The 1,153,433-nt window shown below is 36.1% G+C and overlaps 1 protein-coding gene, 1 non-coding gene and 4 pseudogenes across 2 annotated transcripts; 3 read left to right on the top strand and 3 right to left on the bottom strand.

Moving 5' to 3' along the window:
- Positions 1-366,438: 366,438 nt before the first annotated feature.
- LOC123942533 lies at positions 366,439-367,778 on the bottom strand (annotated as a pseudogene).
- A 32,434-nt stretch (positions 367,779-400,212) lies between these two features.
- LOC123942447 lies at positions 400,213-400,691 on the bottom strand (annotated as a pseudogene).
- A 16,558-nt stretch (positions 400,692-417,249) lies between these two features.
- On the top strand, positions 417,250-1,052,391 carry KHDRBS2 (KH RNA binding domain containing, signal transduction associated 2). Its single transcript, XM_046004099.1, has 18 exons — positions 417,250-417,561; positions 512,632-512,759; positions 622,491-622,607; positions 718,962-719,108; positions 809,924-810,051; positions 816,212-816,410; positions 961,636-961,718; positions 984,415-984,473; positions 1,004,158-1,004,331; positions 1,006,265-1,006,325; positions 1,022,154-1,022,232; positions 1,024,630-1,024,663; positions 1,025,200-1,025,369; positions 1,037,759-1,037,884; positions 1,044,720-1,044,822; positions 1,050,412-1,050,546; positions 1,050,638-1,050,764; positions 1,052,181-1,052,391. The coding sequence occupies exons 1-9, from the start codon at positions 417,471-417,473 to the stop codon at positions 1,004,253-1,004,255; spliced, it is 1,050 nt and encodes a 349-aa protein (XP_045860055.1). The 5' UTR covers positions 417,250-417,470; the 3' UTR covers positions 1,004,256-1,004,331; positions 1,006,265-1,006,325; positions 1,022,154-1,022,232; positions 1,024,630-1,024,663; positions 1,025,200-1,025,369; positions 1,037,759-1,037,884; positions 1,044,720-1,044,822; positions 1,050,412-1,050,546; positions 1,050,638-1,050,764; positions 1,052,181-1,052,391.
- LOC123942947 lies at positions 793,831-793,949 on the top strand. The gene has a single exon (XR_006818567.1). It is a non-coding gene; the product is annotated as a small nucleolar RNA SNORA84 (small nucleolar RNA).
- Positions 855,634-954,671, top strand: LOC123941545 (annotated as a pseudogene).
- Positions 1,052,392-1,115,660: 63,269 nt separating the features above from the next.
- On the bottom strand, positions 1,115,661-1,115,817 carry LOC123942836 (annotated as a pseudogene).
- Between the last annotated feature and the right edge of the window lie 37,616 nt (positions 1,115,818-1,153,433).

The following is a 1,153,433-nucleotide window of genomic DNA, read 5'->3' as shown; positions in this document are numbered from 1 at the left end:
ACTTCCCAGACAGTCTTCCATTAGTTCACTCACTCATTCATTCATTTATCTCTTTACTCATAATTTATTCATGAATTTATTTACCTATCCCTTCTATTATGAAACAACCATACTTTCGAAAAGTATTCAAGTATAGGAAGAAAAGTGTTTCATTGGAAAATTATACACTATCTGGAGCATATCCTTCCAGGTTATCTGCTTCTGCTTCTGGTTTTGTAACTCTCTAAATCTAGATAGCCAGTAACAATGTAAAATAATTATAATATGTAAACATGTAATTCTGTCCAGTGGAGATAAAATTGACTTCCATCCCTAACTATGGACATTTGAATATTCTGGATTTATAATGTTCCTGTTGTTTGGATTCTCCTTTGGATGGGGTGTAATACATTACCAGTTTAGTCATTATTGAATTAAACAAAAAAATGTTAACTAATGTTTATTTTTCTGTATATGACAGTCACTGTTTACTTATTTTTGAGAACTGTCTTTTAATAGCTCTCTTATTTTGTAAATATTTTGGCTTTCAAAATTTACTTTTGGAATAAAGGAATCAGTGATAGTGGTTATATATGACCATAACACTATGTGTGGGGATTTAATACCTCAATTCTAACCTCAAGCTTTATTAAGACTAAGGGGATCACTTTTTTTTTTTTTTAAGATTTTATTGGGGCACCTGGGTGGCTCAGTCAGTTAAGTGGCTGCCTTTGGCTCAGGTTATGATCTCAGGCTCTTGGGATCGAGCCCCACATCTGGCTCCCTGCTCCGTGGAGAGCCTGCTTCTCCCTCTGCCTGCTGCTCTGCCTACTTGTGCTCTCTCTCTCTGTGTCAAATAAATAAATAACATCTTAAAAAAAAGATTTCATTTATTTAAAAGAGAGAGAAAGAGAAAGCATCTGTGGGGGAGGGGCAGTTGGAGAGAAAGAGATGGATCCCTCTCAAACAGGGAGTATGAGGAGGGACTCCAAGGACTTGATCCCAGAACCCTGAGATCACATGAGCTGAAGTCAGATGCTTAAGTGACCAAGCCACCCAGATGCCCCAGGAGGATGGTTTTTTGAATTAAGCAGTGTCTTGGTTAAGTTTTGTAGTAATGTAGTAATGTAGTAATTAGTATTCCTTTTATCAGGAAGGATATGAATATATGGGGACAACTGGATTTTGTGGTACAGAGATTTCATATTTTATTCCTAAAACCAGAAAATGTCTTCCAACTAAAGGAGTCCCTCTGGTTCTCAGTGTCTCCCATTCTTTCTAATTTCTCCCACGTAACTGTCACCTTAACCGGCTGAGGACACCACTGACTTACATCCATCCATACACTACAGAACCATCCAATTGTGCCCTAGCCCTTTTCCTGAAGGAAGAATAGTATTATTCTTTCCAGTTTTCTCTTTTATGAAAACTTGCTTAAGACAAAAGGCAACTTCTAGAGATATCTGTATTTTCCCCCAAATACTCTAAATTCATATTATAAACTCATATTTAATGTACAAATCATCAATCTTACTTCACCATATTCAAGGTGTAAGGTCAACCATAATTTTATAGTTACATTTTGGAAAAAATGGGTATTTCTGCAATATGCCTCTACACTGATCCAACTGTAAAATTAATTTTATTACCATTCAGTAATGTTACAAAAAAAGTCCAAAAGGAAAGAGAAAGAGAAGAGAGGGAGAAGGAGGAAGAGGAGGAGAGAAGGGGAAGAAGAACCATCAGAAAGGAGAAAGAGAAAAGAAAGGAAGGAAATAAGGAAGGAAGGGAGGGAGGAAAGGAAGTAGGAAGGAAGAAAGGAAGGAACATTTTCTCTGCTGCTCTGAGAGTAAATGAAGGCAAATCCATTCATCATTTTAAATCTGGAGGTGAATTCCCTCTAGTGGTTTATAAATGGGTCAAAGATTTGGTTATCATTTTAAAAATTACTTTAGGCAGGGAAATTCAATATCCTAAATTAATATAATTAGAGCTTTTATAATAATAGAACAGTTTAGAAAAATATTTATCTGTTTATGATAAATACATTAGTAATCTGTGACCTGTAGGACTAAACACTGGTCCCTGATTGAAACACACAATTATATTGTTTAACTTCAAAACTACTGAAAAAAAAAGAGAGAGAGAGAAAGCACTACATTCAGAAATACATTTTGAATGTTGTATTATTGATTCAGTTCATAGACACTCTTGTATCTAACTGGCTTTCATCTCGTTCAATAATCCCCGTGCATCCTAGTCACGTTTTTCCAAGCTGTACTGAAGGAATGCTAACTTATCCATTAAGATGAAAGGCACCAAATGTCACTCTTCACACAAAAGGATTAGGGTCTTCATATGTAGCATCACAACCCCTTTAGGCTAAGGAGGAGGCTGACACCGAAGTGATAGATGACCTCAACGTCTATTACACATGGTAACACAATCCATAAACTCTGAGTCACAGCTTGAGATAACTTTCAACAGCACACGCGAATTTTCTTAATGGGACTACTTCTCACGGTATCAGTTTCAATAAGTTCTTGCACTCTTAATTAAGTACTCAGACTCCTCTAAGGGGCAAATTCAGATTCAAGAGGTGAGAGGAGGTCAATTAAAAAGTGAGTGTGAAATAAAAGGCTTGTTTGAGAAGTGCTTCAAAAAAATCTGGAGGGTTTCTTTGTTTAACTCTTATATCTTACATAGCTTAATATCTCATTACATATTAACACACACATCACATCGCAAAAGCAAAACAAAATACATACATCACAAAGGCAAAACCAAAACACACATATCATAAAGAAAAAACAACACAAACAAATAAAAACCATAGGGACATGCAGAAACTTCTGGAGGTGATGATGGATAGATGATGGTTCCATAACTGTATGCATATGTCCAAACTCATTAAATTGTATTAAACATGCACAGTTTTGTGTTTAACAACTATACCTTAATAAAACTGTGAAGAACTGGTTTGAAACTTTTGTTACTAAGCTGTGTTCAGAAAATTTTAAGTTAAATTATTAAAACAAAAGACCCACAAAAAGCAAAAAACAAAACTAAGGAAGGACAGTTCCTTCATAATTTGGGTGAAAAATCAGGTGATCCTGATGACTTGAACTTTGGTAAGTCAGTGCCCAGTGGCCAAAGGAATTAATGAGGACTTTAAAATCTAAAGATACTAGGCAAATAATTAAAATAAAAAAGTTAATTATTTTTAAGAAAATTTCCTCTTAACACAATTGATGATGATAATAATCAGTAAGGCTATTTTGGAAGGAGTGGCATTTTCCAATTTGGTTGACTGACAATATACTATATTGGTTTTTGGTTAATTTTCATGTCTGGACCTAGGACAGAAAGACAGAAAATTTTAAAGGCTTAGTAAAGTAGATATATAACTTAGAAACCTATTGCAAAACAGAAATTATGTTGATAGTGAATTATGTGAACTGTAAATTCACCTATATGCATTGAAACCATGTATTTAAAATGAAAACAATACATAGAAATGCTTATAATTTATACTTGTCCTGGTATCATAAGCTATTGAAAGGAAGATGATGATTTTAATATATATGTAATTTATAGGCTGTATTTCGAAGAAATCAAACATTGTTTCACTGTTAAAGATAGGCATTATTTTGCTAATATGTGAAAATCACTAATGTAATTACATTCATGCATCATTATGATCCATAAAAATAATATACTTCTATGCTAAGGCAATTAGATCAAACTTCATGAATAAGAAATTTGGTAATGTAATAAACTGATCTTCTGGGAGATGCTGATTTTTCTTTGTTTGCCTTATGGCTTTGGTCTGTCTCAGGAATATTTTCATATCCCTTCTGAGATAGAGTAGAATGACAATGAGAAGAATAAAAAAAAGAAAACATGACTTGTTACATTGGCATTCTGTGTTACATTTGTTGCTTGGCTATATCTGGATACTATTATTATGGTTTTGACATCTTTCTGCATTTATGTGTTTATTTTATACTGCAGGACACATACATGGAGACCAAGTTATGTATCCTGTAATTTAGTATTGAAATGATCAATTATGAAAGTGCTTAACAGATGTTTTCTTTATTCATTCTCTTAGCTTTCCTAATGTGTGCACTTATAATCGTCAGTATTTTCATGAACTGTTGACAGGACAATAATTGTGACACTATCTTACAAAGACCTCAGAAAAAACCACTAAGCACAAAGTACTAATTAAAGTGTAAATCCTTTGGTTTCTAATTTAAATTTATAATTTATTTGTGTATAAAATAAGAACACAAGTTCTGAATACATATATATGTATGAATATGAAAGACTTTGATAATTTTTATGCAACACTGGTAGGTTTGATGGCAGCATAGAAATGTCATTTGCTGGTGTTTATCCATATGTGGGTCTGATTGCTTATCAGTCATTTCATTCCTTGTAAAAGCCCTGGGCTGCTGAGCTCCAGGCCTAACCTTCTGATGGCCTCCTGCTTCTGCATACTTATTGATACTAAAATCACTTATTTTTATCATCAATTAGATTGAGTTTAACACCTAGATAACATAGACTATTTTAAAGACTAAAACTTATAATAGAATTATAAAAATAACCCAAATTTATTTAAAATATTCACTCCAGATATTTATACTATTTGAAGAAAAAAAAAAGCCAGAGAAGTAAATATGGAATATCATCTATATCATGACTTATGAAGCTATGTTTTAATTAGATATAAAGGGGAACATTTTAGCTTTAGAAATCTGGAAATGAATTATGACCTTAAAAATTTATAATACTTTTAAGGCTTGAAAAATTCCATTTCACAATTCTAACTTCTTCCTTTGATGTTTATATGTCATTTCAAAAAATTTTTTTTAACTGCTCTACCTGCATATAAGATCTTAGCTTTCTATCTTCAGGCTAATATTATAGTTACTTCACTAAAATCCAAGTAATGTCATATTTCTATTTCTCACAAAGGGTTTAGTGGCTCTCAAATGCCCATATCATAGAGTTAAGCTTCTTAGCTTGCCTCCAGAGGCTCCACCAACTGATCTCAGTCTGTTTGTTAACCAGCTGGGTTCTCAATAAAGCGTCTGCCACATGAGACTCCTTGCCTTCCTTAACAGGTCATCAAGCTCTTGGGCCTTGGCATCTTATTTGGACAGTTCTCTCTGTGTGGAATGCCCTGGCCCATTTTTTTCTTGTTCTACCTCCACTAATCCTCCTAGGTCCAGCTAAAATGCACTTTTATCTTGACACTTCTTCTCTCCAAGGTGGAATAATTCTTTCATGTGAAATACTGGCAGAATGGTATCATGTATTTTAATTACTGCATCTAATTTAGTGATAGAAAGCAATGTTGGGTAGTCACCAGAAGCATGAACTCTGAGGTGTGAGAGAGTCAAGATCAATTCATGCCTGCTCCTAAAAGGATGATTTTGGGAAAATTCACTTAACCTCTAGGCTTAAATTTTCTAATCAGAAAAATCAAGGATAATAATAGTAACCATTTTGTTGGTTTATTTTGAGTATTAAATTAGATCATGCATTTAAAATATTTTGCATAGGGCCTGGCGTATGGACCCATGTTTATTTCTTTGCAATTATCATTCTGGGAAAAACACTGAGCCTTTCATGTGCCTGTCTCCTGAATAATATTACGAGTATTCTTGACTGAAGGGATGTAGGTGATTCCACACACCATGAAGTGCACTCTTTTACAAACTGTGGCTCAGGAAATATTTATTGAATGGTATCAAGAATATTTTTGATATCTTCCCAGATAATAATTTAATATACAAGTCTCTTCATATCATATAAACTATTTTATTAAAATTCACTGAATTAATAATTTGTGAGAGCTTTGTATTTTTAAAATGTTTTTAGTATTTCTTAGCTTTTACATATAGTAAAATATATCAACATTCTAGTAGGACACAAATAAAACACATATGTTGAATCTGATCAATGAAAATAACATGAACTCTGGAGAAAACATTTGATATCATCAGAGAATCACTGAGTTTTAATTTTAAGTATCATATAACATGAGTAATATGTAATATTAATATTGAAACTAGTAATGATAATAATCATCTCTTAAATACTTTTTATTTGGCAAGCACTAACTCAGATAATCTTCATAATATTTAGACACTATCGTTATCCTTATTTTATGGATGAATAAATCTACCTTAAGTTTATTATTAATAACTAAAAATATAACAACACTTTAGTCAGTTTGACAAATGAGACACTATTAAGAGGCCACTTCATCAAAACAACAAGTTTTTGGGTAAAAGATATTCCAAAGACATAACTGGGTTGGCAGAAATAAAGGAAACTGGAAGACCCCTCCTGCCCAAACAAACAAACAAATAAACAAAGCTGGAGCAAAAAGTCTTGAACCTTAAGAAAATGCCAATAACAGCTTGATCTGTGAGTGAGGGACAATATCGGCACTGTAATTGAATTCTTAGTTCTGGGCCACAGGCACTTTGTTGGAGCTAAATCTCATACTACTTCTTTAAATTTGAAATCCTATAAAAGGATTAGAGTGCCCAAGGTTGGCAACATCTCCAGGTTTCTGACAAAGGCAATTGTACAGTCTCTCTGAAGTAAGGGCCTCAGAACAGCCACTGAAGAAAACCAGTGACATCTAAATTAGAGTCAGAGATGACCAAGCATAGAAGTAAATTTCCACCAGGAGTGAGAATCATCAGGAAAAATAGAGACTTAAATCCCTCAAAGGACATCAGATATAAGAAATAATCAGAAGCAGGATATAAAATAACTACCTATAAATGTTTTAAAAAAGAACTGGTAGGGATCAAAAAACTTAGCAATAAGACTATCAAAAATGATGAAGTGGGGGCATCTGGGTGGCTCAGTGGGCTAAAGCCTCTGCCTTCGGCTCAGGTCATGATCTCAGCATCCTGGGATAGAGCCCCACATTGTGTTCTCTGCTCAGCAGGGAGCCTGCTTCCCTCTCTCTCTCTGCCTGCCTCTCTGCCTACTTGTGATCTCTCTCTCTGTGACAAATAAATTAAAAAAAAAATGATGAAGTAGATTTGACAAAGTACCAAATGAAATCATCAGAAAAAAAAATGAGATAGTTGAGAAAAAATAGGATGGGTGAACTAAGTAGCAGGTAAGAAGACACGACATAGAGAAAACTAGAGAATGGAAGATCTGAAAAATATTATCCATGATATATTATTTAGAGAGAGAAAATGGAGAATATTTTTTAATGTTAAAAGTTATAGAGGAAAACTTAATATCTAACTTTTGTTTAATGAGTGTGTTCAGAGGACAGAACAGAGAAAAGGAAGGTGAGGTTGTTATAATTATAATGCTAAGAATTTTCCAAAACTGAAGAAAAATAAGAATCCATGGGTACTAAGTCACAAGTCACAATTCATACCAAACAGGATAGAGTTAACCAAGAATAAACATAGACAATCTCTCAACAGCTCCAAAAATATGTTAAAAAGGTAACCTATCTTCAAATTCATGAAAGAAATTAAATGTTAACTTGGGATTTGGTACCTATAAGATATGTCTTTTAACTAATTTGGAAAGTATTGACATTTTCACAATATTGTCACTCGATCCATGAATATGAAATGACTGGCCTATTTAAGTTTATTTTAATTTCTTTTAAAAAATTTTTGTGGTTTTCAGAATATGTTTTACCTTTTGTTTTTTAAATGTATCCCTGAATATTTTACCCTTTTTGATGCTGTTATAAATGAAATTTTCATATTTTCATTTTCTGTTTGTTCATTGCTAGTGCACAGAAATATAATACTTTCCAAAATTGATCTATAGATTCAAGGCGATTCCTATTAACATCCAGATGACTTTTCTTTTGTATCACTTAGAAATATAAGAGAACCAGAATAACCAAAACAATCTTTACAAAAATCAAAGTTGGAAGACTCATGCTTCCTAATTTCAAACTTACTACAAACTTCAGTAATCAAATGGGATATCATTAGCATAAGAATAGACATATAGATCAATGGCACAGAATTGAGAGTCCAGAAATAAGCAAAATATCTGGACTTGTTTACTTATGGTCAACTGATTTTTGACTAGGGTATTGAAACAATGAAGAAAGAGCAATCTTTTCAACACATGACACCAAAAGAATGAAGTTGGACCAGTTTCATGCTGTGTACAAAATTAACTCAGAATGGATTGCAGACCTTAAAGAAGAACAAACACAATAAAACTGGTAGAATAAAACCTACAAGTAAAACTTTATAACCTTTGATTATATGGTGATTTCTTAGTTGTGACACCAAAAGCACAAACAACAAGAGAAAAATAATCCAGATAAATTGGATGTTAAAATTAAAAATGTTGTGCTTCAAAGGGTATTAGCAAGATGTGAAGACAATCCAAGAATAAGAGAAAATATTTGCAAATCATGTATCTGACATGAGACTTAGATCCAAAATACATAAAGAACTCTTACATCTCAACAATGAAAAGTAACCCAATTTTAAAAACAGGAAATGTTCGGAGTTGACATTTCTCCTGTGACAATACACAACTGATCCATAAGCACGTGAAAAGATGCTCAACATTACTAGTCATTATGGAAATACAAATAGAAGCCACAATGAGATATCACTTCATACCCACTTAGGTTAGCCAAAATCAAAAAGACATTCCTTTAGACGTGTTAGTGAGGATATAGAGGATGTACATTTGTAGTGGGGTTGTAAAATGGTGCAGCCACTTTGGAAAACAATCTGGCAGTTCCTGGAAATGTTAAACACTCTTAAGACCCAGAAATTCCACTCTTAAGTGTATGCCCAAGTAAGCTGAAATATGTCTATAAACAAATTGTGTGTGTTCCTTTAACAGCCAAAAAAGTGGAAACAAACTAAATTTCCATCATATCATGAATGCCTAACAAAATATCCATAAAATGGAATATTATTTGGCCATTGATACATGCTACAATGTGGATGCACTTTGAAAACATATGCTAAGTCAAAGAAACTAGACACAAAGGGCCATATCTTCTATGATTCCATTTATATGAAATGTCCAGAGGAGGAAAATATGTATAGACAGAGAGAAGATAAGTAGTTACTAGGGGATGGGGGGATGGATATGAGATTTTTTGGGGGGTTGATGAAATATTCTAAAATTAGATAGTGATTATGATAGCAGAACTTCATGTATATATGAAAAACATCTGAATTGTACACTTTAAAATGGTGGATTTTATTGCATACATATTATATCTCAATAAAGCTGTTCTAAAAATACAATTGTATATGTGACAATTGAAGGTATTTGAATACTGGTTGAAGAGTTGATGGTACTAAGGAATCATTTTTAATTTTTTAAATGATTTTTTAAAAGATTTTATTTATTTATTTGACAGACAGAGATCACAAGTAGGCTGAGAGGCAGGCAGAGAGAGAGAGGTGGAAGCAGGCTCCCCGCAGAATAGAGAGCCCAACTCAGGGTTTGATCCCAGGACACCAGGATCATGACCTGAGCCAAAGGTGGAAGCTTTAACCCACTGAGCAACCCAGGTGCCCTTCCTTAATTTTTTAAGGCATGACTATTGTATGGAATGTTTTAAACAAAATCAGCTATGGGGCGCCTGGGTGGCTCAGTGGGTTAAGCCTCTGCCTTCAGCTCAGGTCATGATCTCAGAGTCCTGGGATTGAGCCCCGCATCGGACTCTCTGCTTGGCAGGGAGCCTGCTTCCTCCTTTCTCTCTCTGCCTGCCTCTCTGCCTACTTGTGATCTCTTTCTGTCAAATAAATAAATAAAATCTTTAAAAAAAAAAACAAGATCAGCTATGATTTGATTACTGTTGAAAATAATTGAAAGATACATGAGGATTTGTTTTATTTCCTGCATTTGAAGAAGGTAGATATTTGAAATTTTCCCACAAAAAGTGGGGGGAAAAGAAGGGTAACATTTATAGATAATATAATTATCAGCATGAAAAAGACTCTAGTTCTCAGAGAATTTCTCAGAAATAATAAAAAGCACACTAAGTTGGTTGATATAAGATGAATGTACAGAATATCAATTGCATTTCAATACAGAGGCTATAGTACAGTGCAAAATTTAGGAGAATAATTTGGGCTTAATATTCTGTTCAAAACAAGATTTTAAAGATAGATAGCTTCTTGATTTGGTCATAAAGTGGCATTAGGTCTTTAATGCACAGAGTTGATCACTGACTAATAGAGTTATCACACTGCCATAAAATTCAAGATAGAAAGTACAAAATTGCCTAAAATAACACCATCGTTTGTGAGAAAGTTAGCAAGAATGTCAAATAATGCAGAAGATTCCATTCCCAGAACTAGTTATTATATCAGTTAATCATTTATCCTTGTAAACCAAAAAGCACAAATAAAGAGTAAATCTCAGATAAGAATATTTGCTTTTCTTATGTAATATCAGTTGTCTCATGTAACTTAATTAGCAGTTTATCTCTTTTATGACTTAGCAGTTCTGGTTAGGAAAATGCTTTCTGTAAATCTACTCTGTCTTATAACATGTTACATTTTCAGCTTGACTTTAGGATAGGGTTTTTATTTTACTTAAGAGATGAAATCCAGTGGTGGGGGGGAACCCTATAAAACATCTTTTAAGGAACATTGAGTAAAACCAAATAGTCTTCTTATTCTTCACATAGGAACTTATGACTTAATTCTGTAAAAATTGATGGATGTTAATGATTAGGATTCCAGCACACATTCAATAAAATAATCCTTGCCATCACAACCTCGGGAACAAATACTCGCCTAACGGGGCATTTTTTAACTGAAAATAACAACTAGATGCTGGCTTTTGTATTTACAGATGATTACTATAAATTCTAGATATTCATGAAGAATTATGATTTTTCACCCTTAAAAGGTTGTGTCAGTATTTCAATTCTAAGTAGATAGTATGGAGCCTTGAAGAAAATAATTATAGGTTCTGCCATAAACAAATTAAACTAATAGGTTTGAGTTATCTCTTTTGAGTGACCATGAAATATTTCCATTTCTTACCGGGTGAATTAGATGAGATGTTTATTTTTTTTATGGAACATATAACTGTTGGTAGACAAGTTGCCTTTCTCAGAAATTACAATACCCAAAGCAGTATTAGATTATTTATATAACTTATAAATAAAAGTATCAATAAAAGTTTTGCATGAACTAGAGCAAATATATAGTAATTCATAAATATGACTACATAAGCATAATGAATCTGATGATGGTGATATCTTACCTGAGAAATGTTCAAAATCATGGAAATCTTCAATTTAATGACAAAATTTGTAGAGTATTCTGAGTACAATACTTACTGTTAACAAATCTGTTACTAGCACGTTAAGCCAGAGTTTAGTAATCTTTAATGAAGCAAGATGGTAAAAGGCATTATAGATAGTTACTATTTATTCAGCATGTACTGTTTGTATAAAGTAGCAAATAGGCCACTTGTATTAGAACAGATCACTTGGTCCCACACTGGACTTTTCTGACTCAGAATATTTGGCCATAGTATTCAGGAAAGCTACATTTTAAACAAACTTCCCTGATGACTGTTAAATACCCTTCTATTTGAGGATAATAGCCATACAGAGAACACTTTGAAAATTCTCCATTGCTTTAAGGAATCTCTATGTGTAGCTAGTTATCAAACCATGAAAGTCAGTGCCTTATAGTACAAGGAGAACATTTCTATTTCCTTAGTATTAGTTGTGATCTCTCCCTTTTTATTCACAATTTTATAAATTTGGGTCCTCTGTCTTTTCTTTTGGATTAGTTTGGCCAATGGTTTATCAATCTTATGGATTCTTTCAAAGAACCAGCTTCTAGTTTCGTTGATGTGTTCTACTGTATTTCAGTTTCTATCTCATTATCTCTGCTCTAATATTGTTATTTCCCTTCTTCTGTGGGGGCTGGCTTAATTTGTTGTTGATTCTCCAGTTCTTTAAGGTGTAAAGAGAGCTGGTGCATCCTGGATTTTTCAATTTTTTTTGAGGGAGGCTTGGATGGCTATGCATTTCCACCAGTTTTGCCATATCCCATAGGTTTAGGACTGAAGTGTCTTCATTCTCACTAGTTTCCATGAATTGTTTAAGTTCTTTGAATTCCAGGCTGATCCAAACATTCTTAAGAAGGGTGGTCTTTAGCTTCCAAGTGTTTGAATTCCTTCCAAACTTTTTCTTGTGGTTGAGTTCCAGTTTCAAAGCATTGTGGTCTGAGAATATGCAGGGAATGATCTTAGTCTTTTGGTATCCATTGAGCCCTGATTTGTGACCCAGTATGTGGTCTATTCTGGAGAAAACTGCACTTGAGAAGAATGAGTATTCTGTTGTTTTAGGGTGGAATGTTCTGTGTATAAATATGAGGCCCATCTGGGCCAATGTGTCATTCAAAGCTCTTGTTTCTTTATTGATTTTCTGCTGGATGAACTGTCTATTACTGAGAGTGGCATGTTAAGATCCCCTACTATTAATGTATTCATATCAATATGACTATTTATCTTGATTAACAGTTGTCTTATGTAGTTGGCTGCTCCCGTATTGGGGCATAAATATTTACAATTGTTAGATCTTCTTGGTGGATAGACCCTTTAAGAATGATGTAGTGTCCTTCTTTATCTCTGATACAGTCTTTAGTTTAAACTCTAATTAATCTGATACGAGAATCACTACCCCAGCTTTTTTTTTGAGGCCCACTGGCATGAAAGATGCTTCTCCATCCGTTCACTTTCAGTATGGATGAAACAAACATCAGAAATTATTAACAGTTGTATTCTAATAAGTTAAGCAACCTAGATGAAATGGATGTATTCCTGGAAACCTATAAACTTCCAAAACTGAACCAGGAAGAAATGGCAACTTGAATAGAACGATATCTAGTAACGAGATTGAAGCAGTGATCAAAAACCTCCCAAAAAACAAGAGCCCAGGACCTGATGGATTCCCTGGAGAAGTCTACCAAACATTCAAAGAAGAAATAATACCTATTCTCCTGAAGCTGTTTAAAAAAATAGAAGCAGAAGGAAAACTCAGACTCTTGTTATGAAGCCAACATTACCCAGATCCCCAAACCAGGCAAACACCCCACCAAAAAGGAGAATTTCAGACCAACGGCCCTGATGAATATGGATTACAAGATTCTCCACAAGATCCTAGCTAATAGGATCCAACAGTACATTAAAAAGATTATCTACCATGATCAGGTGGGATCTATCCATGGGATGCAAGGGTGGTTCAACATTCACAAATCAATCAATGTGATAGAACAAATCAATAAGAGAAGAGAGAAGAACCACATGGTCCTTTAAGTTGATGCAGAAAAAGCATTTGACAAGATGCAGCATCCATTCCTGATTAAAACTCTTCAAAGTATAGATATAGAGGGAATATTCCTCAACTTCTTAAAACCTATCTATGAAAAACCCACTGTGAATATCATCCTCAATGGGGAAAAGCTGACAGCCTTCCCTCTGAGATCAGGAACACGACAGGATGTCTACTCTCGCCACTGTTATTCAACATAGTACTAGAAGTCCCAGCAACAGCAGTCAGAAAACAAAAAGAAATAAAAAGTATTCAAACTGCCAAAGAAGTCAAATTCTCTCTCTTCACAGATGGCATGATACTTTATATGGAAAACATAAAAGACTCCACCCCCAAATTACTAGAACTCATACAGCAATTCAGTAATGTAGCAGGATAAATAATACACTAACCATGAAAATATAGAAAGGGAAATTAGAGAATCAATTCCATTTACTCTAGCACCAAGAACCATGAGATACATGGGAATAAACCTAGCCAAAGAGGTAAAGGATCTGTACTCAAAGAATTACAGAGCACTCATGAAAGAAATTAAAGAAGACACAACAAGATGGAAGAGAATTCCATGATCATGGATCAGAAGAATAAACCTTGTTAAAATATGTATACTGCCTAGAGCAATCTATACTTTCAATGCCATCCCAATCAAAATTCCACCAGCATTTTTCAAAGAGCTGGAGCAAACAATCCTAAAATTTTTTTTTTATTTTTTTTTACAATCCTAAAATTTGTATGGAACCAGAAGAGACCCCGAATTGCTAAGGAAATGTTGAAAAAGAAAAACAAAACTGGGGGCATCACATTGCCTGATTTCAAGCTTTACTACAAAGCTGTGATCACTAAGGCAGCATGGTACTGGCACAAAAACAGACACATAGTGGAATAGAGTTGAGAGCCCAGATATGGACCAGCAATTCTATGGTCAAATAATCTTTGACAAAGCAGGAAAAAATATCCAGTGGAAAAAAAACAACAACAGTGTCTTTAATAAATGGTGTTGGGAAAATGGTACAGCTACATATATAAGAATGAAGCTCTACCATTCTCTTACACCATCACAAAAGATAAATTCAAAATGGATAAACCTCAACATGATGCCTCAACATGAGGCAGAAATCTATCAAAATCCTAGAGAAGAATATAGGCAGTAACCTCTTCGACATCGGCCACAGCAACTTCTTTCAAGATATGTCTCCAAAGGCAAAGGAAACAAAAGCGAAAATGAACTTTTGGGACTTCATCAAGATAAAAAGCTTCTGCATAGCCAAGGAAACTGTCAACAAAACAAAGAGGCAACCCAAGGAATGGGAGAAGATATTCAGAAATGACACTACAGACAAAGAGCTGATATCCCAGATCTATAAAGAACTCCTCAAACTCAACACTCAAAAAACAGATAATCATGTCAAAAAATGGGCAGAAAACATGAACACAAACTTCTCCAAAGAAACATACAAGTGGCTAACAGACACATGAAAAAATGTTCATCATCATTAGCCATCAGAGCGATTCAAATCAAAACTACATTGAGATACCACTTTACACCAGTTAGAATGGCTAAAATTAACAAGACAGTAAACAACAAGTGTTGGAGAGGTTGTGGAGAAAGACCTCTTACACTGCTGGTGGGAATGCAAGTTGGTGCAGCCACTTTGGAAAACAGTGTGGAGATTCCTTAAGAAATTAAAAATAGAGCTACACTATGACCATGCAATTGCACTTCTGGGTATTTACCCCAAAGATACAGATGTAGTGAAAAGAAAGGCAATGGCCACAGTCACCAAATTGTGGAAAGAGCCAAGATGCCCTTCAATGGATGAATGGATAAAGAAGATATGGTCCATATATACAATGGAGTATTATGCCTCCATCAGAAAGGATGAATACCCAACTTATGTATCAACATGGACAAGATTGGAGATTATGCTGAGTGAAATAAATCAAGCAAAGAGAGTCAATTATTGTAGGTTTCACTTACTTGTAGAGCATAAGGAATAACACGGAAGACACTGGGAGATGGAGAGGAGAAGGAAGTTGGGGGGATATAGGAGGGGAGACAAACCATGAGAGACTATGGACTCTGAGAAACAAACTGAGGGTTTTGGAGGGGAAGGGGTGGGGGTCTGGGTGAGCCTAGTGGTGGGTATTATGGACGGCACGTATTGCATGGAGCACTGAGTGTGGTGCATAAACAATGAATTTTGGAACACAGAAAAAAAAATTTTAAAAAAGGAGAATTTAATGCAAGTTTTATTCTAGCTCTGCACTAATTTATGTGACCTTGGGTAAATCATTTCTCTTCTCTAGGCTTTAGGTTCTCCAACGATAGCATGAGGGATTAAGCTAGATGACTTCTGATGAGTCTTTGGTTTACAATTCTATTAAAATCTAGTATAAAGAATCCTATGAACTAATTCCTACGCTAGGTTAAGGGATGTCAAAATTTTCCTCACACATATGGGGATGAATAATTCTTATTCTCATTTCAAGTTAAAAATCTATCATGCTTTTAAATGTATAGATATTAGAAAAAAGACATATGTAAAGATATATTAAGAGAACTAGCATTTGTCATTAATTAGTACAGAGCCTCTAGAATAAGTTTGCAATACAGTTCTGCAGTCTGGTTGTTTCCAACATATGGCACCTGGACTTTGGGGTAGTCACTAAGAAATGGTGAAATTTCTTTTTTTAAGAAGCTCGATTTACCATGAGCTCTTTTTTTCCATAGAAACTAGAGAGAAACTTAAAATACAGATCTAAAAACACTGGATTAAGTTTTAGTCTGAATCTATGAGACAATTTGTTAAAATTCCATTTAAAATTCACTGCATACTGTAAACAGGATGTCTTGGGAATGATAGCATACAAATGTTTAAAAAGAAAAAGCTCCTGCATGCTTTCTATCACTATGTCCTCTCAGAGCTTTGGATTTCACCTTGCATCACAGAAGACTATAACACTCTATGGAGTACAACAGGGAATCTGTCCAAATTATTACAGGTGGCATGGCCCAGGCACCTGATGATCCAAATGGCACTTATATTATCACATAGTTCATAATCAAATGTTGTTCTACCACTATTGTGAAAGATTCCTTCTGCAGGTACAATCTGCAACTGCAATCTATGAAACTGAAATCTCTTTGGTTTTAGAAACTTGTTGAACTTTACGCACAAAGGAATGAGGCTCTATGGAAATAGACCTACATAAAGGATACTAGATCATTTACTCATTGACTTATTCTACCTTTCCAGAAAGAGGCCTATGCAAGTCTTCCTTGTTATTTGTTGGAGAGAAACAGCACTTTTTACCATTTTAGCTGTTTTCCTTTGCATGATGAAATTAAATTTTCACTTCCAGCCTTTAAAACCATCTTCTGAATTCCAATGTGTTGATTCAGGTGTATGATTTTCAAAATGTCTTGTAGAGCTGTGGAAATATTCCACTCACATCTCTGAGCCCTGTATTTCTACATTTGTTTTCTTTTATTTGATTTCAACCTAACTCTGTGCCAAGAAAAAAAGTCTGCGTAATATCTATTTGTATTTTGACAGCTTTTCTTCAATGTAGGCTGGGTGTATTTTTTTTCCTTTTGATTGTGGATTTATAAATCTTCATTTTGAGAATGTTCAAATGATTAGTGTCAAGTGGGTACACCATTTAGAAGTCTCTGATCTTTCCATGCATTTCTCACTGGCTCATTGGAATTAATCTACCCAATTCTTAACATTCATTTTAAGATTTGTCTTGATTTTTCTAGGATCATTTACTCTTTTTTTCTCTTACACTGAAGAATTCCCAGTTATTCTCTGTGCAACTCAAAACGTAAGAATCAATAAAAATGAACTAAGAAGTCAATCACATACATCGAGGCACACAAGTGACAACAGAGCTTGTGATGGAAGCAACTTACATTAGGTAAGCCAATAACAGCTCCTGCCACTAACACATTTGAAAACGTTAGTGCCTTTTTACAATAAAAAATTATTTCTTGCTTATACAGTTGTGTGGTAAAAGTGTTCATCATTAGGGGCTGGGTAAGTTTTCTGTCCTATCATTTAGGGATTAGTCCAGGAGACAATATCACATTTTGCCAGAAACTGTACAGGGGAAGAGATGCTAGAGGATGACTTCTTACTCATTTTGATGTGGAGGTGACACATGTTCCACTTTTCCCATTGGTAAAGACTAGTCACATGGCTCTACCTAGCTCAAAGGAATCTGGGAATTGTAGCTCCTGTCTGTACAGATGACTGCTAGCAGCAATTAACAATAATATAGAAAAAAGCCACAAATATTTGTTAGTCTACTAGCTGTTTTTCCAACTTAAAGAGTGAGTGAAAGAGTCATATCAAATGTCTGAATTCACACTTGGTCTCCATTATTATCAGCTATATATTCTTTTATCATAGGCACCATTTTGAAGCTAAATACTTATTCTCCATTGCAGAGAGGACTGTGCTATCTAAAATGCACATAGTTCAGAATAGCACATATTTCAAAATGTTTATGTCTCTCAAAATTTGGAAATATTTAATGTCTAGGACATTAAATAAAAGCTGAATAGTGCAGACTTATTTTTAATAAGCATTTATGAACTAACAAACTACTTGAATTTGTTACAGTGGGTGGTCCTTTCATGATGCCGTGGCAGAAGTGATAAAATACTTTATTTGCGGTGTGAGGATTTTCTAAGTTACTTATCTCTTCGGTTCTCATTTACTCAATTTTAACATGCTATTAAGAATACCTCATCCAGCACACTTGTACCAAGAACACCGTAACAAGCAACTTGAAGGTTTCAATTATACTTTCTTTTTTTTTTTTTTTTTAGATTTTATTTACTTATTTGACAGACAGAGATCACAAGTAGGAAGAGAAGCAGGCAGAGAGAGAGAGGAGGAAGCAGGCTCCCTGTGAGCAGAGAGCCCGATGCGGGGCTCGACCCCAGGACCCTGGGATCTTGACCTGAGCCGAAGGCAGAGGCTTAACCCACTGAGCCACCCAGGCGCCCCTCAATTATACTTTCTTGTACAAAGAAAAATACTTTATAAATGTCTGTCCTATTTAAGAACTTACATTTTTGATGAACAAAAGAAAGGAAGAAAGGGAGGGAGGAAAAGAAATAAGAAGGAAAAAGGAAAAGGGAATAGAAAGGAAAGGAAAGAGAAACAAGTGAATGCAATCTGGAGCAAGGAGCTTTTATCATGTGTTGCTTTAGAGATCAGGGGCTCTGTTATTTGCACTTTGGTATTTTTGGCAGTGCCTAAATAGTGCCTCGTACTTATTTGTGAGTTACCAATGCTTACTGGGATTGAATTATTTATGTCATATTCATAACAAGAAATGTATGTTAAGGATGATGGGCAAGTGTATAATTTAGATATGCTATATACTTAAATAGCATTATAGAAAGAGGTAGTAGCTATGTTCTGACCAAAGAAATCTTTGGAGAAAAGATTGTACTTCAGAAATTCTTTACATTATAGAAGTAATTCTATAAATTTGTATTCAAATTAAAAAGTAAACATTGGTATGAATACAGTATAGTCGGGAAAAGAAGCAATTAAGTTGAAAACTTTTTTTCACTCCCTATTTCAGGCAAATTTGATCTAAAAATTAAAATACCTCAAATAAAAAAATTCACTTTGTGTTAAAGAAAAAATCCAGTCATTATCATAGATCCTTTTCATTATATAATTAAATATTGCAGTCTTATAAATGAATATCTTTAAAAACTCATAACCTAAAAAGTTGTTAACATAGAAGATCTAGAGTCAAGATGGCGGGGAAGTAGGAGAAGGCACCGTTTCAACCTGTACCCTAAAGTGAGCTGATTACCTACCAAAGAACTCTGATCACCCATGAAATCAGTCTGAGATCAGAATTATATATATATGGATCTCTACAGGAGCAGAAGACACCAGTGGAAGGTAAAGCAGAGTGGGAACATCGGACTGATATCGGAAGATAAACAGAAGGGGGAGGGAGTCACCAGAGGCTACCGATTGGAAAGTAATACCCCAATACGAGAGTGCCCTGCATCTGGAGACAAGCATTAGCTTGGATTCCAGTTCAAAGCACTAAAAAAAAAAAAAAAAAAAAAAGCAAAGGATCGCGGTGGGGGGGGGGGATATTGTGGAAATCAGGGCAGTTAGGGACAGGGGCTTAAGTCCCTGGACCCAGGACAGCCTCCCCTGGTTCTGAGCCAGAGAAAGTGTGGCGGAGAAAGCAGGTCTTGGTCCTTGAGCCGCCAGTGCACCTGAGAATGCGTGGGGTCCAGCTCCCAAGAAGGGCTGGGAGCCTGGCCAGACTGCATTTCCCAAACACACATGTCCCAAACCCTCCCCTGGGAGAGGTGCGCATAGGTACTAGCCTGGAGCTCTGGCATCCTGAAAAACCAGGCATTCCCAGCCCGGGCCAGCGGGAAAATCTCAGTGTGCAATTGCTGCTTGGAACCTCTCTGGTGGTCTGGAGCTGCCCAGACAGCCGCCACTGCCATGGTATTGGGTACAAGGAGGAGATCCTGCATCCCCAGGGACCATGACTCAGAACCTACTCTGCCAGCAGCTCTGCAGAGCTTTCTGAGGCTTCTCTCTGAGAGGGAGGTCTGGGTGCAGTTTGCTCTCCTCTAAACCTCCAAAACCATCAAAAGCTGTCAAGACGAGAGAAAACAGATGAAAGAACATAAAAACCTCCAGAGAGCAAAAGCCTGAAAAAAACAGTTTCCTCAGAGCCCACTCCCTTGAGGGGGGCGGGAGGACTTAACTCAGGGAACACCATTGTCTGAAAACCCACATGGCAGGGCCCTCCCCCAGAAAACCAACCAGGAAGGAAGAAAAAAAAAAAGACAACAAGAGAACAACCACCACTACTTCATAATACAACTTTTATTTTTAACTCTTTACCACTATTCTGGTTCTTTCTTTTTTTTTTTATACATATAGATAATTTTTTAACCTATTTACCATCACAGTGAGATGTCCAGTACATCAAATTCCTTAATAACCTTCTAACCTGAACTTTTTGTTACATACACCCGTGTTTTTCTTTTGCTTTTCTATTTTTTTAATTTTTTTTAAATTTTAATTTAGTTTAGTCTAGTTTATTCTTTTTTTCATTTTTATTTTCTAATATACATATAGAGTTAAACGTCAAGGTAATCCCCTTTCCCCAATCAATGCTACCCCTATAGGTAAACCAATTTTTAATCTCCCTTTATCTTAGGAAAGTTGAATCCCTTAACAAAGACATCAAGATACATCCAGGAAGAATCAAAATAACCTTCCTTGCCCACACTGAGAATTTATAACCACTCTCCCATCTTTTCCTTCTGCCAGTGTTTCTGTGTATTTGTGTTTGTCCTGATAGTACATAAATCTTATACTTGGGGCTCTTTTTGATGAGGTTCTTCCTTTTTTTTGCTTTTATATATATATATTTTTTTCTCTTGTCATATACTTTTATCAGTCTTTTTGTTTGTCTGTTTTTGTCTGTATACTTCATAAATCTTAACCTTGGGGTCCATTTGAGCTGAGTCTTCTCTTTTATCTTCCCCTTTTTTCCTGTCTCTCTCTCTCTCTCTCTTTTTTTTTTTTCTCTATTTCTTTTTCTTTTCTGTTTTCTCTCATTTGGGTGGGGAATCTTGATTGCACAGAAACGTTCCAGGGTGCACCTTGACTGCACCAGAGTCGATACAACCAGCTGCATCCACTCAGTCATCTCTCACCAAAATGACTAGGAGGAGGAATGTCCAACAGATGAAAAATACAGAGAATGGACCTTCTGCAACAGAGCTAATGGCTATCGACATAGACAATATGTCGGAAAAGGAATTCAGGTGAACAATTATCCAGGCAATAGCTAGGTTGGAGAAAGCCATGGATGACCAAACGAAATTGATTAGGGCAGAATTGAAAGCCACCAGGGATGATGTTCACAATGCTCTCAATGAATTCCAATCTAATCTAAATTCTCTAAAAACTAGGGTAACTGAGACAGAATATAGAATTAGTGATCTGGAGGACAAACAGATAGAGAGAAAGGATCATGAGGAAGCCTGGAACAAACAGCTCAGAAGCCATGAAAACAGAATCAGGGAAATAAATGATGCCATGAAACGTTCCAATGTCACAATTATTGGAATCCCTGAAGGGGAGGAGAAAGAAAGAAATCTAGAAGATATAGTGGAACAAGTTGTCTATGAAAATTTTCCCAATCTCACGAATGGAAACAGCATTCATGTACTAGAGGTAGAATGGTTTCCCCCCAAGATTTTAAATTGTCAAAACTCCTCGCAACACCTGATAGTTAGAATGAAGAATTACAATTCTAGGCAGACTCTCTTGAAAGCAGCTAGGACAAAGAAGCTCCTTACATAGAGAGAAAAGCCCATTAGAATAATGTCAGACCTGTCCACAGAGACCTGGCAAGCCAGGAAGGGCTGGCAAAATATATTCAGAGTACTAAATGAGAGGAACATGCAGCCAAGAATACTTTATCCAGCAAGACCGACATTCAAAATGGATGGAGAGATAAAGAGTTTCCAAGACCGGCAAGGTTTAAAAGAATATGCAACCACCAAGCCGACACCTCCTTAATGGGGGAGTTCTATAAAAGAGAAAAAATCCTAAGAATATCATTGAACAGAAATGTAGAGACAATCTACAGACAGAAAGACTTCAAAGGTAACACGATGTCAATAAAAATGTATCTATCAATAATCACTCTCAATGTGAATGGCCTAAATGCACCCATAAAATGACATAGGGTTCCAGACTGGATAAAACGACAGGACCCATCCATATGTTGTCTACAAGAGACCCATTTTGAACTTAAAGATACACCCAGACTGAAAGTGAAGGGATGGAGAAGCATCTTTCATGCCAATGGGCCTCAAAAGAAGGCCGGGGTAGCGATTCTCAGATAAATTAGATTTTAAACTAAAGACTGTAGTCAGAGATACAGAAGGACACTACATAATTCTTAAAGGGACTATCCACCAAGATGATCTAACAATTGTAATATCTACGCCCCCAATATGGGAGCAGCCAATTACATAAGAAAACTATTAATCAAGATAAAGAGTCATATTGATATGAATACATTAATAGTAGGAGATCTTAACACGCCTCTCTCAGTAATAGATCACCAAAGCAGAAAATTAATAAAGAAATAATGGCATTGAATGAAACATTGGACCAGATGGACCTCATAGACATATACAGAACATTCCACCCTTAAACAACAGAATACTCATTCTTCTCAGGTGCACATGGAACCTTCTCCAGAACAGACCACATACTGGGTCACAAAGCAGGACTCAACCAATACCAAAAGACTGACATTATACCCTGCATATTCTCAGATCACAATGCTTTGAAACTGGAGCTCAATCACAAGGAAAAGTTCAGAAGGAACTCAAACACCTGAAAGCTAAAGACCACCTTGCTTAAGAATGCTTGGATCAACCAGGAGATCAAAGAAGAACTTAAACAATTCATGGAAACCAATGAGAATGAAGACACTTTGGTCCAAAACCTATGGGATACAGCAAAGGCGGTTCTAAGGGGGAAATACATAGCCATCCAAGCCTCCCTCAAAAAAATTGAAAAATCCAGAATACACTAGCTGTCTCTACACCTTAAAGAACTGGAGAATCAACAACAAATCAAACCAACTCCACACATAAGAAGGGAAATAATCAAGATTAGAACAGAGATCAATGAGGTAGAAACCAGAGATACAGTAGAATGTATCAATGAAACTAGAAGCTGGTTTTTTGAAAGAATAAGATTGATAAACCACTGGCCACACTAATCCAAAAGAAAAGAGAGAAGCCCAAATTAATAAAATTATGAATGAAAAGGGAGAGATCACAACTAACACCAAGGAAATAGAAACAATCATCAGAAATTATTACCAACAGTTACATGCCAATAAGCTAAGCAACCTAGATGAAATGGATGCATTCCTGGAAAACTATCAACTCCCAAAATTGAACCAGGAAGAAATTGACAACCTGAATAGACCAATATCTAGTAACGAGATTGAAGCAGTGATCAAAAACCTCTCAAAAAAAACAAGAGCCCAGGACCTGACGGATTCCCTGGGGAATTCTACCAAACTTTCAAAGAAGAAATAACACCTATTCTCCTGAAGCTGTTCCAAAAAATTGAAGCAGAAGGAAAACTTCCAGACTCTTTTTATGAAGCCAGAATTACCCTGATCCCCAAACCAGGCAAAGACCCTACCAAAAAGGAGAATTTCAGACCAATATCACTGATGAATATGGATGCAAAGATTCTCAACAAGATCCTAGCAAACAGGATCCAGCAGCACATTAAAAAGATTATCCACCATGACCAGGTGGGATTCATTCCTGGGTTACAAGGATGGTTCAACATTCGCAAATCAATCAATGGGATAGAACAAATCAATAAGAGAAGAGAGAAGAACCCGATGGTCCTTTAAATTGATGCAGAAAAAGCATTTGACAAGATACAGCATCCGTTCCTGATTAAAACACTTCAAAGTATAGGGATAGAGGGAACATTCCTGAACTTCATAAAATCTATCTATGAAAGACCCACAGCAAATATCATCCTCAATGGGAAAAAGCTTGCAGCCTTCCCATTGAGATCAGGAACACGACAAGGATGCCCACTCTCACCACTCTTGTTCAACAGAGTATTAGAAGTCCTAGCAATAGCAATCAGACAACAAAGAGACATAAAACGTATCCAAATTGGCAATGAAGAAGTCAAACTCTCTCTCTTCGCAGATGACATGATTCTTTATATGGAAAACCCAAAGACTCCACCCCCAGACTACTAGGGGTCTCTTCTGATTCCATACAAATTTTAGGATTATTTGCTCCAGCTCTTTGAAAAATACCGGTGGAATTTTGATTGGAATGGCATTAAAAGTTTAGATTGCTCTAGACAGTATAAACATTTTAACAATGTTTATTCTTCCAATCCAAGAGCATGGAATGGTCTTCCATCTTTTTGTGTTTTTTTCAATTTCTTTCATGAGTGTTCTGTAGTTCCTTGAGTACAGATCCTTTATCTCTTTGGTTAGGTTTATTCCCAGGTATCTTATGGTTCTTGGTGCTATAGTAAATGGAACTGATTCTCTAATTTCCCTTTCTGTATTTTCATTGTTAGTGTATAAGAAAGCCACTGATTTCTGTACATTGACTTTTTATCCTGCCACGTTACTGAATTGCTGTATGAGTTCTAGTAGTTTGGGGGAGTAATGATTTTTCACTCAAAATTTATTTTGAGTATTAGAAATACTATCATTATTGGGGTGCCTGGGTGGCTCAGTGGGTTAAGCCTCTGCCTTTGGCTCAGGCCATGATCCCAGGGTTCTGGGATCAAGCCCCCAACTGGGCTCTCTGCTCAGCAGGTAGCCTGCTTCCCCTTGTCACTCTGCCCGCCTCTCTGCCTACTTGTGAGCTCTGTCAAATAAATAAATAAAATCTTAAAAAAAGAGAGAAATACCATCGTTATAGATTCTTTTCAGTGCAACCAATGAGTGATTCCCTTTTGGACATAGACTTGCTATCTTTCTATAAGAAAACCTGAATGAGTGCAGTTCTCCCCCAATTACTTAAAAATTCTCTCTCAATATCAATTTCTCTTCTGCACACACACACACACACACACACACATCATTTTACATAAAATAATTACATTATAAGATTAATGAAATGAACAAAATTTAACTATACTTCTCCCCACTATACCTACACTACTGAAATGATTTCTTTTGTGCAGAAACAGAGAACCTGTTTAACATACCTAAGTAGAGCAGTGCATGTTTTAACATCCTTGTTCCTTAATTTTCTCTTCAGAATTTTCAGGATCTATAATACAGTAGATACAAATTTCAGGACAATTCACATTGCCTTAAAAGTTTTCTTTGAAAGATATTTAGTCTCCAAATTGGGATGCAAAGCCTAACATAAAAGATGAAGTATTACCCTAAAAATAGTTAAATATAAATAGTTAAAATATAAATAATTAAAAATTAATATAAATAAAAATAAATATAAAATAAAAATAAATATAAAAATAGTTGAACAAATTGTCTACCTTTTTGTTCTAAGATTCAGATATCTTCTCAAGCAACTAAATGGCTCAAGGTTGCATTAGGTAAGTAATTTAATAATAACTACATATTCAATGATAAGGAAGTTACCTTTTTACTATTACTCTCAATTATAGCTCTATCAATTTAAATGACAGTTACTATGTGTCATTTAAAATTAACAGCTTAGCCAGTGTTTCTCAATTATTCTGAGATTAATCGCTCCCAAGGTACTAGTAGCAGGAGGAAAATATATCTTGACACATTTTATGAGTAGAGTTGAAAGCAAATTATGTCAGAAAAGGTTTGTATAGACATTTAGTATCTCTTTTCTATGTTAAGAACGTAGTGTCTGCAGTTACTCAGAATTAAGATAAATTAATATAAATTTACATACTTTTAGAAAAGAAAATTATATCCAAATTAGAATCAAATAGTTTGAAATTGAAGTCAGCAATTGAAATAAGAAATATGGCAGTTACAAATTAGTTTTAAACATGCTATGTATATTTTATTTATTTATTTGTTTGCTTTTGTTCACCTAAGAAAAACTGCATAGCACAAAACTGATGGGTAAGAAAAGAAATGTTTGGTGAGTTTGTATTAAGAGAAGATGGCAAAACAGGAAATGCTTCTGACTTCCTTCACTAAACACAATCTGGAGATGCTATAGAATCAGGATGTAGTTCATGTGTTCCAATATGTAAAACAAAACTATGAGATAGGCCTGTGGTGACAGAAATGATTGGAAAATGTGGGGGGAGTATCAGATAAAAATCTTGCATGCCATTGATGGAGAACAGGAATTGTTGGAGGTCCCTCATAAGACATTCTGAGCAGCACTGCCTTCACTATTACAACTGTAGAGTAAGAAGCTGGAATATCGTTATCAATGCCCTCTGCCAAGAAAAAAAAAAAAGTATAGATAAACAAATGCAAAGAATGAGAAATATTTTCAGGAATATGAGTGACAAGATAGAAATAATATTTCTGTGTAATAAAAGCACCAGAAGAGGAGAAAATGACATTTAAGAATAATGTATCTGTACTACCATGTTCAATACAACACTGTTCACAATAGCGAAGACATGTCCCCCAGTTGTTGCATGGATAAAGAAAATGTGACATATACATACAAAAGAATCCTATTCAGCTTCAAAAAAGAAGGAAATTTTGCCATTTGTGACAACAGGGATGGACCTGGAGGGCATTATGCTAAGTGAAGTAAGCTAGATATAGAAGTACAAATAGTGCGTGATTCCATTTAAATGAGGAGTCTAAAATTGTCAGACTCATAGAAACAGTACAATGGTGGTGGCCATTATCGGGGGAGGAGGAAACAGGGAAGAATTAGTCAAATGGTACAAACTTTCAGTTATACAGGAGTAATTAGTCCTAGAGATCAACTGTGCAGCATAGAGAAAGTTAACAATACTGCATTCAGAAGCAGACAGGATGAAACCAAAATCTAATGCAACTGGCATAACCTAACCTGGCAACTGTACAGTCAGAATGGAATTGGAGAATCATCTGGAATTTAGATAGATTTGAATTAATTTTTGTTGCAGTATAACATAGTTAAAGAATTGTCCCAATCCCTCAGCTATAGAACCATAGATCAATAGCTATTCGATCACTAAAAGATTTACTAGCTAGTACTAACCTACTAAAAATTTTACTTATTTATAAGAACACTTAGGTATTGGGTATGGTGCTACTTATAGAGATTATAAACAACTGTGTAAAATGGTTGCTTTTATTATCTATACAAGAGTTGACATCTGGTGTATGCAAGCTGAAACTGCTAAAAACAACAACAAAAACCCAAAGAAACTAGTATTCACTAAAGGGCGTTAAGTTTTCTCCTGTATTGACATGGAACAAATATATCTAGATGAGAACTTGTCACTCAAGGAGATTTAATTAATTTTGATTCAAATGTTACTACTGACATTGCAAAATATGAGAAATGGCCAATTGGATGGGGATAAATTGAACTCAATTCCTTACAACTTCACAATTCTACATACCCTGTAATGAACACCCCAGGTGTAAACCTCAATGATGGGTAATGGGTTTGGTGTGATATGTATGATATAATGTATAATAATGAATATTCACAAGAGATCTATTGAGCTATGAAGAAAAAAATCTAACTTTAGACTACCAAGTCCCTAATGTTAATTATGTATTAGGTACCAATTGGGAAAAATGAAAAGAGTTGAAGAATAGCTATCAGATTGTAAAGTACTTGGAAAAAATAAGCTACTAAAACATATCAATAATTTGTAAAGTTTTTATATAATGGAGAATCCTTACACATAGCTACCAAGAATCCGTTTTATCTATGAATCACTGGTATGTGTTCAAAAGCTATTAATAGAAAGCTAATATACTTAACTTTGTAATTCACCCCACTGCAACATGAATCATTGCTTTCGTATGTTTGTTATGCATGCATTTTTGGACTTATTGGCTACATATAAATTAAGAAAAACTCAAAAAGAAATTAACACTGCAATGCAAGTTGTGCAAAACATCTGCTACTATAAATAGTATCAAAAGTTGGAATGCTTGTGGGAAATTGAATTTAATTTCATCTTACTGAAGAATGTTGAAGACTGTGACTAACCATATGTACTGTCAAGAAGATGCACTGTCTGGAGTAACCATAGGAGGCGCTGATAAAGAATTACAAAAATCATCATGTCAGAGTAAACTTAATGTAGCTGTTGATGCAAATCAAGCAGGTACTGACTGTTTACTCGTAGTACAATATGTAACAACTGTAGCTTTAATTTCATAAAATAGAGTCAAAAATTCACTACAGCTCTGTAGTTAATGTGGGCTACCTTCATGCACTTTTTCTTTTTCTTTCTTTTTTTTCCTACCCCAATAATAAACTTTGCTAATGCAATTTTTTTTTGAATTGGCATGTTCTTTGGGTTGTCATTTTAAAATTCCCTGGTATCTGCAAAGTCCAGTCACCACCAAATATTTCAAAGATGACAAATCCCTCTTCATCAGCAAAATCCTTATACTGTGATCCCAAGGGAGGAATGGGTCCCTGGAATGTTCAAAATGTGGGGAAAAGTAATGTCCTTGTTATTAAGCTGGTGCAGCATCTTGAGCAATTTAAGTTCAATCCTGCTGGAGACCTCTAGATGAGTTGTGTAGAATTTCCATTAGAACTGCCTTTCTGAGGGGCGCCTGGGTGGCTCAGTGGATTAAAGCCTCTGCCTTTCGCTCAGGTCATGATCTCAGAGTCCTGGGATCGAGCCCCACAACGGGCTCTCTGCTTGGCAGGGAGCCTGCTTCCTCCTCTCTCTCTCTCTCTGCCTGCTTCTCTCCCTACTTGTGATCTCTATCTGTCAAATAAATAAATAAAATCTTAAAAAAAAAAAAAAAAGAACTGCCTTTCTGAGAGACAGAAGAGGGAACTATCTATCATCTGGTCTCTTTGACCCACCCCACCACACACACCATTTGTCAAATTATGACCTTTGGATGGTTAACTCCACTGCAGTTCCATCTTCCTGTATATGTCAGAATAAGCCTCCTATCCTGGCAGGAAAGGAGCCCTGGGCAGAAAGCCAGAGATAGATGGTACAGCTGAGGCAAGATCTGTCAAGTTCTATCCACACACTGCTGGTTGCCAGATTTAGAGTAAAAAGATTGGCAGGTAAGAGGGTCACAGTAAGCTTCTGGTATAATGTCTTCTCACCACCCATAAAATCATCACATGCATTTTCACCTTTATTGTATCAGTGGAGGGAAATTTGTTAAAATTATCTCATGTACCCTCATAATTACATTTCTCAAACTTAGACATGAGGTACACATACTACATAGCTGGATACAACTAGTAAGATATTTAAGATATTCATATCTATAACTGATGAGAGACATTTGTCTCTATTTATTTTACTTATTTTAGATCTTGAAATTGGTGTCGGTTTCTTAAAAAAAAAGCATGCATTTTTATTAATACTCTGGAACAAATTAAATAACATAGATTTTACCGAACACTGATTTCTTAAGACATATTTAATATTAGCTCTTTGTAAAACTTTCAGTTTTGATCCATAATTATTTATCTATGCACATTTGTTGTCTCTTTTTGAATAAGCCTTCACAATTTATATTATTATTTTTGAAATATGTCCATTTTATTAGAACAGTATAATTTAAATCTAAAGCTACATAGAGCATTCCAATTTTTAGAATGTCTTTTGAATCAGTAACTATAAACTTAATATTTTGTTATGCATACATTTTTCTCTTCATTTTTTTCTCCTTAGATTAGAATTGCTAAAGGTTTGCTTAATTTATTAGGATTTTCAAAACAGAACTCATGGTTTTTATTTATTAATTCTACTGTTACTTTTTAGTATCTAATTTAATATGTAGCTGTTTTTATTGATAACTTCTGCCTACTTATCTTTGAAAATCAATACACTTTGCCAACAAGTCACAAAGCTATATAAAATCAATTTTTTGATTTGATAAATAAAAATATAAATATTTATTTATAAACATCCAGATATACAGCTTTGGTCACAGTTTTTAAGTTTTGTTATTAGCAGAGTTTTTGTTAATTTACAAATCATTTGTATTAGTAATTTTTTTCTCCTTTTTGAAATGAGGGTTATTTGAAGGAGAAATGCTTGCTCATATGTAGGAATCATTGCCATTGAACTTGTGAGAGCCATTGAGCATTTTCAAAAAATATATACACATATGCACAATTACTCAGAATTTTACACATACTGTCAAGATGCCTATCAATCACCTAAGTTTGAACCACCAATTAGAAACTCACCATTAAAATAACCTTTAACAATTTCTATATAATTATACTGTATTTGGTTCTTTTTTCATTATTCACATTTATCTGATTTTTGTTACAAGGTTTGTTAATTTCTCCCTTGAGGATTATATTAGTGGTTATTGAAAAGAGATACATTTTCCAGTATATTTAAGTATAGATATTAAGTACATAGTATGTGGTCTATGTTTTAAGAAGTTAGTTGTTGAAACTCTATGAATTATGTCACTTAGATTTATTGTATTATTTTTATTTTTATGCTTTAAAATGTCTTATTCTAAAATACACATGTTAAAGCAACCTGAATCAATTATATAGTCAGGTTTTTGGGTTTCATTTTTAAGATTTATTTATTTATTTGAGAGAGACAGAGAGAGACAGCAAGAGTGGGAGGGGCAGAGGGAAAGGGAGAGAGCATCTCAAGCTGGCTTTGCACTGAGAGTGGGGTTCTTAAACCCATGAGATCACAACCTGAGCCGAAACCAGGAGTGAGACGCTTAACCAGCTGCACAACGCAGGTGCCCCAGTTTACTGGGTTTCTTAGAGTTTCTATCCTATATATCTTTCTATATAAATTTACGATTTCATACTTTCAGTCGTATCATCAATTTAAAATAACTAGATTTTTTCTTGTAATTTTTTGTCTTCATTTTTGTTCTAATATTATTATTAATATCTTATCCTTCTTTTAAGTTGAATTTGCTTAATTTATTTTTGGATTTTATGAGTTAAGTGTCCCTTGTGTAGCTAGTTCATGTCTGGTAGTTTAGACATTTAACCCATTCTTTTTTATCAAGATAACTGAAAGCTTTAAGGCTTTTATTCCAACTATAAGGTTTTCTAATGTGTGTCTGTTTACTTATCCTCAAGCTATCTTTGTGTTTTGTGCTCTTTGAAACATTAATCGGATTGTTTCTAGTTCCTTTTTTCTGTGCTTTTGGAATTGATACATGTTTTTGTTCTAATAGTGATTGCCTCAAAAAAACAGAAAACTAGAAAAATTTGAATCTGTATGCCTAAATACCATCAAGAATAAAAATGAAATAATGCATAGATATTGAAATAATGTCTCAATAACAATTTTCTAGTTATCTTGCCTCGTTTTCTTCTCACTTTCCAGACTTTATTAAAACAACCTAAAAATTTTAATTAATATTTTTATCATTACTTACAAGATTAAGTTTCTTAAACACTGCTTTCTTAACAGTTATATTAACATACATTTACATTAATAATCACTTAGATTTCATATAGAAATAAGGGTTCACAATTTAATTGTTCACAATTTTTAGAAAAGTCGTCGGCTTAAAAAATATCTTTCTTTTGATCTTATGTTTGAAAAATGATTTGGATGTGAATAAGAAAATTTCCTTGTTAACACTGTTTCTTCAAAACTTTACTATCATGAATAATTATATTCCCTACTTCTTGCTGTGGAAGAGAAATCTGAGGCAAGGATTATTTTCTTTTTCTTGAATGTTTAGACTTCTATGTCTTTACCAGATACTTATATTATCTCTTTATCTTTCAAATTCAGATATTCTTCTAGAAGAAATTCATGAAATGAAAGCTTCTGTAATAAAGGTAGGCACAGATTACTTGCTACTTCCTCCATTCAGAATTGTCCTATTATCCTTGAATCCTTATTGGCCTAGAGATTTATTTGATAAACAGAATATGCAGAAAATGGGGCACCTGGGTGGCTCAGTGGGTTAAAGCCTCTGCGTTCGGCTCAGGTGAGGATCCTAGCGTCCTGAGATCGAGTCCCACATCGGGCTCTCTGCTCAGCAGAGAGCCTGCTCCCCCCCCCACCCCCCGCCTGCCTCTCTGCCTACTTGTGATCTCTGTCTGTCAAATAAATAAATAAAATCTTAAAAAAAAAAAAAAAAGAATATGCAGAAATGATGGAACTTCTAGGGCCAGGTCATAAGAAACCTTATAGCTTCTACCCAGGCCTTTTCTATAACAGTAAGAGTAACAAACTGCCAGATCAGAAATCCAACAATCCTGAGACCACCAGGCCATGAGGAAACCACGTTAGCCCCAACGAAAGGTCATATGGGGAGAAATGGACATGTTGGGTAACTCCATCCCACCTATTGTAGACTTCTCAGCCCAAGACTAGACACTCAAATGAAGAAACTATTTTGCACACACCAGCCACAACAGATGCTACATGAAGCAGAGAGGACCCCTTACAGCATCCACATTGAAGGCCCTAGGCACATGGTCTGAGTCAGGCGTTCAGAACCATTCAGACTGCCAAAGCTGAGGACCCTACCATCATGGGCAAAGATTAACTGCTCCTGCTTAAATTAAAAGCAGAAAAGTATCAACGTGACAAAATGGTTTTTATTTTATGCAACTTAGTTTTAAGGTAGTTTGTTAGCAACAACAGAAAACCAGTACACTTTCAAATATGGAAACTAAAGATGTTTTCTTTTCCCCAAATTGAAGTGATACTACCATTTCGTTGACAATTGCTTTTTTGACCTTCACTTTTTTCTTTTTTCCCCTTTTGGTGATGCTACTATATACAGATGGGATAGCTTATATCTGCTCTTGATATCAATTTCTATATCCATTTCATACACTTTTTCAGTCTATCTTTTCACCTTTCTTCCCTGAGAAAATTCCTCTTCTTGCCTTTAAATTTGGGAATCCAGCTTTTTGCCATATCTAATTGGCTCCTTACTGCTGCACTGAGGTTATTAGCTTAATAGTTATATCTTACATCTCCGATAATGCTTTCCTTCCCCCAAATTGCTCCTTTTCTGTAAAAGCATAGTCATCATATATTAATGCAATACACTGTTAAGTTTCATAGTAAATACAGTTTGGATTGTTTTAAAATGCATTCTTCTTTTAGAAACTTTGTTTCACTAGTCATCTGAATATTTACATTGGTTCCTGTGGAAGAAAATTGCTACAGATTTTTAACCAAGTGCACACCTTATTAAATAAAATTCTTAATCTCTTACTCAGCTTTTTCTCTATTCCTTCCAGTAAAATTGGGTCCTATAGAAAGATTTCTTTCTTGTAATGCTAAATAATGAAACTCCAGATCCTTCTCTTAGAAATTCAAGTTTGCATAACTAACAAAAGGAGTCTAAGGAATAATGAAGGAAGTTTAGTTTCTCTCTGCAGATTTGGGGGAGAGATACTCTTTAGCATCATAAAACTTTTAAAAATAATCTCAGGTGGTAAAGCGTTAAAATGAGAACTTTCCCAAGAATGTCAATTTTATTCTTTTGTGTAAAATGGATACATATATGAATATTCATAACTATTATTAACTTGTCCTGTTCTCCATTTAATATACGTGCCCATGAGAATACATTTTGAACAAAGGGATATTATGATCTTATGAACCTCCCAAGACTTTTTAGGAATTCTTGCTATAATCTGTGAAAAAATGTTGTGAAGATTCTCTTTCAGCTGTGTTTTTCTGTTAACAACATTGAAATTGACATCTCAAATGCCTAATGGTTTAAGTACTTAGTATTCTTAGTAAAATGAGAAGGAGATCATTGGTACTTTCATCTTCTCACACAGACATAATAGAAATATAAAAGCCCCTATGAATATTTTAGAGTTATTGTTTAACAAATAATGACAAAATTTATGTTTTGTTTAAGTTCCTCTTTTTTGACCTAATGAATCTTCTTTTGTTTCTTTTGATTTCCCTCTCTTTTCATACATTTATAAAAGAAAGTATTTATTGGTAATTGAGGAATACTCTATCAGAGATTGCAGATCTTAATAAAATTCTTTATCCAGAAACAGTCTCCCTTTCAAGTCTTTCTGGACACAATTAAAGCCATTCTTCCATTGACCTACCCTCACAAGAACTAATCTGTATTCTAGTTTCTCATCAAGGCCTATCCCCTCAGGATAGTAGCAGTGTTTGCCTACTACAACATCTTACTCATGAACCATTGTCTTTAATTCCAGTCAGATGTTTAATAGGGCCAACACCCCCATTTCTCCTGCATAGAGGATGCTGAGTACTGCAAGGTTGGGGAAAGACAAAGAAGAAATACAATTTTGTTGTTGTTGTTGTTCACTATCTCTTCAAGATTTCCACAGAGTAATACATGAAAACAAGCTGATGCTATAACCAACCTGGCACACACTTCCTTTGAAGTTTTGCTGGAGGAGTCCCTCTCTAATATGCACAGTGGTATTGAAATTTCCCAACTGTACTCTTGGGTCATTTGGGCAGAAAAATTGGTAGGACTAAATATGTGAACTTTGTTGCAACTTCAATTCTGGCATTGCTCTTTTAATATTTCAATTTGTTCTTTAAAGTAACAGTTCTGATGTCTGGCAAGGGAGTGGAAATGAGTATTTTTTAAACTCCTAAAAACATAACCTCAGTGGGGCGCCTGGGTGGCTCAGTGGGTTAAAACCTCTGCCTTCGGCTCAGGTCATGGTCCCAGGGTCCTGGGATGGAGCCCCACATCAGGCTCTCTGCTCTACAGGGAGCCTGCTTCCCCCTCTCTCTCTGCCTATCTCTTCTGCCTGCTTGTAATCTCTGTCTGTCAAATAAATAAATAAAAATGTTTAAAAAAAAATAACCTCAATGAAAAGTTTGCAACACTTTGTCATTTATGTGCTCTAAAAATTTTTGGTAAAATGGTGTTCTCATTCAAATTTTCACATTCCTCTTGTATAATGTACTATTTTAAAGTTTCTGTCTTTGAAGCCACTATAATATATGGAGCAAAATAATAATAAAATAGAATTTAATATTGAACAACTATTTATTTCTGGATAAATGAAAGCTAAAATTAATGCCTTGTGGATAAATAATAAATGTCTAAGTAATCCATCCATAAAGGAAATTTTAAAGAAAATACTAAAAATTAAGACCATAAATACGAAAAACTATATGACAAAATATCATAGATAAAATTAAACAAGGCAATTTTGGAGTATATTTACTGAACATATGCTATGAAAATATAAATATATAAGAAGTTATTTTTTATATCATATGAAAAATACTAAGTAAATATAATTCATGTAAAATAAATGCTAGTAAACAAATACAAAAAAATCTCCATTTTTACATACATCAAAATTATTTAAAAAGCAATTAAATATTATTCCATATCTAGTAAATCAATAAAATTTAAATGCAACTATCATTCTCAATTCTGACTATTGACTATTATAAAATTGATATACATTATGGTTATCAATGTAGATTATTACTATATTTTATTTATTTATTTATTTTTAGATTATTACAATATTTTAAAAGATAACGTGCTAGTTCATAGCAAAACACCAAACATCTTTGTACACTTTGTCCAAGTAATCTCTCTTTTGAAAACTTGTATTTTTAAATAGTTAAAAAAGTTAAATATCTATAAATCTATATGCATGAAGATCTTCATGAATACATTTCTTATAATAATGAATTTCAACTGTTGAAATATTCTATTAAAAATTGATTTAGTGAGTTATGGTGCCAAATTTAATGGAATATTTGCAAAACACTTAATATTTAATAGTTTCAAGCCACTAAAAAGATAAATATGAAAAATGTTGATAATGTGGAAACATACTTTTGTATGATGTTGAAAGAAAACAACAAATTAAAAAATATGTCTATGCTATGCTTATACTCAGGTAAAACATGTTTTACATACTAAAAAAACTTGAAAGACTTGTAGAAGAAATGTTTCTTGTAAGGGGGCTGGGATTCCTTATGATTTGGTTTTATATAATAAAAAAAATCTGTGGGAGCCATGAATGAGAGTAGAATCTACAATAAATCTAACATTTTTTTCTGATTATTACACTTAAAAATTTCAAAGAGCACTTTATAAAAAATTATAATTCTTGTATTTGTTTAAACAAAATACCTATGAATTGTACAAATATGTGAAGTATTATGAAACCAAGAATTTCTATAGTGTGGAATAATAAATTAATAAAATCCCTAATCCATGTAAAGCAACACAAATGTATACCATAAAAATGTTTGGGTTAGTCTTCACACAGAAACTATAAAGGCAAATTGACATTATTTTTTTTAAATTATTCACAATACTTTTATGTTTTTCCAGACAATTAATTACTTATAAGTCCTTTTATCAGAATGCCCATTATTTCCCACTGTGGAAAAATCTCCCAAAGGATAACTTATTCAGTCTTCAGTGGGTTTTGTTCTCTTCATTTCTTTTGCACTATTTTTTATTTAAATTCAATTATTTAACATATAGTATATTATTAGTTTCAGAGATAGAGTTCAGTGATTCATCAGTCTTATAGGACACCCGCTGCTCATTACATCACATGCCCTCCTTAATGCCCATCACCTTAAAAACTATGTTAAATGAGTACCTGGATGGCTCAGTCAGTTAAACATCCAACTCAGTTTCAGCTCAGGTCATGATCTCAGGATCATGAGATGGAGCCTCATTTTGGGCTTTGTGTTGAGTGTGGAGTCTGTCTGAGATTATCTCTCTCTCTCCCTCTTACCCTCCTGATGTGCACTCTCTCTCTCTCTTTTTTTCTAAAATAAATAAATAAATAAATCTTTTTAAAAAACTAAAACTACATTAAAAACTATAGGACAGGAAAGGAAAAGTGAATTAGAGTAAATCAGAGATGGAGACAAATCATGACTGTGGACTCTGAGAAACGAACTGAGGGTTTTGGAGGGGAAAGGGGTGAGGGTATGGGTAAGCCTGGTAGTGGGTATTAAGGAGGGCACGTACTGCAAGGAGCACTGGGTGTGGTGTATAAACAATGAATTTTGGAACAATGAAAAAATAAAATAAAATTAAGATATTTAAAAAATATATAAATAAATAAGAAAAAGGAAAAAAAATGTCATTGAGTTATGGGATGGGACATCTATTTCTCCATACTTATTAATTTTCAGTGGAAGCTATTTTTTTCAGAACTGGCTAAGCATTGATTTATGAAAAATTTTAATCAATAGTCTAGATATAGTTGGCTTCTCTATACTTGTTTATGTACTTGTATACTTTGTGTAATAAACAATTTTAAATGTCATCCAAAATAAAATCTAGTACTTTGAAAATAAATGACAGGTAAATCAAAAAACCCCTCCAAAACAAAAAAAATGTATTTGTGAAAAATTAAGACTGCCTAGTCCTTAAAGCTATAAAGCTATAAGGCACACCTAATTTTTTAAGATATTATGACATTGAGGGAAATAACATTTTATAAAGGTTGAATTATTTTATCTCAGAAAATAATTGTGAGCTCAAAACACCAAATGGACAGTGAAACTTTAAGATATTAAAATATTATCTATTTTCATCATGCAAGGTAGCTTCAATTAACTTGAAGTGATAAAGGAAAATGAATAAGGACCGCACAATTAATGAAAAGCTGATGAAATTTTTACGTAAGGCAGATAAGCATACCAGTCATGCTACTGTTAGTCCAAGCATGTGGAGTGGCTTACCCAGTGGGTAATAATAACTGTCTTCTTTTGCAACACTGAGCACATGTACTCTACATGTACTGCAGAGGGTGAGGTTTCATTCTTGGTTTCTCAGGGAAGAGTTTTTCATTTTCTGCCTCAATGACTTACCCATTTTTTTAAGATTCATTTACTTATTTGAGAGAGAGACTGTGTATATAGGAACAAGCGGGAAGGGCAGAGGGAAGGAATCTTCAAGCAGAGCTCCAAGCATGGCACCCACTTGGGGCTCCATCTTACTACCCATGAGATCATGGCCTGAGCCAAAATCAAGAGTCAGATGGTTAACTGACTGAGCCACCCGGGTGTCCTGACTTACTAGTTTTTTTAATTCAAGTACTCAAGTATGTCATTAGGATCATTATCTAGTTCAGTTTAAAGGTTTAATATTTTACTCCTAAAAATATTTATGATCTTCAAATCCTATTTGAGGAATATGATGCTTGGATCAAACCGCATATAGGTAGGTAAGAGACTGATTTAAGAATATAGCTAAAATATTAACTAAGATTATTTCAAGATTCATCATTTTTCCCCAATGCCAACCTATACAGTATTATATGTGTTGTTGACACTGTCGAATATACTCTGACTAAATCATGTACTGACACCCTTCTTCGAGGAAATATAGCCCCCAAAACCAACTTTACTATTTTCTTGACTAATTTGATATGTAATATATATAGCTGTTTATCTTTTTTTGTCAGGATTCTTCCGTTATAAATTTTAACTACTGTGGATAATATATCATGTTTGCCCTTTATATAGCTTTCAAACAATAACTCTTGTACTAAGAAATTCCCTCCGAGAACAATATATTACAGAGTTAGCACAAATTATCAGGTCTGTAATAAATAGTCTTTTTTAAAAAATTCACACTCCTCATGTTTTCTAATTGAACTTACGTACGTGTGAGGGGGGGTATATGACAGGGAAATTAATTACTAAAAAGTTATACATTGTTTTCCCAATTCTAAAAAACTCACTAGATAACGTACATTTCAGACTTTTTTAAAATTTCAGTTTTCTGACAAGAGTTGCTATTAATCTTAAATTCAGATATTGAGTATAAGAAACATATGTCCCTATTGTGCTTTCATTTCCTTTAAAAAATAGCTCCTTCAATGACTGCTGGATGGTCCGTCATTATTTCTCTCACCCTTATTATCAGGTGGTCTAGAGAATGAGGAATTAGATAAAAATATGTTTTGCAGTTGAATAAAGCGTTCTTTATGCTCTGTGTTAAGTCTCTTCCAGAGAAACAGAGTAAAGAGGGTGCGCGCGCATGTGTGTGTGTGTGCATGTGTTTGTGTGTGATTTATTATAAGGAATTAGATCACCCAATTATGAAGGCTAAGAAGTTAAGATCTGCAGTCAGCAAGCTGGAGACCCAAGGAGAACCAATAGCAAACCTCCAGTTTAAAAACCAGCAGGCTTGAGACTCAAGAAGTGCAAATGTTTTGGTTTCAGACTGAAGTGGAAAAAAACCTGATGTCTCTGTTCAGGAAAGGCAGGCAGGCAGGAGGAGCACCATCTTATTTGTGGGATGGTCAGCCTGTTTGTCCTACTCTGGCCTTCCACTAATTGAATGGGACCTACCTACATTAAGGAAGGCAATTTGCTTTATTTACTCAGTCTACTGATTTAAATGTTAATTTCATCCCAAACCACCTTTGCAGACAGACATTCACAGAATATTGTTTGAGCAAATATTTGGGCATTCCATGGCCCAGTCAAGTGGACATACAAAATTAACCATCACATGGTCTTTGGCTAAATGAAACATCTTTGGGTAGAATGCCATAATAATACAAAACTGCCTGCTTTCTAACTCTAAACATTTGTGTTCTGGGGTTTAAAATTTTTTTATTTTGGCTAATTTTAGGAAGAGTGAAGTTGGCCTTAAATTGAAGACTGATAATGTAGGAAATCATAGAGCATTTTGATCTTGTTCAATTAATAGTTTGGCTATTTTTATTTTATTGATTTCAGAAAACTGAGTATCTTCTGGAATTGGCTATCCTTTTGTGTACTCTTGCCTTCATTTTTTTCTCTTTAAAAGCTAATGCATGATATTTTCAGATGTTGGCCCTAACACAAAAGGAAAACTGTAACACAGAACCAGCTAAATAATATTTTGGGACAAAATAAAATGACTACAGGGTTTTTGGATAGTTTATTTATGGTGGCTATTTCTTATTAAGGAGGAAGGGTAATTTTCAGTAGCATCAAGGGTCCCTCTTGTAATTCTAAAGGTCACCTTATTTTCTTAATTTAACTGTATCATGGGGCTTTTGTCTTTAAGGCTTACTGGTGTTGGAACTCTCACTTTATATATTGAGAAAATCCCAAGACATCTTTATAAGCGGTTGAACGTTATAGAAAGTTTAGATTTGTGGTTGAAAGAAACATAGACTAGATAACTCTAACAATGAACCTACAAAGAATATATGAAAAATTTGAGGATGTGGATTTTTCATCTAAGAATGGAAAAACTCAATAAATAGTGACCTAATCTTCTAAGTATAAACTACTTGATCTTTTATTAGAGTAAAAGCTTTCATTGACCCAAATCTGTGTCCTCAAGTCAAAAAGGAAGACTACTTTTCTTGATTCTAAAATCTCACTGAAATAAAAATCTCAACAAATGATATAGCAGGGCCTCTCTGAGTTGTTTATAAACTCATTACTTCCTCCCTCAAAACACATGCATGTGCTTTCAAACATGTGTCAGACCCTGTTGCTTAGAAAACACTTATATTCTCTACCTAGACGTGAACTGTTCACAGCCTCTGTTGATTTTCATTCCCTTGCTCAGTTGTTCATTCTCACATCTCTGTCTTTTTCCTTCATGATCCCTACGATGCTAGTCATCCTTTAAGACTGCTCAGGAGTCACTTTCACCCACAGGAAACCTCTCATAGTCCTTATCCACACAGCAAGGTGTGTTCGGTGATGGCCCCCTCTTGTTTCAGTGTTACTGCACGAGCTCTTGCAATTCTCTCACCTTGCGTGGCAGTGTGGTGGGAAATAATGCTTGGGATCATTTTCTGCCCCAGGTGACTACTAACTGTTGCAGGAATTACTCTAGAAATTGATTCCAGTGAGAAAATTAATAGAGTCTCCAGGGACAATTTCAAAAATGGCACAGTTCTTGGCATGAAATTACCATGCTCACTTTGGTGCTAAGGGAAGCTGAACTATTTGTCTACATTCTTTTTAAAAGATAAAAGCATGGGGTGGGAAGAACGAGGAGGGATTATTGTTAAAGATGGGGGGAAATGGTACTTGATTGTTTCCCCCATTTTAAAGCTAATAAAGGAAAACCTGTGCACAAACCAAAGACTGACCTATCATTCCTGAGTAGGCATGTCTTATGCACTGAGTTTATTGAGGAGGAAGGATAGCATGGGACAGAGATGTTTAGTGATAAGACTAAGCAGAGAATGGAAAAGAATAGTCCATTGACTTCCCAGTTCCGAAGCAGTACAGTAGGTAGATCGTGCCCATTTCTATTGGCCTTGTATTGGAGACTTCAACCTAGTCTGGGAGTCAAGAAGTGTGGATCAGAGGTAAGCAGTTTAAGGTTGCCCACAGAGGGCAGCAGGTAGATAGAACTGTTTTCCCAAAGATCATTGCTACCTAGTGAATCAGCTGGGGATAGAGTCCCTCATCAGCAGGGTCTGCAGGTCTTTTACAAGCTCCCCTAACTCATAGACAATGATCCACAACATCAGTGAAGACCAACAATAAAAAGGTGGCAACCTTGCCAGGGACAGTCATGCAGAAGATGCTTTTCTTTGCCTTCTCATGGTTTCAGTCCTAGGGGGTAAGTATAAGAAGTATAGAAAGTCAAACATAGTACAAAAGAGAGTACTGTGTGCCTTTGCTCATTCCCAAAACTAAGCAAAGCAAGGGTGAGAGAGAGAGCTTCAAATTAAATATGTCTTTTATGACACTCTTGAAAACATATTTCCTTTTGTTTGTTGTAATTCAGTAATGTAAATAACATGCATAGCTGTGATTAAAATATTATAGAGAGAATTTAGAAAGAATAAAATCAGGAAGGAGACAAGTGGATTATTTTATCCAGAGCTCCTGCTATGTAGAGGAGACTATTTGTTCACTCCTTTAAAAGGTACAGAAAATAACCATAGGTCAACTTTTTAAAGCAACAACTAGCCCAGAACTTCTTTTTTCCCCACTGGAGGTAGGGAATTCTATATCACCACATCCATTAGGGTTGTAGGAGAGAGAAATTGCTTTTAGTATGCTACAGTGGCAGGTGATTTTAAAGGCAAACACTAGAGACTTGATTATAAATCTCTGATTCCTCAAATTTCAACAGATTTTTGCACTGACAGTAGGAATAGAAATTATTGGAACTATAAAAATGATAACTTAAAGTATAACTCTAAAGTGACTTTAAATTCTTAACTTGTAGTAATTACAGACAACAAAGCTAAATGTGTTTCTTGGCAGTTGACCTGTCTACTCAGATCCCAGGAGCAAATGAGTAGGTGTGAATTGGCACAGTGCCTGGAAGAGGATGGGAGGTCGATATTTAATAAGGACAACAAAAAAGAGCTAAAATTGGAACTGAGAAATTTCTATTTGAGGTTCCTAAACTAAGGTTTTCTCCCATCAGTAGAGACTGGTATTTCACAACAGAGACATGTGGAAATACATATATGATGCTATATATTATCATATATATATATATACACACACACACACACACATACATACACATACACACCGATTTACACACACACACACCCCACACACTCACACATACAGAGTATTTGTGGTTTATGTATGTTTAAACTGGCTTTTTGGAAAACCACATAGCTTATTTTTCTGCTTTCTATTTAATGGTTGTACTCATTTCTAAATAAAATAGTTGCTTCAATAATTGTGAAAGAGAAATATCTCTACCAAATGAATATTTACACTCCAGATTACAGCATTCACAGTAGGCAAGCAATATACAATAGTTCCAAGTACTATGGCAACGAGCACCAGAAACCGACTAGCTTCTCATGAAAAATAAGACAATTTTTGGAAGGAATTTAGAACAACCTTCCCCTCCAGCCAAAAAGATGTAAACTATAAAATTTGAGAAGGCAGATTTTTGGTGCAGCACCAGAGAACTAAGCAATATGAATTGAATTCTGTTCCCCACTCCTTACTCCTGATGGAAGTCTTTTCATGGAATTGTATCAACCGAAGTGCACCTTGAAAAAGGGTAGAGTTTTGATAGATAGCAATAAAATAAAATGAAAAGGAAGGACTCCATTCTAAGCTTCCTCCCAGGTTTTGGTATCTTTTCCCTAGGGGTACACACACACACACACACACACACACACACACACCCACACCATTTTTTTAAGTCCTTGCAAAATCAGTGGAATGATAATAATTCAAAAATTTGAATTATTTCCCAATTAGATCTGTATTCACCAAGTTGGTAGTTAGTGTTTTGGGTTACATTCAACTTAGGCATCATATAGTTAGGTCTTATTTTTTTTTTATCTAATCTTATAACTGTCTTTTAATCAGGGTATTTAGTTAATTGATATTTAATGTGATTATTGCTATTGGTGAGTTTACAACCTACCATATAATTGTTTATTTTCTGCTTGCCTAATCTTTCATTTTCCTTTTGTTCATTTTCTGCCTTCTTTTGCATTTAGTATTTTTATAATTCTACTTATATGCTTTTTGTTTTGTTTTAAATAACCAGTTATCATTTGAGGTATTTAAAAAAAAAAAATCTTTGGTGGTTTTTATTCTGTTGGTGTAGGCAGTTAGGTTCTAATTGGAGCCAGCAATGGGGAAGTCATGGCCAGCTATTAGGAAGTCAGAGGCCTACCCTGTACCCTGGTAACCCTCCACAAGAAGCTGGATCAAAACAGACAGGTCCAAGATGGCACGTGCTGTGACAAGATCCTCTTGGCCAAATTAGGAAGAAAAAGCACACAACCCTGCTTCCCACCCCAAGGAACAAATATCCCACCCCCTAGCTAACAAATGTCAATAAAAGAAACCTAACTTCCTAGAGCAAGTGTCTCTGTCTCTTGAGGTTTCCAGGTTTCATCTCAAGAATGTACTTTTCACTTTAATAAACGTTCATGCTTGTGTCATTCATCTGCTGTGTTGCATGTCTGTCTTTGAATTCTTTCTCAGGACAAGACCAAGAACCTTCGGTAAGTCCTTCAGGATGAGCTAGGTCAGGTTCCCAGGGTTCTAGGTCTCTCCAGTTCACCTGGGAGCATTTCTATTGTGTAGATCCAGATTTCCATTAGACCTCATTTTGCTTTGACCTGAAGATCTTTCAGTATTTCTCAAATAACAGAGTCTGATGAAGAATACTTTCAGATTCTGTATATTTAAGACGTCTTTATTTCACCTTTAAAAAAAAAACCATATTTTTGTTGGATATAGAATTAGCTTATACCTTTTTTTCTTTCAGTACTTTAGAGATACATCTTTTACTCCTTCATGTTTTGGGTTGCTTTCTTCTTTTAAATAAGAACTTATTGTCATTCTTTCATTTTTACCCTCAATATGTAATGTGATTTTTTCCTCTCTGGTTGCTTTAAACTTTTCATTTTACCACTGGTATCAGGCAACTTGATTATCATATGTTCAAGGCTGTTGTGCTTTCTGGATTTGTAAATGATAGTTTTCACCAAATATGGAGAATTTTCATTTTGTGTTTTTTCCTTTCTCAGAGATCAACAGTTATAAGTGATGTGTATTCCCCAATGTCTGAAATTTATTTAGTATATATTATCTGGTTTTTTAGTTGTTTAATTTAGAGTGCAAGTTTGGTCTTTGTTATTCCTTCCTACCTGATTGGATATGAGATCAACAGTATTTTTTAAGATAAGTAATTTTGAAACTATTTCAAACTTATAGAAAAGTTGCTAGAACAATACATAGAACCCCAATATACATTTTACTCAAGATAGGTAATTTGTTGGAAATGTATAGGATTAAAAAAAATAAATGTATAGCATTTGCTTGCTACCTCCCAGACAAATACATACCCCACCCCCACATACCTCCATACATATTATTACTAGCCCGTTTCTAAATCTTTCAAAAGCAACTTGCAGAAATAGTGTCCCTTCACCACAAACACTGTAGTATATATTTCACCAAAACCTGGACACTCTTTTATACAAGCAGAGTATATCCTCTAAATCAGGAAATCAACCCTGATATATTACAACCACTTGCACATTTTTCCAACTGCACCAATAATGTTTCCTTTTAATTTCTTGTCTAGAATCTGATCCAGTTGTGTGTGTTGCATTAGAGTTTTCAATCTGAAAGAGTTTCTCAGTGTTTTCTGGGCACAAGAGCTTTAAAGAATACAACCCTTGTATTCTGGATAAGGCTGCATGACCCTCAGCCTGTAGCCATAAGTTGTTTTCTCACAACCAAATCTACTTCCTGAGGTCTCAGCAGTAATATTACTAAAATGATGCTATAAATTTCTCTGTGCACTGTTTTGCATCACAATATCAAGCAGTCACTAGTGGAAATCTTGTCCACTTTGTCGTGTTGGTATCTGCCAGGTTTTCCCACCATATTTTCACCGTTTTTTTTTTCCCTTTCTTTTTATTAATATTTTGCTGGAGGTGTTTCACAATTACTAATCAAAATTTTCTGCATCAGTTTTATTGCTTATTGAATCTCTCATGAAATAACCCTCTACATAATAGTTGGCTAAGAGAAGAAGAGAAGAGAAGAGAAGGAAAGATGACTTGAGAAGAGCAGAGAGGCAGGTAAAAGAGGGTGTAAAGTTATGAGAAGATGGGAAGAAAAGTGGAGATAGGAAGAGAAGGGACAATGGGAAGGCAAGTCAGAAGTGTTGTTCTCAACTGTTTCCATCTCTTCTTAAAACAAAGTTAGGGGCACCTGGGTGGCTCAGTGGGTTAAGCCGCTGCCTTCGGCTCAGGTCATGATCTCAGGTCCTGGGATCGAGTCCCGCATCGGGCTCTCTGCTCGGCAGGGAGCCTGCTTCCCTCTCTCTCTCTCTCTGCCTGCCTCTCTATCTACCTGTGATCTCTCTCTGTCAAATAAATAAATAAAATCTTAAAAAAAAAAAAAAGTAAAATCATGATGATTTTAAACACTTGCCCTTGGCTTACACCTGACTAAACTTCAGATTAGGTATTTATTATTTAAAATTTTGTCCAAGCAATTGCTCTGTAGACTTAGACCAAAAACTAGTCGTCATTCTCAGAGATGTTAGAATGTGAAAGAGCTGAGAGTTCCCCAAAGAGCAGTTAGCAGGCTTTATGTGCTCATTATTTCATGATCCCCCCGCTAATGTGGCCAACTAAGGTTTTATAGCATAGGGCCTGGGTCATGAATTTTAGGCATTAGGGGAAAAGTAATGTGTGGCTGGGTGACACTGTTGGGTGACACCAGGGAAAATAAGAGTGAAGAAATACTCAGTCCTTCTTCCACAGTAACCCACACAAGTTTCAATCATACAACTGTAACTCCTTATTAGACTCCTGGACATTTGCATATCTGCTGTGGGCAGATTCCTTTTCTTACTCATTTTTATATGACCTGCACTTAATGCAATGCCTAGCCCATAGTGGGAATTTAACACATAATTTTTGAAGAAATAAATAATGACTAAAATTTTGTGGTTTGGGGCTTGATGAATTCATAGGACAGTATCTGAAACTGAGGTCTGATTGCACAGAGCCTTCTGAATTTGTGGTATGACCAGCAGGAGAAATTCATAGCAGTAATCCCTCTAACCACTGCCAGAGTACTAGGACTACCTTTTAACATTTAAGTTTTTTTTCTATGTGCTCAATGACCTTTTGCTTGTCTAGATCTTTAGGATTTGAACTGTTTTTGATGACCTGTGGTCAGATTCCGTGACAGTAGTATCTTCACTGTGAGGGGCTCTTTTTCCAAATAAAGAATAGACCCTGGGAAAAGAATGCAAATATCCTTAGGGGCTGAAATACAATTCATTGTCTTCCCACTGGTGATTAATCTGTGAGGCAGAATGACAGAACAGTTAATGGTGTTGGCATCAAACAAACCCGAGTTGAACTCCAAACTCTGCCAAATCCTAATGAAGTAACCCTAAGGCAATTTACTTAACTTCCTATGTCAGTCAAGTTCCCAGCAGTCAACAATTGGCATACTTCAAGGGGTATAATTGAAGAGAACATAATAAAGGTGTGCAGAATTTAGGAAGGAACAAAGGGTAATGAAAAGCTAGAACAACAATAGCAGGAAGATCTTTCCAGCTGGCACCTGAAAAGAAAAGGAGAGGGAAAGGTGCAACCATAGGACAGAGACAGCTGTAGACACAGAAGTGGGACCACTAATTTGAGCTATGGTCATGAAGAAAGGTAGCCCATGCCGGAACCTTAGCAAGGTGAGTCAGTCTCCTTATCTTTTCTCTTACACTGTGTCCCCTCTTAGTTCTTCTACCTTCCAAGCCCAAATGATGAGGGAGCAGGAGGCTGGCTGAAGACAAAGCAAAAGCTGGCACCTTGCACCCCCTCTCCACCTGCTCCTCTCAGTAGTGTGTGTAAAATTCCTCAGGCACCCCTGACCACCATAAACGAGAAACAAATAATTCCCCTTGGTTTACAAATGTCCTAGAGATCTACAAACAAAGAAGTTACCTTGTGCTATTGATAATTTCCAGAGGCAAATAACTCAGTTCTTCAAGCCCTCCCCTCCATACACAAAACTGAAGGAGGCTGAGGTAGAAGGAAATGTAAATACAGTTAAATCTCTTCTGAACCTGAATCTCACTAACAAAGACGCTTGATAGCAGAATTGTGACATCCCACCAGGAATCTCCCAACTATCTTGATGTTAATAGCTTGCCAAAAGACAACATTGATCAAGCCAGGAAGACCTCCAGCACCTTGTAGGCCCTCTTTAGTATATGAAAGCTCTGTCAAAACCTCCCTTCCCCTCACCTTCCCCCAACCTTCCCCCAACCGCAGGGTTCATAACCTGCCATCCCTCACAACCCGGGGCAGCAGCTCTTCCTGCCCACGGGTCCTGTCCCCGTGCTTTAATAAACCACCATTTTGCACCAAAGATGTCTCAAGAATTCTTTCTTGGTTATCCGCTCCGGACCTCAGCCCACCGAACCTCACCTAGGTTCTAGAACTTCATCACAACCAGTAGTCAAAGGGCCATGGAACCCAGGAAAAGAAATTCTTAGGGGCCAGACTCTTAAAGTGGAGAACAGGGAAGAAAAATGCAAAGAACAGATCTGGAGAAAAATAAAGAATAAAGGTATCCCCAATTATCAGTTCGCCTTCCTGTAAATTGGCGATTATAATAATTTCCTCCCTGTTGGTGACGGGTTGAATGAGATAATGGATGCAAAGCATTTAACATGAAGCTTAGTGCATTGTTAGTACTTGCTAAGTATTAAAGTACCCTCTGGAAGTTGCCCAAAGTTCTGACCAGAGGCATCTTAACTTGCAAAAATAATTCTTCTCTAATTAATTTCTTATTTCAAAAAAGACACAATAGAATCTGAGAATATGTTTTCCATTTTTACAATGTAAATACAGAGATAGTTTAAACAATTACAAACATTCCTGGCCTCAGATTTGGATTCAGAAAGGCCCAGGCTCCAATCTGGTCTCCAGTTTCTTTATTAACCATTTCATTTGACCTGACCAATTGTGTATTTCATATGATCCAATTTCATACAATTTCAACTATAAAAATAAGGAAATCATGGTTACTATTTTACAGATGTGTACCAAAAATAAAATAGTCTAACACATGACAGGCACTCAGAAGTTCATGATGGTATGCTTTAATATTATCCTAGAAGCTAAATATGGTACCTTATATTAGAGAGCATAGATATAAAATAGACCTTTATTTTGTTACTCAGTGCTTTCTTTCTAATATTTTAAGGATGTATGTATGTATGTATGTATTTGTTGAACACAAGCAGGAGAGGCAGAGTAAGAAGAGAGAATCTCAAGCAGACTCCATGCTGAGTGTGGAGCCCAACATGGGGCTCGATTTCCTATCCCTGAGATCAGAACCTGAGCTGAAACTACGAGTTGGAAGCTTAATCGACTGCATTACCCAGGCACCTTTCTTTCTAATATTATAAATAATTATATTACATAGATAGTTTACTTTAAAAACTGCCCACAGATTATCCTACATTAATATTCCAATGTCTGTGTATTAGAAACTATAAGGCAAATATCTTAACACCAGAGATTGAGATTAATGTTAATATACAATCTACAAAAGGACAGAATTTTGCAATAATCCTCAAATATATTTTTACGTTCTCCATCACCAAGTAAAAGAGACAACAGGTTGACTCCACATGTTCTCAGTAAAATGCCTTCTTATTCAATCTGACTTTATTTTCCTTAGACTAAGCTATATGGCATCATTTTTGACAATTATACAATTTTCCTTGCCCTGTTTGGTCAAGAGACTAGAGGGAAAATGTTTGGGGGAGAAAATAGAATCACTCTACCTTTTCTTAGAGGAAACCAGCAAATGTCACTGAATGAGAAATGTTCTTGATGCAGAAGAATGCACCAGTGATGAGCGTATTTACCATTCTTGATGACTGCATCAAGCCCATACCACCATCAGCATTCAGTGTAGCACCAGGACCTGCAGGAAACCATTCCATTTGTAAAAGGTCAAACATTGGTGGCCCTAAGCTTTTGAAATGAAGCAGAGAAAACAATTTCAGAGCTATTTACTACCCTGTTCCCTGACAGCTTTTGTCCCGGCTTCCAGTAAGAGAGATTTGCTTTTATAGTCACAATCCTTTAAGTAAATACGATGTTTGTGGCTACAAAAATGCATTCGATTGCTTTCTTTGAGTCATAAGGCTTTTATCTTGTTTCTAAAATCATAAAGCCCACTAGACATTGCATTTTTCCAGAAGTATTGACTGGTGTCCATCCTATACATTGAGGTAATCAGATAAGAGTATAGATGATGATAGAGTAACTTTGGTAATGCAGGAAGGAATTTATAATACATGAAGGCTCTTTTATAGGGGAAGTAATGTGCCTTTTGGAGGGTAGAAAAATTGTTATTATTGTCTGGCTGTAACATTTTGCATTTCTAATATACTTCCTAGCCTTTTTGTATATTAACCAAAATATATTTGGAGGTTGTTTGGCATTGTTTCAAAGAAACACATATGAGTTATCAAACTTGCTATCATACCTTGAGAATACTGTGTCAAAATAAGGAGAGTAGTAAATACAAAGCAGATGTAGTTCCTATCAGGAATTGAAGGTTGGAATATATTCTACATGTACTTTTAATAAAATAAAGGCATGCACAAAAACATTTTAAGAAAATGGCATTTGTCCAATTTTTGGATTATTTATAATTAAAGCACACATCTTAATACATTTATTTCATTATCACTTAAAAATTTATTACTACCACTCTCATTTTATAGTGAGGAACTTAAATGGTTATGTGACTTTCCTGAGGTTACACATTAGAAAAAATTTGCTCTCAGATAATATGAAATTTGAAAATAGAATGATATATTCTTTTTGTTTGTTTGTTTTGTTTTGCTTTGTTTTGTTTTGTTTCTGTGGACATAGAGAAATACAGCAAGAGAGGGAACACAAGCAGGGGGAGTGGGAGAAGTGGGCTTCCTGCAGACATTTAAGGATTGAGCCACCCACATGCCCCAGAATGATGTATTCTTAAACATTTTCTCTAGACCTGTTTTTTTTTTTTTAAAGATTTTATTTAGTTATTTGACAGAGAGAGATCACAAGTAGACAGAGAAGCAGGCAGAGAGAGAGAGAGGGAAGCAGGCTCCCCGCTGAGCAGAGAGCCCAATGAGGGACTCGATCCCAGGACCCTGAGATCATGACCTGAGCCGAAGGCAGCGGCTTAACCCACTGAGCCACCCAGGCGCCCCAACCTGTTTTTTTTTTTTTTTTATAGTTCTGTAAATATAATAAAGAACTTCCTGAAACCTCAACTGCTATGAACTATTTTAGGCCAATAATTATGATACATTCCAAAATAGTAAACTTTGTTCAACACCTACTTGTTATGTAACAAGCTTTGCAAAGCTATGGTTAAGAATGGTGGTCTAGGGGCGCCTGGGTGGCTCAGTGGGTTAAGCCGCTGCCTTCGGCTCAGGTCATGATCTCGGGGTCCTGGGATCGAGTCCCGCATCGGGCTCTCTGCTCAGCAGGGAGCCTGCTTCCCTCTCTCTCTCTGCCTGCCTCTCTGCCTACTTGTGATCTGTGTCTGTCAAATAAATAAATAAAATCTTTAAAAAAAAAAAAAAAAAAGAATGGTGGTCTAGAAAAGATGAGATTCTTTCCTTCACAGAGTACGTCTTATAGTTGTAGTCAGTATTACTGAAGAAGTAGTAGAGGATGTTATTGTAACATATAGGTAGGGTCAGAAAGTCTTCAGTAGGAAACTGTATAGGAAAACTAGAGATTAACAGACACAGAGAATAAGTACTACGGTTGCTAAATAGAGTAAGAAGGCAGAGAGACGAGTGAGGAGAATAGCATTCCAGGTAAGAAAACAGCTGATTCAAAAACTCAGAGTGAGATAGAAGCATGAGTGCCCTTAAGGAACCAAAATGAGTCCAAGAAGTCTAGTAAGACTGGATTATAGTGTTTATGATCTAGAAAAGACGAGGCTCAAAGACTTAAAATAAACTAACCTGCATGAAGACTTATTAAATTAACTCAAAGGATCATACTGTCAGATCAGACTCTTAAGAATCAGCAAGATTATCTGCTATCAAGCTTTATCAAATATTAAGGATATAAGTAATCTCAAGAACTAGGCAAAATAAGGAAGTTTGGCAAAACTAATGTAGACCCACAGGTCCTTCTTGACATATTAAAATGTATTCTTTTTAAACATGAACTATCTAAATGATGCATGAGGTCATCATTTACATGAAAAATAATTACTTTGGTCATTACATAGGTTATATAACATTTTTCCTGAAGCCATGCCCCATAAATCCTGAGTTCATATTTGTTTATCATTAACAATCCTATACAAACCTGGTACATCCTGCTATAAGCATTCTATAAATAGTGACTTTCTCACTGGTAAATGCCAATAACGTACTTGACAACAGATCTGTCAATAGCACGTTTGTAAGGGGATTTGACCCCTTTCTTTGACACCTTTCTTTCTGTTTCCAAAACATTCCATAGTGAGAATGTACTGCAGGTCTGCTGTTAGTCCTTTCCCATCCACTTATCAAATGCATTACAGATTTTGAACATTATCATAAAAACAGTGACAAAGGATTAAAAGACATTAAGCCTGATATGTAGGCTATGGTAAAATATGGAAAACATTGAAAAAGAACAGTTGCCAGCTTTCGGAATGGTGAGCATGGCTTGGACTAGCGTATCCCACCATGGCATCCAAGAGAAGAAGGCAGATGCAAGTCAGGTTCACTTGTCAGAGTCCATGGGGACTTGGTGATTAAATATATACAGGAAGTGAAAGAAAGTAGGAGTTAAGGATCACCTATATTTGAACAAGGAGGTAGATGGGGCCATCAACTAAGTAAACATTAGAAGAGAAGTAGATCTGGCAGTCAAAATTATGGCCAATTTTAGATATGTCAAGTGTGAAGTGACTGGGAAATGTAAAAGGGAAGGTTTCTAGTAGACAGCTGGATAAATGGGTCAGGACCTCAGGAAAAAAAAAATGTAAAAGGGAAGGTTTCTAGTAGGCAGCTGGAAAAATGGGTCAGGACCTCTCAGTGAGCTGGAGAGTTGGGGGTTAGTAGCATAAAAATATCCACTGAGGTCATGGGAATGAATGCAATTGTCTGAAGAGATCAATTAGAAAGGAAGCCAGAAGAAAATCCAGCCAATAGTAAAGAGTACAATGTGGAAAAGGAGAACAAGAGGACCTTGGTATGAAATTAGGAAGCTAAGGGCTAACTTTTAGACAAATAAAGAGAATAAGTGTGTAAAACTTCTCAGTGTCCAAGCATGTGAAGATTTTTCATTTGATTTAATAAGTGGGTGGGACATTGGAATAAAGCCCCAATACAGAGACGGAGACAGAGTGGGTAAATAACTTCTCACAAAGGTTCGTTGTCAAGTCAACAGCAAGATAGAGCTATAAATAAAAGGAGATTTAGGGGGCGCCTGGGTGGCTCAGTGGGTTAAGCCTCTGCCTTCAGTTCAGGTCATGATCCTGGGGTCCTGGGATCAAGCCCCACATCGGGCTCCCTGCTCAACAGGGGACCTGTTTCCCCTTCTCTCTCTGCCTGCCACTCTGCCTACTTGTGATCTCTGTCTGTCAAATAAATAAATAAAATCTTTAAAAAAAAAGGAGATTTAGGTTCAAGAAAGGATTTGTCATCAATAGTATGAGAGTGAATACGTTTGAACACTGATGATAGAATTTCAGTAGAAGAACTTTAAGATGAGAAGATATCTTAGCTCCTTATCTAGGCTATATTCAATTTTGAGACTTGTATCTTTTTCTGTATTACCCCAAATCAGCAGAAGGCTATGCATTAAGGAATTTAAGAAATATTTTTTGAAAAGGAATCTTTTTGAAAATCCTATCCTAAGAAAGGCTGGGTTCAGATTAATTCTTTTTTGGCCAGGTACAAGGTAAAACTTCCAAGTAGGACTTGAGTATAATCATCTGGGGTGGCTTTATAGCATTCCTTTTTTGTTTTTGTTTTTGTCTTAATCTACCAAATTTGGTGAACATGTATGTGCTTAGGGAATAAAATAATCCATTCATTTTAGCTTAATCAAAGAGCTAAAAAAGACAATCTGCTATACAACTTATTACAAAATACAATCTGAATATAGAGAGGAATTTCATTGACATGCTATTAAATTATCCATACCACCTTTCTCTTCTGTTTTCTGAATAATGGAAAGATAACTGTATTTCTTTTTTTTTTTTTAAGATTTTATTTATTTATTTGACAGAGAGAGAGAGATCACAAATAGGCAGAGAGGCAGGCAGAGAGAGAGGAGGAAGCAGGCTCCCCGCAGAGCAGAGAGCCCGATGCGGGGCTCGATCCCAGGACCCTGGGATCATGACCTGAGCCGAAGGCAGCGGCTTAATCCACTGAGCCACCCAGGCGCCCAGATAACTGTATTTCAAATAAAAAAGGACTGGTGTGCATTAATATATTGGTATTCTCATATAGATCCTTAGGATTTAAATATGAAAGTGTTGATAGGAGTAAAAGTATTTGTTTTTAGCTTGTAACAAAAATAATAACAGCAATAATAGTAATCTGTGTTTTTTAAAAGAGATCATCTCACTGATTCATCATCAGTAAGATATTTTTTCCTGTAGGGGGATTTGCATTTATACTAATTTGCCCCTTCGTAATCACTGGCATTCAGTTGAGAGATTGCTTATTGAATTTAGAAATAAATTATTTAATCAGGGAAGAGAAGAAAATATTTGAATGTGAAGAGGCTCACAACTTATATTTTATACTATTTTTGATTAATTGAACTTATTAACACATCATAGAATTTTCAAGAATCATTCAAGTAAGAAGAATTTGATATTTTACCTTTTGATTGAAAATTGGGGAGATTAAGATTTTTAATTCATCTAATCATCAAGGGCTACTTAGCAGCTAAATGCAAAATATCCACAACAACCTTGCCTTTCAGTGAATTCACTAAAAGAAAAACTGCTGAAACATAAAACAATTGCCAGGCAAGATAACATTTCTATTTGTTATAATTATACTGATGCTCCTTATTGCTTTCCATTGTGAACATCCCCAAAATGCCATCAGGTTTATGACTCTATAAATCTGGGAAATGCCTTACAGTGAAATAATGGTCATCTGTTTCTAAATTAAAATGGTATCATAACACTGGAGACTGATATGTATAAAGTTGTTAACTCCTATAAGTAAAACATTAAACAAAGGGAAAATCCTTCTCAAATTTGGTATTTTTAAAATAGCTACATATAAAAAGAATGTCAAAGGGACAAAGGGAATTTTTCTGTTTACACTGGAAAATAAATTAAGATGTAGCGGACCTTTTTTTTTTTTTAAAGATTTTTTATTTATTTATTTGATAGAGAGAAATCACAAGAGAGGCAGGCAGAGAGAGAGGAAGGGAAGCAGGCTCTCCACTGAGCAGAGAGCCCGATGCGGAACTCGATCCCAGGACCCTGCGATCATGACCTGAGCCGAAGGCAGCGGCTTAACCCACTGAGCCACCCAGGCTCCCTGTAGCAGACCTTTTGATCCAGTCTTGACTATAGATATGGTAGGAGATAAACAGTGGGAAGTGTAAGGGATTCAGTCATTAGTTTTAAATTAACAAATGAGTAATTTTTGAGTAGGTATTCGTGAATAGTGTTTTGATCATAACTCAATAAAGCTAGAAATAATGACAATGAATTTTGGAGCCTGTAACATACATAGATGTATAAAGAATGATATAATAGCACAGTGGAAAACATTAAAGAATATAATAGTGTCAAGAGCTGATGGAGATGTAGGATGAAATAAAAACTCTAATACATTTCTTATAAAAATGTAAATTGGCACATTTTGAAAAAAATTGGTAATGCCTGGTAAAGTGGAAATTACCATTAACCAATGACCCAGCAATTATATTCAATTATACTATACGTGACTACTGGTTGACTTCAGAGCTGGGCCTGGGTAATCTGAAGTCCCTCACCCCCTCCCCTGTCCTTGGAATGTACATTTTGCCCACTGCTCCTACCAGACCATTTTCAAAGATGCAGACTTGAGAAAGCAAGGTGTTGTTGAGACCATATGGATGGTATGTGTGAATGAAGAACCCCATTAAGATCTATGTATAGATCTATGTCTATCTTGGGCCCCCCACGAGCGGCGCCGGGGAGTGGGTCTTCCATACGCCACATTTCCCGCGCCCCAGCCTCGATCAGAAGGACTTGTAGATCTATGTCTATCTTATAAGATTCTGGCAGGTGGACTTGGAGATCTACTTGTCCTGTAGCTGTTCAAGACAAACCTTGTGAGTAAGTTCCTTTACTTATTATACCTGCCCCCTACTGGCCTGGAGTGACTTCCCTCCTTCTTCAGTTTCTCCTTGCCCTCCATGTGCAGGGGCCAGTTTCAGATTTTACCCAGTTAGCTCCCAAGGTTGCAAACCAACAGACAGTTTGTTGAATTCTTTACTAGACAAAATGAAACAGTCACCTCATTTGAATGTGTTCAAGGAATTCAATAAGTATATGTTGAATTAATGAATTATCAGCACAGAATAGAAAAAGACAAAAAAGAGGTAGTGTACTTTGTGTACAACACAGTGTAACAATGTGTACATTGTTAAATGATAATGTAATCAGTCTAATTAACATATCTATCATCTCACATAACTATCTTTTTTGTACATGTATGTGGTGAGAATACTTAAGATTTACTCTTATCAAATATCAGATATACAGGGGCACCTGGGTGGTTCAGTCCTTAAGTGTCTGCCTTGGGCTCAGATCATGACCCCTGGGGACCTGGGATGGAGCCCCGAGTTGGGCTCCCTGCTCAGTAGGGAGTCTGCTTCTCCCTCTGCTCCTCCCTCCTGCTCATGATCTCTCCCTCTCTCTCTCACTCCATTTTTCAAATAAATAAATAAAAATATTAAAAAATATATCAGATATACAATTCAGTATTATTAACTATTGTTAACATACTATACATAGCTTTCCAGAACTAACTCACCCTGCATAACTGAAACTTTATGCCCTTTGACTATCCTCTCCCCATTTCCCTCTCCCAATAGCCCCTTGTAACCACCACTCTACTCTCCATTTCTGTGAATTTGACTTTTTTAGATTCCACATATAAGCACGGTATTTGTCTTGTCTGACAATGTAGTATTTGTCTTTCTCCCTTGGCTTATTTAACTTAATATAATTGTCTTCCATGTTGTCACAATCCATGTTTTCACAAATGTCTGTATATCTTTCTTTTCTTTTTAAAAGCTAATATTTTTTAAAGGTAAATAATATCCCATTCTATGCATATATACCACATCTTTATCCATTTATCCACAGATGGACATTTAGGTTGTTTCACTATCTTGGCTGACATGAATAATGCTGCAATGAACATGAGAGTACAGATACCTCTTTGAGATCCTAATTTCATTCCTTTTGATATATACCTAGAAGTGGAGTTTCTGAATCATACAACAGTTCTACTTTTTAAATTTTTTTGAGAAATCTCCATACTGTTTTCCAAAATAGCATTAACAATTTACATTCCCATGAACAAAACACAAACTTTCCCTTTTCTCCACATCTTGGCCAACACTTGTTATCTTTTATCTTTTTGAAAATGTCCATTCTACTAGGTATGGGTGATATCTCACCATGATTTTGATTTGAATTTGCCTGATAATTAGTAATGTAGAGCACCTTTTCTTTACTTTTTTTTAATATTTTTATTTAATTATTTTGACAGGCAGAGATCACAAGTAGGCAGAGAGGCAGGCAGAGAGAGAGAGGGGTAAGCAGGCTCCCCACTGAACAGAGAGCCCGACATGGGGCTCAATCCCAGAACCCTGGGATCACGATCTGAGCCGAAGGCAGAGGCCTTATCCCACTGAGCCTCCCAGGTGCCCCTAGAGCACATTTTCATATACTTATCTGCCATTTGTATGTCCTCTTTAAAGAAGTTTTTATTTTGCTCATCTTCTAAACAGGTTGTTATGCTATTGAGTTATACAAGTTCCTTATATATTTTAGATATTGATTTTTATTTGATGTATAATTTACAAATTATTTCTCCCATGCCATAGGTTGTGTCTTCACTTTGTTGGTTGTTTCTTTTGCTGTGAAGAAGCATGTTAGTTTGATGTAGTTCCACTTAACTATCTTTGCTTCTGTTGTTTGTGATTTTGAGGTCACGTCCAAAGCTTCATTGTTCAGACTCGTGTTAAGATGTTTCCCTACGTTTTTTTGTAGTAGTATTACAGTTTCAGATCTTAACTTTAAGCCTTTAATCCATTTTGAGTTGATTTTTGTGTATGGTGTAAGTTGAAGGTCAAATTTTATACTTATGCCTGTAGATAGTAGTTTTGCCAACACCATTTATTAAAGAGATTATCCTTTTTTCACTGTGTATTTTGGGTATGCTTGTTGAAGATCAGTTGACCCACAAATGTGTGGGGGTTTTTTTCTGGACTTTTATTCTGTTCCACTGATCTAAATGTCTGTTTTTGTGCCAATATCATATTGTTTTTATTACTGCAGCTTTATATTTTGCAATCAGGAAAAGTGAGGTCTCCAGCTTTATTATTGCTCAAGATTGCTTTGGCTATTTGAGGTCTTTTGTACTTCCACATATTTTTTAGGATTTCTTTTCAATTTATGTGAAACAAGTCCATTGGACTTTTGATAAAGATTACATTGAATCTATAGATCACTTTGAGTAGTATGGATATTTAATAATATTAACTCTTTCAAGCTATGAACAAGGGATGTCTTTCCATTTATTTCCTTTTCAACTTCTTTTTTAAAAAAGATTTATTTATGTATTTTCTAAGATTTTATTTATTTATTTGACACACAGAGAGAGAGAGAACAAGCAGGGGGAGTGGCAGGCAGAGGAGACAGAGAAGCAGGCTCCCTGCTGAGCAAGGAGTAGGATATGAGGACTGAGCCATGGGGCTGAATCCCAGGACCCTGGGATCATGACCTGAACCAAAGGCAGATACTTAACAATCTGAGCCACCCTGGCATCCCTGGATTTATTTATTTATCTTAGGGAGAGATAGTGTGAGCAAGGGGAGGGATCGAGGGAAAAGGGGTGAGAATGTAGAGTGGAGCCTAATGTGGAGTTTGATCCCAGAACCCTGAGATCATAACCTAAGCCAAAACCAAGAGTCAGCCTCTAAACCTACTGAGCCACCCAGGATCCCAGGTGCCCTGTCTTTTTCAATTTCTTTCATCAATGTTTTCTAGTTTTCAGGTATTGATCTTACACTTCCTTTGTTAAATTTATTCCTAAATATGTGTGTGTGTGTGTATACACTTTTACATATTTTAAATATATATTTATATGACATATAAATATATATCGCATACATATATACATAAAATATGTCATATGTTATATAATATATAAATATATATTATATTATATATTTAACATATGTATGTTATTTATATGTTTATATGATATATTTATATGATATATATATTTTTATATATTTGATGCTATTATAAAATGTGATTTTTTGTTAATTTTTGTTTCAGATAATTTGTTGTTATTGTAAAATGCTTGCTCTGTATTGATTTTTTGTGTCTTGCAAATTTACTGAATTCATGTATTAGTCCTAACAGTATAGGACCTTGGTGGACTCTATAATGTATTCTATTATTTAAGATCATGTCCTCTACAAACAGAGAAAATTTAAAATTTCTTCTTTTGCTAATTTGGATGCCTTTTTTTCTTTTTCTTGCCTATTTGCTCTCACTAGGATTCTTAGTACTATGTTGAATAAAAATGGTGACAATGGGCATCCTTTTCTTGTTGCTGATCTTAGAGGGAAAACACATTTTCATTGTTGACTATTACATGAACTGTGGGCTTGTCATATATGGCCTTTATCATATGGAGATAAGTTCGTTCTGTACCAAATTTTTTGAGCATTTTTATCACAATAGCATATTGATTTTTGTCAAATGCCTTTCTATATATATTAGATAATCATATGATTTTTATTCTTCATTCTGTTAATATGTTGTACCACCTTTATTGGTTCACATATGTTGAACCATCATGCTTGTATCTCAGGGATAAATCTTGATCATGGTATGTGAACACTTAATAAAGTTTTGAATTTGGTTTGCTAGTACTTTGTTGAGGACTTTTGTATCTATGTTCCTCTGAAATATTGACCTATGGATATGGTTTTTGCTATATCCTTGGGCAGATCCTTGGGCAGCAGGACACCACCAAACTAAGGTAAAGTGGGGCTGAATGCAGGCCACAGGACTGTTTCAGGAACTACAATCAGATCCCAGTTCTGCAAGATCATTAGTGTAGGTACGTCTGGGGTCTCTGGGCAGGCCTCTTGGTGAGCAGGCAGGATTGCCACAGGACCTCAATAGGGCAGGCCTGGAGTATAGTCATGGGACTGCTATAGGGACCGCAGTTGGGTCTGAGGTTGGCAGGTCAGTTATTGGAGTTACTGAGTTGTGTAGCACGTCATGGATCCTTGGCAGAAGCTGGTGATAGGATGTGAACATGCAGGGCTGGAGCCAAATTCACAAAGAGACAATTTCAAATTGCATCATTCCTTCCACCTGAGAAACCTAACAATTCCTTTAAATTTTACTTTTACTTTTGAAAGCTTTTTTTCTTCTTTTGCTGTGAATTAAATTCTCCCTTGACTTTCAGTAATTTTAAAACTTCATTCCAGGAGCAACTGGGTGGCTCAGTTGGTTAAGCAACTACCTTCAGTTCAGGTCATGATCTCAGGGTCCTGGGATAAAGTCCTGAGTCATAGGGCTCCCTGCTCAGTGGGGAGTGTGCTTCTCTCTCTTTCTCTCTGCCCTTCCCCCCAGCTCACTCTCTCTCTCTCAAATAAATAAGTCTTTAAAAATTTCATTCTCATGTCTTTTGGTTTGCACCACCAAAAGTCTAATAGTACTGTGTTCTTCTGTGTGTCTTGTGTCTTTGTTCTCTAGTAGCTTTTAAGATTTTCTAACTACTGCTTTTCAGAAAGTTGATAATGATGTGCCCTGATATATTTTAGTGTATTCTGCTGAGGTTTTATTGAGTTTCTTGAATGTGTAATATTATAATATTTATCAAATTTGAAAATTCTCCTTGATATTTATTTAAATATTTTCCACCCTCTTCTTTCTCTTTCTTCTCATGGAGTTTCAATGACACATATAATATACGAGACTATTTAATATTGTGTCCCTCATTTCTGAATTTCCTTCCTTCTTTTCCTCCCCCTTTGTCTTCTTTTCTTTGTTCTTATTCTCCTCCATTTCATCCAACTCCCTCTCCTCCTTCTCCACCCTCTCCTTCTTTCATCTTCCTCCTCCTTCTTATTCTCCTCCTCCTTCCTCATTGGCAGTATTTTTTGTGTGTGTGTATTCAGTTTGGATATTTTCTATTGCTGTGTCAAGGTCACTAATCCCTTCTCTCATAGTGTCTAACTTTATGTGAAATCTATCAGGAGATTGTAGGACTCCTCTTATTTGTTTCCCTTCCTTATGTACAACAGTCCTTCCCTGCCTCTGGTTCAATGTCTGATAGTAGTTGTTTCACATATTTTGTCCAGTTTCTAATTGCTTATAGCTGGTAATAAAGACCTATACTAGTTATTCCTTTGTAGATGAAAGCAGAAGTTCTAGGTAATATGCACATATTATCTATATACTGTGTGTGTGTTAATTTTTAAGTTATCATACATAAAATTTATTATTCTCACATGCATGATTCTTAACTCTTACTCTTACACTGTAATTACCATTACAATCAGGATACAGACATTGTCATCACAATCCACCTCCATGATATCCTTTAGCATATTCTCCTCAAATCTTTAACCCCTAGTAACAAATAAGTTATTCTCTATCACTATACCTTTATCATTTTGATCATGTCATATCAATAAATCTAATTATTTTCTACCCATTTGAGCCCTGGGAATTCATCAGTTTATAGCTCCCAGAAATTGTTCTTTGCTCTGCCTTACGAAATTTTACTTTTACAAATTTTACTTCTACATATACAGGTTAGTATATTTAGAATAATGCAGTGTGATTGTGGTGTAGTGGTTTGGTGTTTGTTTGTTTGTTTGTTTGTTTTGCTGTTGTTGCTTTTAAGATTTATTTATTTTAGGGGAGGAGGCACAGAGGGAGAAGGAAAGAAAGAGTTCCAAGCAGATTCCCACTGAGCACAGAACCAAGAGTCTGATGCTCAACAGACTGAGCCACCCAGGTCCCTCTTACTTTTTGTTTTTTAAAATATATTCACTTGTTGAAGGACATTTGGGTTGTTTACAGTTTTGGAGATTTTAATAGAGTTTCTGTAAATATGTGAGCACAGGTTTTTTGTTTTGTTTTGATATAAACACAAGTTTTCTTTCTCTAGGGTATATTCCCAAGAGTGGGATTGCTAGGTCATATGGTAGTATATGTTTAATTTTATAAGAAACTGTCAAAACAGTTTCCAGAGAGGCTATAATATTTTTCATTACTATCAACAATTTGTGAGAGTTTAGTATGTATGTATGTACATATGTATGTGGTACCAGTAATATGCACACTGTCAAAACTTTTATTTTATCCATTATAGTAGATGTGTAGTGATATCTAATAGTGGTTTTAATTCACATATTCCTCAGGGCTATTGATGCCAAACATCTTTTCATGTTCTGTAGGTATACTTTTAAAGTAATGTCATGATGTCACATGGTATCTTTGAGGAACATAAATATATTTATTTTTAAACCACTGTCATAGTTTTTATCTAATTATACATATGGAAAAATTCATAATTGATTTGTACCTTTTGGCAGCTATTTTTCTTAGCATTAAATATTTCCATGTTTAGGAATTTTGTTTTGCATTTGCAATTTGAATTAGAGTTATTTCACTTGTATGTTTATATTGTACTAGTAATTGCTGTTTTTCTCTTCCTAATGCTACCTGTCTAGTGTTTTAACAATTGCATGGTTTCCTTCATCATAATACTCATTGATCTACCTCTCAGTCCAAACCAGAGTTCTCTACCTCCATTATAGACGTATTTCTTGTAGTGGTTTGGTAACTGTTACTTAAATATTCTATCTCAAGGGAAAGCTTTCATCTTGGTTACTAATAGTAAGCCTAACTTTCTGCTTTGTAGCGTTTTGAGTCACTCTACAAAATTTGATACCCTGGACTTCACTCCCTGCTCCCTGATTGTAGTACAGCTACTGCACAACTATGGTTCAATCAGCATTTTGCACTTTCTGCTCAGCTTATAATCTTTTGAAATAGTCATCTTTAATACACCCAAAAAATAACTTTTAGTTAGCTCTTTTTTTAGATTTTAAAATTTTTATTTATTTGAGAGAGAGAGAGAGAGAACACAAGCAGTGGGAGCAGCAGAAGAAGACAGAGAAGCAGGCTTCCCACTGAGGAGAGAGCCCAATGCAGGGCTCCATTCCAGGACCCCAGGATCATGACCTGAGCCAAAGGCAGATGCTTAACTGACTGAGTCACCCAGGTGTCCTTAGCTCTTTTCATATATTTTCTCTACCAATGACACAATTTGGAGCAGAGGTTTCTCCCAAATTTTTAGGCCATCTGGAATTTTTCCAGATAGTCTTTATGGTTTATGTTAGCTTTAAAGCTCGAGGTTAGTTGCTTGTTTACATAAAGCATCAAAGTACTGTATGTAGCATCTATCAATATGCATCTTATTCTATGATGTTACAGTTAATTTGCATTTATACAATATTTTACTTTAATAGAAAATAACTTTATATTTTGTTATTTTATTTTATAATTGTTTTAGTATTTCTTTTTTAGAGCACAGAAAATGTTGGTATAAAGAACTTATAACCAGTGTTTAAATTAAGGACACAATCAGTTCTTCCTTATAAATCTTCAACTACAAGTGCACTTTCACCTCCCTAACTGGTATCCTTAAGAAAAGTTGACAGCTTTCAGACTCCTAAAGATTCAAGTTCAAATCAAGTTTGAGGAGTTAAATCAATTTAGGTAAATTGCTGAATAAAGGCTTTTTCTTCACATCTTAAAAACTATTTAGTGTGGAAGTTGAGAAAAGAGTAAGAGTAATAAGATCAGTGCCCCAATATGACTTCGAAAAATTATCTATACATAAGATCTTGTGTCAAAAATAGTCATGAGGTATGAAAGACAAATACATCTACTTCATTGCTTTACTTTATTTTTAAAAAAGTATTTACTTCTTTGAGAGAGAGAAGGGGGAGTGGGAGAGGGAGAAGCAGGCTCCCCACTGAACAGGGACTCCATCATAGGACCCTGGGATCATGACCTGAGCCAAGGCAGATGTTTATCCAACTGAGCCACCTAGTCCTCTTCATTGCTTTACTTTAAAACTAGAATTTGCTTACACATGGTACCTTGAAAATGTGTTGTCTGTGTAAAAGAACTTCTATGAAATAAGTGTGATAAAGTAATTTCACACCCTCTTTATGAGTCTTGCCATCATGGAGGAAGTATGGTCTAATGGAAGAATCACTTACCTGATTATTAGACATTAATACACTAATGCTGAAAGCTTGTGCTAAGAGTTTTTCATCTAGAAATTGCTAAGACTAAAGTCAAACTCTTATTGTAAAATATTAACAATGACTGCCCTGAAACTATTTTTTTCTTAATTATATTTTATTATCTTTTTAGTCAACAAAGTCTAATTAAACTCAGGGTTTCTATTCTAAACTTATTATTAATGATTAACAAAAATTTTATCTGGTAGCAATCAGTATTTAAACTCTTTTAAATGAAAAAATTTTTCTTGGACAATAGGTACTAGATAGCATTCTTGGTACTTTTATCACTATAAAATATACAATGCTTATATTATATTTCATTATACTTATAGCAGGTATATAAGAACCACTTTATGGTTCTTATATATGGTTTATATATGGTTCTTATATATGGTTTCCACTTTATGGAAACTTTTTATCACTAGGTATTATTGAGTTCTTTAGATGGCACAGGCTAAATAATTTTATATAAATTAGGAAAAACTAAAACAGATAATATGAGTATATGTAACATCAAAGTTATGGTTTGTTACACATTATTTTTCTTTCAAAATTTTTATTTAACTTCCAGTTAGTTGACATGCAGTGTAATATTGGTTTCTGGTATAGAATTTAGTGATTCATCATTTACATGTAACCTGGTGGTGGGTTTTAAGGAGGGCACATATTGCACAGAGCACTGGGTGTGGTGCATAAACAATGAATTTTGGAATGTTGAAAAAGAAATAAAATTAAAAACAAACAAACAAACAAATGAGTGCCCTCCTTAGCTCCCATTAACTCTTTAACCCATCCCCACTCACCTTCCCTCCGGTGACCATCAGTTTGTTGAGTCTTGTTTCTTGACTTACCTCCCTCTCTTTCCCCCCCATCATGTTCATTTGTTTTGTTTCTTAAATTCCACATGAGTGATATCATATGGTGTTAAAAGTTTATAAGAAAAAAATTACTAGCTCTCCCCTATTGAACTAACCTATAAAACAATTTTCTTTTTATACCCTCTTCATAGCATTCTTAAATTTCAACTACACAGCTTAAGAAAAGTGCAGCAATGATTTCTGCCATGGCAATCTAGGCTAACTTTTATATTCTTACTGATTTTGGGTCTACCTGCCCTGTCAATTACTGAGAGGTGTTGAAATCTTCAATTATAATTGTGGATTTATTATTTTTTTCTAGTTCTATCAGTTGCTGCTTCATGTATTTTGAAGTTCTTTTATTAGAGACATAAATTCGTAGGGTTATTATTATGTCTTCTTGATGAACTGAGCTCTTTATCATTGTGAAATAACCTTCTTTATCCCAGGTAAAATTCTTTGTTCTAAAACTTATTTTGTCCGATTTAATATAGCCACTAAAGCTTTCTTTTGACTCAAGTTAACATGGTACTTTTTCTGTTTTTAGAGTTTTTTTTAAATTGTGAAACTATTTGGTTGTTGCATTTAAAGTGGGTTTCTTATAGACACCATACAATTAGGTATTATTTATTCATCCAATCTGACAATCTCTGTCTTTTAATTGGGGTGTTTAAACATTTACATTTAACGTGTTTACTGATATATGCAAGTTTCATTTTACTGTCATGCTTTTTTTACCCCTTTGTCCCATATTTTCTTTGTTCTCCCCCCACTTTTCCCACTGTTTTGGGGAGATTAATTAGATAGTACTTTATGATTTCATTTAATTTTATGTGTTGATTTATTAACTATAGCTTTTTTGTTAATTTAATGGTTGGTTTATGTTTTATAACATCTTTGATATCACTGCTTACCTTTAATTGACATTGTATACATACTTCATGTATAGTATAAGAATCATTTTTTTTTTAAGATTTTATTTATTTATTTGACAGAGATCACAAGTAGGCAGAGAGGCAGTCAGAGAGAGGGAGAAGCAAGCTCTCTGCTGAACAGAGAGCCCGATGTGGGGCTCGATCCCAGGACCCTGAGATCATGACCTGAGCCGAAGGCAGAGGCTTAACCTTCTGAGCCACCCAGGCACCCCAAGAATCTTATAATAGTAAACTATATTTCTCCCCTTCTGGACTTTGTGTTAATGCTATATATTTTATTTAACTACATACTATAAATCTCACACACATTTTTATTCTTTTGTTTAAAACAATTGGTTATCCTTCAAAGAATTTTGATAATAAAATAAATATAATTATTCACATAGTTACTATTTCCAATCTCTTCATTCCTTTTGCAGGTCTACATTTCCTTCTGGTATTATTTTCTTTCATTCTGAAGACTTTTCTTTGACACCTCTTATATTCAAGTCTATTAATAATTTTTCAGCTTCATTAGATCCTAAAAGATTCTTTATTTCACCTTCTGTTTTTAAAGGTATTTTCCCCGAATAAAGAATTCTAGGTTGATAGAATTATTTCTTTTATACTTTAAAGATATTACTCTACTATTTGAACTTGCATTGTTTATGACAAGAAATCTGCTATCTCTGTTCCTTTGTATTTTCTGTGCTTTTTTTTTTTGCCTCTGATTCCTTATATAATTTTCCCTTTATTGATAATTTAAGTGATTGATTATAATTGGTCTTGGAGTAGTTTCTTTAAATTTTTTGTGGTTGAGGTTTTTTTTTTTTAAAGATTTTATTTATTTATTTGACAGAGAGATCACAAGTAGGCAGAGAGGAAGGCGGTGGGGGGGGGGGGGAGCAGGTTCCCTGCTGAGCAGAGAGTGTGATGGGGGGCTCCATCCCAGGATGCCAGATCATGACCTGAGCCAAAAGCAGAGGATTAACTCACTGAGCCACCCAGGTGCCCCTGTGGTTGAGGTTTGTTCAGCTTCTTCTATTTGCAAATTTCTAAATTTCATCATTTAAAAAAAATTTTTGGCCATTAATTCAAATACTTTTGGTGTCCCCACTCCCTTCTCCTTTTCTTCTACTTTAATTATAAACATACCAGGAAGCTTGAAGTTGTTCCACAGTTTACTGATGCTCTGTTCAATGTTTTTCAGTAATTTTTCTCTCTGTGTTTCATTTTGGATGATTTCTATTCCTATGCCTTCAGCTATATTTTCCGCAATGTGTAATCTGTCATTTACCCCATCAAGTGTATCTTTATTATTTGACATTGTAGTTTTCATCTGTAGAAGTACAATATAGATCTCCTTTGTATTTTCTTTTTTTTGAATTTATTTTTTCTTTTTTTATTTTTTTACAAACCCTTGTGTCGAGGGCTGACTTTCAATAGATCGCAGCGAGGGAGCTGCTCTGCTACATACGAAACCCCGACCCAGAAGCAGGTCGTCTACGAATGGTTTAGCACCAGGTTCCCCATGAACGTGGGTTGCGTGACGGGCGAGAGGGCGGCCCCCTTTCCGGCCGCGCCCCGTTTCCCGGAAGAGGGGCTCTCCGCACCGGACCCCGGTCCCGACGCGCGGCGGGGCACGCCACACCACGCGGGGCGTGCACGCGGCGGCCCGCCGGCGGGGACGGCAGGAGACCGGCTGTCCGAGGCCAACTGAGGCCCCGTGGTGCGCTGCCGTATCGTTCCGCCTGGGTGGGATTCTGACTTAGAGGCCTTCAGTCATAATCCCACAGATGGTAGCTTCGCCCCATTGGCTCCTCAGCCAAGCACATACACCAAGTAGATCTCCTTTGTATTTTCTATATCACCTCTTAACATGTTCAAATGTCCTGTAGCTTCTTAAGCATATGGTATAAATACATTTTTAATAATTTATTAATATCCTTATATAACATCTACTCTATGTGTCATTTTTGGCATGATTAGATTAGTTGAGTTTTTAAAATTAATTTTGGGGGTGCCTGGGTGGCTCAGTGGGTTAAGCCTCTGCCTTCTGCTCAGGTCATGATCTCAGGGTCCTGGGATTAAGCCCTGCATTGGGCTCTCTGCTCAGTAGGGAGCCTGCTTCCCCTCTCTCCCTGCCTGCCTCTCTGCCTACTTGGGATCTCTCTCTCTCTGTCAAATAAATAAATAAAATCTTTAAAAAAGTAAAATTAATTTTGGGTAGTATTTTTCTTCTTTGAAGGCCTAGAATGTTTAACTGGATACCAACCATGGTGGACCTTGCCTTGTTGGTGCTGGATGGTTTGTATTTCTTTAAGAATTTTTGAATATTATTTCAAGATGTGGTTAAGTTAGTTGGAAATAATTAGTGCCTTTCTTTAACAACAAATTAGGCAGTTCATGAGCAGGTCTCAGCCTCATGCTAATTATTCCCCAAATGAGGCAAACTTTTCTAAGTACTCTTCCCATTGTCTCCTGAATTATGAGATTTTTTTCTTTTTTTCACTCTGGCTAATGGAAACAGTTACTACTTCTGAACACTATTTCTTGGTGATTGTTTCTTCTTATCTGTTGGGGTAGTTTTTTGGTGTTTTTTTTTTTTAAACCCAGCTTTGCATAGGTTCCTTTAAAAGTGTGCATTGATCAATACTCAGCTGAATACTCAAATGGGTATCTTGCTTATATCTAAAATTGTCTCTGTGCTATGTTTTATTCCCTGTGAATTCTGGATGTTTTGGCCTTCCTGGATTTCCATGTCAGTCTATTCAACTTAAGAAAACCACCTAACTCTGCTTTGGATTTCCCTTCTTGCATTGTTGCTTGGTACCCAGGGAGTAATATGGAGCAACATTAACGCTTACCTCATTTATTTCCCATCTGTCAGGGAGCACTGACCTTTATTGCCTGATGTCTTATATTTTGAGAATAGTTTCATGTGTTTTGTCTTTTTTTAAATTTTTTCCCCCTCAGTTAGGTAGTTAAATCCAGTTTCTGCTCCTACATCCTGGCTATAAATACATGTTTTTTTGGTATCTATTTTAATAATTTGAATTCAACCTCATGGAGTCATCTTAACTTTCTATCTTCTGAATTATTTTCCTTCTTTAAAATACTGGATAATTTTTCCTCATCTCCTTATTAACTAGAATGGGAAACATCTTACAATGCTTCTTTATGGTGTAGAGCTAGAAGTATGACAATTCCTTCAATAAAGTCATTTTTCTTGAAAATTTTATGAACTGGGAAAAATATTAAGAATTGGCAAGTCAAATCTTCATTTTGGTCATTCCACGTATGTTATTCCACTTAATGCAGTCTTAATAGCAGACTGAATTATGTGAGCCTCATGGATCTTTACACACCATATATCCTTCCAAGATTAGTTGCTTTGAATCTTTTAAATTATATTTATATAAAGAGCTAGATATAGCTAAATATATCTAGATATACACCTAAATACACCTAAATACACCTAATATTCTTCAGATACACCTAAATATTCTTCAGATAGGACTGTTTCCTTATTTCAGGACTTCTCAGAGACTTAAATGTGCATTTTTTCAAGAGACAATTTGGTAGTCAATACATCCCAAACATGTTTGGATGTGATTTTTTGTGGTTGTTTTGAGTATATTTAAGTAATACATATTGGAAAGTATATCCTTAGTAAATACTTTAAAAATCACCAAGAAGTATTCTTCTATGACATCATTCCAAAAGAATTGCCTTAGAAAGCATATTATTATCAAATACTTAAACTGTACCATATTTTTTTCTTTTATTAATGCAGAAGCCTCATCTAAATAAAAATTCCAAGGGATTAGAAAACAACATATCTTTCTGCTTTGTCACCTGTGCCATTCATTAAATGCCTTTGAAATTTATGTTAATAACACAACTACACTAACAGAATTGGAAAGATGAGCATGAATATCATAACTATCAAGAAATAGGGATTTTGTTAGAGAGAAACAAATTTTTCTATTTGGATATTTTTCTTGGTAGTACAAGGTGTAGAGATTATAGTACTTGAATTTAAATTCAAATATCTTATAAATAATCCAAGTCATTTTCTTTTACTGGCTTCTACATACTAGTTAATAGTTGATATTTTTTCTATATCTCAAGGCTTTTAACAATACTTTTTTTTGGTGCATTTTTGTTTCTTTGAATATTTTTGTCTGCTGTTGTTAATGTTAGAGACCCTAAGTTTTTAGAAATTACAATTTTAGTCACTGGTTTAAGTTATCAACTTGAATGTAAAGAGTTTCTTACTATTGTTACATTTAGTAATAAAGCATTAATTAACTAGACTACTTAATAAGTGGGTGTTAAGGTTAGCATTGTCGCAAAATTTTAAACATGTTTCTTAGTTAGGAAATTGGATTATATTTGTAGAAGATGCATTGTATTTCTCTTAATAAAATCTTTTGTTGATGATTGAAGGACCTGTCCAGTCTCAGGGACATCCTTCTGAACATCAATGAACTCTGGATTGTATTGTATATAAATAAATGGGGTGTTGGATGTATCTATTCAAATTATAGGACAAAACCCAGAAATGCATTTGGTTGTTGGTCTTATGATAGAATTCTTACCTCAAAATATGAATATGGAAGACAAATGAGAAAGTAATTCTAGTTATTGATAATTTTCTATTATGCTTTTGTTCATGGAAATGTCCTTATTATGGTCAATTTTTTGTATTATATGAAGGAGAAAATAAATGGTGTTTATTAGTGATGAACCTTACTATAAAATAAGGGCTTGATAATTTTCCAGCTGCTATGAAGGAACGTCTTGACTATAACACCCTAACATATGTAATAGAAGGGGGAGATAAATGGGGAGTAAGGCATCTCTACATAGCGAATAGAAAAACGCATTACACAAAACAGGGTTTAAGACTTTACTTATTCATAGGAAAAAGTCGAGTTGATACTGAGGCACAAAACCATTTTCCTTTTGTATTTGTTGCACCTTCATCATCTATTTTGTAGAATACATGGCCACAAAAAGCCCATAAAATAGGGATCTATGTAGATCATTTCTTTCAGTATGGATAGTCATGAAATAGTACAAATTATAAAAACTCACCTACTAAAAATATTAATCTTAACTTTTTCCCTTACTTACATGGGCACAAAAATGTGTTTATGAAATTTCAATCTACATTGTGGAATATTTGTTTTTATAAAAAAGATTTTAAAGGCATTGTTGCTTAAGCATTAGAAAATTACAAGTCACATTTCTTATTTTATCCTGATGCCCCATTGAAAAAAAATTTAAAGAATGATCAATTTTTTAACTTCCCACGTTGTTCTTTCAAATTCCCACAAATCAGATTTGCTACTCTGCTTCATTGCTTCATGTGGTCTAAGATTAATCTGCAGAGTGTCAATAAATCAAAAACTCTTTTATTCATGCATAAAGTACATTCAATCAATTTTACCCACTACTGAGTTTCTGGTATTATCAAATCTCTGATCTATCTTTGTGCATTTAATACATAATTTAAGAATATGATATTGACTGATTATTCATTATTTTGAACTACTCATGGACTATAGCAATATTAAAATGTTTCAAACTGACAAACATCACCTCTAGTTGCTATTAGAGTACAATGTCTTACAATTCACTTTCTTTTCTAAGGTACAAAGTTGTCTTATGTACTGGGGATATTATTTAAATTATTTTTTGGTATCTGGTTATATAATTACATTTGTTTTTATCTGCTTTATTATATTAAATAGTACATTGTCTTATCAACTATATTCTTCTCCAATTATTCTTGGTCATTCTTCATTTTTGGTTAATATTTTATCTTGAAATGATTTAAACAGAAAATTAAAAGAATATTAGAAAATATTTCCTTATGCTATTACTCATTTTATCTTATTTGACTTATGGTTCTCTCTCTCAATATGTGTATATACATTTAGATTGAGATATATATTTTATATTTATATAACTATCTTCTTTTATATAAATATTTTTATGGACCAGTTGAGAATAAGTTGCAGACCAGATGCCCATTATCACTAAAAGCCAAGTACACTTTTTGCATAATTTTAGACCAATTGGTGGTATGCTACAACTACTTTGAATTAGCTTGCACGAGCTAAATGGGCACATCTCTTCTAACTCTTCATGTTAGTGGCGTGAAATCAGCAGTTGTGGGAGTACTTATAACATGGAAATCAGTAAATGTAACAAATTTGGGCTTCCTCAACACCACTTAGGGAGAGACAGTTTACCCCTTACTTTATGTATTTTCCCTCTGTGTCTCTGTTATGGAAAACAGCAAATATGTTGGGAACATAGTCTGTACTTAATGAACGTTGGTCTAATGGATGAATTTCCTATGGATATGTTGTTAAAGCAATCCAATACATAAGGAAAAACTGAATTTTATCTGATGCTTTCTTAAAATTCTGATACATAATTCAACATAAGTTCAAAATGTATGCTCAATTTTATTATATATCAACAAATTTAACTTACTTTATAAGTAATTTAATTTTCCAAACATTTAACTTAAAACTTAAAATATCTAACAGTGTAATATATGGTTGAATATGATCTTTTCAAATTTCAGTAGAAGTAAAATTTTTCCATCATCACACCTCCTTTCAGTGTCATGTTTATTTGCCTACTTAATTAAGTATTCTACCCATCTAGAGTGTGTATTAACACATCAAAATAGAATTTATACAGTCTGGCAAAGTAATCAATTTTGCTTGTTTTACTTTTTGCTACTCCCTGACTCTCTAGAATCTCCCTACTGAGTCTGTAGATTAACAAATATTAGTATGGTAAAGGTTTTCAGGGATTACTTAAACTACAAGGCTTTGACTTCAGAACATATTATCAGAGCTCTGTAACTTCCTGCTTATTAATGGACATTATTGAATGGAAAGAATCAACTATGGTATGTATGTGCATATTTATCTTTTGTCCACAGAATAAGTAAATAGAATTAATCCTTCAACTATCATTTTATTCAGGATTTTCCATCTACACTAATTCCTAAAACATTTAAAATTTTTGAAAACTCTTTCAATCAAGTCATATTCCCTTTATTGATTTATATTTAACCTTAAGTTTATGGTAGCTTCACTCTCTAATTCTAAAAAAAATCCAATTTAATATCTCTTCTGGCCCTTCCCTTTTCTAGCAAATACAATATATTGCTTCTATTTTCCCTTGATCCAAAAATCTTCTTTGTTATCTCTGGAGATTACCATAGAATGCCAATCACTTTTAGATTTTTTTCCTAGATGTATCAGTACCACTCAATAAAACTCTAATGCTTTAAGTTGTGCCCCAGGGTTTAGTCCTTGGATCCTAACTCAGTCCTTTGGTGGTTTTAACCAGTCTCACATTCTTAAGTATTATCTGCAAGTTCCTAACTCCCAAATCCAGCCCAGACCTCTCTTTTGAACCACCTGGAGTTGTTTATCCAACTGACATTTTGAGGACTCTACTTTAATAAATTAGAGATATATCCAAAACGTATATCCTAAACTAAACTGTTTTTCTTTACCAACAGTAGGGGGTATCCTCAAATGTCTCTCTTTATAACTTCTGCTTCCATTGCCTCATCTCTGACTCTGACCCTTCCATCTCCCGTTTATTAAGAACCCTTTTGATTACCTTGGGACCACCACTATAAGCCGGGTAATCTCTTTCTCAACTTTCTCAATTAAACATATATGGAAGGCCCATTTTCCTATGCAATTAATCTCAGTGTCTGGGTAGGTGTTCTACCTTTTATGTATGTTTCTATTTGTAAAAATTTTAAATTCACAGGGACATAAATATACAGTTTTATCAAACATATACACCCATTTAACTTATATTCCCACCAAGATACAGAATAGTTCCATCACCCCAGCAAGTTTGTTTGTGTACCAGTCATTTCCTCACCTAGAGACAACCATTGTTCCAGCTTCTATCTCTGTAAGTTGTTTGTTGTTGTTGTTGTTGAAATTCATATAAATGAATCATATAACTTGTACCATTTCTATGACTGGCTTTCTTCCATCCATATATGCTTTAGGTTATCTATATAGTTGTGTACAGCAATAGTTTGTTCCTTTTTATTGCTGAGTATTAATCCATTGTATGAATATGCCAAGATTTATCCATTCTGTCTTTCTTTTATGAACATTTAAATTGTTTCCAGTCTTTGATCATTATGAATAAAACTACTACAAACTTTCTTGCCTTATAGATATACGTTTTCATTTCTTTTGGATAAATAAGAGTAAATTGTTGGATCAGGGGAAAACTAGCAATATATTTTCAAAATGGTTAAAACATTTTATACTAAGAGAGACATTCTTGCTGATATTTGCACTGCCAGGCATTTCAATTTAAGCCATTATAATTGGGGTGAAGTATAGTTTAAATTGCATTTTATGATGATTAATTATGGTGAACACTTTTTCATGTGCTCATTGGCCTTTCACAAAGTTCTTTGCTCATTTTTTTTTAAATATTTTATTTATTTGACAGAGAGAAATCACAACTAGGCAGAGAGGCAGGCAGAGAGGCAGGCAGAGAGAGAGGAGGAAGCACGCTCCCTGCGGAGCAGAGAGCCAGATGCGGGGCTCGATCCCAGGACCCTGGGATCATGACCTGAGCCGAAGGCAGAGGCTTTAACCCACTGAGCCACCCAGGCGCCCCTCTTTGCTCATTTTTAATTGGGTTGTTTCCTTTTTTATTATTGACTTAAGGGCTCTTTATATATTCTGGATATAAGCAGTTTGCCGGATATATGCATTACAAATATTTTCTCCCAATCGGTGGCTTCTCTGTTTACTTTCTCAATGATGTGTGTGTGTGTTTAACTTTTTAAATTTTTTTTAAGATTGTATTTATTTTTTTGTCAGAGAGAGAGGGAGAGAGCACAAGCAGGTGGAGTGGCAGAAAGGGGGAGAAGCATGCTCCCCACTGAGCAGGGAGCCTGAAGTGGGGCTTGATCCTAGGACCCCAGGGATCACGACCTGAGCCGAAGGCAGATGCTTAACCAACTGAGTCATGCAGGCATCCCTCAATGTTGTGTTTTGATGGCCAAAATTTTTTTTTTTTAATTTGTGTTTGCATGTGTGTGGGTGAGTTCTTTTGAGAAAAAAGTTTAAGCATACAACTAATTTTATTATTATTATTTAAAAATACTTTTGGGGGAGCAGTTTAAGGTTCACAGCAAAAATAGAAAGTACAGAGATTTCCCATATGCCACTCCCCTGACACATGCATAGCCTCCCCCATGAAATATACACCCCACTAAAGTGGTACATTGTTTACAATTGATGAACCTACACTGACACATCATAATGACCCAAAGTCCATAGTCTATACAAGGGTGCACGCTTGGTGATTTACATTTTGTTTTGTTTTTAATTTTTGATAAAGCCCAATTTATCAAAAATATTTGAACCCTAGTTATGTATTTAAAACATACTATATCAGTATTTGAGAATTGGGAATCTAAAGTAAATATATGAAATGCCATTGGAAGACATTCTTCTACTTCAGGCAACAGTATTTAGGAAGATGTTTAAGATCAATTACATTTCAAAAAAATAGTTGTTTTATGAAGTCATATAAAAATAAGCAAAAGAATGAAAATTGGACTATTACAATATACACAAAAATTATTTTAAAATGATAAAAACTTAAATGTAAGACACAAAACAATTATTCTACTAGAAGAAAACAAGGGAAAACTCTTTGATATTGGTCTTGGCAATGATTTTTTTGGATGTGACACCAAAGTAAAATCAACAAAAGCAAAATTAAACAAGTGAGACTACATCAGAATAAAAGCTTCTGCACAGTAAAAGAAAAAACAAAATAACAAGTCAACCTACAGAATGGGACATTATTTGCATATTGTATATCTGATAGGAGCTTACTATCCAAAATATAAGACTCATACAAATCAATAACAAAAGAAAAAGAAAAAGGAAAAAACAGGAACCAAACAGATGTCTTCCCAGGGAAGATATACAAATGGCCCAACAAATATATGAGAAGATGCTCAATATTACTAATCATCAGGGAAATGCAAATCAAAACCACAAGGAGCTATCACCTCAGACATATTAGAATGCCTATCATCAAAAAGACAAGAGTTAACAAGTATTGATGAGGATATGGAAAAATGGGAATCTTGGTGCACTGTTGTGGGTATAGACACTATGTAAAATACTACAGATGTTGTTTGTGTTGTTTTTAGCAAAAGTTCCCCAGTTCTGAAAAAGTTAGAATTCTTTTTTTTAATTAATTTTTTAATTTTTTTTATAAACATATAATGCATTATTAGCCCCAGGGGTACAGGTCTGTGAATCGCCAGGTTTACACACTTCACAGCACTCACCATAGCACACACCCTCCCCAATGTCCATAACCCACCACCTCTCCCTACCCCCCTCCCCCCTGCGACCCTCAGTTTGTTTTGTGAGATTAAGAGTCTCTGATGGTTTGTCTCCCTCCCGATACCATCTTGATTCACTTATTCTTTTCCTTCTCCCAACCCCCCACATTGCATCTCCACTTCCTCATATCAGGGAGATTATATGATAGTTGTCTTTCTCCGACTGACTTATTTCGCTAAGCATAATACCCTCTAGTTCCATCCATGTGGTCGCAAATGGCAAGATTTCATTTCTTTTGATAGTTGCATAGTATTCCATTGTATATATATATACCACATCTTCTTTATCCATTCATCTGTTGATGGACATCTAGGTTCTTTCCATAGTTTGGCTATTGTGGACATTCCTGCTATAAACATTTGGGTGCATGTGCCCCTTTGGATCACTATGTTTGTACCTTTAGGGTAAATACCCAGTAGTGCAATTGCTGGGTTGTAGGGTAGCTCTATTTTCAATTTTTTGAGGAACCTCCATGCTGTGTTCCAGAGTGGTTGCACCAGCTTGCATTCCCACTTACAGTGTAGGAGGGTTCCCCTTTCTCTGAATCTTTGACAGCATCTGTCATTTCCTGACATGTTAATTTTAGCCATTCTGATTGGTGTGAGGTGGTATGTCATGGTGGTTTTGATTTGTATTTCCCTGATGCTGAGTGATGTGGAGCAAAAAAGTTAGAATTCTCAATAATTATTACTTGCTGCTATCCTCATTTTGAACATTCTTACCCCAAAGACTGGAGCTATTTCTTGTGTTCTGGTGAATATCTATGACTTATGCTCATAGCTTACATAATAATTACTATAAGTCCCCAAATTCAGAATAATACAACTATTTGATTTTTCACATGCAAACTATTTTTAGAGATCACCATTTGACCATTGGATAGCACTGAGTTTTACTCTTTCACCGTCAAGAAAGAGAGGTTGAATGTAACTAAATATGATTGGTATTTCCACTATTTTTAAGAGATTTTATTTATTTATTATGACAGAAAGCGGGAGCACAAGTACTCAGAGCAGCAGGCAGAGGGAGGGGGAGAAGCAGGCTCCCCACTGAGCAGGGAGCCCAACATGGGACTTGGTCCAGGGACTCTGGGACCATGACCAGAGCCGAAGGCAGCCGCTTAACTGACTGAGCCACCCAGGCGTCCCTCCATTATTTTTAATTAGTTCACTAACTATCATGAGTTGTCTTTTTATTAAGCCACAATATGGGAAAGTCAGTGAAATAGATTAGAGCTAAAATTTCCCTAATGTATTATGTAAATGTAAACTATTCTTTAAATGAATACATTTCAACAATTTTTACTTTTTAGTATGCATAGATGCACACTAATGTTCATGTGAAAAGATTGGCATAATGACTGTCCCTAAGTTGATATTATAGAACATATTATTTCATGGCTTTAAAGTATCTTTGTGAATTGATGGACTTTGTGACACATAGTTTATTGAAAGAGTTGGAAAGCTCTAGAAACTTGTCATCATCCTCACTGTCCATAATATGTTCTTATCCTCAGGGTAATCTAAAGATTTACTCAATGGTTTAGTATTATAGTACCTGATGAATGGAGTCCATAATCCTCACTTCTTATATTGCTTGTAACTATAATAAATGAACCAGAATCAGAGTCTTCAAGAATGAATATCTCAATAAAGACAGTGCCATTTACTCTCTCTTTTTTAAAATTTTTTATTTATATATTTGTCAGAGAAAGAAACAGCGAGAGAGGGAACACAAGCAATAGGAATGGGAGAGGGAGAAGCTGGTCCCCCACCCAGCAGGGAGCTTGACTCGAGGTTCGATCCCAGGACTCTGAGACCAGTACCCAATCCAAAGGCAGACGTCCAACGACTGAGACACCCAAGTGCCCCAGTGCCATTTACTCTTAAAACTTTTTTTTCAAGATTTTTAAATTTATTTGAGAGAGTGAGAGAGCAAGAGGGAGAGAGAGAGAGAGCACAAGCCAGTGAGAGGGAGAAGCAGGCTCACCGCCAAGCAGGGAGCTCAACTCCATGCCAGGACCCTGGGATCATGACCTAAGCCTAAGGCAGATGCTTAATGGACTGAACCATCCAGTCACCCCTCTGCCATGTACTCTTGACAACTCATAACCATATAGCAGTCTCATGAGTACAGACTTCCCAGTGAAAGCAGGCAATGCCATGAGCACACTCCTATCAGTCTTGTCTGATAAACCAAGTCGGGATTTCTGGAACTTTAAGTGCAGAGGCAGATATCTCACAAAAGTAGACTACTAGCTAGCCCAAAAGGAACTGAACAAGAATGAATTCTATAGAAAAATAAAATAAGTGAGGGAGAGCTCATGAGATTGTTTGTAATATTATTGGTCTCATTGTTAAATTTTTATTTTCTTCTTTTTTTATTTGTTTATTTACAGCATAACAGTGTTCATTGTTTTGGCATCACACCCAGTGCTCCATACAGTACGTGCCCTCCCTATTACCCACCACCTGGTTCCTCAACCTCCCACCCCACCGCCCCTTCAAAACCCTCTGGTTGTTTTTCAGAGTCCATAGTCTCTCATGGTTCATCTCCCCTTCCAGTTTCCCTCAACTCCCTCTCCTCTCCATCTCCCCATGTCCTCCATGTTCTTTGTTATGCTCCACAAATAAGTGAGACCATATGATACTTGACTCTCTCTGCTTGACTTATTTCGCTCAGCATAATCTCTTCCAGTCCCGTCCATGTTGCTACAAAAGTTGGGTATTCATCCTTTCTGATGGAGGCATAATACTCCATCGTGTATATGGACCACATCTTCCTTATCCATTCATCTATTGAAGGGCATCTTGGTTCTTTCTACAGTTTAGTGACCGTAGCCATTGCTGCAATAAACATTGGGGTACAGATGGCCCTTCTTTTCACTACATCTGTATCTTTGGGGTAAATACCGGGCAGTGCAATTACAGGGTCATAGGGAAGCTCTATTCTTAATTTCTTCAGGAGTCTCCACACTGTTCTCCAAAGTGGCTGCACTAACTTGCATTCCCACCAACAGTGTAAGAGGGTTCCTCTTTCTCCACATCCTCTCCAACACACGTTGTTTCCTGTCTTGCTAATTCTGGCCATTCTAACTGGTGTCAGGTGGTATATCAATGTTGTTTTATTTTATTTTTTTTCCCTTTTTATTTATTTTTTTTTTCAGCGTAACAGTATTCATTCTTTTTGCACAACACCCAGTGCTCCATGCAAAACGTGCCCTCCCCATCACCCACCACCTGTTCCCCCAACCTCCCACCCCTGACCCTTCAAAACCCTCAGGTTGTTTTTCAGAGTCCATAGTCTCTTATGGTTCGCCTCCCCTCCCCAATGTCCATAGCCCGCTCCCCCTCTCCCAATCCCACCTCCCCCCAGCAACCCCCAGTTTGTTTTGTGAGATTAAGAGTCATTTATGGTTTGTCTCCCTCCCAATCCCATCTTGTTTCATTTATTCTTCTCCTATCCCCCTACCCCCCCATGTTGCTTCTCCATGTCCTCATATCAGGGAGATCATATGATAGTTGTCTTTCTCCGATTGACTTATTTCACTAAGCATGATACGCTCTAGTTCCATCCACGTCGTCGCAAATGGCAAGATTTCATTTCTTTTGATGGCTGCATAGTATTCCATTGTGTATATATACCACATCTTCTTTATCCATTCATCTGTTGATGGACATCTAGGTTCTTTCCATAGTCTGGCTATTGTAGACATTGCTGCTATAAACATTCGGGTACACGTGCCCCTTCGGATCACTATGTTTGTATCTTTAGGGTAAATACCCAGTAGTGCAATTGCTGGGTCATAGGGTAGTTCTATTTTCAACATTTTGAGGAACCTCCATGCTGTTTTCCAGAGTGGTTGGACCAGCTTGCATTCCCACCAACAGTGGAGGAGGGTTCCCCTTTCTCCACATCCTCTCCAGCATCTGTCATTTCCTGACTTGTTCATTTTAGCCATTCTGACTGGTGTGAGGTGATATCTCATTGTGGTTTTGATTTGTATTTCCCTGATGCCGAGTGACGTGGAGCACTTTTTCATGTGTCTGTTGGCCATCTGGATGTCTTCTTTGCAGAAATGTCTGTTCATGTCCTCTGCCCATTTCTTGATTGGATTGTTTGTTCTTTGGGTGTTGAGTTTGCTAAGTTCCTTATAGATTTTGGATACTAGCCCTTTATCTGATATGTCGTTTGCAAATATCTTCTCCCATTCTGTCAGCTGTCTTTTGGTTTTGTTAACTGTTTCCTTTGCTGTGCAAAAGCTTTTGATCTTGATGAAATCCCAATAGTTCATTTTCGCCCTTGCTTCCCTTGCCTTTGCCGTTGTTCCTAGGAAGATGTTGCTGCGGCTGAGGTCGAAGAGGTTGCTGCCTGCGTTCTCCTCAAGGATTTTGATGGATTCCTTTCTCACATTGAGGTCCTTCATCCATTTGGAGTCTATTTTCGTGTGTGGTGTAAGGAAGTGGTCCAATTTCATTTTTCTGCATGTGGCTGTCCAATTTTCCCAGCACCATTTATTGAAGAGGCTGTCTTTTTTCCATTGGACATTCTTTCCTGCTTTGTCGAAGATTAGTTGACCATAGAGTTGAGGGTCGATTTCTGGGCTCTCTATTCTGTTCCACTGGTCTATGTGTCTGTTTTTGTGCCAGTACCATGCTGTCTTGATGATGACAGCTTTGTAATAGAGCTTGAAGTCCGGAATTGTGATGCCACCAACTTTGACTTTGTTCTTCAATATTCCTTTGGCTATTCGAGGTCTTTTCTGGTTCCATATAAATTTTAGGATTATTTGTTCCATTTCTTTGAAAAAAATGGATGGTATTTTGATAGGGATTGCATTAAATGTGTAGATTGCTTTAGGTAGCATAGACATTTTCACAATATTTATTCTTCCAATCCAGGAGCATGGAACATTTTTCCATTTTTTTGTGTCTTCCTCAATTTCTTTCATGAGTACTTTATAATTTTCTGTGTATAGATTCTTAGTCTCTTTGGTTAGGTTTATTCCTAGGTATCTTATAGTTTTGGGTGCAATTGTGAATGGGATTGACTCCTTAATTTCTCTTTCTTCAGTCTTGTTGTTGTTGTTGTACAGAAATGCAACTGATTTCTGTGCATTGATTTTATATCCTGACACTTTACTGAATTCCTGTACCAGGAAGAAATAGAAAACCTGAACAGGCCCATAACCAGTAAGGAGATTGAAACAGTCATCAAAAATCTCCAAACAAACAAAAGCCCAGGGCCAGACGGCTTCCCAGGGGAATTCTACCAAACATTTAAAGAAGAACTCATTCCTATTCTCCTGAAACTGTTCCAAAAAATAGAAATGGAAGGAAAACTTCCAAACTCATTCTATGAGGCCAGCATCACCTTGATCCCAAAACCAGACAAGGATCCCACCAAAAAAGAGAACTACAGACCAATATCCTTGATGAACACAGACGCAAAAATTCTCGCCAAAATACTAGCCAATAGGATTCAACAGTACATTAAAAGGATTATTCACCATGATCAAGTGGGATTTATTCCAGGGCTGCAGGGTTGGTTCAACATCCGCAAATCAATCAATGTGATAGAACACATTAATAAAAGAAAGAACAAGAACCATATGATACTCTCAATAGATGCTGAAAAAGCATTTGACAAAGTACAGCATCCCTTCCTGATCAAAACTCTTCAAAGTGTAGGGATAGAGGGCACATACCTCAATATTATCAAAGCCATCTATGAAAAACCCACCGCAAATATCATTCTCAATGGAGAAAAACTGAAAGCTTTTCCGTTAAGGTCAGGAACACGGCAGGGATGTCCATTATCACCACTGCTATTCAACATAGTACTAGAAGTCCTAGCCTCAGCAATCAGACAACAAAAAGAAATTAAAGGCATCCAAATTGGTAAAGAAGAAGTCAAACTATCACTCTTCACAGATGATATGATACTATATGTGGAAAACCCAAAAGACTCCACTCAATGTTGTTTTAATTTGAATCTCCCTGATGGCTAGTGATGATGAACATTTTTTCATGTGTCTGATAGCCATTTGTATGTCTTCGTTGGAGAAGTGTCTGTTCATATCTTCTGCCCATTTTTTGATATGATTATCTGTTTTGTGTGTGTTGAGTTTGAGAAGTTCTTTATAGATCCTGGATATCAACCTTTTGTCTGTACTGTCATTTGCAAATATCTTCTCCCATTCCGTGGGTTGCCTTTTTGTTTTGTTGACTGTTTCCTTTGCTGTGCAGAAGCTTTTGATCTTGATGAAGTCCCAAAAGTTCATTTTCGCTTTTGTTTCCTTGGCCTTTGGAGACATATCTTGAAAGAAGTTGCTGTGGCTGATATCAAAGAGGTTACTGCCTGTGTTCTCCTCTAGGATTCTGATAGATTCCTGTCTCACGTTGAGGTCTTTTATCCATATCGAGTTTATCTTTGTGTACAGTGTAAGAGAATGGTCGAGTTTCATTCTTCTACATAACGCTGTTCAGTTTTCCCAGCACCATTTATTGAAGAGACCCTCTTTTTTCCATTGAATATTTTTTCCTGTTTTGTCAAAGATTATTTGACCATAGAGTTGAGGGTCCATATCTGGGCTCTCCACTCTGTTCCACTGGTCTATGTGTCTGTTTTTATGCCAGTACCACGCTGTCTTGGTGATCACAGCTTTGTAGTAAAGCTTGAAATCGGGTAATGTGATGCCGCCAGTTTTGTTTTTGTTTTCAACATTTTCTTAGCAATTCGGGGTCTCTTCTGATTCCATACAAATTTTAGGATTATTTGCTCCAGCTCTTTGAAAAATACCGGTGGAATTTTGATCAGAATGGCATTAAAAGTATAGATTGCTCTAGGCAGTATAGACATTTTAACAATGTTTATTCTTCCAATCCAAGAGCATGGAACAGTCTTCCATCTTTTTGTGTCTTCTTCAATTTCTTTCACGAGTGTTCTGTAGTTCCTCGAGTACAGGTCCTTTACCTCTTTGGTTAGGTTTATTCCCAGGTATCTTATGGTTCTTGGTGCTATAGTAAATGGAATCGATTCTCTAATTTCCCTTTCTGTATTTTCATTGTTAGTGTATAAGAAAGCCACTGATTTCTGTACATTGACTTTGTATCCTGCCACGTTACTGAATTGCTGTATGAGTTTTAGTAGTTTGGAGGTGGAGTCTTTGGGGTTTTCCATATAAAGAATCATGTCATCTGCGAAGAGAGAGAGTTTGACTTCTTCTTTGCCAATTTGGATACCTTTTATTTCTCTTTGTTGTCTGATTGCCTTTGCTAGAACTTCTAATACTATGTTGAACAAGAGTGGTGAGAGTGGGCATCTTTGTCGTGTTCCTGATCTCAACGGGAAGGCTGGAAGCTTTTTCCCATTGAGGATGATATTTGCTGTGGGTCTTTCATAGATAGATTTTATGAAGTTCAGGAATGTTCCCTCTATCCCTATACTTTGAAGCGTTTTCATCAGGAAGGGCTGGCAAAATATATTCAGAGTACTAAATGAGAAGAACATGCAACCAAGAATACTCTATCCAGCAAGACTGACATTTAAAATGGATGGAGAGATAAAGTGTTTCCAAGACCAGCAAGGCTTAAAAGACTATGCAACCACCAAGCCGACACTGCAGGAAATATTAAGGGGGGTCCTATAAAAGAGAAAAAAATCCTAAGAATATCATTGAACAGAAATATAGAAACAATCTACAGACAGAAAGACTTCAAAGGCAACACGATGTCAATAAAAACCTATCTCTCAATAATCACTCTCAATGTGAATGGCCTAAATGCACCCATAAAATGACACAGGGTTGCAGATTGGATAAAACGACAGGACCCATCCATATGTTGTCTACAAGAGACCCATTTTGAACCTAAGGATACACCCAGACTGAAAGTGAAGAGATGGAGAAGCATCTTTCATGCCAGTGGGCCTCAAAAGAAGGCTGGAGTAGTGATTCTCATATCAGATAAATTAGATTTTAAACTAAAGACTGTAGTCAGAGATACAGAAGGACACTACATAATTCTTAAAGGGACTATCCGCCAAGATGATCTAACAATTGTAATATCTATGCCCCCAATATGGGAGCACCCAATTACATAAGAAAACTATTAATCAAGAAAAAGAGTCATATTGATATGAATACAATAATAGTAGGAGATCTTAATACGCCTCTCTCAGAAATAGACAGATCATTGAAGCAGAAAATTAATAAAGAAATAAGAGCATTGAATGAAACATTGGACCAGATGGACCTCATCGACATATACAGAACATTCCACCCTAAAACAACAGAATACTCCTTCTTCTCAAGTGCACATGGAACCTTCTCCAGAATAGACCACATACTGGGTCACAAAGCAGGACTCAACCGATACCAAAAGACTGACATTATTCCCTGCATATTCTCAGATCACAATGCTTTGAAACTGGAACTCAATCACAAGGAAAAGTTCAGAAGGAACTCAAACACCTGGAAGCTAAAGACCACCTTGCTTAAGAATGCTTGGATCAACCAGGAGATCAAAGATGAACTTAAACAATTCATGGAAACCAATGAGAATGAAGACACTTTGGTCCAAAACCTATGGGATACAGCAAAGGCGGTTCTAAGGGGGAAATACATAGCCATCCAAGCCTCCATCAAAAACATTGAAAAATCCAGAATACACCAGCTGTCTCTACACCTTAAAGAACTGGAGAATCAACAACAAATCAAACCAACTCCACATGCAAGAAGGGAAATAATCAAGATTAGAGCAGAGATCAATGAGGTAGAAATGAGAGATACAGTAGAATGTATCAATGAAACTAGAAGCTGGTTTTTTGAAAGAATCAATAAGATCAATAAACTATTGGCCACACTAATCCAAAAGAAAAGAGAGAAAGCCCAAATTAATAAAATTATGAGTGAAAAGGGAGAAATCACAACTAACATCAAGGAAATAGAAACAATCATCAGAAATTATTACCAACAGTTATATGCCAATAAGCTAAGCAACCTAGATGAAATGGATGCATTCCTGGAAAACTACAAACTCCCAAAATTGAACCAGGAAGAAATTGACAACCTGAATAGACCAATATCTAGTAACGAGATTGACACAGTGATCAAAAACCTCCCAAAAAACAAGAGCCCAGGACCTGACGGATTCCCTGGGGAATTCTACCAAACTTTCAAAGAAGAAATAACACCAATTCTCCTGAAGCTGTTCCAAAAAATTGAAGCAGAAGGAAGACTTCCAGACTCTTTTTATGAAGCCAGCATTACCCTGATCCCCAAACCAGGCAAAGACCCTACCAAAAAGGAGAATTTCAGACCAATATCACTGATGAATATGGATGCAAAGATTCTCAACAAGATCCTAGCAAACAGGATCCAGCAGCACATTAAAAAGATTATCCACCATGACCAGGTGGGATTCATCCCTGGGTTGCAAGTTTGGTTCAACATTCGTAAATCAATCAATGTGATAGAACAAATCAATAAGAGAAGAGAGAAGAACCACACAGTCCTCTCAATTGATGCAGAAAAAGCATTTGACAAAATTTTTATTTTCTAACAGATGTATGAGAAAATCTCTTTCTTATTTATCTATCTCTAATTCTCAAGATAGTTGGCTCTGCTTACATAAAGTGAATTGAAACATTCTTTGAATGATAGCTTAACTCAAATGACCCTGCAGAACCCCGGAAAAATCCTAATATTGGCATACTAAAGATTCTAAGTGGCTACGTAGTTAAAAAATCATGCTTAACTAAAAGTCCCAAAAGCTTATTCTTCAGAATTTATATACTCTAAAACCTATTAACATCTTTCTGAACGCTAGGATTCTCAAAACATAATTTTAAAAAATTACTATAGAGTTCATCTATCTCCAGATTTTCAGAAATCATTCCTTTCACATGGACTGGCCCTTAACAAGCTTTCTTTTATTTTAACTTTTTAAAAAGAGGCTTTTGGAGGGAGAGATTTCAGCTTCAACTTTCTATGTATTAGCAGGGAATTGCTATAAAATGTAATTTGAATTATCAGTAGGCTCAAATTGATGACTGGTTAATTCCAGCCTGCAGACATGTTAAAGTTTGGCTTAAGCAGCTCAAAAGAAACATTTGAGTCAGCATTTAAAAACCAGGCGTTTCTGAATAAAAATAGTCATTTCTGGCACTGCCTGATAAACTGGCACATCTGCCAATGTTAGGAATGCCTTCCCTTGTGGCAATCATCAGCCATAGCTAAGTAGTACTGCTTCATAGAGAGGGAGCTGTATTGACTGGAACCCCTGCTGGTCTATGTAACTTAACATCACCAGTTTGGTCACCGCATTGAGTTACGGTCCCTCATTTCATAGTAACTGACCTTAGGTTTTTTCCTAAACATTTACTGAGCCTCTTTACAATAAACGGGAAAGATTTAGAACAGAGAACACATAAAATTAAAGCTCATAGCCTGGGTAAAGATAAGGAGTCAGTAAGAGCACAGAGAGTTTCATTTTTCTGGACAATGAACAGTATTAGAAATGTCATTAAAATGAAGAAGTCCACTTCAATCAATCAAATGTTTGATAGATAGGAAGAGAGTATCATAGCATTGTAGGGAAAAATTTAGTAGCATTACCAAGTGAAAAACCAATTTCATTTATGTTAGCCTAAGTTTTCCAGAGAGTAGGATGAAAACTTAGACTCATTCTTTCTTCATTTAACAGGCATTTTTCAACACACAACCCTAATGAGTCAGATTCTGTGTGCTGGAAACCACTTGAGGACATCGTCCTAAAGGTACTTGATAGGATATATTTGGAGGTGGATGAGAAGAGGAAATGAAGAGCAGATAATTTAGCAGCATAATCTAAAGCATAAGCAGTCACTTTTAGTTACATGTCACAAAATAAGTCACCTATCAAAAATGTATAAGGAGTCCAAAGTTAAATCATAAAACTTTCTGAATGAGTATGGAGCTAAAGTGTTCACAGCCTGGAATTAATTTGTGTTCACTGAAAAGGAATTAGTTTCACCTTTTGACTAATAATATCTTTTCCCAAATAAACTGTAGAAAAGATTAAGTTGCAAAGAAACACTTTCAATCATTTCTATATGCAGATGAAGCTCTGAGGATCCCAACTATGATTTGACATAGCAATTTAGTTAGAGCTCAACTTTCCTTCTTGAAAAGCAGTCACTTAATTTTTATTTTGATAGTTTCTTTCATCCAAAATACAGTAACTGGACATTAAGTCTATGAGGGAATCTATGAGAAAAAAATGAAAAGATGAAGAATATTATCGCACAGAGGTAGTCTTGTTTCTAAATATATTTTTCAATGTGTTCCATGAAGAATCTGGTTACCTTAATCCATTTTGAATATTTACAGACCATTCCAAACCTTTTGAGAACCTCAGCTACCTAATGAATAGTTAGTCCTTTTTCTCACTTTAATCAAACATTTCAGCATGAATTCATGCATTTAATTCTAAGGACCATTTCCTCTGAAATTATCCATAAATCCTCTCTGTCCTATGGTAGAGAAAGTAAAATTTAATACCATTTTTTAAAGTCTTGAAATTAAACTATGTTGAATTTTTAATGGAATCTTAGGTTGAGTATGACATCCACAATCCTTTGGGAGAGCTACTAAAATACTTGCAAAAAATTTTTGGATGAGACTTTCTGGTCTCTTTCTACATATACATTATTAGTCACTCTAGTTCTTTTATTTCAAAGAAAATATTCTTTATTCTTTCATAAATAGGCCTTTAATCTTTGGTAATTTTTTTTCCTTTATTGTTAATATGCTCTGTGACTTTGAGAAAATTATTTACTTGACTAGGCTTTTGATTAACCCCATATATAATTAAGATGATGAGTGTTTGAGCTTTATAGTCTGAAATTAATTATTATCAAAGTTTTGGTACTATGCATTTTTTTAACCTTTAATTTTGAAATAATTCTAGGTAATAGAAGAGTGACAAAGATAGCAGGCAGTTTCTCTATACTTTTCATTTGACTTCCTTTATTTATTTATTTTTCATTTGACTTCCCTTAATGATAATATCTTACATGGCTATGATATCTTTGTCAAAACTAAGTATTGAGAAAACTATTAGTATAACATTATACTAATATTATATACTATATAATGGTATAAGCCTCAAGCTTTGATTTGATTTCATGTTTTTCCTACTGTCTTTTTTCTGTTACAGGATCTAATTCCAGATCTCATATCACATTTAGTTGTCATGTCTCTTTAAGTCTCTTTTAAACTTGGACAATTTCTCAGTCTTTTCTTGTCTTCATGACCTTTACACTTTTGAGGATACTAATTAGCTATTTTGTTAAATGTCCCTTATACTAGATATGTTTGATATTTTCTTGGGAATAGATGGAAGTTTTGGATATGGGGGAGGAATATCACAGATGTTATATATTCTTTTCATTGCATCATTATCAGGAGTAACATGATATCAACATAACTCTTCATTGGTGATGTTTATCTTGATCATTGGTTAAGATGGTCTGTCAGGTTTCTTATTCTAAAGTTACTATTTTTCTCTTTACACATTCCATTCACTAGAAGCAAGCCCCCAAGTCCAGCCCACTCAAAAGGGAAGGGGAAATAAATCTACACCTCCTAGAGGGATGGGTATCAAGGAACTTGTGGTCATTGAAACTGTGCCAATATTAGTAAATTTGGGGGAGAAACTTTGGGGCTAGGCAAAGATCTTTTTTTCTCTTTAAAGTTTCACCTATAAATTTTAGCATTCATCAATGGATGAATATACAATTCCTTCTATATCAATTAACCGGAATTCTTCTGTAAGAAAGATCTGTCCTGGGGCTCCTGGGTGGCTCAGTGGGTTAAGCCTCTGCCTTCGACTCAGGTCATGATCCCAGGGTCCTGGGATCCAGCCCCGAATCGGGCTCTCTGCTCAGCAGCGAGCCTGCTTCCCTCTCTCTCTCTGCCTGCCTCTCTGCCTCCTTGTGATCTCTCTCTCAGTCAAATAAATAAATAAAATCTTTGAAAAAAAGAAAAGAAAGATCTGTCCCTTCTTTCTCATTGTTTTATTTATCCACTTATTTATTTATGTCAGTATACCCTTATAGAGATTTACTTTATGTTTAGCATGATAATCTAATATTATTATTACTTAATAATAATAATTTAAGTTTAAGTTGCTTTTGCCTCTCTCGATTGACTTGGGGGTCCCTTTAACATGACCCATCATAAATTTTGGCTTTGGGTGTGTGTGTGTGTTCACTTCATTACTTTGTGTCACTAGAAGACAATGCTTGATTCCTTTAGGAAGCTCTGAAGGATAATCTGTTCCATCCCTTGCTCTTTCCTGGCTTCTGTTGGTTGCTTAAGTGCTTGGCATTTCTTGGTTTATAGCTGCCTCACTCCAGTCCCTGCCTGAATCATCACATGTGCCTTCTTCGCTATTTGTCTCTCTGTGCCCTATCTTTATAAGGACACCGGTCATTGGACTTAGGGCCCATCCTAGTACAGTATGACCTCATCTTAAATAATGACATTTGCAAAAAAAATTTTTTCCAAATAAGGGCAAATTCTGAGGTTCTCGGTAGATGCCAAATTTAGAGGACAGTATTCAACTCATTACGGTGTTTAGAAATCAAGATCTGAGCATTGCATTTTAAAATAAAAATTACTCAGTATGTATATGTGTGTATTATATATATATAAATAAAAATGTGATATTTTGTAAGATGTAAGATATTACAACCTATTTGATAATTGCATTGCTTTACTCCTTTGTTTCACATTGTATTTTGAAGTCTAGAAATTTCTTTAGATGCACTATACATTTAATCTCTGAATTTTCAGTATGTAAATTTCAAAATATTTTTGTAGAAATCAAATCTGTTGGGCCACATGATAATGATGTTGTTAAAAGAACTTATTTTCAGTCTTCCAGAGACCAGAGAAAAGCAAAACCATAAAATTTACATTGCTTCCATTTAGCTTAAAGCAATTTAAACTTCAACGTTTAAATTGTGAAATATTCAAAAGATACAGGAAAGGTACACAAAGTAAGAACAATGTATTCACTACCCATATTTAACACATGGCTTGGTAATTTTTGCAACATGAATCTTTGAAAACTAAGTAAATTATTCTAAAAAGAACTAAAATATTGGTGTAAAATTGAAAGCCTTCTTTTGTGTCATGTATATTCAAACTCATATGTATAATAATAATCGTATATCTATGAACATAGCATTACTTTGTTTTCATATCTATGTAAATAACATACTTATCAAGGTTTATCCACGTTAACACATGTAGATATAGTATATTTTAATAACCATATATTAAATAAATTTCTAGATTTTAGTAAAATACAGAATGATTAACTACTAATTCATTTTCCATTCAAAATTTAGATTGTTTTGGGGAGGGGAGGCGAACCATAAGAGACTATGGACTCTGAAAAACAACCTGAGGGTTTTGAAGGGTCAGGGGTGGGAGGTTGGGGGAACAGGTGGTGGGTGATGGGGAGGGCACGTTTTGCATGGAGCACTGGGTGTTGTGCAAAAAGAATGAATACTGTTACGCTGAAAAAATTAATAAAAAGGGAAAAAAAAAAAGGAAAAAAAAATTTAGATTGTTCCATTTTTCAATATTAAAAGAATTTTTCTGTAGATACCCATGTACAAAGAACTGTTGATTTTTAATATATGTGGATATCTAGCTCTAGTTGATATTACCATATTGTTCTTCAGAGTGGTTATTCTTGGGGCGCCTGGGTGGCTCAGTGGGTTAAAGCCTCTGTCTTCGGCTCAGGTCATGATCCCAGGGTCCTGGGATTGAGCCCTACATCGAGCCCCACATCGGGCTCTCAGCTCCACAGGGAGCCTGCTTCCTCCTCTCTCTCTGCCTGCCTCTCTGCCTAGTTGTGATTTCTCTGTCAAATAAATAAAATATTAAAAAAAAAAGAGTGGTTATTCTTGTATACATGTCTATTAGCAATGTAAACAAGGTTCTGCTTCTCCAAGTCTAAGCCTATTTGATATTATCTTATATAGTTTTATATGTATATATAACATATATTTTTATTTTTGCCAATTTGATAGGTGTGAAATTATATCTCATTGTTTAATAAATATTTCCTTAATTCCTAGTAATATTGAGTTTTAATACGTGTATTGGGAATTCAGATTTTTTCCTTTTATGATTTGTTTATTTAAATCCTTGGCTCATTTTTTTTGTTATTATTTTTAGAAACATAAGGCATTCAGAAATTAAATATTGATTAGTTATAAGCAATACAAATATAATTTTGCAGTTTATGGGTCATGATTATTATTTGTTTTTGTTGTCATACAGAAATTTTAAATTTCAATGTAATGAAATGAATCATGTTTTTCCTTTGTTTCCTTTCAGTATGTGTGCATGTGTATTATTTTATTTTATTTTTAAATTTTTTCATCCACATTATCACTTCGGTTACCACTTTGTTTATTTATTTATTTACTTACTTATTTACTTATGTATTATATGTTAATCACCATAGAGTACATTATTAGTTTTTGATGTTCCATGATTCATTGTCTGCATATAACACCCAGTGCTCTATGCAATCTGTACCCTCCTTAATACACATCACCAGGCTCACGCATCCCCTTGCCCCCCTCCCCTCTAAAACTGTCAGTTTGTTTCCCAGAGACCATAGTCTCTCATGGTTCATCTCCCCCTCTGATTTCTCCCCCTTCAATTTTCCCTTCCTTCTCCTAATGTCCTCCATGCTATTCCTTATGTTCCACAAATAAGTGAAACCATATGATAATTGACTTTTTCTGCTTAACTTATTTCATTTAACATAAACTCCTCCAGTCCCATCCACGTTGGTGCAAAAGTTGAGTATTCATCCTTTCTGATGGCTGAGTAATATTCCATTGTATATATGGATCACAACTTTACCTATTCATCTGTTGAAAGGCAACTCCACTCTTTCCACAGTTTGGCTATTGCGGACACTGCTATGAACACTGGGGTGCATATGGCCCTTCTTTTCATTACATCTGTATCTTCGTGGTAAATACCCAGTAGTGCAATTGCTGAGTCATAGGGTAGCTGTATTTTTAATTTTTGAGGAACCTCCACACTGTTTTCCAAACAATCTTCTTACCCTGAGGACATATAACTGTTCTTTTTAACTACATGTTTATTCCATTGGGATTAAATTTTTCATAATATAGGATATTCTTTTATATATTTTTTTTCCATTTAGCAGTCCATTGTTTCCAACATCATGTGTTGAATAATCCATTATCTCTCCACTTGATGTGGTTGTAAAATCACTATCTTTTGTATATTCCAAGTTGGCACATCTGCATCTACCTGCTTCGGGGCCACCTCTCCAATTCTATTTCTCTGTCTGTGCCAAAATTGAATAATCTTAATTTCATCCTGTTGTGTTATTTATTAAGTCAAATCTTCCCACTTTACTTTCCTATGTAAGTGGTATAATGTACTGGCTTATCATGTAATGTTTGCAGATAGATTATTAGAGTTCAAATCTCGATTCTATCTTCTTTTAACAATATGACACTGGCAAGTTACTTTGGACTTTCTGTGTCTCAATTTCCTCATCTGCAAAATTAAAGTATTAATAGTTTCTATATTAGAATGTTCTTTCAGGGGCGCCTGGGTGGCTCAGTGGGTTAAAGCCTCTGCCTTCGGCTCAGGTCATGATCCCAGGCTCCTGGGATCGAGCCCCACATCGGGCTCTCTGCTCCACAGGGAGCCTGCTTCCTCCTCTCTCTCTGCCTGCCTCTCTGCCTAGTTGTGATTTCTCTCTGTCAAATAAAATAAAATATTTAAAAAAAAGAATGTTCTTTCAAAAATTAAGTCTTCTTATTCCTGTAAAGCATTAGAATTATTCCTGACAAATAGTAACTACTCAATAATTAGTTATGACTTTTCTTGGTCTTATACTTACAGTTGTGAACTTTAGGGTTAGCATTTTGAGGAGTTTAATAAACCCTATCCAGATATTTAACTGAAAATTCACTGAATTTATAAGGCAATTTATGTTCTCTGGCTGATTCTGTGAGTCAACTTTGAGCAGCATTAATTTTAACTCCTTTTTTTTTTAAAGATTTTATTTATTTATTTGACAAATAGAGATCACAAGTAGGGAGAGAGGCAGGCAGAGAGAGAGAGAGGAGGAAACAGGCCCCCTGCTGAGCAGAGAGCCCGATTCGGGGCTAGATCCCAGGACCCTGAGATCATGACCTGAGCGAAAGGCAGAGGCTTTAACCCACTGAGCCACCCAGGCGCCCCTAATTTTAACTCTTAAGTTGTGACAGAAACTAATGTGAAAGTAGTCCTGAGAAACAACACTGTGTGGAGTAGCTTTGCAAAGTTTCATGACTATGAAGTAATTTCAGAAATGTGAGACTTTTTCAAAGAATAGAGGAGTAACTTAGCAATCATGTAAAATCAGGCCCCATGTTATAAATGAGGAACTTGAGGTCTGAAAACTGACTTCTCAGTGGGGCACAAGTGGTCTGGAGCAGTCCTTAGGCTCACAACTGAAGTGTGGCTCTCTGAGTACATTAGAGTATGTTTTATCAAAAATAGATTGATTAAAAAATAGACTGACTCATTGTTACTAGGGAATTAGGAAATAATAAGACATATTAATGTTAAAACTCTATTGAACATTACTCAGTATGTTTTTGATAACTGACTACACTTAAGTATTTTAAAGTGGTCCCAGGTGAACAGGAACATACACTGATACTTTGGAGAATATTTAATTGAGATCCTTAGCTGAGAAAAATGGCATATAAAAATCAGCGTTTACTTGGTTTTGATACTTACCTCAAAAGAATTCTGAATTCCTTCTCGAGTCATATTCTTTCTCTCTTTTTCTACAAAGTCTATTAATCACTCACTACTCTGCAAATAATTAGAGGTTTGGAGCATCCCCGATCAGCTCTGGTTTGTGACTGGTGCTCAGCAAGCCCTCTTGGAGAGTGGTTTGGGAAGGATAATAAGGGTGCTGATTAGGTTGTTTGTGAAAACACCTAATTTTTGAGTCACACCCACCTTATAGAAAAATTGTATTTGACTGCAATTCATGTTTCAAAATCCTGTTTTGTTGTCGTCTCTTCTGTGAAGCCATTTATGACATTACCAGAGGAAAACAGAAAATGTTTTGTAAATAACTTCATCTTTAAAAAAATGAAGGTAACTGTATCATAACTGGATAAAAGGCTATCAGATGACTCTAAAGATGTACTTCAAAGACCATGCACTTGGTACTATTGCTTGCAAACCATGAATAAAAATCCTAGTGATTAGGATAAAGGAGGAAAATTTCTACTTATTTTTCAGGTAGTTCTGCTGCTTAAAGCAGGCAGATTCTTGATTCAGTTTCTTGTTGAAAAGAGTTTTACAGAGGAAAAAAAAATCTTCATTTGTTGTTTACTCATTGGTCCATTTTGCAGCCATTCACAATGAATTTGTGATTTCTGTTTCTTTTTGGAATGCACCTACTCAGACTGATATGATTGTAAGGCACTTCTACTTCAAAGCCTCTATTTTTAGAAGCTTGTAACCAAACTAATTAACTGGTGAAATGAAATGATTCATGCCTATTGTCAGTTGAAAAGTGAATTTAGCTATATGGAAACAAAATCCTTGATGTTATTTTAGAGGATTAGAGTAAAACAATGCAAAGTTTGATAAACATATTTTAATAAAAATTCTTTGGTGATATGAGTCAACCTAGACTCAGTCATTTAAATTAAACAAGTAAATGTCTGAGAACGCAGCATTATGCCTGTTTTTGATTCTCCTCATCAAGAACATAGGTGTGGTTTCATCACATTAAAGAAGTAAATTTCATATGTTAAAAATAAAGCAAGGTTTTCTACTTCATGTCCTATGCTTCCATAATGTTCATTTTTAGGAATGTATGTGCAAAACCAGTAATGGTTATAATATTACGATTAACAGCCAGTCATGTCCAAATTTGTTTCTTCACTCAATTCTTAATAGTAAAGTAAGACTGAACAAATTACTTAAATGTTCAGTACCATAAAACAGAGAAGCAATTCCTAATTTATGAAATTTCCATGGAAAGTAAATATGATATGGTAAGAAGTATAAACATTTAGACAATTTAGATACGGAGGAATTTTGTTTTCTTTCACCCACTCGTCTTACTACTCACAAAAGAATGAAACAATCCTAGAAAAACGATTTAAGACCTTCCTGTCTTTATAGAAAGGAGAGTTGGTATCTTTGAGTATAGAAAGACCTCAGGAAATGTCACCTGAGGATGACTAAGGAGGCAGGAAGCTAGTCAATCTTAAAGAAGTTGTGTCATAGTGGAGAAGATTCCACTCTCTTAGAACACCTGGGTGAGCAGATATAGTGAGGGCTCAGTAGGGCAACAAGGAATAACCAGCTCTTTGAAGCTAAATCGTGTATCAACCTCCCAACTACTCATGGGGGCAAGATTGCTCTATTGTTTATGTCCAGGGTACTATAATGTTGATGACCAATTGGGATCCAAAGAATTTTATCTTGTCAGCCTCCAAAACCTCACCTGTTGATTGCCAGTAAGAGTAAGATGAATGAGACCCCAGGTGCTCCCAAACTAATTTCTACATCCCACCAACCCGGTATACAAATACAACATTCCAGACCACAAACAAACTCAATTCTCTAATCATAACTGTATCATGGAGGATATGAATTTAGGAGAAACTTTAAATATTCAAATTCCACTTAGTGAACAGAAAAACAAAGAAGTAAGAATTAAAAAAAGAGATAAGCATCAGATAGTAGGATTAGGAAAGTGGAAATCAGTTTCTTGAAGGTTATTTAAAATATTAAATGCTATTAAAATCAAGAGGAGGGGCGCCTGGGTGGCTCAGTGGTTTAAGCCGCTGCCTTCGGCTCAGGTCATGATCTCAGGGTCCTGGGATCGAGTCCCGCATTGGGCTCTCTGCTCTCTGCTCGGCAGGGAGCCTGCTTCCCTCTCACTCTCTCTGCCTGCCTCTCTGCCTACTTGTGATCTCTCTCTGTCAAATAAATAAATAAAATCTTTAAAAAAAAATCAAGAGGAATGATGACTAGGAAAGAGCTTTTAGATTTGACAAGGACATCTGGTATCAGGAAAAAATAGTATATTCATGAATGTACAAATCATAGAATTTTGCTTAAGAAACTTTTAGATTAGGGGTGCCTGGGTGGCTCAGTTGGTTGAGCAGTCGACTCTTGGTTTTGGCTCAGGTCATGATCTCAGGGTTGTGGGATTGAGTACCATGTAAGGGCTTCATGTTCAGTGAAGTCTGCTGGAGATTATCTCCCTCTTCCTCTTCCGCCCCCACTGCTCCTCCCCCACTGTGAGTGCCCTCCCTCTCTGTCTCTCTAAAATAAATAAATACAATCTTTAAAAATAAAAAGAAACTTTTTGGTTAATTGATGGAGTCTAAAACTCAACTTTCCCAAAGGAAAATTGGTTTCTTTTCTATAAAATTTACTCTTCCAAAGTTAGAATGATCTCTTGGTTTCTGTCATCTTTAACCAGCCTATTTTTACCATGTGGGTAGGGGCATATCTTCAAGTGATAAGAGATGGGTACAAATAAATGCACCTGGCTATAGGGAAGATTTAAGTATATTTCTATCACCTCAAGATTACCCTGTGAGTGCAAAGCCCAATATTCATATCACAGTATATTAGAACCTAAGCAGACTCCATTATTCTAAATATTTAAATAATCCTCGATCTTTTAAGTGCATTATTTGGTCAGTCATCTTTTAAAACAACATGACAATTATTTTTTCCCTCTTTCTTGTATCATGTGAGGAATTATATGGGATTATGTTAAGAAAGATCTGGTTAAGATCCATCCTTCTGATACACTTGATTGGAAGAATCAGACCAAATGTGCTCTTCAGTAACTTGAATATTTGTGTAAGGGCCTGAAAAAAACAATAAAGGGACACTACAGGTTCAGGAAGTATGGAAAGTGGCATGGTCTGTACTTGTGGGATGATCTACTGCCGGAGATCATGATGTCAGAGCAAAGTTTCTTAAACTATTAAAGACGATGAATGAGAACCTCATCTGTTCAGCAGTTATAGTTCTTGACTGAATATAAATAAAACAGCAATTTAGTTTATGCAACCATTTCTGTGAACTTAATATGTGCAAAGTCACAAGAGAGAAGCCCATTCAGTGGACTATCAAATTAAAAGACCAGATTTTGAGATTGTGGTGAATCCACCAAGAGAATACCACTGTATGTGACTGGTCCAGGGGCCCAGCTAACTTTTCTTGTGAGATGTTGCTTTAGATTATGTTGTCCTCAAAACTTTTTTAACTTCTAATGCAAAGAAATCTGAGAAATTTAAATTTAATTTTGAATATATAAATCTGCAAAAATGATTACGGTGCTGCATCCTTTGTAAACAAAGCTGTTTTTCCATTATTTCCTAAGTAACTAACATTATTCCAGTAGAAGTATTCTATTCCAGTATACTTTATTCCATTATTCCAGTAGAAGTATTCTATTCCAGTATACTATTCCAGTAGAAGTGTATGTATGGGCAACTAACATCTTTAATAAAATTTAAGTCAATGTTGACAGTATATTTTATACTCTTTCAATGAAGCCAAAGAAATCTCATTTTTATCTTTATTTCTTTAGAGTTATATCTATTTTTTTAAGATTTTATTTATTTATTTAACAGACAGAGATCACAAGTAGGCAGAGAGGCAGGCAGAGAGAGAGAGGGAAGCAGGCTCCCTGCTGAGCAGAGAGCCCGATGCGGGGCTCGATCCCAGGACTCTGGGATCATGACCTGAGCCGAAGGCAGAGGCTTAACCCACTGAGCCACCCAGGTGCCCCACAGAATTATATCTATTATTTTATGACATCTACCAGCTATGTTTTGGCCCCAATATGCATGATTTTAACTAGGAAAATTCTTAGTTTGAAATGTAATAGCTATTATAAATAATTCATTTACATAAAAGCAGGTTTTATGGTGAAATATTTACCCCCAAATCCTAATTTTGTGACACGTGGTGACAATTTTCATTCTTTTCTTTTCTCTTTCAAGCAACTGTTTAATCATACAATGTTGATATGTTTATTAAATACACAATGATTACTTCACCATATCAACTGATTGAAAAGTTAGATAACTGGAAAATGTAGCAAATATCTAAAATCATAGAATATTAATTTCAAATTTCAAATTAGCAGTCTAAAGCAGAGGTCAATGAACTTTTCCTGTAGAGGGTCTGCCAGTGAATATTTAAGACTTTGCAGGCCATATGGTCTCCATTGCAACTACTCAACTCTGGTGTAGTGAAATAGCTATAGACCATATGTAAACCAAGAGGTGTGGCTGTGTTCCAATAAAACTTACAAACAGGCAGCAGGCTGGATTTGAAGCCCGAGCATGGGCCAGAGTTTGCTGACCAACTTCTGAGCTTTAGCATTCAGAAATATATACTTAAACTTGGACTGAAATATCAGTGAGGTAGCTTTTGCTGCTTTGGAACTCAGAGCTTTGGCAGCTCATCGTGGGCTTGATTCTTAGATCAACCCTTGCTCAACTCTGTGACTTTTGTCAAGTTACTTAATTTTTCTGTGCTTCAAACTCTTAAATTGCAAATGGAAATGATATGGATACCTGTTTTATAAAAATATTTGAGATAATTATCCTGGATAATTTATGTAAAGTACTTAGCAGAGTGCAACTTGGTATGTGAAAAGCAGTCAGTAAACCTTAGCAATGTTATGACTTTTCCCTCACTAAGATTCTATAATATATATGCTATGTAATATAACATGTTTAATATGTACTTTATTGTTTGTCTCTCACTAAGATTACGTATCACATAATTCGTAATGTATGTCATCTATGCAATACAACCTAAAACAGGTATTATTTGTGTAAGAACAATTGATTTTGAAATTTTTGTTGCCCAATAATTTTTGTTGATTTTTCCCCCTTAGTTTTGTATGTATATTACTTAAAAATGTTTGAAATAGCTCTGTATTATTTTAATTGAACACACTTTCATTTAATCATTTCTACGAATAAATTTAGGAATAGGCATAATAAGAAATGCTAGACATATTAGAATTAATTAAAGTTTAGGGAAAAAAAAGTTTAGGGCACCTGGGTGGCTCAGTTGGTTAAAGGACTGCCTTTGGCTCAGGTCACGATCCTGGAGTCCTGGAATTGAGTCCTGAATCAGGCTCCCTGCTCAACGGGGAGCCTGCTTCTCCCTCTGACCTTTCCCCTCTCATGCTCTCTCTCTCTCTCTCTCATTCTCTCTCTCTCTCTCTCAAATAAATTAAAAAAAAAAATAAAATCCTTAAAAAAAAGAATTATTGGAAGTCTATATACATAAAGATTAAAGAAAGCTAGGGGGGGCACCAGAGTGGCTTAGTCCCTTAAGCGTCTGACTTGGTTTTGGCTCAGGTCATGATCTCAGGGTCCTGGGGTTGAGCACCTCCTCATTCAGCAGGATATCTGTTTCCCCTCTCTCTCTGCCCCTACCCCTGCTCACACACATTCTCTTTCTAAAATAGATAACTAATCTTTAAAAAAAAAATAAAGCTAGATAATCTGTTGTATTTAATTAAGAACCAGACCGACATTAAAAAATAGTGATTCAAAAGGTTTTCACATGTTAACCACCTGTTCTGTGGAGCACCAACTTTATCACGAAATAATTTTGGTCTTAGAAGTAAGGCAAATGAGATGTATGCCTTTGCTGTTTCAAATGGTACAAATTGGCAAAATCTGGATTTCATTAAAAAATATGTTCAACATTTATCATGAGTTGTAAAAATACCTTTAAGTGAATTTTTCCCTTATACCATTTGTGTATACATATTCATATAAATGTATATATGGCTATATAATTGCTTAAATATATTACACAACTTTCTGCCTCAACAAGGTTTAATAAACTTATGTGTTGATCATAACTGACCTTCCCTTGGTGATTCATCATCCTACTAAAATAAGCATGATTGTATTTAAGGACCCCAGGATGTTCCAATTATTGGTTTCATTTCATTTGGTATTGAGAACTTCTTATCCTGTGTAATCTGGCACAAATCAATTGAAAGCATACTGTTTCATTTTTACTTTGCATATAATTTGAATGCAAGAGTAGTCTGTCTTTGGAATTGGAGCTTTGTAATATTTTTGTGCTCAAGATGTCTATTTCTGTTTGCTCCTATTTTTAGAAAGATATGACTTCTGAACTTAATATGTGAACCCAGAATTAAAGAATTTTCCTGCTCCCTCTAAAAATATACTAAGCTTAAACTCTTGGGAGAAAATGATGATGTTTGCTGAATTCCAAAGATTACTTGTAGGTAACAAAATAAGAATCATATTGCCATCGGTGTGCTTAATTCTGACTATTGAAAATTTTACATATATCAAGATTTTACTGAATAATTTCAAATAATTTTTGACAGTATGGGTAGTGAAGACTTCCAAAAATGTTTATCTGAAATCCCTCTCTCCCTTGTATATTATTCAGTATTGTGATTTAAAATAATTGCAGGACTTCATCTCTAATAAAATATTTTAGAATTTGTCCATGAGCCCAGATGGTTAAAAAAGATTTAATGAATCACCAGAAGTCAGGTTATGGATTAAATAGCACTCATGACTCTTAATTTCGTTCAAAGCCTCAGTCAGTAGGATGTTTATAGTACTGCTGAATTGGTCTTTTCTCATTTGATTCTAATAACTGTAAGCCAGAAACCAAGATACCGAAGAAGCATAAATATGTAAACATGTGGTTTACCACAAATGTTTAAAGTTCTGGAGTTTTACTAGCAGAGGCTATCTAAGATTAAATTAATTGAAAAATGAAGAAGGAAGTCATTAACATAAAACAACACAGGATTTTTTTTTTTTTGAGATAATGGTCTATTCTCCCCAGCTGAAAGGATGAAATTATTAACTATGGTACAGCCTTCTTCAATACAAATCAAAATAGATTCCAAAACCATTCATCTTGTACTTTTCATGCTTTTATTTGTGTTTTGAAATATGCTTCCTGTAAAAGACTACATATAATTGTTCTTGTGGTTATTGGTGATCTTAAGAATTGTACTTAAAGATAAAATTTTTACGGAACTTGGCAGCCTACAACTAGCTCAGTGTCCTTGATTTATTACTTCCCCCCACTGAAGTCAGTCCCTGAATGGAGCAACTGAAAACCTGTAGCAGAAGCCAATTCAGCAAAGCTAGTGAAAGAAGCAGCCAGTGTATCCTGGATCCTGTTTTCACCAACTCAGGAGAGCCAGTTGTGCATATATCTTCCCAACTCTGTGTCAGTGACATTGTGTTGGTAACTTGAAATTGGCCATGGTAGGAGTGTTACCCCCAGAGAAATCAGAAAATGCTAAAAATCAAGGCTTTTCATCTTTTTTCCTCCTTTCTACCCCCAGCCCAGTGAGCCAACTCTTCAAGATTTCTGAGCAGGGGCACCTGGGTAACTCAGTGGGTTGAGCCTCTGCCTTTGGCTCAGGTCTCCATCTCAGGGTCCTGGGATGGAGCCCGGCATCCGGCTTTCTACTCAGCAGGGAGCCCGCTTCCTCCTCTCTCTCTGCCTGCCTCTCTGCCTACTTGTGCTCTCTCTGTCAAATAAATGAATAAAAACCTTTAAAAAAAAAAAAGATTCCTGAGCAAACCACTGGACATAAATCATAATAGGATAGTTTCTGATAAGGATTCAATATATACATTTTTTAAAGATTTTATTTATTTGTCAGAGAGAGAGAGAGAGAGAAAGAACCTAAGCAGGGGGAGGTGCAGGCAGAGGAAGAAGCAGGTTCAGCTCCCTGCAGGGAGCCTGATGGGGAACTCATCTCAGGACCCTGGGATCATGACCTGAGTTGAAGGCAGACACTAACTGACTCAGCCACCCAGTGTCCCTTCTTTTGGTTTATAGAAGGTACAGTGATATTCTCATTTAGATTGTTATAAGCAGAATGAATAAGGAAACAACAACAATGAGCCAAAATCAATGATAATAATACCATTTTTACTTTAGATGGCAGATTATGGATTGTTTATTAATTTATTCACCTCATCATTTCTTGTTTTGTTCTGACTATACTGTGTGCCAAACACTATGGCTGGGTGCAATTGTTTTGAAGATGAATAAGAAAAAGGCATTGCACTCAAAAAGCTCATATCTATAGGTAAAATCATATAAAAGTTATGTATTAAATGCAAATGTGGAGATATGCATGGGATATTATGGGAACCCTTAGAGAAAAGAAACTGTAACAGGATAGTGAGTTCCTAGTGGATTCCTAGAGGAGGTACCACCTAATTTCTGAATAAAACTTGGAATGTAGGTACTACAATACATACTGTTGATTAAATCATTATCAAAGAAATGGAACCTGTCACTTAAAATCCTGCATTTACAGTATACATTTAATATTCTTAAATCTATCACAACAAAAATATCTTTCTCTTTAATCTAGAATATATCTCTATTCTCTTTGGATCTAGCCATACATCCATCATGATATCATGGTATTTTCTACTTTCAAATTGTCAAAGAGAATTTGGTTTGTTCTCAGACTATGCAATAATAGTTACATGCAATGGGAAGAAAAGCAACATTTTCAATGTAGATTTTATTTTTAAGGGCTTTGATATTTATGTACATACATATACTTGCTTAAATTATGCTTTTGCATATGTCAGAGAAAATATATTTTATGCTTGGCAAATGAAGGTTTATAAGACCTTAGTTGAAAAATGAAAAATGCCTTAAAAGATTGCCAAAATGATTTCAAATACTTGAATGCACAGGTTGTGTCCAGACTGCACTGGATGCTTTTTTAATATTCCCAGAGATGGCATCATTATCTTTGCAAACAAAAATAATTACTAACAGAATCCCATAATTATAGGTTTTATGTGAAGAAGTCATTAACAATGGCAAGAATAAACTCTATTTCAGACCTCAGACACTTGAGTACTGAAGCCAGAGAAATCATCTGAAAATCCATGTACTAATGAATAAAATGTTATTTGTCCAGATATGAGACCATCCAACTTGACTAAATATGAATGTGGTACATGTTAGGCCCCAGAATCATTGCAATAAGGCAAGGGCTTCAAATTATGTTACATCACTGAATGCTTATTTTCATCAATTGGTTTATGTTGAACATTAGTTGCTGAGGTATTATTAATAAATTTATAAGAATGTTCCCTGAGGTAATTTTCCAGTGGTGAGGTTTAAAGAATAGTGAAGACATAAAGAATCATTCTTAAAATTAAATCTGTCAGAGAATGATCTACTTAGCTGACTCCAAATAGGAAAAACTTATATCCAGGGTGCTATCTGTATGAAGAAACATTATCAGGGTGTAATGGTGAAGAAATCCTAATTGGATCCAATAGGATGGCTTAGGGGTCCAAATGGGAAGGTTACCCAAAAGAAAGGCAAATTTGAACATGGAAATAATTACCAATAGTTAAATAATGCATTATTCATCCAAAATAGTTTCAGGAGCATCATGTCATTTTAATCCTAATAAATACCCTGTCAAAAGGATTTCTTTTTATTACCATGCTGCATATAAAGCTCAGAAATGGTATGGAACTTGTTTGAAGACACAGGGCTAAAAAGAACTAGAATTGAAATTTGATCAGCAATATTCAAAGGCCATATTCAAGATTCCTGATACCATGACGGAATTTTAAAAGAGAATTCCTTCAGCTAAAACTGAGATGAATCATTTAATTTTAAACATAATCAAGTGACACAGTGAAATGTACCTCTGATCACCTGGATAATTGTTCTGTACAGCATGTGGACGGTGGTGGTGGGGTATTCTGACCCATTCAGACTACATATTCGGGCACTAGTGCGGAATCAATAAGTGTGGCTCTTTATTGATATTCAATCACAAATGCCCTTCCTCTCTTTTGAAATATGAAGAGAAATCTGATAATTTTCTTCCTAAATTCTTTGCAGAGAAGTAAAAGGCAAGTAGGTTTTTAAAGCAACAATCCTTAAGCAAATAATTTTATAGATGTTGAACTTCCTTCTTTTACAGTACCGGTATTCTGGACAATTTCTAAGTGTAGAGGGGGAAATCTTTATGTGAGAAAGAAAATTCACTACCTAGTAATGATGGGAATTTCCTAGAAGGCATTCAAGTATATCAATGTTATGTAATGTAATTACTTTGTTTCCTGGTAGTTTTAAGTGAGGTCTGGCTTTTGAAGAATATAGGGTAAACCGCAAGGAGTATGAAACTTACATTTGATTTAATTTACTGAGCACTGTTTATGTCTAACGTGTTAGGGTAAACAGAAGTGAACACAACCAGGTATCTGCCATGTTGGTGTTTATAATTTGGTGAAGAGAGACACAAAAGCCTTTGATAGAATGTTGCAGTAAATACTATAGAAGAGGTAATAATACAGTGAGAGACTAAGAGAAGGAAAGAATATTTTCACTGAGAAAGAGATATGGAAGAGGTAGTATAGAATTAAGATAAGGAACGGCAACTGGCAAAAATAGTGAAGGGGTAACCTGAAGAAAGACATGCTTTGAGAGAGATTTGAGATGGATTGATGAGACCAAGTATAGAAGGATTCTGTTAAGAAGATTGAGACCCGGAAATCTAAAAGACATAGAGGTAACATAGAAGCCAAAAGACATAGTGGTAACATAGAAGCCAACACAGACAAGAGAGAAATTTTCTTTAAATGAATTCAGATCATTAAAGCAGCTACTGGCTCTGACACATCAGGATTGTATGTTCATTTCCAGGATAGTTCCCAGGGAGTGGAAAGCCATGGAAGAAGACGAAGAGACTAAGAGATTGAGTCACAATTGCAATGTTGTCCGCAGTGAGAAGACACAACTGCAAGATTAGTGAAAATGCTAGTGAGCAGTTCCAAAAGGGGGTAGACAGAACACACCAAAAGGGTGAGATCAGAACCTTTTTACATGCCAGGTGAAATGGAGGGATGGAAGGATGGAGGGACTAGAGTTATGAAATTGTAAAGGAACTACATGGGAAATGATGTCCAAGAGAGAGAACACAGGTATGCACATTAATTTATCTTTTCAGGGTTACTTTTTCTCAGTTCTGAATCTTACCTTTTGTGTAATAATTCTAAATATTTTCAAAATACATCTATTATTTCGTGCTTAACTTACAGATTCAAAGCTTTCCTCTTAAAAAAGAAAAAAATCACATCAGAGCATCAGCATCCCCACCACAGAACTATTTTGGAGAGACGTGTTTGGCAAATAGCAGTTTCCTTGGATTGCTGATTCAGCTCAGGTGATGAGGGTCGGTTCTCATACACAATGCAGCTATATGAAGACAAAATGAGCTTAACAGCTAAACTGTAGATGATTTGACATTCTCAGCAGGTGAACTCTCTAAGTTTGGCCCCACAGATTTCTAACTACAGGAGGCTGTCTGGTAGTCACTACTGCATTAATTGGAGCTAATTTATTAGTGGACCAGCTACTGTACGTGCATTAAGTCATAGATTTTTCTACCTGCTAAATTGAGGTCACTGTATACAATTTAAGGGCTTTTGTTAGGTAATAATGCTTCTAAGTAGAGCAAAATATTTAACAAAAACAAAATCTAAGTTTGTATATGATTAACGTGTAACACCCATTGGGTCTGAAACTGGTAAAAGCATACTTTAATATTAATATTAATTTAATATTGCATGAAGTTATTTTCATTCTGGATGGAATATTGACTAGATTTTGTTAGACTGTGTGGAAATCTCCCTTTAGCATACCCTTGGTTTTCTGTTAGCCTGTTCACCTTTGTCTTCCTTGCATTTTAAGTTTTCTTGAATTACCCAGGCAGAGTGTTTAAGTAAGTTTACAGCATTATTGAGGAGAGATGGTAGTAAATGAAACTTGGTATTTAATTCTTCATTCTAACCAGAAACACATTTTCCAGAAACTCTCATAACCAAACAGTGAGCTTACTCTATTTTTGGTAAATTCACAAATTCCTTTTCCTTCACTTCTTTTTCACTCATAAGACCTTAATAGTATATCAAAACATACACACACACACACATATATATATACACACACACATATACATGTATGTATATATAGTGAATCCTTTTCATATTACATACCACTTACATACCACTGTACTAGATATTTTGGAAACAAAAAGATGAAATCCAGGCCATGATCTTAAGTTCTGACGATCTGAGGCAAATTAGTATCATTCAGGGAATAATAAAGGCCAGGAAAGTAGGGGAAATATGAAATGTTAAATTATGCTCCTGACACTCCTTTATTCAGCAAACATCAATGGAGTACCTAATTTCAGGTACTCCTCTAGACATAGAGCATACGGTACTGAACAAAACTGATAAAAAGTATCTATTCTCGAATGGCTTACAGTGCAGTAGAACAGACAATAAGCAAGATAAATAGGTAAATACATTAAAGAGTAAATAATGCTAAGTAGAAACAATAAGGAGGAAAGGGGTATGTGAAATGTCAACAGGAAAGAGTGAGGAATTTTGGTAAGGTATCCAGTGAAGGGGTCACTGAATAGAAATCTGAAGGAAGTGAAAGAGCTAAATTGACTGGCCATGCAGATAACTGGAAAAGCTTAAGTCACGTGGAGGGGAGGTCAGGTACAAAGATCCATAGCAGAAGTATGTATGATCAAGGGGGCAGAATAGTGGGCGTGGTGTGACTGGAGAGAGAGCACTGGGTAATGAAGTCAGAACCAGATCATGAAACATACATAGGTCATTGGAAGAATGTTGGCTTTAACTTGGAGTAAGAGAGTTTTGGGGTGAGAATGAATAGAAAGGATATCCCCAGGATTTCAGCTCTGAACTGGGGTTCAATGAGTGGATAGAATTTGAATTGTTGTGTCATTATTGATAAATAGCTTAATATTAGCAAAGACATAGTAAAAAATAATTTAGAGTCTTTGAGGATAAGATACCTAGTGTGCCTTGAGTACAGGAAACATTCTGGGACTGGCTAATTGTGGTGGTATTAAATTACTAATGGCCTTGAAAGACCTGAAAGGAATTTCATGTGGGATTCTATAGAAAATCAATAATCTTGGAAGTTTTAAACCAGCAGTTTTGAATAAATTGGAGAAAGAGCAGAGAAGGACAAGAGATAAAGGGAAAACAGAGAAAAAGAAAACTGATCTCTCTAGCAGTTTAAACAATCAAACTCTTATTCCTAACCCTCATGGGTTGACTTTCTTCCCATGGTTTGTAAACATGGATCATTATATGCACTTGTGAACAGAAGCACTGATAATGATAATGTAAGAAAAGTAGTTTGAGATGGTAAAAGAGACTAAGAAGTAAAGAAAGGTAAAGGAAGATAGAAGAGGTAGGAATAGGAAAATAAGTGAGAATATATATGAGTAAGTCAGACAAGCTAGAGTTTTATTAATAATTTTTATTAGATATTAAGAATGTGTTAATGTAGTAACATTTGTTGTAGTGTAGTAATCTGTTTTTTAGGCTACCTCTCACTGGTCCTTCAGGTGTCAACATTTTGAGATAGACGGTGGTTTGAAACCTATTTTTCTGAGAGTAAAATAATAAAGTACTTTAATGGTTGCCTCCTACTGCCTCTCTGACATGGAAAAATTTTCACACAGGCTGATATAGGAAGTAAAAATAAAAATTGCTTTTACTGAGCCATTGGACTGTGAAATGCAGTAAATTTCTAAATAGCAACACTAGAATGGTGTTTATGACTGTGGGGGATTTGCTTACTACAGGGTACATTTTTAGGTGGGTTAGGAATTTGTGAAATTCTATTTTCTATATGTGACCTTTAGCAAGTATAGAAGATGGGAGAAAAATTCTTTTCAACCTCAACTGGTTTACAAAGTAATCTTCAATAATTGGGTTGTCACTACCCATGGTTAAACTAACTGAAAACAGAATCAGTGTAAATATGTGAAGTTTAATGTTTCTCAGCCAAAATCAAAAAGAGGTAGAGGAGAGTTTTGTGAACAAAGATAAAGAGCAACAGCATCTCTAATACATTTAATGAATTTTCTGTGATCTTTCTTATCAACACTTGTTCTTATTGTCTTAGATGAGACAATCCCGGTATAGAAACATAAAAGGCCCTAATTACTTCACTCGTTGTATTACTGATAGCAAGGGTATAGGAAGCAATATTCTAAGACAGGGGGTCTTAAACTGGCCAGTGGACTAAATCTATGAACCCCAGCTTCTCTTTGTAAATAAAGTTTTATTGAAACACAGTCGTATGCATGATTTACCCATGGCCTATGGCTGTTTTTTTGAGTTGAATTGTTGTTATAGAGGCTGCCTGACCCACTAAGGTCAAATATATTTCTATGTGGCCTTTTATAGAAGAAGACTGAGGCCCTTGTGTGGCTCAGTCCCTTAAGCGCCTGCTTTGGCTCAGGTCATGATCCCTGGGTCCTGGAATAGAGTTTCCCCTCCGGCTCCCTGATCAGCAGAAGGTCTGCCTCTCCCTCTTTGTCTGCCCCTCCCCCCATTTGTGCTCACTCTCTCAAATAAATAAATACAATCTTTAAAAAGAAAGAAAAAGTTTGTCATTCCTCTTCTTAAGAATCATTGCTTATGAGAATCATGCCACTGGAAGGTAACAAATATTCTGTTAATGGAAGGCAAAGGAAAGTGGGGGAAGAAGTGGAAGGCAGAGATAAGAACTCGTAGCAGTAAAAGAGCTCATGGGCCTCATTAAACAGCTTTTGAGTACTACTGTCTATGTACAGCTTATTCGAACCCCTACGTCATCCAGTGTTTTAGTTTTTTAAATAAAAATTTCCCCCCTGAATTCTATAACACCACATTTGTCATTGCCTTAGGAGGACGTATTTATTCTTCTTCTTTTTTTTTTTTTTTAAAGATTTTATTTATTTATTTGACAGAGAGAGATCACAAGTAGGCAGAGAGGCAGGCAGAGAGAGAGGAGGAAGCAGGCTCCCCGCGGAGCAGAGAGCCTGACGCGGGGCTCGATCCCAGGACCCTGAGATCATGACCCCAGCCGAAGGCAGCGGCTTAATCCACTGAGCCACCCAGGCGCCCCCGTATTTATTCTTCTTGTACCAAACTCCTACAAATACAGCTAAGATGCAATGTAACAAACAATTGTTAAGAATGACACTTCTTTACCAAGGTGGTCAATAACAGGTTGTTGTCATTTTCTCATTCTCATCCCTTTCCTTGTAGAAGCAGTCATGTCATTTTGAGACTGTATGGATGAAAATTGCTACTTGCTGAGATCAAAATGTAAAGGCAAAAAGAGATGAGAAATTCAGAGGTATCACATGCCACATGGGCTACTATTTATTTAAAGACCGAAATTTGTTTTGTGTACTGAGGGGAACATCCATATTCTCTCTTTCTGAGGAGAGCCTGATAATACTTCTACCTCATCCACAAAAACCCAAGGGACCATGCACTTCATAAACATGTGCGGAGAACGTGCATAGTGCCGTGGGGTGGAGACACTGACTTCAGGGTTCCCTGCGAACTAGCTGCTTTTGCTGCTGCTTTCATGGCTGTTGCACCTGTTGAACAAACTGGATTGATAAATATTTCCATTCGTTTCAAGACAATTATTGTTAAATTTTTCTGAGGAACTATGCCTCTTTTCACTTTTATAATAGATTTTAAAGATGTTATTAAAGAAACACTAAATATTTTAATTCAAAATAACTATTTATTTATTTATTTTAAAAGAAAATTTGATTCCCCCTCCCCAAATTCTATAAAGGCAAAAGTGGCATAGTTTTACTTTTTTTTTTTTTTTAAGACTTTATTTATCTATTTGACAGAGAAAGACACAGCAAGAGAGGGAACAGCAGGGGAAGTGGGAGAGGAAGAAGCAGGCTGAGCAGAGAGCCAAATGGGGGTTCAATCCCAGGACCCTGGGATCATGACCTGAGCCAAAGGCAGACGCTTAACAGCTGAGCCACCCAGGTGCCCCAGTTTTACATTTTTTAACCCTCTTTAGTTTCTAGCTTAATAGAAGGTGTCAGATTCCTTTATGTACTTCTGCATTCATTTTACTGCAGTATGCTGTTTGGTGGGAGTATATGAGGAAATTCTGGCTTTGTATAGATATGTTTGTTGTGATATATTTCTCCCTTCAATTATGCAGTGTTTGTTTCACATATTTGGGAGTACTGATATTAGGTACACCTATACTTATAAATGCTGTATTTTTTGGTAAACTGACCCTTTTATCATTATGTAAAGTCTTTTTTAAAATATTATAACAGTGTTTTACTTACAGTCTATCTCATCTGATATAAATATGGCCATCTCTCCTCTCTTTTGATTACCACTTGCATGGCATATCTTTACCCATCATTTCCTAAAGTGTCTTCAGGAATCCATCAAAATCCTTAAGGAGAACACAGGCAGCAATCTCTGTGACCTCAGCCATAGCAACTTCTTGCTAGACACAACGCTAAAGGCAAGGGTAGCACTGGCAAAAATGAACTATTGGGGCTTCATCAAGATAAAAAGCTTTTGCACAGCAAAGGAAACAGTCAACAAAACCAAGAGACAATCAATAGGATGGGAAAAGACATTTGCAAATGACATATCAGATAAAGGGCTAGTCTAAAATCTATAAAGAACTTAACAAACTTAAAGAAGAAATAATCTAATCAAGAAATGGGCAGAAGACATGAATAGACATTTCTCCAAAGAAGACATCCAAATGGCCAATAGACACATGAAAAAATGCTCCACATCACTGGGCATCAGGGAAATACAGTCCAAAACCACAGTGATATACCACCTCCCACCAGTCAGAATGGCTAAAATTAACAAGTCAAGAAATGACAGATATTGGTGAAGATGTGGAGGAAGAGGAACACTCCTATGCTGTTGGTGAGAAAGCAAGCTGGTACAGCCATTCTGGAAAACAGTATGGAGGTTCCTCAAAAGGTTAAAAATAAACCTACCCTCCAATCCAGCAACTGCACCACTGGGTATTTACCCCAAAGATACAAATGTAGTGATCTGAAGGGGCACCTGCATCCCAATGCTTAGAGCAGCAATGTTCACAATAGCCAAACTATGGAAAGAGCCCAGATGTCTATTGACAGATGAATGGATAAAGAAGATATGTTTTTATATATATACAATGGAACACTACTCAGCCATCAAAAAATGAAATCTTGCCATTTGCAATGTCATGGATGAAACTAGAGGGCATTATGCTAAGTGAAATAAGTCTATTAAGAAAGACAATTATCATAAAATCTCTCTTGTGGAAATTAAGAAACAAAACAAAGGACCATGGGGAAGAGAGGAAAAAATAAAACGACAAAATCAGAGAGGGAGATAAACCATAAGACTCTTAATCACAGGAAACAAACAAAGGGTTGCTGGAGGGGAGGAGTCGGGGGACGGGGTACCTGGGTGATGGACATTAACAGGGGCATGTGATGTGATGAGCACTGGGTGTTATATAAGGCTGATGAATCACTGACCTCTACCTCTAAAAGCAATAATACATTATATGTTAATTGAATTTTAATAAAAATAAGTAAATTTTTAAAAAAATGCCCCCCAAAACAAAGAACAAACAAAACATAAAGTGAGTCTCTTTTAGATAGCATATAATTGAATTTTTTGTTAATTTAGTTAATCTAAATTAGTTTTTGCTTAGGAAGTTTAATCCATTCACATGTAAAGTAATTGCTGATAGAGACTGTCTTATCATTGCCATTTTCTTTTAGTTTTATGTCTTGTAGCTATTTTGTCCTTCTTCCTCTCTTACTACGTTTTTGTGCTTCATTGGTATTTCATAACCTTGTGCTCTGAATACTTTCTCATTTCCTTTGCTGTACATTCTGTAAGTATTTTCCTTGCAGTTACCATGAGGATTACCTAACACCTTAATTATGTAACCTATTTTGAATTGATAACAACTTCAATTGCATAAAAAAGCTCTATTCATTTCCATTTCTGCCTTTTCCACTTCATGTTTCTGATTCACAAGTCACATCTTTTTATATTGTATAGCATTGTCATAAATTTACAGTTATTTGGGTACTTTTTTTTTTTTTAAAGATTTTATTTATTTATTTGACAGATAGAGAACACAAGCAGGCAGAGAGGCAGAGAGAGAGAGAGGAGGAAGCAGGCTCCCGCTGAGCAGAGAGCCCGATGCGGGGCTCGATCCCAGGACCCTGAGATCATGACCTGAGCTGAAGGCAGAGGCTTTAACCCACTGAGCCACCCAGGCGCGCCTATTTGGGTACTTTCATCTTTTAAATTCTATATCAGAATTAAAGGTGATTTAACCACCAGTGGTATAATACTAAAGGATCATTTCTCTGTCTATATATTTACCTTCACCAGGAGCTTTATATTTTTATATACTTTCATGTTGCTGTCTAGCATTCTTTTGAATGCTTTTGAATACTTGAAGGCATCCCTTTAGCATTTCTTATAGGGCAGGTATAATATTAATAAGCCCCCTAGCTTTTGTTTATCTGGGGAAGTTTTAATGTCTCCATTTATTTCCTCAGCTTTTTTCAATATACTTGGCCAAAAAATGTATATATTTAAGGTGTACAATTTGATGTTTAATATGCATATACATTGTGAAATAACCAGCACATTCAAGTTAATGAGCATATCCATTGCCTCACATTATTATCACTGTGTGTATATGTGTGTGTGCGTATGGTGAGAACACTGAAGATTTGCCCTCTTAGCAAATTTCCAACACACAATGAAATATTATTAACTATTGTCACATTGTTATACATTGGAACTCCAGAATGAATATATTTTACATAACTGAAACTTTGTATCTTTTGATCAACATCTCCCTATTCCCCCACCCCTTGGCAATCATCATTCTGCTTCTATGAGTTTGACTATTTTAGTTTCCATATATGAGAGAGATCATGCAGTATTTGTCTCTGGGCCTGACTTTGCATTGTGTCTTCCAGGTTCATCCATGCTGTTGCAAATGACAAGATTCCCCCCCTTCCTTTTTTTTTTTTTTTCTTAAGACTAAATAACATTCACTTATGTATATATAAACACTAACACTTGTTACTCTTTGTCTTTTTGATAATAGCCATCAACAAAGTTGCTAAGAATATAAAATGGGGCAAGGACAGTCATTTCAGCAAATGGTATTGGCAAAACTGGATATTCACATGCACAAGAATCAAAGTGAACCCTTATCTCTTATTATTTACAAAAATCAACTCAAAGTGGTTTAAAAATTTAAATTTAAGATGTGCAACCATAAAACTAACAGAAAAAAATTGGATAAAATCTTGACATTGGTCTGGGAAATGATTTTTTAAAACATGACCCCCAAAGCACAGGCAACAAAAGCAAAAATAAGCGATTCAGTTTGCCTCAAATTAAAAAGTTTCTACACAGCAAAAGAAATAATCAACAACACGAAAAGTCAACTTATCCAATAATACATTTGCCTAAACTTCTAAAAAATAAAGTCTTGAATAATTAAAGCAACAGCAACAACAAAACAGCCATATCTCTCAGTCTTTACTATCTTCATACCAAGGAAGATCTTGGTTAATAAGCCTAGCCAGAAATTTTGGGGAGTGTTTAAAACCTCTTCTGGGTTTGTACAGGTAATTTCCCAGTTAGAGAAGTTTGCCCCCTTCTCTGCATACTGTAATCTCTTGCGCCCCCTGGTGACTACCAGCAGTAAAACAGTCTCTCTAGTGGTGCCTCAAGAAGGCGTGCTTGGTTTTGTTCAGAGGCCCTTGGTCTGGAGCTAAACCGACAATTATTTCAGGGCTCTGAATCTGTTAAGACAGAAAGCAGTCCCTTGAGTAGTCTCTGAAAAAAGAGATCGTTAGACTCACAGTCCACCCTTCTCTTCCTCTCCTGAGTGGAGGGAAAAGCCTGAGAGTTTGTGAAGTTTTCTCCAGATCACGCTGGGGTGACTATGGTGGGTAAAAGCAAGGAACATTCTCACTGGCTTCTAGCCATCTTTTTCTGGATTTGTACTCACCTGAGGCACTGCAACGTCTTACTTGGTTTCTGGAGTTTGTAGAAAGATAATTTGGGCTATATATTATTGCTAAGTCAGTGTTTCTATTGGGGGAATGTGAACTTGGAGCTTCCTATCCCACCAATGCTGATGTGTCACTTCAGTAGGTCACTTTAGAAATATACATTTTTATTAAATTAAATCTAACGAAATTATGAATATTTTGGCTCATTATATCTCTTTTTAAACCCCGAGTACACTTGATTAATTTTACAAATCAGCAGACATACTTTTGTGAAATTTCACATAAGTTAATATGAGCGTAACATTATAAATTTCTCTTTCCAGTGGCTATGATCGGCTTCTTATTCTTCCCTTGCCTGTTTTACTAGTTAATATATCATCATGAAAGGAAGCAGTTTTCAAAAGCTAATCAATTTTGTTAAGCTTTAAGTGGTTAAAGCTTAAAAAGTAAAAATATTTCCTAGTATTTGTTTCAGGTATGCAGGTAAAAAAGAAGATAGCATGCTGAATTACTTAGTCAATATTAATTTTCATTAGAAATTTACTCAATAGAATTTGTATTGCTTTCTGCATAAAAAGGTAATAATGTAAACAAAATTAAGAAATTATGTGTTTTTTTAAAAGAACTACAAATAAGAATTAAATAACTGCTTTTCTTTAAAAGAAGCATATCTTATTGAGAAATTCAGGGCTTTTATCATAGTTGATGAAAATTGTGTTTCTTTGTCCAATTATAAAAATAGCAACACTAACATATTTATTGATTTATGGACAAGGTGTTTGGACCTGCTAGAACCTGTTTTCTTATCACTTTTTTGCAATGGCCAGAGAACAGTAAAACTGTTAAAAACTTAAAACTTTTTTGATAAATAAAGCACATGAAACTATTATTTCTGAGCATGACAAAGCACGCAAATATTTTTGTATTTATAGTAAAATATTTCAAGAAGAAAATGTCTATTTTTCAATGGTAGCATTTATTTTCTGAGTCAAAGAATGAGTTTTGCAAATGGATTCGCATTTGCGAATATTGCATTAGATACACTCCCAGTGCCACTGCCTTTAGGGCTGAATCCATTGATTAATTGTCTAGTAAGATAAAGATAACAGATAAAAATCTACTCTTGACTAATTACATATAAGAAAAAGTATGTTTAGAAACCTGACTTACAGGCTTGGTATGTTCTTAGAAAACGTAATTTTCAAATTTGAGATTGTTTATCTGGAAGCATCGGCAATAATGGACATAAATTAGATTTCTTTTTCTTGACTCTTCCAAGGTATTATACCCTATATGCTTCCTCATTTTACCTACCTATGTGTATATCTGTATATCTGGGTGTTTATATATCTATCAGTGGTTTATTGCTCCATTTACTTCAAAATATTTTTCAGAACATTCAAAACAAATAATTCAAGACAAATAAGTCAATAGCTAAGTGCAACAGTGAGCAGTGTAGGACATTTTCTAGGTTGGAAGCTCTGATGGAAATAACTCTTTAAGTTCTCATGAACAGACTCCCTTTTATTCATTTTCCAAAGAGCTGGCACAAGTTTGGAGCACTTTACTGGGGGCAGATAAAGAATGGAGATTTATTTGCATCTTTTTTTCCCTACCATTTTGTCAAGGATCAAAGCAGAATGACAGGTACTTGAACTCTTCCTTTTAATATTTTAGGGTATTCTAGATATCAAATATTATGTGAATTAATCAGATGTTTAAATGAAATAATAGAAATAGAATGCAGAAAGAACTTGAAAAAGACCCATTTCTCCAAACTGTTCCTCCTCCTGGCTGGTGAACTAATGTAAGTTATCAGCTAAAGCAGGGTCACCCTGATAATCATTCCCCTAAAGTGTTGTCTTAGCTCTTGGAGTTTGCTCTGTTTGATTTTCCTTCTTCCTATCCAGATGTTATTTCATTGATCTTCACCAACCCCTTTCACCTCATGTCCTCCTGATTCATCTTAGGCTAAGTGAAATATCACAGGACCCATCAGGATGAAATGTCATAATAACATTTATACTACAAAATGGCATTGCAGGACAGCCTTCAACAACTGAAATGAATATCAAAGTAGTGGTCTTCCTGAACATCTTGATGGCTCATACTCTTCTAGCCTATTGTGCTTTAACACCTAGCTCTTGATGTCATAATAATTTTATCAGGCAGCCTGATAAGCCATGCACTATTACATATCTATACATCTGTTGAGGGTGTACCTGTTTCAGAATTTCTTCACTTTAAAAACACAAAGAAATGATTTCCATAACACAAAGAAATGTAAAAACACAAAGAAATGATTTCACAAAGAACAAGAGTTTGTGCTCATTTATATAAAATACAGCTAGACAATGCTATGAAAACTGGTAAATCTCTGAACTGCCTTATGATAAAATAGAACAAAAATAAACTGCCTTTAAAAAAATATATATGGCTTGTCAAATGTATATGTGTTAGCTTTAATGATGGAATAATCCTCTTTTCCTGTCCAGAGTAATAAACATTTTAGGTTAAATTTTTAGTCTTTTGGTGATCTGCTTCTGAGGAAAGACTAAGCCTTTTCATACATATCTGAGTCATAAATAGTGAGGTAGATGCAGTGGGGAGGAACTTGCAAAGTTATTTTAACTGAAAGAGTAGATCATAAGCTTCTACTAGTACTACTTCTTTAGGCTCTAAAATATAGTTTTTTTCAGCCCTTACTTTACAAAGATTTTGTTATATAGTTAAGAGACACAAAGAGCAATGCTACAAAGAAAACAAAACAAAAAACAAGACAATTAAAATCACATTATTTTCTTGAATACTAGTAAAATTCTTACATATACAAAACCCATGTAAAATATACATATTTGTATACTTAACTAACACCACACTGGATTTAGAAAGGGCATTTTTTTCTATACTAATTTATTATTGACTATTCATGATTCTTTTCTCCATGGTTCCTTTTTGAGCAAAGAAACGTTATATTTGAAGTCCTAATTAATAAATAGGGTATTAAAATGTTTACAGTTGGAGTAGTGTGCAAATTAAAATGCAATGTTTTATACTCTGAACTTCAAAGATTATCACAAACTAAGTATCCTCAAAATTAAAATGACATTATCCATCTATTACAGAATTACTCAAAAGTGATAAAGATCTTTTAACTAAATTTGAAGAACAAGCTTGGAACAGTTTGGTTTGGTAAAAAAGACTATATAGTATATGTGAAGCTCACTTGAATTATCATTAGGGGACATTAAAAAATATAGTCATTCTGTAGAGAATGAGAAAGCATGGCTTTTTTAGCTTCAGAGGTTATGATTGTATAGGCTAATGATATATAGGCTATGCGGTACTTAAAATTCATCCATTTATATGCTCAATAACAGACTACATGTTACATTTATATGTTTGAATTCCTAGGATAAAATAGTTTATACATTAAAAAACAGGTTTTATATAAATACATATAAATAAGTTACCTATATATAGACTACTATTCTTTTTATGGCCATTTAACTTTTTATTCTTTTAAATATGTTATTCTAACATGGAGTTTATATATTATATATTACTGTGTGTGTATATATATCATTATAAGTATATATATCATTATATATAATATATAAATATAATAGTATCTATCTCTCAAATTATATCAAGACATCCAATTCTTTCTGATGAGGCCCACTGTGAGATTAAACTACCCAAAGAACTCAGAACTCTTCAGTTAGGGAGGGTCAGTCATGCTTCCAAACATCTGGTGAAGAGGTAATTGGGGGGTCAGTTTCATTGTATTTATCTCTGCCAAAGTTGCTGAAGAAAGCTACTGTTAGTCCTTCACCTGCATCATCTCATTTTAGAAATATCATTCCCTACAATTTTAGTAAAGAGAAAACTAAGTCATAAAATGAAATAATTTGCCTAATAAATTGAGTAAATGTCAGATTCAGGATTTAATCCATGGTCTTTAGACCCCAGGCTCTACATTCTTTTCACAGTATAATAGTTCTCTTCATAATCAGCAAAATTAACATTTTGAAAGAATGTTGATATTTCAAGTTCTGCATTCACTGGCAATTTAACAGCCTAAAAATGTCATTGAAAGTAATATGAGAAATTATACTTGTAACAAGTAGAGTGCACTAATTAATCCAGCTGATATCTAGTGCAATATGCTAGTTATTAATGAATAACACTTGACTAGTATCACAGCAATTTAAGTTTTATTTATGCATGAAAGAGATGACACTTTTTCTTTTTGCTGACTCCTTTTTCTTTCCTATTTTCCCAGCAGGTGACTTGAAAATGGTTTGCATATTAATGTGTTGGTATAGCCAGCATAGTAAGGTTTTTCAGTTTGACTAAAGACCAAGAACTGGAAGTTATCTACTCATTCATCCATCCACTTGCTTATCATCCATGTGTGACTTAATATAAAATTACAGTGGACCATTTATGAATGTGGCACACTAGAGAATGTTACATCTTTTTATGCATTTGCCTACTTAGAAGCTGAGTCTTGACTTCAAAATATTTGGGCTCCAGATGTAGACTGGAATAGTCAGCACAATATAGTGGAAAAACATTTTCACATCAGACAAATGTGAATCCTAGATCTGCCACAGGATGGTCTTGGATAAATCACTTAACTTTTCTTAGCTCCATTTGACCACGTGTAAAGTTATAGAATTAGTTTATATATTCCACATTTGCAGATTTGTGTAGCAAGGGTATATGCATAGAATCTGATATATAATTTAGGCACTATACGGATGTTGTGGTCATGACTATCATCTGCTAGGACTAGATCTTTCCTGAGGTGCCTAGGTGTCTCAGTTGGTTAAGAGTGCCTTTGACTCAGGTCATGACCCCAGGGTCCTAGAATTGAGCTCTGCATCAAGCTCCCTGCTCAACATGGAGCCTGCTTTGTCCTCTGCTCCCCTGCCCTCCATCAAACAAATAAAATCTGTTAAAAAAAAAAAAAAGACTAGATCTCTCCCTTCCATTGTTATGGAAGGAAGAATTGAGCTGCCTTTTTAATTTAATTCAATCATCTTTTTTATTTAACTTGAAGAATGTTTCAAGTTTAAGCACTAGACATACTTTCTCTTGAGTAGGTATGTAAATCAGTATTTTTTAGTACCTATTATGTGCCAGGCATTATGTCAAGAGCTCCAAGCTTACTGTGCTATTTAAAAGTCATGTCTCAATAAATACATAAATAAATAAATATTGCTACAAAATTATGTGGGAGCTAATGCAATCTTTTATACTATTTTTTTAATATCATAGAACTTAAGATTAATTCATTGAAGGTTTTAAACACAGTAAAACATCCAACACATCCAACAGTCACATTCAAAATTGATGGTTCATCATTTTCTTTCATCATACTTTATAGTAATCATGTTTTTTTAAAGAGATTTGTTTATTTGACAGACAGATAGAGAGCATGAGTAAGTCAGAGCAGCAGGCAGAGGGAGAAGCAGACTCCCCGCTGATCAGGGAGCCTGATGTGGGGCTCCATCCCAGGACCCAAGATCATGACCTGAGCTAAAGGCACCCGCTTAACTGATTGAGCCACCCAGGTGCCCCTATATTAAGCATCTATGAGGTTGTATCTTTATAAAATCAAAACACAGAAAGTAAAATATATAATAAAGGCTTGACATATTTGAATTAATTTGTCGATCATTTTAGAGCATATAAGAAACAATAATGAAAAGCATTACTTTGAAATTCAATTTTACTAAAAAATGAAAATATATATTTGTAGAAACAATGGTTATCCGTAGAAAAAAGAATACCATCTTAATATTTGTAAAACCAAGAGAAAGGAATATTGGTCTATAATCCCACAGGGCTAAAAGATGAAGAAAGCATGTTTGAATATCTCAAGAGAAGGAAGCCATGACCTATTAGCAGAGGAAGAAGCATTATGACTCAAGTACCAAATAAATTTCAGAAAAACATCCCCCCAAATCCAACTATATCATTTTGAATAACCTCAATGAGAAAGAAAAAATGGAAACTAGGAAATATCCAAAGAAGTGGCATGTCTGAACAATTACCTCCTTGAAAAACTTAGATTGGAAAAAAGGTAACAAAATATAAGTTTGAAACGAGTATCAAATAATTATGCTAACAAACAAATGGTATGGCAATATATTGAAAATTTCAGTGATATGAAAACCTTACATTGTTATAGGATTATATTTTTAGAAGCTAAAGATAATTGCTAAAGAGTCTTTTCTTTATTGTTTGTTCCTTTAAGAATGTTCAAGCAAGAAAATGAAGGAAATAAAAGTCTTTTATGAGTATGCTCTATAGAATGTAGTGGGTCCTTTCAAATATCTAAACTGGAGAAATCTTTGCCCAATCCTTTAAAAAATGTAAGTTAGGGGCGCCTGGGTGGCTCAGTGGTTTAAGCCTCTGCCTTCAGCTCAGGTCATGATCTCAGGGTCCTGGAATCGAGACCCGCATCAGGCTCTCTGCTCAGTGAGGAGCCTGTTTCTCCCTCTCTCTCTGCCTGCCTCTCTGCCTACTTGTGACCTTCCTCTCTGTCAAATAAATAAATAAAATATTTTAAAAAAAATAAAAATAAAAAACGCAAGTTATCGTTCATGGTTCATAAGCTGTAAGTTCTTGTGTAATGTCAAGACATGATAGAGATGGAACTTTTTACACCATCAGTTTGTAACTTACTAATTGGACTACCTCAGAGGAATTATTTAACTTATTTGTATCTTAGTTTCTCACCCTTAAAATGAGGATAAAAATAGTTGCTAGCTCACAGTATTATAGTGAGATTTAAATAGGTAACATAATGTATAGAATTGTTAAATCATTACGTTATAAACATGAAGTGAATATAACACTGTATGTTAATTATACTTGAAAAAAATACACAAATAGTATAACACATTTAAAGCATGAGGACTAAAAGGTATGTGGCAACATTTAATTCTTTCTGTTTCTTTTACTCTACGCCTTGGTGTGCTGACAAACTATTGATAACCAGGTGGGTAGGAGGGAGACTTGATCTACAGTGATTGTTAATGTCTATGGTGCAAATACTCCCATCATGGATGATTCCATCCATCATGAAGTCATTGAATGAAAGTTGGAAAGGGACACACGATAGTTTATTACTTAATAGCTCCATCATACAGATATCAATAACTTCAAGAGCATAGATGACAATAAATATAGTAAAGTAACTAGGAAATAAGAAGTTTTGAGTAACTCTTACTTTGTTTTTAAGAAGAAAGAAAGAACAAAAGAAAGAAAAAAGACTTCCTTGAGTAATGAATTGCAAAAACATATATTTAAGGTGTGCCATGTGCAAAGCTTACTTAGAATCTTAGATTCTAGGAGAGCAGACTATGTCTGCTCTATTTAACATTCATTTGATTCTGCACAACACAGAGTTAATGAATAGAAAGTACTTATTCATGGAGGGCTTGGTGGAATAAGAAGTAATATTTTAAAGATATCTCTATATCAATAATGTGGTATATATATCTGTATATATATTTAGCTTTTCCATACTTTGTACTTATTCTACAATAAAAAATATTACTTTTATTATTAACAGCAAAAACTAAAGCTATATAACATCCAAATCAAAGTAGTTCATATAGAAACAGAATTAGGTAGCCAACATTACAAGGATGTTAAGGCATGATTCTGACCAAGTTATAGCTGGATCCAAAGGTTAACACAAATTTTCACAGTTCCCTTTTCCATCCAACCTCCTATAACTATGAGTTGGTTTTATGCTATCCTAATACCAACAGATTTTCATTGTCCTGGTAGATCGAATGGTCACATTCTCCCAGTTATTGTGGTGTGATCACAAATGTATTCTACATTTGATTTGGCATAAAACTCTTGCAGAGGATTCTGATTGACCCAGGATGGTCAACGGGGCCATCCACAAACCATCTCTGTAACCTTGAAATAGAGTATTCAGATTAACCAGTATAGATCATATTTTCTCTAGTGGAGGAGGAATGGTTTGCTAAACTTCCCAGTTCTATAGAAGAGATGATTCTTTAAAGAAAGCTATGACGGGAAGTAAATAATATGTATCTACTATAATTGTGACATGAGGGTGAAAAGTAAATTGGTAGCTAGAGGGGAATACAAGGCCTAAGGAATTCACATAAAGTAAAATGTTATGTATGATATTTGGAAATTACCTAAAAGCTGAGAGGAACTATAAATATAGTAGAAAGGAGGACTGGACTCAAAATGATCTCAATTGACAGAAATGAGAAACATAAGACAAGATGTAATTTCAAAGGAACAAATATAAATTCCTACATTTAGGTTCAAACAGTTGGTTTTATATAAATAAAAAGTGGAAAAACAGGATTTGTAGCAGTTCTACTGAAAAAGAAAAACATGAAGTTTTATTTAGCTTCAAGTTCAATAGGAACTGACAGCATGACACTATTGCTAAAAAAGGTAATCCAATCTCAGGCTGTTGTATGGTTCAGAACAAAGATGATTACAGTCTCCTAGTGCTCTGTACTGATCACATTAAATCCGGATTATTGCTTCCAGTTTTGGATTCTATACTTTAAGAGTGACACTAACAAACTCGGGGGACTCCTGAGTGAGATGAATAGGATCAAATAATATCTTAAAACAACAGAATAAACTGGTATGTTTTTTATCATAGAAGGGATGGTTTTAGAAGTGTAAATATAGCATTCTTCAACTATTTTCAGATATATCCATGGGAAAGGAAGATCATTAATTCTGGGGTCTAGAAGAACAGACTTAGACCAACAGAATTCAAAATAAAATGACATTTTAGGCAGACGACATTTCTAAATGAAATGACTGCATCTCAAAGTAGTGTATGTCTTTTAAGCTATAAATTAGCATGGTGAATTGAGAGAGTTAATATCGCTAGGAAAATGAATAAGAGCAGGAAGTTCTGGACACTGGTCCCCGCTAAAACACTACACAGATTTTTAAAATATACATATCGTTTATATTCTAACTTTTATTTGCTTTCTGCAATTTTAATCCATGCTGTCTTTGTATCTGTTTTTTAAATTTTATTTTTAAGTTTTATTCAATTGTATTTGACATAAAACAAACTGCACATAAAGTATATAATTTGATGTTTTGACATATGTATGTATCTGAGAAACTACCATCACAATCAGTACAGTGGACATGTCAATCATCTCTAAAAGTTTTCTCATGACTGGTTGGAATTCCTCCCTCCCAAAACTTCCCTCACTCTAATGTTTGTATTTCTAGGGAAACACCGATCCATTTTTCTTTTTTTGCCCTATTAATTTGTTTGCATTTTTTAGAATTTTATATTTGCCACTCTTTCTTCCTGTCTTGGTTTACCCAAAATAATTACTTGTGGCTTATCCATGTTTATGTGTATCAATAGTTTAATCACTTTATCACTGACTAGTACTCTACTGTATAAATATTCCATAATTTGTTTATCTAGTTACCTATGCATGGACATTTGGACTGCTTTCAGTTTGAGGCTATTACAAACTTTGTCATAGACATACACTTTCATATTTTTTGTGTAAATATCTAGGAGTCAAAAGGCTGGACTGTATAGTATTTATATGTTTAACATTTTCAGGCATTTTTGCCAAACTTTTTTCCAAAAGGATTGCACCATTTTACATTTATACAAGAAGTACATGAGAGTTCCATTATTTCCACATCCTGGTCAATCTATTCAACTGTAAACATTCAAATGGGTGTATAGTGGTAATTTTCCTAATTACTAATATTGTTAAGCATTTTTTCATGGGTATATCTGCCATCCACTTGTCTTTTATGAAGTGTCTAAGTCTGCCCATTTAAACAAATTAGTTTGATTTCCCATTATTTCATATTATAAACACAAGTTTTTAGCAGATACATGAGTGCAAATATTTCCTCTTCATTTGTGGCTTGTCTTTTATTCTTCTAATGATATTTTTCTAGAGGAGTGTTTTTAATTTTAATGAAGTCAGTTTATCAATTTGTTTTATGGATTATACTTTTTAAATAGAGTATGTTAAGAAATCTTTATTTAAATAAATATTCATAAAGATTTTCTCAAAAGTTTTATTTTGAAAACATTGTTTTTGGACTCTACATTAGGTCTGTTATCCATCTGGAATAATTATTTTATATAATACACAGGATGGAACCAAATCCATTGTTTTCACATATGGATAAGTGATTGTTCTAGTATCATTTACCAAAAGGATAATTCCTTCTTTAGTGAAGTACCTTTTATATGCTTTATAGGAAATCACTTATTATTTATTATTTCCAAGGTAGGCTTTTTATACACATTACATTGCATTACTTGGTTTGGTTACAAACTTATCTCCAAGGTAAATATCATTTTTTTCTTTACAGATGAAGAATTAGGGTTAGGGGAGGTTAAGTAATTTGGAAAAGGTCACGCAGCTAGTAAGTGCTTGGCTGATATTAGAGTTTGGGAATCTGATTCCAAATCCAAGTTATTTCCATTTGTCATTTAACTTATTTCAGACTCAGTAGCCTCAAATGTTTTAAAAAAAGAAAGCATCAGATAATCTTTTAAACTATGTCATTTTGGAGGTTCACTCTCTGTTTCAGAGGTGACAGGGCATTTCCTTAAAATGGAGCAGAGAGAGAAACAATCAAGATGGCAGAGATGTAGGAGACCTTAGTTTCGTCTGGTTCCAGGAACTCAGCTAGAGAGCTATCAAATCATTCTGAACACCTGTGAACTCAACTGGCGATGTAAGAGAGGAAGAGCTGCAATTCTATAAATAGAAAACTGACCACTTGCTGCAAGAATGACAAGATGGAGAAACTCACCTTGAAAAAGAGAACAAGAAGCAATACTGACTGCCAGGGACCTAATCAGAAACTAAAGGAATTTGTGATTACCAAACCAGCGCTACAAGAAATATTAAAAGGAATCCTTCAAGCAAAGAAAGAGCTCAAAAGTAACACAGACCAGAAAGGAACAGAGGCAATATATAGGAATGGTGACTTCACAGGTAATTATCACAGATAATACAATGGACTAAATTCATATCCTTCAATAGTTAACTCTGTAAGTAAATGAGCTAAATACCCCAATCAAAAGACACAGGGTATCAGATTGGATAAAAAAGCAAGACCCACTGATATGCTGTCTGCAAGAGACTCATTGTAGACCTAATGTCACCTCCAGATTGAAAGTGAGAGAGTGAAAAACCATTTATTATGCTAATGGACATCAAAAGAAAGCTGGGGTGGCAATCTTTATATCAGAAAAATTAATTTTAAAACAAAGACTGTAATAAGAGATGAGGAGGGACACTATATGGCAATTAAAGGGTATATCCAACAAGAAGATCTAACAACTGTAAATATTTATGCCCCTAACATGGGAGCAGCCAGTTATATAAGCCAATTAATAACAAAACTAAAGAAATAAATCAATAATAATACAATAATAGTAGGGAATTTTAACACCCCCCCCCCACTGCAATGGACAGATCATATAAGCAGAAGATTGGCAAGGAAACAAGGGCTTTGAATGACACACTGGACCAGATGGACTTTACAGATATATTCAGGATATTCCATTCTAACGCCAACAGAATACACATTCTTCTCCTGTGCACATGGAATATTCTCCAGAATAGATCACATCCTGGGTCACAAATCAGGTCTCAACTGGTACCAAAATAATGCCATCATTCCCTGCATATTTTCAGACCACAATGCTTTCAAACTAGAACTCAATCACAAGAGGAAATTTGGAAAGAACTCAAATACATGGAGGTTAAAGAGCATCCTACTAAAGAATAAATGGGTCAGCCAGGAAATTAAAGAGTTAAAAAAACCCATGGAAACAAATGAAAATGAAAACATAACTTCAAAACCTTTGGGATGTAGCCAAGGAAGTCCTAGGGAAGTATACAGCTATACAAGCCTTTCTCAAGAAACAAGAAAGGTCTCAAATACACAACGTAACCTTACACCTAAAGGAGCAGTAGGAAGAAGTGCAAATAAAGCCTAAATTCAACAAAAGAAGAGAAATAATAAACATTAGAGCAAGAATCAATGAAATAAAAATCAAAAGAACAGTAGAACAGATCAATGAAATTAGGAGCTGGTTCTTTGAAAGAATTAAAAGATTGATGAAAGTTTAGCCAGATTTATCAAAAAAGAAAAAAGAAAGGACCCAAATAAATAAAATCATGAATGAAAGAGGAGAGATCACAACAAACACAACAAAGATATACACAATTCAAGAACATATTATAAGCAACTATATGCCAATAAATTAGGCAATCTGAAAGACATGGATGCATTCCTAGAGATGTATAAACTACCAAAACTGAAACAGGAAGAAATGGAAAACCTGAACAGACCCAAAACCAGCAAAGAAACTGAAGCAGTATTCAAAAATCTCCCAACAAACAAGAGTCCAGGGCCGATGGCTTCCAAGGGGAATTCTACCAAATATTTCAAGAAGAATGATTACCTATTATTCTGAAGCTGTTTCAAAAAAATAGAAATGGAAGGAAATCTTCCAAACTCTTTCTATGAAGCCAGCATTACCTTGAGCCCAAAACCAGAATGAAGACAGTACCAAAAAGAAGAATTACAGAATAAGATCCCTGGTGAACATGGATGCAAAAATTCTCACCACAATACTAGCCAATAAGGTCCAACAGTACATTAAAAGAATTATTCACCACGACCAAGTGGGATATATTTCTGGGGCTACAAGAATGGTTCAACATCCACAGATCAGTCAATGTAATATGCTACATAAATAAAAGAAAGGACAAAAACCACATGATCCTCTCAACAAATGCAGAAAAAGCATTTGACAAGTACAACATTCTTTCTTGATTAAAACTCTTCACAGTGGGGGCACCTGAGTGACTCAGTCATTAAGCACCTGCCTTTGTCTTGGGTAATGATCTCGGGGTCTTGGAATGGAGCCCCACATCAGGCTCCCTGCTCTGTGGAAAGCCTTCTTCTCCCTCTCCCACTGCACTTGCTTGTGCTCCCTCTCTGGCTGTCTCTCTCTCTGTGTCAAATAAAATCTTAAAAAAAAAAAAAACCCTTCACAGTGTAGGGATAGAGACAACACACTTTAACATCATAAAAGCCATCTATGAATGGCTTTTCTTCAATGAAGAAAAACTGAGAGCTTCTCCCCTAAGGTCAGGAAAATAGCAGGGATATCCACTATTACCACTGCTCTTCAACATCGTACTAGAAGTACTAGCCTCTGCAATCAGACAACAAAAAGAAATAAAAGGCATCTTAATCAGCAAAGAGGTAGTCAAACTGTCCCTCTCTGCAGATGACATGATACTGTACATTGAAAACCCAAAAAGACTTCACCCCAAAATTGCTAGAACTCATACAGGAATTCAGCAAAGTGACAGGATATAAAATCAATGCACAAAAATCAGTTGCATTTCTATACACTAACAACGAGACAGAAGAAAGAGAAATTAAGAAGTCAATTCCATTTACAATTGCACCCAAAACCATAAGATACCTAGGAATAAACCTAACCAAAGAGGCAAAGGATATGTACTGGGAAAACTATAGAATACTCCTGAAAGAAATAGAGGAAGACATAAAGAAATGAAAAAATCCATGCTTACAGATTGGAAGAACAAATATTGTTAAAACGTCTATGTGTCCTAGAGCAATCCATACAGTCAATGTGATCTTTATCAAAATACCATTGACATTTTTCACGGAATTGGAACAAATAATCCTAAGATTTGTATGGAACCAGAAAAGACCTGGAATAGCCAAAGAAATGTTGAAAAAGAAAACCAAAGCTCATGGCATCACAATTCCAGACTTCAAGTTCTATTACAAAGCTGTAATCATCAAGACAATATGGTACTGGCACCAAAAAAAAAACAAACAAAAACAAAAACAAAAAAAACCAAAAAACCAAAAACCAAAAACAAAACAAAACAAACAAACAAACAAACAAAAAACAGACACATAGATCAATGGACCAGAATAGAGAACCCAGAAATTGACCCTCAACTTTATGGTCAACTAGTCTTTGACAAAGCAGGAAAGAATATTCAGTGCAAAAAAGACAGTCTCTTCAACAAATGGTGTTGAGAAAATTGGACATCCACATGCAGAAGAATAAAACTGGACCATTTCCTTACACCACACACAAAAATAGATTCAAAATGGATGAAAGACCTCAATGAGACAGGAATCTATAAAAATCCAGAGGAGAACACATGCAGCAACATCTGTGACCTCGGCTGCAGCAACTTCTTGCTAGACACATTTTCAAAGGCAAAAATGAACTACTGGAACTTCATCAAGATAAAAACCTTTTGCGCAGCAATGAAACAGTCAACAAAACCAAAAGATAATCGACAGGATAGGAGAAGATATTTGCAAATGACATGTCAGAGAAAGTGCTACTACCCAAAATCTATAAAGAACTCACCAAACTCAACACCCAAAGAACAAATAATCCAATCAAGAAATGAGTAGAAGACATGAACAGACATTTCTCCAAAGAAGACAACCAAATGGGCAACAGACACATGAAAAAATGCTCCACATCATTCGGCCTCAGGGAAATAGAAGTCAAAGCCACAATGAGATATACACCAGTCAAAATGGCTAAAATTAACAAGTCAGGAAAAAACAGATGTTGGTGAGGATGTGGAGAAAGGGGAACCCTCCTACACTGTTGGTGGACATGCAAGCTGGTACAGTCACTCTGGAAAACAGTATGGAGTTCCTCAAAAGTGTGAAAATTGAGCTACACTGTGACCTAGCAATTGCACTACTGCATATTTAACCAAAAGATACAAATGTGAAGGGGCACCTGCACTCCAGTGTTTATAGCAGAAATTTCCACAATAGCCAAACTATAGAAAGAGCCCAAATGCCTATATATAGACACACACACACACACACACACATATATATACAAACACACACACAAATATATATATATAGAATGTATATATGCATACACACAAATATATATATTTGTGTGTGTATATATGTTTGTGTATATGCATATATACACAAATACACACACAGTGGAATAGTATTCAGCAATCAAAAATGAAATCTTGTCATTTGCAATGATGAGGATGGAACTAGAGGGTATTATGCTAAGTGAAATAAGTCAATCTGAGAAAGGCAATTATCATATGATCTCACATGTGGAATTTAAGAAACAAAATGGAGGATCACAAGGGAAGAGAGGGAAAAATAAAACAAGATGAAATCAGAGAGGGAGACAAAGTATAAGAAACTCTAAATCAGGGCGCCTGGGTGGCTCAGTGGGTTAAAGCCTCTGCCTTCGGCTCAGGTCATGATTCCAGGGTCCTGGGATCGAGCCCCACATCGGGGTCTCTGCTCAGCATGGAGCCTGCTTCCTCTTCTCTCTCTGCCTGCCTCTCTGCCTACTTGTGATTTCTGTCTGTCAAATAAAAAAAAATTTTTTAAAAATCTTACAAAAAAAAAAAGAAACCCTAAATCATAGGAAAAAACTGAGGGTTGATGGGGGAAGGGATGGAGGGAGGGGTAACTAGGTGATAGACATTAAGGAAGGCATATGAAGTAATGAGCAATATATAATGAGTATTATATAAGACTGATGAATAATTAACCTCTACCCCAGAAACCAAAATACATTATGTTAATTAATTGAATTTACATTTAAAAAAATGAAGATTAAATGAAACAGAGATCCAAAACAAGAGAAAACAAAACAAAAAAACCCTATGTCACTTTGTAGACACCACAAAAAAAAAAAAAAATCAAAAGTTAAGTTTTAAAAAGTATGTGCATGTGGCACAGCACAATGATTAAAATAATAAAACAGACTGTCCATCTGTCTCTGTGCCAGCATCCCACTTCCTAGAATTCCCAACACCAAAATATTTTATCTGCACAGGTTTCACTTATTTGAGTAAAAAAAAAAAAAAGCAAAACAAAACAACAACAAAGAAAACAAAAACAGTTATTATAGCCTGAAAAAAATTACATTTATTTCTAATTCTAAAAAATGAAGCTGGCACACTCTTTCACTAAACCAGAAAATATACCTTCCTCTCTCATGAGCCTGATTCATATTTCTTTTATTAATTCAATATGGGGTTCATAGAACAATGCATTTTATGACTATTAATTCACAACCTGTCTTCTCAATTTTCAAGTGGAACTCCCTAACTGAAAAGAGTTTCATATTAAATCTATAGTAGGATATTACCCATGGTTTTGTGCCTTGATATTTCATCAGTGGAATTATAACTCCATAATTCATGCTTAGCTGTTGTAACTTCTATACTTGAGTAGTATATATTTAAAATATGTTTACAAAGCACGCAGATGCAAACATTTCTGAATTAATTTTTGTGTTGGGATTATAGGCTGTTTTCTTTGATGTACATTTTACTTCAATTTAATGAATTAAAAGTGAAGCAAATTGGAAAATGAAAATGACAGAAAATACAAGTGTAATTTCTTTGTTTTTTTTTAACAAATAAGTTTAGAAGGAATAACTTATGTGTATTATGTGAAGTACCCAGCATAGTCTATGCCATTCCCCTCAAATCCTCCTACTGTTTAATTAAGGGTGCCTTAAATTTATCCCAATAGTAACTTTTTAAAATAAGCTTTATTTCTTACATTTAAGAATTTAATAATATGTTAGAAATGTTTTTTTTTAATAACCAGTTGCTTATATTTCAGTGGGAATACAGTCCTGATACTTTCTGAGAGGTTTCATATACTGATCTTTTTTGAATCAATCAAACAATGTTTACTGAGTAATAATTAGATGCCAGACACCATGCTAAGCAATGAGTTACACAGACAGGTCCCTTCACTGTTGGAGGATGTAGAGTGAAACCGTGGTTAGCATGGGCAAATCAAGCCAAGGTTCTCTGGGATGGTGAAATCAGGCTGAAATCTAAATCAGACTGAAAACTGAATGTGAGAAGTCTAAATAAGACAGTCCCAAGAGGAACAAACAGTAAGTGCAAAGATACAGAGATAGAAACAAGCTTAGAATGTTTAAGGAACAGAAAGAAAGCCAGTGTGGTTTGAAGGTGGAGAGAAGAGGGAGAGGTCTGGAAGATAATATTAAATAGATATGCAAGTACTAGGTGTGTAGAATATTATGTGTCATGGTATGGAGTCTGGATGTTATTCTAAGTATAAGAGGATGTCTTGAAGCAAGAGTGATTTGATTTACTTATTTTTAAAAGTTATTTTGTCTGTTCTTTGAAGAATGAATTGAAGGGGGCAAGTGTGGGGAGGTTTAAGTATAAGATGGCAATTTCAGATTTATTTATTTATTTACTAATCAATGACGGAACATAAGGTTGACAGTGGTGTTGAAGAGAAACTTATTTAAGACTTATTTAAACTTATTTTGGAAATCAAGTCAATAGGATTCACCAATTAATTAACTAGACTCAGGGAAGAAGGAAGAGTTAAATCAAAGGAACACTCTTGGATTTTTTATCTAATCTTATAGATAGTTCCATTTATCATGATGGGGAAGACCAGAAATAGGGCATAGTTATGTGTTTGGGATATTTAATGGGTTAAGTTAAGAGTCCTATGTTCAATATGGTAAATGAAGGGACTATTATTAAGATAATGAGATGTATAGAAGGAAGTTGGATATTCTGTGTCTGGAACTTGAGGGAGGCAAGTGATGGATGCAGACAATTATGAGTCAGATAAATACAGATGATCTTAAAGACATAATTACCAGAAAATGATATAAGTAAAGAAAAGTTTAAAAATCAAATGGTGGTTTAACTTAACATTTAAGGTTAGTCATAACAGGAAGATTCAGGAAAGGAAATTGCTGAGGAAGTGCCAACAATTAAAGTAAATCAGGGACATATTTTGTGGAATCCAAGAATGGAAAATGTTTAAGGGAAGCAGTGGCCATCTGTGCTGAGAGACGGAATAATATGAGGGCAGCCAAGTGACTAGTGACTTTGGCAACGTGAAGGCTAATGATGGGGTTGAAAACACAGTTTTAAAATAATAAATTTGATGTGGCATATCAGATAAAGGGCTAGTATCCAAAATCTATAAAGAACTTACCAAACTCAACACCCAAAGAACAAATAATCCAATCAAAAAATGGGCAGAAGACATGAATAGATATTTCTCCAAAGACCTACAAATGGCCAACAGACATATTAAAAAAAAATGCTCCACATCACTTGGCATCAGGGAAACACAAATCAAAATCACAGTGAGATACCACCTCACAGCAGTCAGAATGGCTACAATTAACAAGTCAGAAAATGACAGGTGGGGCGAGGATGCAGATAAAGGGGAACCCTCCTATACTACTGGTCGGAATGCAAGCTGATGCAGCCACTTTGGAAAACAGTATAGATGTTCCTCAAAAAGTTGAAAATAGAGATACCCTATGATACAGCAATTGCCCAACTGGTTATTTGCCCCAAAGATACAAACGTAGTGATCTGAAGGGGCACATGCACCCCAATGTTTATAGCCGCAAAGTCCACAATAGCCAAACTATGGAAAGAGCCTACATTTCCATCAACAGATGAATCAATAAAGAAGATGTGGTGTGTGTGTGTATATATATATATATACACACACATAAATACAATGGAATGTTATGCAGCCATCAAAAAATCCCTGAAATCTTGCCATTTGCAATGATGTGGATGGAACTAGAGGGTATTATGCTAAGTGAAATAAGTCAATCAGAGAAAGGCAATTATCATATGATCTCCACTTACATGAGGAATTTGAGAATCAAGACAGAAGATCATAGGAGAAGGAGGGAAAAATGAAATAAGATGAAACCAGAGAGGGAGACAAACCATAAGATAATCTTAATCTCAGGAAACAAACTGAGGGTTGCTGGAGTGGATGGGGGTGGGAGGGGTAGGGTGGCTGGGTGATGGACATTGGGGAGGGTATGTGCTATGATGAGTGCTGTGAATTGTGTAAGACTGATGAATCACAGACCTGTACCCCTGAAAAAAACACATTATATGTTAATTTAAAAAAAGAATATATTTGATTAAAAGGCAGGGAGGGGTATAATGTTATTACAAGAAACTAAATGTTCATAGGCACAGAGTAGCTATAAGTCTAAGTTTGCCAGAGACAAATTTCTTGTACTTCACATATCAGTGCCTACAGAAAAGGTAAAAAGCTTTTCCTATTCTACATGGTTGGATTACTTCTTTGACATTTTCTTTTCATTATACTCCAATAATGTTTATAACTCACTAATTAATCTGGCAGCCTAATTATTTTTTAGAAGATTTATTTATTTATTTTAAAGAGACAGAGAGAGAGAGTGAGAGAGGAAGTGGAGGAGGGAAGGGGCAGAGTGAGAGAATCTTCAAGCAGACTCCTGAGTGTGGAGCCCAGTGCAGGGAAGAGTCTTGAAATCCATGAGATCATGACCTAAGTCAAACCAAGAGTTCGCTGTTTAACCAACTGAGCCATTCAAGTACCCCCCCCCCCCCAAGATTACTCTTTCTTCATTGTCTTGGTACTCCAGTCAAAAATCAGTTGACCATAAATGTGAGGTTTATGGTCAATTATGGACTCTCAATTCAGTTCCATTGATCTGTATGTCTATTCTTAGGCTAATACTATCCTGTTTTGATTACTGAAGTTTGTAGTAAGTTTTGAAATTAGGAAGTGTGAGTCTTCCAATTTTGATTTTCTTAAAAAATTATTTTGGTTATTCTGGTTCTCTTATATTTCCAAATAATGCAAAAGTAAGTCATCTGGGATGTTGTTAGGAATTGCCTTGAAACTGTAGATCAGTTTTGGGAAGCAATATATTTCTGTGCACTAGCAATGAACAAATAGAAAATGAAATTAAGAAAACAATTTCATTTATAACAGCATCAAAAAGAATAAAATATTCAGGAATAAATTTAAAAAACAAAATGTAGAACATTCCAAAAACCACAAAAATGTTTAAAAGAAATTAAAGAAAACTTTAAAAATTAAAGAAAACTCAGAAGAGAGAAAGAACACGCAAGTGAGTAGGGGAGGGTCAGAGGGTAAGAATCATCAAACAGACTCCCTGCTGAGCACAGAGCCTGATGGGAGGCTCAATCCCAAGACCCATGATGAGATCATGACCTGGCTGAAACCAAGAGTCCCACTTTCAACAGACTGAGCCACCCAGGTGCCTCTTGGCAGCCTAATTCTTAAGAAAGAATTAAAGATTTCCAGTAGTGTTTACCTACTGAGTGCCTGCTACCTCAGTTACAGGGGGTTTTCTTCTAATTTTGTCTTCTTGCACTTTGATCTTCCTTTAAGATTTATCTTTTACTTTTATTTAAAAAAAACATAAAGCATAAGGGACAGATGTATTTTTTATAATACTAACAATTTTAAAATATAATCATCAGTTGCACTATTATTATATTCCTTGGTGGGAGATTTGTGTCAAATATTGGAAAGAACTCCCAATTACCATTTAATACCTATTCATGCCAAAATTGAGCACACATTACATATAACTAGGTATAAGTATATAATTGGAAGTTATGTATATTATGACTTAAAACTTTTTTAAGTAAGAGAAACAAGAAGTAAAACAAGAAGTAATCAATTATCATCTTATTTGTCATTCTTATAAATTCATAGAATACAAAGAATATCCTTTTGGTTTATAGTAGAAATAAAATTAAATTTCTTCAAAATTCCTTATAAATTTTCAATATTTGTACAACATCTTAAATATAGAACAAGTGACCAAAAAAATCACCTCTTTAATGGATATACATGTAAGCATATATGTACATGGTAAAGACAAAATATAAAAAGCTTTATATATACTGATAAGGTAAGATAAAGTTACCTTAAGACCTTATCAAATACCACACCACAACTGTGCTGGTTATTTTCAATTTAAAAGGTATATAATAAAGTTAGTTATCCTTTCACAATTGCAAATAAATTTAAATCGATGTGAAAAGATAAATTTGAGCTAGGGATTCTAAAAAATAATCATCATTTAAAAAGTTAGCAGAAAGTATACAATAGATCATTTTAATTTCCTCAGGTTGACATAATATGGATGATAAATATTTCATTTATAGGCAAAAGAATATAACTCAAGAAGTACAGCTTGAGTAATTACATGTGTTTAATGTAATGACATTATTTTAAGGATTTAATTCATTTAGTAGTTTGAAATAGTATTAAAAGAGAAAATTATCAGTTGACGTAATGTCTACCTAAGGTGAATAGTACCTATTTGTTGCTTAGTTGAAGTTAAATTAAAACATTTATCAAATAGGTATCTTATATTCTGAATTAAAAGGATAAAGAACTAAGTGATTTGTGAGTTAAATGATATAACATTTATTATTTATCCTGAAAAGATTACCTAGTAAATCCATTACTTCTTGACTGCTTTCATAAAGTGTTTCAAGACCTTAGTGAATATCATCTACTTACATACTACCTGCCTGAATGGTTTCAGGCATTACAAAAATGGTGGTGGACACATATCTGTACTGAAAATGTTACTTCTTACCTCCTACACTTGGAAATCACATAGTGAGTTAGTGTAATGTTAGCTATTATCAACCAATTATCAACCATTTTTGGCAGATTTCCCTGAGACCACTTTCCCAGGATACTTTAATAAGGACACTAACTTTCATTTGTGAAAACTTTTGTTTGAGGTAGAAAATATTTTTTCAGTCTTTAGGCATCTATATATGGAGCACAGCAAACTAGTCCTTTCCATGTCGAATATCTGAAATATTATCGACTGAGGAGACCTAATTTTGAGGGTCCCAAATTAGAATGTCACCTTGGTAATTACTCTGTCTTCTCAAAAAAGTTAACTAGAAAACAAGACAGGATTGTTTTGGGGGCACCTGCATGGCTCAGTCATTTAACCACCTGCCTTTGGCTCAGGTCATGATCCCAAGGTCCTGGGATCAAGGTCCTACAAAGGGCTGTCTGCTCAGTGGTAAGCCTGCTTTTCCCTCTCTCTCTCTGCCATTTCCCCTGCTTGTGCTGTCTCGCTCTCTCTCAAATAAATAAAATCCTTAAAAAAGAGAGAGAGAGATAGGATTGTTTCGCTTGAATGAGAAATATCAAACTTACTCAGCAAGAATCTTTCTAGAAAGTCATGGTTTTCTTTAGAGAAAAGGTTCATTCTTTTTGAAAAAAATCATAGCATATTGATGTATTAATTTCATTATACAAATTAGAACATACTATCAGCAAAATTTCCAATTTTTACTGGAAGAAGTTGATATTTCCAAATCATGTGGCAAGCAAGTAACTTAGATCCAATCAGAACCAAGCTTTGCTGACCATTTTCCCTCAGCCTATCATGCTATACTATGCAATTTTTCCTGAAGTGTCTCCTTTATATAATTACAACAGCGAAAACAAATCCTACCAAAGATATTTGTCTTTGGGCCAGGAATATCTGCCATTATAAAAGCCCCTTGCTGGGGCGCCTGGGTGGCTCAGTGGGTTAAGCCGCTGCCTTCAGCTCAGGTCATGATCTCAGGGTCCTGGGATCGAGCCCCGCATTGGGCTCTCTGCTCGGCAGGGAGCCTGCTTCCCTCTCTCTCTCTCTCTCTCTCTCTCTCTCTGCCTGCCTCTCTGCCTACTTGTGATCTCTCTCTCTCGCTGTAAAATAAATAAATAAAATCTTTAAAATGAGAGAGTGCTTTAAAGAAGAGGAGGAGAAGGAGGACCTGAGGTGTTTCCTAACAAGAAATTGAAAAAAAAATTTTTTTTAAAGATTTTATTCATTTATTTGACAGCTAGAGATCGCAAGTAGGCAGAGAGAGAGAAGGAAGCAGGCTGCACGCTGAGCAGAGAGCCCAATGTGGGGCTCAATCGCAGAACCCTGGGATCATGACCGGAGCTGAAGGCAGAGGCTTTAACCCGCTGAACCACCCAGGTACCCCTGAAAAAAAATTTTTAATACTGTCTAAGCAGATGAAGCAACAGCAGCCAGAGTTTCCCCTTAAATTGATATGCTGTGAGATGTATTAAAAGCAACAGCTTTCTATAATTGTGGCATTCAAAAGCTAATTATTTAATATCTGTAGCCCTTTTAAGAGATTTGGAAAAACAGAATTCAAATTAATACCTCATTTCTTTAAATCATAAGGTTTCCTACTAATGTTAAAAAAAAGTGTTATATAAATTTTGAAAAATGTTACTATGCTATTAAATGTCTCATTTATGTTTCAACCACAGTTCTCAGAAATAGGGACTAATTTACTACTGAGTATTTTTGAATTAAGGAACTAAAGATTGAGAAAAAAGAACTCTGAAAAGTTTAGAAAATTACAAAATATTTTTCTTATTATCAAAGAGAAAGATATATGCTCTGTGAGCAAGAGATCTAAAAGAAAGTAAAGAAATACCTTGCCTGGACCCTGAGATACAACTACTTACAAGAAATCCATTCACGATGAAAGATAAGATGAGGACAATGTATTTTCTGTAATGACCAATGAATGCACAAGCTATAAATGGGTCTTGTAAAATAACTGAAAAATAGTCCATGTATAATCAAGTTTAATATATGATTATGTAATTAATAACAAGGCATATGACCTCAATAATTTGAGGAAAAAGATATACTTTCATAAGAATTTTTGGCACAGGGGCGCCTGGGTGGCTCAGTGGGTTAAGCCGCTGCCTTCGGCTCAGGTCATGATCTCAGGGTCCTGGGATCAAGTCCCGCATCGGGCTCTCTGCTCAGCAGGGATCCTGCTTCCCTCTCTCTCTCTCTCTCTCTGCCTGCCTCTCTATCTACTTGTGATCTCTCTCTGTCAAATAAATAAATAAAATCTTTAAAAAAAAAAAAGAATTTTTGGCACAACTGTCATTTTATTTCTTCTTCTGCAAATATTTTATTCATTTCCTACTATACTCCAGCCACTAGGCAATGGGTATCCAGATAAACAAGACAGATGAGGTCCTTCATGAAGCACACATTTAGTGGGAGCATGGAGGAGACAACTGCCCAAATCAAAAATGTATATAGATAATTTCAGGCAATTATACACGCAGGGCTATAAAGTATAGATAATTGGAATCTGACTGGGGAAAGAGTAATGTAGGGTGGGAGTGGGGCTTTTTCATTCAGGTAGATCAGTGAAAACCTCTCTAAAGGATAGTATTGGAGCTGTTCTAAATCCTGTATTAGAACCAAATATACAAAGCTATAAAAGGATAGTGCTGCTGGCTGGAAATCAAGTATTAAGATCCTGGGGTAGAAAATAGCTAAGGTACCATAAATATTATTTGATATTTTATCTGGAAACTTTGACTGTCATTGGTACTCACACTGAAGAAAAGAAGCAAAGCTAAAACCACAAGTGTGAAAATTCACAGATTCTTTCATCTACTGTAATCTTAAGTCATTTATTTCTCTATTCTTATTCTATTCTTATTTCAGAACAATTCTATTTAAAAATGTGGTCCAAATGTATTTAAGATTATAAAAATTTTCACTTAGAAGACCAAAATTAAGTGATGCTTAATTGTCTTCAGAAAACCTTATTAATGATAAAGCGCAGACAATACTTGTATCATTTTTCTTAAATTCATTCATCTAATCTAAATCCTAATTCCAATAGTGCAGAGAAACACAATAGTTAGCTTTAAACTTGAGTTTTAAATTATTTTTCCACTTTAAAGAAAGTTTCATAAACATGTTGTTTTGTTAAAAAAAAAAAGGAACTTTTGTGCATTACAGGACACTACCAACAGAGTGAAATGTGAGAAAAATGTTTGCAAATCATACATCCAAGGAGGGCTTAATACCCAGGGTATATAAAGAACTTCTCCAACTCAACAACAAAAAAATTTGATTTAAAAATAGGCAAATAACTTGGCTGGACCTTTCTCCAAAAAATACACAAATGCCCAATAAGCACATGTGAAGATGCTTAACATCACTAATTATTAAGAGAAAACCAAATAAAAACCCCAGCGATATCCTACTTCACACTGGCTATTATGAAACACACACACACACACACACACACACACACACACACACACACGCTAACAAGTATTGCTGAGGATGTGGAGAATTTGGAACCCTAGGCATTGCATGTGAACTGCTGCAGTTGCTATAGAGGATGGTATATCAGTTGTTCAAGAAATTAAACATAGAATTACCAAATGATCCAGCAATTCCACTTGAATTTAAAGCAGGGAATTGTACAGATATTTGTACACCCATGTTCATAACAACATTATGTACAATAGCCCAGAAGTGGAAGCAACCCAAGCGTCCATCAAGAGATGAATGAATAAACAAAATGTAGGGTATAATAGGGAGGGCACGTATTGCATGGAGCACTGGGTGTTGTGCAAAAACGATGAATACTGTTACGCTGAAAAAATAAATTAATTAAAAAATATATTAATAAAATATTTAAAATTTTTAATGATAAAAAATGTAGTGTATACATAGTGGACTGTTCTTCAGCCTTAAAAAGGAAGGAATTCTGACACATGCTACAATATGGATGGGACTTGAAGACATCCTGTTACATGAAATAAGCCAGTAACAAAATGTTAAATACCATGTAATGTACTTACATGAGGTACCTAGAGCAGTCAGATTCATAGAGATAAAAACCGGAATGGTAGTTACCAGGGGTTGGGGGGAGTGGAGAGAATGAGGAGTTACTGTGTAAGTGGTACAGAATTTCAGTTTCAGAAGATGAAAAAGGTTTTGGAGATGGATGGTGGTGATTATTGCACAAAAATGTGAATGTATTTAATGCCACTGAGCTGTACACTTAAAAATGCTTAAAATGGTAAATTTTGTTATATGTATATCTAACACAATTTTTAAAAATAAAAAAAAGAAACGTCTTATTAAATGTGGTGATGTGTTTTCCATTTGTGATGCAGACTCCTTGCTTAATATGGAATTCTCAAATAAAGAAGCATAACTTTTGCTGCTTTGATTGTGTTAAATATTTCAAAAATCTCCAGCACTTTCTCTTATTAAAATAGAATAACTTGAAACTTGTTAACAAAAAATTCTACATATAAAATTTTCCTCAAATTTTCTTGATTTTAAATGATTATAAGTAGCATGGTGAAATGTGTGAAATTTTAAAAAATGATGTTATGTGCTGGCTAAACCTTATTTACTACATATATTATATATATTATGTTATATAAAGAGAGAAAAGTGGAACCTACTCTAACATATACTTCAAATAAGTCTAATTGTTGGCTATAACATGTAACATATTTCATCAAAATTTAAAATCAATGAAAAATTCCAATAATTGTGCTAGAGCCTTATCTCACTGGTTATTGAGAAAATGATTTTTCTCTGGAGCCAAACAATTTATAAGAAAGACTGCACATTGTACATGATGCCATTTTATATTAATAAACATAATGTTTCTAGTAATGCCATGGTGAATTCCCAAAGCACTGCTTTAATTAAATGTTTTATTAATTAATATAAACCTCATGTAGTGAGAATGAAATAAACTGTTTTCTTCCATTGCACTGAGCTACAAAAGCTTAAAGACAAAAGGTAACTTTACAATAGGGAAATAAATATTGAGAGATGAAAAATTATGAAGTTGTCTTCTAGGAAGCAGTTAGCTTCAAAATCATTTATACTTAGTCCAAAACTACAAAAGACCATGAAACATCCCCCAGCCTCACAGAAGGCTTTCCTGAGTAAAGCGAACTCAGAAATTCAGCATCCGTTACACTAGGGAGTGGCATCTCTCATCATTTATGCTACATACATATTATTATATAGAAGGTAGGGGAAACCAGTGGTAACAAGACAATAGAAATGTGGTTATTGAATGCTCTAATTGTGTAGAAAAGCCTGTATTTTAGCACATTCTCTAGTGTATTTGCATAACATATCTCAAATTTCTTTGCCTAGACCCACAGAGATGACTATGGCTAGAAACACAAACCCATCTGGATTCTAGACTCATGTTAAAACATAATCAAAAGTCTTCAAGTTGGGCACTGCTCAGCAATCCTTTTTTGTTGCCACTATTTACTCCCTCTCTTTCTCTCTTCCAGATTTTTTATTTCCTTTTATCTCCTCAAAATTCCATCTCCCTTTCCACTTTCCTAACTCTTGAATGATGACCTTACTTTTTATTTCACTGAGACAAGACTACAGTTGACCGTTGAACAACACAGGTTCAAACTACATGGGTCCACTTACGTGAGGATTTTTTTTTTTTTTGGTAAATATATAAACACACTGTAAATGCTTTTTCTCTTTCTTGATTTTCTTTCTTTCTTTTTAAAATATTTTACTTATTTATTTGACAGTGAGAGACACAGCAAGAGCAGGAACACAAACAGGGGGGCATGGGAGAGGGAAAGCAGGCTTCCCGCCAAGCAGGGAGCCCAATGTGGGATCATAACCTGAGCTGAATACAGAGGTTTCACACCTAAGCCACCCAGGCGCCCCTCTTCCTTGATTTCTTAATAACATTTTCTTTTCTCTAGCTTACTTTAATATAAGAATACAGTATATAATACATTGAACATACAAAATATGTGTTGACAGTTATGCTACATGTAAGGTTTTCAGTCAGTACTAGGGAGTCAATAGTTGTATGTGGATTTTCTACTGCATAGCAGGTTGGCAACCCTAATTCCCATGTTGTCCAGGGTCAACTATATAGGCAACTGCCAATTATACCAATCCATTTGTCTCTGCTTCCACTCTCTCCCTTCACTCCTGACTGTGCTCTTATCAAGGCCAGCACCGCTCCTCTAGATCCTATACCCTGACTTCCTGAAGGAATTTGCTTAGTAATTCTCCCCTCTCACATATCATCAATATTCCACCTCACCAGGATTCTTCTTATGAGAATACAAAATAAATTCTCATTTTAATAATTTAATAATTCCCTTCCTTAAATCCATTTCCCTCTTTCTATATGCATTACATTTCAACTATATAGAAAAATCACTCAAGAGAGTAGACTATACTCATTGTTTCCAATTTATTCACTTCTCATTTTTTTTAGATCATTCTAATCATGCCTTTTTACCCAAATGAAACACTCCTTTAAATGACTGCTTTGTAATATCCCATGTTAGAAGCTTTGTCTTACCTTATAAAAATTATCAGCAGCATGACACAATTATTTTGTTTTATTTTTTCAAATTCTAAGTTTCTGTCTTTTTTCCTTTTTCTTTCCTCCCCTCATCCTTTCCTTCTTCCCTCCCTTCCATCTCCTTCCTTTTTTCCTTTTCCTTCCTTCCTTTCTTTCTGTTTCCCTCTTCCTTTCTTTCTCTCTCTTCTCCTTCCTTCCTTCCTCTTTCTTTTCTTTTTTTCTTTCCCAGAGAAATAAATTCAAAGATGAATAAAGAGTTAATGGTCTCCCCCATTTTGTCTCTTGAAATAACCAATATGAAAAACCTATTGTCTAATATTCTTCATGTTTCTACATTACCATAAAATCTTACACAATCATATGTACACACACATACAGTATGATTCCATTTAGAAAAATTTCTAGATCATTCTAATCATGCCTTCGTACCCAGATGAAACATTCCTTCAAATGACTGCCTTGTAAAATTTCAAAATGGAATCATATTATATATGTTTCTCCATAATTTATAAATGCGTCTGATTTATGTATATTTAACTTAGTCTTTTTTTTTTTTTTTTTTTTTATATTTTTTATTTATTTGACAGAGAGAAATCACAACTAGGCAGAGAGGCAGGCAGAGAGAGAGGAGGAAGCAGGCTCCCTGCAGAGCAGAGAGCCCGACGCGGGGCTCGATCCCAGGACCCTGAGATCATGACCCGAGCCGAAGGCAGCGGCTTAATCCACTGAGCCACCCAGGCGCCCCTAACTTAGTCTTTTTAATAGTTGAATAATATTTCATAATAAGGACATACCAAATTTTATTCAATTATTCATCTTTTGCTAGTTGTTTCAATTTGTCATACAAATAAGAGTGTTGATACAATTAATATCTTTGTTCATTTATATCTATGTCTGGGTTCCCCCAGAAATCAGAGCCTAAAATAAATGGTTAAGTGCAAGGTCTTTAACGAGCCCTTTAATGAGCGGGAGTGAGAGAGGAGAACAAAGCAGAAAGGACTGAGAGCTAATACAAATACAAATGGTATTCTAAATATTACTTCTTCACTTCTAAGTTTCCCTCATCTTCAGACAGTATTTCAACTGGTTTGAGCCATTAGTTGCCTTGATCTTGTTGAACTGTTGTTATGTCACCATTATCACTGGACACAGATGCACCCAGTAAATCCCATGTTTTCCTTACATACTCATGCCTCACCCCAGTGTGTAAAAGCAAAGCTAGTTCTTTATGCTAAGCAAAATGGATTACCCCTCTCCACCTCTCCTACCCATGTAGCAAGTCCTTTTTTTTGATCCATGGGCATCAGTAACCCAAAGTGAACAAGTAATTTCAGCTTCAAGTTCAGCAGAAGATTATCTGTTATCCTCACAAGAGCTAGAACTAGGACTTCAAATCTGGAAGAGTCTAATTGTGGGGAGATAAGAGCACTATTATTAGTGGGTCTGTAAGAGTAACTAATCCTTTGTTCCTCAACTGAGCATTCTATCCACTAGAAACACAGCACCCACCACATATTGGTTGTTTATTCAGCAACTCCACTGCATGTTATTGTCCATTCTATCATCCACTTGGATTTATTTGGCTGTTCTGGATAATAGTATACATGATAAGATAAGGGATCATGTGGTTTTGTGTCCCTCTTTTAATTTCTCTGTCCTAAAATGGGCCTCTGATCTGAGGCAATGTTCTGGGGGATGTCATGGCTGAAATTCACTGGACAGGTCATACCATCTACCTAGTTGGAGAACTTCTGTGGTGGACACCTTCTGAAGGACTACAACCTCCTGCTTCTGAGGGCAGTCCCATAGGCTTACCTACACATCTCTTTCTGTGTTTTCTTATCCTAAATCTTTGAATCCCACCAGGAGCTCTTTTCCCAAAATATACAGCATGAAATATCTATAGAATCCTAAGTGCCAGTATCTCAATTATCCTATTGAGGCTTTCCAGAAATCTGTAGGATTTTCATATAGGAAAACTATTATTCACAGATAACTCTTATTCCATTGGACTTTCTGCATCATATAGCCAGAGGGGTAAGGCATCTTGCTATACAGACTTGATTTGCTTTCTTGCTCTGTGTTCACTGAAAACTGGACATCTTCTCAGTCCCCTGATGAATGGTGATAGGACCAGTATTCCCAACCATGGTATATGGTGCCGCAAAATCAAAGACTCCTATGAAGCTCTGTGCTTCTTTCTTAATGGGAGACAGTGCCAGAGTTAACAGCCACCAGTATGTTCCACAAATTCAATCCCAAAGTACTTCACAGAAATGGAAAGTCTTTAATTTTCCTAAGTGTACTTTCTGACTGCCAACATGCATGTATTTAATTAGAAAGTTCAACATGCGTGCCACTCATTTCCAGCTCAACTTTGCATACTATCTGTAATACAAAGAAAAACTGTGATGTTCTAAAGAATGTTAAGTGATCAAGATTCTTCCAGAACAAAAGAAAAATTACGAGGCATTATAACTCTGGGGTATTGTGAATATATGCCACTGTCCATGCAATTCAAAACTGCACTTGATTCTTCCTATGGATGAATATTAAGAACACATTTGCTAGCTCTACAACCTGATTTCTTTACCTCTCTGTTGGTGGTTTGGCAATAGTTTTACTAAAACAGAGTTTAAGCCAGGGGTTTTATATTCAGCCAAGCAGTCCATCAAGTAAAATGTTGAAAACAAGTGATATTGAAAGTGTAAGAACATAAAAAGTATTAGAGCTGTGTTGTGCAAAGTACAGCAGCCACTAGCCTCATGTAGATAAAAATATTTAAATTAAAATTAATTAAAATTAAATAACATTTAGGGGCACCTGGGTGGCTCAGTGGGTTAAAGCCTCTGCCTTCAGCTCAGGTCATGATCCCAGGGTCCTGGGATAGAGCCCCACATCTGGTTCTCTGCTCAGCAGGGAGCCTACTTCCTCCTCTCTCTCTCCCTGCCTCTTTGCCTACGTGTGATCTGTGTCCAATAAATAAAATCTTTAAAAAAAATTAAATAACATTTAAAATTCAGTGTCTCAGTCACAGTAGCCAGATTTCAAGGCAAATTCACTAGTGCTACTTATTGCATGCATTTAGAGTACCTCCATCATCACAGAAAGTTCTATTCAACAGCACTCTAGTAGAGGATGAGCTTGCTTGAACAGAAATGGTTAGGAAACCCCAGCACTGCTGGTGAAACTTGAATATATTTAATAAGTTGAATACTCTTTATTCAACAATGAAACTACTATTCATATCTGGAAATAAAACTAAAGAAAGGAAGGGATTAAGATGAAATGTTGCTAAGTAATAGAGAACAATGATAGAAAATAGAATAGAAACCACTGACTTCTATAGTTTAGGAGCAATAGGTGGGAGATAAAATATATCATTTAAATCTGATAACCCAAATAGTAGAATCTTAAGTATATAAAAGATAAACATTAAATAATCTCACTAAATCAAACTGGGTGAAGGAGAAGAGAAATAGAGATGAAGACTTAACAAGTTTAGTTTGTTTTACTCATACTAGGGAATCAATAAACAGTATCTGAAAAAGAGGCAAAAAACCCTACATGCTAGTATAAAAGTAATTTCTGGAATAAAAATGGGAACTTTATTAAATATGACAACTTATATCATCATGATGAAAAAACATTATTTAAAACTTAGAGAAAGTGAGAGTAATATTTATATATATACTGATTATATAAAAAATGTTAGTAAGAAAAAAAAGAATGTTAGTAAGAATGGCTCACCTATGAGAATTATTTCCATATTGTCTTTCAAAGCAAAAACCAATTCTATACTATAGTGATAGATGATTAGGAAAGATTGAATATAAACAAGGGACCAAAAGTACACATGCAACTCCAAACAAAAGGAAAGTGGAGTTTTCTCTTATGAGACAAGCTAGATTTCAGTGCAAAAACACTGAATGAAATAAGCTATTATTCATCAAATTTCACAACAGTTATAAAAGTCATTTTATATATATGTACAAAACATATATATTTATATATGCCAAATAGCATGTAATCTTTAAAGAGTAAATCATCTCAATGCTAACTAAAATGTTAAGAATGTGTAAAAAAATAAGAACACTTATAAGTGATTTCCAGGAAATGAGTATAGTTGATACCAGGACTTCTTAAAATTGGAAGCAATTATTATTTTGGTGATTACATTACAAGGATGGCAAATTGATTTCTCTCACTGAAGCATCTTCAATATACTGGCAATGGTGATGGACATTTTGTGTTGAGAAGGATTCTGAGGGTGCAACTGGGCACAGTGAATATCTTCATTAAATAATATTTTCATCAGGAAAAAAGTAAGCTGTCTTTGGTCAGATAATTATAATTTTTTATGATAAAAAACCTGCATTAATGGGCAATTGACTTTTATTTTATATATGTATTTATACATATCTAAGTTCAGTATGTGATGTTTTGTAATCTACTGCTGAAGCAAGCACAATTGATATATTTTTTGAAAAATATATTGTGAAATATTATGATATACTTATTATAATAATAACTTTAAAGTTACTCAAAGTAGGTTTCCCTACAGTAATTTTACTTAACTCAGTCCTGAATTAGGACTTGATACAGTTTAATAAATAAGCAAGTCATATATAGCATGTTGACCGAAACTACTGAATCTGGAATTCAATGTGGGTTTGTATATATACTGGATCAAATACTTTGAAAAGTTTTATTCAGTTGAATTCACTCGTTTAAGTGTTTATATCAGAGGTTACAGGGATGAAACATTTTATACTGGTTAAGAATATAAAATCTGAAATACAAGCCCTGTTTTTTAAACCTCCACTTATTGGCTGTGGAACCTTGAACAGTTTCCACACTGCCTCAGTTTCCACTCTGCCTCAGTTTCCTTGCCTACACAGTAGGAATTATAATAATATTTATATCATAGAGTTGTAGGAAGACTAAAGTGAGTTAATATTTATTATGTGCCTAAAACAGTGCCTGATGTAGTATCATATAAATGTTTGTGAATAAGATGTGGGGCACAAAGATTAATCCTTACCCTCAAAAAGATAGCAATCTTGACTCACACTTCATTACATCAACCGTTTTCTGTGTCAAAAAACCACAGTCAGGGCGCCTGGGTAGCTTAGTCATTAAGCATCTGCCTTCGGCTCAGGTCATGACCCTGGGGTCCTGGGATTGAGCCCCACATCAGGCTCCCCACTCAGTGGGAAGCCTGCTTTCCCCTCTCCCCCTCCCCCCGCTTGTGTTCCCTCCCTCTCTATCAAATACTTAAATAAAGTCTTTTTAAAAAAATCACAGTCAAATATCATAGAGAAAGGGAAAGGTATTTACAAATTAAACAACTTGAGAAAAGCATTGTTTTTGTTATTGATTACACACAGAAAGAAATATGATGTAGGTTGTTGCTCAATAACTTAAAGTTATTTGATAAAATATTTATATAAAACATGGCTTTTCAATGAGTGTTACTGAAGTCCTGGAAACTTTTCCCAATACATTTTAGCCTACGCATATTTTATCTGTTAAAATTTTAATCTTGGCATGGAATTAGCCTAGTATGTGGACAAATGTCTTTAGCAAAATTGAATAAATTAGATTTTTTAAAAAAGATTTTATTTATTTATTTATTTGACAGAGAGAGAGAGAGATCATGAGTAGGCAGAGAGGCAGGCAGAATGAGAGGGGGGAAGCAGGCTCCCTGCTGAGCAGAGAGCCCTATGTGGGGCTTGATCCCAGGACCCTGAGATCATGACCTGAGCTGAAGGCAGAGGCTCAATACACTGAGCCACCCAGGCACCCTGAATAAATTAGATTTCAAAATAATATTATTCTTCCAGATATTTAAGTCACATATATTGCCTACAAAGTAACATTTTCCAATACATTTTACAAGACTTCAGATATACATATGATTTTATTTGAAATCTAGTTTTACTAATTTTCATCACTTTTCAATGACAAAGTATAAGATTTATTAGTATATTTTTATGACATTGACCAAATATAAAAAAGTAATTTAGAAAATTTATCTCTACTGTTTTTTGAGATAAAGAAAATGGATTAGGGGGGAAAAATACACATAATAATGACCTAGAGATGTTGGCTCTGAGTTGTCCTTTCAATAAGATGATCTCTTAATTTGTTTTGTATTTTAGTATAGATCATGAAAAATATCTGTCTTACTACTTTAAAATGAACCATGTCAACACCTAGCATTATTACACCCCCTTCCCATGACTAGACCTATGAAATTTATTAAAAATTTTTTTGAATGACCATCCTTCATTTCCCAGTTAACTTACTGAACTGAGATTCCTTGGTTCATCCTTACCTATACAGCTTTCACTTAATTTTCTTTTATTATTATCCAACTGACAACCAGAATCTCACTTTTCCTACTGGGTTTCTCCTGTTTAATTAAGTGATTTAATAGTCCATGCTGAAAAAGCTTCTGCCTCACTCTGTTTTCATTAAAGAAACATTTCCTGATTGTCAATTGTACTAAGGGATATGAGGAAGGCATTTTAAAAAAGCCCCACAGTGATATCAAGAAGAGAAATACACAGCAGTGAAACACTAGAGACCAATTAAAAGGCAACAAATCAGTAAGCCCACGATTATGTGGTATAATCAATATGCATGAGTACCAGGAGAATGAAAAATTAGGGAAAATAAGTCTGAGATGTAATTAGGTCTAATTACATTCTCTGATAATAAGCCTGATCGTCCGGTGGTGATTTCACATTTATTGTTTGAGGTCGTGATATGGTTTACCCGTTATTCATTCCACGCAGTAAAGACGTTGCTGCAAAGGATTACCTTAGTCACCTAGATAGTGTTGTTGTTATTATTTCTCTCTCTGTGGCTAGTAGTTCATGCAATTTTGGGTTTTAAGTAAATGTTTTTGTATGTCCATGTTATACATTGTTTAACGTCAAATAAAATCAAGTAAACGTGACATAATTATGAGCATTACAGATTAAAAAAGGTTATTCCATTTTTATCTTTTCATTTAAACTTCAAACTAAAACACAGATTAAAACATATTGAGGACCAAGAACTGATTCTCATATAGGAAGAAGAAAATTAATAAAATCTTCTTACCTTTAGTATGTTTTCATTTTTGTCAAATAAATAATATATTTAGATTATAATTCAAAGTAATCCAGTCTTGCCTTACCCCTCAAAACATAGGATTCCATGTGAATTCAACTTTCCAGAGTATGGGGCATTATGAACATGTAGTGACAATCTGCACATGAAAACATGCACAAGTAATAGATATTACTTCCATATTGTGTGTATTACATGTAAGTATTTGCAACTCTTAAAAAATTGCATATGACTATATACAAGGTGATCTGATTTTAAAAGCTCTGTCCCATTTTATTTAATGGAATGACCCCATTAATTGAACAAATTTGCTCCTTGTGAACACTTTTTGATTATGACAAACAGTTACTTGGTAATATTTTTATGTTATAGTTTTCAATATTGGTTTAGGCATATTAATTCACCAAATATATGTAAATTTAGAGATCTCTATCTGCCCTGAAGTAAATTTGCTTGGTTAATGAGAAAGCAAAGTTAGGTGTGCTTTTGTTTGTATTTTCCCAAATATTTCCGCAAAAAAAGAGTATAGGTTTGTACTTTTGCTAATAATGTCTAGTGGCCTGTTTTGTCTTATTTCACATTTTAAGTATATTTCAAGATTTTGCTTAGGTGAATAAAAATACCTCCTTGTTATTTTACTTTGCATTATTTATAATGAGATTCAACATCTTTCAAATTCATTGTCCATTTATATTTTGCTTTTTCTTTCCCCATTTGTATATTGAGTTTTTGGTTCTTGTTAATTTATAAGCACTCTTTGTATGTTAAAAATATTTAGGCACTTAGCTTTCATATTTTTCTTGGGTTCTTGTTTGTGTTTGACTTTTTTGTTCATTATTTTATTTAGAAAATTTTAATTTATATATAATTAAATTTGGAAGCAGTTCATTTTTAGAAATAGCATGTTTTCCCTTACAAGATATGCTATAGCTTTACTATAACTTTAAGCTGTACCATAAACATTTCCTCTACTACTTCTTTGCAAAGGTAACAAAAGACTACTCAATAAACATGATTGTTTATATTTATACTTATATTTTGTATATTGAAAACACACACAAAATTGTATTATGTTTTAAAGTTACAAAAGTCCAGGGCAAATTGATGTCCATGACAGAAAACTACTGCCAATTACTGAGTTTTACGAATTAGTGAACAAGCCAGCAAAACAGGATTAAAAATGAAGGAGATCATATCACAAAATGTACTTTGTTCCTTTATCTTGACAAATGTATTTCAGTACCAATTCTTTGATAATGCTTCAGGGTAGACTAGTAAATTTCTTCTAACACATTTTGTGAAAATAGTTTAGTGTGAGTGATAATGAGGTCTCACTCCAGTTCTTAGCTAATGATTTGTTGCTGAGAAATGGAGGAAGATGGCTGGATATGCAATGAGAATGATGGGGTTTGCAGGCTATGGAAATGACACTTAACAAGTTTCCCTTAATGGGGGAACTATTTTATCTTTTTGGAGTAGGATGCAATTTCATGGCTGTCTGTAATTCTAAAAGCCTGTGGTGAAACTGGTTTGTCACTGTAACTGAAAATGAAATATTAATGAATGAAATACACTTAGTTGCAATAACTAAATATATCTATGACTGCAGAGGAGAAAAGTAACACGGCAGACAAAGGATTTGTATTTACAAGGGCTATCTCACAATTTGATATTCAACACCCTTTTTTTTTGGCTTTTCTATAAAATGAAACTTGGTCTCTTCATTCCATTTATGTGGTGTAAGAATACAAGTGTAAGTTTTGATACAATATGTTAGAAGTTCATAAGGAAAATAATTAAACAAATTTAATTTTTTTTCATTTAACAGGTAATCCATATTTTTATTTATTTTTTATTTTTATATTTAATTTATTTATGAACAAATTTAATTTTGATCCAGATTAAACTTTTAGGAAAAGCAGTTTTCAAGGTGCTCTGGGGTATATATCACCACATGATTATGCATGGGATTTTGCAAAACCACAGTCTGGTCATAAAGAATTTTTGATGAGGGCAGAATTAGGAGAGAGAGACTAACAAAAAACAGACTAATAGTACACTACACTAGCAATTATGTGATATGGGAGCTGTGATTTTCATCCATTCCCTGTGTCCCATCACACTGTATTCATATTTAAAATATACCAATCTGTTTTTTAATGGAAATAGGGTTATGTAGGAATACAAAATTCTTTAAATTTCTAATCCTTCTTCTTCAAATACAAATATCCCATATCTCATCTTGTGAATAAATGGTATAAGGATTCTTAAACTTCCCTTCCCTTCCTTTCCTTTCTCCTTTCCTCTCATTTTGCTTCCTTTTATTTATTTACTTTTGCTCTGCCCTGCTTTACCCCTATTTTCTTTATATTTCAGTTTTAATGCAGTAAATACTTGAAATGTGCTAGGAGCCAAGATTTCAAAGATATATGAGTAAAAGATGGACATATGCTTGATCCCTACCCATGTGAACTCATCAGTTAGAGGAGAGATTTACATTCAGGTGTGCCAAGATAAGGACATTACGAGTTCATTCTTGTTTCCCCAATGTAATTACAATAGAACTTTCTTTGATTCTCAGAAGTTTCCCAATGGGAAAGACTGTATGTTCACTCTGGATGTTGGAAATATCTGGGTCTGAGGCTTGCTTTATTTGATATAATTTCAATCAGTGCTTTTACTTCTTGCCCCTCCATTACTGCAACCTCAAGAGACTTAAGCACAATTTAGTTCAAGCAAGAGAATTCAGAGGTATTAAAATTTCAGGAATGGAAAGTTTCTAACTCAATAAGAATTAACTTAAGAATTTAAGAATTCAGCAAGCCCTAAATACAAAAATATTTGCTCCATTAGAAATGTTGAGATTTACTCATAATTAACTCACAAAAAAACCAATTAATTATATAAATAAAAACATTTATTTTGTGGTTGTTCTCTACTTCCCTTTAATGTATTAATTGCCTTTGGAAGCACAACATCTTTTTTTGTTTTTTATTTTGTTTTGGTTTCTTTTCACAATTTGAAGGAAACCAGATGAGGGAAAACCAGAAGGGAGCACTGAACCAATTTTCACTAGTTTTGTTGTCTAAGAAATTCAGACATAAATAGTAAAGACAAATATAGAGTTTTTAAAGAAGGCTCTATCTACTATGACAAACAAGGATTAATTCCTTTTATTTGAACAATATTGGATATTTGATTTGAAAAAATATTTTGGATATATTGATGATCAGTTATTTAGACATCTGCTTCAAAAATAGATACAGTTCATTTATTCTTCTCCTATCCCCCTAAGCCCCCATGTTGGGAGGGAGACAAACCATAAATGACTCTTAATCTCACAAAACAAACTGGGGGTTGCTGGGGGGAGGTGGGATTGGGAGAGGGGGAGCGGGCTATGGACATTGGGGAGGGGAGGCGAACCATAAGAGACTATGGACTCTGAAAAACAACCTGAGGGTTTTGAAGGGTCAGGGGTGGGAGGTTGGGGGAACAGGTGGTGGGTAATGGGGAGGGCACGTTTTGCATGGAGCACTGGGTGTTGTGCAAAAAGAATGAATACTGTTACGCTGAAAAAATAAAATGGAAAAAAAAATAGATACAGTTCTTTTTCAATATGCCTTTGGCTATTCGAGGTCTTTTCTGGTTCCATATAAATTTTAGGATTATTTGTTCCATTTCTTTGAAAAAAATGGATGGTATTTTGATAGGGATTGCATTAAATGTGTAGATTGCTTTAGGTAGCATAGACATTTTCACAATATTTATTCTTCCAATCCAGGAGCATGGAAGATTTTTCCATTTCTTTGTGTCTTCCTCAATTTCTTTCATGAGTACTTTTTGGTTTTCTGCATATAGATTCTTAGCCTCTTTGGTTCGGTTTATTCCTAGGTATCTTATAGTTTTGGGTGCAATTGTAAATGGGATTGATCCTAATCTTTTAATACCGGTTGAGACCTGATTTGTGACCCAGGATGTGATCTATTCTGGAGAAGGTTCCATGTGCACTAAAGAAGAATGTGTATTCTGTTGCTTTGGGATGAAATGTTCTGAATATATCTGTGATGTCCATCTGGTCCAGTGTGTCATTTAAGGCCTTTATTTCCTTGTTGATCTTTTGCTTGGATGATCTGTCCATTTCAGTGAGGGGAGTGTTAAAGTCCCCTACTATTATTGTATTATTATTGATGTGTTTCTTTGATTTTGTTATTAATTGGTTGATATAGTTGGCTGCTCCCACATTAGGGCCATAGATATTTAAAATTGTTAGATCTTCTTGTTGGACAGACCCTTTGAGTAGGATATAGTGTCCTTCCTCATCTCTTATTATAGTCTTTGGCTTAAAATCTAATTGATCTGATATAAGGATTGCCACCCCAGCTTTCTTCTGATGCCCATTGGCATGGCAAATTGTTTTCCACCCCCTCACTTTAAATCTCGAGGTGTCTTCGCGTCTAAAATGAGTTTCTTGTAGGCAACATATTGATGGATTTTGTTTTTTTATCCATTGTGATACCCTGTGTCTTTTGATTGGGGCATTTAGCCCATTAACATTCAGGGTAACTATTGAGAGATATGAATTTAGTGCCATTATTAGCCTGTAAGGTGACTGTTACTGTATATTGTCTGTGTACCTTTCTGATCTACTACTTTTAGGCTCTCTCTTTGCTTAGAGGACCCCTTTCAATATTTCCTGTAGAGCTGGTTTGGTGTTTGCAAATTCTTTCAGTTTTTGTTTGTCCTGGAAGCTTTTTATCTCTCCTTCTATTTTCAATGATAGCCTAGCTGGATAGAGTATTCTTGGCTGCATGTTTTTCTCGTTTAGTGCTCTGAATATATCATGGCAGCTCTTTCTGGCCTGCCAGGTTTCTGTGGATAAGTCTGCTGCCAATCATAATTCTGGACTTCAAGCTCTATTACAAAGCTGTCATCATCAAGACAGCATGGTACTGGCACAAAAACAGACACATAGATCAATGGAACAGAATAGAGAGCCCAGAAATAGACCCTCAACTCTATGGTCAACTAATCTTCGACAAAGCAGGAAAGAATGTCCAATGGAAAAAAGACAGCCTCTTCAATAAATGGTGCTGGGAAAATTGAACAGCCACATGCAGAAAAATGAAATTGGACCACTTCCTTACACCACACACGAAAATAGACTCCAAATGGATGAAGAACCTCAATGTGAGAAAGGAATCCATCAAAATCCTTGAGGAGAATGCAGGCAGCAACCTCTTCGACCTCAGCCACAGCAACGTCTTCCTAGGAACATCGCCAAAGGCAAGGGAAGCAAGGGCAAAAATGAATTATTGGGATTTCATCAAGATCAAAAGCTTCTGCACAGCAAAGGAAACAGTTAACAAAACCAAAAGACAACTGACAGAATGGGAGAAGATATTTGCAAATGACATATCAGATAAAGGGCTAGTATCCAAAATTTATAAAGAACTTAGCAAACTCAACACCCAAAGAACAAACAATCCGATCAGGAAATGGGCAGAGGACATGAACAGACATTTCTGCAAAGAAGACATCTAGATGGCCAACAGACACATGAAAAAGTGCTCCACATCACTCGGCATCAGGGAAATACAAATCAAAACCACAATGAGATATCACCTCACACCAGTCAGAATGGCTAAAATTAACAAGTCAGGAAATGACAGATGCTGGCGAGGATGTGGAGAAAGGGGAACCCTCCTCCACTGTTGGTGGGAATGCAAGCTGGTGCAGCCACTCTGGAAAACAGCATGGAGGTTCCTCAAAATGTTGAAAATAGAACTACCCTATGACCCAGCAATTGCACTACTGGGTATTTACCCTAAAGATACAAATGCAGTGATCTGAAGGGGCACATGTACCCGAATGTTTATAGCAGCAATGTCTACAATAGCCAAACTATGGAAAGAACCTAGATGTCCATCAACAGATGAGTGGATAAAGAAGAAGTGGTATATATACACAATGGAATACTATGCAGCCATCAAAAGAAATGAAATCTTGCCATTTGCGATGACGTGGATGGAACTAGAGGGTATCATGCTTAGTGAAATAAGTCAATCGGAAAAAAACAACTATCATATGATCTCCCTGATATGAGGACATGGAGATTCAACATGGGGGCTTAGGGGGATAGGAAAAGAATAAATGAAACAAGATGGGATTGGGAGGGAGACAAACCATAAATGACTCTTAATCTCACAAAACAAACTGAGGGTTGCTGGGGGGAGATGGGGTTGGGAGAGGGGGAGGGGATTATGGACTTTGGGGAGGGTATGTGCTATGGTGAGTGCTGTGAAGTGTGTAAACCTGGTGATTCACAGACCTGTACCCCTGGGGATAAAAATACATTATATGTTTATTAAAAAAAAAATTGGAAGGGGAGGTGAACCATAAGAGACTATGGACTCTGAAAAACAACCTGAGGGTTTTGAAGGGGTGGGGGTGGGAGGTTAGGGGAACCAGGTGGTGGGTAATAGGGAGGGCACGTATTGCATGGAGCACTGGGTGTTGTGCAAAAACAATGAATACTGTTATGCTGAAAAAAAATAAATTAAAAAAAAATTAAAGAAAAAAAATAGATATAGTTCTTAAAAAAAAAATATATATATATATAGGACCCTTGAACAACAGGAGATTTAAACTGCTTGGATCCACTTCTATATGGATTTTTTTTTTTAACAGTACAATACTTCAAATGTACTTTCTTTTCCTTATGATTTTCTTAATAACATTCCCTTTTCTTTATCTTACTTTAAGAATACAGTATGTAATACATATAACATACAAAATATGTGTTAATCAACTATTTACGTTATTGGTAAGGCTTCAAGCCAATGGTAGGCTATTGGTAGTTAACTTGTGGGGGGAAGCAAAAGTTATACACAGATTTCCAATTGTGCAGAAGGTCAATGTTCCTAACCTCCATATTGTTCAAGGGTCATCTGTATACTTCAAGAAAGTTATGATGAATAAAATACCAAGTGATGTTAGGTAGTGCCAAGGACACAGTACTCAGTTTCAAAAATATGATTGCTTGCTAATTATCCATAAACATTGAATACAGAGTTTACTGTAGTGATGCAGAATTAATCAGACTGCTTCTTATTTAACATGAAATGCTATCTCTATACACCTGTCTATAATACGCAAAATCAAGTATTATTTACATTCCCCTTAGGAGAAAGATTTCACTTACCATAGTGTGGTTTCCTGGATTTCTGTTTCATTACTTTTCATTTGTCTGATTTTGTTTGTCAGATATTGTCATTTATAATTTTCAAAGTGGGATGCATAAGGACAATAAAATCTTAATCAAGTTTTCTTATTTTTAGAGAAGCAAGAAATGCATATTAGTCAGTAAGCCAAAAATGTTGTAGTGTTAGAATAAACACACCCAGACCACTATTGATTTATACAATGGTTTGGAAAGGAGAATCATAAAACTTAACTGAACTTGCAGGAAGCAAAAATGGAGTCAAAGACACAAATGGCTTTTCTCAGAACTAGCAGATATTTATTTCCTGGAAAAATTCAGAAGGAAAAAATGGGGGAAGAAGAGCTGTTCAACTTACATTCCAAGGAATAAAGAAGGCACGTAAACATGATCTTTGTTTTCTTTTTCCTGGGGAATATTCAAAAGAAAAAAAATTAGTTTCATTGTGTCTATTGTGATTCTATCAAATCTTGTTAGCTTCATAACATGAATGTAACTATAGATTTTATGAATCTATAATTTTATATAATGATGAAAGATTGTATTTCTTAATTTTAGTAAATTAAATGTATTTTTATTGGATACATTATACATACTGGAAAGAAGTACTTTCTTTCTATTCATTCATTCTTAAGTGCATTTATTCATAATAAGAGTGTACTACACATACACAATTAGGTTCCGGTGAGAATTGCTGAGTGGCTTATGGTTAATGACCTCTAGGAATTCACTGGTTTTTCATCACTTAGCAAACATTTGTCATTCCACATCCTTCGGCTTGGACAAAATCAAATCATATATGTTTCAATTATATTATTAGGAATATTGGCTTCAATACTTAGTGAGGTTATTTAATTTAGCAACAATATGACAGTTCTCACTTTGGGAGATTCAATACGCAACCCCAACTACACAATTCAAATTTCAATTATCACAGTATATTAATTGTAATTACACAAAATATCAGCTTTGCTTTTAGCTTTTTAGTCTATAAACTGACTGCATAAATAAAAAATGTGCACTACAATCAGGAACCAAGCATGTGACTTCTTTCAAAGGCTGTCAGCAATAGGTCATTGCACATCTGTTATTCAGCTCATACACAGACAGCAAAGAATGTAGTTGTGTTGCCTCATCTCCTACAGGTGAAAGATACTACAGGCAAATTATAAATTATAATCAGAAAACCTTTCAAGTACCATTTCTGTTGAACAATACTCCAGGCTACCCTGATTCTCTTTGGAACTTGAATAAAAATGTGAACATTTAATTTTTACCACCAAACTCAACTTCATCAGTTCAGCTAATGGACCAAAGAGTCATTTCAACACTTGAAGCCCTATAGTCATAGACAGGCTAATGATGCTACAATGGAAGATCATGAAATTTCTTTAGATGAATTTTGGAAAAAATATGACTTATAGCATGCCTTGTAAAACATTTAAGCATGATGGCAGTAAGCAACAATAAAATACATGCAGTACAGCAGAAACTACATTGTGCAAATAATTTTCAGAATTCAAATCAAACATAAAAGGGGTTGCAGAAGAAATAGCTGATCATGGGAATGTCAATACTGCAGCTGTTTGGGAGATACTAGGTATGCATCCAGAGGAACTTCATGAAGGCACACTTATTGAAATAATGATGACAGAAAATGGTTGTGATGAAAAAGATGAAGATATCTCAGAAGCGATGTGGGCAAAAACTTAACATTAAAGCAATTCTCAGGGGCGCCTGGGTGGCTCAGTGGGTTAAGCCGCTGCCTTTGGCTCAGGTCATGATCTCAGGGTCCTGGGATTGAGCCCCGCATCGGGCTCTCTGCTCAGCAGGAGGCCTGCTTCCTCCTCTCTCTCTCTGCCTGCCTCTCTGCCTACTTGTGATCTCTCTCTGTCAAATAAATAAATAAAATCTTTAAAAAAAAAAAAAGCAATTCTCAGAGGTACTTCATGACTTCAAAAGAACAAAGGATAAAATGTTGGAAGTAGATCCAGACTCAGAAAAAAGTATGTCACTTCACAAGGCATAAAAAGGATGTTCAACCCATACTGTAAGTTATGATGACAGGAAGGAGTCAAACACTGTTCAAACTATTACTGACACATTTTTTTAAAGATTTTATTTATTTATTTGACAGACAGATATCACAAGCAGGCACAGAGGCAGGCACAGACAGAGGAAGGGTAGCAGGCTCCCCGCTGAGCAGAGAGCCCGATGCGGGGCTCAATCCCAGGACCCTGAGATCATGACTTGAGCCAAAGGCAGAGGCTTTAACCCATTGAGCCACCAAGGCGCCCCAACATATATTTTTTATCAAGATATAATACATCTCAATTCTCAATGTTCTTAATATTTTAAATTATAATATATAAAATAAAATGTGAATTTACTATTTTTAAATTTTCTATATACATTTATAACTGACATTTTCATTTCTTGCCAAAAACTGCTGAAGGTTATAGGGCAATCATAAATTTCTCATTTGCTATTAAGACCACTTTGCACTCTTTCAGCTTATACAGTAATTTATAATGCGTTAACACTACTGAGCAAGGCAAGAACTGCCCACATTAACATTATTTAAAGTAAAAAAGGAAAGTAGATGTGAATCAGTACAAAATTATAGTTTTTACTTGTATTTATTTACAATATATAATATATAATTTATTTATATTTTACTATTATTTTTCCATTTATTTATTTATTTATAGAGAGAGCAGTTACAGGGGACAGGCAGAGGGACAGAAGAAGAGAGGGAGAGAATATCAAGCAGGCTCTATGCCCAGCATGGAGCCCATCACCAGGCTTGATCTCACAAATGTGAGATCATGATCTGAACCAAAATCAAGAGTCAGGCACTTAAACAACTGAGCCACACAGGCACCCCTACTTATATTTAACTGTAAAGATCTTTTCTCCTCATTCTTCTTCAAAACTCTCTTTTAGACAGAGACTAGGCTATGCATATGTTAATTACATAAAGCAAATAATAATATAAATTGCAATTGAGTATTTAAAATTCTAATCTAAAATAGCTTTTTTTAAATACTTAAATTGTTTTTAATTTATTTTTTAAATTTCTTTTCAGTGTTCCCGAATTCATTGTTTATGTACCACACCCAGTGCTCCATGCAATACATGCCCTCCATAATACCCACCACCAGGCTCACCCAACTTCCCACCCTCTGCCCCTCCAAAACCCTCAGATTGTTTTTCATAGTCCACAGTCTCTCATGGTTCATCTCCCCCTCCAATTTCCCCCAACTCCCTTCTCCTCTCCATCTCTCCATGTCCTCCGTGTTATTTCTTATGCTCCACAAGTACATGAAACCATATGATACTTGACTCTCTCTGCTTGACTTATTTCACTCAGCATACTCTCTTCCAGTCCCGTCCATGTTGATACAAAAGTTGGGTATTCATCCTTTCTGATGGAGGCATAATACTCCATAGTGTATATGGACCACATCATCCTTATCCATTGGTCCGTTGAAGGGCATCTTGGTTCTTTCCTCAGTTTAGTGACTGTGGCCATTGCTGCTATGAACATTGGAGTACGGATGGCCGTTCTTTAACTACATCTGTATCTTTGGGGTAAATGCCCAGTAGTGCAATTACAGGGTCATAGTGTAGCTCTATTTTTAATTTCTTAAGGAATCTCCACACTGTTTTCCAAAGTGGCTACACCAACTTGCACTCCCACCAACAGTGTAAGAGGGTTCCCCTTTCTCCACATCCTCTCCAACACTTGTTGTTTACTGTCTTGTTAATTTTGGCCATTCTAACTGGTGTAAGGTGGTATCTCAATGTGGTTTTGAGTTGAATCTCCCTGATGGCTAGTGATGATGAACATTTTTTCATGTGTCTGTTAGCCATTTGTATGTCTTCATTGGGGAAGTTTCTGTTCATGTCTTCTGCCCATTTTTTGACATGATTATCTGTTTCGTGTGTGTTGAGTTTGAGGAGTTTTTTATATATCCCGGATATCAGTCCTTTGTGTGTACCGTCATTTGCGAATATCTTCTCCCATTTCGTGGGCTGCCTCTTTGTTTTGTTGACTGTTTCTTTGCTATGCAGAAGTTTTTGATCTTGATGAAGTCCCAAAAAATCATTTTTGCTTTTGTTTCCTTTGCTTTTGGAGACATTTCTTGAAAGAAGTTGCTGTGGCCAATGTCGAAGAGATTACTACCCATGTTCTCCTCTAGGATTCTGATGGATTCCTGTCTCACGTTGAGGTTGTTTAGAGTTTTTCTTTGTGTATGGTATAAGAGAATGGTCGAGTTTCATTCTTCTACACATAGCTATCCAATTTTCCCAGCACCATTTATTGAAGAGACTTTTTTCCACTGTATATTTTTTCCTGCTTTGTCACGGATTATTTGACCATAGAGTTGCGGGTCCATATCTGGTCTTTCTACTATGTTCCACTGGTCTATGTGTCTGTTTTTGTGCCAGTACCATGCTGCCTTGGTAATCACAGCTTTGTAGTAAAGCTTGAAATCAGGCAATGTGATGCCCCCCAGTTTTGTTTTTCTTTTTCAAAATTTCTTTAGCAATTCGGGGTCTTTTCTGATTCCTTACAAATTTTAGAATTGTTTGCTTTAGCTCTTTGAAAAATGCCGGTGAAATTTTGATCAGAATGGCATTGAAAGTATAGATTGCTCTAGGCAGTATAGACATTTTAACAATGTTTATTCATCCGATCCATGAGCTTGGAATAGTCTTCCATCTTTTTGTGCCTTCTTCAATTTCTTTCAAGCTTTTAAGAAACTAAAACCCAGGAACCTAATGTATTTTTTGAAATTCCAGAGAAATAAAAGAAATAAAATGGGCATTAGCCACTATTGTTCTAACACTTTATTACATATGAATCTGGCAGATTTTTACATATTGGTAAAGATAAGCCACCTCAAATGAAGGGAAAACCTAGACTAAATACTATTAAGATGGGCCAAAATGAAGCTACCTAGGCATACAATTCAAATATTCAAAATACATTTTAAAGAAGATAATATGCATGTTAAATTGTTGCTTTTTTTACTTGTTAGACATAAAATTTCATTGAATTTGCTTATGTAATTCACACACCTCAGTCATATATACATGTCTGTATGTCTGTATGTATGTGTGTGTGTGTATATATACACATATACATATGTGTGGTGTATATACACACACAGACATACACATACGTATATAGGTATATATATACACACACACATACAGACATGTATATATGTATATATGTGTGTATTCTCAGACCAAATACGTCTAGTTTTACCCATTATATACATTTTATTCTGAAACTTGCACACTGGAAAAATGGAAGTTGGGTTTAAGGAAGAATATTTGATAACCATAAGGGTGATGCATCCTAATTGTCTAAGTAGTATAAGCTCTAGTGTTCACAAAACCTGTAATTACAGATACCAAATAAATATTAAGGCATATATGATGTTATTGTAACACTTACACATTTCTTGGACCATTACTACTGCTCTAAGTTATGAAAATATCCCCCAGATAAGAGAACTGATTTCAGTAAATATTCATCACAACTGAAGAATTATGCATGGGGGAATGTTGTTCATTCACCAATTCACTGTATTAGGTGCCAATGATTGTTTTTTCCCATATATATCTACACATAGTCTTGCCATTTATTCCCTCTGATCTTTCTGACTTCCTCTGACTTGTTTACTTCTTTCTTCTCTCCTATTCCTCCAATTTGCCTGGATTACTCTTTGGTTTCCCCTTTTGAGTACGTCATTAGAGTAACGCAATAACTTTATGTGCCTCCAGTGTCAGAGTTTAGATTGTGTTTATTAAAATAGCACAACCTCTCTCTCTCTTTTTAAAAGAGTTATTTATTTATTTGAGAGACAGAGAGAGAGAGAGAGAATGAGCAGGAGGGGCAGAGGGAGAAGGAGAGGGAATCTCCAGCAGACTTTGTGCTGAGCACAAAGCTCAATACAGAGCTCAATCTCTCAACCCTGAGATGACATGAGCTGAAACCAAGAGTTGTACACTTAACTGACTGCACCACCCAGGCGCCCCAAAATAGCACAGACTCATAAAAGTAATATAGAACACTGAGGAGACAGTGATTTATAGTATTTTTCAACTTCTAGTGTGATAATCATCACATAATATAAAGTGTTACTATAGAAAAGATCCTGAGAGGCATTCAAAGAAACTGGTAATCCAAAATGACCAGAAGTTAGCATAATAAAGGAGAACCTAGGGGTGCCTGGGTGGCTCAGTGGGTTGAGTGCTGACTCTTGATTTCAGCTCAGGCCATGATCTCAGGGTCCTAAGATTGACCATGTCCAGTTCTACACTCAGATCAGAGTCCACTAGTCCCTCTCCTTCTGCTCCTCCCTCGTTCGTGCTATTACAAATAAATAAATAAAATCTTTTAAAAAATAAATAAATAAAGGAGAATAATCTATAAATGACAATTGGCTTACATCTTCCTGCCCCTGTTCCATACTTCTATTCTTTTTAGTCTCCCTCTTCTGATAAGCACACAAAACATACTGTAAGTGTTGTTTTCTGATCTTTGATTCTCAAAATTGTTTGCATGTTCTAAAATCTCTGAGGGCAGGAGTTAAATTCTGCAATGGCTTTGACATTCAAAAGTTAAAAATCCTAAAGACTGGTTTTGAAAGAACTAATAGAGCTCCTAGTATTCACAGAAGATTGTTAACAATAAATATAATAAATAAATAATAAAATAATAAAATCTAATTTTATTATTCTGTCATGTGCTTTATACCCATGGTTCTTTATAAAACCCTATGTAGACACTTTGAAATATGAAATTTTGGTTGTTATACTTCTATATTTCAGTTTCATTTTTATACAAATGTTCTAATCCCTTGGAATCCTAAAGAACAATGAGACACAAATTTCAGGTAGCTCAAAGAAATTTGTTTCCTTTGGGTGAAAATATCTAAGAACACCCCCTTCCCCAAGAAAGAGAGATCGAATGGAAATTATAGGCTGCATTTAGATGAGTTTTTTTTGGTGTGTCAGTTACTGGGAAAACAGAAAGAAACATATGCAGCCAGCTTACACCAGAGACCCCTTGCAAAGGAAATGCCACAGCTGATAGAAATGCTAGGGAATATGTGACTCCCAAAGGAAAGAAGGAGACTGGTACTTAAGTGCAAGTTGACAAAGATCTGCAGGCCAAACCTCTAACTGATCATGATCAAGTGGAATCCTGACTTTAATTATGAAGTAGGAAAAAACAATGGTGGATTTTAACCATCTGAATATAATGTAGTGAGTGAAGCGTAGAAAATAAAATCACCAAATACAGTTTTAACAACTTATACTAGATATAGATGGGTGAAAAATCTCTATGACAATTCTATGTACAGTACAATGAAGAAGATCAGGAATACATGTGTGTTTCCCCTAAAGAAATCGTAATGTGGAAATCTTTTGCTGCTTATCTAAATATGCCTATTTCCACTATACTTATGTTTTGTGGTACTTAGCTCTCAAATTTAGGTATAGAAAGGTGAAAACAATGAGGATTAGGTGGGATATGTGTATATTCGTTCATTCGTACATTCATTCAAGAAACAAACATTGAATTCTTTCTATATTTTATCTGATTTTCTTGAATTGATTACAATGGTTAAAAAACAACAGTACCATGGATCTTAAATGGAGAAAAGGGATGTAGGAAAATAATGGAGGAGGTATCAGACTCTTGGTCAGTCTCTTAGATGTCTGCATTTTAACTACACCAGGATGAAGCCAGCTTTTCAGTGACACTGCCTAGCACAGGAGAGTCATCATGTCTGAGCCTGAACAGAGTTTACCATCTCAAAAGCACTTTTAATGACATCAGAAATCCCCCTTCTCTGCTGTTTTTTCATCATATGAATATGGTAAAGGCTCATTGCTGGCTAACCCAACTATCTACTGTTCCTGTACCTGCCTTCCAGCAATTAAACACTGCTGGAGAAAGTAGGTAAGTTCAATGATAAACCTAAGATCAGTATATCAAATGGAATCAAATTGGCAATTATACTCTATTTTTTAAAAGATTTGATTTATTTGTCAGAAAAAGAGAAAGAGAGCACAAGCAGAGGTAGTGGCAGCAGAAGGGGAAGCAGGCAGAGGGAGAAGCTGGCTTCTTGCTGAGCAAGGAGCCTGTTATGGGACTTGATCCCAGGACCCTGGGATCATGACCTGAGCCAAAGGCAGATGTTTAACTGACTGAGCTACTCAGCCATCCCTACAATTCTGCTCTATTCTTTTCCTTGTCCTCATAATTTACACATGTATGCATACACACATACAAACACAAACTCTACAGTCTTCTTAAATCTCAAGTCTTCAACAAATCCTCAAGTCTTTATAGAAGATCTACAATAAATAGCACAGTAATTTTTCAATGCAACCATACAAAATTATATCTGTGAACACCCTGTTCTTCTTACTTCCTATTACAAGAGAGGAACGGCCCTTACTATGAATGTACTATAAGTCCAATGGACTTTTTAAATTCAATAATCTAAAATTATTGAATACCCTTTTCTCATTTTATATTCAACCTCTACCTGGATTCTTCCCATTGGATTTTAGACATATACAGAATTCTCATATTCATACCATTGGCAACAAACACACCTCATCATAGTCATTCTTTCTCTCATTCTTTTATAGCTACTTTGGTAGCTTTCTCTTTTCTTCTCTTTTGTTAGGAAGAAGGTTTTCCATATAAGCTGTCTTCATTTCTGCATCTTGCTCTCGTTTCATATTTGCTGTGTGCTAATATGGATATAAGACCAGTTGCTACAACAGAGACCCAAATTTAGCAAAAGGCTAAGCAAAAGTGAAATATCTTTCTCTTGTAAAAGTTGGAACTGTTGTGGCAGCACCCTTCTGATAAGTTTTCAAAACTCATGCTCCTTCTTATTGCTCTGATATCCATAAATTGTTGCCTTTATCTGCATGGACAAAGACAGCTTACTAAAATATCCACATTCCAGTAACTGGGTGAAAGAATAGGAGAAAGAAAGAGCATTACTAAGAAGTTGTGTTATGCTATCTATAACTATATCTATATCTATAAATCAAAAATATAAACACATTTAACCATGATGGTAATAGAGAAACATTGGCTTAATTTTGGAAGTTCAGTGCACAGATAAAAATGGGAGGTTCTATTACTCTGTAGGAGAAGATAAGAACAGATATTGGAGAACACACAGAAGAATCTACCTATTTTATATATCCTCCTCCAAAATAACTTCCACTAAGAATGATGATTGTGTCCATAAATTTAAATTCAGTAGGTCTGAGGAGTTAAGATGGCAGAATAATAGTAGGACTTGAGTCTTGCCTCATCCCTCAAACACAGCTTGATAAATATGAAATCATTCTGAATACCCAAGAAATTGATCTGAAGACTGACAGAACAAAATGCACAAATAGGGAGAGAGAAGAAGCCACATCATGGAGGGTAGGAGGTATGGAGATGTAGTTTGGGGAAGAAAAGGATCAGAGATGTGGTAGAGGGAAGGGAGCCCTGGTCACAGAGAGAGGGAAGGAAGGTGAGAGAAACAGAAAGGAGCATACAAGGAATCACACCAAAAAAATACTTTCCCAATGTCAATGACTGAGAAAATGAAGGGGAATGATTTTCATAAGTTTTTACAACCAGTAAAAACTGGAGATTAAGAGGTCTGTAGGGGATGGTTGGTGTGGCACCCCCCAAGGCACAGCTGTGTTCCTGTGGAGAAGGAGGTCAAAGAACAAGAGAGCAAATGGTATGATCTGAGGATCCCCTAGGACACATTGGGAGAGGTGGCATTGCCTTGCCAAGTACAAAAAAGCCAATAGGCTCCATTTCCCTCACCTGTCCCTCAGCATAGGTGCAGAGACACCTGTTGAGGTGGCTAATCTGGACATTGGCTCTTTGTTGTGCTTTACTCTAAACTTCATGCCCCTGTACTTTGGTGCAGTTGCCCTACTGGGACAAACCTTCATTAGTCCCAGAACAGTGAGAACCTCCCACAGAGGACTAACATGGGTCTGTGTCTCCTAAGGTCCTTAACTTTTAGAATTTTAAAACTCAGCAGGCCTGCCTAGGATAGACCCCAAGGTGCACTGTGCTGATGCGTGGACAGACAGCCCAGACACAGAGAGGGTAAAGATAGGGATCTGAGGGACAGTTGGGGCACACAAGGGGAGACTGTTCACTCTTCTGGGAGTGCTTCCCAGACAGCAGTAAGTGCAAACTCCCCTCTCTGGGATAAGGGTGAGTGCTGACACCTTTCTCTCCCCTACATACTAACTTTGGCAATCAGCATAGTGCCAACAGTGACAGTCTAAACCACTTCCATCAAACCCCACTCACCAGCACTCTGCAAATACTGCTTTTCTCAGGCAAGTGTGCTTGGAATCAGCACAGTTGGCCCCTTCCCAGCACATATCCCTTACACAAACCATGTCTGCTAACCAAAGAGTTCTGCAAGGCTTCAGCCCTAGCGGAAATAGCACCAGGTCTCTTCTAACAAGCAAACCAGAACACAGCTACTTAAAACCCACCACACTCTGGCCAAGATCCAAACACTCTCCACTGCAGGCAAGGAGAAGTTCTGCAGAAGACTGACTTGGGGGAAAGAATAAGCAAAACACAGCAGCAGAATGCACACAGCATACAGCAGAGACACCTTCTGAAGTGCCAGGGCCTGGATAGCATATGACCTTTTCTTCATAAAACCTTATGCTCAGGAAACAACAGGTTTTCCTTACACACAGAAGAAGACAGAGATCTATATAAAATGCGAAGATGGAGGAATTCATTCCAAAAGAAAGAATAAGAAAAGGTCAGGGATCTAATCAAAACAGATATGAGTAATATGCCTAATTCAGAAATTAAAGCAACATTCAGAAGGATATTAGCTGGGCTTGGTAAAAGTATAGAAGACACCAGGAAGTCCCTTACCACAGAGATGAAAGAAATAAAAACTAGTTAGGCAGAAATGAAAAATGCAAGAACCAAGATTTGAAACTGATTGGATGTAATGACCACAAGGATGGAAGAAGCAGAGGAATAGATAAATACTATAGAAGATAAAATTATGGAAAAAAAGAAGATAAAATTATGGAAAATAATGAACCTGGAAAGAAGAGAGAAATAAAAATATTAGACCACAAATGTAGACTTAGGGAACTCAGTGACTCCAAAAAACTGTAATAATATTTGTATCATAGGAGTTCCAAAAGAAGAGAGGGAAAAGGGGGCAGAAGGCTTATTTGAGGAAATTATAGCTGAGAACTTCCTTCATCTGTGGAAGGAAACAGATCCCCAAATCCAGGAGGCACAGATAATTATTAAAATCAACAAAAGCATAACAACACCAAGACATATCATAGTTGAATTTGCAAAATACAGAGATAAAGAAAAAAATCCTAAAAGTAAGACAAAAAGAAGTCCCAAACTTACAGGGTTAGATAGGTAAGGTTAGCAGATGATCTCTCCACAGAAACGGCAGGTCAGAAAGAAGTATCATGATATATTCAATGTGCTAAATGGGGAAAATATGCAGCCAAGAATACTCTATCCAGCAAGGCTATCATTCAGAATAGAAAAAAGATAAAGAGTTTTCCAGACAAACACAAAGGAAAGGAGTTTGCGACTACTAGACCAGCCCTGCAAGAAATATTAAAGGGCATTCCTTGAATGGAAAAGAAAGACCAAAAGCAACAAAGACTAAAATGGAACATAGAAAATCTAAAATAATAATAATAATAATAATAATAATAATAATAAAAAGAAGAAGAAGAAGAAGAAGAAAAGAAGAAAGTGGCACTAAATTCATATATATCAATAATTACTCTGAATGTAAATGGACTAAATGCTCCAATCAAAAGACAGCATGTTAGAACGGATTTAAAAACAACAACAACACCACAAAAACAAGATCCAGCTATATGCTGCCTACAAGAAACTCATTTTAGATCTAATAACACCCGCAGATTAAAAGTAAGGGGATGGAGGACCATTTGTCATGTAAATAGATGTCAAAAGAAAGCTGGAGTAGCAATATGTATGTCAGACAAACTAGGTTTTAAGCCAAAAGATAAAGAAGAACACTATCTCATAATTAAAAGGTCTACCCAACAATATCTAATAACTTTAAATACTTGTGCCCCCAAATTGGGAGCATCCAAAAATATAAAATAATTAATAACAAATATAAAGGAACTCATTGATAATAATACAATAATAGTAGGGGACTTTAACACCTCACTTATATCAACGGACAGATCATTGAAGCAGAAAATCTACAAGGAAACAATGGCTTTGAAAGACACACTGGACCAGATGGACTTAACAGTTATATTCAGAACATTTCATGATAATGCAGGAAAATATACTTTCTTTTCGAGTGCACATGGAATTGTCCAGAATAGATCAGGTTAGGCTTCAAAAAATACAAAAAAGATGAGATCATACAATGCATATTTTCTGAACACAATGTGATGAAACTTGAAGTCAACCACAAGAAAAAATTTGGAAAGATCACAAATACATGGAGGTTAAAGAACATCCTACTAAAGAATGAATGGATCAACCAAGAAATTAAAGAAAAAATAAAAAAATACATGGAAGCAAATGAAAATGAAAACTTGACTGTCTAAAACCTCTGGGATGTAGCAAAAGCAGTCCTAAGAGAGAAGTATATAGCTATATAGGTGTACCTCAAGAAGCAAGAAAAATCTCAATACACAACCTACCATAATACCTAAAGGAGCTAGAAAAAAAACAACAAATGAAGGCTAAAGGCAGCAGAAGAATGGAAATAATAAAGATTAGAACAAAAACAAGTATACACACACACACACACATATATGAAATAGATATATATATATAAATATCTACAGATAGATATAGATATAGATAAGAAATAACAGATTGATCAAATTAGGAGCTGGTTCTTTCAAAAATTTAATAAAATTGATAAACTCCTAGCCAGACTTCAGAAAGAAAAGAGAAAGGGCCCAAATAAATAAAATCATGAATAAGAGAAGAGAGATCAGGGGCGCCTGGGTGGCTCAGTAGGTTAAGCCGCTGCCTTCGGCTCAGGTCATGATCTCAGAGTCCTGGGATCGAGTCCCATATCCGGATCTCTGCTCAGCAGGGAGCCTGCTTCCCTCTCTCTCTCCCTCTGCCTACTTGTGATCTCTCTCTCGCTGTCAAATAAATAAATAAAATCTTTAAAAAAAAAAAAAAAAAGAGAAGAGAGATCACAACCAACACTACAGAAATACAATTATGAGACTATTATGAAAAAGTATATGCCAAACAATTGGGCAACCTCAAAGAAATAGATAAATTCCTAGAAACATATAAACTGCCAAAACTGAAACAGGAAGAAATAGAAAACTTAAACAGACTGATAACCAGAAAAGAAATTGAATCAGTAACCAAAAATTTCCCAACAAATAAAAGTCCAGGACCAGATGGCTTCTCAGGGGAATTCTACCCACTATTTTAAGAAAAATTAATACCTATTCTTCTCAAATTGTTCCAAAAAATAGAAATGGAAGGAAAATGTCCAAACTCATTCCACGAGGCCAGCATTGCCTTGATTCCAAAAGCAAAGATGTCACTAAAAAAGAGGATTATAGGCCAATATCCCTGATGAACATGGATGCAAAAATTCTCAACAAAATACTAGCAAATCGAATCTAACAGGCATTAAAAGAATCATTCAGCCCAATCAAGTGGGATTTATTCTTATATCACAAGGGTGGTTCAATATTCACAAATCAATCAATGTGATAAACCACATTAATAAAAGAAAGGATAAGAAACACATGATATACTCAATAGATGCAGAAAAGGCATTTAACAAAGTACAGCATCCATTCTTGATAAAAACCCTCAATAAAGTAGGTATAGAAGGAACATACCTCAACATCATAAAGACCATACACAAAAGACCCACAGTTAATATCATCCTCAATGTGGAAAAACTGAAAACTTCTCCTCTACGGTCAGGAACAAAACAGGGATGTCCACTCCCACCACTGTTATTTAACATAGTACTAGAAGTCTTAGCCTCAGCAATCACACAACAAAAATAAATAAACTGCATCCAAATCAGCAAGGAAGAAATCAAACTTTCACTATTTGCAGATCTGAAAGACTCCACCAAAAAATTACTAGAACTGATACCTGAATTCAGTAAAGTCAAGGATACAAAATCAATGTACAGAAATCTGGTGCATTTCTATACAGAAAGAGAAATCAAGGAATTGATCCCATTTACAATTGCACAAAAAACCGTAAGTTACCCAGGAATAAACAAACCTAACCAGAGGTAAAAGATTTGTACTCTAAAAACTACTGGAAACTTATGAAAGGAACTGAAGATGACAGAAAGAAATGAAAAGACATTCCATGATTTTGGATTAGAAGAACAAATATTCTTAAAATGATTATATAACACAAAGCAATCTACACATTTAATGCATTCCCTTCAAAATACCACCAGCATTTTTCATAGAGCTAGAACAAACAATCCTAATATTTGCATGGAACTATAAGAAGAAGAAGTGGTCTGTATGTACAATGAAATATTACTTCAGCAATGAAAAAGAATGAAATCTTGCCATTTGCAATGACATGGATGGAGCTAATATGTATTATGCAAAGCAAAATAAATTAGCTAGAGAAAGATAAATACCATATGATTTCATTCATATGTAGACTTTGAGAAATGAAATAGATGGACATATTTGAAAAAAGGGAGGCAAAACATAAAAAAGACTGTTAACTATAGAGAAAAACATGAGTGTTGCTGGAAGGGAGGTGGGTGGGTGGAAGAGATAATTGGGCAATGGGTATTAAGGAGGACACTTGTGATGAGCACTGGGTGTTATATATAAGTGATGAATCACTGAATTCTACTTCTGAAACCAATATTACACTATGTGTTCACTAACTAGAATTTAAATAAAAACTGGAAACAACAACAACCCAATAGATCTTTCTTCCATAATACTCTATTGCCACTTCTTAGCATCAGTTGGTACAGATTACATGCTTCCTTCTTGAAATATGCTCTTGGCTTGATTTCTATGACACAATAGTCTCCTGTCCCTTCTGATTTTTCTGCCATCTACTTTGCAGATTCAATTTTTCTATCTATGAAATTTTGGGATTCATTATGAAAACAGCACACCATTCTCTCTTTCTCTCTCACTTTTTCTGTATTCTACTCCCTAAAGACAGATATTTTATATTTCTTCTACCTGCTTCCCTTACTTATGCCACCACCAATCTAGGTATCTTCTAATGCTCCTCATTCCAGTTAATGACAACAATATGTTCCCAGGTGGGACACTTCCAATGCATAACATACTTTCTAGTTTACAGCAGGACTTGATACATATTTTTGAAAGAATAAATAAATGAACACATAGACCAATGAGATGATAGCATATCTATCTAGGAGAATCATTTTTAATCATTTTATGCTATATTTTGTACTTATTAAAGATGATAAAATTGAAGCCTAGACAGATGAAATTATTTTACAGAATCCTATAACAGAGGGAACTGTATTCTAAACAAGATTTATCTGTCTACAAACCTATGGTCTTCCTACAATATTATGTTGCCTGTTCTTGACAGAATCTGAAAGAAACCAGACTATAGGAGGAACAGAGAGGAAAAAGAGAATATGAAAATTAATTTTGCAATGTATTATCTGTAGGAAACAAAGGAGAAGTGTGTGGAATTGTGAATTAGAGTCATTGGGAAAATACTGGCACCATGAAGAGAAAGTAGACATAATGAATTGAATTTTTGACAGAATAACTTTAAACTGCTGAGAATCTATGTAAGATTTCCAAAAATTATTTGGAAGAATGATTCTAGATGTACATCCTAAAGTGAGAACTGGAATCTAAATATAGGGTAAGAGTGTCAGCAAAGGGAATATTAAGCTCGGGAAAAAATTATCTGAGAATTTTTCTGTGTGATGCTTCTGGCTCCTTTGAATATGCAGACTAAAAGTCACCCTGCCCAGTTTGTCATGAAGTCTAGTACTAGCCATTTTATGGAAAACTGATCACTTCTGACTTCAATAGCCTCGCAAATCTCCTTTGACTGTGGTTTTCCAGATGTTAATTATCCTGTTTTCCTCATTATCTATATGAGAGAATTCCTTCTCTGTAGTGTCAGATCATTCTCTCTTCACATGTTCAGCTATGATTGTTACATACAGATAACTTCATTTTATATGATTCTTCTGAGTTTTTGAAGTAAGTATTCAGTCTAATAAAACTGGATTATTGAGATGCATGTTCTCCTCATTTGACATATACACCGGTCATTCTCACATTTTTTTCCACTTTAACACATTTTCAGATACAAAAATTGTCCTTGAATGCCATTAAGTTTTCAGTCCTGCTGCAAAACTATAACAGAGAATTTTAGAATAGAAGGTAATGTCTGGATTCATTCATGAGTATTGCTGTCGAAAGATTAAGTAAGAAAATCATGTGATCGTGCTGAATTCACAGGAAGACCCTCTAGATATGAAATTCCTTGAGGACTGGAAACATATCATGTTCATTTGTTTCTTCATCAATTAGGCCATTTTCTGGCACATAGAAGGCACTGAACATTTTTGGTGTTCTGAAATGAACTGAGATAGTGAACCATTTTATGTATCACTAGGACATAAACACAATTCAAAATTCAATTTCTATCAAAATAGGGAACCAGTTATCTGTTGCCTTAACTGATCCATGATTTAAAACTCAAAATGCTTTGGCTACAATTTTTAAAGGGCATGGAACAAAATGTTTGTTATCAGTATTGGCAAAGTTAAATCCCGGTGTCAGTATTTCCTTTGGATAACATAATTAAAAAAGCTAAACAAAGCACACAAAAAACCCCAGCATGGATAACCCACTTCAAACAGTTGCAAAAATTGGGGGGAATCTCTTGCTGTTGGAAAGAGCACCATGCAATTTGTCACGATTGTTGTAGTAATTGTGTCTGCCTTTAGGAAAAATCCAAAGCAGAACTGGGTATTATACTACCTCAGCGTGATCTCTGCAGGCAAATATATCACCATGTGGCAGAATGCCATGCTGAAGTAAACTGCCCTGTGCAAGTCTGAAAAATGATCACTTTTAATCCCTGTATGATGTATGGCGGTATAACACTTAAACTGCTTTCCATTCCCTGGTTTTTAAAGCAATTATACTGTAGGCTGCAGGGCACATTGTTAGATGCGTTTTTCTGTCCTCAAAACTTTCCTTTCCCTATTGAATATTTTCCAACAGGAACGTTTCCTAGCTTGCTATGGAAACTGAGTATGAAGCACAGAAGTTGTAAAGGCAGCTAGAAAGTCCAGGTTTTGATCCAAAGCAAGAAATAATAGCTCAATCTGGGATTCGGTTGTGAAGAAATCACCCTCTCTCCTATTCACCTATGTACTCCCCTAAGGATGTTTACTTGCATGTTATTTTAAAGTATCTTAAAAACCTTGAATTTTGAAATTGTTCAGTAGATCATGAAAGTTATTATTAACTGGGAATTCCCAAATCCCTTAATAAAAGAACTTCCTCATAAAGTACATTATAATTGAAAAGTATTTGTAGATTCCCATTAAATATTTTTTAGAAAAAAGAAAGTCACTTATAAATATAGTTAAATGCATTCCACTTGCCTCATCTTTCTACAGAGCGCTGTTTTCCTTGGGCTTCTCTTTAAAAATGGACAAAAAATAGTGTGAAAGTTAAAGTGTTCACACCAATGAGTAGAGAAAAACCAACCTTCATTGTAGTATAGAAAGGAGGTGCCTGGTCTGTGATGAAAGTTAAGAGAAAATCTTGTTCCCTTTCCAGCCCCTCCAAATTTGTAACTCAGCGGAAGTGAAATTTAAGTATATGGCATAGACCTTCAAGTCTATTATAAGTTGACATGGAAAAATTCCTGCTCCAGAGGAAAGCTTGAATTAAATGAGGTCATCAATTTAAAAGTAGGAAAGTAGGTGAATATGTTAACCCTTGATCTCCATTGGTAGGTCCATTTGTAAACCTACCCATGCCTCCTTTAGTCTCCTTCAATTGCTGTGGCTCTGTTCATGGGCATCCTTCATTATTCACTCATTTACTCATTCACTCAAAATAAATTGTTGAGAACTTCTAAATGTTCTATACCGTATGAACCAAAGAGTACAGTAAAGAGACATTCAATACCTAAGTCCAAAAAATACATTTTGAAGATTGTGTATGTTCTTTGAATACCCAGGGTAACAAGAGAAAGACAAAAGTGGAAATAAATTGGATGCTTTAGAAAAACTTCTGACTATCTGACCTAAGTGTAGAAATGTTCTTGTTAATAGTTTATAAGCAGCTATTTCCATCAGAATACAAACATGTTTTCTCTAGCTGTCGAATTGGGACATGTTACTTTCAAAGACTGTCTAACTTGTTACTTTAGTTGCCATGCTAACCATTTTCCTGTTTTTAGTTCCTAGGCTGCACCAGGACCAAATTCTTAATGCCACACAAGGGCTAATCCTAAACTTTTAGGATTATCAATTATATATAGATTGCTACTCTGCTCAATAGGATAAAACATTGACTATATTACACATGTTACAACCACATATTCCTCCTCTCCTCCCTCAACAGTTGCCTAAAACCCAAGATCAACATTGTTAGCATATTGCCCATAAGATTTCAGAGAGAAGACTTATCTTAGGTATTACCTGCCCAAGTCAGTAAGTTTTCAAACCATGAAGGACAGTCAGGGAGGACTGTGAGCTCCTGTCACTTTTCATCTGATTAAAACCTGACTAGTGATCTCTGGTAGGATTTTGTTTAAAAAAAAATCTGCATTCTATAAAAGCATAAAATCGCTAATTTACCTCACTGTATCCCTATTTGCTTAAATAAATTAAGGCACTGAAATGAAGACTCTGAAGCCTATAGCATTATTTGCTGTTCTTACCACTTACCCACTAATTTTCACTTAGCCAACGTAAGTTATTTTTTGTAGTCCGCATATTAAAAAAAAAAATGACCCATACAAAAATGATAGAAGCAGGCAATAAAAAAGTGTGTCTAAAATTGGATTCCTTTTCCTTGGAGGCTAACATTTTTTACTTTGTGTTGCCTCTAAGAATTGTCCCTGAATAAAATGTTTCCAATGAGGCACAATTTCATTGGCTATTCAAGGAAAAAACATCTATGGAAATGCATTATGAAGTCAAAAATACTTCTATTATCAGCCGAAAGCCAGAACTAAGGAGAAGAAAAAAGACAGTGGAGCTCGATGCAGCTCGATGTGCTTTTACTCTTCCCAAGGACTCAAACTAATTAAGAGTGCTCAGCACGTGTCAGAGACTTAAAAAAAGAGTAAAAGGTCTAGTTAGAATGTTGGAGCCTAGAAATCTTAGGCGAATGCCTCCGACCGACATCAGAAATACTGCTGGGCAATTCAAGAGAAGACAGCCTATTGACCAAAGTCGATAAAATCGCCAAGCTTGTGACAGTTTAGCAAAGGTAACGAATTTACCTTTGATAACCTCTAACAGTTATTTGTTCTGTTACAATCAGGAAATGATAATAGATGAAGACATGGTCACTGCTATTTAGACCTGAGACCATAGGAGACTTCAAATTTGTTTCTGGTCAGTGGTTTCTAACAGGATGAGGGAAGTCAAATATCAAGAAATGAGATGGATTTTTAATAAGCTTATCAGAATTTTTTTTAAAGATTTTATTTATTTATTTGACAGAGAGAGATCACAAGTAGATAGAGAGGCAGGCAGAGAGAGAGAGAGGGAAGCAGGCTCCCTGCTGAGCAGAGAGCCCGATGCGGGACTCAATCCCAGGACCCCGAGATCATGACCTGAGCCGAAGGCAGTGGCTTAACCCACTGAGCCACCCAGGCGCCCCGCTTATCAGAATTTTTTATATTGAATTGAACATAGAATTCAGACCAGTTTGAATACATATTTTTCTAATGATGCTTTTACTTTTAAAAATATTTCTAATGCATTTTGTGTTATTTTCATTGCTCATACACTATAAGAATTGGTAACTGCAATCTTATTTGGAAAGCAAAAATTTCCTTTATTCCTTATTCCTGCTATACTCTAACTATAGTCCCATTGCTTTTCTCAGTACAATTCTTAAGCTATATGAACGTCAGTTTCCCAAATTCCAAATCTTCTTCAATATGTCTTCAGTGCAGTATAACTTTCCTCCCTTACATAAATATTTAAAATCTTGTAGCCTTGTCTTCTGCTTTTTTCTTCAAATATCATGTGGCATTTGATCACTTTTTCTGTCGTGAAGTTGTTTGCTCTTGTGCCTTTTATTCCATGGCTCTAGAATGTTCTTTTTACCTCTCCGGTATATATTCCACTAGTTCCTTAGCACCTTCTGGTCCTTATATATAAATACTCCAAAATAATCAATTCTGCTCACCACTCAAATTTGAAAATCTCAGATACATTCCATCATCCAGGATATCTATCATCATTTTAAGCCTCATTTTTTTTCAACACTGGAATAAGTATAATAACAGCTGGTTATAGTCAAAGAATTGTTGGAATCAAATGTGTAAAATTAAATCATAAATTTGAATACTTTATAAAGATATGTTGACTAATGGCTAACCAATTAGAATCACATTGACAAAGGCATGTCTGTGATGCAAATTGGCTGGTCAGAGAGTTTGGTGAAATTTTTTTCCTGAGTTGTCAGCAAGACACTCTTTTCTGTGATTGATAAACTGAAAAATGTGGTCTAATTAATTCTACCATACAAAGAAAGACTGTTTGAGAAACAGAGAGAGACAGAGCCCAATGATATTGCTTGAGTTCTTGAATCCAATCCTGTCCTTGGAGAAGCCAATCAACTATTTTTTCCTTTACCTGCTAATCTTTTTTTTTTTTTTCAAAGATTTTATTTATTTATTTATTTGACAGAGAGGGAGAGCACAACAGGGGGAGTGGCAGGCTACCCACTGAACAGAGCCCAATGTAGGGCTTGATCCTAGGACCTTGGGATCATTACCTGAGCCAAAGGCAGATGCTTAACCGACTGAGCCACCCAAGCGCCCCTATCTTTTATTTTAAGCTATCAAATCACTGTTAATTCCATATTTTTCCTCTTGTTCAAATCACAGTGGATAGGAGAATTCACTCTTACTAGGATAAAAGATAATCTATTTGCATAAATATATTTATATTATTCATTAAAAAGTGCCAGAAGTCTATAAAGAATCATACAATCATAAAGCCTTCTCTAATTAAACTGAACTTGAGAACTCAAATATCCCCAAGTCCCTATCTTCTTGCTTGCGTAGAATTACATATGCACCTCAAATGCCATCCCCCTTCCTAACACTTAACCTCTGCTGAAATATTACCAAACACACCATGCACACAGAAAATATCATTTCACTTTCAAAAATCCTATCTTACTACTGTAAAATTGTATATACATCCTGTCTTGCTTCCCTATTCTATGGTAGCCCTCTACTTTGGTTATCTAGATGCCTTTTAAATATCTCTCTTACTAAAGTATAAGCTCTCTAAAGGCAAGGATTTTGTGTTCACCTTTGTAGCTCCTAAAATACCCACAAAATATAGATAGCTGATCCTCTGTTATTATTGGTTTGTTAGAGTTAAATCATGTTCTTAAGGAAATGGGAAGAAGATTTTGATCTTTAAAACATTTAACATTCCCTATAGTTATCCACATGAAAACAATGGGGACGATCATAAAATTAGTGTGTCAGTTAGAAGGTGAGTATCAGAACCCTCTCTGCCTTTCAAATTGTTAACTGAATTAAATATGCAATAAACTGAGAGCATCTCTTGGGGAAAAAACTGCCCACTCTTCCTAAATAATTTTTTTGCTTTTTAAAGATATTCTCGCCTTAGTATCATTATCTAAACCCAATATGCCTTCTGCAATAACCTTTAATTTTTCCCAAATCTTGTATTGACATTAGGAGAACATTATTACTTCAACTATTTTTTTTAAGATTTTATTTATTTATTTGACAGAGATCACAAGTAGGCAGAGAGGCAGGCAGAGAGAGAGAGGAGGAAGCAGGCTCTCTGCCGAGCTGAGAGCCCGACGCGGGGCTTGATCCCAGGACCCCGAGATCATGACCTGAGCTGAAGGCAGAGGCTTTAACCCACTGAGCCACCCAGGCACCCCAACATTTTTCAATGCATTTGTGACATCCCTGAAATTAATAGATGAATATGAGTTCTCCTTAAAGTTAAAGCATTAAGTAATTCTTTTAATCATTCATAGCTTGGCATAATTTAAAAAGGAAACTGTAGTTAAACCAGACAAGAAGCATTTAGCTTTCTATCCAATGCGTGGGATTTCTAGAGAGCTCCTTTTCTACCCAAAATAACTTCGTGCTACAATAGAGTAAAGCTTAGCATGACTCTTTACATTCCTCTCTCACATCACATAGTTCTTACTCTTTATTGGTCCTAGGATTGCAATACAGAAACATTATTTATGGCTGTTTTGGTATACATTTATAACTACCATCACCACTTATTCTATTACTAAGGTATTAGATCCATTAAGAGAATTAATTTTAAGATTCATACAGACTTGGGATCAAATGGAGACTAGTACCCGCTAGTTTTCTGATATACTGCCCATTAGTTTACTTCACCACACTGAGTTTGATTTCTTTCCTGTAAAATGGGTTAATATGATGATACTCAGCACAAAGTATGTATTTATTATGTATCAGTTTAAAATTATATTGTCATAACAAGACGGATAAATCCGACAATGAATTTGCCATGAAGTTACGTATGAATATTCAATTTTAGAAAGTTGGAGCTGGAGCACTTGGTTGGTTCAGTAGGTTGAGCATGAGACTCAATCTCAGGGTTGTGAGTTCAAGCCCCACATTGGGCGTGGAGCCTACAAAAAATAATAATAATAAAAGAAAATAAAATGTTGTAGCAAAACTGAAAAGCGTAAACAACTTTGTTGAAAAGTCCTGCTTTGTTCTTTATAACAGAAATAAAAAGGACCCTAGTAAGAGAATATCTATGTGGCTTGGATTTATGTGCTGTTCATTTCTTTTAGGCTTTACTGAGCAATAACTGATAAATAAAACTATATTTGAGGTGTCAAAGTAATGTTTTGATGTACATATACATTGTGAAAGGATTCTGGCAATTGAGTTAATATGTCCAGACTCCCCACTGAGCCTGGAGTCCTACGTAGGACTCCATCACACAACTCTGAGATCATGACCTGAGCCGAAATCAAGAGTTGGATGATCAACAAACTGAGCCACCCAGGAGTCCCTTCTTTGCCCATTTTTAAATTGTTGGATTTTTTGTTTGTTTGTTCTATTTTTGTTTCTTTGTTTTTGTCATTGAGTTGTTGGGTTCTGCACAAGGTCTTTCTAGGGAGATATTGGTGATTTACAGAAGGCTGCTTTGAGAAGCCCAGGTGCATTCTTCTGGTTTCCAAGTCTCTGGGGAAAATTGTGGTCAGCTCCTAGATGTGTACTAAATTAGCCTGACCCTTAGGCAGCAGCTTTTAAAGTATCCAGATGGCCTCTTTCACAGCACGACTGGAAAATGGGCATTTTGTTTGTTTGTTAGTTTTTGTTTGCTCCCTCTGCATTGGGTCTGGAGGAATAGCCATGGTGAGTCTTTGTAAGTCCATTAAGAATTCTTTCAGGGCACCTGGGTGGCTCAGTTGGTTAAGCAACTGACTTTGATTTTTAGTTCAGTTCATGATCTCGGGGGTCCTGGGATCGAGACCGGCATTGGGCTCCATGCTCAGCTTGGATTTTTCTTGTCTTTTTTCCCCACTCTCTCTTTCTCTCTCAAATAAAAAAAATAAAATCTTTTTTTAAAATATTCTTTCTTCGTTAGCTATATTCTGTAGTCTCATGAACACAAGCCCCATTGGCTTTCAGAGCTAGGTGTTTTGGACACCTTTCCCTCAGGTGGGAGTCTTAAAAGTTTTGATGCTAGATGTGGGGTTCCAACTCTTCACTCCTTAGGGAGAAGCCGGAAGTTAAGTATTCCCTTCAGATTGCATGGCACTACGCTGGTAGTGGAGTTTATGTCTCAGCCTTTCCTGCCCATTTTGATGTGGGTGATGTGGTTATCTTCTCATTTGCCTGATGTATAGGAGTTGCCTAGCTAGTTTCTGAATTTCTTGCAAAGGGGATTTCTCTGAATGTCAGTGTAGATTCATTATGTCCGTGAGAGGAGATGAGTTCAGAAGGCTCCTACATTCCAATCTCGGATTAGATAACTCGGTTATTTTTTATGGGATTAATTCTCCCCAATGTAATAAGAGCGACATATATATAAGGTGACAAAATACTCAATAACTGGGACCATAAGTGTCCATCCTAGAGAATCTCAGTGGAATTAGTACTATCTCTTTTTATTCAGTAGCTTAAACTATTATCACTAGTTGTAGACCATTTCCTATATATATATGTATACATATATATATATTTCTAAGCTTATATTAAAGAATATCACAGGACCATCCTCACACAAGAGTGCCAACAATTTTGTTTCTTGTTGCAGAAAAAGGATGAGTAATGAATGGGCTGAGTGCAATATTGAAAGAGAAGGAACAAAAAAAAATCCAAGATTGAGAGCACTGAAATTATACTTTGCATTTAGGTCACACTCACACACTTGGGAAAGAGCAAGTTGAGATGACTCTGAAAGTTTAACTGAAAGATAAAGATACAAATAAAACTGCTTACCAGATTCATGGGACAAAGGGCAGGAAAGGCTCTGGATGGGGATTAGCTGGACTTGCTATAATAAGCAAAATTTGTATAAGTGTGTCAACAGGGCTTATATAAGCATTATTAGTAATAAAAAGAAGTTGTAAGAACAAGTGATGTTTGGTTTATAGCAAGTTAGATTTGCAAGAAAGACAGTTTACTCTTTCCAGAAGATAATGAAAAAGGACATACTACAACAATAAAATAGCATTACCTATAGCTAATGTCCTGAGGTCTTTACCTTACAATACACAGAAAAAAGGGAGATAAAATTTTAGAAGTCCAACAATGTATTATGTGGTAGTTGTTTGCATTAATCTACATATATTCTTAATACAAAAAAAAAAAACCAAACACGTGCTGATATGTCAGATTTTATGCATAGTTTTTAGTTGCTTGAATAGAGAAAAACAAAATGTGGTTGTAGCATGTTCGATGGGGAAGCCTGACTGAATTAGGCCACTGGGAATGGAAATGGAAGGAAAGAAAAAGGGAGAAAAGAGAGAAAAGTGGCAGTAATACAGCCATTTACAGTAGGATTAGGTACTGTTCATTACCAAACCATTAGTATCACAGCCTATGGCATATAAAAACTATTGGCCTCCTAATGAATGTTGAAAGCACTTTTCATATATCTTGTGTGTGTGTGTGTGTGTGTGTATAAATTCATGGTGACATCTTTTAACTCCATTTTCTTGCACATTATTTCATGGATATTAAATAGGAAAACCATAATTAATGCTTGAGCAAACTAGTAAATATTTCCCAGCTGCAGCGCTTCCACAGGGGAATGGCTCAATTTCATTGTGTTCATGAGGTTTATCAGTGGTTCAGTGTTTAAATCAAACAAGGTACGCATTTTCCTCAACTATAATTGGTGTCAGTTATTATGGTTGAAAGGAGTAGATTAGAGAATGCATTCTACCCACCCTCAGAAGCACAAATTCTTACACTGATGATTGATTATACTACAGAGATTAAGTTGAATGTTCATATTTGCCTCATATTTAAGAGGGAAAATTATTCTTTAACTGACTTCTTTTGAAACATTGTGTGATGTTAGCAAGAATCAAAAGATCAATTAAAAATAGAGAAAGTCAGCTAAGAAATCTCATATTTGTTCTAATATAGTTCCTGGTTCTTAAAAAATTTTGGATTCTTGAGATTAGATTAGCCATTATTAGCTCACCTGACTTTATTCTGTCTAAATTTATATCACCCAAGTGCCTTCTAGTTCTGATTAGTACAGCTTTATATAGACTATATATGGATGTAGTAAGATCCCTCTCTTGTTTGTTTTGCCCTATCATAGACACAGGGGCCCTTCCTCCATAGCTCCACATATATTCTCTATCCCTTTCTCTCTCTCTCTCTCTCTCTCTCTCTGTAATTGTAAAACCATGTACTTGTGCCTGGTCATGAATTTAGTCTCTCTTCTCTCTTCCTAAATTCTAATACATAAAGAAAAACTACTTTTCTTTAATCTTTGATTACTTTCTTGTTCTCTCACACATGTAATTTAGATACATTTTAAATTATTAATAATTTTAAAAATTTTAAATTCATGGCAAAATAGATGGGAAAGTACAGACATTTCCCAAATGCTTCCTTCTTTTGTACTTTTCTCTCCCCAATTATGAGTATCTCCCACCAGAATGATACATTTGTTACAACAGATGAATTTACATAGAGGTATTATTATTACCCCCTGAAATCAAGAGTTTATATTAGGGTTCAGTCTTAGTGTTGTATTTCAACAAATATATAATGTATCTATTGTTGAAGTATCATCCTGAGTATTTTCACTATCCTGAAAACCCTATTCATCCTTCTCCTGCTCCCTCAGCTCCTGGCAACCACTGATCCTTTTACTTATCTCCACATTTTTGCCTTTTCCATAATATTGTGTAGTTTGAATCTATAGTATGTAGACTTTTCAGATTGGCTTCTTCTACTTAGCAATGTGCATTTAAGGTTTTGTTTTCATGTCTTTTTGTGGCTTAATAGCTAATTTATTTTAAGTAATGAGTAATCTTCAATTTGCTGAATGTACTGTGGTTTACTTGTCTATTCACCTACTGACAGACATCTGGGTTTCCTCCAAGTTTGGGCAGTTCTGAATAAAACAGCTATAAACATCATATGCAGGTTTTTGTGTGTACGTAAGCTTTCAGTTCCTCTGGGTAAATACCAAGGAATACAGTTTCTGAATTGTAAAGTAAGAGCATATTTAGTTTTATTTTTAAGAAACTGCCTTACATCCTAAGTGGCTGTGTCATTTTGCAGTCCCATCAGTAGTGAATGGGAGTTCCTGTTGTCCCACATCTTTGTTACCATCTGGTATTGTCAGTGTTCCAGATTTTGGCCATTCTAATAGGTGTAACATGGTAACTTGCCATCCGGACATCTTCTTTGGTAAGGTGTCTGTTAAGATCTTTACACCATTTTTTAAAAGATTTTATTTATTTATTTGACAGAGAGATCACAAGTAGGCAGAGAGGCATGAAGAGAGTGGGGGGAAGCAGGCTCCCTGCTGAGCAGAGAGCCAGATGCGGGGCTCGATGCGGGGCTCGATGCGGGGCTCGATCTTAGGACCCTGAGATCATGACCTGAGCCAAAGGCAGAGGCTTAACCCACTGAGCCATCCAGCCATCCCAGATCTTTACCCCTTTTCTTAATTGAGCTAGTTCTATTCTTACTGTTAAGTTTTTGTATATTTTGGATAACAGTCTTTTATCAGATGTGTCTTTTGCAGTTTCTCTTAGTCTGTGGCTTCTCTTCTCACTCTTGGTTTTGTCTTTTACAGAGCAGAAGTTTTTAATTTTAATGAAGTCCAGCTTCTCAATTATTTCTCCCATGGGTCAGGATTTGATGTTGTATCTGAAGAGTCATCACCATATCCAAAGTCATCTACGTTTTCTCCTATGTAATCTTTTAGGGTTTTATAGTTTTGCATCTTGCATGTAGTTCTGGGATCCATTCTGAGTTACATTTTGTGAATAATGTAGGGTAATGTCCAGATTCATTTTTTTGAAAGTGGATCTCCAATTTTTCCAGCACTGTTTATTGAAAAGACTATCCTTTCTCCATTGTATTGCCTTAGCTCCTTTGTCACAGCTCAGTTGACTTTATTTATGGTGATCTATTTCTGGGCTCTTTACCCTTCCACTGATTTCTTTTTTTTATTATTTCACCAACACCACACTGTTTTGATTACTGTAATGTTATAATAAGAATTAAAGTTAGGTTGTGTCAGTCCTTCGATTTGGTTCTTCTCCTTCAATATTATTTTGGCTATTCTGAGTCTTTTGTCTCTCCATATAAAATGTAGAACGAGTTTGTCAAGCTCTATAAAATAACTTACTAGGATTTTATTGTGATTGCATTGAATCTATGAACCAAGTTGAAAAGAACTGATATTCTGACAAAATTGAGCCTTCTTATTCCTATCCATGAACCTGGGCTATTTCTCCATTTATTAAGCTCTCTTTTTTATTTCTTTTATTAGCATTTTATGGCTTTCTGCATATAGATTTTGTGCATATTTTGTTAGAGTTATAACTCAAGTATTTCAATTTTGGGGTGCTAATATAAATGATATTGTGTTTTTAATTTCAAATTTCACTTATTCATTGATGATATATAGTAAAGCAATTGACTTTTTTATATTAACCTTGCATACCACAACCCAGCTAAAACCCTTTATTAGCTCTTATTTTAATATTATTTCATGCATATTTATATGTATTCATAAAAAGGTATATATAATATTTACAATATTTATTGAGATTAGTTTTACCTTTTCCTGGAAATCATCTAAATGTAATCATTTAATATGCACTTTCAGGGGCTTTTATTAGACTAAAGCTCATGATATTAATCATAGTTTCATGTTTTCATAATGAATACATTTTTACTGCTGAGTAGTATTCAGTTATATGAATGTATTTATTTATTCACTTATTAATGGACATTTGGGTTGTTACAAGTTTTGTGTTATTAGAAAAGTGACTATAAATATTTATCTACACAATCTTTTGTAGATATACGTTTTCATTTATTTTGAGCAAATATCTACAAGCAGAATGCCTGTGTCATCATTTTAAAGCAAAGCCAAAGAATTAACCAGAATGCATATACCCTCATTCTTCTCCGACCAGTAGTGTGTGAGAATTCCAGTGGTTCCACATCCTTGCCAAAATTTGATACTCTCAGTTTTCTTTTATTTTATACATTTTAGGGGGTATCTGACTCTCTCTCTAGCTCTTCCTTGTCTTTTCTACATCATTCTCTTAGTGACTAATTTCCATTCATTCTACTTCTGAAATATATCTCTAACACTCTATAGTTATCCCAAGTGTGTCTTTGCTAACTTTAATTTTTTAAAGGCAATAACATTATTATTTCTTTGACAGTGTGATTCTTTAACCTCCACACAAAAACTAGCAGAATGCTAAATACCATCAGAGGTTAAGTGTACATTAAATTCTTAAATCACAGAATATTTGAGGTAAAGGAGACATTTTCTTGGTGAATGCTTTGCTTTACAGGTACTGTAAAGTATTCAGATTGTACCTGTATAATGCAAGGCTCAAATTACACAATGGCTGAGTTAGGATGAGAAAACAAATCTGTAGCTTGTGATCCAGACAATGTACACTGTACCAGGCGGCTTCTCTTGATAGATTGGCAAGTAAGCTGTTTTGAACTCTGATCCTTTTAAGAGTCAAAAGGTAAGGGCATGCAGACTTGAGTCTCTAAATAATAACATATCCTGAGGAATGCTTCCCTCCCTGGGGTATCCATTTTATGTTTCTAACTTGGTGCTCATGACAACTTTCCCAGCTCATGAAACAATCTCAAAGTTGGGATTTTTTTTTTTTTTCCTGATAAACAACGTGAGTTTTATTTGGAATGACATAAGGAAAAAAAGGGATTTCTTTGGGTTTTTTCAGAAGCTATAATATTTAAAAAAGAAGAAGAAGGAGAAGCAGCAGCAGCAGCAGCATAAAACTTCAGTTAATATATAAACACTATATTTAAGAGTTTTTAAAAAGATTCTTTGCTATATTTATCATTGTATTTTTATTGTACTAGGATGGGGGGGAAAGAAAGTACTACTCACTCCTTGGAAATTGTGGCAACGACTAGATAAGCTTGTGATATGAAACACATCTTGCAATATATAGGTCTTTCCAAGTTTTACAAGTACTCAAAAGATCTAGACAAATCATATGTGGACCAACTCTATGAGGATTTCAGAGTCTTAAATTACCAGATCAAGATATGTTGCTATTCATAGCTTTTCTAACTGCTATTCATATCTTTTCACATATGATAAATGACACATAAATTATGCACAAGAGAAAATTTCAAATACCTACATTTTAATATTGCGAATTAGAGCATTTTCTTATATTTCTATGAATTCTCTTCCTTTAACTATAATTACTATGAAGAATTCAGAGCATGCCAGAAATTATGGCAATGCTTATCAGAAGCCTAAAATATGGGTAAAAAGTTGTTTATTGCCATGCTTTGTTCTTTGAAAATCTATTAACTATTCCCTTGATTTATCTGTCCACTAAATCTTAGGAAGATATTTTGTAAATATATTTTTATAATTAGTGTATAAAGACATGTCTTAAAATTTAGCAGAACACTTCATGACTACTAAGCTCAGACATGTAACTCTTTTTTCCCTAACTTATAGAGTAGGATCTGTCTATTCTTAAACACTGACAGTAGTTTCATTGCCTTGCCTGTTGATGCCTCTGACTCAGTGGACACAGAATCTTGCAGTATTGTCATTGATTCTTACAAGTGTTGAACCCCTCCCAACAAAGCAAAGGTGTTAAAGACTATTGTGTTGATAACATATTTCTACATTTAGAGCCCTTGAAATATTATCGAAGTCCTTTCTAGGAGATTCTGGAAGGCTGAAATATACTTATATCACATTATGCTGAAAGTTCTATGGCAAAGGTAACAATTTTACCTATCATATAAAATATTTCCTCATTCTGTCAAATGACCTATACAAAAGCATATAGCAAATATTGCCTAGTTTCCACTTAATCACCTGCTGTGGCACTGGACTCCTTGAGACTTACAATATGTTCTGGATCATAAAGGCAAGATATGTTTTGTGGTTGGGAACCAAAGGCCAAATGCTTATAATATCCTTTATGTGCAATTGTAGAATAATAGCAAATCCTCAACGTGAATTCTTTTTTGCTGATGCTGAAGACCAGAATTTTTGGAAAATAAAATAAACACAAACACCAAAAAAGAAACCAGTAAATTCATTTTTTTGCCAATGGCTTGACAGTTAAAGTTATAACAGGATGTTGGTGTGTTCATAGCACTATAATTGCATATCTTGGATTCTCTTTTGATTCTTACTGTATTTTTCACAATATCTGAAAGTAAAAAAATTACAGGATTTATTTATTTATTGTTTTTTAAAAAGTTTTTAAAGATTTTATTTATTTGACAGAGAGAGAGAGAACAAGCCGGGGGAGCAGCAGGCACAGGGAGAAGGAGAAGCAGGCTACTCGCTGAGCAGGGAGCCCGCCATGGGGCTCCATCCCAGGACTCTGGGACTATGACCAGAGCTAAAAGCAGACGCTTAACTGACTAAGTCACCCAGGCATCCCCCCAAATTACAGGATTTAATATTTGGTTTTTATTCAGACCATGGTATGCCAGAGGAATCATGGATAATCTTGCCCTGTAACTACTGGTTTATGTTACTTCTCTGTATTACTGAAAAAAAACAGACATTATAAACAGTAATTTATTATTTTAAATCCTACAATTATTTTTATTCTATATAACTATATTATTAAAATGACCATATGCTCAGTTCATCACAAAATAATAGTATTTAGTCTGAAATATACTTTTATATTGAGGTTTCAGGACCTAGGATAGACATGGGTGATTTATTTCTTGTGTTTTACAACTAATTATTAACGTGAATTTTTAACAATCTATAGGTGGAAAATAATTATACTTGTAACTTGTGAGAAGTATTTTCCAAGATATCTGGGGGAAAAAAAAAAAAACCCTTTAGTTAAATTACCAACGCCATATAGATATGTACTTAAAAACTATTTTAAAATAAAAGCTGTTGAGAGATTTCATAGGTGAATTTTTTAATGTTTTGCTGAGGTTTACCATGCATAATGTGTGCAAACATAAGTGTACAATCAATGTTTTATGTATAGACACCTATATGGCCTCTAATACTAAAATTTTAGCTCCTTGTTATATAACAACAATAACAAAAATCTGTCTCTTTTCTAGCAGAAGAAATGGACAAGCTAAGCAAATTTATTTCTTATATAATTATTTATTTATTATATGATTGCTTTGGGGGGTAGTTAGAGGCCAAGCATGATGGTCAGTCTTGCATTCATCTTGTGTAGGCCACAGTACTCAGTTACTCACTGAAACACTAACCTACTTGTTGCCCGTGAAAGTATTCTGGAGATATAATTAACATCTACAGTCAGCTGACTTTAAATAAAGGAGATTACTCTTAATAATCTGGATGGGGCTCATCCAATCAGTTGTTTGGCCTGGGGAGTAGCACCGAGGTCACCCTGAGGAAAAAACTCAGCCTCTGAACTGCAGCACCACTGAACAAAACGAAGGATTTTTCAGGAGCTACATTTTTATCAAATTGTAAAATGTGATGTCTCAGCTCCACTGTAACTTCAGTCTCGGAAGTTCTTGATACTGTAGTGGGGACTTCTTTGACCCTGAGTTGTCCTGATTTACTTCACTTTTCTGGTTACTCTCTCTCAGTGCAGATTCCACTGCATGTCCACTCTCTATGTGTATTTAAGTAGTGGATTTGGCAAGGGTATATCTTAAACCCTCTTCTCCTCTCACTCTGTACTCTGTACTCTCCTCCTAGGCAATTTATTCATGATTGTGTGTGCAACTGTAACCATATGCTAATGATTTCCAAATTTGCCTTTCTAGCCCAAATCCCATGTGTAAGATACACACGCATAAATCTCTATCTGATTGATATCTTGGTTTTAATGTCTTTAAGTTGCCTGACAGTCGCCAAACTCAAAACCCAATTCTCAGTTTTTCTCACTAATGCTTCCTCAAATCACAGCTACAGGTCCTTCATTGCACAAGAGCCTTTTGAAATCACAGCAAATGTATATGTGCCAATGAAAGAGTAGTGTTGAGGAATAAAATTTAGTCAGGAGAGTTAGCAATAACTACCTTTTGCACTCCTTCCCTAGCACATCCGTATTGTGAGACCAATCCTTCCACTCTAAAAACCAGCTTTAGCTTTGTCGCAAGCATTACAATGCTTCTATTTCTGAGTCCTTGAATATGCCCTCAAAATTTAATTTTGTGCATAGTTGTACACAATACAGGTGGTTAACAGAGATCTGAATAATGAGCCTTTTCAAACATTCTTCTAATTAATTCTCCTAACAGTTCTTGAAATAGGTAATGTTACCCGTATTTTGTAGATAACACAATGCAGGCACAGAGAGAGAAAGTATTTCCTCCAAGATCATAGAGGACAGCAGTAAAGTTAAGATTTAGATATAAATGTATCTGAGTCAAAAGTCCATGAGCTTTCAACTTCATGAATCTAGGAATTGACATTCCCTTTGCTAATCTACAGCTTAAGATTTACATATTCAAGAATGATTTACCTAATAGCAATTTTCAAAAAATTGAATCTTGTGTTCACTTTATATATTCCTAGAGATTGCAACTTTATATAACTTCTCATGTAACATAAAATGACATGGAGATGTAGATTTATTTTAGCAAAAAATATTGTATTCTAGTATAACAACTCTCTCAGGCTGTCTTTAACTCAGAATAATGTGTGTGTCCACACATTTGAGTATGTGTGTTTAATATGTCACAATTTCTTTCTGTTTGACTATTTTTTTGGATATTTTGTGTACCCAAGATTCCACAACTGATTTGTACTTTTTCCCACAGAGTTTTAAATAAGGTTCTAAATTAGCTCATGTAAAAATGTTATTAACTGACTATTAACTTGCTCTTCCAGATCATGACTCAATAAAATATCTTGTGGAGAAGAAATGAGAATAATGTTTTTTTATTTTTTCTTGCATAACAATTTAAACTTAATAAGATTTTTTAATAAAAAGGAGATATATTCCTCTCACAGTCTGAAAATTACAAACACCTCAATTCTTATTATAAAATAAAAACTGTCATTATGCCCCGCAGTATAGTGCCATTTTCAATAAGCAAGATTTGAATACTTTTGATTTTGAAAATGAGGGGTTTTGGGGGTACCTGGGTGGCTCAGTTGGTTAAGTGTCTGCCTTTGGCTCAGGTCATTATCCCAGGGTCCTGGGATCGAGCCCCATGTCGGGCTCCCTGCTCAGCGAGGAGTCTGCTTCTCCCTCTCCCTCTGCCTCTTCCCCTGTTTGTGCATGCTCTCACTCTGTCTGTCTCTCTCTTGCTCACTCTGTCTCTCAAATAAATATTAAAAAAGAAAGAAAATGAGGTTTTTTTTTTTCCCCCAGTCCGTATGGTTTAAGTATTTCCTGACATCTATTCACATCTTCGTTATAGAACTGGATTAATACCAATCACTTTATAGACTCTACTTTTGGCTGTCAATTGTCCTGGCCTCTTCTTACACTTCTGAAAGCTCTGAATAGCAAACCCTTGCACAAGTGTGACCTGGCCAAACGTATCCTCTACCCCAGCTCCCATCACCTAGTACTTGCTCTTGATTCCACTTTTTTTTTTTTTTTTAGTGTCCTACTCCTACAGTACCTCTGATTCTTTCAAAAGAGTTTTTAAAGGAAGAAAAGAAAACACAGGTAAATAGGCCAGTATAGACCAGAAAAACCAAACAGATTCCAGGCATATGTATAAGAGAATGAAAACATAACCTTTGGTCAAAACATTTGTCTTCAAGGGCGCCAAAGTGACTGAGTTGGTTAAGCGTCAGACTCTTGGTTTTGGTTTAATTCATGATCTCAAGGTTGTGTGATTCAGCCCCATGTAGGGCACCTCACTCGGTAGAGTCTGCTGGAGTCTCTTTCTCCCTTTCCCTCTACCCCTCCCCCCATGTGCTGGTGCACCCTCTCTCTCTCTCAAAATAAATAAATAAAATCTTAAAAAAATGTTTATGTCTCTTGATGAAATAAATTTAAATTTTATTAGTTTTTTAAAATCTTACATTAGCCTAAAAAGGAAATAATTTTTCTTATTTTTTCATTTTTAAGCTGCTAAAATTTCAAAAGAAATTGTAAAATGTAGTAGAATCATACTCATTTTAATGACTGAATGAATTAGATTACGATCAAAACAGGACATGAAAAATATTTTAATTTTTTTTAATTGGCTAATAAGAATGGTCAGTATTAGGAAGCCCATACACAGTTTTCTCAACTAAAATTAAGTTACATATACTTAGGCTTTTTTTTTTTTAATTTCTCTCTCCTTCTTCTTTCTTTCTTAAAGCTTATATATTTTTTCTTTTTTAAAGACTTTACTTTTTTTGTACTCTCATTCTGTTAGCTCTGCTACTGAAAATACATTTTTATTTATTATATTTTAATTTTTCTGATTAAAAGCAGCAAAATTTCTACATAGATTGCATTAGTGATTGAAAGATTCTTTAGATGTTACCTAATCTGATGTTTTTCTTTCTAATTTGTAAATATATACAGTCAACCAGAGTCATACCTTTCTACAGAACTCACTCTCTTCAAACATTTTTAAAATGCCCTTCTAGAAAATGGCATACTCAGAATGTGACATCATTTACCTCCATTAAAAATAATTTTCCATTTATGATATAAAAAATGAATGTGTTGCAATAAATATAATATATTAATTATTGGAATATTCTATATGAAGTAGGTCTTCTGGTCTTCTCACTTAACTTCAGAAAGAGTTGATTCAGCTTGAATTATTCAGATTCTACATCTCTTTGGTGTGGATAATTTGGAAAGTTTTACCATTTCAATAATTGAGTGTCTGTCAATTCAATTAGCCATGTGGGACTCTGGATCAACCATTTAGACCACACTCCAACTGAACATGCTAAGATCCTTTTGAATGTGTTCAATTCTTAAAGCTCTATGAGTCCCATCTCTGTGCTATGCTTTATAGCTTGAATAATAGCGACACTGCTTCCTTCAGGGAAGGTGTTTTAATAGCTGTAAAATGCTGCCTTGTTTTTAAATGCATAATTATAGGTTTTGCATTTGCCTGAAGATTTTAATAATTTAAAAGATGCTTTTCTAGTAATCAAAATGAAGTAATTTTTCCTGATAATTACCTCAGTCAACTTTTAAAGAGTCAATGATGAACATATTCATGCTGGGAGATATAAAAAGGTGATTAAACAGAATTTAGCATTGAATATATTTTCTCTCTGCCATCCATTGAAATCACTATTTAAATTTAGTACTGGTGAGAAATTGGTATTTCTGTAATGGAACATAATTAATAGCATCTTTTTCATTTCAGGAAAAATAAATTTTATGCAAGTTTTTTATTTTCATCATTGATGACTGTACTGTGAGGGAGCACTGAGCAGGCATGTGCAGAGGTATTCCCTGAGTCTAGAGAATAAACTCACTTCAAAGACTACGTCAGGGCAGCTTCAAAGACTGGACACCATCTCTAAAGAGATAGAACTATCTCAGGCTTAATTTGAAGGTAGTTCAAGATAAGGAAAAGTTAAAATTATGAGCAGAGCAGAGTACTAGGGAGTCCCAATGATAGTTAACACATAGAGTACATTAAGGAGAACTTGGGTTAAGGCACAGGGCTAGTTTCCATTCCCTTAACAAAGATAAAAGCAAGGCTTAGGGAAATATCTTCAACCTACAAATTGGTATTGGGATATTTTTAGGTAAGAAGTGGGGGAGAATATAGAAGAGGAAGTAAGAAAGTATCTAGTCCTTCGGTTCTTTGAACTCAGTTGATGAGAAGGAGTGTAATTAGAAGCAGGATTGGATGAAGAGTGGTGGTGATGGTGGGTAAATATGACTATGAAATAATGTAAAGTCTGAGGTGTGTTCCTCGAGCAAATGGGTCCAGGGTCTTGTAAAAATACACAGGGTATCACTTTGGAGCTTAGTGGCCATAACTAAAAAGCCATAACTCAAACATTTGAATCTGGGTTGTCTAATTCTGAGTTTGATTTGAAAACACTGGATATTGTTATAAGAATACAGAGAAGAAAATATAAGGGGATCAAGACAAGGAATGAGAGTCTTCTCCACGATGCTATAACAATGTCTCAGGTCTCCTTTAATCTCAAATAAACTTAAAATTAAATAGTGTTCCAAGATTTTCTTTTCGTATAATGAAGTTTCTCAAACATATCCTTTTTCTGGTAATAATTTTGCTCATTCACAGAACTGTTTAATTCTGCTTTATAAAATAGAATGTTAGTGAATGCTGATTCCCTCCTCTAAAGGACAAGTTTCTAAAAGCCAAGACTTCAACATCAAAATCAGCTCACTGGCAATGATTAGGAAGAATTGAGTAGAGAAATCAAGCAGGATCATTACAATTTTGGCAACAAAATAATTTAAGTATATATTCCTTTAATGGAGGACAATGGCAATGTTTTATAACTCAAGGAATTTGGAAGTTAAGGCATTTTGTAAAACAGTCTTACACTCTCATAGATGAGGAAATTTTAGTTAAAATATGATTTTTCCATATTATCATCCAATGTTCATTTTAAAATATTTGTATAAAGCTAGTTATGCATCAATGATGTAGTAGAAGGTAATGTACAATGATAATAAAAAGGAGTCATATGCTGTAATCAAGTTTAATCATATGGCACCAATATTAATTTCCTACTTTGACAATGTACTCCTTATTTGAGATGTTACTGTTGAGGAAAGCTACATGAACGGTACAGGGGAACTCTGTACCATCTTTGCAACTGCTTGTGAAACAAATAATTTCAAAATTAAAAGTAATTTAAACTAACAAAGACAAGGTAGCTCTCCTCACAGGTATCATGGCATACAAAATGAAGAGAGGAATTAAGTGAAGAGTCACAACAATCTCAACTGTAACAAGTGCTATGAAGCAAGACACTAAAACATAGCCTTGGAGATTTATACCAGTTATATAACCAGAGAATACTTCTTTCTGGATGTCTAGATGCTGGCTAAGAGAAACTTAACTAATTGAACGGGTTGGGGGGAGCACAGCAGGCAGGTAGGACAATCATATCAAGATTCTGATGTGAGAGATCTGGGCAAATAGTTGGAGCTCAAAGAAGCCCTCTTCATCCTGAATGAACATTCACTAACATTCTCACACAGCAAAGTGAGAAAGGATGCTCGGTGTGGCAAGGGGACTAGATAATGCAGTACTTGTATGGTATGATACAGAGTATTAATTTTCTTCTGGTAGTAATGAGATTCTTTTTTTTTTTTTTAAGATTTTATTGATTTGACAGAGACAGAGAGATCACAAGTAGGCAGAGAGGCAGGCAGAGAGACAGGAGGAAGCAGGCTCCCTGCTGAGCAGAGAGCCCCACGTGGGGCTAGATCCCAGGACCTTGAGATCATGACCTGAGCCGAAGGCAGAGGCTTAACCTGCTGAGCTACCCAGGCGCCCCCGTATTAATGAGATTCTTATGAAAGTCTCTGAGATGCTCTACATATTAGAGGACAACTGATTAGCCTTAGGAAAATACATGTGCTCTTTTTTTCTTAGGGAAGCAGACATGTCTGCATGGCACAACAATCTTTTCTCAATTCAGATATACAATGACTTATTACACATATAAGGATAGGTCACAATCTCAACACTAACCTTCACTTGAACATTGATTTTAAAAAAAAAAAAAACTTTTTATCGAAACATACCACAAATACATACACAAATCATAAAAGTATAGCCCCAATTTTCACAGTAACCACTCTCATGTGGCCACCAGCCAGGTGACGAGTTAGAGCATCCAGGAGCCTCTCTCATGCCATAGGTACTTGCCCTTCTCCCAAAAGATGGCTGCTATGTTGACTTCCATTCTGAGGTCTGACTTGTGCTTCTTTGAATTTATAATGTAATCTTTTGTAGTAATCTTTTGTAGTTGCCTTCTTCCCCTCACTATTGTGCTTGTCATTCATCCATGTTATTACATATAGCAGTAGTTTGTTCATTTCCATTACTGTTATTCTGTTTTTGGAATACTTACTGATTTATCAGGTCTTCTCTTGATGGAAATTTGTGTTGTTTCTATCCACTTATTTTTAAGCATAGAGTATGATGGTTTGGGTCATTATTTTAGGGTATTATTTTAGCAGCTTCATTTGTGAATTTTTTATATACATAATTTAAGCCATAATACATAAATACAATGAATTATTAATAACATAATTTAACAACAGAGTCAAAATATGCTAAAGATACTGGAGAAAAATAGAAAATTAGGGAATTTCTTGTTGATTAAAGAGTTTGAAATGAGTGGAAACAAAATTTATAGGTTGAATTAACAATGTTCAAATCAAACATTTAATTTTACATTTTGGTGACTCACATATTGTTATGTTAGACATCTCCTAATTGTTATTTCTTGCAGAAAAAGGAGAACTAAAACCTGTAATTATATAGGGTTTACAACTAACATTAGGTTTCAAAAAATTTCTAAAAGCTTTCTTAATTTTTCAAGATACCCTGCTGTGTTTGCCTATTGGCCCTACTATCCATTTACATAATTCATCTTTCACATGCATTGTAGAGAAAAAATGTCTTCAAGAACAGCTCCCTTGTGTTTTTTTGTGGGCTTCTCTTCCAGAGGACAGACTTAGAAGAGAGAAGATACTAGAATGAGCTATCACTGTCATGACTGGAGTCAGGGAGTACATATGGTATTCATTCTGTCCCTCCTCTACTATCCATTCTAAATTCTCATCAAACTTGGCTATCACCTTGGCAGATCTTGACGGCTTATCTGGTGATGTGACCCAACATCATTCCTACAGAGTCTGAGACCTCAGTAATAAGAAACTTCGCAGGCTAGGGTTTCTTCATGTATTGATCCAAAGTTATCATGTTGCAAAGGATTACCAGAAGGCTCTCCAGTGGATCACCAGCACCCCATACAAACTCCTCCCTGATGGCATTATGTAATAGTAAGCCTAGTTTTTCTGCTATCAGGGCTAACTAACCCTGCAAGATAGTGATCCCTAACACAAGAAATCCAAATTACTCTGGAGGTATCCATAAATTATAACTCAGTAGTATATTTGTAGTCTTTAGAGTACAGTCCTTTAAGTATCAGGACTTATAATCATTCAGAGCCCAAGGTTAGATGATGGGGTACACTATTGTTTTTGAATTCTCTCTTGGCCAAGGAGATTGGGGAAGTTTCAGAGGTTTCCACTTGACATATTAACCCACAGGCCAACACCACAATGTGGAGGTTATTCTAACTACCAACTACAGCAATCCCAATTATAAATGACAACTGGTCGGTCCACAAATGTGATTTGGATTTGGAAATGGGCTTAGCCCTGGGAAATGAAAGAAAGTTATAACCTTTCACTGACAAAACATTCCTAGGCCTCCTGATCCTCCTTCTTCTGTCTATAAATATTAAATAGCAAACTTTTATCCAGCCTGTCCACTTTACCCCTAGGTATGCTCACTTAACCATCTGTGCAAATCCATGCCAGTTGAGCTTCTTGATGCCCTTCCACTACTGCCAGTTGTTGCAGTACTTCTAAGCCTCTTGTATCCAGTGGTGAGGTTAGTCATCATCACCTGCTCTCTGTTACTAAGAATTGAGGGAGAAGACTGAGCATTATTTCCTTGGATATTATGAGTCCAACTGTGTGATCACCTTTTGTATTATCATCACTTGCCTGAACCACCCAGAACTACTTGGTGTTATCCATGCTGTTCTCTCCAGCACATTCCTGATGGCCATGGTGAAAGGAATGCACTCTGGGCCCTCCGGCTGAGCATAATCTATTGTGGCCTTTCATAAAATGTTCATTCAGTCATGACCATTTCTCTTGGCCCCTTCATTCCTTCCTCTGCTGTCTACCAGAGCAAACCAGGCATTTCTACTACAGCACTGGCTCTTGATTTCTCCAGGCTTCTAAGAGCCAATTCGACTTCATCCCCTGGAGTATTTTCCAGGGTATTAAGTCCTGAGGATGTGCCCTCAAGTTAATGGAATTCTCACTTATCCAGTCTAATGTCCCAACTCCCTTGATCAAGCATCCTTAGTACTACTCTGGTTCCTGTTAATGCATGCTAGATATAAAGATTATAGCTCTTTTGGTTTATACGCTTTTCTTCCTTAATTAGGCACAGAAACTCCTCAGCAAGGTTGTGGTTAGAGGTCTGTCAACAAGGAGAAGGAGTAAGGGTATTCCTAAATGGAAATACCTGTTAACTTGCAAGGGAGAGGCCTCTGCAGTCTTCCAGCATGGGGAAAGTGCTAGCTTTGGTTGGGAGGGGTCAGTCACCTATGCAAGCTAAGGTCATTGAGGAGATCTGCAGAACCAATAAGCTCAGAGGCACATCAATGTCTCCATCCTATATTTTCCAGTCCCAGATGTTCTCAACCAGGACCCTGACTATAACACAAGACATCTGCCTTGGATGAGCTTTTAAATGTCACTGGAGCTCTACGACTAATTATCAGAACCTCAGTTCTACTTAGTTACATCAGCTATTCCCCTGCACAAGCTAAAATCTTTTAATAAGCTACCAAAGACACATGAAAGAGACTTACTGGGGGAGGCCTACAGAGGAAAAAAAGGAGAAAGCAAGAGAAGGTGGAAAGTACCTTCACATGTTAATGCATGTCTGACCCCTTTTAAACAGAAGAATGTAAGACCACAGTACAGTACTAAGAAAGCTTGGCTAAGCCCATGGGGAGATCCTTGAACTGCAGCCATTTTTTTTTTTTTTTAAGTCCCGAATCTTGCAGGAATGAGCCTGTATTAGTACCTCTGTTACGTTAATTGGCTAGGTACTGCCCTCCAGAAATACGGCGCAAATACAGAGATGGAACCCAAAGAGAAGCAGCTGAAGACCTCAGTCTTATTTTCCCTCCACACAAGATCTAGTCACACATTAGCAAGGTTGCCACAAACACATTTTTCAGCCTCCCTTTTCAACTGGTTACCTATTAAGACAATAGAAAGCACTGATGGCATATTGAGATTTTTTTTTTTTTTAAGATTTTATTTATTTATTTGACAGAGAGAGATCACAAGTAGTCAGAGAGGCAGGCAGAGAGAGAGGAGGAAGCAGGCTCCCCGTGGAGCAGAGAGCCCGATGCGGGGCTCGATCCCAGGACCCTGAGATCATGACCTGAGCCGAAGGCAGCGGCTTAATCCACTGAGCCACCCAGGCGCCCCGCATATTGAGATTTTTTTACCTGCCTGGGCTTTAACTAATAGAATTAGGATAAATAGTGTCGAAACCCATGTCGCTTTTATAAAATAATATCTTTTTTCTTTATATCTAGCTTTCAGAAAAATGACTATTACAATTTTCTTATAAAATCTTCCTAATTTAATATATTAAAATTATTATCAATGTTAGGGATATTCTTTTCCTATAACTTACATTTCTAATTAACATGTTCTTAAAATCACAGCAAAAGTGAGTTAAGAAAGAACAAGAAATTGCCTTCCATAAAACATGTTTAATTGTTGAAGATATACAGTATTTATACTTAGAGACATATTATTCTAATTCTATGTTGCTGAACTTGACATTTTAAAAATTTATTAATTAGCTTAAAACTAAATCAATACACATACATTGCAGAATAGAAATGTGTATTAATTTGGATATTTTTCTTCTCTACTTATTGAGTTTTCAAGCCAATAGGTAAGGGTAATAAAATGCTCAATGATGCATTTAAAATTGTTAATGCCTTTTTTAATGGACTGTCCAAATACAGATTTATCTACCAGATAGATTCATGTTCACCATTTAGGCTGAACTATAATGAACACATTTATCTGTATCTTGATCTCTCCTGATACGTTTCACTGGACAAGTAACCTTTCTCAGTGTTTCTGATCAGTCTGCGTTTCAAGCATTATCAGTTAGCAAGACTTGCACAGTCTAACATTGTCTATGATAAAGAGTTCTTCCTTCAACACACATATAAAAGAGGGAGGGGAAGGAAAAAAAGAAAGTAGAGGTCAGTGGAAATAGAGATTTTCTTTGCAGTTTTACTTTATACATAAGGAAAAAATATGCAAATTGTTGACTTTGAGAATGATCTTAACTCTATAATCTTGTCTTATCTTCTGGACACAGGCCTCCACCTTACAGACTAACTCACCAGTCTTTTTTGGCCATGCCTGAACCCATACCAAAGCCTAATCATTGAAGTTCCCTAATGGATTTTAGAGAGTGTAGGGTTCAATGGCAATCTAATCAGGATGTTTTTTCCACTCATATCCTTAATAAATTATCTACTATAATTGATACAATATAAAAATGATCCATACACTAAGTGAACAGATTGGCTGTCACCTGATGCTGGAGTAAGACAATAAGACTGAAAATCAAGAGGTCTTTATTGATCTCAGAGAATTCTTATCTCTAAGATAAAATTAGCAAAATCCTCCCGATATATGATGCATTTGAAACCTCTTTGATTATTTTTCTTAAGTCAAAAAAGCTAATCAGAATACCATCTCCTTTTTATTTGGTAGAACTATAGGAATTGCTGATATTTGACCATTGTTGGTCTAAAAAATAGCAATTTCATAAAGTTCAACAAAATGGGTTTCTAAAAGCTGAAACAAGATCACCTAAAAACATCTGTTGAGCATGTGAGGCTCCACGTACATGTGAAATAACCTAATGCCATTTATAAAATGAAGACATTCATCAAATATCTATAATCTGTGTGAAATCACTCAGGCTCTGCAAAATGCCAAAACCAGATTTTTCAAAGCATCAATCTTTTCTCTCTCCTGACCTAGTGACCTTGCAAGGTTTCAAGGTCAATGTGCCTATAAAGTTATTAGTATAGTAAATCCATAAAGGTTCAGACTTTTTCATCCTGACCATTCTACTTATAGCAAAATGCTGTTATTCAGAGAGAAATCTGGATGTTTTTTCCAGGTCTGTCACCAACCAGTCTTATAAATTTTAAGAAATTGCTGTCAGAATATCCTTTTCACTTGCAAAGAAAGGGTATTAACCTGATGATTTCTGAGGTAATTTTAATTCTAAAAAAATGATTCATTATATAATTCTGTTCTTAAGAAGTGGCTTTATTGGCAAATCGCAACCTGCTTTTGCCTCTTGAAGCATTCTTCTGAATTAAATTCTTCACTTAATTAGGGCACAGTAGTGCATAATTTTTATTGCATCCCTACAATTATAAGACCTGTTGATCTGACTTTATGTCACTGTGCCATTCATGGAAGGTCTCTTTTGTAAATTGGTAAGCCTGCAGTGTTGGTTAAAATTGTTTTGCTAGTTTTATGATTTAAACACAAAAAAGGATTTTAACCAACATTAAAGAGCCATAAATTTAAGTTAGCTGTTCTTGCTATGTTTTCCTACCCCTCTAATTTTCACAGTTCTCTGAGGGTCATGTTCCCACCTGCAGCATACATAAAAGCCCACACACTTCTGGCAGAAGCTTGAAGATCTGATAGTACCCACAATTAGCACTGTCTGGGTCACAACCAGAGCCCATGAACACCATACAGTCAAGGTTGCTCTAGCATTCCTGCCCTAGCTGGGAATAGGACCCTACTGCTTAAGAATGACGACAAAATCCAGATTCTCCCACTGCTGCAGCAGCTGCTGCTGGAAGCACTCTAGAAGCAGAAACAATAATACTTTTCTTTCCTAACTTTCATACTCAGACTAGGATTTCCCATTCGCAGAAAGTATCTAGGAGTCCATCACCAAGGAAGTCTGGGATATGTAGTTTTCTCACTTACCTCTATGGCTCTTGATAATCTATTCTCACCTTTGTACCCCTACTCAGCTTCCATAAATCATATATAAAACCACTTCGTACATTCACCTTAAAAGGCAAGTGTTTTTGTACAAATTAAGTTGCTCTCAGAAAAATGGGAAGTACAAGGACCCAGAAGTCTCCATACCCATGTCTGTGTGGTGTTAATTTCTTTTCTAGTACATTCAATATCCATCCTCCCTATTCAGCAATCTAAAGACTAAATCACACTGTCAAAAACACTATGAGTACTCCTTACACAAGAGAGTAGGGGAAAGGGAGAAAGTGAAACAAGAAATAAAGTAACTAATGAATATACATAAATGCTCAGAAATAATATACATTAAAATTATAAACACATAAATATTATGCAAACAAGAAAGTGTGCACTAATGCTCTTTTCTACACATGGTTACCTAGCCACACTTGATATTAATAACTATATAGATAAGTAGGTGCAGAGAGTGAGGAAGACATAAAGAAATGGAAATAGATACAAAGATAAGGACCATAAAGCATAAATACTTAACCATTAAGTGATATTAACTAAGCTTGAGCACCAGTGAATCCTTTTTCCCTCCACAAACCAGTTTGAGAATCCGTAAGAATATAGACCCAACCCCCCTAAAAAATGTACATGAGCAGATACATGTAGTATCTCTCACACGACTTCAGAAGGTTCACTGACTCCCTGAAGTCCATCAACCCACCATTCATTTTTTACGTTGATCATTTATTGTTTTTTCTAATGAGAGAAAACTAAGCAATATGCTAAGAGCACATTTCTTCTTCTTAAGAAGAAGAAAAGGAAAAGCAGTCTACCTGATAATAGGGACATTTTCTATATTTCTAGGAAATGAAAACAATAAAATCTTTCTAAGGTTAAAACGGCCACATAATATCAAACTAGTTTGTTAGAATATGAGTAGACAGTCATTTGTTTTGAGCAATTTCAAAGGATATAGGGTTCTGTTCATGAATGCTGAATCATTTTTGTAACGTAAATTTTACCTCTTAAGTAATGTAAAACTAAACTCAAATTATTCATTCAAAATTGCTTATAATAACTCAAAAATCTTCCATAAAAACATTGTATTTTATTTAGTTTATTTTCAAACTGACTCATTTGGGAAATCCTTTTGAATTACAAACTAGCAAATACATGAAGTCTCTATTGTGGGAGAATGAAAATTATTTTATAGTATATAATAATACTTTAGTGATTAATATCTGATACATGTAGAGATTTAGTTTCAATTCTTTCTGAAAATAGAGATTAAGCATTTTTCTTTCAGGGTTTTTATCTAGTATTTTCCCTTTTTTCAGATCCTGTTGAAACCTTTAGAGCTATGTATCCACCCAGTGTTTCTTCAACTGTGCTCTTTTAATCATAAAATAAGGATTGAATTTTTTCAAACTCATAAATATTGCATGTAATTCAATTAATTGCTGATGATATTAATGCTGCTTAAGAATAGCTTATGTAACTAAATTCACAGGAGGAAGCAACCACCTGAAAGCAAATACCCAAGAACACAATAATTGCACATTATTTATTTGATTTAATATATAATCTTGAATAAGTTAATTGTATTTGTTTTTTCTCAATATTATTTTCAACTTATTTTAGGAGGATTAGGTGAAAGAAAGATGGAATGAAGGAAAATAAAACTAAAATTTAATTTATGTAGATTTATAATAATTGTAACTTAAACATCTAAAATTTAAAAAATAAAAATATCTAATTCAGATAATGAAATTAATTTGTTTCAAACCCAATTTGATAATTTTGTCATTATTAATGTTCAGCCGTCTTCCACTCTGGGTCCTACCTCGTGTTTTGTAGCCCATTATTTGCTTTTTAGGTATCTGCTTTTCACCAGGGACTAATGTTTTCTCAGGCATCAGGGCAGGAGTTGTTTGTGTTGGATAATAACCATCGTACTCCTCTGAATATTTCTCAGGCACAATACATAATTCATGGGACAGGACTTCACTAAAACAAACATTGCAACAGTATCTCCGGGCCCCCTACATTTCCAATTTTATTTCCTACTTTTATCTTTGAGGATTCCAGAAAGTTATCTCCAGTAAGCTGAGAACCATTGTTTCTATATTTCGGCATTAGTTATGGAATCAAAAAAGACACCTTCTCCAGTGGGTGCCCAACAAATATTTACCAATGTAAAAATCTGAGAAATCTCCAGTCAGATGAGTCACCTCAGTTTGACCTTTCCATGCAGGAATACGTTCATTTGTTCATCAGCACACATAGCTATTACCATCTCTCCTTCGTGTGAATTATCTTAGTTGTCATATTGAAGCTCTGGGTCTATCAAATAGATTAGATTGTACACCATTGTTGGTATTTTATATGAATTTATTTTGGTTTGTTAGCTTTTTTTTCTCCAATACAATTATAGGCAGAAATGTTAACTGTGTTCTTCAGCAACCTCCTATATCACCTATTTTCTCGTTGAGTGAAACATCAGGGGGTGAACTGAATAAGCAAGCCAAAGGCATAAGCAATTGTAGATACTTATTCAACCCAAATTTATAGTGCTCCTACTTGATGTGAGACACTATGCTTTTGATGTTGAGGATTCAAAGCAGAATAAAACAAAAACACTGACCTCATGGAGCATGCTCTGTTGATGTAGAAAGGAAATCACACCAAAAGTTAAAATTCAAGGCAATTAGTACTATCGTAGAGGAAAACACGAGATGCAATAGCAAAAAGGGGGAGACTGTGGATTGTGTATAGGGTAGAGTCAGTAAGAACCTGACAGAGGGTAAGGGTTAGTGTCTGAACTTCAGTGCAATAGAGATTTAATATGATTACTTTTATTTGTGTATAATAATCCCTGGTCCCGAGGTAATAAATCTCATTTATGTATATTGTTTTACCCATGTGAAAGAACAATTTATTCCTTGTTAAATATCCATCTGTACTAAATGCAACAACACAGTTGAGGACAATTAGAGAGCTTTTAGGTATTAGTTTTCTCATGAAAAGAAAAACTAGTAACATAGCTGCCATAGGAGTACATTTTTATTTCAAGTGCAGATTTAGTTATCAATTTATTTTTAATCCTACCCAGAAAGCAGCACAATCTGTGGGCTCATACTTTCAGTTGTAGGTGTGATTCATTCAAGCAATAGTGATGAGACAACCCCAGTGCAGCTTTATCTTCCGTGTTCATTTACTCCAAGTGCTCAACTTAAAAGCTAATCCAATGTTGCCTAATTAAAAATTACATGTTTCACCTTCTCATAAGTTAACAAAATTGTGCCTTTTACTATCAATACTGGCTTGACATAGCAATTTCTTTATATAAAAGCACTAAAACCCGTTATAATCCTTATAATGAACATATATTATTTCCTTAATATTTGGAACAACTTCTAAAATGCTTCTGAGTTTTCATTTTATAGCCCTGCTTTGGCCAGGGCTTCAGGGTCCTAGAGTAAATTGTATCACAGTTTTGTTTGGGAGATCTTAACGTTTGGGCTCAAAGTTTGCTTTGTGGGATTTTTTTCTTAAGTATGAAAGTTGCACATGCCTGGCCTAGTCAATCCATAACCACACAAATCAAGATGTATTTCCTTCATATAAACAAAGTATTAGAGCACAAGCCTTACACAAGCTTCACGGGAGAAACCTATCCCAAAGGATGTCCAACTCTGTGTGAGAACTATTTCCTCTGTCCCACCACTCTCCAGAATTTGCATCTTACCACAGGCTCCCAGTTCTACAACCGCTTAGCCCTGTGTAGAGCACGGACTCTGTGGGAAGAAGGCTGGAAGTCTGGTAGCCACAGGACAGACTTGGGGAGAGGAGGCCAGTGCCCTTTTTCCACACAATGTACCACTCTGGCTGCTCTTCATGTTCAGGGCACCCTGTGGTAGATGAGGAGAAGGGGCAATCATCAGCCATTGCAGCCTCTTCCTAATTGCCTTCCTTAACTGTGAGAGGCTGGAGAGCTAAAAACTACTTTGCACAAACTCCCTTATATCCAGAGTTATGGATGGGAATTAGCATCTGCCAGTTAAACGCACTCTCAAAATGAGACGGGCAGAAGTGAGGCTGCAGACAAGCTGCCGTTGCTGCAAGTGAAAGGGGTATGGAGGTGTGAAGCAAGCCTGCTGTGTTGTTGCGGTCATGGGTTCTGGGGTTGCTGAAATGTAGGTATGCTGGATCACTGCTACTCAAGTAGGTCCCTAAGCCCCAAAGTGTACGGGATAGCCTCTGGAGGCCCCTCCATCCTCACTGGGACAGAGGTAGCAGCTCTTCTGGAAGTCGAGTTAAGTAGTGTGTTTTGGGGGTTCACTCCTGAACACTCGGCCCATAATTCTTATGACAACTTCCTGGTTTAAATCTCTTTCTCCTGGGGCGCCTGGGTGGCTCAGTGGATTAAGCCGCTGCCTTCGGCTCAGGTCATGATCTCAGGGTCCTGGGATCGAGCCCCGCATCGGGCTCTCTGCTCTGCGGGGAGCCTGCTTCCTCCTCTCTCTCTGCCTGCCTCTCTGCCTAGTTGTGATCTCTCTCTGTCAAATGAATAAATAAAATCTTTAAAAAAAAAAAAATCTCTTTCTCCTTAAAATAACTAGAATGGTTGCTATTTTCTGCAACTGAACTATGACAGATATTCATTATGAGTCTCACTCATGGCTGCCCAAACTTGCTTCAGAGACTTTTTCTGCCTCATTTCACTACATTTGCAGCTGTTGCTGTGGTTGATGAATGATACACTCATTTTAGTAACCTTATTCCCAAACTACTTTCACATGGTGAGGGATAGTTGGAGATCATTCCTGAAATAGTTCTGGAATATCTTATAATCAGGGATGTATGAGTTCCAGAGTACAGACAAAGAGGAGGCCCCCTACTTTACCCTACCACTGATCCAAAAATCTACTTCATTAATTGTCCTAGAAATAACCTCCCCCGTCATAGTTGTTATTGGCAGCCTCAACTTCCTTCAGTTGAAACACAACCCTCACTCTCAAGTTTTCCTCTATCCTCAAGATATGTGATAGGATCTGATACATATATACTCCTCAAAGAAATAAATATCCTATTTTATCTTCATTTGCTTTATAATACTTACAACTGTCATATCAGAACAAGCTGTAATTGTGACCTTATACCTGTTGGTAAAATCCTAAGCCAGAAAAAGGGTAGTTCTTATGAACACATCAAAATTGGGCCTTTTTTATATACACATTTATTCTTATGTTTTCTATGATTGAAAAAGCTACCCATCTTCTTATGCACATTAGCTAATGTTAAAATCAATTTTTGTTTTTATGAATATTTTCACTTTGGTCTTTTACTGAGTTTACTTGAGATACAATAGTGTACTCTCTGTACACAGAATAGGAGGGACTATGATTCACTTACATACATATCCACTTTCAGATTCTGACTCCCCAAATCCATAGATCATGTTGTTTTCCCAAATTAATTATCTGGTACACTTGAATGTATAACATTTTAACTGTACAGTGGAATTGTTCGGGGATTTTATTTTTAATTATTGATATATTCACTACTCAGATATTGAGTATGCTCAGTATATCCATTTATTTATTATACTATATTAAAGATGCTACTTTTCCCATTGACAGATGGACTCTTTCCCTTGAGATCAGGCTTGCCTTATGACTTTACATGTCTAATAAGATGCAGAGGAAGTGATGTCTTGGGAATCCAGGGTAAGATCATAACCAATTTTTCAGATTCTACCAAGCCTATTTTGAACATTTTGTTGAGTGCACACCCTGTGGAAGTCAGCTTCATTGAAGAAGCGCAACACTGAAGCTAGCATGATGTGAGAAGCACAAGCCACACGAAAGGTGAGACACCATGTGGAGGGAAGAGAGATAAAGATGGAGATGGAGATAGAGATAGAGATATAGAGACAGAGATAAAGACAGAGATGTAGAGAGACACCAAGGAGCTCTAAGGCTCAGACATGTAAATGAAACAGCCATCATGGAAGAGAATCTTGAAGCAGCCATTCTCCCGACAACCACTCCCTTCACAAACTTCTGAACTCTGAAATTGTAAATAAAATAAAATGGTTGTTTTAAGCCACTAAATGCTGGGATAGTTTGTTATGACACAGTGAGGAAAGAACAATCATTCATTCAGTAAATGTCTTCCCAGAAAATGACTGCATGTTGAGTAATAAAAAATGACCATATTTAAAAAGAAAAATCCCTAGTCTTAAATTAAGAAACATCCTAGTACTCACAATAAAAATTGGTAAGCAAATAGTTACACAAAGACCTGCTAAGAGAAATATTAAAGAAATGTACAGAGTGTTGAGGAGAATTGAAAACATATCTCATTCCAAGTAGGAGCTGGAGAATGAAGTGAAGAATCACAGAGTGGTATCTAAATTGAGTCCTTGTATATTAATGGGAATCCATTTTGTGGATAAAGAAGGCAGACATCTAAGGTACACAGAATAACCTACAAAGGGAAAATGACACATGTTTCATCCTGGTATCGGTGAGATGTCCTAGTATAGATACATAGCATGATATGCACAGGGAGGAAGGTGAAGCAGATTTTGAATGAAGAGAAAATTTATAATTATCAAGTGCCTCGTGGGTCATAAATAGTACCTAACAGGTAACAGAATTTTTTAAAGGATTTTAAAAGTAGTCAAACCACTATTATAAATAGATTCCCAAATATTTGGCAGCACAAGTATATTTCTTGCTCAACAGAGAAGTCCTGACATCCACAGAAGGTCTACATTAACTGTTAATGGAAAGATGGCAGGGATAGTGCAGGAGACCAAAGGGGAAGGGAGGGAAAACTGAATGGGAAGAAATCAGAGGAAGCCAAACCATGAGAGACTCTCAACTCTGGGAAACAAACTGAGGGTGGTGGATGGGGAGGTTAGTGGGGGGATGGGGTCACTGGGTGATAGGCATTAAGGAGGGCACATGATATGATGAGCCCTGGGTGTTAGACACAACTGATGATTCATTGAATACTACATTAGAAACTAATATGTTGGGGCACCTGGGTGGCTCAGTGGGTTAAAGCCTCTGCCTTCAGCTCAGGTCATGATCCCAGGGTCCTGGGATCGAGCCCCACATCGGGCTCTCTGCCCAGCAGAGAGCCTGCTTCCTTTCCTTTCTCTCTGTCTGCCTCTCTGCCTACTTGTGATCTCTCTGTCAAATAAATAAATAAAATCTTAAAAAAAAAAAAGAAACTAATATGTTGGTTAACTGAATTTAAATTAAAAAAAAAAAAAAAAAAGGAAAGATGGCAGTGGGACAGTGATCTTCTGCTCCACACAGTCATTCACAGAATCTGAGTGAAGTAAGCTCCATGTCTTCAGCAAGTGATGTTCAAGGTCACCCTGAGTGCAATCACAGCAAGCAGAAGCAAAAGAGTATGGTGAATCAACCTGTAAGTTTCTATGAGCCCTCCCTGGAACTGACACCTAACATTTCCACCCATATTTCCCTGGTTAGAGGTCAGTCTTAGGACCACACCTAACTATAATGTCATCTAGCCAGCTGACCAGAAAGAAGAGGAATCAGTTTTCCTGAGCAGCCAGCAGTTTCTGTCACAAGGGTAAAATTAATAGATTTTGACAACTAATTAGTGTGACAGAGAAGGTGTTTAGGCTGACAAGCAGATTTCTCACTTGGACAATTTAGGGGGTACTCATGTCTTTGAACTAGCATAAGAAATACAGTAAGAAAATGTCACTTACAGGTATTTTTTTTTTCAATGATTAAGTGATGTTAACAACAGGTTAACAGGTGTCATCACATCTTGATTTTTTTGGATGAGGAGCCAGAAGTGGTGACGGGTTAAGTAAATTCCCTAAAGACACACAGCTATTAGATGAGAAATTAGATCTATTTTTCAAATAGATCCAAAATCTATTTGATTTCATAGCTCACATTTTTAACTACAAACATGACAACTAAGTTAAAACATTCAGAAAATGGCTGTGAATTGTATTATGATGCACAGAGAACACTTGAAACTGGACCTGTTTCTGAGCTTGCTAAGGGAGAGTGCATAGAGAAATAAGAGGACCTAAGAGGAGCAAAGAAAGTCTGCTAAAATGAGCCTCTTAGTTCTGATGCTAGACCACAGCTCCACTGTGGCATGGCTGAAGATGCTGACAGGCCATATACAAACTGCTTGTCTTTGAAAACTGAGGAAGGAGTCATAGGGACACTCTAAATTTGAGAAATCCAATACTACAATGTCTAAACAAAGGGCCCATACGAGGTGGGAGGCTAACAGTCTTCATAAATGTAGCTCTCAAATCCCCAATTTAGAGTTTAAGTTGATGATCTACTAGGCAGTACTAGAAACAAAGATCAGGTCTTAGCAAAGAGTTTGTCCTTTGCACTAACCATGCTCATAAAGTTTATGTCTTATTGCTTCCTCTTATATCAGGTTAACTACCAAATACTATCATGTTTGCCTTGTAAGACTTCCACTATGCTTCCATTTTGGTATGACAGAGACTACTGTGTTCACAAAGCCTGTGTCCTCTTCCTCCTGCACCCCCAACTAGACTATATTTCTCAGACTTCTTCTGATTGAGTTCGACTATGTGACCGAGTGCTATTGGTCAGTGCCATAAAAGCAGACATGATGTAAGACACTTAAGGTATGTCCTTGTGCACAGTATCCCTTCATGCTCTTCTTCCATCCACTAACTGTACATAAGTGTTTCTAATCTTAGAGTACATTAGATACCCAATATGAACAGAGCTGTATAAACAGGTAGACTAAAACATGAACAAGAAATACACTCGTACACAGTTAAGCTAGGGTAATGTTCAGGATTGTTTGTTACAGCTAATGTTACTTTAATTAATGCATAGAAGGATAATGAAAAATTCCTACAGCTCAGACATGAAGGCAGATAGGATTCTTTTAATGAGGGTGAACGTGTTACACTGCAAGTCTTGGGGTTCTAGCCATTTATTATATTTCCAAATTTAGGCATTTTCCCTTACGAGTGGCCATTCTAGCCCAACAGAATTCTGTAAAAAACATTTAAGTGGAGATCAAGGGAGGTCAAAGGCATGAAGAAGAGAAAGGAGTATGAAAAATAAAAAGAAAACTAAGGAGACAGTGGCACAAAAGCCAAGGAAGGGCAGAAATTAATGAAGCTATGAGTGATCCAGATTTAAATGCCATAGTATTATGGATTAGTTTAAAGAAAGAAAAGAAAAGAAAAGCAAAAGAAAAAAGAAAAGAAAAACCAAACCAAACCAAACCTTGAATTTACCAGTTGAAGTCATGAGTGATGACTCCTTAGAAAATATTATTTAGGGGCACCAGGGTGGCTCAGTGGGTTAAGCCTCTGCCTTTGGCTCAGGTTATGGTCCCAGGGTCCTGGGATTGAGCCCCACATTGGGTTCTCTGATCAGCAGGGAGCCTGCTTCCCCCTCTCTCTCTGCCTGCTTGTGATCTCTCTCTCTGTTTCTCTCTGTCAAATAAATAAATAAAATCTTTAAAAAGAAAAGAAAATATTATTTAGTACTTAGAATGTGCCAGGCAACGTACTAGCTAGAGAAGGAAAAAGAACTGAGGAAGACAACAGCAGACTTCCTTAGGGTTTGCATTTCATAAGAGTGGCTCTTAATTTCAGTTTATTTGAGGTAGATTAAATGTGATTAAATACAAAAGAAGTAAATACAACAGGGTAAAGAGATAGAGGGTGAAGGGGTAGAGAGTGTATAAACCAATATAAGCCAGGCAGCTGGAACAAGCTGAATCTGGAAGGGAGATAGATGAGCTCAGAGATGACAGACAGGGGCCAGATCACAGAAAGCCCTATAAATAAGGATCAGCATTTGGGGTATTTCTAAGTGTGATAAGAAATCATCAGAATTACTCTAGCTTTAGAAATTCTAGCATTAGAAATTACTTTGTTTTCTTTAAATATCTGTCTTTCTTCCGTTATACACTTTTGGGGAATATAGACATACCTCAAAGATATTGCAGGTTTGGTTTTGCAAAGCGAATATCACAATAAAGAGAGTCTAATGAATTTTTTAGATTGCCAGTCATAGAAAAGTTATGTTCAATATCTAACTGTGGTGTATCAAGTGTGCAATGTTTCTCTAAAATGTACATACCTTAATCTAAAGACACTTTAATCCTGCAATTTCTAATCATCATCTGAGTTTAGTGAGTGATCTTTTTGCTGGTGGAGGGTCTTGCCTCCATGCTGATGGCTGCTAACTAATCAGTGGAGGCTGCTGAAGTTTGAGGTAGCTGCAGCAATTTCTTAAAATAAGACAACAATGAAGTTTACCACACTGACTGACTTTTCCATTCACAAACAATTTCTCTGTAGCATGTTTGAGAACATTATACTCACAGAACTTCTTTCAGAATTGGAGTTAATCCTCTCAAAACCTGCTGCTACTTTATCAACTAATTTAAGTTTTATTCTAAATCCTCTGTTGTCTTCAACAGTCTTCATGGCATCTTCTCCAGGCATAGATTCCATCTCAAGAAACCACTATTTTTTGTTCAGTTAGAAGAAGTATTTCCTCAGATAGAGCCTTTTGAGTTGTATTTCTTCCATAAAAAGACTTGAAGGTTGAAATCACTTCTTGATCCATGGGCTGTAGAATGTTGTATTAGCAGACATGAAAAAAACATTAACCTTGTAATACATCTCCATGAGAGCTCTTGGGTGACCAGACGCATTGAGAGTGGGCAGTCATATTTTGAAATACAGAATTTTTTTTTTCTGAGCAGTACTTCTCAACAGTGGACTTAACATATTCGATAAACCATGTTGTAAATAGATGTGCTGTCATACAGGCTTTGTCATTCCATTTACAGGACATAGGCAGAGTAGATTTAGCATGATTTATTATGCTAATATATAATTTATTATGCTAATATTATTATACTATTATTCCTAAGGGTCCTAGGAATTTTCAGAATAGTAAATGAGACCGGGTTCCAATGTAAAGCCACCAGCTGCATTAGTCCCTAGTAAGGGAGTCAGTCAGTCCTTTGAAATTTGTAGCCAATCATTGACATTTCCTCTATAGCTATGAAAGTTCTAGTAGGCATCTTCTTCCAATATAAGGCTGTTTCATCCATGTTGAAAATCTGTGGTTTAGTGTGGCCACCTTCATGAATTATCTTGGTAACCTATGGCAGCTTCTACATCAGCACTTGCTGCTTTATCTTGTACTTTGATGTTATGGGGATGGTTTCTTTCCTCAGACATCATGAACCAACATTTGCTAGCTTCAAACATTTCTTCTGTAGCTTCCTCACCTTTCTCAGCCTTCATAGAATTGAAGAAAATTAGGGTTTTGCTCTGGATTAGTTTTGGCATAAGGGAATATTGTGGCTGGTGTGATCTTCTATCCAGATCGTGAAAACTTTCTCCTATCAGCAGTAAGTCTATTTCTATTTTGCTTTTTTATCATTTGTGTTTTCACTAGAGTAGCACTTTCAATTTCCTTCAATAGCTCTTTCTTTGCACTCACAATTTGTTTAACATTTTGTCACAAGAAGCCTAGCTTTCAGTTTATCTTGGCTTTCAACATGCCTTCCTGATGAAGCGTAATCACTTCTAGCTTTGGATTTAAATGAGATATGTGGGGCGCCTGAGTGCCTCAGTCAGTTAAGCATCTGACTCTTAATTTTGTCTCAGGTCGTGATTTCAGGGTTGTAGGATCAAGCCCCACACTCAGCATGAAGGAAAAAGAGCTGCTTGAGATTTTCTCCCTCTCCCTCTGCCCCTCCCCCTGCTTGTACACTCTCTTTCTTCTCTCTAGAATAAATAATAAATAAAATGACAGACATGCAACTCTTCCTTTCACTTGAACACTTAGAAGTCATTGTGGAGTTATTAATTGGCCTAATTTCAATATTGCTGCGTTTATGGCATAGGAAATTCTGAGGAGAGAGGGGGGAGATAGAGAGACCAGGGATTGGCTGGTTTGTGGAATAGTCAGAAAATGGTGGAACATTTATGAATAGCTTGTAATCTTATATGAATGTGGTTCAAAACAATTACAACATTGAATAACACTGATCACAGATCATTGTAACAAATGTAAAAGTATAGAATATCACCAAATATGACAAAGAGACATGAAGTGAGCAAATGCTGTTGGAAAAATGGCACCAATACACTTCCTTAACTGGACGGTTACCACAAACCTTCAATTTGTAAAAAATGCAATTTTTACAAAACACAATAAAATGAACCGCAATACAATGAGGTATACATGTATTGATTTGTCAAACTTTATTTAAAAACTTGTTGGTATTTTTTATTAGGATTACATTGACTTCATTTTACTTTAGGGAGAATTGACATGATTATGATGTTGAGTCATCCTATATAAGAACAGATGGTGTCTCATTTTTAAAGGTTTACTTCAGTACCTTTCAGGAGTGTTTTAAAGTATTCTTCATATATGTTTTATGCAATTCTTGTTCATTTTTTTAAAGTATTTAATCTTTGTTGCTATTGCAAATAGGTTATTTTTCATATATTATGTCCTCTGGCTGGTTATTGTCTACATAGATGAAGGCTAATGATTTTTGTATGATAATTTTTTTAGCCTACTAACTTATTATTTTATTAGTTTTTTATTATTGTAATATTAGTTAATTGTTAGTTTTAGCAATGATTCTTTTCAGTTTCCAACGTTCACTGTTCTAGCATCTATAAATAGATACACCTTTATTTAAAAAAATACATATCTTTGATTGAGTTGTCTAATTTCTTTGACAAATGCATATAGTAGAATGCTGAATAGTAGTGGAGAAAATGGGCATCCTGGACTTGCTTGTTCCTTGTCTTAGTAAAATGCCCTTAGTGTTTTCTCATTCTATAAAAAATAAGATAGCCTATTTTCTTGAGTTATTTTGTTTTGTTTTTAATCAGGAAGAAGTACTGAATTTTGTTATAGGTTTAGCATTTATGGAAATACATGATTACATTATTTTTTTCTTTGCCATTTTATCATAGTTTATTATATTAAATGATTTCTTAATATTCAACCAAATTTTCATCACTGGAATAAATTCCACCTGATCATTTGTATTATTTTCTTAGTATGGATTTAGATTTCTAAAACTTTATCTGGTATTTTTACATTAATATTCACAACAATGTTTCTGTATTTACCAGGTTTATATATAAAGAATTAATAAAAATAATTAGGGGATATAATTCATTACAATTCCCTGAAACCATTCATAGAGCATTAGGTCTATCTGGTCTTTAAGGTTTAATAGACTTTGTAAAAATATCTGGGTTAGTTACTCTTAGAAGGAAAAGGGAAGAGTTATTTAATTACTATCTCTATGTCTTGTACAAAAATTGGTCTGTTTAGATTATCTTTATAGAATGGGATCAATTTTGATAAACTGTATTTCCACAGAAAGTTATCTGCTTCAATTAGGATTTCAAATGTATTCACATGGAAATAAACATGAGCAGTCTCGTGGTTTTTACAATATCTTGTTTCAGGGATTCTTCTTTAATCTATTTCATTCTTAGTTGATTTTTTACCTTGCTCAATGATCCTTATTAAATTATCACTTGAGTTAAGCCTCTCACATGCACTTTGTAATTTAATTGTTGTGGACACAATTTTTTTTTCTTTTACATCTATTTCCTGACTTCTAACAATTCTTTTCATTCCTTACTTCTTCTCTACTTCTGTTTCTAGTTTTGTTAGTTTCTCATTCATCATGGTTTTTCCTATTGACCGATGCTTGTTGAAACCTATTTATTCAGTTTGGAATGTTGCCTTATAGTTTCTTTTTTCCACAGTTGTGTTTCAATAAAACTTTTCAAGAGTTGAGTTTGTTGGATCTTATTTCCTGATTGTGTGTGTGTGTGTGTGTGTGTGTGTGTGTGTGTGTGTGAGATAACTCAGAATACGATTTGCTTCTAGGTATTTTTTTTTTTAATTTCTTCTTTGCTTTCTTCATTGATCCATTAGTTGTTTAGTAGCATGCTGTTTAGCCTCCACATATTTGTGTTTTGGGTTTTTTTTTTTTTTGGTACAATTGATTTTTAGTTTCATACCATTTGGCCAGAAAAGATGCTTGATGTGATTTCATTCTTCTTAAATTTATTGAGACTTGTTTTGTGGCCTAACATATGATCTCTCCTGGAGAATATTCCATGTATTCCTGAAAAGAATGTGTATTCTGCTGGTTTTGGATGGAATGTTCTGCATATATATGTTTGATTCTTCTGTTCTAAAGTGTCGTTCAAAACCACTGTTTCTTTATTGATTTTCTGTCTAGATAAGATTTGTTGATGAACTGGCCATGAGAGATGATGGACAGAGGGAATAAGAGTATATTTCTGGCTTGAGTAAACATGTGCTTGGCGGTGACTTTTATTATAATGAGGAAGACTGAAAGACAAAGAGATTTATGATTGAAAATTTGACGTTGATCTTGTTTACCTTGAAATGTTCAATATGCATCCACTTGGAGTTGCAAAGTGGCTTTATTATTCTGAAATTTTGGGATAAAATCAAACATGGAATTACCTTGTTATGTTATTTTATCAATGGTCTATGACCTCTTATTTCAATGAGTTATCTAAAAAGTTAAATATTCCAGGGAGGAGTCAAGATGGCGGAGAAGTAGCAGCCCGAGACTACATCAGGTAGCAGGAGATCAGCTCGATAGCTTATCTAAACATTGCAAACACCTACAAATCCAACGGGAGAGCGAAGAGAAAAAGAACAGCAACTCTAGAAACAGAAAATCAACCACTTTCTGAAAGAACCTGTTTTTATCCCCTTTCTCCCCCCCACAATTAGGGGTCTCTTCTGATTTGGTTACAGTGCATTTTTCTGGGGTCTTTGCCACCCTTTTAGTAGTTTATTTGCTCCTTCATATCCTCTTATCTGGACAAAATGACAAGGCGGAAAAAATCACCACAAACAAAAGAACAAGAGACAGTACCGAAGGCTAGGGACCTAATCAACACAGACATTGGTAATATGTCAGATCAAGAGTTCAGAATGACGATTCTGAACATTCTAGCCAGGCTCGAAAAAGGCATAGAAGATATTAGAGAAACCCTCTCTGGAGATATTAAAGCCCTTTCTGGAGAAATTAAAGAACTAAAATCTAACCAAGTTGAAATCAAAAAAGCTATTAATGAGGTGCAATCAAAAATGGAGGCTCTCACTGCTAGGATAAATGAGGCAGAAGAAAGAATTAGTGATATAGAAGACCAAATGACAGAGAATAAGGAAGCCGAGCAAAAGAGGGACAAACAGCTACTGGACCAGGAGGGGAGAATTCGAGAGATAAGTGACACCATAAGACGAAACAACATTAGAATAATTGGGATTCCAGAAGAAGAAGAAACAGAGAGGGGAGCAGAAGGTATATTGGAGAGAATCATTGGAGAGAATTTCCCTAATATGGCAAAGGGAACAAGCATCAAAATCCAGGAGATGCAGAGAACCCCCCTCAAAGTCAACAAGAATAGGTCCACACCCCGTCACCTAATAGTAAAATTTACAAGTCTTAGTGACAAAGAGAAAATCCTGAAAGCAGCCCGAGAAAAGAAGTCTGTAACATACAATGGTAAAAATATTAGATTGGCGGCAGACTTATCCACAGAGACCTGGCAGGCCAAAAAGAGCTGGCATGATATATTCAGAGCACTAAACGAGAAAAACATGCAGCCAAGAATACTCTATCTAGCTAGGCTATCATTGAAAATAGAAGGAGAGCTAAAAAGCTTCCAGGACAAACAAAAACTGAAAGAATTTGCAAACACCAAACCAGCTCTACAGGAAATATTGAAAGGGGTCCTCTAAGCAAAGAGAGAGCCTAAAAGTAGTAGATCAGAAAGGTACAGAGACAATATACAGTAACAGTCACCTTACAGGCTACTAATGGCACTAAATTCATATCTCTCAATAGTTACCCTGAATGTTAATGGGCTAAATGCCCCAATCAAAAGACACAGGGTATCAGAATGGATAAAAAAACAAAACCCATCAGTATGTTGCCTACAAGAAACTCATTTTAGACGTGAAGACACCTCCAGATTTAAAGTGAGGGGGTGGAAAACAATTTACCATGCCAATGGGCATCAGAAGAAAGCTGGGGTGGCAATCCTTATATCAGATCAATTAGATTTTAAGCCAAAGACTATAATAAGAGATGAGGAAGGACACTATATCCTACTCAAAGGGTCTGTCCAACAAGAAGATCTAACAATTTTAAATATCTATGCCCCTAACGTGGGAGCAGCCAACTATATCAACCAATTAATAACAAAATCAAAGAAACACATCAATAATAATACAATAATAGTAGGGGACTTTAACACTGCCCTCACTGAAATGGACAGATCATCCAAGCAAAAGATCAACAAGGAAATAAAGGCCTTAAATGACACACTGGACCAGATGGACATCACAGATATATTCAGAACATTTCATCCCAAAGCAACAGAATACACATTCTTCTCTAGTGCACATGGAACCTTCTCCAGAATAGATCACATCCTGGGTCACAAATCAGGTCTCAACAGGTATCAAAAGATTAGGATCATTCCCTGCATATTTTCAGACCACAATGCTCTGAAGCTAGAACTCAATCACAAGAGGAAAGCTGGAAAGAACCCAAATACATGGAGACTAAACAGCATCCTTCTAAAGAATGAATGGGTTAACCAGGAAATTAAAGAAGAATTGAAAAAATTCATGGAAACAAATGATAATGAAAACACAACAGTTCAAAATCTGTGGGACACAGCAAAGGCAGTCCTGAGAGGAAAATATATAGCGGTACAAGCCTTTCTCAAGAAACAAGAAAGGTCTCAAGTACACAACCTAACCCTACACGTAAAGGAGCTGGAGAAAGAACAAGAAAGAAACCCTAAACCCAGCAGGAGAAGAGAAATCATAAAGATCAGAGCAGAAATCAATGAAATAGAAACCAAAAAAACAATAGAAAAAATCAATGAAACTAGGAGCTGGTTCTTTGAAAGAATCAATAAGATTGATAAACCCCTGGCCAGACTCATCAAAAAGAAAAGAGAAAGGACCCAAATCAATAAAATCATGAATGAAAGAGGAGAGATCACAACTAACACCAAAGAAATACAGACAATTATAAGAACATACTATGAGCAACTCTACGCCAACAAACTTGACAATCTGGAAGAAATGGATGCATTCCTAGAGACATATAAACTACCACAACTGAACCAGGAAGAAATAGAAAACCTGAACAGGCCCATAACCAGTAAGGAGATTGAAACAGTCATCAAAAATCTCCAAACAAACAAAAGCCCAGGGCCAGACGGCTTCCCAGGGGAATTCTACCAAACATTTAAAGAAGAACTCATTCCTATTCTCCTGAAACTGTTCCAAAAAATAGAAATGGAAGGAAAACTTCCAAACTCATTTTATGAGGCCAGCATCACCTTGATCCCAAAACCAGACAAGGATCCCACCAAAAAAGAGAACTACAGACCAATATCCTTGATGAACACAGACGCAAAAATTCTCGCCAAAATACTAGCCGATAGGATTCAACAGTACATTAAAAGGATTATTCACCACGATCAAGTGGGATTTATTCCAGGGCTGCAGGGTTGGTTCAACATCCGCAAATCAATCAATGTGATACAACACATTAATAAAAGAAAGAACAAGAACCATATGATACTCTCAATAGATGCTGAAAAAGCATTTGACAAAGTACAGCATCCCTTCCTGATCAAAACTCTTCAAAGTGTAGGGATAGAGGGCACATACCTCAATATTATCAAAGCCATCTATGAAAAACCCACCGCAAATATCATTCTCAATGGAGAAAAACTGAAAGCTTTTCCGTTAAGGTCAGGAACACGGCAGGGATGTCCATTATCACCACTGTTATTCAACATAGTACTAGAAGTCCTAGCCTCAGCAATCAGACAACAAAAAGAAATTAAAGGCATCCAAATTGGTAAAGAAGAAGTCAAACTATCACTCTTCGCAGATGATATGATACTATATGTGGAAAACCCAAAAGACTCCACTCCAAAACTGCTAGAACTTGTACAGGAATTCAGTAAAGTGTCAGGATATAAAATCAATGCACAGAAATCAGTTGCATTTCTGTACACCAACAACAAGACTGAAGAAAGAGAAATTAAGGAGTCAATCCCATTTACAACTGTACCCAAAACTATAAGATACCTAGGAATAAACCTAACCAAAGAGACTAAGAATCTATACACAGAAAATTATAAAGTACTCATGAAAGAAATTGAGGAAGACACAAAAAAATGGAAAAATGTTCCATGCTCCTGGATTGGAAGAATAAATATTGTGAAAATGTCTATGCTACCTAAAGCAATCTACACATTTAATGCAATCCCTATCAAAATACCATCCATTTTTTTCAAAGAAATGGAACAAATAATCCTAAAATTTATATGGAACCAGAAAAGACCTCGAATAGCCAAAGGAATATTGAAAAAGAAAGCCAAAGTTAGTGGCATCACAATTCCGGACTTCAAGCTCTATTACCAAGCTGTCATCATCAAGACAGCATGGTACTGGCACAAAAACAGACACATAGATCAGTGGAACAGAATAGAGAGCCCAGAAATCGACCCTCAACTCTATGGTCAACTAATCTTCGACAAAGCAGGAAAGAATGTCCAATGGAAAAAAGACAGCCTCTTCAATAAATGGTGCTGGGAAAATTGGACAGCCACATGCAGAAAAATGAAATTGGACCACTTCCTTACACCACACACGAAAATAGACTCCAAATGGATGAAGGACCTCAATGTGAGAAAGGAATCCATCCAAATCCTTGAGGAGAATGCAGGCAGCAACCTCTTCGACCTCAGCCGTAGCAACATCTTCCTAGGAACAACGGCAAAGGCAAGGGAAGCAAGGGCAAAAATGAACTATTGGGATCATCAAGATCAAAAGCTTTTGCACAGCAAAGGAAACAGTTAACAAAACCAAAAGACAACTGACAGAATGGGAGAAGATATTTGCAAACGACATATCAGACAAAGGGCTAGTATCCAAAATCTATAAGGAACTTAGCAAACTCAACACCCAAAGAACAAACAATCCAATCAAGAAATGGGCAGAGGACATGAACAGACATTTCTGCAAAGAAGACATCCAGATGGCCAACAGACACATGAAAAAGTGCTCCACATCACTCGGCATCAGGGAAATACAAATCAAAACCACAATGAGATATCACCTCACACCAGTCAGAATGGCTAAAATTAACAAGTCAGGAAATGACAGATGCTGGCGAGGATGTGGAGAAAGGGGAACCCTCCTCCACTGCTGGTGGGAATGCAAGCTGGTGCAACCACTCTGGAAAACAGCATGGAGGTTCCTCAAAATGTTGAAAATAGAACTACCCTATGACCCAGCGATTGAACTACTGGGTATTTACCCTAAAGATACAAACATAGTGATCCGAAGGGGCACGTGTACCCGAATGTTTATAGCAGCAATGTCTACAATAGCCAAACTATGGAAAGAACCTAGATGTCCATCAACAGATGAATGGATAAAGAAGATGTGGTATATATACACAATGGAATACTATGCAGCCATCAAAAGAAATGAAATCTTGCCATTTGCGACGACGTGGATGGAACTAGAGGGTATCATGCTTAGTGAAATAAGTCAGTCGGAGAAAGACAACTATCATATGATCTCCCTGATATGAGGACATGGAGAAGCAACATGGGGGGTTAGGGGGATAGGAGAAGAATAAATGAAACAAGATGGGATTGGGAGGGAGACAAACCATAAATGACTCTTAATCTCACAAAACAAACTGGGGGGTGCTGGGGGGAGGTGGGATTAGGAGAGGGGGAGGGGGCTATGGACATTGGGGAGGGTAAGTGCTATCGTGAGTGCTGTGAAGTGTGTAAACCTGGCGATTCACAGACCTGTACCCCTGGGGATAAAAATACATTATATGTTTATTAAAAAAAAAAAAATTTGGAAGGAGAGGCGAACCATAAGAGACTATGGACTCTGAAAAACAACCTGAGGGTTTTGAAGGGTCAGGGGTGGGAGGTTGGGAGAACAGGTGGTGGGTAATAGGGAGGGCACATTTTGCATGGAGCACTGGGTGTTGTGCAAAAAGAATGAATACTGTTACACTGAAAAAATAAATAAAATGGAAAAAAAAAAGATTTTCAGTATCAAAAAAAAAAAAAAAAAGTTAAATATTCCAGAGAAATTTTCATTTTTGAGTTTCTTCCTCTAGATCAGTACTTCATCTTTCATTTACATGTTTTGTTCTTTTACTTTAATTTACATTCTTCTTACAGTAGCAGGTTTTGCATTAGCCACTATGACTCTTCTTTACTTCATATTCATGCTGAACTTAAGCAGTTTTGTCCAGATAAGGAGAATTCAGCTGGAATTACTTCTGTACTCTTACTTGAGATTATTTTAATTGTCCTGTCCCTGGCTATACTTAACCTGGTAGAGAATGCAGTCATTTATCATAAGGGGATAAATAAATCCTGATGGCTTCCTAATTTACCAATTATCTGCTTCAAGATCCTAGAGGCTCTATTTCTGTCAGTGAGAGTCAGATACCATATTTCATCCCTACTATTTAGCCAGACTCTCTATGGCAACTACTTCTATTTTCACTCAACCATCTTGAGGTTTTCCACCTTTTCTAATCCTCATTCCCAAGTTAAGAAGGGAAAAAAATTATATTCATAAGCCTAATTACTTGGAAACATGATGGTCTAAGTGAGCACTGTGACGATTTTGTTTAGTTAAAGAGTACAGCTTCTGAGGTTGGGTTAGGGGTACTTAAGAGTAGTATTATCCCCAATTTACCAGTTTTCTTGGCTGTCACCTCTGAGGTATATGACATGAAGTTAAAATCCTTTTCTTGTTTGTTTAATAATAGAAAATTTTTGCCTTAAAATTTTTAAGTTTTGCGTGTTATCAAGCACTGGAGAAGAAAGATTTTATAATCTGGTGTCATCCCACCATCTGTATATGGAAGTCCTAAATTGAAAAATCTACATAATGTAGTAGTTAGAAGTCAGTTGCAAGAGTCAAAAGGATTCAGTAGTAAAGATATAGAGGCAATAGGTCAGGCTACTTTTTTATTTTCTTAAAAAAATTTTTTGAGGGGTGCCTGGGTGGCTCAGTGGATTAAGCCGCTGCCTTTGGCTCAGGTCATGATCTCAGGGTCCTGGGATCGAGCCCCGCATCAGGCTCTCTGCTCCATAGGGAGCCTGCTTCCTCCTCTCTCTCTGCCTGCCTCTCTGCCTACTTGTGATCTCTCTCTGTCAAATAAATAAATAAAATCTTTAAAAAATTTTTTTGAAATTATTAAGAAGAAATAAAACGGAAGCAGGAAAAGAAACAAGTTCAAATAATTTTTGTTAGTTTTAACATTGGAAAGATAGATGCATGATGCAAGTTTAAACTCAGAATGGAAGATGATTTTTACCATTACTGTAAAAGTCACTTATATTGTGGGCATTGATTTTTAAACTTTCACAATGAGTATATGTGTTATTTTTAAAGTGTTTCATGAGAATCAATGTACCAATGTCTACAAAGCTACCATAAAACTGAGAAGTTTTTTATTGTTTACTGTGAGTTTTTCTTTTTCCTATGCATTCTCAAATATTTGGCCCTTCCTGGGAGGGTTCCAGTAGAACTTATGCAACCTGGAGTTAACTATATAGAAGTAAAGCCAAATTATTCACAGTAGGTAAAAGCATGCAAGTTCTAAAGAATTTATGGATATTTCAAAACCCTCTCTATGAGCAGACACCACTTGTTGCTTTGAAAAACTGCAGACAGAAAAAAACCACGAATATAACAACAAAAGTAGAAACAAAAACTCTAACGCAAGGATGGCAAATATGTAGTAGCAAATCCTCACTCAGTTCTCATTTGCCAGTGATGGCCTTCACTGACACACCACAGCTCTTCTTTGCGCTGAACAGAACAATCTCAGAATCATTCTTTTTTTTTTTTAATTTTTATTTATTTGAAAGAGAAAGAGAGAGAGAACGTGCACGAGCAAGGGGGGGGGGGGCAGGGAGAGGAAGAACCAGATTTCCTGCTGAACAGGGAGCCCAACTAGGGGCTTGATCCCAGGACCCCCAGATCACAACCTGAGCTGAAGGCAGACGCTAACTGACTGAGCCACCCAGGTGCCCCAGAATCATTCCTTTTTAATTTTAATTAATTAATTTTATTTATTTTAAAGATTCTATTTATTTATTTGACAAAGACAGCAGGAATGCAAGCAGGGGGAGTGGATAAGAAGAAGCAGGCTTTCTGTCCAGCAGAGAGCCCAATGTGGGGCTTGATCCCAGGACCCTGGGGTCCGGCTCCATCCTAGGGCCCTGGGATCATGATCTGAGGTAAAGACAGATGCTTAAGGACTGAGCCACCCAGGCTCCCCTCCCTAGAATCATTTTTGATAAAGCTACTTCTGTTGTCTTTTCCCAACCACCAACCACTAAACTGAGTAGATAATTTAAATGAACATGAATTTGCCAATGGTGTGTGAAATCACTGGTTTTCAGCTTTGTTTATGTCTTGGAATCACCTGACAGCTACCTAAAAACCACTTCTGCTTATGCAACACCCTGAGAGATTGATTTCCTTGTTCTAGAGTGTGGCCTGGGCACCACTGTAGTTTAGAACTCCCTGAGTGATTGTAATACATAGACCGAAAAAGTCTGAGATGGACTTTCCTAGCAAACACAGACTGCACATTCAACCTGTGCTGGCCTTCCTTCAGGGAACTATAATTTTTTTCATTCGGACCACTGTAACTGCTCCTGTAAAGCTAAGATTTTACCTCCCCACAGGATATGTTTCCTGCAGCAACCAAAATATTGCCTCAGCTGACCCAAAGAAGCCCGTCCAAGTCTGAGGGAAACCTCCTTCCTGCCTACCTTTGTGCACCCTGTTTTTCTTCTTTTTTTTTTTTTTTACCTTAACTAGTCTACATTAATGTGTCTTTACATACGTACAAATCTAGCTCCTTATTAAAAAAAAAAGAGATACCACCTAGTCTGTTTCCTTCATTTTAAAGAAAAGTATATTGAAGATCAGAGCAATTAATGATTTGTAGAAAGTATCAAACTTGATAGAGGCAAAGCTTAATTGAGAATTCAGTTCACTTTTCTAACTCCCGGGATAGTAGTTTTCTAGGTTTAATATTTCTTAAAACTAATGTTTACTTCCTTCCCTGTTTACTTCTAAATGGTAGAAACAAAAGCATAGGCCACTTTTATTATAATCTGATGCCATCTTCAGAAAAATAGTAACAAACAGCACTCTCTAATTTGATAGAAAGATCCTAAGGAAAAAGTGCTCCAGTCAGCAGGCTTTATTCCGCCCCCCCCGCCCCGCCCTAAATTCTTACTGACTTGCAGTACTAAAGAGAACAGCAAGGTTTACCATAGCCCTCCTTGCTAATTTCCAATGTCTCAATGAGATTTTTTTCTTCTGAACTTTGACAAATTACTCTGAACTTCTGAGTTTATTGAGACTCTGTCCTCATTTCCAGAATTCATTAAGTCTCACACTACTAAATAATTTATTCTAGAAAATAATGATACTCTAGGTAATAATTGGCTAGATGAATTCAGCAAAGACTAGAGATGTGATAGATCTGGAAACAAAACAAAACAAAACAAGAATAAATCCAAACTTAGAAAAGTAATAAGGATGGTACAACTAACTTCATATTTTATGGTATGCAAATTAGAAATATTTTTATGTAAAACCCAAACCCAATCAAATACTATATAATAATGAATTGATTTTTTAAAAGTTATTGTTGGGAAAAATTTATTATATAAGACTTTAATTATGACATAACTTACTACCTTAGAGAATCATATCACCAAGTTCAAATTACATTCATAGATGCATATCAACATACAATAAGAGCTTGACATAAAACAATCAGTGCATGAGGCTTCATAAGCATTAATCTTCTCTAAGATAATCACATTTAAAGCGTTGTTGTAGTTGTAAATAAGTATTTTTTAAATAAGTATGTATTCTGGGAAAGGTTAGAATTTTTGTTTAAAATGATTAATAATTTTATAGTGAAAATATTAACTCTGAAATGAAAATCCTTATTATTCCTCAGATATTTGAAATCTAGGTTTAGGCCTATCCATTCAGCAGACGAAATAAGAAATAAGAAATAAGACGAAATAAGAAAACACACATAAAGGATTAACACATAATTTATAATAACAATAATACATACAATATCAAAGCACTTGCCTTGGATATTTATTTTTAATGAAGATCTGTAGATAAATGGTAGAGAGAAAAAACAAAATGATTACAATCAGACAAAAAGAGTAATGATTTCAATAAAATTTCATGTTCGGGAGGTAGTATGGTCTACTCAAAGGAAAAATCCAGTACTCTCATTAGCTAGCTCAGTAATCTTAAGCAAACTGTAATATTTGGGAAATGTGTGTGCTTTAACAAAGATATAGTCTTCAAAATAAATTTAGGTTAAATAGAAGGACTTCCTATCATCAAATATTAACACATCAAGTTGTCCCAGTGCCTGTTATTTCAAAATGACGTTCTCTCTTTTGGGTTAAACTTTATCTTATCCTTGGAAGCCCTTCCTGAAAAAAGGAAAGATCTCTGCATAAATGAGGAATTCAATGGGGGGCGCCTGGGTGGCTCAGTGGGCTAAAGCCTCTGTCTTCGGCTCAGGTCATGGTCCCAGGGTTCTGGGATCGAGCCCCCGCATCGGGCTCTCCGCTCTGCAGACAGCCTGCTTCCTCCTCTCTCTCTGTGCCTGCCTCTCTGCCTACTTGTGATTTCTCTCTGTCAAATAAATAAATAAAAAATCTTTAAAAAAAAAATGAGGAATTCAATGAATTCATTTCCAGACAGTAAGTTGGTAATGATTCCTGGGTGGAAAATTTCTTCAAAAAGGACATAATGAGAATAACATGACCCCAGAGAAGGAAAGAATATCTAAAAAGGGAAAACTATGTTTAGAAGAAGGCATATATCATAAATCTAAGACATATATCATAAATTTTCCCAGGACACCCTTATTCATCAAAGAGCAATTTTATTTGAAGTAAAGAAAGCTTTCTTTACTGTCATTTAGTCTTTGGGTTGTTCCAGAATTGAGTCAAGAAGAAACCAGACTGCATTCTAAATATATTATTTGAATATGTGTTATTCAGATACATTAATTTCATTTAAATGTATTGACTTTAAAACGAAAACTATATTTCATCCAAAGGAAAGACATCTTTTTTTAAACATTTTATTTATTTGAGAGGGAGAGATAGGACTAGAGAGAGTAAGCACAAGTTGGGGGGCGCAGCAGAGGAAGAGAGAGAAGCAGACTCCCTGCTGAGACGGGAGCGTCATGAGGGTCAATCCCAGGACCCTGGGATCATGACCTGAGCCAACGGCAGATGCGTAACTGACTGAGCCACCCAGGTGCCCTGGAAAGACATATTTTAAGAAGGAAATAAAGCATGTAAATATAGGCGAACGGATAAAAATTAGCAACAACAGAAAATGGAAAAATATCTATGCTTTAAGTATTTACCTCACCATTTAAAAATTTCCTGCTATTACAATGTTTCTGAGATAATAGAACTCATCAGAACAGGATTTCAAAGAGATAAAAGGTCAATTCCCCCTTTGCTATAACACTGCCTATTGAAACGCATCTCTTTATTTTAAATGAAGTTGTCCCTATGCCTTTTCAATCTGTAAAAGTTATATAGCAGCATGTTAAAGTGAGGCAGCAGCCTCTAAAAAGAAGCTGAACCTGTGCTAGCCAAGTTGGTAAGATAAGAATCTCACTAACACCAACAGAAGAATTTGGGGTAGAGATGTGGAATGTAGCACTTCTAAGATTCTGAGAAGCACCAGAAATAGCACATTATTCCAGAAAGAAGATCTTATGAATCAATAAATTTAGGTTGAATTATTTTCTGTATAAGGTCATTGTGAGGTTTACATAAGTAAATATAGGTGAATAACATCATTTTGAGACAAGTATATGGGAAGAAGCAAATATTAATTATAGGTATGTAGTTTTAAACTATATAATAGTGAATTTTTCCTGGAAAATCTCTTATTACTAGTCTTGACGATCAATGAGGATGAGGCCAAAACATCTGCTTTGAATATTTATGTTTAATGAAGACTGGTAGAATCAAAGCAAGAGAAAGCAGATAAAGAAGCAGTTATTTCAACAAAAGTTCATATTTCAGAGACAGTACAGCCTGACTTAAATATATATATATATTTATACACACATTTTTATATATACATATATGTATAATACACACACACACACACACATATACATACACACCAGCTCTGTCATTATTTAGCTGTGCAATGTAAACCAGAGCTTCTCATTTGGGAAAATGTGTGGTTTAACCACAACATAAACACTCAAAATTATTTACTCCCTCTCTATGACCTCCTCATCCTGACAATCTGTTCAAATGCCAACCTTTGATCTTTCAATCCCACTGATTAGGAAAGCCTTCTGTATGACAGGGATTACCTTCAGTTGTTCTGAGCTGTCCTGTTGTCCAAAATACCTGTTGAGCCTTCTCTCCCTGAGCATTCCAACAGGCATAGCATAGTGCTCTGCTCCCTTACCACCTTTCAAATCTGTTCACCCTTTTTGATGATAGGGTGCAATAAGAATTCATTGTTCCATTATTTGATGCTGTGTTGTCCCTTCCAATTGCAAATTTCTGCATGAAGAAGCACTCAAGCTACTATTCTAAATCAGAGGTTGGCACTTGCATAAATTGGATTCATAAGCACGAGCCATTTACAGTTTCTTTGCTTTTAGATTTTATCTAATGAGGAGAAACAAACACATATTCAAAGTTACTTTACTGCTTCTACCAGAAGGGCACGACATGATGGTACAGTTAACTCCGGAAAGACATGAAGTGAATGCTGAAAGCCAGTGGGTCTCCGGGAGTGGGATCTCTCTCATCTTATCTCTTAAGTCGTCAGATCCCAATGGATGTTTGGTATCAGCAAAGTCAATGTATCTGTCCATGCTACATCAGCTCTTTGGGGGGAGGGTTGAAGAGAACTCTTCTTTGGGAAAAAAGGTCCAGGCTCTTCTTAGTAGAGCCCAAGCACTTGAACATGCTACCTCAACCTCCAGTTACCTTAAAGCTTTCTCATTTAACCCAACTTTTACCACTGAATCAAAATTGGTTTTTAGCAACAGAATTTTACTAATTAGACAGGATTCTGGGAAGCATCTGAAAGGAACAAAATTGCCTATTATTTCAAGCCCAAGAAAAAACAGAGAGAGAGATTTCCCTAGGATTTACTCAAGCTACAGAACAATGGCATCAAATACTGTTTTGTGTATGGCTTAAATAATCATAATCTTGACAAGCCCAATTTTGATTGTGTCCTGGAAAAGAGGCAGCTGAGGTCTTGAAGGAATATAAGTGAAGTAGTCCTCAGCTTACGCAAATCAGATGAGACCCCAGAGCTGACCAAAGCTAGGAGAGTGGTGGGTAGATTGGATTGGTGAGGATAGGGGGTAGCGTGCAGAAGATAGAAAATACTGAATGGAGGAAAGACCACTCCTAGCTATTGCCACATGTATCTTTTCTCTTTATTCTCAACATTTATCTTTTTAATTTTATCTAACATAACCATTTTCCTCAGGAAAAAAAAATTAGAAACTACCCCAAAATTCCGTCAGAAGATTGATTGATGCATATGAATGAAATGATATAGCTATTAAATGCTTTTGTTGAGTAATACTTAACACTGAAAACATATGCATGATATATTCTTTTGTCAAAAAACCGTTATGCAAGAATAAATACAATATAATATTTCAGAAATTATTTTTGTGTATATATATAACCTGTAATCACGCCAGAAGATAAAAAGAATATGCAGGAAAAAATAGCAGTGATTTTTTTTTTCATTATAGCTGTTTTGTGTCTTTTTTTGCTTCTTTAGGCTCAAACAGCCCTTGGTTTAAGGAAACTCTTTTAGGACTTGTTTTTGTTTCGAGAGACATATCAGTTTTCCTCTGGGGGCTCACAATACTAGAAGGGAGCCTGACAACACAATCAATATAAATTATAAAAACAGGGCAACAACGATGACAGAGTCAAGATAATATGCTGTTATACTGGAGAATACAGACTCACCTAGGAAGTTACATCCGGATTGAAATAAATGTAGAAGTGCTTTGCAAAAGGTAATGTGTTTATACCAAAAAAAAGTATTTATATGTTAAATTCTGGAGAAAGATCTTTCTGATGGCCATCTTCTGAACAAGACACAAATAATTAATAGTTAATTAAAATAACTAATTCTGACTCAAGTTTGGTGCTGTAATTTAGTAATCTATTTACCACACCCACATTAATATTGTATTTATAGCAAGACTGAATTCTTGTTTTTTTTTTTGTTTTTTTTTTTCCATTTTATTTATTTTTTTCAGCGTAACAGTATTCATTGTTTTTGCACAACACCCAGTGCTCCATGCAAAACGTGACCTCCCTATTACCCACCACCTGTTCCCCCAACCTCCCACCCCTGACCCTTCAAAACCCTCAGGTTGTTTTTCAGAGTCCATAGTCTCTTATGGTTCGCCTCCCCTTCCAATTTTTTTTTTTTATAAACATATAATGTATTTTTATCCCCAGGGGTACAGGTCTGTGAATCGCCAGGTTTACACACTTCACAGCACTCATGATAGCACATACCCTCCCCAATGTCCATAACCTCCTCCCCCTCTCCCAACCCCACCTCCCTCCAGCAACCCCCAGTTTGTTTTGTGAGATTAAGAGTCATTTATGGTTTGTCTCCCTCCCAATCCCATCTTGTTTCATTTATTCTTCTCCTATCCCCCTAACCCCCCATGTTGCTTCTCCATGTCCTCATATCAGGGAGATCATATGATAGTTGTCTTTCTCCGACTGACTTATTTCACTAAGCATGATACCCTCTAGTTCCATCCACGTCGTCGCAAATGGCAAGATTTCATTTCTTTTGATGGCTGCATAGTATTCCATTGTGTATATATACCACATCTTCTTTATCCATTCATCTGTTGATGGACATCTAGGTTCTTTCCATAGTTTGGCTATTGTAGACATTGCTGCTATAAACATTCGGGTACACGTGCCCCTTCGGATCACTATGTTTGTATCTTTAGGGTAAATACCCAGTAGTGCAATTGCTGGGTCATAGGGTAGTTCTATTTTCAACATTTTAAGGAACCTCCATGCTGTTTTCCAGAGTGGTTGCACCAGCTTGCATTCCCACCAGCAGTGGAGGAGGGTTCCCCTTTCTCCACATCCTCGCCAGCATCTGTCATTTCCTGACTTGTTAATTTGAGCCATTCTGACTGGTGTGAGGTGACATCTCATTGTGGTTTTGATTTGTATTTCCCTGATGCCGAGTGACGTGGAGCAATTTTTCATGTGTCTGTTGGCCATCTGGATGTCTTCTTTGCAGAAATGTCAGTTCATGTCCTCTGCCCATTTCTTGATTGGATTGTTTGTTCTTTGGGTGTTGAGTTTGCTAAGTTCCTTATAGATTTTGGATACTAGCCCTTTATCTGATATGTCATTTGCAAATATCTTCTCCCATTCTGTCAGTTGTCTTTTGGTTTTGTTAACTGTTTCCTTTGCTGTGCAGAAGATTTTGATCTTGATGAAATCCCAATAGTTCATTTTTGCCCTTGCTTCCCTTGCCTTTGCCGTTGTTCCTAGGAAGATGTTCCTGCGGCTGAGGTCAAAGAGGTTACTGCCTGCATTCTCCTCAAGGATTTTGATGGATTGAATTCTTAAACAATGATATGCTCTTTTAACAAGAAATGTAATATTAGTTCAGTAAAATAAATGGAGAAATTCATCAGATTGATTTTAGGAATACATTCATCCAAGTGTAAACTGATGGACAAATAGGCTGATGATAATTTCATTAAGTAATAAAAGCAGGATTAAGAAAGACCTGAAAACCTGTAATGTGATTCAGAGGGAGCTATTTTAAAATTGTTCCTTCCGGGGCGCCTGGGTGGCTTGGTGGTTTAGGCCTCTGCCTTCGGCTCAGGTCATGATCTCAGGGTCCTGGGATTGAGCCCCGCATCTCGGCAGGGAGCCTGCTTCCTCCTCTCTCTCTGCCTACTTGTGATCTGTCTGTCGAATAAAATCTAAAAAAAAAAAAAAATTCTCTAAAATTGTTCCTTCCTAGTCCCATTATTCATTTCTTATACATATTTTATATATTCTAAATTTGAAATTGCTATTAAAAAAATAACATAATGAAAGTGTTTATGAAATGTATGGTTATAAGATGAAATTTACAAGCTAAGTCCTACTCCTTGGAAGTGCCATCACTGTTGATGGGAAGGGGGCTTATATTTTTTAAAAATTTTCAATGGATAGACATGTGTATGTAGACACCACAGAAACACAGATGGACATACACAAATTCATCTAAACAAACAGGAATATACAATATACACCATATTGTAACATTTGTTAATCATTAATAATTTCTTAACCAGAAAGATAATAGAATGAATTTATAAGTCCATTTAGATTTATCCCCTTACTTTTTAATTTTTTTTTATTTTTTTATTTTTTTAATTTTTTTATTTTTTCCATTTTATTTATTTTTCCAGCGTAACAGTATTCATTCTTTTTGCACAACACCCAGTGCTCCATGCAAAACGTGCCCTCCCCATTAGCCACCACCTGTTCCCCCAACCTCCCACCCCTGACCCTTCAAAACCCTCAGGTTGCCCCAACCTCCCACCCCTGACCCTTCAAAACCCTCAGGTTGTTTTTCAGAGTCCATAGTCTCTTATGGTTCGCCTCCCAGCCTTTGTATATATGAATCTGCCACCATACCCTCTGCCTTGTTGCCATATGACTTGTGCTCTGCTCTTTTGGTCACACTTTAAATGTCACTTCCTCAGAGTTCTATCTTGACCCCCCCCTTACCTAATTTAGGCTTCCTATTTCTTCTATCATGCTCCTTTATTTTGTTTACTTCATAGTATGCACTACAACCTGAATATGTATACGAATACATATATATATATATAATTGTTTTCCATGACTTCCACTAGAATGTAAGCCTTTATCTTGTTCATTTTGGCCTACTTACAAAGTTTAGGACTAAGCCTGACTTATAACGGATTATAAGTACTTATTGAGTGAATGATCAAATTTAGTCACTTTTTTGATAAATATTTTTCCTAGTTATCTCAATATTACAAGCAATACTGGAAATAAGATCTTTTTATTATTTCTATAATTCAAGTCTGTGTGTAAAAAATACCAGGAGTCAACTGGCTAGATTAAAGAATACGTACATTTAAAAATGTTGATAAACATTGCCTTCTGAAACTCACAGCAGTATGCACTCTCACCAATAGCATGGGAGAAGATTATTTCCAATAGTTTAAATAAAACTCAGTCATCAAACAACTTAATCTCTGCCTATCTGATAAATAAAAAACATCTCATAGTTCTTTATACATTTTTTTAAAGATTTTATTTATTTATTTGACAGAGAGAGAGATCACAAGCAAGCAGAGAGGCAGGCAGAGAGAGAAGGGGAAGCAGGCTCCCCGCTGAGCGGAGAGCCCGATGTGGGGCTTGATCCCAGGACCCTGAGATCATGACCTGAGCCGAAGACAGAGGCTTAACCCACTGAGCCACCCAGGCACCCCTCATAGTTCTTTATATTTATGTTGCATTTATTATGATAAAGTTTCACAGCTTTCTGTGGTATACACACACAATGGAATATTACTCAGCCATAAAAAGATGAGATCGTGCCAACTGTGACAACATGGAAGGACCCAGAAAGTATTATGCTAAGTGAAATAATTCAGACAGTGGAAGACAAATGCTATATTATTTCACTTATATGTGAAATCCTAAACAAACAAACAAACAAACAAACAAAAAACAAATAAACAAACAAAAAAGCAGAAACAGACCCATAAATACAGAGAAAAAAGTGGTGGTTGCCAGAGGGTATGAGGGTGGCAGAAAGGACAAAATGGGTGTGGGGAAGTGGGAGGTATAGTAGCCACTGGTTATGGAATGAATAAATCATGGAGGTGAATGGTACAATATAGGCAGTATAGCCAATGGTACTGGAATAGCATTGTATGGTGACAGATGGTACATATACTCCTGGTGAGCAAAACACAGTGTATATACTTGTCTAATCACTACATTGTACACCTGAAACTAATGTACATTCTATGTCAATGATACTTAATTTTAAAAAATTTAATATTTTTAAAGTTCCACATCTCTCTACATTTAAATTTACTTTTTGGTGACCTCAATGTTACATAATTCAACCATTTGTCTTGTGAGTTACTAGTCTTTTTCTTAGTTATTTGCAAAAGCTATTTGTACTTTAAAGAAATTCTTCCTTAGTTAACTATGTGAACTAATTTTTCTAGAATTTCCTTTGTGTTTAAAAATTCTTTAATGATATTTTTCCACACAAGTGTTTAAAATTTATGTAGGCAAACTTATCAATGGCTTCTAGGCCATTATTCATTTTCTGTAAGTGTTTTAAATGATTTCATTAGAAATGGTCAAACCATTTCTTGAAGATATTAGGTAAGAATGATATACATAGATGATGAACAAATCCACAGTCATATCCAGAAATAAAAATCATAAATGTGAAGCTGCAAATTAAAAGGCAAATGAGATGAAAGCAGTAAGCCTTGAAAGAATGATTCATCGTAGGCTTGATTTTTTAAAAATCAAGTAGGCCTGATTTTCTTTAAAAGATTTTATATATTTATTTCAGACAGGGTAGAAGAGAGAGAGAGAGAGGGAAAGCATGAGTGGGGGAGGGGGATGGGCTGCTGAGGAAGAAGCAGATCCCCCGCTGAGCAGGGAATCCCAATCCAGGACTCCATCCTAGGACCCTGAGATCATGACCTGAGCGAACGGCAGATGCTTAACCAACTGAACCACCCAGGTGCCCCGAAACAGCCTTGATTTTTAAAAATTATTTACAAATAAGAGAATGAAATTTAGTAATGTCTAAAATTTAAGTGCATTTTTCATAGATGAAATTCCATACAAATGTTCTTGAAATAAGCTTACTATTTTGGGGGGAGAATTTAAGAGAAAAAAATAGAACTTTAAAAGCTGAGAGAATAAAGTATTTTTTCTGAGAATCCATGTGGTTTAAAGATGGTATAAGTAATGCACTCAGGACAGTTTTAAGTAAGTAGCTTATTTATATCTTGAGCTAATCCACAAAGGATTTAGGATGGCTTATAAAAACACAACCAACATAACAGTAAAACATAAATAAAATATCAGGATCAAGGAAAATATAAATTAGAATAGAAGGAACACACCAAGGGGAAAAGAGAACACAGATAAGCAGACGTAAGGTCCAAAATGGTTGTTATAACTGAGACATAAATTTGTGTCTGACATCCCAAAAAGTCAAAGCAAAAAGGAAGGTGTTGTTAGTTACATAGTTTTCATTATCTACGAGAAGAAAATAATCCAGATCTTTGGGAGAAGCAAACCTATTCTTAGATAACATTTTAAAACATATTTCTTATGTAGATAAGCAACAAGTAATTTTTGAGTTGGAATTTAAATCTTTAACTGGAAATAAAAGTCATCTGTCACATATGCAGTTGCCTCCAGTACTCCATCTATAGCCATGACATGGCATGTTACCTCCCAAGGTCAGTCATTGATTTGTGTTTTCATTTATCTCTGGCAGACAGCAGACTGTCGCCCTCTTGGAGCTCATAGTATAGTCTGGGACCTGGAATCCCCAGAGATGAGTAAAGCGAGAGAGCAGGGTGAGAGCTTGGGGTTTAAACAGAACTAGAAGAGGGGCATCTGGGTGCTCAGTCCTTAAGTATCTGCCTTTGGCTCAGGTCATGATCCCAGCGTCCTGGGATCAAGCCTGCATCCAGCCTGCTTCTGGATCCCTGCTCTGCGGGAAGCCTGCTTTCCCTCTCCCACTCCCAATGCTCATGTTCCTGCCCTTGGTATCTCTGTCAAATAAATAAATAAAATCTTTTAAAAAACACACACACAAACAAACAAACAAAACCAGAAGAACAGGAAAGGTTTTCCTTGCAAGATGGACTCTGAACTGAATCTGGAAAAATTTGCACAAACCTTCAAGGTTAAAGAAGAAGGAAAGGTCATTTATAACTCCGTAAGATTATAAAATAAAGGCAATTTCAATATACATTAAAAGCATATAAATCCAAATGGGTTTATATTTTGATCCAATAGATAAAATTAGTCTTTTCCATTAGGTTTTTTAATATTCAGTAGACCCACAATATTTCTTAAAGCAAATCTTGGATAAATTGAATAACTTTAAATAGAAAATTGAATTGTAAAAAAGTATCATCATCTCGGTTGACCTTTCTCAGGAAGATATTTAGTTGCTGATGTTGAAAACTTGCTTTATACACAGAAGACCTCTATGGAAACTCTCCACCCATCTTCTGTCACATCACCTATTTCATTTTCTTCATTACAGTTCTGACTCTTTGAAATTATCTTTATTAGTTGTTGATTGTCTCCTACATAACGTACACTTCACAAAGGCAAATTTACAATGTTCTCAGCATTGCTCAATAAATATATTTTGACTAAATAAATGGATTCAGAGGTTCATGATATAAATTTAAGTAGACAATTTTAAAAAGGGAGAAGAGGCAAGGTCAGGCCTCAGTGTAGGAAAAAAGACACCATGTCCCCTGGCAAGTACTTATCACTAAACTGTTATTTTGATGGCTGCTTCCCATAGCTGCAATATCATAGATTTTAAAGATGTCCATTTCTTTACCTATTTAAATTCTCTAATGTTGTCCAGGACTTAATTTTTGAAGATCACAGCACTGAATTATATAACTATATTGGGGGAAGCTATCAAACATGGAGCACTCTTTTCTCTGACCCCCAACATTTGTTAAGAACTAATAATAAGAAAGTGAAGGTAAGTGTGTCTTAGTTTGTTGAGTACAACCTTGTAGAAGAGGTAGCATATTTACCCAATGTTTGCCAGTAGGGGGAAAAAAAAACAAAAAATGAACTTTGCAATCAGAGGTAAGTTGAAAGTTGTAGGCTTGGCCACAAACTAAGGTGCAAACATTCCTGATCATGAAAATTGTTTAGTGATGTAAAGAAGTCTTCTATGAGGTCATGATTTCTAAGTATTCAAGCAGAGATCAGATGTCTTATGTATATGATAACTTTTCTAGAGGCTGGGCTTCATTTGAGGTATAGTGTGTTCACTAGTGGGGGATGAGTGACAAAAATAGATTAGACTATTAATTGATTTGTGAATTAATTGTGGTTTAGGGCCAACAGAACATGGTTAATACATTGCAGCTCAGAGCCTAAATTAATCTGATTAAAAACCATATGTTGTTTTTTACAAATTAATTTTCTCCATGTGTTGCTTTCTGGTATGTCAAAACACACCTGTGTCATGATTTAAAACTCACTAGTTTAGCACATGCTCATCTCTTTGACCTTAAAAAAAAAAAAAAAGCATGAACAAGGTTCTTGTAGCTATTCACAGTTGTACTTTCAGTGCCTAACATTCCATGAATCATTCTACATAGGGGAATAGTTCTACCCTGGTATACTGGTAACTTTGCACAAGTCCACATAGACCATGTAGGCAAGGATTGACTGAAATCTATGCCCAAGTCTTTGTGAAATACACTGTGATTTCTCTGGAACAGGGAAAGATAAGGAGCTTGGTGAGGAGATGCCATGAGGCCATTTCTCATCCACCTCCCCATCTTGAGGGAATTGCCACAGTTTGTTTCTATATTCCATTTTCCTAATTTCTGTTGGACGCAGGACTTTCTATCTTATCTTCCTCCATCGTACAATTAAAGGCTTTAAAACCCCTTGGTTTAGTGTTTAGTGTTGACTCTTCAAAGTCAGAGCAAACTACCACCCAAGAGTTGCCTGTTTCCTGCCTTTCTGGTTGGTATCTTCCTGTAGGTCTTGGGACACAGAAGCTGACAACATGCAGAACTTGCTGCTGCCATTTGTGCAAGTAATATATTGTCTGAATTCATTCGGGACATTTTCCTTACTAGCCAGATCCACTGAAGGGTGGCAAGGCAAACTAGCAGCTTCAGTAGTGGGTGTGGTGGCCCTGGTAGCCACCATCTTGCTGCCTAGTGACTGTCACATCACTTAGTATTTTATACTCAGCAAGAGTTACCCTGTCCCCAGCCCCTTCTTCTGCCTGCCTGGACTTGGTAACCAGACTATAGTCTTTTGGAATGTCATGGAACTTAAACCAGAGATTCCAACAAACAATATTCACTTCTGATGTACCCCCTTCCTACTTGTGCATTACAACATGGTCCTCTGATTTTGAGTAACACCTCAGAGGACAGGTAGGACAATGTGTTGTAGAAATCTCATCTTTCTCTGACATCTGTGTTGCTGCCCAAGATACTCATGCATACAAACATGGAGATGAATTATCTGTTTTCCAATCTAAGCTCCATCTTGAATTAAACAAACTTCGCTTTTGAGTTTTGTGAACATATAATCCATTGATGCACATACATTTCAAAGAACTACCTCTTCTAACAGCATAGTGGTCCCTCTATGTCTTTACAATGTTTGCTGCATGAGAAATTTACAAATATATCACAGAGTTTGATTATCCAAAATCATATCATGTATGCAAATATTAGAGCCTTCATATCCTATATTTGATAAGGTTCAAAGACTAACAAATCTTCCTGATGGTTCATTATTCTTTCAAAATCCCCTGAGTAGGAAGAAGTATTAAAGATGACCATTTCTCTGTAATCACTACATTTGTAGTTCACGACAAAAGAAGAGAGAGAGCAGCATATCATTCCAGACAGGATGTCCTGGCACCACCTTAACAGGTGTGAAGAAGAGATATAACAAGAATCTAAAACTTGGTTTAAAACTGACACAAAGATCACTATGGTGACTTTTCTCCAAGAATACTATAACAGCTTTTGTTAAAAGATATTTATATCTTTCTGATTAAAACAGTTTTATATGTATATGTGCATTTACTGTATATACATAAATGTATAAAGATAATATTTAATCATCATATTACTAAGTATATAAAATGAGTTAACTAAATTAAGTAGCAGATGATTAGTTATTCCACAATGTGCATATAAAATATATAATTTATAGAAAAATACTTATAAGTGGTAAAGCAAGATATAAATACAGTATAACCCAAATATATATTTCATTTATAGGTAAAAATACACAAATATAGAGTAAAGCTTTTTAAAATTTAATCTAGTTGCTATTAGCTATTTGTGCTATCTGGAGCAGGGAGTACTAAGAAGTTACGTGTTTTTTACATTGCTTTTCTAATTTTTCCAACATGCATATTATACATGTTGGTGACAACACTTTTTAAAATAAGCACACAGTATACTCATTTCTCTCCCCTCCCTCTTCCTCCTCCATTTTCTCCTCCTCTTCTTCTTCCCTGTCCTCCTTTTGATAAACTCTTCTATGAGTTTTAATGCATGTATTCTGATAACTACCATCACCAAAAGAATATAGAACAATTTCAACACCCCCAAAGAATTTCCTCCCTTCCTCCTTTATACTCAGACTCCCTTCCTATCCCAGATCCTTGTCACTTGTCACTGATCTGTTCTCTACTCCTATAGCTTTGCCTTTTCCAGAATATCAAGTAAATGGGTAACCCAATTTTTATTTTCACCTTAAATGAAATTTCAAATTAAGAAACGAGGTTTTTCACAGAATTATTTATTTACAAAATGATTATAAGAAGTAAGTTCCAGATTCAGAATTGCTTATTCAATGGCATACCTTTTAATTGATTCATAGGTATTTCAAATTGCTTTCCAGGAGTTCAGCATCAATTTTTGCCTCTACAATTAGTGTACAAGGCTGCTCTAAGAAAATGCTTTGCTCTCATAGATTGAAAATATGGCAGGTAAAAATTACATTCTATTCACCTGATTTTTTTTTCATTACCAATTTGTTAGATTTTTTTTTTTCTAAACATGTTACTAGCCATGTACATTTTCTTCTATGACTCATTGGTTCATATCTTTTGTTTACATTGTCTAGGCTATTAGTGATATTTTTCATTATTAACTTGTAGAGGGCACCTGTGTGGCTCAGTCAGTTAAACATCTGCCTTTGGCTCATGTCACGACCAGGTCAAGATCTCAGGGTCCTGGGATCAGTCCCAGGTCATGTCTGGCAACCTGCTCAGTGGAGAGTCTGCTTCTCTCTCTCCCTCTGCCCCTCCCTCCTGTTTGTGCTTGTTCTACCACCCTCTCTCTGTCTCAAATAAAAATCTTTTAAAGAATTATTAACTTGCAGAAATTCTTTAAAAATAAGCATATTAACCTTGTGCCTGTTGTATTTGCTACAGAAGGTTTCCCAGTTTGTCTTCCTGTTTTCATTATTATTTTTTAATCTATTTAAAGTTCCATACAGTTTTTGTTAAACCTATTGCTCTGGGGGGGGGGGGGCGCCTAGGTGGCTCAGTGGGTTAAAGCCTCTGCCTTCGGCTCAGGTCATGATCCCAGGGTCCTGGGATGGAGCCCCACATCGGGCTCTCTGCTCCGTGGGGAGCCTGCTTCCTCCTCTCTCTCTGCCTGCTTCTCTGCCTAGTTGTGATTTCTCTCTGCCAAATAAATAAAATAGTTAAAAAAAAAAAAACTATTGCTCTGGGAGTTTTTAACTTTTTCTACTGATTTTATTTGGAGGAAAATATCCCCTCCCTCAACATTAAATATTTATTTATATTTTTATTTCATTAAAAAAAATGAAACAAAACCCATAATTCTGTATTTTCTTTCATAGACCAAATGTTGGTTATTGGATTTCTTTATTTTTGTTTTAGTCATTGTCCACTTGGCTGTGTGTAGATCTATATTTGGACAGCAGATTAAAATATCTGATTCCCAGCCCTCCACAATTCACCCTCTATACTATTCCAATTCTTAGAACTGATGAAGAATATATTCCAGCAGCCTATGTCAGACACAGTTAATTGTTTTCTCTTTCTCTCCTCTCTCTTGAAAAACAACAAGAACAAAAACGCCTTTTTTTTTTTCCAGACAGGTAATGTGCTCAGGCCTAAATGATAAATCATAATTGGTTTAAGATATTTGGTTTAAGAATTGGTTTAAGATAGCATGACTGTATTATTTGATTTCCCAACTCTTTCTATAGTAGGTAGGTAGGTATGTGATCTTATTAGGATTGCCTGATGGAGTACAGGATATCCAGTTAAATCTGACTCTCAGATGAACAATGACTAATTTTTATGTCCCTAATATTGCACTGGACATACTTAGAGTAAAAATTAGTCATAGTTATAGTTACCTGAAATGCAAATTTAACAACGTGCCTTATATTTCTACTTGTATATCTGATACTAACCTATACCCAGTTCTGGCCAATGAAACCTAATGGCAAGTCTATTGAAAAGATTTCTGGAAAGATTTCTGTCTTCCAAGTAAAAGGGTCACAGAGGACTAGCTCTGCCTTTTGCCCATTCATGAATGTAGATGCAGTGTATGGTGGTAATAGCCACGTTGGGATGAGTGTTACCCTCAAAGAAATAGAAATGAAAGTCACAAACTGAGAAGGCAGATAGAAAAGCTACCTGAAGCCTGGGCTCTGGCATAAGAGGCATTGGAACCCGACTCCTGAATTCTTTCCTTTACAAGAAAAGTAACTCCTATTTAATAAAATCACTGTAAGTTGGATTTCAGAAAAGTTGAATGCATTTCTAATGGTTGCATACTGCTGGGGGACAATTTCTGCACGAAGGGTGCTTCACTTATAATGATAATAAATACAATCATTCCTTCATTTAGCACTTACCTTTTGAGCACTGACTTTATGTTTGAGAAGCACTGATTTACTATACCACTCTCCTAACTGTCAATTATTTTCCAGGGTGGTACAAAGTATAGAAAGTTTTTGGCATTACTAACATACTTCAAGTTCTTCAAAAATAATGTTAGCCACATGCCAGATGCAATATTTAGGTCAGGGTCAGAGAAGAGGGAATTTATAGTGTATCCTCCTATTTTTGCTCAGAAAGCTAGCATAGCTCTTTGACATGAAGTAAAAAACATATGGTCGCTGGTAATTTTCTCAGTCTAATATTTTTGGTTGTATAAGCTGTGAAAACTATTTCTAGATACTGGGGATAGGTCATCAAGCATGGGTTTGTAGTGCCACTTTTTCCCCACTTGCTATTTTGGGCATCATCTCACAATTGGGCTGTCTCAGGAGATATTAGATAATGCTATGAAAACCTGATGTTCCTATTCTTGGAAAACTTGACACAGTCGTCTTGTAGTCGTGACTTACTTGCTGATAAATTTTACATCCATGTTGTATCAGAAGGTAATTCCTTTTAGGAACTAGCACATTTTTCCAATGTTATAGGCTTTGTATCCTGTTGTATACAGAGGGAGGAAGTGAAGGAAATCATGAACCAAGCACAGCCAATCAACTTCAATCCCAACCAGATAAGTTTTCAAAAATAAATCTAAATTCTAGTTTGCTTAATATTTTTAAATGTTATATTCAAAATAAATTTTATATTAAAAGTATATTGCAGGGTTGCCTGTGTGGCTCAGTTGGTTAAGTGTCTGCCTTCAATTCAGGTCATGATCCCAGGGTCCTGGGACTGAGCCCCGCCTTGGGCTCCATTCTCAGCAGGGAAGACTGTTTCTCCCCCTCCCTGCTCATGCTCTCTCTGTTTCAAATAAATAAAATATTTTCAGTAAGTAAGTAAATAAATAAATAATGTGTCGCAGTATCAATTACTCTGTTAGACAGTCAGTGAACTCTTTAGTAACTGAAGAATATTAAGGGAAAATTAATATGTTGATTTATATCATGTTGATTACCTGAACAATTGGTTTCTGAGGAAATCTAATAATTATATGTTATATATTTGGTGATTGCAAAGCTATCTTAAGCTATCCAGTGCTTTCTCATTTAAAAAAACTACATCTTCTTCAAGCGAGGTTACTCAAACTCTATTCAGTTAACAGTAGTATACATGGGTTAAAAGCATAAACTACGTGTGGTTGGCTGAATAATGGCTTCCCAAAATGTTCATGTCCTAATTCCTAGAACCTGTGAATGTTACTTTATATGGCAGCCGGAACTTGTCAGGTATGGCTAAAATGAAGAGCTTGAGTGCACAGATTATTCTGGATTATCCAGGGAGAACTGATGTAATCACAAGGATCTTTACAAGAGGAAGGAAAGGAGTCTGAGAGACAGAAGGAGATGTAAAGACAGAACAGAGATTTGAAATGCTATACTTCTGGCTTTGAAGATGAAGGAAGGGGCCGTCAGCCAAATAATGCAAGGAATGCATCTCTGAAACCTAGAAAAGTGCTAAACTTAGAAAATGTCATTCCTGAACTGCTACCCCTAACAAGAACAACTAACCACAATACAATAATAGGACAGCACTGAGAGGTTCTAGAGTCTGAGAACACAGGCATGCAGATAAAGCACCATACTATAACACAAGATCAACACAGACTGCATTCGAAGGGTAAGAGAAGTGGCTACATGTTGACCGGACTGCTACTCCCCCAGGCCAGCACAGTACCACAAGGAGAAGTCCTCCCTAAGTGTTTGGCTTCTCTAGTGGGGAAAAAAAAATGGGGGACAAACAATGCTCCCCAGCATTGTCAGTCTCTTTGTGGGAGGCACCAGTCTGATCTCATCCCACTGGGACTGCAGAGCAATCTATGGGACCCAGCCACTGGGAATCTGACTATAATGGAGAACGGAGGAGGTTCCTACAACAACCAGCACTCATACTTTAGCAGACTAAGTTCATGCCTGCAGTGCCCAAATGGCAATCCCAACCAGCAGCTTTGTTCATCTGTAGAACCAAGTCAGTGGTGCACTCTGACCAGGAAACTCAGCAGGGTAAAGATCTGCTTAATTTGGATCTCCAAATCATGAGTTTTGCCAGCCCTAGAGCCCGGTTTGCAAACACCCAAGCAAGGAGATGAGTCATAATCCCTCCAGCTGCAGAGTGTCTCCCAGCCACATCTGACCAGAGGGCCTGTATAGCCCAGAAGCACTCAAGCTCAGGGAAGGGCTGGCAGAGCTGATCACTTGCAGAGCAAAGCCAATGGGCCTGTTCAACCAAGGAAATTGAGGTGCAGGTCAGTTTGAATTAAGACAACAGAGAGCTCTACTAGTTTTAGAGCTGCTTCTCCCACTGTAATGGGGCAGAGAAACTAATTCATAGCCCTTCCTATTACTGTATACAGTTTCCAGAACACATAGAAAAACTGGTTAGATGGCTCGTCACATTTGCAAGGCAAAACCTGTGGTCCATGTGAGCAGGGAATTCAGTGTGGTCTTCTTGATTGATTTGATAATGCTCAAACAATGAGCGTTAAGGCCCTGGGTCCCCTCCTGCTGCCCTGCCAGGGCAAGAAAGCTAATTCATAGTCCCATTCGTAACTGAATATAGTACTTTCTCTTCTTCCTTTGGTGACTGATGCTTAAAATTTAACCTCAGAGAAAGGTACCCAACCAAGGACAAAATTTTTGCCTAAGCAGGAGTCTTCTTGTTGACTCTGAGGCCAGCTTCATTGTTGACCTTCCTATGTTTTAAACCCAAGAGATGACACACTCTCCTTTAAGAGTTACCTATTCTAAACTGAATTTCTGTCATTGGCCTCTAAAGTGTCTGACAGATGCACTCACCTCCACATGTGTCTTGTTATCCACCCATTTTTACATTAAGTTTAAGCTTACTCAGATTGCTTCATATTTTCAATATTTTGTGAGACTTAAAGTATTTTGTTTCCTCAGTCTGAACTTGACTTTATTTAAACATGTCTTAAAACATCTAAACACCTGAAAGTACAATTTAATATCAAAACATCATGTCTTAATGAAGTTTTTCTTATTCTTGTAGTTGCAAACTACATGTTTGCAACTCCATGTTCTTATAGCTGGTGATTTGCTTCAGATTTGAACTTGCAAAAGGTATACTTCAGTCTGTACTTTAAAACCTCTTCCTCCCCAGAATCCATATCCTTCTTTTAATCAATTCCTTCTCAAAAATGTTTTTCAAAATTTTTATTAATACTAAGGTGTTAGTAAATGACTATCAGTTACAGTGTTATTAGTAACTGATATTTTTTAGAATAAAAATGATCCAAATAATAAGAATAGGTTGTTAAGTTCTAAAGGTAGAAGTTCAGGTATTAATAAAAAATCAAGGTGATTTCATGGGTCTTTAGGCTATCAAGTCACACTTGGATTTCTTAAGTCAATTATTGTGTGAAATACAAAATTTAATTATGTATCATTAGGTACCTTGTAACAGAAGTGTTTTTAGATAAACTCAGATATCTAAAGTATCTGTAGGTGTTAAAAAAAAAAACAAAACCACAGCTGAATCAATATGTGTGGCAATGATTTTATATTCTTGTGGTTATCTTTTAAAATGTAATCATGTGTATAACAACCATCAACGTTAAATCTTTAAATGGACTGTTAGTTTTAAGACAGAATAAAAATACCTCCTCTTTCCTGTCCTACTCTACTAGATAACAAGATGAATGAGAAAGAAAAACGGAAATCTGCCTTGATGATAAGAAAAAGCAGATATAGAAAAAAACATAAGCATATATACATGCTTCCCATTATAGTAAAAATAACACAGGGATGAGAATGAATGCCTAAAAGCATGCCTGCTGGTACAGATTTCATGCAAAGGTATTGGGAAACTAGTTTTTCAAGGGAAGTGGGCTACTCTAAGTGGCAAGGTCAATGATCTTTTCCTTGAAAAAAGCAGATTTGTCTCAAGGATGAGAACTCGTGCAGAAACTTCCTTCACATTTTGTTCATACCAGGATCTTGCAAGGGAAGATGAGAAAATCCACCATTTGCAAATGAATGGCAGAGTGGAAGAAAACCTGTGGGCTGGAAGCAGTTTTCAGCTAAAGAAAAACACATGCCAGGGGAAAAGATGTACTATGTATGGCATGAAAATCAAGTAAGCAATATAAGTGTGTTTAAATGTATGGAAGTAACCTCTAGAAAAGCCAGGAATTATATAACCTACAAAGTACTGTGGAACAATGGAGATTACAGAGATGGAAGAAAGTAGATGTATAGAAATTTCAGCATCACTTGCAGTAGGAAATCAGTAGTCACCAATAAAGACACAGATTAATTCCACTAAATAAATCACAATTATTAAGGACCACAATAACTGTAAGAGAGCATAAACTTTTAAAATTATCAAAGGTAAACATACACAGAGAAGGAAATACAGACCTTTTTGAGAAAGAAAATAAACAAAATATAAATTTTAGGAAAAAATAAAGATGCAAAACTAAGCCAAGAATTAATTTCATCTCCATAAATTTAAATGAGGTTTGCTTATCTATTAAAAGAAAAAATATGCTCACATTAGATAATTAAGCAAAGCCCAACCACATGTTATATATAGGCAATATAAAATAAAATAACTTGGAAAGGCTGAAAAGAAGAGAGAGCAACCAAAACATAGCAGTAAAGTGAAGATTTAAAATTTCTCAGCACATTATCAGATAATGCACAATTCTAGTTAAAAAAACTGAATCATAAATAAATACATTTGCAAACACAATCTAGAGATTGTTGTTAACCCAGTCCTATATTTGCTGATACAGACGGATTCAGTCAACAGAACTGTTTTTCAAGGAAGTCACAGTTAATTCTGAAAACTTTGATAAGAACTAGCCTGAGAACTATTTGGTAATGAGTCAGTTCATTAATTTTTTCATTTTGACACCAACATTATAAGCATTAAGAAAGATGACAAACTGTGGGCTGCTTTAGAGTGAATTCAGAAGAATAAAAACTTTATCCTGAATTAAGAATAACTTATGTTTAATTGTTGATTTTAATGACAAAGGGTGTTTCATATGACTTCCACAGTGTTCTAATGTTCTGATTAAAAACAGAAACAAAAACAAAAAACCAAAACCCCAACTATGGCACTTCTTTCTGTATTAGTCAATAACAACTTTTTTGTTTGGAATTTCTAAAGGATTTCAGTTTTTAGACATAGTTACATTAAAATGAATCAAACTATATTTCTAAAGTAACTATTTTAATAGAAGTTTTAGCATGATTAGGTTATTCTGGAATCCTGAATTAATTTTTTTTGGTAGAATCTAGCAATCTTCTGACCTTGTACAAGATATCCAACTCCTGAGACTCAATTACCCATGTTTAAAATAACAATACTCCCCTCATATGGTTCTTGTTAATCATTTCAAAGTAGGTAGCGCAAAAATGATTCGTACATTAAGCTTCTATTTTACTTTATTACTTTTTGGGAGTAGGCGTAAAAGGATTTAAAGACTATTATCTTTTGCATAATATTTACAAAATCAATATTCAGTGACTCAAATGACAATGCATGCAGTTGAAAACAAATATGCTTAATTAGTGACAAAGCATTTCTACTTTTGATAGCAGTCCAGTAGTTTGTATGAGACTCATCCTCTTATATGTGGCAACTGAAAACTCTGTGAAATAGCTGAAAAGATAACTACTGACAATATTGGAAAACAACCTACATCAGGCAGAACTGGAGGGTAGATGATCTCAGGAAGGGTAATTTTCACTGGGTGATACTTGAGTCTAGATGGCTTTTCTCTCCTTACAGTGTGAAGAAGCACAAAGTCAGAGTCTAACTAGTCTGAAAAGCCAGAGTTTAGGAATTCCAGAGGAATTAAAACATCCAGGGAATATGGAGTATCCACAGATAGGATAGACCAAAACCTGACTATAAACTTTCTCAATATCCTTGATTCTTCCATAAATTATGTACACAAAGGTGCCCTACAGAGAGCAATAGATGAAAGATTACAGCACTGAGCAGGGATTTTTAACTCCTCCTTTCCTGAAGATAAGACAGAGTTTAGAATTTTTTTTTTTTTTTTTTTTTTTTATTTTTAATGATTTTTAATGTTACATGTCCAAATTAGACCTCCTGATTTTACTCATTGCCATGGTCACATCTTGGACTATGTCATCACATGGATAATTAAATAAACATGGAAAAAATGTCAAATTAAAATGGCAGAAGGAAAAAAAAAGCCAAGGGCTTCCACTTCTGGCTATGATGATATAATTTGTATCAGATTACACCACCCTCAAGGAACACTTATAACCTTAATAAAATTTTTTTTTTTTTCTCATTTTATTTATTTTTTCAGCGTAACAGTATTCATTCTTTTTGCGCAACACCCAGTGCTCCATGCAAAACGTGCCCTCCCCATTACCCACCACCTGTTCCCCCAACCTCCCACCCCTGACCCTTCAAAACCCTCAGGTTGCCCCAGCCTCCCACCCCTGACCCTTCAAAACCCTCAGGTTGTTTTTCAGAGTCCATAGTCTCTTATGGTTCGCTTCCCCTCCCCAATGTCCATAGCCCGCTCCCCCTCCCCCAATCCCACCTCCCAAGTCCAATCAAATTCACTACTTGAAAAAACAAAACTCAACATTCTTCAAAGAAAGCTAACCAGTTTCAGTGTCTACAATGTAATATTCACAGTGCCTCAAATACCAAAACAAAGCAAAATACTAACTGAGAATTAGAAGGAATATCGGACCATTAGATAAGAAAAGAAGTGATCATTAGTAACAGAATCTGTAGGTACTCAAATGTTGAATGTGGAGGTGGAAAACCAGAACTTCAAAGCAGCTATTATAAAAATGTTTGGACTTAAAGGGAAATACGGCCATAAAAAATAAACAGACGGAGAATCTTGGTGGAGAGATATAAGCCATTAAAAAAAAAACTAATTGATATTCTAAAATTAAGAGTTAAAGTATATGAAATGAAATCAGGTATCCCTCAAATGGCTTTAGCAAGTTTAGTAGAGATGCCAATACACATGGTGAGCTTGGAGATACAGCAATAGAAGTAATCCTACCAGAAACAAAAGGAAAAGAAAAGATTTTTAAATAGTGCATAGAGGCTTCCCATCAGGAAATATCGAGAAGTCAAACACATGTGCAATTATAATCCTCAAAGATGAGAGACACAGAGAAAGAGGGAGGGAGGAGAGATTATCAAATAAGACAAAATATAAACCACTGGTCAACTGGAGTATAAGTTATTTAAATATTTTTTATTGTTCTTGCAATTTTTCTATAAGGTTGAAAATATATAAAAAAAAAAAGGACTAAAGCCAAAAAAAAATTATGCTGTTTTTACTTTTTTTCTTGAAGTGCAGTTTAAACATTTGATTCACTTCTATAATAAGTCAACACCTCTGGGCTATTTAATAAGACACTTTAGAACAAATTAAATTAGAGTATTTACAGTAATGGTTAAAAATTCAATTAAGGAAAAGTCCAACATGTATATAATGCATGATGGAAGAGCTAATTATTCACATTCATAATAATCTTAGAAAGAGACTAATCTTTCTATAACTTTATTTTCAAAGACAGAGTAATATTGAAAATAAAGATAAAGACTTAATTAAGTCTTAAAAATAGATTCTGAAAAATTAACTGCATTTTCCATTTAATTTGTAATTCAGAATGCTGTTCTATTGAGCAATATTAAATAAACACACTTTCAGTGTGTCAATGGCCTGAAACCTTTATTTTTCCAGATTTAGACCAACCTGCTTCCGGAGAGTTTGGCTAATTTTAAAAAGAATTGGGAGTCTGAATTTGGGTCAGATTGCTCAAAGCAGAGCCTTTGCTTATCTTGAATTTTACACTTTATGCACAGAGTCATTCATACCTTCTTATATACCCATCCATCCATGCATACATGTACGTACACAACTACAGAGTAATTAAACAGAAAGATTATGTTGTTCTAATACAGAGAAATTATTTTCTCTAAAGTTGGATTTTTTTTTCTCTGAGAGTACATTAAAGACAATGAAGATCTTTAAAGTGTCAAAAACAATACTTTTCTCCAATTTAGGCAGTTACGTTTTCAACAGGATATTTTCTTTTCAATATATAAGGTATGTTTAAAATTACAAGTAATTTGCAAACTCAAGATTGTGGTATGAAAACTAGGGTAGTACCATTTTATAGCATTAATGTTAATAGGTTCATTAACCTAGATTTACTTATATATAACAAGTCAATACAACAGCCTACATAAGAGTAAATGCGAACAATGCAGAAAATAATGTAATTTACTAATGTGAGGTTTATCTAGTTTTTCCACTTTTTAATGTGTTTTGAATTATACAAATTATAGCTAAATGTGTACTTGTTAAAAATGTCAAGTTGTACAGACAATACAGTTCAGAAAGTCTGCCTTCACTGTAGCCCTGCATCTACTTTATTTCTTTCTCCAGATATAAATATGTTGATGTTCAGTTTTGTTTTTCCAAACCTTTAAAATTATTATTAAACTTTCATTCATGAATGTATGTGTATTTGTTTCATATATTTCCCCTAATGAAAACTACTAAATATTATTGTGGAGTGTCTTTTATAACCTAATAATATAACCATGCCATACATATCCTAATATCTATGAAATAATTCCATATCTATAACACTTCCCTTAAAATTATTCCTCAGTATTCCATTGTACAGATATAACATATATGTTATCATTCTCCACTGAGAAATTTAAGTTTTAACTATACAAACCTGAATGCAATGATTCTGCTTCTTCATACATCTTTGAGTACAGGTGAATTGCAGTGTCAAAGGCTTTGATAAATATTGAAAATCTGACTTCAAAAAGATCACTGATTTATAATTTTATCATTAGTATCAAAGATACTGTTTGCCATTCTCTTTGCAGCACTGAATATTTTAGAATTTTTCAGTATCCTGAGGTTAAGACAATACTATGTTGTATTAACTTGCATTTTCCTGTGATTGAGTATTTTTATTAGCCATTTTTCTTTTCTAAGTTTTTTTTAATTTTTAGGACATTTTTCTTCAATGCTCTTAATTTTTTTCTTACTGATTTTTTAAGAATTGTCTTTAGTTTTAGTTTAGTCTTTAGTTAGCATTTATTTTCCTGAACTGTTGGTGGAGCTCATGATACTCAGTGATGAATGAAAAAAAAAAAGCTGAATATTTATTTATTGTCAGCCATTAATAATGATGATGAACTCTGGAAAAATTAGACCATTTACTTTTATATCCCTGAATCTAGAAACTTCTAGGAATATGACAGGCATCCTTGAGGGCCAAGGGATACTCTCTAGCAGGCCAATAAATTCTCTCAATATGTATGAAAATATTTGTGTTCATGTGCTTATTCTTTTCCTGGCAAAAAGCACAGGTTTGTTTCTTTTCCTTTCTTTTTTCTTTTCTTTTCTTTTCCTTTCTCTTTTCTTCTCTTTTCTTTCTTTTTCCTCTCCTCTCCTTTCCTTCCTTTCTTTTTGTCTTTTTCTTTCTTCCTCCCTCCCACCTTCTTTCTTTCCTTCTTTTTTCCTTTCTTCCTTTCTTTCCCTCCCTCCTTTGTTCCTTCTCTTTCTCTTTTCTCTTCTTTTCCTTCCTTCCTTCCCCTCCTTCTCTTCCGTCCTTCCCCCTTCCCCTCCTTCTCTTCCTTCCTTCCTCCCCCCTCTCTCTTTCTTTCTACTTCTTTCCTTCCTTCCTAGAATTACCAATTGGCTATAAAAGATACAACTCAGGAACAGCCAGATGGAAGAGATGCATAGGGCAAAGTGTGTGGGAAAGGGCATGGTGCTTCCACCACCTCTCTGGATGGGTGACTCTCCCAGTACTTTCTTTTTTTTAAAGATCTTATTTATTTATTTGAGACAGAGAGAGCATGGGGGAAGGGGCAGAGGGAGAAGAGAAAGTTTTAAGCATACTCCACACTGAGTGGGGAGTCTGAATGGCTCCACGCAGGGCTTGATCCCATGACCCTGAGATCACCAACAGAATCGAAACCAAGAGCCAGACACTAAACCGACTGTACCATCCAGGTACCCCACTCTCCCAGTACTTTCATGTGTTTACCAATCAGGAATCTCTAGATAGGTTTCATCAGATTCTCAAAGAGGTTCCAAACCACAGGGGTTATCAGTGTTTAAGACCAAACATGGAAATATTCTTACAATTTATTGCATGTGACTCTTCTAACCTTGATTCCAAACCAGACAAACTGATACAGAAAAGAAAAATATGAGTAACCAAAAAAAAAGAAAATATATTAAAGCATTCATATACAGAACCCACCCACATCTATGAGAGATAGTATACTATGATAAAGTTCAATTGACACAGAAACTCAGTAGCATAGTGGTAGCAAATTGGGAAATGTCAGTTCCACAATAAATATGTCATTCTCATTCTAATTAGCAAATATGATAACTTGAATATACTAAAAACCTTTGGAGATATTACCAATAAAATAGCAAAAGCCCACTATCTCCACTTTTATTCAACCTGGGAAGACTTAGTGCAATAAAACAAGGAGATAAACAAGGATTAAACCCAAGGCTATCATTACTTGCAGATGTTTTGGTTGTTTACACATAAAATATAAAAAAAAAAAACAACCTATAAATAAGTTATTGGAATAAATAACTGAGCAATTAATAGTTGGGTAAAAGTTTACTGGAGGGAAAAAAAGTATAAAAACTAGTTGTGTTTTTATTTACCAGAATAAAATTAAAAATGTAATTGTAATTGTATGTGATTGATAACAGGGTATCTGAAAATAAGTCTAGATTCTACATGAGCATAATTACATTCTTGTAACATTTTGGAAGTGTGAAAAGAGACTATTTAAAAGATATCTTCATAAATCTTATGTTATGATACCATTGATGTCAATTATTTAAATGCACATGATTACAAGCATAAGTAGCTATATGATTGTGGTGAGTCAGTAAGTTAATGGCAGTTACCTCTGGCTACTAATATCTCAGGTGAATTTTACTTTCTCATAATACTGTGTATTCAATTTTGTGCCAAATTAACTTCTGTCATTTACCTAATTAAAAACTAGAAAATAGGTATAATATTACTGTTGCAAAGCAAAACTCAAAAACCTGCACGGTACTATGAAAATTTATTTATCTTCATGTCACAGTGTTTAGTTTAAAATAAAACAGTCTGGGTGTTTTAATGGTTGCTGATAACAAGCACAGCAGTTTACATCATTCTGAAAATATATGTGTTCTCAAAAACATGAGCTAACGCTACTCATTCTACTTTAAAGTTGATCTCTTTCAGAAATCACAGCAGAGGGGCGCCTGGGTGGCTCAGTGGATTAAGCCTCTGCCTTCGGCTCGGGTCATGATCTCGGGGTCCTGGGATCGAGCCCCGCATCGGGCTCTCTGCTCTGCAGGGAGCCTGCTTCCTCCTCTCTCTCTGCCTGCCTCTCTGCCTACTTGTGATCTCTGTCTGTCAAAATAAAATAAATTAAAAAAAAAAAAAAAAAAAGAAATCACAGCAGAGAGAGACATATATAAGAAGAATATAGCAAAATCCTTCGTAAGCTGAAAAATGTGAGTACCTCAATGAGGGGAGAGTAAACACTAGAGGAACTGTCATACCAGAAGTGTCATTTAAGCTGGGACACTGATAAAATTTGGGGAGTCACCTGTGAGGAAGAGATAATTGATCCTGCCAAAAGAGAGTACAGAAAGAAGAAAACCAAGCATGTCATAACAAATGACATGGAGGACATTGGGAGATGGAGAGGAGAAGGAAGTTGAGGGAAATTGGAAGGGAAGCGAACCATAAGAGACTGTGGACTCTGAAAGACAACCTGAAGGTTTTGAAGGGGCGGGGGTGGGAGGTTAGGGGAACCAGGTGGTGGGTAATAGGGAGGGCATGTATTGCATGGAGCACTGGGTGTTGTGCAAAAACAATGAATACTGTTACACTGAAAAAATTAATTAATTAAAAAAGACAAAACTCAACAGAAAAAAAAAAACTCAACACTGAGAACCTCTAACAAAGTTATATATAGAAAATCCATAAAATACTCTTTTGTGGCAAGAAAACATGCCATTGAATGGGGAGTGTAGCTCAGTCCAAGCTCCAGCTCACCACAGGACAAGCTAGTAAGTCATGAGGCAATATGCTCAAAAAACAACTTTATTCAGAAAGCCAGCAATCTGATGGTGGACTATTGTCCTAAAGAACCATCTCCCCTTGGCATGAAATTCCAGTTCCTTTATGTTAGCAAAAGAAGGAACTGGGAGGGGACTGAAATCACAAGATGAATGACATCTTTAGACATCTGGGGAAGGTTGTACAACTTCTTTGTCCTTGGTCAGTAGATCTTTGTGTACAGGAGTCCGGTCATGTTGTTTCTGTAAATCTTAAACAGCATAGTTATTTCTGTACATTCTTACTTTTCTCCTTAGGTGAGGGAGATTTGAAGTAAAAAGCAGTTTTTGTAAATCTTAGCTGTAACATGCCTTTGGACAGGGCTAAGCAGAAGTTTCTGAGTGACAAGTCACAGTAGCAAGGGAAACAGAAGCAGTATGGAGTCACATATGCCAAATTTCTCCCTGTTATAATCCCTACTGTCTAAGGTCCATTCCATTATCATATGGGATAAGGGACAAGGGGACATCATCACTCATCTGACTACTTCCTGCTGAAACAGGGTCAACAAGGGGCAACTGTAGAATAGAATCATTTGACTTGACTTATGAAATATTCCTTAGTGCCTCTTTTTGGCGTTGGGGTCTTAGAAGTAACCATAACCATTTCTATGGAAATAAAAGACAAACACAGGTTAATGGTTGAAGCAAATTATAAACCCAGTACCCAAGTCCCAAGGATTGCCAGTGAGAAGATTTTTAGATGCTGGGCTCAAAGCATCCTCAGATGGAGTGAGGGCATGCAGCAGCATTCTGATAGATTTTTCTGGTTTGTAGTTCAAATGTCTCTGGTGATCCTTTTGAATGGCTCACACAACGGGAATGAAGACTGTCTGTGTAAGAGCTTTTGTGGCAATTTCTCTGACGTTTACTTCAGGTTGTCTAGCTTCAGTTTGTTAGGAAAGAGGGCAGTTTTAGAACTTGGTGATTTCAAATGAAGAGAATGAGAGAAAACCGGAATATTAATTCAGGGAGTTATGACCAAATGTTTGAGGAAAGTGGAATAATTCAGGAATCACATTAGTTTTAGAGGCAGGGGCGGCTGGGTGGCTCAGTGGGTTAAGCCCCTGCCTTCGGCTCAGATCATGATCCCAGAGTCCTGATATCAAGCCCCACATCAGGCTCTCTGCTCAGCAGGGAGCCTGCTTTCCTCTCTCTGCCTCCCTCTCTGCCTACTTATGATCTCTCTCTCTGTCAAATAAATAAATAAAGTAAAAACTCTTTAAAAAAAAAAGCAAATAACACTCAAAGACTAGAATCTACTGACAGAACTACAATCTAGTATCTACAGAAGTCTGTTTCTGAAACAAAATTTTTCACTCTAAAATCACCTTCATTTTGATCAAAGATAGCCAAGTGAAGAATATTTTTTTTAACTATTTTATTTATTTGACAGAGAGAAATCACAACTAGGCAGAGAGGCAGGCAGAGAGAGAGGAGAAAGCAGGCTCCCTGCAGAGCAGAGTGCCCGACGTGGGGCTCGATCCTAGGACTCTGGGATCATGACCTGAGCCGAAGGCAGAGGCTTTAACCCACTGAGCTACCCAGGCACCCCGTGAGGAATAATTTGATTGCAAAATAAGACCAGTTTTAACAGACTTGACCTAATTATTTACATAAATGCAACAAGAATAGTGATTAGAAATATCAGTTCTTTTTAATCTGCCTCACTGAACTTTTTCTAAGGAATTTCAGATTGGACTTTTAAGAGCCTTTTTTTTTTTTTAAGATGTTTTTGTTTATTCATGAAAGACAGAGAGAGAGAGAATGAGAAAGGCAGACGGAGAAGAGGGACTCAATCCCAGGACCCTGGGATCATAACCTGAACCAAAGGCAGACACTTAACAGACTGAGCCAACCAGGCATCCCTCTAACAAACAGCCTTTTAAAGCTAAGAGCCAAGCCAAATGTCTGCCATCAGATTTGCCAACAATACCTGTGTTAATTATTTGGGTGAATTCCTCTCCTCTCAAGATCCCCAAAATATCTTGAGGTTCTTGCACATGTCAGGAAGTGACATTCTTTATCCTCCTGGTAAGGCTGCTGGGAACTCTGTAAGCAGAGTATCAGGCTGTTTTTTTTCCAGGGGCTTGGTTGGCTGCATAAAGTCGACCTTAGTTCCTTAAAGCTGCCTGGTCATCTCCAAGTCTATAGTCTCTCTCAAATATAATATTCTAGTAAAGCCTTGGTAATATAACCGATGTTTTCAATGGTGTTCTGTTATAAGGAGAACAGATGTCTACTGAATTACGCAAACAATAATAATTGCCATGAAAGAAAGAATACTCACTGAGAGTTTCTGAATTCTGGAGAGTTCAGGTAGGGAGAAAAGATAAATGTTTCAATTCGTGCACAAAGGAATATTTTATCAAATTTCTGTAAATCATAGATAGCTTAAGAGAAAAAGTTTCCTTAAATCTAGAAGGGCAAATATTAGAAAACAAGTGATGCTTCATACAAAAGTCATAAAAACTATCATCATTTTTTTCAATTTATTTAGTCCGATGTAACCAATTCTTGTTTGCATGCAGGTTTTCCATTAGTTCCTGAAATCCCTAGCTCAGTTTAATGATCTTAAAGATAGCAGAACCTGTATTTGTCAAAAGTCCTTTTCATGAATCTCCTTGAAGCAAAACACATTTACAAGAGTATCAGAGTGAAATAATAACTGTAAATGACAAAGACTCAAAAATGGCCATGAGTAAAAACTTGATGAGAGTTCATTATAATGTTGACAAGGAAATCTGGTTATTTTTGTGACACACGTTTCAGTAATTAGAATTACATATGATTGGGCGCCTGGGAGGCCCAGTGGGTTAATGCCTCTGTCTTGGCTCGAGTCATGATCTCAGGGTCCTGGGATAGAGCCCCTCATCAGGCCCTCTGCTCAGCTCTGCCCTGCTGAGCAGAAAGCCTGCTTCCTCCTCTCTCTCTCTCTCTGCCTGCCTCCATGCCTACTTGAGATCTCTGTCAAATAAATAAATAAAATCTTAAAAAAAATTACATATGATGATATTATACCAGGACATATTAAAACTTTAGTTTTGTATAATTTCTGCAACAGTTATAGCATTCACCCACACAATATAACCTCAGAAGTTTTTACAGTGCTTCCAAATAAACAAGACTAATTAGTCAAAAAGACTTCATTTAGAATTTGAACTTTGGGGAATTTTGTTAAAAACTTCAGAAAGTTCTAAAGGGCATGCCTAAATAGGATTACAGATTATTAGAAAATTTAGTATGTAATTCTCTATCCAACCAAAGTGGCAATAAGAGATTCCACAGAAGGTCACATAGTTAACAAAACTTAGCTCCTTTAATGTTGAGTTTAATTTTTTTTATTTTATTTTTATTTATTTATTTATTTAATTTTATTTTAAGATTTATTTATTTATTTAAAAGCAAATGTGACCAGGGGGAGGAGTAGAGAGAGAAAATCCTTAACCAGTCTCCCTGCTGAACTTGAAGTCCCGAGACAAGGCTTGATCCCAGGACCCTGAGATCATTACTTGAGCTGAAATCAAGAGTTGGATACTTAGGGGCACCTGGGTGGCTCAATGGTTTAAAGCCTCTGCCTTCAGGCTCAGTCATGATCCCAGGGTCCTGGAATTGAGCCCTGCATTGGGCTCTCTACTCAGTGGGGAGCCTGCTTCTGCTCAGCCAGGAGCCTGCCTCCCCCTCCCTCTGCCTGCCTCTCTGCCTACTTGTGATCTCTGTCTGTCAAATAAATAAATAAAAATCTAAAAAAAAAAAAAAAAAAAGAGTTGGATACTTAACCAATTTAGCCATCCAGGCTTCTCCAGAAGTTCTACCTTTCTTAGGTATTCAGAGTCCTGATAAAGGCAAAACAGAGAAACTTTGTTTTTCCTGAGCCGATAAAGAAAAAAAAAACAAAAACAAAAAACCTTTTTTGCAATTTCTTATCAAAAGCAGACCAACGATCTAAGAAACCAAATTCTGATCTTATACCAGTGTACTCTTAAAACAAGTTCATTCCAATCTCGTCTTGACCATGCATAAAATTCTTTTCAAAGACTCTCCTTCATGAATCCTCTACAACTTCCTTTTTTGTTCAGATTTTTGTCCTAAGTTTTCCCTCTCTACACTGCAAGTCTCATTTTAGGATGATACCTTTTTTCCCTCAGCAAAAACGTATTCTCATTCCTCATACTTTTTTTTTAACCAATAACCCATATTGTTTTCCTTATCATTTCTAACAGTCTTAATTATGTTTTCAGAATTTTAACTTTTAAAAAAACCTTAGTTTCCTGTGAAAACTAAATAGTAACCAATGGTGAACTATTATACCAGAATTCTTTAGATTGACAAATTTATACATAGATTTCATAATTTTTAGAAACATGCGTTTTTCATGTAGAAAATAGAGCGTAATATATGTTTACTAACAGACCCCAGTATTTTTGGTTTCTCTATAAGACAAAGGCATACAAACCCATGTTTCGCAATTAATGGTTTAGTCTCTTCTCTTTTTTGTAAAAGACTTAAGATATTCAATGAACTCAACACAATTTATCATTTAACTGAACAAAACTTCAGTTTTAGGTTCCCAAAGATAGCGTTTACGCTATTTAAAACTTTATCTATAAACCTTTTGTTATTTAACCTATTTGCTCTTAACAATTACGGATGAAAACTTCATGAGACAAAATCAACCATCGTTTTTAAGTCATTTTCACTGACAACATGCAAGAGAGATAACATGAGCTTATTTGACTTTAAGTAAACCTTGTAGAATAAGTTTTGTATCTAATGCTGATGATTCTAAAGGCATGTCTATCTTAAGTCAACAAGTCTGAATTAGTTTTAACATCAAAATGTTGCCACCTGTGGCCACTAAAAAGTCAACCACTTTGCTCTCTATTGTCAATTGTTTTTTGTTTTTGTTTTTTGTTTTTATTTGACAGACAGAGATCACAAGTGGGGGGGGTGGGGAGAGGGAAGCAGGCTCCCTGCTGAGCAGAGAGCCAGACCTGGGGCTCCGTCCCAGGACCCCGGGATCATCACCTGAGCGGAAGGCAGAGGCTTTAACCCACTGAGCCACCCAGGCGCCCCAATTGTTGTTGTTTTTAAGATTTTATTTAGTCATTGGAGACACAGAGAGAGAGAGGGAGAGAGCATACAAACAAGGAGGAGAAGCAGAGGGAGGGGGAGAGGCTGACTCCCGGCTGAAGTGGGAGCCCCATGTGGGGCTTGATCCCAGGCCCTGGAGATCGTGACCTGAGTGGAAGGCAGATGCACAACCATCTGAACCACCCACGCCCTCCCCTCCCCGGTCAGTTTTGTTGTTGTTGTTTGTTTGTTTTTTAAAGATTTTATTTATTTATTTGACAGATAGAGAGAGATCACAAGTAGGCAGAGAGGCAGGCAGAGAGAGAGGGGAAGCAGGCTCCCCCCTGAGCAGAGAGCCCGATGCGGGGATGGATCCCAGATTTCTGGGATCATGACCTGAGCCGAAGGCAGAGGCTTAACCCACTGAGCAACCCAGGTGCCCCCCCCACCCCCACCCCGTCAGTTTTACCTGGGCTTCCGTGGGGAAGTTTGGAGTGGGCAGTTCAAGCCCCTGGGCCCCTTCATGTTAATTTGGGAGGTGTTTCAGTTTGAACCCCCGAAGGAGGTGGCTCAACAGATTGGGGTGCTTTCTACTCCTCTATACTGAGGGTGGGAGGAGCAGGAGCCCATGGCACTGGGGCTGTGGAAGATAGTGTAGAAACCATCCGCACAGGCAATACTGGTGATAGTACAGGAACGGAAGGAGGGGAAGGTGAAGCCAGAATGGCAGGGGTTCAAAGTTTGGACTAACATTCCTCCATCTCCGTCTCCTGGCTCTCCTTCCTGCAAATTGGGCTTTTTCTCTGGTTGCTTTTCAGCATTCTGCACCATTTATTCAAAATAGTCCCTAACAGATTTTCTTTGGGAACAGAACGAATATTCCCTATCCTCCTAGGCAAAAGCTCAGAAAGAACACAGAAGAAACACCACCATAACTAAACGAAGGCCAGGGGACCTCTGTGGGAAATGTTCCTCCCCAAAGGTCGGGAGCTGAACTGAACCAAACGGCCTCCTAGACAAGCTCAGAGAGCCAAACCAAATGGGAACCATCTGGAGGCAACCAAATGGGAAAAAAGATCTCCAAATTTTCCGATCTTTTCCAAAAGATTCCAAATTTCCCATTTGGACGCAACCACATGGGAAAGAGAAAGCTATGAGTCACTAATATCTGTGCAGGGAACATTAAAGTCCCAATTTCCAAATATCTCCCTTTGAGGAAGCGAATCTAACACAGCCAGTTTCGTCCAAAGATACCAAAAGCTGCAGCAACAACAAACCAAATGCAAACGAAAGGGTTCACAGACAGAGCCTGTCAAAGTCCAGCAATTCTTCGCCTCACCAACCGGGCGCCTCAGACAAACGCAAACCAAGTGGCTTCTCTCTCAGAAAAAGTCCAAACCGACGGGCAGGGAGTTCCCGGATGTACACGCCGCAGCGACTCACCCTACTTTCTGTTGCGGGACTGGCAGAGCTTTGCAGATTCCTGCCGCGACAGCCTGACACAGGGGCGGCCCACGGCTACAGGAAGTGGCGGAGGAAGTCCCCCGAACCGATGCTGTCGTCCCCCGCCCTTCAAAAGGGACTTCCGGGAAGAACCGCCTGAAGGTGGGCGGGCTGCCTATATGAGGTAACTCCCAGCTGGGTCACAAAATTCTAACCCAGTGCAAGCTCATTCTGCTGGCCACAGGACAGGCCAGGAAGTCGAGAGGCGAGATGATGGGGTAAGGAAAGCGACTTTGGAAAGCCAGCAACCCGTCAAGATGGTGAACTATTGTCCTAAAGAACCATCTCTTCTTGGCCTGAAATTTCCAGGGGCTTTTGTTAGCGGGAGGGGGTTGGAGTCAAAAGATGACTCACATCTGTAGACCTCTGAGGAGGGTCGTATAACTTATTTGTCCCTGTCAGCTGATCTGTGCACAGAGAAGTATGGTCAGGTTGTTCCTGTAAATCTTAAGCAGAGCATAGTCATTTCTGTATGTACTTCCTTTTCTCCTCAGGGAAAGTAGGTTTGGGGTAAAGAGCGGGTTTTTGCAAATCTTAGCAAATCTTAGTTACCTGCCTGTGTGCAGGGCCAAGCAGAATTTCTAAGCCATAGATCACAGCAGCAAGGCAGATTTAGGCAATATGGAGTCACATGTACTAAGTTTCTCCCCATTACAGGAATGATGTGGGTTGCAAATGTAAAAACTCTATAGGGTCCTGCCCACATCCTTGAGCCATACTCACTTCAGTGTTTGCTGGAGAATGTCCAATGCCATAGCCTTTCGACATGTGTTCATGTTAGACTGAAGCATTCCAGAATTAACACCTCTTCTGGTTCCCTGATTAGCCTTCAGTCAATAGCTGTTAGTGGATTGGTGTTTAAATATCCCAGTATTTTCACCTCTTGAGTTAGTAATTCCAAGATATGGGTTGTATGCCACTTCCCAGAGTTTCCACATGTTTTTGAGTTGTTTTCACAATGTTAGCTGAGTTAGTAATGTACACTTTTATTGGCTGTCTTTTCTTTCCTATCTCAGTTTCCCATTCCTGTTAGTCTTACTTTACTTCCCACATAAATCACTTGCACTCAAATCCTTGTCTCAAGACCTACCTCCAGAGAAACCCAAACCAAAACAGCAGAAAGTTTGCAAATAAACAGTAAGGACTTAGGAAAGGTACAGAAGTAGACAATTTTCAGGTGGTTATTGGCCAGCAGAGACTTTTTTTCCCCACATGTTGAATTTTAAGCTTAATGTTAAACTATAAAGTAGTCACATGAATAAGTGGAGAGGAAACAGTAGAAACACAGTAGGGATTTTTTTTTTTTTTAAATGTCCATGAGCTAAAAGAGGAAAAAATTATCCTTACTTGCCATTCCAGATGAATTTATAGTTGAGAACTGTGGCAGACATATTTGTGATACTGGTACCATAAGCCAATGAAATGAGGTGGATGGGGACAGAGAGTGTGGACAGAAAGTGCTGGAAGAATGAGTGAAATCATTCTCAAAGACTCAAATTAGAACGTTGTTGTTAGAACTGACAAGTTAATTTCAAAGTGTTATGTTAACAGAGACTTTTGTAACAAGTTATTTTCTAAGTCAGAGATGATGCAGGTATGTCTCACTTGAATCTGGTTGAAAGAGTGACTATGGAAAATTTGAAGAGAAGCAAACTCATCTTTTGACATAAACCAGGATTCTAGTGGTCCTGTGGTAGGGAGAGGTTAGTGGTCAAAATTAAAAGAGCTTTTTTAAAAAGGCACACCTATGTTTTAGACTCTTATACTTAAAAAAAAGGGAAAATATATAGGAATATCCCATTGTTGTGGTAAATGAATGATGTAACTGGATTCTAACAGATGGCTTTTCTTCTTCATTTTATTATGTTAGAAAAATCCCACCTGCTTTTAGAAAAATAAACAATACTGTTTTATTTATAGGCAAACTATTTTAAAGGCAGTTTAATAATTAAAATTCTTAAGGCTTTCTTAGTTTATGGGTGTGGGGGGGATGATTGCTTCTATACAGAAACTTCTGATTTGTAGAACAGTATGCAGATGTTTGTTTTAATAAGAGTTTTTTTTTTTCTTTGGGTGTTGAGTTTGCTAAGTTCCTTATAGATTTTGGATACTAGCCCTTTATCTGATATGTCGTTTGCAAATATCTTCTCCCATTCTGTCAGCTGTCTTTTGGTTTTGTTAACTGTTTCCTTTGCTGTGCAAAAGCTTTTGATCTTGATGAAATCCCAATAGTTCATTTTCGCCCTTGCTTCCCTTGCCTTTGCCGTTGTTCCTAGGAAGATGTTGCTGCGGCTGAGGTCGAAGAGGTTGCTGCCTGCATTCTCCTCAAGGATTTTGATGGATTCCTTTCTCACATTGAGGTCCTTCATCCATTTGGAGTCTATTTTCGTGTGTGGTGTAAGGAAGTGGTCCAATCAAGAAATGGGCAGAGGACATGAACAGACATTTCTGCAAAGAAGACATCCAGATGGCCAACAGACACATGAAAAAGTGCTCCACGTCACTCGGCATCAGGGAAATACAAATCAAAACCACAATGAGATATCACCTCACACCAGTCAGAATGGCTAAAATTAACAAGTCAGGAAATGACAGATGCTGGAGAGGATGTGGAGAAAGGGGAACCCTCCTCCACTGTTGGTGGGAATGCAAGCTGGTCCAACCACTCTGGAAAACAGCATGGAGGTTCCTCAAAATGTTGAAAATAGAACTACCCTATGACCCAGCAATTGCACTACTGGGTATTTACCCTAAAGATACAAACATAGTGATCCGAAGGGGCACGTGTACCCGAATGTTTATAGCAGCAATGTCTACAATAGCCAAACTATGGAAAGAACCTAGATGTCCATCAACAGATGAATGGATCAAGAAGATGTGGTATATATACACAATGGAATACTATGCAGCCATCAAAAGAAATGAAATCTTGCCATTTGCGACGACGTGGATGGAACTAGAGCGTATCATGCTTAGTGAAATAAGTCAATCGGAGAAAGACAACTATCATATGATCTCCCTGATATGAGGACATGGAGAAGCAACATGGGGGGGTAGGGGGATAGGAGAAGAATAAATGAAACAAGATGGGATTGGGAGGGAGACAAACCATAAATGACTCTTAATCTCACAAAACAAACTGGGGGTTGCTGGGGGGAGGTGGGATTGGGAGAGGGGGAGCAGGCTATGGACATTGGGGAGGGGAGGCGAACCATAAGAGACTATGGACTCTGAAAAACAACCTGAGGGTTTTGAAGGGTCAGGGGTGGGAGGTTGGGGGAACAGGTGGTGGGTGATGGGGAGGGCACGTTTTGCATGGAGCACTGGGTGTTGTGCAAAAAGAATGAATACTGTTACGCTGAAAAAATTAATAAAAAGGGAAAAAAAAAAAGAAAAAAGAAATAAATAAATAAATAAATAAATAAATAAGAGTTTTTTTTTTAAATATTTTATTTATTTATTTGACAGAGAGAGAGGTCACAACTAGGCAGAGAGACAGGCAGAGAGAGAGGAGGAAGCAGGCTCCCCACGGAGCAGAGAGCCTGATGTGGGGCTCGATCCCAGGACCCTGAGACCATGACTTGAGCTGAAGGCAGAGGCCTAAACCACTGAGCCACCCAGGAGCCCTGCAGATGTTTGTTTTAAAAAGGAATGTGTATTTACAGTTTAAAGCTGTTACTGAATTTTAAGACTAGTATTCAGAGTCACTTTTTCTAAGTAATTGTTGGTGCTTCTTTCGTAGTTTGATGACTTAAAGATGTTGAAATATAATATTTGTACTAAATTCTTAAGAGACCCACTTGGGTTATTTACTTAACTGTCTTAACTTATTTTAATTTAACAATTGGGAATGAAATATTGCAACTGGCTTTAGAGTAGGCAGTAAATGACAGTTTTTACTAGGACTGGATTTAGATCATGATGCCTTCAACTACCTATTATCAAAGCAGAAGCAAAGTTTCACTCCTTGCAGGTTCATCATTCTAATGGACCTCTTGGTTCATATTCTCTCTATGCTCTGTCATTTTTGTGATACCCCTTAGGAAGTTTCCAACAGTCTGCCCTACCTCAGTAAAATGGAGAATAGCAATATTAATTAGGAGAGAACCAGATGAAATGGTTATCTGAGCCATTAAAAAAAAAAAAAACAAACCCTTCTTGGGAAATAAAAGTAATATGCTGTTGAACAACTCTAATGTGTGTTGAAGAGTAGAAAAGGTCTCTTTATCTTATGGCCTCAAATGGTCTTGTTGAAAAGAATTACCTGGAATAGCATAAGCCTCAGTCTGCATAATGCAGTACAGTGAAGTCATGGCTGATTGCTAATTCCTCTTCTACATCACTTCTAGAATTGTGATTCTGATGACCCTCTTAAATTTTTGATGACCACTATTTATCCTTGGCAGTCCACTTCTATGAAATCTGGTTGGCCTAACCTTATCCCATGAACAGTAAATTGTACTGAAAGTGTGGGAAATGAGGCCACACTTAGGGGGGGCCTTGGAGATAAGGAGTCTGCTTTAAAGTATGGTGAAAATAATGTGAGATGAAATAATCTTTTCAAGATCTACTTTTTAAAACTCCATCCTTTGAAATCTGCTCAAGGAACTTACACTCCTGAAAATTGTGTGTCTGGAACAGTAGCCTCTTAACTCTCTTTTTGTGATACGTAATTGCTGATTATTGCCCCTGTATAATCATCGGGATTCTCTAGAAGAAAATGAGCATTCTGGAATCATGCAATAAGACTGAATGAGGCAGAATTCTTTATCTTTGTGAAATGAATTTCTTCAATTAAGTTTTCTCTAAATCCCTGAAATAGCCGAAGTGAAAAGCAAAATACTATTTTTAGTACCTTCAAATTCTCCATATATGGGATAACATTACATCAGAGATGACTGAGTGAAACTTATTAAGTCTCAGCAACATGTCTAAAAAAACAAATATAAGGACACATTTAAAGCTGGTTTCAGTCCTGGTTACTTGTTTGCTTTGATGTTGGGACTGAGTTTAAAATGCTTTTAAAGAAGACTCTGATGTATGCCTTAAGGGGACAGCAAGGATGAAAATGAAAATGGCTAGAGAAAATGAACAGATTCCAAAGAAAATAAGATACCTTGGTCACCTTAAATGTCACTTGATTTCAGAGATACTATTTACCATCATTTAACAACTTAGAAAAGACTATGCCTTATTAAAATATTACCCGTTTAAGCAGAACTCTTCAAAATCGACAAGGGATCATACTTAAACGTATAGCCTAGAGTGCAGTGCATTTTAGATACTAGTTGATGTCCTCTCTTGGCAATAATAGTCAATCCTAGATTGCTTTAGGAAGAACTATAAAAATGTAAATTACTAAGACCTGATTTGGTCTTATTGCCTTAGCTAAGTTCTAACACTTAAACTTAAAATATATGGCTGCTGGAGCTAATTAATACTGGTTAATTTGCATATTCAAGAGTCTTCCCATAGTACTCCTTCTCTCTCTTAATATGAGATGACTCTTTCAAAGCTCATGAGGCCATTTAAATACTGAACTGGATTAAAATTTGTGCCTTCATTTAAAATGTTTCAAATTTTTCTCAGGCACCATATCCCAGTTTGAATTCTGTCTTATGTTCCTTACTAGTTCTCCTCTCTAATAAACAGAAGACAAGGACTATTTGGTATCAAATTACACAATTTAAATAGAAAGTAATGTCTTAAATTAGCATAATAAAAAGTTTTAGAAGTGATTTTATACTCATAAAATAATTCAATCATGCATTTAAATACAGCAGAAAGTAAGCCTAGAATATATACTTGCAAATGGGTCATAAGAAAATATCTATCAGAGTAGAGTCATAACACAGCAGAAATGGGAATAAAATAGTTATATATATAAAATAGTTATATATTTCTATAAAATAAAAGTGGTATTTACTTGATAATAATATTAATTTTCCAAATTCAGTAGTCTCTGATTTTGAGATTACTTGGTTTTTCAAATAAATGAGAATTAAGAATAATTTATTACAAATTATTGAATGAAACTGGTTGGGTATACAATTATATATTACTCACAAAATTCAAGGCATATGTTGGTATATATGCCATCTATACAGAAAATGATATAAAAAAGTGAGGGTGACTAATGTCACATGCAAGATCTGGTAACCCAAATTTAATCTTTTATAATATTTTTAAACTTTTTTTCATAAAATATATCAATATTAACATTGGTTTTTTTTTTGAAAAATTGAGAAATTACCTCCAAATTTCTTATCTTACAAAGTTAACATAGTGTTTACCACAGGACATTATGCCCCTCTTACTATCATCACCAAAGTATATGAAGGACATATATTTAAGGACATAGTCATTACCAAAACAAGTGTATGGTCACACCTAGTTGACTACTTTGCAAGGAAGAATATAATATCCATAAGAGCTTATAGCCATGCATGATCTATAAATGGCTACATCAGAGATACATAGCTGAATTTACCCAGACACAGATAACGTGTCAAACTTCATTTTAGAGTTCCAAATTTTTTGTACCTAAATAAGTTGAGCATGCCTTAAACAAATTCTAAAGCTAAGGAAAAGGGGGGGAAAAGTAAGACAATTGGTCCTTCATTACAAGGCTTTAAATATAGTTGCAAGCTTCCATTTTAAAATATGTTATCTAATGCACCTGGATCTCCAATGTGTAATTAATTTTTATGGTTACCTTCCTCTTGAAGGACAAAATGGCCGTTGGACATTTTATCCTTCAGTAAGTTGTTTTCCTCATCCTTTACTAGACTGGACTATCTCTCTCAACACTATTTTTTTTTTAAGATTTTATTTATTTATTTGACAGAGAGAGATCACAAGCAGACAGAGAGGCAGGCAGAGAGAGAGAGAGGGAAGCAGTCTCCCTGCCGAGCAGAGAGCCCGATGCGGGACTCGATCTCAGGACCCCGAGATCATGACCTGAGCCAAAGGCAGTGGCTTAACCCACTGAGCCACCCAGGCACCCCTCAACACTATTTAATGTCTAAAACCAAACACCTAGAATTTTCATGAGGCTAGGATCTCTCAACTACTAGTTTTAATTGAATGTCTTAGCATGTTTATGTTTATGATGTCACAACTAAAAGTAGATATTCAATTCAGTGAAATAAATTCTGACCATGCCTATGTCAAAATTCCTGTGAAATATGCAAAATTAATTGAGCTAAGCGTGAATGGTAAGAACAGAAACAATTAATTAGTGTTTCCTCTCAATTATTGTCTAACTTAAATCTTGAAGAGATTTAGAGTGACAGTAAAAATTGTGACTGAAAATCTTACATATGCCCATAAGTATAGTTGGCTAATTTTAGACACCTAACATAAAGATGTCAACATAGTCACTTTCTTGTCAAAGAATAAGAGTGTCATTAACCACTCCCAAACAGAAAGCCAATACACTTCAGTCTGGTGTCATTTGAAAGCATATCATGTAGATTACACACCATGAGATATCTCTGCTCTAGGCTAAAGCAAATCTCTCATCTATTTTTTTAGAAGCTATCTTCTATTGATTATCTCTTCACTCACCTGAATCTACAAACTCTACTCATCCCTTTCTGCCTGTCAGAATAAAAATAGCACCCCCAAAGTTAAACAGGTAAGAAAAATTTTATTCAATACTGTTGCAATACAGAACACACTATTAACTCTGCTGAAACAAAGGGCACCATAGTTTCTAGGAACTGGAGTAGGGAGCTTATAGGCGATTGGTATTTGCTGATTGACCTTACCCAAAGGAAAAGTAAACTTTCTGATACCGGCACAACAGGAGGTGGTTTTACAGTTTGAGCAGGTGCCCATCAGACCCTCCTGCAGACACTGGGAGATAGAGTGCTACCTTCCTTGATGTTCACATTTCAAAGGGCGGTTCCCAGGTCCTTGAGAAAGACAGTCCAGGGTTATAAAACTAACAAGAGGCTTCTTAAAAGATTTATATCTCAAACACGCAGAGAAATACTTTGCAGGTACACATTTTTTTAAGTAAATGCTCTGAGCAAAGGGAGCCCAAGAGACAGGAAGAAATCCTCCTAAAGCTTAATCACACTGAGAGGAATGTTGTGGCTATCTAAAGGTGCACAACTATTTCCCTTCTTAAAACAATAAGCAAACAAATAAACCCTATTTCTTTTTTCGACCCCTTATTCTCTTTTGCTGTGAAGTGGTGTAGGCAGGAAATGATGGAGATAAGTGGTCTGCTCAGACCAAGAGGAATATTTCATCATTGAATTGCCTAAGCATTGTGATAATAAACACAGACAGATGTTTACTGAGTTCTCTTACTGTTTTACAATTCTATAGATAATAGTGCAAAGTCTTATCCCCTGCATGTTGGGCAGAAAACACCAACCTTCTCTGCCCATAACCCCTTCACATCACTGCCTCTACTGCCCTGTTTCTTGTTTTCCCTTCAAAACCAAACATCTTGAGAGAATTTTCAATGCTCAATGTATTTGCTTCCTCATAGAGATCATACTATGCTAAGGAATTCACTTTTTCCAGTCACTAAGAATTGAATCATTTCTAAGTCCAATTGATATTTCATAGTATTTATGTTGTATATTCTCTCAGGTATATTTAACAGTTTGTAATGCCATACATCTCCAGTTCTTCTGTTGCTCCTGCCTATTCCTTATCCTCTTTGGCGGTCTTTCTTGCTCTGCCATGTCTTAAAATGCTCATGCTTCTCTTTCAGACAGTCTTATCTTCCCACTTAAAATATTCTCTGAGCAAACTTAGCCTTTCCCATAGATTTATGCACATCCATATTCTGATGACTGCAAATTATAATTCCAGCCCATGTCTCTTTTCTAAGCATTTGGCTTATACTTCCACCTTCATTCTAAATATCTCCCAAAGCTCTCCCGAGGATATCCTAAAGTCAACAAAACAGAAAAAATCAACTTGCTTCCAATTCTGCTATTTTTCTAAATTGAAAACCCAACAGCTAACCTTGATTTCTCCTTCTATCCCTCATGTCAGATTTAGTTAATCAGAAACTTTTATATCATCTCCAAATTACACATCTTCCAAACCTATCCTCTCCTCTCATGCTGTTTTCTACCAAAATCAGGGCACTACACAGCTTATATGAATTATCACAACCTCCAAAGCCAGCAGCTCTGTGCAGTCAATGAAACTGTCCTTTTTTATTCAAAGTTCTGTTCTGTTCTTAGCACACTGCCCAGGACAAAACAAGAATTTTACATTTTTTTTTTAAGTAAATAAAGGTAAACCTGCTATTTTTCTTATTTTCATTGAAAAGAAACATAGGTTTAGAATCTTCTGACTTTTTTTTTTAAAGGAGAGGGCTGGAGAGAGGGGCAGAGGGTGGGAGGAGAAAAAGAGAGAGAGAGAATGAGAATCTTAAGCAGGCTCCATGCCCAGCGTGGAGCCCCATGCAGGGCTCAGTCTCACAACCTTGAGATCATGACCTCAGCTAAAATCAAGAGTCAGACGACTGACTAAGCCCCCCAGCTTCCCCTGCTTTTGAATATTTTCAATAATTACTTAAATATTTACAGTTTACAATCCAAAGTTACACGCGGTGTATTACTGAATAAGTTACTAGGAACTAACTTCTCTAACCACTGCCTATTTATCTGTTTCATATTTGAGCACAATACCAGAACGTGGAATAAGTTAGGACCCTCCTCACCCCCACTAAATTAGGACCCTCCTCACCCTTACTAAGTAGGGCTGAGATATGCCATGCTCTGTATTTCAAGTACCTGTCTGACACCCTTCAACTTAGTAAATTAAAGCAACAACTATGTTATTTTATGTCATGATTCTGTGAATTGACTGGGCTTGATTGGGAAGTTCTGCTTCACAAGGTGTTGGCTGGGGCTGCAGTCATCTGAAAAGCTCTACTGAGCCCAGATGTCCAACCAAGGTAACTCACTCACATAGCTGACATTTGATGTTGGCTATTGGCTAGAGCTTCCTGGTTCTGGTCCCACCTCATATCGTGGCAGTGGGTTCCAAGAACATAAAAGCAGAAGCTTGTACGCCTTTTAAGCTTGAGATTCAGATTGACTGAGCATTATTATATTGATTATTGTCCCATATTACATTGATTAAAGCAGTTCACATGGTTGGCACTGATTTAAGAGAAGGGAACTTCTGTGGGAAGTTTTAGGTGATTTTGATTATTGTGAATGATGCCACTATAAAAATTCATGTACATGTCTTTGTATGAGCATATGCTTTTATTTCTCTTGAATAAATACCTAAGAGTGGAATTACTTGGTCATATGATAAAGTTATGTACCAAAATTTGAGAAAATTCAAAGCTTTTTTTTCCCCCAAGTGACTATACATTTTTACATTGCCACCAGCAATGAATGAAGATTCTAATTTCTCCAGATTCTCACCAAGATATGTTATCGTCATTCTTATTACTGCCATCTAAGTGGATATAGAGTAGCATCTCTCTGTGTTTTTATTTGCATTTGCCTGATGCCTAACAATGTTGAGCATATTTTCATGTGCTTATCTTATTTATATATATTTGTATATAATCTTTGTAGTAATATCTATTCAAATCCTTTGTCCATATTTAATTGGGTGATTTGTATTTTTATTACTGAGATTTAAGAATTTTTTATACATTCTGGATATAGTCTGTTATCAATATTTGAATTGCAAATACTCTCTCCCATTGCATAGGTTTTCTTTTTTATTAGTCTAACCACTCATTTATTTTTAGTTTTATTGAGATATGATCAATATAAAAAAGGCACACATTTAATGTATACCTTTTGATGAGTTTGGACATATGCATATGTTTATGATACTGTTACCACAACCAAGGTACTAAATATATTCCACCTCTAGCAATTTCCTTGTATTCTTTTGTGGTGTTCTTTCTTCCTTTGGTAAAGAACACATGAGATCTATCCTGTCAACATATTTTAAAGTGCAAAACATTATATTATTAATTATAAGTATTATGTAACAGATCTCTAGAACTTGCTCATCTTGCATCACAGAAACCTTATACCCCTTGAAAATAATTTCCTATTTCCCCTTCCCTTCTGCTTCTATTGCTTGGTTTGACTATATTAAATAGCTCGTATAAGTGAAATCACACAGTCTTTGTTCTCCTGTGATTGGCATATTTTACTTAACTTAATGTCCTCTAGGTTTATTTATTTATTTATATTGTGAAAAATGGCATTTCCTTTTTTTTAAAGCTGAATATACCATTGCAGGTGTACCAGATTTTCTTTATCCTTTTATCTGTTAGCAGATATTTGGGTTGTTTCCTTATCTTGGCTATTGTGAATAATGCTGCAGTTAACACGAGGGTAAAAATAGCTATCTCTTCAAGATCCTGATTTCAGTTCTTTTGGATATATATTGTCATTTATGCTTTTGATATCATATCTAAGAAAGCGTTGTCTACCCATGGTCATGAAGATTTACCCTAGGTAAACTTTTTTTCCAAGAGTTTTAATGTTCTGGATCTTATATTTAGATCTATGATTAATTTTTTCAATATTTTATTTATTTGACAGAGAGAAATCACAACTAGGCAGAGAGGCAGGCAGAGAGACAGGCAGAGAGAGAGGAGGAAGCAGGATCCCTGTGGAGCAGAGAGCCGGATGCAGGGCTCGATCCCAGGACCCTGAGATCATGACCTGAGCCGAAGGCAGAGGCTTTCACCCACTGAGCCACCCAGGCACCCCAGATCTATGATTAATTTTAAGTAATATGCTTGTATGATGAATAGTAGTGTTTTAATTTCATCTTTGCATGTGGATATGTAGTTTCTCAGTACCATTTGTTGAAAGGACTATACCTTTCTTCATAGAATTATCTTGACACCTTTTCAAAAACCAAACCATAAATATCTGAGCTTATTTCTATACTCTCAATTTAATTCCATTGATCTATAGATTCATCCTTATGCCAGTAGAACACTGTAATGATTATAACAACTTTGTAATAAATTTTGAAATTGGAAAGTGTTAGTACTCCAACTTTATTTTTCTTTATGAAAGTTATTTTGTCCTTTCTGAAGCCCTTAGATTTCCACAAGATTTTAGAAACAGCTGGTCAATTTCTGGGAAAAACTATAACAGAAATATCGATAGGGCTCATGTTGAATTTGTAGATCAGTTTGGAGAATAATACCATTTTCACAATCTCTTGGATTCATGAGCTTGCAGTATTTTTCCATGTATTTAGATCTATTTAAATCTTTTTGAAATTTTCATTGTACAAGTTTTGTACTTCTTTTGTTAGATTTATGTGTGTTTTATTCTTTTTCAATATCATTGCTAAAGGATTTGAAAAAAATTTTATAGTTGCAGTGTTCATTTCTAGTGCATATAAATGCAATTGATTTTTGTATATTGATCCTTTATTCTACTAACTTGCTGGACTCATTTATTAGGACCAATAATTTTAGGGGATACCTTAAGTATATTCTGTATATAAGATTGTGTCACCTGCATATAGTGATTTTATTTCTTCCCTTAGCAATCTGAATATCCCTTTTTTTCAATTTCCAGAAACTTCAAATTGTTTTATTTGTGTTTTTTAATTTTCTCCAGTTAAATATTTTTGTTAGGGAGTGAGGCCACTGCACCCTTCCGTTTACTCCAGAAGTCAGTCTCTGTTGAATCACCTTGGGCGCATCTGGACTCTTCAAACCAGGCAGATTGCCAGGTTTCAGTCAGAGTTCTGGCAGGAAATAAATGGCACATTCTAGGGTATTAACTAGGGTATTAACTGAGGAGAGTTTAACGAATGTATGGAGAGTTTTATGGAACAGCAAATTTTAGTGAAGAACTCTGGAATGAGAATATTAGGAAGCCATTACTATAAGAGACAAGAGGGGCAAGAGAAGAAATTATTTAATGAAGCCTGTAGGGAGCTAAAAACCTTGGAAATGGGTCATCCAGTGAGCTGCATCTGTAGATGCTACTCTATTATTTCCTTTCTCTCTCCTGAGTTTTTAATCACTGAACCTCTACTGGTCCTTTCACATAAACCAACACAATTCAGATGCAGGGAGAAAGTGAAGGAAACTCCAGACTATCTCTATTTCCACACATCCGTCTACTGTTGGTGCTTTGTATTGTACAATCCCCATGGGAAGAACAAGGGGAAGGGAACCTGAGTGATACAACTTGTAGAAGTCATCTCTTATGCATAGCAATACAAGTAAAGGGAGAGAATGGGTTTGGAGGGGCAAGTAAAGACTAACAATCCCAATCACAAACCCAATTGCTTTAGAATCTGTTTGATAACAAAGGTTACCACAGTCTTCTCCTCCATATCTACCACTACATCTGACTTCTTTAGATATTTTTTGCTATTATGTATCCAGATTGAGATTGTAATTTTGCTTTACATACTGTTATTTAAACTATTTTTTTTTACCATTTGCACTTGGTAAGATATATTGCCCTTTTTTTAATTTCTGGTCCTCTTCATCCCTGCCAGCCTGCTGAAGAGGCCCTTGGCATTCCTTTCTCTACAATAGTATGACTTGTCCCTTGCAAAGTGTAGATTATATCTAAGGATAACCTAGCTACAAATGTACTCCTGAACAGAAGATGAATTTAAGTGTGTCTTGAGGTTATTTATATATTAAAGAAAGCCTTGCCATCAACAAGGCAATAATTTAATTTTTTAAAGTTAATGAAAATGTTCTCTTTTTTTTAAATACAGTAATCTAGTAAAGCCAAATGTTTTAAACCATTTTTCATCTGATATAATAAAATTATATCTATATGACATGGAGAAAAACAAGTTGTGTTTTTGCTTGCTATAGAAAAAGGAAATTCATTTAATTCATTGAGTACTGAAAAAAAAGAATATAACTATAAGGGGTATGTCTTAAGGTACTATTAGATACATTGCAATATTAGATGAGTGTCTGACATGAAATTACTCTCACACCATTTTAGCAATACCAGTGTGTTCAGTACTCTGAAGCTTAAGACATTGTAGGGGTGGAAAACGTCTCCCTTCTAACCTTCTAGGTTTTTTGGCTGGTCTAATAATTAAATTAATATAAAACAGATTAACAGAAGAAAAACAAATTTAATTTTGTATGTACATACAGAGCCCCATAAAAAATAGACTTAATGAAGTAAACAAACTAGTGGCTTTTATACCTTTTAAACAAAGAAAAAATAACTTTGTAAAGAATTGATAAGATAAAGAAGGTTGGATTTGGGGTAGTAAATTAGTGAGGAAACAAGTTTTGATTATCCATCTTTCTCAGCCCTAAATTTTGTATTTCTGATGATGAGGATGACTTCTGCCCTCCTAGTATAGGAAGGACACTTTTCACAAGGGAGATTTATTTTCTGCTTTCAAGGGGACAAAGGAAGATCAGAATGTTCTTGTTGTACTGGCTATTTCATAAGTAACTTTAACTCAAAATAATCACTATGCCAAAATGACTTATTTTGTTTTGGCATATTCTGCTTCTTTTCAATATATATTAAGAATATATGGTTTGGTCTATAGATGGTTTTCCTCAGTTAAATCAAAGTTAGTATTTTTGCCTTTAATTTTTCTCATTTTCCATGATAAACAAATAGAAAAAAATGTCTTAAAGTTTATTTATTCTTCATGTAAAACATTAGTTTGAAAACTCAGTTCTACTGACATTAATATTTTTAAATTGATATTATTTTGAAAAAATTCAATTTAATATCCTACAGTATAATTGATAAAAAATTTTCCTTTTCTAAATGTCTAAATGATTATAATCTATGTCCTTTACAAAAGAAAGATATTTGTTTTCAAGTATGTAGGTAGTAGAGGAGTGTGAAATGCTTGGGGCCAGAATTGATCTTCAGAATACCTTCCGAATCACACACAAAAGTAATTTGATGACAATTCTAGATGTTTACCTAGTATTACCAATAATGAGCTGTAAAGCTGAAAGCAACTTTCTAAACTATCAATAATAAGAAAATTTGTATTTATACTAGAGAAAAAATATGTTTTATTCCCTCCACTAGTTACCTTATAAACAAGCTGTCAGAATTTGTAGCCAACAAAATGTTAGTTATTTTAATAACTATTTTAATAAAAAATTTGTTATTATTAATAACATGGGTTAGGCAGTTAAATAATAAAAATGGGGTCACCTGGGTGGCTCAGTTGGTTAAGCATCTGCCTTCTGCTCAGGTCATGATCTCAGTGTCCTGTAATCTAGCCCTGCATTGGGCTCCCTGCTCACTGGGGTGTCTGTTTCTCCCTCTCTCTGCTCATGTTCTCTCTCTCTGTCTCTCTCAGATAAATCTTAAAAAGAAAAAACTTTCTAAATTAAATTTTAGATTTTTTAGATTTTGTAATGATTTTGATGCTTGTCAGCTTTAAAATTTATTTTTATGAATTCTTTTTCATTTTAAATAAATATTCAGTTGTGTGCCTACTCTTGTGTTCTGTTGCTAAAGTTGAGTATGGGAAATTGCATGAGTTTCATGTTGCACAGAACCTAGATTTGCTGCTTACCGACCACTGTCAATGACATCCAACTCTTCTCCGAACAGCTTCCCCCATCCTGTCACCAACAAACACTGCCAAACAGAAGTCTGGGATTGAATAAAGATAATCTCAAACATTGAAAAATCTGGGTAGAACTCTGTAGAAATCCCTGAAGTAGGATGCTCAGATTATGAAGTGGTTTTTCTCTGGGACCAGGAATGATTAAGTAGGATGGACATTTGGGGTCACCCTGGATGGTCATTATAAAATCCCACCTCATCCAAATACTAGTATTTCCATTATAAATGCCTGGAATTGAACTGAAATTATTCAGATGGGTTAGAATTTTATTGTTAACTTTTCCCCTCTTTATCCTGATTACTCTGGCTAATTTAGAAATCATTGACAGCAGCTAGTCAATGTTCCCCTTCTCTAGCAAAGCGAATTTAAGTGTATATACTTGCATTTACTTAATATTAAATTTTCCCCAACTAGGCAAAATGAAAGGCATATTTTCTAATTTTTCTTAGGAAAACTCACCTATTCCCTTTTTATATTGTGCTCTTTCTTCTAGAAAAAAAGTAGTGGAGTCAGTGCTATTGGAAATTACTTATATGCTTCTCATACTGTGCCTGGATTTCTATCTTGTATTTTTGTTTTAAATCACATTGACTAAATTATCCAACTGGTATAAAAACTGAGGACTGAGGGAATATCTAAAGTCTTCACAAAAGATAGAAGCAAAAATATTTATTAAGATGCTGTATAATTTGATCATTCCCAATGTTTGTGTGGTCAAATTCAGAAGAATATGATAATAATAGTCTTTGGTTAATTGGTGTTAATGATATAATTATATTTTATGTGAGAAAATGTTGGTTTCTTTGCTTTATAACATTATTAAATATATGGGTTTATATTAAATAAATATATTAAATATATATAAAATATATGGGTTAAGACAGAAGACTAAATAATAAATATGATCCAGTATCTTTCTACTACAATATTTACCAAAAGAAATCTTTACAATATTTAATTTCATTAGACATCATTTACAAAATTAATTAAAATATTATTTTATAAACAAATTTCAGTTAAATCCAATCTTGATAAAATATTACAAAAAGCAGTATAGCCTATATAGCAAGAAAATTAAAAATTCAACTTTAAAACAACTAACAAAGTTTTATTAGATACTATCAGATAATGTGAAATTCCTGTAGAATATTACTGCTTTAGTTGCACATTTTGCCAGAGAATTAAATAGATGAGATTGATTATAGTTCTTAGGAAAATTTCCCAATTGAAACGTCATAATGAACATAAGTTTGTACTCAATTTACTAGCAATCAGTTGGCCCTTAGGCTATATTGATGCTGAGTTTATCATAGCACAAGTGAAATTAGTTTCTGAGAAACTCGGGAAAATCTTGTGTTTGAATTGATAATTCTCTTGTATATTTTGAGATAGGTTTGTTAAAGGGCAGATAAAAATATTTGAGCAGCTTTTGTTAAATATTTTATTAATCAATCTAAATTATTTTAACTTAGCACTGTCTCAGAAGACTTTGTCTTGGCAATTAGATTCTTGATTTCTGCCTTTAACAATGCTTCTTTTTTCATTTTCTTCCATTTGTCTTTCAAGAATATCTTTGCTTTAACAGAAACTTCTAGTCTTGCAAATGTGCTGTCACCACTCTTTCTTGCAGTTCTATGGGGAAAGAGGAGGGGGCACATTCTCTTTTTGTTTTTCTGCCTGTGTCTATTTTAAGTCTTTCCTTCCAGGCAGGTTTCTCTTTCGCCAGGAGGACTTGCAAGATTTTTTCAGCCCACATGAATCTCTCCTCTCCTGAACACTTGTTTAGCCACTCATTTGTAAAGTAATAGTGCCCTGATACTTTAGTATTCCATATGGTTTCACACTTCATCATGTCTGAAAGAGTACAACAACAAATATTTTGCACTCTAATCACTGTTTTCTATGTTTGACCTATTCTACACCATCTCTAGCTCTGTCTCTGATCTTTGACATCATCTAGACTTCTGAACCTATTTATTTTTCCCAGTTTATCCACCTTGCCTTCCTCTCTTCCTGCCTTCATTGCCTAGATCACTTTCACAACTCTTGTTCATGCCTCAAATCCTCCTACCTCACACTATCACCTTGCTGCACTCACTAGAAAAATCTGCCTGGATATACATGATAGTCTGCCTTCAACCTGTACAATATGGTAGTTCCCTCTTATTCATGGTTTCACTCTCCGTGGTTTTACTTACCCACAGTCTCAATTATCCATGGTCAACTGCAATCCAGAAAGATTATCCTCCTACTGACGTATCATCAGAAGGCCCATGGAAGCCTCATGCTGTCATCGAGTAGGCATTTATCATCTCATATCAATTTAAGAAGGGTGACTACAAGAAGATGTTTTGAGATAGAGACCCTATCACATAACTTTTATTGCAGCACATTATTATGATTGTTCTATTTTATCCTTAGTTATTGTTGTTAATCTCTTACTGTGCCTCACTTACAAAATAATTTTATCATAGGTATATGTGTATGGGAAAACACACAGTACATATAGGGTTTAATTCAATGCCTGCCTTCTGACATCCACTCAGGGTCTTGGAATGTATTCCCCTCTGGGAATGCAGGGAGGATAACTGTACCTAAAAGACTAAGTAACTGCTGAGGAATTGCGTCATAATGTAGACCAAGCCATTGCATATCAACTGTTGAAGACTTCAACTGTAGCTGCATCCTCATTGATCTCTGAAAATCTTCCTTTGCCTTACCCAGCTTGTACATCATTCTTCAATCATCTCCTCCAGCTTTGCACTTTCCTTAAGTCTCTTTCATAGCATCTACCACAGTCATTTTTGGTAGACCTTCTGGCCTTTTCTCTGACTCTAAATGAATGGGTTAAGTTGATTAGCCATAAACTCCTTCAGGTTCAAAATCGTAATAACAAAGTTAATAAATTTGCTACAATATTCCTTTCTTTTGTTTAGTGTCTGAGAAAAAGACACTCCTTCTCATCTTCAATTTGGCAAATTCATCTCCAGATAGTAGCTTTTTTTTTTTTTTCTCTTTTGTATGTGAAGATAGTAGCTTTTTAATATCACTCTAATTCCTCTCACTGGTCCCATCTCTTTTACTGCATTAGTTCATCATTTTTAACCTTCTAGGGTGCTTTTCCTTGTACCTGTGTTTTACCCCTGCTACCAACCAAATTCATTCTCTGTATCACTGCCGGAGTGATATTTCTAAAATATAGACCGAATACGTCATTCTGTACTCAAAATTCTTGATGTCTTTTCTTTAATTTTGGTCTCAACCCAAATGACTTAGCTCCACTAATCAGACTCGTTGTGTGTCTGGCTCATCACTCAGCTTCCCACCAGCCACTGAATTCCTTACAACCCGCACACGTCTTACATCCTCCTGTATTTGTTTCTGTGTTTTGTTTTGTTTCATTTCATTTTTGCCTCTGTACATGTGGCTTCCTCTACCTGGAATTCTTTCTCCCTGGAAAAATTCTTGTATGTAATTCAGTTTTGCCTGATTTGTAACATTTTCCTGGACAACCTCTCTTCCAACTCTCTTGTCATCTATTTTGGGTCTCATAACCTTTGTTGTACTCTGTGGCTTTGTGTTTACATCCTGCCTTTGTAGTGGGGGGAGGGCAGTAATGATAAGTTCATTTACCTAAGATCACACTAAAAATGAAATACAAAGCTTATTCCCCCCAAATTAAAATAACCCTATTTTTTTTGTTTTGTCTTAAACATCTCATATAAAATAATGCTAACGTTATCTTACCCTGTCTTTAACATATCAGGCAAAATAGCATTTTATACAACATAGTATAATGTCACATTTACATTTCACGATTGGTGTATTTTATTAAAGAGTAGGAATTATTGAACAAAATACCTAATACTAGCAATTCAATCCAAGGTAGAAGGGACGAGGTTCAAGTGACTATCGTCTGTCAGCATGTGGTTAGCAGTGAGACCCTGTCCAAAGGATGGTGGTGGTTTTATAAGTATGTTTAGATATTTTGTTATAGACACAGAAAATTTTCCTTAACTTGGTTTATTCTTATTCATTGATTTATTCATTTATTTATTATTCCTTCAGTATATGTTTATTGAACACCCAGTAGGTGCTAGGCACTGTGTTACTTGGTGGATATATGCTGGTTACAGAAAATAGTTATGGCTCTGACTTCATGATACTTAGAGCTTTTAATCTCGTCATTCCAGTTACAAGTGCAATATGTACTAGATAAGAATATAGCAAACACTTCTGCTCTAATATAGGCATTTATAGGTATATGATTGACAAAAACATACTAATGTCTCAACACCTGTTTGGAGCTAGAAGTAAAATTTCCATTAGATTTTACATAAGCTTCCATTTACTCTCTATATGAATGGTTAGCCATGCAGTGTCTTTATTAGAAAACATATATGCACCTTATAGCTGAAGGAAACTTTTCAGTTTCTAATAGAGATACTAGGTCAGGAAAAAAAATAGTCATCTTGTGTTCAGAAATAAATGAGGAAAATAACCCTTTCCAGACACTGCCGTGAGTCAGTGTGCTAGCCATTCTCTTATGCTATCCCATTTCATACAGTAGGCTTGCTATTTATATTCTTACACTCATTTACAGACAAAGGTTCAAATATTCAGAAAAGATAATTTTTTTTTCTAAAGGGCACTCATCCAATAACTATCAGGCCAGAATTTTAATTCAGGACAGTGATCTTTTTATTACCTAGATGCTATATGATTAACAATACTAGGGTGGAACAGGTTTTCTTCTGACCAAGGACACAGCACAGTGCAGGAATTCCTTGCTGAAGAAGTGTCTATAGAGTAGTAAACTAGTGCATCAAAGAATTAGGGCTAGAAAGCTTATTTGCTTTCAAGAAAACCATATCCTTTAGTTAAAAAAAAAAATGTGAGCAAGAGTCAGTATGAATATCTCAGCCCTCGATAGAGAGGACAACCAAGATGGAATTATGTTTTTGAAGAGAATGAGTAATATCACTTAATAGAGATGTCAGCAGGAGAGATTTAATAGATGAGGATATATGTCCATCTGATAGATTCTTGTGACAAGTTGCCAGGGAGGCTTATTTCAGGAAGATAATACTGTGCTGGATGAATTAGTGTCAAGATCTCGTCCTCATATATTTAGAATTATTTTGTAGGAATTAAAGCCCTCAAACCCATCCACAGAGTTTCCTTTTTTTCTGCTTTAGGGCATGAGTAAACTAGCACAAGATCAACTTACGTCATTTTCTATGTTTTTAAAATGTTTTGTGAGAGTCCTAAAGTGAACCTAATCCAAAAGGAATAAAGATATTTTCTTTTTGAAACTCTACAATTGGCTTTCTTGGATTCCATATTTGTATATAAACACTTCTTTTTTTAAAGATTTTATCTATTTATTTGAGAGAGAGAGAGAGAGAATAAGCGGGACGTGGCGGGGAGATGGGAGAAGGGGAGGGACAAGCAGACTATTTGCTGAGCAGGGAGCCGGATCCCAGGACCCTGAGATCATGACCTGAGCCAAAGGCAGACCCTTAACCAACTGAGCCACCCAGGTGACCCTGTATATAAACACTTTTTAAAATAATTTCTGCTTTGCTTTTAGTTCTTATAAGGGAAAGAAATTAGAAAGGTCTACATCATTAGAAACCTGTTAGAGTCCTTTCTTGGCTTATTTTTCAGTAGTTTTGGAGTATCTATTTTGTATTAGGCTCTGGCATATGCTTGGAATATGGAAGTGCATAACTGACATGGTTTCTGCTTTCTTGGAGTAGCAATCTAAAGGGGAAACAAACAGTTCACAATTAATGTTTAAAAAAAAATAGGGGCACCTTGGTGACTCAGTTGGTTGAACATCTGACTCTTGATTTGGGCTCAGGTCATGATCTCAGGTTGTGGGATCCAATCCACAGCTGAAGTCCACACTCAGCAGGGAGTCTGTTTCTCTTCCTCTCCTTCTGCCCCTCCCCTTACTCTCGCTCTCTCTCTCAAATAAATAAATAAATCTTTAAACAAAAACTTAAAAAATGAAAAAACTTATAGGTATGTGTCTTCTTGATATATAGTCCAAGATAATTCTTCCGAGATATTTGCTGGCAAAATAAATCTTAATAGAAGATTAATTAATTTGTTGTTGGTTATTCAACGGCGAGGCTAACATTAAAAGGAATAAGTAACTCCTTTGCAGATTCCGGCATTTCTATGATAAGAAACTGTCGGAAATACACACCATCTCTTTATTCCCTATACTGAAAACTTCTGGTTTTGCTTTCATTGGATATATCTTTACTCTGGTCTGGTAATATCACCTAAATTTTCCAGGGGGAATTTCTACTCTTCCATGCTACACAACTTCAGTGGCTGTCAATCAAGGTGCACTGTGTTCATTTTGAAAAAAAAAATAGACAAAGCATCCAGACTAGAATAATTTGAGTCTCTTTTCTGGGCATTTTAATCTAAAGATTAAATTTAATCTAAGTCAAAGGACATGAAAACACAGATTAGTTAGAAATTATTTGTCCACAGCCGCAAGGCCCTAAAAAAACCATCTCATTCATCCAGCAGCCTGTATTTTCCTGTAGCAGCTCTGTTTTCTGTATTCTCTTCAGTCAAACCCTACCCTATGCGCTGTGGGTAATATGGTGATGAAAACAGATGTGGCCTTTGTTCTCATCGTGCTCAAAGTACAGTGGTGAGGGTAGATGTTTATGACATAATCACACAAGTTAAGTTATTGCAAACCAAGATAAATAGGACCAAGGAAAGACTGAGGTGAGCCTAGCAGTTAGGTGTCTAGTAGTTAGCATTGTGGAAAGCCCCGACACCTTCCCCATCTCTCTTGCTAAGTGAAATTTTTGACATTTTATTGAGAATTATCATTTAATTTGGTTTGCATAAGTAGATACACATGAACTCACAATGAAAGCCCCATGAAAGCAGAGGGAGCTAACAAACTGCATCATCATCAGTTTTCATTCTTCCTTGAGAACCTGTTGTATAAACAAAAGAAGTTTTTTTGTTCAGTAGAATGCTAACATCATCAAAACTAAAATGATATGGATCAAAAAAGGTGAAGCAATTATGACACTATTAAGCTTACATGAAATGAATAAGAGTACTCACTTCACTCACTTTCACTTCAACATGACATACTCAGAGCATAGGTATAGCTTAAAGAAAATTGAAGATTATATGATGGTAAAACATCTGTCTTTATGATTGTAGTACATATTGCTTCACATTTGTAGTCTTTCTATTTAAGTGTTAAGTTTCCATTGGAAGAAAGGCATGTTAGTATTTCTCTATAGAAATCAATTTTCATGGCTTAAAAAAACAAAAATAAACAAACTGAAAGTCATCACCAATAAAGAAATTTGCTGCAGGCCTAAAAATACAAATTTAAGGTAGAAAGGTGAAATTTTAGGTTAAATATTTATTCATTTAGAAGATTAATCTTTTTCCCTAATATAATATGCATATAAGAGCAAACAGCAACTGTTAGAGCTAATGCATATTTTTTCTTAAAATCCTTATTTTAAATATAGGTGAGCTAATTAGCTCATTGATGGATTTATGATATTCCTTACTGATCATTACAATAGAATTCTGGTATAATCTTTTAAATATTAACAATAATATTAGTTATTCATTAATAGTAGTTAACTCCAGTCTAAAGGGAAAATTCAAATGTTGATGTGCAATGTAAAAACATATTCACTTTCTGACTTTAGCTACATATACTTGCACATATGTTTTTCACCATTATCTTTTTAACTCCTCTGGGGAAAACTTAATAGTTGTTTATAGATCTTCAAGAAAATCATATTTACCAATTGTAAATTTTTCCCTGATTTATCTGTGACGGTATAGTTATGGATTCTGTATAAAGTTTGTCTTTTACTTGAGAGTGATATAATTTCAGTATACTCTATTGTAACCTGCCTTTGTCATTAGACACATATTATGAATATATTCACATTTTATTAAATATTTTGATAAAAGAGTATTTAACCAGTATTATATAATGGAATATTTCATTTGTTTTTCTTATTATGATAAAATTGCAATAAATATTTTTACAAAAATAGTTTGGGATGTGAATTAAAATTGTTTTCAGTTTGTGCTTATATAATTTGGTATTTATATTTTATTCTATTTTATTTCAAATTCCAGTATAGTTAACATACAGTATTATATCAGTTTCAGATACACAATATAGTGATTCAGCAATTCCATACATCACCTAGTGCTTATCATGACAAGTGCACTCCTTAATTCTCATCGCCTATTTTACCCATCCTAATATGGGTATTACACCCATCCTAATATTTTACCCATCCTAATATTTTTGAACTGATTTGTTTCTCTTTCTTTCTTTTGCTGTACGTTCCTTACTTTGAAACAATTAATTTCCTCCAATATGTAACCATATTTCCAACAATTATTTAGATAATGATGACAATCCCCATCCTTTTAGACCACAAATTTACATTCTTGAAATTTCTTTTTTTTTTTTTAAAGATTTTATTTATTTATTTGACAGAGAGATCACAAGTAGGCAGAGAGGCAGGCAGAGAGGCAGGCAGAGAGAGAGAGAGAGGGAAGCAGGCTCCCTGCTGAGCAGAGAGCCCGATGCGGGACTCAATCCCAGGATCCTGAGATCATGACCTGAGCCGAAGGCAGCAGCTCAACCCACTGAGCCACCCAGGCGCCCCTTGAAATTTCTTTTTTACTCATTTTTCAACTGAATGGACTGAGTGGATACTCACAAATCCTTGTATATGTACAAAGAGTGTCTCTTGGCATTACAAGGTGGTTTGGGGGGGGTGAATTTGTTTATACCACTAATCTCTCCATTTTCTTCTTTTGTTTAATAAGCACAAAGGAAAATTGAAGTCAGATATTTCCCTTCAGTGAAAAATTCTGTCCATGTGTTTAGATGGCATATTTTATTTTACCTTATTATTGAATAATTTCAACAGGATTCACTTAAGAATTTATATTCTCTTTGGAATTTGGTGCTGTTTGAAGGATATCTTCATGTGTATAGAATTAAGTCTTAGCACAGAAAATTTATTTTTTTAGTTATCCATACTTTTCATTTCTATCCTATTTGTTTTCTCAAAAATACAAGTTAACACTTTTCCCTTCTTCATAACTGTCACCTTGAACTGTTTTCATCTATTTGTCATTTTCTTTCAATCATTTGACCACTTTTACTCCTATATAAGTTATTTGATTTTTTACAATGTTAGTTTTGTGTTTATTAGTATGAAAAGAGATTTTTTCATTGTTCCATTATAATTTGTGATTACAATTTTTCTTATCTCACTTAGCTTTTTTTTTAAATTTTGTATTTATTTATTTTTTTATAAACATATAATGTATTTTTATCCCCAGGGGTACAGGTCTGTGAATCGCTAGGTTTACACACTTCACAGCACTCACCATAGCACATACCCTCCCCAATGTCCATAACCCCACCTCCCTCTCCTAACCCCCCTCCCCCCAGCAACCCTCAGTTTGTTTTGTGAGATTAAGAGTCACTTATGGTTTGTCTCCCTCCCAATCCCATCTTGTTTTATTTATTCTTCTCCTACACTCCTAGCCCCCCATGTTGCATCTCCACTTCCTCATATCAGGGAGATAATATGATAGTTGTCTTTTTCCGATTGACTTATTTCACTAAGCATGATACCCTCTAGTTCTATCCACATTGTCGTAAATTGCAAGATTTCATTTCTTTTGATGGCTGCGTAGTATTCCATTGTGTATATATACCACTTCTTCTTGATCCATTCATCTGTTGATGGACATCTAAGTTCTTTCCATAGTTTGGCAATTGTGGACATTGCTGCTATAAACATTTGGGTGCATGTGCCCCTTCAGATCACTACGTTTGTATCTTTAGTATAAATACCCAGTAGTGCAATTGCTGGGTCATAGGGTAGTTCTGTTTTCAACATTTTGAGGAACCTCCATGCTGTTTTCCAGAGTGGTTGCACCAGCTTGCATTCCCACCAACCGTGTAGGAGGGTTCCCCTTTCTCTGCATCCTTGCCAGCATCTGTCATTTCCTGACTTGTTAATTTTAGCCATTCTGACTGGTGTGAGGTGATATCTCATTGTGGTTTTGATTTGTATTTCCCTGATGCCGAGTGACGTGGAGCACTTTTTCATGTGTCTGTTGGCCATCTGGATGTCTTCTTTGCAGAAATGTCAGTTCATGTCTTCTGCCCTTCTTGACTGGATTATTTGTTCTTTGGGTGTTGAGTTTGCTAAGTTCTTTGTAGATTTTGGACACTAGCCCTTTATCTGATATGTCGTTTGCAAATATCTTCTCCCATTCTGTCAGTTGTCTTTTGGTTTTGTTAACTGTTTCCTTTGCTGTGCAAAAGCTTTTGATCTTGATGAAATCCTAATAGTTCATTTTTGCCCTTGCTTCCCTTGCCTTTGGCGATGTTCCTAGGAAGACATTGTTGTGGCTGAGGTCGAAGAGTTGCTGACTGCATTCTCCTCAAGGATTTTGATGGATTCCTTTCTCACATTGAGGTGCTTCATCCATTTTGAGTCTATTTTCATGTGTGGTGTAAGGAAATGGTCCAATTTCATTTTTCTGCATGTGGCTGTCCAATTTTCCCAACACCGTTTATTGAAGAGGCTGTCTTTTTTCCATTGGAGATTCTTTCCTGCTTTGTCGAAGATTAGTTGACCATAGAGTTAAGGGTCTATTTCTGGGCTCTCTATTCTGTTCCATTTATTTATGTGTCTGTTTTTGTGCCAGTACCATGCTGTCTTGATGATGACAGCTTTGTAATAGAGCTTGAAGTCCGGAATTGTGATGCCACCAACTTTGGCTTTCTTTTTCAATATTCCTTTGGCTATTTGAGGTCTTTTCTGGTTCCATATAAATTTTAGGATTATTTGTTCCATTTCTTTGAAAAAAATGGATGGTATTTTGATAGGGATTGCATTAAATGTGTAGATTGCTTTAAGTAGCATAGACATTTTCACAATATTGGTTCTTCCAATCCAGGAGCATGGAACATTTTTCCATTTCTTTGTGTCTTCCTCAATTTCTTTCATGAGTACTTTGTAGTTTTCTGAGTATAGATTCTTAACCTCTTTGGTTAGGTTTATTCCTAGGTATCTTATAGTTTTGGGTACTTAGCTTTCTTTTTAAATGACATTTTATCTAGGTAAAAGATTTCATCGTTCTATCTTTCATGGCATTCTTCATGCAATCCATGTTTTCTTGCATTTGGCAGAGATCACAAACGATGTAATACCTGAAATGGATTTCTTATCTTATTAAGGCTTATAGAAACTATGCTTGTCTTCTATTTCAAATTTTATTTTTAGGGGCACCTGGGTGTCTTTCAGCATCTGCCTTTAGCTCAGGTCATGATTCCAGGGTCCTGGGATCGAGCCCGCATTAGGCTCCCTGCTTAGCAGGAGGCCTGCTTCTCCCTCTCCAACTCCCCCCCACTTGTGTTTCCTCTCTTGCTGTGTGTGTGTGTGTCTCTCTCTCTGTCAAATAAATAAATAAACTCTTTTTAAAAACAATTTTTATTGTTGTTGTTGTTTTTTCCCCTAATCTCTCTTCTGTTGTCTTGAAGGGTAAAATATCTATGGGCATTTTCTTGAATTCTAAGACTACCCTCTGCATGCTTTTAGGATCTTCTCATATCTTAAGAAATTTGGATGGCTGAGGTAAAGTGACATTACCAGTTCAGGAATATCGCATTTTGAGATAAGTAGGACAGTTTTCTTCCCCATGGTAGCCAAAGTGTTCCCAAGGTCATTTGTTCTTCCTCATTATTGAGCCTTGTCTTCAGCCTGCCTAGCTCAGGGTATCAAGAACCCTGCTAAGCTAGCTGAGCAAAAATTCCCCACTTTTGATAGCCGATCACCCTGGCCTGCCTTCAGTAAGAGTTCTGTGAAGTTGGTTTATCAAGAATACTTCTACCTTTGGTCTCCCCTTAATAATTTTTTTTTTTTTTTAATCTACTCACCCTCTTACTCTGCTCTTTGGCTTTAAATCCCCAACTGACTTTGCTGTGTTTGGAATTGAGCCTTATCTCTCTTCTTTATTGCTATATTCTTGACACCCATTATACTAGCTATGAATGAAGTCTTTCTTGCCATTTTACTAAGTGTCAGAATAATTTTTTCTTTAACATGAGCAGTTGCCTTTTGGCAACTCTTCCACCCATTGCTTCTTTTCCACTCTCTCCCTTAAAAATGAAGAGAATCTAATAAATCATATCATGAGATTTAAGATTATAAAATATTTTCCTTTGTTTTAAATAGAATATTTTCTATTACTCTCAAAATTAGTTTAACAGAAAGTCAGTACTTAATATAAATGACTTTGAAACACATCATGTATGATTTGTGTATACATATTTAATCTGCATTCAGTAATTTGTAACAGATAAAGTGTGAACCACTGAATCTAACCAATTCCCTGTATCTCAGTGCTGAAACCAAATTGAAAAATTATTTATTTTTTAAAACATGTCATGACTACTGTTCCATTTATCTGATCATATACCGACAAGGCTTACATAAATGTTAAAAATAATGAATATATTACTGAGCTTGAATATAGTCACATTTATTTTGACATTTTATTCCCTTAACCACTTATTTATATATTGGCAACCACATGGAAAGATTTTAATATTATGTATTTTTCCCTTGTTGTATGAAAAAACATCTCAGAAACTTTTTAGGTATGGGATCATTTCAGTATTCTCTCATTTGAACTGTTTGCATATGTCTGATGAAGATCCCTTTTTTAAAGATATTATTTATTTATTTGAGAAGAGAAAGAGATCATGAGCAGGGGGAGGGGTAGAGAGAGAAGCAGACTCCCTGCCGAGCATGAAGCCCTATGTGAGACTCCATCCCAGGATCCTCGGATTGGGACCTGAGCAGAAGGCAGACACTTAACTGACTGAGTTGCCCAGTCGCCCTGATGAAGACTTTGATTTAAATTTTAAAAATGCCTTGGCAGGGGCGCCTGGGTGGCTTTTTTTTTTTTTTTTTTTTTCCTCATTTGTAGCTGACTTTAATTGCCTTTGGTATTCAGAGAAAAAAACAATGGAAACATTGTGAGAAGCGCTAGTCTTCTCTCATTACAGGGAAGGGAGCTGGTGGTGGAGAACACCCATCCCCTGACCCTCTCAGATTTTTCGCTTGGGCGAGGACTGGCCATGCTCTGGCATCTCTCCGCCCCCTCTTAAGCCCCAGTCAGCCCAGACCTAGAAACCCAGCACTGGCGGGGAGATGGCTCTGTCTTTTCCTTCCTTGAGAGGCCCCCACGAGCCCAAGAAGGCCCCTTTACTCTGCACACTTCTGAACAAAGTGTGGGTGGGTTCCCCACCAGGCACCCAGTGGCTGTTTGCTACCTCAAGTTGTTCACACTTTTTAGGGACTCGTAAGTGGACTTGTGCTATTTTTAGGAGGAAGGCCAACACATTTTGAGAAAAAAATACTCTCCCTTTTTCAAGTTAGTCATCTACCCCTCTCATTTAAAAATTTTAATCTTTCAAATAGTAAAAGATATTACAATTTAAAAATGTGTGCTAAAATTTAACTCTCTTAAAAACGTAAATAATGCACTTACTCCCCATCATTATTTTATAGATATACTGAGGAAAAGGGACATTTACCACTTACGGGTCATCTCCTAAATCGTGAGGATTGTCTGACTCTTGGTGGCATAAGATGATCACCCTTAGAGTTAAAGCCTCTGCCTTCTGCTCGGGTCATGATCCCAGGGTCCTGGGATCCAGCCCTGCATCAGGCTTTCTGCTCAGCAGGGAGCCTGATTCCTCCTCTCTCTCTCTCTGCCTGCCTCTCTGCCTATTTGTGATCTCTGTCAAATAAATAAATAAAATCTTTTAAAAAAATGCCCTGGCATTAGGTCATCGTATTAATATTTGACTTGTGCATGAATATATATGTAGATCCTAATAAAGGGAATATTTAAGGTTAAAATGATCTTTTTAAACATTGTTTTTAAAAACTTGAATCAATGGACTAAAAACAAAGCTTTTTAAAGTAAAATGCTACCTTATTTTTTCTGACATCTATTAAGCTCTTTTTCAGCAAAGTGAGTTTTTAGAAGATGTGTATATCATTTATGAAATAAAGACAACTTTATGCATATATTTCTGCTGAAGAACAGATAAGCTTATCTAAACAGTATTTCATTTACCCAACTGTCAGCTTACATTTTATTACCAAATTTTTATCAAATGGTGAGAGTGGCATTTTAACACTCAGATGATGAATTATTTAAAGCATATTTTTCTAAAATTATTATCTTTCAGGAATTTTAAAGTCAGTCATTGATAAAAGGAAAGAAAATAATTATGTTAACCAAAATCATCCTTTTGATAGATAAATACGTGATTTCATAGATTTATGTTTATTTTGTAGCTGGACTTACATTCACATCTCGAAGTCTAAATTCTGTTTAATTCATTATCATGTACAATATAATTTCTCCCTAATCAGTTCCTTGCACAATTTATACTACTCCCCCAACCCCTGCTAGTCTTTCTCCATTCTTATAATCTAGTCCTTCTGCATTGCTATAATCTAGACCTTCCCCATTCTTATAATGATCTCCCATATTGCCCAATAAACACTGGTAAACACTTTGAAGTGTTCCCTAGATGGTATTTCGTCCAATTAACTTTTTTTCTTATATAAGTTTGAAGACTCTACCTTAGCTAAACAAAATTATTTATTACAGACACAAAATTGATTTATACTCTAAGAGTGTGAAGTTATTAATCTACCTTCATTTGCAACTCTAATTAATATGATTCTTAACGAAATCTTTCCAGACTAATCCCTTTATGGTCTTTGACTTGAGTGAGCTCTGGAGCCTTTATATTTTCTTACCTCCTTAATCACTTTGTGCTTCCACAGCCCTCAAGTGTTATCCTCCAAAATGTGCAGCGTTGAGAAAAGAAGAAAATTAGCAGGATAAATTTGCTAATTTAAATTTAATTATGTACAGAGTAAGAATAACAGATTTAATTTCAATGCTGGTTTATGGGTATAGACTGTCTTTTCAAGAACATCTGTGTCATCCACTGTGATTTATTTTGCTGCAGTGTCTTTGCACTTATAAAGAATGGCCACTAGAGTGCTGCAAGTATCCATTCAAGTTTGAGTCCTTATTCTGTGTGGATATTTTAGTAGTGATTAAAACAATAAGGCTGATGTGTCTTTGGAACATCTGGGCCACTATCAGTAAAGAAATGCCCCAAATCGCTTAAACCATGCACAGTTTTATTTGCTAATACATTTATGCTTCTGACTCTTTCTCTGTTCATGCATTACATTCAGAAGGTCTAGAAACTCTTGAAATAAAGTCAATGCTTTAGTTAATAAAAGTTAGTTTCCAGGGGTACCTGGGTGGCTCAGTGAGTTAAGCCTCTGACTTCAGCTCAGATCATGATCTCAGGGTCCTGGGATGGAGCCTCACATCAGGCTCTCTGCTCAGCAGGGAGCCTGCTTCCCCTCTCTCTCTGCCTGTCTGCCTACTTGTGATCTCTCTCTCTGTCAAATAAATAAAACCTTAAAAAAAAATTAGTTTCCATTTTACTATCTTACCATCAGCACTTTACAATGTAGTTACTTTCTTTTAACATTGAGGCTTGAGTATTTATATATATTTCCTTTACATAACATTTCTTAATTTCTATTCACTAAGAATATAGGCCAAGCTAGAGATGAACTTTGATTAATTTTCTCTTTTAAGATATGTTTTTGAGTTTATATATCCATTCAAAATATCAATGATAAGTTTTTGAAAAAAAAATCCTTTTTTACATGTATAGGCTTCAAGGTCAGTCTGCCCCAAGATGGGCCATTTTGGCATGAATATAATTGAGTTAAGTCAATCAGAACTCAACAGATTCAGAAAAAGCTCTTTACCTCCACATCTACTCCTAAAAAGAATTTAGACAGGGGACATGATCCAGAAAGAAAGTTATTACCATAGATATCTACCTTATGATATGAACTAGGTATGGTAAACAGCAAGGAACCTAGCAAGATCTGTTTAATCAAAATCTTCTATGTTCCATTGTTTCTGAGTGCCAGCAAACATTTGTTTACCAAACATCTTTTTCATCTTCCTGGGAATTGCATTCCTTCCCTTTGAAGTACCAAACTCCTACCCACTTCTCCTTAGTTTCTATATACCTCATTTTGACTGCCTTATCTTTGGAATTTCTGTGTGGATTACCTGTGTGTATAAAACTAAATTTCAGTTTATCTGTCTCCTGTCATTTAATTCTTAGTCCAGCTAGAAGAACCTTGAAGGACAGAGTAAATTCTTTCTCCCTGACATGTTTTACTAGACATGTTTGAATTTTAAAGTTCAGCCTACCATCTAAATGCATTTTTTATACTTAGAGGTGAGTTTGTTGAGGACCAGGTGCTATTTTATTTATCTTCATAGTTATAATGTCTACTTTGTATCTTTAAAAACAAATATGATTAATGACCTTCAAAAATAGGAGAATAAAATGTATTTCTTAAGTAAACATTAAGAAAAGCACTTGACCTGGCATATATGTATTTTTTTGTCTGTATTCATTCTGGTATTTCCACTAGAGTAATATTTTATATGAAGTATCTTGGGATATTGTGATTAGTTAGAAATATATATATTTGCTCTTTGTCCCCATTTCTGGCAGAGAGCTCCTAAAACCCTTGGAATTTCTTAAGTGACGATAGTGATAGAGGTGTCTTTTGTGATGTTAATGAGAGTTTGGGAATGCTTCTGGGTAGCTTAAGGATGGGGGCTAGTTCTCAGAGGAACCAACAATGTGTTTAAAGGGTTGGAAATTTCATTCCTATCTCCCTGACCTCCAAAATGGGGAGAGGGCCCGAAAACTGAATTAATCACTAATGGCCAATGATTTAATCAATCCGGACTATGTAATGAAGCCTGCATGAATTTTCAAAAGGATTGGATTTGGGGAGCTCCTGGGTAGGTGAACATGTGAAGATGCTGGAAGAGTGCTACAACTGGAGAAGACATGGAAGCTCAGACACTTTTCCTCTTGCCTTGCCCTATGCATCTCTTCTCTCCAGTGATTCCTGAGTGATACTTTTTCAAAATAAACCAGTGATCTCGTGAGTAAGCAGGTCTCTTGAGTTGGTAAGCTGTTCTAGCAAATTAATTAAAATCGAAGAGAGGATCATGGGAACCTCTGATTTATAACCAATCAGTCAGAAGAAGTACAGGTAACAACCTGAAACTGCAACTGGCATCTGAAGTCGGGGAATAAAGGCACTCTTGTAGGACTGAACCCTTCACCTGTGGCATTGGACAGTATCTCCTAGTAGATTGTGTCAGAACTAAGTTGAACTTGAACTATTTCTTAATAAACATTAAGAAAAGCACTTGACCTGTCATTTATTTATTTATTCTTGAACTCCTACTGGTATCTGAGAATTGCTTGATGTTGTGGGGCAGGGTGGGGAAAGTCCCCTCATGGTGGAGTTAATCCAAGAACACAAAAAAGATACCTTATTCCTTTTGTTAGGATTAGAAGTATAGGGTAGTAGTACTATTTTCATTTTAAGTAAGAAAATGAGATCAAGGCACAGAATTTACTTCATATATTAAGTTGTTAATAGATATTATACTGAAATTAATATCTCCTGACTGAGAAAAGTCATTATTTTTATCATCTTCTCCCTTGTGATAAAGTCTTGAACTTGCCAAAATCTCTATGTTCAATCAGCTCGTATCTCAACAGTATGTAAATTATAAGTATATCACTATATACCAACTAAATAGAATTGGTTAGCTTCAAATTAATTTAACATATTTCAGCTAAGACCAGGAATTACTATTTTCACCAAAGTCAAGAAATTAGGCATTAAGATCCTAATTTTGTTCATTTGTGTCTGAGAATTACAGGTTGCCCATTGTAGCCTGATAGAACCAGTTGGTGACACAGGCATTCATCTTCAGTAAAACTTGGCTTCCCACTGCTTGCAGGCATCCAATTAGTTTTCCATGAAATTTGAGGCAAACCTGTATTTCCAGTCTCATTTTCCATAAGAATCTTTAATAACAGGTACCGTCAGAATTTGTTTCTGCCTGTGCCTGTATTCATCATGCCCTGTTATTCTAAAACACCCCTTTTCCGAGATAGCTCAAGTTTTGGCTCATTTGTTATGCTTTCCATAAATCTTAAATTGGATATAATTGCTTCCTTCTTTGGAATCCCATAGAGTTTTGTTTATAGATCTAATTATAATATGGTATACATTTCTCTCTGTTTTATTAAATAGGTCCCATTTTTCCTGATGTGTTTTTCTCAGATAATTAATTGAGTTATCTATTCATTCATTACAAGTATTTGATGAATACCTACTATGAGCTCAGAATTGCTATAGGCCCTGAAAGTAAAAGAGTGAACAAGACAAAATCCCTGCCCTCATGGAGTTTAGGCAGATAGTAATAAATAAATGGAAGCACATAAATATGTATGTAATTGCAGGAGATACATCATATGCAAAATATAAAGCAGATTAAAAGAATAAAGAGTGTCACAAAACAAACTGAGGGTTGCTGGGGGGAGGAGGGGTTGGGAGAGGGGGATGGGGATTATGGACATTGGGGAGGGTATGTGCTATGGTGAGTGCTGTGAAGTGTGTAAACCTGGCGATTCACAGACCTGTACCCCTGGGGATAAAAATACATTATATGTTTATTAAAAAATAAGAAATAAAAATTTTTTTAAAAAATACAAAAAAAAAAGAATAAAGAGTGACAATGAGCTATGTAGATGGCCTCTGTGGAGATGACAGAAGTGAGCAGATATGTGAGTGCCCAAAGGAGAGGGGCAAGTCATGCCACTCTCTGAGGAAGGAGCTATCTGAAGAGAGGTTACAGCAACTGCAAAGCCTAGGGACAGAAGTGGACTTGGCAAGATGAAGAACGGTAAGAGCTTAGCAAAGGCCTTTAAAGGAGACATGTTTAGGGACTCCTGGTGGCTCAGTTGGTTAAGCACCTGATTCTTGATTTTGGCTTAAGTCCTGATCTCAGGATAATGAGATCAAATTCCACACTGGGCTCTGGGCTGGGCTTGGAAGCCTGATTAAGATTCTTTCTCTCTCCCTCTGCCCCTCTTGCCCCCTCTTAAAAAAAAAAAAAAAAAAGACGCATTTAGAGAATAAAAATATGATCATGATGCCTTACCTTCCCTTGGTTTCTTGTATCTCATATTGCATTTAGTATACAGGGTTTTACACAAAGTAATACTCAGTGGTAATACAATGTGGTGATTTTGGGGTAAGAAAAATTGGGGTTTGAATTAAATTTCATCTCATTATCTGTTTCTGAGCAGATTGCATAACCTGAGGCTTTATGTCTTTGTTTGATCAATGTTTTCACTTTCCAGTTAAAAACCTTATATTAAGATCATCTATTAAGAGAGAAAAAGATAAGTTAAAAGGGTAAATTCTCATAGGAGAAAATATATATTTAGGATAATTAATCGAATAGAACTTATAAAATAAACACTCTGAAGCACATTAATATTCAAAAATTGGACAAAGTTGGTAAATTGTTTTTACTAGTAAAACTCCTTAGAGAACCTAGCACCTTTCCTCACTGAAAATCAGCTCCACAGAGCCTTTCTTTGCTCTGAAGAACAAAACTCTTGAAAGAACTAGGCTCATTCATCTGGACTCCATCTTTTGTTCCTTTCAACCTGATCTGCATTCAATTCTGAGTCTCACTCTATTTTCATTCTTAAGACAACTGGAAAAGACTAATTCAAATGATGTAACTGCCAGTAGACAAACATTACATTTTTCTGTTTAGGTCTATGATTAAAAATATTTTGAGGGGTGCCTGGGTGGCTCAGTTGGTTAAGCCTCTACCTTCAGCTCGGGTCATGATCTCAGGGTCCTGGGATCGAGCCCCCTTCAGGCTCTCTGCTCGGTGGGGAGTCTGCTTCCCCTCTCTCTCTGCCTGGCTCTCTGCCTACTTGTGATCTCTCTCTCTCTCTCTCTCTTTCAAATAAATCAATAAATCTTTTAAAAAGGTATTTTGAGATTAAAAAAAAAATATTCATTGTCATTCTCTTCCATTCTTAACGGGCAATAGAATTCAAGATCCTTCATTAGGGAAAATAGTTTTCCCCAAATCTGGAAACCAATAAAATTGCTATCAATCTAGCCTGAAATGGTTTATTGTCCTCTTTGAGGTAGAAGAATCTACTCATAATATCTTATGTCCTTCACTTACTTGAGCTCCCACCTATCTTCTTACATATGTGAATAGAAAATATTGATCATTTTAAATGTGAACTGAAGCAGTATGTTCATTTACTTTTCTGATAAAATCTCCAGAGTTAGCTGCACACTTAATATGCTTCAGAAGCCTGGGATCACTTTACCAGAAAATAATAAAATAAACAAAATAATTTTGCCTTTTAACACATTTACTTTCAGCATATGCCCTGAAAAATTAATATTGCCTAATTAATTATAGGCTTTGGGAGGAATTTCTAATTTCATTTCCTGCTAACATGCTCTTTGCTTCCTTTCTTTTATACCTCTATACCCTGGAAAACATTTTGTTTCTTTATATCTCTGTAAGTTTGTATTTGTCCTTTGGTACCCTATCCTCTTTTAACCCTTTCTCTTTGAAAATTCCTAGTATTACTAATTTAAAAAAAAAAATCTTCACCTCTCCACTCCCCCATTAGAATTAATCAGATATCAATATCTGCAAGTGATGAAGGATCATTGGAAGAGAGGCAGGCAGGGACAAGAGGCCCCCTGCCCCTCGCCCTAGGAGGAAACTACCCTTAAGGATTCTACACCACTCAGAAAGAGCCCTCTACCATTTCCCATGTGATAGATGACAAACACCTGATGGATGACAAGCACATGGAGGGTTAATCAGATTAAAACAGCCTGCCAACAAGCCCTAAAAAACCCAGACTTAGAAACTCTTGTGGCAACCCTCTCAGGTCCCCTCCCACTTTGGGAGCTTTGTGGCTCAATTAACTTTGCTTTTGCTTCCCACCACTCTTTGTCTACTCTACCTCCTCATTCTTCCAAGTGGCATGATCAAGAACCATGGGCACTGAGAGGAGAAGAAATCCTGCAACACAATGTTCCCTCATCATTTTATAGACATTATATTCTACTCCTTGTGCTAGGATACAACTGTTTTACAGTTTACAGCCTTCTGTTATATTGCAAAACACTCAGACAGAAAGTACTTGTGTTATTAATTTTTGTAACCTAGAGATGGACCCGGTGAGAGGTACATAGTAGATACAAACTTTTTATTTGGTTAATTTCACCTTAAAATGAATAGTATTTCTTTCTGAGCTAGAGAATTTCTCCTCTGTAAATTGCCTAGTCTCACCATTTTTATTCTCAAAAAGAAAAAAGTTACCTATCCGTGAAATTATTTATCTGTAAGATATTGGCTGATAATTCTGCCTTGCCACACCTAGAATTTATCTTATCTTCTTGTGTCTTTACCAACTGCTTGTAAATATACTGTCATCCATTGAGTCTTAGGAAAAAGATACTCTATATCATGAAAACATTTGCTAAGATGTCAGCAATCATCTCACATTGGGAACTTCTAAGTACTTATGTACCTTTCAACTTGGGCAGTTATGCCATGTGGCCTCTGTGTAAAGTAGATCGCTCAAAATTTCTAATAGATTTTTAAGCCTTTTGAAGATAGAAGCTGTGTCATACTCTCTTTGTATCATTTGTTGAATTCAACACATGCTTTGCACATGCAAAGTTATTAATAAATATATCTTGAATGAGTATGTAAGTATATGTATCTAAGGATATATTATAAATAGATAATTTACTACTGTCTATTATTAATAGCTGTCTTATTAATTAGCTATACATTTGTAGTGACTTTACCTGAAAGCTGTAAGAGATAGGAAAATTAGTATTAAGCTGGGTTAAGCAGGATATTCCCTGGGAGCCCAATCCTGCCTGCCTCCTGTTTCTGCATTGCTCATGAGCCTAGAATGGTTTTCACATTTTTTAAAAGGTTACAAAGTAATCAAAGGAAGAATATTTTATGGCATGTAGAAATTACATGAAAATAAAATTTCAGTGTCTATAAGTAAAGTTTTATTGGATAATAGTCACACCCGTTTGTTTGGGTATTTTTATAGCTTCTTTCATGGTACCATAACGAAGTTGAGTAGTTGTAACATGTGTGGCCCTTAAAGCCAAAAATAGTTACTATCTGGCCCTTTATAGAAAAAGTTTAGTGGCTCTCTTCATAAAAATGAAACAAAACAAAACAGACACTTGATAAAACAAAATTGAATATAATCATGTTTGCAATCTTTTTTTCAACAGACTTTTCTAGTCATTTCTCTAATCTTTCAATAATGCAATCCCATATTGTACAGGATTAGGTTTTTGATTCCATGTATAGCAGTGATGTGTAGATTTCTCCTGCAAGGGATTCAGATATATGCATTTTTTTAAAGATTTTATTTATTTATTTGACAGAGATCACAAGTAGACAGAGAGGCAGGCGGAGAGAGAGGAAGGGAAGCAGGCTCCCTGTTTGAGCAGAGAGCCTGATGCGGGGCTCGATCCCAGGACTCTGAGATCATGACCTGAACTGAAGGCAGAGGCTTTAACCCACTGAGCCACCCAGGCGCCCCCAGATATATGCATTTTCAAACACACATTCAAACACACATGTACCAGATCAATTCATTATAATAAGAATTGGGAGAATCATGGAAAAATTTTATGCCGTGAAGCATTCTAGTGGCTGGAATGGTATATAAATCTAGCACAAATTTAATAATTTCGATTATCTGATATAGGTAAGAGTAATATTTAAAATACTGAATCTTACTAATTTTAACTTTTAAAAAATTTAAAAATAAAAAGTATACTAAGTGCTAATATGTTCATTTTCCTCCCAAATATTACACAGGCATGTGATGAACTTTAGGTGAAACCGCATCTAGCTTAAGTTATATTTGATCATTTTAATTAAAGAAGGTACAAAGATTTTGTTGTGCATCTTTAAATCCAAAATACTCTGTTTGTCTAGAATGCCTAATTTTGATTTTGTTTATTTCTTTGAGGACAGAGTCAGATGAAGAAATTTGACTGATATTTAACAGGAATCTTACAATAAAATAAACTGAATGTCTGCTTTTAAAAACAACATGAGCTTAAATAAATGCACTCATTGTAGCTACTTCTTTTCTTTTCCACCGCAGATCTATCTCCTAATAATTTCTTCACTCAGCAATCTAGCAGACTCTAACCAGCTACATTTATAAAACGAAAGAAAACAGTTAAGCCACAGAATTGAGTGGATAATCTTCCATTATCCAACTGTATTGCTAATTGAGTCTTGACTTCTGGTGATGAACTGTTTGACTTTTGCCAATTTAATGATTGTGTATGTCCAGGATTGCATGGCTGATGTGGCAGTGGGAGTCTACCACTATATCATTTTGTGTGTGTATTGATGAATAAGTTTACCTTCATATACACCTTAACTCAAATTTTCTGTTGGATTACAGTAGGTATCAATTAATGATAATTATTCCAAAGCTAGTACACATGATAATTCTCAACAATACCACCAAATGCTGGTTACCTTTAAGACTCAGAGCATAATTTGAAAGCAGACCAAGTGTCTATGGCATATTGTCAGCTTCTTTTGTGAACTTATATATACTTCCTACATTCTCACAGTGCCTCTGTTATACCTGATGTGAACTTCTAGCCTTCAGAGATCTCTTTGGTGTTCCATCCCATCCTGACCTGTGACACAAGCCCCCAACTAACATTATTTTCTCTTATTATATGATCACAGATGCAGCCATTTATTAAAATTTCCATGTCATCATGTGACTTTTGGGAGGAATTAGGTTAGAACACACACACATATTAAAATAGAACATGAGTAATCAGAATAAGTCTGTGATATTTGATTGGGTAGTGATGACATAATAATAAGAAGTAATTTCCTGTCATTTCTGAAAATACCAAGATGCTACCATTAGAATTCTCTCCACATGATAAGCTACATTTTGGGAAAGTAGTGCCCTCATAATTTATAAAGTCGCTTAATTTTTTTAAGGCATTGTTGTATAGAATAAAGAGAAATGGTACCCTCATACCAATTTTATTACCATACTCCCTTACCATCGTCTGACTCTCTCATCTAATTAATATAATCTTTGAAGTCCTATCCTCTTCTCACTAAATAAATAGTCTCAATATTTGCAATGATAGAATGCCATAAATTTGAGTATTTATAAAATAACTGAAGTCCAATATCAGAAGCTAAATGTCTTTTTAAAACAATATTTATCCCATGTTTCTAGACTATTACAGAAACCCATTCAAATTTTACTTATTCAAGTTCATCTTAAGTATAATACACTGAATAAGCACATTCTTTTTCCAAGTGAATGAATGAATGAGTGAAAACCGAAATTAACCAACCTAAACCAACAAAACCAAAAGTCTCTACAGGAAGAAAATTGAAGTAGAAGGAAAAGGAGGAGACACTGATAATGGTCTGACAGACTGGTAGGCATTTCTCCTCATATTCTCTCAAAAATGGCTTTGTGAGCATAACAGACTATCACTTAACACACAAGTATAAATGACCTCAGCTGAAATCAGCAGAGAAACTGTCCAGGTGAGTCCATTCCAAATTGCCAACCCACAAAATCATGAGCCAAATGCATAGTTATTGTTTTCAGCAACTAAGTTTTTGGATTGGTTCGTTAAATTGCAAAGGCATAACTGTGACACACACAGATGATTCTCTTTCTAGCTATCCTCAGTCCTAAACAGAGCAAGAGAGGAAACATAGATATATGAATGCTTAGCTTATTTACATTGACTCCAGCTAAATCACAGAACAATAAAATGGGTCTGCCTTAACCATTAAGTCCTAAAGTCTTCATGCTAATTGCAGGCTTTAGTTTAGATCTCAACTGCATTTCCATTACCTAATTTATAGCTAGTTCACTGAGCAACCAAAACCACCCCAATTCTGCCTCCCGCTCATTTCTTCCTCTGAGTGATTCTCAACCCATTACTTTCCTCATTATATTGTTAATCTCATGAGGAACAAGGCCTAATCACTTGGACATTCTTAAGGGATATGTGTATAGTTTCATGTTAACTTGAATATCATGTCAGACTTTTTTTTTTGTTTTAACTTGTCTGTCATCACTCTCTCATGCTCTAAAAAAATTAAAGCATTTTTTGTGCCAATTCTTGTTAGATTTTCCCCAACCATTCCCTGAATTTACTAAAATATTACATTATTTTCAACTGATTAATTTACAAAAATTGATGTGTGCAAAATATTAATAACAATCAGTATAAAAATATTAAATATGCACAATCTGGTAATTATACTCTTTTCAAAAGATCTAATCAGTTGCTTCAACACCAAATTTCTTTTTTTAAATCACGTTTTGTCAACTGATAAAATGCTAACTTTACTGTATGGTAAATTCTGAAATTGACTTAAATTTGATTTTGCACTTTCCCATTCAGTTACATCAAGCTATCTAGACCTATTAGTAAGAAATCTCTTGAATTATCCTGTTTTTTTTTTATTTTTTTTTTAATTATCCTGTTTTTGAATGTATTTAACATCTTCTAGAACTTAATTGGCCCACTTATTCTTTTCCAGCATCTAAATGGCCGTTTTCATAAGTTATTTTTTTAGATTAAATTTCTATTATTTGTCAAGTTCCACAATAATCTTTGTGCTTTGATTGGGATTGTTTTGAATTTTATAGAACAATTTAGGGGGACCAAATCATATGATTATTATCTTCATAAATACTAGAAAATGCATTTGACAAAATTCAACACTGATTTATGTTAAATCATGTATAAAATAGGAATTTATGGATACCCCTTTAACATGATAAAATATACAAAATTCAGTGCCATTGCTAGCATGTTACTTAGTGGCAAAGTAAGAGAGATTTTCCTACTAAATTCAAGAAAAAGATAAACATACCAATTCTCTGTTCTACTAGTTAACATTCAATTGAAGATCTTAGCCAAAGCAATTAAACAAGAAAGTAATTAGAGATTATAGATTTTGTAACTATAGATTAAGCTATAGATTAAAAAGGTAAGAGGCATAATAACATATCAACAATCAAAAGAACCTTTGTTTCTTTGTTAGTTTGCTTGACAAACTAACAAATTATGTAACAAGTCAAGAAATGTGAACACAGGTAATATTTAGAAAGTATTTTACTATTTTAGGTGTGATAGTAGTATTGAAAATCTACTTAGAGAAGATTCTGACATATTAACAGATAAAATGATATAATATCTCAAATTTCCTGCAAAGTATTCTGGGGTGGGGGAAAAGAGAGGGAGTATAGATAAAACAAAATTGGCCTGCATGAATTGTGAGAGTTGGGTAGTGGTACATTGAAGTTCACTATACTGTTCTCTCTAAATTTCCATTTGTTTGAAGTTCATTGTAAAAATATATGCACATTTATTCATTTTTTACTCAGCCTTTCTTTGCTTATAAAGATGTTACTCCTCCTAGAAAACAATGTACAGTCAACACTTTATACTTCCCTTATGCACCCTCAGTGTTTTCTTGGGAGTTTGTTTTCCTGAAGTATTGATTGGTTATATAAAGATGACAGGAAAGGAGGAAGGTTAGAAGACTGTATACTAACAGAGTCTGTCAAGTTCAGAGATCAGAGGGGCTGAAAGAGAGTAACAAATGGACATCTACACAAATTTTTTATTGGAATAGATCCCACAACTCAAGATTCAGAAACTGATGGGTCTTTTTACCTTTATCACATTTGTTTGGTTGCTTTATTTATTTATTTATTACAGTAAAGGAGATAGTTCTTTTTTTTTAAGATTTTATTTATTTATTTATTTGACAGAGATAGTGATATAGGGAATACAAGTAGGAGGGGTGGGAGAGGGAGAAGCAGGCTTCCGGTTGAGCAGAGCCTGATGCTGAGCTCCACTGAGCCACACAGGCACGCCAGTAAAGGAGAGAGTTCTACAGTTAAGTCCAGGCAACTCAATTAAAAATAAAATCCCTTAGAAGAATAATAGCATGAAATGTAGAGACACTGATATATATCATTTGCAATATGTAGTTTTCAACCAAAAATTAGTAAAAATGCAAAGAAATAGTCAAAATTCAGGAAAACAAAAAAACATTCAATAGAAGTTGTCTCTGGGCTCCAATGTTGATGTTAGTCACAAAACCATCAAAGTAATTCTTATAAATGTGTTCAAAGAATTAAGCAGTATGCTAATAAGATTCAAATAAGAAATAAGCATAGAAAACTGGAACTAAAATAAAAACAAATTGAAAATTATAGAGCTGAAAGTACAATAATTTAAATGAAAAATTTATCAGCTAGGACTTATATAAAACAAGCAGTTGCACACATGGTCCATAGTCAGTGATACGTGCTTAGATGGATAGATGGATTGGTGGATGAAATTTAAGTTTTTATTCTATCTAAGAAGTGAATTTACCATTTCTCTGCTTGAGTAAACACTCCCTATGGGAAAACCTTGGTATATTTCCTTATGCTGGCCTTTGTAATCATCTGTTATATGTGTCACATCTCTGTACCCATTTCCTATCTCTTAAAAAAATTAAGCAATAATAGCATTAAACTATCTAGTAATTTATTTGGTAAGAATAATGAATTGATCTACACAAAACACTTTTTAGCATAATGAAGCATATTAATGTTAAGTACCATGATTAATACTTCTGATTGTTATGAGAGGGCATATAAAAGAACTAGTAGAAATTTACAGCTCTTTAGAAGAATCCTATAAACAAAACTCCCTAATGGCTCATCTTAGTTCAACAGAGAAAAAAAAAAGATTGTCACTTAGAACCATTATTTAACAGTACTTTTACTGTACAAAATTTCAAGTGATAAAATGTTTTAATTTTCCACTTCCTCTGTTCCAGAATTCTAGATTCAATGTAAATAGGATAATTTTTAGACATGGGATAATTTCAACAATATCATATTATTTGGTTAAAATCCCCTTCCTGAATTTTCTAGTTCCCCCAGCCCTCCCCAACTCTTCCCATTTATACACACCAAGGCACATATACAAATGTAAATACATGCAATATTCCATTTTACTATAATGAACTTATGAAAGTGTCACTATTTAATGCAATGCTTTTAGTTCTATTGTTTCTATATTAGAACATCAGTTGAACAGTACGTACAAAATATTTTTCTCGTAAAATGTATTTTTTTAAAAGATTTTATTTATTTGTGTGAGATAGAGAGTGAGAGCAAAAATATTGGCCTAGAGACAGAGGGAGAGGGACAAACAGGCTCCTCACGGAGCAGGGAGTCCGATGCTGAGCTCGATCCCAGGACCCTGAGATCATGACCTGAGCCAAAGGCAGACGTTTAACTGTCTGAGCCACTCAAACTCCCTCAAAAAATGAATCTTAAGGAAGAATTACAGATACTGTTAAAAATGACAGTTACCAGTTCAGGCTTAAACCCTGGGGACCTATGTTTCTTTCTTCTCCATAATGAGAATTCAATATAATGACAGAAAAGTATAATTTTAAATGGTATAAACAAACAAACAAAAAGATGCAAACTGATAACAAAAGTGAATGAGAGAGATATTGTTGGATGAGATTTCTGTCACATTTCTGGAAAAAGAAAAGGTGATGGAGGAGTGTTGACTGGTGAAACAGAAGGAAAGAAATCTTACATAGAGCAACATGCAAAGGGTGATACACCAAAGGAAGGGAAAATTCATGGTAAAGGCTGCTAATTTTTTCCAACATCTATTCTGCCTTTCTTCCTTTTTGATAATTAAAGAACACGGACATCCAACCTCCCTTCTTAACAATATGGCTCAGCTAGAGATTTTATACCTTCTTTTCCTTATAACTAAATACAACCATGGGACTAAATGCAAACCAATGAGATGTGAGCAGAATTTGATGTGTAAAACTTCTGGGTCAAAATCTTAAAAAGAAAGATGATTGTGGGCCTTTCCCCCCCCCCCCTTTCCCTTTTAGATTGACAGGAAAATAAATGGCCACAGCCAGTCTACAAGCTGGGAGTCTATGGCTAATGTCATGGAGTGGAGTCATCTATCTGCCATGAATTACCCACAAACTTCCTATCTTTTACATTAGAAAGAAATTAACCTCTGTTTATTTAAAGGATTGTATTTTGGAGCATCTTTTTTTTAAAGATTTTATTTATTTATTTGACAGAGAGAGACACAGCAAGAGAAAGAACACAGCAGACTGAGTGGAAGAGGGAGAAGCAGGCTTCCCGCAGAGGAGGGAGCCCAATGTGGGCCTCCATCCCAGGACACCGGGATCACGACTGGAGCCAAAGGCAGAGGCCCAACGATTGAGCCACGCAGGTACCCCTTTTTTTTTTTTTTTTACTATTTAATTAACTATTTAATAGCTCAGATTAAAACTAATTTAATTATTTTATTTTATTTTATTTTATTATTTGTTTATTTACAGCATAACACTGTTCATTGTTTTGGCATCACACCCAGTGCCCATGCAGTATGTGCCCTCCCTATTACCCACCACCTGGTTCCTCAACCTCCCACCCCCCCGCCCCTTCAAAACCCTCTGGTTGTTTTTCAGAGTCCATAGTCTCTCATGGTTCATCTCCCCTTCCAGTTTCCCTCAACTCCCTCTCCTCTCCATCTCCCCATGTCCTCCATGTTCTTTGTTATGCTCCACAAATAAGTGAGACCATATGATACTTGACTCTCTCTGCTTGACTTATTTCGCTCAGCATAATCTCTTCCAGTCCCGTCCATGTTGCTACAAAAGTTGGGTATTCATCCTTTCTGATGGAGGCATAATACTCCATTGTGTATATGTACCACATCTTCCTTATCCATTCATCCATTGAAGGGCATTTTGGTTCTTTCCACAGTTTGGCGACCGTAGCCATTGCTGCAATAAACATTGGGGGTACAGATGGCCCTTCTTTTCACTACATCTGTATCTTTGGGGTAAATACCCAGCAGTGCAATTGCAGGGTCATAGGGAAGCTCTATTCTTAATTTCTTGAGGAATCTCCACACTGTTCTCCAAAGTGGCTGCACTAACTTGCATTCCCACCAACAGTGTAAGAGGGTTCCCCTTTCTCCACATCCTCTCCAGCACACGTTGTTTCCTGTCTTGCTAATTTTGGCCATTCTAACTGGTGTCAGGTGGTATATCTCAATGTTGTTTTAATTTGAATCTCCCTGATGGCTAGTGATGATGAACATTTTTTCATGTGTCTGATAGCCATTTGTATGTCTTCGTTGGAGAAGTGTCTGTTCATATCTTCTGCCCATTTTTTGATATGATTATCTGTTTTGTGTGTGTTGAGTTTGAGAAGTTCTTTATAGATCCTGGATATCAACCTTTTGTCTGTACTGTCATTTGCAAATATCTTCTCCCATTCCGTGGGTTGCCTTTTTGTTTTGTTGACTGTTTCCTTTGCTGTGCAGAAGATTTTGATCTTGATGAAGTCCCAAAAGTTCATTTTTGCTTTTGTTTCCTTGGCCTTTGGAGACACATCTTGAAAGAAGTTGCTGTGGCTGATATCGAAGAGGTTACTGCCTATGTTCTCCTCTAGGATTCTGATAGATTCCTGTCTCACGTTGAGGTCTTTTATCCATTTCGAGTTTATCTTTGTGTACGGTGCCAGGTACCCCTTTTAAAACAGCTTAGCTTTAACCTAATGAATAATCATTTTACCTGACAAAATTCCATATAGGCTCCAGACCATGAAAAAATAACTAAAAATAATAATGAGAAATTGGGTTGAAAACAGAGTACCATTTGAAAATTTTATTTGTTTTTTTTTTTTTTTAACATTTATTTGACAGAGACAGATCACAAGTAGATAGAGAGGCAGGCAGAGAGAAAGAGAGAGAGGGAAGCAGGCTCCCTGCTGAGCAGAGAGCCCTATGTGGGACCCGATCCCAGGACCCCGAGATCATGACCTGAGCCGAAGGCAGCGGCTTAACCCACTGAGCCACCCAGGTGCCCCACCATTTGAAAATTTTAAATAGAAAATTTCACTCCACCCGTGTAACATCCTCTTCAAAACACCCTCTCTGCAGTCTGCTAACTTAGAAGGAAAAATGAAGTGCTGTTCTCTTTGGAAATTAAGCCAACTTTTAGGGAAGTAATAGGACAGTTACATTTAGATTTATCCAAGGCAGGAAGCACAGTGAGTTGAGTGAAAGCTAGTGTGATCAAGGGAGGCAAGTTGAGGTTTGCATCCTATCTTATTTAAAGTAATGATATTTTTCCACCAGGGATTTTTTTGGCATTAATTTTGATTTTTTAAAATACTGTATTAAACTTAACCTTGATTACTATGTTTTTGTCACCACCCCAAATTCTGTGTCAGTGTCAAGTGCCTCCTCAGTCATTCCTTCTATTTCCAGCTGGGGTCTTATCAGCTCAGTTTTCCTGAGATCATTTAGATCTCTACCAATTGTTTTGTTTGTTTTTTAGGGAGGGAGGTGGGGGAAGAAGCAGAAGGAGAGAGAATTTACTTAAAGTTAAAGAAGATATTTGCTCAAAGGTGAGGTATCAGTGAACCATTTTTAGCATTGGCAGAGATCTCAGGGCACCTGGGTGGTTCAGTTGTTAAGCATCTGACTCTTATTTCTGCTCAGATCATGATCTCCGTTGGGAGATGGAGCCCTGAGTCGGGCTCTGCACTGGATGCGGAGCCTGCTTAAGATAATGTTTATCCCCCTGGGGCTAATAATACATTATACGTTAATTTAAAAATTAAAAAGTTATAAAAAAGAAAAAGATAATGTTTATCAGTTTTGTTGCGCTGTTCTGTTTCTTACCTCAGTAGTTTCCAAAATAACTAGAATTGTAAGCACATCACAAATAAACAGTTATCTAATATTTTCATTTCCCTTTTTATGGTTTCCCACATGTTAATTTATGTTATCCACCTTTCTGCCAAATCTCTTAATATATTAATCATAGAGAATACAGCTCTCATGAGACTTATGAAAGAATATTTGGAAGTTATTTGAAGAAATATTGAAAATGTGATTTAAATACATAAAAATATTTAAATGAATCAAGGAATGAATGAATACTCAATATGATTATGATATTCTGAATATAGAAAGGTGAAAATCAGCAAATGGGTTTTGATTTTGCAATAATAATAATGTCAACAGTATATAAAATAGCAAAAACTTAAGCACAGGAAAGAGATATTGAAATTAGCAAATTTAATATAAATTCCTGAAATGCACATGCAAATGTGAGTGTGTATGTGTTGGGTGGGTGATTATCTCAGGTCATTTTTCTTTACAGCTATGAGTTTTCTACCCTTCTAAGTAAATAATTTTACTCTAGCAGGAAAGACGGTAGTAAGGGAAGTATGTGGATGAAAGAGGTGTACATGCTTTTCAAACAAAACCAAGTTAAAATGCTAGCTCTATCTTCTTAACTTTCTAATGTGACAAAATTGTGTAACTCTGATGTGTAGTATTGTCATTTGTAAAATGAAGGCAAAATGGCTTTAGATTGTGATTTGAATCTGGGAGATAATAGATGCAAAGAACCTAACAAAAAAAAGATACCTTATATATATTAGCTGCTTTGTGGGGGGCAGGGCCATTGAGGGTGGGGGATTTGGGAGCTGGGTATAGAGGAAGGGTTGTTGTAATTAGCAGGTACATTGAAAATAACAAAATTTAGTCTTGTACTTTGATTTTATTTTTGTGACTAGTTTTGTAATCTTGAGATACATGTTTAACTTTAATGAGACTGCTTTTTATAAAATAAAAACATGTCCTTTAAATAATGTTACTGTGAATGTTAGGAAAATATTCATAAAATGTCTAAAGTGCTTATCAGTAAACACTCAAAAATAATGGTTATTGTTCTTATTAGTAAGTACTACTGCTACTATTATTTTGAGATTTTTTTAATGAAAGTCATCTGTTCGCATTAAAAAACCTCTTAAATGTTAAACCAAAATCTACATTTTTATTCATAAGACTTCTATCCATTTTTTAAAATATGCTATTTATAATATGCTTCTTTTGCTCTTTGCACTAAAATTTCAACAATTTACATTTGATGTAGGTAATTTTACTCTTAACTACAGTTCTCTTATGTAATCATTAATTTTAGGGTCCACACTTTCAGAAAATTCCTACTTTCATCTGTTTCAAACTGTCAAGTGGAAATCTGTTCTGGATCATTAGGTAGTTTATCTAAGTTATCTTTTACCTTAGAAATGTGTCACTAATATTAGATTGTCTTGGACATATATGGATATGAATCAATGGTATGACTGTATTTCCCATTTCTGTTATTCTTCTGCCTATACTGTTTAAGAAGACAAAAATCCATACATACTACTTATCCCTTGATACTTTGCTAGTTTCAGCTGTATGAAAATACCAGTATTCTCAGATGTGAAATCTTATTATACATGCTCTTAATTTCATAAACTTATGGTTGTTGCAGTCTTCAAGGTTTTATGCACTTCCCCTATTCATTATTGGGGGAGATTTTCTTCATAATTAAATAACATGTAAAGTAGTCAGTTTTAAAGAGAGTGACACAAAAAGTACTGTTTTAAAATTTTAGACTGATAACTATAGTTACCACATTTTGAAAAAAGTCTCAATGAACTAGTCTAAACAATAAAAATCATATAAAGTACTACATAATTGGTCTTTTGAATAAGGTATAGACAGATGTCTACTAAAAAAAGAGTGCCTAGCTTTTCAGAGAGGAGCTATAAGTAGTTTCATAGAGCAGGAGTTACGGATTTAGTTTTTTAAAATGTCATGCATTTTCAGGGTAGAAAAAGGAAGATTATTAAAAAGCAAAAGGAACAGTTCATGTAAAAGAAAGCAAATATGAAGTGTGTGATGCATTTTTCAAATACTGAAATGTTTAGGAGGTTAGAGTGTTATGTGCCCAATTAATATACCTGAAAAGTTGAGCCATGGAATGTTTATTAACTAAGTGGATTAAGGGAAAGAAGGAAAGGTGGTAGGGAAGGAAGGAAGGAATGTAGGAAGGAAGGAAGGAAGGCAGGCAAGCAGGCAGGAAGACTGAGCCATGCTAGGTAAGAAAGATATTTCTTCATCCTAAAGGGAGGAAAACAGGTACTTACAGATACCATAGTAGGTAAGTCTACAAGTAACAGGATAAGAGGGACAAAAGTCATTTTTCCTATGATGAATTTGATGGTAAAAATAAATTCATAAGAAGTTTATTTCAAAGTTACAGGAAAAGTGTCATCAAAACTGATAAGTTTGAAGGCTTGGAGAGTAGCCTTAAGAGCTTTATTGACTCAAATCAGGGAACTCTCATCTCAAAGTACTAGATTCATCAAGTAATTTCTTGGCAGAAGTGGAATTTAGGGTCTGGTTTCAATTTAATGGAACCAAATGGAAAGATGAATGAAGATTGTAAACTTTGATTCCTTTAGCTCTCTAAGTAACTCTGTGTGTCCACCCTCTGGAGTTCTTGACGTTTCTCTTCTAGTAAAACTAAAGATATCAGTTATTTCAGTCACTTTTTAAGCTGGGCCTCTCATGATATCATGAAAATAAAGCTGAACAAATAGTGTTGCTTAATACATGTATTTGACAAATTTCAGAGCAAAAATATCTTCAACATTTTTATTCTTCACTGAGGATGAGAAATTATAACCAACTTATAAACTCACATAAATAATTAGTAGCAGAATCTAGACTATAGCCTAGGACTCTAAAATAACAATGAAAGGGGTACAATTCACTTCTGGCAGTAAGGTGACATTTAATGGGATGCAGTTCATGACTTATTTCACTCAGCATAATCTCCTCCATAATCTCCTCCAGTCCCATCCATGTTGATACAAAAGTTGGGTATTCATCCTTTTTAATGGTATTCATCCTTTCTGATGATATTAGCTGATGGATAATATCCCATTGTATAAATGCACAATATCTTCTTTACCATTCGTCTGTTGAAGGGCATCTTGGCTCTTCCCACAGTTTGGCGATTGTGGACCTTGGTGCTATGAACGTTGGAATACAGATGGCCCTTCTTTTCACTACGTCTGTATCTTTGGGGTAGACACCCAGTAGTGCAATTGCAGGGTCATAGGGTAGCTCTATTTTTAATTTCTTTCTTTTTTTAATTTATTTATTTGACAGAGAAGAGAGACAGAGAGGGAACACAAGCAGGAGGAGTGGGAGGGGAAGAAGTAGGCCTCCAGCTGAGCAGGGAGCCTGATATGGGACTCGATCCCAGGACCCAGAGATCATGACCTGAGCAGAAGGCAGATGCTTAACAACTGAACCACCCAGGCATCCCACTATTTTTAATTTCTTAAGGAATCTCCACATTGTTTTCCAAAGTGGCTGCACCAACTTGCATTCCCACCAACAGTGTAAGAGGGTTCCACTTTCTCCACATCCTCTCCAACACTTGTTTCTCATCTTGTTGATTTTGGCCATTTTAACTGATGTATAGTGGTATCTCAGTGTGGTTTTGATTTGAATCTCCCTGATGGCTAATGATGATGAACATTTTTTTCATGTGTCTGTTAGCCATTTGTATGTCTTCTTTGGAGAAGTCCCTGTTCATGTCTTCTGCCCATATTTTGACACAATTATCTGTTTTTTGAGTGTTGAGTTTGAGGAGTTCTTTATAGATCTTGGATATCAGCCCTTTGTCTATAGTGTCATTTGCGAATATCTTCTCCCATTCCATGGGTTGCCTCTTTGTTTTGTTGACTGTTTCCTTTGCTGTGCAGAAGCATTTGATCTTGATGAAACCATAAAAATTCATTTTTGCTTTTGTTTCCTTTGCCTTTGGAGACATGTCTTGAAAGAAGTTCCTGTGGCCAATGTTTGAATAGGTTATTGCCTCTGTTCTCCTCTAGGATTTTGATAGATTCCTGCTTCATGTTGAGGTTTTTTATCCATTTCGAGTTTATCTTTGTGTGTGGTGTAAGAGAACGGTCAAGTTTCATTCTTCTACACATAGCTGTCCAGTTTTTCCAGCACCATTTATTGAAGAGACTGTCTTTTTTTCCATTGTATATTTTTTCCTGCTTTGTCAAGGATTATTTGACCATAGTGTTGAGGGTCCATATCTGGGCTCTCTACTGTGTTCCACTGATCTATGTGTCTGTTTTTATGCCAGTACCATGCTGTCTTGGTGATCACTGCTTTATAATAAAGCTTGAAATCAGGCAACGTGATACTCCCAGATTTGTTTTTCTTTTTCAACATTTCCTTGGCAATTCAGGGTCTTTTCTGGTTTCATACAAATTTTAGGATTGTTTGTTCCAGCACTTTGAAAAATGCCAGTGGAATTTTGATCGGGATGGCACTGAAAGCATAGATTTCTCTGGGCAGTATGGACATTTTAATAATGTTTTTTCTTCCAATCCGTGAACATGTAATGTTCTTCCATATTTTTGTGTCTTCTTCAATTTCTTTCATGAGTGTTCTGTAGTTCTTCAAGTACAGATCCTTTACCTCTTTGGCTAGGTTTATTCCCAGGTATCTCATAGTTCTTGGTGCTAGAGTAAATGGAATCGATTCTCTAATTTCCTTTTCTATATTTTCATTGTTATAAGAAAGCAGCTGATTTCTGTACATTGATTATGTATCCTGCCACATTACTGAATTGCTGTATGAGTTCTACTAGTTTGGGGGTGAAATATTTCAGGTTTTCCATATAAAGTATAACATCGTCTGTGAAGAGAGAGAGTTTGACTTCTTCTTTGGCAATTTGAATACTTTTTATTTCTTTTTGTTTTCTGATTGCTGTTGCTAGGACTTCTAGTATTATGTTGAACAACAGTAGCGAGAGTGGGCATCCTTGTCATGTTCCTGATCTCAAAGGGAAGGCTGTCAGCTTTTCTGCATTGAGAATGAAATGTGTTCTGGATTTTTCATAGATAGATTTTATGAAGTTGAGAAATGTTCCCTCTATATCTATACTTTGAAGAGTTTTAAAGGATCTTTTTTTAAGGTTTTGCTTATTTACTTAACAGAGAGAGAGAGTACAAGAAGGGAGAGCAGCAGGCAGCGTGGGAGGGAGAAGCAGGCTCCCCACTGAGCCAGGAGCAGCTGTGGGACTCAATCCCAGGACCCCGGGATCACGAGCTGAGCCGAAGGCAGCCACTCAACGAACTGAGCCACCCAGACGTCCCTGAAGAGTTTTAATCAGAAACGGATGCTGTATCTTGTCAAATGCTTTTTTCTGCGTCTATTGAGAGGACAATGTGGTTCTTCTCTCTTATTGAATTGTTCTATCACACTGAGTGATTTGTGAATGTTCAACCACCCTTGCATCCCAGGGATAAATCCCACCTGGTCATGGTAGATAATCTTTTTAATGTACTGTTGAATCCTATTAGCTAGGATCTTGTTGAGAATCTTGTCATCCATATTCATCAAGGATATTGGTCTTATACTCTCCTTTTTGGTAGGATGTTTGCCTGGTTTGGGGATGAGGGTAATGCTGGCTTCATAGAAAGAGTCTGGATGTTTTCCTTTTATTTATATTTTTTGAAACAGCTTCAGGAGAATAGGTATTATTTCTTCTTTGAGTATTTGGTAGAATTCCCCAGGGAATCCGTCGGGTCCTGGGCTCTTGTTTTTTGGGAGGTTTTTGATCACTACTTCAATCTCTTTACTGGATATTGGTCTATCCAGGTTGTCAGTTTCTTCCTGTTTCAGCCTTGGAAGTTTATAGGTTTCCAGGAATGCATCCATTTCGTCTAGGTTGCTTAACTTCTTGGCATATAACTGTTGATAATAATTTTTGATGATTGTTTCTATTTCCTTGGTATTAGTCGTGATCTCTCCCCTTTCTTTCATAATTTTATTAATTTAGGTCCTCTCTTTTTCTTTTGGATTAGTTTGGCCAGTGGTTTATTGATTTTATTGATTCTTTCAAAGAAAGAGCTTCTAGTTTTGTTGATGTGTTCTACCTATATCTCTCATTTCTAAGTCATTGATCTCTGCTCTAATCTTGATTATTTCCCTTCTTGTGCATGGGGTTAGCTTAATTTGCTATTGATTTTCCAGTTCTTTAAGGTGTAAAGAGAGTTGGTGTATTTGGGATTTTCCAGTTTTTTTGAATGAGGTTTAGATGGCTATGTATTTCCCCCTTCGGACTGCATTTACTGTATCCTATAGGTTTTGGACTGATGTGCCTTCATTCTCATTGGCTTCCATGAATTAAGTTCTTCTTTGATTTCCTGGTTTATCTAAACATTCTTGAGCAGCATGGTCTTTAGCATCCAAGTTTGAGTTCTTTCCAGATTTTTCTTGTGGTTGAGTTCCAGTTTCAAAGCATTGTAGTCTGAGAATATGCAGGGAATGATCTCAGTCTTTTGGTATTGACTGAGCCCTGATTTGTGACCCAGTGTGTGGTCTATTCTGGAGAAAGTTCCATGTACACTCAAGAAGAATGAGTATTCTGTTGTTTTAGGGTGGAATGTTCTGTATATATCTATGAGGTCCAACTGGTCCAATGTGTCATTCAAAGCTCTTGTTTCTTTATTGATTTTCTGCTTAGATGATCTATCTATTACCGAGAGCGATGTGTTAAGATCCCCTATAATTAATGTATTCAGATCAATCTGACTCTTTATTTTGATTAATAGTTTTCTTATGTAATTGGCTGCTTCCGTATAGGGGACATAAATATTTACAATTCTTAGCTCTTCTTGGTGGATAGACCCTTTAAGAATGATGTAGTGTATTTCTGTATCTCTAACTACAGGCTTTAGCTTTCAATCCAATTTATCTGATATGAACCCCAGCTTTCTTTTGAGGCTCGTTGGCCTGAAAGATGGTTCTCCATCCCTTCACTTTCAGTCTGGGTGTATCTTTGGGTTCCAGATGAGTCTCTTGTAGACAGCATATGGACTGGTCCTATCATTTTATCCAGTCTGCAACCCTGTGCCATTTTATGGGAGCATTTGGGCTGTTCATGTTGAGAGTGATTATTGAAAGATAAGTTTTTATTGACATCATGTTGCCTGTGAAGTCCTTGTTTCTATAGATGGTCTCTGTGCTTTCCATTCTGACCCTACATACATATATGGCACAAATTCTATAGTTCATCATATCAGCAAGTACTTAGAGTTCCCTTTTATTAATTTCATTTATTAATTTAACTTAAATTTTGTTTAGTTGTAAACTCTTTGCCAGTTGTAAAAACATGTAAATAATTGCAAACTTTATGTTCAGGCAGGGAAAATAAGCTCAAATCTCTCCTTATCACTATATCCACAACTGCTTCTTCAATGAAAAAATAAAAACAACGTCCATAAATTACTGCAATTTTATTTCTCCTTCCAGGGTCATATTTTCACTACGAAAAAGAATGAATATTCAGTATAATAGAATAGCTTTGGGGAACATACATGTAGTTATCCTCATTCTACTCCAGGGGATTGATTTTAAACCTCCTGAAATAGACACTACTTATCATAATTCTGTGTTTTGATTTATATAAGTTTTTGAAATTGAACTTTTTACATTTGAAAATATTTTCATAAACTGTTTTATAGATTGTTTAGCAAGATGTTAAAAAACAAATTCAACTGAGTAAGTTTTAAAGATCTTACTAACTTTATTCAATGCTTCATGAATTGAGCAACATCCAATTTAGCATATAGGAAAGAGCTACGAGGAGCTGTGTAAATGAAAAAACTTTTATAAGCAGAAGGGAGCAGGAAACAAAAAGGTTACAGTAGACAAAAAAAAGCAGATTGGTTATGGCAAGACCATTTTCCTTGAGGGGATAAATGGGGCCTATCAGGCAGATTACCTAAATAGTGCTAACCAGGGAATTCCTGATTGAGTGGTTTAAGGTTCCATCACTGGGGGAGCCAAAACTGTAATTAAGTCCAAATTGGGTGAGTTGGGGCTTACCTTACCTGACTCCATTTTGAGCTTGTTGTCTTATTTTTAACAAAGATAAAAAATAAATGAACATTTAAACCACTTCGATTTATTTAAGTGATCTATTTTTTTTCATCCTTTTTGGGAGGTGTCTAAATTTTTATTTCAATAAATATTTTTCTGTATTAAGTAATTACTTAGTCCAAATGCCTTTTAACCTGCTCTTGTAATATATAATTACATGTAGTAGCAAATCAAAATTACACATTCTGACATGTTCTGAATATTTTGTAATAAGAAAGAACTAAGCAGAACTTTGATTTACTAAAAATCCTTATTGAAAAGTTACACTGTAGTTCTGTTCAAAGCAACCACCTTACCTTTTCTAGAATATCCAGTTCTCCATGTAAATAGGAGAAGAAAATGGAGATGTGCTCTGGTTGGCAAGACTCTTCTTACTAGAAGTTACTTAAAGCAGTATTATTTCTTTTTTTTTTTAAATACTTTTATTTGACAGAGAGAAATCACAACTAGGCAGAGAGACAGGCAGAGAGAGGAGGAAGCAGGCTCCCTGCGGAGCAGAGAGCCCGATGTGGGGCTCGATGCGGGGCTCGATCCCAAGACCCTGGGATTATGACCTGAGCCGAAGGCAGAGGCCTTAACCCACTGAGCCACCCAGGTGCCCCAGCAGTGTTATTTTTGATACCAGAATTCATACTGTGCATCCCCATAGTGGTACAACCATTATTTCTTTGAATTTACTTAGAACATATATTTAAAACCCCTTAATTCACATGAAACAACCAATGAATGATTCACCATATTTCTTATGAATAATATATATAAATATTTACATATATATGAATATATGTACTCATTCTCAAAATGAATTATATTTTGCCATATTTTAACTTTGGAATGATCTCTAATAACAGTGTTTGAGATTTATTTTCTTCTAAAGGGCTATGGGGTTGTAAAACCCTTTTTATATATAGATTACTTAATATCATTTTAATCCAACTGTAGTTATCAGAGACATGCAGATTCCAAATAAGTAATAAGTTAACTTAAATAGAAATTATATTTATTTGAAGCTGTATTGGAAATGAATTAATCTGATCTTAAAATTTTACTATTCTTTTGTATTTTAAGTTGACTGTAGCTCATGGTGATAGCATCTAAAATTCTTTTGACATGGAAGGAAAGACATATGATTAAACAGTCTTTGCCATCATCCATCCATCCACCAAGACGTGTTGAATTAGAAAACCTAGAGGATTGAATGACATATTTTTCTTTCATTTAGTTTCCTTTATGTGATCTTGTTATATACCCAGCTGCATGATCCTAACATCACGTGTGTGTGTGTGTGTGTGTGTGTGTGTGCGTGTGTGTGTGAGAAAGAGAGAGAGAGAGAGAGAGAGAGATAAGAAAAAGAAAAAGGAAAAAGGAGGAGGAGGAGGAGGAGGAGGAGGGGGAGGGGGAGGGGGAGGGGGAGGGGGAGGGGGAGGAACTAGGAGAAGGAGGAACTAGGGGCAACTGGCTGGTTCAGTCAGGGGAGCATGTGACTCTTGATCTCAGGGTCATCAGTTTGAGCCCCACCTTGGGTGTAGAGTTTGCCTAATAAATGAAACTTTAAAAAAGAAGAAGAAGAAGAAAACAAAAGACAAGATGAAAGAGGAGGAGGAGAAGGAAGAAACGACAAAGAAGAGGAGGAGAGGGAAAAGAAGGAAGAAAGAGAAGAAAGGGGAAGTATGGGGAGGAATAAGAGAAGAATAAGAGAAGGGGAAGAGGAATATAAGGAAGGAAGAAAAAGATACACACATGAAAAGATAGGAGTGCAATAAAATAGAGAAACAAAAAACACAATGAGTAGCACAAAGAGACAAAAATAAGAAAAAGAAGCTTTTACAAATCTTTTATTAATCTTTCTCAAAATGTTTATCTGTGCAAAGAATTTTTCCTTTCTTTTGCTAGGCATAAGGTCTTGGAAACTGGCAGCTGAAAAAGAAGGCCCTATTGCACAATAGTTTAGAACCTGGGTTCTGCAGTTAGACCATTTTATTTTTGAACCCTGGGAACTTACCATAATGAGGAATTGCAATGAACCTCAAATAAACAAAGTTAAATTTTTTTTTTTTTTTTTTTTTTTTTTAAAGATTTTATTTATTTATTTGACAGAGAGAGAGAGAGAGAGAGAGAGATCACAAGTAGGCAGAGAGGCAGGCAGAGAGAGAGGGGGAAGCAGGCTCCCTGCTGAGCAGAGAGCCCGATGTGGGGCTCGATCCCAGGACCCTGAGATCATCACCTGAGCCGAAGGCAGAGGCTTAACCCACTGAGCCACCCAGGCGCCCCAACAAAGTTAAATTTTTATACGCAGCTGTTGGCTATAATGATCTGTTCAGTTTTGAAGGGTATTTAATAAAAACACACATTTTTTGGAATATTTGAGAAAAATATTTTGTATAGAAATAGCTAGGTACTTGAAAGAAAAATTAAGGCTGCTTTGGCTTGTGATATTAAGATTCTTTTTAGAACTTACAAAACTGAACTCAAATAAATGAACATAATTTCAAAAGGAGAACATCAAATGATCTGACCTCTCACCCTTCCTGTTCTAACTGCACATTGCTGTTTAAATGTAGTTTGCATAAGATCATTCACACTGAATCCATATTAATTTCTATGTCTTGACCTACAACCATACTTGTCAATATTCTAATCTTCAAAAGAGGCCAGTCATCTCCTCACAATCTTTGTCCCTCTTCAAATAAAGTAAAATACTGAGGCAGAGATTAAGAAAGGGATAAACATGTTTAATATCTATCTGTTCCTCATACATAATATTGGATTAGAAAGCCTGGACCTGGAATTTATTAATGGTATAAGATAAAGGTGACAAACAAAGCAGAACTCTGAAATTACACAGTGAAAACACTCAATGAATCTTTGAAGTAGAATTGCCTGTATATTGAGTCTATTTGTCAAGATCATATTTTAGAACTAATCTGAAGGACAAGAGTTTGCAAGAATCAGAATTAATAGTTAAAAGAGATATGGATGTTTTTAGGGACAGAATGTTTTATTTGCTTTGATTTGAAGTTTTAAATGAATAAATGAGAAAATACTACTTGATGTAATCCAATGAAAGAAGAATTTAAGAAGTATGAATTTTTAAAAATTTTTTTTTAAAAATCTCTGGATTGAGTAGGAGAACGCATATGCAAACTATAGCTTTGCTTGTTTCACTGGTGACCTACATTTTAGCTTACTTTTAGTCTCCCATCCTCCATGATGTATGTCAGAACTTAGGCTGGAATTTCTAAGGGCCATGTATGTTTTTTCCTTTTCCTTACCTTTATCCCATCCCATCCCCTGCTTGGGTTGTACACACCAATATTCTCTTCCATGGAAGACACTAAGGAAAATCGTTTTTAATAAGAATGTAGGGTAGGGGCGCCTGAGTGGCTCAGTGGGTTAAAGCCTCTGCCTTCGGCTCAGGTCATGATCCCAGGGTCCTGGGATTGAGTCCCGCATCGGGCTCTCTGCTCCGCAGGGAGCCTGCTTCCTCCTCTCTCTCTGCCTGCCTCTCTGCCTAGTTGTGATTTCTCTCTGTCAAAAAAAAAAAAAAAAAAAAAAAGAATGTAGGGTAATTTCTTCGTTTATGGATGTCCTTGTTAAATGTTTTCAAATGTACTTTCTTTTCACCAACACAAAATCTGAGAAAAATTACCCTCTTCTGTTTTATATGCAGGTCTCTGCTTTTAGCACTTTTTACATTTTGTTACAATAATTGATTTTCTCATCTATTTCTCTTCAGTAGTTTATAAGTTCATTGAAAGGGGCTATTGTTACTTATTCATCTTGGGATAGTCAGCACATAGCATTTTGTGTGATATTGTACTAAGAATTCAATCCATATTTGAAATAATGAATAAATGAGTAAATGACATGAGTATAAAGGGAGAAAATAATGGAAAGGCATATTTCTCACAGGAAATATTTAGGAAGAGAATTTTTAAACACCTCATGTGTCTCTAAGTTTTTCAGAGACAAAAATAGACTAATTTATGGTTCATTCTTACCTCTTAAGATTTTTCCTGCCTTCGCAAAATCTCTTGAAGCATACCATATATTATGGCTTAGTCTAAAGGAAGAGTTCCAATAATAGGATTGGCTAGAAAAATGGTGAATAAGTGGATTCCCCTATCAATAGTTCTTGTTAAGATAAATGCATTGCTATGTTTTTTGTTGTTTCAGTCTTTTCATGTTTCTTTCTCATCATCATACATAATATAGGACCTGCTTAATCAATTACATGTTTTTAAGGTTCAAGTCAATGGAGAAGCATAAGAAAAATCAATTTGTAAATTTATAATTCATAACTCAGGCTGGAACACTGTTCTTGTTTACAGCTCCTTCTTTATGATGTTAACTAATTGTTACGATCAGAGGGCTTGTAACAATTATTTTTTGGTTTCTGTCTCTTGATTTCAATAAAAAAGAGGTTGAGCACAGTGGATTTCACTATTTGGTTGTCAAAACACAGCATAATGTTATTAAGTAAACTAAGGCTAATTATGCATTATTTTAAATCAAACATAGTAGCTAGCGTTTAGCTCACAAACATAGACATGAATATCAAGCATTCAAACACTAAATCATCAGGTAAATTTCTGAAGTTTCATTTGTATGAATGCTTTTAGGGAAGTACAAGAAAATTAAGAACACTTGTGAGGTGTTCAAAATATGGGCAACTTCTGAACTGATCCCCTGTTGAAATTTTCTTATTTACTTATGTATTAAGAAATCATACCAGAAAACCATGAATCAGGGTTGAAATTAGCCTTATTGCATAGTTGATCTGATGCTTTGAAGGAATAACCAACTCTGTAGTTTACTCTTCACATTTGCTGTAATAAATGATAACACTCTGCAGAAGGATATATTTAATTTAGCATTTTTATATATCTTCAAGAATTATTTTTTCAAGCTAAAGCCAGTGGTCATGTGTTTTCTTAGCACATGATCACTGGTTGAAAGAATTTCTGAAGGTAGAGTTTCTAGATAAAATACAAGAAACTCATCTAAATTTCATTTTTGGATGAACAATGGTTAAGTTTTTAAGATAAGTATGTATGTAATATTTGGGACATAGTTATAAAAATTATTGGTCATTTATCTAACTTTCAATTTTAAATGGAAATCTTATATTTTTAATTGCCAAATGGCTATAAGAGTTCTTTTAGAGTGGATTATAATAAATAGCTATGCACTAGATGTTTTACTCCCCTTTGAGTGCCTTTCCCACTTAAAAGTATGAGCATCAGTCACCACAATACTCAACGATGCCAAAATTACAGTATATGAGAAGTTGTCCCTGGCCTTCAGAATATTTAGAGATTATTGAATCTTATTATTAGGTAGGAGAAGGGAAAGAAGTGAATTGATGGTTAGGGTTAGGGTCATGCAGATATAGTTTGTTTTTCTTTAAGGTAGTAGTTTAATGGAATGAGCTGGAAAACTGCTAAAATGCTAAAGCTAGAACACTCTTTGTTTTGTAAAGAGTTTAACCTTGCCCAAAAAGAAGTCTGTCTTTTGTTATTGGTCCTGGAAGATAATCTCTAAGACTTTGAAATGTCATGCTTTGTAAGAGTATCTTTGTTTGCCTGGGGGCTTGGGCCCCCAGATGGTAATAGTGTGATTTAGGACCACTTCAACAAGGTAATGTAGGGTGGTGGTTTTGGGTTCTGCAGGAGGTGTCAGCTCAGCCTTCTAAAACCACTTGAAAGAGTACATGAGGCTTATGTGATGGAACCCCAATAAAAACTCCAGACATCAAGACTTTGGTGAGTTTCTTTGGTTGGAAGTACTCCATTTGTATCATTACACATAGTTTCTGAGAGGCATTACAACTGTCTGTGACTCCATGGAGAAAGTACATTTGGAAGCCTCATGTTTGGAACCTTCCTGGACTGTGCCTTATGCCTTTCTTGCTTCACATGATTTTAATCTGTATCCTTTCCCTGTAAAGCACTGTGACCATAAAGATTACATCTTTCAGTGAGTTCTGTGAGTTCTTCTAACAGACTATCAAAATTGAGGGTGATTTTGAGAATCCTCCCAAACCTGCAGTTGATGATAGTCTTATAAGATCTGTACTCTCCAACTTCATAGTTGGCTAGCTCTCGCACCCCTCAGCTCTCTTTTATCTATAAAACAATATCAATTTGGTAAAAAAAAAAAAAAGAAAAAAAAACTTTTCAAAAACAAAACAAACACCAAAAGGAGTTATCTAATTTTATTACTACTTATCTATTGCTACATAATAAACCAGATCATACTGTCAATTTTGTAGATGGATTGAGCTCAGCTTGGAATGTCTCTCTCCTCATGAAGTTAGTTTAGGCTTGCCCACAGCATGGTGGGCTCAGCGTAGTCAGACTTCTTAAAATAGTCAGACATCCCTCTGAGCTAAGCTATTCTAAAACCATAGGAAAGCAGAAAGGCTTCTTTTGACATAATCTTTTGAGTCACAAAGCATCAGTTCGTCTTCATTTTCTGGGTAAAAATTTACTCCTGTTGCTAATCCTAGTTTAAAGGGGGTCATGTACATAAGAATAATAAATGCTAAAAGGCATCACCCACTGGGTGACCATTTTTGAGACCATAACAAAATATTCAATATGGTATCAGGAAAAGAGTTGTCCACCTATAATTAACAAAGTGCCACCATTATTTTTTTTAATGAGGTTAAATAAAGATACTTTCACAAAAACAAAAACTGAGAGAGTATTGTAAGGTCTTATTTAGCCAAAGTGATTCCATCTCAGTTAAACAGTGATTTTGTCACTATCTCCCTAAAGAATATGGGCCCCGCCTTTTGGGCACCTTTTGGGCACCAATTCTGACCAAGGTGATAGGCTAGTTCATATAGCTACTATAGGGTGAATTGTAATTCAATTGGCCACCTGTGTGTGACCTAGCACGACTATGCAACTATCTCTGTGTGTTACAATCTCATTGGTCACCTGTGTGTGGCCAGGTTCAACCACATGGCCTTTGCTCTATAAAAGTTAGTCTGTGAGACTGGAAGGGGTCACTCTCTCTGTAAAAGGTGGCCCCAACCAGTCGGTTTGATTCTTGATGCTTGGTGTGAAATAAAGCTTTGCTTGACCTTCTCGCTCCTTTGATCATGGACCCTAACAGTATGTAACAGAATCTCAGTAAAAGAAATTTTAAATGAGCACTTTAGCTAGAAAGAAAATAATTCCAGATGGGAATACTATGATATGAGTAAGAAGGATGTGCAAAAAGATTAATGTTTGCTGCCAAATCAAATAATTAACTAAGACAATGATAATGATATCCTGCCTTAAGTGACAGATTAAGTGGACAAAATTTAGTAAGAGTTTAGAAAAATTATACAACATAAGCTTGATCTAATAGATATATGTAAAATTCCACTGAAGAAGTCGACATTATAGTGTTCTCAAGAACATACAAAACATTAAGAAAAGCAATCTTAAAAGTAAATATAAAATATGATTATTCAAAATAAGTTTAAAAATCAATATTTAGGCAGAATTGAAATGTAAAAGTATATAACTATAAGAACATATAGAACTATAATCCCATTTTTATGACATTAGAAAATTAGTACCTCCTGTTGATTGTCTCTATATCAAGAGTGGAAAATATTACTTAAACTATATTCTGAGAATGCTTATCTTACTAAGAATAAACCAACTAGGAATTTGTAAAGGTCTAGAAAAATCCACAACCATAGGAGACATTGAAAAGTTATTAAGGAATCACCTCCTACAATGGCTCTGGGACAAACATTTTTAAGTTTGAATTAATTTGAGCTATCTAGAAAGAGGAAACTTACATGTTACGATACCCATGGTAAAACATAAAAAGAGGGAATGTTACGCAACTTAGTGCTAAAACTGACAATGAGAACATAAAAAATGAAAAGCATTGATTAATGACAGCAGTTTCAGTTCTCATTCCAACTCTGACTCATTAGTAGTAGCTGCTGACAAGTATTATGTAAATAATGAATCATTAGCCTCATTTGCTTTCACCAATTATGATATCTGCCATGAACACATGTGGCTCTACAGATGACAAGCATTTTCCATTCTTGCTATAAAAACCATTTTGAAATAACATAGATAGAAATTCCCATATAGCATCATCAGAATCAATTTCAACATTATAGTAGATAGTAATCAGTTACTATGAGTAAGATGTGTTCACCCAGGAGTCAAAGAATAATATCTTGGGAGATCTATTAATATAATTTATCACATTAATAGATCCAAAAAAACCTGTCTCTCAAATGATGGTATAAATTTAATAAATATTCCTAGTAATGGACTCAAAATTAGTAATGGCAAGATATTTCCTTTATGATGAAAGTTTTCTGACATAAACTAATAGCTAACATCGCATTTTGTAGTGAAATTCTGCGGGCGCTACCACTGCCAGCCCAGATTTTACTTGAAGGTGTTTTATTTTGTTCCACTTTAGAAGTTCTATCTAATGCAATAGACATAAAATTGAATTAAAGATTTAACTTTTTGAATTAAAGAAGGTATAAAATTATCATTCAATTAGAAGTTATAATGCAAAAGTGGTTATTTTAGTAAGAGGAATCATAACATGAAATAGCTAACAAAAGCCCTAACTACACATGCTTAGACTTCTTCCAGTTAGGATCTAGAAGAATGTGAAAGACATTTGTTTCATGATAACAAGAAAAATATGAGCAAATAGTGACTGTAGTATTTTATGTGGCTATCAAAGAGCAGTAGACACAAGAAAACCTTGAAGAATTATATTCCAGAGAAAAACAAGCCTTTCTCACATAAGTAACAGAGGCTACAACTTCCATACCTGGAGCAAGCTAGGACAGGTCAATTGAAGAGTGGCCCTAACATAGAGAATAATTGCAGGAACAAAGAGAACTCAGTTGATCATTAGGTGAGGTAAGGGTAGCTAGAATGGAATAAAGTCAGGAAGACCCCCAATGCAGAAGCAAATCAAATGACCAATTTTTCTTTAAGACACACACTCAGGTTTAACCAAGAAAGTACCATGGAAGAGGGGTTAGATAACAGAGTAATTGCATAGTTCCACATAATCTCATGGTGTTAGATTCCAGGGCTCTGACAGAGTGGAAGCATAAGGTGAACAGAAAACATCTCAAACTGCTACCCCAGCACAATCCAGCTGTGCTACTAGTAAGACCAATACCATATCCTGGTAAGATGGTGGAAGTTTGGACTTGAGCACATGTGAACACACTCCAACTGCAGCCCAGTTTGAATTGAGGAACAACCAGCTGTTACCCAATTACTTGACAGAGGAAAGGGCTAGTGTCTGTTGGAAAATAAAATGAACAAAAATATTATTACAAAATATTGCTGCATTGTAAATTACCCCTAAACCTCATGGCATAAAATACCAATTTTATTATATCTCACAATGACTACTATGAATTTTTACATAAACTAGGCTTTCTGAAAATGTCTGGTGAACAAACAAATGTTAAAGAAATTTGCAAAAAAATTTTTTTTCTAAGTTTATGCATAAAGACACACTAATTATTTTGCCTTTGTAAAATCTTTGAAATTTCCAAATGGAAATATTAAAATACATTACCAGTTTAAACTAGGAATCTTGTCTCAATGAAAAAAATTACGTTTTATTCTTCTGTGAACTGCTCTTGCTGAGCTCTCTATAACTACCCCTTTCTTGTGGTTGGCATGTCCTTTAATGATATTTTAGTCTGAATCTATAAAATTTTAGTTATTTCAGTTATTGAGAGTCTCATTTCAGTAACTAAAATTCAATCTTTTTCCTTTAAATGCTTCAATGTCACATTTGATGCAAAGCCCACCAGAAGTAAGTACAAGTTAAAGCATGGTGATTATGAGAGCATCCATATGGTTTATAAGGTGAAGGGACAGAACAGCTTGGAATGAAGGGACTATAGCAGGCTCGGAAGGGAATGTATGTGGCCAAACAAGAAGGACTGGAGTCCAGAAGAATCTCTCACAGATGACTGGAAAGTAGCTGTGAGAGATCAAAAAACCAAGGTATCTTATAAATTAACAAGTAAACACAGAGATTTGTGGCAAATACTGTCATATTTAGGAAATACCCAGCAGATGTAGAGGAAACAAATTGCTGAGTTCTACTGCCAAAGAAGAGCTAAATATCTTGCATCATCATGATGGGTTAGAACATATGATTTCTCTCTTGATTTGAACTAATAAAGCTATTATACCAACAAACAATTTAGAAAATGCTGCATTGTAAAGTCTTTGAAATTATAAGTTCTAAAACTAATAAATTGAATTGCACTGAAAAATTTTGAAAAGGAGTCAAAATATCCCCTGTCCCCATTTCTAGCAATGTTAGGCTGAGTTCCACTGTGGAGGTTAGAGAGAATAGTGGGCTGCCCTTTTATACCATGGTCTTCCTGGTGCTCTTCCTCTCATCTTGGGACAAGGAAGACAGAGGGTAAAGATATTTCTTTTAGTGCTTGTTCTTATTGGAAAGGATAATGTGAGTAATCCCATGCTTCATCTATCAAGGATGTAGGGTGTGGTGGTACTGCTAGTCATTATTGTTTCTCTGCCCAATACCAACTGGCTGTTTGTTCTTTCTGTATTTTGTGTGTTTTAAAGCCATCTCCTAGTGATGCATTTGCTGGTTCCTCAGAGTTCTAGATCTTACTCACACATGATCTGTGGGCATGGGAGAGCCACTTGAAGTGCAACCTTCTCCTTTTCTCCCCAACTCCACGCCATGCCATGGCCAACTACCTCATAGCCTTGTGCAGTTAGAGTCCTCTCCCAGAGAGTGGCCTTCTTGGAGGCATTGGCAAGAATACCTAAGATGCTGTAACCATCCAAATATCACATGGACTCATGGGAAGGCCCTAACCATTGCTATGTTAAGTGAAGAAAATCTAGACTCTCATTTCAGCTTTGCCCCCTCTCTTCTGCCCCTTCTGTGCTCTCATAGCAGCAGAAACTGAGCTGTTTTAGTGACTCAGCAATTTTCTGATAAGAGGGCATCATTTATTAGAACTTGGGAAAAACATTTTTTAGGCACTTTCTGGTGAAGAAGTTGGAAAGAAAAGAGATGGATTGGTTGTTGCTGCATAATTTCATTCATCTAAAGACTATACTTTCTCACTCCTGGTCTACTTATTGTATCTCTTGATTAGTTCACTAAGAGTCTGACCTTCCTCTAATACCAGGAAGCACGAGAATTTTATATGAAGATCCAGGTATTCTTCTGACTCTGGAGCAGTTAGCAACTTTTCTGTAACTACACTTTAATGACAGCATTATTTGCACTAGCCACACTCCTGCATCCACCTAAAATATAGATCTTAATCAGTACCTCACAACCACTTTTGTAAGTGTACCTCTGTGATAGAGATTTATGAAAATAGGGTAAGTTATCTATGGGTTTTTTGATCCTCTGCAATCATCTATAAACACAAAATGTATGCAAACCTGTATCTTAGAGCATTTTATATTGTCAGGGATGATATGGGTACATTCTACCCAAAAAGATGGATGGCTAATGTTCCTTTTAGGCCATTTTCAGTTGCATAGTTGACATTTCAGCATAAATAAAATATTCAAAGTAGCTTGAAATGTGCGAATTAGGATTGGTAATAGCTCTGGTATCAGATATATTAATATCATTTTCTGAAGTTATTATCTCATACAAAATTCTCTCGAGAAAGACAAAGAATGAGCTATATAATTACATAAAATATAGGCATCTTACAATTGCTTCCTGTGATGGCTCTTAAAATGATTGCTCTCCATGTGAATATTTTAGTAGTTGTAACCATCCAATTAGAAATACTTGGGTATAGTAAATTAAGAAGTTTATTTCATCTACTGTAATTCTTGAATAAATCACACCAGCAGTTAAGCAAAGGAAAAGTATTCAGAAGTTTAAATCAGAATGAAGGAAAACAACATTTTCAGTTTTGAGGTACTTTCTGAACTTCTCAGATTGACAGATTGTCATCACCACACCTGACCCTCTAAGGAACATGGCTGGTTTTCTTATTGTCACAGAGCAGAAAAGTGGTTTTCTGGTAGCAACACTAGCATTTCTGCCATCTCTTAGCACCAAATTTGACACAAATGGAACACAACAGCCTATAATTTTCCAAAAAGTGGCACCAGAGATGTGACACCATCTTAAATTACTGTCAGCTCTACTCCCTGAACTGATGGCTTACTGCTGAGAAAGGCAAAGCTGGAGATGAAATTCTCTCATGATGACTGCATGGGATCTTTGTCAACACTTGGCATTATGGGAATTTTCAGTACTCTGATTATCAGTGTGCATGAAAAAAAGACAATAAGGACAGAGATTTGAGCATTAAGGCAGATTTATGTTTGTTAGAAAGGGAAATCTATAATCATAATATACACTATATTATTTTTAATCACATTCCTACAGTTGGAAAGAATAGGTACCTAAAGCTACATTGTGATGAGAGTATTTTATTTTTAAGTTGTATTTTATTATAGAGGACCTTTGTTTGATATATAATTAATGATACAGCACATTGTCTTGTAGCTTTCTAACTCCCAAATAACCTTGTTAGGTGAATGGTTTCCCCATTTGCAAAGAAGAAACTAAGACACACAAATTGTTATTCACCTTATTTCAGATCACATAGCTAGTAACTCTCTGGCATGGAACTTGAAATTAAGTCCACTTCAAGATCAATACCTTTTCTTATATGCCACAATTGTCTTTGCAGCATGGAAGGGACAAGGGGTGAAATGGTAAGAGCACATACTTCTCAAAGTTTCAGTCAAACACAGATCCAGGAATCAGATTTGGAAAACATAATATATTGACTTTTGAACAAATGTTTTCAAAAAAGATTTTAAAATATGTGTTGATTTCATTATAGAGGCACCTATATGAAGTACTCCTCATCAAAAACAAAGGCAGAATGGATGCTCGATACATTCATTATGTATTGCATAGAGCAGAACCTAAGACTTAAACACAGTCTAAAGTCACGTTTCATTTGCCTGGGTGGTTGTCTCTTTTAGGACAACTCTATTTCTGTTTTGTCAACTCTATGTCTGTTTTGTGACTTCTGGCCTTTTAGTATCTGCTTATAGTGTCTCAAAAAAAATCAAGAAAAAAATACATTCTGCTCATAGAAACTTCAGAATTTTTTCTGTTTAATTTAATAGACAATTCAAGTTATATGTAGAACTCCAAACCATAGTCTTTTAGAAGTAGCAGTGTAAGCTGGTAAATCAGAAAGGGACGTTATCATTTGATTTACTAACTCATTGGTACTTGCAGCACCGCATGGATTATTGAGAAGGCAAAAATAGGAGTCAAGAAACTCAAGACAACGGAAGATGATTCGGTTTAGGGTGCTATTACCAAATACTAAACCAAAAGTGAGTGGCTTTGAGGTTTCAGTGAGCACTGGCTCTCTGCTGTCTGCCCAGGGAGAGTGAGTACCAACTTTGTGATCTCACAAGTCACAACCACACTTATTTCCACTCTCCCTTATTATACTGAATGGTCAGAAGAGAAGACAGATTTTTTTAAGTCAATAAAATATAAGAAATGTCATCAGAGAGAAAATTGGCAATTACTTGGCCATTTTTTCAGCCCTGCAATTTTTTTAAGTGTACCTTCCAATTATAGTATAAAACCTTACTTTGACAATGAAGCCATACGGTCCTTCTGAAAATAATTCACTACTGGCTCCAGACACTATAATCAGTACCAAATGCTAGGGAAATCCTGAAATAATGATGTCCTGGGAGATAGTCAATATTCTGACACTAAACAAATGCTCCCATCCACTTGGCTTTGCCATCTTGGAGCCAATCACAAGCCCGGCAGGCAGAGACAAGAGCAAAAGGCAAAAGAAAATACATTTTTGAGCAAATGATAACTAGGAAAATAGCAACAGTAGGGAGTCAGAACTAGTGTGTGTAGCAACTGGAGATGAGAAAGCTCGATTTGATCTAAATTATCTGACCATCCCTGAGGCATATTATGAGTCAACCTTTGAAGTTCAAATTATGTTAGTCATTTCCGTCATTAAGCAGCATCTCTTTGCAGAGATACCACTGAGTAGACAGGGAAGAGTGTAAGGCTTGTAAAATACTTACTGATAGTGACTTGTTGGATTATTAAATCTATGTGCCAGTTCATAAGTACCTATTTGGATGTGGTCCTGTACCTTTGAAATTACAAATGGACTGCCATTACCATATTTGAACTTCAGTTCATTTGTAAGGCTTAGGGCTTCATGTGAACATTGAATCAAAGGGAACATAATAAGCAATAAAAACCTGTCTTAATGGAGGGTGAGGACTAAGCCATATTATATACCGTTATTAGGGTATACACAGAATCAATTTTTATGAAGCTTTGCCTGACCTGTGTGATAGCCATATTTATTTTATAATGGTTCCTATTTTATTATGCTGTGTTTTATTTGGATAATTATGTGTTCCATTTTTCTCATTATAATTTGTGTGAATATAGTCCTATCAAAATATTCCAGACATGCTGGTAACATGTGATATGCAAACAAAGACAGTAACAATCAACTAACTATTTTTAGTTAACCTGGTAACAGGATGGGCCCATTATCTGGACATGTCCTGAAACATCAGTCAGTTTGGCCAAAAACGTTCTCATCAATTGACTTAAAAAGGGAAATGATAATGATATTATATTATGATTGAAGACATTTACTTTAGAATAACATTTCCATTTTTATTTAGGATGTGGAAGTTTTCACGATGAAGAGGTGGGAGCTTCATTGTCACCTTTGTAATATGGGAAAAAAAGTGGCTATATTCTCTTTTCTTCCCATGTAAAGTTGCAAGATGACACATATGATTCTGCGAGTTACAGAAAGATATTATTGCATTTATTTTACTTTTAACATTTCTAACGCATGATGTAGCCAACTCTTTCAACAGATCCAAACTTGCAGGCAGACCCAAGTATAAAAGGGACATAATAATAATACACATTTCCCAGTATAGTAACAATTAAATCAAATAATGCACATTAAAATATTTTAAAATACAAGTATCACTTATAAAAGTAAAACTTCCCATTGAACTCACAAAATTTCTAAATTAATGAATTTAACTTCAGCTTCCTTCTTATTTGGTTATAGCTGAAATTTATTGAAGTGTAATTTAGATATAAAAAAATAAACAGATTTTAAATGTATAGTACTATGAGTTCTTAAAATGTATATAATTTAACCACCACCAAAATCAACATAAAGGAAATTATTACAGAACAAAGTTTACTTGTGCCAATTTTTGGACAATCTCCACCCACTTCCCCCTTTTCAGAAGCTACTAACATTCTTATTTTTATCACCAGAGCTTAGTTTCCCTATTCTAGGACTTTATGTAAATACGGTTATACAGTATATACCCATTTGTGCCTGGCTTTTTTTGCTCAGCATAATTTTCATTGTCCCTAGCACAATGTGGGAGGAATACTGACATATTCGCTTTTTGAAATTCCTTTGAGTTACAAAGCACCCAGTTGACACCCTGGATTATAGTAAAATACTATTGAATTTTTTTTTCATTTTTGTAACATTTCTGACCTATGGCATAATCAACTGTATACAACAAATTGATCTTGAGGCCAAGAGAACTGGTTTTTGTCATTTAATAGTTAAATAATACCGGGCAAGGATTTAAATTCTCTGCAACTCGATTTACTTATATACAAAATAGAGATGATAGTAACACACAAGATTCAATGCTTTAATGAAGGTTAAATAACAAATAACAATCTATATGAAAATGTAAGACTTCTGGTGTCTGCTGAGCATCTAGACAACAGATAATCTATAAAAGTATAACTTTTCAAACCATCAGAGATAGGTCATAGAGAAACTAACCAGTCTATAATCCAAGGACAGGCAGCACTTTCAAGTAGGAGGGCAATGTGAGTACTGACTTATATAGGGCAAACCACGGGAGGAAAATGAAGTTTTCATACAAGTGGAGAAAATAATTCAGCTAAAACTTTTAATGAATGCTGAAGGTTTTGTGTGGGCTAATGTGAGAGTTTAGAAGCCTTAAGAACTGCAGACACAAAGGATGTTTGCATTCATTCATTGGCATTTCTACAAAGAACTTCACTGAATACTCATAAACAAAGTGAAAGTAGGGTTTTTGACCCAATAAACTGTCTCAGTTTTGCAGATTTGGAGGAAGAGAGCGTTCACCACCTTGGAAAAATGAGGAAACCTCACTTGGTTCCTTCTTTCCTACTCGCTTTTTGAAACTACAGAACTACAGAAGCTACAGAATAATAGCCTTCGTCTTTTGGGGAAGGGAAGCAAACTCTATATTGATCCTAAAACACATGTGAAGACCCATTGTGACTGAAGGAAGGGAATATGAAAAATCCCTCTATCCTGAGAAAGGAACAATAAATAGTCCTGAACTTAGATTATTCAAAATTTTCTTCATCTGGAGGATGGACAAAATTATTTCAAAGTCCCACCATGGGGGACCTGGGTTCCTCAGTCAGTTAAGCATCCTCTCTTGATTTTGACTCAGGTTATGATCTTAGGGTTGTGAGATCATGCCCCACATGGGGTTCCATGCTCAGTGTGGAGTCTGCTTGAGCTTGATTATCCCCCTCTCCCTGTGTCCCTACCTCCAGTCATGCACTCTAAGTAAGTAAGTAAATAAATAAATAAATAAATAAACTTCAAAAACAAAAACAAAATCCCACCATGAAGACACATGGACACACCATCTGCTTCAGACTGAGATAGGATCAGAGCACTTCCCCCTACTTTGCACCACAGGCTGGCAAGCCCCCAAAACTAGCATCAGCTGTCCAGTCCTGGAGAGGAACAAAATTTATGGGAGTCTGTTGATCTGATAAAGGAGGTTCTAGAAATTTATGTAGATAGTTTCTTAGGTAGGACATTTGAACTTAGGTAGGACAATTATTTTGGTAGCTCCATTTTACAGATTGGAAAAGTTCCTAAATTCTTTAAATCTTAATTTTTCTAAGGTCACACAGTAGGTAGAGCAGAAGCAATTCTCAAGAATTTAGAAGGGACTAGGAATAATTACATGGAACCAGTTGAAGATGTGAGAGAATAATTTTTTTTTTAAGATTTTATTTATTTGACAGAGATCACAAGTAGGCAGAGAGGCAGACAGAGAGAGAGGGAAGCAGGCTCCCTGCTGAACAGAGAGCCCAGTATGGGCGGGGCTCAATGTTAGGACCCTGTGATCATGACCTGAGCCGAAGGCAGAGCCTTTAACCCACTGAGCCACTCAGGCGCCCCTAGAGAATATTTTTTATAATTTTATGTAGAGTTAATATTTCTCTATTACAGAACATATATTGTGATATTTTGTGGTATATATATAATGATTTAAGATACAGTCTTGTGTGATGGTTGACAATCTAAGCTCTAGAACCAGATAGTCTAATTTTGCTTGCTATCTCGGCCCATACTAGCTATGTAAACTTGGGCACATTACTTAACCACTGTGTCCTTCAGGTTTCCTCTCTATGAATGGTGAATATAATAATAGCATCTAACCGATAAGGATGTCGTGAGGATTTACTGAGAAAATACGTATTGGTTGCTTAGGGCAGTGACTGGCACATAATGTCCAATAACTGTTAGCTAATATCATCTCCATCATCACCCATCACCACCACAATCACATCATCATTAGGAGTAGATATTGTCAAGAACAGATAAAATAAAATTTCAAAAATTAAAGTTCCATTAAAATGTATTACAGAGATGATGGAGAAAAGAAAGGCATAAGTTAAATATTTTTTTATTTTGGAGTGCAATCATCAATTTAAAATTTCTACTTTAGTTACTTACCTATATGTATATGACTGTATTTCCTGTTAGATTTTATGTTCTTTTATTATTGGAAAGTTTTTTTAACTTCCAAAGTTTTGAATAGTTCTATGCATATAGTAGTTATCTAATATTTATTGGCTAACCACAAATGAATGAATAAAGTAATTGTCACCATTTATAGCACAGAACATGGGAAATGAAGCATCATTCATGTTTAACAGAAAGTTAATTGAAATAAGTAGCTATTTTTGATTAAGCACCTTTCTCAGTTATTTAAATCCTTTGGAAGCACTGAACTTGGCTAAAATATAAAGGGATTACTTCTTTGGGGACATGAATTAAGATACATTTGTTTGTGTTTAATTAGATGAGGACCTTTACCAATAGTAATTTCACTGAATTCAAATTGCAACCTTATTAAATAGTGAATGTTGAGTTCCCTTCTTACAAAGTCATTAAACAATGTTCATCTCATTGCATCTTAAAGTTGAAAGGTATTTTCTTATCAGTGCAGTTTCTTATTTTGCTACTTATTTGATAAAACAAATAGAGTAAGTTCCATAAATTTTCAAAAAGGACTTTATAACATTTTGTTAAAAATTTCCCTAAATGATAAGAAAGATTCATTTTCTTCTTTTTCTAGTGAAATAAAATATATGTCTTTCTACCATTCATTTTGATCATTTATGCTCAAAGTTCATGGAAGAGGTATTTCCATAAAATATTCTGCATTAGTAGAACATAGTAACTAGTTGATTCATATACTAATTCAAAAAAGGCTGCTCCTCATATGAAATTAATCTTCCACAGTAAAGATTCATCCTGGAATTGTTACCCACATGGGACCATAATGTTCTTTTTCTCTATATTCCTGCTTGGGTAGTAAGAGTGTATTCATACTGATTTGCAGCAGTCAATACCATGGTAACATATGAGTGTTCACTCTTTCGTATAAAACAATTACACTTTGAAATAATCTTTTGAGAAAACTAGAAGGCATTGAGGTGACTGTATCTTTCAGTGTAATGTTCTGTGCTTGTGAAAGAAGTGACCGTTGCTTACAGTCTCAAAAATACTTTGTGTAGCAAAATTAGGGACATCTTAAATATTCTGATATTTGTCTACTGATGGAAAAAAAAAGTAGCATATATTTCTTAAGCAGAACCAGCTAAAATGTATGGAAATGACTGCTGTAAAGATCAAAAAGAGGTAGGTTGTGACAAATCGGAACTCATTATTTGAAAGTACAAACAAAGCCAATGTGTGTATATGAAAAAGAAACCTGAGAGAGGTCTCTTTGAAAATTTAAAACTATAAAAATGAAGTCATCAATACATGTGAACAGAATGAGCAGAAAGTTAACAAGCTAATATAAAAATGTGTGTTGATTAAAACCTATTAGTCATAGGCATTGAGATGCTTTGTATTTTTTTATTTTATAAGATGATATGAAAAATATTTCAGTAATAAGACTATGTAACAGTAATAGTAATAGGAAATAGTAATAGGAATTAGTGATAGGAAAAATGATATCTGTAAATCACTGCCATATTTTATTAATTAAAATAAAGGATGGAAGGATCAATCATTAGTGAAATTCTAGTGGAATAATAAGCTAAGAATCTGTCTTCTTATTTTTCCAAACTTTTAGCTTCCTTCTAGTTTAGGATGAAGAATAACCTCATATATATACTTCATTTTGTGTATATATAATACGTATGTGTATATATATACATAATGCATATGTACATATAATACATACGCATGTGTTGGTGTGTGTGTATGCATTGTTATGAGAAGAGTGAGGTTCTGTAAGCTATAAAGTATAACTTTATGTTATTATTATATTAATTCTGAAATGTTCACTTTACTTGGTTGTCATCAGGTCTAGCTCTTCCTGTGCCTGTGGACATTAGAATTGTTGTACTTTTAATGTTTCCATTTCTACAATTCCTCTCTGAAAACAATCTCCACAGCTCCACTTCTTAACTACTTCCTATTTGTACTTCGACCAACTATAACCAGCTTTTACTTATCCCTGTGGTTCTAATTCTCAGCCTCTTCTGGACCTTCTAGATTTCTCATGTCCCTAAACCTGGTTTTCCCCCATTGTCATCTCTTTTTTGCTTTGATCTTGAGCTTCCAAGCCCTCTTGAGATCACTATGAAGTAATCTTCCCTGACTTGAAAAGAACCTGCTATTTTCTTAACAATCTTTAAATTGATCTCTACTTGACTTCTTATTACATTATTCACAATGTCTTTACAATCTTCTAAATAATAAAAATAATAATGGAAAGCAGTTCCATAATGCCCACAATGTGCCAGACATAGTCCTAGGCACTTTACATATATTAACTCATTTAACCCTTACAGAAACATAAAGGTATTTAGGTGAGAAGATTTTCAGGAAAAGAATCAGCTATATCACAAATGCAGGAAAAGAAAGTAATTATGGATTTTAATGTGATTTTCTGACCCACTTTTTCAATGAAATTCTTCTGTAAAGTCAATTATCTTCTCTCATTAACCCAGTTCAATAGCAGGTTTTAAGCATATCATTCTTGAGCACCCTGTAAAACGTAATGTTGGGTCAGACTTCTTTCTAACATTCTTTCCTTTCTTTGCTTCTCTTATATTGCTTTGATTTAGTTGTTTTCTTCTCTTCATACTATGTAAGCTTTCCCATTTTATTATTACTCTCTTTCTCTTTGAGCACCCTGAATAAGGGCGTTCCAAAGTTTGTTTTGACCCATAGGACTGAAGCAGACGTCTTTTTCATAAAAGCATCCATTGCCTTCGGCACAACTCTGACTCAAATGTTCATTCTGATAGACAGTTCAGAGCAACCTCAGAATCATCTTGGCTATCAGTGTCCCACTTCAAGGGCATAATGTCTTTCAGCATTCTGCCCAAGGGCATTCTCTGAACTGGCTATTTTAACAGGGAGCCACCTAGAAATTCAGCAAGAATTCATCTCTGTGGGCATTCATCTACCAGTGGGTTATGGGAACTGGTGGCTAAATGCTCTGGCCTCTTGCTTTTAAGTGAATAATTCTAGGAGATAATTTTTATGCTTCTTGCAAGTCATGGTGGCACCGAGCCCAGTTATTTACAGCAGCGACCTTAATGATGCATCTTTATATTTAGGCTTTTCCCTCCTCTCTGTCCAACTTTGTCTCTTCTCTCTCTCCTGCCTCCTGGGGTCCTCTTCCAAATAAATGACCTGACTTTGTCTTCGTTTCAGGTTCTGCTTTCAAGAGAATGAAAACTAAGTAAGCAGATAAATATTTTATGGTGAAGGGGTCTCTTTTAAAAAAAGAAAAGAATAAAAAACGTTAGTTTCTGATAAATCACTGAACACTACATCTAAAATTAAGTATGTAGTATATGTTGGCTAATTGAATTTTTAAAAAAGATACATGACATATATTTTTTTAAAAAGTGGCAGGGATGAGGATCAAAGAAAGGAGTCTCAGGTCTTGCAGAAGATGGAGTAACTATTGAGGGGCAACGCTGCTGGTCTTTGCTGGTCCATAGGTGTGAGTTTATTTTTGTACAGCAGGTGAGGGTGAGGGGGCACTGTACCCTGCTAGCCCCTTCAAGGGCCTTATTGACATTGCTATTTTTGGTACAGTTCCTATCATCCCTGCGACAGAGTTGTGTCTCCAATAAATATGTGTCTTGAAGCACAAAAATCTAAATAATGGTGCACAAATTAAAAAAAAAACAAACTTTAGTTTCACAAATTTTACAAAACCATATGACCATATGAAGCTATTCCTAGAGACCCTCCCATGGCCTTGGAAGGGGCACATACAAGTGATGGGCCCAGTTACATTATAAGTATCATTTTCTGCATGAAAACTGCTCTTGGCACCAATGCAATAAACAGAGATCAGTGCCCAAAGTGAAAGCAGAGAACAGTTTTATTAAGGACAGTACAGTCTCAAGGTGGGAGACCAGGCAGGCTCAGAGGTCGCAACTGCCCTGAGGCTATGGAGGAGGGGAGTTCATTCTTTTTATGTGAGGTGGGGGGGAGGTGCTTGCATCATGCATAGTGTAGTTTCTAATGGAGGCTGCTTCCAGTCATTTGGGGGACTCCTCCCTCCAGGTTGGGACAAAACCCTACAAGGTTTATTATGGTAGCCTTCCTCCATCTGGTGGTGGTAGTATTGTAATGCAAATGAGTAGAGTGGTTATGCTGGGGCAGAAGTGGAAGAGAGTTTAGCTTGTAGCTCTTGGTTTGTTAGCCCCAGTGCCTATGGAGCCACAAGATCAAAATGTTGTGCCCTCAGGCTTCTACTGTGTAATCTATACATCACCCTCTTCTCCAGCCTCTGTCTAACTAAATTCCTACTCTATCATTCCCCTCTCAAGGACTTGTGACTCTAAAATCTTTCAGGTCAACCTATGAAGGTTCCTCTGGGCATTCCTTCCACTACTTTTATCTAGCTTCTACCTAATTACCTTTTTTTGGCATATGAGTACTATTTGTCTGCTACTTTTCTCTCTCAACACTCTCTTTCATAGCAGAGTTAGCTATCATTTCTATGTGTATTTTATCTAATTCTGAGCTACAAATCTACATAAATAATGCCATGTTGGATACACCATCCTGGGCATCATCTTAGGATATCAAGCATAGTCTGAACAACTAAGCACATTTCTTTCTTAGGTTCTTTTGTTCCAAATGGTAATATTTGATCCCTCACACCTGATACGCAATTATTTTTACAACATTCTGTAAATGACTCATGCCATTTCCAATCCCATCCTTCCTAATCAGCAGTAAGTTTCTAATACCTCTTGTCTGCATTTTTAAGTATTCCTAAGCATAGACTAAATTCTCATTGAGATCACCAGCTATACTGTCCAACTTACTAATACAGCCAACGTGTTGCTTACAGATTTTCTTCTATGTGATTCTAATCATATTATTCATTTGCTTATATGTCTTTAGGTCTTCCCGCTGCTAAAGTTAAATATCAATTTCCAATTCTGTCTTTCAATCTATCTATCAGTCAATTAATCAATCAATGTATCCTACCTATTTATGCAAAGGTGAGCTGGCAGAAAAAGAAGAAATATATTTCTGACACCAGAAACAACGGGAAAGGTTAAAACCAGAAAAATTGAGTATTTGTCCCAAGAGAGTATGATTAGCAAATAGAAAATTTAGTATTTAACTTGGCCATTCTGGACCCAGAAGAGGACCTTTCATTCTTACTTTATTCTTTAAACACTTTATTCATTAAACACCACTGAAAGAGAATTAGTTATTTCAAAGTTACATTTGAAGAAATTATATAGAGGATAGGATATTGAAACAAAGGAGACAAACATGAAAGAGATAACAGTTTCACTGTGAGGTATCTAGATATGTATTTCCTTTTATTTTTACTGATTGATATTTGTTGGGTTTCCTGAATCTGGGAAGTACTTTTCATTAGTCCTGTTCAGTAGTTTTATATGTTTGGTAAAATTGGTAAGACCAAGTGTACTCGTACTTGATTCTCATCCAGGGACTGATTATAAGGATAAGATGATTTGGTTGACTACTTGAATAAGTGAAGAAAGAAGAATTGTTGCTTCATTGGAATTGGCCTGACTTTTGGAAATTGTCCATACAAAATATGTGATTATTTTCCATGGATCAGAGGTAAGTGATGCAAACGAAAGATAACCAACCTGAGGCCAGTTGAAATCCTCTAAGAAAGTTGACAGAAGAGGAATGGGATGCTAAAAAAAGAATTGATTGAAATTATCAAAAATAAGGATCCAAGGAAAAGGCACATCCCCTGACCCTATTATGTAATCAAATATCACCAGCAGTGGTCCCTGAAGTATCTTTGAAAATACCTATGGGAGGAAAAAAAATAGTTTTTAAATATACACCAGACCCAGACAAACAGATTGATCTAAGAAAGTTATAAATCTGTGTGAGAACATTCTTTCCCACCGAACTCAATTCCCTTTTCATGATTGGACCTTGCGAAACCATATTTAGCAGGCTTATAGAGAGAATGACACTGTTCTATCCCACATCAAGAGCCCAACCAGAAGAAAGGAGCAAATTTATCATTAAATCTAAATCAGAGTTTTGGTTATCATTGAGACTGTATATTTTCAATAATTTCTTCAAGATTGTGTTGGGTCTTAAATAACTATAGGCTTTTCTATTGCCTAACATTGATTAGAAAAGTCACAGTATATAAGTAAAGAGATATGGAGAAATAAAACAAAGTTTCTCTTACAAATCCATTCTATAAAATCTTCTTATTCAACATAACAGTTGCCTATAAGCAATTGATTCTCAGTTTAATATATTTAATCTTGATATTAGAAAACTCCTTTATTCATTCATATAAATGCATTTATATTTAATAAATTTAAATATATTTATTCATATAAAACATATACAAGATAGACACATCCTGTGAAGATAAATTTCTTTGATAATCTGGAAAAATACATCTTTTTGGGTTTGTTTTTTTTTGTTGTTTTTTGGTTTTTTGTATGATAAGACCAAATTTTGCCATGTGTCCACCTCTGGACCAATATCATTAATCAGGAAAATGTCAAGTACTGATTTGCTTAACACTGGAATCCTGTACCTGGCAAGGAAGAAAGTATTAGCATGATTGATTATGACCAGTATCAGTCGCAAAAGTGAAAAATGGAGTCAACTTCTGGGGCATTAGATAGGCTAATTGGGGAAGAGAAGTATAAAAATCAAAGCAGCATATTAACACCAGGAAGACTGGTAAAACAGAAGCTATGAACTATCAATAGGGTATCTTTGTCTATATTTTGTTCCCTTTATTTTATTTTACTTTTTAAAAATTTTTTATTATGTTATGTTAGTCACCATACAGTATATCGTTAGTTTTTGATATAGTGTTCCATGGTTCATTGTTTGCATGTAACACCCAGCACTTCATGCAATCCATACCCTCCTTAATACCCATTACCAGACTCACCCGTCTCCCCACCCCTCTCCCTTCTAAAATCGTCAGTTTGTTTCCCAGAGTCCATAGTCTCTCATGGTTTGTCTCCTACTCCATTTCCCCCCACCTTCATTTTCCCCTTCCTTCTCTTAATGTCCTCCATGCTATTCCTTATGCTCCACAAGTAAGTGAAACCATGTGGTAATTGACTTTTTCTACTTGACTTATTTCACTTAGCATAATCTTCTCTAGTTCCACCCATGTTGATATAAAAGTTGGGTATTCATCCTTTCTGATAGCTGGGTGATATTCCATTGTATATATGGGCCAAATCTTCATCCATTTATCTATTGAAGGGCATCTTGGCTCTTTACACAGTTTGGCTATTGTGGACATTGCTGCTTTGAACATTGGGGTGCATATGGCCCTTCTCTTCACTACATCTGTGTCTTTGTGGTAAATACCCAGTAGTGCAATTGCTGGGTCATAGCGTAGTTATATTTTTAATTTTTTGAGGAAGATCCACACTCTTTTCCAAAGTGGCTGTGCCAACTTGCATTCCCACCAATAGTATAAGAGGGTTCCCCTTTCTCCACAACCTGTCCAACACTTGTTGTTTCTTGCCTTGTCAATTTTTGCCATTCTAACTTGTGTAAGGTGGTATCTCAACATGGGTTTTATTTGAATTTCCCTGATCGTTAGTGATGATGAAAATGTTTCATGTGTCTGTTAGCCATTTGTATGTCTTCTTTGGAGAAGTGCCTGTTCATGTCTTCTGCCCATTTTTGGACATGATTTTAGGTGTTGAGTTTGAGGAGTTCTTTATAGATCTTGGATACCAGCCCTTTATCTGTAGTGTCATTTGTAAATATCTTCTCCCATTCCGTGGGTTGCCTCTTTGTTTTGTTGACTATTTCCTTTGCATGCAGAAACTTTTTATCTTGATGAAGTCCCAAAAGTTCATTTTCACTTTTGTTTCTCTTGCCTTTCTTTGGACACATGTCTTGAAAGAAGTTGCTGTGGCTGGTGTTGAAGGGGTTATTGCCTATGTTCTCCTCTAGGTTTTTGATAGATTTCTGTCTCACATTGAGGTCTTCACCCATTTTGAGTTTATCTTTGTGTATGGTGTATGGGAATAGTCATGTTTCATTCTTCTATATATAGCTGTCCGATTTTCCCAGCACCATTTATTGAAGAGACTGTCTCTTTTCCATTGGTTATTTTTACTGCTTTTTCAAAGATTATTTACCTTAGAATTGAGGGTCCATATCTGGGCTCTCTATTATGTTCCATTGGTCTATGTATCTGTTTTTGTGCCAGTACCATGCTGCCTTGGTGATTGCAGCTTTGTAATATAGCTCAAAATCAGGCAATGTGATGCTCTCAGCTTTGTTTTTCTTTTTCAACATTTCCTTGGCAATTCACGGTCTTTTCTGGTTCCCCACAAATTTTAGGATTGTTTGTTTCAGCACCTTGAAAAATGCTATAGTGCTTTCATCGGGATGGCACTGAAAGATTGCTCTGGGCACCATAGACATTTTAACAATGTTTATTCTTCCAATCCATGAGCACGGCATGTTTTTTCACCTTTATGTGTCTTCTTCAATTTCTTTCATGAATGTTCTGTAGTTCCTAGAGTATAGATACTTTACCTCTTTGGTTAGGTTTATTCTAAGTTATCTTATGGTTTTTGGTGCTATTGTAAATGTAATTGATTCTCTAATTTCTCTTTCTGTAGTTTCATTGTTAGTGTATAAGAAAGCAACTGATTTCTGTGCATTGATTTTTGTATCCTGCCACGTTATTGAATTGCTGTGTGAGTTCTAGTAATTTGGGGGTGGAATCTTTTGGGTTTTCCAAATAAAGTATCATGTCATCTGTGAAAAGAGAGAGTTTGACTTTTTCTTTGGCAATTTGAATACTTTTTATTTCTTTTTGTTTTCTGATTGCTGTTGCTAGGACTTCCAGTACTATGTTGAACGATAGTGATGAGAGTGAGCATCCTTGTGTTCCTGATCTTCGAATGGTAATCATTTGGATTTTCCATAGATGGATTTTGTGAAATTGAGGAATGTTCCCTGTATTCCTATACTCAGAAGAGTTTTAATCAGAAAAGGATGTTGTATTTTGTCAAATGCTTTTTCTGCATCAGTTGAGAGGACCATGTGGTTCTTCTCTCTTCTCTTATTTGTGTGTTCTAGCTCCTTTTAATTGATTGATTTGCATATGTTGAACCACCCTTGAATCCTGGGGATAATTCCCACCTGGTCGTGCTGCATAATCCTTTTAATGTACTGTTGGATCCTATTAGCTAGGATCTTGTTGAGAATCTTGTCATCCATATTCATCAGGGATATTGGTCTTAAATTCTTTTTGATGGGGTCTTTGCATGGTTTTGGGATCAAGGCAATGCTGGCCTTATAGAAAGAGTCTGGAGGTTTTCCTTCTTTTTATATTTTGTGAAACAGCTTCAGGAGAATAGGTATTATTTCTCCTTTGGATGTTTGGTAGAATTCCCCAGGGAATCTACCAGACCCTGCACTCCTGTTTTTTGGGAGGTTTTTGATCACTGCTTCAATCTCGTTACTGGTGATTGGTCTATTCGGGATATCAATTTCTTCCTGTTTCAGTCTTGGTAGTTTATAAATTTATAGGAATGCATCCATTTCTTCCAGGTTGCTTAATTTATTGGCATATAGCTGTTGACAACAATTTCTGATAATTATTTTTATTTCCTTGGTGTTAGTGGTGATCTCTCCCCTTTCATTCATAATTTTATTAATTTGGGTACTTTCCCTTTTTTTTTTTTCTTTGATAAATCTGGCCAGTGGTTTATCGATCTTATTAATTCTTTCAAATAACAAGCTTCTAGTTTCATTGATATGTTCTACTGTATTTCTGGTTTCTAATTCATTGATCTCTGCTCTAATAAATTATTTCCCCTCTCCTGCATAGGTTAGGTTTAATTCGTTCTTGATTCTCCAGATCTTTAAGGTGTAAAGATAGTTTGTTTCTTTGGGATTTTTGTATTTTTTTGAATGAGGCTTGGATGGCTATATATTTCCCCCATAGGACCAAATTTGCCATATCCCATAGGTTCTGGACAAATGTGTCATCGTTCTTATTGGTTTCCATGAGTTCAAGTTCTTTGATTTCCTGGTTGACCCAAACATTTTTTGAGCAGGATGGTCTTTAGCTTCCAAGTGTTTGAACTTCTTCCAAACTTTTTCTTGTGGTTGAGTTCTAGTTTCAAAACATTGTGGTCTGAGAATATGCAGGGAATAATCTCAGTCTTTTGGTATTGGTTGAGACCTGATTTGTGACCCAGTATGTGGTCTATTCTGGAGAAAGTTGCATACATGCTTGAGAAGAATGAGTATTCTGTTGTTTTAGGGAGGAATGTTCTGTATATATCTATGAGGTCCATCTGGTCCTGTGTGTTATTCAAAATTCTGTTTCTTTGTTGATTTTCTGCTTAGATGATCTGTCTGTTACTGAGAATGGAGTGTTGAGGTCTCCTACTATCAATGTATTATTATCAATATGTTTCTTTATTTTGGTTAACAGTTGGCTTATGTAGTTGGCTGCTACCATGTTGGGGGTGTAGGTATTGACAATGGTTAGATCCTCTTGTTGGATAGACCCTTTAAGAATGATATAGTGTCCTTCTGTATCTCTAACTATAGTCTTTAGCCTAAAATCTAATTGGTCTGTTATGAGAATTGCTACCCCAGCTTTCTTTTGAGGTCTGTTGGCATGAAAGATAGTTATCCTTCCCTTCACTTTCAGTCTGGATGTATCTTTAGATTCAAAATGAGTCTCTTGTAGACAACATGTGGATGACGCCTGTCTTTTCATCCAATCTGCAACCCTTTGCCATTTTATGGGAGTATTTAGGCCATTCATGTTGAGAGTGATTATTGAAAGATAAGGTTTTATTGTCATCATCTTGCCTGTGAAGTCCTTGTTTCTATAGATTGTCTCTGAATATTTCTGTTCTATATCACTCTTGGGGTCTTTCTCCTTTTATAGAACCCCCCCTTAATATTTCTTGCAGGTCCGGCTTACTTGTCACATGTTCTTTTAATCTCTGCCAGTCCTGGAAGCTCCTTATCTTTCCATCAATTCTGAACGACAGCCTTGCCAGATAAGGCTGTCATTGCATTGGCTGCTTGCTCTTCTCATTTAGTACCCTGACTATGCCTTGCCCGCCCTTTCTGGCTTGACAGACCTGTCTCTGTGGACAGGTCTGGTGTTATTCAGTGTTCCTCCCACTGTACATATGGAATCTCTTCCCCCAATTGCCCTTAAAATGGTTTCCTTTTTTCTAAGATTTGTAAGTTTTACTATTACATGCTGGGGCATTGGTCTTGTCTCCTTGATCTTGGGAGAGGTCCTCTCTGCCTCTAGGACATGAATTCTTGTTTTATCCCCCAGATTAGGGAAGTTCTCAGCTACAATTTGCTCAAATATATCTTCTAGTCTTCTCTCTTTCCACCCACTCAGGGATCCCAATAATTCTGACATTGGGATATTTCATGGCATCATTTGTTTCTCTAATTCTGTTTTCTTGGATTTAAGCCCTTTGTTCCTCCTCCTGTTCCTTCTTTCTATTTGTTTGTCTTCTAGATCACTGATTTATTCTTTTGTCTCATTTACCCTAGCTGTTAGAGTATCTAGATTAGATTGGCTCTCATTGATAGCATTTTTAAATTCTGCCAGATCAGCTCTCATTTTTGCCCTTAGAGAATTTATGTCACCACTAACAGTTTTCTCCTGCCTGACTATTGTCTTCATAACTGCTACCCTGAAGTCTATTTCTGACATCTTGCTTATATCCATATCCATTAGCTCTGTGGGAGAGGCCATTGTCTCTGGGTCTTTTCTTTGTTGGGAGTTGCTCCTCCTAGTCATTCTGTTGAGTTGTGGTTGAGGGGATGTACAGCTGAAAATATCAACCACAATTCAGGCAAGATGCACCCTCTTGACTGATGATCCTCTGCCCCTGTAGAGATCCAGATGTGTATAATCTTACATCTCAGACTGATTTCATGGGTGTTCCAAGTGGTTTGGTGGATTTCTAGCTAAATTCAGAGGACTAGTTGAAACAGAGTCCCCCACTCATCCACCATCTTGGGCAAAATCCAGGATCTGTTCACTTTATTTTAATTGATAAGAATCAGTGGAAGTAAAGAAGTACTTTTATTAAGCTATTAAGAATACCTCTATTAAGTTATTAAGAACCATTTTTATAGTATTGATTTTCTTAAACCAATGTGTTTAAAAACCACACATACAATACTTAGACTTCTACAAAATTTCTTTTGTCCTGTTGGAAATAGCTGGACTCAACTGCTTTCAATCTCAATTCATAAAAATGCTCATCTTCAATGTGATTTTCTATCATACTGATAGCACAGCAAAGTGTCTCAAATAAAATACTGTCTAGGGTGTTGTACTTAAAATTTGGTTTCAAAATCCCATTTTTTCTTCTTCAGAGGTCTTTCCTTGAAGATGTATTTACTTGGCTAAAATATGACTTGAGATTCACAGCTAATGCATGCAGAAAACTGTGTAGTCCAGCTTTATAAATATTCAGGACAGTAATAATGGGAAGAATTATAGAGATTACCTTATATCTTATTAGTCATCAGTAGTTCTTTTTACATTATGCTATAGATTAAATACCTTATAGTAGACATGGAAAAAATGAAAGTATTTTCCTTTGCAGATATATAAAATGAATCCTAGTGCTTCTATTTCCATAGATTTATATGTTCTTTGTGTTGTCAGGATTTATATTAGGAAAATGATATGTTCATTTTTGACACACAGGACTATTTAAATATTTTGAATTTCCATGTTCCGTCTGAAAAAGCTATCATTTATAGCATTTTTTGTACAACATCAATTTCTAAATGTAGACTACCAAATAAAATTCTTTGTCACTAAATTTAGATGGTATATGTTAAGGGTTTGTTCTAGTATGCTTTATTATTGCTTAGATTTAAATATATTTTTCTCAAATGACATCCAAGATAGATAAACTATGAAATTACCATAATTATCTCTATTTTTGATACATGAATTCTAAAGGTATAGGATGCTCCATTGTGATTCTTGTTTAATGGCTATGCTATTGTTGCTGACATCTATTAGAATATTGTTACTAATAAGTCTACATCTCTTTTTATAAGAGAGAAAGTATGCTTCCTTTATGTTTACAGGCCTGATCCTGCTTACAGCTTAGCTTCCTCCTTTTACAAGAACCATTCCATCTCATATTACTAACATGCCAGCTTGGTCTGCCTGTTGCTATGGTTTCCCAGCAGTCATTGGCTATGCCCTGTTGCTTGAAATTATGCTTAGGCATGTCCTCATAGAATTTCATCTTTCTACTGTGATTTTGGTTGTTCTCAGTTTTGCATAGAACAGTAATCCATTTTTTGTAATCCATTTCTACACTGATTTTATTTGACTGCAGCAGAACTGAATGTCTCAAAGATTTGGTTGGCTCAGGATTTACGGGTGCTTGCCTTGTTAATGGCAGACCCTAGACTTGTAATATCCCTATTGCTCATGGAGTTGAACAAATGGCATTGTCTCTGCATGTGCTTTAGTACCCTCATGAATCTGACATATTATTTACCTAAGATGAGTTTCAGTGGTGACACAGCTGTTGGTTTCATCTAAGGGCTTACCCTTTTGTTCATTGTGACATGGTGGAAGTACTGACATTTAGCAGCATCTGTGAAAATCTAGGTCTCACAGTCAAATTTCAAATTGCATACTACCACTATTCTATGGGCTATTAGCTTGGCTAGGAGCATTTTGCTCCACTGGTGTCACATTTTGTTAGCTAGGCTTTCTGGGAACATGCTGGCATTCTTTATTTTGTTCTCTATTTCCTGAATATCATGCTGTTTAATATTTTGCCAAAATGGTAAAATTCAATAATCAATTTTTATTTTTTCATCTCCAGTAAAAGGTTTTATGCTCTCATGCTATGAAGTGGTTTCCACTTAGATGAACTTCAGACTCATTATAGTTATTAACATTACTCAATAACAATTATTAAACACTCATTAAAGTAAGATCCTTTTAAAGAGAAGTACAGAATCGAAAGGGGAGAAATTTATTTTGATTTTTTGAATCATCATTTTTTTTTATGATTTTTTTTCTATTCTAAATTAACTTTTTTACAAGATACTCTTAGAGAATTGATAGAGAATAGGGAGAAAAACAGGGAGGACACAGGGGAAATCAATTCAGACTAAACAATGGTTTGATTGGTCTGGATAGAATAATTAAATATTACATGAAGCTATATATTCACATACTTTCACATATACATTCATTAAAGCCTTAAAAATTATTTGCTAAGACATTTATCTATTATCAAATACATCTATCTCCAATTCATGCTCAGTTGCACCCCAGAAATATCTTCAAATTAAATTTACAAGGTTAGTTTTAGATGTAGAGAGACAAAATTACAGTCTCTGTGTTCTTTAATTTGGTCATGACTAGGTAGTATAACTTCATTATTGGTTAATAAAAACCCTAAAAGAATGACAGATTTTGGATATAGGTAATTTGAGAGGACAATCCATAAGCTAGACAGTTTATTCTGTTGAAGAACTGTTAAGAAAGAAGTTAGCAAATATTTATATATTACCTTAAAATTTAAGTTAAATTTAAATGTATTTCGTATAATAGCATCTAAATTTGAATTTCCGTGTAAGCCCATTTGTTAATCAGGGCAAAGGGTTTTCCTGGAATTTTGAAAAAAAAATGGTATGTATATTGTCAAGTATTATTGATTGATTTTAATTCCAGAAGCTGTCATAAAGATCAGCATTTGTTAGGATATTTGTTATGTACAATCATATTCACTCATTTAAAGTTTTTTTTAATTAATTTATTTTTTTCAGCATAACAGTATTCATTGTTTTTGCACAATACCCAGTGCTCCATGCAATACATGCCCTCCCTATTACCCACCACCTGTTCCCCCAAACTCCCACCCCTGACCCTTCAAAACCCTCAGGTTGTTTTCAGAGTCCATAGTCTCTTATGGTTCACCTCCCCTTCCAATTTTTTTTTTTTATAAACATATAATGTATTTTTATCCCCAGGGGTACAGGTCTGTGAATCGCCAGATTTACACACTTCACAGCACTCACAATAGCACATAACCTCCCCAATGTCCATGCTTCTATAAAACATGCATCTTCACCATGTCCTTGGTGATAAATTAGCTCAATTTTGCTATAACAAAAACCAATCCCCAAATGTATAAAAAGACAGTTACAGAAACATGGTAAGGTTCTATTTCTTCTCCTAGATTATAACTGCGAGCAAAATAAAAAGTTAAGTAAAATAAAGATGGTCTTAAAAATGATACAGATTCTGAGTTCATGATCACATAGGATTTTGAGAATATTCAATTAGACAAGAGCGCTGTCTTCTAGACTCAGAATCTCAGCGTTAATACGCTTGCTGTTGATGAATTCCTGTCAATAATGCTGCTTTTATAATGGATATTATTTTGTATTTTTTTACATGTGCTTCCCTGCCTCTGCTATTTTGGACCTACTGGACTGTGTTCTCATTTTACCACTTGCTTTCTCTGTGGCCTCAAATATGTCACTCCAGTTTTCTCATTCTCTGCTATCTGGAAAATGAAGAGGCATTTTGTGAGAATGAAATGGGAGGAAAAAAAATTCAAGTTTTTATTTTAATCACCTGGTGGTCATCAGGACAAGTGCACTTTAATCCCCATGGCCTATTTCACAACCCCCCCCCCCCCCCAACACACACAGTGGTCAGTGTGTTCTCAATAGTTAAGAGTCTGTTTCTTGGTTTGTCTCTGTCTCTGTCTCTCTCTCTCTCTCTCCTTTTTTTTCAAATGGGAGAAAATTATGATAAAAATTTTAAGCTGTAAAATAACACAAATGTGAATTGTTAACTTAGCAGTTGTGGAGGCCTATTTCATGGATTTCTGAGGATGTCACGTATTCTAAAGTTGAAACTGTTTTCTGCCAATTACCTAAAACCATATTTGTTTTACTTTAGAGACAGAAAATATTCTCCTAGTTACTAAAGTCAATGTATGAAATTGAGGTGAAAAAATATAAGCATTTTATGAGAAAAATACTTTTCTTCCTCAAAAATTTTCCTTTGTTACAAGCCAGCCATTTTCTACTTTTACTTCTAGGTTCTCAACATAACTCAATGCATTTGGAATTTTTATTGTTTTAGCTTAAACACATTCCACATGAGAGTAATTCATAATCATTATAACGAACATAAAATACGAAAAAATGTAAATAAGCTGATAAAGATAACCTGTTATATTGGAAAGAGTAGGACTAGTGGGTTCAATAGATTTGGGTTCAAATTCCAATACTTCTACTTTCTTAACATGAACTTCGGGAAAAATTATTTAATTATTTGTACCTTAATTTGCTAATTATATAAGGACAATAAATCCATTTTCCCAAGATAGTCTATGTAAGTGATATAAGATAATACATGTAAGTCACCTTTTATAGGGCATGGCACCTAAGTGCTTAAAAATGACAGCTTTTATCATTACAAGACTCCCATTCCCTGTGGGGGAATGTTATTTCTTTGCTTAAATTTTAAAAAGTACTTTTTAGCTAGAATAAAATCAGGAAAATTAACTATTAAAAAAAAACACAAAGATTATCAATCCTCCAATCTTTATATTACATGCCTGCTTACTCTTTATAGTTTTATATAACTTTTGCTTAAATAACAGTTTCCAGGCATTTTTACTAGGTAAGCTTTTGTTTCTTAATTTCATATTCAAAACGTTGGCCCCAGAATTAGATTTACTATACCTTAAGTATCAGACCAGTGAATATTAGAATGGATCTCTTTCTCTGTCTGGATAATATGTTTCTATTACTAGAACTTTTTTTTTCCAAATCCTACTTTCATCCTTAAACCACAAGAAGTCAGGGCACCTGGGTGCCTCAGTTGGTTAAGTGTGGGGCTCTTGGTTTTAGCTCAGGTCATGATCTCATGGGTCATGGGGTCCAGCCCAGTGTCAGGCTCAAATCCCACCTCAGCCTCCATGCTCAATGGGGAGTCTGCTTGAAGATTCTCACCCTCTGCCCCTGCCCCCTAAAATAAATAAATAAATCTTAAACACACACACACACACACACACACACACACACACACACACAGGAGGGTGACTTTTGGTTAAACTTGAGTTCCACTGAAGGGTCCTACCTTTGTTTTTAAATTGAAAATGTAAATACAAAATTTTATATTCTTCTTGAAAAGATTTTATTTATCCATTTGACAGAGAGAGAGAGAGAGAGCATGTGCACATAAAGAGGCAGGGCAACAGGCAGAGGGAGAGGGAGAAGAAGGCTCCCCACTGAGCAGACAGCCTGATGCAGGGTTCTGAAGCCAGACGCCTATCCTACTGAGCCACGAGGAGCCCCTATATTTATTCTTAATAAACCTTATCTGCCTTGTTTTAGCTTAATATTCTAGCCTAATTTCATATACTTTTATTCTGATCCTGCCGTCAGATATTTTAACAATCCTTCCTGCTTTGTAACATTGACTGTATGCTTTATATATCTTTAGAAATATCTTGTCTTTTAAAAAAGTTAAGTAGAATAAAGCTAATATGGAATCCTATGGCATAGCATTAGAGCAGTTTCTCCAGGTTGACAACATTTAATTGATAAATACTCATTTTTTAAAAAAATATTTTATTTATTTATTTGACACAGAGAGAGAGAGATCACAAGTAGGCAGAGAGGCAGGCAGAGAGAGAGGGGAAGCGGGCTCCCCACTGAGCAGAGAGCCCGATGCGGGGCTCGATCCCAGGACCTGAGATCATGACCTGAGCTGAAGGCAGAGGCTTAAACCACTGAGCCATCCAGGTGCCCCAATACTCATTTTTTTTGAGACAATTGCTCAAATAACCGTTAGTCATATGCTTATAATCTGGTGTCTATTTCTCCACCTTATCCACAATACATTGAAAATTTTGCTGAATGTAAACTAAAATAACAACATACTGTTTATAGAGCAGTCAAATTCATCTATTAGTATAAAGACCCAATCATGATAGAGTAAGTCAATTTAATTTTTACATGATTGCTTTTAGTGGGGATGGTGGTTCAGTATTACTTTTGTATTCTTTAACAAATCACTCATTTAATAATCTGCTAGGAATTTTTATCTTGATATTGAACATATTGGTTTGATATGATATAATCCAGATTCCATTTTTTCCTATTAAATAATCCATTTCTATTTACTTTTATTGCCCCAAGCCTCATATTATTGTTTTTATTTTATAGAATAACAAATATCCAGAGGGCACTTACCTGTGCTAAGCCCAGGGGTGATGCAATGTTGAACTAGACAGACAGATCCTTTTCCTTATGAAATTTATATTCTAGGGAGTTCAATAGACAATAAGGGGGGCATCACCTAATGCACAAAGAAAAGGAATCTAGAAGGAAGTAGAATTAGAAAGGAAAAAAATAAATTGCTATGATAGAGAATAATAGAGACAGTTTTTCACAGACACAAGTTTAGGCAATGACTGCTGAAGGGAGTTATATTTTAGATTAAAAGGGGCCAGCTGACGGGTCATGATCTCAGGGTCCTGGGATCGAGTCCCACATGGGGCTCTCTGCTCAGCGGGAAGCCTGTTCCTCCTCTCTGCCTGCCTCTTTACCTACTTGTGATCTCTCTGTCAAATAAATAAATAAAATCTTAAAAAAAAAAGGGGGGGTGGCAGCTGAGTGAAGAACCAGGAAAAGAAAATTTCTAGCAGAAAGAATAATAAAAGGACCCTAAAGAGAAAGCATTTTTTCTTTTCTTGATTCAAATAGAGCTTCAGGTGCTGAAGTGTGGTTAAACAGAAGAAGAGTGGCCTGAGAAGAAGCTGGAGACCGAGTCAGGAGTCAGATCACTCAGGGGATATTAGGCTTCTGCCAGACAGATTAGATTTTACTGTATAAATTGGGACTCCATTAATAGACTTTAAATAGGCAGTGATACGATCATCATAGCATTTCAAAGTGAAATGGTTCTCTGGCTGCTGCGAATGGAGAAGATTGATAGGATGCATGAGAACAAAAAGAGGAAGACTAGTTAGAAAGATTTTTAATATTCCCATTAAGATATAATGAATGAATTACTTTAGTTCAGTTTGTCCAAGAGAAAATATGCATCAATTGCAAAATTCTTGAATCTCTACAAATAATTCATAAATATGCTGAATGATCAATATGCTGAGTGGGAAATTTGCCAAATTTACTGATTTACTGGAAGATGTTATTTATTCATAAAGTTTAGAGATATTTTGACTGAAATGGATGGTTTTAATAAACTTTGAAAATTCCTAAAATATTTTAGTCAAGGAATTTAAGTTTTAATTCAGTTTATTTTAAACTTATTATGAGTGATTTCACTCTGGCAAGCCAAAATCTAGTGTATTCCTGATTGTTTTACTATTTCCTTGTTGAAAACGAGACTATCTTACACATTTTCAGTGACAAGTTTTGGGCTTATATTCAATATTGGTACTTTAAAATGAGTGAGTTTCTATCTTCTAATAAATTGAGAGTCACAAATTCATCAATAAACTCAAACAAGTTAATATTTGAGAATTCCTTAAGGACGAAATTGTGAATCCCTCTTAAAGTACACATTTAAACAAATTTCACCAAAAAATTCACTGCAAAACGACTACGGTAAGTAATATGTAACAGTATTAAGACTATTATGAATCAACTCATCTTACTTTATTTTATCATTTTTTAAATTTTTTAAAAGATTTTATTTATTTATTTTTCAGAGAGAGAGAGGGAGAGCGAGCGAGCGAGCACAGGCAGACAGAGTGGCAGGCAGAGGCAGAGGGAGAAGCAGGCTCCCTGCCGAGCAGGACGCTGGGATCATGACCTGAGCTGAAGGCAGCGGCTCAACCAACTGAGCCACCCAGGCATCCCTGGATCAACTCATCTTAAAGATTATTTTAAAATCCTGAAAATCTCATTAAACAATCCATGTCTCCACAATATGCTGAAAAACTATATAAATATTTAATATAGATGTGTTTGAGGGAACTTGCATTTTTATGAATTGGTTTTTAGATAATTGATTTTACAATAATTTGTTTATTAAAAAAAAACAAGGTTTTGGTGAATTGATGATTTAGCTGAAACACTGATAGTGGCAAGGACAATTAAGGCAAGTGGATATGATATTCTGGTTGAAAAAACTACCACATTTGTGGATTTGAGGAATGGAGGAAAGGATAGATCAATGACTACTCCTACAGTTTGGAGTTTGTAGACATGGTGAGGGCTAGGACTATTCTCTGAGAATAGGGAAATTTGGGTATAACCATGTTTGCTGCCAAGAGGAAGGAATCTTTTCAAACCAATATTTTTAATATACTTGGGATATATATAAGCATATATATAAGCACCATGTTATGCTATTAAGCACCATGTTATGCTATTAAGTCGACAGTAGGATATACCAACCTGGATCTAACAGGAGAAGACTAGCACGGAGACAAAATTTTAGGAGTCATCAGAATATGGATGGCAATTAAAACCAAAGATGGGGAGCTGCCTGGGTGGCTCAGTGGGTTAAGCCTCTGCATTTGGCTCAGGTCATGATCCCAGGGTCCTAGGATCGAGCCCCGCATCAGGCTCTCTGCTCAGCAGGGAGCCTGCCTCCCCCTCTCTCTCTGCCTGCCTCTCTGCCTACTTGTGATCTCAGTCTGTCAAATAAATAAATAAAATCTTTAAAAAAAAAAAAAAACCAAAACACAAAGATGGGAGAAGAAAGACACACTGGGATTCACTCCTGAAGTTCTCCAACATCTACACTATGTATAGAAGTAATATAGATAGGGAAGGAGTCTGAAAGGAGTAGCCAGTGAGTTGTGCGGCTGCCAAAAATAAGAAAAGAAAGTTTTCAAGAAGGGTAGAATTGTCAGTTGTATCCTATAAAACAGCAAAGTTTTATTCAGGTTATCACCTTTGACTCCCCACTTTTTTTTTTTAAGGTTTCTAATTCATTTTATTAGCATACTTCCTGTGCTTTGTTTTATAAGTATATATATACAGACATACACACACACATGCTTGCATGCATTGGATACATACAGCATCTATTTGTGTGATTATGTCTGTCTTCCACTTCACTCTTAACATTGAACTTTTTAAAGGCAGATACCTTGTCAGTCATCTTTATATGCTTAGCACAGTATCTGGAGAACAAAACGTACTCAGGAATATTTGTTGAATTGCATTATTTGTTGAATTGCAACATTTGTTGAATTGCATTATTATTTCTAATAAGGACTTCATCTCAGTCACCATCAGTATACAAATAAAAATATTGATAAAACCTGTAAGTGCATCATGCATTTTCAAGCCAAAACCACAAGTGTATTTCAGTCCTTACTGGGCATTTTAATCTTCACACGTGAAAGCCAAGTTAACTTTTTTTTTATTGAACACACATTATTTCTTTTCTGTTTATCTCTAAAATTCTTTCTTTGACTGTTTATGAACATCCCTTGAAACTACACGGTTAAATCGCAAATGCTGAGCTCAGAGCAGAAAATTTGCAAAAAGCCACATCTGCTTGCTGCACCAGCTACTGATCTGAAACTGCAAACCACACCTGTAGTGCTAAAATTGATTTTACTCATCTTTGCATATGTCATCAAGATCAGCATGCATTTTGAACTATTACTTAAGATTTGTTATGAAATATTGGAAGTTGCAGTCTGTGAAAATGATTGGTTTTTTGAAAAACTTCTCTGCTCATTTGCACATAGACAAAGGCCATGTGTAAGCTCCTCAGCAAAACTGTAAACCTGGCATTATGCCATCATATGAGCAAAAATCCCAGAGATTTGTTTATTCCTGAGATTGAAATACCACTGAAACAACATAAATGGGAATGAGTTCCATTCTGTGAGATCACATAATAAAATAATAGAGAATGTAGCCTAGTATATGTGAGAAAAATTTTTTAAAAAAATCTAGAATGAAAATGATTCTTCAGAATCCGTAAGCGTAATCCAGAGGATACATGTTTAAACTGACCTTAAAAGTAAATCTATGTACAGAAATCAGTTGCTCTCTTATACACGAACAATAAAAATATAGAAAGGGAAATTAGAGAATTGATTCCATTTACTATAGCACCAAGAATCATAAGATACCTGGGAATAAGCCTAACCAAAGAGGTAAAGGATCTGTACTCAAAGAACTACAGAACACTTGTGAAAGAAACTGAAGACTCAAAAAGATGGAAGACCATTCCATGCTCATGGATTGGAAGAATAAACATTGTTAAAATGTCCATACTGCTTAGAGCCATCTATGCTTTCAATACCATCCCAATCAAAATTCCACCAGCATTTTTCAAAGTGCTGGAACAAACAATCCTAAAATTTGTATGGAACGAGAAAAGACGCTGAATTGCTAAGGAAATGTTGAAAAAGAAAAACAAATCTGGGAACATACGTTGCCTGATTTCAGGCTTTACTACAGAGCTGTGATCACCAAGACAGCATGGTACTGGCACAAAAACAGACACATAGACCAGTGGAACAGAGTAGAGAGCCCAGATACAGACCCTCAACTCTATGGTCAAATAATCTTCAACAAAGCAGGAAAAGGTATATAGTGGGGAAAAAAAGACAGTCTCTTCAACAAATGGTGCTGGGAAAATTGGACAGCTATGTGTAGAAGAATGAAACTCGACCATTCTCTTACGCCATACACAAAGATAAACTCGAAATGGATAAAAGACCTCAACGTGAAACAGGAATCTATCAAAATCCTAGACAAAGAGGCAACCCACAGAATGGGAGAAGATATTTGCAAATGACACTACAGACAAAGGGCTGATATCCAAGATCTATAAAGAACTCCTCAAACTCAACACTCAAAAAACAGATAATTGCATCAAAAAATGGGCAGAAGACATGAACAGCCACTTCTCCAAAGAAGATATAAAAGTGGCTAACAGACACATGAAAAAAATGTTCTTCAACATCATTAGCCATCAGGGAGATTCAAACCATAACCACATTGAGAGCTTGTTTGGAGGTTCTAGCAGGGGAGCGCAGCTACTCGTATACCCTTGACCGAAGAACGGTCCTCTCCTATATCGGGGAAGGTTGTCCTCTTCGACCGAGCGCGCAGCTTCGGGAGGGACGCACATGGAGCGGTGAGGGAGGAAGGGGACACCCGCCTAGCCAGCCAGATCAGCCGAATCAACCCTGGCGATCAATGGGGTGACAGATGTCGCAGCCAGATCGCCCTCACATCCCCATAACCACATTGAGATACCACCTTACACCAGTTAAAATGGCCAAAATCAACAAGATGAGAAACAACAAGTATTGGAGAGGATGTGGAGAAAGAGAACCCTCTTATGCTGTTGGTGGGAATGCAAGTTGGTGCAGCCACTTTGGAAAACAATGTGGAGATTCCTTAAGAATTAAAAATAGAGCTACCCTATGACCCTGCAATTGCACTGCTTTTGTCTACCCCAAAGATAGAGATGTAGTGGAAAGAAGGGCCATCTGTACCCCAATGTTCATGGCAGCAATGACCACAGTCACCAAACTGTGGAAAGAACCAAGATGCCCTTCAACGGATGAATGGATAAAGAAGATATGGACATAACATGGAGGACATGCAGAGAAGGAAATGAAAAGTGAGATGGGGGAAATTGGAGGGGGACACAAAGCATGAGAGACTGTGGACTCTGAGAAACAAACTGAAGGATTTGGAGGGGAGGATGGGGTGGTGTTGGGTGAGCCTGCCAGTGGGTATTAAGGAGGGCATGTATTGCATGGAGCACTGGGTGTGGTGCATAAACAATGAATTCTGGAACACTGAAAAGAAATAAAATAAAATGAAGTGAAAAAAATAAATTTACATGCAATAGATTTTCTAGCATTTCAGACTCATTTTTCAGGGTTATTTCATTATAAAGCCACAGAATTTCAGCATTAAGATGAAGCTTAAGAGGTCTTACCTGACTTAAAGGGGAGGGCCATTGGATAGCAGGCAATACGGGGTGGGGGGGAAGGTTAAGAACAGCTGCATTCATGTCTACTTACATTGTTTTTCTGCCTTATCACATGTTTCTCAAAGAAGAGATGAAAGCTCTTATCTCAATCTAGTTTAGTATGTTGGATGTTTCCAATAAATATGATTATAAAAATATGATTGCTAGTTAATAATCTGCTTTTAATTATACTTGAAATTAAAGTAACAATAAAAACTCCTTTTTATATGGCTTTGTCACATATTTATGACTAATAATGGCAGCATATCAACCTCATATTAAAATTGGTCTTCATTGCCTAATTACACACTGGGATAAATGAGAAAGGAGTGCCAGTGGCATATGTTGATAATCTAAACATTAGCATTTGAAATTGATCAACCATAAAGAGCACCATTTAGCATATAGTACTTTTTTTTTAATATTTGGTTTGTTGATGTTTATTTCTCATCTTTTCCCATGACTTTTGCAAAACAAAAGGAGAGATTCACTCAAAGTGAACAAAATGAAACCAACTTTTTGTTTTTTATCTTTAAAATATGAATCACCTATAATAACTCCATTAGCACTAATGGAAATTTGCATGTAATAAATCCTTTTGGTGCCTGGAGAATATACCACAACTCTTTTAAAGTATCTGGTGCTTTTACCCTTGGGCCTCTCAGAAGTGATGAACCATCAGATATAGTGTTCTTGGAAAGGAATAGGAAGATAATTAGAGTATCTTCAATTTTCTGTCTTTGCATATAACAGTCCTTTTTTCCCCCCCAAGTGCATGTATACATATCTTAATACTCCAACACAACTACAGAAGAGCTCTGGAAAAAATGCTGAATCCACATGAAGGAGACTATGGTTATTACTTCGGAGAATCTTATAAGAATTTCCTATATTTTGTATAACTGTTAGTTATAAAAGGGGTTAGAGAATGTTATGTATACCTTTAAGGACATAGTGTCTGCTTAACTTTAAAAGGACCATTAAGAGGTTAATTGCTTCACTAACTTAAAAATGGTAAAAAATTTACCAAGATAAAAGTCATACTTCAGTGTATCCATCACTTGGACTGTTTGCTATTATATCTGAGTGTGCTTCTCATATTCACAGTTAGGGTTTCTACATATGAATTTTGGAAGACATAATTCAGACCCTAACAGATGTGATCCAACTAATATAGAACCTCTTTCTGACCAAAAATGAGAAGTTTTTATAATTCACCAGCTCTTTTCTATTTATTTATTTGTCTGTTTATTTAAGAGAGCAAGAGAGAGCACAAGCAAGGGGAGCATCAGGCAGAGGGAGAAACAGGCTCCCCCTGATCAAAAAGTCCAATGCGGGACTCAATCCCAGAACACTGTGATCATGACCTGAACTGAAGGCAGACATTTAACCAACTGAGCCACCCAGGCATCCCAATCAGTTCCCTTCCATATGACTTGTTAAGTAAAACTCTGGATAGAAAGGCTACAATTAAGATGTATTTATAAAATTATTCTGTTGCTTTAGGCAGACTGCCACCATGCCCTAATTCATCTTTAGCCAAAACATACAAAATTATTGATTTGTATCAATTCTGATATAATGATAAATTGATAATAACATTAACAGATTTTATACATTTAAATAGTAATTATGTGTTAAGCAGGGATAATGGTAGTTAACTTTCAAGTATTTATAATTGAGTGTTTAGCTAAACAGATAAGAAAAGTCTATGATATAGAGTTATACTTCCTGATATGAATAATGCATTCTCTCCATATCCCATATCCTTTTTAAAACTATCATGAAGTAGAAAATTCTTTTGTATTAATACATCAATTCAAATTCATCTGTAATTTTAATAGATACTTTAACATTTACTTTTTAATAAAGCTTTCTTTCCCAGTAAACCAGATAATTAAAGGGTTTAAAAATAAACAAGTTAGAAAATACTTATTTTAATGGGCATTCCATTTGTACATGCATTTCTTTTAAATATGTTTAATGACAAAATGATATTTAAATGCACTAGTAAAGCTTGCTAACAAATCTTTTTGTAGAAGAGTCAGTATTCAACGTGAATATTCTATAGAATACATGGTTTGTAATTCCAGTGGACATGATAGTTTTCTAGTAGCAAAAATTATTTTTAAAATAATACTTAATATTACAAACATATATACAAAGAAACTTATAAAGGAAAACAACAAAATTATTTGAAAGCTCATAACTCAGGCAATCCATACAGATTTGTTAAAAATCCATAAAATTAGAAAATTTAACAAATAAGTAAAACCTCCCATCCCAAACCTGCACATATTTTCTCTTCCAGTGATAACCATCTTAAGAATTTTTGTTATTTTACATTTTATTACACATAGAAGTATATTAATTTGAGCCATATAAAAGTGCTAAATATTGACCAGCAATTTTATGACTCAAACTAATACATGTGATTCTATATCTTGTTTGTTAATCTAATAATATATTTGAGTACTTTTTATATTTGAAAATGTACTTTATTTAGATTAAATATTATCATACATATATAATAGACATTTTCACTGATACTCTTTTGGTGAAAATTTATGCATCTTTTTGCTATTTCAACCTTTATAGATGTATCTTGATATATGTTTGTATATATATTTATAGTTAAGCACCTAATAGTGCAACTATTGTATCAAAATGATGCACATTTAAAATTTTTACAGGTACCTTTAAATTACTCCCCCAGATTTCTCCCTCTATAGCACATACACAACTTTGTCAAGACTAGGTATTACTTATGATTGATTAAAAAATAGTATCTCATTTATTTAGTTGTGAGTTGAAAATTTTTTTCATATGTCTTCATTTATCATTTGTGTTGCTATTTCTCTTCCGGTATCCTGACTATACATATGCTTGGTTCCTTTTTATTTTCTTATTATTTGTAAAACACTGGTTTTCATATCTCCTTGTATGCTTTTTGTAAGGCAAATGGTGCTTTATTTACCATATATCTTGTCATTCTTCTGAGTTTGTTTACTAAAATCACAAATAAATTTATCCAGCTTTTGCTTTTGGAAATCTTGGATTCATTTTTACATTCAAATTCTTGATCTATCTGGAATTTATTTTGATATAGAAGTGACAATAACATTTAGCTTTGTATTTTTTTTCTGAAAAGTCTGTTGTCACTATTGTAAATGACCCATCATTCTTGTGAGCATGCATCTCTCCAAATTTTCTCTGTTTTACATGGATTTCTTAACTTAATAATCTTGGATTTCCTAAATAAAGAAATATATCACAAACGATGATCATTTTGGCAGATGAAACACTGGCCACATTGCAAAAGAAATTTGAGAGCTAAAAATACATATTAATTCCATGATAATGATTGAATTATCTAAAGCAGAAAATTTATAAAAGGTATAGGTCTAAAGATTAACCTTTGTACAGTATCAAATATCAGTTTACATTTAATATTGGAGAAGGTAAGAAAAACAAAGTTGAAGTTTCTCTTCACATATATTGGAAGAGACCCATGAGAGCATATTGTTGCCTAAGTCAGAGAACTTAAAAAAGTGAAAATTGAGACAAAAACTCTAAAATTGGTGAGAAAAGCAATTTGGACACAGTTACATGCACAAAATTAACGTTAGAGATCAGAGAGGGAATGGTATAAGTAAAGGATATCTCAGTTTGTAGATTATTCTTCCTAGAAGTTGGAAATACCAAGAAAAGAGAAAAACACAGCAGAAACTATCTTTAAATCAAAGGCACTTTTAATCTGAATTGAGATTTGCTCAATTTTAAAGGCAGAAGAGAGGCCAGGAGAGGCAGTGGGTGAATGAGAAAGTATGAGAGCTAGAACATCCTTCAGAAGTCAGGAAGCATTAAAAAACTGGTATCACTGTAATTTTGAGGAAAAAAGGAATGGGCTAAGGACAGAAGGCCAAACTAAAATATGTTCTCTTCCACGAGATTAGGTTTGGCTTTTGGGAAACTCTAAAACAACCAATGTGAAAATTAATTGAATGGCATCTAAACATTTAAATATGAATATAAATAAATATTCTAACAAATTCCATAAATGTCAATGTTACTTAGTAATATCCATAGCTTTCATGGAAAATATAACAGAAAGTTAGGAGAAAACATTTGAAGTATTGCAAATGGGGATTTAAGCAAAATTAAAAGCAAAATTTGAACATAAGGATGCTATAGTAACACAGAGGTGAGTGCCAATTAACTTAAACTGATGTATATGAAATTCTTCCTCTGGTGAAATTTTTAAAACACCAAATTATAAATATTAAGAGCATTGAGTTTGTTATCCGTTGGGTATCTATTATGCATTTGTCATAAATCATAGATAAATCATAGATTTTAATGAAATTCCTTCTATCAGTAAATATATTCATCTATACCTATCAGAACATTTCTGTAATCTTTGTGAGCACAAATGGGCTTTATTTCTTTCATTTGTGAGTTATATATACACACATATATACATATAAGCAAATAAAAAATATACCTATATGTGTACATATATATGTATACATATATGTATACAAATACACATATATACATATAAATCTCCAAATACATATATATACACATATATAAGCAAATAAAAATAAAGTAAATAAAAATCTATCATGAAAGTGATCTTTCATGAAGGTCTTTTGGGAAAATGCATTTTCCAGAAATTATGTAGCATTTATCTTTTATCCAAAATAAACTTAAACATTAATGGTGGCTCTCAAATAATCATGGCAAAGTAATTTTAAATAAATGTTTCTTTTTTGCAATCTTTGAATAAATAAATTTTTCTATAGTCTATATTAGGTGATGTTTATTTTACTTTGATTAGATTGAAAACTGATTTTATTGCTCTATTTCCTGAACATTTCAAAGTAATTTTCAGTCTAATTGAACAAACACATCTTATTAGTCTTTCCCTGAGATGTAATAATTTAAACAGTCCTATTTGTAATTAAATACAAAGGAAAATTCAATCCAAAAAGGAAATGTAGCAAGACAGAGGGCCACTGTATTTTGAGAATTATTTTTCCCAAAATCTGACTGGTATTTAATTAGATAAGGGAGAAAACCAGACAATGAGGAACTTGGTAGCATTATTCCTTGCATTTGGCAACACTTGCCATAACATTAAGCTATTTCCTGGATTAAAATTCCTGTTGTTTGGGGCACCTGGGTGGCTCAGTGGGTTAAAGCCTCTGCCTTCGGCTCAGGTCATGATCCCAGGGGCCTGGGATCAAGCCACATTGGGCTCTCTGCTCTGCGGGGAGCCTGCTTCCTCCTCTCTCTCTGCCTGCCTCTCTGCCTAGTTGTGATTTCTTTCTGTCAAATAAATAAAATATAAAAAATAAAAAATAAAAAAATAAAATTCCTGTTGTTTTCCATTCTCCATAGATGAATATAAAACCTCCGTTTTGAGAGACCACTTGGTCTTGTTCTTATTTATGAATCCCTTGAAAGAAACCAGGAGAAAATAGGTATCACTGACATACCCAATATATGAACTCTTTATCCTTTTATAATTATAGTTCAAAATAAAATATACTATATGTATTCTTGAGTATGTCTTTATTTCAAGTTCTTGAATGTAAAATTACTTATGGTCTTTTATAATTTCATGACGTTGGAGTTAATTTTTTTTTATTTTTCTTTTAAGATTTTATTCATTTATTTGACAGTTCACAAGCAGGCAGAGAGGCAGGCAGAAAGACAGGGGGAAGCAGGCTCCCCACTGAGCAGAGAGCCCAATGCAGTACCCAATCCCAGGACCCCAAGATCATGGCCTAAGCTGAAGGCAGAGGTTTAACCCACTGAGCCACCCAGGCATCCAATGGTGTTGGAGTTTAAAAATGAGAGGGATGTCCGCCTCTCTCTGTGGCTACAGTTTTCTTTAGGACAGACAGATCTGTTGCAGGACTACTAGAGTCAGCCTTAACTTCTGGCGTTCCAAAGGACCTTTCATTGAGAAACTGTTTCTCAAAAAAATGCAACATTCATCTTTTATTCCAAACAAACCTAGATATTAATGATGGCTTTCAGATAGAGATGACAAAGCAATTGAGCCTTATTTTTTTAGAAGAATACTTCAGCTTAAGAGTTCTGTTTATTTTTTAAAGAATGATAAAAACACATTGCTTTGAATAATAATCTCCATTAGCCTCCTAGGAACTTAATATGCAAGTTCAGGTTTTCATTGACAAGGGATTTCCCACTTCTCATTTTAAATGTAATTAATTATTTCCATATATATGATGGTACTGTTACAACACATTGTGTTCCTTACTGAAGAGACAGTTTAATGTTAGGCTTCTTCATATTTGCCTTTGATCTTTATTCTAAAGAGCTCCTTGTAGCAGAAGCTTAATAATTTAAAGCCACAACCTTGACTAAAATCAGAAAGAAAAATGAAATTAGAAGAGATAATAAAAGGGTGAAAATAAATAAACATAGAGTTACAGAGTTTTCTTAAACAATAAGATCTCAGGAGTTCTTGGTTGAAGAGATTATGCTGAGAGCATTAGAAGGATTGTACATGATATTCCTGCAGTTTCTATACCTCATAGGAAACAGAGACAACCTACTTCACATTTGGGCCCCATTTGCCAGTGTGTGAATGTGGGAAGTACAGATAATAAGAACTAGGAAGAGGGAGGAAATACTACATTTCAGGAGTGCTGAACTGTTTAAATTCTTTGTGACAGTTCCTATTCACCAATATCCAAACTAAAATCCCACTTGCTGTTATCTGCAATGGACAAATGGGAGATATTGGCAGTAAGGAGGCAGATAAAGGAAATCATCCAAACCATGAGGTAAGGTCTGGATGGCTGCTCCAAGGTAGGTTTTGGAATTCCAAAGGATAATCTTGCAATTCAAACATCTAACAGTGAGATACAGCCTTGAGAATGAAGCTCAAAATAAACATGTGGGTACTCTGGACCACAAAGTTTGTTTGTTTAATAATATATAGAATAGGGAAAAATAGGTAAAAGGAAACTAGAAAAGGAAATAGGATTATATGATTTACTCAGAAAAAAATTTTTACAATCAATTAATTATTCAATAATGTGATTCCTACATTTCTTTTATTAAGCAAGAAATGAGGCCAATAATCTTCATTTATTGAAATATTTTTTATTATTGACATTATTCCTTTGGATAATTTGTCTTTCTAAAAGTCAAGTAACTAGAGTAAATTACTTCTCTATGATACTTTTAGCTTTTTGAGTTAACAATCTAAATTTTTTATTCAAATTCTTACTGGCAACCCAATTCTTTTAATATATACAAGTTAACATCTTCATATTTTCCAAGAATCAACCCTTATTCCTAAAAATATGAAGAGATTAAAAGTTAATTCATAACATCATGAGGTGAGTTCTATCATGCACTGGGATAGGAAGGAATTCCTTACAATTATATCCTTTCTATCAATAAATCAGATTTAAGCACTAATTTTATGCAAGGCTGTTTGTTAGGTCTAGGAAATATATATGTATTAAAAAAGCAGCTCCTATTCTTAAAGAATATCACCGTTGACCTAGTTCTGATTGCCATCTTTTCTTACCTATATTGTTACGGTAATTATGTAATTGTTCTTTCCTTATCCAGTTCCATTTGCTTTAAAGCTGCCTAAATTCTCGTGTCATACCCTTCTCAAAATTTTCCTATTTCTCCTTTTCCCTAAATTGCTTAACATGTAGCCCAAGATTTTCCAATATGTGATTCCATTCGGTCTCTCTTAGCTTTGTCTTTACCAACATCCCTCCCATGTACCCTAATATCACAAAAATACTCATTCTGCAAAAATTTTGTGATTTTGTAGCTTTTCCCTTGACCCGATATGTCTTTATTAATTTATATTCATTTCTTGTCCATCAAATTCAAATTCAAATCCCACCTATTCTAAGAAATCTTCCCTCATCTTTTCCTATCTTGAAGGAAATGTTTCCTGTTCTGTGTTTCAACAACACCTAGTATGTTATGGTATTATTTCATTCTCCTTTTGCATCATATTTAATCACCCTTTTTTTGGTCTCCCCTTTGCCTTGAAACTTTTAATTCTTATTTCTTTTTTCTGTACAGATGTCTTTCACTGAGGACCACTTCAAATCCTTTTTTTTTTTTCCATAATAATCTTTATTGTGACAGGCAGGGCCGGACCCTCCCATGCTGGGAGATACTGTGTGGCAAGTGACAAAGCTCTGAACCTAGCCCCTTTGGGGGCTGCAGTGGTAGCGATGGGGGAAGGAGATGGGCCCCGTGGCTGGGCTAGTACCATGACAGAAGCCTGCTGCTTTGGGGAGACATACTCTTCTAACTGCATCCTGATGCCTCTGGACTTGAGGCAAGAGCTTTCCAGCTCTACTTGTCCTGCATCTTCTCCAGGATAGGCACAATCATGTCAAACTTGGGCTACTTAGTGGGTTTTCATTCACGCAGATCTTCATGAGCTTACATACATGGGAGGAATGCCTAGTGGGATGGTAGGCCGAAGTCCCTCCAGTGCTGCCTGCATTTGAATCTCCATGTTGGAGAGATCAGTCAAGGGTACCTCCCATGTCACCAGTCCCCACAGAAGCACTGCAAAACTCTGCATGCCTGCCAAGCATCTGTTTGTATCTTCAGGATTCTGCAGAGCTCAGGGGCCATCTAGGCAGGTGCATACATGCACCCAGAGCATTGCAAGGAGAACTTGACATTGGCCATGTTGATTCGGGCAGTCATGTCCTCATCAGTCACTACACTATGGCTATTGAGTGCATGTTGTAAAATGAGGGGCTCTAATGTGTGTAGGAAGGCCATGCCCCTTGCCATGTCCAGTGTAAACTTTACAGCCTGACTCTGGTCCACAAGGGAATTGCTGCCTTCATGTAATACATTGTACAGGGATCCTGTGTGTGAGGCTGTGGTGAGGAGAAGGTGGAGACTGACAGGCACCTAGCACAGGGAGAACATTTGGATGCGAGAAAATCCTGAGATGGGGACATTCCTCATTGAAGTCCCTGCTCTTCCTCGTACTCCAGTTTCAAACCTTTAGTGTCTTTATGACGATGTCATTGACCTGTCAACGGCCCTTGCATAGCTCTCCAGAGTGATAGTCATTGACTTTTGCCAGAAAGTTGAGCTGTTTGAAGTCAGTGCCAGCATGTTTGTGCAGAGTCCGATTTTGGGGCCGAGTGTGGTGGTTCTCTTCCAAAATGTGCCCTTGTATGGAATATGGTTAAAGTTGTGGCCCATCTTCTCTGCCTGCTCTCAGAGGAGATCTCTCAGGGGTCCTTGGCTTTGTCCTTGGACATCTCTCCATACTTGCTATAAATGCTGACAAGGGCCCCATTAGCCACCAGGTCCTCTGCAACCCAATGTTGGCCAAAAAAACAGGCATAATGCAGGGGCACATTTCATGTTCATTCACTGCACTGACGTCAGCTTTATACTGCTGCAGCTTCTGCACAATATCACGGTGTCTGTGACAGGCTGCCAGGTGCTAGGGGGTGTCATCACCACGGTTCATCACAGTGATTCGTGTTCCCCACATGATCAGCATCTCAACCACAGAACAACAGCCCTCTTGGCAGGCCCAGGGCAAGGGGGAGAAGACATGATCATCTCCTGGTTGAGGCTGTTCTCCGTGTTGTCCAGCCACAAGTGAATGGCCACCATGTTGCCCTCCCACCACTGGGTGAAAATGTCATCCATGGCAGCGTCTGGGCTCTGAGTCCCCTAGATTGGGGAAGACTGCGGATGGGGACTCAGGCTGGAGCAGCCTTCTTCGGGGAACTCCCCTCCGGCCAAGCCAGCCGTTGGTCCACCCCTGGCCCTCTTCAGACAGTGTGGGGCCCCGTTCCTCCCTCCTTCTCACCTCCCTTGCCCTTCTCTCAAATCCTTTTTTTTTTTTAGTTTTTATTTAAATTCCAGTTAGCTAACATACAGTGTAGTATTAGTTTCAGATGTACAATATAACGATTCAACACTTCCATACAACCCCCCAGTGCTCTTCATAAAAAGTGCGCTCCTTAATTCTCCATCACCTATTTCACCCATTTCCCCACCCACTTCCTCTCTGGTAGCCATCAGTTTGTTATCTGTAGTGAAGTGTGTTTCTTGGTCTGCTTCCCTCTTTCTTTATTCCCCCATGTTCATTTGTTTTGTTTCTTAAATTCCAAAAATGAATAAAATCTGATGGTATTTGGCTTTCTCTATCTGACTTATTTCACTTAGCACAGTACTCTGTAGCTCCATCCATAACATTGTAAATGGCTAGATTTCATTCTCCTTTTGGCTGAGTAATATATATGTATGTGTGTGTGTGTGTGTGTGTGTGTGTGTGTGTGTATAACTTCTGCATCCATTCATCAGTTGATGGACACTTGGGCTGTTTCCATAATTTGACTTTATAGATACTGGGGCTATAAACCTTGGGGTGCATATATCCCTTAATGAATCAGTATCTTTGTGTTCCTTAGGTATATACCTAGTAGTGCAACTCCTGGATTGTAGAGTAGTTCTATTTTTAGCTTTCTGAGGTACCTCCATAATGTTTTCCAGAATGGCTGTGCCAGTTTGCATTCCTACCAACAGTGTAAGAGGATTCCCCTTTCTCCACATACTCACCAACACCTGTTGTTTTCTGTGTTGTTTTTAGCCATTCTGACATCTCATCTCATCGTAATTTTGATTTATATTTCCCTGATGAACAGTGATGTTGAGCATCTTTTCATGCTTGTTAGCCATTGTATGTTTTCTTTGGGAAAATGTCTATTTATGTCTTCTGTACATTTCTTCACTGGATTATTTGGTTTTGGATGTTGAGTTTGGTAAGTTCGTTATAGATTTTGAATACTAGCCCTTTATCAGATACGTCCTTTACGAATATCTTCTTCCATTCTGGGGCTGCCTTTTAGTTTTGTTGATTGTTTCCTTTTCTGTGCAGAAGATTTTTATTTTGATGACATTCCACTAGTTAATTTTTGGTTTTGTTACCCTTATCTCAGGAGACATATCTAGAAAGAAGTTGCTATAGCAGATGTCAAAGAAGTTACTGCCTATGTTCTCCTGTATGATTTTTTATGGTTTCAGTTCTCACATTTAGGTCTTTAATCCATTTTGAATTTATTTTTCTTTTTGATATAAGAAAATGGCCCAGTTTCATTCTTTGCATGTGGCTGTCCAGTTTTCCCGACACCATTTGTTGAAGTTTTTCCTGTTGGATATTCTTTCCTGCTTTGTCAAAGATTAATTGACCATAGAGTTTGGGTTCATTTCTTGGTTTGCTTTTTTGTTCTATTGATCTATGCGTCTATTTTTATGCCAGCACTGTACTGTTTTTATCACTACAGCTTTGTATTTTAACTTGAAGTCTAGAATTGTGATGCCTCCAGCTTTGCTTTTCTCTTTCAAGATTACTTTGGTTATTCTGGGTCTTTTCTAGTTCCACACAACTTTTAGGATTATTTGTTTTAGCTCTGTGAAAAGTGCTGTTGGTATTTTGATAGGGATTGCATAAAATGTATAGATTGCTATGGGTGGTATAAACATTTTAACAATATTTGTTCTTCCAATCCATGAGCATGGAATATCTTTCCATTTGTTTGTGCCTTCTTTAGTTTCTCTCATCAGAATTTCATAGTTTTCAGGGTATAGGACTTTCACCTCATTGGTTAGGCTTTTGCCCTAGGTATCTTATTGTTTTTGGTGCAATTGTAAATGGGATTGATTCCTTAAATTCTCTAACCACCCGGGTACCACTAATTTATCAGTTTTAAGAGGTTGGTTTTTTTGGTTTTTTTTTTTTTGGTAGAGTCTTTTAGGTTTTCTATATAGAGTATCATGTCATCCGTAAAACACTGGAAGTTTTACTTCTTCCTTGCCAATTTGAATGCCTTTTATTTATTTTTTATTTTTGTTGTCTGATGATTGAGGCTAGGACTGAGGCTAGTACTATGTTAAAAAACAGTGGTGAGAATAGACATCCCTGTCTTGCTCCTAACTGTAGAGGAAAACTCTGTTTTTCCCATTTGAGGATGATATTTGCTGTGCTTTTTCCTTTCTTTCTTTCTTTCTTTCTTTTTTTTTTAAGATTTATCCGTTTATTTATTTGACTGAGAGAGAGACAGAGAGAAAACAAGCAGAGGGAACAGCAGAGGGAGGGGAGAACCAGGCCCTCTGCTGAGCAGGGAGCCAGTAGCTGGATTCCATCCCAGGACCCTGGGTTTATGACCAGAGCCAAAGGCAGCTGCCCTAGGGACTGAGCCACCCAGGGACCCCTGGTGTCCTTTTGTCATATGTGGCCTTTATTATGTTGAGGTATGTTCCCTTTAAACCTACTTTGTTGAGGTTTTTGTTTTGTTTTTTGAAGTTTTTTTTGTTTTTTTTTGTTTTTTTTTTTTATCATGAAGGGATGATGTACTTCAAATCCTTTTTTAAGGGGCACCCTAGTGGTCCAGTTGGTTGGGCCCCTGACTTGACTTAGATTCAGGTCATGATCTCAGGGTAATGGGATCTAGCCCCATTCAGCCAGCGGGGAGTCTAGTTGAGGATTTTCTCTTTCTCCTTCTTCCTCTGCCCCTCCCCTTGCTGGTGCAAATACTCTCTCTAAAATAAATAAATCTTTTAAAAAATCCTTTTTGTAGGGGTAAAAAGATTATGTCAGTAAATAAATGTCTTTTCCTCTAGATTGAACATTAGATAGAGGCAGAATCACATCGTGGTTGCTTTTGTCTTAATAAATATATACTAATTGGATTGAAGGTGATATAAATTGAATTGTTTTCAACACCAATTAAATGGAAGATGTTTCAGAAAGAATTTTTATAAATAAAAAAGAGACCTGAGGTTTGCTATGCAAATTTATACTAATAGTGAAAATCCTTTGAGTCGTAAGTCACTTCAAGTTTCATGTTTTGTCAAACACAATTTATATTTCAAATTATGGAGGGATGGAAAGTTGTAAGAGTAAGAATAATTTCTGATATGATAGATTATTGTCAAAGCTAATGTTTGTTTTATATAAAGAATCAGTGGGGTTATTTAACCCTAAGTACTTCTGTTTGATTATTACTGGTTCTGGCTAATGAATGAGAAATTAATAGAGAGAAAATAAAGGAGCACAAGTATACACCAGACTTACTAAATACTAGAATGAGAAAACACCCATAGTTTATCTAATTAAACCATGTGTGTTGGTTTCAGACATACCTGATGGCAGGGACATTTGCCTGGAGGGCACTGTTCTTGATGAAAATATTTAAATGCATCTGTGTTACTTTATTCAATTTTTATAAGCCATTATGTCATTCATCTATATATTTTTCAAATACTCATTGAATCTATTAATATTTTCAACTTGTATTGCAGCTTTAACAGATTCTACATACTGACTCAAGCCAATCAAATCCAAATAATATTTACCAAGTGCCTATGATAAACCAGCATCTTTTCTGAGCAATGTTATTCAAAGGCATACCAGCAGACTTTAAGATGATTGGCTAACATAAACACTGTTATAAAAGAGCATGATGAAACAGCCAGTGGTAATTTTACATAAGTATTAGAGGAGCCCTGAAGAGAAGCTTCTAACCTGTGCTAGCACGGCTAACGTTGGCTTTCAGGAAAAACTGAAGACTATTAGAAAACTTGAGGCAAAGTTATGCAGTTAGAAGAGAGGGAAGACGGAAAAAGAAAGGGGAATTCCAAGCAGAGGAGAAAGTGTGAGTCAAAGCAGAGAGAAGCATGAATCAGTAGAACTGGAAACTGCTGACAGTTCATGGTTGCTAAAAGATAAACCATTCTCAAACTGGCATGAAAGGAATGAGCAGTATTTCTAATGTCTTAGAATTTGGTCAATAAAAACATGGTTGCTTTATCTTTTGTGTTACACATCTTTAAAAAAACATTCTGACCTTTTAGGACAACAGTCATAATAGGTATAATGATAATGACATATATTATAGATAAGTTTATATTATACATAATATATAATAATATATATTATGTCTCTATAATAATACCTATATATTGTGTTATGTATATGCTATATAATTATAACACATAATTACATATAATATATAATAAAATTTCTTAAAGGCTTATGTCCCAGATATTAAGCCAAGTCTTTCGCTTCTGTCATCCAACTTTATCCTCACAAAATCCTTTGAAGTAGTTGGTGTTATCAGCCCCATTTTGTAAAATGAAGAAATGAACTTTGTCCAAGTTCTTACTGTTACCAGTATTGGAATCCAGATAATCTTGGGTGCCTTCACTGAACATAGATATTATTGTATTAAATTTTAATTTTCTTACTTTATTTTAAGTAAACTGCTTTTGATATTAAACATTTATTTCCAATATTTTGTAACCCAAAATTAGCACAGATATGTCAAAAATATCAGGTTTGTTAAGAGATCATCTTAGAAATATTATGAATATTATAACAGAATTTACATGATCATCCATAAAATTTCATTCAGAACTTATTTTTCAGGGTGAACTGAGATGAAATAAGAGGGGGAAAGTCATAATATATGTTATATGATATTCTTCTCTTTGATTTTAATGTCTTTAGAATTTTTCTCTTAAAACTTGAGGAATAGTGACTCAGTTACTGTAAAATTTTGCTTTTATGTGAAGGGTTTTCTCTCTGTATAATGTAACTTTTATGATTATTTAAATTACTACTGTTTTTCTTAGTAAATAAAAATATTTTAACCATTGAAATTTTTAAAAAATTATATCAGAAATGCTTCTCCAATGTATCATATACTGTGATGACTAAGTTAATAGTGTTGTATTTAAATACTTTCTCTTTTTAAAGCAGATTTTTAATTTTCAGATAATTATAGACTTACAGAAATTACTTGTAATTGTACCTTACAGAAATTTGCAAAGATAATAAAAATAGTTCTCATATACCTCACATTCAGTATCCTTCATTTTAACATGTTACACTACTGTGGTACATTTGTCAGAACTAAGAAAAAATATCGGTATATTATTATTAAATAAACTCTGGAACTTTGTTTGAAATGCACTATTTTTCCATTAATGTCCCCTCTCTTTTCCAAGATTCAATTCAAGGCACCCCAGTGCATTTAACTGTTAGGTTTCCCTACTCTCCTCTGGTCTCTGATGTTTTCTCAGTCTTACCTTGCTTTTCAAGTCTTCAGCAGTTTTGAGGAATCCCTTCCATGTGTCCTGTGGAATTTCCCCCAATCTGGGTTTGTCTGATATTTTTTCTTATGTTTAACATGGAGTTATAGGCTTTGGGGAAAGAATGCCAGAGAGGTGAAATTTTTTTCTTGTCATATCATACTGAGGGTACGTGCTATCCACATAATATCACTGACAATGCTAATCTTGATGAGGTAGTATTTGCGAGGTTTCTCCACTGTAAAGCTACTGATTTTCCCCTTTCCCTACTCAACGCTTTGAAGGCAGGTTCAGTCCACCTTCATGAAGGGAGTATATTTATGTGCATGATTTTGAATTCCTTTATAAGAAAGATTTATATTTTCTTCCTTATTTATTTATCCAATGTAAATATTTTCTTGATTGCAAATTTTTTCATTAGATAATGTATTATTTAATATATTAACTTTAGAATATTACATGATGTATCAGTCAGGGTTCTTGAGAGAAACAGATCAATAGAAAATACATATACACATGTGTATATGTATACGAATACCTGTGCAACGTACATGTACATGTACATGTACATTGTGAGAGAGAGAGTGTTAATTCAAGGAATTGGCTCATAACCATATGGGGGCTGGGAAATCCAAAATAAGGAAGGCCAATAAGCTGGAAGTTCTTGGGAAGATGTTGATTCTATAAGGCTGAGGCAGAATTTCATCTTTGGGAAACGCTAGGTATTGCTTTTAAAGCATTTCTATTGGATGAGGCCCACCTAAATTATCAAGAACAATCTCCTTGACTTGAGGTCAGCTGATTGTAGATGGTAACCACATTTACAAAATAGCTTCACAGTGATAACTAGAGTGTACTCAACTATATAATGGGATACTATATCAAGATGACACATAAAGCTAACATGGTCTATGAGTTAAATTTGTGTCCACACAAAGGAAAACATTGGTGCAAGTTTTGGTGTCTTTTTCTTCCTAAAGGGCATTTAATTTAAATTTATTTCCTATCATTTGCACCTTTAGGCAAGCAAACAAATAAACCAATGAAATAAAATATGAAGAACTGCACAAGCACCTGGGTAAAGAAACTTTGGTCATTTTCCAAGAAAGAAAAGGAACTACAAAGAAAAACTAGTGCATCAAAGGGAAGAACAGCTGCTTTTTTTTAGCTTCGGTTCCCCCAGAGCAAAGCCTGAGGCAATTAATGGAAGAATGTAATTTTAGGATGTAAAAGTGAGGGACAGGTGAATAAATAGGGCAGTTAAAATACAAGATCTGTGTCTACTGAGATCTACCCTGAGAGTGATGGGTACTCAATCCCACAGGACCTTCTGAGAAGTCTCCTAAGATGTGCTCAGAATTGACTGAGCCCGCCCGTTGGTGTAGGGTAATCACCACATGAGTGCCACATGGTTTTCTAAGAGACTGGTACAAATAGTGAGAGGCCCCATGCAGGCTCAGTTGAGGGGGGTTTGTTATTGGCCTGCAAGAAGCTGGCAAGCCCAGGGAAGCTGGCAGCTAGTGCGGTGGCTGGAGCAGGAGGCAGGTGGACAGGTTATGAAGAGATGTACACACGTGCTCCTAACTTTTTTGATCGATGGTGTTCCATAAAGTCATGCTCACTGTCTATCCACTTCACTATCAGTAGAAAACCTCTGTCATTAACAATCTCACAAGCAAACATGACCATTTCCTTATTAGCTTTGGTAGACTTTCAGGGCGGGATAGACATTGAATGGCTGGAGAGAGGTATTTTTCAAGTGTGGGAAAAAAAAAAAAAAAAATGAGGCCATTTTCTCCTAAACATTTGAGGATTCATTATTTCAGCCTAGAGTATGGCTTCATTATTGAGACTCCCGACTGCAGAGTCTCTCTCTTCTGTTACCTGTGGCATTCTCCTGTCAGATACATCTGTTTATTCCATTCCTTTTGAACAAATTGATGCATGTTACTGCAGCCTTAGCTAATTTTGAGCCCCAGCACAGTACTTTTAGCATTTAGATAATTCCCAGAACTTACTTGTCGATGTGTAGTGTTCCTCTCCCTGAGAAGTAAACCATGAATTTTATTTTCCTGATATTATTGTTGGTAATTCCCATGGTCTGTTGAACCACAGTACCTCAATATGATAAAATTTCAAAACCATCCACTTTAAAAATAACATCTTTTTCTTGGCTTGACATTTTGTCCATGAGCCATTGGCCACAAATATAACCTGCATACATTTCTTTAATTGAAGAAATTTAGAATTTCACAAAATATTTTCTCTGAATTTCACAAACATTCCTCTGACAAATAAAACTATAAGTGAAAGGGTTTTACACATTTATTTACCAGGATATGAACATTAGAAAGAAGAGTCTTGAACATTTTTAAACATTACTGCAAAAGTTTAAATAGAAACTTGTATTTTTCTTATTTCTCCCTCTCTTCTCAAGTGGGAATTTTTTTCCTCAATAATTACATTAATTACATTTCAAATTACATTTAAATTTAATTACATTTAATTTTACATTTTAATTACATTTCTGGATTCCTACAGATATCATCAGAATAATTGCAAATATTTCAGACTTGTTAGCATTTCAGATCATTGATTGATAATAATAGAGAAATCTATTGTGTACCTACCATGTGCCAAATATTGTGCTAACTACTTCATGTACATTTATTCACTCAAAGTTCACAAAGACCCAAACAACAGATGAGGACACTGAGGCTCGCACAGTGGTCTGGCTTGTCTAAGACCACAGAGTCAGTTTAAGAGCAAAAATACAAGTTTGTCTATCTCTTTAAACGATGTGACATACCCAAGTCGAGGAACCTTTCAGAGCTAGTACCACTCTGACAATATTTTTCATTTGGGCATGACACATATTATCTTCTCGATTTTAATTTTTTGTGCATTTCTTTGAAGTTGATGATATTCCCTTAAAAAACTTTTTGACTCTTGTAGGATTGGATTGGTGATAAACAGGAGACTCTTTTTTATTGAATTATAATCGACATAATAATATATAAGTTTCAGGTGTACAACATAGTGAGTCAATATTTTTATACATTACAAAATGATCACCACAGTAGTCTAGTTACCATCTGTCACCATACAAAGTTATTAAAATGTTATTGACTGTACTTCCCATGCTGTACTTTATACCCCCGTGACTTACTTATTTTATAACTAGAAGTTTGCCCTTCTTAATCCCCTTCATTTATTCCCTACTTCTTTCCCTCTGGGAACTACCAGTTTTTCTCTTTATGTATGAACCTGTTCATGTTTTGTTTTCTTTGTTCATTTGTTTTTTTTAGATTCCTCATATAAGTAAAAGCATATGGTAGTCATCTTTCTCTGACTTATTTCACTTAGCAAGGTCTCCTCCATCCATGTTGTGGCAATTGGCAAAGCTTTTTTTTCCATAGCTGAATAATATTTCATCAATATATTTCCCATTCACTTATTGGTGAACACTTAGGTTTCTTCCATATCTTGGCTATTGTAAATAATGCTTCAGTGAACATGGGGGTGCGTACATCTTTTTGAATTAGTATTTTTGTTTTTCCCCGATAAATACAGAGAAATGGAATTGCTGGATTTTATGATAGTTTTACTTTTAATTTTTTGAGGAAACTTTAGTGACCTAAAGACATCTGTGGTCTCATCTTTGTGGAACTCATAAAGCCTGAGGCTGGAGAAGGCCTGAAATGGCAAAGGCCATAAAAACAAAGTGGAGGTGAGATTAATAGAGGAAAGAAAAGGGCCATTTTATTTTTAAGTTAAGTTTTATGCCCAACGTGGGATTGAACTCTTAACCCCAAGATCAAGAGTCTCATGTTCTACAGACTGAACCAGCCAGGCACCCCAGAAGAGGGCAATTTTAGATTGAGGAGATAGAAAGGGCAGAGGAGAACTGGTCCTGGCAGGTTCAACAAATAATAAAGTCATTAACTTTCATTAGCAGAGAGACAGAAATTGGCTTGGTTCATGAGAGAGCTTCAGATTTTATCCAATGGGATGAATTAAATTCAAACACCTGGAAGAAATATGCTAAGTCTTTGATAAAGAGGTAAAGAAATGAAATGGTGTTTCTTAAATATGCTTCAGGTGAGAGTGAAGAGACCATAGTGGTAAAAATCTAGAGGCAGAAATACTGGCTGAAATATATAGTAATCTAACTGATATTGTAGTTTAGGCTGGTAATTGCTGAAGTAAAACTAAAAAAGAGCAGAATATATTGCTGTGGAAACATCAGGAAAACCAAATACCTAAATTGATACTGGATGGAAAGATGTACAGGCAGGATGCAATAAAATACAATAAAAAATAATTGCAAAAGTTTGAGGATGATGGACCAGGAGACTGGTAGTCTTTATGGAATTGTATGTTTTTATGGGAGAGGATCAAAAAATAGTACTTATACTCATGGTCTTGAATGTTAGAAAATTCCTCAGATTCTCAGAAAAAAAAATGGTATTCAAAGATAATTTCATAGTAGTTTATTTTTTAATTAAAATTCTAGGGACATACATATTAAAATGTGGAAATTATTTCAAGTTGTGTTGCATTTAAATGCACTTAATTTGTATAAATCACTTGTGTATTCAAATAGTTGACCTTTTGTGACTAGATCAATAGTCTCAAGGTGATCTTTAAATATCAGCCTCACTTTTTGAATATCAATTTTTAGCTTTCCAATCAACTTAATTTTTTAACTATTAGAAAGTGAGTCTAAGGAAATAAAAACATGTTGTATCTTTCTTTCTGTTATTTACATATTTTTTTGTCCTGACCTTGGATTTTGATACTGACCACAATGTCTTACCTTGATCCATGAATAGAAGTGGAATCCAACTTTTACATATCTGATTAATAAATGAATATATTAACATAGACTCACTCATATTACACTCACCAGGATTTTTCTACTATTTCTAACCTGGAACCCTGTAGAAATTTTCCTTTTTTGTTGCTTGCCATTCACTAATGTATTATTTATTGAGCACCTAGAAACTGCTCTCAATTAAAAAAAAACAAACCTGCTCGCAATATTGACCTAGCAGCAACATAACACTTTAGGAGATTATATTCTAGTGGGTAGAAACTGACAATAAGTAAGTAAGTGAGTAGGTAAGCAAATTAATGAATGAATAAATAAATGATGCAATTTCTGATTATAGAAGTTATTATGAAGAAAAAAATATGGTTTTATGATACAGAAATATGTAGAGAGGATGCCAACATTAAAGTGGTTAGAAAAGACCTTTCTGAAGACATCACTTTTTTTTAAAGATTTTATTTATTTATTTGACAGAGAGAGAATGAGTGAAAGAGCATGAGAAGGAAGAGGGTAAAAAGGAGAAACAGACTCCCCACCAACCAGGGAGTCTGATGCAGGACTCAATCCTGGGACCCCAGGATAATTGACCTGAGCTGAAGGCAGTCAATTGCTCAACCAACTGAGCCACCCAGGCACCCTGAAGACATGACTTTTGAGACAAGACCTAAACAATAAAAGAGATAACCATTCTAAGAACCAACTGAGAGGGTCCCAGGCAGTGGAATTAAGAATTAAAAGCTAAAACTGTAAAACTCTTAAAAGAAAGCATAGGCATAAATCTGCATGATCTTGGACTTGGGAAAGGATTCCTAAACATAACATCATAAGTATATATATATATATATATATATATATATATATATATGCAACACATGAAGAGAAATAGATAAACTGGACATCATCAAAATTAAAGCTCCTTTTTTCAAAGGGCACTATTAAGACTTTCAAAATACAACATACAGAACGGGAGAAAATATTTGTAAATCATATGTCTCATAAAGGACTTGTGTATAGGATATGTGAAGAACTTTAACAACTCACCACTTAGAAGACAAAATAATCAAAAATGGACAGATGATCTGAACAAGCATTTCTTTTTCTTTTTCTTAAGATTTTGTTTATTTAAGAGAGAGAGAGAGGGAGAGAGAGCAAGAGCAGGGGACGGGGCAGGGGGAGAGGAAGAAGCAGAGCCCCCCCATCGGGGAACCCAACACGGGTCTTGATCCCAGGACCAGGACCTGAGCTGAAGCAGATGCTTAATCGACTGAGCCACCCAGGCACCCCTGAACAGGAATTTCTTCAGAGACAATATGCAACAGGTAAGTAAGCATATGCAAAGATGCTTGACATCATTGATCATTAAAGAAATGTAAATGAAAACCATAATGAGATGCCACTTCTTATCCAGTAGGATGGCTATAATAAAAATAAATTAATAAGATAAGATAATAACAATTGTTAGCAAGGATATGGAGAGACTAGAAGTCACACACTGCTTATAGGAATGCAAAATGGTGCAGCCACTTTGGAAAATGGATTGACAGTTTCTCAAACAATTAAACATACAGTTACCATAGGACTCAGCAATTCCACTCCTAGCTATATACCCAAGGGAAATGGAAATATATGTCTACACAAAAACTTACACACAAATGTTCATAGCAACATTATTCATAATAGTTGAAATGTAGAGACAACCCAAATATCCATTAACTGACAAATGCATAAACAAAATATCTGTATCTATAAAATAGAATATTATTTGGCCATGGAAAGGAATGAACAACTGATAAATGTACAACATAGATGAAATTGGAAACGTTATGGTGAAAGAAGCCAGTCACAAAAGACAACATATGATGACATTCATATGGGAATCCAGAATAAGAAAATAAAGAGATATAAAAAGTAGATTAGTGGGGCACCTGGGTGGCTCAGTGGGTTAAGCCTCTGCCTTCGGCTCAGGTCATGATCTCAGGGTCCTGGGATCAAGCCCCACATCAGGCTCAGCAGGGAGCCTGCTTCCCTGACCCCCACCTCTCTCTGCCTGCCTCTCTGCTTACTTGTGATCTCTCTCTCTCTCTGTCAAATAAATAAATAAAATCTTTATTAAAAAAAAAGTAGATTAGTAGTTGCTGAGGGCAAGGGATATAGGACAAGAGGACAGTGGAGTGAGAGCAAAAGGGTATAGAGTTTCTGTGAAGTGATAAAAATATTTAAAATCAACTATAAAAATATATTTGTGAAATATTAAAAATCATGGAATTGTGTACTTTAAAGGGTGAATTATGTGGTATGTGAATTATATCTTAACAAAGCTATATCTTTTTAAAAAAAAAATTAAAAAGCCTTTGGGAAAGAACAGAAAGAAAGCCACATGGCTGAATTAGAGTGACATGAATTGCAGATGTTGGGGGATGCAAGGCCAGATGTCAGAAAGTCCAACAGGCCCTCTGGAAATGAACCTGAGATTCCCTTTGTCTTCTCACTGAATCTGCCTGCCTGACAACTGGGATTACCAGCAGATCCTGAAAAGCGGTTGGAATTTACCTTCACAGCCTTGTCCATGATATGCGACTTTTCTCTCTTGGCAATACCAAACCTCAGCTTTCCTAGAAAAATGAATGGTAAAGATATGTCCCATTCCTCAGGCTGAACATGGCTGTTTCCTTCTTATTACTTGGGCTCTGCACATACACACCTTGTGACCTGGTTCTCATCATCCCTGCTTGCCTTTCAATTGCTTCTTTTCTTTGTTTATTTCTGCTTTTCATGGGAAAAGAGTTTAGTGACTACAGAATTAGGAAAAAGGGTCCAGTTTCCCCCTACAGGTCTGCACTTCCAGATGTTAATTAATGTAAAAAGGCCCCTTTTACTTGGACATATAGCATTTTCCTTATAGCCTAACTCAAACATTGTACCTATATGGGCTGAAACCCACTCATCATCCTTGTTTCCATGTTGTCCATTGTGACATGGAATAATAATGAATGAGAAGTGCAAATTATATAACCACAATTTTATTAGAAATAGTGAATACGTTATTTGTAAGAAAGGGGAAATTGAAGAAAGGAACAATTTATCGAGAGCCTATTATATACAAGAACTAATACTTAAAGAATGCTATATACTTTAAGTCTCTGAACAATCTTATCCTTTAAGTATTATAGGTCCAGTATTATACTGGAGGAACTGAGGCTCAAATGCACTGTTACCTATCAAAGTGGCTACGCACCTGTATATGGGGCCTTTCACGTGGGGGACAGAGCTAGGAAGTGGCGAGAACATGGACTAGGATATAGTGTAGAGGGGACGATGCTCTCCATTCCACAGTGAATTCCGAAATGTCCAAGAATTTTAAATTTGAGCATGGACTTCCAGGTTGCTATGGAAGTTGGATAGGGTACATCTACTTGATTGCTAGTATAATTTATAAGTGCATATTTAGACATTCAGTGTATGGCCTCCTTTGTCATCTTGTTTCAGATCCTTAGTGTTGGGGATAGGCTTATATCTGTGGATGCGATTGTGCAGGGGTTGCAGTGGAGGCATGGGGGATGGTGGGTAGTAGGTTAGGGAACTGAAATCCTATTTATAAAACACATACACGAGGACTAGAGGTTAACATATTATGCATACAGTCTAGGGGAAATTACTCTGTTGTATGGCAGATATTCCTCTCTGCAGACAGGAAGAAAGAATTAACTTGCTCCCCAGTCCTAAGATCAGGGCCCTTATGATGCTACTTCTAGCTGCAAGTCAGGGTGCAGTCAGGAGGGTGTTTGCTGTTGGCCAAAATGAGGGACTCCACAGTGACCTCTCACCCTTGCCTTCTGAAACAGCTCTCAACGGAGCAGGACTGTGGCTGATTTCTTTGTGTTTTTATAAGAGATAAGGATTCCTGGGGGAGTAAGAAAATCAACCCAACCCCCACCCAGATGGAGACTGGGTAGAGAAATATCCTTGGTTGCGAATATCACAGAACACATGTAAATGTTCATTGCCACTTTGAGGGTGTCAGGACGAACCCAGTGAAGCAGGCATTTGCGTATTATTTCCACAGTTCTGAGGGGGCATATTTGGAAGGATTATAGGGGGAGGTGAAGAAAGAGAAAACACTGCTATCCGTTGCAGTGGTAGGTGCAAATCCACTGCAAATAGGTAGCCTGATCACCTATATGTTAGTTAGGAAGGCATTTCTCTTTTTCAAATGGTTTTTACACCAAGGGACACAAAACACCAATGCACAGATTGAATTCAGCTTGGTGACATTATGCTTTCTGTGCACAGTGCATTTGAATATGATGTATTTAGATAAGCAGACTTTCTCCAGTTCTCCATATCCCCAAGTTTTACGTGTTATCTCTTCTACTCTATATTGACATTACCTAGCTGGCCCTGGCAGCATTTGAATTTTAGCCACTCGTTTCAACTGTGCTGTCTCCGGAGATTAATACTTGCTCTTGAGAGATGTGACTTTGTATGTGTGTGTCTGTGTGTGCATGTTAAAGAGAGACATAGAGAAAGAGAGAGAGGTGGAGAGAGAGAGAGTTTGAGAGAGATAAAGAGAGAGGCAGACAAAGAAAGAGAAACAGAAAGAGACAGAGTGGCAAAGAAAGTAAGACAATATCCGAAGGCAGGGACTAAGCAGAAAAATCCAGAGAAATCTGTGCAGTCATTAGCTGTAGCATTCACTGATACAGAGACCTCATGATGGTCCAGATACAGAGTGCCTGCTCTCCCTAGAATTTCTAGGAGATTGGGATTCATTAAAACTGAGAAAGACACATAAGGAGAAATAAACTGCGATGGATTAAATTGTGTCCCCTCAAATTTATATGTTGAAATCCTCACTCTAATGTGACTATATTTGGAAATAAGGCTTTTAAAATGTAACTAAAGTTAAATGAGGTCTTAAAGGTGTGGTTATAATTTGATGGGATCGGTGTCCTTATAAGAAGACAGAGAGAAAAATGTCTTTTTGAGTGCACACACTGAGAGAAGGTCATGTGAGGACCCAGTGAGAAGGCAGCCATCCATAAACCAGGCAAAGAGCTCTCACCAGAGCCCAGCTATCCTGTGCCTTGATCTCTTTCATATTCTAGTCTCCAGAACTGTGAGAAAATAAGTTTCTGTTGTTTAAGCCATCCAATCTGTGATATTTTGTGACGGCAGCCCAAGCTGACGAATACACATAGTGAGAAGAAAGAGGGATGGATTTCACAGTGAGCTCACCCCATTGATAACAGATGACATCTCCTCCCAAAGGGATCAGAAAAAGAAAGTGCTAGAGAGTTGCACTTTGAGAATCAGCTAGGGAAAACAGGAAATTGAATGTCTATGTGGAGTTTAATTTTGGGATGCTTTTCTCTTGAACTTTGGGGAAGAATAGTGTTTAGACAAGTGTGAAATTTTTCCATCCCCTTTTGCCATGAAATTATCAGAAGCAACCTCATCTCTTAAATAAAATCTGATAGGTTCCTTCAATGTTGCTTGCCAACAGGGAGAATAAAGATTTGAAGATATCCCATAAACTTTTATTCAGAGGGAGAAGTGGACCTAAAAAAAAGAAAGGAGAGAGAGAGAGAGTGAACTTGGTGATGAGCACTGACTCTGCTCAACTTGGGGAGGACAGGAGAACACAGCTGAAGAGCAACTGCCTAGTAGATGATAGGAGAAGGAATGTGGGAGAGCCCTTCTTTTTTCCAGGTTAAGAGAGAGAAAGGTAACCCAACAGGACCTAAAGAGTTCAGGAAGATGGACATTTGGGTAATTTAAATAATATTATGGGAGCTAACTAGACTAGCAAGACAAAATTATCTTACAGGAGAGATGGTACAAAGACATACCTGGAGTGGATTTGCTTTAATCATATATTTGTGGATTGATAATTGGTCATATCAAGAGAATAAAAGGGACCAAAGGCAAACCATCAAATCATCACAGTCATTTACACAGTGGCTGGCCCTGGGGAGAGGGTGATGGCAAAGGCAGTAGGGCTTTTTAAAGATTTATTTATTTTATAGAGAGAAAGAGAGTGCACTCACATGGGTGCATGAGCAGGGGAGGGGCAGAGGGAGAGGGAAGGAAGCAGACTCCCTGCTGAGCATGGAGCTGGAAGACCTGGAGCTAGATGCCAGGACCCTGAGATCATGACCTGAGCCAAAATCAGAGTGGGATGCTCAACTGACTAAGCCATCCAGGCACCCCAATGGCAGTAGGGCTTTTTAAAGTTGCATTTCTTACCTCTGTATGTCAGTCCTAGAGATTATGGCATCCATCTTAGATGGAAGGATGGCTCAGCATATTGACAGATGTTGCTGCATTGCCAGATTCCTATTATCAATGTATATGATACATAGTATTAGGAGTGGAAATAAATGCACTGTTAGCTTTTGTTCGTAACAGATCTGCATTAATTTTTGTGGTGGATGAGGCTATGGTCGGACGTAATATTAATCAACATTAGCTCCAAAGCAAAGGTAAGGTTTCCATGAGAAAAGAAATAATACTAATAATGCCTTGTATCTGTATTACCTTTGATAGATTACCATATGCAATCATGTAACTGAACTCATTTAATCTTCACAGCAGCCTGTAATCTAAGAAAAATAACTATTACATTATTTTAATATTTTTGCAAGTCAGGATAATACTTATGTCAAAGTTTAGTAGGGAAATAAGCAAGAATGTATTGAGTACACATCCAGTGTTTGTCCATCATAACCACAGCTGTTTCCTGTAGCAGATGGCCCAGGAATGGAGGGAGATGTGTGCTCTATCCATCACTGGGCTAGCAAGAACCTCATACCCTCACTACAACTGGCACTTTCTGTTTTGTATCTCAGCTTATTATTAAGACAATAACCTAAGGAAGAGTGCCCTAGGGCAACTCTCCCAGGTGCAAAATAAATAACCAGAATCTTATCAAGCCAGTGGAATTCCCTAATGCCTTGTTTAATTTTTTAAAGCCCACCGATACAGTTATCTTTAAACCACTAGAACAGAGTTCTAATGCCAAAATCCAGCATTGATATGTCTTTCCGTATTTTAAAGAGACTTATTGAGATTACAGAACTGTCAATGATATATTGAAGTTTAAGAAGAGCTTCATAAGGTAGTCTTCAAGTAATTAGTTAATTAGTGTGTCTGTGTTTTTTTCAACCTTTGTTGCTCTTTCACAGTTTAAATAAGCAAAACTTTCAGCATTCAACAGTAAATTTCATTAATGATTAGCTTATAATCAATAAGTAGGTGACATCTATAGATGTTATAGTAAATTCTACATCTGTTATTGAAAGAAATAAACTAAATTAATTAAATTTCCATAATATACCACTATCGGTCTTTTTTTCTTTGCCTACAAATCTAATGGTGACAATATGAATTTACTATTTTCACTGGGTCATTAGATGTTATAAATTAAAATCTTATTTTAGCATTATATTTAGGATTGGCTAAATATTTGTTACTGGAACCAAGAACATTTATATATATTTTTAAAGATTTTATTTATTTATTTGAGAGGGAGTGCAGGGGGAGGGACAGAGGGAGAGGGAGAAACAGACTTCCCACTGAGCAGGGAAACCCATCGCAGGCAGGCCTCAATCCCAGCACTCTGGGATCATGACCTTTTTGAAGGAGCCACCCCTGCCATCCCTGCAACCAAGAACATTTAAAACCAAGAGACTTGTAGAAGGCCATGTATATATTAGATGAATTCCTTAAAAGGGGAATGCTTATCTTTGATAGATTTATAATCTCAGCACTGAACATATGACTTGCACATAAAAATAAACGTTTAGTAAGTTGAATTCAAGAGATTTGAGTGTAACTTTAGATCACAAACATTACAGTATTTCAGCTAAAAACAAATCCAGAAACAAAATCAGAGAATAAGTAATCATTAGTGGTTAGCCGGTTAGCCATATATAGCTATATAGCAGTGCAACTTTTCCTTTCCTTTAGAGTCATAATTTGAAAATCACCTTGTAAATGTAAAATCCTGCTGAAAAGCTAGGTTTCATTTAATTTTTTATTATGTATTGTTTCCCACAGCGGGCGGTGTGTTTCTTAATACTGAGAACCATGACTGATCTGGGAGTGCAGGTCAGGCTTCTCTGGGCTACTCTCCTATTAGAAAAATTGACTTTATTCCACAGATCACTCTATAGAATAAAAGCACATATGAATTACGTATTAGTCTATGAAAATCCAACAAGTCAGGGACTGATATTTGTTTTGTTATTATTGTATACTCAAGGCCTTGTATACATTTGGTACTGATAGGCACTCAACAAATTTTTATAGAATATCAAAATTATAAAAATATTAGTACAGGTAATCTTGCAGTTCATATCATCTGCTACAATAGTTTTTTTCAAGTGTAAATCACTACATGATAACATTTATTGAGCCATCATTCTGTGTAGAAAATTGAATTATGCATTTGGAGACAAAACAAAAGAAATATTTCACAATGATTAAAAAAGCATACGAATTCCTTAAAAGTCTTATTTGAGCAGGTGTTTTGGCATTTGCAAAGCATAATGTAAACAGATTATTTTTCTATTACACACTTTGAACAGAACTGGCTAGGAAGAAATTTTAAAAGACCCAAATTAACTGTTTTTGGATTCTTGGACAGTATCTGCATTTATACCCAGTGGCATGCTGCGATTGACTCTGTTACTCTTGGGTCATTCTTTTGAGTCTGGAACAAGATCAGAATCTGGAAATACTTCTCCCTTGTTCTTTTAATTTTTTTTCGTTCCCGTCAAATCTCAAGACAAGCGAACAGTGTACACTAGGAAAAACTGATATTGGGGCACAGAGTTTCACTTTTTCAAAATGAACTAAGCAAAATACTCTCCTTTTGTGTTTTTATTCTGTGGTTGAAGCTGGACTGGAGCTTTAGGCTCTTCGTAAATCTATAAGGAGTCATTACATTGGTGATGACCCTTACCTCAGGCATATCAACAATGTCCAACGCAAGAGTTGACCTCATGCAATCCTTTGATTAGATAACTTACTTTAGGGCTAGAAAGGAATCAAATTGATATTTGGAAAGAGAAAAAGAAAGTTATGATTCTCAATACACCTACATCTCCATATCACATAAATGCTTGCTGGAATTGTACAGAACAAAAGGAACAAATTTATTAAATGTAAGGAAAATTCTTCACCATGACTGTTATAATATCTCAAGCAGATACCAATGGGACTTATAAAATCTCCATTTTCACTGAATTTGATTTAAAAATAACTTATAAAGATCTTAGAAATGCAAGATCTCAAAATAGTCTTAATTTTCGTGTGTGGTTTTCTGTTTTGTTTTGTTTTAATGTTTTCAGCCTCCCAGGGCTGCTTTTGCTTCTCACCCAAGTTACTAAGATAGTTCACAGCCGGTCTTCATGTTGCCATTCCTCAATTATAAAGTGTTCCAAATATAACTTGTAGAATAGTCTTCAACATTCAAGAGACTACGTGTATTTCAGAGGCTGCTTCCAGGGTAGTCGACTGGACAGGTGGAAGGGACAAGACACTGCCGGATAGCCTGAAGTCCTGAGGAAACAGCTTCCGGAAGAAAAAAAGAACCATCCTTAGATTTAGGCAGATAAAAGGGTAGAAATACATTCTTTTTCAGAGAGTGTGGAAGGGACCTGGGAGCTCATTCGTAGAAACAATGGGAAACAGGAAACAAGGGAAAAAAAAATGGAAAATTCAACTGCGCTCATTTGAATTGGGTCTATTTGAAATGATAGATTAAAAATTATAATATAGATTACAGAATCCCCTGGGAAAATATTTGTCATTAAAAAAAAAGAGTCTGATTGTAGCAGACTGAGTGTTAAGTGAATTATAATCCAGTCTAACTCTTTAGAATTTGGTCTGAACATCAGGGTGAAGGCAAGGAAATCCTCAGAGTCATTTCATAGACACAGACGACATCAGTTGCAAAGAGGAAAGGTGTCCTCAGTTCCTTCAGTTGCATTGTGCAAACAGTCACCCAGATGATGCAGGTGGCTGGGTATTTTGACATTAAGAGAAAGATGAGTTATGAGTGAGCAAACTAAAGCAGATGTGGCAGACAGTGGTGGCACCACCACAGGGAAACCGAGGGGATTCGTTTATGAAACCTGTGCGAGAAGCACATTTGGAAGCAAGCCTTAGGGAATGGTTGAGGTGTGGTGATGCTTTCATTCCTGAAGCTATCATTTATTCTGTAAGGGATTCTCTTCTTAAGATTTCAGGCCTGTCTGTGCAATTCCAGGATTTATATTTCTATACCTGATTTGTAAGATGCATTTTCAACTGCATAATAACTGCTCTACTTGTATGACCTACTTGCACCTTGAAATCAGCATGAGCAATCCCAAATTTATTACTCCGGCTCCAAAAGCAGCAACTCCTGGTGACCTGCATGTTTTGATTAATGGCACACACAGTCTCCGACTTACCCAGAATGAAACCTCAGAGACATCTCTGACTCTCTTTTACGTCTACTTGATAAGTTGAAAAATCCTCAGTTACCTCCAAAGCGCCTTTTACTTCCAGATGCTGCTTTCTATTTTCACTTCTACTACCTCCTTTTAGTTAACGCCATTGACGATGACAGTAGCTGTGATTATTTGGTAAATGGTTCCTTATTAGGTGTCACCAGTGCACCAGGACCTTTCACAATTTACCTTACGCAATCCTCAACAAATCTAAAAAGAAGGAACTACTTGTAGTTTCTGTTTTCTGGATGAAGATAATGATCCCCAAAGAGATTTAATTATTTGCCTAAAGTCACCAAGCTAATAAACAATGGAGTCAGGAGTAGAGCTACAGCCTAGCTCCACAGCCTAGAATGTTCCACACGTGCTCTTCTGGCTTCCATGGAGACGTGTGGCTTTCTAAAGCACAATTTAGACAGACTCCTGCCTGAATCTTGTCCTCCAACACACTTGCTCTTAACACTGATTTATCCTAAACATTGGTGGCAGAAAAGTTTTGTGATAGTGTGAAACGCCATTTATGTCAGCCTCTCATAAAACCTTCAATGGCTGTCCATGTCTGCAGAGACTGGTAAAACGTTTCTCTCTGCAACTCCAGAACTTTTATGGTTTGGCCATAATCTACAGTTTTCTCCTTACTTTCTATTTTTCCTGCATAACAGTTCCTGTGCAATCTCTGTAATTTTTCTGATATTATAAATCAGTGCCTAAAGTTCCTTCTGCCTTAGTTGCCATCCTATTGATTTCCTACTTGGTCTTCAGAGAGATTTTGAAATAGTCTTGATGATGAATATGTTTTTGAGATAATCTTGTAGGGGGCATTATGTCTTCTGGGCTTCTATTTTTAGTGATGTCTATACATCACTAAAAAGCCTTAACTTACTTTCATGCACTTGTGTGGATACTATTCAATTTATTTGAGAATAAATTCCCCTGGCATTGGACCTTGGCCTCACTATTCATTTCCATTTTTATTTTACACATTGATTTATTAATTGTCTAACTAATTGTACACTGAATCACATTGAGCTGACAGACGGGTAAAGGAAAGGTGTTTGATGTGGGAAATGACTGAGCAGAAGTGAAGAACATCAGGGGCTCGGGAAATGGAAACATTTAAAGGGGGATGAAGTCATAAGTCGTATATGTACTCCAAAGTGGGAAAAGATAGATCGGGAATGCAGTCCTGTCCTGGTAGAGTTTGGGGCAATATCAGTTGTAGACTGGAGCAAACATCGAATTAATGGGTGAAGCTACCAGGATGTTTTGTCACAGTACAAAGAGCGTGGGACCAAGATATCTTGAGGGAAAAATGAAATACATGAGATTCACACTGGATGACTCAATTTTATAAATAAATTGCCAACAAAGCCACCATCTTCTGGGGTTCAGGAAGAAAGAGCAAGTTGATGACTGAAAGAGAAAGGAACAAGTTTATCGTATCATATCTTGTGGGGAAGGAGAAAAGAACCCAACAAAAATGGATGAAAATATTCATCTGCAGCAATAAGAACTAAAGGAAGGTATGGAAAATTCTAGCAAACCCAGTGAGCACGATTTTACTTTAATCCATAATGTTGAGATACTGAAACAATTAAGAAACATTGTTATGAAATAACATTATAAAAATTGTATGAGACAGTTAATTTGGAATGTAAATTTTAAATGAGTACTGCATTTTGTGTATGTGTGTGTTACATAGAGCCAGTTGTGGTACTATGTATGTATTAGTTCTATGAAATGTATTTTATAGAAGACAGGTGTACTTATTTATAGATATAGTAATTAAATATATAATATAATTAAATTATGTATTTTAATTAAACATAAGATATGCATATACATATTAAATGACAAATTACAGATGGGAGGATAAAGTAATAAAATGACTCCTTTTCTAAAAACATTATGTGAATGCAGCTATTTATCTATTTATAATGAAAATGAGTATATATGACTAGGAAGATAATTCAGGCAGCTCAAAATATAACTTTTCTAGAATTGAAAGTTATCTTTTTTAAAAAAAGATTTTATTTATTTGAGAGAGAGAGACAGAGAAGGCATGAGCAGGGAGAGAGAAGGAGGCCAACTCAGGACTCGACCCCAGGACCTTGGGATCATAACCTGAGGCAAAAGTAGACGTTTAACCAACAGAGTTACCCAGGCACCCCTAAAAAGGTATCTTCTTTTTTAATGATGATAATTTCCACCTGAAGGTGGACCTTGTTCATTTTCTTATTCTAAAGTCTTTCTCTCTTTTAACTTAACATGTAATATTTGTATGTACTTTCCTTTCATAAAATTATTTTTCTATATTATGTGGTTCTATCATTTTCCTAAATAACACTCACCATGCATACAATGAGCACTAATGAGAAGGTACCATTGAGCACTTCTCTGCACCATCAAACAAATAAGATCCTTACACCATATCACTTATAAAAGGTCATTTATGTTTGAAATGAACTTCCAGGCTCTCAGTCCTTGTCCTGTTCTTTATCATGGCTCTAATCAGGTATAGCACTGCTTTATACCATTCTCTTTTTAGGTACACAAATTAAGAAGTGCTCAGTAAATCAGTCTGAAGTCTGCCCTATATTAATCCTACTCTGACTTTGGGCCTAAATTAGCTAAATCTGTCTTATTGCTTGTGACTCATTCTTTGACTTTTATTACTTTTTTCAATCCTTCAGTCATATCTGTTAGTATGTGCCATATGATAACAACTGAACTAAGCCCTCATGAGACAAAGATATATAGGATCCCCTACCTTGAGGAACAAATAGGAGAAACTATCTCCCAGTTTTCACAAGGCCCAGTACTTGCCTTTACATTATAAATGTGCTTGCTCTGATTCCTTCTCAACCCAAGTACCAGAATTTTGACAGTTCTAAATTTATAACCGAGGTTCCACAATCCATTCATTACATAACCCTGCTGCTGGTTGGCCTCGATGCACTTACACAATGTACACTGGTAGTCCTTATTGGAATCCTTATTCTAGGGGTGCCTGGGTGGCTCAGTTGGCTAAGGGTATGACTTCGGCTCAGGTCACAATCTCAGGGTCCTGGAAATGAGCCGCATGTCCAGCTCCCTGCTCCACGGGGAGTCTGCTTGTCCCTCTTCCTCTTACCCCTGCTCATCCTCTCTCTCTCTCAAATAAATAAATGAAATATTAAAAAAAAAAAAGGAAACTTCATTCTAGATATTTATGCTTGACCACCTGACATCATTGTCTTGCGCTCTCCATATCCACATGGGGTCAGATCCCCAGCACTTTTCCAAAACTCCTCCAGAAATATCTAATAATCCTGCAGTTTTTAGGGCTATCTCTCTGGTATATCCTTTTCTATCCTTTTAATTTTAAGCTATTTTTTTTTTTTTATTTGACAGAGAGGGAGATCACAAGTAGGCAGAGAGGCAGGCAGAGAGAGGAGGAAGCAGGCTCACCTGCGGAGCAGAGAGCCCGATGCGGGGCTTGATCCCAGGACCCCGAGATCATGTAGTTGATAATCTGATACTCTCTGCCTTTGGTCAGAATATTAAACCTATTCATTTTTAATGTTATTATAGATATGTTTGGATTTACATTTGCCATTTTGTGTTACATTTACGTAACACAAAACATGTGACATGTTATGCGTCTCATGAGTTTAGTTTCTCTGAGCCTCCTGTTTTGCCTTCTTTTGTATTAAGTGGGCATTTTTTGGTGGAATATTTTAATTCCTTTGTGGCTTTTTCATTATATTTTTGAATTATTTTTCTTAGTGGTTGCTCTAGAGCTCACAATATACATCTCAACTTATCAGATGTTCTTCAGACTCATACTTGGGTATAGAAAGATATAGGAACTTTACTTCTATAATTCTAATTCTTCTCACCCATTTTATACAAATGGTTTCTATGTGTTTCAACATCCATGCATAGTTTTAATGATTACCTTATATAATCTTACTGTCTTTAAAGACACTGAAAAAAAGAAAAAGAAGAAGAGCATACTTACAAAGTTTGTTATATTAAGAAACTTATTTATCAGGTCCCATATTTTGCTATTTCTTCCAAATACAGAAAAATTATTTTCAAATATTTTATTATTGTTATAGAAAACACATCCAGAAACCTAACAGAAAGAAGAAATAAACAAAAACTTTTCTTGGCCTCGTTTGCCTACCTTCTCTTTCATGTTATTCTTCATGGGGCTCTGAAGACTTTTTAGTCTCCAAGAAAAGTTCATTATTTAAATAGCAATGTTCTATTACTTTATGTATGAACTGAGGAAACTGTCCATCTAGATAATCATATTCTCCTAGAATTTCTTTTAAAGTATTTATCATCTAGTTTTGCCAAATTATTTTGCCTACAAATAGAACCCAGTTATGACACTGATTCTTGCGTTCATATGATGAGAATTATTTAATTAAAAGCTGTCTGTTGCCTCTAGTTATGGAATAAATAGGTCATGGGAATAAAAAGTACAGCATAGGAAATATAGTCAATGATATTGTAATAGTGCTATATAGTGGCATGTCAGCTATACTCAAGTTAAAAAAAAATTTTTAAAGCAAACCTAAAATAAAAGCTGTCTGTTATGTTTTTATTGACTTCCTATTGTACTTATAATTCTCTACAATCTTCACAATCTTTAGGTCTGCTAGTGATACAATGTTTATACTTTTTGTTTGCTTCTTATCTGTTTTCATCTAAAAATATCTGAAATTTACCTTCATTTATGCTATTTTTGATAAATAATAAAATTCTGGATTCAAATTATTTTTTTTCTTCCCCTACCACTTTGAAGATGTCATCTCATGACTTTTGGCATCCATAATTTCTTTTGTCGCTTATTTGGAGTAATGAGTATTTTTCATCTATCTGCTGTTCACATTTTCAGCAATGTGAACATGATGTGCCTAAGGGGGGTATGTGGATGTGTGTTTTTTAACCTCAGATAGATTTGTGGAATGCTTGGATCTGTGAGTTGATACTTTTCTTCCTGTAGATTTGGACATTTTTGCAATTATTTCTTCAGATATGGCTTTCATCCCAAGGCATTTGGGTGGCTCAGTCAGTTAAGTGCCCTATTCTTGATTTCAGCTCAAGTCATGATCTCATGGCCAGGAGAGCAAGCCCTGCATGGGGCTCTGAACTGGGCATGGAACCTGCTTAAGAGTCTCTCTCTCCCTCTGCCCTTCACCTGTGATCTCACTCTATCTCTCAACAAAAATCTTTTCTTTTCTTTTCTTTTCCCTTTTTCTCTTTGGGATTCCAGTTATATATATATATATATATATCCTAGATGCTATAATCATGTCCTGTATGTCTTTTATATTTTGTTTTGTGTCTTTTATGACCATGTCCCATATGTTTCTTATACTTCATTTTTTTTTTCTTTTTTTCTTTTGGTGTTTTTCTGTTGCTCTATCTTCATGTTCATTGATCTTGTCTTCTGCTCTATAAAGTCTACAGTTTATCCCACCATATGATTTTTTTAGTTCTGAATTTGTAGTTTGTATTTTTAGTTCTAGAATTTCTATTTTCTTTTCACTATTCAACTCTGATGAAATTTCCCCCCTCATATATTTGATCCATATTTTCTTTAATTGTTGTTGTACATTTGTAAAATATGTAGCTTGAATATTACTTTAGCATGGAGGGTTTCAATGCCATCTAACCCACCATAGCTATAAATGGAAGTGTTACCCCATTTTTTCTGAGGTCTCTTGCTCATTTGCTCCATTCCCCCCAAGGATTTTGCCCCATACCTCACACTAGTTATGGAGCAAGGCATACTATCTATTGCCTATTGCCAGACTCACTGATGCTATTAGCTACATTTGTTTCCAGTAAAAAAAATCTTGTCTTGCAAAAATCTTGTCTTGATTTCTTCTTTTTCCATTCTGTTCTTCTCACATTATCATTCCTCATCCTACTTACAGTGTCTGTCCAAGTATCAGATCCTTTTTCTCTGAATCTCTGTAATATGTTATTTAAAGATTTTCTATGTCTGCCTTACAGTGAAAGCTTTATCATTTTTAAAAACTTAACTTCCTAAGAGGGATGAACTTGCTTTATATTGAATTTGAATTGGTTATGTGTTGTTTCCAGGACATAAGTTAAATACAACCATATATATATATATATTTTTTTTTTTCTTTTAAGTAATCTCTACATGCCCAATATGGGACTTGAACTCTCTACTACCTTGAGATCAAGAGTCACATATTCTACTGACTGAGCCAGCCAGGCGCCCCTGATGCAACATATATTTTAACTTAATTGATAACAACCACTTAAGTGAATGGAGGAAGTAGAGATCAGTTTGCTGAGGAATGAGAAATGAGTGGGAAATGAAAATAGATGTAGATGTTGGTCTGTGAAGCACTGGCAGGAAACAGGTCAATAGCTAAAGCATTCAGGCCCTCAAATGATTAATTTATGATTTTTCCATTCCTTAATTCAATTCATATTTATTGAGTACTTACTATATATTAGACACTGAGATATTGTGATAAAAAAGAAAATGAACAAAGAACTTATCCTCATGGAACATGTTTGAGTGGCATGTTTACAGTCAAACAAATATTTGAAGATATCTAAATGCTGGTAAGAAAGAGCAAGTGACAAGGGAGAAATGGAAGATGCAGGAAAAATAAGATAATTAAGAGAGTGAAGTCTTCGATGAGATGTAAATTGATGGGGAACAACAGTGCAAATCAGGTTTACTGTTGGCCTTAAAGAGGAGGAGACAGAGTAAGCATTTATACCTGATTTCATAATAATAATAACACATGTAGATTGTTCCTATATTCCAAACATAGTGCTAAGCATTTTATTGCATTAACTCAGTTATTCCTCACAAAATTGCCCTAAAGTAGAAGTTATTATTCACATTTCACAGATGAAGAAACAGATCCCAAAAGACACGTGTCCAAGGCCACAAGCTAGTAAGTGGTAGAATCAGATGAAGACTCAGACAGTTCAGAAATGATTAAACTTTTGAGGGAATGTAATATAAAGATAAGTCATGTTGTAAAGAATTAAATTTTAGTGAGGAAGGAACTATAATGAAAAGCTAGGAGCTAGGAGCTAGGCCTTGTAAGTGCACATCAAATTTTATCATTATTGTTCACCAAGTTATATGTTCCCTTCTAAACACAGCAAACAACTTCTATGGTTGTAGACTGATTTAGATAAATGAAGTGTCATTTGAACAATATTTCTGTGTATTTATTTGAGATAAAAAAAATGGCTCAAATATATTCTATGCAACCAAGATTTTAAAATGTTAAGATACTATGTAAACTGTTTCATTGAGCACATAAAATAAAAATTGGGTTAGAAACTGAATTGATAGTTAACTACGCAATAAAGTGAATTAAATATTGATCCTGAATACTTTAAGAATGAGAAACTAATTCTCATCTGAAGTTGATACAAGGTATGTCTTACATAAAGATCAGTCTTTTATTAAGAGAAATAATATAAAGATTAAAAGAAGTAATTCTTAGTTTAATGAGGGCTAAAGAGGCATCAGTTGGTTGAGATAAGAAGCTAATTCAGCACTGTGGGAAAAAGGTAACCTAGTAATATCTATCGTGAGAGATTGATGGCATTTGAAGGATTGGGAGAATAGGAGTTTTCAAGAGAAATTTATGAAAAACAACCAGCTTTGCATTTTGTATTTTATTATATCTTCCTCTTGCTTAAGATGGTGACAATGGTAGAATCCAGAAAATGGGTCATCTTGAAATCCCCACTGAAATGTTTGAACCATGGGAAAATATAAAGTTGTGAAATGACGTGATCAGGCCTGAATTAAAAGGAAAGAAAATCAATCCCATTATTTCTAAAGAATGGATGGACTAAAGAGGGGGACTAAAACTGGGAGTCCAGGAAAGTATTTAAGAGGTATGGCAAAGTGCACTGGAACATAATGATAACATTCATTAAAACAGTAGTGACAGTAGTAAGTTGGGGAGTTAGAAATAAATATGTAACTGATTGAAAAGTAGAATCTACAGAATCTGTGGCCAATTGGAATGGGGAGGTGGGGGACATGAAAGATTACCAGGGTCTACACAACTGCATGCATAGAACCATGCCAGAAAGTATCGTGTGCTAGGTATTTTCCATTTCCTTTGCATAAACACCTTGCTCTGCTCTGAGAAGCTGACCTATGCAAGCTATTCTACACGCTTTCCTGCCTTTGGTTTCTAATTTAGATTAAGTCCATGGGAAAAAGAAAAGACAATAGAAGAGAATGATGTCAGTATATTTCTCTAGGTCCTCCCTTCAGTTCTACCTTAGGTCTCACATTTTCTTTTTTCTAAAGATTCTATTTATTCACTTGACAGAGAGAGACAGCGAGAGAGGGAACACAAGCAGGGGGAGTGGGAGAGGAAGAAGCAAGCTTCCCACCAAGCAAGGGACTCGATCCCAGGATTCTGGGATCATGACCTGAGCCAAAGGCAGGCACTTAATGACTAAGCCACCCAGGTGCCCCAAGTCACGCATTTTTTCAAGGAAGGCTTCTTTTTTTTTTTTTTTTAAAGATTTTATTTATTTATTTGACAGACAGAGATCACAAGTAGGCAGAGAGGCAGGCGGAGAGAGAGGAGGAAGCAGGCTCCCCGCTGAGCAGAGAGCCCGACGCGGGGCTTGATCCCAGGATCCTGAGACCATGACTTGAGCCAAAGGCAGAGGCTCAAACCACTGAGCCACCCAGGCGCCCCTCAAGGAAGGCTTTCTAACTTGATCTCCTTCTGAGTTCTAGTAAACACCTTATGTCCTAGGCCCAAAGGGACCTGGGTTAGTAACAGCTCTGCTGCTATTAGCCTAGCATGGTTATACTATTTATTGTGGCTTCTCAGTGTGCAACCAAATCTCCAGGAATAACCCCTCTGAATATAAGCATTCTTTAAATTTTACTAATTTGTTTGCCATGCACTTCTGCTAGAGATCCAGACTGAAATGAGTATGATCTGGCTTCTATTTTAAAATTATAATTGTAGAATTTTGCTTTGCACTGAGATAGAGAAACAGGGACTAGATTTGTTCACTTGAAAAATAAAAAATAGTGGACATCAGGTAATAATGGACAATGATCTCCAAGAAATTGGAAACAAAAAAGGAGAGCTCTATGCTTACTCCATCGCTCTGACTGCAGAGAGAGAGATTCCAAGCTACAGGGAGAGCACCCAGCTGGAGATACAGGTGACAGTGCCGAGAGATTAAGGCAACTTGTGTTCACAGGACAGAGTACCAACGAGGAGACAGCTATACACAAAAAGAACTCCAGAGAGTTCCCTGCAGAGGGTCTCTCTCAAGTGTTCAATAAAAACAAATTGATTAGCTCATGGGTGTGAGGATACCCAGGGCCTGAGGAAAGAACTATCTGGAAGTAATAAAGAGAACAGTGTCTAGCATCCAGGATGGCTAATGTAATGCAATGAATATGGGAATCCGATATCTCTTCAATGTAGAGATGTTACTGCCTTTGAAAAAATACCTAGAAGTAGGATTGCTGGATCATATGGTAGTTCCACTTTTAATTTTGAAGGGAAGTTCATATTGTTTTCCGTTGTAGCAGTACAAATTTACATTCCCATCATCACTGCATGAGGGTTCTCTTTTCTCCACATCCTCACCCATGCTTGCTATTTCTTGTTTGTGCGATAATAGCCATTCTAAGAAGTATGAAGTGATAGCTCATTGTGGTTTTCATTTACATTGTCCTGATGATTAGTGATGTTGAGTATCTTACCATCACCAATGACTGAGCAGAGTTCATAAAGAAGGAAATAAAAATGTTTCATAAGATATGAAATGCTCAATCTCTTTCAAAATAAAATAAATGCAAATTTAAACAACACTGCTAATATGTTTCATCTATGATCAAATTAACAAAAAATCCAAAAGTCTGACAGCACACTATCTTTATGAAAATATGAAGAAATGGGGACTTGATAACATTACTGATGGGAGCATAAATCAGTAAAAAAGGAATAGAAGGCACTTACCAGAACAAAATGAGGACACAAATCTAGAACACTGACAACACCAAATGCTGGTGAGAATGTGGATTAACAGGAATTCTCACTTACTGCTCGTAGGAATTTAAAATGGTACAGCTACTTTGGAAGACGGTTTAGTGGTTCCTGAGAAAACTAAACACACTCTTACATATGATCCAACAATCATGTTCCTTGACATTTACCCACATGGGTTGAAAACACATCCATACAAAAACCTGTACACAGATGTTTGTAACAGCTTTGTTCATAATTGCTGAAACTTAGAAGCAACCAAGATGTCTTTCAGTAGGTGAATGGATAAGTAAACTGTGGTACATCTACATGATGAAATATTATTCATCACTAAAAAGAAATGAGGTATCAAGCTATGAAAAGACATGAAGGAAACCTAAATGCATATTATTAAGTGAAAGAAGCCAATCTAAAAAGGCTTCATAATATATTATTCCAACTATATGGTATTCTGGAAAAGGCAAAACTGTGGAGACAGTAAAAAGACCAGTGGTTGCTAAGAGGTGGGTGGAGGTGATGAATAAGTAGAGCACAGAGGATTTTTAGAGCAGTGAACACACTCTGTATAATAGCATAATGATGGGTACATGCCCTTAAACATTTGTCCAAACCCATGGAATATGCAACACCAAGACTGAACCCATAATGTAAACTATGTGCTTTGGGTGATAATGATGTGTCAATGTATGTTTATCCATTGTAATTAATGTACCACTCTGGTGGGTTGATGCTAATGGTACAGGTCATGTATGTGTGGGATCAGGGGGCATATGGGAAATCTCTATACTGTCATCTTAATTTTGCTAAGAACCTAAAACTTCTCTTACAAAAATCTTTACTTAGAAAAAAAAGGAATGGAGGCTAATTTGGAAATACCTTTCAATATATTAAATATCTATGTTCTGCTTGTAAAAAAATATCTTAGAGATGTGTCCATACACAAGAAAAATGACATAACTTACCCTGTTTATATTATTAAGATATTGAAAACATCTCAACATTTGCATTAGTAGATGTGTGGCACAGACACTCATATGGGCTCACCAATATTATCTTATTTTTCTCTTTGTTACACTGCATTTATCATCCTGCCTATTATTAGGGGGGACCAGGTGACTGAGTTCTGTGGGTCAAAGGAATGTGTAGAAGTGATGTGCCTGATTTCTCAATTCTCCCTCAAAATCCTCTATTCTTCTATCTATACATAGGTACTTAAAATGTAGTGCCCTATGAGCAGAGGAGGTAGATGAATAAGGGTATTAGAATAAATAAGAATGAGTATAATATTATACTAATTATATTTACAAATCATTAGTTTAAGCTCTATATTCTCTCTTTTAATGTTAATTAATTATCTTCCTATTGTTTTTTAAGTTTTCAGTAATAGGTATTGAATTTTTTTTCAGCTTATCCTTATGTTTATTAGAAAATAATATATTGTGTTGAATTAATACTTTTTCTGATAAATATATTAACAATTACTGCTAATATTACTCCTCCTCCTCCTACTACTACTAGCTAGCAGATATTGAACTCTTGCAATTTTCTTTTTTTTTTTTACTCTGGCTTATGAAAATTTATTATCATCACATTTTCGCTATCAAAATTTATGATCTTGGTCTTTCCTTCTTGCCTTTGTATAAGGCCAAAAGAGAGACATTGGCTACCTTTGACAACCTTAAAGCAAACTCCAGGAATGTCACCGACAGCATGACCTTTGTGACCAAATCCAGAAACCAGAACCTCATCATTTTCCTCAATAAAAATCAAATAACCATCATTGGGTACAAAGGCTGTGATTTTTTTGCCATTCTTGATCAGCTGGACCCTGACACACTTCCTGATGGCAGAATTTGGGTGCTTGGCTTCAACCCTTACTTTTTCCAGCACAATTCCTTTTGCCTGGGAAGTGCCTCCAAAATGACTGGCCTTCAGGGCTGTGCCCACATGAGCTTTCTTGTACTGTTTACCATGCCACTTCTGATCTCGTCGGTGGCTGCGGAGCTTCCTGACAGTGCAGAGACTGCGACAGTGGCCCATACTGCCGGCACCACGGGCCTGAGCAAAAGAGTGAACTCTTGCAATTTTCCAGACACTATCTTAAGTATTTTACAGCATTAATCAAACTAAATATTCACAACACTTGTTTGAGATACATAACACTAGCCCTATATTATGAATAAAGAAAGGGAGGCATGGCAAGTTCACCAACTTGACAGAATTAAATGTCCAGTAAGTGGCTGAGTTAGTCTTCAAATCTTCCCTTAAACATAGATTTATATTCTCTTTTATTAAATTACCTGGCATTCCTGAGAACTAATCTCACCTATGACTAAAAACTATTTTAATATACTGGTGAGCATATTTGCTTATATTTAACTTATGATTTTTACCTTTTTATCTATAATTAGAATTGGAATGTTAAAAAAATAAGGTTTTGTTCACTTATATTAGCTTCTTAAAATGATGGCAATACCTACTTTCTTACTCTAAAACATATGGTACAGACTAAGAATAAGTCTGCACCAATAAATTTGGATTGAACTCGACTATATGACACTCTCAGATTGGAGATTTCAAGAGGTAATTTTTTCAATCATTTCATTGTCTTACCTGATCATAATCTATTCAGACTGTACAATTTTCTTATGCCACATTTGGTAAAATATATTTTCCCATAGAATTATTCTAAACCTATATTCTTTTAACTAGAAAAAGTAGAATTTGTTTCTCAATAATATAGAAACTTTTCTTTTAAAAAAAGATAATTTCTATCTGACTTGTAATTTGACATTTGCTTATTTAAATGGATATCCAGAGTGAGACTAGCATGTTCTGTTTTAAGAAAGCTTTCATTTGCCTTCATGGAGTAAAAATAATTAGTTTATACACAGAAGCCTTCCAGAATATCTGCTTTTTGTGTTCTTTATTAACACATAAAGAAATATTACTATCAGTCTACTGTATTAAAATTTTAACTTTAGAACTGTATATGTAAAACAAATTTAGTTTTAAATTAAAAGTTGCTTTTTATTGAGTTTTTGAAATGAGTTTTTTGAATTTTTATTTCTATATTTACAATTAGACATTTCTTGGCACTAGAAGGAAAATATATTGAAATGTCAGACAATTACAAAAAATGTTTAAAACATCTGTTGACCTTAATTGCCATCATACTTAAAAGAAATGCTCAATCACTTTGGAGAACAGTGTGGAGATTCCTCAAGAAATTAAATATAGAGCTTCCATATGACCCTGCAATTGCACTACTGGGTATTTACCCCAAAGATACAGATGTAATGAAAAGAAGGGCCATCTGTACACCAATGTTTATAGCAGCAATGGCCACAGTCACCAAACTGTGGAAAGAACCAAGATGACTTTCAACAGACAAATGGATAAGGAAGACGTGGTCCGTATACACAATGGAGTATTATGCCTCCATCAGAAAGGATGAATACCCAACTTTTAAAAAATTTATTTATTTATTTATTTATAAACATATAATGTATTTTTATCCCCAGGGGTATAGGTCTGTGAATCACCAGGTTTACACACTTCACAGCACTCACCATAGCACATACCCTCCCCAATGTCCATAAATAACCCCACCTCCCTCTCCCAACCCCCCTTCCCCCAGCAACCCTCAGTTTGTTTTGTGAGATTAAGAGTCACTTATGGTTTGTCTCCCTCCCAATCCCATCTTGTTTCATTTATTCTTCTCCTACCCTCCTAACCCCCCATGTTGCATCTCCACTTCCTCATATCAGGGAGATCATATGATAGTTGTCTTTCTCCGATTGAATTATTTCACTAAGCATGATACCCTCTAGTTCCATCCACGTCATCGCAAATGGCAAGATTTCATTTCTTTTGATGGCTGCATAGTATTCCATTGTGTATGTATACCACTTCTTCTTTATCCATTCATCTGTTGATGGACATCTAGGTTCTTTCCATAATTTGGCTATTGTAGACATTGCTGCTATAAACATTCGGGTGCACGTGCCCCTTCGGATCACTACGTTTGTATCCTTAGGGTAAATACCCAGTAGTGCAATTGCTGGGTCATAGGGTAGTTCTATTTTCAACATTTTGAGGAACCTCCATGCTGTTTTCCAGAGTGGTTGCACCAGCTTGCATTTCCACCAACCATGTAGGAGGGTTCCCCTTTCTCTGCATCCTCGCCAGCATCTGTCATTTCCTGACTTGTTAATTTTAGCCATTCTGACTGGTGTGAGGTGATATCTCATTGTGGTTTTGATTTGTATTTCCCTGATGCCGAGTGATGTGGAGCACTTTTTCATGTGTCTGTTGGCCATCTAATATCCAACTTTTGTAGCAACATGGACGGGACTGGAAGAGATTATGCTGAGTGAAATAAGTCAAGCAGAGAGAGTCAATAATCATATGGTTTCACTTATTTGTGGAGCATAACAAATAACATGGAGGACATGGGGAGATGGAGAGGAGAAGGGAGCTGAGGGAAATTGGAAGGGGAGGTGAACCATGAGAGACTATGGACTCTGAAAAACAACCTGAGGGTTTTGAAGGGGCGGGGGTGGGAGGTTGGGGGAACAGGTGGTGGGCAATAGGGAGGGCACGTATTGCATGGAGCACTGGGTGTGGTGCAAAAACAATGAATACTGTAACGCTGAAAAGAAATAAAAAATAAAAAAAATGCTCATGTACACTAATTTCACTTTTACAGAAGTCTTTTAAAATTTCTTTCTTTTCCCAAAACATTAAAATACACTAAAAATAGCAGTGGCTCTATTTACTTGAAAAAGTATTATAATTTCTGTTTTGGTCATAATGAGTTCCTGTAAGATATACTTTTTTAAGAAAAAAGTACCTGATTCATCAGGTATCAGATCTGTCGGCACCTTCATCTTTGACTTCCAGCCTCTAGAACTGAGAAACAAATGCTTGCCGTTGGGGGGAAAAAAAGGTATTAATAAGATAAATTAGTAGAAAAAGTGGAAAAGTTGGAGAAAAGTCTATATTAAGAAAAAGATATAATGAGGACTATATTTTTTAATGTAAAATTTCATCAAACAGTAATGTAATTTCAAATATACCAAAAGAAAATCTCTACCTGAAAGTTTGGGGGCAAGACTGGACAAACCAGGGGTTAAACTTGGGAGAGGGCTGGGGAGGCTAACTTCTGGACCTGTGGCAACCCCCAGGCGGGAAGCCTTTGACCTGCCTTATTTAACACCAGAGGGAGCCAAGACAGGAACTCACGAAGTGATTTGGACACAGCACAGAGGACTGCCGATGACAAGTGTCTTTCTGTCACTGAAAGTGTATATAATTTCCTGATTTAATAGAGAGGATAGACTAGGAGGAGGATGACCTGATGGGAGCCCAAAATAAGTTAGGAAACATCACTGAGAAGGAAAAGTACTGAATGAGGAGGAGGAGTAAAGTGTTGTTCTATTTGTTCAGCAGTCAGCTGGAAAGTCTTCATTTAAAGTTAAAACTGATTGGGTAGTCAATATCCAATGTTCAAATATGCCAACTGAATGAAAACTGAAGATCACTTATAAAGATACATTTATTTGTGTATCTGTATATTAAATTATGTTTATTCCTCTCACAAACCATTAGGAGTAATGTAAGTTCATGAGCAGTGAAGCTTGTCTTACTGACTTAGAAATTTAGCATACACATAATGAGAGCACACACACACATTTACACACTTGTGTATGTATATTGCTTTCACGGGGAGGTGAACTCCTTGAGGTAAGAAATCACTAATTTCTCTTTTGTATCTATTATCACTTAATGCATATCCTTTCATATAATGAGTTCATGATGACTGTAAGCATGATATAGTTTGTTTTTATATAACCTCCTTACATTTGATTCTAGTATTTAGTACAAGCAATTTGCATGATGGTTTATACTATGTAGATAGTAAAATCACTGAACTCCAGGACATTGAATAATTGTTATATTAAAGAAAAGCAGGGTAGTATAAAAAGAAGGAATCTAGGGGAAAGAACTATTCATATAGCTAAGTTATTATTTTTTCTATAAAAATATATTCCAGTCTTTTCCCCAGTGGATACATTGTAATTTCTCCTGGCTAGAATTGGCAGTGCCCTTTTATTTACTCCTCTTACTTCTCATTTAAATATCACGCACTAGACTATCATTCTTGATTTTACTACATTTTACTGCCTATGGGCTTTTCTTTCAACTCATTTAAAAGGCATTATGCTTTGATAATGGACTGTCTGAAGACGGAACTAAATTATAATTTTTTTAACTTCAATTTAATCAATGCCAGAGGCGACCAAGAGATATAGGGTTTCTCATGAAAAGTTCACTCTCGTTGAACTCTTTATATATTGTTCTTTATTGGAAAAATTTCAGAGTCTATATACATAAATATGTGTGGACAAATATGTAAATATAATTGCAAAAGTAATTCTCATCATTATAATTAATTAGCATTAAGACAGTACCTTGGAATTTGCTTGGCTTTAATTATAGGATGTACATACAAGAAAGAAGCAATTTGTAACAGTAAGAACACAGACCTTGGGATGTGGCTTCAAATTCTTGTTCTGCTTTATTCTAACTTGTAACCCTGGTGATATTTCTTAACTTCTCTAAGTTACCCATCTGGAAACTGATGATGACAGGCCCTACGACTGAAGTTTGAATTAGATAACATTGTAAATCACTAGCCTTCAAAAACATTAGTATTCCCCTTAGAGAAAAATGAGAGAGCTAATGGTTTAAATAGAGGTCCTGTTTGGGTGCTTTTTTCCTCTAGAACACACAATAACCACAAGAAAATGGCATGTTTACAGAGCAACTTAATCTACTTATGAGTAACATAAAGGGGAAAAGAAAAAAAGAAACAACTCAGGTTCAGTGAGAATTGCTAAACCCACTATAGGGTTATGGATCATCTGATGAAATTCTAATTAACTATGAATTTTATAATGAATTTAGCAATTGCAGTCATTTCTGAAGGTATATATCCATTGCTTTATAGATTTAGCACAGATTTAAAACAAATATGATAAAGGGATTTAGTATTTCTGAGATGCATCCAAAGTGAAGTCTTTATTTTTCCTCAAATCTTGCCTCTTCAGTTTATCCCCAATTCAGTAATGATGACACCTTCTACCAAATGGTTGTTCAAGCCACTTAACTTGGATTAATTTTTGACATTTCTATTTCCCTCACCCTGCCATGCCCAATCTATTGTTAAGTCCTTTGGTCTCTCCCTCTAAAATAGAGCTTGAATATGTCTTTTTCTCTCCATAGCCACTGTCCCTCTATGCTGTCTCTCATTTGATCCATTACATCAGCATCCTGTATTAGGTATTGGCTGCAATAATAGAAACCCCTAAAGTAACCATTGCTTTTAAAAGTTTGTTGTTTCCTTCCTAAAACAAAAGAAACATAGAGTTAAGTAATCCAGAGTTGGCATGTTGGTTCTATGAAGCTGTTGGAGAACCAGAGTCCTTCCTGCTCACCATTTGGTGTAATTCTCAAACTCATGGTCCATGATGACTGCAAGAGCTCCAGCCATCACAACTAGCAGTATGGAGGAAAGAGGGCAGAAGAATATATTTCCTCTCTTTAAAGGAAGGAGAAAAAAGTGCACATGACACATCAGTTTGCATAACTTTGGCCAGAAATGAATCCCATGGTCCACTAGTTATAAGGGATTCTGTAAAATATCTTTAAGTCAAAATGACTAGCTAAAATTTGGGATTCTGTTTTTATCTGGTTCTTGTCTGCCTCTCCATGTAACATTGCAGCGAACTCCTAGTATGCCTTCATTTTGTAAGTATATACTACAATTTCACCACTGCATGGTCTTAGCCTGAACTATGTTCTCTGCCTAAAAGGGTTCTAACTCCATTTCTGCCCTGGGTAACTCCTTATCTTTGAGGTTTTAGGATAACTCCTTATCTTTCAGGTTTTACTTTTTTTTTCAAGATTTTATTTATTTATTTGACAGACAGAGATCACAAGTAGGTAGAGAGGCAGGCAGAGAGAGAGAGGGAAGCAGGCTCCCTCTCTTTATGGAATGATTGGTGGTTTGGCTTTAATCTTCCTAGTAGTCATTTCTTCCATTTTTCTTGTCTCAATTACAGTTCTCAAAAAAGTTCATTTAATTCAACAATATCCACTGAGTTCACATTTATCTTAAATATAAAACATCAGAATTGTTTTTAAAGTGTTCTGCTTTGAAATAATGCTTACTTTCCAGATTCAGCTCTCCAGGTGATAATGAAACAGATTGAATCCAAAAGTTTTTCCTCATGTTTAGACATTGCCTCCTAAGAAAAGAATCTGAATAGTTTTGGAGTCACGTTTATGGATAAAGACTTGCAGACCTTTCTCTGCAAGTCCACACACAAAAATATGGGGATTAGACTCCTGAATACCTTACAAAGTGCCCCATCTGCTGCTGTAATTGTTTGTAAGGAAGTAAAAATACATTAAGAGGCCTTTTGCCTATACGGTAATGTGTATGAAAGTGTTCTACTGAATATAAAATCACATATTTTCCCTCAAAATCAATCCAATTGGATTGAGTGTCCCTGAATACCTTATGAAAGTTTGTCAATCCTAAACATGTCTCTTAAACTTGCTTTGTGTTTAATTGTCAATAGTAATGTCTTATTTTGCCTTTCCCTGAATGACACTTTTACCTTCAGTAATGAATATAGAAAACTAATTGAAATCAATGTTTATCTTGAATAACATTAGGTTATTCTCAGAGCTCTTAGCTATTCTAGTCTGTACTTTGATTAGTTTTATTTAAAGATTTTTCTGTCGTATGATGTTGGTGTACCATTTGGATTTTCTCTATTTTTTTTCATCATTGATCTGGTTTTACTGTTCTTTTGGTTTGCCTTGTAGGAAACTAAAATTTCCTCTCATTTTACTTTCTACAAGCCATCTTTGAGACTGTAGAACATCTTTTTTTAACTTATGCCAAAGAACACTTCATAAACATTGGTGAAACAGTGCGTTGCCAATACTTTTAGCTGAGCTGTATTTTATTTTTAATGAAAGGATGTATTAGTATTCATAGGAGAATATATATTTTGAACTCAGTCACATTTCCATTTGGCTGCTTTATAGAAATAATTTTTTTATGGGGGATTTATCAGAGAATTTTAAGAAAGGAAAAAGCCTTTGAAAACCATTACCCTGCCACCAATACATTTTGAAGTAAGGGACATCATCATACATGAAAGTTATTTTCATTTAAATAGAAGACAATTCTTCATTCACTAATATAATTACGAGAATGCGTACTTAGCAATTCATGTGCCTAAAAATATAGATGCTATAGTAGGCAGAATAATGGCCCCCATAAATGTCTACATCCTAATCTCACAATCCTGTGCATATGTTAGGATTGTATTGTATTAGTTTCTATGGCTGTTGTAACAAAATACCACAAACTTAGTAGCTCAAAACAATACAGTTTTATTATTTTATAGTTCTGGAGGTCAGAGGTGTAAAATGATTCCGCAGGGCTGCATTTCTTTGAAGGCTCTAAGGCAAAATCATTTCCTTATCTTTTTTGGCTTGCGGTTCCTTCCTCCATCTTCAGAATAACAGTTACAAATTTCTCTCATTCTCTCTCTTTCCTTTCTTTTTCTTCCTTCCTTTATCTCCCTTTCTGTTGATTTCTTTCCCTCTTCTCCTTCTCTTTCTCTATGTCTATCTCACTGTCTCTATCTCTCCCTCTCTCTTTTTCTCTCAGACCCTCAAACACTTGCCTCCATTTTATAAGGACCCCTATGATAACACTGTGTCCCCACCTGCGTAAATCAGAACAAGCTTCCCTTTCTGAGCTCCTCCACTTATTTACATCTGTAAAGTCTCCTTTGCCATGTAAGGTAACAGACTCACAAGTTCTGGGAATGAGAATGTGGTGGACATTTGGGAGGAGGCATTATTCAGCCTACCACAACTGCAGGTGGAATTAAGATTGCTAATCAGCTGACTTTAAACTAGGGAGATGATTCTGGATTATATAAGTAGGCTCCATGAAATGATAAGGGACTTTGAAAGTAGAGAGGGAACCTGAAGAGGAGGTCAGGGTGATGCAATGTGAGAAGGATGCAATCTGCTATTGCTGTCTCTGAGAAAGGGATCTGGGTCCATGAGCTAAGGAATTCAAGGAGCCTGAAGAAGCTGGAGAAGACAGACCTCCCATAAAGCAGGACAAAGACAACCTTGACAACACACATAGATTTTAACCCAATGAGACCCATGTGAAACTTCTGACCTATTAAACTGTAAGAAAACAACTTTTTGTTGTAGTAAGCCACTGAAACTGTGGTAATCTGAGACATTTGGCCAGCAGCTATGTTGGATGAGTCCTATATATCTTAGCCAAGACTTTATATGACTACAGCATTAAGCAAAATTTTTGACTGCAACCTCATGAGAGATCTTAAGCCAGAACTACCCAGCTAAATGAACCCCAGATTCCTGAACATCAGGAACTGCGTAATTATAATCAATGTTTATTCTTATATGCTGCTAAATTCTTGATTTGTTGCACAGTAGATAACTAATATAAAAATTGATAGAAGCCTGGCATATAGTAGGAATTATATATGAATGACTGGCATTGATATTCTTCTCTTGAGGGCAAATGAATATATGTGTCTTATCTCATCTACCCATCCCTAAGGGCATTCCAACAATTAGGAGCGATGAAGGGTCAAATCTAGTTACTCTAGAATGGTGAGCCTTCTTGCTCACACAGGCTCGTTAGTGTCTCCCGTATTTCCTTAGGGCTCTGCTCACTTCTTAGAAGTGTCAGGATCACATTTCCAGTCCCTGACCTCTGTCTGTAGAGCTAGAGTTTAGGTTTAACTTGCCAGAAAGTGGACAGATGAGGCCAACAGCGAGCTGCATGGAGAAACTCACAATTAAAAGTGAGAAGGGTAAAGTATGTGTGTGCGTGCATGTGTGTATGTGTATACAGTGAGTGAGTGCATTAAGGATTCAGCATTTTGTGGCGAATTGGATTACTTAATTGGTACTCAGGGCAAAAGAATTTGAGAATCTGTTAATTAAGTAGGAAAACAAGTTCAGGTCCAACCAAAAATTATAGAATGTCTAGTTGTGGTGAAATCTATTTGAAAAATTCTCATTGTTGATTTGGCGAGTAAGTAACTTTTGATTAGCTAGGTTTCTAAGGAACTAGTATTTAGTAAATATTATGGGCCCAAATTATTTGTGTATTCTCAGTTTTGAGCAAATTAGGATTAAATTTGAAAGTACTGATAGCCTTTATTTTACTTATTTTTCATTTACATAATGCTGCTCCTAAAAGTCTCAAGTTATTTGGTCCCCAGTGAACACAAGATTGATGTCATTCCTTTAAGATTCCAACTCCCTGGGCGGTTTAACCAGATTATGCTGCCATCCGATTTGCTTTTCTATTATATATTTTAAGAAATACCTGAAAATTTCCAAGCCCTCTCAGCAGGCATAACTTAATGTCACGAATGGGTAAATGCACGCACCTGACATGCACACATGTACACACATAAGCATAAATCTCTTTCAACTAAGTAAAACTCACATTCTGCTATATCATTATGTAGTGACTCTGAGAAAAGAACGAAAGGTAGAGAACAGTGACTTAACCCAATAAAAAATGAGTTATATGGGAGACTTGTTAGCCCTGGAATCCCTTTCAATAAGTGAAATAAAGATGCATTCTACATATTTCCAAACTTGAGGTCCTACAGCAGCATTTTCTGCTTCCAAACTTGCTTTTTTAAAAATTCGTTCCATATTTTAATTTTATTTAGGTGAAAGTCACATAACATAAAATCAGTCACTTTAAAGTGAACAAATTCAGTGACATTTAGTAGATTTCCAGTGTTTTGTAGCCACCACTTCCATCCAGTTGCAAGACATTTTTCTCATTCCAGAAGTAAACTCATTCCCCTTAAGCAGTCACTCCCCATTTCACCTCCCCTCAAATCCTGGCATCTCTCTCAGTCTGCGTTTTGTCTCTATGGATTTATTTGTTCTGGCTATTTCAAGTAAATGGATTCATACAATATATGAATTTTTGTATTTGTCTTTATTTAATATGTTGGTTTCAGTTTCTCTGCATTGTAACATGCATCAGTGCCTATTCCTTTTGTGGCTGGATAATATTCCATTCTATGACTATATCACATTTTGTTTATCCATCCAATGACTGACGGAATTTGGGCTTTTGACTACTGTGAATAGTGCTGCAATAAATACATGAGTATATGCATTTGCTAGAGTACCAGTTTTCTATTCCTTTACATATAAACTCAGATCATATGGTAATTTTATGCTTACTTTTTGAGAAATCATCAAACCGCTACACCGTTAACAATGTATGAAAATTCCAGTTTCTCCACATCATTGCCAAAACTTGTTTTTTTTTCTTTTTTCTTTTTCTTTTTTTTTTAAATAGTGGCCATTGTAGTGGGTATGAAGTTGCACCTCATTGTGATTTTGCTTTTCATTTTTCTGATGATTAATGAAGTTGAGCATCTTTTCAAATGCTTGTTGACCATTTATGTATCTGGTTTGGAGAAATGTTTATTCAAGTTCTTTGCCAATATTCTAAATTGGGTTGTCTTTTTGTTGTTGAGTTCTGAGAGTTCTTTATACATTCTGGATACAGGCCTTATTAGAAGTTGATTTGTAAATATCTCCTCCCATTCTATAAGTTGTCTTTTCATTTTTGGAGAACCAAAATGTACTTTTATGCACAAAAGTTTTTAACTTGAATGAAGTCCAATTTGTCTATTTTGTTGTTGTTGTTACATGTGCTTTTGGTGTCATATCTAAGAATCCATTGCCAAGCCAAGGTCATGAAGATTTACCCCTATATTTTCTTCTAAGAGTTTTATAGCTTTAGATCTTATACTTAAGCTGTTGTTCCATTTTGGGGTAATTTTTATATATAGTATGAGAAGGGGGTCCTACTTCATTCTTTTGCATTTGGATATCCAGTTGTCCCAGCACCATTTTTTGTAGAGATTATCCTTTCCCCTTTGAATGGTCTTGTCATCTTTGAAAATCAATTTGCCTTAGATAGCTTGCTTTCCTTTGGACTCTCAATTTTATCCTACTGTCTATATGTCTATACTTAACCAAGTACACCCTTTCTTGATTACTGTAGCTTGGTAGCAAGTTTTGAAATCAAGAAATATGAGTCCTCCAAGTCTATTCTTCTTTTTCAATATTGGTTTGGATATTTGGGGTCCTTTGCATATGTTGGCCTTCCCTCCTCATATTTGTGAGGATTCAGAAGAGCAGTATTCAAACACAAGAGTAGGCTCTTTACATATATCACTGCCTTTCTCTCTGTTTCTCTTCTGCTGTCCTTTAATTATACACTTGTGTCAGCTTAAATCCAATATGCTAATTTGAAAGCTTCTCAATCAGAAACCACCACCCACCCCCTTCCCCACACACTGTATATAGATAGGCCAGCTTTGAGTGCCGAATTTTCATTTTGTGCTGTGGCATATTAGCATATAGTATGCATTCTGGCTCTGGAAAAATTACATACGAAAGATTTCTCACAGCTCATGCTACTACTGTTGTTGGTTCTTGCACAGACAAGTCTCCATTCCCTTCTTCCTTTCTTGAAACCCTAAAATATATCATGGAAGTGAGAAAGAAAACTGGAACTACTTTCAGTTGTCTAGTTAGTGAAACTAAAACAAGTAGAAATATTAAACCAGCACCTTTTATGTAATGAGCTCTGCCGGAGTCTTCACTAGATGAAAATATGTCAGTCTTTTACTATACTCTGTCCAAGGTACCAAAGCACTAGAAAACTTAGAAATATTAATACCTTAAGTCTCTATTATCATTACATAAATTATTGGATTGCTGTAATTTTACTCACCTATGATTCTCATTGTGAGTAGCTTCTATTAAATCCTCAAAGAAGTGGGGCGCCTGGGTGGCTCAATGGATTAAGCTGCTGCCTTCGGCTCAGGTCATGCCTGCTTCCTCCTCTCTCTCTGCCTGCCTCTCTGCCTACTTGTGATCTCTCTCTCTGTCAAATAAATAAAATAAAATCTTTAAAAAAAATCCTCAAAGAAGTAGTTAGGCTAGTGAAGTATCCTTAAAGTTGATGAGAACTCTGAAATAGAAACTATATGTTTTATTTAATAATACTGGTTGGGCACTTTTTATTAGTCTGCAAAAATAAGCCTGATTAAATGCCCTTTAGCTTGGCCTTTCTTATAAGGGTTTGTGAAAGTGTTGAATACACAGTCTGTGCATTAACTGCAGGACACATTCTATAGCACATACCTTATTCATCCTTCCAAACCAAATTTAGTTGGTGCAAAATTTTCCATAATATCTGACTGTTAAAATAATAGTGCAGGAAATGAAATATCATTAAAAAATTTTTTCAGGACTAGAACTCATATTTAAAATGAGATTAAATATCTGAGATATACAAATCAATTCAGTGGTAACTTTGGTTATTTACACCATTAAAGAAGAGGTGGGCTTACCAGTAGATGTAATTTGTTCATGTATAGGCACATAATACTCTATTCAACAATCACCTATAGAAGGCTAAACATCTATGTTTACTAAATGTTTACATTAATAAGGTTATCCACTAAATAACTGTGGTATCTATAAAATATTAACATGTGAAATAAATGGAGAACACACAGTGACAGAGTCATCTATTTAAAAAACACATATATCTCATGCTGGATAAACTTATGCGTAGGGTACTTGATGAGTTTGCCTTTATTCAGCCATATCCTATTTGGAAACAGACAATATTTTACAGTCAGTTCTGAAGCAGACTAATTTTTAAGAGTCAATACAATGTGTATGTTTTTATTTTATGATGTACATCATGTGTTAACACATTTGTGTTATCATCTTAAAGATTAGGTCATCATTTATTAAAAAATTTTTTAAAGGTACATTAATACATTTTATGTCTGTTAGAATGCTTTTTAGGCATTTTCTGAGAGTTTACCTGGGAAAATAAAATTATAAATCATGTTTGATAATAACTAGGAAAAGTACAAGTTAGTTTATCCTATTTATAATGACCTGAATATCCAGAGACACTGTATAATAAAATCAGCCCTTGGACAGCTCTCATGGTACCTTCTTACTGCATCTTTAATCATAGTAAGAACCTGTGAATAGATAATGTAATTGTTGTTGCTAAACATAACAAGAGTTACTGCATCTTTTTGACTCATGAAATTGGGTCTGTGCATGTCCTCATCAATGCCATATGCTTTTAATCTCTTGGCATGTTACAAAGCAAAATGCAATTGTAATTATTGCACAATAATTTTTCTATTTTATATTCATCCCCAAATGTTTACAATTTATTAGCTGTGGTTGGCATCTTATCTACTCTCCATTGCTATTGTGTTCCTGGCCACCTCTCTGAAGACTGGTGGCACATTTTCCCTTCATATCTCTGTAGCAAATCAGGTGCAAAATATACAACCCTTCAACTACTAAGCATCCTACCCACATTCACCTAAAATGGCAAGTACTCTCTATAAATATCCTCCATTTTACATCATAACTTCTTTGAAAATAAGAACCAAAAGAAATCATTTGAGAAGCAAATGCAAACAGCATGAAGACAATCCTTTGTGGTTCCCCTAACACACATAATGAAATCTGAATTATTTTCCAACCACCATCCCTTACCTTTAATATTTGTCTTTTGTCTTCCACAGCATCGCAGTCACATTGACTCCAGTCAGTTCTGGGAATAGGCAAGGTCACATGGCTTTTGCATGGGCAAATTCACCTGCCCAGAATGCTTTTCTCTTCATCTTACACAGATAGATTCTTCTTTTCCATTAGGTTTTTCTTTAAAAGTCAACTCCCTAGCAAGACTACAAGTTTACTTTGGGAAAAAAAAGTTCTTTTCTTTGCATTACCTTTCTTAGCTCCTTGTTTGGTCCCCTCTTGGGCTTTTTTGCAGGCAGCAATTACCAGTTCTCTTATGTATTCAGTTTTATTGGCCTTTCTTCATTAGAAAACAATCTTTATGATGACAGGCTAGGTTCTTTTCGATATTCAATAAACATTTATTGAATGCAGGCATACATAAATAAATATTTAACGTACAAAAAGGTAGGCTAAAGCAGTACAATCTGGAGCTACATGGTGCTAAATACGCTTGAATTTTAATCTCAACTTTATTACTAACTAGCTACAAGACTTAAAATTTTTATTCTTGCAGGGGTGCCTGGGTGACTCAGTCAGTTATGTGGCTGCCTTTAGCTCAGGTCATGATGCTTGAGTCTCAGGATCAAGTCCTGCATCAGGCTTCCCACTCAGCAGGGAGTGTGCTTCTCCCAGATCCTCTCCCCTCTCCTGCTCTCTCTCACATTCTCTCTCTCTCAAATAAATAAAATTTTGATTTTTTTTAAGATCTATCCTTTACCAACTGTATCATTAACTGTAGTCACTCTATTATATATTACATCCCAGGACTTACTTATTTTATACTATTTATTTTATAATAAAGTTTTTACCTTTTGACAGCCTTCATGCATTTGCTCATCCCTCTATCACAAGATACCTTTATAAGCCTAGAGAAACAACATTATTGGGAGCACAGATTATTTTAAGGTGTTGGGTTTTTTGTTTTGTTTTGTTTTTAAAGATTTTCATAATTTATTTGACAGAGAAAGAGAGCAGTAGGAGGCAGAGTGGTAGACAGAGGGAGAGGGAGAAGCAGACTCCCTGTTGAGCAGAGAGCCCCATGAGGGTGATCCCAGGACCCTGGGATCATGACCAGAGCCAAAGGCAGACATATAACCAACTGAGACACCCAGGCACCCCAAGGTGTTGGGTTTTTACACAGGAAAGCTCTTGATTTAAAAAAAAAAATCCTAAAGAAATGTGACATTTTTTTCCTATTGTCAAAACCTCAAATTATCAAAGAGTCATAGTTCTCACAGCTTGTTTCATGAACTTTTAGCAGTCCTATCACATTTGTTAGCCACATATCCCCTCATCATTAGCTCCCATGTAGCATACACTCAGCTTCTACCTGGGATGAACATGGCTGGTGCCAAAAGAGATCATATTTGTTAGTTCTGGATCACTGAACTTCTCTATCTTTGCCTTCATTTCCATACCTATGAAACAGAGAATACAATACCCATGCCATGTTTTTCAGAGTGCTTCTGTGAAGACAAGTTGAGGTAATGGATGTGAAGATACATTGACATTTTCAAAATTATACAATAAAAAAAAAGGTATCATGCTAAGTACAAAATGCAGATTCTGGGGGAAAAATAAAAATAAACGCTGAAGTTTCAAAAAACAAAAAATAAAATAAAATAAATTAAACAAAAAATTATATAAGTAAAAGATACATCTCCAACTTCATCTTGAAAAATAATAAGGACAAGATTTGAATACAGGAAGAGAACTTGGAAAAGTTTCAGCACGAATTGTAGGAAAATTAGTCCCCATTCTTCTACAATGAAAACGGTGGTGGAGAGGCAGATTGGAAAATGATTGTTCATGAAAAGTGACGGTGGAAAGACTGTTTTATAACACTCAAAGCATACAAGCTGTATTTTCAGGCCCCATTACTAAGAGAAGGATGGGCACTGCTTCAGGTGTTGGTGATACCTGGAGGGTTTAACTCTCCTTTAAATAGAGGTGAGATAGATACAAAGTAGCTCAGCGACAGCACCAGGTGAAACACACTGTCACATCTAAAATAAAGAGAAAGGGGGAAATTAGAGCAACCGTGGATACCTATTTTCTAGTCTCTTTCTTCTTCCACTTGTCTTCCCAATTCCTTCACAAACTGTAGCTAACTGATTATACTGTTCTTTAGTTTTAAGATTCAGCCCCCTCCCAGAACCTCTCCTATCGATAGGGATCGGGGGAGCACGGGATGGACAGGAGGAAAACCAGAACTAAGTCAATACCATAATGATTGTACACTGGAAGCATGTTGCTGTACAATATCGCCCCAGAGCCGCTTTATCAATGAACATCCTACTGCGTCCCCGAGATGTAGGTCAGGCTCATTGGAAAATATCAGCCGCTGATCGCATGCAGTCTTCATATTTCCAGACCGGGTGCACTGCTGATTCTTGCACACTGGAGTGCGTCTGAGCTGCGTGATGGAGAGGGGACACCTGTACCTTAGGGACGCAGGTGAAGTCCGGTCTACCTTCCTGGTACTTTTCCTGGCGCTTCCTCATTCCCTCAGCCTCTCACTCTTCATCTCCATCTCCCCTGCTGTCTTGGACCCAAGCTCCTCTGCTAAACGGGCTTTTCCCGCTCTCTCCTTTCTCTGCACCTCAGCCGAAGACAGAGTGCTCCACACAACTGGGCATGCCTAATAACCAGGGAAAGCTTGGGCTGCAAGAAGAAAGCGCTTGCACCTTCTGAGCGGCCCTCCCCTCTGCAGCGGCCTCCTGCCAGTCAGGCCATCCGACGTGCAGCGAGGCCCAATGAGAGTCCGCAGCCTTCGCGGGGGCCCGGCCTCTCCGGGCGCCACCACCAATGAATGGTTGGCGGAGGTGGGACGCGCCTTGTTCCCGCCTCTCCAGTTAAGGCCGCCGCTGTGAGCCGGGGCTCGGCGCGAGAGAGGGACCGCTGAAGAGACCCGCAGGTGTGGGCGCGAGGCCGAGGAGCCAGACGGCGGGAGTCGCAGTCGCTCGGTGCATGGGCCAGTGAGGACGCGCGGAGATCCCCTTGCCGCGGCGGAGGCGGAGCAGCGCCACAACAAGGCGCTGCCCCGCGACCCTGCGTCCGAGCGAGCGGAACCTTGCGCTTCGGCAGGGGACGGTCCGAAGTCCGCGCTATGGAAGAGGAGAAATATTTGCCTGAGCTGATGGCAGAGAAAGATAGCCTGGATCCATCTTTTGTGCATGCATCGCGCCTTTTGGCGGAAGGTAGGACTTGCCCCCACAGATGGGCGCAAACCACTGGCCGCTCTTCTCACCCGCGGCTTGGTTAGGGGAGTGAAGTTGGGGAGGGACGCCTGTCTCCTTCGCAGACACTGTCCCTTGAAGATGCTCGCTTCAGAGCTCGGGCGGACCGAGCCCGTTCTTGGGGCGGGGAGCAGTGCTCCTTTTCTACGTCTTAATTTGGGGAAGACCAAAGCTACGAGACGTAATGGCAGTAGTGATGTGACCTGTTAGGATCATTGATGGAGAAACCATAAAGTGTGGCGCGGTCAACAGGGATATTTTCACTTTGCAGAGGAAAGGGAAATCAGTTTGGGAGTAAATGGTGATCCGTGTGGTTTTCTAAGAGCTTCTTAGCTACAAATCAGCATTTTTTTTTTCTTTTTTCTTTTGCTGCATTTCGGAAGTGATTTTGATACCCTTTATCTAATTACAGCCGTTCCTATGGAAAGTCTTAGAATTAACCTAGATTAAAACTATGCATGTTCGTCAATGTTTGTGAATGTGGCAAAGGCTAAAGTGCTTATCAATTTATTTGAAGTGTGATGGTTGGGCACTCTGAGAGATACTGGTCCCTGGGAACACTTCACAACTGATCAACTGTTTTACCAAGTGTGGATTTTCTTTTCTGTACCTGTAATGTTTAAAGGAGATTTCATTCCCAGAGGAACGTGTATATCTTATCTTTTGCGTTGCTTTGAAAGATTGTTTAAACACACGCACACAAACTTCTGTATGACAGAAATATTAGCCCAATTACTCTATTCATCTTGAAATAATGCCATCTATCTGGTAAAGATACAATATGTGTAGTTATCTACACATGCCTTTTTAAAAACAACTCCAGATTTTTTTTTTGATGAATCTTTCATTAATAATGAATTGCTTTATCATCAAATGGACTACAATGCAGTTTTGTAGCTTAGGTTGTTATGGACTTACCTATAGCAAAACTAAAAGTGACAACTTCCTCTTCCTTGGACCTTCTGCATTAAAAGAAATGTTTTCTTTTTTGAGACCTAGTTGTACATGGAAGGAAAAATTGTAATCCTCCATGTAGAATTCAAATAACCACTTGGTTTGTTTAAAATTTTTATTTATAGGGTATTTATAGCACAATGAAGTCCAAGTTATTTTTTTTCTTTATAATCAAAATCTTGAACATGTGAAACGACTAAACTGCTGCAAGGAGCAGGTTGGTTTTCCAGAGGATCTGGTAAGGTGAAAAGCGATTATGCCGACTACTATCTTGGTTACTGAATGAAAATAATAGAAATTAAGTTGAAAAGTAAAGTCAATTTAAAAATGAAGCTCTCCCTCTACTTTATTGAAAATAAAGATAAATGCATAAAAAATAGGAATATTGACAATTAATGAGTTAATAAATGCTTAAGATTGTTCAAAATGATTTAAAATGCAATTAAGCTTTCAGAAATCATTTATTTCAATATATCTTCCAGAAGCATCTTTATTACGCTGATAATGTCTTTAAAATGAAAAAAAAAAAAAGTTACAAATTGATCATTTTCTCTGACCTGCTAATTGGAGTTCTCTTTGGGACAGCAGGCTCAATGATTAATTCATCAGTCATTGATGAGAAGTTAGTGGAGTTGGTATGTTTCAAAACCACCACACTAAAGAAATGCATATGAGAAACTCTTAGCAGAGTGCATAAGTATTTCCGTGGCGGATGAAACAGCCAGAAAAGGCTGTGCCTTTGATTCCTTAACATTCTGTCGTTCCCAGAAACTTGATTTCTTGATACTTAGGAGCATGTTTGAATGTACCTTGTAATTTAATTTTTTCCCAGTAGGGGGAAGCATGTCCCGCTTTTGTAAAGAATTAGGAGGAAAAAGCTCCTAAATAGAAAAACATCTAAGTAAGAAACAAAGAGAGGTGTTCAAATTTCAGAGAAATCATAATGAGGAAAAGAGAATGGAGGAGGTGATGATTATAATCTTGGAGTATATAAAAATATATGCAAAAAAATGCATAAGTTTTACATTAATTCTTTATTTCTACCTTAAGTTCTTTATATGTACTTATTAAAGAGTATAAGGTGAGTGTCCTTTTGGAATCTCTAATAATCTTAATGTACATTTTACATTATAGATCTTTCATTGTTTTTTCAAAGGCCATTTGCCAGGATTTCCAGATTTTGTTTCAGTTCTCTATAGGAGAATATGTTGAGATGATTTTATTTTTCTTACCTGGAAATGCACTGATTGAAGGCAGTGGCTATAAATAAACCTGACATAGATATTCATTTGGAGAGAAGGTGCACACTGAAGTACATTTCAGTCAGTACTGTGCAGACAGTCTCAAGACTGAGTGAGCAATAAAAATGATCCTGATGATTCAGTTCTTCAGAATGATTTTCTGGAAGCTAATATATATATATATTTATATATATCCAGAAAATCATTCTGAAGAACTGAATACACACACACACACACACACACACACACACACACACACACACACACAACACATAAGGTCAGTGATGTAAAGCAATGACCTTTCACAGTGATTTATTTTGCATTTTTGATTGGCAATAAATGCAAGTCAGTGCTCTATTGCAACTACTTCATAAGGCCATGGGGTTAAACATACTAGTTTCTTGATTATTTTGTTATTTTTATTGTAATTTGTTTTATTTCACTTGTTTCTGCTATGTGTTTTCAGTAGGTATGATTCTGTGAAAGCTAATGGGAGAACCCCTACATCTTATGTATTTGATTGTTGCTTAGAAAAGATCTTGAATAATATGGTTTGAAGAGTGCTTATAATATGTTTGATTAATTAAAATAATTTTCCTCCTGTGATTATAATATTGTTTAATTATCCATTTGTTATGGAAGGTGCTTTTGAATATAATAAAACAGCAAACTCAGCATGATCCTTAAAGTTCCACTCAGCCTCTGAATTTGCTTGCCAGATGAAATTAGATGAGGTTATTTATATCTATGCTGCTTCTGGGAAGTGCACTAAACTGAATCCAGATACCTGGATTTTAATTCCACTTTTGCCTAAACAGAATGTTGATAAACTTCCCTTCCCCCAGGCCCTAGGCATTATCTCTGAAATTAAGGATTTGGACTAAATGATGTTTAGGTTTCTTTGTAGTCCCAGACTTAATTAGAATTATAAAGTTCTCCAGTCTGCAAGATTTCCTAACCTGACTTCTTCACAAATATTGGTAGATTCATCATTGTTTTGGTTGACTGATCGAATAAGGAAGTCAAATATTGCCAAATATCCCAATATTTAATTTTTTTTTTTAACAGGCGCTATTTTAAAATTTGGGTGAAAAGCATGGCCTTCCATCTCGGATTGGCTTTCGTGTTTGCAGATACAGAAAAACTTTTAAAGCTATGAGAGGAACAGGAAATAAATTTATCACAAATGCTGACTTGTGGTGACTTAACTACGTGTAGATTCTCAGTAAGGATCATTATTTAATTAGGTTGTATTCCTCAAAATTTTTTCCACAAAGCATAGAGAGTTCTTAAATTAAAGTAAGGCATTGGTATAATGTCTAAAACTAGCATCTGATAAAAAATTAGTATTCATGTGACTTTTCTTTTGATCAGTGTAACCCATTTTTTCTCCCTGTATATTTGGGATAATCTGGTTTGTTTCTTAAATAAAAAATAAAAATTAGTGAAAAAAGAAATTTCAAGGTATTTTTGATTTTCAATTGAGACATAATTATGAAACAGTGCAGAAACTTTGCTTTAGCAAACAAAGCACTTGGGACAGAGTGTTGACACTTCTGTCTACCATGAAAATGAGATATGTCATTTATCTCCTCTCTGATTCTCCGTTTTTTCATCTGTAAAACAGAAAAAGTTGTATCTACCACATGGTTATTTTAAGTTTAAAAAATTCTGTTTGTGATAATATAAGCAGTATTTTATACAAACATGTATAGATCTTTTATACAAATATAACATAAACCAATTACACAAATATAAAATGATGCCTTTAAGATTTTCTTTAACATTTTAATGGTCTTATGGACTTGACCTCAACTTGAAGCTTGGCTTTGTAAGAAAATGAGCGCTGCCTTTACTCTTTGGATCATTGCTGAGTGAAATTTGAACTTACAGACCAAATTATGAAATAAATTGTCTTATGAAAAATTATTCCAATCATGGTTTTTAAAACATCGTGTTCCGTTATGTTCCCAATGCTCACTTTCAGTGTTTTACTTGAGCTTAATTAGCCCTTGTCCCATGTCTTTCCAGGGTAATACCAAACCTCCTCAGGTCTCCTCATAAACCCACACATCCTTCACTCGTGGCAGCTTGATTTCATGCTCTCTTTTAGTAGGAAATGAATATATCTCTCCTGACATTTTTCAACCTCCCATCATCTAAAGACTTCCATAGTCCTTCTTACTCTCCTTCATTCCCAGAAGGTGAAATGTTTCTTTTTTGTTCTAGGCTGACTTGTGCACCAGGATCCTAGATCCCAATGCTCATCGAGTCCTCCAGACTCATTCATAGTTCTCTCCCTTCTGCAGTATCTCCAACTCCCTCTCTGCTCTTTTATTGTAGTAGCCTGTAATTGATCCAATCTGAATAACTTAAAAAAATATTTTTTTCACTTGCCAAAAGTAACCCAAATATTCTCTCTCCATACTCCTTGTTTCCTTCAAGTTTCCAATAATATTAGTCTTTACTTAGCTGCCTCACTTTCTCAGTTATCCTCTTCAAAGCTCTTCATTCAGCTCTTCTGTCCTCTTCATTGTCCTAAAACCAGTGACCAGGAGACAGAATTGTCTCCGAATTGACAAATCCAATAAAATCTTTCTGACCTCTCATCAGGTCTCTTGGCTACAGTTTCCACTGTGGTCTTTTTCCAGTTTCTTGGCTTTCCCCTTGGCTTCCAGGCACTACCATATTCCTGAATGACTCCTCTGTTTCTTGTCCTCACCATCCTTTATCTGTCCTCTCCCCTCCCCAGCTATGCTTGCCAGAGTGATTCACTCAAAGTCAAAGTTTGACCGTGTCACACTTTTTAATAATATTCTCTTATGGCAAGCCTCCTCTAACACCATGCCAGCAGCAGGAGAGGGGACATTACCTTAACACCTGCGGGTGGAGGTCAAAGTCCATGTTCCCTACCAGGGACCCATTGACACCGTTCTGGCCAGGAAGGGGGAGGTGCACTGTGTTCCTGCTTCCTACATGGGACTCCGGGACACCAGTAGGGTTGGGGAGGCCTCACTCCTGTTGGAGCATGATGAAAATTCCAGCAGAATGAGACCTCCGATACCACCCTGGCTCGGAGGGAGAAGGGCGTCTTGTTACTCTTCATAAGATGGAAGTCCAAGATTTCTCCATGGCCTCCATTGCAGGACACATATTTACTGTGGGTAGAAATGAAGTCCCTGTTCCTCATCTAGTTTTTTCTGATTCCAGCCAGAGAGGGAAAATGTATCTCTTTACATTTGGGTGAGATTGGAAGTCTAGGCTCCTCTACTTAACCTTTTTTGACGGAGTGAGCATGAGACACTATTTTGTTTTGTTTTGTTTTCTTCTTTCTTTCTGTATTATTTGGCTGGAGAAGGATGTTTGTCTAAAAGTTTTCTATCTTGTTAGGTTGCTCTCTTTCTAGTCCTTTGGCTAGCAGTCTTCTCTTGAGGCTTTTTTTTTTTTTTTCTTTTGTCTGCTTCTGTTGACTTTTCTGGTTTGCCAGCTTTTCTTATACCCACTTTGATGAATCTGCTGCTCAAGAAAAATTAAGGAAACTACTCCCATCTCATTCCTGGGTCTTGTGATACCTCACCAGCCAGCTTACTTTTTTCTTCCTTTTGTTACTGAACCCAGAAGTCACATCTGTGTGTCTGATGCACAGTAAGCCAAACTGTAAGTCACCAGGTTTAAAGCAGAAAAGTTTTATTCTCAAAAGAGCAGCCCAGGGAGAAGGCAGGGATTTGGTCGGAAATCTGCCTTGTCTTTGTTGAGTCTAAGGACTATGGAGCTAGCAAGGTATGTGGGAGTTAGGGCAGGTACTGGATGGGCCTTGAAACTTATTTACAAGGAGAGGCTCAAAATTTTTGAGATTGTGTGCTGTTTTGGACATCCAGGCTCCATTCCAGGGCCGTGGTGCATTATATTCATGTCTGCAGAACAGGTGTTACCAAGTAGCTTCCTTCCCTGGTTCTTGCAGGTAGTATTGGAAAAAAATAATGAAGAACAAAGTTGATAATTCTTGCATGGCTATGGAGGAATGTGCCTGTGTGCATCGTGTGAGGTTATAATGGAGGAAAAGCCTAGAGAGGGTTGACATGAATAAAGAAGAAGTGGGAGCCCAGACTTTACAAAGTCTTTTATGTTTATTTCGTAATATTCAGTTGCTACTCATTTGTGTATTGTAATTTATTTCTTTTTTCTTTTTTTTTTTATATTTTATTTATTTGACAGAGAGAAATCACAACTAGGCAGAGAAGCAGGCAGAGAGAGAGGAGGAAGCAGGCTCCCCGCGGAGCAGAGAGCCCGACGCGGGGCTCGATCCCAGGACCCTGAGATCATGCCCTGAGCCGAAGGCAGAGGCTTTAACCCACTGAGCCACCCAGACGCCCCTGTAATTTATTTCTTTATAAAATTTTCCTGTGAGAGGCACTTGGGTGGCATAGTTAAGTGCATTGGACTCTTGATTTCAGCTCAGGTTGATGAGATCAAGCCTGGAGTGGGCGCTGTGCTCAGTGCAAAGTCTGCTTAATACTCTCTCTCCCTCCGCCCCTCCCTTTCCTTCCCTGACTCTGGAGTGTGCTCTTTCTCTCTCTAACTCTCTCTCTCTAAAATAAATAAATAAACCTTAAAAAATTTTTTTTTCTTGTAAATGCATGTTAGGCATTGTATATTCATATTTTGTTAACTGGATATATATGAATGAGAATGACCAGGATAAACCCATCTGGATAATGGGTGCAATATCTTATTTCAAAGATGCTTTGAGACAGTTTCTGAAACTGAGATCGAAGTGATGTCTGGTCATTATTCTTAGTTTTTCTGTTTAAGTATACAATCTAGATTGAAGCTCTTTGTTTCCATAGCAGCTGAAGGGAAAGAAGTTTTAAAGGTAGTTTTTAGAAACCCTTGGAAATAACTCTATAATATTGCCCACTTTTCTTATACCCTCATTTGTTTGACACCAGATTTGATCTTTTTTTTTGTCTGAATATATAAAAAATGTGTCTTAATTGGAATTATATTCTGATATCAGTTTATTTTTTAAAGCAGTAAACAGTGAAAGATTTAATAAATTCAGAGATTGAAATATGATTCTTTTTCTCACAAAAATGGTTAATTTCAATGAAATAAGTATGATATAGAAATAGATTTATTAAAAATAATGGCGTACTAGTTGATAACTGGTTTGCCAAATTGTTAGCAAATACCTATGCTGTATAACGTCTTCATTTTCTCAATATTTTATGTTTTGTTAATGAACATGATTGCATCTTTTATTTGTTAAAAACTTGAGAAGGCATAGCCAAGCATCCTGTTGTTCAATCATCATTAACTACTTTGGGAAATAAATCATTTGTAGCATATCCTCCTTTGTCTCTTGCACACTATTTCCAAACAGATTTTGCAGTAGAGAGGTAATGAACATTCGAGAACACCAGAATGACAAATTTTTAGTCTGTTTACTATAGATAACCCTTATAGTTTAGCTACAGTTTGGGATTGGATTAGGATTCTACTACATTTAACTGTGTAATCACACATGCACTTTAATGTGTGTTGGTACCATTTGTCTGCAACATGTGCTGTTGGTATTTGAAGAGGAAGTAGATTTTTAGTGTATTGTTTTCTGAATAATCTGTGGGAGATTCAGTATATACATAAGCTGCAAATAGCAGTGCATGGGAAGATCTGCTAGGTTTTACAGACCGATGATATCATGGGGATTCATGATTCTTGTTGGTCATGGTTACCATAGATTCTTCCTCATTGTTGTCATTGTTGTCAACATTTATTAAGAGATTACTCCTTTGTCAGACACTGTACTAGAGGTTTCGCATGCACTACCACAATTAACTCATCCACCAATCCTGTGTGATAGTTATTACCATCAGCCTTGTTTTACAAATGGGAAAAATGAAAAATTAGGGAAGTCAATTTATCTCAAGTCACACAACAAATAAATAGTAAATCTGAACCCCAGGCTGTCTTACCCAGAGATCACATGTAACCATTGCAGGGTACTGTCTCTTGTGAAAGAGACACAGTTTTAGTCAGGCTTTAAAGGAAGGGCTGATATTAATATGCAAAGTGTGCCTAGGAGATCAGCATGGTTGTTGCCATTAACTTCCAAAATAAGTTCCTGAATGCAATTATTGGATGAAATTACTTCACAATATTGTTAGGTAAGTATGGTATATAAAAGGTTGGTGAATTTATAAATGGGGAGATTTTCCTAAGTACAGAATTGGGTTAAAGATTATTCAGATAGCCTAAATTTTCTGAATGTCCTCTATTGACAATGGTTTCTGAGGGCGTTTGGTGATGAGGTGGCAAGGAACAAGGTAACATTTTCCACTTTTTTTTTCTTTTTGAATCCCAAAAAGTGATTGGAGAACTTTGTGTGATTTGCTGAGGCATTTTTCTTTCTGTGTTTTTAAGAAAATTACTTATATTTGCCGAATTCTTCTAGGGAAGAAGGACAGCTATAGGTCCTCTCTTGGTGTCTTGAGGCGGTGTTGGTTTTGTTTAAAATTTGGAAGTGGGCAAATTTCACATGTGGTCAGAAACAGATAGCTCAGCAACATGGCTTGATTAAAATGTTATCTATAGGTTCTGCGGTTTTAGGATTTAATAACTTTGAAACGGATTGGTTGGTATTATTACACTGTTATCAGAAATGGCACAATTGATGCCTATTTCCTTTAAAATATTAAAGATTAGATTTTACTCTTCTAATAGAAAAGCAGAATGAATGTGTTTTCTCTAGAGTGTAGATATTTTTAGCAGGTTTATAGAATTGTGTGTCAGAAAATGATGGGCCCTGGCTACAACTCAGAAGAAGGAGCCTCTGTGACAGAAACTCAGTAAAGAGGCTGAAGGAGAAGAAATTTGTTAATTTGAGAATAGAAGGATGACTAAAGTAATAGCTTCTTTTATTGAACTTACTACACCCTGGCTCAGGTCCTTGCATTATATTCCAAAGGCAGGTAATGCTTCACCCATATATGGGGAAGATAAAGAGGCAAATTAGAGAGTAGCATACTCAATTTGGTTTTTTTTTAGTAAGTCAGAGGTTATATAGATGTTCAATTATAATATAAAAGACTGTCAAAAAGCAACCATCAAACATTGAAGCATTAAACAATATTGAGTATTACTGGTTTAAGGGAATACCAAGAACATGGCTTGGATAAGTTTTAGAGGCGTTAAATACCTATTACTATAGAATTTATTGCTTCTTTTAAAATAATTTTCTCCATCAAATTTAAGGAATTTGATACACATGCAGCAATACACTCGTGTAAAAGAACACTATAAAATGCAAACAGTAGATGAATGAATACATAATAGAATACAATTCTTATATGTTTTTGGACTTGTAAATATTACTTAAGTGGGAAATTTAAATGTGTGTTAAGTTGAATTAGGTACCATTCATGTCTCCAGATAGTCTTAAGTTTTTCTTTCTGGGAGGGGGTAAAAAAAAAAAAAAAACCAAACCCAAAAACCCCAAAACTAGAAGCTGCCTTTTTATCCATCCAAGAGCTGGTGGAAGAGGAGGCCCTTAAGGAATTGTGTGAAGATGAAAGAACATTTGGTGTGCTGAGGCAGATGGCATTTTATTATATGATTTTGTTTTGGAATGAACTGGGATGATAGATGGCTGTGCATTTATCTAGTATTCTGAAATTGGTGAAAGATTGGAAATTATATCATATCCACATAAGGAAAATCTGGTAGAATAAAGCATTGTGATAATTAAAGGCCACTTAATGGAATTAGATGGAAGTGTTAAGTGTTTGGAATAAGTTGCAGTAAGCCAAATGGTTTTCTTTGAGTAGAATAAGTGTGTGTGTGTGTGTGTGTTAAGCATGTACTGGACATAGGTAATGTAAGAAAAACAATGCAGACTTGGCTCACTGTTTTTTATTATCTGTGTTCTATACTGCCATCGGAGACTTAACTTTAGATTGGGGAGGTAACAAGAGTTTTAGGCAATTAAATAAGGGCATCTAGGTGGCTCAGATCCTTAAACATCTGCCTTCCGCTCAGATCTGGGATTGAGCCCTACACTGGGCTCCCTGCTCCGCCGGGAAGCTTCCTTCTCCCACTGCCTCTGCCTCTCTCTCTGTCTCTCATGAATAAATAATAGAAAAAAAAAAGAGTTATAGGCAATTAAATAATTCCCATAGCATCTGCAAAATGCAATCATAAAGTGAATAGATGATGCTTTAGGAGTGTTGGCTAGGGCACGTAAAGGAGTCTGCGGAAGTCATGGTTGTCTTCAGTAGGAAGGGGCATGTTAGTTGAGGTCTAACAAATAAGTAGTATATCGCCAAGATTCGGGGAAGAAGGATCTATAAATATACAGGGCTACAGCAAACAACACCTCCAAAACCTGAAAAAAGAACATTTATTTGAATAAGTATAAGTTAAATGGGATATTGTGATTTATAATAAGAAATACATACTCGGTTTTTCTTCTGTGTTCCTGTCAGAGCTCCTAAAACTTTTGGAATTTCCTGAGTACAGCCATTAAGGTCTTTTGTTATGTTAATGAAGTGATTTTTCAACTTTACCTAAGGATAGGAGCTGGTTGTCAGAACTAATCCTGTGATTAGATGGCTATAACTTTCTCTTCCACTCCCACTGACCTTCCAGAAGGGAAAGAGGGGCGTGGAATCCATTGCCAGTGGCCATTGATTTAAGCATGTAAGTAAAAACTCTGAAGGACTAGGTCAAAGAGCTTCCTCGTTGGTGAACTCATGGAAATTTGGGAGAGCACTGAGCTCAGAGCGAGCATGGAAGCTCCTCAACCTTTCCCAGTACTTTGCCCTATGCATCTCTTCTGTCTGGCTCTACCTGAGTTATCTCCTTTGTAATAAACTGGTAATCTAACAACTATGATGTTTTTGTGAGTTCTGTGAGATGCTCTAGCAAATTAATCGAACTCAAGGAGGCTATGAGAATTCTGCTGACAGCCAGTTTGTTAGAAGTGCAAGTAGCAACCTAGATTTGCAACTGGCATCTTCAGGTCCAAGGAAGGGAGGATTGGAATCCCCAGCCTATAACTGGTCAGTCAGAAGTACAGGTAACAACCTGGACCTGCAGTTGGTCTTTGAAGTGGAGAGGGGACCGTCTTGTAGGATTAAACCCCTACCTGTGGTATCTGATATTATCTCTGGTTATAGTGTCAGAATTGCTTGTGCTGTGTGGGAGGGAGCTCCTGCACCCACCCCACCTCACCCCCCAACTTTGGAATTGGATCAAGAGATCCAAAAGATTAAGTATGTTTGGAAAATACAGTAAAGGAGAAAGCATCAAGAAAAGTGGGTGTAGGGGCGCCTGGGTGGCTCAGTGGGTTAAGTCTCTGCTTTCAGCTCAGGTCATGATCTCAGGGTCCTGGGATCGAGCCCCACATCGGGTCTCTGCTTGGTGGGGAGTCTGCTTCCCCCCCCCTCTGCCTCTGTGCCTACTTGTGATCTCTCTCTCTGTGTCAAATAAATAAAATAAAAAATCTAAAAAAAAAGTGGGTGTAATGAGAATGGTAGTGACTTAGTACACATATCCTGTAAACTACTGTGTTAAGTTTGGATTTATGCGAAAAGCAATAGTAAGTCATTTAAAGGTTTTAAAAAGGGCAGATATGACATCAGAGTTTCATTTAAAGCATAGCGTGGCTGCAGTGTTGGAGAATGGAATCAACAGATAAAAGACATAGGCAGGTCATTGGATAGCTAAAGCAGCAATCCAGGAGAGAAGTTATGGTGACCTGAATTCAGATAGTGAGAGATATGAAGTGAACATAACTAATAGAAATTTAGCAAGTAAAAGATAAAGGTTCAGAATGGATAGAGGGTTTGAAAAATAAGGGTGGTCAAGGCTGTTGTCTGGGTTGTTCCTTCGTAATAGTGGTATCAGTTGTGGACTGGTTTGAAGGTGGAATCAATTATTAAGCTAGAAGTTGAAGGAGGTTAATGCTGAGTTCAGGTGGATATACATACATAAACGTGAAAATGCACTTGAAGAGTAGGGTTTGGAGTAAGATATGTGCTACCTATAATGGTTTCATTAGCATGTAGGTGATAACTGACTTTGGAAGTTAGAGGAGCTCACCTAGGGGGAGAGGATATGGAGTACAACAGCCAGGAGATTTAGGATAAAACCCTGAGGAATGTCTGCATATAAGAAGGGACAAAAGAAAAGTAGTCTGCAAAGTTGACTAAAAGGACTTTCCTAGAATACAGGTAGGAAAGATCAAGTAAGTTCAGTGTCAGAGTATTGGGATGATGAAGGATTTGGTTAATGTTTTCAAGTGCTGCAGATAGGCCAATTAAAACAAAGATTAAACATTTCTTTTTTTAATATTTAATTTAACTTAATTAATATATAGTGTATTATTAGTTTCAGGGGTAGAATTTAGTGATTTGTCAGGTGCATATAACACCCAGTGCTCATAACATCACATGCCCTTCTTAATGCCTGTCACCTAGTTACCCCATACTCCATCCCTCTCCCCACCAGCAGCCCTCAGCTGGTTCCCCATAGTTACGAGTCTCTTATGGTTTACTTCCCCCTCTGTTTTTATCTTATTTTATTTTTCCTTCCCTTGTTCATCTGTTTTGTTTCTTAAATTCCCCCATGAGTGAAATCATATGGTATTTGTCTTCTCTGACTGGCCTATTTTGCATAGCAGTAATACACTCTAGTTCCATCCATGTCATTGCAAATCACAAAATTGCATTTTTGATGGCTGAATAATATTCCACTGCACTACTTATTTTATATACTTTTATATATTATATATTTTATTTTATATATTCATATATATAAATTTTATTTTACGTATTATATATATATAATTTTAATTTTCTTAAGTGTCTTTTGAAAGGCAGAAGTATATACACACCACATCTTCCCTATCCATTCATCTGTCGATGGATATCTGGGCTCTTTCCATATTTCGGCTATTGTGGACATTGCTGCTATATAAATTTCTTCTAATGGATTTGGCAAAAAGGAACAAATCAAGAAAGGTGATGGAGAAAATCTCAAATTTCTTCAACCTGAGGAGCGAATAGTAAGGCTATGAGAGAATGAGGTTGGAAAAATCGTTGAGGAACTTCAGCTTCGTAGAGGAGAAGAGCTAGGAGTAATTTGTCGAACTATAAGAAATAAAAGATATTTACATATTTTAACCTAAAAATAGCAATTTTGTACGGTTTAACATATGTGGGGGAGAGAGGCATTTAAGGGTAGTGGTTAACAGCATAGGTGCTGGAACTAGACTCCCTAGGTTCCAATTTTAGTCTTATAATTAAAGCTCTGTGTTATTTTGCGTGAGTTACTTTCACCTCTATATGCCTCTTTTCCTCATGTGTAAAATACACTAATAGTTCTAGGCTAACAAGACAATGACAGCCAAGCATTATTGTTTCTTTTGCTCACTTTAAATTACAATGTGATTCCTTGACTGCTCCATCATCTCTGTTTCCCATTCCCTCTGCTTCCACCTTGCTCCTTTTCTTAGCATTACATGGACCATCCTAATGCAAAACTACATCTCATATCAAAAAATCGTCAGTTTAATCCCCTTTTTCTCAGGCTGTCTTTGAACTTGAGTCTTAACTTAGCCCAAATCCATTGCATGCACCTGTTGTTTCCTTTGACTGTTCTTACTGACTTGTTGGCATATACAACTTCGTTGACCATTGCCCCTTTCTAGATATACTTTCCCCCTTGAATATGTGATTCTACCATCAATATGGGAATTTACCACTTTCATTCTAATCAGTGAAGCTATGATGCACCATGAGCATAAGATGGGTGCTAAATCTACGGTACTCTTAGATCCTTAAAACTTGTACTCTGAGCATTTTTCCATACTGAGTAACATTATAAAGTGAAAAGATACAGGAGTTCGTTTCAGGACCGGAGAAAATACTATGTTGGTCCTGAAAGAAAACATGTGCTTATGCAAAATTTTAATTATACATTTTAAGGTTAAACATTCCTTTTGAAACATTTATTGTGTGTGTGTGTATGTATGGTCATTTCTTAGTCTGGAATGTAGTAAAACAGGTTTGAGTACTATTACAGCAGAAAGAACACATCAAGTGAAGTCAGAATACTAGTGTTTGAGTCCCAGATCTGCTATCTCTTTGCTTTGTGACTGTGAGCAAATTTCTAAATCTCTTGAACCTGTATTTCCTAATCTATCAAACAGGCAGGCTCTTATTGGCTATATCATAGCTTAACCAATCATCTCATGAATCCTATGCAAGGGTACATGCAGTACGTATCCCATGGCAGAAATCAGTAAAGATTCTTATCTTTACTCTACTTTGCCTGGTTTGCTTACTTTAAAGAAATTGAGGCAAATTTTATAAACAGTGAAATACAGTTTTTAAGTATACAATTTGATGACTTTTGATAATTGTATAATCTTGTGTAAGCAATAGTCTTGGCATGATGGAGAACATTTCTTTCCCTCAGCCCAGAGACTTTCCTTACCACCCCTTCCCATTAATCTTCATTTCCTTTGCTGACCAGTATTGTGTTTTCTACTGTTTTAGATTACTTTGACTCTTCTTCAACTTTGTGTAAATGGAATAATAGACTATGTACACTTCCTTCTTAAGATCAATGTATTTTTGAAGTCATCCATGTTTTTGCACTTATCAATAATTTTTTTTTTCTTGCTGAGTTGTGTGCCATTGTATGTCATAATTTGTTTATCCAATCCCTTGTGGATGGACATTTGGGCTGTTTTCGGTGTTACTGTATTATGAATAAGCTGCTACGAATGTTCCTGTGCACTATTTTGCTGAACAAATGTTCTCTTTACTTGGAGTGAGATTGCAGGGTCTTAGAATGTCTATGTGTAGTTAGCCTTATATTATATGGTATTGCCAAATATTGCTTTAAATCGATTGAAATATTTCACCTTCCATCAGTGATGTATGAAAACTCTAGTTGTTCTACTTCCTGGCCAACATTTGAAGTTCTCAGTCTTTTTAATAACATTTATTCTAGTGGTTTCAAGTTCTAAACTTAACCTTGGTTTTTGTTTGCATTTCCTTGATGATTGATGTTGCTGAGCATATTTTCATGTACTTTCTGACCATTTATATGTATTCTCTTATTTGAAACAATTCGTTGTAATTATGACAAATTTTATTTGGATTATTGATCTTTTTATTGTTGTGAGAGTTATTGTTATGTTCTGGATTTTCATCCTTTGTTAAATGTATGTACTGCAAATATTTTCTCCCGGTATGTTGTTTAGCTTTTATATGAGGTGTCTTTTGAAAGGAAGAAGTTATTAATTTTTCCTGAAGTCCAATTTATTATTTTTTTCTTTATGCTTAGTGTTGTTTGTATTCCCTCAAAGAAACCTTTGCCTACCTCAAGGTACCAAAGATCTCAATATTTTCTTCTAGAAGCTTTATGGTTTTAACCTGTAAGTAGAAATAGAAGTGATTTTCTATATCATGTCAAGTAGGGTCACAGTGCTTCCTTTTCTTTTAAGATTTGGATACCCAGTTGTTTTAGTATCATTTGCTGAAAAGCTTTTCCTTTGCTCATTATTGTGTTTAAGTGTTGAAAGATAGAGTGTAAATAGGATGACTGTATAGTGCTTAAATGCATGAAATATAGGAAAAGATCATAGTGTTTAAGTATGTGAACTGCCTTACAATATTGGCCCTACCAAAAAGAAATGACTACCTTAGAATTACTAAGCATGATATGGGTTTATACTGTGCTTTTAAATTATGTGTAACTTGGGTGCCTGGGTGGCTCAGTGGGTTAAGCCTCTGTCTTCAGTTCAGGTCATGATCTCGGGTCCTGGGATCGAGTCCTGCATCCAGCTCTCTGCTCAGCAGGGAGCCTGCTCCCCCCCCCCCCCCCCGTCTGCCTCTCTGCCTACTGGTGATATCTCTCTGTGTGTCAAATAAATAAATAAAATCTTTAAAAAAATGAAATAAAATTACGTGTAACTTTATGAAATGTTTGCTTTTTCCTCATAATTTAGAACATGATCCTTGAAGAAATAAAAATATGCTTTTCTTATTATTATTGAGAAGAAGACTAGCCAGCCATTTTAGAGGTCTTGGTGTTTACTGAACCTGACAAGTATAGCATTCTACCAATAAAGATGGAAGGTATTTGCTGCTTATGAGCAGTAGTGATAGCTATTAAAACTTGAGCAGTTGCACTGTCTTGAGTTGCAGCGTAGGTTCTAGTATCACAAAACAGTAGGGTCTAGTGTACACATTAAATATGTCATTTAAAAAGACCATATAATTTTAGATAATAGGTTATATTCCTTTCCTATTTTTTCAAGAAAAAAGCATATTGTACTGAAACAATATATTGTACAGAATTGACAACCTTACCCTGGTGAGAAAGGTATACTGGTAGACAAACAATGGAGACCTACATCTACATCCACAGTGATAGCCCATTTATTATCTCTTGATCGTCAGTGGCATAGTAACTGCCAGCATTGCTATCACCCTGAAATGTGACAAAGTTTTTGAAATTGCCCAAGGTTATAAGTGCCTGGTGACTTTACATTAATCCCTAAAGCATAGGTACCAAACCACTATCATTTCGTAAACACGTAGGTACTCATCATGTCAACACTAATAACCAAAAGGAAGATTTAACAATGATCCAGACTGACAGACTAGAACAGTGCTGGCATCTGACAAGGTAATTCTTGGGGGAGTGTGTTTATATGGGCAAGAAAGCAACTCCCTGAAGGAAAATGATCACGTTGTGGGGTTTAGAGATGCAGTGGACAATTTCTGTTTGCATTTGGGCAGGAATAAAAATGGATTTAGATTCTATCAAGTGATATAACATTGTGAAGTACCAAAATGTGTTCCCATGGGGTTATTTAGAACCTCCTATAGAAAGTTGTGAGAAAAATGGGGCGCCTGGGTGGCTCAGTGGGTAAAGCCTCTGCCTTCGGCTCAGGTCATGATCTCAGGGTTTGGAATCAAGCCCTACTAGGGTTCTCTGCTCAGCGGGGAGCCTGCTTCCTCCTCTCTCTCTGCCTGCCTCTCTGCCTATTTGAGATCTCTCTCTCTCTGTCAAATAAATAAAATCCTTTTTTAAAAAAAGGGAAGTTATGAGAAAAAGAAAAAAATAACTATATTGTTTTCCTCAAAGGATATAGATTGATATGTCCTTGGAAATGGAGATTTTGGTTAGATGACCCATGAATATTCATTTTATCTTATATTTTAAAAATTTCATCATGTTAGACAATAATTCCTTATGTTGCTACAAAGGAAAATGGTTTTTGATATTTATCTTAACAGTATGTTAGAGTGTATGATTTATGTTAACAGTATAAAAACCTTATTAACAGTGTATAAGCAATATATTAACAAAGAGATATAAACTGTCTTTTTATATATGTATCAAACTTTTACAACATTAGTCAGTTTAAGATTCACAGTGAGTGAATAGGAGAGAATAAAGTCTCTGATGCATCTAATGTTTAGCATTAGTAGCTCATTTTGACTACTCCCAATTAGAAATGAAAAAATAAGTACAACTTTCTTAGATGTAATTTGCTTTCTAGTCCCTAATACCTACTATTATATTGATGTTTTGGAATCGTCTTTAAATTTGTTTTCACCCCTGTTCTCTTAAAACCCCAGTCCCTTTCTTAGTGCTCTGTGTTACAGACCCTTGTTCACCTGGCTGCAACCAAATGGGTAAGAGTGGCTACCTAACTCCTTCTGGAAAGAAATTGGCATTAAAACTGGGAAGAAGCCAACAAGTTTGAACTGGTTCCTAGTACAGAGGAAATGTAAACTCTGGAATTGTAGGTCTAATCTTCAGACAGAACAAAACAGATGTACAGAGTGAGGCCAGTATGAGAGATAAGTTCCTGAATTTCCTTTCTGAGAATGTCAAGGGGCCCAGCTGTCCTTGTTTCCTTGAGAAACTCCAGAATTTGTGCAAGATACACACTTTTCTGATAATTATTTAAGATAGCTCCAATTGCAACTAAAATAACTTGGACTAAGGGAAAATAGAACTGGTCCGAGGACAATAGCAATCTCTTGGGATGTTTTAGTTTGGGTTCCCATAAAAGCAGACCCTGAGATGAGGATTTGAACGTAGGACTTACTTTTACTAGATAATTGTCAGCATGGAAATGAATTAAAATGCCAGAGCAACTTTTTTGTCTCTAAAGAGTTAGGATTTTTTCCTTGTTTGAATGCTGGTGAGTCTAATTATAATTATATGTAAGTTAAAATGCCTATACAATATACACTATTATTTAAAATGTTTCTTTTTAAAAACCTATTAATCCTAAGAAATGGAAATAAAAGACAAAGAACACAGTTTTTAGTTTGTCCTATGCTCTGTTGACATCTTCATTGTTAATGTTATGTTAGAATAAGTATGTATTTTGGATTTGTCCTGTATTCCTTTTTGGGTGAAGTCCAAACTTATTTACCAATAGTTGTGTGCATAATGTCTTACAATTTTCTCCAGAAATAGACCTTGAAAAAATATTAGATTTCAAGTAATTTATTTTGGAGCTGCTCTCAAGGGGAAGTTGGACATGAAGGAAGCAGTCAAAAAAAAGGTTTGTTTTTTTAAAGCAAATTATTAGTTGAGGCAACTGATGCTTAATCACACCAGGAAATTTTGGAAGCCAGCGTAAACTATATCCATGCTGAGGGATGAAGGAGGATTTCACACCGAATCCTATTAGTTACTGGTTGAAAGTAGCTCCTAGGGAGCATTATTTCTTGAAGTATCATGCTTGTCACTTGGGGGCCAAAAGCAGACCCTTAACAGCCAGTGCTAGCCCTTAGGCAGGAAATGTATAGACCCTTGCTGTTGGAAGTTCAGCAGGTGTGCCTTAATGTTGAAAGGATGAAGGAAATTAGGCAGGCACAGACACTACCATGCCTCGGTTGGGATAATGCAATGGATTGTTATTTAATCCATTTTTTTTTATCAGTTTAAGACAAAACATGCAAGAATCCCTTGTCAGTTAGAAAAGAGTTGGCTAAATAAGGAGGAAGAAGGTTTGTCTACTCACCCTCCTCCTGCCCCCCCCCACCCAAAACAACAAATTGATAAACACAAATGAGGTTTGGAGAGTACCTCCTCTGAAATGTTTCTATATGAATGAACTTTAGAATAATACTGCTCTTTATTGAACTGAGGCAAAATATTTTAGCTGCCTGATAACAGCCTGCCACATTACAAATCACCACTTGCAAGGTTACACAAGGTGCCTGTACAAAAAGCTAAATGAATTACTTCAAATAGTATGTTTGTATTCAAAAGGGAAAAGCTGTAAGTTTGGTAGTGACAGTCTTTTCTTTTGGTTTCAAAAGGACCATTGCCACACTTTGCCTTTCCATTTGCTGCTGGGAGTCGAAAGCCTGCTGCGAGTTGGTGAATAGAAGATACTCCTAATTGAGAAAGAAAATAAGAAAAGAATTTTTGTGTAACAGTCACAAGGTCTCTCATTTGACTATTGTAATATTTATAGACTCTCAGTTTGGTTAAACTAAGTGCAGTTGAAAATATAACATTTAACTATAATTCATTTTCTTAATCCCTCCTCAATTAATTTTCTTATTAGAAAAAAAATCCCATACTTTTTGATCCTTTTTTATGTGTTAAATTTAGAGGAGTCTAATTTAACTGCTAATGATATGTCTCAAAAAAGGCACACATAAACACAAGTCTGTATACACACAGATGGCATTAGGGGAGGGATATGAACTCACACATGCACACACATGTTATAGTAGTGCTGGTGTTTATTCCTATCAAGGTGGAAGCATAAGCTGGCTTGCAGCTGGAAGGAGACAGCTGCTGTTCGGCCAGGGTGGTATGCAGGGGACAACTATTTTAGTGGTTTGTTTTACCTTACCTTGTATCATTCTGATGGCTTACCGTATGGGCAAGATCGATTAAGCTCATTTTCTGTCTAAATACTGTTTTAGTGTATATTGTACCACAAATACTTTCAAGGACGCCTGTTATCTCTCTTGGTTTACTTAACAGTGTTTCAGGTAAAACTTTTAGCTTATTGTTTCTCTGGTAGTTTGTGAACCCCAGCTCATTAAAAAATATCCTTCTTTTTACCAATACTAGCCAAAGTACAAACTTCCTGTTATTATTCCATTGGATCTATTGTGTTTAGAGTTTATTTTCATATTAAGTCGTTGAAATTGTTGGTCTGATTAGTGAGTAGGAGTAGGGACCTTGAAACACTTGCTATTCAGTTCTTTGTCATGAGAAATTGTATTTGTGGGATCTCTGGAAAGACAGTACAACCTTGGATGACACTTAATCTTTGAGTTCCTTTTCAACTCAAAGATTCAGTTTTTCTAATAAGGAACAGGAAAAAAGATAGGCTCAGTAAATTGGATGATAAGGGAATTAATGAACTAAAAATGTAGATTAAAAAAAGAAAGGAAAAGGCAAGGTGACCAATCAGTAAAGTTAGAATTATGTGGTTATAAACTTCTACTATAATTATCTCAGTAATTACAAAGCCAATCCACTATCACATTTCACAGTGAGAATAAGATAACTTGAAAGCTGTGAATAGTTCTGTGTGGATTCTTGCAAAAAGGTCTGTAGGCATATGTAAGGCTGGAGACGGCCATAAAGGAAGAGAATAGCCTCCCTGTGATCTTTTGTATTGTCAGAACCTTAAGGGTAGCTTCAAGAAGCCAACAAGTTACATGTGAGAATCAGTGCGTGAACACAAACTGTCTTTCTTCTGAAATGAATATAACAACTATAATCTAGTGCATTGTCAAAAAATACCAATATATGTCTTTGGATCTTAGAGTATTTGATGACAAGAATGAGCAATGAGCATTTTTTGGTATGACATGTTCCTACCAAGAGAGCAGGTCCCTGAAACACTGTTAATTATTATTTTTTAAAACTGGCATTAAAATCTGGGACATAAAGGAAGCATAGTAAAGTTTCCAGCTAATATTTTTTCAGCAAGCGATATGACTCAATCACTTCTTATATATACTCTTTTTTTTTAACTACCTGATTTTAGCTGATTATGAAGAGTATATATTGTTAATATCATTTCATTTATTTGGCTAGATGCCCACTTAAGTTGTCATTTTTAGTCAGACTTAATTTATTTTTTTAAAAGATTTATTTATTTTAGATAGAGAGAGTGAGAGAGAGAGAGCGAGTAGGGAGAAGGGCAGAGGGAGAGAAAGAATCCTGAAGCAGTCTCCCTGCTGAGCACAAAGCCTGATGCTGGGCTAGATCCTAGGACCCCGAGATCACCGCCTGAGCCAAAATCAAGAGTTGTTTGCTTAACTGACTGAGCCACACAGGTGTCCCTCAGATTTCCTTTAATTGAGAAATAATACATTGTTGGTTTTTTTTTTATTGCATTATGTATGTAGCTGTGTATTTGACTGTACTTTTTGAGAAAAAAGCTTGCCTTTGTTCTTTTATTTGCTAATAGGACAGTGATGGCCTATGGTTTTCATCCTGAGGGCTCAGATTTTATCTCTGAAATTAAAGCAATTTCTGACTTGCACAATTGTGAACAACTTGTCTTAGTGCATGAATTAATTGTAAATATTACTCTGTGGGCACAGATATAAGAACAATGACTAGAGAGGTCATTTAAACCCAAGGCTTGGTGTACATTTTTGTAAAGTATTGAATATGGAACAGTAACTAAGAGAATCTAGGAGATAGATGTTATTATTTAGGATGCCCGATTTCATAAGAAGAAATGTTAGCTACATAGCTTGTAAAGACATTCTCAAATGCTAAATTATACATTTATAAAAATAATTTATGAAATTTCTCCAGAAAGTAAATGTGATAGTTTATTTATGGAAATTTTATACTACTGAATGTGCTTTTGAAAATTAGGTTGAACAAAATATACTTACTACAACTGATGTAGAAAATGCAAATATAAATTTCTAAGTTACTAATGAAAACTTTCTTGGCAAATTCAGTGAGTGGCAGTGTGTGAATATCAGGTTTGTTTCATACAAGTTTTATGTTTATACTTAAACTTTGATCTCTTGCTTTTTGTTTGCTTGCCTGCAAGTTCTAAAAGTAGGCATGATGAAATGTCAGTGTGACAGGTAAAGCAGACTAAGGCACCAGTTTTATGTATATTTGATTTTAGAGAACATTTTCTCTCTAGAGAAAATTCTTAATCTATTTTTTATATATTGTGGCTTATTTTTCTACTGAGGTTCATTCATTTACTTATAGGTACTTTTGTATATTACATATACATATAGGTGCTTTTGTATATTAAATATATGCTAATAATCTAACTTAGCAGATACTTATCAAGTGTAACTATGATGCAACTACTGGGCTGGATTTTAATACACCAAGGTGATAAAACAATCCTGGCTAAAAACAAACTGTCCAAACCCCATGAAATTAGGATTTCAGAATGTGTTTTAATGTAATTTCACTGGAAGTTCATATGTCTGGTTATAACAAAATGGGAATTACTTTTAAGATTTAATTGATATAAGTGATAGAAATGCACAGTGGAGTCCTGAGTCCTTACTTCTGTTGTCTTGTACTAGAAAAGTACTGTATTTCCAGAGCTATCCAGATATTCATATCTAAATACTTCAGTGAAAAACACTAGTACGTGCCCATGCCTTTGATTAGCTATTTATGGGAACTTGGGATAGAGACAAATCTTATTGTTACCTGTTTTCAGAATATCCTCCAATTCATGGGCTATTTAGTGCCACCAAATATAAAATATAGTGGTCATGAGCTTAGAATTAATGTTTGTTGGATTAAAATGAATAAATTCCAAAAATTAATATATTCTTAGTCTATTACCTATAGACCAGATGGGTAATATATGATTTTAAAGATTTTTATTTATTTGTTTATTTGAGAAAGAAAGTCTGTGCATGAGTGAGGGGGGAGGAGCAGAGGGAGAAACTCTCAGACTCTGAACTGAACCTGGGCTATCTCTCTGACCCTGAGATCATGACCTGAGCCAAAACCAAGAGTTGGTCACTTAACTAACTGAGCCACCCAGGCACCCCAATAATGTATGATTTTAAAAGTTCTTTCTTACTCTGTGACTTACTTTTTTTTTTTTAATATTTTATTTATTTATTTGACAGACAGAGATCATAAGTAGTCAGAGAGGCAGGCAGAGAGAGAGGAAGAAGCAGGCTCCCTGGTCAGCAGAGAGCCTGATGCGGGGCTTGATCCCAGGACCCTGAGATCATGACCTGAGCCGAAGGCAGAGGCTTTAACCCACTGAGCCACCCAGGCGCCCCTCTGTGACTTACTTTGAATGGTAAGGAAAGACATTGCTTGTTTTCTGCTCTAAGAACACTTGCTGGCTAACTCTGCCACTAGTGGAAAATGGTTTATTTGTCTTCTATTCAGAGGTCTCTTATATTATACTAAGAGGACTGTAAGAACATACATACATCTCTTTAGTTTTAAGTCATTGTGTATAATGATTTCAGGTATAATTTTAGCAAGTACTAATACATTTCTTATAAAATGGGAGTCACCAAAATAGTTGCAACTCACTGATACTGGTACACTTTTGCCGGTATGAAAAACAGTGATGATCCTCTTGCTTATTCAGATGTAGCTCAAAACTGGTAAGTATTTCCATGGAACTAAAGCATGTGGGCACACGTGAAACAGTTGAGACTAGAAAAATTTACAAGGACAAATTCATGAAGAAAGTTAAGCCCTAATGAATTGAATATTTATTCTTTTGGTAAAAAGAAATTATAGATCTTAAGTAAAGAGTGAAATTATTGTAGTGGCTTAAATCTACTTAAACACTATTACTTAAACAATCATAGCACATTCATTTAGAATCTCTTCTATTTTTCATAAAGCTATCATTATGTATTAATAAAAGCAAGTAAATCTGTTTAGTAGCCTAGAATTAGATGTTTTGCTGGTGACTATGTTTCAGGAGGAGAAAATTCTGGATGTGAGAAAAGAAAATAAATTCCTTGAAACAGGACACTGGAAAACAAAGGCTGCACTAGCTGTTGTGAATTGTTACTAATTCCTTTTTTTTAAAAGAAAAAATATTTCTAGGGGTGCCTGAGTGGCTCAGTTGGTTAGGTGTCAGCTCAGGCATGATCTCAGAGTCCTGGGATCCAGCCCCATTTCGGGCTCCCTGCTCAGTGAGGAGCCTGCTTGTCTCCCTCCTCCTCCTCCTGCTCCTGTGCTCTCTCTCTCTCTCTCTCAAATAGATAAAATCTTTAAAAAAATATCTCTTGGGGCGCTTGGGTGGCTCAGTGGATTAAGCCGCTGCCTTCGGCTCAGGTCATGATTTCGGGATCCTGGGATCGAGCCCCGCATCGGGCTCTCTGCTCCGCGGGGAGCCTGCCTGCTTCCTCCTCTCTCTCTGCCTGCCTCTCTGCCTACTTGTGATCTTCTCTCTGTCAAATAAATAAATAAAATCTTAAAAAAAAAAATCTCTTAATTTTGTCTGGTTCTTAAAAAATTACTTAAGTATTATGTTTGCTCATTATAATTAGAATAAATGTGATAAAGCAATAGAAATGGAAATGGTTAGACCTGACACTTGAGGAAAACTTTCCTTAAACTGCCACAAAGGGATTGAAACTGTTCTGAAAGTGATTTTCCGTAGAATATAGCTTCAAAGGTTGATACATTTATCTACAAGTGTCAGTCTTAAAAGAGGTCACTGGGCATTTCAGGTAAAAAGGCCAGATGGCTTTTCTTTGGACAGGAGAAGAGAAGTAGAGATCAAGGACTGTGTGGATAACTGCCTGAGAATAGTGTCAAATTGTTACTTTCTTTGAAGCTCTGAGGGGTGACACACACGTAATAGTAGTATGGTTTAGGAGGAGTCAAAGATGGCTGCACTGTGTTCCATTCAATCAAAGACACATAGTTTAACTCAGACTTCTGTGATAATCAGATTTTGTTAATGGGACCAAAATTGTATTTTTTTTTAATATTTTATTTATTTGACAGAGAGAAATCACAACTAGGCAGAGAGGCAGGCCGAGAGAGAGAGAGGAGGAAGCAGGCTCCCCGCAGAGCAGAGAGTCTGATGTGGGGCTCGATCCTAGGACCCTGGGATCATGACCTGAGCTGAAGGCAGAGGCTTTAACCCACTGAGCCACCCAGGCGCCCCCCAAAATTGTATTTGATGAGAAGTTCATTCCTTGCTTTTATCTAGAAGCACAATGTATGTTAAGTCTGAATTTTTATAGGATTAAGGTTCATGGTACTTCATTGGAGCCTCAACAGAGGCCAAAAGGATACATTGTATTTGCATCTTACTGATAAGAGAGCCGAGGTGCATGCAGCCAGAGAGGAGCCATGCCAAGCTGGGCTTGAACCCCAACATTACTGACAGCAAAGCCTGAGTTCCATGTGCAGCACCGTGAGGACTTTTGGACAGGTGCTGAGTAGCCTAATCATGTAATCACACTGACAAGTAACAAATTACACTCTGTATAATGTTGACTGCTTAGAGCTACCTTGAAAACTGGGACTTTGTGCACAATATAATCCTGACATAAATATTGGAATATGTTCTCTCTGAATTCCGGAATTATCTATGATTATCTTCATCGTGTTTTTAGTAATCCCAAGATTTTCTACAATGACATTTATTTCTTTTAGAATCAGAAAAATATTCCTAAAAGAAAACTATTATGTTGGGTTGAAGCTTTTAGTAGGCATAATTCTTTGTCTATTGAAATGCATCCATTTTCCCTTCTTCAGCTGTTAGAGCATAAGGTTGGTTTCTCTCCTTCGGTAACTGGGACCTTGAGAAGGGTCCATTGCCTCATTTCTCATTTTCTCCTCTGCGAAAAGGAGGCACTGCACCTAATACCTGAGATTCATTTCTGCACTAACACTGGGCATTCTTCAGAATGCTCTCTTATCTGAGAGGTCATCCTGATGTTGCCGTGGGCAGAACTGGAGCCCCCCTGCCAAGGTACCCCAGTAGGAACACCACTCATTTCCATGAATTGTTAACTAGTTAAACCTTCCTCAGGCTTGAGGCCACACTGGGTCATCCCAGGGACTGCAGGGCAAAATGTTTCTTGTAATTAGGGGAGTATTAGGAGATGGATGTGAATTTATCTTTCTGGGGAAAAAACCAGGGTGCTTGCTCTGTAATTTTTGTGTTTCAAAACAAGAAACCAAAAAAACCCACAAGCTTGTTAGAGACCCGGTGAGTGAGTGGTTTATAAACTCTTGAAGTAGGTCAGGAGGAGAGGGAAATGAGAGTAAATGGCTAAATTTACCTATTCAACTAATAAGCAAGCAAAATATGGACTTTCTTTTACTCAGCGGAGGAAATAAGCCAAGGATACAGGAAGATAAACTGCCTGAAGGTTTTTTGACACTGACATAATAATGGGTTATTAAAGACAAATAAGAATTAGTAGTAAGTCAGTTGTCTCTTATAGGAGGGTCAGTTGTCTCACAGTACTGTAAAATTAATCTACTTATATATCCTCATCTTTGATAGTTTTAATAAATGCAAACAGATAATACACCACTTGTGCAACAGAGAAGGCAATTAGCATTCGTTATGAAGCATTGGTTATATGCTAGTCAATGTTCTGGTGCTTTCCATCTTAAATCCATCTAACAACTCAATAATAGGGTTGATGATAGAGATGGCAGTAGTAATTGTAACAGTGGCATTTTATTTATTTATTTTTAAATTTTTTATTTTTTTTAAGATTTTTATTTATTTATTTGATAGAGATCACAAGCAGGCAGAGAGACAGGCAGAGAGAGAGGGGGAAGCAGGCTCCCCGCTGAGCAGAGAACCCTATGTGGGGCTCGATCCCAGCACCCTGGGATCATGACCTGAGCCGAAGGCAGAGGCTTTAACGCACTGAGCCACCCAGGTGCCCCAACAGTGGCATTTTATTGTTTACATTGTGTCCAGGAGAATGCTAAACTTTGTGATTGAAGTTGAGACCGAGGACCTAGACTCCCAGTGACAACACTTGCACTCTATGTTGTCTTGGGAAAAGTTCTTATCATTCTGTGCACCTCCTTTTCTTTTCTGTGAAATGAATACAATATTGTCCTAACATGGTAGCTTTGAGGGTAAATCCATACGACTCACCGATTAACGTTCATGACATACAGGAAAGGCTTAGTGAAATCATTGCCGCTTCTCTTGCCCCACTACCTTATTATCATTTATCTGCACAACATTGTGAGGGAGATACTTTTTAAGCCCCATTTGGGGGAACTGAGGATCAAAAAGCATAAATAACTGACCCCAAATCACACTATTTATATAAATGAATCCAAGATTCTCTTTTGCATCCTGAATGCACAGAAATGACTGCTTCGGTTCCCTGACCCTGACTACTACCTTATCACTGCTGCCCCTCTGGCTGTTCTTGAGAAAAAAATAACTTAAATTCTTCAAAAGTAGTTGCAAGTGAGAAACTGGGCCAAACAGTAACAGGTGACAAGTTTTCCTGGGATTACAGGAGTCAGGTATCTGGACAGGTGTCCCTGTAGCTGCTGCTTCAAGTCCAAACTTCTTCCTTAGTCCTGAGCGGAAGGTTTTTGGGTTGGTTTTTCAATTTGTGTCAATGCAGAATTTTACTAAAGATTCAGTTGCTCAACTTAACCGTGTCCTGTAAAAGTGTGTAGGTTGGTTTTACCTGGGTATTATATTAGGATACCCTGTATTAGGAGGCAGAGCATCATGTACCAATAAGTTCCAAAAGAGTTTGATCAAGATTCACAGGCAAGGGGCGCCTGGGTGGCTCAGTGGGTTAAGCCGCTGCCTTCGGCTCAGGTCATGATCTCAGGGTCCTGGGATCGAGTCCCGCTTCAGGCTCTCTGCTCAGCAGCGAGCCTGCTTCCCTCTCTCTCTCTGCCTGCCTCTCTGTCTACTTGTGATCTCTCTCTGTCAAATAAATAAATAAATAAATATCTAAAAAAAAAAAAGATTCACAGGCAAAATCACAGGATTCACATTACTATTTCTACGGGATTTCTTTCTTTCTTTTTTTTTAAAGCGTGAGGAGTAAGAGTAAATACAGTTTACTTGGCTGTTAAGAGGGTTTAAGAGAAAGCAAGCTTGGTTTGAATTGCCTGGATTTGACTCCCTGCTCTGCAAACTACTGACGGCAGGAGCTAGTTAACCGGAGGTTCTTGGTGTTTCATCCGCACCATGGAGACACCTGTACTGTGTACCTCCTGATGTCGCGATGGGCTTAGCATTATGCTGGTACTGGTTTAGCATCCAGTCAATGGTAGCAGTTGTCCATTTTCCTCTTAGGTACCATATGGACCCCTGTTTGTCAAACTCAGACTGTAGAATTAGTATTATTAACACATTATAGATTACCTAGAACTCGCTGGGGAAAAATAGCGGACATTTTTTTTCCTGAGAAGCATGCGCTTTAGATTTCCAGTTATGAAAGAACTTCAGGAAGACCCATTTATAAACTGGGAACTGCCTGTTTATTTTTCTCACTTTATAAACTCCCACCATATGTAGTGATTACAGTTGCATGGCTGTGAGTGGAGTTCACCTTAGCTGGAGTCTCAGGATTAGGTTACGATTGTTACGACTCACTATCCAGATTTCAGGATCCGTGGGAAAAAACAACAGTAAATTTTTTATCACTAACACTCATTTAGGACTTATAATATGCCATGTATTTTGTTAGCACTACATTATATATACACTGCAATTTACAAATAACTTTTCTTTTTAATTTTTTTAGCAAATAACATTATTATAGTATTATTATTATTATCCTTTTATTATTTTTGCATATTTTTGTTCCAGTAGCTTTTGTTTTGTTTTATTTTCAAGTTTTTATTTAAATTCCCGTTAGTTAACAGATAGTGTGATAATAGTTTCAGGAGTAAAATTGGGTGATCATCACTTAAATATAATACCAAATGCTCATGACGGCAAGTGGCTTCCTTAATAACCATCACCTGTTTAGCCCATCCCCTCTCCTCCCCTCCATCAAACTTCAGTTTGTTCTCTGTAGTTAAGAGTCTCTTATGGTTTGCCTCCCTCTTTTTTTCCTTCCCTTATATTCATGTTTTGTTTTTTAAATTCCCTGTGAATGAAATCATACAGTATTTGTCTTTCTGACTGATTTCATTTAGTATAATATACTGTAGCTCCATCCACATCATTGCAAATGTCAAGATTTTATTCTTTTATGGCTGAGTAATATTGTATTTTATATATATATAGTGTGTGTGTATGTATGTGTGTGTGTGTGTGTGTGTATACACACACACACACACACATACATACCACATCTTTATTCATTCATCAGTCAGTGGATATTTGGGCTCTTTCCATAATTTGGCTATTGTTGATGATGCTGTTATAAACTTATTATCTTTTTAGAAACCTTCCATAATGTATTCCTTCAACTGCTTTCAGGAGTGTTAGAGCCTACTGTCAACCTTCTCTAACCTAGCTGCCCATTGCAGTTAGAATGAATTATAGTGTCTAAATCATGGCCTACTCAGTTCCCCCTTATCTAGCCTTGTCTACCTTTCTCATCTAATTTCACACCACTTACATTCCATTGCTCACTTTGTTCCAACAGCACTGGTTTCCATTTCCTTTCTTGACCATTGATCATTTCCTACGTTAGGTCCCTTGTACCATTTACTTTTCTGGGAAAGCTTCACCCCCAGAATTTTGCGTGGCTGATTGCATTTCATCATTTTTGCCGCAGCCCAGAGTGGCCTTCCATGGCCAGTTTAAATCAAATGGTCTTTTTCCTCCCTCGGTCCCATTATCATCTTTTCTTTTATTGAAAACATTTGTCATAAACTTAAATTTGCTAACTTATGTGTATCCTTATCTCCTTTACACATTGTAAATTCCGTAAGTGCAGAATCTTTTGTCTCTCTGATTCTCTATACCTAGAAAAGTGCTTGGCATATATTAAGCATTCAAATATTTGTTGAATGAATGGATGCAGTTAAGAAAGGTTACGAAATGTGTCTATCATCTTGGAGCTAGTGAAGTGACAGAGTTCAGTTTATTTGAATACAAGCCTATTGCTCTCTAAGGCATGGGGTCATATAAAATGCATGAGCATCAATGGAGCAAAACCATAAATGTTATGATGTAATAGTTTTTTGACATTTGTTTTATTTTGTCAACCTTTTTGCAAGGAAGAAATGCCATACTTTACTTCCTATTGCACTTTTACTTCCCATGTGTATGAATTGCTGTCAAAGTTGATGTTCTGGGTCAGTCATATCAGTCTCTGTTAAAAGTTAGAACACTTTCCTGTGCCAGTCTGCATGGCTGCTGACTAATGGGTGAATTCCCCACATGAAAGAAGAACTCTGGCATATGGTCCCTAGGGTTATGTGTGTGGAGGAGGAAAAAGTTCCCTCACAGTTGTACCAGAAATAGAAAAGTTTTATTTCAGAAAAATAATGCTAATTGCAGTAGTTTGTAAGTCCAACATTCAAGTCATTTCAGATGTTGTAAGGAAAAGTAGGAGGGCATTTGTGTGTCAGGATTGGGTGAAAATATGGAGTATAGTTACACAAACTTACTGTAATCATTATTACAGTGATTATAAATTATTACAAAATATTTTTATAAGAATCACTACAAATATATTACAGTGATAATAGGTTTCTTTTTCTCTTCTTCTTCATCCTCTTCCTTGTTCTTCTGTGTGTCAAATTTATTCATATTATAGATAATTATTAATTTATTTTTATTTATTTCTTATAGATAATTTTTTAGAGGAAATGGAACCTGAATGTTAAACAGCTTCCAAATTGTACACCTTGGGGTTTTATTAGAGAAAAGGAGGGACGCCTAAGTGGCTCAGTTGGGTAAGCATCTGCCTTCAGCTCTGGTAATGATCCTGGAGTCCTGGATCCCAGGATCCAGCCCTGCCCCTGTTGCGCTCCCTGCTCAGCAGGAACCCTGCTTCTCCCTCTGCCACTCCCCCTGCTCATGCTTTCTTTCTCAATCACCCTCTCTCAAAAAAACAAATAAAATCTTAAAAAAAAGAAGAAGAAGAAAGAAAGAGAGAGAAAGAAAGAAATGGCAAGAGAGAGAGGAGGTGAGAGGGAGAGGGGGAAAGAGAAAGAGATTGCCTTAATGACTTTTCTGATCCTCAGTACTAAAAAATCCCAGAGAAGGGTCTCACAGACCCAACTCTGGTTAAGCTAAATCTTTTTTGAGGGAGGGGCAAGAGAACAAGGTTAATATCCTATGGGTATCCATAGTGTGAATGTGCATAAATTATGTATAATTCATGTGTCAATATACATAAGGCAAAGAAACCTCACCTGATTAAAATGTGAAGACTATCTTGATACTCGAAAGCAGTACAGTGAGTCAAACACCACGCTAGAAATGGCATCAGGGAAATAAAAGTAGAAGATACTCACTGGTCTCAAAAATCTCATAATGAAATTTGGGATACATAAAACAAGCAATAATTTTAAAGGCAGAATGATGTTTTATGTGCTCTTTATGGGATATATACGCATATTTTGGGGAGGAGAGGAAGCCATGGTAGAATTTAAACAAGGGGAAAACCACCCAGCATTCCACTCTGAGGCTATTACTGATAATATGTTTATATATGCCATTCACATTGTTTTATATTATAATTTGGTTTTTCAAAGTCATGATGATATTTTATATTGCTTTCTGGGTTGTGATTACTTAACATTTTAAGTACAAATTTGTGATTCAGATTCAAACTATGAGCACATTAACCAGGTGAAGGCAAGGGACAAGTTGAAAATTCTTTGACGTCTTCCTTTGAACTGGATTTTTAAGAAATTGAATATTTCAACTAGAGAGAAGAGAAGGAGCATTCATGCTATTTGTTTTCCCTTAAGTAATCACAAGTAATGTCAAACAAGATTTAAAGACATTTTAACTGTATGAAACTTCAGGAAAAATTAAAAATAAAATCAGTAGTAAATATTGAATTGATTCATCCAGAGGCCATTAAGCATTGTGATTAATATAAAGATATTTTACACAGTCCCTTGTCTCACGGAGATTATAATCAGTTCAATTAGAAATGAAAGAACTGGTAAACAAACAAACAAAAATCCAGTTTCTATAATAAGATTTGAGTCAGTGTTCAAAGTAATGAAAAGGCATACCAGAAGTTGGTATTTATGGCTAAATGAGTGAAAACATTTGAATCTGAAAGACTCAGGAAAAGTTTTAGACAAAGAGGTAAGATAAAATTGTTTATAAGGGATCAATAGAGAAGAGCAGTCGTGTAAATTCTGGCTGGCAGGATGGTGGAATGAAACCATAGAGGCCTTTACAGGTAGGAAGCTTTGCTGTAAACCCATCAACCATGAAATGTTTCCTAGAGTAAATCTAGCACTCATAATACTGAGTGCTGTCATCAAGCAATGAATATTATTGTTATTGTTTGTCAAAGCCTATTAAAAATATAAAAACCTGAGGGAAAGAACACATTTCTAAGACATTTATTATACTTCTCTTATAAATTCAGTCAATAAATATTATTATGTGAAGTATTATACCAAGAATGCTCGCCTCTTTGGTAATAGGTAGGCTACTCATTCGTGTTCACAAATGTCCCACTTTGAGACATTGCAAATGGTAATGGAACCGGATTTTAAATTACTCTGAGCGTTTAGTCTTTCATACAATTCTTATTATTCTTACAACTTTAAATATTATTTTTTCTCTTAAAACTATATTTACTGCTGTCTTTCTTAATAATTGTGAATTTGAAATAAAAAGATGATAACATTTGTGGGTGCAAGAAACATCATCTATTTTTTTGTTGTTTTTGAAAATTATTTCCACAGTGTGTAATTACACGAAAAGTAGAGTGTTAGGTATGTATGTAGAGTTTTAGTATCTGGATTTGTTGTTAAGTTGACATCCTCTAACCCATCTGTGAGAATAACTGTACTACCTCATTGTCATCTTCATTTATTAAAATCCCTGAGCCTCCTTGGCTATTTCCACCAACTTGATAGATATTCTGTTTATTTAATGAACTTTGAAAAATTGTCATAAGAGGCCCTTTGGACTTAGACTGTCTGGGTTTGAATCTTGGCTCTATCAGTTATGAAATATGTGATTTTGGGGCCAGTTGTAAACCTCTTTGCCTTTGTTTCCTTAGTTGTGAAGAAGAGGGTGCACATCTCAAAGGTGCTTCTTAAGAATTACATGAGTGGTGATAAAGTTATTCATACATCACATGGTACATGCTTTGAGGTTTGTTAAAAAAAAAAAAAAGAAAGAAATTCAAAGGTGCTAAAAGTGCCAGTCCACCTGCCACACATTCTTTTAACATTTTATTTATTTATTTATTTTTAAAAATATTTTATTTATTTGACAGAGAGAAATCACAACTAGGCAGAGAGGCAGGCAGAGAGAGAAGAGGAAGCAGGCTCCCCGCGGAGCAGAGAGCCTGATGTGGGGCTCCATCACAGGACCCTGGCATCATGACCCGAGCTGAAGGCAGAGGCTTTAACCCACAGTGCCACCCAGGCGCCCTTAACATTTTATTTTAAAATAATTTCAAACTTACAAGGAAGTTGTAAAAATGAAAATCGTACAAAGAACAAAGAACACCAGTATACCCTTTATCCAGATTCACACCTTTTTTAACATACATCATGTCTCTTTACCCCTAAGTATTTTAGTGGGGATATTATCTAAGATTAGGAATACTCTGTTCCATAATTACTGTTTAGTTATCAACCTCAGTAACTTTGATGCAATGCTTTTATGTAATCTATCATTCCTGATACACTTGTATCTGCTGACACAATAATGTCCTCAACATTTCCTTCTCCAGTGTGGGATTCAGCTTAGGATCAGATATTCTGCTGAAGAGTTATATCTCATTAGCCTGTTGGATCTAGAACATTTTCATAGCCTGTCTTTATCTTTAATGACATTTTTGATGCATATAATACCACGATCTCCCCCCCTTTTAAAATGCAACCTCTATTATTTGTCGTATAATTTTTCTCTCCTTTGCAACCAAATAAGCAATCTGTAGTGAGATACTCCAAGATCCCTCTAGATTTAGCATCCATGGATAATTCATGCCTGATAACGATCTGTACTATTATGATTAAAACAATGATATTTTCCAACTCTGGCACTCCTTCTACATTACCAGCCAGCTTTCAGTATTCCGCTGAAAACTAGAGCCCTCTTTTTTCCTTCCTTATTTCCCTCTTTCCTCCCTCCCTCCTTTTCTTCCTTCCTTTCTATATGAGTGCTATTTTTCCACATTTGAAATCAAAATCTATATACATTTCCTAAATTAGGTTATAGAAATTTCTCATTAGAAGTTACCTATTTAAACACAATTATAAGACACTTGTCTAATTACCTTTACATAAATCAAAGCTAGTTGTATTCTCAGACTTGTATCTTATGGTATTATTTACAGGGAATATCAAGAAAGGATTTTATGTACATGTATAAACAAGTCTAAGCATGCCTTATAATTATAGTTTTCCATCAACAATGGCTGATCTAGAGGAAACAGTTTGTTTACTCTCATAACTAAGTCTTTATTCATCTGACAGGAGAGTCAGTGCTTCTGTATTCCCTGGGATAGACTTTTGAAGGTTTTCTGGGTAGCAGACTGACTATTGCCTGGGGAACTATTTCCATTTCCATTAAAGTGATAATAAAAGTATTTCCTTCTAATTTAAATCTAGTCTTGAGTGCAAGAACAGAGCACTACAGTTAATAAAAAGATAATTAAGAGACAACATGTGGGTAAAATTGGTGCCTCAGTGGAACTTCTGAACATACGAGGAAGCTGCCTTTTTAAATGTCAACTTCAATTAAATAAATTTATCATATTAGTTATCTGAGGCAAGACTTTTTTATGGAACTGTGCAGCATGGACTTAGTCATTAGAGAGTGGAAGGTCGTGTTCTTTTCATAAACATGAAGGCCACTTTTCTGAATTATTCTACGTGGAAAATATGCCTTGATAGAGAAATTGAACATATGTAATGTAACATAATATATTGAATTGCACAGGGAAGCAAGATGGCAGTTTTCCATTTGGGTTAAATGGAAGCTTGTATTTCATAAACTATAACGGTGGTGAAATGAAAATTAAATATTTTTTTGATCTTAGTCTATTTTAGAATATATTTCCTATATTAGTAGTTGGTCACATACTCTTTATTCTATAAAATACTGGTAAGTTGAGGGAAGAGAAAATTAGACATATTGATGTTGCTCCATTATTGCTTGGCTTTGTTTGAGAAGTTAGAGTAGACGTTAACCATATAACTATCCAAATGAGATTTGGTCCACTAATATAAGTGGTTCATGACAAATATCTTGTAATGTTTAATACACTACCTTAGAAATTGATGTTTAAAACTAACTTTCAGATTAAGGTAAGCACTCAATACTTTTGAAAATGTGCTTTCTGGTATGTAGAATCTACCAAAGAAGACATAGGTTGAGATCTTCCTTAATGATACATGGATTTTCTGTATTTTTGATCATTGGGACTATAAATAAATGTGTAATGTCACATACATATGTAAATAATTGTGGCAGTTAAGCAATAGTGGAATACTTTCCCCGAGAAATTTTACACATTTAGCCTATCAGTTACTTTAGAAAATTTTTATAGAAATGGCTGAATGAACATGTTTAAACCATCTTTTAAAACTATAAAAGATTGATGAGACTCTTTCCTGCAGACATTTTTGCTAAATGTACAAGGTCAAAATCTAAAGGATTATTTATTCAAAATATTATATTTATAAAGAATGATAGCATTTAAATTAGTCTTGATTTGTCTTTTCTTTCTATCCCAAGTCCATAGATGTCCTCATTCTCTTTTGAACATAGTCTTTATGCATCCATTTTAGTAGTCTTTAATTCCCCCATTGTGTCTTCCCCTGTTTGCAGTTGCACTGGTACATCATGCTTACTTTTCAGTTATTTTCTAATATGTCTTTTGCCTTTTGGGGTTTTCCTCTAAAATCAAGCAATTTAGTTGAGCTCTGCACCAATCTTACAAAATTGAAGACATTATGCCATCAATAAAAATGAGACTGGATCAAACATCCTGATGGGTCCAGGTTAAAAAAAAAAAGAATTCCTTTTTTGTATTGATAATTTTATCTAATTCTGTTAATTACTTATGCTCTTATTTAAGTAACTACGTCTTTTTTGTTTTGTTTTGTTTTTTGAATCCTAGAAATAATGGAAGCTAGCATGGGCATAACCATGATTTATGGTAATTTGATTAAATTCATCATGCGACTACGAACCAGCTATAGAGTTAACAGGTCAAGTGTAGGCCAATAACTACACTAGAATTATTAATTTATGTGTAACTTATTTCCCAGTTAGCATCTGTCTGAAAATAATTTAGAGACTGAGATTTGCAATGGTATATTTGTTTCAGGATAGCATTACATTAAAGAAAACGTAAAGGAAGACCTTTTTTTTTTTTAAACTTTATTTTTTCAGTGTTCCAAGATTCATTGTTTATGCCCTCCTTAATATCCACCCACCAGACTCACCCATTCCTCTACCCAACTCCCCTCCAAAGGGGAGTTGGGTAGAGGAACTCTGTGGTCTGTATACATGACCACATCTTCCTTATCCATTCATCTGTTGAAGGGCATCTTGGCTCTTTCCACAGTTTGGTGGCTGTGGCCATTGTTGCTATGAACATTAGGATACAGATGGCCCTTCTTTTCACTACATCTGTATCTTACGAAGATACAGATGCAGTGAAAAGAAGGGCCATCTGTATCCTGAATACCCAGTAGTGCAATTGCAGGGTCATAGGGTAGCTCTATTTTTAAAATTTTTGAGGAATCTCCACACTGTTTTCCAAAGTGGCTGCACCAACTTGCATTCCCAACAACAGTGTAAGAGGGTTCCCCTTTTTCCACATCCTCTCCAACACTTGTTTACTGTTTTGTTGATTTTGGTCATTCTAACTGGTGTAAAGGTGGTATCTCAATGTGGTTTTGATTTGAATCTCCCTGATGGCTAATGATGGTGAACATTAAAAGACCATTTTCTAACTGTAGGAAAACTCTTCTTCATCCCCAGTGAAACTTCACTGGGTTTGAAAAATGGAGCTATTTTCCATAGAGACCTTCAAAAAAGAAATTAATACCTACTTACAGCCTTCTTATTGACAGGGAAATGATGGTATTCTAATTGACTACAATTATTTAGTAGTACTAGTAGCTGCAATTTTTTTTTTAAGATTTTATTTATTTATTTGACACAGAGAGATCACAAGTAGACAGAGAGGCAGGCAGAGAGAGAGAGAGGGAAGCAGGCTCGCTGAGCGGAGAGCCCGAAGTGGGACTCGATCCCAGGACCCTAAGATCATGACCTGAGTGGAAGGCAGCGGCTTAACCCACTGAGCCACCCATGCGCCCTAGTAGCTGCAGTTTTTAAAGCACGTTTTGTTCCTGTTACTATGCAAGTCACTTAAACCTTTTGTCTCTTTTCATAATGGGGATTCGTCTGTGAAGTAGGAATTATCTCTACTTTCTCTTACCAATTAATGCTCTGAGACTTAGAGAACCTAAGGTAAAAGAGTTAGTGAGTGGAATAGCAAGGTCTGGAATCCAGGTTGGCCAGACCTTTGTTATGCATGAGGTTTGCAAATAGTGCAGCTGATTTCTTAAATTATGATAGTCCATATTATTTTATGCAAAATAAAAGAATCCTGCAAAATCTCTTTTTCTTTTAGAGCTAGAAATTCCTCATTAGTGTTAAATGACTTCCAATGTAAGTGTATGTTCTTTTGGTGTAACCTGTACTATAGTAGGCATAGAAATAGAATGTAAACTTAATAGTGGAGTTGTGGCCCTAGTGGCTAGATTTTAAAATGTACCAGAAATGTCAACCACAATAGTGCAGTTTACCAGAAGAGTTAGGACAGAGAGGGTTGCTGTTTTCTTAAGCTTTTATTTTTATTTATTTTTTTGTTTTCTTAAGCTTTTAGAGGAAGTTTCTCTCCCTTCTCTCTCAGGAGACAGTTTGTGTGTAATGAATGTGTTTAGTATTGATCAGACAGCCTTCATCTTTATAAGGTATTGTTGATAAAATTATTTCAACCAAATCTTTTGGCCTAGGACTCAGTGATCTACAAATTTCCTCAGAAAAACTTAAAATAATTTGCTGTCAGGTAATTATTCAGTGTTGCCACTTTTCATGTATTGACTGATAAATTCAGTTTCTTTTATTAAAATAATGCTTTCTATTTGATTCATATATTTGTTTGAAATTGAACTCAATTGAGAGGGGCATGGCAGTGTAATATTTTGCTTTATCAAATTAGGGAAAATATTTTAAAAATCAGAAATCACCAAGGTATGTATCATTAAAGATACATGAGGGTTCATTTTTCTTTTCCTACTTTGTCAGCATTTGAAAATGGCTCTATTTTTCTTCTGAAAGCTGACTTTGATTAAATGCCCTATGTACTATGCACTGAAAATTTCTTCTTTTATTTTGTAAAGGAGGATATTTAAAGTTCTATGCTGTAGATTGCAAAGAACAAGAAAAGAATTCCTGTTATATATCCTTCCAGTACCACTGATAAGAAAATCTGGAAAACCTCTCTTGAAAAATGAACCATTAGCAGTAGACAAAAGAGGGGAGTGGAAGTTATTCTTACAAAGTTATCTCAGGTTTATCTCAGTTGAGGAAATAGGTTTTCTTTCAAGATTTTTTTTTTAAATTTATTTGACAGAGATCACAAGTAGATAGATAGGCAGAGAGAGAGGGGGAAGCAGGGTCCCTGCTGAACAGAAAGCCTGATGCCAGGTGATGCAGAGTGATCCCAGGAGCCTGGGATCATGACCTGAGGGAAGGCAGAGGCTTTAACCCACTGAGCCACCCAGGCGCCCCATTAAGATTTTTTTTTTTTTAATTTATTTGACAGATAGAGATCACAAGTAGATAGATAGGCAGAGAGAGAGGGGGAAAATGTGTTTTCTAAGGTGCAAAATCGTGTAAATCCAGCTAGCTAATATAACTTGCTGAATAATCAAAAAACTTTCTGTTCATTTCTTGGAACTCCTGAGCCTGGCTGATTCTTTATCGTGGTTCTCTGGCTGTTAACCTCCCTTAGATACTTTTGGAGACAGGTCATAACAAAAACCCCTTACTTTAATATATATTCCTCCACTTCGATGAAATTCTTCCGTACATTGAACAAGATTAATACTAGCTTATGGTGGGATAATTTTAACAGTGATTTTTATGTACCAAATAATTACATTAAGATTTATAAATTCTCCATTTAGAACACATTATTTGGCACAAGTCCACATATGTATGTAAAGGTGTGTGTGAATGTCATGACTGTCAAATTTTAGAAATTCTCAATAGACTGGTATTGGCACATCATGTCTCTCTATTTTGTACTTAAAATACAGATTCTTTTAGAGATGCAGACAGACTTGTTTGAGCTGATTCTTGCCTGTAGTTATTTCAATAATCACATACATTTAGGCCAGAGCTTTGCTTTCAACTGGAAGTGCTTAAAGTAGTAACAGACATAAAATAAAACGTAATTATTTGATTTTAATTTTCAAAAGAATTTAGCCACTCTTTTCAATTTAGAGGAACTGCAATTAAAACAGTATTCAAGAAAGTTTCATTTAAAGTAGTCAAGGTAAGATTTTCTTTGTGTCATCTGCACAGGTTGAAACATTCAATTAGAATTTCCTTTTTAAAATAGCTGGGCTACAGAGATTATTTGAGATTAAAATGCTAGAAAAGCAACCAGAAAATATGTGTCTAAAAGTAACAAAGAATACCAAGAACAAAGAGAATGCAGCATACCTTCTTAAGCATTAACAAGATGAAGAACATTTCTGAATTGCACTTTCCATCTTGTGTTCAGATATTTAGTATCAGTCTTCAAAACCCCTTCCAGATGGATGATTATGTTGGCTGTATTTTTAGTGTTCTGGTGTATGAGGATCTTGGGAATAAGTCGAAGAACTCATAAAATGCCATAATTCCCCTCTTCTCCTAGGCAGAAAGTGACCTTTCTTGGTGTAAGCAAGGTTTGAGCTTGTGGCTGTGTTGCTCGGATGACCACAGCCCTGAGGTCGTGGGTGCAGGTACTTATCTGGCTGGCTCTGCCCAATATTCCACTTCATAATCACCAGAGGCTGCAGAAACTTGTGCTGAAACGTGGCAAGGCAAACGCAAACTGCTGTGTTCAGTAGAGATTACATTCTAAAGACATGAGATTTGGATGCAAATAGGCATAGTTCAGAGATCTGTAATGGAGATCTTTAGAAACAGATGTATTGTTTAATCTGTTTCTACTTATCAGTTTACAGCTGGACTCTGGATTAATGCCATAGTGATGCAGTTCATTTACCTGCATCAATAAGAATGTTGGATATCAGAAAAAAACCTATTTCTTTCTTACATCTGAGCTTTATGCTTCCCTGAGGTCCAGCCCATTGTCTTTAATTTATTCTCAAAATAGTCTTTTAATTGCCACTTGACAATGCCTATGTGCTTCCTTTGTTTACCTCATAATCTGTATTTGTCACACTTCTCTTTCTCCACCTTTTTTGTTTTTTAAGGTAACTTGAGACCATAGGAGACATTATAGGCAGATGGATTTCAACTTCCTTTACATTCTTTTTTTAAAATAATAACATTTGCCTAACAATGGAAGGAACTATTTAGAACTAGGCAAATCCTATTCAGCTTTCCTTGACCTTAAGCTCTTTGTGATATATATAGACTTCCCTAACGTAGAAAAATATGGAAATTGTCCAACCTGTGTTTTTGAAAGTCAGCAAAACCCAACATAAGGCACTGATAAAGCAAACAAAGCAAAAAGAGAATAATTACATGCATACATTTAGATGGAAAAACCCTAAATACATTGTTAGGAAATTGAACGGTCTTTTTAAAAGTAGCAGATGACAGGAACATGTAATGTTTTGTTTTGTTCCAGGAATGACAGGATGATTTAATAATTGGAAATGTGATTCATATAATTTATCACAGTAATTGATAAAAAGGGAAAAGAAGATGTAAGATGCTCTTGAAAACTATGGAAAAAAGCTTTTTTAAAATACTCTATTAGATTCTTAATACACTGTCTGTAGGACACCTCCTTTAGCTGTTAAAGATTCACATCTACCATTTAGTGAACGTCTATTGTGTCCAGCTCTTGGCTTGCCATTTTACATACCTCCTAACCCATCCTTTCAGGAGTTAGGCAGGGTAGGAAATGATAGCTTTTGTTTATTTATTTGAGAGAAACGGAGAGAGAGAGAGAATGTGCACATGTGATTCAGAGGGGCAGAGGAAGAGAATCTCAGCAGACTCTGCTGCTCAGAGCTGAGCCCAACCCAGGGCTCGATCTCAGAACCCTGAGATCATGACCTGAGCTGAAACCAAGAGTTGGATGCTTAACTGACTGAGTCACCCAGGCATCTCACCAATGATATCTTTATATACAAGGATACAAAAGACTATGAGATGTAGGTTTGAACCCACCCAGTCTGACTCCAGAGTCCATACTTTTCCATTTCCCTTGTACAGCACTTCTGTTTCCTTGTAGATTTTTTTTCTATTCCATTCGAATGAGATTTCTTTTTCCTTCTGTTTTTCAGGTAGTCATTATGTCTTTTTTTTTTTTTTTTTTTTAAGTGAACTCCATGCCCATTGTGGGTCTTGAACTCACCACCTCAAGATTAAGAGTAATGTGCTCTACCATCTGAGTCAGTCAGGCACCTCTTATGTCTTATTTTGAAGTCTTCTGAACACGTTGCTTTTTCTTTACATTTCAAAGTAAAAGTAAAATGCAAGAAAACCACCCTGGAGGGTAGACATCTCAATATAATCAGTCCCTTTACATGTCTTCACTTGGTTTACAAACCTGACCAGCAGTGTGATTGTTTTCATTTTAGGTTTCTATGTTGAGGCCACTGAACCTTAGTGTATGTGCCATCCTGGAGTACTGTTTATATTATAAATTTCAAGTTGATCCACAAGAGCAAATAACTACATCATGCCAATCTTTATGAAGAGATTCCCTGACCATTGTAGAAGACATTGGAAACTGAGTGTTTCTGGGCCACCTGGGTGGTGCGGTGCTTTGAGCCACTGGCTCTTGGTCTCAGCTCAGATTGTGATCTCAGGGTTGTGAGATCGAGCCCTGCACTGGATTCTGTACTGAGCTTAAGTTTCTCTCTCCTCCTCCCTTTGCCATTCCTGCCGCATGCTCTTTCTCTCTCTCTCTCAAATAAATAAATAAATAAATAAAATCTTAAGGAGGAAGAAGAAGAAGAAGAAGAAACTGAGTGTTTCCTGCCTCAGAAAACAATAGAATTTTCAAAACAAATTACCTATTAAGGTGTGTATCCACAGGTATTACTAAAGTAACTTAACATTGTGCCGAAACAGGGAGCATTGTGTCTTGTATATTGGACCCTGTGTCCCTTTAATTTCAGATTCAGAGACTAAACTGATGCAAAACTCACAGGATGGGAAGGTGTTTCTGAAAAAATGATCTCAGTACCTATGCTCCTTCTCCCATACCTTTTGTCATTCTGTGAGGGTTATGGTTGTGGCACCTGGCAAAGTGTACAAAAGCAAAGAGGCATGTCCTGCAGGTGTAACATGAAGGCCAGCTTTGGATTGGATTTTAAATCGTGTCGGTGCCATAAGGGCAGATGTCTTTAAAGAAACAAGAAAAGCATTGGTTCTGAGAGAGAATACATTGTTCTCTACTTGTGAGGACACAATTTATAAAAGAGATGTGTGTCTGTCTTTTTTTTTTTCTTTTTTCAGTGCTATCAAGTTTGATTTGTTTTGGAATAAAATTTAAGTCAGTTAACTCCTGGGGGAAAGGAAAAAAGCTTTTTTAAACTAAGCCTTGATTTTGCTCTACTGTCAAAAGTTCTCTTATTTACATTTAGTAAATACCATCCCCCTAAAGTTTTGGTTCTTAACCAGGATGGCAGTCTCCCTTGGGCACATTGGCAATTCCTGGAGACTTTTTGCTTGTCACAATGGGGTTACAAAGTAGAAGTTTTCAGTTGTCGTGTCCAAGTCTGTAAGTTAGGATCATCTAAACTCCCTGATGTTGAAGTACTACACACTGACATTTGGGACTCTTCCAACAAAATAACTCCTCTCTTGGAGAATAGAAGACCAATCTAGCAGAGCAGTATTTTCAGTTTATTATATGTATAAACACCCATTTGTTCTTTTACTATACTTGGCTCACAATCTGAGATTCTGCATAGTCATGATAACAATTGCTAACATTTTTGAGCCATAACTGTGTATCAGGCACTCTATTAGTATTTTTTCATCCCCCTTTACAAATAAAAATTAGGCATACAGTATTTCAGTAGTTTATCTAAAGTGACATTTGTATTGATGGTGGAACTGAGATTCAAACCATGTGGTTCCCACAGTGGCCTGCTGCCTCTCTGGTTCATTGCAAATACCTGTCTTCAGCATTCTCCTGCAGGACAACTGAACACTGTTGGAAAAACAATCACACAGAGCTCATGGTCTAGTACAGGTGTGAATGTATTTTCTGATCTCAGCTAGTTTACTGGTAATTCATCTGTTATTTCCTTGTATTTTCAAATAAACTATTCAACACCATCAGCACTTTTCTAAAGTTTATCCAGAGCTTCTTACCTCAATTATATAACCTTATTTTATATCTTTTGTTATAGGGAAAAAAAGGGGGAGAAAAAAGATAGTCCAGGGTTTTCTATTAATTCTTGATGAGCACCTTCCTCTGCATCCTTATATGATATCTAGCTTCATAATCTTTACTATTTTCTCATAAGGTTACCATGAAAATACCAAAAAGTTAATCAAGCTTAAGCTTCAGGGTCTCTCTTTTATATGTTCTCTTTAAAGGCAGTCGAAAGGCTCCTAGCAATGTCTTCTTGTGGTTTTTTATGATGTTATGAAATTTGCCAAAATAGGATGATTTTACCTTATTTTTTTCAACATTTTTTTTTTCATTTTGAAATACTTCAAACATGTAGAAGAGATACAGCAAGAAAAACACCCATGGCAGGAGAAAAAAGACGTTGACCTTAGTAACTTTGGGAATGAGCGCAGTCTATATGATCAAAGGCAAAAGGCATTGCACATAAGCACTGTATTCTACAGATAAAGTTGTGTCCCAAGGAGGTAACAGTCAGTAGTTCTGAAACTACTCTATATATGTATACTGGAGTTGAACAAGGAGGTAAATGTACGGTGGATGGGAGGTGCCCCATTTCTCATTGCTGGAATGAGTGGCTGCATACAAGCAAGGAGAAAAGACTAGAATGATCCTTGTAGTAATGAATTTAGGTTAAAGACATCCGTATGAGCTCATGGTTATCATAACGTGCGTTATGTACCAGCTAGAGACGTTGTGTACTATATATTCATGATTAATCTACACACATGTATTTCCTTGCTCTGTGTTCTGAGAGAGCCCAAAGCAATGACCATCCACGAGCAATAAGCATACCCAGCAGTCAGATCTTGCTTTTCAGTAAGCTTCGACCTATTATAAAAGAAACCAGGGTCTTTGGGAAATCATTGATTGTAGGACAGGGGCAGGATATATATACAAGATGAGCCCGAGCGTCTTGTAGTGCTAGAAAGCAAGGGAAATTCTTTTTTAAAAAGCCCACAATAATGGAAATAGGTCAGAAGGACACAAGAACCCCTGAAAGAACTCCCAGTGGCAAATATGGAGCAGTTTAAGTTAAAAAAAAAAATAAAATAAAATAAACAAACCCGTCTTGGATGTTAACCCAAAATTTGAGATAGATATCCATGATTCCATGCTGCAATAAATAAATAATTTATAAATAAATAAATGGGAAAAACACAACCAAATCCTGTGCAAGAGAATTCCAAATAATTTATGCAGATACTTTGTCCTCAAGAAGGAAGGAGTTGAAGCATAACTCTTCTTTTCTGAAGTAAGGGCTGTTCATAGTAACTTTCTCCCAAAGAATATAGTATGGAAAGGGAGGAAAGTAACTTTACAGTGAGGCTCCCTGAGAGATGCTACCTCACTCAGTTAGGCAATCCAGGTAAACATCAGTTGTGGGGTCACATTAATAATATGTATTCTTGTTACAATGTAGCAATAATGTCATTTTAACTGTGCGGTATTTGTCCCCAAAACACATTACCCCAATCTAATCGTTAGAAAAATATCGGGCAAATGCGCATTGAGGTATATTCCACAAAATACCTGATCAGTACTCCTCAAAACTGTCAAGGGCATTAAGAACAGAGAAATCTGAGAAAATATCATAGCCAAGAAAAGCCCAAGGGGATTGACAACTAAATGGGATTTCATTATCCTGGGTGGGATCATGAAACAAAGGACACTAGACAAAAATAAATCTATGTGTGTGTGTGTGTGTGCATGCATTCACATATTTATGTAAGCGTGTGTGTGTGTGTGTGTGTGTGTGTGTTTAAGTAATCAGGTCATTTTCATACTTGTAATTCAAATCTAGCAATTCAGAGTTCTTCCCCACCTTCCCCCATTTCAAATCTCTATCTGCCTTCTTCCATAGTGAAAATTCTTGTTCCCCAAATATTGGTGTTTTTACTCATTTGCTCTGTACTTAGGTATATATGAATTAGTTTCAGAATTTCCACACTGATAAACTATCTGAGAATTTAAAAAGCTCTCCTAATTAAAGTTAAGATTGCTTGGCAGTTCTTTTTATTCCTATGGAATAGTTAATAAAGTTGTGTGATCAAAGTACTCTAAAGTAGCTTGAGTTATTGTGTGTGTGTGGTTATAGTTGTTATTAATTTGATACATCATAAGGCATATTCCCCTTTATATATGATTTTAGAACTTTTATTTTTTAATTTATTTGAACCATGTAAAACACAGTCCTTTAGTTCTGTATTTTCCAGAATATCATCTAAATTGAGTCATACAACAGTAGTGGGTTCTGGTTTCTTTGACTTTGAAAAATGTGTTTGAAGTTCCACCCATGCTTTGCATGAACTGATAGTTTGTTCCTTTTTATTGCTGAGTTGTATTCCATGATAGGGATGTACCACAGCTTGTTTTTTCATCCATCTAGGTTGTTTTGTTTTTTTTGGCAATTATGAGTAAATCTACTCTCGGTGTTTATTTTACATATTTGTGTCACTTCACTTGGCTAAGTTTCCTAGAGTCTGATGACTGTGTAGTGTAGTAACTATATTTTTAACTCTAGAAGAAATTAACAGACTCCAGATAAGATATTTTTTTGGGGTGTTTGATGTAATCACCTTATTCATTTTGTTCCTTTCTAAATGATGACCTAAAAATATTATTTTTTTTTTCTTTAAGATTTTATTTATTTATTTGACAGAGAGAGAGGTCACAAGTAGGCAGAGAGGCAGGCAGAGAGAGAGGAGGAAGCAGGCTCCCTGCAGAGCAGAGAGCCCGATGCGGGGCTCGATCCCAGGACCCTGAGATCATGACCTGAGCTGAAGGCAGCGGCTTAATCCACTGAGCCACCCAGGCGCCCCTAAAAATATTATGTTTAATAAAATGCTTTTCTTTTTATAAAATGAAACTATATTTTCTGAGAAAATATTAAGAACTGAAATTAAGGCAGAATAAATGACTTACTCTTTTTGGAGTAGGTTGAAAATAATTCTACTGACATATTCACTTGGGACTTATAACCAAAAAAGCTTTGTTCTCTTTTTTCAAAAGGCAAACCTATAACTTTTTAATTTATTTTTTATTTAATTTTTTTAAAATTAAAAAAAAAATTTATTAATATAAAATGTACTATTAGCCCCAGGGGTACAGGTCTGTGAATCGCCAGGTTTACACACTTCACAACACTAACCATAGCACATACCCTCCCCGATTTTATTTAATTTTTAAAAAAGATTTTATTTACTTACTTATTTGAGAGAGAGAAGAGGGAAAGCAAGCTGGGTGAGAAGAAGGAGAGGGACAAGCAGACTCCACCCTGAGCGCAGAGCTCAATGCCCAGAGCCCAGAGCCCAATGCCTCAGCAGGACATTGAACTGACTGAGGCACCCAGGCTCCCCATACCTGTAACTTTTTTAAAGTGAGAAATGCTCCCAAAAAGATAAAACAAAATGAGAGAAAGAGATACCATTCTGACAATAGGCAATTTTAACATTTCTACATAAAATTGGTGCTTTAGATGCCATGTTAGACAGAGGTAGAAGAAGGAGGTAAGTTACGTGGAAACAGTCAGATTTGATTTAAATGTATACCTTCATGGGAAATAGTAATGCTTGTTTTGGTTACACTTTCTTACCTTCACTAACTGCATACACAAACAATTTCAGCCCAAAGATATTTTCATTTGCTGCACTTCATCTTTTCATTTTTGTCTTATTTCTAAAGACAGACTTACTTTTGGGATTATGGCATAAAAGAAGAGTGGCTGTTAATCTTAAGTGCAAATTTAAATGTCCCCTCAGTGGGTGGGATGGGGACAACAATAGCCAAACTAACACAAATTTAAACAGTATGATGAACATTAATCTAGCATAAGCTGATATATGAGGTGTGAATTGGGTCTGTCTGTGCACCTAAGGCCTCTTATAGAATGAATGCCTAGCAGTACTGAGATCCTGGAGCATAAAGAGGCTTATTTTTCATTCATGGGTATTGCTGAATTCATATGCAACATAATGTATAACAGCATTACTGGCATGCAAATTACTCTATACAGATTGGTGTATGGAACTCTCATTTTAAAAATTCACATAGTTCTTAATGACATTTTCACTTTATATGCTAGCTTTTTGTCCTACTCATTGTATCTTGAGTCTTTTTTTTCCAAATTTAATTATTAATGGTAAATGCATATAAAATGCATAATTGCCAATGCTTTTGCTAATTTATGATTGGTATACAATATTTGCTAAGTTTTGAGTATAAATTTGGTACTTCAGATTTTTTTTTTTTTGACTTTACTAAAAAAAACTTTGTCACTTCCTTGAAGAGGTCGGCCTATGATATGTCTTCAAACCATGTTGGAACAATGAGTACTTAGGGTAATGAGTACTTTAAAGTAATGTAAGTTCTATTTAATACATGCAGGTGTTGACTGCACCAGTAAGTTAATAGAATAGTCTAGTTGAAGAACTTAACTGTGTTTTTTTTTAAAAAGGAAAACTTTTTCTCTAATATAGTAGAACTCACTACTTAGATTATATGCTATTTCAAAATGTAAACACACACACACACACATATATATGTATATACATATATATATGAACTTTTAATGTATTTATATATCCCTGGGAAATGTAATAAGGTCTATATTTTTTGCATTGTAGAAATCCCAAGCATTTTGAAACTACATAAGTATTTGTCAGTAGTGACAAGTGACTTCCTTTTTAGTATCTATATGACAAATCCAAAATCAAATACATTGACTATTTGTTCATAATATACTTTGTAAGACAGCTTTGATTGAACTGAAGATATGATCTGTAACTCTCCTTTGTGTCTTTCCCTTCTGAAAAGTGTGTCCTCAAGGCTATTTTGTTGGAAATGCATGATTTTAAAGCTCTTTTTACTGATTTTTTTTGACAAGAACATTAGATCCTTTAATCATACTCTTAAATTTTTATCATGATAAAACTGAGGTTCAGAGAGTTTTAATGATTTGTCCAAGGCCATGCAGTTGGGTACTGTTAGGACAAAGATAGAACTAACTTATCTTGATGCCCATGACTACTTTTAACATTAGGTTAGGCTGTGACTTAGTTCTCTGTGATATCTTAAAGATATGGGGTCTCTAAAAGGTAAGTGTAAAGATATGTTCATACATAAATATATATTTACATAAAGATATATTCATTAGCCTAAAGTCTCAGGTGTGGTAGTGGAAAGTATCAACTATTTTATGTATCTACCTATCTACCGTTGGATCAATTAACCAATTGATTTTTCTCAAGTACCATAAGTAAAACCTATTTTGTTTCAGGAAAAAAGAAACAAGGAGTGTTAAGCAAGCTAAGTAGATTGGTATTGTAAAATTTAAGCCAAAATTTATATACTCTTGTCTCTAATTATTTTCCAAACTCAGATAATATTAAGCTTCTTAATAGTTAAAGAGCATTTAAATATTTTTCTTCATATTCTACTTCCACTGTTTTCTTCACTTTCTCATAGATTTTTATGGCTAATAAATTCATAGACCAAGTCCTTAGAAACCTCCAAGTTTTCATCTTTTTAATATCATTCCTATTTAATGATTTTTGGTTTTTGTGAAGGTCTGATTTAGATCTTACCAAGATACTGCACTAACACTTCCGTTGTAATTAGATGGAGCAGTGATGGAATGTTTCCTATTAGTGGCAACAATTGGTATATTTTCTTATATTTTTTTACCCCTTTTTATCACCTTGTGTATATTATGAAGGAAATATTTTAATGATCTTCCCCCTTAACAAGGAGATTACTTATTACAATAAGTAATTTCTATGGAATTCTCTCTCTCTCTCACACACACATGTATTTGTTATGGTATGTCAAAAAATAATTAGTAATAGAGAATTCTTTTGAAAATGAGTTAGTTGCCTATGCCAAGACAGTGAACAATTTTGATGATTACTGCCATTAAGCCAGTTCTACAAACAAAAAGGGATGATAGAAAGGCCTTAGAAGTGATCTAATATTCTTCCTCTGAAATAAAAAATGGTAGTCTAAATAAGTCATGTGACCTAGTCAAGATTATAATGTTAGTTTAAAAAAATCCAAGGAAAATCAGAATGTTTGATCCGTCATTTCTGTAGGTTCACAAAATTAGATTCAAAGTAATTAACAGGTTTCACATTTTATAAATCTCTGAGATACCCCATTGAAGAGTCTTGCTATGTTGTTTGTTTTGGGGATGTAGTTAGTGGTAAGGGAGAGAAATACTTCACTGATCTTGCCATTTTTTGGGATAAGTTTTAAATGGGATGAGAATGGTTTTCTATTTTAATCTTTTAAACAAGTGTCCCTGAAAATGTTGTATTGTTCAATCAAGTTCTCAGGGGGAAATTTTGCATTCCAGTGGCTTCCTGGGAAAGTCATTTGGACTCTTCAGTGAGAAAACACAAGAAGAGTACACATAATATCTGATCCCAGAGGAAATAAATGCAAGTCTGGGGCAAGAAGATAAAATTTAAAAATAAACAAAATTCTCTGTGATAATTATCCTCAGAAAGATATGAAAAGATAATGTGACTTCCGGTTTCAAGGTTGGTAAAATAGAGGCAGAACGTAGGGTGGTAAATAGGTGAGTTGGGTGGGTGACAGGTTGTGGTACACCATAATGACTGAACATTATGATCCAAACAGTTTAAGAATATCAGGAACAATGGGAGAGAAACATAAAACAGAGATAAAAGGGAAGTGTGAATTGGAAGGTAGAAAAAGAACAGCATGGGTAGCATTTCTTTAACAATTTACCACCAGAATATTAAGTATATGATCACCTTTTAATTAGGAGCTTCAAATAGATCATGTGAGCAATTAGTCCAATGGTTTGTTGTTTTGAACTGGCTTTAAAAAAAAAAGAAAAAACAAAACAAAACAAAACAAAAAACCTCAAAACTAAAGTAAGTGGAAACATCCTTAGTTTGTAACATAATAAACATTCTATAATCTGCGTTAAATCTTTTATTAAGTGTTCATCATTACCAACCAAACCATTTACAAATGAAGTATTCTAATGTTTTTAAAATAACCATTTTATAGTTGAAATTTTTGTTTTAGTTGGGTTTTGGTGCAGAAGGGATATGGGACTTTACCCTGACCCAGAAGCTCAGCTCTAATCTTTGTGAAATCTGTCTTGGCCATTAGAGATGACTAGATATATGATAGATAATGATTTTGCGATGGTGCTGGAAGCTGTGCTGGAGGATTTATTTTCAAGCTCTTCTGTGAACTGGTCGCCACTCATTGCCTGATCATGTCAGGGAATGGGACAGTCGGCAGCAAAGGACATTAAGGATTTTGATGACATTAATGACTATTCTTTTTTTTTTTTAAGATTTTATTTATTTGATAGAGAGAAATCACAAGAGAGGCAGGCAGAGAGAGAGGAAGGGAAGCAGACTCTCCGCTGAGCAGAGAGCCCGATGCGGGACTCGATTCTAGGACCCTGAGATCATGACCTGAGCCGAAGGCAGCAGCTTAACCCAGTGAGCCACCCAGGCGCCCCATGACTATTCTTTCTAATAAACTTGTTCTCACTACTTTGTGGTTATTGAGTTAGACTTTCCAAACTAGCACTTTCCACTTTTACACAGTATTTTTAAAACAGTATTTTGTTTTATGTATTTTTCAAGATTTTATTTATTTATTTATTTGAGGGAGAGAGAGAGCATGAAATGCAAGTCGGGGTGGGGGCAGTAGATGAAGAGGGAGAGAGTGCAGTGCAGACTCTGCACTGAGTGTGGAGCCTGTAGCAGGGCTTGATCTCACCACCACAAGATAATGACCTGAGCTGAAACCAACAGTCAGACACTTGCTTAATCAACTGAGCCACCTGGGCACCCCAACAGTATTTTATTTTTTAAGTTTCAGATTGAGATATGAGAGGAACATAGGATATAGTGTAATGATTCTTGTCTTTTTCTTTGTATCCCCAGGACCTGGGATATAAAAAGTACTCAGTAAATATTTTTTGACCGAATTAATAAATTAGCTGACTATATTGCATTGGCCCTTCCATATGCAAGTTACATAATCTTCACAGCAAAAGTGTATTGTGGTTAGTAATAAAACCCCATTTCACAGAGAGAGAGGGCTTGTGGGAGCTTAAATGATTTATCTAAGGTTGCCTACTCATAGTAGCAAACTGAGACTCAAATCCAGTTTGTGTCTGGTACTCTTTTTCTCCAAACCACAGGTGCTAGTTTAGTAGATTGGTGGTTGGAGCTCTAGTGTTAATGTTGCTTATTATCAGTCAAACTATTATTTCATATTCATAAATTTGGAAATTTAGAATACATGCATAATTTCTTAAAAAAAACTACCTCTAAAATTATATAATTTAACAACACAAAAGCCATGTTCAATTATTCCACAGTGCTTACATGTATATGGTGTGAGTTATGATAAAATCCTCTAGAGTCTTATCTATACGACACTTATTCCAACTTAACTTTTTATCCTGAGATTTTTGCATAACAGTGTGTACTGACAGTAGAGAACAATTTTCCCCCACTCTTGTAGTTTTCTTCCTGTCATGATAATCTGTTGCTACAACCCTGATCCTCTTGTGGACTCTGCCCCAGAAATGGACTGATATGACTGATCAATAAATTTGTGAATGCTCACTTCAGCCCCACCTGCTTCATTCTGGGAGACAAGAAGAGCAAGAGCATTAAGAGAGAGCACATAGCTAGATCTGTTTCCCCAGAGGGCAGATCTTTGTGAGGCTCCATGTGGATTAATGAACATATTTAGTTTATAGACTTAACCTACATTCTCCAGCCTGGCCCTTATTGGCAATAACAGCAATATTTGACCCTCATTTACAGTATTTATTTTAGTTCTCATTTTGATCTTAGCATGGGAGAAAGGTGCTATTTTTTGAGGATCCCATAGCGATCCTAACAGGATTTGATTTCATGGTTATTGTAGGCAGTTAACAACGTGTAACCTAGTTTTCTGATCATGTCTCACTTTTATTGACTAGACCTTTGAAAACTATGCTATTCTTAAAGATACCATATATTAAATTTCTTCTCAATGTTAATTAGGGGCTACTGGGTGGCTCAATTGGTTAAATGTCCAACTCTTGATTTCAACTGTGGTCTCAGTCTTGGGGTTATGAGTTTGAGCCCCTCGTTGGGCTCCATAATGGGTGTGGAACATACTTTAAAAAAATTATTTTAAATGTTTAATCTCAAGAATTAACTGTATTGGTAGGCTACAAAAATTTGAATATTCAGTTTTGTGATGTTGATAGCTTTTGGAGGAAACTATTGAATTTCCATTTCATACTTGCACGAGGCTAGAAACACTGAGATAGTAATGGAATGGAGGGACCGAGAAGGAGACTGTTGGATGTGTATAATGCCCACTTACCCATTATGCTTTCTTCCTTTCCGGTAGAAGCCAGATTTTGCTCTGGGGTCTGAATCTCCTTCACCCAGCTCTGTGCTGAGGAAGCTATCCTTTTCACTGGTGTTGAGGGTGGGCCCAATTAGATCAATCATCATATGACATTTTTTTTAGCAACTGTGGGCAGCCTAATGTAGTCCAGTAAAATGAAAAGGAATGACTATAGTCATGGTTCCAAGAAGGGTTTCTTTTACTTCATGTAAAATGTGATAAGGAACCATGATTTTTAAGTGCTTCTCTTTGGTGAGGTGACAGAGCAGGGAAAATCGTGTTCTCTGTGACCTAGTTTTACTTCGTTGGTGGACTCTAGTTCTCTTGTTGGTTTGCTTTAATTTTAGGCTGTTTAATATGTCAAGTAATCAATTTCTTTATTAAAACCCATTTTATTATTCTAAAACCAACCTAGTGAATTCTTGTAAGACATTTTGAGAGAAGAAAGTTTCAGAATAGAAAATAATGACCAAAAGAAGATAGGAATCTATTTACCTGGCTCAGTCTGTGGTGGTGTGTGTAAATAAAGTCTTAAACACGGTACAGTCAGTAAGTTTCAGGTGTGTGTGTTTCAGGTATGTGGGTGTGTTTCAAATAAGTGTTAGCAGGTTTTAGATTCATGCGTGCATGTATTTATTTCAAGTGTGTGTTTTGTTTCTTTGGGAAAGTAACTGGTACCTTTCCTGTTTTGGAATTGCTTTCCTCAGAGTAATTTTACTCTGAGGTCAATGGCTTGGTCAAAAGAACAGAATTTCATTTGACACATACTGGGATTGGGTAGGATGAAATCATTCTCACTTACAGAAAAGACTTATTTATTTGTTCAGCAGGTATTTATTAAGTGGCAATATTTACCACATACTATTTTGAGCACTGGAAATAGAGGTCTTAAGCAAGACAGATAGTTTTTTTCTTCATGGATTCGTAGTCAAGATATGAAAATTCTCTGATATTATAGTGTTACAGTATCTGTACAGTTCAGGTCAATCTGAAATTTGTGAAAATATCAAAATGTTCTCTCCCTTCTAAGAATAATTATTTGTCCCAATAATAAGTCCTTTTTTTCATAACTAAAAATGATAGTGTAACCTAGATTCAGCAGTGTAACTGCCCTCATGGAAATACAGAACCTGAACACATTAGAAAGGCAGATTATTTAAAAACATAGTAATCTAGGAAACTCTGTATCAGTTCATTACTGTACAATATGATAAATTAATATCTATAAGAAATATCATAAGAATTCATTAGGAGGCAATCAAGACAGATTGGTGTCTTGAGCGTCCATCATAACTAGGTAGACCATGTATGGCACCTTATCTCAAACACTGGGAGTAAATGCCTCCAGAGAAAGCACATTCACTAGAAAGCAAAAACAAAGGAAAAATGAAAGATAATAAAAGTGTTCTTTGGAAATTAAGGTGTACTACAAACAATATTTAATAATTTTTGCCAATTAGTTCTCAGCCGCCCCTAGATATGCATAATTTATTAGGCTTGATGCAGAGTACTGTTGGTGATTTTATTTCCCATACTGTTGAATATTCTTGGCATGTGTGATTTTTCTGGGGAAATTTTACATTTGTACTTACATTTGGACCTCTCAAACAGTGATTGGATTATGAGGCATGACCATATGAGGCACGGACTCTTCTATGACCCAGAATAGCATTTTGCATTTGCTTTGACACAAGTCCCAGTCAGTTACTGTCATCATGCATTTATATGAGCTGCTGATCACATGGTGATTGATTTGGGTCCTGGACTATTCAGGAAGAGCAAAATAATCAAACCAGTCAGATTCTTAACACGTGTAGTTGTTAAATTCTTGATGATAGCAATATTGTCTGATTTAGTCAAGCTGAAACATCATAGTTTGGGTTTTTCACTGACTTCTGAATTCGGAATTGATTTTTCTTTCTCCTTACTTTCAAAAGCTTTTGGAAGGTAGTGAATTGGGTAAATGCACTTGACGTTAGCCAAAAGATCAAGAAGCGCTTTTGAATTGGGTAAATATTTAATAACATTTAAGCAATTAAAATATAATGATTAAGAATTTCTTCTAGTGCTAGGAACTATTTTAATTACTTTCCACATGTGACATTCTCTTAACTTGCTGTAAAGTAGCAGGGCTAGGATTTGATCACTAGCGTGTGGCTCTAAATTCGGTGATAGCTACCACTGTATTATATTGCTGTGGTCTGCACAGAACAGTCTTTCTAAGGGAAAGATCATGTCCTATTACAAACTTGGAATTCCAGCTGAATCTTAGAGTTTTACTAATAGTTTACATAGATTCTAATTCTAACAGCTTCTTATCAATTTAGAGTCTGTGAGTCACTTAATGATGAAAGTACTGCAGAGATTTCATTTTGGGGCTTCTTCTGTCTGTCATTGTGTTTGTCATTTAATTTCCTGCTAAATTTACTCCCAAACTAAACGAAACTGTTTTGTGCCATTTTAATGAAACATTTTTTTTTGCTTTACTAATTTATGAACTTGCAGAAAATAAAAGGGTGTTAAAAAAATGTAAAATATGCAGATAAGGCAAACTGGCCTTTTCCAGGTCTGCATATTGCATATGGGAGGACATAATACATTTGGATTTTCAGCAAACAATGAGTTTGTCTTCCACCAACACACCAATTTCAGAATCGTGGTCTCTAGGTATACATAGAGGCGATCTCCAGATCTCATGAAGATCATTGTGTTTCTCATGCCAGCATGTAAAATAGGAAATAATTTAAACACTTAAATTTTTATTTAAATGGACACAACCCAAGTTGGTACAGTAATCCTTTCTTCCACTTGTTAAATATATGATTAAAAGGCTCTTTCATGAAAGTGTGAATAGTTCACTAAAATTATATTGAGTTTACAGAAGATGACAGTAAGTATATCCTATTCTTTACAGCTTAGAGTTTTTCTAATATTAATTTTTAAATTTCTTATTCTAAGGGTACTTTCTGTCCAATCTAGAAAACATTAAAGAAAACAACACAAAATTACTATCACACAAAGATCAGAGGGATAAGAAAACCTTCCTGGATTGATCAGAGTAGATGAGGATTTCACAATGTGGCACTATTGATATTTTGGCCTAGGTAATTCACTCTTGTGAAGGGCTGTTTTGCATATTGTAGGCTGTTTAAATGGTTCACAGACTTCTACCCACCAGATTATTGTAACATCTCCTTCAGTTATAAATTAAAAAAAAAAAAATTCCACATAGTATCAGATGTCCTCATGGGGTAAAAAAATCACACTCAATTGAGAATTAACAAATTAGCTAGTATTAGAGAGAATATTGAAACTAAGAAAAACCCAATTTGAGGAGTAGACAAGACACTGGGAAATGTGTTTTGTTGTTTTTGTTTGTTTGTTTTATGTTGACATATCAGATATGGGTATCTTTGAGCATGCAACTTTTCCTTCTATATTTGGACCATGAGTCATTTAATCCTTTTATTTGATGGCAGTGTAACTCAGAAAATCACAAAATGGCATATAAAAGATTTTTACTTAACTAATTTCTAGACAGTAATGGTGGAAATTTAAATCATGCTTCCATTCCTAAACACTGCACTCTTAAACACTTCATATAAAATTTCGAAGATGGATTGGACTGACACCTGTTTAAATATTACATATACATAAATTCTAAACTCAGCACATAAGGAGAAAATTGTGTATGTCAAAGTAATTATTGAAATCTATAGGATGGTGCCAGGTTGAAAAATGATATTCAGCCTGTAAGTCCTGAATAACTAGTGTTTCCAAAAATGTTAGGAAAGTTTAACCATTTCTTCATCTGAATACCAGATGAAAGGGTTATGTTTAGGATGTCATAGTCATGTGTGTACCCATACCCTTCTCTCTCTCTCACATGTGTTACACACAAGAATGAGCACACACGTATACACACTGCATCCCATGGAGATTTGCAAAATACTAATGCTGAGAGAAGCACACACAATCCATTTCTACTACCTCTTACACAATTTCAAATTTTCCTTGGTTTTATTACTCAGTTTAAACATTTTCTAATTTCCATTGTGCTATCTTTCATCAATGGTTTATAAAGTATATTTCTTGATTTCCAGGTGTGCAGGGATTTCTAATTATTTTACCATTTTTAAATTTGTTTCTAACTAAATTTTATTGTGGTAATATTTCAGTTTGTTAAAATTTGTAAAAATTAGTTTTTGGCCCAGTAAAAGGTCAGTTTTGTAAATTTGTGAACTTTCAGTTGTGCTTGAATAGACTATTTTGCTAACAACATCAATAAAAATTAGTTGTCTACCTATTTATAAATTTAGGTTTCTAATTATTTTGCTCAAAATACTGATTCCCCTTTTTTCTGATCCATCTATCAATTTTTGAAAGGATCAAGTTTAATTCTAAGTGTGATGGTGGATTTTTAAATTTTCTCTTATATACAGCACTATCAGTTTTTGCTTCGTATACATTGAGACCATGCAATTGTTTATTAATTTAGAAGTTTTATATCTTCCTGATAAATTAAACCTTTCATCACAATGAAGCGGCTCTTTTAATCTAGTTTTTTGTGTGTGCCTTTTTGATACTAATATGACCATTCCAGCCTTCTTTTCTTTTAGTATATACATACTGTATCTTTGTATATCCTTTATTTCCAGAGTTCTAGTTCCTTAATATATTGTTTTTTTTATAAACAGCAAATTATTAAGTACCTCTTTCTAATAAAACAATCTTTTTCTTTAAATTGGAGCTTTAATTTCATTTCCATTCAAAATAACCACCGATATATTTGCTTTTAAATCTGTCGTAGTCTAAGTGCTTTCTATATATCTTGTTTGATGTCACTATACTTTTTCTTGCATTTTTTATTATTTTATTAGTCCATTTTTACTGTATTATGAAGTTATGCATTCTTACGCCATTCATTCATCTATCGCCCTAGAAAGTATATAATAGCTAATGTGCATGATGATAGTCTAATGGTAATTGCTAATTCCACTCTTCTCCTTAGAACACTTTTATTTCCCTTACTCCTGATATCCTTAATGTATGATTTATTCACATATATGTGTACACGTGTGTATATGTATAATTATACACAAATATGTGCACTTAATATGTGTACCTGTGTATTTAAGTGTGTATATATATTGTATGTTTATATATGTTGCATATATATATTGCCCAGTAAAATCCTGTTATTATTAAAATTATATAAAGGTGATAAGCCATTTAGATTTCCCCATGTAGATAGTATTTCCATTGTTTGCTTTCCCTTTGCATGTTTGTGCTTTCATCTGATAGTATTCTTCTATTGAGGAACCCTCTTAATATTTCATTTGCTTAAGCTTATTGGTAGCAAATTCTGTCACCTTGGTTTTGGCTGATTGGCATTTATTTCTCTTTTTAAAAATACCTTTATTTGGTATAGAATTCTAGGTTGCCGGTTACTTTCTTTTCCAATATTTGAAGGCTGTCCTCTTGTCTTGGGGCTTGCATTGCTGTTACTGAGAACTTTTCTGTCAGCCTCATGCTCCTCTAGTCTTCTTTCCGCTGACCAGTTATCATATATTCTTTTTATCTTTAATTTTTGCTATTTTATGCTGACATAATCAGACAGGAATTTGTGTACACTGTCAACAGTAATTAATTTTAACACTTCATTTACTTGAACTCTCAAGATTCTACATTTTGGTGTTTTATGGTTTTATGTTACCATAATTTTTCCTTTGGCTTTTAAAAAATAACCCCCATTATTATAAAAAGCAAATTATATTTCCATGTTATGTATTTAAGACAGTTTGGCACATTTTCGTAGGATCGAACTTTCTAATCAAGATATCAGTTGGTCAGTCTTCTAGAAAATATAGCATAGGGCGCCTGGGTGACTTTGTCTGTTAAGCATCTGACTCTTGGTTTCTGCTCAGGTCCTGATTTCCAGGTGGTGAGATGGAGCCCCACCTCCAGCTCTGTGATCAGCAGGGAGTCTGCTTCTCTCTCTCTGACCACACCCCAAAGGCGTGCATCCTCTGTCTCCCTCTCTAAAATAAATAAATAAATTAAAAAAAAAAGAAAATGTAGTTTAAGTGTCCTTTTACTTATGAGCCAATCTCCAGTATTCTAGCTGATTTTCCATTCTGCACTCCCTTAGTACTTTACTAATTCTTATCACATTGACCACACTGTATTACCAATCACACATTTCGAAACAGCTCTTCAATAATAAGGATTGAGTATCATTAATGTTTATATCCACAGCGCCTACCACAGCATCTGGAATTTAGTAAGTCCACAGTAAATGCTTAAATGAATTAAAAACTTTTGCTACTCAGAATTGTTAATTGAGCATAATAATGAAGTGACATTGAAATATACCCCTTGAATGCAAAACCACAAACCAGTTGCTAAAGGCTCTGTTTGTATTTTCAGCTTTATTTATTTATTTATTTAGGAAGATAGTGTTGATTGATCAGGAATAATCTCATTCTGATTTTAGTGTGTGATTTTAGGTTTGTGAGAGACTCAACTTCTTTTTGAAAAAAGCATAGAGATGTTTCTCCTGCATTATTTAAGAACATATATTATTCTCTTTGAATTGATATAGTGTTCAGAATAAAAATGTAGTAGAGATGTCAATGATAACAAGAACATAGTCTCAAATTTTGTTCTTTGACACTTTATTTTTTTAATTAGATCATCTTCTTTTGAGAGGATATGTCGGCCACAGAATTTCTATAGTCTGTTAGTTTACCTCCTCTTGATACCAACCCCTAAAACCACTGTTAACAGGTCTTGGGTTCATTTCAATAATAGTGCTTGGTTCTCCGGAGAATGAAAATTAAACATGTCTGGAAAAGTTTGTCCATGTGCAAACTTCAGGCTCCTGATATCCAGCCAAGATTTAGGGATCCAGGCTTTTCCTCTTCTGTTCTGCTGTTCTGCTTGAAACTTGCTCTTCTAACATTGGGAGAAAAACTACAAACACTGAATAAGAAAACAGAAGAAGGAAAAAAAAAGAAGTATGTTCAAATTATTTGCAGAAAGTGGAGCTAACCTTAGTTATACGACTTTTTTGCTTTGCTTCCCAAGCCCACCACCATTGCCATGCATCATTATAATGAATCCTATAGAACACCAGTCTCTCAGAGACCTTTAGAATAAATGTATTTTAAATGCTGAGGGCGTCTTACTCAGTCCATTTAGACCCCTAACCTTTAAATAGTTTATTGCTTTTATGGCATATAAACACCTCTGTATATTTCATAAGAATTTGCAGGTTTCAGGTCTAAAACAGATTAGATATGCTCTGCTGAGAGATTTTAAAGGTCCACAGAATAAATCATTGTGTCACTAGTTTTATTTAGAATTATCACACAACCTTATTCTTGATCATAGTAGTCAACATTTTGTCAAATGATTCCAAGTTGTCATTGAACATTTTTTGTAGCAGTGTGAAGTGTTAGTGTATGGTGATTCTAGTACTTGAAAGTCAGTTTTATTGAGTGTTCTGGAGATTTAAAATTAAAATCCAAAAGGAGTCTTAAATAAAAATTTCTATAGTTGATGTATGACTCCTATAATTTATGACTAAACAAAAATTAAAATGTTGAGTCCAGTGAACATGTGATCTGCTCAACATGGATAAAAGTACTAATATGTCCACAGTGTTTAAAATTTAAAAAAAAAAATATGAAATTTTTTTAGTGTTATTTCTAAATGAGATTAAAAAAAAACACAAACCCTTGTGAGGATACAGTTCATGGCTTATGAAAGACCATAAAACTGAAAATATGTCTTCAAATGTCTTATATTAATTTACAGGGCAGTAAGCCTGAGTAATATACATTATTTAGATATTATCTGTGGTTTGAAGAAGATCTCAGTTTAAAGAAGATGAACCCAAACTATAAAAATGTCATATGTTTATTCTGGTAGGTTGGGGAGATTATGCTGAAATCTGTGAACTCAGAATGGTTTAAATTACTAAGAAGACTGTATTTTCTAATGTAAATACTATATATATTATTTTTGAAAGGATATTTTCTTCTTACTGTGTTTGGGGATGACATCTTCCCAGGACCTAGTATTTCTTTTCATGTGTAATAATCTCCAATGATTTAGCACACCAGACTGCTCTCTATTTCCTCAGTCACTTCTGTCTAGGAGGAGGAAGAGTGGTTTAGCATGGTTGAAGAAAGTACTGAGTGATCATAACCTAGCCTCTATCTCCTTCCTTCTATAGAAAGTTTCCTTCCCGTAGGAAATGTGTGTTTTTCTCTGTTCCTCTGTGCCCTAGAATTTAATGGGCAGCATTCCCCACCCTAGTGAGATGAGATAGCACTGCAAGTGATTTGGTGAGGAGAGAAGATATGTCGATTATAGGAATCAGAAATAGAAAATTCACTTGCTTGTGTAACTAAGTTATATTTTTGAATTTCTACTTTATCAGTAATAACATGGTATTTTGGTCTTTGTAGTTCCTTACTTTTATTTTCCAACTGGTTCTGAATTTCCCTAGGGAAAAAGGATGCACTTTGCTTTCCAGGAGAACAATGACAAGTTCAGTGAATTTGTTTACATTTTTGTATATATATATATATTTTTTAATTTTTTTAAATATTTTTATTTATTTATTTGACAGAGAGAGGTCACAGTAGGCAGAGGCAGGCAGAGAGAGAGAGGGAAAAACAGGGTCCCCACTGAGCAGAGAGCCCGACGCGGGGCTCGATCCCAGGACCCTGAGATCATGACCCGAGCCGAAGGCAGAGGTTTAAACCGCTGAGCCACCCAGGCGCCCCCATTTTTGTATATTTTAAGTTTATTTTCTTTCACTTCTGTCTTGATGTGCATGTGTATCTCTTTCCTTAAATTAACTGAATGAATAAATATTGTCAGTAACAAATGAAGAAAAAGTATATTTGGGGGGACATTGATGCATGTGATTAAAGCTTTCAGCCAAGTTTGGGAGGAATGGACCTGAGTGGAAATAAGAGGAAATTGATTATTGTGATCTGTTAAGGAGGGGGAGAAAATATATGTGGGAAGTACTTATTGTCCAGCTAAATTCTGCTACTATAGGTAAAATTTTATGTGGCAGAGGCTTGCCAGATGCTGCTGAGCAGATTTTCTCCTTCTGGGTACTCAGAATGAAGAAGAAGAAGAAGAAGAAGAAGAAGAAGAAGAAGAAGAAAAACTACCTTTCAGATAAGCTGCAGTTGTGTGAATGAGTTTTGATCAAGGGGATGAGTAAAAAAAGGATGTCATCGATTTTTAGGCATGCTTCTATTCCTTTTTCAATGACCTCAGTTAGCTGTTTTTCTTCTTTATGTCCAGGATTTAGTTTTGTTATCTGAGGGAGAATTAGTCTGGCAAGATCTTACTCAACCAATACCACCAGTTAACTTCTTTTTTTTTTTTTTTTAAAGATTTTATTTATTTATTTGACAGAGAGAAATCACAAGAGAGGCAGGCAGAGAGAGAGGAAGGGAAGCAGGCTCTCCGTGGAGCAGAGAGCCCAATGCGGGACTCGATCCCAGGACCCTGAGATCATGACCTGAGCCGAAGGCAGCGGCTTAACCCACTGAGCCACCCAGGCGCCCCACCACCAGTTAACTTCTAAATGGGTTTATAGTTCATCTAAGTTATTATTTCTGGGAAATTTTATTTTATAAATTTCATATTATTACAGCTTTCCAGGGTTACAGTTCTGTTTAGCACTAAAAGAAGTTCATAATATATCAGTATTTCATACCTGCATTTATATAATCATGACCAGTGGTTCTAATATGATATATTAATCCTTTCCTGCATATGGTGAAATGTTATAAAGTATATATAGTGGAGTTCAAAAAAATAAAAGGTATCAGCAGTTACACCAGTAATTTATTTTGCACAAGAAAATTTTGCCATGGATACATTTTCTACAATATAAATCAAATTTCAAAAGTAAACAAGCGAAGGATCAAAAGGCATAAAACAGGATTTGAGCATACAGAGAGAAATATCTGCAAGGGATAGAAGACAAGGCTGTCCAATTTGCCATGGACAAAATCTTGGAGTTTGTTAGTTATTTTGTACTTAATTTACATTTTGTACTTAAATTAAATGCCAGTGTGTTTTATCATCCTGTTCATCTCTTGGCATAAAACCTATTTGAGAAAACAAACACATATATATTAGAATTAGAAGTTTAAGTTATTCTTTTTTTTTCCATTACAAAGATGGATATTATTTCCCAGACTTGTTTTATCTCTGAAATCTTATAACCACAATCTGACTTCTTTATTTTCCCCCTTTGAGTTTACAAAATCTGTTCTATGGAGGGCCAATTCCCTTGATAATTTTATTTATATAGTATTTTATTTTAAACAAATTTAATGTTCCAGGATGATGTTACTTGATAAGGACTACACATTATCTCTTTTGGCAAAGACTAGCTGATCTTTACAAGAACTCAGATGCTTAATCTATGACATGTTTGTTTTTCAGAGATATCCCAATATAAGAGAGAAAAGAGGGGAACTTTGCAAACTCTGTGTGTGTGTGTCTGAAGATATGTATATTTAGAGAAAGAAAAAGAGAAAGAATTTGGTGGTGTTTGCAAAGCTGTATTTATTAGTTTGAATTTTCATTAGAGATGAAACTTTGTAGTACATTAGAGTGTTACTAAGAAAAGTTTTTGGCCTGGTGGTCTATATGTGGGGTTTTCTCTTCTATCTTTTTTTTTCTTTTTAATTATTTTTTAATTTTTTAAATTTCTTTTCAATGTCCCAGAATTCATTGTTTATGCACCACACCCAGTGCTCCATCCATATGTGTCCTCCATAATATCCACCACCAGGCTCACCCAACATCCCATCCACTGCCCCTTCAAAACCCTCAGATTGTTTTTCAGAGTCCATAGTCTCTCATGGTTCCTCTCCCCCTCCAATTTCCCTCAACTCCCTTCTCCTCTCCATCTACCAATGTCCTCTGTGTTATTTCTTATGCTCCACAGATAAGTGAAACCATATGATAATTGACCCTCTGTTTGACTTATTTCACTCAGTATAATCTCTTCCAGTCCCGCCCATGTTGATAGAAAAGTTGGGTAATCATCCTTTCTGATGGAGGCAAGATATTCCATAGTGTATATGGACCACATCTTCCTTATCCATTCGTCCTTTGAAGGTCATTTTGGTTCTTTTCACAGTTTGGCGACCGTGGCCATTGCTGCTATGAATATTGGGGTACAGATGGCCCTTCTTTTTACTACATCTGTATCTTTGGGGTAAATACCCAGTAGTGCAATTGCAGGGTCATAGGGAAGCTCTATTTTTAATTTCTTAAGGAATCTCCACACTGTTTTCCAAAGTGGCTGCACCAACTTGCATTCCCACGAAACAGTGTAAGAGGGTTCCCCTTTCTCCACATCCTCTCCAACACTTGTTTCCTGTCTTGTTAATTTTGGCCATTCTAATTGGTGTAAGGTGGTATCTCAGTGTGGTTTTGATTTGAATCTCCTTGATGGCTAGTGATGATGAACATTTTTTCATGTGTCTGATAGCCATTTGTATGTCTTCATTGGAGAAGTGTCTGTTCATGTCTTCTGCCCACTTTTTGACATGATTATCTGTTTTGTGTGTGTTGAGTTTGAGAAGTTCTTTATAGATCCTGGATATTAGCCTTTTGTATGTGGGATTTTCTCTTCTGTTTTTATTTTAGAGAATAACTCAGATAGGTTCTTAAATTCATCTTTAAACTCCACTGAAATAAAATCAGTGATTTTTATTGTTAATTGAATCAGTGTTAATTGAACCATTCATGTTCAGGTTTCTCTAATAAAGTAATTTGTCAATAACTCTTAATTGGAAACACATGAAGAAATATGACTTCTCTAGAAAAGAGGTAATCTATTTGCTGACGACTTTAAGAATACTAAAATAATTGCTTTTTATTTTTCTATTGTGACTAGCATGTGCTTGTTGTTCATCAGGAATTTATTATTCAACCAGAGAATTCTTTTTTTTTTTTTTAAAGATTTTATTTATTTATTTGACAGAGAGAGAGAGAGATCACAAGTAGGCAGAGAGGCAGGCAGAGAGAGAGGAGGAAGCAGGCTCCCTGAGGAGCAGAGAGCCCGATGCGGGGCTCGATCCCAGGACCCTGAGATCACGACCCGAGCCGAAGGCAGCGGAACACCATCTCTACTTTCTACCGTTCTATCCAGCAAAAGTAGATGATCTGATCTGTGATTCTTTGATGATAATTGTTCTTAAGTGATAAATAGAAAGCAAACTATTTGCAAAATTTCTTGCCTGTGTGATATGAGTCCTAAATGGCACTTTATGTAGTCTTCTCAATATCTAACAGTATTGTGGTTAGAGAGTTTGTGTCTATGTGCACGTGTGTGCACGTGCTGTGCATGGGTGCACATTTTTACGTACGTGGGGTATGTAAGACTTTATACAATATGTACTTTGAGGAATGGTCTGTAAAGCACCAAGAATGAAGCTTATCCACTCTCATGAAATAATATGATCTGCCTCTATCTTACTCTGTCTTTGGTTCCCTCTCTTCAAATCTCCTTCCCCTTTGACTTCCATTTCTTACATACCAGAAAGAAGAACGGTAGGAGATGTAGAGAAGTGCCTTTTGCTTTTTATATCATCCTTTTCTAAGGAATCATCTACTACTTCCTCCTTTCAGAAATCCAGTACTTTTAAGATTTAAAATAATCTTTGCATGAATGCTCCCAGAAATGTAGAGATTTCATTCTGGTTAGCTATATGACAATCAGTGGGGGCGACAGATGTCAAAGACAGCTTACCTTCATATAATAATGTTTAGATAACAATGAAGAGTTTTGTGGATTCCTTTTCAATTTCTTTAGGGTTTTTTTTTTTGTACATTTTTGTTGTTGTTGTTGCAAAGCTTCCTTCAAATTTAGAATCCACTTTCCCATGGATTTTCATTTGGCTTCAGGCAGTTTGGGAGATAAATTGGTCCAGTTGTTATCCAGTCATCTTCCTGGTTAAAAAGGTAGGAGGTTTTGTAATGTAAGGATAATGGTTCCAGTTTCTTTCAGTGTCTGAGATTAAGCTGGTAGATAGGACCAGCAGTCTTACTAATCATATAAACCAAATTGGCCCTGGAGTTTGTGGCTAAAACAGACATTTGTAACACATAATGGAATACATCTCTGAATAACAAATTATCCCATTTAAAATGATTAGATTTGATGTTATTAGTGTGTTCATTTATATGTGTACATATGTGATACTTCAGTTTTAATATTATGGTTTTCAGAGTTAAAAACGTTTTTTGTTGTTTACTGATGTGTCCCAATCATCTTGAATAATGCCTGCCACATAATAGACAATAGTTTGTTGAATCTACACAGTTTCTGAAATATGGATGTATAGATCCAAGTTTAATAATAGTAACTATGGGATTACTTAAACTTTTCTGTTCTGCTCTTTGCTTTCTCATATGTTATTCTTTTCCTGCCAATAACATTTTTATTACATCAATAAGTGTTTTATGTATGTGTGGGTGGGTAGATAGATAGAAAAATAAATATTGTTAGGTGGAAGTTTTAGACTTCATTGTTAAATGATGCATACTGTGTCAGCATTACTTTGGTGACTGAACATGGAGAAGACAGATCAATATCAATGTGTCTACACATGAAATGAGAACACTCAAAAAGTCAGTAGGGAGAAAATCACTTTAAACCACTTACCCATGCATCCATCTCTGTCTCTGTTTCTAGGTGTGCATCTATCAATCGTCTACCTTTTCTTTTTTTTTTTTTAAAGATTTTATTTATTTTGACAGACAGAGAGATCACAAGTAGGCAGAGAGGCAGACAGAGAGAGAGAGAGAAGAGGAAGCAGGCTCCCTGCTGAGCAGAGAGCCCGATGCGGGGCTCGATCCCAGGACCCTGAGATCATGACCTGAGCCAAAGGCAGAGGCTTAACCCACTGAGCCACCCAGGTGCCCTCGTCTACCTTTTCTATAACTTCGTATGTATTATATAGCATAACTTCTTTTTAAAAATTTTTTTTTCTTTTTTTTTTCCATTTTATTTATTTTTTCAGCGTAACAGTATTCATTCTTTTTGCACAACACCCAGTGCTCCATGCAAAACGTGCCCTCCCCATTACCCACCACCTGTTCCCCCAACCTCCCACCCCTGACCCTTCAAAACCCTCAGGTTGTTTTTCAGACCTGAGGGTTTTTTTTTTATTAACATATAATGTATTATTAGCCCCAGGGGGTACAGGTCTGTGAATCACCAGGTTTACACACTTCACAGCACTCACCATAGTATATACCTTCCCCAATGTCCATAACCCCACCCCCCTCCCTACCCACCTCCCCCTAGCAACCCTCAGTTTGTTTTGTGAGATTAAGAGTCTCTTATGGTTTGTCTCCCTTCCGATCCCATCTTGTTTCATTTATTCTTTTCCTACCCCCCAAACCCTCCACGTTGCATCTCTACTTCCTTGTATCAGGGAGATCATATGATAGTTGTCTTTCTCCAATTGACTTATTTCGTATATAGCATAACTTCTTAATTTGTACTTGAATATGGATATATAATGTAAGTATGCATATATATATGTATTTGTATCCCGAAAGCATTTAAAAAGGAAACTGGAAAGATTTGAGTAATGTTTTCAGTATAGTAGGATAAATAGAAGAGGTCAGGGAAGTTGCTAGGCTTCTGTGTTTTTGAGGTACTGACAGATAGCGACATTAAGTTGGGAGTTCAGTTATTAGTCAAAGTTGGTGTGAGAGTCTGAAGAACACAGTTTCTGAACATTTAACAGCAATATTCCTATTCACTGATTATAAAATTGGGGAAATGGTATAACTTTATTGTAAAATACTATAACTACAATAGAATGTGTATACTAGTTAGAAGTGTATAACCAGAATAAATACAAGCTTTATACTTAGTGTCGATTTCTTTTTAAGTGAGGTTATTTTCACATACTGCTTGGAAACCACATCTTAAAAAAACAAATATTTGTTGCATGTGCATTTAACTAACTATGTAGAGTTTTTGACCCTAAGGGTTATTTAAACTTTTAAGGTAGCCACAAGAAAATATATTTCTGAAATCAAGGAGATAAAAAACACATACCCCAAATATTTAATTTTTGAAATTTAATTTTTGAAAGTGCACAATTTGAAATGTGTAAACATTGACATTACTGAACATGAGCTATCTTTTATAGAAAGAGTCTCCTCCCTACTAGTTTAAGTCATTATGCACAAATGACTTATAGTAGTGACTAGTGTTTTAAGGTCATAGGACAGAATATTTTATTCTTCTCATCCATTTGTCCAAAGCAAAAGTGAAAGTTTGGTTCACAAATTAATTTGGTTTTGTTCGATGCATGTATTTACCCATGTCCCTGTCTTCTATTATTTATACCAGCTAGATGTCATTTATGTGAGGTCTTAAACTATCTTGGATAGTTTAATATGAACTGCACACTATTGTTCCAAGCATCTTTAAAGATTCACAACCATTTCTGACAACTTTCAAAATGTCTTTTAAATGTCTGCCACATTTACCCCATTTTAATTACACCTTTTCTGTTCTATTTTTATATAAGCTTCTTTCATCTGTTTATATAAGCATTAAAATTCTTATCCCTACTCTAAAATCTGTATTTATAAATTCATGGACTTTGTCTCTACTAGACACACTAGAGGGCTTTTGTGTTTATTAGTCTGAAAGACTGGGCTCAAGATAGCTCATTTTTAATGCTTAGTGTGATAAATACTTGAATTGGCAAGTACGTGTCTTACTAGAAGAGTAAACTCCTTCAGGACCCATTATTCTTAGAAGCAGTGTTCTTAGAGTAATCTTAAGAAATAGTTTCTGGAAATGATAGGTGACGTATTACATATGATGCCAGTTAGAATTCATGCTGATTTGATTGTACCACAGCTTTCCCTCAGTAAAATACAGGTTTTCATAAATACTGTTTGATCTATGTTTACAATTGAGTTTGCAAGTTTTAACTTGATGTTATGGTACATATCTTTATCACATTTTTCTCAGGTTGTGATGAAATTTTAGGGAAAACGTTAAGACTGTTAAATCTGCTTGCCTATCCAAGGGGCTTCGAAATTACCTATACATGATAGATTGTTTTTTATTATAATATAATACTCCATTTTTTGAGGGAAAATTTCATGTTCTGAATCCTTATTCTAACTTTTTTCCAGAAGATTAAAAGCTTATGTAGTTGCTCTAATTATCATACAAATTATTTTGTCCTTGGGATTTTTATCTTACAGATTTTATTTATTTATTTGTTAGAGAGAGAGTGCATGCATAAGCAGGGGGAGCAGCAGGCAGAGGGAGAAGCAGCTTCCCACTGAGCAGGGAGCCTAATGTAGGACTCCATCTCAAGACCCTGGGATCATGACCTGAGCTGAAGCAGACACATAACCAACTGAGCTACCCAAGTGTCACAGAATTTTTTATCTTGTTTCATAAAATGCAAGAGGACAAAGTAGATTATAGAGTGACCGGCATGGTACCATCCTCATCAGACCTGGGCCCGTGCTCTGAGCAATTTGCTTTATAGAAACCCCTTATTGTTCTCCTCTGGCTGTGCCTTCCTCATGGGGAAGGAGTCCAATAGGACCAAGCAAAATTTCTCTGCTAGGAAATTAGACTCCATTCATTTCTGCATTTATTCAATGAAAAATTTTTGAGTGTCCAAAAACCAATGACAGGAGGCTATTATTATTTCACAATATTCAAGTCAGTTGTACTACAACAACAAAAAAAATAAACTGTGTTTTATAACAAATGGGTTTATTTTTTAGGGGAAATTTTGTTATGCCCATGTAGAGTCACAGTCCCTATCCCCATTCTCTAGAACATAGGTCTGAAATCCTCAAATCCCTGCCCACTTGACCTAAACCCAATTCTCGGGCCTATTTAAATTTATTCCTCAAGTCCATCTTTCTGAGGGCAAACATCATTGCTGATATATGAACATCTAGCCTGAAGGTTTCCAAGGAGTTGGCTATGTGCAGGGGATGTGTGACTGAAGGTTGGAGGTATAGACTGAGTGCCCCGTCTTCCTGTGGACAAACCACACCACAGGTATGCATACCCTGAGCTGCTTCTAAAGAATGTGTGTGGGTGATGTATGGGTGGAATATGTGGTGTGGGCTGGATATCCATCTTTCCAAGGATAGACCACACACAGATGTGCCCACCCAGAGCCTAAGAATTCCAAGACGTGGTTCTCTCCAAAGATGGAGTTTGGTGGTGGGATGGATGTCCACACAGATGTGGGCATGGCCTTTTTCAGTACTAGTTAGAGCAGAGAGTGAATCTGATTCTTCCTATACCATTCTGGTTTGGGCGGAGAACTTGGAAAAGTTCTGGACATCTAAATCTAATCAGGCAGTTAACCTAACTGGAAGCATATTTATCAGAGAGTAGTGTATACCAGTACAGCATTGAGTAGAATTTGTCATATTAAAAGAACAGAATCTATTTTATTGAAAGTTTGTTAACTTGATTTATAATTTTCAAATATTTAGATTTATGATATAGGACCTTCTTTTTTTATTGCTACCCCAGGCCCTACAAGTGATAGGAGTTGGTCTAAACAGTGGTTTCAAATTCTATTTTCTAAATACAATATTCACTTTTTATTAAAGTTTCGAGTTCTTTTTATTTATAGAATTGTAGATCCTATAGGAAACTTTGAGGTCCTTTGGTCCACTCCCTCCCCGGATTAGAAAATCACTTTGTAGGATCATGTTTTACTATGCCTCTGTTTTAATATGTTTAGACATGGCATCTTAACAACTTAGGAAGCAGTGCTCCCAATTATTTCTTTAATTTAAATTTAAAAAATAATTTTTAAGATTTAATCATGTTCTTTTTTCCTTCCATTTGTTCAGTTGAAATAGGGCTCAGTGTCCCTATTGTCCAGCCTAAGCCAAGAGTCAGTCCTGGAGCCATCTTGTCTGCACAGAGACTTTCCTCTGGGGATGAGAATTTACTGATTATTCTTAGACTGTGCACAATTTATGTATTTTTATACACACCATTCATTTTCACATTCATTCTATGAAGATTTATTGAGTGTCTAACATCCAAGGACTTTTTTCATTCCTTAGCTTAGAAAAGATTCTCAGAATGCTGTCATTATTTCACAGCATCAATTTCATTTCAGTTTTACCAGAAAAAAAAAAAAAAAAGCTGTGCTTTATAAAAATGTTATTTATTTTTCTAGGGGAGGAAGTTTGTTTGATGACTAATAAATTTCTCATTCAGTCATTGTGTCTTCCTCAAACTTATTTTATTAAGAACTTTGCTGATTTGGAAGAATAATCTAGGAATACTCTCTTTCAAAGAACTTATGGGGGGAATGGTAGATAGATTATTAAGAGAATGTAAATGCCAAAATGTAATTGACATAGAAAACCCTGAGAGATCTACACAAAACATATTAGAACTAATAAATAAAAAATATACAAAGGTTGCAAGATACAAGATTCTCCAAAAATAAACTTATTCCTATATCAAAGGTGAAGGATCAAAAAATGAGTTAAGCGAATAACTCCATTTATAGTACATAAAAGGGAATAAAATACTTAAGAATGAATTTAACAAAATGTGAGGATTGCATGCTGAAAATTACAAAACATTGTTGAGAGATATTACAGACCTAAATAAATGGAAATGCATCCCACATTCATGATTTGAAAGAAAAATTTTATTAAGATGACAAAGTTCCCTTATTGACCTATAAACTTAATGCAGCCCCTATCAAAATCTTAGCTGCTTTCTTGCTTATATAAAAAGGCAACCTAATCCAGGAATTCACATGAAATTCCAAGGGATCAAAATGGTCAAACCTATCATGGAAAAGAGGAAAAGATTTGGAGAATTCATACTTCCTGATTTCAAAACTTATCTACAAAGCTACAGTAATGAAGACAGTGTGGTATTGACGTAAGAATTCATTGAAAGATCAGTGGAATAGATTTGAAAGTCCAGAAATATGTCTTCATATTATAGTCAATTGATTTTTGACAAGGGTGCGGGACAAATAATCTTGTTAAAAAATGGTGTTGGGACATCTGGATATCCACTTGCAAAAGAATAAAGTTGGACTTCTACTTCACACCATACCAAAAACTAAAATAAAAAATTAATTCAACATGGGACAAAGACTTAAATTTAAGGGCTGAAATTATAAAATTCTTATGGGAGTAATTTTTGTGACCATGAATTAGGCACTGGATACTTACATATGATACAAAACTTAGATGACCAAAAGAAAAGGATGTATTGGACTACATCAGAATTAAAACTTGGGTGGAAATGATGCCATCAAAGAAGTAAAGAGAAAATACAGAGATTAGGAGAAAATTACTTGTCTGATAAGGAACTTGTATCCAAGAACGTAATGAACATTTACAACTCAATAATAAAAAAATCCAATTAAAAATGTACAAAGGATTTTAGACATTCCTTCATAGCATATATGCAAATTACAAGTGATCATATTAAAAGACACTCAACATAATTAGTTATTAAAAAGCAGATGAAATTCACACACAGTAGGATGGCTAAAATAAAGATAGACAATAACACGTGTTAATGAAGATGTGGAGAAATTGGAACGCTCATGCATTGCTGGTGGGATTTTAAAATGATACGGTAACTTTGGAAGACAGTTCTGTGGGTCCTCGAATGTTAAGCAGATAGCTACTGGATGACTGAATAATTCTCGGAATCTATCCAAGAGAACTGAGCCCATATATCCACAAAAAAACTTGTACACAGATGCTCAAAACAGCATTATTTATTTTATCAAACCAGTAGAAACAACCCAGATGCCCTTCACTTGATGAATGGGTAAACAAAATGAGGTATATCTATGCAATTTAATATTATTTGGCCTTTGAAAGGACGGATACATGCTACAAAATGATCTTGGAAACATGGTAAGTGAAAGAAGCCAGGCCTAACAGAGTACATATTGCATGAGTCCATTTTTATGCAAAGCTTAGAATAGACAAATTCATAGAGATAGAACATAGATTAGTGGTTGCCAGCAGCTGCTGTCAGAAGAAAATAAGTAGTGACTGCTAATGGGCATGGGGTTTTATTTATTTATTTATTTATTTGGTGAATGAATTGTTTCAAAATTTGATGGTGGTGATTGTTTCACAGCACTGTTAATATATTTAAAAAACCCCACTGAATTATAACTTTAAAAAGGTCAATTTTATGGTGTGTGAACTCTGACACTTTTAAATGGAGAGATACAGATATAGATTTATAAATATATAGATATCTCTCGTGGCGCCTGGGTGGCTTAGTCGTTAAGCGTCTGTCTGCCCTTGGCTCAGGTCATGATCCCAGGGTCCTAGAATCAAGCCCTGCATCAGGCTCCCTGATTGGGGGGAAGTCTTCTTCCCCCTTTCCCACTCTCCCTGCTTGTGTTCCCTCTCTCAGTCTCTCTCTCTCTCTGTCAACTAAATAAATAAAAAATCTTTAAAAAATATATAGATTTCTCTATATATCTAATATTTATACATCTAATGTCTGTCTAGCTAATATCTACATCTATATCTAGATATACCTCCTGCCAGAAAGGTAATTCACAGAATCCTGTCTAACTCACTTACCTTGTTTTGAAGATACAAAACAACTTTCATCTGTAAAATATTTTTTGACACAGGAATACTTCCTTTTTACCACAGCTGAGATTTCTGGATGAAGATACTGTGGTCAGCTAACTAAACAGGTTAAATCTGTGAATAACTAACAAATAACATGCTGTGTAAGACAGAATGCCTTAGGCTGTCCCTTATCTTGTTGACTTTTCCTTCCTTTAGCTATACTTCTGAGGAGTCTCCAGTTTGAGACCATAATGTAAGCATGGTGCTTTTTCCTACAGGTAGATTCTTGGACATCAAGAATTGTAAAAACAGCAATAAAAGTATATCAAGTAATATTCTAAGCAATTTAGGTGTTATCACCATTAACACCAAGACAACAGTGTGAAGTAAGAATATTGTTATCTCCATTTGATAGATGAGGAAAATAGGGCCCTGTTTCTTAGGTTACTCTTAACCATTATAATATAGGATGTGAGCGATAGTGAAATTTGAGTAAAAATGAAGAAGAGATGAAATTACAAAAAGAGAAAATATCTCAATCAAGTTAACCTCAAGCTTTTTTAATCAAGGACCAAATAATTATGTTGAACCTGTCTACCCTGCAGACATCACATTCTATTTTTGCATGATAAAGTTAAACTCAACACGTAGCGGAATTGGAAGAGCCCTTCAGATTCGTTAAGGAAAAAAAATTATCATTTGCTGATAATGACACTTGGAACTAAAAGTGTAAATGGACTTGCACAAGGTCAAGTAATGGAGTAATGGTACATGTTAGTAATAATAGTGGTGGTAATTCCAAGTTTATAGTCATATGAGTGTGATAAAATGGATATATTTTAGCTACTTATGTTTGGCATGGGAATAGTAATGAAACATGGACTTCATGTTCTAGGACATTGTCAAATGACAACGTGTGACAAAGAGAAATTAGAAGCTTTTCAGCTGTTATTTATGTCTTCATATATTTGAAAACGAAAATGTCTCTCTGACACTGTGACAGGGGGAATGCAATACAGTGACAAAGTAGAAGGAAAACAGCAGACAGTTACACCTTGGGTTCCTTCTGAGTAGCTGGTACAATTGTGTCGGTTAAGGAGAGAGATCTCAAGATCTCGGTTTCCAAGTCTACAGTCAGCCACCTGTTCCCACTGCATGTTCCTGAATGACCAGTGAAAAGAGATTGTTTCCCGGGATGTTGCCACAGAACACATTCTGCTTTATCATATGATAACCTGTGCCATTTGTGACACCTATGGAATCTATGGCAATTAAATTCAGACTGTGCGCCGACCAGACGCGGGTACCTTTTCCTCAGCAACAGAGAATTCATTTCTCAAGGATTTACTGCTTCGTTGGTGAGGAGAAGCAGAGGAAGGCAGACTCAAAGAAAATAAAGCATTTTTCACTATATCTGAAGAAGAGCAACTGAAGACAGACCCTGAGGGTGTATTTTGTTCAGGACCACACCATGGTGATAAGAGGCCCATTCGTAAGATGAGACCAGTCTATTTTATCATATCATTTGCATGGGAAAAACTAAAAAGAGGAATAGGAAGGACGAATGGAAAGTAGATCATCTTAAGCACTATAGAAACTTTGTTTTTAATATGGCCCCTCATTGTTTGACTTTGATTTAGCAGAGGAATTTCTCTTTTTAGAACTAAGTAAAGATGATTGGGGTAAAGGGAAAAGGTTGGTAAATTTAGAGAATAGAAATTACCACAAACACCAAGTCCATAAATTATATCCTGTCCAATTTTTAAAACAGCCCAACAAAGTAGGGATATATATATTTATAAATATATATATAATATGTTATATATTATATGTTATATAATATAAACACATATGTGTATGTATGTATGAATATACATATTTGGAATCTCTTAATTGCTTCTATATACTTATGTCATAATTGGATAACTGCATATATCATATTCAGCAGTAACATTGATGCTAAGGAAGAGGACTTCCAATTTATATTTATGTCATTTGTATATACTGCATATAAATTTAACAAACTCAATTTGCCTTTGATAGTTTGACTTACTGAAATATACAAATAAGAAATTAGGCATGATCAGAACAAGAATAAAATATTGTTTCACTGTGATACTTGCAATTATTGGTCAGTAGATAATTAGCATTTGAAGATAGGATGTTACTTCTGCGTTTTCTTCTTCCCAATAACTTACACACAATAAGACATTCTCCGTAACGTTTGCTGAGTGAACAAAAGTATTGGACGAAGTAATTGTGCCTTGGAACACGATGAATGTGAAGCAGGTCATTTTCAGTCTATTTAAATACCTTCTGCTTTGGCATATTAGGAATTTTTAACTCCAGTGAATAATAGCTCACCTTTATTCAATTCAGGAAAATTGATTTTCAAACACAAGGAATACCTAATGTAATTAGACTTTTGAACATCTTGAAAATAAATTAATACAAATTCAAGCACATCTGGGTGTAGTATTTCTGTAAAATTAGTCTAAATGGTGAATAAGTGCTGATTTAGATAATTATCACAGTAAAAGTAGACTCAGGAAAAGGTCTTTTAATTTGAACTGAACCAATGCTGATTTTAATTTTTTTTTTATTAAGATAGTATATCTCCAGGCAAAAGTATATCTTTGGCAAAAGTAAAGTCTCATTTTTTTCCCAACAAATAAAATTGTTGAATAAAAATAGTTGAATATGAATATGAGAAAATCAGAAATAACAGTAATGACTGCAGGCTGTGCCCACTTAACACTAGGAATACATTTAAAAAAATAAAATAAATTGAATAAAAAATGCTTATTTTCCCATATTTTACATGAGAATATTATAATGCATAACATATCAACTCAAAAGCTTTAACCAATTTTCTAGAATAGAACCCAAATTACAGCTAAATAGCAATATATAAGTAGCAATAACTCATATTTGATTGCAGCATGCTTAAAATATCACTTGATTACTAAACAAACTTCTACCTTAAAAATAATCTAGTTTTTAGACCTCTACCTCTAATACCTTAGCCTTCATCATATTCCACCTGGTCTCTGTCTCACAACTGGTCTCCCTGCCTCCTCTCTGGCTGTTCTACATAAGACTGCAGAATAGTCTTTTAAAAACACAAATCAGAGCAGATCCGTGGTAAAATTCTTCGAACTCTTTGCATCACACTTAAAATAAAAATTCTGTATCATGGTGTATCATCTGTTGTTTCATAATAAATGACCTCAAAACATAACAGCTTAAAATGACTAATATTTATTATCTCGCAGTTTCTGTAGGTAAAGAATTTGTGAGAAGCTTAGATGGGTTGTTCTGGATTAGGGTCTCAGAAGAAATTACACTCATCTGAAAGTTTTCCTAGGGACAGAATGTCTGCTTCCAAGATGTCTCCTGTGTATTACTATTAGCTGCACGCATCTAGAACGTGGAACTCTACCTAGCGCTAGTTGAGTATCCCCATGACAGGGCAGTTACTTCCTCTAGACACGTGATCCAAGAAAACAAGGAGGAAACCATAGAGTTTGTCATGATGTAGTCTCCGAAGTCATACACCATCACTTCTGCCATATTTTATTCATTAAAATTGTGTTACTCCATCCACACACAGACTACAAGTCCTTCATGATATTACTCCTTCTACTTCTCTCACCTTAGCTACACGATCCTTGTGATAGTTGTCAAGAACGCCAAATTCTTTGCAGTCTTAGATGCTTTGGACTTGCTGCTCCCTCTGCCTAGAAGACTCTTACTAGATGTTGATGAATTTAACCCCTCATTTAATTCAGATCTCTGATCAAGTATTAGCATATTCAAGAGACATTTCCTAATCATCCCTATCTAAATATCGCACCCCTCCCACCATTTTCTGTCATTATGTTTCGTTGAAACATTTATTCCCACCCAGATTCTGTCATAATTTACTTATTCACTTACTTTCTACTTCAATTGTCTACAAGATTCAAGAGGGCAGGGATTCTGTCTGTCTGCATTATCATAGTTTTTCTCATTCCTGGAACAGGGCCTGCTGCACAATAGGCTCTCAGTAAATATTTATTGAATGAAAGGGTTAATGGGTGAGAAGATGAATGATTGATTTCATGGCTAAGACCCAGCAATCATAAATAATGTATTCTGCATTTGTTTTGTTGAGTGCAACTGGTGTGTGTGTAACCTAGCAAGAACTAAAATAAAAACATTGAATGCATTCAAAGAAGGGCAAACCCAAGATTGTACATGGATATATTTGGAATGAGTAGCAATAAATTATTCTATTCCTTTTAAAAGGCATTAATTTTAAACCTTAAGACTTTGTGTCTGGCAGTTAACTAGGTTGAAAAATAAAAACTTGACCTCTTGTCTTTTGTGAAGTACCACTGCTTAGTGTTAGGTGACAATACTATCCCCAAAACATATTTTTAATGAGGTCTCAACAAATTAATTCTATACCTGTTCTTACTATCACTGTGGGATTATGTTTCTCATTCTTTGTCATTTTGTCCTATTTCTCATTTAAATCAATGCCTATGACATTTTAAACATGTACATAATGGTACTAGTCTGGTAAAGGAAACAAATGTAAATCGTGGATGTGCCCTCAGTAATTAATAATCTGCCTAAAGACTAGGTGTAATCATGTGGCAGTATTGTCTGTCATGATCTCTCTTTTTTTAAAAGATTTTATTTATTTATTTGACAGAGAGAGAGAGATCACAAGTAGGCAGAGAGGCAGGCAGAAAGAGAGGGGGAAGCAGGCTCCCTGTAGTGTAGAGAGCCTGATGCAGGGCTCAATCCCAGGACCCTGAGATTGTGAGCCGAAGGCAGAGGCTTAACCCACTGAACCACCCAGGCACTCCATGATCTTTTTTTAATAGATTTTATTTATTTATTTTAGAGAGAGATATTACAAGTGGGGGGGATGGGCAGGAAAGGAGAGAGAGGAATAAGCAGACTCTGCACTGAACGTGGAGCCTGACTGGGGTTCAGTCTCACGTGACCTGGACTGAAACCAAGACTTGGACAGTTAGCTGACTGAGCCACCCAGGCACCCCATCATGATCTTTTAATGATGGAAAAGAAAAGAGTTCAGTGAAACCTCATGTCCAGTCATCAAAGACAAGTAATAAAATTATAAGAGCTAATAATAACAGCTCTTATCATGTATCAGGTATTATACTGAATTATTTTGGATAAACTTCTTTGACTCATTTAATCCTTACAACAGTTTTATGAAGATATTATACCATTTTACAAGCAAACAGTGTGGCACAAAATTTCTAAGTAAACTAAGTAAACTCAACTACTCCATGTATAGGATCATTCCTGGCACATGGAAAATTCTTAGAAAGGAATAGGTATCATCACTCTTGATGCCGAGTGTTCTACAACAAATAAGGAACAGATACAATACTATATTACGAAGTTATGATCTTGAGAATATACTAGAATGCACTTCCTAAGATTTGTTTCTCATTTTAAGGTAGGTTGGAGGGTGGGTAGGAGAGAAGAGATGAAGCCCAGAATGCTTTTACATGACTTGTCCAAAGCCATAGAGTTACAGAGTGGCCTTGTGTTAGGACTGAAAGGTAGTTCTGATTGAACATGTAGTACATGATTTGAATTGTAGGAGTTCACAAAGAGAGAAATCCCTGTAAGTTACTCTGTACTCCATGGGGAAGAGGAACTGCGAGCTGAGACATATTAGTGGTTGGAATTTAGAAAAGCAGCCAGGAGAGGGCGGCAGGTAAGTATCAGTAGTTTCACAATTTTAGTGAGTTCAGGGTATTAAAATGAATTAGTAGTTAAAATAGTTCATAGTGTTATAGTTAATCTTGTTGAAAACAAGTAGTTGCGTTATTTATTTATTTATTTATAAGTAAAGCCTGGAGCCCAACACAGGACTTGAACGCAGGACCCTGAAACCAAGACCTGAGCTGAGACACTTAATTGACTGAGTCCCCCAGGCACTCCTGGGTTGTTTTTAAGTCAAGTTTTACAGTTTCTGCTTTTGTTTCAATTATCAAATTACTTTTGTAGGTACTTAAATTATTTACAGAACTTTACTACTGATTTATCATTAGTAAATCTGAAATAATTGTTCATGCCTTCAATAAAAAGGAAAATATTATGCCATGTTTTGGAACATCCTCCCATCCCTTAAGATCTTTTGGAATTGGACTACTATTTACTACCCCTGCAGACCTTGATTCTGAGAGATCCATTATTTGCAACATCTCTTTTGCTAGCATCATTATTCACACATAAAGTTCCCTTCTTATTATTTAAGCTTTGTTTTGTAAGAAATTACCCATTTCATTTTACCTTGGTGGGAAACACATGTGTAGAGCATCATTTCTTCTTTTATCTCATTAGTCATTGGTCTAAGCTCACAGATTGTGAAAACGAGTGAAATAAATCTGCTCAGACATTAAAATATAGGGGGAGACAAATATGAAACATTATAATATCAAAAAACATCATAATTATTGCCCAATTCCCATAATGTCATCATTTGATAGATTTGCTTTCCTTAGAAAAAAAAGGAACTAAGGCCGATTTGCTGAAGATTGTGTAGCTAGCAGGTGACAGACCTGCTTTTAGCATTCATTCTAACTCCAAAGACCAAAAAGAGAGTTTAGAGAAATTTTGCATTGGTAGAGATTGTTGGCTTAATAATTAATTTATACTACTGAATATTAATTTTAAAATAAAATGATACTTATCACTTATTTCTGAGGTGGATTTGAGGCAGCTTATAATAAAGCGTGTACAAAATAAGAGTAAAAATGCTATCACAAATTAAATAATCAAAAAGTTGTAAAGAGGGTGAAAAGGAAAAAGAATTACACAAAAAATCCTTATCCTAGGCTAGTTAGAAGAAGGTAAGTTTTCTTTAAAGACAGCTCAGCGCTGAGCTTCCTAGAAGCAGGTGAGACAAGACATGAACCTTAGTTACCCACTCCCCAGAAGATATTTTATATAAGAACAAGTTGCTAAGTGGTATTTTTTAAAAGATTGATTTATTTATTTTGGAGAGAGATAGGGAGAGAGAGAGAAAGCATGAGCAGGAAGGGCAATGGGAGAGAGACAGAGAGACAGAATTTCAAGGCCAATGTAGGGCTCCATCTCATGACCCCGAGATCATGACCTGAGCTAAAACCAAGAGTTGGATGCTTAACCAACTGAGCCACCAAGGTGCCCCATGATAAATGATACTTTTAAGCAAAGGCTGGCTCCTTTTTTTTGTTTAATCATTTTGTTTGCGTTATTAAATACAAGGCTACACTGAGAACTGCTCTTCTTGAATTTCTTTTTTTTTTTTTTTAAGATTTTATTTATTTATTTGATAGACAGAGATTGCAACTAGTCAGAGAGGCAGGCAGGGAGAGAGAGGAGGAAGCAGGCTCCCTGTTGAGCAGAGAGCCAGATGTGGGGCTTGATCCCAGGACCCTGGGATCATGACCTGAGCTGAAGGCAGAGGCTTTAACCCACTGAGCCACCCAGGCGCCCCTGCTCTTCTTGAATTTCTAAATCCTCCTTTTTCCTATTGTTTTCTTTCTTGTATTTATAGTATATATTACATTAGCTCTTTGAACTCCTGTTTATTTATTTGAAAAGGGAGATAATTGTTACCCCACGGAGTTATGCTGCTAAAAAAATTACATATGTCAAAGTAACATTGATATTTCCTCACCCTTTCTTTGAGACTGAGATTTGAAAGTATATATATCTTTCTGATCAATAGCAACAAAGCAAATTTTGTGCCAAATCATTTCCTCAGATTCTTTTACAATTAATGTAAAGTTTATGTTTCACAACAAACAGTTGTTATTTATGGTCTCTTTTGTCATTCATTCTAGACTCAGATTTTTAGAATTTTTAAAATGCTGGAATCCTACTGCATTATAGAATGCTAATGTCTGAGATTTTTACATGGGGATTCTAAAGGGAAGATGAAAATTACTCTATATTTCACTCTTTCATTCTGTTACATTAATTGATAAAAGCTTGGTTCTGTATTCAAATACAAACAGCAGAAAACGTTTCTACTTAGCAACTTAAAGGGTGTAATTTGAAGGTGAAATAAATAGGATAACCTTTCTCAGTTTTATAATGTAAGTGTAAGTTGTTCATGACTCATTTATAATAAGGACTTCTAATCACTAGGCAGTTGAACATTATTTGTATCATAAAGTCTTTTTGGAAAATACCCATAAATAAAAGAATTTTTTACAACCTCTTATTGACTTTTGGTTTTAGACAAAGCATAAATTTCAAAATAACTCAATACTGGCATCATTCCCCATTGTTATATTTAAAGGTCATTTATAATTTATTGGCAATAACTTGTTTTCTTCCCAGACTAATTCCACGTTCTTTGCTTTAATGTATTATACAATTATACCTTGCATGTAAATGGTCTTTTCTCTCATATTGCATTAAAAATTATTTTCAAAGCCTAACTGGAAAGTAAATGTATCTTGACTCTTTAAAATTTCACTAGAACTAGAAGTTATTTGAATTTTAGAACTTTTAAGTACTTGGAAGAGCATGTATTTCACCCATGGAAAAATTTAGGCACAAAAAAAAGTTAAGTATAACCACGCTCTTTGTAGTTTGTTTGACTAAGAACATTTATTATTATTTAGTATATAGTTCTAACAAGATTGGTTATATGATTTCTTGGTGAAATAAATCAGCACGTGTGTGCACACTTGAACACACGATCAGTGTTGTTGCTAGGATCACTTATCTAGGGACTGTCATTTATTTTTCCCTCTCTCCCTTCATTTCTTGCCTATAGTTAGGAGAAGATATCTTACTTTCAGGATTTATCCCAAGTCTCATCACTAGTGACTTTTCAACCTCAATCATGTATACTAAGTCTCCCTCATTATTTCCTGGATTTTACTCTTTTCCTTCTGTACTTAATCTTCCATATACTCTGTGAGGTAGACTATAATTCGGGAGTATTTATTCAATTAATGAAAGACTAAGTTCATTGCTCACATTGATTAGCTTTGATAGAATAACTCACATTCATCATAAAGTCCCTGGCTCATGCAAAGCATATTCTTTGAAATGACTGGGAAGTAAAGAATTTATTTTAGAAAGATCACTTAAAGTATGCTACTGCCCGATTTTAAATTTGGTTTTAAGAGAAAAGCTCATTTATGTTAAATAACTGATTTTACATGAAACAGGATAATTGTGATTTCCCTGTTATTGTGTAATTATATGTCATTTATGTTTAAAAATATGAATATATGTGCCAGTTACAAAAATAAATTTAACCGTAATAAAATAACTTGTAGAAAGCATTGCTATACAGACACAGCCTAACACATCAATTTTATGGCTACTTATGTTTCTAAAATCTTAAGCCAGCTGTATTCTGGAGGTCAGAAAAATGCTATGTAGAAGTGTATGGGAGACCACTGTTAAATACTCAACACACCCAGTTTAGAAAGTATGAGTTATGAGTGCACCTGGGTAGCTCAGTTGGTTGCGTGATGGACTCTTGGTTTTGGCTCAGGTCATGATCTCATGGATGGTAAAATCCAGTCTAGCCTGGGCTCCATGCTCAATGGGGAGTCTGCTGAGGGATTCCCTCCCTTAACCCTCCCACTGTTGGGGGGTGTGTATATGTGTGTGCATGCACACACACACCCACATGGTCTCCCTCAAAGTGGATACATAAATATTTTTTAAAAAGTTATGACTTCAGAAAAAATCACATATATTAAGAAAGTGACTGGAATGTGGAGGTATAAATTCACACGTTCAGATAGAATCCCCTTCATTGAAATTTTATTCATATTTTCAGGATGAGTTTAATCTAAACTTTAAATGATTTGACATTGTTTATACTTGGGGCTATAGAATATAATAAACTACAAGCATAGGGCAGATACTAAAAATATTTTTAAAATATTAGCAAAATGAAAAGCCTTTCTTGATACGTAAGATTATACAATCCAGCAAGTTGCTTTCCCTGTTTCTCTATAATGCTTTCTTAACCTGGAAATCAGTTTCTGGATCCCTCTTCGGTGAAATTTTGCCTTATGGCTCTAGTGCAAACATTGCTTTGGTCCTTTTAAATTTAGTATATAATAATGAGAATAATAATAAAAAACAACAATGCTTTTGACAGACACTTTTCTAAGCACCTTGCTCATATTAATTTCGTTAATCCTTACAATCCACCAAAAATTCTTTCCTAATTTCCAGGTGTCAAACTGAGGCAGACATATGCTCATCATATTTTAAAACAGTTTTTTGTCTTCTTGCTTTCTGTGTGTGTGTTTGTTTTTTTAAAGATTTTATTTATTTACTTGACAGAGACAGAGAGAGATCACAACTAGGCAGAGAGGCAGGCAGAGAGAGAGGGGGAAGCAGATTCCCTGCCGAGCAGAGAGCCCGATGCGGGGCTCCCATCCCAGGACCCTGAGATCATGACCTGAGTTGATGGCAGAGGCTTAACCCACTGAGCCACCCAGGCACCCTGTTTGTTCTTTTAAGCCTGAGTTTTAACCACTGTCTGAAACTAATTTTGTAGCAATTACTTCTAGTCCATTAAATCTTGCATTATTGTTTATACCTGTCAGCCTCAAAATCAATCTCTCCCTCCTTTTTTCCACCCCTTTTCCCTCTACCTCTGTTCCTCCTTCTGCCTATCCCTCTCCCTCAGATCAGAACATTGAGCTAGTCACAGCCCTCAGTTCATGTGACGTTATCATACAGTCCTTTTATGAAACAGTTTCTTGAATTGTAGTTTTTAGTGTTCCTTCAGTTTTATTGCTTTAGTTTTCAACTTCTCAGAGCTCCAGGTATATACACCTTGGTCATTACCTGTCTTTTGCATCTTTCGTTTTCTCTCACATCTTTTTAACTTTCTGATTTGATAGTGGTGCTTAATTCTTTCCTCTGATTTTATTTCTCTTCTTTTGTCCATTCAGTCTTTTTTTATTTCTAGTTTATTTTTCACTTCTGAATTAAACTCTTTCTCATTCATTCCTGAGCTTTGGTAGTTCTTTTTACATGTTCCTCTAATTTATTGGTTCTCACATAACCCATTTCTATTTCTGATATATACCCCTCTTCAATTACTTTTGTACATCCCCTATCTTCCCCTCATTTAATATATTTTTCTGCTTTGTTATGTTTCTCTCCTGCTTTCACTTTCTGTCAATATATTATTTAGTTCATTTTCTTTTTTTGTTTTCTTATGTAATATACTTGTATGAGGTTCAACACAGACTGTTTCTCTTTTTAATGTTTAAATGAGAAAGTTTTGCCTGTGTTTTTTGGAGGTTTCTCTTGGAATAGACTCTTCAGCTGGGATGTCGTCCTTGCCTTATGCTCCTTGAGGACTTTGCTTGAAGCAGTTTTTCCCTCTCAGGAAGGGACTTATTCTTAAAGAAAGACATTTTTGTTTTCTGAGATCCTGAAGTGCTTGTGCTACTATAGTACTGCCAGCTTTTTCCTCAAGCATTGTATAGTCTCCATTGTTTAGGTGTTCCTCATGCATTATATGGTCTCCATTGTCTACTTCATAGTCACTCATCATTTGGAGCTTGCTTGGTCTTGTCCCAGTATTTTGTTTTTCTTTCTTTCTTTTTAGATCACAGAGAATTCTACATTACAGGTGATGTCTTCTTTTGAGGATAAGTACTTGCTTGAAATTTCTGTGTTCCAGGATTCTTGGAGCCATCTAAATTTTCATTTTTTTCATACTCTACCTTATACAGGACCTAGTAGAGTTCCTACTGTTTTCAGAAACCCACTTTTTGATAGGGTTCTTATAGATCATCTGGATTATGGGGATGTTTTCAGAGTTTAAGGGTTTTTCTTCCTTTTTTTTTTAATCATAGACATTTATCTTGTTTCTGCAGGAGAATTAGGTGAGGTTAAAAATCTAAGCCATTGGGGGTGCCTAGGTGGCTTAGTTCGTTGAGCATCCAACTTTTGATTTCAGCTCATGTCATACCTCAGGGTTGTGAAATCGAGCCTTTCATGGGGCTCCTTGCTCCATGAGGATTTCTGCTTGGTAGTCTCTCGCTCCCTCTTTCCTACCCATGCACTCTCTCACTCTCTCTCAAAAAAAAAAAAAAAAAAAAAAGAATAAATATTTTAAAAAATATAGGAGCAATTGGGTGGCTCTGTTGGTTAAATATCTACATTCAGCTCAGGTCATGATCTTGGGGTCCTGGGATCAAGCCCTGCGTTGGGCTCCCTGCTCAGTGGGAAGCCTGCTTCTCTCTCTCCCTCTGCCTCTTCCCCTGCATGTACACTTTCACTCTCTCTCTCTGTCAAATAAAATAAAATAAAATAAAATAAAATAAAATAAAATAAAATAAAATAAATTTAAATTAAATTAAATTAAAAATCTAAGTCATTGGAGAAATGGAAGTCATAGAAATACATCTTTTCTGTTCGTGGGAATATTCCTACCATATTTTATGGAACAAAACAGTAGAATTTGGTCAAATTAAGTATGTGCATAATTTAGGGACCAAAATTCCACTTATACACATATTTCAAAGAAATTCTTGCACACTTCTTTCATTCCAAGTTGAGTCCAGTGTAGGAAATAGATCACATTGATTTACAGCTAACTTTTAACCCAACAAGAGAGAATAGATACCCATTCAAGGTAATGTTTATAAGTCCTGACCAAAAATTTACCCACTAAGAATTCCTTCATTGAAATCTAAAATATAGAAGTAATACTCACAATGCAATTTAAAAAAAGAAAAGAAATTAGGGATGCCTGGGTAGCTCAGTCAGTTAAGCATCTGCCTTTGGCTTAGATCATAATCCCAGGGTTCTGGGATCGAGTCCCACATTGGGCTCCTTGCTCAGCACAGAGGCTGCTTCTCCCTCTTCCTGCCACTCCCCTTGCTTGTGCTCTCTGTCTCTCTCTCTCTCTGCCAAATAAATAAATAAAGTCTTTTAAAAAAAGAAATTAATATCAGAGTAAGACTGGCTCTGCCATCTGGACATTTTTCTTATTTTATTTCTTTCAGTGTTCCAGAATTCATTGTTTATGCACCACACCCAGTGCTCCATGCAATACATGCCCTCCATAATACCCACCACCAGGCTCACCCAGCCTCCCACCTCCCTCCCCTCCAAAACCCTCAGTTTGTTCCTCAGAGTCCCCAGTCTGTTATGGTATGCATCTGGACATTATTAAAAGTGATATTAAACACTAAACAACATTTTGAGAATAACAAAATGAAATTGCTGAAATTCTGCAAAGATATTATAATTGAAACACAACTAATCAGAATAGACAGGTATAGCTGGAGAAGTTTTCTAAAGAAAATTCATTGCATTAAATACATCAATCAATAAAAATATAAAAAAGAAAATGAATTAATATGCAAATTAAAAAGTTTTATAAAATAAAATAAACCAAGAAGCATTTAAGAAATTATATGCCCAAAGAAAATGAGGGAAAAGTGAAACAAAGCAGAACTAAAAATTCCCTTCAAAATATCTTCTTACCTGAAATCTACAAAAATCTCTAACCAATATGAAGGAAGATACAAATAAGATGAAGGAATCCCGTGTTTGTGAATTGGAAGGCTTAATATTGATAAGATGTCCATAATACCCTAAGAAAGCTACAGATTCAATGCAATCCCTATTATATCTCAATGACTTTTCTTTTTTTTTTTTTTTTGCAGAAATAGAAAAAAATTCTAAAACATGTATGGGATCTCAAGAGACTCCAAATAGCCAAAATAATTTTGAAAGCAAAAGACAAAGTTCAAGTGTCACACATCCTGTCTTCAAAATATGAGACATTGTAAAAAAAATTGTATATTATATGTAATACATTACACACACACACACACACACACACACACACACACACACACACCCACCCCACATCTTTATTCATCAGTCCGAGGACATTTGGGCTGTTTTCATAATTTGGCTATTGTAAGTAATGCTGCTGTAAATATCAGGGTGCATGTAGCCCTTCAAAATAGTATTTTTGTATTCTTTGGGTAAATACCTAGTAACGCAACTGCTGGATTATAGGGTACTTCTATTTTCAACCTTTTGCGAAACCTCCATATGGTTTTCCAGAGTGGTTGCACCAGTTTATATCCCCACCAACAGTGTAAGGGGGGGAAAATAGAGAGAGAGTCAAATCAAGAAACAGACTCTTAACCATAGAGAATAAACTGATGGGTACCAGAGAGGATGTGGGTTCAGGCATGGGTTAATTAGGTGATGAGGATTAAGGAGTGTGCTTCTGATGAGCACTGGATATTGTATGGAAGTGTTGAATCACTATATTGACACCTGAAACTAATATTGCACTGTACGTTGACTAACTGGAATTGAAATAAAAACTTAAAAAAAAAAACCCAAAACTAAAACAATATATATGTATGTATGTGTGTGTGTGTGTGTGTGTATTATATGATGTAACACCAATGATGATAGTGTGATACTGACATAAAGACAGAAATAGAGACCATTGGAACAAAATATAGGGCCCAGAAATAAACCCTTGTGTATATGATCTAATGTTCTTCAACAAGGGTACCAAGAACATACAGTGAGGGAAGGACAGTCTCTTCAACAAATAGTGTTGGGAAAACTGGATCTCCACATGTAAAAGAATCAAGTTGGAGTCTTGTCTTAACACCATACATAGAACCTAACCCAAAATGGATTAAAGACCTAAAAGTAAGACCTAAAACTATAAAACTCCTAGAAGAAAATATAGGGGGAAAGCTTCGGGACATTAGATTGTGAATTGGAAGGCTTAATGGATATAGCTGTTATCAAAAGAACAGAAAATATCAAGTATTGGCAAGAATGCAGAGAAATTGGAACTCTTGAGCACTTTTGTTCTGAATATAAAATAGTGCAATCATAGAAAATAGTATGGAGGTTTCTCAAAACATTAAAATGGGATTGCTATGTGATCCAACAGTCCCACTTCTGCATATATATCCAAAATAATTCAAAGAAAGAGCTCAAAGAGATACTTCCATGCCCATGTCCATCAAAGCATTATACACCGTAGCTAAAAAGAGGAAGCATCTCAGATGTCTATTGATGGATGAATGGATAAAGAAAATGTACTATATATCTACAATGGAATGTTATACAGACTTTAAGAAGGAGGAAATCCTGACACATGCTACAACATGGATAAACCTTGAAGATATTATGCTAATTGAAATAAGTCAGTCGTTAAAGAGCAAATACTGTGCTATTCTACTCATATGAAGTATCTAATGTGGTCAAGCATAGAAACAGATAGTGAAAAGCTGGTTGCCAACGCCTGTGGGAAGGGTATGGAAAATGAGAGTTCAATGAGTCTAGAATTTCAGTTTTGCAAGAGGAAAACATTCCAAAGATATGTTGCATAACAACATAATAGACTTATCACTACTGAACTGTACTCCTGAAATGATTAAAATGGTAAGTCCTGTTATGTGTTTTTTATTACAATAAAAAAATATTTTCTCACTATAGCTTCTAGCTGACTAAAATGCCAGTGGGTGCAAGGTGAATACACCCATGACCAAAAGTTAACTCTTGTTGTAATGTCATACTTTCAGTACCATGGAGAGAGCCACTAAAAATAAGACGATGAATGCTTTAAAAAAATTCTTGAATGAATATGGACATTAACAGATAAAACATGAAAGGAGAACAGAAAATACTAAAATCTGTATAGTTTGACATTTAACATAAGCTTACCCTAATGTAGAATATGTTTTCCCAATAATATGAAGCTAAATTTAAAGAGAGACCGTATAAACAAGTATAAAACAATTGTTCAACTCCTCTGCACAAAACTGTTTGTTATTGCTAGATGATAATGGTTGCCTTTAAATTTTTATGGATACCTGTATTGTCTAAATGTCCCACAAAAAAATGTGCATTAATGATGAAATAAGGAATTATTGTAAACTAAAATTTAGAAAGGAAAGGTGTTGTATACATTGTTTTCTCTGGTTTTAAAATCAGGCAAATTTGGCTTATACTATTCTGTGACTATGCATTTGACAAATACAATTACTGAGCTATTAGTCATGTAGATATGTCAGGAAAGACAAGATAACTCCCTGAAAGTATCAGAAGGGGAAAAGATGTATCAACATTTCCAAAAGGAAAGTGTAGAAATGAGCAGAAAAAGCATTGAAATGATATTTTATTCAGCACCATTTCTTGATGGAAGATTTATTGGAATTAATCACTGATTGATAAAATTACAAACATCTGAAAATGCCAAGGGTAGTAGTTTTGTAGAGAACAAATAATGACAAACAAATTCAGTTTATTTTATGGCAGAGTGACAAGGGGAAACCATACATTTAGTAGAGTGGGGATTGAGTTGGTTTCTTCCATGTGTCTCACATTACAATCGCCTCAGCAAAATAGGAAGGATAGTATGAGATAGGATCATGTACCCAGAGGGCAGTGATCAGAAGTTCACTGTCAGTATCAGAAGATAGAATGAATATTCTTTCTTTGCAGTTGTCAGAGTTCTGTATGTAATAATTATATAAGGGATTGAAAAGTCTGAATAGAGAATGCTGCTTGTTTGAAAAAGTCAGTTAAAGTGGCTTGTTAATAATCTGGAGTGGAAAAGTAAGAATCTGATGCCATTGTTCTTAGTAGAAATTATAGACATACTGCATATAGCTTCTTTTCAAGCAGTACAGTTTATTTTAAGATAATTGTCTTTAGGAAAATTATACCTGAAAAAAGTGATTGTAAATGACTTTGTGCAAACAATGCAGTGTAGCATTCATTCCGCCAATCTGAGGAAGCAATGTAATCTTACTTCAAAAAGATTTTTAACAATTCCACATGAGCCAAATAAATATATACCTGAAAAAAGTGATTGTAAATGACTTTGTGCAAACAATGCAGTGTAGCATTCATTCCGCCAATCTGAGGAAGCAATGTAATCTTACTTCAAAAAAGATTTTTAACAATTCCACATGAGCCAAATAAATAGTATGCCAAAAGATTTCCGTCCGGAATGTTATAGGGATTTTATGTAAGGTATGTGAAATCAGTTTGGAAAAGATGCTAATTACAAATAAAATAGCAAAGACAAAGCTGTTAGAAGCAATACAGTATTCCTCTTACCTCCAGAAGTAGTCAGATCTGTAAAAAATAATTGTTCAAAATGCAGTATAAATTAGCATGAATTGAGAATTTCCATACTTAATGGGTATCATCACCTTTCCTTTACTCCAAAATTACAGAAACAGAATGTTCTTCCCCTATATCTAATAAAACTAAAAAGCAAACAAATAAAACCTGTCTTAATAGCTTTATTTATTCTTTATCCCCACACATAAATATGCATGTGTATATTTATATATATGTGTGTGTGTGTATTCATTTTCTAATTTCTCATTTTTCCCATCAGAATCTAGATTCCATGAAAACAGAGACTTTTTTGTTTTCTATTTTGTCTGTGGTACCCACAGTAGAGGTTTAAGAATCTTTGTGGAATAAACTAATTTTAAAAAGAGAGAGTAGATTTATTCCTAGGTATCTTATAGTTTTGGGTGCAATTATAAATGGGATTGACTCCTTAATTTCTCTTTCTTCTGTCTTATTGTTGGTGTACAGAAATGCAACTGATTTCTGTGCATTGATTTTATATCCTGACACTTTACTGAATTCCTGTACAAGTTCTAACAGTTTTGGAGTGGAGTCTTTTGGGTTTTCCACATATAGTATCATATCATCTGCGAAGAGTGATAGTTTGACTTCTTCTTTGCCAATTTGGATGCCTTTAATTTCTTTTGTTGTCTGATTGCTGAGGCTAGGACTTCTAGTACTATGTTGAATAGCAGTGGTGATAATGGACATCCCTGCCATGTTCCTGACCTTAGCGGAAAAGCTTTCAGTTTTTCTCCATTGAGAATGATATAAGATACCTAGGAATAAACCTAACCAAAGAGGCTAAGAATCTATACGCAGAAAACTATAAAGTACTCATGAAAGAAATTGAGGAAGACACAAAGAAATGGAAAAATGTTCCATGCTCCTGGATTGGAAGAACCAATATTGTGAAAATGTCTATGCTACTTAAGCAATCTACACATTTAATGCAATCCCTATCAAAATACCATCCATTTTTTTCAAAGAAATGGAACAAATAATCCTAAAATTTATATGGAACCAGAAAAGACCTCGAATAGCCAAAGGAATATTGAAAAAGAAAGCCAAAGTTGGTGGCATCACAATTCCGGACTTCAAGCTCTATTACAAAGCTGTCATCATCAAGACAGCATGGTACTGGCACAAAAACAGACACATAGATCAGTGGAACAGAATAGAGAGCCCAGAAATCGACCCTCAACTCTATGGTCAACTAATCTTCGACAAAGCAGGAAAGAATGTCCAATGGAAAAAAGACAGCCTCTTCAATAAATGGTGCTGGGAAAATTGGACAGCCACATGCAGAAAAATGAAATTGGACCACTTCCTTACACCACACATGAAAATAGACTCAAAATGGATGAAGGACCTCAATATGAGAAAGGAATCCATCAAAATCCTTGAGGAGAACGCAGGCAGCAACGTCTTCAACCTCAGCCGCAGCAACATCTTCCTAGGAACAACGGCAAAGGCAAGGGAAGCAAGGGCAAAAATGGAACTATTGGGATTTCATCAAGATCAAAAGCTTTTACACAGCAAAGGAAACAGTTAACAAAACCAAAAGACAACTGACAGAATGGGAGAAGATATTTGCAAATGACATATCAGATAAAGGGCTAGTATCCAAAATCTATAAGGAACTTAGCAAACTCAACACCCAAAGAACAAACAATCCAATCAAGAAATGGGCAGAGGACATGAACAGACATTTCTGCAAAGAAGACATCCAGATGGCCAACAGACACATGAAAAAGTGCTCCACGTCACTCGGCATCAGGGAAATACAAATCAAAACCACAATGAGATGTCACCTCACACCAGTCAGAATGGCTAAAATTAACAAGTCAGGAAATGACAGATGCTGGCGAGGATGTGGAGAAAGGGGAACCCTCCTCCACTGTTGGTGAGAATGCAAGCTGGTGCAACCACTCTGGAAAACAGCATGGAGGTTCCTCAAAATGTTGAAAATAGAACTGCCCTATGACCCAGCAATTGCACTACTGGGTATTTACCCTAAAGATACAAACATAGTGATCCGAAGGGGCACGTGTACCCGAATGTTTATAGCAGCAATGTCTACAATAGCCAAACTATGGAAAGAACCTAGATGTCCATCAATAGATGAATGGATAAAGAAGATGTGGTATATATACACAATGGAATACTATGCAGCCATCAAAAGAAATGAAATCTTGCCATTTGCGATGACATGGATGGAACTAGAGGGTATCATGCTTAGTGAAATAAGTCAATCGGAGAAAGACAACTATCATATGATCTCCCTGATATGAGGACATGGAGATGCAACATGGGGGGTTAGGGGGATAGGAGAAGAATAAATGAAACAAGATGGGATTGGGAGGGAGACAAACCATAAATGACTCTTAATCTCACAAAACAAACTGGGGGTTGCTGGGGGGAGGTGGGGTTGGGAGAGGGGGAGGGGGTTATGGACATTGGGGAGGGTATGTGCTATCATGAGTCCTGTGAAGTGTGTAAACCTGGCGATTCACAGACCTGTACCCCTGGGGATAAAAATACATTATATGTTTATAAAAAAAAAAAAATTGGAAGGGGAGGCGAACCATAAGAGATTATGGACTCTGAAAAACAACTGGAGGGTTTTGAAGGGTGAGGGGTGGGAGGTTGGGGGAACAGGTGGTGGGTAAGAGGGAGGGCACGTTTTGCATGGAGCACTGGGTGTTGTGCAAAAACAATGAATACTGTTATGCTGAAAATATAAAATACAAAAAAAAAAGATAAATATTGTACATTTGCTCAAAAAATATCCATTTTGGGAATAGTCTCATAAGGCAACAGTAGTGATTCATTTTAAACATATGGACAGATAATTTCATAATGATGAATATGAATGAAAGCATTTACAGATTAAATCCTTTAAAAGACTTTGCTGTGACCCCCTTTTTAATTGCCTTTAAGTTTTGTTAGAATATAAAATAACATGCTATTTATCTTTACTATCCAATTTGATAATGGATGATTACTATTTTCCAATTTTTTTTGTAGGAATAATCCTGAGTAAAAATGAAACATGTAACCTTAAAATATATTTTGTTATATTTATTGTCCCTAGGAAAGTTATGCTCATTTAGATATTTTTTATTGTTAAAGGGCATATATTTTTCTTTGTGTTTTGTTTGAAGGTGCTAAAAATTAACTTCTTCATGGGAAATAGTCGCATCTTCATTGGTAACTTTTTAGTTTGAGTTGACAGAGGATTTTTTTTTCAGGATTTTTATTTATTTATTTGACAGAGAGAGACACAACTAGAGAAGGAACACAGCTGAGGAAATGGGAAAGGGAGAAGCAGTCCCCACCCCCCCCCCACACCAACACACTGCCGAGCAGGGAGCCCAATTCGGGGCTTGATCCTAAGACCCTGGGATCATGACCTGAGCTGAAGGCAGACGCCCAACGACTGAGCGACCCAGGCGCCCCCCCCCCCCTTTTTTTTTAAAGATTATATTTATTTACCTGTCAGAAAGTGCACAAGCAAGGGGAGTGGCAGGCAGAGGGAGAAGCAGGCTCCCCGCCAAGCAAGGAGCTGGATGTGGGACCAGATCCCAGAACACTGGGATCCTGACCTGAGCCAAAGGCAGACGCTTAAGGACTGAGCCACCCAGGTGTCCCAACAGAGGTCATCTTAATGTATGGTGGCAGCATGTTCATAGCTGTTAACAGGTGTTTCAAGTCTATCAAGAGTCTTCAAAGTCTCTTTTTAAGAAGGCAAGTAATAAGAATACTCATATTTATGATGACCTCTCCTTTTGCTTACTGTTTTTTCTTGTGTTTTTTTTTTTCAGAAATTGAAAAATTTCAAGGTTCTGATGGAAAAAAAGAAGATGAAGAAAAGAAATATCTTGATGTCATCAGCAACAAAAACATAAAGCTCTCAGAAAGAGTATTGATTCCTGTCAAGCAATATCCAAAGGTACTGCAATATATTCTCTGTTCTCATGGAATTAAGAAAAAAATGATAAACATATGACCTGATGTTTTATTCATTGTCTTTCATGAAGTAAATATTTAAAATTTCATTATATTAGTATACACAAATATATGATACTGATAGAGGAAAGAGAAGTCTTTGAATGTACACCGATATGAACTGTTTTCACCTAAAGACCGTAGCACTTTTATTCCATGAATACGGGAAGCATAAATTAAATAGATATTTAATTATTATTATTATTATTATTATTTAAAGATTTTATTTATTTATTTGACAGAGAGAGATCATAAGTAGGCAAAGAGGCAGGCAGAGAGAGTGAGAGGGAAGCAGGCTCCCTGCAGAGCAGAGAGCCGGATGTGGGGCTCGATCCAGGACCCTGAGATCATGACCTGAGCCGAAGGCAGCGGCTTAAACCACTGAGCCACCCAGGCGCCCCGATATTTAATTATTATTTAACATGTAAATTGTTCAACAGTTTGTCCAAATATACATACTCACTTGATTATGTTTTGGTTCACATTACAATATATATGCCTACCTTAAAAAGAACAGAAGTAATGATACCAAATATACAGCATTAGCCAATCCACAGGAAATTATTATAACCAGGAAAGTAATCTAGTCTGTATTAGATCCTTAGATTATAACCTCTAGTCTTCTGTAGTCAGGGTTCATTTATAAAAATAATTATCATACTGTTTTCTCGAGAGTACTTTTTCATTAGGCATTTGCTTTTCCTACAAGATTTCTATCACCAGAATCATGACATAGCATGCAATGGCAAGGTTTCATCACTTATACTCATAGATTCCAATGGGTAAACCGAGTTCCTTTTTTAAATAAATTAAGTATGCTAACAATGGAAACTCAGATTTAAGCTGGTAATTTACTTTCTGAAGAATGAATCTGAAACAAGGACCATGTAATTATCCTAATAATAAAAATTACAGAAATAAATGCTGTAGTTTACCAATTGTCTTCTAATATGATAAATTTTAGTAAATATTATTAAGTAGAATGTTGTGTTTATAATTATTCAAATAGGAATAAATTGTTACAGCCCACCAAACTGTAAAATTTAACTTTCAGATGAGGTTTTTGGGCATGCAACTGTTTCGTTTTTTGTGGGTTTTTTTTTTTTTAAAGCTAGATTTACTCTTGCAAGAAAGGTGCATTCAGTAGATTTATATTTTACAATTAATTTTTTAAATTTATTTCATAATCATGTGTTTATGAATATTAAATTAGGCAAAGAAATGTACATGAAAATGTTTACTTAGTAATGAAATGTGGGAGAAATCGGGGTATGAAGAAAAATATCTTTTTAAAGGAATTTGATTAATCCATTATGAAGCACAAGATTCTCTCTCTAAGTCATCTATTTAAATATTTATATAACTTGATACTGTTTCTCAGTAGAACACTTGTCTATTCTCTGGATATGGGAAAGTCAATGACAGACTCAATATCTCTTTCTCAATAAAATGCAGCTCTGTATCTCTGACCAACTCAGGTTGGCCAGGTGTGAAAGGCATTTCAAGTCCTGGTGCCTCTTCAAGTGACAGCATGAGTGATTTTATAGTGAAGATTGCCATAGTCTGTATATGATATGTAATGATGGATATTGAAACAAGAACACTGTATAGTGTCTAATTTTTGTGTGAGATTTAATTTCACAATTTATGGGAAGATGATCAAATAACAAAACTGCCTATTTGTATTAAAACAGACCATATCTCACTAGCAACTTATTGAACCTGCTTGAATATTTAGAATCACAGAATGTTTAAGCTGGGACTAATTTTTGAAATTACAGAATATATAAAACTTTTATTTTCCAAATGAGGTAACTGGGAAATTAAGAATTACTCAAAGACATATCTTCATTGCAGATGGAGATAGCAAGGTTGCTGTTATTGTAGATTCTTCACTTTTTGGGACCCATTACATTTTTAACTTGACTGGTAATGCTCACATTTTTTATTACTTATTCATGTAAAATATGGAAGAATGTGAGGAATGAGAGCTCCTAATGATTAGGACTTTTATGGAATATTATCAAGTAACAATTTATGCCTTAGAAAATTTGCCATTTTTAATTGATGAATAGAATGCTAAATCACTTTAAATTATTTCTAAAGGGATGTGCATTTCGTACATCCAGTTATCACAGTGAGAGAAGTCTTAGAGCCCTTTTACAGAAAAAGGTACTGAGAAACAGAACGGAACAGAATCATCTATCAAGCTGACCTACATTTGTTTTCATTTGCTTTTAGAATATAGCAAATTAAAACCAACATTCTGAAAACCGTATTTTATTTCAAAACTGGTGATTCCCTCCTGCTGAGTAATTATTGCCCACCTCTCACAAAAATAGCAGTGGGGTTAAGATTACTGTCACTGTGCTTGAGCTATATTGGATGGACTTTTGGGGGCTGTAAAGTATGTATGTGGTGTGGTGTGATGCTGTGAACTGTTGAGCAGAGCACAACAGTATTTATGGATTTAAAGTTTAGTCTTTTATAATAAAAAGTGATTTATCCCTCAGCGGGGTACATTGGAGAAAGACCCACTTTTCACAACTTCTCTCAGAGCCCTCTCTCCTCTTGATGCCTGCTGTCTGTTTGATCCGGTAATTAGTGTGGGAATGACACAGTCCCCTCCAACAAAGGGTAATAAATAACTATGGGACTTCTTGAGGAAATGACCTTATCCTGACTTTACTACATGACCTTTTTGGATAGATTGGACTTCAGTTAGTCTCCAATATCAAATTAATTTGCTGACTTAATTGAGTAACACAAGGAATTGAAAGACATTTAAGATTTTGAATTACAGAAAATATAAAAATACTGTCAAACACTTTAAGAATGCTTTATCTAGCTCTCCTGCTTTATGTTTAATCACTCAATTTGGGGAAAAATATGTCATATCAAATTATTGTAATAAACAGCTTTTCTTATTTGTTTTTAATATTTTTGTTTGCAACAGGATTAGTCAAGAAATAGACTACACACATCTATTGTTTACATTTGCAGATGTTTCAGAATCAGTGCAATTATTTCTTGATAGTCATGTCTCCAAGGAGACAACATGTGGCAGTATGTCCCTCTGTAATCCTAAGAGACTCACACAGAAGATCCTGGAGAGATTTAGGCAGAAAACTCACCGTCGTTAATGTGAATTCTTTCTCCCTAAATCCATACATACTATATTTCATAGTCTAATACACACTTATTTTTTTAAATTTTACCATTTCCAACTGGTATGCATATTAGAATCATTTTACAGTCTCTGTCGGGCAAGCAGTGGTCATAACTCATAACAAGTTGTCTATAAACTCGGTCCAAGTAAGCTTGGCCATGCCTTCTTGCATCCAGTTGTTTATTGTATTGGAAAAACGCAGATTGAGTTTCATCACTATTTAATATGTCTCCAAAGATCATGTTATGATTTAGTGTTGACATGCAGAGCTATATGACATACCCAAGAAAAGAACAGAACTGTAGCTAGGGTACAAATTTGATATGAAGACAATAGTTATCCTTGGAAGAAAGAAAAATAACATGATTTCATGGTCCTCCACCAACAAGTGCCTTATAGGACCTAAGAAACAAAGATACATGTAAGTGGCTAAGGCTGTATTCTGTTTTATTACTGCTAGACATGCAAAAGGACAGTGTCTCACAAGCGTGGGCCATGAGCGGATGGGATATGCTGGTTGCTTGCAACTATACCTATTTGGCCACCTGGGCAATCGAACCTCTCAACGCTTTTTTTAAAAATATCTTTTGATGTTGCCTTCAAAATCCTCTGAAATGCATCAGACCTTTCCTTCAATTAATTTTGCCTTGAGGCCCACTTTTTATTTCCCAACTTGAGTTGCTGCCAACTTTTTTAGAGCAGTAGATCGCCAGGAGTGTAAATCGGCCCCAAATTTGGTGCCTTTTAAGATCAAACGCAGCTACGTTACCAAGTGCTGCTTTTCAAATCAATTCCTTATGTAGATTAATGCAGAAAATTAAAGTTCCCAAAAGATGTTCAAAAGCACCACACTTGCCCTATATTTTGGTTACCCTGCTTAGTCCCAGAGAGAGGGGCTGCCTTTGTGCCAGCTGGAACCAGTCTCTGAAACCTGGCATGTCTTCTCACAGAGCTTGTTTCTTTCTTTGTGCTCCAAAAGATGAAACCCAAATCCAAATTCTTGATGAGTGTTATTTTTTCTAACTTAATAAGTAATTATCAGATAACTTTAAGAAGAGGTAACCCAGTGTAACTAGCTTTGGAAACTATGACCATATATCAAAGCCAATATCACCTCCTACAATCTGGGAAACACCTCTCTATTTTTCTAAGCAATGTGGTTTTCCAAAAGCCACTCGGTAGCTTACATCTTAAACCTGTTTTATCTTTACCAGACAGAGACTATTGCATCGCATTGCTTTTTTACTTTTCTAAAGGAAATGGAAGAGAGGATTTGATGCGGGCTTCGTGATTTCAATTTCATTCATATCAGTTGCCTAGTCTCTCACCTGTGAATGTAAATCTCAATTGGAAAATAACATGACACTCAGATTCACATTCTCTATGAAAAAGAAAAATGTTCCAAAATGCTATGGACTGCATTCTCTCTAGTAGACTGGCACCTGAAATAACTCTTTTTTGCAAAATTTAGAAATTTGCAGTGATATTATGTCTAGTCCTTGTCTTTTCCAATAACTTTTTCTTTTAACTAATGTACATCCCATGTATTTCAATATTATTTTCCATTTGGTACTTAAAGTTTTTTTCTTCTCCGTGTTACACTGATCTGTGTGTTCCTAATCCTGAATTATGTTCTCCTCTCCACATCCTTTTTAATGGGTTCAGCACAGCCTCACAAAATATGTCCTCATACTTCTCGAAATAATCTCTCCTTTCTATGTCTAGATCTCTTAGAGGATCTTTAGTCTGTTTTCATCTGTTGTTTCCTTTCTGCCAGGTTATTTCACATTTACCCTCAACTGGAAAACTGAAAACTACTTCAGAAGGATCATTAAAATGCAAGTGCCTTTTGAAATATATCTAAACCTATATGCTGACTCAAGGGCTCCTTGAGAGTGAAAAGATCTTCCACCTGACGTCCCTCTCTGTAATCTTACCATTCTTCATTCGCTTCCTTGTTCATTTATTTGTTTAATTCAGTGAGCCTTCAGTGAGTTCTCTGAACCCGTAGAACACAGGTGACTCTTCTGTCATTTCTTTCGTTGTTGCAGCAGAAGTGGCTTCTCATATAGATAGACCTTTAAAGGACTAGAGAAGAAAGATCACTTAAAATCAAGAGGTACTACATTAGCAGTCTGATGGATTCCCATATTATTATTGGTTTTGAAGGAGTTATTGACATATGGAAGCAAGTGAATTTGATGTGAAATCAAACACTGTATATGTTGAGATTCACAGAAAAACAAACTTTCTCTGGAAAGGATACAGAAAGTAAAAATGAATGCATCCTGCCCGCCACCAAACAGCTAGATAAGGGATTACTGTTACTTGTAGTACGAAGTTAGAACCTGACTATAAACACTTTTTGAAAGAAATTTAGATCCATGCAGAAAAATTGCGACTTTTATTTGCTTTCTCAAATTTAAGTGATTGTTTAATTTATGTAGCACATGGGGCTCCTGGGTGGCTCAGTGGGTTATAAGCCTTTGCCTTCAGCTCAGGTCATGATCTCAGGGTCCTGGGATCAAGCCCCACATGGGGCTCTCTGCTCAGCAGGGAGCCTGCTCCCCCCCACACCCCCACACCCTCCACCCCTCGCCTACCTCTCTACCTACTTGTGATCTCTCTCTCTGTCAAATAAGTAAATAAAATCTTAAAAAAATTATGTAACACAATTTAGATTTCTACCATTTCATAAGTAATTTCCTTAAAAATATATGGATTTTACAAGGATATCACAAAGAATAAAACATTGCAAGAATTCAGTTTGAATATCAAAGCAGGAGCTTTAAGACATTACCAAATGTTGTGTGCCAGTGTTCATAGCCTTGTTATTTATGATAGCCGAGAAGCAGAAACAACCCAAATATCCTCAGAAGCTAAATGGATAAACAAAATGTGGTGTGTGTGTGCGGGGGGTGGGGGGTGTACAACAGAATATTATCCAACTTTAAAGAGCAATGAAATTCAGATACCTGTTATAACTTGGATGAACACTGAAAACATGCTAAGTAAAATAATCCAGACACAAAAAAACAAATACTATATGATTTCACTTATATGAGGTACTTAGAACTAGCGAATTCATACACGTGGAAAGTGGAATAGGTGTTACCAGGGGCTGTGGAGACGGAAAATGAAGAGTTACTGTTTAATGGATACAAAATTTGTGTTTGGGATGATGAAATGGATGTGGTGATGGTTGCACAACATTGTGAATGTACTTAATGCCACTGAATTGCACATTTAAAAATAGTTAAGATAGTAAATTTTATGTTATATAAATGTATCATAATAAAAAATTATGTCACAAAAATATGCAAATGTATTTAAATACACATTACAAGCAGAATAAATTACACCCAAATGTATTTTATTTCAGGGATGTAAGAGTGGCTGAGTATTTAAACATACTTTTAAAAATATAATGAATTTTAAAATAGGATCAAACATGATAAAATTTTGCAATAGGATCAAACTTGATAGGATCAAAATTGATAAAATAGATTTCTCATCCCTCATGAAATGTGGACATATATTCAATAGTAAGTGTATATTTGTAATCAGAGTGAAAAAATCCTTTATTCAATAAATATTGGAAAAATAACTAGTGAAGCATTTAGAGGCAAAAGAAAAGAAAGACTAAATCTCTAACTCATCTTTTCCACCAACATCAATCTCAACTGGTCTACGATTAAATGCAAAAAAAGAGTAGTATATATTATGGGAAATGTATTTAATGGGTTTCTAAGAAAGATGGACAAATACTAAAGCCATAAGTCAACAATTAAAATATTTTATGACATAAAACTTCTGTACAAGCAAAAATGATAATGATGATTACCAAAATTAAAGATCACAATTAAAATGCCAAACTGGTATAACTATTTGAGAAATAATTGAAAAACAAATAACAGAATGTTCATTTCCTTCATATATAAGGAACTCAATTTTTCTAATTGCACAAGAAGTTGATGATACCAACAGATAGCTGTCACACACGACTGTTTAATTGAAATGATTCTGTTTCCTATCAGACTGACAAGTTTGATTATAACCAAAAATGATGTTAGGGTATGGGGGAAAAATACTCCATAACCTGTTGTTCAGAACAGTGAGATTCAGCCATTTGGAGAAGCAGTTTTGCAAAATCAGTGAAAATCACAAAGGCACAGACTTTCAGAAGCAGTTGGATATCTAGCAGTTGATTTAAGAATTATATATTTGCAAACATATATACTGTTAAGTGAAAGTATAAAAGATGATAATTTATTCCTCTTGAGTATAAAAGGAGTATATTTACATTTATATTTGTATACATATATATATAAGATGATAGATTGTCAGTAAAAGGAAGGAGGCCCTTTTTTACTGCAGTCTGGTTGTGCTGTTTGAATTAGTGTTAATATGTTATTTTCCTAATAAAGATATTTTTAAATAGCTTGAGCTAATGACAGCATATTAAAATAGAAACAATTCTGTTTAGAATTTTTTCCTAGAACAGAGGAACAAATAATAAAAACTAAGGATTATTGACTTTTTTAAATAAATCAAACACTTTATTTTATAGTTTTTACATATGTTAACTCATTGTAAAAATTTTAATAATTCATTCCTTCCCATCTTATAGCAAGGAAACTGAGACTCAGAGGAACTGTTTGCCAAAATCACATTACTAGGAAATGACCAATTCAGGATTTATATCCAGCTACTCTAATTTCACAGCTTCTTGTGAAATTAGAATCCATTTCAATTAGTGGCACCTGGGTGGCTCAGTTGGTTAAGTGTCTGCCTTTAGCTCAGGTCATGATCCCAGGGTCCTGGGTTGGACCCGCATTGTGCTCCCTGGAGAGCCTGCTTCTCCCTCTCCCTCTCCCTCTGCCTGCCTCTCCCCATGCTTGTGCTTGCACTCTCACTCTCTCTCTATCAAATAAATAGGTAATAATACAAAAAATTATTTAAAGAATATGTTTCAATTATTATAATGTAAGCAAATGACATCTTGAAACATACAGTAGAAAATTTGACTACAAACATGACTCCTCAAAATTTATTATGATCTTCAAAACCAAATAAAAATTTTGTCTTAATGAAAAAATCATATATTTCTTTTTCTGGTTTATCCGTAAGTATGTTGCTTAAATGAAGCATGTGTTCTAGAACTCAAGTTTGTAGGAGCAGCTAACTTTAAAACATGAAAATAGTCTTAAAATCTGGGACCTCCCAGTAAGAGAATTAAGATTTTTTTTTTTAAGACTCTAGTGCATATCAAACACTGCGCAAGCACAGTGAGCTATTTTATTCCTTCAAGAATACTATAAGAGTTCTGAAGAAGAAACCAAGTTTAAAAATATTTAAGGAGCTTTCATAAAGTCACACAATGTATTAGTGATAGTATTAACATTGAAATTCACATGTGTTTGTACTAGCTTCTCTTCTTTGCATTAAACCATTGCTATAATTCACTTTTTTATAACATGAAGAGGCATTGAGATAACTTTGGACACAGACTGCTCAGATTGCAAAGGCCCACAGATGGAAAAGCAGATGTATTTCTCCTCTGGTGTTAAGTAAGGCAGAAATAATAGACTCATTAGTTGGAGTGTATCTCATAGGTCGTATGGTCTAATCTTCTACCCAATTAGGAATCATTTCTAGAATGTCTGTGATACTCATCAGCCTGTCTGTGAATACCTCTAGTGATTAAAAAGAAAGTTCAATATATTATAAAACAGCTGGATCTAATAATGAATAGATGTTGCTGTTTGAATCTTTTTTTCCTCATTGAAATATGATTTTTATCCTTGGAAGTTACCATTAGTCCTGGTTCTGCCTTCTGAATCATAAAAAAAATCTCACTTAAAACACTTGAATTATGGTCTTAATTGAAGTATCACTGATAGACTGTCTTCATTTGGCTTCTGGACACCAGATTTATTTTTATCTCCTGTTATAAAACTGGTTTCATTTCTCAGCTGCCTGCTCTTTCTCCTCTTCCACAACTTAATGTGGGAGTTTCCTGGGGATTCGCCATGGTGCTTTTCTCTATGTACATTCACACTGCCTTGGTCATCTCACCTATGACATGGCTTTACATATCCTATAAACTGATGATCCAGCCAAGACCTCTCCTCTAGACTTAGATGTATGGAGCTTTCTACTTGACATCACCATGTGGATGTCTAGATGTCTCATATTCGAATGATATTCTTCTGACCCCATGTGTCTCACTGGTTGGCAGTACCGTCCTTTTATTTGGTCAGAACAGAAACCATGGACCCTCCTTGACGCCTTTCTTGCTCTCACACATCCTATCCAACCTGTCAGGCAAATCTGGGAGTCTTATCTTCAGAATACATAAAGAATCAAATAGCTCTCACCACTTCCACCATTACTTCCCTGGCCCAAGTCATCATTTTCTTTTACCTGGATTACTCTGATGGTCTCAGCCTCTATGTGTCTACAAGTTCCTTCATCTATCCCAATGCAAGTACTCATAATCCGTTTACCTTTCTCTAGTTTTTCTTTTTTCTATAGCAGATATCACCTTCTAATGGACTTCATAATTTACTTGATATTTTTATAGTTTCTCCACATTTGTATGTAAACAAAAAAATGCCAAGTCTCCTTGTCTTTCTCGATCAATCATGTATCCCTATCACATAGAATAATGCCTAGCACATAATTAGGTGGTGTATAAATAATTGCTGAATGAATGTAGTGTAACTCCATAGCCTCTTTTCTAGGACAGTCTCTCTGGAGGAAATACAACCGACCCAGAACAAGGATCTCCCTATTCTCACCTCTTGCCGCTTCTTACAGAATTTTCAGGGGACCTATCACACTTGTGGAGTGACATCACAGTTTCTCTTAAGGAGACCCCAGTATTGCTGTCTTCATTGAAGCCCCAGTGCTGTTCTCATCTTGCCAGAGAGAACCCAAGTACAAAAAGAAGGCAATAAGAGTGAAAATATTACTCAAGTCGAATGCCTAGATAATCGGTTATTTTACTTAACCAAATTTTCTAGTTAAAATGAAGTTAAAGGTTAACTCAGAAATTAATTTTAAGTCATTTCTGAATATCATGTTACAGTTTTATTATTTAATTATCCATTTTTAGTAAGTGCAGTATATTGGACATCATTTGACCTTTTTCAAAAGAGCCTATGAGGCTTCCATATCATAATTCTGAATATTAATTCCAGTTCATTCATTCATTCAGGAGATATTTATTGAATCTGTATGGCAGTCACTTGGTATTTGACTTGCAAATGTGAAAATTAAAAAGATGCTTTCATGGATCTCAGAATGTCTTGTAACAGTTTTAAACAATTGTCCCAATATGGCTTTGTACTGGATCCTAAAGCTTGGGGATTGTATTAGTTTAAATATAGTTAAATAAATATTAGTTGTATTAGTTTAATTATTAGTTTAAATATAAACCTGAGGTCAGATTGTCTTTAATAGTTTCCCTTTAAACTTAAAGAGACTGATACAGGATGAAAAGGAGACAGAGATATGAGAAAATAGGCCTTATTTGAAAACAAACAAACAAACAAACATAGCAGGTAAGAGAAGGAGGGATAGGGTATTATTTGGAATGTAGGGTTGAGAGGAGCAAAGATCGGAGGAATGTTTATTTTATTGTCAAGTCCTCTCAATAGAGAAGCTTTACTTTATATGGAGGTTTTTGCAACCTGGTAATTTTTAGGTCTGGGCTCTTTGTTTCTGGAAAGAAATCTGTAAGAATATATTAAGATGTAGCATTTTTGAGAGGCTAAAGAGAGCTGTGAAGAGGCAGTATAATGTACTGGGAAAATAATAGAATTTTGGACCAGATAGACCTAACTAAGTGTGAGTCACAGCTCCACCTTCATTCAGCTATGGCACTGGAAATTTCCATAAACACCTTTGTCCTCAGTGTTTTTCAGCTGCAACATGAGTATAATGATATGCCATGAAGTTTCATCTAAGATGCTTGAGAATATATCTATATATTTGGCTTGTGTCAGTACATGGTGTAAGCTTGCACAAGTATCATCACTGAGTAAAAATTAGTTTCTTCTCTTTTTTTCCACTCAGTAACAATCTTTTTGGTGGGGAAGCACCTACTCTGTGACAGGCTCTGTATATGTGTGACACAGATAATTGGAATTTTTCCCTGAGAGTTCTGTAATACCATTCCTGAAAGGGAGGCATTAAGACATTCATAAAAATAGGGAGAAAGTGAATGAAAGGGGATAACGATTAAATTGAGGGTAATTAAAGTTTTATTTGTTGACTACTGTGTATCAAGCAATTTTATCTGTGATTTTATAGTACTACCTCATTTAATCCACTTAGTATCTCTGTGGAATATGTACTATATAGAGAAAGAAATTGAGGCACATGGACACGTAGGTGGCTCAGTCGATTAAGCGTCTGCCTTCAGCTCAGTCATGATCTCAGGGTCCTGGGATTGAGCCCCGCATCGGACTCCCTGCTCACGGGGGGATCTGCTTCTCCTGTGCAGCTCCCCCTGGTTGTGCTCTCTTGCTCTCTCCCTCCTCTCTCTGTCAAATGAATAAATAAAATCTTAAAAAAATTGATGCACAGATAATTAAACTGTTTAAAGTCACATAGACGTTTAATCAGATTGAAGAAGAGAAGAAAACTTGTGCATAAATGTTGTCTTGAAAATCTACAACGTTCATTTACAAACTAAATTTTATCCTTATTTATTTAAATAGAACTGTAAAGCATTGCTCACATATTGTCTCTACCTCCTTGTTCAAATGTTTAGAATTTGAGATTTAAATTTGTGAACTGTCATAAATTGACATTCATTCATTAAAAATGAATGTTCGGCATATGACATTAAATTATAAAATGAAGTTTATGTAACTATGTTGCTGTAATTGAATTTTCACACATTAAATCTGTGACTCATTGTGTACACCAGTTTGTGTTAAAATATGAGTACAAACGCTGACAGTGTATTTTGTTTACTTCCTATGTTCCCATCTGAAGACACATCTCTTAGATATAGAAATTGATGCTGCTGCTAGTTTATTTTTAACTATGTGTACTAACTATGTGAGAGTGAAATGTTTTGTGTTTCACTTACTTGGATATTTGTTAACCAACAAATATTGAAGTTTCACAGAATTCTTCATTATCACTTATGCCAAGAATAACTGCTTCATTTATATGAAAGCCTGTGTAATGTGAAATTAGAAATCATAACCCATGGGCTTAGTTTGCATCACTTTTATTTTCTTCTTTTAGAGTAAGGCATTATACTTAACGTAATGGAAAAATTATTAATTTTATGGTGTCATAAAAAGCTACAAAATTAACTTTTTAGAGGAGTAACTCTCATTGCCAGAAAAATCTAATGACATACTTTTTTTGTTTTATGATTTGAGCAATAGAATCTAACAAAAAGCTTAGGAGAGTATTTCCTTTTCTGCACTCTTATTTGTTGCAATCCAGGTAGAATACTAATGTTAGGTCCAAAATAGAATTTAAATTTTAAGGTAAAATTCTAATGAGGAAAATTTAATTTCTGAAGTGGTCAATGCCCTTCTGAATTTTCATCAAATTAAGAAAAAACTGAAGTTAATGAGCACTTTTGATAGTTTGATTATCTGCTGGGATCTAGTTTCAAAGTCTTCAAATAATTTTTGATTTTATAGTTTCATACTAACTATGCAGTTGACTTTATTACCAGCATTTGATCATGTAACCAACCTATTACTCCATTTTGCTTTAGGTCAATCTAAATCTAATGAATTAGTCGAAGAAATATTTTATTGTAAGACTTAATGTAGTCCTCAAAAATTCTCTATGAAATTGACTGTTAAAATGTAACTTCTCAGTTGATAAAAAAATAAATGGTACAAGACACACAAAAATGTACATAGTTTTGTGGAACTTGGGGAACATTTTTCACATGTTTATCATTTTTATGTTTGCATCACAGATGGTTTGAAATTATTAAAAGCTTCTTTACACACAGTGATTCTGTACCTCAGCTATCAGATATAATTGGATCGATTGCATTACTAAGAACCTTTTATATTTCTGGTATGGATAGAATTGTTTCTGACTACACACTGGGAAATGTATGGGGAAATGCAATAAGTTAACATACACAATTCTGCTGCCAGACAATATGTTGTCTAACTAGACAGAGAAATTGCTGCAACTGTATTTCACACATGTGAGAAAGGAGTGAGCCCATTATGTACTCTGAAATTATGTTGGGATTTTTTCCTCCAAGACACACCAGTGGGATAGAACACTCCAATTTTCACAAAAATGGAAAGATTATGCAGAAACTATCACTTTCCCCCTATTTCCATTCTTCTTGCAAATGACTTATGTGAACTCTTGTATTTTTGTAAACTGCGGAAGACAGATCTGGGAATAGCTTACTCTGTGCATTCTAAAAACAACCATATGAGAGGAAAATTGTTTTAGATTATATGAATAGCAATTTTACATTAAAGAAAAAAAATAGCCTAGCAATAAAGTTGAATAAAATGAATGCATGTGCATTTTGCTACTCTGGGCATTGTTGAGAGGAGAGCCAAACCTACTGCCCTTAAAGTCTGCATATGAGGCAGAAGATACATGCATTACGGTCTTGCGCCAGGTCCCTTTTATTTGCTCTATACCAGTCCCTGGTAATTCCATCTCCTGCTATGATCCTCAGAGCAATGTATTTGTTAATGACTTTAAAATCCAAATCTTTAGCTGATATCTTTTTTTGACTTCCAGATTTATTCAGTAACTTAGTTGACATCCTCACCTGAATGTCCCCAAGGCCACTCAAACTCAGCAAGATCAAAACCAAATTACTTCCCTTCTCAGTAGAATTTGTTCTTACTCTTCTCCTATTTCAGTGAATGGCACATCATCGTCTTTGTTGAAGAGAGAAATTTGGGGATCATTTGACTCTTAATTTGACTTTATAATCGCCAGAGCCTGTACATTCTTACCTTCTAAGCACAGTTCAAGTCCATTCATATTTCTCTAGCCCCACTCCAACCCCTCCTCCTCTAGGCTACCAACATTCTTGACATACATTTTTGAAGTAGCCTGCTGATGTGTTTTGCAGAATCCAGTCTTCCTCCCTCTGATGTATTCTTCATAAAAGATCTTGAGTAAGTAGTTGTACATGTTGTTCTCCTGCATAAAACCCCTTAGTGTTTCCCCACTGCCTAAATCCAATCTTCATGATACTTCTTGTCTGATTTGAATGGATTCACTGTTCCTTGAATCCCATCATCAATTGCTTCTGTCTTTTGGTAAATTTGTGTATGACTGATCCTCAAAATTCAAAGCTTTGTGTGGTTATAAACTCAAATCTAAATAAAATAAAGGCGTGTGGTCTTGTATTCTTAAAACAGTGACCCTTCACTTGACATTCTTCTCTTCAGCATCATTTGTGATACTCTTTCAATTTTATCTTTTTTGTTTACATGATCTTTTATTTTTTATTTTCTATTTTTTAAAGATTTTATTTATTTTTTGACAGAGAGAGAGAGATCACAAGTAGGCAGAGAGGCAGGCAGAGAGGAGGGGGAAGCAGGCTCCCTGCTGAGCAGAGAGTCCGATGTGGGACTCGATCCCAGGATCCTGAGATCATGACCCGAGCCGAAGGCAGCGGCTTAACCGACTGAGCCACCCAGGCGCCCCAGATCTTTTATTTTTTACCACTTTATTAACTCTTAATTGTTCCCCCACTTTTTCTTTTTGAGAGGGAGGGGGAGGGAGGGGGAGGGGCAAACGAGAGGGGGAGAGGGACCAAGAGAGAGAGAATCTTCAGCAGGTTCCATGCCCAGTGTGGAGACCAACATGGGGCTCAATCTCACGACCCTGAGATCATGACCTGAGCCAAAATCAAGGGTCAGACACTCAACCAACTGAGCCAGTTGGGCAGTGACTTCTCTCCCCTTCTTAAGATGGATAGAAAAAATGGAGCAATGCTAAGAAATGAATCCTTCCACAAAGAGACATTAGCAGAGATTGAGAGAGCATGTATGTTGGAACACTGCTTCTTTTTTCCATATATAGCTTAAATAGAAAAGCTTATATTATTTGCTGTTTCTTAATTAAAATTTGATATATTCTTGAAGTATCTGGCTAGAAGTCCCATAAAGTCACTAAATAGTGAAATAATTTCAGAGCTTTTCATTCCTTTTTCTTCTATTCAAATCTAGGTTAGAAAGTCATGTGACAGATGAAATAAGGCAGAGGAAACTAGAAATGTAAGAGGGAGATCTCAAGAGAGGTCATGAACAGAAGCCAGTGACACCTGGGTGGTGTGTCCCAGGAGCCCACTCGTATTTGTTCTACCTCTGTGCCTACATTTTCTGAACCAGCACTTGATCATGTCAAAGCCTTCTCTGATGCAGGCTCTCATTATGCTCCATCAGTGCCTTGCTTGGCTTCCTCCATTTTGTCTTGTCCAGGAAGTATTGTGGTCATTTTAGTACAAAGATGATAATCCAGTGATAAAAGAGCTTCTGCTAGTGAAAAAAAGAAAGCAAATGTCCAGTATTCTAGTACCCCCGACTCATTAAGAAAGATCTGTTTCATGACTTCAGGGGAGGCGGGTGTGGAATGATTAAGTAGGATGTCTAGGAAAAGACGTTTGAGATTCTTACCTTTGAAGTCATACTATCAGCTCTTTAGGCAAAGCTGGGTGGAAGACTTCTGGTGGTTGCAAAAGAATCTCACGTAGCTTATACTCATGATTCAAGAGAACGGAGTATAATTATGCCAGACATTTTCTAAAAAGTAAAAGAATATTCTTCATTAGGTTTAGTGAACAAGAAAAATTTGGCACAAAAGAGGGTTGAGTGAATTTGACAGTAGCTATTCTGCCATTTTGCCTATACATCAAGATGTAACCATGGCCTTGGGAAACACTGATCATATTTTATTGTTTTCTCTCCATGTTTTATAAAAATAAATATTGGAATGAATATTTATATCATTTAACTTTAAATACACACTTAAAAAGGGAAACCTTTTTAACCATTGTGCTTAGTTGTTATTCTGTGCCTTTTTAAAAACAGTATAAAGACTGACACCTCTTATCTTTTCTTTCCTTTTTTCCTTTTTTTTTTTCCCCTCTTATCTTGGGGGCCATGCATTATGCTTTTTATCATAACACCAGTCATAGCTCCCTGTAAAAGAAAGTGCTTCTGTGTTATTTGAGATGAAATATTAATGGATTCTGAAAATTTGACTCAGTACTCATCTTTGTTTTTCTTTATTAATAACCAGATTTTACTTTGCAATAAACAAGCCTTCAGGACCTTCATCATTTGCTCAGCCTTAGAATTGTACAAGCAAATTTGGATTTGGAATTTTTGCAGCATGTCCTGCTTAAAACACTAAACAAGTTATTCCCTAACGCTCAATTCATTCATAGTTTATGGTAATGAATTTAAGTCGTGGAAAAGAGTGAAACTAATCCTTGAGATATGACCTTAAAATGTGACGTTTAATGTTTATCCCATTGAGGAAGCTACAAACTGTGAAATACTGTTTCACAATCCAGGGTTTCCCCTCCAAGCCCTTCATTCACATACATAATCACCAGTGTGCCTCACGTGGGCCCAGCTCGGATGCTCTCAGGTGGATCCAAAGCTCCATATCTTTACCTGCTGTGTTCTTGGTCTCTAAATGTGCAATTTAGAAAGCTTGTAACAGGCTGAAGATATTAGTTTGTTTATTTCAGATCTGAGTTCTATTCCCTGAGGTTACTTGTCATGCACAAGTTACTTCTGAGTCATTCCTTAGGAGTGATGTGTGTGTGTGAATGACAGCCACAGAGCAGCCTGCGCGGGGGTATGCCAGCCGTCTTGGAGCAAGCAGGTGGCAAAGCCATAAATGAACCACAAAGAGGAATTTAGCCAGGTCAGGATTTGAATATAGATTTTCCATCATCATCTTGAAGACATTTTGGACAGTCTCCTACGAAAAGTCTGCATTTTCAAATTTTTAATAACTTGATTGAGTGCTAGTAGCCCACTCTGAGTCCTTCATGTCAATCATGTATTTTCTCAAGAGTCAGTGGATTATTAAGTAAATAAAGTAATGCCTTTTCTAAAGCAAATGACTCAACCCCATTTGTCTTAATATGTATAAGAATGAGCAGTTAATGAATTCTTATTGAGTGGCAGGCACTGTGTTTTTTACTTGTATTATCTCAGTATTATCTCACATAAGCCCCATGTGCTAAATATCATTATTATTTCCTTTTAACAGATGAAGACATTAACTTATAGAGAAGAAAAGTATATTGCCTAGTCACATGCCTATCCATATATGGATATTTGAGACTCAACCCAGGCAGTTGGCTCCAGATGACATACTTAATATTCACTGCACTATTCTGGCGTATCTGTTTTTCCTTCTTTTTAAAAATTTTGCCCGTGTGATTGATATATATATATATATCTGCAGATACAGCCTTTTTGTTCCATATGTTATGTGCCATCTTTATTCGAGATTAACACCAGTGCTGGATCTTAGTTAGGATAGCCTGCTGACATTTCTTATTTACACTGTAATATTAGAAAGTATGTATATGTCTGTGTGTGTGTGTACGTGCATGTACACATACCTGCATGAATAACCTTTCTTTTTCTTATGCTTGTAGCGACTTCAGTTCACCACCCACAAGCTTAAATATCTTGCTGCTACTTCCTTCAGTGTTTAGCTAATTTGCGCCTCCAAGGTGTGTGTCATGGTCCATCTTAGATTATACAAGCCTGAAGAAGACTAAACTGCATTTTTTCTTCCTATATTCTTAGATATCTTTTTCTTGGTTAAGATTAAGGAAAGCTCTATTCCTCACTGAAGGGGAAAATCTTAAATCTAAAAGCAATCTTACTGTTTAATTTTCAAGAAAGCAGCATTTCAGGAATACTCCTAGAGAGAAGAAGATTAATTCTGGGACAGTGATTGTGAAGCGTAGAAAAAGATGTGACAGTATGTGAACCCAATCTGTTTTTGAGCTAGAAGGAAGGGAGAGTAATATCTATTGACTATACAATAAGGGGGAAGTTCTGATACAGTAAGTTCTTATATCCAATTTAGAGATGAGGAAACCAAGGCTAACAGAAATTAATTAAATACCTCAGTATTACATCAATAGTGTGTTGCTAAGGCAGGGTTTGATGGTCTGAGCCCCGAGTCCACATATGCTCCCTGTCTCCCCACTGCTGCCCTGTAACAAAAGATGCAGGTAAAATCTCTTGGGAGGGTGGGGGATGAAGGTGACAAAATGAAACTGAACAGAAGATTGTCCAGGGAGGATTGAGATTAAATTAAGATCAAGCATGAATTATAAAGAAGGATTATCTTTGGCTTTTGAACCAATGTAAGAACAAGATAAGAGCTGTCGGTTGCTTACAGAACTATAAATTAAAACATTAACACATTGATTTGATGTCTTCCTTATAAATATATATATTCCTTATAAATATAAATATTTCCTTCCTTATAAATGTAAATATTCACTGGGTGCTGGGAGTATAAAGATTTCTGTGGTACAGCCCTAGACCCTAAAGGATCAACAGACTCCTTGTGGGGAAATGGCTTTTACACTGAAGCAAAATATCTAAATAGGTGAAGACAGAGGAACCAACATTTTTTATCTGGGTGCTTTGAAAAATGTTTGTTTGGACCAAATATTTTTTTAAAGTAACTCATTTTTCAATCTTTAGTGGAACACCATTTAGAAAAAAAAGGGAACATTATGGTTTGGTGTTTAGGCATGAAAAAATGGGACTGCTCTGATCTGAAATAATACTGTACTACTTACTACTAGCAATGGGTGCGACCAGGGGACTGCCTTTCCCATATCCGTGATCTGTGGCCATCTCTAGCACAGGGATACAAATAGTACCAACCCCACAGGGTTTTCTTTTCTTTCTTTTTAAAGAATTAAATTGAGATAATGCATATCAGATACCCAACACACCGTCTAAACCACGGCAAGCAAGCTTCCAATGTATGCTAGAGTTTAAAGTAAATACTTTATATACATATATATGTATATATATATATATATATTTTTAAATAAACTCTCAAGAATGATCCCTGTCTCGACTTCCACCAACCACATGGTGGCAGCAAAAATTTATCAGGGCCATTACTGAAGAAGTGGACATTTATTTCCCCAAATGATGAGATTGGAATGTGGTAATAAAGGAACCAGCCCAACATAGCTGGGTTAAATGTCGTGTTTCCTTTTGGCTGCATGACTTTCTGAGAAGACCCCCTGCTCCTAGTGCTGATCTGGTTTGCCATGGATTTAAAGTGAAGAAAGGAAGATTATTATGAATTCAAGAAGTACTACATGCCAGCCACAGAGCTAAATGCTTCACATCTGTTATTTCATTTAATCCTTTTTAACAATTTATGATGTGGACAGTATAATTTCACATGAGAAAAAGAAAAATTGAGTTCAGTTGGGTTAGATAGATCACTTACCAATCAGTGCTAGTACATGTTAGATTTAAAAGGTTAGAACACAGCTTCGTTCAACTACATAGGTCTATATGGATGAAAAGATTTTTGATAGGTATCCTTATATAACCATGAATACCTTTAACGGGTTATTTCCTGAAAAATTTTTTTTATGTGACTAATTCAATAAGTTCTTACATACTTACATCATCATGCTTATCACATTACGAGTCTCTGTTAATGTACTGAATCTTGTCTCCAAGACTGTGGGCTTCTTGGAGCTAAAGGCTGCCTTTTATCTCCTTGTTCTAGTTCCAAGCTGAGCGCCCTGCTTGTAAACGGCAGTCAGTAAAAGACTTGGTAGATTAAGTAATTTATGCCTGTATTATGGACCTTGTTCTTTATAATTGTAAAGAGTAAGTACTAGAGGTTTAGTCTATGGTTAAGAAAATAGACTGTTTAAAAAAGGATACCAGGACTTTGCTTTTATTTGTATATTGGCTATAATTGGTTAAAAAAGTATGACCAAAGATAATCGAGTTACAGACAACTTTTTATTAATTTTCAAATTCTTGAAGTCAGTCCATTCAGGAAATGTTCCGATAAAAATGTACGCTAACCCATCAGCCATGAGTAGTACTGATGATTCCAGTTTGCTTGTTTTAGAGTCTTTAAAATTTTTACTATATCCTGCAGAGCGTTTGCATCCTTTTTTTATTTGCTCCTGGCTCGGAAATGGATAACATTTGTAAGAGCTTTGTGTTATCCTTTCATATGCAGACTTTTGGTGCTGAAATGAATTATTTAGTCCCTGGCTATTTGACCTCCTCAGGCCATGGGTTTAAGGAAAAGCAAAGAACCCCTGGTGTAAAGAAAAGAGATGTTATCAGCATTATCTTGTACATACACACCCTTTTTTAACAAGGCACTGTAAGTGGTTTAATGATTACATTTATCATCCCCTCCAGCCACTAAGCTTTCCATATTACCCCAAGGAAACCTCTCAGAAATATTGGCAATTCCTGGGGTTTAATTTGAGTTCTTTGTTATTACACTTTCTTCTTCTCACATATTATTTCTGTAAAAGTTCTTTGAATAGCAGCTTTTTCTTTTTCTTTCCGGTGTGCGTGCATGCATTCTAAAAGAGTCACAGCGCAGCTGCAGCCTAACTTGATTTTGGAAAAAAGAAAAGAAAATCTATGATGGAACCGAACAAGGGGAAATTAAGCAGTGTCCAATGATCAGTGACTTATGGGAAATAAGCTGTTTTCTTTCTTTCTTTCTTTCTTTCTTTCTTTCTTTCTTTCTTTCTATAAAAGACATATTGATAATGTAATTTGTAAAATCAGAGAATCCTAGCTTACTAAACATATTGCTGTTATTTGACAGATTTGAGGAAGATCTTCTGCTTAGTGGAGTGTTTCTGGGAAAAGGTAGGAAAAAAAAACTTGCTTACTTCAGTTTGGGCCATCTCCAAAGTCTTTGAATTCCTAAGATTGATTGCCCTAGTATTGTGTCCCCCCAAAATTGGGTACCCCAATAATGGGTCCGTGATTAAAGGAGCGAGACTGATAGAAAGCGAAGGTCAAGCAAAGCTTTATTTCGCGCCAAGCATCAGGAATCAACCCTTACGGAGGACAACCCCTCCCTGCTTTCCAGACTAACTTGTATAGAGCAAAGGCCAAGTGGTTGGGCCTGGCCACACACAGGTGGCTAATTGAATTACAATTCACCCCACAATAGCCATGGAAACTAGCCCATCACCTTGGTAGCTAGGAAACAGTATGCGCCCCCACTGATTGAATGTCTCCACCTGACCTTACCCACCCTTGTACTTGGACTTTGTTACCTGGGACTGGTTTCCGGAACTTGCCTCAAACCAAGTTCCCCTGGGGTGGGGTGGGGGGCAAGGTCAATCCAAGTTTTACAACAAAAGGACAGTTCAACCGGGGTGGGGCTGCTCTAGCTGAATAGGCCCTTACACTAGGAGAATTGAAGCAACATAAGGCAAACTTCTTTCCTCATGGAATTCGTCAACTCCATAAGCAAGAATAACTGAGACACCCAAAATGTAATTTCTGAAGAGGAACCAGTCTGAGGACTAATTGTGCGTTTGTGTGATCATGCAAATGTCCTTTTGTAGCTCTTATGTTGTGAGCATTTTTAACAGTAAGAAAGCTAAATAACTGAGTGTAAATCCTGTTGGGGGTGGGACTTGGGCATAAAAGTACAGTCTTTAACAGTGGGAACTGCTCATCCCAAGATTCACCAGGTCAAAAGGTTAGAGCCCTTTTACCAGTGGAGGAGCCTATGCAGATATTTTTGTACCTGCAAATAAATGTTTCTGCCAATGGTTCAAAAGTTAGCATTTTCATTGATGTGTACATGTATACATTTCTTAACACTTGAATTGGGTCTGATGCAGAAAAGATACATCATCTTTGCTGTTGGGGCTTAGTGCTGGGATTAGTCCTGTACATAATTGTAATCAATTTAGAAATACTTATGAAAGGTATTATTATGATTTAGGGGACAGCTTTCTTTTGGTCACTTTATACATGTTGGCACATAAATAGAGTTTTTGTGCATGTGCTCCTTTTATTTTTCTTTTAGGGAAAATAATTTATTACTCTGTGGCTAAGAGATGTTGGCAGTAAAGGGAAAGCCTTGTAGGAGAGAATATATTGTATAGGAATGGGAATCAAATATGTAGAGACTCTTGTAAAGACCATATTTCCAAGGTGAAATGTATGGAAAGAAATTTTAAACCTTTTAATTTTCTTCTTTTAAAATCCATCTATAAAGTAGTTACTTAAAAGCAGGACAGTGAGGTCAGAGATAGCTGAGAAAAGGGATAGCAGTGAGTGATTTCTTAAAATACTTTCTTTGGTTTAGGTGATTTGAGACACTGGTTATACAGTCAGTGGGGAGAGATTATGGAAGCAGGGAGATAGTAAGGAAAATTTTAAAACTTTAGGGGACATTTTTGTTTCTGAGGTAGTAAATCATAATTTATTAATAATTCATAATAATCAATGATATTCTGAGTGTAGTAGTGGTCAGTTTTGTCTTATGGGTACAATAAAGGAGAAATTACATGATAATTTTCAAGTAGAGAAATATCCATATGGAATCTGAGAACAGAGAGGTGGCGGAGACCTAGAAAAAACAGGCAGTGGTTTCATTATTTCATCAACACAATTACCAAACCCCATTTGAGAATCCTTTGCCTACTTTCAAGTTTGGAAGCTGAAGGGAAGATGAGTTTCTGAGTAGAATGAAAGAAAGAATGCAAAACAGAATCCAAAGCAGTACAGTGGGAGGAAGTTTCATGCCCAGATGTGAGAGGCTGGAGAAGGAAAAGACAAAGTTAGGAAGGAGGAAAGAGATAACACTACACCACAAAAGGCTGCCTCGTAAATAGGAGGTTTTTCACTCAAAGAAAATAATATCCCCGGGGCACCTGGGTGGCTCGGTTGGTTAAGCCACTGCCTTCAGCTCGGGTCATGATCTCAGGGTCCTGGGATCGAGTTCTCCACTCAGCGGGGAGCCTGTTTCCCTCTCTCTCTTTGCCTGCCTCTCTTGTCTACTTGTGATCTCTGTCTGTCAAATAAATAAATAAAAGCTTTAAAAAAAAAAGAGAAAAAAGAAAAAAAAGAAAAGAATATCCCTTCTATCCCTTCTTATAGCCTGGATTGCATCCTCCCCCAAATTGATATGTTGAAACCCTAACCCTCATTACCTCAGATTTGACGTAAGTGGAGACAAGGTCCTTAAAGAAGTGATTAAATTAAAATGAGGCCATTAGGGTGGGCCCTAATCCAATCTGGTGATTTTATAAGAGGAAATTTGGATTGAGCAAGAGGGTGGCCATTTGCAAGCAAAGAAGGGAGGTGTCGGAAGAAACCAGTCCTGACAACCCCTTGGTGTTGGACTTCCAGCATCCAGAACTGTGAGGAAATAAATTTCTGTCCTTTAAGCCACTCAGTCCATGGTAGTTTGTTGTGGAAGCCGTAACGAATACATCTGTCTCTCACAAAGCAATTACATTTGAGAATGTGGAGTGGAGTGCTGGGATAAAAAAAGGAAGGAGGATTGTAATGTTTGCCCACGTCTTTCAATGTTCTAGAAATTACTACTGTACATATAAAATGGATGGTATGTAAATATACCTCAAACCTAGTTGAAAAGATTATAGCAAGTATAACCAAGATTATAGTTTCTTTCAGAGGATCAAAGAGAATACTTCCTAACTCATTCTATGAGGCCAGCCTTACTTAATACCAAAACCAGACAAAGACACTTCAAGAAAACTGCAGACCCATTACTTCTCTTTAGCATAAATGAAAAATTCTCAACAAATTATTAGCAAATCAAATCCAAAATACCATGAAAGGAATTAGATTCACACTACCACCAAGTGGAATTTATCCTAGCCATGCAAGGCTGGTTCAGCATTTAGAGCAATTAATGTAATACATTGCATTAATAGGATAAAAACAACAACAACAAAATCACGTGATCATATCAATAGATGTAAAAAAAGTTTTTAACATTCAATAACCATTCATTAGAAAATTCTCAGTAAACTAGATAGAGAGGGAAACTGCCTTAATTTGATTTTTAAAAAATCTACAAAAACTCCACAGCTAATATTATACCTAAAGGTGGAAAATTCAAAGCTTTCCTACTGAGATCAGGTACAAGGCAAGATGTAAGAATGTCTCCTCTTACCACTCCTTTTTTAACACTGTGATGGAAGTCCATGTTAATACAGTAAGTCAAGGTAGGGATTAGAAGTCATACAGATTGGGGACACCTGGGTGGCTCAGTGGGTTAAGCCTCTGCCTTCAGCTCAGGTCATGATCTCGGGGTCCTGGGATGGAGCCCCACATCGGGCTCTCTGCTGAACAGGGAGCCTGTTTCCCCCTCTCTCTCTGCCTGCTTCTCTGCCCACTTGTGATCTCTGTCTGTCAAATAAATAAATAAAATCTTTAAAAAAAAAGTTATACAGATTGGGAAGGAAGACATAAAACTATGCTTACTCACAGATGACACAATTGTTTCTATAGAAAATCTAAAAGAATCAACAATAACAAAGAAAACCCTCTTGGAGCTAGTAAGTAATTATAGGAAGTTTGCAAGATCCAAGGTTAATATACAAAACTCAGTTGTTTTCCTATCTATTGATAATGAGCAAGTTTAATTTAAAATAAAAAATGTAGGGGCGCCTGGGTGGCTCAGTGGGTTAAAGCCTCTGCCTTCAGCTCAGGTCATGATCTCAGGGTCCTGGGATCGAGCCCCACATCAGACTCTCTGCTCAGCGGGGAGCCTGCTTCCCCCTCTCTCTCTGCCTGCCTCTCTGCCCTCTTGTGAGTGGTCTCTGTCAAATAAATAAATAAATAAAATCTTTAAAAAAATAAGATTAAATTAAAAATGTAATATCATTTAGATTACAATGCCAGAATGAAATACTTAGGTATAAATTTAACAAAACACAAGATCTCTATGAGGAAGGCTACAAAACTCTGATGAATGAAATCAAAGATGAACTAAGTAAACTGAGAGATGTTTTATATTCATGGATAGGAAGAATCAATATTGTCAAGATGTCAGTTCTTCCCAACTTGGTCTGTAGATCCAACATGATCTCAGTCAAAATCCCAGCTAGTCATTTTATGAATATCAACAAACATTTTCTAAAGTTTGTTCCAAGAGGTGAAAGATTCAGAATTGCCAACATGATACTGAAGCAGAAGAGCAAAATTGGAGGACTGATACTACCCAACTTCAAAACTTACTACAAAATTACAATAATCAGGACAGTGGGGTGCTGACAAAAGAATAGACAAATAAACCAATGGAACAGAAGAGAGGGCCCAAAATAGATCCCCATAAATATTGTCAAGTGATCTTTGACAAAGGAGCAAAGGCAATACAATGGAGTGAAGATATTCTCTTCAACAAATGGTGCTGGGACAACTGGACATCCACATTTTAGAAAATGAATTTAGATGTAGACTGTACACTCTTCATAAAAGTTAACTCAAAATGGATTATAGACCTAAATGTAAAATACAGAATTATAAAATACTTAAAAGATAACATAGAAGAAAACCTAGATGATATTGGATATGGTTATGACTTTTTAGAAAGGACACCAAAAGCATGATTCACAGAAGAAATAATTGATAAGCTGTGGACTCTTGAAATTTAAAACTTCTGCTCTGCACAGAAGTAGAAGACAAGCCACAGAGTGGGAGAAAATATTATAAAGGAGACATCTGATAATGGACCTTTAACCAAAATACAAAAAAAAAAAAAAAATTCAAAAGTCAACAATAAGGGCACCTGGATGGCTCAGTCAGTTAGGCATCTATCTTCTGCTCAGGTCTGATCCCAGGGCTCTGGGATCAAGTCCCGCATCAGGCTCCTCAGGAGGGAGGGAGCCTACTTCTCCCTCTGCCTGCTGCTCCCCTTGCTTATGCTCTCTTCCTCTTTCTCTCAGTCAAATAGATAAATAAAACCTTAGAAGAAAAACCTCAATAATAAGAAAACACATAAGCCAATTAATATATGGTCCAAAATCTTAACAGATACCCCACAAGAGAAAATCTACATATGGCAAATAAACATATGAAAAGATGCTCCCCATCATGTTTCATCAGGGAAATACAAATTAAAACAATGAGATACCACTACATACCTATTTGAATGGCCCAATCAGTCATAGTATCACTGAGAACACCCAATGCTGGAGATAATGTGGAGCAACAAGAATTCTCACACCTTGCTGAGAATACAAAATGATACATCCACTTTGGAACACAGTTTGGTGGTTTCTTGCAAAACTAAATATAGTCTTGCGATATGATCCACTAATTGTTCTCCTTGATACTTACCCAAAGGAGTTGAAAACATGTCCACACATGAACCTGCACAGAAATGTTTATAGCAGCTTTACTCATAATTGCCAGTTACCACTTTGGTGGGGGATGCTGATAATGGGAGAGGCTACGTGTATGGGGGGAGAGGGCATATGGGAAATCTCTGTATCTTTCTCTTAATTTTGCTTTGAACCTAAAACTTCTCTGAAAATCACAGCATATTTAAAAAAAGGGAATGAAGTTTTATTTGGAAATATCTCAGAATTTTAAATATCTGTGCTCTGCATGTGGGAAATTATCTTAGAGATGTGTTCATATACATGAAAAATGATATAACTTGTTTATATTCATATAATATTGAAAATGTGCTAAGTGTGTATCAGTTCTATGTGACAGAGATACTCATAGGTGCTTACTAATATTATTTTGTTTTTTCCTTGGTCATGCTATATTTATTACTCCTTCAGCTATTAGGTAGAACCATGTGGCCAAATTTTGTGACCCTGAAAACATTTTGCATGACATTGTAATGATGGAAATATATCATTATACATCCGTCCAAACCTGTAGGATGTACAATACCAGTAATGAACTCAAAGGTTACTATGGACTTTTGGTAATCCATGTAGGTTCATCCTTGGTAAGAATAGAAAAAAAAAAAAGTACTATTCTGGTGAGTGATATTGATAATGGGGGAACCTATGCATGTGTAAGTGGGGGATTATATGGGAAATCTCTGTATCTTCTCAGTTTTATTATAAACGTATTATTGCTTTAAAAATAGTTTTAAAAACCTCCAAAACCTATGATGCTTTTTTCATATATTGATGGCTCAGTCTAAAAAGTGGAGAAATAGGTCCAAGTATGTGTGAAAATTTATGATGTAAAAATTGGGCATGTCAGATCATTTGTAAGAGATATTTTACTCACTAAATGATGCCGCTGCAGTAAAATTATTTTGTCTCATAGTTTATCCCAATATAACTCAGTGTATTGAAAATTTAAAAATATATTTTATAGTTCTAGATTGAAAATTTTGTTAAAGTGAAAGTCTTTCAAAGAATCTTCTTAAGGTCAGAACTCCTAATGAAAAAAATGATTTGAGAATTTTTGCATTAAAATTATAATGACAGGGGCACCTAGGTGGCTTAGTCAATTAAGTATCTGTCTTTGGCTCAGGTCATGATCTCACGGTTTTGGGATTGAGCCCCACATCAGATTCCCTACCCACCCCTCCCCCACTTGCTCTCTCTCTCTCTCTTGCTAAAATAAATAAATAAAATCTAAATAAATAAATAAAACCGTAGATCTGAATTTATCGACAGAGAAAGATGTATTTTTAACTATTAACAGTAAGTTGCATAATAGCTCACATGGAATTTTTGTAAGCACTCAGCCAACCACACTATGGCATTTAGACTGTAATAGTAGGCACCAAAGAAATGCTGATTTTTATTTTGTTATTTTATAATGTATGTGTATATATATATACATACATTATACATACATACACACATATACATATACAAACATATAATGTATGCATGTATATTTTATAATGTATGCATTTTATGATGTATGCTTTAATATTTAATAATTAATATATCATTAAAACATTATAATTAATGATGTAATTAATATACATTTACTATAATTATGGTAAATCATTCCGTGTAATCAAACACCCCTATTAAACTCCCTACACATCAACTTTTCAGTCCATGTATGCCCTCTCCAACGTGTCATATTATGTTTGTTATGATGGCCAAAAATACCACTTACATAGACTACGGACACAAGAAAAACTGATTCCATCATTTGCTTCTCATCTTTTTTGGTGTATTTCTCAGTCATCTCTGACATAATGTATACAACACAGGACTATGCAAATATTCGTCCTCTAGATTTATTCTTATTTCTAATTATGGCACTTCTGTCATTTCAGTTGCTTGCTCTAGTATTTGGATTTTATTCTTGACACCCTCTTCTTTCTTGATCCTCACAGTAATTGTAATCCCTCAATGTAGTTGAATTTGTCCATTTCTCTCCACCTATTTTGAGAGGTAGCAGCTGGGCTCCCAGCTTCCAGTCTTGTCCTTCATTCTCATACAGTTTTCAGACAGCAGGCAGGTAATCATTTAAGAAATATGAATCCAATCATGAATACTGTTTGAAACAATTTGATAGCTTCCCTATGCACTAAAGAAATATCCTGAATGTTTGACAAGGTCTATCACATGGTTTCCCTCCCTAACTTCATGGACATGCTACTGTCTTCCATACACATTATTCTTCTTCATACATTCTGTCACATGCAATCTTAACTCAACCTTTACATTACCTTGCATCTTCTTTCTGGGATATTCTTTTCACTCTACTTATCTACCCAAAAAATGCTTCTCCCTGAGATACTAGGTTAATGTTATTTTTGCAAAGGAGCCTTTCTTACATCCTTCAAACTATAGTAGGTAGTGCTGTCACCCATAATGACAATAAATGTTGACTGGTAAGATGAAAGTGAGATCCAAATAACTGAGTAAAATTGTGAAGGGCATGTAGCTATTTCACATGAACTTGGGTCCCCTAGAACATAGAAATCCCATATCCAGGTATAAAGGGAGCTTACAGATAGGATTATTGAGCCACTGTCAGAGTTTGCTGAAGAATAGAAACATGTATTCAGAGGAGCTCTGCCAGACCCAGTTTGGGTAAATGCCTGCTAATTTTTATAAAGCATTAGAGGATAGAATTTATGAATCACTGACTGGTTGACTTGCTATCAATCCTGAATGCTATCTTCAAAGACTTTATTTAAAAAAAATATGTAAATAGTTAACATTTAAAACAGGAAAAAAAATGTGTGATTAGAAATAACTAGCATGGGTCTCTAAATGTAGATCATACCAAACTAGCTTTTTTTTCAATAAAATATAGTAGACTTAACAATCTTGTGCTTATTAAGGCATTTTATTAATTCCTTCATGATATAATAAAGAAACATGGGGTACAAGTAAAAGTAATTGAGGAGACTAGTGCCTGGTTTTAATTGTCAGTTTTGAAAGACATGTTTATTTGTGTGCTATGAGATACCTTCACCACTTTTATGACTGGTTTAAATGAGGTGGCAAGAGTAGGCTTATCACACTTTGTTGTTGTTTTAAACTGCAAAGAATGGCTGTTATATTGAATAACTGAATTAAGATATGTTTTGTATCTTTAAAAGGGATAGATTTCAAAAGAGATAAATACAAGAACATGTATTTTTCCCCAAACGTGTCATAATTCTTGTCTATATAAATCCATACGGTACCATAGTTTTAAGAGCAGCAAGCTATTCAGAATAAGTGAATCGGTAATCCTATTCTGTATTACTCAAGCTCTTAGTATATTACCTTCTGCTCTAAACCTGACACTCTAAAATACAGGGAGAAAAACTACCCTGAGACTTACCAAAAGGAATTACCATTATATGATCCAGAGTTGCTCAAAATCACCTATTATGAAGAAGAGTACATAGAACTGGAAATTTCTGAAAGAGAGGATTGCAGGGGAAAAAAATGTAGCAGTCTTTAAACATTTGTGGTTGATTCCTGAACATGGAACAAATAGGTGTTAAATACAGAGAGGCATTTCAGCCCAATACAAATAATGTGAATGATATTGACTAGTGTCTTTAAACTGTTTAATATATACATTAAAATAATTTTATCAATCTTAAAATAGCTTATGTCTTATAATATAAAAACAGCAGCTGTATGTATACATGAGTTTAGCATAATAAAAAAGTGTGAGTAGTTTTTCAGAAAAGGAAAGCTTTGTGGGAAGTGTACAGTGAGTTAGGAATTACACCCGTTAGCTTAATCACAATAAATTTGTATTACAGTGGTATCACATAAATCTTATTATAAGATGAATGAAACATTAAGTTTATGCAGAAACTTTGTAAAGGCTCGGGATACATTTTCTCCTAGTTTTCAAGCCAGCATGAGTCATTTATGTGACAGTTAGCTTTAAGGTAACCTATTTTTGAATTTAAGGTTTTGTAGATGCTAAAATAGGTGATTTTAAAACTCCGTAATTAGTACAAACTTAATATTTGTGTTTTCCAAAAAATCTAAAACCCTATTAATTTAGATGTTGAGGAAGGAAAATCAATTGTATATATACATATACACATATGTGTATGTGTACATATATATATTTGTATGTGTGTGTGTATTTATATGCATATGTGTATATATATATATATATATGTATAAATTGATCTCTATCTATTTATAATGTGTAAATGTTTTCCAGGATACATTTCACCACCTGCTTGTTTCTAATACATAGATATTTAATTACAGGACTTAAGAATACAATTATTTAAAAAAAATAAATGTATAGCTTATATAAGCTTTAACATTTGTCTGTTCCTTCTTAAATTTATATACATAATATATCTTGACTTAGGGTAGTCCTATTTCCTCGTTGACAGGAAATTTCCTCTAATATTTATGTTGCTTATTCCATTGTGGTATTCTAGATGTCTACTTTAAGTTTACAGTGTTACTGATGTTTACTTAAGAATAATTACATTGATTACATTTTTAGATGGAAAATAAACCTATAGTTACATATAAAACAAACATGGTGCTTAGGTACTTAGAAGAGGTGCTCATGTTTAAGGACAATAGTCTTAAAAAGAGTTCACTTTACCAAATATTTCTTTGGAATGAGGCTACATCCTGAGACCTGTGTTCTTTAAAAATGATCTGTGTTCTTGTAGTGCATATGTAGTCTCTGGGTGTCTGTTTAGTTTATTAGAACCTAAATCAAATCGTAATTTCAGATCAGTAGGAACAGATATGTTCAGAACATACTTTCTTTGGATGTTTTAAAATACAAATGGAATTGCCTTTGTAATCTGGGAAGTGATGAGGTCTACATTTTGAAATTTATATTTCAAGCAAAACTTAGCTTACTCTATACAATAGTAATAATGGTAATAAAATAGGATCATTACCCACCCTGCAAAGGTGTGAGTCTTTACTGTCTTTGTTCCCAGGAGGAATATATTTTCGTGTTTTGAAAACTGAATCTACATAATATTTATAGTTTAAAAAAAATCTTATCTGTAGGGAAAGCTGTGCCAAATAAACTATAGCATCAGCTTTTGACTACCAAAAGTGACATGAGTATAAATAGAATGGCAAAGTGTAAGAATCAGATCATCATACCTAATGTACAACTCCAAATCTTTTGGATATATGACCATCCAAGTGTGCATGAGTAAAACAGCAGCTCATCAAAACCAGCTACAGGAGGCACTGATTGTACTCTGTCCAGAATGTGTCAAGTGTCCTACTTGAAGTACCTTCAAGTGGCTAGTTGAGGGCTTTTTCTCAGTCCAAACACAGATCATGTCAGATGTACCAAGCAATTAGTTACTTTGGGCACAGCCCTTGGCCAGTGACAGATGACAGCTGGGGTTTCTTTACTTCTTACTTGAATAACCTGAGGGATGTTCTCTGCTGTCTCACAGGGATGATCTTAGCACTGATCCCCTCCCAAATAAACTATCACACTAATGCCTTTGTCTCAGTCTGCACGTTGAGCAATCCAACCCAAGACAACTGCTTATTGACTCCAGGTGTTCTCATTGACATCCATGTTAATATACCCAAAGAGATATAAGGTTGGAGAATTGTACACTGAGGGAATATTAGGCAGCAATCTTTCAGGGTACAAGACACATTTCTACCCATCAAAATAGAAATAGCAACCTAAAGCAATAACAACAATTAGACAGAAGAAGGCAGTGGTTTTTCATCCATTCCTATTTTGTATCCTTGTGTGTGGACTTTGGTCTTTGACCTCCAAAAAACTGGCTAGAGTTTACCCGCTGCTATTTTACCATTATCTTGACAGACTGATCTCACTTACCTGCCCTCATGACTATCTTCTTCCTATAATTCCCACAAATTGAGTATACTCAGTCAAAAAGTGTAGAAATTCACCCAAGAGGAAGCAGTAGTAGATAGGAAGAGTCCTAGGACTGTTGATTGTCGTTTTTCTTTCTCACTTCTCATTTTTTAAATTTTTATTATTTTTAAAAGATTTTATTTATTTATTTATTTGTCAGAGAGAGCAAGATCCAGAGAGAGAGCATGCACAAGCAGGCAGAGGCAGAGAGAGAATCAGGCTCCCTGCCAAGCCAGGAGCCCGATGCAGGACTCGATCCCAGAACCCTGGGATCATGACCTGAGCTGAAAACAGTGGCCCAACCGACTGAGCCACCCAGGCATCCCTAAATTTTTATTTTTAGTATTTTTTTAATGTTTCAAGTTTATCTTTATATTTTAGTTAGTCAACATATAGTGTAGTATTAGTTTCAGGAATAGAATTTAGTGATTCATCCCTTACATGTAACACCCAGTGCTTATCACGACAAGTGCCCTCCTTAATACTCATCACCCATCCAGCCCATCTCCCACCCACCTTCCTCCATCAGCCCCCAGTTTGTTTTCTGTTATTAAGAGTCTCTTATGGTTTGTTTCCCTCTCCCCCTTTTCCCCAGTTTATTCTGTTTTATTTCTTAAATTCCACATATGAGTGAAATCATATGGTATTTGTCTTTCTCTGACTGACCCACTTTGCTTAACATAGTACAGTGTAGTCTTTCTCTACTTTTGGTGAGTTAAGATGTATGGACTATTTAAAACCACTCAGGGATATTTCCCACTCCATATATCGTTTGACAAAGCATTAGGAAAGGTAAATTTTTAGCCCAGGGAAATCACACTAGAAAATATGCTTTAGATACAATACATTTAATTACAAGTTCTGTAGATCAGCTTCTTTTCTAACTTAAGATCTAAGGGTACAGTTATTTTAGCACTCATGTCAATGAAAGACACAAGAGGAAATCTGCCTACCTTATATGTTAGTATGCACCAGAGTAACGTGTGGGATAGAGTAAGCACTCAGAAAAACAAACAAATAAGTAAATTAAACTTCCTATATTCCATACATATATCAAGACTGGCTATATAAAAATATTATTATTATGGAGCCTATGATGTAATCCTTTAAAAAAACAAAAAAATTTCATCTCATTTAAAAACTAAGCATTGTATTCATTATGCACAGGAAAGAGATATTTTGAAAAAAAGATTTGTTACTGTAATCAGAAGAAAAATGAGAAAAGCATCTACTGCACTGAATTTAAACTTTATTTTGTTTAGAAAATTAAGGCCAACAGGCATGATCTCTTTCATCTGCCCTATCTCTAAAATCTGAGGACTGCTCCTTCATCTGTCACATAGGATGAAGTTTCCTCTGTATGCTTAATTTCAAGTCACTTTTCTTTTTCTTTTTTTTCTTTTTGTTTGTCAAGTTTCACATCATCTTTTCACAATCTTCTCTAGAGCCTTGTTTTATTAATATTGTTTGTCAACATCACCATTCTACAGGCTTTTTCTTCTTAGTCAGAATTAAATATCTAAACCTCTTCCGTTCAGAAAAGGAAGTATATATATCTAGCTGCTATCTAATATCTTTTCCCTCTTTAATTTTAGCTTTAAAAATAACTCTGTTCTCACTGTGTTCACCTCTACACTGCTGTTAAATTCCAAGTTCACCCTGTTCTGGCTTTCATGCTCATTTCTTCCTTATTCAAAACTATTACACATTTTTTTGAAAATGTTTAGCATCCCCCGATCCTGTGAATTAAATTTCAGTAGTTGTGACAATTAGAAAACACTTCATGTATTTTCAAATGCCCCCGCTCCAGGTGTAATGGTATCTTCACTGATTGTAAATCACTGTTCTTACAAAACTGTCCTCTTTAAGGACTTTAGTGGTATTCTAGTTGTAATCACCATAGAATTTCTTTCTATGCAAGACTTCCATACTAAATTGTACATAGTTAATCTTGTTCTCCTTTTTAAAAGCTTTATATTTGATTGTAAAGCAGTGCATTTGCCACTTTCTCCTTATACTTCTCTAGTTATCCCTTTGCCTTTTTTCCTCTCTCTTGGTCCCGTAATTATCAGTGTTTCTCAGAGTTTCATTCATTGCATGTAACATTACACGAGTGATCTTTAGTGCTTTTGGTTTTTTCTCTCTGAAAGTCTATTGACAGCTATGGTCTTTTAAAGGGGCATGAGTGGTAGTAACATGCATATCACAAGCACAAGACATTATATCTATATTTCAGAGGGCTTAGGAATTCTCTGAAGCCCATTAGTGAACTTTTGATTTAAACTTTTGATCATCGACTATCATTAACTATCCATTGATAACCCCGGAGTTTATATTATTTATATATTTATTTCCATGTTTATTATAGAAGTCTCCCAACTCTTCCAGCCTCTAGTCTTGCCCCCAACAAATGCATCCTCCATTCAGCTGCCAGAAGTGTCTAAAATGGAAATATGTTTGTTGGTTTGTTTAAATATCATGTAGGATGCTTCCCATTCTTTGTACACTACCTGTCTCTCCTGCCGTATCTCTTGTTATCTCCTGCACATAAATACTTTTCATGGTGTGCATGTTATGGCCAGAAACTATATCAATTATTTTGCCTTGTGTGTCTCAAAAAGTTGTGTCTTTTAAAGTCTTGCTAAGAGATTTGGAACTCTTCCTGGAAACTACAAAAAGCTGGGAACTTAAGAGGAATTACAGAAGAAAAGTAATTATGAAGGAAAAGGTTTCCTGGAAAGTTTGTATCTTTGAAATTATGGAATGAGATTAGTAGACCATAGGGTTCGAGTTATTTTTTATTCATATCCAGACATTTTAAATATTCTACATGGATATTTGAAAATAAACAAGATGGGCAGGGTAGAAGGAGAACAGTTGGGAACATGAAATCTCACATGGCAAATTTGAAAAGTGGAACTGGCATTAGGGGGCAGTAGCAGAGCATAAACCGTCGGCAGAGAAGCTGGGTTGATTACTGCTAGCAGCCCTTATGGTTGATTGTCATTTAGTGAATGATTTGACTTATGTCATGTTACTCTAATGGTTTAAAAGTCAGTGACCTTCCCATTATTCTCATCAGAATCAAGTAGCTCTGATTAAGTGTATGGTGTATTGATAAAGGGTCTGTATAATGAGAACTACGTGGATTGAATCAATATCTAGAAATGGGGTAATAAATGGTTGTCTTAATATATTTTCATGTTCTTCTAGATTTATCATTATATATCAGTGATTTTCAAGGATTTTTTAACTCAAACTAAAAAATTAATTTTAATAAAATAATATATATTTCCACTTTTGCCTTTCCATTGGCATCTACTGAGACTTTTTTTCTTCCCCTGACAATTTTTGTTCTTGGAAAAGTAATAAAATCTTAAACCAAAGGTTCCAAAATACTATGTTTTCAGATTGTTTTTCATCTTTAAAAAAATTGGTTATTTTCAGCACTGCCCATTACAGGATAAAAAGGGAAGCATTGTATTTGCTAAGAGAAAAGTGCATAGGAAAAAATTACTTATGACTTCCCAGTGGCCATTTTATGCACCGCCTAGGAATAATTTAAAATATCCAATTTTACACTCTTCCTGTAAAAACATGCTGGCAGTTTGATAAGATAAAACATTAAAGAGGCAGGTTTGTTTATATTTAACTTTACACTTAGTTATAATGGCAACACATATAGTTTTTGGTGATATTTCTCTATTTTCCTTCAATCTTTCTTGAGGGAGTAATCTGTTTAAGTCATATCTGCAAAATATAATGGGTCTGGAAATTCTAGTTCACAGTCAATTTCACACAGAACCATATCTAGGTTTAATCAACCTCCTCGATGGTCTTGACAAGCTTCAGTTATTTGTTATTCCCTTTGTTTGGCAACAGACTACTATTTTAGGATTAAGTGAAAATGCTATGTGAGCAACTCATTGTAGAATCACTTTTTTTATTAGCCTCTGAATTAGTCACAGTAGTAAGAGATAACATTTTTGGTTAGGTTTTGCATAAGTAGAAATTTAGAGCCCTACTTGCTTTACAAATAACAAGAATTTCACATAAATCACAATTGATAGTATAATTTTGTCCTGAAATATGGATCTTTTAAAATACAAAATGACTCTTATCAATATTGGTTGTATTGCAGAAGTGGCACTGCATCTTCAAGTTATCTGATTAGTCAAAAGTGCAAATGCATTCCAAGGGCATAACTGTTGAAAAACAGGTGCAATTACAGAATAATTGAAACTTATCAAGATCACCTAGATGCTTGAAGACGAGCATATGATAATCTTTATGCATACAATATTTGGAATCAAGACAGAAGGTTATTGAGTGCTTTTGCATGCTATTGCATTGACTCCACGTCTTATTCAGAATATAGTGATCAATCATGGTTGTGTTCCTAGACCAGAGAAGAGTTAGCCCACAAGTTTAACATCTGTCAACGGTAGGCCCAGGCAATGAGGAATAGGAAATGTGCATGTGAATGCAGCAGCAGAACAAACATACATAGCTGCAACCATTAAAAGGCTGCACATTGTGAACTTTTTTATTTTTTTTTTGAAGATTTTATTTATTTATTTGCCAGAGAAAGCAAGCACAAGCAGGCAGAGTGGCAGGCAAGGCAGAGAGAGAAGCAGGCTCCCCGCTGAGCAAGTAGCCTGATATGGGACTCGATCCCAGGACTTTGGGATCATGACCTGAGTGGAAGGCAGCGACTTAACTGGCTGAGCCATCCAGATGTCCCCGTTGTGAACTTTTTCATGTAATTTGAAGATTCCAACTAAATAGATCTCACTGAACAATAATTAAACCACTAGGAGGAAATGTCGTTCATTTAACTTTGGTAACATCAAGACATGAACTCAAAAGATTTTTAAATAATTTAAAGTAATTGAAAACTTAAGGGCACCTGAGTGGCTCAGTGGGTTAAAGCCTCTGCCTTTGGCTCAGGTCATGATCCTGGGGTCCTGGGATAGAGCCCTGCATCTGGTTCTCTGCCCAGCAGGGAGCCTGCTTTCCCCCCTCTCTCTGCCTGCCGCTCTGCCTACTTGTGATCTCTGTCTGTCAAATAAAGAAATAAATAACCTTTTAAAAATTTAATTAAAAACTTAAGTCAGAGTTTCTAAAGTAATAGCCTATGAAGTAGTAGCCTATGAAGTGTGTTCAGTCTTCACAGTATTTAAGGAACAGGAATTTAATGGACAGCATTTAAAACGTGAGTATTTTACATAGAGAATCTGTTTAAAAATATTGCTTAAAAAAAGTGGAAAAAAGGGTAATACTGAGTTTTATAGCCTAAAGTAATTAATCAGGTGGTGAGAAGTAGTGAGTCTTTCCTTCTGGTAGGTTATAACCCCCTTTAGTGTGCTCAAGCCTCCACCATGCCCTGTTGTTCACTGGCACAGAAGACAATTATCAGTTGTAACTTAATATAAGTCTTGCAGTGCTTTTTAATTTATATCTGGAATTTACTCTCATTATTTTTAACCTGAATTGCCTCTGAAGACTTTGAGATTGTAATTCTGCTGTAACTAAACTAATTTTGAAATTATATACCTAATATGGGTTATCCCCAGGAGACTGTCTACTTTAGCCTTGAGAAATCTAGAAGATGAAACAAGCAGTCTCAGAATCTGAGAATTACACAGATTTAAGAAAGAGCTAAAAACCACTCAAATGAGTTCTGGCATCTAGGGGCTCAGACCAAAGAATAGGGGATGGGGAGGAGACCAGGCCAACTTCTCAGGTGCAGTTTGTGAATTCTTACATATGTCACTGAAGAACTATGTGCTTTGCCTCAGAGAATAGAAGAAAAGATTATGTGTCTAAATTGCTGTGCTTTTAAAGTGCTTGGTGAGCATTTGCCAGGCAGAGGCCAGATATCTCCTATGATTGTGAGTGTTTGCTGTGGTAGAGAGGCCAAACTAACTACTCACACTGACAATTTAACATTAGGGATAGTCTTACATTGTAATTGGTTTTCTAATGTTTTTTCATAAGGGAGGAAGAAAACTCAATGCCTTAACATCATAAAATATAATTTCAAGAAACCAAATCTATCATCTAAGTAAAAGCAAACACTATTCTATTTGTGATAGTCATACAAAATCAAGATAATCTTGAATAAACTATAATGCATAAAAACATTTATATAATAATGGAATCCTGCTGAATCTTTAGTTTTAACGAGTTCCTCGTATTTAAAGGAGTATGTCTCCTGATTGGAATCATTTACTGAAACTGCCTCTTACTAAGCTATATAGGATTTGGGGGGAAAAAAAAAAACCATCTTCCTTAGTTCCTTTTTTCATGTCTAAAGTTGTCGTCCTCAGATTCCTTAGTTCACAAGAGTTGACAAAATGATGGCCTATGGATCAAATCCTTGACACATTTTGGTAAAGTTTTTTTTTTTTTTTTAGACTTTTTTGATTATGTATTATCTATAGCTAATTTGTTTTATGTCATAGCTGAGTAGTTCCAAGAGAACATATGATCTGAAATCTCCAAAATATTTACTACCTAATCCCACGCCTTAGATATTCAACTAATTTTTATGAATAAATCAGACCAAAGTAGGCCCGCTACTCTGGTTCAAAACTATTTGCAACTTGTGTTAAGATGCATGATTTCTGGTCTTGGTGCTGGAATTCATGGGAATTTTCTAAAATCCATGAGAAGAAAAGAAAGTAAGGGGCCCCTGGGTGGCTCAGTGGATTAAGCCGCTGCCTTCGGCTCAGGTCATGATCTCAGGGTCCTGGGATCGAGCCCCGCATCGGGCTCTCTGCTCTGCGGGGAGCCTGCGTCCTCCTCTCTCTCTGCCTGCCTCTCTGCCTACTTGTGATCTCTCTCTCTGTCAAATAAATCAATAAAATCTTTAAAAAAAAAAAAAAGAAAGAAAAGAAAGTAAGAGACCTGATCCTTTTTAAACACATTACAGGTGGTGGCATAATGAACATCCTATTAGCATATTATATGTTTCTACCAGGTATCTTTCTGGAATGATCATAATGATCAAAAGGTTAACATGGTGACAAATTCATCATTTTAAATCAGGCTAAAACTGTAGAAAAGTTTCCATCAGTACATTTTGGTTCCTTCCAGATACTCAGGTTTCAGCTATATTGGCTGCCTGTAGTGGATTACGGATAATCCATTAAAGGAGTGGTTGTCAAACTATAGTTGCCTCAGGATCACAGGAAGAGCTTGTATCGACACAGATTCCTGGGCTCCACTTTTAGTGGAGTATTTGTGACTCAGTGGGGCTGGGGCAGGGGCAATAATTTGTATTTCTAACAAGTTCCCAGATGGTACTGATTCAGCAGCTTGGTCAAGTGACCACACTTTGAAAATCACATTAAGGTGTTCATTCAGTGATACGAAAACAAGGAATAGCCTACATAACATACTCACTTGTACATTTTAAGGACGATATTAGGTGACAAATTCAGTAGTTTCCCTTTATCTGCAGGGGCATACATTTCAAGACTGCCCTTGGATGCCTGAAACCTCAGATAGTACTGAATCATGTATACTATGTTTTTTTCCTATACATACATGCATACCTTTGATAAAACTTAATTTATAAATCAGACACAGTAGGAGAGTAACAACAATAATAAAATAGAACAATTGTAACAATATATAGTAATAAAAGGTACATGAATATGGTCTCTCTCTCAAAATATCTCATTGTACTATACTCATTCTTCTTGTGATTATGTGAGAAAATAAAATGCCTATGTGACAAGATGAAGTGAGGTGAATGCCTTAGACATTGTGACATAGCATTAGGCCACTACTGACCTTCTGATGATAAGTCAAAGGAGGATTATCTGTTTCCAGACTGTGGTTGACCATGTGTAACTGAAACCATGGAAAGCAAAGCCACAGATGAGACTACTATAGATTAATAATTTAATCAAAGGACAGAAACTTCAAAAAAAATAGTAAAGACCTGGATCTGAGGCTGGCTCTTTCTTGTATTCATCAGCCAATTAAAATCTCAATTTTTGGAGCACCTGGTTGGCTCAGTGGGTTAAAGCCTCTGCCTGCAGCTCAGGTCATGATCTCGGGGTCCTGGGGTCAAGCCTGGCATTGGGCTCTCTGCTCAGCAGGGAGCCTGCTTCTCCCTCTCTCTGCCTGCCTCTCTGCCTACTTGTAATTTCTGTCTGTCAAATAAATAAATAAAATCTAAAAAAAAAATCTCAGTTTTCTTGTAATTAAATATTGGAGAAGAATTTCAATTTCTACCTATCTTATAGATGATTTTATAGTATTATTGAATGCTTGACAATCTGAAAATTACTGTTAAAATGTAAGAAATTTACAAACATTTCAAGACTATCAACTAGTTCCTAGCAAAGTCATTCATTAAAATAAACTAGATCGTTTTGCTGATATCTATCCATAACTATCTACTTCACCTTATTCTCAATGTCTTGTTAATGCACAGTTGTGATTTACATCATTAGACATTTTTATGTAGTCATTTGGAACACGGTCCACCATGAAGATAACAAACCATTCATTGAAAATGAGAAGTACTAGACACCTAATGTATATGACATACATCTCCAATTTACTTCTCCATTTCAGCTCCTTACTGCTGTCCTCCCTATTTTCTGCTATAGTCATGATATACATGGACTACATCAGTAAGCTAGTATAGACTCTGGCTTCCCATTGGGTTTAATCAGTTAGGACCCCAGCAGGAAATTAGGGAGGAAGAAAATGGAGAATGAGGTGTGGATATTTATTCCCCTGGTTCTTCTCTGATATTTCTCAAGATGGCTGTGTTTCGTCAGAGTCATTATTCCTCTCATGGAACCTGCTCTGTGGCACTTCTGCTAACCTCTGCTCCTTCCTCTTTTCAGACGTGATGAAGGTACAGCTTGATGTTACAAGCTCCACATGGAGATTCACTTGGGTGACCCTTAGATACTACTTTTACCTGTCTAAATATACCTTTTGTAGTTAAGCCCTATGAATTATTGCAATTCTAGTGGCTCTTGTTGGGATCCTAACTAATAATAACACCCTTACAATGAACATCTGAAATAAATGTTATTCCACCATTTATAGATGAGGAAGCTAAGGCTCCTAGAAGTGTCTCTATTCAAACTCAGTCCCAATGCTCAAGTATACAGTGTTTCTGCTACCAAATTTTCTTAAATGTTGGTACATATAACAATTTCTTGGAGAGTTTGTGATACATATTTATTAGTAAGCTCCATCAACAAAAATTGTGAATTTTGGTAAATATGATTCATTTTAGAAAGCTGCATTTTAGAAACACAGATTTTCCTGGACATAATAATGTTAATAGCCATCTCATTACCTTTACAAATACTACCATTAATTAACATTTCTTATGTTCCCTATTAGGTAATACCTTTAAAAAATCGTGAGGAAAAATATGCCATTCTTACCTTTTTATAGACGAAGAAACTGATGAATACAGAATTTAAGAAACTTGCCTAATGTTATATACCTCAGAGCAGTGGCTCAGGTATCTGATTACCAGCCCATGCTCTTGTATACTCCACTATATAGTAGCCTTTTGGGCCATTATTTTTTTTTAAGATTTTATTTATTCATTTGAGACAGAGCACAAGCAGGGGAGAGGGACAGAGGAAAAGGAGAAGCAGATTCCCTGAAGAGCAGGGACCCCTTACACTGGGCTCCATTCCAGGACCCTTGGATCATGACCTGAGCCAAAGGCAGATGCTTAACCCGTGGAACCACCAAGGCTCCCCCTTTGGGCCATTTTTAGTGAATTGCTGCAAATTACTCATAGGTCCCCAACTTTACGGCCTCTCAATTTTCTCACCTTATTACATGTATTTAGTTGTTATTATTCTAAGTGAATGATTCTATCATGATTTTAATCCTAGTATCTCTAATTTACTTTCTTATTCCAAGGGCTGAGAAAGCAATAATACCATCTGCTTTGTTTGTTTGTTTTTCTTTGTTCATTTCATTAGACAGAATTATATCTCTACTAAGGATTTTGGAATTTATTTATTTATTTATTTGTTTATCTATTTATTTATTTTTAAGATTTTGTTTATTTATTTGACAGAGGGAGAGAGATCACAAGTAGGCAGTGCAGCAGGCAGAGGAGGAGGGGAAGCAGGCTCCCCGCTGAGCAGGCAGACTGATGCGGGGCTCCATACCAGCACCCTGAGATCATGACCTGGGCTGAAGGCAGAGGCTTAACCTTACTGAGCCACCCAAGCACTCCTGGAATTTTTTTTTAAATGCTTATAAGCAATGAAGCTACTTTATTAATATCTGGGTTTAGTAGTTATATACAGATAACACGTCCAGTCTTAAAATGCATGGATGTTTTTTCAGCTGATCATCTACAAAGAATCTTGTCTCATTTTTCTGTTTTGAAATATTGTATATAACATTTATAACATTGGCTTTAGGTGATAATAACAACTTCATTCCATATCCCTGAGTCTGGAGAGTAGTGTTTTCTTAACACTCTAGAATACTCTTCTTTAACAGAACTTTCTATGATGATAGACATGTTCTCTCTGCGTTGTTTAATGTATTACTCACTAGCCACATGTGGCTTTTGAACACTTGAAATATGGCTAGTGTGACTGAGAAACTGAATTTTTAATGCTACTCAATTTCAATTAATTTAAATTAAAATAGTCATGTGACTAGTGGCCATCATATTGAAGAACACAGTTCTAGAAAGCACATTCAATAGCACTCTTTGGTCACTGACTCTTTAGTTGACATATTTAAAACAAATTTTAAATCTAGTTTTTTTTAAACTTGGAAGCGGCTAAGATATTTGTCATTTAAAAGATTTAGATCTTTTCCATCAATGGCTCTATTTCTATTGCTATTTAAATTTAATCCAGTGTATCAAAAATATATAGTTGGTTTGTGTATTCTATGTCTAATGACTTATTCTTTTTTTTGTCCCTGTGTTATATGTTTTATGAATGCATTTTTTGCACTTTGGAACTTTATTTTCTGTAGTCGTGATGGATGTTGTCAGAGTACTCCAATATTTGAACAGTCCCCCATGAAATCATGACAGTTACCTATAAGAATGCAATTCAGTGTGTCTTCCATAAATCTTTAATAAAGTATATAACTTGTTGTGGGGTTTTAATAAAGTTGTAAACATAGGAAATTTTAAAGCCATCATTTCACACTGTTTTAATCCATAAAACATAGAAAAGTGGTTGTTATTTTATCCATCTGCAGCAAACTAGAGTGATTTTAACAAGCCTTGGAATAAATACATTGAATATGATACACATTTTTCAGTTGAATCTGACATCCAACCTCATGAATAAAAAAGGTCCTATTTACCATGCAGTGATAGTCATACACATCATATTTATCATGTCTATAAGGGAATAAGTTATTTCCTGAAACTCTCTTCTGTTACTACATAGTAATTGTGTAATATAATTATAATCATGTTAAGTATATAAGCAGAATGTAACTACTTTGAATTTGTTTTTAATTTTATATTAATCTGTATATTGGCTGGGATGTGGTTTTAAAATGTCGACATTCTTAATGTGTTCTTGTAACAATTTTCATCTCGAGGAAGTTATTAATTCTGTCATGCTTATGAATATCTACATTAAAAATATATTTAGAAAGGTATAAATCTTAAACTTATCAAGCTGAATGAAAATAGTTAATGAGTTCATTCATCGGACAGATTTGAAAGGCAGTTATTTTAAAAGACTGTGATACTTTCAATTTCTTTATAACAGATAATATTTAAGAGAAATTTGGAGTCTTTCATTTAAATAACGTTTATCCTAAAAATCATCTCTCCTACATTTCCACTAAAATATTATTAAAATACATCCTTAAAGAGAAAATATTACACAGTGAATATTTGAATTCACAGTCCATCTATATCCAGAATCACAGAATCTATTCACCAACTATAAAACCAAAGGAAGTAGACTGAAAAATTCAGTAATAAGAATCATCTCAACCCTATGAAGTAGCTACCGATAATACCCCAATTGCCAGCTGGGGAAATAGGAGCACCAAGTAATTTGCCCAAGGTTTTACAGAGAGTAAGGGGCAGAGCCTAGTCTGGCTCCTGAGTGCGGACTCCTAACCACAATTCTGTGTAAATACTTAACTGTCGCTGCCCCAGAGGAAACTATAGACTAATAGGAGGACATAGGTTTATAAGCTTTTAAATGCAGGAATGTTACTGGTTGTAGGTAGACTCATGTAAGCTCATATAAAAGAAGAGAAGGAATTGTTACTTCTATAAAAGGTGAGAAAGATATAAGATAGAAACCTTTTTTAATTTGTATTTTCAGTGGCTTCTCAGCACCACCCTTGGTACCTGGCAAACTCTAGGCATGAAATAATTGCGTGGTTGAATAAGTGAATTAATCAAACAGTCAGTGAATGGATCATTCAGTGAATGAGAAACGGTACAGAAAGTCATAGTCAGAGTGTTCAAGGGGTCTTGAAATATTATAAGGAAACTAGAAATATTAGGCTTGAATGGTAAAGATAACCTCTGTATTAGTAAAAATTTTTCAGATATTAAAAAAATTTTTTTCAGATATTGAAGAGCAGGTATATTTGTCCTATATGGCTCCATAGGGCAAAAGTAGGGAAAATTAGTAGAAATTAAAGCATAGTAAATTTTGACATGAAGTAAGAAAGAATTATCTAAAAGTTGTTCCCATTTGTATCTGAATTTATGAAATGTATGAAATTTATTTCATAAAAGTGAAATACCTTAGTATAATAATGAAATACCTTAGTATAATAAAATACTTAGTATAATAAAAACTTCAGTCTATTTCAAGTAGCATATATTAGTTTGTAACCTATTAATATATTACTAATAGTTACAGTAAGAATTTTTTAAAACATTGATCTTCTATTTTCTTAATTATTAAAGTATAATTAACATACAATGTTATATTAATTTCAGGTGTACAACATACTGATTTTGACAATTCTGTACTTTCCTTAATGCTCGCCACAGTTAGTGTCATCTGTCACCATACAACACTATTACAGTATTATTAACTATATTCCCTGTACTATACTTTACATCTCTGTGGCTTATTTATTTTATAAATGAAAGTTTGTACTGCTTAATCCCCTTGGTTTCACCCATCCCCCCACCCACATCCCTCTGGCAACGGCCAGTTTATCAACTCTATTTAAGATTCTGTTTATTTGATTTGTATTTTAGATTCCACATATAAGTAAAATCATATGGTATTTGTCTAGAGTAAGACTTTTTTCTTTGACCAAATCAGTGATAAAGTTGGTCAGTTTAAGTGCTGCATTTGTCTCTCAAAAGCTTAATTATTTTTATATGTAAGAGGGAGTTTAATAATATTAGAGAATTCCCGTCACTTTGGAAGACAGTTTGGCAATTTCTTATGAAACTAAACAAACTCTTATCATATAATCCAGCAATCATACATTGTAGTACTTACCTAAAGGGGTTGAAAATTTATATCCACACAAAAGCCTACATACAGATGTTTATAATAGCTTTATTCATAATTACCAAAACTTGGAAGCAAACAAGATGTCCTTCAGTCAGTGAATGGATAATAAACTGTGATACTTCTAGACGATATTTCTCAGCATTAAAAAGAAATGAGCTGGGGCACCTGGGTCGCTCAGTGGGTTGAAGCCTCTGCCTTCAACTCAGGTCATGATCCCAGGGTCCTGGGGCTCTCTGCTCAGCGGGGAGCCTTCTTCCCCCTCTCTCTGCCTGCCTCTCTGCCTCCTTATGATCTCTGTCAAGTAAATAAATAAAATCTTTAAAAAAAGAAAAAACGAGCTATCAAACCATGAAAAAACCATGGAGGAAGCTTAAATACATATTACTAGGTAAAGGAAGCCAATCCAAAATCTGTATAATTCCAATTATATGTTATTCTAAAAAGACAAAACTATGGAGACAAAAGAAAATCAATGGTTGCTAAGGGCTGTGGAGGAGAGAGGGATGAACAGGTGGAGCACTGGTTTTTAGGACAGTGAAAATACTCCAAATGATATTATAAAAATGCATACATTTCATTATATATTTGTCCAAACTCTCAGAATGTACAAGATCCTGCATAACCAAAACAATCTTGAGAAAGAAGATAGCTAGAGCCATCACACTTCCTCATTTCAAGTTATATTACAAAGCTCTAATAGTCAAAATAATTTAGTATTGGCATAAAAACAGACATATGGTTCAGTGGAACAGAATAAAGATCCCAGAAATAAACCCATGAATATATGACCAACTAATTTATGACAAAGAGACCAAGAATTTATAATGGGGAAAGGATAGTCCCTTCAATAAATGATGCTGGGAAAACTAGGTAATCACATGCAAAAAAATGAAACTAAACCCCATCTCACACCATACACAAGATCAACTTAAATACATTAAAGGTGTGAATATAAGACCTGAAACCATAAAACTCCTAGAGGAAAACTAAGTTGTAAACAACTTGACATCTGTCTTGGCAATGACTTTTTGGGATTTGACACCCAAAGCATAGGCAACAAAGGCAGAAATAAACAAGTGGGATTACATTAAACTAAAAACCTACATAGCAAGATAAAAATAGAAAAAAAATGAAAAATGAAAAAAAAAATTGGGCAGAGGATCTGAATAGACATCTTTCCAAAGAAGACATACAAATGGCCAACAGATACATGAAAAGATGTTCAGCATCACTAATCATCAGAGAAAGAAATAAAAACCACAGTAAGATACAATCTCACACCCATTAGAATGGCTATCATCAAGAAGATAAGGGATACCAGACAGTGCCTGGGTAGCTTAGTCAAGTAAGTGTCTTCTTAGGAAGGAGGGAGGATATGCCAGAGGTCTACAAATAGGGATTGGTTCATTAAGGTACCTTGCATGATTGTTGTTAAGAAACTGTGAATATAAAATTCATGAGTCAGAGAAGAGGAGGGATGCAAAAGAAACCATAAAGACAACTGGCATTTATAGGTAGCAGGCAAGACTTACACAAAGCCAATTTTAACCAAACCAAATTCTTTATGGATAATATAACGTGTGTGGGTATCACTGTTTAGAAGACTCAATTATCAGTGTTCAAATTAACCACAGTGGAAATTATTTTTTTAACTACTAAACATCTACATGTAATACTGAACTACATGATCTGATGAACAAAACATCCAGTTCTTGAACTGAGAGAGTTGCTAGCTTTTAAAACACGGGGTCCCCATGGAAGCTTCCAAGTGCAATCCAAGATGATGGCTGCAGGGTCACACTGGAGAGTGTGGTAAGGAGGGTTCAGGAAAGATGTGATAATAGAACTGATTCTTAAATTCAGCAAATTTCCATTGAATTAAGGAAGAGATCCCAGGAAAAAGGAGAGAGAAAATATATAAATAGGGCATGAAACAGGTTTGTGAATAAGAAACCCTGAAGCGTTTTGTGGCCCACAGCACAAAGTTCAGAGTGGCGTAAGTTGAGTGGAGCACTTGAGAGGGTGGTAGATGACCGCCAAGTCACTCAAGAGCCATGTATTCAAAGAAGGGCAAGGCGGGGTGAGGAAACCTTGGACTTTATTTTAGAGGTGATGAGGGGTCAGGGACAACATCTATCATGGAGAAAGTTAGAAGTTGAAAATTGCTTGAGGTTGGTGCTCAGGATTGACTTTCCAAGTAAACATTTACTTTATGACACCTGAAGCCAAAGAGGTGAAAAGGGCCCTTAGGCAAGAGCAGAAGGCCATGCTCAGATCCTTGGGGATGCCAATATTTAGAACCTTCAACTCCAAACAACAGATAAGTAAAATGAGAACAGAAAAGTGCCCATCAAATTTAGCAGTTTGGAAATACTCATAACTTTGCCAAAGCAGCTTAAACACACACTGAGAAGGATACATGGGGGGGAATATAATCAGTGTGATATTGTTTCATCTACTCACTTATCAAGGCTCAAAGGACAGTTTTACAAAGGACATATGACATTTGTTTGTATTTTAATTGATAAATGCAAATCTCCCCAAAACAAAACAACAATAACAGAAGGAACAGTGTTCATAAGGGTCCACAGGACTGATACTACATCTACCTGATGTTGTCAAATAGCATTATAGGATTTGCACACCTGAACACAAGCATACAGAATGCATCACATTGCAAGGTGTTATCAGTGATAAGGTTTAAACATTCTCTTTTGTGGCCTAATGCTTCTTAAAAAATTAAATTCAACTTTGAGCAAATGTAATTTATTATGCAATATAAAAGTTATGGATGGGGCCTCTGGGTGGCTCAGTCAGTTAAGCACCTGCCTTTGGGTCAGGACATGATCCCAGGGTCCTGAGATCAAACCCCACATAGGGCTTCCTGCTCATCGGGAAGGCTGCTTCTCCCTTTCCCTCTGCCTCTCCCCACACCCAACTTGTGCTTTCTCTTTCTCAAATAAATAAATAAAATCTTTGCAAAATATATAAAAATTATAGCATTAATAATTCTAAGGCTTTGGATATTTGGCTATGTTGTTTGAAAAACAGAAGGCAGAATTTAAGGGTTCAAGATAAATTTGTAACATGTTTTAGAAAACGTTAAAAAATATGATTGGAGTTTATCCTCAAGTAATTTGATGATGCTGATGAAGCTGACCTTGTTTAAATGGTCTTGCCATTCACCTGTAGTGGACACTTGTGTTTAAGAGAATGCAGAGAGGACAGATTGACTGTGTATCATTAAAGCATGGAAATAGCCTCACAAAATAAGAACTTTGCTCATTAGAAAAAAATTTTTTCTGGAGTTTTGGAAGTTGGTATACCTTTATCAACTGCTTACATAAAGCAAGCCATTAACACATGCATAACCATATTTTTTTTCCTCCAATTGATTCTGTCATTCTACCGGTAAGCCTAAGTTCATCCAGAAGCTTAAGACTTGGGAGTTTGGCTTTCATCTTACCTTTGCCGTTTGTCTTTCTTCCCTTTGAAAAGTTACTTGCCTTCTCAAAGCTTTGATAAATCTTTATCTGTAAAATACTGAGTAATGAGATAATGGTAGCAGCTCCATCGAGCAACACATTCTAATTCTGCCTTCAGGAGCAGTAATCCTGGGGTGAGCTGGGCCCTTAGTGTATGAGGTATCCTGCAGACTATAAACATGTCACCCTTTGACTGTCTTCTCCAAGACCTCATGTTGTGCATAACCTTAATATAAAAATTAATTGTATAATAAAAACAAAGTTAGTTGTGGTTTATATTCAAACTCATTCTTTTGGGAGTAAAATAGACTTTTGAAATAAATCACAATAAGAACAGTAATTTTGAGAATGGGGAATTTACATCTATTTGTGGATATTTTTAAAAGAGGAGAGAAATTCAGAATCATTTCATCATACAGAATCAGAACCAACTGAACCATCCCTAAATTATATAATTTCAAATGAAAGGGCAAGTGAGAAATAGTTTCAAAGGGCAGATGTGAATTTCTTCCATTAAATATTTATGCCAGTAAAAGAATTCATAGACCTGGCATTATTAGATATTGAATGTGATGTTTCTTTAATATTTGGACTCTTCAAGTTTTGACATTTTTTTAAAAAAATTAACGTAATTGTATATTGCAATCAACATGTATTTACTGTGGGTTTTGTTTGATTAAGATTAAGTTGAGAATTTAGACTCTGGAACCAGTGTGTGCTAGATTCCCCTTCAATTCCCCTGATTCTTTGTAAAATGGGCATAGTAAGACTTTTAATGAGTTACTATAGATAAAATGCTACAATGATACCTAGTATATGATAATGTATATTAAATCTAAGCTGTCATTGTTGATAATACAATTTCTGTCACTTAGGTCATAATATAATTAAGTGATGAATAATACTTATACAGAGTCATAGGCTTTTTAAAACATATTTTATTTACCTATTTACTTATTTATTTATTTATCTGAGAAAGTGAGAGAGAGTGAAAGAGAGAGAGGAAGCAGGGAGAGGGCAGAGGGAAAGTGAGAAGTAGGCTCCCTCCTGAGCAGTGAGCCCAGCGTGGGGCTGGATCACAAGACCCTGGGATCATGATCCAAGCTGAAGGCAGACGCTTAACCAACTGAGTCACACGAGTGCCCAGAGTTGTAGGTTTTAAAATCTTCTACATTGTTTAAAAATAAATAAATAAATAAATAAATAAATTAAATCTTCTACATTGTATTTCATTTAGTACTTTTTGTGGTTGCTATTACTGCCATCCTATTTCTCAAATAAGGAAAAAGGCTCAGAAAGACTAGTCACCTGTTCAATATCTCAAAACTATTCTATTGCAGAATTAAGTCACTAAAACATACTGCTTTTCCCTTTTGTTAACTCACAATTGAAGAGAAGAGCCCTACTATTATTATTTATTTTCATTTATTGAAAGCAAATATTTCTTGCAGGTGACATTTGATTTGGTCACTGAAGCTTTTTATTGGCTCACATTAATTTCACAGAGAGGGAATCATTAATTTTTATTTTTTGTTGCATTTGGTTCTTCCAGCTTTATTGACAAATAATTGACATGTCATTGTAGAAGTTTAAGATGTACAATGTTTTGACTCGATAGACTTATATTTTGTGAAATGATTACTATATAGTGTTAGTTAACACTTCCATCACCTCACGTAATTTCATTTTGTGGTGAGAACATTTAAGATCTGCACTTTCAGCAACTGTGAATTATGTAATACAGTACTGTTAACTATAATCCCCATGATGTACATTAAATCTCTGGAGCTCGTTAGTCATATAAGTAGAAGTTCGTGTCTTTTGACAGGCATCTCCCCATTTCCCTAGCTCCCTAGTCCCTGGCAACCACCATTCTGCTGTTCTTTTTTTTTTAATATGTTCAGCTTTTTTAGATTCCACACATAAGTGATATCATATAGTCATTCATTGTCTTTCTCTGTCTCACTTATTTCACTTAGCATAATGCCCTCAAGGTCTATTCACATTGTCATATAATGGCAGGATTTTCTTCTTTCCCATGGTTGAATAATATTCGATGATATGTATGACATATATATGTATCTGTGTATGTATGTTTATCTGTTAACCTATATATTGATGTATGTCTATCTCATACCTTCTATATCCAGTACAAATTGTTTCTATATCTTTGTTATTGTGAATAATGCTGCAATGATTATGGGAATGCAGATGTCTCTTCAATATCCTATTTTTATTTCCTTTGGATATATAACCAGAATGAGATGTCTGAATTACATGGTAGGCCATTTTTAATTTTTTGAGGAACTTTTATACTGTTTTCCTTAGTGGATGAACCAATTTATATCCCATCAGCAGTGCACAGGTGTTGCCTTTTCTCCACATGCTCACCGACATTTATTATCTCCTTTTTCATGATAGCCATTTTAACAGGCATGAGATGATAGTCCATTGTGGTTTTTATTTGCATTTTGCCGATGATTAGTGATGTTGAGCATATTTTCATGTACTTGTTGGCCATTTGTATATTTTCCTTGGAAAATAATTTCTGTTTAGATCCTTTGCCAATTTTATTAATTGGGTTGTTTGTTCTGTTACCTATTAAATTGTATGAGTTCTTTATATATTTTGGATATTAACCTCTTATCAGATATATGATTTGCAAATATTTTTTCCCATTCTATAAGTTTCCTTTTCATCTTGTTCATTATTTCTTTGGCTGTATGGAAGCTTTTTAGTTTGATATAGTCCAACTTTGTTAATTTTTGCTTTTGTTTCCTTTGCTTTTGTGGCCAAATCCAAAATCTCATTACCAAGACCAAAATCGATCTGCTTATCTCATATGTTTTCTTTTAGGAGTTTATTTATTTATTTATTTATTTTTAAGGTTTTATTTATTTGACAGACAGAGATCACAAGTAGGCAGAGAAGCAAGCAGAGATAGAGAGAGGAGGAAGCAGGCTCCCTGCGGAGCAGAGAGCCCGTTGTGGGACTCAATCCCAGGGCCCTGAGATCATGACCGGAGCTGAAGGTAGAGGCTTAACCCACTGAGCCACCCAGGCGCCCCCCCCCCAGGAGTTTATGGTTTTAGAGCTTATGTTTGGAACCTTCAATTCTGAGTTAATTTTTTGAGTAGTATAAGGTGGAGGTCCAGTTTTATTCTTCAACATGTGATTATCCAGTTTTCTCAGCACCTTTTATTTGAAAAGACCATCCTTGCCCCATTGAGTATTTTTGGCTTCCTTGTCAAATATTATTCTATATTATATCCAAGGGTTTATTTCTGGGCTTTTGATTCTGTTCCATTGATCTGTGTGTGTACATTTATACCAGTACCATATTTTCATTACTATAGCACTATAGTATTGCTTGAGATACAGGTTTTGATGCCTCCAACTTTGTTTTTCTTTGTCAGGATTGTCTTGGTATATGAGGGTATTTTGTGGTTCTGGATAAATTTTAGGATTATTTTTCCATTTCTATGAAAAATGCCATCAAATTTTGAATAGGATTAAATTGATTACTCTGTATGTAGTATGGACATTTTAACAATATTAATTCTGATCCATAAAGAGAGGGTATATTTCCACTTATTTGCATTTTCATCAATTTCTTTCATCGAAGTCTTACAGACTTTGTATAAAAATCTTTTACATTCTGGGTTAAATTTATTCCTCTGCATTTATTATTTTGAATTATTATAAATGGATTTATTTCTTTTTTAAATAATTTATTGTTAGCATGTAAAAACTCAACTAATCTGTCTGTTAATTTTGTTTTCTGCAACTTTGCTGAATTTGTTGATTACTTCTGTTTTTTGGTGGAGTCTTTAGGATTTTCTGATATATATGATCATATTAAGCTGCAAATGAAGACAGATTTATTTATTTTTGTTTTTAAAGATTTTCTATTTATTCGTTTGAGAGAGTGAGTGAGAGCACGAGCAGTGGGGAGGGTTAGAGGGAGATGGAGAAGCAGACTCCCCACTGAGTAGGGAGCCCAACTCAGGGCTCAATCACAGGCCCCTAGGATCATGACCCAAGCTGTGAAGACAGACACTTAACTGAGCCACCCAAGTGCCCCATGTAGACAGTTTGAATTCTTCCTTTCCAACATAGATACATTCATTTCATTTTCTTGCCTAATAACTTTGTCTAGGAGTCAAGGACTTTGTTGACTAAAAGTAGTGAGATTAGGAAACCTTGTCTTGTTCATGATCTTAGAGGAAAAGCTTTCAACCTTTCATTGCTGAATATGATGTTAGCTGTGTGCTTATCATATATCCCCTTTATTATGTTGAGGTATGTTCCCTCTTTACCAATTTGGTTGAGAGTTTTTATCATGAGTGGATGTTGGGTTTTTTTTTTTTTTTTCAAATGATTTTATCTTTATCTATTGAGATAATTATGTGATTTTTATCTTTTATTTTGTTGCTATGTTGTATAGAATGGATTGATTTGTGTATGTTGAACCACCTTTGTATAACAGGAATAAATCCTGCTTAATCATGGTGTGTGATCTTTTTAATGTAGTGGTGAACTCAGTTTGCTAATATTTTTGAGAATTTTTGAATTTATATTCATCAGTTGTTTTCTTTTCTATAGTTTTCTTTTCCTATAATGTCTTTATCTATCTTTGGTATCAGGGAATGTTGGCTTCATGAAATAAGTTTGGAAGTCTTCAAATTTTTCAAAGGATTGCATTAGGATTGGTGTTCTTTTTAAAATGCAAAGTGATGTTTTCAGATAAACCAGCTATTAGGAGGTTTTTCATTACTGATTCAATCTCCATATTAATAACTTGTCTGTTCAGATTTTCTAGTTTTTCATGATTTAATTTTGATAGTTTGTTTCTAGGAATTTATTTATTTCTTCTAGGTTACCCCTTTTGTTGGTGTATCACTGTTCATAGTAGCCTTTTATGATCCACTGTATTTATGTGATATAAATTATAATATTTCTTCTTTCATATCTGTTTTTGTTTATTTCTGTCTTCTCTCTTTTTCTTAGACCAGCTAAAGGTTTGTCAGTTTTGTTTATCTTTTCAAAATACAGCTCTTAATTTCATTGCTCTTTTCTATTATTTTTTTATCTCTATATTTTTTTAATTTCTGCTCGGACCTTTGCTATTTCTTTTGCTGAATTTGGGCATCTTTTTTGTTCTTTTTCTAGTTTCTTGAGTTATAAATTTAGGATTTTTTAATCTTTTTTTTAATGTAAGGGTTTATTGCTATTTTTTTAAACTTTCCTCTTTGAACTGCTTTTACTACATCCTATACGTTTGATATGTTGTGTTTTTCATTGTCATTTGTTTCAAAGTATTTTTAATTTTCCTTTTAATTTTTTCTTTTAATCATTGGTTTTTTAGGAGTGTGTTGTGTGTTATTACTTTTTTTTTTTTAAGTAGTCTCCACACCCAACATAGGGCTTGAAGTCATGACCCTGAGATCAAGACCTGAGACGATATCAAGAGTCAGACACTTGACTGACTGAGCCACCCAGGCATCCTGTGTGTTGTTACTTTTTTCACTTTTTGTGAATTTGCTAGCTTTACTTCTGTTATAATTTCTAGTTTATATCATTGTGGTCAAAAAAGGTATTTGGTATGATTTCAGTCTTCTTAAATTTGTTAAGACTTGTTTTGTGCTCTCTCACATGATTTAACTTGGAGAATGTTCCAGGTGGATTTGCAAGGAATGTGGATTTTGCTACTGTTGAATGGAATGTTCTGTATATGTCTCTTAGGTCCATTTAGTAAAATATGGTTCAAGTCCACTGTTTCTTTATTGTTTTTGTCTGGATAATCTATGCATTTTTCAAAGTGGGATATTTGAAGTCCTCTACAATTATTATATTGTCTCTTTCTCCCTCAGAGCTGTTAGTATTTGATTAATATGTTTAAATACATCCATGTTGGGTGCATTATATTCATGGTTGTCATAGCTTCTTGATGATTGAACCCATTTTCACTATATAATGACCTTTGCTTTTTGTTACTGTTTTTGGCTTAAAGTCTATTTTGTATGATGTAATAGTAGGTACTCTCATTCTCTTTTTCTTTCTATTTGCATAGAACATCTTTTTCCATCCCTTCACTTTGATCTTATGTCACTTCCTTAAAACTGAAGTGAGTCTCAGAATGGATGCCTCTAGGTCAGCTGAGAAGATGGTGGAGTAGGAGGACCTTAAGCTTGCCTCCTTCCAGGGATACAACTAGATACACCCATATCACCATAAATGGCCCAGGAAATGACTAAAGGAATGGCAGAATAAACTCCACAACTAAAGGCAGGTAAAAAAATAGAAGAAGGTAGGAAGGGAAGGATGTGGCCTGGGAGCACATGAGAGATGTGGACTGTGGCTGTCCACTGTGGGGAGGGAGCCTGTGGTACAAAGAGTGGAAAACAGACTTTAACACTGGGGAGCCCATGAACAGAAAGGAAGAATCTCCATAATATTTGCCTTTGAAATTGAGAGGGGCTGCATTTCATGAGTTCTTCGCAGTAGGTCTTAAAGCCTGGACTTTTAAAAATCAGTGGGCTTGCCTTTGGGAGAGCATGGATGGCATTAAGAAACAGACTACCTGCCCTTAAAGAGACACCAGTACAAACAGCTTAGAACAAGCTGTTCGAAAAACACCTGCAGCAGATGCAAGGGAGAGTGATTTGCTTAACTCAGAATCAACCTTGAGAGAAAGATTCACAGGGACTGGGAGACCCCATGAAGAACAAAGGAGCTAGCAGGTACCATTTTTGTCCCCTGTCCCCAGAGTAAACAATAGCCACCTGCCAAAGACAGCCTAGCACCAGCACTCCTTATCTAACTTCCTTTCATCAAGCCCTGCCCCATGCTTTGGGGGAATCCACCCTTCCCAGTTGGGCTGGCCTCAGTTCAGGTGCATCAGGTACTTCCACCAGAAGACCAGTGCAAATCCTTTTGACAATGCATCTCCTGACCCATGTGTTTTGTGTGGGATCTTAGTTCTAGCGATGACAGGGGCAGATCTCATTTCATAAGCAGACCACCACACACCTTGCTGCCCACAATAGGCAAAGAGAACATCTGCAGACAACAGGACTGAAGGAAAAAGAGGCCAAGACCCAATAGCAAAGCACATGCAACACACATAGGAGACACTACATAAAGTGCCAGACCCAGGGAATAGGCAATACTGCACTACAAGAACACTACATGGCACCACAAAATGAAAATAATGCAAATTGAGAATAGTCTCAGAGGACTCAGTGATTCCATCAAGCATAACATTTGCACTATAGGAATCTCTGAAGAGAGAGATGAGAGCACAGAAAATTTATTTGAAGAAATAATAGTTGAAAACTTTCTTAATCTGGGGAAGGAAATAGATATCCTGATCCAGGAGGCACAGAGATCCGCCCAAAAATTCAACCCAAGGAAGACTATACAAGACACATAGTAATTAAAATGGCAAAAAGTAGTGGTAAAGAAAAATTTAAAGCAGCAAGAGAAAAGACCATTACATACAAGGAATAATCCATAAGGCTATCAGCAGATTTTTAAGCAGAAACTTTGCAGGCTAGAAGAAAGTGGCATAATACAAAGTGCTGAAAGGAAAAAATCTGCGGCTAAGAATACTGTATCCATCAAGCCTGTCATTCAGAATAGGAGAGATAAAAGAGTTTCCTAGACAAACAAAAACTAAAGGAGTTCATGATCACTAAACCAGCCTTGGAAGAAACATTAGAGGGGACACTTTGAGTGTAAAGGAAGATGATTGGTAAGAGTCTAAAAATTTAAACACACACACACACACACACACACACACACACACACGGAGTAAAAATAAATATTTCTGTAAAAATTAGTCAAGGGATTGATAAAAGCACATAAAATATGACATCATCTACCTAAAATATGGGGAAGATAGAAGTAAAGAATGGGCTGAAACCTAAGGACCCATCAACTTAATATAGACTGTTGTATGCAGAAGATCTTATATACAAACTTAACGGTAATGATAAAACAAAACAAGAAAACAGTAATAGATATGCAAAGAATATCATTAAAGAAAGCCAGTAAACAATAAAGCAAAAGAAAAGGGAAAAAATGGTTAGAGAATGCCTGTAGAAACAACCACAAAACAAGTAACAAAAAGTCAGGAACAAGGCAGGGATATCCACTCTCATCACTTTTATTCAGCATAGTACTGGAAGACCTAGCCACTGCAATTAGATAACATAAAAAAGTCAAAGACTCCCAAATCAGTAAGGAAGAAGTACAAGTCTTACTATATGCAGATTGCATGATACTATATATAGAAAACCCTAAATACTCCACCAAAAAACTACTAGAGCTGATAAATGAATTCAGTAAAGTCACAGGATACAAAATCAATGTATAGAAATCTGTTACATGCCTATACAGTAATAACGAAGCAGCAGAAAGTGAAATTAAGAAAATAATTTCACTTACAGTTGCATTAAAAACAATAAAATATTGGGGCACCTGGGTGGCTCAGTGGGTTAAGCTCAGGTCATGATCCCAGGGTCCTGGGATCAAGCCCCGCATCAGGCTCTCTGCTCAACAGGGAGCCTGCTTCCTCCCTCTCTCTCTGTCTGCCTCTCTGCCTACTTGTAATCTCTGTCTGTCAAATAAATAAATAAAATCTTAAAACAAACAAACAAACAATAAAATATCTAGGAATAAGCTTACCTAAAGTGGTAAAAGGTACTCTGTACTCTGAAAAGTATAACACTAATAAAAGAAATTCAACACAACACAAAGAAATGGAAAGACTATTCCATGCTTATGTGTTGGAAGAACAAGTATTATTAAGATAGCTATACCACTCAAAGAAGTAATTAGATTTAAGGCAATCCCTATGAAAATACCAATAGCATTTTTCACAGAGCTAGAAAAAATAATTCTAAAATTTGTATGGAACCACAAAAGACTTCAAATAACCAAAATAATCTTGAAAAAGAAAAACAAAACTAGCAGTATCACAATTTCAGATTTCAAGTTATAATAATTAAAACTGTACAATACTGACATAAAAAGAGGACACATAGATCAATGAACTAGAATAGAAGACCCAGAAACCCACAATTCTATGGTCAGTTAATCCTTGACAAAGAAGAAATGAATATACAATTAGAAAAACACAGTTTTTTTCAAGAAATAGTGCTGGGAAAACTGGACAGCCACATGCAAAATAATGAAACTGGACCACTTCCTTTCATCATATACAAAAATAAACTCAAAATGAATTAAAGACCTAAATGTGAGACCTGAAACCATAAAAATCCTTGAAAAGAGCTCAGACAGTAATCTCTGATACTAGCTTTAGCAACATTCTTCTATATATGCCTCCTCAGGCAAGGGAAATAAAAACAAAAATAACCTATTGGGACTGCATCAAAATAAAAAGTTTCTGCACAGTGAAGGAAACAATCAAAATTAAAAGGCAACCTACTGAGTGGGAGAAGATATTTGCAAGTCACATATCTAATAAAGGGTTAGTATCCAAAATACATAAAGAACTTATTAAAAAAATACCCCCAAGATCCTGATAATTCAATTAAAAATGGGAGAAGACATGAACAGACATTTCTCCAAAGAAGACATACAGCTGGTCAACAGACAGGAAGAGATGCTCAATATCACTCATCATCAGGGAGATGCAAATCAAAACCACAATGAAAAATCACCTCACATCTGTTAGAATGACTAAAATAAAAAACATGAGATGCAAGTGTGGGTCAGAATGTGTAGAAATGGGAACCCTCTTGCACTGTTGGTGGGAATACAAATTGGTGCAGCTATTGTGGAAAACAGTATGGAGATTCCTCAAAGCATTAAAAAATAAAAACCCTACAATCCAGGATTATGCTATTTGGTATTTACCTAAAAATACAAAAACAATTCAAAGGGATACATGCACTTCTGTGTTTATTGCAGCATTATTTACAAAAGCTAAAGTGTGGAGCCATGGAAGCACCCCAAGTGTCCATCGATAGATGAATGGATGAAGAGGAAGTGATATACACATACACACACACACACCCTGGAATATTATTCTGCCATAAAAAGAATGAAATCTTGCCATTTGCGACAACATGAATGGAGCTGTAGTGTATAAAGCTAAGCAAAAAAGTCAGAGAGAGAGACAAATAGCATATGATTTCACTCATATGTGGAATTTAGGAAACAAAACAAATGAACAATGAAAAAAAAAAAAGCCAGGAAATAGACTTTTAACTATAGAGAACAAACTGATGGTTGTTAGAGGGGAGGTGGATGAGAGAATGGGTGAAATAGATGATATGGATTAAAGAGTACACTTATGAAAAAAAAATCAAATTTAAGAAAGTATAAAAAACCAAAGTTTTCTTTAAAAAAATGAAGTGAGTGTCTTGTAAGGAGCATATAGTTGTGTCTTGTTTTTGTTTTTGTTTTTCATCCATTCATCCACTCCATGCCCTTTGATTAGAGAATTCAATCCATTTACATTCAGAGTAATTATTGATGTGTAAAGACTTGGGAATGCCATCTTTTTTTCTCTCCCTGGTTATTTTTTAGTTCTTTTGGTCCTTCCTCTCTTGCTGTCTTTCTTTGTGAATTGATAGTATTTGTAGTGGTATGCTTGGATTACCTTCTTTTTATTATTGTGTATCTACTGTAGATTTTTGCTTGTAGTTACCATAAAACATCTTATAGATACAAGTCTATTTTAATACTGGTAGCAAATTAGAAGACATACAAAAACTCTACTCTTTTATTCTCTCCTTTATGGTTTTTATGTCACAATTTATCTTTTTTTAATATTGTGTATTCATTAGCTGATTTTTATAGCTATATTTATTTTTAATACTTTTTTTACTAAAAACCTTTAGTAAAAAGTAACCTTTATACTAAATTTAGGTGGTTAATATTACCATATTATAGTATAGAGTATTCTGAATTTAACTTCTTTCTTATCTTTATTAGTGTGTTGTGTATTTTCCTGTTTCCTGTGTTTTACTTGCAAATTGCAGTCATTTCATTTCATCTTAAGAAACCTATTTCAGCACTTTTTGTAGAGCACATCTTAGGGGTGCTGAATTTTCTCAGCTTCTCTTTTCTTGGGGGAGTATTTATCTATCTCTCCTATATTTCTGAAGGATAACTTTGCTAGTTAGAGTATTCTTGATTGTCAGTTTTTTCTTTCAGCACTTTAAATATATTATCCCCACATTCTCCTGGTCTGTAAGGGTTCTGCTGAAAAATTCACTGATAGCTTTATGTGGGTTTCTTTGTATGCTATAAGCTTCTTTTCTCTTGTTGCTTTTTTCAGAATCTCTCTCCATCTCTGATTTTTGATAGTTTTGTTTTAATGTTTCTTACAGAGGATCTCTTTAAGTTGAATTTATTTGGTGACATATAAGCTTCATGAACTTGGATATCTGAATCTCTTTCCAGATTTGGGAAATTTTCAGTCATTATTTCTTTGAATATTTGTTCTGCCTCCCTCTCCATCTCTTCTCCTTCTGGAAGTCTAACAGTTCATAAGTTGTTGGTATGCTATAATTCATGTAGGCTTTCTTCACTGTCTTTCAGTATTATTCCTTTATTCTGCTCTGACTGGATAATTTCAAAGTGCCTGCATTCTAAGTCACAGATTCTTTCTTCCATTTGATCCATTCTGAATTTTTAAAATTTCATTCATTGTATTCTTTAGCTCTAGAATTTGTTTGCTTCTTTTTTATGATTTCTTTTAAACTTTTCATTTTGTTTGTGTATTATTTTCTGGATTTCATCAATTGTCTTTCTATGCTTTGTGCGAGTTCTCTGAGTTTCTGTGAATAGCTATTTTGAATTTTTTACCAGGTATATTGCAGATCTTAAGTCTTTCAGACCAGTTACCGGGAAACTGTTTTGATTTTTTGATGGTGTTATGTTTCCTTAACTTTTCATCTTCTTTCAAGTTTTGTATTGCTGGCTTTGCATTTAAAATAGCGGTCACCTCCTCTAGTCTTTATTAACTACCTTTGGGAGAGAAATGTCATCCATAAATCCTGCTAGTTCTCCTATTAGATACATTTGTTTTGCTCTTCTTTCTCCCTTTTGTGGCAGAATTCTTTAGCTTGTTTGCCTTCTCTTCATCCTTAAACATGCCAGACCAGATGCTGACAGCTTCCTTTTTGTTTTCCCATAAGTGGGACCAAAGTTCAAGTTTGTGATATCTCCTTGGCCTGCAGATTCAGGCCAGCTTTCTGTACATGTTTACTAGCTGTCAGCCAAAGCTCTCTCACCACCATCATAGGGAGTGGGTATAGAGAGCTCGTCATGGGTTAGGGGTGTGTGTAAGTAAGTCCTGCAGAGGGGGAGGTGGTGAAAGGGGGGTTATGCAAACAAGGCATCCCCAGCAGTTTGTGGGCTTTCTCTCTCTCTCTCTTATTTATTCATTTGACAGAGAGAGAGAGAGATCACAACTAGGCAGGCAGAGAAAGGGCAGGAAGCAGGATGAGCTCTCTGCTGAGTAGAGAGCCCAATGCGGGGCTCAATCCGAGGACCCTGAGGTCATGACCTGAGCTGAAGTCAGAGGCTTAACCCACTGATCCACCCAGGTGCCCCTGTGGGCTGTCTCTTGATGGAGTCCAGGACACATTCAGTAGTATTCATGTCCCTTTAATGCCCTCCTAAAGTCCTATCCATAGTCTCTTCTTGCCCCCAATTATAGGGAGTATTATGCAGTACTCCGAATATGGCAGGGGAGAAATGGGCTTTTGGCAGCATCCTGCATATCTGGAATAGTGGATGCTCATTCACATGCTGTCATTTTTCCCCCATGGGAGAAATCATGGGGTAAGAAGTTCTCTCTTGGTGCTGAGCTGTGCTGCCTTGGAGGAGTAATGCAGGTAAAATCAGTTTCTTCTACCCTCTCCAGTGCAACAAAATTGTGTATTTTTTTCTTCAATGATATGTTGGAACTTCTCTGCTGAAAAACCTGGACTTCCACAAAGGCTCTTTTATCTATGGGTGATTGTCTAAGACATTTTTCAGAGGATCCTGGACCATGGCTCAAATGGGTAGGAGTCAGCTCACAGGCTCCTTCAGAATTCAAAGGTGGAGCTGAGGTTTTTGCCTATACATGGGTGGGCAAGAGCCCTGGGTTCCTTGGCATGTGTCAGTGGATCACACAACTCCCACAAAGGCACTTTTGTCCATGGATGGATTGTTGTTAAGGGGGAAATATAATGAGAGATGTCTTTTTCAGCCATTAAGATCCACAGAATGGGAATATTGCCACCTTGCTAGCTCCTGAGAGTCATTGCTAATTGTATAAATTGTGATTATGTTAAGGTTTGGGATTTGCAAATTCTCTGTTAGTGAATATATTTTGTCAAATCTCTGATTCTTCTGCTAATTTATCAGATAGCCCTCCTAAACTGATAAGTGCCAAATATCTACGGTATTTCACACATTTTAAATAAAAAGTCTCGAGGGAGAGTTGAATGTCCATAATACTATTGTTATGAGCAGAGAAGCTGTGTAATTTTTTGAAAATAACATTTGGAGAAACATGAAAGGATGATAAGGTTTGTTATCTCTACATAAAAATGACTTGCCATAATTCTCTGAAAGAGGTTATAGTAAAACAAAGCAATATTTTTATTATATTTTTCTATATTTAATACTAAACCTAAAGGTACATTTCTAAAACCATTTTTCCAAATTAACATCTTATAATTCATATTGTCTCAGTGAAAAAATATATTTTCAGCACATGAAAAATTATATTCTTATCTGTCACCAGCAATTCAAACCTGGACTGTAACACTGTTTGCTCTTTTTTTCTTAATTTTAGGTTTTGCTTATCATGAGCTTATATAGCAGTAAGTATGTCCCATGAAGCTTTTGTTCAGGCAGAGCGTGAGTCTTGCGACATAATGCATGCATAAAGAACATTAACCCTCGGGACGCCTGGGTGGCTCAGTTGGTTAGATGACTGCCTTCGCCTCAGGTCATGATCCTGGAGTCCCGGGATCAAGTTCCCCATCAGGTCCCAGCTCCATTGGGAGTCTGCTTCTCCCTCTGACCTTATCCTTGCTCATGCTCTCTCTCTCTCAAATAAATAAATAAAATCTTAAAAAAAAAGAACATTAACTGTCAATTTGTTGATTTTTCTAGGTTTTAATATGTAATATGCCACTCCTGTAATGTTATAGTTCCCTTACATTAAATCCCATTAAATGAGATATTTGAGTCAGTACATCCCCTGGACAGCTTCACTGGTTTAACCAAATAATGTCAACACATTTTGGATGCCTTCGATGAAAAATAAATGATACTTAAAAGGAAATGATAGCTCATTACATAGAAAGGTGGGTGGTTGGGTGGGTGGATGAACGGATAAATGGATAGGTATAGAGATAGACATCACAATTTTGGTGCATGTTTTAGTTTTTCTGTGAAATATTTCCACTTACATAAAAATTCCAGGGAAAATATCTGGGTAAGGTGATTTTGATGCATTGGCTGCCCTGTTATTCTAAGAATGTTTGTAATGTCCTCTTCACAGAAGACATGGTTTCTGTTGAACTTTTTGGTGAATAGTCATTTTTGTTTGTCACCACACAGTAGTTTATATAAGTGTGATAAAAATACACAGGAAGCTTACACAGTAATTTAGCATCTTTATTAGGTTTTGCTACCGCCCTTCATTATATAACAATTTTCATTTTTGGAAAGGATTATTGTATAAGATATGGGGTTGATTTTATTACCTTTTTCTATTTAAGTTGCAGTCTTCTGTTTCACTCTCCTCATGAGAACTCAGTGAACAGATTTGCTGGTGTATAAATCCCAGTGGAGATGCCCTATTTATTCAGTGTTGCCTAAATCTTTTGTGTCCAAAAGATTTCTTCTGGTTTTATTGCTCCACTGTGATATTTTAATATTCTCAGGGTAGAGGGATAGATAACTTGAGCCAAAAGAATGCTCAAATATGCAGTAATCATTTGCCTTATCAAAGTTGCTATAGTATGTCTCTCTCATTAACTGAAGAAGTTGGTCAGATTTGGGGTTCATAGAATTTTTCCCCAATTCTGTTAAGAAATATTGCAAGTGCGAATGCCACATACAAGAGTACTGGTTCTATAGAGTCTATAGACTTTCACATTTGTAATCATGATATAATATGTGAACTGAGATTTAAAGTGAATAAAAGGTGTTTCCTGTTTTTTTTTATTAAGGTCCCTTACCTTTATTACTCCCCAGATTTAAACTATATTTTTAATTAGTCACAATTATACAGTTATTTTGAATAAATCAGTGATTCACAAGGAATGATTCCTGGGCCAGCAGTATTAGCTTCACTTGGAAACTTACTAGAACTACAAATATCCTGTACCAGCTTAGACCTCCTGAGTCAGAAACTCTGTGGTTGGCATTCAGCAATCTATTTCTTAACACTCTCTCCAGTTGAATCAGATACAGCTATAGTTTGAGAACTGCTGTAATAAATCATCTAACTTACCAAAAGAAATTAAGTATTATAGCTGAAGCATACAAATTTCCTAACTTTGTCCAACTTCACAAAATACTTACGGGACTTCCCCATCGAATAATTTTATATAAGGTATGCTGTGACAGAGGCAACACATAGAATGGGCATTCAGAAATATTTGTTGAATGAATAAATGAATTCTATGCAGACCTAGTTCATTTAGGCTCTATAATAGTATACCAATTTTAGAATTTGAAATATGCAGCATATTTGAATGCCATTATTTATATTTCAGGAAGTCTTAATACATCACACTTTTTTTTTCCTACAATGGTAATAAACATAGATCTAGCTGTGAATTCTAGGTATATACGTGGATACATTAACTTCTGAAAGAATCATAAAATATCTAAAGTATATTGCATGAAAATACGGTAGAATTGATTTGCAACAACTGATCTAGTATTGAACTGTGCTGTCACAAGTTGTAAGCATTTGCTGTAGTTCTTCAGCTATCACGGAAGAATGAAATAGTTACTTTATATATTTAATGGCATTATTACAAAGATCCACTATACTTAGAAGCAAGTTCTAAATTTTAACACACAAATATATTAACTGGATAGGCTGTCAAAATTCACTTTACATTTTTTGTTATTTTTAACAGGTTTTTTGAGTTAAAATTGATATACACACAATAAACTGTGCATATATGTTTTTATATATATGTACATATATGTTTTCACAAATATGTACATATAGGTACACCAGTGAAACCATCATTAAAATCAAGATAATGACCTTCATGGGCCCAATTTTCCTGTTCCAAGAGATTCCATCGTAGTCCCTCACTCTTACACTGACTAATTCACTTTATTCCTAGGCAACTTCTGTTCTGCCTTCAGTTACAGATTAGTTTGCATACTCTTGAAATTTATATAAATGGAAACTTACAGTATGTGGGGTTTCTTTTGAGGACAAGGGCTTCTTTTTTATTTCTTTCATCCTGAATAATTAGAAGATTTGAATGGCACGATTATATGTTAATTGTGTGTTGGCATTTTAAGAACCTGTCAAATTGTTTTTCAAAGTGTAAAAGTGTATCATTTTATGTTTCCATAAAATCATCACCATCTTCCACATTATCCCCAGCACTTGATGTGGTCAGTCTTTTTAAGTTTAGCCATTCTACTCAGTAGGTAATAGTGGCACACTGTGGCTTTAATTTGAAATCCCGTAATGCCTAATGATATAGAACATCTTTCCATATGCTTATTTGCCATCTGTACATCTTTTTGATGACTGTCCAGATCGTTTTTGCCTGTTTTTTTTTTAAATTGAATTCCTTTTTTATATTGAATTTTGATTTTTCTTTATGTATTCTGGATGCAAATCCTTGATTACATATATATAGCTTGAAAATATTTTCTCCCAGTTTGGCACTTTTCTTTTTATTCTCTTACACTAGTATCTTCTGAAGAGCAGAATTTTAATTTTTTTAAAAATATTTTATTTCTTTATTTGACAGAGATCACAAGTAGGCAGAGAGGCAGGCAGAGAGAGGAGGAAGCAGGCTCCCTGCTGAGCAGAGAGCCTGATGTGGGGCTCCATCCCAGGACCCTGAGATCATGACCTGAGCCGAAGGCAGAGGCTTTAACCCACTGAGCCACCCAGGTGCCCCAGAATTTTAATTTTGATGAAGTCCAGTTTGTCAGTGTATCACCCCTTTTATGAAACTTGTTTTTGGTTTCATATCTAAGAAATCTTTTCCTAACCCAAGGTCTTAAAGTTTTTTCATGTGTTTTCTTCTATAAGTTTTAAAGTATTAGGTTTTATATTAAGGCATATAATCCATTTTTAGTAAATTTCTATATGCAATGTAAAATTTAGATAGAAATGATTCTTTTCTTTCTTATCCTCCCTCCTTTCCTTCCTTCCTTTCTTTTTCTCCTCTCCTCACCTTCTCCTCCTCTTCTACTTGTCCTCCTTCTCCTTTTTTTTTTTTTTTTTTTGCGTGTAGATATCAAGTGTTTCCTCAACTAAGCTGACTTTAAACCCTTTGTCGTAAAATCAGTTGTCCATATATGTGTAGATTTATTCCTGGACTCCCTTTTGTTCTACTGACTTGTCTGTCTTTATAATAAGACCCAGATAAGTAGTTTTACTCCTTCAACTTTGTTCTTTTTTAAAGTTGTTTTGAATATTCTGGTTCCTTTGAATCTAGTTCCTTTGAATCTAGTTCCTTTGAATTTCTATATGAATTTTAGAATCCAGTTGTTAATTTCTATTTTTAAAAAAGCCTGCTGGGATTTTGATTTGGATTACATTGAATCAGTAAATGAATGTAGATGATGTAGATTTGGGAAAAATTGACATCTTAAAAATACTGTTTTCTGATTCTTGAGCACAATATATCTTTTCATTTACTTAAACCCTGTTTAATTTCCTTAGGAATATTTTATAGTTTTCTACATATTTTGTCAAATTAATGTCTAAGTACTTCATATTTCTGGTATTTTAAATGTCAGTTTTGTAATATTCATCACCACTATACAAATACAATTTCTTTTGTATATTGATCTTAATATCCTGTTACCTTGCTGATCTCACCTATTAGTAGCTATTTTGTAGATTGCATTGGATTTTCTATGTAATTAGTCACATTATCTCTGAATAGAGTTTTACTTCTACTTTCAATTCTGGATGCCTGTGTTTTCTTTTTCTTTCCTGATCTCATCAGCTAAACCTCTAGTGTAAGTGAGTAGAAGTGATGAAACTAAACATCCTTGTACAATATTTTTTTCCTCCACTATGTATATAGTATTAGCAGTAGGATTTTAGTAGATGCCCTTTATACAACTGAGAAATTTTCCTCCTCTTCAAACTTGGTGAACATTTTTCATAGGAATGGATGTTGGGATTTTCTCAAATATTTTTTGCATTATCCAGAGATGATGGAGTGATTATATTTCTCTTTTTCAGCTTATTAAGGTGATGAATGAATTGATTAATTTTCAAATGTTTAAGATAACCTTGCGTTTTTGGAAAACAGTCCTTGGTAATCCTTTTCATATATCATTCATTTCTATTAACCCAAATATTGTTAATAATTTTTGAATTTATATTCTTGAGGGATATTGATCTGTAGTTTCCTTATATATTTTTTGTTTATGGTGTTGGGGTAATGCTGGCCTGATTGAATAGGTTTGGAATTATTTGCCCCTCTGTAATTTTTTGGAAGAGTTTATATATAATTAATATTATGTCTCCCATAAGTGATAGAATTCATCAGTGAAGCCATCTTGACTTTTATTTGTAGAAGTTTAACTAAAAAATACATTTTTAAAATTCATATAGAGCTATACAATTTATCACTTTTTTGATAAGACATGATAGTGTGTTTTCAAGTAATTTGTCCATTTCTTCTATGTTGTCAAATTTATAGGCATATTATTATTTGTGTTTCTTTATTTTTTTATTTTTTTAAATATCTCTAGATTCTGTAATGAAGTTATTTATTTTATTCCTGTCATTGATATTTTGTATTTTTTTCTCTTTTTTCACAACCAGTTTGTCTGCATATTTATCACTTTTATTTGTCTTCAGCAAGAACCACCCATATTGATTTTTCTTTATTACTATGACTTTTTGTTTTCTATTTCATTTATTTTCACTCGAGTTTTTTGTTTGTTTGTTTTGAAGATTTTATTTATTTATTTGACAGACAGAGATCACAAGTAGGCAGAGAGGCAGGCAGAGAGGGAGAAGGAAACAGGCTCCCCACTGAGCGGAAAACCCAATGCAGGCTCGATCCCAAGACCCTGGCCAAAGGCAGAGGCTTTAACCCACTGAGCCACCCAGGCCCCCTTTCACTCGAGTTTTTTTTTTTTTTTCTTCTTCTTCTTCTTAGTTTGGATTTAATTTATTCTTCTTTTACCAGTTACTTAAGTTTGAACCTGGGGTTATAGATTTTGAGACCTTTTTCTCTTAATATAGAAACATATTGACATCAGTTTCCCTTAAGGAGTGTTTTGGAGAGACTGTGCAGGTATTGATTTGTTGAGTTTTTATTTTCATTAAGTTTGGCATACTTTCTTATTTCTCTTTGGGTTATTATTTTGACCCCTATGCTATTAAGATTAAGAAGTGAATTATTTACTTTCTAAATATTTAGAGATAGTTAAGGTGTTTTTCTTTTACTAACATAAAGTTTAATTCCATCGTGGTTACAGAACATATTTGAGTTTCATCTGATTTGAAAAAAATGGTCAGAGTGTGCTCTATTTTGGCAAATACTTTGTGTACACTTGGAAAGAATGTGTATTGGCTATTGTTGGGTAAAGTGTTCTGAACCTTCAGTTACCTCAAAATGGTTGGTAGTCTTGTTAAAGCCTTCTATTACCTCACTGATTGTCTGCCTTGTTAGTATTTTTGTTTAAACAATAAATTTGCCTTTTAAGGTGATTTTAAAAATGAATAGCTTATATATTTTCCTATATGCTTACTATTTCCAGTGTTCTTTATATAGTTTCATATTTCCCCATGGTGTCATTTTTCTTTTGCCTGAAGAGCATCTTATATATTTCTGGTAATAAAGACCTACTGTTGATGAATATTTTTAGTTTGTCTGAAATTACTTCATTCCACCTGCATTTTTTTTTAAAGATTTTATTTATTTATTTAACAGACAGAGATCACAAACAGGCAGAGAGAGAGGAGGAAGCAGGCGCCCTGCTGAGCAGAGAGCCCAATGCTCCCAGGACCCTGGGATCATGACCTGAGCTGAAGGCAGAGGCTTTAACTCACTGAGCCACCCAGGCGCCCCTCCACCTACATTTTTAAGAGATATTTTACCTTGCATAGGATTCAAAATTGAGTTTTTGTTTCTTTCAATACTTTTGAAAGTCTTGCTTCACTTTCTTCTCACTTGAATTCAAGTGGGGTTTATGGTTTTAAATGATTGGAAAAAAATCTTCAAAAAAATTTTGGGGGGCGCTATATACTCTAGCTATGTCTTTGAGTTCACTAATTCCTTGCTTGGCAATGTTTAGTCTCTTAGTTACCCTATCCAGTCTATTTTTTATCCAAGGTATTTTAGCTTTCATCTCTTGACTTATCTGGGTCTTCTAAAAATCTGTATCTCTAACTTTTTGAGTATATGGAATACAGTATGATAACTGTTTTCATGTCCTTGTCTGTTGACTTTATCATCTGTATTAGTTTATTATCTGTATTATCCATTTCATCTGACTGATAATTCTCTAAATAATGTCTCATACTTATTGCTTTTTTACATGTTTAGCAATTTTTGGTTGGATGCCAAATTATAAATTTAACATTGTTAGGTGTTGGATATTTTTGCATCCTTACAAATACTGCTGTGATTATGAGTTTTGTTTTGTTTTTTGTTTTGTTATGTTATGTTTTTGTCTGAACTGCAGTTGAGTTATTTGGAGATAGTTTGATTCTTTTAGGTCTTGCTTTAATGGAATGCTAGGCAGTCTTGGAGCAGTATTCAGTCTAGAGCTAATTATCCTCCATTACTAAGACACAGTCTTCCATGTAGTATTGGTACTATATCCAGTATAGTATCTTTCTCAGGTGACTGTTTTCTTGGCCTCAGATAATTTCCTCACATTCATCTACTAATTAGTGTTATGCTGAATACTTGAGGAGAACTGTGGCTATCACAGGTATTCTCATGTGAACTCCAGCTGCCTTGGTCTCTCTGGACTCTCAGCCTTGCCTCTTAAATTCAGGGAATGTAATGCACCTGCCAAGGATTTCCCTCCCTATCTCACTCCCTGGAAACTGTCAAGCAGTAAACTGAGGTAGACTTGGGCATCACCTCATTTGTTTTCTATTTCTCAGGGAGCTTTCCTTCATTACTTGATAAGCAGTATGTACCTGATAAGCACTATCTTGAAAAGTGTTCCCTTTGCTCCATTCATATATTTATATACACACATATGTATGTATATACATATGTATATATTTTCCCCCCAATTTATTTTTGGTAAATCCAATTCTGGTTTCTCTGTCTTGCCTATAACTTGAAAAGCTACCCGTCTTCTGGTTTTTCACTGGTGTCTTACATAATTTTTTTCAGGACGTAAGAAAACTTGTATTTGAAGTATGAAAAATGTATATAATTTTCATGTTTTATTTGCATAACTATTTTTGGTATACCTTATGCAACAGCTCAGTATTTGCCCAATGGTGTATCTCAACATATGCTCAATGGGATATCTCAAAATTACATTGCTTCCAACTACAGGCAGGGAGAAGTTTCATTTTTACTTGTAGAAAATTAGAAAATATTATTGTTAGTCTGTCTCTGTACACAACCTCATTAAATTATACTCAAAAAGTTATGGGACACCTGGGTGACTCAGTCAGTTAAGCATCTGAATCTTGGTTTTGATTGTCCCAGGTCATCATCTCAGGGTCATGATATCGAACCCCATGTCGGGCTCTGTGTTCATCGCTGAGTCTGCTTGAGTTTCTTTCCTTCTGCCCCTCCACCCCCCTGCTTGCACACTATCTCTCAAATAAATAAATAAATAAATAAATAAGAATTAGACTGGAAAAAGCTAAAAGTATTGACTGACTAATTTTAGTGCAAAGGGGCAAGTATTTTTTTGCACTTGTGTTATCCCTGCCCTTTTTTGGTAAGATTCTAATTATTTATTTGTTAGAGAGAGACAGAGAGAGAACACCAACACAGGGAAAGAGGCAAACAGAGGGGAAAGCAGCCTCCCTTCTAAGCAAGGAGCCCGATGCAGAACTCGATCCCAGGACGCTGGGATCATGACCCGAGCTGAAAGCAGATGCCCAACCGACTGAGCCACCAAGGCGTCCCTTATCCCTGCTTTTGTGTTTGGTTGTTATTCTGTTAACTAACATCCTTAGATTATTATTTGTTTCAAGTATTATTCTAGTGGTTGCTGATTATTTGGGGAAAAATTTGAATCAAAACAATTTACTTTTATTTTTAAATTACCTATTTTAATGATATAATTTCTAAAAATTAAATAGGAACATATATATTAGCCACTCTGTTATAAACATTTAAATATTGCAGTCTGTTTTTGAGAATCCCTCCAATTATGTTCAAAGTTTGTGGATTTCTTAATTAATAAGGTTAAAGGATCCTGCATTTTAGAACCTACTAAATAATTACTGTAGAATATAGTGTTTTATCATTATTTATAACTCTAAAAATAAACATAGGCAAAAAATTTGATTTAGTTATTCTAATTAAAGAATTTTGCTGAGTACCTGAAACAATGATATAACTAGTGTATTTGCTTACATTTCAAGTCTTACAGACTCCGGGAAAAAGTTCTATTAATATGTGTAAACTTCATAATAGAGTTGTAATGCTTATGTGTGCCTCTTGAAGAGTGTAAGATCATCTTATGTTAATTTGATTGTTTCTTTGAGTTTCTGAAGATTTGTGAAAAAAAAATAATACAGAAAAGAAAAAGAAGAAAAGTTAAATGGGCTTACATTGAATTTCAGGTCCATAATGATGAACTTTCATATATCAAAATGAACATCCTCTCAGTCAGTATGTCCAAAACTGAATTCCTGATTATCTACCCACCCCACAAATTTCCTTTACTTTTAATTCTTCTATTTGCTCAGACCAAAACAACTTTGATTACTCTTTGTCCCAGACCCCATATTCATCAGTCAAGAAGTCTACGAACTCCACCTTTAGTATATATCAAGAATGTTTTTCGCTATGGCTGCCTTGTCTGAGCCTCTGTTATTTTCTTGCCAGGACCATTGCAATGACATCCTACCTCATTCCCTTACTTCTTGCTTTGTATGCCTACATCTATTCACAACAAAGCCATCCAAGTGATCTTTTAAAGTGGACCGTTACTTTCCTCTGTTCAAAACCTGTGGAGGTACCTGTTTCACTCCATAAAAACCCAAGACCTTGCAGTTGCCTGGAAAGTCTGTTTTACCCACTCTCCCCTCCTGAATCAATTGCATCAAAAATGTGCTTTTTGACTTTTTTGTTATAACCTGAGATTTGCTGCTGCATCTAGGTAGAATGGTATCTTTTAGAACAGGGTTATCTTTGGTAAAATTTTTAATTTTTTTTTGATTGTTGAAGCCTAAGTTTTCATACCTTGCATGTGTTTTATTTCCCCCACTTATAAATAAAAAATGAACTACCTGATCAACTACCTGAAGATTTTAAGCTCAAGGCCACATTATGAATGAGGTTTACTTCCCCTCTTCCTGTAAAAATGATGTTTAAAATTCATGCTCTTTCAGGCACTAGAGATAGATTTTCTGCCCATGCGCTTATTAGAGGACTGCTTGGATTGATAAATTTTCATCCTCATCTATTTATTAGTCTTTATAAAAATCTGCAACTGTGACACAATAGCTTTCATCTCTTTCTTTAGTCTAAAGATACTTACTTTGTGACTCTTACCCAATAGGCTCTGAACTTGAGGCTGGCTGAGCAAAATAAAAGTCCTGCTCCCAGATAGTTCACATTCTTGCACGTGATAATGACCATAGCTAAATAGTTATGGAAATATTTAGTTATGGTAATTTTGATGGCTTTTATCACACAGACCCAGTCTCATATGTGACTGTTATATGTGACCCAGAAAGTCACATATAACTTCCCTGAGGAAGTAAGATTTGAACTGAGATCCGAAATGTGCAAAGAATATAAATTTGCAAAGTCTAAGAAGGTTGAGGTAGATGGATAGATTTCTCAGGGAAGTCCTGAAGCAGAAAGCTGTATAGAAGTTGGATAAATATTGGTGTGTCTGGAGAGTAAAGAACAATGAAGGGTGTGGTGCAACAAGAGGTTGGAAACAGATAAAAGATGGAGACTGAATACCTAATAGATTGTATCAAGGATTTACGTCTTCATTCTAATCATACTCTTGAAGACTTTTACTATGGGAGTAATATTTATCATTTAAAAAGTGGTTACACTGAAATCCATGTGTATTGCAGATTTAAAAAGGTAAAGAGTGAATGTGATAAAACTCATTAGGAGGACAATCCAGTGTGCCAGCCAAGAGATGGTGGTTCTTGGGTTAGGGTGGTGACAGTGGAGATGGAGAAAAGAAAAGAAGGCTAGAAGTATTCAAGAGATAAAAGCAGCAGGTTTGAATAGTGCTGCAAAACATAGCACTTGTATGTTTGAACTTTCACAGCTACATAGAGTGTGGAGTGAAAGACGTTTTACTACATTAGGGAGCATTGGCGAAGAATCCTGTTCACCGGATTGTGAGTTCTAACTTCGGGATGTTGAGTTTAGGTACTCGGAGATGAAACTTGGAGATGGCCATTGACAACTGGAAGTCCATATGTGGAGTTTAGAATAGATGCCTCTTCTAAAGATCTGAATGTGATGTCATCAGCCCATAGACAGTCATTCAATCACAAGCCTAGATGAAATAACATACCACTGAGTGAAAAAAGAGTGTCCATACTATAGTGTATTCTATTTTAAGTGTAAAAACTCTCTAAACTGCTCTTCTTCCAATTTAGGATCTTATTATAATAATTTATATTCCATTTTAAAAGTGTGAACTTTTTCTCTCAGTTGTTTGTAAATCTGACCTTTCAAGAAAATATCCTTTGTGAAGAAGGCACTGGGCATGTTTGTTCTGTTATTGACCAGTGTCATTCTCGTGATAACCCTAAAGAGAAAATCTTTTAAGAAAAACATACGCTTGTTTGTGATATTCACTGGATTTTCCTAGACTTTTTTTTTTATGAATAGGAATTAGTGTTGGACTAAGATGTGTAAACTTGATATAAGCACCTGCTTTTTTAGAATCTTAAATAATTCTCTTCAAGTGGCAATGGTCTGTATGAGCAATTTGGTATTGTTTTGTTTTGGTGTGGGGAAGGAGTGGTACACATAAAATTATAACTTTCAAAGTGGCAAAACAAAAGTGTGTTTTAACATATCTTCTTTTGAATTTGAATCTTAAAGAGTTGACCCTAGTTTCTGATCTGAATGAGTACCCTATATCCCTCCCATTACCCACATTCATTATAGATAGCAGATTCACATGTGTTTTCTTGTATTCATATTATACCTTTGTTATTTTGTTGATATAAATTTAATAGGTGCCTTGATAGATAACTGTATAATTGGTCCAATTCTCTCCTGGCAGAAAGAGTCCTAGAAATAACAATTGATCCTTTTATGTCTCCTTTTCATCCATAGAGGTAGCTGTTGGACCTTCTAGAAAAACAGAGCTCTATGGCCTAGAATTTAAGACTATCAGTCACTCTGTTTTGAAATGGATTTAGAATCTTCTCAATATGCTTGAATAATTCCTTCCTCCATCTTTTTTTATACAGAAGTATATGGTCATGTCTGCAGACTTGGGTCCTTATTAGAGTATTTTTTTTCCTTTAATAGGAGAATGTCAATCTTATTCTCAGCCATTAACCCTGTTTAAGAAATGTCGATCTTACCTTGATCAGCAACCTAGACTATCTGAATTCTAGGCATTTGTCAGATATAACCTCAAACTTACTGGTTTTTAATACCTATAAAAAGCTTAGTTGGGGGAAATGGCATCTACAGAGAATTTCCTAAAGCTTGTTCATTCATGTAGAAACTCTGAATTTTACCCTTGGACTGGCAGAAGCCACCTGAGACTTGTGTTTTGCATGTACTCTTTCTTTTGACTTTATCTTACTTTACCTAAGGTCAGAGCAGTTTATCCACTTCCTTATGCCTTATTCTATTTTATAATATATATTGTTGGAAGTTGCCTTATTTTTTTTTACTAGTTTGTGCCTAATTTACTGAATAAAAGATGGAGGACCTTAATCTGTCAGTTGTTCATAGCTGAATATGAAATACAAATATTTAAATGTCTCCTTATGCAAAAGATAAATGCTATAAAAGGGCTTACCCTTCCATTGATTTCTCAATATTAAATAAATCAATAGCATAAAACTCTCCAAATCTTGGCATCAGCTCTTTCAGGATTAACCTGTCTGGTACTCCATAGTGGTTTTATCTAAATCAACCCCTGAATGGAAGCTAGAGGCTAGACAGTAGATATTTCTTATTTTATACTTATCTAACATTCGTATGCCTTACAAATTAACTGATAATTGATCATAAAAGTATAATTCCTTTTTCTGCAACAAAAATTAAATGATTACCTTGCCTTTTCATTGTTCCAATGCATTTTTCACTTTTACCTATAAATTAGAGTCAGAGAAGAGTGATTAAGATAGAGGTCATTTATAAACTCATCTCTACTCCAGAGAAAGAAGGTTTTAGGAAAACATGTAACAGGATAGGCAGAAATATAATGAAATATTATGTCACCTTTGATCAGGTAGGTAATTTTTTTAAATTAATAAACTTTATTTTTTGAGTCACAGCAAAATTGAGCAGAAAGGAGAGAGTTCCTGTATACCCCCATTAGGAAGGTGATTTCGATTAGTATGAAATATCTGTTTTTCCCATAGGCAGAGGCGAGAGGGGAATAGAATAACATACATTAGTTCTTAACCATTCCAGCTTTAGAGGAAACTTTTTAAGAGTCTAGTAAAGTTGCTTTGTGTAATGTTTGACTTGGGGGTGTCAATACTTTCTGATGTCAATGGGAGCTGAGAGAAAACATTTGAAACTGATCACCTATTTGGAAATGTTTATTTCCGTAAAGTTATTACCTATTTCCAGGTTGTGTTCATTAAATCATTCTCAAGAATGTGATTTTATTGGCCTCTTTGTGATTATCACAGCTCAGTAAATGCCATATGGATGACTTATGCAGTGAGATGTCAGGGGCCAAACTCCAAATCCACAGAATTTGACTGTGGGGAATGAATACGGGGTCTTGGATGGCTGGGCCTATGAAAGACCATTGGAAACAGAATGGCAGAGGGAGCAAAGAAAAAAACCCCTGGAGAACACATGAAGCAGGACTTTAGGAGATGTGTCATTGGATGTGACAAGGCCTAGTTGTCAAGTAGGGTAATACTCTACTGTCTTTGCAGTTTGCTCCCTATAATAGCCCCATCCTGTGCATCCACCTAGAGGCTCCTTGATCTACTGAGGTTTCACTTAATCCAGAACCTGGTTAATAGTTATAATTGATAATTAACATATAGTGAGCTTTGGTAAGCACTAGTCTTGATGTCTTATATGTAATCCTTAGAACAAACCGTAGCATTATTATCAACCTCACTTTATAGGTAGAGAAATGGTGGTATAGGAATGTTCAGTAATTTTTTTCAAGGACTCGAGAAGCAGAACAAGAACAGGGCCAAAGTCAGCTGGCTCCAGCATCTGTAATTTTTAACTCTGTGCTCTACTTCCTGATGATCATGTGATGATGTGGAAATGGGACTTTTTCTGGTGAAAAATTATTATCTATTATTATTATTAATTGGGAATTCTGACAGCACACTTGGAACCATGAATGGCAAGCACATGGGCTATCAATGTAATTACAGAAAAACACAATTTCCTGGAAAGAAAATGTAAAATGTCAACAACTTTCATTAGTGTGGAATAAGTAACTTACTTAAGTGAATTAATTTCCTAACTTTCTATTAAATGCCAATGGAATTATAGTTTCAGGTGACTATTACTTTTATTTTCCTCATGAATAGCACCAAGGTAATTAAATAAATACTGATATTTCATGCTAAAATTATTAGAAAATTATCATTCTTTATGTATGTTATACAACCTAACTAGAAAAAATGTTGCATATACTGATACAATTACATTATTAGCTTATGTGTATGATGTCAGTGACCCTTGGGACCAATTCTAGCTCTAAGGTTTTATGAATGTGCTCATCAAGTCCCCACCCTGGAGTATAACTTAAATGTACTGTTCAGTGATATCAGGGCATGGCAATGCTGTCCTTTTAGAAGACTGCTGTGCTTTTAGTCGTCCAAACAGGCACCCAGATAGTACTGCAGCTATGTTCCCATGTCAGAGCCGCCGCTGGGTTGCAGTGAAGGATGTGACACATTCTGCCATTCCCAGTTACCGTGTCACCCATACATTGTGGGAATAGCATTATGCCTGTGGTAACTCTGTTTCTTATAGGGGCACCTGCCCCTAGAATGGCACCTGCTATTCTAACCCTACCGAGTGGTATTTAAGGTGCGTATTGGTCAGTGTTCTTTGCGACATGCTAAAATCATGTACCTAAATATACCTCAATCAGTGATGTTTCCACCTTTGATTTACCTGAGTTTGAAATAAAATTGACATCAGGAACATAGAATTCTGAGTTCCTTGGAGAAATTTTCCACTTAAATGTAGGCTAGCATTTCTAGTGTGCATTTTCATCTTAGTTACTTCTATTTATTTTGAAATCAGACTGTTGGATAATAGAAATGGTATCTCTGTTCTCCCTGGCACATAAACATATTCAGGTCTCTTTGGATCATCATGCATGACTGGTGCTCAGTAAATGTTAAACAGAACCTGTTCTGTAGCCTCTGGGGGTATTGGCAGATACAGCACTGCTTCCATTATACAATTTATGCTCCAGAAGGGAACTGGCTTCATCTGCCAATATATGGAACTTAGAGTGCTGAACACAGAGCTATTGACTACTACATATCATTGACAGTGATTGTTAATTTCTTTTGCTTTCTTGATATAAATGAACAATATCTATCTTTGCAGCCAACCACTCCTGGGGACTCAAAACTGTGAGAAGAGCCTATGAAAAATTCTAGACTCTTTCAAGGGTTAATTTCTTGGGTACAGTTAAGGAGTTATTCCTTTTTTTTTTTTTAAGATTTTATTTATTTATTTGACAGACAGAGATCACAAGTAGGCAGAGAGGCAGGCAGAGAGAGAGGAGGAAGCAGGTTCCTCGCTGAGCAGAGAGCCAGATGCGAGGCTCGATCCCAGGACCTTGAGATCATGACCTGAGCCGAAGGCAGAGGCTTTAACCCGCTGAGCCACCCAGGTGCCTCAAGAAGCTATTTCTTTGAACTGTTCTTGTTGATACACATCCCCACTCAAGTCTCAAATTATTTTTTAAAAAATTTTCTTATTACACTTGTTTTATTCTTGTTTTTGTTGTTGTCTTTGCTCTACTGTCAGTTCTTCATCTCTTAAACCATCATCAACCGTCCTAAACAACGGGCATCCCTGTACTGAGGCTTTGTCTGCACAGAGAAGTTTCAACCTGCTCTCCAAAGCGCACCGTCATCCTAAGAGCTGTTTTCTTTTTTCTTTTTTTTTTTTTAATTTTTTTTTTCTTTTTTACAGATAGAGAGAGAGAGAGATTACAAGTAGGCAGAGCAGCAGCCAGAGAGGGGAGGAAGCAGGCTCCCTGCCAAGCAGAGAGCCCGATACGGGGCTCGATCCCAGAGACCCTGAGATCATGACCTGAGCTGAAGGCAGAGGCTTAACCCACTGAGCCACCCAGGCGCCCCCTAAGAGCTGTTTTCATCCGTGTGGATGTTCCACATGGATGAGGGCTTCCCAGGTCCCTGACTGCCACTGTTGAGCACGCAGGCTCAGAACTCCTGTATGTGGCTTTGGTAGGAGTTCTGACTAGAATGACTCCACCCCTTTTCTTATTTGTAACTTTTCCGTACACATCAGGCAAGCATAATCACTGCAAAGAATGAAATAAAATGTAGATTCAGAAAACTATACAAACCAAATATGTACCTCAAAGAATTATTGTAAAACTGAAACGTTACACTACTACTTAACTTAAGAAATAGAATTTTGCTAGACTCTCTCCATGTGCTCCATTCCAGTCAATACCACTTGGCTCTTATGGAACGCCTGGGAGGCTTCGACTGTTAAGCACCTGCCTGGCTCAGGTCATGATCCCTGACCTTTGATCAAGGGATCAGGGTCCTGGGAATCAAGCCCTACATCCGGCTTCCCCCTTTCCCTCTGCCCCTCCCTTTCTTGTGCTCTTTCCCTCTCTCCATCAAATAAATAAATAAAGTCTCTAAAAAAAAAAAGCACCTCCCTCTCACCAAAATTAACCACTATCCTGATTTTAATAGTAATTTTGATTTAATTACAATAAAGTTTTCTGTAATTCTTTATAGTTTTATCACTCAAAAGTTTATTCTTCGGGGCACCTGGGTGGCTCAGTGGTTTAAGCCTCTGCCTTCAGCTCAGGTCATGATCTCAGGGTCCTGGGATCAAGCCCCGCATCGGGCTCTCTGCTTGGCGGGGAGTCTGCTTCCCCCTCTCTCTCTGCCTGCCTCTCTGCCTGCCTCTCTGCCTACTTGTGACCTCTCTCTGTCAAATAAATAAATAAATAAATAAATAAATAAATAAATAGTTTATTCTTCAACCCTAAAATCTTACCCATTTTTTGTTTCTTTTCTATACCTGACATTTTCTTACTTTTTAAATATTTAGAGGAACTATTTGTTTCATAGAGTTTCTCACAGCCTAATTGTATTCCTTGAATGATTTTCGTATGTTCTTCTGACCCCTTTATTTTTACACATTGGAACCTAGACCCAGAAACTTTATCAGATTTAGGATTAAGCCTTTTGGCAAGATGATGCCTATTGTATAGCCTTTTTTTACACTATCAGCGGTTGTTGATACCCAGTGCCTGAATCTGTTAGTTCATTGGGAGATGCAAATTGATAATTTGTGAAATCTTTCATTGCTTTTTATTTAATAGTTGAAATAACATTTTGTTCAGTTTTAAGTTGATTTCTGAGTTCTTTTGACATCACTTCAGTATAGCAGTCTTTGGTAATTTTTTCCTTATCTGCTATGACCACAGTTCCGGTTACCTTGTTGATTCTTCCACCCTCAGTATGCTTTTCGTCCAATAAACTCTGATTTATAGTAGTGGAAGGTTGTACACAAAACTGCAGTCTTTGTGCTAGGAGTACACAAATGTTGGTCATTGTTTCTGGGACTTTTCAGGGGACAAGCACTGGGCATAAGAAAGGACACAGAACACTGAGGTGTAAGCAGCATACGAGTTCTCACTGATACTCTCAGTGAAGGACTATGTGGTTTTTTTACTTACCTTTTTAAATATCATATCTGTATAACAACTACACCACAAATGCTGGTTCTCCAGGTGTATCCCTTATGGTAGAAGGACTTTAACATGACCCCCAGTGACCCCCACTTCTGTTATTCATCCTCTGATAATCCTTTTTTCTTAACCACAAGACTTGTTTCTAATCAACAGAATATGGCAAAGGTGATGAGATGTCACTTCTGTGATTATATTATGGAACATAAAGTACTGTCTTGTGGGAAGACTTACTGTAGAGATTCTTACTGGTTTGATTAAATAAGTGATCATATTGAGGAAGGCACAGGGCAAGGGAACTTCTGAAGGCTTCTAGGAACTGCAGGAAGTCTCTGGATGCTGAGCGTGGCCTGTCAGCCAAAAAACCTGAAGTCACCGGTTTTATATAGCTGTGAAGAACTGAACGCCGCTGACGGCCATTACTGTGTAAGACGATCTTTCCCTGGTCAAGCCTTCAAAATCAGAATCCAGCTATGGCCAACCTCTTAACTGCAACCCTAGACTCATAAAACGAAACCCTAGACTCAAGCCTGAACTTCTGATCTGTAGAAACTGAGATAATGTGTGCTCTTTTAAACCCCTGTACTTTCGCTTTCATTGGTTATGCAACAATAGAAAACAAATAACATCCCCATACTTACTGACTGGCTTTATGCCATTTACATAAGCAGTAGTCTTAGAATATCAATTCTAAAGCTACCCACCAGTATGATCATTGCAAACAGTAAGTAGGTAAATAAATATCACATGTTCTTTCCTTTTCCACACATTATCTTTAATAACCGTACCGCATGTACATTATCAGAGCACACAGCTGTTTCTACAGTATACTTTTTTACCTTCAACTCTGTAAGCTCCAAGTCTGCACATGACTGTTTAATCCTCACTACCAGTTCCGATTTCAAGGACTCATTACTTACTTGGGTTATCCCAAACTACTTCTCTGTGGGATTCTTAGACAGGTGCTCACATGTTGAGTTCTTATGTGTTGAGATGAGTTTGATTATGGCCTTTTTATGCTTGAAAAACCTGGTGGAGAAGAAATCCCTGGCTCAGGCTTTCTTGAGTATCTTGAGGATGTTACTGCATTTTGTTTTTCTGTTATAAAGTGTTGCTGTTGAAAAGCCTGGGGATAATCTCATTTTTTTCCCTTATGAGTCACTTTTGAATAGATGTCGAAGAACTTTTTCTTTTCATTTGAAGTCCTGTAATTTTAATAGACATATTTTTTAACGTTGGTTGGTGTCAGTATTTTCCTGTACGTGGTATGTACTTACAATATGTAGTAGCTTCTTTTTAATTTCAGAAAATTTTTCTAGAATTAGGACTTTTAGTATTTATTCTGTTATATTGCTTTTGCTTTCTTTTTCAGGGAACCCTGTTTTTCCATTTGGATCTTCTTCAGTACTCACTTTCTTTTTTTTTTTCATTTTATTTTATTTTATTTCTTTTCAATGTTCTAGCAGTACTCACTTTCTATTAAACTTTATATCATCTCATTTTTTTCATTTATTTCTGACCTACTTTAAACATTTTTTCTTCTATTTTTCTTATCATTATCTATTATATTAATTTGCCTTTTTTTCTTTCCAAATTAGTCTAAATTTATTAAATGATTTTCTTTTTCTTTTATTTCTAATTTTTTCTTCAGTTAAAAAATTATTTTTGAATTCCCTAATTCTGATTTATCTTTAGCCTTAATATAATTTTGTTAATGTCTTTAAGGTTATTTGAAATAGTAAAATACAATTTTGATATGTTTTGTGGCCGTATATTTCTGGCATGCTTTTATGTTTATAGGAATCTTACATGGTCTGTATTCTGTTTTTGAGTTATAATAACTGCATAAAATTTGACTTTGATCCTTTTCTGGTGCTTGTTCATAAAATTCATGTTTTCCAAACGTTTAGAAGGAGGAATGGTTCATATGGGATTTTTAAATTCACATAGTTCTCTATTGCTTTTTTTTTTATTAGGTAAACTATTTGATATATTGCTTTTGTTATTTCTTGGCTTTCAAACCTTCTCTTACTCTTATTTTTACTTTTCTCTCTTTGTTTATACTGTCACTTTTCTCTTCTAATTTTGATTCTACCTTTGGTAGTTTTTCCTTGGTGTGACAGGCTGCTCTGAAAAGAATTTTTGGTTAATTTTGAGAGAGCACTGCTCTTTAGAATTTACATTCACTCTGTACCCACCAGCTACTAGATTAGAAAGATACTCTCATTTTCTTTTTTTAATTATTTTTTAAATTTAAATTCAATTAGTTAACATACAATTATTATTAGTTTCAGAGGTAGAAGTCACTGATTCATCAGTCTTATATAATACCCAATGCTCATTACATCACGAGCTCCCCATAATGTCCATCACCCAGTTACCCTAACCCCCTACCCCCGTCCCCTCCAGCAACCCTCAGTTTGTTTCCTATGATTAAGTCTCTTATGGTTTGTCTCCCTCTCTGGTTTGGTCTTGTTTTATTCTTTCCACACTTCCCCTATGATCCTCTGTTTTGTTTCTTAAATTCCACGTATGAGTGAGATCATATGAGAATTGTCTTTCCTGATTGATTTATTTCGCTTAGCATAACACCCTCTAGTTCCATCCACATCATTGCAAATGGCAAGATTTCTTTTTTCTCTTTTTCTTTCTTTCTTTCTTTTTTTTTTTTTTGATGGCTGAATATTCTCATTTTCAACTGTTGATCTCAAATTGGCCTGTCATGTTTTCCAGTGAATACCATTTAAATGTTGTGGGGTTCTCCTATTTTCAGGTTTGTCACATACCCCATTGCTTTTCTCCTCTTCACGTGAACAATGTGCTGACACAGATGCAGGCCGCCAGCATTTCTGTTTTGTGGTTCTTGGAGAATCCTCGTGACCTAGTTTTGTTATGAGTCTTTCCTAGTGGTTTTGGATTTGCTATTTAGTTGCCCAGTTTGTATTTGTCAGAACATTCAAGATTTCAATGCTACCACCACTCCCTCTACCTTCCAAAAATTCTCTGTTCCATGTATTACATCAGAAACCCAGATTTCCCAGTTTTCTCCTGTACATTCTCTGTAACTGTTTGAGTCCATTAAACATACACCAAACCTTCAAGTCCTTCCACTCCTTTCTCTTGCTCATGTTTCTGAATCCTTTCCTATGCAGTTAGAATCCTAGGATTAATCAATCACTTTGAAATAATCAATAGTGCTGTCATTTCCCTAGTTTCTTATTTTTTCCCAGACAATTCCTCTCAATGCCCTTTTTGTATTTTAAGCTGACTTTCATGCTTTTTAAATTTATATATATATATTTATTCATATATATGTTATATGTATATATATCAAGCATCACCGAAAATTGAGAGTTGATAGACACAGTTAGACACATAATTTCCAAACTCTTTCAAACATTAAGGACTAGGTTTTTAATGTGCATTGGCAATTCTTTTTTTATCTTTACTTAGCACTTACTCATATTTTTCATAGCAATCTAAATCACCACCAGTCTTCAGAAGCCCTCTAGCCTCCCCTCTCAGCTATTAACAGATCATATTTTTCACAAATTCTGAAGGAAAATAGACTCTATCATACAATCTCTTTTTCTTATTTCTAAAACTAACTTTATTCACGCTAATTCTTTTTAAAATTTCCTTGCCATCCTTCCTTTTCAGTACCCCCATGCACACATTTTCAATGTATAATAACATTCCATGACCATGCAACCCTACAATTAATCCTAACCCTAACCCTAGCTGCAACCCTACCCCTCATTTTCTCTTTGCTTCTCAACACATTGTCATAAGGTCTTAATCTCTTATCATTCTGCTGAAAATACATTCCGTAGTATCTCCCTTAGTTTCCTAAGAACTAAGTTCTATGGACTTGGTTCCTTCACAACGCTTTGTTTGTATTTAATACAAGGGTTTATTTCACTTATCACATCCAATTCTTTACTTCTATATCTTCAGTACTTTAATTGTGTATTAAATAAAAAGGAGCAGGGATCTTCTGTAGCACGTTTTTCCATTAATTATTCTTTTTTTTTTTTTGAAACTTTCTTTGCTTCCTTAGCAGTAATTTTCTCCATTCTTTTTTTTGAAAGATTTTATTTATTTAATTGAGAGAGCGCACACAGGAGAGTGAGAGAGAGAGAGACCATGAGCAAGAGGAGGGAGGCGGGAGGTGGATGCGGAGCGGAAGAAGCAGAGTACCTGTTGAGCAGGGAACCCAATGTGGGGCTCAATCCCAGGACCCCAGGATTATGATCTGACCCAAAAGACAGCCACTTAACCTACTGAGCGACCCAGCCCCCTTCCACATTCTTTTTAAATTCCCTTTGATGCTATCTCTCTTCCATTTTTATCCCCCACTCTCATACCTTGCCGATCCTCAGCTGTCTTTCCAGTGGTTTTTATATTCTTATTTTACAGAGCCTTGCTCTTTCCTGCATTGAATTTTGCCTTCTTTTCCACCTACATTCTTCATTGCCTTCATCTTATCTGGCTAACACTGTTTTACCTAGCAAGCCTTGTAACCTTTGCATCTCAATTAAATAATATGATTATTTCTTCAGCACCTTAATATTCTAATATATCAAATATAATAGGTCCTTCATATCAGAATGAGTAGGTACTGAAGAGTTTCTTTGGAATTCTTAAATATAGAGTAGCGGGCGCCTGGGTGGCCCAGTGGGTTGAACCACTGCCTTCGGCTCGGGTCATGGTCTCAGGGTCCTGAGATCGAGTCCCGCATCGGGCTCTCTGCTCGGCAGGGAGCCTGCTTCCCTCTCTCTCTCTCTCTGCCTGCTTTTCTGTCTACTTGTGATCTCTCTCTGTCAAATAACTAAATAAAATCTTAAAAAAAAGGATTAAATATAGAGTAGCATCTATATGTTAATTTCTAGAAACTTAATATGCAGATAATTTTATGATGCTGTTTCATTGTCAGATGTTTGAGCTTCACTTGTATGTACTTTAAATGTTTTGTTCTAATGATTTTTATAGGCACATTAATTTACATGTGATGTAAGAATTTGGAATGTACTGAATCATGTATCTTTCTTGAAGGAAAAAGAAAATAGTTGTAATTTAATTTGTCATGAAAATCATGTTTCTGTAATGGGTAAAATAAGTTTAATGAACTATTTAATGGGAGAGCTTTTCTCAGCTAAAGCGTATTTTGAGAAATGTGAGAAACCATTATTATAAATCCACACAATACTTCATTAAGACTATTTACAGAAAATACATTTTTCATCTTTAATGATGCAACATGAATAATTTCATGTATTTTTTCTTTAATCTTTGTTATTAGTTCAGAATAATTGTGTTGATTCCAGAGAAACCTTTAGGAGAATATTATTACTTCTTCTATTTCTTGTCATTTAATCATGTCTTGGAGATATCTAAATAAACATCTTCTGTATTTTCAGAAGTGGATTCTGAGTCCATATCTGTATATTCTCCTGGCTGCCCATTGTTCTTCTGGGAAAGTGCTGATCTCCACAGAGTTCTTACTTCTTGGTACATATAACAAAGTATCATGGCCTTTTCTCTTTACTGACCCCTGCATGGGAGCTCTACTTTTTTTCACCAAGAAATGGGAAAAAGTTTGCATTAACTGGGCCCTTATCACCAGAGCTCTCCGGCATCATTGGATAATGCAGAATCCCCAAATATCTCTTTGGCTTTTGTAGTGGTCTCTTGTTCTTCAGAAGCTAAAAGCCAATCCATGAAGGTGAGCAGGGGCAGACCTTAAATCATCCCCTTCAGCCGGACATTATACAGATAGATACCAGAGACAGATAAAAGCCTTTGCAATTTCCATTTCCATTTTCTTTTATCTCTTTAGAGTTGCACCTGATAGGACTATATGAAAACATAGAAATCTATACTAATAGAAGGATTACAAGAAAGGAATGACAAAATATTTGGTTTATAACCTTTTCTGATGTATGAAAATTAGAAATATGTTCTGTTTACCATGAAATTTGGTCCATGGTTACATGCAGTATTTCCACATCTTTCTTGATGATATTCATTTTTATCTTCTTAATTGTTTCCATAAGCTAATATTAAACTTGACAAACTGATGTGGTTAGGTGCTTTTGTGTAGCCTATCACTAGCCTATAAAATAGAAGCCTCTCTATATAGTTTACCACTGAATCTACATTTTCCAGGATTCTTTTGATTACAAGTGACAAATTCAACCTGTGCTAGCTTAATCATAGAGAGATTTAAAAGGAGGATTTAAAGAGTATCCCATATGCTTGAAGGAAGGATTGAACATTCAAGTTTTGGGACATGAAGGGTTTTAGCTCTATTCTCTCCTATATACACCTACTTCATACACATGGGTGGAATAAAGGGTGCTCTGAGCTCTGAGTTTCCTATTTAGAGTTCATTCCAGAGGATATACTCTCTTGTCTGATTTTCTAAAAATTGCCAAGAAGAGCAATGACTTACATGGGCTAGGCCATGTGTCTATCCCTATACAAGTTAAATGTGCAAAGGCAGATGTGGTAATGAGAAAATATGAAATAGTTCCCCTAAATGGAAAAGTCCAACACAGAGTATATTCACTGGACATTCTTAATGTTTATCCTTTAAATTCCCTTTTTCTCAACCCAGACCAAGACAAAACGTACCTTATATTAATAAATATGCAAAATCTCCCTAATCATGTTTCTATAATACACAGTAGTATTGTGTCTTAGCTTCTTCAATAAACTAGGGGTTGTTTTTGGCCCTTTTCCTAGTCAGAAGACTGCTTTTAATAATCTTTAGTGATGTTGATTGGGCCATAATCCAGCTCCAGTTCTGGAATTCCATTAGCTCCCTCTTAAGGGATGAGTTCAACTTTGACTCAGTTACCTCCTAAAGTAGCTGTTTGAATGGTAAATTATCAGTTCCCATTGGCTGTAAAACAATTTTTTTTTCATTTTAAATCACCAGATGAATATCCTCTGTTGTTCTTGATTTATTGCAGTTTTGAGATTTAATTTTTTGAATTATTTCCAATAATAACAATAACATGTCTATTTACCCTTAATATTTTGCTTATATTAGATATTTAATCTGATTCTACCTAGATAAAAAAGAGGAAAAGTAACTTTAAATGCATAGAATTTTAAAATTTTTCCCTCAAAAGTGTATGAAAAGTTATAAACATCTGAATTTGGCAATAAAAAACCCTGATATTAGCTACAAATAAGAAGAGACAAATGAAGAAACAAAGGAACAATTTAATTGTATAGTTTCACAGCATTAGTAATGAAGATACTTATATAAAGATATTTATATAAAGATAACTCAAAATAAAATAACTTGTTGAAAAGCTTTACCTTTATATACATTTAACTGATTTGGGAAGGTCCCTCACTTCCTTCATCTGTTTTAACAGAGCAGTTTATTTCATTCTTCTGTGTTATTCAGTTTTAGTTTTACACAGTTCCATTTAAGACACTTTGGTAAATTATTGTTCCCCCAAATGTCTCTCTTTTATAGCATATTTTTCAGCCTTTTCAAATTCACTGTTTAGGTACAATTTCGATACACAAGAAAAATCTCTTGCCCATTTTATATTCAGAAAATATTTTAATCCTCTTTATTCTTCAAAGATGAAGCCTAACTTTTCTCTAGAAGATTTTCCAACTAAGTTCTTCTACAACACCAGGGAACTCTATTTTTACATCCCTTTTTCATAATTATACATTCCTCAGTACACCTCTGGGTAAATGTGACATGGCTAGCTATTAGGTAAAAATTAGCTATTTGGCATAAGTTTAAAAAATACATCACCTTAACATTTGGTCTCCATGACTGTATTTGGTCAGAGTCTCAAAAGGAAAAAAGAGCACAATCAAAGGTAATGATTAACAGATGTTCATTGAAGAGGACATTTACACAGTATGGTCAGTGTTAAGGGAAACTAACAAGGAACAAGGAGATGTCCAGGGACAGTAATAATGAGGAGCCTTACTACTCCTGAGCCCAAAAGGCCAAGGGAAGAGAGAGAGAGGCTTTCAGTTGTGGAAGATGGTTGCCAGACAAGAGCTGTGTCCTATGATAGAGGAACATAGCGCCAAATGAATATGCAGCTAGGAGGGAGCCCAGAAAATACGCGCTCTGGTTTCTCTGTCCTGTTCTCCAGTTATTTCAGTTGTCTCTCATTGGCCAAATCCAACCAGAAGCCAAAGGGAAAGAGCACGGAGACATCAGGTTCCAGACTTACACAGAGAAGCTAGGGGCACAGACCAGGACAAAGAAAAATTTTTAGGGGATCTGAATGGACAAATGGAGACTATCCAGAACAATAGTTAATATACAACATTTCAGTCCAGTTTGTTATAAAATATAACCACAAACATGAGGTCACTGCTAGAGTTTCATCACATACTTGTTTGAGAAAAATAGTATCTCTGATGCTACCTATTTGGCTCATTTAAACATCTGTAAAAATCTATAGGTTTTCTCTTCATTAATCCTCATGGTTATAGAGACCATTTTCTTAAATCCTTGTGCCTAATATAATAACTGCCCTTGATATGTTCTTTGGTGTTATTCCATCAAAACTTTGATTCCATCAAAAGGTATATCATAGGTTTGGCTTAAGAATGAAATAAGATAATGGATATAAGACATTTAGCATGGTTATTGGCACATCACGAATATTCAGTAAGTATTGATTAACATGTTTTCAGCTTTCCTTGAGGAATGCTATAGTCAACCGCATTATGAAACATGTCTTTGAAGGTATTGCTGCATGGAGTTGAGAATCTCTCTGTGTAGTGCCCTAAGAAGTTAATTTCACTGTTTTTATGTATTTTATAGTACTTGTAAATCTATTTGTAAATATATGCTTTTTTCATATTAGGAATATTACAAATTTTAACATCGTCTTTCAGTTAGCTTTGTCCACAAGAAAGCTCATTGTCGAATATGCTAGCTCAGAAAACTTTTGGTATCTCTGTGGTTGGCACATCTATAGGCACTAATTTTTAAGCTACTTTGTAGTGTTTCATACAGCATTTTATTGTATGATTTTATTTGTAAAAGTTCCCTTTGTAAAATTAAAGGAGTTTTAAACATATCAATGAATACACCTTCCTGAGACTCAGGTTTTAGTTATGTGCCAACTTTGGAAGATGTCTGTCTTGCTTCCATCCATCTTATAAGTATAAGCATGAGGAATACAATTAATACCAAATTGAAAAGATCCTCAACTATTGTAGCTATTTTTCTAAATTTATGCATGCAACATTAGATTTTTCTTAGTACTTTCTGCAGTGACAAATATAAGAGACAATTTAAAATTTTTGAATTCTTGATAAATGTTAATACATGAGTCCAGGCTGTATGATAAGACTAGATATGTAGAAGCTGCCCATAGGATTTCTAACTTATATTCTGGTGATTGTTAGTTAAAATAAAGCATCCTTTTTTAATGATCATATCTTACAAAAATGGTTAATAGGACAGGATATCTAATTCATAGAAAAATCATTTTTTATTTAAAATGTGATATTAAAAAAGCCATAGCATACTAAAAAACATGGTGAAATGTATATCCTCATACAGAGAAATCCAAGACCTACTTTATTCACAGTGGACAGACAGTTATGGATCATGGTGAATAATTGTTTCTGCTTAGTTCGTGGTGTAAAGCAATTGTTTTTAAATATGCTGCACAGAATTTAAGGGTAGACTTTGCCACAATGATTATCATCCTTTTGCAAGTTAGTGGGGAATGAAGTGTGCCTATGGAGAAGTAAGATATTAATGGTAAAGATTTTGAGAAGACATCAGTTAAAAATATAGCTGACTTCTTCTCTATGAGCAAGTCTCCCAACAATGACATATAAAAATGTTCCCTTTTAGTACCAAATGCAAAAATATTGATTTTCTCTAAAGCATGTCATTTGCCATTTTGCTTCAAAGCACTTTAAAACCTTTTAACACCGTGGAAGTAGAAGCTAGAGTACATTAAGAGTACTTTCTGTGGTGTAATTTTCTTCAGAATATTAGATCTTAGGTATAGAATAATTATTACATTTCATGCACACTTTCATGAATTTAGTAAATTTTTCTTTCAATTCCTGTCATGACTTCTATGGTATAAATAATCACAAAGAAGTTGTCCTATTTCCCTTCTTCTGATAAAGAGTAAATTATAAATTAAAATTATTTGATTTTAAAAGTCAGATCATCAGCGATTTCATCTTTATTTTGGGGAAAGTGTTAAAACTTCTGTAGGTACCAGAGATGAAGTCATTTTTGATGGTTTTAAAGCTTGATAATTTAAATAATCAAAACTGCTTTACATAAATGATAACATAAGTATGTTTTAAATCTCTGATAAATTTGTGCGCTTCTGATAAATATGTTAAGAACCTTCATAAAATATAAACGTTTATAAATATAAATATTTATTTATATTTTACTCCCCAAATAAGTTTATTTTATACTATTGTTCATTACTTATATGTTACTTTATGATATTGGTCATAGGATTCTAAATCTCTCTATCACTTGGAATTCCCATTACAGCTGTATTATGTTCATAAAATATGCCAAGGTGTTATGTGGCCATAATGAATTACAAAACTGCTGAAGACTACTTTAGGTGATTTTGCAAAAAGGTGTCATGCAAATATTCTTAGCAGCATTTATGAAGTCACTTTGCTGAAGACAACCAAAAATGGCATTGTAATTATGTTGCATAGGTATCTTCAAATGTGTGTAAGATGTATTTTTCCTTATGTTTCAGACATTTAGAAAGATAAATGTTGTATTTCTTAATTTTTTTACTGAGGGAGACACTGTGCCTGTTGATGTACATTTGTTATGTATTCCATTTGTGCGCCAAGCTCATATCGCTTTATGACCTTTCTCTTACTAGACTGTCACTTATTCATTGGTCAATGCATTCCTTCCGTCAATTAATTAATAGAGCCCCTACTCTGTGTTGAGCTGCCATGTGTCAAGGTCGTTAATTAGGACAGTAAATCAGAAGGTAACATTTATATATATTTTTTAATTAATTAATTTATTTTTTCAGCGTAACAATATTCATTGTTTTTGCACCACACCCGGTGCTCCATGCAATACGTGCCCTCCCTACTACCCACCACTTGTTTCCCCCAACCTCCCACCCCCGCCGCTTCAAAACCCTCAGGTTGTTTTTCAGAGTCCATAGTCTCTTATGGTTTGCCTCCCCTTCCAATTTCCCTCAACTTCCTTCTCCTCTCCATCTCCCAATGTCCTCCATGTCATGGTAACATTTATATTTTTATTCACTTATTATGACATTGCAATCAAGGGGACAAAAATGGTGCCAGCCACTTTTCTCCACAGAATGACACTGGGAAGATTAAGTGGATGCAACACAGATGATGGGTGTTGTGTTCACGCGAAGGAGCCCCAACAAAAGACTCCTGACTGTGGATGTGGAGGCCTGGGTAGGGAGTGAGGAAGATGGAGAAAGGCCAGAAGTGGAAACTACTAAATCAGAACTGGGAAAATGGCCTCATTCAAGACCCCAGAAAAGTAGTTCTTTGTCGAGGTGCCTGGGACTAGAAATGCAGGTGTGTGTGGAGGAGCATAACTGGCCTGGTGGGCCTTAGTCCTTGACTGCAACTTCTTCCAATAAACTGCAATTCGGTAGGCGTGCACCAGCTCTGGTGTGGGAATGGCAGCTTCTCCACATGAAACCTGCCAGGAGAAGACTTGTACTTACCCATGGTCAGGCCTCAAAGATCATACATAAGATTTTGACCTGGAGCTAGACTTCTTGCCCTGTGATGTGCACTAATAGGAATAAAAGGACATACTTGCCCTTCAGAAAATTAAATTTTGTCAAATATAGCACTTTTCTTTTCAAAACCAAAAATACATTCTTTGGTAATAAATTCTATAACTGATACAAGGTGTCCTGCAAGACCTTGACGTAAATCTTCACTTGCTTATTTATTTATTTGTTCCCTCAGCAAGTACTATTAAACACCTGCTCTATTTTAGTCACCTTGTCAGGCCCTGGAGATGCTACTGAACATAATAGACTTGCTGTCTGGACAGACACCGTTAAGTTTCTGTTTTTATAGAATTACGTTAAGATCCTTTAATCTAAAGCATTTGAATCTCTTAATTGTATGACCCCAAACTAATTCTCTACCGAAAGGACTTCTAAGTGAACACCTGGCATAAAACCCTTCCCCACACTTCACCACAACCAACACAACCTATTAACCTTTTAACAAAAATTAGTGATTCGTTTCATGTGCCTTGACTTCCTGGAACCTTTCATGAACATCTCCTTAACTCCCAACCTCACCATCTGGTAACATCTCTTCATCTTCATGCAACTCTTGTTATTCCTTATCATAATGTGTGTTGTATTAATTATACCTTCATCTTATTACTGTATAGAATCCTAGATCTGTTGAGGTTAGACTAGTTCTGCCTTTTGGAATCTTGTTATAGCATGTTTGTCAGTGCTGTGTGTATACTAAGAACACAATATATATCAGTATAATTTAATTTAGTCTAGTTTTTTAGCAGATAAAGAACACTCATTTAACCAAAAAGTTAGTTTGCAGTACATGAGGGCTAACAAATATAGGGGGTTTAAATGAACATAGATATTCTAAATTAATTTCATAAATAAAACATATTTAGATGTTGGACAGGAACCATACACACATGGACTATATACACACAGAAATGAGAATTAAAGTATAACAACAAATATAACAATAACAACAAAAAAGTCCACATATAAAACTGATCAAAAATAAAGAAAAATTCCTCATTGCTCTGAAAAGAGAGAAATTAGTTATTGCCAGGCCACTGGGATGGTGTTATGTGTAAATCAGAGCATGTGTATAGACTTCTGGGTCTGGAAACTGAATGCAGGGGCTCTATTACCTACAGAAGGGCAATAGAGTACCTTAATCAAGTCTGTCTTAATATGCCCATAGGCTGATCTGGAATCGTGTTCATTGCATAAAGCCTGGGACAAGAAGAGCTACCAGCTAGGAAGGTGGGATCAGGAAAATCATGCCATTCAGGCAAGAAAGATTTTAATCCTTACAGGAGTTAGGGTGGAGGAAAATCCACCTATATGAAATTGAAACCCCAATCCTGTGCTAAAAAAGTTGAGATCTAGATATATATTCATATGGTACATGAACCATAAGCCATTAACATCATCATAAAATGTAAATATTTATAAATATTTATATATTATAACATAAAAATATCTGACTCTCACTTTCTCTCAGTGTCTCTCTCCCTGCCATTTTTTCTCTCTTACACACACACACAAGCTCATTTTAAATAATTACAGGAAGAAAATATGTAATCAAAATAAAATTTAAAATAAGTATGGAGGGGCACCTGGGTGGCTCAGTCGTTAAGCAGCTGTCTTCCTCTCAGGTCATAATCTCAGGGTCCTGGGATCAAGCCCTGCATCGGGCTCTCCTCTCAGTCAGTGGTGAATCTGCTTCTCCCTCTCCCTGTGTGATCTCTCTGCTTTCTCTCTCTCAAAGAGGTAAATTTAAAAATGTAAAAATAATCGCTTCTCGGCCTTTTGCTAAGATCAAGTGTAAAAATTTAAAAATAAATAAATAAATAAATAAAGAGCCTTTAGCTTGGATAGAGTCCATTGGCTTAAAAGAGTTAAGTCCAAGCTGAAGAATCATTGAGTTTAAAATATTGTGTTCTGCTTCTGGTATAAGAAGTTTCCTTTCAAATATATAGTACCTTTTACATTTTCTAATATAACTAAGTGGGTATGAAGAAAGACTTGAAGTTCAAATTTCCTGTTTTCTTTTCTTTTTTTTTTTCATTTTATTTATTTTTTCAGTGTAACATTATTCATTCTTTTTGCACAACACCCAGTGCTCCATGCAAAACGTGCCCTCCCCATTACCCACCACCTGTTCCCCCAACCTCCCACCCCTGACCCTTTAAAACCCTCAGGTTGCCCCAACCTCCCACCCCTGACCCTTCAAAACCCTCAGGTTGTTTTTCAGAGTCCATAGGCTCTTATGGTTCGCCTCCCCTCCCCAATGTCCATAGCCCGCTCCCCCTCTCCCAATCCCACCTCCCCCCAGCAACCCCCAGTTTATTTGTGAGATTAAGAGTCATTTATGGTTTGTCTCCTTCCCAATCCCATCTTGTTTCATTTATAACAGATCCATGTCTGTTTCACAGTTGAGGATTTCAGAAAAGCAGGCAGGAATACTACCTATAGTCAGTTGAAAGTAACCTGAGGGGTCTGCTTAAAGGACCCAATCTTTTAACCTAGTTCATCAAATTAATGCTATTTAAGTGAGCTAATCAAATTAACTTTCTTCTTAGTCTACTATTGAATTAATATCTACCCTTAGGGAATTAAGACATATCCTTCTAGAATGATTAGGACTTTCCATATTATATACAGGAAAATACTAAACAATGCAACATTTGATTTTTTTAAAAGATTTTATTTATTTATTTGACAGAGAGAGACACAGTGAGAGAGGAAACACAAGCAGGTTGGGTGGGAGAGGGAGAAGCAGGCAGGGAGCCCGATGCGGGGTTCAATTCCAGGACCTTGGGATCATGATCTGAGCTGAAGGCAGACACTTAACGACTCTACCCCGGTGCCCCATAGTTGATTTTTAAGCAGCTGGAGCCTTGAGAAAACTAGATAACATCTGAGAAGCAGAAAAGCAATTAGCTGTTTTAAGCTGGAAATAAATGTATGCCTGTTTGTTTGTTTGTTTGTTTGTTTTAAAGATTTTATTTTTAAGTAATCTCCACACCCAACATGGAGCTTGAATTTATAAGCCAGAGGTCAAGATTCACATGTTCTACCAAGTGAGGCAGCCAGGTGCCCCTAAATGTGTATTGAGAATGTAGGCGCACTGGGGTCAAGGAACTTTGTTTCATGTGCTTCACTATCCCCAGTGTCTAGAACAGTGGCTGGCACATAGCAAATACTCTATAAGCACTTCTCGAATGATTATGTCCTTATCAAGCATAAGCTCATATATTGATTTCATGACATGGTATAGAGAGGAACAAGTCCTACAAAGAACAAACATCTGTAATTTAGACATGTAAACACAGCTTACAAGAGATTTACATGACATTTAAATAAAAGATTTGCTGTAGAAATTCAGGATTCTATGTGATAGCACCATTGTAGTTTATTTAAAGATTTTTCAAATTCTAAAGTATAAGAATATAGCTGACTTAAAGTGTTAGTTTCATGATTATTCAAAAAAGCCAAAGAACTGTCTTTTAAGTTTTTAAGTAAAAGAGCCCAGCGGCAGATTAAAAAAAAAAAAAAGTTATCTTCCTACATGTCACTGTCCTGAGTGTACTGAGTAAACAATCATCTACCTTTACAAATGACTGTATGATCTCATCCTGTAGTACTCTAGAAACTTCTATTCAGACAGTCATACATGCTGAACAAATTAGTGTTTGGGTTTGAACTGTGGATATAATTCAAATTAGGGCTGTTTGGTAATGATACTTTTCACTTAATGATGGAGATTTAAATGTATCTTTCCAAATAAAAATAACTTGAATTTGGAGAAGGTGGCCCTAGAGTTGTATAAATATGACAAAGACATGGATCAGGAAACATTTAAGGATGGTCCACACAGGATGAAAAACATTTAAAACACGACCAAAGTCTCTTTAGTTGTCTGTGAAAGGAGAATATGATTTACACACATAAATACTGAAACATAGTGAAGAATTATTTATAGCAGGACAAGTGGGACATGAATTGTATATGTGTTTAAAATTATTAAATGATTTACATTACTAAAATTATTAAAATTTAAAATTGTTAAATTATTTATGTTACTAAAATTCACATTTGATCATTTTTATCAGCATATTCTCAAGTCTCTTTGCTGTGTCTATAAAACACGGACTATCCTGTAAAATGGTAAAATGCTGGGTGATTTTTAACCTAGACCATGTTATTTGGAAACTTCAGAGACAAGTACTGATTAAGCACAAGGTATACCAAATCACCACATTTTAAGGGACTCACATTTTTCTACTTGTTATAAATCTTCTCTGTGTGTGCTTCCTTCAAATTCATATACTTCCCTCTAAAGAAAGCAATCCCCAGTGGGATTTGGGGATCTTGTGGCAAGCAAGAGTAATTGCTCCTTACATTTTTGTAAGCCTTTTTATTTAAATTTTTCTAGTTCATGTATGTGTTGACATTTACTATTGTATTTTGAAATGTATAAATTCTGAGATAAAATCTACTGGTAATGATTGGTATTTAACACAGAATCAAAATTCTTCCTAATTGCCCAATCCAATGAATGGTTTGTTTTTCTCAAAGTCTGATCTACCTCCATCTGTAACCTCTGCTAAAATGATTGCTTCCTCATTTCTCCATCTCTTGACTTACTCCTTCCATTCCTCACATCTCAGTCAGCAAGATGCCTTGAGAGTAAAAGCGGGTCATGCCACAGTTCACTTCCCCCATCCTCCACCCATTGCAAGTTTAGATGCTTCAAAATGCTTTCCACTGCTTTTACCTCAGACCAAAATTCTCAACAGCGTCATAAGTACCTAAATATTTTTTCTGTGTCTGTCTCCCTTCCAGCCACATTTCTTACGCCTCTGAAGGGAATTTCTTGCTATTTATCAAACTTGTCATGCTCTTGGGGTTTTCTCATATGTCATTCTTTCTACCTGCAAAGTCTCCATCAGAACTCTCTCACCTTCTGCCCCTGCCCCAGCTCCCCATACATCCCATCTCTGTTTCAATGCTAGGGCCCAGGAAGAGTTTTCTAATGACTCCAGTTTCACATTTCCATGGAATCCTAAACTTCTCCTAGCACGATTCGTGGTGTATAATTGTCACTTGTATGTATTTGGGGATTAAACGATTTACTTTTTTAAAAGTCTAGCTTTCTTTTGTTTTTCCAGAAACTAGTCCTTTGTCCCTCTTCCTTATTTTCTCTTCTAAATATAAGTGCTCCTCAGACTTCACTTCTGAGCTTTTTTTTTTCTTACCCATCTCCCTTAGTAATTTCTTGACTCTAAGTAGCACTTCTTTTTTTTTTTTTTTAAAGATCTTATTCATTTATCTGACAGAGAGAGATCACAAGTAGGCAGAGAGGCAGGCAGAGAGAGAGGAAGGGAAGCAGGCTCCCCGCTGAGCAGAGAGCCCGATGCGGGGCTCGATCCCAGGACCCTGAGATCATGACCTGAGCTGAAGGCAGAGGCTTTAACCTGCTGAGCCACTCAGGCACCCCCTAAGTAGCACTTCTATGTAGAAAATTGCTAGACCTGTATTTTCATATTTCTCTCTCAGTGTCTATACATACGTGGCTACTAGATTTCTCCATTTGGAGGGCATCTGAAATAGAATATACCACAAATTTCCCTCTAAAACTTTTGCTTCTGTCTTCCACAGTTTTATTAATGATACAATATATTTTCAACCTTCTGGATGTAGACTATCTTTTGATTACTAATTCACTTTTCCTTTCTTCATATTCCCCCAGCTGAATAATTTGCCAGGTCTTAATGTGGATACCACCCAGTCTCTCTTTCACTTCCTCTCCTCTTCTGTTTTCGGTGACCACCATTTTACTTTATGCTCCATTATCATTTATCAAGGTTACACCAACTTCCAATGGGCTCCTCCATCTTTAGTTTTTCCCCACTCCACTACATCTTTCCCTGTCTCCCTTGTTGAGCTTTTTTATGTCCCTGTCTTCTTTCCATGCCCAGCTTCTGCCTCCCTGTTCAATATTCAGCAAGAAGACCAAACCTCCTGAATTTCCCAATATGGAAACAATTTCTTCTCCTTTGAATTCTTGTAACACTTAATGTACTTCTGTTATGGCATTTGTCAGTTTCTTTTAAAAAGTTTATCAGTTGGGAGGCCTGAGTGGCTCAGTGGTTTAAGCCGCTGCCTTCGGCTCCAGTCACGACCCTAGGATCCTGGGATTGAGTCCCACATCAGGCTCCTTGCTAAGTGGGGAGCCTGCTTCTCTCTCTGCCTCTGCCTGCCACTCTGCCTGCTTGTGCGCTCTCTGACAAATAAATAAATAAGATCTTTAAAATATATATATATATATTTAACAAAATAAAAAGTATAACAGTTTATGTACATTCCCTCTTCTCCATATAAGTTTCCTGAAAGAAGTACTTATATCTGGGGTTCGCTTTGTATCCCACATACATTTCAAAAGTTCTATGTGCTAACAATGTGTTTAGTAAGTAAATGAATTGATTTCATCCTTTATTTTATATAAATGTGTCTTTGAATGACATTTAGTTTATGACAACATATTGATATTACAGTTAATGGTTAGGGGTACCTGGGTGGCTCAGTGGGTTAAAGCCTCTGCCTTTGGCTCAGGTCATGGTTTCGGGGTCCTGGAGCCCCGCATTGGGCTCTCTGCTCAGCGGGGAGCCTGCTTCCCCTTCCTCTCTCTCTGCCTGCCTCTCTGCCTACTTGTGATCTCTCTCTGTCAAATAAATAAATAAAGTCTAAAAAAAAAATTGTTTACAGTTAATGGTTAATTCTTAAACACTCTCTCCCCACCACTGTTTTCTTGAATACTCATCATTGTCTATTTTGTTAAATTGAAAGTGGTCTTCTTTGATAGGGTTCTCTGTAAATTCCAAATGGTATTATTTAATTCTACAGACATAGCTTGATATTTTTATGGTTGAATAAAGCTCTGTTCCTTGCTCACCACTGTCCTTTGATGATTGCTGAGATGAGTACCTGAAGTGTTGTCTTTTCCTGTCTATTTATACAGGAAGAATATTCTTTTATCTGTAACTGTGGTCTCTCTCTGTGCAATCTGCCCAAATTTGTTTAACTTTGTTTTAATGGCGACAAACACAAGAGTAGAATACTAAAGAATGACTTAATATTGAATTCCCAAACACAGAACAGCAAGCAGCTCTATGAATTCCTACTGATTAAGAAGGGGATTCGTACTCAAGTCAGGAAAGGATGAAGATGAAAATAGTACTCAAATGTAAACATAAAGAGATGTGAGGACAAGAGTAATTTGAGGATCAAGAAACGAGGGAGTTCAGACCCAGTTGTGGCATATGAAAGTAGAAGAATATGTGAGGCCAGGAGCAGGGACTCGTCGTTCAGAGATTCCTCACAAGTGGCCCGAGTAATCCGCCCTGCCCTTTCATCGTCACAAAGCAGATGTAATCTTAGTGCCCACAAAAAGAGAACTAAGGCTAGGTGAATTGCTTATTCTATTTAAGAAACAGAGCTGCTGGAATTAGTTTACAAACATTTCATTAGAAAAATAACATGTTTTTTTTTTTAAAAAACAAGATTTATTTCATGCAAGTACTGATGAAGTATTATTAATCATGAAGAAACACATGAATTAAGAGGAAAGGATATAAAGACTGTAGATTCTGGGGTATTCTGTACTTAGAGGATGAATTGATAAACTTTGAAATAAGTATGCCCAATATTATTGAAGTTTATTTTCACCTAATTTTAAGCTGTTCTTGGGTTTACTCTGTTAAAAATGTCCCTGGGAAACCTGGATGACTCAGTCGGTTAAGAGTCAGCCTTTGGCTCAGGTCATCCGGGGTCCTGGGATCGAGCCCCACGTCGGGCTCCCTGGTAAGCAGGGAGCCTGCTTCTCCCTTTACTCTCTGCTTGTGCTCTCTCTCTTACCATCTCTGTCTCTCTCAAATAAATAAATAAATAAAATCTTTTTAAAAAAAGTCCTTAAAATATTTTTCTTAAAATGTCCCTAGTGTTATGAAAAGCACTTGCTTTGCCACAAATTATATTTTGTACCTTTACAAATCCAAATCCATTGAAATGTTTTCTGTTGTTTGATATTACTTGACATGATTTTAACATTTCCTTTTAGAAAAAAATTAAAAATCTGATTAAAATCGCTCAAAAGTTTTTTTGAGTTTAAAAGTTATTGCAAAACAACTGTTCAGCGACTTAGCATAAATGAATTTGACATACACAAATTTAATTTTCTTAAAACACATGTAGATAAAATACCTGTAAATTATTTGAAGATATTTAACATACTGAAAACACAGCTGTGTTCACTCTGTTAAGCCTTAAGAATCTTAGAGGTTACTAAATTATAGTTACTAAATTATATTAAAGACACTGTTGTGTAGTATTTGAGTTATTTTCTGTGTTTAAAAGAGATTTTGTTTAAGGAAAAGGTTAGAACTAACTGTTTTCAATGAACTGATAATTCACCTGTCATGATTATGTCACTTGACTTTGTTTGAAGGTGGACTGAATATTGGATGAAAGTAGAGAGGGAAAAAATGTCTTATTAGAACAACTTTTGTATTGGCTATTTTCAGAATTTATATTAAGATACATTTCCAAAAACCAAGCACAATATAAAAAATATGTACCAACTTGATTATTACATCTCATGTTTTAAAATCTCAAACAGAAATGCTCTCCACTCTTTGGATGCAAGTACCTGCCTTTATAGTAGAGGCAGCCATGTGAGTAAGGGTTTGCAGACATTTCTTCTCTCCACCACACTTGCTGTGACATCATCCATGTAGAGGACTTGGTGCCCAGCACACAGAGAGCCTTTAAAAAATGTTAATTGTAACAAGTAATCGCAGCCAATAATCATAAAAATCACAGTATATATAATAAATATAAAAATAAAAGTATCAATATAGAAATAAAAGAATGAGGGTTACTCAATATTTCAGTATAGGTGTCAGATACTATTACAATTTGCTGAAAAAAATAACAATCATTTAATAATAGCAACCCACTTTATAAAACTGAAGTATAATTAACATACAATGTTACATTAGTTATAGTTTTACAACATAATGATTCAACAATTCCATACATTACTCAGTGTTCATCATGATGAAGGTAGTCACCATCTGTCACTTGAGAAAGTTATGACAATATTATTGACTATATTCCTTAAGTGGTACTTTTCGTCTTTATGTCTTTTTTTTTTTTTTTTTTTTTTTTTTTAACAACTGGGAGTTTGTACTTCTTAAGCCCATTCATTTCCCCTGTCCTTCCTCACCTCCTCTCTGGCAGCCACCAGTCTGCTCTCTGTATTTAAGAGTCTGTTATTTTGTTTGCTTGCAACCAGTCACACTCGGGTTGCTTCCGTATCTTCGCTATTATTAATAATATCTTTCAAATTGTTGTTTTTGCTTTCTTTGAACAGCCCACATTTATTGAGCACTATTGTCATGTATTACTATCTTTATTCTCCCCATTTACAGATAAGAAACTAAGGAACAGTTAAGTAATTTAGCCAAATTTATATAGCTAGTGAATTTCCAAGCCCATGTAATCTGGTTTCAGAGCCATGCCCTTAAGCATTATGCTCTACTTATTAACTGATGTTGGGGCATTTTACTTATCCAAATAATAATCGGGGGGAAAAAGTTTTCTGAGCCATTCCTCATACTTTGTTCCAAATGCAGATATTAGGGAAGTGATAAAATCATATAAGCAAACTTAAAGTATGATAAATAAATACTTATTTGCAAAAGCAAATGGTTGATTGTATATTTACAAATTTTAGAAAAACATTAGAAGGACTTCATGCTTAAAATAATGCCATATAATTAATGTTACTCATAAAATATACTTTCTATCACTTTAAGTTAAATCTCTGATTATATAACATCTTCATTCTGTTGGATGTATGTGTTCTACTTCAAAAGGTAGAATTTGTGAAAGAAAAGGGATGTCTCCGTTACAGTTTCAGAATTGGCTTCAAATTGGTCATTGGTTAGAAATGAAGCTACTGTACTGAAATAGAAGTGTTGGGAAATGTGTCACAATAATCAAGGCAAGAACAGAAACTTCTCAAGAGTATGGCCCATGTATATATTTTGTCAATAACCTGTCCTCCGCCAAGAAGGCATGAAATGTTATCTCTTCCTTTCAGTCATAAGCATTCCCAATGGAGACATCACTTTGAGTGCTTTGTATTTTTCCATTTGATGTTTTACTACTACCAGTAAAGGGGTGAGAAGGTTCTGTAACAGAGTATTGAAGAGTTCAGTCAAAATTTATTTAACTGAAATTGATCTGATTTTTGTAAGTTATATAATATTTAATGCATTCAAAGACTGTAATTTTCATGTAGAGCATAAAACAAAATAAAATGGGTACTCATGAACTCCTAAGTTAAAGTCTCAAATATTGCCTGTTACTTTGACAGCACCTGTATGTTTCCCTTTCATCTCATTCTCTCCTATCCATTCCCAGAGGTCACCAAGATCTTGAATTTTTTGTGTTTATTATTACTTGTTATTTGAGGACTAGATTAACTACTTAAGCATTTATTCATAAATAAAAACGTTATTAATTTTGCTTATTGGGTTTTATAAAAATAGTGTCATATGTTTAGAGCTTGAATTTTTCACTTAACATTTTATTTCTAGGATTTAATAATAAAATTTCATGTAGTTATGGGCAATTTATGTTCACTGCTATAAATATTCCACTATCAATATTTTACAGTTTACTTAATGATTTGTACCATCATAGTTCTGGGAGGAAAATAAGATCTACTCTCTATATAATATTATAATCTATAATTTAGAACTAGCATGATGTTGGAAGAGATAAGGGATGGGACCTTAGGAAAATTGCCACCCATAGGCAGTGAAAACTTGAGCCTGAAGCTTGCCAGAACTTTGAACCGGAAGCTTAGAGAGATCTGTGGGGCTCCTGTCTCTGCACAGTGGGAGCTCATGCAGAGGTCAGTAAAACTGCTATGCTGAGCACCATGATTTGCCAAGAATAATGGACTCCAATTCATGTTAACCTTCTGTATCTCATGCAACGTCCTGTTATTGACAGAATCCACAAAAGGAAGCATATGTGGGAAGGGATCTAGGAAACACAGATGTGAAGTATTGGTATGGACTTAAGTTCACCCCATATCAAGCATACCATTCTTGAATCAATGGCTTTTCCCCAATTATTTTTACTCTTACAAGCTTTGAGATTTAACATTCTTGTACATGTGCTAAGACTTCTCTGCAGAATATAGTAGGAATGGAATTGCTGAGACACTGGTTAAATACATTTACAGATGTATAAGACAATGCCAAAATGGTTACATCTTTTACATTCTTATATGAGTCTTTTTGGCTTCACATTTTGACCCATGTTTGGTTTCTAACTTCTTCATTTCTGCCATCACAGTGTGTATAAAATGATGTCTCATTGTCATCTGAATTTTGTTTAAGTTCTAATGAGGTTGAAATTTTCATGTATTTTTCTTTTACAATTCTTTTTTCATGATTTTATCTTTTATCTATTAAGGTGTCTGTCTTTTTCTTACTGCTTATACTTGCTTTTGTAACCTAATACTTTTTTTTTTAAAGATTTTTTTTATTTATTTATTTGACAGAGAGAGATCACAAGTAGGCAGAGAGGCAGGCAGAGAGAGTGAGAGGGAAGCAGGCTCCCTGCTGAGCAGAGAGCCCGATGTGGGACTCGATCCCAGGACCCTGAGATCATGACCTGAGCCGAAGGCAGTGGCTTAAACCACTGAGCCACCCAGGCGCCGTGTAACCTAATACTTTATTGGTAACATGTACTGTAAACAGTTATCGAATTTGTGACTTATGTTTTCCTCTGCTTTGTGGTATATTTTAATAAGCGCATATTTTTAATTTTAATCAAACTTTTATTTTATAGTTAGCATATTTTTATGTCTTGTTTTAGAACTCTTAGGCATTATTTCCCTATATTTTTCTGTTAGAGATTCTAAAATTTTTCCTGTCACTCTAAATCTATAATCCATCCATATTTATTTATTTTTTATTATGGTATAGGAAGCAATTTCATTATTCTTACTATGAATAGCCAATCATGCTCTGTATTAGATAGTCCCTTCTTGGCTTAGTATATTAGATTCCTATTATTTCTTTAATAGTTAGCACAACAACTCAGTGGCTTAAAACAGATTTGTTATTTTACAGTTATGAACGTCAGAAGTCTAAAATGGTTCTCATGGGCTGAAATTCAGGTGTCACTATGAATGCAGTCAGGAAGGCTGCATTCCTTCTGGAGGCTTTGAGGGAGAATCTGTTCCTTGACTCCTACATCCTGGAGAAGCTACCCTTAATCTTTGGTTCACGTTCCCTTCCATCTTCAAAGCCAGCACTTGCATCACTCCAACCTCTGACTTAGTTGCCTTCTTCTTTAATTTATAAGGACGTTGGGCACACCTGGATAATCCAGGATAATCTCTTCATCTCAAGATTCCTAATTTTGTCACAGTTGCAAAGTCCCTTTTGTAGGAGAACATATATACAGATCCTGGTATTAGGGCATGGGCGTCTTTAGGGTGACGTTATTCTGCCTTAGTGATCTGTACTGCCCCTGTATCATACATCATTTAATATAAATAAGAGTCCTTTTTTGGATTCTGGATTCCATTGCTGTATTTTCTATCTGTGTTCCAGGACTATACATAACCATACTAACATAACTAATGATAGTGATTCTTTATAATGACTCCTTGTATGTGTAGACATAGTCTTTAACTTGCTCTTCTGCTTCTGAATGTTTTGGCTATTTTTGGACTTCGACATTTTCATACAAACTGTACAACTAATTGGTAAGTTAATCCAAATCCTATTGTGATTTTTATTAGAACTGTATAGAACCTATAGATATTGAAAATACTAGAAATTGAGACTTCCTGTCCATGAATATAATCTCTCAATCTATTTATATCCATTTGACAGATTTATGAATATTTTTATACATTCTCTCTAAAGGTTTTAATTATAAACAATTAAATATATTCTTAGAAAATCTTATTTATTTTATACTGATGCCATAAATGGTCTCTCTCTCTTTTTAAAATTACTAATTATATGTTGCTGATGTACAAAAACACGATTGATTTTTTTTATATTGATTTTGTATAAAACACCTTGCTAAGCTCTTTCACTGATTCTAATGACTTTTCTGAAATTACTTTGAGCTTTTTATGTATATAAATTATATAAACCTTGACTGGTATTTTGTTTCTTACTTTCTGACACTTATAACATTTATCTTATTAGGTGACTTAAATCTTCAACAGTGAATAAAACAAGAATGTGCACCTTTACCTTTTATTTTGGTATTATTTTACTATGAAATATACAATTCTTATTGGGTTTTAATAGAAAGCTTCTATTGGGTTAAGAAAGTTTCCCTTGTCCTTCAGATGATGTGAGTTTTATAATGATTGAAATTGAACTTCATAAAATTATTTTTCTTTTGAAATAAAATGTTAGCCTTTTTTCTATCCAAATAAAATGTTCGCCTCGTTTTCTCCATTGTTAGTAGGTTAATTACAATTAGGGGTTATAAATCTTAACCTACCCATGTATCTGTGATAAACACGGCTCAATTGTTATATATTTTTTGTATATATAGCAGGCCTTGGTTGTGCTACTATTTTGTTAAGTGGGTTTTGTTTCATGAGTGGATTTGCTCTATAAATTCTCTTTCCTGATTTGCTTTTACTATCAAGGTTATATTAGCCTGCTAACTGAGTAGCGGGATATTTCCCCATATCTTTCTCTGAATAGTCTGCTATTAGCTCACAACCTCAGGAATTTTCTGGGTGAATTTCAGACCTAGCCCCCATAAACAGAGGGCAAGAACAAACTGAAGAAGGAGGCAGGCCACTCCAGATTGGTAGCTGAAAGGCTTAATAAGCAAGGGAACTTATACTATGAGTTTTGTCTTGGGCAGCTGCAAAATGAGTATATCTCAGGACCTGCCCACCAGTACCTTAAGAGATTATATAAGGACCTTAATGGGGTTCAGTCATGTACACAGTCCAGACAGTTCCATAACACATCACTCTTTCTCAAGGCTGTGTCATTGAAGTGGATCCTACTGTGGGATCAGTGGGCAGAACATAAATTCCAAGGACAAGCGAGGGGGTAAAGTGCCTCTGGTTGCCGAAATCAAGGTGGTGGGGTCAATCGGCAATTGCATGTTCTCGATGACTCCTCCAACATCTGCCTAGATTGGAATGCTTTATTTCCTAAAGGTCTGTGATATTCCTTTGTATGACTACCTGGGATTAGTATTTCCTTGTAAGACATTTCGTTATGGTATTATTTTAAAAATATTTATTATTATTAAATTAAATATTAAAATATTTATATGTTTTCACCCTTCTATATGATTTCCCCTCCATTTTTAATTGAAGTGCAATTTACATACTGTGAAATGTACAGGTTTTAGTCCATGATTTGATGAGTTTTGGCAAAAATTTACCTATACTTTCAGCAAAATAGAGAACAATTCTAACATCCCAGTAGATTCCTTCATGCCACTTTCCAGCCAGTCCAGTCCTGGCCTTCTATTTTCCACAGGCAGCCACTCTTAGGAATTCTAACAGCATATATTATTTTGGCCTCTAGAATTTTATAACAGTGGAATCTAACATGACACATTTTTTTGTATTTGGCATCTTTCACTCAACATAATTGTGAGATACATCCATGCTGTTATGTTAATCAATGACTAATTCTTTCAACTTATGTATAAACGTATTGATTTTTTCCTCTTGGATGGGCATTGGTTTATTTCTAGTTTAATGGTTATTGTGAGTAAAGACATTCTTGTACAAGTCATTTTGTGAACATATGCTTTTATACCCCTTGGTTAAATACCCAAATAGAATTTCTGGGTCATAGTGGAACTTAATGTTTAACTTTATAAATAACTGTCAATCTTTCCAAGACATTTGTATTATTTTAAACTGCTAATAGTGGCTGTGCATTAGTTCCACACCCTCATCATTTGGTCTTTTGTTTTGTTTTGTTTTAGTAATTCTGATATGTGTATGTTTAATATTGACTTGATAGAGTTTTTTATAGATCTAGATACTAATCATTCTAAAATTTGTTTAATTCTGGTTAGTTAACATACAGTGTTATATTTAAGATACTAATCATTTTTCGGATGTATGCATGGGGAGTATATTCTCCCAGTCTGTGGCTTATCTATTTAATTTCTTAATGGTTTTTGGATCAGCCAAAGTTTTAGTGAATGCTGTTTGCTTACTATTAAGTAAATTTTCTCAGCTTAAAATTTTCAAAGGCATTCTTATATGCTTTCTAACTAGCATTCTTAACATTTTGTTTTTATGTTCAGATCTTTGATAGATCTCAAGATAAAGTTTGCCTAAATGTGAGGTAGGACAGAAAAGGTTTTTTAGTGTATGTTTTGTTTTGGGCTTTTGTTTGTTGCATATAAATATCCAATTGTTCTAGATTCATTTACTAAAAAGATTTGCATTTCAGATTTTATTACTTATGCACTTTTATTGAAAATCAATTTACCTTCTCAGTGTATAGTCTTTCTGACCTTTATAATATTCCATTTATCTATTTGCCTATAGGTACAGCAATCCACACTTCAGTACAAAATTAAATAAATGTTGTGACAGCAGACATCCTTGAATTTATCCTAGATTTAGAGGAATTAGAGGAAAAGATTTAGAGGATTTAGAGGAAAGCAATTAGCCTTCAACCATTCAGTATGGTGTATTTCTTACTACAGAACTATAGATTTAAAATATGTATATAGGAAACCTCTGATTTAGAAGGAAGTAACTTAATTTTATTTATCTTTGTTTTTTCATTTACCCAACACAGCTTTTGGTGCATTCTATAAGCCCTTTGTATTTTTTAAATTAATCAGTGAATGATTATCCAAGTTGTTTGTTGTGGTAATGTTCCATTCAGGAGCTGACAACATACTCTCATAACTGCTCTTATTTCACCTGTTTTTAACCATGTTTCAGGATGAATGAACAAACTGAAAAACCTCCCAGAATTTCCCATTTAGAGAAGCTGTTTTGTATTACATGGTATCAGCAGTGTTTTGAAGTTTTCTGTATATGTGATCACATCTTTTGTTGTATATGCGATCACATCTTTTGTTTGCTGATCCTTAGAACAACTTTTTTACATAGAGAATGTAAGATTGAAGAATAATTGAATCATTTTATGCCTAATCATGAAATTTGGGGTAGAATGTTGATAATACTTAATAAAAATGAATATTAACTTTTATTTTAAAAATCTATTTAAGGGACACCTGGGTGGCTCAGTCGGTTGTCTACTTTGGCTCAGGTCATGATCCTAGAGTCCTGGGATTGAGTACCACACCAGGCTGCCTGCTCACTGGGGAGTCTGCTTCTGTCTCTCACTCACTCTCTCTTACAAAAATAAATAAATAAAATCTTAAAAATCTATTTAAAATTAACCTTTGCAATTTTGGAGGAGCGTAGTCTAACATAATTGGTGTGTGTGTGTGTGTGTGTGTGTGTGTTTTCAATAATCTGGAGAGAAAAAGCCTTTAGCAATTTTGTAAACCATAGTTCTCCCTGATTCTTTCTTACAAGTGATTTATTTGATTATGTAAGTAACATATATGACATGTTCAACATATTATTGATCTTGGCAATCCTCTAGGAAGAGGCCTCCTTTTTAAAATGGATCCTAGATTAGAGGTCTGAAATAGTTTCACGCTTGTGTCTGTTGTGTGAATGGCATAACTCTCTTCTGCATGGTAAAGTTTGAAAAGCCCATAACCCATCATTTATTTTGGGTGCAAATTACTACTTTTTCCCACTCTAAAACAGAATTCTATTGATTTTTGTTTCCTAGTTCAATTTTGTGGGGAAATTGCTCGGACCAAGAGGAAACTCCTTGAAGAGACTACAGGAAGAAACAGGTGCTAAAATGTCTATCTTGGGCAAAGGATCAATGAGAGATAAAGCCAAGGTACTGAACTTTGATTTTGATTTTTAACACATATAGGAGGTTACCTGTAACAGGGCCAAATTTACAAGCACATCTGCACTGTTCTCCCATTGTTTCCCACAATTTTCACCTTCTGGGGCCACCTTGTTGCACTCTCAGTCAATTCCTCTATTTTCATAAAAATCAATTACCCCCCTTTTTTTTCCGCCCCAGAACATATAATTTTGGATCTTTATTCTCTTTAGTCATTTGTGTAGGTTGTTGCCAACTCTCCTTACTTTTTCTGTGTCCTCTGTAGGATATTTCTATATGTCTCTGCTCATTTTCTTTAATTCCCTGTCTGCATCCCTTTTCTCTCTTCAACTATGTCACCTAATCACATCCATTGTCTCATTCTCTCTTTTTATCTCTATGCTCCATTTCACTCTGATCTTCCTACCCAAAGCAATTTCAAATATTTATCTTCAGATCTAAGAGAATTCCACTTATTTTCTGAAATGTTTCAGTGATGTTTAACCATTCACCTGACCTCAAAAGAACAAATAAGCTAAGAAATATATGAAGTTTGATGTTTGAAATGATTTATTTCACATCTGAACTACATCATTTTCCCATTTTATAAAGTGATAGCAATTTTCTCTGTGTTAGAATTCATTGTTTTGGAAAATAACAACCATTTTTAGAGATGTATTCATAAAGGACTTTTAAAATTCATTGAGAAAGGGTGAATATATCAAGGTAGTCCTATTTGACCAGGCCGTGCTTTTCTGATTCAATATGTTACCACGGAAAATAAAATATTCAAACATTTATTTCTGACTATGGGAATTACATAGGAAATTGTTTAGATATTCTCTCTTTTAACTATTAATGTGAAATCTTGAAGAAAATTGCAGTGGGAAATGTCACTGAACAGATATCTCAGAGTATTACACTGTACACTTCATACTGTGTGTTTTGTTTTTATTCTACACACCTTTTTAAGATTTAGATCAGGCATCATCTCCCCAATGGGGCTTTTCTGAAACTCCTGTGATAGGTTAATCCTCCCATCACTTAACATAGTTTGTTGAAATTTTCTGTTTCTCTCATTAAACTGTACACTCCTACCAGCCAGAGAAATAAAGTAGTGAGTTTCACATACCCAGAGCATTTGTATAGGCACTCCTGTATCTTCCAAAGCAAATGGGTGTTTATTGTTTATTCCCATATATTCGGAATTTTTTTTTTTCTGTTCACAGAACTTTACGTTGGATTTCTTTTTCCTTGTGAGCATGTTAGGAACCAGCATAAGTATTTGAAAATCTAGTTGGAAACAAATTTAGTTCTATTAAATTTACATTAGGTTTAATTTAGTGATATTAGCTGTTACTTAAAATCCAGTTTCTCATTGATTACTTTTTGGGTGATCAATCAGTTTGTCTTCGCTTCAAGCATTTTCATTGTTCCTTTACAAAATGAAAGAAAATGAAAACATAATAATAATAATAATAATGTATTGTACTATAAATTACATTTTATAGAATCTAAATAAGACCTTACCTGCCAAGGGTGGTGGGCACACAGCTGAAATAAAGCCACAGACATGAATATGCAAAAGTCTACCTTAGGAAACATTTGATTAAAATAAAAATAAATCCTTGGTAAAATATTGATCACTGGGCTGCTATTTCATGATCTGATCAGGAAGGAAGATTTTATATGTGATTTTGTTCTTCTAACAAATAAATAAAACGTATCCGATTCTTCAGGGGCAGCATATACGTATTTGTACAGCCACACAGGAATATATTCATGCATTAATTGCATGAGTATTTATTGCTGTGTTAGACTGTGTCACCTGTAGTTCTAGTTCATGGTAATGAATATGACAAAAATTTTTCTTCTCCTAGAGTTTACAACCCAACGGGAAAGACAGACAATAAATAAGTGAATAAACACATTTTAATAATTTTTATGTATTAAAATAATACAGATTATTTTTCTGTGTTTGCTCTGCTATTAGGATCTTTGTTTCATGATAAATAGGAGACATTTGGATAGTTCTCTAAATCAGGATGAAATAACTATGCAAAAGTCTTTCTTACACATCTGCTATGTGCTCAACTGTAGATTACATATTATGCTATGTAGAAAATAATTAGACATGAGTCAATCCCTCACAAAACATAATTTAATTAGACATCCTGATCTGTTTAATGCTTTCTTTAAAAAGAAGAGTTAAGAGTGACATTCTCATTGAATTTTAGTTTTACAAATCTAATAAGACTTTTTCAACCCTAGGAAAGCATGAAGTTTTAGGATTTGTTACAAGATCATTATAAAAGTTCATAATACAGAAAATAGTTCTAGTGGTTTGGTGTATTAAGAAGATTCTAACAAGTTCTATGTTTTTATTTGTCTTATTTTGTTTTGCTGGGCTTGGGGAAAACCTTCCTTTTCGTTTAGCTACACCTAGGCAATAACTCTGTGAGCAGAGAGAGAAAACAAAAACCAAAACAAAATGAGATGTGGTAATATTCAAGGGAATACCAGTAGCAAAATCCTACCTTATATTCAATATTTTAGTCCCATACTGGTCAGATCACTGAGTATGTGAACTCACATTTTACTTAGAACCATCCAGGAATACTTGAACAGAAGCTAACTTTTACATGATGATGATAAAGATATTCATAGAGAAAATTAGAAATTAATATATACAGTCTGTTTGCAATATTGCAAAATATCTCAGGAAATTAACTGGCAGTTCAGAAATTTCTTTAAAGTCTGAGTCCCTCATACACCATATGGCCAGCCAGTTCTAAATAACCACACAGCTGCCTGCTTCTCTAGCAGTTGCTTCCCCCCCCCCCCTCCCCCCCCCCCCCCCCCCCCCCCCCCGAGCATTTCTTCTGCATTTCTTCTGAGCAATCTTCAGGGGTAACTTACTGTAGCTTCGAATAGAGTGTTGCTATTTTTAGTGATGCTGATGGCAGAGATTAGTGAGGGAGAACAGAGGAAGCAGTGGTCTACAGGCTTATCTTTGAAAAGAGTGAGAAACAAACATATTATCTTCAAGAAAAAGGGTTTGAGAGGTTAGAGAAGATCAGACAAAAGCTGAGCGCACTCACATGAGAAAGAGGAAACAGGAGGAAAGGTTTAAAGCAAATTTCTTGCCTACCTTCATTGTCCTTAAATGGAAATCACAAATAGACATGTTGCAAATCAATTATGTTGTAATGACAGGTGTTCTGGCATTTCTATTAATAAGCTTGGTTGAAATTATGGAACACAGTCTTAGAACATGCTGGTGACTATATATTAAAAATAAAGTACTGTTTGGGGGAGTTTTATTTGAAAATGTGTGATAATTCTCTAGGCTAGCCTCTCTCTCTCTTTGATGTGCTAATATCATGTGCAGTTTCTATTTTATAATCTATCTTCTGTATTTGGTGATGGCTACTTTAGTAAATCCTTTCTGATTTCATGGCAATTTGATTTTCATCAACAATAAAATCAACTGAAAAGCTTCAAAGTGATGCTGCTGCCTGGTGGGTGTGAACCCCGTACCAATCATCCTTCTTTCATTTGGCTTCTGGGCTATGTCTCACATCAAACGGCACGCTTAGTCTCTCAAATCCTGAAGGAGCGAGGCCATGCTCACTGCTTGTCAGTCAGGCTGGGATCGGTTAGGTGGACTCCTGTTTCAACTTTTTAATATCCCCAACAACAAAGCAATCTGTAATCCCACAAAATCAAGAGCCCAGATACTCTGATTTTAATTTTAGCTGTGCCCCTAAAACACTGTACCAGAGATCACCTTTGCTTCTCCGTTTTGCTCTGCAGGAGAGAGTACCTAGCCCATTGTTACTTCCAACCAGAGAGAGAGGAATAAGCATTTTTTTTTTAAGATTTTATTTATTTATTTGACACAGAGAGAGAGGGAGAAGCAGGCTTCTCCCTGAGCAGGAAGACCGATGCCGGGCTCCATCCCAGAACCCTGGGATCATGCTTGACCTGAGCTGAAGGCAGACGCTTAACCAACTGAGCCACCCAGGCACCCCGGAGTAAATGTTATTTTTGTTTAAGTATCACTTGAGTTTGTGAAGGATAAAAAGAGTAGATGAGAAATTACAGATAGGTGGGAATTTATTTTTAATTTATTCACTGCATTCTTCTGTTTCTTGGATCTGCATGTTGAGAAATTAGAGTAACAGACTGAGCGGTCCCCCCGAAGGGTAATGCAGTAGCACATCGATAGGGGAACAATGCACTGCAAATACGTGTTTTGTGAGAAAACAAGGAAACTAGTTTCAATTATAGACCAACACAAGGGTATTTCAACCACGATCTATTTCAGCTCTAGGTGACCAAACAATGAAAATAGGTTTGAGTTGAAGAGTGAAATATATCATGATACTAGTGTGAAATAATCTCTTACATAACATCTTCAACCCTCTTATGTACAGTTTGTCATTCATTGTAGTAGATGACAAAGAATGAAAAAGGAAAAAATTGCCATAAACTTGTCCGCGCTCAGTTCTTCATAAGCTTCAATGACAAAGCTTGAGGTGGCAATGTTGGTTTGTATATTGTGAATCAAAGTTACGTATTACCTTAAATCATTACTTTCCTCTAGTTTGATTTTATTTACAATTACACAAATTTATTTTGATTCTTGTCATTGAAACCTGCTGTTAGAAAACTTCCAAGGACCTAATGTCTTGGCCATAAACCAAGGATACTATACAAAAAATATATCTTTTAAATTACTAGTATAATGGTTTTTCCTTCATTGCCACTTATTACTCATTATTTGGCCTGTACCCTTGTTTCCGGTAAGAAGTGAAATGAGGGAATTGCAGAATCAAGATCTCTCACACCACAGTGCAGGAAATTTTTATTTATTAAGCTGTTAAATAGAATGTAGGAAGGGACATTTCTAGACATTTTACATTTTATAAGTCAGAATTGTAATAGTGTATTTCTTTTCTGCCACTGAGAAAGCCTGTCCTTTTTTGTTCTGAGATGTACTGTCCACCTCAAAATACTGCAACCAAAATTCAAATGAGGTATCTCCAGTATAGAAAGGGACTGAGGATGTCTTAGAAATATTTTAAATAACATATTCTGTGGTAGTCTTAAACATGGCTGCAAATTCTTTGACATTTCTTTTAGAGAAAGATAAGCAGGGTCTAATTCTCTTCCTCTTGCATCTGGATAGTTTGAGTGACTTGCTAGTAACAGAAAGACTGTGAGGAGGGGTCACTTCAGGATTTCTGAGGGTAGGTGGGAAAACACAGCGCACCTTCTGCCTCATTTACAAGAACACTGTCTTTTTTGGGAACTCTGAATTGCCTTGTAAGGATTCTGACAATCTTAAGACTGCCCCCTACCTCCCACTGTGAGGAAGCCAGAGTGTTATGGAGAGGGAGGCCCTGGATAGGTACCAGTGGGAAATCCCAATGGAGCCCGCCTTTGAGTTATCCCAGGCAAGGCGTTACACCTGCAAGTAAAGAATTCTCCAGATGGTATCAGCCTCTAGCCATTTGAGTGATCACAAGCTGTTTGAATCTTCCTATCTGCAGCCCCAGGCTCTGGGAGCAAAACAGATTATCCCCATTGTACTCTGTCTAAATGTCTCACCTACAGAATCCATGCACATCGTCATAATAACAACATGGTTGTTATTTTAAGCAGCTAAGTTTGGCATGGTTATCTAACGCTGGACAACTGGAACACATTCCTACAATTTTATTTGTAAAATGCAAAGATTCTCAACATTGTGAACTATTTTCCAAATACTGGATTTGTTCTCTTCTTGTGTTTCTACTGCCCTCTCATGGCAATTATTAAAGACTTTAAAGAATTCTTTGGTTTTGTGGGGATTTTAGTATTTGGTGTTTTGATATTTTTGTTATTTACTTACACCTTATTTTGAAGCATATGCCAAAGTTCTATCTCCAAGTTGCCAGTAAGGGAAGAGCCTTCCAAGAAAGACAATTCAAAGATTTCCAGAACGTTTGACTTAAAAAGTATTAGGCTAGTCGGAAGGCTGGACTTAGAAGTCCTTGGTACCTTCGAATGTCTGCTTTAATAACATGAGACTCAAGGTTAATTGGCCAAGTAATTCTAATTTCTCTGTAAGGCTTCTTAACTTTATTACAGTCTGACAAAGCGAGCACTCCAGCATTTTATCGGGGATGTTAGATAGATCCTAGAAGGGGAGAGAGATGCACCATATAGCAAGTATTGCCCCAAACCAAGATTGGGACAGTTTTCTTTCTTAGTCTCTCTTTTTGACCAAGTCAGACGGCTGAAGATTTGTCTCAGCCAAGAGAGGGAAGACCATACAGCATTTTTGTTCTGAGAACATTAACTGAGCTTGTTGCTTCATCAGTCTTTTCTTACATTTCTTATAGATGGTGGAAAATACATAAGGGATCAAGTTATAAAATATACCACCATCAAGATTAACTGCAGTCTATATATGGACCCATTGACATTCTTTTCTTTCTTTACCAGTTTCCTATGTTAGGCAAAAATTTCTAAGCGGAATGCTAAGGTGATTCCATTTACTGATACACATTTACATATTATGAATGTATTTTGTATTAGTTAGTGCTACGTATATACTTAGTTGACCTCTCTCTCTCTCTATATATATATATATATATTTAAGTATTAATGCTGCTTTGTGTTTTTAAATTGGACCCAACCTTTGCTTTGCCCACACATTGCAAATTCCAGTAGACACATGAATAACCAAAGCAATAGACCCATATGAATAGACAATGAATATTTTGGGTCTATATAATAGGCCAAGTAAATACTTGAGTCCAGTAGACCCATATGAATATACCATTGCTCTCGCAGATTGGATATTAGAAAGAAAAATTCCTAAATAACTTTATTTTGCTCATTGTAAAAAATAATGCATTTTAAGTTTTAATGCCAAACCAAGTAAGAACAGTTATCTAAAAAATTTTTTTAAATAATGATATTTATACTCATAAAAAAGCCTTTGATAAAAAAGGGTATTATTTACACATTTTTAGAAAGATGATGTTAAATGTTTGTTTTAAATTGTTAGAACTTGACCCCAATATAAGCCATGTTCTCTGAAGAGAAGCTTGGACTACTTGTTCTAGCACAGTGTGAGGAATTCGGAGCTACAGTTAAGAGGATAATGGACCCAGAGTGGGAATGTTAAAGGGAAAAATCCCGCACTTAACTCAAGTGCACTATCAGCACTAATTCAGATTCTGAATTTCTTTAGTTGCGGTGATGTTTTTCACTTTGTATTCTGTTTTCTCTTTATTGTCCTTCTTTTAATTTCATAATTCATCCAGAAGTGGAATAGTACTCTAGTTTTATCAGTCATAAATATCTGAGTCATTCTTAGTTCAATAGTGTTGTTGCGAATACTTGAAAATTTGTTTGAGTTCTTAACACCCCTTGATAAAAAGTAGAGAGCTGTATTTTCTGGTTGCAGTTCATGATGCTGCACAGAGCCCAAAGAAGGACAAAGCAGGCAAACTCCTTTCTAATGGATTATGTTACTGAGTTCACGTTTGCTTTCTGTGTGTACTGGTTCATCAAAAGTAAAATCAAAAAGACTGAGGAAAAATGAAAAACCCAAGACACAAAGGAAATTTTATATATTTTGCTATGAACACAATCAGTTACACCAGTTGACTTATAGTAGCTGGGACAAAGTTTCATATACTTCCAGGGATGCCTTTCACAAGGCATTCTCTGTGAACTGCACCTCTAATTGTCTGATACTGTTTGTCACCAGCACCAAAGCTAGTTACCAGAGTAGCACACCAACTGTCAATATAGGAAACACTTCCATGTATGTTTTTCCTACTACCTAAATACCAGAAATCACCTCTACTTCTTATAAATATATTTAGTTTTAAAATGTTATCTGCAAAGATAGATATTGTTTTGTATATATTTTTTGCAAACAGCATTTGTTTTTTTTTTTTAAAGATTTTATTTATTCATTTGACAGAGAGAGATCACAAGTAGGCAGAGAGGCAGGTAGAGAGAGTGAGAGGGTAGCAGGCTCCCTTCAGAGCAGAGAGCCGGACGTGGGACTCGATCCCAGGACCCTGAGATCATGACCTGAGCCGAAGGCAGCGGCTTAAACCACTGAGCCACCCAGGCGCCCCGCAAATGGCATTTGTTTTAATTTTGATAATATTAACATCTAAATTTTTTTGCTTTTTGAGGTCAGGGTTTTGAGATAAACTGTGAACGTATGCCAGTATTCTGTGTGTGGTTTATCCCAGATAAGCCATGCCTAATGTATAGGTATATAATTGCTAACATCTACAATTCTAGCATCACTGTGGGGTTAAAAAAAAAAAAGGGGCAAACAAAATGTAACGATTCATTTAGAGAATTTGGAGTGTCTCCACAAGCTTTCATGTTCACATTTCTAAGCTTACTATACCCTGTATTTGCTGTTTCCTCTTTCTCAATAGTAGGCTGTTTTCTCTTCCTTTTGTATGTTTTGACAAATTTTTTTTTTATTTCAATTATTTGGCATTTTTAGGAAATGTTTTTCCCTGTCATTCTTAATTTTCTTCCTTTCACCTGTCTACCTTAAAAAAAAAATTAAACCTAAAATAATTTAAAATCAGAAAAAGTTTTCCAGTGTTTGAATGTGGAGTAGCTTTCATTTCGAAAGGAGTGAGAGATATTTATTTCCTCAGCAGCACCACCAGTATCATATTTACTTAAATCAAACCAAGTCAACAGTCACTACTACCAAACCAGGAGCATAAACAATAAAAAATAAAATAGTAAGACCATCAACTGAACAGACATAGTCTACTTTGTGCTGAGTTAATATTTACAGGATCTCAATTCTATACCGTTTTAGACTAAAAGTGATATTCACATTTTAAAAATAATAATAATAATAATAATAATCTTAAAGCATGTAGAAACTTTTATTTTGACATATGATAAATATGTCTTTTATTCATTTTTTCTTTTCTTTTTTTATTATGTTCAATTGGCCATCATTGGTCTTTTTTAAAGATTTTATTTATTTATTTGAGAGAGAGTGAGAAAGAGAGCGAGCACATGAGCCAGGGGAGGGGCAGAGAAGCAGATTTCCTTCGAGTAGGGAGCCCAGTGTGGGACTCAATCCCAAGACTCTGGGATCATGACCTGAGCTGAAGGCTCAGGCACCTTGATTATCATTTGTCTTAAGGAAGATTTCATAATATGGACTTTTTTTGAAGGCCTATAAAAACAATATTTATTGTCTTTTTAGTAACTAAATGAAGAGATTTTACAACTGAAAAGTCTCTCTAGAAGAGGAAAATACTTTTGGAGGGCTGACCCCTCAACTTGCCTAAGGCCATATTTGTTGGCTCATGGTTCAAAAGTAACATGTATCTGGGGTGGGGGAGCACAGCATCATTCTGGAAGTCCCCAGATAAGGCAAAACTATGTTTGTTAGCAGCTCTGTATCTTTGGCATAATAATTTGCTAAAACATAGAAATTAAACTTGAGTAATCCTTAATATTATTAAGGTGACTGTAGGGTTGTCTTAATTTTCACTGAACTGATTGGAGGTGTAGCATATGTGCTTTTATATCATACATGTGCCCACACATATATATATTGACTTAGATCATCTTAGAGTTGGCCGAGAAGGTAAAGATGCTAGTTTAACTCATTAATTTTTATAACCAAAATATATTATTCCCCAAGAGACAGTAATTTGCTGGAGATTCCTGGGAAATAACTAGGAAATATTTAATTATTAGAGGTAAAAAGGAAAACATAAAGATGAGGACCAGTTTTCATGAAAGTATCTTGCTTAAGTATCTTGCTTAACTAGCAGATTAATTTCAATGAACCATAACACTGAAAGGAATAGAACTTACTAAGTTTTCTCTTACTGTTTCTTTTTCTTTTCCTTTTTTTTTTAAGATTTTATTTTATTTATTTATTTGACAGACAGAGATCACAAGTAGGCAGAGAGGCAGGCAGAGAGAGAGGAAGGGAAGCAGGCTCCACGCTGAACAGAGAGCCTGATGTGGAGCTCCATCCCAGGACTCCGGAATCATGACCTGAGTCAAAGGCAGAGGTTCAACCCACTGAGCCACCCAGGTGCCCCTCTCTTACTGTTTCTTAAACTATTACATCCAAGATAAGAAAAGAACAGACCCAAATTACTTTAAACAACATAAAATTACCTACAGGATATACGATTGAGTTGACCGTGATTCTTCATCACTATCTAGTCTCTATAAAACTGAGTAGTTTAGATATAATTGATTCATGAAAATGTTTTTATCTATCCTCTGTACTGTTTATATACATGCAGTGTGTACCCTGGATGGATGAAAAAAGGGAAGGGAGCACCCTTTGCTCAGCATGCCTGAGTTAGCAGCCTTTATGTTGGGGTTTAACAGCTGTCTGCATTTGGTGAGAACTCATGCATAGAAGTGAGGTAATCACTTTGCAAGTCTCATCCCATCCTCAGGGGAAGAGTAGAAGCAGCATGGGCTCTTTTGGGAAATCTTCCTGTCTTAAGAGCCCAGTTTCCTTTTTTAGGAGGAAAGAGTTTTTCTCACTCCTTCATCCCTCTATAGTTTTATAAGTCAAGAAATTGATGACAGTATATTTAGCTGCACGTGTAATACCTTCTTCCACATTGCTATGAATTCTTGTTACAGTTTTAAGACAAACATGTTGTTTTAGTGAAGATATTTTTCCTCTAACCATTGTTTTATTTTATTTTTTAAATCACCAGGCCTGGATCATATTTTTTTGCCTTGCTTTTATTCGGGTGTAATTTACATATGTGAAAATCTACCATTTTTAAGTGTACAAATGTGTATAGTCATGTTTGTATCATTACCATCAAGATAAAGAATACGTCTGTCACACCAAAAATTTCCTCTGGGCCTCATTTCATACCCTGGTCCCTGGAGACCACTGATCTGCTCTCTGTTACTATCCTTCACTTTTTCCTAGAATTTCATAAATTGATTTATACAGCATATAGCCTTGCTTCTGAGTTGTTTCATTTAACATAATGCTTTTGAGGATAATCCATGTTGTTGAATGTATGAGTAGTTTGTTTTTTTATATCCCTGAGACATTTTCCATTTGTGACTACACCAAAACTTGTTTATCCATTTATTGTATGGCAATTTAGATAGACTATTATGACTAAGGCTGCTCTGACGATTCATATATGTCTTTGTATGGAAATACGATTTCACAATAGAGAATCTGGGAATTATTCATTGAAAGTTAAAGCGCTAGGACATTTACATAATCTTTTTCATTAATATATTTGTCACAGGACTATATATTTTTAAGAAAGTCAGAAAGAAGGACTCTAAAAGTCTTGGTTGTATATTTACTCTCCAATTTTTGGTATGGTTTACTTGACATTTGTAACATCTATTAGTTCTATGAAAGACTGTTTTATTAGTTATTCATTTTTCATTCTGCAAATAATCATTTCTAAATTAAGGTTTAGAGAATATTTTTTTTTCCAGCAGTACCCTAAATTAGGATACCAGAGTTCCGATGCAAACTGGAGATTCTGATTCCCTAGTCAGAGAGATGAGATTTGTTAGATAAATGAAGCCATCTGCATCAATTTAAATAGTTCTACCAAATTGATTCATGAAGTGTCTAATATTTCCATGTAATTAGCAGTGGCATTTTCAAATCTCTATAACTGAGAGGAAAATCTAACCTTCTCTGAAGAATTGCACACTCTAGGGTTGATACTTTAGGAAATTATATTGTTCTAAGGGAATACTCACCAAAGAATTACATCAGATTTTGAACAGATGCTGCAAGAACCCTGTTTTATTGCTGGTGCACCAGAGTGGTGATATTAAAAGTCTTCATCTCCTCCCTCGCATCTGATGTTAAAACAGATTTCCCATTTCTCAACTCTGACAGTTTAGTGGTGAATCTCTTGTGGCTCTTCCAAAAAAATTCTGCTTTCTCTTCTTTTCTCCTCTACTGTAAAATTAAACTCTAGTCATTAAGTTCAATGTATATCTTTTTGTTGGGACTCTAAGGAGTCTTTTCTTCTAAGGGAAGATGGAGGGTTTATTTCAAAAGATAATATCTGTTTTTCTCTCACTCAAGGAATTTAATTTTTAGTATAGAATTTTACATCTACATACACATTTTTACTTAAAAGTAAATAAATGTGCAAAATCTATATATAATAATGATAGAAATTTTATCTATAATGATAAATATCTATAAATATAGGTGGCATAATCCATGAGCTTCACACCATATCTCATATAATTGCTTTAGAGATTGACTTATTATGAAAATCCACAAGTCTGTTAAGATGCCATACTCCTGTTTCATTTTTGCTGCTTAGATTTCTGATCTTTTTCTTCTTTGTGCTGCATTGATGGTACTGAATGCAGATGAACCACCCTGCTATTTTATGTTATAGAAGGTAGACATACTTAGATAATTAATCTGGAGAATGTTTTTCTCTCAGGGCCTATTGCATGGGAGTTACAAATTAATTTCTAAAGCTAGTTATGTTTTCTCATAATGTTAGATACTCATAATTTTTTTAGACATTATAGTAGATGATAAGTGTAGTTTACTCAGAAAATGTTGATTCATTCTGTGAAACTTTAATAAGAAGGATGTTAGATAAATCAGGCATGTTTTGTGAATTATTTGAAGGTTTTCTTCAGGGCTATACATCATCCATATTAAAAAACAAAAACAGAACAAAAACTCTTCTTTCCCAAATGTGAAGTAATAAATGCCAATGGGTCATATTAATGTTGACAAAAACTATTATTGCTATCCCAAATATTTTATTGTACCTGCTAACTCAAGCTTAGTTATGAGGTTTTTTTTTTTTTAACATTTTAACATTATTAAAGTATGTACTATCAAAAATAAGATTTGGATAGTTATTATATGAAATTTCTAAACTACAAGGCATTATTACCCATACTTAGTGGAATTATACTATAATTCATGACCATGGCTAACTTATTGGAGGATTGTTAACTGTTTAGTTTTAGGATATAGTTTCCCAAAATCCACCTGTGCATAAAATGTTACCATTTTTATTGTTTGTCCAAATAATTTGACAGAATTCTAGATGTAGGATGGAGCAAGTAACAAGACACAAGAGAAAAATTAAAATTCTGACTTCTCAGTCTTGGTTATCTTGAAGATATGTGTTACTACCCAAAAGCAGGGGGTCCCATGTGTTGACAAGCAAATTTTCACATTCTGCCAAAGTGATTAGTTAAGAGTTGAACACTTATTTATTTTATTTATTTTTTTACCTTTTTTTAGTTTTGAGTTTTTAAATTCCAATTAATGTACAGTGTAATATTAGTTCAGAAGTACATTTTGGGGTTCATCACTTACAATATAATACCCAGCGCTCATCACAACAAATGCCTTCCTTAATACCCATCATTCATTTAGCTCATCATGCTCCCCATTTCCCCTCTAGCAACCCTCAGTTGAACATTAATTTATTTAGGCAGGTTATTTACTAATGTCTTTAAGGAAACAAGTTTCCAGGGGCACCTGGGTGGCTCAGTGGGTTAAAGCCTCTGCCTTCGGCTCAGGTCATGATCTCAGGGTCCTGGGATCGAGCCCTGCATCAGGCTCCCTGCTCAGTTGGGAGCCTGCTTCCCTTCCTCTCTGCCTGCCTCTCTGCCTACTCGTGATCTCTGTCTGTCAAATAAATAAATAAATAAAATCTTTTTTAAAAAAGATAAAAAATAAAAGATAAGTTTCCGGTAAGCATTACTAAGCATTACTGCTGTTGCACATACATACCCACATGCGAGCACACATGTCCCGATACTTTAAAAAGTACAATAAAAATATATCCCTGGAAGCTCTGACAAAAGATGATAAATATAAAAGATATATGATAAATATAATGTAAGTAATATATGTAGAGAGAAAATAAATAAAAACAATATAAATAAGCTACAAAACCCAAAATACTCACAAATAAATCAGCATCTGTACCAAAACTAAGTGACAGTTATCCTCCACACACCCCAAAATGCAGGTAGGTAGAGATAAAGTAATGAAAGCTACAAGAGCCTTGTGATATCAGCATTTGTTGGGGAAAATCAGAAAAAAAAAATGTGGTGTCTGATGGCACAAAAACAGGAATATCCCCAGGTAACAGTATTTTGTCAGGTGAATCTAAGATTAGAAGCTGGACCTCGAGAGGTTTTTATATACCTGGATTCATGGGTGAAGTCATTGAGTCTACTTCAAGATCTGAAGATAGTGGAAAATTCTAGGTTCATGAACTCTTGAAATTCTAAGACAGAGCCACACAATGAGAGGCTACAAGAATAGCCCCAGACAGAGCAAGGAAGAAAAGAAGAGCAAAATAAATGGAATATTTAAATTAAATGGATCATTGAACAGAGAAGGTAGATTTCAGAAAGCAAGAAGCTGTAATTTTTATCCCTTTGGAAAAGTAACAAAAGAGGGGGTGGTAGTGTTTACTCCACATACTAAACAGTAAAGAAAATCTCTCTTCACTTAAAAATGAGCAACAGAAAAGGATTTTGGCTACATTTCGTAGGGAGCTATTTTAAGAAATAGATGATGAAGCCTCAAAATGAAAATGAAAACAGACATGCACACAAAATAAGTAAATATGTAATCACATATTTAATAACAAACTAAAAAAAAAAAAAAGAAAAAAAGAAGAAGTGTTGAATAATACCAAAATTATTTAATTGGGGAAAAGAGAGTTTCATAAAGAGAGATGACAGGACTGATGAAATTATTTTAATAAAAGTAAAACAAATTTCAGAAATAGAGTAAATTAAAAGAAACAAAATAATTGGGGCACCTGGGTGACTCAGTGGGTTAAGCCTCTGCCTTTGGCTTGGGTCATGATCTCAGGGTCCTGGGCTGAGCCCCGCATCGGGCTCTCTGCTCAGCAGGGAGCCTGCTTCCTTCTCTCTCTCTGCCTGCCTCTCTGCCTACTTGTGATCTCTGTCTGTCAAATAAATAAATAAAATCTTTAAAAATAATTTTCGTTTAAAAAAAAAGAAACAAAATAATAGAATCATCAGTAAGATTATTAAATCATTGCGCTGTACACCTGAAACTAATATAACATTTTATGTTAACTACACTTTTAAAAATTTTAAAAAGAGTAACAAAAGAGCAACTAATAATTTCTTAAATTCGAATGTAAGTGGAGAAGGAGCTGATCAGAATTTGAGGGGTGATGTATATGGAATACAAGTGAAGAATTCTGCCATATGTACAGTAGGAGTTCTCAAAAAAGAAAAGCTAAGCAAAGGAACAGAATAAAAAGCCATAATAGAATGAAATTTTCCTGTAAATAAAAGTAAGACTTGTAACTACATACAGAAAGTGTTCACCATGTACTTTGGAAAACTGGCCATAAGGTATTAGATATAGCCTAATAAAAACAATTAGACTTAAAAAAAAAAGTCTTTGTTCATGAAAGCAAATATACTAAGTCACTTATAAGAGGGGGAAAAAAATTAGACTATCTCAGCAATGGTTTTTGCCAGAGATAATCAACTAACATATATCAGATGCTTAAGGAAAGATAACTTGAACCAGTAATTTTTATTCAGCCATACTAACATTTTATACATAAAATGCTTAAATTTTTAGTAATGCACAACAACTAATGAAATATTGTTGCCATAAGTCCTTTCTGAGTAATTTACTGTAGAGAACAAATGTAATGGGTTTACTGTGTTATCCTTATGATATATTGGTAAGTGACCAAAGCACAATCAAGAAAATTATATATATAATTCTATTGTTTATGTAAGAAATGGGAAACATAAACATAACATAAACATAAATAAGTAAATATAAATTTTGAGTTTGAATCATCTTGTCATAATAGATATTAGGATATCTGTTTATTTCAGGTTTAGGTACAGAGAGTCTTAGGAGCCAACTCAAAATGGCTCCCTCTGTTATAGACAGGACAATTTGAACATCAATAAGGACAATATATCTTTCATTTCGTGATAGAAGCATACAATTCCACCTATGAAAAATACTTGATTTTTATCAAGCCGTTAGATCTAATTAAAAATTTATATATATATGTTAAGCAACATAATGTTAATATAATAAGCAAAGGCTCAACTGTCCCAACAGTACAAGGGAAAAGGGCCTCGGTATCTTCTAAAGAAAAAGATGTGAGGAAGTGAGACAGTTTGAGAGACAACATAGAGATATATTTAAAAAAAAAACAAAAAACCTTAGGAAATATTGTGTCTGATCACAAATCCTGTGCCTAATTTCAATCCTCAAAATAAGAAACAAAAATGTAAAAAAATTACAATTGAATGAGCGAACACTAAATTGATACTATTGAAATTAAAGTTTTATTATTGATTTTCACAGGTGACGAAGGTATTGTAGTTATTCTTTTTAAGTCTCCATCCTTTAGAAATGCATACTGAGATAGAGATATACTTTTTAGAAAAAAAAAAGTAAATATGTGGAAGAGCAGTTTTTTTAACCCAAAAATAAGATTATAAAATGCTTTTCTGAAGGTAAAAAGTGGTAATTATAAAATACTCTTCCCATAGATGGAAAGACACCAATATCTTTAAAGTTTCTTTCATGTAATATTAAAAGTTAGGAAGAGGAAACTTGTAAGCGATTGTAGTAGTAAAGTTGAGATAAATGATTGAGGGAAACATGCCAATTTAAAAATGATGTCTGAAACAATAAAATTTAAATCATCATTAGCATAGAATTTTAGAAGAATTGTATACCATTGCCAGACTATCTTTAGAGTGTGGAACTGGATAGGGACAAAATTAAATTTCAGTTTTATTTAGTACGTGAATTTGACAATATTGGCAAATTTAGAGAAATTCGTCCCTCAATTTTATTTTGATTTTTAGATATGAGAATGATTAATTTTTAATACTTTATTGATTTTTATAAAATAAATTTTTATTTTATTCTGTAGTTTAATTGTTATTCTGGCTTTTTTACATATAGACAAATGGAGAGAGTTTTTTTTTTAATTGTTTGTACAGATTATGTATCCCAGGTTTATATTTGAGTGTTATTGGTATTTGTGAGGATCATGATAAATACTTTTAATATACTTTAATGGGTTACTGTTACAGAAAATTTTGCATTGCCACAATGGAGAGAGCATTTACATTAAATTACATTACAGGGGTATAATTAAATAGAATGATGAAAAAATAAAAGCTCAAAGTTCAGAGAAATTAGATTCCTTGATAATCAATTCAAAAATATGACAAACATAGTTTAAATAATGAAAAAAATGATTATGTTTGTAATATAACTAGTAAAGATTAATGATCTCTCATTTAGAAAGATGGGTGTCTATAAATTATTTTACCTTGAAAAATTGCTACAGTAATATATTTCGCCTTCAAAATCTATCTATGCTAAATCATTTCAATTTTAAAGTTATGACTTTAAATAGGTTTAGATATGGCAAAACTTCAGTAATTTATGGTTTCCTTAAAAAAATTATTTAAAGGAATTTTCACAGTCTGTGCTACAGCTTCCTTGCATGTAGGTATACAGACCTTAAGAGTTACACAAGATTGGGGTGCCTGGGTAACTCAGTTGGTTACGTGTCTGACTCTTGATCAGACCTCAGGTCTTGATCTCGGGGATGAGTTCAAGCCCCATGTTGGGCTCCATGCTGGGTATGGAGCCTACTTAAGAAAAAAAAAAGATGATCAATGGGTGGAGTGGAAAGTAAATATTATAAAGCTTTTTTAACTTTTTAGAATGATATTAATATTACTACAATAATATGTTAATTGAAATTATATACATATATCTCATCTATGTGTTTTTAATTTTAAAATTTTTTTTAGTTTTTAAAGATTTTATTTATTTATTTGTCAGAGATCACAAGTAGGCAGAGTGGCAGGCAGAGAGAGAGGGAAGCAGGCTCCCTGTTGAGCAAAGAACATGATGAAGGCAGAAGCTTAACCTACTGAGCCACTGAGGTGCCCCTATGTGTGTTTTTTAATATAAGATGGGCATGTTCAACAAATTATTTTGGTAGAAGTATATAGTCAATAAACTCAAATAATAATCTAGTGCCTTGAAGTTGCAAATAACTAAATAGATTCTAAAAATGTAATGGTGTAATTTTAAAGAACAATGGAATATAAGGTTAAAAAATATTGGTCTTTGGGGCGCCTGGCTGGCTCTGTGGGTTAAGCCTCTGTTTCAGCTCAGGTCATGATTTCAGGGTCCTGGGATCGAGCCCCACATCCGGCTCTCTGCTTGGCAGGGAGCCTGCTTCCCCTTCTCTCTCTGCCTGCCTCTCTGCCTACTTGTGATCTCTCTCTCTCTCTGTCAAATAAATAAATCAAATCTTAAAAAAAAATTGGTCTTTCGTTTTTGTAGCAATATTTACATTTTACAGCATGAATTCTTTGCATTCATAAGTAATTTTGAGATTTACTTAGATATACAAAGAATACTATTGATTATATAAAATATTCTCAAATTTATTATGTTTATAGTCTTACTCTAACTTCATTCATATTATAAATATATTGCTGGCTGAAAATTTATTTTACATAATGGTGCAAAATGTTGTAGAAACCATAAATTTATTTCCTTTGATGGTTTTTGCTGTTACCTTACTTTAGTGATAAATGTATGATAATAAACATAATTTTTCCTTAATATCTAAAATTATCATATCTTTACCTATTTAATCATTTCAAAAATAATATTCACAAAATTAATAATTTTTGAGTAAATTGTTTTTAAAAAGTGCTGTTTAAGGCATATTTTTACAGCTAAACAAGAAACAAAAGTGTAGATAATGTCAATTAATAATGAAAAACGAATACTGGGAAGCAAAGTGGTCTTTTTGATCAATTAAGATGTTATAAAGAACATCTGTTCCAAAGCCAATATTAACTGAAGACCATTTGACAGGAATCTGCTATAAGTGTTCTTACCATCAGACTTAGTTATTTTGTACCAATTCCACAAAGATATATAAATACATGCCCACATTATTTCCTGAAGTAGACAAAAGTTGCCTGGCAAATTAATATTGTTGACAATCTGACACACATTTCAATGTACTCAGTTTTTATGAATCTTTCTTACACACACAATAGTAAGTAATTTTTAAAAATTTAAAAATTTTAAAAAATAAGTTCTTTTAAAAATTTTAAAATTTAAAAAAATTTAAAAATTTTTAAAAATAAGTTCTCCCAATCTCCTTAGATCTCCAGTTCAGGATGAAATGCAACACGTTGTTTTGAAGATACTGATGATACTGCATATTTATTGTTACCCATATCCCAAATAGAGTATCCTCCAATATTTCTAAGACCATAGAAGTCTACCCTTTTGACCAGGCTTTTAAAATGTCTTTCTTGGAAATTAATTGTAATGATGGCTTTATGCTACTTCATTGCAAAAGCTGCTGCCAACATTCTGAGAGCTAACGTATAATTTTTTTGCTACAATATGACATGACAAATTATTGCAGAAAAAGAACAAAAACCAAAGAACTTGGATTCTGAATAAAGCAAATATTATCTGATAGAAAAATCTGTATACCATGCATACACTATAGAAAGATTATGTTGATAAAATGAGAATCCAGAAATTTAAGTGGACTTTCTGTTATTGATTGTTGCCTCAAAGCTGAGGTAATAATCCAAAGAAAGCAGTAAATTTAGTCAAAATGAAATAGGAAATGGAAAAAAATCTAATGAAAAATTACAACTGATAATAAAGACAGCAACATATAAATTATAATTGTTCCTATAATCTTGTTTTTTTAATATATAGCACAAAATAATTTGCCCAGAATTTTATCTTTCTAGTAAGATGACCAATATGATATGTTTAATGTGTGGTTACCTAGGAATTGAAACAGAATGGTATACACATTTTCTAGATTTACTGTTTTGATACAGATAGACTGGTTCACTCAAACAGGCCTATAGTCTTAGCAATCCTGAGGATGTTTAGAATATGATAAATTCGTACTGAAGTTGGCTAATTAAACATTTTCACTTCCTGAAGAGAAATTTATTTTCCAACCTTGTGGGTAATCCCTTTCCAAGGTGAAATCCTAACAACCAATAAAGAGTTTTTCTAATATTTGATCTAGCACATGAATAAATTCTCCTTTCCATCATACAGTGCATACTAATTCTTTTCCCTAATATCATTTAGCTGTTTCCTTCAGGGCCCACTCTCTTTCAGAAGATTTTGTTGTTATTTCCATTTTGTTCATTACAAAAGTTGCCTTTCCCTTCCACAGACTCACATTTTGTTTCTGTACTATGAATAGGACTAAAATTACACTTGAAGGGATTATATGATGTACTGTGTTAATCCATTTTAGAATTTCACTTCTTACACCTACATTTTAACCTTCAAAATGAAAATGTAGTATATTAATACATTTGGGGTGACATCATTTTGGTGACATTAAGAAGTATAAATGTGCATTTGGTTGGCAAGTAGATGACTGCTATTGGTCATGACTCATTATCCTGTCACAGACATGCTATTTCAATAGATTGGAAACCTTAATCCTTCTACATATTCAGTGCAAATCATAAGTTCTTCAGTGCTGCATTTTATTTTCTTATAAGGTGCAGGGTGTTATTTTTCATAGCTAAATTATGATTTATACAAACTGTACTTCATAGTTCTTCCTCTTCAGGTGTTAGCAAGGTGCATTATTACATTCCAAATTAGGCTTTTTTAAGGTACTTGGTAATATTAAGGTGAATTGTATATATATTTTTAGTATCCTTGTTCTCTTTAATGTTTATATACTTTTTCAGTTTTGAAAAAAAATCAGATTTCTTTACAGATTATTTAGTCTCAGAAGTCAGTGGAAAATATATAATATAAAGGTTTTCTTTTATAAAGAGGGAGTTTGCAGAAGTGAAAGATAATCCTTTAATAGTCACATGACTTTAATCATAAATCTAAATTTGTCTACACCATCAAAATATCTTTGTATTTCCTGGGCAAATTGGAAGGGATAAATTTAATTTTAAGAACGTGACTAAAAGAGTCCAGAAGACAGCATAAGCAAATGGTTATCTTGATGACTATAAACAGTGTTCTAAATTAAACATTAAATAAGCTTTGACCCAAGGGCTTCATTACCTTCCAGGAAAGAGAAAATGTAAATTCTATTAAGTCACCTGGACATAGCCAATGACAATTTAACTGAAATAACTTTTAAATGTATGAAGAGGATTTATGAAAGTGCAAGGATATATCCACTCAGGCTTATGCAGTGAATAGTCATGAAACTGATTTAAACAAAAATGAATTTATCTCCATATTTAAAATATCCAGATCTTTGGATTATGTCCTACACTTTCAGTCATCAGCTCCTATGTAAATGAACAATTCTATATTTATTTGAAGTGACAGTACACTCATATATTTATATACACTAGTAAGACCATAACTAAGAAAGAGAATATATATGTATACAGAGAGAGAGAGAGAGTATCCTTCAGTAAATGTTTTAGTCCAGTGAATCAAAGTAATGAAAAAAGATTTGTAAGGCAAAATATAATCCTATGATCATTTATATATCACAACATCAATTTTATATTGGTATTTTGTCTTTTAGGAATTTATCTTCCAATTGTATATACTTACTCAGCTTCAATCTACTTCAGTCTGGCTAACAAAATCCAATGAATAGGTGAAAATTTTAGACAGAGTTTTCAAATAGTTTTCACTGAAATCATATATGATACTACTTAACAAACAGCATTATAGAAAGTAGGATCTATTTAAGTGACATGCTGAGCATGTCATAGAGTAGTATAATATAGCTTGAGAGTAGGCTTTAATAAATTAAATGTGTATAGTTAAAGATATATACCATATACCCTTAAGCAACCACAAAAATAACAAAATAGACTAGGTCCAATAATAGAAGATAAGATTAAAAACAAATATTCAGTTAATCTAAATGTAGGAAATAAAAAGAGGGAAAAGAGGGAAAAATAACAGATGGGACAAATAGAAAACAATATATTTTTAAAAATGAAAACAGTTAATAGGATAAGAGTTAAACCTAACCATATGAATACTCACACTAAATGTGAATGGTCTAAAGACCCCAATTAAAAGAGATTGTCAAATTGGATAAAAACACAAGGCTCAACTATATGATGCTTACAAGAAGCACACTTTAAATATAAGGCACAAATAATTAAATTTAAAAGAATAGGGAAAGATATGATAAAATTAATCAAAACGAAGTTGGAGGGACTATATAAATATCAGATAATTTAGATATCAGATCAAAGAATATTATCAAGAATAAAGGTGGTCCAAAAAAGAGAACTACAGACCAATATCCTTGATGAACACAGACGCAAAAATTCTCGCCAAAATACTAGCCAATAGGATTCAACAGTACATTAAAAGGATTATTCACCACGATCAAGTGGGATTTATTCCAGGGCTGCAGGGTTGGTTCAACATCCGCAAATCAATCAATGTGATACAACACATTAATAAAAGAAAGAACAAGAACCATATGATACTCTCAATAGATGCTGAAAAAGCATTTGACAAAGTACAGCATCCCTTCCTGATCAAAACTCTTCAAAGTGTAGGGATAGAGGGCACATACCTCAATATTATCAAAGCCATCTATGAAAAACCCACCGCAAATATCATTCTCAATGGAGAAAAACTGAAAGCTTTTCCACTAAGGTCAGGAACATGGCAGGGATGTCCATTATTACCACTGCTATTCAACATAGTACTAGAAGTCCTAGCCTCAGGAATCAGACAACAAAAAGAAATTAAAGGCATCCAAATTGGTAAAGAAGAAGTCAAACTATCACTCTTCACAGATGATATGATACTATATGTGGAAAACCCAAAAGACTCCACTCCAAAACTGCTAGAACTTGTACAGGAATTCAGTAAAGTGTCAGGATATAAAATCAATGCACAGAAATCAGTTGCATTTCTCTACACCAACATCAAGACAGAAGAAAGAGAAATTAAGGAGTCAATCCCATTTAAAATTGCACCCAAAACTATAAGATACCTAGGAATAAACCTAACCAAAGAGGCAAAGAATCTATACGCAGAAAACTATAAAGTACTCATGAAAGAAATTGAGGAAGACATAAAGAAATGGAAAAATGTTCCATGCTCCTGGATTGGAAGAATAAATATTGTGAAAATGTCCATGCTACCTAAAGCAATCTACACATTTAATGCAATCCCTATCAAAATACCCTCCATTTTTTTCAAAGAAATGGAACAAATAATCCTAAAATTTATATGGAGCCAGAAAAAACCTCGAATAGCCAAAGGAATATTGAAAAAGAAAGCCAAAGTTGGTGGCATCACAATTCCGGACTTCAAGCTCTCTTACAAAGCTGTCATCATCAAGACAGCATGGTACTGGCACAAAAACAGACACATAGATCAATGGAACAGAATAGAGAGCCCAGAAATCGACCCTCAACTCTATGGTCAACGAATCTTCGACAAAGCAGGAAAGAATGTCCAATGGAAAAAAGACAGCCTCTTCAATAAATGGTGCTGGGAAAATTGGACAGCCACATGCAGAAAAATGAAATTGGACCACTTCCTTACACCACACATGAAAATAGACTCAAAATGGATGAAGGACCTCAATGTGAGGAAGGAATCCATCAAAATCCTTGAGGAGAACAGAGGCAGCAACCTCTTCGACCTCAGCTGTAGCAACATCTTCCTAGGAACAACAGCAAAGGCAAGGGAAGCAAGGGCAAAAATGAATTATTGGGATTTCATCAAGATCAAAATCTTTTGCACAGCAAAGGAAACAGTTAACAAAACCAAAAGACAACTGACAGAATGGGAGAAGATATTTGCAAACGACATATCAGACAAAGGGCTAGTATCCAAAATCTATAAGGAACTTAGCAAACTCAACACCCAAAGAACAAACAATCCAATCAAGAAATGGGCAGAGGACATGAACAGACATTTCTGCAAAGAAGACATCCAGATGGCCAACAGACACATGAAAAAGTGCTCCACGTCACTCAGCATCAGGGAAATACAAATCAAAACCACAATGAGATATCACCTCACACCAGTCAGAATGGCTAAAATCAACAAGTCAGGAAATGACAGATGCTGGCGAGGATGAGGAGAAAGGGGAACCCTCCTTCACTGTTGGTGGGAATGCAAGCTGGTGCAACCACTCTGGAAAACAGCATGGAGGTTCCTCAAAATGTTGAAAATAGAACTACCCTGTGACCCAGCAATTGCACTACTGGGTATTTACCCTAAAGATACAAACATAGTGATCTGAAGGGGCACGTGTACCCGAATGTTTATAGCAGCAATGTCTACAATAGCCAGACTATGGAAAGAACCTAGATGTCCATCAACAGATGAATGGATAAAGAAGAAGTGGTATATATACACAATGGAATACTATGCAGCCATCAAAAGAAATGAAATCTTGCCATTTGCAACGACGTGGATGGAACTAGAGCGTATCATGCTTAGTGAAATAAGTCAATCGGAGAAAGACAACTATCATATGATCTCTCTGATATGAGGACATGGAGAAGCAACATGGGGTGTTAGGGGAATAGGAAAAGAATAAATGAAACAAGATGGGATTGGGAGGGAGACAAACCATAAATGACTCTTAATCTCACAAAACAAACTGGGGGTTGCTGGGGGGAGGTGGGATTGGGAGAGGGGGAGGGGGTTATGGACATTGGGGAGGGTATGTGCTATCGTGAGTGCTGTGAAGTGTGTAAACCTGGCGATTCACAGACCTGTACCCCTGAGGATAAAAATACATTATATGTTTATTAAAAAAAAAAATTTGGAAGGGGAGGCGAACCATAAGAGACTATGGACTCTGAAAAACAACCTGAGGGTTTTGAAGGGTCAGGGGTGGGAGGTTGGGGGAACAGGTGGTGGGTAATAGGGAGGGCACGTTTTGCATGGAGCACTGGGTGTTGTGCAAAAACAATGAATACTGTTACGCTGAAAAAATAAATAAAATGAAAGAATAAAGGTGGTCAATTTTTAGTGATGGGGAGTTAATAATGAAAGGGGTCAATTCATCAAGGGGACCTAACAGTCTAAAATTTATGTACATAATAAAACAGCTTTGGAATACATAAAGCAAAAGCTATTGGAAGTGCAATGAGAAATAGACAAATCCATAGTTATGACTGAGAAATACCTCTCTCACTAATTTATAGAATATGCAGACAATTAGAAAGAATATAGAAGAGCTAAACAACATTATCTGAGTGACTTAATGAATATCTATAGAAACATTTTTCTCCTCATAAATAGATTATACATTTTTCTCTCAAGTGTACAAAACATATCAGAATGGAAGGGATGCCAATGGATCAGTAGTTAGGTAGGAATTTATAGCTTTAAAGGCATATTAGAAAAGAAGAAAAGTTAAATCAATGATCTTTGCTTCCACCTCAAAAACTAGAAAAATAAAAGTAAATTAAACTAAAAAAAAAAAGAAAAAGAGATAATAAAGATAAGGGGAAACATCAATGAAACATAAACTAGAAAAATAAGGGAGAATTTTTTTTAAATGTGTTCTTTGAGAAAAATCAATATGAATGAGAAACCTCTAGCCAGACTGCTCAAGGAAAAGAGAGAGAAGAATCAAATTATTAGTATCAACAGTGAGACATTACTATGGAGCCACAGATATTAAAAGGAAAATAAGAAAATATTAAAGCAACTTTATGTCAATAAACTTTACAACTTCAGTGAAAAAGAAATATTCTTTGAAAGATACAAGCTGCCAAAGTTTCATTAAGGTTCATTAAAAAATAGGTAGGGGCGCCTGGGTGGCTCGGTGGATTAAGGCGCTGCCTTCGGCTTGGGTCGTGATCTCGGGGTCCTGGGATCGAGCCCCGCGTCGGGCTCTCTGCTCCGCGGGGAGCCTGCTTCCTCCTCTCTCTCTGCCTGCCTCTCTGCCTGCTTGTGATCTCTCTCTCTGTCAAATAAATAAATAAAATCTTTAAAAAAAATAGATAGGTAGCCTGATAGCCCTTTATCAACTAACAATTGACTTTGTTCTTAAAGGACTTCCCTAAAAACTCTATGCCCAAACTGCTTCATGGGTAAATCCTATCAATCAAATAAGGAAAGTATAATACCAATTCTGCATAAAATCTAACAAAATATTGAGGAGGAGGAACTATTTTCCACTCAATGAGGCCAGCATTGTCCTGATATCAAAATAAGAAAAGACAGTGGGGGCGCCTGGTGTCTCAGTGGGTTAAAGCCTCTGCCTTCGGCTCAGGTCATGATCCTAGGGTCCTGGGATTGAGCCCCACATTGGGCTTTCTGCTCAGCAGAGAGCCTGCTTCCTCCTTCCTCCTCTCTCTCTCTCTGCCTGCCTCTCTGCCTACTTGTGATCTCTGTCTGTCAAATAAATAAATTAAAAAAAAATAAGAAAAGACATTAACAAGACACAAATAAGAATGAAAAAAACATATGATAATCTCAGTAGGTGGCATTAAAACGATTTGTGAATATCTTAACACCATTTCTAATAAAAGTATAGTAAACTTGGGGGTGCCTGGGTGGCTCAGTTGGTTAAGTGTCTGCCTTTGGCTCAGGTCACGATCCCAGGGTCCTGGGATGGAGCCCCACGTCAGGCTCTCTGCTCATCAAGGAGTCTGCTTCTCACTCTCCCTCTGGGGCTCCCCCTGCTTTTGCTTTCTCTCTCTGTGTCAAATAAACAAATAAAGTCTTTAAAAAAAATACAGTAATCTTGGAATAGAAACAGACTTTTTCAGTCACACAAAGTACATCAGCAAAAAACCTGGAGGTAACATTATACTTAATCCTGAAAGACTGTATCCTATCTCCCAGGTTTAAGAACAAGATACCATGTCTGCTGCTACCATTTCCATTCCACATTTTACAGAAATTTCTAGCCAATGCAGTAGGGCAGTACTATTGAAGGCCTCCAGATTGGAAAGGAGTAAAACTGCCCTTAGCCACAGATAACATAATTGGCTATTGAGAAAATCTATTGGAATGTTAAAAGAAGAAAAAACAGAAAAACAAAAAACTAAGCTAATAAATGAGATAGTGAGACTGCAAGATACACAGGTGCCTGGGTAGCTAAGTCTGTTATGCATCCGTCTTCAGCTCAGATGATGATCCTAGAGTCCTGGGAATCTAGCCCCATGTCAAACTTTTTGCTCAGAGAGAAGCTTGCTTCTCCCTCTGCTTTTGACTGCTGCTCCTCCTGCTTCTGCTCTCTTTTTGTCTCTCTCTGTCAAATAAATAAATGAAATCTTTAAAAAAAAATTGCAAGATACACAATCAACATACAAAAGTCATTTCCTAAATTCTTGCAAAAAACAATTCAGAAATTTAAATTAGGAAACCATACTATTTACACTACCAGAATAAATGAGAAATATTTAGGACTAATTATAATTAAAAATTTGGAAGAGCTGTATATTAAAAATTACATTGATGAAAAAATTAACTTGATGAAATTAAGGAAAACATAAATATATCAAGAAATATGCCATGGCTGTGGGTAGACAGATTTATTAAGAAGTCAATGTCCCCAGTCTATATTTTCAACACTATCCCAAAGTCCCAGAATTCTTCAGTGGTAAACTGATTCTGAAATTCATATGGAAATGCAAAGAACCTAAAACAGGCAAAACATATTTAGAAAAAAATTGAATAGAGGGGTAAATACTGTGTGATTTCAAGACATATAAATTACAGTAATAAAGACAATGGCTTGAGTGTCGAGATTTGACAAATAGATCATATTTACTATGCAATGTCACGAAGGCCCAACCCTGAATTTTAGTTTGTTTTTATTTAAATTCAATTAATTAACATATAGTGTGTTACTGGTTTCAGAGGTAGAGGTCGGTGATTCATCAATCTTATATAATACCCAGTGCTTATTACATCATGTGCCCCCCATAATGTCCATCACCCAGTTAACCCATTCCGCCCACACTCTCCCCTCCTGCAATTCTCAGTTTGTTTCCTATAATTGAGTCTCTTGTGTTTTTTTCTCTATCTCTGGTTTTGTCTTGTTTTATTTTTTCTTCTCTTCCCTTATGATCTGTTTTGATTCTTAAGTTCACATATGAATGGATGATGTGATAATTGTCTTTCTCTGATTTATTTTGCTTAGCATAATACCCTCTAGTTCCATTCATGTCATTGCAAATGGCAAGATTTCATTTTTTGGATGGCGGAGTAGTATTCCATTGTGTATATATACCACATGTTCTTTATATATTAACCTGTCAATGGATATCTGCACTCTTTCCATAGTTTGGTTGTTGTGGACATTGTGCTATAAACATTGGGGTACAAGTGCCCCTTCAGACCACTACATTTGTATCTCTGGGTAAAGACCCAGTAGTGCAATTGCTGGGTCGTAGGGTAGCACTATTTTTCAACTTTTTGAGGAACCTCCATACTGTGTTCCGGAGTGGATATATGAGCTTACATTTCCACTAACTGTGTAAGAGGGTTCCTGTTTCTCTGCATCCTCACCAACATCTGTTATTTCATGACTTGTTAATTTTAGCCGTTCTGACTGCTGTGAGGTGGTATCTCATTGTGGTTTTGATTTGAATTTCTGTGATGCCAAGTGATGCAGAGCATTTTTTCATGTGTCTGTTGGCCATTTGTAGGTCTTTGGGGAAATGTCTAGTCATGTCTTCTGCCCATTTCTTGACTGGATTCTTTGTTTTTTGGGTGTTGACTTTGTTAAGTTGTTTATAGGTCTTGGATACTAGCCCTTTATGGGATACAGGATTTACAAATATCTTCTCCCATTCCACAGGTTGCCTTTTGGTTTTGCTGACTGTTTCCCTTGCTGTGCAAAAGCTTTTGATCTCGATGAAGTCCCAATAGTTCATTTTTGCTTTCATTTCCCTTTCCTTTGGAGATGTGTCTAGCAAGAAGTTGCTATGCCCAAAGTCAAAGAGGTTGCTGCTTGTGTTCTCCTCTACGATCTTGAAGGATTCCTATCTCACATTGAGGTCTTTCATCCACTTAGAGTTTATGTTTGTGTATGGTGTAAGAAAATAGTCCAGTTTCATTCTTCTACATCTGGCTGTCCAATTTTCCCAACACCATTTGTTGGAGAGACTGTCTTTTTTCCATCAGATATTTTTTTTCCTGGTCTATCAAAGATTAGTTGACTGTAGAGTTGAGGGTCCATTTCTGGGTTCTCTATTCTGATCCACTGCTCTATGTGTCTGTTTTTGTTCCAGTACCATACTGTCTTGGTGATTACAGAATTTCTAATAGAGCTTGAAGTCCAGAATTGTGATGCCACCAGTTTTAGTTTCTTTTTTCAACATTTTTTTTAAATATCTGGGGTCTTTTATGGTTTGATAATGTGTTCCAGCCCTGTGAAAATAGTTGATGGTATTTTGATAGGGATTGCACTGATTGCTCTAGGTAGCATATACATTTTCACAATATTTGTTCTTCCAATCCATGAGCATGGAATATTTTTCCATTTCTTTGTATCTTCCTCAATTTATCTCATGAGCATGCTATAGTTTTCTGAGTATAGATCCTTTGCCTCTTTGGTTAGGTTTGTTTCCTAGGTATCTTATGGTTTTGAGGACAATGGTAAATGGGATCAACTCCTTAATTTTTCTTTCTTCTGTCTTATTGTTAGTGTAAAGAAATGGAACTGATTTCTGTGCATGATTTTATATTCTGCCCCTTTGATGAATTTCTAGATGATTTTGGTCTTTCCACAGGGTATCATGTCATCTGAAAAAAGGGAGAGTTTGACTTCTACTTTGCTGATTCGGGTGCCTTTTATTTCTTTTTGTTACTGTTGAATTGCTGAGGGTAGGACATCTACTATGTTGAACAACACTGGTGATAGTGAACATCCCTGCTGTGTTCCTGAACTTAGGAGAAAAGTTCTTAGTTTTTTCCCATTGAGAATGATATTCACTGTGGGCTTTTTGTAGATGGCTTTTATGTTAAGGTATGTTCCCTCTATCTCTATGCTCTATCTATCTCTATCTCCCTCTATCTCTATGTGGAGAGTTTTGATCAAGAAAGGATATGTACGTAGTCAAATGCTTTTTCTGCATCTATTGAGAGGATCATGTTTTTATTGTCCTTTTCTTTTCATTTCTTTTTAAGATTTTATTTATCAAAGAGAGAGGGGGAAAGCAGGAACAGGGAGAGTATCAGGCAGAGGGAGAACCAGGCTCCCCACTGAGCTAGGAGCCTGGTGTGGGACTCAATCCCAGGGCCTTGGGATCATGACACAAGCCAAAGCCAGACACTTCACTGACTGAGCCACCCAGGTATACTTCCCTTTCTTTTATTTATTTATTGTATCACATTTATTGATTTATGGATGTTGTACCACCCTTGTAGTCCAGGAATAAATCTCACTTGGTCTTAGTGAATAATCCTTTTAATATATTGTTGAATGCTATTGGTTAGTATGTCAGTGAGAATGTTTACATTCATGTTCATCAGGGATTTTGATCTGTAATTCTCCTTTTTTTTCCCATTTTATTTATTTTTTCAGCGTAACAGTATTCATTCTTTTTGCACAACACCCAGTGCTCCATGCAAAACGTGCCCTCCCCATTACCCACCACCTGTTCCCCCAACCTCCCACCCCTGACCCTTCAAAACCCTCAGGTTGTTTTTCAGAGTCCATAGTCTCTTATGGTTCGCCTCCGCTCCCCAATGTCCATAGCCCGCTCCCCCTCTCCCAATCCCACCTCCCCCCAGCAACCCCCAGTTTGTTTTGTGAGATTAAGAGTCATTTATGGTTTGTCTCCCTCCCAATCCCATCTTGTTTCATTTATTCTTCTCCTATCCCCCTACCCCCCCCATGTTGCTTCTCCATGTCCTCATATCAGGGAGATCATATGATAGTTGTCTCTCTCCAATTGACTTATTTCACTAAGCATGATACGCTCTAGTTCCATCACGTCGTCGCAAATGGCAAGATTTCATTTCTTTTGATGGCTGCATAGTATTCCATTGTGTATATATACCACATCTTCTTTATCCATTCATCTGTTGATGGACATCTAGGTTCTTTCCATAGTCTGGCTATTGTAGACATTGCTGCTATAAACATTCGGGTACACGTGCCCCTTCGGATCAAAATCCTTGAGGAGAATGCAGGCAGCAACCTCTTCAACCTCAGCCGTAGCAACATCTTCCTAGGAACAACGGCAAAGGCAAGGGAAGCAAGGGCAAAAATGAACTATTGGGATTTCATCAAGATCAAAAGCTTTTGCACAGCAAAGGAAACAGTTAACAAAACCAAAAGACAACTGACAGAATGGGAGAAGATATTTGCAAACGACATATCAGATAAAGGGCTAGTATCCAAAATCTATAAGGAACTTAGCAAACTCAACACCCAAAGAACAAACAATCCAATCAAGAAATGGGCAGAGGACATGAACAGACATTTCTGCAAAGAAGACATCCAGATGGCCAACAGACACATGAAAAAGAGCTCCACGTCACTCGGCGTCAGGGAAATACAAATCAAAACCACAATGTAATTCTCCTTTTTGATGGGGCCTTTGTCTGGCTTGGGGATGTAGGTAATGCTGGTCTCATAGAAAGAGTTTGGACGTTTTCCTTCCATTTCTATGTTTTGAAACAGCTTCAGAAGAGTAGATATTCATTCTTCTTGAAATGTTTGCTAGAATTCCCCTGGGATGTCATCTGGCCCTGGACTCTCATTTTGGGGTAATTTTTGATTAAGGCTTCAATTTCCTTGCGGGTTATGGGTCTCTTCGAATTTTCTAGTTCTTCCTGTTTCATTTTTGGTCATTTATTTGTCTCTAAGAATGCATCCATATCTTCCAGATTGCCTAATTTATTGGCATCTAGTTGCTTATAATGTGATCTTAGAATTGTTTAGATTTCTATACTGATGGTTGTGATCACTTTCTTTTTTTTTTTTTTGATTATTTATTTATTTGACAGACAGAGATCACAAGCAGGCATAGAGGCAGGCAGAGAGAGAGGAAGGGAAGCAGGCTCCCTGCTGAGCAGAGAGCCCGATGCGGGGCTCGATCCCAGGACCCTGAGATCATGACCTGAGCCGAAGGCAGAGGCTTTAACCCACTGCGCCACCCAGGCGCCCCGGTTGTGATCACTTTCATTCATGATTTTATTTACTTGGGTGCTTTCTTTTTTCTTTCTGATACGTCTGGCTAAGCTTTTATCAACCTTTTTATTCTTTCAAAGAAACAGCTCCCAGTTTCGTTGATCTGTCCAACTGTTCTTTTGATTTCTATTTCATTAATTTCTGATCTAATATTTATTATTTCTCGTCTCCTGTTGGGTTTAGGATTTATTTGTTGCTCTTTCTCCAACTTTGTTAGGTATAAGGTTAAATTGTGTATTTGAGATCTTTCTTGTTTCTTGAGAAAAGCTTGTAATGCTATATACTTCCCTAAGACTGCCTTGGCTGCATCCCAAAGGTTTTGAAGTTATTTTCATTTTCATTTGTTTCCATGGATTTTTAAAAAAATCTCTAATTTCCTGGTTGACCCATTCATGCTTTAGTAGGATGCTCTTTGGTCTCCATATATTTGAGTCCTTTCCAAATTTTCTCTTGTGATTGAGTTTCAGTTTCAAATCACCTTGGTTGGAAAATATACAGGGAATGATTACAGTCTTTTGATACCACTTGAGACCTGATTTGTGACCCTGGTTGTGATCTATTCTGGAGAATGTTCCATGTGCACTCAAGAAGAATAGGTATTCTGTTGCTTTAGGTTGGAATGCTCTGCATGTATTTGTTAATTTCTTCTAGTCCAGTGTATAATTCAAAGCCCTTGTTGCCTTGTTAATCTTCTGCTTAGATGATCTGTTCATTGCAGTGGGTGGAGTTAAAGTCCCCTACTATTTAGGGGACTTTAACACTCCCCTCACTGGACATCACAGATATATTCAGAACATTTCATCCCAAAGCAACAGAATACACATTCTTCTTTAGTGCACATGGAACATTCTCCAGAATAGATCACATCCTGGGTCCTAAATCAGGTCTCAACCAATATCAAAAGATTAGGATCATTCACTGTATATTTTCAGACCACAATGCTCTGAAGCTAGAACTCAATCAAAAGAGGAAATTTTGAAAGAACCCAAATACATGGAGACTAAACAGCATCCTTCTAAAGAATGAATGGTCAACCAGGAAATTAAAGAAGAATTGAAAAAATTCATGGAAACAAATGATAATGAAAACACAATGGTTCAAAATCTGTGGGATGCAACAAAGGCAGTCCTGAGAGGAAAATATATAGCGGTACAAGCCTTTCTTAAGAAACAAGAAAGGTCTCAAGTACACAACCTAACCCTACACCCAAAGGAGCTGGAGAAAGAACAAGAAAGAAACCCTAAACCCAGTAGGAGAAGAGAAATCATAAAGATCAGAGCAGAAATCAATGAAATAGAAACAAAAAAAAAATAGAAAAAATCAATGAAACTAGGAGCTGGTTCTTTGAAACAATCAATAAGATTGATAAACCCCTGGCCAGACTTATCCAAAAGAAAAGAGAAAGGACCCAAATAAATAAAATCATGAATGAAAGAGGAGAGATCACAACTAACACCAAAGAAATACAGACAATTATAAGAACATATGATGAGCAACTCTACACCAACAAATTTGACAATATGGAAGAAGTGGATGCATTCCTAGAGACATATAAACTACCACAACTGAACCAGGAAGAAATAGAAAACCTGAACAGGCCCATAACCAGTAAGGAGATTGAAACAGTCATCAAAAATCTCCAAACAAACAAAGCCCAGGGCCAGAAGGCTTCCCAGGGGCATTCTACCAAACATTTAAAGAAGAACAAATTCCTATTCTCCTGAAACTGTTCCAAAAAATAGAAATGGAAGGAAAACTTCCAAACTCATTTTATGAGGCCAGCATCACCTTGATCCCAAAACCAGACAAGGATCCCACCAAAAAAGAACTACAGACCAATATCCTTGATGAACACAGATGCAAAAATTCTCACCAAAATACTAGCCAACAGGATTCAACAGTACATTAAAAGGATTATTCACCATGACCAAGTGGGATTTATTCCAGGGCTGCAAGGTTGGTTCAACATCCACAAATGAATCAATGTGATACAACACATTAATAAAAGAAAGAACAAGAACCATATGATACTCTCAATAGATGCTGAAAAAGCATTTGACAAAGTACAGCATCCCTTCCTGATCAAAACTCTTCAAAGTGTAGGGATAGAGGGCACATACCTCAATATTATCAAAGCCATCTATGAAAAACCCACCGCAAATATCATTCTCAATGGAGAAAAACTGAAAGCTTTTCCGCTAAGGTCAGGAACATGGCAGGGATGTCCATTATCACCACTGCTATTCAACATAGTACTAGAAGTCCTAGCCTCAGCAATCAGAAAAGAAAAAGAAATAAAGGCATCCAAATCGGCAAAGAAGAAGTCAAACTATCACTCTTCACAGATGATATGATACTATATGTGGAAAACCCAAAAGACTCCACTCCAAAACTGCTAGAACTTGTACAGAAATTCAGTAAAGTGTCAGGATATAAAATCAATGCACAGAAATCAGTGGCATTTCTGTACACCAACAAGACAGAAGAAAGAGAAATTAAGGAGTCAATCCCATTTACAATTGCACCGAAATCTATAAGATACCTAGGAATAAAACTATCCAAAGAGGCTAAGAATCTATACGCAGAAAACTATAAAGTACTCATGAAAGAAATTGAGGAAGACACAAAGAAATGGAAAAATGTTCCATGCTCCTGGAATGGAAGAATAAATATTGTGAAAGTGTCTATGCTACTAAAGCAATCTACACATTTAATGAAATCCCTATCAAAATGCTATCCATTTTTTTCAAAGAAATTGAGCAAATAATCCTAATATTTATATGGAACCAGAAAAGACTTCGAATAGCCAAAGGAATATTGAAAAAGAAAGTCAAAATTGGTGGCATCACAATTACGGACTTCAACCTCTATTACAAAGCTGTCATCATCAAGACAGCATGGTACTGGCACAAAAACAGACACATAGATCAGTGGAACAGAATAGAGAGCCCAGAAATAGACCCTCCACTCTATGGTCAACTGATCTTCGACAAAGCAGGAAAGAATGTCCAATGGAAAAAAGACAGCCTCTTCAATAAATGGTGCTGGGAAAATTGGACAGCCACATGCAGTAAAATGAAATTGGACCACTTCCTTACACCACACACGAAAATAGACTCAAAATGGATGAAGGACCTCAATGTGAGAAAGGAATCCATCAAAATCCTTGAGGAGAACAGAGGCAGCAACCTCTTCAACCTCAGCCGCAGCAACATCTTCCTAGGAACATCGGCAAAGGCAAGGGAAGCAAGGGCAAAAATGAACTATTGGGACTTCATCAAGATCAAAAGCTTTTGCACAGCAAAGGAAACAGTTAACAAAACCAAAAGACAACTGACAAAATGGTAGAAGATATTTGCAAATGACATATCTGATAAAGGGCTAGTGTTCAAAATCTATAAGGAACTTAGCAAACTCAACACCCAAAGAACAAACAATCCAATCAAGAAATGGGCAGAGGACATGAACAGACATTTTTGCAAAGAAGACACCCAGATGGCCAACAGACACCTGAAAAAGTGCTCCACATCACTCCGCATCAGGGAAATACAAATCAAAACCACAATGAGATAATCACCTCACACCAGTCAGAATGGTTAAAATTAACAAGTCAGGAAATGACAGATTCTGGCGAGGATACAGAGAAAGGGGAACCCTCCTACACTGCTGGTGGGAATGCAAGCTGGTGCAACCACTCTGGAAAACAGCATGGAGGTTCCTCAAAATGTTGAAAATAGAACTACCCTATGACCCAGCAATTGCACTACTATGTGTTTACCCTAAAGATACAAACGTAGTGATTCGAAGGGGCACGTGCACCCGAATGTTTATAGCAGCAATGTCTACAATAGCCAAACTATGGAAAGAACCTAGATGTCCATCAGCAGATGAATGGATAAAGATGATGTGTTCTATATACACAATGGAATACTATGCAGCCATCAAAAGAAATGAAATCTTGCCATTTGTGATGACGTGGATGGAACTAGAGGGTATCATGCTTAGTGAAATAAGTCAATTGGAGAAAGACAACTATCATATGATCTCCCTGATATGAGGACGTGGAGATGCAACATGGTGGATTGGGGGATAGGAGAAGAATAAATGAAACAAGATGGGATTGGGAGGGTGACAAACCATAAGTGACTCTTAATTTCACAAAACAAACTGAGGTTTGCTGGGGGTGGGGGTTGGGAGAGGGGGAGAGGGGTTATGGACATTGGGGAGGGTATGTGCTATGGTGAGTGCTGTGAAGTGTGTAAACCTGGTGATTCACAGACCTGTACCCCGGGGATAAAAATGCATTATATGTTTATAAAAAAATAAGAAATAAAAAAAAGTCCCGTTCTATTATTGTATTATTATTGCTGTGTTTCTTTAATTTTGTTATTAATTGGCTTATATAATTAGCTGCTCCCTTGTTAGGGTCATAAACATTTACAAATGTTAGATCTTCTTGTTGAACAGATCTTTTGATTATGATATAGTGTCCTTCCTCTCTCCTATTACAGTCTTTGACTTAACATCTAGTTTGTCTGATATAAGGATTGGCACACCAGCTTTCTTTTGATGTCCATCAGCATGATAAATGGCTTTTCACCCCCTGAGTTTCAATCTGGAGGTTCTTTGATTCTAAAATGTGTCTCTTGCAGACAGCATATCAATGGGTTTTGTGTCTTTATCCAATCTTATCCCCTGTGCCTGTGACTGGCATATGTAGCCCATTTACATTCAGAGTAGCTATTAAAAGATATGAATTTAGTACCATTGTATTACCTGTAAAGTCACTGTTTCTCTATATTGTCTCTGTTCTTTACTGGTCTGTTACTTTTGGGCTCTCTTTGCTCCAAAGATCCCTTATAATATTTCTTGTGGGGGCAGTTCTGTGATCACAGATTCTTTCCATTTCTTTTTGTCCTGGAAGCTTTTTATCTTTCCTATTTTGAATGATATCCCAGCTGGAGAACATATTTTTCTCATTTAGCACATTAAATATATCATGCCAGTCCTTTCTGGCATGTTTTTCTCATTTAGCACACTGAATATATCATGCCAGTCCTTTCTGGCCTGCTGGATCTGTGTCCTGCCAGTCAAATGTTTCTACCCTTGTCAGTTATTGGCCTCTTGCCCCAAGCTGCTTTCAGGATTTTCTCTTTGTGTCTGAAATTTGCAAGTTTCACAATTATATGTCAGGGTGTTGACCTCTTTTTATTGATTTTGAGAGGGGCTCCTTGTGCCTCCTGGACTTGGATGCCTATTTCCTCCCCCAGATTAGGGAAGAGCTCCACTATAATTTGCTCCAATACACCTTTTGCTCCTCTCACCCTCTCTGTTTTCTCTTCTTCTGGGATCCAAATTATTTTTGGATGATATATATTTGGAATATTTATTTGGAATAAATAATTAGTTATTCATTTTATGGTATCCCTTATCTCTCAAATTCTTCCTTCATGATCCAGTAGTTGTTTATCTCTACTTTTCTCAGCTGCTTTATTCTCCATCATTTTGTCTTCTATATCACTCATTCTCTCTTCTGCCTCATGTATCCTAGCAGTTAGAGCCTCCATTTTTTATATCATCTCACTAATAGTCTTTTAAAATTTTAACTTGATTAGATATTGGTTCTTTTGTTTCTCCAGAAAGGGATTCCCTAGTGTCTTCTATGCTTTCTTCAAGTCCAGCTTGTGTATTTATAATTATTATTCTGAATCCTAGTTCTGACATCTTACTTACTTCCATTCTGATTAGGTTCCTGGCAATCAGTACTGCTTCTTGTTCTTCTTTTTGATATGTGTTTTTCCATCCAGTCATTCTTAAAGAAAGTGGTCACTTTTCTTCCTTTCTTCCTTCCTTCCTTCCTTCCTTTCATCCATCCTTCCTTCCTTCCTTCCTAAGATTTTATTTATTTAGGACAGAGAAAGAGAGAGAGTGTGCGTGAGCAGGGGATAGGGGAAGAAGTAGGCTTCCTATTCAGCAGGAAGCCCAGGACCCTGGTATTAAGACCTGAGCTGGAGGCAGCCACTCAATCAACTGAGCCACCCATGTACCATCAAATGGTCGCTTTTCTATTTGCAGAGTTGCAGCTGTTTTTTTCTTAGAATTCTGGTTGAGTTCACAGGTGTTCAGGATGATTTGATAGCTATCTAGATGAATTCCTGGGACCAGATGAAACTAAGATCTCCTACTCCTTTGTCATCTTGGACTCTCTCCCAACCCTGTGTTTTAGACTTAATTTCTAAGACACAGCTAATTAACAGAACTGGATCACTATAGCACTATGTTAGCACACACTCTAAAATTAAGCTATCTGATTCATTCCAGATCGCTCACCAACATGTATTGTTAGCTAGGCTAGTCACCAAAACTTTCAGGGCATCAGTTTCCCCATTTGTAAAATGGTTTTAGAAATAGAAGTATTCTGAGGTGCCTGGATGGCTCAGTTAGTTGAGCCTCCAGCTTTTGGTTTCAGCCATAGTCATGATCTCAGGGTCATGGGATTGAGCCCTATGTCCAGCTTCATGTTTAGTGTGGAGTCTGCTTGAGATTCTTTCCCCTACCCTCACCCTTCTCTGTTTCTCCCCTGCCCACACACTCTCTCTCTCTCTAAAATAAATAAATAAAATCTTTAAAATGGTATTAATGATAGAACTAATCTGAGGCACCTGGGTGGCTCAGTCAGTTGAGCCTCTGACTTTTGATCTCAAGGTGGTGTTCAGACTCCTGGTTGGGCTCCATGCTGGTTGTGAAGTCTACTTAAAAATAATAATGATAATAGTGATGATGATGATGATGATGATAATAATAGAACTAACCTAATAGAGTTAATGGACGTATAAAATGAGTTAATGTGTATAAAGCATTTGGAAAAGTAGTTGACATGTGGTAACCTTTATATAGGTATTAGCTATTATCTTTTTATTACTATATTATAATTACTGTTATTTTTATATTCAGGAAAAAAGAAGCCATATTCTCCAGGGTACCAAGCTACTTAATGGACACAATTAGTCAGACAGCAGAAAATCAGTTATTCACTTAATTTGAGATTATATAAAGTCTTTCTCTTTTAAAAAAATATTTTCACATTATTCACTAATTTACTTATTCAATAGTACAGGTTAAAATATATATGTTAATATTAACATAAAGTTTTATGCTCTATTAATTATTTTAATAATATAGTTTGTCAAACTACTGAGTTATAATTTTTTGGACACATGTAAATTATTTTTCTAATGTCAGTTATATATGTTTTTCCTAAAATTAAAAAGAATTTTATCTCTGATACTACTGAACGTTAAGTCCAAATACACAATAAGCTAATTTATGTTAAATAGGCAGTAGCAAATAACCCATTTCAATGTAAATCACATTTTGGTCATGGTAGATGCTGATCCATAATGGCATTAATTTTCAGTTGTTATAATGACGTTTCTAGTGGAACTGAGCACTAGAATTTTAGATAGATTTATTTTTAGGATTAATAAGTGCTGGAATAAAATCACACTTTTTATAATTTGCAGTGGGGAGTGAAGTTTTTATATCACATTTATAAGAAGCAAACCGATGTATTAAAAAACAGCTATGAGTTTGCCCTCTATTATTATATAGCTCAAATCACATTAATGTTCTGAACATGCTTAAACTTGGGAAATGTTTGCTATTTTGTCAGTTATCTTGTAGAAGGAAAAAGGCTGTAATAGGAGTTGCTATCCAAATTACTCTTCTAAACTAAGTTTATAGGAAAAAATATATATTTATATATTATAAATATTTATGTTTGTGTTTATATTATTTATAATATTTTTGTATGAGATTTCCTTTCATAAGATAAGTTTCTATTTCATAGTTTTGAAGAGGTAGCTCAGAGACAGTAAACTGGTATTTTCCCCCTCACATACAAGTATTATTTGTTTTAATTCTCAGTATTGATGAAAAAGATTAAACATTTTTCACTTCTGATTTACATTTCATTTATGAAATTTTGTGTTCTGAGTTAAAATTTTATGACACATGTTCTTTTGGTGATTCTTTTTATATTACTTTATAATGTTTTGGTGGGCAAGTGTGATTATTCTACTTTGTCATTAATCAGTTTCTATCTAAAGCTGATCTTACCTGCCTTTAAGGATTCCAAGATGCTACTGAAAATCACCTTCTCATGTTACTTTCAGCACAACTTCTTATAGTTAAAGAATGAAAATTATTTGATAGAAAAAAAAACCAGATAAATTGGTTTCACCAATATATAGTTGTTTTCACTTGATTGTTTTGTTATGATTTGTTTGGTATCTCTTATTGGGACTTAACTCTTTCAAGTAGTAAAATTTGAGTGTGAGGAACTACGGCTCTAATCTGATTTCATATAATGTTAGAGTGGAACACACTGCCTTGGAAGTGGTAACATTATACTAAGGCAAAATTAAATGAGAAACACAGTTATGGCCACTGTTTCTGGTCAGCATCTACTTGGATTGCTCAGGGTTGAAGAATATACATACACATATACACATACATATATATATAGATAGATATATCATATATATGTATATATATCTATAGATATATATGTATGTATATATCTATAGATATATATGTATGTATATGTGTATGTATATTGTATGTATATGTGTATGTGTGTGTGTGTGTGTGTGTGTGTGTATATATAATCCTTCTTACCTAAGTACTTTACTTATTAGATTTTTGCCAAAGCTCTCAGTTATCAAGTATTTTCCTTTTTTTAAATTGATACATAATTGGCATACAATGTTATATTAGTTTCAGGTGTACAACATAATGATTTGACAATTCTATACATTAAACTATATTCACCACAATAAGTGTAATTGTAATTTGCTACCATATATTATTACAGAATTATTTTCTATATTCCCCATGCTATATAGTTTTCATTCCATGACTTTTTTATTTTGTAACTGGAAGTGTGTACCTATTTATCTCCTTCACCTATTTTGCAGAGTCCCCCAAGCCGTCCCTTCTGGCAGCCACCAGTTTGTTCTCTGTATTATTTTATTTGTTTTTTGTTTGTTTTGTTTCTTAGACTCCATATATAAATGAAATCTCTGGTATTTTCTTTCTCTGGCTGATTTATTTTACTCAGCCTACCTTTTAGCCCATCTGTGTCACAAATGGCAAGATCCTTTTTTATGGCTGAGTAATATTCCATTACACATACGCCATGGCTTTGCTTTCCATTCATGTATCAGTAGACATTTAGGTTGCTTCCATATATTGGCTGTTGTAAATAATGCTGCAGTATTAAACATATGGGTGTATATGTGTTTTCAAATTAGTGTTTTCATTTTATTTGAGTAAATATCCAATAGTGGAATGACTGGATTATATGATATGATGGTTCTCTTTTTAATTTTTGAGGCATCTCCATACGTTTTCCACAGTTGACTGCACCAACAGCGCACAAGTGTTCCCTTTTCTCCACATATTCATTAACACTTGTTATTTCTTATTTTTTTTTATATTAGCCATTTGGACAAGCATAATGTGATAATCTTATTATGGTTTTGATGTACATTTCCCTAATGATTAGTGAGCATCTTTTAATGTGTCTATTGGCCATCTGTATGTCTTCTTTAGAATAATGTCTGTTCAGGCCTTCTGCCCATTTTTAATCAGATTATTTGTGTTTTTATTTGGTTTGATTTGGTGTTGAGTTGTGCACGTTCTTTATATACTAGGTATGAAGTATTTTTCTGAACACATATAAAGACAACAAAATGTTCAGTGCTCTTGTATTTCTCCCAATATGACCGGAACTTAATTTTCTACACTAATACATGGATGCGAATGACAGAACCTCCCAAGTTATTTGCAGAAATTACTGATGTGATGAAGCTTTTAAGAATACTTGAATTTTATCATCCTGCCTCATTCTACCATTAAATATATTGTTGGGTTAAAAGTTGAAATTCCCAAGTATAAGCTGATAGGATCCCTGGAAAATATATATGTGTGTGTGTGTGTGTGTGTGTGTGTGTGTGTATTCTTTTTTTTTCCCACTGTCTAGGTCTGGCTATTTAAATTAATGATGAATTTAAAAACATATCTGAAAGTCTAAACCTGGGTGAAGGAAAACCAGTTTGAGGGAGTTCAGAAAGAAGACCAATTACTCAGCACAAATGGCCCCATCTATCTTCCTTGACACTGGAGTGAAATTACTGAAATCATCAGCGCAAGGAGGAAAATCCTCAAACAATTTAGCCTTTGTGATTCAAGAGGGGATGCTAATTGTACCTACCCTATGAGAAACTTAGAAATGGCATTAAATTTACCTAATTTTCTGATCTTGGGATAACAATTCTGGCTGTCATTAGTAGGATTGGAAAATATAAAGGCTTTCTCTGTGTTTTTCAAACATTTTAAAACCTAGAATGAACTGCTATTTTTGCCATCCGCGTGGGCTCGTCTGTCTATTCCCCGTACCTCACCGTGAAGCTGGCAGTGGAGGTGGTGAGTGGGGACACAAAGCACTTCAGAGTTTTATCTGGAGCTCTGGAAAGTGTCGCTGCACAGGAGGATCACAGGACTTTTGAATGAAAGACTGATCATGACAAGATGATTCTGACAAGGTGTTTCTATTAGAAGAAGGTAGACTGTAGTACTGACTAAGATGAATCATGGCCGAGTGTGAAAATACTACAGTAGACATAAATTCATGCACTGCTGTCTCCCCAACTTGTGCTACATCTTGCAAAGCTGAGTGGGCCAGGACATGGGACTCAGTCTGGGCTCTTGCTCTTTCAAACTAGGTGACCTTCCACAAAAAGTTTTTGTTTGTTTGTTTTTTTATTTTTTAAATATTTTATTTATTTGACAGAGAGAAATCACAACTAGGCAGAGAGGCAGGCAGAGAGAGAGGAGGAAGCAGGCTCCCCACAGAGCAGAGAGCCCGATGCGGGGCTCGATCCCAGGACCCTGAGATCATGACCCAAGCCGAAGGCAGAGGCTTTAACCCACTGAGCCACCCAGGCGCCCCTGCAAAAGGTTTTCATACCACTAAGCCTCAGTGTCGTTATCTGTAAAAGTCAAATTGCATAGACAGGAGATTCTTCCAACTCTATAATATTGTCATATGCTTTCTATTTGTGTATTAATCTATAATTTTAGCAGCTCTAAATACCATTGTACTAACAGTACAACTATTATTTAATTATGTAAGTTTTGAGAGATGCAAAAAACAGGAAAGAATCACTTTTAAATGAGCCCCTGGTTGTGCCGGTGTCATACATGTCCGACCCTGAACACATTTCATGATTATGATTTGCCATCATAAATGTTTCAAGTCTTCCTTGAACATACGCAAGGCGTGTTTTGCCAAAATGAAAAACTCACAGTAAGAAAACCAAGGCTGGGAAACTAAAGGAGATTAAATTTATCTTTGTGAATTAAGAATCATCCTAAATGAAATTAGATTCTTATTGTTTTCTTATAGAATGTGATTTATACAATTCATTAAATATATGACAGTTTTATGACCAACTATCAAAAATAATTACATTCAAATAAAAATATTTCATGTGTTGTATGACTAGACAGAAGTAAAATCTAAGATTTCTCAGTTCAGGAAAGAAGTAAATTTTAGAATCCAAATTAAGTGTTGAATATTCGTTAAGAATGAGAGATTATTCACTTAATCTTTGTTACTCTCGTAAAGGCAGTTAGATCTCATATTGCTTAAATTACAGTTTTAGGTCTTGCATTACCATATGAATTATATTATCTTCTTTTCCCTTTTTCTTTCTGTCACTCATACTCTGTGTAGCCAATAATATTATAAAATGTTCTAAAGGAATTAGATACAATTTGTTATGTCTAGACTGCCAGGTAACTTAACTGTTATTTAGATACTCACAGAACAATTTGGAGCTTGCATTTTGACAAGTTGTTGGATTCTTTTTTTTTTTTTAATATTTTATTTATTTATTTGATAGAGATCACAAGTAGGCAGAGAGATGGGCAGAGAGAGAGAGAGGGGGAAGCAGGCTCCCCACTGAGCAAAGAGCCCGATGCGGGACTTAATCCCAGGACCCTGAGATCATGCTTTGAGCCAATGGCAGAGGCTTAACTCACTGAGCCACCCAGGCACCCCTGGACTCTCTTGATAAAACTAAAACTTTAATTAAAAGACTGAATACCAAAACAAAACAAAACAAAACAAAAACAAAACACCATGCTAGGAGAAACAAACAAACACACATATACAGAAAAAAAAGCAAGAAAGAAAACACCCCCCCTCCCGCAAGCCTTTCTATCCCTAGGAAGACAGGAAGCAAGATCTCCTAGTACATTTATACTTTATTTATGAGGAACTATTAGAAAGAAACGCAAGTACAATTGATTCTTACCCAACATATTTGAAACTAGTATTTTATAGACTGAAAAAAATGTGTAGGACTCATTAAGAGTAATGATATAACCTAAGATTTATGTGGGGAAATAAGTATTATGTCTTTTATTTAAGTTATTTAAATATGTGTATAATTAGTACAGACACCACACATTTAATACTATGCTTTAATAATATTTTCTTAGAAATTTTAATCATTAGTGTCATTCATATCTCATTGCCACAACCCACTGTGTTTTTCAGATTTTCAGTCAAAACTCAGTAGTATATACATAGCTTTGATACCTAGCAACAAACATCCTGCAGAACCAGGAGTGGGAAATACTACTTCCCTCTTTTTCATGCTCCCTAGCGCTAGCTACCTAACCCAGGCAGCTCCTCTGGGAGCTCCTCGCTCTACCACTTGCTGTATCAGTGTGTTTTGGTGAAGTCTTTAGTATGTTTGTGCTCATAAAGATGGAAGTATTACTAGCATAGTGATACCATGCGAATGGTGCCCGTGTTGGGCAGTGCATCCCAGCAGATAGGACCAGCTTCACTGAATCATTACAAGGTGTTGACAGGATGAAATTTGTAAAAGTACATGGAACAGTGTTTGTTTGAGGGTCAGTTCGTGTTAAAAGTTATGTCATTACTGTTGACAAGTTTGGACACAGGAAATCGCAGAGGGCATCATCAGGGATGAGGTAAAGATGACCTCAAGAGGCAGCTTGATTGGCAACTTTGAATGGAGAGAAAGATGTGTTAGAAATTCAATGTGTCTCTTGACTCTCTCAGAAATATTTTGGAAAGGAAAGAAAATATTTTACTTGAGGAGACCAAGGTATCATGTAGGTGTTAACTGTGGGCAAAGCAAAAATTTTTCAATGTTAAGATTTTCCAAAACGCAGGTTGGGGAAACATGGCAAAGAGCATATATTTATATTGTCTCACTCTACACCCATTTTAAGTCCCCTCTGCTGGAGGCTGAAGAGCTAACCTGCTTTCTGCAGGCTCCCTTACAGTCTGTGAGCCTGCCTCTTCCATTCAGACACGTCAGAAGCTCGGAGTCCAGATGGCTGTAGGCATGGAGGCTGCGTGTTCTGGCAAGAGTGGTGGTGACAAGTCTTATTTCAGGGACTGGCTGTGGAGGGGCTTTTGGCAACCCTTTGTGAGTGTGGTCAAGGCTAAACGGTGGACTGCAATGGCAGTTTCACCAGAATAGTCCTGCAGTGAAGCCGGGGCTTTATTTCTCTCTGCGAGCTCCTCACTGGTTCTTTGGACATTTTAAAGAACCATAGCTTTATCTAACAACTGTTTGTGAATACCCTTGTCACTACACCACCTGAAACTCTGATAATGAAGTCTGGTGAAATTTGTTCTCGCTCTCTCTGTCTCTTTTCTGTATAGGTGTAGATATGGCTGTGTTGACAACTTAAAATTAAGATACTTTGTGACAAAAGTAATTTTCAACCAAAATTGACAACTGATTCTCTTAGGGTTTCACTTAACTGAATTTCATATTAATATTTATTGTATGTGGCTATAGGTTTTTAATTAAATTTAAAGCCAAAATCCTGCCCCCAAACAAACAATACGATATGTTAAGAAAAATAATTTCAGGGGCACCTGGGTGGCTCAGTTCTTAAGTGTCTGCCTTCAGCTCAGGCCATGATCCCAGGGTCCTGAGATGAGCCCTGCCATCAGGCTCCCTGCTCAGCAGGAAGTCTGCTTTTCCCTCTCTCACTCCCCTTGTTTGTGTTCTTCTCTAGCTGTGTTTGTCTCTGTCAAATAAATAAATAAAAACTCTTTAAAAAAGAAAAAGAATTTCAGTGGCTGAATGTTTAGAACATGTTTTTATTTCTGCTTTAAATAGTTATATTATGAAATGAATGTTTTTAGTCCAAATTATCCAAATTCTTCAAATCATTATTTTGATTTGTTAACTAATGTATCTTGAAATAAAAATAATTCATTTTTAAGATATAGTTTTCTTTGGCCTCCAATTTTGCTTTCTCTCGTTGCTTCCGTAATGTATTTCCAAACTGTCCCCCCATCCTAAACCTCATTCCTGTTCCGCCATTACTACATTCTGCTTTGGTTCTCTCTACATCTATGCAAATCTTATTTTCTGCTTTAGTCCATTAATATTCATCCAGTGTTTCATTTGTGCCTTTTAACCAGTTCCTTCTAAAATTATTTTAATGTTATATTTTTGACCACTGGGTGAAGTATGGAAATATTGAATCACTATATTATATACAAAGGAAACCAATATAACACTGTGTGTTAACTAATTGGAATTAAAAAAAAAAAATAGGGCGCCTGGGTGGCTCAGTGGGTTAATAAGCCTCTGCCTTCCGCTCAAGCATCCTGGGATCGAGGTCTTCATTGGGTTCTCTGCTCAGCGGGGAGCCTGCTTCCTCTTTCTCTCTCTGCCTGCCTCTCTGCCTACTTGTGACCTCTCTCTCTGTCAAATAAAGTAAAAAAATCTTAAAAAAAAAACTTAAAAAGTCAAAAGAAGTTCTATTTTTTTAAAAACTAGTTTTTTATGTTAATTTAAAAAACTATTCTTTAAGTAATGCAATAATAATAGTAACTAACATTTATTACATGGTTGTTATTTGTCAGGTACTGTGCTAATAAATTTGTGTGTGTAATCTACTTTAGCCCTCACAACCTTATACCAAAAGTTCCTATTCTATACATGTGAAAACTGAGCCTTAGAAAGTTTAAGAATATTAACTATGGCCATCAACTAGTAAATGGCAAAACAAGTATGTGAACCTGAGCAGTATGCTTTAGAAATTTTGTCCTATACTGTTTCATTTTTATAGTAATAATAATAATAATATAGATAGATAAACTTTGCTAGGATTTTAAATGATACTAAGTGTATCATTTTGGGATAATGACAATAATTTTGATAAAATTTTACTCTTTTCTGATTTTTAAATTGTTATTTAATAAATCGGTTAAAGTGTAGAGAGTGTAAAATAAAATTTTGTTGGGGTGTCTGAGTGACTCAGTTCATTAAGCGGCCGACTCTTGGTTTCAGCTCAGGTTGTGATCTCAGGGTCTGGGATCGAGTCCCGCATTAGGCTCATGCTCTGCAGGGAGTGTGCTTCATATTCTCTCTCCCCATCCCCCTCCCTCTAGCTCATGTTCTCTCTTTCTCTCTCTCAAATAAATAAACAAAATCCTTAAATATTTTTTTCTTTCCACTACAGTTTGGTCAAACTATACCAATAAATTATGAATAATGCATAGGGTCTAATATATTTGAAATAATTTAACCAGATTATCAATTACAATTTTTTAAGTAGACTCAAAATGAGAAATACTCATTCTGTAATGTAATTACATTCTGTAATGTAATTCTTCATTTTTACTACTAGGTAGAAATCATATTTGATAAGTCTATTTGTGCCTCTTAGCTCTCTCTATTGGCTGCCTTGTGGTCTGAGTAAAATGCTTATAACCTTCTACCCAATGAAAAGGCCTTAGAAGCTTTGCCTTAGAAACTTTATCACTTAGATTTGTTCCATAAGGATCTCCTTCGAATTCCAAAGAATTTTGGTTCTGCAACCAGAATTTTCTAGAATGAAGAAGCTATTAAACTGCTTGGAGCACACTTCTTGATGTGATCCTCACTCAGAATCCTCTCAGTCCTTCCATAATACTTCCTGTCCTTCCATAATACCGTCAATTCATTTCTTCAGCCAATATTTATTGAGGACTTACCATATTCCACTAATAGTATAGAATCTAGACACAAGAGCTATCACCTAAACAAGGTAAACATTTTCTCTACTTTCATTTAATAGGTTAATTTCATTTAATTCTATATAGGGGTGTAGTAGAAATGAAAGAAAGCAGACAAGCAAGCAAATAGAAGAGAAAGCCTGTCAGGTTGTGGTAAATGCTGTATAGGTAACTGAAATAGAGTGATGTGATCAGAATGCTTGGTTGACTCTCTAGATTGAATGGTCAAGAAAGACCTCTCTGAGAGAGTGACATTGAAGTTGAGATAATAAGCTGACTATGAGGAGCCAGCCAGGGTCGGAGGAAGAACATTACAGATAGAAGGAAGAGCAAATGCAAAGACCAGAAGGAAGGTATTTACTTGTGTTTGAGACTTAAAGAAATTTGGCTTGAACCTAGTGGGTAAGGAAGAAATGTCACAGGGTCAAGGACATTAGCAAGGATTGAGATGAAGTAAGGTGTCTAAGCCAGAAAGAACAGTTTGAGTTTTACACTAAGTGAAATAGGAAGAAGTTGAAATAAATCTGATTTATATTAAAAAACTCTCTCTGTTAAGTGAACAAGAGTGGTAGAAGAATTGCTAGTTCGAAAAAGTACTGCTGTGGCCAATGAGGAGAGAGGGAAGTTCGTGGCTTTTGCGTTTCTGTTTTGAGAACAGAATCCGCAGAGCTAATTATTTACAAATGATGTAGTGAAGAAGACTGGATACCAAAAATAACTCATGGACTCTTGGGGTAATATAAGTAGCTGTTGTCAGTAGCACTGTACTCATGATTAGCTGTAGGTGCCTCACAGACATTAACATGCTCATGTCAAGAAGAGAGTTGCTATGTGAGTTTAAAAGATCTGGGGAGAAGTCAATTCCTTGGTTTAGGTCAGGTAACATGTCTTAGATGCCATTTTCTTATTCCTTATTTTATATGAACACCTCCTGCCACTTCTTTTTTGTTTATGTAAATATTGCCCTAAATCTGTTTCTAGGTCATTAAAAATCTGTACTGCTCTTAGAAACAGTTTTGGCAACTCTGTATTTGCTGAACTCGTTTTTTCGTGGTAGATTTGAGAAAGTTTATAATAAAGGGAATGCAAATAATAAACTAAAACAAATAGTAATAATGATGCATAGCTCACATTTATTGAGCACTTAGTATGTGTCAGGCATTGCTACATGTGCTTAGAGAGGTCTATTATAAAAAATAATAGTTGCAACAGCCCTAAAAAAGTAATTTCTAATAAAAAATGGGAAATCAAGACCATGAAGGAGCAAATGTTCCATCCAAGAGTATCAATAGTATGACTGTCACTGAACCCCATGAGAAACTAAGTGTCCTATAGTATACTTAGCATAATTCTTGTGGTTGCAAAGGAGAAAACATACTAGTTCTGCAAGAGAGGTAAGTATTTTCCTAGTACTCTACAATAGTTATCCCCCATGGAATATTACTTAAGGAGTATTGTTTTGAAAAAACAAGAAGCAGTTGCAATACAGTTATCATTGTTTATGGGCTTCAAAACTTGCAGACTGTATGTTTGGAAGAAAGCCCTGGGGACAATGGTGAACCATTCTGTTAAGAAATGCTGATTCATCGGGACACCTGGGTGGCTCTGTAAGTTAAGCATCTGCCTTCTGCTCATGACATGATCCCAGGGTCTTGCAAATAAGTCCCACATTGGGCTCCTTTCTCAGTGGGAAGCCTGCTTCTCCCTCTGCCTGCTGTTGCCCCTGCTTGTGCACTCTCTGTCTCTGATAAATAAAAAAATCTTTAAAAAAAAAAAAAAAGAAAGAAAGAAAGAAATGCTAATTCATCAAATATTCCTGATGGCACAAAGATCATATCGTGTTGTGTGATAGACTGCTCTGATGATCCTAGTTATTCACCCTTCTCTATATGAATTTCTTCACAATATAACTTCATAGCACCACTCATGCTGGGAGTGTGTTGGCCTGCTCTGGATCCTCATTTTGACCAACGATGAATTTTTTGCATGGTGTAAACAGAGGCTTGAAAAGGAGCTTGTTCTCTTACATGTATGCCATAAACATGAGAACTTTCTTAGAGCCAGCCTGCTGGAAGATAGGACATGTGGCTAAAACCAACCTCCACCACTCAGCCAATAGCCAGCCAGCTAACCCTAATTTACTTAGCCAGCTAAGTAAATTAAATCAGTATCAGCAAATCCAACACCCAGCCGAGTTCAGATTTGTGAGCTAAATAAATGTTTATTGCTTTATGCCATTGAGTTTTGAGCAGTTTGTTACTCAGCAAAAACTGATACTTATAGAAGAAAAAAAGACATCCATGATTTTGAGTTGAAAAATAACAGAAAATTCATGCTCTGAGTGTGAAAAAGTTTTAGGAATAACTGAACCAGTTTATTTTGCTAATATTTTAATTTTTTGCATTTGCATGAAGAGTTCTTCCAATAATATAAAATTAAAATTATGAGGAAGAAAGCAGTATTTTCAAGTTAAATTGAGCATTTTTTCTTTTTTGTGTTGTGCATTAAATATAGGTCAGTCTTATAATAGATATTACTCTTACATTGCATGTAAGCACCTGATTGTACTATTTCCTTGTTTTTTTCTTACACTGAAAAAGCAAGGACTACCTCATATGTATCGTTGGATTAATTAGACATAGCCTTACGGCTTGCACATCATTAAGTCAATAAATACTGTCTATTTCTATACAGCAAAATTATCAACTTAAATAATTAGCATGTTTTCATCACTATCACTGTCTCCTTTAACATGATTGAATAGACTTCAGTGTTAAAGTAAAAAAGTTCTTAATTATTTTACCAACTTTTTTTTTATTCTTTAATTTTTTTAATTAACATATAATGTATTATTAGTCCAAGGGGTACAGGTCTGTGATTTTCCAGCTTTACACACTTCACAGCATTCACCATAGTACATACCCTCCCCAATGTCCATAACCCCACCACCCTCTCCCTACCTCTTTACCCCCGGCAACTCTCAGTTTGTTTTGTGAGATTAAGAGTCTCTCATGGTTTGTCTCCCTCCCGAGCCCATCTTGTTTCATTTATTCCTATCCTACCACCCAACCCCCCTACGTTACCTTTCAACTTCCTCACATCAGGGAGATCATGTGATAATTGTTTCTCTGACTGACTTATTTTGCTTAGCATAATACCCTCTAGTTCCATCCACATCATCACAAATGGCAAGATTTCATTTCTTTTGATGGCTGCACAGTATTCCATTGAATATATATACCACTTCTTCATCCATTCATCTGTTGATGGACATCTAGGTTCTTTTCATAGTTTGGGCTATTGTGAACATTGCTGCTATAAACATTTGGGTGCACGTGCCCCTTTGGATCACTACATTTGTATCTTTAGGGTAAATACCCAGTAGTGTGATTGCTTGTCATAGGGTAGCTCTATTTTCAACTTTTTGAGGAGCCTCCATTCTGTTTTCCAAAGTGCCTGAACCAGTTTGCATTCCCACCAGCAGTGTAGGATGATTCCCTTTCTCCACATCCTCGCCAGCATCTGTCATTTCTTGACTTGTTAATTTTAGCCATTCTGACTGGTGTGAGGTGATATCTCATTGTGGTTTTGATTTGTATTTCCCTAATGCCAAGTGATATGGAGCACTTTTTCATGTGTCTGTTGGCCATCTTGATGTCTTCTTTGCAGAAATGTCTGTTCATGTCTTCTGCCCATTTCTTGATTGGATTATTTGTTCTTTGGGTGTTGAGTTTGATAAGTTCTTTATAGATTTTGGATACTAGCCCTTTATCTGATATGTCGTTGGCAAATATCTTCTCCTATTCTGTCAGTTGTCTTTTGGTTTTGATGACTGTTTCCTTTGCTGTGCAAAAGCTTTTGATCTTGATGAAATCCCAATAGTTCATTTTTGCCCTTGCTTCCCTTGCCTTTGGCAATGTCTCTAGGAAGAAGTTGCTGTGGCTGAGGCTGAAGAGGTTACTGCCTGTGTTCTCCTCAAGGATTTTGATGGATTCCTTTCCCACATTGAGGTCCTTCATCCATTTTGAGTCTATATTCATGTGTGGTGTAAGAGAATGGTCCAGTTTCATTTTTCTGCATGTGGCTGTCCAATTTTACCAATACCATTTGTTGAAGACACTGTCTCTATTCCATTGGACATTCTTTCCTGCTTTGTCAAAGATTAGTTGACCATAGAGTTGAGGGTCTCCTTCTGGGCTTTCCCTTCTGTTCCATTGATCTATGTGTCTGTCTTTGTGCTACTACCATACTGTCTTGATGATGACAGATTTGTAATAGAGCTTGAAGTCTGGAATTGTGATGCCACCAACTTTGGGTTTTTCAATATTCCACTGACTATTTGAGGTCTTTTCTGGTTCCATATAAATTTTAGGATTATTTGTTCCATTTCCTTAAAAAATTGATGGTATTTTGATAGGGATTGCATTAAACATGTAGAATGCTTTAGGTAGCATAGACATTTTCACAGTATTTGTTCTTCCAATCCATGAGCATGGAACATTTTTCCATTTCTGTCTGTTTTCTGCAATTTCTTTCATGAGTGCTTTATAGTTTTCTGAGTACAGAGTCTTTGCCTCTTTGGTTAGGTTTATTCCTAGGTGTCTTATGGTTTTGGTTGCAATTGTTAATGGGATTGATGCCTTAATTTCTCTTTCTTCTGTCTTGTTGTCAGTGTATAGAAATGCAACTGATTTCTGTGCATTGATTTTATATCCTGACACTTTACTGAATTCCTGTACAAGTTCTGGCAGATTTGGAGTGGAGTCTTTTGGGTTTTAAACATAAAGTATCATATCATCTGCAAAGAGTGATAGTTTGACTTCTTCTTTGCCAATTTGGATGCATTTAATTTCTTTTTGTTTTCTGGTTGCTGAGGTTAGGATTTCTAGTACTATGTTGAATAGCAGTGTTGATAATGGACATCCCTGCCGTGTTCCCGACCTAAGGGGAAAAGCTCTCAGTCTTTCCCCATTGAGAATGATATTGGCTGTGTGTTGTTCATAGATGGCTTTGATGATATTGAGATATGTACCCTCTATCCCTACACGTTGAAGAGTTTTGTTTTGATCAGGAAGGGATGCTGTACTTTGTCAAATGCTTTCTCAGCATCTATTGAGAATATCATATGGTTCTTTCTTTTATTAATGTATTGTATTACATTAATTGATTTGCAGATGTTGAACTAACCTTGCAGCCCTGGAATAAATCCCACTTGGTTGTGGTGAATAATCCTTTTAATTTACTGTTGGATCCTATTTGTTAGTATTTTGGTGAGAATTTTTACATCTGTATTCATCAAGGATTTTGGTCTGTAGTTCTCATTTTTGATGGGATCTTTGTCTGCTTTGGGGATCAAGGTAATGCTGGTCTCATAAAATGAATTTGGAAGTTTTCCTTCCTTTTTTATTTTTTGGAACAGTTTCAGGACAATAGGAATTAATTCTTCTTTAAATGCTTGGTTGAATTCCCCTGGGAGGCCTTCTGGTCCTAGGCTCTTGTTTGTTGGGAGATTTTTGACGACTGCTTCAATCTCCTTACTGGTTAAAGGTCTGTTCAGGTTTTCTATTTCTTCCTGGTTCAGGTGTGGTAGTTTATATGTCTCTAGGAATGCATCCATTTCTTCCAGATTGTCAAATTTGCTGGCGTATAGTTGCTCATAATATGTTCTTATAATTGTGTGTATTTCTTTGGTGTTGGTTGTGATCTCTCCTCTTTCATTCATGATTTTATTAATTTGGGTCTTTTCTCTTTTCTTTTTGATAAGTCTAGCCAGGGGGTTTTCAATCTTATTAATTCTTTCAAAGAATGAGCTCCAAGTTTCATTGATTTGTGCTATTGGTTTTTTTGGTTTCTATTTTATTGATTTCTACTCTTATCCTTATTATTTCTCTTCTCCTGCGGGGTTTAGGCTTTCTATGTTGTTCATTCTCTAGCTCCTTTAGGTGTAGGGTTAGGTTGTATATTTGAGACCTTATTTCTTGAGAAAGGCTTGTATTGCTATGTATTTTCATCTCAGGACTGCCTTCACTGTGTCCCACAGATTTTGAACCATTGTGTTTTCATTATCATTTGTTTCCATGAATTTTTTGATTCTTCTTTAATTTCCTGGTTAACCCATTCATTCTTTAGAAGGATGCTCTTTAGCCTTCATGTAGTTGAGTTCTTTCCAGATTTCCTTTTGTGATTGAGTTCTAGCTTATTGTGGTCTGAAAATATGCAAGGAATGATCCCAATCTTTTGATAGTGGTGGAGACCTGATTTATGACCCAGGATGTGATCTATTCTGGAGAAGGTTCCATGTGCACTAGAGAAGAATGTCTATTCTGTTGCTTTGGGATGAAATGTTCTGAATATATCTGTGATGTCCATCTGGTCCAGTGTGTCATTTAAGGCCTTTATTTCCTTGTTGATCTTTTGCTTGGATGATCTGTCCATTTCAGTGAGGGGAGTGTTAAAGTCCCCTACCATTATTGTATTATTGTCAATGTGTTTCTTTGATTTTGTTATTAATTGGTTGATATAGTTGGCTGCTCCCACGTTAGGGGCATAGATATTTAAAATTGTTAGATCTTCTTGTTGGACAGACCCTTTGTGTATGGTATAGTATCCTTCCTCATCTCTTATTATAGTCTTTGGCTTAAAATCTAATTGATCTGATGTAAGGATTTCTTTTGATGTCCCTTATCATGGTAAATTGTTTTCCACCCCCTCACTTTAAATCTGGAGGTGTCTTTGGGTCTAAAATGAGTTTCTTGTAGACAGCATATTGATGGGGGTTTTTTGTTTTTTGTTTTTTATCCATTCTGATACCCTGTGTCTTTTGATTGAGGCATTTTGCCCTTTTACATTCAGGGTAACTATTGAATGATATGAATTTAGTGCCATCGTAAATACCTGTAAGATGACTGTTACTGTATATTGTCTCTGTTTCTTTTTTTTTTTTAAGATTTTATTTATTTATTTGACAGAGAGAAATCACAAGTAGGCAGAGAGGCAGGCAGAGAGAGAGAGGGGGAAGCAGGCTCCCTGCCGAGCAGAGAGCCCGATGCGGGGCTCAATCCCAGGACCCTGAGATCATGACCTGAGCCGAAGGCAGAGGTTTAACCCACTGAGCCACCCAGGCGCCCCTTGTCTCTGTTTCTTTCTGGTCTACTACTTTTAGGTTCTCTCTGTGCTTAGAGGACCTCTTTCAATATTTCCTGTAGAGCTGGTTTGGTGTTTACAAATTCTTTTAGTTGTGTTTGTCCCGGAAGCTTTTTATCTCTCCTTCTATTTTTAATGATAGCCTAGCTGGATATAGTATTCTTGGTTGCATGTTTTTCTCATTTAGTGCTCTGAATATATCACGCCAGTTCTTTCTAACCTGCCAGGTCTCTGTGGATAAGTCTGCTGCCAATCTAGTATTTTTACCATTGAATGTTAAAGACTTTTTGTCCCAGGCTGCTTTCAGGATTTTCTCTTTGTCACTAAGATTTGTAAGTTTTACTATCAGATGACGGGGTGTGGACCTATTCTTATTGATTTTGGGGGGAGGTCTCTGTGCCTCCTGCATTTTGATGCTTGTTCCCTTTGCCATATTAGGAAATTTCTCTACAATAATTTGCTCCAATATACCTTCTGCCCCGTCTCTCTTTCTTCTTCTTCTGGAATCCCAATTTTTCTAATGTTGTTTTGTCTTCTGGTATCACTTATCTCTCAAATTCTCCCCTCGTGGTCCAGTAGTTGTTTGTCTCTCTTTTGCTCAGCTTCTTTATTCTCCATCATTTGGTCTTCTATTTCACTAATTCTCTCTTCTGCCTCATATATCCTAGCACTAAGAGCCTCCATTTTTAATTGCACCTCATTAATAGCTTTTTTTAATTTGAACTTGGTTTGATTTTAGTTCTTTTATTTCTCCAGAAAGGGCTTTTATTTCTCCAGACAGGGTCTCTAATATCTCCCATGCCTTTTTTGAGCCCAGCTAGCACCTTGTGAATCGTCATTCTGAATTCTAGATCTGACATATTACCAATGTCCATATTGATTAGGTCCCTAGCCTTCTGTAACGTCTCGTTCTTTTTTTTTTTTGTGGTGACTTTTCTGACTTGTCATTTTATCCAGATAAGAATATATGAATGAGAGAATAAAAGACTAAAAGGGTGTCAAAGATCCCAGAAAAATGTGTGTTAACCAGATCAGAAGAGACCCCAAATCATGGGGAGAAGGGAGAGGGTAAAAAGAATAAAAATTAAAAAAAAAAAAAGAAAAAGTATATATATATATATTATATATATATATATATATATATATAATATATATATATATATATTAGACTGGTGAATAGAACAGAGCCACCCACTTGATTTTGGGAGTGTTTTGGTCTCATAGAGGAAACTACTTCACTGTTGCCACGGGTGCTCCACCCCCGCTTAGCCTCTGTAGTGATGTCCCTCAGTGGAACAGACTTCTAAAAGTTCTGATTTTATGCTCTGTTGCTCAGCTGCTTGCTGGGAGCGGGCCCCACCCTCCGTGGTCTATCTTCCCGTTGCTTCGGATTCACTTCTCCGCAGGTCCTACCTTTCAGAAAGTGGTCGATTTTCTGTTTCTAGAATTGCTGCTCTTCTCTTCAATCTCCTGTTGGATTTTTAGGTATTCGGAGTGGTTTGGTAAACTATCTAGCTGATCTCCTGCTACCTGATGTCATCTCAGCCTGCTACTCCTCCCCCATCTTGACTCCTCCCCCTATTTTATCAACTTTTAAATATAGCAAGATATATGAGAAATAGCAAGAATTTTTGAGGTTGGTTGAGAAATTCATTTTAATTTTTTAAGATATTGTTTATTAGATACTCAGTTTTAATATGAATAGAAATAAGTTTACTTTGCATCTCAAAAATCGTTAGTTAAAATGCATTCTATCATGAGATGTTTGTTATTGGTTTTATTTCACTAAGCTGCGTAAATATTTACTTTGTGTATTTTTATTTTCATACACATTGTTATTGCTTTGTAATGCTGATCCTAATATAGTGTTCATGTTTGTAAATAGTATCATTTGATTTTTCATGACAGTTTTCTCACCATTACAGGAAGAATTATGGAACCCATTTCTACCTGATTCATTCTGCATTCTAGGTGCTCCTTGAGTTTGGCATTTGTGATTCTAAACAGATGGCAGAATCCTGTAAAGTTCACTTTTAAAGTTCATGTTTAATAATTTCCTTCACACTAGCCTGGTTGTACATTTTTAGGGGGAAGCATAAGTTATCAAAATGTTACTGTCCTTATACCTGCTCATTACTTAATAATGAGCTCTTGATTAGAAACCACAAAGTGAAGACCTGTGTGGATAAAGGAAAAAAAAAATACAACACTTTAAAGTGATTATCTGTATTAAGAGAGACAGATGTATTTGGTTTTGTAAAACTGGAGATGAGGTATGGAGGTCTTAGTTTTCTTTGCTGCAGATTTTTGTTCTTGAATTTTAAAAAAGCAAACATTTTGGACTTGCACTGTATAATTAACAGTTGAACAAAGGTCCACTTACTAAAACATCAATGAAAACTAGTAAATCATTTTTGTCCTTTGTCACATTTTCCTGTGTTTTGTTGATCTACACTTAGCAATCAAATTTTAATTCCACATTTTTGTTGTAATTTTTACATAGAATATTTCACATATAAGCCCAAGAATCAGTTATATTAGAAATGTTGTTTTAACTTTAAAGAAAGATTTTAACTACTTTATAAGTAGAGCTCTTATAAGAGCTCCAGAAACTGCTAAATTTTATATAAAGTTCACTGCACAGAAGATTTAAAACCTCTACTTTCTTATTATGTGAAGTCATGACTTTTATTTTAATGCACAGTGATTGATACAGTTTATCTGAATTACTTTTGAGAAAAAATTATGTAAAGGCAGAAGTGTCCAAAATGACGGGTTTGCAAGTGAGCGTTTATGAATTGATGCCTCTTGATCTTTGTACCCTCCCGCTCTGTGCCATTGTATAACATTCTTAAATTACTGCAGTTTCTAATGTCTCCATTAAGCCTTGTCCAACATGGTTCCTGTTCTGATTTTAGCTTCTATACATTTTTATTCACTTACAGACATTGTCACATAATTTCAACGTTACAATTTTATTTTGCCACTCAATTATTCTTTGGGATTTTTAAGGTAAAACCATAAGCTTCTAGATGACAGAAGTTATACTTCAAATGTAGCAATTCACCCAAAACAAAAAGCTGTATTTCATCTGTGTAGGAAGAAAGAAATCCCCTTCTACAGTCTCGGTGTCATAGGGTAGGGGGCTGCTAGTGAGAGAATGTTGACTCTGCAGTTTTCTTCAGAGGCCTGCTATCTTTATCTGGTTTCCCAGGTTGAGAGTAATTATGATGACAACAGTAATGATTGTACTTAGGTAACTGAATAGGCCATGGCCTTTACACCCTAGGAGAAGGCCCTGAAGGAGGAATCCTCACCCTATTGTACAGAGGAAGAATTTGAGGCTCGTGAAACATTGAACAGTTTGTCAAATGTCAAGTCATAACTACCAGATGGCAGATGTGGGACTTAATATCAGATGTGTTTCCCTCGGCCGAGCTTGGGCTCTTCATCTGCTATCGTGCCATCAGAAGAGCCCTCGGTACAAAAATCATTATTTATTACTTTAAAGTGGGAAATTTAAATTTTCAAATGAAGTTTCTCCCGATGCACTATTATCCTATAGAAACTTTATGTTTTGTTTGTGCTGCTCATTAATGTGGTTTTCAATATTGCTTTTCATGCATTCTGAAACTGAATTTGAGGGAAAATGAAAGTTTTTAGCAATACACTAGTTCAAAGATAGGCTCATTTTTATCAGTTTTGGCTTTAGAGGGTTAACATTTGATGTTAATCATCCCCTAAATCAGACCCTGTACACTACGTAGATGTGGAATTCTCTGTATTGATTTAATTAAAATTTAAAGACTTGTAATAAAGATAATAACCATAATAGTTAACTGTTGAACACTGTGGTCAATTTTATGCATGTGTCTTTAGATGATTTAGGCTTAAAACAATTGCTCTCAGGTGGTAAAAAACCTGAAGCATGTGATACTTTTTATTATACATTGCTGAGACAGGTTATACTCAGCTAAAAATGTTTATTTATTTGCTTTTGGTGACTCTGAATGAAAGTGATATTTTGTCCTAAATGAGAACTTTTATGATGAAACAAATAGTAAAATTCTGTGATATTTCAATCAAAACATGTTATTTTTTTCAACTTTTTATTTGAGGATTTCCATATTTATATATGGTCAGTGCTTGACATTTTTTAACAGAGAAAATTAGGAATTCATTTCTCTCTGATATTTTCTTTACTTCTGCAGATCTCCTCTACTCCACTTTGCCATTAAACAGTGGAGCTAGCACAACACGTATATTCTAATTTTATTTTTTCTCTAATGTCAAAATGCCTTTAAAAGTATGACAAATGTATGAAGACAGCAGTTTTCTAGGTGTTTGTTTTGTTTTTTAAACATATGATTGAAGGTTTGAAAAGAAAAGCTTTGCCAATTGATTCTGCATCCCCTTTTCAGTTACAGACTTACTTGCAGTGAATTTTAGTTGCTATACCTTAAAGAGTGAAAGATGTGGTGTGAGTTTGTTCCTTATTAACATAGCTCTATATTTTAATGGTTTTATTCAGAATGTTAATTACATTCTATGTTTCACTTTCTATTTTTGATAGGTAATAATTAATTCAACAAATTAAAATTGCATGAGAATATAGGCATAAATAAAATGTGGTCTGTGGCATCAATTATCATACATCTGATGAGTTGAGCAGAGAAGTAAATTCATGCATAAATTTTAAAAAACAGATAAAGGATGCACATGACAAAAAACAAAGCAACAAACAAAACAAAAATAATTTTAAAAACCCCACAAAAATGTAAAAGAGCTTTGAACAACAAGTTTTTCTCTGGCATGTTGAAGAATGGTGGCAGAGTTGAGTGGTCATGAGGACTGTCCCACAGGTATAATTATAAAATCTGGACAAAATAATAAAAAAGAAATGATTTAAGGGCACTGGGAGCTTTGTAAAAACAAGGAGAAGCTGCAAGATAATTAATTCTCAAAATTTGCAACTATAAGGGAAAAGAATTAGAAGAAAAGAAAAGTTGAGTTAGTAGCTCTCTTATTAAGAAGGGGTCCCACGGGCACCTGGGTGGCTCAGTGGGTTAAGCCGCTGCCTTCAGCTCAGGTCATGATCTCAGGGTCCTGGGATCGAGCCCCACATCATCTGCTCAGCGGGGAGCCTGCTTTCTCCTCTCTCTCTGCCTGCCTCTCTGCTTACTCGTGATCTCTCTCTGTCAAATAAATAAATAAATAAATCTTTAAAAAAAAAAAAAAGAAGGGGTCCCAGCTCCCATGGCTAAAGGGAATGGTGGCAGAAAACTACACTATAATGTCAAGGAAGCAACCTCATTTTTTTTTTTTTTTTTACTTATATAAATTTTATTGTGGTTAATATTGCCTGTCATCACTCTTTCCATTTCTTTTTCTTTCAATGTTGCCATATCCTTGTGTTTTGGTTGGGTTTCTGGTAAGGGTCATGTTAGGGTAGGCAATGACATGGGTGGCAAAGAATTGCACAAAGAATAGAACTAGCAGGACAGAGTTTATTCTCTCTCCAAGGGAGGCGTCAAGAGAGATGTCTGTTAAGCGGGGCCTTTTGAGGGGTTTTGAAGGACATGAGAGGGTTGCACCTGTGTGCATGGGGAGGGGAGAGGTCTACTCTGGCCAGGAGAACAGGAGGTGGCAGGTTTTTTGGGGGGCTCTGTCTGAGGCTTGTTGGGGATGTGGGTCGGGGTAAGGCTAGAGAAGAGTATGTTTTGTAGTTGGGAATCTACTTTTTGAGAAAGTAGGGCACCGTGACCTAGGAAAACTTAGAGTTAGGACCAAGCACCAACACCTGTGAGTTTTATCTGAAAGCCTGGCTGGGGAGGGAGCTTTAAACAGATTCTTTTTATATCACAAAGCTGGATTTTTTTTTAAACTCATTCTGACAACTTCTGCCTTGTAATTTAGGATTTTATATTATATTTGTTGATAGATTTATACTAGTTTTATTCTTACTTATCTCGATTTGTTTGCTTTACTCCATTTCTTTCTTTTTTGTTTTCTTTCAATTTCAATTATAATTTTTTATTCAGTTTTTCCAAAATGTGTTAGAAAATTATATACTCAATCAAGCTTTGTTACCTTTGAAATATTCACCATGCCCATTTACAGGATAAAGTTACTATTTTCACTCCACCTATAAGCATAGAAGGAATTAAGAACACCTCAGTATTGCCTCCTGAATCTATATTTTAGTTCTCTGCATGTGTGCACGTGTTTGTATGTGCACACATGCTGTACTCTAAGCCATGATTTAGGCATTATTATTGTTGCCGTTGTTATTTTTATATAGTCTGTGTCTAATAAATTTGCCAGTATGCTTACATCTTTCACTGCTCATTTCTTTTTGCATTTCTAGCCTTCATGTTGAGATAATTTCCTCCTTGAAGTATATTTTTAGCAATTTCTTTGGAAAAAATATTGAGCACTTAGTTTTCAGTAACCTGAAAATGTTTATCCTGTGTTTCTTCATGCAAGGTAATTTTTTGCAAATATAATTTTAGATGGACAGTTTTCCACTCTCAGAATCTCAGAGTCATCATTGAACACCTTTCTGGATTCCCCTGTTACCTTGAGGAAGTCTTTGTCAGTCTCACTGTCCTTTGTACATAAGTAGTAATCTTTCATTCCACTCTGGCTACCTTTTCAGGTTTTTTTCTTTTTACTTCTCTCTCTTTTTTTCTTTTTTTGCTCTTTTACAATTTCACTACTATATATTCAGGATGAACTTCTTGTATTTATCCCACATGTGATTCATATCATTTCCTGGAGATTCTCAACCTTTAGAATATTTCTTCTTCCTCACTATTTTCTCCTTTGGACCCAACAGTTGGACATAAGCGAGGCTGTCTCATTCTATATTTCTCTTAATCTTGTTTTCAAATTTTTCATCTCCTTGTATCTATGTGTTATATTTGGTATAATTCCTCCAGCGTCTCATTATCTCTTAAGCTGTGTTTCATTTTTTAAAATTGACATATGACTAACATACGATATTACATTAGTTTCAGGGGTACAACATAATGATGTTATATTTGTATATATTACAAAATGATCACCACAATGAATCTCATTGTCAGCATATATAGTTCCACAGAATTGTTTTTTCCTGTGATGGAAAATAAGATCTACTTTCTTTTTTTTTTTCTTTTTTTTAAGATTTATTTATTTATTTATTTGACAGACAGAGATCACAAGTAGGCAGAGAGGCAGGCAGAGAGAGAGAGAAGGAAGCGGGCTCCCCGCTGAGCAGAGAGCCCAATGTGGGGCTTGATCCTAGGACCTTGGGATCATGACCTGAGCCAAAGGCAGAGGCTTTAACCCACTGAGCCACCCAGACACCCCTAAGATCTACTTTCTTGCCAACTTGCAAATATGAAATACAGTATTATTAACTAGAGTCACTATGCTGTACCTTACATCCTAATGACTTATTTTATACCTGGAAGTTTGTAGCTTTTGATTCCCTTCACCCGTTTGGCTCAACTACTGTCCCAGTCTGTTCTCTGTTTGACAACCACCAATCTGTTCTGTTGCCATGAGCTTGGTTTTTGTTGTTGTTGTTTCTATTGTTTCAGATTCCGCATATGGATGAGATCATATGGTATTTGTTTTTCTCTTTCTGATTTATTTCATTTGCCATAATGTCCTCAGGGCCCACCCATATTGTCACAGATGACAAGATTTCATTCCTTTTTTTAAAGCTTGAAAAATATTCTATTATATACATATACCACACTTTCTTTATCCATTCTTCAATTGAGGGACACTTAGGCTGTTTCCATATCTTGGCTATTGTAAATAATGCTGCAGTGAACATGGGGTACATATATCTTTTCAACTTAGTGTTTTCACTTTCTTCAGATCAAAATTCAGAAGCAGAATTACTGGATCATATGGTAGATCTATTTTTAATTTTTTAAGGAAGCTCTATACTGCTTTCCACAGAGTCTGCAACAATTACAATATCACCAGTAGTGCATGGGGTTCTTTTTTTTCTCCACATCCTCACTTGTTATTTCTTGTCTTTTTAATGGTAGCTTTTCTAAAGTTGTGATCTCTCATTTGGTAGTGATTTCTGTTTCCTTAAAGATCAGTGATGTTGAGCATCTTTTCATGTATTGGTCATCTGTATGTCTTCTTTAGCAAAAATGTCTGTTAAGATCCTCTGCCCATTTATCAATTGCATAAATGGGTTTTTGTCACTGAGCTGTATGAGCACTTTATGTTTTTGGATATTAATCCATTGTTTTATATATGTCTTACAGATATTTTCTCTGATACAGTATGTTGCCTTTTCATTTTGTTGGTGGTTTACTGCGCAGAAGCTTTTGAGTTTGATGTAGTTCAACTTGTTTATTTTGGCCTTTGTTGCCTTTGCTTTCGGAGTCCTCCAAAAAGTCATCATCAAAACCAATGTTAAGTAGCTTACTGCTTGTTTCTTCTAGGAACTATGGTTTCGGGTCCTACGTTCAAATCCTTAATCCATCCTGAGTTAGTTTTTGTGCATGGTTTAAAATAGTGTTCTAGGTTCCCACTTTTGCATGAGGCTGTCACATTTTCCTAACATTATTTCTTGAAAACTGTTCCTTCCACATTGCATATATAGGCATACCTCAGAGATATTGTCAGTTCGGTTCTAGACTACTGCAATAAGGCAAATATCACAGTAAAGTGACATGAATTTTTCAGTTTCCCAGTGCATATAGCAGTTATGTTTACACTATAGTGTAGTCTATAGTGTGCAATAGCATTATGTCTAAAAAATAATGCACATATCTTGTTTAAAAATACTTTATTGATAAAAAGTGCTAACTACCACCTGAACTTTTGGAGAGTCATGATGTTTTTGCTGGTGGAGCATCTTGCCTTTATGTTCATGGCTACTTACCAGTCAGGGTGGTGTGCACTGAAGGTTGGGGTGGAGGTGGCAATTTCCTAAAATAAGACAATAATGAAATTTGCCATATCAATTGATTCATCCTTTCATGAACAGTTCTCTGTAGCATGTGATGCTTTTTGACAGCATTTGCCCACAGCAGAACTTCCTTCAAAACTGGAATCAGTTCTCTCGAACTGTGCTGGTGCTTTACCAACTAAGTTTATGTGATAGTCTAAATACTTTGTTCCTAACACTCTTCACAGCATCTTCACCAGGAGTACATTCCATCTCAAGAAACCACTTTCTTTACTCATCCTTAAGAAGCAACTCCTCTTCCATTCAGGTTTGATCGTGAGATTGTAGCAACTCAGGGACATCGTCAGGCTCCACTTCTAGTTCTGGTTCTCCTGCTGCTTCCACCCCATCTGCACTTACTTCCTTTCTCTTGAACACTTAGAGGCCCCTTAACTGGCCTAAATTTAACATTGCTGTGTTTCAGAGAATAAGGAGCCCCAAGGAGAGGGAAAAAGCCTGGAGATTGGCTGGGCAGCAGAGCAGTCAGAACACATACAGCATTTATTGATCAAGTTTGCCATCTTGATATGGACATGGTTCATGGTGCCCCCAAAACAATTACAATAATAACACCAAAGATCACTGATCAGAGATCACCATTAAAAATGTATCAAAATGTAACACAGAAACACAGAATGAACTAAAGATCTTGGAAAAGATCTTGGAACTAAAGATCTTGGAAAAATGACCCCAATAGGCTTTCTGAATGCAGAGTTACCACAGACCTTCAATTTGTAAAAACAAACAAACAAACAAACAAACAAAAAACAGAGTATCTCTGAGGCATAATAAAACAAGGTTTTAAATCAATGTTCTCCATTATGTCTATTGCCATAGTTACATGAAAAACTAATCTACATATTTTTTTATAAAAAAGGTTAAGTCAGAGGAGAATAGGGCTAGTACCATGAATGTTGTATTATATAATCAATAATAATAAATATAAATGCTAGCTTAGGGAAACTTCCAGAATGCTTATTATTTTATTCCCTGACCACATCTGAAAGAAATTATTCTCTCCAGGGTGGAATTTTAGCTTAAATTAATACGTTACTCTTCATTTCATCGAAGTTAGTAGATTTCTAACCTCCAAATATTATTTGAAATGATAATATGTTGAATAAGATTAGTCACCTAGTACAATTACTGGGTAATTTTTGGGGCACCTGGGTGGCTCAGTTGGTTAAGCAGCCGACTCTTGGTTTTAGCTCAGGTTGTGATGTTAGGGTCATGAGATCAAGCCCCATGTCGGGCTCTGCACTGAGTGTGGAGCCTGCTTAAGATTTTCTTTCTCTGGGGTGCCTGGGTGGCTCAGTGGGTTAAGCCGCTGCCTTCGGCTCAGTTCATGGTCTCAGGGTCCTGGGATCGAGCCCCGCATCGGGCTCTCTGCTCCGCAGGGAGCCTGCTTCCCCCTCTCTCTCTGTCTGCTGCTCTACTTGTGATCTCTCTCTCTCTGTGTCAAATAAATAAATAAAATATTAAAAAAAAAAAAGATTTTCTTTCTCCCTCTCCTTCTGCCCCTCCCCCCTAAAAAAAACTATTGGGTAATTTCTTTTTAAATGTAATTTTGTTTTATTGCTATTGTCTTTATATTTAGATATATTTGATAAATTTTTTAAAAATATTTCACAAATATTTGAAGGAAGCTACCACTTAGAGATAGTATTTTTAGGATAGACAAGGACTCTTGCCTTAATTTGAATAATGAGTACATGCAAAGGAAAAGAAGTTGGAAAATCAGTTGAAAAATATGTGTAATTTAGCCAAAAAGTAAAGGGATAATATACATTTATATACATTAGGTTTATCTATGAAAATTTCTGCATGTAAGCAGTTGGTGGGTGTAGTAAATATACTAAATTCTCAAAATGATTTTGTAAAGTGCAGGAATTGTGAAATCTTAGTTGTCTTAGTTTTCCAACTTGTGTAAGAGTTATTATCTTAAAATTATAGAATCTCATGTTTCAATTTAATATATAAAATATAAAATTAATAGAAAATTAAATTGTAAGAAATTTTACCTTTACTCTATCTCTTTTCTGTTAATGACATCTGTGACTAAAGTATAATTATAGAAAAGAACATAAATTAAATGGGTCTTTTATGATAGCTGCTTCTATTACATTCTTTGTAATTTTTATTGAATCAATGAATTTTAAGATTTCATTGACTTTTATATTGATGAATTATATATTATAATTTAAATGTTCAGATAACTTATTTTACAACAAAATAATAAATGTAGTATGTAATAGCTTAAACCAGAAAGATGCTTTTATAAAAGAGGAAACTATGATTTGATTTTATATTATTAATATAATAATTATTTTAGATAGAAATGGTAGAAAAGATTAGTATTATGATATTTCATTAGTAGATTTTAAGAGACATCAGAAAAGTCCCCCAATACCAAGTGAATAATAGATGTTAAAAAAAAAAAAAGCTTAGCTCTTACTTTATCCCTAATTTTTAGCAATAGCAATGTACCAAGAAAAGCACTCACATCCCATATAATCCTATCGCCTTTCACACATGATCCATCTTTAATAATAGAAAATTTTGGAGACTCGTGAGGAAAAATATCAAACACCTTCATTTGAATTAAAAGAAAAAACTTCTGGTTCATAAAGCCTATAAGGGAAACTTAATAGCAAAATGGAATGGTTTCAATAGCCTTCCCTGTCTGAAAAAGGAAAATGCTCTATTCGGTAAACGCCTTACAGAGATCAGGGAGCATTACATCTCCTGTGCTTCATCTAAAGGGACTACAGTGCCATAACGTGCTCAGATTTAATTTTCTCTTTGATCTGCTTTGCAAGTTCACTAGCTTCTTTGAAATAATTTCTCAAATAACCTTCTTTCAGTAAAAGCCTTGCCCGATAATCCACCTCTCTTCAAACTCAGTATGAAATAGATGTGTCAGTAGTAAGCACGAAGACATTTGAAACAAAATCCAATAACTTTTCACCCCTGAGATTTGTTCACCCCGGTGTCATTTTAGTTCATCTTCTGTGTATGTCATTCATGTTTGTACAGATCGTCTTGGTCGTTTCTTGTCCAAAGGCCAAATTATTCCCCTGATATTGAACACATTGAATAAGTAATGCAAATAAAATCTATGAATGACTTGCATTAACATTCAGAAGTCAGTGTGTTTACCAACTGTCAAAAATTTAATCTTATTAAGACTGTGATTCATTCTACCACTGGTGAAGCTTGCTTTGTTGCTGTTGTTGTAAATCTTGGCTCCCTTTAATTTTTTTTCCAACCTGAGCAATTTCAAGTTTGCATTTTTACACTACTTTTTCAAAAGGAATGCTATTTTGCAAAATATTTTCATTTTTCCAATATATTCAGTGTTTCTAACCAGAACAGCACAGTAAGTAGAGCCCCAATATGTAAAACAAAACAAAACAAAACAAACAAATGATTGTAAGACTTTCAATTTTATACCATCAGCTTAAGAAATACATTTCCTTAGTGATCCTCCATTCCTGGAAAATAGTGTGTAACCTATTTGATAAAACTCTGGGTATACTTCATGGTGTTTAAACTTTAAACCAGAGACTACTGACCCATTAACTCCACTAATTAGGCTGAAACCTAATTTGCATGTTCTTTAAGGACTTTGCCCTTGAGTTGCTCATCTGCTTTTACATTTCACTAACCATTTAAATTGTCCTTCTCAAGTAAGGTGACCAAAATATAATAAGCTACTCCAATAATACTATGAGTAATGCAAAAATAAGTCCTGCTTCTCAAATTCTCAAACACCATACATCATTCTTCATACAAAAATGTTGTTACTTTTCCAACCAATATTCCTGGTGACAATTTGTTTAAGTTGTATTTCTCTGTATGTCAATTGAACATGTTTCTGCAGAACTTAAGACAGTGTAACAGTTTTTCGTAGTCGCCAAACTCATTTTTATTTTTGCCATTGAAGCACCATGCTTTCCCAATTTTGAATCATTTGAAAATTGTTAAGTCTATAATTGATCATTTATAAAGACACTGATTAAATCTCACAAATCTGTGTGATGCTTGATTTGATACTTTTATCTCTCTTTCCTGTCCTCTCATTCCATACCAGGTTTGTAGTAAGTACTCTTCCAGTTTAATTCAAGCATCTGCTGTTGCTCATTCTTTTAACAACAGTGTGATTATGAGGGATGGTAAAAAGGTTTGCACTTATATTCCAAATCTAATCAACTGATATTTTGTTGCAATCAGTGTTGAGAAGGATTCTGAGGTTGCATTTGAGCTTAGGAGAAAAAAAAATCTAAGATCAGTGAGTGATGTTTACTGTGCTCTGTAACTGGGAAGATGGTAACATTTTTGCTACATGTGTGCTTTCACTGGATCTAAAGGAGTTTTTCTGATGTTCTTAAGCTAGAACTCACAGGAAGGAGTATGTTTTACATCATGACTCAGCACACATGCACACGCGTGCAACCACACACACACACTTCTGAAGATGTCCCTATCTACATCCTGGAACCTGCAGGGATGTTACCTTACTGATGTGGTAAAGGAGATTTTGCAGGTGTAATTAAGTTAAGGATCTTAAGAGACAAAGAATATGTTGCATATCCGTGGGGCCCAATCTAATCACAGGTGTCTTGCTAAGAAGTAGACAGCGGAATCAGCGTTAGAAAAAGTGAAGGTAAAGATGGAATGAGGAGACATTAAGGTAGAATCAGAGGTTGGAGATCAGCTTTAAAGGAGGAAGGAGGAGCACAAGGCCAGGAATGCAAGCATCTCTTAGAAACTGGAAAAGCAAAAAAACATTCCTCCACTGAAGTGTCCAGAAGGAATATAGCCCTGCTGACACACTACTTTAGACTTATGAGCTCAACAACCATAAGAGAATAAATGTATATTGTTTTAAGCTAGTAAATTTGTGGTAATGTGTTAGAGCAGTAATAGGAAACTAATACAATAATGTATAATTGAAACAAAAGTTTTACTGGATGATACTTACTAGGTGTGTGTGTGTGTGCATGTACCTCCTTATCAAACGTTAATATAGGACATGTCCTTTGATATTAGTATTCTATTGTATTTATTCTATTTCACTTTTTAAAGTGTCAGTTGAAACCCAGTAAAATACTGTCACTTACCTATAATGGGTCTCGACCTGCAGTTTGATAAGCCAATGACCAAAGACCTGCACTTTAAAAACATTGGCCCACATTTATCTTCTTATTTTCATTTTTGTTACAAATCCTATAGAATCTAAAGATTTATTATATATCGTAAGTTCTTTATTACAAATCCATAAGTTCTACCACTTTTAAAAAAATAGCACCATTTTTTCAATGTTTAATACTTAGCATTCAGTATTTCTGCCTATAAAACTGGACTTTCAAAATTGCATATCTCACTTTGAAAGCATATCTACTATAAATGCAAATTATTATAAATCAAATCATTAGGTCCAAACGATGCGTTTACTTATTAAACGATAGCTTAAAGTATTCATTTGCACAGAAACCATGCAACATAATGACTTGGTAGTACCGAACAGAATTATTATAAACCTAAGAATCATAGATCATATATTTTTAGTGAGAGTTAAAAACTACTTCCTTTCTAGATATTTTAATTCTTTCTAGCCTTAGTTTGTATTTTGCCTGTACTACAACTTACATCAGCTATTTGGGCTCAGCTATAGTTTTATCAATGCTTATCTTGTTCCTGTCTTTGTCATTAATGAGAAAATAATTTGTTTAATGTCCTTTGATTTCCACCATAATAAGAAGAGCATTTAATCTTTAATTTTGTTTTTGTTTTTAATAATAAAAATATAATGTTTTCTATTTTATTAATATAAAGATTTTGCCAACTGGACACCATAACAAGTTTGAAGGCAGAAAAAAAAAACTAAAAAAAAAACAAAAAACCCATAACTTTACATGATTTAATGGGCATATTGTCCTTAAGTGACTTTAAAATTCAGTTTGTTTTAGTATTACCAAAACCCTCTTGGGCTAAAGATTTTTTTTTCTTTTTTAAAGATTTTATTTATTTATTTGACAGAGAGATCACAAGTAGGCAGAGAGGCAGACACAAAGAGGGGGGAAGCAGGCTCCCTGCTGAGCAGAAAGCCCTATGCAGGGCTTGATCCTAGGACCCTAAGATCATGACCTGAGTGGAAGGCAGAAGCTTAACCCACTGAGCCACCCAGGCGCCCCAAGATTTATTTTCTTATTTGAGTTAGTTGACTGAAATCAATGCAACATGTGGAATAAAAAAAAAAAAATTGTAATTTAAGCACTTTAGAAACTCATTGTGAGATTTAAGGGGGGTCATTCTTTGGGGTACATAAATACAACGTGTGCCTAGAGAACAGGAAAAGAGTATGGGGAAAATATCTTTAAGTTATGTCAACATTTTTGCTTATAATACTAATGCTTGGTCACTTACCCTAATGTGAATGAGTCCAGTCATGTTCTAGGTGTATTTTAAGTTTAGTGTTTTTTTTTTTTTAAATTAAGCAGTACTTTCACATTGATCTATAATTTGTCTTAGTGCAAGAAAGAATTTTAGTCAGTACATATGCATAAATGTAAGAAGTTTAGAAAGAAAATAAATGAGATGTATTCAAAGAAAGGTAGATTTTGGGGTGCTGGATGGCCCAATCAGTTAAGCTGCTGCCTTAGACTCAAGTCATGATCCCAGGGTCCTGGAATCCAGCCCCACATCCACCTGCTCAGGAGGGAGTCTGCTTTTCACTCTCCCTCTGCTGCTGCTCCCCCTGCTTGTGCTCTCTCTGTCAAATAAATAAATAAAATCTTAAAAAAAAAAAAAGAAAAAGAAAAGAAAAAAGAAACATGGCTTTTGGAAATATGACTAAGTCTAAAACTGGTTAGATATAGTTAAAAAATAAGTATGTACATACATGTTTATATCTAAAGATAGGAAAAAAATTATACTTACATGAATAAACAGCAATTGTATGTTTGGTATGTATTGTATGTATGGTATGATTTTGAGGTGAGTTTTTGGGGTAGGAGATGTCAAGAGGAGGAAAAGGATGCCAATTTACCCTGTTTTCTACAGATGAATTTCAAAGGGCACCTAAATTTTTATTTCCTTTAGAACCAAGGTGGCCTGTTTAGTTCTTGGCATGAATTTGGAAAGCACAAGACAAAAGATAAGACACACAAACCAAATGTATTTAACAATATGCCAGTAAAGATGAGCAAAACAATGTTTTCTGGAACTTCTATAAATGTAATTTGGTTTAATACCATGACCTCAAGAAATAAAAGTCATCAAAGAAAATAAATTTCCATTCGGGGAAAGAAACCTCTTGTCAAATTGGCATGTGTGGCCCACTTGGTTTTGTTCATAAAATATGGAGGATATTAAGTATTATTTAAAACAAAAATATGTTTTTGCTTGAGGGAATTGGGTGTGTTCCAGAAATTTTTGACTAGACTCTTTCAGGAGCATAAGGAACAGCAACAAATATATTATGGGTAAAAATTTGTCAATGAAGTATGATTACAAAATAGTTGTTTGAAATACGCATTCACTGAATTAATCCAATTGCTTTTTACTCATTAAAATTGCCTCAGTGAAACTGCTTTAATGAATTTTTACTTCAATCACGGTCTTTCACAATGCTTTAAACTTCAATGGGTCTCCTTCATTCAGGTTTTGAATTTAATATATTGAAGAGAAAATATACTTCATTTCAATAGTGCCACTGTAACCACACTAATTACACTGATGTTAATCTACACCTATAATTCAGTTTTAAAATTAATTATGATTACTATAGCTTCAAACGATTTGAGTTACTTTGTCAAACATTAGTAAACCAAACATATTGATTCTAGTTGATCTGAGGCTCCAACTTCTGTATCCAAAGCATTTTTCACAGGCATTTTCAAGAACACCTAATGCCTCCTGAATGTGCTCTGGTCATTTGTCTGCCCTTTAACACTATGCGTATCTTGTGGAAAAGTACTCTTCATCTTTGGACATGGCAACTGAATGTCATTAGAGCTTAAGAAAAGAACATATAACCTGGGTCGGGAGTTAGCTGGGAGAAGGTCCTGAGGGAACATCCTACAGACTCAGTGATAGATGTGTCTAATTATACCCTAAAGAGCTTGACTGAAGATTAGGAGGATTCACAGCCAGTTGAACCCTCAGAGTGCTACTTTAACAGATTGGTGTTAAATTGGAGGAAGGTCCTAAATTGAGGTAAGATAATTTTACCACTGGACTTAAATGGGAATGTCGATATTGTGCTCACAAAATCTGCAAGAAAGAGAGCTTGGATGAAATGTTTGGGGCAAACAGGTATAGATACACTTGAATGACGTACTGCATTTGACTGATTCTTTCAATCAAATATTTTTAACAACTAATTTTAAAATGTCAGTGATGTTACTTCTGAACATTCGGCAATACATGTGGGGTGTGCGTCAACTACCGGTTCAAGAGGGGTTAAGGGTGGGTCGCCTTATCTTGGCCAGTATTTATGATCTTTTCACCCAGGACCAATAGGATGACAATTAGTTTCTTTCTATTTAAAAAAAAAAAAAGGTAAAGAATTTTAAAAGGAATATTAGCAAACTGGAATTCATCAGAATGAATCCAGGATAGTGACAGGTGTAAAAACATGGCTCAACTTAGAAAACAAATGATGGAAATGTTTTAGGTTAAAAATATGTGTGTGCTGAGGCGCCTGAGTGCCTCAGTCGGTTAATTATCTGACTCTTGATTCCTGCTCTGGTCATGATCTCAGGGTGGTGAGATTGAGCCCCACATTCAGCTCCGTACAGAGAGCAGATGGCAGGGCGCAGGGAGAGGTGGGCAGACAGAAAGGGAGAAAGAGAATCTTAAGCAGGCTCCATGCCCAGCCTGAGCCTGATGTGGGGCTTGATCTCACCACCCTGAAATCATGACCTGAGTTGAAATCAAGATTCAGTTGCTTAACGGACTCAGATGCCCTAAAGAGATACTAAGGTTCTATGTGACTCGAGAGAGTAAAAGTAAGTAGTGGATGGAAGTTTAATTTCTAGATTTCAACTCAATTTAGAGAACTCTGTAAGAAATAGGGGTTCCTTGGATTAGAAAAAGTTACTTTTTCAAAGGGAAAACATTTCCATTTTGTGGTCTACTAACCATTCTTTGATATACTACAATTCAAAATATAAAGAGAATAGTTTTCTAATAAGAAGCGATGGGGGCTGGTTATGGAGATTTTTAGCAAACTTGATTATAAAGACATTTAGGAAAATAGATACAATAGCCAATTACCCACGTATAGCAGAAAACTAAATTGGATATAGAGATATTTAAATAGTGAGTTTTTTCCTACTCATTTCATATAAATGTCTTTATCAGAGTCCTGACATCAGTATCTTCACTAGCCAATTTGGGGATCATCTAAAGCTTTCCCTAGCACCTCATTTTCATTCTCATGTAAATTACTTATGACACAGCACTTTCTGAACCTCTAATTAAAAATTTCATCCCAAATCACAGATATCATTTTATAAGGCATTAAAACATTTTTAACATCTGTCCTGTAAGCAGATTAAACATGATAGCATTGCTTTTGAAAGTGATCCTTAAAAAAGTGTTTACATAGCCAATTGAGGTGTCATATCCCCAGAAATAATTACACTTGTGCGCAATTCCTTTGTCTCCTTCCTTTTTTAACCAATATTATTAGGCAACCTCTAAGTATCTTAAGCTGGTATGCATTGTTATTGAAGTCTTTACAGACTAATGTACCTTTCACAAACAGCAGGGTTTTTGTTTGTTTGTTTGTTTCAAATGAAGCAATTGCTAAAGCCCCAAGTAGGAGAGTTTGAAAGACATGGATTTAAGGCATCTCTCTATTAACAGATAGAAAACTGATAGGGAAAGTGGTGATGAGTCAAGTTAACATGAGACAGATACAGAATTTTGTAAATTGGCTGCTGGATTTCTTTCCTCTGCACCATGGTGCTAATTAGCATTGTCCTCCTCATGTACTCACAGGTCTCCCTCCCTAGGTTAGAGAATTACAGTCCAATTCCCCAGTGATTCCTACAGGACCTCTACACTCAGATTCCGCCTACCTCTTCCACCTGAGATCCTGTTGCACTCTTCGCACACCCGCCTGGGACCAAACCTGCCTGGCAGGAGTTTTTGCCATTCCTAACAGAAATGCACGCTTTCCTGCCTCCATGCCCATGATGGTGGTGATTAAACCACCATCTAAGTTACTGTCCAAACCCGAACACTTTTGACATGAAAGTACTTACTAGGAGTGTCTGGGTGGCTCAGTGGGTTAAGCCTCTGCCTTCGGGTCAGGTCATGGTCTCAGGGTCCTGGGATCAAGCCCCGCATCGGGCTCTCTGCAAAGCGGGGAGCCTGTTTCCCCCTCCCCCTCTGCCTACTTGTGATCTCTCTTTCTAAAAAAAGAAAGTACTTACTATTAGCTATTAGGCAAAGGCAATAGTGCAAACCTGTACTCTCCGACGGCAAACGGGGAAATGAAATTGCTGTCGTGGTAGTGCTTCTTCTCAATCTACTCCCTGGCATTTGCAAATCCCAGCCATCCTTAAAGCCCAGCTGATCCAACAATGCTTCCATAATACTTTGTAGATTATGAAAGTAGACATTAAATGTATTGAAAGGTAAAGCAAAAATGGTCACTTCAAGTTTGAATTATTCATTTTCTAATATTTTGAGACAGTAGCAATCTTATCCTTTGAAAACTGAACAATGACCACCATTCTAATCTTCCTTCTCAACTAATTGCACCTTTTGCATTATATATGACTACTTTCACAAAATTCAAGGACAAAGCCTCTCTTCCCCCAAAGAGACAACATGTTCCCTGTGCACTTCAAAAATCTCTCTCCTGCTTTCAGTCTTTACTACTCTAAAAAGCCCCACATTGTTTGTCTATGTCTTCCACTTCACATCTCATTTGCCTCCACTTTGCACTTTATTCTGTATGTTTAAGCAACACTGGCTTGCTTTCTGCTCCTCACACATGCCAAATTTTTCCTGCCTGAAGGCATTTTCTTTTATTCTTTACTTTGCCCACAATAGTGCCTTACTCTCTCTTCAGCTCTGTACTGGCAAGCAAGCACCTTATCATTATTCAGCCCTAAGCTCAGAGAAGTCCCTGGACCCCACCCTATCCAAATAATACTTTGCCCATCCTGGTTCTCCCATTCTTGTCTTTTGTTTTCCTTTATTGCACTTATAATGTAATATATATTGCAGTAATGATATATGTGTGTATAATATATAACATATACAGTATATACAACATACGTGTGTATACATATGTGTGTATGCATCTCTCTGTGTGTGTTTGTGTGTGTGTATGTAATTCTTACATCCTTTTGTTATTTGACTTCTTCCACTAAAATGTAAGCTCAGTGAGCAGACAGGCCTTGGTTCCTGCTGAGTCTGTATGTTGGAACTGTGCTCCTACAGCAGAGGGGCTCAGGGAATATTGCTGAATGCATACATATGCCCAGGAATAAAGTCACATAACTTTTCTTCTAACTTTTATCACTTACCTTACCAGAATTATTTTGTAGAGATGCTTTATCTGTCCATGTAAATAATGAGCTCTCTAAGGTCAGAGTCTACCCAGAAAACTCATTTAGCAGTGTCTTCTCATGAAGATGCATTTTAAATATTTAATAGGTAAATTAACATATATCTTAGTAATTATTTGGAACACAACCATCAGTGCAATCTTCCCAAATACTTATTTTTCAGAAAAAAATCAGTTTGTTTCAAAAGGAGAAAAATTAGATTTCTTTTTACCAGAAGCAGCCTCTAGTATAAGAGTAATTCACTGTCAATCCCTTGTCATAAAGTCCTGAACAGGATCTTTAAGACAGGGGTGGCTATAGCCTTGGAAACTCCTTTTTGCAGAATTAAGAATTCTTGAAAATTAAGGCCTCATTAGAATTCCTTATTATAAGGCCTTATTAATATTCTTGTGAACGCTCAGAGTGGGAACTTGTAACTTACTTGGTAATTTTCCTTCAGCACACTAAGAAGTTTCTCGTTTCCTTAAAGCCATTGCCTTCCCACTAGCTTGTTCCTCTAGTAACAGGCTCTGAGGTAAACAGCAAAATATCCCGCAGCTCAGAATCCAGCCTCAGGCCTGCCTCACTTCTAGTTGTGATGTGGGATAAGATAGGATTATCAGTGTGGGCTTAACAGTTACCTTTGAGTCAGTTCGTTCCCTTAGATTTTGTCTGGCTTATTCAAAGTATTCAAAGAATCCTTTGTTTCCTTAAAAGTCAAAATGCAGATAATGTTAACCCTTTGTGAGGTTTAATAGATCTTAGGTGAATGAATCCCTAGTATACTTGAGCACATTGTGGATAGTCAATGTATGTTCTCCTCCCCCCTCCTACCCGCCCCCCTCCACAGAGTCTTAAGTAGCAATGTTAGCACCAGGGCAGCAAGACAATTGAATATATACCCTCACTTCAGAAAATGATGCATGAGGTTTTTTGTGGTTGGAGGACTGGAGGGCAATTATAGCCCTCCCATCCTTGACCTGTGTTCTCCAGACGTACCTATCATTGCTGAGTGCCACCACCAGGGACACATGTGCAGTCGGAGTAGCAGTGGCTAATGAGGAAGTCTTAGAATATAAGTGAGGTTCAGTGGAGTGAGGTCCAGAGCTGATGACCAAGAAAGAATTCGTTGGACATCTTTGATGCAAAACGGTGGTTTATTTATTTATTTATTTATTTATTTATTTATTTTTTTTTGGAGAAGCAGGCTCCCTACCGAGCAGGGAGCCCGATGTGGGACTCGATCCCAGGATGCCGGGATCATGACCCGAGCTGAAGGCAGCCGCTCAACCAACTGAGCCACCCAGGCGTCCCAAAACGGTGGTTTATTAAAGCACGGGGACAGGACCCGTGGGCAGAAAGAGCTGCTGCCCCGGGGCTGTGAGGCGTGGTCCATTATATGCTTGCAAGTTGGGAGGGGGTTAGGGATGGCGTAAGTCTCTAAGGAATTTTGGAAGGAAGATTTCCTGGACCTTGAGGAGCTAGCTATTGTTGGGAAAAAGGTTATTCATTAACACTAATAAAACCTTGTGTGGGACCCTTTAGACGTATATCAGTGGGCCATATGCTTGGGAATGTTTGTCAACAGGTATCTTGGAGGGTTTAGAGATAAAGTTTCCATAGGAATTGTTAAAGTAGACTTACAGGATCCTGGTTGGGGTTAGGGGTTGGTCAGGCTAGGATTTCCCTTTGCAGTTAGCAAAGCCTCCAGGTGGAGGTGGTTGAGTCCCTAGAGGAATGTCACCCTGCCCTTCTCAAGGGCTTGTCAGTGGGTAAGGAAATTCAGTAATTTTTCTTCTGTCTCTGTTTCCCACATCACTAAGAAGAGACTGGATTAAAACTTCACAGAGTCTCTTAATATTTTTCTATATATTATCTTATCAGTGTTATAGGACAAACCCTCATTCTTTGAACTACTATGATTTCACTTTTCCCTTCTGTTTATGCAGCATCCAAAGATGTTTGCTGCCATGGGGTGAAAAAAGAGTGAATCTAAACCTCATAGGTAGGTGGTGATGAAAGATTTTCGGATAATGACATGAAAATAACCCTCGTTAAGTATTAGTAAGAGAGGAGTTCCTCTTCTGGAAAAGATCTTTTCTGGGTGAAATGAGACAAGAGATGCACCAGCAAATAAAAAGTGTTATGTATGAGGAGCCCACTCCAGATCCATAGCTCTTCCTTTCATACATTTTCTCCAAAAAAAAGTGACTTCACAAATTTTAAGAAAAGAAAAATTGCAGTAGGGCATTGCACACACAAGGGAAATTTTGTAGTGGCTTCGGTATTGAGGCGGATAGAGACTCCCGGCTCAGGCTGCTTTCAGTTCCTGGCTCCCCTTTGCTCCTGCTAAGGCCAATGAAAGACCAAATAGCCATCCCATTTGACTAAGATAAGATAACAAGTCGTAGCTCCTGCTGAGACAGAAGAAAAGGACCTGGTGCCCAGTCCTGTTTGAATAAGAAAAGAAAGAGAAACAGCCCCTGAGGTGATTTAGCACTCTCCTGAGATACCTCCACTTAGATTATACTTCCAAGTGAAAGGACCATTTGGCCTTGAGAGACTGGGAAAGCGGCTGGGCCTTGAGAGACCTGGAAAACACCATTACCATCCCGCATTGCCTGTAACCATAAAAACTCACTCCTAACCCTGTTGGGTGCTCAGGCTTTGGGAACGATCCCACTGAGCCCGCTGGCGTTAATAAAGCTGTGTTCTCCCATCTCTCCGTGTGCCATTTGGGTTTCCTCGGTCACCTCGAATTTTCCGCAACAGTATTACATATCCGAGTTCAGATTCTTGGTAAATAATCATGCTTGAAAGTTAGTTACAGAAGGGTGTGAGGACACCCTTCCTCCCATGTGCTCTAACCCTTACATGTTTTGGGTGTCTCTGGCGCTGGATTTGTATTTTCCAGCACTGATAGAACATTCCATCAGTCTGTAAAACAAAGCAGAGATGAACTCTTCAGAAAACAATGTTTATAAAATTAGCATTCACTCACTACTACTTTCCTCTGATACATTATCAAATTATATTTTTCTAAGACAGAGTGAAGGACAGAACGGGAAAATGATCATGTGATAAGATATTACAATATCCAGAAGATCAAATTCCTGTCCCCCATTCCCCCTGGGAAGTATTTGTTATCTGTGCAACAGAAAGCTTAAGTGTTCATTTGATTAAAACAATTAATGCAAAAGTATATAGAGATTATATATCTTATTAACATTTAGATAGGATCTAAGAAGCATCACTTAAGTATATGCTTCCCTCATCTACCCGTGCCCCTCCTATCTCTCTGTGTCTCTGTCTCTCTCTCTCTCTCTGTCTCTCTCTCTCACACACACACACACACACAGATGCCTACAGAAAAACATACTCCGTGTTTAAAAGATCCACGGATCAAAATATTCAGGATATTCAGTCAATATTAGTAATATAATACCAAATATTTACAATATAATATTATTTGAGATGTTACTGTTGAGAATCTGTGGAGCATTGAATCGTCTCTGCATTGCTGGTTGTGTGGAGTCTGACCCGAACCTTGCAAGAAAGACACAGGTCCACAGGGCTTTGAAAGAGGATGATGATTTCAGAGAAAGGTGAGGAGGGTTTTTTAGTGATTGGAAAGTAATGTCTGCAAAAAGGATGCCCGAAGATGAAACTGATGAGCTAAGGCAAGTGCCTGATTAGAAAGGTCTGCAATGCCTCGTTGCAATTGTTGAATTTTAGGTAACTAGGGTATCAGCTGAAGGTTGTAAGCAGGAACTAATATGATCTAGAAGCCTTTCTTCAGAAAGCTAAAAGTGGCAACAATAAATATTCTTTTGTTGTGGCATTTATTGACCTTGAATCTATGCTGTAAATTTGGATGCCCTTTCACACTGATACCAGGTATATTCTAGTCAGTGGTTAGCCACTTTATGGGTCCTAATGGTGTTTGCTTCTCAGTCTGGTCGCTTGATGAACAGCATAATGCATTTGTTCAAAGTAAAGCCTTCCATAGCATATCTTCAAAGGCCAAATTGATCCGTCTGCTACCATTGCATTTCCAGTGGGCAACGTATGTACAACTCCACAGGAACTTCTTCAGCACTTTTATGGCCTTTTTTGTTGTCATTCTTGTTTTCTCTTCTCTGGCTGTAGTCGCTCCAGCATCCTAGGTCAAAATTGTTTTGGTATCTCTTTGTTGTATCCTCTACAGACACATCTGGTTGCACAAGATGTCCTCCCCAAAACTGATATTCCATCTCTAAATTTTCTTTCAGAACCAAGCAGTTGGCCTGTTGCTCCCTGCCAACTAGGCTACCGTAGTATTTGGTTCTCCATTACTGGTTTGCGGTGACAACTTGTCCTTTCAGGGTCATGAGACTTGGAAGCAACTCTGGCAATATCTTTCTGGGTAAAGATGGCTTTGCTGAGGTCCCCTTGCCTAACTCACTAGTTGTCTTCGCTTCTTCATTGGTTCATGGGCTTCTTTTCAGCACACCTTTCCTCCCCGGCCCCATTCAAATTCAAATCATGCCATTCTTGGGCTTCAGTAAGCCTTTTTATCTTTAAGAATGCCTCTTCTTGAAATGGAAAACAGAATATAGGTACGCTGAGAGTCAGCATGCTAAATAACGTGATTTATGAAATATTCTCCATCTTTACCCAGGTTCTCGCCAAACAACTTTTATTTCACTTATTGCAATTTTTAAAAAATATATTTTATTTATTTGAGAGAGAGAGAGAGAACAAGAGAGAACAGAGAATATAAGCAGGGAGGTGGGGGAGGGGCAGAGGGAAGGGCAGAAGCCGACTCCTCACTGAGCAGGGAGCCCAATGTGGGGCTTGATCCCAGGACACTAGGATCATGATCTGAGCCAAAGGCAGACACTTAATCATCTAGGCGCCCCTTGCTTATGGCTTTAATTGGCATATATTCAGAACTTTTATTTATCTATTTGTTTTCTTAAAAGATTTTATTTATGTATTTGACAGAAAGAGAGAGAGAGATCGCAAGTAGGCAGAGAGGCAGGCAGAGAGAGGGGGAAGCAGGATCCCCACTGAGCAGAGAGCCTGACGCAGGGCTGGATCCCAGGACCCTGAGATCATGACCTGAGTTGAAGGCAGAGGCTTAACCCACTGAGCCACCCAGGCGCCCCATATTTGGAACGTTTTAAGTCCAATTCTAGACTAATGAGTCCTCTTGAAAATAAGCCTTGCCTTTTTGCATTAATGATAATCTTTCAGTGGACTTAATTCCAGGTCGTCTAAACATTGTATTTCTTGGAAAAGCATAAGAAGCGCCATAATTTATAGCAGAATATTTAAAATAATAATTGTCACCTTATTAAGTCATGAGCATCCATGGCCCTGGGAACTCTGCAGTCATATCTTCTCTCAGTGTTGGAGAAGGGTTATTGAATACTCTCATTTTTGGAGTAGTAAATAAAATTATGTATATGAAACACTTAACACAGGGCAAGGTTACCATATAACCTTGACTTATGGACAAACATGTCCTTATTTCTAAAATCAAAATTTTATAAATGAGAAGGCTACTGCCAATCATATTTTCCCCTTTGTAAAACTAGTTCTAAAGGCTTTAAGAGTTTTTGTTTGTTTGCTTACTTTTGTTTTCATTAAAGTTCAGGGGTTTTACTTCAATATACTCCTGAGATGTAGGTCTTTTTCTTTTCAATCCAGGATAGAATTAGGTGAGCCTTCATCATCTTTAAACTATTATTTATTTGTTTGTTTTTGCCCTTCCTTATGTTCTGCTTTCTCCTTGTGGAATTCCTGCTAATCAACATAGTAGCTTTCCTGGATCTGCCCTCCATTTCTGTTTTTCCTTCATGATCTTTATCTATTCATGTACGTTTTTTGGCATTTAATCTTTTTGGACCCAAATCCTGAGTTAAATCACCCTCTCTATCCTTCATAGAATGTGCTGAATTGTTATTTTGGTTTGAGTTCCCTTAGAAAAGATATTGTGTCAAGATTTAGTTACCCAATATTTATTTGGAAAGAGATGTCTCTGGGAATCCTCATAGAGGAGCGAGGAAGTAAAATAAGAAAATGGAAGAAACCTGTATAACGTGCATTCTCAAACAAGTTCAACATGTGAGCTTATTCCATTGAGGTACTCCGAGAAAAGAGAACATAGATTACCTTGTCTAAGGATAAAGCAAGCTTGGTTCTTTAGAAGCCAACTGCTTCTAGAGGAGGTTAATTCCCTGCCATTTCCTTCCTGCTAAATACGTAAGTGGGGCTATCCCTCCTGTCCAGAGCAAGCCCTCTGGCAAAAAGATGAATAAATACTGGATGCGGGAAGGTAACAGGAGGATATGGGCAGAGTAGCAACAGCATCGGTTACTATTTCAGTGGATGATGGGGAAATATAATTAAAGCAAAATCTTCTCCCAGCCCAGAAATACTTTCCACAGAAGCAGTAAAGAAAGTACTTTCCTTATTGAATAAGCATTAAGCCACAGTGCAATGGACATCGCAGGCAATCCACTGAGAGACTGCAAAGACAGAAAGAAATCTCACTCTTTCATGTATCCAAGTAGATACAAACCATTACATACTTGTTCTCAACATAAACAATAACTCCTCCTCAAGTAAGAAGTCTTGAAAGGACCCTTTGTCATAGAGTTCATCCTAACTTTATGTGGTTCTTGGGGTGATTAGTGTTAGCCAGTCAGTTTCATCCCAGGGAAAAATAAACTTACTACATCTTCATGATGGGAGGTAATTTTGCAACTTGGAGCAAGGCACTCTTGGAAGTTAGGCTTCTAAGTCCCACAGAAACTGGGAGAAGATGGTGATATCTATCATGATGCTTACATTTCAAAGAAATGGCTCCAAGTCCTTGAGAAATCAACTTCTAGGTAATAAAGTTAACAATAGGCCTATCTGGTCTTCAAAAGGATTTATGTCCATTTCAAAGAGAAGAGGACTTACAGTCACAAGTTTTCTAAAGTAAGTGCTGTGAGAAAAAGGAGGGAAGGAAATCTCTTATTTTCAAAAGGGAGAAGTTAGCCTCTTAAAAGCCTTTTTTTTTTAAGTTTTTTTTTTAAAGATTTTATTTATTTATTTGACAGAGAGAGAGAGAGATCACAAGTAGGCAGAGAGACAGGCAGAGATTGTGGGGAGCAGGGTAGGAGAGCAGAGAGCCTGATGCTGGGCCCAATCCTAGTGATGACGGAACAGAAGGCTGGCTGAGGACAAAGCAAAAGCTGACACTCTGCAACCTTTCCCCACCTCCACTCCTGGGTGGGACATATGGGACAATCTTTGGTAATCTCCAAACTATCTTAATAGCTTGTTAAAATGGGGGAAAATGACCTTGACAATGGCAAGGCCTCTGGGATCCAGATTCTTGTAGGTCCTCTTTAGCATATGAAAGTTCTATTGAAACCTCCCTTTTCCTTACCTCCCCAACCCCATCATATAAAACCTGCCACCCCTCACAATGCAGGGGCAGCAGCTCTTTCTGCCCACAGGTCCAGTCCCGGTGCTTTAATAAACCACCATTTGCACCAAAGATGTCTCAAGAATTCTTTCTTGGTCATTGGCTCCAGACTCTACCCCACCTAACCTACTTACGTTCTAAACCTTCATCACTAGGACCCTGAGACCATGACCCAAGCCGAAGACAGAGGCTAAACCCACTAAGCCACCAGGAACCCCAAAAAGCTTTTCATTTTTAATTTGTATTTGTTCTTACCTTAGAAGTCACATCTTTTAAAACCATAAAATTTTTGTGTCTGCATTTTATCTCCTTCACTGCTTCCTAAAATGTGTTTATTCAAGTATTCATCTTTCTCCTCCTGCCATTAAGTTGGCATGTGTTCAAATGGCATATGTTGAAATGTTCTGCCTGATTTTCTTGTCTATGACTGCTAGTATTGTATGCTATTTTTATTTGTCAGCTTAGATGTGGTTGTTGAAATCAATTACTGCTGACATTCTTTAAATAGTGAGTGGAAGACACAGGGATTCCCACCCTAGTGGGCCTCTGATCCCAGTTTTCTTGATTTCTCCTAGCCTCAAAGGCAAGGCTGGCTTCTTGGTTGCTTCTCAGCTCCCGAGGTCAGGGAGAACCATGACACTCCCATGTTCTTCCCCCACGAAGTGCACGGATCTCTGAGGACAGACTCTTCCCAGGATCCACTCCCTTTATCTGTTTCTCTCCACCGGGCTCCAACACTGTTCTCCAAGTGCATTCATTTCCCCTTCTCAATTCCCTCTACTGTATGAATTGAGACCCTTTACATCCAGCTGCATATGGAAAAGAAGAGGCTAGAGAAGCATATTTAGAAAATTGTGTTCCCAAATTGTTCTATTCCCACAAATGTTTGTGAGGATCTTAATTACTAAGCAAGTGACTTTTTTTTTTAATTTTAAAAAAAATTTTAAAAAGACTTTATTTCTTTGACAGACAGATCACAAGTAGGCAGAGAGGCAGGCAGAGAGAGAGAGGAGGAAGCAGGCTCCCCGCTGAGCAGAGAGCCTGATGTGGGGCTCGATCCCAGGACCCTGGGATCATGACCTGAGCCGAAGGCAGAGGCTTTAACCCACTGAGCCACCCAGGCACCCCTCAGCAAGTGACTTTTAAATAAAATGAGGGGATACAAGTCTTCCATATGTTAATTCAGGACGAAGACCTTGACCATTTGGTCAAGACCGATGACTTTCTTTTTCTTGAATAGTGAAAGAGCCCTTTTATTGTATCTAGACACTCCACTCACTGTTTCAAACAAAACACCTTCTAGTTTGAGAAGTTAGACCATTCTTGATGTAATGTAGAATGTATGATTTGATTGTCTTGAATTGAGGTTCATACCCTCTATTAAACACTCAACTACCAAACTCAACCATAAGGAATATTCTAGCACTATCAACTTCTATGGTTTTAAAATCCTGACCTACTTTAGAAAATACCATCTTTGGTTCCACTATTTCTGGTACTTCACCCTTCATGAAACTAGGTGGTGTTAGAATGGGTATGGTGAGAAAAGATTCCCTCCCCATAGCTGACTAGGGAGAGCTATAACCTGGAAGAGCTCTTGCCACTTTGAATTCGAGGGGACAGGAATTTGCAAGTGACAAACTGACAAAAACCTGAGGTGCTCTTCAGGATCAAGCCATTGCTTCTCTACCATGTATTTATGTGCATCTATTTGTATAAAAACGCTTTGTGTGGATAAATTTTTGGACCACTAATTTGTACTGGCATAAAAGAATTTCCACATATGTGTATTTAAAAATGCTTTTAAATTGACAATTCAGACAAATCCTATTCAAGCCAAGGTATAAATAATAAATGTGTGTTTATTTGAACTTCTTGATGGAGAAAGCTGTGCAGACAATAGACTTATTTATTTCTAAAGAAGATTTATGTTAAAAGAAAGTTCCCTGGGGCATTAAGAAGAAAAAGCCTACAAAAAGCACTCTAGTAAATTATAACTCTGAGGATAAAATATGACAAAAATAATTGCTAAAGTAAAAACCACAGCATAAAACTTGAATGTACTCTCTATCATATGTTTTCAACTTTTTTTTTTTTTTAATTCCTGTCACTGAGAGAACTACTCCTGGGAGAATAATTGGGCCTTTCCAATATGTTAACTCTTAATTTATATAGAATTTTGAATATTGTTTTGAATTCTGGATATTTAGCATAATGATATTTAGTGATAGTCATATTTTATTAGTGCTTATTATTTTATTACTATCTTCATTTTAGAAGGAGGAATTCAAAAGCTGAAATAGTAAGGTCACTTGCCCACATTTTATGCCATTAATTGGAAGAGCTGGGATAAGCTCTTCCAATTAGGAAGAGCTCTTCCAAAAGGAAGATCTGGCACGAAGAGAACCTGGTCTGTTACCTATCATGATATATGGTCTTTCAATGGTATATGATCCATGTGACATACTGTAGACAATAAATTTGTGAGTCATTTGAAAGTTAAAATTCAGGGAAGTACATGGGGTGATGTTAATTTTTCCTTATCTTTCTAAGACATGAGCGCTTTGGTTTAGAGTAATTTTCAAATATACATTCTCTTAAAGTTATACATTTAAATTAACTTAATAGGTAAACCAGCATTCAACCGATGTACTCTTGCTTACATCGAACCAACAGTTAATTGGAAGCTTTTATAATTATATTTTTTCAAGTGAATTTAATGTTCATTAAAAGCATCCATTAACATAAGAGTGCACTTTAGAGTTAGGCCTGCTAAATTCAAATCTCTTATTCACTGAATAATTGCAACCAAGTTACTTAGCTTCTCTGAGAAAAAAACCTTTAACTTTTTCTGAGGGTTTATAATGTGCCAGACACTGTACTCGGGATTTACGTCCATTATCTCATTTCATCTTTACATGAGAGACTTAGAGTTTCCTTATTTTGTAGATGAAGAAACCCAATCTCAAAAAAATATAGTACCTTTCTTCTACATTATAGATAATAAGTATCAGGGCTACTAATTCAAATTGAGGTATTTCTGATTCCAAAATCTTTTTTTTTTTTCACTTTTCATTACCCTCAGCTTCTTCCAATACCCCCCTAAGGGTTCTATGAAATTAAATGACATAATGTGTGTAAAATACACAGTAGCAGCCTCATTGTAGATGCTTAAAGAGTAACATGAATTTTTAATTTTGAATTTTCCAAGTAATATATCCTAGTAGATACTCTGCTTGGAAAGTGGCATATTCTGCTACTAAAGTCCTCAGTAGCAGGATGACGGTAACTGTGAAGAAAAGTCATATGGTGAGTCATGAAATGTTAAAGATGTGAGAAAGCTTAAATATCATCATATCTAACATTATCTATTATTTTTTGTTTAGTGAGCTTGTGGGACAATATCCTCTTACCCCAAACTGTTATATATAAACATGTTTCAGTTGAGTTGATATGGTTGAGTGGGATAGAAAAGAATCCTCATTTTGTATCCATGTGGTCCATGAGACACACCTTTCTGGAACCCTCAGGGCTCCATAAAGCACAATTTAAAAATTACCTCTCTCGTAACTTTCTCTTTTTTTTTTTGCATATGAAGAAGGCCACAACAACAAAATATCTGATAAAATTTGCAGTTAGTAGAGGAGCTATGACAAGAAGAGATATTACACTTGGTGCTTTCTATGTCCTGTTCCAGTGCACTTTCCTGGACTCAAAACTACGTAAAAGTGTCTACAGCAGGTGGCTGGTTGGTTCTGTTGATGAAACATCTGACTCTTGATTTCCAGCTCAGGTCATGATCTCAGGGTTGTGAGATCAAGCCCCGACCTGGGCTTGTGAGTGAAGCATGGATCTTGCTTAAGATTCTCTCTTTCTCTCTCTCTCTCTTTTTTCCCTTCCAAAAAGAAAAAGAAAGAAAGAAAGAAAAGAGAAAAGAAAAGGAAAGGAGGAAAGGAAAAAAAGAAAAGCGATGGTTGGTATTTGTTTGTAAGATTTTTGAAATATTTGTTCCTATACATAGAAAATAATACAAAAATTATTTCAGGGGCTCCTGGGTGGCTCAGTGGGTTAAAGGCTCTGCCTTTGGCTCAGGTCATGATCCCAGGGTCCTGGGATCAAGCCCCACATCGGGCTCTCTGATCGGCAGGGAGCCTGCTTACTCCTCTCTCTCTGCCTGCCTCTTGGCCTACTTGTGATCTCTGTCTGTCAAATAAATAAATAAATAATCTTTTAAAAAAATTAAAAAAATTATTTCAGTTTCTAAGATTATAACGGTTGTCAATAAAGTATTACTGTAAAGTTTTGCATCATTGGGAACTTTCTGGATGCTAAAGGTTGCTGAGATTGATTTCTGGGAGCAAAGAGTAAGCACTGTACTTATATAGCTATTGATTCTCCTGAAATCGGAATGGTCTAGTAAGAACTAATCAATCTGCCAATCCCTGGGGCACCTGGCTGGCTCAGTCAGAAGAGCATGTGACTCTTGATCTCGAGGTTGTGAGTTCGAGCCCCGTGTTGTGTTGGGTGTAGAGATTACCAGCTGCCAATCCCATTATGCAATAAAGTATCAAGCCAAGGAAGGTCTAGAAAGGAGGGGCTATTATAAAAAATTTGCTTATTCTAACTTGTTTATGAGTAACACCACAATACTCTCTTGAGTTACAAGCTTCTATTGTTTTACTCACTTACACAGACTAAATGCTTGTAATAACAGAATGAATACTTGATGTGGTGTAAACTGCAATTGCATAATTATTTGCTTACAAAATAAAATATCATTGGATATACATATGTAAGACCTATACATTGTTATTCATTTAATCAGAGACATACTAAATATAATAATAATTTGGACATATTTTTCCTAAGCTAAAAATAAAGTCGTATTAGTAAATATAGATCACTGCATTCCAAGGTTTCAGGACAGTAAATGGTTGAGCATTTAAAGAAAACCTTAGCATGAGGGGTACTTGGGTGGCTCAGTTGTTAAGTGCCTGCCTTCTGTTCAGTCTTCTTCCCAAGGTCCTGGGATCTAGCCCTGCATTGAATGGCTCCCTGCTCTCCGGGAAACCTGCTTCTCCTTCTCCCACACCCCTGGTTTCTGTTCCCTCTCTCACTGTATCTCTCTCCCTCTCTCTCTGTCAAATAAATAAATAAAAGCTTAAAAAGAAAAAGAAAAAGAAAAGAAAACCTTAGCATGAGCAATAGAGTAAAGATATGGTTTGATGATAGAAGAAAAATGCAACATGATTTTTACCCCTAAGTAATTAATTCAACAGGAATTTATTGAACATCTTCCTCATATTCTATCAGATACATTTATATATGAAGAATAATTTGAGAGATGAGAAAATGATGAAACAGATGTGTATAAAGACAAATTATGAAATAGAATAATGATGCTGTAATCTAGGAACAAAATATTGTGCAAAAATCATAATTAAGTTAATGTAATTACAGAAGCAATTTTTGAAACAGTAAAATCTCCCTTAACCTACATGTTTTTGGTTTGAAAGTTGTTTGATAATTTTTTAAAAGTTAAAAGGGGAATTATAAAAATATAATAAAATACAATGACAATAACAAATACAATAGGTATAAACAAGTTTGGGAACAAATACCACTGACTCATGGTTTATAAAGTTTAGGCAGTAGGATCTTAATCAGATTATCATGGACATTCGGTTAACTATTTTATGGGGGAATAAATATTTGGCAAATGTGGTGAGTTGGTTAAGTGGTTGAGAGTAAAGACTACTTCTTCTGTAATTAAATATTTAAGAGAAGAAAATATAACATATATATGATACCACATATACACATCTAGATGAATACATAGGTGTTTAAAAAAATGATGCCTGGGACATCAACAGAGTTACTCAGGTGTTCTCTCTGCTGGTAATGGGTGCTTTTTAGGAGACACTGGAGAGAAAAAATAACCCAAAATCTGGAATAGCACAAAGGAGGAATACATGATTTACATCATATTGTAAGCAATTTAGAACATATTTATTTTAGAAAAATGCCCAAAGCAAGTGAACACTCTTCTTAACAAAATGGAAACATTTTCTTTATCTAGAGTCCCACTTTATTTATTTATTTATTTTAAGATTTTATTTATTTATTTGACAGGCAGAGATCACAAGTATGCAGAGAGGCAGGCAGAGAGAGAGGAGGAAGCAGGCTCCCTGCAGAGCAGAAAGCCCCATGTGGGGTTCGATCCCAGGGAGCCCAATGTGGGGCTCGATCCCAGGACCCTGAGATCATGACCTGAGCCGAAGGCAGAGGCTTTAACCCACTGAGCCACTCAGGCGCCCCTAGAGTCCCACTTTAATGAGCATTCTGTTTGCGTGTGTGTGTGAGAGAGAAAAAGAGAGGTAGACAGAGACAGAGGCAGATTCCAAAAGGTCATTCCAAGTAGCAAATGATGATCACCACTGTGACTTCTAAGGATAGTAGGGTCGATTAACTGGTATGCCCTTTATTCACTGAGCTCCAGTAAGTTGGACTTGTAAGCTTGGGAATTAGCCCTCAATAATTCTCTCTAAAAGAGGTGAGAATAATTTGAAATTTCCTAGGAAATTCCACGTGGGAGGAAAGAGTAATACAAACATTAGACACAGGAAAGAAAAAAAAAATTAAAATTGTGTAATGAAGCAGGGAAGAACTTGTGACAAGAGAATGAGAATCTTTGAGTTGCTGTAATGAGGTTATCAATGTGACCTCTTTGCTTTGTGCCACTCTGATATTTTAAATGAAGTCTCTGTCACCCATAAATGATTTTAACTGTGGATATTCTAATGTATTTTAAGACATTTCGAGTTTTACATTACAACTAAAAGTTGGCAAATCCAAGGAGCAGAAGGCTGGACTCAGGATCACAACATAAGGGGACATCTAATCCCATGTCCTCTTTGGGGGAATGTGCCTTGAGTCATCTGAACTAAGATGAAATACCCAGTTGTAAGGTGACTTAAGTCTTTTTTTTTTTTTAAAGATTTTATTTATTTATTTGAGAGACAGAGATCACAGGCAGGCAGAGAGGCAAGCAGAGAGAGAGGAGGAAGCAGGCTCCCTGAGGTGCAGAGAGCCCAATGTGGGACTCGATCCCAGGACCCCGGAATCATGACCTGAGCCAAAGGCAGAGGCTTTAACCCACTGAGCCACCCAGGTGCCCCGGTGACTTAAGTCTTTACTACAGAATGGAATGAGGGTACAGAGGGTCCCAAAGACCCTGCCCCTCTGTTGGACAAATGCAGGAAAATAGAGAATGACCCTTTGTGAGGTACGTTTGTTTGAGGAATACAGCATGAGTATCCATGAGAAATTGTGCAAACTAATCTGAGCTCCACCTTAAAAACTTTGGATAAATGCCTTATTTGGAATGGATGATCCAAACAGAGGGTTAGGCATAAAAAATGTGACATGAGATCACTAGCATTTTTAGGTAAAGTCCTTCATAAAATAGGAGATGAGTAGCAAGAACCTTGAAAATAATAGTTTCACCCAGCACTGATGAGCATACAGCTGCCAAGGAATCAGAACCTTTTGGGAGAGGGGAAAAGAAATTCATATCAAATGCGCTAAGTGCATAAGGACCTGTTATCTGCTGTAGGATACCCTGGACAGCACAGGGCTACATGGGACTGAATACCAGGAAATTGCTGAGACACCACTGGCTGTGATATTCCATAAACTAGACAGACACATCCATCAGGAAATCTGGACCTAGAAAATGTTTGTTTACATTTATCATACCTATATCAGTACATACCAGTGTGATTAACCACTAGACCTGGTGTAAGATTACCTGGGTTCTAACCCAACTCCATGATTTATAGTCTCTGTAATCCTGGACAGTTTTCTCTCTGTACCAGTCCCCTCATCAGTAAAATGAAGGAAATAACATTATGTAGCATAAAGTATAGTTATACATACAAAATTAGATAGCCCATGGAAAGTACTTTGCATCCCCATGACCTAAGAAGCAATATTAAAATTATTATTTCAATTCCATTACTATTACTGTAAAAAGATACTTGAAGAAGATACACTGAAAATGCTAATAGTGTGTCTTAAATTGTGTAGTTGTTGATATTTTTTAAGATATTTGTACTTTGGGGGATTTTTTTCAAGTTTTCTTCAATGAATATGCTATTTTGAATTAAGAGGAAACTCTTCTAATTTTCAAATTATTTCCAAATCAGAAGCATTCTTTTGTGGAAGCTAAAATACAAGTGATAATTCCTAAGAGAAATTTTCTTTAAAATCCTTTTAACGATTAAACACATGAATGCAATTCAAATTAGACTCTATTTCCTGCGATGCTATTCTTTGTAAAACAACAAACGGCAAAAAACTGATAAGTTTTACTTATATTTTACCTTAGGGTACAACACGGGTGTAGAATGTTTTGGGATATGTAAAACTAGATTTGATATTTGTAATGACTTTGTTTTGAATTTCTCATGTTTAGCAGCTAATAATTGCACTTGAAATAATTAGCTCATGATTCCTTTGTAATAGCTGAACACCATAAATCGTGTTCTGAAGGTCAGCGGTTAAAGTAAATATCCTCAGTGGAATAAATGTACCTTTTTCATGGAAGATTAAATAATATCAACTGAATGCGCAGTCTTTTAAGCAGAATTCTTAAATGACATCAGGCTGATTCACCTTCTAATGTGTGCATCTTACATTCTTTTGATTTAGTCCCTGTGTCCTTTCCTGTGCTTTCATCAAATGCAGAACCAGTCTTCTGTACTGGTAACTTCGGACCAGTTCATGTCAATTTATACCCAAGATTTTTCTCTACCATTTCTAATTTCTTTTTTTTTAAAGATTTTATTTATTTATTTGACAGACAGAGATCACAAGTAGGCAGAGAGGCAGGCAGGTGGGGCCAGGGTGGGGGGCAAGAAGCAGCTCCCCGCTGAGCAGAAAGCCCCATGCTTTGGGGCTCTATCCCAGGACCCTGAGATCATGACCTGAGCCGAAGACAGAGACAACTCACTGAGCCACGCTGGTGCCCCTACCATTTCTAATTTCTTAATCTTTTTCTTTACTTTTCTTGCTGTTATGTCCTTCTTTCTATCTAGTGTAACCTGCCACGATACTATGATCTTTGTTATAAAACACACAAAAAGATAATTGGGCAGAAACACGAAAACACTACTTACTGCCCCATTCATAATCAGCTTATCAAATAATGAGTTTACTGCAAAGATAAACTTTTTTTTTCCAAAATATATATGGAACTCTTGTTTAAGAAATACCTCATGAGATTTTATTAAATTACTATAAATGTACTTACTGGTTTCTGGACACTGGTGCGATTTGGGATGGCTATATGGTGTCTGCCCAGATTCAAGTGAAACTTGGAGCTTCATGTTACAAATCCAGCTGGGGGTGTAGTCTTGGTTTTTTTTTTTTTTTGTTTGTTTTTTGTTTTATAAAGAGTTTATTTATTTATTTGACAGACGGAGATCACAAGTGGGCAGAGAGGCAGGCAGAGAGAGAGAGGCAGGCTCCCTGCTGAGCAGAGAGGCCTATGCGGGGCTGGATCCTAGGACCCAGGGACCATGACCTAAGCCCAAGGCAGAGTCTTTAGCCCACTGAGCCACCCAGGCATCCCTGTAGTCTTGTTTTTTTTGAAAATAAAATCTGGACGTTCTGGCAGACAATGGCTAGCTATTCACAAAATTAGATTTAATGAATAGGTATGATTTTAACTAGCCCTAAATGAAGACTGGGTGCAAAGACGGCTTGTTGTCATCCAGTCTCCATTCTCACTTGTTTCTGTCATAAATGAAACCCTCACACTGAGTCTCATGGCTGCTCAGTCTGAAACCACATTTATACCTTCCATTGCATCCGGCCACCATGTGCCTACACTTTTACTAAAGAGATGAGAGCAGAGATGATGTATGAAACCTCTGGTATATGTCCTTGACATAAGCTTTTTGCTGCTACGTTTTCTTTCCCTGGCCCCTGGGGCAGAATTTAGAAGTGATGCTAGACAGCCTCCTTCATCAACAAACATGAGAATGACGTCCTCAGGGCCGCTAGAGTTAAGAGAGGGGGAACCAGGATCCCTGGATAAGACTGAAGACAAGAACCACCTGCTCTGGGTGGCTCAGTGGATTAAGCCACTGCCTTTGGCTCAGGTCATGATCCCAGGGTCCTGGGATCGAACCCCGCATGGGACTCTGCCCTGCAGGGAGCCTACTTACTCCTCTCTCTCTGCCTGCCTCTCTGCCTACTTGTGATTTCTCTCTCTGTCAAATAAATAAATAAAATCTTTAAAAAAAAAAAAAAAAAAGAACCACCTGCTCTTCCAGTTACTCACAGCTTAGACGTCTACTTCAGAAAGAAAATTCTTCTTCGCATTTGAGACACATTTATTTTGGTCTCTCTTTAAACAGCCCGGCAATATTTTAAAATGCTACTTGAGCACGTAAGAAATAATATTTATTACTGTAAGAAATATGTGTAGCATTTTTAGATTATAAAATGTTCTTCACTTTTCTCAAAATCCACAAAATCCTGGGACCTCACTATCATTATCGAAGTTTCACAGGAAGAAGCAAAGGACTGGGAACTTTTGCTCTGTCAAAAGTTATGCCACTATGTGAGTTCCAACATAACACACCTTTGAAGATACGCAGTTTAGTTTTGAGAATAACCAGAAGTAGCTCACGATTGCTTCTGCTGTGTTAACTTTGCTCCTTTAAAATCTTTATCACTGCTAACACCTACTTTACTGGGTCCTGGCTGAAATCCTGACTCACGTGTGACCTCCAGGAAGTTTCTTCATATCCAAAGACCTCAATTTCCTCATCTGCTTATATGAAGGTGATGGGGGAGGGGAGAGGCAAATGTGTTTTTTAAATAGCAAGCAGCATTTTATTCATGAACATCAGCCTAGTAGTGCAGAGTATCTAGTCAGGCTCATTTTATTTGAAAGCCTTTAAAATGAGTATTATTATTCATATTTGAATGCCATACCTCATAGCATGCAGACACTATAAAATTTGGCTAGCATGTCGTCCTTGATAACCAGAGGGAAATCAGCTCAGGAAGTATAGAGAAGGAGGCAGTGTGAAGAATCCTGATTTAACCACCTGAACACTGAGGTACAAATGCAGCCGACCCCAGAGATAAGAACCATCTTGCCTTGCAGCAGAACCCCAAGAGGAAAGAAATGTTTACTACATTCTGTAAGTGCATAGTCGTTGAGGCAAGTGCTTCTTCTCCCTAAACTGAGAAATGGGCATTAAGAAAACCCTTTTAAGTAAAAACTCCTAGGTAGAGATGGAAAGTAGGCTTAGGGATGTAGAGTGGACTACCAGGCTGAAAGGTGTTGCTGTTGGAGACATTTGATTAGATGGGGGATGGACAGAAAAGCAGGCACACCTTCCCATCTCCTTCACAGATCCTTCATGTATTGAAACGATGGACATTTCTATCAGTTAAGCACACTAATAGGGTTCATCTAGTTAACTTATAAGAAATCAATAGCAAATTTGCTTTTATTTATCTCGTTAAGGTCTACTCATGTTACTTTTCTAGTCAGTCCCCAAATAAAACTAAAAATTACTTTGTCATTCAATTTTTATCCTTTGAAATTTAGTGGAACAACTACAAGTTTACTGAGGAGGGGAGTCAGGAAGAGTAAAACATAATTAACATTATGTTACTATTTTAACTGACTTTTGTTTCCATGAAAACCCTAGACAAATGCAAACCTGGTTGCAAAATGAACTGGGTTTGAATCCCAACTTTGCTGAAACGACTTGAGGTTTTTTAAACTCAGTTTCCTAATCTGAGTTGTGAATAATGTGCAAGGTTATTGTGAGATTAGAGATGTTAGGCGTCAACTACCTGGCACTCATTAGCAAAGTATATAGATCATGTACTGATTGGCTCTGCTCCCTTGCTGAATTAATCAGGCCACAATAATCGCTTGGGTACAGTACTACAAAAAAAAAGTACCATGTTGTTGGTTAAGCTGAGGAGATACAGCTCGTGCAGAATGAATGCCAACATAATGCTTAACTGCCAGCCCTTTTAATGGACTTCTGTTGACCAAAATGAGGCAGCAAATAACAGAGAAAATGCGGGGATGAAGGTAGATGACAGTCTGGGCCAGTGGGCACATAGGCTGGGAGATAAGCCTTGGTTTTGCATACATTAACGGAAAACAGGTAACCTTTACACTGTTTCTCAAAAAATAGCTAGAAAGTGCTTGTTTTCTTTTTTTTAAGATTTTATTTATTTGAGAGAGAGCTAGAGAGAGAAAGCATGTACAAGCTGGGGGAAAGGGGCAGAGAAAGAGAGTGAGAGAAGCAGACTCCCTGCCGAGCAGGAAGCCCAGTGCGGAACTTAATCCCAGAACCCTGGGATCATGACCTGAGCCCAAAGCAGATGCTTAACAGACTGAACCACCCAGGTGCCCCAAAAGTTCTTGTTTTCTTAAAGAACAGTGATAATCTTTTGTTTATTATCTGCAAAATATTACTCATCAGACACAAAAACAATCCTTTTCTTCCTCAATATAGTAGTGTACACTAAAACTTTAAGGCATTCTGTAACTTCTTTTCAGGGGTTTAGCATTTTCATTTAGCTGATTAAAATCCATTGTAGATGATAATTATGCCAGCTTTTTAGAAAAATCATTCAAACACTCAAAAATGATTTTAAAATCTTTAAATGGCTTGTACCAGATTTTTATTTCTCAAAGGGTTTCTACTTATGGAAAATTTGCTTAGATTATGCCCTTTTGTCACATTCTCAGTAAATGTTAAGTCAATGCAAAATGGGTGGATTTGTATTTCTAAAAATAACCTCTTTCACAGGAAGAAGAATTAAGAAAGAGTGGGGAAGCCAAATATGCCCACTTGAGTGATGAACTTCATGTATTAATTGAAGTGTTTGCTCCACCTGGAGAAGCTTATTCACGAATGAGTCATGCATTGGAAGAGATTAAAAAATTCCTGGTTCCCGTAAGTGTCTTTCCTTTTTCACAAAGATATTTCTCATAACTTTTTTTTTAAAGTGTGCCTTTGATCTTCACTGACTTTTTAGATGGAGAGTCATATGGCAAACTAATTATTTGTGGAGTTGATAAGAAGGTAAAATAAAATAGAATACATCAAACAATTAGCACAGGACCTGGCATGTTGCCACATACCCAAGGTTTGACAGTGTCCTCCGTAGATCACTAGTTCACAGTCAGGAAGAATACGATGACTGACACATAAACACAAATATGTAATTGAAGTAGTGTGCTTTTCTCTTGTGTCTGAATCACTTGGTAGTTGACATGTATTCTTGGTAATTTTTCAATAGAAAGCATTTGCAGGTACAATGGGAGGGGGAAAGAGATTAGATATGAAATATTTGCAACAAGACAATGATGTAACTTGAAAATATCAAATGTACTGTTATATGACATTATGCCAGGTGCAGGCTCATTATAAAACATAAAGTAAAATAATCAATATTAATTGAGCCAGACATTTGTTGACATCAAACAAAAATTGGAAAAATAAACTCATTGCACTCTATGAGAGCAGCAGAGATTGTACATTTAGTAAGGCAGCAAATTCAGGGCTGCATATTGGGTAGAATTCTCTACTGATTTTCTAAGAAATAGAGGAAGATTAAATGAATGAAGCTTTTATAAAAGTTGACAATTTAGCATTCTAGGAAGAGGTCATTCAAACAGAATTGGTGCTTGGGCTTAGAGCTGGGAATAAGATAATTGGAAGAGAATGCTGAGTAAAGTTTTCTGGAGTGCCTGGGCAGAAGTCTTTGGCAGAGGAGCGAGAGAGTAGCTAAAATTAATCTGTTCAATGAAGAAACACTGTAGATTTCTAAAGTAAGCAATAAACTCGGAGGAAATGGTGGGTAAGATTCATTGATTGGCAGTGATTTCAAGAATGGGAAAAGGAAAAAAAAAAAAAACAGAATTTCAGAACATAAAAGCATCAAAATCTAGCCACATAATGTATTTATATGCCCAGTTTAAAAATTTCTGTCAAGACAAGGTTATAGAGCAATGCCATACCACACTGACTATTCCCTAACTTTATATGCACACAGAATTTCTGCACAATTTATTTTCTGGTGCTTATCAGAACACCTTCCTAAATAGATCCAATACTTCATAGGCGTGAGGATGTTATGTTCTCTCTTCCTTTTGCCTCCAAACTAAATGCCTAATGCTGTTGGGTAAGCAGTTTTACTGTACTTAGATTAGGCCTCTAGTGATAGAGGTGGTGTAGAAAAAACCTAGGACTTCCTACATTTCTAACTCATTTCATGCCTGTAGACAAATAATTTAAATTCTCAGAGCTTCAGCTTATTTAAAAAGAAGATAATTATAACTGATTGACCTCTGTCATAGTTATTGTGAATATTAAATAGCATAATGTGTATGAAAGGACATAGAAAATTATCCAGCAACACTTAAATGGATGCTTTTAATCTATTTTATTGTTATAGTAGATAGCATCTTGGAATGACTTCTTGAGGTTAAATATGTAAGATGAAACAGTATATAATTGCTACAAATATATTGGATCTAAGTTGTGGGCTAGGTTAACCCTGTTTTATTATAAATGCCAGTGATACATCTCCCCTATTTCTAGACCTTGTGATACCTGTAATCATTTCATGTACAACTTCTCCACGGAAATATAGACCCCATGAGGGCAGGGCTGGCAGTGCCTCTTGTATTCCCATCATTTAGCGTAGTGCATGGCGCAATAATTGTTTGGGAGTCTGACTGATGGAATGGCGGATTAATAGGCACCAAGAGTGATGCAGAGATATAACACAGCTATTTGGGTCAAGTTGAAAGCATAGTATCCCAAAATTAAGATGCTTTATATATACCCACTTGGATGAGAAACGAAAATCTCACATTGACCCATACAACCTGTTCCTGCCCACCTCTGGGATTTTTCTCTCTGCCTGACTGACTGCTCCCTCTCTGTGCTCCAGACATGCCGTCTTTCTGCTCATCCCACCCTCCAGACTCTCCAGGCTCACTTCTCACTGAGGGTCTTTAAAGATTCTTCGCCAAAACACTGACACAGCTGTCATTTAGGTTGCTGCTCATGTTAGCAATGCAGGAAATTCCTCCCTGACCACACCGTCTAAAGTCACCTCCCTACATTTGTACACACCTATTATATTTTGCTCACAATATCACTGGCCCCTTAACACTGCAGTTTACTGTCTTCTCATGCTTTGGCCCTCTTCACTTAATTTTCCTCATAGCTTATATAACCTGTTCTATATCTACACACATATGTATATATATTACGTATTCATTTATTGTTGGTTTTCCAGCTAAAATATAATGTCATGAGGGTGGGCATTATTGTCTAGTTTTACTGCTTGATTCCCTGTTTTGAACTATACCAGACACATGGGAACACATAATAAATATTTTTTGTGTGGGTGAATAAATGATTGAATGAATATGTTTTTATTCTCTTTTTAAAATTTTTTAAAGGGGCGCCTGGGTGGCTCAGAGGATTAAGCCGCTGCCTTCGGCTCAGGTCATGATCTCAGGGTCCTGGGATCGAGCCCCGCATCAGGCTCTCTGCTCCGTGGGGAGCCTGCTTCCTCCTCTCTCTCTGCCTGCCTCTCTGCCTACTTGTGATCTCTCTCTGTCAAATAAATAAATAAAATCTTTAAAAAAAAAATTTTTTTTTAAGATTTTATTTATTTTGGTGAGAAAGGGAGCATATCAGTGTGGAGAGGGGCAGGGAAAAAGGGGGAAACAGAGAAGAAGTCTTCCCACTGAACCTGGAGCCCAAGACGGATCTTGATCTCACAACCCTGAGATCTCAACCTGAGCCAGAAATAGAGAGTCAGACTGACTTAACCAGACAGATGCCCCTGAATAAGCTTTTTAAAAAAATAAATAGGGGCACCTGGGTGGCACAGTCAGTTAAGCCTCCAACTCTTAGTTTCAGCTCATGTTGTGATCTCAGGGTTGTGAGATCAAGCCTCATGTTGGGCTAGGTGTGGTGTCTGCTTAAGATTCTCTCTGCCTCTCCCTCTGCCCCTCCCCACCCATGGCCCACCCCCCAACTCATGCTTTCACTCTCAATAAATCAGTAAATAGATAACTAAATAAATATTCTGATATCTCTCAATGTTGTGTTAGCTAATTATACAATCAGTAAAAGTCCTACTTGATAAATTTTTCCCATTTGCCTTATTTGCCTCAGCACCAAGCAAAGGATGGCTACTGTCTACTTCATCTTTCACTAGAACCACAGGGAGCAAACATGAACTGCCAGTTCTTTTTTTATTATGAAAAATTACTTGGTGATCCAAGTTTCTTTTGACATTTAATATTAAAGTCTACAGAAACGTTAACGTATCAGGACATTAAAATTTACAAATATGATAGGTGAAGAATTATAGCCAGTAAGAGGTATGCTAGAACGACATAGAAAGCTAATGCAGAATAGGACTACCATCTAATTCCTCTACAAAACGGAGTGTCTTTCCATGGTCACAGTTTTTATCCAGCATGTATCCAGTGTGCCCTTATGCCTGGAGGTTGTAGTTGTTCAAGACTGCTAACTTCGGAACATTCAACATGTCATGAAATGACTGAATGGTGTAAGCTGTTGGAAAGCAACACTGTTTTAGTACTTGAATGAATTTTTAAGGACAAAAGAATTATTATTACCTAGGGAGAAAATTTCTAACTGGCTGGTCTCTCCATCCAGTTACTACGGTCTTATGAAAACAAGTAGGGTGGCATGTCAATAAAACATCAATACATTGAATTCTCCTAATTTTTAATCTCTAATATTTAGGGCAGATTCTCCATTAAAGTTTTCATTTATTGCTAATTTGTCTTATAAATACAGATTAAGCCTATTAAATCATTTGACAAATAGTGACAAAAAGGATTTAAAATCCTAAACTGACACATGTTTCGATAATGGTAAAGGCTTTCTCTTTCCTTTATCATCTGCAAAGAGGTAAACAAATGTCATTATTATCATTATTATATTTTATAATACTCCTTTCTCTTATAGTTCAGGCACTAAGCATGCCATATATATGGTTGTGCAGATCACCTCTTATACAATGCTAAGGAACAACATTTACATTGTAGTTTATGAATGAGACCCCCTGGAATCCCTGAGTACAACTTCCCTTTTTCCAAACCCTTGTCAGAAGATTACTTTAAAATAATGACACTGTATTTCATATTTCTATGAGATAACTCTCACCTCAATTAGGTTGAGCTAGTAAGTTTTACTAATGCTTAATAATTAGCTCATGATTGAAGCATAATACGTTGTCTCAGAATTTATGAGGGTCTAGCAAAATTCTGCTCATTGAATGTGAGTTTATTAATTCTTTCATAGAAAAGATGAAAGAATGGGTTTCCACACTACCAGGAAATTAGGTTTAGGTCACAGAGAACAAAAAGATCACTTTGTTACTGGCTCAAGAGTTAGTTGTTGACAGAATTAAGAGATCACAATACTCATTTTTACCAAGCCCTGGCATGGCCCCAGAATCTTTCTCAGCATAGTATGCTACACAGAACTAGAATATTATCAGAGTTGACAGAATCTGAAAAGTGTTTGTCATACAGGGATAGGTCTCTAATGGTCATCGCTAGAGGTTTTATCACTTAAAGAAAAGGCATTATATATATATACATATATGTAATATTCGACATAGAATACAGTATATTGTACATTAGTAAGAGAATACAATATATTAACACAATTCAACACAGAAAAAAATGCATCATTCTATGTTATTTCTTTCCTACATCAGATTGGATGTGCATCTTGGCGACAGCAGTGATTCTTGAAATGGGGCAATTAGGGCATATTATATCATTTCATGTTTGAGATTAGAAACCTGTGTAGGAAACCTCTCAGGAGTGTGCTATGGAAGGAAAGTAAATGCTATTCCTCTTTAGAGTAAAAGCAAAGAGAGGATATTCTTGCCTTCTCTTCCTCAAAGACTGTAATCCTTGCTCTGAAATGGGAAAATGACACTGATCATTATTAGCAATCACACAGGGAAGTAGATACAAGGAAAATAGAAAAGAAAAGCAGAATATTTTCAGTCTAGGAGATGGAATATCTAGATTTTCATGTACTGAAAAAAATTTTATAAAGTTTTGAAAGATTATAAGAATGTATCCCTGAAATTCATGTTATAATTTGATAAGAAGTAAAAATTTGGTCAGAGTATTTTTTGCAAGTGAATATGTAGGGAAAACAATGTATTAAATAAAAACCCACCAGCCAGCGAAAGTAATGATAATTGGCAAGACCTATAGACAAAGTGGAGAATGCAGATACGTTCTGGGGAGCAGGTGGCAGGAGTTGAGCATGTATGGCAACAATATCTTACAGGCAAGGTAATGATCAGCAATAGCATAAAAAAATAAAGTTCAATGTAGAGAGGGAAACAGAATCCATAACCTGGATATCATTGCCTCATTGCTGTGGTTGTTGTCAAAATGTTGCCAAGAGTTTCCTCAGATTGCTTCCTTCAAGACAATTGATTCTCTTTTCTTTCTCATAATTAACCATATTCTAATGGTGTGGTAACTAATAGCACTAAGCAAAAAGCCACATGTATTTATGTAATTATTACTTGCTCAGAAATGCTTCCTGTATTGCTATAGTACTAGGATAATATTCTGATTGTATTTGGAGACATTTGTAATCAACTCACTTTGAGTATTTCTCCTTATCTGATAAGTTGTAATAGATAATACAGACCTATGATTTAGGAAATAATTACAATTATTACTTATTCTTAGAAAATAATAATAATGATTAGAATAATTAATTAGAATAACATTAATTATAATAATATATAATTAATTAGAATACCACTGTAATAATATAATTTATTATTATCAACTTTAGTGACCTTAGCGACTGGCATAACCTGGAAAGCAGATAAAAAGAAGAAATGGATAACTATTTGAGTTTGATTTTCTACACTCCTAACAGTACAAATAATGAAATGTTCACTTTATAAATTTAGGGCCAGGATGTGATCATCTCCTTTCTGTTTTAAGAAACAATTTATTACTAATGATTTCTGGGCTCATTTGATGTCAGGGATCTGAATTCTTCAAAGCCACTCTTTTCAGGAGTTTTTATTGCTTTTTAGTTGCCCAGTATCTTTCTCCTATTCCTTTCACCATCTGGATTTCATCTTGATGATTTACTTCTTCCCCATTAACTGGCATTAAATCACAAGAACTGCTTTTGCAATACCAAATGTATCATTAACATGAAGGTTTAACATCATTCCTAAGGTTATCTGTGTTTTTAAAGATCTGTGGTTCCTAAGGATACAGGTTTGATCTTCCAGGCAAAAATCTTCACCTCTTGGAGCACCTGGTTGGCTTAGTGGAGTGTATAGTTCTTGATCTCAGGGTTGTGCTTTCAAGCTCCATGTTAGGTGTAGAGATTACTTAAAAAATGAAAATATCTTTAAAAAATCTTCACCTCTTAACGTATTCTGATTCTAGTATAATGGAATTCATAGAGGATCAAATAGAAATTTTATATTGTATTCAGAACATTTACTGAATGCTGATCCTGCACTTGTATACAGGTACGTAACAAACATATGCAATACTGACCTGAAAATGCTTTTATAGTTGGATGCAACTTAAGAAGACTCATGATTTGGTACAAAATGATTTGGTACAAAAAAAGAATTTGGTACCAAAAAAAATGAATCACAACAGAAAAATAACTCAATGATCAGAATTTGTTAAATAAATGTATAATTTTAACCGAGTCAATAGTTTAAGTAAGTAGTATCAATGGTCTAAATAATGCAAGGCAAAGACTTGTTTATATTCAATTCAACAAATATATGCTAGGTATGATTCTAAGAATTTGTGTTACATGTCACTGCCTGTGTAGAATTTAATAGCCAGAGAACTATCTTCAAGATTTAAAAAATAAATATTATGGAGACAGATTTAAGAGAGAATGGGAAATAAGAGACCAGATTAGATAATAAGGACAATATGGACAATAGTATGACGGACCAGGCAATTTTGATCAAACAGAAAGTGTTAATTCTAGAGTTAGCAAAATCTTGTTTCCTAAGAGGGGTTCAAGGTGGCAGTGTAGGAAGATCCTGAGCTCACATCCTCTATGGACACAAAAAATCTACCACCACATGTGGAATAATTTCCTCAGAAAAAAAATCTGAAACCTGGATGACTGAGCCTTCACAGCAAAGAAGAAAAAGACTGTGTCAAAATAGATAGAAGAGGCAGAGGCAATCCTCAACAAAATATTAGCAAACCATGGTCTTCCCAGGAAACCCCTTTCTCCCTGCCTAGGCACAGCAGTCCACAGTTGGGATCTTAAAAATACAACTCTTTTCCCTGAGAAGGGAGGGGTCTGTGCTCCACATCAGGTAACCAACCCTAGATTCTGATCAGGACAGATGAGCCCCCAAGAAGCCTGGCTTTGAAAATCACCAGGAATTATGTCCAAGAAAACCATAGAACTGTAGGAAATGGGAGAACCCACTCTTAAAGGGTTTACACATAGACTAACTCATCCCACAACTTAGCTTAAAAACCCCAGTTGGATAAGCACTTGGACCATGTGTGAAGGAGACCCACTTACTAATTTGGTGTGTCTGCTGGAGAAACAGCAACTTGTTGGGATTCTCTCTGGGACAGAGACACTAATATTTGCCATTTTTGTGATCTCATTCTGACTTACTAATACTAGCACTGTCAGACACTATTTTGGAAATTTCCTCTAGCCTGTTAGTGCTAGGAGACATGGTTCTTTGAAATATAAACAAAATTGGCAAACTTTTAGTTAGACTCACTAAGTCACTAGAAAAAATAGAGAGGACTCAAGTAAATAAAATCAGAAGTGAAAGAGGAAAATTACCACTAATATCATAACAATGATATCAAAACTAGACAAGGGCACAGCAAAAAAAAAAAGAAAATTATAGGTCAGTATCCCTGATGAGCATAGATGTGAAAATCCTCAACAAAATGTTAGCATATCAAATTCAGTAATACATTAAAGGGATCATACACCATGATCAAATGGGATTTATTCTAGGGATGCAAGGATGTTTCAACATCCGTAAATCAGTCTGCATGATACACCACATTAACGACAACAACAAGAAGGATAAAAATCAAAAGACAATTCAATAGATGCATAAAGCACATTTATAAAATCTAACATCCATTTACAATGAAAACTCTTAACAAAGTGGGTATAGAGGAAAAGTACCTAAACATACAATGTAGGCCATATATGACAAACCCACCACTAACATCCTACTCAATGGTTGAAAAACTGAAAGATTTTCCTCTAAGATCAGGAACAAGACAAGCATAACCACTCTTGCCACTTTTATTCAACATAGTATTGGAAGCTGTACCCACAGTAATAAGACAAGAAAGTGAAATAAGAGCTGCTCAAGACAGAAAGGAAAGGTAAAACTGTTACTATTTGCAAATGACATGGTACTATATATAGAATACCCTAAAGTCTTCACCAAAAAAAGTGTTAGAATAAGTGAATTCAGTAAAATTGTGGGATACAAATTAAATATACAGAAATCTGGCAGCTCTATACACTAGTAACAAACTATCAGGAAGAGAAATTAAGAAAGCAATCCCACTAACAGTTGCATTATAAAGAATAAATCTTAGGATAAATCTAAACAAGGTGAAAGACTATAAGACAAAGATGAAATAAAATGAAGAACAATAAATGGAAAGATAATCTGTACTCATGGATTGGAAGAATTAATATTGTTAAAACGTCCATTCTACCTAAAGCAGTCTATAAATTCAGTGCAATCCCTGTCAAAATTCCAGTTGCATTTTCACAGAAGTAGAAAGAAGAATTCAAAAATTTGTATGGAACCACAGAAGATTCCAATACCCAAAGCAATCTTGAGAAAAAAGAACAAAGCTAGAGGTATCACAGACTCCTTGATACTACAAAAGGTGTCATACTCTCTATACTACAAAGCTAAAGTAATCAAAGCAGTATGGTATTGGCATAAAAATGGATAGATCAGTGAAATAGAATTAAGATCCCTGAAGAAAACCCACAAATACATGGACAATTAATTTATAACAAAAGAGCCAAGAACATCTAATGGTGAAAGGATGATCTCTTCAACAAGCGGTGCTGGGAAGACTGGACAGTCACATGCAAAAGAATGAAACTAGGTCACTGTCTTACACCTTATGCCAAAATTAACCCAATGGTTTAAAGACTTGAACATAAGACCTGCATACCTAAAATTCCTAGAAGAAAAAATAGATGATAAGCTTCTTGACATCAGTCTAAGCAATGTGGATCTGATTCCAAAGGCAAGGCAAACAGATATAAAAGTAAATGAATGGCACCACTTCAAACTAAAAAAAAAAAACAACAACTTACCCACAGAAAAGGAAACCATTGTCAAAATAATAAACCTACTATATATTTGCAAACCATACATCTGACAAGGAGCTAATCTCCAAAGTATAAAAGGAACTCATACAACAACAACAACAACAACAACAACAAAAACCCAAACAACCCTATTAAAAAACAGACAGATGATCTGAACAGACATTTTTCCAAAGAAGACATACTGATGGCCAGCTGGCACATTAAAAGATGTCCAACATCAATAATTCTTAGGAAATTTCAAATCAAAACCATATTGAGATATAACCTCACACCTGTTAAAATGAAACAGACAAGAAATAACAAATGTTGGAGAGGATGTGGAGAACAGCGAACCCTTATACACTGTTATTGGGAATGTAAATTGGTGCAGCCCCTATGGAAAACAGTATGGAGAAGTATCAAAATATTAAGAATTAGATCTACCATATGATCCAGTTACTCCACTTCTGAGTGTTTATCTAAAGAATATGAAAATACTAATGGAAAAGATATATGCACCCCTATGTTTATTGCAACATTATTTACAAGAGCCAAGGCATGGAAATAACTTAAGTATTCATCCATGGGTGAATGGATAAAGAGAATGTGTTATATGTATACATAATGGAATATTATTCAACCATAAAGAAGAATAAAACCTTAACTTTTGCAAAAACATGGATAGACCTAAAGGGTATAATGCTAAGTGAAGTAAGGCAGCTTGAAAAAGACAAATACCGGGGCGCCTGGGTGGCTCAGTGGATTAAGCCGCTGCCTTCGGCTCAGGTCATGATCTCAGGGTCCTGGGATCGAGCCCCGCATCGGGCTCTCTGCTCCACAGGGAGCCTGCTTCCTCCTCTCTCTCTGCCTGCTTCCTCCTCTCTCTCTGCCTGCCTCTCTGCCTACTAGTGATCTCTCTCTGTCAAATAAATAAATAAAATCTTTAAAAAAAAAGAAAAAGACAAATACCATATGATTTCACTCATGTGTGAAATCTAGAAAGCAAAACAAATGACCAAATAAAATAATGCAAAAACTCACAGGTAGAACAGATTGATTGTTACCAGAGTGAAAGAATGTTGTGAGGTGGGCAAGACGTGTGAAGGAAAGAGGTCAGTTGTATGGTGATGGGTGGTAATTACACCTTTGGTGGTGATCACTTTGTAACATATACACATATACAGATGTCAAATTACAGTGTTATACACCTGAAATTTACATAATGTTATATGCCAATTTTATCTCAATTTAAAATGAAAAAAAAAAAAGGAAAAATCAATTGCTGACACCACCACCATACAGGTAAGAATCAGTTACGCAGCGAGATGGAGAGAGTTCGAAAGATAAAGGTAGAACAGGAGATCAAGGTGAAGGGGCTGTGGAGTAAAAGAGAGTGTGTTTTGATTAGTTTCTTGAAGGTGTTGATAACCCCCAGTTAAAGATTCTACTTCATAACGATTATCTTTTAAGAAATACAAGAAAAAGGTAGGGAATGGCATATTCTAAAACTGGTTATTTTTGCAAAATTATGTATTCCTGAAAGATATCTTCAACTTCTGTTCTAGCAATTAGTTTTTACTTTTCAAATAGCTTATTTTGCAGCTACATAAGATACAATGTAAGCTTATTTTGAATTGCTCTTCTTTGATTTAACCGATCTCATTTTACTTTCAGCAAGCTTTCAGCAATGGGAAATAGATTGACAGTATTCAAACCAGATATCCAGGGAACTTGGAAGGATCCCTACTCTTCTAAGAAATATATCTTCTATCTCATCTGTAATTTTTTTTTCTGGTCCCTTTCTCTGTTGCACCCAGCCTGTCCACATAGCGTATGTAAGGATGCATACTCAGGTGATCCTTGTACAATGTAGGAGTATGGACGTCACCCCACCCTGCGTAGTTGAAATTCTGTGTGTACCTTATAACTTCCCTAAAACTCAATGACTAACAGCCTACTACTATTGAAAAGAAGCCATTTCATGAGATGGCCAATTAACAGATATTTTGTATCTTTTGCATATTAAATACTATATTTACAATACAGTAAGCTAGAGAAGAGAAAAAATTAAGAATCATAAGAAGATTAAGAATCATTAAGAATATCATAAAGAAGAAAAAAAATTTACAACACCATGTCAAAAAATGCATATACAAGTGGGTTCAAACCCACGTTGTTCAAGGGTCACCTGTATAATTCCTTAAAATACAAATAGAAGTGGCTTACTGGATGGCCTATACTGGATATGGTACAAATAGGAATTGGTTTTATTTTTCTGTAATTAGTGTTGTTCTCCCTTTCTATTCATTACCAACAGCTTGAGCAAATCACATAGCTTTCCACTCATTCTTCTATTAGAATCTTAATTTACATAATTCAGGTTTTAAGTCCAGTTAGTTCCAATTTATGATTTCAATTTCAAATCCAATTCAAATCTCCTCCCCAAATTTACAGTTTGGGGAGTAGCAGTGGGGAGGGAGACGTGGTCTGCTCATCTATCTCCTCCCACTTTTTCCATATTCCAACTTCTAGTGCTCCCAGAGCTTTGTGAATGGTCTTGGCAGGTGAGGTAGGAGGTGATAAATTAGAGAAATGTGGGTTATAAAACTGGTCCTGTGGTAATCTGGTTAATTTGAAATTTATTTCAGCTTTTTTCCTTAGATGGGATTTATGGATAAAAGACGAGAGGAATTCCTGCTGTTCCTCAAATAACTTGCTTTCTTCCTTTCAACCGAGTGATGTCTGGGAGGAGCTCAGTGTTTTCACGTGCAGTCCTTTCTCTCCGTGGTGTCTTGATGGTATTCTACCATCTTCTTGCTTCCAGGGCTTCAGGCAGGCTTTGTCCTGTGTACCTAATTTCTCCTTTCGCTCTGAGAGCTGGAAGGATTATTTTACCTTGTCTTGGAGTTGAAGAATTATACCAAAATATGTGGAGGTTGGGCCCTTTTCTTATCAACCCCGTCTGGAAATTAGTAAGCTCTTTTAATTGGCCATGGCATTAGATCTTCCTTTCAGGGAAATGATCTCCCTATTAGTTGTATATTTTCTTTTCTCTGTATTTTTCCTTTCTCTTCATTTGAAACTCCTATAGCGTATGGCAAGTCTCCTAAATTTTTTTTTCTTCAGTTGTCTTTTACTACTGATTTGCATCCTCTCACCATTTTGCTCCTGTGTCCCAGGGAATACCTCCTCCATGGTCTTCTAAGCTACAAATACAAAATTTAGCAGTGACGATGCTATCTTCCAGTCCCTTGAATGGTTTAGACGGAATCATGTAGATATTGTGCTTACTTTTTTGTTTTGTTTTCCATCTTCAGAAAATACTGGAACTGTATTGTCTTAGGGATTTCTTCTGCTTTTCTGTTTAGGTTTATTTCTATCCTCTCTAACAGCTTTAGAGAACTGGGAAGAAAACCTGGGAAGGTTTTCTGACTGCTCTTGCTCTCTCCAGATGTTCTTTCCATTTTTTTTTTCTTTCTTTCTATCTTGATTAGGTAATAGCACCAGTCCTCTAAAATGTCAGAAAGTAAATCGGTCTGCCCCACATGGACCAAAAATGTAGAACTATGCAGGCCAGAAACACCTTCCTGTTCTCCCATCTCCTTTCACCTTCCCAGATTTGAGGGCTCACTCATTCTGAGTCATTCTAAGGTATTTCTTAGCTTCTCGCTGACTAGGGAGGATTTGCCTCTTCAGGTGAGTCTCTGTGGCAGCTTCACAGGGGATGAAGTACAGATCTTTGCAACCCATACTCTTTCTCAAATACTCATTCTACCATTGCCCTGTTGGGGTTTTCCTGCACTGGATTTCATGTACTCTCAAACCACACATAAAAAGGCCTATACCAGTTCGTTCTCTTAGCTAGGTCTCTCGGAGAACTCAAAGCCTGACCTACACATGAACTTCTGAGCGTCTCAGTCTTTATTTCAGCCAACATGTGCTAGTGTGTTACCGCTGATAAAGAAGAAGAAAGCTGTATTAAGGTCACTACCTTCCTAGGATTACAATTAGTTTAATGAGTTCTCTTTATGTTCAACGTATGGAAGAAACCATCTAAAGTAACTTTAGGGGCGCCTGGGTGGCTCAGTGGGTTAAAGCCTCTGCCTTCAGCTCAGGTCATGATCCCAGGGTCCAGGGATTGAGCCCCTTCCCTTCCTCTCTCTCTCTGCCTGCCTCTCTGCCTACTTGTGATCTCTGTCTGTCAAATAAATAAAAATAAAATCTTCAAAAAAAATAAATAAATAAAAATAAATTAATTTTATAGGTGCCAGAGATTTTAAGTTTGAACTCTGTATATCATGCGACACTTCAAAGATAAGTATTTCATTCTGTAATAAATCAGAAATTATGTAGTTAAAATACAATAAAATTAAATATTTCACAAGAGAAAAAAACATAATATTCCATGCACATGTACCCCTCTGAAAACTAGATACACAGAAGTTTCCATGTTTTATACAGATGTTGTTGAGTTAATATGCACAAATACCAGTGAAGGTCTTGTCTTAATGGCAAAAATATTAAGGTAAACCTAGCTGGGAATTCTGAGCATTCACGTAAGTGATAAATGTGCCCCTAACAATTCCTATGTGCCATTAATAGCCAATCATGAGTGTAATATTAATTTTGCTATTTTTTATTTTTTTTTATTTTTTTTATTTTTTTTTCCCATTTTATTTATTTTTTCAGCGTAACAGTGTTCATTCTTTTTGCACAACACCCAGTGCTCCATGCAAAACGTGCCCTCCCCATTACCCACCACCTGTTCCCCCCACCTCCCACCCTTGACCCTTCAAAACCCTCAGGTTGCCCCAACCTCCCACCCCTGACCCTTCAAAACCCTCAGGTTGTTTTTCAGAGTCCATAGTCTCTTATGGTTCGCCTCCCCTCCCCAATGTCCATAGCCCGCTACCCCTCTCCCAATCCCACCTCCCCCCAGCAACCCCCAGTTTGTTTTGTGAGATTAAGAGTCATTTATGGTTTGTCTCCCTCCCAATCCCATCTTGTTTCATTTATTCTTCTCCTATCTCCCTACCCCCCCATGTTGCTTCTCCATGTCCTCATATCAGGGAGATCATATGATAGTTGTCTTTCTCCGATTGACTTATTTCACTAAGCATGATACGCTCTAGTTCCATCCACGTCGTCGCAAGTGGCAAGATTTCATTTCTTTTGATGGCTGCATAGTATTCCATTGTGTATATATACCACATCTTCTTGATCCATTCATCTGTTGATGGACATCTAGGTTCTTTCCATAGTCTGGCTATTGTAGACATTGCTGCTATAAACATTCGGGTACACGTGCCCCTTCGGATCACTATGTTTGTATCTTTAGGGTAAATACCCAGTAGTGCAATTGCTGGGTCATAGGGTAGTTCTATTTTCAACATTTTGAGGAACCTCCATGCTGTTTTCCAGAGTGGTTGCACCAGCTTGCATTCCCACCAACAGTAAAGGAGGGTTCCCCTTTCTCCGCATCCTCGCCAGCATCTGTCATTTCCTGACTTGTTAATTTTAGCCATTCTGACTGGTGTGAGGTGACATCTCATTGTGGTTTTGATTTGTATTTCCCTGATGCCGAGTGACGTGGAGCACTTTTTCATGTGTCTGTTGGCCATCTGGATGTCTTCTTTGCAGAAATGTCTGTTCATGTCCTCTGCCCATTTCTTGATTGGATTGTTTGTTCTTTGGGTGTTGAGTTTGCTAAGTTCCTTATAGATTTTGGATACTAGCCCTTTATCTGATATGTTGTTTGCAAATATCTTCTCCCATTCTGTCAGTTGTCTTTTGGTTTTGTTAACTGTTTCTTTTGCTGTGCAAAAGCTTTTGATCTTGATGAAATCCCAATAGTTCATTTTTGCCCTTGCTTCCCTTGCCTTTGCCGTTGTTCCTAGGAAGATGTTGCTGCAGCTGAGGTCGAAGAGGTTGCTGCCTGCATTCTCCACAAGGATTTTGATGGATTCCTTTCTCACATTGAGGTCCTTCATCCATTTGGAGTCTATTTTCGTGTGTGGTGTAAGGAAGTGGTCCAATTTCATTTTTCTGCATGTGGCTGTCCAATTTTCCCAGCACCATTTATTGAAGAGGCTGTCTTTTTTCCATTGGACATTCTTTCCTGCTTTGTCGAAGATGAGTTGGCCATAGAGTTGAGGGTCGATTTCTGGGCTCTCTATTCTGTTCCACTGATCTATGTGTCTGTTTTTGTGCCAGTACCATGCTGTCTTGATGGTGACAGCTTTGTAATAGAGCTTGAAGTCCGGAATTGTGATGCCACCAACTTTGGCTTTGTTCTTCAATATTCCTTTGGCTATTCGAGGTCTTTTCTGGTTCCATATAAATTTTAGGATTATTTGTTCCATTTCTTTGAAAAAAATGGATGGTATTTTGATAGGGATTGCATTAAATGTGTAGATTGCTTTAGGTAGCATAGACATTTTCACAATATTTATTCTTCCAATCCAGGAGCATGGAACATTTTTCCATTTTTTTGTGTCTTCCTCAATTTCTTTCATGAGTACTTTATAATTTTCTGCATATAGATTCTTAGTCTCTTTGGTTAGGTTTATTCCTAGGTATCTTATAGTTTTGGGTACAATTGTAAATGGGATTGACTCCTTAATTTGTCTTTCTTCTGTCTTGTTGTTGGTGTACAGAAATGCAACTGATTTCTGTGCATTGATTTTATATCCTGACACTTTACTGAATTCCTGTACAAGTTCTAGCAGTTTTGGAGTGGAGTCTTTTGGGTTTTCCACATATAGTATCATATCATCTGCAAAGAGTGATAGTTTGATTTCTTCTTTACCAATTTGGATGCCTTTAATTTCTTTTTGTTGTCTGATTGCTGAGGCTAGGACTTCTAATACTATGTTGAATAGCAGTGGTGATAATAGACATCCCTGCCGTGTTCCTGACCTTAACGGAAAAGCTTTCAGTTTTTCTCCATTGAGAATGATATTTGCGGTGGGTTTTTCATAGATGGCTTTGATAATATTGAGGTATGTGCCCTCTATCCCTACACTTTGAAGAGTTTTGATCAGGAAGGGATGCTGTACTTTGTCAAATGCTTTTTCAGCATCTATTGAGAGTATCATATGGTTCTTGTTCTTTCTTTTATTAATGTGTTCTATCACATTGATTGATTTGCAGATGTTGAACCAACCCTGCAGCCCTGAAATAAATCCCACTTGATCGTGGTGAATAATCCTTTTAATGTACTGTTGAATCCTATTGGCTAGTATTTTGGCGAGAATTTTTGCGTCTGTGTTCATCAAGGATATTGGTCTGTAGTTCTCTTTTTTGGTGGGATCCTTGTCTGGTTTTGGGATCAAGGTGATGCTGGCCTCATAAAATGAGTTTGGAAGTTTTCCTTCCATTTCTATTTTTTGGAACAGTTTCAGGAGAATAGGAATTAGTTCTTCTTTAAATGTTTGGTAGAATTCCCCTGGGAAGCCGTCTGGCCCTGGGCTTTTGTTTGTTTGGAGATTTTTGATGACTGTTTCAATCTCCTTACTGGTTATGGGCCTGTTCAGGTTTTCTATTTCTTCCTGGTTCAGTTGTGGTAGTTTATATGTCTCTAGGAATGCATCCATTTCTTCCAGATTGTCCAATTTGTTGGCGTAGAGTTGCTCATAGTATGTTCTTATAATTGTCTGTATTTCTTTGGTGTTAGTTGTGATCTCTCCTCTTTCATTCATGATTTTATTGATTTGGGTCCTTTCTCTTTTCTTTTTGATGAGTCTGGCCAGGGGTTTATCAATCCTATTGATTCTTTCAAAGAACCAGCTCCTAGTTTCATTGATTTTTTCTATTGGTTTTTTGGTTTCTATTTCATTGATTTCTGCTCTGATCTTTATGATTTCTCCTGCTGCGTTTAAGGTTTCTTTCTTGTTCTTTCTCCAGCTCCTTTACGCGTAGGGTTAGGTTGTGTACTTGAGACCTTTCTTGTTTCTTGAGAAAGGCTTGTACCACTATATATTTTCCTCTCAGGACTGCCTTTGCTGTGTCCCACAGATTTTGAACTGTTGTGTTTTCATTATCATTTGTTTCCATGAATTTTTTCAATTCTTCTTTAATTTCCTGGTTAACCCATTCATTCTTTAGAAGGATGCTGTTTACTCTCCATGTATTTGGGTTCTTTCCAGCTTTCCTCTTGTGATTGAGTTCTAGCTTCAGAGCATTGTGGTCTGAAAATATGCAGGGAATAATCCTAATCTTTTGATACCGGTTGAGACCTGATTTGTGACCCAGGATGTGATCTATTCTGGAGAAGGTTCCATGTGCACTAGAGAAGAATGTGTATTCTGTTGCTTTGGGATGAAATGTTCTGAATATATCTGTGATGTCCATCTGGTCCAGTGTGTCATTTAAGGCCTTTATGTCCTTGTTGATCTTTTGCTTGGATGATCTGTCCATTTCAGTGAGGGGAGTGTTCAAGTCCCCTACTATTATTGTATTATTATTGATGTGTTTCTTTGATTTTGTTATTAATTGGTTGATATAGTTGGCTGCTCCCACATTAGGGGCATAGATATTTAAAATTTTTAGATCTTCTTGTTGGACAGACCCCTTGAGTAGGATATAGTGTCCTTCCTCATCTCTTATTATAGTCTTTGGCTTAAAATCTAATTGATCTGATATAAGGATTGCCACCCCAGCTTTCTTCTGATGCCCATTAGCATGGTAAATTGTTTTCCACCCCCTCACTTTAAATCTGGAGGTGTCTTCGCGTCTAAAATGAGTTTCTTGTAGGCAACATACTGATGGGTTCTGTTTTTTTATCCATTCTGATACCCTGTGTCTTTTGATTGGGGCATTTAGCCCATTAACATTCAGGGTAACTATTGAGAGATATGAATTTAGTGCCATTAGTAGCCTGTAAGGTGACTGTTACTGTATATTGTCTCTGTACCTTTCTGATCTACTACTTTTAGGCTCTCTCTTTGCTTAGAGGACCCCTTTCAATATTTCCTGGAGACCTGGTTTGGTGTTTGCAAATTCTTTCAGTTTTTGTTTGTCCTGGAAGCTTTTTATCTCTCCTTCTATTTTCAATGATAGCCTACCTAGATAGAGTATTCTTGGCTGCATGTTTTTCTCGTTTAGTGCTCTGAATATATCATGCCAGCTCTTTCTGGCCTGCCAGGTCTCTGTGGATAAGTCTGCCGCCAATCTAATATTTTTACCATTGTATGTTACAGACTTCTTTTCTCGGGCTGCTTTCAGGATTTTCTCTTTGTCACTAAGACTTGTCAATTTTACTATTAGGTGACGGGGTGTGGACCTATTCTTGTTGACTTTGAGGGGGGTTCTCTGCATCTCCTGGATTTTGATGCTTGTTCCCTTTGCCATATTAGGGAAATTCTCTCCAATGATTCTCTCCAATAGTCCTTCTGCTCCCCTCTCTGTTTCTTCTTCTTCTGGAATCCCAATTATTCTAATGTTGTTTCGTCTTATGGTGTCACTTATCTCTCGAATTCTCCCCTCATGGTCCAGTAGCTGTTTGTCCCTCTTTTGCTCGGCTTCCTTATTCTCTGTCATTTGGTCTTCTATATCACTAATTCTTTCTTCTGCCTCATTTATCCTAGCAGTGAGAGCCTCCATTTTTGATTGCACCTCATTAATAGCTTTTTTTATTTCAACTTGGTTAGATTTTAGTTCTTTAATTTCTCCAGAAAGGGCTTTAATATCTCCAGAGAGGGTTTCTCTAATATCTTCCATGCCTTTTTCGAGCCTGGCTAGAATGTTCAGAATCGTCATTCTGAACTCTTGATCTGACATATTACGAATGTCTGTGTTGATTAGGTCCCTAGCCTTCAGTACTGTCTCTTGTTCTTTTGTTTGTGGTGATTTTTTCCGCCTTGTCATTTTGTCCAGATAAGAGGATATGAAGGAGCAAATAAACTACTAAAAGGGCGGCAAAGACCCCGGAAAAATGCGCTGTAACCAAATCAGAAGAGACCCCGAATTGTGGGGGGGAGAAAGGGGATAAAAAACAGGTTCTGAAAAAAAAAAAAAAGAAAAAGAAAAAAATTTAAAAAATAAAACAAATAAAAAATATAAAAAAGAAAGAAAAAATATATATATTTAGATGAACTAGTCAAAAAACGTTAAAAAAGAAAAGGGTAAAAGTTTTAAAAAATTTAGCAGAAGAAGAAAAAAGAAAAAAGGAAAAAAAAATTGAAAAAAGAAAAAAAAATTGAAAAAAGAAAAAAAAATTGAAGTAGCCGCAAGACTAAAGAATCATGGGGAGAAAGCCATGAGTTCCGTGCTTTGCTTTCTCCTCCTCTGGAATTGCTCCGCTGTCTTAGGAATTGAATCTGCTTTCTCCTTGATAGATGAACTTCGTCCTGGCTGGATATTTTGTTGATCTTCTGGGGGAGGGGCCTGTTGTAGTGACTCTCAAGTGTCTTTGCCCGAGGCGGGATTGCACCGCCCTTACCGGCGGCCGGACTAAGTAATCGGTTCGGGTTCGCTTTTGGGAGCTTCTGTTCCCTGAACGCTTTCCGTAGAGTTCTGGAGGACGGGAATGAAAATGGCGGCCTCCCAGTCTCCGGCCCAGAGGAGCCGAGAGCCCGGGGCCCCACTCCTCAGTGCGCCCCCAGAGGACAGCACCCAATCACTCCCGTACCCCCAGCCTCTAGCCGCGCTCCGAGCTCACCCAGCCCGCGACCAGTTCAAGGTAATCCCGAGCTGAGAGTTCAGTCCTCGGCTCTGTCTCTGCAGCCGGCTTCTCCGTTCTAATACCTGCGAGCTCTCTGACACTCCGACACCCCCGATCCTTCTGTGACCCTGCGGGGCCTGGGGCCACGCTGGCCCCGCGTGGGCTTCACCCTGGTTTAGCCTCTGGAGCAATGTCCCTCAGTGGAACAGACTTTTAAAAGTCCTGATTTTGTGCTCCGTTCCTCCGCCGCTTGCCGGGAGCCGGCCCCTCCCCCCGTGGTCTATCTTCCCGTCGTTTTAGATTCACTTCTCCGCCAGTCCTGCCTTTCAGAAAGTGGTTGATTTTCTGTTTCTAGAGTTGCTGTTCTTCTTCTCTTCGCTCTCCCGTTGGATTTGTAGGTGTTTGCAATGTTTAGATAAGCTATCGAGCTGATCTCCTATTACCTGAGGTAGTCTCAGGCTGCTACTTCTCCGCCATCTTGACTCCTCCCCCAATTTTGCTATTTTTTAAAGATTATTTATTTATTTATTTGACAGACAGAGATCACAAGTAGGCAGAGAGGCAGGCAGAGAGAGAGGAGGAAACAGGCTCCCTGCCGAGCAGAGAGCCCGATGTGGGGCTCCATCCCAGGACCCTGGGATCATGACCTGAGCCGAAGGCAGAGGCTTTAACCCACTGGGCCAACCAGGTGCCCTAATTTTACTATGTTTTTCAATACAAACAATAAAATGCTAGTAGATTATTTCTACTCTTCTAATATACCTTTTGCCTGAGATTTTTCTGTAAGGAAGAGATAGTGACATTTATTTAAATTCTACGACCTGGGCGCCTGGGTGGCTCAGTGGGTTAAGCCGCTGCCTTCAGCTCAGGTCATGATCTCAGGGTCCTGGGATCGAGTTCCTCATCAGGCTCTCTGCTCAGCAGCGAGCCTGCTTCCCTCTCTCTCTCTGCCTGCCTCTCTGTCTACTTGTGATCTCTCTCTGTCAAATAAATAAATAAAATCTTAAAAAAAAAAAAAAGCTCATCTTTAAAAAATAAATAAATAAATAAATTCTACGACCTGCTAGGCATTCTCCTGAGTAGCTTATCAACATCATCTTTTGTTATTCTCATAACAAGCCAGTGGATGTGTAATGCTTATTATATAGATGAGGAGGTTGAGGTTGGGCAGGATGGTGTAGCTATGTAAATAGCATGATTAGCCTGGCATAGCGAACCCTACCTGACTTTGAAGCCCTGGTTTTCTCACAGCAGTGCATCATTTTCCACATTAGACAATGAAAGAGTGGAATGTCTAAGATTGGATCCAGTCAGACATCTGTATTTAGTTACAAAACTGTTGATAAGTGACAAAGTGGATATGAATAAAACATGGAAAGTATCACCTCTGCATAGCTCCATTTGGTTTTTACCATCGGATGTTTTGGGATTCTAATTCTGTATGTGTGTATGTATATAAGTGTATAAAATATTCCCTTATGGTGTTTCTATGTATAGAACCAATCAGTTATTACCAGTAGTAAGTGACTGTGGAAATTCGTTCCTTTTCAGGGCAAACTTCTTTTGAGATTCCTGAAAACCCGTTTACTCTTAGATTGCTGCCATGTTCCTGATGCCCTTTGTTTCTTCACTTTCTTCTGAAGTTTACAGTTTTAGGGCTTGGCTGCTATAATATGGAGCTTTCAGTTACTCTATTAGAACAAGAATGATAGACTCTTAGAATTTTAGGAGATTCTGTTGTTTTGACTCCATCTTTGATCCAGGAGTCCACATTCCCCAACCAGTATTTATCTTTGTTTAGGTCAAAATAAATTTTGAGCACACAGATTCTTGTAATAATTTTATCCAACCTTACTGGTCCTATTGCCTGGGGCACATTGAAGGTGATACCAACCACCACCTGGTATTAGCGCTCTTCTGAGAGATGAGTTACATTTTATCTTCTCTTCTCTTCCCTTCCTCGTAGTAATCCATGTCTCATTTGAGAAAGTTGAAAAGCTTTAGAAAGACATATTATAAGCAAGGGTAGATATCAGAATCAGAGTGACATTCTTCTAAAAGTGAAAGAAAGACCTCCTACAAATAGAAGGTAGATAACTACTCTCCTTAAACCCATAAAGAGACAAGCTACAGGCAAGATGAGGTTTCAGCTAAAATTAGTCCTCACGCAAGGTACAGACATCATCTTATCCCAAACACATTTTTATTTTTTTAAACGTATTTCTTAATTTAAATTCCAGTTAGATAACATACAGTGTAATATTAGTTTCAGGTGTACAATATAGTAATTCAACCATTCCATACAACACGCACTGCTCATCACAGCAAGTGCCCTCATTAATCTCCATTACCTAACCCATACCCCACTAACCCCCCTCCCCCAGTCTCCCATAAGTTTGTTCTATATAGTTAGGGGTCTGTTTCTTGGTTTTCTTCTCTTTTTTCCCCCTAGGATCGTTGTTTTCTTTCTTAAATTCCACATAAGAATGAAATCATAAAATATTTGTCTTTCTCTGACTGATTTATTTAGCATAATACTGTCTAGTCCCATCCATCCATGTCATTGCAAATGGCAAAATTTCATTCTTTTTTATGGCTGAGTAATATTTCATTGTGTAGACCACTTCTGCATCCATGCATCAGTTGAATCCTTGGTCTCTTTCCATAATTTGACTATTTTTTTAAGATTTTATTTATTTATTTGAGAGAAAGAGAGAGAGCACAAGCAGGGAGAGCAACAGGCAGAAGGAGAGGGAGAAGCAGCTCCCCACTGAGCAGGGAGCCCAATGCAGGGCTTCATCCCAAGACCTTGGGATCATGACCTGAACCAAAGACAGACACTTAGCTGACTGAGCCACCTAGGTGCCCCTTGACTATTTTTTTTAATGCTGCTATAAACATTGGGGTATATATTCCTTCAAATTAGTATTTTTTTTTTTTTATTCTTTGGGTAAATACCTAGTAGTACAATTCTTGGATCTTAAGGTAATTCCATTTCTAACTTTTTTTTTTTTTAACCATGGCTGGATATTTGTATTTTACTTCTTTTTTTCTTTTCTTTTCTTTCTTTCTTTTTTTTTTACATTTCTAGAATTGCAGAAAAACACAAATAGTAAAACAAGCACCTATATTTCTATTATCCAGATTTAAAACTTCTAACATTTTATCTTACCTACTTTCCTTTGTTTTTCTTTCTTTTTTTTTTTTTGATAGTTATTTTTAAGAAATATAATATTACCAGCCTCCCATGGAACAACTGAAAAACACATTTAACTTTTTGAGGAATCTCCATACCACCAGACACATTTTTAAGTATGAAACATACCTACTGTGTAAGAAATAAATAAAAGACCATGTGTAAGAAATATTCTTCACTTAGAGAAGTAGACTGAATTATTAGAATTAACACTAAGCTAGTAATTGCACAAGTTTCTGATACAAGGAGAGCAACCCTTTGAACTTAGATGCCCTAACAATAATACAGCAAAACACAGGTCATACCCATATGGATGATAACATCAATATTAAGTCAAAGAATCAATCTGAAGTTCGATGAGCAAAGATACTCTTTTTTTTCCAAAAATTCAATCCTGTTACCCTGGAATTAAACCCAACCCACTTTGTCACAGGAAACATTTTCTGTGTTAAAGCTTTTATCCCCACGCCTATACAGACAAATTTTTTTAAATTATAGATCTGTAAGGAATTTTTAATCTCAGGGCAATTAATAAGTTTCCAAGGCAATTTAAATTTTGATGGTTAAGAAGAAAATAATTGAAAATACTTCATTTTTGCCAAATTTTCAAAGCTGTGGGGTTCCAAAGAGGGTAGTTTGAAAATTACTGGTGTAATCCAACTCTCATTTTACCAATGAGAATACTAAAGATCAACATGATTACCTGAGCTGTCCAAGGTAAGGCAGGAAAAGATGAATGGGTCAGATGCCTCCTTATCAGGAAAATTATCAAAATAAGAAGGCCCAACTGCTAAAGATCTCTCATGTTCTGTTGAAGAGGATGAAATAAGTCATGTACAGATGATGATGGTTGTGTAGTTAACATTAGGCTTCTCCATGTAGTGAACTCTGGACTTACTACCTTTCAGTAAGCATTTACCAACATTATTTTTAATGGCAAGGCAGGCACAGTTTTCCCTTCTCATTCTTAGATACTCATTAATTCAATAGTATCTTCATAAGTCTATTCTACTTGGGGACCTCTTCCTTGCTTTCACTTTCTTATTTTTATGGCACAAATGTATTATACTCTTAGTGAAAGAATTTGCTGTTGTTTTTAAACATAGGTAAAGAATTGCGACAGAGCTTTTATGGTAGAACTAGAAACATTAAAATAACGTATTTTGAAATTATACATTGCCAGACACTCTAAGAAATACTCTTTCATCTGAGAGCAAGCTGATGCCTCCTTACATTATACTGTGGTCATTCTGAAAGTTAGTAGTAATGGTTAATAATGCAACATATTAAGATATATTTAGAAAGTACACTGCAAAAGGAAAAAAAAAGGACTGACACAATAATGAATATATGGTATTGGTTATTCTCAGGAATAAAAGCAAAATACCATTTGAAATTACCCCTTTGGAACTTCAGGGTCCTCTTGCTTGGGTAATGAGGTTATAGGTTTAATTAATATTCCATACAATGTGGAGAGAATGGTTCTGCTTTAGTTAGACCCTTCTGGTTAAAGTGAAAAGTGATTTACTCAGATGAGATTTTATATATAAACATAAGTGGAGGGAAGGGGTGTCATAATAAAATATCGTATATATTTTAAATATTTATATTGTATTATAATTATTATGTTAAATAGTTATACACACACATCTCTGTGTCTATTCACTTCTCAACTTCTTCCCAGCTGCCACTCTCCTCGTCTTCCTGTACATCACAACTTCTACTCAGTCATGCCTTGTGACTCCTTCAAACTTTGTTTTGCCCTCAGAGCTTCAATCCATCTTGCTCCTGTCTTGGCCCTTTAGATCTCTCCTTTGGGCCATAGCTCCCAGGGCTGCCCTTTGTTCTCCTTCTTGTATCTATCAGCGATTATAGATTCAAGGTGAACAGCTTGGAAAATTGGCTTAAATATCAGAACACTTTCAAATAAATGTAATTCTCTGCCCCAAATTTCATTGATACCGTGTTATATTTTTATAATTTTTATATTTTATAAATATATTTATATTTTATAAATATGTTTTATACTTTTATAAATATATTTTATATTTTTAAGTTTTACAATATATATAATTTCTTCACTTTTTTCCTTCCTTCCCTCATTCTTTTCTTCCTTTGTTTTCTTTTCTTATCTTCCTTAAATTTCAGTGGAGGCATTTGTCTATTTTTTGTAGACATAGGGAAAGAAATCCTACTCTAGTCTAATAATTCAAACATAGCACAATATTACAATTGTAACTTCAGATGTATTGCTACATTTGTATGACTTTAACAACTAAAATTTTTTAAATTTTAAAAGAAAATAGCATGAAATCCTCTTTTCCTTTAAAGTGTATTCCGGGGGCACCTGGGTGGCTCAGTGGGTTAAGCCTCTGCCTTCAACTCAGGTCATGATCTCCGGGTCGTGGGATCGAGCCCCACATTGGGCTCTCTGCTCAGCGGGGAGCCTGCTTCCTCCTCTCTCTCTGCCTGCCTCTCTGCTTACTCGTGATCTCTCTCTGTCAAATAAATAAATAAATAAATCTTTAAAAAAAATAAAATAAAGTGTATTCCAATTAAAGTACATAATTTTTATAGATCTTAGTTCCTAACACTATCCCATCCATTTAAAAAATACATATTAGGAATTGTTTGATAAACAGCCCTTATAAATTCTTAATGTTGCTTGAATTAGCTCTATATTTAGAAATTAGAAACATATTGATGAATAAATGTCTGATAATGCTACTATTTAGGGAGATGTTTTCTTTACATACAGGATAGGGAAAGGCAAGAAAAAAATGAAATGTTTGAACCAGGAACACCTGCCTTATTCCAGTGGTTTTAGGTACTCTCGGATCTCTTAAAGTCCACCTTCCAACAGATGACATCAGGGTTAGAATGGTTATGCAGTACTCATGCAGCTGGGGACAGTATTGAGAATTTGGAGGGAAAAAAGATAAATACGTGAGATGATGGATGTGTTAATTAAGTTGTTTGGGGGAAATCCTTTCACAGTGTGTACATATCACATAATTGACTAAATATCTTACAATTTTGTCAAGTATACCTCAATAAAGCTGAAAAACATAAACTATATGTTATTTATAAGACAAAAAAAAATAGAGAGAATTGGACTGTCACATCATGTGACATCAAACGGACTTTGGCTTCTTAAGATACTGTGTCATTCTTATTTTCTCCTGCCAGATAGATCCCTGATCACTCTGAGATGACTTTAAAATCAGATGAAACCTCCAGGTGCTTCGCCCAGAAAAATGCACAGGCACATTAATATTTTACACAAAAGTCTGGGGGATTCACGTTCACGGATACAAGATTAAGGGGCTCACACTAGAAATGTCGAACTCTTACTAAGGAGAAGGAGAACTCCTTACTATAGGAGAATGCATGACTACATTGAGGGACATCTGGGTGGCTCACTTGGTTAAGTATCTGCCTTCGGCTCAGGTCATGATGCCAGGGGGCTGGGATTGAGACCTGTGTCAGGTTCCATGCTCAGAGGGGAATCTGTTTCTCCCTCTGCCTCTCCCCTTGCTTATGCTGTCTCTCTCTCTGTTAAATAAATAAATAAAATATTTTAAAAAGTATATTTATACATTGATATTCATAAATCATACATTTAATTCAATATACAAAATATCTAAATATTTCTGGGTATCCAGATGTTTACCCATGTGCAGAACAAAATGTACACATATTTGACTAAGGATTTTTTTTATCCTGTTGACAGACTCTATTTTTGCCTAAACACCTGTGTGGAAATCTGCTTAAGTGGTTTTCTTTTGAAGCACATTTCTGCCACCGCTGTTTGGCTCATTCATCTGTTATTTATGTTACAACTCGAATGTCAGAATCACTTGAAAGCTAGACCAAGACAATGATTGCTTAATTAATTTTTTTAGATAACTCAAAGTCTTAAATCTACATTAGCTAATTAAATTCCTCAGAGGCTATTTTTAAAAAAATTCAAAAAGCCAATCACGACTTGTGATAATAGGCAGTTAATTTCAAGAAGGAAAAAAAAAAGTTTAGCTTTCAGAAAGAGTCCTTCTATTTTCAGAAATTGTAATTTGATTGATCAGATTGCTAGTGCAGTGCTAATATGCTGGAGAGGACTATGAAATGACAGTGAAGGTGCTGTTTGCACACATATCTATCCACTTTTCTCCTTGAAACCCAACTCTCTGAACGGAAATCAGAGATGGATTACACTTTATAGGCGCATGCTGCCTGATAAGACGAAATATACTGTTGGCCTCAATAAACATCAATTAGTGGAAGCAGACTCTTACAGTGTGACAGGGTTAAAAATGTTAAACTGAATTTTTGCATTTGCCAGATATTCTTCTACAATAATAATTGTATATGATTTGTGTGGGCTTTTTTTTTTAAGATTTTATTTATTTATTTGACAGACAGAGATCACAAGTAGACAGAGAGGCAGACAGAGAGAGGGGGGAAGCAGGCTCCCCACTGAGCAGAGAGCGTGATGCAGGGCTCGATCCCAGAACCCTGAGATCATGACCTGAGCTGAAGGTAGAGGCTTAACCCACTGAGCCACCCAGGTGCCCCGATATGTGTGGGTTTCTAAAGAGCAATGTTATCCTTCTATAGCACCAAATTTGATACAATGAACCATAAATGATAGACCTTTAGCCTCACTTTTGATTTTTTCTCTGAGTGAATCATTATGGTAATGGGCTCCTGTTTAGGGGGTCTGATACTTGGTATTGCAGTATCTACAGAGAGGAGTGCAGTTATATACCTATAACCTATCTTGAGATATCATTACATTTCTTAAAGTCAGCTGGAAAACAGAATTAAAATTGGCCATCCACGGGGCACAGTATGAGATTCGTAAAAGGTGTATTAATTTATGGAAAAGCCTATATAGTTAGGGATAAAGGAAGAAATAGAATTTCTGCAGGCTTAGTTTTTAGGATCTTGCTAAGATTATCATTCCAATATAAATCCCAGCAGTGGTTATCAAGAAGAGACCTTTGTCTTGGATTTATAAGGGCCCATACACAGGCTTTCACCTCAGGGTGTGGAGGTGGAAGGGAGGACCTGTAAGATACTGCAGGCTGTATGCCTCAAGCAGACTGAATTAGGGAACTTTCTTAATTTAGACCCGGTTAGAACATCATTTCCCCAAAAAAAAGAAAAGAAGAAGTTAGAGGGTCCCTGTGGTCAAGTAAATTTAGAAAATGCTGCTGTCAGGGGAAGAGTCAAGATGGCGGAGAAGTAGCAGGCTGAGACAACATCAGGTAGCAGGAGATCAGCTCGATAGCTTATCTAAACATTGCAAACACCTACAAATCCAACGGGAGAGTGAAGAGAAGAAGAACAGCAACTCTAGAAACAGAAAATCAACCACTTTCTGAAAGGTAGGACTGGTGGAGAAGTGAATCCAAAGCGACAGAAGATAGACCGCAGGGGGAGGGGCCGGCTCCCAGCAAGCAGCAGAGCAACGGAGCACAAACTCAGGACTTTTAAAAGTCTGTTCCACTGAGGGACATTGCTTCAGAGGCTAAACCGGGGTGAAGCCCACACAGGGTCAGAGTGGCCCCAGGTCCTGCAGGGTCACAGAAGGATCAGGGGTTTCTGAGTGTCGCAGAGCTTGCAGGTATTAGAACAGGAAGCCAGCTACAGAGACAGAGCCAAGGAGTGAGCTCTCACCTTGGGATTACCTTGTACTGGTCGCAGGCTGGGTGAGCTCAGAGCGCAGCCAGAGGCCAAGGATACTGGAGTGATTGGGAGCTGTTCTCTGGGGGCGCACTGAGGAGTGGGGCCCCAGGCTCTCGGCTCCTCCGGGCCGGAGACTGGGATGCCACCAATTTCATTCCCCTCCTCCCGAACTCTACAGAAAGTGTTCAGGGAACTAAAGCTCCCAAAAGCGAACCCAAACGGATTACTTAGCCCAGCCCCTGGTAAGGGCGGTGCAATTCCGACTCGGGCAAAGACACTTGAGAATCACTATAACAGGCCCCTCCCCCAAAAGATCAACAAGAAATCCAGCCAGGACCAAGTTCACCTACCAAGGAGAACAGGTTCAATACCAAGGAGAGTAGCGGAATTCCAGAGGAGGAGAAAGGAAAGCACAGAACTCATGGCATTCTCCCCATGATTCTTTAGTCTTGCAGTTAATTTAATTTTTTTTCCATTTTTTTTCTTCTTCTGCTAAATTTTTTTTAACTTTTACCCTTTTCTTTTGTAACGTTTTTAACTAGTTTATATAATATATATATTTTTTCTTTTTTTTCTTTTTTCTTTATTTGTTTTCTTTTTTAAATTTTTTCTTTTTTTTTCTGTACTTCTTTTTATCCCCTTTCTCCCTGCCATGATTTGGGATCTCTTCTGATTTGGTTAAAACGCATTTTCCTGGGGTCTTTGCCACCCTTTTAGTATTTTACTTGCTCCTTCATATACTCTTATCTGGACAAAATGACAAGGCGGAAAAATTTACCACAAAAAAAAAAAAAAAAAAAAGAACAAGAAGCAGTACCAAAGGCTAGGGACCTAATCAATACAGACATTGGTAATATGTCAGATCTAGAGTTCAGAATGATGATTCTCAAGGTTCTAGCCAGGCTCGAAGAAGACATGGAAGATACTAGAGAAACCCTCTTTGGAGATATAAAAGCCTTTCTGGAGAAATAAAAGAACTAAAATCTAACCGAGTTGAAATAAAAAAAGCTATTAATGAGGTTCAATAAAAAATGGAGGCTCTTACTGCTAGGATAAATGAGGCAGAAGAGAGAATTAGTGATATGGAAGACCAAATGGCAGAGAATAAAGAAGCTGAGCAAAAGAGGGACAAACAGCTACTGGACCATGAGGGGAGAATTCGAGAGATAAGTGACACCATAAGATGAAACAACATTAGAATAATTGGGATTCCAGAAGAAGAAGAAAGAGAGAGGGGAGCAGAAGGTATATTGGAGAAAATTATTGGAGAGATTTCCCTAATATGGCAAAGGGAACAAGCATCAAAACCTGGGAGGTGCAGAGAACCCCCCTCAAAGTCCACAAGAATAGGTCCACACCCCATCACCTAATAGTAAAATTTACAAGTCTTAGTGACAAAGAGAAAATCCTAAAAGCAGCCCGGGAAAAGATCTGTAATATACAATGGAAAAAATATTAGATTGGCAGCAGACTTATCCACAGAGACCTGGTAGGCCAGAAAGAGCTGGCATGATATATTCAGAGCACTAAATGAGAAAAACATGCAGACAAGAATACTATATCCAGCTAGGCTATCATTGAAAATAGGAGGAGAGATAAAAAGCTTTCAGGACAAACAAAAACTGACAGAAATTGCAAACACCAAACCAGCTCTACAGGAAATATTGAAAGGGTCCTCTAAGCAAGGAGAGACCCTAAAAGTTGTAGATCAGAAAGGAACAAAGACAATATACAGTAACAGTCACCTTACAGGCAATACAATGGCACTAAATTCATATCTCTCAATAGTTACCCTGAATGTTAATGGGCCAAATGCCCCAATCAAAAGATTCAGGGTATCAGAATGGATAAAAAACCAAAACCCATCTATATGTTGCCTACAAGAAACTCATTTTAGACCCGAAGACACCTCCATATTTAAAGTGAGGGAGTGGAAAACAATTTACCGTGCTAATGGGCATCAGAAGAAGCCTGGGGTGGCAATCCTTGTATCGGAACAATTAGATTTTAAGCCAAAGACTATAATAAGAGATGAGGAAGGACACTATATCATACACAAAGGGTCTGTCCAACAAGAAGATCTAACAATTTTAAATATCTATGCCCCTAACGTGGGAGCAGCCAACTATATCAACCAATTAATAACAAAATCAAAGAAACACATCAATAATAATACAATAATAGTAGGGGACTTTAACACTCCCCTCACTGAAATGGACAGATCATCCAAGAAAAAGATCAACAAGGAAATAAAGGCCTTAAATGGCACACTGGACTGTAACCTGACATTACAGATCTATTCAGAACATTCCATCCCAAAGCAACAGAATACACATTCTTCTCTAGTGCACATGGAACATTCTCCAGAATAGATCACATCCTGGGTCCTAAATCAGGTCTCAACTGATATCAAAAGATTGGGATCATTCCCTGCATATTTTCAGACCACAATGCTCTGAAACTAGAACTCAATCACAAGAGGAAATTTGGAAAGAATCCAAATACATGGAGACTAAGCAGTATCCTTCTAAAGAATGAATGGGTCAACCAGGAAATTAAAGAAGAATTGAAAAAATTCATGGAAACAAATGATAATGAAAACACAATGTTTCAAAATCTGTGGGACACAGCAAAGGCAGTCTTGAGAGGAAAATATGTAGCAGTACAAGCCTTTCTCAAGAAAGAAGAAAGGTCTCAAGTACACAACCTAACACTACACCTAAAGGAGCTGGAGAAAGAACAAGAAAGAAACCCTAAACCCAGCAGGAGAAGAGAAATCATAAAGATCAGAGCAGAAATCAATGAAATAGAAACCAAAAAAACAATAGAACAAATCAATAAAACTAGGAGCTGGTTTTTTGAAAGAATCAATAAGATTGATAAACCCCTGGCCAGACTTATCGAAAAGAAAGGAGAAAGGACCCAAAGAAATAAAATCATGAATGAAAGAGGAGAGATCACAACTAACACCAAAGAAATACAGACAATTATAAGAACATACTATGAGCAACTCTACGCCAACAAATTTGACAATCTGGAAGAAATAGATACATTCCTAGAGACACATAAACTACCACAACTGAACCAGGAGGAAATAGAAAACCTGAACAGACCCATAACCAGTAAGGGGAGTGAAACAGTCGTCGAAAATCTTGAAACAAACAAAAGCCCAGGGCCAGACGGCTTCCCAGGGGCATTCTACCAAACATTTAAAGAAGAACTAATTTCTATTCTCCTGAAACTGTTCCAAAAAATAGAAATGGAAGGAAAACTTCCAAACTCATTTTATGAGGCCAGCATCACCTTGATCCCAAAACCAGACAAGGATCCCATCAAAAAAGAGAACTACAGACCAATATCCTTGATGAACACAGACGCAAAAATTCTCGCCAAAATACTAGCCAATAGGATTCAACAGTACATTAAAAGGATTATTCACTACGGCCAAGTGGGATTTATTCCAGGGCTGCAAGGTTGGTTCAACATCCGCAAATCAACCAATGTGATATAACACATTAATAAAAGAAAGAGCAAGAACCATATGATACTCTCAATAGATGCTGGAAAAGCATTTCACAAAATACAGCATCCCTTCAAAGTGTAGGGATAGAGGGCACATACCTCAATATTATCAAAGCCATCTATGAAAAACCCACCACAAATATCATTCTCAATGGAGAAAAACTGAAAGCTTTTCCATTAAGGTCAGGAACATGGCAGGGATGTCCATTATCACCACTGCTATTCAACATAGTACTAGAAGTCCTAGCCTCAGCAATCAGACAACAAAAGGAAATTAAAGGCATCCAGATCGGCAAAGAAGAAGTCAAATTCTCATTCTTCGCAGACGATATGATACTATATGTGGAAAACCCAAAAGACTCCACTCCAAAACTGCTAGAACTTGTACAGGAATTCAGTTAAGTGTCAGGATATAAAATCAATGCACAGAAATCAGTTGCATTTCTCTACACCAACATCAAGACAGAAGAAAGAGAAATTAAGGAGTCAATCCCATTTAAAATTGCACCCAAAACTATAAGATACCTAGGAATAAACCTAACCAAAGAGGCAAAGAATCTATACGCAGAAAACTATAAAGTACTCATGAAAGAAATTGAGGAAGGCATAAAGAAATGGAAAAATGTTCCATGCTCCTGGATTCTAAGAATAAATATTGTGAAAATGTCTATGCTACCTAAAGCAATCTACACATTTAATGCAATCCCTATCAAAATACTATCCAATTTTTTCAAAGAAATGGAACAAATAATCCTAATATTTATATGGAACCAGAAAAGACCTCGAAGAGCCAAAGGAATATTGAAAAAGAAAGCCAAAGTTGGTGGCATCACAATTCCGGACTTCAAGCTCTCTTACAAAGCTGTCATCATCAAGACAGCATGGTACTGGCTCAAAAACAGACACATAGATCAATGGAACAGAATAGAGAGCCCAGAAATAGACCCTCAACTCTATGGTCAACTAATCTTTGACAAAGCAGGAAAGAATGTCCAATGGAAAAAAGACAGCCTCTTCAATAAATGGTGCTGGGAAAATTGGACAGCCACATGCAGAAAAATGAAATTGGACCATTCCTTACACCACACATAAAAATAAACTCAAAATGGATGAAGCACCTCAATGTGAGAAAGGAATCCATCAAAATCCTTGAGGAGAACAGAGGCAACAACCTCTTCAACCTCAGCCACAGCAACATCTTCCTAGGAACATCGGCAAAGGCAAGGGAAGCAAGGGCAAAAATGAACTATTGGGATTTCATCAAGATCAAAAGCTTTTGCACAGCAAAGGAAACAGTCATCAAAACCAAAAGACAACTGACAGAATGGGAGAAGATATTTGCAAACGACATATCAGATAAAGGGCTAGTATCCAAAATCTATAAGGAACTTAGCAAACTCAACACCCAAAGAACAAATAATCCAATCAAGAAACGGGAAGAAGACATGAACAGACATTTTTGCAAAGAAGACATCCAGATGGCCAACAGACACATGAAAAAGTGCTCCACATCACTCGGCATCAGGGAAAGACAAATCAAAACCACATGGAGATATCACCTCACACCAGTCAGAATGGCTAAAATTAACAAGTCAGGAAATGACAGATGCTGGCAAGGATGTGCAGAAAGGAAATCATCCTATACTGCTGGTGGGAATGCAAGCTGGTGCAGCCACTCTGGAAAACAGCATGGAGATTCCTCAAAATGTTGAAAATAGAACTACCCTATGACCCAGCAATTGCACTATTGGGTATTTACCCTAAAGGTACAAACGTAGTGATCCGAAGGGGCACGTGCACCCGAATGTTTATAGAAGCAATATCTACAATAGCCAAACTATGAAAAGAACCTAGATGTCCATCAACAGATGAATGGATAAAGAAGAAGTGGTATATATACATAATGGAATACTATGCAGCCATCAAAAGAAGTGAAATCTTGCCATTTGCGACGACGTGGATGGAAGTAGAGGGTATCACGCTTAGTGCAATAAGTCAATTGGAGAATGACAACTATCATATGATCTCCCCGATATGAGGTTGTGGAGATGCAACATGGGGTTTAGGTGGGTCGGAGAAGAATAAATGAAACAAGATGGGATTGGGAGGGAGACAAACCAGAAGTGACTCTTAATCTCACAAAACAAACTGAGGGTTGCTGGGGGGATGGGGTGGTTGGGAGAGGGAGGGGGAGTGGGGTTATGGACATTGGGGAGGGTATGTGCTATGGTGAGTGCTGTGAAGTGTGTAAACCTGGCGATTCACAGACCTGTACCCCTGGGATAAAAATACATTATATGTTCATAAAAAAATAAAAATAAATAAAAAATTTTTAAAAATGCTGCTGTCTGTATCTCCTTTTCAGAGATTCATAGTCCAAATTACCATTTTAAAGGCTCTGAGTGGTCTGAAGAAAAGAAGTTGAACCAACTGAGAACAGTGTCATTTAGGGTGTGCCTGGGTGGCTCAGTCAGTTAAGCATCAGACTGTTGATTTCGACTCAGGTCATGATCTCAGGGTCCTGAGATGGAGCCCCACATCAGGCTTTGTGCTCCTTGTGGAGACAGCTTGGGATTCTTTTCCTCTGCCTCTCTGCCCCTGCCCCCACTCATGCTCGCTCTTGCTCTTCTCTCAAGTAAATAAATAAAATCTTTAAAAAATGGCCTTTACCTCATCCTAAATTTTCTATAATCTCAGGTGTTCTCTTAGATTACTAAAATGCCATTGTTCATTTTTTCATAACCTAACGCATAAATCTAAATGCCATAATTTATAATTACGTTAAACTCTGGCTTCATCTCATGCTCCAGACATAGGTAACCAAATTGCCATGGAATTTTCTCTGCTTTTGCATGTATTTGACAGCACCAATGCCCCGTCCACGCATGTTTACGGGCCTGTTTTATTTCACTAATAAATAATAACCAACTCAAGGGATACTTGATAACTAACAAATCTGCTCTTACCTATGTGGGGAAAAAAGAACAGAATGCTTAACATGCTTAACTTGAGTCATTTCTCTTTAATCATATCTGGTTCCAGAAGAACAAACTTAAATTCACATATGTGATATCACATTTAAAATGTAAATTAGTTTCCCTTTTGATAGTAAATGAGTTTCCCTTTTGATAAGCTGACAATTTGGCCTTCAGAGTCAGTATTCTTTTTTTTTTTTTTTAAGATTTTATTTATGTATTTGACAGAGAGAGATCACAAGCAGGCAGAGAGGGAGGCAGAGAGAGGGGGAAGCAGGCTCTCTGCTGAGCGGAGAGCCCGATTTGGGCTTGATCCCAGGACCCTGGGGTCATAACCTGAGCCAAAAGCAGAGGCTTAACCCACTGAGCCACCCAGGTGCCCCCAGAGTCAGTATTCTATATAGAGAGCAGGTGCGTATAGGTTGCATGTCTGATTTGTATAAAATGGGCATATTATTCTATTATCACAACCTAAGAGTTACCTGGCCAAGATAACTGGGGTCGCTATCTAATTGTCACATAGCAGTTGTATAGTGATTGATGGTAAATAGACTTTTATTGGTGATCACTTTGTAGTGCATATCGTTGTTGAATTATAATGTTGCACACCTGAAATCTTTTCGTTTAAGATTTTACTTATTTGTCAGAGAGAGAGAGTGCAAGCAGGAGGGGCAGTGCAGCAGGCAGAGGAAGAAGCTGGCTCTTGGCTGAGCGAGGAGCCCGGTGCAGGACTTGATCCCAGGACCCTGGGATCATGACCTGAGCCAAAGACAGCCGCTTAACCCACTGAGCCACCCAGGCATCCCCACCTGAAACTTAGATGATGTTTTATACCAAATTTATCTCAATTTAAAAAAAAAATGAGTCACCCTTGTAAGAAAGGAATCACTTTTTAATTAAAGGGAGATTTTAAAGCAAAAAAGAAAAAAAAAAGATTACAATTGATGATGAAAAACATCATTTTGGGCATACATCCTCCAAATGTATTTATCATAATTTACTGATTGTCCTCTAACTAGAAAAAGGTATAAACAAATTATAAGCACGTTCAGTGTTAGGAACTTTAATGAATCTTCCACAACATTGTAGCTATACTTTTTATATTAATGAAAGGTAACATTCACATGCAAAAGCAGATAAATAGACAATTTTGTGAAACCTGAACACTGCCCCCCCCCCCCCAAATGACCCTCTAACATCTGCAGCCCCTGGATTGGGAACCACTGCAATGGAGCACAGATTTGGGGGTCACACATGTTATTTTATCTATGTTAGAAGACTAGTTTCCTGAGAATAGTCTTGGATATGGTCACAGTTACTGCCTCATCTCAAGCTGATGGTAATGTTTCCTCCTACCAGACAGGGATCCTAGAAAGAACCTTTATTGATTTTTTTTTTGAACCTTTATTGATTTTTATTGCCATTTATCATCCCTACCCATTCTTTTGTAAATCAGCAATAACCAAAACTATGTCTGTGTCAGTCAGTCCAAAGACTAGCTCTTTTGAACTTAACCACAGACTTTCAAAGCATAGGGTTATACATTTGATTGGCAACACAAGAGAGCTGCCCTTCAGATCCTGCCAGAGATTACAAATTCAAATGCTTAGCTGCCCAATTCCTATCAAAGCTTGGTTGTGAGACATAATGTTTATTGAAGATTGCCTGTAAGATATGCTTGCCTTCAGATCATAAATAAATTCATGAATTACATTTTCTAGAGTATTTTCCATGGATCAGAGGTCCTAGAAGGTTCTGGCAAAGAACACACACAAACACACACACACACACACATTTCTGCATGATCAGAGTGCCCTACAGACTAACACTTTATTTTTTAAAAAAAGATTTTATTTATTTATTTGACAGATAGAGATCACAAGTAGGCAGAGAGGCAGGCAGAGAGAGAGAGGAGAAAGCAGGCTCCCCGCTGAGCAGAGAGCCCAATGTGGGGCTCGATCCCAGGACACTGGGATCATGACCCGAGCCAAGGCTTTAACCCACTGAGCCACCCAGGTGCCCCCTAACATTTTAAAAGATAGCCCTATAAAATGTGCTATTGTATTTATTCCACGGCCTTCACATAGTCTTTTTACAACATGGCAGCCAGAATAATCCATTTTAAACTAAACCAGGTAATATTAATCCTGTGCTCAAAGCCCTTTGGCTCTGAGGCTCTCTGCTTCATGCTGACTAAAACTTGAAGAATTATGATGGCCTTTAAGATCCTACATGAGGGATGCCTGGGTGGCTCGGTCGGTTAAGCGGCTGCCTTCGTCTCAGGTCATGATCCCAGCGTCCTGGAATCGAGTCCCACATCAGGCTCCTTGCTTGGCGGGGAGACTGCTTCTCCCTCTGCCTCTGCCTGCCACTCTGTCAGCCTGTGCTCACTCGCGCGCTCTCTCTCTCTCGCTCTCTCTCTCTGATGAATAAATAAGTAAAATCTTAAAAAAAAAAAAAAAAGATCCTACATGAGTTGCTCACCCCACAGTTTCTCTTCAACCTCACATTCTGTGAGTCCCCTCTGCTTCTTCTGCTCCAGCCACTCTAACCTTCTCTTCTCACGTTAAGCAAGTCAGGCTTGCTCCTACTTTAGGGCCTTTGAACAGGATTTTCCTCCATATGAAACCCCTCCCCTTGATTCAGCATTGAAGACTTCCTCACCTTTTGCAAATCTTTGTTCAGATGTCATTTTTTTCCAATGAGTCCTTCCCAAAACCCAAAGCCCTTGAAACTTCCTCTAGCTTCCCTGACAGCACTCCTGATTTCCCTTACCCTGCTGTATTTATTGGCTTATCTTTTTCTATAGCGCTCACCACGTTCTAAACCACCATATAATTTGCTTAATTATTAGTTCTCTTGTTTGCTGTCTGTCTCTTTCTGGTACAATGTAAGATCCAGTGATCTCTATCTGATTTATTTATTATCACCAGAACTAAGAAAAATGCCTGGCTCGTAGTAAGTGCTCAGTAAATTATTGTTGGTTGAATCAGTGAATGAAAGTTTATTGTAGGTTGTTGTCCCAGCATAATGTAATGCTCACCTGCTTGCGAACTCGGGGAGAATTGCTCTCAGGTTTCTCTTTATCCATGACAATGCCCACTTCCAAGTTATGGACTGACAGGAATCCAAAGGATAAAAAGCAGTGTACTCCCCACTAGTTCAGCGTTGTTTCAAGTTATTGTTTTCTTCCCCTATCTGCATGGTATGTTTCAGAGTCCTCAAATAATGACTTCATCCATTCACTGGGAGAACAGTGTGGAGGGTGCTTATTACATCTTTCCCTGAGCTGGAATCTCTCCAATTTCTTCTGCTTTTCTTCAGAATTTCTACAGAATCTTTTCCAGTGTGTCTTTGACTCTTTACCTCATTAAGATTAAGGCTCTGGGCTCAAAATTTACTCACAAATGTTTATAATTCCTTTCAAAAACAAATTTGTGTAGAGGAAAGAGCATTGGTTATTTTCAGAGGACACATTTCTTTGAAGTGCTTAGAAGAGTTTCGCTGTAGCTGAATTTCATTTATTTTAATGGAGCCATACTGCTTCTTGTTGACGTGTTATAAACTTGACTTTTCTTATTTATTTTATAAAACCCATCAGTGTAAGCTACTCATGTCTTTATTGATCTGAGGTTCAGTGTCTATTGCTTCTGAATTATCCCACTTTATTTGACCACAGTATTGTGGAAAACATCAAACCACACATAATTGTGATTATTAACAATCAGTTAGTCGAGTACAAAAACTCCCTGCTTGAGTGTATTTTTTTTTCCTCCGTGTTGCTTCACAGATATAAATTAGGATAGCATTTTTATTTTCTTATTTGTAATTGTTCTAAGAAGAATGTTAGAAGGGGATCAATACTTATGAGATTTTTAATATCCTTTAAACATCTATGCTTTAATATTTTTATAATACTGAACCACAGCCAACTTCCAGAGATCTACTTTTCTTTTTATACAGTGCTCTCTCAGGACATAAAATTATCATATTGCTTCAGTTTGATTTTTCAAGAAACATTGGCTCATAAAGAACTCAAGGTTTTTTAGCAAGTGTAAATTTAAATTAAATACTTGTTCTTAAAACTACATATTCAGTGGGAGTTTCTGCACATTATTTTAACTCTGAATTTGACTTATATAAAAGTTAAAATACTTTCAAAATTATGAAGATAAGGGGCACCTGAGTGGCTCAGTCATTTAAGCATCTTGACTCTTGATTTTCGCTCAAGCATGATCTCAGGGTTGTGAAATCGAGCCTCACCATGTTGGGCTTACACACTGGGCGTGGACCCTGCATAAGATTCTCTCTCTCTCTCTTCCTCGCCCTGTGCCCTTCCCTCCCTCCCAGAAATTATGAAAATAATCTCCAGGAATGCTGTCCAATATTATATGTCCAATGTGTATATTAGCATATTCTTCTTCCATAAATTTTTTTCAGCATGAAATCACAATTAGCAAATTAATAGAGTCATTTACTATTAATAACATTTATGTGAATATATGTATCATTTGCCTTAAACTCTGTGTGGATTGCAATTCAAAATACGTGAAAATGTTGATTGAATCTAGATTCTATCTGTGTGATTAAAAGAGGAAGTAAAATATATTTTTATATTCTGGAAATTTAATGACTTAATACAAGGAAATGGATTAAACTAGGCTTCTACATGAATGAAAAGTGTGAATCTAAGTTACAGATTGTTGTATTTTACCCTTAAGTTGTATCTCCTGATTGTTTTGGACTGTAACTAAAGTATTTGGAAGGACTGCAAAGCTCTTGTTAGCTGTCGTGTATCAATAGAAGGATATGTGTCCAAAGAGACCAGGGACAGAGGACCTGGAAGTTGTCCAGGGTTTATAGAGTTAAGGGCCAGACTGGGAAGATTGTTAGACTAAGTGAAAGAGAATAGGTTCTCTAAACCCAGGCAGGGAAACAGACTTCAGTATATAGGAGATCAGCTCCAGGAAAAAAATAAATAGGAGATCTAAAGGGGAGCACCTGCTGAGCCCTGGGAATCACCACAGAGAGCCGTGAAGCCAAAGCTAGGTGACTGAAGATTTCAGAGAAACATTTAGCAACAAAGCTAAGTAAATTAAGACTGATTATAGTCTAGATTTCGTCTTGCAGTCTTGATTATGTCAGTGTTTTCTGAGTCAAGGGATCATTATTTTTTTTTAATGAAATCAGAATCAGGTTTTGAGCCAATTGAAAAGGAAAGACATATACCTAGCTGGTATCTAGGAGCACAGAGGCAGGGAGTCAAGAAATAACAACGGTGGCATTTAAGTATATTTAATATTTTATTATAAAGCTAATGTGTACCTTATTAGAATTTGTCTGCTAATATGGCTGCCGTTGAATGCACAGTTGACGTCTGTGGCAAATCTAAAACTGTTTTTCATCTTACCTAACCCATAGCTGTCTTCATATTTTTGCTTACACTTGGCAGAGTCTACTTTCTGTTACATTTTATATTTTATTTTTAGTCCTGTTATATAATTAAGAAGAGTGGAAGCATCAAGAAACCAGACCGTATAATCTCATGAAACCCTTAATTGACTTTTCTATTAACTTTTCCAGTTTCCCTGCAGAAATTGTTTCTATCGATATTTTAATTTCATGTGAGTCAAATGACAGGAAGTAAAGAGATTTCAGCAGATGGTTGCTGCAAACTACACACTACATTTCAGAATTGGTCTACAAAACTCTGCAGCTTGGCAGTGTGTGGTGGATCATTTTACTGTCTGTTAATGCCAAAAGAAATCTGGTGGAAACGTGTGTGCTTTTCCATTTAATTTATTCTCTGACTTTGTTAAGAGCTACCAGACGTGATTTACTTGTGTCTGATGTTACCATAAAATTGAAATTCAAGAAGTTTCGCAAGTCAGTGTTTCCCCTTTGCATTAACTGAAATTTCATGACATCTAAGATTAAATCTTTAAAGAACTACTGATGGCTTTAAATAGAGCTTTAAATATTCTTTTCAGTAGGCATTCCTTTAATGCAGGTAGTTGAAAATATTGACTGTTAATGTGGTAACTAAGAGTATGCCCTTATATTTTTAACCCAAATCAATATTTTCATTCTCAAAAATCTCAGCCAACAACTTTCTGCGAAGTAGGAGGCAGTGTTATGTGCTAAATGTCAGGACGGAGACTTGGGTCCAAGGCTAAGGAGATGTAAAAAACTTTTAAATTGTTGTGGACAGTGCTCACTTTGGCAGCACATATACTAAATTGTTGTGGACAATAAGAGAGATTAGGCAAAATCTAAAATGTGTGGAGAACCAGATGCTGTTGAAGTGGCATCAGTTGAGGTTATAATAGTGCCATTGATGTTGGAGTGCATTTTCCTGCAAAATTGTCTCTCTCTCAGCTGTCCACAGTAACCTGTGTGTGGATGGATACCAAGAGATAGAGATTTCGATTGACCCACAGTTGGGTTTGGGTCACATGGGTTTGATGTAGCAGCAAGAGTTGAAAAAATTGAAGGCATTGTCAAGGGCATAGTTTGAATTATAGATCATGGGGTCAAAGTTAAACAGAGGAGGGAGTAAAGACAGAAGACAGGAGGACTATAGTAAAGAAAAGAAATTAGACTACTGTATTACATTAAAAAAAAGTGTTATAGAAATAAGAACACCTAAAATAGAATAGGAACAAAGTTGTAAATATGGATGGTGGTGCTTAAATGGAAAATCCAAGAGATTAAGCAATTCCAAATAGTGCAAACTGAAGAGTATGACTATTAGAACAGGTCACTTGGGGTGCCTGGGTGGCTCAGTCGTTAAGCGTCTGCCCTTGGCTTGGGTCATGATCTCAGGGTCCTGGGATTGTCAGCGGGGCTCCCTGCTCGGCGGGAAGCCTGCTTCTCCCTCTCTCACTCCTCCTGCTCATGTTTCTTCTCTCACTGTCTCTCTCTCTCTCTGTCAAATAAATAAATAAAATCTTAAAAAAAAAAAAAGAACAAAAGTGGAATAGAAGTAAATACCACTATGGCAAGAGCTAGGAAAATGGATAGGTCTCTATATAGCTACATGAGATCTTTATATTAATGAATGGTTTGTTAGGAAAAAAAAAAAGCATAGATTTTAAGGTCACAAATGAATAAGGGTATATGTAGATGGCTTACAGACAGCAACATGTGAAGAAGGGTGGCCACACACCTTCACTTCAAGAGCGCAGGCTTTTTTTTACCTGCCAGATAGGAATTTAATCAGTGGAAGCAACACTGATGAAGATGGAAGAAACGTACTTCTTTTTGTGATCCAGACAGATGCGCGAGGGACAGAAACAGCATATGCTAACTGGATTGCAGAGAAAGGAGAGCCAGGCTCTAGTTAAGAAAATGTGGACTCTGTCCACCTAGAGATGGAGAATATATAAGGTATTGTGTTCTGTTGTGTCTTTCAACAAAAGTTGAAACAGAAAACAGAATTAAATGGTTTAGGTATGAATAGAGAGGTCAGAGGTTGGATCAGGGCCTAGAACCATGAGAACATTTATGAATGAGAGTGAGGGGATAAAGGTAGATTAGAGTCACGATGATGACATCAACAGCTGACAACTGTTGAGTGCTTGCATTTGTAAGATGCTGTTTTAATTGACTCACCTCAAACTCCAGATTAATCAGATCATGTACTATTGTTTTGAACTGAGGCACAGAGAGTTCTAGAGACTTCTGGCACACAGCTGAAATGTGAAGAAGCCGGGAAGACTGGTGGAGTGTACCTTCATCTGCAATCAAGGTATAGGGATGTGTGGAGAATGGTGAATTTTCCTGGTCCTTTAAAAAAAAAAAACATCACTAGCCTTAGTAACCCGTGGACTTTTCTCTCTTTTCTCTGTGTGAAGAAGGTGGGAGGGGATTGGTGGAGTTCTGAGATCTGTTCGCGGAGTGCTGCCTGTGGCTCCGATGTGGTGGCTGTGGTGGTTAGCAGCCTGGAGAAGCAGCAGATGATACACTGTTGGAAAGTGTTTGAGATGTCGAAGGAAGAATGCCGCGACGGTGACCCAGGAAATCAAGGAGACAGAAGAGACAGTCCACTTTCATTGGTGAACCATAGGACGTTCAGCAGTTTACGCTGTGAAAATTAATAAAGGGAAACCTCACTAACGTAGCGTAGGGAGTCTGGGAAGGGGAACCTACCACTCAACATCAATTACAGGAAGAAGAGCCAATTACAGACTCTAGTGAGGTTTCCCTTTATTAATCTTCACAATATCCTGTGATGGCCTCTCAATGCACTGGTTGATACTACATGGCAAAAGTCATTAACATAGATTTATGAGAATCAGAATTACATGTAATGGAAAAATTACATATATCGGTATATTATGCTTTGAATCTATAATAAGAGCTGTGTTAGGAGCATGAACTCTAGAGCCAGACTGCCTGCGTTCAAAGCCTCGCTCCTTTGTTCACAGGCAATGACTATGGGCAGAGTTAACTGCTCTGTGCACAGCAACATCATCGGTAAATTGAGGATAATTATAGTGCTATTCTCCTAGGATCTTTCTGGGTATTTAGATAGGTGACTGGCACTTAAAAGTACTCAGTAAATACTAACGATTATTATTTACATGAGTATGTCTTTATCTATCTATCATCTACCTATCAGTCATCTGTCTAATCTAATCGATACGCACATGCACATACACACAGGACCCTAGGACTTCGTTATGGACTAAGAAAGGGTAGGTGCTGAAGACTGTGCTAGAACATGGCAGGTGCTTCCGGAAACAAAGACATACCACTGAAGCGTGCTTCTCAGTGCTGTGCCTGATGGCACTCGGAGACGCCTGTGGAGCGTCTCTCTGCCAGAATTTCTCTGGTACTATGTGACAGTCCTTGATTCTGTGGCAACTTTGTCCTGATGCCTGTTTATTCACTGTAGTGTTTCCATTGCCATCTGTTTCCTTTCCTGGCCCATTTTCCTTTTTCTTTCTTTCTTTTTTTTTTTTTTTTCCAGTTTAGAAACTTGTCGTAGGTCTTCTTTAAGTGAGTTGCTCACAGTGTTCTTTCATCTCTGCTAGCTGCAATGTTAACCATGGTATCTTGCTTGTGTTTTATTTGCTTGTGCTTCCACTCAGTCTTTCTGAGTCAGCATCTAAATTTGTTCTGTCTCAAGCTGCCCTTATATCTTTGGAGAAGGCAGAGAGGTCGGGGACTCTATCTCTCCAACGGTATCAGCAAATTGTTTCGATTTCTTGAGCATGGGTGGTCACATACTTTTTGCTTTCCTGTAGAAGAATGGATTTCATGAACATGACGAAAGAGCTTTATTTTTTACAATTTTATGGCTGAGAGCAGTATGTAATCGTTCGAGTGGCTTGCTTTTTCAGTTGGTGGCTGAAGGGCATCATTGTGGCAGCCAAGAGAGCAGTGTCATAATGCCACCAGTCTTAAGTGAAGTTCTGCCCTTTTTGTCAAAGCTGAGTTGGTGTAACAAGAATTTTCCTCAGAGCGCTTTAGGAATTGTAATGATGTTCCCAGATTTCAATTTACCTTTCTTTACGTGGTTGTAATTCGGCATATGTTAATGCCTGTATGGAGGAGGGGTGGGGACAATTGCAAAAATACTTGTGGCTCTGGGCGCCTGGGTGGCTCAGTCAGTTAAGCTTCTGACTGTGGCTCAGGTGATGATCTAAGGGTCTTACCATCCAGCCCCCTCTGGGGCTTTGCCCTTAGTGGGGGGTCCGCTTGTTCCTCCCCCTTTCCCCCTCCCCACCACTCGTTCTCACTGGGCACACACACTCTCTCTCTCTCTCTCTCTCACTCAAATAAATGAATAAAATCTTAAAAAAAATACTTGATGTTCCAATCTTTATTTTTCTAATGCTTATCAATATGTATACTAAGGGCTTATATGGTTTTCAAAATGCATAGCATTGTTTGAAACATCATGCCGGATTGGTCAGTGTCAGAGTGTATGGAGTCTGAATGGTATCACATAAGCCATGATTCCCTCATCCTTAAAATAAATAGTAATAGCTTCCCTGCCTTTCGCTGGGCCATTGTGAGTCTCCAGTTACCTAATATATGTGAAAGTGTTTTGAAAATCCTAGCCAAGTTGTAAGATTTCACATTTAATGAACTATATAACACATTTTGGGAGTTTTCTAAGTTGAACCAGATATGAACAGTTTGTTCAAAAAACTTTGAGTCAATGTCATTATTCACAGTTTTTACAGATATAACCGAAAAAAAGAAATCACCTCTAAAGTATACATTCCAGAGTAGACACGATAACCATATGGCTGCAACACAGGCCCCGGGGCAGTAGGGGCATGGAGAAGGGACATCCACACAGGTGGTGTGAATTGAAATGGGGCAAAATGATTGGTAGGGAGACTAAGCTGTTTGATGTATTTGTTTTATTTCATTTTATTAATGACAGTTGCAAGTCATGGCAACACTTTAGGAACATGTGTAATGCACTTGACACAGTTGGCTGTGGTAAGCATTATATAACCTCTAGTTCTGTTTGAAGTATGCAGATAGGAAAGAATGACTGTACTTGTTTTGAGGGTATTGTGTGTAAAGGAAGAGAAACAGATGTGAGTCATGGGATAATCTATGAACTTATTAAAAAACAAGTTTAAATGGTAATTGTTCATTGTGTGAATTTATGTTCAGTGCCCTCAATGAATAGTCTTAAAAGTCCAAACTGAGGAAGTAAAAATATTATGGCAAGATGATGGCAAAAAGATCAGGTGGAAGATCCAGAAATGGTTTGTGATTCCAGTCTTCAGTGTGTGGGCACCCATGCCAGTGGCCCTAGTCAGGTCACCCTTATTGTGCTTCTTGCTTATGTATCTTCAAGTTTGTCTTCTCAATACAAAGTTTGTAACTGAAAAGCTCTCCCAGTCAGTACTTTAAAAATGGAGCAAAGTTCTCTGCTATGTGTTATGATCAGTTGTTAATGAAAATGAACTAGAAAATGTTTATGGAACCTTATGAATGTTGCTGCATGATCATCAAAAACATGCGGGATCATCGATGGCAATTACATCATTATTCTCCAATACAGTGTTTTGGGTATAATTATAGAATTCTCATAAACAGAATTGGTCTGAGGAGAGGTTTCCTTTGATTGTACAGATAATGTTTTACTTCACTTTAGCAAGGCTATTTGAGTTGCAAAAACTATAATTATAGAACCTTTCTAATGTGTTTTCTGAACTTCTCTGACAGTACGCCCCCCCCCCAAAAAAAATCCTCAACAAGAGAATGAGGGATTACTTATGCAGACACTGATGTGATAAACACCTTTTATTCACTTCAGGTTAAATTGTGCATTTTAAACATGGCTGTAAATAGCTCTGTCAAGATCACTTTATGGCCACTAACCCAAGACTGGTGCATCCTATAAAAGTATTCACTAAATTACACTGTATGCTGATTTTCTAATCCTGCCTTTGAATGTCTTAAAGTAGCTCACTGTCAGGCTAATACATTTAAAGGAACTGGATAAGTGAGCCATCAAGACATATTAGCATGGTAGGATGTTGTACAAGTGCCCTATATTCTTGACCATTATGTTGGAAGGCAAGTTTTCAAGCTTCTTCTTAAGAAAGGCTTGTGGGGGAAAAAAGTAGCAGCAATTCTAGACTATTTCTGGTACGGTGCTAGTACAGAAAAAAAAAAAAGTTGATTTTTAAAAACTAAAATGTGCTGTTTTGCGTGTCTTAAATTAAAAACAGTTGGTAGAAAAAGTAATTAGTAGATTGATAACTAAAGATTATGCAGTCACTCCCTCCCCCGGATATTTTTGAAAGCCACTCCAAAGCCTTCTTCTCTAAAGGAGTTTACTCCCTATTTTCACGTGGAGCTGTTTGTCAATTTCAAGGCTACAGTTTTTAGAATAGCAAAGATGCTTTGTCTACAGTAATTGTCTTTGAAAAGTCTGCCTCTAATACAGATTCATTGATATCAAAGTTTTTCTCTTATTCTTGTCCATTTTTGAAAGATGATTACTGTTTTGAAGCTTCAGATGAAAGAACCATAGAACAGAGCAGAAAATAGCATGAATTTGCCATCAGTCTCCATGGCACATTATGCCTCATGCTTCTCTAGGGGAAAACTCCAGAAGTTATGGAAAGCTTACCTTTCAGCTTTTGTATATGCCTGTGATCGTTTTTAGTTCAGTCACCCCACATTTGTGCCTGGTAAATAGTCAATAATCAGGAAAATAATATTAGTGAGATTTCATCACTATAAACATCACTAGAATTAATCTGAATACATAGCAGAGTTAAGCTTGTTACATCATTAACAACAATAAACACACACACACACACACACACAACCACATGAAAAAAATGGTAGTGGAACTCAAATTCCTTCCCTTCTCTGAGGGGAAGTTTGACATTTAGCCTTACCTCAAGCAAGATCAACTTAAAGCAAATATCACTTAAAACCCTCAAGGGATATCATGTCTTACACATTTTAAGTCTTGTAAAGACAAATAATCCTACTCCAGGGAGGGCAATAAACCAAAAGCTAGCATAGTTGAAATAAGTAAATTAAGAGAATTTCATAGAAAATACACTTTCCTAAGACTCAGTGTAAACTATATTAACACAAAATCCAGAATCACATCAACATCATTGATTGATGGCGAAACAGACGGTAGATCTATCTATATGAAGAAAAAAATATCTAGGATTAAGAGAGTCTTGCAACATCTGGAATGTTAACTTTTAGTGAGCATTTCAACACTCTACTATCTTAATTCAGGAAATTCATTTCCTAGCATCTGTTTCAGAAGGAAGTTGGTGATATCGGTAGTGATTACTATAAGCTCATTTACACCAGAGTAATATATTGAATTTTCAACATCAGCACTTACTGTTAAATAGCAAACCATTCAACTTTTGAAGCTGTACTGTATCCAAGGGAAGAGTATTAAGACACAACCAAATACAATTTTCACACTGAGAAGCTATTCCAATAGTATATCAGCTGTCATCCAGTAAGCTTGCCAAAGACAGATGTTTCGTAAGATACAGGAATTTTCAGCCGCCCACCTTCCTGTTGATTCTGTTATTAGGCTTTTCTTTCTTTCTTTTTTCTTTTTTTTTTTTTGAGAGAGAGAGAGAGAGAGAGAGATGACAGCTTTCACAGCAGCCAGTGTATTTCATTCCTTTCAGAACTTTCAACTGTAATAGAACACCATATTTTGGTTTTGAATATTGTGCTGATAAACTTTCTGCCAACTAAAGATAAACATTTCATTTTTTAACAGTTAAACTGGCTATAGATAATATTATGTCTTTCTATTTCAAATTTACAACATGAGATAATAGAATGGTAGATAAAACAAGTTGTAGGTATTTTTGCCTTTAGGAAGATATTTTTAAATCTGGAAAATATTTGTATCTGAGAATATAAATAAATTCTTGGGTATGGGTTATTCTTTTAAAATTTAGTCTCAATAATTTTCTATAAATATACAAAATGGTCTATCTTGCCTGTAAATGTAAATCTATGAATGAAATTACAATGTTAGCATAAATGGAAATGGTGCCATTTGAGTTACCGAGTATACACAGAATGCCTGGGTGTGTGCGTAGGCATGTGCATATACACACACAGACACACACACACATGCACTGATTGAACATTAATGTGATTTATAAAGGCAGATTTACCAGTTCTTTATTTACCTGGATCGTGGCATTCTGTGTGCAATCTCAGTCCTTGCCTGAGTGAAAAGTCATTTCAGCATGAGTAAGTAGTTACTATTATGGACCATAAATCAATTTCATGTATCCACGTAACTGTTCACAAATCCTGTCTTATAATGTTTCTTTCATGTTTTTGCTTGGTAGTATCAATTCTTTTTATTTACGCCTAATTCATTTCTGTTTACTTTGAACGGTGTTATTTGGCTTAATTTTACGTGGAAGTAATAGAAAGAAGATTAAAATAAAGGAAGGGCATTTAAAATTAAATCCACGGAAATTCAGGCTGCAGGGAAGAGATAGTAACGCATTACCAAAAAAAATGTTTCTAAATAAATAAAACTTTACATGTAGATATCTCTGTGTGCACTTGGGTATCAAATTCAGGCAAAAATCAAGATGTGATTCAAGTTGTTCTTTTGTATCATGCTACCAAAAACAAGTTTGCAGGAATGGAGAAGCTGAAAGAAAAAAATAAGTGGTAATACATTGTGCCTTCTGGCTGTGCTAAACACATTTTTTTAGCACAATAAATAATTAAGCATTATTATTTCCTTATTGTAATAATTTTACTTTATTTCCTTATTGTAATATATTTCCTTATTGTAATAATTCCTTTATTATAATATTTTATCTCCCCAAAATAAGACAATCCTGTTTTATTTTCATAAAATTTACTCATCTTAAAAATATGGTTTTAAAGTATTGAGATGTTTAGTGATAGTTTTTTATAATTAACAAAATATTAATTTTTAATAAAATGAATTTTAGCAAGAGAAGTCTTCTTATGTGTATTTCTAGGATCTATATTGTTCCATGTAGGTTGTTTAATATGGGTACTACATTCATTTTTTTGGAACATTCACTTGCCAGTACACTATTATCAAAGACCTCCCTATTACATTTTTATATTTCTAATATCAAACATTTTTATTGATACAGTAACCATTTTCATTGGTATTTGTTATCTTTACTTCTGATGAACAATGGAGTTAATATTATTTACCTCAAGACTTATAAATTAAAATAAGAATAGAGATTTTTGCTAATAATGTTGGCAAATGCTATGAATTTTTCTCCTTTTTTTTTTACTTAATATCATTATGAATAGTATCACTTATGATTAAGAATATTGGCTCAGGAGCTCCTGGCTAGCAGTCAGTAGAGTTTGTGACTCTTGCTCTCCAGCTCATGAGTTCAAGTCCCATGTTGAGGGTAGAGCTTACTTAAAAAAATATAGATAGATAGATATTGCGAGAAGATGCTAAGGGAAAAAAGAGATGGACTTGACTCTGAGTTGAATGTCAGGGGAACACATTTTGCTATCACATTTTTTATAGAAAAGTACTAGAATACTTCCACATGGATAGAACATCCTCTACATAGTCTGTGACAGCCATTGTCTTTCTTTCACTATTTAATGAACCAGTATGTCCCCTGGTTTCTTCCCAGTGTCTCACAATCAGCATGAAGGAATTATGTCCATCACATTAGTTCTTCAAAGAAAGGGTGGTCTTGGAGTCTAAAATCTAGATTCATTTAAAAGTATAAAGAACCAAATAGGATGTGGGGAAGATAACTTATGGTAATACCTACTCTCCTTTCTTCTAAGTATTTCAGTCTTTAAATTTCAATAGCATTGATTAAACCACTAGAAATCTGTGTATTTTTAACCAGCTTCCTTCAATCATTCATGAAAAAGGTGCTTATTAAGATTCTACTCTGTACCAAGCACTGGTGACGGAAATGTCAGTGTACAAAACTTGCAAAGATTCCTAAACGGATGGAGCTTATGTTCAAGCAATTGCTGGAGGTTAAGTAGGTGATAAATACGAAATAAGTAATTTTGAATTCCACAGGAAAGTAAGCAATTTTGATTTTGGTAAATACAATGGAAAGTAGAGCAGGTTGTAGTCGACTGCATATGATAGAACTATGTTTAACATTTCAAATTCACTGGATACCTGAATGTGTCTACACAAAGTGAATAGATTAATCCTACTGAGTTTTAAAATCTCAGCACCACTGACATTTTGAACCAGAGAATTCTTTGTTGCAGGGGTCAACCTGTATGTTGGAAGCAAGTTAGCAGTGTCCTTCACCTCTATCCACTAGATGGCAGTAGCACACCCTCCTCCTCACTCAATATGACCATCAAAAATGTCTCCAGACCATGATAGATGTCTTTTAGGGAGCAAAATAATACCCAAATGAAAACCACTGGAAAACATGAATAAGAGGTGGTTTTTTTTGTTTGTTTGTTTGTTTGTTTGGTTTTTCTTTTCAGAAGTTGCATCTAGAAAAAAACTTCTGCCTCTCTTGAGAAGCACACTTCCCACAGCATTTCCTCATACGCACTGCCAGCCAGAAACCAGTGCCGTACAGCAACGATTTGCCTTTTTTGTCTTTATAACATCCTCCCTTATATGTCTAGTTCATCTTTTTGTATTTTCTCAAAGAGACACTAAATCCTTTGTAGAAAATAGTGGGTGTAAATACATTAAATTGCCTTTGTCAGTCTTCCCTTTCCTTTCCACTTCCCTTACCAATCTACTAGTCTGAGCTTTTATCCTTTTACAATGGAATTATCCCACGGCCTTCCTGCCTCTGTTCTCCCATGCCCTGATATACAACACTGACAGATTAACCTTCTCAGAGCAACAGTTTCAAACAGAACATTCTAACTTAAAATATCTTCAGTAGAGAAAATTTAAACTCTCAAAATCTGTCCTAGGTCCTTCTGATCTCTCATCTAATTAGTCTGCTCAAGGGGAGGCAGCCATAATTATTACCTCACAATATACTTTGCACATCATCACCTCCATAGCATATCCTATTTCTTTTGACTAGAAATACTTCCCCTAACTTTATAGATTTCCTAAATTTGTGCTTTTTAATGTTATTTATTTAGAACAGTTTTAGATTCACCACAAAATTGAAAAGGTGCAGAGAATTCTCATACACTCCACACCCACACACATGTGTAACCTCACCCCTACCCCCAATATCAAGTATCATTCACCAGAATGGTACAGCATTACCAAGGATGAACCTACATTGACACATCATAATCAACCAAAATCTGTAGTTTACCTTAGGGTTCATTCTTGGTATTGTATATCCTATGGCTTTGGACAAATGTCTGATGACATATCCATCATTTAATATCATAGAGAATATTTTCACTGTACTGAAGATCCCTGGTGCTGTGCTTATTCATGCCTTCACTCACATCTCTGGCAACTACAGATCTTGTTTACTGCCTCCACAGTTTTGCCTTTCCAGAATGTCATATAGTTGGAATCATATAGTAGGTAGCCTTTTCAGATTGGTTTCTTCACTTAGTAATATGCATTTAAGTTTCCTCCATGTCTTTCTGTGGCTTGATTGCTCATTTTTTTTTTTTAGTGTTAAATCATATTCCATTGTCTAAATGTACCACAGTATTTATCCTGTAGGTATTTATTTATCAGTGGACATTTATGTATTCATCTATTGAAGGACAACTCGGTGGTTTCCATGTTTTGGCAGTTATGAATAGAGCTCCTATAAACATGTGTGTGCACTTTTTGCATGGACTAAGTTTTTCTCCTTTGGGTAAATACCAAGGAGTGTGATTGCTGGATTGTATGGTAAGTGTATGTTTAGTTTCATTTAGTTAGGCAAGAAACTGCCAACTCTCTTCCAAAGTGTTTGTACCGTTTTACGTTCCCATCAGTAATGCGTACGAGTTCCTCTTGCTTCATATCATAGTCAGCCAGTGTTCCAGATTTTCACCTAAAAGGTGTGAAGTAGTATCTCTTCTTTTAATTTGAGTTTCCCTGATGAAGTGTGATGTGGAGTATCTTTTCATATGCTTATTTGCCATCTGTCCATCTTTTTGTAAGGTCTCTGTTAAGATCACTGGCCCAGTTTTTAATCAGATTGCTTTGTTAATGTGAGTTTGAAGAGTTTTTTTCTGTATTTCACATCAGAGTCTTTTATCAGCTTTGTCTTTTGCAAATGTTTTTTCCTAGTCTGTGGCTTATCTTTTATTGTCTTTACTTTGTCTTTCTCAAAGCAAAAGTTTTTTTTTTTTAATTTTATTAAGTCCAGCTTATTAATTACTTCTTTCATGGCTCATATCTGGTGTTGTATCTAAAAAGGCATCATTATACCCAAGGTCATGTAGGTTTTCTCCAGGGTTCTCTTCTAGGAGTTTGATTGTTTCACATTTTACATTTCATCTCTGATCCATTTTGAGTTCAGGTCTGTATATAGATTTAGTTGTTTGTGGGTTTTTTAGTTTGTTTTTGTTTGTTTGTTTGCATGAGGATGTCAGATTGTTCCAACACCATCTGTTGAAAAGACTTTGTTCCCTTACTGTAATTTTAATTGAGGTTGCTTTAAACTTATAAATCAAATGGGAAGGACTGACCTCTTGACAATATTGAGTCTTCCTATCCATGAGATGGATTATCTCTGCATTTATTTAATGATTCATTGACTTCTTTCATCAGTTTTGTAGTTTTCTTCATATAACTCTTGTACATTATGTTGTTATATTTATACAGTAAGTATTTTAACTTTAGGAGATTCTAATATAAATACTACTGTGTTTTTAATTTCAAATTCCACTTGTTCATTGCTTATATATAGGAAAGGATTGACTTTTGTATATTTTTTTTAAAGATTTGGGGTGCCTGGGTGGCTCAGTGGTTTAAGCCACTGCCTTCGGCTTGGGTCATGATCTCAGGGTCCTGGGATTGAGTCCCACATCGGGCTCTCTGCTCAGCGGGGAGCCTGCTTCTCTCTCACTCTCTCTGCCTGCCTCTCTGCCTACTTGTGATCTCTCTCTGTCAAATAAATACATAAAATCTTAAAAAAAAAAAGATTTTATGTATTTATTTGACAGACACAGAGATACACAGACACAGATCTTAAGTAGGTGGAGAGGCAGGCAGAGAGAGAGGAGGAAGCAGGCTCCCTGCTGAGCAGAGAGCCCGATGCGGACCTCTATTCCAGGACTCTGGGATCACGACCTAAGCCGAAGGCAGAGGCTTTAACCCACTGAGCCACCCAGGCACCCTTGACTTTTGTATATTTTTTTTTAGAAGATTTTATTTATTTAACAGAAAGAGAGAGAGCATGAGTGGGGGGAGGAGCAAGGGGAGAGGAAGAAACAGACTTCCTTGCTGAGCAGGGAGCCCGATGCCGTACTCCATCCCAGGACCCAGGATCATGACCTGAGCTGAAGGCAGACGCTTAACTGACTGAGCCACCCAGGCACCCCTGACTTTTGTATATTAATCTTGCATCCTGCAACTTTGTTATAATTGCTTCTAGGAAATTTTTTGTCAGTTTTTTGGGATTTTTTACATAGATGAACATGTCATCTGTGAATAAATATAATTTTATTTTTTCTTTCCCAATTTGTGTATCTTTTGTTTCCTTACTGTCCTAAGTACATGTATCAAGTACAATGTTGAAAAGAAGTGGTTAGAAAACTCATGCTTGCTTTGTACCTGATTTTAGTGGTAAAGCTGTGAGTATCTCACCATTAAGTATGATGTTAGCTGTAGGGTTTTTTTTGGTTTTTTTGGTTTTATTTATTTATTTATTTATTTGACAGAGAGAAATCACAAGCAGACAGAGAGGCAAGCAGAGAGAGAGGAAGGGAAGCAGGCTCCCCGCTGAGCAGAGAACCCGATGTGGGGCTCGATCCCAGGACCCTGAGACCACGACCCGAGCCGAAGGCAGAGGCCTAACCCACTGAGCCACCCAGGCGCCCCAGCTGTAGGGTTTTTTAAAGATAGTCTTTACCAAGTTCAGCCTATTCCCCCTCTCTTCTTAGTTTCTTGAAGTGTTTTGTTTTGCTTTTGTTTTGTTTTTTAATCATGAATGGCTGTCGGATTTTATAAATTGCTTTTTCTTAATCTACTAATATAATCGTAATTTTTAAAAAATCATCTGTTTATGTGCTTTGTTACATTAATTGATTTTCAAATGATCAATCAGCCTTGCATAAATCCCAGTTGGTGGTGCTACATAATTCTTTTTATATCTTGTTGGATTCAATTTGTCTATATTTTATTGTGGATTTTTACATGAGAAATAATGATCTGCAGTTTTCTTTTTTTGTAATATCTTTGTGTGGTTTGGTGTCAGGATCACTTGGCTTTATAGAATGAGTTAGGAAGTGTTTCCTCTGCCTCTATCTTCTAGAAAAGGTTGTAGAGAATTGGTATAATTTCTTCCTTAAATGTTTGGTTGAATTCAGCAGTGAACCTATAAAGCCCTGGTGCTTTCTGTTTTGGAAAGTTATTACTTATTGATTCAATTTCTTTAATAGATATAGGCCTATTAAGAGTGTCTGTTTCCTCTTGTGTGAGTTTTGGCAGATTGTGTCTTTCAAGGAATTTGTCCATTTCATCTAGATAATCAAGTTTGGGGGCATAGAGTTGTTCACAATATTCCATTATAATCCCTTTAATGTCCATGGCATCTGTCCCCTCTTTAATTTCTGATATTATGACTTATCTTCTTTCTTATCTATTTTTTTTTTTAGGTAGTCTGGCTAGAGGCTTATCTGTTTTATTAATCTTTTCAAAGAACCAACTTTTGATTTCATTGATTTTACCTATTGATTTCATATTTTCAATTTCATGATTTCTGCACTACTTTTCATTTTTTCTTCGCTTCTGTTTACCTTAGATTTAATTTGCTCTTCTTTACTAGTTTGCTAATGTGAAAATAGATGATTGAGTTTTTCTACTTTTCTAATATTTACTTTACTTTCTACTTTTCTAATACTTATATTAAGTGCTATAACTTCCCCTCGAAGCACTGCTTTGCCATATCCCCCAAATTTGGTAAGTTGTGTTTTTATTTTATTTATGTCTTCTGGATTTATCTGTTTTTATAGCAAGTTGAAATTTAACTCTTCCATGAAATCTTTACATGTCATTTACTCAAAGTGATGCAGGCCCTCTTTAATGAACACTGATCTTATGTCAGTGCATTTTTTATCTTTTAATTTTGTTAAAGTTTAAATATTTTATCTTACTTAATTCAACATTAGATTATAAACTTTTCAAAAAGAAATAATAAAACTTATATTCACATTTGTGCAGACATAGAAAATATGTTTAAGAGAAAATAGAAAATATTTCTAAATATAGAAAATAGAAAATATTCAATAATGTATTAGTGATTGGAATAGTTTGGAGTCATAGAATGTGCACTGAGAGTTTCTGGCCAAGATGGTGAAAGAAGCTGACATGGAAAACATCTACTACCCTACTCATATGCAAACCGTGGATTGAAAAATTAGGGGGTAATTAAAATTAAAAGTTAAAAAAAAATATTCAGGTGCCAGAAGGTAAGAGGAGATTTTCAGGACTGCGTAGGAGTGTGTCCTTGTAGCTCATGGGGATTAAGCTGTGGTTATAGAAGACTTAAAGGATGGAATTTAATTCTGTTTAGAGCTCAGAATAAAGGCAGTAGGCCTTGTGGATCTAAAAGTTACTGAACCAGAGCTTCCTTTACAAATATAGTTACCAAGCAAAGGAAATCTCAGTACAAAACCTCAGTCTGTTGGCTGAGGCTGTTAGTCCAAACTCAAATGGCAAACCTGTGATTTCTAGCCTTATAATAGAAATAGGTGTGCGGTCTCAACTCTTGCCTTACGCGTATACAGCAGAAATTCTTAAAGAAGAAAACAGTGAAACTACCCAATAGGTTCAAGAAACATAGGGCACATGAAATCCCAAAATAAGTCAATAACAAAACATTTTAAAACGTGAAATATGTTCAATGTCATTATTACAGCAGTCAGAGTAATAATAGCTAAGGAGCCATTGATAAAAGGAAACTGAAAGTTACTTAAAGAACTTTTAAATGGTCAATGAACAAAATAAGAAACATGATTCACAAAGCAAGAGAAGACATGATAAAATAGAGAGGATGTGGTATGCCTGCGTGGCTCAGTCGGTTGAGCATCTGTCTTTTCACGTCATGATCCCAGGGTCCTGGGATGGAGTCCTGTGTTGGGCTCCTTGCTCAGCGGAGAACCTGCTTCTCCCTCTACCTGCTTCTCCCTCTGCCTGCTGCTCCCACTGCTTGCTCTCTCTCTCTCTCCCTGACAAACACATTAATCAATTAAAAAGAGAATGCTTTGCAAAAGACCCAGATATAAATTCTAGACAATAAAATAAACAGATTAAAATTAAAAAGAAAAACTCAATGGGATGGACAAAAAGGGTGGACCAAATACAACTGAAAAGAATCTGAGTGTATATAAAGGTGGATTTGAGGTGATTACTCAGAAGGCAGCGTCATGAGATGAAGAGAAAAGCATGAAGGAAGGAATAAGAAGTTCCTACCATGTTTAGTCAAAGTTAAGTGTGGATCAAGAAAATGGATTAGATACACTGTTTGAAACACATTTTCTGAGAATTTTTCAAAACCGAAAATGAAATTAATTCTGAAAAGTATAAGCAAAAGTCCTGGAAATAATGTTAGATTATATGTGTCATCTATAATGTATCAAATAAAAATTTCTAAAAAACAAAGTTTTTCAGGAAACTTCATCACCAAAACTAGATACAGAGCATAAAAGAATAGTATTTTCCAACCACTGACAGAAAATAATTATGATCAATTTTCAGTTCAATTAGAGGCTAAATTGTCATTCAAGTCAGAAGACAATAATGATATTTTTCAGACATATAAACAACAAGTTTACCAGCTGCAGACCTTCACTGAAAGAAATACAAAAGATATACTTTAGCCCAAAGGAAAACTGACATAAAAGAAAATAAGGGAATGCAAGACACAAAGATGAATTCTGTATCGAGAAAGTATAATGCTCAAATCTAGATAATTATTGACTTGAAAAGATAATTAGAAGAATATATGGGGGAATGGGGATGGTTAAAATAACATAGACTAAAACACAGGCTAACATTAAAACAAAAACTGAAAATGAGGTGGCAGTTCACGCTAAAGTACAAACATTTTCATGAGGAAGGAGAACTATGGAGGAGTGTCTGTGGGGTGGGCTGCTAGTTTTGAAGAATGTTACACTGTATTGGAATATTTTGAAGTCATTTTGCATATTTAAAGTGTATAATAGAACATCCAGTTTTCAGATTACTACAGAGGAAATAGAAACGTGATCAACCTATTAGAAGGCAAACAATGGGGAGGGTGGGAAGCAACAATAATAGAACAAGAAATAAAAGCAAAGAATAAATATAATAAAATATATGTGCACACTATAATTGTATGTGCCCATATAGATAGATATTTATTTAAAAACAATATTGACTGGAAACAAGTTGCCACAAGATTAGCAGAGAATGCATCACTTTTTGTTTATGAGTGCATAAACAAGTGATAGAATAAGGAAAGATTAAAAATTTAATACCACAAATTGGAAAGAATACACACCAAACAACTAGAAGCCATAAAATGGAATTGGGAAATTGGAAATGTTCACTATAACATTGCTAATGTATAACCTATGCTGACATCAATATGATAAGATTGTTATTTTCTGAAGTTCTCTGTAGTTAAATATTCAAAATATCATTCTCTGAAATTCCCTGTGGTTAAATTTTGTTTCTAAAAATAAAGATGGGGTGAGCAGTCATGCATTCTTGCTCTATCTTTGGCCTCAAGTAAATGGTTTTTTGTTTGTTTGTTTTACCTACTGGCCCTCAAATTTCATTAATTTTAAAATGAGTGAGTTGCACTAAATTGTCTCATTCAATTTTTTTTTCTTTAGAGGGAGGGATAGAGGGAGAGAAAAATCTCAAGCAGGCTCCACACACAGTGTGGAGCGCAGTGCAGGGCTTGATCTCACAACTCTGAGATCACGACCTGAGCCTAAGTCAAGAGTCAGATGCTTAACTGACTGAGCCACCCAGATGCCCCTCTGTCATTCAGTCTTAATACATTGTGCAGAATGTGAATAATATTGAGGATTTAGCATCGTTGAGCCAATTTCACTCAGAGGAATTTGCTCCCCTTTTGCAGAACAGTGTGCACAATTTCTTTTATAGTATTATAAAACCTCAGATAATATACTCTATGACTGTAATTTTTTAGGTGATAAACTACTAAGTATTCATACCTATTCTGACAGTCTCCAACACAATGTGTTGTGCAGGAATGACCTCTGAAGAACTCCCTGCTTGGATACATATAAAATCTCCCCTTCTCCAGTTGCCCCTGCACTTGCATTTACCTCTTCTCTTGCCTGATCCCCACGGAGTCATCCTTTTGGGCTTCACACCTGTCATCTCCCTTTCTGCCTGTCCTATTGCTAGTCAAGGACAGAATGGATAGGGGTGACACTGACAATGGCAAAGGGAAAAAGAAGGATAAGTAAACTTTACACACACTTTTCATTCAAAATCCACTAACTTCTGCTAAATTCCAGGGATGATAACTCTCAGACTACATTTAGTGTCTCATGCCCTCTCTGTAGAGGTCTGCTCCTCAAGCCCAATCTTCAAGGTCTACCTGAATTCCTTTCATGAAATACTAAAGTCTTAGGGAATAAGAAAAGAAGAAATATGATATGCCCATGAGTTTACTAAATCTTCTATCCATTTCTGTATCTTTTGAGTCTCTGCCCAAGTCAGTCTGAGAGAATTCTTGATTTCCAAGTTTCTATCACGCAATTTGGAATTCTGATTGCACTTTCCCATTCAAAACAAAAAAACAAAAAACATAGTAATACAACCTTTGGCAATGTTCTTAGATTTCTTTTAGTTTCTAAGACAATAAATTCTGGCATTCTCAATCTCAGTTTTCTTAGCAGAAAACTGACCTTTTAAAGTCAAAGGTAAATTTCAGTAAGTAGAAGCTACACAGGATTGCACAATTTGTAGAAAAAAGAGAATCTGCCTCTTTAATTAGATGGTACTTATTGGACATGTTTCTCTATGTTCTAGAGAGGAAATAGTGACTAATGTGTACTTTATGATGCAAGAATTGCTTAGTATGCAATGCTCTCTCAAAAGTATAAAATTATATTTAAAATGATTACCAAAAGTAGCAACCATATAAAGCTTCTTAAATAACTTCTTTGACTTTAGATAAATATATATATATATATATTTATCTAAAGTCAAAGATATATATATATATCTCTTTTATCAATATATATATACATGTATATATATATACTTAAAATTTCAAATAAAAATTTTTAAGCCCAATATTCAGATTTTTTTGTTTCTCTTTTGGTAATATTATTCTTTTAGCTTTTATAAACTTCCAAACTTTTATAAAAGGTTCAGTTACTTGAAGGTTTCAGCAGGTATTTGACCGTCAGAGATTTGCAGATCCATGATCATACACTCATAATCAACTTTCTTTACCCTTTGTTATACGACAATATACAAAGGAATCAGACCATATTTTCTTGTAGTGATTTTCATTAAAGATTCATATGAGTGGTATTTTAGGCACAACTTTTTCCTATTTTTTTATTAAATTTTTATTTTTATTAAAATTCATTTTTGCCCATTAGGCAGATGTATCGAAAATATTTTATTGTGTGTAGTCTGATTGAATTCTTTGGTGATTCCTATTATTATATAAAATTGGGAATGTTTATTTCAAATATACAAAAAAGTTGTTCATTTGAAACAAAAACAAATTATTTCTACTCACCTGAGTGGAAACATTGCATGTGTTAATTTTGAATGATCTTTCTTTTAGTACAGAATATGTTGCTAGGTTTGAAACCTAGGTTTGCTAGGTTTGACACTGAAATGAAATAAAATTCTACTGAAGTCTGGTACTCAGCTCCCTCCAGACAACTCATAAACTAACTTGCTTGAGTTAGCTCCCCCTTTACTTGCTTTAATTATGACTCTCTTTCCTTTTCTGTGTATATTCTCATTAAATTTATAATCACTACCCTTCGGTCTTTAGGAGATTTGTGGAGTCCACTGTCACCTGCCGATTCATTTACAAAGTCTACCATTGGCACGCAATGGTGCAAGTTAGTCTCCTTGAGCATTTTCTGTGAGAACTGCCAGTTCTAAAAGGTTAGCCATTTCTCAACACTTCTGTTTTAACTGTCTTATAAATAGACATGGCAAGCCGTGGGATGGGTTTGGGAAGGAGAGGATTAAGTAATCGGATAATCCTGAACTTTTATTGACTGGATGAGAAAACCAAGTAAACCCAGAGAGAGGACATGTTTAAGTTCATGCAAAAAGTGAATACAAACAAGCTTCATCTAGCAATTTTGAAGATACTATATATTTATAGTAAATATATTTAGAGTAACTTTCCTCCATGCAAACATTTGTTAAAGGATAGTTATATCCTTTTAGCTTGTTAGTTTTCTGCTTCTCAAATTTGTATCTACAGTACAGTTTTGTCATATTTCATGATAATGTTCAAGAACTTAATAACATCAAGGAATCCAGCTAAATTAATCCATTTTGAGTAAGCAGTTTTCTCTCTCCCTGTGATACATTCCAAGTTGCTTAAATCTTCTCTGTATCTGGATTTTTCTCCCCACTTCTGAGTAAGTTGAGTGTGAATGATTGAAAAGGTCTGGATACCTATAGGCATCCAGATGGTAGAAAATGGCCTTTGGGCAGACTCATATTATATTGCTATTAAGATGACTAAGTGATGGAAATGAGATACTGTAAAAATGTTCCCTAAGTCAAATTCATGCAGGTTAAAAAGAAAAAACAAACAAAAACTGATGGCAGCTTTTGATTTGGGCCTACACCCACACCTGTTAAAGACAGCTATGGTGAATCCATCTGAAGAAGTTGCTTTTAAGGTGTAACTATCAGTAAAATTAGAATCTTCTTCCAAAGTTGTTTTTCTGATAATTACTTAAAAGAAAAAGACTTACAATCATCTGATTCAGATAGAATATGACATCAATTGGGTACATTTCTTTTCACATGTATGATTGCTTTGAAAACTTAGTTTTAACACTTTGAAAAATACCAAACAAAATTAGGTATTGAAAAATGATCTATAAGGCCTCCAAACAAAAATGGAAACAAAATGTCACTGGCACTTAGAATTTGCATCAATTTTCGGAAGTCTGATTTTTGCCAGGATGGCCAAAATACTATTATTCTAAATATTTTAAAAATAAATACCTTCTCGAAATAACTGAACAAATGAAAAATGTTGGCCAGTCCTTTCGGACTGAGTATTTAAGCAGAACTACTACAACACTGTATAAGAAGACATTACCTTTCACTAAAGTATAATTTGATGGAAGAGGGGGAAAGCTGTTACACACTCCAGCATAGAAAGGGCACGTGTTATTCTAATGAAATGATAAACTCCTGAGGGGCGCCTGGATGGCTCAGTCAGTAGAGCATGCGACTCTTGATCTTGGGGTTGTAAATTAGAGTCCCACATGGGTGTAGAGATTGCTAAAAATTTTTTTAAAAAAACTTAAAAAATATGACAAACTTCTGAATTCTAATTTCTGATCCTCCAAGACTATTTTCTTTATGGCTTCCCACATTAGCACTTCTTTCCACTCTATTTGATAGCAGCTGGACAACCACAGGGAGTATGACCGCAGTGTAGTCAGTGTTCCTAGAGACCTATATTATTCTTCCCTGCTCAATTTGGATTCTTTTTTGGCCTCCTTTAGAAGAAGAAAATTTCCTTATAGCAGTCTTGAAATTTTTAAGTAATTATATACATAAATATGTAAATTAAAGCATGATATTTTGTAATTAGTAGTAATGTTTACTTTCGAATTTCACTACCAAAGAGCCGCTACTAGTCTTTAAAAATAGTGGCAACAATGGAAAAGAGAATCAGACAAAAGATAAATTTTAAGGCCTAACACCTAGTTTTGTAATCTTTCCAAAGCATCCTGAAATCTGTTTTTTAGCTATAAATATGGTATAGATCATTAATTAATTTTGTTTTAAAAATATAGGTGGAAAAAATATATAGGTAGAAATACCAGCATGATAAAACCCAGGAAAACATAGATGACACATGTGAATAATTGCTCTTCCTATAGCACAAAAATATAATGACCTGCATATAGTCCTCTTTTAAATCCATGTAATATAGTGCACCCCTGTAAAATGGGCATTTGTTATGGTTACATGATCTTAAAATACACTGGAAAGCATATTGAGAAAGCTTAAATAAAATGAATGAAGTAATTGCTTGAGATATTTGATCATGTGAATAACAGTATGAATAATTTAGAACTTAAAATACTTTTGCCTCAACAGAATGGGCATTGTACAAATAGCAGACTCATATTTCCTCTTCACTAACCTGTTTCCACATAGCAGTTTTATAATTTTATCATGAAAACAGTGTTTTTCTCCTCTGGAGATTTGAGAGTTGTAAATAAGGAGGAGGAAATAGCAATGATTTCCTCTAGAACTCATTCAGGTTTGCTTAGCACTTTATACTAAATAAGTTCCAGGGACTACAATTACTAAAGACGTATAAATTTGAATGTAGAAGCTGGAAAGAATTGCTGTATTATACACTGAATTTGAATAGGCAATCAAGATGTGAATTGATAACAATCACATTGTTTTCTATAGGAAACTTCCATTTTTCTGTGGCAATCTTAACAGTTATATAACGAAGTAAACACAAGAACATGGTTTGCTCACCAATCAAGCAGGGAGTAGCACTTAGCCAGTATTTCCTCTGACACCAGAGAGCACTCCAAGTGTAGGGAATATCCCAGATTGGGCAGCACTCACCAACAACAGTCAACAGTGTCAATTTCTTCATCTGTGAAATAAATCCCAATAATTACCTGCTCTCATAGCCTACTTTATTTGTAGATACAGAACTACAGCTGATTGAAAAACAGCTGTAAGATTTAAAATAAATATCTTACCCTTGTGTTTTTCCCATTTCTGTACAACAGATGTACATTATACAGCATTATGCATTGCAGCATATTTTTATCTGTTTATTATAAATTGAATCAATCTGCATTTTAAAAATGATAGATTATGAATGTAGTCATACATTATGAATTTGGGCCACCAAATTGTTAGGGTGTTCAAGGGAGATTGGGAGTTTGGACAATCAATTCTTTACCTTCAGCATTTAAGGAATTTTTTTACTTTTATTTAAAAAGATGTGATAGTCCCAGAGGGTTGACTTGGAGACCTAATGGAAGATGTTTTCTCTTCTCTGTAATGCTCTGAGTAATAAGCACCACTCTTTTGAAGTTGTCAGTACCTCAGAGAGAGTAGTTCTCAAATTTTAATGAGTAATACAGATGTGGGTTCCTTTATGTTTTGTAGAGCAGCTTATAATGGAGATTGTTATGTCTCTTATGAGTAAAAATGGTGACTTGCTCATAATAATAACCCTGATTTAACATATAGTAGTTACTCCAATTGTTTGTAAAAATAAGTCTACAAATCTATCATATGCCAGCCTACCTCTCTATATTTATTATCAGTCATCCCATCAATAAGGTAAATAATATTTTCACTATTTTTATTATTGTTATTTTTATTGTTATTATTGTCTCTGAAAATTTAAACATTTTTTTCACTCAGCTGTTCATTGACAAAGGCAGTAATCTAAAAAGTCTGTCCTAAGGGGCACCTGGGTGGCTCAGTCTGTTAAGCAGCCAACTCCTGATCTGAGCACAGGTTGTGATCTTGGGGTCCTGAAATTGAGCTCCACGATGACTCCACACTTAGGGCAGAGTCTGCTTGCTCCTGTCGCTCTCCCGCTCCCTCTGCCTCCCCACCGCTATTGCTCACGCTCTGTCCCCCTCTCTCTCTCAACAAAACAAAACAAAAACAAATAAAAAAACAAAAAACCCCACAAACAAACAAACAAACAAAACTCTACCCAATTCCAAATTTTAGGCAGTATTTTCCGGAGCTATACTGTGTTGAGCAGATACTACTCCTGCCCAAAGAACTAGATGGTGGATGAGTGCGAAGCATGATGGTGGTAGTGAATGAAGTCAGAAATCCAAAGACTTATTTGAAACCCTTTATCACAATATTCATTTCTGTGGAAATGGGAGATCATTAAAATATGTATATACTTAAGAATCCAGGAAAATGGTGGTTAACCTGTGGCCCATTTGTGTTTCTCCCAAACTTTTGTTTCTAGATGACATGCTTCACGTTCTTAGCTTTGACCCCCACCTACTTGCTGACAACCCCAAAAAGTCCTGCTTCAGATTCTCTCCTGACTTAGTTCCCATCCTACCTGATACCAAGAACTTCCCTGATCAATGATGCCAGGTCCCTGCTGCCTCATGAGACACCCTCCCTTGAAGACTCAGGTCGCTCTCTGGTTTGCTGCAGCTCCTTGACGGCAGTGACTTGGACCTGAGCAAGGGCAGCACCACTCTTTCCTGGGTTAATGTCCAAATCTGCATTCTGAACTTCCACTTGCGTGCTGTCCATCTCGTCTCCCAGCATGTGTACAGTTGGTACATCAGGATGGGGTTCTAAACCTTCGTAGTCCATTGTCTTATGTAGCACTCGTACTCTACTGACAAACAGTGCAAAACAAAAAATGAGCGAACAAACAAACAGACAAAAATCCTCAGGGACTCTTTTGCCTACAGGAGTAACTTTATATTCCTAAGAAGGACATTTGCACAATCTGTTTCCAGACTAATTTACCAAGCTCATTCCTTGCTCCACCTAAGCCCACCCACTCCCACACCACCGTCCAGCAATGATTAGTACTTCTTACACAGTTCTTTAAAAAACCAAAATACATTGTGCCTTTGGATAGGCAGTTCCATGATGATCTTTGCCTCTTTTCGGTCACACAGAATCCAGCCCACATGTCACTTTCTTCCTCAGCTGTAATTCCTGCATACCCTTGGACTTCACCCTATAAACCCATTGTACTTTTGTGTAACACCCAAACACTTTTCACAGTTATTTTTACATAAATAGCTACATTTTAATCATTATTAATAATTCCTAAGTAATTATAGACATATCATTTAATCTAAGTATCAGTTTTCTAATTTTTAAAATGTCAATAATATTATTACCTACTTTATAGGTTTGTGAAGATTGGAGATGTAATACATGCAAAACAAAAATCTAGTACACAGCAAGTGCTCAGTGAATGTTCCAAGTAACATAATGTGCTTACCTCTATTAAAAATTTTATTACTACACAAAACTATGACTTTCTTGGAGAAAAGAATATTGATCTTTATAACTGCAAGAGATCTCTTCATCCTGGCATGTAGTATGTACTCAGTACATTCTTACAAATTATTGAATTATTATTCCTTAATGTTTCTATGTCATTCATTTTAAACCTTGGTGTTGTTTTCTTTTCTTTTTTTTTTTTAGAAAGTTTGTATTATACAAATATCAATAGTAAATTGGATAATATAATTACTAAGCACTGATTTCAAACACTTTGGACCCCACTGCACATGACGTATACCCTATAAAATAGCATCCACTCAACTATTCTGTATTTTGTTAGAAATCTTAGTGATTACTCTTCTAGCAAGCTAATTTTGCAAGTACTAATACAACTAATTCAATTAAAAACCTACATGTTGTTAGAATCACCACATTACAAAAAAAGATGCTCATTTAAGTGAAAGAATTAAATAGCCTAACATTACTAATAACAGTTTTAAACCCAATCCCGCGGTATTGCCTTTGGTTTAATTAATCAATTCTATTAATGGTTGACCACCTTACTCCCATTACCCATACGGAGTTAAGGAGTGTGGTCTAATTTCAGCGACAGAAAAACAATGAGTGGTTATTAAATACATAGAAAGTGTTCTTCCCCCCCTTTATTTCTGAGCTTGATCTGTCCGTCTGGATACCATGCTGCTAGGCTGCAATAAACAGGTCATTGCCCCATAACCGCTTTCCTACTTCTGCCATGGTCTCCATCCTCCACAGGGCCTACTCTCCGTGATCCTTTTAAAGCTTATGTCATATTGCATTTCTCCTCCATTTAAAATTTTCCAGTGATTCCTACTGCACTGGGGATAAAGCCAAAAGCTGCTCCAGCCACTCTCCCTGATGTTCCATAAACATCACAGGCCTATTCCCACTTCCAGGCCTCTGTCTCCGTGTTTCTGCTCCCATAAAGCTCTTCACCCAGATCTCTTCATTCGCCACCTTGAATCTTAGCTCACATGTGGCCTCATGAGGCCTTTCCTGAGTTGAGCCTATTTAAAAATTGAAATCACTACGACCTTCTTCAGAATTATCTATTTCCCTCCCCTGTTACATTTTTAAGTATAGCACACATATCACATCCTTAATATTTAATATTGTACATGTCGTCACACATTACTTACTTTACTTTTTTATTTGTTTATCGCTATTGCACCACAAAAATTTTAGCTCACTTCAGGCAAGGATTTTTTTCAATTTAGTTCACTTCAGAACTCCTGTGCTGATAATGTTACAGGGAGTCAATAAATAAAGAAAATGCAAGGATAATTTTTTAAAATTAATTTTATTTTTTCAGTGTTCCAAGATTCACTGTTTATGCACCACACCCAGTGCTCCATGCAATAGGTGCCATCCTTAATACTCACTACCAGACTCACCCAACCCCCCACCTCCCACCCCTCCAAAATCCTGTTTGTTTCTCAGAGTCCACAGTCTCTCATGGTTTGTCTCCCCCTCTGATTTCCCCCAACACTCTTCTCCTCTCCTTCTTCCAATGTCCTCTGTGTTATTCCTTATGCTCCACAAGTAAGTGAAACCATATGATGATTGACTCTCTGCTTACCTTATTTCACTCAGCATAATCTCTTCCAGCCCCATCCATGCTGCCCTCTTCTTTTCACTACATCTGTATCTTTGGGTAAATACCCAGTAGTGCAATTGCAGGGTCATAGGGTAGCTCTATTTTTAATTTCTCAAGGAATCTCCACACTGTTTTCCAAAGTGGCTGCACCAACTTGTATTCCCACCAATGATGGAAGAGGGTTCCCCTTTCTCTACAACCTGTCCAACACTTGTTTACTGTGTTTTAATTTTGGTTATTCTAACTGGTGTAAGGTGGTATCTCAATGTAGTTTTGATTTGAATCTCCCTGATGACTAATGATGATGAACATTTTTTCACGTGTCTATAAGCCATTTGTATGTCTTCTTTGGAGAAGTGTCTGTTCATGTCTTCTGCCCATTTTCTGATGTGACTATCTGTTTTTGAGTGTTGAGTTTGAGGAGTTCTTTATAGATCTTGGATATCAGCATTTTCTCTGTAGTGTTATTTGTGAATATCTTCTCCCATTCTGTGGGTTGCCTCTTTGTTTTGTTGACTGTTTCCTTTGAAAATGCAAGGATAATTAAGCTAAATTATCATGTCCCAAGTTTTAAGTTATCATCTATTTCTATTAATGTATAATAATTAACATATCGTTTCTACTTGGAATTGAATTAATGAATAATCAATAATAAGTTGAATGAAAGTTGTGGATAGATGTAATATTAAATAGCATATTTGTATAACTTTAGTTTTTGCTGATTTTTTAAAAATATTTGTTTGTTTATTTATTTATTTGAGAGAGAGAGAAAGCAGAGTGGGAGGAATGGAAGGGCTGAGGGAGAGGGAGAGAGAATCCCAGGCAGACTCTTCCCTGAGTGAGGAGCCCAACTGAAGATCCCGGGACTCTGACATCATGACCTGAACCGAAATCAAGAGTTGGTTGCTTAACTGACTAAGCCATCCAGGTGCCCCAGTTTTCATTGATATTTTAATGCAATCCAAGAGTCCCAGTTTTTATAAGTTAAAGACTTAAGAATGTTTATCTGACTAGACATATTTATCTATATAAGAAGAAAAACACTAAGAGTAAAAGATATTAACAAAATCTTAAGATCAGTGTTAAATTTCAAAAATTCTAATGCTTGAGGGCACCTGGGTGGCTCAGTGCGTTAAGCCTCTGCCTTCGGCTCAGGTCAGGATCTCAGGGTCCTGGGATCGAGCCCCACATCAGGCTCTCTGCTGAGCAGAGAGCCTGCTTCCCCCTCTCTCTCTGCCTGCCTCTCTGCCTACTTGTGATCTCTGTCAAGTGAATAAATAAAATCTTTTTTAAAAAAAAGATGCATTTAAATTAAAAAAATAAAATTATAATGCTTATCACAGTTTAAGGGTGAACAATAAAAAGGGGTATCTAAAATTTTTATTAGATTTATTATAAGTGATAAAAACTTGAACCTATTTAAAGTAGACAGTTTGATATTTTAACATATGCCTACATCTGTGAAACAGTCACTAACTCAAAACAGAATACCTTCAACACCCACAAAAATTTTCTTATGGCCTTTTGTAAAAATCCTTTCCTCCCATAGCTCACTTACCAGGGATCACATTATAGATTAGATTGAGTTAAATAAATAAACCAATTTGAGGAGAATTGCCTGCTTATCAATATTGAGTCTTTCAACCCATATCTTAGCATATCTCTCTATTTATTTAGGTTTTCTTTAATTTCTCTCAACAAAGTTTTGTAAATTTCACTGTATAGGTCTTTCACATCTTTTGCAAGATTATTATCTTTCACATTTTTGTTCTGTTGTAAAGGATATATTTTTATATTTTCAATTTCTAATTGCTCATTTAATACACAAAATGCAATTTTTGTATGCATTTTATATCTTATAGCATTGCTAACTTTACTCATTAATGGCTTCCTTAACTTTTTAGAAAATTACATTACATTCCTTACATAGACAAATATATCATCTTCAAACAAAAGCTCGTTAGCTTTTAACATTCCAATTTGAATGCCTTTTCTTCTCCTTGCCCTATTCCATTAGCCAGAGCCTACAATATAACATTGAGTAGAAATGGTGTAAACAGACTTGCCTTTTCCCTGATCTTAAGGAGAGTAATTAATTCAGCTTTAATCATTAATATGAAATTAGTTGAGGTTTTTCATAGATACTTTTTGCTATGTTAAGCAAGTTTGCTTCTATTCCTGTTTTGCTGAATTTTTTGTTTTATTTTATTTTATTTTATTTTATCGGTCAGAAAAGTGTCCCATACTCTTCATAGTTCTGAAAGAGTTTTTGGAGAGTGAGTATTTCTTTGTAATTGGTAAATTTCATCAGTGAAGATATCTGAGCTTGAATTTTTCTTTTTGAGAAGGTTTTTAATCTATAAATTCAATGTCTTTAATAGACAAAATGATATTTGAGCTATTAAATATATCATCTCCAGGGAACTTTGGTAGCTTTTGTCTTTGAAAGAATTTGTCCACTTCATAAAAGTTGTTGGCTTTGTTGGCATAGAGTTGGCTATAATATATTTTATTAAACTTTCAACATCTGTAGAATCTACAGTGATCTTACTTCTCTTGGTTCCAGTATTAGTAACTCATGTCTTCTCTTTTTCTCTTCATTTTATTTTTCTAATTCTTAGTTATTTCTGTTCATTTTGGATAGTTTCTGTTGCTGTGTCTTCAAGTTTTCCATCTTTCTTCTGTGGTGTCTAATCTGTCCTATCTAGTACATTTTTCATTTCACAAATTGTAATTTTCATCTCTAGAAATCCAATTTTCAGTCTTTTATTTCCTTCGTGTCTACTTACTATTTCACTAAATGGAATATAGTTCATAGCAACTATTTTAATACTTTTGTAACATTTACATAAATTCTGCATCAGTTTCAATTCAGTGTTTTTTTTTTCTTTCCTGATTATTGATCATATTTTATTGCTCCTTTGCTTGACTGGTAATTCTTAATTGATTGCTAGACATTATGAATCTCATCATAATAAATGCTGGATTTTTTAATTACTGTAAATATTCTTGAACTTTATTCTGGAATGCTCTTAAGTTACTTGTAAACTGATCCTGCTGTGTCCTGCTTTTAAAAGTTTATTAGGGAAGACCAAAACACTGTTTAATCTAGGGCTAATTATTCCCCACTACTGACACAAAACCCTTCTGAGCTCCCTACGCAATATCCTTTGAACTCAGTTTTTTAGTGTGGTTTGTCAGCCTCCACTCCTGGTTCCATATGAACAATACAGACTGTTCCCAGGAGTCTTTTCTTGTGGTTGTTTTCTTGGCCCTGATAGTTTCCATTTACACAGGCACTATAAAGAACTCTCTTGAATACCCAAAAGGGATTCTCCTCAGATTTTCAGAGTCGTCTATTTTTGTAGCTCTTCATTACTCTTTTCTGGGAACTCTAGACTCCTTGGTCTCCCTGAATTCTTAATAGTATCTCTGTAACTCAGGGAATTTCTGGACCATGCTTGGATTATTTACTCCTCTGTGCCATGGCTTGGAGACTTTCTCAAGACAGTATACTCTAGAGCTTACCCCATTTGTTTCTCATCACTCAGGGATCACTATTTTAAATTACTTGAAGTCCAGTGTTTTGAAACTGTTGGGTTTTTTCTATCTATCTATCTGTCTGTCTATCTATTTCTACTTTTGTGTTGCTTTGTTTTGTTTTCAGATGGGGAGGTAATTCTGTTTCCAGTTACCCCATCTTGGTTTGAATCAGAAGTTTCTACAAATAGATTCTTAAAAATTATAAACAATAGAATAATGAATAGGCTGTTCAGAAAAGAGGTGTTCATAGTAGTTATTAAAAAATATTCATTGTGAGATACAATTTTTTACCCATATAGGTGGCAAATAAAAAAAAAACAGATGATGACTTAAGTATTATTAGTAAAGTTGCAGAAAATAAGCATTTAATATCCTGTTGATAGATAGTTGTGTGAATAATACAAGCCATTTTGAAAAGCCTGGCTGTGTGCACTAAAATTTTCTTAAAAATAACACATCATTTGACACAATAATTCCTTTTCAGAGAATTTAACCTTGGGATGAAAAGAAACCATGTAATAAAATGATAATCATAGCATTGTAGTGACGAAACAGTGGAAAAACATAAATATCCATAAATAGGAAAATGATCAAATGTATTAATAAATCACATGTATGCTATGAAAACTTATGGAAAACTAATTAGCTACTCTACAAACATTGAGTTCTGTTTCATTGACCCTGAGATATGGCCATGTTCAGTTAAAAGAGAAACTTGCCAAGCAATATGAATAATAATAATATAATAATAATAATATTTTTAAATAGAAAAAAATAAAAGAACCGTAGAAAAAGTGAAAAGATAAACCCTATCCTATTTATTTTGACCTTCAGGAGGATGTGTTGAAGAGGTGTCATGGAAAGGTTATTGACTTTGTAAAAAAATTATTAATATTTTTTTTAAAGATTTTATTTATCCATTTCACAGATAGAGATCACAAGTAGGGAGAGAGGCAGGCAGAGAGAGAGAGAGAGAGGAGGAAGCAAGCTCCCTGCCAAGCAGAGAGCCGGATGCGGGGCTTGATCCCAGGACCCTGGGATCATGACCCAAGTGAAAGGCAGAGGCTTTAACCCACTGAGCCACCCAGGCGCCCTATTAATATTTTTATCATATTACTTGCTACACTAAATATTCCTTTAAAAAATAAAAATAACAATTTAAAAATCCCAAAATGTTACCAACCACTGTCCAATATAATTGCTGAAATATACAGATACATATTGAAAGAAAATCAATAAAGAAGGCGACTTTAATGTGTATGTAATGAAATGCAAGAATTTAACAGAAATATACTATCTGTCTAAGATCGCAAGAGAAGTTACCTCGTTAAATGAATGATATAATAACACTTACTGAGAGGTACCATTTAACATTTATTATAAAAACAAGGCACTGGAAATGAAAGGGATATCTGATAGTACTTTAACATATCCCATAGCTTTGGTCTGTGTTGCTCATTGCCCAAGGATATTGCCGTGCAATTTAAGATGAGACTAGTGATTGGAACTAATAATCTGGTATTTTATGTCTTTCTTGTTTATTCATCTTTCCTAAATGAATCGAATTTAAAATTTTTGTCTTGAAAATTTATTTCTTTTAAACTTTTCTTTGTTTTTTTAATATATCTGGTTTGGAAATAGGTAATGCCCCTGCCATCCCTCTCCACCCCCACACCTCCCCCCCCCAGAAAAAACCCGTTTGGGTTTATGTTGACATTTTACTAATTTTTCCTTTTATGGAATAATTTGCATGAGTATCCTCTTTCTTTGTAAGTGTTTCATTTTACTTTTCTTCCAACTTCATTTATACAAAAACTTTTTTAAAAAGATTTGGTTATTTTAAAGAGAGAGAGAGCATCAGCATAAGTGGAAATGGCAGGGAAAGGGAGCGAGAAGCTCAGGCAGACTCTGCACTGAGCACAGAGCCCTGATACAGGGCTGGATCGCATGACCTTGAGATCATGACAAATGGAAACCAAGTCAGGTGCTTAACCGATTGCACCACGCAGGGGCCCCATGCAAAACCTTTTAAAAGTCACTTTTTGTTGTTATTTTATTGGTCTTCCTTAGACTCCATTTCATGCAGATGATATCATGTTCACCAAGTCTAAATAAACTAGCTCTGGCTGCGGACTCTTTAAGGATTGGAGCTTTTCCAGATACTCAGTTAAGAATAAGCTGCAGACTTGGTTGTTGGCTAAATGTACTTAAAAATAAGCAGCCTGAAACTGACTCATGGCTATGAATCTTCCTGAATTCGTCAGATCAGGGTTTGCCTACACGTTCTCACCCAAAGCCTTAACCTTCCAAGGATAAATATAGCCAAAACCAGATTTATTGTATTTCATAATTTACTGTAGTCCTAAGATTCTCTACCACTTTAGAAAAATAAAGGATAAAATGCATTCACATACAATCAACACCTGAGGATTTCTTTTTACCTAAAATTCTTCTAAGAAATAAAATGATATAACAGATTTGCCTTATCATTTCAAATACGTGGTACATCAGAATAGGGGATCCTATAACCTGCATGGGAAAAATAATAGCTAACATTTATCACATGCTCAGTGTGTGCTAGACACCATCTTAAGCAATTTACATATGTTTATTTATTTAACCCTCCCAACAGCCATACTATTTTGTTTATTACTGTTATTAATCTCATTTTATAGATTAGAACATTTACGCCCCATAAGGCTTAGCATTTACATTTAGCCACACAGATAATAAATGTTAATGCCTGAATCTGACCCAGGCAGTAGGACCACACAGTCACATTCATAATTGCTACATGATGTTGCCTCTCCAGAGTCCAATAAAGATCATTTTATTTTTTGCTCATAGTTTTAAAACTTAACTCTTCTAAATATTGGCATGGCACCTAAAAATCTCATGAAATCAAACAACTAAATGCTATCACTGTACAGTAATGTTACAATCATGTTTTTGTCTCCTTTAACTCTTTGGGTTTTGTATCATTTTTTTTAAGTAGAAATTGATTTTTGTTCCAACTCAAAATACATAAAAATAGATTTTTTTTTTCACACCACTGTTAGAATTGTGAAAGGGAAGAGAAAGGTACTGAAGTGATATTCCACCCATACAAGCCTCTGAAACACACAGTGATGGGATCCACACGGAAAATACCAGTCTTACAGCCCCTAGAGAGAGGGAAGGTCTTTTCTTATTTCTTAGTTAGGTCATAGTTTTCAAAATTTGGAAAGGTGTGTGGATGTGAAGGGCCAGAGCAATCCTGTGATTTATGCGTGGGGGCTGTTTCTCCTCAGCAGCTGCCACAGCCCGGTCACTGATACATGGGAAAAAAAAAAAAAAAAAAAAAAAAAAAATTTGGAAAGGTGTGATGGTTTAGTAGTTTTTCATTAGATCTTAAGCCACAGTAAACAGGACCAGAAATCATTCATAACAAGGAAATTAGACCAAAAAAACAACCTTTTAGAAGAGAAGACTAAATGAAAGATCACATCGTAGTCATATTTCTACAAATAGACATTATGCAAAAACTAGCCAGTACATCAGAGCTGATGTACTGGGAAAAAAGTGTGTGTGTATTGGGCGGGGGGGGGGGGGGGGTCTTATGAGTTGGCTGGTTTACATGAATAATTCTGACATAACAGTTTCATCTAATCACACTGTGAATTTAGATCTCATCAAGCAGTCAATTTCCAACGTACTGACAAATGACTATGGTGTCATTTACTGCCCATATTGTCATAATGCAAGCTATTCAACCCCATCTCTCCATGCCGAGTCACACTTCTGCTGCTCTTGCTAACCCTTTCCTGACTTCTTTAGATATCTTTTGTATTTCTAAACATTTTTGCACAATCACATATTTTATGTAAACCTCGGACTGCTATGTGTTCTGCTTTTCTATTTACTGGTCCTTGCCCTCGGTTTTCATTGTCTTTGTAAGTGCATACAGTCATGTACACATAAATGTATACTGGCCAGATACACAAGCCTGTAAATGAACATGTGTAAGAATAGCATGTGGTTACCTAGACACTCCCAATATCGGTTGAGTTGTCTTCACATCTGCAGAAATGGAGTCAAGTTTTAAATCCATCTGGAGATAAGAAAATAGATAGTTGAGAGAAGAAAGATGACTTAGCCAAACTAGAGCTTAGAATTCCTATTTCCAGGCCCAGAAAGTATCCTATCCAATTTATACATGTATTTATATCACCTGCTAGCTAGTAGCAATTTATTAGTCAAACAGCTGCCGTACACGTTGTACAGAAGTGTCAAACACACACGTCCTCCACCACCACCAGTAACACCACCACCAGCAGCAGCAATAACACCGGCTTGGCAGCAAGGGCATTGTGACGTCCTTGGATTTCCTTTTCTGTTTTCAGAAATAACACAGTGGGGGTTCCTGGGATGCCTCAATCAATTGAGCGTCAGGCTTCCGCTCAGGTCATAATCCCAGGGTGGTGGGATTGAACCCATGTCAAGCTCTTTGCTCAGTGGGGAGTCTGCTTCTTCCCCCACTCTGCCCCTTCGCTGCTCATTCTCTCTCTCTCTCTCTCTCTCTCTCTCAAATAACTAAATAAAATCTTAAAAAAAAAACACAAAACAATGATTCGGAAGGACGGCCCCCATACACCCCATGATAATGTGGAGATCAAAGGACTTGGAGCTCTGATTCAGAAATCTATGGTCTTTTGACTGCAACATGCTTAATTTCTGAATAGGTCCAGGCTGACAGGTTCTCAGAACTGGAAGAAAATAAAAAAGGAGTACTTTAACTGGGATAAAGATGAGGAATGTAAGGCATTTAAAATGTTTTTACCACGAAATCCTGGTTGTGATTTGCCTCACATTCATCATTTAACCTTTGAGTCTGCAAATGGGGTTAATAATCTTCCAACCCTCCATCATTCACCGAGGTGCCATAAAGATGAATTTGGTCTGCTCCTGATGCACTTATGGCTCCTGACAGATTGGCAGTGCATAACAGAGGAGCTTTCAGTAGCCTCCTACTTCTTGTGATGAGCAAAGAAATAATTGGTAGCACCATGATTTTTGAAGCTTGCATAAATTATTTCACCTTGATGAATATTGTCTTTATTTCCTAGCATCATGCTATCAAAATAATACCCTGATTGATATTTTAATAAACTTGATTCTGAGAGCAGTTTTAGGTTCACCATTACGCATTCCCCCAAGCAATAAATAAAGGCTTTATTGCTCCACATCCTTGTCAGAATTTAATGTTATCAGTGCTTTGAATTTTTGTCATTTTAATAGGTACATGGCCAAAAATTGTTTAACTAAGAATTACCCAATGGTATATGATGTTGACCCTGCTTTCATATGCTTGTTTCTAATCTGTATTGTCTATTCATATTTTTTGTTCATTTTTTAATCAAGTTGCTTATTTTCTTATGATTGAGTTTTGAGGACCCACTGTGTGTTTTGGATAACAGTCCTTTATCAGATGTGCTTTTGCAAATATTTTTTCCCAATCTGACTTGTTTTCTCATTGTCTCAAAATCCTGATTGATTTTTTAAATTTACCCTGCATTATTTTTCAGATTACTTATTAGCTTTCAAATCAGTATTTGCATTTGATTCTGACCATAAAACTTCTTTGTAGGGGCACCTGGGTGGCTCAGTCAGTTAAGCGTTCTACTCTTGATTTCAGCTCGGGTCATGATCTCAGGATCTTTGAAGAGAAGGCATCTGCTTGTCCTTTTCCCTCTGCTCCTCCACCACTCTCTCTTTCTCCCTCGCAAATAAATAAATAAAATCTTTAAAAAAACAAAACAAAACTTTCTTTGTAAAGCTTAGTTGAGCAGGAGTTGGCAATTCTTCCAGTATTTATTGGTATGTGTAAATGTAATTACATTCTAATCGGATAAAACAGAAGATGAGGTAGCTGGGAAGTTTGCTGGAGTCCCAGAACTTCAGTTGTGTTGTAAATATTTTAGAGAAATAGCAAAAGCGATTTGGTGAGAGTTGAATTCCCTGCCTTCACACGCACACCTTCTCTTATATAAACATCAATAATTTAGAACAATAAAGGTCTTTAAAATAATAAAGTTACACAAGTATTGTTTAAGCTTTTTGGAAGAAGACCATATGAAAATCCCTCATATCAAAGTCTGAGTCTCAATATGGCTGACTTGCAAGGATCAAGCTATTTAAGTTGAGAATTAAGTGTATTTTAGAAACCCATGAAAATCAGACCTCTTGGAAGAATGTTTTTGTTTGTTATAAAATCAAGATTTGGTTATGTATTTCTAATCTATAAATTGTCTGGAGGGTGATAAAGGAAAGAGAACCATAGATCTGCTCTTTACTTACTGATGCTTTGGAAGCAATATCCGTGATAGTGCTGAAGACAGCCAATTAATGGCTTTTGTGGTTTGCTAAATGCCTGAGTAAAGTTGAGGTGTTTAATAACCACAAAAGCCCTTTACCGCCACTCGAGTCCTAAGACTGCAGGAGCAATTCATATTCTAGACCAGCATTAAAGCTGGTACAACAAACCAGAGTGTAAATCTCTTTTTAAAGCATTTTCTTTCTCCTCCAGATTAGTTGTTGGTACTATTTTTTAATTTCTTTTTGTTTCAGTGACTTTGCTGTAAAGAAGTACATGAAATGAGAAGGTTTGCAAAGCAAAATATCATTTGAGTATGTGTTTTGTGAAGAAATTATTACATAAAGAGACAAAAATATAGCCATATTTCCATGTGCACACAGCACCCGAATCATCTGTATTTCGATGCTGCAGTAGGAAAGTAAAAATTCAGTAGTCTGTCCTCTTTTTGATATCCATGGCAGACTTCTTCATGAGGAAGTCTTGTGGAGATAGCTTGGGCATTATTTAAGTGGATTATTTTGACCACTTTTTCATTTTCTACAGAAATAGAGTCAGAAATGACTTGTTCAAAGGCCCGAATCTAGTTTAAGAGCAAAACTTGAATTCTGCCCTCATTCCAACCTTCATTGTCTCAGGTCCAGATGGCTCTAAAAGTCCCCTCCGGTAATTGAATTTCTGTAGAAGAAGTGAATGACATTCCTCTGACTTCAATCCCTCATCCACATTCCTGAGTGATCCTTCCAAAATCTGTCCATGGCGATGCTATTCTGTGAGTACTCATTATCTTGAGAACACAAGCCGCCACTCTCCCAACCTGCATTCTCCACACTCCCTTCTACTGGTGCTTTAGAGAAATTGCTTTATTGACTATTTTACCCCATCACTTTTCTGCCATGACTTCATATGTGCAAATCTTCCTGGATTGTTCTTTTTCACCTCTACCAAATTTCCACCTTTCCATCCCTAAATGCCTTCATGTAAGGGCATTTATATTCCCTCTTATAAGGAACAGACCATGTCTTTTGCATTTATTTATTTATTTATTTATTTAGTAAGCAAGGTGCTTAAAGACAAACTATTCATATGGGATAGAATCACATCACACTTTAAAAAACCCCAATTTAAAAAGGCTCCTTAGGGCTCCTGGGTGGCTTAGTGGGTTAAAGCCTCTGCCTTCAGCTCAGGTCATGATCCCAGGGTCCTAGGATTGAGCCCCGCATCAGGCTCTCTGCTCAGCAGGGAGCCTGCTTCCACCTCTCTCTCTCTGCCTGCCTCTATGCTTACTTGTGATCTCTGCCTGTCAAATAAATAAATAAAATCTTTAAAAAAATAAATAAATGAAAAAATAAAAATGAAAGTCTCCTTGTTTACAAATAACGTTTGCTTTCCTTTTTTAAGAATAGAGAGAGATGAGGGAAACACATCCACTATCTTTCCCATGCTATCTCTCTCTCTTTAATAAATCTTATAAATAAATAAACTACTGGTTATTTCACCTCCATTTAAATACTACCTACGCCATCTATTATACTTAGAATAAAGCCAAGAAGAGCCAGCATGATCTACCCTCCGCCTACTTACCAGACCTCTCTCATGCTCACTAAATTCTTGACATATGTGCGCTAGAATTCTGTCTGTTCCTTAAGGAGACTCAGCTTCTTCTGGGCTCATGGCCTTTGCGTTCCAGCCACCTGAGAGACTAGTGATCCAGATCCTTCTCTGTAAGGCTTCTTTACACTCAGGTCTCAGTTCGTAGGTTATTTCTTCAGGAAGGCTGTGCCTGACATCCCATCTAAAACAACCTTTCCAAGGAGCCCCCCAGTCATGTTGCCCTCTTCCTTTTTATCACAGCATATTATCATTTGAAATGAGCTCATATTTTCCTGGTTCATTTTTTTGTGGTCTGTTTCCCCATTTTAGAAGGTAAGTTCAAGGAGGGCCATTTTGTTCACTATATTCACAGCACTTAGAACAAATATATAAAAAAATAAGTGTATTTTCTATATTAATATATGTAGTGTTACTATATTTAATGATAATATACTTTTTCACCAAAGAATGCAATAGTCCCAGATGCTCCCTTCCTGGCTCCTGGCCTTGTAAGTTTGTACAAGTTCAGTAGAAATCCTGCTTTCTGTCCCTACCTGTGAGTGGTATGAGCCTGCGCTGATGGTAACCTCAAGCAAAGGACAGGAGCATTGTAGATAGTATGCAGATGTTGCTTGATGCTGCAATTCATAGGAAATAAAGCAAAACTGAAGTTCCTTTGGCCGGTCTCTACCTCTTGAGAGCCTATAATTTCTCCCATTCGGATGAAAACAAACCAAAGTATAACCTTCATTACAGAACATAGAACTAATGTTGTTGAGTCCTAGAGCATGTTCTTTATACAACAATTAAATGGTTGCCTTCTTTCAATCTAAGTTTGCAGAATAAATCTTAAAAGAGAGTGAGAAAGGGATCAGGGAAAGTTATTTTTTTAAGATTTTATTTATTTACTCAAGAGAGAAAGAGCATGAGTGGGGGGAGAGGTGGAAGGAGATGGAGAAGCAGGCTCCCTACGGAACAGGAAGCTGGATGTGGGGCTTGATCCCAGCCCCCTGGTATGAGCCCAAGGCATATACCTAACCGACGAAACCATCCAGGCTCCCCATGAATGCTAATTCTTAATACTACTACACCCTTGGTTTTGATGAAAGGGCTTGACAGACACGAGTAATTTGGTAGGGAAACCGAATAGTCTTGAAGTACCTGATATTGGACGTGATTCCAAGAAAGCAGGCATTACCTTTACTCTTTGAGATGCAGGGTTAGAGACAGAAGAGATCCAAGAGATCCTCCCGAAAGGAGCCCTAGAAACGGCCCATCAGTCCCATGTTTGTTGAGAGGATCTGCTGGCTTCCTGCAGCGAATCCTTTCTACAGAAATGTTGGTTCTGACAACCTGCAGTGTATGTTCATTGCATGGAGAAGGAGAGGGTGCTGCCTGATTTAGTGGACTCCAGTGCTCCTGAGGAGTGCCATGTAGATGGCAGGTGGGATTAGGGAATCTTGGGAGAAGTCTGAGAACTTCTGTTCTCAGAGAGGTGTGCTGTCCCCCTTCAGAGAAGCCAGCATGCTGGCTGCTCTGCACGGGCCCATGGCAGCAGAGAACTCAAGTCATCCTCGCTCAACAATCTGCCCAACACAGAGAGACTGCAACTCAAGACCTATTCAGAGGCAGAACAAACCCACCCACAGATAAGTGAATACAACTTAGAGTCCATTAAAGAGGAAGTCGATTGAGGAAGAGAAATCCAGCCAAACGATTCAATAGAGGTTTCCTATCGATGCAGAAGCAGTGGAAGCAAGGAAAGGAAGGAAGGACGTGCACTTCGCTCCTCTAACTCTGAACTGTGTTCTTTTTCACCTTGCAATTCTAATTTATTTCATGAGGATATGTGAGAACTTTCACATCGTGTTTTGATGCATCTTCTAATACTCCTTCATTGTATTGCACTCATATATCACAAGTCCATTTCTTCAGCTACTGACCAGGGAGCTAAAGTCTTTGATCAGATGTTTGTTGGCTTCATCTCCCGAGTACTCTGAGCGGAGCTCTTAGCATCCTTCACGCTCACTGGATACTCTCCTGCTCGCCTGTGCTCACTTCCGTGCTGCATTCACCTTTCCCACCTGGCAAATGATTCTGCTCACTTCTAATACGGCATTTGGAAAAGCAGCGCTTTAATTATTTGTAAGGACTACTCTATTGTAATACAATTACATATTCAGGAAGGATACCATGGCAAGGATTTTTTAAAGGATTAAATTTGGACGGAAATGGTAGCTGCAAGCCAAACAAAAGGATAACTAAACAAAAAAAGGGCATGTGCAGCATATTTTATACTTTTTTCCAAGAACTTCAAAAGAGTTGCCATGGCTGAGTAGGATGTTGTTTTCCTGGTTAAAAAACACAGAAGGGGGGCACCTGCGTGGCTCAGTGGGTTAAGCCTCTGCCTTCGGTTTGGGTCATGATCCCCGGGTCCTGGGATCGAGCCCCGCATGGGGCTCTCTGCTCGGCAGGGAGTCTGCTTCCCCCTCTCTCTTTGCATGCCTGTCTGTCTGCTTGTGATCTCTCTCTCTCTCTCTCTCTGTCAAATAAATAAGTAAAATAAAATAAAAACCTTCAAAAAAGATTAAAAAAAAACACAGAAGGAATCATTACAGTATTTTCATTTGGGAAAAAACAAAAATACTTCTAGGAGAGATTTTTCTCATGAGCCACCTATATACTCTTCTTAGTTAATACTTTTCTTTTCTTTTTTTTTTTTTTTTTTAAGATTTTATTTACTTATTTGACAGAGAGAGATCACAAGTAGGCAGAGAGGCAGGCAGAGAGAGTGAGAGGGAAGCAGGCTCCCTGCCGAGCAGAGAGCCCGATGCGGGGCTCGATCCCAGGACCCTGAGATCATGACCTGAGCCGAAGGCAGCGGCTTAAACCACTGAGCCACCCAGGCGCCCCTTAGTTAATACTTTTCTATCTAAAACAGAAATGTAAGGGCACCTGGGTGGCTCAGTCCTTAAGCGTTTGACTCTCAATTTCGGCTCAGGTCAGGATCTCAGGGTCATGGGATGGAGCCCCCTGTCGGGCTCTGTGCTCAGTGCAGAGTCTGCTGGACATTCTCTCCCTCCCTCTGTCTGACGCTCTGCCTACTTGTGATCTGTCAAATAAATAAATAAAATCTTAAAAATAAATAAGTAAATAAAACAGAAATGTAGAGTTCGACATTATACATAAAAAGGTGGCAGTTACTAAAAACATCTTTATAATATCAGGAGTAAATTATTATTTAAATCAACAAAAAGAAAAGTGCGTTGAGCATACACTGATTCAGAGCATATTAAGGAGGCTTCTCTCGTTGCCTAGAAAGAACGTTTCATGAACAGGTGCAGGGATCTAATCATCTGGAGGGATTTGAGTCCTGTGGTTCAGGGGCGTTTTTCCACTGTGTCTCCAACACCGACATCTATGTCTGGAACTTACATGCTGCTCAGAAATACACTGAATAAATAAAATGATGATTTTTTAAAAGATTTTATTTATTTATTTGACAGACAGATCATAAGTAGGCAGAGGCAGACAGAGAGGGGGGAGGGAAGTAGGCTCCCTGCTGAGCAGAGAGCCCAACGCGGGGCTCCATCCCAGGACCCTGGGAATGTGACCTGAGCCAAAGACAGAGGCTTTAACCCAGAGTCACCCAGGTGCCCCAAAAATGATTTATTTAGCAAAACTCCATTAAGCACTTTAAAAAATCTAGTTGGTTAGGTGCATTACTATTTTAATATGTAAATTTTCTACATCTGGGGGAAGGCCCAGAATTACAAGGTTATTAATAAAAAATTACCCACATGTGCCATAGTCTATCAACTATGCACAGAATAGTGTTTTTCATGCACAGAATTTACACTCTTCTCTAAATGTATCCTTATCATGATGATTTCTCTGTTAAAAAGAGTTTGGATCCATTGGATCAATGGTTCCAAACAGAACATCAATTCTGTGTTAGCCTAGAGTTTGTTTGTTTGTTGTCTTCATAAATTAAGGAGATATAATATGCCAAAGTATTGAATCAATGCCTATTCATTAAAATTCAGAAAGAGGTCCTGTCTCATGTGTGCAGTAAAGTTGCCAAGGAATTTTGCTGAAGAAAATAGGCTTATTTTGGCTCTATTTAAACAAATGGAACTTGGTATTTTTAGAATAACAATCCAAATCTTTCATTTGCCATTATTTAAATATCTATCTCCTACCCTAAATCTAACTTGAGGTAGTGGCTGATTTTATAAGCCAGGATGGGTGAAGTTATAACACCAAATACACGAATCAAACACACTGAAGTACATGAATCCTTCGGTGCTCAATCAAAAGGTCTTGGCTCCTAGAGCTAATATATCAGTCACCAGTGTTTGCAAAGGCTTAATAAAATAAGATAGAAAATAAGTCAACCGTCCTGCAAAATATCTGCCTGAAATCTGTATAGATATTGTCTTATTTGATTATTTTTATGTAGTGCACAATATGAGTTGGTAATGGGAAAAAAAGAGAAAGCTTTCTTGAGTGACAGAAATTGTCTTCACTAGCAGTTCAAGATACAAAGTCCACGTTTTTACTTTGTGATATTTGATGTCCTTTGGCGAACAAGCTTTATAAAGCCTTTATCTAGACCTTATGCAGAGTCATGCACCGAACAGATTCTTAATAAATCTGAATCGACTGTTCTTTGACCACATTTTGTTAATGAGGTTTCCTGGTACCACACCTGGGCTGATTAAAACTCACCCCGTGTTGGCTAAGCGCTGTTATCTAATAGCCTAAGATGTTTTGCTAAATAATATCCAGCACAGCACTAGTTGTTTTCCAAAAGAGCTTCCTACCCAGTCTAATTCAGCTACAGCTTTGATATTGGCACAGGACCCATTACCTCCCAGACTTTCTTGTTTATTACTCTGGTGAAAGTGCCCTAACCTAATTGTTTGTAGGGGCTGAGGAAATCCCAGGTCTCTTTGTCATGGGCCAGCCCGGTTACATCTGCCTTTCATTCTCCCCTGATGTCGTCTGATAGTCTTGGCCTTGGTAGAGCTGAATATACGTTCACATGTTACCAGTGGTTATAATTACAGTTTTAAATGTGCAACACCAGTGCCCATCAGGGTCTCAGAGGAGGGAATTTGGCAGGAAAATGGTCCCTCACTATGCCCCGAGGTAGCCTACCTACACCTGTCATCACCTGGCATCTATAGGCAAGTGAAATAATCTTCCCAATTTGTGTGTGGGCATAATGCCATCATAACAGATGGACATGAGTGTATGTAACTGGGAAATTATGCATATACATTAAATATGCAGACTATGAGCATGAGTCCTTTCTAGGAACATCCAAACATCTGTCTGCTCTGAGCTTTTGTGTATACTGTTTACACCATATGCCGTCACAGTGGGAGGGCCTTGTCGGAGAGGCAAAAAGGAGCACGCATGAATTTCAGGGAAATTATTTCATACGGCTAATTTGCCTCACCCTGAGCAAAAGGAACATGTAACAAGAATTGTGAATATCTTTGTTATTTCAAGGGGGCGATTTTTACATTTTGGTAGCAAACAAGCAACATTTTTGGACATTATAGGAAAAATAAAATTAAAATTTGAATCAATCCTAAAAATGTTTTTGTATATGTGTGTGTTATTTAAGCCTTGATAGATTCATTTAAAAGTTCAATGTTTCAATCCCTTCTGTCTGAAACCAAAGCTGCAGATCAAACCCATCAGCATTTGTAAAGCGCCTTATAACTCATCTTCCAGGCAAAGGGTATTTTTAATGTGTGTATGATTTATTTTTAATGTGTGTATGATTTATTTATTGCTGGTATACCCAAAGCAGTAAAGCATTCTCTATTATTTGAAGTGTAAAATCCCAGTAATTTCAAATCTTATCTAAAATAATATTAAGGTTCATCTGTAAGTATAACTCATTTTCATCTAGACATTTATTTTCTTCTTTCTTGGGTAAGTCTTACTTTAAAAATTTTGTATTATTCTTGTTTCACATACCAGTTAAATACATACGATTTAATTTTTATATTTATTATTTTATTATTATTTTATTTATTATAAATAATATGTTTATATCACATTTATTTGTTAAAATATTTATTTTATTATTTATTTATCTCAAATGACTGGAAATTATTTTTTCCATTTTTGTTCATCCTGAATTGTCATAACTTAACCTTTCTTGGTCCCTTATGAACTTTTTCACATGCTTAGGTAATTATTTTTCTCTTTCTCTCAAAGGTCTTTTAATATCAAACAAGAAATAAAAAATACTAAAATAATGTAAAATGCAAATTATCATAATTACTACTTATAAACTTATATTTTTACTTTTCAGTGAATATGTGTGCTAGTTAATTGAGTGTTAAAATTAGAAATGCCATGAAACTACAACCACCCATTCATAGTATAATTATTTTATGACTCCAGAATCTTAGAACTCAGTACCACTCAAATGAACTATGTGGTGATATGTTTTTTTAATAAGATAACATTTATAAGGTAAATTTGGCATGTTTTGTTTACTTGCATCTTTAAGGTTCTATATAACTGAAAAAAATGATTTTATATAACTGAAGCATCAGCAACATATGCCATAATTAAATGTTCAACTGGATATCCTGTCTTCAGGTAGACTCATGTTCTAGTTATGAAAGATTAATTCAAAATTAGATCTGTGCTTAATGAGGATGGGAAAAAGCACTATAATATAAAATTACAGAATTTAGGGTTTAGAAAATTCTATTTATGTTAGAAAAATAATCCACAGAATATATTCAGTCTAGAAAATATTTAGTATCAACTATCCTTACATGTGGGCATTAAAAATGTTCTCTTCCATATTTATTTGCAACATGTAGATGCTTCATTATTATAAATGCAGTGGTGTATATATTTTGAGTATCTAATTAGAAAAACCTGAGTTTATTAAATGACCTTGTCTTTTAATATTTATTAAGCCACATACTGTAGTTAATAAGTTAACTGACATCTTCAGTGATACAAATTTACATTAAGAGTATGATTAGAAATTTTTATCACTGCATTATTTTACTAATCTCTTATACAATCTTTGTGCTAATATTCTATTATCACAAATGTGCGCGATGACATTCAGATTTACTCTCCCAACCCAGATCTGAATTTCTAAGATAACTCTTAATGTCACTTTGGCATTTTAAACCTAAGATAATTGAAACCAACTACAAGGGGTGCCTGGGTGGTTCAGCTGGTTAAGTTTCTGCTTTCGGCTCAGGTCATGATCCCGGGGTCCTGGGATGGAGTCCCACATCTGGCTCAAGTCTGAATTTACCTCTCCCCCACCACTTCCCCACATTGAGTATGCTCTCTCTCTCAAATAAATAAAATCTTTTTTAAAAAGATCAGATACAAATTCTCTACCTCTAAGCCTTTTTTCCCCCTAATTTCTTCTTTTATCTGGTTAATGTTCTACTTCTAGTCATCTCTACACTTAAAAATGTCTTTTGTCCCTACCTTTCCCAATCATATCATTCACTTACCAGTAGAAGACTCCTAAATTTTTTTGTGGTTGCCCATATTCTCTCTCTCTTAACCCACTACACACCTGCACACACAGATTTTCATTGTTGCTGCAGTTTATCTGAGCCACATTGTTCTGGTCTCCTGCCCAAGATATGGCTTGTGTCTGTCCATTCCATGACTTTTTCATATTGTCCCATTAAGTGAACTGTCAAAAAAATTGCCATTCATTGCCAATCATTGGCAATATGCCATTCATTTTCTTAAAAAATATATCAATTACTACCCTTTTTGGTAATCAATAATCAGTTTCATGTTTAATCCGTATCTAACCATTTTTAAGTAAGAGAACAGCAAGTACTACAATTTAATCAGAGTATAAGGTCTGTTGAACAAAATAAGCTCCACCAGCATTAACGTTAATGTATTTATCAAAGCTCTCAGCTTTGTAATCTTAAGAACTTGGTTTTGTCAACACTTCGTATATTCATTGATGCCAAATAGGGATTATACACATAAGGATTTTGATAGGGAAGATGCTCTTGTAACAAAAATAAATAAATAAATAAATAGATAAATAAAGGAGCAAAGGAAGACTGGGAAGCCCTCACATCGCAATATCTGACCTAAAGGAAAGAGAAGTGGAAAGGCCTAGACTGTTCTGGTGCAATGACATTAAAAAGCAAGTTCAGGGGAGCCTGGGTACTCAGTCAGTTGAGTGTCCAACTCTTGGTTTCCGCTCAGGTCATGATCTTGGGGTTGTGAGGTTGAGCCCTGCGTCAGACTCCATGCTTGGTGGGGAGTCTGCTTGAGATTCTCTCCCCCACTCCAGTTTCTTTCCTCCCCCATCTAAAATTAATTAATTAATTAATCAATTAATTAATTAATTAAAAAAAACACAGCAAGTTCAGTAAGGCTGTCAGAGAATCCTTGAGGCACAGGCCGAGGTGTCCCGTGACTGCCTGGAATGGCCCTCTTTTAGCATTTTGACCACATCTGGTCATTGACTAGAAGTTGCTCTTGGGGAGCACGGCCTTGAGAGCAAGATTTCAGAACAGAGCAATGGGGATTCCTAGTCAATTACATCTGTAGGTAGAGGCCTGTTCTTTTGACCACCACAACCCTGGAAAATGGTCATTTCTTTAAACAGAATGTAGCTAGGCTCGTGGAAAACTTGATTGTATATCAACAATAGCTGTTTTGCTTACACTAAGAATTAACCCACAGTGTCAGATATTCATGGCAATAAGATGAAGATTGTCTCCCTGTCAGCAGGTTTCTGTCTAGACGCTGAATTCCAATCTGCAGTTGGATCGGTGAGCACCAACTCTGAATAAAGTATTTTAAGTAGACATTTCAAACTTTAATGACACTAGGGTGTGACATTAGCTATATTTACCACCACATGAGGGCTATACCTACCCCAAGAAACATGTAGATCACACCTGGGCCTAAACACCCTCCTTTGGACAGGAAAGGAGAAAGGCTGCTGAAGTAAGCCCCTCTGACTGGTCTCTCGTGTTCCATGCTGGTCAGCCCCCTCGAGATTTGTTAGTTTTTGCATAAAACAAACCACCAGAATGCTGGCTTAATGCACCCCTTTATTATTCCCATTCTGGGAGTAAGAAGGTGACTTTTTTTTCAGTCTTCATCCGCTTTCATGTTGGATGGTCTAGGATGGCCTCACTCTCATGTTTGGGAACTCAGATGGGATGGTAAGAGGGAAGGGGTGGCTGGAGGCTCTCTCCAAGTGGTCTCTCATTATCCAGAAAGCCAGCGTGGGCTTCTTCACCTGGTGGCATAGGTCTCAGTGACAAGAAAGGGCAAGTTCCAGAGTATGGAAGCACCTTTCAAGTCTTTGCTTTTGTCACCTTTCTTCTTGTCCGATTGGCTAAGACAAATCACATGGATAATTCCAGAGTCAGTGTAATGGGATCTCTCTAAGGTATGGATGCAGGGAGGCCTGATCAAACTGGGAATTATTCTTTCATATTGTCTGATTAATATGTTTGTCCTCCCTGTCCCTTATTTCCTCCCCAGCCTCCTCCTCCCCCTCTTCTTTATGAGTATATGATACATAAGACTACACCCACATTATTACATTTTCTGATTCTAGCATAAAAGTAGAGTTTACATATATTGAATTCATCTCCAATTTCTTAGTTTTTCAATTTCAGGGTTGCCAACAATGAAAATCTATCTCGTTTTACAGTTAATGAGGACCCTGAGAGTTCTTGGATTTTCTTCAGATAAGAAAACAAAATGATTCTCCTTACCAATTAGGAATATGACATCAGGAAATTACAGAATTAATATTTCATTTTAATGGTGGCTGGTCAGTTCACTCAGAAGTAGCAATTCATCCCATTCCCTGATCATAAGGACATAATAGACATGTTTATTCTTCAGTTTGGTGGTTGCTTGAATGTGAAAATTAAGAAGTAGAAGTGGAATATATATATATTACAGTGGAAACTGTGATTTTCTACTGTATAGCTCTCTGTCAGCCAAGTGTGCTGAGCCCATTATAAGATGCTGAAGAGGGTGAACATGAAAGCAACATGTTAAAAATAAGAAGATAAATACTTTGGAGTCACTTCTGCTTGTAATCAAGCAATTTTTGGAGCTCATGCTGTAAAAGCTGTGCATTAGAAATCCTTGTAAGCTGAATGCATCCCTGCCTTCTTCTGAACAGAGATGGGTGGGTAAGGATACAAAGTATTTAGTTAATACTACTGTAACACATACATGCAGAGCTAAACCGGCAACATTGGTAAGAGGATATACTTGTGTTTTGGGGCCCACAACTGGGCTTCAAACATCATTTCTGTCAGCCTTCCCTTTACAGATATGTCTAGTGTCCGCTTCTACACCCCTCTCCAGCACTAGCAAATCCACTACCATGATTTCACTTAAACATATATTTACTGAAAAAGAATTTAATCAGATCGGCCATTTGGTAAAAATAACCCATTATTCAATTTTGTACTATTCAAGCAGGGGTGTGTATGGGGGCGTGGGGGTGTGTGTTAATAAAAGGAGAGACAGGTAAGACTGATACTTGTTTTTTTTTTTTTTTTTTTTTTCTGATACTTGTTTTTTAAAGAGTATTTGTTGTTAGTGACTCCAGTCATTTCTTTGGTCCCATGAAAATGATGGACATATTTCCACACTGATGAAAGATAAAGAAAGTCCCTTTGACTGTGACTGAATCTCTGGTTATTGCTGTGAAATTTGCCTTTCGCTGTGGCTATCTTTCCATCATCCCAATGCTAGAACGCCAAAAATCCCTTGTTTTTAAGTATTGGTCGTCAAGTTGTTTGGTTGGATCGTGCAGCTTCTCAGTTGTATGAAACTCTGCTCTGTGGTTTGTCCTTCTTTATGATTTTAACACAGAGTCTACTTCGAGCGTTGAAACCACCCCTTTTTGGTTTATGCATCAGGAGGTGTTTGAGAATCATGCAGCCATCGCAGTTTACACATACCATCCTAGGAGCGTGGTTTTTCAGTATTCCTTATGCTAATCACCACTTTGGTATATTCCACGATTTTGTTCTGTATTGCTGTCTTTCCTTTTCTGGCTAACACATCAAGTGATATCCCAGCACATTTCATCTGATTTCCTGCTGAGTACTTCCTTGATAAAAGAAGCAACTTCAATTTCTCCATATAAAAATAGGAATTTAAAGTATATACACTTTCTACATCACTTTAGATTTTCATATACAAGACTCCAGAAAATGGATGAAAAATGTCCTTTTGTATTGTTTTTGTTCAGCTCTAAGAACCCCCGTGCCCCATTTTAACTCATCAGGTCCTGTTTTTTTTGTTGTTGTTTTTGTTTCTCTAGGACTACAATGATGAGATTCGTCAGGAACAGCTACGTGAATTATCTTACTTAAATGGCTCAGAGGACTCTGGTCGTGGCAGAGGCATTAGAGGCAGAGGGATCAGAATAGCTCCCACAACCCCTTCAAGGTACATTAGCTCTTACTTGAAATAAATTAACAGCAAACATGGATGGCAAGCCTTGGCCGACCTGCCCTGTGCCAGGTCACAGGTAGGAATAAACAACAGTGGCCACCACAATAAAAACCATGACAGTGGATGATTATATAATGCATAAGCACTTTCATAAATTAACTCACCAAGCCTTCCATACCAGGCTTAAGTATCACTCACAGGTGACAGATGGAGGTACAGAAAGGTGTCGAGAATTTGCCCGAAGTTACATAAGCGGTCTGGCTCTAGAATTCACAGGTATAGCTCTTAACAACTATCGTAAGAAAATAAGAGACATAAACCTGAGACTTTCTTCTTTGTGGTTCTGTTCTCAGGATTAGAGCGTGCAGGTGATACAGTTCTTTGCCTTTTTTGAACCAGGATGATCTTGCATGAAGAGAAAGTTAAAAATGTGTCTGTGCCTTATGTGGCCCTTGAATTGATAGTCTTTCTGGATAGGTAGAGAGACAGGGATGAGGAGCTAGATAGATAGATGTTTAGATAGATAGGGAGAAAATATATGCACCACTAGTCCAGAAAGCCAGAAAAGCATACTTCTTATATGGCTGATGGTAAGAGTATTGAAAGTTCAGGTATATTTGACTTTGGAATGCCTTTGGTCAGCAGAGAGGATTTTATTTGATATTCACTTCACACACACGCACACACACACAAATTGGGATCTTTCTGCATCACAATCTGTTTTGTATGATTCTGAATTAGTCCAGCTTTCAATAGAAAGCATTGGTTTGTGAAGAGGTAAAGCAAAAAATACTCAGCCTTCACACACAGACTGTGTAATTCAGTCATTCTCTCTACCCTGTTAGAATTGGCCTTCAAATCTCTAAAGGATAGGCCTTCAAATCTCTAAAGGATATAGATCTAGAATACTATTTCATACACTGCATAGAAATCATCATTAGAGATTTTAGGATACTTTGCTGATTCAATTTATTTAATAAATTATGCCCCAAATATTGTCACCACTCAGTGTCAAAAATCAGTTTTAACATTTAAATCATAAATACCTCCATTTTGCAGTTAATCAGAAAAAAAAAATAAAAAATGATAAACATTGAAGTAAAATACCAAGGCAATGGCTATTTAAAAATAAAATGTACTCTGAAAAACAACCTGAGGGTTTTGAAGGGTCAGGGGTGGGAGGTTGGGGCAACCTGAGGGTTTTGAAGGGTCAGGGGTGGGAGGTTGGGGGAACAGGTGGTGGGTAATGGGGAGGGCACGTTTTGCATGGAGCACTGGGTGTTGTGCAAAAAGAATGAATACTGTTACACTGAAAAAATAAATAAAATGAAGAAAAAAATAAAATAAAATGTGTCAATTCTGAAAATTACATTTGACTAAAGGAAAACTTCTTAAAATCTTCCAGAGATTATTACATTTTTATCCCTAAAGATGAAAATAAGTGCTCTCTAATGCTAATTAAGAACATTTTTTATTGCTAAAAATTAATGTGACATAACTTTTATGGAATCAGTCTTTTATAAAATCTTGTACATTTCTAAGCTCATCATGATGGGTTGTGAAATGATATCATTACAGGTAATCTTAAATTGATTAAATCATGTGCCTTAAATAATGAAACTGTCACTTTTGTAATTCCCCAAATGCCAAACTTTATATGGTATAACCTAGTATATATTGAGTTTTATATAGGGTAACCTAATATATATTTAGAAAGTCTACAGAGGGGGAACAAGTTTTTTCTAGTCTATATTCCTTGAAATTAGGACCATTAAAAAAAATAATGCATTAACTTACTTTTGAGATTATAAATTTGTATTAATATATTTTATTTTGTTATTGATGCTCCTTAAAGTATCATTATATTTCAGAATTTGAGCAGACCATGTAAGATTCAATTTCAGTACAGTTTCATTCTAAAATACTAATATTTATGGTTTAATAAAGAATAGTGCCTTTGTGGCCTAGTTTTTTAAGTGTGCTAGAAAAAGTTGTTTGAAAGTTTTGCTTTTTAACAACACATATATCATACAAATCTGATACTACATAATGTTGAAATTTAAACCTCACTTCAATGCTATATTGATATCATCAATGTATTAACATTAATGAAAGTAAATGGACCAGAATTCTGCTGTCTTCTATTTCAAACCACATGATGGAAAGTATCTACAATTTAAAAAGAATAAGGAAACAGCTTTACAAAACAGAAGATCATATTGATTAGGAAGCTCTTGAAAACATGAGTTAATGGAAGCTAATTTGTATATACTTAGGAAATTATGACTTTATTAAGTCATTCAATTACACTTACATTCAAAAAGAATGGTGTCTGGAATATTTCAAAACTTCTATAATAATTCATTGGAAATGTATTTAATTAAAGCAATTTTCATTTCAGTAAATATATATATATATATATAAATGAATCTTCCAGTAATTGTGCATACCACAGAACAAAGCATTATGTCTACATATTATAATAATTTATAGTACATAATTGAAGAATTAAGATATTTGACATCTCTGACACACATCATCACTATATATTGATTGAGAGCAAACTGAGGAAAATAAAACATTAGGGGCGGATTTTAGAGGCTTTTGCTTACTACGATGAGAATTAATACATAGTGCTAATGGAGTTTGTCAAAGGAGGGAGTAATCATACTTGTTTCTAAGGAAGACTGTTCAGTCTTCACTGTGAGAGAGAAGAGTTAAAGCACTCAAAGAGAGACAGACAGAAGGACACTGACTTATGGAAGGAAAGCCAGTAAGAAGACGCGTCCATTATCCAAGACAGAAATGAACACTCCCTGGACTGTGGAGATATAGGACTAGGTTAGAGATTAGAATTTATAGGAAACAGTGCCCAATTAGATGTTGGAGAAGAAAAAATAGTTGGCCCACGACAAGGATAACTCTCTAATGTCTAACCTAGTTAGGGATGAATGACATCATCCACTAAAATTAGGTGAAGAACCAAGTTAAACAAAGAATAAAATTATTCCTATAATTAATTCAAAGTCTATGGATTGCTCATGTGACCTTAGCAGGTGTCTTGTACCTTCTGTGTGACTTGGTACTCAACCTTTAAAGTATCTCAGGAATAGCTACATAACAACGTCATTAAGGTTTTTAAATTAGATGATACATATAAGGTAGTGGTTCCCAAATTGATCTGCACACAAATCCCTGAGAGAGTCCTGCCATTTGAGATTGTGATTTAATTGGCCTGGGGCATGGTCTGGAATTTAGAGTTTCAAAGTCTTCAGGAGATTCTAATATACAGACAAGTGAAGGAACCTCCGATATGAGGCATATAATCCAGGATATGGCACGTGTTAGGAAGGAAACAGGTAATAGTCATCATTAGTGTTAGAGAATGCGAGGGTCCAAAGAAGGCGTTTTCCAGCTAGTAATCAATCCACAGTGATCAATGTAACAAGTGCAGTGGAATGGGGACTGTAAATGACTCCAATGGGTTTGGAAACTGGTAGGTTACTGGTAATCTCAGTCAAGATAATTTTCAACAAAGTGGTTAGGCAATAACTAGATTGTATTCAAAGACTTTCAGGAAGTCAGAAAAATGAAGGATACCACAGTGTAGATTCATCCAGGAATGGTATCCTAAAATAGGTGACGTGAGACTTCAGCTGAATCAGAGAAGAGAGACGTGAGATTAAAATTCCAAGGAAAGGACACAGCCTGTAAGAGGTGTTGAGTCAGATTCAGGAGACAGGTTTCTAGGGCTGTGTCTGGGACGTAATTGAGGGAGGAATAGGGTGAGAAATTACGTTTCATGTGAGCATCATTTTTTTAATTTTACTTTTTTTTTTTTTAAAGAGTGAGAGCTTGAGTGGGGAGAGGGGCAGAAGGAGAGGGAGAGAGAGAGAATCTCAAGAACACTCCCTGCTGAGCACAAAGCCCCACGTGGGACTCAATCTTATGACCCTGAGATCATGATCTGAGCCGAAATTATTAGTCTACGTTCAACTGACTGAGCCACCCAGGGGCCCTGAGCATCATATAATTTTGAAGCAGGAAGAATTGTTATATTCAGTGATTCGATTTTACCCATTAGGGAAAAATAAAAAATCCACCTTAAGCCCAGGGAGTTAGTTATACTACTTACTTAGCTCTGATTATTCAGTGGGATAGACAGCACTTGTGAATGTAGTGTAGATATAATTTACTACCCACACCTGGGCACTTCTGAGAGTCTTAAAATGCTCAACTGAACGGGAAGCTAGGACAACAGTTGTAAATCAGAACTCTTCTAGGCAAACCCGGACATACGCTCACCCTACTTAGGAGGAAACAGAGAGATGCTTAGAGGCTCAGTGAAGGTAAAATTGGTCTTTACATCCTTTTTCATAGATGTGTTTTATATTATCATGGTAATATCGTGTAGTGTATTCTCAGCTATTGTTGTATATGAAATGGGCACTGGGCCTTCTGGGTCTTTTGTATTTCACCTTCCCCAATCCAGGAGAACATTCTCTGTACATTAGACTTATAATACATTGTCTGATAATTTCTCTATTCATCAGCTCTATAATCTATTTAAAACTTTTAAGAACTCTACCAGCATTCTTACCGTCCGCTCACAAAAGCTCATTTTCCACAAGCAAGAAAGAGCCAGCTGACTGCTATTCATAGCTGAATGCATAGCTGAATGCATCCCCCATCTGTGGGCACAGCCAAACAGTGTGATTGTTGACATCCCCATGATCATCATTTTCCCCAAAGCTTTAGTGTTCCTGCTGAAAGCAGTGCTTTCTGGAGGCCAGCCTTTCAGACATAATAAAAAGTGAAATAACCACGTTTTTGCCCAAAGACTTCAAACACTCAACCTTTCCAAAGGCCTTGGAAATCCATAAAAGTTGGCTGCAACCATTTGATCTTAGGCTTTTAATACAAGTTACTTTTGTGTCAAGCACCATAGTACAGAGCATTCAGGCTACTCTTTTATCGCAGAAACCTGACGTATTTCACTAACACTGTAGTTACCATAGGAAAACAAATTCTATTAGTGACTGTACCAGTTCAGGGGGTCGTATGCCTGATGGCAAATCAGTGACAGTGAGTTGTGGCTTCAACGACCTCAAGCTTCAGCTACTAGAATAAGCAGAATGATATCACCGTGCTTCAAGTTCCACATTTTATTAAAGTGTGAAAGTGCAGACAGATTTTTTTTTTTCCTTTGTAAATACAACATTGCACCTCACTGTCAATTACCTCCAGCGTGGAGGAGACATTGACATTCAGCAGTTCAGTTTCGTGGATGGTCCAGTGGGTCATCCAGGTTTCCCCTGCTATCCAGCATGCCTATGAGACCTTTCATAAGCTGAAATGGCATAAAGCAAATTACCATTAATTTATATGGAAATTTTTTTGAGTGTTCCCAGACCCCTGAAAAATAATCTCTCAGGCTTTTCTGGTACCTTAGGACACATCCTGGTAATGGATGCACAAAATAAATGGAGATAAAGCACAGATGTTCACACAGTTCAAAGCTCTGACGGCTTGGTGTTGAGATGCTAAGTGTAGTTCTTGGGGAAGGAACTTGGTGGGGACACTCTGGCTGCTGAAGGTACATGCTACCCCTATACTGACTTGCTACAAAAAAAAAAAAAATGCTCAACGCTATTTTTGCTTTTCACCTTTTTTCATAAAAGGGGAAATTGTCTTCTGATTTCTTTCAGTTAGCGAAAACAGGTGCCAATGTATGTCTTTTGTAAAAGCAAAGTTGGCAGACAGTGAACTTTTAAAAAGCAGGAAATACTTTATGTGTTAGCTGAAGCTCTGATTTGGGTCTGCTTGGAAAAACTGGAATAAAATGAGAGTGGGTTGGTTTGTGTTCATTTTTTTTCCATTTTATATTAAAGCATTTTGCATGAGTTTCATTATGAGAAGTTATAGCCAACATTTAACAAAATTTTTTCTATCGTAGAGGTCAAAATACTTTATACCCTCTAAAGAAACTCAGTTACACACACACACACACACACACACACACACCCAGGAGCACTCATGCATACAAATAAATTTGGTTTTCTTCCTATCATATGGCAATAAGATGGGAATGCTATGTTTTAGTCTCTTTCTCTCATCCCTGATTTCTCATCTGTACATGACCTGTTTCTCCTAGGGGCCGTGGGGGTGCCATTCCTCCCCCCCCACCACCTGGACGAGGTGTACTCACCCCTCGAGGGACTACTGTGACTCGCGGAGCTCTTCCAGTGCCCCCTGTAGCAAGAGGTGTCCCAACCCCCCGAGCCCGGGGGGCACCAACAGTGCCAGGATATAGGGCACCCCCTCCTCCAGCCCATGAAGCTTATGAAGAATATGTAAGTACCCTTGAGAAATCAGTGGTTGGGAAGAGTTCAGCTGGTTGGGTAATAGGCTAATCCTCAGAGACACTCAATACCATGAATGTGGCACATGACGTTTGTCACAGAAAACATAGGTCATTTGCAACAAAATTTAAGCAGCGCATTTAAAGGAGAGCGTTTTGAGAAAACTTTTGTTTTCCAGGTGCCATAATTGTTGGTACTGGTTAAACGGTTTGCATTTTCAGAATCAAACTATCCTGAGGTTTTCTTATTCTTTAGAAGATCAATTTCAAAATGGATATAATTATGAATATGATGTAAATTGTCATATACTCAGAAGTTTCTTCTAGGACATGTTAAAGATGAGCATAAAAATCACTCAGAAGCATTTGACAGATACAATATAATTGCATTATAAACTTTGGTAAGAATGTAAGATCACGCAACTGGTCTTTCAAATATCCTTGCTCTCTCTTTCACCGTATGAAGTATACGGGATTGGAAGATGTGAAGAATTCAAAAAATATAGAATGAGCAGAAGAGATGAGGTGTCTATAAGCATTCTCCTCCCTTCCCAACCACTGTGTCACGACATACGCCCTTTGACCTTTCATCCAGGTTGTTAATATTCCACTGCTCACATTGTATTCTAGTCCTGGTGACTAGAATATTGTGAAAATTATAAAAAGGGACAAGTTCTTAATTACTTGTGTAACCACAGTAAATCTACTGTAAATGTTAAAGTTAAATGATGCAAGCCAGTAGTCATCTTATGAAATAGATTCATTTTACCTTTAAACTTTCAAGCATGCTCATCCCAGGTCTGGGCGTTTATTTCATTGAACCACGCACAGGCATACTGTCTTCTTAAATGTCCTCTGTGAATGGTTACTTATTAAACATAAACTCTTAAAAAATTAAAAAAAAAACAACAACATAAACTCTTCAAGGACAGTTACCATCACATGCTAGACACTCAAAACATACAAATGTTTAATGAACCAGTTAATAACGAAGTAAAATTTATTCTAAAACAAAATGAACATTATCGATAGGTGTCACTAAAAAATGTATTAGTGCTTGGAGTATGTTAGTATTTAGAAATAACGTTACTGCTTAATATGGAACATTGACTATATTTGCAAGAGTGAAGAAAAATTAAGTTTAGAAATCCATTTCTACTGGAAAAGAAGAAATAACATTCATCTAAAGTATGTTTTATGCCCAAAAAGTCTTTTATATGGTAGTAGGTATCAATATTTAAAATCTTTCGACAATCTTAAAATTGCAAAATTGGAAACAAAATGTATTCTACCCTGTGAACAAGACTACAAGACAGGAAACACGGAACCTAGTCTTGATTCTGCCATCTCTTTCCTGAGACATATAATGTATGAAATACGAACTTGTTAAATGAGTGAACTAAAAATCCACAACAGGGATGATGAGATTTTGGGGGTTTCCTTTTTTGTTTGTTTGTTTGTTTTTTAAATATCCAAGAAACCTTCTACCTCTGCCATCTTTATGTACATTGCTACTATGCTGTGTTTGTATCTTCCAAATAGAAGTTTAAATAGTGAGATCTTTATTTCAAAAATTAAAAGAGAGAGAAAACTTTCTCAGTTAATTGTGATCAACACCGTTATTAACCAGAAAATGTACAGGGCATGTGAAATTTACAGGGCACTGTGAAAGAGAATAAGACTGGCAAAACATTGTAGCTTTGGTCTAGCTAAGAAAACACTGTAGCCTTCCATGTGCATTCCAATTTATAGTCAGATAAATCACTGGAATGCAGACCCAGTAAGAGTAAGCAACAAAGGCATAAAGAGTCTATAGCAACATGAGTGAGAAAGTTTATATTCTCAATGGAAATCTAGGAGGAGAGTAGTTCTTAAAGTAAAGGAAATTACGTAAAGCCATATAATCTGAATTATTTACTTAGATTTTTGAAAAGTATCCAGTCCCTTTTATTCATTCACCCAATTATTTACTGAGCCTCGCTCTTATTGTAGGCACTGTTCTGAAAGTCCTGGAGATGTAGCTGTGAATAAAACAGACCAAACAGCTGCTTCCTTAAAGTTCACATTTTAGTGGGAGGAGAGCAAACACATATCACTGAGTGAACCAAGTAATGCCAGGTAGACATAAATGCTATGGGGTTAGTGGGAGGCCGCTACTCTACCATGGGCTGTCGGGGAAGGTCTCTGTGCAGGGAAAACTTGAACAAATGCATCACGAAGCAAAGGTCCAGGCTCGGGGGCTGCCTCCATAAAAGGCATCCCTGGTAAAGGAAACAAGAAGTACAGATACCCTGAAATGGAACCTGCTTGGAATATTTGGGGAACAGCAAGGAGGATATTACAGCTGGAGCAGGATGTGTGAGGCAGAGGTGGTAGATGAGATAAGGTCAGGGGATGGACAGGACTTTTGGGCAGGAGAGTGACAATGTCAGATTTATGTTTTAAGAGGTTTATTCTGCTGACATCTGGAGAACAGAATATGGGGTGGGCACAGAGTAGAAACAGAGATGGGCAAGTGACTTTTTGCAGTCCTTCCCCACGGACAGAATAATGGCTTGGAGGGGATGAGAAGAGATCAGAGTCTGAGAGTACTGGGAAAATGATCTGTTAGGATTTGATGATGGGTTAGATGTAAAACTTGCAAAAAAAGAAATGAAATGAAATCTTTGTGAAGTTTCTGTGACATGCAGGTTACACTGAACCTTGAACTGAACCAGTGGGTTAAATCAAGGGGTCCTTTATTGAAATGAGGAGTGCCAGAGAGGGAAGGGGAAAATCTAGCCTGAGGGAAAGTCAGTTGCGTTGATGGAGGGATGGGACCTGACTTGAGAAACACATAGCTGCATCCCGAGGTTTGCATTCTCACCATGTCACTTGCTCTGTCATTTGTAAATACTTGGGGGCTTGGATTTCCCTTACTACTGAAAAGGGGAAATGTGTTCATCTAACGTATCTTTTATACAGTATCAGGTATCAGTATTTAAAATCCTTAGACAATCTTTTTTTTTTTTTTAAAGATTTATTTATTTATTTATTTGACAGATAGAGATCACAAGTAGACAGAGAGGCAGGCAGAGAGAGAGAGAGAGGAGGAAGCAGGCTCCCTGCCAAGCAGAGAGCCCGATGCGGGGCTCGATCCCAGGACCCTGGGATCATGACCTGAGCCAAAGGCAGAGGCCTTAACCCACTGAGCCACCCAGGCGCCCCTCCTTAGACAATCTTAAAATTGTGGATGAGAAACAATAAATATACTCTCCCCCGTAAACAACCCTCAGGTCAGGAAACCCAGAGCCTAGTCTTCTGCCATCTCTCCTGAAACCTAGTAGGTATGACATAAGTACCTACTGAATGAATGAATTAAAAGTTCACAACAGTGTGTGTGGGGGGGGGGGGGTCATATGAATAGAGAGTCATGAAAACCAGTAATAGCAATGCCCTCAAGCCTTAAGAAAGGTCTAGAACAAAGAACCAGAAAATTGCCAAGAATCCTTATATCTCATGTCTATTCTCTGCATATATGTTTCTTTTTTTAAATTTAAATTCAATTAACCAACATACAGTACATCATTAGTTCCAGATGTAGTGTTCAATGACTGATCAGTTGCGTGTAACACCCAGTGCTTGTCACATCACGTGCATATGTTTTTATTCACTTAACCTACATACTGGATTTGTTGCCATCTCTGATCAATGTTTGTCCACCCTAGGGTTGCCATATTCATGACCAGTCCTTGTCACCTACAGATACTGACTGGTTTGTCTGTCTCTCAGTCCTAGTCTAGATCCCCAGTGAGGGAATCATGTTCACCCAGGCTTGTCAAGTGTCCAACACCAGTCAGTCAGCTATGACTAGAGAACGGTTTCTGGAAATTACTTCTGGGATCTACTACTTCCCAGCCACAAGTGGCAAGAATAGGGTAAAGGTCAACTTCACACAATATAAGCATGCTTATGGGAGCCCAACTCCAGGGAGAATATGAGGAGATTCCTTCTCTAGTTTCCAGAGAAGGAGAAAATATTAGGAACTTGGCAGATATCCTGAAATATATCTCCAATATCTTAGTCTCGGTAATAGGAAAAGGTAGATAACTTTTCTTCAAAAAACCCTTTATGCCATGTCTCATTAAAACCTGTCATATGTCATATTTTAATTTTTTCCCTATAAACAGTGAGTATGTACAGAGTTTAATGCATGGCTGATAAACTGCGGACAGCAATCTTTAAGGTCTCAGTGCCAAGCTCAGATTAACACTCAAGAGCTGCTCCTCTCTGCTCTAATTTTAAACTATTGATTCCTCTGTAAGGGGCAAGAAAAACAAAAGTTTAAGTGTCTCAGTAACAAAATAATAGCACCATGCTGAGTTGATGGTAAAAATCTCAAAGGAGTTCTTAACTTTCAGATAAAATTTCTTAGAAAAGGTTCCCTTTATTATAAATGACACTGGGAGCCAATTCTCTTTTCAGACTTTTCTTTCTCCCCTGCTGGGTCCCAGCATTAAATTTCTGACCACACAGAATGTATATATGTAATCAAATCCACTCCTTGCAGCTTGCCTGACAAGCAACAGCTTACAGTAAATGAGATTGCTGTTTAAAACCACCATTAGTGTTAGTGGAGTCTTAAAAAATGTGAATTTGTGTTTCATTGTTAACACATCCTAATCCAGACTTTAAATATTTTAAAGTTTCTTTTCACTGACTTCTTACTAAGAGGTACATTTAAATTTTACAGATCCATCGTTGTGATTAAAGTAGATTTCGGGAATTGAAGAGTAGAGTTCAAAAAATCTCCTACATGACAAAATATGAAGCTGATCAGCTCTATCAGTGTTATATGTTAAGAAAGGGTAAACCAAAACATCAATTTTTGAGTACCTACCAGGTTCCCGGCACTGTATTAATTCACTTAATCTCTTAATAAACGACAATGAGTTATTCATGAGCTATTTTAGTAGATGAGGAAAGTAAAGTTTGAAATTGAGACTTGCGGGGCGCCTGGGTGGCTCAGTGGGTTGAGCCGCTGCCTTCGGCTCGGGTCATGATCTAAGGGTCCTGGGATCAAGTCCCGCATCGGGCTCTCTGCTCAGCAGAGAGCCTGCTTCCCTCTCTCTCTCTCTGCCTGCCTCTCTGTCTACTTGTGATCTCTCTCTGTCAAATAAATAAATAAAATCTTAAAAAAAAAAAAAAAAGTCTGAAATTGAGACTTGCATGCAGTTTCTGGTCTCCAGATCTCTGGATCTCTGTCATCATAAGCTTGTCTCACGGAGAACTCACATGCACGAATACAAACCATTTGTGCTTCATACCTCCCATCCAGTCCTCTAGTCAGTGTTTGAATCCCTTCAGCCATATTTAGGACATCTCCCATCCCTACAGGAATATCTCTGACTATGGAAAACTCAGTGTCTCCAGAAACTAGGTGCTGGAAATATAAAAGCTGTGGTTAAAGAGACCTCTACTCTGAAAAGCATGCCATCTAGTGGGAGAGAGAGAGTTAGTCTAACGATTAACATGTCATATGTGATTGCTATATAGGACTCTTATTTTACCTTATACTGCAAGTAATTTTTGCTCTTCTCTCAAAAGATTTAATTAAACATCCTAAAGGAAGAAAGTGTTTCTTAAATTTATTTTATGTTTGCAGTTCTAATAGTAAAGTGCTTAGTGATAGCAATTGAATTGAACCTTCTTATAATATTGCTGGAAAGATGTTATAGCTGCGCACACTTACATACATATACATGTTTTATATAAATATTAAATGAATAGTGTATATTAAGTGTCAAAGAGAGACCACACCTGTTCCAGTAAAGGGAATTATCACTATGGCATTGGATGTTTTAGAAAACCTCTAGCACAGCAAGAAAGATGGCAACAGCAGATCAAGATGAGCAAGTATAGCTTTGACAAGTAGAGAGAAGAGGTAGGAAGCTCCATGCAGAAAGGAATGATAAGGGGAAGGCAAGAAGAGGGACCTTTCAAAGGAAGTCCAAAGAATCTGAGAAAATGGTTTGGGGAAATAGAATTCATTTAAGATAGCCATGGACATAATATAGGCTGACCTCAAAGGCTGAGGGTCTAGCGTTACCCACTGTAATTAAAGGCTACCTAAAGATTTATAAGCAGAAGATAAAGATTTGGGGGAATTTTATAATTCTTAATTGTTCCTAATTCTCAGTTTTCTAATTCTCAATTATTATGGTGGGTTGGAGAACAGTTAAGAAAGAGAAGATATTTAGGCAATCAACAGCAATGAGGCTTAATGAGATGTGACCTTGACTTACGTAAGCGTAAGAACGGGATTGAAAGTATCCAGGCCAAACACTGAAAATGGAAACAGTAGGGTTTAAGACAAGAGGTTATGAAAGGAATAGGAAGGACCAGGCAAGGCTCACACCAAGGTTTGCTGTAGGAGGGATGAGAGTGGGGCAGGCGGGAGGGCTGGAGTGGGGAGGGGCAGGCAGTGAAGAATGGCCTTTGAAGCTGAAGAAAGTCCTTTCCAAGGCTTACTCAGGTGCTCACGGGGTCATGTCTCTGAGTTCTAGAAATAAATTCTTTCACCTGCTGTAAGTTGAGATCACTTCCTGACCTGTCACACTTGCCTTTGGTTCAGGTGATGTTAGCAGGCAAGGCCATTTGTGAAATTTTACTAAGTGGAGTTCATTCACCTTCAGTGTAGTTGGATACTTTATTTGTGTGATTAGGTATGGCTAGCACTCTGTTACAGAAATGATTCCAGGAACACTCTTCCCGTCTCCCCTGGTGTCATGATACAAGTCTTCATGGACCCAGTTCTCACTGTTATTTAAACTGGAGACTCTGACCTTGGTGCTGAAAATACGTGGTTAGTGGTGGAGAAACATGGTTCGAATTGTATGAAGCCAGAAATATTCTGTCAAAAACTCTTCTATATCGTGACAACAGATCTGAGGGAAACCTGATAGAGTCTTCCCCTAACTTGACAGGAATCCTCGTAGTCTAGATTGTAACCAGTTGTGAAACTGAAAGAAACTTTCAAAACTAATCGATTATAACAAAGGTTTTGTCAACCATGCTAGAGGAAAAAAACTGAATTTCCTCTCCTCTCTACAGAAAATATGATAAAGTCATTGTCCTAGTAAAGATGATCAAAAATTATGCCTTCAAAAAATAGGAAAAATAATCTAGGGGTATATTAGGCAACTTGTTAATAAAAATACTATACCATTTTCTGGATTTTGTGATGTTTGTATTTTCAGTTTTTAAAACCTTCTAATTAGTTGCGATTGCTTTTGTCATTCAAAATAAATATTCACTTTCATGCCAAATACATATTCATAATTTTGTAACCTTTTTTTAAAGATAGAATGCAAAATTGAATATCTTCAGGATCCACAAACTCTTGGTCTGGTCCCCATAGAAGAAAACAATGGCAACATTTATTAGGAAAGTGGATGATATATGTAGGGCTGGAGGGGTGGGGTGGGGTATTGTTTAAAGAAAAAAACGGGACTGTGAACCTTAGTTTCTTTCCAGTACTGAAAGTCTGTTCAGCTGCACTTAGCTGTAGCTATGTTGGTAGTGTTGATAAGGATGTTGTTCCTTGTGGAAATGCTCTCCTTTATTTTTTTTTAAGATTTTATTCATTTATTTGACAGAGAGGGAGACAGCAGGAGAGGGGAACACAAGCAGGGGGAGTGGAAGAGGGGTAAACAGGCTTCCCTCTGAGCAGGGAGCCCGATGTGGGACTTAATCCCAGGACTCCAGGATCATGACTGAGCCGAAGGCAGATGCTTAACAACTGAGCCACCCATGTGCCCTGAGATGCTCTCCCTTTAACAAAGATTTCATAGGAGAATTAAATGTGCAGATAAATGCACACCATTTCCAGAAGTGTCCATCAAACCATCACTCCCTAAAAAAATATACTGACAACACAAATATTTGCTTAAATAAACACTCTTTTGTAGCCTCTATGTTGGGGTAGCATAAAGACCAAAAAGAAACCCTCATGTACACAAAATAGTTCCCTGTTCCCAAAGATTGAAGTCCAGTTAATTTTTAAATTACCTTAAATTTTTCCCAACAGTTAATACCCAGATACCAAAATGGTGTATGGGGATACAACAAAGCAAAAAGAAATGTCAGTTCAATGCTACATGAGAAATTTGGCTGTGTATAATCAATCATGTTAACCTAATTTATAAAATTCATTTTGACAAACTTTTGAAAAGCTTTTCTTTCCATCAGTCTTAACTAAGCCTATCAGCATGCCAGCCCATCCTATCATCTGATTACAACTCTGAGGCATCCTTCCAGTAACAATGAGAGAACTAGAAAATTCACTGTTAAATCAATAGTCCTTAAAATTTCCATAAATGAGTTCAGGCTGCCAACCTCCAATTTCATGTGTATGGAACATTTTTTGACAGGAGAGGGAAATAAGTATTAAATGATAATTGAAATCAATTCTTGTGCCATTTTTGTGGAAGGAAAGATTATGAGCCTGATCTATAATGCATTTTGAGGGAACCACGTGTGGTGGTTTTCTGTATAGTAGCCAAGAGCCTTCATCCAACAAAAGGAGATTTTTATTAGAGTTTCTAGATTAGATATTTGTATTCCATTAAACATTCTTGTTTGAGTTTCATGCTCTAGTCTCCTCTTAGTAGAGACTAATTTGCTGGAATACAGTGTAGGATTATTTTTTTATTTTTTATTTTTATTTTATTTTTAAATGTAACTAATATTTAAGCTAACCAAAACATGTGAAGGTAATGAAATATTTTTTTAAACGATAGGATGGAGATAATGCTGCTGTGGTTTAAACCTCCAGAGAAAGGTAGGGGTATTTAAAGACTATTAAAATACTCAATTATTTCCCATTAATAGAAGGCAATATCCTCTGAAATTGTGTGCATTTTCCTTCTGAAGTTGAAACTTGAACAAACCATCCTTCTTCTAGCATTATGTTTTAGATTTTAAGTCATTTTAGAACAGATGCAGTTTCTCCTATTGGCCACTTAGGATTGTATCCAATTGTATCCAAACCTGTACCTTATAATTACCACGATGACTAATGGCTTTTGTAACACTTACGAAGATGAAAATAAGTTTCCTCCATGTGCCTTTTCAGCCAACTGTTAGCTGATGGAAAATACTATAAAGTATTTTAAAGTTTCCTCTCAGCTCTGCTCCTACGATCTTTTTGCAGGGTCTGTCTGCTATAGACATAAGGAGGAGAGCCATGGCAAAAATGTCCCCAAAACTGCCTCTTCAGCCTTCACAAGTTCTACTGCTCTTTTTTTTTTTTTCATATTATTAATATATTTTAGGTCTGTGCATGGATTACAACTTAAGGTTTCTATTGATTAATATATTTTAGGTCATCTTATTTTCTATCTTTTCTTTTGCTTCATACACATGGCCCAAGGATTCATAACAAAAGTGAATTGAGCCTTAATTTCTTTCTATAGATATGTTAAGAGGCTGTGTTGAATACAAATTAATCATTTTTATATCTTTTTTTCCTTCTGTGTTGATTATGATTTTGATGATTATGTCCCCACAAAAAAAAAAATTAAAACTTATACACGGTGACTGTCAGACATAAGAATCATAAAATCATTTTTCTCCCATCCAAGTACTAACCAGGCCCGACCCTGCTTAGCTTCCGAGATCAGACAAGATCGGGCGTGTTCAAGGTGGTCTAAAATCATTTTTCTTTTGCTGGCCAAAAAGCAATGCTCTATGTGTTTTGTCAACAACACCCTTAAGGTTTTGTGACAGACAGAACTTAGTTAACTACAACTTGCCTAGCTATTTAGATTGCCAGGGGCTTTTGCAAAAAAAAACCAAATAGGAGTGGCCACATAGGATTGAGTCCCTATCCATATTTTGGCCTTCTTTCCTTATGGAAAGCTGCTAAATCTTCCCATCCATCACGGATCTTTGTGATTATTTTCTGTAGTATCTTATGAGTTAAAGGCACTGCTGGGGAAGCTGCAAATGTTCTTTGCAATAACTTTTAATAATCTCAACATTTGAATTAAGACAATTTCTCTTCATTATTGGAGATAGGAAACTGTACTTTCCCTTTATATGAAACCATGTTGGGAATGAATTCTGCCTTACATTTCTTAGAAACAAAGTAGAGAGTATGCCACTAGTGGGCTTTTTTTTTTTTTTAAATATCCCTTAATGTATTACATTCATTACGTTCACCTATGACCTATAAACATCCATGTAAAATGATCTGTTCCCTATTTTCCACAGCCATGGTACTAACAGAGCTAGAGACCTTTGGGGGCAACTGGTGTGAGGGCCAGAGAGAAGGTTTGGGAGGCAGAGAATGAGCAATTTGTTCTCTCAGGTGATCTTTTCTTTCTACTTCTCAACCTCCACAAATAAGTCCCAAATCCTCCTCCCTTTTTTTTTTCTATTCTTGGTGTAAAAAATATTAAATTAACAAGCTCATTTGATGTGAGTCATGAGGATGTGTGTCATAGGGAAGGAAAGAGATTTTGCTTTTAATATTCTTGCTGTTCTTCCCCTCCTAGCAGTACTAGATATAACTACTTGAAAAGAGTCAATGTCTTTTGCTGTAATGTCAGCCCATGTTGTAATTTCTGTTATATGACAATATTTTTTATTAAATAATACGGATGAAATTTATACCTTTGCAAAATAATAAATAACTAGCCAGAATAGTAACTGGTACCCACCACTGATCTGTTCATCTGCATCACACAAGTACAGAGCACCAGCTGGTGTTCATTCTGGCTGTTAAATGTTGTATGACTTCCACACTGGTGAAATTCTAGTAGAAATAGAATGTAACAGACTTTCGCAAATAGACAAATTAACTCAACTAAGTTTAGAGATCAGGAGGATTCCTTAGCCAAACCATTGGGCCATTTGTTTGAGCCAGATGGCTGAACCGCACCACGACCTCTTCTGACCACAGCTGCAGCTGTTGGCCCTTGTGACTGCAGAATTCCCAGTGCTCTGCCTGTCATCCTGCTGAAATTCATCACGGTCTCTTTCCTGGACAATGTGTCCCACATCTGTAGAGAGAATGGGATAGGATCTGATGTACCTCACCTACCTCACTTCATTTATGTAGAGTCTCCTGAATGCAAAAGACCATCATACACTTTGAATGTTACAAAGGGTCTTATCTAATCCACTACTTTATTTTATGTTGAAGAAATTAAGGTTCAGAAAAGGAATGACTGAACTAAAGTCACACCCCTGGTTTCCTGACTTTTCTTACAATGCTTTTTCTAATAGATGTTACCAAAAGAGCAAGAAAATCACAAATGCACTCTCTCATGTATCTTCCAATTAACTAGACTCATCATCCAGCCCCATGCTGAGGTTCAAACTTTTCTAAAATTTGCAAGGAATACATCAAGAAGATGACATAGGAAAATGTTTAAGAGGCACCTGGGTGGCTCAGTGGGTTAAGCCTTTGCCTTCAGCTCAGGTCATGATCTCAGGGTCCTGGGATCAAGCCCCACTCTCTGCTGAGCCGGGAGCCTGCTTCCCCTCTCTCTCTGCCTGCCTGCCTGCCTACTTGTGATCTCTGTCTCTTTCTCTGTCAAATAAATAAAGGGGGGGGGATGTTTGAGCCCTCACCCTAAGTAAATCTACCAGTGAGGTTTATAGGGTCCAATGTTATTATGTCCTCCCTCATCAGAAACCTGAAAACCTTCTAGAGGTCACACACATAACACATACGCATACACATACACATATGGGTAAGCACACACGGGTCCATCTCCTCTGTATTTTATTACTTTTGTTAGCTACTTGACACTCCCAAAGAAACCAAGGGCAAAATATAAACAAAAGGGGGAGACTCTAGTTTTCCTTTATTTATCAAAGTAGCTCCATCTTGGAAACAGTAGTTCTAAAAATCATGTAAGGGTATCCATTTCTCATGATCTCTCTTCCTTCCTTCCAAAACCCTACCCAGCACTACAGAGTTAATAGTTGTGGAGGCAGGACTCTAGTTCACTCTCACACAGAAAACATACCCAGGAGGTAGGAAAAGGTTTGAGGAGATATCTCTGTGGATTTAGTAGATTAAAAAGTGCTTACTCATTAAGCCAAAACTGACTCCTGCTTGAAACCAGAGTTTTACCAAACATGTCTATTCTGTTTTAGCCGCCAAAAGTGAGTTAAAGCATTTTAAGCAATAAACTACAGAATGGAATTACACACATAAAGCATTAACTATAAGGAAACAAAGTATATATTCCATTCATACCTAGATCACATTTAAGATTTTCTTTTACATAAGAAAATACAGTCTTAAAATTTGATACAGGATATATGATCATTTTCTTAGTGGCAAATAATGAGCCCAAATAAATCTACCAAATCCTCTTCATCCCAGAAAACAATCTCCATTAAAATTTCTTCCCAAACAAACAGGTTTCATCCAGATGTATTCCCCTTTTTTTTCTATTGTAAGCTCCTTACAGGGCTTATAACACCATATTTTCTCCTAACACCACATTTTCAGCTTTCATTTCTAAAGCTGTCTTAAACCTTGACTCTCCCTATTGACCTATATGTTCGAGAGTCTCCAGTTATTTCCATTCTAACTGTACCTCTCTTCCTACAGACATGCATCTAAACTATTCTGCAACATCTCCCAAGTTAGGGTTCCTCCCCAATTGTCTACTTCTGTTTAGTTGAACCCCCAAAGCATAAAAGTCATTTTTTGATTCTTTCTTTGTTTTTGTTTCAAATGCTAGACTCAGATGAGTTTTCCTAAAATTCTAACTTTATCATGTCACTCCTTTGTTAAGGAACATCAAACTCTTCCTATTGCCTAAAATACAAAATTCCAAGTTCTTAACTTTACATACATAATGTTAAGAGGATATAAAGTAAGTGAACTCACAGGCTTGCTGTGTTAACTGTGTTTCATTTCCAAATGAGATTTTGACCAAGAATAAAAACAAAAATAAATCACAAAGCAAGAGAGAAAAATGTTAAATTTATGTAGCAGTAAGTTAGCAGCAACTTTAATATATATCAAATATATTCTTAATATATTAAAATATACTCTGCTGTTTATTCTTAATTATATAATTCTTGATATATTAAATTCATATATATATTTAAAATATCAAAATATATTGTGCTATTTGATTCAATTCAACTTAATGTTTATTGAATGCCCATTCTATAAGATGTTAATTTCCACAAGAAGAGGGATAAGGGATTTAAAAAGGTGGTCACTTTAAGGGGGTGTCTATTGTATGTTAGGGATTTTACATGCATAATCTCACAACAATGATGAAAAGTAAGCGGTATAATCCCTGTTTTTCCGTTAATGAGGTTTGGTTCAAAGATTAGATAAATCTGTCATCGATTGATAGGTTGATAGCAGCGCCCCAGGCAGGTCTGTCTTCAAAACTAACACCGTGTTGGATATACAGATGTAATGGCAAAGCTCCTGGCTTTAAAAGGACGACAGGTAACACACTTGGACCAAAATCAAAGCTTACAGGTGCGGGGCAGAATGTAATTTGTGAGAGAACTCAAGACTTCATTGTTAGATACGTACTGGTATTTTCCTGACCTACCTCACAAACTGAGTATAACATAGTTATGACACCTTGCTGGAAATCCCATTAAACTAAATGTATCTGTAATATTTTTTTAATTTGCTTTGCTTCCACTCAGGTCGAAGAACTAATCAGTTCTAATGCTATTTGATACAGTGCAAATACAGGCATTTAGGGGAAAAGCAACCAATAATCTTCAACTTAATAGTAGTCAGGATAGAAAAGACTGGAGCAGTTATATGCATACTAAAATTCTTCGGAAATCTGGAATATTAAAAGTAGCCAGAAAACACAACAAGGATAATAACTATTATTTTAATAATGATTATGGAAACAATTACTATAATTAAGAACTCACTGTGAGTCTATATAGTTATTATATAGAGACACTATGCAATGTTATTTACCTTTAGCATTTAATATTTACCACAGCGTTATTATGTTAGTATTATTCCCATTTTACAATTGAAGAAACTGAACTTTAAAGAGGTTAAATAGTATGCCCTCAGTGAGCTAGCCAGGAAGTGGCAGGGCTGGTATATATAAGTAAGATTCCAAGGATAGTGCCCTCAGCCTCCAAGCTCTCACAGTATGGTAGTTAACACATGGCAGGTGCTTGAGAAAGTGCTTCACACACGTACACCCAAGATACCTTCCCCGCAGTTCTGTGAGCTAAGCACGATTACTTTCTTAGATAGGAAAAATTACGTGTCGGGAGGCGTGCAGTAGCTGAGCCCACATGATCCAGGTAAGGAGAAGCAGAGCTGGGATTTCACAGCAAACAGCCTGGCTCCAGCCCACCCTGCTCTGCTGTCTGTGGGGAAGCTTAGCAAAAATATCGTTTGGACGGTTAGTTACAGATGATATCAATAGAAAAGAAATGTGCAGGATATTTAAAGGAACCATCTAGTAAATCTTCCTGGTCTATAGTGAACCAATAAAAACAAGGACTTTGCAGGAGTGTGGGGAGACTTGAAAGATGAGCTGAGGCAAATTAATAAAACGAGTTGTGGAAAAAAAATTACTGAAAGAGAATTTAATCGTAGTTGTTAGGTCTGGCTGAATGTTACTGAGGCATCTCAGGATCAATGTAGCTGTGCTTATCAGCAGGGACTGTGGCAAGTAGCTGCCAAAGACAAGAATCACCATTGAGAGCCTATGTAATAATCTCAGTAGAAGTGCAATAGATGAGAAAACAATGGGAGACATTATGGACGACAGAGTAAATTAATTAGACCAAACTAATTCCAGAATTCTCATCATTATTCAAAGGACTAATTTAGGTAATCTAAACATAGAATTTTATTCAGTATTATTTACTTTTGGGCTTAAAAGTCATTTATTGCAGAAAATAATTGTCCTGTTTAAAAATATATATATATATGGCAATTAGTTTCTTTTTTCCATCTTTACTGAGTTATATCGTATAACATATTTGTGACATATAGCACACATAAGCACAAAGTATACAATGTCATGGTTACATACATGTGTATATTACAGAACTGTTACAATAACGTGAGTTAACACATAACTACTTTTGTTTTGTGTGTGTGGTGGTAACATTGAAGATCTACTCTGTATATAATAAGTATTATCGATTATAGTCAAAATGCTGTACATTAGATCCCCAGATCTTATTTATCTTATAGGTGGGAGTTTGTCCCCTTTGACCAACATCTTCCCATTTCCCCTACCATCTCAATACTAGTTTTTAAATCACACTTCTTTTCCTTTTCCAGTTTATATCGTGATAAAAGCTTCAATTAGGAAACATCTTTGATGATTGTTTATGAAAACCACAGTTTTTAATTAGATTTTAAAAAGATCTAGAAGAGAAAAAATATTTTTTTTAACTCTAAGTAAGATAATATAATATAGTCATATCATGACTACGGATTTTTTTCAGCCAAATGCTCTGAACCACTTTCTAAAGAAATGTTTTAAGCGTAATATCATAACACAGTGGTTTTTACACTATTTTTTTTAGAAACATCCATCTGTCAAAGGCAATTTTAGCCCTTGCCCCAGTTACATAATAGTGAGGAACAAGTGTTTTATTTTGTTTTGCCTGGTAGTTTTATATATTATCTCAGAAGTTGGTTCTCTGTTGGCAGGACCTCTGCAGCCCCTCAGGGGAATGGTGTAGGGCTGGGTGAGCTGGAAGCCCCAAGGTAGCTAACCAGGCTGAGTCAAAGAGGGAAGCACAAAGCCCAAAAGCATTGCAGGTGAGGCAGAGGGAAGAAAAACTAGAGCTTTCCAATTGCTGGAGAGATTCTTTTCCTCTTCCATATAGCCTCCATTGAATTTTCTACTTGCACTCTTAGGAGAGCATTTAGAAGTGTTCTATAGGAATTGTGGAACTGTCATTACCCCCATTATATTTTCTGGTCATTTCCAACTCTCTGGCCTCCAACCTTTTGTCCTCTTCCTTCGGACTCTGCACACAAACCAGAATCAAGATATCTAGAGAGTCCACGGCGCTGCTGGTCCAGCGCAGTGGTCAGCAAACCTTTCCTGTAGAGAGCCTGAAAGTAAACATTTTTGGCTTTGTGGGCAATACAGTCTGTGTCACAACGACCCAACTTCACCATCTTCGCATAAAAGCACTCTACACGGCATGCAGATGAGTGGGAGCCACAGCATTTCTGTGAAACTACCACCATTGGTCTATGGGCCTTAATTAGCCAACCTCTAGTCTACTGTATTTTGTATTTAATTAGCCAACCTCTAGTCTACTGTATTTTGTATTTAATTAGCCAACCTCTAGTCTACTGTATTTTGTATTTAATTAGCCAACCTCTAGTCTACTGTATTTTGTATTTAATTAGCCAACATCTAGCCTCCACTGTATATTGTATTTGTCTCATGACGGACATCAGAATCAAATTTATAAGGAACATATTTGTGCAATGACCGCAGAAAGAAGACCCTGGAATCTGAGCTTCTGTGAATTACCTGAGGCGTCTCCTTTTCTCACAGGAGCTGAATGTTAAAGAGGAGGATAAAACATCCCCTAAAACCATATCAAATTCACTCCATCAGTTACCATCAGAGATGGCAGTTTGCATAGAATTACTTCAATTCCGAGCCCCTCCCGCCCTTTTCATTTAAAGATACATACGTGATGCAGCACACTGCCAGATTGCTTACTAAAACAGCTGAATACCATTAAAGAAAAAAAAAATCTCATTTTCAGCCGAGCTTCCGAAGGCTGGGTGATGGAGGCCCTGTGTAGGGACATGTCTTACTAAATGATAAATGAGCTTGGCTCCTCCTAATTTTTAGAAGAATGTAGGTACAGTAATACCAATATTCTATAAAGCTACCTGCTTCTGATGATAAATTCTCCTGTGTCACCTCACTGGTCGTGCTATGTCCCTGCCATTTGTAATAATCTAGTACTGTAAGCTGCTGTCAGATAAATATTCACACAACTACACCACTTGTTTTTTCCTGAAAGAACCTGTTAGCCATCGTGCTTTGGACAGACTCAAATTTAATGCATCCTTTAAAAAATGTATTTGGCAGTAAAAATGTTGTGAAAATTGATCTTGTTATAAAATTTAGCACCTAAGATTTGACATTAAGGCCACTTAGAGACTTCAGCAATCAGTAAGGCAGAGAGGGAACAACTGAATTTCAAGGTAATGGTTCGGAGGCCATAAAGTGAGAAATTGGAACAGGTTACAAAATCCCATCTTTCAAGTTGGTCATTTATTTGTCAACTACTCTAGCTCTAGGATACTCCACATATACAAACAAATAAATAAATAATGCTCGCTTGCTGGCATTTTTCTTAAATCCCAGGGGAGCAAACCTGAGCCTTTTCAGATTGCCCAAACATGAGAGAGAATCAGCAGAAAAAATCAAAACCATGCAGCCAGTGACAAAAAGAAAAAAAGAATGTAATAATCTAATAAATAACTACAGGTGATTGCAGTTCATTTTAAATTTGAGGAGTCATAGCCAATATGCTAGTTTGACTTCAGAAATAAAGGAATGTAAAATTAACCATTACAGGCATGGAGCTTAAAGCACCAAGTTGACAAGAGAAGGTGAAAAGTCATATTTGTCCTTGATACCTGTTAGCAGCTTGATTTTAATCACATACATTACAGTCATGACACAATTCAGTGGAAGGATAGATGTATTCTTGCATGGAAATGTGGAAAGTCTCCTGGTCAAGGCTCCCTCAGGTCTGTGAAGGACAGGTAGTTCCGGGGAGATAATTGCAACCATTTTCCAGAGTTACACCCACATCAGTCCTAACAAATCTGAATTGTACACGTTATGAAGAGTCCCACCTTCAGACAAGAGTGGAAACTGAGTAAAAGAGATTGGAAAGACTTTCATTTATTACCACCTATGACATGCATATATTATGAAGTGTTCTCGTTTACCCTGGAACTTGATTTTTATGGACCAGCTTGACTTCCTGCTTTATTTTCCCGCATATCCTGATTTTATAAACCCTACCTTCAGCCTCACCTATTTACTATCCCAGAACATTATATGCATTTTCTCACCTTCCTGGTTTTACTTGATACAGAATTCTTTCAACTTTTCAAACACACACACACACACACACACACACACACATGCACTCTTACATTTGACGGGTGTACCTAACCTTTCAGGTCCCCAACCCCGAATTCATACCACCGTTCCTTTCACACCTTAAAAAGTGATGCTTTGTTCAGTCCACCTTTAATGTAGTCAATTATATACTTGCTGCCTCTTCCCCTAGATTGTATGCCCTCCTGAGGGCAGTTGTATTCTTGTTTATTTCCTACATTATTTTGCAAACAGAAGTGGTCAATAAAAAATCAATTAAAGGAATGGCTTTTGTTAGCCTAGCCAGACAGCTGAAAAGAGATGTGGAACCCCTGCCAGGGGAAGGAAGGATGTGAGAAATCCCAGGAGGCTTTTAAATCCTGTCATCGGTTCTGATTAGACTCCCAGACTAATACACAATGAGGGTAGGATGGGGCAGGCTGTGCCATATTCATCTAGGCTAACCTCCGCCTAACTTCCTCATTTGTTCAGATGTGCTCGTTCAGATCTCTTTTTTTTTTTTTCCATTTTATTTATTTTTTCAGCGTAACAGTATTCATTCTTTTTGCACAACACCCAGTGCTCCATGCAAAACGTGCCCTCCCCATTACCCACCACCTCTTCCCCCAACCTCCCACCCCTGACCCTTCAAAACCCTCAGGTTGTTTTTCAGAGTCCATAGTCTCTTATGGTTCGCCTCCCCTCCCCAATGTCCATAGCCCGCTCCCCCTCTCCCAATCCCACCTCCCCCCAGCAACCCCCAGTTTGTATTGTGAGATTAAGAGTCATTTATGGTTTGTCTCCCTCCCAATCCCATCTTGTTTCATTTATTCTTCTCCTATCCCCCTACCCCCCCATGTTGCTTCTCCATGTCCTCATATCAGGGAGATCATATGATAGTTGTCCTTCTCCGATTGACTTATTTCACTAAGCATGATACGCTCTAGTTCCATCCACGTCGTCGCAAATGGCAAGATTTCATTTCTTTTGATGGCTGCATAGTATTCCATTGTGTATATATACCACATCTTCTTTATCCATTCATCTGTTGATGGACATCTAGGTTCTTTCCATAGTCTGGCTATTGTAGACATTGCTGCTATAAACATTCGGGTACACGTGCCCCTTCGGATCACTATGTTTGTATCTTTAGGGTAAATACCCAGTAGTGCAATTGCTGGGTCATAGGGTAGTTCTATTTTCAACATTTTGAGGAACCTCCATGCTGTTTTCCAGAGTGGTTGCACCAGCTTGCATTCCCACCAACAGTGGAGGAGGGTTCCCCTTTCTCCACATCCTCGCCAGCATCTGTCATTTCCTGACTTGTTAATTTTAGCCATTCTGACTGGTGTGAGGTGATATCTCATTGTGGTTTTGATTTGTATTTCCCTGATGCCGAGTGACGTGGAGCACTTTTTCATGTGTCTGTTGGCCATCTGGATGTCTTCTTTGCAGAAATGTCTGTTCATGTCCTCTGCCCATTTCTTGATTGGATTGTTTGTTCTTTGGGTGTTGAGTTTGCTAAGTTCCTTATAGATTTTGGATACTAGCCCTTTATCTGATATGTCGTTTGCAAATATCTTCTCCCATTCTGTCAGTTGTCTTTTGGTTTTGTTAACTGTTTCCTTTGCTGTGCAAAAGCTTTTGATCTTGATGAAATCCCAATAGTTCATTTTTGCCCTTGCTTCCCTTGCCTTTGCCGTTGTTCCTAGGAAGATGTTGCTGCGGCTGAGGTCGAAGAGGTTGCTGCCTGCATTCTCCTCAAGGATTTTGATGGATTCCTTTCTCACATTGAGGTCCTTCATCCATTTGGAGTCTATTTTCGTGTGTGGTGTAAGGAAGTGGTCCAATTTCATTTTTCTGCATGTGGCTGTCCAATTTTCCCAGCACCATTTATTGAAGAGGCTGTCTTTTTTCCATTGGACATTCTTTCCTGCTTTGTCGAAGATGAGTTGGCCATAGAGTTGAGGGTCGATTTCTGGGCTCTCTATTCTGTTCCACTGATCTATGTGTCTGTTTTTGTGCCAGTACCATGCTGTCTTGATGATGACAGCTTTGTAATAGAACTTGAAGTCCGGAATTGTGATGCCACCAACTTTGGCTTTGTTCTTCAATATTCCTTTGGCTATTCGAGGTCTTTTCTGGTTCCATATAAATTTTAGGATTATTTGTTCCATTTCTTTGAAAAAAATGGATGGTATTTTGATAGGGATTGCATTAAATGTGTAGATTGCTTTAGGTAGCATAGACATTTTCACAATATTTATTCTTCCAATCCAGGAGCATGGAACATTTTTCCATTTTTTTGTGTCTTCCTCAATTTCTTTCATGAGTACTTTATAATTTTCTGTGTATAGATTCTTAGTCTCTTTGGTTAGGTTTATTCCTAGGTATCTTATAGTTTTGGGTACAATTGTGAATGGGATTGACTCCTTAATTTCTCTTTCTTCAGTCTTGTTGTTGGTGTACAGAAATGCAACTGATTTCTGTGCATTGATTTTATATCCTGACACTTTACTGAATTCCTGTACAAGTTCTAGCAGTTTTGGAGTGGAGTCTTTTGGGTTTTCCACATATAGTATCATATCATCTGCGAAGAGTGATAGTTTGACTTCTTCTTTACCAATTTGGATGCCTTTAATTTCTTTCTGTTGTCTGATTGCTGAGGCTAGGACTTCTAATACTATGTTGAATAGCAGTGGTGATAATGGACATCCCTGCCGTGTTCCTGACCTTAATGGAAAAGCTTTCAGTTTTTCTCCATTGAGAATGATATTTGCGGTGGGTTTTTCATAGATGGCTTTGATAATATTGAGGTATGTGCCCTCTATCCCTACACTTTGTAGAGTTTTGATCAGGAAGGGATGCTGTATTTTGTGAAATGCTTTTCCAGCATCTATTGAGAGTATCATATGGTTCTTGTTCTTTCTTTTATTAATGTGTTCTATCACATTGATTGATTTGCGGATGTTGAACCAACCCTGCAGCCCTGGAATAAATCCCACTTGATCGTGGTGAATAATCCTTTTAATGTACTGTTGAATCCTATTGGCTAGTATTTTGGCGAGAATTTTTGCGTCTGTGTTCATCAAGGATATTGGTCTGTAGTTCTCTTTTTTGGTGGGATCCTTGTCTGGTTTTGGGATCAAGGTGATGCTGGCCTCATAGAATGAGTTTGGAAGTTTTCCTTCCATTTCTATTTTTTGGAACAGTTTCAGGAGAATAGGAATGAGTTCTTCTTTAAATGTTTGGTAGAAATGTTTTGGTAGAATTCCCCTGGGAAGCCATCTGGCCCTGGGCTTTTGTTTGTTTGGAGATTTTTGATGACTGTTTCAATCTCCTTACTGGTTATGGGCCTGTTCAGGTTTTCTATTTCTTCCTGGTTCAGTTGTGGTAGTTTATATGTCTTCCAGATTGTCCAATTTTTTGGCATAGAGTTGCTCATAGTATGTTCTTATAATTGTCTGTATTTCTTTGGTGTTAGTTGTGATCTCTCCTCTTTCATTCATGATTTTATTGATTTGGGTCCTTTCTCTTTTCTTTTTGATGAGTCTGGCCAGGGGTTTATCAATCCTAATGATTCTTTCAAAGAACCAGCTCCTAGTTTCATTGATTTTTTCTATTGTTTTTTTGGTTTCTATTTCATTGATTTCTGCTCTGATCTTTATGATTTCTCTTCTCCTGCTGGGTTTAGGGTTTCTTTCTTGTTCTTTCTCCAGCTCCTTTATGCATAGGGTTAGGTTGTGTACTTGAGACCTTTCTTGTTTCTTGAGAAAGGCTTGTACCGCTATATATTTTCCTCTCAGGACTGCCTTTGCTGTGTCCCACAGATTTTGAACTGTTGTGTTTTCATTATCATTTGTTTCCATGAATTTTTTCAATTCTTCTTTAATTTCCTGGTTAGCCCATTCATTCTTTAGAAGGATGCTGTTTAGTCTCCATGTATTTGGGTTCTTTCCAGCTTTCGTCTTGTGATTGAGTTCTAGCATCAGAGCATTGTGGTCTGAAAATATGCAGGGAATAATCCTAATCTTTTGATACCGGTTGAGACCTGATTTGTGACCCAGGATGTGATCTATTCTGGAGAAGGTTCCATGTGCACTAGAGAAGAATGTGTATTCTGTTGCTTTGGGATGAAATGTTCTGAATATATCTGTGATGTCCATCTGGTCCAGTGTGTCATTTAAGGCCTTTATTTCCTTGTTGATCTTTTGCTTGGATGATCTGTCCATTTCAGTGAGGGGAGTGTTAAAGTCCCCTACTATTATTGTATTATTATTGATGTGTTTCTTTGATTTTGTTATTAATTGGTTGATATAGTTGGCTGCTCCCACGTTAGGGGCATAGATATTTAAAATTGTTAGATCTTCTTGTTGGACAGACCCTTTGAGTAGGATATAGTGTCCTTCCTCATCTCTTATTATAGTCTTTGGCTTAAAATCTAATTGATCTGATATAAGGATTGCCACCCCAGCTTTCTTCTGATGCCCATTAGCATGGTAAATTGTTTTCCACCCCCTCACTTTAAATCTGGAGGTGTCTTCGCGTCTAAAATGAGTTTCTTGTAGGCAACATACTGATGGGTTTTGTTTTTTTATCCATTCTGATACCCTGTGTCTTTTGATTGGGGCATTTAGCCCATTAACATTCAGGGTAACTATTGAGAGATATGAATTTAGTGCCATTAGTAGCCTGTAAGGTGACTGTTACTGTATATTGTCTCTGTACCTTTCTGATCTACTACTTTTAGGCTCTCTCTTTGCTTAGAGGACCCCTTTCAATATTTCCTGGAGACCTGGTTTGGTGTTTGCAAATTCTTTCAGTTTTTGTTTGTCCTGGAAGATTTTGATCTCTCCTTCTATTTTCAATGATAGCCTAGCTGGATAGAGTATTCTTGGCTGCATGTTTTTCTCGTTGAGTACTCTGAATATATCATGCCAGCTCTTCCTGGCCTGCCAGGTCTCTGTGGATAAGTCTGCCGCCAATCTAATATTTTTACCATTGTATGTTACAGACTTCTTTTCTCGGGCTGCTTTCAGGATTTTCTCTTTGTCACTAAGACTTGTCAATTTTACTATTAGGTGACGGGGTGTGGACCTATTCTTGTTGACTTTGAGGGGGGTTCTCTGCATCTCCTGGATTTTGATGCTTGTTCCCTTTGCTATATTAGGGAAATTCTCTCCAATGATTCTCTCCAATAGACCTTCTGCTCCCCTCTCTGTTTCTTCTTCTTCTGGAATCCCAATTATTCTAATGTTGTTTCGTCTTATGGTGTCACTTATCTCTCGAATTCTCCCCTCATGGTCCAGTAGCTGTTTGTCCCTCTTTTGCTCGGCTTCCTTATTCTCTGTCATTTGGTCTTCTATATCACTAATTCTTTCTTCTGCCTCATTTATCCTAGCAGTGAGAGCCTCCATTTTTGATTGCACCTCATTAATAGCTTTTTTGATTTCAACTTGGTTAGATTTTAGTTCTTTAATTTCTCCAGAAAGGGCTTTAATATCTCCAGAGAGGGTTTCTCTAATATCTTCCATGCCTTTTTCGAGCCCGGCTAGAATGTTCAGAATCGTCATTCTGAACTCTTGATCTGACATAGTACCAATGTCTGTGTTGATTAGGTCCCTAGCCTTCGGTACTGTCTCTTGTTCTTTTGTTTGTGGTGATTTTTTCCGCCTTGTCATTTTGTCCAGATAAGAGGATATGAAGGAGCAAATAAACTACTAATAGGGTGGCAAAGACCCCGGAAAAATGCGCTGTAACCAAATCAGAAGAGACCCCAAATTGTTGGGGGGAGAAAGGGTATAAAAAACAGGTTCTGAAAAAAAAAGAAAAAAAAAAAAAGAAAAGAAAAAAATTTAAAAAATAAAACAAATAAAAAAATATAAAAAAGAAAGAAAAAATATATATATTTAGATGAACTAGTCAAAAAACGTTAAAAAAGAAAAGCTGGGCCACAGGGAATGAGAATGTTCAGTTTTTTTCGATAAATTGCCTTTCTAAGCAGAAACTACATAAATTACCCAGTATGTTATTATAGTCCTTATTACTCCACATTCTTACCAAATAGCCAAACATGAAATCAGATTTTATTGTGGTTTTGATTTGCATTTTTATGATTGCTAATGAGATTTCTTATATTTTCATATATTTATTGACTGTTGCTCTTCTCTCTTTTGAGACATGCGTGCTTGACTTATTCCTGTTTTTCTACTGGGTTGTCTTTTGCATTTATTTGTAAGTGTTCTTTATATATTCTAAATACCAACCCTTTGTCACTTATATTTGTTGCTTAAATCATCCCCAGGCTTGTGGGTCATCTTCCATTCTTTTTTGATGTCTAATGAATATAGGTGATTCTTTGAATATGGCAGAATGTATCGGTTTTCCTTTTATAGAATGTGATTTTTGTGTTTTTAAGTAAGAAATCCTTTCCTATTCTGAGATAATAAGAATCTTTCCATAAGGTGCCTGGGTGGCTCAGTTGCTTTAGTGTCTGTCTGCCTTCAGCTCAAGTCATCATCGTGGGGTCCTGAGATCTAGCCCCACATCCAGCTCTCTGCTGGATGGGAAGCAAGCTTCTCCCTCTCACTCTGCCCCTTACCTCTCCCCCCAACTCTGTTTCTTGTGTGTTCTCTTCCTCTCTCTCTCTCTGTCAAATAAACAAATAAAATCTTTTAAAAAAACTCTTAAAAAAAGAATCTTTCCATATGTTTTCTTTTAAAAGATTTTATTTATTTATTTGAGAGAGAGAGCGCACAAGAGTGGGGTGATGGGCAGAGGGAGAAGCAGAATCCCCACTGAACAGGGAGCCCAATGAGGGGCTCCATCCAGCGACTCTGGGATCATGAACTGAGCTGAAGGCAGACATAACCCACTGAGCCACCCAGGCGCCCCTAAAAAGGCATTGCTTTTCCGTCCACATCAATTGGCCAGCAACAGACTTTATGTATGGTAAGTGAAGAGATTTAGGTTTTGTTTTCTTTCCCCCCTTCTTGGATTACCCATCAAATCAGTGCAATGTATTGAGGAGCCTAGTCCTGTCCACCAATATGCAATACCATTCTTTTATATATCAGGCTTTTATGTGTGTGTGAATAAATTTTCAAGCTCCGGTTTCCAGTTTTTCTTTTTGCAAGCCTATGTAATACCAGCTTAATTTTCATTGCTTTTAAATTAAATTCTGATGTGTATGCATCTAAGACCTCTGTTTCTTCTTCCTCCTCAGGACCCTCTTAGATTCCTTTGGTACTGTTCTTCTTCATAAAAATTGACTTGATATATTATGTGGGACAGAATTAAAATCTTTATGAGCTTGAGTACCCTATCCTGTAGATGGCATATCTTTCTATTTAAATCCTCCTTAATTATTTTCAAAAAGTTTCATCCTTTCCTCTCTCCTGTTGTTTTTTTTTTTTTTAAGATTTATTTGTTCATTTTAGAGAGAGAGAGAGAGAGCACAAGGCATAGGGGCAGAGGGAGAGGGAGAGCGTCTCAAGCAGACTCCACACTGAGTGCACAGCCCAACAAAGGGATCAGTCTCATGACCCAGGAGATCATGACCTGAGCCTAAAACCAAGAATTTGACAGTTAACTGACTGTGCCATCCAGGTGCCTCTCCTGCTTTTCTCTGTAAGTCTTCCATATCTTTTAGGCTTAGGTGTCTTATATTTCTTTGTTGCTTTAATACATGATGCACTTTTTAAAAATTATTAATTATTCTACATGTTTCCTTACTATGAAGTGTCTAATTATAGATTTATTTTTCTTTATTCTAATCTGAATTTTTAAGATTTACTAAACTTGTGGGTTAGTATTTTTCATCAATTCTGGAAAGTTTATAATTTCAAAAATTTCTTCTCATCCACATCTCCTGTCCCAGACATGTATGCAGCCTATCAAAAATCAGGCATTAGGCAGCATGCATGTAAGGAGATATTCTAAGAAAAAGTTTGGTCTCATAGTTTTTTAACTTTTCTGGAATCACACTTTTGAATCATTTGAGGATCCTAAGAATTCCTTTATTTTATACCTGTACATCTATAAAATTAAGTAATAGATATATATTTTAAAATATATTTTGTCCTCACTGAGGTCTAAAAAGCTTTCACTGAATTTCTCACCCATGGTCTTTCTGGAAATAACTTATTATTATATATATATAATAATATTATATAATATTATATATATATATAGATTATATATATATAACTGATTTTATTCCCTTTTCTTTATAAGTCTTTATCCACCTGTAGACGTAATTTTAGATTTATAACTTACAGTATCTATGCAACTATATAGTAAGTTGACTATTAACCATATAGATGATATGAGTTATGTAGGTTCCTACAGAATGTGGCAAATATACAACTCTTATGTAGAAACTGCTATTATATATTACATTATAAAGTTAGTAATTTAGAGAAGATACAAATGAGTTCATACAATATATTTCTTTCCATATCTGACATTTCACTTAACATAATACCTTCAAGATCCATCCATGTTGTCACAAATGGTAGGACTTCCTCATTTTTATAATAATATTCCATTATATATCTGTATCTAGATATCAACTACTTTATCCACCATCCATCAATTGGCATGTCGTTGTTTCTATGTCTTGGCTAATTGTAAATAATTCTTCTGTGAACACGAGGATGCAGATATTTTTTCAAGTTGGTGTTTTCATTTCCTTTGGATATATTGGAAGTGGAATTGCTGGATCATATAATCCCACCAGTAATGCACAAGGGTTACCCTTTCTCCACATACATGCCAGTATTTGTTATCTCTTACCTTTGGGATGTTGGCTATTCCAATATGTGTAAGGTGATATCCCGTTTGGTTTTAATTTGCTTTTCCCTAAGACTAGTGATGTTGAGCATCTTTTTATGTATCTGTTTGCCTTTTGTGTACCTTATTTAGAAAATGTTTATTCAGGTCCTTTGACCATTTTTATTTATTTATTTATTTATAACCTTTTTTTTCATTTTTTAAAGATTTATTTATTTATTTGAGAGATAGAGAGAGAGAGAATGAGAGCGAGAACATGAGAAGGGGGAGGGTCAGAGGGAGAAGCAGACTCCTCACCAAGCAGGGAGTCCAATGTGGGACTTGATCCCAGGATTCCAGGATTAGGACCTGAGCCCAAGGCAGTTACTTAACCAACTGAGCCACCCAGGCACCCCCTTTGCCTATTTTTAATTGGATCATTATTATTGCTTTTATTATTGATTATATTATTATGATTATTATATTATTAATATTACATTACTAATATTGTTATAATAATATTATTATTGTTATATTAATAATATTATTACTGCTATTGCCATGAGTTGTATGAGTTCTTTATATATTTTGGGTATTGACCCCCAATCAATTCTAGTTTGCAAATATTTTTTTCCCCAGGAAGCTGTAGGTGTTTATAAGGTAAGAGATAGTCTTGATATAATGTAGCTCAATAAATTAAATGTTGTAAGTGCATATTTTCCAAAAAATTTCAAGTGGTTACATCTTTATAGGGGTCGAGTCAAAATTTGAACTAAAATTCAAAGTTATAGGGTAGGTGTGAAGATAGAATATAGAAAAAAACTAATATTTAAAAATAACTATATTATGTCAGATTCTAAATTGCTTGGCTGATAAAAATAGAAAATTAAATTTAAAAATTCAATATTGAGTAATATATACCTTTATGAGTAAGTTTAGCCCTTTCAGATCATAAAGAAACAAAATGTTGGATTACATTATGTTGTTTTTTGTTGTCATATTAATTGCAGGGAAGGTTCTTTGAAATATAGTATTAAGCCTGTCAGATACAACCATTTGTATGTTAAAAGGATTGTAGAATAGAGAGTAGGAATAAATACTTCTGAAATCCTCATTACGCTGTGTCAGAAATAGAAAAACCAACCCAATAGGTCTGGTTATTTAACAGTATGGCTAATTTAAACTCATGCCATTATGCCAGTCTTGAATGCACTTAATTCTTCATGGTGAGGCCCTGTTACTTGACTTTTCAGTATTTGTTGGCTCTGGCATTTTTCAGGGGTTATACAATTATAACATAACATGATAAATGATAAGATATAATATGAGATGTATCATAATATAATAAGTTGAATAGATTTGTCATATACACAGAAGTACACCATCAATGAAAAATCCACATAATGTTGCATTTTATTCTTTAATGAAAGGAAGATTATTGGACATAAAGAATTTCAAAGGATTACGGAGAGCAGGAATTGCAAAAAATGATTTATAATCACATTGCCATTACCCTGTTTGAGGTTTATGAGATCATACTGATCATACTGTTCAATCAATTCCAAAAACTTCAAGGGAAGCTCTGTGTATATAAGTTGCTGGGGTTCACCCTGGCAACAATCCCTGTATCTCACTGTTCCTTAAAAATGTGACAATTCCAATGGTTGTTTTTAAAATATGTAATAAATAGTTATATCTTCCATTATCCATGGAAGGATTGAGTATAGATTCTTTCAGAACCCAGAGACTATTTTGAAGAGACATGGAAAGAAAATAAGGTGTAATGCCAGCCTTGTTTTCTTTTTTAATTTTTTATTTCTTCACAGTACTTTCCTGTTCTTTACCATGAATGCTATTGATTATTTGTGACAATTTTTGAGCTACAGGTATAGTTAAGTTGATGGCTGTACAAAAAAAAATAACATGAAAAGTCATGGAAATTTAAGAGAAAGTTTTAATATTTCTTATAACATATATAGTGAAAGTTAGATCTTAAAATTCTTTTTACTCAATTTATGTAGTCGTTTCACTATATATATATATACATATATATGTGTATATATATATACACATATATATGTATATATATATATATATATATATATATATAGTGTTTCACAAGACACCATACTGACTCAAGTAACCTGGGAAGAAACCTTCTAAATCTGTTTTCTTCCAAAAAACTAAAAAGCCCAAGAAATTCTCCAAGTAACGCTTTGCACTAAAATAAGAAATAATCTTTCAAAAGAAAGCAACTCTAGTATAAGCTTTTCATCATACCCAACAATATTATTATTTTTTTCAGGTGAATTAAAACCATGAAATTTCAATAGGTTTATAAAGATTTGGAGAGCTTCCTTCAAACTCAGTCATCTGTACTGAGTAAAAGTAAGTAAGTGACTATTACAAAGAAAAATGAAGGAGGCTTTGTTTCTGTTATTAGCAGGAAAATACAGTAGCCAGCAGGTTTTAGACGAATCAGTTACCTGTTGTCTACCTCACAGCAGTGAAAATTAGGAGAGAAGAAAATGAATAAAATTCTAAAAGAATTAGGAAATTCAAATCAAGATGATATAAGCCAAGGGAGATGCTGATAGAATAAGGAGGCAGAAGAAAAATTTAGAGTATATTGTAAAAGTGCCAAGGAGAGAACAAAATTTCACAGTTTGACTTTGACAACTGCATTTTGAAATTTGCAGATTTCTTGACACTGTGACCAAAACGGTGAGTTTTATCTTTAATAATTCAGAAGACGTTATTACTATCTGTGACCATGGAAATTCTGCATAGAGACTAGCTAGTTCAATCTTGCTTTCCCTAGCCGGGTGGAGACATGTGAATGGGTTCTGGCCAATGTAAAATGTTCTATGGAAGTTTCTAAAAATAATTCTAAAGACAGTGTAAAAGATCCTCTTCCTCGATTCTCCATCCATTCAGCCAGTTGTCAGAAAAGAAGATGCTACCACATCGACCTTGAGGTCAAAGTTGTGCAGGATAGAGCAACAATAATAGAAGGAGCTGACATTTAGAAAACCACATCGATCCGAAACCATCCACCTTGATTTTTAGGCAAAAAGCAATAAAATTTCATCTTGGTTAAACTAACTCTATTTGGGGGTTTATGTTTCCTGACCCACATCCTACTGGATACAGAGATAAAATTCAGCAAACATAAAATATTGCTTTTCTTCCTGCAGATGTGTATCAGTTAGCAATTTTATATACAGATAGATCCATAAACTTGTATATTTGATATATACATTTGCTCTATTTATTAGTATATATACATTTGACATATATATGATGTACATATTGGTATACATTTGACGTATTTTTGACATGTATTCGATGTATATCAAATTGTTTAAGTAATCTTTGCTTTTTTTTTAAATTTAATGATTGTATTTATTTATTTGAGAGAGAGACAGAGATAGCAACAGAGATAACAAGAGACAGCTTGATGTGTGGCGGGGTGGGGAGAATCAGGTTTCCCGCTGAGCAGTAAGCCCGATGTGGAGCTTGATCTCAGGACACCAGGATCATGACCTGAGCTGAAACTAGACGCTTAACTGACTGAGCCACCCAGCCGCCCCTAACCTTTGCTTTTCATTACATTTCTCCATTCAGTAGATTCCAGAAAGTCAGAAGGATGAAAGAAGAGAAGAGACAAAGGACTTTGTTAGTATTTTAGCTCATTTCCTTCTAGTCTTTCTTCCAGTATCTAGGCTTTTGGTGGCATAAATATAATTATGTGTATGCAATTTGTTACTTTTCTTCAATATTACATAGTGTTAATACATAATTTTAATAGCTGTAAGTTGTTAAAGTTTATGACAAATACATTTAATGGTTATAAACTAAGAATAGCTTTGTTAGACAACAAACTCAATGATTAGATTTGGAGGTAGGCACTAAAAAAGCTGTAATTTAAGCAAAAACTCACTGAAATAATGTGAGGCCCAAGGAACAGAGAAAAGCTCTGCTGAGTCCATAGAAAAGGGCTGAATCCAAGACTAAGGAAAGTAAAGACACCCAATACCAGCTCTGTAAAGGCCAAAGGCAGACAGAGAGTCTGATCACAGCTGAGACCTCACTGGTCAAGGGCAACATCCTAACAGCACAGTACCCAAAAGTGTGTGTGTGTGTACACAACGGTAAAGAGAACAGGGCCTTGACATTTCAGTAGATTGTTCCTTGTTAATCCTAACAACACTGCAGAGGATAGACTTGATTAGAGGAAAAATGGAAATGAGTGACCAGCAGGAAGGCTGCTGGGACAGCTGAGGACCGAAGACCTGAAGTCCTCAACCGTGTTGTGACCAGGGTACTGGTTAAAAGGACCATTCAAGAGGCATTTTCTCTCTCTCAGACAAATTATTTACAACCTTCGGGGCGCCTGCGTAGCTCAGTGGGTTAAAGCCTCTGCCTTCGGCTCAGGTCATGATCCTAGGGTCCTGGGATCGAGCCCAGCATCAGGCTCTCTGATCAGCAGGGAGCCTGCTTCTCTCACCTCTCTCTCTGCCTGCCTCTCTGCCTACTTGTGATCTCTGTCTGTCAAATAAATAAATTAAAAAAATTATTTACAACCTTCTTCAACAAGAACAGGCCTGGAGCATATAATAAAATCCCTTTGGTAATGGCTTGTGACAACAGTGATGTAGTGGGAGAAGTGAGGTCAATGTTCTAAAGCATCCCTGTTGCCCAGGGTTCTCTTAGACCCACCCCTGGGGACTGGGTCTCTTAGACCTTGCCACGCCCTTCAGAAACATTACCTCCGCCTCCCCTCAGCAACTGTCTGCGCTAAACTGAGAGGAGAAATTCAAATATTTGAAATTAGACTAGGGCCTGAAATGATAATAATTCAACTTTTTTTTCCTTGTGTTCTTACATTTTTTAATTATTTTTTACTTTTTTATAACCATATAATGTATTTTTATCCCCAGGGGTACAGGTCTATGAATCGCCAGGTTTACACACTTCACAGCACTCACCATAGCACATACCCTCCCCAATGTCCATAATCCCACCCCCCTCTCCCAACCCCCCTCCCCCCAGCAACCCTCAGTTTGTTTTGTGAGATTAAGAGGCACTTATGGTTTATCTCCCTCCCAATCCCATCTTGTTTCATTTAATAATTCAACTTTAATAGAAAACACTTTTGTGTGTTTTAAATAAATTTTTAGGCCAAATGACCCTGATGATCGACTCTGAACTTTTCAAAGAGCAGGTGCCTAAAATCCTTTGTGGAAGTGTGATTAGTATAGGTTATAAGCAAACCATACTTGGATAAGTAAATCAGCATCCACGTGGCTAGAGAAAGCTGGAAATATTTACAGAAGTCTCCAAACTGGAATAGATGAATTTTTCAGAAATACAAATATATTTCCCAATAGTATAATAAAGATGACTGTTCTTTTCCTAAAATATTAAGTATTCACACTTAGTTAAGCATGTAATAATAGTGATAGGGGTGGTCAAAAAGCAGGTGCCAAGGGAGTTTATTAAAGCTGAGCTATACTGGAAGTCTGACTTGTGGGTATGAGATTTTGGAGTTGGTATTGATATTAGTGTTCTCACAGACATTAAGATGGTCCATGGATATTGGTCCATTTCCATCCCAGTCAGTGAGCCATGGATCTTCCCACAGTGACAGCTGGGCAGCATGCAATTCTGTTTCCACCATAAGGTGAAGATTGGTTCTAGCAAACCTTTAAGCACAAGGGAGATCTTAAAAGATCTTTATCTGCTATAAAATTGTAAAGGGGCTTAATTGTGGTCTGTGATTCATATTAATAGCATTTTATGAATCTCATTGAAAGCTCCTTCTGTGTCACTGGGAAAGATTTAGTTTAAAAAAAAAAAAAACACCTCTTTTCTCTGAGGGGCATTATTTGTCGGGCCATTGAAATCCAAAGTCAGTGCTAAGGACAGCTACATTTTCTTAGACTTAGCAGGTTAATGGTTAAAACCAGCCTATTATTAATAATCCCCAAAAGATGCTAATTTCTCTACTTTAGAGCTGATTAAGGAGATTTTTAGTTGAATAAAACTTAAGGTTTTGTACTTTGTAAGTTATTTTTTATAAGAGAAATATTTCAAAGTAGCGTACCTTTTATTAACATGTAAACAATTTCTAAGTGATTTTGAAAACAGAAATAATTCTTTTAATAAAGCAACGTATTGCTGTTGAAGTTTAATTTTCAAAGAGGCAAAATCATTACTGCCAGCCAAATATTATGGGAATCTGTGCCAAAGATTCTATTTAACTCATAAATTAATGAGGGGGGAGCAGTGATACTGTGATCAGTTCAGGGAGCATTTGAGAAGTAAAAGTATTTATAGGTAGTTTAACAAAGAAATGTCAAGGCAGCATAGAAACTGGTTAATTAGATACAAACTGGTTAGTATCTAACAGGCCATCAATCTTTATGGCTATCTGTTCCACCAGACAGAAATTATTTGCATCTCTACTGGAGGAAACTCACAAGTTAGCAAGCAAAATCTAGGACCTTTAATGAAGAGTAAACAGTGAGCTGAGCCAAATTCATGCCTAGATAGTCCTTGGTAGGCCCTTGATAGGCCCTTGGGTAGCTGTTGCTTCTGTGTGATATTTGAAGAGTGTGCTGTTCATCTTTTTGCTTTTCTTCAAAGTTTTGAATAATTTTTCTGGCAACGAAATGCATAAATTCAAATGTATGTGGAGATACATTTATTTGACTATTCAAAATTATACATCGTGTGTCTGCTTTTCAACTCAACGTAGGTTGAAAGTATAAATAAGAAATTTATCCTATCTTCAAGTAGTTCACGGCGTGAAAGGGAAATACAGACATCTTGGGATACATTTTGACAAACACAGTAAAAGAGATATGAATGAGTGACTGCCAGATTCTGAGGTGGGCCAGGCATTTCAGGTTTCAGTGATCGGGGAAATTCCTTAAAGGGATGACAAGAGCTATCATGCATTGAAGAACAGATACAATATATCGAACCCCTGGAATCCAATAAAGAGAAAATAGACCTCCATCTCTCTTAACATATAGTTTCTGGTGCATTTCCTTCTGTCTTTATTTGTAGATAGAGAATTTTCTACCTATTAGCACAGTGCATACAACCTTCCACCTGCTTGTTCTCTTGGATGTATGTTAAGCAGTTGTCTGTAGATTTGTTAAGCTTTAGGAGTTTGGATGTAAAAGGAAATAGAACAATATGTTTCATAAATGGAGTTTCATAAAATGCGGGCTGCAGACCACCTGCATCAGAACTAGGAGACTTGTTTAAAAAGCAGTTTCCTAAAAGCACTTGCCCATGAATACCTTGCCATGTCTTGCACCTGTAACTCCTGTGGACAGCCCGGCACATGATGCTACTCAAGCAGTTGCTTACTAAACTGAACTTGAGCAGCTAGTGCGGTAACAGATGGTTGGCTAGAGATGAGGGGTTAGAGATTACCAAAAATGTGCCAGTCAGTAAACCAAGGAGAAGAGGAAGCCAAAGTATCGAACAAATCCCTGTTATGAACGGGTAGTGATTTCTCAGTGTAACACCAATAAAATCAGTTCATAACATTAAGCAGAAGCAATGATTTTAAAAGACTTTACCAAATGTTTTCTAATCTATGGAATACAATTAAACAATTACATCTATTGCTCCAAATAGCGTACATCTCTCTATTAACAACTTCCAAATTGTTGGGGGAAATATAATTAAAAGCAAAATCTTCTCTCAATACAGAAATCCTTTCCACAAACATAGTACAAAAAAACAAACAACAACAACAACAAAAACAAGCCAGGTCTATTATTGAACAAGCATTACACCAGAGTGTGCTGCACACCATAGGCAATCCACTATAAGAATGCAAAAACAGAAAGAAATCTCCCCTTTTTATATAGCCAAATAGATACAACCCATCCCACGTATGTTTCCAAGATAAACAATACCTAGTCATGGAGTGAGAGGAATTGACAGCACCGTTTGTCACTCGTAGTTTATCTGAATTTTATCTGGCTACTGGGATGACTATGCCTGTTGCCTGATTGGCTTTATCCAGAGGAAAAACAAACTTCTCATAAGGATAAAACAAAACACTCCTAAGGGTGAGTGTAGGTAGTTTTGCAGCTTGGAGCAAGACACCCACCAAAGTTACAATCCTGCCTTCCCACAGAAACTGGGACACGGTGGGGGGGAAGGGGTGTTCTCTCTCTTGATGTTTACATTTCACAGTGATGACTGCTGGGTCTTTGAGAAAGACATCCCTGGGTCAGAAGCCTGGCAAAAGCCCTATTGGGTCTTCAGAAGGATTTATACATATTTCAAAGAGAGGAGGAAGTATTTAGAATCACAAGTTTTCACAGTAAATACACTGAGAAAAAGAGGGGAAGGAAATCCCTTATTTTCACCAGGAAGAAGCTACCTCTTATTTTTAATTTGTGTTTGTCCTTAACACTCTAGAAGGTCAACACTGGGAAAAACACTGTGTGACCTTATAAGACAAAAGAAAAGGTAGAACCACTTTCTTCATCTAGATGAGTTCCTATGGTTTGTATTAAATGACCATAATATACTTGATATAAAATGAAATTTTCACTCAGTAAATGTTGAAATGAAGGTACTTTTCTCAGGAAAACTTTGTTAGTTATAATTTATTTACTCTCTGTCTCTACTGCACTAAAAACCATCATACATGAATTGCCATAACTGTCATTTCACTGGAACAAAATAACACTTTTATTCTATTTTTAAAAGACACTGAAGGAAAAATTATTGTAAATGTAATTTTTTCAATGTTTTGCTCTTTTCACGCTACAAATTACTCGATAATGGCCTGTGTTTATCAGGTATATTTCTTTTGTAAGGCCTTTATCTTACAGTTTTAGAACCACCAGTTTTTGTGGTGTTTATTTTTGGATTTCTTGCCTTATACAGGTGTTTAAGGCTTATAAAGAGTATCTTCTAGTTTTGAGAATTGAATTATAAATCTCTGTAATTACTGCAGGACTTCTCAGTAGATAGAGAAAACTATTTGCAAGTAGTATTTTTAAGTGCTAATTCCGGTTTCTGAGATGGAAACACATTTAAATGGGGAACTATTCAAAAATAGAGCAAAACTCAGCTCAGGCAGACTTTTTCACCTCATTGGCAACAGGCAGACACCAACCGGGCACTGTGTCACCCGGCAAGAAGGCAGCGACACGTATGGGACATGGCAATACGATTCATTATGTGGGAATTGTAGTCACTTTGGTTGGGGTAAATAAGGGTAGCAACTGTGGTTTAGGTTCCCTGTTACATGAAAAATTCACTTATAAGTTGACATATAAGGTATTATCCATGCAAAATATAATTTGATCAGTAGTCTAGAACTTGGTCTATGTTACCTTGCCTAGCAATGGTTATTACAGTAATATTAAATAAATGAAGGATGTACAGCTTCTATGAAACTCTACTAGTGTTCCTTTGAGAGAATGGTGGAAAGAGATTGCGATCTTAGACTCAGTTTCCCCACATCCACAACCAATAGCAGTCAGTGAGGCATATTCTAAAATTCCATTGGCATCAACTCTGATCCCAAAGGTGAGTCAGAACTGGGAAGTGATACATCCTGTGCCATCACATGCTACTGGAAAATAGGAAAATGCCCTAATATACATGTTTGCATCAAAAGCCACGAGTTTGGGGGTTTTTTTAAATGATTTTTATTTGTGTGGGCTCGTGTCAATCATACTTATTTTAAACAGAGATTCTATAAAATTCAAAATTCCCAAAGGAAGTATATCATGACATATATCCTGCTAAATAAACACTAAATAATTAAAATTCCTAGGGTTTACCTTGTTCTCTGTTCAGCACATTTTCTCTCTCTAAACATGTAATATTTATGTAAACCAGCCTGTAGGGGAAACAAATGCAAAGTAGATACAATTTCTAAAGTAGGGATATTGAGCTGTGTTGATTAATTTAATGAACAAAAATTGACTGAACAGAGACCACGTTTAAGGCAGGGTGAAATAAAATGCTGGAAATAAGACATGAATGAGAGACAAGGAAGGTAAAGATGAATACTCCAGGAAAACGTATAGCAGAGTATTTAGTACAATGAAAAAGTAGTTTTACGTGAGTTCAGAAGGAGAGAGAATTGGAATATCAGGAAGGATATACAGAAGCTGTAAGTTCCTTCATTTAACCATAGATTAGTTTTATCTATGACTTATTTACTTCTTTCGTGTTTGAATTTCTCCTTCGTGTCAGGCACTCTTCTAGTCACTGGGGTTACAGCAGGGAACAAGACAAAGCTTTCGCTTTCATGAGATTTCCATGTTACCTATGATGGACGCGAGCCCTGGGAAAAGGATGGACTATCAGCGGGCGCGGGCGATGTGAAATGAATGTAGGCAGCAGGAGATCCCAAGGATCATGACAAGAATGTGTAAGAAAATAGGAAAGAGGAAGGAACAGATCTGGCGGCTGCACTATAAAGCACATATAGGAATTAGTGGAATGTGTGGTAGGAAGAAAAGTCAAAATATAGTCTTGGAAATTATACCAAGATCAAAAGGAAAGTGGTAGTGAAGGCTTTTGAAGAGAGGAACACTGTAACACAATGTGCTTTGAAGATTCAGTGTGTGGGGAAGTTAAAGAGGTCGGGCGAGAAGGACCCATGCCAGTCAAGAGATCATTTTTACAGTCCCAGTGAAAGGTCATAAAGTATCTGAAATCATGGAATAGATTTGGAGAAATATGGTATCTGAGGCTTTAAAATGTAGTTATTTTTGTCTGAAAGATAGAACTCTATTTTCATTGGACTTCCAGGAACAGAATCAAAACATAAAAAGAGTGTGATCCCATTCTTTCTTGCCCTACCCAAAGGCAATAGAAGAAACCAAAATCAAAATCAAAACCAAAAACAAAAACAGCTTCAATTTTTAAACGAGTGTGAATGTTAGCAATGATTTAATTCTCATCTTAAACAGAAAAGACTGCCATATTAAGCACCTTAAAGAAATTCAAACAAAGAGAATTAGGGGTTCATTCAATAAAAAGAGAGGTAAAAAATAATAAATGATAATTGGGGACATTAACAATTATATTTTTAAGGGGCGCCTGGGTTGTTCAGTAGTCTGTGGGATCTGAGTTGGTTGGTAGATAGGGCTCCATTCTCAGCAGGGAATCTGCTTGAGATTCTCTCTCATTGCCCCTCCCCAGCTCTCAAGTGCTGTCTCTGAAATAAATAAATCTTTTTTAAAATTATATTTTTAAACGGAATCCTGGGATTTTTTAATAAAAATGTAGTTGAAATATTTAGACTTGAAATACTTCTTAAAAGAAATTAGTCCGAGTAAGCTTTCTATGAGCATGTGGAAAAATAATGGCCTAACAACGTCTAATACGAAGATGCTTATCACTTCATGAAGGCATCAATAATGTGTATTTTTAAAGATATAGTTCATGTACCATAACCTAAATCTTTTTAAAGTGTAAATTCAGTGGTTTTTTAGTATATTGATAGTTGTGCAGCCAACACCGCAAACTAACTCTAGAACATTTTTATCATTCCAAAAGAATTGGTCGCTCACAGCCCATTCTACTCTCCTCCAGACCCTGGCCAGTGCTGGTCTACTTTCAGTCTCTATGGATTTGCTTATTCTGGATAGCTCCTAAAAATGGAGTCCTCCCTGTGACCTTTCGTGTCTGGCTTCTTTCACTTAGCCTAATATATCAAAGTTCATCTATGTTGCAGCATGTGTAAGTACTTTGCTCTTGTTTAGGACTGAACAATATTCCCTCTTGTGAGTATGCTACATGTTGTTTTTCCATTCATCAGTTGATGGCAATTTGGGTGTTTTCCACTTTTTCGCTGTTATGAATAGTGCTGCATTGAACACTTGTGCACCAGCTTTTGGGTGGATATATTTTCAGTTCTCTGGGTATATACCCAGGAGTGGAGTTGCCGGGTCATACAATAGCTGTGTTTAACTCTCTGTGGAGATGCCAGACAGTTTTCCAAAGCCACCACACCATTTTCTAATCCCGCCAGCAACGCGTGAGGGTTCCGATTACTCCATCCTCTCGCCAGCACTTATTATCGTCCATCTGATGTGTGTGTTTTGTCAGCAGATGTAGAAGCCTTCTTATGCCGTGGCTCACTGGTGCCTTCTCTGCTTTTTTGACACACGGGACACAGCTACTCAGTCGGGGCTAGGAAGCAGGCAGAATCTTTCCCCTCTTCGCTGTGAAATTTGGGTCACATACGCAAAGGGAATATAGACTGTCATTATTCACAACAAGTTTTGAATGTGAACGTGTGCGTCTCATCGAATAATGAAAACACGTCTCGCACAGCCAGGATGCCAGGCCCTGTCAGCCTACACAGCGGTAACCAAATTTGCTCTTCAGTATGTATGTCCCTCTAATACTGCATAAGTAATAGCTATTAGATTCACATGCTAAACCGGCGCTCTGACCTTGTTTTGTCAGAGGTGGCAGCGCGAAGAACCTTAGCAGCTTTCAGATTGGGTGGCTAGGTAAACATTGCTTTCGGTTAAGATCCAGCGGGAAAGCAAGAAGGCAGCAATTTCCGATGTCACAGAAGCCAAGAACACATGGGGCGAGGTGCATTTTCTTTACACAGCTCAGGATATAAAGGACAGACATTCTTCATCTGCCAGTGCAAGGAGGAAGGAACAAAAATGGGTTAGCATTGTTTAAAGCTCATAAACTGCAACCATAAATCAGCAAATTAGCTAATGATGGCCTCTGGGTAGTGATACATGATGAAAAACAAATGAGGAAAGGTACTCGAGCATTGCACTTGGTAGCTGCTGAAAAAATTAAAGTTCCATCTTCATAAAAAAACTGTTTAAGGGATGTTATAAAGGGTTGTGCCCTGGTAGCAGAACAATTACTGCTTCAAATGAGTATGTTTTATAATAAATGCTACCCCATCAACTGTGCTTTTCAATGCTAACTCTTGTGAATGATTCATACTGTTCCCACGAAGAGGCAAGTGTGGGGCTTATTTGGGAAGACACAGTCAGTCCTGTCTCGGCAGAGTGCATGGAAATAATGAGTGTTTAACCCATACTACCAAGACCAGGGCCCTGTCACCAGGAAGGACCCAATAAATATTTATTAATGAGGTTGCTTATAAAATCAGAGAGTGCCATTAATCTTTGTAAAACCAAATTAATCTTCTGGATCTTGTTTAGTTTCTGTATCTATTTTGCTGCTTTATTTTAAATGTAATAATGAAATTTTAAGAGGCTGAATTCTGTAATATTGCAAATATCGTCAGGAAGTATTTGCTGAATGTTCTCCACCTGTAAAGCACCTCTGTAGGAGAGGAGGAAAATTTAATGACAATGTCAGCCTTAGAAGGGCTGACAGTCTAGTAACCATGCAAAATCATGCCTAGTACTATATTTTATTACCTATTTTCAGAGGACTTAAATGGCAGTAAGGGAGGGTAAGCTGTAAAGAAAGCTTAAATGGAGACTGGTAAGTTCCAGCTAGAGTTTATTAGATGCTTGCTTTTCCTTAAATCTAAGGAAACTAACTTTTCTTTTCTTTTCTTTTTTTTAAGATTTTACTTATTTATTTGACAGATAGATATCTCAAGTAAGGGGAGAGGCAGGTAGAAAGAGAGAGAGGAGAAGGAAGCAGGTTCCCCGCTGAGCAGAGAGCCCCATGCGGGGCTCAGTCCCAGGACCCTGTGATCATGACTGAGCCAAAGGCAGAGGCTTTAACCCACCGAGACACCCAGGCGCCCAGAAACTACTTTTCTTTTGATTAGTACAGGCAGAGCTCAAATGCCCTGAGATTTTAGGACCATAAGTTGTTTTAAGGGCTACTCCAAGGCTACAAATTCGGATTTATTTTGATTAAAAATGTTAGCTCTCACGTTTATTTCCAGGATTTAATAAATGCATGTGACACAGGTGGCCCCCAGCAGTCACTGAGGCCGGTTGTTTGGGCTCCCGTGTCTTTGAGTGAGTTCATCAGGATCCTTTACTGTGTTATCAGGGGACGAAAGGTGGGGAGGTTGGAGTTAGGGAGCTACTTTCTCCTCCCACAGAGCAGCAGGATGAGAATTACAGTTCTCCTCCATTCAAACCTCAGCTTAATGAGCTCAATCGGGATGCCGACATGGGAGGCCTTGCTATGGAGTGCAGCCAGCACAGAAGTCACCGAGTAGGCCCAGCATCCCCGTGTGCCGTCCCATATGTCGGTTTGGATGCGCAGGGGACTTCTCCCCTGTCTCAGAGGGCACCCATAGCTGTTTTTATCTCTTTCATTGCCCAAACTCCTACAAGAAAGCCAGCTAGTTAGAAGCAGTTTGTATGATCGATTATCATCTCTTCTTGTAGCAGAGAATTGGAACCTTCCAATTGTTTCTCTTTTTCCTTTTTTTGTTTTTTGTTTGTTTTTAGCAAGCCCCGGTCCAAAGAACTGAACATAGCTTTAACTCTTATGTGTTACATCAGTTATTAAGAAAATATGCTATTATTAAAAGGACTGGGTTATGTGTTACCGTTGGAATATATGGACTGAGATGTTGCAGGCAGCCAAACAAACTTGTATTTAGGTTATCTACTTTTATAATGTCAAAAGTCATTATTTTTGATGATGTTAAAAAAAAACAGATCCCTTGCTACTAGTAGGACACGGGCAAACATATTTTTAAATATATGAAACTTTAATATCTTTTTAATGTAAATCCTGGGGTTTTTTGTTCAAGTTTCTACCCATTTAAATTGAAAACATTGTTGTAAAAGTCATTTGAAAGTTCTTGGAAAATGGCCCTTCCTTTTCACCCACACAATTTTTTGTTTTTGTTTTCTTGCCCTCATAGTAATTGAGAACAAATCTTGTTATATAAAGGTAAGAAAAAAGACTAGATAGATAATTTCACTGAAAAACATTTTGCTTAAAATTAAGGCACAGACATTATGTGGATATTTTCATTACAAAATAAATATTTGCTCCAACGGGAGAAGAAACGCATTGGTCATGAACTTCTACACTCCTTTTTCTCCTCCATCTTTTTTTTTTAAAATATTTTATTTATTTATTTTTTTTTTTATTTTTTTTTTTAAAGATTTTATTTATTTATTTGACAGAGATCACAAGTAGGCAGAGAGGCAGGCAGAGAGAGAGGGGGGTAAGCAGGCTCCACGCTGAGCAGAGAGCCCGACGCGGGGCTCGATCCCAGGACCCTGGGACCACGACCCGAGCCGAAGGCAGAGGCCCTAACCCACCAGAGAGAGAGGTCACAAGAAGGCAGAGAGGCAGGCAGAGAGAGAGGGGGAAACAGGCTCGCCACTGAGCAGAGAGCCCGATGCAGGGCTCGATCCCAGGACCCTGAGATCATGACCTAAGCCGAAGGCAGAGGCTTAAACCACTGAGCCACCCAGGTGCCCCTCTCCTCCATCTTTCTTTATCACCTGTTCTTACTTCCTTCTTTCTACACCCATATGCTCTTCGTGCTCCTTCTTTCAGGCAGTCTTTTTGTTTCTTTCTAATTTAAGTGTCCAAACACCCGTGTTCTTGACCTTTCAGCAACTTTCCATAACTTATTAACACGGCAGTTCTTCATTTTTACATTTTTGCTAACTTTCTTATTCTACAAGTCATTTCAATTTTACTATTCTAGGAAGACCAAAACCATAAAATTTTTAAAAAGGCTTAGAAAGTTTATTGAGTTGTCCAGTCTCACAGAGAAAATAAGTAACCAACCTGGGATTTTAACCTAGCCACAATGGACCCTATACACTTGACCGTTAAGCACTTTCACCTCTTGGAGATTAGCCTTGTGTGCTACCCATTCACCCACCTATCCATCTCTTCAATCATTTATTCAGTCTTTCACAAATGTTTATTATTTAGTGGTTTTCTACTAGCTATGCCCTTGCTAGGTGCAGGATATTCAATGCAAAACAACTAGAAACAGTCGTGAAGTAGGGTAGGATGATAGAGAAATTACATAGTAATAAATTCATAACTACAAATTATAATCTATTGGAATAAGAAAAGTAGATATGGCCTTGAGACAGTATAAGTGACTACTTTAGACTGGAGGCTCAGAGAACCTTTGTTTTTACTGTGGAAAAGGCTTTACTATGAGATCTGGAGGATGTGAATAATAAGTCAGTCATAGCAAAGGGAACAACATTCCAGCCAAAGGAAGGGCATTGGAAAATCCCTCAGGTGAGCAAAGGGTTGGCCTATTAAGGGAAATCTAGAGTTACTGGAACACTGTAGGAGGGTGGTGAGAAAGGACTCTGGAGAGGGAGGCATGGCCAGATGAGTCACAACTTTTACTCATGTTGCATATTTTTTTAACCTTGTGAAATAAGAAATCTTTGAACTTTTAAAGAAGAGAATATATGTACATACTTGGATTTTTTAAAAGATCACCCAACTTCAGCATAGGAAGTGAAAAACAGAAGTGAAGAAATAGGAACCAGTTATTAATCCATTATTTAGTCTTGAGTGAAAGATGATACTGCCTTGGCTTGCCGTGGTGATGATGGGGACTGAGAAATGTAGATGGGCTCAGGTTTATTTCTGTTTACAAACAATTCTGGAGCCTGGATAAATCACAGATCATCCTGGGCTTTACCTTTTTTTAAAGTTTTTATTTATTTATTTGAGAGAGAGAAAGAAAGTGCACCTGAAATAAAGGAGGGGGGAGGGGCAGAGAGAAAGACAGAATCTCAAGCAGACTCCCCACTAAGCTTGGAGCCCAACTCATGGCTCCATCTCACAGCCCTGAGATCATGACCTGAGCCAAAACTGAGAGTCTGAAATCAAGAGTCAGACACTCAACAGACTGAGCCACTCAGGCGCCCCACAAATCTTCCTGGGCTTTAGTGTCTCCTTCATATCTTTCCTGGATTTTACACTGCATGCAAGTTGAAGAAGGAAATAGAAATTAAGGAGTTTTGGTTTTTTAGAAGAGACAGTAAGATGCTTTCATTAATGTATTATGACAATGGTGTATGTAATTATTTTGAGATAAATTAAAAATAGAAATATTTCTAAGATATATAAAATAATATTGAGAATAATGTTCTTCATTTATGAGAAAGTTAGTGGTATAATATCCTTTCCTTAATTTTTTATTTTTGATTTAATCATTACTCAAATATATATGTAACTTAAGAACTGTTTTAGTTTGAACATCTCAGAAATCAAGACTTACATAATAAGTTTGACAACATAAGTTTCTTAAAACAAAGTCATGTATTTCCAAATTTTTACATCACAGCATTTGTAACCTATGTGGGGGAAGTATTCCGTGTCAACACTGAACTGAGACCATCTGTCATTAATTCCTTTGGAAAAATCCACATGTGGGCAGAAAGAATCTGATCAGTGTGCTGCTTTCATGCCTTTCCCAAATCTGTCTTCCCTTTCCTTAGATCTTAAAAAAAAAAAAAAAAAAGTGTGTTGTGTTTAAATTCTCTCTGGCTCATTCTTGTACCGGAAGAGGATCTTTTTTTCATTATCTAGGACTCAGATATGTATTTCCCTCCTTGGCCAGCTGAAGGAGCAGCTCTTCATGCTACTCCTGCAGATGTCCAAGTTCCTCACCTCCATTTCTAGTTCCAATGCTCTAGATTCTTGAGTTGCTGAATGAGGGTTGATCACAGAAATTGGTGAGAAAGAATGTTCCTATACACTAGTCAGTGGTCTGTTGCAAGGTGTTAATTAGTTATTCCTCCCAGAAAAACAAGACAAAACAAAACAAAACAAACAAGGGACAAGTCAGTGGTCTGTTGCAAGGTGTTAATTAGTTATTCCTCCCAGAAAAACAAGACAAAACAAAACAAAACAAACAAGGGACACCTGGGTGGCTCAGTCGTTAAGCGTCTGCCTTTGGCTCAGGTTATGATCCCAGGATCCTGGGATCAAGTCCCTCATCGGGCTCCCTGCTCAGCCAGAAGCCTGCTTTCCCCTCTCTCACTCCCCCTGCTTGTGTTCCCTCTCTCACTCTGTCAAATAAATTAAAAACAACAACAACAACAACAACAACAAAAAAGAAACAACAACCCACAAGTGGTTTTGGAAACTCCGTTTCCATATCCTCCTGCTGCCATAAAATGGCAGTTGGTGTTTTGAACCTTGTAAGTTTTGAATCAGGAGCCATCCTTACTGATGTAATCACTCCTTATCTCTTCCCACCAATCATATAATCGTTACACTGAATAGAAGGAAAAAGAGGACAGGAATATTTATTCTAAAGTAAATGTCTGAATGTTCCTGACTTACTCAAAAGCTGGCTGCTTTTTTATTTCATTGTCATGAATCCATTGTTTGATTGTGACCTCTGCCAAAATAGTCAGTGTCTCATGTCCAGCCATTGGTGCCTAAGGAAGGGATTATCTCCAGAGTAAAATGTTTGGTGTATGACAGTTGCAGAAAAGCATGCAGGATCCTGTGTTAAAATTATGTCCCACATATTCCCATTATTTCAGTAGTTTCTAAAGTGTGGAGCAATAACGTACACTTTGATTATGACACTCAAATACTAATGCTTTGTCTTGAGTGAATGATAGGACAAAACACGTGCTGATTTGTGAATTATATTTTCTTGTTGCTTTTTAAAACGTTATCATTAACATATCTACTTGGGTATGCAAGTTTTAAAAATAGGAAATTTTCCTTACGTGGAGTCTGTGCACAAGGGAAATCTGAGCATATGTATGGAATACATGAACAAAGCTTCCTGCATTTAAGGTGTGGCACTTAATAGTGTAGAGTGTAGAATGTAGAATAGAGTGTAGAATGGCACTCTACATTTAGTTTATTTACTATACCTAATTACACATTTAAGATCTTTTTAAAAAAAGTCCTTATATCCCTGATCTAGAAGGACTGCATCATGGATGAAGGAATTCTGCTCTACTGCTCAGTAGATAAATTCTTGAACTTCAAATAACTTGTTTTCTAATATATAAATGTTTTTAAAAATAGCATTCTATCTGCATATTAATGGGGGAAAAAAGGATTTTAAGTCTCTTGTCAACACCAACTAATTAAAGTGCAAATACTTGAGTGTCCCAAGAGTCATGGTGATTATAGGTTGCTTAACCCTCACTGTATTAGTCTATTGTCTGTATGCCTGTATATGTGCATATTCCATCTTGAATTTCTATCTAATAGGTTTAACACCATAGGTGTAACACTATCTATTAAGTGTAACACTATATATAGCCACCGCATCATTACTTTTAGCCACTTGACACTTCATCCTTACTAAATAATTGAAGAGAGGTCATAGACATCCATTTTATTTCTCTAGTTAGTTATAGCACTGATGTCTGAATACAAATTAGATTCATCTGTTGCAAATAACACAAGGCAGTCACAGGATTTTTCATGCGGCAGGCACATTTTTCTTATTTATTGGAAGCATTAAAAATGTGTCCTACCTAATTTTATCTGAGTAGATAGATAATAAAACATGAAAAATTTCATAAGGTAAAAAAAAAAAAGGCAGACTGCTTGATCTTCCTATCATTTGTCAGCTTTTCAGATTCATCCAATGATGCATGTGTCTTTTATATGGAAAAATTATGAAACTTGCCTTTTGTGGAGTCTGTGTATAAGGGAAATCTAGACTATATGGGATACATGAATAAGATTTTTGCATTCACTACCAAAACTGCCACGCAGGGAGAAGAGGGTCCCAGAGTAGCTTGAATAACCACTTTGTGTCAAACAAAATGGTGGCAAAGAAGAGATCATGCTAGTTGATATTATTGACCAGACACAAAAGTGCCCTACACAGTTCTTGTTCCATGTGGTAGATAGATAGTAAAAAGGAAACCTAGACTGAGAATCAGAAGACATTATTACTATTTCAGCTCCAGTCCTCCTGAGTTGGGTGACTTGTGTGTAACAAACCTTCATGAACCTCAGGATTATGACTTAAAAATCTAAGGAGTGCAGTTTAATGTAGATAGTTTTTTAATTGCTCACAGCGTTTGTCATTCCTGGGAAACTTCCCCAAGTTTAAAAATAATAACACGTTCTCAATATGTGCATGGAGGCTGAGGAAATAAATAATGGTCATTAGATTTCAAAGTGGATTCATTCATTTATAATGCTGCAGGATATTCTTCATTTTCTTAGTACTTTAACTGTTCCGATTGGAGTTTGTCTTAGAAGTGTTGCATGTGTTACATGCAGAGACGACGCAATACATTTATGTCTGCATTTTTGGAATCCAGAAATGATGTCAATACCATATGCTTTTCTTGTAGGAAAGTAAACCAAAAATTTTTTCAAGGGTTTGGGAAAACATCACATACATTCTATGTTAAAAATAGTAAGTCCTTGTCTTTCTACAGTACCCTGTAAGTCCTTGTCTTTCTACAGTACCCTGTTCTGTTCAAAGTTTTTTCATATTCATTATCTCAGTAGATCCTGGCAGGGGCAGTGCGAGATGGCTCTAGCTGATGGCACTCTCTCTGTGGCGCGGGAGAGAGAAATGCAACACGATGATTAATGAGCTGTGTCTGAGGTTCACACGCAACTGATTAGTAAAGGACCCTTGACACTGACTCAATGATTTTTCTTACACCTCACTGCTACTGCAATTAAAACACATTAATAAGAAATATTGAAGAGAATGACTGTGTAGGCATAAGAAGAGTGTTTTTAAGGAACTTCCTGCAGGGCATACAGTCTGCCGTTGCCACCTCCATCTGCGTGAGCCAGAACGTCAGCGGTAGATGTTGGCTGCGTCTCTACAGACTTCAAAGCTCCAAAATTCAAGTGACGAACCTCAGCTCTTCTCACTTTCCTAATCAAATTGGCAAATTAAAAAATCTGACAAAAGTAAAATCTGTGATAAGGAAGGCATCATTCTGGCAGGAAAGAATTCCGGGGAAACACTGATAAACGTACTTCACATCCCTTTGCTTTGCTCAGTGTGGGTGCTTAATGTTTGGAAAAAAGTAAGGAAGAAAGAGAGAGGAAGAGATGAAGGAAGGAAGGGGGAAAGGAGGAGGAAATGAATTAAATAGCATTCCTATCAACAATTCATATATTATTTTAAAAATTTACAATGGAAAGTTTTAATAAATCTTATGGTAAGTAAATATGACTAATTTATAACTAAACATAAAATAGAATTGTATTTTCCTATTGAATTATCCTTTTAAACATAAAAGACACCTACGCATTAAGATTTAACCAACGTGACTTATTTTCTATATACTCTTCCTAATGAGAACTGGTTGGTAAACTCTACCAACAATGAGAAGGCAGGCAAGTCTCTACCTTAGGATTCTTAGCTGCTAAACATGATGGCACAGTGACATCTTTGCATTTGCTTCTAGAGTAACGCACATAAAAAATGTAACTACAGTAGATGCCCTTAAACCAAAAGGAATTAACTTTTGAGAATATTCTTTACTGTAATTATGATAAAGAAAATTAAAACAGAATCAGAACTACCAAAGGTGAAAAAAACTCATCCTCTCTGCTGTTAATTAGTTTTATGATGCTAAGTGATTACATTTACATGTTCACTTCATTATGAAGTTTCATTGCATCTTATATTTCATATGCTGATTAAACACATATTTTTATTTTTAAATAACAATACTGAGAAAACTTTTGCATTCCAAAAATGAAGAAAATACACTTGGCCGCACAAAATGGTTCTCATCATATGATTCACTCTGTCTTAAGAGCTCTTCTTCTTTTTCATGCTATTAATGTTTAGTAATATGTACAGAAATGGCATGAATGGTTAAATAAAAGTAAAATAGAAATATTCCTGAGGCTAATGGAAATACAGATGAAGTCTTGTTTGCATGGAAAATGAAAATAAAATGATTTTCCATTTAGAAAATCCACCCATCTATATAGATCAAGTCATCACTGTTTATCAGATGTTTGTCCATTTCTATGTTATGCTGTGTGCAGACTTCAGCCAATCTCTGGTTGTAACAGTCATTTGAAAAAGGTTCAAATGAAGGTTAGAGGACAACAAGGAGATGGGAGAGACAGAAAAAATGGCCAGAGGAAAGGAGGAAGGGAGGAAAAGAGAGATAGAAAGGGGAGAGAGACAGAGTTTTTCTTTTTTCTTTCTTAATTTTAAAGAAATTGAGAGTTGCTCAGGGATATTATGTTCTTTCAATAGGTTTTCTCAAAAAGTCCCAGAAATATATTTTGCTGGAGAGAAACTGGGCACAAGTTCAGTGTAACCGTAGTATTTTTCACACCAAAATGTCTGGAGCAGCACTTGCCCTTGGAAGAGCTTTTCAAGTCATTAAAGCTTGTCTTGTCCAACTACCTCGAATGATGAATGATGGAGAACTATATGCTGGGGTTTCGTTTAATTTGTATCTGGAAGGAATGTTATAGCTCACGAACAAATGCCTTCCAAATAAACACCTTGTTGATTGATGTGATGCATCATAAGACAGAAGGTTTTTTGAATTGGGAATATATGATAGGAGCTGAACATATGGTTTTATAAAGGAAAAGAAACTCTCCCAGAATGTGTGAATGAAATAGCATTTTCAAAGCTATTTCAAAAATATTATATTTTAGAGATGTTAGCAATTGCCTGACCTAGAATTTAATCAACAGCAAAGCTTTGAAAACACTCCAGGACAAAGAACGTAGGTAATGTGAAAAATGTCACTCAGGCAAGAAAGCATTGCTAATAAATTGTGATTCTGTGCTATAGGAATCATTCATACCAATGTCAATAATAGCTCCACAAACTGCAATTTCATAGATACTGAGATATCTAAACAGCCTGCCTCTTTTGTCTTTTATGTTCTATTCTGGGAAATCCTTGAAATAATTAAAAAGAGGTGGTGCTTTTTAGGAAAGTTGTAACCAAAAGAGGTTGTCAAATTATGACTCGTGTGTATCAGTCTGCTCTAGTTATCATTTATTAAGATATTTACAAAATTTACTTTCAACTTATTATTTACATAAATTATATATGTCTGCCCTAGTTATAATTTATTAAGATATTTACAAAATTTACTTTCAACTTATTATTTGCTAAGATTAAATTAGTATTAATTTCAATTTACTATTTTAAACATAAAAATATGAAACCTAAGTCTGATCTTCAGCAACATTTAGGAATTACATTCTTTGCTATGACTTAAAACAAAAATAGTTCCGATTCAATCATACAAACCCATTTAGACACAAAGGGCTTTGAGACTCCCATCCCACAGGTCTTTGAGATTCCAAATACACCAAGCATCAGCAGCAGCCAGATCATGACTGGATACCATCATCTATCTTGTTCCTTCTGGACCATTCTTAAGTAGTTTGGTTATTATCAGCTGCCCTAATCCCTTACAATGTGCTAGTTGCTGAACATGATACTTAATGGCTTAAAACAGGCTCTTAACTATAGTCTCCTCATGTGCTTCTCTTAGCAATCCTTTGAGAGAAGTATTCGAATAATCTGGTTTGAGGAAAACAAAGCCAGGGCTTTCCCAAGGCAAAAATAGCAGCTGAATTCAGTTTTCTTGCTGTCAGTTTGCAGCCTTTATTTACTTTATTATATTATTAACACTTTTGAAGCTAGTTGAGGATTTGACACTCACGCACACACACACACAAAAAAGAGGAAAGAGACTTATAAATTAGAAGGTATGTAAGCCATACTCCAAATCATAATTCATAATTTAAGTGACATTTTCTCTAAGGCCAGGCTTGAGTGAAATATCCATTCATTATACTTTTTTATACATTCATTATAATATTTAGAAATAAATTAGAACATTTACTACTTTTCCATTTTATTAGTATACAAATATATTCACTTTGTATAATGACTTATTATCCTTAATTATGCTTAGAGTATGTTTATTATGATTAAGATTGCCCTTGGAAATTGTTATGGAAAATTATTGTGTAATCAAGTTATTTCTTAAGTTATTCTTTACTGGCATATTTTTTTTAAGATTTTTTTTTAATTTATTTATTTGACACAAAGAGAGATCACAAGTAGGCAGAGAGGCAGGCAGATAGAGAGGAGGAAGCAGGCTCCCTGCCAAGCAGAGAGCCCGATGTGGGGCTCGATCCCAGGACCCTGGGATCATGACCTGAGCTGAAGGCAGAGGCTTTAACTCACTGAGCCAACCAGGTGCCCCCTTTACTGGAATATCTTGAATAACTAATTTCATCTGTGTTTGCCAATAAGGAATTTTTTAAAAATATGTTATCTCTATAAGATTTAAGATATTTGAGAAATTCCAAATAAATCTATTGACCATATTATGTGCATTTAATGTGCACTGAACATATAAATTATGTTCCTAAAAATACTGGAAGCATCCCTCCGCCACCCCAAAAAAAATATAGGACGCTTCCGACCTTTGAGTTATACCATAAGGTTTCTTATGGTAATCAGTTGCTTGGAATTCTTCTCTGGAAAAAAATATTATAAATATTAACTATGATCGCAAGACATCCTTCAAAAGTTCCTTTTAATCATAGTATGTATGAAGGAAACAAATGGTAGGAATATTTGATAAAAACCTATAATATTTTATAAATTAAAACTAACGATATTGTTGCTATGAACGTTGGGGTGCATATGGTCCTTCTTTTCACTGTATAACAGAGAAATGACTGAATAAATTGAAATTACCACAAAAGTCAATCAATCAATCAAAGAGTACTTTATAAATCCTAGTGTACACAAACACACACATTTGTCCTTTTGTCTTCAGAAATTGTGCAGTTGGTGATACATTAAGTGTAAATAGATGTTACTTTTTTATTATTTGAGTTTTTTTATAGTATAATGTAATAGAATATTAATAACAAGTGAGCCATTTGATAATCTTCCAGAATTTAAACAGCAAAAAGATATTGCTAGAGGTTCTTTAGGCTAAGAATTCCTTTGGTATAGAAACTACTGAACAAGTCATACAAAGGCTTAAGGAACCTTAATGTTAATAACAGAGATTTACCAGATTTATAAAGAAGGAAATCACTGAGCCTCTGACCTGTCATTGTATTCAGTGCACTTTTAAGTATGGCAAGGAAGAAAAAGTATCTGATCTAACTACATCGTTTCTCAAATTGTCAGATGTAAATTTTCCACATTCTAACATCCCTGAAAGAGAGGTACATCTTAGAGTCAAGAATTTAGTTGGGAGCATTTTATCCTTCCTTAGTGGTATATGAAATGATGGCCTATCTTATAACCATCTTAGATTTGATGAAATAAAGTGTTATCAAATCTCCAACTTATACACATCTCTCATATTTTTGAAATTGTATTATCATGACTAGTAATAAGCCTTTAGAGTATATTACTACCCATAAGCATGCATATATTTATTTCAACTTCTCCTTTACCCTTGGCTCAGAGGTAGAATGGCGGGCTAGCTTTAATTGGGACCTAGGCCATGATATTAAACCTACACCAGGAAGGCAGGGATACAGCTGCCAAGTTAAAGCAGACAGACTAATGAGAAGAGGTTGGACTGCCAGCTTCTTTGTCAATGAGAAAAGAAAGGAAGAGGACTCAAAAGCTTCAAAAAAATAAATTCTATACAGGATGTAGAAATGCAGAATTCAAGAATAAATGGCGATTTCAACATCCATCTTTCTCCATCACTCTAGGGAAAATTGCAGATATGCTGCCAAAATTTTCTATCTCTCACCAGTTATCCCTTCCAACTTCTTTTCATAGACAGTGACTTTGGAAAGGATAAATTTGGAGAAGGCTTATATAGGTAATAGAGAAGATCTGTAACAATAACTCCCGAATTTACAGCTCTCAATGCATCATTCCTGCACTTCCTTCTGGACTTGCCCTAAACTGGAAAAGACACTAACACTAACCACTCAAAAGCTGACTAAGCTGAGGTGAATCCACATTGGCTCCACCCCCATCAGTATGCCCTTGACCTTCTTATATTATCTACTTCAGAAATTTAATTAAGAGGACATGGAAGTGTGGATTCACATTGCAAAAACCCCATATTTCTTTTCTTTCAAGCTTCTCAAGATGTTCTATGTATAGCAAAAACTTGTCTATTTTTTTTCAACTTCTTTCAAAATAGATTCAGAAAAGTAAGATCCCAATTGGGCTCATCTAGTCACGCACCTCTGTTCTCTCACTCTAGCTGAACTCCCTAAAGTCCCAGGTTGTGGGTCCAATCTTTGCCCTTACTGACTCAAGATTGAATATCATGTATGACTCCCATTTTAAATTGATGCATTGTTGTTGACTCTCATGAAAATGATTCAGTACATGAGTTTATAGAGATTATTTTGTACTTTTCTTCTGGCCTTGCTTACAATGAAACTATGTTTCCCACTATGCTTAATAGATCTATAGATACATGTTTTAATTAATATGATTACTATATTCTTTTATTAGATCCTTTTGATTTCTAAGCTGCTTGGTTGATCTTTCCCTGACACATTTTATTTACTCTTACTTACGTAAAGTCAATAAAAAAGAGAACTAATTAGGATCCTCAGTCTCAGCTACACACACACACACACACACACACACACATACGATCTCAATATTTTCTCTCTCTTCTCTCAGTATTATATGAGTGTTAATTTAAAAGGGAATAGAGAATAGCCCTATAGACCAGTCTGGAGTCAAAGATCTAATTTTTCAACAGTTTACTTGCAGTAAACCAGGATATATATTAATAATCCTAACCCATTGCATACTAACAAATATAAATGTTTTCAAATATTTTCAGTTACAACCCAAGGTTCATTCATTTATTTGGAAGACATTCATGGAGTGTCACTTATATGCCAGATATACAGTGGTATACAAATACAAATTAAAAACATAAGGACAAACGAAGGATAGGAAAAACATACAGAGATAAATAAGATTGCAGCTGACCTCCAGGGTCTCTTATAGGTGGGCAAGGATGATCAGTGCGATAAATACTGTAACAGAGCTACAAGGAAGGGTAGGTGAGGAACAGAGCAGAACGGAGAGACACATGAAAGGGTGGAAATAGTTACCTCCCAGCTACCTGGGGCATACAGACAAGATGCACAGAAGAGAGGACCTTTGAGCTAAGATGGAGGATGAATAATACTTGCAGGGACTTAATCATGTTATGATGAGCTCTTGATATTTTATCAAATGCTAGGTTAACATTGAAATGGAAGAAAATAGATAACAATTAACCATACAAAGAATAATTAAAAGGCATCTATAAATCCCCACCTCCCACCCCCATACTCAGCCTGTAACCCCTTTTGCTAATCTAAACCTAACATTCAGTGTTAACCCTGAAGTCACCTCCTCACAGAAACCATAGTTGACACACAGATCTAGATCTGGTGCTCTCTTTATAGTCTCTTAAGACACCCCGCTCTTTTCCTTTACAGCCTTTATCCAAATTTGTAATTATATGCTGTCTGTGTGTTTATCTGTGCCCCGCTTCCTCATTAGATGCAGGGTCAGAAGACCAAATTGGATTCCTGGATCGAAGATTATATCCAGCCTTAAGGATACAGGCATTCCCGATGCTCTGGCAAAGGACAGAGTTCTGGGCGATCAGAAACTTCTTCCAGGTCCTTCTTCACAAATCAGACTTGTCCCAGAATAATCAGTGATGTCTCTAGGTGGGTCCTCAGGATTACCTTACAGAATAGGGAGCATTTAAATTAGGCAATATCTCCATTTTATATCAGCTATGAACTAAATTGTGTCCCCTCAAGATTCATTTATTGAAGCCCTAGTCCTGAGTGTGATGGTATTTAGAGATGGGGTCTTTGGGAGTTAATTAGGTTTAGATGAAGTCCTAAGTGTGAGCTCCTCGTGACAGGATTAGTGCCCTCTAAGTGAAGAAACCAGAGAGCCTGCTCTCGTTCTGCTGTGTGAGGACACAGTGAGAAGGCACCATCCTCAGGGAACTCTTATCGTGCTGGTGCCCTGATCTTGAACCCGCAGCCTCCAGAACCATGGGAAAACATGTTTCTGTTGTTTAAGCCAACCAGTTAATGGTGTTTTGTTATGGCACCCTGAGCAGATTAGTACAATATCCAAGAGAGCTGTCTAAGTTACATGCATTCTCCAGGGAACTATGCCTCATAAATCCATAGATTCTGGATTTATTGACCATATATGGAATTTTTAAAACAAGGTCATCCTACCTAAGCTCTTTTTTTTTTTTTTAAGATTTTATTTATTTGACACACAGAGATCTCAAGTAGGCAGAGAGGCAGGGGGGCGGGGGGGGGGGGGGGGGGGGAGGGGGGTAAGCAGGCTCCCGCTGAGCAGAGAGCCAGATCGAGCGGGGCTTGATTCCAGGACCCTGAGACCATGACCTGAGCCGAAGGCAGAGGCTTAACCCTCTGAGCCACCGAGGTGCCCCTACCTAGCTCTTTCAATAGAGAAAGATCCCATCCTCCTAGCAAGTGTGATGTGTCTTACTCGATCTGGTAGACCAAGAAAACAAATTGGGTTTTCTGTCTTCTTTTTTCCTCCGGAGCAACACCCATACTCCCACTTCCACAAAGGGGTTGAAGGGATCCGGGCAGGGTGCTGTAACACCTCCGTGCCACGCAGGAACTTGAGGACAGGGGCTCTGCCTGTTTTGTTCACCACTGTTTATCTAGCACTTTGCACACTGCCTAGCACCTAGCTATTAAAAGAATGAATAGTAGGGGCCTCTGCCTTCGGCTCAGGTCATGATCCTGGGGTTCCGGAATCGAACCCCGCATCGGGCTCTCTGCCGGGCAGCGAGCCTGCTTCACCCCTCTCACTCTCCCTGCCTCTCTGCCTACTTGTCATCTCTCTGTCAAATAAATAAATAAAAATCTTTAAAAAAAAAGAATGAGTAAATTAATGATGCTGATTAACTGCTGTGTAAAATTATGACTTAAAATTGTTTGTTCTAAATATGCTTCTGTGAAGCCCCAAGAAGTATATTCTCCTTCTAGTACTCGATTATTTGATTCATTGTTGAACTGACTGTACTCTATTTTCTAATGAAGTAAACAGTTGGCTTACTTTTTATGTAGTCCAAACTAATTCCTTCCTAAAATTATGTTCTTACAGATTTAGGGTCATTGAAGGAAAGGCTTTTCAAAAAAAAGCAGCGAATATCTCTCCAGAGAACCACGGATTCTTTAGCAAATAAGCATTTTCAAGGCAGCTAGGAAACAATGAATTGCCCTATTATTTTGAAAATTCAACATGAGTTTCTTGAGAGGCTAGAGAGATTAAATTTATAATTAATTAATGAATCCTACCTATATGGGCCAGGTTGCCAGCGTTGACCAGATGGAACACTCTCACATGTAATTCAAGAGAGTCAATGAAGGGGCTGTTTCACATAGAAATGATAAAGCAGCCAGAGCCTAGTGACAGCAGGAAGCCTTAAAAACTCTGCCCTGAGGGCACAAGCAGAAGGCAGTACTATGGACTATGTATCTAGTACTAGGGGCTATGTTCCATTACTATGAAATAAAGCAGCCACGCAGTGGGAAAGGGGGTGTCCCACAGGAGTCACTGTCAAAGCGGAGGAGAGTGGACACAGTCGTGGAGGATAAACCTCATCTCTTTCTCTTTCTGTCCTCCAGTTTCTTGCAGTGCCTTCTGTTGGCCTAATTAAAGAAAATGCTAGGAGGTGGCAGAGACCTTATGTGACACAATCTGTAGAGGTTAGCCTCCAAGTCACAGAGCAGAGTAGGTGAGGCAAAATAATAGGTATAGGAAAGCAAACAGAAAATAACCATCAGAGGGGGCACCTGGATGGCTCAGTGGGTTAAGCCTCTGCCTTCGGCTCAGGTCATGATCTCAGGGTCGTGGGATCAAGCCCCGCATCAGGCTCTCTGCTCCACAGGAAGCCTGCTTCCCCGCTCTCTCTGCCTGCCTCTCTGCATACTTGTGATCTCTCTCTCTGTCAAATAAATAAATTAAAAAAAAAAAAAAAGAAAAAGAAAATAACCATCAGAACTCCTAAAAATGCCCCAACCCTCTCTCTGAAGATCAGGGACACATCTGAACATAAGTTAGGGGGAAAGGAGAACATTTGGAAAAGCCCCTTCTGTCACTTGCAACCCACGGGTCTTCTTACATCTGTTTTGTCAGGGTAAGGATGCCCCATCTCTTATTCTTGGAAGGGAGAGAAATCTTTCAAGTGGTGACATCCTAATCTAGCAGTGTTTCTTAAAAATGTTACTTAATAATTGATTTTATAGTGCTTACTGTGTGGTATGTGGGGCTTTAAACATTTCCGCAAATACTAATTTAGTTTTATCCTCACACAGTGATATGAAGTAGACTCTATTCTCTTCATCCTCATTCAGTGTGTGAGGAAACCAAAAGCAAAGAAAGCGAAGTGGCTTGCCCCCTAGTTCACACATCTGAACTGAGGCTCTTGGGCTCAGTGTCCATCCTCTGAGCTTCTAGTCTTTTGTGGAGGACTTGTTGCATGACCACATTCCCAGTACAGATAAATTGTAAATGGTGACCACGTCAACAGATCAGAGGTGGTGGTTTTTTTGCCCGTGAATTTTCACAACCCACTCAACTATCTTAACTTGTTTGGAAGACCTTTAGAGAAAATGCATTTTCTACTCAGAGTCAAAGCTACTGCAAACACCATTCGAGATAATTTGGGTGTAAGTGTCCACAGACTGGGGTGCTATTTGTCAGAGCCAAAGATTCAGAGGATTAAGTGAGATTAGAGGCAGAATTATGGCAGCCATTAGTGTAACCGAATCTAGCATGTATATTGTCAATCCCAAAGACTCGGAGTGTGTTTCCCAGGATGGAAACACTATTTTAAGTTGATAATTCACTTACTTTCCTAAGAAAGAAAATGCACAAACTGTCAGATGATAATTCTTTGACAAATATAGTTTTTAAAGACCTCAATAACTTTTATAAAAATAGCCTTTTCATATAAATGAATTCCATTTTCAGAACCTAAATTATATCCTTTTCCAAATGCTTTTGGCTAATGAAATAATTTATCCCCTGATTTCAACTAAAATAAAATGAATATTAAAGTGAATACTGAATTAAATTTGTAATAAAAAGATGAGTCTCTGTGAAAATTTTCCAGAGAAGAGCTGTGAAATTATAGAATTTAAACACCCCAGCACAATAAATCTATGTAGTTTTAATACTGGTAAAGTGGACAGTCAGCCGTTTGAATGACAGGACTATAATTATGCATTACTCTCATTTGGAAAATATATAGTAAATTTTATTTTTAGGGAGCTGAGGTTTCCAGTAAAGGTCTGGCAGTCATTTGCAGACAATCTAACAACTGAACCCAGACCACATCATAGTATCACCTAAAGCAAGCAAAGGATTTGATGTCTTATTGAAAGTTAAACTCCTAGTTATATGTGTTGTATGAATTTTCAGGGTACCTTAATTTTCCTGATGTATTTGCAAGTGGCAGTTCTAAAATGTGTGTCTTCCTGTGCTGAGATCCTTGTACAAAGTAGAGTTTGTGCTTTCAGTAGATGTTGACTAGACAAGACGTATGAAATAGGAGCACAAGTTTTATTCAGCTCAGAGTTTTCTTGGCCATAACCACAGGTGCTTGATGCTCTCAAAATACTCTTTGAATTTTTAAAGTCATGCATCTGTTGTATTATCAAAACAAGGGGGAAAAAACTGTCTTCTAGGGATATGCTGAAGATAAAACTAAATGCATTTTCTTATCACCAAATTAAGAAAGGGTCAGTAATAGTCAACATTTTTACATGATTTAACTTGGATTTAAAGATCCAATTTTTGGAGTGTGTTATTTCAGGCACTATTTCTTCATTAAGAGACCCATATACATGTTTTAGTGGTCCCTAGTTTCCCAGGTTTTATTTTGTTATCTCCAGATTTTGTGGAAGCCACACATTTTTGAAAACCATAAATTTGAGCAGCCTTTACTTCCAACACAAAGTCATCCAAAACACACATAAATACTCCAAAGGCAAACTATGCTATAAGGAAGTAACTATTTCTAGGTACCTCCTGATAGTGAGGAAAATAAATAATGGGAAACCACTTTGATGTTGTTACACCACTGATACCATTAAACTAGTCTGCTTGCAGTGTGATCACATTCTGAGAGAAATAACCTCAGTCAAGACGGCATTGTGGAAGATATTTTGTTTCTGAATTTGCTCACTTGGGGCACTGGGCTATCTTCTATAAGTTCCATCCAATCTCCACATCTAGAAAGGGCTTCTTCAAATGAGAATTTTAGGAAGAATAGCAGTGACGTGTTGTGAAAGACTGAACTCGCATGCCTTATCAGGACAACATATTTATAATATTTTAACTTAATAAAAAAATTATATAGACTCTTATGAAAGATTCCAATATTCATTCCTAATTTCTTCTCTGTAAAGAGCTGGAGGGAACCCTAAGGAAGAGCTGTGGTTTAGCAACAGTAGAGTGTATGGCACTTCTTGACTGTAGCAGGCATGGCTAATCCATCCTCGTGGTCCTTCTTATTGAGTCCTTAGGGGCTTGGAATCTACCTCAACTCAGTAAACTGGACAGACGACATCTATCAGAATTACCACATCATTCATTATTTAGCACTTATATGTTAATCTAGGCATTGTGTAAGGTACTAGAGATTCAACAGTGAAAAATACATACATACATACATAGGAATGGCATCTATGCTCAAGGAGCAAACCAACCGGTGGAACACAGTTTTAAAAGCAACTAATTATAGTAGACTGTTTTGAGGATTCCCTTGGAAATAATACAGGCTATCATGGATACCAGAGAAAAGAAAAACAGATTTCTCTTTAAAGGGATGGGAAACACAGGATATTGTCGGTTGGGATTCAAGCCCAAGTAACAGCTTGGAGAAGGAAGATTAGAGTCTGGAGGAGAGAGCGCCTCTATGAGACCACATTCCTGACCTGGTACACTCACAGAATTGAACAGAAAAGCAAAAGTATGGAGCCGAAATAGGTTAGCCTAGAGAGTTAACCTGAGGCTATGTAAATAATAAATTTTTAGGGTATTTGAGGAAGTTAGATATCTAACCTGAGAGAAATGTAAAACCATTAAAGGGTTGTAAATATTTTGGAGAGACTTCTGACTTTTGTAAGGAGAATTAGTGAAAGGAAGAGAAGATGGGTGTGGGGGAGGGAGAGGACCACATTAAGAGCCTGACATACTGATCAAAGTGAGAGAAAATGCTGATCTACTAGAAGGCAAATGGTACTGGGGATGAAGATAAGTGAAGACATTCAAGAGACATTTAGAGGATAAATTTGACGGGATTCAACAGTCAACCAGATATGGGAAAGGAGGAGGACAGATGGTCCAAGGATGATGCCTAGCTTTCTGACTTTGGAAACTGGATAAACATTGGTATCATTTATTGACATAGGCGAGACAGGATGAAGGACAAATATGGCGAAAGAAGATGAACTCAGTTTTAGGTAGACTGACCTGGAGGAGCCGGTGAGTCAGCCAAAAAAAGGTAATTAATGGTCAGTGGGAATACAGGTCCAAAGTTCATCAGAAAAATCTGGTTTGGGATCATACAATTAGAATTTATCCATAGAAATAGTTACTGAAGTCCTTTAACTTAATAAAATCATTTTAGGTTTGAGGATATTTTAAGAAAGGAGAAAATAAGAAAACACCTCAAATAATAAAAACATTAAAGGGAATTCCTGAAAATTCTTTGAGAAGTTTCACACAGTAGACCAACTGTGTCTTCTAGCTATATAAATGAAAGTTTTATCTGGGGTGAGCATCCTAGCGGGTTCAAACCTTAGACTGCTCTAGATACCCGTCAATTCTGGACTTTATTGAATTCTTACTGTACCAGAAATCCCCTTTCTTGGTCACTAGAAGTGGCACAGTATGGTTCTAGAGTTATATAAAGATGCAGAGAGTGCCCTGATAGAAAGAGAAAAAAACAGGAATATGATATCTGCCAATAATGGAAGCAGTCTATAGGACACCCAACATCTCACTAAAAGGAATTTATTTTGTAAAGCTTTGAAGTGGGAAAATAAACTCATTGCAGTAGTAAAATGAGCTTCTACCTCTCATCATCGTAGCAACCTGTAGAAGTATAGAAGGAACATAACAAGGAGAGATGAAAAGAGAAAGCTGTGAATAAAACTTTCACATTCAACACAGATAAGTGATCTTAAAAGTGTCATCTTACCTTTTGTATTGCTTTCAGTATTTTAGTTCATGGATGCCTGCCTGTTAGCACTGATAAGTTTCCAGATCGATCCCAGATTTTTATGCTGTTTAAATAGTGTCTCAGTACATTATGACAAAGGTGGTCCACAAAAGACATTTTCAAAAATGAAGTCAGGGAGAACTGAAAGTCAAATATTGCAAGACAGAAATGATTTGAGTTCCTGAGGGGTGAACTTATTTAACTGATAAGGAAATATAGAGGTCTCTGGTAGTGCTTAATCTTAGGAAACCAAGGGAAGAGAAATAATAATATTACCAGGTTTAGCCCAGATTTAGTCAACTCAAGTAGTCAGTGTATAATAGATATGCCAACCCTTACTCAAATTCTCCTTACATAATCACGAGGAATCTGTTCGGCCCCATCAAGGGATATATTGCAAACTTGAGAAGAAGGACAGCAGATAAACATGGCGGCGCAGGTGCAGGCTTTGCTTCCCACCAGCTACGGAGTGTTTAATGCCATTTAACTTGTCTCTAAAAGCTATTATGAAAAACCAAAGCCCTAGTAAACACTGTTATTAAATGTGTTGCACATGCACAGAAGAGGTCATAAGAAATGAGATCCCTTCTGCAAAAGTGGGTTGTAAAAGTTTGTGATATACAAATTTCCATCAGAACAGTTACTGATACGGATGTGACTGCCAGAGTCCCTAAGGGCAAAATTATTCCAGACAGGAAGCATGGATTCGTTTATACTCTCTAAATACTTCATGTTTCAACAAACCTAAATTGATTTTCCAGAATTAAACTCCCCAAGATAGAGATATGTTAATCTAACTTCCTGCTTAAAATAGTTCTAAAACAGTGTTTCTGTTCTATTCCCTCAGGCCCTGTCAAACCCATCCTGTATCCAGCATTCTTCAGCTTCCTTATAGTACCTCCATTCACCCATTGCTCAAGCAAAAAATGTAGAGTCATCCTATATTTCCCATTTTTTTCACTTTCCATATCAAATCTCTCAGAAGGTTCTGTTGATTATACTTAAAAACACGTCCTGAACCTCCCATCCGCAGTATGACCTGAGCTGAGCTTTCATCATCTCTTGCCTAGAATCATTAGGAGAATGAAAGTTTCCTAATGGCTTATACTCCTAACCTCCTCCAGTCATCTGTGGATAACCCATTCTTCCCCCAGCAGCAGGAATTCTCAAGTATAAATCAAATGGCACTCAACTGCTCACAACTCTTCAACCCATTGTTACTTGACAAACAAACAAATGAACCAATGCAAGTACCTTTCACAGGAAACCAAGGCCTCTTGCTACTTTTCCTAGCACACCTTCATTAATTGTCTTGTTTGTTCAGCCAATTAGCTGTGTGTGTGTTGAGAACAAATTTTTGGAAACAGATTATCTAGGTTTGCATCTAAGCTTTACTGCTTTCTAGCTAGGACAGGTTAGTGTACTTTCCTGTGCTTCACCTGAAAATAAATGATAAAATGGAATGTACTTAAGAGAGAGTTTGGAGATGCTTTATGTTTGCTGAAATTCTTACATTAGTTCATTCTTCAGGACTTTGCTACCTGCTGTTTCCTTAAGTAGGATTGCTAAATCCCAGGTCTTGGTTTGGCCATCTCCTCCTCACCAGTTGGGCTATTGAAAGATAGGTCCTTAGGATATCTTCCCTCATATCTCCTAACTTCATGCGATTTTCATGTTCATTTTTTTAAAGTTTTTTAATTATTATTTTTATTAACATATAATATATTATTTGACCCAGGGGTACAGGTCTGTGAATCATCATGCTTACACACTTCACAGAAATCACCATAGCATATACCCTCCCCAGTGTCCATAACGCAACCACCCTCTCCATACTTCCCTCATCCCCCAGCAACTCTCAGTTTGTTTTCTGAGATATAGAGTCTCTTATGTTTTGTCTCCCTCCTGATCCCATCTTGTTTCATTTTTTTCCTTCCCTACCCACCAAACTCCCGCACTCTGTCTCTCAAATTGCTCATATCAGGGAGATCATATAATAATTGTCTTTCTCTGACTGACTTATTTCGCTCAGCATAATACTCTCTAGTTCCATCCACGTCATCACAAATGCAAGATTTCATTTCTTTTGATGCTGTGTATATACCATTATGTGTATATACCACATCTTCTTTATCCATTCATCTGTTGATGGACGTCTACATTCTTTCCATAGTTTGGCTATTGTGGACATTGCTGCTATAAACATTCAGGTGCATGTGCCCCTTCCGACCACTACATTTGTATATTTAGGGTAAATACCCAGTAGTGTGATTGATAAGGTAGCTCTATTTTCAACTTTTTGAGGAAACTCCATGCTGTTTTTCAGAGTGGCTGCACCAGCTTCCATTCCCACCAACAGTGTAGGAGGGTTCCCTTTTCTCTGCATTCTCTCCAACATCTGTCCTTTCCTGACTTGTTAATTTTAGTCATTCTGACTGGTGTGAGGTAGTATCTCATTGTGGTTTTGATTTGTATTTCCCTGATGCCGAGTGATATGGAGCACTTTTTCATGTATCTTATGGCCATCTGGATGTCTTCTTTGCTGAAATATCTGTTCCTGTCCTCTGCCCATATCTTGATTGGATTCTTTGTTCTTTGGGTGTTGAGTTTGATAAGTTCTTTATAGATTTTGGATACTAGCCCTTTATCTGATAAGGTTGTTTGCAAATATTTTCTCCCATTCTGTCAGTTGTCTTTTGGTTTTGTTGACTGCTTCCTTTGCTGTGCAAAAGCTTTTGATCTTGATGAAGTCCCAATAGTTCATTTTTGCCCTTGCTTCCCTTGCCTTTGGTGATGTTTCTAGGAAGAAGTTGCTATGGCTGAGGTCGAAGAGGTTGCTGCCTATGTTGTCCTCAAGGATTTTGATAGATTGCTGTCTCACATTGAGGTCTTTCATTGATTTTGAGTCTATTTTTGAGTGGGGTATAAGGAAATGGTTCAGTTTCATTCTTCTGAAGGTTGCTGTCCAATTTTCCCGGCACCATTTGTTGAAGAGACTGTCTTTTCCATTGGACATTGTTTCCTGCTTTGTCGAAGATTAGTTCGCTATAGAGTTGAGGGTCTATTTCTGGGCTCTGTATTCTGTTCCACTGATACATGTGTCTGTTTTTGTGCCACTATCATACTGTCTTGATGATGACAGCTTTGTAATAGAGCTTGAAGTCTGGAATTGTGATGCCACCAACTTTGGCTTTCTTTTTCAACATTCCTCTGGCTATTCAAGGTCTTATCTGATTCCATATAAATTTTAGGATTATTTATTCCATTTCCTTAAAAAATGGATAGTATTTTGATAGGGATTGCATTAAATGTGTATATTGCTTTAGGTAGCATAGGCATTTTCACAATATTTGTTTTTCCAATCCAGGAGCATGGAACATTTTCCCATTTCTTTGTGTCTTCTGCAGTTTCTTTCATGAGTACTTTATAGTTTTCTGAGTACAGATTCTTTGCCTCTTTGGTTAGGTTTATTCCTAGGTATCTTATAGTTTTGGGTGCAATTGTAAATGGGATTGACTCCTTAATTTCTCTTTCTTCTGTCTTGCTGTTGGTGTATAGAAATGCAACTGATTTCTGTACATTGATTTTATATCCTGACACTTAACTCTAGCAGTTTTGGAGTGGAGTCTTTTGGGTTTTCCACATAATGTATCATATCATGTGCAAAGAGTGAGAGTTTGACTTCTTCTTTGCTGATTTGGATGTCTTTAATTTCTTTTTGTTGTCTGATTGCTGAGGCTAGGACTTTTAGTACTATGTTGAATAGCAGTGGTGATAATGGACATCCCTGCCATGTTCCTGACATTAAGGGAAAAGCTCTCAGTTTTTCCCCATTGAGAATGATATTGGCTGTGTGTTGTTCATAGATGGCTTTGATGATATTGAGGTATGTACCCTCTATCCTTACACTTTGAGGAGTTTTGATCAAGAAAGGATGCTGTTCTTTGTCAAAAGCTTTTTCAGCATCTATTGAGAGTATCATATGGTTCTTGTTCTTTCTTTTATTAATGTATTGTATCACAATGATTGATTTGCAGATATTAAACCAACCTTGCAGCCCAGGAACAAATCCCACTTTGTGGTGGTGAATAATCCTTTTGATATATTGTTGGATCCTATTGGCTAGTATTTTGGTGAAACTTTTCACATCTGTGATCATCAAGGATATTCGTCTGTAATTCTTTTTGGTGGGGTCTTTGTCAGGTTTTACCATCAAAGTAATGCTGGCCTCATACAATGAGTTTGGAAGTTTTCCATCCATTTCTAATTTTTGGAACAGTTTCAGGGGAATAGGAATTAATTCTTCTTTAAATGTTTGGTAGAATTCCTCTGGGGAGCCATCTGGCCATGGGTACTTGTTTGTTGGGAGATTTTTGATGACTGCTTTAATCTCACTACTGGTTATAGGTCTCTTCAGGTTTTCTATTTCTTCCTGGTTCAGTTTTAGTGGTTTATGTCTATAGGAATGCATCAATTTCTCCCAGATTGTCAAATTTGCTGGCATATAGTTGCTCATAATATGTTCTTATAATTGTGTTTCTTTGGTGTTGGTTGTGATCTCTCCTTTTTAATTCATGATTTTATTTATTTGGGTCTTTTTCTTTTTGATAAGTCTGGCCAGGGGTTTATCAATCTTACTAATTCTTTCCAAGAATGAGCTCCTAGTTTTGTTGATTTGTTCTGTTATTTTTTTTTTTTTTTTGGTTTCTACTTCATTGATTTCTGCTGTAATCTTTATTATTTCTCTTCTCCTGCTCAATTTAGGCTTTCTTTGTTGTTCTTTCTCCAGCTCCTCTAGGTGTCGAGTTAGGTTGTGTATTTGAGACGTTTCTTGTTTCTTGAGAAAGTCTTATATCACTATGTACTTTCCTCTCAGGACCACCTTTGCTGTGTCCCAAAGATTTTGAACAGTTTTGTTTTCATTTTCATTTGTTTCCATGAATTTTTTCAATTCTTCTTAAATTTCCTGGATGACCCATTCATTCTTTAGAAGGATGCTGTTTAGTTTCCATGTATTTGGGTTCTTTCCATATTTCCTCTAGTGATTGAGTTCTAGCTTCAGAGCATTGTGGTCTGAAAATATGCAGGGAATAATCCCAATCTTTTGACACCAGTTGAGACCTGATCTATGACCCAGAATGTGATCTATTCTGGATAATGTTCCATGTGCACTAGAGAAGAATGTGTATTCTGTTGCTTTGGGATGAAATGTTCTGAATATATCTGTGATGTCCATCTGCTCCAGTGTGCCATTTAAGACCTTTATTGCCTTGTGGATCTCTTGCTTGGATGATTGTTAAAGTCCTCTACTTTATTGTATTATTGTCAATGTGTTTCTTTGATTTTGTTATCAATTGATTTATATAGTTGACTGTTCCCATGTTAGGGGCATGATATTTAAAATTGTTAGATCTTGTTGTTGGACAGACCCTTTAATTATTATATAGTGTCCTTCCTCATCTCTTATATCTGATATAAAGATTGCCATCCCAGCTTTCTTTTTTTTTTTTTTTAAAGATTTTATTTATTAATTTTGACAGAGAGAGATCACAAGTAGGCAGAAAGGCAGGCAGAGAGAGTGAGAGGGAAGCAGGCTCCCTTCAGTGCAGAGAGCCTGACGTGGGACTCGATCCCAGGACCCTGAGATCATGACCTGAGCCAAAGTCAGTGGCTTAAACCACTGAGCCACCCAGGCGCCCCCCAGCTTTCTTTTGATGTAAATTGTTTTCCACCCCTTACTTTAACTCTGGAGGTGTCTTCGCATCAAAAATGAGTTTCTTGTAGACAGCATATTGATGGGTTTTGTTTTTTCATCCATTCTGATACCCTATGTCTTTTGATTGGGGCATTTAGCCCATTTACATTCAGGGTAACTATTGAGAGATATGAATTTAGTGCCATTGTATTGCCTACAAGGTGATTGTTACTGTATATTGTCTCTGTTCCTTTCTGGTCTACTACTTTTAGGCTCTCACTTTGCTTAGAGGACCCCTTTCAATATTTCCTATAGGGCTGGCTTGGCGTTTGCAAATTCTTTTAATTTTTGTTTGTCCTGGAAGCTTTTTATCTCTCCTTCTATTTTCAATGATAACCTAGCTGGATATAGTATTCTTGGCTGCCTGTTTTTCTCATTTAGTGCTCTGAATATATCATGCCAGTTCTTTCTGGCCTTCTGTGGATACGTCTGCTGCCAATCTAATATTTCTACCATTGTATGTTATAGACTTGTCCTGAGGTACTTTCTGAATTTTCTCTTTGTCCCTGAGACTTGTCAGTTTTACTATTAGATGATGGGGTGTGGACCTATTTTTATTGATTTTGAGGGGGGTTCTCTGTGCCTCCTGGATTTTGATGCTTGCTCCCTTTGCCATATTAGGGAAATTCTCTACTATAATTCACTCCAATATACCTTCTGCCCCCCCTTCTTCTTCTTCTGGAATCCCAATTATTCTAATATTGTTTCGTCTTATGTTATCACTTATCTCTCGAATTCTACCTTCGTGGCCCAGTAGTTGTTTGTCTCTCTTTTGCTCAGCTTCTTTATTCTCTGTTATTTGGTCTTCTATATCACTAATTCTTTCTTCTGCCTCATTTATCGTAGCAGTAAGAGTCTCCATTTTTTATTGCACCTCACTAATAGTTTTTTTAAAATTTCAACTTGGTTAGATTTTAATTATTTTATTTCTCCAGAAAGGGAGTTTATTCCTCTAGAAATGGTTTCTCTAATATTTTCCATGCCTTTTTCGAGCCCAGCTAGCACCCTTAGAATTGTCGTTCTGAACTCTAGATCTGACTTATTACTAATGTCCATATTGATTAGGTTCCTGATCATCCATATTACCTCTTGTTCTTTTTTTGTGGTGAGTTTTTCTGCCTTGTCATTTTATCCCAAAAGGGATATATGAACAAGAGAATAAAATACTAAAAAGGTGGCAAAGACCCCAGAAAAATGGAAGCTAACCAAATCAGAAGAGATCCAAAACCAGGGGGAGAAGAAAAGGGGGAAAAAGAAATAAAAATTTAAAAATAAAATATTATATATATTAGGCTGGTGAATAGAATAGAGCCACCCACTTGATTTGGGGTATATTTTGGTCTCTTAGAAGAAACTACCTCTCAAAATTTTAAAGAAAGAAAAAGTTATATATATACAAAAATAAGGGTAAACACAATGAAGGGATGGAATATGACTGTAATGATGAAAATTTTTAAAAAATTCTAAAAAAGGAATTGGTAGGAGCGCCTGGGTCGCTCAGTGGGTTAAAGCCTCTGCCTTTGGCTCAGATCATGATCCCATTGGGCTCTCTGCTCAGCAGGGAGCCTTCTTCCCTTTCTCTCTCTGCCTGCCTCTCTTTCTACTTGTAATCTCTGTCAAATAAATAAATAAAATTTTCAAAAAAAAAGAAATTGATAAGTTGGTTGGGAAAAAAAAAAAAAAGGAGGGAATGTGCTTAGCCTGGAGACTAGAACAAAGCTATGTGCTAGATTAGGGTATATTTTTGATGTATTACAAGAAATTGTATCCCAAAATCTTTCAGAAAAAAAAAAAAGACCTGTATGTATACAAAATATAAGTTTAAATACAATGAAGGGATAAAATATGACTATAACAATGAAGGTTTAAAAATATGTTTTTTAGAAAGGTATTGTTAAAATAAACTAGTTAAAGAACATTAACATAGGAAAGAGGAAAAGTTAAAAAAATAGAATAAGAAAACAATAAAATAAAAAAAAAATCAACTTTGCAAGACTAAAGGATCATGGGGGGAAAGCCATGAATTCTGTGTGTTGCTTTCCCCTAGCTCTTGAGTTCCGCTATTCTCCTTGATGGGTGTGAATTTGGTCTTGGCTTGATGTTCTTGGGTGATCTGTGGGAAGCGCCTGTTGCTGTGATTCTCACATGTGTTTGCACAAGGTCAAACCGTACCACCCTTGCCAATGAACAGGCTAAGTAACCTGCTCAGGTTTGCTCTCAGAGGTTTTGTTCTCTGAACACTTTCTTTACCACTTTGGAGGATGGGAATGAAAATGGCAGCTTCCCAATCTCCAGCCTGGAAGAGCCAAGAGCTCACACCTCAGTATGCTCTCAGAGAAAAGGGGTCAATCACTCCTGTCTCCCTGGTCTCCAGCTTCACTCCAAGCTCCCCCAAGCCTGTGACCAAGCATTTCTATCACTGGCACACAATCCGTTTGGAGTCTCCAAACCCAGCACATCCCTTCCGCGCTGCTCCTCTCAGAATTGGAAGGTGAATCTCCCCAGATCTGCCACTTGTGGGGTTCCTGCTCAAAGAGCAGTGATCCGACTGTGCCTTGGATCATGGTTTAAGGTAACCCTGATCTGAAAGCTCACTCCTTGGTTCTCTGTAGTTGGCTTTTCCGCTCCAATACCTGACAGCTCTGCCACATTCAGACACCCCCGATTTTTCTGTGACCCCGTGGGACCTGAGACCACACTGTCCCCACGAGGGTTCCACCCCCGCTTAGCCTCTGGAGTGATGTTCCTCAGGGGAGCAGACTTCCAAAGTTCTGATTTTGTGCTCCACTGCTCTGCCACTTGCCGGGAGCTGGCCCCTCCCCCCACAGTCTATCTTCCCATTGCTTCAGATTCACTTCTCCACATGTCTTATCTTTCAGAAAGTGGTCAATTTTCTCATATTTGTTTTTTTTTTTTTAATTTTCCTGTATTTCTTCACCTAAGTTCTAGAGGAGTGGATACTTGCTTTCCCTAATACCAAAAGCACTATCTATAAGCAGGAATCAAATTTATTGTAAAGTCCTGTTTGGAAGACAGAAGAATGTTTGTATCTCATTTAATCTCAGGAAAAGCAGTGCCTTCAATTACTAATCAATAAAACAAGAAACAAAATGTTGAAAACACAATGTAGATATTATTTATAGATATCTCTGTATCTAGCATAAAAACATAGGCAGAGAAAAACATACAAAGACCAGTATTTGGGTTATATCTCTCAGAAAGAAGAGGGAGGGTGGGAATCACAGCAGGGCAAAGTGAGCTACAGAATTTTGTTTTATTTCCTTAAGTTACATTGTATTATACAATATTTTGATGAAATTAATAAAATTTTAAATTTTAATTATCCATTAAAACTGGTGGGAAAATACTCTGCCCTCAATCCCTCATTACTTTATGCTCTTTTGGACTCATTGGTCACATTTTTTGCCCTAAGAGCATTTGTATGATGAAATGATTATTTTATATTTTCCAAGTTAAATACTGCCTGCTTAAAAAAAGGGCTAAAGGTTTCTCAAATGTTAAAATATTACACCTAAAATAAACATGTTTAAAAGAAAAAGATGTGGGGAAAATTGAGAGAGAAGAAAGTTAGAGGATGTAGTTAGTTCAGTTATGTACTAAAGTTACTATTGAGGATATTATAGATTTTCCCAAATCAGTAAAGCAATTCACAGTAACATATATAAGTTTGTGCATTTTCCTACTGAGACATTATCCTAGACAACAATTGCATTAACAACAAATTGTTGGAGGGAGACAAGGGAGACAAGTCTGGGTGGTGTAATCTTTTTGCTTTTTTTCACTTTGTGGGTCTAGATACTTAATTTTAATGTCTTTCTACACTTAGCAGGTTCTGGAAGATTGGTGTACTAACCAAACCCACAAGAAATAGATGAGTATAATACGAACCATCAGTTTAGCAATTTACAAAGGGAGGCACACATTTCCAATGAACTTTGTACCATTTCCTTTGTCCATATCCAAAACTGTCTGGTGATCATGGAACAACAGCAAAGTAAAGCAGATAAGGTATATTTCATCTAGACCCCCCCAAAAAAACATATAAAATCTCTCCAGCCCAAATCAAATCCAGAGTGGGTCTTCTATCCACTAGGTCCTGGTTCCTTGGTCTTTCAGGAACCGCACACAGGGTTCACATTCCCAGCTTTGTACTGTTGGAGCTTCCACTTCTCTTTCTAGTCACTCCCTCTTTTCATCAGCTTATATGATTGTAACAATTTTTAATAACCTCTTAAGTGTCCCTAACATTCTTGTTTCTTTCATCCTTTCCTCCTCCCTGATGCCTGCTGTTCCTTTCTTTTAGTTTATCATGCCTCCCCAGCCCAATATCCTAATTTTAACAATGGGAAGGTCTTTTTTAAAAACCTGGCAGTAAAATGTCCTTTCTGAATTGGAAATGATGTGAAGAACTATAGAGCTGCATACATGTTATTTATCGCAGTAGTGTCTTGGCAAGATGAACATGTAATAGCAGGTGAAATTGCCATTGTATATTGTGTGGTGTTCTCAGGAATTCTCCCTGTGATTCAGGTCTCTGGGTTTTGAGATGGGGGATAGGGGCAAATATGTTAAAAATAATAATAATAAATAATAATGCCATTAATATGTGGACGTTTTCAAAGTAGAGAACTACACATAGACAGCCCTGGGCATATCAGCCCCCTAATTATAGAAACTCTGGCTCATCACCAATGTTTTAACACTTGATTTATTTCCTGTTCAATTTGTTCAATAGAGCCAGAGTTAATTGGTTTTCCAAATGAGTGTTAAAAATATAAAGATCTAGCTTCATTAAGTGGAGGCTATACTTATTATGCACCAGTGACTTGTAAGTCTATGTAAAGGTTAGTAGGGTGAGCTGTCGGGGCATTGTATACAAAGCCGCAGCTTTGACTTGGTACTAATCTGGCTAATAACTAATACATATTGAAAGTCACAGTTGCTGGTAAAAACAGAGAGAGGTTTTAGGAATTGAAATTTCCCCCAAACCAAATATATATTATTAAACAGATTGTCTAAAAACATAGCATTCTTTTTCAAATCTAATGTATTTTGTTTTTCTTCCAGGAGAGACATTTAGAATTTCCTACAGGAAAAAAAAGAGAGAGAGAGAGAGGAAATCTATGTACCAGTAGAGATTTAGCCCTGTGACTTTTTTAATCTACTGCTTAGCATTTCTATAATTGTCATTCTTCCATAGCACAGCAATGCATTTAATGTGATATTTGGACGCAAGTGACAGAGGATTAAACAGAAAGAAAGGCAATATGTATTGGGATAGTTTTGGACTTCTACACATGCATAAGAAAATCATAAAGCAGTGATCTTATTTTCCAAAATAAGAGACTTTTTAAAAAATAAGTTGAACACCATCCTCAGTAATGCTGTTCTCATTACTGTTAAACATAATTCTCAAGAAATGTCATCATCACTTTGCAACAGAGTCATTATTTAGGGGACAGCATCTATATTCGCTGTAGAGAAACAAGAGAACTCAGGTTGTGTTTAGGAAAAACTTTCAGAAAAACTGTAGGGGAATAAATACTGATTTCATACCTTTGTGCTGCTGCCTAGTGTTTGGGCAACCACCTCCTTGTTTCTGGAGACCATGACAGAAGTATCATCAGGTAAATTGCCTTAAATAGAAACACCAAAACTAAAATCTACTTAACTTATGGCCGTGATATCAGTTGTAGAAAATATATGGTTTAAATGAGGACAACCCCCATAGGTTTAAGAGGAATATTTTGCACATAAAAATATTAGTTTAAAGAGAATTCATGTAGGAGGATTCTAAATGGCACCTCATATGAATATGGTGAATTAATTTGGTTTCATTACATAACATCTTGGCATTCTACATTTTAATAGATTTAGTCTTTAAGGGCAAACTAATCTTTCTTTGGCAAATTTAATTGTAAAAGTAGCTAACAATGTTATACTCGTTTCCTAGGGCTGTGGTCACAAAGTACCACCAACTGGGTGGTTTAAAACAATAGAAATTTATTCCCTCATAGTTCTGGAAGCTAGAAGTCTGAAATGAAAGGGGCAGCAGGGCTGTGCTCACTCTGAGAAGCTAGGTAAAATCCTTTCTTATTTCTCCATCAGTGGTGATGGCTGGAAATCTCCATATAAGATCACATTTACAGGTTATAGGGGTTAGGATCTCAATATATATTTTGAAGAACACAATTCAGGCTGTAACCATTTTGTGGAAGTACTTTCTCAATCAGAAGCATTGTGCATAATTACTTAACTCAAATTCATTTATTATTTTGGCAAGTGGTAAGTTTGAGAAGTGCGTTATTCCATCATCTTAGATTTTGTGGGAGGTGGTGAAGGTGAGGTCTGGTTCACTAAGGAAGTTTTGATATTTGTGAGAGCTCTTTAGTGAAGGAGCATAGCTGAAAAATCCTTTCTTATAATAAAATCTGCTTTGTTTATTGATTCTGCTCTATTATTAACAAATATTCTAGTAGAACATATTTAATAAGACATTCAGCAAGGTTTTTAATGTATTAGTTATTATCCACATAGAGTTTTATGGTGGGTATCCAGGAACAAGTTATACAAAGCCTAGAGTTTATTTAACCTAGGCTGGAAGGCAGCAGTCCTCCAAAATGAAAGTGGAGTCTAGAACTCATTTGCTTGGTTGAGCAAATTAATTACACATTTTTCACTAAAAGCAAGGGCAAAAAAGTTTTTCCCCTTAATAATTACTTCAGGGATAGAAATATCCATGGAGATCAAGTCTGTACCAGGTTTCTAATAACACCAACGTCATGGAATTGAAAACCCTGGGGAAACTTACTTTCTCTCAAGTCTATGGCCATTGACCCTAAGGATTATCCCAGCCAACATCTTGCAAATGTAGAGTATGTCCGGTTACTTTAAATATATGAATAGATGGGCAAGAACACATAACCTTTACTAAAACTTCAAGTTAAAATATGCACTTAGCTACTTATGGGTGAGTAATGGCATTTGGAGGAAGACAACATTATTATTTTCATCATGTCATTTATGTTCATTCCCTACCACATTCTCTTAAACACAAACAAATGCTTATGATTCCAAATTTTAGGTAAAACTAGAATGTATTAGCATCATGCACACAGTTTTTAATAGTACTTATTTACTTTAGCCCACAGACTAGATTGTAGTCATTGATTTTAATTTCAGTCATGGTGGATTGTTACATTATATTATTACAGAAGGCAACAGTAGCTCAAAGCTCTGATTTTTGTTGACTAGGTAAACAACTGTTTTGCCTTGAAGAATCCATCTGACATATTTTTGCCACTTCAAAGAATTACAGAAACTGTCAACTGAATGGAACTTGAAGGTCAGCTAGTGTAAATTTTTAGGCACATCTCCAAAAATGAATAAATAAATTCAGTGCTCTCTTTCCTTAATTTTGCTAGAGTTCAACTAGACTAAACCCAAGATGGAACCATTTGTTCAGCATGGAGTAGGAGTGGGGTAGGGTAGTCTAGCAGGTTCTGGACAGTGGTGGGAGGTAAGGAAAAGCAAGCAATAATGGTGGGATTGTGCCAAGTGAGTGGGATAGAACTACCTCTGTGAGCTGGGAGGTCACCAAGGAGAAAGAAATCTTTCATTGTTATAATCAGTTATAGTTTAGTTCAGTCCAGAAAATGAATTAATTTCATTTAACCCTTCTAGGATTTGACTGCATTGATATTGATGAAATAAAAGCAATTCTGCTAGTAGCTAGATGATGAGCAGGGAACTGAGCATTCAAATAGAAACCATACCTTGCAAGAGTGTACTAAGATTTACAAAACAGATAAACTGTACCAAATAATGATGTGCAAGACAAATATCTAATCTCAAACTCTTTTAGTGTTAGTTTATTCAGACCTATCAGATCCAAAACCTACAGCAAACACTAACTCCTCATAGACTCATGTGGTTCCAGCAATTCCTTAGTTTACAAATTCTGATCATCCCTGCCAGTCCAATGTATGCCTAGTTATGTGGTCTTCTTACAACAACAAACAAGCAAACAAAAAACAAGTTTGTTTGTTTGTAATTGGGTTCCTGGTGGCCAGTTGGCTTTAATGATGTAATAGCAAGAATAATTCTTAATGCAATATTATCCTGTCTTCCATCTGAGTAGTATCTGACTCATTAACTTAATTAACTTTTCAGCTTGGATCATCCTTTCTTTTCTCAAAATACCACAAAGCTTTTTCCATTCTAACTTCTGTAGTTGGTCTTAGATTTTATTTTCTTGAAACTTGTATTTCTCATTTCCTTATCCATTAAATTTTAATTTTAAACAGAATTCACCTAACTACATTTATATGAACACATGATATTTGATGGTAGGCTAAAAATTTTTCACTGAGGACATAAATCCTATTGATTCCAAACTAGGTTAGATTTTGAGGGGTTCTCAAAATCAAATAGTAGATGACTGGTAACAAACTATGATGATTATAACATACATATGAAAAATATACAAGAATATACGTATAAACATGTGAAAATATGCTATTGTCAAGAGGGACTAAATTAGAAAAACATGAATGCTCGTATCTCAACAGTAAAACTAAGGTTTTGCAACAATACACTTTTGAATCTTTTTTTATTAACATATAGTGAATTATTTATTTCAGGGGTACAGGTTTGTGAATCATCCGTCTTACACAATTCACAGCACTCACCATAGCATATACCCTCCCCAGTGTCCATCACCAGCCACCCATCTCTCCCCATATTTTTTAAACTGTTGTTTCTTTGTAAGGAGATTTTACATTACATGTATATTTATTCTGCTTTCCAAAGTAGTGATTTGTCTTGTATTTTATCTTTTCATTGATTAGGTTGACTATTAAAATCTGTTATGGATCTTTGTGATGTTAACAGTTCCCTTAGTAAAAAATATCCAAGTACATTAGCCATTAAATTATAAACTAGCTGATGGGCATTATTTTGCATTACATTAATACATTTATACTAATTCTGCCACTAACTGTTGACTTTGGATGACTTACTTGGTTTATTGGCTTTTTTTTTTAAAGATTTTGTTTATTTATTTGACAAGCCGAGATCACAAGTAGGCAGAGAGGCAGGCAGAGAGAGAGAGAGAGAGAAAGAGGAGGACGCAGGCTCCCTGCTAAGCAGAGAGCCCGATGCGGGCCTCAATCCCAGGACCCTGGGATCATGACCTGAGCCAAAGGCAGAGGCTTTAACCCACTGAGCCACCCAGGCGCCCCATTGGCTTTTGTTTTCTCTTAAATTAGAAGATTAAATCAGCTGACTTAATGTAAAACTCCCATAAAGGGTCTGGCATTTAGCAAGCGCTGTCTTTTGGGTTTGTATTTATCACACATTTTTGAGGCCCTACCATGTAACAAGCACAGTATACAGTACTGGGAAGGCAAAGTAGATAGGACACTATTAATGAACAATTCGTGGACTAACAATCTGGAGGACACAAATTCCCATGGGTTATTTTAGGCTGATGTATCTTCACGGTTGGAAAGATGTAAGAGATCAAATGCCTTTTTTGCAGAATTTTTAAGTTGAATTTGAATTGCAGTCTAAATTCCTGTACTTCAGTTACTGTAACTGTAACTAAGAAATATAAGACATTTTAGGATTTGAAATGAGGTAAAAGATTACAGGAATGTGAAAAAATATTCAGACTGACATTTCATACATTTTAAGCTATTTTTTTAAAATTACATTCCATTTTTTTCCTCTCTGAGTGATATGTATTTGGACTGAAGCAACATACAAATACCTCTCCTCTGAAAGGAAGAAAGGAAGCCAGAAGTAGAAAATTTAATGAAATTTCATTAAACTGGGCATAAAAATGTGTTTAAAGTTAGGCAAGAGAAATTTGTCACTGTGGTTATAAGGGAGACGAACCATGAGAGACTGTGGACTCTGAGAAACAAACCGAGGGTCTTGGAGGGGAGGGGGTAGGAGGTGGGGGATTGGGTGATCCTGGTGGTGGGTATTAAGGAGGGCATGTATTGCATGGAACACTGGTGTGGTGCATAAACAATGAATCTTGGAACACTGAAAAAAAAATTTTTAAATAATAATAAAAAAATAAATAAGTATTTAAAAAGGAAAGGAAAGTCTCTAGCATTATCATGATATACAGCAGTACAAAGGAGAATGAGAAGCTAATTCATACAGAATCATGAAAGATGCAAAGTTTTTTTCCATACTCTAAGACACAAAGTTACAAATTTTATTGACTTTTCAGAACAATGCTTTAAAGGAGACAACTTTTTTTCCTATGTAAAAGACACAAAAGCTATGATATAGGCATTTTAATTCAGGAGCTAGAAGACTATTGATTCAATGATATTGGAACTGGAAAATGAAAATGTGACCAAAGTTGTACATGAAGAAATTTCACATTTGATCATGAGCTGAGTGTCATTCTCAAAGAAGTGAAAGTTGGAGTTTTGTGACATTTTGGTAACTGGAACTGATAGAAGTATAAAAAGCAGTGAGAAAAATGGCTAGTGGATTTAAGCCTGGGAATAAATAAATCATCCAAGGGAAGAAGAACCAGCTTGAACAAACCGTAATGAAACTGAAGTATCAGGAAGCATGTTGGTTCTAGATGTCCTTCCCCCTGAGTCTACAAAGAGCTGTTATTCTGTGCTCTTTAGGTCATCCTGCATTGTTCTACTCTATTCTGACTTATAAGAAGTAGCTTATTGCATTTGTTCTCAGAAACTCTCTAAATGTTTTAAAAGGTTTTTGGTGCTGAGTCAGTATTTCTGTTGTATCTTTATGTTCTTTTAAAAAAACGGTATCTATTTAATAATCTATCCAAAAATCTCTTCTGTATATAAATACTGGCATTCTTTTTAACATGAATTTTCTTGAGATCTTGTGACATAAGCCACAGATTTTTTTTTCTCCTGGGATATATTACAAAATTTCCTTTACATCACAAATCTTTCTTTACAATGATACAACTAAAAATCTTCACTCACTGATGCACCAGGATTTCCCCCATGAAAATCCTAGTTACAGAATAAAAATTGCTGCAGTATTTATTCATAGCCTTGAAGTGATTGAAGGGAAGAGGGTACCAGAGTAGGGTCTTGATGAGAATGTGTCAAAGAAGCTCCATCACATTTGTCAGACAATTTTTTGAGGCTGACATTTTCTGGGCACAATAGTTTAACCTGACATTGGTTTGCAAAGCTTAATAAAAAATTTTTGCAAACCACATTAGTTCAGATATCAATAAAACATTGGCTTTAGGTTTCTTTATTGATCTGACATCAACTGAGAAGAAAGCAGGAATTTGAAGGTCAATGTTTTCTTGAAATATTTTGCAGGTGCCTATTCTATTAACTGGCTCAGCATTAGAAGAGCTAAGTATTTCAGGCTTATGTGTAGTAATATCCTTTTACATGAAAAGTTGCCCAAGTTTTTAGCTAACCAAATGTCAAAGCATATACTTGGGCAGTAAACTAATTGGTAGCAAACCTCATTAAGAATTCTGGATGCAGTAATAGCTTTTCTTCAATTGCCACTGCATTTAATGAGAAGCAGAACAACAGAAGCCACATTACTGGTCTGACAATTTGTTCTATTGATTTATTATGCCTGCTCTGCCACCATCTACATGAAGAGACTACAAAACATTAGTCTCATAGTGGTACATTCTGACTTCTGTGAATATAGTAAAAGGAGTCTAGTACTTAAAAGTGACACCATTGTTTGGTAGTTTACCTTTTTTCCAGTGTAGCCACTGGCTACACCTGAAATAAGAAACTTGTGCTCAGGAAATCATTACAGATTATTTTAATCTCAATCCTAGAAGTTCAGAAATGGATGTTACATTTAACAAATTGCTTTAAACATATTTTATGACAAATTGAATTAAATTTCATTTAATTTTTCTACTTTTTTCTCTCTTCATTCCTTTCAGAGGAGAGGAATTTGTATATTGCTTCAAATACATAGATATCACCAAAAGAAAGGGAAGAAGGAAAATCAGGATTTAATTTAGAAAAACAGCTACAAATATATGAGATGGCAATCTGAATATTTTTTCACAAACTTACAATGTCTTCCCTCATTTCAAATCTTAGAATGTCCTGTTTTTCCTTTAGTTACAATTGCAGCAATTGAAATCCAGAAATTTGGACTGCAAGTCATATCTAACCCAAGAAATCCTGCAAAGAACGCACTTCTCATTTATCTGCTTTCAGTGTTTTATCTTTAATGAGTACACACTTTAAAGATATGACTCCGCTAATGACTCCTTCGGTGCTATTTTACAGAGTTATATTTAGACGAAAATAGATCATGTCACTGGGAGAAATCACATTTGCCCTTTGGTCAATACTTCTTCAGAAATCTAATGCTGAAGCTCAGTTTCATTGTAATTACACTGACTTCTAGTAAAAAACTTGTTTAATGGAACTAGAACTAGAATTCTGGATACAGTTTCATGTTTATAACCGCACATCATGTTGAATCTTAGTTTTATATTTTTTAGGCCCCATTTGAATGCGCAAGTTCCTACATAACGGATTAATATCGGTATCCTTTTAGCAGACATACACAGAAAGTAGTTTCTTAATGTGATTGTTCTCTGGAAATAATTCTACCCGTAAATATTTAAGATGAATCAATTTTATAGATTTAAACTATTAATGGTAGTTGAGCTAATGCTCTCACATTTTCCTTGGCGTATATATATTTAAAATCATGAAGTAAATAAGCTTGCCAGTGGGAATATTCCTCCTCAAATAAGATGCCGACCGAGTGATGAGATGACGCCCACTGAGTTGCATTCAAGCAGTTGCTTTATTTGAATGCCTGAATGGGAATTTAATTTGTTCTTCAAATCCCCCCCCCCAACATGACAGTTGATTTAATATTGTTATCCAGTAGAGGTCTTCTGGCTGGATTATTAACAGTGATGTGTGGTACCTTATTCACAAATCAAAAATGTTTCACCAAAATAGGATATTTTGCAGGAAGGTAGATTACTTTCATCCTAAAGAAATTATTTCACATTGAAAAGACAGTAAGAAAATCACAGTAATTTAAGAAGTAGAATCTAGTTATTCTAATTTCTATAGAAATTAACCCATCCTTTGAAATAATAGAAGTCAGAACAAAACTGATAACTGGATGAAGCCAACTTTTGAGATTCAAACAGTGTTATTGTAGTAAGAAAATTTCTACTTGGGAAACCAGGGCATATACCAAAATAGAAACTTATAATTAAAACACATTTTTAGGGCGCCTGGGTGGCTCAGTGGGTTAAGCCTTTGCCTTCAGCTCAGGTCATGATCTCTTGGTTCTGGGATCGAATCCCGCATTGGGCTCTCTGCTCAGCAGGGAGCCTGCTTCCCCTCTCTCTCTGCCTACTTGTGATCTCTCTGTCTCTCAAATAAATAAATAAATAAACCACATTTTTAATTAGTAGATATAATAATTGTATGTACTTCATTTTAACTGAATCCACTTTTCTATAGAAATATCTCTATATGTTTCTGTTGCTGCATAACAAATTGCCCCCAAACACTGTGGTTTAAAACAGTAACAACTGTTTTGTCTATCAGAAGTTTCAGAGGCCAGGAATTTGGAGTGGCTCTTGGTGTTCTGACTCAGGTCTGTTCTGCCTGTGAAGTCAGATGGTGGCTGGAGGCGGGTTGGTGGGGATGCTAAAGCAGCTGGGGGCTTCTTGGGCATCTCCCGTTTTCATGTGGACTCAGCACCTCTCCAGGTGGTCTCCCTTCTTAGGGATTAATCCGGGCTTCCTCAAACCATGGTGGCCACAGGGGTTAGACTGCTTACTTGGCAGCTCTCAGGGCTCCCAAGGCAAGTAGCCCCACAGAGCATCAGAGGACTGCTCTACCATTTTTTATGACCTCGCTTTGAAAGTTCCCTAATGTCAGTTCTAACTTGGACCAAAGCCCTGCTCTGATTTTAAAAAAAGAAGCCTAGATTTCACCTCTGGAAGGAAGTACACCAGTATGACATTGTAAGAAAAGCAGGTGGGTAAGAAATATTGTTGTATGTGGCTTTGGAAAATAAATTCTGCTATATAATCAGTGGGTAGACATAGTATCTGAAGTCTGACTGCTTAAGGTCATGTCCCAGCTCCACCCCCACCTACCTGTGTGACCATACACACATGGTTTCTTGTCTGCCTCAATGTTCTTATCTCTAAAATAGGGACAATGCAATGGTTGTGCCTGCCCTAAAGTGTTGTCACGAAGATTAAATGCGGTAATAAGTGTAAAATGCCATGAGCATGCCTGACATGTAGTAGGTATGATCATTATTCAGTTGTATTTGTCCGAATAAGATTGAAAGTATGGGAACATATGTGAATGTGTGGGATTGATAACAAGTGGTGTGTCTAAGTCAACACTACAGTTCGACAGTCAGTAGGCTTTTAATATTTTACTTTGCAAAGATGCCCCTGTGCATTCATTCCCTCTCCAGAAGAGGTGCTGGGAAAGACCTTGATTTTTATACTTAATAAGCATTGTTTCCATAGGCAACAGGGCTGCCTAGAATTCTGTCTTTGTGTCTGAAAACAATTGGCAAATTGTCTTGTTTCCAATTCCCACTCACATCTAACAACTAAAGAATTGTTTAAGAGGAGGAGGGCAGCATGATTGAGTCCGTGATTCAGAAAATACATTTTGAATCTGGGAAAACAAAGTCAAGATTTAAATTAAGTCAGTTTTATAGTGAAATATGCTCACACCAAGGAACTTCTCTAATTTCCTTTCTTTAATCCCCATAAGCTTTTGAGATAATTGCTTTCAATTTTTACATCTCTTCTTTATCAGGATGTAGAGATCCATAACTTTCTGTCTCTTTTTATCTCTCTCTCTCTCACACACACACACACACTTGATTTATACCCTACCATCCTTCCACCATTCCAAAATAGGGAGGGTAGAGGCATGGATGTAGCTGTCTTTAGGCTATTCTCCTCCAAGACCCATCTAGTCTTTAACTGAAGAGAAAGAGCTGCCAATGAATAGGTGAGAAAACAGCTTTTCTGTACCCAGAGAAAATGTATAAATTAGAGATAAAATGCTGAAGAAAGGACATTTATAACTCCCTACCTCACGTCAAATAAAATTTAAAGCATTTTTTAAATATTGCTTTTGACTCTTAGGGATTTAAGAGTTCTTTGAAGTTCAGACTTCTTTGTCCATGTTTGGAATTAGACTTAGGGCGAAAATATTGTAATTTCTTTTGTACAAACTTAGTCGGCAAGAGTCCTTAGTCATAGCATCAAAAATTAAATTAGTGTAATATGGAAGTGTTATTTGCACAATATTGAAGAAGTTCTGTTTCGCATTATCATCTGTTGTGATACACAAGAAAGATGAGTAAAAGTCCTTACATTTCACTTCCCTCACCTTGAAATGGGTATAATGAAGTGTTTATAATGAAGTTTATTGGCTAGGAGAATTACATCAATGTCCTATTTTTGCATAGTATACTTAGTAGATCAAAACAGTACTTGTTTATAATACTCGGATAGTTCTGTAGGTCAGAATTCTCGGTGGGCTCAACTGGGTTTACTGTTTGGGGTCTCACAAGTTTAAAACCATGGTGTCAGCCTGGCTCTGATCTCATCTGGAGCTTGGAGTTCTCTTTCAAGCTCATGTAGTCATGGAAGAATAAATTTTCTCAGCTGAGTAGATTCTGCTTATCAGCCAGGGCTCACTCTCAGATCCTAGAGGCCACCTACTTCCTTGCCATGTGGCTTCTTCAAAGCCAGGGTGATACAATGAATCCTTCTCATGCTTTGGATGTGCTTTGGGTCTCTTTGACTCCCTCTGTCTCTAACCTCAATCTATGATCAGACTTAAAGGACTCATATGATTAATTCAGGCTCTCCTGGATAATGCCCCATCTTAAGATCCACTGATGCAAGACTTTAATGACATCTGTAAAATCTCTTCAGAGCAGTATTTAGGTTAGCATTTCATTGAATACCAGGAGAAATTGTGTGTACACCAGCAGCCAGGAATCTAAGGAGCCATCTTGAAATTCTACCTATTGTAAGGATCAAATGGTATCAAGCATATAAAGTTGTAAATCTATTTTAGCAAATTTCCCAGAATATATAAACACTCAAGTGGTGTCTATTATCATCATCATCACCACTCTTGCTATAAGATTATCATCATCTGCAGAAGAGGGAAGAGCACACGCAGTGATGCATCAATTTTGGCTAAATGCAGCTAAACTGAATTGGCCCTACAGAGAGTTGCTCTTCGGTCTTCTTTCTTTATCTGATATGCCTATGAATGATCAAGTTAAGTAAAGAAATGTAGAAACAGATATAATTCAGTTTGACACCATCTTAAATAATACTGAATCACTAGTGGTCAGCATGACTACTGTCACCTCCTCTAGAAGGCTCTGATTAATGTCATTTCCTTCTATCTTCCATCCAAGCTTAATTAGAATCATCTGTCTTCTTTTTTTATACTCTTTTAAAATCATCTGCTTTTATCATATTCTTTTTTCCAAATAGTATTTGGACTCTTTAGGCATAAAAAAAAATAATGCCTATCATCTTCAGGAAATGTCCCAGCACAACAAAGATGCTCTGAAATTATCTGTTAAATAAAAAAAATAACCAGTGGAAATTTGAGGAAAGATTGCTCTCCTATACTACATGCTATCCAAAATGAAAGCCAGGAAAAAAATAATTGATTCAGTGTAATATACAGAATATATAAAAGAATTAGAATTATGTTAGAAATGGAAATAACTGCTGTTGCTGGTCTTATTTACATAGATGCACTCATGAAACAGGTAGTTGACATGAAGGATATCCAGCATATCCACCCAGGATGTTCTAATAGGCAGGTGAGTGGGCTACAGCAACCCAGAATCTAGGAGCGGATGATATTTTGATATCCACAAAAGCAGTTGGCATTAGGAAGTAGGGTCACAGTCAGGTATTTAGAAGCAAGAGTATCATCTGAGTATGAAGGACTGAAAAGAACAAGATGGTATCCCATTTCTAAAGAAGTAGACATTATAGGTAGAAACTAAAAAGGAACTCTGGCAAAGGTGAACCAAAAAAATGAATTTCCATGAGGAAATGAAGTGGAGATGCCTGGGTCAGAAACAAGGGTTGACTACCTACAGAAACAAGGATGGTCCTCATTCTGAGGAAATAGATACAGCCATTAGGTTGAGAAAGGTCCAGAATTGGGAGGTGCTGAAAAATAGCCCATCAGAGTAAGACTTTTTTTCCAATGAGTTTGTATTAAATTAGGTAATGTACTACTGACCACACTGCTATGCAACTACCCTCCAGTGTGGAAACAGATTATTTGATTACAGCAATTCTGAGACACAAGTAGCATTTGCTTTGCTGCTCATGGGGAAGGAACTAAGGGAGCCAAGGCACAGGAAAAAGGAGCAGTTGTGATCCCCTAAAACTCCTTATGTTCATGGTGAAAGAATCTGTTTAAAACATACTTTTTAGACAGGATCACCTGACTCTCTATTCTAAAAATGTAATATATAGCAACATATCATTCATCTTTATAGGATCTGAATCACAAAAACATGAAATTAGCTTTTAATAATTTTCTTTGTAAAAGTTTTGTGCCAAGATTAACCAGGGACCAAGAACTCTGATTTTATCTCAAAGGATAAAGAACGTACAGACACTAGCACAAGTCCAAGCAGCATCACTGCAATTCTAAACTTGAAGTTAGGATGTAAAAACAATGCCTTTCTCAGCCATTCTTTTAGGCATATTATAGAGATCTTATCACTTAGGGATGTGTGTGCATTTACACTAGCACACATGTAACTTAGATACTGATATGTTCTCTTTATTACACATAACTTACTACTTTATAACTTTCACATGCAATAACCAGTACTCATAAGTAGCATTTTCATAGCGCTACTGAACCATTGTGGAATTATGAAGTGTTGAAAACAGAAGGAGGTTGATGTAGAGGGACACACAAATTGGACCTCAAACTTCTTACTGCCCATTCACCTATTTTGTTTCTTCTAAATAGTATATTAGTACATTCCATGCCTCAGTGGATATAATACAGTGGATAAATTCAGAGTCATGGTAGTGTTGATGAACGTTTTAGTTTTATATGTCAAGAGGATTTTTTTGAGAAACTCTTAATTGGAAGGGAACTAACTAAAAATAATCTACCAAAAGAAGTTTTGTGAGTTCTGTGCTTTTTTTTTTTTTATTTCAAAGTAGAAATTCTAAGTCATTGCTTTGTTTCTTTAAGGTGTCATGATGCTGGCAATATCTCTTGATTATCTTATTGAACATACACATTATTCACAAAACCATGAACTATGTAAAAGAAAGGCCTAGTAAGCTTAGAAATAAGAGTACTCTTCCTTTTTTAGGTTAGAGCAGTAGGACTTGCAGTGAAAAGCCCTCAAGATGTTCAAAATGATGAAGTGAAAGGGGAAAAAAAGGACACTTATATAGCTTATGTCTCTGACTGCTTATATATCTCTGACCACCTATTTAATGTTTTTTAAAAAATGTATAATGTCTTGAAACAGATACCTTGGGGACAAAACACTGCAGCATTTAAAACTTACTGTACTGTAATTCATGACTGATGCTGCAAAGCTGAGTGAAAGAATATGTGGCCTCATAGATGCGTCAAGTGCAGAATAGTTTTTCACTGGTCCTTTGACTCTGTATTTGAAGGCTGCTAAATATGCCACAAAAACGAAGGCTACCAGTCTTCATCAATTCTTTAATTTTCTTTTTATTTTTAGTGAAATATAACAACTTTAACTTTGTAACTATATAATTACTTACTTAAAGAATTAAATAAATGGAACTTTTTTTTTCTCTTACGCATACATTAGCGTATGTCTATCTATATACACCACAGACATATACTACTATAAAAATGTATAGGGTTTTTTGTTTGTTTAAGAGAGAACTACAAAATAACAACTGGAAAACAAAAAAAGTATAGGTCCAATTTCATGTTTTAAATATTAAATAAGTTAAAATGCCTCATTATCCAAGGCATTAACATAATAAGAAAGAAAAGATAATTATTTGCTTTTATGAAGATTGTTGTGGCCAAGTAGAATAACCATAAAATTTACAATTTAGAAGTCATTCTAATATAATAAAATTCTATAGTTTCTTAGATTACCTTAGCAGACAGTATAAAAAGCATTTTTACTAAAAACCATTTATGTTTTATACTAACTATAGTATTCTTTAATGAACTAGCTATAGTATTCTTTAACCAAACTAACCGTAACTAATCACTCTTTCCTAATGATGTTACATGGTTTTAGTATATGTGCTGCCGAAGCGAGCACTGTTACATGGTTTTAAACAAATTTCACTGGTATAAAAAGTTATCTTGCATTTTCTTTGCTGCTTTGGCAGTAAAAGCAGATTGGGCACCTTCATGCCCAAGAACATTAAGATGAAATAATTCACATTGCAGAGGGCATTTTGTTCCTCCATTTGAGTGTTTCTAATCATATGCAGAATGAGCTATGCATGTAGTCTGATAGTAACGTGATGGATGCATCAAAATGAAAATGAAAGAGATACCCATCCACAAACAAAAGTGCTTTTGTGGGTGTTGTGGGATCTAGCACCAGACACCAAAGGTCCTGGGATGTCTCACCCAGCTATGCGTCCAATAATAGGCAGACAGATGTTGGTCTGTAAAACCAAAGGGGACAGTCAACATGTCAGATCTCTCCTGCCCCTGTTGGGAAAAAAACCTGGAGAGTGTTGACCTGGGCACATACCTACGCACAAGAGAGAATTTTCTGAAGCCTAGAATTCCCTAGGAGAGATTCCAGCACAGCACTGAATGGAGGGGGGAAATACATACTTACGTATATATATATATATAAGTTTGGTCACAGAGGAGGCAGCTATAAGAGAAACTTTCCTAATGCCACACTCCCCACCAAGAAAACATTGCATGGGGCTGCTCTATCCAGTAGCAGTGACCTCTTCTCTGTATGTGGTGGGGTTGGGGGTGGGGGTGTTGATTACCTGGTCACCTCAGTTATGTGGGACATGGACATAGAAACCCATTTCTCTCCAACAATATCCAGAGTGCTGAGGTGAGACCTTCAGGACTTGAACGGAGAGAGGAGATTGGGAAAGAGATAAGAGACTTGAATTTTGCAGACTACTCAGTAGAAAGTCCACCCAGTAGCCTCTGGGAGTAACATATCCTGGAACTCTGTACTGGGTCCAGCGGTCTGCAGGCACCTTCCCAAGGGGCTAATGTCATACCTCCCCCCACTCTGTGGCTGGTTCTTTGTGTGCGCTCCTGAGTGCTGTGGTAAGAGAGCTCTTAAACAGATATACACTCAGAAAATAGGCCAGGGTCTTCTGAGTAAGGAAGAAACCTCAGATTTGAGCGATAGTGCCATCTTCTAAAACAAAAGAGAGGTTTCCAGTAGTCAGCCCGGTGACTTGCAAGAACCAGAAAAGACACAAAATGCTGCCACAAGAGGGAGCAAGTACAGTGGAACAGGTAGGTGCACACAAAGACAGATAAAAGCCCATATAATAAAAAATCATCAAACAGAATTCCAATCAGAAGGCAATTAACAAAGACTTAAGGGCTGTCTTCCAACTTCAAGTGTGAAAGCAGCACAAAACTGCAAGAATATGGAAAACCAAGACAACAGGCCATCGAGATGCAAATGAGCTATTTTGGAGAAATTCAGTGAGCTACAAGAAAACTCAGATGGCTCAAAGAAATCTTGAAAGAAAATACGATGAAAATGAGATTTTTTTTTTCCTGAAGAGATAGAAATCATAAAAAAAGGACCAGAGATTCTGGAGCTAAAGACCTCAATAAAATGAAAGGGAAAAAATGTAATAAAACGGCATCTGCGGCACAGTAGAGCAAATGGAAGATAGAATAAGTCAGTTAGAGGATAAGAATTTTGAAATAAACCAGTTGGAAGAGAACAAAGGAAAAAACAATGAAAAGAGTTGAAGAAAACCTACATGATCTATAGGATTTTGTCAAAAGAACAAATATTGGGATAATTGGGATTCCAGAAGGAGGAGAAAGGAAGAAGAGACCAGAAAATTTATTTGAATCGTAGCTGAGAAATTTCCAAACCTGGGGAGAAAATTAGACATCTAAGTTTACAAAGCTAAGAGATCACCCTTACTATCATCTCAATGCAAAAAGACCTCTCTAAGATACAGTATAATGAAACAGTCAAAGATCAAGGATAGGTTAAAAAAAATTCTTTTTTTTTTTTTTAAGATTTTATTTATTTATTTGGCAGAGATCACAGGTAGGCAAAGAGGCAGGCAGAGAGAGAGGAGGAAGCAGACTCCCTGCCGAGCAGAGAGCCTGATGTGGGGCTCCATCCCAGGATGGATCATAACCTAATTCGAAGGCAGAGGCTTCAACCCACTGAGCCACCCAGGTGCCCCCACCCCCAAATTCTTAAAACAGCATGGCAGAGGTGGGGAAGGGGACAACTATAACCTTCAAAGGAACCCCCATTAGTCTACCAATGGATTTCTCCTTAGAGAGAGTAGAATGACATACTCAGATTATGCAAAGGAAAAAAAAAAATGCCAGCCAAGAATTCTCTAATCAGCAAAGTTATCTTTCAGATATGAAGGGGAAATAAAGACTTTCCTAGACAAAAGCTGAGTGAGCTCATCACCTTGAGACCTACATTCAAAGATTTTTTTTTTAATATTTTATTTATTTGACAGAGAGAAATCACAACTAGGCAGAGAGGCAGGCAGAGAGAGAGGAGGAAGCAGGCTCCCTGTGGAGCAGAGAGCCGGATGCGGGGCTCAATCCCAGGACCCTGAGATCATGACCTGAGCCGAAGGCAGCGGCTTAATCCACTGAGCCACCCAGGCACCCTTGAGCTCCTTTTTTAATGAGTTTCACCACCAAATAATTCAATAATAGTAGAGGAATTAAGTATTCCGCTGAGAGCAATGGTTAGGTCATTTTCCAGACCAAAAATCAACACGGAAATGATGGACTTGAACCATACTTTGGACCAAATTAATCCAAAAGACATTTTTAGAATACTCTATCCAACAGAAGTACAATGTAGATTTTTCTCTGGTGCGTATGCAACGTTTTCCAGTTAGACCATATGAAGGACAAAATCAAGTCTTACCAAATTTAAGGAGACTGAATTCATACCAGGTGTCTTCTTCAGTAACAATGGTATGAAGCTAAAAGTAAACAAGAGGAAAGCTGCAAAATCTGCAAACGTGGAAATTAAACATTAAACTGGTTTCCTGGAAAGCCAGTGGATCAAAGAAAAAATTAAAAGCAAATAAAAAAATTTTCAAAATAAATGAAAATGGAAGCACAATATACCAAAACCCATAGATGCTACAAAAGCAGTTTTGAGAAGGCAGTTTATACTGATAAATGCATGTTAGAAAATAGAAAAATCTTAAATAAACCACCTTACTTTACACATCCAGAAAATAGAAAAAGAACAAAATAAGCCCAAAATTAGCAGGAGAAAGGAAATAACAAAGATCAGAGTAGAAATAAATTCGATAAAGCAGGAAAAAAAAAGAAAGAAAAGTCAATTAGGATCTAGTTGTTTGAAGAGATAAACAAAATGGACAAACCCTTAGCTAAACTAAGAAAAGTCACAAATGAAAGAGGAGGCATTACAACTGCCTATGTATAGAAATACATAGGATCATAAGAGACTATTACGAAAATTTATATGGCAACAAACCAGATAGCTTAGAAGATATTCCTAGAAATATACAATCCACCAAGACTGAATGAGTAAGAAACAAAACTGGAATAGTCAGTAACAAGTGAAGAGATTGAATCAGTAATCAAAAACCTCCCAACACAGAAAAGCCTAAACCCAGAGGGCTTAAATGAATTCTAGCAAACATTTAAAGAAGAATTAATGCCAGTCCTTCTCAACTCCTACTAAAAAATTGAGGAGAAACAAATGTTTCCAAACTCATTAAGACTAAATATCAAAGGCAGATAAGAAAATTATAGACCAATATCTCTGATGAATATAAATGCAAAAATACTCAAGAAAATATTAGCAGACCAAATTCAACAACACGTTAAAAGGATTATACATCATGACCACATGGGATTTATCCTTGGGATATAAGCGTGGTTTGGTATGTGCAAATCACAATGTGATAAACCACATTAACAAAATGAAGGATGAAAATCATATGATCATCTCAACAGATGAAGAAAAAACATTTGACAAAACAGCATGCTTTTATGATTAAGAGCCTCAACAAACTGTGTGTAGAAGGATCATACCTCAACATAATGTCATATATGACACACTCATAACTAATATCACACTCAGTAGTGAAAAATTAAAAACTTTTTCTCTAAGATCAGGAACAAGAGTACCCACTTTCACCACTCCTACTCAACGTAGTATAGGAGTCCTAGCTAGAGCAATTAGTAAGAAGAAAAGTCCAAATTGAAAAAAAAGTAAAATTGTCATTATTTGACGATGATATGATCTTACACATAGAAAATCCTAAGACTCAACCAAAGACTTGTAAATAATCAACGAATTCAATAAATTTGCTGGATATAAAATTAATATACATAAATTAGTGCTGTTTCTACACCCTAGCAAGGAAACACCTGAGAAAGAAATAAAAGTATCTCATTGACAGTAGCATCAAAAACAATAAAATACTTCAGAATAAATTTAATCAATGAAGTAAAAAAATCTATACCATGAAAACTATAAGGCCTTGATGACATACTTTGAATTTCAGGGGGGAAAAATGAATATGGGGTGTGAGGAAGAGAGAGGTAAATCAAGAAACAGACTCATAAAGAACACACTGAGAGTTACTGGAGGGGAGGGGTGAAATCCTGGTGGGGGATGGGTGAAATAGGTGATGAGGATTAAGGAAGGCACTTTTGATGAGCCCCCCGGGTTGCATGGAAGTGATGAATCACTAAATTCTACAACTGAAACTAATATTATGTTGTATGTTAACTAACTGGAACTTGAGTAAGTACTTGCAAAGGAAAAAAATAATTTTAAAAAGACACAAATGGAAAGATACAGTGTTCAATGGATCATAAGAATTAATATTGTTAATTGTTAAACATGTCCCCACTACCCAAAGCCATCTATTAATCAATGTAATCCCTTTCAAAAATACAATGGCATTTTTAAAAGGATTTTATTTATTTATTTGACAGATAGAGATCACAAGTAGGCAGAGAGGCAGGCAGAGAGAGAAGGGGAGGCAGACTCCCTGCTGAGCAGAGAGCCCGATGTGGGGCTCGAACCCAGGATTCTGGAATCATGACCTGAGCCGAAGGCAGAGGCTTTAACCCGTTGAGCTACCCAGGTGCCCCTACAATGGCATTTTTCACAGATATAGATAACACAATCTGAAAATTGTGGAAACACAAAAGACCCTGAAAAGAGCAAGCAATCCTGAGAAACAACGAGGCCAGAAGCATCACACTTCCTGATTTCAAATTATATTACAAGTTACAATGATTAAAACAATATGGTCCTGGATAAAAACAGACCCATAGACCAATGGAACAGAATAGAGAGCCCAGAATTAAATCCCCACATATATAGTCAACTAATACTAGACAAGGGAAGAAAGAACACTCATTGGGCAAAGATAGACTCTTCAACAAATAGTGTTGGGAAAACTGGTTAACCACATGCAGGAAAGTGAAATTGGGCTCCTATGTTACATCACTCACAAAAATTAACACAAATGGACTCAAGATTTAAACATAAGGCCCAATACCTTCAAACTCCTAAAAGAAAACATGGGGAAGAAAATTCTTGACACTGGATTGGGCAATGATTTTGTGGATATGACCCCAAACGCCACAAGCAACAAAAACAAAAATAGGACTACATCAAACTAAAAAGATTATGTGTAGCAAAAGACACAACCAACAAAATGAAAAGACAACTTACAGAATGGAACAAAATATTTGCTAAATATATACCTGTCAGATAAGATACAAATGATATAAAGAATTCATACAATATAACAACTATAACAATCTAATTTTAAAAATTGGCAGAGGAGCTAAATAGATATTTTTCCAAAGAAAACATCCAAATGGCCAACAGGTATGTAAAAAGATGCTCGACATCACTAATCATCAGGGAAATGCAAATCAAAACCACAATGGCATATCACCTCACACCAGGTAGAATGGGGATCATCAAGAAGAGATAGCAAGTGTAGGCTAGAATGTGGAGAAAAAAGAACTCCCATACAGTGTTGGTTGGAACGTAAATTGTTTCAGCCACTGTGGAAAACAGCATGGAGACTCCTTAAAAAAATTAAAAATAGAACTATCACATTATCCAGCAATTCCACTTCTAACTATATATCTAAAGGAAACCAAACCAGGAGTTTGAAGATATGTATATACTCCCTTGTTTACTGCAGCATTATTCACAATGGTTAAGATATAGAAACAACTTAAGTGTCCATCAGTGGATAAGTAGATTAAAAATTTGTGGTACATACACACAATGGAATATCGTTCAGCCATAGAAAGAAAGAAATCCTGCTATTTGCAACAACACATAAGGATCTTGATGGCATTATGTTATGTGACACGAGTTAGAGAAAGACATACTGTCTGATATTACTTAAATGTAAAATCTAAAACCCAAAAAAAAAAAAACAGCATAAAAGCTTGTAAACAGAGAGTAGGATGGTGGTTATTTAGTTTAGGTTAGGTTTTTTTTGTTGTTTTGTTTTGTTTTGTTTTGTTTTTAACCAGGGACTGGCAGGGGCTGGCAGAGAATTGGGGATGTGTTGTTTAAGAGTACAAATTGGGAACTAGTAAATAAGTAAGTCCTGGAGAGCAAATACACACACAGCATTGTGCTTATACTCAACAATACTGTGCTATAAACTTCAAGGTTGCTAAGAGACTAGATAGTAATTGTTCCTACAACAAAAAGGAAATGATAATTATGTGAAGATATGGGGTGTTAGCTAAGGCTAAAGTGATAATCATATTATAATGTACAAATGTATCAAATCAATACATTGTACACATTAAAGCTATACAACGTTACATGTCAATTATATTCAATTTTCTTTTTTTTTATTTTTTTAAGATTTTACTTATTTATTTGACAGACAGAGATCACGAGTAGGCAGAGAGGCAGGCAGAGGGGTGGGGGGGAAGCAGGCTCCCCGCTGAGCAGAGAGCCACATGTGGGGCTCGATCCCAGGACCCTGAGATCACGACCTGAGCTGAAGGCAGAGGATTAACCCACTTCAAAAAAAACAACCACTCTGCCTGGAAATAGTGTCACTAACCAAATCAAGAAATATTTTTTCAGTCAAAAGACTGAGATTGTTTCTACCAATGCATGCATTTTTGCCTGAAGTGTGTGTGTGTGTGTATGTGTGTGTGTGTGTGTGTGTGTGTGTATAAAATACTGACATGCTATTATCAAGCTATTTTGTGAGATCAGTGAGTTGTTCTTCCTTAGAAGACTATTATAACGGGACACTGTGATAATGCATGTGAGATATAGCCAGTGAGAGTGGAACCTGGCATTTCCAAGAAAGGACCTGATAGCACAGAGGTTGGCAGTGGAAAAGAAAATACACTAATATATTTGGGAGAGTGCCCAGTATTTGCTAAGTGCTCACAAAGATGTTTGTGGAATGAACAAGATGAAGTCTTGAAGATTGGTTACTATTTTTCTTTGTAACAGGTCATGCTCATGTTTCTCTCATCTCTTCCAAGTTTAAGAAATGATCCTATGTGTCCTTTTGATAAAGATGGAGAGATTAATACCTATCTAACTGGGTTGTGATGAAAAATTAATGAAATATATCTCAGATGCAACTAATAAGGTATTAGGATGCTATTACACATGGATGGAAATCATGTAGCCCCGTGTTTGGCAATAGTATGTCATCTCATGGTGGACAGACATCTTCCTCTTCACTCAATTTCTTACTTCCCCTAATTGCAGCATGAAACAAAACTCTCATCATTCCTCCTTTTTTTGGTAAAAAATGTATGTTCGGCTGGGTATCTTCAGTGCTATTTAGTTGTTGTTGTTTAATTCTGTTAATTTACAAAGAAATTGCTTAAAAACACATCCAGAGATTTTTTTTTTTTTTTTTTAAGAGAGAGAGCACATGAGCCGAGTGGTGGGGCGTGGTGGGCGCAGGAAGCAGAGGGAGAGGGAGAGGGAGAATTTTAAGCAGGCCCCATGCCCAACTCAGAGCCTGACACGGGGCTTGATCTCATGAACCTAAGCTGAAATCAAGAGTCAGAGGGTTAACAGACTGAGCCCCCTAGGCGCCCCCAGAGATGTTCTATTAAAGCAGAATCCTCTTCTCATAAAAGACTTCTTCCTTTTATTCTCTATTATCACTTACATAATTTAGAAAACAGTGGTGATATTCGTTCTGCACATTTTGTTTTGCTTATATATCTGTATGACTATAAAATACAGGTAGCTTGGAAACTCAAGTTCATTATCTGCATTTTATAAAGTAATAAAGAATTCTCATTAAGTAATGGACAGTTGTCATCCACCATGACTTTTTCAACTGAAACCATCTGTTCTTATGAACAGTTGCTATAGCATACAATATATGGTGTTAAATTACATCCTTTTAAAGTCTGTGAAAATTAAGTAAATGGTCCCTTTTAAATATAACCACTACACTTTTTAAGTATGAAGGGAATCTTATACATAACCCAAATTATGGTAGCCATGCTAGGTATTAAATATTTTTCAAATTCCTTAAGCATTTATGTGGTTCTTTTGTCATTCTATACTATATTATTTTTTTCAATTTTATAGCCATTGTATTTATTTATATAAAACCATTTGCTGTTAGGTTTTTTTTTTGAAGATTTTATTTATTTATTTGACAGACAGAGATCACAAGTAGGCAGAGAGGCAGGCAGAGAGAGAGAGGAGGAAGCAGGCTGTCCGCAGAGCAGAGAGCCCGATGCAGGGCTCGATCCCAGAACCCTGGGATCATGACCTGAGCCGAAGGCAGAGGCTTTAACCACTGAGCCACCCAGGCGCCCCATTTGCTATTAGATTTTAATGTAACCTGTAAGAGGAATAGATTCAAAGGTAAGTTTTGTGAGTATAAATTGCTGCTTGCTTTGTTTAATACCAAACCCTCATCATTTGAATCCTTGGCTGATAATAGGCATTCAGTTAGTATTTGTTGAGTAAAGGAAAACCTGAAAGATATATGTTGAATATTATGGATTACCTATCAAAAATTACATAATTTGAAAATTCTTCAGGCATTCCATTTCCAAAAAAGCCAACTCTCTGTATTAATGGAAAAGAGTTGAATAACATGTTTTAAGCTTATTTATCTGTCTTACATCACTTCTCAAATAATAAAAGCCCAATTATGAAGAGCTCAGTCAATAAGTGAAGATATAAAATACTAGTATATTCAATGCCCTAGAAAATGGAAAGAGCAACCTTATTAATATTCTCATTTTCAGAATGAGGAAACAAAATCATCTTAGCTAAAAATGACAAAGTTGAGACTAACACACATTCCACCTTATTCCAGATCCCAGGCTCTTAACCTCTAGTCTATGTTATATGTTCACTTCCTTCACTTCCATGGAACAGCCCAGCATTCAGGGATTCTATGATAGTACAATGATAATAACCTTCACTATTTCAGAAATAAAAGTACTCAGGTCAGCTGTAAAAAAGATGATTGAAGTAAAGCAGAGCAATAAACAAACTGGAGTATAGTATATTATCCATTGCTCAAATATATACTTTAAGAAATATATATATATATAAAAATATATGTATACACACACACACACACACACACAGTAGGAGGAAAGAGGTAAAATGTAAAAATGATCTTCAGGAGAAGAACAAATGATAAGCTGCATTGATCTGGAAAGGTCATACACAAATAAAAGAATTGTGGTAAATGACATCTTTCATAAAACTAAGGGAAGAGAAATAAAATTGGAATAGAAGTGGCATCAAAACCATCTTACATTAGTGAACATTGATTTTTAAAAAATATATATAATGTATATCACTAGATTCAATATGCCCGCTTTAAGTAAAGCAGTTTTTAAAGATGTGCAAGTGCTTGTGTATTCCAAGTATAGCTCTGAATATATGCAGTCCCTATCAAGTTATTATCTGCAAAATGTTTCTCAGCAGGAGGTTTAATCTTGTGTATAAATCGACACGCCTCCCTTCGAGTGTTCTTTGTGTTGAGTTTGCGCTGGGTTGCAAGCCGTGCCCAGTCATTCATTTTCTTTCCATAGCATTTCTCAATAGCATGCCTTTCAATACCTTGAGTACAGCATTTCTAGACATAGATAAGAAGACTTGTGTACGTAAGTAGAAGATGGTATGGGAGATATGCAAACAAAAATGTTAATTTTTCCTTAATTCCTAGTGGAATTTGTCAGCGTCACTAAAATTCTCTGATTAGTCTTCAGGGACATACTTTTTAAAACACGATGTATTTGTGACGACAACAACTTTCTAAAACTTGGAATGAACTATTTTGTTTGATAGTTTATCAAGAAATCTTGGAGTATATTTCAGATTTTTCAGTGGTTTCATAATTTGCAAAGCTTCCACTATTCTGATCCCATGTTCTTTTATATCATTTGATAAAATTTCAAATTTCTTCTGAGATAAAAACACGATTTCTAAAAAATGATTTGATTTAGTAGTTTGTTCTCATCCAGTCAAATAAAAAACTATCACATTTAACTGACTCACTTTAAGTTTGATGCTAGATGAAAATCGTCTACCACTAAAATGTACAGATGCTTCAACAGTCCGAGTCATGCTAGCTAACATGCCGTACAAAAAACATCCTCCTCCTTTCTGGAGAAAACAATTTATTTGACAATTATAAAGTTGTCATTAATGACCAGGACTTTGAGATCATTCTGGGCTGCAGTTGCTGGGCTCTGCCACTTACTCTGATCTCAGACACATGGTTGGATTACTAAGCTTCAGTTTCCCCTCCAGTGAAATGGGTAATAACTGTACCTCCCAGGGTTATTGTGATCATCAAACAAAATAATAGACAAAATTTTTGATTCTATGCTCAGCACATAGTGAGAGGTCAGTAAATTGAACTATTAATGTAGTATATAACAATTTCATTGTCTGGATCCTGGCTGTTACCTTGGCCTATGTGCCGGGCTTAATTAAGCCTCTGACTCTTGGTTTCCGCTCAGAATGTGATCTCTAGGTTGTGAGGTCGAGCCTTTGTCCAGTTCTGTGCTCAGTGAGGAGTCTGCTTAAGACCCTCTATCCCTAAGGGGGTAGGAGATGGGGAAAAATAGGTGAAAGATATTAAGAGGTACAAAAAAAAAAAAAAAAAGACCCTCTATTCCTGTCCATCTGCTTCTCCCATCTTCCTTTCTTTCTCTAAAATAAACAAATAAATTAAAAAAAAAATAAAAAGATTTCCATTGTCTTAGTACTGTGCCACCAAAACTCTTTAAGACCTTGATTATTCTTATTTTGTAAGTTGGTTTAAGCATTTAATATATCTAATGCTTTTTTGACCAAAGTCATACTGTATGTGTGTTACTATCCTGGCAGCATACTGAATTTAAATTAAAAGCAGTGTGTAATCATCACTTAGGTCAATTGTCACTGCCCACTGCCATGTGAACTGTTCTTAATATAACATATGATATTAACACCTGGATAAATCAAAGGTAATGCTACAGTTGTTGATGATTTTCATTTTTTTACAAGGTAATAGCTGGGAAAATCAGAGTGCACTAGGAACACATATATTATATGCATATAACCATTAAAAAATAATTGTTTGATTTGGTTTGTGACAGCTATTGTAATTTGCAAAGGAAGTTGGTATCTCTGAATCAATTTTTAATAAATTATTCAATAATTATAAATTACTTTAAAAAACTCTGACCATACACAACAACATACATATATTATCCCATATTTATTTCTATTTTTTACATTTCACTTTTTAGATTTAGATCTTTATCTGAAACTTATTTTGAAAATGTGGTGAGGTAGATTCATCATCATTTCATTACTGATTTATAATGCCTACATTGTCATATACTAAGTTTACATATATGCATGATCTATTTCTCAGCTTTCTCTCAGCTTTTGTTTTTATCCCTATATAAATACAAAGGTGCCAGTCACCAAAGCTTTGTAGTAAGTCTTGAAATTAAGTAGAGAAAACCCCACACTACTCTTCTTAATCTTCAAACTTATCTTGGCTATTATTGGCTGCTTTTACTTCCATATGAATTTCAGGATGTACACACATATGCATAAACATTTTAGGATTTTTTTTGGAAGCCACATTGTATTTGTAGATTACTTTAGGGAGGGCTAAATATGATATGGAGTCTTTCTGTTCAGGAACACAATATACTTCTCCATTCAGAACATTTTGTACTAAATTCATACCTCTAGGTAATTATCCATTTGGGGAGAGTATTTTAAAAATCTTAATATGTTTTATAATCACTTGTTGTCATTCTGACTTTTCATGAGCAACAATGGAAGGTGACAAGAATGATATTTTCAAAGTGCCAAAACTAAAAAATTGCCAGTCCACCAACAGATCCTCATTAAAGAAAATTTTGAAATGATACAGAAAAAAAATGATTCCAGATGGAAATTATAAATTTCAAGAATGAATAACAATTTTGAAATATGTTTTTTAAAGTGGACAAATATTATTAAGATAAAATAATAACATATGATTACAATAATATAGAGTTTAAATATCTAAAACAAATTTATTTGTAAATGAGTAGCATATGCATCAGGGCAGGGGGCAGTGGATGGGATTAAAGGGTTCTTAATGTCCTATTTTTTAAGGTGTTCACACAGATATTAACTTAGACTGTACCTTGATAAGTTAAGTATGCTAAATATGGCAAAATAAAGACTTCAATAAGTTAGAGAGACAAATCAAGAATAGAAACCAAGGGTTCAACTTCCAAACTAGCAGACAGCAAAACATGGAATAAGGAAAAAAAAAATCAACAGATAAGATAGAAGGAAAAAAATACAACATATGAAGGACAAATCAAGAAATAAGATAGAATGCTAGGAATTAAATCCAGACATACCAGTAATTACAATACTTCTAAATGTACTAAATTTAAAAAGATAAATATTATAAAGTAAAAGGATGGAAATACATATGTAATTGTTAAAAAGAAAAAAAACATTTAGTTATGTTAATATGTAAGCAGAATGATAGGTAGAAAAAAAATGCTAGGAAGAGGGTAACTTTGTAATGCTAAAAGCTTCATATATATCCGTAAGTTGTAATGATTTTAAATTGCTTATGGTGCACTCAAGAACGTAAGAAGCACATTCTTTTCAGGCACATAAGATGATTTAGGAAGATTTATCATAAAGACTCCAAAGCAAATCCATCCTACTTCAAAGAACTCAGACCATACAGAGATTTTTCTCTGACATCAATGTATTTAAAGCAATAAGAAACATTTTATATAACCAGTGCTTTGAAGAAAATATCCTAATGAATATTAGAAAATATTTTAATTCAATAATAATATTAATAAAAATGCTACAAATTAAAACTTGGGAATGTAATTAAAGCAGTATTTAGAAATAAATTAAGAGCCTTAAATACACATCAATAAAGAATACAGGCTTAAATTTAATGAACCAAGCAACCATTTTAAGAAACAAAAACAAAGAGAAAGAAAGGTAAAACAGTTCCAAAGAAAAAGCATAAGAATAACAAAAGTTGACCAAATAAAAATATTTGCAAGCGAGGTTAAAAAAAAAAGCCAGAAGTTGATTTTTTAAAAAAGATTTATTTATCTATTTATTGTGGGGGAGAAACGGAAGGAGAGGGACAAGCAAACTCCCCACTGAGAGGGGAGCCCTATTTGTGGGTCAACCTCATGACCCTGAAATCATGACCTGAGCCAGTTTCGAGATGCAAGCGCTTAACCAACTGAGCCACCCAAGCGCTCTGATTCTTTGTTTTAAGAAGGAAAAAATAGGGGCGCCTGGATGGCTCCGTAGGTGAAAGCCTCTGCTTCGGCTCAGGTCATGATCCCAGGATCCTGGAATCGAGCCCCACATCAGGATCTCTCCTCCGCGGGGATCCTGCTTCCTCCTCTATCTCTCTGCCTGTCTCTCTGCTTACTTGTGATCTCTGTCTGTCAAATAAATAAGTAAAAAAAAAATCAAAAAAAAGAAGGAAAAAATAAATTTGGCAAACTTCTGATTTAAATAATTAGAAAAAAAGAGATAACTCACAAGTTACCAAAATTCACAATGGAGACCCAACTATGGGCAATCAAATAACAAAAGTATATTATAAATAACTTTATGGTAATAAATAGGAAATTTTGGATTAAATTTACAAATTTCCAGAAAAAAATATAACATGATGAAATTGTTTCATAATGAGCACAGATGCAAAAAATCTAAACAAAATATTAGTAAACTGTATCCAGCAATGATCATGATAATTTGACAAAAGAAAATATACCACAGGAAAATTAGGTTTATCCCAAAACACAAGATAGTTTAATTTAAAAATCAATGAATGAACTCATTAGAAGAATGGATTAAAAGGAAAAATCCAAATGATTGATTTAGAGTTATTTTGAGGACCAGGTGAATAGTACAGGGGAGGAGGGGTTTTTGTTTTGTTTTTGGGGCAAGGGTGTTGCTTCCCCCCTGCCCGGAGCTGAACTGCTGTTAAAGAATTATTCTTGCTGGTTCAGGCTGCTGTTGTCTGCCTCTGCTTTTATTTAAAAGAAAAAAACTCGCAAGTAAGGTGTATCCTGAAAGCCTTGATTAATTTCTTTAGCAATTGCTGCTTTATATTGCACTCATTTGCGCATCTTTCAAGTCTAATGGATTAGAAATCTTGATGAAACTGAAGGGGAAATACTTCAAAATAAGAGGGAAAGGTAGAAGCGTACCTAATGAGGAAATCCTGGTAGTATTTTATTTTTACAAGGATCTCTATTTCTAATAAAAACATCTTTTGACAAGTACCATTAATACGGAAAGTGCATTACTCATTTTGGTCAGTACAATCTCTAGTCTAGTTCTGGATATAAAATGCCATTGATTTTACGAGGGGTTATATGTTTAAATCAACACAGCCGTACCCAAACCAACACGAATAATAGATAATTATACTTCCTCTTTCTAAAATATCATTTTCCAAGAATTTCAAGAAAGTGTATAATTATAATCTCATGGAAGGGTACAATTCCTAATTAACAATGGGACTTACCCTTTTGTTTCATGAAAGCAGGTGATTATTAAAGCTCTCTGTTGGCTACCTTGTTTGTTTGAGACCCCTCTTCAGAGTCTGAAAATAAATGGACCTCCATCACCTGCTTCTTTATCTTGCTTTTATTTCAAAGGAACCGTGTTTTTAAGATCTTCAGTATTTTCCCTTTCTCATTACTTTTGAATCCTCTATGATTTCTGTCCTATCTAATGTCTCTCTTTGAGTTTTATCAAAACAGTGTGATTTCTAGAGAACAGGACTTCAGATCTTCTTTCTTTCTTTCTTTCTTTTTTTCTTTCTTTCTTTGCCACATATGAGCTGTAGGGCTTTGGGCACATGGAGAAAATAAGATTGATTTTTAACAATAAAGTAAGTATAATAGCACCTTTATTAGGTAGTTGTGACATAAATGTTCTTAGGCAGGTTTTCACTGGTTACCAGTATAAATGTAGTCATGCATCCATCAAAGGTACTGTATTTACTAACTAAATTATGAAATTCTAACCCTAAAAAATTATCTTGAAAATATTCTCCTGGGGACGCCTGGATGGCTCAGTGGGTTAAAGCATCTGACTTTGGCTCAGGTCATGATCCTAGGACCTGGGATCAAGCCCCGCATTGGGCTCTCTGCTTGGCGGGGAGCCTACTTCCCCCCTCCCTCTCTGCCTCTCTGCCTACTTGTCAGAGAGTGTCTGTCAAATAAATAAATAAAATCTTAAAAAAAAAAAAGAAAAATATTCTCCTGGTCATAAGACATATAGTAGTAAAGAAATTATGGCAAACCGGCACCATTATTATAAGAGCAGCCCCAAAGCTTGGACTTCATGCATTAAAATAAAATTTTAGAAACATAATTTACATGGTCCCTAATTTATTTGATTCTTCGGAGTTCCCTTTTGGCTAATCAGCATAAAGACATCTTTAAAACATGTGTTACCTGCCCGCTGTACAGACAGTTCCTTTCCAAATATTAATGCTACATTTTCCTTCTTTCTGTGTTTGTGTGCTTAGTGATTTCACTTTTTAAATGTGTTTCTTTATTCTTTCATATTAAATAATAAACCTGTTTTTGTAATTTTGACTTTTGCTCTCCCTGCCAGTTACCCCGGTAACTCTGGGGACGTCTTGCCATGTCCATGTTTTTCTCCTATGCCTTTTTCAATCTTAAATCTTCAAGATTTGCCTTTTCAATTTGTCTCCACAAATTGCTAGTATCTACACATACTCTGCATCCATTGCATTTTCAGTAAATGCTAATGGCTGAATATGTAACTTTGAAAAATAATTACTACTAAGATGATGTTATTAGTATTTATTGAAGATGATTAGATGCCAGCACTGCTGGGCTTACATAAATTACAAGATAACTACTCTTATCACAACCACTTTGCAGATGAGAAAACAGCCATACAGAGGTTAAGAACTTGCCTATGTAGGTGGAGAATCTGAGATTCGAGCCCAAGAATTTTGAGTTTAGAAACCCTATATCACAATTAGATGTCAAATGTATACCAACAAATTGTTCTCACACTGATATTTTACATGATAAAGCCACATTTGAATTCCAGGTGGGGGGAAAACTATTCTTCCACTCTCATTACAAATGATTTGTTTGAACTGACAATAAGTCTAGAAATAATAACCACTCAAATCTCATCTAATAGCTATAAGTAATGGGACTTTTCAGTAATTTGTGTTCCCCCATACTTCTTTCTTTGGCCACAGATAACATAGACCAGAATTTAAAACGACCAATTTTTCAGAGCATAAAAGTGGCTGAATAGGATTTTCTTTCCCAACAATATCTAACTGAGGACTTTGTTTTCTGTAACTTATGCAATCACTATTTTGCCTGTATCTGTAAATAGAAACTACCCAAATTATTGAACACTGAATTAGAATACATTAGAAAAATTTATTTCCAAGAGAAGTATTAATGCAAGTTCACTAAAATACAGCATTTAGACAGTAGAGTGTCTCTAACTATGATATATATCTTGATGCATTGTGCACACTAGTGTGCTGTGAACCAGAGCTATGCATAAAGCAACTTTTTAAAGGCGTGCACGTTTAGGGAGAAGACTGACTGCAGGATTCCTGAGCTGAGTTGAGATTATGGTAAACCTTTAGTGGTTACGATCCAGTCTGCTTTTAACAACACAGTTTTACAAAAGTAAAAGCAACATTACATTGCCATTTCCAAGGAAGAAGAGAATAACTTTCCTAAATGAATCTGATTGTAAGAAATCCAGAAATATACAATGATTCCAATTGGTACTGGGTCAGAAGACACTTTCAGGCCTTAATATTAGTGAAAAATACCAGAACTTTGGATTGATAATAGGTCAGACCAATTTACTAAGTAAATAAGACAAACAGTAAACAAAAATCTTAGTAAGAGGAAGGATGAAGTACTTAGTGTGATAAATTTGACATCTTTTTTAAATGAGAGGCATTGATAAAGCAGAGTCTTCACTTTCTAAAGAAAATAACTCAATGGTTTTCATCTGTAATGAACAGCTATAAGAGTTCAAATGTGTAAATTACTTGCTGTCTATAATAGCATCTGTCATATAATATTCTCAAAAGTTACAGGAAGATAGAAACTGTGATCGTGATAAAGTTATAAATCATTTCACTCACAATTTTATACTAAATAGAGATGAACACTCTTTGGCAATTAATTTTATTTCTAGAAATCTGTCCTAAGGAGATAATGAGAGATGAGGTCAAAGATTTATATGCACAGATGTTCATTATGGCAGTATTTATAATAGCCAAATGTTGAAAGCAAACTCAAAGTCTAATAATTGGGAGCTGGTAAAATAAATCATTGTACATTCCTAACTACACCATAATTTTGTGTACCAAAATAGTATTCTTTCAGGAATATTTAAAAATAAGGAAAATAGCTTATTTTATATAATGTTATATATAAATATACTTATGTATAATAAGTATTATATACATATTTATTATTGATAATTATATAAAAATATATACGGATTTATGTAAAAGAAATGTGAGTCATGAAATTTATGTAACATTTTGTATTGGGATTATTTTTGGATTATGGTGTTAAGACAAAACCAAAATAATTTCCTATTCCTGTACTAAACAATTCTGTGACAAATTCTGTCTTGGGGAATGGGGTGGTGTGGGTGTATGTGTGTGCACACGCATGTGTGTGGGGGGGGTGTGTCTGTGTTTGCTAAGCAATACAGAGAACAAGCGAAAATATCTAAGCTACTGTTCCTACTCCTAGAAATTAAGACTGAACCAACCTACCAAAACTAACTGCTTAAGCATAAAGACAGAATTTGGAAACTTTGTTATTCCCACTTTGTTATTCCCACTTTGTTTTGTTTTTCCCTGCTCTGTTTTGTTATTCCCACTCACCAATCTGGAGTTATGTCATAAATTCTGCCTGATCCCAAATAATTCCTTTACTTGCAAGATCCACCTCAAAATCCCTCAGCCTGTGTGTGAAGACTATACATAGTCTGTCCTAATTCCCATTTAAAAGCACTCATAAGTTTAGCTTTGCTTGACCCATCAGGTTACTTGATCTTCATTTTTCTAGCAGTCTTTTTATATAATCATGAATGATTTTATTTTCAAAATAATTTGGAAATTTCTCCAATGAACATGTGTTCTAATCGACTTTATAGCAATTTTTTCCTCTCCACATCCATTTTATTTTCTTCCTTTCTTCCATTCACTCTTCCTTCCCTCCTCCTTTTCATCATTTTGATTACAAGAATTAAATAAATGAATGTAATTTAAAGCCTAGCAGTGTTTATACTTTTCAAACTGTCTTAAAGGAGTACTTGGGGATGTGTGGGTGACCCAGTCACTTAAGCATCTGACTCTTGATTTTGGATCAGGTCAGGATTACAGGGTTGTGAGATTGAGCCCCTGTCAGGCCCTGCAGTCAGTGGGGAATCTGCTTGAAAGCTTGCCCTTTCCCTCTCCCTCTGGCCCTCCCACACCCCTGCACACGGGCGCTCGCTCTCCCTTAAATAAATAAATAAATCTTTTTTTAAAAGTAGAGTACTTGCTACCAACTACAGGAGAGATCAGGGGGCTGTGTGCGTGTGCGTGTGCGTGTGTGTGTGTGTGTGTGTGTGTGTGTGTGTAAAAGAGAGAGACAGAGTCCTGCCTGTATGTATATACGTGTGGCTTGGTCTGACTTTAGCCAAAGATCTAGTGAACAAGAGAACAGATACACTTAATTAGTGGCTGAGTAAGTTCCTGAATAAAACTGAGAGGAGAAAGAGAAAAAGAGGTTTACCACATTGGACAATGGAGGCTCATTCCTGAATACTATTACTATTACTATATAGTCACAAAATGTGTGCATTTTTTTCCTTCTTTGACTGTGGAGGTGGGGGAAGGGTAACATTTCTTTTTTTGTGTTCTAAAGCAATTTTAATGTAGACAATGTTTTTTAAACATTCACAAAAGTAAGAAGCTAAATGATCCTGATGCTTGCTTTATCTTGTAGTTGGAAAATATAATTTGAAAAAGAAAACCTCCTTCCTGTACCAATCCCATAGAAAATTATTTTTATAGTTTATAAGTCCTTATGATTTTTGTATGTTTATCCATATACCTACATTTCATTTTCTCAAAAAGGGTCCAGTTACACTTTCACCCTACTGTATTTGTGGGATAAAGTTTGATACATATATTGCTAGATTCTAGAGTATATACAACATTAAATTTTTATAAGTGCTATCCAATTACTCTTCAACATGGTTATACAAATTTGAATTGCCACAATCAAACAACAAGGAATATTACTTTTCCTGCATCGTGAATAATAACAGCTATTTGCAATTTTTGTTGAGGTGAGAGATGAAAAAAATAGCTTCTCATTTTTAAAAATTTGTCTTTGAGCATTAGATTCTGAGTAGCATGTCTTACATTCTTTTTTTTTATTTCACTGCCTGTTAATGCGTATTTTTAAAAACTTAAAAAATTTGTGCTAACCTAAAAATCCTAATATTGGTAATAATTAAAATGAATAACTAACATTACTGTATGGACACATATGCATGTGTAGTATTCTGTTAATAAACATTTTTATTGGATTAAACCATGTGCAATTACTATTTTCGTAGGTAAAAACAAAAAATCAACAGATATTGTCAACTTCATGATTCAACCTAATAATTCACCTAATAGTTCATATTTATGCATTTAATTATATTAAATACACCCATGTGTTATTTGGAGAATGTGCCAAATGCCAGGCTAATTTCTAGACTAAATTGATTTTTAACACAAAATTGGTATGTGTTGAATCATATTCTGGGGAAAAAGAAGCACTCTTACCCACAGCTTGAGCAATTTCTCACACAAACTTTATTCCTAGTATAGATTTTTGATTTTACTATTTCAAAATGATTAAAATGAATCTATAGAACTACTGAAGGACAAAGTCCATTTCTTGACAAAAGTCATTAAATGAAGTAAATTATTTTTAAAAGTTATCAGTTGATTACTGTAATGATTATAGTAATAAATACTTTTCAGGTTCTTTTTTTTTTAAGATTTCATTTATTTATTTGACAGAGATCACAAGTAGGCAGAGAAGCAGGCAGAGAGAGAAGGGGAAAGCAAGCTCCCTAGTGAGCAGAGAGCCCGATTTGGGGCTCCACCCCAGGACCCTGGGATCATGACCCGAGCCGAAGGCAGAGGCTTTAACCCACTGAGCCACCCAGGTGCCCCACTTTTCAGGTTCTTAATGAGAAGCTATACCCAGAACATGAGGCTAAGATTGCCAAAACACTAAAAATCCTTAGGGATATCTGTGTGTTTTCAATTTGAGTAATTTATAATTAAATAAATATCTAAGACTAAATATTAAGGTAGTTCTGATTTAGATAAGTATTTTTAAAAGTCATTACTAGGGGCACCTGGGTGGCTCAATGGGTTAAGCCACTGCCTTCGGCTCAGGTCATGGTCTCGGGGTCCTGGGATAGAGTCCCATGTCGGGCTCTCTTCTCGGCGGGGAGTCTGCTTCCCTCTCTCTCTCTGTCTGTCTGCCTCTCTGCCTTCTTGTGATCTCTCTCTCTCTGTCAAATAAATAAATAAAATCTTTAAAAAAAAAAGTCAAAAAAAAAAAGTCATTACTAGCTGGGAAGTCTATACCTATTGCTAGATTTAATTTCAGGTTTCTTTTCTTTAACTGAATAAAAGAAACATACTTTATAAAGCCATTATAAGATTTGTTTTCATACTCTTTAATGAGATTTGAGTGCTGTGATTTAATTGCTTCAATGATTCACATTTTATAATCTAAAAGTGTGATGCCTGATATTACCAAGTAATTCTTAACAACCATTCATAATAATTAAATGTTTTATTTTCCTTCTAATATAGCAGTTCAGTAGTTTATATATGATTAATAACCAAGTTCCAGCTTGTATAGGTAATGATACACTTATTAATCTCCTACACATAATTCGACATAAAATAAAAATGCAATTAGTTTTAGGGCATAAATACATGTTACATTGTTTTAAAGAAGATAACAGAGTACTAATTTTTTTAGTGAATAATCTACTTATGTGACTTAATTTCGGCAAGGAAATATGATTTTATAATTTAAATTCACTTGTACAAAATTATTAGGAAAATATGTACTTTTAGAGCATAGGACTTGAGTTTTGAAGGCAGAGACTGTGTCTTTTTGTCTTCTTCTGTTTCATTTATTGTTTTCCGTCAATAAATATAAATGAGCACTGGCTACATGCAGTGTTAGGAACAAAAGATTCAAAGGCACTCTCCTCCTCCTGGAGAGACTGATGTGTAGATCATTACAAAGCAACATTGAAAGTGCTAGGCTAGTGGGACATGCAAGTGTTTCTGCCTTAAACCACGAAGATCAGAATTTACTTTCTATAAAGGGTGGTGTATTGCTGAGCTTAAAGGGTGAATAAATATGGATCAGGTTAAGAAAGAGAAAGAAGACATTCTAGGAGAAGGAGCCAGTTGTAGGAATGAACAGGAAATGAGTGATAGGAAGAAACTGATTACAAATAAATTGCGTGGTACTTTAGGCTGAGGACCTTTATTCTTTCCAACAAAGTGATTTCATTTTGTAAAAATTACATTTTCTCTCCCACGCTGTGGTACTTTTAAGTATTGTGCTCAATTATCACTCCCATGTAGTAGCATTACACATCCATGTTCTGGCCAGAGTCTGACCATGGACAGAGACTGCCCGTGTGATTTGCTTTGGCCAATGTGATACAGTGAAAACAGAGTAAAAAAAGGCACAAAATGTGCTTGAGTCCTTTTTTGCTTCTGCCACTACATCAGAAGAATATAGTCTGAGTATCTCTCTACCCTGAGAAGGATGAGAGACATGTGGATGCAGCTCTCAGTATGGGTAAGTTCACCATGCCAAGCCTAGATCACCCCAACTACAGACAACTCATAGACACATGAGCGAAAAATATGTGCTCATTTTCGTGTGCTGTTGAAATTTTGTGGTGGTTGTTATGCAGTAATAGCTAGCTAATACACAATTTTGAGCATAAATGCTGCCAACATGGTGGTCAATGCAAATTTTCTAAATTGAAAGACATAACTTTATCAGTTACAGTTTTCTGAGAATTAAATTTACCCAAATTTTTAAAAATCATATTAAATCCTCACACAAGGGCATCTGGGTGGCTCAGTCAGTTAAGTGTCCGCCTTCGGCTCAGGCCATGATCCCAGGGTCCTGGGATGGAGCCCTGCATCATGCTCCCTGCTCAGCGGGGAGTCTACTTCTCCCTCTGCCTCTTCCCCTCCCTCCTGCTCATGCTCGTGCTCTTGCTCTCTCTCTCTCTCAAATAAAATCTTTAAAAGACAAAAAAAATAAAAATAAATAAATAAATCCTCACACAGTTCCTCTGGAACTGAAAAACAAACCAAAATCTAGCACAGAAAGGACTATCTATATTTGGGCCCTTCAGAAATGGCCTTTTATGGTCTATAATAGGAGAATAACACTAGCAACTAAAACCAATTTATTGATCTTAAACTCATGGGGTGTCAAATCCTGGCATGGCCACCCAATCTGCTCACTGGGGTACAAAACTAAATCCTGCAGATATAATGAATAAAATGACAGGTGCACTGTTTATAGAGGAAGATCACGTCCCAGAAAAAACAAGTGCATATAGCTCATTGTCCACACAACAGCTAACCTAAAGTGGCCCAGATCCTGCCAGCCAAACACAGCACAATCAGTAGTAGCCAGATACTTTGATCTTCTAGTATGTGATAGAAACTGGATTTCCCAGGCACCTAGGTGGCTCAGCTGGTTAAGCATTGCCTTTGGCTCATGTCATTATCCAGGGGTCCTGGGATGGAGTCCTGTGTCAGGCACCCTGCTCCGCGGGGATCCTCCGTCTGTCTCTGTCCCTTCCCCCTGCTCATGCTCTTTCTTGCTCAAATAAATAAATAAAATCTTCAAAAAAAAAAAAAAAAACAAACTCTAGATTCTCAATTCTAAAAAATAAAACGGACAAAACAAAACCTAAATAAATAAATAAACAAAAGGGCAAACCAACAAGCCAACTAACCAAAAACACTTCTCAATTTCCCTTTCTGGAGATGTATACGTCTATACGCCCCCGCCCAACATTTATTCGAGATTTTTAATTTGGCACGCAGGAATCATTAGTGCTCAGTAGCATGTTTATATTCCCTGGATAAAATTCACTTCTTTTCCAGTTGTGCAAAAGTTTTCAGAGTGAGTCTCTAAAGAGGATTTAAAGCGGCTCATAACTTCCGCCCATTTTTTGATATGATTATCTGTTTTGTGTGTGTTGAATTTGAGGAGTTCTTTATAGATCCTGGATATCAACCTTTTGTCTGTACTGTCATTTGCAAATATCTTCTCCCATTCCGTTGGTTGCCTTTTTGTTTTGTTGACTGTTTCCTTTGCTGTGCAGAAGCTTTTGATCTTGATGAAGTCCCAAACGTTCATTTTTGCTTTTGTTTCCTTTGCCTTTGGAGACGTATCTTGAAAGAAGTTGCTGTGGCTGATATCGAAGAGGTTACTGCCTATGTTCTCCTCTAGTATTCTGATGGATTCCTGTCTCATGTTGAGGTCTTTCATCCATTTCGAGTTTATCTTTGTGTACGGTGTAAGAGAATGGTTGAGTTTCATTCTTCTACATATAGCTGTCCAGTTTTCCCAGCACCATTTATTGAAGAGACTGTCTTTTTTCCACTGTATATTTTTTCCTGTTTTGTCGAAGATTGTTTGATCATAGAGTTGAGGGTCCATATCTGGGCTCTTACTCTGTTCCACTGGTCTATGTGTCTGTTTTTATGCCAGTACCATGCTGTTTTAGTGATCACAGCTTTGTAGTAAATCTTGAAATCAGGTAACGTGATGCCACCAGTTTTGTTTTTGTTTTTCAACATTTTCTTAGCAATTCGGGGTCTCTTCTGATTCCATACAAATTTTAGGACTATTTGCTCCAGCTCTTTGAAAAATACCGGTGGAATTTTGATCGGAATGGCATTAAAAGTATTTATTGCTCTAGGCAGTATAGACATTTTTTTTCCCTTTTTATTAATTTTTTCAGTGTAACAGTATTCATTCTTTTTGCACAACACCCAGTGCTCCATGCAAAACGTACCCTCCCCATCACCCACCACCTGTTCCCCCAACCTCCCACCCCTGACCCAGGTTGTTTTTCAGAGTCCATAGTCTCTTATGGTTCGCCTCCCCTCCCCAATGTCCATAGCCCGCTCCCCCTCTCCCAATCCCACCTCCCCCCAGCAACCCCCAGTTTGTTTTGTGAGATTAAGAGTCATTTATGGTTTGTCTCCCTCCCAATCCCATCTTGTTTCATTTATTCTTCCGATCCAAGAGCATGGAATGGTCTTCCATCTTTTCGTGTCTTCTTCAATTTCTTTCATGAGTGTTCTGTAGTTCCTCGAGTACAGATCCTTTACCTCTTTGGTTAGGTTTATTCCCAAGTATCTTATGGTTCTTGGTGCTATAGTAAATGGAATCGATTCTCCAATTTCCCTTTCTGTATTTTCATTGTTAGTGTATAAGAAAGCCACTGATTTCTGTACATTGACTTTGTATCCTGCCACATTACTGAAATGCTGTATGAGTTCTAGTAGTTTGGGGGTGGAGTCCTTTGGGTTTTCCATATAAAGAATCATGTCATCGGCGAAGAGAGAGAGTTTGACTTCTTCCTTGCCAATTTGGATACCTTTTATTTCTCTTTATTGTCTGATTGCTGTTGCTAGGACTTCTAATACTATGTTGAACAAGAGTGGTGAGAGTGGGCATCCTTGTCGTGTTCCTGATCTCAAGGGGAAGGCTGCAAGCTTTTTCCCATTGAAGATGATATTTGCTGTTGGTCTTTCATAGATAGATTTTATGAAGTTCAGGAATGTTCCCTCTATCCCTATACTTTGAAGCGTTTTAATCAGGAACGGAGGCTGGATTTTGTCAAATGCTTTTTCTGCATCAATAGAGAGGACCATGTGGTTCTTCTCTCTTCTCTTATTGATTTGTTCTATCACATTGATTGATTTGCGAATGTTGAACCAACCTTGTAACCCACGGATGAATCCCACCTGGTCATGGTGGATAATCGTTTTAATGTGCTGTTGGATCCTGTTTGCTAGGATCTTGTTGAGATTCTTAGCATCCATATTCATCAGTGATGTTGGTCTGAAATTCTCTTTTTGGGTAGGGTCTTTGCCTGGTTTGGGGATCAGGGTAATGCTGGCTTCATAAAAAGAGTCTGGAAGTTTTCCTTCTGCTTCAATTTTTTGAAACAGCTTCAGGAGAATTGGTGTTATTTCTTCTTTGAAAGTTTGGTAGAATTCCCCAGGGAATCCGTCAGGTCCTGGGCTCTTGTTTTTTGGGAGGTTTTTGATCACTGCTTCAATCTTGTTGCTGGATATTGGTCTATTCAGGTTGTCAATTTCTTCCTGGTTCACTTATTTGTGGAGCATAACAAATGACATGGAGGACATTGGGAGATGGAGAGGAGAAGGAAGTTGAGGGAAATTGGAAGGGGAGGTGAACATGAGAGACTAGGGACTCTGAAAAAGAACCTGAGGGTTTTGAAGGGGCAGGGGGTGGGAGGTTGGGGGAACCAGGTGGAGGGTTATAGGGAGGGCACGTATTGCATGGAGCACTGGGTGTTGTGCAAAAACAATAAATACTGTTATGCTGAAAAAAATAAATAAATAAAATATATAATACCAAAAAAAATAAAGGCGGCTCATAACAAGGTTTCTTCTCTCTCCCTGGAACGTCAATAGCAGCATCTGCTCTCCATTTTTAAAGGCTTGAGAAAAGTAAAGAGCTTGGAAATATCTAATCTAGAAGTTGCTAGTTTTGCTCATTTTATTTATTTTTTACTTATTTGCGTGTTTTGAAGGATAGGACTTATTGATGGCATTGAGGTGTCTACACTTAGTGCAGTTTTGTGAAAAAGAAATTTGTAGAAAAAAATTTCTACAAAAATTTCTAGCCTGAGTGTAGAAGCTTAGATTTCTTAAGATTGGTTTTATTAAAGGGGAGATTGTTTATTTTGGGAATCTTATCCACATTGCATCAGTTTTTACTTTATTGTTTGCAAAATCATTCTATGTAAACATGGACTTGAGAGTTACTATAGGAATAAACTGTACACACATCTCTCTTAAAATGCTTAATGTCATTCAACTGTCTACAGATAGAATAAAAGGGAAGTTAGGTGATCTACATAAATAAAATTACATCCCTGCCTTTGTGTCATTATGTCATATAAAAATAATTGGGCATATTTTCCTCAAACATGGGCCATATCTTTGGGATGGTCTATTGTAAATATTGGCTATGGCTCACACGATGGCCACTTTAGGAACTTTACCATGTGCCTCAAAACAAAGGTCATGGTTTTCTGTAATAAATGAATCTGAGGTACAGGGAGAGGCATAGATGCCTCATACACAGGAAGATGCCACTGAGACAATACAAAATGGTTTCACACAGGAGCCCTCAAGTGAAACTCAGAAGGGCAGATATTCCGACTGTAGACAGTTGGCTTCTCATATAGGCAACAGTGGATAGTGACAGGTATATATTTATTATAAACAGCTTATTCTTTTCCCAAACAGCTAAATTACAGATTTCAGAAAGAAGATCCATATTTAGGTTTAAATAAATGTTGTTTGTTAAAAGGAAATTACTAGAGATAAAAAGCTGGATTTTTTTGCAGAGGATGAAAATGATCCTGAACAGGTTCAGTAAACTTGAGAAGTATTAATCACTTGTGGTAAACGATAACGTTACATATTTTCCAAAGCCAACAGGTGTTTTGTATTTGGTACTCAAGAAATATATTTTTTCCAATTTTGTTCTGAAAAAAATGTATCTTAAGTTTAACTAAATTAAAGTACTCAGACCACTACTCCAACCATCGATTAAATAACATTGTCTCTTTATTTCATGGATTAAAATGTGCTGAGGTTACATCATGTGTTTAAAAACACCTCTACTGTGTTTTTATAAGATGCACAGAGTTAGTCTACTGAAATGCAGCCCAGGAAGGAAATAATGTACTCTAATTTGGTGAGTTTCTTCCACTTTTATGATTGGCCTCTATCTATGAATGCTAAAAAATCAGCTTTAATGTCGGACAGATGTGGGTTTCATTCCCAGCCTGGACACATTCTAGCTGTGTGATTTTGGACTTTATGCCTTAGTTTTATGAGGAGTAAAATGGGGATGGTGGTACATACCTCTTGGGAGTATAGCAGAACAGATTATGACATTTAATATAAAAAATGTGCCTAGAATATCATATCCATTGAATGTTAGCTGTTATTGGTATTCATATAAATATTAAGTCTAACTCGCTTATCATTTTGTTGTTATGTTTTCAAACTGGGCTGTTTTCTCATTGGGTGGTTTAAGAAATACATATTACATACTATCTGGTCAAAAAGTCTCAATTACTCTTTCATTTATTTTCCATTATGATCCACTCGAGAGAAGTGTATTATTTGCCACTATCCCCTACAGATTATCCCACTTTTCTTCTTCTTGTGATGCCACATACACTGATCTAGAAATCAATGTTTTTTTGAATTCCGCTGTTCCCAAGCAGTCTACATCCTTATATTAATGCTATCTTTATTAAGATAACATCTACTTTTACTATTCTATTATCCCATACCATAGCAACTCTAAGAGCTGTATTTCTTATGGTTCCCATGGGAGAAGAGTTCTGAGATGGTGTATTTCATATATTAGTAGGGCTCTAAGAAGTGAACCCAAGAAAAATTATATAAATGTTTTGGGTATCACTAAAATAAACATTCTTATGTTATATTTACATATTTAAATTAGTATTATTAAAGAGAAAAATTTTTCTACTATTGTTGATGGGTGGCAAGATAGGAAGATACTTAGTTTAGAAGCTGGGGTTATGATTGAGAAAATGTCTCCTAATATCCCAAATTGTCTAGTTAATTAAGTGCCCACTTTCCCCTCTTGAAAACAATTAGCAATTGCCCACATTGGGTAATAAGCTCACTAGAGGGGAAGGAAATATTAGTGTGGAAAGAGTCTGACACACAACAAACAACAGTGGTTGGGCAGGAAATGAGTGGTAGATTGTCTGTGAGCAAAGCACTGAGAAATAAGGCTACAGAAGTAAGTGGAACCAAATTGCTAAGGGTCTGAAATCAAGGCAGAAGGGTTTGGCTTTCAGTCAATAATCAATCTATTCTTTCTGACATCTTGTCCTTTAAACTGACAGAACAAAGACATCAAAAATAAAATCTAATGTCTCTTGACATTAGGGGGTGGGGTATGTCATTTAGGATTGACAGGGGAGTGAGGGAATGAAAGAAGACACACACAAAAAAGCAACTGTGGCTGGTGGCACCAGATCGTGGCAAAGAGCAGGCGGTCATCTGTGCTGTCTTTAGAAAAGTGTCCTTTATGCTATGACACCTCTATCCACAGAATCTGTATTTTTATCTTTTAATTTAACTGCCTATTTTATTTTATAATATTCTCCTCTGTAAGTCATGTTTATTATGCCTTCTATTTGGAAAGGCACATGGTACTTCAATTTGCTGTCAGATTTACCAGCTGTGTGGTCTCAGGTAAATTATCATCACCTCTTTAAGTTTCTTCAGCTGTAATTTGAGGGAAGAAATGCTTGTGTCATTGAATTGTGATAGTGGCTTTACACATGGGCTTGAGGATGAGAAAGAACCTTGCACATTCCTGGGCATAATAGGCAATGTCAATCAATTCAAATGCCTTATTGCCAAATAGTGTGTCCGTGCACGGAATTTAATAAATCCTTGAAATTCTGACTTTAGAGCTGGTATTAATATATGTTAGTAGTAGTTCATTGTCTCAAAGACATATTCTGGTAATCATTTTTTGAACTATATGATGAATGATATAAAATTAAAATCTTAGAGTTATTCTTCTTACACCTAGGTCTTGCTCTATTTCATACCCTTAATATGAGTGCTGAAATTCTGGAAGGATACCAAACATATGTTGTTATGTTCTTTCCCAAATTAAAGAAGGTATTTCCTTTGAGGTTTCTATCACAAGAGAATATAGACATCCTAGGTAATTTTTTCCCCTCTCCACACTGATCTCTGGATGCTTTCATTGTATGTCACTGTATAATTCCATTTTGTTCCTTCCCAAATGAGTAAGTAATAGTTAGAATGAATTTTTTCATTGGTTTCTCAGCATTCTCTGCCTCAGTGTTTATTTGCAAATGAGAAGCAAAATAACATCATTACTCTTTTCCTATATTGGAAACAGCTTCTACTGTAACTCTTTGTCAATGGGTTAATAGCACAGCATGGCAAAATGCACTTTTTCCTTCTTTATTCAGATCCTCTTCTAAATATAAAATTACAAATTTATATTTTATCAAATCCAGAACAATTTTTAAACCATAAATATTTTCAGGTGACCTCTACTTAACATCAGCCTAAAATGCAACATATCAAGCTGTAAAAACGGTCATATACAGCATTCCCTTAATAGGAAAATGCATTTTTGATATAAAAAATCATGAAAGACACTGAAGAAAGGCTAGAAGTCAGAGACAGTCAACAATATGATTCTTTCACTTTCAGAGGAAAATGATACAGGTACACTTTGAATTAAAAGTAAAGAAGTAGGTTTCTTCCAAATTCTCTATAAATTGAATAAAATTTTAAAACCAGTGAGTTCACCATTTTAAGTTTTCTGTACTCTCGTTGACAACTGAGAAACAGCTTTTGTAATTTAATCACCTCCAATAGTTCTATTTTATTAATCTAGTTTTGTTTTATTTATTTATTTATTTATTTTATTAATCTAGTTTTTTAAAAATTTAATCTAGTTTTAAGTTTTTGAAATTTTTAGTTGAAGTAAATCAAGGATGTGGAATGTGAAGTAGACATATGAACCAAAAGATAGTCCCTATCTACCCAAATTGTGCATAGAAATTCACAATCTGCACTTTCCTTGGAAGGATAATCATAAAATGATGTGAGGTTTCCACGTAAGTCTAAAAGGTGGTGAGTAAGGCTCTATTGTTACTGGTTTTATTTCAATACTGTATGAATCCTATGTGTTTTCATTGTGTAAGAAAAATATTTCCCTATAATTTTCATTTAAGAAACTGCTCCATTTTCAAGTATGAAGAGGCTCCTTAATGATCTCATACCTGAAGCTGGTCAGAAATGCATATCCAGAACAAATCTTCCAGGAACTCTTTCCATTATACTCCCCTCTTCCACCTCAGTTCAGACACTGTTCCAAATTCTCCACAATAATCCAAGAGACCTACATAGAATGCCTCTGTAGTCTAGCATTTAGAGTTACAAGAGGATTAGGAATCAACATGTTAAGGTTTAACTATTCATTTATTCATGTATTTCTTTATCCAACCAATATTTATCAAGCCCTTTCAGTGTGCCAGGTGTGGAAGAAGACACGAGTGAGCAAAATTAGCACACCTGCTGTTGTGGCCTCCTTTCTCAATTTCCGCTCCCCACTTCTAGGAGGTCCCTTTGATTTCTCTGCTCAACTCGGGGCTTGCTCTTCTTCTGACTGATTCCACAGGTGAGGAGGGACATTGAGAGGAGTTTATGCTAATATATATTTAGAAAGAACTTGAAACTCTTAATGAAAGAAGAGGTAGAATAGATCCCAAAGACAGAACATGGAACGAGGAGGTGAGATTTACAGAAACCAGGGAAGAAGAGGCCCAAGGACTGCCCTGCCCCAGGCCTCACCCCCGCATCCAGGTGGAATGTTTAAGGAGTTTGGGAGCAGGAAGAGATGTCAGGCTGGCTTACTATGAGAGGACTTTGAGAACACAGGCAGGTAAATAAGACTTGGAAGGACCCTTTTCTGTTATAGCCCTCTCTGTATTATTGCTACCTGTTTGAGAGGCCTTAAATGTCAATTCTTTTTAGGACCGTTGGCACTGGACTTGAGCTTCTTTCTCTGTTGACACTACACTGAGACTCATTGAGAGGCTGCCCTATTTTGCTGGGATACAGGAGCCCAAAAAGGATTCTTTCCAAGACAGAGAAAAAAAATGTGGAGTAAAAGTGATCAGTTTCTCCACAGAAAAACCTGAGAAATCATTATGGAGAGATTGCATAGGATTTCATTGTTCTAAGGCATTTCCCCAAATTGCTCAACTCCTATTATTCTTATGGATTATGTCCTTGATATACGCTAGGCTAGTCACTGAAGTGTATGAAACATAGCCAGTGAAAACTGACCCTTTCCTAATCATTTTCTATTGACATCTACAAGTTACTCATTTGCAGTGAAAAGTACCAAGAGTTCTCCTTCTTGATTCTCCCCCTTAGACTGTATCTTTGATATTATATTTACATCATTTGATATTATAACTGATCTCTTATTTTTGTTAGTAATGACAGGTATCACAGAAGTTTTTTTTTTAAGTCTAATTTTAACAAACCAAATGAAGGACAAATTAGATCTTGTCTAATTTTATGGTACCAAGGCACCCAGGATTATTTGTGCAGATTTTAGTATATGTGCTGCCGAAGCGAGCACTTATTTGTGCAGATTAAATCAAATTTTCCAACTCCCATATACAATGTATATATTAGTATTACCATTTTACAAAATGGAGATGCGTTAAAGCCACGATTCAAATTAACAGTTAATCTGATTTCAAATTGCATAATTTTCTACTCCATCATACTAATCTCCCAAACTTTTTATAACCTGCATATGTAATGATCATTCCATTTAATATATATGTATTTATTTTATAGAATTTCCATCAGCAGACTTTAAAGAATCTGTGCTAGGTGATCTTTACTTGACATAAAGTCCAGACAAATAGTACCAAATACCTTAATGTAATGATTTGCAATTCTGTTTTATAAATATTCAGAGACATATTAGTTGGTGTGTACAAAATCTTCCAGATTAAAATGAACCATTAGAATTTTATAAATTGATATCACCAGCATATTATTATTGTAATAAAAAACTTAAAGACTGTGTCACTGGCACAAAATCAAATAGGTGTTTATAGGAATTGCTAAGCAGACATGTATTTGTCTTCTAAAATATGTAACAGTCAAAAGTGTCAGTTAAATTTAAACCCAGCCACCTTGATTAATTCCAAAGGAGGCCAACAACTGTGACTGACAACATCTTTCTCTAATCTGCATCCTTATTTGCATCATACAAGCATTACACCTCTTCACTGACCACACATTTTAAAGCTTAAAACAGTTTCTCTGGCCTTGCCTAAAAGGCAACAGAAATAGCTATTCCTTATAGCATATGAAACTGGTCGACTAAAAATACAGTTAGGGAGACTATTTTGAAAGCAAAGATACTACAAATTTCATTTCCAGCATCTTTCAATCTTGACCATTTGCCTGAATCTTAAAACTAAAAATATATTAAAATTAATAACAAACAATACATAATACAAAAGATTCTTTGCCACTCAATTATTGAAGAAATTTTCCAAAACTACTCAAGCATTTCTCCATGGCATTTCCCAGAGTGTCACTTACTGTCTATTTGTGTTGTATCTGTCAACACATTTAGATTTTATATTTAATTTGAAGGCACTCTACCAAAGTATTGGCTTTCTATAAGTTTTCCATGATTCCTTATTTCCATTTCAAATAAGTTAAAACAAGGAGTGTCATAAAATATTCAAAAATGTATCATTTTCTATTGTGTTGGTAATGGTTTTTCTTTTAAAAATCTTCCTCACACTGAGAAGAAATAAAATGAAAAAAAAAAAAAAGAAAAAGAAAATCGTCCTCTCCAGGGTGCTATTGGCCCACTAGTACCAAGGACAGTTGGGGCCTTGTTTTTTTTGTCATTTCCACACTTGCTTGCAAACCTTCTGTAAGAGAACAATATAAATGCTTTTAGAAAAACAATTAGAAATCAATTGAATTTCTCTCACCTATAATAACTTCAGAATATTTAGGCAGACCATGTATAATTGAATTTTCCAATTAAAAACAGTACAACATTCATTTTCAATAGCTCATCTTTTTTTGATGTAGTTCAACATCACATTTTTTAAAAAATTTAAGTGTATGTTATTTTTTCAAGTCATTTTATGAATAAGTAAATAAGTATAAGCTAACTGAAGTCTTCTCCCATAAATTGAGTTTGCCATTTAGTGCCTGCCCACAGGCTCAGACCTTTAAAAAAGTCTGGCCAGGCTTAAAAGACAGCATGTTCTGGGAGAAGACAAAAGTTAATCAAAGCTGAAATGACAATCCTTTGCACACATTCTAGTTCCTTTAGGCTGCTAGTGTTCATTTAATTTTTGCTGACTAGCCAAATCCTACCATTATGGCCATCAGTTGTATCAGGCAGCTTAGCCTGCCTGTTCACGATAACTAGAGGCTGAAATGTGCTACCAAGGGAAATGAAAGAGGGCTTAGATTTTCCAAAATAGTTTGGTGTTTTACAAATGCCAAGGCATGAATTATCTACCAGGAACAAGTGCCTCAGTGAGCTTGACTTCATCTGTACTTAGAAGAAGAGCTGTTAAACTTGTAGTGTAACCCTAAAACCTAGAAGATAAAACACAGTTCTTAAATGTTAAAAAAAAAAAACAAGAAAAATAAAAGAATGATAATCCATTTTAATCATATTTTCATAATATTTTAAATTATGAGAGGCAAGGAGGTTCAGAATTACTATGAAAACTGCTTTTTGTGATACATTTAGAGAAGTGCTATATGAGAGGAATGGACAGACCATTTTAACTTTTGTGTTTTTAAGAAACACATAAAGGACAGAGTCATGCAGAAAAATGAATACAGCAGTGTGGGAGCTCAGTTCTTTTGGTGTGGCAGTGTTCGATAAGCGATGGGTTAGTATCCATCATAGTTACCAGAATTGCTAACCTGTATACATGAGCAGATGCCTAGTTAAGACGGTTTTGCTTTCTCTTTTGAATAGAGACATAGTGACTATTCTGTTGTGCATTTTTCCACTGAATTCTTTGAAAACATTGGAGTCCTTTGAACATTAAACTAGCTATATGCAAAGTCACTGTTTTCATTAATATTTTAGGTAGCTGCTGACAGAATACTGTTGACTACACACAAACTGAGCTTTCATTTCAGCCACATTACAATCATTTATTTAGAGCCAGTATTACTATATACATTTTATAAACGACTGGAAATCATTCATCAGAAGTTGATTAAGTAATTTGCTTAACATCATCTAACAGAACTGAATTTTATATTGGACTCTAACTAGTTTGGGAAAAGATATTTAATCCTTGAGGACCGTGTTTGATACAGTTATAAAATGAAGCTACAGCCTTGCAAGAGTTTCTAGGCTGTGATATAGGGAGGAGGGTCTCTGGCGGAGCTCAACAAACTCCCTGAACTGAGCTGAGAGTCCAGGGAAGGCAAGGCAGAGAGAGATTCTAAGAGTACTTGGACAGGAGAGAAATGAATTCTAGTGAATTCTAGAATCTGCAGAATATTGATTAGCACACATATGTGAATAGATATGAGTTTGGGAAAAAGATTACTACTTAAAAGAATCAATAGTAACAGTGTCCAGCACTTACACAGGACTAGGAATAGTACCTGTTTGTTCCCAATTTTCATACTATTCTTTATTATGAATGAGACATTGAGTAGAGGACATACAAAAGTCTCAGTAGTGGGAAATAATGAGCCCTAAACTGAGCACTGTTTTAGTCCACCTAACACATATTAGAAGCAAGGCTGAAAAGAAAAATTGGCTTCCATAATTAAACTGCATCCCAGAATGAAGCTCTAGAATATTTATATGAAACAAAATACTCAGCACTGAAAAGGTAAAACTCAAAAGGCATAGCATTGAGTAGAAAATATCAGGTATGCAAAGAAGTAGGAAAACCACAACACATCATAAAGAGTAGAGCCAATAAAAACTTACACAGGGGGACACCTGGGTGTTTCAGTGGGTTAAGCCTTTGCCTTCAGCTCGGGTCATGATCTCAGAGTCCTGGGATTGAGCCCCACATCGGGCTCTCTGCTCAGCGGGGAGCCTGCTTCCCCCTCTCTCTCTGCCTGCCTCTCTGCCTTCTTGTGATCTCTCTCTCTCTCTCTCTGTGTCAAATAAATAAATAAAAATCTAAAAAAAAAACAATAACAACAACAAACTTACCCAGAATTTGGCACAGATGTTATAATTAGTAAACTAGGACACTAAAACAGTTGTTATAAGTATACACCAGTTGTTCAAAATGGTAAGTAGAGACATGGAAAGTATTTTTAAAAGACACAGGTCAAACTTCTCATTATGAGATGGTAAAGAAACTGGGTGGGATTAATAACAGGTAAGACATTGAAGAAAAAAGACAAGATAATGAAGAAAAGATTAATGAACTTGAAGACTGATAATATTACAGCAACTATTCACAAGGAAGCACAGAGAACAAAAAAATTAAAAGAGCACAGTGGATTATGGAGTAATTTCAAGAAGCCAAGTACAAAGAAGTAGAAAAAAGAAATGGATAGAAAATTCTTTGAAAAAGACTTTAGCTGAAACTTCTCCATTTTCATGAAAACTATGTAAGCCCATACCTCTAGGAAGCACAATGCACCCTTAAGCACAAAAAATGTAGAGAAAACTATTCTGAGCACATCCTAATCAAACTGATCAACCAGTACTCAAGAGAAAATTGAAAACACAGCCAAAGAAAAAAAGGACACATTATGCACAGAGGTACAAAGATCAGGGGAAGAGCTGATTTCTCTAAGGAATGACTACTCTTTAAGGAATAGTCATGTGAAAAGACACTGGAGCAATTTTTAAAGTATTGGGGGAAAAAAGAGGGAAAAGTCTGTTGGTTTAGAAATCTATACCCAGAAAAAAAAAAATCTTTGAAAAAATGAAGGTGAAATAAACACTTTTCAGACATACAAAAGCTGAAATAATTCACCAACATTAGACTCAAACCACAAAAAGTAATGAAGATAGTTCATTAGGCTGAAGGAAAATGGTTATAGTGGATGGAAATCTGGATCTATGTATGGAATGAAGAGCATTAGGTAAGTATAAATACACAAAATGAACAAATATATAAGATGTTTCTCAATATTTATATTGCTTAAAATTGACTGAGAGATATATGAAAATAAATTGTATGATAACAGTATAGGTGAGAAATAGACTAATAGAAGTGGAATAATAGAAGATTCTTATACAATAATGAAGTAAATATCACATTAAAGTAGACTGTCATAATTTAAATTATATACTATATAAAGATACAACCAAAATAACAACAGTAGGTATAAGGTAAAAAAGGAAATTAAATTGGATGATTAAAAAATACTGAATTAATTCGAGATGTCAGAAAAGAGTTTAAATGGGAAGAACAAATGGGACATACTGAAAACAAAAATCATAGTTGTCCCATAGTAGTCCCATAGACTACTACTTAGGAAGAAAAAAGAATGAACTTTGATGAAAGCCAAAGCATGAATGGATCTCCAAATAATTATGCTAAGTGAAACGTGAATGTAAAAGAGTAAATACTGAATGAATCCATTTTTGTAAAATTCTAGAAAATGTAAACTAGTCTATGGGAACAAAAACCAGACTGGGGTTGCCTGGGGACAGGGTTTATCATCTTGATCACACATCCTTGTGTCAAATTGTATACCTGGAAAATGTTTTGTGGGGTGTACCCTGTGTTACTTACAGCTAAATAAAGCTATCAAAAATTCAGATGACAAGATCTAGAAGTGACAGGAAGGAGGAGGGATAATTATTTAATAGCTATTTTTTTAGGGTCTCACATTTCAATAAAATGAATTGCTGTCTATTTCCTAATCAGCATTCCCAGTTCTGAATTATTTGCTCATTAATGCTATTAATTGTGCATTAAAGTAAATTTTTAAAAAGAATCTACTCATTTTTATGCATGAGCTCAAGTTGATGGCCTTGGGCACTGTCTAGGATCCCATGGCAGATATTTTCTTAAAGGCTCTGGTTTGGGGGATTTTTTTGTTTGTTTTTGCTTTTTTGTTTGTGTGAACGTTTTTCTGTAGACTAGTTTTGATGACCTGTCAACGTCAATAGGGACTTTCATCCATAGTCTAGGGCTAATAAGACTCCAAAACAGTGGTTCTCAAATCTCTCTGTTCGTTACTGTAATCTGGAGAACCTTAAGAATTTCCCAATGCTCAGGCCCCTAGTACAGACTGATTGAATTAGAATCTCAGGATGGGGCCCAGGAAAAATACCAAGATATTTTATTAATTTGTTTTGGTATCTAACTTCTAAAGCATATCTTTAGAAAGCACATTATACCTAATCCCTTTTGGTGTTCTATTTTCATACATCGTTGAACATAAAAATAATCTCTTATACATAGGATAACATAAATCTATACATGTCAAACAACTTCAGAGAAGAGAGTGCCTGGAAAAATTCCATGAAATATTAACTTGTTAGATGTAAAATATCATTTGGGCTCAAAGAGATATTGTTATACTAAATTCTACTATAAACTCGGTATTAAAGTCAAAATTGTAATGGAAATCTATCTGGAGGAAAAACTTCACATTGAAATGTACCATCCATTAACTCTGCGGGTTGAAAAACACTGCTATCATTACAACACTTTACACTGGCCTTCAAAGTTACAGTTTAAGAAACACTTCACAGGGCATCTGGGTGGCCCAGTGGATTAAAGCCTCTGCCTTCGGCTCAGGTCGTGATCCTGGGGTCCTGGGATCGAGTCCCGCATTGGGCTTTCTGCTCAGCAGGGAGCCTGCTTCCTCCTCTCTCTCTCTCTCTCTCTCTCTCTCTGCCTGCCTCTCTGCATACTTGTGATCTCTGTCTGTCAAATAAATAAATAAAATCTTTAAAAAAAAATTTCCATGGCCGATGCAGCATTTTTTCCCAATAATCGATTACAAAAATTAATAAAAACCATGAGCAAGGTCCTATGTAAGATCCTGTTTCAAGTGGGAAGCATCAAAGGAGAAAGAAATCTAAGACACAGTCCATACCCGAAGGATGGTTACTTCTGTGAGTTCCTAAAATCCTGCCCTTGTGTGTCTCTAAACACAGTCTGGGTTTATAACTCTTGATTCTCCGACTTGTACCTCAATTTAGAGAGAGATGAGTTCTGAGAAGTAATCACAGGCTCACCTGCTCACGTAGGGAACATGAAGTCCACAGCACACGTAGGACTCATACTCGGTGAGCTCGTGAATCTGAAATGCTCTCTTGCCCCATTCATGAGTAATGGGACAAGTCAGCATTTAGCATTTTAGCCGCTAAGAAATGTGACTACAGAGCAGCGAGTGCCTATGTTCCCTGTCAAGTAGATATGACCAAAAGACAGAGAGATAGAAGCTGAAAGACTAGGAGAGAGAGGGAAAGAGGGGAGAGAGTGAGGAGCATCCCTAGAGTTGCCTTTCCTTCCAGTCTGTGAACCACTGAATTCAATATAGTTCTAGTTGGTTTTTAGACACATACATGGCCATGAATAAAATAGCTAATGAAAGGGAACTAAGAGCTTAAGTTCCAGTGAATTGTGCAAATCTTCTTTTTAAGTTATTATTATTACTATTTTTGCAGTCCAAAACACATCTTATTCAAACAGTATGATAACTCTGTCTCAGGAAAGCCTGCCCTGCCTACCCTATTAAAATTTCCCCACCCATTGCCCGTGTCCCAAAAACTTGGATCTATTTTTTTCCAGCTATCTATCTCCATATAGCATAATATATACTCAGTTTAATTGCTTTGTTTATTCTTTCTCTCCACTATAAGCCAGCAACTAGAAAATCATCTCAATTTATGGAGAGATTTTTGTTTTATTTACTCGTGTATCACAATCACTGAAATTGTACCTGGCACCTTACAGACACTCCAAATACACTTGTCAAGTGAAATAATTGGGTTCTCAGATTGTTAAAGTCTGTAATATTAGAGACAAATATTGGAGAAAGCTAATGGAATGAAAGTTTAAAAATAATGCAGTTGAGTAACTTATCTTTTTGTATTTCAGTTACAATTGTGTTGGATATTTGACTTACAGAAAAGCAGATTTAGCACACTGATTTAATGGAAAAAGATTAGGATTTAGAATCAGCTAAAGCTAGGTCAAGTCTTATCTGCTATCTACTGATCTGTGAGGTCTTGAGCAAGTTACTTACTCTTCTCATCTGCAAAATGGGAAAAGTAATCCTTATCTTGCAGCTGGGGCAAACTGAGGAGACTGGGCCTACATGCCAGTCCCAGACCTGCAATGTCTCAGGACCTTCCCGCCTCCCTGTTATGGCCAGTATTGTGTCTCACCCACCTCAGATTCTTATGTTGAGGCCCTAACACCCAGTCCCTAAGAATGTAACTATTTCTGAAGAAAGGGGCTTGAAAGAGGTAATTAAGTTAAGATGGGATTGTTAGTGTGGGTCCTAATCCAATATACCTTGTGCCCTTATGGGGAAGGAGATTGGGACATAGAGAGACAGTAGGAATGCACACACATAGGAAAGGCCAACGTGAGGGCACAGGGGAGGGCAGCCATGTGCAAGCTAAGGGGAAGGACTTCAGAAAAAGCTAAACCTCTGACACCCTGATCTTGGGCCTCTAGCCTCCAGAGAAAACTAATTTCTGTTAAGCCACCCAGACAATGGTATTTTGTTAGAGCAGCTCTAGCTAACTAATACCCTTTGCTCAAGTATTTTTCTGCCAGCCGGCCCTTCCATCAGAGTGTGCCAATTTGGTTAATCCTTAGAATTGAATTAACAGCTCCCTACTCCTCTTTCTAGGTGAAATCCAGCACCATTCACCATTTAGGTGTTATGTTTATTTAGCAAAAATGTGATGGATTGCATCAGGGACAGTTCAGCTGTGTGTTATTTAGCTGATGGTTCTGTCCCCTTTTCTCTGAGCATCTTTCCCACGTTTGTGTCCAATTTGGGCTCTTGCAATAGGACACGTATATTATCCCTGATGTAGAAATCAATATATAGAAACTATTAGTAGTGGCAGGAGTTTGGAAACTGTGTATAAATTTTGAAAGAGCAGGGTTATTCAAGAACTTCAGAAGTTGAGTCACTGGTCCTTTTGGTAACTAGTACGTTTTGGTTTTTTTTTTTTTTTTAAGATTTTATTTATTTATTTGAGAGAGCACCCACATGAATGAGCACAAGCGGGGAAGTGGGGAAGAAAGAGGGAGAGGGAGAAGCAGATTCCTAGCTGAGCAGGGAGCCCAATATGGGGCTCCATCCCAGGACCCTGAGATCATGACCTAAGAGGCAGAGGCTTAATGACTGAGCCACCCAGGCGCTCCCACTTAGGGCTTTACTTTAGAAATTATATAAGGATATCCTCAGTTATAAAATGAGTATGCATAAAAGTAGTAGCCTCCTAACAGTAAACAGAGTAATCTATGTAAAGTGTTTACCACAGATCCCAAAATATGTCACTCAAAATTCTTTACTGTTCTATGACATATTATAACATCAAATTTTATGTTTGTATATTTCTGTTTGCTATGCTAATAATAGCAATAACATTACAATTACTACCATAGTTTACCTTGTTTTTACTACAGACATAGCACCATTTATATGCAAGGCTACTCAAGATAAAATCAGAAACATGGGAATTTGACCTTGGAAAGAACTATAAAATTTGTCAAATTTGACTATCCTTGGGATGATTTACTGTTTCCTAGTTCTTCTTCTTTTTTTTTTTTCCTTGTTCCTCATTGGTCATAAATGAGAAGAGGGAGGCAGTTACTCCCTGGTAATAGAGAGAAATAAAGAAATATTAAAAGCTTAGAAAGGAAATATAGAGGCATAGAATCAGAAGATGGATTTGTCTGGGAACATTTGACTGCTTCCCAAAGAAATGGACCAGAGCTGGTGAGCAGAGCATCCTGGTGGATTAGTGAGGTGAATGGGAATAACCAACAGAGCCCGTAACTAGCCATCACTGTTGCATGAAAAGAACAGTGGAAGTTCAGAAAAGCCCACAATGTGCTTTGTGGCTAGAGGAGTCTTTTTTTTTTTTCTTTTTTTCTTTCTTTTTTTTTTTTGAAGAGCCTTAATCAAGGAGATTTAACAGAAATCTAGGCAGTAGACTGATCTGGCTTGTTCCCTTTGTTGTTCTCTATATTTACCAATCTTTTTACAAGCCTTACTACCATGATTCTGCTTCTTTCATTTCTGTTACCATTTACTCAAACAAAAGTAGCCTTTATTCACTGGTCTCAGATTTAAGCATAACACAGACTTTTAAAAACTGACCTTTCATCTCTTGTGACGCTCTAATCAATCCCGACTTTCTTCTGCCCGTATGTATATTCTCCTTGTGGCAAGAATGTTGTTTTCTTGTTCTTGTTCTTTTAAAAAAACATAACATGTTTCTGGTGACTTCTATCCTTTCCCACACAGTAATCTCATTTATTCTTAAAATAACTCTTCACTAACATTATACTGTATGTTAACTAACTGGAATTTAAATAAAAACATGAAACTACAAAAAAATAATGAAGTTCATTTTGAAAAAAAAACTCATCACCAATTTCATGAATGTTGAAAGCCTCCTCAAGCATGAAATTCAGAGGTCATTCTATTTATAAGGAGTAAGGAATGTAGCAGAACTGACAACAGAAGAGCTGCTTTTGATAACAGTCTTTAAGAGCGCCTGGGTGGCTCAGTGGGTTAAGCCTCTGCCTTCAGCTCAGGTCATCATACCAGGGCCCTGGGATTGAGTCTGGCATAGGGCTCTCTGCTGGGCAGGGAGCCTGCTTCCTCCTCTCTCTCTCTGCCTGCCTCTCTGCCTACTTGTGATCTCTCTCTGTCAAATACATAAATAAAAATCTAAAAAAAAATAAGTCTTTAAATCATTGAAGATTCAGACATATGGGTCTATTTGTCTCCTCTTCGGTTAATTCTTTAAAATGACTATGAGAAGGGGGTGCCTGGGTGACCCAGTCGGTTAAGCATCCAACTCTTGATTTTGGCTCAGGTCTTAATCTCAGGATTTTGAAATCGAGCCCTGCATTGGGCTCAGCACTCAGAAGGGAATCTACTTGGGATTCTCTCTCTTTGTTTCTCTGCCCCTCCCCTTGCTCACATGCTCTCACTCTTCCTCTCAAATAAATAAATAAACGTTTTAAAAAATGATTATAAGAAGGATAAGTGCAGTCTCAGAAAGTGTTTTACATTTCCCCTAACCTCATTGCTCTTTGTTATTGTTTGGTTATTTGCATATTGAAATTTTCTCAGAACTATCAAATATTATTATGTCACTAATGGTATCTTCATTTTAGTTATGAATGCTCCCTAAAAAGTCAGTTTTTTGAACATGCCCTCCAAGTTCTCGGTCCATTAGCAAAATCACTCAAAATCAAAAGAGAAAATCAAGGATAATTTATACAATGAAATAGAAAAGATGAAGGCAGAGTGGATGGCAGATTCAAAAATACATCATTTTTGCTATCAAAATGAAATCACTTACAAGGCCTAAATCCTTTGGTTGTTTTGGTTTTTTTTTTTCCTCCTTCTTTGGTTAAGTTTGAACTGAAAAGGAAAGCAGACATTAAAAAAATTTCTGGCAGCTTAGTATTTCATATATATTTATTCACTAAGTGCTTCAGTGTTCAGTATGGCACCCAGTAGGCACATATGGCCACTTAATTATAAAATTAAAATTAAATAAAATTAAAAATTCAGTTCTTCAGTCACACCAGCCACATTTATATACTCAACAGTGACATCTTACTATGACACCATATTGGACAGCACAGAGCACAGAAAATTTCTATCATCACAGAAAGATCTATTGGAAAGCCCTGCACTAGGATATATAAAGTCTCCAAGTATGAAATACAATAGGAATTTTAACATTATAAGCCAATGCAATGTTAAATTTGGAAAGAAACGAATTACCACAAAGTAAATGAATAGTTAATAGAATAATACAGAAATCTGAATGATCCTTTTATAGACATTTGTGTATTTGATGATCCTTTGATATAAATATGTGTATATGGCAAACTGATATTTTTAGCCCTAATAGCTAACATTTGGGAGTTGAAATAGAACACATGAAAATGTTCAGTAAAGCAGAATGCTCTCTACCATGGTTTATGAAACCTTTTAGATTAAAATTGCTAAAGAAATCTCATGTAAAACTTAAAACACAGCTAATCTGGTTGCAGTGAAGCTGCAGGGTCCCTGCCTGGTCAGACAGTTTGGCACGCTGCGGGTTTCCAACAAACCTTGAGTCATGAGTCCCAAGGAAAGCCTGAGCTATCTTCAAGAAAAAAAAAAAAAAAAAGCAAATTCTGACCACAGTAGGTGAGAGTGGTTTAAAAGGTAGACTAGTAAAGCTCAGAACTAAAGCTAATTCAGAAGTGAGACCCCTCCCTACTCTATGTCAAAGTAAATATTTTAGTATTAACTTAGTTAATGTGAATGTTTGTATCTTCTCATGAAAATAAGTACAGCTGAAAGAGAAAAAAAAATCCAGGAAAATAAAGTTGGTAAATGCTGTCATGACTAAGAACAGGACGAAGTTTTAGAAGACAACTCATGTTTCATACTAGAAGTATCAGAAGGTTAAGGATGAAAAGAAAGGCATAGTTGCATCTTGCTATATTTCTAACCATAGTAATCTGTAAAGATTGGAAATGCTTAGCCTTTGGATAATAAAAGCGTTTTTGTTATATATAGTGCCATATAACAAAAAAATCACCACAAAAATGAAAATTACTTAACTGGCTTATATGAAATCATTATTTCATTTTGATATGCGTTTGCCTGATGAATAATTTATTAGAAAGTGATAATTGTATAAAACTAAAGACCAAAATTGCTTTATTTATGAATGTAAATGATAGATTCTTAAATTGTTTTTTAATTGGAAAAAAATGTTACTAAAGATCAGAGCTCAAATAGTTTTGGGGAAGATATACTGAAAAATATTAAATAGATACATCATGCCATCATACTCTCGTTCTGCAAGCTATTAAAATCCCTGCTCCACAACCAAAATCATATTGCCAAGAAGTGTGGCAAGAGTCATTATGGGATGTTAAAATTTCAGATTCTGTTTTGTTTTCTAATTTATCCCCTGTCATCCATAGGTTGAATCAGATAATTTGAATCAGATCAGCTCCAATGACATTAACAACTTTTTAGGCCTCCATTTCTTAGACCCTAAAACAGCATCAACCTCAAGGCACTATGTAGATTATGGAGCACTGGGTGTTGTGCAAAAACAATGAATACTGTTACGCTGAAAAAAATAAATAAAATGGGAAGAAAAAAAAAAAGAAGAAACTCTCCCCTTGTGTGGCCAGCCCACTGGATACCTATGATTAGAAATATATTAAGCTATGACAGTGCTCTGCTATTCATCTTTAACCTTTTGGTACTTATGAATGAAAAACATGAATTGTCTTCTAAAACTTGATCCTGTTCTTAGTCATGACGTGTTTACCAATTTTATCTTTTTTTCTGTTTAGTGAGTTAGAAGGTCTTAGAGACTTATAACACTGATTTTAAAGCATCTGCTTTGGGTTCTATTCTGAAGCAGGATTGATGCTTATGATGCAAAGTACATGAAGCACCCATTTAAAATGGATCCCTTAACAAACTAACATTCATTAGTACATTACTGCAAACTTCCAGTTTCATTAGTCATAGTCCTATTAATTAATTAGATTGAACATAGTGCTGCCTGATCTGTAAAGTGTTAAAGGCATTTACAAAAATGGGGTAGGGAAACCCTACTGACAAAAGAATCGTCTCAAGAAACACAAAGTTAACCTTTCATGGCATGTTAAGGGAAAATAACTAAAATATTACAGGATATCCAACTTAGGTTACACCATGGAAGCATTTTGTAAATAGCTACTACTTCCCTCTGTCTTCACCAAGCACCAAGTTGTATTATTTTTATTGATCTGGGTTTGTGATATACTTTGTTTTATTATACAGGTTTTTTTCGATTTTTTAAAAAAATTTTTTTTTTTTCAGCGTAACAGTATTCATTGTTTTTGCACAACACCCAGTGCTCCATGCAATACGTGCCCTCCCTATTACCCACCACCTGGTTCCCCCAACCTCCCACCCCCGCCCCTTCAAAACCCTCAGGTTGTTTTTCAGAGTCCATAGTCTCTTATGGTTCGCCTCCCCTTCCAATTTCCCTCAACTTCCTTCTCCTCTCCATCTCCCAATGTCCTCCATGTCATTTGTTATGCTCCACAAATAAGTGAAACCATATGATACTTGACTCTCTCTGCTTGACTTATACAGTTTTTTAACAGAAAATTAAAAAACCACATTCATGAATAATACTCGATAGAGAAGGTCTTACAGTTCCTTTGGAGCTTTCAATTTCCAAAGAAATTAGGTCTCAGAAATATGCCATTTCTTTACCCTTCATGTAGAGTATACATATATATATGGAAAAGCTGATTAATAGCTACAGTCTACACAGAAGATGAAGGTAGTATGGAATATCCCTTATTAGGGACTTTATCCACTGATTTCCATAGAAAACTTTCTGAAAATTCAACTTTCGCCTCGTTGCAGAGTTAGGCTGTTAGGTGCAGTGAATCCCCACCAATTACACGGACCCTTCTGTTGTAGGAAGGTTTTGAAGAGATAATGACTTCCCGCATTGAGTGAGTGAACTGACCTCCTGCATCAGTTACAAAAGCTACAGATTGGGTGGTGTCCATAGCCATGCGGCTCCAAACCTACCAGCAATCTGTAATAGGCAGCCCTACTTGCAGTGGGAAAAAAAGAAATGGAAGTTACTATTAAAATCTCCTCTGTATTGTAAGAAACGCATCTTTACAGCACCAAACAGAGAAAGCATGATTAAAAAAAAATAGGGAGATATTCACATCAAAAACTTTTAAGAAAACTTTTAAGAAAAGAAACATGAAAAAGCATAAATAATCCATAATTTAGGAGATACTTGTCATAAGCATTGATCTTTACATCTTATGGGAATACTGACTATTAAAACATAGGCATTCTGTGTTTAGTTTTTTGTTTTAATAATATTTTATGTTTTTTAATCTATTATTACCAGGAAGTGTTATTATAATAACAAAAGATCATATATGAAGTGGATTTTATGCATTTTATGATATAACTCATTAAGTTAAGGAGGGAACATATGTTATAAGAATTAACCACACTTCATAAAGAAAGTTAAATGTCAAGTTCTATTTGACCTGTTAATTATATTCAATACCATTAAAGGGCAGCATTTGCAAATTGCTTCTGTGCCTAATATTTTAGTGTTTTGTGACAAATTTCTGATCTTGACCCTCATAATTAAATTACTTAATTCCAGGGCGCCTGGGTGGCTCAGTGGGTTAAAGCCTCTGCCTTTGGCTCAGGTCATGATCCCAGCGTCCTGGGATCGAACCCCACATCTGGCTCTCTGCTCTGCTGGGAGTCTGCTTCCTCCTCTCTCTCTGCCTGTCTCTCTGCCTACTTGTGATCTCTGTCAAATAAATAAATAAAATATTAAAAAAAAATTACTTAATTCCAGAATGTTTAATCGTTCTTGATTGCATGCTTGTCTTTATTTTCTTCTTCTCTCGATTATGTTAGAAAATTCCATGTTATTTCCTTTTATTTTTACTTTCTTTTAATACCCACTGACCTTTTACAGAAAATAAAACCTGAAATGAGAATAATGACCAAATGCTAAATGTGCCTGTTAAGTTTAAGAGTCTTCGATGAAAGTATATGTATATACCAGAGTGAGGATGACGTTTCATATCATTTAAATTTCTAAATGATTTTCTTCTGGAAGCCACAATAATTTACTAGCATCATAACACATTTTTACTTCTCTTTAGTCAATTAAAACATGGTAGTTATTATAGCTTCTAATACTAATATTAGGTTGGACTATAGAAAATTGACAATATTTGACATTTTTGACCTACAAACATGGCAATGTCATACGATCCAACTCAATTCTTTAAATAGGTAAATTCATTACAACAATCATTAACAAACTGTCAGTAACATAATTCAGTATTTTGAAAACATATGTATGCATGTCTAAATTGCAGCCAGAGATGTTCTAAACTATTATGAGTGATAACTCCCTGAGTTACAAGAAATCTTCCGAAATTCCATAAATGAGCACTGATTAGAAAATCTCTATATACTGAGGAAATTTATTACCTAATCTATTTATGTTTTCATTTTTGCCAAGACGTTTTGGTTTGGTGTCTGTGGGCGGTAGTGAGCACACAGAGACAGCCAGAGATTCTCATGGTACAGGTCAATGTTAAGAAATTCATTAGCGTGGGGACGTTTACAATAGGCTTTCCAAGATATAACATCTTCTTTATGAATTCAAGACTGATTTTCTTTTTGGAGTGAGTTCTTCTTATAGAAAACATGATTCTGTTTATTATAGTGGATGCTTGTATCTTCCATTTCCTAGTGAGATAAAGAGCAATTAAAGAGGGGAGTGGGACTTCTAACACTGTGTTCACATAGAGCCTGATGCAACCTAAGCTTCTCATCTCAGTAAACAGTTTGAACAGTGGTTGCTATTTCAACTGTCATCTATGTGCTGATGACTTCCAGAGCTGTATTTGTAGCCCAGACTATCTAAGCCTCAAACCCCTATGTCCAGTTGCCTCAGACTAACTCTCCAGGACATTAAGGTCATCTGCTGCTTTCCCAACTGCCTATCAGGAGAACATTTAATCGTCTTTGGAAGAAAATACCATCAGTCAAAGTTTTCACAAATTTCCATACAGAACACTGAGGAGAGGGTTCACTGAAAAATTATAAGGCATGTTAAGATCAATATCAATTCAACCAAAAGCAAGAGGAAAAAATAAAGGCACTGATGACTCAGATGTTAGAGTTATCATCCAGGAGTTTTACAGTAACTATGATTAACATATTCAAGAAAGTCGAGGGGGGAAATGGAGCCTCGTCCCAAAAGACTTGGGATTTTTAAGAATCAAAGACAGTTAAAAATGCAGATGTATATTTATCGTCATTCCACTGCTTGAAAGTTTTCCATGGCTCCCTTGCCTACAAGATACATACAGATAAACTCCTTACCATGTCACAGGAAGAACTTCAAAACTTCCTTTTATCTGCTTCTTGAGCCTGACTGCTTACCCTTTCATAGACATTTTGTGCTTTAGTTACATTCAACTGCTAACAGTTCCCTAACGCAGGACTTTGCTTTGATGTTGCCAGGCATTCACACTTGATGTTCTTGGAAAGTGGAATGCTCCCACACTACCTGCTGGTCCATCTAGAAACAGAGATTTATCCACAAATAACCATCTCAAATAAGACCTTTCCTAAGGAATTCTTGCACTCATAGCACCTATTACATACTCTATTAAATGCTTTCCATAGGTATTTCAGTTTCTCAGACATCTACTGGTCTCATGTGTATAAAAAGCTGAGAGCAGGGGTATGCTACAACTGACTTTTGCTGGCTCACAAGACCCCTTGTAAAATGTTCAGAAATTTTGTGATTGGCTGTTTAACCCAGCTATTATTAAAAATTAAGTTAAAATTAAATAAATGATATGAAAGAGATAGTTCATAGTTTCAAGTTCATCATATGTGATTATTTTATTACAATCTATGCTCTAGGTTATTTATGTCTGTTGCTTTTGTATGGTGGAAATGATTTATAATAGTGTGCTACTATTTATCTCTTCCCAAATTTGTTGCTTTTCCATGTTGATATCCTGAAATCAGCCATGATAAGAGTAATGCCAAATACCAGCAAATGCAAAAAGCTAGGACTTGATCTTTTGTTATTGATTATGTGGATTTAAGAACACTATGAGAAAATATTAATAATGCAGATTTAACTTAAAATGGTATCATCCTATAACCTGTCACAGTGTGAACAGAACACAAAATTGAGGGACCATTCTCCTATTATGTGAAAGCCATTGTCCAACTCAGAACAAAGTTGCTCACATAACTGAGAAATGAGTAAAGCTGACATATGTATTTAAGATTTTCCTTTCATTTTACTTGCCAACCAACATAAATGAAAATTTCAAATGGCATTCGTGTCAGATTTAGAATGTTCATCAATACAAGGCTGTCTTATTTGCTGAATAAGATAGCCATCACACAGGAGAAAGCATTCCATTGTCTTCTTGCTTCCATCATTTCTGTTGAAAAATTTGGCTTTGTCTCTTTTTGTTCACTTTGAAGATAATGTACCAATTTTTACTGGATGCCTTTAAATTTCGATTTTCAGCAGTTTCATTAGGATATTCCTAGGTGTATTTTCTTTGTATTTATGCTAATTAAAACTCATAGAGTGCCTTTAAAAAAAGATGATAGTCATGTTTTATCTGTTTTGTGATTTATTATGGTATCATTGTAATATCAGAATTATAAAAACTGATTTTACAAGAGATAGCAAGTCACAACGAAATTGTATGTTTATAAAACAAAATAAATTAGATATTTTATCTGTAAGTTGTGTGCTATAAATTTTATTTTAATATAAATTAAATATGCAATTTTATTATAAGTATAAATTAAATTTGTATATATTTATAAATTTGATTTTTATTTGTAAATTGTGTGTTTATATTTATAGTGAAACTATATATACATACACACCACACACATGCACATACTTTTTTGAAGAGGCATTTGTTAAACAGTTATCAGATCACACAGGCTGAGAACCTCTCAAAGACAGGAATTAGGTCTTGTTTTTCTTTTATCTCTGTTGCTCAGATAATAAATTCAGTGATTAATATACAGTTGGTGAAATTACTATTATTTTAAGCCTACATATAGAGAGAGCCAATAGTATTTAGATTTGAAACCCGAAATTGGTGCAGAAATCATAGTTCAAGACGAAGTGCTTAAATTAAATTGAAAAATTAGTAGGTATATTAAGGCAGAGAAATATATTTTCCAAAGCAGATTTGAAAAGGGCTGGCTTTGTATAATTATGTATTTATAGTAATGCACATCTACCCTGTATGCTGCCTTGCCCAATATTCATCAAGTATATGTATAAAGTGACTATATAGAATTCATAGGGAACTACAAAGAATGATTTCACACTACTCAGGCCTTCACATCAGACGCCACTTCAAATTATAACTTAAGCAAATTGTAGAGGACTTGGTGAAGATCTGGAAAATAGCCAAGACTGCATTTCTTAAGGATCTTGTAAGGATCTTTTATTTGGTTCAAAGAATAGAAAACTAAAGAATTTATAACTTCACAAATATGAAGAAATTCAAGAGAGAAGAGATGTTCTTCACAACCATGTTCCAGAAAACAATGAATCTTTCCTCCTTGGGTACTTTGTTTTTTTGTGAAAGATGCCAAATCATCTGGCTTCAGCTGGAAGGAAATAACATTAAAACTTTTAATTGCAGAAGGTGTTTTTGTCTTTCACTGGGACATCGGATATAGAAAATTCTACTCTGAGACCCTGATAATTTAATTAGCATCTAAAACAGTCTTGGACCATTAGCTGTTGCTGGGCAGGCCGGGTTCAGGCTTGGGGGCCAGCTGCTGCCATAATCCTGCTGGAGGTGAGCAATGACATCATTGAGGAGACGGTCACACGCAAGTTCAAAAATGTGGCCATTGGGCCCAAACCAGAAGCAGTAGAAGTAACACTTGCAGATTTCGTTGGAGTCCTCTATCATATTTCAAATCCCAATGGAGAAAAAACAAAAGTGATGGTCAGTGTTTCTTTGAAATTCTACAAGGAACTTCAGGCACATGATACTGATGAGTTAATAAAGAGGGTGTATAGGGTTTTCTTGGTAAATCCCAAACCAGGATACAATGTCTCTTTGCTATACAACCTTGAAAATCTGCTGGCATCCAAGGATTCCATTGTGCATCAGGCTGGCATGTTGACATTAAATTGTTTTGCCTCTGTCTTTGAGAAATACTTCCAATCCCAAGAAGAGAGCAAAAAAGGAGAGAACGGGGCAGTTATCTGTTAGAGGGATGGTGAGACTAAACATGCTAAACATACTAAACATGTATGTTTAATCTAAAAAGGATAGAGTCACAGTAGTCTTCAGCACAGTGTTTAAGGATAACGACAATGTAGTGATTGGAAGTGTTCATGCAAGAGTTCAAACAAGGACACAGAGCCAGCCCCACAGCCCCACAGGTCCCCCATAGCCACCGGGAACCTCCTCTGGATCTGAAAGACACAAATGCTGCAGTGGGTGACAACACTGGCTCTATGACCTTTGTTCCCTCGCCACACCGATGCCAGGGCTGGAGAAAACACCAACAGCCCCATCCACATGACCTGGGTCCACCACTACCACCTCAAGTGCTCTAAGGCCTAGATTCACAAATGATGCGGGCAAAACCAGCAAATTCCTCGAGGTGCTGAACTGTGCACACCCAGACACAGAAAAAAGAACCGAAAACAGTCACAGGGAAGACCATTTTCATACCACTAGAATTGGGAGCAGGAGGAGGAGGCGGCTGGCAACAGAAGGCTACTGGCTAATCATAGCTTTTCATATGGCAGAGCTTCAGGTTCTTAAGGGGTTCTCCATTTTGGTTCCATTTTGTACGTGTTTGAAAAATAATCTGGAGAAATGAGCTGTGCTGGCAAGGACATAATAGTTCTCAAGAATTAAAAAAAAAGAATTCCACTTGATCGACTTAATTCCTTTTATCTTCCCTCATTCCCCTTGCCTTCTTCCCCCTTTTCCAAGCTGTTGCACCTTGCAGTGTGTTACTGGTAATGAGTTGCAGGACAAAGCAATCTTAACTTGTTTTCTCCTAAGTATTTGAGTTCAAAACCCCTATATCTAAGAAATATACCTGGGGTCATTAATAAATAAAATCTTTCTGTGGTCAAAAAAAAGTCATAATTTTTAGTACAATTGTGTGAATAGGCAGAGACATAAAATAGTAATTTCTACAGGGGCACCTGGCTGGCTCAGTCAGAAGAACATGTGACTCCTAATCTCAAGGGGTGAGTTCGAACCCCTCCTTGGGCATAGAAATTGCTTTAAAAAAAAATTTCTTCAAAGGAAACAGCAGAAACAATGGAGCAAAAATGGGAAGAATATGTTTTGATTTCTTCGTTGAATATTCATATCGAAGTTGAATCTCATACAGATACTGACTGGCTTTGTAGGGAGCATTTCTATTTTACTGATTTATTTTAGAACATTATCAGCATGATTCATAATTTTACTTGTCCTAAGAAAACTATATAAACTTACATGAAATGTAAGAAAACAAAAATAGATTATGTTTAAGTATCCACATTTACTTTCCCTTTTATAGTAAGGATAATTATTTGGGGACCATTACACTATATACCTTATGAAACTGTGCATTGCCAGGAAAGATTTCTATATGTTTTACAGATTTTCTGTGTAAGACTTAAACAAAAAAGTAGAAGTGTAAGTGAGGAGGGAAGATGTAATAGCTAAATGGTAAAGCTATTCTTCATAAATGGAGATAATACTACTACTTGATAAAATCATCATTTGAAATATTTATCTTCCAGTGGTGACTGATTTGAGTCAATCCATATCTGCGCTGGGTGAGATACTCTCCTTTATGCTAATTTAGCAATTTGATACATATTTATTGAGAAAATACTCTATGGAATAAACTATACTAAACACCATAAGGCGTCTAAAAAAAAATGATTAACTATGACATAGTCCATGCTTTTCAGGAGCTTCAAATTTAAAAAATGAAAAAATTGTAAAAAAAAAAAAAATACAGTACATATTTGGTACTGTTCTAAGTACTGGTGATAAAAACAACAGTCTATTAGAATTCAGAAGACAAGGGGTTACCATAAACTTGAAAGAAGCAGGAAAATTTTCCTGAAGATTGTGTAATATAAAATAACCTTTAGATATCAGTAGCATTTCAACAGATAAAAATGAGGAAAACATAGGAAATTTAGGGATTTGAAAGCTCTGAAAATATGTACCTGAGTCCCACCTTGGTGCTTCTAGTGTGGGCCCACAAACACAAAAACAAAACAAAAGCAAAACTTGGCTTCCTTCCTGTTAGAAGCTAGAGCTTTGAGTCCAGAGTAACAACTGGGGGTCAATGAAGACATATTTTTAGAATTTTGTTGGAGAACAATAATATGGATGCTAGAAAAGATGTGTGCAGCCCCTGAGACACCTGTGGCAAATACAATTAATGCCCTAGTTACTGACCCAGTGATCCCCGAGATAGAGAACTAGACTGCCTGTCTTGTTCAGCTATGGGAAATTCCAGCTGTAGTGTTAACTGTTGTTCCACCAGAGGGGAGATGAAGTCTTGAGTTGAAAATAAGGAAGCCTAAATTTCACCTGAGAACACAGGAGCCTCCCGTAAACACTCTAATGGTTGTTAATGTGTGTGTTGGAGGGGTACAGGTGTGAAAATAAAGTTATATATCTTATACTATGGCTGGAAGATTGATTTCTTAGAATTCTCCCATTAAGGAATACAAAAAGAATAAGAAATATCACGTAAGACACAAAGATAAGATTAATGCAGCAATGCAGACAATAAAGTACAATGACATTTGCCAGAACTGGAGAACACAAGCTCCCACAGTTGAAAGAGCTCCCTGAGTATCCGGCATTCTGAATGAAAAGACACACACACACACACACACACGCACGCACACACAGAGGCAGAACATTATAAAATTTCAGAAAACCAAAGGTAAAATTTGTAAACGCATCCAGAAAGAAAAAAAAGTGAAATAAAATAAAACCAGGTAACATACAAGTAGCAGGAATTCTCAGCACCAATGTGTAGTAATGAAAACATTCAATCAAAGCCCTCAAAAATTCTGATCAAAAACCATTTTTCAGTCTAAACTTCTATACTCAGTTAATCAATCTAGTGTGGGATTAGATTTTTAAAATTTGCAATCAGTTAAATGTTCAACACAGTATCACAGGTGCAGTATCCTTTCTAAAACATTGAAACAAAATGTAATTATGAGAATAACCAAATTCAGAATATAGGATAGTCTACAAAACAATTGGTCTAGGCTACTCAAAAATGCAGAGTTATAGAATCCAATAAAAGCCTGGAGGACTTTGATAGGGATTGTATTTAATGTGTAGATTGCTTTGGATAATATAGACATTTTAATATTATTTGTTCTTTCAACCCATAAGCATGGAATGTCTTTCCATTTCTTTGTGTCATCTTCAGTTTCTTTCATCAGTGTTTTATACTTTTCAGAGTACAGGTCTTTTATCTCTTTGGTTATGTGTATTCATAGGTATCTTATTGTTTTTGGTGTAATTGTAAATGGGATTGATTCCTTAATTTCTCTTTCTGCTGCTTCATTATTGTTGTGCAGAAATGCAATAGATTTCTATACATTGGTCTTCTATCCGCGAATTAGCATTTTTCACAGTGCTAGGACAAAAAATCCTTAAGTTTTATGGAACCATAAAAGACCCCAAATAGCCAAAACAATGTTGAAAAAGAAAAGCAAGGCTGGCGGCATCACAATCAAGTTATATTACAAAGCTATAGTGATCAAAACAGTATGGCACTGGCACAAAAATAGACACAGACACATAGATCAAGACAATATAATAAACCAAGAAATAAACCACAAGCATATGGTCAATTAATCTTTGGCAAAGCAGGAAAGAATATCCAATGGGAAAAAGATAGTCTCTTCAACAAATGGTGTTGTGAAAACTGGGCAGCCACATGTAAAAGAATGGAACCGGACCACATTCTTACACCATACACAAACATAGATTCAAAATGGATGAAAGACCTAAATAGGAAAGTTAAAATCCTAGAGGATTTTAGAAATTTAGTTAAAATCCTCACAGAGAATACAGGCAGTAACCTCTTTGACATTGGCCATAGCAACAAAAACAATCTATTGGGACTACGTCAAAACAAAAAGCTTCTGCACAGTGAAGAAAACACTCAACAAAACTAAGAGGCAACCTATAGAATGGGAGGAGATATTTGCAAATTTTACATTCAATAAAGGGTTAGTATGTAAAATATATAAAGAACTTATAAAACTCAACACCTAAAAACCAAGTAATCCAGTTTAAAAATGGGCAAAAGACATGAATAGACATTTTTCCAAGGAAGACATCCAGACAGCTAACAGACATATAAAAAAATGCTCAACATCACTCAACATGAGAGAAATACAAATCAAAACCACAATGAGATATCACCTTATGCTTGTCAGTCTGGCTAAAATTAACAACACAGGAAAACAACAGGTGTTGGCGAGGATGTGGAGAAAGGGGAACCCTCCTACACAGTTGGTGGGAATAGAAACTGGTGCAGCCACCCTAGAAAACAGTATGGAGTTTCCTCAAAAAGTTAAAAATAGAACTACACTGTATAATCCATAAATCACACTACTAGGTATTTACCCAAAGGATACAAAAATACTAATTTATTTTTTTAATACTTTATTTATTTGACAGAGAAATCACAGCTAGGCAGAGAGGCAGGCAGAGAGAGAGGAGGAAGCAGGCTCCCCACGGAGCAGAGAGCCCGATGCAGGGCTTGATCCCAGGACCCTGAGATCATGACCTGAGCCGAAGGGAGAGGCTTTAACGCACTCAGCCACCCAGGCACCCCACAAAAACACTAATTTAAAGGGATACATAGACCTCGATGTTTATAGCAGCATTGTGTATAATAGCCACATTGTGGAAACAGCCAAGTACCCAATGACTGATGAATAGATAAAGAAGTGTGTGTGTGTGTGTGTGTGTGTGTGTGTGTGTGTGTGTGTGTGTGTGATGGAATATTACTTAGCCATAAAAAAGTGAAATCCTGCATGTGCAATGACATGGATGGAGCTAGAAAGTACTATGCTAAATGAAATAAGTCAGAGAAAGACAAATACCATATGATTTCACTCATGTCAATTTAAGAAACAAAACAAATAAGCAAAGGGAAAAAAAAGAGGGAGGCAAACCAAGAAACATTGTGTTAACTACAGAGAGAGCAAAGCGATAGCTACAGGAGCAGCGGGTGTGTGGGTAAAACAGGTGATGGGGATTAAAGGGGATTAAAGTAATGGACACTGGGTGTTGATGCACTATATTGTACACCTGAAACTAATATTACATTGTATGTTAACTATACTCTTTTGAGAGAGAGAGGGTACGAGTGGAGGGGAGAAGGGGAGGCGTAACAAGAGAGAGAGAATCCTGGGTGTGGAGCCCAACACAGGCGGATAATTACAAAGAAATAATTCAAAATATATAGGAAGCCAAGAAAATAATAAAATGATTGAGCAATTATTATCTTTAGGAGAAACAAAAAGTATATGAAAATAAAAAAGAATTGTATTAATCTATTTGAATCTTTAGTGAATAATATTTATTATTGAATGACAGTGTAGATATTGACTACTTAACAAAAGTAATGATGAAACTATATTAAAGTGTAGGGAAAAATGTAGAGAAGACTCTATTAAAAAAAACAACCCTTAGTAACCTGAATGGCTAGTCAACAGAAAATAATCAAAATTCATAAATCAGCAACATTAATCATATTACTTAATCCAAAAAATTAATACTAGAATAATAGATGAAAAGGCTTAAAGAGAACTGAGGTTTAGAGAGGGACAAAGAAAGAAAGTGCTGGGTTTTGTGCATAAATCCTTTAGTACTATTTTAAAAAATAATCTTTTTTTTTTCAAAGATTTTTTATTTATTTATTTGACAGAGATCACAAGTAAGCAGAGAGGCAGGCAGAGAGAGAGGAGGAAGCAGGCTCCCCGCGGAGCAGAGAGCCCCATGTGGGACTTGATCCCAGGATCCTGAGATCATGACCTGAGCTGAAGGCAGAGGCTTAACCCACTGAGCCACCCAGGTGCCCCTAAAAAATAATCTTATATGTTAAAATTAACTTTAGAGTATTTAATTTTTTAATTCAACAGGAACTGAATTAGAATAGTCAAAGATCAAATAGAGAAACGATCCCATAGTGCAGAGCAAAAATATAAGGAAGTGAAAACCATAAGTAGAATAAAAGAAATTAAAGTCAGACTCAGCAAACCTCATATATAAGTAATAGCATTATATAAGTGGTAAGCCAGATGGAGAAGTCATGAATAATATTTCAAAAACGTTCTTAGGTTGATGAAAAAATATTAGTTTTCAGATTAAATGAACTCAAGATCTTAGTTAAAACTGATATGGGGGGGGCACCTGGGTGGCTCAGTGGGTTAAGCCTCTGCCTTCGGCTCGGGTCATGATCTCAGGGTCCTGGGATCGAGCCCCACATCAGGCTCTCTGCTCAGCGGGGAGCCTGCTTCCTCCTCTCTCTCTGCCTGCCTCTCTGCTTACTCATGATCTCTCTCTGTCAAATAAATAAATCTTTAAAAAATAAAAAAAAACTGATATGGAAACTTTCATGTCTACATATTTTTTGTTTAAATTTTTGAACATAATAGAGAGATTTATAAGCCTCCAGACTGAAATGAAGTTATGAATTGGTGGGATGGGATGGAAGTGCATCCCAAGGAAAGAGACACATGAACAAAGGCCCAGAGGCAGAAAAATCAAAGGCTTTTTTCAGAGGTAGGGAGTAGTTGAGGTGGATGGCTAGGGTTTAGAGTACAGTCAGTGACTACAAAGGGAAATAAAGGTAAATTTCTCACACAGTGATTGATAACTGGATTGTACACTGCCAGTTTGCTTTCATAGTCTGCAATGACAAATCTGCATTAGTTTTGGTAGCATTGATTTAGTTAGGTAATCAAACTCACCACCAACATCATCTTATTTATGAGATTTAAAAACTGTAGAATGGACAACAAAATAAAGGCTCTCTGTGGGGTTTCTGTCTTTTTTCTCTTCCCTTCCTTCCTGCCTCCTATGCTCCCTCAGTCCTTCTCTCCGTCCCTTCCTTCCCTCACCTCTCATCTTTCCTTCCTTCCTTCCCTCTTGTTCTTTCTTCTTTCCCTTTTTCTTTTTTTCTCCTTTGTTTGTTTTGCAATGATGACTATATCTTTTTTACTGAAAGTTGATAGCAATTTAAGGATTCTAAATTTTATAGTTTCAGTCATAATTGTGATTATTATCGGGGGAAGAAAAGAAAAAACCCAGTGGGGCTGTAACCAGTATGTTAACACCACCATGATATTAGCACACTATCTAACCATAATATTTTCAAAAGAAAATTTATTTTTAACTTCCTATATAGTCTTCTTTAATATTGATTAAAATTCCAGATAAATTATAGGGTAGGTATTGCTATTTTGATGACATGCTGAGTTTAATTATTAAGCATTAATATCTGGCCCATGAAATATTAGTCAAGGTTATGAAGAAATTATTAGTCTAGTAAAATCTGATGCAGAGTAACTAACCAAACATAAAAACTAAATTAAGGTCACATCATTTAAAATCTCATTAAGCCAAACCAGATCTAAGTTAATCAAGTTGATTGCTAATAGGTCTTTCTACCATTTTCTGCCTCAGGGGTATGATGATGGCTACGGGGGTGAATATGATGACCAGACCTATGAGACTTATGATAACAGCTATGCCACCCAAACGCAAAGGTAAGGCATTTGCTGTCTAAAGCATCCTCCTCAGGATTATTTCTAATCCTGCTATTTTGTCTCTTGTATCTGAGTTCCTGTTCTGTTATGTGAGAGTTTCTAGCAGTGGTTTTTTCCATTGTCTTCCTGAATTATTAAGTTGTTTACTAGACTGAGAGATAAAAGATAATAATCTTAAAATTGTTAATAATAGCAGTGCATTATTTTAAAACTAGATGATTATCATAACTAATAAACTAAGCAAGCTTGTATTTAACAAAATACTGTTACTTTTGGAGATTATTTTAGTAAATTCATAATTAACACAACAGTGAAACACAAGGCATTTGTTCAATGAAGGTTTTTCTCCCAAAATGTAATTTTTATTTATAAAACAAAAGATACATGAATGTTATTTGTACTCCTTCTGAAAAGGAAATTTTATGGGGCGCCTGGGTGGTTCAGTGGATTAAGCCGCTGCCTTCGGCTCAGGTCATGATCTCAGGGTCCTGGGATCGAGCCCCGCATCGGGCTCTCTGCTCCGCAGGGAGCCTGCTTCCTCCTCTCTCTCTCTGCCTTCCTCTCTGCCTACTTGTGATCTCTCTCTCTGTCAAATAAATAAATAAAATCTTTTAAAAAAAAAAGGAAATTTTATAAAACAGCCTATGAAATGAATAATTCCTTTCTGTTTTTGATGGATCTCTAAATGATTATTGACTATATCTTTTCAGATTGATCACATTTTGAGATATCAATTTTTTTTACTTTTTTAAAGTCACATTTTTTGAGGTAGTATTTACATATAGTAAATTTTGCCCATTTAAGGAGTTTGTATCAGTTTGACAAATGCAAACAATCATGTGCCCACCATCAAAATTAAGTTTTAGGGCAGTTTAGTCAACCCAAAATGTTTCCTTAAGGCCCTATATAGATAACTTTTATCCCTCCCAGGGCTTGGAAACAGCAATCAGTTTTTTGCCATTACAATTTTGACTTTTCTAGCATGTCATATAAGTAGAAATGATATGATATGTAGCCTTTTGAGTGTGGCTTCTTTACATATCATGATATATTTGATATTTATTTATTCATATCATTATGTGTATCAATGTTTTCTTCCTTTTTATTACTATGCAGTGTTTCATTGTAAGGATGTGCCATAGTTACTACATTCACCAGTTGAAGGACAAATACGTTGTTTCTTTTTTTTTTTTTTTTTTGGCAATTATGAATAAAATTGTCATTAAACAAATGCATTCTTAGAAAAATCTATACCCCAAATATTTTTTTTCTGAAAAAAGTTACAATCTTCATGGGAAAGTAGGAAGAGTTGCTATGATAGTTAAGTGACTCTCCCCTATATGTGATTGACAGAAACCAATAGAACTAATTGTCACAAAATCATTACAAGCATTGACCATTTATTGACCAACTTTAATGGGACCCAAAGAGATCTGGATGCTTCATTAAGTAATATCTTGGGGGGGGGTGACAAAGAAACAACTTTAAGGTCATTATGAAGTGGAGGAAAAAAACTACATGTAACGCATAAGTATGCATGTTGCGTGACAAGAAGGACAGCCTAGTGAAAGAAGTGAAGGGAAATTCTACTTAGAGAGAATACTGTAGACAAGTAGGAAAAAGACGAGTGTGAACTGATACTTTTAAAACTAAGCATAACATATCATTAGGAAAATGACCATCTTCCTCTTTGAGTAATTGCTTTATTTGTAGTATGTTAAATAGAAAAGCCATCATGAGCTAAGAATTTATACTGTAGGTGATATCTTAATAATCCCAGTTACATATCAAAACACATAATTATTTAGGATGGCGGAAAGTTTTGCATCATGTCACAAACTGAATATTGTATGTGAATTGGCTACATATTTAAAGCATCTGCTAATATTTTCAAACAAATTGTAAGTTCATCTTTGTATATTAGTGCATAAAAATGGTGATAATAAAGTACTATATCTTGTTTCAGAAACTATTTGGTAGAAAAAACAATTACCACACACTAAAAACCCAACTAGGAGAGAGTAAAACAATTTCTTGTTTTAGCTTTATAGAGCTACATTCAGCTGATAGAGAATTTGGAATAATTTTCTGAAAGTGAGTGACTTTCAGCATCTTTTTTCTGGTAACACTTAAATGGGCTTAGCTAACCCTAAGAGAGAAGGAAGAAGAAAAAATGGGAGATTAAGATAATTTATTTTTGAATATTTTAAAGGTGAATATTACAATAATTGAAGATAATTATGCATAAAAAGTAACAGAATACTTTCAGAAAAAATTGGTCTTGTTTTCATAATTTATATGTAAAAAGATACTTTCTGTGCACTTCTGCTACCTTCTCTTTTTCCTTTCCTATCTATTCCATTTTCTATGGCTAAATTCATCCCATCCTCCTAGGCCCAGCTCAAAGCCAACTCTTCCAAAAAGTTTTTCCTTAATCCTTTATTTGGGAGTAACCTGGTTTTGCTCTGAATTTCAATAGCACCATATCTTTATTTCTCTATAGCTCTTTCTCTCTCTGTCCTACATGGGATCAATTGTGTACACGTTACATATCACTCTTACTACCTTCCTAGGATTCTTGTCTGAGACCCTCATGTCCCTCACAGTATCCAGTGTTGAGCCTTTTATAGGGTATGTACTGAATAATGATTATTGAATACATGAATGTCAGACTTAATGTATACCTACACTATGAAGCTGTAAAATAAGAGCCTCTTCCCTCAAGGAGAATACAATATGCAGAATTCTATGTATTATATTCATTGACAAAATATTTATGTGTTTCTCAGATATCTTAGTGCTAAACCAGAATAGATAAAGAAATCAGGTCATGAAATTAATTAAAATGATACTAATATTCTCAAAAAGTGATACTAATGTTCTCTTTTGCAATAGTTATAAAATATCTATTTTGGTCAAAACATGGCCTTAATACTCATAGAGTTTCTGGCACACTAGAGATTCTCAGTAAAGATTTGTTGAATAAATGAACAAAAGATAAATGAATGCACTAACGAATGAATGAAATTAACAATAGTATTTCAGAAAACTATGAGGAAGGATTTTTAAATATAGTACCAATTTGTAATAGAAATAGATAAACACTGAGAAAATTCATGACATGTGTATTAAATTCCTATATTTTGATTATTTCTCTTGACCCAACTATGCCAGGAGAAGGTAATATTAACAATTTAGTTAAATAAGGACTTATTAAATGATTATATGTGTCAGAGAGCATACTCACCATACAGTGACAATACTTACTTAAAAAATTTTAAAGTATATTTTAGTATTTGCCCCTACCAATTTGTTTGAGGAATCATTTGCAAGCTGCATATATATTTAAATAAATATAAGTGAAACAACTGTAGAGTGACCAAGTATTAGAAGTTAGAAGTGAGAAAAAGTTCATTTTTTACAAGAATCAGTCTAGAACTGTTTTTTTTCTTTAATCAATTGGTGCCTCTTTAATTGGGTTTTTTAAAGTATGATTTGGATTTATGGAGAAAGTTTCTAAAGTGGAATCAAGAGAAATGTATGAGCATAAAACATCTCCATCATTTGCAAACAATATTAATATTATTTTGGCACTGTCATGGTCAACATCAAAAGAAATTCCAATTTATTTATTTTTTTTAAAGATTTTATTTATTTATTTGACAGACACAGATCACAAGTAGGCAGAGAGGCAGGCAGAGAGAGAGAGGGAAGCAGGCTCCCTGCTGAGCAGAGAGCCCGATGCGGGACTCGATCCCAGGACCCCGAGATCATGACCTGAGCCGAAGGCAGCGGCTTAACCCACTGAGCCACCCAGGCGCCCCAAGAAATTCCAATTTAGAAGCTGAAGGTAAAACAGTAAATTATGTGTGACTTAGCTGAACTGATAGAAAAAAAATAAAAATCTTCAGATAAAATGGTCTTTAAATGACTAGTTAGTCAGCATAGGTGAGGACAGAATTTTGGAAATTATAAAGTAGAATCTGGCAGACACCTAAATGGAATAATTATATAATCTTCAATAAAGAGTCTAAGGGAAGTTCACAAGGTAACAACCCTAAAAAGGTTCACCTGGAGTTCAGAAGCTATAACAACTTTAATTAATCCCCAGTTGTCTTGTAAGGTGTCGTTAGTTCTGGAAATTTTCAGATGGATCAGAAGAGGAACTTCTCTAAAGATTCCTTAGGAGGCAGCTCCATGTAATGACATTATTAAGGACTGGTAAAGATGATGATGATATAAGGAGTCTCAGATCATCTTTTTTCTCTTGCTCTGTGTCAATGAGGATAAAAAGTGAAAAAAAATGGATTGATGAGCTTATTATGCAAGCTTCAAATTGTAGGACTAGCATTGCAATTTCCAGGGGAACTCAATTATTTGAAGTCTTTGGCTTAAGACAAGTTACATCCAGTGATTAACAACTTTAATTGGACTAAATATTAAATTCTGCCCATGTTCTGATACCCAATTTTTTATGTACTCCTCAAAGTCATTAACATTTTCAGAGATCAATCTTCTGAAAGTATGTAAATTCACATATGTTTTACATATGTATTTGTTGATTTTTTAATTACTGAGGGTTAATTTTGATAGCTAAACTACTTGTCTAAGTAGTCAGTTCATATTTTAAAATATGCAAAAAATAGCTTTTGTAATATTTCAATAAGAAAACATATTTTACATATTTACATATGTCACATCATTTTACCAATGAATTGATTTTTCCCAGTGCCCAAATTTTCAGCAAGAATCTATACCAAACCAAAGTCATAGATGTAAGAAAAAAAAAGTTACTGACATTTACCTAGACTGAAACAGTGATACTGCAAATGAAAACCAAAAGAGGGATTTTGATCATTGATTCTAATGACAATTTAATTTGGATGTGAAATGTTAAGAAACTATAATTTTTCAGTGTAAAATTTTAACTGCCGATTGGTATAATAGGCAAAATATCATAATGGAAGATTTTGCTTTCCTTAAATCATGAATCAGGTGAGGAATTCACTAGGAAAAGAATCTCCTGTAAATCACAAAGGAATGAGCTAGGAGAGCGAATGTACTTCTCTTTCTGATATGTAAGTTTGCAACGTTTTTCTAGAATGAAGATCACATTTTGAATATCTTTAACAGTCAAGGTCTACACAGTAGGAAAAAAAATGACACTCTTAAATTAGGATAATTTGAGGAGAATTTAATACAGGAACTATCTTCAGTGGCAGAATACAAGGGAAACCACAAGGGACAGTGTAATACTCTAGCACTAGGATCCCTGGGGCAAGGTGTTTGTCACCAAAATTAGGATTTAAAGGAACTGAGACTTTTGATTCAGAATGGGAGCCATGGTCATTCCACAAAGAGAAAGTTCAGGGAGTTAATGCCCTGACCTCACTCTCCTCCTTCTTTCCAGTTTCCCACCTTTGCTCCCATTGGCTGAACCCATTAAGAGGCAGAAGACAAGAAACCTACTAGGTGGTGTTGCTGTTAGTCATCCCCAGGACAGGCTGGAGGGAAGAGTGGAAGTGGGAAGGCAAATGGAAGAGAGGCAGCACAGCATCCAAAAATTGTATCAGACCCCCAACAACTAGTAATTGTATATATTAGTGTGAGTTGCTTATAGATATAAATAATGAATTTATTGAATTGTCATGGAAACAGTAATGCCTTTAAATGAATTTGTATTTTATTAATGAGAAAGCATCTAGGAACTAAAGAAGAAAAGTCAGAATACACAGTGAGCATACAAATACAAATTTGGTGAACAAATGCATTCTTGGACTCCCTTGCACAACTTCTTAGCTCCTCAAGGGTCAGAGCCCACACAATGGGAATGACTGGTCTGTTGTTCAGAGGCTTGAAAAGTGAAACTAATGATTCGTGGTAACTAACATTAGTTTTATGCTGGCTGCTGTGCTAATTGCTGAGGCCACTTTGTCTCATTCAATCCTTGCAGTAACATTTGAGGCAGAAAAAAATGAAACTTAAAAATGTCAAGTGATTTTCCCAAGTTCATTCAAGTAGTAAATGTTGACTTCCAAATCATATCTGCTAACTCCACAGGCCTTAGACATAGAGACTAATAAATGGTGTCTCAAAATCTAAATCAATTCATTGAGTCAACAGATTTCTGCTATTATTTGAACAAGCCACAGAGAATACGCACTTAATATAATAAAAATCTAGTAAATTATTTGCATGCTTTTTGTAAAGTTTGGACCAAAGGAAAAAAAAATGCAATTTATCTATTAACTATTGTTTTTAAGCTATAAATGTAATGCAAGTCCTTATATTTGATACTAAGAATCTACAGAAACCCTTCTAATGAAAACTTAAATATAAGTCACTGCAGTTATCCAGTAATTTAATAAAAGTTACCATGTTAAGTATATAACAGCTTGTTCTATTCATTTAAGTGGTACTATTCAGTATAAAATGACTCACCCTCATTTTATAATTCAATTCTCTTGTGTTTCAAACTATAGTCAATGATGAGATTGAATTACAGAAGGTTATTGGATTTGAGATATTTTCCCACAGTTATTCTACAAGTTAGTTGTATTTTTCATACCATCTAGAGACCTCTGCATACATGAACAGTGGATTGGGTATTGCCTGGGTTTACTTCAACAAAGAGAGATTCCAGCTCTTGATACACAGTTTTTTTAGTCCTCATCTGGAATACTTATTTTAGGCATCTAGAATACTTGCTGTTGATTTTAGGAAAGGAACAATATGTTTTCTCAAATTATTCATTACATATTTATTGTATTTTTTATTTTTTTATTACCGAGGGTTAATTTTGATAACTAAACGACTTGCCTAAGTAGTTAATTTGTATTTAAAAATATGCAATAAAATATCTTTTATAAGACTCCAATAAGAAAAGCTAGGAAAAACATTTTCCCTAGTCACTTGAATGATGAGTCTCCCAAGAAAATGTAAGGAAGTGTCCCAGTTAGTAACTAAAACCTGTTTAATCATTTACTGAGATCAGGATATGTCAGTAGTCAGTCATTTCTTCTCAGCAGATTGCTTTAGAACTAGAGACACCCCTCAGAAGGAACAGGAAAGTACTGAGTAAACCATATGCAATCAGAGCTTCAGAAATGGGAACTGTTAGATCATCTTAGACTCTTGAAGAACATGATGTGTTGCAAAAAGCCTAATATTAAAGCCAGTTAAAGAGCCGAAGGTGAAATTCTGGCTTCAATGGTCGCTCCACTAAAAGAAAAAACATATGTAACAGATACTTATCAACACATTTAGGGATCATAAATGTTCACAAGCATATATAGTCAAGGTATAACGATAAGGAGTAGTGGAGACTGTGGCAAACTGGAAAGTGTGTGCTCTGTTGAAAGCGACTATCTTCTGTTCAAGTTTAGGATACTATGGCCATATAGTTCATGTAGAGTAAAGGGCCCAGGGGAGTTTAGATCTTTTCTTTTCCCCAAAGAAAACCCGTTTTCCAGTTACTATTGCTGCAAAACAAACCATCCCCAAACCAAGTGGTAAAAATAACTGTCTTTGGGGCACCTGGCTGGCTCAGTCAGTTAAGCATCTGCCTTCAGCTCAGGGCATGATATCAGGATCCTGCGATCAAGCCCCTCATTGGGTTCCCTGCTCAGTGGGAAACCTGCTTCTCCTTCTCCCACTCCCTCTGCTTGTGCTCCCTCTCTCACTGTCTCTCTCTCTGTGTCAAATAAATAAAAACAATATTTAATTTTTAAAAAAAAATTACCATCTTTATGGGGCACCTGGGCGGCTCAGTGGGTTAAAGCCTCTGCCTTTGGCTCAGGTCATGATCCCAGGGTCCTGGGATCGAGCCCCGCATCGGGTTCTCTGCTCAGCAGGGAACCTGCTTCCTCCTCTCTCTGCCTGCCTCTCTGCCTACTTGAAATCTGTCTGTCAAATAAATAAATAAAATCTTTAAAAAAAATTACCATCTTTATGATGCTCTTTTATACTTGAGGATTTTGTATATCAGGAATTCTAACAAAGCACAGCAGGGGTGGTTTTTCCTTCTTCCCTTTGTCTGGAGCCTCAGCAAGAAGGCTCAATGGTAGGGATGACTCAGTGGCTGGGGTGTAGAATCATCTGGAGATTCTTCTCTAATATATCTGGCAGGTGATGCTAGATGTCAGCTGATACCTAAACTGGGGCTGCTGCTTGGGATGCTCATGTAGTACTCAATGTTGCTTAGGCCTCCTCACAGCATGGCAGCTGAGAGCGCCACATACGAGTATCCCAAAGAACAAAAGAGAAACTGCATTGCCTTTCACAACTTAGGCTCAGTCTGTTAGTTACAAGCAAGTTACAAGTCCAGCCAGATTCAAGAGAAAGGGTATTAGACCTCACCCCTCTCTGGGGAACTGGCACGGTTCAGGCATGGAAAATTGTATTGTGGCTGTTTTGGGAAACTATAACTAGCCACAGCAGTTTTTCAGTGCACATTAGCAACTAATTTTTGAAAGTTAAACCCTCTATAGATTAAACCAAATATATCTGTAGGTAGCCACAGTCACTGTTTTCTAAATTCTCTTCTAAACATAAGCAAGAAGTCACTATCCAGAAAATGTGTCCAAGGACATGGAATTAAGGAGTCATTCCAAATGGCTATTTGAGAGCACTCTATGGTCCGTTAAGGATGTCCTGAAATCCACGAGTGGATTGTTTGGAGACAATTAGAGAAGAAGACAGACATGCAAATAAACACATAACATGCGATGAGCACTGTGCTAAAAGGATGTGCCAGAGGTTATGAGAGAACATAGGAGGCCATCGAGTAGAGGTTGATGAGAAAGTACCAGAAGCTTTCTGAAACAGAGCTGATGCCCAGCTGTGATTTAACTGGGTAAAAAAAAAACTTAGCGAGGCAAAGATATGTACAAAGACAAAGAAATGAGAATATGATTCATTACTAAAGAACTACATGTCCTTCAGGTGAATCAAATTATAAGATAACTTAGGAGTGGTAGGGCAGTTATTACCTGAAATGATAGGAAAGGAACAGGAAGGCCTGGATAATAGCACTCCAGTGTAAGAAAAGAATGATTATTGGGTAGAATTTGAGGTTGTCATCATATCTAGAAGTTGGTAAAGCTGAATTCGTCTTTGGTGAAAATTACGATAATCCTTTTTTTTTTTTTTTGCATCAGCCTGATTTGCTCATTTGAGCTCAGCAAGTTCTCTATTAGTTGCTATTCCATCCTTTTTCTGAACGATCTGTCTGCACTTCCATTGCTTTCTTTGGTTTCTAAATCAATTTGCACTTAAAACAAAAACAAAAGCAAAACAAAACAAAACCTCCAGGTCTTACTTTTTCGTAGTTAAACACTAGTAATGAGAGAATGGAGGTATTTTTCTTGAAACACCTGTGGTTGAGATGGAAAATATGGACTTTGTGATCTTTAAATTATGGAGTGGGAAAAAAACAAACAAAAAAACCAAAACAAAACATGACACTTTACTCCTGGGAGTACCTCAGAAAAGGGAACAGAATTTATTTCAGATGTATATGGAATAGAGCCAAAATAAGATACAGATATTAGTGGGGCACCTGGGTGGCTCAGTGGGTTAAGCCTCTGCCTTCAGCTCAGGTAATGGTCCCGGGGTCCCGGGGTCCTGGGATCGAGCCCCACATCGGGCTCTCTGCTCAGCGGGGAGCCTGCTTCCCTTCCTCTCTCTCTGCCTGCCTCTCTGCCTGCTTATAATCTCTCTGTCAAATAAATAAATATTAAAAAAAAAGATACAGATATTAGTAAGTCTCCATAACTAGATTTCTCTTAATAATAATCTCAACATCCTATTTTACTCTTTCATTAAGGTTATTATTTATTAAGAACCTTCTATTTTCTAGGTGGTAGAAGGAGAATAATGAACTCTATGATATATTTAAGGACAGGATCACAATTCTATAGTTACAATATTGTGGAGCAGATATTTCATATTTAGAATGGTTTATATTTTATAAGGGCAGAACAATGCATATATTATTATTGCCTCTCTGCCACAAATATATATTAATATTATGGCACTGAAATAAATGAGTGACTATAGTAGGCAGGACATAAATAGCTATACATACTTTATCACTGTAGGTAAGAATTTTGTTGCCTAATAATTTCGGACACCCAATTTAAGAAAAAAAAATTTGATTTCAGAGTTTTTGAATTTAGAATTCAAGTGTAACTAATTGTGGAATTGTATTATATAATATTCAGTAAGACTGAATTATAGAAGATGTGTGAAAGAAGCAAAGAGAGGAGTCGGAAGGACTAGTCAGGGAACACTTGACCATCTCTAAAGGAAGTAAGTTTCTAATAAAAATAATAACCATAATACAGAGTAGCTGCTCTATTAGGCACTTTATACATGATCATATGACGTAGACAGTTTTATCCTTATTACAAATAAAGAAACTAGGTTTAGAATGTTTACTTTGCTCAGGACTAGACAAGGTTTGAACTGATTCCTGTCCAATTCTAAAGACTGAGCACTTTGTACTAATACCATATTGCTTCCCAAACACTTCATTTTGTTTTTTAACACCTCAGCTTATTAGGAAATTCTCACACTGAAGTAATATCTTCTTCCCTGTAATCTCCATTTATATACATTGATCAGTAAGCAGCTTGTGAAGCTACACATAGTAAATGTAATTTTGAGATACCTGTCAGCTTTTCTTTATGAAGATAATGTCCCTCTATCAATATCCACAATGTGATAGAGTGCATTTTTTGTTATTGTGTTATGTTAGTCAGCATACAGTACATCATTAGTTTTTGATTGTAGTGTTCCATGCTTCACTGTTTACATGTAACACCCAGTGCTCCATGCGTTCTTGGCTACAATTCTTCATCCCCTGCCCCCATGGGTGATTGTTCAGTATCTCACAAAAGGCGTAGATTTTTTACTGACTCCTCACTATTCCATATCTTGCTTTGATTAATACAATAATGTCACATTTTAAGCCTATACATTAAGAGGACTAGGCGTTTCCCATTTGCTCTCTTCCTACTGCCATGAGAAAAACTTCTCTAGGTAGCTGTTGCGCCCTTAGTCTGAGTTCTGGAATGAACACGTGGGCAGTCCAAACCTCAAGGCCAATCCCAATTCCACCCAAGCTTGGAACAGAGCCCCAGTGAGCCTAGATTAGCAAACCTCTAGCTTAATAAAAACACGGGAATTATCTCATATTGTATGCTAATAATATTTTGTGATTGTCTGTTAAGTAACATTATTGTACCAGTAACAAGCCAGTGTCCAGGATCAGGGCCCACATAAACATGGTTTTCCTTAACTGTTCTTGGTTCATCCTGATTCCCATTTCACTAATTACTCTAGTTATTCTCTCATAAAACTAATCCGGTTGTCCAAGCACCCATCTGAAGTGTGGCACAATGATCTTGAGGCACATTATATCAGATGAGAGTTGACCGGTGCAAAGATACAGTATTATTATATCATTTGTAATAATGCTTCTTACTTTACTTCTACATCATCCTACCATGTGATTTTCTTTTTTTTTTTTTTAAGATTTGATTTATTTATTTGAGAGAGAGGAAGAGATAGAGATAGTGAGAGAGAACATGAACAGGGAGGAACAGGGGAAGCAGACTCCCCACTGAACAGGGAGCCCGGTGGTGCAGGGTTCCATCCCAGGACCCTGGGATCATGATCTTAGTCGAAGGCAGATGCTTAGCCAACTGAACCACCCAGGCAACCATACCACGTGGTTTTATTAAGTGGCTATGTCACATTATTGGGTTTTATTGAATTTGTTTTCAACTGGAAACCTAGGTTCTTCCTAAATGAACTTCTGTCAAGCCAGTTCTAACACCATCCTGCATCTTTGCAATTGATTTTTTTGACCTAAATGCAGACATGTACATTTATCTCTGTGACATTTCACCTTGTTGTTTAGGCCTTCTATTGTTGATTTGGAACTACTTTTTTGAAAACTAATTCTTAAAATCAGAATAGTAGCTATACATCTTAGCATATCTTGTATTTCTTTATCAAGTACCTTTCAAAATTTTTTTTTAGAAAACAGAGTACCAAGGACATAGCTCAGCAGCAACCTTTAAATTGACATTGACCACTAATTAAAATTCTGTGAGAATAGTTATAAACAGCCACAAATCTATTTGGCAGAACTGTCAGGCAGCTTAGAAACCATTCACAAAGAAATTATGTAGTATTTTAAAACTACTCATTCATTTACTCAACAAGCATTCATTGAATGTCACTATTCTGCATCTACATATTCAAAGCAAATAAGGCAGAGCCTGGATGTCTATTTATTCACAATTAGTGCAGTTGTGTCTCTGTGTGTGTGTGTGTGTGTGTGTGTGTGTGTGCGTGTGTGTGGTGGTGTTTTGGTTTTTGGGTTTTTGTTTTGTTTTGTTTTGTTTTGTTTTGTTTACAAAACATGATCCTGGACTTCTGTATAAGAAACACCTGCAAATGAAATTATAGATCTTGGGGCCCCTGCTGAGGACAGCTGATTCAGAATCTGAAGAGTGGGGGCTCAGGAATCTGTATGTTTGGTACAGTATCCTTCTGATCGTATGCACATTAGCTACTGAGCGCCACTGTGCTAAAGGAAGAGACAGATTTTAAAGAACATTCTGGAACAATCACAGCTGATCTACATGAAAATGTCCACAAGGTCTTACAGAGGGCAAGTGGGAAGGGGTAACACCTTACCTGGATAGCACTTTAATAAGAAACCAACCACTTAGCTGGATCCCAAAAGGACAGTGGATACCTTCTTAGGTGAAGAAGTAGAGGAAGTCCATTTAAACAGAAGGATGCCATGGTCGGAGGCACGGGACCATGAATGGAGCCATGAATTGGGAGACATTCTATTATGTTGGAGTGTGGGGTTTGGTAATTACGATGTAGATAGAAAAGGGATTTGTACAGCATACTAAGGAATTAGCATTCACAGTCAGGATTAGAGAAAAGAGAAACATGAAAATACACAATTACAATTCAGTTCATAGCATGCCACTATGGGGTATACAGAGACACAGCCTCACCTGATTTAAGTTATATTTTGAGAGTTTGGGGAAGAATGTGGCTTTGTTTCCTCACATAAAGAAAAAAAATTATCAAAACAGAATCACTGTTGTTAATTCATGTATTCTTTACCCAGACTTTGTTTTATTTATTTAAATTTCCAAAGTCTGGTGCATGAAAACAATCCTTTAATAAGTAAAAACTGATTCTGGAACATTATACAACAGAGGTGAGATTCCATTTATGTTTGACCGGGGAAGAACATAAATCAGCATTAACACATAGCCATAGTGCAGCTTGCACCAATGAATTCAGTCTCAAAGTCAACTAGATTAGAGTATTGAAATAATTAGAAATTATGCTGATGTTTACAGCACTGAAATCTTACTGATACTCATAAATTATGATTCAGCCAAAAAGATAATGTGTATACAGTTGGAATTATGTCCGTTTCAAACTAGGGTTCAGTAGCTTCTGTGTACTTGTATCAAGAGCATGTAACAGTTTATTTAGTAATGTCATGTATCACTGAGCCTAATTAATCAGTCAGTTGAAGGTCTTATTCATAGAAAATAATTGCTATGTTCTAATGATAATTCCATGAAATAAAACAGAAGAAGAATGTTTCTGTTATAAAATTGCTCACCCTTCACTTATGTAATAAAGGGTCAAAGTAAGCAAAAAAATACAAGCCGAATTGGAAACAAATAATTAAAGAGTGTCTATAAAAAGAGACCATTTTCAGAAATGTATGTGCTGTGTTGAATCCAGATCAGCAAAAATATATTTAATGTATTTCTCTCTCATTTGGAGCATAAGGTTGCACTCTTAAAACACCTATTTTCTATAGAGTAGATCATTGCAAAGCTGATCATAATTCTATACTAGATGTCTTATATAGATCATCTACCTTGATCATTAACCTATGAGCAGAACAAATATGTCACTCCCTTCAAGAATAATCAGCCTGTTTTTCATCCTGTGGACATTAAATTCTATCAACTGAAACTTAAGAGGGCATGTCTGGTTATTTCCTGTTTCAGAGTATTTCAAGAAGATGGAATCTCCTTCAGCGTTGCAACCCTTATGAATATGAAAAAGAGAAGCTTTATGTCTATGACTTTATTGATTGGACAATTACTTATTATTAATATTTAACAAGTGTCTGCTATGTACTAGGTAATTATCATGGGGCTATCACAGGTTTTCCCATTAATACTTGAGGTAAATATTATTATTTCCATATTAAAGGTGAATAAATTGAAGTTCAGAGAGATTAAATGATTTGTCCAAGATGACACACTCTATGAAAATGGAAAATAGCAGTTTTCAATGTTAAGTTCAAATACTTCTCTTTCTATATTCTGTGTTATCATTTTTAGAAGAAATCCTTGTTTTCCTCCAAATGGCTTACGGAATGGACTGTGAACTTTTTCTGACCCATAAAGAGCTACCTTTGAGTGAGAGACTTATATCTTTTACTTCTCAAAACAAATTGGCCAAGATAACTGCGGATGGTTATTATGTTATCTCTCTCTCCATCCATCCATCTATCCATCTATCCATGTTTAATATATTTAGTTTACTAGTTAATTTTGGAAGACACAAATTTATATTCTATTTATACTATATATAAAATATAAATATTTTATATTTACACTATACTATATATTCTGTTTATACACAAAACAGCTGCTCTATAACACAATGCTATTGGCTGAACAGAATGAATGAATGAAGAAATGAATGAATGAATGAATTTCTAAAATATTTTAAAACTATTCATCCAATCTTGATGGAATTGCAAAGATACTTTAAAAATATATATGTAAAAATATATATGTTTCTAAAGCATTGATCTTTTCCCTTGTTAGAACTCTGAAAACTGTTGATATTAGAGCAGGGAAAAGGGTATTTGCATTTTAGTTGAACAGGTACACATACAAAGGAATGTATTTCATGTAATATTTTTGAGCACACACACACACACAAAATGACCAACATATTTCAAATTTTAAAATATTTTAGGATCACCAGGGTGGTTTAGTTGGCTAAGCATCTGACTCTTGATCCCAGCTCAGGTCTTGATCTCAGGATCATCAGTTCAAGCCCCGTGTTGGGCTCCATGCTGAGCATGGAGCTTAATTTAAAATATATATTTATGACATATATATTTTTAAGAGAATTTTATTTCTTTAAAATTTGTTTTGATTATTTCTGTATTAGTAATGTATAAGTTTGTTTCATATGGTTTCTTTTTACACAAGTTTTTATTTACTAATGAATGCAATGATAGTGAAATCCCAACAAAGCAAATGATCATATATGTGAGCCTTAATTTCTAGTATCAGAAAGATTAGTTTGTATGTTTTAATTCTCCAATTTCCTTCAGAATAAAGTCCAACTTCTAAATGGAAAAATTCTTGAATGGAAAATGAAATGTATAAGATATGAACACATAATGGTGCTTAAGTAATGTAAGCTATACATTTTTCATATTTAAATCTATTAATCCCAGTGTTATTGCTATTTGTGATTTTAATCTCCAAGCATGAAATTAAGAATTTTAAACTACACATAGAGGGATTCATTCATAATTAGCAGTTATAGTATATGTTTTGTTTCTTACGTTTTTTCCTTATGACTTGATATATCATAATTGTGTTTTATATTTACCTATTCTAATAATAATTCAGAGTATTTCATTTCTAAACCCTTGAAATTAATTGGTAACAGCCCAGTTAATATTATGAGTCTTCATTTCTAACTACTGTAGTATTAATCATGACAGTGGATTCAGAGACCACCAGCCATTTGTGCGATTTAGTAATAAAATTCAAGCACATTCGGTTGCTTTTCAAAATGTACCAGTATGTTGAGATCATAATCTACGTGCTAGGTTTACAGCTTTGTAAGTAGCACTTTCATGGAACTTTATGAAATTTAACAGAAGGATGTGATCACCATGTAAGTGGATATAAAAATAAGGAACTACCAATTTGCAATTTGAGGATGGGAGCTGGGCTGAAAACACCTTTACTTGACAAATATTTCTGGAACTACAGCATAAATGCACACCATAACTTGTTTCAGCATAAATGCTTAGGAGAGAAAATTTAAAGAGAGTTTACTTGCATGCTAAAAATAGTTGGGGGAGCATGCCCAGGTCATGATTTCAGGGTCATGAGATCCAGCCCCATGTCCGGCTCTATGCTGGGTATGAAGACTTCCTAAGATTCTCTCTATCCCTCTGCCCTTTGCACCCCTGCTCACATGCTCATCCTAAAAAATTGGTAGTTATAAATACTAATTCCTGTTAATACATTAATCAAGTCCTTTATCCCTTCTTCTAAAATATTATTTTGTAGTTTTTACTTTTCTTCAATTGAGAAAATAATGAATGAAGCTTTAGTTAAAATTCATCCTCATCTAGTTGTCCAGCTTCATAGACACAAACCTTCAGTCTACTCAAGAGTCAAAAAGAGGTTGAGATGAAAGACCATACAGCATAAACTAAGCGCAGCCGGAACTTATGAATGCGGGCGCTTTCGTCTTCGGACGACCACAACAAGCCGTGGTGTATTCTTAAAGTGTTTAATTATCTCTGGTGATTTTTTTTTAAAGATTCTATTTATTTATTTGACAGAGATTACAAGTAGACAGAGAGGCAGGAAGGGCCGGGCGGGGGGGGGGGGGGGGGGGGCAAGCACACTCCCTGCTGAGCAAAGCACAGGATGTGGGGCTCCATCCCAGGACCCTGGGATCATGACCTGTGCAGAGTCATGAGGCAGAGGCTTTAACCCACTGAGCCACCCAGGTGCCCCTCTCTGGTGATTTTTATGTCCTACCAAAAGATCAGGCAAAAATTAAGCAAAGTGTGGATCTTTCATTAAGTGCATCCTCTATTTTTCCCTCACTTATACCAGTCTGGTTTGGTTACGTGAACAACTCTTATACAGCAGTGTTCTCATTTATATTACGGCCACTATCTCTCTTTGTAACAACTGAAGGTCCAAAGTATTTCCTTTACAAGCTTGGTTAGTCTCAGTGAGTCCCAGCTAGCCTGCTCCACCATCCGTGAGGCTTCTCCTGCCACAGGGACATGAACACCAACTGCTAGATTGTGAAGCCCTAGAGAAACCAAGGGTTGTAATGTCACAGGTGCTGGGAAAACAGCTTGATTATGGTGATGATATTATTTGGTTTCCTGGACTCCACTTTTCATCCTAACTTTTTCTGTTGTGTTCACTGCCATTTCATTAGTTGTCTGAGGGAATTGCTATCAGTCAGTTTGGGATAAAATACTCTTCTATCCATCAGAAAAAAACTGGAGTTTTCCATCTCTGATTTTTTTCTAGTTTTACAAATGACCATTAATAAATTAATCAGATATTTCCCTGCCTCCTTTTACTCCGCTTATGTATATGTTATTTTTCCCAAATATTTATTAATGCCTATGGTCTTGATACCAAAAAGCTAAAATTTGTGGAGAGTTTTACTAACAACTAGATATTGTTTAATGAGACATTGCAGCTAACATGATTTTATATATGTGCCAGTTCTCAGGAAAATCTCATCTGCTATAACCACCAGAGTAATTAAGTTCCAAATCACCAATGATTGTCATTTTAATTAACACTTCCACAATTGTCACAATGTGTTTAGATTCCTTGATAGCTATATATTTTCTAAACATAAATATAACAGTGAACCAAAAATTAAATAACCAGGTTGTGTTTATACTGAATTCATTTGTCTGCTTTTACTCACATTATTAAACAACAGAAAAATGAAACTAATGTAATGAAATAGCAGCTTTCTGAAATAATGGCATGAAAAGCTTAGAGCCAACACTACAGTCTACTTTCTCTAGCCAAATCATATATGTTTTTAAAGTTGAAAAATAATATAACAATATATAAAAATCACAGACGAACTGGTCAGTTACACTACTTTTAAACTTTTAATCTGAATTTCATTCATATCAGAAAATAAAAGCGTTCCATTTTTCACTGCTCCCATTGCTGTCAATATAAATAGACATCCCTTCTGAAGCATATAAAAAGTTTTATAAAGATACTTATAGCAAAATGTTCTAAATTATTCATATTCAAACACAATCATGTCTTCTTGAATTCTTTTGTTCAATCACTTATTCATTCAACAAATATTTACTGGATGTCTATTCATTTTTAAGGGTTGCTTTAATTGCCAACTATATTATCAGTTATAGCTTCATTAGTAAGGAGATCCACAATTCATTGGCCCAAATAAGAGAAAAGTTTATCTCCCTCACACATAATAAACATGGTTAAGTAGGTGGGTTCTGCTCCATGACACCATTTAGGGATCCAGGCTAGTGGAATGCTATCTTAGTTTATAGACTGCTGTCACAGAATATCATACATGGTGTGGCTTATGAAACAAAGACTTATTTCCTGCAATCCTGGAGGCTGGAAGTCCTAGGTCAGAGTACCAGCATGGTTGGATTCTGGTGAGAAGTCTCTTACAGATTGCAGACCCCCATCCTCTTGTATCTGCACATGGTAGTAAGAGAACAAGATAGCTCTCTGGGGTCCCCTTTTAAAGGGCACTATATTCATAAGAGCTCCACACTCATGATCTAATTACTTCCTAAAGTCCCCACCTCCTAATACAATAACATGGGGGTTAAGATTTCAACGTATAAATTTGGGGAGACAAATATTTAGTTCACCACACCATCACTGGCTCCAATCATTCACACTTCCAGTCAGTTACATAAAGGTTGAAAAGAAGTAGAGAACAAAGGACTTTACTTTTATGCAAATCATTAAAAAATTTTTACATATCATTCTGTACCTTCCCACCTTCAAATATAAGGGAGACCTATCAGGGAGACTAGGAAATGTAGTCCTGAAGTGGTCAGTCTCTCTTACGGAAGAAAAGACAAATGGATTTTGGAGGGGAACAACTAGAAGTCTTCTATGTCCAGCCCTCTAGTCATACAAATACGAGTGAATACCCTTCTTCTCATTAAAACAAAGATGCCTACTTTCTACCCAATAGAGAAAATCCAAGTTCAATTCCAATTACTGAAACCACTGAAAATCCAGGATCTCTGGGAAATATACAAACCTATATATTAGGTCCTGATTCTTTAAAGTCTGGCAACCTGTAAATGACAGAAAGATTAACGTTCCTGATCTCAACTTTCTTCCCCATAATACCCAATATAAAGTGGTGGGAAAGGAACAGAATCATCACAATAGAAACTTCTGTTGGGAAACACTGAAGGCTCCATAGACAATAAAAATGACAAAATCTTGACAAGCTAAGACACCTAAACAACAACATTGAAATAATATTTTGGTTAGTGCATCCGGCAACCTTGATTTTCTTTTATGGAGGTTATACCAGATTTACTAGAAGTTTCTCCTTTATCCTAATTGATAAATGGTCTTATCCATAGCCACACCTGAATTGAGCCAAATATAGCATGCCCTTTTTAGGGAGTTCAAAATTTTATAGCATGCTTCCTGATTGTACATGTTCAGGGACCTGAGGATTGTTTTAGGGATCATATATGAGAGTAAAGTCTAATGGGACGAGATGAGGGCATTTTTGAGCAGCACTCATTATCTCCTCCTATCGGAATACAGGAACAGCTGATTTCTCTAATCCTGTTAAGCCCCAAATTTCTGAACATTCTCTCATTTTAAATTACAGAATTGACACATAAATCAGGCAGAGATCATTTCTCTTAGCAAAGTTCTACTCACTTCTGTTTCTCCTGGAAAAATGGCCCATTCTCCTTTAAGTTCATGACTTTTGTAAACCTTTCTAAAGCAGCAGGATTCTGAACAACTGAGCTTTGTTCCGCTTTTTCCTGTAGTGTCAAAATATATGCAGACCTATAGTCTCCTGCTCCAAGTTTTTACAGGCAATGGCGTAACAGAGCTTATTTGCTTTCTACCTGGCTGTATTTTTTTCCTTGCACTCTCCACCCTACCTCTAAGATTACGCCCAATATTGGGGGATTTTAATGGCATTTCCACACTTCTACGTACTCCTTTCTTTGTTAGACTCAACTGTTCTAACAGAAAGATTCAAAGTTCAATGGCTCAAACAAGAAAAAAAAAATTTCTCCCAACAATCCCTGAGACCGGCAGTGATTTACAGTCAATCTACTCCAACAGGAACATTTAGAGACAAAAGCTCCTCCCATGTCGCTGTCCACCACTTCCTAAGGCAGTCTTTCTTTACTGCTAGATCATTACTTGGAGTGCATGCTACCAACTGAGTAGGTGAGAGTGCACAAGTCCAAGATGAAGAGGTTGTCATAAAACTGGAAATAACCCTCACATCTGTGCACCTCCCATGTTTCCTGGCTTAGTCACAGGTAACATCTAGTTGTAAGCATAGTTGAAGAATGTATTCATTCACATTCAGCTTTTTGTCCACGCAACGTGTTTTCCCTATGGAAGAATTGAGAAGTCATATTTGGATGAGCAAAGGTATGGACTCTGGCAGAGTCCGCTACGATTATCATCTATTATTTTGCATCATCCATTATTTTACAAATGTCTTATATGTCCTATTTTCTCCTTTTCAGAGTAGCTAAAAGTTAAAACTCCTTCTTGGTGTGTATGTACCATTGATGACCCATAATAATTGGAGTTCCTTTCTCATGGTCTCTCTATTTTCTTCTTCCTGTCTCTTATCTTCATCAATTAAAATTAAAATTGAAATACAGTGAGACACATAGTTATGCCACCAGATAGTGGAGCTAGTGGTCTTCATACAGCATGTTGGGAAACGTAAGCAGGCTTTTTCAGGGAAAATTATTGATTGGGACAAAGGGAGAGAGAAGCTGCTGTCGATGTCTTCATTTTCTCTTCATCCCTCTAAATGGGAATGCTGCTTATTAAATCACATTCTCATGACTGCCATTTCTTGATCACCTGGGAATCAATGTAACAACTCTGAGGAATTTGTTACATATTAATGAGGGTTCTCAGTTAGGTTATATCACTTCTATTAAGCGAAGGATGTGTAAGAAGGGATAAACATCCAACCAATAGTCAATGGCCTTAGACTTAAATAGTCCCAGAGATGGGAAGAAAAACATATTGCCATGCTTTTTTCCTAGACAGTTTGTGTATATGTGCATAAACATTCTGGGCAATGAAGATTAGGTTCAGTAGCCTTCTTCTTTTATTTTTTCTAATTACTTTACACTAAAAGTTGAATTAATGAATAATCAGTTGCCTCCCAGAAAGATAGAGAGCCAAACTTCTCTCTATTTCTCTTTTTCACCTCTAATACGTAGACCGTATTATCTTTTTTGCTTCCTTTTCCTTACTGTCAGTGAAATCTGAAGTGTTTAATATAATTTGACCTATGGGATTTCCCTGAGGGATAATGACAACCACAGAATTTTAGGCTTTTGTGTCTTTCTTTCAACCTAACCCTTTGGTATCTGAGGCCCACCCTCAGTCCTTATACAATTTAGAGTTTGATATTAAGCCATTTTTCTCACCACACTTTACATAATTAAGAGAAATTAGTAATCTTGATATAACTTACAAATTTATTATGTATATTATATATAAATCAGAAATTAAGATTCAAGCTGAGGACGTAAAATGAAGGAGCTTATTTGCAGGAAAAATACAGGGTCTCATAAATTATCAATGTGAGTATATTAATATAAGTAGTTATTGTTTATTCTGAGGACATCTCAGAAGCAAGTGGAATGGTCCCAGGAGCAGGAAGTGGTCAACAGTGTTAAACACTGCTAATGTGAACCGAGGACCACCTCTCCACCACTAGATTTGAAATGTCAAGGTACTGACAAGAGCTACGTCATTGGAGACAACAGCTTGATTGGACTATCTTCAAAAACATATGTATAGAAGGAGAGGCAGTGAAAAGGATGAACACTTGCCTCTTTTCAAGAAATTTTACCAGGAAGGGGTAGTCATATCCCTGTGTGGGGAAGTGAGGGTTGAGAGAGGATTTGGGGGATGAAATGCATGAATGCTAATGAGAGTGGTGCCTTAAAGGGGAAAACGGTGCAGGGAAGAGTGATGAGATCCATAGTGAGGGAAGACTTGAAGTAACTTGAGTAAGAAATGGAGGAAGGACATCTTCTTGTCAGTTATTGAAACGGGGAAGCATCTAGTAAAATATTAAAAATAAATCACTTATCTATTTGGGAAGGGCATGGACAGGCTGTGGAAGGGCTAGAGGGGCGTATAAATAGAATTTCGGTGTTAGGAAGTGAGGATGAAGGGGATGCATATTTCTTAGGGTAACAGGGTTAAGAGCCATACACAATTGGGCAAATTGTCATCTTCTATAGCACTTTTTCTTGGAAATAGATCTTTATAACTTCCCTCTTGACAAATTTTGAAGTATTATACTTGTGTTTTAAGGGAAATTTGATTTATAAAATTGGAGATTAGAGATAAAGAAGTTCTGAGGTGCCATGAGAAAATCATAGCACTCTTTGTCAATAACCTATATTTTTCTTCCTGATTTTTTTTTTTTTTAGGATTGTGTTTGATGCCTAGAAAGTTCTCGGGATATTATTTTAGCACACATTTTGCTTTCAAATTCCATATGAGTTTCTGGGTTGATTCCTCCTGATTACAGTAGCATTGATTGCTGTCTAAATCTGTTGCAGTGTCCCTGAATACTATGACTACGGTCATGGAGTAAGTGAGGATGCCTATGACAGCTACGGTAAGACCTTTTCTTTACTAAATCTGTGAAATCAGAACATCCATCAGTCACTGACAACTCAGAAATTACTTCTTTCTACCCCCGGTTTTTACAGAAGTCCAGGCTAAACTGATTTATGTAATTCCAGGGTGAGGTCTGACATATAAGAGCCAGTACCAGAAACCTGGACAGATCAATTTTGATCAAAATTTCAAAAGCAATTAATCAAAATCATAGATCATTTTCAACAGCAACAGTGAGCATTTTGAACAGTGTCTTATATGTTCCACTGTGTCCATTGTCTGATTCATTGATTTGACAACAATGCTGTGTCTTTCCTGCTGTCACAAAGATCATTGAGAAGTAATACACAGTCAAAATATTTCAAAACGTTTAAGAGCCGAAACTGTAGCTTTCAAGTTATTTTCTTGTAGCTCTTACAAGTGCCATATAATGCTGGCATAAGAATTAATAGTCAAAAACCATAAGAGACTCTTAATGTCACAAAACAAACTGAGGGCTGCTGGTGGGGGGGGAGGGAGTGGTGGGGTTATGGACATTGGGGAGGGTATGTGCTATGGTGAGTGCTGTGAAGTGTGTAAACCTGGCGATTCACAGACCTGTACCCCTGGGGCTAATAATACATTATATGTTTATAAAAATTAAAAAATAAATAAAGAATAGCCAAATAGCATGTCAGTCTATAAAATTAATTTCAAAAATACACTCTTTAATTAAAATACTACTTAATATTAATTTTAATTCAATTCAATAAGATGTATTGAGTATCCATGACATATCCATATAGCATATCACTTTTGAAAGGTAGTTTCTCATTCCTTAAAATACATATGCAATGTAGGGGTGGGAGGTTGGGGGACCAGGTGGTGGGTAATGGGGAGGGCACGTTTTGCATGGAGCACTGGGTGTTGTGCAAAAAGAATGAATACTGTTACGCTGAAAAAATAAATAAAATGAAAAAAAAATACATATGCAATGTCACTGCTTGTCCACCTTGAAAGAGGACACTGATTTCAATGTTGTGGGGCCCCAATTTTTATTGAAGTAATACCAAAGCCACTCCATTCCTCTTTATGGGGACCAGTAGAAGACATCATGAATGCTGCCTCTGGGATCGCGGCTCCACGCTAGGCAGGTGCGGTGCTTCATGAGGGTGAAGGAAAGGTCCAGACCTCGGGAGGAAAGGAGGAAGTGCGCCTTCCTCGAAACTAGTTACCTAACCAACTCGCTTCTCCGGGTGGAGTATCACGAGGCCAAGCTCAGAAACAGGAGCAGACAATAACCCGTTCCCACAGTGACTGCCATCCATAAGCTTCTTACTTACATATATCTTCTCATTTATCTTTTATGATAAATTGAACTATTAAGTGTTTTAACTCCATTTTCTAATGAGGAAACTAAACAACAGCGGTTAAGTCAATATGAGGGTACAGCTGTGGGACGCAGCTTCTGTTTTTAGAGTCTCATCGGTGTTTGGAATGCGATTAGTTGCTGCTACCACACACGAAGCACCCACCTATTAGGGCTCCATACTAAGCAGTTTATAATGAGGATTCGAGATGGTGGAAATAATCCTCATTAAGCATTCTATGTATATCTACATAATCGAATCCCCACCAGAATCATACAGGGTACGCGCTCGTATTGTCATCGGAGCTTTACAAATAAGGAGCTGAGGCTCAGAGCTGGAAGTAACCTGCCTGAGTTAAACAATTCACAAATGACAGCAAGAATGTGAATTCAAGTGTGTCTGGTTTTGTTGTTGGGAGTGGGGGCAGAGTTCAGTGGACCTAGCAAGAAAGAACAGGATCTGGTACTTTAAACCTAAGTTTATTTTAAAGGAAGGATGTTGAGCTTAGTGAGATTTCTCTAAATCCTGCCAGCTGCTCTCCCACTAATCTAAGGGGATGAAGGTCTTCGAGAGTATTTTTCAGGAAAAAATAAAGAATTAACCCAAAATGAGCACTAGGCTCACTCTCTCTGACTCCAGCTTCTCCAGCACCAATCAAATGAACATAATTTCCCTGCTGTGAGAGACGGGGATATTCTCCAAAATAACAGAAACATATTTTCAGAAGTTATTTCACAGAAAAAATAAGTGATGGACAAGTTCGTACAGGTCTGCCTTAGTTGTTGCAGCATTCTCTTAGTTCAACAGAGCAATAAGTAAATCTGCATTGTTGCAAGGATATTCCTAATCAAATAGGAATCAAGGGGTGCCTGGGTGGCTCAGTATGTTAAGCATCTGACCTCGGCTCAGGTTATGATCTCAGGGTCCTGGGATGGAGCCCTGAATTGGGTTCCTGGCTCAGCAGGAAGCCTGCTTCTCCCTCTGCCCCTCCCCCTGTTCTCTCTCTCTCTCTCTGTGTCTCTCAAATAAATAAATGCAATTTAAAAAAAAGAAATAGGAATGAAGCCACATGCCTGGTATGATTACTTAGGATGATAGGTAAATAAGACACAACATGGGCCTTTCTCTAATTCATTCAACTGTGTGCATATAGGTATTTACAGGCTATTGGAATATGATGGCATACATAATAGATATGTTCCCTCCCCGGTTCCTACTGTCTGTTGTTGAGAAACCTATGGCTACATATTAAAAAAAAAAACCTGTGCCAGATTATAAGCCATGTGATATAAGAGAAAGTCAGAGAACATTACTCATGTAACAAATATTTATTTAATGGCTAATATGTGCCAGGCATTGTACTCAATCCTGGAGATATTGTGGTGAACAATCTCTTGAAACTCCCATTACTATTTATAAATCACTTTTTAAAAACTGGGATTTTCATTTGCAAAATATGGTCATTGCTTTTTACACTTGCCTCAATTTGAGGAAAAATCACCACCGTGAGCTTTACTTTATGGAATTACATGTACTAAAATCAATGGATGATATCTGACAGTGTAGCTCATAATAAGAGATGAGTTTTCTGTTTCTAAGTATTTTTTTTAATGTTATTGCCATGCAAGGTAATAGGGAAACGTGTGTGAATATAAACTATTGTCTTTTCGGATCTTGTAACGGACATCCAGGGACCATGGTCAGGAGGGTGGGGTCCACCTCTCTGAGCTATGGGTCTTACATGATTCTATCTTGTTTCTTTGATTCTTCTCCTGCAGCAAAGTCTAGAGACAAACAACAACCCCTTTTATTTTAAAAGCTACACCTGCCCATAAGCACAAGATTTCATTCTAGGTCGAATTACAATTTACCAATAAGTACTTCTCAACATCCAGAAACAGTTGACAAATTATTTTTAATAAGTAATGAGGAAAATGTCTGGTCAGAGTAAAAAAGATATTAAGTAGGAATTTTTACATAATAACTTCTTTTTAACCTATTTTACTAACTAAAATGTCAGCCAAATTGGCCATATTCTTATTGTGGAAAGATTAGACACATGTACGTGGCTAAAAATAGATTGGTCTTTAGGGCCATGATCTTTTCTTTGGCCATTCGGATCTGTTGCCATTTTCTGACATTATTGAGCAAGCATCAATTCAAGAATACGCTTCACGTTCAAGGTGTTTTTATTCTTTATTTGAAAATGTTGATATGTCAACACTCTATGCGTTCTAATTTAGGAAGCCCTTCTTGATTTTCCTGTCAGAAGGATTATTGTTCAGGACAGTTTATTAAGTCATTCTATTGGGGTCAGAATGATATTCCAGGGGTTGAAGCAAGGAAATCTAACTAATGTGTTGCAACCTTTTTTCATGGTGTAGATCTCAAACAAAATGATACATGTGCAGCGCAGTGGGTTGAGGAAGAAACTGCTCATGAGGCAGGATTTCAACAGCCCAAGGTCCACCCCACTGCCCCATAACCCTCTCAGCTCACTATGAACCATCTGTGGTACACATTTGGCTATGAAATAGGGACCAGAGACTCTGAACAAAGGCAACTATGTTTTAAATGATGCATATGTGAAATAGTTTTTAGAATTTGTTTTGCCACAGTGTTTCAAAATCAAAGGAGATATGTAGTTCTGATTCACCTAAAAATTATTTTTTCTTAGGCTAAAAATAGTACACATCTACTATAGAAAATTTGTTTTGAAAAAGAAGGAATTTAAATCATCCCGAATTACGCTACTATATGTATTCATTCTTTACTTTTTGTTATATATTTTGCCAATCTTTTAATCCACCATGATACACGTTTTATTTAAAGAGAGAACACAATGTAGACTGCTTTATAAAAATTCCTTTGAGATTTTCTTATCACTAAGTAAAGGTTTTCTTTTTTAGCTCTTAATCATTATAATTATACCTTGACAAATGCAGAATTTAATAGATTTTTCACATGTGCTATCAGAATTAACCACTAATATGATCAGTTGAAAAGGGATACTCCTTTTGTATAACCAAGAAATAACAACAATACTTGCAGTCAATCCACATAGTAATGAGATTTAAATTTTGAAAATTCTCATACTCTCGTATCTTCTACAGACAATAGAAAAAGGGCCAAGTCAAAAGCTGAGAAACAGTGAGTGCTCAGCATCATCATCTTGAAATCTAATTAACAAATGAATATGCATTGTATACACTCAGATTTGGGTATCAGGTTATTATGTGGAGGCAGCTTGAAGTACAGGCTTCGTGCTGATAGGTTGCTCATCCTATCCTATGCAAAAGAACAGATGATGAAATTTAAATATGCATGTGGAGCAGTTATTTGAGGACTTACTCATCTCAAATACAGATTGATTTTTTCATTAATTTTCCATATTTCACATAGTAACTAATGTATTAACTAGCAACCATTTATAGCTTACCTTTAAAGAACTGTGTACAAACTTTCAAATCAGTAACATTTAAACCTTGCATCTCCACTTAGTCATTCATTTCCATTCTAAAGCAGTAATTCCTCTCTTACATTTTGGTTGTATCCTGGGCACAGATACTAAATCTCTATGGGATGACTGTATTATTTTTATAAAACAAATAGCCCCAATTCTCAGTTTCCCGGCCACAAGCCAGATTTATTTTTATAAAACAAATAGTCCGAATTCTCATTTTCCCGGCCACAAGCCAGATTTGGACAGTAAGTGAAGAGTGTTACAGTAAATTGCCTCTCCTGTTCAGGTTGGTGGAAAGAATTGTGGGGCTAACACGTATCGGGAAAAGGAGAAGGAATGCTCTTCAGGATAATCGGGTCTTGCATTCGAAAGACTCATGGATGGACTCTCTCTTTTAGGATTCCTTTAGAAATGGTTTGAAATAAACCACCAGAAGTAAAAATCCAATCATTCAGTGTGATTCCTTACTCTGAATCTTCACACATTGTGTTTTGTGTATCACTAGATTAAAATTGTATTTGTCTCTTTCAGGCCCATAAGTCATGTTGAAGTGACAGATAATGTTGACCTCAAGGAAAATCATGCATTCTTTTGGGTGTCATCACAATTGGATTATTCAAGATATTTCCATACAATTTGACATTAAAGATTAAACTGTTCTTTCTTGAAGCACTATAAATATAAAATTTTAAACATTAAATCCTTTATATAGATGCTAGTACTAAAATACAACATAAATATATTATTTATACTCAATACTTAATGTATTAATATTTATTAAACATTTCATTGATCTTTAATTTTATTAAGTTAAGATTTAAATTTTATGTTTCCGATAACTTGAATTTATTTTTGGAACACAAATATTGGACTCACAGGAATCCAAATCAGTTTCTTCATTTTAAAAATGTTTCTTAATTTATCAGAGTCATTGTAATTGTTTTGGGTAAATCTAAATAGCTCGTAATTCAATAAGGGTGCATTTTAAATATAGCGCATAGATCAGCTTGGCTAAGCAATACTTCACATAGGAAACACCCTCTGAATTCTCTCTGAGACTGACAGCTAAGAATGGACGGCAATATTCTCTTCTCAGAGAAAAGAACTGTTTATTAAAATGTATTTAATGTACGAACTGAAGAGCTAATTACGCATCCATTCTTTAGTGGCATTTAAGATGACAGCTGTGTGGAAGCAAGGAGGATAATATTAATACACTGTCTTGAAATGAATGAAAGCAAAAAGAATTTTGTCCCATATTCTAGGGCATTTGAGTGCTTCACTTCAAGACGATTGCAGAACACAAAGCTCATTTTGTTTTCAGAGGCAGGAATGATTATTATCCCAGTATGAAAATAAGCCCTGCATTGATTAATCTGTGAAAACAGCAAAAGAAAATGAAGCTAACTGACAATCATGCCATGCATGTGATTCAAGAACAAATTCTGTCCATTTTTAATAGTAAGTAGAAATATCAATTTGAGGAAATTGATTTTATAAATGAAGATAATCTTCTTAACATGGGCAAGAATTTACCAGACATTTAAAAAACTCATGTATCCTAGGACTTATTTTTATTTTTCCTAGGACTTATTAATATTGAAGTTGTTACATGATAGGCTACTGACAAAAATATCACTATGATTTATTCTATTTAACTTTTAATATAGATTTTTAAACTTTATTTTTAAAGTTATTAGATTTAAATTATTAGACTTGGGGCGCCTGAGTGGCTCAGTGGGTTAAGCCGCTGCCTTCGGCTCGGGTCATGATCTCAGGGTCCTGGGATCGCGTCCCACATTGGGCTCTCTGCTCAGCAGGGAGCCTGCTTCCCTCTCTCTCTCTGCCTGCTTCTCTGCTACTTGTGATCTCTCTCTGTCAAATAAATAAATAAAATCTTTAAAAAAAATTATTAGACTTTATTAGTCCTTTATTTTAAAGGGCTGATGAAATGGTGCTTCTAAAGTATTTTAAAATTCACTTTTTTAATAAAAATTTTATTTATTTATTTGAGAGGGAAAGAGCACAAGTGAGAGGGAGAGACAGAGAGAGAGAAGAAGACTCCCCGCTGAGGAGGGAGCCCGATGCAGGACTTGATTTCAGGACCCAGAGATCATGACCTGAACTGAAGGCAGATGCTTAACCAACCGAGCCACCAGGTGCCACTAAAACTCACTTGTAAAATTAGCTTAAGACATAGTTAACTTTTTGGTCTTTCCTAATTCAGAGGTTGCAGTGAGATGGATATCTAATTCAACTAGTCTGGATAATAAATGTGGATTATGCTGCCTAGACAGACAGACAAAAGATCAGTGTCTTGCTACTCTATCTCTTCCAGTGTAATAGATGTATTACAGTTTCCATTCAGTTTTAGGCAAAACTGGAACTTGCTTTACAATATTTCAGATCAGAGATTATTAACCTTAATGACACAGTTTAGAATCATTTGGTTAATCTTGAAAAAAATATTAATGTCCTGTTACCACCCAAGATCAGCTTCATCACAGTCTTTGGAGATGAGAACTGGGGGCATCAGTTGAATAGCTTTCTGGGTGGTTCTTCTGTAAGCTACAGTTGAGAACAAGTTTTAGATACACATCTGGGAGGTGATGAAAAGTAGCCTGTGATTTTAATATGAATGATCAAAACTGTGCCAGTCACCTGCATTCTTAAAGGCACCACACAGAGTTCTACAAAGGCTATCTTTTGGAACACTGGGTACTTGAGAAGCAAATATTGTGTTCTAGGACCTGGCATTTTAATTCACTTTAAAAAAAACTGCAAGTTTACATAATGGAAAATAGGATTTCTCCCCTTTTTGAACAATTGTGTGCTGAACATTTAAATCTCAAGTTTGACTTTGTCTAAAATTCACCCAACAGAGAGTTCACAAAAATTACAGCTCACATGCACCTATCATTTCTCTGGTTTAGGCAATGAAACAAGCCATAGGAAAGTTCTTTTATCACTTTCTTTTCTGCTGAGTTAATGGTGCAATCATTTTAACTGATGGGGAGGGAAGAGTTGACTAATTTACTGTCAGAATCTTGGGGTGTACAGATCATGTACAAAAAAAAGTAAATTCAATATAATGATCTTTATTTAGAATATACAAAAATGGGCTGTTTTCAAAACATGAAGTACAGAATATAAAATATAAAGCTGGAAAAAAATTTTCTTGGCTACCTGGAAATAGACTAGGTTAGAAAAAATATATCCTGAAGGCATACCACCTTAGGGGGTCTTTAAAAAATTTCCAGTTTGGGGAGATTTTTATTTCTATTAATAGAGATCATGAATTTTTAAAAGACAAAGATACATTGTCCTGAAATAAATGTGCAACACATATTTATCAACCACGTCATAATTTATTGAATGATCCAATGGGAACTGATATATATGGATGGCTGGAAAAAATGCCAGTTGAAAATGTAGTTATGATTACTGATGACTAATATCAGTGTCTTTTTATAAATTACCTAGCTCTGCTGGTAACAAGATAGGCTGGGGGAGGGGGAGGATGGATCTAGAATACTTAGGTCAGTCTCTCTGGAGCCTGGCAACTGTGCAGGAAGGTTCCAGGAGATGTCCCCTCCTGATCAGGGGAGTGCAGCAGCAGGTGACAGCTCCCCTGGAGGCTGCTGGCATTTGGAAATTCTACCAGGGATAGGTCCAGTCATGGACAAAGAGCAAAATTCAGGCTGCTAAGAAGACTGGGAGAGTGAACAGACTAGGGTGAGTGCCCAGAGTTCACCTAAATGTTACAAGTGAGGGGTACAACTCTCCACAAAACTGCCCTCACTTCACACTTCAGTCACAAATTCGGAGGACTCTAGGCCACCCTTTCTTCTGATCAGCTGGCTACAACTTTGGAGTTCCCACTACCCCCTCTGGTTTAATAACTTGCCAGAATGACTCACATAATGAAGGAAATGGCTCTAACTTATGATTAATCATTAGAGCAAAAGGAAAGAAGGCAGAATAAGGCAGAGAGAGACGGATACTTAGAGCAAGGTCTGGGAGAGCCCCAAATATGAAGCTCTCAAAATCTTCAGGGTGGCAGTATCCTCCTGGCGTACTGACGTGTACGCCAACACCACATACAAGGTGTTGCCAAGCTCATGCAAACCTCAGTGTCCAGAGTTTTTATTACAGCTTCATTATGCAGCATGAACGACTGAATCATTTCCATCTCCAGACTCCTTTCTCTCTTCTCCAGATTGGGCTGGTATCACACGGTTAATGCCCAAACCCTCTAATCTCCTGGTTGGCCTCTGAGGCATGACCGGGCCCCATCCTGAGTCGTCTCATTGGCATGAACTACCAGGTGTGATCAGAGGAGCCCATCATGAATAACAAGACTTTCCCATTACTCCAGGAAATTCCTGGAGTTTAGAGGTTACTTCACAGTAACTGGGGAAAAAGGGTAGCCCAAATTTTTATTACACAGAGGGTGAGATAAGAGCGTCAACTCGGGAAAGCCGGCAGAGACATGTTGAGGCAAAAAGCACAGAGTCAGAGCCAGTCAAACAGCCACGTTAACATTTTGCTACACTTAAAACCTGGTTTTCTGTAACTCCTGTAACTTGGTATTGGTCTAAGAATACACTCTGGGCTCATTTATGGTCTCAAGTACAGAAATGGCAGGTGTGGGGTGGAGTAAGGCAATCAAATTGCAGTCTCTTCGTCTATGAAGCTACGTCACCATGCCTACCTCCTTCACTGAGTTGAAGGCATTATTAGAATTCTTAGAGAAGAGAATTATAAAATATCATTTTATATCATCATTCTTATTCTTCCATTTTTCTGATAAAGTCCATATGTATATTTTTAAAAGTCTATAGTTGAATTTTGCAGGTTTTTGATAGGCTTCAGATTTTATTTGATAATTGTAGAAGAATTTTTTTCAATTCAAGTCAGAAAACCTCTTATATTGTGTTCAGTTATCATTCACCATTTTTTTCCTGTACCTTCCATTTTGGAAATCCTTTCTCTAACTGGATTCTTTATCCCCTTTTTACTTAGACAAGATCTTAACTCTAAAGTAAGAAGATAGAAACACATTTATTTTAAAATATTGAGAACCACTGGCCTTTATTATTTTATAGGTGCAAGATATTACTCAGTAGAGTCAAGAATAAAATATAAGCTTAAATTTTAGTTATGTGTATAATTAGCTATTAATAGATGATAACTAGAAATGAAATGGTACAGAGTCATTATTAAATATGATAATGTGTAAAGTGTATAAGGTAGGGGCTAAACAGAGTAGACAATATCAAAATAGTACCACCTGCAAGGTATGGGTAATATACTAATCACAGCGTGTTTGAATTACAGTGATTCTTCCTCACATTGCCAATCATGGTGGCTGCATCTTGGAATACAGAAGCTGGTAAAAATCACTCATTGCAAGCTAAACTATTTGGCATGCAATTCTTGGCACAGCCTCAAGTTTGTTGGTCATTTAAAAAAAAAAAAAATCTTCCTAGCGCTCACAATAGAAATAGTAGTAATTCCAATAACTTAAGCTTAGCCACACAAGATAAAATTGTGAAATCATGTAATGATTTGGAAATTAGGTATATACATGAAGTAAATTTGGAGATACTAAACAAGAGTATGTATAAGAATGGAGAAAGGTTAAGAAAACTGGCCCTAGAATTTCCATACTAGACTGAAAAATAGAAACTGGAAGATGATTTAATTCTCAGGTTATAAAACCCAGCCATGGCTACAGACCCACATTTTATGAAGATGAATTAAAGTTAATAGAGAGATGTCAAGTATCAACTAGTTAAGCCACAGATGTACTTCAGAATTTTACCCCCAAAAGTTTCTACAGCTTTCCTCATTATAGATGACTCGTATATTTATTGAATTGTCTTCCTGAATTTACCCATGAATATTTTCAATATGGAACACATTTTAAACATTCATATTTGTTTCTTATGTCAACAAATGCACTTGGGAGTCAGTTGTTATTTATCTGTTTCATGGTCCAGGCAGCCAATGGGAAATACCTACTTTTGAAAACCTCTTCGGGACTTAACCTAAGAACTTCTTCAAAGACTAAAATGAATCTCACTGGTTTTGAGGAAGATGTTGGTATTTAGGACAAGTTCCCCAGGAGCCAAGAGAAGCTCTTAAGAAGTCCCAAAAGACCCAGCCCATCTCTGGTTTTTGGGATCACTACCAGAAGTCATCATTATCTTTCTTAAGATGAATCAAAATAAATGATCCAAAAAACTAATCCATAAACATTTGCTAGTTAAAGAAAATGTAAGCTTTTCTTCAATATATCAAGCAAAATGAAATCATTCACTTGCCAAAATATAACAGGTATCTAAAGTTTGGGTCTTTTGCACTTGAAACTTTTAAGTGGTTTGTTCTACTGATTTCTTCCCCTAACTGGTCAATTTCCATGCAAAAACAGGGGACCTTCCCTTTGAGAAAAAGACTTTAAAATCTTAACTATACTAACACTCCTCCTATTTCAAGACCTAAGAATTTTTTTTCAATGAGTATTGTAGAATACTTGTGCTTCAGATGATCACCAAAGTCATCAATTCTAAAATGAAGGTAGGAGTCAGATCATGTTAGGCTCTGGGTGGAATTTCTTACTAAGGAATTTGGACTTGAGCTGGAGTGTGCTACAAGAGCAACTGAACAGACCTAATAAATCGTATTTAGAAAAGTCCCTCTGGCTAGAAGCTGGAGTAGAGTAGTATACATACACACACACACAAAGACTAGGGAATACATACATGTTTATATATATACATAAGTATATACACACAGATACACATATTTTATAATGTATATAACATACATATTACAGCATATAAATATTTGATATACAATCATGGAAAGTCAAACACACAAGAAAAGAGCTAGGTTGTCTGGGCAAAGATGAGAATGGCTTGCCATGGAATAGGGTTGGTAATGGATGGAAAGAAGTGCATGAGTTAAATACATATTAAGGAAGAAAAAGCAAAGCTTAAAGACTGGTTAGAGTGACTGGGCAAAGGTGAGAGGGATGCCAAGGGTTTTAGATGAGTAACTAGGCAATTTCTATGTAGTAACTTCAGTCTCTTCAATAGGAAACTTGGGAAGAGCATCAAGTAGTATGGAGAAAAAGATGAGCTTAGTTTTGGAAAAAGTTAACTTTGAAAGACCTGAGGAGATGCCCCACAGGCAGCTAGATATGCACGTCAGAAGCTGAGAATGGTCTGTGACAGTTAAAATTTGCCATCAGCATGTAGATTAAGAAACTTGCCACTTGTGAAAGAAGTCTTTCAGTAAAAAAGAGGAAGAACCAGAATTCAAATGCAGGCCTAGCTACAAGACCCCTGGGAGTCCTATTCGAAGTGAAGAGATCCGAGGGAAGGCTGTGACTTCTTTCATGGCTACAAAATGAAGATGTAAAATAGTTAAATAGAATTAATGTATTCAATAAATAATTACCAAGTTCTGCCATGTGCATCACAAAATTCTAGAGTTGAGAAAGCGTGCTTAGAAAGGCCTAGTTCTCTGTTATTCTCTAGATGGATTATTCCAAGTGTTACTTTTTTCTAACAGGGAATATCTAATTAAAAATTTGAAGCAGTGATAAAGCTGTAAGTGCTTTCCAGAAGGTGACTGAATTTCCTGAAAGTATAACTGTGGTGAACTCAAAGTTAACTCTTCTTGGAAGAGAATTCCACTAGGTTCATCTGTGGAAACAGATGCTGGTCATCCATATTTCCCCTTCAGTACTACAATGTTTTATCCTCTGTATCTTAAAACAATAAACTCTGCAATTACAACATAGTGGCAATACAAACTGTGTAGATAAAATTGTGGAACCATTAGGTTCCAATATTCCATTAATATTTTAAAATGTTCAGAACAGAGCAGGCGATCTTTCTTTCTACCTTAGAAGAATGAACACTTAGATTTGCACCTTAACAAATTCAGTTCAAGCAGCCCACACTCTTGTTAACAAAATTAAAGCTACATTCTCACTCATTTAGCTAATTAACTGTTGTTGGAATCACCAGTTATTACATAATTCAAGGGAATTAGAATAAATGATGTCTTATTTTCCAGGCAAGAAAAGAAAAAAGAGAGTGGGAGTCAGGATCTTCTTTCAGATGAGGGGAGTGATGGAAAATGTTAAGACAATTACAGATAAAAATTTCGGGTCTTCTGGGGCACCTGGGTGGCTCAGTTGGTTGAGAAAAGACTCTTGATTTTGGCTCAGGTCATGATCTCAAGGTTGTGAGACAGAGCCCCGCATAGGGCTCCGTGCTCAGTGGGGAGTCTGCTTGAAATTCTCGCTTTCTGCCCCTCCTCACCTTCTAAAAGAAATAAACATTTTTTTAAAAAATTCTCAGTCTTCCAAATTCTGAGCTATAATTGTCTTATCTTTAAAAGGAAGATGACATTGCCACCTATCTTGCAGGAAAATTTTAAGTATTTGCTAATAACATAGCATTGTGTTTGACCCTTGGAAGATGTGATAAGAATATTGATTCTCAGAAAAGATGGTTCTCATATAAGATTCTCATATAAGATGAGAATCTTATTTTCTTAATAGGATAGGTATTTAAAAATTAAATAAAGAAAACAGACATTGTCATAGTGAGTTACAACAACAGAACATCTAACCTAACCTATTCTCTTTGGGAATAAATAGCAATAAAACAACACAGAAGTATTGAAAGGTGTTTTTAAATAGAATGCTATTCCTTAGAGAGAGATCAGAAATTTAACTGAGACCAGCAAACAGAGAGGATGAGAGTCAGGTGAATTCTAATCAACCTTGTAAATGCTCTTATATGAGACACTACTGGTTTGTAATAATAGAGCTTAACTTAGGCTTCCTGCTTTAGTTGTGGTTTCTGGATATTGGCTTACAGTATACCAAAAATAAATAGCATGCGTTCTCCCTTTTTGTTGTGGTAAATTAAAAAAACAATTTTTTAGATTCTTTTTCAGATCCCAGATATATAAACAACTGGCTGTGTAGGTCTTGCAAATTGGACATAAGAGCTGTGCCCTCAATAATCTCCATGACATCCTATATCCTTTCTGAACTGATTCCTAAAATGAATGTACTCGGAAGGTGGCATTCTAAACCTACTTCTGGAAAGATAAAACACTGAAAGTTTACTTTGCATGTATTTAAATAATGCTGATGTGTCCCAGATTTGTGCCTTGTTCCTATTTTTCAATTTCCCCACCAAGAACCCTGATGTTTATAGTATCTCTGGAAGAAACAGAGAACACAGTTCTGCAACTTTAAATATCATCCAGATTTTTCTCCCCCACTCTGAATGCCTCCCCCACAAAGTAGCTGGTTCCAGGGCAGGAGGAGGAGCACACTGAAAAATGCCTACTACTTAATACATCTGATTGCACTGAAAGCAGAGTACATGAGATACAGAAGCTTTTGAAGTCACTAGAATAACATCGAATGCACCAAGAAGAGTTACCTGGGTAATTTACAAGCTTTCATCAAAGTAAGATGTTCCACAGTGACGCCTATTAGCATGTAATGGAGATACACTCTATGGAATTCTGTAAACTTGACTGAACTGGGAACAAAGTCAGTCTAAGTAAAAAAAAAAACAAAAACTAAAGGTGAAGTAATGTTTTTAAAAAGAAATATTAATATAGTTCAAATGCATGAAACTATAATCTAATTGCAAACAATGTGTTTCTGAATAAGAATTCTGTTGTACTTATTTCTCAGAACTGATTTCAAGATTCCTTTTAGTTAGTAACATCATCTACGTATATGTAGCTTACAAATATTTGTAGTGTTCTTCCTGTGTATCTGTCACCAAAGGGCTCTCTTCTTATAGATCTTGGAATCCAGTTTAACAAGCCTGGGTGGTACAAAATAATTAACATAAGAAAGTCTTCAAAGAAAGTGAGTTCTCTTAAATAGGTTAAACGGTACCTGAATTTTTAGTTACACTGTATATTTGCTCAGAAAATTACTTCCTTCAGATGATTAGATATTAGAGCTCAATCCAAGTTCTGTTGAATGATAGAAATTAGTACTTCCCTCCTCTAGGCTTTCCCCAGCATTTTCTTCAAATGTCAATTATAAATGTGTGTAATCTATGCAATTTCATAGTAGTTTTGTCCTGTGATCTCTAAAAATCCCTTAGTATCCTCATACTCAGGGCTTAGTACAATGACTAGCATATAGGAGTTGTGTAGTAAAGGGAAAAAAAATTTAATGAATGCTTTATTTTCCTCCTTCCTCCTTGTTTCATATACCAAATGGTACATTAAAATCTGAATTGGGAAACCTAGAAATGGTGGGAATTTGATCAAATCACTGAAGCTATTTCTCATATCCTCATTTTCTATTTCTGGATCCCCAATTTTGTAAACCGTTCCAGTAATTTCAACTTGGCAGTTATTTTGCACATTCTCTGTGGGATAATTTGTTGTCTAATTTGCTATTTCACATCCATAGTCTAGCTGGTGCTTCTCATACGACACTAGTCCTGATACTGAGAGCATCTTACATCCTTTATTATTTTCCAAGAAGACGAAGAAAGATTACTTCTAAATTTCATTGTCTGTAATGATTTTTGAAATGACATCCTATACCACACCATGGGAATAGAAACCACTGTCAGGGACTCCAAAATTTGTATGAATCCCTAAAATATATTACTCTATTTTATGTTATCTAATTTTATTTTATTTATTTTATCTTTTTAGAGAGAGTGAGTAAGGCAGGGGTACAGAAGGAGAGGGAAAGAGAGAATCAAGCAGGCTCCACACCCAGTGTGGAGCACAATGCAGGGCTCGATCTCACAATCTAGAGACCATGACCTGAGCCAGAATCGAGAGTCGGTTGCTTAACTGACTGAGATGTCTCTCCCTAAAATATTTTAAATTCATCTTATCTGCTGAAGAATAGAGCTCAAAGAAGACAGGCAATTTCCTAGTCTATTCTGGGGGCTTTATACTTCAAATTTTAGGGAATTCCCATCATAAGGACCTGATAATGATTTGTCTCTTCCTATGCATAAGTTGTTCCCATGTGCTAGGTTCTTCGATGGACTTACATTAGAACTTCTTTGGATTTCTAAGAATCACTTCTATTTCTAATACCATGGTGGAGAAATCCAATGACAGGCACTGAGGGGACTGGCTGACCATATAAGTGAGGCTCAATGACACTAGAAGATGATGAAGGAAAAACTTCCATTGAGTCAGTACTCTCCAGTCTAGATCCAAAGAAAACAACTTCAGTGAAAGAAGCTGGCTTGTATTATCATGTGGTAATTGTAAACATGTGACTATGTATGTATCAGAATGTAAACATTCTGATATTAGAAAAAATATAGACCAAGAAAAATTTGGCAAAAAAAGAAGTAATACCTTTCCTGATCTCAATTCACTATTATTATTGAGAATATGAATTAAGTGAAATATGAATTAATTCACTTAATTTCACTTAATATGAATTAAGTGAAATAAATTCTTGATTCCTCTGTTAATGGTAAGGAATCTTAGAAAAATCTACAATTATCACCTGGGTAGGAATTCATTTTGGCAGCCCTTCTGGTTACAGTTACAGACAAACAGTATTTCCCATTTCTAGCCTTCAGCAAGGAAGAAAGAACACAGTATGAATTTACATACAGAGAATTATAAGAGCACATTTTTGTGCAATGAGACTTGCTTTTGTACTTTTTTGTAATTGGATTCCACTATGATTGTTTTATGAAATCCAGTTGTGAAATACTTTTGTTATTTAGCTAACTAACCTCTTGAGTAAGAAGTCTGACTTTAAAATATATAATTTTTCTAGTTATAAAGCTTCTAAAATTAATGTCAAATGTCTTAGCTCAAATATTACTGTTTTTAAGGTTGTTATTAGAAGCTCTTTGTCTCACAGTTCCTTCCTTCCTTCCTTTCTTCCTTCCTTCCTCCTTTATTCATGCATACTTTGTGTTCAACCTTTTCTAGGCACTGCATTTTTTCCAGGCACTGAGAATACAGCCGAGAATAGTGACCGTCACCATTTTAATGCTAGCCAAAAGTTAGGAAATGAAAGATTTTAGCCCATAAATTAGCTATCCTGGAGCTTTAGATAAAGCCTAGTAAAGCTAAATCAGTGGGTTCTTATCAAACAATGTGTTCCGGGGCAAGTCCCCAAGATTATGCCATTTTAAAAATTCTTTTTTTTAAGTGTCTTGTCCCTCCTTTCTAAGATTAACTGATTGATTGATTTAAGATTTATTTATTTATTTATTTGAGAGAGAAAGAGCACACAGAGGGAGAGGGAGAACCAGACTCCCCACTGAGGAGGGAGCCTGACATGGGGCCCGACTCAGGACCCCACGATCACGACATGAGCCAAAGGCACCCACTTAACCAACTGAGCCACTCGAGTACCCCCCAGTTTAAAACTTCTGATGAAACTGGGGTAGCTGTGGCAACTCCTGCTGTCATTCCGTTCATGTTGTTGCACTATTTTGCAGAAACCACCGAGAACATTAAGCTTCTGAGAAAGGATACAAGACTTCCATTCCCTGGGAAAACTTGAAACTTCTATTATCCCAATTTCTAAATCCCATAGAAACCAGGTGTCTCAACACTTGCCTTAGGGAGGATGACCTGATTCTCAAACCTTTAACGGTTATTGTCCACAGAAACTCACACTCCAATTTTAGCTTGGGCACTTACACAAAGCGGATGACTACATGATATTCCTTCAGAATGGGAAAGTTTTGAATGTTTTAATAGAACAGAATAAAGCAAAAAATACTACATTCCTTTTGTTAAAAACATGAATAAAATGGGGTAGATTTTACCACCAGAAGATAAGGAGATTGGCATATTCCTGATCACTCATACTCAAAGTGTAAAATTCTTATCATATAAGGCTGAGAAGGCATTTGCTAGTTTTGCAAGCAGAACCATTTTCCCTTCCAGTACATTTTTTTAAAAAGTTCTATTTAATTTCAATCAAGTAAATACAAAGAATTCTTTTCCACGATCTGTCTGGTAAGAAATTCTAACAGCTTAGGGGTAAATTCCCATTCTTCAGAGATCACATCAGAAAGCCCAACGTCCACAATCTCCAACCAAAAAGGACAGCAAGATCGATCTAGAGCAGGGGTCTGTAAATCTTTTCTGTAAAAGCCCAGACTATATATTTTGGGCTTTGCAGACAGTATGGTCTCTGTCACAATTACTCAACTCTGCCTTTATAGAGTGAAAACAACCATAGACAATGTGCAGATAAATAAGCATGCCTGCATTTCCTAAAACTTTATTTTAAAAAACAGACAGCTTGCCAGTGTGGCTCACTGGCCATAGTTTACCAGCCCCTGATCTAAGTCGATCAGTATTCTGAGAAAAGGCAGTATTTCTTATTTTTATTTAAGTTTTCATTTCTATTTTATGTCCTATCAAATATTGAAATAAACTTAAGCATGTACCTTAAGTAGGAGAGAGAAAATTTTCACTTATTATCAGATAATAATAATAAAGAAGTTCTGATGAAGACTATCCTCCCCAAAAACATTTAAATGCATTTTTTTCCTATCTGATGGGCTTTTAGTATTTTTCTATATTGTACATCACTATCCTCTGCCTTATGTATAGCATAGTGAGTGCAGCATACATTTTAATTATTGTTTTTCCTTAATCTTCCTGAACTATGTACAAAATATTCTTAGGGGCACTTGAACTCTCCAGGGACACATGCCCTATCTACATCAATTGGCCTCAGTCTGCAGTTTCTTTCCAGTTTTATGTCCATTACCATCACTATCCTTTATATCGGCTATTGGTGTCAGTGCGTTTCTTTCTACCAATCTCTTTTTCTATGTCCGTACTTCCTCTCACCATAGTTCCATGAATGAAATCTGCTCTCAAATGAAAACTGAATTTGGATTGGAAGACCGAAACAACTTAGCTTCAGGAATTACATAAGAAACCACCATAAACCCCATATTAAGTCCCTGGCCCTTTCAAGGATGGCTACATTCCTTTTCTGGGGTCATAAACTTAATAAAGGCTATTTTCCACAACACTCAAAAGCTTGTTGGCTTGTTTCTTGTGTATGTTTTTTTGTTTGTTTGGTTGGGGTTTTTTTTTTTGTTGTTGTTGTTGTTTTGTTTGTTTTGGCTAGGTTCTAGAACATTCAGGTTACTGGAAATCTGATTAATAGGTGAATGAATTTTCTTAATGTACAAATACCTCTTTATTTTCAAGGTATTTGTAAAAACTGACATAAGCATACTCTTTTGTTGATTTTACTGCTTAAATTTACTCTGTTCCATATCCTGTCTATCTCGTACTAACTTTGTCTAAGATACTTTAGCACAAGGACCTCACCCTGTCCCACTTACGAACCATCTAGGGGAGCACTGGAAAATAGCAAGTCCCAGGTCTCATTCGGTATGGGAGACGGAGAACAGGCATTAGTCATTTTTGGTTTTGTTTTGTATTAAGATTTCCAGGTGATTCTCAAGTTACCCAAAGACTAGGAACCACTGGATTATTTTAGAACTCTGTATAAAGGATAAAATGAGGAGCGGTTTACACTGATACCCTCTTTCTCTTCTGTGGCACAAAGATTTTACACATAATAAATGTAGAGTTATCCAGGGACTTTAACTTTCTCTTCTTTGAAGAATGCCCCACAAGTTTAATTCCACGTGGCTGCATTTCAAAATATATACTTTTTTGATGATCTCACCATGTGGAAAAGGTAGTAATACTTTAGCCATCAGCGTTGAGATCTTTTATTCTATTTTCCTTGGTCAACTCTTATGTCTTAAATGACTGTTTTTGGTAATTGTGAAGCCACGTGAATGTTACTGTCTTTCTTTTGTTCATAGCACCAGAAGAATGGGCCACAACCCGCTCCAGCCTGAAGGCACCACCGCCAAGGTCAGCCAGAGGGGGATACAGGGAGCACCCCTATGGTAGATATTGAAGGTCCTTCTCACCCGTGACCTCACCTCAAAGACAATTCATAGCCTGTGGTCTCCACATAAACAGCAACAAGACAAGTAATAGTCCTTTTTTTTTTTCTATTCTAGGGATAACTGCTCATGATTTCTCCCATATATTTCTTGTATTTCCCCCTATACTGTTGGTGTGACACTAGTATTATTTTACAAAACGGACTAAAAAAGACATTGGCAAGCATTGTCTATAAACCATTCAGTAGGATGATATTCTCTTGGTTGTTTTTCATTGTTGTGTGTAAACTTTTTTTTTCTTTTTTCTTTTTTCTTTCTTTTTTTTTTTTTAAGAAAGAGCATGAATCTGTTAACAGATTTTGAGTCTCAATCATCTAGCAAAAACTTTGTTTAGGGTTGCTAAAAGACTGTAATATGATTTTTGAACTAGCTGATAATAAAGTTGTAGATAAGATGTTTTAACCTGTCTTTTAATATCTGTTAGTTAGATGAAGATGTTCGATATTAAGTTTGTAAATTTAATTTTAAATGCTGTTTTAATGGAGTTGAAAACAAGCAGCTACTGTATGTATGTAGCTAACTGAATTTGTTCAGTGTTTTAACCTGTATTTGTTAAAAAAGAAAAAAAAACACACATAAAGTTCCATGTGTAAGCTACTCTAAATAGGAAACCACAATTTGTCAAATATGTTTGCCATAATTTGTCAATAAAGCTGAAAACTTTTGTAAAAACTAAATTTGGAATTACTTGTTTTCTAGCTTTAAATGCCTGCTTTATTTCTTCTTCAAGAGATGCCTAAAATGTTTTCTATTTAAAAATTACAAAAATGAACCCAAGCTTGTTTTAAGATATTTGTGTAATACTTAAAAAATGTATTAATAACTTATGGTTGTTAAATAATTTAAAAGTTAACAAACTAAACTGTTACATGAATCATGGTTAGTAAACACTAATGTATAACATGTTAATGGAAAAAAATGGATTTAGAATAATAAATGGATTTTAAACTATCCTCTAAGCTTTATCTTGCTAAACACAAATTCTGATTGACTTGTTTGCATTAGCATGTCTCTCGTGAGAAAGAGTAATGGAGTATAAAGAGGTAAGATTACCACTTACCACTGTCTAAATGCCTAGTTCTTCAACCTTTGAGTTTCCCCGCACATTAAATATCCCATCCAACATGTAAGCATTGCGTAGATTCACTTTATTGTTTTCACTCAAAGGAGTGCGTGGACTTCATTTGCGTAGTTTATAACAATTTGTTTTGACAAACAAATCATCAGTGTCACTGGCCAGTTGTTGCTATTCAACCTCAAAAACTTTATTTGTAATTTTCAGTGCTAAATATCACCGCCCTTGAAGGCAATTTAGAGGGCTGATATTTCTTTTGAGACTATCAGACTTGATGGCTGATGATTATTAAGGAAATATGTCGCAGGACTCAAAGGATGACTAAACGTTAAACAGGTAACACTAATAGTGACTCTGTAATTTTGCCTATGCAACAGTAATGTTAAATATTCTCAGTTATTAAGTTCCTGATAGTTAAAAAAGTAAACCTACAAAAACATAACAAATAGGTCTATAGGTTATTAAAACAACTAATTAACATTAACTAGAGGCACCAAAATTATTTTACAATATATAACCCTCAAGGCAATAAACAGAACTAAAATTAACAATAATAGTAATGCAACTCTTGTTAACATCAAACGTAAGCTAAATTTTGATGGAAAAAGAAAGCGAAAGACTTGATGGTAGGGATGAATGCCAAAACTGTTAATCTTTTAAATACAGTTTTTTTGTTTATGGTGGCTTTTGTCGATGTGATTGGTTTACTTTTTTGCTGCTAACCAGCTTAGGCATACTGCTGTTCAGTTTTTGCAGCTGGAGTTGCATGCTAATAGTTTTATGAAGTGTGTGTCTGTCATCAATTAAAATTGTAAATGTCTGCCTTGCAAAAATGCTGTCGAGTTATATTTAATTTTCTTTTTTTATTCTTTCTCACTATTTCAGGTATCCACAAGCAAAGAGCACATAAGTGAATAGCAGATGTGGTGTGCTAACAAGGATAGAGGTAAGCTTATTTTTCATCCCCTCCAAGAAAGATAATCTGTTTACCCACATACAGCTGTGGCAGTGCCCTAAAACACCAAATGCCACTTCCTGAAACACGGCAAAGCTTTAGACTGTTGTCAAGGAACCGGAGGTATTTTTTATCTTCTTTGAAATAAAGTGACGAACTTGGTGTTTATCTGGTGGGGCTTTCTGAGCTTATTCAGAAGCTTATCAAATGAAACGTGAATTCCTGGTTAATCTTCAGCCTTTTTTCTTTGCTACGGATTACTATATATTACCTTTCCCTAGTAGTACAAAAGAAAAGTATTCAAACTTCTACTCTGCAGTTTTAGGGAAAGAAATCACAATTGTTGGCAGAGATGGAGGAAGGGGAAAAGGGAAGCCCATAACTAACTGCTCACCTACCCTTTGTCAATGAGATATTAACATTAACATTTATTTACTCAAAAAAAAAAAAACCCTAAACTTACCATTATTTCCCCCAGTTATGCCACCAGACTTAGTGATAAACTTCTTGTTTCTCATCTGCCATTCTATTTGATTCAGCAAATATTCACTGAATTCAAAGCACTACTGAAAACTGAGACTTGATTTCTGTACACAAGGAGTAGAAAACTTGAGCCAGTAAACTTCAGACTGAAAACAATGCAAGGGCAGTTATGAAGTCCACAGACTGACCTGAAGCTCAGAGAGTTTCAGTGGTTTTGCCATGACATTTGAAATACGGCTGAACCCCCAAATTTCTTCTTCTGGACACAGTTACTACGCAGTTATCTGTAATACCACGTAGCCTTCAAGTAGCCCTCGAAGAACAGTAATGAGAGAGCCTGGAGAGGTCCTAGCACCAGATGAGGAAGAGAGTGCCACCTAGTGAAGGGAATAGGTTGTGTCACTTCACGGAGTCCAAAAAGTTCCAGAAGTATTTGAGAGGAAAGCAGATCAGTGGGCCCTGTGGTGCAGCTTCCTGAAGACACAGAGTGAAAAGCCAAGCCTGGACAGGAATGGTCAAGTCAAGTGGTTGTCCTTGAGTGCTATGTTAAATTGTTCAGACTTTATGTGAAAAATAAAAGGAAGGCACTTTAGGTTTGAAGTAAACAGAGCTAAGGCAAGTATCCCAGAGAACCATGGCAATCCACACATTTAGTCAATCTTATAATTACAAACTTCATCTGGGAGAACTTTTCTAAAATTCGAACTGTTAAAATAACTATCTAAAGCTGTATGAGCTTCAACTAATCAAGTCCCTTTGTGAAGCCACAGAATCAAAGTCAAAAGTTACGGAGAGGGGCGCCTGGGTGTCTCAGAGGGTTAAAGCCTCTGCCTTTCGCTCAGGTCATGATCCCAGGGTCCTGGGATCGAGCCCCGCATCGGGCTCTCTGCTTGGCCGGGAGCCTGCTTCCTCCTCTCTCTCTCTCTGCCTGCTTCTCTCCCTACTTGTGATCTCTGTCAAATAAATAAATAAAATCTTAAAAAAAAAAAAAAGTTACGGAGAATACGGTTCAGAATTTTATTTATCAGTAACATCGCACATCTGATTTGACTCTTTAAAAATGTTACTGTTTTTATAAACCAAGGGGAGAAAGAATCTCTAACCCAGATGTCCTGTTTATTATTCTCCTTTGAGCCTTTTTCAAATAAGCTTGATCTTGTAAAGCAATGAAAGAGAAACCAGTCACTGTTTGTTACTATTTTGATATATTAATCAGTATGTTTTTGTGTCCGCTGAAACTATTTCATTGTTGCTGTTGTTTTATCACCTGTGGCTTTCTCACCGTTCAGACTACACCTTTGAATGCATTAACTCAGGGCGGGGCTATCACAGCAAAAGCACCAGTGCTGAGCAAGCGAACAGAACATTCTTGGCTACTGAGATAAAAAGTGAAGAGTTTTTAAGCTCAAAAATATTGGTTTATGAGAAAGGGGATTTTGAGTTTTAAAGCTTGGATTTTAAGTAGGCTTTAACCAGGACATAAACTTATGTGTTAACAGTAGATTTAAAAGTCTCCAAACAATCAACCAGTCAATGACTCATCCACTTTCTTCCATATATATTCTACAAGATAAATACTGTCCAAATTGAGAAGAAAGCTCAAAAGGCAGCAATATCTAAGATATTAGTTTAAGATATTAGTATGGCCTAGAAAATGGGTTCTGTATATTATGTATCAATTATCCGACAAAAGCTTCAGGTAGGTTTGGAACACAGAAGGGACGGTTATCTAAGGTAGAGCCTAGGGGGGCATCAGGCTTCACAGAGTTCCCCCACGCCAGTGTATACCAGGTGCTAGCCTGTAGGAGAACACTTCTATAGAACGTTTCTCCATGCTGGCAAGAGTGAGGCAGGTGTGGCAGGGATAGCCACACACACCACTGCCTCCGCAGGAAGAATGGGAGGGTGCAGTGGGTCATCATGGACCAGCACTGACCCAGATGTGCATGCAGCGTAGATATGACAGGGAAGGTGACAAGATCAGCTGCACCTCCCCCCACCCCAAGCCCCAAAACTTAAATCCAACTCCGGGAAAAAGAGATGGGGCAAAAATCGATCTCTGAGTTGACAGAGCAACTCCTGACCAAAATTAATCCATATTCAGCTGAGATTGTTTTTCTCCAACTGGCAGTCTGGATTGAAATGAAGCTGAGGTATAGAAAAATATAATTAAACATACACTGCAGCCATTTGTTGCATAACTTTGTTTGACTCTCAAGATAGTCAGAAGTGAATACAGTAGGTTTCTCTGGCAATGGGGAATGAGAGTTTCCCTAAGTTACTGGCCTTTCAGTAGAAACCTTTGATAAAACGCAGACTGTTCAGAGCGGCCCTAGCTAACAGACATTCATTCGCCCAATCAAAGGGTGCCTTCTTCTCTTGTCCATATCAGACAATGACGCCGGGTCCCAGCATCCTCGCTTCATGACATCATGTCTGCTCTCACGAGTCCTGAAATGCTGGCTCCCAAAGACGGCAGCCAGGAGGCTAGATCCACTGATCTGCAAACATCCTCAAGTGGCACATTCACTTCTGCAAGTCATACAAACTTGCATGGCAAATTAAGGATCATACATTACAGTGCATTCCATGCAACTGCAGCTTGAAGTTATTCCGGTGTATGTTCTACGCATTTATTCAGATAATGCGGTAATTCTTGGTACACTGATGATTCTGTGACAACTGGGAACTGTTGTTCACCAAAATACGAAAGGCAGCTGGTCTGGACACCAAACTAAGTATTTTGAATAGTACTCATAGCATTAATATGTAAGAAAGTCTTTGTGCCTGCTATTTGTTCAATAAAAAGTTTTACTATACTCAAGTATGATTAAATCAGAATCAATCTGATGCCATCCATCTAAGAGACCAAATAGTGCTTTTAGGTGTTATTTGTAACATTTATGTCTTTTCACTTTCAGTATATTAATGGAATTGAAGCCATTTAACTTAGTAACAACTGAAGCACTAATAGTTTTTAAGTAAATATGACACAAAATAACATAGTAAAGGGAACTAAGAGAAATAGTTTTTTCCCAAGCTGTATCATTAAGACATTAATCTTGTGCCTTTATTTCTTCACTTAAAAACAAATAGTCTGGTATTCTGAAAAACCACAAATGTCTCTTAAAAATGTAACCCTTTAACCATACAGACTTCCCACTATCTCTACATCTCTTGGTTAACATCATATAGAAGTTTTTAGATCTGTTGATTTTTTTTTAAGATTTTATTTATTTATTTGACAGAGAGCGATCACAAGTAGGCAGAGAGGCAGACGGGGGTGGGGGGAGCAGGCTCCCCGCTGAGCAGAGAGCCCAATGCGGGGCTCAATCCCAGGACGCTGGGATCATGACCTGAGCTGAAAGCAGAGGCTTTAACCCGCTGAGCCACCCAGGCGCTCCAGATCTGTTTATTTTTTTAAGGGAATAAAGAATGGTGATCAGTAATCTGAGTTGGCTGAGTATCAAGTATCAGTTTCAGTAGCAAGAGACCACCTGTTAGTGGAAAACTCCATCCACTCACCACTCTTGCAGGTTCCATAGGAAGGTTTAATTTTTTATTCCGAAATGTTCTGTAGTACACAACTGAAAATATCCAATTGTATAATTTATAAAATTTATTCATGTTTAGTGTGCGGTTAGAGTATTAATAGTAACAACAATAATATTGGGCCATGTATTTTCTGAGCATACCTTCCAGGCAAGGTACTGTTATTGTCACATTAAAAAAACAAACAAACAAACAAACAAACAAAAAACTTACAGGAAACATCTGTAATGCCTAACCCTATTTTATAGAACAGGAGGTTGAAGCCCAGAGGTTTAATGTCACACTACTAATACATAGGAAAGCCAATATTTAAAACAAAGTTTGATAACCCACACATTTTCCAAAATTATGGTAATCCCCAACTTTGAATGAATTTAACTGAAAAGAGATTCTAAAATCTCAGATACCTTTAATATAATTTCTGTTCTTTAGCAACATGATGAATATTGACTAAATAAGATTATGACAAAATATTTTAACTTGAATTACATCTTTATTTTGATCTTTGCTCAAATTTGTCATTCTTTCAAAAGTTCTGATTCCATCGTAGAAAAATGCAGATGAAAAGTATCCCACATTTGTTGTAAAGCATGACTATTGTCTTTTGTAGAACAAATGAATTCACTGATAATCTAAATTCCATTTTGACATTTAAAAAAAAACACTCACATGATTAAATAAGCAAGAAAGCAATTTCAGGCTTTTATTCTTCAATCTGTAAATTAGAACTCAGCTTTAAATACTGAGAGTCAGTTTTTTTTTTAAGATTTTATTTATTTATTTGTCAGGGAGAGAGAGAGAGCACGAGAGAGCACAAGCAGGCAGAGTGGCAGGGAGAGGCAGAGAGAGAAGCAGGCTCCCCACTGAGCAAGGAGCCTGACGCAGGACTTGATCCCAGGACCCTGGGATCATGACCTAAGCCGAAGGCACCGGCTTAACCCGCTGAGCCACCCAGGCACCCCTGAGAGTCAGTTTCAAATCAGAAATATCTTTTTGTAGTTCTTCACTACACGGTCATGTGTTAAGAACACAAGTGAAGGTATCACTCAATGTTAACTATTTTATAAAAAGAAGTATTTCCTGATACCACTATCATGTGTAGCATTTATCTGGACATTCTAGTTTCCTACTAAAATACCTGAGTTAACAGTAAAATCACAGTTCTTGTTGACAATCAGGCACCAGTCTTCCATATTCAGCACAAAGATGAATTTCCTAGTCTCTTTACAAAGAATTTATTAATTGGTACTAGAAAGATCATTTACAGTGGGAGAAAAGGGTCATTCTACTTGATATGCTGTTTCACATCTCAGTCTCTTATACTTTATTGTCAGACGAATTGAGAAACCAGGAGAGGAAACTGTCTGATTCAAATACCACTGGATACCTTAACAACAGGCAGCTTCTCTGCTTTTATTTAAAAAAAAAAAAAAAAAGTGCAGAGTGAGCTATCTTAAAAATTGGTAGTGAGCTTCTAAACACTAATTTAGTTCAAATTTCTGTTCCATCATGTTTCATACTTCTCAGTAGGATACAATGAATGATCTACTTATAAGAGATTTGGAGACTCTTAGATAATCTTGGTAGAGCTTCTGCAAGCAAATGTCAGGACTGGGGACACAGGTTTCCTGTCACCTTGATGCCTCTCAGAATGACTTCTATCAGTAGGAAAATGTTCCCTCCCCTTTGTCTCATTCTGCCCTAACACACACATAGCATATTTCCCATATTTTAGCCTCTTAGCCTGCCTTTTTTGACATTAAGACATTTTTCAACTTCTCTGATACCACCTTGCCCCTCCTTTCCCAATGCCTTCTGTCATTTTCCCAACTGCACACAGGTATCTGAGAAGCCAAAAGAAAGGCAACTGATTATTACTGGGGAAAGAGCACTGTCCAAGCATTCAACAGAGCGCCATGTTAAGAAATGTTTATTGTCTCCATTTTGAAACGAGTACATGCCCACTGTAAACCAAAAAGTATGCCAAGAAAAAAAAAATCACATTCATTTAAAATAGACAAATAACTATATATATAATTATATATAACAGACAAATACAATATATATATCATTATATATAAATTAATATATATATATATCATTATATATAAATTAACATTTATATATAACCTCCTATTCACCAAATCTTGAATTCGTAGCTATAAAGGGATGCAATAGGTGAGAAAATGTCTTTAATCAGTCTAAGTACTCTATTTCAAAATATAAACTTTAATATTAGAAATAAACATACTTATGGAATTCACCAAGATCATTGTATAATATCTGTGCTGGAGTAAACTGATTTTATTTATTTATTTATTTTTAAGATTTTATTTATCTGAGAGAAAGCATGAGCAGGGGGGAGGGGCAAAAAGACAGAGAGAAGCAGACACCCACTGAACAGGGAGCCTGCCGAAAGTCTTGATCCTAGGATCCTGGAGTCATGACCTGAGCCAAAGGCAGACATTTAACCAACTGAGCCACCCAAGTGCCCCTGGAATAACCCTAGTTATAAACATCTTTAAACAGGGAAGACTATATTTACATGTTGCATAAAGATCTTCTTAATGGATTAATGTTGAATTTTTAAACTGTTTCTTTCAATTCGCCTGTTGGAGGTTTAAGAATATAAATTAATTTATTGATTAGCATATAATTATTTAGAACTAACATTTGAACAGATCGGCTGCTTTAGGCTTTCTTATAAAGCAGTAATTTTTAAAATAAGTAATACCGCATTCCATCAGAGAAACTTCTCTGGAATCCTTTTTATCATTGATAATGCCAAATAAAATACAAATTGGCTTAACTTCTTAGAGAATTTTTTTTCATTTCTAATAAGTAAGTCATTCAGGTACAAATAATGGTGTTTTAGGATATGGCAGAATTGCCATGAATTGGGTTTTTTTTTTGAAGAATATATATATATATATTACATATATATATTATATATATATACCTCCTTTTTTTCTAACCAAAAGTAACTCACACTCAGGGTTGAAAAACTTAGAACATACAGTACAAATATGTAATGTAATTATCCCAAATCCATAATCCTAATCCTCAGAGACAGCTTTGTTAATAGCTTGGTTGGTATTCCTTCTGATGTTCTTTCTCTTCCTTTCATTCTTCCTCCATTCTTCAGCTGCTCATTACTTATTTATTCATTTGAAATGGGATTCTGTTGTATACCTACATGCAATTTTAATTTTCAGCAGTGAACTGAATTTGTTTCTTTGTGAAAAAGCGAGCTAATACCTATTCCCATAAGGTTGATTTGTATGTGGAGGATTAAAGTTGCATTATTTATACTATGAAACTTTAACCCACAATAGATGCTCTACATTGTAAGCAAAATTACTTGAACTTGTGAAGCTTCAGTTTTCTTATAGGTAAGAGGGGGATAATAATACCACCGCCTCATAAAATTACGAGATATTCAGGTGTGAGTATATCCCCCCAATTTAGTTAATATTCTCCCCCAAATTATTTTTCCTTAACTAAAAATTTTAACTTTGAGACACCTTCATGCTGTGTATCAAATGTGTAAATAAAAACTAATTTAATCAGAAAATTTCATTATCCAAATCAATTTGTAGCTTTGATGTTTTTAAAATAATCTGTACCAAAATACTCAGCTAATGTAGGCCTTAGACTACAGATGTAAAAATGCTCATAATCATATTCATAAGCAAACATATACTGGGTATCTTCTTAACAGGTAACATAAGATATGTTTATACACAACAATCTTATAGTCATGTTGCACATCTATGGCTTACACTGAAATAGAGGTAAAAATGAAAGTGAGACTAGTGATAATTTGGTACACTGTTTCAATAATGACAATAATATGAAGAAAGAGAGCTTGGCACTAATGGCATGCATAAGACATATCAAGCACAGTCTTAACTACTTTTAGGAATTATTTCATCTATTTTCTCAATAACCCTATGATGCAAGTTCTAGGGTATCCCCATTCTCTAAATGAGCAATTCAGGCCTGAGACAGAATAACCTCCCCAAGGTGACATCACTGGGCAGTAGAGTGGACGCTAAACCGAAGCAGTCACAATCAGAGACCTCTTCCTTAACCCCTGCACGTGACTGTCCCCTCTGATTTTGATTGACAAATTTTGTAGTGAACTAAGTTTGAGAGGAAACCAAAATGCAAATGTATAATTGATTCTTCAAGCCAGTAAAAGGGAATTAGAGGAGATTCTCTTATTCTGGTTGTTGCCAAGATTAAAGTCTGATGATAAATTTCTTAACACTTCTATATACATAAACCAAAATATTTGGAATATCTCTTTTCCCTGGATTGTCTAGAAAATGGGTCATGCATAAGAGCCCTAAAGTCCGTATATGTTGTCTCTACCATATTTATTTGCCTGTCTTACTTAAATAGAAACCATGTGTCTTTAAGTACAGAAGTTAGCCTTCATGTGAGATTGAGATATCCTAAATAAGATAAAACTTCAATGGAAAGTGAAAATAAAGTGGAAAAATATGTTTCTAGAAGAATAGTAATGGTTACTTATTTGTTTACTAATGGCATGCTCTGTTGTATTGATTTGCCCCAATCAGTACAATTGCAAAAATAAAATGGAGTTTTCCTTTGTTTATAGATCAGTGACAAACACTATTGAAATGTATTTTATATTTTATTATACTTAATGATAGGACACCAGATGAAGGTGAACATGAGAGCAAGGAAAAAGAAAGATTTAGAAAGAACATGAGTGCAGCTAGAAGGCTGATAGAGAGCCATTAGAAGTGCTGAGATGAAACAGGTAGCAAGACGAAAAAGGAGACAGACCACCCTTTATGTCCTTCAGGGAATGTAATGTCCTGAGATCTAAAAATATTCAAAAATCAGCAGCATGTGCAACTTATCTAAGACAATAACTTCAAAAATTAAAAATAAGCCTTCCCTTTAGAACAAACACAGAGCACCCCTCGACTGAATGTATCTGGAATTTCTGTTATCTGTTATCTTCTGTATCTGATTTGCATAAATCATTGCCCTTGCCCCTCACTTTCACCAGCAGATTTTTTTACCACTCTGGAAAATGTCTATGTGTCCAATGTTGAGTAAAGAACAAACATTTGCACCAGACTCTTACAGTGTATGTTAATTCAAATGTGTGCTTTTAGAAAGTTACGAATTGCTACACATCATTTAACTTCAGAATCATTCAGAGATGTTATAAAACAAGAATACTAAATTTATGAATTCCAAGGATATGCCAAAGTAATATTTATTACACTGCTTTATAATACTGATGTTTGAGAAAGACTGTCCTCCAATCTATTAAAAGTTTATAGTTTCATATACTATATATTGTGAGTAAAAAATAGACCCTGTTGGAAGAATTAACCCCATAGATGTTCTCAAAAGAATTTATTATTTGTTCTCTTTAGATTATTAAGAAGATGTCTAATGTGGGGTTTTATAAGTGTTGTAATTAATTCTCTCAGGATTTATGTCTAAGGTGTTTATGTTCTTTTGAAGTAACAATCAAGTGACTTACTGAATCCACACAGTTTTCCATCACTTATTCTATTATTCACTATATCATTCAAGGAAGCACTTTAACTAGAAATAATAGCCTGTGACTAAATGAAATGGGTTTAAAAGAAAGCGGTCTTAAGACAATGTGCAGCTAAAAAGTATTCAGGGGATGCAAACTGTCGGCTGAGCTAAATACATTGGTAGATGTCACAGAAGAAAAAATTTCATCAAGCACAGCACCTTAGTTTGAAGATACTCAAGATATATTTTGGGAAAGAATACCTAGGCTTTACCTTTCTCATGGCAAAAATCTGAGCCCCCTTGGAAAAAGGCATCATGGTTTTTTTTTTTTAACTTAGCTAGTGTCCTAGATACTATAAAATATAACGAAATGAATAAATATCTATCAATTAGCTTTCATCTACTTCTGATCTTATATTTCATATGTGCTACTAGGATTATGTAAATTATTTTTATATGTATAATGTTAATACTGTATATGACATTATAAGTTCGTACATACGTATTTTTAAACATACCTACTTATTATGCCTTGATACTTTTGAAAATATTTACAATAATATTATATTTATCACAACAGCTCCAAGAAGAAAGCAGGTCAATTTTTCTTATCCTCATTTTAAAGATAAGAAAGCAAAATTTCACAGCGTTAAGAGGTTTGTCCAAAATTACATGAAGTCTAAATGGTAGGAGTCGGGCTGAGACATTAACCTCTCCAAAATAACCATCTTGTTTTTGTAAGTGATAGTGGCCAATAGTGGAAGAAAGAACAATCAAGGCTGTATGGGAAAGAACACTTTTCATTTATTAAACACTGTTCAGTTATTAAACATCTTAACAATAAAACACCTTCCCAAAGTATCGAGACTACTTTTACTTATATCTGAACATTTATGCATAACTTTAATAATTAATACTTAAATGTTTCCTTAACACATGGCATAATATTGAAGACTTTTTAAAATAGCCTATTGGTGTCAGATGCAAATGAAATTATTCAAAATCAAGAGCCTAATGATTACAGAACTAAACAATTTTTGTAAAATTTTGTACAGATTTTTGTAATATCTAAATTAATCATTTTTCTGATTTTAGTTAGGACAGAATGGAATTGAAATTAATTAAGTGTAAAACACTAAGTAAGAAATTAATGGAAACATTCTAAGTTGATTTATAACATATCAAAACTGCAACTCCCATTTCTTTAATATCTATGATTAAAAGAACTTCAAAAGAAAACAAAATGGGTTATCATTTTACCACTAGACAACAATTAGTATAACTTTGGCCATCCTTTCACTATTACTTACATTAGTCCTTCCATCTTAAAAAAAAAAAAAGGACTATATGACTATTGGATAATTGAGATTTTAAGTGCCCTGTGAGTTTCAAAATCTAATCTTGGCTCAATTTGCAAAGGCAAAAAAAGTCACTGCAATTTCCTAATTTTAAACCAAGCACCCTGTTTTTGAGAAAAAGATGCTGGAAGGTTTGAGTCTAAATTATACAGATCATCAGTTGATCTTGATTTAATTTACTAAACAATTTCATTTAGCAGTGCAAAGATTTGGGCTAGTCCTCTGAAAGGATTCTGCTACTTGGTCCAATTTATCTCTGTCCAGCTTTGTCGCTAAAGTACATCACAAGCACCTAGGAATACCTATTTGTGCGAACCCACTGTTGAGTGAGTACATCAGACCAACAGAATTTACTGCTTTACAATTAAGTTGCTGTTGACTCTGTACAGAAAATATATAAAGCATACTTAAAGGAGTCTTAGGCTTACTCAGTTCCAGTTCAAACCTCATCCCTGAATTTGACATGAGTTCCTGAATTCCTGTTCGTGTGGTGAGAGAGCTAAACTGTTCTATAACACTTCAGGTGCTGGTGTGCTCAAAACCTCACAGATTTCTAGTTAACTGCTGAGATTGATAAATGCACTTTTTATTAAACATATGTGACTAATTAAAATATTAGAGCTTGGGGCGCCTGGGTGGCTCAGTGGTTTAAGCTGCTGCCTTCAGCTCAGGTCATGATCTCGGGGTCCTGGGATCGAGTCCCGCGTCGGGCTCTCTGCTTGGCGGGGAGCCTGCTTCCTCCTCTCTCTCTCTGCCTGCTTCTCTCCCTACTTGTGATCTCTATCTGTCAAATAAATAAATAAAATTAAAAAATATATATTAGAGCTTATTGTATAAATAAGATAACAGCACCTTAAGTTGCAAATAGTAAAATAAATACATGTATTGGATGATGAGATGATCCTTGCTGCCTCCCTTCCCCAGTGTAGGAGATGGAAGGGTCTAGGAATGTAATATAAAGTGTAGACTTTAACTATACCTATGATGTCCACACACAAAGTAAGATACTGACATGCTACAGAGTATTTCTAGAGAATACGTTTATCTATAAAGAGAAATTATTTGATTATGATATTTGGTAAATATCTAAATGGACATTTCTACCCTTCTTAGGCTGGATTTGTTTTTAGCAATGTTAAAATATACTATATATGCTTTATTTCATTGATTTCCTAATTAGAATTCATTTTTATTGCAGTAGAATTATACCTGTTTCCCAAAATAAACTTGGCTGTTAACATTAATATATTGCAGCTGCATTCAGTCAATTTTATAGAAAGGACGCATATCAAACTTCTCAAATAATTTACATATTTAACTAATAATAACTAATATTTTTATTCTTAAAAGGACCATAGACTTCAAAATATAATTATTTAGCTTATCAGACTATTGATTCATAAATATGGTAGTTGTTTTATTTATCTTTGATTACCTTTAATGTACAAACAGATAAGAAAAAAACAGAATTTAGTAGGGGGCCTGGGTGGCTCAGTTGGCTGAGTCTTGATTTATCAGGTCATGATTTCAGGGTTGTGGGATCGAGCCCTGCCTCAGGCTCCATGCTTAGTGGTGAGTCTACTTGAGATTCTCTCTCTCCTTCACACTTTGCCCTTGTTCCCTCTTTCTCCCTCCCTCTAAATTAAATAAATAAATCTTAAAAAAAAAAGAAAAGAAAACAGGATTTGGCAACAGATATTTTAGGACAAGGCATAGTCTGTTAATTTGTAAATGACTATGTATTATGATGGAATTAAATTTCAAAATCAAATCACTGAAGCGCAAAATAAGCTATGAGTGATCTTTATGATTAAAAATATAAAAACAAAACAAAGTCTTGCTTATTTGTATAGAATATCAATTTCACAATCTTTAATTCTAGGTATACTAGTTCCTTCAGAAGATATTCTGACTTTACCAGAACTTAAGTAAATGAATAAGGTTTTTATTTCAAACTTTAATGGAATTTGTTTAGTATTCATTTTCTATGTCATATATTTCCCAGCATCTGATTGTACTGATTAGGCAGTTTTGAAAGTTCATTTTCTTTCTATTTTAAAACATGAAGTTTAGAAATACATATTATTTATTAAAGTGATAATCAATCCAAAATAGGACATTTGCCAAAATTACCCAACAAACTGCCAACTACTCAGTTCCACTTTGCATTTGCAGAGAATCTAAGCATTACTTATAAGTGATGTAATTCCTTTCACATTTCAAAATATGCCCTTAAAGTGGACTCAACAGAAAAAAGTGTACAACATAAAACACAGAGGTATCAGCCAGTAGCCTGATTACTTTTAACACCAATGATTTATGTATTATTTTTTTAACGATTTTATTTTTTTATTTATTTGACAGAGAGAGAGAGATCACAAGTAGGCAAAGAGAGAGGAGGAAGCAGGCTCCCTGCGGAGCAGAGAGCCCGATGCGGGGCTCGATTCCAGGACCCTGAGATCATGACCTGAGCTGAAGGCAGCGGCTTAATCCACTGAGCCACCCAGGCGCCCCTGATTTATGTATTATTTTAACTTAATAACACACACGGCTTATTCTCAATATTCTCTTTCCCTTAGTTTCCTCTACTCTAATTTTGACATATAAAAATCAGCCATAAGATAACTAGGGAGGAGCGCCTGGGTGGCTCAGTTGGTTAAGCTACTGCCTTTGGCTCAGATCATGATCCCAGAGTCCTGAGATCGAGTCCCACATCAGGCTCCCCCTGCTCTGCAGGGAGCCTGCCTCTCAGTCTTTCTGCCACTCCCCTTGCTTGTGCTCTCTCTCTCTCTGTGTCAAATAAATAAATGAAATCTTAAAAAAAAAAAATAACTAGGGAAACATACTATATGGATTTTTATTAGAATATTGAGGATTTATTGTCTCCTTCTTAATCAGTTACTCTACCAAATGCCTATGCAGCACATTCAAATTTTTGTTACATGTTACTTGCTCAGCAGCTTCAAAATTGACTAGAAATGAATTTGAATATTAATTAGTATCTAACGAAACATAGAGTTTGAAAAGGTATATCCAGTTAAGTTGTAATGATTGGTTTTAATATCAAGTAATGATACATTTAAAAATCATAATAAAAGTCAATTTCTCTACTACAATGTTTCTTAATGTGCTGTAACACCACACAGCCACCTTTGTTTATAACAAATAATGAAACTGTAGTGCTAAACTAATCAAATTAAAATCAATTCAGTTACATATGTTTCACTGAAACACTGTTTAAGAAACCCAAAATGAACTAAAAAAATCAAAGGTTCATTGCTTTATAATCAATTTATTGAGATTTAAACTTCAACCAACTAGGTGATCAATTCATTTCTCAGTTGTGCTCTTAGTGGGAAGTTGTCAAGAACGTTTGACATCTCTTTAACTTGCTATCTCATTTGTCCTTGTTTATGAACCTCTTGTTCATATGTTAAACCACAAGACAAGAAAAAGAGGACAGCCACCATTCTGTTAAAAATATATACATTAGCATTTGCAAATACCATGTGTAAAGGGTCTGTAATTTCCAAAGGAAATATGCAGTATCTCTCATTTCCTCAGTTCTTGTTCTTTTCTTTCTTTCTTTTTCCTGTATCTAATCATGCCCAACTAATTTGGAACAATAAGAAATACCATTAATTGACCTAGTGGTGGAGACATCAGGACTCTTATCAGAAAGAAAAATGGTGAATGAAAAAAAAAAAAAACACTACTTTATCCAAATACAGTAAAAATATTTTTTGTGACAAATATTTTTTGTGACAAAAGTCACAGAACATTTTTTCTCACAAATTCAAAAGTGGCAATCTTTCAGTGAAAATACACTTCTGGTAATTTCACAAAACTTCTAGCAAAAGAAGGTGTTGAATTATCATAGTTTTGATCAGCTAGTGCTTTCAGCGAAGTCTTTATATCAGGAAAGTAGAAATATTAGCTGGTAAAGAGTTGCAAGTTAAGAAAGTACTTGAAACACAAAAGCAGAGCCTTTTTTAGTATCATAAACCAAGTCTCACATTTGCCTTAGTCTGACCTGGTCACTTGTAATTCTAACCCTATTTTGATCTTCAGTTTGAAGGCAGTCAGGCTCAAGATACATAGACCATTTCCTTCTAGAACTTTGATTTTTCTGTCATTCTTACAGGAAGGGAAAAGGTTTTTGAATATCAATGTACGTTCACTATTCCCTAGCTGATAGTTCGAGTTACTGTAAGAATCCTCGGAACTTTTTTATAATTGTTGAGGTTCCATTAAACTTAGTTCTCAAATAGCTTCTTAGAGTTTATTCATCAAATAATTCAGGGTGTAAAAGTAGCACATAAACATTAATTGAACAGCCATTAAGCAGTATGACTGTTTGTTTTTGGTTGATGGAGGACATAAAGGTCCATGCCCTGTGGTGGAAAACAATTAGGTCTTATGATGAACACACCATTAAGTATAGTACTACCAGACTTAGACCCGTTTCACTTTACCGAATAGCAGTCAGCCGTAGTCAGACGCCTGCCCAAGTTCTGGGAAGTCATATTTTTACTGTCATGACTTAACTGCTTATAAATATTGTAGTGTGCCTCATGCCTTATGCTAATGGCAATGACAAATGGTTGTCATTATCTTCATTCAATCTCATAAAATACTTCCTCAGGAGAGACTGATCATAGCTAGAATGCTGCTTAAAGTTAAACTGTTTTTCTAAAACACAGAATATAAAAAGCACTTAAGTACAAGAGGTTAGATGGATAATTTATTTTGTTTTGAATATGTGTGACAACTGCTACTGTTGTTAAATTTGCCATGAACTGAATTGATACACCATATGGGAATGCCTTAGAGGAGCCTATAGGTGTGATTGCACAATGCTCTAAACTGTTCCACTCATCTGGGACTATAGGTGAAGATGTATGACTGAGAAGCCAGAAGATGGAATAAATCTGACACTGACTGGAGGTTCAGCATTTGAAACGATGGAGGTGAGCCCAATCATCTATTTGATTTCCTTAATGCACTCTGCTTACAAGACAGGTGCAGAACACTTCATTATGGCCCCAAAAGAAATGCTTAAATGGATCAAGCAGATCTTTCATCTGATAGAGGCTAAGTGGGACCCTCAGTGAATGTCAAACAAGTGAGAGACTTTTAGTTTTATTCTACATCATAGCAGCACAGCAGTTACACGCTGATTCTCTATGTGCATGATTTTCCTGTCTTGCATCTTCAGAACTTGAGGTTATGAATTTCTGTATTACAGAATAAAATCAAAATCAACTAATAAGGAAATATACTTTGTCGAGGGATTGTGATGATATTCACTTGATTTCTATTAAAAGGCAGACAGGGGACAGAAATTTCCTGAGGAGAGGAAAGGTCATTCACTACATATGATACATCTTTACAGAGCTTGTGTCTAAAGAGTTATCTTTGTCAGCCTTCTCAACCTCACCTTTTTGCCTCAGAGGGAAAGTTCAGTGTAGCGGGCAAGAAGGACACCATAGAGTAGGCGTCCAGTAAATGTCTGTCGAATGAAATGGGGGTGGAAGGTGGAATGGGGCAGAGTGGGACAGAACACAATAGACTGGGGACATGATTATTTGTTCCCTCCTAAAATTTTACTTCGTTTTAAAACAAAAGGAGAAATAAATGTATGGATGGATGGGTGGGCAGTGATATATTTGCTTCAAAATAGAAGCTTGTTTTCTTCTTCATGCACACTTTTATTTAAAAAAAATTTGTGGGGCTCCTGGTTGACTCCGTTGGGAGAGGATTGTGAGTTCAAGCCCCATCCATGTTGGGTGTAGAGATTACTGACATAAATATAAACTTAAAAGATACAAAAATAAAAAATCATCTGTTTCAAGAGTACAAATTACAATGTATATCTTTGTTTTAATGAGACATGAAATTGGATAAGGGATTTCAGAAAAGTTTCTCTTGTAGGTAATTAAAATAATTTTTTTTAAAGATTTTATTTATTTATTTGTCAGAGAGAGAGACAGAGAGAGAAAGATCACAAGTAGGCAGAGGCAGAGGGAGAAGCAGGCTCCCTGCCGAGCAAGGAGCCCGATATGGGACTCGATCCCAGGACACTAGGATCATGACCTGAGCCGAAGGCAGCCGGTTAACCAACTGAGCCACCCAGGCGTCTTTAATTAAAGTGGACTTTCTAGGACCTAGTCAGAGAGACTTTAGGGACTTTAACCTTCAGGTAAGTTACAAATACTATAAAAACATCATGCCTCCTATTTTGTCTCAGAGGAGCTTGAATCTGACCTATACATATCATCTTTCCAAAGAGTTCTACAGAAATTTTTCTGCATAGTCTAACACTCCCTTAGGGATTTGTTTTTAGCTAGAGTATACATTGTAGATAAGGTGGCTGTGCGTCCTGGTTTATGCCTGTTGTCCCAGTGTAATTACTAAGAGTCCCACCTTTCACTCTCAGACATGTCCCAGTATGGATGACAAATTATGGTAACCTTATCTATAAATATAGTAAAATGTTAATAATAATAAACTAACCCTTTTTTGGAAGCTTGCTATTCGCCTGAGACTTTGAAATACTTTCCTGCATAATGAATTCTTCAGTAACCCAATGAGGGAGATACTTTATTTCCCTTGTTTTACAATTGAAGAAACAGAGATGGAGAGATTGACTAGCACGGCCTCCTCTCATAGTGGGCAAACTGAAACCGAACTAAGGTCTGACTCCTTAACAGCATAGGTCGGAAGATGGTACACGATCTTCCTATTTGCTGGTTGAAATGAGTAACAGGGTTTTACTGAATATATTCAAAGATTATCAATAGTTTTAATTTGTTATTCTTATTAGCTATTATAAGACTATATTTTTATAAAGGAACATACATTTTAAGATGCAAGAAAAGAACACTAACTGAGTTAGGTTGTAGTTCAGGATATCGCTGTTACTATACTAATGATAATAACAATGATTTATTAAGTGACTAGTTTTTCTACACAGGGCTTTCCCTGTTTTCTTCCGACTCTTAAAATAGGTCTGTGGGGCAGAACATTCCAATCCCACGAATGTGTACAGATTGCTTTAGCTACTAGCCCTAAATTGCCTCAAAGGTTAAAAGGAAGATCGAGGATCATTTCCTTTCAGCAGGCCTCCCAGCTCTGACATTCTCTGCCTAGATAGATGTCTCTGGGAGTAACTGGTTATCAGGATATAAGGCATGAAATCTGGACACTGAGGAAAATTCTTATGGAAATATAAATATATATGAAAATTCTTATATTCTTATATTATGAGATATATATATACCATATATATATGTTAGCTATTATAAATGCTTACTAAGGGCCTGTACTTTTTATACTTTTTTCTTTCATTTTTCTCCTCACCGTAGGCCAGATAAGAAGATCATTTGGATTTGAACCAATGTAAGTTTAACTCCACTATGCTAGAATTAGCATCTTTCTCTGAAACTCTCTAGGGATTGCCCTAATTCAGGAACCTTTCTGAAAAGCAATATTAAACAAAGATGAATAAATGACATTTGCTTATAATCAATTTTGTTCCACCACTGTGTAAGAAATATAGATAGAAAAGCAGATATGATAGTATTACATAGAGGTTGTTGAGAAGAAATTCCTTTTTCAAAAAAGAAGTGTAGATATTCTTACCAGTGCAGAGTAGGTTCTGTGTTCTGCAGAAAACAAAGTAAATAGAAGTCTGTGCCTATACCCAAAAGATGCTTAAGATTCACTTGGGGATAGAAGAATATAAATGTACAAATATGGATTATATGCTATTATAAAATGTCAAATCCTGTAGTGTAATGTGAACAGTGGTTCTTAACTGGGAATCCAATGTGTGTGGTGTGCTTTAAAAATACAAATGTGAGGACCGTATTTGCATTGACTTAATAAGTGTCTGAGGTTAGAGCCTGGAAATGTGTATTTTCTAAACTCCACAGGTGATTCTGAAGTGACTATGAATAACAACCACTGATTAAAATATATGTGGACCATATTAATATGTTAATTATGTGCCTTTAAAAAGAAGAGGTTAATATGGGCTGAGATTTTAAAAGAAGGCTTCCCAGAAGAGATGAGATTTGGATGAAAAGTCAGATATGGACAGAAGGTAAGTGAAAGAGTTTCTTTTTTTTTTTTTTTTTTACTCTTTTTAACTCCAAACAAAATCTTGCCTTTAAAGATTTTTGCCTGCATTTCAGATTCCTGTTAGGTTAACTGGATGATAAAATTACACAATAAACACTTGGAAATGTTCCATTCTCTTCCAATATGAAACTCAGTTTTAAAGTCTTAGTTGAAAGCTTGTGTGTTATTGCTTGAAAGCTTGTATGTTATTATGGATTATATATTGATTAAATATATGGGGGAAGATATATCTATATGTGGATATATAGGTAGATAGAGATTATAGATTTTACTACTTATAATAAAGAATTTTTGTCATAATTAGTAAATGCAGTTTAGACTACAAACTGCCAAGGACAAAAATCTATATTTTATTCAAATTTGAATTTTTAAATCTTTATCATAGAGATTGGCACCCAAAATGTGCCTGATATATATTTGTTTGTTGAATGAATGAAACATTTATATTTATCCCATTCCACCTTCTGTGTAGGGAAGATTCCAATGGTCTCTGCCTGAAGGATCAAGTATTTGATCTATGAAGGTTTTGTTTAGTTAGGTAATTTGTTTCTTGACCCAGAACCAATAATCTGGCAAAGATTTTCAATAATTGTTACTTTTTAAGAGTAAGCTTTTAGACTTTTTCTTTCCCAATAAAAAGATGGAAAAGGCAAAAGAGTTGCAAACTGCAAGCTTCAAGGAGGGGCATTTCCCATCCATGTTTGTATCCAGAACAGCTGGTAAACCCTCTTCTTAGACCAGTCTCTCGTGGAGGGCGACATCACCAAATCCGTCAGTGGGAAGGAGAAAGCCTTTATAAATAAGCTTTCCCAAGCTTTCTGCAGATCTGCTTCTTCTTTTTTTTTTTTTTTTTTTTTTAGGTTTGTTTTTAGGTTTGTTTTCAGGCTTGTTTTGCCATTGTTTTTGTTTGGGTTGTTAACAGTTTTAAAGGCGTGACTGTCAGAAAGATCACTGAGAATATTTATGTTGCTGCATTACATCTTCCCTGCACCAAACAAGCTGAGCTTCCTTAGCATTTTGTGGTTGTGGTTGTGGTTGTGGTTGTTTAAAAAAAAAAAAAATCAGGAGATATTCATATTCCCCCCGTGGAATTTTATAATACTTTTGGGAACAGTTTCATTGACAAGAAAAATAACAGGAAGAACAAAGAATAACCAGAAAATAAGACACAGATGAGAAAAGAATATGATAACATGATGACAGAAAGCTCTGAATTTATTATTTATATATGTGTTTTGGAGAATAAAAGGGAAAGTAGAAGGCATCGCATGGTGTTTAGTTGTAGACATGTATTTGTAAAACATTTTTAACGTGAGACAGCGGTGACAGTAAAGACAGATACTTATTTTTGGCATTAGAGAAGGGACAGGTAGGATCCAGAAGAGGGAGCTTGGGGAGAAGCAACTGTCACAGAACAGGACACCTGTCAGCTCAGCCTCAGTGGCACTCAGGGAAGTCCGGACTACCCATCCCCATTGTTTCTGGTTCAATTGATGTGGCTCTGGGCTAGAGGGGTTTAAACAAATGTCCACTCTTCCTTAGAGGACTATTGGATGAACTCTTCACATGACTATACTCTGTAACACACACATGGAATTCTTAGGTGAACCCAAATGCAAGACTTCCAGATTGCTAAGTGAAATCTTAGTAACCGTATTGGCTACAAATAACCCAAGGAACTTTGGTTTGAGAAAAGGCTGGTACCCGGCTCAAGGTTTGTACCTACTGATCATCATATGAATAGCTGCACTTTTCCGGCCTCCCCTCTCCTCTCTCCAGATGCTCCAGGAGCTCCTCAACCCAGACAAGCTTGATTATCATCAGCGAAAAGCATTCCAACATAAGCATGATTACAAAATTCATTCTAAGTAGGGGCTGAACACTGAACATATCTACAACAGTTTAATTCATATTGAGTTGCATAAAACATCTGAAAATAAAATGAACTTGTGTTTTAAGAATATTTCAGGAGTAGATCATCACATCCATGGCATACGTGTCATCAGAGTACAACAGCAATTTTAATCAGCCACTGGTGTGCTAGAGCCGTAAGCCAATGAGATCCAAATATCCACATCTCTTCTCAACTAAGCATTCAGTGACTTCACTTTGGTATCTTGAAGTAGACCCTTCTGGGTTACTCAGACTATGGAAATTGTCAAGGGTTTTGTCTTTGTCCCGTCCATTCAGGCTGTTATTTTAAAAAAAAATACCACAGAGCGGGTAGCTTCTAAACAACAGAAATTAATTCCTCACAGTTCCGTTGGCTGGGAGTGTGAGATGGGGGGCGGCACAGTCCCGTGAGGGCTTGCAGCCTTCTCCTTCTATCTAAGGAGCTCTGAGGAATCTCCTTTATAAGATCACTAATCCCATTCATGAGGGCCCCACCTTCGAGACCTAATTATCTCCCAACGGCCCCACCTTCTAACACCATCACCTGGGCGTGAGGACCCGACGCCAACATGAATTCTCTGGGAAGAGAGGCAGACCATTCACACCATAGCATGCTACAAATTAGAGTTTGGGTTTTTTTCTTTTTCTTGCTCTCTCTCTTGCAGAAAGGAAGTGAGCCGGTTTACCAGCACATGACCGAGTTACATGCACGTTTTGGAAAAAGAAACCTAATATAAATATATGTCTGTAATTTAGAACACTGCTTGTTGGGGCACCTGGGTGGCTCAGTGGGTTAAAGCCTCTGCCTTCGGCTCAGGTCATGATCCCAGGGTCCTGGGATCGAGTCCCGCATCGGGCTCTCTGCTCGGCAGGAAGCCTGCTTCCTCCTCTCTCTCTGCCTGCCTCTCTGCCTACTTGTGATCTGTCTGTCAAATAAATAAATAAAATCTTAAAAAAAAAAGAACACTGCTTGTTAAGTACATATTTAAAGAAGACACTGCTTAAGATGGATAGCATTTTGTTAGCCTGCTAGGGCTCATTTCTCTTATTATGCCAGTTAGCCACCCTGCCTCTCTTAGCTCCTCTCTCCTGAAAATAAGAATATAATAATACCTATGTCATAGAATTGTCCTGATGATTAAATGAGTTAATACATGTGATAACGCTTTCAAGGCGCCTGGCACAGGGAAGGTGCTTGATAAGTATTTTCTATTACTATCAGCAGGAGATCCAACGCTATGGCATTTTACAGTCTTCTAAAAGACTGATATTTTCAATGTTACTTTCCTTGTTGCGCTTTCCTATCTTTTAGAAGCCCATACCTAACTTCCACAAGTTCTGTGAAGATCTGTTAAATGAAAGCATATCAAATCACTTTGAAATGCATAAAGCACTATGTAAATGAAAGGTGGAATAATTATGTTAAAGGCATCATCTTGAATTCTGTTTATACTGCATCTTTGAAATGAGCATCAGATTTTTCTCTAGGCAGTTACGGCTCCTCCAGAAACAAACACAGATGGTGCCCAAACCTCCTACTGAATAGTTGTAGGCAATGGCATTTATCAAAATACTGCAGGTCACTAAATGTGCAAAGACTCAAAACAAACCCCACATCACAGTGTCAGGCCAGCATGGTAATTTAGGCAAATAAGCGTTTGTTTGATAATTCAAGGATCTTCTGATTTGTCAAATATACTAGCACAACAAACAGAAAATCCTACATGTAGGCTAAGTTTTACAAAATAGGACATTAAAATGCAATTTCTTTTAGAGAAAAAAAATCAGGTTTCTTTACTGATGAGAGTTTCTGGCCAAATTAGAATGTATTTTGGGGATGTGCATGCAGATGTTCTGATTTTACGTTGACCTTCTAACCAAGCAAAGCAGAGAAAGAGAGGAAACGTGACTTAAAGATGGGTTTTCTTCTACTCAAACCTTCTAAGAACCCAGTTTTTGGAGAGCAGGCTTCCTTTCGTCAGCAAGCTAGTCCTGGAATTTCTATACTGCAACTCTGTTGATGGGGTCTTGGCTTGTTTGCCCTTGGATCCATTCCTTGCCCTCCCTCTGGCTGACTGGGGGGGGTGGGTGGCGCAGGAAATTCTGACCCCTGAGGCTTCCTTTCCTAGAGTGCTGTCTCAGGGGAACCGCCGCTGGCTTCTGCCACTGGAGCTTGGGAGTGGGGACATTGGAAGGTGACAAGAGATGGGAAGAAGGGAGCAGTCAGGGCACTCTTCTCAACATTGTCTACCTCCTGCACTTTCTCAGGCAGAAGCTGCGTCTCTTCCATGCCCACCTCCCGCTGCTGAAGCCTGCCACATTCCAGTTCTTACCTGGTAACGCATGGCTCCTAGGTTTCGGTACCCTTTTTTCATCCTGTGTCCCTCCAGCTAGGGTGGGTTATGCCTTGCTCCTGTCGCTAAGTCTCCGTCACCTCACTTTTCTCTGGTGGGCTTCTTCTGTCTCGTTCATCACCTGTTTCGTGCTTTAATCAATTCCCTGCATTTGAATCCTCCGTTTAACAAATATTCGAAGTGTATCCCGTTTTTCTTGACTGGAGCTTGACTCACCTAAGATCTGACATAGGCCACCTGCTCCCCTGAATTCTTCGGCAAGAAACACTGCGCTCATCCTAAAGATCTTGTAGGTTCTTCCGGAGCATGAAGTCCTGCAGTCACTGTACCCTTCGTAGCTCTTCTCCTTTCATTAAAGTCGAGTCTGTCTCAAGTCTGAGCTGTGCCAAGTCCTGAGCTGGAGGCAGAGAAAAAGTCTTCCTCTTTGTTTCTGCTAAGCTTAGTGTCACAAGACTGTATGACACTGCTCAGCCTAGTCTGACCCCTTCTTCAGACCACACCCTTCAAAATCACCTCCAGGTGCTGGTTCTCACAAATGTTAATGCCCTTCCTAGCAAGTTGCAAAGGATGCCAGAATTCCCAGATTATTTCCATGCATATGAAAGGAATGCAAGCAGTGAGCTGTTGCCATTCTAAAATTCTGTCCCTCTGCTTTCTTTTCATGAAAGGAAGATTGGGCCCCAAACAATTCCATATCTTAAAATGGTTTTAGGGAGTTTAAATTAGTTCTGTGAACATCATCTCAATCCTGAAGTATCAAACTAGGGTTGTACATCCCATGTATTTTTTAAACTTAGTTTGGACTCTGACATTAAAACACACCTTTATGCCGAGTTTCTAAAAAGAGTATCCTATGAGTTTTTCACATTTTCTCCTATACCTCATCCTATTCCATTGCTCACACTGCTCCCCCTTCCTGAAATGACCCTTTTTCCATCAATTCTCAATCAAATAACCATCTTTCCAGGAGTGTTCTCTGCACTTTCCTACTCGTCGTTGGGCGATGCTGCCTGTCCCCTGTTTGTATCCCCATACTACATTCTATGAAATAAATAATGTCTCCCTCTGTCTTGACTTAGCCTATAAGCTCCGAAATGACAGAACCACGTTTATACTTTTTGTAGTCCTGCTGCTCCATGATATCCTTGGCACTAAGGGATTATTCCAAAAATATTTGTTAAACTGTGGCTGAACACCCTGAAAGGTCCAAGGCCTCTCATGCAGGACGAAAATTAATTTTCAGATCGTGGAATGATCACGGAATGACGTGTTTTGTTTTGTATGAGAGATATTTTAGTAACAAACACATAAGAGACACTTGTCATTTCACAAAATGCCTAGTGCTTGTGCCCCACATATAGAAGTACCAATTTTTATTAAGCAACATTGATAAAGAGGGAAATGGGCACACAAGAGGAACAGTAGCTCCATAACGAGTTTAGAACAAAGCTTCTCCAGTCTCTGCCTTGTTTATCATCCTTCAGTAGAAGTTGCATCTTCTGTGTTTGGGTTCCCAAATCTTAGCTCTTATTTTCAGTGTCCATCTAAATATATTCCCACTGCCTTCACCACCAATTAAGTAAATGCCTTGGCTCTAACTCATTTCCTTTGAAAAGGATGAGCTCAGCCATGCTGCGTTTGTTCCATTTATAACGGATCTGCTTGCACATGTTGGTCCATTGCCTCCGGAGTCATTCCTCATGCGTCTGTTTATTCTACCCAATTAGGCACAGATCTTTGTGGTCAGAGGTACTTTTCTATCTCCTCACAGCATGGTCATAACATAGGCTTGTTTCTTCTACATTTCACCAATATCTGTGCTAATCTTTTTAGTTCCCTGTCAAATGACCATGTTGGTGTGTTCACTCTGTGGTAGCCGCCATGGGTATTTGGTCATCCACACAGAACACAGCTCTGAGCTCTCCCATTATTCTAGATCAGAGAGTCTGTGTATGAGGCTGGGCAGCACAGGGACTTCAAGACCCCCTCTACCACTTTCCTTTAGAGCCAGGACTATCCTTAAGCTACCTCCCCCGAGAGACTCACTGTGGCCCTTGTAGTAGCACCGTCGATAAGTGATTCTCTGTCACTGAACCTGTTTGTTTCTGTCATAGCACTTAGGATAATTTATACATATACATATGTACAATATATGTAGAATAAGCACATAAAGTAAATGAACAAGTTAAATGTATACAAATATGTAAAATATACAGTAGATATAAAGTATATGCATATTTATAAGTAATGTATACCAAAAAAACCCCGTATGTGTGAGTGTACGTATATGTATGTTTTATGTATTCATTTTCTCTTCCCCTCCACAGATTTCCTTCACCATGACTTGCTTCACCAATTAACACCCAAGCCTTATACAGAGTCTGGCACAGAGTACATATTCAGAAATATTTTTGAATAAATAACACGTGAATGAATGAAGCTATGAGAGGAGAGAATTCTTTCCAACCTTCATCACATCAGATCTTAAGTTGTACTGACCAAAAAGTGAAATGGAGAGAGAAGCAGATGCATAGAAAAGTGAAGAAGTCAATGTTCTTTTCTCTACTCCAAAGTTTCATAAGACTAATAATGTCTCCTCCCAGAAGGAGGGTCCCAGACTTCTCTGTTTTTATCTGGAGGGAAGAAAAAAGAAGACAAGAAAGTATTTTCTGTTCACTATTGTTGGTGCTAACCACTAATAAAAACTACAAACATTTCAGCAAAAAGTTTACAATTTCCAAATAGTGTAGCCAAGAAAAAAGAAGAATTGGACATTCCTACATTTACTGCTGCCACCTTCTGTTTCTTCTCTATGAGCACAATCCTGATATCATTAGGATACAACCAGAGCAGGTACACCCACTAAAAGAGCAGGACAGCATTACAGCAGCGAGCAACAGAGTATGAAAGCTGATGACAAGGACAGGGAGCCAGACCACCTGATTTCAAGTCCTCTATCCACTGTTTCCATTAGGATGGAACCTCACCTAATGGTGAGATCACAGGCAGGTTGGCAACCTTGCTTTTTTTCTTAAAATGGAGACAATACTAATACCTAACTCACAGGGCTTCTTACTGGATTGAAGAAGATAGAACATGCAAAGTCCTTAGAATAATGCCTGGCACATAGTAAACACTCAGTAAATGCTCATTAATCATATTCTTTGTTTTACTATTTTTGTGACCAATTCCAAATTAAGGGAGGTATACTTCTATTACAGAATAGATAAATTCCCACTAAGATGGAGCAAGGGAAAAAGGGAGAATGTACATATATATAAGTATCCCTTAGGATAAAAGGGAGTATAGCCATAAATGCATTGGAAATATAAAATGGCATGGTAGAAAGTGAGAATTCTAAGATTTTGTTATGTCCTCTTGAGCAGTTTTTCTTTCATTCTTACTCCTGGTAGAAAATGTTCCTTCATATATCTTGTACATCCAAATAATGAAGATTACTCTTATTTTACCTTTCTTGGTCTAAAAATTTGGAGAAGAGCTGATCACAATCTACTTTTTAGTAACCTCCAGCCAAAGCAAACCAAAAACAAAACAAAACACCCCAGCCTTGCTAAGGAATCACAAGTGATTTACTTCAATGATTTCAAACTTGTTCATTTAAAGTCTATTTATATCCCTCATAGCTGTTTGAATTCCTTTACCTCATCAAGAAAGGAATTAAAATTTCCATGCTAACTATGTAACATAAATAATTAACACTAACACCTTTAGTTCTTTTAAAAAGAGGAACAAAAATCCTTTTCCGCTTGACTGCACCTTTCCCTGCATATTTGCTCTTATGAAAGTATGAAATGTATTTCATTTAACAAATATTTATTTAGTTTCTATTATGTTCTAGGCACTATATTAGAAACTCGATTAAAAAAAAAAACAACCAAAAAACCAAAAAGAAGCAGTGAACAAGATGAAGTCTCTGTTTTCATGAAGTCTAGAGTCTACTGGGTGATAGACATTAAGGAAGGCTGGTGATGTAATGAGCACTGAGTATTACATAAGACTGATGAATCACTGACCTCTACTTCTGAAACCAATAATACATTCAATGTTAATTAGTTGAATTTGAATTTAAAAAATGGGGGGGGAAAAAAACCAAAAACCTTGAGTCTAGAGAGGGTTTGAAGTAATAAACAAAATACATACCGCCGGGGCGCCTGGGTGGCTCAGTGGATTAAAGCCTCTGCCTTCAGCTCAGGTCATGATCCCAGGGTCCTGGGATCGAGCCCAACATCGGGCTCTCTGCTCAGTGGGGAGCCTGCTTCCTCCTCTCTCTCTGCCTGCCTCTCTGCCTACTTGTGATCTCTGTCTGTCAAATAAATAAAATCTTTAAAAAAAAAAAAAGACATAGTACCTCAATTTATAATTGAGATCATTGTAGCCCCAGAAATAAATGGAGAGTTTGAGATAGGACAGTGAGGGTGGGTGGAGGGCAGGGTGACAGCTACAGAGGGCCTAGCTGAGGAAGTAACATTTAAGCAACACCTAAAAGAAGAAAAGGAAAGAACCATTCAAATTGCTGGGAGAGGAGCACATTTCCTGCAGAAAGAACAGCAGCACAGAGGTTGTGGTGTGAAAACGAATAGGCACAAGTCGCTGGGTCTGTAAGCGGACACTGGTGAGGAATGGGAGGGCATGGGGTGAGAAGAGCTAGGAAGGTGAGACCATGCCAGGTTTTGAGGCTGGGATGTTCTCAATGTGAACCGGACGCTGCTAAATGTATATAAAAAAAGAGCTAGTGTAAACAGGATATATGCTTCAAAAGATGACCCTGGTGGCTGTGTGGAGAATTCGTGGAAAGGGGACATCAGTAAAATAAGAAGATAACCTAGCAGAGTATTACAGTAATCCAAGCACTCTAGAGTCGAGTGCTTACTTACTCTACTAGAGTAATTAATTACTAGAGTAATCCAGCTTAGACTGGAGAGTTGGCAATGGAGACGTAGAGAACTAAATATGAGAGATGCTTAGGAAGCAGAAATGACAAAATTTGATTAATCAGATTGGAAACAGAGGAGCCATGTATGACTCTTGACTTTTGGCCTCAAATCTGGATGATAGCTCCATTTACTGAAAACTGTGGAAGTACTAGGAGTTCTGTCTTGACCGGGTCAATTTTATGATACTTATGTGACACCCCAATGTAGATGTTAAATAAGCATTTGATTGTAATGATGTGAAGCTGTCACGTAAATAAGCCAAAGATGGCCCCTAGGTCATTTCTTTTCTCACTGCAGGCTGAGACCATTCGCTCAAAAGCCTGCCAGAGACAAAATCAAATTTTTACACATCCATTTATTTTTAAAATAGGCCAAACAAGTAGATTTTTATAGCCATTTAGAACCTACTTATTTTGCATTCCCCTCAAAATCCCACCCCAATCCTAGCCCTCTCTAGGGCTAACACTAGATAAGCCCTATGGCCATAGAGACTCCAAACCCAGGCCTCCCTTCTGAGCTCTCTGACCCCAAAGACTGTCTGTCAAGTCGCCAAGCCGCCACAGTGACACTGCCCACACACAAGCTTCTCGCCAACCACCGCCCCGGGCCCCAGCCCTCCCCAACACCCCAGGAGATCCTTTGTCCTCCTCCCTTCTGAGAGCAGCCCTGGGCCCTTGTCTGTGGACAGCCTCCTGTTGGGACGGACTTTCCCGGGGAACCTATCAGCGCCCAATCATGTTTGTGTGTGCTACTGCCACCTTGTGGTCATATCTTGAACCTCCCCACCAAGGCTCAGAAGTCGGCCTGGAAATAATTAACACAGACATGGCCCTAAGGCCCCAAGAAGCAATGACACTACTTCCAGAGGAGTCTACAGAAATAAGGCAGGAAGGCCTAGGACTAAATCTGAAATATCAGAATGTGAGATCTAGCGAAGAGGGAAAACATGCAAACTTGGTTGATTCCTACTCATATGCTATTGCTCAGGCCAGACACTAGCTCTTTTAAGACAAAACCCTGTCTCTTCCCTATTGGGCCAAGCTGTGTTAGAATGACCGCCCTCTTCTCTGCTCCGATGGTTTTTCTGTTATTGCTATCCCACATATTATTTGTTGTTATTATTTGTCCGTCTCTCCAGGAGGCTGACCTTGAGGCAGAACATGGTTCACCTCTAAATTCCAGGGATCTAGCACACCACGGATGGAAAGTGCAAAATAAGAATATTCTTATTTCTCAACAAGTGAATGAATTGCACAGTCTGTACCAGTGGGTATAGGAAAGGCTAGAGCTTATAATGTGGTGGCAGAGAGCTTCAGGTGGGTAGGGAATACTTGGGACATCTTTTGTTTCATGAGCATGGTATTACTGGCCACTCCTCTTTCTCATTATGAAGTCAGATTCCACTCTTACCTAAAGACGTTGGGACACTGGGATCACGTGTGTTGCACCTCTAAATGCATATGTATATGTGTGTATCTCTGTAAGTAGAGATAATGGAATAAATGAAAATATTTCAAATAGTTACGTGGCTAATTTCATAAAAATTCAAGATAGCATAATACTGAGGATCTTTTTAAAGTGTACTTTAAAACATTATTATACTAGTTTGGTTTTGCTTCTTTATATGAAATTTAAAATAAAGGGGGGAAAGGGCATGTTAGGTCAATTTGTGTAAGATCTAAATATGAGTCATATCTGAGACAATTTTCTGTTCTTAATTGGAACCCCTTTTTGTGATTTCAGTGCTGTATCTTCTGATTCTCATTCAGAGGAGCAAGGCTGGTCCAAGGATGCTATGGATGCATTAGATCATTGCTTCCATATATTTTTTTACTAAGACACATGCTCATCATTCACAGTTTGGCTTTTGAAAACAAAATGTAGTAGTAGAGAAGTCTGTGACCTCTACAGCATGGCACTTTATGACTAAGGTAGAATAAGCATTCATAAATACTTCATAGCAAAAAATAAATAAATATATAGATGAGGATGGAGGCTAATTAAGTAATAGGCATTTATATCCACAAAAAGTCTCTAGACACATGGAAGTACAATATCTTCTACTTCCTTAACTATGAAACAGAATTAGTTGTAAGACATAATTAATGAAAATTTTTCAGTATAAAAGATAACTAACCAGCAATTTTTTGGATATTGATTTATAAGAAGTACACTAATTTCCGAATTTAAAAAGTGTGGCTTATAAATGTTTTTAAATTATTTATTTATTTATTTATTTATTTTTTACTTATTTGACAGAGGGAGAGAGATCACAAGTAGGCAGAGAGGGAGGCAGAAAGAGAGGGGGAAGCAGGCTACCTGCTGAGCAGAGAGCCCAATGCGGGGCTAGATTCCAGGACCCTGAGATCACGACCTGAGCCGAAGGCAGAGGCTTAACCCACTGAGCCACCCAGGCACCCTATAAATGTTTTTTAAAAACCCTGTGTGTTGGGGCGCCTGGGTGGCTCAGTCGTTAAGTGTCTGCCTTCCACTCTGGTTGTTATCCCAGAGTCCTGGGATTGAGCCCCGCATCAGGTTCTCTGCTTGGTGGGAAGCCTGCTTCTCCCTCTCCCACTGCCCCTGCTTGTGTTCCCTCTCTCGCTGTGTCTTTCTCTATCAAATAAATAAATAAAATCTTAAAAAAAAAAAAAAACCTGTGTGTCACAACTGAACTGAATTAATTTCTATGTCGGGAAAATAGCAAATGTTTTAGAATTCTGTATTTAAGTTATGTAATTATCTATGATTATATGTAACTATAGATAATTACATATTCACTTACATAAATATTATGTTTTATTGACTTATTGGTATCTGTTGGTGAAAATATTGACTGGGATTGGTCCCTCCTTGGAGATATAAAATAAGTAAAATTATAGACCTAGGTATGAATATCCCACACCCTAATTTATTATCGTTTCTACTAGCAAACATATTTTCATATTTCAGCATTTATAGAATGCTTTCATAATCATTTCTCCGTGATCTTATTTTATCTTTAGATCCATAACCGTAGAGGTTCTACAGATGATAGAATTGTACATTTGAATACGTACCATACATATATACTCATTTTCTATTGTTTTTTTCCTGATAAAAATTGGGTACAAAAGAGTCCAAATACCTAACAAATCTTTCTGTTTGCGTAGGTGATGAAGTGTGTTTTTTTGGAAGGTGAAGATGGAAGGCGAGGACTATGCTTGCCAAGAAACTTCAGGGAATTTTCTGAACATATGCAAAAGTGAAATTACAAAGACCATATTCTTCACAACTTTGTAAGTTCAAGAAACCAGAATATCTTCTTATAATGGACAATCATAATATGTTTTGAGGCATCTTTTTATAATTCCCAAGTGTGTTACATTTGCATACAAGAATAATTGCCCATATAAATTTTTTTCTTATATAATAGTGGTCCTCCAGAGATGAGGAGTTTGTGTATTTTTTTTTTAACCCATGAAAAACAACACAGAAGCAAAAAGGTAGTTGTCCTCTGGGGGATAGACATATATTATGCTTCTGTTTTTTGGGTTTTTTTGTTTGTTTGTTTGTTTGTTTTTGGCCCTGCCTACTTTTTTAAATCTAGAAGCATTCTCTAAACACAAACTATTGGGTTTTCTGTTTGGTTGGGTTTTTTTTAAAGCTCATTTTGCAGCCAATTTTTTAAAACATTTATTTATTTGAGAGAGCAAATGAAAGAGCATATGTGAGGGCAGGGGAAGAGGGAGAGAAAGAAGGTCGGGCAGACTTGCCACTGAGCATGGAGTCCCACACATGACCATCCCAAGACCAGGACCCTGAGATCACAACCTGACCTGAAACCAAGAGTAGGAACCTCAACTGACTGAGCCACCCTGGTGTCCTAAGCACAAGCTACTGTAATGCATGTGGTGTTCTGAGACTTTATTTAGTGTTCGTCATAGAAAAACATACCTCTATTTACAGCACTATGTGCTCATTCACATTCCTGTAACTGGAAACTTCCGAAAGGAAAGGTTGCTTCTATTGGAAATATCAATACTTTCTTACGGGCCTAGGGAATTGCCCAAATGGTGCCATTACGGAGCAACTGAACATGGTTCCAAGCACTTTGCAGGGGCTGACTCATTTAATCCTCTCGGCAACCTTCAGCAGAGGTGTGATGCTCTCTCTGTTTTACAAAAAAGGAAATTGAGGCTCCAAGATTTTAAATAACTTTCCATAATCATACAACTTGTAGATGTTAAACTGAGTAAAAACACAAGAAACTGTTCAAGGCACACACATACGAAAATATGAGGGATGCTACCGTCATCATCTTTAACCTAAATAGCAGTTTTATTTACATGGAAACTGGAGTATTATCAGAGGTTATATAGAGAAAATAAGGGTGGGCCATTATCAAATGAGTTGGAAATGTAAACATCTTTTTTTTTTTTCCCTGAAAAATATTTTCCCAACATATTTGACCACCCAGTTCACCTCAGCTGCTTTCCACAATTGCGTTCGAGGAAGTGCTATGCTATATCCTAAGGCTATCCATCTCCCAGGCCAAAGCCCCATGGACTACTTGAATCCATTTCCTTCCAGAATTCTTTCCTGTCTCCCTCATCCCCAGAATAAATTTCTTTTTTAAAATTTTGAAATTTCTGATATACAGTAGTAATTAGTTGACATTTATGATATAAGCTCTAACTAGGGAATTTTTAAAAACTATATATATACACACACACATACATATGTATGTCTGTATGTATGCAGATCAGAACACATACACACCAGATTTTACACGTTCAAATGAGCTCTCTTTTAAGTGGCCCCCATGGGGAGCTATGCATCACCCAAATAATTTTTTAAATTCCTTTTGGGAGTTGGCTTTAAAGAACTATATCTAAAGGGACGCCTGGGTGGCTCAGTCAGTTAAGCATCTGCCTTCAGCTCAGGTTATGATCCTGGGGTCCTGGGATACCAGGATCAAACCCCACATCAAACTCCCTGCTCACCAAGGAGTCTGCTTCTTCCTCTCTCTGACCCTCCCCACTGCTTGTATTGCTCTCTTTCCTCTCAAATGAATAAATTTTTAAAAATCTTAAAAAAACAAAAAGAACTACATAAGTATCCACATGAAAGTCTCATCCTTTCAGAATTGAAGAATTTCTAGAAAGAATCAAAACTATTCAGAACAAATTGAAATTGAGATTATCAAGTAATGAAATTGATTTTCTTGCAAGACTTGGAAATTGGTTCTGAGAATAACTGCAAAAGTAGATCGGAACATATATGTTAGAATATGATAGTATTGTTTAAATAGTCACGCAGGCTGATGACATGCCTGCTCTGGGGAAGTAAAGGCAACTCGTTACATTATGTGAGAGGCTATACATTTAAATGCCTTCAAACAAATTAAAAAGATGAAATCCTTGGGTATATAAGACAACAGGTAATAAAGGAAATAATGAAAATAAATGAGTGTCCCACCTTACAGACAAAAATAGAAAATAAAAAAGTTCACTAAAAAAAAAAAGAAAAGCTTCTGTTATTGAAGTAAAGGATGGGTAAAGGGAATTATCTTCTGTTTGAGTCTTTTTTTTTTTTTTTTTCAATCTCTCGAGGTGTCTTTTGAGTTATATCTGCTAAACCCCAGGGCTTCCCAGGCATGATAATAGAAAAGTGACTAGGTCTGATTGCAAGCAGACCTGGTTTTGAATCAGATAGACCATGTACAGAGAAGTTACCCAATCTCTCCAAGTCTCAATTTTCTCATCTAGACAGTTATTAAACTGAGAGGATTAAATGTGACAATGCGAAGATGCACTTAGCCTAACGCCTGGGATAGCCTCAAGTAAATGGTGATAATGTATTTGATAATTAGAATTTAAACACCATAATGTTTAAATGTGTGAAAACACTGCTTTGCCTTGACTTCTACTTTTGCATAGAATTTTTAGTATTCCTTCTACCAGCTTTTTAACCAATATTTACTACACATATCCTAAACACAGACCACCGTACCAGAGACTAGGGATCCAAAGGTGAAGTGAGTAAGTTGTGTTCTCAAAAGCTTATGATTGGAGAACTGAAGCTTATACCAGGTTATAATATCAGTGAGAGGAAATGGTCCGTGAAAGATATACATGAAGAGCTGTAGAACCTTAGGGAGAAAGTGGTGGATTCTGACAGAGACAGGAAAGACTTCAGTGCTGCACGATGATGAGAGAAGAATTGGAAGGTCTCAAGTAGATATGTATGGAAAGAGAGGCTGTAAGTAATTAGAACATGAATAAGCCAAAGAATGGAGACCCAACAGTGTATTTCAGGGAAGTACAATTAGTTCTGTTGATTTACAGGTTGAAGTGCTTAAAAGAAGTCACACTGAGAATGTAAACTAGGCAGATTGGTGAAGCCTGGAATGCTGAATGAACAAAAATAGGCTTAGGCAATGGTAAGCCACTGCAAGTTTTTGAACATGGGATTGGTATGGTAAATGCCATATTTTAGGAAGCCTAATCTGGAACTATCTGATAGTGTGTGTTGAGGAGGAAATGATTAGAGCAAAAAGACCACCAGGAAAGATGCTGAAGTAACCCACAGGGAAAGGGAGGTACACTGCTGTCAAAAGACAGAAGGACATAGGGGCACCTGGGTGGCTCAGTCCATTAAGCATCTGCCTTCAGCTCAGGTCATAATCCCAGGGTCCTGGGATCAAGTCCCACATCGTGGTCCCTGCTCAGTGGGGATTCTGCTTGTCCTTCCTCCTCTGCCCCTGCTCATGTGTTCCCTCTTTTGCTCGCTTTCTCTCTCATAAGAGACTCTTAATGACACAAAACAAACTAAGGGCTGCTGGGGGGGTTGGGGGGTATGGAGAAGGTGGTTGAGTTATGGACACTGGGGAGGGTATGTGCTATGGTGAGTGCTGTGAAATGTGTAAACCTGGCGATTCACAGACCTGTACCCCTGGGGCAAATAATACATTATATGTTAATAAAAATAATTTTAAAAATTAAAAAAAATTTAAAAAAAAAGAAAAGAAGGAAGGAAGTCAGGCAGGCAGGCAGGAAGGAAGAGAGAGATGGACAGACAGGTGGGCATAACAGTGATTGAAAGCTGGGAGGGTAAAGGGCTTTTTTGGAAGTCGTGTTTCTTTATCAAGCACAAGACTATAACTTAGATTTTATGCTTTGGGGGGTGGTTTGGGGCATGCTTTTGGAGATAACCAAGGTTGACAGCTTTTGGATCTTCACTTGAGGAGCTGTACAGAGGATCTTGTCTAGGAAAGTGGCAACAAAGATGGAAAGACAGTAATGAGTATGAGGGAAAGACTTGACAATACCAGGTCTACTATTGAAGTCACAAATTCATCTGTGTTTTCTCTTCGCCATCTTTCTTTAGCATTTACTGCTTGGTAATGTCCACAGCTTCTGTATCAACTTACCTAATCCGTGGTATGTCTATTAAAGTTCTCTTCATATCATTTCTCTTCCATGACATTAATGATGAGTGGATGCGGTTCAGCTAGCAAAGATAAAAAAATTATTCTTTGCTTTTTACAGAGTTGTTGGTCATTCTTGGGATAAGAGAGTAAGTCATTTGGGGTCAGTGACTGGCTACTAGGTTGACACTAATCTCCTTCAAGCCAGACAGTTATGAATAATAAAAAGAGGGCCCTTAGAGAAGAGCAAAACCCAGACTGACTCACTAAGTACCCAGTAGTCTTCTGTACCATACAGAGGAGTAGGGCATTATACAACTAATGCAATGCTCTCACATGGTGAGTTAGCTTCTAAGTGTTGGGCTAAACATTTATTTTTTTTTATTTTTTTTAAATATTTTATTTATTTGAGAGAGAAATCACAACTAGGCAGAGAGGCAGGCAGAGAGAGAGGAGGAAGCAGGCTCCCTGCCAAGCACAGAGCCCAATGCGGGGCTCAATCCCAGGACCCTGGGATCGTGACCTGAGCCGAAGGCAGAGGCTTTAACCCACTGAGCCACCCAGGCATCACTGGGCTAAACATTTATAATGAAATTTTATCCAAGGCACTGGAGTCCCATAGAGTAAATATGTAAAATGACTGAAAGATTTCTCTCTTACCATGAGAATGACTGTAGGTGATTCTTCCAAAGCAATTTATATATCTACCTGAACTTTCAGGGGAAATATTTAAACTTAAACTCAGCTAGAGTGAAACAGTATAATGAACACTGTGTAACTTTCTTTTTTTTTTTTTTTAAGATTTTATTTATTTATTTGACAGAGAGAGGTCACAAGCAGATAGAGAGGCAGGCAGAGAGAAAGAGAGAGGGAAGCAGGCTCCCTGCAGAGCAGAGAGCCCGATGCGGGACTCGATTCCAAGACCCCTAGATCATGACCTGAGCCGAAGGCAGCGGCTTAACCCACTGAGCCACCCAGGCGCCCATGTAACTTTCACTCTGCTTCAGTGATTATCAATATTTTGCCAATTGTTGCCAAGTTTTTTTTATTATACCTGGTACTTTCTTATTGGAATATTTTATTTATTTATTTTTTAAACAGACTCTTTTTTTTTTAATTTTTTTTTTATTTTATTTATTTGACAGACAGAGATCCCAAGCAGTTGGAGAGGCAGGCAGAGAGAGAGAGAGGAGGAAGCAGGCTTCCCGCTGAACAGAGAGCCTGATGTGGGGCTTGATCCCAGGACCCTGGGACCATGACCTGAGCCGAAGGCAGAGGCTTAACCCACTGAGCCACCCAGGTGCCCCTGGAATATTTTAAATCAAATATCAAACATGTTGTTTGTAAATAATTCAGGATGCCTTTCTAACTTGTAAAAAACTATTTCTGACATAATGAACACACTCCTGTCATACCACAAATCTTTAATATCATCCATTACCCATTCTATCTACATATTTCTCCAGTTATGTCAAAGATGTTCCTTTACAGTTAGTATGTTCAAATCAATTTTCAAACAAGATTCACACATCACTTTTGGATATTATGCCTGTAACAGTCCTCTCTTCATTTACTCTTGACATTTATTTATTGGAAAAACCAATTTCATTTCATATTTTATAGCCAGGTTGCCACATTATTTTCTACTCCTAAAGCAAAACCGTAATTCATTCAACACCTATTCAGCTATTGTATAATAAACAATTACTACATACAGGACAGTATACTGGTGCTGAGTATATTCAAAGTTGTCTGTAAATCATTGCCCCTATTGCTGGGACTTTACAATCTGAATGAAAATAAAAAATAATAATGCATAAATATAATGACAACAACATGTCAGTAGAAGTTAACTGAGTTGTAGAAGATGCTATGTTTTAAAGGCAAAGGCATGATTTAGAAGATAAAGGGATTCTTTTTAGGGAAGCTGGCATGTGACATGGATGGTTTAGAATGGCCAGCAATTCAGAGGCATAAGAGAACTGCATCCTATGATGGAGAAACTTGAGGGTAAAAAAAAAAAGAAGAAGAAGAAGAAACTCTAGAGGTAAAGGAAGTAAGAGAAACACTCAAGAGATTGTAAATGAAATGATTCAGCTGAAGCAGGACATTTCTGAAAGAAACACAGGTAAGTAGGGGGCAGATCTGGGAAGACCTTGAATGGCAGGCATATTGCTTAAACTTGTTCTTTAAAACAGGGTACCATCACCTCCATTCATTTTTTCATATACCAGAGACTGCTGGACATGATGTAAACATAGATATTCCATTAGTAAGCAAAATGCATCAGCTCATTTCATAAGGAAGCTTAAAAAACTGCTTATGTATTCCAATACCAATCATTTTCAAATATTCATAGCAAGTTGGCAAGGTAATGTAATGTTTTATTTTGCCCAACAGCTAGATGCTCCACTTAGAGGAATACAAACAAATTGAAGCTGATTTAACCAGCACATACTACCCAGCAGCTGAGAACCCTTCATGAAACAAGGATTCATTGTTAGTGGCACAGTGTATGACAATAACAACAGCAACTCAACAAATCTACCATAGGAGAAGTAGAAGATACTATTAAGGATAGGTATACCAGCCCTGAAAACCTCAGCCTCGTTTTTCATCTCCAGTGAAAATAAAGTGAAGTTTGTAATTTGTCTCTTATCAACAATAAATACATACTGACCCACACGTTCTCTCTTTACCAGCCATAATGACAGTTGATTTTCATCATTAAGAGATCTTCAAATGACAGATGAATTTTCAAAGCCTTCAAAGAAAGTGTATATTGAACTTAATGTAGCTTGATTGGTAAGTATTTTCTTCTTGCATGCTTATTCCAGGTATCTATTTTACATAGATTTTAAAATGTTTTTGAGCACCCATACATACCAGAGTTTGTGCTAGACTTCCGTGGAAATAAAATTCTGCATAAAGTGTGGTCTTGCTATTCTAGAGGCTTATATCCTAATACTGATGACTAAAGATAAACATATTCAAGTAAAATTATGGGAAGGATTGAGATAGAGGTATCAAATTGGATTAAATTAGGGTTTTTTTTGTTTTTTTTTTAACTGCAGCACTATCGACATTTTGGATCAGATCATTCTTACTGGTGGGGAGCTGTCTTGTATATTGTGGGATGTTGAGCACCATCCCTGACTTCTAGCCAGGAGATGCCAATAGCACCTTCTCACTCGTGACAACCAAAAATATCTCCAGACATTGCCCATATCTATAGACTGAGTGAAAAATCACCTGTAGTTTTTAACCACTGTAGTAGATGAAAAGTGCATTTTGTAAATGAAGAGAACTCGTGGTTGGGGAAATCAAGGAAAGTCCATAGAGGGTAGGGGGGCTGGTAGAAGTAGGCCGAGAAGAGTATTTCAGGAGTGGAGAAGATAGTGAGATAGTGGCCAAACTGGAGATGGGAAGCCAAGTGAATAAGCATAAATTATGTTCCAGAGTCATGTGTAGCATTCAGTGTTCAGAAGGTAGTTAATAGAGAAAAACTGAACAAGTAAAAAGCAATTGTATCATGGAGGTCCTTGATTGTATAAAATAGATTGTTTTTCATTTTGTAGGGATGCCAATGGAAATACAAGTGAAATGAATAAAGCATCATTTGGAAATGTTAAAATGACAGTTCTGGGCAGAATGATCTGGGCAAATGAGAAAGTCCATTTTAGGTGTGGGGCTCAGTTAAGGACATAATTTGGCAGAAATTGGAGAATGTATTTGTGGGAGATGTATTTCCCAACACAGGATGAGAGGAAAAACAAGTGAAGAAGTAAATTCAATAGCTTGCTTCTACATTTGATCTTGCAAATTGTTGTTGAAATTGTTTTCTCATAATAGAGTTGACACTTCATGACAGAACTGATTGGCAGATGCGCCCAGATTCTCTGGGATTCCATGAAGTGGAAAGTTATAACTGATGTTGCAGAGTTATAAAGACAAAGATGATATTATTCTCAAAAATAACTCCCCAGTGACATAGAAACTACGAATCCAAGCATTTAAATAATCTTGCTGATAAAAAGTATTCAGTTAAAATTCCAAGGCCTGGCACAGAAATTTGTCTGCTAAAATTAATATTTATGCACATTAAGGTCTGCCCCATTCAACCAGACTTTTGAAAATCTCCTCCTTTTTCTCATGCCTTTAGCGAGTTTTGATCTAAGTTTATCTTCATGAAACATAAAATATGAGGACGAGATTTGTGAAGACAAGACATAATTCAATTCTATGTGATATGCAACTGTTGAACTTGAACTTCAGAACACCCCATTTAAAGGGTTAAAATACATACTTTGTAAACTTACTCCTGATTCATCCTGAACTGCTCATTTGCGCTGAAAATAGTTACTACATCTTTGAATATCAAAACCTCTCATGTACACACAATACGGTATTACAAATAGGGAGACAAGGAAACAACAAAGAGAAAGGCCCAGAAAATCCTCACACCCCTCCCCCCCACAGCTCTTTCCATCCTTGACGAAGTCACCTCTGACTTAGATCCAAGAAAGGGGCATTTTCTGAAATCACAGAGACTTTCTAGTCTTTGTTTGCCAACAGGCTAGTATTTTTATTTCAGAAATTCTTAACTTACATATTAGAAATTATGACACCAGAAAATTAAAATGCAATTTTTTGAAGAATATGGATGCACTGAAGTCCTAAGAGATTAATGAAGAAATGAAGAAATGAAGATCTTGGGAAATCAGTGAAAAAAAAAATCAATCTCAAGCATAAGAGTTTTGAATAAGCAAACTCTAGTTTCATAATAAACAGGGAATTAAATATTGGTGGAAATTTAAGAAAGAGTTTTTCTTCCCGGCAGTTATATATAAAGTAGGTACTAATTGGAAGAAACTTGAATAAGTGAGACAAGTTAAGAGACTGATGCAATAATCCAGATGTTGTTCATTTATCAAAAGCAATTTATAAGGATCCTCAGTATTAACGGCACTTTATTAGATACAAATTAATGCTTACTTGAACTGGGGCAACGACTACAGAAATGGAAATGATCCTACTGAATATTAATAAAATGATTAAACCAGCTCAGTGCCCATTTTTTCTTGAGGCCTTTATTCCTGCATTTACTAGACTTTACCTATTTGAAATGCATCCACAGTTTTGGGATTCTTTCCTAAAATAAACTGCATTAAGAATCATGGGGAGAATTTTGCTAATAGCTGCCGATCAACTGCTTGTCAGTCTGTACCAAGATGACACATTTTTCTGAGTGAAACAGGACTGCGTTGTAAAAATGAGGGGAAGGAAAGAATGGTGGGGCACAGTGCTACTCCCTCTAGGTTTTATCAAAGGCTCTATTTCTGTCAGTCACCAGAGAATTGAAATCCATCCCAGTCCTATAAGAATGCTTTTAGTGAGTTGTGAGTGTGTTCATTAAAAGAAATGAATGAGCCAAATGGCCACCATTATTGATCATTTCTGCCCTGTAGCTTTAGACTAGAAATGGTTTTCAAGTGTCCCAAAAGGGATTTCCATTTTTTTTTTTTTTAATTTCAGCTACAGCACTGTGGACTCAGCTCATTCCAGCCACATCTGATCTGTTCCATCAGGCCACTGGGAATAATTGTAATGAATAAAGAACTGAGTTTAAAATAAAACACTCCCCTCCCCACAACACACCAAAAGACTTTTTTAATCCTTCTGTATCATTTAAAATTTACCCACATTGTTAGAAAACTCAGTTGTAGGGACACCTGAGTGGCTCAGTCTTTAAGGTTAAGCTGCAGCCTTTGGCTCAGATCAGGATCCCAGGGTCACAGGATTGAGCCCCGCATCAGGGTCCCTGCTGGGCAGGAAACTGCTTCTCACTCTCCTGCTCCTCCTGCTTGTGTTCCCTTTCTCACTGTGTCTCTGTCAAATAGATAAATAAATAAACAAAAATTTTAATTTAAAAAAAAAAAAGGAAAATTCACTTGTAGTCTCACTTCTGACTTTGGCTTAAAGTATCAATCTAAAAAAAAGAAAAAAAAATCTAAATGGTCCAAAAGTCTAAAAATGAGGCTGAGAAGTGAAATCTCTATCAGTCCCCAGCTTATCAACATAACATTCACTACTTTGAATTGTTAAAGGAATATTAATTATAATTACATTTTTTAGTATTTAGTATATAGCTTTTTTAGTATTTCATAAAATTGTTTAATGATATAAATGAAAAGAGTTTTCTTTTATGTTAAGTTCTTTTTGGAAGAAGAAAATATTTAAACATAATCAGTGGTTATATTTGTCTCTTTTAAATGCTTGATTAATACAAAAATATCTCAATGTACATGTTCATATATACTCTTTTTTATGAAGAAATGTCCATGGACTCTCATTTTTATTTCCTCAATCTTACAGTTGACAAACATTTGTTGATTTGGCTGCTTTGTGTTAAATGCAGTACAAGGGACAGGCTATGTGAGGGTGTGTAAGACGAAACTCCCCATTTTCAAGGAATCGACAATTAAACTGGTGCATGCAGAGGAAAGACAATTAAACTAGTAATGCAGAAAAATGTAAAAGCTGTTATCACTAGGATGAATATTTAGGAGACTAAATAAGTCAGAGTAAGGTTTTGTATCCTTTTTCCAGTATATTTAAAATCCTGACAAAAATCTCAGAAATTTCCTATGAAAAATGGTAACATGAACATGTGGCTTTTGTAAACAGTTCAATATCCTCAAGGAATCTGCAGGGCTTCGAGGAAGGTACAATAACTATTAGTATCTTTTTACATAAATTCATTAACTTATCTCCCCATTTTGAAATTCCTATGAAACCTTTAAAACCTACCACATTTTATTTGGGGACTATCTTCTGAGTCAAAATTCTTGTTTTTTTTCTCCCTCTATTTCTTTCCCAATTTTCTCCTAAATAAGTAAGTCTGGAAGCAGTTCTTTTATTTCACTGATAAATATGATTTATCTGCTTTTGAAAAAAAAAAACATTGAAAAACCTGTGGTGCATTTTCTGCTTCAGTAAATGGGTCACGCTTTGTCAAATTCTGAATATATTAAGCTTTTGTGAAGTTCTGTTTTTCTCAAATACTAGATTGCTACACTCAGTATCAAAGGGTAATTTATTTTGTTCTAAGTAGACCTTTACTCAGTTCATTTTTTTTCAAATCATGAATACTTCAAAAAAGATAACTCAGATAAATTAGAATGTTTAAAGAAGGAGAATATTGGCTTCCATTTATATTTTCACAAATAAAAATTTGTGAAACTCCTTCACATATGGAGATAATTATTTCAAACTGAGATCTGTAAGATACCTACTTTTTAAATTTTTTAGTGGCAATGATGATTTTGACGCAATCCATACTGAAGGACAATGGCCCTGTCAGAAAGTAACTTCTACCAAATCAGCGTTTGCCAGCCTCACAGGGACTGACCCTAAAGCATAGGTGCCAACAAATAAAGCTACATATAAACGGAGGTAAAAAATATATATAATCAAGAATATACCGTTCACAATCATTTGCCTGAATGTTTTTTTTTTTTTTTAAGATTTTATTTATTTATTTGACAGAGAGAGATCACAAGTAGACAGAGAGGCAGGCAGAGAGAGAGAGAGGGAAGCAGGCTCGCCGCTGAGCAGAGAGCCCGATGCGGGACTCGATCCCAGGACCCTGAGATCATGACCTGAGCCGAAGGCAGCGGCTTAACCCACTGAGCCACCCAGGCGCCCTGCCTGAATGTTTTTAAATGGATCTGAACATTTACTTTTTGTATCCAAACTATTTTTCAAAATTGTCTACGCTATGATCTTCTTAGGAGGACTAATATCATTCCATCAAACTTTCCAACTAAAATGATAAAATGAAGGGGCACCTGGGTGGCTCAGTGGGTTAAAGCCTCTGCTTTCGGCTCAGGTCATGATCCCAGGGTCCTGGGATGGAGCCCTGCATCGGGCTCTCTGCTCAGTGGGGAGCCTGCTTCCCTTCCTCTCTCTCTGGTTCCTCTCTGCCTACCTGTGATCTCTCTCTGTCAAATAAATAAATACAATCTTTAAAAAATAAATAAATAAAATAAAATGATAAAATGAAGTATGTACACATTCTAATTTGAGAAATATTTTGTTCTAATAAAGCAACTAGCACAATATCTGGAATATCACAAACACTCATTAAATATGTCCTTCCTCTATTTCTCCACGATATTTATCATGATAAATTATTTTGAGTGGGCTTCCTTCTCATAGTAGGACCATTCCAAGTACCACGACACATTTTTTTTCTAAAGATCATTTGGTATTAAAATGATAGCAATTACTAGGTATATTAAACTTTATTTCAACTCGCAAATTTCTGTTGGCTAAACTCACGTTGCTTGGTGCAAGTCTTTTCACACACTTGCCATTCCCATTTTCTTTCAGAACATTTTCATCATGCTGAAAACAGCAGCCCTGTGAAAGAAATAAATGGGCATATAAGTGGACATTGATAACTGCATCTGGGAACCAACTTTGACCTTCTCCATTTCATCTATCTCCATGTCTCTTTCAAATCTGGTATTTACATCTTCAGAGAGTTTCAGTCTTCAAACCAGTTATCAGTTGGGTGGTCTTGTTGATTGATTTATGGCTTTCTTCTCTCCTCCAGTTTCAATCAAATGCCCATTCTTGAGGAAAAAACGTTTAAAATACACTCAGAATGCAGACTCACATGCTGATGATTTGTGTTTTCCCCACAACCATCATCTGAGATTCAGATCTCCGTTGTTTCACATGTAAGTGGTTGACATTGCTTCCCTCTCTTCCTCCAATCCCCTTTCATCTAATTGCCCTACTGACTGAAAGCTTGAGAAGTATTTCTGCCATATTGTTCCTCCCAACTTAAAAACTTAAATGATCTCCCATTTCTATCAAATCAAAATTTCCTAGTTTGCATTTCAGATCTAATACTAACTCATCTTTGAAAGCCACTGATAAATTTATTGTTACAACTCAGTAGATAGCCTTGTACACAAATTCATGAGCACATATATTTGATGGTTCAATTTAGTTCAGCCACTACTGTCTTGAAAATATTTTCTGACCCTTCCTCTTTGTCCTTGGTGTGGGTTAGGTACACCTCTCCTCTCAGAATACTTCCAGCAAATCCATCAGAAAATGGAACATACTGTATGGTCATTTTTTGCTTATATGTCTGTATCCCCCATTAGATGTAAGTTTCTAATGGGCAGAAACATGTCCTATTCATCTTTATAACTCTAATACCTACCGAAGGAAATGCTGAAAAATGATTACAGAAAGAAAGACATTTCCTACGTTAGGGACTATATTTCTCATTCCAAAAACTTACTGATGTGTCTCTTCTAAGTAAAATGCTGCTGTTATCTCTATCTCTTTCTTTGTCTTTCTCTTACCTTCTAAACTTGGATCAAATTGAACTTCTTTGGAAATAGTGAGATGTTCATCAAAGAAAGGGAGAGATACAACTTCAGCGTCTAATTCAAAATAATTTGTTTCTAAAGCAATAGAGTCTAAAAATCACTCTGGAGTCTAAAAAGTCACCAAACCAAAAAAAGACAAATCGGTAGCATATGCAGAATCCTGACAGAAGCCTCTAACACTCAACTCAGCCCTAGATATATGCACTGAACTCCAATATGCCATTCTTTCCAACAGTTTCTATCCCTCATACTAGAGCCTTGCTCTTCCCTTTTATTTATGTATTTAAAGATTTTATTTAAAGATTTTATTTATTTGTCAGAGAGAGAGAGAGAACAGAGAGTGATTAGGCAAAAGGAGAAGCAGGCTCCCTGTTAAGGAGAGAGCCCGATGTGGGGCTCGACCCCAGGACCCTGAGATCATGACTGGCACTGAAGGCAGACACTTAACTGACTAAGCCACCCAGACGTGTCCAGTTCTTCCCTTCAGTGATATGATGTAGTCTTTCCCTGCTCATCACTGTTGTCATTGTCTCCTGGCCACTCTCCTCTTGCCCAAGTCCAAGGACCCCTAAAACAGAAAACCCACTCCACTGGTACCCATTCTGCACTTCTTCACTGCAGACATCAGTTCAGAATTTACTCTGCTCTGTAAGTAGACGCTGTATTGCTGCCATAATACAACCCTTTATTGTATGTGACAAATTTCCCAAGAAAGCTTTCCTCAGTCATATACCTCTGGTTTGGTTCTAGGTACTTTGCTCGAGAGACAGTCCTGCTCACTGCAGAAGACACTGGAACCTTCAGTAGTTGGAGCTGCGGGCCCTCACCAGGAAGCAGTCTTTCACCTGTGTTTTTGCTCTGCCTCTCACCCTTGAAATCAACTTTGGTACAAGCTTGATCTTCAGCTATCAGACCCTATCGTACATCTGTAAAATTTGAAAATAAACAAGTATCTAAAATATGTACATATCTGTTTCTTTCTACTAGTCTTTCTAGTTCTTACCAGCTCAGTATAATGTTTAACAAAGAATTCAAAAGGCAGGAATAAGAATGTAAAAACAACTGAAATTTTCAGTCACTGTCTCATTTCATAGACCTGTCATGCGCACGCTGTGAAGGCACACACAAATTGTGTTTTTCCACAATGTCAGGGTCATTCAGTCATAAAACAAAGTTAACGTAGTTACAAAACAGGTTCGGAATTCCAAACTCATTGACATTTCACCATGTGATTAACTTGGGCTTCTTACAGGGTGCACAGAGCAGAACACAGGACAAGTCACACAACAAATAAGATACACAGGGGGAAGGAGGTTAACAGACCAAACACTGCTCACTGGGCACGCAGTGGAAATAAGGCCTCACTCCAGTCTGGGTCAGCTCTCGGCACTTACTGCTTATTATGTTCAGTGAAGGATCTCGGTTCTATTCACAGATCAGTCGGGCAGAACCTTTGGTGGCAGCTGCCTTTTTAAAGTGGTCATACATAGAGATGTCATGTCTGAGGAGTCTAACAGTTTGCTATAAAAATCCTCCCCTTTTAAAGGGGATTTAATCAGTCTTGGGCCCCTGCGAACCTCCTCTACTTTTCTACTTGCTATTAGTTCTGGGGTGTCATCAGCTGGGGCTGGTCGTGGGGATAATCCGTAGCTGCAGTATCCTTAACTACCTACATTATCACCTGACACAGGCCCCTGTTGACATGAGCGACTCCATCTTGCTCTCTACAAGACCATTATATCAGTGCATAATTCTGCTATCCCTTTGAGTTAATAGGAGTTAATTTTCGAATTCCCCACTGAGTGTTTTTAAATGTGTACTGACCAGTTAATGTGTAAATGGTTGAAAGAACTATCTGAGAGAAACCATTAACTCAGGTGTGGGAATATGGAATCACTACAAGATTATATTTGACAAAGCAAGAGCTGTAAAAATGTACTTCTACTGACAGTAAGTAAAAATAATGTGGAATCTTATAAGGAAATTTGAAATTTATCTAATAAATTTAGATCTAATACATCTAACATCTAACATTTTTCAGAGAAGTAAGCTTTCACTATTCCCTTTATCTTTATTTCCAAACACATTCATCTCTATTTACAGATTAGATGTGCTGTACTTTAAAATTCAGCTTTATAACACACTAGTTTCTCATTATTACTATTGATCTGTCTGTTTCAGAATATATAAACCTCTACAGAACAAACGCAGACCCCAGGACCCATTTGCCCAAAAGTAAACTTAGTCAACTCCCTGCAGTCAACTTCAGGTTTGATTTTTTTTCTAAAAAGTTGTGTTTTGCTGACAAAAAGGCCATTTCTTCCCAAGGCAGGTCTCTATTGAATGAATGCTGAATTGTGCATCCTTCTTGATTAGTGAGAACTGAATCTTGTTTTTCTTCACGTTGCCAAAAAATAACAAAGATCGCCAACATTTAGTCTTTAATTATATATGGGCATGCAGGTGATTTAAGAAGATATGCCAAAGTAAGGACTGCAAAACTGCCTAAAAAGACTGTATTATTTAAATACAGTTTGGGGCTTAGTTTCTTCCCTGTTTGGAACGCATGAGGGCTGCCCTATTATGCTTGTAAGTGCGTTTTTTGCTTCGTTCCATGGTGGAAAATGTGAGCCTTTGCTGACTTTGAAGATTCAGGTGAGAAAAATTCAGATTAAAACAAATAAGTGAAAAATCACACGTGCCCTACTGAAGGACAATAAACAAATTCTCCATAATTCCGGCTACAAGGAGGACAGTATGGACAATACCACTTCTAAAGTTTCAGATATGAAAATACTGGGTTGATTAGAATAGCGGCAGAATTAGTAGCTAAGTTATTTTCCCTATCTTCATTGTTTTTATAAATCAGGCTTGACTGCTTACACTAATTAGACAGAATAAAAGAAAAGTCTATCAACAAACCGGAAATCTGATGCACCTTTTACATGTGTTAGTCTTCGAGATCACAAAAATTATATTACATTTGCCTGTTTTCAGAAGATCATGATATGGTTGTAATTTTTATTTTATTTATTTATTTTTTAAAGATTTTATTTATTTATTTGGCACGGAGAGAGTGAGTGAGCAAGAGCCAGAGAGCAAGCATAAGCAGGGGGAATGGCAGGCAGAGGAGAAGCAGACACCCTGCTGAGCAGAGACTGATGTGGGGTTCCATCCCAGGACCCTGGGATCACAACCTGGGCCTGAGGCAGCCGCTTGACTGACTGAGCCACCCAGGCACCACAAGACCATGGTATGGTTTTTAAAAGAACTTGGAATAATGTAAAATCCCAGGTGGTCCAGACGAAGAGCTAAACGAGAACTGCATACAATACACACAATAGGCTGAAGGGCGTGCTAAAAGAACTCAGATGTGAGAGCCATCCCTGAGGAATGGAGACCATGAAGGCTCCTGGAGGTGGTGCTTAGACAAGTGGTGAAGGAAAAGGAGCATTTCAGACAGGCAGGTGGTTCAGCGGAATGGAGATGGGCCCATATTGTTTGGGAGCAAACAACTGGGTTGGAAGAAGGGATTAATTTATGTAAGTAAGAAAAACAGAACTGAAGAGATGTGTCGGAACCAAGTTGTGGGGTTCCTTGGAGCAATGGAGTTTGAACAGCAAGGAGATATTTATTAAACAAATAAATGATTGCCTGCCATGTGAGGGGTTTTTGTAGTGGGCACTAAACAGATTATCTCTGAAAAAGGTGTTGGATCTTGAAGAGAGGGAAGAGAGATACATTTGACTAACAATACAGAAAAGAATGCAACAAGGATAGACCAACTTAAGTTGTAGTGAACCAGCCCAAGCAAAAAGGGATACACCTGTGACAGCAAAACACAAACTAAAGGAGATGCCTCTGAAGGATGTTACAAAGGAAGAAGAAACTGGACTGAATGGTGGAAAATGTGGGAAGAGAAACAGAAAGTTCCTCATTCATACACTGATTGGCGATTAAAGGAGATTATACTTTAGGATTTTAAGAATGTGCAATGCAGTTCTGATGCTAACAATCCAAATTCAATCAAACTTCACAGGCTAAGGCCACAGTCCCCCACAAGACTGCTCTCCCTTCAGCCATACGCTCTAGGGTTCCCAGGCCCTAGTGTAGCTCAAATTTGGGCTGAGTGGCTCAAATTTGGAGCTGCGCACTATCCCTTCAGGTTTGATAATTCATCAGAAATCATTCTAGTGAACTCAGGAAAGCACTAGTTGTAAAGGATAAAAATCAGAACGAGCTCTATGAAGAAACATGCAGGAAGATGTGGGAGCTTCCCACCCGTAAAGCTTCTGTGTCCTCAAGATGTATCACCCTCTCAGGATATCGATGAGTGTCAGCAGCTCAGGAGGCTGAGCTGAGCATCATTGTACATGATTTTTTATTGACGTTTCATTACAGAGGCATGACTGACAGAATCACTGGCTATAAAGTTGAACTTAATCTCGAAACTCCTTCCCCTCCCCGGAGATCAGGCTGATGTCACAGAACTGAAACTTCTACATACATGGTTGGTCTTTCCTGCGTGGCCAGCCCCCATTCTGGCTCACTGGGTTGGCATAAACTATCTAAAGGCACTCCAGGGGTTATCTTACTAGCATAAACCCAGGTGCGGCTCAAAAGGCCCACCAGAAGGAACAAAGACACACCTATCCCTTGGGCAATCCAAGGATTTAAAGAACTCTGAAGAACTCTCTAAAGAATCCTCTGAAGAACTCGGGACAAAGTCCAGCCACATTCTTTACTCCAGAACACAATGAATTTGAAGTTAACTCTAGGCTCTCTTCGGTGGAACCTCGAGCAGGCCGGTGAAGTTAGGAAGCAAACTAGAGAGAAAGAGAAAAGAGGACTAGTGATGTGACTTTGGCCACAAAGAAAGGTCACATGGTATAGTTTAGGGTTCAGAGCTACTTAGCAAGGGCTACAGTCCTTGTCAAGAGGATATGCATCGGAAAAGCAACCCAATCTAAAAAAATACACAAATCCAAAATTGATATAGTGGTGACTTAAAATACTTCATTCTTGTTAGACAAATGCAAAAGTGATGAGGTCAGCATTAATTAATGCCCTTTTGTTTTGTGCACTGGCTACCAATAAAATAAACTTAGCTGTAATTACTCTATTTTTGACATTTTTTCAGTTCAACTCACTGCCACAGATTACTGCCGCTATCAGCTAAGAAGTAGTAGATCAACCAACTCACTTCCTACACCTGCAATAATAACTACATGTATTTGCCTTTGAGGATGATAGTATCCAAATGAAAAACATTGTCTTTTCTATTTTATTCAGTGACAGTGACACAAGTGAAAACTATGTAAAAGATTTTTTTCTATTTCAAGTATTTATTATTCATCTTTTGAATGATCAGAAATGGATTCCAGAAAAACATGCCTTACTTGAAAATAAGATATCTATAAGCAGAAAAGAGTTATATTATAAAATACACTATATTTGGACATTGCTTCTTTATACTTCTATAATAGATTATGGATTTGGCAAATAATATAAATGAATATTTGTTATTTCAAATAAATAAATACAGTATAATATATTTTTTATATAATCAGACCCTACAGGTATGCAAAAAGTATTCATAGCTCCATGGTTAGGAGGTATCAGAAAATGGTTTAAGACATAAGCAATTTCTATAATGTATTAAAAACATATACTAACAGATAAGGACTTAAAAACAACATTTTTGAGTGCTTAGTTTGAATCACAATGATTAGAACTTATATAGGAAACATTATCTAATGTCTCAGTTTTATTCCTGTGAGAAGTAGATGCCAAGAATTAGATGTGCAAGTGATTTGCTGGAAGAAATGCCTGCAGAGGATAAAGAGAAGAAGCAATATCAGGAAAAGCCTTCAGATGCTGGTGCAGGTCTGACATCTGTGAAAGGAGAGAAGGAAAGAAGAAAGGTTGGGCAGTGGAGCAGCGCAGCACCAAAGGAAAAAATGCACATAAGCAGAGTGTTAGATCAAGCCAGAATTACCTGGCTCTATATAGTACCTCTGTTGTCCTCCATTATGGGATGGGGGAAGACCAGAAGAGCATGGGCTTTACAGGAATGCTGCAATGGATACTAAAAGTGTAGCAACTATGGGCACTTGAGTGGCTCAGTGGGTTAAAGCCTCTGCCTTTGGCTCAGGTCATGATCCCAGGGTCCTGGGATTGAGCCCTAAATTGGGCTCTCTGCTCAGCAGGGAGCCTGCTTCCCTTCTAACCACCCCACCACCACCACCACCACCTCTCTCTGCTTTCCTCTCTGCCTGCTTGTGATCTCTGTCAAATAAATTTAAAAAAATTATAAAAAATAAAAGTATAGCAACTAGAGGTCATTTGCCAACTACTTCCTAGAAGGGATATCCGAGTGGTACACTTCCATGACCACCACAGTCCACCCCTTGTATGTCTCATAAAATCTCTCCTTCACAGATTTCCAGAAAGTATCATTCCCGTGGATCTCTCTTCCTGAGGGAAATTTTAATGGCAGTATGTTAGGAGGACAAATCATAGACCTGTCTCTGTGGTTAGTCTTTGAGCAATAATTGTAGGTCCTGCTGGTTTTCCTGGTGTTATAACCCAAAAGCTTATTCTTGATGATTCTGAGCCCTACTCAATCCTACCTTTTTCAAACTAGGATTGCTGCATATGTCCACTCACTATATTTTTTTTAAAGATTTATTTATTTATTTTAAAGAGAGAGAGAGAGAGCGCATAAGCAGGGGGAAGGGCAGACGGAGAGGGGGAGTGAGGCAAAGAAACAGACTCCCCACTGAGTGCAGAGCCCAATCCAGGGCTCCATCCCAGGATCTTGAGATCATGACCTGAGCTGAAAATCAAGAGTTGGAGGCTTAACTGACTAAGTCAGCCAGGCGCCCCGGTCCACTCACTAATAAAACTGAGTAAGGGAATATCACAGGTTGTCAAAGTGAATCACCTGGAATCCACACATATTGCCTCCCTCATGAAAAATGTAGCCTTATATAATTCTGGAAAGCAGATTCATTACTATGGCAAAGATGGTGACTACCCTCCTTACCTGGTATTTTTTGGACACAAATTGTCTGAACTGCCTAAGTGGCAATTGTAGCTTTTAGTTTAATGGTACCTCTGCTTTATTCCTTGGCAAGAGTTTGCCCCTTTGCAGCCTCGAACCACTAATGGAAAGTTCCACAGTGGAGTTAGGAGTAGATGGTAAATGGCACCATTCCTTTCCTACCTCTTGGTACTTGGGCCCATATATTCTTCCTATTTAGAACTCTGACTTAGTATCTACTATGTCCTAAAGTATGGCAATGCCTCTTCACACAGTATTGCCATCAAGCTGGCTCTCCAATAGAAGGCCATTCCAGTATTCTGTGAGAAGAGCTGCCTCTGGATGGTGTGGTATGTGATTCAGTCAGTGGATCCTGTAGTATTTGTCTATTCCTATACCACATTTATTGTGTTTCTCTGTTGGGCAGTGGTGTGAGGAATTCAATGCCTATGTATCAGACTTCTGGTAAACCTCCAGATAGTGGTGCTGTCTAAATCTTTATTGGAAGGAAAGTCAAACCCCTAAGTATACGCATATTCATGACAGATATCTATCGCTGTGGGAGTGAATTCCTGGACCTTTTGGAACAGAGCATCCCTAGTGTAAATGAATTGTTAACAAGCATTCACTTGGTATCCTTTGCTGGAAGATTGGACATCCAGATGTGGCAGTAGCTGGATCGCAGCCTTGGTATAAGTGGGAATCCATGCAACAGGGCCAATTTGTAGACTCCATCTCTGCCACTGTGACTACTTTGTTCAAATGTCCATTACACCAGTTCTGGGGTGGTTGATGACAAAGCTGGCTAAAGTCGTTAGCCAAATTATTTTGTGTACTTAGGTAGTGGAAAGTGATTTGTTGTTGGCATTGACTTAGGATACAAAAATCTCCAGATTCTTCATCTCCTTCCATAAGACTTTCCACATATTTCTACTCCAGACTGCCTTATCTTGACTAATCTAATCCTTTTATTTTCCAGTCCTAGGTCATTGCCACTGCCCAAGAATCTGTGTGTGTTTTCACCTCAGATCACTCTTCTTTCCCTATAAAGTAGAAAGCCATGTGTATTTCCTGCATTTCCACCCATGAAGAAACATTATCCTCATCACTGAATTTCTAAGCCACCCCTGAATATTACTATAATGTAGCCAACATCAATTTTCAGCTTACATCCACATACAAACTGACCTGTCCATAAGCTGAGTTCAGGACTTCTTCCCTCTTTCAGGTGATCATATGGAATCCCAACCCCACACCCTATCCCCCACAAATCAGGCCTCAGGTGCAAACTGCGGACTCTGATCGGAGTGCAGGGACTCTATGGTGTCCAATCCAGAAGTGTGAGATAGCACAGAGGTCTAAGGACACTGGCTGGACTTGGTCATGACTTACTGCCCCCACCCCAAATTGGCTGAGAAGCTCACTGTCATTTTGTCACTGCAGTGGCTAGTGCCCTAGTCCCAATAAACTTCAGTCATTGTTCTCAAAAAAAAAAAAAAAAGTGATGAGTGACTTGGTGGTTTGGGATACCAGCTTATGCATTACACTCACATCCTCTAGTCATTCTCAGGCTCAACCAGGACGTACTATTTCCATCTTATGATGGAATACTGATGGGCCTGTTTAACTTTATGACTTCGTGTGTCCAATAGAGCTCAGTTATAATGAATAGTTCTGAATGCATGGTCCCTTGTTACATCATGGACAAGGGTTCTGTCTCTACCAGGGCTCAGTAAAATAGCAGGGGTGGTTTCTCAGGAGGTTGCTTTGTGGCAGATGGCATCGCCTTGCTCCAAAACCCCAGGGGCCCATATTGTAATTTTCCCACTAGGTCTTTTTATAAAACCCACACTACATCATTATCCACCACTGACATGTCCTACTCCATGGGATCTGCCACAAAGCCTGAAGGAAACTTCACAGTCTACACTTGCTGCATTGTTGTGATATCATTCCTCATTTTTACCTTCTACTGTGTGTACATGTTAAGCAGTTCCCATATTGATTGTCCATCTATTCTGCCCCTAAAGATCCCACTAAACATTCCCACAACTCCTTGCAAGTCAAGGTCCCGTGGCTGTCAGTCATCCTTGCCCGTCATTATAGAAATTGTGAAGACCTAGCTTCAGGCAATCAAGCACTTCCAAATAGGCTCTATTCCTTCAAAACCCATTATTCCTTCTGCTCTTACTGAGCCCCATTCTGTGAGTACTTCTCCTACCATCATCTCTGGCCTACAGAGGAGAGCCAGCACTGAAGTCCTTAGTGATTCTGATGCTCCTACCATGGACACATTTTTTTTTTTTTTTGGAAAGATTTTAGTTTTTCAGAACAGTTTTAGGTTCACAACAAAAGAGAGGAAGGCACAGAGATTTTCCATATAGTCCCTGCCCCTACACATGAGTATCCTCCCCCATTATCAACATCATTCACCAAACTAGTACATTTATCACCAAGGATGAACCTATGTTGACATATCATAATCACCCACCATGGATGATGCATTCTTGATTGTCCTTTTTTTTTTTTAAGATTTTATTTATTTGAGAGAGAGAGAGAGAGAGCATGCGAGGAGAAAGGTGAGAGGGAGAAGCAGACACTCCCTGCCGAGCAGGGAGCCTGATGCGGGACTCAATCCCAGGACTCCAGGATCATGACCTGAGCAGAAGAAGGCAGTCGCTTACCAGCTGAGCCACCCAGGCACCCCGCATTCTTGATGGTCTTAATGATGTGTCCTCTAGCCTCTGCTTGGTTTTCTGGTCTTGCATAATACATTCATTTCAGCATACTCACTTCTCTGAGCCTTTTTTTTTTTTTTTTTACTTCTTTCTCCACTACCAGGGAAACAGGTAGATCCACTCTGGCGTGGGCTCTCACTTTCTCCAGGCTTCTAAGAGCCACTCTAAAATGACTTCACCGTATCTCTGAGGGCCCTTGCTATAGTGTTAAATACTAAAATTCTAAGAAAGACACCCAAGTCAGTGGATTCTTACGTATTTAGACTTACATTCTAGCCACTTGATCAAGTTTCCTCAAAATCCAGCCCATTCTTTGGATCCATCTTTACATCTCCTTTGGATATAAAATCTTTCATCCGTTATCAGGCTTAGCTCATCTCCACTCAGATTATGTTGAGATTTAACCCGACTTTTTGACCTAGAAGTCAGGAGAGGAGATGGGCTACTTTTCAAGGACCATCTGTTGCAAGTAGTATCTGTTGCCTTGTAGGGAAGAGACCTTTATAGTGTCTTTACTGATCCAGATGTGCTCTCCCTTAATAGAAAGGGACAGTTAAGGATGCTACTTCTGCTCTCAGGGTCATGAGTTCAAGTCCCATATGAGGTATAGAGATTACAGAAGAAGAAGGAACAGGAGAAGGAGAAGGAGAAGAGGAAGGGGAAGAGGAAGAAGAAAAAGGAGAAAAAGAAGGAAAAAAAAAGGGCGGGGCCATTTCTCTTGAAAAGAAATCTAAGGGTCATAGATCCATGGCTACCACATTTCTTTTAATCTTTAAGAGGTAAATGTTATTATTTCTCCTTTGTAATGATAAAATTTAGCTCAGAGTCACTGACTGAATTTACATAACCATACATCTTGTAAAGCAGAGCTGGAATGATAATTCAAAAGCATCTGGTTCCAGAGCCATTGCCTCGCCAATAACAGACTACAATGACTAACACTCTGGTTCATTACAAAAACTCGGAAAGAAGAGATATTGTCTTCAATGTATAACATATATGAAATCTCAATGAAAATAATCACTAATATTACTAATGAAATAGGTCTTCTGAGCCTATTTATATAAAGAATAAGTGAGAAATTAAAAATAATTACCAAAGTAGGTGAGAAGAAATGAAGCAAACTTCTCAAAGTACAAATTTTTATACAGTTTTGATTTTTGATACACATAACTATAGTGTATAGTTTTTTTTAATTAAGCAGTTTTTAAAAACAAAATAAATCCCACAAATAAAAAAACTACACTACACATGATGTTTGGGGTGGGGGGGGTGGCGAGAAGCCAACAGCAATGGAATGATTGTGGCAAGAATTTTTCTAAGAGATCCATAATCATTTTATTTTTGATCTTTATAACCAAACTTGTACTAATAAACTCACATTAAAGAGACTATAAGTCTTACTGAAAAATGACTTTGATTAAAATTTCAATATTTTTAAAATTGCAAATTGACAAAATTTAGCTCACTTGCTCTTCAGCATTATAAAGGAAAATAACTGAATTTCTTAAGGACAGAGAAAAAGTTTGTTCAATGTGCAGCTGAAAATGAAACAGCATAAAACAAAACAGGCAATTGCCTCTGCCCTTATGGAGCTTATATTTTAGAGAAACCAACAAATAAACAAACAGACATATAAACAAATACTTAAGGCATTAAAGAAAAAGCTGTTTGTGTAAGAACTGGAATCAGTGATATAGATGCCAGCAGAAGATCACTGAAAGAACTGCAACTTCCTGAGGGTTGAGGTACGGCCTAAAAAGTTTATCCACATTAGGACCAGTCATTGTCTAACAGAAAAATGTCATGTGAAAATTAAAGTATTTTTAAAAATTTTTAAAAACCATCTTCTTCCTGAAAATTGCCCATGTTATACATATGGCCCAAAGAACAGCCCATGTGTAATGATAGACTGACTTCAAAAACTTCTAAGTAACTAGCAGACCACCATGTGAGAAAACTACTTCCCAAAGGCACAGCCCCTAGTACCATGGGGCTCAGAATAGTATCTCACCGGGGCACCTGGATGACTCAGAGGGTTGAGCCTCTGCCTTCGGCTCAGGTCATGATCTCAGGATCCTGGGATCCAGCCCGTATCCACAGCAGGCTCTCTGCTCTGTGCCGAGCCTGCTTCTCCCTCTCTGTCTGCCTACCTCTCTGCCTACTTGTGATCTCTCTGTGGAATAAATGAATAAAATCTTAAAAAAACAAAACAAAACAGTATCTCACCAATGACAGAATCAACATTTGTTAATGATTGATTCCGGAGCATCTATAGGAAATATGTGCCTTCAAAGTGTTATAATTGCTAAAAGAATATCATTAATTATTATGACTAATAATGACTTTCTCCTCAGGTTTCTCCTCAGGTTCAAATTCCTTCCTAATTTTAAGAACTCATTCCGTACTGATGTGGGAATAATCTGATATGAAACTTTATGAAAATCATGGAAAGAATAAGGAAATAAATGGCAAGTTGATTCAGGGTAGTGTTAAATTTTCTTGGAAAAGATGACAATTGGGGGAAAAGTTAAGATTTATTGCATATTTCTTTGTCTTTAATTTTATATGTTATTCTTGAAAATCCAAAGGTTGAGCAAAACAATGAAATTTTCTAATTATTTCTAGGGAATATGTGGAAATTAATGATTACTTAGTGTCTAGACATAGGCAAACACTTCTTCATACAAATTCAATTTTATTTTTGCTTTTGTAAGTTATTAGCATTCATTTGGATACAGTTTTTGTTAAATTACTTTACTTAATGAGGTGTGTTATGAACATGATATTGCTGACACAAGATACTCGAAATAGATAGAAAATCAGAGTTTTCTTCAGTTAATAAGCTTTCAGAACAAAATAAATTAACATTCTTCTTAATTTGTATTTTTAATATTTAACTCTAATCACATACTCTAGTTTCCCAACATATCAAAGTAAATGTGGTTTGTAAGATACCAGAATGCTATAAAGCACTGCTGCAAGAAAATATTCAGAGGTAATTACTTTAATAATACATAGTATTTTAGAAAGAAGATCATCAAAATAAGATGATGGTTGAGACAATGCAATAGATAATCTGGATGAAAGCATAGCTATCCTTCAAAATCGATACCCAGAATATATGCAGACAGCCACCCTGATCACTGAGAAGGCTGAAATGAATCAATTTTTCATGCATCAGTCTTTAAATTCCAGGTGTAAAATCCTGTAGGGAGACTAAAGTTTAAAATGTGGTATGAAATTAGTTTTACTGTTTCTAAGTTTAAGACAAGACTTAACAATTACATATATCTAAATAGATAAGCTATATTTTTAAACGTGTTTTTGAATGCCAAAAGTCCAATTATTTCTGGTGAAAATATTTAATTGCTTCACATCTGCATCTAAATTCTCACGTCTCTTGTTTTGAAATTGGCTTCAACTAGGCTAAGTTTTGCCTGTAATCTCTTTCTTCTTTTCAGCATACATAAATAAGACAAACAAACAGCTTCTCAATAAAATAACTCATCCCTGAGAATTAAAATAGTCATTGAAACATTGATGGCTTTAGTAACTTCAGATCTAGCCTAACAAAAGAGATTTTTCTTGAATGTTTTAAAGTTTTCTCCACTGAAGTTGAGAAGTCAGGGAGAAAACAGGTAGTTGGTCTATTCCGTGCCTGGTACTAACTAAGCTAGCTAAGCAGACTTTGTAAAACTTTGTTGATTCTTTAGACTTCAACCTTCTTTATTAATATGTCCTTCAGCAGGGTCGTTAGGATTAAACAAAAGGAAATAAGATAACATTGTACATGTTTGATATATGGAAGTTTATCATTCATATTTGGCCTCAGCAAATGCCAAGGATCCATTCTAGGGTTTTTTTGTTTGTTTGTTGTTTGTTTTTTTGCTTTTTTTTTTAAGATTTTGTTTATTTATTTGTCAGACAGAGAGGGCAGGTACAAGCAGGGGGGCAGCAGGCAGAAGAAGAAGCAGACTCCCCACTGAGCAATGAGCTCAACATGGGACTCGATCCCAGGACCCTGGGATCATGACCTGAGCTGAAGGCAGATGCTTAACCGACTGAGCCACCCAGGTGTCCCTCCTTTCTAGTTTATTAGTCAAATTAATTACGTTACTTGATCAACTACAAATATTACAAAAATAGTTTAGGTTATGGATGGTTTAGAATACAATAATATTTCATATTTATTCCATCATCTTGTAACTAAAATGTTGTAATATTCTTACTAAAGGATCATCATATTCTATTTTTCTAGCTAACTGCTCCCCAGTAATCCTTCCCTCAACCTCACACACATAGCCATTGAGTTCAAGATGAAATATTTCAGTAACTTTAAAATATAATGTGTCTTAGTCTTCCAGAAAGGCATTCAAACAGGGGAAGCTTTAGTGTATTTCAAAACAAACAGTAAGCTGGCTCATATTTTCAAGTCATCATTTTTTTGCATCTAAAGCTCTCACCCTCATTCTACCCATTGGTGCTCAATGTTTTTGCTGATGGTTCAGAGAACATAGGAACATAAACACTTGTCTATAGTTAACTTCTTTCAGGAAGAAAATGCCATTTTGAGACAGAACTGTAATCTATGACTCAGGATTCTCTCTCTCTCTCGGATTCTGTGAAATAAAAAGTAACATTTGGAGGAAAAATGACTCTATAATACATCTGGAAAAATCTTGTATGTACTTTTCATAGACTTTTATGTATTGGTTAACTTTGAACTTGTCCAACTGACATTATAAATACTGTAAAAAAAAAATGGAACAACAAAGCTAAACAGATTCCAACTATTTCTCTGATTTCTTTCTTTGGTATTTAATGTGTGTGGAATATTATGTATCAATAACATCCAGGGATTCAGTGATTCACCAAAAAAAATAAGAAGGTATTTGACTTTAGAAATGGGAATGGACAGACTATGATGAGAAAGCAGCACTGTTGCTTGTTTCTTTTTTTTTTTTGTAATTGTGTTATGTTAGTCACCGTATAATACATCATTAATTTTTGACGTAGTGTTCCTTCATTCGTTTTTAGTTCTAATTTTTCATGTTTTTAAATAGTAAATGACATTCACCTATAATAACTCAAATAATATGAGCGAAGGAGAAGGCTCAGCAGAGTCCTGGTTAGGTTAAGTTTATCAAATAATAATACATACTTAAGAGAATACTATGAGCTAGGAACTGTTATCTGCAGTAACTCATTTAATCCTGATATAAAGCATATGAAACATATTATTGTTGTTTTGTCATTCCAATTTTGAAGATAAGAAAACTGGGTTTTTTTCCAAGCCAAAGTTCACAGAGCTAGCCTGTCACAGAGCTAATATCCAAAAGAAGGTCATGCTGTCTCTGGAGCCTAAACTCTTAACCCTAGTAAAGATCCTGAGTTCATGATTTTAAAACAAAACAAAACAAAAACTTCATTGTACGCTTTGAAGACAATAAAGGACCCCTGATGCTCACGATGATGCCTCTGTCTAGAATGAAAGAGTTGGCAGACCAAGTGGTCTCCCCCATCTCACCATTCCTTTTGTCAGTATGTAACCTAGAATGTCTTTATTGGTCAAGACAATTTAAGTCCTACTCTGAAAGACTGAACAGGAAGGCACTGAAAAGATGAAACTGTTATCATCTCACATATTAAAGCATTATATTTAATCAGAGGAAATAAAGATAAAAGTCCTTAATCTTGTAGTGAATTGAGATTGTCAGACCAGGAAATCTTTGGAAGCATTATTATCCTTAGCAAGGACATTGAGAAAAAAGCAGATGTGGATCTATTCCGATAATCATCATGTCAGGCGAATTAACAGCTGAGTCAGCCCAGTTACTTATGTTATTGCTAGAATCAATAGTCACTATTATTGTCCGTCTGCTTCACCCACCATCCCCACAATTATGGCAGATTACAGAAAAGAGGCCACAACATGTTCAGTAAACAAACACAGAAAAGTGGCTTCAAATCCTGACTTTATTCTTAGTATGTGATTATAAGCAAGTTATCATTTGGGAACCTCAGTCTCTCAGGTCTAAAATGGGGCTATGGTACGACTGAAGAAGTGAATGAAATAATGGACCTTAAAGTGTCAAGCACTGTTTCTGGGTTAAAATCCTTCTGAATCAAACTAATTGGAGTATAAATCCCCTTTATTATTTTTGGTCAAGTTGAAGAATTAGCCATGAAATAGACCAGTTAATCTAGGCGATAAAAAGATGACCCAAAACATCATGCGGTAAATTGCTTGAGTAGAAAAAACCCAAATATTGCTGTCTGCTTGTTTGTTTGCAAGTTCAAGGGAGGAGTTTATTCTTATACCATGGGTCTCTGTGGAATGCCAAACACCTTCTGGTGGCATTCATTTGGTATTCATGGAAATAGCTTTCCTCTAGTTCTTTGTGACACTAGTTTACATTATCCAGTAGAATTAATACTGACCAAAGTCAAAGAACAGCTTTATTTAGAGTTACAAACATTAAAAAATAAACACATTGAGTGTTTCTTACAGCTAAAGAAAGCAAGATTATAGTGACTATACAAAGATAATCGTAAGGAGTGGGTATAAGAAAAACAGGAAGAAATGTGGATGAGTCTGAAATGCATCAGTCTGACAGATGTGAAACCTGATTTCTGATATAAGTGCTGTAATGACTGGAATGTGATTTTGCACAACTAATGTAATCTCTCTGAAACACAGCTGCCTTATCTGAAAAGTGAGGGAAATAAACTCTCTAGGTTGAGTCCCAAAGTCTCAAGCATCCTGTGGTTGTGTTAAGGGCTGACAAAGAGCTCTTGTAAAATTAAATGTTATCAAACATGGACATTGACTCACTTAAGCATCCAGAAAACATTTGCTGAGCACCTACGAAGTGTCAGACATTATTTTAGGAAAGTTGGTTACAGCAGGAAATACAGGCATACCTTGGAGGTTTCATGGTTATGATTCCAGATCCCCACAATAAAGCGAATATCACAATAAAGCAAGACAAATAAATTCTTTGGTTTCCCAGAACACATTAAAGTTATATTTACCCTATACTGGGTACCCTATAAAGGGCACAACAGCATTATGTTTAAAAAAATATATACTTACTTGAAAAATACTTTATTGCTAAAACATATCAACCATCATCTGAGCTCTCAGTGAGTGATCACTGATCACAAATAACCATAACAAACGTAACGTAATGGAAAAAGTTGGAAATATGGCAAGAATTTCCAAAATATAACACAGAGACACAAAGTGAGCTAATGGAAAAAGGGTACCAGGAGCCTTGTTCAATGCAGAGTTACCTCAAACCCTCAACTTATAAAAAAGACATTATCTGTGAAGGGCAATAAAGCAAAACACAGTAAGTAAAAGTTCCCGACCTCATAAAAAGAAACAAACAAATTGGCAAAAACCTACATCTTAGATTGCCTTAGACTACTTTACCTATGGGAATGAGATAATGTGGTGGCGGTAACTGTAATATTTAGGTCCATAAAAATGGAAAGGATGGGAAATCTTGAGCCCTGGAGGGTGAAAGGAGCATGTGACTTTTCCATTTGGAAGTACTCTGCTGGTACACAGGTCTTCCTGGTCCTGCTTTGCAATCCACAGTGATATTGAGTGATTTCCTCACTCCAAGAGCTCATAACAAGTAAGTTGAGCGATATGAATGCATTTCTAGGAAAGAGAGAACTCATGACTAGTGTCACAATCATCTCTCAACCTCATCCCATCCCCCTACCCTTCTTCCCATCCATCCTTTCTTTATTCATTTATCCATCCATTCATCCGATCACCTATTCAATCAAATGACACTCCCTGAACCCCAATCTGTAGCAGATACTGTGCTGTGTCCTATATTATTTTGCAGTGTCCTCAAAGTGTTCATGAAGCATCAGTGGTAGCATCAGAAAGTGCAGAGATAAGTGACTCCTGGGAGGTGATAGCCATAAAAAGATCTCTAAGAGATTAGTAAGGGAACAGAACAAAAAATATCCTCTTTTCCTTTCTCCGTTAATTGGAACTCTCCTTGGAGCTTGGCTGGGATGCTGACAACAGGGATATGAACCATTTTTCCTGATTATCATAGCTAGACATGATTTTCAAAAAAAGGATATGACTCCATTTGACAAACTCCTACCTCCAAGATAACTTTGAAAGACTGGTTATTTTTTCAAGGTGTTTTATCAATATAACAGAGCGGGGGGGAAAGTACATTTAATGGGTATGACACTCTCATCTAAAGTACTGGAAAAGACACCTGGGTCTGAATACTGGCCAATGACCTGGGGCAAGGTCTTAAGTTTTTCTCAGTCTCGGTTCCCTTTTCTATAAATTAACAGGGTTTTTAAAATGTGTATAAAGTGCTTCACACATTCCCATTATAAAATAAGTGCTCAATAAATAATAGATAATATGATTATTTATTAACTCTTTTTTAAAAGATTTTATTTATTTATTTGACAGAGAGAGAGATCACAAGTAAGCAGAGAGGCAAGCAGAGAGAGGGGGGGAAGCAGGCTCCCCACCAAGCAGAGAGCCTGACGTGGTGGTGGCACTCCATCCCAGGACCCCGGGATCATGACCTGAGCTGAAGGCAGAGGCTTAACCCACTGAGCCACGCAGGCGCCCCTAATGAGTGACTCAGTGCCAGGCACTATGACACGAACGTAAAGGCATTATTTCATTCATCCTCCCACCACAATGCTGGATGTAAATGTGACAATGTCCATTTTACAGCTGAGAAGACAGATTTACAGAGTTTAAATAACTTAGACCACACCACCCAGCAATACTGAGCTGGTTAGGAAATGATGCTAAAGCCCATATTTATCCTCACAGACCCCATAGCCTCCCAAAAAGCTATCACTTAGTCTGTATGTCTGTATGCTCTTCTTTCAACTCCAGTCTTACAACAAGACCTGTGGTCAGTGCTAAAAAATAAGAAATAAGGTACAAAAAAAAAAAGTAATGTACAATTCTGAGGGTCTAGGTAAAAGTGTTCTCATTAGCTTAATAAGGAGAGCAACTGAGAGATTTTGTATAGAGAGTGAGCGTATACCAAGTATTCCTCTCTAGCAAATTATGAAAAACAAAACACTTAGAAAATCTTTAAGATTTTTTTTAGCTTTTTTTCTAATCCTTTACTTTTACATATGACCCCGATAGGATAGATGTTATATATACTGATGTATCTAATTTATATACACACACATATATATGCACACATATTTAGGATCTGATTTTATTAGCTTTTTCCCTTATGGTTGATGTAGTAAATTGTTCCTAAATGAAGCATGGTGCCAATATGCTTTAAAAAATAGAATCTATTGCGTGTGTCTAGGATTTACTGGTTGAATAAATTCCACAATGTATACAGACTAGTCACACATTGAATTGCTACTTATTTTCTTTCTTTAAAGATTTTATTATTTGAAAGAAAGAGATCTGAGAGAGCATGAGGAGGAAGAGGTAAAAGGAGGGATAAAGGCTGGGGTAGAGAGAGCCAGACAAGCAGATGTCCTGGGGAGCTAGCTGGGAGCCTGACATTGGGCTTCCATCCCAGGATCCTGGGATCATGACATAAGCTGAAGCCAGATGCTTAAGAACTGAGCCACCCAGGCGCCCTCGATTGCTACTTCTAAAAAAGGTTTACAATGCTAGGATTCACAACAAATTAAAAGGAAACTAACAATAGGGAGAAAAATGTAAGGTTTTGTCCTAGATTTTTCCCAGGGATAATTAGTTATCCCATCTTTTGCTCTAAGACGCTCGATCTTATCTCTGTGAGGATATTTACTTTAGCCTTTTTCTTGACAATTGGTTCCTCCTGAAAGACCGATTTTTTTTTAAACTGATTTTTTTTTAAGACCAAATTTTTTTTAAAGGTTAAATGGAGGCTTCTTCTGTTCACTAGAATTTCTATACAGTACATATTGTAGTTCTGATGAACATTAAGCTGTCAAGATGGGTTGACAAATGGAAGAGTGGATCTAAGAATGAGTAAATATGAGAGAGAAGTTCAAGATACAAAACCCACGCCCTGTCCCTGCTGCTTGATTTTTATACAGGATTTACATGTTGTAGTTTTGATTTGCACTTAAACATATACCTATTTATCATATACCTATTTATCCATTATTTAAAATATGTTGTTCCCAAGGAGATGCAAAATGCAATTACCATATAGATACTGAATGCAGAATTAGTTCCTACTACTCTCCATTGAAGAGATAACATAAGGAGCCCCCTTCAGTGTGAAGGCCTTATTGCCAAGTATTCCACTGTGATCATTAGAATGTTGCTAGGTATTATCAAAGGAAAAGAACGGCTCCTGACACTGTGGTGGTTTCAAATTATGCCCACAAATTCCTTGATATTCTTCTCTTCAAAAGGTAGAACTTCAGTACCTTCCCCTTGAGTGTGGATTGTAATTCCTGACTTGTTTTTAACAACGTGTAACTTAAGAAACAATGTCATAAAAGGCATTAGGAAGAAAAAAAGGAGGGAGGCACATTGTGTTCCCTCTCACTCTTGGATCATTTGCTCTTGGAGAAGCCAGCTGCCATGTTATGGGGACATTTTAGCAGCCCTCCAGAGAGGTCTACTTTGTGAGGAACTGACCATGACCAGCAAGGGGGTGAGCCACCTTAAAAATAGATCCTCCGGGGCTAGTTAAGCCTTCAGGTGATTGTATCCTCAACCAACATCTTGACTGCAAACTCAGGAGAGACTCCGAACCAGAAACAATATAGCTAGGCTCCTGACCTAGAGAAATTGCAAGATAATATGGTTTTGTTGATTTAAGCTGCTAAATTTTGGAATTGTTTGTTACAAAGTAATTGAAAACTAATAAAATTGTTAAATATATTTTTAAAAACTTTTTAAAGCCATGCTAGATATATATATATATATATATATATATATATATATATATATATATATTTTTCCTAGAACTTTAATGTCATTTGTCAAATACTTGGCAATAATCTAATGGGAAAAGATAGTAGCTGTTTTCTTCCCAAATTTCTTTTCAAAATCTTTCAAATGAAATGCCTTGGAAGTCTGGTGTTCCTTAAAACATATTCTGAGAAAGCATATTTAAAGCAAATTTTCTCTATTCTCACTGTTACTGACTGCTTTCACAAGCTTTCTTCTGACTTCTAAGGGTTATTTACATGTCTCTTGCCTAGAATGGCCAAAGCCAACTCAACAAATAATTCATTAGTTATTTTCTACTTCCACTGATCAAGTTTCAAAACCTGCCTAAAACAAGCGACTAGCTGGTTTTAGAAGATATTGAAACAACATGCAACTTTTACAAATGATAATTATGAAGCCTTTAGCATACATAATGTAAAATTTTTAAGAACTTAAAATCAAATATAATTGTGACAACATGAAAATTGTATGCTCACACACATACTTAATGATACAAGTAATGCATGGCATTATTCTTGTTTTAGCATATGGAAATATACAGAGAAGAGTTGCTAAATCTTCTTTCAACTTCTATCTTCCACCCAGAGGTAACCACTAATAAAAGTTTGGTGTGGGGGGGCCTGGGTGGCTCAGTGGGTTAAAGCCTCTGCCTTCGGCTCAGGTCATGATCTCAGGGTCCTAGGATCAAGTCCCACATCGGGTTCTCTGCTCCGCAGGGAGCCTGCTTCCTCCTCTCTCTCTGCCTGCCTCTCTGCCTACTTGTGATCTCTGTCAAATAAATAAATAAAATCTTCTAAAAAAAAAAAAAAAAAGTTTGGTATGTACCCAACCTATCAGTCCTCTTCCTATAGTTATCGGCTTTTTAATTTTATATTTATACAAAAGAGATATTATATATTTATATAACTATCTAAAGTTTAACTGTATAACTTCTAGATCTTTCTGTATTAATTCAAATACACCTGCATCGTATGGACTGACAGATTGATTTCCAGTCTTTCACTGTTGTGAACAATGCTGCAGTAACACATGCTTGCTCACATCGCTTGTACATGTATGCAAGGACTTCTTAGAACTTCTTTGTAGAAGCAAAAATTTTGTGGTTAAAGAAGTTATGCATTTTAAATGCTAATAACTCATCTCAAATTGGTGTCTAAACTTGCCCTTTTATCTAAAATTGCACAAAGAAAACTTACTTTTCCATATCCTTTCTAATACATTAAAATTATTCTCCTTTATTTGCCAATGTGACTGACAAAAAATTTAGAACTTGTCCCCCAATTCTTGCAGAGTGCCATTATATGATTATTGGTGATTTGTATTTTGGTTCTATGAATTGCCCATGAACCCTTATGATATCCTTTGGTCAGTACAGAATTGACCAGAACAGGAAAAAAAAAATGCAGTCTTAGAATTTACATTTTGACAGAGAGAAGAGAGGTACTATAATGCAAATGAGTAATATATATAAGTATGTCAGGCACTACGGAAAAAAAATAACATAGGAAAGGGGACTTGGCAGGGTTTTTTTTTTTCCAATAAGATGATTATCTTCTGATAAGTTTTTGGTAGTGTTTCACATCTCATGATAACAAATATTTGCCTACTAATAAAGGAACTAAGGATATCTTTTCTCTGTCAGTTTTTTTAAACCATGTTTATGAGGCATATCATCACCATTTTTAAATTTGTATGAGGTCAATGCTGTCTCTCTAAACTTTATAAATTCTGAATTTTGTGTATTGCTTAAGAAAAGTCTTCCATGTCACAAGATCATTATTAAAAGAAAAACTTTTCAGCAAATTTTAACTCTTCTGGAAAGTTGTCCATTTTTGTCTATATTTTCTAACTCATTAGCATAAAATTGTACAGAATTTCTCACACATTTAATCTCCCCTGAATCTGTATTCATGTCCTCTTTCTCATGTTTAATATAATCTATTTCCATATTCCCTCTTTTTCTTGATGAATTATTCCAGAGGCTTGCCTATTTCATTATTTTTTCAGAAACCAGCTGGTTTTTCCTCTTGGCTTTTACATTTCATTATTTTTTTATCTGAATTAATTTCTCTCTTATTTTTATGAACTTCTTTTATTGTGCTATATATTCCATCTCTTATTTTTGTTGAAATCAGGGGGAAATTCCTAGGTTAACCCCTAGCTCACAAATGTGCTCTGTAGTTATGCCTATTTTACATCCAGTCCCTCTATTTTTTTTATTTCAACAAACTTTGAATGTCCCAAATCTCTTCATTCTTCTTTTTCATGGCCATAATATTCTGCTGGAACTCCCCTCAAATATAATCTTGCTTATCCTCAGGTTTCCTACTATTTTTGCTATTTCTTAATCTATTTGTCAGGTGTTATTTACTTAATGTTTCTTTTAGTCACTCTTTCATAATGTGAATTTCCTTTAGATACTTGGTGAGTTGCAGCAATTTGATCATATTTCAATTAGACACCTCTTGACTGCTTTGATGACCACATTTTGCCTCCGGTGGGAGAGAAGAGGGAAGGGCTGTGGTAAATGTGGGATGTGAGTTAAATAGTCTAATGAATAGAGAAAATCCTGTCTTTCTTGAAAACCAACAGCTCCCTGCCATCTTGCCTTGATTTTATAATCACTTATGTTCTGGCTTTCTGCTTTATCCTATAACCAAATAATGCCCAGACCACTGCTTGGTGAAATAGAGGAGAAGTAGGAAATTAGTTGCTCTAGGTACAAAAGATACAGCTCAGCAATGATCAACCTGTCATCCCAAGTTCCACTCAACAGTTTGTGTTCATTGCATTGGGCCTGGCTCAATCAGGAAGTTATCAATACTACTTCAGGAATATTTAGATCATGATTTACATTTTTGTTTTCTTATGGTTGTACTCCAGTAATCTACTCACACTTATTTTTTATCTTTAAGAAACCTTATGATAATCCCGATTGTCTAATGACATTCTGTGTGGCTTTTCCATATTCAGGGATTTATTCGCTGAATAAATGAATCTTCTCTTTTCTTTGGCTTTTAGAAGGGAAGATGAGTAGGCACAAGTTCTCAGTCTTTCATTTTGGTGCAGTCTCCCTATAATGATAGTTTTGGTGGGAAAGTGTAAACTTCACTATACCAATAATGAAGAACTTCAACAAATGTTTCGCCTCAATTTTAAGTCCCTGAAGCACAGAATGAGAAACAGCGATTTAATTAACTCCCCTCATTCTGATTTCATTCTCATCCAGGAACATTTTGTATGTGGCCTGGTTTTCCACATAGGTCTTCCTAGAAGAGAAAAATGCATGTAGTAAATGATGTACTTTGAATGCTCTATGGTGGCAATTTCTTATTGTAAATTATAAAGTAGACATTTTGGTTTGAAACATCAGTGTCTGGATTTTGTCTGGTGTGTCTCTTGCCCTACAGGATAGAACATTCCAGGACTTGCAAGCAAAATCAAGTTTCTAAAAATTTAAGGTTTAAGTTAAAACCATGGATGTATAGTGATCAAATGCCTAGATTTTGGTACCAGGCTATCTGAGCCTGAATTCTGGCTCCACCACTTAATAATCAAAAGATCTTATTATCTCAGCTTCCTTATCCAAAAGAGTAGCTAGACATAGAGACAGAAATTTGTAAGTATTATCAAAAAATATCAAAAAGAAAATTCACATAATTTTCTATTATCCAAAGAAAACCTACACGATATAACTTGTTTCAAAGAAGCAAGGTTCTACTACATGGAACAAAGTTAAGCGAGTATATTTAATTTATAGCTTCTCAGATCTCTTAATGTGTTAAGTGCAACATGCTTTAGTCTTTAATAATGGGATATGATGTAGAGATAAACTTAGTTGACTCCAAAATTATTTTATTTTAGCGTATCTCACAGAACTTATTTCCTCAGAAAATACTTTGGGAAAAGGTGCACCAAAGGGAAATGTCACCCTGACTGTCTCTTGGGAGACCATGGTCTGTCATGTGTCCAAGAGATAATACTGAGGCATCTCCATGGTAATAATGAGTTTTTAGTAGACATAGCTGTCTAGAGTATATACTCTATACTAAGAAATTCTGCATAGCGCAAGCACCCCATACTTATAATAGTCACCATCTTTTCCCACCACCACAACTTATTTTTTAAAATCTTAGTTTCCCAGGCCCTGTGATGTTGAGAATAATCCAGGAACATTGAAAAGTGGATTTTTAAAATATTAGTAGGTCACACTGTTGGGTTTACTCAATAAATATTTGTCTCTATTGTGGTCGCTATTCTGTGTTTCAGCACATGCTTCTTGGATACACAATACCCTGCCCATATCCAGAAGGAGGCACATTCCATGGTAGGTTTTTCTGTTACCATGGTGGGGCTATTTTTGAACAGTTGAACATTTGGGAATTTGACAGGATAACATATCGTTGCTGACTACGATAATATATCGGGACTGACTATAAGCTCGTAAAGGATGTGAGAGGGATTATTTATAGTCCTCTGTAGGGAAAAGAAAACTCCAAGGAAAATGTAACTAAAAAGATTATTTCCCAACATGTACAAACCTTTCTTTTGGGTAAACAATTTTTTCCTCTTCCACTACTAAATACCTACTATGAGGAAGACACAGGGTCAGAGCATCAATTACCTTGGGGGCCGAGAAGCCTTGTTTCCTTAACTCCTACTCAGCTTATAGCTTGTTGTCAAATTATACCCAAAAAATTTTTTAAAAGGCACTTTTGCATAAACTTGAGTGATACAGCTAGTTAAGAGGGTTTTTCGGGTTGCATTATCCTAAAGAACTTGCTAACTAAGAAAAGAAAATGTTATTATTGATGAGAAAATTAAGAGAAAATTAGTAGAACTAGATGTTGGAATACACATTGATTCTCAACTACAGGAAGGTCTTTTGGTGTGGCTCCAAGAGAGGCAAGCTGTCTCCCAAGAGGTCTCCTCATGACTCACATTCTCTTTGAGAAACTAAAAGTGCAGGCTTGAAATGATCTGAATCATTGAAATATCATCATGAAATTAAGTAGGTTATCTGTAAAATTTCATTATCTATTTTTTTAAAAATATGACATCTGGGTATTGTTATGGAGATTTCCAATTTAAATCACACCTATGCATAAATAATCACTCATATCTTCAGGCAATGCCACATAACCACAGTTACCATAACAATAGTCGTTTAAAAAGTTTTAGTTTTTCCTAAATTTGTGCCACCTCCAAGAAGGGAATGTAGGGAGAATAGAGAAAAGGATACAAAGCAAACAGCATAAGGGGCAATGCATGCCCTCTTTACTTTCCTGTCACTTTTAGAGTTATTGACACAATTCATTACTTATATTTGCATTTAGTATAACTTACCAAGCATGCACAAATAATAGTTATATGAATTATAATTGGATGATGCATTAAAAACACTAATAAATGGACACTTGACTAAATGAGAATGGAAAGTAAGAGTTCCCCAACTCATCTTATTAGCTAGCTTGATGACAACAGAGTGCGGCCTTCTCGTGTTTGCCACGGTATCTGGCTCAGAATAGGCAACTGGTAAGTATCTGCAGATTAAATGAGCTAGAAATTGATGACAAAGGATGAAGCAGTCCATTGTCTGAAATACTGTTTCTTAAGTATAAATTTGAATGCAAGAATGAAGACATTATCCCGACTAGTTTTCTAAGCACATGTAACTAGATGGTAATACCCATCTCTAGAAGGGAGACACTGAACATATTAATGGACTATGTGCGCAGGGCAGTGGAAGGGCAGTTGAAAGAGAGATTCGCTGAGAGAAAAGAACAGAGATGTTTTCACATCAAGACATGTACTGTGACCCATGACATTCTGAGACATTAACCAGCCCATTGTTTGACACAGTTAAAGAACCACAATCTGTCAAAATATACCATCCATTTGGCCCCAACTGTAGCTAAGTAATTGCACTGTGTTAAACTGATCCCAGGTTGAGGGAGATGGGGGCATCCATGCCAACCTTAGATCATTTCTGATTATCTAAATAGGAAAAAAAAATGTAAATTTTCCATTAAAAAACAGAAATAAGAATAAAATGGAATATCAAACTAGATCTATTCAAGGTGATGATCAGTGTTTCCATTGATCTGGGGATATTCTCTGTTAGCCAGATCTGCCCCTAGGAACCACTTTGCAGAGAAAGAAAGAAAAAAATGCTGTCTCTTCTTAGTGTTGCTAGCTTTAGTTGACTGTCACTGGGCACACAGTCAGCAAAATGACAGTGAGATTGCAGATAATCAATTCACATGCACGCCAGTATATTTGATTTGGCCACTCCGAAAGAAATGTCTGCTAAGTCTAGCTGATATAAGGTCCCAAGCTGTGATTCAAAAAGCCAGCTGTGGCTGCTTCCTCACTAGGAGGCTTGTTGTCAGGAACAGGCATGGGCAGCATAGAGTGTGGGGAGCTGGCAGTGAGTGCTATCAGTTTCCCCAATACTAGGAGAGCATCAAATGCTGAAAAAAGAGACTACAAATGGCAAGGAGAAAGTGAAATGAGCTGGTGTGCAGCTAAATTAAATCAGGAGGTATCTTTTTGTACACAGATGTTTTAACTGGTTCTCTTATGTTTTATAAGCTAGGTCTGAGAAGTACAGAAATCCTTCTTATGCTACATTAATCTCAAAAAGGAACTTATTGACTGAAAGAAAAGATAAGTTGAAGTTTGACATGTCAGATTATTGGTCTTGAAAGCTATTTTCTGGGCTCCCTCTCCTCCACTATTTCTTCTTTTTTTCTAAGCTGGCCTCGTTCTTTCTTACTTCATATGCATTCCCTTCGAGTGACTGGGGACATGGCTATTGGGAACCCAAATCCAAGTCCTCCCAGCCTAGAAACCCAAGCTGGAAAAAGGTTCTTCTTTCAAAATGTCACAGATTGATAAAGAGAAAACTTTTGCTTCTTTTATTAAGCCACATGTTCAGCCTTAAGCTAGTTACTCTGCCAAGAATGTTGGATTCTTTGATGGGTCCAAGCTAGCACAAATGGCTTGGATATTGTCGTTACAGGCACTACAGAACCCACATAGACTGAGTTAGGGAGTTCCCTAAGGAAAGTATGAGCTAGTCCACATAGAAAACATGGAAGATTTCCCAAAGGAAATGGATCTGTTTCATAAAGAAGGGGAAATGGGAAAAGGTAGTGAGCAGGGAGAGAAATCATTACTAGCAGGACAATGTACTGATATTAGGACAAATACACAATGGGGAGATACATACTCCCTGTAGCCTGTCTAGACAGGCTATATTTAAAGCAAAGCATTTCCTCAATTAATATGAGCAAGATTTTTTTTTTGAGAATTTATTTATTTATTTGACAGAGAAAGATCACAAGTAGGCAGAGAGGCAGGCAGAGAGAGAGAGAGAGGAAGAAGCAGGTTCCCTGCCAAGCAGAGAGCCCGATGCGGGACTTGATCCCAGGACCCTGAGACCTCAACCAATGGCAGAGGCTTAACCCACTGAGCCACCCAGGCACCCTGAGTAACATGTTTTTGACTACAGGTACAAAACACACAAACCAAATTAGTTTAGAGAATAAAGGAATTTAAGCCACTGAAAAAACCCAGAGATTTTGGTTTCTCTGACAGGCTTGATTTGAAAAGTTAAAAGTGATTATGCCTTTGATTCTCATTCATTTCTCAGCTCTTTCTCAGTACTGGCTACATTATTAACAAGCTTCACCTCTGTGGTCCTGAGATGCTGCAGAGAGCTCCCAGGGCATCATGCTTTTTTGCTCATAAGCACAGAAATAAATCTTTCTGTAATTCCTAAATAAGAGGCTTAGGGTGGAGTCTGATTTAATCAATTAGTTGTGGGGTTTTCTTGGTTTGTTTGTTTGTTTATTTCTTAAACCATACCCAAAGAATCACTGAAATTAAGGGAATGGAATGATACCAGTCATTGAAGCTTGAAGCACTTGCATCATTCGTGAAGCAATGAACTATCTGGGGAAGAAAAAAATATCACAGCAATTTGAGTGCTGTTCCGAAGAGAAGAAAGAATAGATGCTGGGTGAACAAAAGCGCAAGTGTCTACAAAATAAATTTCAACATAATTTCTTTGAGGACTCAAAAGCATTTCAAGACATTATAATGTTTCAGAGTCAATCTCATGATTATTAATTTTTTTTATAAACATATAATGTATTTTTATCCCCAGGGGTAGAGGCCTGTGAATCGCCAGGTTTACACACTTCACAGCACTGACCATAGCACATACCCTCCCCAATGTCCGTAACCCCACCTCCCTCTACCGACCCCCCCCCCCCCGCAACCCTCAGTTTGTTTTGTGAGATTTAGAGTCACTTAGGGCTTGTCTCCCTCCCGAGCCTATCTTGTTTCATTTATTCTTTTCTACCCCCCAGACCCTCCATGTTGCATCTCCACTTCCTCATATCAGGGAGATCATATGATAGTTGTCTTTCTCCTATTGACTTATTTCACTAAGCATGATACCCTCTAGTTCCATCTACGTCATCGCAAATGGCAAGATTTCATTTCTTTTGATGGCTGCATACTATTTCATTATGTATATATACCACATCTTCTTTATCCATTCACCTGTTGATGGACATCTAGATTCTTTCCATAGTTTGGCTATTGTAGACATTGCTGCTATAAACATTCGGGTGCTCGTGCCCCTTCGGATCACTACGTTTGTATCATTAGGGTAAATACCCAGTAGTGCAATTGCTGGGTCATAGGATAGTTCTATTTTCAACATTTTGAGGAACCTCCATGCTGTTTTTCAGAGTGGCTGCACCAGCTTCCATTCCCACCAACAGTGTAGGACGGTTCCCCTTTCTCCACATCCAAGCCAGCATCTGTCACTTAATGGCTTGTTAATTTTAGCCATTCTGACTGGTGTGAGGTGATATCTCATTGTGGTTTTGATTTGTATTTCCCTGATGCCAAGTGATGTGGAGCACTTTTTCATGTATCTGTTGGCCATCTGGATGTCTTCTTTGCAGAAATGTCTGTTCATGTCCTCTGCCCATCTCTTGATTGGATTATTTGTTCTTTGGGTGTTGAGTTTGCTAAGTTCCTTATAGATTTTGGACACTAGCCCTTTATCTGATATGACATTTGCAAATATCTTCTCCCATTCTGTCAGTTGTCTTTTGGTTTTGTTAACTGTTTCTTTGTTATGCAAAAGCTTTTGATCTAGATGAAATCCCAATAGTTCATTTTTGCCCTTGCTTCCCTTGCCTTTGGCGATGTTCCTAGGAAGACGTTGCTGCGGCTGAGGTTGAAGAGGTTACTGTCTGTGTTCTCCTCAAGGATTTTGATGGATTCCTTTCTCACATTGAAGTTCTTCATCCATTTTGAGTCTATTTTCGTGTGTGGTGTAAGGAAATGGTCCAATTTCATTTTTCTGCATGTGGCTGTCCAATTTTCCCAACATCACTTATTGAAGAGGCTTATTGGACATTCGTTCCTGCTTTGTCGAAGATTAGTTGACCATAGAGTTGAGGGTCTCTTTCTGGGCTCTGTATTCTGTTCCATTGATCTATGTGTCTGTTTTTGTGCCAGTACCATACTGTCTTGATGATGACAGCTTTGTAATAGAGCTTGAAGTCCGGAACTGTGATGCCACCAACTTTGGCTTTCTTTTTCAATATTCCTTTGGCTATTCGAGGTCTTTTCTGGTTCCATATATATTTTAGGATTATTTGTTCCATTTCTTTGAAAAGAATGGGTGGGATTTTGATAGGGATTGCATAAAATGTGTACACTACCTAAATTGCTTTAGGTAGCATAGACGTTTTCACAATATTTGTTCTTCCAATCCAGGGGCATGGAAAATTTTTCCTTTTCTTTGTGTCTTCCTCAATTTCTTTCATGAGTACTTTATACTTTTCTGCGTATAGATTCTTAGCCTCTTCAGTTAGGTTTATTCCTGGGTATCTTATAGTTTTGGGTGCAATTGTAAATGGGATTGACTCCTTAATTTCTCTTTCTTCTGTCTTGCTGTTGGTGTATAGAAATGCAACTGATTTCTGTGCACTGATTTTATATCCTGACACTTTACTGAATTCCTGTACAAGTTCTAGCAGTTTTGGAGTGGAGTCTTTTGGGTTTTCCACGTATAGTATCATATCATCTGCGAAGAGTGATAGTTTGACTTCTTCTTTGCTGATTTGGATGCCTTTAATTTCTTTTTGTTGTCTGATTGCTAAGGCTAGGACTTCCGGTACTATGTTGAATAGCAGTGGTGATAATGGACATCCCTGCCGTGTTCCTGACCTTAACGGAAAAGCTTTCAGTTTTTCTCCATTGAGAATGATATTTGCGGTGGGTTTTTCATAGATGGCTTTGATAATATTGAGGTATGTGCCCTCTATCCCTACACTTTGAAGAGTTTTGATCAGGAAGGGATGCTGTACTTTGTCAAATGCTTTTTCAGCACCTATTGAGAGTATCATATGGTTCTTGTTCTTTCTTTTATTAATGTGTTCTATCACATTGATTGATTTGTGGATGTTGAACCAACCTTGCAGCCCAGGAATAAATCCCACTTGGTCATGGTGAATAATCCTTTTAATGTACTGTTGGATCCTACTGGCTAGTATTTTGGTGAGAATTTTTGCATCTGTGCTCATAAAGGATATTGGTCTGTAATTCTCTTTTTTGATGGGATCCTTGTCTGGTTTTGGGGATCAAGGTGACGCTGGCCTCATAAAATGAGTTTGGAAGTGTTCCTCCCATTTCTATTTTTTGGAACAGTTTCAGGAGAATAGGAATTAATTCTTCTTTAAATGTTTGATAGAATTCCCCTGGGAAGCCGTCTGGCCCTGGGCTTTTGTTTGTTTGGAGTTTTTGATGATTGTTTCAATCTCCTTACTGGTTATGGGCCTGTTCAGGTTTTCTATTTCTTCCTGCTTCAGTTGTGGTAGTTTATATGTCTCTTGGAATGCAACCATTTCTTCCAGATTGTCCAATTTGTTGGCGTAGAGTTGCTCATAGTATGTGCTTATAATTGTTTGTATTTCTTTGGTGTTAGTTGTGATCTCTCCTCTTACATTCATGCTTTTATATATTTGGGTCCTTTCTTCTTTTTGATAAGTCTGGCCAGGGGTTTATCAATCTTATTAAGTCTTTCAAAGAACCAGCTCCTAGTTTCGTTGATTTGTTCTATTGTTTTTTTGGTTTCTATTCCATTGATTTCTGCTCTGATCTTTATGATTTCTCTTCTCCTGCTGGGTTTAGGGTTTCTTTCTTGTTCTTTCTCCAGATCCTTTAGGTGTAGGTTTAGGTTGGGTATTTGGTGCCTTTCTTGTTTCTTGAGAAAGGCTTGTATTGCTATATATATTTTCCTCTCAGGACTGCCTTTGCTGTGTCCCACAGATTTTGAACAGTTGTGTTTTCATTATCATTTGTTTCCATGAATTTTTTCAATTCTTCTTAAATTTCCTGGATGACCCATTCATTCTTTAGAAGGATGCTGTTTAGTTTCCATGTATTTGGGTTCTTTCCATATTTCCTCTAGTGATTGAGTTCTAGCTTCAGAGCATTGTGGTCTGAAAATATGCAGGGAATGATCCCAATCTTTTGACACCAGTTGAGACCTGATCTATGACCCAGAATGTGATCTATTCTGGAGAATGTTCCATGTGCACTAGAGAAGAATGTGTATTCTGTTGCTTTGGGATGAAATGTTCTGAATATATCTGTGATGTCCATCTGCTCCAGTGTGTCATTTAAGGCTTTTATTTCCTTGTTGATCTTTTGCTTGTATGATCTGTCCATTTCAGTGAGGGGAGTGTTAACATCCCCTACTATTATTGTATTATTATTGATGTGTTTCTTTGATTTTGTTATTAACTGGTTTATATAGTTGGCTGCTCCCACGTTAGGGGCATAGATATTTAAAATTGTTAAATCTTCTTGTTGGACAGACCCTTTGAGTATGATATAGTGTCCTTCCTCATCTCTTATTATAGTCTTTGGCTTAAAATCTAATTGATCGGATATAAGGATTGCCACCAGCTTTCTTCTGATGTCCATTAACATGGTAAATTGTTTTCCACCCCCTCACTTTAAATCTGGAGGTGTCTTTGCGTCTAAAATGAGTTTCTTGTAGGCAACATACTGATGGGTTTTGTTTTTTTATCCATTCTGATACCCTGTGTCTTTTGATTGGGGCATTTAGCCCATTAACTTTCAGGGTAACTATTGAGAGATATGAATTTAGTGCCATTGTATTGCCTGTAAGGTGACTGTTACTGTATATTGTCTCTGTTCCTTTCTGATCTACTACTTTTAGGCTCTCTCTTTGCTTAGAGGACCCCTTTCAATATTTCCTGTAGAGCTGGTTTGGTGTTTGCAAATTCTTTCAGTTTTTGTTTGTCCTGGAAGCTTTTGATCTCTCCTTCTATTTTCAATGATAGCCTAGCTGGGTATAGTATTCTTGACTGCATGCTTTTCTTGTTTAATGCTATGAATATATCATGCCAACTCTTTCTGGCCTGCCAGGTCTCTGTGGATAAGTCTGCTGTCAATCTAATATTTTTACCATTGTATGTTACAGACTTCTTTTCATGGACTGCTTTCAGGATTTTCTCTTTGTCGCTAAGACTTGTAAATTTTACTATTAGGTGACAGGGTGTGGACCTATTCTTGTTGATTTTGAGGGGGATTCTCTGCACCTCCTGGATTTTGACGCTTGTTCTCTTTGCCATATTAGGGAAATTCTCTCCAATAATTCTCTCCATTATACCTTCTGCTCCCCTCTTTCTTCTTCTTCTGGAATCCCAATTATTCTAATGTTGTTGTGTCTTATGGTGTCACTTATCTCTTGAATTCTCCCCTCATGGTCCAGTAGCTGTTTGTCCCTCTTTTGCTCTTTACTCTCTGTCATTTGATCTTCTATATCACTAATTCTTTCTTCTGCCTCATTTATCCTAAGAGTAAGAGCCTCCATTTTTTTTTAAAGATTTTATTTATTTATTTGGCAGAGAGAGCTCACCAGTAGATAGAGAGCTCACAAATAGACAGAGAGGCAGGCAGAGAGAGTGAAGGGGTAAGCAGGCTCCCTGCTGAGCAGAGAGCCCATCATAGGGCTTGATCCCAGGACCCTGGGATCACGACCCAAGCCGAAAGCAGAAGCTTTAACCCACTGAGCCACCCAGGCGCCCCAGAGCCTCCATTTTTTATTGTACCTCATTAATAGCTTTTAAAATTTCAACTTGGTTAGATTTTAGTACTTTTAGTTCTCCAGAAAGGGCTTTTATCTCTCAGGGAGGGTTTCTCTAATATCTTCCATGCCTTTTTCGAGCTCAGCTAGAACCTTGAGAATCATCATTCTGAACTCTAGATCTGACATATTACCAATGTCTATATTAATTAGGTCCCTAGCCTTCAGTACTGCCTCTTGTTCTTTTTTTTGTGGTGAGTTTTTCCGCCTGGTCATTTTGTCCAGATAAGAGTGTATGAAGGAGCAAATAAAATACTAAAAGGGTGGCAAAGGGCCCAGGAAAATGCACTTTAACCAAATCAAAAGAGACCCTAAATCATGGTGGGGGGGGAGGGAGAAAGGGGATAAAAAGTGGTAAAAAGGTAAAAAAAAGGGGATAAAAAGAAGTTCAGAAAAAACAATTTAAAAAGGAAGACAAATAAAGAAAAAATATAAAAAAGAAAAAATATATATATATTAGACTGGTGACTAGAACAGGGTCACCCACTTAATTTTGGGAGTATTTTGGTCTCTTAGAAGAAACTACCTCCCAAAATTTTAAAGAACGAAAAATGTATATAAGGGTAAACACAATGAAGGGATGGAATATGCTTATAAAGATGAAAAAAAGAATTTGTTTTTTAATTTCTAAAAAAAAAGGAGTTGATAAAATAAGTTGGTTAGGAGAATAAAGAAAACGAAAGTGGAGAGAATTTGCTCAGGCTGAAGACTAGAACAAGCCCAGAGCTAGATTTAGGGTATATTTTGATCTATTAGAAGAAGATGTACCCCCAAATTTTTTAGAAGAAAAAACCCCATGTGTATACAAAGAATAATATTAAATACAATGAAGGATAAAATATGACTATAATAATGAAGGTTCAAAAGAGATTTTTTTTTTATTAAAGGTATTGTTAAGATAAGCTAGTTAAAAAAAACGTTAAAAAAGAAAAGGGTAAAAGTTAAAAAAAATTTAGCAGAAGAAAAAAAAATTAAATTAAAAAAAATTAACTGCAACACTAAATCATGGGGAGAAAGCCATGAGTTCCGTGCTTTGCTTTCTCCTCCTCTGGAATTCCGCTCTGCTCCTTGGTACGTGAACTTGGTCTTGGCTAGATTTCTTGTTGATCTTCTGGGGGAGGGACCTGTTGTAATGATTCTCAAGTGTCTTTGCCCGGAGGCGGAATTGCACCGCCCTTACCAGCAGCGGAGCTAAGTAATCCACTCGGGGGGTCGCTTTCGGGAGCTTTTGTTCCCTGAACACTTTCCGTAGAGTTCTGGAGTGGGAATGAAAGTGGCGGCCTCCCAGTCTCTGGCCCGGAGGAGCCGAGAGCTCGGGGACCCACTTTTCAGTGCGCCCCCAGAGAACAGCGCCCAATCAGTCTCGTCTCCCTGTTCTCTGGCTGTGCTCTGAGCTCACACTGCCTGTGACCGGTTCAAGGTAACACCAAGCTGAGAGCTCACTTCTTGGCTCTGTCTCTGTAGCCAGCTTCCCCGCTCTAATACCTGTGAGCTCTGCGACACTCAGACACCCCCGATCCTTCTGTGACCCTGCAGGACCTGGGGCCATGCTGACCCCACGTGGGCTTCATGCTAGTTCAGCCTCTGGAGTGATGTCCCTCAGTGGAGCAGGCATCTAAAAGTCCTGATTTTGTGCTCCGTTGTTCCGCTGCTTGCCGGGAGTCGGCCCCTCCTCACTGCGGTCTATCTTCCCTTTGTTTTGGATTCACTTCTCCGCCAGTCCTACATTTCAGAAAGTGGTCAATTTTCTGTTTCTAGAATTGCAGTTCTTCTTCTCTTCCATTTCCCATTGGATTTGTAGGTGTTTGCAACGGTTTGATAAGCTATCTAGCAGATCTTCTGCTACCTGATGTCGTCTCAGCCTGCTACTTCTCCACCATCTTGACTCCTCCCCATGATTATTAATTATTATAAGGTGTGGTAGCATACATGAGGTCTGAAAAAGATCTTGCAAACCATATATTTTCTAAGCCTCTCATCTTAGAGAACAGGGAAGAGATTCAGAAAGGTAAATGACTTCTCCAAAGCTACAGTTAGTGTATACTAGAATTATAATTTTAGTTAGTTTCCTTGCATTTCCTCTCATCATGATGAAGGTAGCCAGTACTACTGAATTATTGTTATATGAATTTTTTGACACTATAAAATTCTTTCATCACTGGATGAAGGCTTATAAATGATGGAATACCATTTTCCTCTGTTTTCTGATTTTTAGAAGCCTTTTTAAAACCCAGGGTTCTATATGATGATTTCTCTAGTTTTGATGGACCACTTTTTTTTAATCATTCTTTTATGCACTGAATTAAAATTGGTCCCAGGAACAAATCCACAATGACTTTTAAGTAAAAGTGATTAGTTATGTGTAGAATAACACTGCTTTAGTGTTGCTTTGCTGCAACACCCTTGTATGCTCCATAAAATCACATGAATTATAATTTCTATGTTACTTATTTTCCAATCAAAAGAATGCAAGAATAGTTTCAAAGAAAATTGATAACCTTGGTAAAAATTTACAGAGGAAAAATCCCACACATAAATGTAAATATGAAGAGAAAATTCTCAGCAGAATCATAAAATTTGCTTTAAACTTTTCATAAAAAACCACCACTCAGAGCAAATGTTTATTGTGATCCCTGGCTCCAATACAATTTCCCAGTACTCTATTTTCATTTCTCTCCCAAGGAGTCATCAAATAAGCCTGGAGAGTTTCTTTTACTTGAGATGGCTAAACAAGAAGTATGCACTGACACTGATTTCATACCCTTATTCTAATATCATAAATGTCTCATGTACTTAGACAGCACGTTTGTTTACCACCCATTCTCCCAAATATCACTGAAATTATAGATTCAAAATCCTCACCAAATGCTAGCAAATCCATTCCAACAATGCACAAAAATAATTAACTTCATACTAAATGGTGTTGATCCCACAAACGCAAGTTTAGTTTAGCATATGTTAGTCAATATACTTTATCACATCAGCAGTTTGAGACAGAAAAGTTAACAATTATTTGAGTGCAAACTTTTAGTAAATTCTCATATTTAAAACTCTCAGCAAACTAGTAATAGAAGAAAACTTCATTAAACTATAAAAGGGCATCCATGAAAAATTTGGATATAAATATATATTTGGATATGATATAAAATAGTGAAATATTGAATGCTTTCTCCCTTAAGTTAGTAACAACACAAGGATGTCTTTTCTCATCACATCTATTCAACATTAAACTGGAGTACTAGCTAGTGTAATTGAAGAAGTAAAGATCATAACAAACACGAGGACTGGAAAAGATGCAGTAAAATTATCTGTCTTTGTCATGCAGACAACATCACCATGTTATTTAGAAAGTCCTAAGGAATCTACCAGAAGAGTACCAGAATTAATAAGTAATTTAGCAATGTCACAGGATATAAAATCAATATACAAAAATCAGATATATATATATATATATATGCAATGAAAAATTTGAAGATGAAATTAAAAGTACCCTGTATTGGGTGCTGGTGTGGCTCAGTGTTGGTTAAGCCTCTGCCTTCAGCTCAGTGTCATGATCTCAGGGTCCTGGTATCCAGCCCTGCATCAGGCTCTCTGCTCAGCGGGGAGCCTGCTTCAGCCCCTCTCCCTGCCTACCTCTCTGCTTACTTGTGATCTGTTAAATAAATAAATAAAATCTTAAAAAAAAAAGTACACTGCACAACAGAATTAAAACATTATTATGCATAAATTTAATAAAAGATGTACATTGAAAACTATACATTTCTGAGTTAAAGGGGCCTTAAGTAAATGAGAAATACACTATATTGGGACACCTGGCTGGCTCTGATAGTGGAGCATGCTACTCTTGATGCCTGGATTGTGAGTTCAAGCTCCATGTCAGGTGTAGAGATTACTTTAAAAAAATAAAATAAAAAAAAAAGAAATATACTATGTTTCTGGATTGGAAGACTTGATATTGTTAAGACATTAATTCTCCCTAATTTGATCCATATATTCAGTACAATCTCAAAAAACTTTGAGGATTCTTTCTAGAAAATTAAAAGTTTATTTTAAACTTTATTTTAAAAGACAAAGGAATTCAAATAACCAAAAGAATTAGATAAAGCAAACAAAATTGAAGGATTTATTCTACCTGAATCTAGACTTACTGTAAACCCATAGTAATCAGTAAGTTTGGTAAAAGGATAGACAAAATAGGCCAGTGGAACAAAACAGAGAAAGAACTGCACATACCTGGTCAAATGATTTTTAAACAATGTTGTCAAAGTAATTCAATAAGGCAAATGAAGATCTCTTAAACGATATCAAAGCAAACATACCCATTTAAAAAAAAAATCTAATTTCATTCATAATATTCATGCTTTAATTCCTAATAGTCAAAAACTAGAAGTAGCAATGTCTAAATGTCTACTAAAGGAAGAGTGGGTAATTAGTGTTGTCATTCAATGGAACATTATCCCACACTACAAAAGAAATGAATAAATTATACATACAACGACATAGACGGATCTCAAAAATATTCTGCTGAGTGAAAGAAGCCAGACACAAAGTACATACTGTTTGACCTCATGAAGTGCCAGAATGGGTCAAATTACTCAATAGTGATACAAATCAGATCAGTGATTATTTCCCAAGGATAGGTGTTCACTGAAAAAGGGATGAAGGACTTCTGTGAGATAATGGAAAATTTCTGATTCTTGATATGTAACCTACTCCCAGAGTAAGAGTAAGACAGTATAAAATATTATTGGCTATATTGGCATATATATATATATATATATTATATATATATATATTATATTGGCTAAATAGTAACAATGAGTGAATCTAGATAAAGGACATAAAAAGTTCATATTACTATGCTCACAACTTTTCTGTGAACTTGAAATTTAAGTAAAAATGTTTTTTTAAAATAAAGTAATTTTGTCCAATCTTCATCTCAAAGGATTTGGAAAGACTTATAGTAAGAATATGTGCAAACTTATAATGGTATAGCAAGAATGCATAAAATAAATTATAAATTAAAGTGGAACAATATGGCCTAGAGAGAAACAGGACCAGTAAAGATGATTACAAATATATAGCCATCTGTATATTTGAACTTTGAATGTACCTTGGTGCTTCTAAAAAAACCAGTAAGGGACACCTGAGTGGCCCAAGATCTTGGGATTGAGTCCTGCAGTCAGCAGAGAGCCTTGTGTTCTCCCTGTCTCTCTCTCTCTCTCACACACACACAAGTGAATAAATAAAAACCGTTGAAAAAATTTAAAAATTTAAAAGATAAAAAGCCCAATAAAATACTGAGTTTATCATAAGCATATCAGTTATCATAAGGAATATGAAGAATTTGTCTTCGTCAGATTGTAAACGTTATTCTAGCCTTACAAAGTTGGAAAAGAGAAGAGGTTTCCTCTTCTTTCCTAGGTTCCAGAATAGTTTACATGATACAGAAGTTTGTTCTTTAAGGTTTGAAGGAATTGCCTATTAAACCACCTCTTTTGTGAATCATTTTATTACTGGTACTTTGAACACTATTTAATTAATTGTGTGCTTAATGGCCTATTCAAGCATTATACTTTATTCTGAGTAAATTTAGGTCATTTATATAATTTATTTTTAATATTTGCTGCATCTATTTGTATATCATTGTTTTTTTCTTTCTTTTCCTGCATTCTCTTTCAGATCTTTTCTTCATGTATTATTTTTTTAATTAAATTAAATTAAATTTTTAAAAATCTCTTGGATTTGTTCATCCTATTGCATTGTCTATATGAAATCATTATTGTCTGCTTTTATGCTTATTTCCTTCTCTATACTGTTCCTACATTTGCTTTTTTTGGTCTAACTGAAGCTGAATGACTAGCTCACTTATTTTCATGTTTTCTTTTTTAATGTAAAACTGTTTAGGTAAAGAATTTACCACTGATTCATTAAATGCTTCAATGTGGTTTTTATTTGTATGATTATAAGTTGTGTTATTATATTTTTTAATTTAACATACAGTGTTATATTAGTTTTAGTCATACAATATCATGATTCAACAATTCTATACATTACTCAGTGTTCATCACAATAAGTATATTATCTTTTTAAAAAAATCAAGATCCCATTTTTTTAGTGAGTTTTAAGATGTTTTCTTTTTTTAAATTTTTAAAAATTATTTATTTATTTATTTTTAAGAATTTATTTACTTATTTGAGAGAGAGAGAGTGTGAGAACAAGAGAGAACACATGGTGGGGTGGGGAATGGGGGTGTGGGATGGGGAGAAGCCTTAGAGGAAGAGGGAGGAGCAGGCTCCTGCTGAGCAGGGAGCCAGATGCAGGACTCAATCCCTGGACCCTGGGATCATGAGCGGAGCCGAAGGCAGACACTTAACCAACTGAGTCACCCAGGTGCCCCAAGTTTTAGGATATTTTCTGAATCATGTCTAGATTCTGAATTGGAAGATGGGGTCACCACAATTTTTAATTTCCTTTCATTTTCAGTTTTTAAAAAGATAAGTTTTTGAAGATGTTCCATGGACATTTTAAAATAATGTATACTCTTTGATTCTTGTAATTAAAGCTTTCCATAAATCTCTTTAAATAATCTTCTTAATGTTATTCAGATTTTCCATTTCAATATACTTTGGTTTAGTTCGGTTGCCATATAAAGAGAGTGATGTTTTCAAATTTCCCAGGTCAATTACACTTCTGTTAATTTTTCCTTATAGTTCTATGTTCACTTTATATTTTTTGTTTTGTTTTATTTCATCCATTAAGTTTCATAGATTTTATGTCTTCACTGCTTGTCCTTCAAAATATTTTTGACCTTTAATTCCAACCTTACATTAATTTTGCCACTACTGCTATCTTTTATATATTTGGCTATATACATTATTTTTAAATTATAGTTGCTGGTATCAGAAACACAGACTGAGAGAGATAAATCAAAAAAGAAAGTCTGTTATGGAATCAGAAAAGACCTTGAATAGCTAAAGGAATGTTGAAAAGAAAACCAAAGTTGGTGGCATCACAATTCCAGACTTCAAGCTCTATTACAAAGCTATAATCAGCAAGACAGTATGGTACTGGCACAAAAACAGACACATAGATCAATGGAACAGAATAGAGAATCCAGAAAGGGACCCTCAACTCTATAGTGAACTAATCTTTGACAAAGTAGGAAAGAGTGTGCAATGGAAAAAAGGCAATCTCTTCAACAAATGGTGCTGGGGAAACTGGATGACTTTCTTATACCACACACAAAAATAAACTCAAAATGGATGAAAGACCTCAATGTGAGACAGGAATCCATCAAAATCCTAGAAGAGAACACAGGCAGCAACCTTTGTGTCCTCAGCCATAGCAGCTTCTTGCTAGACACTGTTCCCAAAGGCAGAAAAGCAAGGGCAAAAATGAACCATTAGGACTTCATCAGGATCAAAAGCTTCTACACAGTGAAGGAAACAGTCAACAAAACTAAAAGGCAACCTACAAAATGGGAGAAGGTATCTGCAAATGACACATTGGATAAAGTGTTAGTACCCAAAATCTATAAAGAATTTATCAAACTCAATACATACCCAAAAAATAAACAATCAAGTCAAGAAATGGGCAGAAGACATGAAAAGACATTTCCCCAAGAAGACATACAAATGGCTAACAGAGAAAAAATGTTCAACATCACTCATCATAGGGAAACACAAATCAAAACCACAATGAGATACCACATCACACCAGTCAGAATGGCTAAAATTAATCACTCAGGAAATGACAGATGTTGGCAAGGAGGCAGGGAAAGGGGAACCCTCTTACACATTTGGTGGGAATGCAAGCTGGTGTAGCTACTCTGGAAAACAGTGAGGAGATTCTGCAAAAAGTTAAAAATAGAACTACCCTATGACCCAACAATTGCACTACTAGGTATTTATCCAAAGGATACAAAAATACTGATTCAAAGGGACACATGCACCCCAATGTTTATAGCAGCACTACCAACAATAGCCAAATTATGGAAAGAGCAGAAAAGTCCATCAACTGATGAATGAATAAAGAAGATGTAGTGTATTGGGGTGCCTGCCTGGCTCAGTTGTTTAAGCATTGGACTTCTGATTTCAGCTCAGGTTATGATCTCTGGATCAAGAAACTGAACCCTGTGTTGGACTCCCCACTCAGCAGGGAGTCTGCTTGTCCCTCTCCCTCTGCTCTCCCCCCAACTCTGTCTCTCTTTCTCAAATAAATATATAAATATACATATATGTATTTATATATTTAAAAGATGTGATATACACATATACACACAGTGAAATATTACTCAGCCATCTAAAAGAACAAAATCTTGCCATTTGCAATGATGTGGGTGGAACTAGAGTGTATTATGCTAAGCAAAATGAGTCAGTTGGAGAAAGACAAACACCATACGATTTCACTCCTATGTGGAATTTAATAAACAAAACAGATGATCATAGGGGAAGGGAAGAAAAAATAAAATAAGACAGAAACAGAGAGAGAGGTAAACCGTAAGAGACTCTTGACTACAGAAAACAAACTGTAGGGTTGCTGGAGAGGAGGTAGGTGAGGGGATGGGCTAAATGGGTGATTGGAATTAAGGAGGGCACTTGTGATGAGCACCACGTGTTATATGTAAATGACAAATCATTAAATTCTATTCTGAAACTAATACTATATGTTAACTAACTTGAATTTAAATAAAATCTTGTTAGACAAATAATTAAGTAATTAATTAAAAGGAAGAATGTTAGGTGATATTGAGGTTTCTCATAAAAGAATTGAACTCCCAAACCACAGGAAGGAAGGAAGGCAAACACCTCATTTTGCGGGCACAGAACAAGGACAGACATGGAAAGAAGAATACAGCATGTGATTTGGAAAGTATATGCTCACTAGCTTGCCTGAATTGGGAATGAGAGGACAATGGGGATCATGAGGTCAGTAGGAGTCTCAGGCTGAGGCTCATGTTTCAGGTCTGTGGCTGCCTTCCAAGAAAAGGTTTGCTTTGGTTCCCCACCATCTCTAACTTTAAGAATACATGCTTGCTAAGGGTCTTGAGGAGGCATTTACAACTTGTCCAAGAAGAAGATCCAACATTTCCAAACACTGGGTCCAAAGAGTCTATCCTTCACTACCAAGGAGGATCAGCTGTGGTCAGAGTTCCACAGACTGGACACAGACTTAAGAGCCCGAGAGGAAGTTCTGAAGAAGGGGAAGTGAAGGACTGAGGTCCTCAGTCATGACAGAAACAGTTCTCTCCACCACTGCCAGGGCAGAGCCTGTGCTTGCTCTTGCCCAGTCTCATTCCCATACTCGTCCTTATTCTACATTTAAATCTGTCACAGGCAGCCCACTGCCTTCTTTCCCTGCTTCAGGGACTGACTAGAGCTAATATCTTGTGGCGTGCTGTCACACTCCATGCGTGTTTAAACAGGGATAAAACCATTACCGACCTTCCTCCTGGGCTAAGAGAGGAAATTACTACTAACATGTAAATCCCACGAAAAGTACAAGGTGTTCGATGCAAATGGAAAGTGCTAGCTAAATGTTGAAGAGGACAAAGAGGAAAAGAAAAAAAAGTCCTTTTCTCATTGCCTTCAATAAACTGGAATCTCCTTTATTTAATTGATAAGGATAGTGTCATTGTTCCAGCATCTGACTGTAATAGCTTTACTCCCACAAATCTGTAAAAAGATAATTTTATCACATTAAAATATCTTATCACTACAACTATAATATAGATGCAATGGAGCAGCCACACTCCTCATTTGATGAATCCAATTTGGTTTTTATAAGGCAAATTTTTATTGGCAAATAAAAGCACTTTCAGATGAACTGTAGAATGCAGGGGCAATGGTATCTGGAACGCTTTATCTGACTGAAAGCTTTACACCTCTGGAGATATAAGCAGCTGACCTAATAAACCAGCGACTTCCAAAACTCATTCCATAAAAGTCAAAGCTTTTACAGCCACACTGCCTTCTCAATTCTAAATGCAATGATGACATGTAATTGTGACTATTATCTCTCACACACATATTTTTGACCACTGGACTGTTTTCCAGAATGGTCACTCTGAATTCTTCAGTGAAAATAAGCAACTAAAATACTCTTGACAAAATGTTGATGCAGTGTGCTATTAATGAACTCAAAGATACACTGCTTTTCCCCCTGTGACCTGACCCCGTGACCCTACTCCACCATCTTCCTGTGTTCTCATTGCTTTAACCCAGCTGAGGACATGTCACTTTCGGCTTTTTTTTTCTAGGAGTCCAGTATCTTCTACCCTTATGACTTCATGACTCAAACGTCAAAGTATAGAGTCGTTCAGTAAAATATTAAGAGTGAAGTTTTAGTAAAGAAGACGGACTTTACTTTATAAGTAGTTCTCAAATGTCTGCCTATTATTTTGGAAGTTATTAACTTTGCTGTCAAGTTTACTTTTGTGAAATAATCATTGAATTAAAAATTATGAAGGAAATATCCTCATTCCCTAAGATTTTTTAACTTCCATGTTTGTCATGTTGAGATTATTTAAACAAACAAAAATTAGTATTTTAGCAGCCATAATTAATGTTAATTAAAACATTATTGTTTTAAAACATTAAAAGATATTTTACTATAAGAATACTATTTCTAGGGCACCTGGGTGGTTCAGTCATTTAAGTGTCTGCCCTTGGCTCAGGTCATGATCCCAAGGGTCCTAGAATCAAGCCCCACATAGGGAGCCTGCTTCTCCCTCTCCCTTTGCCCTTCCCCCTGCTTGTGCTTGCTCGCTCTGTCAAATAAATAAAGAAAATCTTTTAAAAATACTATTTCTATATTCTTAATTCTATGAAAAACCACATATTTTATAAAGAATATTTTGGTTATTAGTATAATTCTGCTGTTAGTATTATTAATCTGTATAGTCTAGTTAAATGGTTTTACCTTCAGACAGTAAGTCTCTATCTGATTTCTGGAAAGAATGTTCATATCAATCATATATAATCCTTCAAAGCCCTATAAGAAGTTTTTAGTTTTTGTTTTCATGTTTCTTCAAAATCAAAAGTCTAGAATTGAGCAGGGGAATACAGTTTGCTGGATGTGACTCCACAATAGCGTGCTAATGTCTCTGACATTCTCTAGGCTTTTCCTTCATGGACACAAGATGGCCACTATGCATCAATGTTTATTCCTCCAATACTTCCTCCTGAAGTACTTACATTGTACAACTTTTAACATGCAAGCAGGCAAAGAAGAAGGTGGTTTGGGTGGAGTAGCTGGTGCTGTGTGCACGGGCCTGCAATGTTTACACTAGTAATAAATCAAATCACTACTTTAAACTAATCAGAAGAAGTAACGGAAGAAAAAGGCCACATTACAGAAGTAATGCAACCATAAACATCTAGGAATAAACTTAAGAACAAATAGGCAAAAACCAAATAAAGAAAATATAAAGGACTACCAAAGAACATAAAGGAACTCTTGATCAAATTGAAAAGGTTTGGATACTATGTTTGCACAGAATTGTACAACAACTTAAAGATATCAATTCTTCCAAAGATAATCTATGAATCTAACTTGATTCTAACCAGATTATTTTTTTTAGTAATTAACAACCTGTTTCTAAATTGTACATAGAAAATTAAAAGCTAAATTAAATAAAGAATTTTTGAAAAATTATAAACAAAGTAGGACTAATTCTATCCAACATTATTTTATAGGGTCATAGAAATTAAAACAGTATGGAACTGGCTCATGAATAGACAGCAATTGAATAATAGGGAGCCAAGAAATAAACTCAAATGCAGGCTGGAATTTAGGATATGACAGGCACCTTTCTGCTTAGTAATTGATATTAGGACAGCTAGAGAGCTGTGAGTGTTTGTGTGGAGTTGGTGATGGTAGCAACGCTGGTTCTATACTTAATATTTTGCTCCAAAATATATTCCATAAAAACAAACAAAAACATAAAAAAAAACCCTGATGTTTTAAAAGAAACCTGAGTGGCAGAGGCCATTCGAAGTGGAATACAAATATCAGATGCCACAAGAAAAAATATTGTTAAACTTGATTGCATAGGATTCTACCCAAGATAGAGTAGCGGGGACCAGATTCATCTTTTAATCTAAAAAGTTAGACATGATATATAAAACATCAGTTTTCGGGACACTAGAATCAGGCCACAAATCACTACTTTCAACAAAGATTGATGCCTATGAAATGGGAAGCAAACTAGACAAGCCCTAGTTTCTTCAAAAGTAAAGTTAGAAAGTATTTTAATTGAATTTCATGTGAAGCTGCTAAAAAAGTACTTGGAGGGATTATAAGGTACATGAGGAAATTTGGGGGGGCAATGAATATGTTCACTATCTTGTCTGAAGTTATGGTATCACGTGTGTATTCATATGTTAAAACTTAACAAATTGTGTACTTTAATATGTGTACTTTATTGAATGTCAATTAAACCTCAAGAGAGCTATGGAAAAAACACATTTTTAAAAATTACACAAGTATAAAAAAATGACCTTAGAAAAACTTGCCACAAACTACATTAGAGAAGCTCCAAGTTTCAAAAAAATGTGAGTAATTCATATCACAATCATGGTTAATTTGCTTAATGCATAAAGAACTACTATAAATTAATAAACAATAGAAAATGGCAAAAATATGTGAACACATTAGTGCAAAAAAGAAGAAATAAATATGTGTGTTAAACAAATGAAAATATGCTCAATTTCCTTCACAAGAGAAAAATACTAATTAAGACTAAAAAGCAATAACAAGCAGATAGTTTGATAGTGTTGTTAGATTGTGTTAAAGATCCCTATTCTATAGGGAATAGGGATCTTTATATATTGCTGATTCATTGTAGCAGTCTGACTGATACAACTCCTTGGAAAACAACTTGCCAATAATGAACAAATTTTGAATTTTGCTGATATACGTATCCACACAACCATATGTGTGTATATGTGTTTATATATTTGCATATATTATACAGGCCTTATATATGTTTAGAATATGGCTGTGATGATAGTCTGTGGATTACTAAGAGATAGGACTGTATGCTATTTAAAACCAGAATTTTTTTTTATAATTTGTACGTATTAATTGTTCAAAAAACATGTTAAAGAATTATTCTTGGAAAACTTTGGGCTTTTTAAAGTAAATTTAAACTATGTGAGAGCAATTTTTTAGTTTATTACAATTAATATTTTATCTGGTACATTCCCAAATTATGTAACATCCCAAATACCAATAAATGTTACAATGATAAAAAGGAAGAGGCACCTGGGTGGCTCAGTTGGTCAGGCGTCTGACTTAATTTTGGGTTGGGTCACGATCTCAAGGTTGTGGAATCAAGACCCCTGTTGAGCTTCTCATTGGGCATGGAGCCTTCTTGAGATTCTCTCTCTCCCTCTTCCCTTGGTGCACACAATTTCTCTCCCTCTCTCTCAAATAAGAGAATCTTCTTTTTTTTTTTTTTTTTAAAGGAAAACCATGGACCAGTATAAAATGCAACTTAAGCAATCATTAGCCCAACTCATATTATGTTGGGAAAAAAAAAAGTTGTTTTATTTCACAAAGAAAAGTAATTCTCTTGTATTAAGATGAATGTAACCACAGGTGTTTACCAATATGACTGGAAATAAAGAGAACAATCTATGAAGATGCTTCAGAAATGGACAGAGGATTCATATAAACTTGCCTTAAACTTGAATCAAAGATATAGGAGTCACACAGAAATTAATTCTAAAAATGTCACTAAGTACCAATGTGAGGTCTTTTACCTTGGTGGTTTAACTGCCAGCTAAAGTGGCAGAAATATGGTAAGAGATTTTTGTTCTAGGGCCAATTTAGTAAGAATGTGTGAAAGAACTTCTGTAAAATTTATAGAGCCAGTGTCAAATTTTTTTCCTAGGTACATTAAGCCACTATTAGCTTCCGAAGACTTCTTTTTCTTTTCTTTCTTTCTTTTTTTTTAATTTAAAACTACATCTTTGCCTCAAATCTCCATCACTTTGCCACTGGAAGTCAGGCACATCCAGCTTCTATGTTATTAAATACATCTCCTGAAATGCCTTCCTCACTACCAGAGTTCTATATGCCTGCAAGGATCATCTTTAAGCATTTATTTTTTTCCTTTACATTGAAGGAAGTGGTTCATCTAGCAAATTAAGACCATGGGATCACATGGGGCTTGAACTCACCACGCAGAGATCAAGACCTGAGCTGAGATCAAGAGCCAGATGCTTACCTGACTGAGCCACCCAGGTGCCCCCCCATGTCATGGCCGGCGCAACAAATCGACCAGGAACGTGAGGGTAAGGGGATGGTGAAAAGAAGAAGTCCAGAGACAAAGAGATGGGGGCAGGAGGGACACTAAAGATGATGTCCAACAATGCCAACTTTATTCAAAGCAGCAAGGCATTAATATAGCTAGCAGAAACAATTCCAAGGAAGTTTCTTACTTGACTGATTGTAAAGGAAATTACTATATGTATATGCTAGCCCTCCAGGCCTCCCCTTGTTCTGTTTCCCATGTCCTAGCAACAGACCCTCTAATGCCAGTGATCTTTGTTTTTAGATAATCTATTAACCAGGTACACTCCCAAGTAACTCATGATCTTACAATGGTATGATTTATGGTCCGTGCAAGAACAGTACAAACCCACAATAGCTTAGTAGCCCAGCTAAAGACATGCTGGCAGCCAGGTCGGCGAGTCTTGGAATCCATAGCTCAGGCCCCTTCTCAAGAGTACTCTACTTTTACACCCACAAGGTTATTAACCCTTGAGCTCCAAGGAGGCGCGAGTTAGGGCCTGGTTTGGTCTCCTGACTCCAGCTCAGTCCATGGCCGCCGACACCCCCATATATTTTTAAATTTTTCAGCCTTTTGTCCCATAATGTGGGTTCATAGATGTGAGATTTTAATAGTTATAAATATTAATAGTTCTTTATACTGTTTAGTAAGACATGAGAAGTGAATAAAATTTTTCTTACTACAGTATTCACATATTTGTCAATAAAATATAGCTTATAATACTCATTGTTTAATAAGCTCTTAAAAATAATCATGATACGGGGCGCCTGGGTGGCTCAGTGGGTTAAAGCCTCTGCCTTCGGCTCAGGTCATGATCTCAGGGTCCTGGGATCAAGCCCCACATCGGGCTCTCTGCTGGCGGGGAGCCTGCTTCCTCCTCTCTTTCTGCCTGCCTCTCTGCCTACTTGTGATTTCTCTCTGTCAAATAAATAAAATATTAAAAAAAATAATAATCATGATACATTTTTCTAGGAGTTGAGAAACTAAGTGTCAGATTTCGTTGTGTTAACATTGTCCTACAGCCAATGGGGAGCCACTCTTCTTCAGCTGGACCAAAATGTAAAGAAATCTGAATTTAAAAAGGATATGGAAGCACTAATACCAAATATTCAGACTTCCCCTAGATCCTCTGAAGACCAAATTGCATATTTAGGTGGCTTAGAATTGGAGAAATCCCATTTAACATCTGTAGGCTAAGGGCAAAACATCCTTATTTTGTTGCAACAACTATCTTGACGAAATGCAGTTAAAGAAAAGATGTGCTGGAAAATATGCTGGTGCAATCTACCTAGCCAGTATGTTCAGCACAAAACTCTGGTGAAGGCAGATATCAGAACCAGATGGGGTCCTGGATTTTCTTTCCATAACGTTCAGGTTATTATATAAAATAAGAAGTTCTATGTAAAGCATTTGTAGAACTGAGTCTCATATGGAAGAAACAATCAAAAAGAACTTAGTTACTTGTGTATGTATAAATATGCTATGTGTTCATTCCTTCATTCCACAAATACTTGTTAAATACCTCTTACATTCTAGGCACTATACTAAGAACTAAGAAGGTTTCAGCAAAGTCCCTATGTTGAGATGATTCTTTTATATTGCTACATGGGCTACATGTGCATATAATATATCGTCACTATATTTTATGCTATCCTCCTCCGTTAGCCTGAAAGCTGCCTGAACCCATCTAGACTCGGACCACCACTTTCTACAAGATGAGGCTCCAAGAGCCACCAGTGAACAAAAATCAGTCAGAGAACAACATCCATTTCCTTGGGACACAGAAATAAAAGAGTAAATAAGATTTTGTATGCCTGTCTCCCCATGCTGTCAGGGGGTGGAGGCTGCACTAGTTTGTTTATGGAGTTTAAGGAGAAGGACAACAGCTTTTATCCAAGCTCTATTTTCTCCACTCGCTCTATACAAAATGCTAATTTTATGATGAGAATGAAGAAAGCATATATCGGGCCTGGAGATTTGGGCACTAGCTTTAAATCTGAGCTGTTAAGAGGAACCAATGAAGAAAGAATTGAGAGATGGCTCCCAAACCCTGCTTTGGGACTGCAGTGGGAGGAGGAAGGGAAAGAGAGGAATAAGGAAGAAAGATACCCTTCTAACTGCCTAGACCCATTCCTTGAGTAATTTAAGCAGAATTCTGGGCAGTGGGCCTGTTCACCCAATTAGGTTGTACATTTGGACTAAACATGCCTTTTGTTATCTCTTTCAGAACACAGCTGGGTCAAGGTCACAGATCATCAAGGACTAGCCCTGGATTTCCACTACTCATCTCTTTTCCCCCAGGCTCCATATTGTGGTTCACTGTTTCCATACATAGGTATTTATCTGAAAGTTAGTTGTACAATTTAAAAGTTTCATGTGGAGCACAGTAAGCTCTTAGGAGGAGAGGTGTTATATCAATTCAATAATGAGTAAATATTTGATGATCCACATGTAGTTTGTCAGCAGTGCTCCTGTCAGCATGAATAAAATAAACAGGCTCAGGAACCAGCTGACCCAAAGGGATCACTACCAGTCATATTATTAATATGTAGGACTCAAGCCAGCAATAATTACATCATCCTCTATCATAGCCTTAGTTCAGTGCTTTCTCCATTTCGTTTTATTACAGCAGTTTCTTTGAGCAAGAGACACGTACACTTTGATTATCAGTGTGTGTGCTCTAAATTCTGTTTCCAGTGCAATCACTGTATAGCAATTCACACAAGGGGAAGGAACATCCATCTTCTCTTCTTTCTGATGGAAGAAGAGTTTTATTATACTCCATGTTTCCATTGAAAGTCAAGACTACAATTTATATGCTTTGCGCCTCCAAATCTTGTGCCCTTCTCCCTCCCTGTTGACACATTAAATTCTCCACGATGGAAAAAAAAAGTAAGTTTCAGCTGAATTTCTATTAACACAAGGGATTTTCCTCGACTTCCTGGTTTCGGGGTTATATTTGTGGAAAGATAAGCACAAACACAATGTAGAACAATATAGATGTTCACGTATAGAAAAGTATACCCCAATACTTTTTTATTCACCTGTGCCAGGACTGGGTTACTATAACAGGAAAGGGGCCTCAAAAGATGAAATTTAACTAAATAAGTGAACGGTTCTGAAGGGAGGAAGAATTTCACACTACCGTAAGATTCAAGTGCCTGCCCGTAAGGACTCCAGCCACAAGCAGCTGCAACACCGTGGGAGCACAAGAAAGGCCACTACAGTGGGATCTAGTCCAGAGGCTAGAACCCCCACGCATGCTGTAGTTGATGAAAGATGAGAGTAAATCAACAAAAAGCTCAGAAATACCTCAACACTCGATATTAAAGTCTACCATGAATTAGAAATTAGTTTGGCAGGCAGAAACCACGATGATACAAGAGAATTAGGCAGAGTGAGACTTCAAAACTTCAAATATATAATCAATGGCCAAGATACTTACAAAAACCCCCAAAAGACAAGGCAAAGAAGGCTGGAAACCAAATACAAAGATCTTTAAAAATGGGGGCAATACTTGAAATTGTCAAAGGAGCTTTTATGCCCTTGCATGCAAAAGTTGAAACAAATTCCCAGACAGGCGAGTGTTAGGGGTCCAGGTAGAAATCTGAAAGTAGAATCATTAAAATAACATATAACAAAATAAACTAACAAACACAAGCCTTCACATTAATTGAATGCTTCTTATGGGTCAGTCACATTTCTAACTGCTTTACATTTGTAATAGGTGTATTGAACAAGCTTGACTCCTAGGAGACAATCAGGATGCAGCTCTATTTTTTTGTTTCCTCTCTCCAATAAAATGTACTCAATTGGGGAATTTCTTCCTGTCCTCTGGAAGAAAACTCGAGTAAACCCTATGAGTTTCCTTTCATTGTCAATAGAAAGCCCTGCTATCTCTTTATGTCACAAACCTATTCTCAGTTTAGTAAATTTTAAAATTCTGCCTTCCATGTAATAATCAAATTTCCCAACTTAATAGGGGAGGGAGATAGCACAGAATGTTAAGGAGGGCAGGAAAATTCTTATATGAACAGAGGTCTCATAAAATGACATCCTGTTCTCTGTGCCTCTCAGACCACCCTGTCTGATCCTTGTCTCATAGACCTGCTAGCAGCTGCTCCCTCCAGGAAAATGGACTCCCTAACATCATTTCCTGTCTAATTAGCTCCTAGAAATTCTGTGGTCCATATTCAGCTTCTTAACCATGTTGAGGCCTGATGGTCCTCCAACAGTCCTCTTTGGACACATCTCTCAACACACATCTGCTCCACATCTGGTCCACAGGAAACATTCATGTATTTTTTTTTCTAGAACAAGGGTCAGTAATGCCAAGCCAAGGAGTTCAATTTGACTCCACTCTGAGACCCAACTTCACCAGATTTCTAGGGTAGGAATAAGATACCGGTCTGCTCCTATGCCCCAAATTGGAGCACATATATGAAGCTCTCTGAATGTTATGATTGAAGCCCTCTCCCCTGACCTGAGAGAGCTGTGGAAGCATCCATACTTACACACTCTTGACATGGTGCTGGAAGGCAAATAAAGGATGGCAGCTGTTCTCTTAAAGAAAATTCTGCTTATATATATCCTAATCTTCAATATCTGACTCTCTTCAATGATGTCATCATCTCACCTACTTAGAAATTTGTACAGGGGCACCTGGGTGGCTCAGTGGGTTAAGCCTCTGCCTTTGGCCCAGGTCATGATCTCAGGGTCCTGGGATCGAGCCCCACATCAGGCTCTCTGCTCAGCAGGGAGTCTGCTTCCCCCTCTCTCTGCCTACTTGTGATCTCTCTCTCTCTCTCTCTGATAAAAAAAAAAAAAAAAATTAAAAAAAAAAAAAAAAGAAATTTGTACAGAACATTCTATCTTACAAATCACTTTAGCATCTCTTTTCTCTCTTGGTGTTTAAGATGAAATTTCCAAAATGACATCCTCTTAACACAGTTATTGTTTCATTTAGTTTTCATACACACTCTGTCCTCTGGGGACCCTTACCTCCATCTTGAGAGATCAGGAAACTGAGGTTAAGTGACTCACCCAGGTCATGAAGGTAGCGAGTAGGAGTAGGGCTAAAAATTCAGACTTCAGAAGGCTGACTCCAAAGCCTGTGCTTTGGATATTGTCTCCCTAATATCCAAACAAAAGGCAAAATTGGGACATGAAAGTATCAGAGCCTACCCTGATGTGATTTTTAAAAAAAGAAAGGTGTATGACATTACTCATATTGGCCCAAGACACTGACCATTTTAAGAAGGGATTGGTTGAGATCCAGAGGACAGGCCATGCCACATTCTATCAGCTAACGGATTATAGAAGTGAATTCTGGCCTGCAAACATAGTGTTCATTACACCAGCAGTTCTACTCACTCCAGAATCTTGGCCTTTTTTTTTTTTCTTCTGCAATTGTTGATTTATTCTTTCTTATTTTTCTCAGTTTTTGACAATGGTATTTTGACCATAGCAACTTTTTGTTTGGATTCCTTCTGATTAAAACATTACTAAATAGACAGTAAGTAACACAGTGCTGGCCCCCTAAGAACCAAAGACAACTATAGGCAATCAGCTTATCTTTGGCAACTCTGGAAAACTAGAGTGGGTTAATAATCATCCAGGTCTTGGCCGATTATGGATTATCACATCTTCTGATTATGATGATCAGCAGAAGCAGAAATTATTCTGAAAGGAAAAAGCCATCTTCTTTCAGAATGTGAAACTGGATTGGAATGAGCACATCAAACAATAAAGTGAATTGGAGTCAGGGTATATAATGAATATATTTGGAATATAATTTATAGAAGTATTATTTTAATATTAAATCTTCTTTTGGAATCTCAATCACATTTTTATGCTTTAAAAATATTTTAGTCTCCTATATTAACACTAACAAAGAAAATGTCAAATATTCTATATAACATTTAGGAAAATAGGCCTATTTTCATATCATTAGCTTTCACAAACTGTATTACCAAAATAAAAATCATTTTGCACATTCTATCCCAAATCATTACTATTATAAGATAACAAAAATTAGTTTAGGGCATTTAAAAACTATACAGTTAATGGTGATTGTATGTAAAACACTTCAAGTATCTCAGTGATAGGTTCAAAAATATTTTGTATTGTGATAAATACATCTCATCACACTTGAACTGAATATTGCTATAGTTCATCACACTCTGACTATTGCTAAATCTGTGATTAATTATTATAACTTGTTCTTGGTCTAAATGTCCACTATCAGATCAGGCTCAAAAATAAAGGCTGATGTACATTACTGTGGCTTCACAGACTGAAAAGAAGGAAGAAGAGAGAGAATATGTGTATGATGAGTGAGACAGAAGAGAGAAGGAAGAGTGAGGGAAGGAGAGAAAAAGTAAAAGAGGAAGGGAGGGAAAGAAAGAGAGGAAAAATCTTAGCCATTCATCTCAGCCTTATTTACCTTTGTAACCAAGGGAGCCTGGCCATTCTCCTGAGCTTGACTAAAACTTAGTGGGGCTTCTTCCTCATTATAATTCCCTGACCTCCCTTTTCTTAGAGCATTTATTTTTAGAAAACTTGCAATTCTAATTCTTCTCTGCCCCCTTTGAGATGTAAGTCTTCTACAACCTAGAATTGTCTTTCTCGAGAACCTGGGAGTCCTCTTTTTGAAATGTAATCTTGGAAGGAGATAGTGCTGCTCTCTCCCAGTCTGTGGAAAGGGAGGAGATTAACCTCAATAAGCAATAATTAGCAAACACAGGTGGGGCTAATCACATCCACAAACCTTACCCTTATTTTAAAATCTTGCCATCTTTTGTTTCAGAGGAATTGAGTTCAGTTTCTCTCTTTTGCCATAGTCTTGAATAAAGTCTTCCTTTCTTATTTAACTGATCAGGTGCAATTTTCTTTTACACTTGCCATTATTCTAACTTAAGTACATTTTAAAATGTGCTTTATTAATTAAATAATTAAATTAAATAATTAAATTAAATAAATGAATTCCTGCCCCCCAACACAGGTGTGGCTTCTTAGATCTCTAAGTAACTTACCGAAGACCTAGTTTGATTGGCTCAAAGAATGAGGATATTGGGGCGCCTGGGTGGCTCAGTTGTTAAGCGTAAGCATATGCCTTCCACTCAGGTCATGATCCCAGAGTCCTGGGATGGAGCCCCACATCAGGCTCCCTGCTCAGGGGGAGGCCTGCTGCTCCCTCTCCCACTCACCCTGCTTGTGTTCCCTCTCTGGCTGTCTCTCTTCTCTGTCAAATAAATAAATAAAATCTTAAAAAAAAAAAAAAAGAATCAGGATATGTTTTGACTACCTGTTATCCACCAGAGATAAGCCTGACTTAAAAAGGAAAAATGACATGTTCATTGAAAAGCTCCTATTCAATGTTAAAACATTATATACAGTCATCTCCTAGAGTTGTTGGGTTTATCTCCACCTCCACAGCCTCCTTTTTCCTTAATAAACAGAACAAAAGATATACAGGTGGACATTTCTTGCTTTTGTCTTGCACTTTTCCTCTCCCATGTATCCCAGAGGTGTGATACCATCCTCAGCTTTCAGGTATCAATGTCAGCTTTATGCTTTGGAAAAAACCAGATCATTTATATTTTTCATAAAGGAGGGAGGTACTCATTAGAGAGCAGTAAAATGCTATAGGCAAGCAATTACTTGGGACAACAGAAGGAACAAAAGAGAAGACATTATGCAAAGGTAAGCCATTTAAAGATGGTCCCACCCAGAGGAGATAATGTAAATCACTACTTTGTATACCAAGAAAGGTTGGAAAATTATTTCTGGACTTCTGCTTAGTTCATTCCAGTTCTGTTTGAATACCATACTCTTTTTAAGGACAGGAACTCTGTCTGATACTTTCTTTATAGTTTTCAGAGCACTTGGCAAGAAGACACGGTACATACTTAATAAAATGCCCATTAAACTGAATTTAAATGAATTGTCCTGTTTATTAAAGTTAGGCATGTAAAAGTGCTGATGAGCATTTTTAGGGTTTTGACAAAGATTTGTTTTGTGCTTGGCCAAGGTATTTAACACAAACAACTACTTGTTTTCTCCAAGCTGATGATTTCACAGCAGTAATCACAGAGGTAGAGAAAATCTTTTTACTTGACCTGACTTTAATGAACACCATGGAAAATAAAATGGACTGCAGGCTCTAACGGACTGTCGAAGGGCATAATCAGACTGCCATTCCTCTACTGCTGCAGGTTTCAAAGTTTAACATGCAGTTGTGGAGAAGCAAGCTCTTCATTTATGTGCAAATGACCTTCAAAATGCGGTTTCACGTGCTACACTGAACTGCTTTTTCAAGTTAACTATCCCAGTCCCTCTTAGGCTCTAATAGGCACTCTGCGAAGTATTTTCTATGAGTGAGCCTCAGTAATAGTAGCTTTAGAATCTGTTTTAATAGACATTTTTTTCTGACCTATTTTGTCTGAAAAGTACGACTGCAAGTCTGTTTAGAAGGATGCCTATTTCGGAGGTAAAAAGGGCTGTAGCTTAGATTACCTTTGATTCCTGTAGCCATATTCTTATTGATCATGACTCTTATTTGAAATTCCTGTTCCTTCCTTTCATTTGTTAGTAAGTTAAATTGATTCTATCGGTGTTGATATTAATAGAATAAAGGTCAGCGATCTTAGTTAAAATTCAATCCAAGATTAGCAATTAACATTTACCTCTTAAAATTGAAATCGGAGAACTTTAGAAGTCTTTTTCTACCTAAAATGAAGGAGGTTCAAAAAATACCTTCTAGTTGAGGAACATAGGGAAGATGGGATTTCATAGATGGCATTTACAAAACAAATTCCCACTGAAAATATTTGCACCAGCTTTTTTTTTTTTAAGATTTTATTGATTTATTTGACAAAGAGAGAGGGAGAGAGGGATAGAGAGAGAGAGAGAGAACGAGAACAACTAGGGGGAATAGCAGAGGGAGAGGGAGAAGCAGACTCTCTCCACTAAGCAGGGAGCCTGATGCAGGCTAAATCCCAAGACCCTGGGACCATGACCTGAGCCAAAGGCAGAGGCTCAAGGGACCCAGTCGCCCCTGCACCAGCCTTTTAACAACAAAGTCAATGTGACAGGAACAATAAATGCAGCTGAGAAAGTGGTAACTTTTAAGACTGTCTTTTGAGCAATTTCACACAGAACCTAAGAATAGCTATTATTGACAGGAAAGTGACCAGTGCCATCAACTGGTCACTAGTTGATCAACTAGCACAGGAGTAAGCTTTCTGGGGAACCAGTGTTGCAGAGACATAATTAAAAGCAAAACCTTCTTCCAACCCAGAAATCCTCTTCACAAAGGCAGTAGAGAAAGAAAAACACTTTTATTAGTGAAAAGTACCCGTCTGATCAAAAGAAACCCAAAGGAGGTGGGTTTGAGTTCTCTCCCTGTTTTTGCTTCTCAGTCTAAAGTAGTCCCTCATCTTGCTTGAAGTCAGGATAAACCTGACACATACTCCCAAGCTGGAGAATTGACTAGAAAATTTGAGGAAAAAAAAATTTTAATTTTGCATTTTTTGACTCTACACATGTGTAAGAAAAATTATCTGAATAAACCACATCAGATGATGTTATGGGAATTTTATATTGGATGACGTCAACAATCTCAAGATTTCTTTATAGTTGGCTAAAATGTGGTGAATTTGGCCATTCTGTTTGATTTATAATGATTATATCTGCGAAGACATAATGTAAATTGTCTGACCATGAAATAATTGGGAGTATTTTACTGGCCAGAGAAGTGAGTTTTTACCCATGTTGCTTGGTATTTAAGGGGCTGGGGGCAGGGGGTGAGGCAACATGCAGATGTGCATACAGCAAGGACCAAATCTCTGAGAGGCAAAATTGCAGACTGGAAGCCTGAATCAACACCATCTTTTTAACTAAATCAACCAGTAACTTCAATAGTGCCTGTAATTAGCACTTCAACTCAGAGTTCCATAGAATGCTCATCATTCTCATGTAAATCTCCTAAGCAGAAGTTGGATTGCTTTGGAATTTTAGACTCTTTCATTAATCATTTACCAATTTTATTAATCACTTATCATTTTTTCAAGTAAAAAGCACTTTGCCTCGAGGTGAAAAATAGTAATGAAGAACGTTTAAGGGGAACCTGGGTGGTTCAGTGGGTTAAACCTCTGCCTTCAGCTCAGGTCATGATCTCTGGGTCCTGGGATGGAGACCCACATCCCGCTCCCTGCTCAGCAGGGAGCCTGCTTCCCCCTCTCTGTCCGCCTCTCTGCCTACTTGTGATCTCTGTCAAATAAATAAATAAATCTTAAAAAAAAAAAAGAAAGAAAAAGAAAAAAACTTTAAGCAAGGCAGTCTCTTGTTTAAAACGCTTATTCGTCTCCCCAGTGTTTATTTAGGGGAAAATGATAGGGTGAAGGTCTTGAAATATTCTTCTGACTCCTGACTCTCCAGGCATGGTTGCATGATTGACACCCCAGAAGATTTCCTAGACACACCATTAGATAAGAAGCTAAGTAATGAGTTTCTCATAGAAATCTGAGGTGAAAGCTGTTCAATGGCTGGCTCAATGTTTTTAGCTCTTCAGCAGGAACATAAGTCAAGCTTATAAAGTGATAGCCAGGAGCGAGACCATCATTCCCAGATGCTTTATCCTTTCCCAGGGTGGGTTTACTCTTGTCAGTTTTCTTGAAGGAGCTTCCTAAACCTCATTCTTGATATTACAGAGCCCCTGCTTCAACGTGGGTTTTCCACATAGTATATCATGTCATTGGGAAAGGTGAGAGGGCAGGAGATACAGGGGATTATGTCAACTCATAGCTAATATGTATCGTTTTTAGTTAATGCCTCTCTCTCTCTCTCTCCTTCTCCCCGTCCCCATGCCTCCCTTCTGCTCAGTATAAATTTATTGCTAATTTTCATACATATACATCAAACCATACTCAAAAACAATATTTCTAGCATATTACAAACATTGTGTGAGAAAAAAAGTGGTATGTGCTGAGTAAGAACCTCTCTCTTATGGACTGGAGGCGTCCAACTCAAATTTATATGTTGAACTACTAACTCCCATGTGGTCGTATTTGGAGACCCGGTTTCTAAAAAAGTAATTATGATCAAATAAGGTCATAAGGTGGAGCTCTAATCTAATAGGATTAGTGACCTTATAAGAGAGACACCAGAGAGCTCACTCTCTCCTGCACACACTCACCAAGGAAATGCCACCTGGGCGCACAGAGAGAATGCAGCAGCCTTAGGCAACCCAAGTAGGAAACTGACCAGAAACTGACCGGGCTGCCACCCGGAGCTCAGACTTTCAGCCCCCAGAACTGTGAGATTATAGATTTCTGTTATTTAAGTCATCCAGTCTGTGGCATTTTATTATGACAGCCCAAACTGATTAATACACTGTGTCTAGAAGTTACCAAACACATAATGACGTAGTATATTGAACCAGAAAGTTTAATCTATTATCCCTCTGCCTTACCTTGAGGAAGGAGATGACGGAAAGTTTTCTAATGAAGTTTTCTTATGAAATTTTAAATATACTAATATTAAAATATCTATTATCTTTTTAATTACATATTAATAATTAGAAATACATATTTCTATTTGATCAGTATATTTGATGAAATATATATCAATATATTGATATACATGATGAAATACATTTATGAGATATAATGCAAAAGTGACATAAAACTTTAAGAAAATATAAATTTTCAAATCACTGTAGGTTATTGTACTAGGCTAGTTTGTGCTTATGTCTTTAGGCTCACCTGAAATTATGTATTTATATTCTGCTTTTACTCGGAGAACAGGTTTGAGGTATTACCATACATATTCATCCTTATATTCTTTTTTGTTTGATGCATACAGATTTCACTTTATGTTAGCTATTTTTATTAAACTTTATATGATAGTGTAACCTCCCGATCTTTGTTCAGTATTTTTTTTTGCTGTATTCATAAAGCTAGATTAAAAATAAGCGTTTCAATAATTTCTAAAGATATGTAATTAAATGTGATGGACCTAGCTGACAAATTTAATCACCACATTAGTGCATGGGATAAGTAAGCCCCTTAAGGAAAGAGAATGCTGTCAGCAGGGTGCCTGACCAAGGCCTATTTATTCTCGGCTTTGGCACTCTGTAGAGCAGTGACTCTCTATCCCTGGTTTGCACTATGTGGAGAGTTTTTAAAAATACTGACACATGAAAACCACACTGGATCAAATTAAACCAGGGTCTCTGGGGAGGGAACCCAGCCCTAGGTTTCCTAAAAGCTTTCTGTATAATTCTAAAGCATAGCCAGAGTGGGATCAGTTGCCTTAGAGAGACTTGCTTAAACTCCTATAAATATGTCAGTTTTATATGTATTCTTCTTCCCAAAAAATGTCCATTTCTCTGTCAAGCTCTTGAACTATTTGATAGTAAATTATGTTCACTTTTATGGCCAAGGGGTTGGGGATGATTCATAGAATTGAGAGGCACAGCACTTTAACACCTTACTAATTGAGTAACACATAAAAGTGAATCTCCATATCAAGAGAGAAGGAAAAAATATGTACTAACTCTGACTGATCATGCCACAAAGCAAAGAATTTATACATCAATATTTTGAAGGTAAAGGTTTTCCTCTCCTTTTCTTTTTTTTTCTTTTAAAGATTTTATTTATTTATTTGACAGAGAGAGATCACAAGTAGGCAGAGAGGCAGGCAGAGAGAGAGGAGGAAGCAGGCTCCCTGCGGAGCAGAGAGCCCGATGCGGGACTCGATCCCAGGACCCTGAGATCATGACCTGAGCCGAAGGCAGAGGCTTTAACCCACTGAGCCACCCAGGTGCCCCAATATACATCAATATTTTGAAGGAGACAAAAATCTAATAGAAACTGAAGTGATGATTCTGATGCTCCAAAGAGAATAGAAATCCTATGTTTTAAGGAAAATAGATTATGAAAAGACATAGACACATACATAGACTTAACTTCAACTAACTGTGGAAAACTAACATTAAGGAAAAACTAAGAAATGAGGTGGATGAAATATCTTGGTTAATATTCTGAAACATAACACATTTTATGAGATTTGTATTTTTGTAGTAACCATTTACCAATATAAGGAGGCAAGCTGAGATCACTAGGGTTCAAATTACCTTAAAGCAGCCCTCAGAAACCTTATGTCCCTAAGAACCACCTGGGGATCTTGTTAAAATGCAGATTTGGATGAAGCTGGAGGATGGGGTAAATCTTGAGAGTCTGCATTTTTTAAAAGATTTAATTTATTTATTTGACCGAGAGAGAGCACAAGCAGGGCGAGCTGCAGAGAGAGAGAGAGGGAGAAGCACGCCCTGGCGGAGCAGAGAGCCCAATACAGGGCTGGATCCCAGGACCTGGGATCATGACCTGAGCCCCAGGCAGATGCTTAACAACTGAGCCACCCAAGCGCCCCACGTTCTCCATTTCCAATGAGCTCCCAAGGGATGTGGAAGTTGAAGTCCAAGAACTGCACTTTGAGTAGCAAGGCAGACTGTTCGTCCTTGAAGTTCTCCCGGATAAAGTTACTCACATAACAACCACGTTTAAAATGCAAAGTACATTGTGTGCGTTTGGCTCTTCAGAGCAGAGAACGTTTGCCACCTTTTGCAGCTTTGTGTAATGCCTGGTGTCTCCACACCACAACTGCGGACCTAAATGGCTGACTGCTCCACAGAAAGATGTTAAAAAAAAAACAAAAACAAAAACAAAAACAAAACAAAACAAAACAAACCAAAGACTATTTTTTGACAGAGATGTCAGAACAGATATGTTCTAAATGAAAATAGGAAGATGTGGAATTATCTCTTCTAAAAGACGAAAGATAGAAACACTTGCTACTAGTAATGCCGTGGGCGGAGGCTAGGCTGGAGCCAGTTCCTGCCACTCAGGAGAGCCGCTTGCTCTTCACATCTCTTCCCAGCTCCTGCTCCACGGGGAGTGATGTTCGCTTGCTGGCTTAAAGGCATCAGCAAGCGCTTCACATCAGGGCTTTTTTTTCCCTCTCAGGATGGGTTTACAAGCACACCATGGCATGTGGCTTCTGGCTCACCACACAATTCTGTAAGAAAAGAACTATAAACTTAATGTGAAACACAGGGAGAAATGCAAAGTCCTTGGGGATCATGATGATTTAAGAAGCACAGGGGGCTAAAGGAGTCAGTCTTCTTACCTGAATGGCGAAAATAAATAGTGGAGAACAAAAGAATGAAACCAAAGTTTGCGATGTCAGGAAGAACACAAAAGTGACAAATGGATTAAAGTCTAAAATGTATTAAATAATGGTATAAAGTTAAACCATGTGTTTTTTTTTTTAAAGATTTTATTTATTTATTTGACAGAGAGAGATCACAACTAGGCAGAGAGGCAGGCAGAGAGAGAGAGGAGGAAGCAGGCTCCCCGCGGAGCAGAGAGCCCGATGCGGGGCTCGATCCCAGGACCTGAGATCATGACTTGAGCCGAAGGCAGCGGCTTAATCCACTGAGCCACCCAGGTGCCCCTAAACCATGTGTTTTAATGGTTTCTTTGTAACAGTAGTTCACAAACATTTGGTCTTGGAACCCCTTGATAGTCTTATAAATTAATGTGATTACATCAACTGATTTATACTATATTTGAAATTAGTGGGGCTACCTGGGTGGCTCAGTCCATTAAGTGCCTGCCTTCGGCTGAGGTCATGATCCCAGGGTCCTAGGACCAAGTCCCCACATGGGCTTCCTGTTCAGTGGGGAGCCTGCTTCTGTCTTCCCCTTACTCCCCCCCTGCTGTGCTCTATCACTCTCAAATAAATAAAGTCTTTTAAAAATAAATAAAATACAGATATTCATAACTTTTTATATATTAAGCTACTTACAAATAACAGTAATAAACCCATGACAGTTTCACATTAAAACATATTATTTATGGACAATTACAATGTTTTCCAAAACAAATATAATAAGAAGAGTTTTATTATTTTTATAAATTTAATGACTACCTTAATAGAGACAGCTGGATCCTCCTATTTGTTTCTGCATTCATTATATTGCTATATATTGTTTTGGTTGAGCTATATGAGAGAAGTCTGGCCGTACACTGATGAGTGGTTGGACGAAAGAGAAGTATTTTAGTAACCTTTTTATATAGTAACCTCTTTGACCCTTCATCAAAACAGGACAAGTGATAACCTCAGACCAGCTTGGCAACTAACTTTTAAGAAACCATGTTTCTCACAATGATCTTTTTGTACTGTTACATTAAAAATCCACCAGTCTATCTTATAGGTTAAATGGACCTTTTACCAATTACTTTGGTCAATTGGAAAATATTGTTTCACTGAGTTACGCAGAGTTTCCAAATACTGCCTTTTCATTATGCAATATCAAAAAAAAAATCACATGCATTAATATCACTCCTTATCTCATCAGAAAAGTCAGTAAAAACTGGAAAGTAGTCAAATTAATGGTGGCAAATGCAAGTTTTAAAAAATTCTAATTTTCATTTTAAAGTTCAAATACATTCATTAACAAACTTACTTATTTTCCTGAAGTGATAGACTCACTTTATTTTTGAGAAAATGTCTGCTCCACTTCTCAATACCATAGTTTGTCATTTTTTCTTTTGGGAAAGGAAGGAGTTCAGTTAAAAATGAAGCTAGTTCAGCTCACAGCACAGTGTGCTTTTCTCAAGACAGACCAGGAACCTGGGTGTGCAAAGAAAGTGCTATCAGACCCCCCCCCTGCAGTTTTATCATACAGAGTACTGAAAAGACATGGAACTCAAGTGTCAGTATTTAATAAAGTTAACAATAACCACTGCTTTTTCAAGGGTCAGTATTTAATAAAGTTAATAATATCCACTGCTTTACTTAGGGATATCCCTAAGTAAAACAGGTGTGTGTGTGTGTGTGTGTGTGTGTGTGCGTGCACATGTGCATCCTTTAACTGCAAGTGCATGGTGATGGAAAATACAACTACTGGTACAGTTTGGTGCCAGTGCCTTGATTCATGCTCAAGTGCCAGCAGTTTTCTCCACTATTGGTTTGCACCATCATTACAAACGTCAACATAGTAAAAAATTGCAAATTCATCTTCAATTAGCAATAATAGCGTCCTGGATAAACCTCATTGACTATGATACTGCCACTGCACAAAGCTTCATATTATTGTGAAAACCTTTTAACCAGCCACTGAAACAGTCTGGGGACCACCAGGAATCCACAGTTATGCTTAGAAAATGACTACTTTACAGCACTACCTCAGCCCAGGATTTTGTGTTACAGTACGATCATAATAATATTACACTGTATTTGTTTATACTTTTGTATCAGTATCTGGTAGTTTTATGAAGGGTCTTCACATATACTATCTTGCTATAATTATAGTGTAATAATATAAAGTTTTCAGCCAATGAATCTAGTAAACAATAACAATAATGAAGAAACTGAAATCAAATGTCCAGAAGTACAAATGGGATATAAATATACTAGCCCTTCTGCTATGTCAGAAAGACTCCAAAATATCAATAAAGTTGTTCCTTAAATATCTTCAGTGAGTGTAATAAGATACCTTTCTGGAAGCTTCCATTGCCTTTTCCCCTATTATTCAAAGAACACTCCTTGCTACAGCTTCAACCCATTATACCATGTTCTGTCCTTATCAACTAATAGAATAATTGCTATTTAACTGTATAACACACCTTTATATACCTGAGAGCTATCATACCTTCCTTCAGTGTTGTTTTCCTGTCCAAGAGAGCCAATGCTCAAATTTTCAGAACTCTCTGAGTTTTACAAATTGCCTATGAATTTTGTGGTGAATGGGTATGTATCTGTCCCCACTTGTTAATCTGTATATTCCAAGTTTTCAGTTAGAAATTCTCCTTGAAAGGGGCACCTGGGTGGCTCAGTGGGTTAAAGTTTCTGCCTTCCACTCTGGTCATGATCCCAGGGTCCTAGGATCAAGCCCCACATTAGGCTCTCTGCTCAGCAGGGAGCCTTCTTCCCCCTCCCCTCTCTACCTGCCTCTTTGCCTACTTGTAATCGCCTGTCAAATAAATAAATAAAATCTTAAAAAAAAAAAAAGAAATTCTCCTTGAAAAAGACAAAATTGCCACATAAACAATAAGCACTTTAGTGAGAGGTTCTGAAATAAATTCACAGTATCACATTGTGTAAGATTTTGAATCCTCGGTACATAAAATTAAAAGGAAAAATAGAATCTTTGATTTTTCAGTTGTTTTATTATGTATATATTATTATTTATAGGTGCATTTACATACGTGTGAAACTTCATAAGAAACTAGTATAAATGATCTATAAATAATATATGTAGGCATATACACACAGATGATTAAACATTTATATATACATTGATGCAGCAGCATGTATGTGTATGAATGGCTGTGTGTGTGTGTGTGTGTGTGTGTTGCCTGATGGAATTTCTTTTTTTTTAATTTTATATTTTTATGTATTTTTTCAGTGTTCCAAGATTCATTGTTTATGCACCATACCCAGTGCTCCATGCAATACATACCCTCCTTAATACCCACCACCAAGCTCACCCAACACCCCACCCTCTCCCTTCCAAAACCCTCAGTTTGTTTCTCACAGTACACAGTCTCTCATGGTTCATCTCCGCCCCCCGCCCCCCGATTTCCCCCAACACCCTTTTCCTCTCCTTCTCTCAGTGTCCTCCGTGTTATTCCTTATGCTCCACAAGTAAGTGAAACCATATGATAACTGACTTTCTGCTTGACTTATTTCACCCAGCATATCTCCTCTAGCCTGATGGGATTTCTAAGAATTTTTAAGTCAGGAACAACTAGTTAGCTAAGTTTAATTTTGTATGTTTCTTACTTTTTTCTAAATTCTGTTTTACTTGCTCATGATTATTTGATAGTTCTTAAGTCCTTACACATCTATATCCTCATTTGATTTCCTCAACAACCCTGAGATGTAAGAGGATGTGGCTGGCAACTATTCTCCCCTTCTTCATTATCTGAAACTCTAATTTTCTTCAAGGTAGCAATAGCACAGTTTATTTCCCAGTCTCCTTTGCAGCTAGAACTGGCCACATGATATGAATATGATCTATGGCCGGTGAAATGTGATTCAAACTCTGCTGGGGAATCTCTGGAAAAGTGTGGGCTACTACTGATGTAGGCTTATCTCTTTTTCATTGTCTCTCATTCCTCCTGCCTGATGTTATGAATGGTTTAACTAAAGTCTACCAATTATCTTGCAAGCATGAGGAAATACCACAGAGACACAGGGATCTTGGCCTCAGTATTCTTGGGCCACTCTATCTACTCTGGCTTATCCTATTAGTTCTTATGTGATGAAAACATTATACCCTTTTTTGGTTACCTGCTGCAAAATATATTTCCTAATGGACACAGAGGGTGAGTATTATGAATTTATTTATATAGATAAGGAAATTGAGGCCAGTTTGTTTTACAGCTATAGGATTGGTACCTGGCAAATCACAAATGGGAAAAATTTGAAAAAGAGAAAAAATCAGTCTAGTGTACTTGGGAGGCATAGGAAGTTCATCTAATAAACATGTGAGATAGGGAATTTGTTAACCTTTAATCTGATCTGTTTATGAAATAAAATCCTGATTTCCACTACTTTCCTGCTTTCTTTTCACTAGCTTTTTTAAAAAGGTAGAATTACAAACCTGATATATCTAATAGACAAAAAATAGTTGGTCAGGGCACCTGGGTGGCTCAGTTGGTTAAGTGTCTGCCTTCAGGTTGGGTCATAATCTCAGGATTCTAGGACTGAGCCCCACCTCGGGCTCTCTGCTCAGTGGGGATTCTGCTTCTCCTTCTCTCTCTCCCTCTGTGCTCTTTCTCTCTCTCTCAAATAAATAATAAAATCTTAAAAAATATAGTTGGTCATGATGAGCCATAACTTTCTCATATTTCTGACTACATTTTTCTTAGACTATTGACCTTCTTCAAACTCACCATAAACTTTCATGCCATTAAGAATTTTCTTATGCAAGTTTAGGAATGAAAGTAAGGATTGGGAATAATATTGCTTTTAGTCTGACATTTGCTAATCAGGGTTTCTAAACTGTAGATTATGAAATCAACTTAGTGGGTCGTGATTAACAATTCACAAAATGAAATCAAATACAATATAAAAGAATGCAATGGAATAGAAACATCAGACTATATCATAATGTACTAATGTTTTATCAATAAATATATTCACTCATTTATCAATTCAACAAATATTTGTTGAGCACCTAGTATATTCCTTGCACTGGATTATATGTACATGTATATACTGGGTCATGTAAAAATATTCTATTTGTGGTTTAGTCACATTTATTTCAGATATCTGAGATCCCTTCCTATCAAGCCACTCCTTATGGGAGAATTATGTTTCCTGCCCCATAGACATTGCATTTGGCTACATGACTTAATACGGTCAATTAAATCTTAGAAGTGATGTTTAATCTTCCAAGCAGAAGATTTAAAAGTTATCTTATCACTCTACCTCTGCTCTTTTTCTCTGCCATAAATTTGATAACATTCTCATTAGAAACTGACCCATTGGCCTGGGTCATGGAATGAAAATAGCATTCCGTAGGACTGCCGTCAATTCCCAATTATAGATGATAGGAGCAAAAATCAAAGCTTTTTTTCTAAAAAAGATAGAAACTTGAGGGTCATTTGCTGCCACAACCTACTGTGGCCTAAACTAACTATTCAGTTTGACAGATACTGAACAAGAATGCCTTGGTGTGAGGGGAAAATACTGTGAGTGTGATTGCATGGAGGCAACAACAGGAATCCTACTCCCAGGACATAGGGTCCCAAGCAAAGAAAACCCAGTTATAGAGAATGATGTATATATAAACAGAAAAGTGTATGTGAGAGTGTGATAAATAGTCATAAGGGAATACTGTGATCAGCAATGTTAATTATGAATATGTGCAAATAAACAAATGAGAAGAAAAAAATTCCCAAACTGGCATCTGTTTGGATATAAAAATTCAAAATAAGGTTATTTCTATGAACATCTTGCCATCTTTGACTAGATACCTTTCAGCACCCTTATTATGTATATCATCAAAAATATGTCAGAATAATGTTGTTCTTTTGTTTGATTATCAAAATAAACTCCAGTCTTCATGGTTTCAGATTTGCACTGTCTGTTCTTATGGCTACAACATAATAAAAAAAATTACAAGGAATAATTGTCAGACCTAAGGATTTCCTCTCAGTTTACAAAAGCCTGTATTTCTTCTCCTTTGAAACTATAATACATGTCTACTTAAAAGGTTTGTTGGGTCAAATTTTTCAATCTGACAGGTCTCCAAATTTGGCCTGATACAAGAATTCAGTTAATGAAATTTAAAGCAGCCTCATTTTCATCCTTTTTTTAAACACAACTATGTATTAGAAATCTGGCAAAGGCTTCTGTCAAATTGAACTATTGAACTCAGGGCAGTAAAAGTCCCTCCCCAGGCAAGAGATTTAAATCATTTTCAAAGTTAATTTCCTGCTCCCAGATGGAGAACAAATCTAATCGGGTTTACTTCATTCTTCGGATGAACAGGAAAATGTCACTTGCATACTCAAAAAGGAAAACGAAAATCTCAGAGAAGGCAGTCTCTAACCCACAACACAGCCAACAAAGAAGGTGATTCTGAAATTGAACGTATGGGGTCATTTTGAATCTAAAAGCAGATCTGAATTTAATCTAGACAAACCTCCAAGCTTGCTTCCAACCTAGTTTTGTTCAGAGATTGTGCCTGTTCACAACTGAAATACACACATAGGACTTTAAAACTGTTCATTTTAAAGGGGGGGGGGGTGGAGGGAACACAGCTTCTAGTCCTAAGAAGGTAGCTGAGTAAACTGCCCGAGCTTCATTTGTGAAATGAGGCTAGAACCTTCCAAAGCCCTATGGATGCTGGTAAAATTTTGCTCTTTATTGGCTACAGCTTCAATATAAGATAGGATGATGTTTGAATCACAAAACAATGGGACTATAGAAAAAGTAAAATAAGTCTTCCTGTTCTTAATTTAAGAGCTGCTGGATTCTATTTAAAGGTCTGTTGCTATGTACCTAGGAAAGATTCACATTTGCTGTCACACAGACACTGAGTACCTATATCTCTCAACCGTGCTCTTTCTTGCTGACAAAAGTGTCGTCAGCAAAGAAGCGAGTATGTCATTAGATCTTCAGAAAGCAGGTTAACACTAACTGGGCTTCTCTCAATTTACCCTACCACATAAGGCTTTGCTTGACTTTCAAGGGAAAGCAAAGTGGTATGTTACAATCTAAAACGGGAGACATTTTCCTAAGTGGTCTATTTAACTCCATCTCCGTTATTACCTCTGAAGTCAACAAGACAAAGAAATCATTCTAAACGGGTTGCGATGCACTTGGTAGTATTAAAGTTCATGCTTACAAACATAAAGCAGGAAAACAGTTATGCTTCGAATTGATGGTGAAGAAAAGACCTTCAGAGTTGAAGAAAGGATTTCATTCACTCTTTGTTTTCAATGTTAATTCCAGTTGTGGGATTCCAATTTATTGTCTGAAGTAAGTCTGTCTGTCTTAATCCATTGCTTAATCCAAAGCGTGTCCAGACAATTAAAAGTAAATTGTCTGTGTCTAATGAGCAGAATATTCAAAATCAATAACATAAAAATTGATAGATTAAAAAAAGAGCATCAGGGATCAATTCTCTCTTTTGTGAAACACAGACGCTGCTCAGTCAAAACAAGTTACGTTTTAAGGCATGACCATGAATCATGAATCATCACAAGCATTCTGTTGGAGCAAAAATACCAAAAGCAGAGAGGAAAAAGTAACAGCATTCTTGAGAACCTCATTCTGTGCCAGGTAGGGGGTGAAGCACTTTTTTTGCCTACAAAATCTCATTTAGTCCTTACTGCAATTTCCATTAAACAAAATTTTAAAACAGTGCCTCCAGGGTCATAAAATAATGAATGGTGAATGCAGCCCAGCTCCTTACTAAAGAGCACTTATACTTTGTACGATACCATCACTTTTTTAGGAGAACTAAAATAGAATTAATTTGTTGTTCCAGAAGCAGGCAAAAGTACAAAAATGGACAGAATATATTGAAAAAGTTAATCTTGAAAAATATTTGTGTATCTTAGATAGAACTACACATTCATCAGCAAACTTGACTCCCCAAGCTTGGGGTTCTAATTCTGGAGTTGCATTAGATTATGGTACGTCCTTTAATTTTCGCTGCAAAATAAGCTTTTACTAACCATTTACTTGATAGAAAATATGTATGGCAATAGATACACTTAAGATATAGGTAGTTTACTTTTTAAACTTTACATATATTATCAAATCATAAGGGTATGAGATTTCGAAGGATAAGGCTGCAAAAAGAATGGCATTAGTTTTTTACTAGTCAGTAAAAAAAGTAAAAAAAAAGCTGTCATTATGACATTAGGATGGTCTCACTATGTATATTATCTTGGATTTGTATTCTGTGTAGTTACAGGTTAATAATTTGCTCTCATCTACAGTCATGGCATCAAAACTTATTTGTATACCTTCAGTTAAAAAAAACCGTCAAGATACTTGAAATTTGGCACTAGAACTGTCACAAGTAGAATCTGGCTATTAGGTATAATTAATAAGAAATAGCTTAATTAAGGAAAATATTTCTTATGCAGACCCTTAACAGTCCCAAGGACACAAGCTAAATCCTATGCAAATACTTTGCTACTACTGGCATTTGGCCAGGACAATTTTTGTTGGGGGAAGGGAGAATCCTGTGTACTGTACGGTATCGTACATTACAAGATGTTTGTGTTTGTCAGGGTCCCTGACCTCTACACACTCCATGCTAGTAGCCCCTGTCCAGAATGACAACTGAAAATGTCTCCCACACTGCCAGTTGCAGAGTTGCCCTCAGTTGAGAACCATGGCTCCATGTTTGAAGACCACTTTTTAAAAATAAACATCTAGGGGTGCCTGGGTGGCTCAGTGGATTAAGCCGCTGCCTTCGGCTCAGGTCATGATCTCAGGGTCCTGGGATCGAGCCCCGCATCGGGCTCTCTGCTCAGCAGGGAGCCTGCTTCCTCCTCTCTCTCTGTGCCTGCCTCTCTGCCTACTTGTGATCACTCTCTCTGTCAAATAAATAAATAAAATCTTTAAAAAAAAATAAATAAATAAAAAATAAAAATAAACATCTAATCATTTAAATTAAATGACATTTGCAGATCCAGCAATTGGGTAGAAAATAGTGAGACCATTTGGAAATTTTTGTAAGGTTGTATTCAGCTAATTTTTCAGGAGAATTACTTAAATTCATCAAGGAGATAGAGTAGATATAATTCATTTTCCCCTGAAATTATTTTTAAGATTCTATGTCCCAGGCACTATATGCTACTGGAATTATACACTGAGAGCAAAATTTTTTATCTGAAAAATCATGAATGATAAGCTATTAGAAGTAGCCAAAGTATTAAATAGGATGCCATTCTGTGTTTCTTAGCAGGCACAGGATGTATCCAGACTGTGCTTCACTGCTCCATGATGTAATTCGACACACAAACCTTTTCTGTTTCTCTGCTTGTCCTGGATGAGTGTGTTGGCTTTTTTCCTAAAGCCTTGTAGAAAGAAGGCTATTTCATCAGGTCCATATTCATAGAAGGCAGCAAGAGGTAAGAGGCCACCGAATGGGTCTAATTCAGCCACATCTATCCCCTTTTACAAGCTAATTAAATACCTTCTCTGAAACCTCATCAGAAAACTCCTGCTTAGAGCTTACTGGCCTCACTTAGGTCCTTTGGCTGTATGAGTTGCAAGTGGTACAGGCAAATTAAGGAAGAGTGAGAAATAGGATCATTATTACTGCCTAAGACAATCACAGCCCAAAACCTGAGGGGGAAAATATCACCTCTTTGTTTCCAAATCCAACTTCTGTTAGCCGGGAAGTGGGGGGAGACTTGTGGCAATGGACTACACGTGGAGGGCGCTTATTGTGCTTATAGTGAGACCGGCATTCCTCCAACAGAAGTTTAAATTAGGTTCTATTATTACTTTGATTTTACAAATGAGGGGCGCAGAGACCAAAGTTGAGCAGCTTGTGCCAGCTTATACAACCGGTATGTTTAGAATTCTTTCACTGGCTACTAAGCAAAGGTTACTTTGATAAACAACTAGCTTTGGTGCTTCATCACTAGTTACTTAACTGTTAAGAAACTGCTAAATAACATTTGTATAGCTGAGGGCATTTTTTACTTTTTCAATAAATAAAAATTCACAAATGTACCAGAAAAAGAGAGGTGAAGAATATGTATGTAAGCAGCCCGCACTAAACACCCCGTTACAATGTAAAGGCACATACATATCTTATTAATATTATTTGGAAATGATGTTGGGGTTTTTTATTAAGTGGACTGCAGCAGGAAAAACCGTATTAGTTCTCCGCAAAGATTACCATGTCTGGCTGGTGTACCCAGCTGGAAAACTGCTGAATTATAGTTCATGCATATAATGAGTTGGTGATTGAATATGAGACAAGTAATAGCCACCAAGTGTGCCACTGGAGAATTCCAAAATGTTATGAAGAAAATTCTTCTCAATCTTATGGGGGAAAGAAAGATACAAGAGAAAGAAAGAAAGAAGTCTCGCAGGAGGAAATGCTACATTCAAGTAAAAGATCTTTCTGAAGAGAAGATAGACACCGTGCCAAAATGAGAAGGCCGAGCTCACGGTTCAATTCTATTTTGTTAGCAGTTATTAATAGAAAATCAATTTTGCCAATGGGAAATGTAACATGATTAAATTTAAAAGAATTAAGTGAAACATCCTATACTTAGGTAGAAAGAAAAATCAAACAAAGCAACCTGCAAAAAATGGACCTCATGGTATCAGAACGGGAGATTGGACCGAGACCAATAGGAAAGCAATTGATACGAACACCAAGAAGAGCTTTCCTTACAAGCTTTGTATTAGCCAAGAGTGAAGATGAATGAGAAAAGCTAATGACATCCAGGGCTGGTTGTATAATTTGTACGACCCAGTGCAAAACGGAAATGAGAGACTTGTTATTCAAAATGCAGGAAAAAATTGACCAAAAAATGACATAACAGGGGTTGGATTTGTTTGTTTGTTTGTTTTTAGTTTTTTTTTTTTTTCCTTCTGTGGTCTCTCCCACAATTTGTCATGGTATCTCATTGCTTTTTAAATTTGTTCTTTAGGGGCGCCTGGGTGGCTCTATGGGTTAACCTCTGCCTTCGGCTCAGGTCATGATCTCAGGGTCCTGGGACTGAGTCCTGCATCAGGTTCTCTGCTCAGTAGGGAGCCTGCTTCCTGCCCCCGACTCCCTGCCTGCCTCTCTGCCTACTTATGATCTCTCTCCCTCTCTCTCTGTGTCAAATAAATAAATAAAATCTTTTAATAAATAAATAAATAAATAAATTTGTTCTTTAATGTCATCCTAAGTAAAGAAAAACTAGAAATTTTCATTATTTACATGAGTTTTACACCTCATCTTTAATTGTGAAATGCCAGTTTTAAATGCAAATATGAGACCATTGAACTCATATGCAGAATCACCAAAATTTCACAACTTGTGTATTGGTTCCTACAAGTGTATGAATTTTGCTCTTATCAGACAAAGGATACACAACATAGAAGCAACTCAAGTTTTTTATTTCAAGTCTTGATACGCATATATTCTAAGACTCTCTACTTCAGGCTTGCTGGTGGGTGAGGAAAAACTGAAAGGAAAAGGGACTATGGGTTGCTCTTTCCCTTTCCTCTATATGGTTTTTATCGTAGGTGGTTGACTAATTTAGGAAATATAACAAGAATATGAAGGGATATAGTAGCTTTTTATTATTAATGTTTCTTAGAATGCCATTGCCTTCTTTCTGCATTCGAAGCAAGCTCTGGATCAGACAGAAAGGGTGGTTTCCCCAGACTGTCAGTGCCCCCACTTGCTCAGTCATTGATTTAACACGCTTCCCTTGTATTTGTTTGGAGTCTCTCTGCACTTCAGTGGATACTAAAACCACAAGAATTCTGTGCCCACGGGGCATCCCAAACACGCTTTTTGAATGGAGCAAAAAGGCATGGCGAACACACATTTTGCCAGAAATGTATGCCCTCTACTGACACATGTTCCCCATCATCCCCTTGGATTTCACTTACAGAACACACGTTCGAAGATACACTTAAGAATCTCAAGATACTCTCAGCAGATCAATAAACCAAGTGTGGGGCTCTTCTGAGCACTGCACGGAGCTGGTCCAACAGCACAGGTCACATGCCCATGAAGCCAACTTTGATGACATTTTAACTTCAGGAACTTTTCTTTTTATAGTGTTCAGCTCAAGTAACAAAACAGAAAAAAATCTAAATCTTTTTTGGACGATAATACTTTTAGAAAGTTTCACACCTTTGAATGTTAACAGTCAAAGTTTCTTAACTAGATAGAGTTCTTAAGTTGAGCATATTTGTTTTTCCTTTAAAGTGACTTTACAAAGCTCTGCTCTACTCTACTATATATATGCAGAGTAACTTAAGTTCTCAGAAAGAATTATTATTTCCAGAAAATGGTAAGGGCAAGGAGTAAGGCTTGAGTTGCACCTTATACTATATAATCTTCTAATTCTAAGGCTTTCTGTTTCTTCAATTCTCCTTTTCAGTATTATATCTATCATTGTAGTTTTACCTTTATAAGCCATTCACCATGAGAAGTTTCTGAAGTGCACATGGAATTATAGTTCAAAGCTTATGGAAGAGTCAGGCCTAGAACTCAAAACTCCACTTTCCTTTACGTCTCTTGCCACTGAAACAGACTATAAAAAATCTATCACTATACCAGTCATGATACAGGCATTCTGAATCATTTATGAAGAGTACTGGTTATGCTGCCTTTGACTAGAATATGGGTCAACTGATTGGTTTCCATTTAACTAATTTAGTAATTTAAAAATTATCTTCCTGTTGTCTGTTCCTGTTTCAGCAGCATTAATCAATAGAATACCCATACAGTCAATTTTTCCCTCACCGTCACCCTTTCCTCCCTGGGGAGGCACTAATTAGAGAGAATGACGAAAATTTTTAAGGATCATTACCCACAGTGTTTCAGTGAATATAAAAGATTCTGCCTGCTTCTGAAAGTAGCAATGAGATAAAAGTCATAGGGAAAGAAAAGCCTCCATGGTTTTTATTCAGAGATGGTTGTGAATCTTTTATCTTACAAATAAAATATTAAATTTAAAAAAGTCATATGGATATTGGAACATTGAATACCTGTCATTTAGAACTCAATGTATATAAGCAGCATATGAATGTCAAAGGCATGAAAAGCTACTTGTTTCTATACCTAAGCATAACTAAAGTTATCCTTTGACAAGTGCTACAAATAGAACATGAAAACATAATGTAGTTTGCATATGAAAATGGATTTTATTTCCTATGAAGAGTTATATCCAATGGGAAGATATGAAGACAGACCACATGATAAAACTAATAAGAAGACTCAGGTAGTAAAAAGTACAGGAACTACTGTCAGGATAAATTAATTCCAAATCTTTTCAATCTTTGGGTCCATGGCCACCCTTTGCTTGGAATAGATCGAGTAACCCTCCCGTTTTACCCCTTCACCCTCCTACTTAGAGAGAAAATCACTGGGACTAGACAGATAAAGCAAGACTAAAAGGCAATTTTATCGGTCAGGGTTCACCAGCGGAACAGAACCAGAAGGTGAAGTTATGATTTCTCGTAAGAAATTGGCTCACGTAATTGTAGGAGCTGGCAAGTTCAAAATCTGTAGGGCAGTCCAGCAGTCTAGAAACACAGGCAAGAACTGTTGCTATCTTTTTTTTTTTTTTTTAATTTACTTATTTGACAGAGAAAGAGAGATCACAAGTAGGGAGACAGGCAAGCCGAGAGAGAGAGGGAAGCAGGCTCGCTGCCGAGCAGAGAGCCTGATGCGGGACTCGATCTCAGGACCCTGAGATCGAGTCAGAAATCTGTAGGGCAGGTCAGCAGGCTGGAAATGAGGCAGGAACTCTGTTACAGTCTTGAGGCATAACCCTTTCTTTTCCAAGAAAACTCAAGTTTTTGCTCTTAAGAACTTCAGCTGACTGGATGAGCCTGACACACATTACCAAAGGTAATCCGATTCATTTAGAGCCAACTGTAGGTGTTAACCACACTTATGAAATACCTTCACAACAACCCCTAGATTTGTGTTGGATTAAATTGCTACTAAAATGACACATAAAATAAACTATCACACCAACTTAAAAGAAAGAAGTTTATGGTTTATGATAATGATATATTAGACCTGAAGTTGGGGCAGCATAGTTGCGGGAACCAAGATAGAACTATGAGGTCTTTTTTTTTTTTTTAAGATTTTATTTATTTGTTTGACACAGAGAGATCACAAGTAGGCAGAGAGGCAGAAAGAGAGGGGGAAGCAGGCTCCCCGCTGAGCAGAGAGCCCGATGCAGGGCTTGATCCCAGGACCCTGAGTTCATGACCTGAGCCGAAGGCAGAGGCTTAACCCACTGAGCCACCCAGGTGCCCCACTACACCTAGTTCTTTTTTTTTTTTTTTTTTTTAAAGATTTTATTTATTTATTTGACAGCGAGAGAGAGATCACAAGTAGGCAGAGGGAGAGAGAGAGGGAAGCAGGCTCCCTGCTGAGCAGAGATCCCGATATGGGACTCGATCCCAGGACTCTGAGATCATGACCTGAGCCGAAGGCAGCGGCTTAACCCACTGAGCCACCCAGGCGCCCCCACCTAGTTCTTTAACACATTCAACATGATTTTTCAAAATGAAACAGGGAGTATCAAAGGCTTAGCACATTGCCTGGAATTTAGCAAATGCACAAAAGACAAGGATCAGTAGTTGGCCATTTTATCGTTTAAAACATTTTTTTTTAATGGAGATGTAATTGATATAAAACATTATATTGTTGCATTAGATTGTGTATTATAATCATATATACATATTATATAAATTATATATTATATAATGCGATCCTTATATTGTATACAACATAATGATTCAATATTTGTATATATTGCAAAATGATCAACACAATAAGTCTAGTTAACATTGGTCACCATACTTAGTCACAAAATGTTGTGGTTTTTTTTGGTGAGTACTTTAGGTTTTACTCCTACCAACTTTCAGATATACAACACAGTATTATTAACTATAGTTGTCATGCTGTACATTACATCCCCATGACTTATTTTGTAACTAGAAGTTGGTACCTTTTGACTCCCTTTACCTGCTTAACCCACCCTCAATCTGTCCCTGTCTCTGGCAACCAAAAATCTGTTCTCTGTATCTATGAGATTGTTTTATTGTTATTGTTGCAGTTTTTGTTTTTATTCCACATATAAGTGAGATCATGTGGTACTTGCCTTTCTGTGTCTCTGACTTATTTCACTTAGCATAATACTTTCAAGGACCACCCATGCTGTCACAAATGGCAAGACTTCTCTTTTTTTTTTAAATTACTGAATAATATTCCACTGTGAGAAAAGAAAACACACACAGTTTTCTTTATCCATTCTTCTATCAGTGAACACTTAAGTTATTTCCTTGGCTTGGCTGTCATAAATAATGCTGCATTAACAACGGGTATATATCTTTTCAAGTTTGTGTTTTCATTTTCTTCAGATAAATACCTAGAAGTGGAATTGACTGATCATATGGTATTTCCATTTTTAATTTTTTGAGGAAACTCCATACTGTTTTCCACATTGGCTGCATTAATTTACCTTCCCACCAAGGCACAACAGTGCACAGGGTTCCCTTTTGTCCACATCCTCACCAATACATGTTATTTCTTGTTTTTTAGGGAAACAGCCATCCTAATAGGTATGAAGTGATATCTCATTTTTGTTTCGATTTGCATTTGCCTAATGATTAGTGATGTTGAACACCTTTTCATATACATACTAGCCATCTGTATGTCTTCTCTGGAAAAATGTATATTTATATCCTCTGCTCATTTTTTAATCAGATTGTTTGTTTTTTGGTATTGAGTATATGAGTTCTTTTTTTTTTTTAAGATTTTATTTATTTATTTATTTGACAGAGAGAGAGAGATCACAAGTAGGCAGAGGCAGGCAGAGAGGCGGGGGAAAGCAGGCTCCCTTTTGAGCAGAGAGCCCGATGAGGGGCTCGGTCCCAGTACCCTGAGATCATGACCTGAGCTGAAGGCAGAGTCTTAACCCACTGAGCCACCCAGGCGCCCAGAGTATATAAGTTCTTTATACATTTTTTAATATTAACTGTTTATCAGATATATGATTTGCAAATATTTTTTCCCATTCAGTAGGTTGTCTTTTCCTTTTGTTGATGTTTCCTTTGCTGTGTAGTAGCTTCTTAATTTGATATAATCCTACTTATTTATTTTTGCTTTCCTTGCCTATGCTTTTGGTATCAAATCCAAAAAATCATTTGGCCAAGACCAATGTCAAGGAGCTTACCACCTACATTTTCTTCTAGGAGTTTTATAGGCTGAGGACTTACATTAAAATCTCGTGTCCAATTTTGATTTAATTTTTGTGTATGGTGTAGGATTGTGATCCAGTTTCATTCTTTAGCATTTTGCTATCCAGTTTTCCCAACACTATTTATTGAAGAGATTGTCCTTTCCCCACTACATATTCTTGGCTCCTCTGTTATAAATTATTGATTCTATATGTGTAGTTTTACTTCTGAGCTCTCTATTCTGTTCCATTATTTGTATGTCTGTTTTTTATAGGAGATTGCCATTTTAAATACAGGTCAACCTTTGGGATATCCAGGTAATAATACACAGTTTGATATATGGCTCTAGAACTTGTATCAAGATGTTAATTTAGTCAGACCAGCTTCCTCCAAGATTTGGACTGCATAATATGGAATATGGAAAGGATAATCTTGTTTTAATGAGGGAATAATGGAGATAACTTACATAAAAAGCAGAGATGATATTATCTGGGCTGGAGATAGAGAATGCCCAAAAAAAGGGCAGGATTGAGGAGCTATTAGGAAGACTTCATAATCCTCACCTCTGTGTTCTTCCCACCTCTTGCACTCATTAGCTCAATGATGGGGGCTCTACCTCCCTCAAATCTCTAGTCTCTCTGTCTCTTCTGCCACGACTAGAATAATTGTCCTAAAACTAAAAGGTCCCCCTGCCATTCTCTGGTTTAAAATCCATCAGTGACTATCCGTAATTCTCTTCCAAACTTCGTAATATGTGAAGACTAAGACTGCCAGACCCCTGCCTACTTACATGGCTTAAGTTTCAGGCATTTCTCTCACCTTTTGCATTCTATTTTTAATAGATATTGAACCCACTTCCATTTCTGCAAATATGCATCTCTTTTGACTCTGGTCCTTTCAACATCCTTCTATTTCTTTCTGACTTTTCTAATGCCCCACTAAAGCTAAACTGCTGACGAGCAGAAACCATCTCTTACTCTTCTCTCTATCTCTGGTGCCTAGCATTGCACAAGGCACAGATAGGCACATGATAATACCTGCCCTCCCTTTCAGATGCCGAATTCTTTAACCAGCATCAGGAACTACACCTATTTCATCTTTATATTTCTCACAGTGTTGTTAGAAAAGTATTTTATACCTAGTTTTTTCAGTAAATTCATACTGAATTTGGTGAAAGTAGTGATAGAACTATAAACCCTGATAATTACTTAAAATAGGGAAATTATATTCCAAGTGTTACAAAATGGGTATAAATGAACCATATGTGTTGATTATATATGGGGACTGAATATGCTATAAAGTGCACATATGGTAACAAGAACACAACTCTACTGTATTACTCAATGTGACTCATGTAAACCTAATATGCTAGCAATGTTAATTAAACATTCAATTAACAATTAACTTATCCTTTTGAAATTTAAAATGATTCGAAGGGGATTATTTGGGTCTCTTAAAAGCACTTCCCTGGTAAATTTAACTAGGTATTATTTTCCTCTCTATTAATTTCTTTACAGTGTACAGAGGCCAGCAAAATTATTCTATTGACCTCAAAGTTTGGCTCCTTCACTTCAAGAAGAGGTTTTGCATGGTTATAAGAGATGCCCACATACAATCAATAGTGCTTTCTTTCCAAAGGCTTTGTTTGGGTCCTTTGCTCTTTAGTCAAAATTCTGGATATATTCTCTATCCTCTAATATAATAACACACACACACACACACACACACACACACACACACACAATTCCAAAGCTACAGTGATGCAGACTGCAGTCAATTCCAGTACATTTGTATTGGTATTGTTTTAGGTCCACTTTCCTAATAATTTTAAGGACATATCTTTGTGGGGTCCCTGGGTGGCTCAGTCAGTTTTTTGGCTCAGGTCATGATCTCAGGGTCATGAAATGAGCCCTGAGTTGGGCTCTACACTCAGTGCAGAGTCTGCTTGTCCCTCTCCTTCCCTCTCCGCACCCACTCACATGTGTGCTCGCGCTCTCTCTCTCTTTGAAAAGAATAAGATTTTTTTTTTTTTTAAGGAACATGTTGTGGGATACTGTAGCTGTCCAGATCACTCAACAGCTCCTCAGCATTCCAAAGAGACTTTGTGTAGAACAAGTCTGTAGACAGTGTGGGATCAGGAACTACTTAACTTGTTCATCATTCTCTCTAGTGCCTAGTACTAAATATGGTACATTGTAGGTGCTTAATAAATGTCTGTTCACTGGAAACAGGTAGCATGGATTTATAGGACTGTGAGCATACATACTCCCTAGCAGTATTAGTAACTCTCCAAAATACTTTGAAGAATAAAGGTTATGGTACCTAGGCACAAAGAAGCAAAAACAAAACAAAAACTGTGTTTGCACTAATCCTAATCCTGCAGTAGGTAGGGATTATCCATAGGAAGAAAGTGACATCCAAATTAACACTCACTATACAACAATAGAATCCCAGTACAGACATGGTACCTAACTCAGTTGGAGTAAAATGAATAAGAAAGAAAAACTATATAGTGACATACTTTATTGCATCAATTCTAAGATAAAAATTTTCCCATAATTTAACATCTCTAAAATAATAAATCATTTAAAAATTAATGATACTTATTGAAATCACCAAGATCTAAAGGAATGGAAGGTTGGTCCTTATTAGCTGAGTATGGTAAGAAGAAAAGCCACTGAAGAACTGCTTCAAAGCCATTATGCAGGGGACAGAGTCCCTCAGACCAGAAACAACAAAAATTTTAAGAATGGCAATCAGTTTCAAGCACTCTGATATGTGAGTTTTCATCAAATAGATGGTCCCCATGAACAAGAAAAAAGGAGCTGTTCAATTTCCCTTGAGAAAGAAGACATCAATGGGCTTCCTCAGTAACTATTTATAACTCAGGGATAGGTGGAATTTTCCAGTTACCATTAATAAAGCCTGAGAAAAGTGCTAGAAGAACAGGAGATTGAACCTAAGATTTGTATGGAACCACAAAAGACCCCAGGTAACCAATGTAATCTTGAGCAAAAAACAAGCTGTAGGTACCACAATCCCAGATTTCGAGATATAATACAAAGCTATAGTAATCAAAACAGTATGGTCCCAACACAAAAATAGACACACAGATCACTAGATTAGAATAGAAAGCCCAGCAATAAGCTCACGATTGTATGGTCAATTAGTCTATGGCAAAGGAGGCAAGAATGTACAATGGGGAAGAGATAGTCTCTTCTCTTCAGTTGGGAAAACTAGACAGCTACATGGAAAAGAGTGAAACTGGACCACTTTCTCACACCATACACAAACATAAAGCCAAAATGGCTTAAAGACCTAAATGTGAGACCTAAAACCATAAAATTCCTAAAAGGAAACACAGACAGTAATTTCTTTGACATTGGCCTTAAGCAACATATATATGGGTATGTCTCCTCAGGCAAGGGAAACAAAAGCAAAAATAAAATATTGTAACTATACCAAAATAAAAAGCTTTTGCACAGGAAAGGAAACCACCAACAAAAGGAAAAGGAAACCTACTAAATGAGGGAAGATATTTGCAAGCAATATCTGATAAGGAGTTAAAATCCAAAATATATAAAGAACTTATACCACTCAGCAGCAAAAAACAAACAAAACAAAAAAAAAAACAAAACAAAAACAAAAACCAACAAGAAAACCCCCACAATAACAAAAAAACCCCAATCAAATTAAAAAGTGGGCAGAAGACCTAAACAGACATTCTCCCAAAGCCATAGAGGTGGCCAATAGACACATGAAAAGTGCTCAGCATTACTAGTCATCAGGAAGATGCAAATCAAAACTATAGTGAGATACCACCTCAAGTCAATTAGAATGGCTAGTCAAAAAAGCAAGAAATAACAAATGATGGTGGAAGATGTAGAGAAAAGGGAACACTTGTGCACGGGTGTAAACTGGTGCAACCACTATGGAAAACAGTGTTCAGGTTCCTTAAAAAATTGAAAACAGAAATACCATATAAACCAGTAATTCCACTTCTGGGTATTTACCCAAAGAACACAAAAACATTAATTCAAAAGATAAATACAGGGGTGCCTGGGTGGCTCAGTGGATTAAGCCGCTGCCTTCGGCTCAGGTCATGATCTCAGGGTCCTGGGATCGAGCCCCGCATCGGGCTCTCTGCTCAGCGGGGAGCCTGCTTCCTCTCTGCCTGCCTCTCTGCCTACTTGTGATCTCTGTCTGTCAAATAAATGAATAAAATCTTAAAAAAAAATAAATTAATTAAAAAAAAAAAAGATAAATACACCCTTATGTTTACTGCAGCATTATTTACAATGGCTAAGACATGGAAGCAGCCTAAGTGTCTACTGATAGAGGAATGAATAAAGATGGGATACACTCATATAATGTGTTATTACCCGGCCATAAAAAAGAAGAGCTTGCTGTTTGTGACCATAGCAACATGGATGGACCCAGAGTGTACACAGTATGCTAAAAGAAATAAATCAGACAAAGACAAATATCATATGATTTCATTTATTGTGGAATCTACAATACAAAACAAATGAACAAACAAGCAAATAGGAAAAGATTCTTAAATACAGAGAACAAACTGGTTAACCAAAGGGTAGGAGGATTGGGGAATGGGTGAGATAGGTCAAGGGAATCAAGAGGTACAAACTTCCAGTTGTAAAGTAAGTGAGTCACTTATTTCCACTTGCAAAATAAGTAAGAGATAAAAAGTAATATAGTCAATAATATTGTAATAACCTTGTATGGTAACAGTAGTGATTACACTTACCATGGTTAGTGCTGAATCAATATGTTGTACACCTGATACTAATATAATATTGTATGTCTATTATACTTCAATAATAATAAAATTTTAAATAACACAAAACTGAAAAAAAAAAAAAAAAGACCAGGGGATTTTTCAGGGAAACATAGTGTTTTAGATCTTCCTGTCATTCTCAACCAGGCAGCAGTTAATGACACAGTTGCCATTGCATGCACATAAGTAAATATGGTCATGGCTTTCATATTGTCATTTTAATTGAGTTATGTTAGTACTACAGGTGGTACATTTAATTATCATTTAAAATGTCTTTAAAAATTACATTATGATTCTGCACTGAAATGAAAAGTTGTGTGTTCAGACACAGAAGCCCCACAGCAGGACATTTATTTAATAGTCCAGAAGCAAATTTCTGTCCTAAAAGTAATGAATTCTATTCTTTTCTTGGACATCAAAACCAAAGTACTTATTGGCATTAAAGGATAAAGGTCCTATGAGAAGATAAAGATGTGTTATCTTTTTCTTCTATTGACTATTACATGCCAAAGAAGAAAGTGCCAGCAACAAATTTTGTGGAACAGGTGTCAGTAGCTGATGAGGAAATCCCAGGGTTATCGTGGTGCACTCTAAAGAAATGCTGCACTGGTAATGCTCTCTTGATGGCACAGAAGACCATATCTTATGGCAAAACACAGATATATACCAACAACTCTGGGTTTAAAGAGATGGAGAAAAATTACTCTAAATGTGAAATTGTTTTAAAAATATGTTAAGCAATTTCACCAATTTTAAAATATGCACAATTATGATTTATGGTAAAACATCCTTAACAAAGTAATCTTTTTTTTTTTTAAAGATTTTTATTTATTCGACAGACAGAGATCACAGGTAGGCAGAGAGACAGGCAGAGAGAGAGGAGGAAGCAGGCTCCCCGCTGAGCAGAGAGCCCGATGTGGGGCTCGATCACAGGACCCTGAGATCATGACCTGAGCCGAAGGCAGCGGCTTAACCCACTGAGCCACCCAGGTGCCCCAACAAAGTAATCTTTAAAAAGCTATTTCAATAAGTGTAAGATAAAAATTCTAAAAGTAAAGTACTGTCACAGTTTAATCAGAAGCTTGTGTTTTTCTTCCTTTGTGAGTCAAATTGGTGTCTTATATTAACAAACTTACATCTTATTTTGTTTTAATGTTGGCTGGATCCTAAACTATCTGGAAAATCTTGGGGAGGTAAGCGTTAATCAGAAATACAGAATCTAACTTTGGCAGATAGAAGAAGAAAGGTAAATAAATTAAAAAAGATTAAAAGACATTGAAAAGAAACATTACATGTGACTAAAATAACAAACCACTGTCACTAGTATAGTTCAATATAACAATACAAGCTGGGGCGCCTGGGTGGCTCAGTGGGCTGAAGCCTCTGCCTTCGGCTCAGGTCATGATCCCAGGGTCCTAGGATAAAGCCCCACATCAGGCTCTCTGCTCAGCAGGGAGCCTGCTTCCTCCTCTCTCTCTGCGTGCTTCTCTGCCTACTTGTGAACTCTGCCTGTCAAATAAAATCTTAAAAAAGAAAAAAAATACAAGCTGGTCCCCAAAGCACTTCTAAGTGTGGAGTTCAGTCTTCAGGTGTTTATCCTCTAAGAGTCCATCCTCTTCAGTGGGGTCTTGGAGGAAAGTGGGGAGAATAAGTATCTACTGAAGCAGCTGGATTATCTAAATCAGCTCTGTTGCCTCTTGGATTGGTACCAGTAGCTACAGCCATATTGTGATGTTTTCCCCCCACACTTTAATGGCATCTACTGCTTCTGTGCTAGCACTCAGCCCAGAAAAAGTACGGAATTTATGGGAGAGCTGACTCTATCTGACGCTGATGATGGTATGTGGCTAGGTAAACCATTCATTTCAAAGTGAAAGAATATGCCCCTTGCAGTGGTTTTAGACCGGTTCCAATACCTAGAACAGCATTTTACTGTGCTACAAAATTAACTTAGACTGACTTTCATGACTCTACATTTTTCATTTCCTTCTGAGTTGCCACACCCTCTGGGAATCAGTCTAGCTCTAAATGATTCAGGCAATGAGGCTTCCATTTCTTCCCCTGGGAAACTAATGTACAGTCTAATAGACTGTTAGGAAATTGTTTCTGATATTCAACCTACATTTTCTTTTCCCTAATTGCATCCCATTACTACATTCTAAACAATTTTTCTTTCTCCTTTATACCCTACAGATTCTTGTCTAGGACCATTTCAATTCGGCCAGGTTTTATAAATTGCATTGTTTTTGTTGTTTCTACTGGAAGTCAAACTTTCTTGTTTCTAGTTTTCTTGCTTGATAATTCTGCAAATGCTCTTGCTGCTGGCTGTTACTATGATAGTCAGAAGACTGCCATTTACTAATAGTCTGACCAGACAAGCATAGGAAATAGCATTGCCCTCTTATTTTGAATGCAAAAATTCAGTTACTATCATGATGGTTGTATATTACATCATCTGCATCTTTTCCATCTACACACAATTTCCAAAAATTGGCATTATTTAAAGGATCTTCCCAAAATTATATTTTGATTTCTCTCATACAGTTTTTGTTTTGCATTCATCAGTATTTTGTGTCCTGCACATCTTTTAGATCACCATTTGCCAGTAAACATCACATTAAGTATACAAATTTCCCCAGTTTTATGGTATAAACAGTTTGCAAAGAACAGAAATACACCCCAAAATAAATATCACTAATCCCAAAGCTCCTTATTGCTAAATTCTGCTCCCCCCCTTTTCTTTTAAATTTAGGGGGCCGGCCGGCTTTGTCTCCCTCTGTGCCTGGCACGGCGCCCCCCTGGCGCATGCCACTTCCAGTAGCTCCAGTTCTCCAAAGCCCGCGGAGGAGCGCGCGCACCAGCGAGGAAGACCAAACAGGCTCCCGCCCCACATAGGGTGCTTCGGACCCGAAACTGGGGCAGGGGAGTCGCCCTGGGCACAGTCCTGCTTCACAGAAAGGAAGAAGCCTTACCTCTCTTTTTGGCTTGTTTTGGTAATAAATACATCAAACGTGTATGTAATACTTTTTAATGGGTACATTCTTACATCTGTTACCGTTAATTAGGATCTTAACTCAGTGATTGATTTCCATGACTTCTTTGAGCCCCAAGAATGAATATGCTGCCATTCTTTCTCCCTCTTTCACCCGGAAACAAATAAAATGTTCTTTTCACTATAACTCGCCTTCTAATAATTTATTAAATATGTATGGGAGACTAAATTTGAATTCCGGGCACTATAAATAAAGAGGCAAAGCATTTCTAGATTTCAGTCATCCTCTAAAATTGAAAACAAAACAACCAAACACAGAGCACCCTAATGAAAAAGATTCACCCACTGCAGGGGGGCGGGGGGGAGGATGCCCTAAGGGAAGGTTTTTATGTGTTCTTAATGGAACCACAGTTTCTAAAAAAATCTTCTTAAGAGAGAGGACAGTTTTGAAAAATCTGCCACCTACTAAGTAATATTGTAAGATGTCAAAGATAAATGTGTGTTGTTTACTGAAGGGTGATAATCTGACTTAACTTTAGAAAAACTGCCATATAATGAGTATTTTTCTATCTGAGTATATAACTTTACTTTCAGTAATGACTGCAGTATAAGAGCACAAGCCTTCCCACTACCCTTTCCCTGATCTTTCTAATTACCTTTCTTGCACAGCAGTGGGAAAGAACACTAGAAGCAAGATTCTTTGGGCCACATTTCTCAGAATGACCTGGGAGCATTAAAGCAGCATCTTGAAACCCCATTAAGAGCTTTCATTTGTCCTACTTTCCTTGGAGGACAGTAAATAGGGGAAGCTTCCTCAAAGGGAGTCAATCATTTGGTTTTAAAAACGCGTATGTTTAGAAGATTTTTATTTATGTATTTGAGAGAGAACATGAGGGAGGAGAAGCCAGAGGGAGAAGCAGACTCCCCGCTGAGCAGGCAGACCCATACAGGACATGTCCCAGTACATCAGGATCACGACCTGAGCCCAAGGCAGTTGCTAAACCGACTGAGCCACCCAGACATCTCTAAAAATACATTTTCCTCTTCTGTTTCTCTAGATGTGTTTAAAAAACATCCTGATAACGACAGACTTTGCTCCAGTCCTGTTTGGAAAACTATGAAGATTTTGTTAAGAAATTTTTGAAGTATTCTCTTACAATATTTGTTGCTTTTTTTTTTTTTTTCATTTTAAGTTAAATGAATGCACACTGCAAATTCTAATCTTGGGTATGAGAACTGATAAATAAAATCGATAATGATGACACTTAACACAATTTCAACTATGTGAGTCAGAGAGAAGAGAGAATGGAAAAGAGAAAGAAAACTGTTGCTAACCTTTCTACTCACCACATCAGAATATGGAGACCTGGGCATACCTTCCTTCCACTGAGCATTGTCTTGATGAGCTAATGGCTTCTCATCACAAGAGCATATTGCTGTGCCAAATGTTATAAAAAAGTTTTATACCTCTTGACTTCATCTGGGCAATCAGTTATGGATCCATTTGCAAGAAATTTCTTCAGAGAATGATGTATACACGCTATTTTCAATTCCTTTCATAAAATTCTATTTTCCAATATTTTACTTTGAATTAATTTCAGGCTTACTTATGAACAGATATAAGAATAGCGCAAAGATATCCTATAAAGCCTTTGTCCAAATTCCCTATCACCTTTATCATTTGCACTATCATTTCTCTTATTCTCATATACATACTATTTTTTCAGAACTATTTGAAATGTCCCTTAACAACTAAATATTTCAGTGTGTATTTCCTAAAAATAAGGTTAGTCTGTCACCTGATTACAGCTCATTTATCAAAATCAGAAAGCCAATATTGATATTATATTATTATATAATCAACTGACCCTATTCCTCTTTTGTCACTTGTTTTTAAAAAAAAAAAAGTGTCCTTTAGAGCAAATACTAATACTAATATTTGTGGTCATGAATCCAATCAGGGGGATTTTTTTTTTTTTTTTGTAATTTCAGTTTCCAGTTGTTTGTGGAAAAGGAAGTGGTTTTTGCATAGCAAGCTTTCATTCTGCAACCATCCTAAACTCTCATATTAGTTCTATTAGTTTGTATTTGTTTTTGTTTATGTTTTTGTAGATTCCACCATACTTTTTACATAGATGATCATTTTGTCTTGGAATGAAAAGTTTTCATATTCCTTTCCAAACTGGCTGGTTTTTGTTTCTTTTTCTTGCCTTATTGCACTGACTGGAACCTTTAGTATAATCATGAATAAAGTCTTAAGAGTGCACATCCTTGTCTTATTCTAGTTCTTAGCAGAAAAGTAGTCAGTCTTTCACCACTAAGTATGATGTCAGCTGTAGCTTTCTATAGACACCCCTTTTCAGGATATGGAAATTCTCCTCTGTAGTGGATGAAATGATGGCCTCCTAAAAGATATGTGTCTGCTCAAATTCTTGCACCTGTGAGTATTATCCTATTTGGGAAAAAAAAAAATCTTGGAAACTATAATTAAGTTAGGGATCTTGAAATAAGAGCATTATGGATTACCCAACTGGGCTCTAAATTCAATAAGTGTTTTACAAGAGAAAAGGGGAATCCACAAACACACAGAGGAAAAGGTGAGTGAAAGATAGAGGTAGTCGGAATGATGAACCAAGAAACCAAGAAAAGCAAGGAATGCCAACAGCCCCCAGAAGCTGGGAAAGGCACAGAAGGATTGTCCCCTGGAGCCTCCACAGGGAGTGCAGTCCTTGCTGGCACCTTGATTTTAGACTTCTGACTTCCAGAACTGTGTGATAATAAATTTTTGTTGCTTAAGCCAACCAATTTGTGATTATTTGTTACAGCAGTCAGAGGAAACTAATACATCTTCTATACTTGGTGAGAGTGTTTTTGTTTCTTTTAAAATCAGGAATGGACACTGAATTTAACAAAGGATTTTTCTCCCACTGCTTCCCACCCCCCACCCCACATTTGTTAATGTGGTGTATTGCACTGACTGATTTTCAAATATTAAACCAACTTTTTATTCCTGGGATAAAGCCCATTTGGTCATGTTGTATGGCCCTTTTCCTGTACTGTTGAATTCAACTTGTTAAAATTTTGTTCAGCATTTTTGCATCTATGTTTATGAGAGGTATTGGTCTGTAGTTTTCTTGCATGGTATTTGGTTTTGGAATCTGAGTAATGTTGGCTTCATAGAATGAGTCTGAAGTATATCCTCCTTCTAAATATTTGAAAGATTGTGTATACAGTTGATATTATTTCTTCCTTAAACAGTTGGTAGAATTCACCAGTGAAGACATCTGGGTTTTGTAAGGAGCCCAACTCAGGACTCGATCCCAGGATCATGATGGGAGCTGAAGGCAGATGCTTTAACCAACTGAGCAACCCAGGCATCCCCAATGGCTTAGATTTTCTATTCTATATCCTATATTTTATACTACTCTTTTTTTGTGTGTGAAACTATATGTTCTGTATTTCTTCTTTTTTAATGTCTGTTTCTAAAATGTTTTTCTTTTACATTTTTCTAGAGCATTACCAATTTCTTGCTATCTTTTTAGATTCCATGATTGTCTGGCTACCTCACGCTGAAGCTGTTGTATTAGAGATTTATGCTTTTCCTGCAAACCTTTGATCATTGTCTTAATTTTCTAGACTATTAAAAAAATCTGACAGTAATTTTTATCTTGTTTGTGACTCCATTTTTCTGGCATCTTCTCATCTATTGGAATATTGTTTAACTTATTTATAACATTTATAAATTGCAATTTATTTATATGAATTTGGATTGCAAATTATTTTTTCTGTGTTTGAATGAAGTTGTTTTGGGGCTTTTTGTTTGTTTTTGTTTTTAACTAATTAGTTAAATTGGGAAAATGTTACTACATAGGGAGCAGAGAAAAGTCATTGTTTCACAAATTCATGCCTTAAGAGCTCCTTTTTCTGCTGTTAATATGAATATATTAAGAAATATAGCTCCTTGGGGTGCCTGGGTGGCTCAGTGGATTAAGCCTCTGCCTTGAGCTCAGGTCATGGTCTCAGGGTCCTGGGATCCAGCCCCGAATGGGGCTCTCTGCTCAGCAGGAGCCTGCTTCCCCCTCCCACACCCCCCTGACTCTCTGCCTGCTTGTGATCTCTGTCTGTCAAATAAATAAACAAAATCTTAAAAAAAAAAAAAAAAAAGAAAGAAATATAGCTCCTTTTTTGTTTTCATTTCTGTGTCTGGAGGCTAGGCTTGACTCAGAAAGTTGTCTAATCATCTTGCACAGTGACAGATGGTAGCTACACCTGGAGCACAGTGTAGCCTATTGAGTCACTGAAGCACTCTGTTGTTCACCTGAAATATAATGTCACATTATGTGTCAACTATACTCAATAATAAAATAGATATAATTTCCCCTGAATCTAGGCAAGAAAGAGAGAGAGGAAGGAAGAGAGGGAGGGAGAGAGGGAGGGAGGGAAGGAGGGAGAGGAGAGGAGAGGAAAAGGAAGGAGGGAGGGAGGGAGATAGATATCCTGACTCTACCTCTGAAAGGCCCAGAATTTTAGACTTCCACATCATTATTCTCATGCTCAAAATTATGTTTTGTGGTTATGGTATATCCCGAGGTGTTTCCCTCTTGGTCTCTTCTCTAGAGTTCCAGTTTGTTCAATTTGGTTCTGTTCTCAATAAAAGAGCTTCTTCAGTTTTTTCTCTATCATTCTAAAAATGCACATTTGTTGAATACTTTTGAGATTCTTCAGGACTGAGGCTGCATCACTAAAGTGTGAGTCTCAGAAAGCACTCTGTGATTTCTTAGAGCTTTTCCTCCTTGTCTGTAATTGAGAGTCTGTGTGAAATTTTCTCTGTTTCACTGATTCTTCTTTATTTGCCTAGCTTCCCTGTGTTGAATTTTAGCTAAATCCCTCTGTTTTCTGAGGATTGTAGGAATTCTGATCATCGAGCTTTGCTGAAAACAAAATCCATTTTTATAAAAGGATTATTTTTTAAAATGTCATGACTGTCATATTCTTTCTGGAGGAAAGAATGCTTTTTAATTTAAATAATGTGGTTGGTCCATAAAAGAAAAAGTATAATGTCTAAGAATCTGATGATGAAGTCAGGAAAACTTACCTTATGAAATGAAAATTAATTTAAAAAATTCATAATAACCATGATTATTTGTTTAATTCAAAGTATAATCTTTGTTAATGCATTTATGTATCTATAGATGGTAAGAGTTAATGATAAATAAAATTTCTATAAGCCAGGGTCCCTTGGATGGCTTAGTCAGTTAAGCATCTGACTCTAGATTTTGGCTCAGGTCAGGGTCTCACGTTCATGATCTAAAGGTTGTGAGATCAAGCTCTACGTTGGGCTCCATGCTCAGCAGGGAGTCTGAGATTCTCTCCCTCTCCCTCTGCCTCTCCTGCAGCTCATGCATGCACATGTGTGTTTTCTCTCCCTCAAATCAATCAGTCAACTGATCAATCAATCAATCTTTTAAAATTTTCATAAGCCATAGCCCCACTTTTCAAGCTGCTTATATTTTTGATTGGATGGTAACAATAACATACATAAATCACAACTAGAAAATGCATGATAGGCTATTAAAGATAATTCTTAATTAATATCTTATGTAGGAGAGAACTATTCTGACTGAAGGAATTGAAAAGGCTTCATGGAATAAGTATCATTTCAATATAACCTAGAAAATGAATGGAAAGCCCAAGTTAATGTTTTTGAGGCTGTGAGAGATAAAAGTAGGAATCCTAAGACTGAGCAAAGACAAAAAAGTGAGAAACTACAAGATGACTAGAATTCTTAAGTAGTAGTTATATGTAGATATAAACTTGCTCAGAGAGAAAACTCTTGAAAGTGTTACTCCAGGCAGTTCAGACCAAAACACATTTCAAAAATTAATACTCTGTTCATTTATATTATAAGAGAATGGGGGTATATCCAAGTTCCATTTGGTTGAACAACCCTCAGCAGGGGTGTACATACATTATTAGGTACTGAGAAAACTGTTAAAAAATTAATGGATATTTGTTTTTCAGTTTAGAGATGAAAAAAAGGAATCATTATGAACTTTACATCTGTCATTAACTTTTTTTTTTTTTGCATCTCTTTTGGGGGAGTGGACAGATCAATTAAGCAGAGGTACCCTCAATTTTAAATACCATTTATTTATTAAATATTTATTTAACATCTACTATTTTTTTAAAAGATTTTATTTATTTATTTGACAGACAGAGATCACAAGTAGGCAGAGAGGGCGGGCAGAGAGAGAGGAGGAAGCAGGCTCCCCGCTGAGCAGAGAGCCTGGTGTGGGGCTCGATCCCAGGACCCTGGGAGAGGCAGAGGCTTTAACCCACTGAGCCACCCAGGTGCCCCAACATCTACTCTTTTCAAGCCATTTGTTGTGTGGCTTATATTTTTCCTCCAAAAAAAGAGAAATCTGCAAACATTCTCCTTTCTAACTCTTTAAACATTGGTTCTTAATCTTAGCTACATATTAGAACAAGAGGGATCTTGAAAACTAATGCTGATACCCAAGATCCCTCTCTACCAACTAAATCAGAACTTTTAGGGGTGGTGGGTCCAGGTTGAAATATTTTTTAGACTTGCCCAAATGATACTAATGGGAAGCCAGGGTTGTTGAGAGCTACTATATTGCCTAGACAGCAGGAAGAGGGAGTGTTTTACTCTACGCAGATAACTCATTTTGGGTTGCTTTTATCAGTATTTGTATTTGTGATACTTTTCTTTAAATATACCTCTTCTTCAAACAAAAATGGTCCATATTTCTGAAAAGTTTGGTTTAGGAGTGTAGTCCACATTCATGGAACAGGATCAAGAGCATTGCCCCACTCTTGGCCTCATTAGCCAAAAAATTTGACTGATTAACAAAACTGAATAAAACCTGGCTTTAGAACACAGGGCTAATTAGGCCATGGGCACAATCTTTACAAAGGACTATTGGCTTCATTCTACCCTCTGTCCACAGAACGTTCCCAACATTCAAAATGTTCCCTCTTGGTCATAAAGAAGGCTGGGTAATGAACAAGAATAAATAACTGCAAATCTATCACTTCTATTGAAAGCATGCTCAGTTATTAGTCAAGAATGTGATGTTCATCTATGAAGAGCAATGCAAACTGAGAGGATGCTAATCAGAGGTGTAATCAGGTCCAAACAGATGCACTCTGAGAAAGAATTAAGTACAGTCTGTAAGTCAGTCTAGGTACTGAAGAAGTACAATTCCTCTGTACCTTCCTTTCAAAGTGCCATGCTCTAATCAGCAACAGTGACTACCTGAAAGTTCGTTAGAAATGCCAAGTCTCAGATTCCATTCCAGACTTACTGAGCCAGAATCTGACTGTAGCAGGATCCCCTGGTGATTTATGTGCACATTTAAGTTTGAGAAGCACTAAACTAGACCCATAAATTTGTAGCATCAACTCTTGCATCAATAATATAATCTCTGAAATCATTATGTTGCTTTAATAAGAGAAAATAAATATCTTCCTGAAACAAGACAATCACCATTTCTCACTCAATAAGAGTATAACATCCCGTAAAAATTAATACAATTAAAAATGGATTGCTATTTTTTTAATGATGACCCATGTTCTTTTAGTCCTGTTTTTTCTTGCACTATGGATTTGTGTTCCAAATGTTATTTATGCATCTCTCTTCCTTTGGTTCTATGTTTAACTCAAATAATTTTTTTTAAAATCTTAATTCTATTTTCTCCTCATACAAGACTTAAGAAAACAATTGTCAAATGGCTTAGTTTATTCTATTACTTAATTTCTCTAAGTATTTTGATAGACTACAGAACCATTCCTATATACTATATATTACTTAATAAACAGACTATATATTACTTAATACTATATACTTAATAGTATATACTTGATACTTAATACTTAATAATACTTAATACTAATACTATATTACTTAATACCATATATTATTTAATATTACTTAAACAGCGCTATCAGGTGAGCTTCTGCATTATTACTCCTTTATTGGAGAGGCCCCAATTACTTCCTTTTTCATTCCTTCATACTAAGTTTCTTATTAAAAATTACTTTAGAAAAGCAACACCATATCTCAAATATTTTACTTCCTAATTCAAAAGGGTTTATACTGCACTTTCAGAAAGTTTTTCTTTTCTAGCATATTTGTGTAAACAAAATAAAATAACATCTTACAAAGTAAAATCAACAGCCTGTTTCCTTGATACAGAGAAGACAAGATTTTTGAAAATTGATTGACTCTCATTTATCATCAGATTTTGTGGTGAGGCAAAGAGAGCAAAGCTCTGTTTTTACATTCTTCTATGTGTTAAAGTTCTATCATCAGCAAGTTCAAAATATCAGTGATGTCTTCTCTCACATGTGCAGCCTAGGACTCACCCCCACAACACAACAGTATCCGTCAATACTATCATATAGCTTAGACCTCTGTCTAGAACTTCCCTATCCCATTTCATTGTTTTAACATTTGCATATATTTATATAACAATCAGTTTCTTGTTCTCATTTTCTCCCTCTTCTCCCCAACCCCTCTCCTCTCTCAATCTGTTTTTGTTTGCTTTGTTTTGGGATAACTGTTTATCTAACTATAAGTAAAGATAAGAAAATGGAAGGGGGTTACCAATATTCTCCTTATTCTAAAGTCTTTTGGTTAATTCTCAGTTCTCATTTCATTCACACTCTCAGCAGCATTTAATATATTTCATAACTTCCCTCTTCCTGAAACATATTCCCTTTCATGATGTCCTGTCTTGGGACTCCTTCCTTCCTCACCTGCTGCTTCTGGCACCATAATTAATTTCTCCTCAGCTCCCCTACTTTTGGAGTGCTCTCAGGACTTAGTCCTCTCATCTACTCCCTTCTCCATCAGCATTTATCTATAGGTGAGCTCATCTAGCTCCATGCTTTAACTGCCATTTACATGCAGAAGACTCCTGATATATTTTCAGCCCTCACTACTCCCATCTCTAAGCCCATATATTCAGTTGCCAACTCAAGCTCTCAACTTTTGTGTCTGATAGCTCTAGAAATTAACATGTCCAAAACCAAACTTATTTTCCACCCCCCTCTCCCCCAAACCTGCCCTCCTCCGAGTATTCCTTGGTTCGGTAAGTATAAGCTCCATGCTTATGAAAATCTTAGAGATACTCAAGAGAATCTTGAGTTCTTCTTGATCACAACCCACATCCAATCCATTGATGATTCCTGTCAGGTCTGCTTTTGAAATTGAGAAACCTCATCACTTTTCCCACATGACAGCTACCACTCTGGCTCAACCTATCTCTATATCCCACCAGTTCTATTGCTAGAATTTTCTAAATGTTCTCCCTGCTTCTGACCTGGCTTCCGAAGTACTAATCTCAACACATCAGATATTTTCTTTCACAGCACAAGTCAGAGCTTGTCCTTCCTCTTTCCTGCTTCATGCAGAGAAATCCCAAAGTCCTTATGATAGTACAAAAGTCCTTTTCCAATAAAGCCCTTACTACCTTTGCAATTTCCTGTCATTTCACTATAATCTCATCCAGGCTTGCGGGCCCCTTGGTGTTCGTCAGGCATGCCAGGTGTACTCCAGCCTCAGTACCTACGCACTTGCTGTTCTCTCTGCTTGAATGTCTTACCTTACTCCTTCACTTCCTTCAGGTCTCAATTCAAATATTATCTTTTCATAAAGAACTACTTTTAACCAGCTCCTTTCTTACCACCAATCCCTCTTCATCCTTTTTACTTTGGTTTGTTTTTCTTCTTAGCCCTTATGATTACTGATATTTTATGTCTGTATTAGCATATTGTCCATTTCTCCAACAGAATGCAAGAAGAGAGGCTTCATATGTCTTGTTCACTACTGTTTCCCTGGTGTCTAGAATCTTAGAATGGTACCTACTCAACAAATGTATGAAGGAAAACCTGAATAGAGAAGTGTAGAAAGTGCATGTAAAGGCCCTTTTTTTTTTAATTTATTATTTTTTTTGCAAAGGTCCTTTCTCAGAGACATAATAGTCTGTGAGGTTTGTGAATAGTGTTTAAAGCTGTTTATAACTAGTGGACTTCTATAAATATGAGTTGTGATCATTGAGATTCTCTGAAAATACAATTCAAAAAAATTATATTTTTTTAAATTTACAAACAATAACAGGTTAAAACAACTGTAGAAACCACTGATTACACAAACACCTGTTAAGTTTCTTCTTTGTGTCAAGCACTAATGTTAAGCACTATCACTACAATCAGGGAAACTGATATCATCTGACAACAAATTTGGGGGGACCATAAGTGGAGGGCTACCTAAGATAATGTAAAGAATCTATATGTGACTTTACTACATAATTCTTCTCCTAGCCTCATTAAATCCTGCTTTGATTTATCCCCACAAGTGATGACAGTTGAGTGATATAAGTGGTAAAGAAGTCACGGCTGGAGGCAGGGCTGGAGTCATAAGGAAGTGCTACTTCTAGCCTGAGAATGAAATCTCTGAAACATTTTTAGAGCAAAAGACAGTCTCTGAAGTTTGACAGCACTTGTTAACAGTATCATTTGTTTAACAACACAACAGACCCTCTGCCATTGTTGTCTATCTATATATCTGTGTTCTGTGCTGCTATATTGCATCCTCTTGGAGGAGGGGTGTAAAGCATGGTAAATATATAACCTAGCACTCAATATATTCTTGTTGCTTGGTTGAATTAGGAACTGGGCAAAATAACACAATAAGCTAGTAGAGCTTTAAACAACATCCTGGATTAATTTAAATCATCATCAAACATAAAATTTCCTCCTATTATTTAGAATCTCATAATCTTTTCCCCATGGGAGTGAAAATCTTTATGTATTTGAAAAGCCATAGAAGCCCAAGCTAGAGTTCTTAATTTTTTTTTCAATCTAAGTATTAAAATAAGCCAAGAACATGCATCGGTCAAAATGACAGGTTGGATATGGACTTCAAATAATACTGTGTTCTCACTTTTTTTTCTTAACATCATCCTCCCACCTCAGACTTAGAGTGAACCAAACTCTGGGATGCAAAGTAGCTCATTCATATTTTAATTCAGCTAAAGAGAATATGAACTTAATCCAAAACTTCCCATATAGTTGTGTTATGAATTTATAACAGCAGCTCCATAATTTATAGGCTGATAGGACATATTTCCAAAATAACCTGGTATGACTAATGAAACAGTGTGTCACAGTTCACTAACTGAATAGGTAATATAGTTACTGGCTTGATTTCTAAATCGCTAAACTCATCATGAGGATAGGAGAGCTGCATCTCTCTGTGATGAAAATAAAGAAGGAGCACATGTGACATGAACTCCAATGGCATCAGGATTGAATTCCACACACCAGATTTGAATTTAAGTTTGGAAAGGGATATAAGAACCCATTTCTAAATTTTCATATTTGGAAAATATTATCAGGGTCAGATTCCTCAATTCAAATAAAAATAATGATGATAATAATAATACCTGTTATTGACTGGGCATTTAATAGGTGCCAGGCACTATTAGGAGCACTAACAAAAATATACTAAAAAACCTAACGGCAAGATATGACTAGCTCCTAGCTCCATTTTAGACGCGAAGAAACTTCTTGCTTTCCATCCAACTGACCTTCTAGTTTAACAGTTCCTCTTCCTTTCATACACACTTTTATATGTTTATCTTTGGCCTTGCTCTTATAATTAGAACATGATTTTATTTCTAACCTTATAAAATTTTCTGGTTCTTACTTTACCTCTTCTCTCCTGGCAGCTCTATTACCTCCCAAGCTCTATTAGGATAATAAAAATATAATGCTTGAGGATCTACCATTAACTTAATCTCACAACAGAGAATTCTCAAGCTAACTCCAATTGGAAGGATGATAATATTTTCCTCTAAAATGAGGGGACACATAAATTTAAAAGATTTGCCAAAAATGCATGGCCCCCCACATGTATTGAAGTATTATTCAATAGCCAAAATATGGAAGCAAATTAAGTGTCCATCAATAAATGAATGGATAAGGGAGCTATATGTCCAATAAATTATTATGTAGCCATAAAAAGATGAGAACATGCTATTTGCAACAACATGGATATACCTAGAGGATATTATGCTAAGTGAAATAAGTCAGACAGAGAAAGATAAATACCATATGATTTCACTCATATATGGAGTCTAAAAAACAAAACAAATGAATAAACAAACAAAGAGCAAAATCAGAGCTATAAATACATAGACCAAATGGATGGTTGTCAGAAGGGAGAGGGGTAGGGGAATGGGCAAGATGGGAGAAGGAAAGTGGAGATCCAGGCTTCCAGTTCTGAAATAAATTAAGTCCCATAAGTCCCTGAGCAAGGGAACATAGTCAATGATACTGTAATACCATGAATAGTAACCAATGGCAGCTATACTTGTGGGGAGCATACCATAACACAATAGAGAAGTTGAATCACTCTGCCGTGTATCTGCAACTAATTTAATATTGTATGTAAACTATACTAAAATAAAAAAATATTTAAAGCCATTTCTGGTTACGGCATATTTCACAACACATAAAATTCATCATATGGTCTCTGTTCCATAAGCCAACCCTCATTCTCAGGCCAGAATCCATGTAAACAAATAACAGGTCTATCAAGCAAACCCTATGGAAAGCCCTGAAGAGATGAATATATCTTAGAATTATTTTGTGATCCCATTTAGATCATATTTAGGGCAGATCACTTAATAGAGAAGGGTAAAATCTGGCGTTAGATAAATCAAATAATTCAACCCATTTTGAGAAAGGCCCTATAATGCTTATACAAGAGTAACATTGTAATGTTTCAAGCTCCTTAACTTTGTGTTGGTCAGCAACTGTGGATGCTAGTAAAGAGAACTTGCAAACCAGATTTCTTTAGAGCTCCATAATGTAACTGGGCAGAGAAGAACAGTTATTTGATCAATGAGAGAATTGTGTTTATGTCCTTTAGAGTTCTATGTCCTTTGGAGCTCTGTGCTACAACTGGGCAGAAAGGAATACCTATTTAATCAATGACACAGTAAGTGTTTCTTACTAAGTATCTCCTCTTGTTTACACATAGAAAATAATTGTTCATTTGAGAAGCAATCTTTAAAAACTTCCTTTACTTGGATTGTTAACCTTGTATTAGAAAAAAAATATGTAGTTAGGGGTGCCTGGGTGGTTCGGTTGGTTAAACATCTGCCTTCGGCTCAGGTCATGATCCCAGGTCCTGGGATCAAGTCCCATGTCCAGCTCCATGCTCAGCAGGGGGTCTGCTTCTCTCTCTGCCTCTCCCCTGGTCGTGTTCTCTCTCTCTCTCTCAAATAAATTAATCAAAAATGTTTTTAAAAAGCAAATATATATATTGTCACATAAAGGAATAACAAATCCTAAAATAATTTTTTATTAATAATGATTCTCATTCAGGTATTTTGCCCCAAACCTCCAAATGCAAGGTCATTACAGCCAAGTCAACAGAAATGAGTTAATTAAGCAAACTACATATCTAGAGAAGAAAAGCTAAAGATACATAAATTTAAAAACGTCACAGCAGAACAAAGATTCAAATGGGGGTGCTAAGTTGAAAAATAGATGTAACTGTCTGTTTTCCATAACCAATTAACATTTTTATAAGCCAGTGGATGTTAAAAGACTCAACAGAAATATGTTTTTCATAATAAACGCAGCCTTAAGTGATAAAGGAGAAAATGAAAAATTGAAATGTTTGTCTTTCAGATTTTGTGGCTATGGTTCAAAAATATATTCTTATAATGAGATTAAAATAAAAAGCTCTAGATTTACAGGATTGCCAAGGGTTCTTCCAAAAGAAATAAGAGTAACAGTAAAATAACCTGTGCCTGGCACTATGCTTGACTCTTTCCATTAATCATTTCCTAACAATGGGCACACAGACTGAGGAAGCATGTTTACATTCATTGCAGAGATGAGATAACAGAGACTTGCTAAGGTTAAGTAATTTGCCTTCAGTCAGTTCTCATCAAACTTCAAGTTCATGTAATCTGACTCCTAAGATTTGACTCAATTATGTAATTATTCTAAGTCAAAATAGATAAAGAAATAGTTTGATGGCAATAGACAAATATTTTTTATTTTTTATTTTTAAATTTTTTTTAAGATTTTATTTTATTGGACAGAGATCACAAGTAGGCAGAGAGGCAGGCAGAGAGAGGAGGAAGCAGGCTCCCCGCCAAGCAGAGAGCCCGATGCGGGCTTGATACCAGGACCCTGGGGATCATGACCTGAGCTGAAGGCAGAGGCTTTAACCCACTGAGCCACCCAGGTGCCCCTAGACAAATATTTTTTAAAGGATAGTTAGAATTTCTTCACCTGCAGTGCTCATGCTAAATACATCTGGGACTACAACATATTTGGACACTTGTTTAAATATATAGTATTTTTGTGAATAATATACATAAGATTCAATATTAATTAAATACTTACTCCATACCTGGTGCTCTTCTTCTTTTTGTGTTTTTTGGTTTTTGGTTTTTTAATCTGGTACTTTTCTAAAGGCTTTACATGGATGAGTCATTTAAGCCTCACAGAACTCTATTAGCATGGGTACAATTATCACTCTCTTTTTACAGATGAGAAAGAGATTGAGGCTTCAGTTACATGCACATATTTCAACTGCTCAGGAGCTATGTTTGGCCAGTGGCCACCATATTGGATAGCACAGCTCAAGATGGTCTCTTAAAGTTTAGCCTTTCTCTTCTCTAACCCAAGATATATAAACTGCTATCAAGATAATCATCCAAACCCCCACTTTTATAGCATCATTCCTATACTTAGTAACCTATACTTAGTAACCTCCAGTAACTTTCTAATGAAATGACTATATCAAATTCAGAATCCAAGCACACATCATAGTCTAACAAAGAATGTCCTTGTATTTCCTGAACTCAAATGTCATTGTTCTCTGCTTCCATAAAGCCCTGGATCCTTTAGTCAAACTAGTCTGTACATCCCATCTCAATCCTTCACATGTGTTTTTCCTCCTCCTAATGACCCCATCTCCTTCCCTTCAATACTGCTGATAGTCCACATTGAAGATTGTAGTAACAAGAAGTATCATGGATGAAACTTACGGCATGATGATCATTCCTTTATGGCACAATCATCACTGCAGTATCCCTTTAGTACAGCAGATGTTATGCATTTAATTTATAATATATTGCAATTTATGCAATGGTTTAGACTTTTCTTCCAATGTGAAGATAATCTGTGTTTATAGTAGACCAGATTTCGGATATTTTGACCATGACCCATAGCCCACATTAATAAATGCATTTAATCCTATGAACCAACATACAATTATGTGTGTGTGTGTGTGTGTGTGTTAAAAAGCAGTATCTACATGAATATGAGTTGCCACAGTTTGACAAAAACACTGCTCTAGACTACATCAGCACCAAGCCTAGGCATTACTAGATTGCAATAAAAATCAAGGAAAAAGAAATAGGTTAATTAGGGCATAACT

The sequence above is a fragment of the Meles meles genome, chromosome 5 (genome assembly GCF_922984935.1).
Source record: "Meles meles chromosome 5, mMelMel3.1 paternal haplotype, whole genome shotgun sequence".
Taxonomy (NCBI): domain Eukaryota; kingdom Metazoa; phylum Chordata; class Mammalia; order Carnivora; family Mustelidae; genus Meles; species Meles meles.
The sequence above is the reverse complement of the archived record's forward strand: the minus strand, read 5'-3'. Positions and strand labels throughout refer to the sequence as shown.

Coding starts and splice junctions, on each gene's coding strand:
- KHDRBS2 (XM_046004099.1), top strand. CDS start 417,471: ATGGAAGAGGAGAAATATTTGCCTGAGCTGATGGCAGAGAAAGATAGC. Junction 816,411..961,635: donor ATGAAGCTTATGAAGAATAT/GTAAGTACCCTT, acceptor TTTCTGCCTCAG/GGGTATGATGATGGCTACGG. Junction 961,719..984,414: donor TATGCCACCCAAACGCAAAG/GTAAGGCATTTG, acceptor AATCTGTTGCAG/TGTCCCTGAATACTATGACT.